This window comes from Equus caballus, chromosome 8 (genome assembly GCF_041296265.1).
Source record: "Equus caballus isolate H_3958 breed thoroughbred chromosome 8, TB-T2T, whole genome shotgun sequence".
Classification (NCBI taxonomy): Eukaryota; Metazoa; Chordata; class Mammalia; order Perissodactyla; family Equidae; genus Equus; species Equus caballus.
Genome location: NC_091691.1, coordinates 44,603,352 through 45,744,997, shown reverse-complemented (window position 1 = coordinate 45,744,997; position 1,141,646 = coordinate 44,603,352). Strand labels below are relative to the sequence as shown.

The 1,141,646-nt window shown below is 40.8% G+C and overlaps 7 protein-coding genes, 4 long non-coding RNA genes, 1 other non-coding gene and 4 pseudogenes across 81 annotated transcripts; 8 read left to right on the top strand and 8 right to left on the bottom strand.

Moving 5' to 3' along the window:
* Positions 1–58,838: 58,838 nt before the first annotated feature.
* On the bottom strand, positions 58,839–66,379 carry LOC138915346 (uncharacterized; annotated as a pseudogene).
* On the top strand, positions 66,214–95,011 carry SEH1L (SEH1 like nucleoporin). Of its 2 annotated transcripts, none has more exons than XM_023647482.2 (9): positions 66,214–66,488; positions 70,569–70,619; positions 73,307–73,453; positions 77,639–77,850; positions 84,044–84,142; positions 88,973–89,113; positions 89,852–90,009; positions 91,362–91,512; positions 92,577–95,011. In XM_023647482.2, the coding sequence occupies exons 1-9, from the start codon at positions 66,378–66,380 to the stop codon at positions 92,587–92,589; spliced, it is 1,083 nt and encodes a 360-aa protein (XP_023503250.1). In that variant the 5' UTR covers positions 66,214–66,377; the 3' UTR covers positions 92,590–95,011. The 2 variants fall into 2 exon arrangements, with proteins under 2 accessions (XP_023503250.1, XP_023503249.1); XM_023647481.2 differs by having other exon boundaries at positions 66,230–66,488; positions 94,213–95,011.
* A 3,234-nt stretch (positions 95,012–98,245) lies between these two features.
* Positions 98,246–213,014, top strand: CEP192 (centrosomal protein 192). Of its 10 annotated transcripts, XR_011420927.1 has the most exons (44): positions 98,246–98,414; positions 105,787–105,954; positions 106,661–106,786; positions 111,496–111,671; positions 114,260–114,312; positions 117,072–117,192; positions 119,570–119,718; positions 127,557–127,917; positions 128,347–128,490; positions 133,767–133,831; positions 134,404–134,613; positions 136,687–136,813; positions 137,920–138,041; positions 146,417–147,239; positions 147,340–147,466; positions 156,304–156,475; positions 158,472–159,393; positions 160,348–160,496; positions 168,391–168,621; positions 173,049–173,174; positions 173,358–173,501; positions 173,631–173,694; positions 174,369–174,508; positions 174,606–174,698; positions 175,195–175,313; positions 176,219–176,395; positions 179,367–179,457; positions 180,274–180,450; positions 183,753–184,013; positions 184,263–184,378; positions 185,947–186,056; positions 189,334–189,469; positions 190,941–191,119; positions 191,751–191,874; positions 193,636–193,741; positions 194,470–194,677; positions 197,102–197,181; positions 198,098–198,193; positions 201,718–201,837; positions 202,275–202,396; positions 204,562–204,659; positions 204,846–204,972; positions 205,455–205,513; positions 212,577–213,014. XR_011420927.1 is itself a non-coding variant. In XM_014727719.3 (43 exons), the coding sequence occupies exons 2-43, from the start codon at positions 105,791–105,793 to the stop codon at positions 212,713–212,715; spliced, it is 7,356 nt and encodes a 2,451-aa protein (XP_014583205.3). In that variant the 5' UTR covers positions 98,246–98,414; positions 105,787–105,790; the 3' UTR covers positions 212,716–213,014. The 10 variants fall into 10 exon arrangements, 6 of the variants coding, with proteins under 6 accessions (XP_014583205.3, XP_014583204.3, XP_070076757.1 ...); XR_011420930.1 differs by lacking the exon at positions 204,562–204,659 and having other exon boundaries at positions 191,800–191,874; XR_011420929.1 differs by lacking the exon at positions 204,562–204,659 and having other exon boundaries at positions 191,800–191,874; positions 204,843–204,972.
* Positions 125,407–125,477, bottom strand: LOC111774863 (small nucleolar RNA MBII-202). The gene has a single exon (XR_002810164.1). It is a non-coding gene; the product is annotated as a small nucleolar RNA MBII-202 (small nucleolar RNA).
* Positions 213,015–296,490: 83,476 nt separating the features above from the next.
* LOC138915245 (uncharacterized) lies at positions 296,491–305,159 on the bottom strand. The gene is made up of 3 exons (XR_011420926.1): positions 304,148–305,159; positions 296,906–297,734; positions 296,491–296,680 (listed from the first exon to the last, which is right to left on the bottom strand). It is a non-coding gene; the product is annotated as an uncharacterized lncRNA (long non-coding RNA).
* Positions 305,160–312,859: 7,700 nt separating this feature from the next.
* LDLRAD4 (low density lipoprotein receptor class A domain containing 4) lies at positions 312,860–742,143 on the top strand. Of its 50 annotated transcripts, XM_070220631.1 has the most exons (9): positions 313,721–313,861; positions 371,477–371,567; positions 470,839–471,310; positions 538,873–539,013; positions 558,564–558,625; positions 559,129–559,430; positions 714,787–714,941; positions 733,169–733,222; positions 734,578–742,143. In XM_070220631.1, exons 6-9 carry the CDS (start codon positions 559,283–559,285, stop codon positions 735,106–735,108), a joined length of 888 nt encoding a protein of 295 aa, XP_070076732.1. In that variant the 5' UTR covers positions 313,721–313,861; positions 371,477–371,567; positions 470,839–471,310; positions 538,873–539,013; positions 558,564–558,625; positions 559,129–559,282; the 3' UTR covers positions 735,109–742,143. The 50 variants fall into 50 exon arrangements, with proteins under 50 accessions (XP_070076714.1, XP_070076728.1, XP_070076750.1 ...); XM_070220613.1 differs by lacking the exons at positions 313,721–313,861; positions 558,564–558,625; positions 559,129–559,430 and adding exons at positions 312,860–312,994; positions 583,291–583,371; XM_023648200.2 differs by lacking the exons at positions 558,564–558,625; positions 559,129–559,430 and adding an exon at positions 583,291–583,371.
* LOC111774828 (uncharacterized) lies at positions 607,621–616,196 on the bottom strand. The gene is made up of 5 exons (XR_002810112.2): positions 616,069–616,196; positions 615,550–615,640; positions 614,057–614,183; positions 609,718–611,299; positions 607,621–608,087 (listed from the first exon to the last, which is right to left on the bottom strand). It is a non-coding gene; the product is annotated as an uncharacterized lncRNA (long non-coding RNA).
* A 7,862-nt stretch (positions 742,144–750,005) lies between the features above and the next one.
* Positions 750,006–780,347, bottom strand: FAM210A (family with sequence similarity 210 member A). 4 transcript variants are annotated; one of them, XM_023648205.2, is made up of 5 exons: positions 780,040–780,306; positions 763,342–763,400; positions 761,056–761,557; positions 756,046–756,157; positions 750,006–752,399 (listed from the first exon to the last, which is right to left on the bottom strand). In XM_023648205.2, exons 2-5 carry the CDS (start codon positions 763,379–763,381, stop codon positions 752,166–752,168), a joined length of 888 nt encoding a protein of 295 aa, XP_023503973.2. In that variant the 5' UTR covers positions 763,382–763,400; positions 780,040–780,306; the 3' UTR covers positions 750,006–752,165. The 4 variants fall into 4 exon arrangements, with proteins under 4 accessions (XP_023503973.2, XP_070076755.1, XP_023503974.2 ...); XM_070220654.1 differs by lacking the exon at positions 780,040–780,306 and adding an exon at positions 779,536–779,650; XM_023648206.2 differs by lacking the exon at positions 763,342–763,400 and having other exon boundaries at positions 780,040–780,347.
* On the top strand, positions 780,202–810,731 carry RNMT (RNA guanine-7 methyltransferase). Of its 2 annotated transcripts, none has more exons than XM_023648199.2 (11): positions 780,202–780,439; positions 783,186–783,643; positions 785,027–785,162; positions 790,363–790,488; positions 792,819–792,934; positions 793,910–794,091; positions 794,605–794,769; positions 798,627–798,744; positions 801,287–801,388; positions 802,490–802,523; positions 805,992–810,731. In XM_023648199.2, the coding sequence occupies exons 2-11, from the start codon at positions 783,224–783,226 to the stop codon at positions 806,027–806,029; spliced, it is 1,437 nt and encodes a 478-aa protein (XP_023503967.1). In that variant the 5' UTR covers positions 780,202–780,439; positions 783,186–783,223; the 3' UTR covers positions 806,030–810,731. The 2 variants fall into 2 exon arrangements, with proteins under 2 accessions (XP_023503967.1, XP_005612797.1); XM_005612740.4 differs by having other exon boundaries at positions 780,374–780,565.
* A 12,794-nt stretch (positions 810,732–823,525) lies between these two features.
* LOC111774699 (uncharacterized) lies at positions 823,526–940,577 on the top strand. The gene is made up of 4 exons (XR_011420924.1): positions 823,526–824,438; positions 850,955–851,083; positions 929,467–929,617; positions 936,364–940,577. It is a non-coding gene; the product is annotated as an uncharacterized lncRNA (long non-coding RNA).
* On the top strand, positions 840,416–845,361 carry MC5R (melanocortin 5 receptor). The gene is made up of 2 exons (XM_023647475.2): positions 840,416–840,585; positions 841,705–845,361. The coding sequence occupies exons 1-2, from the start codon at positions 840,500–840,502 to the stop codon at positions 842,705–842,707; spliced, it is 1,089 nt and encodes a 362-aa protein (XP_023503243.2). The 5' UTR covers positions 840,416–840,499; the 3' UTR covers positions 842,708–845,361.
* LOC138915244 (uncharacterized) lies at positions 906,802–907,652 on the bottom strand. Its single transcript, XR_011420925.1, has 2 exons — positions 907,387–907,652; positions 906,802–907,276 (listed from the first exon to the last, which is right to left on the bottom strand). It is a non-coding gene; the product is annotated as an uncharacterized lncRNA (long non-coding RNA).
* MC2R (melanocortin 2 receptor) lies at positions 923,791–940,290 on the bottom strand. Of its 7 annotated transcripts, none has more exons than XM_070220598.1 (4): positions 940,196–940,290; positions 933,040–933,238; positions 926,907–927,009; positions 923,791–926,576 (listed from the first exon to the last, which is right to left on the bottom strand). In XM_070220598.1, exon 4 carries the CDS (start codon positions 926,448–926,450, stop codon positions 925,554–925,556), a length of 897 nt encoding a protein of 298 aa, XP_070076699.1. In that variant the 5' UTR covers positions 926,451–926,576; positions 926,907–927,009; positions 933,040–933,238; positions 940,196–940,290; the 3' UTR covers positions 923,791–925,553. The 7 variants fall into 7 exon arrangements, with proteins under 7 accessions (XP_070076699.1, XP_070076697.1, XP_070076701.1 ...); XM_070220596.1 differs by having other exon boundaries at positions 933,050–933,238; XM_070220600.1 differs by lacking the exon at positions 940,196–940,290 and adding an exon at positions 935,927–936,334 and having other exon boundaries at positions 933,050–933,238.
* A 47,180-nt stretch (positions 940,578–987,757) lies between the features above and the next one.
* LOC100050123 (ras-related protein Rab-2A-like) lies at positions 987,758–988,933 on the bottom strand (annotated as a pseudogene).
* Positions 988,934–1,033,566: 44,633 nt separating this feature from the next.
* Positions 1,033,567–1,036,680, top strand: LOC138915098 (serine/threonine-protein kinase MARK2 pseudogene; annotated as a pseudogene).
* A 278-nt stretch (positions 1,036,681–1,036,958) lies between these two features.
* Positions 1,036,959–1,037,592, top strand: LOC100056982 (serine/threonine-protein kinase MARK2 pseudogene; annotated as a pseudogene).
* Positions 1,037,593–1,141,646: the final 104,054 nt, after the last annotated feature.

The following is a 1,141,646-nucleotide window of genomic DNA, read 5'->3' as shown; positions in this document are numbered from 1 at the left end:
AGTGTGAAGGCTTAGAAAAATTTTAGCTGTGCAGTCCAATATTGAAATTTAAATTTCAATTAAGGAAATAAAGATTCTCTCCTCGACTCAGGTTTCTCTTGAGTTCTTTTTCGACTAGGCCTTGACTCTTGGATTTCCCTGTTTCTGCATTGTCCAGTTTTAGCAAGAATCCTGCTAAGTCAGTTTAGCCAGAATTGCCCATTCTCAATATCTGGTCACTTTGATATTTAATCAGGTTCTTCATCCTCCAACATCCCTTAGGTGATATCTGATCATCGTGGCCTGCCTTCAGCAAGAATCCTGTTAGGTCGGTTTAGCCAGAGTCCTCCTGATGTTTCCTCTGTTAAAAACAAGACAGTAGGCCCAAAATGGAGTTGCTTGTTGAGCTCCACATCACCAAACCTAGACTTAATTACAGTTTAGGCTCTCCCAGAAATGGAATCTTAAACAAGTCAATCAGGAATCACCTGGTGAGTACTAGGTAGGTGATCTGCCTTGATAGAGCCCTGCCATCTCCTAGAGGAAAGTGCCCTTGCAATAAATCAATCCAATTGTTTGCCTGGTATAACTAACTTGTTCCTGTTCCCTTCTGCCTATAAAAGTCTGTCATTTTGTATGGTTCCTCAGAGCTCCTTTCTACCTGCTGGATTGGATTGCTACCAGATTCGCGAATCATTGAATAAAGCCGATAAGATCTTTAAAATTTACTCAGTTGAATTTTGTATTTAAACACCTCTTTGTAATTTTCCATCCACTGACCCTCCACCCTGTGCTGCGGCTATGAATTCCCACTTGCCCATTTTGTATTCAGAGTTGAGCCCAATCTCTCTCCCACTGCAAGACCCATGGCAGTGGTCCCTATACTATCACACTGCTCCTCCCCCACCCCTTGAATAAGGTCTTCTCCACCTTATCCTCTTCAACAAGTGTCGTGAATAATTCTTTTCTTTAACGGAAGTTAAGAATTCAGTTCCTCAGTTGCACTAGCCACATTTCAAATGCTCAATAGCCACATGTGGCTAGTGGCTAATGTATTGCAGAGGGCATATATCATTGAAGTTCTATGAGATAGAGCTGCCTGAGAGGATTAAAATACTTGGGCAGAAAAGTAGTTGGGCAAAAAAACCCACATACATGTAAAATAATGAAAACTGATCAGAGAAAACAGTAAGCTATAGGAGCTAGAAGAAATCGTAATAACAGAAAATTAAGCAGGCAACCAACCATTCTACTTACATAGTGTAATTTAGGAATACATGAAAGCTCCTTCCAGAAATATCCCACAATCTAATTGTCCTGGTTTCTGAAATTCTGTCATTGAAACTGATCATTTAGATTAAAAGCATGGTATCTCCCAGGGTACTCCATGATTGCTGGCATCAATCAGCTCATCAGATTGCTTTCCAGCCTGAAAATATATACTATTCTTTGAAGGAAAGGCAACCCATTTACCCACTTAAAATCAACTGATTTCCCCCAAGGTTAGCAGTGGTGGGGGTGTTTCCCTCAAAGCAAGGGCGTTTTGGTCTCAAAGCAACAATTCTTGTCACTAGGTATTTACCATCTCTTTGGAACTCACTTGTCAGCCTCCCTGTCTGGGGGAGTAGTACTTGCCCCTCTAACAGTTTGTCTTAGTTTGCTGAGTGCAGTTAAGATTCTAAGGCAGTGGTTCTCACGTAAGCATTATTTGCATCCACTATGAGCTTATTAGAAAGCCAAATTTAAGGCCCCACCCCAACCCACTGAATCAGAATCTGGTGAAGGCATCCACGAAACTGCTTTGACAAGCTTTCCAGGGGATTCTTATGCATGTTGAAGTTTGAAAACTATTGCTCTAAAACAGATATACAAGGTTTTCTTAAAGCTCAAGGATGAAAACAACAGAGTAACTTGCTTCTAGATATTCTACTTACAAAATATGTAAGTATTTTGTTTACATACATACAAGTAGCTTGTTCTCTCTGGCATATAATGCCCAATCCAACTAGTTCCTGCTTTGCCATTTCCAAGGATCCCATACCTAGGCTTTGCTCAGTTTAAGTCAAGATCAGGAGTTTTAAAGATTTTTAAGAATTAGGTTCACCTTTTGCCCCCAAAATGTTGAGTTTCCTTGATAGTAGCTGTACTTTTATGTATATATTTTTTATATATTTGAGAAAATACATAATAAAGTCTACAATTAATTTAGAAATTCTTTTGTAATGCATTCTTATTTCTTTAAAAAGCAGCCATGTGTATTTTAAAATAATAGTAACATATGTATGAGACATTTATTCACTTCACGGATAATGCTTGCTGGATTGCATATTCAAATTCATAGCAATGTCTTAGCCTCTTCAGCTTCTGCAGCCCACAGATTGGGAACCACTAGTCTAGACCAAAGGAAAAAAGACACAGCCAGAGTTTAGAATCCGTTCTTTCACTGGAACAATGCCTGCCTTCTAATTTTCAGTTTCCTATCTAAGAAGCTCCTCTTCTCCAAATGATTAACATCAGGAATTTATACCCTTTTCAGGGCAAACTCTACTTACTACTCTTAACCCTCATAGCTGGAACTTCAAAGGGACAAACATATCAAAATACAACCCAAAAGTCAACTGTCTGTGTGGGAGATGTGCATTTACAGAGCTGGGCAGACATTTGCTGTGTTTCACAGTTTTCAGTGAGAATGGAACTTCAGTTAAGTACATGTATATTTTTAAAATAAATAAATACGTATATAGTCTCAAAGTGAACACAGCTGTATACCCCTACTCAGGTCGAGAGCAGAAACTTTAGCCGTCCTCCAGAAACCCCCTCTAGCTCCATCTGAGATACCACCCTCACCCTGGGTAACAAGCACCCTGTCCTCTAACACAGCAGATTAGTTTCGCCTTTTTGAACTGTATTTAATTATACAATGTATACTTTTTTGTGTCTAACTTCTTTGGCTTGTGAAAGATGACATGAGTGGAGCCATATTAAAATAGAACCAGAGCCATTTCAGAGAGATTGCCTTGCATGTCTTGTTTTCTTTATGTTACAAACTGGACCAAAACACCAACATTCCAAGAAGTCAATAAGGACAAGAATATCCTGTTTGTAAGGCCTGATAAAGCTGGACGTTGCTGATGAGCAAATCATTAACCAATCAATGAAGTACAAGTCTACCCTTTTGCCTGATAATTGAATCTCAGGCCAATCTATAAAGTAAAAACCCAGCCTTACCTCATCTAGCAACAATGAACTCTTCTTTAATACCACTCACCTCATCCTCCCTTTTTCTCCTAAAAATCCTAAGCCCCTCTTCTGTGATTGGGTTTCTGCCTGAATCTATGTCTCCCAAATTGCAATTCTAGTTGCCCAAATAAATATCTGCTGTTCAAATCATAGTGATTTTTCCTCAGTCGATAGTCTCAACATGTTTGTGAGATTCATCCATATTGTTGCATGTAAAGTAGTTCATTTATTCTCACTGCTAAATAGTATTCATTATTTTATCACAATTTATTTATTTGTTCTAAATTTGGTTGTTTCCACTTTGGGGTTATCATGAAGAGTACTGTTATGAACATTCTTTTGCTTGTCTTTTGGTAGACATATACACTCATTTTTCTTGGGGACTTATCTAGGAGCGGGCTCTGGATCATAGTGCTTATGTATGTTCAGCTCTACCGTATATTGCTGAGCAGTTTTCTGAGTGGTTACAACCACTCCCTTGAGATTGGACACAGAATAACGATGCCCAGTATCATCACTTACGTTCAACATTATATAGCCATAGCAATAGGTGAGAAAAATTAAGAAACTGTGTAATGAATGCAAAGAATGAAACAAAGTTGACATTATTACAGCCAACTGATTATTCAAACAGAAAATCTGAAATAACCTACAGGAAAACTATTAGATTGATAAGTGATTTAGCAACGTCACTGAATATAAAATCAATATTTAAAAAAATCAATTGTAAGTCTATATAACAGCAACAAATAGAAAATTAAAAATTTTTAATATAAATTATTCAGGAAAAAATTTCACAAAAGATTAGCTAGTCCTCTAGGCTGAAAATCACGAACTATTACTGAAAGGAACAAAAGAAGTACTAAATAAATGGAAGGATATATGATGTTCATGGCTTGAAAACTTTAAGATTGTAAAGTTACCAATATTTCTGAAAGTAGCTGTGGATTCAATGCAGTCTCAGCCAAATTTTATTTTGTGGTATTAAAAGAAAATTTTCCACAGATACTTACTGATCTAGCAAGCTTTATTCAGCGATTCATGAACTGAGTAGCGTCCAGGCTAGCACATAGAAAGGAGCTCTGAATTGCTGTGCAAGGTGACATTTTTATAGACCAAAGTGAGCAGTAACAAGGAAGTTATATAGGGCATTTGCTGACTGGTTACAGCAGGGTTACTTTCCTTATCTGGAGCAGAGGGAGGCCTTGGAGAAGGGTCAGAGAATGTGTGCTGAGCAGGCAAGTGCTGATTGGTTGACCTAGGCCTTCGTTTTCCTGGAGAGCCAAGTGCAGAAACTTAAGTAAATCCCGGTTTGCTGACGTGGGGCTCAGCATGAGTGACTCGCTCTTGGGCCTAGTCTGGACACTTTAACAGTGGAAATTGACAAGCTGAATCTAACATTTATATAAAAATTCAAGGGGCCAAGAATAGCCAAAATAATCTTGAGGAAGAGAAATCTGGAGTTTTAACTCTACCAGATATTAAATTGCATTCTAAAGCTACAATAATTAAAACCATGCAAAGATAGACAAATACAATGAAACAGAACATAATCCAGAAACAAACTCAAGGTTCCAAGAGTAGCCAAGAATAAGTATATCACTCTAGATATGAGGATCTACTATAAAGACAATGTGGTATTGACGCAAGGGTGGACCTGCTGACAAGCGGAACTAAACAGAAAGTCCAAAAACAGGCTCATACATATATAGTTGTGTGTGTGTTTGTGTGTGTGTGTGTGTGTGTGTTTCACAGAGACTGACACTGGTACAATGGGGAAATGATGGTGTTTTCAAATCGTGTTGGTTCCAAAACAGTAGATTCCATATGGTTCCATTTATGTGAAGTTTAAAAATAGGCAGCAGGGGGCTGGCCCCGTGGCCAAGTGGTTAAGTTTGCACGCTCCACTGCAGCAGCCCAGGGTTTGACCAGTTCGAATCCTGGGTGCAGACATGGCACCGCTCATCAGGCCACGCTGAGGCAGCATCCCACATGCCACAATTAGAAGGACCCACAACTAAAAGTACACAGCTATGTAGCGGAGGGCTTTGGAACAAAAAGGGAAAAATAAAATCTTAAAAAAACAAAAAAAGGCAACAGATGTTTAAATGAAGATTACATGAAGTTCAAGCAACAGAGTGGTGCTTACCTATGGGGCAGCCAGGGTGGGATCAGGGTGTTGACTGGGAAGGAGCATGAGGAAAACTTCTGGTTTCTGGAAATATTCTATGTCTTAATCTGGGTTGTATATAGTATACACATGTTTGCACATTCATGTGTGTATATGCGTGTATAAAAATTCATTGAGATATACATTTAAGATTTTTGCACTTTATTGTATGTATGCTAACCTCGATAAACATTTAAAAATTTAAATTAATAAAAGTAAATGGTGCTGTTTCCTTTAGAAGTGGAAACCACACACAGTATCTCACATGAAATGTAATAAGTTGACATCATCTAGTGAACATAGCAAAAGACTGTACACAGCTTCCAGAGCCACACAATGCACCCTAGAGTCTCTCGAATTGCCAGCAACAAGAGTACAGATATGGAGCCAGTGGGATTAAGATGGGGATTCATTCATCCCATATTTTGGAGCTATAAACTATATCTTCTGCCTAGGTTTGTACCAAATACGATTAATGTATCTAACAAAAATGTTAATATTTGTTCAACTTCATTCATAGCCTTTAAAATATGGCTTTGGTAAAAGCCCAAATAAATTATGGTGTTAAAAGAATAACTACATCATCCAAGTAAACAGCATGTGTGGTAGACTTTCAAATGAACTCTCATGGTGTCTGAGTGAGCTGGTTATCAATTTATTGCCTTCAACCTCCAAAGTCTCCTTTTTTGCTTTCTGTATGAAAATGGATCTGGGCCCGTTAAATATTTTCCCTCTGCTACTTGATACCATGTTAGGCTTTGCCAGTAGAGGGCAGTGAAGAGACATTGCAGGACGAAAGGGTTTGCTTCCTGGTTACAGTGTGCTCGCGAAGCAGACTCCTGCAGCAGCCAGTAGCCTCCCCAAGCCCCCCCCCCCCCCCCCCGCTCCTTGGTGGTGGTTTTGTGGCAGAGTCCTTTCGGTGAGACATCTCCCCATGAATAGCTTTCCTGTGCCCCCTAGAGAGCCGATTTTCAACAAGCTTTGGAAGGTAATGTAGTGGGTTTTATGGTTCCAAAAACGTGTCAGCCCAGAACCTGTGAGTATGACCCTGTGTGGAAAAAAGAACTTTACAGATGTAATTAAGGTAAGGATCTTGAGATGAGATCATCCTGGCTTATCTGGGAAGGCCTTAAATCCAATGACAAATGTCCTTAGGAGGGCAGAGATTTGAGACAGGAGAAAGCCATATAGAGATGGAGGCAGGGGTGACAATGATGCAGCCTCAGGAACACCTGGAGCCAACAGAGGCCGGCAGAAGCAAGGAGAGATTCTCCCCGAGAGCCTTCGGGTGGGAGCACAGCCCTGCAGACACTTTGATTTCCGACTTCCGGCCTCCAGAACTGGGAGAGAATAAGTCGCTGTTGTCTTAAGCCACCGAGTTTGTGGTGATTTGTTATGGCAGCCAGCTGTACAAGATTTCCAGCAAGTTCTACCAGTGCAGCACCACAGGGACTTCTCCACCATTCAGTGAGCCAGGGCATGCCTTCTCCAAGGAGTTCTGGCTCTTAGCCCCGTGGTGGATGGCTGTAAGGGCAGAGCAGAGGCAGGGAGCGCTCTTCCTTGGGTACTATTTCAGCCAGAGGGGTGATAGCTACTCCTCATACCTGCTATTCTTATAGTCTTTAGAGTTCTCTATACTTTTTACTAGTAATTCCTTTGTTACTCTAGCCCCCTGTAATAGCTAATAATTCTTTATATAAAATTTTCTCTGTTCAAATTATTGAGCGATTTCTCTCTTCCAATTAGACTCAGACTGATACTCTGAGAAATAAGACTCAAAAAAATTTCATTTCTAAATTTAACTTCCTTCATGAAGGAAAGTTCACACTTCCTTTATGATATTTTGACGAATGTTTAATTACTGAATGAATAAAGGAATGGTGCACACATCTATGGAATTCACCTACCCTACCTTATACACTCCTTACCCTAATAAATAACCATGTCAAAAAGGAGGGAAAAAACATAAATGAGGCTGAGCCAATTGAATATGCATGTGGAATAAATGAATCTTGACCCCCTACCTCAGACCATTCACAATAAACAATTCTGATGGTTTGGAGACCTAAACATGAAAAATAAAACAATATAGCTTTGAGGAGAAGAAAAAGACGTGTAAGGATAGTTTTACAACGACACAAAAAGCACTAAACATAACAAAGAAAAGATTATAAATTGAGCCACTTTAAAATTAAGAACTTCTGTTCAGCAAAAGACAGCATTAAGAACGGGAAATGGTAAGCCACAGAGTGGGAGAAGTTTTGCAATGGATAGATCTAAAATGACTCAGGTCCAGAATACATAAAGAATGGTTACAAAGCAATGTGTAAAAGATAACTCAATAGGAAAATGGACAAGAGATCTGAACAGGCATCTTGCGAAGAGGATATTCAAGTGGCCAATAAAACGTATGAAAAGTTACTACACCGCATTAGTCACTAGAGAATGCAAATTAAATCTGCAAGGAGATAACTCCTCACCCCCACCAGAATGGCAAGTGCAGCACGTGGAACAAGTGCAGCTCTTACACCCTGTTGCATAAGTACATTTTGACTCAGAGAAAGTAAGATTCTAGCAAGTCAAGCCGCATTGAACCATTCTAGAGGAGAAAAGGTGGCATAAAAATCTGTTGGAAGAAAAGTTGCCTGAGAGGGATAAAAATGTAACTTTCTACTACATTAAGATAAATATCACAATTTTCCCTTGAGCAGTCTTGGAAAGAAGAATAAATAATGGGTAAAGGAAGGCAAAAGCTGGATAACTGTGACCAGGATTCTAAAATGATTAGGTTTTGAATATTGTATTATAACCATATTCCTTTGTACATGTCAGATGGTTCTTAAGTCTCCTTAATTCTTGAAACCGAGGACTTTTTATTTCTTTTGATCATTTAAAATCTTTATCCATCAATGTCCCAGTAGGAAATAGCTGGTCTACACTCAAAAAGGGCAATTAAAGAGCATTTAAGAACATGACAATTTACAAAGTTGTTGACAAGAGTAAAAGAAATCAATAAAGCAGGGTGAAACACCTTAGCTTAGCAACAGTGGAGAAATCCTACCACTTTAGATCAGAAAGTGCAAGGGAAGGGAGCAGTTACCAAAACCCAGAGAGCAGGCAGGAGAGGGCTGCTAGATGGGTGCTGTGGAATTCTTTACAGAAACACAGCCACTGCAAGCCAATGACTTCAGTGGGAATACACACTGTATTAGTTTCCTACTGCTGCTGTAACAAATTACCACAAACTTTGTGGATTAAAGCAACACAAATTTATTATCTTACAGTTCTGGAGGTCATAAGTCTGGAAATGTGTTTTACGGGTCTAAAATCAAGGTATTGGCAGTACTGTGTTCCTTCTGGAGGCTTGAGGGAAAACTCCGATCCTTGGCTATTCCATCTTCTGAAGGCTGTGTACCTTTCCAGCAATGGAATCATTCTGATATTTGAATCCATTGTCACATCAACTTTTTTATTCTGGCCTTTTGCTTCCCTCTTCCATCTTTCAAAGACCCTTGTGATTACATTAGGTCCACGTGGATGATCTCCCCAACTCAAGATCTTTAACCATATCTGCAAAGTTCTCTTTGCCAAGTGTTGGGGATTAGGATGTGGACATCTTTGGGGACCATCTTTCTGTCTGCTGCATATACCCTGCCTTCTCTTTCCTGCTCCTAATGTCCTTGGTGTCTCTCATTGGCTGAGAAATAGGAAACCAGAGGCAAGGGAACCATTGGTGTCTGTAGAGGTCAACCTCCAGGGCATACAAGAGGGAGAGAAGGATGGCAGCTTATGGATCTGCAGATGTAAATGGAGACTACCCAGCGCAAATGCATTTAAAGATTTTATACATGGTGACAAATAATTTCTTTGTTCTGATTAAGAAAGTAATATACATGCAGCTGATTGGACCAGAGATGGATGCCAAACTCAAGCTTATCCAATCAGAACCTCTCTCCCAGGAATTTAGAATTGAGTCTAGAAGTCTGTCTCAGCAGGTGAATGGAATGAAAATATATCCGTATTACACCATTAAGACGAGAGGAGTAGAGAAAGCAGGTAGCTAGAAAGAAAGAAGAATGATACACACATACAGAGGGAAGCAGAGATGTTCAATCAATCAATTATAGAGTTAGAATAAATATATTTTGAGATATGCTAAAACGTATATATGTTATATATAAAAATAAAAAATGATGCAATTATTAACTACAGAAAACAATGTCAAAGAAAGGAAATATAATCATTATATACCACAGAGTTTAGCAATGAACAATATTTGAATAACGTTATAATAATATTAACAATGACGATTGATTTAATGAAAAATTGGGAGACGGGAAGTTGTGTTTTAAGAGAGCTAAATCTTCGGTTACCAATGTAGAAACCAAATTTGTAACTCGTGATACACAAAACAGAACTACAGCCACAGAAGGCGCTTTCCACTATCCTCAGTATGTTCAGCACGAAGGAGGCCATGGATTTAAAGGATTTAAATACACAGCTAAGAGTATACGTAAGAAATGAATACATTTTGAAGAGTAAGAGCAAGGTACAAACACAAATGTATGGCATGTGACCCCGGGCTGCTGAAGCAGAGCGCATGGACTGAACTGCTATACCACTGCGCCGGCCCCTCTTTGACCCACTTTTTGCTCGGGTTGTTTGTTTTTTTATTGTTGAGTTTCAAGGGTTCTTTGTATATTTCGTATAACAGTCCTTTGTTAGATATGTCTTTTGCGAATATTTTCTCCCAGTCTGTGGCTTGTCTTCTCATTCTCTTGACGTTGTCTTTTACAGAGCCGAACTTTTACATTTTAATGAAGTCCAGCTTATCAATTATTTCTTTCACAGATCATGCCTTTGCTGTTATATCCAAAAAGTCGTCACCATACCCAAGGTCATCTAGGTTTTCTCTCATGTTATCTTCTAGAAGCTTTATAGTTTTGTATTTTGCATTTAGGCCTGTGATCCATTGAGTTAATTTTTCTGAAGGGTATAAGGTCTCTGCTAGATTTATTCTTTTGCATGAGGACGTGGAGTTATTCCAGCACCATTTGTTGAGAAGACTATCTTTACTCTATTGTAATGTGTTTGCTTCTTTGTCAAAGATCAGTTGACTATATTTATGTGGTCTATTTCTGGGGTCTCTGTTCTGTTTCGTTGATCTATTTGTCTGTTCTTTTGTCAATTCTACACTGTCTTGATTATTTTAGCCTTACAATAAGTCTTGAATTCGGGTAGTGTCAGTCCTCTATCTTCGTTCTTTAAAATCGTGTTGGTTCTTCTGCATCTTTTGTCTCTCCATAGAAACTTTAGAGTCAGTTTGTTGGTAGCCACAAAATCACTTGCTGGGATTTGGATTGAGATTGCATTGAATTTATAGATCAAATTGGGAAGAACAGGCATCTTGACAATATTGTGTCTTCCTATCCATAAACGTGGAATATCTCTCCATTTATTTAGTCCTTCTTTGATTTTCTTCATCAGAATTTTGTAATTTTCCTCATATAGATCTTGTACACGTTTTATTAGATTTATAGTTTATTTCATTTTTGGGGGTGCTAATGTAAATGGTATTGTGGTTTTCGTTTCAAAGTCCATTTGTTTGTTGCTGGTATTTAGGAAAGCAATAGACTTTTGAATACTAATCCTGTATCCTGCAGCCTCTCTATAATCGCTTATTTGTTCCTGGAAATTTTTTGTCCTTTCTTTCAGATTTTCTACACAGATGATCATGTCATCTGTGAAGAGACAGCTTAATTTCTTCCTTCCCAATGTCCATACATTTTATTTCCTTTTCATGTATTATTATATTAGCTAGAACTTTTGGTACAGTGTTGAAAAGGAGTGGTGACAGAGGACATCCTGCCTTGTACCTGATCTTAGTAGGAAAGCTTCAAGATTCTCACCATTAAGTATGACGTTAGCGGTAGGTTTTTTGTAGATGTTCTTTATCAAGTTGAGAAAATCAGTAGTGATTTTTATGACTATCAATTTTAAGGTTTAAATGACAACGTAAGCCACAAGAGATGCCTTAAATGAGTAGTAAGATTTGTCAGGTGCATAGTGGACATCTGTTATGTTTTGTCCTCCCTGCCTCCCTTCCTTGTGAGAACTGCCTCTCCTCATTGCCTCAGGATTCTATAGGACCATCAGTTAAAGGATCCTTCTTATTCTGCCAATGAGGTGGGCACATGACATAGATAAGTCACAGCAATTGATTCAGGATATATCGGTGCCTCAAGACAGTCTAACCAGAGTCTTTGAGGGGGTAGTTACGTCTCTCTGAGCTCTGGAAAGCAAGACACAGGCCTCCTTCCTTCTAAACTTTTCTAAGGTTGGCTTCTATGATTCACTATTTTATCTGAGGACAAAGGCAACACTCAGAGAAGGCCACAGCTGAGGGATTTCCAGAGAAACAGTGTTACAGTCATTGAATTAAATAGACTGGAGTCTGCCTTTCTTCTGAACCCCCACTTATGTGAGTTAATACATGTCCTTTTTGCTTAAGCCAGTTTGATATGGGTTTTCTGTTACGTGCAGCCAAAATCATGCTGATTGATACAGTGCTCGAACATCTACTTACAGATTGAGTTAATTAAATCTCACCTACCTAATTATACCCCACAAAGGAGAAGAGATCAACCACGGTCATGGACAAAACGGGGCTCAAATTTCTAAGGAGAACAAAAAAGGGATTATGGATGGAACCAAAGTGGGGCAGTCATACTCTGTGCCTTTTGGATTGCTTTGTGCTGCATATTTCTCTCTTCCCACCTTCCCTCATTACCACAGAATTTCAGGCAAGAAAAATAGTCAAGGCAGAGATAAACTACATTCCCCAAGTGGCAACATCTACTTCCTTCCATAGCGGGAGACATGTTACACTGACTGGATCAGGGCCCTACATCCTCCAGCCTCCCTAGAGTGGCTTTGCATGGCCTGCAGTGATTGGAAGTTGTGGTGCCATCTTTCAGTTGTGAGACAAGTCAATGGCACATGGGAGGGGGCAGGTAGTAGAGGAGGAAATGAATGGAAAGAGAAGCATGGTGGTGAGAGAATTACTGGATAAGCAAGAATGAGAGGTATTTTTATGACCATGAAAACTTGAGAAGAAGGAACAATGTTTACCGAGGATTTCTGGGAATATTTTTGAGTGTATCCTGTGAAAACTGAAACAAGGCTTTAAGAAAACTGGTAAGAAAGATCTAAAGTATTTTTCAGTTTCTGTAGTTGAATTTTTGTTTCCTTTTGAATGAAACTTCATGCAAATCGGGATCCAGAGCCTCACTTACAGCGTCAAGCAGCATGAGGGTCATAGATATTAAGCAATGTTGAAGCAATCTATTAAAGCCTCTCAAACTCAACTTACCCAAATCTGAATTCGAAACCTTACCTCTAAAACCTACTTCTTTTCCTGCCTTCTCTATTCCAGTTAACGGCATCACTCATTCACCCAGGCCACAAGCCTGGAAGTTATCTTCAGCATCTCCTTATCCTTTATCTTATGTATCTAATGAGTCACTTGGTTCTGTTGATTCTTGCCTTCTAAGACATCTCTAAAATATATGCTCTACTCTCTCCCCCTCTGCTGCCTTAGTTCAGCTTTTATAATCTTTCTGTCTATCTCCTGTCCTATCCAATTGTATGACATTCCATTTGGGTATCCTGAGTACCAGCATAGTGCTTGGAATATAGTAGATGCAAAATAAATGTGGTTGAAAGAAGGAGTGACTGAATCTTTGTTGGACATTTACACTGTTTCCAATTTTACTATCATACAAAAATGCTGCAATATCTTTTTTGGATCCAACTCCTCCCTCCTTTTTAAGGATTATTTCCTTTGGATAAATACCCAGAAGTGGAAGTATTGGGCAAAAAAGGTATCACTGGTTTTTCCACTTAGATTTTCCCAGAGGCAAGCCCTGAGATGGAGATTTAAGTGCAAGTATGTTACGTAGGAGGTGATGCCAGGACACATTTGCAAGGGAATCTGGAAGGGAGACAGGGAAAGAAAGGGAGACAAGAAAGGGTTTGTTAACAACCAGTTACCACTGTAGGCAACTGGACCTCAGTCCCACTGGGAAACTCGGAGAAAAAGTACAGAACATGCTGCTGAAGGGCCAAGAAGCTAGGGTATTATCACCAACTCCGTATTGTCACGATTTGAAGAATGCGTCTAGAGGTTATTAGCTCTCTGCTCTTCCAGCTTGTCCTGTGCGTAAGCTGGGTATGTTCCTGCCACAGACTGAATGTTTCTGCTGTCCCCTAAATTCATATGTTGAAATCCTGACCCTCAAGGTGATGTTATTAGGAGGTGCGGCCTTTGGGGAGAGATTGGATCATGATGGTGGAGCTCTCATAAATGGAATTAGTGCCTTCCATAAATGGAAAAGAGACCCCAGAGAGCTCTCTTGCTCCTTTTCTGCCATGTGAGGACACATTTAGAAGACAGAAGCTGTCCATCTATAAATGAGGAAGCTGGCTCTTACCAGACACTGAATCTGCTGGCATCTTGATCTTGGACTTTCCAGCCTCCAAAACTGTGAGAAATAAATGTTGTTTAAGCCACCCAGACCATGGTATTTTTGTTATAGCAGCCCAAATGGAGTAAGACAGTTCCTATGGCCAGAATATCTTTAAGGAGAAAACAGCCTCTAAGAGTAGAGGTGAATGTTGATGGGAGATTAGCAAGGCATTTAGAGAGCATCTACTAAAGATATTTTTATGGCTTTTGAAATGCACTGCTAAATTAAAGAATCAATGTATACTCTAGGTAGGAACCTAAAATCACGTTACTTTACCCGCATTCCTACTAACATTAGTCATTGTAATTATTCTTAAACTTAGGATATTTAAATGCATTATGTTGTTTTCCTTTTGCTTTCTTTTTGTCTACAACTGCTCCTCATTTCCTACTTTTGTGCTTGTGTGTAAATTGGGCTGCTTCTAAAGTGAATTAGAACTAAGTTGATTTAAAAACAGAAAAGAATTTATGTTGCAAAAACTCTTTTTCTCTCAGGTGAAACAGAGACTCTAGACAGTTTTAATTAATTTATTTTATAAGAAAAATTTGTATGAAGTATATTCTTGCTATGGAAGACACATTCAAATCCCCGAATCTTAACCAGTTGCACCCAGCATCATAGCAGTATGAATTCTCTCTCTGAACATTCTTCACTTCCTGCCCTCAGTTTCTCTGGTGCTGTGGCGTGGCATGCCCTAAAGAGCCCACTGCTCATCCAAACATGCATGACTCAGAAGTGCAAGGAAGTTAGCACAGTGGGGCCACCTTGACCACGGATGATTTCTTTTTTCATCCCCCAGGCACAAAATTCTGAGATATTTCATAAGTTTTCTTATAAGGTCCCAGTGAGAATGAGCACCATTTGTTCCTAGTGATGGCCAATATGATAAGGCATCCTCCTATTAGCTTTTCCTCCTTACCTGCTCCACTTCCCCATCCTACACCACTGCTCTCCAGAAGCGCTTTCCCAGATAAAGAACCTGCACACGAGCCTTTGTCTCAAACTTTGCTTTCAGGGGATTCAAGCTAAGATATTTCGCCTCAGAAGTGGCCACAGACAGCAGATCCTTTGGATGGGATTTTGGAGCTGTGGCACACAGCAATAAAGAAGCCATTGCTGGAGGAAAATGGCATGCAATAACATCACGATTTCCAAGGAGCTCACCTGTGGTGGCTTGGGATGAGGTGCAGGCGGAAGGTGAAGTGCTGGGCTACGTGGTAACTCTAGTACCTAAACGGTATTGGGACAAGGGTAATTATAAAGATTTTGGAGGTGGCTAGCCTTTGTCAAATGCTTTGGAAACCTTGAATAAAGCAAAAGACAGGTTTTGGTCGCCATCTATCAACTTGAGGCAGGTGTGTAAGCAAAGGGGTCTCTATGGAATTAAGTGTTCAAGGAGACACCTTGATCACAAAGTGTGCTGAATAAAAATCAAGCACAAAACCTTGTTATAAGGAAAACAGAGATGCAAAGGGGAATAAATGAGTAACCATAAAAGATATCATCATCACAATCAGAGACATGAGAAATATTTGGTGGACTAGCCTGAGAATCTTGCAACTCCAAATTCTTTTGGATCCTCCAGTTGCCAGTCACACGCCCCTCTTTCTTGCTAGACTAACTGAAGACCTCACCTGAAGAAGTGTCCCAAGATGATGCTTCTACTTCTCAAGATTTACCCCTCCCACCACTCATTACCTCTTGATTGATAATCAAGGTCCACTGTTAGCACAGCTTGAGCGGGGGAAAACAGTCCACACTCTAGGAAGAAAGTTTATACAATCAAAAATATTGTAAGACGTGGCTAATATGGACCAATAGGAAGGAGAAGAAAATGGACAGCTGTAATTCTTAAAGTATCGGATTCAAGAGGAAACAAATATAAGGATGGGTAGAGGAGAATTTACTGATATAGGAACACATTCTGATGATTTGGGAGCCCTGCTGAGGGCACCTGAATCCACGTCTAATTCACTGCTGCAATAGCTTCTTGAAGCATAGTCAGGATGATGACCTACAATGAATGAGGTGAAGATGTTTAAATTTCCTTGGCAGAGTACTAGAAAAACTCAGGGGAGGTTAGACGTTAGGATGGATCCATTATGTGGGAGTAGAGAGCCCACCACCTGGCTTTGTTCCTTGGGAGAAGAGGAAACTCCCTTCATAAAGCACAAGAAGTGTCCTGGTGAGGGAGGCATGGGCCTATGTTTGAGAAGCTTGGTAGGACATGTCCTTTGTAGGCCAGAGCTGACCAGAGGGAGATGCTGCCAATGGGCTGCCAAGTATCAATGAAGATGACAGGATTCAATATACCAGAGGAGCGGCAGCAGCAGGAGGATGAAATTACTGTAATGGTCAGAAAGGCCAGAATAGCAATTAGAATACTGTAGGATCTCACTCATAAATAGAAGATAACAACAACAACAAACAAACACAGAGACAGAGATTGCATTGGTGCTTGCCAGAGGGCAAGGGGGTTGGGACGAGGGTAAAAGGCAGTATTAAGTACTTGATTATGGTGATGGATTGTAATTGGTCTTTGGGTGGTGAACATGACGTAATCTACACAGAAATCGAAATACGATGTACACCCAAAATTTATTTAATGTTATAAACCAATGTTACCACAATAAAAAATAAATCAAACACAAAAAAACCCAAAACAAAACAAAAACGAATGGCAGAGTGCTTTGACCTGCAAAGAACTGTGGTGGTAACTAATAGATCATGGTGCTGTGTTCTAGGGGGTGCCACAGATGACAGCTCACTGGGGTGTGACTTGACTTGGATAACTAATTTAAAAAAAGAAAAAAATCAAGTGTTGGAAAGTTGAAGTTTGAGATTAACTATGGCAGTGGAAAATCACAATCTCTCATTCAATTTCCAAAGCTGAATCAATTCACAGACCTAAAAGCACATTGATTGAATGGAAGGCTGCCAGTTCCCCTTGATGAAGGACTCTGCAACACCACTAAAAGTGCAAGTGATAAATATTATCCTAGTCCTTCCCCAAAGGAACCTGCAGCCATATATCAGGATAATGGTGCCTAATGAAACGGGTAGAGAATCTGGGTTGACACAGATACTGCAGGACCCGAAATACCACTATGTTCCTCTACTTAAAGTTGGGGCTTATGAAAGGTAGACGATAAATGGGGTTCTGAGCCGAGCACACCCTGCAAAGGGTCCACTGGGTCCATGGACATGCCCTGTAGCTATTTTCCCAGTTCCCACATGTATAATTGGAATACATACTTAATAGTTTGCAGAAACCTTATAATGATTTCCTGACATGTAGAATAAGAGACATAGGGAGAAGTCGCTGAAACTGCCCCCAGCCCAGCCAAGATAAAAATGAGAAGAAACCTAGGAGGAATTGCAGAGATTAGCACCACCATAAGGGACTTCGAGGATAGAGGGTGGTGGTCCCCTACGATTTACCTGACCGGAGCTTACAAAAATCAGATGGATCATGGCAGATAAAGGTGGACGTCTGTACACTCAACTAAACAGTAGCCCCAGTTACAGTTGCCATGCTGGATGTGGTATGGACTGAACGATCAACGCAGTTTCCAGAACTTGTTATGTGGCTATTGAGCTGTTACTACTGTTCCTCCCAATATCCATCAATAAAGAGAATCAAAAGTAGTTAGCTTTTACTTGGAATAGACAGAAATACACATTCACGGTCATGCCCCAGGACTTTTACTTTCTGTTATAACGCAGTGCTCTGGGATCTTGATCTTCTTCGCATCTGCAGAATATCACACTGGTCACTATTTGAGCTGTTCATTCCAAGTAAAAGCTGAATACTTTTGATCCTTTTTATCAGACCTCTTCCTTTGCATAGATGGTCTTAGTCTGGAATGTGGGAATCATTTGCTTATATTCCATATGGGAGTAGCTATATGGGTATTTGTCTTATTATCATTTTTTTCTTTTTTGGTATTTAAGTTACTTTTTTTACTATGGTAAATATACATAATTGTATGGTAAATACGAAATTTACCATTTTAACGTGTACAATTCAGTGGCGTAAAGTACATTTGTTGTACAATCACCACCACTTTTTACAGACTTTTTCATCACCTTGAATGAAAACCTCATACTTTAAATTTTTATTTTTAAAAATAACAAATTATTATTTTTAAATTCCTGTTTTTAAAAACAAATTATAAGTTAATAAATAATTTTAAAAAAATAAAACCTGAACAGAGTTTGTCTTCAAGAATGTTAACAGGAGGGCCGGCCTGGTGGCTCAGCGGTTAAGTGTGCACGTTCCGCTTCGGCGGCCTGGGGTTCACCCGTTCAGATCTCGGGTGTGGACATGGCACTTCTCATCAAGCCATGCTGCGGTAGGCGTCCCACATATAAAGTAGAGGAAGATGGGCACGGATGTTAGCTCAGGGCCAGTCTTCCTCAGCAAAAAGAGGAGGATTAGCAGATGTTAGCTCAGGGCTGATCTTCCTCAAAAACAAAAACAAAAACAAAAAGAATGTTAACAGGGCAGCAATCACAATTACGCAACACTCCGTAGACAAGTACAGTGGCAAGGACACTGCAGCGGCACCTATGCAAGCTTCGCCATCTGACTCACAGCCACTGTCTCAAATCTGAGCCTCTGAGCGAATTCCCTTTTCTCTCCGTTACCTGACTGCTCCACTCATCCTTCAGGTCTCAGTTTAGACATTGTTTCCTCTGGGAATTCTTTCCTAAGATTGAGCTATATTTCCCTCATTTGTTGTGAACAGTACAAGTGCTACCTTGTAGCATCTATCATTCTATTATAATTCCCTGCTTTTCATCTCATCTCCTAGATTGTCGGCTCCTTGAGGACAGGGACCACGTGGAATCCATCTTTACAGCTCCGATTCAGCACAATTCCCAGGCCTGAGTACATACTTCATACATTTTCGCTGAATTGCATAACTTCTTGGCCACACAGGATGCTGCAGTGGCAACCTATGCTGGCAGAGGGCAGAATGAAGGTATCGAATGCCTAGAGACACCAGTAGGAAATATTCAAGACAACCACCTACTGGAAATCATACTGCCCTTTGCTGATTCTCATGAAAAGAAAGTAAGCTCGCTTAATTTTAATTAAAAAATACAATAGCTCATCTTTAGGCTTCAGTTTCATTTTAATAGTTCCATTTAAATGTACCATTGTGATTTATTTAACCAATCCTCTATTGCTGGACATTTAGATTGTTTCCAACTTTTCACTATTATAAATAAAAATAAAATAAAGAGCATTTTGATGCATGTTGCCAAATTTCCCTCTAGAGAAGCTGTTCTAATTCACTTCTCGTTAGCAGTGTTCTGTGCATGATTGAGGTACACTTGCCTGGAAAAATGAATTTGCCGTGAAAAACCAGGACTGCCCCAGAGGGGCAGTGTCCCAGAAAAATGTACACAACTTGTTTTAAAGCAAATATGTACACAATTTGTTTTAAGAATGCATTATAAAATTCATATAGAGTTATTGATAAAGATTTAGAATAATGGATAGAGAGGAGATACTTCTGCATTTATTTATCACCCAATCAGTGCTTGTGAAGATTCTTTGTGGTGTCCAGGCACCAACTCTTCCTGTCCTTTATGGTCAAGTCACCATTCTGGCTAATGACATAGCTTCCATTTTGAGAAAAAGCAGCCACGTGGTCATTGCTCGCAATGCCATGGGTCCGGCACCTGTTCGTGCTGACAGAATGGAGAACTTCTTGCCTCTGTGGTCCCCGGGACCATTTCTGTGATGCTTCTGCATCATGGATCAGAAGACTGCAGTGTCTGGTTGACCTACTGCCATGAACACTGGCTTCCACAACTCTCTCCAAGTTGTTCTGTGCTTCGCTGATGTGCCCACCAGTGCCAGGATTACCCAGAGTGCGCAGGATGATACAAATGAAGGTTCCTTTTCTGGTCATGGTAAAGATACTGTCTGGAATTTTATAGCATAAAGGTAGAACAACGACCTTCCAGTTGTGTCTTTTCTTGATCCCTTTAGGCTATAATCATTGCAGTCTTAGAATGCGATCTCCTTCAATGTTGACCCCACCCTGCCTTCTATACCCTACTATCAGCTGGAGTGTGGAGGCATGCAAAGAGCCCACGAGCTGAGCAAGAAACTCATCCTGAAGAACCTATGACTGACCAGGCAAAGCAAGACATCATCACATCTATTGGAGGCAAGAGAGGGCATCAACTGGAAGGTCCTGTTGGGGTTGGTCATGCAAGCCCTCGAGGAGATGACATGTGGCATGGAGACTTCAGAGGGGCTGAGGTCACCACTTTTGGTACCAGAGGCAGGGATACGGGGTAAAGGACACCTGTTGCCAGCCCTGTTGCCTTCAACTCCAACTCAGATGGGCCACGTGAGTCCACATACACGGACTATCAGCAACTCAGAGCCCTGAACTTGTCATGTGCCCCAGGTGATTGAGAGTCACCAAAACCAGTTTGTTAGCACAACTGTGGTGTCCCAATCTCTCAAGAATTGAAAGAAACACTGTACCTGCAAGGGTTTGTGACCTACCGTGGTCCTCCCGCAACTGCCTTGGTCATGAGACCCCATCTACAGAGAGTCCTCAGTCCTACCCTTCGCCCTCACCTCCAGCTTATTGGGAGGGGGAGTAGAAAGTCAGAGGGCCTTGAAGGTGAGAAATGGGTTCTGAAATCATGAGGGACCTGGTCTGGGACCAGGGTGCCCACCTAGATGGCCCAGCCTCAGAGGAAAGCAGAAAATATTGAGAAACGTAGGGGGCCGGCCCTGTGGCCGAGCAGTTGTGTTCACGCGCTCGCCTTTGGCAGCCCAGGGTTTCCCCTGTTCGAATCCTAGGCACGGACATGGCACCGCTCATCAGGCCATGCTGAGGCGGCGTCCCACATGCCACAACTAGAAGAACCCACAATAAAATATACAACTACGTACTGGTGGGATATGGGGAGGAAGAGCAGGAAAAAAAAAAAAGAAGATTGGCAACAGTTGTTAGCTCAGGTGCCAATCTTTAAAAAAAAATTGAGAGATGCAGTACACACAGAGCCAAGTCTAACCCCCACAGCGATAACTGAATGATGGCTTTTGCAGTCTATCCACCAAGAGTGAGGGTTATTTTTACTGCCACTGTTGGTGGTGAGTCTAACACGAGCATCAAGCAAATGTGGAAAGTCTTATGCCTTACAGCCAGGGGCACCACAGTGCTCTGTTTAGCCAGATTGTTGGCAAAAGTACAGGAATGGCTTATAGAGTAAAAGAGGGGAAGTATGGGAACTCACAGTTCTCATCAACTAAAAATAACTTTTCATGCTTATTTTTTTAATAATACTCTTTCAGCTATAAATTTGCTTCATAGGCTATTGGATCCTTTACTATCCTTAGCTAAGCTCTGAGACTAACTTTTGTTAAAGTGTGGTTGCAAGGAAGGCTAATGTTTTCATAGAGCCTGCCAAGATAGATAGGAATGACTTCTTTTAAAAACAGTTCCAGGAAATATGTAATGACTTTTTTTAAACAATGAAGCCAGAATCTGGATTCGTGAAAAATGCTGTATCGATGCTCCCTATAACATTTTGTGGATCTTTTAAAGCAAAAGTAACCGTTTAATTAACAAAAATACGTGGTTTAAAGGAATGTTTGTGGGGTTGTTGGAATTTTTTTAAAACTAATATTTGATCTTTTATAGGCTGGTAAGAACTGTTCCTTACATTATGAGAGTGAATGATAATTGCTTTTTCATTACACAGATTTTAAACTTGGTTAAAGTGTTAGTCTCCAACCATCCTGCATTCTTTAGGCTCTAGCATCAGCTTTCAAATGAAAACTTTGTGTAAGCAGTTCTGCCCTTCTGATTATTTTCCATCGAAGAATGAAAAGAAGAAAGAGAGGGAAGCAGGAAGGAGAGAAGGAAGGGGAGAGAAAGAGAAAAGGAGGGAAGGAAGGGAAGGAGGAAGGGAGAAAGAGAGAGAGAGGGAGGGAGGGAGGAACGAAAGAAAGAGAGAGAAAGAAAGAAGAAAAGAAAAGAAAAGAAAAATAGAAACATCTGAATTCATAATTAATGGACCATCAATCTAACAACATCCTTTTTATATCTATGTTTGAAGGATGTTACCAGCAGATGGTCCCCTCAATCTGAATTCTCAGCAATGCCCTCTTGCAAAGACTGCTTCATGTATTTCTCTCTGTTCTACATGATTAGGTTGTTTGGGGGCAGGAGTTGATGAGAATTATTTTGGAAAACTGACTTCTCTCATTCAGATGCAGCTTTTCCGGAGCAGAGTATTTTCAGAACATTTACTGGCAGCAAAACATAGATGATATCACAGAAGTAATTCCCGCACTGCTGAGCCACTTAATTCCCCAGTTAAACACTGCTCTGATGTCAACGGCCGCACAGCCAGGAGGACTGCCAGAGTCATGTTGCACTTAAAAAGACTTCTCATCACCCCAGGAATGCCACTTCTCGCTAATATTAATTTCACATAAAAAGATAATTTCATATTTTTTCCTAATCAATATTTGATTTATTTTAGGTACAGATTTAGACATACTTTACTTAGTTGTACACATTTGAAATTTTTAACCAAAAATTTAAAATTTCAAATGATTGAGCCTGATCCTCTTACTACTCCAACATCATGTAGAAGCAGACATATGAAAAGACATAAAGTTGTGGTTTTTGCATGTTTGCTACCTCTTTGTCCCAGGCAATATGCTACGTAAAAATATGGAAGAATAAAGAATATTGGCATTTTGTAGGAATGCATATTCCTTGCCCACAGAAAGACATCTAAAAAAGATATCTAGTCCTCTTACATTTCTGATCCCAAGGTCCAACATCTGTAAGATATAAAATGGCATTTTTATAGATGACCTCTATGGTCTCTTATAGCCCTATTATTCTAAGAACTCACTGCTTCATAAAGCAGAGAAGAATCCATGCTTGAGCAAAGGAGAGAGTTTAGTGGCCAAGAAAAACCTTCACCACTAACAGTCTTGTTTACATTACATTGTAATACAATCCAGGGATGGGTGAGTAGCTGGTTTAGAAGGTATCCTGCTGTGATAAGGTTGAAGAGCACCAGTTCAGCTTCAGTTAATCAACTTCCAGTCAGCGTCATATTCACATCTCCATCAATCATAAAACAGAAGGCACCCATGGCTGGAATTTTAAAGTGGAGTTAATAGGGGGACCATTTTCAGAGCTGTGAGCAGGGTTCACGGCACCCACAAGGGATGCTGAGGCACTGAGGACTAGTAATTGCAGGAAGTTGGTACTGGAGCCCAGTGAGGGTTGGCTCCATCCCTGGCCAAAGCTTATAAGGCCAGGACTGACACTTTTCACCCAGGGAGAACCAATCCACAAGCTCAGCTAAGCCAGTCAGATATTCTTTCTCAAGAAATTGAACTAGGGGCCAGCCTGGTGGTGGAGAGGTTAAGTTTGTGCGCTCTGCTTCAGTGGCAGCCCCCGTTTGCTGGTTCAGATCCCAGCACAGATCTAGCACAGCGCGTCAAGCCACACTGCAGGGGCACCACATATAAAATTAGAGGAAGATTGGTACAGATGTTAGCTCAGTGACAATCTTTCTCAAGTAAATAGAGGAAGATTGGCAACAGATGTTAGCCCAGGGCCAATCTTCCTCACCAAAAAAAGAGAAAAGAAAAGAAAAGAAAAAAGAAATTGAACTAAGTACCCAGAGATCAAGCCAGTCGTATGGCGGGAGATCCTACAGCTGTAAGATTCTGTGGAGTTGCAACCAGTCATAAAAGCAATAAGAAAGCAGAGATTAAGAGCATCAGGGAGGAATGTGGTCTGGAGAGAGAAGAGGGATAGACACAGAGGACGTAGAAATTAAGAACCATGGAGCCCCAGAAAAATAGAGAGAGATGACCTCTCTGCTATCTTTAAATCCCCGGTGTGGTCCAGCTTAGTTCTTTTCAGTCATTAGTCATCATGACTTACAGCACCTACACCACTTGGTTACGCTGGCTTAGAGCAACCAAAATTTTTCTGAGATGCCGTTAAATATTCAACTAATTTGTAATGTCTGCAACATATCCCATTTTATGAATTAAAAAAACCATGATTTACTTGTAAATCCCCCATTGTTTCCAATATTTTGCATTATAAACATCCTTGTAATTAAATCTCTGTGTACATCCATAATTTTTTTCTAGAGATGAATTCCAAGAAGTAGAATTGCTGGCCTATGTGAATGTTTCGATGTGTATTGCTTATTGCCTTGGGTTCAACTAACTTATACTTGGACAAGCAGTATATGGCAGCTCCTCTTTCAACCTATTCTCTGAATACTGTCATTCTTCTTATTTTTTTGTCCATGCCAATATGCTAGGTTGAAAACAAGTACTTCATTGTTAATTTTTATTTCATTGATTGAACTTTTTCTCAAATATTGATGTACACTTATATTTGTGTGTGTGTGTCTTGAGTTTGTGACCTTTGCTTATTTTCTATTGCTGTGGTCAACTTTTTCTTATTGATTTGTAAGAGATTTTCCGATTAACCCATTTTCTGTCGCCATGGCTTAAACATTTTTCTGGTTTATTGCTTGATTTAAAAATTTTGTATGTGTTTTTTGATACAGAGAAGTTTTGTAATTTTTCCCTTATTCTATTTAAAATTAGGGAAATAATATTGATCATTAAAAAACCAAACAAAAAGTATATAAAGTGAAAATGTGGAACCCCTCCACTTGCTCACCCCTACGCAGTCCCAGCCGTCCCTGGGGGGTGAGTGCTGCCTGCCGTCTGACGCGCCTTCTCACCATTTTCCAGACATGTACAAGCATATACAGCTGAAGCTTTTAAAACCAAAAATGAGATCATACATATTGTTCTACAAATTATTTTTTTGTCCTAGAAGTAGTATGGAAAACTTTTCTATGTCAGTGATATATGTCCAAGGCCTTTTTTGTTTAACGGATGAAATACAGATATATCGTGCTTGTATAACCACTCACCCGTTGATAAATATTTAGATTGTTTTTAATATTATAGACAATACAGCAACAGCCATAATTGTGCAAGTACCTTTGTATTATTGTGCAAGTATTTCTGCAGAGTAGATTCCCAGAGGAGTTGCTGAATCAATGAGTACATTTAAAATTAAAATAGCAGATAGTTACTGTCAAACTGTCCTTTAAAAACACTATACCAAATTACACATTCTGCACCAATAGTGACTAAAAGAACCCATTTCCCTCAATAAATATTATCAAATTTTTTATTTGTCATTGACCTGATAAATGAAAATAGTATCTAAATGTTTTACTTTGAAAAATATACTGGTTATTAGTGAGATAAGCATATTTTCGCAATTTTAGTTGCCATTTGTGTTTCATCTTCTGAGACAGTTTTCTACCTGATTGTCTTTTTCTTATTGATTTGTAAAATTTATTCATATCTTATAGATACAAATGTTATAAATGTATTTTTATAAATTGATGTTTACTGTCAGATGTTTTAGATGTTGTCTTAGGCTGCACAGACGTTTTAAAATTGTAGGAAGCCCAGTATACTCATTTTTTCCTTTATGCCTTTGATGTCGTGCCTAAAAGGGCCTTCGCAGTAATTAGCAGTATTCACAAAAGTAAAAAATGTGATATCCTTTGTAATGAGGTATTTTGGGTTCCTATCTAATACTCATTTCTTCTTTCTTTCATGATAACAGAAATTTAATTTTTTCCTTCACTTTTTTTTTAAGATTCGCCCTGAGCTAACATCTGTTGCCACTCTTTCTCTCTTCTTTTTCTCCCCCCAGCCCCAGTACATAGGTGTGTATTCTAGTTGTAAGTCCTTCCAGTTCTTCTACGTGAGCTGCTGCCACAGCACGGCTACCGACAGACACGTGGTGTGGTTCTGCACCTGTGAATGGAAGCCGGACGGCGAAACGGGAGCGCCAAACTTTAACCAATAAGCCATCAGGACTGGCTCAGAAATTTAATTTTATTTAGATATACATCCTCAGCTCAGAGGTAAATCCTGTTTATTTATACCAGTCATCAAAATCTCCCCTCCCTTTCCGATAGAGCATGAGATAGCTGAGTCTCACGTGGCCAGTGGAGATGTGGGGAAGCCCATGAGGGGCACTTCTGGAAGAGAATTCTTCACTCTTCAGAAGGAAGCCCTGAAGAAATGGTCCCTCTTCCTCCAGGGGCATTGTCATGTCTGGATTTAGTGCCTAGAAATGTTGTAGACATCTTGTGACTTTAAGGACAGCATCTGAGGCCATGTGCCCGTCCTTGGAGGCTGACAGAGTGGAGGGAAAGAAACCCCAGCCCTTGCTAACCTTACTGAGCAGCTGGAACAACCAACTTAGACGCCAGTTATCTCTTGACTTTTTATTACGTGAAATACCACATTTCATTTCATCTAAAACATCATCAACTATAATATGCAATGTTTTTTATGTGCCACTAAAAAAAGAAAATGCTGCCATTTAAACCATGGCATGGCATCAGTTAGAAGACTTGTCATGATTTCAGGGATTTTAAAATGTAAAAAAACCTGGATCTAATAATCAATGGAACGTGATCACTCACTTGTTCATTGTTTAAGTCAAATGAGTCAGAGATTTCTGTTACTTCCAGTCGTGAGCATCATATTTAATACATCCAAAACTTATCCACTTCTAGGAATATATCTCACAGATGCACTAGCACATGTGTGTGAAGACATAAGGCAAGAAAATTCACTAAAACATTATTTGTAGTAGCAAAACATTGACACAAATTAAATGTCTTACATTGGGGACAGGTTAAATAAATTATGTAAAATTTATGTAAAAAATAGAGGAAGATGGGCACAGATGTAGCTCAGGCCCAATCTTCCTCGCAAAGAAAAAAGAAGGAAAGCCAAATATTGCTGTGGAGAACAATTTTCTAAGATTTATTTAAAGTGAAAATAAAAGCATACTTTGTATATGAGGAAGTGTATATAGTATGCCACCATTCGTGTAAACATATGCATATATTTCTACGTCTTTATATACGTTTACATACATATATATTTGTATATACACTTATATCTCTGTCTCGGATGGTACTCAAGAGCTAGTAAACCTGGTTGCCTTTCAGGAAAGGAACTGAGGAACTGGGAGCTTAGGGAGGGAGACTGACTTTTTACTGTACACACCTTTCTGCCATTTGATTTTTGACATATGCATCACTTACATGAAATCGCATACATTAAAGAGAAAAGCTCTTGCTCATGCCAAGATTACATAATATTTTTATTCTATAATATTGCACTCTCCTGGGTTTTCTTCTAGTTTCAGTACTATTCCTTTTCAATTTCTAAATGCCCTCAGGGCCTGTTTTGGGCCCTCTTTTTATCTCTGTCTACACTTAACCCCTTAGTGATTTCATTTAAATGCGTACCTTTAGATACTATTTACACTACTAACACCAAAATTTCTGTCTCCTACAACTGCCCTCTCCTCTGAACTCTAGACTCAAATATGCAACTGCCTAGCTGACATCTCCATTCAGACATCCAAAAGGCATCTCAAATTTAATGTCTGTATCAGGTAGGTTGCTTTGGACTACAGATGACAGCTTGAACTCCAGTATTTGTTAGAGAAGTCCTGTGGATCAGCAGTAGTTCAATGAGCAGCATGACTCTGTGCTCTCAGCTCTGCCCTCCTGTAAGTCTAAGTTCATCCTCAAGCTGGGGTCAAGATGGTTGCCATTGTACCAGATTGACCTCTACGTACCACAGTAGCCACAGGAAGAAGGGACATTGTTTTGGGGGGATTATTCTTTCTTTTTTTTTGCTGAGGAGGATTGGCCCTGAGCTAACATCTGTGCCAATCTTCCTCTATTTTGTCTGTGAGTTGCTGCCTCAACATGGCCCCCGATGAGTGGTGTAGGTCTGCACCCGGGAACCAAACCCAGGCCACCAAAGTGGAGTGCACTGAACTTAACCACTAGGCCATGGGGCCAGCCCCTGGAGGATCACTCTTTTTTAAAAAAAATTTTTATTGTGGTCTAAATAGTTTATAACATTATGAAATTTAAGTTGTACATTAACATTTGTCAAACACTGTATAAATGTGCCTCTGCGTCTCCTGTGACCACCTTCCCCCCGTTACCCCTGGTAACTGCTAAAGTGTTCTCCTTGTGTGTAAGTTTGTTTGTATTCCACATATGAGTGAAATCGTATCATGTTTGTCTTTCTCTGGCTTATTTTGCTTAACATGGTGCCCTCAAGGTCCACCCATGTGGATGCGAATAGGACGATTATGTCTTTTTTATGGCTGAGTAGTATTCCATTGTATGTATACACCACACCTTCTTTATCCAGTCATCGGTTGATGGGCACCTGGGTTGCTTCCACGTCTTGCCCATTGTAAATAATGCTGCAATGAACATAGGGGTGCATAAGTGTCTTTGTATTGTTGATTTCAAGTTCTTTGCATAAATATCCAATAGTGGGATAGCTGGGTCATATGGTAATTCTATTTTTAATTTTTAAAAAGTCTCCATACGGTTTTCCAAAGGGGCTGCACCAGTGTGTATTCTCACCAGCAGTGGATGAGGGTTCCCTTTTCTCAACAACCTCTCCAACATGATTTTTCGTCTTGATGATTATAGCCATTCTAACAGGCATAAGATGATATCTAAGTGTAGTTTTGATTTGCATTTCCCTGATGATTAGTGATATTCAGCATCTTTTCATGTGCCTGTTGGCCATCTCTATATCTTCTTTGGAAAAATATCTGTTCATATCCTCTGTCCACTTTTTGAGTGGGTTGTTTGTTTTTTTGTAGTTCATTTGTGTGAGTTCTTTGTATATTTTGGAGATTAACCCCCTGTTGGATGCATGATTTGCAAATATTTTCTCCCAGTTCGTGGGCTGCTTTTTCATTTTGATCTTGGTTTTCTTTGCCTTTCAGAAGCTCTTTAGTCTGATAGAGCCCCACTCATTTATTTTTTCTTTTGTTTCCCTTGTCTTAGTGAACATCGTATTTGTAGAGATCCTTTTAAGGCTGATGTCAAAGAGTGTACTGCCTATACTTTCTTCAAGAAGTTTTATGGTTTCAGGTCTTACCTTCAAGTCTTTGATCCATTTTTTAAATTTTTATTTTTTTAGGCTCCCTTCGAGCTGTTTTTTAAAAAATTTTTTTTATTTGAGTTCTTAATAGTTTATATGATTGTGAAATTTCAGTTGTACATTATTTCCTGTCTGTCCCCACATAGGTGCTCGCTTTCACCCCCTGTGCCCACCCCCCAACCCCCTTCCCCTGGTAACCACTGAACTGTTTTCTTTGTCCATGTGCTTGTTTATATTCCACATATGAGTGAAGTCATTTGATGTTTGTCTTTCTCAGTCTGGCTTATTTCACTAAGCATAATTCCCTCTAGGTCTTTCCATGTTGTTGCAAATGGGATGAACTTGTCTTTTTTTTCTGGCTGAGCAGTATTCCATTGTATATATATACCACATCTTCTTTATCCAATCATCAGTCGATGGGCACTCAGATAGTTTCTATGTCTTGGCTATTGTGAATAGTGCTTCAATGAACATAGGGGTGCATATGTTACTTTGGATTGTTGATTTCAAGTTGTGTGGGTAGATACCCAGTATCGGGATAGCTGGGTCATAAGGTAGTTCTATTTTTAGTTTTTTGAGGGATCTCTATACTGTTTTCCATAGTGGCTGCACCAGTTTGCATTCCTACCAGCAGTGTATGAGGGTTCCCTTCTCTCCACACCCTCTCCCACATTTGTTATTTTTAGTCTTAGTGATTGTAGCCATTTTAATAGGCGTAAGCTGGTATCTTAGGGTAGTTTTGATTAGCATTTCCCTGATGATTAGTGATGTTGAACATCTTTTCATGTGGTTATTGGCCATCTATATATCTTCTTTGGAAAAATGTCTGTTCATATCTTCTGCCCACTTTTTGATTGGGCTGTTTGGTTTTTGTTTTTCAGTTGTGTGACTTCCTTATATATTATGGAGATTAACCCCCCTATCCGATGTATGATTTGGAAAAATTTTCTCCCAATTGGTGGGTTGTCTTTTGGTTTTGATCCTAGTTACTTTTACCTTGCAGAAGCTCTTTAGTCTGATGAAGTCCCACTTGTTTACTTTTTCTTTTGTTTCCCTTGTCTGAGAAGACATGGTATTCGAAAAGATCCTTTTAAGTTCAACGTCAAAGAGTGTACTACCTATATTATCTTCCAGGAGTTTTATCTTTTCAGGACTTATCTTCAAGTTTTGATCCATTTTGAGTTTATTTTTGTGTATGGCATGAGGTAATGGTCTACTTTCATTCTTTTGCATGTAGCTGTCTAGTTTTCCCAGCACCATTTATTGAAGAGCCTTTCCTTTCTCCATTGTATGTTCTTGGCTTCTTTGTCAAAGATTAGCCACACGTAGAAGAGTTCACTCTACCATGAAGCTGATGTCACTCTGGGGCTCACTCTTGAATAAGAATAAACTTTGTTCTCATAAGTCCCTAGAAAACTTCTCCTCACCTGAACCCATTCCTAAACCTTCCCTCTGGCCAATGGAATGCTCTGCACTGATTGGTTAGGCTAGGATTCCTGAATTAGTCAGTAACAAGGAGAGACGCAATTACCCTTAGATCAATTAGGCCAACTCTGGAAAAGAAGGTGAAGCCAGCTTTTCTTGAATCATTTGGGGTATATGAAAACCTGGTAAATTCATGAAAGAAATCAGAATGCTGTTAGCCAGGGCGAAATGGACAGTGGACAGGACAGTTAGTGTCCAAATGAGATTTTTTTTACTTCTCTCCCTCCCAGTCTATCCTTCTTAGTTCTCTTAACCTTAGTAAACGGCACTGCCATAATCACAACTCTCTAAGAAACAACTCCCGGAGTCATATTTGATTCTTCTAGTTAGCCACCCCTTCCATCCTCTGTGCTATTGTTGTTGTTTTTTTTAAAGCTTGGCACCTGAGCTATCATCTGTTGCCAAGCTTTTTATTTTTCTTCTCCCCAAAGCCCCCCAGTACATAGTTGTACATTCTAGTTGTAGGTCCTCCTGGCTCTGCTGTATGGGATGCTGCCTCACTGTGGCCTGATGAGAGGCTCCAGGTCTGTGCCCAGGATCCAAACCGGTGAAACACTGGGCCGCTGAAGCAGAGCACACAAACTTAACCACTCAGCCACAGGGCCAGCCCCGGTGCTATTGTTGACTTACATTTTATTTCTATGTATCTCGTAAAACCCATGATATATTGTTATCATTTTTCCTTAAGCAGTAAGCTGACTTTAAAAAAATTAAGAAAAGAGAAGAAAATATATTTTATGTTTACCCATTTCTTTACCATTTTCTAGCACTCTTCATTTCTTTGTATAGATATGGGTTTCCATCTGGTATAATTTCTCTTCAGCTTTCGTTTAACTGGAAATGCCTTTATTTTACCTTTGTTTTTCAGAAGGATATTCTCATTGGATATAGAATTCTAAGTTGACAGTTTTTTCTTTCTGTACTTTAAAAAATGTCATCTCCGTGTCTTTTGGCTTCCATTATTTCTAATGAGAAGTAAGCTATCATTCTTATCATTGTTCTCATGTAATCTGTCTTTTCTCTCTGGCTATTCATAAAATTTTCTCTTTATTTTTGGCTTTCAGCAATTGGACTATAATGTGCATAGTGTGGTTTTATTTATACTTTTCCTATGTGGGCTTGTTTACTTTTTTGAGTCTACAGTTGATGTTTCTCAACAAAATTGAGAGATTTATGACCATTATTTCTTCAAAAAATTTTCTGCCTCATTCTTTTTCTCTCTCTTTCTTTCACCACTTACATGTATGTTGGACTGCTTCATATTATCCCAGATGTCACTGATGCTCTCTTTATTTATTTTTATTTACTTATTTTTTCAATTTTATTCTTTCTCTTGCTTCAGCCTGGATAATTCCTAATGAATTCTTTTCAAGTTCACTGAATCTTTTTTCTGTAGTGTCCCATCTGATGTTGAAGCTAGCCAGCGAATTTTAAATTTTTATATATTTTATTTTTCAGTTCTAGGATTTCCATTTGGCATTTTACAAAGTTTTTCTTTCTCTCTTGAAATACCCATCTCTTCATCTGTATATACTTTCTGTAAATCCTTTAACATACCTTTAACAGTTTTTTTACAGTTCTTTTTTGCTATTTCCTATACTAGTTCTCTGTGGATTTGCTTCTATTGACTGTGTTTTCTCTTGATTATGGGTCATATATTCCTTCTTCTTCACATGTATCATAATTGTTTTGTCATATTCTTTACTTAGTGCAAAAAATAACAGTGCAAACTAAAGTACAGATTTTGTGGGTGTATTTTGTGTATTTCCCAAAGAGTAAAACTCCTTTCCCTTGTCTGATGGTTATGGTGAGGGTTGATCATTTATAACGCTCATAGAGTTGGGTTGAGCTGCTGTTGGGCCACAACTTCAACTAGACTGAGTTTACATGTGATTAGCTTACCCCTAGTATCCATGCAGCAGTTACTTTTTCGATCTTGTCAAAGTTTGATATGGAATGGAGTTGGACTACAATTTTAGGTATTTTTGATGTGACTTTGGATTCAATTCCATCAGAATTTCAGAATCCAAAAGCTGTGAGAGATGCATGGGACTATATGATTTCCTCCTGCTTACCAGCTGCTCCTCCACTATCCTTTATTTTCAAAATGTGGAGGCAGGGTGGGGGTTATTCAGCCGAGTGGTTTGTAGTTGTGCTTGGGGGCTCTTCCAGATTGTAATCAATCTTGCTAGCTCTCACTATCATCTAAGGCTTAGCCGGTTTCTCCTCTTCAAGACTTCATCTATGGCAGGCTTGTTTTTCCTGCCTGTATGTCAACTAGGTGCCTGCCTCTAGATATGAAAGCTGGTGCAACTCTCAGAGAGAGTTGACATACCAGTGGCATAGCTTTCAGCATCGCAGCAACCACAGTATGACAACTGACAGAAAAGCAATGTGACCAGGAAACCAACTGGGACCACAGCAATGAGAGCACTGAATCTTAACCACTGGACCACCAGGGCTAACTAATCCTTACATATGTTGTGCTTATATTTGTTAATGGGCTTTCTATTCTGTTTCATTGTTCAACCCATGCAAGTAATGCACTATTTTAATTTTTGTATCTTTATAGTACTCTCTAATACAGTTATGCATCACTTAATGACAGGGCTATGTTGTGAGAAATGCATTGTTAGGTGAGTTTGTTATGTAAACATTGGAGTGTACTTATGTAAACCTAGATGGTATAACCTACTGTACACCTAGGCTGGATGGTCCTAATCTTATGGAACTACCATCATATATGCAGTCCATTGTTGACCAAAATGTCGTTATGCCGTACATAACTGGTAAATCAAATTCTTCCCTCAACATCTTTAAAAAAATTTCTAGCTAATATATAGAACTTTTTATTGATCTATATGTACTTTAGAATGGATTTTAAAAGTCCACAAAAATCTTGTTGGTGTTTGGTTAAAAATATTTTAAATATATAGATTAATTTGAGGGAAAAATGACTTTACAATATTGAATCTTCTCATAGGGAAAAATAGTGTTTCTTTCCATTTGTTCAAATCATCTGTGTATATTGCAGCACTTCAGTAAAGTTTTAGAACTCTCCTCATATAAATTCTAAATAATTTTTCTTCTTAATAATAGCTATTATTTATTGAGCTTTTACTATATGTCAGGAACTGTTCTAAGTAAATGTATTAACATAATTTGATCCACACATCTATTAACATTATTCCTAAATAATTTTTTGTTCTTGTTATGGTGAGTGGGATGACTTCCTTTTGCATTTTTTAAAGCTGATATATAGGAAAGCCATTGAATTTTGTAAATATATTTTGTAACTGGGGCATGTCTGTTTTTTTTTTAATGAGTTAAAGAATTACCAGCTCATGATCCACTTAGGAACGCTGCTCTGTGATAAGTAACATATGATTATATACATTCACATTCGCATAGCCTTTTTAGTAAACTTTATTTATTTAATTTCATTTTTTTGGTGAGGAAGATTGACTCTGCGTTAATATCTGTGCCAATCTTCCTCTATTTTCTGTGTGAGATGCTGCCACAGCACGGCTTGATGAGCTGTGTGTAGGTCCATGCCTGGGATCTGAACCCACAAACCCTGGGCCACTGAAGCAGAGCACACAAACTTAAGCAGTATGCCACCAAGCCAGCCCCTAGTAAACTTTATTTGAATATTTGTCATTAATCATATTTAACAATAAGAATTATTACCATCTAAGAATGTTCCACTATGCGACAAACACTATACACGACACATTACATATGCGATCACTGAATCCTTGGCACCGCACTCTGTAGTAAGAGTTATTATACCCACTTTACAGATGAGAAAACAGGCTCAGAGAGAGTAAGTAATTTCTCCAAGGTCACACATTTCTACTCTACTGCTTTAAATATATCTTATAAACATATAGCAACTGTCCTCATTTTTTAAGTTGTTAATTATATAAGACTATAATTATTCATTGATAGTTTAAGATAAAAAGAAGTAAGAAGAGTCAAATATGGTGTGAATTTCTGTAGTGCTGCACTCATAAAACTTTTATTTTGGGTGAGCATTTTCATCTCTGTGTAATTTTACTACAATTTGAGACAGGAAGGTGTGATGTTGTCTGAAGGTGGCTTCTAATTCCATGAGCCTATGAATGTTGTATTTGATTCTCAAAAAGCTTTAATTTCTTAATGTAGTGAGAGAAAAATCTCAAAAGAAAATTGCGTGGATCACCCCCAGCCCTGAAAGTGTTTGCCTTTACTTTTAAAGCCTGTTTAAAGCTGTAGGAAGGTTTTATTTCAAGCTGTCTCATAAACTTTACCTTTCTGATTAATGTTTTTATTTTGCTAGCTCAACTTGAATTAACTCGCTAAAGCCATTAGCAATGCCACTATTAATTTCTTCCATTTTCTTGAACCTGCCAACACTCAGGCAGAAATTATGACAATGTTGTGAGCTTGTGCCATTTCTGGTACATAAAACTTCTGTTTCTTTCTCTCTCCAACTAGTCCAACACTTTTAGAAACTTTATCATTTCTTTCTTGCTTATAATGGAACACTTAACTCCCAGAAACTTTATCATTTCTTTCTTGCTTATAATGGAACACTTAACTCCCATTTTTCATAGCATGCAAGGTGTGTAACTAAACAAAGGTGCTTTTTCCCTTCCCTTGGAAGTTATAATCTCTTTCTTTAAGAAACCTCTATCTCACAACCTTATCTTTATGATTTACATACCTTTATGATAGTCTCAACTCAAAGTTGCCCTTAAAAAAGAAGTAAAACATCACTAATCACTACGGAAATGTGAGCTACCACCTCATACCCATTGGCATGGTTACTATCAAAAAACCAGGAAACAACAAGTGTTGATGAGGACGTGAAGAAAGTAGAACGCTTCTGCACTGTTGGTGGGAATGTAAAAGTATATAGCCACTGTGGAAAACAGCATGGAGTCTCCTCAAAAAATTAAAAATATAATTACCATATGACTCAACAATTCTACTTCTGGGTATACACCCAAAAGAATTGAAAGCAGCGTCTTGAGTAGATATTTGTACATTCATGTTCATAGCAGCATTATTCACAATACTGAAACATAGAAGCCACCCCGGTGTCCATTGACTGCTGACTGGATTACCAAAATGTGATATAGTCATACCATTGAATGTTATTCACTCTTAAAAAGGAAGGAAATCCTGCCATATGTTACAACAGGGATGAACCTTGAGAACATTGTGCTAAGTGAAATAAGCTAGTCACAAAAAGACAAATAATGTATGATTTCACTTACGTGAACTACTTAAGTGGTCAAAATAATAAAGACAGGTGGTATAATGGTGGTTTCCAGGGGCTGGAGAGAGGAGAGAATGGGGATGATTGTTTAATAGGTGTAGAGTTTCAGATTTACAAGATGAAAAGATTTATGGGGATAGATGGTGGTGATGACTGCACAACAATGTTAATGTATTTAATACTGCTGAACTGTACACTTAAACATGGTTAAGATTGTAAATGTTATGTTATGTGTATTTCAACACAATAAAAACTTTAAATTAAAAATAAAAAAAAGAATTAGAGTCTACCGGTCATATAATTTATCTGACTTTTGTAGACAAACAGGAAAAGTTGATATTAATGAATTTAGGCAGGTCATTTTGTGGAGATAGAAAGCCTGAAACTAGCCAATGGTATTTCCAATCCACCTCTATTGACAATTAGTCAATAGCCTTCAGCCTGGTATATGCTTGTAAAAACGATTAGATTTAGTTAAATAAATTTAATGCATTAGTTTTGGAAATTCACACATATGCACACTACTAATGTAGAATGAACTATGATTTTGTAAAGTGCTACATTAAAGAATCATTATTTTAATAAATTTAATGGCTTTTAGTAAAGGTTCCTGAGATCACTCAGACTCCTTCATCATAAAAGAGGTGTTGTGCTCCTCATGCATATTGGCAAACTTTGTGCCAAACTAAATGTTAACAAGAACCATAAAGAAAAGTTTTGCTGCCAAATCACAAACTGTGCTCTGAAAGTGCAAAACAGCAAAGAAGTAAAAAGTCAAACAAAAACAAACAAGCCTAGGACTCTGTGAAGCCAGAATAAACCACAGACCAGAGAAAAACACTTTCCCTTTCGCGGCCTCAGTATCATCAGAGTCAAGGAGTGTCGTGAGAGTGGGGATGTTTGGGTGCAGCCGAGCTGCCATCTTGGGGTCTCAGCCCCATCATTTCAGCTTTCAGTGGATGCTGAGCGAGGACAGAATGTGCTCATTGCTGTGAGCCGTCTTTGTTGCCTTTCCTGTCTGTGTTGGCACCCAGAGAGTCTCCCTGTTGGCTACAGTGGTCTCTGTATGTCAAGGAAGATCTTCCAAAGTAACTAACTTCTCAAGCAATTTTGCAAAATCACATTCATGAGGCACTCGATGCATTCCAGATTTGTTATTTTCAAAGTGGGTACCATTAATTAGGAAAGGAGGAAAAGACTCATTTTTACCATCAGGTTGCCCCTTTAAGAATAATCTTTTAAGTATTTTAGCAGCAAAATAGGTAGGTATTTACCAAAAAGTTCTTGTAAGCACGTAAAAGTCCACATAAGAAAAAGATATTTAACTAAGAGACACTTCCATGAACAATAAATATCTTATTTTAATGACTAGCTTTCATCATTCGAAGGTATGAAGTTTGGTATAAACCATTCAGGATCATAGTCAAAGAGCTATATTTAAATAAATTCTCCTTAAATGAAAAACAGTATTTAAATAAGCTTAGCAGAGAAGGATGCATTGAAAAAAATACACATCTAGAAAAAAATTATTTAAAAATACTCATTATTCAGGAAATATAAACTTTATTCTCTTAGCTAAAGTAAGGAGGGAGTAACTCAAAAAGTAATAGGGACCCAAAATGAGATACCTTAGGAAACATCACACAGTCCAGAAAACAGGTAGGATATTTTCAATTGTAGTTAAAAACAAACTTCCAGGTATTTGGTGAAATATTTATCAAACATTTGTACATGCCTAGTTGGATTAAAGCACTTTACTTGAGCAAATTTATTGGTTTACTGAGCTGGTGGGCCAATGTCCACAGTTCATTATCTTCAGTCATCTCTCAAAAGTGAGAGATGAGGCAAGAGAGGGGATGGGTCAATGCAAACCCATTGCCAAGGGCAGAAAAGTAACACAAGTAATTCCAATTGTGCAGCAACAGGTAATACCATCATACTCACACAGGAACAGCAATATTGTTATTGGAAGATTGATAAAACCCAATAAGCCTATTTCTGACTTCTCAGCAGAAACCTTACAGGCTAGAATGGAGTGGCATGATATACTTAAAGTGCTGAAAGGAAAAAGTCTACAGCCAAGAATACTCTACTCGGCAAGGTCATCATTCAGAATGGAAGGAGAGATAAAGAGTTTCCCAGACAAGCAAAAGTTAAAGGAGTTTATTACCAAGAAACCAGTTTTATAAGAAATGCTAAAGGGACTTATTTAAGTGGGAAAGAGAAGACCACAAATAGGAATAAGAAAATTATCCAAAAAAGGCAAGAAAATCACTGGCAAAGGCAAAAATATAGTAAAGGTAGCAGATCAACAACCTATGAAGATAATATAAAGGTCAAAAGACAAAAGTACTAAAATTACCTATTTCAATGATAAGAGTGTAATGGATACATACACACACACACACACACACACACAAAGAGGTTAGACAGGATATCAAAAACATAAAATGTGGGAGGAAGGGAGTAAAAGAGTAGAGCTTTCAAAAGAGGTCTAACTAAAGAGACCATAAACTCAATATAGATTGGTATATATGTACCTTGTTATATATGAACCTCATGGTAATCACAAACATAAACCTATAATAAATACACAAATAATTAAGAGGAAAGAACCTAAACGTAACACTAAAGAAACCATCAAGCCAGAAGGGAAGAGGACAAGAGAGGAAGAAAGGAACAGAGGAGAACTTCTAAAACACCCAGAAAAAAAGTGACAAAATGGCAATAAGTGCTTGCTTATCAAGAGCTACTTTAAATGTCAATGGACTAAATGCTCCAATAAAGGCATAGTGTGGCTGACTGGATAACAAAACAAGACCCATATATATGTTGTGTACGAGAGACACACTTCAGACCTAAAGACACTCATAAACTGGTGAGGATTGGTTGGAAAAAGATACTCCATGCAAATGGCAATGGAAAGAAAGCTTGGGTGGCCATAATTATACCAGACAAAACAGAGTTTAAGACAAAAACTGTAACAGGAGACAAAGAAGGGTACTACATAATGATAAAGGGAAGAATACAACAAGAGGATATAACACTTTTAAATATCTATGCACCCAATATAGGAGCACCTAAATATGTAAAGCAATGATTAACAGACATAAAAGGAAAAATAGTAACACAGTAACAGTAGGGGACTTTAGCTCTCCACTTATACCAATGGATAGATCATCCAAACAGAAGATCAATAAAGAAACTTTGGCCTTAAACAACACATTAGACCAGATGGACTTAGTAGATATATACAGAACATTCCATCCAAAAACCACAGAATACACATTCTTTTCAAATGCACATGGAACATTCTCCAATACTGATCACATATTAGGCCACAAAACAAGTCTCAATAAATGTAAGAAGTTCAAATTAATGCCAAGCATCTTTTCTGACCACAAAGGTGTGAAACTAGAAATCAACTGCAAGAAGAAAATCAGAAAAGCCACAAATGTGTAGAGATTAAACAAAATGCTACTGAACAACAATTGCCTCAATGAAGAAATCAAATGAGAAATCAAAAAATACCTGGAGACAAACGAAAATGAAAATACAACATGCCAAAACCTATGGGATACAGCAAAAGTGGTTCTAGGAGGGAAGTTTATAGCAATACAAGCCTACCTAAACAAACAAGAAAAATCTCAAATAAACACTCTAACAATGCACCTAAAGGAACTGGAAAAAGAAGAACAAATAAAGCCCAAAATCAGTAGAAGGAAGGAAATAAAAATCATAGTAGAAATAAATGAAATAGAGACTAAAAAAACAGTAGAAAAAAAAATCAATGAAACCAAGAACTGGTTCTTTGAAAAGATAAGCAAAATGGACAAACCTTTAGACTCACCAAGAAAAAAAGAGAGAAGTCACAAATAAATGAAATCACAAATGAAAGAGGAGAAATTACAATGGACACCTCAGAAAGATTATAAGAGAGTACTATGAAAAGCTACACATCAACAAATTGGATAATCTAGAAGAAATGGATAAATTCTTAGAATCATACAACCTTCCAAAACTGAATCAAGAAGAAATAGAGTATTTGAATAAACCAATCACCAATAAGGAAATCAAAACAGTAATCAAAAACTTCCCAGGCCAGCCCAGTGGTGTAGTCATTAAATTCACGTACTCCACTTTCGTGGGCTGAGGTTTGCTGGTTTGCATCCTGGGCATGGGCCTAGCACTGCTCATCAAGCCATGCTGTGGTGGTATCCCACATAAAATAGAGGAAGACTGGCACAAATGCTAACTCAGTGACAATCTTCCTCAAGCAAAAAGAGGAAGATTGGCAACAGATATTAGCTCAGGGCCAATCTTCCTTACAAAAAAACCAAAACCAAAAACAATAAAAACCTCCCAAAAAATAAAAGTCCAGAACCAGAAGCCTTCCCTGGTGAATTCTACAAAACATTCAAAGAAGGCTAAATACCTGTGCTTCTCAAACTCTTCCAAAAATTTAAGAGGAGAGGAAGCCTCCTAACTCATTCTATGAGGCCAACATTACCCTGATACAAAAACCAGACGAGGACAACACACACAAAAAAATTACAGGCCAATATCACTGATAACCATCGATGCAAAAAAAGATCCTCAACAAAATACTAGCAAATCGAATACGACAATACATTAAGAGATCATACACCATGATCAAGAGGGATTTATTCCAAGGATGCAGGGATGGTTCAACATCTGCAAATCAATCAATGTGATACATCACATTAACAAAATGAAGAATAAAAATTACATGATACTCTCAATAGATGCAGAGAAAGCATTTGTTTATGATAAAAGCTTTCAATAGAATGGGTATAGAAGGGAAGTACCTCAACATAATAAAGGCCATATATGACAAACCGACAGCTAATATCATTCTCAATGAAGAAAAACTGAAAGCTATCCCTCTAAGAACAGGAACCAGACAAGGATGCCCACTTTCACCACTCTTATTTAAGATAGTATTGGAAGTCCCAGCCAGAGCAATCAGGCAAGAAAAAGAAATAAAAGGGACCTGAATTGGAAAGGAACAAGTGAAACTGTCACTATCTGCAGATGACATGATTTTATATAGAGAAAATCCTAAAGAATCCACTGAAAAACTTTTAAAAATAATAAATGAATATGGTCAGTTGCAGGATACAAAACCAACATACAAATATCAGTTGTATTTCTATATACTAACAACGAAGTAGCAGGAAGAGAAACTAAGAATACAATCCCATTTACAATTGCAACAAAAAGAATTAAATACCTAGGAATAAACTAAACCAAAGAGGTGACAGATTCGTACACTGAAAACTATAAAACACTGTTGAAATAAATTTAGGAAGACACAAAGAAGTAGAAAGACATTCCATGCTCTTGGATTGGGATAATTAACATAGTTAAAATGTCCATATGTCCTAAAGCAATCTACAGATTCAACGCAATCCTTATCAAATTTACAACAAAATTTTTCACAGAAATGGAACAAAGAATCCTAAAATTTATATAGAACAACAAAAGACCCCAAATAGCTAAAGGAATCCTGAAGAAAAGAACAAAGCTAGAGGTATCACACTCCCTGATTTCAAAATGTACCACAAAGCCACAGTAACCAAAACAGCATGGTACTTGCACTAAAACATACACACAAATCAGTGCAACAGAATCAAGAGCCCAGAAATAAACCCACACATCTATGGACAGCTAATATTCGACAAGGGAGCCAAGAACATACAATGGAGAAAGGAAGCCTCTTCCATAAATGGCGCTGGGAAAACTGGACAGCCACATGCAAAAGAATGAAAGTAGACCATTATCTTACACCATACACAAAAATTAACTCAAAATGGATTAAAGACTTGCATGTAAGACCTGAAACCACGAAACATCTAGAAGAAAACAGGCAGTACACTCTTCGACGTTGTTCTAAGATTCATATTTTCACGGACCTTGTTTGACTGTGCAAAGGGAAACAATAGAAAAAATAAACAAATGGGACTGCATCAAACTAAAATGCTTCTGCACAACAAAGGAAACCATCAACAAAACAAAAAGACACCCTAACAATTGGGAGAAGATATTTGCAAACCATATATCTGATAAGGAGTTAATATTCAAAATATATAAAGAACTCATACATCTCAACAACAAAAAAACTAACAACACAATTAAAAAATGGGCAAAAGATCTGAACAGACATTTCTCCAAAGAAGATATACAGATGGCCAACAGGTACTTGAAAGGATGTTCAACATCATTAACTATGAGGGAAATGCAAATCAAAACTACAATGAGGTATCACCTCACTCCTGTCAGAACGGTTATAATTAACAAGACACAAAACAAATGTTGGAGAGGATGTGGAGAGAAGGGAACTCTCATACACTGCTGGTGGGAGTGCAAGCTTGTATAGCCACTATGGAAAACAGTATGGAGATTCGCCACAAAATTAAGAATAGAACTACCATATGATCCAGCTATTCCACTGCTGGGTATTTATCCAAAGAACATGAAAACACAAATGTGTAAAGATACACGCGTCCCTATGTTCATTGCAGCATTATTCACGATAGCCAAGACTTGGAAGCAACCTAGGTGCCCATCAAGGCATGGATGGATAAAGAAGATGTGGTATATATACCCAGTGAAATACTACTCAGCCATAAGAAATGATGAAATCTGGCCATTTGTGGCAACATGGATGGACCTTGACGGTATTATGCTAAGAGAAATAAGTCAGAGGGAGAAAGTCAAATACGTATGATCTCACTCATAACTAGAAGATAAAGACAATGACAAACAAACACATAGAAACAGATTGGATTGGTGGTTACCAGAGGAAAAGCCGTGAAGGAGGAGGGTGAAGGGAGTGATTAAGCACACGTGTGTTGTGATGGATTGTAATTAGTCTTTGGGTGGTGAACATGATGTAGTCTACACAGGAATTGAAATATAATGATGTACACCTGAAATTTATATACTGTTATAAACCAATGTTACTGCAATAAAAAAATAAATAAAAATTAAATAAAGTTAACAAAAAAAAGAAAGATTGATAAATTGCTTGCATCTTCGTGTGTGTGGAATATGAAAGAAACAAAATGTCATATTTTTCTCTTAAATTGTGGATGGTCTGGCATCAAGTAAAGCAAACGCCATATGAAACAACATGAGGAGAAAATACAAATTAATGTAACAACAACTGAAAAGTGATAGAATGCAATTCATGAGAATCATAAATCTTTAGAATGATAGAGCATATGGTCCTGTTACTTCATTTTCCAGCAGGGCCAGCTGAGACCCTGAAATGTAGCAACCAGAACTCAAATTCACAGATACATAGACACATGTAGTAAACTGGGGGAAAAAGGCTATTTTAACAGGCAGCACCAAAAATCCTTTGGGTAGAAAAGGTGAGACCCAAACGTATGTTCTACAGGAGGTGACTGAACAAAGTAGCTAAAGGCTCTCTATAAGAAATTAACAGGACTTTTAAAAGTAAAATTTTAATTTTAGAATAATTTTAGATTTGCAAAACAATTGGGATGTTAGTATAGAAAGTTTCCATATACCCCACATCCAGTTTCCCCTATTATTAACATCTTACATTTGTGTTGTGCATTTGTCACAACAAATGAGCCAATACTGACCCATTATTGTTAACTAAAGTCCACACTTTATTCAGATTTTCTTAGCTTTTATCTAACAACATCTTTCTGTTCCAGGATCCCAGCCATTAAACCACATTGTCTCCTTAGGCTCCCTGGTAGTGATGGTTTCTCAGACGTTGTGTTTTTGATGATCTTAACGGTTTTGAGGAATACCAGCCAGGTTTTCTGTAGAATGTCACTCTGTTGGGGTTTATCTGACATTTTTCTCATGAGTATGCTGGGGTTATGTGTTTTGGGGAGGAAGACCACGGAGGTAAAGACCACGGCGCATGCTATCAACATGACTTCTCACTGCTGATGTTGGCTTTGAAGTCACCATGCGCAGCTCTATTAAGGGTTGGAGAACTATGCTCCTCCTCCTTGAGGATGGAGTATCTACATAAATTATTTGGAATTCTGCACAGGAGAGTTGTCTGTTCTCTCTCATTTACTTATTTTTCAATAAATAATATTTTATGTGTCCAATTTTTTAAATTAATATTGGTATGGATGCATGGATTTTCTATGTACTTTGGATTATAATCTAGTACTACTTTTACTTTATTGCTCAAATTCTTCCAACTTTGACCATAGGATCTCTTTCAGTTGACTCCTGTGTGTTTTGAGAATGATCTTAGAAACCAAATCTGGGTGCTGGATGTGCTTGTTGCCACTGGGCTGTTGCTACCTCTATGTCATCTCAGCTGACAGAGTGAGGAAATATAGTGTACCTGACATCTAAAATATTTCTAACTATTAACCATTCTAACCATGTAACCACTTGTATCTATACTAAGCTAAAGAGGAGTTTATACTGATGTCTCCAAGTTTAATTCCTTACCAGATGAATCATTCTAGCCTGTCCCTTTTCCTCACCTGTGATCTCTTCCTGCAACAGGGAGAAACCTGGTTCCCACTATGTATTATCCATTTACTAAATTGGTCAATATATGTAGTGTTTTCAGAATTGTTAAACTGTACCTCTTAAAAGGAATTTTGAGGTAAGGTAAGGCAACCAGAGAAAAAAGAGAAGGTCAAAGAAGAGCCAGAGGGCCAACAGTATGGTGGAAGTTAAAACTGAGGAGTAAGGAGACCAGGAAAATGTTTCTAGTGACAGAATTCCAGACTTATAAGAAGAAAGAGGTCTCCAACAAATGTGTGGAGAGATGTATAACCTCATTTATAAATAGAGAAATGTAAAGTTAAACAAAAGGCCATCATTATCTATCATATAGGGAAAAAGCGAAAAAGCATGATGATATCCCAGCGTTGTCTGAGGGTATGGGATGCTGTTGGTGAGACTGTGAACTTATCCGAACATTGCAAAGGGTAATCTATCAATTCCATCCAAATTTAAAGTGCATATGCTCTTTGACTCAGCAGTTCCACAAGGATGCGCATTATTGCATTGTGTGCAACAGCAACAAATTGGAACCTAAATGTCCATCACAAGGAGACTGGTTAAAATGCCTGGCACACAGTAAATGCTACTAAATGTTTATTGAATGAATGAATGCATATGTACATCCATAAAATGAAACTTTATAGCAGTTTAAATATATATATATATATATACACATGAACATATACACTACATATAAAGAGGGCCAAGATATAATGTTGAGCGAAAAAAGAAAATCACAAAATAATCTTATGAGTCAATTTTTGAAAAAAAATTTGTATATGCATAACAAATTTCTGGAAGGATATATACAAATATATAATTCTGGCTATTTCTGGAAAGTAGAAATGGTAGAGAGAGGAGAAAGTGCTAAAGGGATATTTACCTTTCCCTTTGTTGTTTGAATTTTTAAATCATGAGTGTTTATTACTTTTATAATAAAAAGAACAAACAATCTCATTTCCATGTCACTTCCTTGTGTTTATATGACATTTTGTTTGTGTTGCTATTTACATTAAATTGTTTATATAAAGGCTAAACGACAACAGAAGAGCAAACACATCTAGTATTTAATTTTAAGTGGTATTTCTGCGATGCAAACGTCCTCCATAACCCAGGCTTATTGAACTTTGCCACTCACTTAAGTGCTTTGTGTGCATTTATTTTAGAGAAATCAAGAAAAAAAGGGCTGTGTTTTAATCAATGCAGCAAAGAGAAGAACACGCCAAAGGAAGGTGGGTGTAAGGGAGTCTGAGGATTCATGGGAGTGAAACTTGGAAACAAGGCGACCAAGAGAAATGCTAGACCCCAGTGAACACTGAGACATTTGGGAGGACCCCCAGGTTAGCTGTATCAGCCGTCCCAAGAGGGATCTTGGTTTGAGCCATATTTTATTTACATCTAAAAGAAAGGGTGATCCCAGCTGAGACTTAGGTTGCAAGTTAATGACCACAGGCTGTGCCTAGCGCCACATTAGAGCTGTGAACCAAGGCTTCTGGAAGCACAGAGGAATGTGTGGCTGTCATCTCTGTCCATGAAGCTAGGAAAACTTCACAAAGGACACGATATTTAGGCTGAATCGTGAAGAGCAAACAGGAGAATTTGCTAGGAGAGGGAAGGGTAGAGCAGCATTTCAGGAATAGGAAAAAGCACATGGTGGTAGACATTAGTAGTGCTCACCAACTTCTGGTGACTGTACTTCCTGGCAGCCTTGCAGTTAGCCATGGACCAGTTCTGTCTGATGGACCATGAAGGAAAGTGATGCACGTCAGTTGCAGACTGAAGCAATGAGAAGTCCCTGTAGAGCCCTCTAGCTTTCTCTTACCCTGCTGAGGCAATCTGGAAGCCATATGTTGATAAGACGGAGCCACAGACTGACTATAAGTGAACTGAGTCCCTGAGTCCCTAAATGGAAAAGTGCTGTCCTAAAGAACTGCTAGACCTGAGGAAGGCTGAGTAAGCAAGAAACGTATCCTGTTGTGTTGATTCACTGTTTGAGGGTTAAACTGAGACTGCAGCATTACTTAGCCTGCCCTGATTAATAGACGCGTGCTATCTTCCTAGGGTTTGACTCTTCAGTGTATAACACATAACCAAAAAGGCTTTGTTTGGACCAGATCATTCCTATGGTGTGAACCTTGCTACAGTTTCTGTCTCCTTCAAGGCTCCGTTAGTTCCCACCTATTTTCCAAGTCAGATCCTCCAGCCTCCTGTTGATTCTGTAAACCCCAGAATCTCTCCAATAAATTTTGCCTATGTTTAAGATTGCAACCAAGGTATATACATTAAATGTGGTAAAAAACCAAATTTACTTTATAACAAATTCCATTTACAGCAAGCAGTATTATATTTCAGTTCCAATATAAGTATAAGGATACAGATTTTGAATTAGTTTGGTCATTTGATGATATATCAAATCCCACTTCAGCCCATAAGTGGTTTGGAAATAAAATGAGATCTCATCATTGACATAGATATTAGATGGGGCGCACAGTAATTAGGAAGGCTTCTTGGAGATCATAGGTTTCAAGTGAGAGAGATGTCCCAAGTATTTCACATCAAGAATAAAGGTACACCAATGTCGTTAAGTAAGATGCACTAGGTTGGTGGTAGATATATTGATTTAGTTGCAGTGGGTCGGCCAAGTAGGACAATGAAGAAGAAACTACAGAAACACAGGGGTCAAAAGCAAGTGAACAAGAGTTTTTTACCGTGGGGCTTAGGACATAACAAGTAGTAGGGAAACTCAACTGATTGTACTATTCGAAATCGGGCCTGAAGGAGAGAACCAGTTATATGCCGCAACACTCCATTCCACAAAATACTGTTATGTAAATAATCTGTATTTAACCTTCAAAGCAACCTTATGAGGTAGGTATTATTACCCCACTTTGAATATGAGGAAAACAAGCCTCAATCAAAGGAATATATTTATTTTCATCTGGAAGGCCTGGAGAACAGAGCCTGGAGAAGGGCTAAGCACTATGTTTTATGAGGAGCGCAGTCCCTGGGAACAGGGGTAAAGGCCAAGGGGAACCAAACGGAAGAGAAAGAGCCAATTGGAGATACAGTCATGTGTTGTTCAACGACCGGGATATGTTCTGAGAAATGCGCCATTAGGCGATTTCATCGTTGCGTGAACTGATATCACAGGGTGTACTTACACAAATCTAGATGGCATAGCTTACTTCATACCCAGGCTATACGGTACTAATCTTATGGGACCACCATCATATATGTGGTCTGTGGTTGACTGAAACATCGTTATGTAGTGCATGACTGTAATGGTTTTCAAGTTGGCATTGCTGAGTACAGGTGATTGTCTGTGGGACAGTCCTGTGAACCGCTGTGTAACTGAATCTAGGAATAGCCAGGGGAAGCAAATGTCCCCCAGTTCTTGCGTCCTGTTGGACATAAGTTTACCTCACAGTGAGTTAACGCCCCCATACTTCTGGGTTGGGCATGCATGGGCACTGAGTGGGTGAGTCCACTCATCCCATGCCTCATTATCAACTGAGAACTCTGAGCAGGAAGCAAAAGTCATGGACAGAGGCAAAGTGCTGTAAGGTCACACCCGCGGGAGGTCAGCTGGAACCACGTAGAGCTCATCTCTGCAGAGACAGCTGGTATCAGAGACAAGCCTGTGGAGAAGACCAGAGGTGTCTGGCAACTGTTGAGCTGGATCTGGAATTTGTTCCGGGTCTTCTATGATATCTGGATAATGAGTGAGTGAGCAAAGGCAAAGGAGGTGGTAGTTAAGTTAAATCTCAGGCTATAGGTAGTCCAAGACCCCAGGTTGCTTATTTAGTTTATGAGACTCCCAGGAATATTTTTAGTATGATGTAGGACTTTCCATTAGTCTTATAGTCTCTATCTTATAGGCAGAAACTATATAAATTGTTCACATATATGAGTACAATTTAAAATTTTAGCATGAAAGGATATATGAAGCTAACTTTCATTCACTTATGATTTGAACAGATACATTTGCATTTGCCAAAATATATTAATCATACATTCTAGTTGGACAAAACTATGATCCAGGTACAGTGACTAACTAAAAACCTTGGCGGTAACTGCCTTTGCGTTTCCCGGAGATGGGAAAATCGTTTCTAGGCGGGAATTTCTTATTCTAAATCTCTTATCTGGAAGTGAACTTCAGCAGATGATAAGATCTCCCTTCTCACCCCTTTCTTCCACCCATAGTATAAATAGGGCTCCCACATTAAAAAACACTCTTGATGTAATGTGAGAAATGGAATCAATATGATGATGGATGAATCACAAAAATATAGGTAGACTGTGGCTTATTTTTGAATTGAATCTCATTGTTATTGCATATTATTCAATGGATATTGAGTTATTATTAGCAAGTTCTATCAGTTGCCTGGAAAACATCCATCACCAGGCAGTGCAGCCACTAACCGGCAGGAATGGATATTGTACAGAAGAACCCATTATGTTGTCCTCCAGTGTCACTGGAGAAAAATGACTATATGGTAATTCATTGCAAAGGCCTGTACTCCACAAGGACTTTATAAATAACAATGTCAGCATATCCATTCATCACATATAGTGGCCAATATGTATTTTTCCTGTAACTTTCTAAGAATTAGAATTTGCTCAGATAGAAAAATATCTGTCATTTATTCTTGTTGGAGTTCTAATTTATAATCATGAGAATTAATAATTTAATTTGAATTTACTTGCTCTTCTTCCCATCATCTAAATCATTATTAAGTGAAATCAAATGATATGGTTCTCTTCATCTCTAAGTGAAAGTGCACATTCAATTTATTTTAAAACATTTTGCAAAGCAACATCACTTTCGGAAAACACTTAATAATTGCCTGGCAAGTTATTCTCTGATGGCCCAGCGCTATTCTTGTCATATTCAGCAGCATCTTGACGCAGGAAAACCTCAGCGGATTAAATAAGCAACAGCCTCCCTGCTCTAAAGATGGACTGAAGGGAAAGAAGCCCAGACTCTTTACCCTCCTGCAAACCTAGATGTTAAATTAGCTCAGTTTAGCCATCGTGGCTCTCCATCTGCTCCCACCTGTCTGTTGCACACGGAGCCTGTCCCCTCACATGCAGCATAGATACAGACAGACACAGAGACGCAGATGGGGAATGGGCACCCAGCTGCAAGAGCGTTCTAAGTTTCAATGCCGTTTGCAAAGCCTGTGCTCGTAACGACCTCCCTAGTTCCACACAGGAGCTGTTTGCACTTATTCTGCATCCTCAAACCTAGGGGAGGTATTAAAAATACGAACAGGCCAGGATAGCAAGGACACTGACGAATCAGAACAGATGCCCATCAGCAGGCTGAACTGGGCCTTCCCAGCTAGTAGGCTGTCCTGCTTAAGCCCTTAACCTGCCTCCTTAGCCCTCTATCCACCTGGTTCATTGATAGGGTTTCTAGGTACAAAAGAGTAGCCAGCACACTTCAGGAGGCAAGGCCTAGGAAAGAAATGTGGGAGCAGTGTCGGATCTGGACAAATAACAGGGTAAGAGGAGCCTCAAGGAAGTGGGCAGAGAAAAGAGAAGTGCCAAAGAAAAGGGAATAAAAAAGAGAGACAGGGACACACACCACTGACAACCAGCACACGCTGGTGGAACAGGCCCTCAGGGACTCCTAGGATCTGTTCTGGATCCTGCTAGACAGCTGGGAGTTGGTCTCTGCTTCCCCTGGCTGGCCATGAACAGGCAGGTGGGGCTGTTGGCTTGTTCTGCACATTTGCACGCGAGGCGCAGACTCTAGGCACAGCCAGGAGGGGTGAAGAGGGTGTCAAGTCCCCTCAGAATGTCCAAGGGGGTGCTTCCCATGCCTGACAATACCCCCTTCTGCGAGGGAGTTTCAGTTGGCAGCTGTGTATCACCAGGAGGATTTTGGGAACCCAGGAACCTGAATGCCCAGTGGGGAGTATGCCACGTTACTTCCTCCTCTGGGCAGTCTTCTTGGTCTGGAAAGGTTTCTGTGTCCTTTGCTTCTGGAGAAACCTTATATCTTTTCATGTTGTTTGCATCTTTTTGTTGATTGCTGTGTGTTGTGACACTAGCATGCATATTCACACATTTGCAGATTCCAGAACAAGAATGGTAATGTACAGTGCATAACAGTGCCCTACTTCCAGGCCATGAATCACATTTTCTTGATCATTTCTTGTTTCCTCCCAGACAGAGCTCTGGTGAGGAGTAAGGCTGACTCACTGCCATTTTTCCAGTCAGAGCTCTTGAGGAGGGTTAGGAAAAGTCATTTTCAGGCACAAGGACCTTTTGATCACCTGGATGCATTCTTCTGCTCTACTTCCCCTAGCTAAGCCTAAGAAAGGAGGAGCACATCCAAGGTGCTGGTAAGCCAACCTCTACATGATTTTTCTTCAGAGCTCAGCAGCACTCAATGTCAACTATTGAAGACCGAGACCTATGGCTAGTTGATTCATTAAAATGGAGTGTGGCATAGTGCCTAGCCATTCAAAGTATGGTCCATGGGTCAGTATCAGCATCACCCGGAAGCACATCAAAGATACAAGAACTTGGCCCCCAACCAGACCTACTGAGTCAAAATCTGCATTTTAACAGACCCCCCCAGGTGCTTCCAATTAGAGTTTGCGAAGCCCTAGTTTAGCGGGCAAGGCCCTGAGCTTGAAGCTGGAACATTTGACTTCTTGTGCCAGTTCAGAGTTTTACCAACTGTGTGACCTCCGAGCCCCAGCTTCTTTATCTGCAAACTGGAGACAATCATAATGATCCCTTCCATTCCTTCCTCCAAGATTATTATAAGTTAAATTAACCTACAAGAAATATACAAAAGCATTCTGTAAGCTGCACAATACTCTGACCAAAGAACCATGATAATTAGGCCATGCTGCCTTCAGCATGGATTCATTGTTAACCAAACTTACTGCGGTAATCATTTTGTAACATATGCATATATCAAAGCATTATGTTGTACACCTCAAACTCATACAATGTCATACGTGAGTTATAGCTCAATAAAACTGGGAAAAAATAAATTAAATTAAAATTTTAAAAATAAAAATAAAATAAAAGTATGTTACCTCAAACATGGATTCAGTTCCTGCGTTGGCCTGTTACCTAGATCTTTGTGTTATCATAGGCTTAGACAGTTGCCTTGTAGAAGTGAGCCTTGATCCCAAAAGAAGCCAGGTATGAGAGTGAACTGGTTTAGCACTACTGAATAGTTGACATACGTAGTGCCAATTTCAGTCTTGAAAATTTGTATTTAGAAAACCTGCGATGCCAGACTCCGTGTTACTGTCACTCAGCACTGCCGACCCTACAGCTCCTCCCTCTTACCCCCTTCCCGTGTTAATTGGAGACTATCTAAAGCAGAAGACATTAAAAAAGGACAAATACCCAGTGGAGATGTTATTTCCAAGGATTTCCTTACATATCTAAAGCGTTCTAACTGTCCTCTTACCCCTACACCAGTCTCTTATCCAGAGCAAATATTGGTGACCTGAAAAACTTGCCTAAGATAGAAGATTCTATATAAGTATGAGGAATTTTAATTTGAAAACCTAATACTGTTCTAAAGATACCATAATCCGTTCACATACTGTCAGTTACTACACCAATGGTTCTGCATTTGATCTCCTTTAATTATTATGACACTCTTCATAGTACTATTATTAACTCTATTTTAGAGATAAGGAAATGAGGTATAGAGCTATTAAGTGAATGGTAAAATAATTAAACAAGGAGGCCATTAGCCTGGGGTGGCTTTAATGCCTTGGAAGCCTATATAAGCAAACCGAAACCAAAGCCAGAGTCAGTCCACTCTAATCTGAGAAAAGGAAACTTCAGAACAGCCAATCACAGACAAAAAACTAGGCTTTCCTAAATAAGGCAACCCCTTAAGCTATAGGCAATGAAATAATTTCCTTGCTCTGCTTCTGGTCTTCTCTATAGAAACCTCTTCCCTTGCTCATTCCTGCCATGGAGCACTCCTAACCACATTTGCTTTGGTATTGCCCCATTCAAAGTGACACACACTCAAATAAACTCTTGAAAATTTGAACATGCCTCATTGTATTTTTTTTTTTGGTGAGGAAGATTGGCCATGAGCTAACATATGTGCCATTCTTCCTCTATTTTTTGGATGTGGGATGCCGCCACAGCATGGCTTGATGAGTGGTGTGTAGGTCCACACTTGCAATCCAAACCCCTGAATCTTGGGGCACCAAAGTGGAGTGCACAAACTAACCACTATGCCACTGGGCCAGCCCCTCATTTTATCTTTTAACATGACTTCCTGGGGGTCACTTTAACATGACACATGCTGGAGGCAAGTATTGAAGACACACCAAGACCAGGCAGTCTGACTCCAAACTTTGCACAGTGGACCCCGATTTTGTCCTCCCAGGAAAAGAAGGAATAAGCACTAGGTCAATGGTTTCAACCTTGACTACACCTTGAAATCACCTAGGGAGCTTTAAAAAGTACTAATGTCACATAGGCTGGGAAAAAATATTCACAGTTCATTTGTCTGACAAAGCCTTATATCCGGAATATATAAAGAATTCTCACAAATGAACGATAAAAAGACAAACAACCCCGTGTTTAAAAATAGACAAAAGACTTGAACAGATGCTTCACAAAAATGGACATATGAATGGCCAATAGGCACATGAAAAGGTGCTCAACATCCTTAGTGACAAAGGAACTGAAAATAAAATGACAACAAGGTGTCCTTTCACACCCACCAGGGTGGCTAACATCAAGAATGATAACACCAAACGTTGGCAAAGATATAGAGCAACTAAACTCTCATGCATAGCTGTTGGGTGTGTAAAATAGTACGACCACATTGGAGAACTGTGGCAAATTTATATAAGGCCAAAAACACATCTAGTCTTCAAGTTAGCAATTCTACTCTGACATACTTAATGGTGAGAAATGAAGAAATGAATAGTTCCCAAAAAAGTCTTCTCCAAGAATGCTCAAAGCAGCACTCTTCCAGTTATCCAGTATGACTAAAAAACTACCCCAAAGTGAGTGGCATACCACCACCTTTTTTCGTGCTCACAGATTCCTTGGTCAGGAATTGAGAAAGGACACGATGCAGCAGCTCTGCTCTGCCCCACCATGGCCAGTGTCTGACACAGTCATTCCCAGATGGCTCACTCACTCACGTCTGGCCTCTGGGCTGGGCTGGTTGAAGGCTGGGCTCAGCTGGGACTTTCAACCAGAGTGTCTATAGTAGCCTTTCTGGCATGGTGGTCTCAGGGTAGCCAGACTTCTTCCACGGCAGCTCAGGGCTCTAAGGCAAGTGTTCCCAGAGAACTTCCCAGCTTCGGGAAGCTGCATGGCCTCTTATACATGTTATAACCTCAGGAGTAACATAATGTTTACATTAGTCTGCTAGGGTTGCCATAACAAAACATCACAGACTGGGTGGCTTAAACAACAGACATTTGTTTTCTCCTAGTTCTGGAGGCTGGGAAGTCCAAGACCAAGGGTTAATGCTTGGTGAAGACTCTTCCTGGGTTGCAGATGGCCACCTTCTCACTGTGTCCTCACACGGCCTTTCTTCTGTGTGTGTGCAGAGAGAGAGAGACAACTCCTATCCGGATTAGAGCCCCATCCTAAGGACCTCATTTAACCTACCTAAAGGCCTTGACTCCAAATATAGTCACATTGGGGGTTATAGCTTCAACATATAAATTTGGGGGAACGCAATTCGGTCTAGAATAGTATCATTTCCACAATTATCTATTAGTTGAAGCAGTCACAAGCCTGCCCAGATCCAGTAGGAGGGGATGCAGAGATTATTTCTGATGAAGAACTGTCAAAGATTTTGTGACCACGTTTTACATAACCTTATTCACAACGGCTCAAAACTGTAAACAACCCAAAAATCCATCAACATCAAAATGGATAAATAAATTGTGATAGAGTTATATAATCAAATACTACTTAGCAATAAAAAGGAATGTACAAACACATGGATGAATCTCAAAAACATTATTTTGAATTAAAGAAGCCAGACCCACCAAAAAATACACACGGTGTGATTCCACTAAATGAAGTCCAAGAACAGGTAAAATTCCTCTATGGTAATAAATGTCATAAAGTGGTTGCTTCTTGCAGGGACTGGAATTCACTGCAAAGGGGCATGATATAACTTTCTGTTGCGATCGAAATGTTCTGTATCTTGTTTGAATGTTGGTCGCACAGATATGTACAATTGTGAAAATTCTTTGAACTGGACACCTGAGATATAGATTTTACTGCCACGTGGATTATTTCTCTATTTACCCCCCCCAAAATAATGATGATTTCTCTATTTATACCACCCCCCACCCCAAAATAATGATACCTGAGTGCTAGTCTCAGAGATTCTGGTTCAGTTAATCTGGAGTATATCCTGGGCAAGATGATCTTCAGAAGTTCTCCGTGTGATTCCAGTGTAAAGCGAAGGCTGAAGCCCTCTGCACCAGGCCAGTACCGTTCTTGGGTGGAGGGAGAGGCCTATGTAGCATCCTCCATAGAACCTAGTGCTGGCTGTGTGTGTGAGTTTCCTATTGCTGCCGTAAAAAATTATCACAAATGTTGTAGCTTAAAATAACCCAAGTTTATTCTCTTACAGTTCTGGAGGTCAGAAGTTCAAAATGAGTCTTGAGGGGCTGAAATCAAGGTGTCAGAAGAGCTATGTTCCTTCTGGAGGCTCCAGGAGGATACCAGTTCCCTGCCTCTTCAAGCTTGTAGAGGCCATCCAATTCCTTGGCTCATGGCCACTTCACCCTAATCTCTGCTTCTTATCACATCATCTTTTCCTTTGACGCTTACCATTCTGCATCCCCCTTATAAGGATGGTTAGGATTACATTGGGCCCACCTGGATAGTCTCCCCATCTTAAGACCCTTAACTTAATCACCTCTACCCAGTTCCTTTACCATATAAGGTAACCTATTTACAAGTTCTGGGGATTAGGATGCAGACATATCTGAGGAGCCATTATCCAGCCTACCACACTGCGCTGTTCAAAATGCAGTTTTTGAGATGTCAGAGAAAGGACTGATTCCTCACCTGGAATATTGAAACTCAAAGTGCTCAGGACAGTTCCACAGCCATCTCAAACTATTTCCTAAAAGTGACCTTTCAAAAATGTTCCACATCTCCCTAGACGATAGCATTGCACGTCAGCTGTCCCAAATACCCAGGCCCTGGGGTAGTGATCGTATTAACAGAAAACTCAATTTCCTTTCTCAGGTCCCAGTACAGCAGGCCCCATTACAACGTGAGAACTTGAGAACAGTAACTGCCCTCCGTTACAAGGGGAAGAGGAAGTGCAAGTGTTACTCAGAGCAGCAGTGAAGAATATTTGTAGAGTCATGCATCCTCACCTCCCCGTTTGCATGAGCACTGAAAGTGAACACCGCGTCACTCTTGGAACAAGCTGTGTTGATAGGACTCGTCATGAGGCATTCTCTCTCTCCCTCTCTCTCTCTCCTCAAATGTTTTTGAGGGCTTACCGAGTGCCAGGTGAAGAATGCTCTGACAGAAAGTCTTCTTCCTTTCCTACTCTCTCACTTTTACAATTTCCTCCAGATGAACATTCCTAAGATACCACTTTTCTGTGTTGTTTCCTTGCTGATGGAGCACCAGTTGCTCCCCTCTGCCTATAGGGTAAAGACCAGGGTCTCCAGTCTGGCACTTGGAGTCCTGTCTTGGAGAATGCAACATTCTCCCCCAAGACTCAAAACATGAACCTCAAACTCTAGCCAAAGCAATCTAAATAGAGATACTTCACTGTTTTCTATTTTGTTGCTTAAATTCTCAGCATAAAACCTTACAAAATGTCCTTCCTGCATGTCATGGTTGAGGACATCAAGGCTGCTGGTCACTCCTGGACACCCACTTCCTCACCCCGTTCAAGGCCACTGCCTCATACCAGCAACACCTGGCCATGCCAGGCCACACCAACCTCTTCTCATCCAAACCCCAGAGGCCAGTCTGTTCTGTCTGATCCCCAGTCAAATGACAAACATTCAGAGGGTCAAATACATTACGCTAGGAGAGGGTGGGACCCCTGAAATACATTCATGGAGCTCTGAGAAGTCCCAGGATCCCAGTTAATCAACTATTGGACTAGGCCATCTCTGATATCCTTTCTACCAATAAAAGTTCATTATCCTGTAATTTTACACCTATTGTGTCCTTTTAATATATAATACAAATTACAACAGGAAGTAAAGATCCCAGGGAAGTAACATGGAAGACCTTCCCTTCCTTTACACTCAGCAACCACAGACATCTTGGTTCTGAAACACAGACCTTCTTTACAGTTCAACCCAAAACTTCCCTCTGAACACTTTGCAGGAAAGAGCTTGAGTTCTTCATGGACCAGCCCCTAACGCTGTTCCTCGTACACTAAGAGAGAGGCTAGAGTAGCAAGGGTTTCCCTCTAGAACCTAGCCATTGTTCTGGAAACAGTCTCTAGTCTCACCAAGACTTAGTTGGAGCTGTGCAGGAGGGTGGGCGTCCTAGGGATCTGCCATCCCTCTGCCCTTCTCAGCACCACAGCTGCCTCTGCTGGAGCCACAAATGTACCATCTTCTCTCTCTTCTTCTGCCCCAGCCAGAAAGGAAAACTTGTCCTGGGCTCTTGCACCTGACAGGTTCCCCCTTCCAAAGCTCAGGAGCAGAGACACAAAGGAAGCCTGCACGACTGCCTTCTCTACAACCTGCTGCAGGGAGATAAGAGGGAGATCTCCACCTTCTCAAATGTTCAAGAGGGGATGCCATAAAAGGCTGCAGACCCCAGGCTAGTCTCCAACTTCCCAGATTGCAGCCTTTTGGCCCTGACGACTGATGTCAATGCTCAGAAGACAGAGATGCCACTTGCAGCCATATTCGCAATTCTAGAGGTGCATCTCTTTCTTCTTTACCAAACCTTCCAGTGGGAAAGGACCTCCTTCACTCGATACACTCCTGTTGCAAGATGATGCTCCATAGGTCTCTCACTTTTCTGCGTGTCTTGGAAGCAAGGCACTGGTTTCCCTTTGTTCTGGTTTATCTTTTCAAGAATGTTTGATAATGAACAGCCTTGGAAGACAGAGACAATGTCTTTCTCCTGAGCAAAAGGCAGTTTGCTTACACCCTTGGAAGATAGAGTGTCTCTCATGGGAACAAAGGAGTATGCAGGCTTATTGCCCATTACCAAATATTCAGGGTCCTTGTGCTCAGAGATCCTTCTGAATTGCAACCTCCTGCATATGCTGCTGTCACCTGGCACAGTCACATCGGAGCTCACAGAAATGGTGCAAGAAAATGTGGGTGCTCTGGCCACTGCTATGGTCGTGAGTAATAACATAGCTTCTGCCAGTGTCCATGAGTCTGGGACAGCTGGTGATTAGCTTGAAAGTAGGGTGAAATCTCATATCCCTCCTAGTCATGGACACTCTGTAGCGCTGAACTCAGCACAAACCGCCCCCTAGCCTACTCTGTCAAGGCCTCCAAATCCTGTGCACTTCAAGTTTATTGAGCCAATAAGCACTGAATTTAGAAATGTAAAGACTTCCTCTCCAATTTGATGATATGTTGTCTGCTGTGTTATAGACCATGGAAAATTTCAGAGGTTGCTGGCACCCAGGCACCTGCATGGATCCCAGAGGGTGGGGGTGGAGGGCTGCAGTGCTTCAAAATTCTATCCCAAATGTTTTAGTGCCACCTGCAGGTTACTGTCGGATAAGCAGCTCTAGACCACACAGATGGTCTACTTTCACAATTCATCCGTATTAGGATGGAGCGACCCATGCCAAGTAGGGATGAATCTCACAGCATATATTGTATCACTTACGGAAAGTACAAACCCAAGTGAAACCAATTGTATCAGAGTTTTCCAGAGAAAGGAAACCAATATAATATATATATATTCCTTCAATTCCTTAAAATAAATTCCTCATACATTAAAAGGGATTTATTTTAAGGAATTGGCTCATGGGATTGTGGAGACTGGAAGTGTGAAATCTGTAGGGCAGCTGACAGGCTGGAAACTCAGGCAGGACTTCTGTCTTAGTCTTGAGGCAGAATTCCTTTTTTCTCCTGGGAAACTTCAGTCTTTGCTCTTAAGGCTTTCAGCTGAACAGATGAGGCCCATCCAAATTATCAAGGGTAATCTCCTTTACTTAAAGTCACCTAATTATAGATGTTAATCAGATCTACAAAATACTTTCACAGCAACATCTAGACTAGTATTTGACTAAACAACTGGGCACTATAGCCTAGCCAAGTTGACACATAAAATTAACCACTGTGGTCCACCCCTTGTCAGCTTGGCACCTACACATATTTCCTGAAACCATACTTAATCTCCAAATAGAGACAATAACAAGGTCGTAATTTCACCTAGCATGATATAACTACCCTATGTACAACTGAAAACACACTAACTCTTTCCTCAGGAGAGAATGCAAAGTCCTTGAGTGGTGTTTACTCTTTGCCTTGATATACTATGACTTAAATATTATAATAAAAAATTAGCAATACTTAAACATAATGATACAAAGTTAATACACCTTATGTCATATAATAAGGGAATAAGAGAGGAAGAAGACAAAGATATTTGCTATATACACTCACACACAAACATATTTGTAAACAAATAAGCAAGAAATACTCATAACAATTACCGTCCTCATTTCTGGGACTAGTCATACGGTTATAGCTGGTATTTATACCTATCTTCTTCTACCACCTCTTCCGTATTCCTTTTGCCTTCAACAAACATTTCAGCTGGTCATGGTGGGTGACCCAAACCTTCATTCTTGCCATTAGTAGTCCTGCCTGGATTGGATTGTTGAAGTTTTCCATTAATCTTAATGCCAGTGCATGGTAATACTAGGGGACGCCCTACCCTTAGGTTCTCCTGTGTTCCAGACATACGCTTCCTTACCTCCATTGTGGAGCACCAGCCAAATTTCCCTTAGCAGTCATGAGCAATCAGTCCAGACAGCACGATAATTCCCTCTTTGCCTACTGATTCAGAGACATGAGGAACCCAAAGTGGTTGGGCAGCAGACTTAACTTCCAGTTTAACGAAATCACTGTTGTGTCTCTGGATGGAAGCATTCCTCCCTTTGAAACTAAGACTTCTAGACCAGCAGAGAGACAGGACGTAAAAATTTTGCTAGTGGGTCACTAGGGGCAATAGTGAGTGGTGCCCCTTCCATTTTCACCCCTTGATTCCAGGCTGTGGGAAAAACAGCACCATATGTTGGACGCTGATTCAGAGCAAATATAGCCTCCTGGAGAACATTGTCCCAGCCTTGCAGAGTACTGCCACCTAGCTCTCACAGTAAGTGAGTCTTCAAAAGGCCACCCAACCATTCTGTCAAGAGTGCTGCTTCAGTATGGTGGGGAACATAGTAAGACCAGTGAGTTCCAGGAACATGGGCCCAGTGACATCCTTCATTTGTTGTTAAGTGAATTCCCTGATCAGAAGCAATGCTGTGTGAAATACCACAACAGTGGACAAGGCATTCTATATGTCCACGGATGGTAATTTTGGCAGAAGCACTGCACGCAGGGAAGGCAAATCCATATTCAGAGTAAATGTCTCTCCCAATAAGAATAAAACACTGCCCCTTGTATGACAGAAGTGGTCCAATGTAATCAACTTACCACCAGGTGGCTGGCTGATTACCCTGGGGAATGGTGCCATATTGAGGACTCAGCATTGGTCTCTGCTGCTGGCAGATTGGGCATTCAGTGGTGGCTATAGCCAAGTCAACCTTGGTGAGTGAAAATCCATATTGCTGAGTCCATGCATAACCTCCATCCCTAACATCAAAGTCACTTTGTTCATGAGCCCATTGGGTGATGGTGGGAGTAGCTGGAAAAAGAGGCTGACTGGTCTCCACAGAATTGGTCATCCTATTCGCTTGAATATTAAAATCCTTCTCTGCTGAAATCACCCTTTGGTAAGCATTCACATGGGTCACAAACAACTTCATGGGTTTTTTTTCCCATTCAGAGAAGTCTATCCACATACCTCTTCCACAAATTTTCTTGTTATCAATTTTCCAATCATGTGCCTTCCAAGTCCCTGACCATCAAGCCACAGCCCATGAATCAGTTTACAATCGTACTTCTGGCGCTTTCTCTTTCCAAGTAAAATGAACAACCAGGTACATTGCTGAAGTTCCGCACACCAGGAGGATTTCCCTTCACTACTGTCCTTCAAGGATGTCCTAGCAGAAGTGCTTTAGCTGCCCACTTTTGGCTAGTGCCTGCATATCATGCAGAACCATCTGTATACCTGACCTGAGCTTTCTGTTCCTCAGTCAACTGATTGTAGGAAACTCTTCATGAGGCCATAGGTGGGGGCTGGAACAGAGAAGGTAGTGTAGCAAGAGTAAGGGCCAAGGGCCCCACTTAAAACTAGCAGCTTTTGGGGCCCTTGGTAAATGGGCTGGATTAGCACACCAGTATGAGGAGTATGTTGCCTCCAAAATCCAGAGTCCACTAGGTATTGTACCCCTTTTCGCTTGTAGGAGGAGCCAGATGCAACAACTTAGTTTTCAGCTTATAAGGGATATCTTGACATGCCCCACACCACTGGACCCCTAGAAATTTCTCTGAGGTGGAAGACCCCTGACTTATTTTTGGATTTATCTCCCACCCTCCCACACATAATGTCTTACCAATAAGTAAAGAGTAATTGCTACTTCTCACTCACTACGTTCAATCAACATAATGTCATATATGTAATGGACAAGTGTGATATCTTGTGGAAGGGAAAGACAATCAAGATCCCAGCAAACTAAATTATGACATAGGGCTGGAGAGTTGATATACCCCTGAGGTAGGACTGCGAAAGTGCATTGCTGGTCTTGCCAAGTGAAAGCGAACTGCTTCTGGTAGTCTTTACTGGCAGGCAAAGAGAAAAAACCATTTGTCAGATCAATAACTGCACACTAGGTACCAGGGAATGTGTTAATTTGCTCAAGCAATGAAGCCACATCTGGTACAGCAGCTGCAATTGGAGCCACCACCTTCCTGGGGGTTAGGACTTCAATATACGAATTTTGGGGGCCCAATGTGATTGTATTTGGAGATAGGGTCTGTAGGGAGGTAATTAAGGTTAAATGAGGTCATAATGGTGGGACCTAATCTGATAAGGCTGCTGTCCTTACAAGAAGAAGAAGAGATGCCAGAGATCTTCTCTTTTTGAGTGCATCTAGAAGAAAGACCATGTGAGGACACAGTGAGGTGGATGTCTGCAAGCCAGGAAGACAGCTCTCACCAGAAATTAAATCTGCTGGCACCTCAGCCTGGGACTTCTAGCCTCCAGGACTGTGAGAGGATACATTTCTGTTGTCTAAGTCACCCAGTCTGTGGTATTTTATTGTGGCAGTCCAAGCAGACGAACACAACAGTGAAAGTATATTGCTGGCTTTGCCAGCTGAAAGTAAACTGCTTCTGGTGGAAGTTCTTATTAACAAGTATTGGGGGAAAAAAGCATTTGACAGGTCAATAGCTGCAAATGAGGTACCAGAGGACGTGTTAATTTGCTCAAACAGTGGAACCACATCTCTAATAGCAACTGTAGTTGCAATGACTGCCTGGGTAAGTTTATGATGATTTACCATCATTCCCCAAGATCCACCTGCCTTCTGCACATTCCAAATAGGTAAGTTGAATGAGGACATGGTAGGAATCATCACCCCTGCATCCTTCAAGGCCTTGATGGTAGCACTAATCTCTGCAATCCTAGGAATACAGTATTGCTGTTAGTTTACTATTTTCCTAGGTAGAGGCAGTTCTAGCGGCTTCCACTTGGCCTTTCCTAGCATAATAGCACTTCCTCCACAGGTCAGGGAACAGTGTGGGGATTCTGCCAGCTGCTGGGTATGTCTATCCCAATTATACATTCCAGAACTGGGGAAATAACCACAGGATGGGTTTGGGGACCCACTGGACCCACTGTGAGATGGGTCTAAAACTGAGATAAAACTCCTCTGGCCACCTGATCTCCATAAGCCCTACTCTGACTGGTGTATCACAATGATGTTTGGGTCTCCTGGAATTAGTGTCAGTTGAGAGATAGTGTTCAGAAATTCCTGAAAAGTCTAATTATTCCTTTTCCCCAAAGCATAATCACTATGGTAAAGGGTCCTTGGTCCCTGAGGGAAGGCAGAGAGGAATATTAGCAGTATTTTTTGCAGTGCGGTAGGGTCCTTCCTCAAGGGGATCTGGCCTCCTCTTTATTCAAGGGTTTTGGGGTCTGTAAACTAGGCCGAGTCTGGAATTGACTGAAAGGCTGTGACTCTGTTTTTACAGTATCAGTTGGGCTTTTGTGATCTTGATCTAGACCCCTTCCATTTATACAGAATGAAGAAGAATTTAGTAGACTGCCCATCTATTTTCTTCTAGGGACACTAGATCAACTAACCAATACCATAGATTTCTGTCAGTAAGACTATTCTGATTACTGCTTTGAATCTGCCATCTATGATGGTTACCAGTCCCACCTTGTCTTTGGCAATTATCCTGCTATCTCCAGATCCAATTATCCCCATTGTGTTTAAGAATTCCAGTTTAGCAGCAGCAGTTCCCACTGTAATTTCTGACCTACAGAGAAAAGTGACCCAAGGAGTTCTCCAAGGATGTTGGGACTCCTTTGACAAATTTATTTCTCACAGTCATGGTGAAAGGTGTGTCCTCCAGACCCTCCCGGAGTGGGTGAGCAGGTCTTACATGATAAATACACTCTAACATTCCAATCTCACTATGCCTTTGGATCCCTTCCTTTACAGTATACCAAGGCAGTTCTGACATTTCTTCATTTATTGTGGATCACTTTTTGGTCCATGTTTCAGCCAGCCAACCAAACAACCAACCAACAAACCAGCCAACCAGTTAGAGTCCTGTCTAACCCCTTGAGTTACAACATTGAATCCAGAACCTCTGCTTAGTAGGTTCATATCAATAAATTCAGCCCAATCCTACTTTATCTACCCTCCATCATTCTCCCACCCTCTTAATATCCACTGCCACAATATACATTGTATAATATAATATATACTATATATATAATTATAATTGTATAATGTAATATAATACAGTATATAATATACTGTATAAATTGGAAAAAATAATGCAGTTCTTTTGGAGCATGGTGCACCTCCTCATGGGTCAAACCTTGTACCTCATCTTTTCAGGCTTGCTGGGACTTGAGTTTTGCTACAGTTCTAGAAGCAAAGAGGGGTGCCTGGGGTGAGTCCTGAGGGGAATCAGCAGCGTCTTACAAGGTGATTACCTCAGAAGAGCCCATTACAGGCTCCTCAGGCAAAGCAGGGTCAACATCCTCAGATGTTGGAGTGGAAGTGTTGCTTCTACTGGCAAGGGCGACTCACAGAATTTAAGGTTCAGTGTCCCCAGCTTCACCAGGATCTGCCCTTACGTCACCATTCCAATTTTCAGGATCTTGTTTTTGTTTTTTTTCAATCCAGCAGAGGTTTCCTGTGAGGCTGAGAATTCAATTTGTGTTGTAATTCAACCACTTGTAGGGTGAGACCCTCGTTTTGGTTTTCAGAAATCTCAGCTCTATGGTGATAGGACATAAGTGGTTCTTTCAGAGCAGACGTAGAAACTTTCTAGTCAGTTATGTGGTGCTTGAGCTGGGAATTTGAAGCCCTCAGCTCATCCTTTTCTTTATCTACTTTTCTAGTACAGCTAAAAGCAACCAGCCAGTCTCATTATATTCACTAGTTTAACAAAAATATTCTAAGTTATCAAATATATGGTCACTCAGAACCTTGCTTCTCATAGGTATTTGAGTAGGAGTATCCAATGTTGATATTTTGGGTATCTCTATTGCCACATCATGCTATGGACTATTGGTGCTCCTTTACCACTGGAAATAGAGTCCTCAGTGCCTTTAAATTTAATCAGAGTAGGGAACCATTTCCAGAAACCACAGAACGAATTGAGAAAATTCACCCTTAAGATTCTCTTCCTCTAGACACACTTGCTATCAAAATCTATAATAGTCAGTGTTCTCCAGAAATACAGGACCAATATATATCTCTCCATATATTTCAGGGAATTGTTTTATGTGACTGTTAGGGCTGGCAACTCTGGAATCTGTAGAACAGGCTGGCGGGCTGAAAACTCAGGTGGGAGTCGATGTTGTAGTCTTGAGTTTGCGATCCATAGGGCAGGTAGGCAGGTCGACTGGAAACTCAGGCACAACTTCTCTGTTATTGTCTTGGGGAAGAGTTCCCTCCTTTCCCTGGGAAACTTCAGTCTTTGCTCTTAAGACTTTCAACTGAACGGACGATGCACATCTACATTGAGGGTAATCGCTTTCACTTAAAATCAGGTGATTGTAGATATTAATCACATGTACCAAATATCTTCACAGTAACATCTAGACTAGTGTTTGAGCAAACACCGGGCACCACAGCCTAAGCAAACTGACACGTAACATTAACTATTACACTAACTTACGCTGTTAGAAATGAAGATGGTGGTTACCCTTGGGGCAGGGGTGTAATGACCAGAAGGGAGCATAAGGAGAGCTTCTGGGGCACCGGTCATGTTCTGTTTCTCAATCCAGTGATGGCTGCACGGATGTGTTCAGTTTGTGAAAATTCAGTACACTTTCTACTGAATGCATATCGCTTTCACACCACTGTAAAGTAAAAAAATCCTGAGTTGAACCCTCAACCATTGTTAAGTTAGGGATCATCTGCATATGAGAACTCTAGGTATTTTTGCTCAGTTTTACCGTGAACCTAAAACTGCTCTAAAAAATAGTCTGTTAAAAAAAAAACTCCGGTGCTTCACCTATTCAATTCCCAGATAATCGCTCGCAACCACTGACGTTTACTGTCTCTAAGCTTTACTTTAAAACAGTATTTACCTATCTGCAAAGCACACTAAATGCAAAGCACAATTTTTTTAAAAAACCCATCTTAAAGGGAACTAATTTGGAAATAACTTATATAAGGCAAACAGGGCTGGGGAGGGGACTCGGGAATGTCAGGTGATGGATCACCAAAGAACGTTGGGCGCCTCTCTGTACTGGATCTGTTGAATGCCACATTCCTGAGGAATCTAAGAAAACTCAGTTACTTTCCTATCTGGGACAGAAGGAAAAGTTTCGGCATAGGATATAAATTTTCTGCTATCAAGTTATTCTTTCTATCAGTTATAGTTAGCTTGCCTAGGTGCAGTTCTAAGTGTTTTTCCAAAGCATGTTGTGAGAATAAGATGGGGAGGGGAGCATGTGGCCTTGGGGGCTGAAGTTCTAAGAGTCCTCTGCGCAGCGGCGACTTTCATAGTTCTTCACAGGTCACGTGCAAACGCAGGGGGGTGGCGGTCCTAAGTTGGCATGCGGTGGATCTTTAGTCTATGACGTGTGAAGCTCACAATCGGTCATCGTAGCTTCTCAGTGATCCTGCAGCTTCTCAGTGATCCTGCGTGATGCTTAGGCAGAAAGGTGTCAGCAACCTACTCTCTTATCAGCGTTCTCCCACTGTGCTGCAAGACAAGCTCAGAAACTTTGGTTACTCTGTTTCCCAGTTAACCTTGTAGGTACAGGCACAGTTTCATCCTAATGCAGGGAAACTTTAACTCCTTCACCCTACGTTTCACTTCCTTGCTCCTGGAAGTTGTCGCAGCAAAGCTCTGCCGCTGACCAAATCCACGTCTATCTTCTCCAGTAGCTCCAAGCACTCAGCCGATGTCTCAGGGGAAACACAACGAAATGTTGACCAAAACTGACTCAGGGTCGAGGACTGTACATGGCACTTTTAACTTTTACATTGTTCTCAATTTCATTCCTTCAACAATGAGTTCCTTTAACTTTCATTAAAGCCCGGCAACACCAACCCACGGAACGCAGCCGGTGGGCTCCCCACCGCTTCTTTTTAGAGAGCAGGCGCAGTCGCTTCGGCCTCGCGGGGCATGACGGGCCGGGGGGCGGGGCGCGGGCGCGCGCAGAGCACGCGCCGTGCGCGCCCCGGCGGCGGGTCCCGGTGTGTCGCGGTCCGCGCGCCTGCGGCCGCCCTCTTTGGAAACGGGAGGGGCGGACGGAGGAAGCGCGGGCCCGGCGGAAGCCATGTTTGTGGCGCGCAGCATCGCGGCGGACCACAAGGACCTCATCCATGATGTCTCTTTCGACTTCCACGGGCGGCGGATGGCGACCTGCTCCAGCGACCAAAGCGTCAAGGTGTGCGCGGAACCTTCGGGCGGGGCCGCGCCCGGAAGGCGGGGGAGTGGGAACGTGTGCGTCCTGCTGTCTGAGCTGGGGGACGGGCGCGTGCAAGTGGGGACTACTCCCAATTTTGAGGCGCGCCGTCACGTACGAGGCCTGGAGCTCAGGGTAGCTGGGCAAGCCCGGGCCTGCTGGCCGGCTCCGCCATCCTCACTGCTGTATTGTGGGGTCACAGCCGCTGCCGGGTGGTCGCGCGGCCGTGCGCCTGCGCCGAGCGGGCAGGGCGGGCGGCCGTGGTGGCCACGTGCGCGCTCCCGCCGCTGCGGAGACGCTGTGAGCACGCGGGATTCCGGTGTACTGAGACTCCGGTCCACGTAGGCGAGAGCGTGGGACTCCCCTCTTCCCCCACCGCCCCCTGCTTAATCCCCAGTAGGAGTTTGTCCGACCGCGCAGTTTTTGGAGTAGCTGACGTGCCTTACCACACTTGTTCAGGGAGGACTTTGCCTTGGCACCTGTAGTGCCTTCAGGTCGCGGGTGTGTCTCAAGTTCTGTGTACCTCATCCCACGTGGGCAGATTGTTCTCTCCTTGTGTTCAATAGAAAGCGCACCTTGATTCGCGATGAAAGAACAATACAAATCCATTATATCGAGTGAAGTTCTCTGCTTGTTAAGGAGGAAGTGGAGTTTTTGTTTCTTAAAGTTCCTGTACACGTGTGTAGACTGCTCTGACAAGCAGAGCTTCTGTGATATGAGATGCTATTTGGGATTTAGGAACCTCAGAGATTTAAGGTAAATGGTAATAGACTTGAAGATCAAAGCTGGAGTGTGGATTATTTGCATTCTCGACAATTCCAAAATAACTGAAAATCTGAAAGATGCTTTTTACTCCTTGTTTTTCACAGTCAAGTTTGATACCAGTGATCCCTCAAAGATAGTTATTATAACTCGTTCTTTGTTTTCAAAGAGTAGTGCCGCCAAATCCATCAAATAACTATAGTGTAACACGTAAAACGTTTAGAATCACTTGGTTTAGGTTTTTTTTTATTGTGGTAAATTAACCATTTTTAAGTGTACATTGCAGTTCAGTGGCATTAAGCACATTTACATTGTTGTGTACCATTACCATTATACATCTTTGGAATTTTTTCTTCATCCTAAACTGAAACTGTACTCAGTAACTCCCTCCTCCTCACTGCCCCTAGCCCCTGGTCGTCCTCTAATTCTTTGTAAATTTGACTGTTCTGGGTACCTGATGTAAATGGAATCGTACAATATTTGTCCTTCTGTGTCTGATTTATTTCACTTACCATGATGTTTTCAAGGCTCATCTGTATTTGTAGCATGTATCAGAATTTATTTATTTTTTGAGGAAGATTAGCCCTGAGCTAACATCTGCCACCAGTCCTCTTTTTGTTAAGGACGACTAGCTTGAGCTAACATCCATGCTCATCTTCCTCTACTTTATATGTGGGATGTCTACCACAACATGGCTTGACAAGCGATGCCACGTCCGCACCTGGGATCTGAACTAGTGAACGCTGGGGCCCCTGAAGCAGAACGTGTGAACTTAACTGCTGCGCCACCAGGCTGGCCCTCAGAATTTCTTTTTTAAGATTGAATAATAGTTTGTTGTATGCCTACACCACATTTTGTTTATCCATTCATCTGCATGTTTTGGCTGTTGTGAATATCGCATAAATTAATGTCTGTTAACTGAATAGTCCACACATTTTTTCCTTATCCACTCATTACTGAATTTTTTAGTAGATCTTTCAGTTTGTAGGCTTTGTCTCTGAGAAGTATGTTACAATGAAAATCTTCATTAATTTAGTTTTTTATATATTTAGGATTATTTCCTTGGGCTCATTCCAGTAGAGAAATTAGCGAATATTTTAAAAGCTTTTGAGAAGAATTGGTAAATTGCGTTGTACAATTTTACACTACCCCTGAGAGTATTGATTTGATAGCATTGCTGTTTATTTCCGGCATTATCATTACATATTTTTCTTTAATTCTTTTTATTGTGGTAAAATATACATAACGTAAAACTTGCCGTCTTAACTATTTTTAAGAGTACGGGGGCTGGCCTGGTGGCGCAATGGTAGAGTGCACACATTCTGCTTCTCGGTGGCCCAGGGTTTGCCGGTTCAGATCCCGGGTGCGGACATGGCACCGCTTGGCAAAAGTCATGCTGTGGTAGGTGTCCTATGTATAAAGCAGAGGAAGATGGGCACAGATGTTAGCTCAGGGCCAGTCTCCCTCAGCAAAAAGAGGAGGATTGGCAGTAGTTAGCTCAGGGCTAATCTTCCTCAAAAAAAAAAAAAAAAGTACGGTTCAGTGCTAGCAAGTACATTCATATCTTTGTGCAACCATCACCACCATCCATCTCCAGAACTTTTTCATTTTGCAAAAGTGAAACTCTGTACCCATTAAACAATAACTTCCCGTTCTCCGTGTCCCCCATGCCTCAGCAACCACCGTTCTGCTTTCTGTCTCTATTAATTTGGCTACTCTAGGTACCTCATATAAGTGGAATCATACAATATTTGTTTTTTTATTTTCACTTAGCATAACATCTTCAAAGTTTGTACGTGTTGTAGCATATGTCAGAATTTGCTTCCTTTTTAAGGCTGAATTTCTATTGTGTTTATTGTATATACCACATTTTGCTTATCATTCATTTGTTGATGGGCTTGGGGTGCCGTCTATGTTTTAGCTATTGTGAATAATGCCGCTATGAATGTAGGTGTGCAAATATCTCTTTGTGTGTGTATACCCAGAAGTGGAATTGCTGCAACATATGGTAATTCTAATTTTAGTTTTTTGAAGAGTCACCATACTGTTTATCACATTTTTAACAGGTTAAAATCTCATCTTGTTATTGTAATCTATATTTTTATGAGTAGTAAGATTTGATATTTTGCTTGTTTGTTACATATACAATTGGTCCTCATTATTTACAAATTCTGTGTTTGTGAATTCTCCTGTTCTCTGAAATTTATTTGTAACCTCAAAATCAATACTCGCGATTATTTGCTGACATCAGCAGAGTGGCAAAAAATTGGAGTTGCCTGATGTGTGTGTTTCCAGCTGAGGTTGAACAGGAGACACTCTACCATCTTATTTTGGTTCTCATTCTGTAAACAAGTATCCTCCTCATTGTTTATGTAGCACCATGTTTTTCACATTTTTGTTCTTTTTTTGGTGATTTCACTGTCTAAAATGGTCCCCAAGTGTAGTGCTGAAGTGTTCCCTAGCATTCCTAAGTGCAAGAAGGCTGTGATGTGCCCTATGGAGACAATACGTGTGTCAGGGAAGCTTCATTCAGGCATGAGTTATAGTGTGTTGGCTATGATTTCAATGTTAGTGAATCAGTAACGTATACTAAATAAAGTGTCTTTAAACAGATACATAGGGGGCCGGCCCGGTGGCACAGCAGTTAAGTGCACACATTCTGCTTTGGCGGCCCCGGGTTCGCAGGTTCGGATCCTGGGTGAGGACATGGCACCACGTGGCATGCCATGCTGTGGTAGGCATCCCACACATAAAGTAGAGGAAGATGGGTATGGATGTTAGCTCAGGGCCAGTCTTCCTCAGCAAAGAGAGGAGGATTGGCAGATGTTAGCTCAGGGCTAATCTTGCTCGGGGAAAAAAACAAGAAAACCAAAAAAAACCAGATGCATAAAACAAGGTTTCGTATTGATTAATTGACAAATATGTTGTGACCAGAGGTTCCTATGAGTCTTACCTTGTATTTCCGCTACGAGCAATGGTTCAGTATTTGCTAATTCACTTTCACTGCAACATTGTAGAACATAACAACTACAAAAACCAAGACTTGACTGTAACTGTAATTCTCTCTAGTATGTTTTAGAGTGCAGATTCCTTGACCCCTTGGTGCTTAGTCCAGTGTCTGAGACATCCAGGAATCTCAATAAATACTTGATTGGATGAATAAATATTTGCTTACTGGTTGTATTCTGTTTTAAATTTGTGTTCACTTCCTTTGCCCTAGTACTGAGTCAGTCTTAATGTTTTTCATATTAATTTGTAGGAATTCTTTGTATAAAATATCTGTCTTTTATTTTCCTTTAGGTCTGGGATAAAAGTGAAAGTGGAGATTGGCATTGTACTGCTAGCTGGAAGGTTAGTATTTATTTTTACAGTGATTAAAAAATATTGAAATGTTTACTGTTTGGTAGCATCAGTGACTTGCTGTTCAGCTTTGAGAGAATTATAAAATTTATACTTTTTCCTAAAAAGATAATTTTACCTCTTTTCACTATTAAAATAACAGAAATACACTTAAGAAAATTTAGAGTAAGCAAATTTGTATTTCCAAGGCATTCTAACATAACTATTTTTAGCATGTCAGTGTTTCTTATTTTATCCTTGACATATTTTTAATAGATGAGATGTTTCACACATAGTTTTATTTCTTGCTTTTTTTTTTTTTTGGTGAGGAAGATTGGCCCTGAGCTAATACCTGTTGCCAATCTTCCTCTTTTTGTTGGAGGACGATTGTTGCTGAGCTAACGTCTGTGCCAGTCCTCCACTTTGTATGTGGGACACTGCTATGGCATGGCTTAATGAGTGGTGTGTAGGTCCACGCCTGGGATCCAAACCTGTGAACCCCGTGTTGCCGAAGTGGAGCATGCAAACTTAACTGCTATGTCATCAGAGTGGCCCCTATTTCTTATTTTTTTTAAACAGCTTTACTCAGGTAGAATTTTATATACCTTAAGAGTCATCAATTTAAAATGAGTTTTAGTAAATTTATCCGGTTGTGCAACCATCACTACAGTCTAGTTTTGGAGCAGTTCTGTCAACCCTGGAATTTCCCTTGTGCCCATTTGGAGTCAATCCGCATTCCCCTCCCAAGCCCCGGGCAACTACTGAACTGTTTTCCGTCTCTATAGTTTTACCTTTTCCAGACATTTCATATAAATGGAATTCTACCATATGTAGTTCTTTGTGTCTGACTGCTTTCTCTTGGTATGTTTTTGAGGTTTGTCCCTGTTGTGGCGTGTGTCAGTAGTTTGATCCTTTGTAATGCTGAATAGTATTCCATTGTATAAAATACACATTTTGCTTATTCATTCACCAGTTAATGGACATTTGAATTGTTTCCAGTTTTTGGTGATTATGAATAATGCTGTTATGAACATGCCATGCAAGTCTTTTTTGTGGATGTACATTTTCATTTCTCTTAGGTAGATATCTAGGAGTGGAATTGCTGGATTGTGTGTGTTTTATCTTTCTAAGAAACTGTGAAACTCTTTTCCAAATTGCCTGTACCGTTTTATGTTCCCATCAGCAATATATGAGGGTTCCAGTTTCTCTACCTCCTCTCCTGTACTTGATTATCTTTTTTGATTATAGCCATCTTAGTGGGTGTGAAGTGGTATTTCATTGGGGTTTGATTTTTATGCTCTTAATCCCTAATGATGTTGGTTATGTTTTCATGTGCTTATTTGCCGTTCATATATCTTCTTTACTGAAGTGTCTATCCAAATCTTTTGCCCTCTTCTCTCCCCCCATTTAATTGAGGTGAGAGTCACGCAACATAAAATTAATCATTTTAAAGGAAACAATTCAGTGGCGTTTACTGCATTCACAGTGTTGTACCACTGCTACCTCTATCTGGTTCCAAAACTATCGCTCTAGAAGGAAACCCATATTTCTTGCTTTTTAGTTTAACAGCATTTTTATAAATACTTTGGTAGCAGTATGTTTAACCTGTTTTGCTTAACTGATGGATAGTTTGGTTGTTTCTTTTTTATTGTGATAAACAGCTTTGTGCAATCTTTATTCTTTAGTTAGATTGTGCTTTACTGGGACTCTAACATTTAACAAAATCTCACTACCCTAGTGCACTTTTTTACCTAATAGCTTATCTAAATAAGAATTAAAGATGAAACAAGAAAGACTGGACAAAACAGAGGATAAAAAATAAGGGTGCAAAGTTACCTTTGGATGATGACATTGTTACTGTGTAGAAATTATTAGCTTATGAAAGTGTTCTGAGATTGTTGGAGTGTAAACATGTTAGATATACAGAAGCATGAAACAAATTTTGTAAACGTAATCAGTGGACTGATACTTGTTGTCATACAATATTTTTATTGGAAAGCACAAGTGAAATTCTGTGTATGTGAAATGCTTTAAGGCTTTTCCTTCTTTTTTTCTAACATGAAGAGTTGAAGAATAGTAATTTGACATTTTTCATATATAAAGATAATGCTACTGAGCTTTAAATTGTTTTCTCAGAATATAAGAACTTGGGCTTCTCTGTGTTTGCTTACTCATTATCTCTTTTTCCTAGAATAGTCCATTGTCTAGCCATACATCAACTAGAATCATTTAAGCATTTTGTTGTGATAGTTTCTTTGTAGCACTGTTAGGCTTTTGAAACAAATAATCTTGATGAATATTATTTATTTTATTAGGTGGATGTTTCTGTGGAGAGAATTTGCAAGTAAAAAAAGTGAGGGACTGGTAGAATCTCTGTTTAAAGTCTTGGTTAGGCTAAACTCTGAAGCAAGTCTCTAACTATTAGCACCGAAAGAGGTCAGCTTTATCCAGTTGGATTCTTCTTTATTAGTAAAATGTTAGAAGAACTTGACTCCAGAAGGGCCACAATCCTAATTATAGAATATTTTGTAAAGGTCAAAAAGTTCTAAAATTTAACTTTTTATTTAAATGTTAAATTGAATAGCTTTCTCCTTTTATTAAAGTAAAAATATTTGTCTTCTGTTTCTTGAAATAAAACCTTATGTGTGTGAAATATGAGTAAACTCAATTTTCTTTCTTTTTTTTTTTAAATTCCTCAGACACATAGTGGATCTGTGTGGCGTGTGACATGGGCCCACCCTGAATTTGGACAAGTTTTGGCTTCCTGTTCTTTTGACCGAACAGCTGCTGTGTGGGAAGAAATAGTAGGAGAATCAAATGATAAACTGCGAGGACAGAGTCACTGGGTGCGACATTTATTAGTTTTGGAGGGTGGGGGACATGAACACCCAAGGAGCATTAGTCTCTCCAAAAATGCTTCAGGTGCTTGGTGAGATGTTACCACTCCTGTCTATATTTACCAGTTCCATTTTTCTTTCTTCCACATTTTTCTCCTACTTGTTTATTCAGTTTTGTTTTGGGCCTGAATTGGTGTCCAGGAGCACCCATGCCATTAATTATAACTTTCATGATGAATCCAGAGTATTTGCTTTGTCACAGAGTACCCTCTAAAATCCTTTAAAAATTGTTTTTTGTCTTTTCTGGTTACTTTTGCCTTTTTACTAAATATACTCTTCTTTATCTGCCTATACTTCAACTCTAGCTCTCTGCTGATTGGATGTTTGAATTTAGGCAAAAACATGTGTATGCTGGTCAAATTCCTCATCTCTAAAGAGAATTAATCTAGATTACCTTTAAGACCCATTCCAATGTTTTCTTTTTTCCTCTTTATTTTTCATAATAGATAATTAGGCACAAAGTATAAAATTAAACAAGTATAAAAGAATGTATACAGTGAGAACTTCCTCCTCTTCTCTGGCCACACAGTTCTCTCCCTACAGGCAGCCTCTATTGCAGGTTTGTTGTTTATCCTACTGGATTTATTCCATGCCATTTACAAGAACGTGAATTCAGTATTTTTTTCTCCATTCCTACCAGTCCTCCCCACCTCCCCTCGCACTAATGCTTGCATGTTATCAATACTGTTTTCTTCTGCTGCATTGTTTTTATTGTGGTAGAATATACATGACATAACATTTATCATTTTAACCATTTGTAAGTGTACAATTCACTGGGATTAATTACATTGACAATGATGTGTACACGTTGCCAATATCTAACCCAAAACTTTTCATCATCCACAACATAAACTCTGTACCATTAAATAGTGCTTCCTCCTTCCCCCTCCCCCAGCCCCTGGTAACCTCTATTCTACTTTCTGTTTCTGTGAATTTGACTACTCTATATACCTCATGTAAATGGAATCATGCGGTAGTTGTCCTGTGTCGGGCTTATTTCACTAAACAGAATGTTTTCAAGGTCTATCCATGTTGTAGCCTATATCAACTTCATTCCTTTTATGGCTCAATAACACGCCGTTGTATATATATGCATGTTTTGTTTATCCATTCATCTATGGAGGACAGTTGGGTTGTTTCCACCTTTTAACTATTGTAAATAATGCTGCTGTGAGTATTGGTGTATTAGATACCTTGTGTTCAGTTATTTTGCGTATATACCTAGGAGTGGAATTGCTGGCTCGTGTGGTAGTTCTGTATTTAACTTTTTTTTTTTTTTAAAGATTTTATTTTTCCTTTTTCTCCTCAAAGCCCCCTGGTACATAGTTGTGTATCTTTAGTTGTGGGTCCTTCTAGTTGTGGCATGCGGGATGCTGCCTCAGCATGGCTTGATGAGCGGTGCCATGTCCACGCCCAGGATCTGAACCGGCAAAACCCTGGGCCGCTGAAGCAGGGCGTGGGAACTCAACCACTCGGCCACGGGGCCGGCCCCTCTGTGTTGAACTTTTTGAGGAACTGCTAAACTGTTTTCCACAGTGGCTGCACTATTTTATATTCCCACCAGCAATGCATGAGAGCTCCAGTTTCTCTACATCCTGGCCAGTTGGTTATTTTCTGTTTTTCAAATATAGCTATCCTAGTGGGTGTGAAGTGATGTGTCCTTGTGGTTTTGATTTGCATTTCCCTAATGATTTATGACATCGAACATCTTTTTATGTGCTAATTGGTCATTTGTATATTTGCTTTAGGGAAATGTCTGTTCAAGTCCTTTGCCCTTTTTTCCAGTTCTTTGGTTTTTTGTTGTTTAGTTGTAGGAGTTCTTTATGTCTTCTGGATATTAACCCCTTATCAGATATATGATTTGCAAATACTTCTCACCCCTTCTGCGAGTTAACCTTTCCATTCTCTTCTTAATTTTTTTTTTTAGGAAGATTAGCCCTGAGCTAACATCTGCCACCAGTCCTTCCCTCTTTGCTGTGGAAGACTGGCCCTGAGCTAACATCTGTGCCCGTCTTCCCCTACTTTATATGTGGATGCCTGCCACAGCATGGCTTGACAAGCCGTGTGTAGGTCTGCACCTGAGATGCGAACTGGTGAACCCCAGGCTGCCAAAGTGGAACATGTGAACTTAACCGCTGCACTCCTGGGCTGGCCCCCACTTTTTCACTCTCTTGATAGTGTCCTTTGATGAACAAAATTTTAAAATTTTCATGGAGTCTAGTTTATCTGTTTTTTCTTTGGTTTCCTGTGTTTTTGGTGTCATATTCAAGAAATCATTGCCAAATCCAATGTCCTGAAGACTTTCCCCAAAGTTTTCTTTTAAGAGTATTGCAATTTTAGCTCTTACATTTAGGTCTTTGATTCATTTTGAGTTAATTTCTGTATATGTTGTGAAGTAAGGGTCCAATTTCATTTTTTTGCATGTTGATATCTAGTTTTCTCGGCACCTTTTTTTTTTTAATTTAATTTAAATTTTCTTTTAGGATTGGCACCTGAGCTAACAACTGCTGCCAATCTTTTTTTTTTTCCCCCTGCTTTTTCTCCCCAAATCCCCCAAGTACATAGTTGTATATTTTTTCAGTTGTGGGTCCTTCTAGTTGTGATATGTGGGACGCCACCTCAATGTGGCCTAAGTGGTGCCATGTCCGCACCCAGGATCCGAACTGGCGAAACCCTGGGCCGCCAAAGTGGAGTGCGTGAACTTAACCACTCGGCCACGGGGCTGGCACCCACGGCACCTTTTTTTGAACAGACTGTCCTTTCCCCATTGAGTGGTCTTGGCACCCTCATTGAAAAATCAATTGACCACATATGGAGGGTTTATTTCTGGACTCTGTTGTATTCCACTGGTCTGTATGTCTCTCCTTAGGCCAATACCATACTGTTTTAATTACTGTAGGTTTGTAGCTTGCATGCTATTCATATTGTTTTACAATTCTGTTTTTAGTGATGGAAAGTGTTGGTTTTATTGCCTTTGCACTAGGGCCTCCCTAAGGCAAACAACTGCTTAAGGGTGGGAGAGAAAGGAAATTTATAGAATAGAAGGGATTTTTCTAGCAGTCAGTCTGAGATGGATCAGTTAGTATACTGTAGGTTGAGTTTAGGAGTGGTAGCATGTAAAGGATTTTTGTTTGAACTTAAAGATATATTTATTTGTATTTAGTTAAATCAACTCTCAATACATTCAATATTTCAGCATTTGTGTTGGTATTAACTATTCGTTTGTGTTTGAAGACAGAAGTTTGCAAAGATGCTATCTTTGAAGTTTATGGGATATTCTTTTAATATTGAGACTGTTAAGAAATATTTTGGTAACCATTAGGTACTAAACCATTGATTTCTAAATTCTATGGATGTTTTTCCATCAAAAATCATCTTATCTAGGTGCCAAAAAATAGTTTGTAAATGCTATGTTGGAATTCTCTGATTATCACAGCGCCAGCTTCATACCATTCTCTTGGCCTCTACTAAATGGCTACTCCTTTTTTTTCTTTTTTTTTGACCAAGGAAGATTTGCTCGAGCTAACATCCCCTTCCAGTCTTCCTCTGTTTTGTATGTGAACTGCCGTCACAGCATCGCTACTGATGGACAAGTTGTGTAGGTCTGCACCTGGGATTGAACCCACACCATTGAAGCAGAATGTGCCAAACTTACCTACTAGGCCACCGAGGCTGGCCCCTAAATGCCTGCTCTTAAAAGTGGATAGGCAGGGCTGGCCAGTGGTGTAGTGGTTAAATTCATGGGCTCCACCTCGGCAGCCTTGGGTTCCTGGGTTAACTGACATTTATGCTTGACGGAAGAAGTTGCGTGCCTTCCATTTTACTTAAAGAATCTTAATTCATTTAATTCAATTCTAACATTTTTGGTTTAGTGACCAGTCTGCTTTAATTTAATAAAGTTAGATAGCCTAAGGCCAAATTTCTTCTGCCTTGAAGGGAGTAATTAGTTACAGGTCACTAATTTGTCACTGTTTGCCAGCTGTGTTTGTGGTATTTTGCCAAGTGCTTTCTTGTTCAAGGTTGTGTACCTAGTAAACAGCAGAGGAGTTCTATGTGGTTTTGAGAGCCTGTATTCTTTCTACTTTACCATCCTTTCTTTTTGTATATAATTTAAATTGTTAATTTTTTTTTCAGGTTAAGAGGACAACTCTAGTGGATAGCAGAACATCTGTTACCGATGTGAAATTTGCTCCCAAGCATATGGGTCTTATGTTAGCAACCTGTTCAGCAGATGGTATAGTAAGAATATATGAGGCACCAGATGTCATGAATCTCAGCCAGTGGTCTCTGCAGCACGAGATCTCATGTAAGCTAAGCTGTAGTTGTATTTCTTGGAACCCTTCAAGGTAAGCTTACACCTCAAACCTTTGATAATGTAATCATAGTAAAACAAATTAGTAATTTTTAAACTAAGCTTTAATGGTTTCTTTTCTTTCTTTTTTTTTTTTAAAGATTTTATTTTTTTCCTTTTTCTCCCCAAAGCCCCCCCTAGTACATAGTTGTATATTCTTTGTTGTGGGTCCTTCTAGTTGCGGCATGTGGGACGCTGCCTCAGCGTGGTTTGATGAGCAGGGCCGTGTCTGTGCCCAGGATTCCAACCAACAAGACACTGGGCTGCCTGCAGTGGAGTGCGCGAACTTAACCACTCGGCCACAGGGCCAGCCCATGATGGTTTATTTTCTTAAAAATGCTTTTCTTCAGTGGTCATGTTAGTTATTTTATTTTATTTTTTATTTTTATTTATTTATTTTTTTAAGATTTTATTTTTTCCTTTTTCTCCTCAAAGCCCCCCAGTACATAGTTGCATATTCTTAGTTGTGGGTCCTTCTAGCTGTGGCATATGGGACGCTGCCTCAGCATGACTCGATGAGTGGTGCCATGTCCACACCCAGGATTCAAACTGACGAAACACTGGGCCGCCTGCAGCGGAGCACAAGAACTTAACCACTCGGCCACGGGGCTGGCCCCCATGTTAGTTATTTTAAAAATATATATATTATGTAGAATAAAAATTCTTCCTTCATCACCTAGTCGTATCTTTTGTCCCCGTATTTATTTATTTATTTTTTTTGGTGAGGAAGATTGGCCCTGAGCTAACATTTCTTGCCAGTCCTCCTCTTTTTGCTTGAGAAAGACTGACCCTGAACTACCATCTGTGCTAATCCTCCTCTATTTTGTATGTGGGTCACCACCACAGTGTGGCTTGACAAGCAGTGTAGGTCTGCACCCTGGATCTGAACCCGTGAACCCTGGACCACTGAATCAGAGTGCCCTGAACTTAACCACTATACCACCAGACTGGCCCCTCTTATCCTCCTGTTTCTACTCCACAGAAGAAGCCAACCATTGTAACTGTTTTGGTGTGCACCTTCTTGGCTTTTTCCATGCCTATACAAATAATTATTTAATGTATTTATAAACACAGGTCTATGTAAATACACCCAGATATCTACTGTCATGTACAAGTAGACAGACAGCACACACCGTGTATAGACATACATTTTTCTTCCTTGCAGTTTGCCTTTTTCACTTACAGATACGTTGTGGGCATTTTGTCATGTGTTAGTATATCTAGTTTTGCCTCATTCCTTTACCTGCTCTGTAGAGTGTGATTCTGTGGCTATACCATAGTTGCCTTTTATTAAACTATTTTAAAAAATTATAAGAATAATGAATCACTTGGCAAAGAAAAAAATTCCAATCTGAAAGAGTACAAAATGAAAGGTAAAAGTTCCCCTACCCGCTAAAAACAAATGTTGTTAACAGTTCTGTTTTTAGATTTTAGTTCTGGTAGTGGCCATCACATTTTTAAATGATTTACTTATACCTCTGGTGCTTGCTCTGTTATCTTTAAACAGTATCTGTACTCGCTATATGAAAGATGAATTTGGTACATTTACCAAGCTTTCCGCTTCCCACGGTGTAACTAGATAGATAACTTATTTGTGATAAGGTCGATAGTTGTTTCAGTTATGTTGATAATTATCATATATTTATGTCTCTACTTATTGATTTGTCAATTTTTAGACTATATTTTGCCTCACCTCTCTTAAAAAAGAGGAAATTAACTTTTGCTTCTACGTCACATTCACTGTTCCATTTCCGAATATTTTGCTATATTGCTTATATATTGGCAAGGTTTACAATATTTATATTTACATTCTGATAACATTTAATACATATATATGTATTTTATCTTTTGACTACAAGTTGCTTCTAAAAATTAAGTAGCAACCAAATTTACACTATTAGATTAAATATTCATTGTAGATGCAGATGAAAATTTCTGTTTCCTGAAAACCGTTGTTCAGGCAGAAAGCTGGTGTTACCTTCTGAAGGACTCTCCCTTTTCTTTCTTGATTCCTCTACTTATGGATTATCTTGACTGTCACAATTTTCTTATCACGTGTTGTCTTTAGATTTTTTTTTTGTTCATTTTGGTGGCGCACCTCTTAAAGTAATTTTTTTTCTGTATGAGATGGATGGCAAAATTCTAGCATACCTGAAAATGTCTTAATTTTACCCCATGCTTAGTTGTAGTTTGGCTAGTTTTAGAGTTTTAAGTTCCAAGTGTAAGAATTTCAAAGATATTCTTGAACTTTTTTAACTTTAGGTGTTGTTAATGAGAAGTTTGAGGTCAGTCTGATGCTGGTTCTTTTGTAGGTAGCCTGTTCTTTCTGGAAGTTTTCAGAATTTTGTCTTACTACTTTGAGCTCTGTTGCAAGTATATTCTCCTAGTTATTGTGGTTTGTCATTTTAACACTATGATGACTTTTGATAGTCAGCAGAAAGTTCTGAATTTTAATGTAGCCAGATTTATCAGTCTTTACTTTACTGTTAGAGTGCTTTTCTGGTTTTATTTGAGAACTTCTTCCCCACCTTGAGGTTGTCTAGTGTATTCTGAAAGGTTTTTGGTTTTGCCGTTCACATTTAGATCATTAAACCTCCTGGAATTGCTTTGTATGGTTTGAGGTAGTAGAATTATAAAATTTAGCCAGGATGTTTCTAGGTATTTTTTCTTTTAAAACATTTTTTTATTAGGGAATGTTTCAAATAAGCCAAAAGTAATAATAAAACTACAATAGACTAACCCTCACATATTCATCACCCAGCTACAATAACTCAGAGTTCTCTTATTTCATCTCTATGCCTCACAATCCCCTAAAATGGATTTTTTTCTTTCTTTTGAGGAAGATTAGCCCTGAGCTAACATCTGCTGCCAATCCTCCTCTTTTTGCTGAGGAAGACTGACCCTGAGCTAACATCCATGCCCACCTCTACTTTATATGTGGGATGCCTGCCAGGGCATGGCCTGCCAAGCGGTGCCATGTCCGCACCCAGAATCTGAACTGGCGAACCCCAGGCCGCCAAAGCGGAATGTGTGCACTTAACCACTGCACTACCAGGCCGGCTCCACCAAAATGGATTATTTTGAACTAAATCTAGACCTATACTGTTAGGTGTTGTTGGTCTTTTTTTGATTCATCCTGCTTGATGTTACTGGTCCCTTTCAAGATGAAGGTTCTTGGTTGGAATATCTTGATAATTTGATAATTTATTCTCATCTATTCCATCTGTTATGTCTTTCCAGAACTCATACTTGATTATTCCTGGATTTACTCTCCATTTCTTTAAAATTGGAGATTTAGTACTCTGTCTTCTAGATATCCAACTTGTTCTCCAGGTGTACATTGTATCCCATCCATTAATTTGGGGTGGGGACAGGGAGTGGCAGTCATTTTTAATTGTTGAGAAGTCTTTCTTTTTCTTTGATTATTCCTTTTTTATACCAGTCAGTTTTTCTTACATACAGTGTTTCTCTGAGGATCCTAATTAAAATATTTTAAAATTTGTGAATCTTTCCTGAATTACAGTCAGGTCTCCTTATTTGCAGTAGTTATGTTCGATGAAGTTGCCACAAACACCGAATTAGCTAGTACTGAACCATTGCTCCTTGGGGAAATATAGGATTAGGTTACCATGAGGCTTTGATCACATTTTTGTCAACTGATCAATACTTAACCTTGTTTTACGTATGTTGCTGTTTAAAGACACCTTATTTAGTATTGCTGACTCATTAACCCTGACCTCAGCCAACAGCATTAAAACACTTGCCTTAATAAGCTTTTATTTAATAGAAGTATTTTCTCCATAAGGCACATCACAGCCTTGTGCTTAGAAACACTAGATAGCACTTCAGCACTATGCTTGGGGGCCATTTTAAACTGCGAAATCACCAACACAAAGCCCAAAAATGCAAAAAAACATGGTGGTAAGTAGAGTGCAAAACAGACACTTGTTTTCTGATGAGAGCTGAAATAAGAAGGCAGAGCCTCAGCTTACTCGACCTCAGTGTCAGGAACAAGTATGTCAGGTAACTCACATTTTTTGCAGAGCCACTGCCGGCATGTCCATGAATGACTGAAAGCCCCAAACACTGGATTTTTGGGGTTACAAATAAATTTTAGCAAGTAGGTCTGTTTACAAATATAGAATCTGCATATGATGAGAATTTGTTGTGCTATTTTCTCAAACATCTGTTTGTATACCTTGATCTTTACCTTTCATGCTCCTTGTTTTCCTTAAGTGTATGTTAGTGTTTATCTGTTTGTATTTATGAACAAGAGATTATTAGGGCTAGTAGAGAAAACTGATACTGGTGTTTTTCTCCCGTTAGGTGCTCTGTTTTCTGAACAGCTCACTCTCTTACCTAGGGGCTGGCTGAATTTCCTCTAAGGTGGAATGGGTTGGCAGGACTTCCTTGTAGGGCATGTAGACCAAGAGCGAGCTGGCAGGCTGGAGTACCCCCAAACTGCCAAAGTAAGCAGGACTTGACTTTGGGGATAGAGCACTTCAGTGTATTTCCTTCCTCCTCATTCCTCTCCTTGCCGGTTTTGGAGTACTACTTTATTTCAAGTTCTTACCTCTCCTCTTTCAAGCTCTAATCATCTCACCAGGATCCTTCCTCAGGCTTACTTTAGCCTCAAGCTGTGTCGGTTGCCAGCCATGGAGTCTTCTGATTGCGGTTCTTTAAGTGAATCACTTCATGATCGCCCCATGGCTCATCCCTGTACTTTGCATTTATTGATTGGAGGTTGGAGCTTCTGGAATTTCCTGCAGACTGATAGTGATATGGGCTCTTTTTCCTTTTGCATTTTCTCTGTCAGTCGGATCCCTTTCTGTTTCCTGTGTTCCTGGAATTCCTTCAAATTTCTTGGTTTCTTATTTGTAGCAATGTTATGGTATTATTCTTTCAGCATTTCCATGGAGTCTTTGGAGGTGTGGGAAAGAGAAAAGAGATGCAGGTAATCGGTTTGTATTTGGTCAGAAAGCTGGATGGTTTTTCTCACTGTTTAGTTGTGAGTCATATTTAGAAAAAAGTTTAAATGTGAACGTCTTATTTTTGAATGTACACATGAGGTAATTTTCTCATCGGTTGTTATCTGGATGTTTTATAATTTGATTTAAAAATGTTTTTTTACAAGATTTATGTTTTTAGTTATTTTAGAATATGTTACTGTAAATGTACTTTGGGTCCTCTTTGTTTAGGAGAAAACTTTATAGAACAAGGAAAAAAAGTTTATGAGATATAGAAACTACTGTTGAATTTACATCTCTTTGGCTAACAATTGTAAATAACTGATAATTTTATTTTATTACTGTAGCACTTTGCAGTTTACCTAGTATTTTTGTTATACTAGGTGATTTGATTTCATTATTAGAAGCTTTGCTAATAAAGCTTTAGTAATAAAGAAGTAAATCTTTTTTTTTAACTATCACATTTTGTTTTTAGCTTCAAGGGTTGACACATCACGACATCAAGGTCAGAGGTTAAATAAGGCTCTATGTCATGTTCATAGAGATATTACTTAATCTGGATGAGGGAGGCAAAGGAAATCAGTATCTAGGTAATTAGGTACAGAAAGATAAAAGTCATTTAACCTAGAGTTCACTTCAGTAGAGTTCATTCTCTTATTACTTATCTTTTGCTTTTTCAAGATGAAGTTGACCACACGTGAGTCTAGAAAGGAGAATGACATGTGGGGAGCATGCCTTCCTGAAGGGTGGTCGTTTTCTAATTTTCCTCCTTCCATCACGGTTTCTTCCTTTTTTGTACAAAGCACTTAAAATCTTTTTGTCATGAATTTGGTCACCATAGTGTTAACTTTTCATTCCATAGTTAGTGACTAAATCTTTCAGGAGGAAAAATTCTATGACCCCTTAGGTGTCTTTTTTTAGTCTGTTGAATGCTTGAAAACTTTTCTTTTGGGAAAAGAGCTACCTTCTATCTCAGCTATAAGAAAATGTGGTAAAAACAATGCAAAATGATGGTATCCTCCATCCTCACGCTGAGCATTCTCCAGGGCACACCTTCACAAGGTGTGGCTGTGACGGATGTATGGCAGGGATCAAGTTGTCACAGTAGTGACATCTGACTTGTGGATTGTAGATCTGCTTGGTGACAGTATTTTTTAATTCTCTGAATTACATGTATTAATTTTATCACTATGTAAAATAGTTTTCACTCTTCATTTCTAGCTCTCGTGCTCATTCCCCCATGATAGCCGTAGGAAGTGATGACAGTAGTCCAAATGCAATGGCCAAGGTTCAGATTTTCGAATATAATGAAAACACCAGGTCAGTACTGCTTTGGTTTTGATTATTGTTTCAAATTACATTTAAATTTTTAAAATGTTATTGCTTTATTCATTAACTGAATTATGCATTATTCATGACATATTTACTGATTTCTTATGCTATGCCAAGTTCTGTGCTAGGCTCTGATAATATAGAATTGAACGATACAGAGGAGAAGGTAATTGATCTCCCAGTATATACCATCTTGCAGGGTAAACAAAAAAGTGGTAAAAAATGGTGATGAATTTTATAAACTGGGAGAATCAGGGAGTTAAGAGTTTATACCTGGAGGGACCTAATCTAGTTTAAAGGGCCAGGAAGGGTCACCCAGAAGAGGACCTATAGGATGAGTGAAGTTAGCCAAATAAAGAGGCAAAAGCATTCCAAGTGGGAAACCGCATGTGGTAATAAGTAATGAGGCCCGTGAAAAAGAGAGAGCCAATATATTTTTACTGTAGTTGGAAGATAATAGGCAAAAGGGAGTGTAGTGAGAAATATGCACGACTCATATCTGCAAGACCTAGCGTTCAGTGTTTGTATTTTATCTTAAGGGTAATGTGAAGTCATTGAAAGATTTTTAAGTTAGGAAAGAACAGGATCAGAAGGTAGTTTAACTCTTCTATAGGTGTAGAAAGTATTTGGAGGGGAACATGAGTGGATTCAGGGCTAGGATGCTGTTATAATAGTCCAGGTAGGAGATCATAGTGGCTTTGGAATAGAGTAGTGGCAGTGGGGATGGAGAGAAGTGGATAATTTGAGAATAATGTACGAAGTGGTATCAGTAGGATCCGGTGATTGGGTGTGGGAGGTGAAGAAGAAAAAGGGGAGCTATCAGGATGATTTTCAAGGTTATGGCTTAATAGTTCAATGGATAATGTGTGATTTCTTGAGATAAGGAACTCTGGAAACAGGGCATATTTGGGTAAAGTGTAGCAACATGTGAAGAAAAGTTTAATTTTGGTCACGTTGAGATATCTGCAACACCTGTGAGGGCCATGAGCACTGTGTCAGAGATGTACTTTGAGTCTTATGGGAGAAAAGAACACCCATCAGGTGATCAGGTGGGTTTCACACATGCTAGACAAAATTCTTGGGTGTGGTAGTTAGATATTGGGTAGGGCCAGAAGCAGAAGAGAACTCGTGTCATTCCTGTTGGCTCCGCAATTCAGAATGTTGCTACTTGTGTTTTTAAGGGGTTCTTATACCTGCCTTCTACCTTCCTAGATTCATGTTTGCGTCAGAGAGGCTCTGTCTACAACGGTGCTGTTCAGTAGACTTGCTGCGATGATGGAAATGGTCTGTATCTGTGCCTTCTAATGCAGGGGCCATTAAGCCACATGAGACTATTGAAACTTGAAATGTGGCTCTTGCAGCTGAGGAGCTGAATTTGTTAATTTTTATCCATTTAAATTGAAATAGGCACATGTGGCTAGTGGCTGCTGTATTGGCTAGCACAATTCTAGAAGATAGGAACCCTCCTCTACAACCTTGTGAAGTTTTCATAGCCTTTAAGCTAAAAAAGCTAGGAACACATTAAGAGTACATTTTAAAGAGGCTTCGTGAAGAGTTAATGTTGTTAATTTCAGCCTTAGCTGAGCAGAATGAATATGGAATCATAAATCTAAAACTTAACAGATGGACCATTTCTAAAACTTGGAAAATAAAAAAGTACTTCATAAATAAGATTTTAGTAGAAGGATAAAGAACTTGTAGTTGGTTCTGAAAGTAAATACAGGGGAGATAGAAATACATAAGTACTTAAAAGAATCCAGTTATAAAGGTAATTCGAGGTTGCTTATGACTCCCTTAGCCAGCAGAATAAATCTAGATTAAGGGCTAGATCCCTTCTATTATCTCATATAACAAGAAACTTGGTGGTGGATCAATTCTGGTGTTAGTTAAGTTGCTCGGTGATCACATCAAGGGCCTTAGTATTTTCCATTTTCTGCTGTCATTCTGAGTGTATTGGTGACAGCTCCCTCTTAGCATCACAAGAGCAGTTCCAGGTTTCACATGCAGATATAAAGAAGGGCATTTCCTTTCATGTGACTTTTTATATTAGAGAGAGAAAAGCTTTTGTAGAAGCATCTTAGGAGGTTTATCATCAGATCCTGCTAGCCAGAATTGGGTCACTCATCCATATGTTAGTTGCAAGGGAGTCAGATAGCAAGTGTCAGGCATTTTCTGCATCTAGAATGAAGGGGAAGGGGCATTGAGTAGGTAACAGTGTCTGCATGTGTGTGTGGGATTGACATGAAATTATCAGACCTTTTCAGTTTACCTATTTTTGGATCTCTTGGTCTGGTTCTTTGAGGTAAGAGTTGTTGAAGGTTCTTATTTAGAGTAAACTTGTTTACATGGAGGATATGTGATAGACGACTATGTAGCATCCAGTTCTTAATACCTAATGTAAGTAGTAACACCATTTAATACACAGGAAGCATTTGTCAAATTAACCAATATTGGATATTTTTATTTTTATTGGTGAATAAAGTATTAAGGCAGACCTGGCGTTGACAATGATAATACAAGTGCTGTGCATTTATATTGGTTACAGGGCACTTTCACATATATTATAAAATTTGAATCCTAACAACCACCTTATCAATAGGATAGGCAGCTTTTATATTATTACAATTTTACACATGAACAAACAGACTAACAAAGTAAAATGACTAGACTAAGGTCAAATATAGGGGTCAGGACCACAGTGTTAGAAGCAAAGGTGTGGATGAGATTGCTCACAGTGATCATATAGAATGGAAGAGGTCAAGGAGAGAACCTTGAGGCACACTAGCTTGGAGATAATTCTGAAAGATTGTTGGGGTGTAAAGAATGCTAAATATAGAATGCTAGGAACACCAATATTTCCGGGAAGGGTGGTGGAAGGATGAGATAAGGACATTGCTCTAACCCCCTCTCTAGTACTCAGGGTTATGTGCTTCAGTTCTGTCCCTAATACTTAGTTGAAGACATAGAAAAACATAATAGAAAACTCTGATTTGTCGTCTCCTTCATTATCTTCTTAGTCTCCATTTGCAGATACAGAAATAGAATTGTAAGGATAAAATAGACTTTGGCATAGCTTCTTTTATCAGCACTAAAAAAACTCAATTCCTCCTGTTATCAGGTTAACTTTTTTATTTACATTCAAATACTTAGGAAATTCAGTTACCCTTTTCTTAAAAAAGATATTAATGGCTAAAGTCAAGATCTCGTTCTAGTTAATTTTGTGAAACTGTTTTAAGCCAAACTTAAAAAATCAAAAGAAGAAACCCAGGAGGTTCTATCAGTTTCCTAGGCTGCTGTAACAACTTACTACAGACTGGGGGCCTAACAAAACAGGAATTGATTCTCTCTCAGTTCTGGGCCCAGAAATCTGAAATCAGGGTGCTGCGAGGGCTGTGCTGCTTCTGAAATCCTACCTGGTCTCCTCAAGCTTCTAGTGGCTCAAGGAGTTCCTTGGCTTGTGGCAGCATAACTCTAATCTCTGCCTTCACATGGCCCCATTCTGTGTCTCTGTTTCTCCTTTTCTGTCTTTTCTAAGGCCTAGGCTAAATCCAAGATGATCTCATTCTGAGACCCTTAATTACATCTGCAAAGACCATTTTTCCAAATTAGGTCACATTCACAGGTTCTAGGGGTTAGGCCTTGGCCATACTACATACCGCAGAGGTAAACTCTGCAGTGATGCATTGTCTAATGATGTCTCAATCAACAGTGGACTGCATATATGGTGGTTGTCCCGTAAGATGGGTATCATATAGCCTAGGTATGTAGTAGGCAATCCGTCTAGGTTTATGTAAGAGCTGTAGGGGAGGAAGAAATTTTCCTCTACCCTTTAGGGTTCTTCTGGCTAGGCTAATAGTTAAATTGACATGAGACAGATTAACAGGAGAAAAGTGAAGAAAAGGTTCATGACATATACACATTGGAGAAACCTAGGAAAACCAAGTAACTCACCAAAATTGCTGAAGCCCTCGCCTAAATACCATCCTCAGCTAGAGGCAAAAGAAGATGTTGGGGATGGGGAGAGTCAAGGACTTCAGAAGGAAGGAAGCAATTCACAGGTTGGTGAAAAGGAGCAAACATTTAGAAAACAAGTGTTTGGCTACATGGAAATAAGAGAACACAGAGGGGAGCCCAACAAACAGGTTTTTCTAAGTTCCTTCCTTTCTACCACCTAGTTCATGTTATGCTAAGGTGATAGTTCCCTTCCTGAGACAGGTGTTTTTTTTTAGTCTGAATTCTTTTAGGCAGTTAAGGGGGAGATAACAAGAAAAACTTTCTAAATATTTTGTTTCTTAAAAATAAGCAGCCTAGGGGCCGGCCTGGTGGCACAGCGCTTAAGTGTGCACGTTCTGCTCTGGCGGCCTGGGGTTTGCCTGTTCGGATCCCGGGTGCGGACATGGCATCTCTTGGCACGCCATGCTGTGGTAGGCATCCCACATATAAAGTAGAGGAAGATGGGCATGGATGTTAGCTAAGGGCCAGTCTTCCTCAGCAAAAAGAGGAGTATTGGCAGCAGTTAGCTCAGGGCTAATCTTCCTCAAAAAAAAAAAAAAAAAAAAACAGCCTAAAATAATCTTCATGTTATAGAGACACATTTTGGGGTGGCTGGTTTTGTTCCCCTTTGGTACACTCGATCCTGTTCACACAACCGTGATATCATCTAATGACACATTGCTCAGAAGGTATCCCTGTCATTTAGTGACACATGACTATATTTCATTGTGAGCAATATGAAAAAAATTGAGGTACCTCGACATGTGGCTTTAAAAAAATTTTATTTCTGAAATTTTTAATGTAAATTGTTTGTTTTTTCATTAGGAAATATGCAAAAGCTGAAACCCTCATGACAGTCACAGATCCTGTCCATGATATTTCATTTGCTCCGAACTTGGGAAGATCTTTCCATATTCTAGCTATAGCAACTAAAGATGTGAGAATTTTTACTTTAAAGCCTGTGAGGTGAGTTTTTGAAACACTTACTAATTTGCAAGTGCTCTTAACTCTTGATTATTGTCGTTTATGGAGGAGAGAGTAGAGGCAACTGTGATCTGAAGAGTGGATACTGTAATGAACATTTTACCTAGAAATATATGACTTTGGGGGATCGAGGATGAGTGGAGAGGAGATGTATATTTTCTTAATTGTGTTTTAGTTAGACTCATACTAGTAACAGTTGGATCCTCTGAATATAATTGGTATTCCATAAATGTTTGAATGAATAAGAGATGGCAGTCTACTTTGGGAAAATTGTTAGCATAGGAACATTCTTGAGTAACCAATTTAGCTTTAATTTTGAATTATGAGTTTCAGTTCTTTTTCTTTCCTTTTTTCCTTCTTCTCTCCTCCTATTCTTCTCTTCTTACTGTTTTCCTTTCAAAATTAATTATCATCATCTCTTTTATTCCTCTACCATGTTTTGGGGAATAAAGTTCTCTTTTGTTGTTTCTTTCTTCTATGAAACAGTTAGTGAATATCATTTATGTAGTAAGATCATGCCAGGTCCTGGGGAGTCAAATGAAAGTGACATGGTCCAGCTCTCAATGAGCTAATGGGGGTTTGAGGATGGCATAGATGTGTCCATTATTATAAAATAATATTGTAAAATAAATTATAAAATAAGTAAATATATTTATTTATTAAAACTTTCCTCAGAATTCCTTAGGAAAATTTTTTTATTAACATTTTTTTTATTAACAGGAAAGAACTTTCTTCCTCTGGTGGGCCAACAAAATTTGAAATCCACATAGTGGCTCAGTTTGATAATCATAACTCTCAGGTCTGGCGAGTGAGTTGGAATATAACAGGAACAGTGTTAGCATCTTCAGGAGATGATGGCTGTGTAAGACTGTGGAAAGGTAAGATTTCACTGAAGGAATTGATGCTTTATGTTGCCACTTTAGAATTTTCACTTAGAAGTGTAAACTCTGAAATATTTTGAAAAAAATTATCTTTCTACAGTTACTTTTAATTAATATCTCACGTTAATTTTTATTTTGCACCATCATCAGTTTACTTAGCTCATAGCAGTTAATGACTAATTGAATTGTTTTTTAAGTTTCCATGTGGAACAGAGCCACTTTTAAAAGTAAAATTAATTTGTTAACAGAATATGCAGTATTTCCAATAAAAATACAGCGTTTGCTATATGTGTAACTTGTGTGAGTGCTCTGCAGACTCAAGACAGGACTACAGTCGTCTCTTATTAAATAACTGCTTTAGCCAACCAGCCATTAGTAAGAGAAAATCCATTATCTTCCCCACTTCTCTACAACTCCCAAAAGTCCAAGAATCTTGGGGCCGTTGATTCTGAAAGTTTGTTGCAAATGCCACGCTGAGCTCTGCTCACTCTGGTCAGTCGACACTGACTGTGGTTGCTGTATGTGGTCTTTACTTTTCCAGGATGTTTGTCCACTGGGCAGAGGTATCCTTGGTCCGTGCACCACTCTAGGGGATGGCGTCCCATACTTAGGATCCAAAATTATAGTTTAGTTTATTTAGCCAGAGCACTATTGTTTCCCAAAATGCAGGTTAGCAAATCTCTCATGGTCCGTTTGAGGCTGTGGTAGAACCAGCCTATAACTTACTTTTGTCATTGTAATTTTGCTGCCCTTTCCTACCTCTGGGCTTTGGTCAGGACCACCCACCTCCAGCTCAGTAGGCTCCCCTAACTTGGGTTTCCTGGGCTCAGTGTCTTCAGTGACCAATTTTGCATTTAAAGATTTAGGCCATGTTGAATAAACCACTCAAACCCCAGAGATTTTGTTACCTACATCCATCTCTGAGGACATTAGGTACCCACATGACTTTTACTTGGATAACCATGAAGGCAACTCTAGTACCCTACATATACATGTAATTGAAATTCATTGTAATGAAGACAAAGAATTTATTTTGATATTAACTTCAAAATGTGATAATATGGTAGCTTAGAGAATTATCTCTGTTAATATTTATCTTTTAAAGAAGGGAAGTGGGTGATGAAAGCTTTATGTTTTTTAGATTAGTAGTTCTTTCAAAACTTTAAAAAAATTGTTAAAATTGAGATATATGTATTTCATTTAAAAAATGTCTTTAACATTTATCCTGAGAGAAATGTAGCCCATAGATCTCTCCCATTGCTTTAATTGGTTTAAGGACGTGAACACAGATTTGTGCCCTTGAGCATGGATATTAATCATGTTAATGTATTTGACCATTTTCCTTTCAGCTAATTATATGGACAATTGGAAGTGTACTGGTATTTTGAAAGGTAATGGGAGCCCTGTCAATGGGAGTTCTCAGCAGGGAAACTCAAATCCTTCCCTAGGTTCAAATATCCCAAATCTTCAAAATTCATTAAATGGATCTTCTGTTGGCAGGTAGGCTGTTTTGTGGGAAAACTAGAAATTGTCTTCTTTTTAAATCATTCTGGTAGTCATAACTAATGGTGTGTTAGTTTATGGATTTTAAGATTGAAGAAATTCACACTTAATTATGACGAGTTTAAAAATTCACTTTTGTTAGCTCTGTGTTTGGCTTACTTGATTATAATATTTATAGGCACGTTGTGAGGCCATTTAACAAACTAAATTATATTCTGAAATTTATGGTCTATCAGAAATGTTTATAACTTTATTTTACTTTGCTTCTGCAGTAATGAGATGGAGAGGAAATATGGGATAATGTAATGCTAAGGATGTTAGTCCTAGATGAGCATCAGTGTGTTGTTAGTGCTGGTAGTGTAGCCTTTGAGTCAGGTCAAACTGAAATTTTAAGTAAAATAAAATACATTAACTAACGCTTTGTAGAAGAAGGTGAGTTAAGTGTGTGTGTTTAAAACTTTAATGGAGATTTTAAGAGGAAATGGTAAATTCTGAGTTCGTGATTTTTAGAATTTTTAACATATTAGATTATCTTAATAAAGAATGTTTGATGTGATCTAAAGAGTCATCCTCTTGTTTTCATATTCAAATTTCAAATATGTGAATTTGTAAAATAAAATTATTTTAATATGCCTTTGTGAATAATTCGGCATGATTCAGGAAACTTCAAAGCACAGCCTTAACAAACTGTCCTGTGGTTATCCTGTTGTCATCTTAAGTAAAAGAAGAAAATTGTATTTAAAATTTCTTAAACTATTTTTATATTGTTAATATTTTTATAAAGAAGTCCTGGTATTTGATTTTGAGGTTTTCAGTATTTGCATCAACAATTTCAGGCTACTATAGAAGATATCCGATTATAAAGATGATTTCATGAAGCAAAAGCTACTACTGTTAATTAAAAAAAAAAAAAATCTGGTTTTTGGTTGCTATCTGTACTACATATTCTTTTTTGGAAAGAGCTTTGAAGTTTTGATCTGTATTCTTATTGTTCCGATAACCGTGTGTGTTAGATCTGTGATGCATTTTCCCTTCTCCATTTGTATTATGTCCTTTAACAGAAAGCACAGCTGAGTACCAGCTAACTGGAGTAACTTTGCTGTTTTGCTGCTTGTTGCATGCACACAGGAATGGAAAGCGAGCTCCTTTTCCCCTTCCCCAGCGCCGTTTGACCTCTCCCAAGATACACCAGCAGCCTGCTTACTACTAAACGCAATCCAAAAGGCCTTTAAAAATACAGTGTATATCATTTTTTTTTGTACTAGCCAGTTTATTGACACTATTTGAAACTTTTGAAATATAAATGGAGAGGAATTTTGTTGAGACATTGTCACCAAAACAATTTTTTGAAAGTTCCTGAAACTAACATGGGTTTTAAAATTAAAGGGATTGTTACCATCCTTACAAGTAGTTGGGAGGAGGGAAATTATCACTTTATTCCATTTGGAGAGTATAGGCTTATTTCATTTGTTTTTTAAAACAAGAAGCTACAATGATGAATTTTTGTAATTTTAATTTGAAGATTAACTATTTTTCATAAAGATTGTTTTGAGTGCTAATTTGTTTACCTTTTGTAGAATTGGTTTATACATGATATTATTCAGTACAACTGTCATTTCTTTGTAATATTAAAAAATATTAGTAAAGGAGTGAGAGAAGTAGTAATAAAATGAAAGTAATTTGACTGTACAATTTGTAGCTAAAGTAAACTTTTGGTATTGCTTCATTTATAATTTGGTAGTAAAATGAAAACACCTTTGTAAGTTTTCAATTCATATTCACTAAGAGATAAACATTTCTAATATATGCTGTGTATTATTATGGTGTGATTCCATGGCTGAAAGTTTCCTTCAAGTAAAAATTTGGATACATACATAAGAGAAGCAGTTAAAATTTTGCTAAAATTGTGCATGCACATTAACCTCCACATTCCATGTCCCAGGATTTTCTTAATTTAGTTGGCTGCTTCATTTAGTTCATATCCTCTAGAACTCTGACCTTGATTACAAAGCTGTAAATCTTTGTTTGCTAAAATGCATAAGTGTTACGGGTAAGTTATAAAATGGCAGAAGAATAACAATAGGACATATTATTTGAGCCCTTTTACTTATTAAAATTTTGTACTATTCTAAGGTTTTTGCAGAAAAACAGCTTAGTATATTCAAGGATTGTATTTCTTTGAAAGTATGTTGCAATAGCTGACCATACTGTGTGAAAATATTTGAATTGGTTCTCAGTATCATGTACACACTAAAAAACTGTGTGCCTGCTGCTACTACAAATGAATCATTGCTTAAAATAAAGAAAAAAACTTGTTAGATTTGTAAATTTACAGGATAGCATCAAATATGTTTCTGAGAGATTAGAAAATGTTTTAAATTATAAAATTAATGTCTTGTTTTATAACATTTATATTGATAATTTTTTTAACATTTTAAGTTTAACAGATTGTATTTCTTTCAAGTTTCCACACTTGCTTAAGCAAGCTTGATTTGAGTAAGGGTCTTGATTTTTGCTATTATGTTCTATTAGTTTTGGCATGAATATACTAAAGCTTTTTTTTCCAGCATGTGGTTTCTCCTCTTTGGTTCTCTTTGTATTTACTACTTTTCTCTTTTTCTTCTGTTTTTTCTTTTTTTTTTTTTTTCTGTTGTTTTGTTTTGTTTTGGTGTTTTGTTCCTGTCTTCATTGTTTCAGGTATTTCTTTCCCCCTCTGGATTCCCCACGGGCTGGATCGAGATGGTCCAGTTATGCCCAGCTCCTTCCTCCTCCTCCTCCTCCTCTGGTAGAGCACTCTTGCGATGCTGACACTGCCAACCTCCAGTATCCTCACCCTCGCAGACGATCTCTCTCTCGGCCTCTTAATCCCTTACCTGAGAATGAAGGGGTTTAAAACACTGATTTAACACTTAAAGGCCTTATTCAAGTGCTTGTAAATGCTTTCATTCCTGGCTGCTTTTTGTTTTTCTTCATTTTCTTTCAGAAGATTTTTCTAATTTAGGGTTTGTCTTGCATGTGTTACAACCAGAACACAGTGTTTGGAACCTAAATGTGTTTGTGCTTCTCCATCAAAGGAACATTTACTGCATTGGTCCGATAACCTTTGATGAAATGAGATGCGTACAAAGTAATGTTAACTGTGATATACACAGTAGCTGACTTCAAAGTGCCTGTTCTGTAAATTTTATTTTGAACTGTTATCTTGGTGTTAAGTTTCTTATGGTTTGTCATATTGGTTAATATGAAAGCATATCATTAAAAGGTTCACTTTGCCTTTGAGATATTAAGAAATGTGTTTTAATTTTACAGGCTAATGTTACAACTGACTAGTTTGTAAAATAAATCATTCCTGTGTATAAAGCAGCAAAATATAATGTGGACTGTTTGGTCTTTTTTTTTAAAAAAGAAAATTGCCGTTCACTACTTGGAATTACTGTTTAAAGCTTTTGTAATTATTCTCCAAGTAGATTATTTAATAAAATATATTTTAAAGATATGAATCTGTTGCTTTATAAGAATAGAATATATTCTCTTTGATAGTTGGTAAAGCTTATATCTCCTTAAAATACCATGTTACTAAAAAACAAAAATAAAAAAAAGGGGGGGCTAAGCATGACATTTATTTAAAAGGTAGAAAGTCAGTATGTAGACTGACATCTAGAACTGACACATGTTGACTTTCAATCTAAATAGATGACATTAGACTGTTTTCTAAAATGATACTTTTAAAATTTGAAATTAGAATATACTTGACAGTAATTATGGTAAAATGATTAAAACTGTGGGGTAGTAATAGTCTTTTTAGTTCAGTTTTCTCAGGATTTGTCAAGGATTTCACTTCCTTCAGAGCTAGAGAGAGATGTAATTTGAACAGCATTTTATGTGTCTATCAGTTAATCACATATAAATGATATAATTGTCTATAATTTATAAGCTAATTTTCAAAGACACCTTTCCTACGAATAGTGTCATACCCCTAGAGCTTATTAACATGCAAAGGATAAAGAACTGATAAGATACATTGTGTTAATTTTAATTTAAGGAACATTTTGAGTTTTGTTGCATATAATCACTAAAATGTTTTGTTTGTAAAGTTAGCATTTTAGCATTCCAATGTAAGAAAAAAAATCCTAAAAAATCCTTTCCAAATAATTCTTAAAGGTCTTCCTTCTGTTAAGGGACTTGTTTTAGACTTGTAGGCTTTTTTAGGTTCAAAGCAAGAAGTCTAACTTAAGGCAGACTCTAGCTCAGAATTAAGAATTCATGTCTTTGAGATTTCAATCATAGAGTTGCCTGGGGTTAGATTGGGATAATGAATTGGAACAGATTCTCACTCCAAATTACTGAATATGGAGCATCTTCTATGTCCAAGATACTGTGCTAAACACTCTGAAATATGTAAAAAATAGGTAGTCTGCATACAAACTCATTCTAGTGAGAGAAGGCATCGTCAGAATTTACAAAAGGTAATGATGATTCAGCTTCATAATAAAGGTTGAAACAGTATAGTAGTATAAAACATTTATTTGAGCTGGCAGGATTTGGAAGGGATGTGGGATTTCTGCAGGTGAAGTAGTAGAAGCAGAGGAGGGTAGGAATTCCAGGGTGATGGCCCAGATGTAAAAGGACAGGGACGTGTTCAGGCAACAAGATGTAAGTAGTAGTCTGATGAAAGGTTCATTTGGGGAGCTAGAGAGATGGGAGGTTAATCTGCAATCATACTTTGTGGTCACATTGTAGAAGGCTAATTCCCTGGGAGGCACCCCCGGCCATGGGGCTTCTGCAACCTCTACTCAATATCTAAGGAGGTTTGGATTTCACTGGGAGTTCTATTTCTACTTTTCAGTTAGAAGGTAAGGTTAGATAATAGCTAATATTTCTTGAGTACTCTCATGTGCCAGTGTTGTTCTAGGCACTTTTATGTGAGTTAACTGATTTAATCCTCACAAGAAACCTCTGAGGCTGGTGCTCTGATTAACTCCATTTTACAGATGGGGAAACTGGCAGGTTAAAGCTATTTGCCCAAGGCTATACAGCTAGGAAGTCAGAGAGCCAGGATTGAGATCTAGGCAGTCTGGCATCAGAGGCTTTCCTGCCTGCAGATACTTTGGATTATAGACCCCTGTCACTAGAGAGTCCTACCAGGTTATTGAGCATTGTGGGGAGAGCTTTGCTCACTTGATTTTTATGGAGGAAGGACATTTATTGAGTTGGGTACCAGGGATACAAGGTGAATGACGGTCTGGAATATACAGACATTCCAGCACTTCACCTCCAATGTATGGCCATGGTGTAAATAAAGGAGTTAAGATACTTTGTGAAACAAGGGTGGGTCATTACACTCAAATAGCATACTTTCAGCTCTAGAGCTAAGCATTTGGTTTATTTTTCAGGATTCAGAAACTTGAGATTTTGTCCACTTTCTCTGTTCATTGAGTGTGGACAAAGGTAGTTCAGGGGTAATTAGGCTTTGCGACTGCCGAAAGGCTGGACGGTTTCAAGAAGAGATGTCAAGAGAACTGCAGAGACATCACTGAGTTTGACAGGAGGCCAGCCTGATAGATGAAAGCGAGTGTTAAAGTGGTGCTCAGGACCAAGCCAGATGACGTGCAATGAGTGATAAGGTGTGCAAGTGGAGACATGGAAGGAGAGAGAGAATGGTCTTAGGTGATAAAACAGAAACAAGGAAGGTTTCGAGTTTTGGGTTTTTTCCTTCCTTTTTTGGATAGATGCGGCCCTTTTCAAGGCAGAGAGAAAGGAACCAGGGGAGAGGGTATCCAGAATTGATAGGCAATATTGTACAGGTAGAAAGGAAAGTGATCAGAGAGATGTCTCTCACTCCTCTCTTCCCCATGCTAAAATTAGGAGTAGGGACTGTTCAACTCAACTTTGTGTTTTTCCTTTTCTCTGCTCCCAAGTGTGTTGCACATCTTAAACATTCAATAACTGTTGGATGGATGAAGTTCAGAAGTTAGCTTTGGAAAAGAGACTCTCCCTCTGAGACTGTATGAAAGAAATTTTGAGATAAAGGAAAGCAGAAGGTGTGAAATTGAATCATCTCTATGGTTTCAGTAAAGTAGTAGTTAAGGGCTTGTGCTGAGCAGACGTCGGTGATGGGGTTTGTGGCCTAAAGAGGATGGGGAAACGAGGGAAAGTAATTAGGGGTGAATTGTGTCATCTCCTCAGCCATTTCCACCCGAGACCAACCTTACTCTGTCACAGAGGCCATTAGGTGTAGCGAACTATCCTGAATTGGATTTCGAGGAATGATTTCCTAATTGAAGCTTATTAGCAGTGTGTAACATAAGGCAAGTGACACATTTCAGTGTCTAACAAATGGTGACAGAAAAGACCTGCACTTAGGAAAGGACAAAAAGGTGGTAACAATAATAAACTCAGGGTAGTATCAGGTTATTTGGTCACGGGAAATATTTGTATGTAAGGTGAGTGACAGTGCTTTGGGGTCTTCCAACTAAGTTAGATAAGCGTTAGTTTCAATTTGGCCCAGGCCTTGTAGCCTTGGAGGCGGCGCTTTCAGTTCACCTTAATAGCGGGAAGGCCTTCCGCCGGGCATCAAGCATTGCTCAAGTGCGGCTCAGGATCTGCACAGCGCGGCTTCCTCGCTTCAAATCCAGGGATGCGCAGTCCTCGCCCAATCATCGGGTTCCGCTCGCCCCGTCCCTTCGCTCTGTCCAATCCAAAGCCGACTCTGAGTCCCCGCCCCTCGGCTGGTGCCGCGAACAGACGTAAACCCGAGGGGCGTGCGGTACGGCCGATCCGTGCGGCTACCGACGCTGGGGGGCATGCGCACGCGCGTTTGCAGCTCTGCCGAGACGCCTTTGCACCCTGCAGACGTTCTGCCCGCCTCTCGGCTTCTGCAGTTAGGGGTCGTGGCCTCGGTGAGAAGGGTCTTCCCTCTCTTGACGTGCGGTTCGGGAGGAGGCAGGCGAATCCACTTTTGGCCAGCCTTTCGGCTGCCAGGCTGGCGGGGCAGTGACGGTTGGGCCAGGAGCTGGCTTTGGGGCACAGGCTCCGGGCCTGGGGCTGCGGGGGGCTGGCCTGAGTCGGGCCGCTCCGCTCCGTCCACCCCTTCGCACCCAGCCCGACTGCCACGCTCATTGAGTTTAATTGGACGCTTCTATGTCTGAGGCTCTTGGGCAAGCTTGAGAGATGGGTTTTGAAAGATGCGTGTTTTGATTTTCGGGGATGACATCCTTGTCCGTCCATGTCCGTGCCCCCCCGCCCGCGGTTGCTTCCAACTCTTGAGGAACAAACGCGTTGTGCTTTGCTCTGGAGTTTTCTTTTGCAGAGTGGTCTGTTGACCTGCCGTGTTTGCCTCTTACGTAGCATCACCGGTTCTGTTTCTCATTTTTGTCTAAAACTTTGACCCTGGAAATAGTATCATTGTTAACTAAATACCAAGGGGTCTGCCCGGATCGTTCGGTTATTGACTTTTGGTTTCTGCTAGGCCGCGTTAACATTCGCTTTACTACATTCCTTGCATCTGATTTCTTTATGAAAAAAACTTGAAATGAGACAGTGTTTAATATCGTTCTGTTTATGGTAAGCTTTTAAAAGTAATGTACGAAATGCCTACCTAATTCTAAAGTGTATCTTAAAATGCCAATAGTAGCTGATGAGTGTTGGGAAAGTTTGACTGTGTTTTTTCCCCACAGTTTATACTTGTAAGTGTGTTTAATTGTACATGCAGACCTCCAGTTAACGACTGGAGTAAGTGATATTTTACGTATCCAGAAATGTAATTAGAACAGTTAAGTATTAGTAACCTCAAATGGGAAATTTGAGGTTACTAATTTAAGGAAATAGCAAGGGAAATCCCAAAGATGGTTACTTAATTCAAATATATTTAAAGGAAAAATAATAGGAAGTTCGAGAATTTTCCCTTCTGGGAAAGCTTTAGGAGTATGGTATGTCTATGGATGGTTTAGAACAAGTGTAATCTTTTCTGGAAACAAGGGAGCCTAGGTATTAGATTACATCCTGTGGAATCTTGCACTGGGTTGTGTTACTATTGCACCTGTGACAAAGCTCGATCCAAGCACTTAACGCTATGTCTCATAATTGGTAGTTATTGTCAGCTCCCTGAGGGTTTTTGTATTCTTGGTGCAGGGAGAGTGTCTTTCCTGATTTGTGTTTGATAAAGATTGTTGCCAGAATGAACCTTACTTAATATTTGAATTTTCTTGGATTTGACTCCTTCTAAGTAGGGATAACTCTTAAAGAGTTCAGTATATATTTTAATGTGGTTTGTATATTTGTAAATGAATGAATAACTTAGTAATTACAGGAGTAGACACTGGGGGACTAATGCAGTAGTTCAGATTAAAACGTGATGGGCAGCACGTGCTGGGAATATAGAAGTGGATCTCAGCTCCAGAAATACATTTGCATTTAGAAGCATTAGAATTTGGGAAGAGGACGGGTGTATTTTGAACATGCTTCGAAGAAGAAGGATCAGAATGGTTCCAGGTGTCTGGCTTGTATAGCAAGAGAATAAGGATTTGAGTTTGAGATAGATGTACACTGCATGACATAAGATCTGAGGTCAGAATCCTGGGTATCCCTAATATGTAAGGAGCAGATAGAAGAAGGGGATGTCAAGTGAGGTATAGAAGTAGTAATTTTGGATTCTTCTAAGACACTTGGCTGTGAAAGGAAGGTGAGAAAGTGGTGGCAGGAAGTGCAAATGAAGGATGGGAACAGGTTTTCCACCTCCTCCAACCTAACGGGAGAGTTTTGAACATGTATATAGAAATTAAGAAGAGGAAATAGAAATATCGAAGAGAGGAAAATACTGGGGCATGTCTGAGAGGAGGGTGCTTACATGATGATTGGTGATGAATTTGCTGTGTATTGACATAGTTAGAACACATTCAGTCATTCAGCAAATTTATCAAGGGTCTGCTCTGCATGGCATTGCTTTAGAAAAGAATTCGGTGGTAAAACAGGCTGAGTCCTTGCCCTCATGGAGCTTACATTCTGGTACAGTCATGTGCCACATAACGACATTTTGGTCAACAATGGACCACATATACGATGATGGTCCTGTAAGATTAGTACCATACAGCCTCATACCACATAGCCCATTTCTAGGAACATATTCCTGCCATTAAGTGACATGTGACTGTATGGGGAGGAAATAGTTAAAGAGGTGAATTATATAGCATGCCAGATGGTGGTCAGGACTACAGAAAAAAGAAATGGCAAGCAGATTGGAATGCCATGCTAGACTGTGTAGATTAATGAGGGAAGTATTGACCGGAAAGTGGACATTTGTACAAAGACAGGAAAGAAGTGAAGGAGCAAGATAAGAGTATATCTCGGGCATTGGTGTACTGGGCAGAGGTAGGAGCAAGGGCAAAGCTCTGAGGCAGGAGCTTTGTTACCCTACCAGGTTTGTTTTTGCCCACTGCCCAGAAAGCCAAACACCAAGATGACGAGATTACAGCAGAGAGAGGGTTTTAATCCAAGGCAGCCATGTGAGGAAGCAAGAGCGTGAGTCTCAAATCTGCTTCCCCGAAAATAGGGACTCAGGGATATTTATGGGGTAGGTGGCAAGGTGGTCTGAAGTGTGGAGATAGATGATTGGAGGTGAGGAGAGGTGAGGTAATTGCTGATCTGCACGAGTGTGGTCAGACTTCATGCCTCTTCATAGGATGTGTGCTCAGAAAATGGCAGCATTAGTGTGATCTGAGGGTGGAGTTTCTAGCCTCGATGTCGAAATGTCCCCTATTGGACATCAGCGCAGGCCCAGTTGATTAGTTGGTAGTCTCAACCGGCCTGGAGTGGACAGAGGGGTTCTAATTCCTGAAGAACAGCTCAAACACCCATTACCGCAGTGAGCCAGGCTCTAGGGAGATGATATCTATAGAAACCTAGTGGGAGTCAGAGATATTGCCTAAACAATGGGTGGGTTAAACAGCTAAAAGCTGTAATAAGTAATTGCAAAAAGGAAAAAAACCTTTAGTTCCTAGCTACTTAATCATCAATGGCTGACTGTTTGCCAGGTTCATTCCCTCTTGTTCTTTGGTATTCCTCATTCCTGAGTGATTTGGCACAACAACTGATCTAGCTACTTCCTGCTGAGTTGGGGCATAGATCTGGGTTAGAGGAATGAAACTGTTTAGCACTCATTTGGAAATATTCTCTTGTTCTTGGCTTCATGTTGACATTTTGTATTATTAGAATTTTGTACCTTGCTCAACAGTTTTGGAACAACATCTAAAGGCACATTTTATAATTAAGTATTGGACCAGAAGGATGAGAAGTATGGACTACCTGAATTTTAACAGTCCCTGAAAACTAGACCTAATCCTAGTGGGGTCTCCATCTGATCTCTAGGTGAGGGCAGACATCTGGTCTTAGTTCCTGGTAAGTCTTTTGTTTTACTGGATATGCATCAGAGACAGGAGCAGCAGCCTATACTCTGATCTTTCACTTGTCATTGATGATGGCTATTAACATAGACTCTCTGCCTGGGGGTCATCACATTCCTAAGGAACTCAAGAGAACAAAGTTATCAACTTATAGCATCTGGGAGGGGCCATAAAATCTACAGAGCATGTCTGGGTTAATTAGAGGTCCTTCAAAGTTACAATATGGTTTCTTTTCTACAATATGGCTTCCATTTTGTCAACCTTGTGTTAAGCTAGTATCAATTCCTCCTTTTGTTGTTCATCCTCAATCTTGAGGGCTATCCTGTTGATGAGGGGTGTAGGTTGTTCCATCTCATTGAACCAGTCTCTTAGTAAGACAGTGATGCAGGTGGGCTCCCAAAGTTAGGCATATATTGTGTAAACAAGTAACCAGGTATTTAATAAGTCTTTCTAGAGGGACAAAAAGAAAAACAAGATTCATGGTGGGAGCAAATTATAAACCAGCAAATTATAAACCTTTCTGAGCCCAGGCAGCAGCCAGTCAAAAAGATTTCTAGGTGTCAGAGTTGAAGCGTCTTTTGCAGTTTGAAATGTCTCTGATGACGTCCTCTGGTGTTCAGGTATCTTATACAGCAACAGACACAAAATCTCTCAAGTTTATATCAAGTAGTCCAGCTTTAGTTTGCAAGGCTTTAGGAAAAAGGGCAGGTTCCATTCTCAATGATTCCAAGTGAAAATGATGGGAAAAAATTGAAAACATTAGTTTGGAGATTTGTAGCCAGATATTTCAAGAGAGTAGAAGAATTCAGGATCCAGTCCAGTTGACAGATAGAGAAGAAAAACCTCAAAGACAATTATCAGAACTAGAACCTAATATCCATGAATGTGTACTATAGTTTTTATTGAAACGTAATTTTTCTCTCTAAAATCACCCTCATTTTTATAAAAGATAGCCAAATTAAGACTAACCTGTTTGCAAAATAAGTTTAATTTCAATAAACTTGGCCCAATTATTTACATAAGTACAGCAAGAATAGCCATTGATCATAGAGGTTCTTTTAAATCCACACTGCTGGAACTTTTTACAAGGAATCTTAGATTGAACTTTAAAGGCTTCTTGAGGCCAGGAAAACCAAATCAAAGACTTGTCATCAGATTTTGGCTGCAATACCTACAGAGTTGGGTGGATTCTTCTCTTCTTGAGGTCTGCTAAGGACTGACTTTTACTCTGAATGAGACAGGAAACCAGTGGAGGGTTTTGAGCTTAGTGACAGTAGTTGACTTGTTTTACAGGGGTAACTTTAATGTGTGGAGAATGGGCTAGGAGAAGAGTGGAGGCATGGAGACAGTCAGCAGGCTGTTGCAGTGAGTAGCCAGGCAGGAGATGGTGGTGGCTTGACCAGGGTGGTAGGAGTGGAAGAGTGAGAAATGGTAGGTTCTGGTTATGTTGTTACAGTATAACCATTGGGATTTGCTTAGGAATTGCACGTAGAATATGTGTGTGTGTGTGTGTGTGTGTGTGTGTGTGTGTGTATGTGAGAGAGAGAGAGAGAGAGGGAGAGAGGAGTCAGTAATGATTAAAGTTTTTGGTCTCAGCAACTAGAGGATGGAGTTGTCATTTTCTCTGTGGGGAAGACCAGAGAACAGGCTTTTCTTGAGATGGTTGGAATGAGATGGAATCAAGATTCAGGTTTTAGATGCCTATTACATATTTAAGTGAAAATACCAAATAGACAGTTGAACATCTGAGGTTCAGGGCAGAGGCCAATGCTGGAGATAGAAATTTCCTGTGGTATTTAAAGCTTTGAAACTGAGGGCAATCACCCAGAGAGGGTGGGTAGATGGAAGACATCCAGGACCAAGCCCTGGAGCCTTCACTGTGTGGAGGTCCAGGAGATAAGGAGGGACCAGCCAAAGAGAAGGAAAAGAAGCAGCTGGTGAAGTTGGAGAACCCAGACAGCTATGTCTTGGAAACCAAGTGAAGAAAGTATTTCTATGAGGAAGGAGTGTGAATCCCATACTGTTAGGTTAAAGAAGATGAGGACTCAAAATTGACCGTGGCATTTTGGGGTTGGGCAACAAGGAGATCAGTGGTGGTGTTGCCAAGGGTTTTGGTGGGGTGGTGTGATGAAGACCAGCTTGGAGTGGGTTCAGGAGATGACAAGATTGGAAGTAGTGGCCAGTAGTGATTTCTTTTTGGAGGAGTATGTGGTAAAGTGAGTGTAGATAGGTAGACGTGGTGGCAGCTGCAGGGGGATAATAGGGTGTGAGATAGAGGAAGGCTTTTTAAAAGGTGGGAGAACTAACAGCATGCTGGTGGGAATGACTGCACAGAGAGAAAGTTGATGATGTTTTAGAGGAGGGACGGTTGCTAGAGTGATTGTCATTATGTTGATGAGAGGGGTTAGGATCAATTGCAAAGTGGAGAGGTGGGCTTCCTACAGGAGCATGGCTACTTCATAATCAAATAACCTTTTTAGATCTCTAGTGGTCTTAAAACTTTTTCTACTTTTATAGAGTAATTAAATTAGTCCATACTACCTAAAATCTTTACTTCAATGCGTTTGTCATTGACTTTAGTACAGTCCTTCATTGTCATCCATGGTACCACGTGTGGTAGCTCTTTGAATATCCTTCTAGGCTTTAAGCCCTCTCCCTTCCTCTGCTACTAGGCTGATGGGATCAATGCTTTCCTGGGCTACAGAATACAGTCCGGGCTTCCTAATACACTATTAAAGACTGTTAGGATCTGGGTCTATGGTTTCATTCACCATGTTGTTTTGTATGCCTGTTGCCAAAATACACTGGAGCACTTGCTTTTGCCACCACACACTTGGTACTTAGAGCAGATTTTGGAGTCAGACCTGGGTTCAAATCTTAATGATTGTACAACCTTAGGTAAATCTAGCTAATTTAGTCTCTGAGTTTGTTTCTTCATCTGTAAAATGGGGACAAATGAGTTACGGTAGTAGGTATGCAATAAATCTTAATTCTCCTCCCCCTTTGCTTATGTTTATTTGTTATCCTTTAAAGCTCCTTCATTTCATGCTTTGCCTATAAAAATTATGCTCATTCTTCAAGTTACAGGGCCAGTACTCTCATTTATTAAGACTTTCCTGATGTAATTTACTTATTTTCTTTACTGAATTCCACATAGCCCTTTCGTGATAAACACTCCGAAATGTTTTTGAGATTGAGTAACATCTCCTGAGTACTGTGGTCAGGGTCAGCTTGAACCAATGGCCAGTGTGGGCTGGAGGTTCTCTATCAGTAGTTCAGATTCTTTGCCAGTGTTTTCCAGACTTAGTCCTTTGTGTACCTCTTTTACCATTTTTGGCCTTGTCCCTGTGCCAAATATACTTAAAGTTTTTCTTTGAATGGACTCACTTTTTAAACCCTTTACTCGTCCTTAACAGTAGTCTCTGAAATCAGGGGCTAGATTTCGCTAGTTGTTTTTCCTATTCCATGTTAGAATGAGTACCCAACGGGTAAACTTTTAAGTACATCCTAAAATAATCTGTATAAACCATCAGTGTTGTGCCTTCTTTGCTTCTTTACTAGATAAGTTTGTAATTCATATCCCTTGCTACGGCAATCCAAGAGTAAATTAGGCTGTGTTGTATTTCATTATTATGTGAATTATAGGAAGATAGTTTGATGTTTATATTCTCACCTATAAAGTAGCAAAGTATTCTGAGAATTACTTTACCTCAGAATGCTTGCCAGTAGTATCCCCTCTTAGTGCTGTTCCCCTAAAATTATTTTTTTCTAAGATTTATCAGTTTTCTAAGATTTGTGAAACTTGTACTCTCTTAATCATTTGACAACATTTTATAGTAAGATTTGATTTATAAAAATACTTTTATTGTTGCAGTGAGATGGAAGATTTTCGAGGTATAACTGAAGAGTCATTTCCGAGCTTTCTCACCAATTCATTACTTGCTAATAGCGGGACTTTGGAAAATGTCACTCTTTCTTCAAATCTTGGCTTGCCTGTTGCTGTTTCCACACTTGCTAGAGATAAATGCAGCACTAATAACAGGTGAGAATTATTTGAACAAATCATATATTTTCTTTTAGGTCCATAAAGTCTGCAATATGCTGATACTTTTGTAAAATTTCTCAGGCAAGCTTGAGCTTTTGCTTTATCTAAGGGAGATGGCCATATACGTAAAATTTTTAGAAAAAATATTTAAAAACTTACCCTTTCCCTATTCCATTGCCTTATCAGTGGTGGGTAGGTGGGTGTGTGATTGAGCATCAGGGACCATTTGGTCTACTAAGTGTTTTTTCTGTCCATAGTGTTTTGGATTTGTATTAGGTCAGCCTTATTGGTGGCTGGCAATTTGAGTTGTGTCTCCAAATGTGGTGTGTACAGTTCACCCAGCCTGTGTGATGTGTAGTTTGCCCATGCTTAGATATCTCGCCACTTTTCTGTTCTCCTCCCAAGCTAACGTTTGATAAGGAACATCTTCTTTACTTTTGGAATGAAGGGGTTGGATTAACTCTGTAAAAACTCTTTTAGCTATTAGATTTCTGTGACTCGCTTGTTTAATACATGCACACGCCGTTGCTGATCAGTAGGTTTTCAGTCCTTTGCACGTAGGATCATGGTTTTGAACACTGGCGGCCCTATTTGTTTTTATCCCTGATGGTTGGTTTTACAATCACGCAGCGCTATGACATGGTGAATTTTAAATGTGCATAATTTAACTATTAACAACTAAAACAAAATTTTTTGTGTGTAGGTATTCTGATAACCAGGCATCTTATTTAGTAGAAGGGGGATTTTCTATTCCATCTGAGTCATCTCCCAGTAGCCAGTGTGAAGCTGAACCAAGAGAGAAGTTACAGCTTAGCTTCCAGGATGATGAGTAAGTTCCTACCTTTGTCTTGCTCTCACTGTGTTACAAGCAGGTCTCACCGTGTCTTATGAAAAATGAAAGTGTGATGGTGTCTTTGATGAATTCTAAGAATCTTTAAGAATTTTCTTTATATGATTTTAATCACAAACACTTTTAGTCTTTGAAAACACTTTTTCTGATTCTAAAAGTAATATATGCTCATTGAAAAAAGTAGAAAATACAGAGAATTATAAGGAATACAATAAAGGTCTATAATGCCACTAACTAGAGAATAGGTGTTGATTACATTTTTATTTATAATCTTCCAGACTCTTTTCTATGTGCATATATATAAAATTTTTTTTACAAAAATAGGATTAAACTGTACATACTGCTCATAACTTGTAAAAATTAATATATTGAGCTCACCTTTCAATTACAATTAAAAAAGATATGTGACATAATGTTATGGCTCTACCATATGAGGCATTTAGATTATTAGAATTTTGCTATTGTAAATTTAATGATCTTCTTTATTTATACATATATTTTGCATACCTACCAGATTATTTTATTAAGATAAATTCCTAGGATTCAAATTACTGAGTTACAAATATTTAATTTTGATGACCATTACAAATTACCACATTGCTGTTTAGAAGACTTGTGCCAGTTTACCCTTCCGCTAGAAGACGTACATGAGAATGCCTACTTCTCTGAGCCCTCCTCAACATTTGGTGGTATTATTTTTTATCTTTAATTTTAGAAGTAAAAAAACATTATACACACGTATAAATGCATAGAAGAAAGTCTGAAAGGCTATAAACCAAAATGTAAATTGTCTTTATCTCTTGATGGTGGTATTACAGATAGTCTTAAAGCTTTCTGTGTTTGAATTTGTAATTGACTATTTATGGGTTGAACATACTTAAATGTTTATTCGTTACTTATGTTTCTATTGTGAATTGTCTCTTGATAATATTTAGATGTAAGCACTTTCTATATCTTGAAGATGTTAACTCTTTGTATGTTCATTCGTTGAATGTGTATTTTTGACTGAGTGCCTACTGTGTGCCAGGTACTTCTCCAAGTGCTTAGGAAATACCAGTGAACAAAACAGATATTAAACAAGAAGACATTAAAATAAACCAACTTTATAGTAGATTAGAAGGGAAAAGTGCTAGAAAAAAATAGAACATGATGAGCAGGATTATCAGGAAGGCAGAAGCTAGTCAGTGTGGGTCTTATTGAGGAGGTGTAAGATATGAGCAGAGACTTGGAGGAGGGAGTTAGCCATGCGGGCATCAGGAGGAAGAGGTTTCAGGTAGAGGGTGCAACCAGCATAAAGGCACTAAGGTAGGGGCATACCCAGTATATTCAAAGAGCAGGAAGGAGGCTGGAATGGGGTGAGCCAGGACTTTGACTTTGAGTGAAAGGGGAACCCATCAGAGGGTTCCATTTGAGTTGTGTTTTGAAAGGCTCACTCTGGCTGCTGTATGGAAAACAAACTGTTGGGAGGCAAGACTGGAAGCAGGAAGGCCTTTTTGGAGGTTGGATTATCAAAGTGGTGAGGTAGATGGAGAAGAGAAGATTGCCAAGGCCTGATCTTCAGGGTGCTTCAACATTAGGAAGTTGGGAGAGGAGGAATAGCCATAGAGACTAAGGAATAGTGATCAGAGGTAGGAAGAAAACAGAGTGTCTTGGAAGCTATGTGAAGAAAATATATAAAAGAAGAGAGTGACCCAATTGTGTCAAATAAAATGAGGACTAAGAAGTGACCCTTGGAATTAGCAGAGGTTAGGTCATTGCTAACCCTGACAAGTGGTTTTGGTGGAAGTACGGGGAGGCACAGTTACACAGTAGAGTGAATTTAAGAGAGAATAGGAGGTTAGTATTGCAGACAGTGAGAGTAGATGACTCATGGAGTTTTGCTGCAAAAGAGTGCAGAAAAGTGGAGCTGTGATGGCTACTGGGTGTAGTGGGTCAAAAGAAGTTTTTCTCTTTTTTTTTGTAGTGGAAGAAGTTACTGCATGTTTGAATGGTAATAGCATGATCTCCTGGAAAGGGAAAATTTGATTATGTGGAAAGAGAAGGGAATTGCTGGAGCAAAGTCTTTGCGTAAATGAGAGAGGCTAGGATCTAACGTGCAGTGGAGAAAATGAGTTTAGAGGGGTAGGCCCATGGATAGTTCCTCTGTAGTAGGTGGGAGGGTGGACTGTGTGGGTATGTGTGGTAAGAATCTGTGGGAGTTGTCTTTTCAGTGCTTCAGGTTTCTCAGTGAAGTAGGAGGCTTGGCCATCAACTCAGTGAGGAGTTAATTTGAAAGAGAGATATAAAATAATCATATGGGAGTGTGGGATGGTGAAAGGACAAGGGAAATAGTAGGATTGTCAGACAGCATTAGGGGCCCCACTCTAGGACCATGGTCATAAATTTAGTGTGAGGCTGCTCAGTGTGATGGTGATGTTTGGTTTAAACAGGCTTGCAGTTTGATGAAGGCAGTGAGGGATAAGGAAGTTGAGGGTGTTTGATGATTGGCCATGGGATTTAGGTTAAGGTAGAGGAGAGGATATCAAAAGGATGAGGGAGAGTGAACTGTGGCAGTATGAATGGATTGGAGGCTTAGAAGGGGTCAAAGGATTAGAGTTGTACTAAGGCAGGTACTAAGGCAGATGACCCTTCTATTCAATCACTTGGCACTCATAATTTTGAGAGCTGTTTTTTCTGATCTTTTCATTTTCTTGTAATGGCCCTTTTTGTGGATGTAATAGCTACTTGAATGTTTCTGAGAGTTCTAATTGAGATTTTTCAAAGTTCTCTAAATTATTCCTTGTCTCTGGGGTTATTTGTTCAGTTTTTCATCTTTATTTTTATCTCTTGAGCTGCTCCTTCTCCTGTGTCTGATTTGTGGCTGTCCTCTGGGTTGCTAGTGGAGGCATCCTCGGCTGTTGTGTGTCCAGGTCTCATTTCTTTTGGGTCCTGTGTGAGTGGGACAGTACTCTTGGGCAGCAGTACTTTAGGGCAAGCAGTCTGGGAGTCTTAAATTCATGCCAGGTGTTTAACGCTTTATTCTGGGCTGCTGTCATCACCATAGCTTCATTCTGCACAGAAGTGTCATGTGCCTTGTCTGGAAAAGAGCCTTCCTCCCAGGTGTTCAGTGTCACGTTGATACTGCTGTTTTGTTTGTGTGGGTTGGGGAGCAGGAGCAGAGTACTGCCTGGCATGGTCGTCTGATAGACTTCAGTTGACCCCTCCTTTCTGCTCTCCTCCTGGCTCCCTCCTGTCATCCTTCTGACTCTAGTCGGGAAACTTTCTGCGGTTCTTCTTGGCTGATTTGTTTTCTGGTTCTGGGTCCTTTTGTTTTTGTTCTGGACAACAGCTATTTTTTCTCCTGCATACCCCATCTGCTTTTCAGATTGTAGAATCTGAGGTAAGCTTGGGCTGGGAATGGTAGCTCTCATCCAGATTGCTTTACTTTTACAGGTTTCCTTACTGTCATTTTAATGGACTTCTGGAAGTCGCTCTTGCCGCTTTTACTTAAGCTTAGGACTTGATTTGAGAAATTCTTATGGGCAAATAAAAACAATGGAAAGCTATAGGTTTGAGGAAGTAAATTGTTTTGAGGAGTGGCAGTGGTTAATTTAGAGTGCCCTTAACTGTCTCTATTACTCTGAAGTTCTAAAGGTCCGGCTACATGCTCTTCTCAGGAGAGGGCTTTAAGATTTGAAAATTAACCTAAATATCTGGACTTGCTTTTATTTATCTCATGTCACCATCTTGCCTCCCCCCACCTCTCTTTCTTTCTGTCTTTTCAACCATAGGACTTTGTATCCATTTGTAGTCTTTCCACCTACCCCTTCCCTTCCTTTTACTCAGCTTCTATTTGGGGTGAAACTTTCCTAGACCTACCTATGAACACACGTTGGGATTAAGGTAATGGCTTTCTGTGTACTGTAGCACCCCAATAAAGAGACAGCGAAACTGGGAAGTGAATTAAAGCTGGGGATTTGCCTCAGGCAGAAAGAGTTAAGATTTGGAACATATGGAAGGGCTATTTTCTTTTCATGCATCCTGGCCAGATCTAAGCCTGGCCCTAGGTATCAGTTTTTCAGATGATGAATTTGTTGTATTTAGAGGCTTTTTCCTAAAGTTGCATTCCTACCCCTCCTTATTGCTGGTGAAATGGCTGTGGGTGAGCTGTGATAGACCCAAGAGCTTTTGCAGTAGATTAGAAGGAAAATTGGCTTTAAGGAAAAACATTTTCATCCATATATAAAACAACAGAAGTAGAAAGATGGGGACAAGAACCAGTGACAGGAGCTAAAAGTACAACTTTTAAAGCATTTAGTTATTCAGAGAATTAGCTAACTATTTGGCAAATATACTGGTATCCTTTAAGTCTACCTTGATTTTAGAAAGCTGAGTTTTTCTCTAGCTGTGATAGATTCAGAGATACTTAGGCGGGAAAGGAAAAACCTCATTTCTTGAGAGGCAGAGTAGCAATATGATATTTGATTTTGAAGACTACATCACTGGACCCAAAATGATGCTGCAGTCCCCAGGACACTCAGAGCGTTACCAATTGTAGTTTCTGGCTAGACCCAGAAATGTTTCTTTTCACTGTATCTATTTTTTTCTTTTTGAGAGATGAAATACATAATAGATAATAGATTAATAGATATTTTATAGATTACCGAAGGTAACTAACATTTTATCATTATTCTGCCCTAATAAAAAAGTTCTATGTCTAAGAAAAAGAACTATATGGAAAGTCAACATTTGTCAGATGCTGTCCTCAAAGAGTTAGCTTTTCAAAGAGATACAGCAAGAACAGAAGAGGAGCAAACTAAAACTGCAAAATCCTTTCAGAGCCAAGATCTTTTTGGTCGGATTTCACCACTGGAACAAATGCAAGGTACTGAACTATTAGAAATTAATTTCTTAATGTGTATATTTTAATTTCTTTTCTCATTTCTCTATCTTTGGACATGTATTTATCTTAAGCTATCATATGGTAAGCTGAAAATGCTTTTGTTTGGCATTTGCCTATTAATATCATGTTTATAATACTTTTATAGGAAAAAGTCTCTTAATCAATCTCTTAATTGACTTTACTGATTAAGTTGAAATCTCCTTTCCTTTGGAAACCATGCTGCCTGATTGCCACAGCACATTTTTTATTCAAGACAAGGAGACTGTTTCTAATACACCTTTCATATTTCCCCCCACCAATTAATTTATCTTCTTCTCAACAGTCATTTTTGTTCCTAAACTTGTTTTTATATAAACTAGTGAATTAAAATTCTAAAAGAAATTGTTTCTAAGAAAACCAAGTTGAATGCTTTGGAGTCATTTGAAAAATTGCCATCAAATTAGATCTGGGAAAGAAACTGTAAAAATGTGGGGAAAATTATAAAATAAATAAATTAAATTTATAGGCTTTTGCTGTCAGATTGCTTTTAAGTACTCTGTTCTCTTCAAAGAAATCAAAACTAGAAATTGAAAACTATATTATAGACTTATGTAGCAAAGTAACTTCAAACTGTGGTTCAATACTTAAAAACCCTTGCTTGCGCCTAATTATAAGATTGGTGAATCAATATGCATTTACATGTTTAAGTTAAAAATTTCAAGAGATTTTTGTATTTCTTGAAGAAAAATTTCAAATATATATGAAAGTATAGAGAATGGCATTAACTCCTCACACTCACAGGCAAGAAAATAAAAAAATGGGTAAACTAGACTTCATCAGAATTGAAAACTTTAGTGCTTCAAAAGACGTTATCAAGACGGTGAAAAGGCAACCCAAAGATAGGAGAACATATTTGCAAATCATATATATGATAAGGGACTAGCATCTAGAATAAAGAAAGTCTTAAAACTCAATAGAAAGACAACCCAATACTGTAAATAGGCAAAGAATTTCAATAGACATTTCTCTAAAGAAGCTGTACAAATGGTCAATAAACACGTGAAAAGATGCTCAACATCTTTAGTTATCAGAGAAATGCAAATCAAAACCATGAGATACCGCTTGCCACCTACTAGAGTGGCTATAATCAAAAAGATGGGAAAGAACAAGTGTTGGTGAGGATATGGAGAAATTGAAACCCTCATCCATTGCTGGTGGGGATGTAAAATGGTACGGCTGCTGTGGAAAATAGTTTGACAGTTCTTCAAAACATTAGACATAGTGTTACCATATGACCCAGCAATTCCAGTCCTAGGTGTATACCCAAGAGAAATGAAAACATACGTCCACACAAAAACTTGTACATGAATGTTCATAGCAGCATTAGTCGCAGTAGGCAAAAAGTGGAAACAACTCAGATCTCCATCAGCTGATGAATGGGTAAACAAAATGTAGTATGTCTATAGAATGGAGGAGTATTTAGCCATAAAAAGGAGTGAAATATTGATATGTGCTATGATATGGATGAAGCTTGAAAACATGTGGAAGAAGACAGACACAAAAGGCAACATGCTGTGTGATTCCATTTATCCATAGATAAATCTATAAATACAGAATAGGCAAATCCATAGAGACGAAGTGGATTAGTGGTTGCTAGGACTAGGGGAAGGGGCGAATGGGGAGTGATTGCTGATGGGCACAGTGTTTCTTTCTGGAGTAATGAAAATGTTGTGGAATTAGAGAGTGATAATGGTTGTACACCTTGTGAATATACTAAAAACCACTGAATTGTGCTCTTTAAAAGGGTGATTTTAGGGTATGTAAATTTTATATTAGTTAAAAGAAAAACTCCCCATATACCCATCCCTCAGTTTCAGTTAGTATAAGATCTGTCATACTTGCTTCATCTCTTCTGTTCTTTTGTTACTTTTTTTCTGATATTTTAAAATTCCAAAAGTCATTTTATTTCTACATATGTTAGTATGTATCTAAGTATGTATCCCTCAGTTTCAGTTAGCATGTAAGACATTTTCTTACATAATCACAGTGGTGTATTAACACTGCTAACAAACTTAACAGTTCCTTTATTATCATTTGGTACTCTAGTCCATGTTCAGTTACTAATTATCTCAGTTGGTTTGCTTGAATTGGGGTCCAAGGAAGGTTATATTACGTTCTGGGACATTTGTTGTTGTCTCTCTCAAGTCAGGGCCTTGTTGAGAAAAGCAAGATCAGTCACCCTGTAGATTGTCGCCCTATTTGGATTTGTCTTTTTGCTTACTTATGGTGTCATGAGTAAGTTTGTTTGTTTCCTTCTTCCTCATATCCCCCATAAAGCAGCAGTTAGCTTTAAAGGCTTGATTAGATTCATATTCAAGTTTTTCTAGTATGTATATAATTTTTTACACTTCCCCACTGTAATAGTTTTTTAATTTAACCAGTGATGGGTTGCTATACCATCATTTGAAAGTATTCTATTCTATTTCAAGGGAAGAGTGTTTAGTTCATTAATTTTGTTATTTTTAGGTATTATTGTGTATTTGGTTGATAAAATAACTTGGTCTTTCAGTTTTTGTTTTTTTCTTAAACAGACTCACCTGTTGATTTTTGTTTACCATCATGGATGAATGATAAGGATAACAAGGTAATGTGTTATGTTTGTTATCAATTACTAGAGTGTTATTAGGAAAGTGAAAGTCCCTATTTCACATATATAAGTGCTAAGTAGTATTAATATTAGTTAGAAATCTTCTACTTATAAAGAGCAGAAATGCAACCTGCTGTTTCAAGTAACCAGGATGTTGAGAGCAGTGCTGGTCCAGGGCCTTTGTATTCCTGGGCTTCGTGTGTCGTCAGGACTATCTCCACCTCTTCTCTACTTCGTTTTGTGCTGGCTCCCTCTAGAATGTTGACTCCACAAGGGTACAGGTTTCTCTGTTGTTTATTGTATCCGGAGTGCCTAGTACATAGTTGGCACTGAATAATTTGTTGAATGATAGGGAGGCTGTCTTCATCTGTAGGTAACCTGAATCTACACTTTTAACATTCATGATCAAAAAAGAAGAGCGTGATCTTTCTTTGAGGGTAAATTAAAAAAAAAAGATAAGACAACTCTACTGAGCTCTTGTGTCAGACATCTCCCGCTGTTTAAATCACTGTGCCAGGGGTGGGTTGGGATGAAGTACTCTGATTTATGAGCCTGTACCTTGTGTCCACTTCTGTGTGTGTGTGTATGTGCATACACATGCATCAGTGTATGTACATGTACAGATAGAGGAATGTGACTGACAACCCCACCAGGACCACATGAAGTATAAAGAGTTGAGTTCTTCACAGGAAGTGGTGCTAAGCAGATAAACAGTTTATGTGCAACATAAACAGTGAACTGGGATTGCAGGCCTGTAGTCTCATATTTATGATACTTGTTGATAAAATATCAACTAAGTACTTTAAAAACTTATAAAAAGGAGGTGTAATTTTTGTTTTACTTTCATAAGAATTTTTTTTTTTTTAAGATTTTACTTTTTTCCCCAAAGCCCCCAGGTACCTAGTTGTGTATTCTTAGTTGTGGGTCCTTCTAGTTGTGGAATGTGGGACGCCGCCTCAGCATGGCTTGATGAGCGGTGCCATGTCTGCACCCAGGATTCGAACCGACGAAACCCTGGGCCGCCTGCAGCAGAGTGCGCGAACTTAACCACTCAGCCACGGGGCTGGCCCCATACTTTCATAAGAATTTTTAAGATTATTTTCATGAAATGATTACAAAAGGGGCTAAAGTAAGAGTTATTTCCCAATACCAGGGGTTGACAAACCGTAGCTCATTGTTCAAATCTGATCTGCTGCCTGTTTTTGTAAAGTTGTATCAGAACACAGCCGTGCCCATTTGGTTCTGTATTGTTTATGGCTCCTTTTGGGCTACAACAGCTGAGTTGAGAAGTTGTGACAGAGACTGTGTAGCTGGCAGAATCTGGAATAATTTACTGTCTGGCCCTTTATAGAAAATGTTTGTCAACTCCTGCGCTGTATGCTTGCTCCCTATATGTAACCACTAATAACTTTCAAGTGTGACAGATGTGTTTTTAGAGGAAGTAAAGATATAGTCAAATTGAAATGAAGTCAGAAAGTGTGATTTCTTAATCATTGAATTTAATTCTTCTTCTTTAACAAATTATACTTTACTTGCTTAATTTTAGAACATTTATAAAAAATGGCTTCTAAAGAAAGAGAACATAACTTTTCCATATGGTAGGTAATTTATTTTTTTAGGATAGTTGAAGAATTGACTTCCTAAAAGTATTAGAAATCGTTGATAATAAAAGAGAGGGACCATAAAACTGGAAAACAGCAAAACAAGTGTAGAAACACAAGATACTTGATAAAAGGGGTGAAAAAGTGAAAGCAGGGGGATAATAAATATGTAAGAAAACCTTAGATCAGAAGGAGCCACTATTGCATTTGACTTTTGGTTTAGCTTTGACTGTCTAGGCTGCCACGTCAGCAAAGGAAATGTTTTTGTAGGTCTCATTGTCTAAACTGTAAGAGCTATACCACTTTATTGGAATAGAAACGTTTTGCAGGGTCTCTTGGCCCATGTGTAAGGCACCAAGCAGGGCAGAGTGGATAGAGTTCTCAGTAGCAGGTGTGACCAAAAGGGCAGAGATAATTTATATATTGTTCTTTCTCATGTAGATTTTCCCCAATTTTTTATTATGAAAAATTTCAAAACTCAGTGCTTATGTTCCACGGCAGTAGCCCCTTATGCCCCTGATGCCTTAGATCTTTATGAGCATAACTCAGCACTGTTATGCTGTGTGCAGTTATGCGATTGCATTGAGAGCTCATGTTTTTCTTTTAAGAATTAGTGTGCATTTTGCAGTCTAATTCTTAAGATGATATTGTTTGATATATATTTAATATGATTGTGAAATAAAATCGACGCTTAGAAGGAAACGTTATATTTTATTCTGGGCCTTGAGTGTCCTTAGCAAATTGCTGTGTGCCCTTAGGGTTACATGGTCCCTGGGTTGAGGAACAGAGAAACTGATTGTTCCAGTCTAAGTTGCTGAGTCCAACTTTGCTATTATCTTCACTTCCTATTGCAAGCCTAGTGTTGCTCAAATTCAGTTGTGTATTAGCATACTAACTATATTACTAGGTCCTCCGAGCGTGTGCACACAATATGACGTTAGTGTCTCATTGGATGAGTTGGGAGGGGGTGTGGTAAGGGGGCAGAAAGAAAGGTATCAATACATATAAAATAACTAGTCCTTTGTCATTGCCTAAATTGTGAATTACAGATACAGAGCACTTTGGAGGTCTTTTTTTTTTTTTTTTGCAGCCTTGTACTGTCGTCTTCAAAGCTGTGAGTGTGCTTCTCTTAACCATGTGTTATTTTTTTTATAGATTGTTATTCCTGATGATGGAAAACATTTTGAAGATAAGAATCCAAACAATGACTTAAGCCATACTAGTTTAATAGAAAATGAGAAACTTATGTCACTGACAAGCTTGGAAGGTTCTTCTGGTACCGTAAAGTAACTTGTGTTTTCCTCGTCTTTTCTTGCCACTCCACAGCTTTCTGCTTCATTCAAAGTAGTTATTATGCCAGCGTTTTCTTTCTTTGGCTTTTCCTTTACCCCCTACCTACCAGCACTCAAATGGCCACTTCGGTTAAGTGATGGGATTTTTAAAAACTTATTCCTGTATATCAATCCTGATATGATTATGCTCATCCCTCAGCTTAATATCATTATGGTACAAAGTAGTCACCTTAGGTGCTACTCAGTATGAAGCAGTATGTTAAGAAATTGGGGAACAATGAAATATTTAGCCTCTGTTCTCTGCAAGACCTGCCAAGTAAGAAAAGAAATGCATAGCTTAACCTCGGACTGTATTAAGTATATCTCAACAGTACAAACTGGGGGAATCATAGGAGGGTGACAAATTAATTTTGGTTAAAAGTATTTGTGAAGTTTTATTGAAAGAGGATGCAGTTTTTCCTCTTTCTTGAAAAAGCTTGTCTGCGATAGGCCCTAGTATAGATACAGGAGGAAAAGTATAGTTCAGGAAGCGGGAACAGCTTCAGCAGTGACCCAAAGGTGGGGCATATAGAATGTGTTTGGGGAATAGCCAGTGGTTTTTTGTGGCAGATTTGTAGCACCTGTAGGTGGCTGAATTGGAGAATAAACCCAGAAAAATAGGCAGGGACCAAATTATTAATGGCTTTGAAGGCCAGGCTGATGAGCTGAGTGGGCTAAATAGAAACTAAATTCAGGACAGGTTTTGCTGCCAGTGTTTGTAGATATTTTTGCATTGGGGAATTGTGCAAAAGGAATTGTTGACCTGAATTTATACAGGTCTTTGTTTTTCTTCTTCTTTTTTTTTTTTTTTTAATTGAGTTCATAATAGTTTATATCAATGTGAGATTTCAGTTGTACATTATTTCTTGACTGTAACCACGTAAGTGCTCCCCTTCACCCCCTGTGCCCACCCCCCACCCTCCTTCCCCTGGTAAGCACTGAAGTGTTTTCTTTGTCCACGTGTTTTTTTATATTCCACATATGAGTGAAATCATCTGGTGTTCGTCTTTCTCAGACTGGCTTATTTCGCTTAGCATAATTCCCTCTAGGTCCTTCCATGCTGTTGCAAATGGGATGAATTTGTCTTTTTTTCTGGCTGAGTAGTATTCCATTGTATATATATATACACCACATCTTCTTTATCCAATCATTGGTCGATGGGCACTTGGGTTGCTTCCGTGTCTTGGCTATTGTGAATAGTGCTGCAGTGAACATAGGGATGCATATGTTACTTTGGATTGTTGATTTCAGATTATTTGGTTAGATAGCCAGTAGTGGGATAGCTGGGTCATAAGGTAGTTCTATTTTTAGTTTTTTAAGGAATCTCCGTACTGTTTTCCATAGTGGTTGCACCGGTTTGCATTCCCACCAGCAGTGTGAGAGGGTTCTCTTCTCTCCACACCCTCTCCCACATTTATTATTTTTAGTCTTAGTGATTACAGCCATTTTAAGTGGTGTCAGGTGGTATCTTAGTGTAGTTTTGATTTGCATTTCCCTGATGATTAGTGGTGTTGAACATCTTTTCATGTGCCTATTGGCCATCTGCATATCTTCTTTGGAAAAATGTCTGTTCATCTCCTCTCCCCACTTTTTGATCAGGTTGTGTGCTGTCTTATTCTTTAGTTATGTGTTCCTTATATATTATGGAGATTAATCCCTTGTCAGATTTATGATTTGCAAATATTTTCTCCCCATTGGTGGGTTGTCTCGTTGTTTTGATCCTAGTTTCTTTTGCCTTGCAGAAGCTCTTTAATCTGGTGAATTCCCACTTGTTTATTTTTTCTTTTGTTTCCCTCGTTACAGGTCGTTGTTTTAGTAGTCTAGATTCTTACAGATGAAATAGCTAATTCAAAGGTTATGAGCACTTTTAAGGCTTTTAATGTTGATTACAAAATTATCCTCTTGAAAAGGCAGTGACAACTTTCAAACTGTTAGTGATTGAGAGTTCTAGTTTTATCTTGCCCTTGTTGGGCTGGGTGTTAAAATACTGAAAACCAGAGCCAGTGTTGTTTTACTGGTTTGTTTGTAACTTTTTGGTTTTGATGGAGGTTGAATATTTTTTAATCATATCTGTCACTGTTCAACTTTGTTATATCTTTTTTCCTTAGTTCCTTTCTCAAGATCAAATATTGTTTGAGGTTTCATTTTACATTTAATCATTAATTCACCTAGAATTTATTTTTACTTCTCCTATGATAGGCTTATCTATCGTTTTTCGATAGTTACCCTTTGCCATACCATTTTCTGAATAATCTGCCATTTTTCCACTTTTTCAGTTACTGCTTTAACTCTTGTCCAATTTTTTCTCCATTTTATCAATAGATGATGATATTGATGATGAAGAGTTTTATGATGATCATTTGGAGGCTTATTTTGAACAGCTGGCGATTCCAGGAATGATATATGAAGATCTGGAAGGACAGGAACCTCCAGAAAAAGATTTTAAGTTGTCTACAAGTGATCCTAGTCAGGTATGTTCCAGTCTTTATGGTTTTTCAGAAATTTGACATTAGGAAATTATTACTGGTCTCATTGGATGTTAACATAAAACTTAGTCTTTTGGTTTTATTTCGAATCTTATTTTTCCCAGATATAAACTGATTCCCAGAAATACCTTTCCCGTCCTTTGCTGTTTCTTACCTTTCCCTCACATACAGAGAAATTAATAGTACAGTGAACATCTATATACCCCTCATCCAGATTAACCAATTGTTAACATTTTGCCATCTTTGCATTTTCTTTGTCCCTCCGTAAGTTATGTACTTTTTTACTGAATCATTTGAAAGTAAGTTGCAGATATTATAACATTTCATCCTAATACTTCAGCATTTATTTCCTGTGAATAAGGACATTTTTCTACATAATCACAATTCTGTTATCTAACTTTGATACACTAATTTAAATTAGTATACAGTTCGTATTCAGATTTCCCCAGTTGTCTCCAAAATGGCCTTTTATTGCTTTTGATCCACGATTTAATCAAGGATTGCACTTGCATTTGGTTGTCACATCTCTTTATTCTTTAAATTTGGAATAGTTCTTTCATGTCTTTGAAAAACTTTTGTAAAATCTAGGCTCATTGTTTTCTAAAATGACTCATCTTATGATATATCTGATTGCTTTTTTCTTTCCTAATTAAACATTTTGGCAAGAATTCAGATGAAAGATTTTTCTCATGAACGATTAAACGGGAAATGTTGTGTACTTCTCATTACATCACATCAGGAGATGTATGAGTCTGTCCCACTATTGATAATCTTAGTTAATGCAGTATCTGCCAAATATCTACTGGTGAAGGTGCCTTTCTTTCCCTCTTCGTTATCAATAAATAATCTGTGGGATCATACATCGAGGTCACGTGAAGAACTGGTTTTAGTATCATGTTGAGGCCTCCCAGAAACAGTTATTACATTGGTGGTGACAATGGTGATTTTTCCACTTCCTTCTACATTAATTATCAGGCATCCTTCTGTAGGTACTGGAGATAGTAGAAGGCATGTAGATGGTGTTTTCCCATTTTCCTCTAATATTTGGAGAATTGAAAAAGAGAAAGAAAGGGCAGAAAGTTTGAAGGGTATTGCTCTGCATCCTGTGGAGTAAGTTCATATGCATTTTCTTTAAATTTTCTGTGAAAAGGATAAAAAATCTTTTGTATGATATGAGCTGACTTCTGGAAAATAGAGAGGATTAAAAAAAAATCCCTAATGATAATGTTTCTGTGTGTGTGTATCTTTGATATCAAGATTATCTATCAAGATTATATTAAATATTCAACTTATGCATTTTCTTAAATTTAAATATTTAATGGCTTGCATTTAGACTATTCATTTGAAAAGTTCTTTAGCTCAGTGCATAACATTAAATAAAAAAGCAAAGTGATCATCTTTAACTTTGCTCTGGCCTGTTTTTCATTATTTCATATTTTTCTGTTTGTTAATGGTACCCCATTACTCCTACACTTAAAACTTGGTAGTCGTTTCTCACTTTTATCAATTCTTTGTCTTTCTTTTTTTTTTTCCTAAGGAAGTTTTGCCCTGAGCTAACGTCTGTTGCCAGTCTTCCTCTTTTTTGCTTGAGGAAAATTGGCCCTGAGCTAACATCTGTGCCTGTCCTCCTCTATTTTATATGTGGGTCTCCACCACACATAGCTGACAAGTGGTCTAGGTCCACGCCCTGGATCTGAACCCGGGAACCTGGGCCGCTGAAGTGGAGTGTGCCAAATTTAACCACTACACCATGGCTCTCTTTGTCGTTCTTTTAAAAGTAAAGTATGCCTCAGTATTGTATGATGGTTTTTAATTTATAGGGAGTGTGTGTGTATATATAGAGAGACAGTTGTTTGATCCTCACAGTGATCCTCAGAGTGTATTAAAGCAGCAAGTGATGGTGGGATTGTCATTTTAAAGGCAATGAAGCTCAGAAGACCGAAGTCTTGTCAGTATGTCCTCAGGACCATGTCTTAGATTTATTCTTTCCTGTTTGCTTCCTTTACCACTACTCAAGTTCAAGATGCTTCCACCATGTGTCTAATTTATTGCCCTATTTGCAGTATTTTTACCATTCCATTCTATTTGTCAACACTAGGTTAATGTTGTTACAATGACATATATATGTGTGTATATAATATTCTTTTTGTCTCTGTGTTTCAAATTAATAATCCTTAAAGTACGTTAAAGTCTGGCCCAGGGTTAGTTTTTCTCTTGCATATTTCTTCTACAAATCCCTGTTCCTACTTTTTTTCTCCCTTCTTCCCTTAATCCAGATTATAATTATCTTTCCAGTTTTAGGTAGAGCAAGTCCTTGGTTACTTTTCAGTAGGTCTAGACTACATCAATTTGTTTGAATTTCTGTTATTGAGATTGTATTCTACAATATAGTACTTCGTTCTATATAGGAATATTTTACTTATCCAGAAGTTGCGTATTCAGCAGCTTCAAGAATTTATTATTTCTCAGTTTCGTACAAATACAGAAAAGTACAATACCCCTTCCCTCATGTAACTAGAACAGGTGTTCTAGTTCTAGAAATCTAGTTCCAGGTGTTCTAGAAATCAGTGGATTTTCCCTCCTAGGACAGTGCTGTTTACTCTTGGTCATATGTTTAGTCATCTGACATTATGGAATTATAGTTCTAAATATATTTATTGAACACATCTCCAGCCTTCAGCTGATTAGGGGTAGCAAGTCAGGAAAGAAAAGGAGACAGCATCTCTTTAATTCTCTTGATTTTGTCAAAATGTGATAGTTCATAAATTTTACAAATATATCTATCTGTGGCCATTTGCTTTTGGGCTAAGGACCTTCTGTTATAGTACAGTAATCATTTTTCTAATTAGTGACTATTTGTCATTAAAAACAGAATATTTTTAGTTTTGATATTGTTGCGTACTCACAAATTTCTAGTCATCTTGGTCAGGTCATTTCAACATAAAGAATTGTTGGCTACCTGCTTAGTGATAGGTATGGTGCTTGGTGTTGTAGGTCATACAAAGATAATCTCTCTTCGTGAAACTTAGTAGGAAAATAAAAGAAATACTTAGATAATTTATAGTAAGGCAGAATCCTGGTTATTGAATCTCATTGTACCTATTGAAAGAAGTCCCTAAGTTCTAATTGAGGTAGATTCTAAAAGTTTTTTGAAGTTTGGAAGTGTTCTGTGTTAGTAAAAACATAGTTTCTGATGATCCATTTCTAGTCCATCTTCTAAAAAAGTATTTAATTGATAAGATAGCCAGGTTCTTTAGGAGCCTTCAGGCTCTCTGATGGTGAAGTCTTGAGGTCCTCGGCAGGGGTTGAAGGAAGGCAGTGAGTATGGAGGGACAGGGAGGGTTGGCCTCTGGCAGCTGACGATCGGGGTAGTGTGGAATGAACACATTCATCACAGCTTTACTGTTTGGATGGGGGGAGATCCCTACCTGTAGGTCAGTCATAAAATACGTTACATTAATTCATGAAATGTCTTATGTTTCTCATATTTTAAAGTGATTCGGTTTTGTGTTACCATGAGGTGATAATACTGTATCCTTGATTTGGTAGGATCAGCAGCCCATATTTCTTATTGAATGTCATCTAAACAACTCTGACCATCTTAAGTAAATTTCTTTCTTTTTTGTTGTAATTTTGCTGTATATAAGAAATAGACATTTTTTTCCCCACCAGAATAATGTAAATCGTGGGAGTTGCAGGAGCATAGGTGCCATCTGGTGGTGAAAACTCTCCATACCTGAAAAGGAAAAAATTGGAAAAAAATTTTTATCAAGAGGATTTTAGCTATCAACTTCGTATTTATGAGTTCTTTACATATAATTTGGATCATAAGATTTTTGTCTCCTTCACAATTCCTTCATTCTAGTTTTTCTTTTAAGTATATCGTTTATTACCTATTATTACCTAAACATTTTCCACTTGTTAGAATCTATCATTGTTCTCTCTGCTCCATTTCTTCAATGGTCATGAAGCATTTCCCCTTTCCAACATTTTCTCCTAACAATAATATAGTTTTATAAACAACGATGTGAGTTTTGAACCTGGGTTAATTTTTTTCCACTGATACCCACTTTTACATATTTACTGAAATAATGCTTGCTTTTTTGCTTTATTCTGTCTTCATTTTTCATGCTTTAAATATATTTTTAATTTTTAATTGTGGTAAAATGTACATAACATAAAATTTAGCATTTTCACCAATTTTACGTATACTTCAGTAGTATTAAGAACATTCCCATTGTGCAGTCTATCTCCAGAACTCTGCATCTTGCAAAACCGATACTCTGTACCCATTAAACAGCTCCCTATTCCTACCTCCCCACACTGCGTGAAAACTGCCATTCTATTTCCTGTCTCTATGAATTTGACTACTCTAGATGACCTCATATATGTGGAATCACAGAAATTTATCTTTTTGTGAATGGCTTTTTTCACTTAGCATAATGTCCTCAAGGTTCATCCATGTTAGAGCATGTTTCAGCATTTCCTTCCTTTCTAAGGCTGAATAATCCTGCTTTGTATGTGTATCCTGCATTTTGTTTATCCATTCATTTGTCAACAAACATTTGGGTTGCTTCCACCTTTTGGCAATTGTGAATAATGCTGCTATGAACATGAGTGTACAGATATCTCTTTAAGATCCTACTTTCAATCATTATGAATATATATCCAGAACTGGAAAGTGGGATTGCTGGATTATATGGTAATTCTATTAAAAAATTTTTAGGAACCGCTATACTGTTTTCCATAGCTGCTGCATCAATTTACATTCTTACTAGCAATGTGTGAGAGTTCCAGTTTCTCCACATCCATGCATATGTGTGTAATACATTACTTAGTGTTAGTTTTGAACTTTATACCAAGGTCATTATCTTATAGATAATCTTCTGTGACTGGCTTGTTTCACTCAGTGCTACTAAGATTATCCATATTGTTGCATGTAACTATAGTCCTTTTTTCCTTAATGTATCATACTCCGTTGTGGCTGTTGCCTTTTCCTTTATTTCTAGATAGTATGTAATTCTATCCTAGATAGTATGTAATTCTATCTAACCCTTTTTGTTTCCTCGTGGAGTCAATGAATGGTATTTAGTAGTTTATTTCTTTTTTTCCCTAAAGATTGGCACCTGAGCTAACAACTGTTGCCAATCTTCTTTTTTTTTTTAAAGATTGGCACCTGAGCTAACAACTGTTGCCAATCTTTTTTTTCTTTCTGATTTTTCTCCCCAAATCTCCCCAATACATAGTTGTATATTTTAGTGGTGGGTCCTTCTGGTTCTGGCACATGGGATGCTGCCTCAACATGGCCTGATGAGTGGTGCCATGTCCGCGTCCAGGATCCGAACCAGCGAAACCCCGGGCCGACACAGCAGAGCGTGCGAACTTAACCACTTGGCCACGGGGCCGGCCCCTAGTAGTTTATTTCTAATTTCCAAGTATTTATGACTTTTTTTGTTAATTACTCTTTTATATACCACATAATATTTGTCATTTTAACCATTCGTAAGTATACAATTCCGTGCATTAAATACATTCACAGTGCTGTGTAATCGTCACTAGAATCTATACCCAAAACTTTTTCATATTTCCCAACAAAAATTGTACCCAGTAAACAATAACTTCCCTTTCCCCTCAAGACCTTGATAACTTCCCATAGACAGAAGCTTTGCCACCATTGACTCCTCAGCCAAGCACGTAAAGGGGTCTTCATCAAAGCGTAACAGTGATTCCGGAGACTGTCATCACCTGACTGCATTCTTTATTCAAGATTGTTTTAAGTCCCTTTACTGAGGAGAGAGCTAACTTCTCACATTCTGGTTCTTTTTAATCTTTGCTAGTATCATATGTGAAAAATAATTATCTAGTTTTAAGTGGCATTTGTCTCCTTTGTCTTTTTTTTTTTTTGAGGAAGATTAGCCCTGAGCTAACTGCTGCGAATCCTTCTCTTTTTGCTGAGGAAGACTGGCCCTGAGCTAACATCCGTGCCCATCTTCCTCTGCTATATGTGGGACGCCTACCACAGCATGGCTTGCCAAGTGGTGCCGTGTCTGCACCCGGGATTTGAACCAGCGAACCCTGGGCCACCAAAGTGGAACGTGTGCACTTAACTGCTGCTCCACCGGGCTAGCTCCTCCTTTGTCTTTTTTTTTAAATCAGGCTATTCATATTTTAACTATTGTTTTTATAACCTTCTATGTTAAGGTGATATTTTGATCCTTATGCATTTTATTTATTTATTTAATTTTTTGGCTCAAACAAATTTATTTTCTCACAGTTCTGGAGAAATCCAAGATCAAGGCTTTCTCAGGGTTGGCTTCTCCTTAGGCTTCTCTCCTTGGCTTGTAGATGGCTGTCTTCCTCCTGTGTCTTCACATGGTCTTCCCTCTGCTCATTCTTATGTGTTTTAGGTTTTAGTGTTTGTATTAGTTTCTTAGGGCTGCTGGGACAAATTACCAAAATTTTGCTAGCTTAAAACAACAGAAATTCGTTCTCACAGTTCTAGAGGCCAAAAGTCTGAGATCAAGGTGTGGGAAGGGCTAAGCTCCCTCCAAAGGCTCCTTCCCAGCCTCTTCCCGCTTCTCGTGGCTCCTGGTGTTCCTTCGCTATGGCAGCATCACTCAGTATCTGCCTTCCTCTTCACATGGCCTTTCCCTCTCTGTCTCTGTGCCCCTCTGAGCCCTTCCTCTCTCTTCTCTTATACGGACACTACTCACTGGGTTTAAGGCCCATCTTAAATCCAAGATGATCTCATCTCAAAATCCTTCACTTAATTACATCCACAAAGACCCTGTTTCTAAAGAAGGTCACACTTTATAGGTACCTGGGGTTAAGACTCGGACATATCTCTCTTTGGGAGACACAATTTAACCCACCAGAATATTACACTTAGAAGATGTTATCTGCTGAAGAATATAAAACTATCCATCCGTGTTTTCTTCTAGTACTTGTACATCTAAATCTTTAAGACATCTGGAATTTATTTTGATATAAGGTAGAGATGTAAGTTTAATTTTTCTATAAGACTGTTGGAAAATCAACCAGTTAATAAATGGTGACACTAGGATTTAAACCTATGACTTTATTTCAAAGTCAGCATCTTTTCTTTTATATAGAACTACCTCCTTTTAGTGTTTTAACTTTAAAGAACTTTGCCCATGAGGCTCTTTTTGTCATCCTACATCTTACAACAGAAAAGACTGCTGTTATAGGCTTTATTGGCACTTGAGGTAATGGTGATAGCTGAATGTCTGCAAAGGGTAATGTAGGCACTTGAGCCTTCCTTTTCAGCAGTTGTTATTCTAGGAAAGAAAGAAGTGCCATTTGGGAAAGTATGTTGGAGGGCATGGTTTTAAGGCTTAATTTGCCATGTCAGATGCAATTGTTATTGGACTTCTCAGGGCCATTTGTAGTACTTGTTGTTTCTTTCAAAAGATATTAATATCTGTATTTTCAAGGGCTGTTATTTATATTTTATAAGGCTGGTCACAGTAATGGGCTTACCATCCTTGTAGAGACTTCTAGTGGTAATTATAAAAGTTACACTGACATTTCTAACATCCTTTAAGGTGATGAACATGTTGGACCCACTTTTGGTATCTGAATCTCTTGGTATATATTTGTGATGATTACATTATTGAATTTTGATTTTGGTAAATTGCTTAACATTGGTTCATATATATTCTAGAAGACTGTAGTAAATACTGTATAATCTGTTCCTTTATATAATAAACATTTTATGGCAGCTACATAATTTTTTCCCATAAAATTTAGGAATGAGTTATGAAAAACAAAACTTACTGCTGCTCTGTTGTTTATTTTTAAAGGAAAGTGCAAGAGAAGAAATTCTGGTGAAGACTGTCAGGGCTACTAATGAAAAAGTTAACCCTGTTTATTTTCATGACATAAATGCCAGTAAAGGTGATTTTGACTCAACAGACCGTTTAAAGCTGGAGGCAGGGTCTCCTCATCAAAATAAGCGTTTGGCATCAGATTCAGAAACAGTTTTGCCTGTGGATAGCTGTTTAGACACTGAGACTCCTAAAGTGTCCATTCAAAAAACTGTGGACATAGCAGCTTTGAAGCCTGTTAGTGACAATGGAATTAATTCCACTGATATTCTCCGCTCACCAACTAGTGAAAGGCGAACATGTGAATGTAACAAGTCTATTGAGAAGAGTAAAGATCGTAAGTGGGCTTTTTTTTTTTAATAAAAGTAAAGAAGTATATAAAATGTTTATATGTTGGGAATAGAATATATTTCCAAGTGGAACTTGCCTAAGTTTTCATATTAAAATATTTAAGTGTTTTATGAATGAAAAAAATGGTATCTTTATTTATAGATCTAGTGGACGTGTACCTTTCTAAGTCTTAGTCTTCTTTTCCTTTCTCCCTCATTCTCCATTATAGACTTTTACTGTGATTAAGGCTGGCTTGTCCACCATCACAGAGGTACTTTTCTTTTGGGGAAATGGATTTCCTTTTTCTAACTGGGTTTGGGCAGATTTCAGTACTATTGATAACTAAAATAAGTCAAGTAAATAAAATTATTTAAGAATATTATGTCATTTTATTTGTTGTATGTGTTATTAGATATTTTGGAATTTTATTTTTTAGAAATGGATCTACCACAGAGTGTGGTCTATCAAAATGAAGAGGGCAGATGGGTCACTGACCTTGCCTATTATACATCTTTTAATAAAGAACAAGATATAAACATGTCTCTAACTGATGAGATGGGTGAAGACTTCAGATCTGGTTGTAAGTATATTGATAACCACTTTATTGTACTATTTTCACTGTTTCTGATGATCTTCTGAGATTACTCTGTGTATGTTGGTTGGCCACATCAAATCCCTTCTGGAATATATAATACTTAGGCTCTTCACTTGTTTTTTATAGGAACAAAAGCTTGAGTTAGTTAGTGCTAATCATTGCAGAATGAGCTGAGCCTTTTCCTTAAGTAAGGACACCGAGTCAGACCAGCACTCTTTTACTTCAGTTTAGAACCTTCATATTGTAGAGTTGGAAGACCCCTTAAGGGTTTTTACTTTGTCACTTTTAAAATTCTATCTTGAACAAAAGAAGTATTCTGATAAATGAGCAGTTACAAAAGCCAGTCAATTTTGGAGTAAAAGCTAAGAAATGTAGAAATGATGGGAGAAAAGTGATGAAAAAGATGAATGAAATCTCCAAGGATATGAGTGTTAGGAACATCAGTTAGGTTTGTTGATTTGCAGAATGTACGATGGTGAAAGGATAAACCGGGTTAGGTTGCAGAAGGCATGACATTTTGAGTTGCTGTGCTCTGAAGCCTCCGGTACCTAAGTGCCTCTAAACCCGGGATGAGGAAAAGCGTCCAGTGGCCTGTCAAGCCATCTTATTTTTAATAGGCTCAGAAGGTGTCAGAGGAAGCACTTATTCTACTTGCTGCTTGTACTAAGGCCTCCTAAATGTCTAATGATGTGGAAGTACAGAGATAAATAAGGCATTTTTCCAGCCCTTAAGAAACTGTCCATCAGACAAGAATACAAAACAACCATCAGGATTATAAGACACACTAACCAAATGCTTTTGGAATTTAGGGGAAAGAGAATTTTTGCATGAGTGGATAGCAGAGGATTTCACGTAAGAGGTGGATTTTGAGGTAGAGTTTTAACAGGTAAATATTTGGGGGTGTGAGAAATTCCAAAGGACTGGAAAACCAACGAACAAGAATGAGAAAGCATGGGCATGTTTTGAGAATGGTAAATAGTCCAATGTGGCTGGTATTTATAGTAAGATATGGGAAGGGGAGAGTAATGCGAGATGAAGAAATGAAGCTGGAGAGGAACAATCGGGCCAGGGAGTGGGTAGAGCCTTGAGTACCATGCCAAAGAGGTTGAGGTTTGTTTGGTCAGCAATAGAAGACTTGCTTGTTCAACTTGCTTTGTGAGTCGTCTTCTGGCAGTGATCGTCAGTTGAATGGGAGGTTCCTTAGGATGTTGTAGGTGTCACAGTGAGAATGAAAAGAAAGTAGCTAATGAAAGACATGGAGATAAAATGGTTAGGATTTGATGACTGGATTTCAGGGGATATTAGAGAGGCAAGAAAACATTGAGGTTTGTAGTCTGAATTATTTGGGAAAATGGCAGTACCATTGACCAAGATGGAGAAAATCAGAAGAAATTGTAAAATTTTGGATGACTGTGATTTGAGGTGGGGATATTCAGTAGTAGAAAATATGAGTCAGAAATTGGAGGTTAAGTTACAGTTAGAACTTGATCAATGATAGCTTGATTTAGAAAGAACAAGAGGGTACAGACTGGACAGTGGATATTGACTTTTTCATTTAAAAAGTCAGTGGTCCTGGAATTCTCATGTGTTGCTGGTGGGAGTGTAAATTGATACAACCATTTTGGAAACGAGTTTGGCAGTATCTTGTGAAGGTGAACTTTAAGAACTTCATACTTTATGACCCAATAATTCTATACCTGAGTATATACCTAGTGTATAGAGTGTATATACTTACCCAAAGACATACACTAAAATGTTTATAGCAGCACTATGTGTATTAGCCCCAAACTAGAAACTCCCAAATTCCCATTAACAATGGAATGGATTGTGTTTGGACAATACATTGGAATGCTATGTAGCAGTAGGAATGAAGGATGTGTAGCTACTTGCAACAACATGGGTGAATTTCACAGATCTGTTAATGAAATAAGGCTGACTAAGAACACGTGCTATATAACTCTGTTTATATAGCATTACATAACGTATTTAAATTCTGTACAGTTCAAACATACCCTGCTCTGTGCAGTAAGAAGTAAAGACAGTGGTTACCCTTGGTTGGGCATATAGTGATGGGAAGGAAGCTCGAGGGGCATTTTGGGTGCTGGAGCATTCTGTTTCTTGATCTAGGGTGTTGATCTGGCTATACAAATGTGTTCAGATTGTGAAAATTCATTGAGTTGTACACTTATATACTTTTCATATGTATATTAAGTTTTGGTAAGAAGTTCGTAAAAATTAGTGATCAAACTGAGAAAAAAGAATTGTAATTCATATTACAGATTAAGGGCCCATTTCCCTAACATGTAAGTAGTTCTAATAAACAATAAGAAAGAGACCAACTACTCAGTATAGAATTGGGCAAAGTATGTAAACAGACAATTTATAGAAAAGGAAATAAAAATCTTTGTTAAATATACAGAAAAAGTTCATTCTTTCTTGTGGAACCACCCTGTGATACTATTTTTCGATTTCATTGTCAGTGATCCAAAAGTTTGATAATGAAACTGTGTTGGCAAGAGTATGAGGGAAACAGGTATTCTAGTACATTATAGGCACAGCCTCTAGTTATGGCAATATCGCGGCATCTAGCAAAATTACAAATGCAGGTGCCTTATAACCAAGCAGTTCTCCTGGGAATTTTTTCTTTAGATACACTTGCACAAATGGCATGTGATGCATGTGCGAGGTTATTACTTGCACATTATTTATAATAACAAAAAGTTGGAAGCAACATGGATGTACAAAATAGGAGACTGATCAAATAAGGTACATCCACACAGGGAAGTACCCTGTGGCCATAAAAAATGGTAAAGGAGCTCTTTAGATACTGATATGGAATGAGCACCAAAAGAAATTATTTAAAATCCAAGACATAGAAAAGCATATAAAATATTCTAACATTTGTGTAAAAAGGTGGAAGAGGGGAGCACACACATGTATTTATAAATACATCCAGTGGAGAGATTTTAAAAAAAAAGTGGACTACAGGAATCTCTAGCTGCTTGAACTCAAAAATCAAATAAATTCAAATAGTGAGGGGCTTTATGGGTACTTTATACATTGGTTGCTTCTGGAGATGTAGTGTGTGGGGTCAGAGGGAGACTTCTGTGTTGTATTCCTTTTTATGTCTTTTGGTTAAGTTCTTAAAACTCTTTATTGAAACATAATTTACATAATAGATCTTTTGAATTTTGAACTATGTGGGTGTATTATTATTAAAGGAAAAATGAAAATAGATAATGGAGGAATTTAATGAAACCATCCTTGTGGTTAGGGAAAGAATGACTAGCATGGGTGGTAAGGAAATGGGGAAAATGATTATGGAAAATTAAAAAGTTTAATGGAAGGAAAGAAAGGAGGATGAACTAGAGAAGAGAATTTCGAAAATGTAAGAAGAGATATTCAGAAGAAGAAGATTGGACTAAGGGCTTAATTTTATGCCATCAGTCATTTTAAATGAAAATTTATCTACTTAAACTTTACTCCGAAAATTTCCTTGAGATACTTTTCCCTCTTCCACATTTCTGCCTTCCCACTCTCTGATAGTTCCATGCATATGAGGTACCACATTATTTCTGCTTCTGGCCTAGGATTTAAACACTGAATGGGCTTTGGTGGGTGGAGTGGGAAAGTGGGACATAAGGACTGCTTCAAAATTTAACAACTAAAGCATTCAGGTGACATTTGAGAGGACTGTTGTTTAGATTTCGTAAAGAATTGGGCATAAATTCTTATAAAAAACTAAGTTCTGCTTTCTCAGAATTCATGACTGATTTCTGATGTGCATACAAGGTAACAATATAACTGTAGATTTTTCTTTAACTGAAGAATCTCTTAAGGTTCAGAGAAAAGGTACTTAGGAGTATAATAAATAGCATTTGGAGCTGTTTAATAATTTAAAAACCATATTTCGCTCATTGAAGTAAGTTTTTCTGGGTTACCTTGTTAGGGGCTGATTTCCTACTTCCCCTCTTTTGGCTGTTAGATTTGGTTGATGCTTTCACATTTTATGGCAGTGTCCTTACCTTGAGTCATGGACCCTATAGAGAATCTTGGAAAAATTTTTATGTGGAAGATATTTTGCATGTGATTTCAGGAGCTTCATGGTTCTCCTGATGCTCGTTCATAGAGTTCTAGGTTAAGAATGTGTTTATATAAAAAATGATGGATTCTCAAAGTAAAGAAGCAGCACTGTCCTAACAAGTAAGAATCCTGAGCTCTACTTTTCCAGACTTTAAATACTCTCCTGTATCTGTTCTCCTTTTGTCTCTCAAGATGTTGATGTTGGACTGTCAGGGTTTTAAAAAGGGTAGTTTGGATATGATTTGCCCCTGATGGACTAATGAGAGTTGGGGACATCTCTCTTGTTTGGGCCATGAGTGGATTGTCCCTTCTGGGTTGCTGTTCACTCTTCCCTTCTCTGCTGCTATCCTAAAGTACCAGGCAAAGGCCCAGCGTGGGCCGCAGACGGGCAGTCTAGAGTCTAATCTGCAGACTTTTCTGATTTAGCCAACATGTTTAAAATTCTTTTCAGTTCTGATGCCTTGAGCAGGATCATATGCTTTCTAGTTTGTCACTATCCCACCACTCCCTATTGTGTTACACCTGGCCACCTTTGCTCATTCACCCCTAGCTTCCCGGGCATTTTAGTTTATGGCCTTGGCTTAGACATTGAAAGTGTCTGAGCACATTCATTTCTGTAAGGTGGACTGAGTTCCTCGGTAGGAACTTGGAGGGCAGACGTTGGGTGACCACTTATCCCTGTTTGCCCAGGCTGTGGGGTTTGCTGGGATGTGGGACTTGTCCTTTGTAAAACTTGGACAGTCCTGAGCAAACAGGTGAGATTGGGCACCCCAGCAGCCATCTTCATGATGCGTTTGCAGCATGACTTGTCAGTCTGATAGTTCCAGATGAAACTCCATAGGTATGTATGGGCAAGTACCTTAACTCAGGTGTGCCAAATCTTCAAGGCTAAAATTAATCTGAATCTTTTAAAAATAAAAAGCTTACATTGTGAAGCCCCTTTAGTAAGTTAGGGCAAGTTAGTAGCTGATGAAATAAGTCACAGTAGGATGTTCATTACCAAAAGTTTGAGAACCACAGGCTTAATACAGATGCATCCTTCGTGTGATAGAAGCTTTCACATACTTTTTTCAATTTTATTTCTTTAGTATTTCATTTTGCTAACAAGGAAAGTTTTATTTATATGCTAGTATTTAATTAGGCATTAGTATAATTATACACACTTATTCTTTTTTAAGCTGATGCATTGAATTTGATTGCACAAGATGAAGAAGAATTTAATAAGGAGCATCAATTTATGCAGGTTTGTATTTTATTGGCATTAAGGAAAGTTTAAAATTTTTTCTGAATTAATTTAAATGTAGGCAAAATGGTCATTTCTGAATAGATCTAGAGTTTATAGTATAGAATATTCTTATTCTTCTCGTGTTTAGACAATTTGTGCTTTTTCTTTCATAATCTAAATTATTAATTGAAAAATAACTGGCACACTGAAATAATGTTTAATTCACTTAAAATTGCCTTAATAGGCTTCAAAGATAGTTTCATAGTTTTTAACCATGTTTTAAAATGAGGTAATGCTATTTATTTTTATTGAAGATGCGCTCTTTTCTAAAGATTTGTATTGATGACAATCAGGGTTTCATTAAGCAATATATTAAAATAATGCATATTCTAACTCAAGTATTAAAAAATGAATTTCTCTTCTTCTGGACTTCATTACCTTTATTAGCTGCTTAAGCTTGAATTCATTCAAGTTTTAAAACAATTAAAATATTTAGGTTTTCTTAGTTACATTTGTTTATTTTTGCATATTAGAAGAACAGAAAGAGGGCTCGCTGGGGAAATAAAATGAAACAATAACTTTTTTCCTAGGAAGAAAATATAGATGCCCGGAACACTTCAGTTGCACTAGGGGATACGTCCTGGGGGACTTCAATTAATTACAATTTCTTGAGGAAATCACTTAGCACATCAGATTTGGACAAAGATGATGCCAGTTATTTACGCCTGTCTTTAGGAGAGTTCTTTGCTCAAAGGTCTGAAGCTCTTGGTTGCCTTGGTGGTGGTTACAATGTGAAAAGAGTAAGTATGATATGTGTTATAAGTGGTTAAATTCACCAGCCTTTATATTTTGAATATTATTATGGTATAGCTAGAGCATAGGATCTTTAAAGCAGAGACAGAATAGAGACATGATAGAATAGTGGTAAGAAGCTTAGGTTTTGTAGTTGGTCAGACCCTGACTCCAGTCCTAGCTCTGCCTTTTAACTAGTTCTATGACACAGAACAATTTATTCAACTTTTCTATGCCTTAATTTTCCAATTTCTAAAATGGAATGCTATTTTATAGGGTTTTGTAAAAATTAAATGTGATGGTGCATGTAAAACATTTAGCACCGAACCTAACATGCAGTAAGTATTCAATACCTGTCAGTTGCCACTGGTATTGTTCTATCATTGGTTGATGGGACGAATTGAAAGATTCACATTTTTAACCTCTAGTCTAAAAACATGTTTTGAAATATAGGAGTGTTTTTGTTTAATAAGATGTGATACATGTAGAAATTTTAAAAATGCAAGCAATAGTGATCAGTTCTATGAGGAATGAGTGAGTAGAAGGAGCTGCTTTAGCTGTGGTGCTCAGGGTGACATCTGAGGAGATGGCATTGAACTGGGACCTAAATGATGAGAAGGAGGCAGCTACCCGAGGATCTGGAGGAAGAGTGTTCCCAGCAAAGGGAGACCATATATGTGAAGGCCTGGTAGTAGGAACTTGAATGGCATATTGGAGGAAAAGAAAGCAGGCAAATAGAGCTAATGTGAGTAGGGACGGGGAGCGAAGATAGTATGGATTAAATAGTAGAAATAGACAAGAGCCAGATCATGAGGGGTCCTTGTAGGACTTGGGTTCATCTCTAATGAACTGGGAAGAAGTGCTTGGAGGGAGGCAGCAGCTTTGTTTTGGTGTCCAGGCCCATCTCCAGGTGTGACAGGATGCCACCATGTATGTCAGGAGCTTGCATGGAGAAAGGCAGTGAAGCAGGCAGAGACTTTAGTACACGGGAAGAGATACAATGAAAGTTGGGATCTAGGATGATAATATGGAAACAGCAAAACTCAAGGATTCAAGATTTCTTTTGGAGGTAGAGTCAAAGGACTTGTTGATAAATTCCATTTAGGGTGTTAAGGTTATTGGAGGGAAGTTTATTAAAACTGAATTTCACTAGGAGTATAATTTAAAATAATGGCTATGGTGTTAGAACTCACAGTTAATTTACAGAACTTAAATTTGAAACTGAATTGTGGGTCCCATCTGTGCAATGAATTAAAAAATGAAAATAAATACTTTAGAGAGGCAGATTTTTCTGCCTGGATCTATTGGGATTTTTGACATTATGAGAGAAGTTGAAGAGTAACTGAATTCCTTACTAAACAAATGAACAAAGCACTAGATCATGGAAAAATAGGTCTATCATTTGGAATTTCTATTTTGGTATTAGTTATGAAATGTTACTTACCTTCAAGTTGCTGGATCAAGGGAAGAAATTCCCAAGTGAAGATCAATTGAAAATTGAGTGCGTTTAACAAATTCACATTTTGTGTCTATCATGTGAAAGATCTATAAGAAAGACAAATGGGAATTCCCTGCCCTTTAGCAGGGTCCTTGAACATAAATCTTTCAAAAACTTTCATCCAGGCCAGTAGGAACATACCTAATCTTAATACAGATTTTCAAGGATGTTTTTATTTTATGGAATAAAATACCCTTATACTGTAAGTTCCAGGAAGGCAGGAAATTTTATCTTTTTTCTCACTGATATGTCACTAATGATAATTCACAGTGCCTGGCATACAGTAAGAGCTCAATAATAATTACTAAAGGAAAAAAGTGTCATTTCTGGGTGGTTTTAATTTGGATTCCTTAGTAAGGGCAACAAGACAATATTAGTTCTGATGATTAAATATAGCTAGCAATAAGGAACTTAAAGGTTCTATCTGGACTTTTAAAGTTCGTCTTCAGTAATTTAAGTTTAAATGGAAAGGACAGAATTATTTTGTTGAAGTCATTTAGCTAAGTTACTAGTATTAAGATAAAGTAGAATTTCCCAAAGCTGTTGAATACGAAAGGAAATAATTCACATGTTTATTTTGTAGCCATCATTTGGTTATTTTATTAGATCACCAGAGAAGAGAGAACCTGTTGCTTTAATAAGAAAATCTGATTTATCAAGAAGTAATTTGGAAAAAGAAATGGCCCATCTTAACCATGGTCTATTGTCAGGTAATGGATTAAAGGACGGAGATTTTGGTAACCTTTTTTTTTTTAACCTGTAAATTAGTGGTTGTGAGATCATGTTCTTTATGAATGAAAATGTGTATACCACTTTGAATTTCTTCAGTATTAGTTACAGATTTGGTTCTTATATAACCCCAAATTGCCTTTTCAATCTAAAGTGGGAACAAGTCAGCTGAAATCCACCTAAATCCTTTTGTAAAAACCAAAATAAATGAAATGTAACTTGTTCAAATGGGCTAGTTAACTTTGGCCTATCAAACTACTGAGTTAATGCATTATAGCTATTATATTTATTATTTAGGCAGACTTTTAGTTAAAGAAGTCTTTTAAGATTTGGACTATGATGGTCTAAATATGATAAGTATCTATGCTAGCTATTTAAAATCAAACAACATACAACTATAGGACAGCTACTTTTTGCTAGTACAATGTCTGGTGCTACATATCATATAAAATTAGTCGTGCGTCACTTGATAGGGATACATTCTGAGAAATGCATCATTAGGCGATTTCATCATTGTGCAAACATGTAGAGTGTAGTTACACAATCCTAAATGGTGTAGCCTACTACACACTAAGATTATGGTACTAATCTTATGGGAACCCTGTTGTATATACCGTCTTCAGTTGACCAAAATGTCATTATGTGGTGCACAACTGTATACCAGATATGCTCCAGTGCTTATTAATGCTCCTGTATTCCAATAGAGGAGTTGGGATCAAGAGACTGAATATACAATTGGTTGATTTTTCTATTATTGTAAAGAAGTACTCATTTTTAAATTCAATTTATTGTGTATTTGTGAAATGTTTAAAGCTGAAAAATATTAAATGAGATTGTCAGTATTTGCAAGGGAGAGAGTAAAATCCAGTCTTCTTCAAAGTTTAGACTTTGTAGAGTTGAGCCAAATTAACAGTGCTATGGTCCTTTCTCCTAGGGACTGTACATTTAAACAATTTTGGTGAGGATGGCCGATATTTGGAGTACAAAGACTTCTTCCTTGGCAATTATGTTGAATGGTCCTTATCCCACAGATTGTTTCTGTGAGATACTGTATAGATGTAAGTTGAATATTGTATATTTCCTACAGGAGATTTAAAGGCACAGCTACTAAGTGAAGAATCAGTTACACTTCAGGCTGAAGAACTGGAGAGTATTTCACAAGTGGATGATAATGATGTGACATTAACCGCCAATAAAGGCAAAACAGAGGTATCTTAAGCTTTTCCTGAAGGAAAGCTAAAACCATGTTGTCGTAGTTCTTGTATAAGATCAAGATAAGGTGACATGAAAAATATATGCAGTATAACATGGTTGGGTTTTTCTTGGATTCAATTTTGTTACAAGTGTTCTTTAAATTTTTAAAAACGTTTTTATCAATATATAGTAAACATACAAAAGAGTTTATAAAACAAACTTAGAGTCAGTGAGTTATCACAACTTAATACACCTGTATACACCCTAGTTCAAGAAAGAGCATTGGCAACAGCCTAGAAGCCATTTTTTTGCCCCTCCTGAATGCTACTCCTTCCTCTCTGACCTCTAACACTATTAATTTAGCCTGTTGTTGAACATTATGTCCAAGAAGTCATGTAGCATGTATTCTTTTTTGTTTGATTTTTTCACTTCTGTTTGCTAGATGCAACTATGTTAAGTATAATAGAAGCCTATTTTCATTATTATATAGACTTCTCTTCTGTGAGTATTCTGCAGTTGCTATATCCATTCTACTGTTGATGGACATTTGGGATCTCTCTTGTGTCTGTCTTGTGTCAATGTAAAACTTAAAATATTGCAGCTTTATAGTAGGTCTTGACATCTAGTAGAGGAAGTCTCCCCTCTTATCTTTCTTTAAGAGTATCTTGGCTAGTCTCGGTTCTTTGCATTTCCATATGTGTGTTAAAATCAGATTGTCACCTTCCTCAAACTAAGCAACCAGCAACCCTGTTGGGCTTTTAAATGGGATTGCATTTAATCTATAGAACGGTAAAATTGACATCTTTATAACATTGAATCTTCTAATCCATGAAAATTATCCATTCTTCCATTTAGGTTTTAATTTCTCTCTGTATTTTATGATTTTTTTGTGCAGAGATTTTTGCATATCTTTTCTTAGATTTCTTCCTAAGTCTTTGAAATGGTATTTTAATATTATCTTTCTCAACTTCATTTTCCCTTTGTTGTGGCTAAACAGAAATACGTTTTTTTATATACTCACTTTATATCCAACCACCATGTTAAATTTACAATTAACTCTAACAATTATCTGTAGATTCTTTGGAGTTTTCTGTATATGCAGTTATTATCATCTGAGAATAACAGTAGTTTTGTTCCTTTCTAATTTTTATACCTTGATTTCCTTCTCTGGCCTTACTTCATGGCATCTTACAACAGTGTTGAATAGAAGTGATAATGCCCGGTTTCTCTCAGCGGGAAAGCTTTTCAGTATTTTATCTTTAAATTTGGTAAATGCTGTGGGTTTTTATTTATCATCAGATTTAAAAAATTCCCTTTTAATTTTTGTTTGCTACTTTTGTTTTTAACTTGTAAGGAGATTGAATCTTGTCAAATGCTTTTTCGCATTTATCAAGGTAAACATGAGCTTTCTCTTCTTTTGGTAATGTGGTGAATTACATTAAATGGTTTTTGAATATTAAACCATTCTTCTATGCTTGGAATAAACCTCACTCGGGTCATGATACATTATCCCTTTTGTAGATCATTTGATTTGGTTTGCTAATAGTTTATTTAGAATTTTGCACTTGTATTCGTGAGTGCCCCTTAGAATGTTGTTGCTTGGTTTTGATATCAAGGTTTTGCTGGTCTCTTTTTTTCGATTTTCCGGAAGAGTTTTTCTAAGATTAGTACTATTTTCTTTAGGTTTTGGTAGAATACATTGGTGAAATCATCTGAGTCTGGAATTTTCTTTATCTAATACTTTTTAATTGCAGATTCAATTTCTTTAATAGTTATAGGACTAATCTGATGTTTAAAATTTTTTGTGTCAGTTTTAGTAAATTGTAGTTTTCTAGGAATTGTAATCTTTCACCTAAACTTGATAATATGTCACAGTAATGTTGACCATAATATCCTTTTTTGATTGTTTAATATGTTAGGCTCTTAAGGGATGTCTTCTTTGTTATTTCTAATATTGGTTATTTTGCCTCTCTCTTTTTCTTGGTGATTCTTAGAAGGTATTTCTCAGTTTTATTAATTTATCAATTTTATTTCTGTTATCTATTTCATATTTTTTGGCCTTCGTTTCCTTCCTTCAACTGTCTGTGAATTTAATTTGTTATTTGTCTAACTTCTTGGGATGAATGCTTAGCTTAATTTTTCTGCCTTTCTGCTTTTCTTATATAAGCATCTGATGGTATAAATTTGCCTGAAAGCAGAGATTTTCTTGCGTCCTTTCCTGGTTTTTTTCATCCTATGTTTTGATATGTCATTTTTTCATTATCATTTCTTTCAGTGTATTTTCTTATTTCTCTGGCCCATTGGTTTTTGGAAATGTGTTGCTTAGTTTCCAAACATTTGAGGATTTTTCAAATTTTTAAATACTGATTTTAGGTTAGTTGCACTGTAGTCAGAGAAACTTCTGGTTTTAGTCTTTTGAAATTTGTTGAGACATGATATATATCATGGCTCAGCATTTGTTCAGTTTTTGCAAATATTTTCTGTGCACGTGAAAGGAATACCTAGTGTCTGATAGTTGGTTGCCCTCTTCTGTATATTTCATTAAGGTGAAATGTTTAAAATCATGATGATCAAACTGTATTCTTAAAATTGTTATGCTTGTTCTTTCAATTACTTAGTATTAAAATCTCACACCATGATTGTGGATTTGTCCATTAGTGTTATGAGTCTGTTGATATTTGCTTTAAAAATTTCAAGGCTATATTTTTAGGTATATACAAATTGGAATTGTTCTCTCTTTTTTTTGGTGAATTGAACCTTTTAACATTGTGCATAGCTCTCTTTGTCTGTAGTTAGGCTTTATGCCTTAAGTCCAGTCTGATGTTATCATAGTTAACGCCAGCCTTCTTTAGTTAGTGTTTTCATGTTATGTCTTCTTCTATTATTTTACTTTTAACTTTTCTATATCCTTACATATTAGATGTTTCTCCTATAAGAAGAGAGAGTTGGATTTTATTTTTCAACCAGTCTTACAGTCTTTCTTTCCATTTATATTTAATAGAATTACCAATATATGGGGGTTTGAATCTGCTCTCTTTACTCACTTTATGTTTGTTTCACCTAGACTGTGTTGTTTTTCTTTTTTGCATTCTTTTGGATTGGTTTAAGTATTTTATATTATTCTAATTTTCCCCCTCTATTAATTTGGTAATTATATATTCTTTTCATGTTATTTTAATGGTTAGTCAGGAAATTATAAGCTGTCGCCTTTGCTTACCAATGTTTAATGAAAGTGGGCGTTTTTTTTTGGTTTTTGCCTCTTACTTGACAGTACAAGGATCATCAAACATTCAGTTTACTCCACTCCAGTCTTGTAAGCTACTGTTGTTTTATATTTTAATTCTATCTCTATTTAAACTCCATAACACATTATGATGATGATGATGGTGATTTTTATTATTTCATCAGCCAATATACATCTCTGACCTTCCGTCTGAGATTAATTTTCTTTTACTTAAAGACTACCCTTACAGTTTCTTTTAGTCAGGATCTGCTGGTCATGAATTCTCTGTTTTTTGTTTCTCTAAAAATATCTTTATTTTACCTTCACTCTTGAAGTATATTTTTGTTTGGTATAGAATTCCAGGTTAGAAACAACTTTTAGCAATTTGAATATGTTATTTCAAATTGTTTTATTTTAAAAGTTTGCTGTCAATCTTCTTAACTTCATTAAAGATAATGTATCTTACTATTTCTGACTCCTTTAAAATTTTTTTCTTTGTTTGGTTTTTCTGCATTTTACTATGATGTGTTTAGGTGTCTGTTGTTTTATCCTGCTTGGGGTTTATAGGCCTTCTTAAATCTTGGATTGTTGACTTTCACAAGTTTTTAAAATTCTCAGCCAATATCTCTTCAAATGTAATTTTTGTTTCATTTTCTCTTCTCTTTTCTGCTGAGTTTAAAGTTTGTCAGATTTTCTCCGAGTATCTCTTTTTTTCTTTATGTTCTTTCTGTTCTGTTGTGTATTTTCCACACTTTCTCTTTCATGGTTCATTCTGGATATTTTCTTTGGGCTTCTCTTCCAAGTCTGAGTCTTTTTTCCGTTGAGTCCCATTTGTTGGTCAACTCATCCTTTGGGGTCTTAATTTGTTATTGTATTTTTCGATTATAGAATTTACATTTTGTTTTTCCTTTATAATTTCTAGTCCTCTGCTAGAGTTCTCAATAGTGTCTTTTATTTCCATAAATATGTTTTAGAAGTTTATGTTTTAGATTTTAGATTTAGGTGTGTTCTGGGTTCTGATGACTCCATTTTCTGTATCCCCCTGTGAGTCTGTTTCTCTGGGATTTTGGCCATATTATCTTGGAACATCAAGTGTTATTCGTTCATTGAGAGGTTTACTTTTACAAGAAAAGTTGTGGAAATAATTTGAGGCCATGGGAGATGTTATCTTCCAGACGAGATTTATATTTGCTTTTGACAGGGAAGAGGAACACAGCAATCTCACATAACTTTAATCCAGTTACTGGGATTGAGCTGATTGGAGCTGGGCCTCAACCTTATGAGGACCAGTTTAATTTTGGTTTACCTTTACTCCTAGGGTGTAACCCTTTGTGATCTTATCCTAAAGCATGGATATTTACCATGTTTACCCTCTGCCCTCTTGTATTGGTGAACTCTGAACTGAGTTTTTATACCCTTAACTCCCGTAAGAAGAGCTTTATTTGGCTTCTACTTGAAGTCTTATCAGCTGCCTCTTCTTTTATTTTTTCAGTTTTTATTGAGATCGTAATAGTTTTCAACCTTGTGAAATTTCAGTTGTACGTTATTGTTTGTCAGTCGTGTTGTAGGTGCACCACTTCACTCTTTGTGCCTACCCCCGCTTTTCTCTGGTAGCCACTAATCTGTTCTCTTTGTCTACATGTTTAACTTCCACATATGAGTGGAGTCACACAGAGATTGCCTTTCCCTATCTGGCTTATTTCACTTAACATAAGACCCTCAAGGTCCATCCATGTTGTTGTGAATGGGACAGTTTTATCCTTTTTTATGGCTGAGTAGTATTCCATTGTATAGACATACCATATATTCTGTATCAAATCATCAGTTGATGGGCACTTAGGTTGCTTCCACATCTTGGCTATTGTAAATAATGCTGCAATGAACATAGGAGTGCATGAGACTTTTGGAATTGCTGATTTCAAGTTCTTTGGGTAGATACCCAGTAGTGGAATGGCTGGGTCATATGGTATTTCTCTTTTTAATTTTTTGAGAAGTCTCCATACTGTTTTCCATAGTGGCTGTACCAGTTTGCATTCCCACCAGCAGTGCATGAGGGTTCCCTTTTCTCCACAACCTCTCCAACATTTGTTACTTTTTGTTTTGGTTATTTTTGCCATTCTAATGTGTAAGGTGATATCTTAGTGTAGTTTTTGATTTGCGTTTCCCTGATGATGAGTGATGATGAACATCTTTTCATGTGCCTATTGGCCATCTGTATATCTTCTTTATTTTTTTTGAGGAAGATTAGCCCTGAGCTAACTGCTGCCAATTCTTCTCTTTTTCCTGAGGAAGACTGGCCCTGAGCTAACATTGTGCCCATCTTCCTCTACTTTATATGTGGGACACCTACCACAGCATAGCTTGCCAGGTGGTGCCATGTCTGCACCCGGCATCCAAGCTGACAAACCCCGGGCCGCTGAAGCAGAACATGTGAACTTAATTGCTGCGCCACCGGGCTGGCTCCTTGTGTATCTTCTTTGGAGAAATATCTGTTCGTGTTTCCTGCCCATTTTTTTATCGGATTGTTTGATTTTTTGTTGTTGAGTTGTATGAGTTCTTTATATATTATGGAGATTAACCCTTTGTCAGATATATGACTTGCAAATAATTTTTCCCAATTAGCGGGTTGTTTTTTTGTTTCAATCCTGTTTTCCCTTGCCTTGAAGAAGCTCTTTAGTCTGATGAAGTCCCATTTGTTCATTCTTTTTGTTGTTTCTCTTGTCTGAGAAGACATGGTGTCTGAAAAGATCCTTTTTTTTTTTTTTTTTTTTTGAGGTAGATTAGCCCTGAGCTAACATCTGCTGCCAATCCTCCTCTTTTTGCTGAGGAAGACTGGCCCTGAGCTAACATTTGTGCTCATCTTCCTCTGCTTTCTGTGTGGGATGCTTGCCACAGCATGGTATGCCAAGCAGTGCCATGTTGGCACCCGGGATCTGAACCAGTGAACCCCAGGCCGCCGAAGTGGAACGTATGCACTTAGCCGCTGCGCCACTGGGCCAGCCCCTGAAAAGATCCTTTTAAGCCTGATGTCAAAGAGTGTACTGCCTACATTTTCTTCTAGAAGCCTTATGGTTTCAGGTCTTACCTTTAACTCTTTGATCCATTTTGAGTTTATTTTTGTAAATGGTGAAAAAGAATGGTCAATTTTCATTCTTTTCTATGTGGCTGTCCAGTTTTCCCAGCACCATTTGTTGAAGAGACTTTCTTTTCTCCATTGTATGCTCTCAGCTCCTTTATCGAAGATTAGCTGTCCATAGATGTGTGGTTTTATTTCTGAGCTTTCAATTCTGTTCCATTGATCTCTGCACCTGTTTTTGTACCAGTACCATGCTGTTTTGATTACTGTAGCTTTGTAGTATGTTTTGAAGTCAGGGATTGTGATGCCTCCAGCTTTGTTCTTTTTTCTCAGGATTGCTTTAGCAATTCAGGGTCTTTTGTCGCCCCATATGAATTTTAGGATTCTTTGTTATGTTTCTGTAAAGAATGTCATTGGGGTTCAGATTTGGATAGTGTTGAATCTGTAGATTGCTTTAGGTAGTATGGACATTTTAACTATGTTTATTCTTCCAGTCCATGTGCATGGAATGTCTTTCCATCTCTTTATGTAGTCATCAATTTCTTTTCAGGAAACTCTTGTAGTTTTCATTGTATAGGTCTTTCACTTCCTTAGTTAAATTCACCCCAAGGTATTTTATTCTTTCTGTTGAGATTGTGAATGGGATTGTGTCCTTGAGTTCTTTTTCTGTTAGTTCGTTATTAGAGTATAGAAATGTTACTGATTTATGTAAGTTGATTTTATACCCTGCAACTTTGCTGTAGTTGTTGATTATTTCTAATAGTTTTCCAGTGGATTCTTTGGGGTTTTCTATATATAAGATCATGTCGTCTGCGAACAGTGAGAGTTTCACTTCTTCATTGCCTATTTGGATTCCTTTTATTTCTTTCTCTTGTATAATTGCTCTGGCCAAAACCTCCAGTACTATGTTGAATAAAAGTGGTGATAGAGTGCGTCCTTGTCTCCTTCCTGTTCTCAGGGTGATGGAGTTCAGTTTTTGCCCATTGAGTATGATGTTGGCTGTGGCTTGTCATATATGGCCTTTATTATGTTGAGGTAATTTCCTTCTATCCCGATTTTGTTAAGAGTTTTTATCATAAATGGCTGTTGGATCTTGTCAGATGCTTTCTCTGCATCTATTGAGATGATCACGTGGTTTTTATTCCTCAGTTTGTTGATGAGGTGTATCACGTTGATTGATTTGCAGATGTCATCCATCCTTGTGTCCCTGGTATGAATCCCACTTGATCGTGATGTATGATCCTTTTGATGCATTGCTGAATTCAGGTTGCCAAAATTTTGTTGAGAATTTTTGCATCTATATTAATCAGTGATATTGGCCTGTAGTTCTCCTTTTTCGTGCTGTCCTTGTCAGGCTCTCTTATCAGAGTGGTGTTGGCCTCATAGAATGTGTTAGGAAGTCAGATGCCTCTTCGTGAAACAGCAGATCCCCTAGGGGAAAGCATCCTTATTACTGGGCTGATCTCTCTGGGACCTTTCTTCTCTTAGATTTTGGCCCCATAGTTTTTTACTCCTTTTTTAGCTCTCTAGTGCCTTCTGAGAGATGCCTTTGGATATGTCGTCCCATTCTAATTGCTCTCAGCAAGAGTTGGTTTGCATTACTTAATCTACTATTGCTTGAGGCAGAAGTCTTAACTTGCGTTTTTTAATATTCAATAGGTTTATGTTTCTTTGCTTTTGGTTCCATTTCAGTTTTTTATCCATGGTTCCTATTTATGTCTTGCTTATAAATAATTCTAACAGGTGAATGAAATTACCTAGAATTATACTTGCAAACAAAGTGTCTCAATGGTTTTTCTATCACAGTGTCCTAATTTCTTGGTTTTAAATTATTCTCTAATTCTGTTTTAGCATCTATTTAGCTCTTGAAGATTTTTTTTTAACAATTGATAATCTGATTTTGTAAGTAACGCAGTATTCTAAGTTAAAGTTGATAATAGCTATCTTTTTTCATTAGGATACTTAACTGGTGTACCATTAATTTCTTGCTGCTGTTAAATCTCATGTAGTACTTAGAAATAAAGATTAAACTAATATGTACCTGTCTGGAACTGAGGTAAGTTTATCTGATGTAAATTTTCACATTTCTAGGACACATTCTTCATGAACAGCAAACGTCAAAGATACAGAGGTGAACTACCTGATGATGGTGATTCTGTACTTAGGATAAGCACCATTGCCTCAGCCATTGCAAATGCATCAGTGAATACTGATCCCTCCCAGCTTGCTGCCATGATGAAGGCACTTTCAAATAAAACCAGAGAGAAGACTTTTCAGGAAGATGATAAACAAAAGGACTATTCCATTGTGTCTCATTTCTTACCTAATGATTTAGAAAAAACTAATGGATCCAGCATATTTGATATGGAGAAATACCTTAAAAAAACAGAAGTTAGTAGATTTGAAGGTGATTTTTCAAGAGCTGATATGTCTGGTATTTGTGATTTATCTTTGCCAAAAGAACGGACTACACAAGACATCCATACAGTGGAGTTAGATACTACTAATATACGTGTAAGGAAGCCAGAAGAAAATACAGCAGCTGTTTTTTCTGGTGAAAACGAAGAGAGCGAGAACCAGGAATCATTTAAAACAATAAATTCTTCAAATTCGATTCTTAGAAGTATAAGAGAGGATGAGAGCACAATAGTTGATGTGAAGCCATATTCCATTGACAGCAAATTACCAGATGTTGGTAACAGTGAAAAAGCTACCTCAGTGTCCACTCCAACGTCTAATAGTTATTCATTAGTACGGAACTCCAGAAAAGCATCCCTTTGGCTGTCAGAAGAGTGTGAAGAAATACAAAGTAATGGAGAAAATCAGAGGCAAAATGAGTATGTTAGTGAAACAAGCAACAGTGAAAAGCATATAACTTTTGATAAACATTTCACAATCTCACCTAAAAATGTTGGTAAGTGTCAGAGTAATTGATCACATTTATAAAATTACAGAGTGGTTGCTGTTTTTTTGTTTTTTTTCTGTTCTCATTAGACAATACACCTTTCTCATAGATTTGAAAAATCCCTCTCCTGAGCATGGTGGACATGGCTCAGAGGATGACCAGGATAGCTTCAGACCTTCAACTTCTCCACTGAGTCATTCTTCTCCTAGTGAAATTTCTGGAACAAGTTTATCCGGGTAGGTGCTTACCTTTTTTTTTTAATAATAAAAATACATGCTCAGTATAGAAAAAATATAAAGAAGAAAATTAATCATCTGTAGGTTCATCTCTCAAAGGTAACCATTGTAAATATTTTGTAGATTTCTTTCAAGCCATTTTTCTGTGCAAATGTTTATACTCTGTTTCTTTCATTTATTATAATAATTCGCTGTATTTAAAAGAAAATTAGTAATGTTACAGACTGCCTAATGAATCTGTCATGGTTTATTTGAGGCTTCTGGTGAATTCTTACTAAGTATTCTATTATATTTTGCCACTTTCATGATATTGAGATGAACAACTTGGCTTATAAAAATTTTGTTTTGTATTTTGACTGATTTCGTTAGGATAGATACCTAGAAGTGAAATTACCGGAGTAGGAATATTTTAAGGCTCTCTATATTAGCAAATTATTTTTGCAAAGTGTCTTAGAGACTTGCACTCTTACTATCAATGTATGATGAGAGTGTCCATCACACTGTTTTCCTATCAGAATTTTAAATAACTTATATTTTTGGATTTTTTTTATTTTATAGTCTTAATTTACATTTTTAATACTAATGAAATTGGTAAAATGCTTTTTCAAGGGTTAAAATAAGAATCCTAATATTTCACGGGTTTTAACCCAAGCTATAAACTAACTTAACCTTCCAGTTATAAGAACTTTTTAAAATTTAATTTTTCAAAAAGGCCGTAAGGTAACATTCTTCAAAAATTATACACATATATAGATATATGTGTGTATGTATATATAACTTTTGAACAGTGTAAATTTATTGCTTTATCAAATGTACATACGTGTATTTGCGTATAGATGTGCTGTGTATATTTCCTCCATTAAGCTGTTCCTCGTCTGCCTGGTTCCCCAATCCCTTCACCATGTTATTACTTTCTTCACCAGCTGTTATTAGTTTCTTAGCTATTCTTCTTGAGTTTCTTTATGTGTGTATAAGCAAATATGACCAGCCCTGGTGGTCTAGTGGTTAAGATTTGGAGCTCTCACTGCCATGGCCTGGGTTTGTTTCCTGGTCAGGGAACCACACCACCTGTCTGTCAGTTGTCATACTGTGGTGGCTGCATGTTACTGTGATGCTGAAAGCTATGCCACCAGTATTTCAGATACCAGCAGGATCAGCCATGGTGGACAGGTTTCAGCAGAGCTTCTAGACTAAGACAGACTAAGAAGAAGGACCTGGCCACCCACTTCCAAAAAAATTGGCCATTAAACCCTATGAATAGCAGCAGAGCATTGTCTGATATAGCAACAGAAGATGAGAGGATGGCATCAAAAGACTGGGCAGGGTTCCACTCAGCTGTACACCAGGTTGGTGGGAATTGGAATCAACTCAATGGCACTAGCAACAAAAGAAAAGCAAATATGAATATATATTGGTTTTGCTTTTTTTTTTTTTTGAGGAAGATTAGCCCTGAGCTAACTACTGCCAATCGTCCTCTTTTTGCTGAGGAAGACTGGCTCTGAGCTAACATCCGTGTCCATTGTCCTCTACTTTATATGTGGGATGCCTACCACAGCGTGGCTTTTGCCCAGCAGTGCTGTATCCACAACCTGGGATCCAAACCAGTGAACCCTGGGCTGCTGAGAAGCGGAATGAGCGAACTTAACTGCTGCACCACTGGGCCAGCCCCTAAATATATATTCTTATTGTCATCCGTTTTTACACTAAACATAGGGTCCTTTACACACTTCTTATGTTTTGCCCTATAAAGTTATTCATTACAGCTTCATCTGTATTATAGTTACTATGGACATGTGCAAATATATCTGTAGTTCCCAGAAATGAGATTGTTGGGTCAAAGAGTACATTCACATGTCTCTTAATGACAGGGATATGTTCTGATAAATGTATTGTTAGGCAGTTTCATAATTGTGCGAAAATCATAAGAGTGTGCTTACGCAAACTTAGACGATATAGCCTCCTACACACCTAGGCTATATGATACTGATCTTATGGAAGTGCCATTGTATGTGTGGTCCATCATTGACTGAATTGTTGTTATGTGACACAAGACTATATATACATTCATGTTCACATTTATATTAGTAAAACCCCTCCATAGAGGTTGTGTTAATTTAATTTTCCACCAACAGTTTAGGAGAGGGCCTGTTTCCCCACAGCTTCACCAAAAGACTGTTTATCACACTTTTGGATTGTTGACTATCTAATCTGATAGGTGAGAAAAATAGTATTTCAATATAACTTTAATTCATATTGTTTGAGTGATGATGGGCATCTTTTCATCTATATTTGTATTTCCTTTTCTATAAATAACTATTCATGTTTGTTGTCCATTTTTCTTATGAATTCTTAGTCTTTTTTTGTTTGTGTGCGAAGAAAATTGGCCCTGGGCAGACATCTGTTGCCAGTCTTCTTTTTGCTTGAGGAAGATTGTTGCTGAGCCAGCACCTGTGCCACTCTTCCTCTATTTTATGTGGAATGCCTCCACAGCATGGCTTGATGAGCAGTTCTAGGTCTGCACCTGGGATCTGAACCTGCGAACCCCGGGCTGCTGACGCAGAGCGTAAACCCAACCACTATGCCACTGGGCCAGCCCCTTGTTAGTCTTTTTTGTCTCCATTTCTAGGAGCCCTCGATGTATTAGGGAGAATAAATAGCCCTTTATTTGTGATATGAGTTATAATTGCTAGTCTTTAGAATATTTTTTACTTGTATTTTTTGCCATACAGAAAGTTTATTTTATTAAATTTATGACTTTTTTCTTTTATGGCTTTATAAAAGATCTTTTATGTGTTTCTCTATTGAAAGATTTTTTTTCCTGAGGAAGATTCACCCTGAGCTAACATCTATGCCAGTCTTCCTCTAGTTTTTAGTATGTGTGCCTCCAGCATAGCATGGCTGCTAACAGAGCAGTGCAGGTTTGCACTGGGGAACCGAGCCTGGGCTGCTGAAGCAGAGCACACTGAACTTAACCACTAGGCCACTGGGCTGGCCCTGAAAGATTTTATTAAACAGAAAAATTTACCTAAACAGTGAAATTCTCAAAAATGATCAATATTTTGAAAAAATTGATGTTATATTTGGTTTCACAGTTCCCTCTTGTTTCCCAAGGTACCATTGAAATTTTGCATATTCATTTGAAATGGTATGGGTAAGTTAGAGCTAAATATCAATGGAGAGCTTAATTCTCTCCTGCTTCAATGACTCCTTCTAGATACCTCATTTTTAAACACTTTTTCATATACACAGCCACCTCTTGTTTTAACAATTAAGTTCATATTTTAAAGGACATTCCAAGTCATTCAGCCCAACCAAATGTGAAGGTCATCTGACTATGATGTGTCATCATCGATGTCATCCAGGGGTTTTTCCTCCTTCTTCTCCCCACTCATATTTGTCTCTAAAATTATTTTTAAGTGTTTAATTTTGTACTGTTAAATGTTCTTCTACTTCTGACACTTGTTTTCTCAGTTTTTAAATGATGTTCTTTGATTCCCAACTGTATTAGTTTCCCATGGCTGCCATAACAAAATACCACAAACTGGGTAGCGTAAAACAGCAGAAATTTATTGTCTCGTGTTCTGTAGGCTAGAAGTCCAGGGCCATGTTCTCTCTGAAGGTTTTAGGGGAGAGTCCTTCTTTGCCTCTTCCAGCTTCTGTTAGCCCTACATGTCCATTGGCTTGTAGATGCATTTCTGTAATCGCAGGGCTGTCTACCATCTGTATCTGTGTCCAAATTTCTCTCTTCTTATAAGGACGCCATTCACATTGAATTAAGGGCCCAGCCTACTCCACTATGACCTCATCTTGACTAATTACATCTGCAGTGACCCCATTTCCAAATAAGGTCACTTTCTCAGGTGTAGGGGGTTAGGACTTCAACATATCTTTTTTGGGGAGCACAACTCAACCTGTAACACCGTCTGTTACCAATGAGACATTTAGTGAACTTATTCTCATGTTCTTTCTCTTTTCACTTTTTTTTAGTTATGTAATTTCTACATTGACATTTCATTCACATTGTGGTTTATCACTGTACCCTATACTTGTTTAGTTTTTGTTTTACAGTTTAATGTATTCAGTTCTTGCCATCAGATATTTCCCCTCTTGGTTGACTGAAGTGTGTCCTGTGGTAGTTTGTTCAGAGAAGGACTGAGGGAGCAATATTCCTTAGGCTCTTTTATGTTCAAAAGTTGATCTGCGGCATTTGTGATTGAAGGACAGCATGACTGTTTGAAATCTTTGGCTTACGCTTTCTTAAGTTGCTTGTAGAGATTGCTTTACTGTCTCTAATGAATACAGGAGGGAAATCTGAGGCTACCCTAATTCTTTTTACCTCAGAATTGACTTGATCTTTTGGTAAGCTTATGCCGAAGATACTTTATCTTTCAAGTCTAGTAATTTTATTAGGCTGTATCTCTATGTTGAGTCTTCATGATTACTTTGCCATATCACACAGCATACTCTTTCAATATGTGGATTCAAATAATCAATAAGAATTTAAGAAAGTTTCTGTTGTACTATTGGTTAAAATATTGGTCCTGCTCTAACCCCTACTGCCCCCAGGAACTCCAGTGATGCATATGTGGGATCTATTTTTCCTGACTTGTGCATTTATTTTCTCTTTAATCCTTTCTTTAAGAACTTTCTATTTTGGGATAATTATAGCTTCGCAATAAGTTGCAAAGATAGTATAGAGAGATTTCGTGTACCCTTAACCTAGTTTACCCCAATAGTTACATCTTACATAATTATAGCATGGGATCACAACCAAGAACTTGTCATGGGTGCAACGTGTGGGTAGAAATCAGTGTCATTTTATCACAGGTGTGAATTTGTGTAACCATCATCACAATCAAAGATACAGAACTTTTCCATCATCACAGTGATCTGCCTCTTTCTTACTTGTTTCATTTCATTTGCACATCACATTTCTAAAATCTAGATTCCTTAGGGTGTTTCTTGCAATGTGTCTTTCCCCCGTGTACACAATTTCATCCTGTTTTCTTTGGTTTTGATAGTTTTTAATTGTATATGAAGGCTTTTAATAAAAACTATGAGAACGCCTATTATTATTATTACATTAGAAGACTTAAAACTTTATGATTTTTTTCCTTCACACTGCCCTTTACTGCATGATCGGAAACAAAATGCTGGGCCAGATGGTCTCTCACTCTTGGACCCACCTGTTTTTTCTTGTGCTCCTGAGAAAATATACTTATTCATTAAGTTTAGGAAGCACACCTGTGGGAGTGGATGCCAAACTTTCTCATGAACTTGGCATATGGTTAGGTATTTTGAATGAGGGCATCATGTTTACCTTTTAACATGACCATGGAATTGGTAATCTTACTCCATGTGGGTAGGCTAGCCAAGCACCTGCACCCTCACCTCTCAGCTTGGGGCAAAACAATGGGACTTAATGAGAAAAGGCCAACTTATAAGAGGGTAAGTGTACTCTGAACTAAAATGCCTGGGGAAGATGAAATGAGAGTGATGTTGTGTTGCTGAGTTGCTTAACATATGTTTTTTGCTATAGTTGACAAAGCAAATACTGGTTGAGATCTCCTCAGTATATGGCATGTAGACTAATCCATGAATCCTTTCAGGGACACAGTTTAGCCTGCTAGCAAGCTTACTGTCGGTTTTTGGCCCACTCCTAACCCAGTTTTAGGATTTCACAGTATGCATTGTTATATTATATTTTTATCTATATATAATTAACATATAATAAAATGCACAGATGTTAAAGGTGTCATTCAATGAGGTTTTTTTTTTTTTTGATGAGGAAGATTGGCCCTGAGCTAATATTTGTCGCCAATCTTCCTCATTTTTCTTGAGGAATATTGTCCCCGAGCTAATATCTATGCCAGTCTTCCTCAATTTTATATGTGAGATGCCACCACAGCATGCTTGGTGAGTGATGTGTATGTCCACCCCCGGGATCTGAACCTGCTAACCTCAGGCTGCGGAAGCACGGTGTGCAAACTTAACCACTATGCCACTGGTCCGGCCCCATTCAATGAGTTTTTGACACTTACGTACGCCTATTTAAACACCTCCCCCTAAAATATATAGACTGTTTGCATCACCTCAGTAAAAATCCCTTGCTTTTTTCCAATCAGTTCTCCTCCTTCCTCCCACCCCTGCTCTGGCGTCCACTTTCTGATTTGTATCACCATGGTTTAGTTTTATCTGTTCTTGCATTTCATGTGAGTGGAATCATATTAGAACATTTTTGTGTGTCCAGCTTCTTCCACTTAATGTGTTTTTGAGATTCATCCTGTTGTTGCAGTAGATTTATCAGCAGCTCATTGTGTTGATTGCTGTGTGGTACTCCATTGCATGAATATACCACATTGTGTTTATCCATTCTCCTGTCGCACAATATGTGTTTTTGTCTAAGCCTAATTTCTGGCTCCATTTTTATGTTCCTACTATTGCTTTCTCTCATTTTTGCCTCATCAACTTCAAATGAATGTGCTTTCAGTTGATTTTCTTGGATTATGATAATCTCTGCATACAGTTCCTTCTACAACTGAGGGGAGTTTTGTTTTCTATTACCTTTGATTACTGTCTGTGTTCCACTTATTCCCTCCTCCTTTTGAGTACGTTGGTTGCCCATTACTTGATCCTCCTTTCTCTCGTCATCCATGAACATTTGCTCTTTCCTGAGTTTCCTTTCTGTATATATTCGCTCTGTATTGTGGGATAGCTGTTCCAATGTTTATCCTTTATGTCTCTGATTTTCTGTAGCATCAACTATGCTTTTCATTGCTGCGAATGTAGGCTCTAATTTTGTATTCACTTATTTTTATTGAAATCCTCTTTGTACTTTTTTGTTGTGGTAAAATGGGTTTGATATTTTTGTTCTACTTTTTTCCTGGTTTCGGCCATCTCATATTCCATTGTTTTTTTATATTCATGGTGAAATATTGGTCAGAATTTTCATTTGTTCAATGGCAACATTTTTTTGGTGAGTGCACTTCATCTGATAAGTTTTGCTGTGGCTTAGTTTCCAGCAGGTCCATAGAGCTGATTTAGAGTTTCTGATTCCAGAACTGCCTTTGAGACTTGGTGTGACTGCACCTTGGCAGTTTTTGGATTCCTTTGAAGTTGGACATCTTGACTGAAATTTCTCTCCTCTTACTTCCATGTGTTCTTACAGTTCACTTCTTGTTACTTGAGGTAATACATCCTAAATGCATTTGTTCCTTTTAACCAAAGGAGGTAGACTAATACAACACATCACCCCAGTACCCCGGAACTTTTTTCATGCTGTATCATGGTGTCTGTGTATGTATGCACATGTGTGTGCATGTGCATACAGGAACCCAGGTAGAGTGCATGTTATACAGTGGCTAAAATAGGCCCGGAGCAATTTAGTTAATATTTTGTCTCCGTTGGTTAGAAATTCACTAACTAGTATTTTGCCAATACTGTCTTGATTTGGGGCTTTATGAAAATCCAAAATTCAAAACAGAATTTTCTGTCTGTGTTCATTGCCAAGCTGACTATTCTGAACTTTGTGCAAAAAAATGATGGGGTAAAATTCAGTCAATTAAGGACTGAATTGAAACTAAATGGCAGAGTGTTCAGTAGGTGCAGCAAGTGTTTCCAGAGGTGGCTGCGACAAAATTTCCTGTCCAGTGTGACTTTGCCACTTCTCCTCACGAGGTGCAGTCTCTCTCCTTGAATAGGGCTGACCCTGTGATGAGTATTGACTAACAGAATATGGCACATGTATTAAATTGATGTGGGATCTTACTATTCATTGCTTTCTAATTTTTTATTTTTACTTAATGTATTGTGAATATCTTTCTGAGTCAAAGGATAATATTCAATAGCATGATTTAAAATGGCTGCATAGTGTTTTATTGTGTGTTTGTGCCATAATTTCCATAGCCTAATTCTTCCTGTATGACATTTAAGGTTCCCTACTTTATTATCGATAGTGATATATGATGACATATCCTTTTAGCAGTCTTTATAATTAGCATTAATTTTTTTCTTAGGATTAGTTCCTAGATGTAGAGTATCTGAGTCAAGGGGCTTTTGATATGCATTGCTTAATTGCTCAACCAAAAGTTGTACCGCTTTATATTCCTATCAGCGGTATATTACTTCTTCCATTTCTTTCCTTTTTTTTTTTTGTTTTTTTAGATTGGCACCTGTGCTAACATCGGTTGCCAGTCTTTATTTTTTTCTTCTTCTTCTTCTGCTTCTCCCCAAAGCGCCCCCCCCCGCCCCCCCAGTACATAGTTGTATATTATAGTTGTGAGTGCCTCTAGTTGTGCTATGTGGGATGTCGCTTCAACGTGCATTGACGAGCAGTGCCACGTCTGCGCCCAGGATCTGAACCTGCAAAACCCTGGGCCGCTGTAGTGGAGCACAGGAAGTTAGCCAATTGGCCACAGGGCTAACCCCTACTTTTCTCATTTCTTTTCACTTATCCACATGATTCTTTTTTTTATCTTTGCTCTTTGAGAGCAGGAATTTTTGAATACTCTGCTTATTGCTCTGTGTCAGGTATTCAATAAACTTTTATTGAATGAGTGGTTAACATTATGTGACTGTACATGGAATTTATTAATGAAAATGCACAGCATTTTTCTTTTACAGTAGCTTGCCAGATACTTCATTCAATAGGAATATAATTTATGATTTATATAATTAAGTGTAAAAAATTGAATCCATGGTTGAGTTACTCTACATGCCACCTAGAGCAGAGGCTGTAGATTAACAAGATTGTGGGCAAGCAGGAATGGCTTTTTGCTAGTGTAGATAATGTTGAGTAAAGGAATGGATAGCTCTGATCACGAGGTATTCTCTTTCAGGTGTGCTGTAGAGTCTGTTGGTTCAGCAGCTCATCATGAGACACCCGCCTGTGAAAGTGAGTTGTCTCAGTTGATGTGTCCACAGGCTAGTGTGAGCAGGCTTACTTATGTGTCTGAACAAGAGAGCACGTGTCCCACCATGACCTCAGATCATGGCCTTGAAGACCATAAGGTGGGTAGTTCTTTTTTTATTTCTTTAGTAAGGCTTCTGGCTCCAAAGTGTTACTGATATAGGACTCAGACTGAAGTTCAGGTCTATGTAATTTCTGTTGCTGTTTTACCTGTAAGATGAATATGTGTGTGTACGTGTTTTGATTAAACAGCTACTCATGCTGGGTAGGCACTAGAAGTATAAATATTTTAGTATCTGCCCTCCAAAAGCTGTCAGTCTGGTGGAGGGCACACAAGACACACTGTGTAATGAAATGCACTTTGATAGACCTATGCTGTGGGGATTCAGAAGGAGGTTACTAAAAATCTGACTGGCAGGTGGCAAAAGAGTTCAGCAAAGGTTTATGGAAGGGATAGGTAATGTATTGAAGCCATATTTTGCAGGACTACTTGGAATTAGGCAGGGATGAAGCAGACAAACAAATGGGAGAAGGCATGGAATTATGAAATACACACTGCATTTGAGAGACTCTGTGAAGTTTGGAATGGAATGGCTGCCATAAATCTATGTACATGAGGAAAGGAGGAGAGGCCAAACCATGAAGAGTCTAGGATGTAAAATTTGGGAGTTTGAAGGCTCTTAAGCAGGACACTGATATGATCTGTGTTGATGTTTTAAAAGCTCATTGCAGTTGCAGTGTGGTGGAGGTGTTGAGGAGGGGCAAGATCAGAACCAGGAAGATTTGACATAAGGCTACTGTAGTCAGTCAAGCGAGAGATAGTGCAGGCTTGGACTAAGGTAGTGGCAGTGGGGGTGGGAGAGAAATAGGTAGATCTGAGATTTGTGTAGGAGAAGCTAGAATTTTATTATCTGTGTGTGTGTTTTGTAAATGTGGCTACTGTTTGTTAATGAGCTGAATATGACTGTTGTGAGTATGCAATAGAGGCCTTCTCCACCCAGCTATTACTAAATATATCCACTAAAGTTACTAAACACGACATCATGTTGGACAAATCAGTGTACCCATTTCATTGAAAGCTGTCTTTTTGATGATGCTGTTAGATATTGGGTCTCTATGTTCTTAGCATAGTGATTAAGAGCTGAATTGTGGAGTCAGATGGCCTCTCCTTTGCTACTTTCTGATATAGATTATAACCTCCCCAAGCCTATTTCTTCATCTGTAAGGAGAGACAGTGATGTGAGGACCGGGCTTGGCACCAAGAAGTCACCACTGAATACGTGCAGGCTGCTGTTTATTTCTGTTTAATGATTGATTTCTTGATGATGATGACTGACAAATAATCTGGGTATTTATCAATGTCTTTGTTTCTAAAGCTTTGGTCCAGGAGAAATTTGCAAACCAAGTACCAAGAATAATCAGTGAGGGTCAAGTGTATCTTAAGTTGTGTGTAAATTCCGGCTGGTCTACCCTCCAGAGCTGTAGATGTCACCCCCAAGGTGATGCCTTATAAAGAAATGACTGTATGAACATTGACTATGGCTATTATTTCATCCTTAAGAAAACAGAACCACATAAGCTTACACATTGGAGAAGACTCAATGCTCATAAAAATTAGCTTCTTCAAGCATAACAACAGTGTGAACAAATAATGGGGGTGAGAGAACCTGTGACCTGGCTTTGCATTGCTTCCTAAGCTCATGTTGATATCATTGGGAAGCTTGCTCGCCGCATACTCCTTTGTTATTAATTTACTTAAATTTTTATTATACAGTTACAGGAAAAATCCCTTAAATTTGCAAAAAATTACTTGTCTCTGGTCCTTTATGTAAATTTTTCAGAGATGTAATTGGTGTATGCCTCCTCTTTAGTCTCCTCATAATTATTTCTATAAAACAATGAATGCACACTTTCTAACTTTTAATCGTGTACTTCACAGCTGTAAAACTACTTTTCCTTGTGTAAGGCAACTTTTTTTCAGAATTAATCTCATGTAGATCTCTTTATTATTTTATTTGAAGTTATATCAGCATGGTTTTACTTTGTAATATTCAGTTTATCTATGGATTATTTCTAAACATTTTTTGTCACACGCAGAGTGATATCACCGATGAGTTGAGCACCACAATTGTTCAAGCCAGTCCAGTTCTATCAGAGGAAAAGGCTGTGGAAAAGTTGAGAGAAAAAGGTCCATTTCAAAGTAGAAAAAAAAGAACATTATCATATACTATCCAGAAAAACTTAGATACAGAAAAAGTGACTAAAACTACTTCTCTGAGTAGCAAACCCGAAGATGTAAAACCTAACTTTAGATTGGGTAATGATCTCTCCTGCAAAAGTAGAGATCTATCAGAAACCAATGTGGTAGGTTTGACCTCAAACCCCAGTGAATTGGACCAGATCAACCTGGGTCTACTGAGCAAGTCAGGTCTCAGCCACCTGGCTGTGTCAGTGATGCCACGCCTCCCTGTATCACATCAGGCATCTGTGAACGAAGGTGAAAGAGGAACTTCTGAAGATCCGTCAACTGCTGACAGTGCATTAGGTGGCCAGGTTCCTCATCAGGTGGTCTCTGGAAACCAGTGTGCTGCTGTTCCCAGCACTGTGGCTTGTGGTTCTTTTCCTGAGATGCAGAATGTGCCCACTACAGTTCCTACACTCTTGACTCGGCATTCTTTTACTGCAGCTCCCTTAGCCCAGCAGTATTTGGGAACACTACCTTCAGCTGGAGATGTTGCTTTGCCTCAGTGCCATGCTGGCACTGCCGCAGTCTGTGGATTCTCAGGAAGTTATCCTTATCATGTTGTCACAGGAGAGCATGTTCAGAACTCGGTGGCTGTGGGCATTTGTCTAGGACAAAATATTGGCTCTGGATTGATGGGTACCTCTTCTCTTTGTAACCCATATTCTAATGCCTTAAATCAGAATCTTCTAAGTACAGCAAAACCTTTTCCTGTGCAGTCTGTTGGTGCAAATCAAGGAATCAAACCATGGGATTCAGGAATGACATCAGGATTTGGTAAGATTCTTTTTCTCTGTTGATGATTATTTTTGCTTGCTATTATTTAAAAGTTGAGTTTTCTCAAATGAGACCATAAATCTAGTTTGTTTCAAGGAGATACTGATTGACCTAAATGTCTCGAAAGTTTTTTGCTTTGTCCTGAGTTTGGAACAGAGACCGTAACACATTTCTGTGCAAGGGACCCTGAAGTGGCCTTAGAAAAACATGAGAACTTATGCAAATGAAACCCCTGATGCCTTTGTTTCTTGTCTCTCTCTTGTGCTTTGCACTTGGATTTCTGTTATTCTTTCAATTAGGAAATGTCCAGTTTAGGGTTGCTTCCCTGAAGGAGTGAGTCTCCTTCCAGCTTGTAAGCCTTTTGCGGGGTAACTGTTGCGGTAGTGAGAGACAGCACCCTTCTGCTCTTGTCTGTAGTGGCTGCGCTGCCCCCTGTCCTCTTGTTGACAGTCACTCTGCTGAGCAGAGCTGGGCGCTGTTCTTTTTCTGGCACAGTGCACATGGCCACTGGAGTGCTGTCTTCTTTTCTGCCCTTTCTTCTGAAGGAAATTTCAGAGTAACTGCAGAAGGGTGGAGAAAAGATTGGTTGTAGTAGTAAAAATTCAAGTTAGAGCCTCTCATTTCTTATTAGGTTCCAGTGGCTTATATTTGTGAGAGAAAAAAGGAAGAGATTACTAATAGGTAGTAATATGTAAGAGTTGATTAGCAGTAAACTGTGAGTTCGATCAATTTTAGTTATTGTTCTTCATCAGCTGGATGCAGCAGGAAAAAATTACTGGCCAGCCTCACTGAGGCGTATACAGTCTCAAGGCCTCCTAAAGACTTGGGGCATGTTATACCATAGCTCTTGGGTATAAACAGATAGTCTTATATAGAAATTTTCATTTAACCAATTGTGCTTTGAGTCAAGTGTTTGATATAACTTGCATTTTGACTATGCTTTATTTTTCCCAGGGAATGTAAGAGTACCTGAGGAGCTGAAGTTTCCTCACGCTTGCTGTGTTGGCATTGCTTCACAAACCCACCTTAGTGTACTTAATCCAACTGACCGCTGGCTGCAAGTCAGCATTGGGGTTCTCAGTGTTAGTGTTAATGGTGAAAAGGTAAGCTTTCTGTGTCTCTCTCTTTTGACTTAGCTATTGGATTATGATTAATGCTGGATTTCTCCTTGTTCTAGTTCTTCTTTTTATATTACAGAGTATGCCCCCCTCCCCATACCTTGTACGGAATTGTTGGAATGGTATCTTTTTTTTCTCAGTCATCCCTTTGTTGTTGTGCTTCTAGTGTAAGAAGTGAAATCTGAATGTGTTGCTCATTTTCCATCAGTTATTATTGTTTACTTACTAATCATTATATTACATTGTCATTTATTTATAAAATCATGTAAATATGCTTTCAGTGTTGTCATTTACACCATTAACTGAAAGCTCTGATTTCTGATCTCTGCTTTTCAGTTTTGTTAAATGGAATTGAATGTAAGTTACTGTCATTTATCAAAAAAAACAAAGAAACAAGTTACTCTTGGGACCTATGCCTACATTTAGTAAGTGGAGTCTCCCACCCCCCCCTTTTTTTTTTCTGAGAAAGATTAGCCCTGAACTAACTGCTGCCAATCCTCCTCTATTTGCTGAGGAAGACTGGCCCTGAGCTAACATCCATGCCCATCTTCCTCTACTTTATATGTGGGATGCCTACCATAGCATGGCGTACCAAGCAGTGCCATGGCCGCACCCGGGATCTGAACCGGCGAACCCCGGGCCACCAAAGCGGGACAAGCAAACTTAACTGCTGCGCCACCAGGCTGGCCCCAGTGGAATATTTTTGACTAATTTATCTGATCATGTTTGTATATGATCTTTGGAAATACCTGGAAATACAGTTTTCACATTAACTGTTAGAGCAAGGGTTTCTCACCTGATCAGTTAGCAGTTAACAGCTGCTAAAGATCCAGACTCTAAATCGCCTTTCATTGATTACAATGACCATTTGAAAATCAGTGAATAGGGAGGGTGGGAAATATGGTCAGCAGTTCCTGTTTTGGAATGTCCTGGTTTTGCGACTGCTACTTAGAGACAAACATCAGTAGATGGGTTTACTCTCCCCTCTTACCTCCTAGTAATAACCTTTATTTACCTGATAAAATAAGACTGTGTCTACTCTTTCTCTCCCTTTTTCCTGGTCTTTCTTCTCTGATCCTGAGGTTAGAGGAAAAGCAGGTGGTTGGAGAAAAGAGTTGAGAATGGAAGGAGGAGAAATTGGGCATGTAGGAAGTAATGTTGTCTCTGGAAGTGGGAGTAGAAAAGAAGATCCTCATTTACAGTGAGGAGGGAGGGGTTGGAGTGAGACATAATTGTAGACGTGGAGGCCTGATGAGGAATCTTAGAGATCAGTCAAAGCCCCTCCATTACAGAGGTACAGAAACCAGGTCCTAGGGTGAGGTACAGGGCTGTGAAGCACTGCCATTTTCAGTGCCCTTTTCAAGGAAAGTGAGGGTATGGATAACTTATCCTCTTAAGTCTTGATAATTTTGACTGATTGGACTTTATGAATAATGAGTTAAAAGACTTGGGTATTTTTGAAGAGGTAGTGTCTACATTTGGTAGTTGGAGTGACTGTCAAAAGGGATGTTAAACAAGTTGGTTCTACTTTTTTTTTTAATTGAGGTCAAAATAGTTCATAACATTGTGAAATTTCAGTTGTGCATTATTATTTGTCAGTCGCCATATAAATCTGCCCCTTAACCCGTTATGCCCACCCCCCAAACCCCTTTCCCCTCTGGTAACCACTAAACACTTCTCTTTGTCTGTGTGTAAGTTTGTCTTCCACATATGAGTGAAATCATATGGTGTTTGTCTTTCTCTGTCTGGCTTATTTCGCTTAACATAATACCCTCAAGGTCCATCCATGTTGTTGGGAATGGGACAATTTTGTCTTTTTTTATGGCTGAGAAGTATTCCATTGTGTGTGTGTGTGTGTGTGTGTGTATACACCACATCTTCTTTATCCATTCTTCAGTCTATGGGCACTTGGGTTGCTTCCACATCTTGGCTATTGTGAATAATGCTGCAGTGGACATAGGGGTGCATAAGTCTCATTGAATTGTTGATTTCAAGTTCTTTGAATAAATACCCAGTAGTGGGATAGCAGGGTTGTACGGTATTTCTATTTTTAATTTTTTGAGAAATCTCCCTGCTGTTTTCCGTAGTGGCTGCACCAGTTTGCATTCCCGCCAGCAGTGTATAAGACTTCCCCTTTCTCCACATCCTCTCCAACGTTTGTTATTTTTTGTCTTGGTGATTATAGCCATTCTAATGGGTGTAAGGTGGTATCTCATTGTAGTGATGATTTGCATTTCCATGATCATTAGTTATGTTGAACATCTTTTCATGTGCCTATTGACCATCTGTATATCTTCTTTGGAAAAACGTCTGTTCAGAGCTTCTGCCCATTTTTTGATCGGGTTGTCTGTTTTTTTGTTGTTGAGTTGTGTGAGTTCTTTAAATATTTTGGAGATTAACCGCTTGTTGGATATATGATTTGCAAATGTTTTCTCCCAGTTGCTGAGTTGTCTTTTCATTTTGTTCCTGGTTGCCTTTGCCTTGCAGAAGCTCTTTAGTCTGATGAAGTCCCATTTGTTTATTTTTGCTTTTGTTTCTCTTGCCCAAGTAGACATGGTATTAGAAAAGATCCTTCTAAGACCGATGTCAAAGAGTGTACTGCCTATATTTTCTTCCTGGGGTTTTGTGGCTTCACATCTTACCTTCAAGTCTTTAATCGATTTTGAGTTAATTATTTTGTATGGCAAAAGTTAATGGTCTACTTTCATTCTTTTGCATGTGACTGTTCAATTTCCTTAACACCATTTATGGAAGAGACTTTTCTTTCTCATTGTGTGTTCTTGGCTCCTTTGTTGAAGATTAGCTGTCCATAGGTGTGTGGATTTATTTCTGGTCTTTCAATTCTGTTCCATTGATATGTGTGTCTGTTTTTGTGCCAGTGCCATGCTGTTTTGATTACTGTTGCCTTGTAGTATACTTTGAAGTCAGGGATTGTGATGTCTCCAGCTTTCTTCTTTTTTCTCAGGACTGCTTTAGCTATTTCGGGTCTTTTGATGCCTCATGTGAATTTTAGGATTCCTTGTTCTATTTCCGTGAACAATGTTATTGGGATTCTGACTGAGAATGCATTGAATCTGTAGATTGCTTTAGGTAGTATGGACATTTTAACTATGTTTATTTTTCCAATCCCTATGTATGGTATATCTTTCCATTTCTTTATGTCATGATCAGTTTCTTTCAGTAACACTTTATGGTTTTCAGTGTATAGGTCTTTCACCTTGTTGATTAAATTTATTCCCAGATATTTTATTATTTTTGTTGCAACTGGATATAGGATTGTATTCTTGAGTTCTCTTTCCCTTAGTTTGTTATTAGAGGATAAAAATACCACTGATTTTTGTAAGTTGATTTTGTACCCTGCAACTTTGCTGCAGCTGTTGATTATTTCTCATAGTTTCCTGATGGATTCTTTAGGGTTTTCTGTATATAAAATCATGTCGTCTGCAAAACAGCGAAAGTTTCACTTCTTCAATACCAGTTTAGATACCCTTTATTTCTTTTTCTTGCCTAATTACTCTGCCCAAAATCTCCAGTACTACGTTGAATAAGAGTGGCACGTGTGGCCACCCTTGTCTTGTTCCTGCTCTCAGAGGGATGGCTTTCAGTTTTTCCCTGTTGGGTATGATGTTGGCTGTGCGTTTGTCATGTATGACCTTTATTATATTGATGTACTTTCCTTCTATACCCATTTTATTGAGAGTTTTTATCCCGAATGGAGGTTGCATCTTGTCAAATGCTTTCTCAGCATCTATTGAGATGATCATGATTTTTATTCCTCGTTATATTAATGTAGTGTGTCACATTGATTGATTTGTGGCTGTTGAACCATCCCTGCATCCCTGGCATAAATCTCACTTGATCATGGCATATGATCCTTTTAATGTATTGCTGTATTCAATTTGCCAATGTTTTGTTGAGGATTTTTGCATCTATGTTCATCAGTGATACTGGCATGTAGTCTTCTTTCTTTGTGTTGTCCTAGTCTGACTTGGGGATCAGAGTGATGTTGGTCTTGTAAAATGTGTTAGGAAATGTTCCATCTTCTTCCATTTTTTGGAATAATTTGAGAAGGATAGGTATTAAATCTTCTTTAAATGCTTGGTAGAATTCCCCAAAGAAGCCATCTGGGTGGAGTTTTATTTTTGGGGAGGTTTTTGATTACATGTTTCAATCTTGTTACTTGTGATTGATCTATTCAGGCTCTCTATTTCTTCTTGATTCAGTTTTGGGAGGTTGTAAGAGTCTAAGAATTTATCTGTTTCTTCTAGATTGTCCAGTTTGTTTGCATACAGATTTTCATAGTGTGCTCTTGTAATCCTTTGTATTTCTGTGGTAAGTATTGTAATTTCTCCTCTTTTATCTCTAATTTTATTTATTTGAGCCTTCTCTCTATTTTTCTTAGTGAGTATGGCTAATTGTCAATTTTGTTTATCTCCTCAAAGAATTAGCTCTTAGTTTCGTTAATCCTTTCTACTGTTCGTTTGGTTTCAATTTCATTTATTTCTGCTCTGATTTTTATTATTTCCATCCTTCTGCTGACTTTTGGCTTTGTTTGTTTTTCTTTATCTAGTTATGTTAGGTGTAGTGTAAGATTGCTTATTTGAGATTTTTCTTGTTTGTTAAGGTGGGCCAGTATTGCTATGAATTTCCCTCTCAGGACCAGTTTTGCTGCATCCCATATGAGTTGGTATGGTGTATTTTCATTTTCCTTTGTTCTAGATATTTTTAAAATTTTCGTTTAATTTCTTTAATGATCCATTGGTTGTTCAGTAGCCTGTTGTTTGGTCTCCATATTTGTGACTTTCCCAGCTTTTTTGTTATAGTTGATTTCTAGTTTCATAGCATTATGGTTGGAAAAGATGCTTGATATGATTTTAATCTTAAATTTATTGAGGCCTGTCTTGTTTCCCAACATATGGTGTGTCTTTGAGAATGTTCCACGTGCACTTGAGAAGAATGTGTATTCTGCTGTTTTGGGATGGAGTGTTCTATATGTATCTATTAAGTCCATATAGTCTAGTTTTTCATTTAAGGCCACTGTTTTCCTTGTTGACTTTCTGTCTGGATGATTTATCAATTGATGTAAATGGGATGTTAAGGTCCCCTGTGTGATGCTGTTAATGTCTCCTTTAGGTTTGTTAATAGTTGCTTTATGTACTTTGGTGCTCCTGTGTTGGATGCGTATAGATTTATAAGTGTTATGTCCTCTTGGTGGAGTATCCCTTTTATCATTATATACTGCTCCTCTGTCTCTTATTGTCTTTTTTATCATGAAGTCTACTTTGTCTCAGTATGGCAACACCTGCTTTCTTTTGTTTGCCATTAGCTTGGAGTATCATCTTCCATCTCTTCACTCTGAGCCTGTGTTTGTCTTTAGAGCTGAGAGATATTTCCTGGAGGCAGCTTAATGTTGAGTTTTGTTTTTTAATCCATCCAGCCATTCTGTCTTTTTATTTATTTTTTACCTTTATTTTTTTGGTGAGGAAGACTGGCCCTGAGCTAACATCTGTTGCCAGTCTTCCTCTATTTTGTATGTGAGATGCTGCCACAGCATGGCTTGATTAGTAGTGCCCAGGTCCACACCTGGGATTTCAACCCATCAACAGTGGGCCAGCTCCCAACCACTGTGTGTCTTTTCGTTGGAGACTTCAGTCTATTTACATTTAGAGTTATAGTTGAGATATGAATGCTTAATCTGCCATTTTATCACTTGTTTTCCAGTTATTCTGTATTTCCCTTGTTTCTTGTCCTGTGTATTTCAGACTGCTAATTATGTTTGGTAGTTCTCTGTGATAGTTTCCTCCGTTTTCTCTTTTTTTATTATTTGTGTCTCTGTTCTGATTGTTCAGTGGTTAATGTGAGTTTTGGATTAAAAATCTCGTAGATGAGATAGTCCATTTTCTGATAGCCTCTTATTTCCTTAGTCTAAGCAGGTTCCATCCCATTCCTCTTCCCCCTCTAAGTTGTTATTGTCACAATTTATTCCATTTTGTGTTGTGAGTTTGTAGTTAAAATGACAAGATTATAGTTATTTTTGATGTTTTCCTTCCCTTTATCTTTCATGTTATAGTTGTTTGCTAACCTGTTCTGATAGAGAGCTGCAGTTTTCTGATTTTGTCGGCCTATTTATCTCCTCGCTCAAAGCTTTGTAAACACTTTCTTTCTTTTTTTTTTTTCAGGTATGAGTCCCTTCTTGATCATTTCTTGAAAGGGGGTGTCTTGTGGCGATGAACTCCCTCAGCATTTGTGTCTGGGAAAGTTTTTATTTCTCCATCATATCTGAAGGATATTTTCGTTGGATAGAGTATTCTTGGCTCAAAGTTTTTATCTTTCAGAATTTTGAATATATTTTTCCCCTCTCTCCTAGCCTGTAAGGTTTCTGCTGAGAAATCCACTGAATGCCTGATAGGGGTTCCTTTGTATGTTATTTTCTTCTGCCTTGTTTCCCTTAATATTTTTTCTTTGTCATTGACTTTTGCCAGTTTTATTAATATATGCCTTGGAGAAGGTCTTTTTACATTGATGTAATTAGGAGTTCTCTTAGCTTCTTTTACTTGTACTTCCAGCTCCTTCCCCAGGTTTGGGAAGTTCTCAGCTATTATTTCTTTGAACAAGCTTTTGCTCCTTTCTCCCTCTGGAATACTCATAATCCTTATGTTGCATTTCATAATTGAGTCAGATGTTTCTCAGAGAATTTCTTCTTTTCTTTTTAGTCTTAGTTCTCTTTCTTCCTTCCTCTGAAGCATTTTTATATTTTTGTCCTCCCAGTTGCTAATTCTGTCCTCTATAATATCAGCTCTGTTGTTCAAGGGCTCCAGATTGTAATTTATCTCATTCATTGTGTTTTTCATCTCTGACATTTCTGATTGGTTTTTCTTTATAGTTTCAATCTCTTTTGTGAAGAATTCCCTCTGTTCATTAATTTCATTAATTTTGTTCCTGATTTCATTAAACTGTCTTTCTGAATTTTCTTATAGCTCATTGAGTTTTTTTACGATAGCTATTTTGAATTCTCTGTCATTTAGATTGTAAATTTCTGTGCCTTCAGGATTGATTTCTGGGTGCTTGTTGTTTTCCTTCTGATCTGGAATGTTTAAGTACCTTTTCATACTATTTGATGGAGTGGATTTGTACCTTTTCATAGTGGAAGTATCTGATCACAGATTCCACTTGCTGCCACTGGAGAGCAGGATCTGTGTATTCTGAGCCCATTGTGATCCCTGGTTTCTGTGCCTGTCTTTTTTAATCTGTGCTGCCAGGGCCAGTCTGCGATTGCCCGCTCGCTGCTGCCACTTTATAAATGTATGTACATGGACACTGTTGTGAGTCCCTTGCTTTGGCCATCCTACGAAGCTGGTACAGGTAGCAGGGTGCTTTCTTTCACGTGTATGATCCCTGGGACTTTCTTGCTCTGCCCTCACTATCTACCCTCCTGGTGTGCTGGCTTGATGAAGAAACCCTCACAGTTGCTTGGTTTTTTCTGTGTGGGGCTTTCTCATGACTGGGAAGCAACTTGGAGAGTGAAGGCATTCTGGACGAGAGCTGCCCCTCCCCACTCTTCTTGCAGGGCCACACGCAGTCCCACACCCTGGATTGCTGCCAGGGAGGGAGAGGAGCTCCCCTTACCTCCTTCCACTTCCTCCTTGGGGAGCCAGCACCTCCACCTTCAGACGTATGGTTGTGTGGATCTCTCAGATGTCTGTTGTGTTGTGTAATGTCCTCTGTTGGGTTATGAATGTCCTTTTCATTGTATCTTAGGGGAGAGAGTCTAAGGGAAGAGATCACTCCACCATGATGCTGATGTCACTTTTCCTAGTTGAACTTTTGATTTTCAATGTCAGGGCATTTCTTAACGAGCCATGTGACTTTTTTTTTTAAGGTGGATCTTTCAGCATATCGTTGTTTAGTTTTCAAGAATAAAGTCATCATAAGACCTCATGCCACAGAAGAGATAAAAGTACTTTTCATACCATCTGATCCTGGGATTTTCAGATGTACATTCAGTGTTGCCTCTTGGCCATTTTCAGCAGATCCGGAAACAATAGTACAATCAGAAGCCTTGGCAAGCAGAGTCATTCTTACTGCTATTGCTGAGACCCCTGTGATTGAGGTAACTATTTGTAAACGGGCCTTTGTCATACCTGGTATTTTAGTCAAGGCTGTTTTACCTTAGAAGTAATATTTGGGGAAAAATGAATTGCCACAAAGTTACAATTAAGCTAAACACTGGTTCTTAATAGCTTCTTATTCCAAAATTTAAAATTATTAGTTGTTTTACAGAAACACAGATATGCTTGCTAAGATGTTTATAAAGCGACGTATAACATTAAACCCTATTTTCCAACTGGTTTCTACTATGTATGTAATTTGATGTGCACTTAGGAAAGTATCATATTCATATTCTTCTTTTTTATACCTGAAGATTATTTGCTAACTGAAAATGTTCCTCTTCCACAGTCACTTATTTTTTGGAAATGAAAGAAACTTGGTCTAGCCAATTTGGGATAATGAAGCAGTTGCTGGATTATATGCATCTTTAGGACAATGGTTCTCAACCCTCTCTGCATGTTGGGATAACACTGGGGGTGTTAAATGCACCCCAATGCCTGAGTCCCACCCAGACCAACTAAATCAGAATTCGGGGAGGAGCAGGGAGGCAGCTAGGTATCAATAATTTATAAATATCACCAGAGGATTGCAAATTTCAGCTTTAGTTAACAACCACAGCTGTATAAGAAGTGTCTTGTCTTGGTTGATTATGAGTGAAATTAGAACTAACATACTGAACAAGATTAAGGAATGTGTGAGGGAGAGATGGGGAGGGTATAAAACAGGAAAATCAGAACAGCTCGTCATAATAATTAAAAATTTGTTGAATCCTAATATGTGAATTGAACCTAATATTTTAGCCACACTTAACAGGTGTTACTGACTCCTATAGTTAATTTATTGTTTCATTCAACAAAGTTCTGGGCTTCTGTTTAGTGGTGGGATGTGGGGAATGAGGGGCAGGTTAGCCTCCTGAGGAGCCTGATGAGAATCATTCAGGGTTTCTTTTCACTGTGCATGTGCCTTTTCTCTGGAGAATGCTTAGTAACTTAGCTCAAGAAACTTTTTATTTTCAGGGCCATGGAAGAGGAAGTAGAGTTTATAGAAGTTCTCATATTATAAACTCTTAATGATCTTTTTCTTTTTGCTTGTATGCCAATTTATATACTTTTAAATCAGCTCTGCAATGCTTGCTGTTCTCTAGGGCAGTGTTTTTCAACTTTGGTACTGTTGATATTTCAGGCTGGATCATTCTTTGTTGGAGGTGAGGGGCTGTCTTGTGCAGTATAGGATGTTTAGCAGCGTCCTTGGTCTCTACCCATTGGGCGTCAGTAATATCTCCTTCCTCCAACTTGTGACAACCAAAAATGTTTCCAGATATTGCCAAGTTACCCCCCACTTGAGAACCAATGTCAATAATTTTTTGCATTTCCATACATTCCACTATACTAGGTTTTTGTACCTGACCTTAAACAGCTTACATTTTTGTAGCAGACATGAAAACCAAGCAATATTTGAAGTTGCCATATTTTGAGTGGCTCACATAAGTGATATTTAATAGTGTAAGGCTGTGGTTCCAAAACTTGTCTGCTCCTTGGAATCACCTGACGAACTTCAAAAAATGCTGATGTCTGTACCCCACCTCCAGAGATTGTGATTTTCTTGGTCTGAGGTGTGGTCTGGGCTTTGAGTCCAACATACAGACAAGTTTGGGAACCAGTAGTATAAGGATGGTTCAGTGTTAGCCAGACCAGTGGAAACCTTCTGGGAGGCTTGGAACTAAGAGTATTTGGGCGCTAAAGGACCAGCAGGATTTGACTAGGGAACAGTATTCGCCATGAGAGACAGTTTAGGAATTTTATATAGAGGCCACATCTGTAAAAACCGTTAGATTACTTTCTTAACTTCATAAAGGATCTCTCAGGTACCTACAGCAAATGTCATATTTTATGGTATATGGACTTTTAGTTTGGCTAGATATTGCCAAATTGCTAATTTAGGTTCCCACAATAAAAGTATGAGAGTTCCTATTGTTGCTAGCATTTGTTATTGTTAGATTTTAAATTGTTTGCTTACTTCTTGGATGTGAAATAACTTTCTAATTTGTATACTTGTATTACTAGTGATGTTGAGCATTTTTGTGTATGTTAGCCATTCTGGTTTCCTGTTCTCTGAACTGCTTGTTTATATTTCTTGCCCATTTTTCTGTTGTTTTGGATGTCTTTACTGATTTTTGTAGATGTTCCTGATATTCTGGAGTATAAATCTGTGCTAATAATTATGCTGTGTGATTATTTTTTTGCATTCCTTGGCTCTTCTTTCCAATTCTTTTTGTTTTTGTTCTTTTGATTGGGCTGAAATTCTAAAAAGAACCAAGTCAGGTAAGACCCTGTATCTCAAATATGAAACCAGGCTTGTCTTTCCTCCTCCACGAAATTATCTCTTGGAAAAGAGGGAGGAGTTGCTTCAAATTCACTCTTTGAAGGTAACACATTAGCCTGGAATTTCTTGAATGTTAGTTTGGGACATTCTGAAAAGTTACTTGGCATAATCAGTTTGAAAAAAAAACAACAGGAGATTAAGAAATTTACCCAGATTCAGTGATTATTCCTGGTGGTATGTAAATGCTGGATGTTATACATTAGCCTTTTAAATATCACTTTAAGAAACAATGTACTAAGTGGTTAGGTAGAGGAAATCTTGAATATATGTTTATAAGATAAATAAAACAACTGCCCTATGTTTTATGAATGAATGTCTCAGCTTGGAATAACTTTCAGTGATAACATCACATATAGATTTAGAAAGTGTGTGGCATCAGTTTGGCTGCACGTGAAAGCTAAGTTCTCTGGATGCGTGAAGACAGCTCGGAAAGTATCGCTAGTGAGGAAGCAGCCACCAGTACTGACGATCCCTGTCAGAGTTTCAATACTGTTGTTATCTGACTGTAATACTCTTCTCACAGATCATCGCATTCCTTCCTTTCTCGCTTTCTCCAGATCTCTGCTCAGATGTCACCTGAACACTGTTCATAGAATGGCTGCCACCGCCTGTCACTTCATCCCCACATTCCCACTTCCCACTTCCCTTTAGCCAGCTTTACTTTTCTGTTTAGCACTTTTCAGCATTTGACATACTAAATATTTATCTGTGTATTGTTATTGTCTGATCTTCCTTGTCCCCACTAGAGCGTAAGCCACTTGTGGGCCACTCAGGTATGGGAGCTCCAAGCTGAAAATCACTGAAACCTTTAGTGCTCCCAGCATTATTCAAAGTATTCTTCAGGGACACTGAAAATCCAGAACACATGGGATTTCTATAGCAAAAAGCAGCCAACGTGAATATGAGCTTACACTAAAAAATTTAAAATATCAATTAAAAAATTAGAAACTACATGAAGAAAATATCAGTGAGATGGAGCAAAACTAACTAGCGGAAGAATTAGGACCTGAAACTAGAAATAATCTGAAATAAATTAGAAATACACTTGTGGCATAGGCCTAGGGTTTCACTTTCCTGCAGTCGATCTTCCAGTGCCCACTCAACCCTGGACAAGCTTTCTTGTTGTCCCCTCAGACATGTAAACAGAGTTTTTCCTGTTCTCTTTTCATAAAAAGGGCACTTTGAATTTCTGCACTTTTTGCAGGGAATTTAGATTTTATTCCAGCCTCACTCTGCGCACAACAAGCTCAAGGTCCTACCTTCTTTCTCAGGAGGGTATTGAAGCTCACCCACTTTGTGGGTGAGTCAAGCCCAAACCTTCATGGGCTACCAGGGAAGTCAGCTCCCATTTGCCACTCTGCTTTTAATTTCTGTTTATTTTATGTTTGGCTAGGCCAAGAAAATTCATGTGTGTGTTAAATATTATCCAGCATTTCTACATGAGTGGGTGTGAGGGGTCTGTTAAGTTGGTTTCTCATGTTTAAAGAAGTCAGTCTGTCATGATGGTAGGCACTCATTTTAAACTTTTGATATGTCTGTTTTGATATGATTGTAGACATCTTCAGTATTGTCGGAAGATTGGACTAAATCTGAAAATGCCAACATATGTTTTGAAGGGAATTGAGAAGTTAATATTGTAATAATAGAGCTCATTGAAGGGAGGCTTATATATTTTATGAAATTGTCAGTTTGTCTTAAGATCTAATAGTCTTTTCAGAATAACAGCAGCTAAGATACTGCTTTGTTCTGTAGTATATTTAGGTATATAGGCTACCTCAAAAAAAGAATTTAACATTTATTTTTGTAGAAAATAGCAATTGTAAAATAGCTTGGGGAAACTTAAGTTTACCTTTAATGCTGACTCTTTATTTGTGGCTAAAAAGCGCAGTGATATGCACATAAGCTGTGAAATTTATTAATATATTGCTTTTTATAAATCAGTCCCTTTTTTTCATAATTAAGTAGAAACAGAAAAGAAAGATGTTCTTGATTTTGGTGACTTATTCCTTTTTATAAATCAGTCTTTCTTTTTCCCCCCATAATTAGGTGGAAACAGAAAAAAAAGATTTTCTTGATTTTGGGGACTTGACTTATGGAGGCTGGAAAGCTCTTCCATTAAAATTGATAAACAAGACACGTGCCACTGTGCCTATCAGACTTATTATTAATGCAGTAAGTACTAATGTACATTAAGAACCTGCTAACAGAGCAAATTGATTTGGAATTGTAGACACTGGCATATCATTCTTGGTCAATTTTTCTTATGAAAGTAAATTTTTTTGTTGAGGATTCTGTCAACAAATTTAACATTACACCATTCACGTTATTGAAACTAACTCTTCTATTTCTCAACAGAATGCCATAGCCTGGCGCTGCTTCACATTTTCCAAGGAACCTGTCCATGCTTCTATGAACGCTGCTCCTTATGCTGACGTGATTGCTCAGCTGGCAGCTCCTTCTGTGATCAATCACATGATGCCTGCCAGTTATGATGGACAGGTAAGCTGGGTGGATTGAAGAACTGGTTTAGAATGAAAGAGTAAGTTAGGTTTCTAAACTGTATTTCTTTCATTAAGATTTTGATCTTAATGCCAGTGTACATTAAATTTTTTTTTTTTTATTTTACAGGATCCAGAATTTCTGGTGATTTGGGTTCTTTTCCATAGTCCAAAGAAACAGGTCACTTCTTCAGGTATCATGTTTATGTTTTGTGGGAATTGCTTTACTCTGTAGCTAAATAAACTACAAAGTTGAGGCTTATTTCCTCTGTCAGTAAATATGAATACTTTGCATAATTTGTCAAATATTTTTTTTTTTTTTTTTTTTTAAAGATTTTATTTTTTCCTTTTTCTCCCCAAAGCCCCCCGGTACATAGTTGTATATTCTTCGATGTGGGTCCTTCTAGTTGTGGCATGTGGGACGCTGCCTCAGCGTGGTTTGATGAGCAGTGTCATGTCCGCGCCCAGGATTCGAACCAACGAAACACTGGGCCGCCTGCAGCGGAGCCGTGAACTTAACCGCTCGGCCATGGGGCCAGCCCCTAATTTGTCAAATATTTTATGTTATTTTTTAAATGGGGCAGAGAGCGTGCTGTTTTGAGTTCTATTCATGTAACTTGACTCAAGTACCACTGAAAACTTTTGGGATCTTTTCTGTTAATTGATTTTTATCACATCTACCGATTGGATGTTTTCTTCCTTTTTCTTCTTTCTCTCCTTCGCTCATTTCTGTTCCTCTTTGAGTTCTTTAAAAGATCATCTTGCTTAAGATTCCTTGTGGCCTCTGAGGGCCTAGTGTTGGACCACTCGTGGCGTTTAGAATTAAATAACTCTCTGGTGTCTGAACTAAAAGAATGAACTTTTACAGAGATTCTGGACTCGGCAGAAGAATTCTTGGCAAGGGTTGATATAGAAGTTGATAGCCCAAACCCTACACCAGTCATTAAAAGTATTAGTCTTCGAGCAAGAACAGGAATAGCTAGGATACATGCTCCGAAAGACTTACAGGTACCCTAAACTCTTCTCTTTGCGTTATTTTGTATTAGGTTGATTTCATTCTCATAGTGACATATGTTTAAAATGCCTGTTTTACCCCATCCTTTAGACTATACACTTGTTCGCCAGTGTGGCTTCCTCAACAAAGCAGCACTTACCTTTGAAAAATGCTGGGAATATTAACGTTTACTTAGATATCAAGGTAAGAATTGATGTCAGAGTGCTGTAACATAGTGTTTCCTCACACTGTGAGATCAAATGGAGGAATCTGAGAGTGCTTTAAAAGCTGGGTGTTATACTAGTATAAAATAGATAAGGAACTTTAACATCTAATGTTTTATTTGTAAGAAGCAAGTTCTAGATTAGTTCCTAAAAAATGTGTGTATTATCCTGTGGCTAGGTAGAATTGAAGGAGAATGATCCACATATGTAGACATTATTTCTGAGACATGTGGGCAAATGTGAGGGTGTTAGTGACCAAGAATTAGGGGTGGGGTGGAAGATAAAGTTTGTTATGGAAGAGGAAGGAGAAAGAAGTACTTTTTCCAAGAGAATAAGACAAAGTGGGACAGTGATGGACAAAGAGGAAGGGGAAAATAATCTGTCATAGTAAAGGAGAAAGACACATAAGGAGAGTAACTGTGTAAAAGCCATATTTGCCTAAGTTGGCATTTAGTTATAATTATATAAATATTTAGATCCCAGATCAAGGAAGTCACTTTTCAGTGGATCCAGAGACTCTATTCCTTAAACCTGGAGAAGAACACGAAATTATAGTTTCATTTACTCCAAAGGATCCCAAAGCCTGTGAGGAAAGGTAATATAAAATTGTTCATAATGACAAGTTTTTTACCCATTTCTCAAAACAGCCACTTATTTAAGCTATGCTTCAATCCACATCCTGAATGATAGAGTACATGTTTTACTTCACCTATAGATGATATAGCTCTGTTTAATCTCTTTCATTTAGCCTCAGGTTTTTTCTTTTCTTTTTACTAAAAATCTCCTTTTAAACTAGCTGACTAGAATTTAAGAAATCACAATTTTCAAGTATATTTTGAGAAAAGTAAATAATAAAATGTTAATCTTGATGTTTCTCGTTAACTTTTTCTTTCTCTCCAAGGAAACTATTGATTGACTTGTCAGTTGTTAAAGATACTTTTCACCACCGCTTCTCCAGTTCTCTGACTTTTTGGCACCCAGTCATAAGTGACTATCACCTCACAATGGTTAGAGCACCATTGTCATTAGTATTTGAACTTGCTTGATAAGCCTAGCTTAGAAGCATGCTGTCCAGAGCCACATGTGGCCTATGGCCCACCTTGGGTATAGAATGCCCTGGTGTGCTCGGTCTGCTACTGCTTACTGGAGAAAAGCTGGCCCGCGCAAGTGTGAATACTTGTGCCTGAATGCTTACCCTCAACTTCACTGGGTTAACTCTATCATCCGGGAAGCTTTCCTCAACTCTTCCCAAATTCCTCATAAATAGTGTTTAGTAGTATTTCTATAGCCCTGTGACCTTCTCCTCTTCCACCGTATAGATAGTACTGTAACAGACTCTTTTTTGTCTGCATTCTCCTCTGGAATATTAAGCTCTAAGGGTGGGAATGTCATTGTATCCTTAACACCCAGATCAATCTCATGGACAAAGGAAGCATGTAGGAAATAGTTGCCAAAAGAATTGAATTCTGAACATTCAACTTAGATGGTTTTCTTTGTTAGGATCTTGAGAATATTTGTGCAGCCATTTGGACCTCAATATGAAGTGGTGTTAAAAGGTGAAGTAGTTTCTTCAGGCAGTAAACCTGTGACACTTGGACCCTGCTGCTCAGATATCCCATCAATTTTATCCAACAAGCAGTTTCTGGCTTGGGGAGGCGTCCCTCTTGGTAGAACACAGTAAGTGTGCATGTAGCAGCCTCCGAGTGCTAAAGTTTTGCTGTCATCACCTATTGTTATTCTCTGCTGTATTTATATGTTTTTAGAATTGAGATAAAGCTGTTTTATACTCCTTGATCTTCTTATCATGAATTAAAATTTTTTAATTAAAGTTTTCACCTCTTTTTAAAATGTAATCCAAAAAAAGTAGGTTTTGGTTTTCTTAAGCTCTTTGGTAAATTCTCTACTGATTACCAAATTTAGGCAATTATGAGTATCTTTGTTCCTTCTCTGGAAGGCACTATGGACAAGTAGGAAGAAAAATAATTAGAGGCATTGCATTCTGTTTAAGGAGTTTACAAACTATTCGGTGAATACATCTTACTGTAAAGAGTACTGGAGTGTCTAATAGAGCAGATATATTCTGTCTTAGTTTAATGTGAATTATGTCTCTAATCTTATATTTATTTTGGTTATACATTATGGATAACTCTGAGTTAATAAAATTCATTGGCATATAATATGTAGTAAAGTAATATTTTTTCCCTTCATAAACTTAGCAACATATCTAGATTTTTTTACGGACCCCAAATCAGTAAACACTTCTAATTAACAACCTAGGAAATAATTAAACCTGAATGTTTATTCATTCATATTTTGTGCTTTTGTGTTTGTCCTAAGTGTTTTACCATACATTCTGTGGTACCTGAGAGAGAGGAAAGTTCTGGTTAAATCTCGACTAACGATGTGAAGAAATTACTTCTGTAAAATTATAGTTTTGTCTGTGCCAGAGGATCTAATTGAACCTCCTTACTTTATAGAGTTCATACGTCTGCTTAACCATTCATGTGGTTATCTGTACCTTGTCTTGTTCCAAAAGCAGCTTATGAGTCAGTCCCATGCCAGTGCAGGGAATTGACCTGAAAAGCCTATCATGTCCCCCGTTTACAGGAGTTGGTTAGATGTCTTACCTCAGCCTGGAGGAGCAAGAATGGCTCTTCTTTAGTCAGTTGATGGTACGCCACATGATGGCTAAAGGGGGCTTGTGAAAGTAACAATTCCAGAGAGTTAATAGATATTAAACATGTTAATGTACGTAAAGTGTTTAGTGCAGCGCCTAGCTAAATTATGGATTTGTGTTTCTTTATTTCTCCTCCCATCTTGGTGTTCTGCTGAGAACAGTAATTTTTCCTACCACAGATGGCTCCTGCTACTCTTCTGTAAAGATGTGGCAGCAGTGTTCCTGATAAAGAGGTGTTCTATCTGCTTATTAAAGAATCTTCCTATTTTCTCTCCCACTGTGAAATGTCGTAGGAGCAGACAAAAGCTGTGACCCAATGGGTGCTAGGAGGGGACTCAGAAACAGGGCAGGGAGATGATGATGCCCAACTAGATCCTCTGCCTATGCGGCACTTGCCTGCTCCTGACCTGCCTTTGTAAAAGGTGCTTGTTGCAAAAGGGATATTTAAAGTGAGCTCTTCTTCCAGAGTATGGAGGAGAAATTAGTATATATAATTTAGGGGACAATATTCTCATTGAGTTAATGGGTTTTGCCTCAGTTGCAGATAGGAATGATAATTAATAAATTAAAATTATGTTTTCTAAGTGTAAAGTGGTCCAAAGTGGCATTTCATTCCAACTTGGTATTTTTAGATTTCTAAAGTTCTAGTTTTTTTCATATATTTATTCATTCGTTCTAGTTTCTCTCTCTTAAGTCTGCTTATATACTTTGACTATTTGTTGGTTAGAATTTTAATATTTTTTCTTATTAATTTGTCCAGACTCTTTATATAATAAAAATGTTCACCCTTTTTATTTTGTATAGTTTATTTTTAAAATTAGAAACTGAGCCCCCCCACTTGAAAACTCTACTACTTGAAAATGATAACCTCATTTCTTTAAAACTAAATAAGGAAAAATTTTTTTAAATGATGTTTTTCAGGTAAGTCTTTCCCAGTCAGTGTACCTGTGGAAGGCTTTTCTCAGGTGTGCTGTTAGCCAAAGGTCTTAGATTTTATTCTGAGGTTAGGCTCAGCAGCCTTTCCCTTTTAACACAAGGTGGACACGGCATAGACCACTGCTTAAATAATTAAGTATTAAATAATAACTGCCAATCTTCAAAATGTGAGTAAAATAGAGATTACTCTTGTATTCTCTATCCTCCAATGATGAGAAGATTCATATACTTTTGAAGATGGAAAGAGCTTCTTAATATCAGCAACCTGGTATTCATATGTCCATTCTACTTGCATTGTAACTTTTTTTTTTTTTAAAGATTGGCACCTGAGTTAACAATGGTTGCCAATCTTCTTTTTTTTGTCTTCTCAAATCCCCCCAGTACATAGTTGTATATTTTAGTTGTGGGTCCTTCTAGTTGTGGCATGTGGGACACCACCTCAGCATGGCCTGGTACGCGGTGCCATGTCTGCGCCCAGGATCGAAACCGGTGAAACCCTGGGCCACTGAAGCGGAACATGTGAACTTAACCACTCGGCCATGGGGCCAGCCCCGCATTGTAACTTTTCAAAAGAAAGGTTAATTCAATATACTATTTAAAAGCCTGCTTTGTGCAAATAAGTCTCTTAGAGTGAAAAATCTGGGCAGTGTGCCTAGGACCCCTTATTTCCATGAAAGCTAGATATTTGAGCTAAGTGTGGTATTGACTTAATGACTTAATGAATTTGTTAATCTTGATTTTCACTGATTGTTTCGTAGGACAGATCATAGCTATATAGTATAAATAATAAGGGCAGCTAAGGAGCTGTAATAGGAGAGAGATTAAGCCAAAAGCTTCTCTGAAATGGTGAGTCTTGAGCATATGTTTTCAGAAATGTAGACTTCTAGGACTTTGGAGATAATTCCAGGCTGCTAAAATGGCATATGCAATCAGTCCATCTCTGAACATTGCAGTTGACTTTAATTGGCTTTGTTTTTATAATAGTAGCAATATCCATGGAGGAAAACCACATTTAAAATGTGTAATTGTTTTTAGGCTTCAGAAACTAGCTTTAAGAAATGATTCTACGTCTACAACCCAACATTTACGACTGCTTATTAGAGGACAGGATCAGGATTGCTTTCAGGTTTGTGGAGTGCATGGTTTTCTTCTGTTTTATGTTCCATCTGGATGGTACCAAAAGTTCAGTCTCTGATCCCGATGCCAAACCAAATAACAAGAACAGAGTCTTGGGAGAAAAAGGAAGGCTTTGCTTTGCCAGGCAGAGGGAGCAAAGCAAGGGCGAGTGCTCCATAAGTTGCTTGCTCCCCGTTAAGAAATGGCGGTGGGTTTTTATTGGGGATTTTAGGTAGGGGAGAGGGTCCAGGACCTCCTTGGTCAGGCTTTTCCCATTGGCCTGTGTCTCGGGCTCCTTCCAGCAGAGGAGACAAAGGATTTCTCAGATGAGTGTCCTTGGCTGTTTATCTCTATGGTGGAAGGTAGACTCCAACATCAGGAAGCCAAGGAGCTAGGCCTGGGAAGCTTTGGTTTCTTGATATTCTCTGGACATTAGTTTCTCTGTAAAAGAACTTCAAGGTCCTGGGATTAGCCACAACTTTAGTGGGAGCCCAGTGTGAGGTCATCTGGACTTTAACAATTTGTGACTTCTATTTGGCTCTGTAGCTCAGGGAGTCAGAGGTTAAAGAAACAAGCATTTACATGAGTATAACTAAAGAACCAGGGAACTGGGAATGTGTGCCTTTAATTTTAACCCATATATACTGGGTTCACTGTAGGGGAACCAATATCAGGGCTGGTATTAACTAGGAGCTGGTAACATGGATGCAGAACACTTAGATATGCAGACTGTTTTGTGTTAGTCATCTTTGAAGAGTTTATGTTAATGGCATGTTTTATTTGTGCTACTGCTTTGTTTTATACAATGATTGTTTTTAAATTGTAGCTTCAGCACACTTTTGGTTCAGAAGAGCGATTGACCAGTAACTGTGAGATCAGAATTCTTCCAAAAGAAGACATTAACATCTCTATATTATTTGCACCTACTCGATTATCTTGTATGTTGGCTAAACTAGAAATTAAACAACTGGGAATTCGATTACAACCAGGCATTAAGTTCACGGTAAGATAATGTTATTGTTCTTTTTCCTCCCATAGAGTTTATGATGTGTTATAACTATTAGTTTAATATTGGTAAATTATATATACTCTGCTTCTTATAAGTCAAAATATATAATTGCTTAGATTTATAAACAAGTTAGAGAGTAATTATATACTTTGTAGAATTGTCATGTTATAAAAACAGCCACCATAGTGTTCCTGTAAGTAACAATCTCTTCTAATGCTTTTAACTTTCATTTCAGTTTGAGAATTTTGAAGTGTACCCAAACTTTTCAGGAACAGATTTTTTGGTAAATCCAGATTGAACTGTTTAAGATGTTGACTTTCCAAGTAAATTTTACTTTTTTGGTTCAGCAAAATATCTATTGACACCATTTAGCAGACCCTCTTTCAGATATAGAGATACACAGATAGGAGTTTTTATATTTTTTTTCCTCCTAGCATAATTTTTAAAAATTTTACAAAGGATTTCAAGTTATTTCCATAGATGGATTCAGAGCACTAAGAGAGAAAAGTGATATATCACTGAGAAAAGGAAAGGAGGGCAAGATAGTCGAGTGAAACTCGAGCTCTGTAGAAGTGCATACCTTAAAACTGTACGGTTGTTTGGCAGTGGGGCTGGCGCTAAAATTCAGGTTCATTTCCTAGTGTCAAGGTTAACAATACCTAGACGCTTTTTCTTTTTGTAGAGATATTTATGTCAAATTTAACTTTTTTTGATGCTGGAGCTTGACATATTCTCTGTGGAACTCTTCAATTGGCCCTGTGAGCTATAGAGGGCAAAATTGTTTGAAGATATAAGTGGTCATTTTTAGAACTAACATCGTTACATGTGAACCTAGGACACAATGCCAAGGTACTACATACTCTAATGATCTGGTTTCATATAATGATCAAGTGGTTTGTGGAGAGGACTAAATGGGCTGTATCTTTCAGACGATCATGAATATATTTTGATTAGTTTCAGGTTTACTAGCCAAGATTTTGAAGTTATTCTTCAACAAGAATCTCTGGAGAGCTAATAATTCCCTGGTCATTTAGGACAGAACCATTTGATTTGACAGTCAACCAAACAGAAGTTTGGGTTGATAGTCTCTTAAGACATATCAGGATCCTAGTGGGAATCAGAGCTAGGTAGATGCCACCTCTCCTCTCTCAGAGGTGGGCTGAACGGAGACCTGAAGTGCACAGATGAATATGGCTCTTATCTCACAGGAAGACTTAGACTATCAACGTTAATGTGTCTTTGTGGAGATAAGTAGCCGGGTTCAGTGGTGGAAGTGCCCTGAGCTCTAGGGATGAGAGAATCCGGGCCTCTATTCCTCACCCTGAATCGGTCTCTTCACTCATTTGTGCTTCACTCCCCTAGCTGAAATGCAGCTAATTACCACCCCAAGTTCCTGGTTTGGTTGTGAGAAACAAATGAAATTATCTGTGCTTTCTGTATTATAAAACATGATGGGACTGCAATAAAAATATATTCATTGCATGCTATGGGTATCTGCCAGGCACTACTCTTAATCACTACATGGATTATCACATTTTATCTTCAAAACAACTGTCTGAGATCATACCACCATCTCCATTGTACACATGTGGAAACTGAGGCCCAGGGAGATGCCTGCCCATGGTTGTGCATCTTACATGCCAGTAAGTGGTCAAATTCAGGCTACCTGACTGCAGAGCCCATGATTATCCACTGTGCAGGCTCTAGGTGTTCATACTAGCTCTCTGTTTTCTAGTCCCATAGAGCAGCGATCCTCAACCGGAGGCTGTTTTACCCTCTAGGGGACATTTGGCAATTTCCAGAGACATTCTGGATTGTCATAACTGGGAGCGGTAAAAGGGTGCTACTGTGATCAAGTGGGTAGAGGCCAAGGACGCGGGTAAACACCTTATAGTGCACAGGGTGGCCCTCACTGCAGTGAATGATCCGGCTCAAAATGTCCATAGTGCCGAGGGTAAGAAACCCTGCTCTACAGTCAGTTTTTCTGTTGAATCTTTGGACTTACTAGCATTAGTCACATTTCGTTTTATTTAAGCATTCTTTTTCTTAACTGTTTACTCAGTAGTTATTTGTGGTTTCTTAGACTTTGAAAATACAGGAAGAATACTTATATTGAGTGTTTTCAAAAGCTAACTTTTTCCCTGTTATTTTCTAGTTTCAAACATAAAATTTATTTGCAAGTTTCTGTGGGAAAAGAAAAATTAGGAACACTTTTGGCTCCTGAAACTCCCAGAGCTCACTCTAAATGAGGTGGGGTTTGTAGGAGCTTCAGATCTGAAGCCCTTTAAAATGCTATTAATTTTAGCAAGCAATTACTAATTATGAGGAGCCTAAATTTAATTTTTCAAAATGTTATTTTGATAAGTGCATAACATAACTCAAAATAAGCTATTGATGTTTTCAGGTTTGCAAGGGGTTCTTTGGCACTTACTTTAATAATTAGGAATGAAAGATCTTTTTTAAAGGAGTACATTTTAAAGAGAATGAAAAGTTTGTTTTCTAACAGGGCATCTATTTTCCTACATTCTTATTTATAGAGTTTATTCCGTGAATCCTTGTTTCTTGGTAGCACTGAGCCCTGAGAAAGCATCCTGGCTCAAGGACAGCATCAGTCAGCACCTAAAGGCTGCCTTTAGTCTGCAGCCCCGCTACCGGGGCATCTGTCCTCTGAGAGTTGTTTGAGTGCCTAGCTTCTATTTGGTCCCTTTGGCATGCTTCTCTCTGACTGTGCTAGACAAAAGCTAACAGGATTATAAGACAATAGATTTTTCCCCAAAAACGTTTTATTTCAAAAATTCAGAATTACTAGGAAGTTGAAAGAATTAGACAGTGAACACTCACATACCCTACAGCTTAGATTCTACAGTTAAGATTTTCCTATATTTCTCTCATCACGTATCTAACCATCCATCATTCATCTGTTTTTTATGCATTTCAAAGTAAATTACAAACATAAGTAAATTTCACCCTAAATACTTCTTAAGCAAGCATATCTGTACAGTACTAATCTTTTTATTATTTCTTTATCATTTAAACTTGGCTTTCATAACAATGAAATAATTATTCTTAGCATATTGGAAGGTAATTTTGCAGCTCTTCAGTTTGTTTTTCTCTTAAGACAAAGTTTTAAGTATAACGCTGGACTGGAAGTGGGGTAACAAGTAGCCAAAGTACACAAAGAATAATAATTTTAGTTATGTTAAATCTGTATGTATTTTTTTCTCTGACTATAATTTAATCTTCTGCTTTCTGTTTACATAGGAATAATTTTGGATGTATGTATTCTGTGCTTTTAGATACCTTTGTCTGGATATGGAGGAACAAGTAATCTTATTTTGGAAGATGTCAAAAAATTATCTGACAGTTACATGGTAACAGTGAATGACTTAATACCTGGCAGAGAAAGGAGAATTGTTTTTTCTGTCCGTAACACTGGCTCTCGGGCAGCTTTTGTTAAAGCAATAGGTTTTAAGGATTCTCAGAAAAAGGTTTTGCTGGATCCTAAAGTATTAAGGATTTTTCCAGATAAATTTGTGCTCAAGGAAGAAACACAAGAAGTAAGTATAAAAGTCTTTGCACTAAAAATATGAACTCATGTTTTTCTTGATAATTATCTTATGGCTAGAAACTAAAATAATATTTGGAAATAATATTGGAATAGAAGTACTTATCTGATATTCTTGGAAATGCTATGCATATACATTCATGTCTATTTTGACTGGTTAGGCTCATGTGAGAGTTTATTCATAGTGAAATAACTTAAGAAAAATATTTAATATCACTCCTGATTTTTTTCTTGGCTTCAGGATGTTACTATAATATATAATCCGTCAGACAGAGAAAGCAATTATAAAACCACAACAGAACTGTCAACTGTGTACTTCTTTAGTGGAGATGAAATTTCAAGACAGCAGTATCGAAGGTAGGTTACTTATCTTAGACAGCATTGGAAACTATTCAGTAGAAATAATGAAGTCATAAAAAATGGTTTGGGATTTGGAATTTCTGAAACATGTTTCACTATTTCTTAGTGAACTGGTAGATGAAAAATCTTGATAAAGTTTATGTAGCTGATAAGCTACCATAATGTGAAGAGAAAATACCTGTAGGAAACTCATTTCGTATGTTTGCAATGTACCTTCTTTTTGAGACATATTTATTGTGCATCTTCTCTTACTCAAATAGGAGACTCAGACTTCATAATAGGACCATCTTTGTAGTGATGGTAGATCAGTTTCAGGAAAGATTTAAGAACTACTGAAAGAGTATATTGTAAACACACCTGACTTATTTGGAATATTTCTGGGAATGTTGTGAATTATGTGAAAGGATCAAGTCATGTTTTAGAAATGTGTAGGGTGTTTAACTCTGCTAACTACTTAAAGCAGGTGCTTCTAGAAAATCTGGTATATCTAGTTTAAATTAGTTTAATATGCTGCAATGTTGTCAAATTTAGATATTTATGTCTAGCTTGTGACTTAAATACAGGTAACATTCTTGTATGTTGAATTCAGAGTTCTTGTGTTATAAAATTTTGTTTCCTAGCCCGGAGGACCTGAATATAATATAAATAAGTGAAGCTCACAATGTTTCCTCTGTTAGTAGGAAATCATTAAATCCCGGTGGAAGCGGGGCACATGCATGTACCAGTCCTTCCTTCTTCCAACCCTTTGTGCTCTGCTCTGTTTTATTCTGATGCATAATTTAGGAAATTGTTTTGTTTTATTTTTAATCTGTTGAGGATTATTGGAATGTTTAAAAAGAGAGAGTTTTGTGGTAAATTGCCACATGATGTTAGAGCAGACGCAATGTGAAAAGTTCAACTTTGAACATGGTTTTGTTTCTCAATTAAGCGTTTTAGAAATAGAAACTGACATTTGGAGAAATTCGATTTCTAGATTTTTTGGGTTTTGTTTCCTTTCTGTCTACTGGGATATAGAAATCAGCATATTGTTTTAGAGCTTCCTCTTTGCCACAGATTTACAGTGATGAGATTTCTTTTGTTTGTGAACATCTGAGTACTACAGAGAAATTTACATTTCAACTCTCACCTCAAAGATTCTCTAGAGGAGGCCAGATAAACATAGTTACATGGTAATTTAAGTGTCTCCCTCTGATGTCTTATTTGTATCATTTTCTTAGCATAATTTTTTTCTGAGACAAATTTCTAACTATAACCAAATTATCACAAACAATGAAAATGTTAGACCTGAAAAGAATCTAATTTTACTCTTCTTTCTACTGTTACATTAGGGAGTTCTTGTTTTGATGTTACTATTTGGCTGGAACTGATGATTGTACTACCATATATAACTTCTAAAGGAACTTCCAGAATAGGTTTTCTTTTTAAAATTACTTATATTAGGATTTAAGACATGAGATCTATGTGCTAACGTATCATGCTCTTAGTGGGATTTGCCACATACGCTGATGAAAATCTAGTTAAGGTAATTTTATATCTAAGTTTTGAATGAAAATCTCTACTGGCAGAGCCCTGTTGCATAAACCAGGGATTATAAAACAGATACTTCCAGAACATAGTGTGCTACAGAACATTGATTTTGCCGAAGCATTTCAAGATGAGCTACTGGTAACTGAAGGTAAGAATTTCAACGTCTTAAATCTTTTGGGTCATTTGTAGTATTACTTAGGTCTGGTGATTGAAATAAGGGGGGAGGGTGTGAGTTTAGATATGGCATCAGGCTGAGTTTGAGCCACAGTATGACTTTGGACAAATACGTCACTAAAATTCAATTTCCTTATCTGTAAAATGAAAAGAATGATAATATCTAATTTCTCATCATACAGAATTGTGAAGATAAAGTGAGAGAGCTTTACAACGTAAATGTTAAGATATGATTAATATATTATTGCACCTATTCTATGGGTAGACCTGTAAACAGGAGGAGGAAAATGGTCATTGTTAAACTCAAATTAATTACTATTTAAGACTTAATGATTGTGAACTTACACTCGTTTTGAGATTTCTGTGCTTTTGTACCTACTATACGATTTATGGAGGATGTGATGGTGGCAAAAAAAAATAATCCAGAATAGACAGTGGTGGAGTGACTCTAACTTAGATGTTTAGCCCTATCTGAGCTAAACAGTTCAAGTATTTTTTGGTGTTTATTACTGATACAAAAAATATATATATTGAGACATACAAATTATATAAAAATGTAGAGATTTTCACCACAGTATTATATATAATAGCAAGAAGTCAGAAGTAACCCAAGTGCCCAAGAATAGAAAATTATTTGATTATGCAATAGAATATTTTGAAGCTATTAAAGCAATTATATTCTATATTAAATAGTATGGGAAGCTCTTCATTTATTAAGAAAAAATTATTTTTAAAGTTTGCATAATAAGATCTCATTTTGGTAAAAATAATGTGTCTATGTATAACTACATAGGCAAAATAGCAGGGGTATACACAGCAAAATATTAACAACAGTTATGTTCTGGTGGTAGAATTTCAGGTGGTAATGTTTTTCCCCCCTGTTTTTGTTTTCTAGTTTTTTAATGATGTAACATGTATTGCTTCTGAAATATGAAATAGTAAAGGAAAAGGATATTTATGCCTCTGTAGAGATGATGTAATGTAATCTTTGATCTTTTCAGTAATTAAGAGTCTAGATCATCTGCTAAAGGCAAGGCAGGGTGGGTTAGTTAAAAATAATGAAAAGATTTGAAATGGATCTTGTCAGCATGTGTTAAGGTAGCAGAGTATTGAAAGAACCTTGGATTTACAGTTGAAACTCAATTCAAGACCCAGCTCTGCCACTTTCAGCTCTTGTGAGCTTCACCATCCTTATCTCTTCCTCATAAGAAAGATCCTAATAAAAGAGTTAAACTGAGCTATGCTACGTAGATGAAACACAAACACTTAGTGACATATTGCAGCAATAATGAAGACTGTGATTAAAATTAAGTGTGAGTTTGTAGTGGTTCAGAATTTGACACAGTTTCATGATTCACCAATGTTTCATTCATTAAATGGACGTGTTTGAGAGTACAGGGTGCCAGTCTGTAGAGGTGAAAGATGCAGTTCTTGCCCTTTAAGGGTTTACAGACTAAGGGGAAGGCAGATGATTAAAGTACAGTATGAAAAGTGCTATGATAGAGCTGCATTTAGGAATCTGGGAGAGCACAGAGAAAGGATACCCCACTTAGAATGAGGTGACTCTTGAGGTATCCTGAAGAACGAGGAGGAGCTGACAAGGTGGAGAACACAGGGACCTACATGGGTAAGGATGTTCCAGGGGAGACAGCTGCATATACAAAAATTCGAGAAGTGTGTTATATTAAGAGTCTCATTGATAAACTCAACCAAGAGCTCAGGTGACCTGCTGAGATTACCTATCTAAGACGGGATTGAGTTGAGACTTCAGGTCTGTCTTTGGGACTCCAGATTCCACCTCAAGGAATATGGGATTCCTTGAGATGGTATATTTATCATCCAGGTGGAGGGAGGAAACAATCCCACTTAATTTTGTGTTCATTAGTAGAGTAGATCACCTATGAGAATGTTGCAATTGAACTTTTTACATGATTATTTTGAATAACATTTGTTTGAGCATATTACTATTAGAAGTATTTGTAATCTCACTTTTGCAAAATGTGTAATTAGTGGCAAATATTTTTACAGTTGATTTAAACTTTTGTAGTCTGATGTCTTGGTTACTATAAATTTCAATTTACACTTACTGTGATCTTTTAAAATTTCCATTTAAGGGGGCCAGCCCCAGGGCCGAATGGTTAAAGTTCCATGTGCTCCACTTGGGCAGGCCAGGGTTTGCAGGTTCGGATCCCGGGTGCAGACCTACTCCACTCGTCAGCCATGCTGTGGAGACATCCCACATACAAAACAGAGGAAGATTGGCACAGGTGTTAGCTCAGGGCTAATCTTCCTCAAGCAAAGACAAGAGGAAGACTGGCAATGGATGTTAGCTCAGGGCAAATCTTCCTCACACACACACAAATTATCATTAAAAAAAAATAATTCTTAATGTCTGATTTATATGTAGAATACAAACATATTCTATAAAATTCCTTGTATATATAAATTCAGATGGATTAATATAAAGGTGTTCAACTCAAGCCCTGTTTTATTAATCTACTGTATTTAGTTATATTAATATTGCCTGGTTTCTAGATTTGCTTAAGTTAAATGTCTGTGAGACTACCACTTATAAGTTGTGTGCTTTTAACCTCTTTGTGCTTCAGATTATAATACCTTCCTCAAAGAGGAGTTGTGAAAACTAACTAGGTTAATAATACAAAGGGATTAGGACAGTGTGTGGCCCACAGTAAGCTTTATGTAAATGTTTGTTGCCACATGTATCTTTAAAAACATTCTCTTTTTTTTGTGAGGAAGATTGTTGCTGAGCTAACATCTGTGCCAATCTTCCTCTACTTTATGTGGGATGCTGCCACAGCATGGCTTGAGGAGTGGTGCTAGGTCTGTGCCCGGGATCCGAGCCTGCAAATCCCGGGCCACTGAAGCAAAGCAAAGCACATGAACTTAACCAATATGCCACCAGGCCGGCCCCAAAACCATTCTTATTTTAATGCTCACAACAATGCCTGAGATAGATTGTCACTCCATGTCGTACTTGAGGAGACAAAAGCTTAGAGAGGTTAAGTTGCTGAAGGTCACAGAGCTCATGATTGGCAAGGTTGTAGTTCAAATCCAAGACTGGAGTCGTTGATGCTGAACTTCCTATAATCAATAGTATTAAAAATCAAAATATCACCTACCCCAACCAAGGAAAATAATATTCTATAGCTGTAAATATATAAATTTATCTGTTACTTTGTGATGTGGTTATGTAAAGATTCTTGTATTTCAAACATTATTTTCTATTTCAGTGTATGATCTTCCCCAACGCCCTAACGATGTTCAGCTCTTTTATGGAAACATGCGTAAAATTATACTTTCAGTAATTGGAGAATTCAGAGATTCCATTTCTAACAGAGAATTTCTTCAGCCTTCTTCCAAAGCCAGGTTAGTATCTAAAAGGTAAAACAAACAAAACATCTTTCATCAGATTTCAAGATTATTTGATGCGTAGTAGGGCTGATCTTGTCCTTGTACTTTTTTTTTTGTCTCAAAATGTTTATTTCACCTTTATTTTTTAGTTTAAGTTGAAATAATTTCAGATTTACAGAAAACTTAAAAAACAGTACAGAAAACTCCCATCTGCTACCTGCACTGAGATTCCCACTTGTTAAAATTTTACTACATTTACCTAATTTTTTCCTGGGCATTCCCTGGTAACAAGGAGAAAATAGGCTGCAGGCCAGCTGCTAACCCTTTTCTTACCAATGACCTTGATGTTTTGGTAGAGTACAGGCCAGTTGCTTTGTAAAATATTCCTCAGTTTCAGTTTGCAGATTCAGAACACCGCAGAAGTGATGCCATTTGTTTTCTCAGTGTGCCTTCTCCAGGGGTAAACAATGAGAAGATCTTTAACCAATCTTCTCATCACATGGGCTCTCGCCCTGGGCCCAGTGTTGCCAACTCAACACTGACTGAGAGTTCCTTTCAGGTCCCAGTGCCACCAACTGAGAGCTCACTAATGGCTCACACCCACCCAGCACACAGTGCCTCCAGCTCATGCCAGCTTGCTTGCTTTTCCCTATACTTTGTGTTAATTTTTTTCTAAGATAGTCTGTCAAAGAAAGAATTAAAGATAGTAGTTACATATATTTAAAATTATCTTGAAAACCACTTAAATAGTGAGCAACTGGTTCTTAGGAAGCCAAAAAGCCAAGAATCAAGTTTTTAAAAATTGTTTCTGACTTTTGGCTGATGCCTCCGTTATTTCTCTGGGGCAGTAGAGGTCTGATTTGAAAAGCCGACTTAAAATAAAGATTTAGCTCCACTGTATGGTAGGAGAATTTGGGTCCTGCACAGTTGAACTTCAGTTAAGTTGTGCTTTTGTGTTTACAAAATTTATTTGAATTACAATTTTTTGTAATCTAAAGCTTATTGGAAAACACTGTTTCAACACTTAATAAAAATCTTCTTAAACTTTATTGGCATTTCTTACCATAGTGTTTTTCCCAGAAGACTTTCTTGTTTTAAAGTTTTTTGGTGTTAGCATTATGAAACCAGTTATTGTACAGTTATAGATACATTGAGTTTCATTGTTTTTTTTATATTCTTAATAATGGGTAATTTTCTAGTAAACCTTTCAAGAGACCTCAGTGGCATGCAGAAATCAAGGCAGGAAAGAAATTAAATCATTTGAGTATTCTAATTACAGATTAGTATAATATTTGACCTATACTGTACTTTTTTTTTTATGCATTACTTTAAGAATACACAGTGTGAGGGATTTTTATTTAGTGAACAATACAAACTATATAATACATTTTTAGTTTTAGCTAAATGTGTTTAGATTTATGAAGAATTAATATAAACACGTGACACAGTCTGGCTTTTTATCCCTTTTAATTTCTTCTCTCTGTAGTGAATCTGATAGTTCTGGGAAGCATGGTGGCAATGTTTCTTTGGATGTTTTACCAGTTAAAGGTCCTCAGGGTTCTCCACTTCTTTCACAAGCTGTTCGCCCACCTGAAGATAAATCGTCTTCTGAAGAAATGTGGACTGTCCAACCTGAACAGCTGATTTTGGTGGCCCCTTCTCCTTGTGAGTATGTCAGTGAAAACATGACAGGACTGCAGTCTGGAACCCAGGGTTGTACCTTCTCTGTAGCCTTGGCTCATCTAGAGCGTATCTGTGGACTTTTTGCAAATGTGACCAATGGCTTGCACACATCCTCCTCTCACTTACTAGTGACCTAACTCAGACTCCACTGGAGTATCATCCTGACACAGGGCCGTGGTCCTCAGGCCATGCTCCTAGTTCCCCAAACGGCAGAGCCACCCATTCGTGGGCCATTCCTCCCACCACATCCTGTTTCCCAAAGAACTCATTTGGCACTTGGTCTCTTTTACCCTTAACAGTGATATAGTTGGTTCAGAGCAGGAACAAATGTGGTACCTATGTGTGTGCCTAAGATATGACCAGGTAGTAACAATTTCCATATTTCCTTTTTTTTCTAACTTTGTTCATTATTGAACTTTGTTCAATGTCTTTGTAGTTTCCAAGAGTAAACAAATGGTCTGCTTTACCAAGGATTTGAAATTCCTGTAACTGGGCAATTGAGAAAGCAAAATAAATTGGTATACTAGTGTATTTATTTAGGGTTCATTTTTACTATTTATTAACATTTTTTTCACTAACAGTAAATGTAAGTAACATTTATCTGATCTAATAGGTGATCTGGCAAAAACTGGACGTTTCCATATTTTAAATAATTCTATTAGGTTACTGAAATTTGAGCTGTACTGGCCGGCACATTGTCTTACGGTAACACCACAACATGGATTTATCGCACCAGAGTAAGTATGGCTTCCATTTCCTCTGGGTGTCATTCAGATGCTAGCATGATGACTCTTTAAGGTTCAAATGATAGGCCATTTTTATTTATTCGGTAGAATTTTGCAGTGTTCTGACTCTGTACAGAGTGCCATGTATTGTTCTGTGGAACCACAGTGAGTTCAAGACTCATGTAGCTTAGCGAGAGTAGAGACCATGTCCACAGTGAATTATGGTATGTAGCCTAAAAGAGTCGAGAGAGACATGTGAGGTGGGAAAGATTTCCTGGAGCGGAAGACATCAGATGTGTTACTCTGCCTACAAAATTACAAAGCAAGGGATGCAATTAGGCATGTGATGAGGAGTGGTGGTCTCTAAAGCCCAGATGGTTCTGCCCTTCATTACCTTGGGTTTGGCTCACTTATTTGGCTGATTTTGTCTAAAGGGCATTTTATAGACAAAGCTTTCTGACTTTTAATATGGCTGAGCCATAACCTAGTTCTCCATTTTCTACAAAGAATATTCTAAGATACAAGGAAGTCATTTGCAGCCACACGTTGATGCAGCTGCTCTCTGTTTGCAGCTTAATCATTGATAGGAGGTAAAGCCACAACTCTGCAGCTTTTCAGGGACTTTATCTGGGTTGGCACAGAACATTCACTTCTGAAAGTTCCTTCATATTTGGGAATAGCAGCTTTGCAGAACAGCAACATAAAATCTATTTACTTTTGCAAAATGATGGAGTATACATTTTAGGAGAGTTTACTTGACTAAGACTGAGCTAAGGTATGGTTAGGGACACTACAGAGAAACATTCCTAGGACAAAAGCAATCAGTTAAACATTTACTAATTAATAGTTGAAAAGATAGGGAACTGATAGGACAGGTTGTTCACAAATAACTTTTTCCATTGCCTCATGTATTTAGCTCTTAGCAATGGAAAATAATCTTACTCTGCCGTTTTTGTTGTGTGTACTGAAATACCTTTTGTAACGGGTGGTGGGTTTTTTTTTTTTCCACTAAGGAAGATTCGCCTTGAACTAACATCTGTTGGCAATTTTCCTCTTTTTCCTTGAGGAAGATTTGTCCTATTTTGTAGTCTTCCTCTATTTTGTATGTGGGTCGCTGCCACAGCATGGCTGTCGACAAGTGGTGTAGGTCCCCGCTTGGGAACCAATCCCAGGCTGCTGAAGCAGAGTGCACTTGAACTTAACCACTAGGCCACAGAGCAGGCCCCCATGGTGATTGCTTTTAAGTTACAAATCTGATTACATCATCCACACTTTAAAAGTCATCTTTGATATCCCATAGCTCTTAGACCAATGAGTGCAGAAAATTTTAGCAGCTGGGTAAAAAAGAAACAATATTCATTCCTTTGCCATCTCCCCCTTTTTCTTCCAGCTTCCTCCCCAGCTATTAGATCTCTTTGTACTGTGACTGTATCATTCTTTATTATCAAGTGGCTCAGATAATTGATAGAATTGGTCTTTTGCTCCAGAAAGTTTTATTTTGAATTGCGTTCTAAATGTATTTCTATGGCATGGTCTGTTTTCACATGTTTTCCCTTAGCTTCATGGGGTCATGCCAGTCAGGTTTTTGTTAGCCACTGAGTTGGGGTTGATGCAAAATCAGATGTATGTGGGAGCTCACCTCTGCTCTGTGCTCTTTCTGAGCAAGAAGGAAATAGTTGGTCATTGACAGAATAGCATTTATAATTCTTCTTGTTATTGCTATTAAAGTATATGATATTCTTGGTTTTCATTATTAAATTTCTTTTTTTTAAGGAGTAAACTACAAATTCTTGTGAGTCCTAATTCCTCCTTATCCACAAAACAGTCAATGTTCCCATGGAGTGGTTTGATCTATATACACTGTGACAATGGACAGAAGGTACTTTTTAAAGTGTTTTTTTGGGCAACATTTCTCTTATTTTGTAATTTGTCATAAGCCCTATTAGCACTTACATTACAGAAATCAAAGGAAAGTGTCTGTTCCTTCAGCCCAACTAGGTTTATTTAAATAGAGCACTTAGTACAGAGTTTTTCAGTTAGTGATCTGAACGATTCTCCTGGGTTGGGCAGGAGTGGAGAGTGGGGCATAGAAGCCATTATTAATTTGCTTTGAAAAAAAGAAGGGAGTTGGGGGAGAGGGGATGAAGTCAAAGATTTACTTTGAGATCTGAATAAACTTTAATTTCTAAATTCATCAGTTTCATTTATATGAATGATAATGAATAATAATCATTTGTTCATTCCTTTTCTCTACCATGATTTAAAAATCGGAATTTTTTCTTTAAAAATGATAGCTACTGAGGCCGGCCCCATGGCCAAGTGGTGAAGTTCACATGCTCCGTTTCTGTGGCCCAGGGTTTCACTGGTTCGGATCCTGGGTGCAACCTAGCACTGCTCATCAGGCCACGCTGAGGTGGTGTCCCACATAGCTCCAGTAGAAGAACCTGCAACTAGAACATACAACTATGTACTGGGGGCTTTGGGAAGAAGATGAAGAAAAAAAAAAGATTAGCAACAGATGTTAGCTCAGGTGCCAATCTTTAAAAAAATAAATAAAAATGACAGCTACATTTGTGTCTTATTCCTCCTTTATTTGGCTCATTTCAGAAGATTGTGAAAGTTCAAATTCAAGAAGACTTGACCCAAGAGGAACTTCTCACTCGTTTGGCCTCCAGACCGTTTGGAATCCTTTCCCCAGTGACTGAGCCTTCAGTTAGTCATCTGGTAAAACCAATGACAAAACCACCTTCCACAAAAATTGAGATAAGAAACAAGACTGTTAGTTTTCCTACAACAGAACCTGGTGAAACTTCAGGTATTGCATCACAAGATTATGTAATTAAAATGCCTACTGATATGTTGAGTCTAATGTCCTTTTCTTGTTTAACCATCATTAGTGATAGGTACAAAATTTCCCCCCCTACTTCAGAAGAAAATCAAGTAGTCAGTGGCAATCATTTCACTGATGGGCTGAATTTGAGGGAGCTTAAATATCATAAGATGTTAAATCTAGGCATTTATCAGCTCTATATATGCCAGGAGTCTAAGAATTTATGTGGTCACGACCATCTCTCCCCAATTCTCACTAGATCTTTGACCAGAACTGCTAATTAGTTAGTAGCTGAAGAAGAGAGAAAGGTGGATAGCACCTGGTCCTGTCACTTACTAATATGACTTTGAGGCTCTAGAGAGGTTAAATAGACTTGCTCAGATTCCCCATTTGTAAAATGACCATTGTAATTAACACCTATCACAGAGGACTTTGAGGAATAGATGAAATAATATATGTAAAGCACTTAGCATAGTGTTTGCCATGTAGCAGACACTCACTATTGCTAAAATTCCTCAAAAGTCCTGAGAATATTGCTTTTTGCTTTCTCCCACCCTCTGTAAGGGCTCAGTCTAAATGACTAGGATTTTAAGTGGGACCTATTAGAAAAGATTTGGGACAATCTGTCACCTGGCCTTCTAGCTCCTTGCCTTTGTCATTGATTCTGTCTTCTACTCAAGCTCAATTTGCTGCTTTCATGGTCCTCTCCTGGACCTTGTCACTTGCTGACCGTCATCCCCTCACCCCTACTCCCCATCTTTCCAGCTCACTTACTCTAGGAATTACAGCAGTTGTCTGACCTCATTCAGACCTCCAGGCCACTGGCTCTACTACCCTTTCACTCTCCATCACCCCACCCATGTCCCACTTCTCTTATAACCCTCTTTGCATTCTTGTCTGGCAAAATCCCAACCCTTGTTAAACCCAACTGTCTGCCTACTCCATGTCTCCACCCTAACATCAGAACATTGCTGGAGAAAACTACAACTGTGCTGACCTATGCATATCTCAACTCTCAGATACCCCCTCAGTACTAGGCTTTTCTACCAGCCCTCCTTAGTATGTGTCCTTTACCCATCTCCAACAGTTATTTAACAGCTTCTTTCTTCTCCAAGCTTCTACTCCCCTTCCCCTCTCCTATTCTTGCTCTCACTCTTTCCATCTCTTGACTTTGCCTCACACAACATTGAAAATGTAGAAACCGTTACACTAAATGAAAGGCTTCTATTTCCATCACAGGCCATTCTGCTTGGAATCTAGGCCCACCTCTTCCTGCCTTCTCAGGGACTTCCTCTGGCCCCTTCTCCCTCCTGCGTCATCAGTTTCTCCCTCTTTGTTGATGCATTTCCATCAGCACATGGTACACTCTACCATCACTTATTTAAGGAATTCCTTCCTTCGCCCCAGATTTTGCTGCAGCTCCTGCCTTCCTCAACACCCCTTTATAGTGAAGATTGTGCTCCTTGCCTTCACTTCCTCAGGCAGTTTAGCTGGTACCACCAAGCATGCCCTGAACCAGTTCCTATCAAGGTCACTGAAAAGATACATTTTACCAAATCCTAGGTCTCTTTTATGTGTCTTTGTTGATTTGACCTCTCAACACTGTTAACCACTCCTTCCAACATTTCCTTCTTGTAGCTCTCCTGGTTTTTCCCTGCCTCATCTCCTCCTCCTCAGGTTTCACTGCTTGACTCCTCCTTCTCTGCCTGCCTGTGTCCGCTTCCTTCTCTCTGTTCTCCTGGGGTGTTCCCCAGATGTGCACACCCAGGCACCTGCTCAGCTTCTGCATGTGTGCATCTCACAAAAATACAACTCTTGTTTTACCCATGAAACCTGCTTCTCCTCCAGCCTTATCCATGTCAGTAAGTGGTACCACTATCTACCCTTTTGGTTAAGCCAGATCCCTGGAAGTTGATTTGTCTGCCCTTGCCCCTCCAGTCCATTAGCAAGTCCTTTGGAGTCTGTCTTCAAACTAGATCCCGTATCTGCCTGCTGCTTTTCCTCCCATTGCTGTGATTCAAGCCTGATGCACGCCACCCTTGCATCATCTCTCAGCTGAGCTGCTGCAGTGACGTCTTACCAGCCTCCTCCTTCCTCTCTCATTCTCTTGCAGTTTTTATCCACAGAAGCCAGTACTTCTTTAAAAATGTAAATCATCTTATTGCTTCCTTGCTTAAGCCCCTCAGTAGCTTTGCATTGCACTTTGATTAAATCCAAAATAAGATAATCTGTCAAAGTTGATTTTCTTAGAAAATACTACAGTTCTTATTGGACTCCTCTAGGGATTTAATGTTGTATTTTTTCCCCTGTGACGAGGTAATCACAGTAATTATCACACATTATCACAGTAATCTGTTTATTTGCCTTTCCAAGAGATGGTTTGAGTCGTTACATATGTGTTCCTTTTAGAAAATTATCTGGAACTTGAGAATCATGGTAACACAGACGTGAAGTGGCATCTGTCATCTTTAGCTCCAGCTTATGTCAAGGTTAGTAATAATTGCCTTGAATAAATTCATTTTATTGTTTAAACTTTATGCAGGATGTTTTAAAAACTGAGTTATGAGCTTAGGTTGAGATTATTGGATTTTTATTCCACATCCATTTACTTGATTTTCTCTGTTGGTGGGGCTAATACATGCCCGGTGTTTTTCACAAGGTGGTTTTGAGAGTCAAATTAGAAAATGTATATGAAAATAGGTGCTTGCTCCATTTATCGCCTACAGCCCTGATTTTTATCTGAAATAACGTAATTTTTTAAAATATATAAAAATTTTGTTGTAGAACATTGTGTGTATGTGCGCATGCACACAGTTTTTCTCTCCTGTTTTCCAAATACTGTTGTATATTTTCAGCCAGTGGGAGCTAGTACAGGTGGCAGAATTGAATGTTCTTTGCCAGTGTTAGCCTACTGTGTAGTGCAAGGATCTCCGCCAGTGGGCACTGCCTGAATTGAGTGTGTTGTCATGTATGTTGTTTAGAACACCATGGCTTTCCTGCCACGTATTTTGTGTGATGGTAACAGTTTTGAGCCATAATATTAATAAAATGTGTCCAAAAGATACTGCTGGACCTACTGAAAAGAAATAACTAGTATTGCATAGGATGTTAAAATGTACATTCAGCAAGTTCTTCTGGGTCTTTGAGGGAAAGGCAATCCTTCAACATTACGAATAGCATCCTCAAGATCGCCGTAGCCAGGGAGGAGTGGCTGCTGACATACGGAGGAGAGGCCTTCTGTGAGCCACGTCAAGTGGTGCTACCACACCAGGCAGGCCTTGAGCTTTCCTTGTTCACTGAAAATGAGTTTGTGTCCTCAATAACCAAAAGGTAATGGTGTCACTCCAAATTGATCTGTTGACTTTTATATTTTTTCATATGATTGTTTAAATGATTACTTTGTAGGGAGTCGATGAAAGTGGAGATGTTTTTAGAGCCACCTATACAGCATTCAGATGTTCTCCTATTTCTGGTATACTGGAAAGCCACAGAATCCAAAAGGTGAGTTCTGACTTTTTTTCACAGCCAGCTGGTAAGAACATGGTGTTGATTGGCCAGGAGTGCCTCATTTGTTCCCACCCAGAGTAGTTTGCTACACCTAGACCACTGCTCCTCACAGCCAGGCTGCCACAGGAGAAGAGGCCTGCATCAGTGCAAGTCAGTTTGCTGCTTCCTGCAGCAGAAAGTCTGGCTTTCTAAACAGCTAAATGAAGCCCCGTGCTTAGTAGTATGATTGATTTATGTTCTGATACAAGCACTTCATGTGGCTGCAGCTTGCTAAAGTTAGGACACACTTCAAGTAGCGCTGATCTAGACAATGGTTTTGTCCACCAGTCATAGTCAGAAAAATCTGCCACTACTCAAAAACAACTCAATGTCCACGTTGTAGTCAGCAGTATATCTTCATGGGTGCGTGGTGATGGATCCCTTTAGTACCATGACCTCTTAAATTTTAATTCATTTGTAGACCTGACATAGCCCCTTCAGATATCTCTTAGTGACATTAGTTGTTCACTTGGCCTCAGTAATGTACTTTTTCTTTTTTATGCTGATAGCTGAGACTCATTTAAACTATAGCACTCACATGATATTAGGAAGATAACATAAATCTTCATGACTCTGAGTTAAGCATTGGTTTCTTACATATAACACCAATAAAGCACAAGTGACAAAAGAAAAACTAGATGAATTATCAAAATTAAAAACTTTTGTGTGTCAAAAGATACCATTAAGTCAGTGAAAAGACAACCAGAGTATGCGAGGTGATATTTAGAAATCAAGTATTTGACAAAGGACTTATGTTCAGAATGTGTAAGAATGTGTACAACTCAATAAGATAAAGACGGGCTGGCCCACTGGCCAAGTGGTTAAGTTCATGTACTGTGCTTCGGTGGCCCATGGTTTGCCAGTTTGGATCCTGGGCACAGACCCATGCACCGCTCATTAAGCCGTGCTTTGGTGGCATCCCATATAGAAGAGCTAGACTGACTCATAACTAGGATATACAACTATGTGCTGGGGCTTTGGGGAGAAGAAGAAAAAAAGAAGAGGAAGATCGACAACAGATGTCCGCTCAGGGCCGATCTTCCTCACAAAAAAATAAATAAATAAAGTACGTGACTTAGTAATAGTTTAAAATAAAATAAAGACAAATAAGCAGTTTAAAAAATGAGTAGATGATCTGAATAGACATTTCTCCAAAGAAGATTTGCAAGTGGCCAATAAACACATGAAAAGATGCTCAAAATTACTAGTCATCACCAAAGTTCCAAACAAAACCACAATGAGATATCACTTCACACCCACTAGGATGACTATGATTTAAAAAAAAACAAGTGTTGATGAGGATGTAGAGAGATTAGAACTCTCATACGCTGCTGGTGGAGAAGGAAAATGGAATAGGTGCTGTGGAAAACTGATAGTTCCTCTATAAATTAAATGTCGAATTACCATATAAGTCAGCAACCCCACTTCTGGATATATACCCAAAAACATTGAAAACCAGTATTCAAATGAAAACTTGGACACAAATGTTCTTAGCAGCCTTATTCAAAATAGCCAAAAAGGATGGAAATAACCCAAATGTCCATCAGCTCATGGATGGATAAACAAAATGTGGTATATCCATACCATGAAATGTTTGGCAATAAAGAATGAATTACTGATAGCATGCTACCAACTTGGATGAATCTTGAGAAGACTATGCTGAAACAAGCCAGACACAAAAGGCAGCATGTTGTATGATTCAGTTTATGTGAAATGTCCAGAACAGATAAATCTATAGAGACAGAAAGTAGATTAGTGATTGCTGGGGCTGGGAGTGAGGATGGAGAGTGGGGAATACTGCTAATGGTATGGGGTTTCTTTGGGGATTATTGAAAATATTTTAAAATTAGATTGTGGTGATGGTTTCACAGTTCTGGAGATATACTGAAAACCACTGACTACACCTGAAATGGGTGAATTGTATGTATGTGAGTTATATCTCAGTAAAACTGTAAAAAAGGAGAAGAGTGAGGATGCAGGACTAGATTGGCTCCCAGGAATTTCTCTTCTTCACACAGTGGAAATATAAGCTCCCTGAGATCTTTGATTTTTGTTGTGTTCATGACTGTATATGCTGACCAAATTAATTGCTGGCCACATTGTCAAATCTTATTTATCAAAGGAACTCTAGGTCTGGTTATTTAATTTGTTGTGGGGGGAGGCAGGGGGAAGTAAAGCACATCATTTTGGGACCATTTAGGGAAGTATTACCAAATAGCACAATTACTGATGTATATAATAGTGATCTACAAGGGGGAAAAAATGTTAATTATAACCTATTTCTTACAGTAAGAGATGTACACAGTAATTTTTTGAAACACTGGTCAGTTTGATTTGGGATTAAATGAGCTAATCAGTGTTAAAGTTCCCATTATGTGCCTAGTGTATAACATGCACTAAGTGTTTCTCTCCTCGTTGTTTATTTTTTGGTGATAGAAGCAGGTGTAAGTGGCATCTGTAGAATATGTGGTACTGTAGTCCCCAGTGGTTCCACATAATTTGTATGTTTTCACTATTTAGGACATGGTTGTTTTCATTCTTTTCTTCCTTAATCTTCTCAGCGTCCCTATCATCTTTTCCAGTGTCATTCCCTAATCTCAATGATCTCATCCCTGTCAGCATCCTGCCTCTGCCTTCACTCTCAGGCTTGCTGGCTGCATTGTTTCTTATGTTCTGTATCGACAGAGATTAGGTCACTTAAGTGTTCTAATGTTAAGTCCAGACTCTAAGATACTGATTAACTGTTAACCTAACTAACCTAGCTTGTAGTCAGTATTTTTAACATTAAATTCTTTGACAAAGAAAGTTCTTAATACTGGTAAACTTGATAAAATACTATTTTTAAATTTTACCACTTTCTCATTATTGAGCTTTTTACAGGTTGTACGCATACAGTTCATATATATACCTTTGAGCTGTATGGTCAAGGTAACTAGTTCTGACCAACGTTCTGAAGTGAATCGTAAGAAAAACTGCTATTCCGTAGCCTAGCAGCCCTTGTCTTTTCTGCCTCCTGTTACACCCCGACTCCTTCCTTCACTTTTCTGTGTGTGCTTTCGGTCTCTCCAGTTGGTGGCGTGGGCTAGGCCGTAGTGCTCTCCCACTTGGCCAGCAGAGGGTTCCAAAAATATTGCAGTGAAAGACTGCGTTGTGTTTTTGCCGTTGGACCCTCCTCGTTTAGGTCTTCTACTTGACAGTTCTAGAACTTTTTGATATATATTTTTTTTTAGTTCGAAAAATTTATATTTTAAAGACCATGTTACACAAACCCTTAAAGAAAAATGTATTTTGGATCTGGTCTAATAAAAGCCCACTAAAAATAGAATTGCTCAAATTCTTTTTCAATTAGTGGCAAAACTAGCCAATGCAAAAACATTTTTTCCTTTAATTTTTCATACCGACACTTTGAATTGGTGATCTAGCTACATGTGTGTAAGTTTCAGTGTCTAAATCTCTCTTCTGGATGTGTTGTTTTGTAGGTCTCCATCACGTTTTTGCCCAGAGATAAAGGGGATTATGCCCAGTTTTGGGATGTTGAGTGTCACCCCCTTAAAGAGCCTCACATGAAACACACCTTGAGATTTCAACTCTCTGGACAAGTGAGTATTACACTGAATTTAAGTAAATTATTAGAAGTAAATAAGTTAAAGTTTCACTTAAAACACTAAGTGAAACTGACATGAAAAACTGGTTTGAAAATGCAGACTATTTTCCTGGTATTCTTGTTTTACTAATTCTGTTGTATAGCCCTATAATCTTAATTTTCTCATTTGTTTTTATTGATTGGCATGTTGAAGGTCTGGGTTTGGCTCTATGAAACCTCTGTTTGACTTGATTAGGTAAGATTGTGTGTGTGTATGTGTGTGTGTGTGTGTGTGTAAAAGAAAGCATAGAGTTTGTAATTTTAGGGAACTTAAAAATCTTTTCTCCTCTTAAAAAGTTATGAGGGAAATAGTACAATTCAAATAGGTAAATATCCATATATTTTCCTAGAGTATTTATTTCTCCCCCACCACCCTGTGATTTTTTTATACAGAGTGTCAAAGCAGAAAATGAACCAGAAAATCCATGCATTTCCACAAATACCCTCATTAAAATAGATAATTTAGTTAAGCCCCAAAGACAAGCTGCATCAGAGGCTTCTGCTCTCATACCTGGGTATGTTGTTTCTGTCATTCTTATGAATTTTTTTCCAGTACTTTATTGAGATGTAACTGCATTCGGTAAAATGCTCAATGATTTTACCTGTAAGTTTACATGCGTTACTACCACTCCAGTCAAGATGGAGAGTGTTTCTCTCTCCCCAGAAAGTCCTTATGTGTCCCTTTGCAGTCAACCCCTACCCGTACCCCAAGATTTGTTCTATTCTGATCTATTGCTGTAGGTTGGTTTTGCTGAATTTCTTATACATATGCAGTCTTTGTGTCTAGCTTCTTAATGTTTTTTGGGATTCATTTGTGTTGTTGAGTATATCAGTAGTTTGTTACTTTGTATTGTTTGGTATTCCATCATATGAACATACCATAATTTGTTCATTTCCTTATTGACATTTGGTTGGCTTCTAATTTGGAGCCATTATGGATGAAGGTGCTATGAACATTATTGTGTGTGTATTTTTGTAGACATACCTTTTCATTTCTTTTGGATAAAAATACCTAAGAGTGGAATTGCTGGGTCATATGGTAAGCATGAGTTTAACTTTGGAGTAAACCGCCAAATAGTTTTCTCAAAACTATTCCCAAAAGTAGTATATGAAAATAGATTCTTAAAAACTTTAAAAAAATGTATATTTTATACCAGCAGCTTACGTAGCTTTATTGATAATATTTAAGTATTTTACCTAATGAAAATATTTCTTCTAATCCTTAATTAACTAATGTTTAGGTCTGACTTAGTTCTGGAGGAAGTTGCTTGTAAGAAAAATGGATATGTTCAATACCTGTTGAACTTAATATAAATGTGGTCATTTATTTTCTAATGGGAGTGAATAATGCATTTTGTAAGAAATTAGAATCCTTTAAAGAGTATATTCTTACCACACCCTCTATGTCTTTGCTCGTCTCCTCATCCCATGCTTACTGAATGCTCACTGTGCCAGGTAGCGGAGATAAGACAGGAAGCAAAGCTGCCCTGCTCTTTGCCTCCTTGGACTTCACCTTCTAGAGGAGGAGTCACATCACAAATAATCATACTAACAGGGTTGGAAAGGACTGGAAGGAAATAAATGGGAAACATGACAGAAGGAGCTTGATCTGTGATATCTGGGAACCTTCTTGAAATGGGACCTTTAAGTTGAGTAGGATGAGTGGAAATGACCTAGGTGAACAGGGTAGGAAAAGTTCCCAGCTGTGTAAAAGACTAAGGTGATGAGGATTGTTGGCTCTTGAGAAACCAAAAGCAGCCCACAGGCCTACAGCACAGAGTAGAAGGGAGAATAGTGTGAGGTGAGGCTAGAGAGGGAGGTGGGCAGAGTGCAGACCACTCAGGGCCTTGAATGTCAGATGAAGGATTTGAGTGTTTATCTGGGAAGCTATTGGAAGCCATTGAGTGACATAATCAGATTCAAGTATTTATATGGACTGATTAGAAGGAGGCAAGAGTAGATAGGGTAAAACAAGTCAGAGGCTATTTTTAAGAAGTCCAGGACTAAGATGAAGTCAAGGAAGATGATGAGAAATGGGCAGATTTGAGAAGTATGTAGGAAAGAAATTTGAAGAACTCATGGTAGATTGGATAAAGAGGTGTGAGAGAGAAAGGGGGTCAAAGGTGGCTCCCAGGTACCATTCCCCAAGATGGAAAATACAAGTAGAGGATCAGGTTTGAGGAGAAAGATCAAGTTTAGTCTGTATTTGTAGAGACAAAGATATCTTTGAGATAGCCAAAGGGAGAAAATTGTGTGATGACGGGATATATAGGTATGTTGTCCAGAGGCTCAGTCTGAGCTGAGAATACAAACCTGGAAGTCACATAGGTGTGAGGTCGCTGGATCAGCTGAGATGAGATTGCCTAAGGAGAGTGTAGTGTGAGCTGTTAGGGATGTCCGGGGCCAAGCCTTTGAGACACGGCATTAGAGGTGAGGGAGTGGAGAGGAGCCTGCACAGACTAATGAGTGGCCAGAGAAATGAAAGTCAGCAGCATGCAATCTGGAAGCCAAGGCAAGAGGAAGTGGTCACTACCATTAAATGCTGCCTAGAGGCCAAAGCTTGTCCCGTACTCTCAGAGTAGTGTGTATCCCTGAGAAAATGAAGATCATCCAGTGGACTGTACTGTGAGTAGTCTGGGTGAAATAAACTCAGGTGGAAGGATCGCCTTTCTACAAACAGGGTTTGAGATGCCTGGCAAGCCAGACTTCAGTGAGAAAGAGCGGGTGGAGGTGCTGCTGCTCTCCTGTCTTACAGAGCAGCTACCCTAGGACCTTTATGTGAGTATTTCTGCTGTCAGCATTATCTTTATACAGATTAGTTAAATTGCCATTACAAAACTGTTTTTTAGCTGAGTTGTGAGAGAAAACAGAAATTAAAGCAATACTTCATAATTTAATATATAAATAGTTTAAATTACTATGGATCTTTAAAATAATTAACTTTTAAACCTATTTCCAAAGCAGGCAGCTTGACTTGACCCACCGTGGAGTTTATGCCCCAGAAGATGTGTATCAGTTTCTGCCAACTAGAGTTGGAGAATCAAGGATGTTAAAAGTCAATTTGCGAAATAATTCTTTTATTACACACTCAGTAAGTTGGCAGTACTACTGTGGGTTTTGGAAAAGTCAGCGTATTCAACTGTTTGGTAAACATTTTCCTGATAGTAAGAAGCTTGTTTTATAGGTTATATTCAAGTTGTAATAATGAGTTAATTTTTAAAATGCCTTAATATGTATTTGAAAATAAACTCATGGGAAGTTCATGACCCTTTATCTGAAGATTGAAAATATTTAGCATTTGTTTTCATATTTTCATTTTTTAGCTTTTTCTCTTTTTCTTCTGAACCATCACACCTACGTATTTCTGGATGGCATTTACTCTAGTCAAAACTAGAGTAAATTCATATTAAAATTTCCTTAAATGTATTTTCATTAGCATTTATTGTCTTACCTAATTTTGTGACTACACTTAAATTTATAAAATGTTATCTTTAACTAAAGAAATGTATGTTTTAAGTGTGCTCAAATATCTGACTTGCATAACTTCATGAAGTGTTTCATATTAAATTCCAGCTGAAGTTTTTAAGTCCCAGAGAGCCTTTCTACGTCAAACATTCAAAGTATTCTTTGAGGTGAGTTTATCCTAAATCAAAATGTTCTCATCCTAGTTCAGGACTTTGTTTTCAAGGACACCGAAATTCCTCTTGGGAGTTAGGACTTGCGCGGTCTCCCGCTATTACAGCCCCTCATCTTCATTGCCAGCCCCACAGAACATTGAGCACCTGCATCTTCATAAGCAGGACAGAGAGAAGGAGCCTGCAGGAAAGCAGTGCCTGACTGCCCCCAGGTGTGCTTCACCATCTAGAAACCCCAACTTCAAGCGATGTTGTGGACTTAGCATATGATTCCTGTTACCTAGCAGTAGAACCTTAATTATCTTGTGATTAACTTTAGAACAGTTCCTGCTTTGAATGTTATTTTCACTATGCTAAGAATCAGGGATTTAAATTTTCACTGATTAGGACAAAAACCTTCCCAGACTAATTGGGAAAACTTTTACTATGGTATTTTCCAGTTGTCATTCTTCAAATAACCTATATTGTTCTTAAATCAGGGCCTCATTTTCTTGTCATCCTTGCTAATTTTCTTTTTCCCTATGATGTATATTTAGGTTGAAATCTCAAACTGAGTTGTCATTGTTACTTAGAATTTTAACAGTAGGGTTCTTTTGAGCTTAATACTGAAGAATAATTTTATCTTCATCTTTGAATCTTTAATCAAACCATTTAATTAGTATAAGATCTTTCATTTTAACATTAGGAGACTATTCCAAAAACATGTTATATTCTATGAAAACTTGGACCACTCTGCAAGTCCATTCTCGGACTGTCTTACTGAATTATTAAGACCAGCAGTGCTGTGCTCTAGAAACTTACACATATCTCTAGATCGTGAAAAGATGACTTGTGGGAGGCCTGTTCCTGCCACCTCTTACCTTTTCTTTTCACTCTTTCACCACCCCTTCCCCATCCAATATACTATACAACGTGTTATTTATGTACTCGAGAGTTAAGCACTTCCTTTGCCTTCTGGGAGACTTACCTGAAGGCAAACTGTGCAGATTCAACAATGAATATATCTAGAAAGTTGTCATAGACTTAATTTCTCTAAGCCTCAATTTCCTAATTCGTAAAGTGGAGATGATAACGCTCCTGACAGCATGGAATTGTTAGGAGGAACTCATCAGAGACGTGTGGGTATTAGTGCCTGGTCATAGGAAGCACTCAGCAGACGATGGTATCCTCAGCATTGTTAATAAAGCCCTCCCTCCGTTTAGTTGGCCTTGCCCGCAGGGTCCATCCAGAGATTTTGATAGAACATCGTATCCGTGCTTTCCCACTGAGCCCTTCAACAACTACACAGAAGAGAAAGACCTAAGTTTAAAAAACTACTAAGTCCACGTTTTCCGAGTTCTCTGCTCTGAGATCTTGTCTCCCAGCAGTCTGTGATCCCTCCAGTTAAAGGTTTGCCCTGATGGCTTAAGGCTAGCAATGTTGTACTGCGTGTTATTAGAGGTTGGTACTCCTAAATACAGAGTGGCATAACTGCAGAAGCAATTAGTTTATTTAAAAATAGATCATTTAAATTCCCAGTGATGGTAACTCCTTAGGAACTGAGTACAAATAGATACTGAATAAATGGTCTATCCTGAACGCTGTTATTATCTGAATTCAGACTTCGTCATAACTGCATTATTAATTCTGCTTCCCGTTTCTTCTCTGCCTGGTTCATATCCTGATCTTAACCAGCTTTTTGGAGGAGTATATCTCTAAATGCAAGGTGGTTCAGGTGGAATACTTATGTGTAAACTAGCGTACACATGTCACAACTTCTGGAAGAGCTTCAGATTTTTGTTTGAAGAAGTTCTTCTTATCTAAAAAAAATAAAAATAAAAAAATAATTCTAAGAAATTTTACAGATCTTTTTTTTTTAATTCCCTTTAACAGCCTAGTACCATGCTTTTTTTTTTTTTTTTGAGGAAGAGTAGCCCAGAGCTAACATCTGCTGTCAATCCTCCTTTTTTTCCTGAGGAAGACTGGCCCTGAGCTAACATCTGTGCCCATCTTCCTTTACTTTATATGTGGGATGCCAGCCACAGCATGGCTTGACACGCGATGGGTAGGTACACACCCAGGATCCAAACCAGCGAAACCCAGGCTGGCAAAGCGGAACGTGTAAACTTAACCGCTGCACCACTGGGCTGGCCCCTATTACCAGTTTTTTAAAACAGTGTTTGCATTCAGCTTATCTGTAGTTGTGGTAAAGACTCATTATTTAAAATAGCTTGTTAAATTGTTTAGCTTTATGTCACTTTTCCCCATTTTATAGCTAGAGGATGATGCAGTTAAAACTTCCTGGAATTAAACATTCATTTTCCAACTTTCATTACTGAAGGCATTGTGGTTTCAAATTCTCTTTTGATGTTATGTTCTTTGCTTAATTTGCTTTCACAGATTTTTTTAAAAATTCTATTTCAGCTGAAATTTGTAAGCCAAATCCTCTACCTCCTTGACTCTTGCAGAAAAAGAACCTAAACGTATTCCATTGCAATAGGATTGCACGTGGCAGAGTGTATTCCTAATAGGGATATAGGAACAAGACCAATTGAATGAAGGAGATAGAAGGGGAACTTTGGGGTGGCAGTCCTTCTGTGGTATAGTATAATTGTCATTGAGGTATTATAAATTCATAGAATACGGACATTACCTAAATTGAGATATAATTTTGGCAATTAAATTGTCAAATTATTTTCATATTAGCCATCTTTATTTTTCTTTATCTGATTTTTGTAGCAAGCTAGTAGCGTTATTTCTTGTTTGTGAACCTTCCTGGATTTAGTAGTTATCTTAATAACAGCTGCAACGGCTGCTGCACTTCTTCCTCCTCCCCCTCCTCCTTTTCATGTGTATCTCGACTTCAATATTATAAACATGATGCTTAAAACTTTTTTTTTTTTTGAGGAAGATCAGCCCTGAGCTAACATCTGCTGCCAATCCTCCTCTTTTTGCTGAGGAAGACTGGCCCTGAGCTAACATCTGTGCCCATCTTCCTCTACTTTATATGTGGGACACCTGCCACGGCATGGCTTGCCAAGCAGTGCCATGTCCGCACCCGGAATCTGAACCAGCAAACCCCAGGCCGTCAAAGTGGAACGTGTGGACTAACTGCTGCGCCACTGGGCCAGCCCCACTTAAAACATTTTTAATGAGAAATTCAATGTTTGTAAATGAAATGGCATTTTGCTTAGCTTTAACTTGTTTTCTAAAAACCAGTTTCAAAATATAAAATGTATTCATTGCTAGCCATTTAAAAGTAGACATTTTTATAGAGTTGAGCATGTTGACTTGCCATTGCAAGGCTAGAAAATTTTAAGCTGTCATAAATTAGAGCACTGCTTTTCTGTGCAGCTTAGGTCATATTAATGGCATCTAAAACAATTTATAAATATGGGAATGTATTTTTAAATTAAGCAAAATTTAGACAGTTTACATAAGCTACCATCACAGGATACAATTTTGTTTGCTTTATACTCTTTGAACATGTTATTACTTTAAAATATTTTTAAATTTTTATACTTTGAAGATAATTTTATACCTTACTTGTGACAGATACTTAAGTTATTCTGATCATGATGAGTTTCTGGAAAGTGTTCATCCATATTAACTATCATTACGGAACTCAGGATAAATGCATGATGTTACAAATTCCAGCATCGACTTTTTTTTTCTTTTGGCGAGGAAGATTGGCCCTGATGAAGAAGACTGTTGCAAAGCCCCGGTACATAGTTGTGTATCCTAGTTATAGGTCATTCTAGTTCCTCTCTGTGGGATGCCACCACAGCATGACTTGATAAGCAATGTGTAGGTCTGTGCCCAGGATCCAGACCCGTAAACCCCAGGCCACCGAAGCGGAGTGTGCAAACTTAACCACTCAGCTGTGGGGCTGACCCCCTCCAGCATCAACTTTAATAGCAGCAACTCAGTATAAACCTCATGAAATATGAATAAGAAAGTCATGTTTATAAAGGAGTAACTCTGTGATCTATTTAACCAAATGAGTAAATCCTAGGTCAGAGAAAATTCTTCTCTCATGGCACATCCATAGGCTTAAATTTTATGTAAAGGAAGGCAGAGAGGTGGTTTCTTTATACATAAGAATCACTTGGGACCAGCCCCGTGGCTGAGTGGTTAAGTTTGCACACTCTGCTTTGGTGGCCCGGGATTCACCAGTGTGTGGACCTACACACTACTCATCAGGCCATGCTGTGGCAGCATCCCACATAGAAGAACTAGGATGATCTTCAACAAGGATATACAACCATGTACTGGGGCTTTGGGGAGAAAAAAAGGAAGAGGAAGATTGGCAACAGATGTTAGCTCAGGGCCAATCTTCCTCACCAAAAAGCATACTTAAAAAAAATGACTTTTTTCAACTGTGGAAAAGAAGCAGAACTTTGCTACAGTATCTCACTTGAAATTTTTTACCACAAAACTGCAATAGTAGCACTCGTTCTCATTATAAGCATTGAGTGCTTTTGTATCTGTCTGAAGTGTGAGACACTTTGACTTTGGACAAGGGATCATGAAATCTAATTGCTGGTTGAGAGCAACAGTTAGCTTGCTTTGGCAAGTGAAACAAGATCTGTTTTGAGAATCATGAGAAGCTATTCCCAGCCTTTCATTAATCCCATTTTCATTCATTAGATCGCTTTCTGCTTTGTGACACCATTAACTATGCCCTTCCAGAGTAACAACGTGACTTTAGTCATCTGTAGGGTACATGAGGTAATAATTGCCTTACAAATATGCCCCTTTTCCAAGGCTGTTGTGAAGCCTGATGGGGCTGCTCTCAGTGAGTTCTCACGCTCACGCATAAAGCAGCACGTGGCCTTTGGGGTGTCGACTGACAGCGACATAAATAGGCAGGAGAGCTTCCTCCAGAACTTGCATGAGTTCTGCCTCATGCAGGGATGGGTGAATGTGTCTGTATGTTGGGGATGTTAACCCCCTTAACGTGACCGATTATACAGGAGGTAATAGGGAAAAGGAAACATTAAGGGTTTTTTGTAAAGGTTCCTTTTTGGATTCTGGGTATTCATCTCTTTCTCATATCTTTTTTAAAAGAATTTGTTCATGTTCCCGCTTATCCCTGAAGAGCATCCTCCTCTTCACCTATTGTTTTCTTTCAAGTCTAACATGCCTCCCCTCCTCCATGCCTGCGTTTCCATGCAGCAGCATGCTGCAGGTCCTGGCAAGCTGCAGCTGCTCAGCTGACACACCGTCCTGTGTCATTTGAGAGGGAAGGACAGTGCTCACAGAAGTCACAGCCAAGGAACAACACTGTCGTTACTGTCGTTACTTCTCACCCAAGCAATTTCTTGATTTCTTTGATAATGATGGTACCTTGGCTGTGCTAACGTACTAGCTTTTTCTTACACAAAGTATTGCTTTTAAATTAAAAAAGAAAAGAAAGAAAAAGTGTGGCTTAAATAATTGTAGGTTCTGATAAGCCCTTTAAATGTAGACCGGGGCCTGTAGCGCACGAGGTGGTTGAGAATGCACGTCCACAGCTGCCTCTCTGCTCTCTTCACAAACTGTGCTCTCATATGCGTTTGCCGTAAGATGGGCCATTAGCTAGCAAAGGTTCAGAACGAGACCTCTCCACTAGGTTCAGCATACTTTACTACTACCTTTTCCGTTTCGTGTGTGTGTGTGTGTGGAGAGAGAGAGATTAAAGCAGTTTTTAATAATAATAATACAAGCTACTATTTTAAATATGTCCATCTTATTGATAGTATTCTGTAGCTATATTAAAGTTCATAGTTCTTTCTAAATTGTGTTATAGTTTACTCAAAGTATCTGTATATCTAAAGTGGATGATACATGTTCATCACAATACATTTTTTAAAATACTTCCTCAGTTGAATATAGAACACTTCTATATTCCATGTTGAAATTTGCTAATATTGGGATCTTCCAGGGATTTACCTTGGGATATTTTATTACTTTTAGTAATTAATAAATTATAAAGTCTCTTAAGTTGGCAAATTGTACTATTATTCTGAATATTGAAATGCTAACATGAAAGAGAAAATTGTGATTTGTCAATGCCATGGAACAGGTACTTTTTTTAAAGGCACATTAGCTTTGACATGGAAAAATAAGGTATAATGCATTTGGGGAAAGTAACCCAGTCTTTAAATATATGTGTATATGTATATATTCTGCGTTATCAATTATATCCAGGAAAAGGGCTTTGAAATACTTTCTAAATTTCTAATCCACTGTGCTATTGTGAACCCAAAACCTAATACTGTCTTGGGTTTTATCAGGAATATTTTGGAAATAAAAGTGTCTATCAGTTCTGACTGCTGAACTTTAAAACATGTAGCTCTGAGATGAGACTGAGGGATGAAGTACCTCCTCTGGAGGAAAGTCTAAAAGCTATCAACTAAGACTGAAAGTCAATGACGTCCATAGGCGGTGATAAAGTATATGTGGTCTCATTCACTGCAGGAGGAAAGGTATATTTTTGAAGCTCTTTGGACCTGGTTTTATAGACAAAAACAAACCTCCCAACATACTACTTTTAAACATAGAGCACTCATTACCTACTGTATAATCTGAAAATACATTTTCAAGAAGATTTTTGATAAAAGTTTTGTATGAATTTTGGAGCAAAAACCGTTACAGCCCTGTTACTGATAGGCACGGGGCAGGTCGGTTGAATGTTCTTCCCAGCTGAGTGTGCTGCCACGGTCGGAAGGTCGGGGTGTGGAGGAGGCCCCCTGACTCTTTCTGAGGTCGACGGCCACCTGCTGTTGCAGACAGACTGCGAAGCTCCAGACACAACAGACCAGACCTCTTATTTCCCTTTTCCTCTTTTTATTGGATAGCCAGTAATCTATGTGCTGTACTGTTGAATCAGAGTTTAGATTCTTCTCTACTTTGTGCCAGTTTCTTATTTAATTATAGCATCAGAGAAATGAGAGCTAAATTTAAGCTGTATGTAACTTGACTAGATTCTTTCATCAAAAACCTCCTGGAGCTTTCTGCCAGGCTTTGTGCTCACTATGGCAGGTGATTCACACGTTTCTGTGGCGTCAGGCTGCTCATGTTCCCTTTCTCTTCACAGGGCCCAGCATTACATCAACATGCCCGTGCAGTTCAGACCAAAGTCGGCGGGCAGATTTGAAGCTTTGCTCGTTATTCAGACAGACGAGGGCAAGAGTGTCGCTATTCGACTAATTGGTGAAGCTCTTGAAAAAAATTAACTGGAATACATTTTTTGTAAAGTAAATTACATAAGTTATATTTTGGTAACTTCATTTTTCTACACTACAATTATGCTTTTGTATATATTTTGTATGATAAGTTGGTGTGTATAACTAGATTCTTTGATCTGAGATGCTAATACTGAAGACCTGACTAAAATATCATGTATCTAGCCTACAGTATTGTTCTTAACTTTTACAGAGGAGAGTTCTATTTTTGCATTGATTATACTATTCTAAATAAACATGGCATATATTTTAATATGGTATATCTAGAAATAAACTTAATTTCCACTGAACTTGCCTTTTTTAGGTGATGTCATAAAGAAATCGGAATATTACTTTATCCTGCTAATTATTTCCAAGCTCCTGGGTCTGTTCTGTGATTTTTCTCCTCCATTATATAGTTTCCTTTCCCCTAAGAAATTCCTTCTCTGTTGCTTCTGTCTTGTAGCTAATTGCTCAGGGTAGAAAGGAAGCTTACTTTCAAAGAAATTATTTTTCTCCAGAGTAGGGAAAATCTTCGTATTCTGTGTGAGTATAATGGAGAGGTTGATATATCTTAAGATAGCATTTATTGTAATTAAAGCTAGATGGAACAATTGCTCCGGAATACAGGAGGGGCTCTCTGCAAGCAGGTGCTAGTGGGACACAGGGTGAGACGGGAGGGTGGTGAGTCACTAAGGGGACAGAAGAGCTCTCCTGATGTGACATCTTGAGCTGTGGTAAGATGTGAAGTAAGAAGAGAAGGTGACCCAGTTACCTGGCCTTACCCAGGAGGAGCATGATTCTTAATTGCTTCTCAAGCGTTGCTAGTAAGTCTCTTGGTAAAGTATCTTGAGCCACAGCCAACAGCCTTCTCCTTTGGAGCAACAAAATCCTAGGTTGTAGCTTGGACATGATGACAATCGGATGTTATGGATGGAGCAGGAAGACCTCAGAGTGTTTGAAAAGCTGCCTAGATGACTTAAACCCAGTAGCAGTTTTGAACCAATGATTGTGAGTTTGAAATAGAAAAACAAATTCGTTCTTTCCTCTTCACCTCACTTTCTCTTGATTAGAAATTCTTTCTTAGAAATCAAATTTGTGAAAACATTTTTCATAAGTTAAACAGTTGCTGCTTTTAGTGACATTACCCGACTCCAATCCTAGATTTTGTACATCAAATATGAGATGACTTCAGGCTCTAAAGTGTATTTATTTATTTATTTTATTTTTAAAAATTATTTTATTGAGGTCATATTGGTTTATAACATTGTGTAATTTCAGGTATACATCATTATATATCAGTTTCTGGCTAGACTGCATCATGCTTACCACCAGTGGCCAGTTTTTTATATGTCATCTTACATATGTGTCCCTTTTGCCCATCCCCCAACCCCCTTCCCCTCTGGTAACCACTAATTGTTTCTCTTTGTCCATGTGTTTATCTTCTACATATGAGTGAAATCATATGGTGATTGTCTTTCTCTGTCTGGCTTATTTCACTTAACATAGTACCCTCAAGGTCCATCCATGTTGCAAATGGGACTATTTTGTCTTTTGTATGGCTGAGTAATATTCCATTGTATATGTTTACCACATCTTCTTTATGTGCCAGTTGATGGACACTTGAGTTGCTTCCAAGTCTTGGCTATTGTGAATAATGCAATGAACACAGAGATGCGTAAATCTCTTTGAATTGTTGATTTCAAGTTCTTTGGATAAATACCCAGTAGTGGGATACCTGGGTCATATGGTATTTCTATTTTTAATTTTTTGAGGAATCTCCATACTGTTTTCCATAGTGGCTGTACTGGTTTGCATTCCCACCAGCAGTGTATGAGGGTTCCCTTTTCTCCACATCCTCTCCAACATTTGTTGTTTTTTGTCTTGTAATTATAGTCATTCTAACAGGTGTATGGTGATATCTAAATGTAGTTTTGATTTGCATTTCCCTGATGATTAGTGATGTTGAACATCTTTTCATGTGCCTATTGGCCATTTGTATATGTTCTTTGGAAAAATGTCTGTTCAGATCCTCTGCCCATTTTTTGATCGAGTTGTCTTTTTTTTTAAATTGGCACCTAAGCTATCATCTGTTGCTGATTTTCTTCTTCTTCTCCTCCTCTCCTATGTTCCCCAGTACATAGTTGTATATTCTAGTTGGAGGTCCTTCTAGTTGTGCGACGTGGGATGCTGCCTCAGTGTGGTTTGATGAATGGTGCTAGGTCCACATCCGGGATCCAAACCAGCGAGACCCTGGGCTGCTGAAACGTAGCATGTGAACTTAACCACTCAGCCATGGGGCCAGCCCGGGGTTGTTTGATTTTTTGTTGTTGAATTTTATGAGTTCTTTATATATTTTGGAAATTAACCCCTTGTCGGATATATGATTTGCAAATGTTTTCTCCCAGTTGGTGGGTTGTCTTTTCGTTTTTTTCATCATTTCCTTTGCCTTGCAGAACCTCTTTAATCTGGTGTAGTCTGTTTGTTTATTTTTTCTTTTGTTTCCCTTGCCTGAGTACACATGATATTTGAAAAGATGCTGCTAAGACTGATGTGAAAGAGTATACTGCCTATATTTTCTTCCTGGAGTTTTATGGTTTCAGGTCGTACCTTCAAGTCTTTAGTCCATTTTGAGTTAATTTTTGTGTATGGTGAGAGAGAATGGTCTATTTTCATTCTTTTGCATGTGGCTGTCCACTTTTCCCGACACCATTTACTGAAGAGACTTTCCTTTCTCCATTGTATGTTCTTGGCTCCTTTATCAAAGATTAGCTGTCCACAGATGTGTGGTGTTATTTCTGGGCTTTCAGTTCTGTTTCATTGATCTGTGTGTCTGTTTTTGTGCCAGTACCATGCTGTTTTGATTACTATAGCTTTGTAGTATATTTTGAAGTCAGGGAATATGATGCCTCCAGTTTTGTTCTTTTTTCTCAGAATTGCTTTGGCTATTTGAAGTCTTTTGTTGTTCAATATAAATTTTCAGATTCTTTGTTCTATTTCTGTGAAAAAAGTTACTGGGATTCTGATTGTGATTGCATTGAATCTGTAGATTGCTTTAGATAATATGGACATTTTAACTATGTTTATTCTTCCAATCCAAGAGCATGGAATATCTGTCTGTTTCTTTATGTTGTCTTCAGTTTCTTTCAATAATGTCTTATAGTTTTCAGTGTAAAGGTCTTTTACCTCCTTCGTTCAGTTTATTCCTAGATATTTTATTATTTTTGTTGTGATTGTAACTGGGATTGTTTTCTTGACTTCTCTTTCTGCTGGTTTGTTATTAGTGTATAGAAATGCAACTGATTTTTGTTAGTTGATTTTGTACCCTGCAACTTGGCTGTAGTTGATTATTTCTAATACTTTTCTCGTGGATTCTTTAGGGTTTTCTATATATAAAATCACGTCATCTGCAAACAGTGAGAGTTTCACTTCTTCTTTGCCTATTTGGATACCTTTTATTTCTTTTTCTTGCCTAATTGCTCCGGCCAAAACTTCCAGTACTGTGTTGAGTAGGAGTGGCAAGAGTGGGCATCCTTGTCTTGTTCCTGTTTTTAGAGGGATGGCTTTCAGTTTTTCCCCATTGAATACGATGTTGCTATGGGTTTGTCATATCTGGCCTTTATTATGTTGAGGTTACGTTCCTTTTATACCCATTTTATTGAGAGTTTTTATCATACACAGATGTTGAATCTTGTCAAATGCTTTCTCTGCATCTATTGAGATGATTATGTGGTTTTTATTCCTCATTTTGTTAATGTGGTATATCACATTGATTTGCAGATGTTGAACCATCCCTGCATCCCTGATGTAAGTCCCACTTGATCATGGTTTATGATCCTTTTAATATTTTGCTGTTTTCGACTTGCCAATATTTTGTTGAGGATTTTTGCATCTGTGTTCATCAGTGATATTGGCCTGTAATTGGCGTGTCGTGTCTGATTTTGGTATCAGGTTAACGTTAGCCTCATAGAATGAGTTAGGAAGCATTCCATCTTCTTCAATTTTTTGAAATATTTTGAGAAGGATAAGTATTAAATCATCTTTGAATGTTTGGTAGAATTCTCCAGAGAAGCCATCTGGTTGTCAAGTTTTGTTTTTGGGTAGGTTTTTGATGACTGTTTCAATTTCTTTACTGTGATTGGTCTGTTCAGATTCTCTATTTCTTCTTGATTCAATTGTGGAAGATTGTATGAGTCTAAGAATTTATTTATTTCTTCTAGGTTATCCAATTTGAGGGCGTATACTTTTTCATAGTATTCTCTTATAATCCTTTGTATTTCTGTGGTATCCATTGTAATTTCTCCTCTTTCATTTCACATTTTGTTTATTTGAACCTTCGCTGTTTTTCCTTAGTGAGTCTGGCTAAAGGTTTGTCGATTTTGTTTATCTTCTTAAAGAACCAGCTCTTAGTTCATTGATCCTTTCTACTGTTTTTTTATTCTCTATTTCATTTATTTCTTCTCTGATTTTTATTATTTCCCTTCTGCTGACTTTGGGCTTTGGTTGGTCTTCTTTTTCTAGTTTTGTTAGGTGTAATTTAAGATTGCTTATTTGAGATTTTTCTTGTTTCTTGAGGTAGGCCTGTATTGGTATAAAGTTCCCTCTTAGTACTCCTTTTGCTGCATCCCATAAGCTTTAGTATGTGGTATTTCATTTTTCATTTTCATTTGTATCTAGGTATATTTTGATTTCTCCATTGATCCGATGGTCGTTCAGTAGCATGTTGTCTAGTCACCACATATTTGTGACTTTCCCAGCTTTTTTATTTGAGTTGATTTCTAGTTTCATAGCATTGTAATCAGAAAAGATGCTTGATATGATTTCAGTCTTCTTAAGTTTATTGAGGTTTGCCTTGTTTCCAAACATATGGTCTGTCTTTGAGAATGTTCCATGTGCACTTGAGAAGAATGTGTATTCTGCTCTTTTTGGATGTTTATATATATATATATGTATGTGTGTGTGTTATTTGGTCTGGTGTTTCATTTAAGAGCACTGTTTTCCTTGTTGACTTTCTGTCTGGGTGTTCTATCCATTCATGTATGTGGGGTTTTGAGGTCCCCTACTATTATTGTGTTGCTATCCATTTCTGCCTTTAGGTCTGTTAATAGTTGCTTTATATTCTTTGCTTTTCCTGTGTTAGGTGCATATATATTCATAAGCATCATGTCCTCTTGGTGGAGTGCCTCTTTTATCATTGTATACTGCCCCCCTTAGTCTCTTTGTCTTTTCTATCTTGAAGTCTGCTTTGTCTGTTATAAGTATGGCGACACCTGCTTCCTTCTGATTGCCATTTGCTTGGAGTATCATCTTCCATCCCTTCACTCTGAGCCTGTTTGTCTTTAGAGCCTGAGATCTGTTTCCTGGAGGCAGCATATTGTCGGGTCTTCTTTTTAATCCATCCAGCCACTCTTTTGATTAGAGAATTCAATCCATTTACATTGAGAGTGATTGTTGACATATGAGGGCTTAATACTGCCATTTTATCTCTTGTTTTCCAGTTATTCTATATTTCCATAGTTTCTTTTGCCTTGTATTTCAGACTGCCCTTTCAGTTTGGTAGTTTTCTGTGATGGTTTTATCAGTTTTCTCTTTATTTATGATTTGTGTCTCTGCTCTGAGTTTTTGTTTAGTGGTTCCCATGATGTAAAAGATCTCATAGATGAGATAGTCCATTTTCTGATAGCCTCTTATCTTCATTAGCCTAAGCAGGTTCCATCCTTTTCCTCTTCTGAGTTATTGTTGTCACAAATAGTTCTTTTTTGTCTTGTGAGTTAGTGAACAAATTGAAGTGTTGTAGTTATTTTTGATGCTTTCCTTCCCTTTATCTTTTATGTTATAATTAAATGTTTGCTAATCTGTTCTGATAGATCACTGCGTTTTTCTGATTCTGTCTGTCTGTCTGTCTGTCTCCTTGCTCAAGGCTTTGTAAACGTTTGCCTTTTTGTTTCAGGTAGGAGGGCTTCCTTCATCCTTTCTTGTAAGGTGGGTCTAGTGGCAATGAACTCCCTCAGCTGTTGTTTATCTGGGAAAACTTTTATTTTTCCATCCTATCTGAAGGATAGTTTCGGTGGATAGAGTATTCTTGGCAGAAAGTTTTTTGTATTTCAGTAGTTTTAAAAAATTATTTTATGTTTTTATTTTTTTATTTCTTGGTAAGGAAGATTGACCCTGAGCTAACATCTCTTGCCAGTCTTCCTCTACTTTGTATGTGGGATGCCACCACAGCATGGCTTGACGAGTGGTGTGTGGGTCTGCACCTGGGATCTGAACCCGTGAACCCCGAGCCACCAAAGCGGAGCACACAAACTTAATCACTTGGCCATGGGGCTGGCCTCTGTTTCTGTATTTTGAATATATCATTCCACTCTCTCCTAGCCTATAAGGTTTCTGCTGAGAAATCCACTGAAAGCCTGATAGAGGTTCCTCTGTAGGTTAATTTCTTATGCTTTGCTACCCTTAATATTTTTTCTTTGTCTTTGACTTTTGCCAGTTTTGATATTATATCATTGGAGAAGGTCCTTTTACATTTATGTAATTAGGAGTTCTATAGGCTTCATGTTTCTTCCCCAGGTTTGGGAAGTTCTCAACTCTTATTCTTTTGAACAAGCTCTTTGCTCCTTTCTCTCTCTCTTCTCCCTCTGAAATACTTATAATCCTTATTTTGCTTTTCTTAATTGAGTCAGACATTTCTCAAAGAATTTCTTCATTTTTTTAAATCTTAGTTCTCTCTCCTCCTCCACCTAAAGCATTTCTAGGTTCTAGGTTACTTATTTTCTCCGCCAGTAGGTCAGGTTTATTTTTTATAGCTCCTAGATTATTTTTTATCTCATTAATTGTGTTCTTCATATCTAGAATTTCTGTATAGATTTTTTTAAGGGCTTCAGTCTCTTTGGTGAAGAATTCTTTCTGCTCGTTAATTTTATTCCTGAGCTCATTGAACTGTCTTTCTGAGTTTTCCTATAACTCATTGAGTTTCTTTATGACAGCTATTTTGAATTCTGTGTCATTTAGATTGTTAATTTCTGTGACTTCAGGATTGGTTTCTGGAGACTGTCATTTTCCTTCTGCCCTGAAGCATTACTGTAGTTCTTCATGGTGTTTGATGAATTGATCCTTTGCCAGTGCATTTGTGGTAGTATCAGGTTGTGTATTGCACTGGCCACCACTGTGCAAGTGGGCAGGAGCTGTGTTTTCTGAACCCGCTACATCTGCTGAAAGATGTGCCAGTAGGGCCACTCTGTGGTTATGCAGGCTGGCTGCAGCCACTCAGCAGGTCATGCATGCATGCATGGGTGGGGCTTCTGTGCTCAGCAGGTGGGTTGCTGTGGTGCGGGCAGGGCTCCTGTGCTTGGCAGGTGACCCACTGATCTGCTGCACTATGTGGGAGGGGCAGTCTTTTTCATATGGGCCAGCACTGTGCTCACCAGCAATTTTGCTAAGCTACTGCATTTGGTGTGTAGGGCTCCTTTGCGGGGGCTCAGCTGCCACCACTCGATGGGAGCATTCTCACAGGCAAGGCATGGCATGGTGAGCACTCCCAGTGGCTGGACTACCACTTCGAAAGCATTGGCATATGGACCAGGTGCCCCCGCCTCCTCTTACATTCTACTGTGTGAGGATCCGTGACCTGGATTGTTGCCACTGGGACAAGGAGGAGTCTGCTCACACAATTCCAGTGCTCCCCAGGTATCGAGTCCACCCACCTTCAGATGTCTGGCTGCATGGATCTCTCAGGCGTCCTGTTGTGCTATGTAGGGAATCCTTTGTTGGTTAATGAATGTCCATTGAGTTGTAACTTAGAGGAGAGAGACAAAGGAAACAACTCACTCCACCATGATGCTGACGTCACTCGAATGTGTATTTATTTGAAAACAGCCTCAAAAATTTTAAAACAGTGGTATTGCTTTTTAAAAATTTTGCCGTGGTCTTTCAATTCCTAAGGGTTATGATATTGCCATTTCTTTGTAACCATCATTTTCCCTTTTAGGTTATACTCAGGAGGTCAAAAAAAGAAGGATTAAACAAGCAAAAAAAATCTTTAAAAGAGACTCTCCTTCCACAGACCCATGTCCTTTCATGGATATGCATTTCTTCCTATGCCTCCATGTTTTGGAACCAAGATGCTTAGAGTTTTAAGAGCAGTTGGATGTGAACCAGTGATTCATTGTGACCAGTCATCACTCCTCACGCAACTAGGGACCATTGGCTGCCTTCACTGTAAGCTGTAATGTGGGAGAGCATCTAATAGACCAAGTTATAAGCTTTCCTTTAATTAGCCTTTCATTTAGAAGCTGTTTCTCCTTCTCATCCATTCCCAATTGTTATCTTGAGTCCTAACCTCTCCTCTGAGCTCCAAACTCATGTCCAACCAGACATTTCCACTTGATTAGCAAATTGGCATCTCAAACTTTGGATTCCCTCCTGGCCTCTCCAGTTTTTTTTATCTCAATAGATGTCACCACTATCTATCTAATTACTCAGCTAAAACTGTAGGTTTTGGTGTCTTTTACCTTCATCACCTATATCAACTTTCTCCAAAATGTATTTCAAATAAGTCTTTCAGTCCATGCCCAGTGTTGGCAACAGTGCCGCAGCCATCACCTCTGTCTCAGACCACTGTGGTAGTTACCTCACCAGACTGCAGCTTCTGCTCTTGACTCTAGAACCCTTTCTCCACCAGTAGACAGTTAGATTTTTTGAAAATGTAGACCAGCACCAAGGCTCCACTGCTTATGTGTACAATTACATTACATGTAATCTGAAGTCCGCACCAGACTCCCCTGTGGCCTGGGAGACCCTTTGTCATCTGGCCCCTGCTTCCCTCTGCGGCCTCACCCGCCCTCCAACCTCTTGCTCACTAAGCTCCAACTGTGTGGCTTGTGTATTCTTCCAGCTTAGTGCTTGGGTCCTTCACACTGGCTGGGCCCTTGGTCTCTAAGGCTCTTCCCCAACCTTTGTGTGGCGGCTCCACACTTCCCTTGGGAGGCCTTTCCTGCCTACCTTATCCAAGGTACCCCCTGACTATCCTCATTGCATCACACTGTTGGCATTATAGCCCCCCATCTCTAATTGATACATTCTTGCACATTTGTTTACTAGCTAATTCTCTCTCTCCTCTGGAACAGAAGCTCTGTGTGACTACAGACTTAGTCTCCCCTATTCACCACTGCATCGCCACACCTGGTCAGCACCTCATCTATATGATGTGACCTACTGCCCAGCAGTTCCCTGGGCCACATTCACTGGTCTGGAAGGTTCTCTGCTCACTGTTCTGATCCAAATGTCTCAGCCATTCCTTCTCGCCATTCCTTCTCACCATTCCCAGTAAACATCATCTCAGGCTTCCCCCAAGATTCCCTACCTGGTTTCTCACCAGTCTCCTTTAGACAGTTCCTCATAGTAATAGTTAAACATTTGTTGAGTGCTTCCTATGTGCCAGGTAATGTTCTATATACACTGTCACCCTTCTTTGTCATCAGCTTTACAGAGAAAGACTCTTTCTTGGTGAGGAGGGTCAGAGGCCTTCCTCCTGCTGCAGCCTCCAGGTACCCACAACAGGGTCTATGGGAAGACAGTGGATTGATAGTAGGCTTTGGGTGGGGCTGAGCAACAGGAGGGGGCGGGATGGCCTGGGATGGCCTGGTGTAGATGAACAAATTCAGGCTTGGGCTGGTTAAGTATTAGCTAAAAGTCACACAGTGAAAAGGGTTGGAGCTCGGATCAAACCTTGGTTTTTCTGACTTGGGTGCCCAGTTGCAGATAATAGAAACTCTATTTGAAGTAATGAGGGAAACCATGACATTGGTGTATGTCTGCTTTTAAAAGTTCAATTCCCTTTGGTTGTAATGCAACCCTGAGATCACAAACGAGCGTGTCCCGCCAGGATTAGCTCATTGGACATAGTCCTGCTTGTCAACCAGGCAAGACATTTAGCAGGCGAGACATGAAGTTCTGTAGGATTCAGTGATGATTCGTGTGCATCATTACTGATTTAATTAGTCCAGAAATGAGACTGGATCAGAGGGCATCTGTTTTTAGTCTTCAATTAAACTCTGAGGTAGGGATGGTTTTATATGTACAATACACATATTTTATGGGGCACAGGTCTCCGGGTAGAATTAAATTGGGCTGTTTCTCACAAATATGAACTTGTTCTCTTTGCTCTGTTTCTTAAATGGCTTTCCTCCCTTTTCAACTCAGTATTAATTTCCTAAATTTTTATATTTAACGTGGTAGATACTTGTATTTTCTGGAGGCTTGATGGAAACCTTGTTCTGAAGTGAAAAACTATTTTCTCAGCATATTCCTAAATGATACATTTTTTTATGTCTTTCCATCTAGTGAAAACTAATTTATCAACCTTCTTAAAGATACATTCTCGGCCACGGCACATTCTGGATATCCAGATGCATAAGATCTGCAGATCTCATATTCTTGGTTCCCAAACTCCAGTAGCAGACTAAGTTGGCATCTGATAAATTTTACTTTTCAAATTTTATGAAAACTGTATCTTTTTAGGTTGCCAGTCAGCTTTTATTAAATTTCAAAATGCCACTGAATTCCCACAACCAGAGGTCCAGCTTCTTGCCAGCTCCGCTCTGTGGTGTCACTCTGCCTCACTAACTTGGGACTCCTTGCCCCAGACCTCTTCATAAATCCCCAAATCTTACAGGACCACTGCAGAAATTATTTGATATCACTACTTTCTCTGTCATTATTGTTAACAGGCCAATGACATGTTAAAGTAGTGAAACTAAACAGTTCAAATATTAAGTTTATTTTAAAGAAGAAGTAATTCACCTGTTTTTATCTTACCTTCATCTGGATAAGAGAATGAGCAGATAACTAAAAATGTTCAGAGCATTGACATTCTAAAAGTACTTGCTTTGTGAGTAAGCACAATTAGTAAGGAATCGAGTGGGTGTGGTAGGCAGCGTCTATGGCGGCCCACAGTGACTCCTGACACCTCGTGTTCCTGGCCCTGTGTAATCCCCTCCACTTTAGGAACTTGCTTCTAACCAATAGAATAACGTTGATGGAAATATCATTTCTGTGATTAGATTACAAAAGATCCTGACTTCCGCCCTGCTAGCAGACTCTCCCTTGCTGGCTTTAATGAAGCAAGCTGCCATCCTGGGGAGGGTCAAGTGGCAAAGAATCGAGGGCGTCCTCTAACCAACAGCCAGGAAGGAACTGAGGAGTTCAGTCCAGCAGGCCAAAAGGAAGTGAATCCTGTCAACCACCCCGTAAATGAGCTTGAAAGCTGATTCCTCAGTCAAGCCCTTCACACAAGACCCAATCCTGGCCAACACCCTGACTGCAGCCTATGAGAGACCCCAACGCAGAGGCCCAGCTGAGTTGTGCCTGGATTCCCGACCCACGGAAACTGACATTGTACATGATTGCTGTTTAAGCCACGAAGTTGGCGGTAATTTGTGATGCAGCGATAGGTAACACAGTGGGTGCTTAATGGAAAAGAGAAACCACTGCGCTGCAATGTTAACAAGTTCTTCTGAATCACCCACATTGGTGAATAAACATGTAAAGAATAGAGACAACCCAACAACTATTGATCTTTTTTATGATTAAAAAGCTGTCTTTTAATCTTAAATAAAATGGACAGTCTCTGGTTGTGTTTTATCTTTAAATTTCTAATTTTATGCCCAGGTAAAGAGCTAGGCATACTGGAACAAAGAATCCTGTAGGTAAGTTTTTAAATGCACACTAATTTAAACAATTGTAACCTAGGAATAAACATACAAAGAAACATGTGAAGTTTATATGAAGAAAACTTGAAAGTCTCACTGGGGACACCGGACGCTTGAATAGGAGGAATGACATGTGCCCACTTCACCTCGGTGCTTTATCTGTCACTCGAGTCAGACCCCGTGCGCCTGTGGGAGGGCAGTGGCGCAGGTGGATTGACTAACGCTTGGCGACCTGATGCTGGTTGGGAATTCTCCACGATCACGGGTGATGGCCACAACCAGCGTCTCTGGGATCGCTGGGTTCTGAGCTGGGCCTGCACTGCCTGTCCACCTGCCACATCTTTGCTCATGCCTCAACCTGCCTTAGAGTACCTCCATCAATCTTAAAGGATAAAATCCTACATTTAATGGATATCTTCATTAGGATTTTACATGTCCTTTTAACTGTGCTGGAGTTTTACTAGGATTGGTGTAATAATTACCATTGCTGCTTTAGTTACAAGGTTGCTTAGATTTTAAGTGGTTGCCCCCAAACGCTGCTTTCCCCGTAGCCTAATTTTAGCGTGCAAATGGGAGGCTTGTTAGGAATACTATTTTGCATTACGGTAGAATCTACTTTGGATGAAAAAGGTCCAATAACTAAATCTGTCAATCCTCCCTAAACTGATCTGTTTATTTAATGGCTTTCCAGTAATAATACCTACAAAGTACTTTTTAAGTGGAAAAGTGATTCTAAAAGTGATTGATAGGGAACGATGCCGTGCAATAACCAGGACAGTGCTGAACAGACTAGTGAGGGAGGCTGGTCCTACCAGGAGTCAGACAGGAGGCTTCAGTTGTCACCTCCTGGCGTGAGAGGGAGGCTGTCTCTTCATCCCCTTGGAGAGATGGTCCAGGGACACTTCTGGCTTCTCCCCACCTCCCACCTCTGCCCTCACCCCCACCAGGGGGGAATAAATTCTGGGCTTTCTCTCAAAGTGATCAGTGCCCAGATTCACATTTCTCTCTTCTGCATGAGGTCAGTGGGCCACTGATGGTCTGAGTCTGCTGGTTTAATTCAGGAGAGAAGGACAAGAATGAAGCTTGTATTTTCATCCTCCCTCTGTCACTGGAAACTTGTGGAAAGAAGCTGGTAGTGTAATTCATTGGCCACTACAAATCTTAACACAGTAAATAGCCAGGGTGAGACTGGATTATGAACAAAACAAGGAAAAAAGAACAGACTCCGCAAAGACCTAAATTCCTACAGCAATTTAGTATATGGTAAACATGGTGTTTCAGTGGGGAAAAATGCGTTACCCAAAGTATCTTCCAGATGAATCATATGTTAAAAATGAAACTATACAAGTCCCAGAAGAAAATATGGGATAACAATTTCAGTTTTTAATTTCTAATTATGAAACAAAAACTCAAGGGAATGCTATAAGGAAAACTGATAAATTCAAACACATATAAATTAAAATCTTGATGGAAAAAGCATACAGTCAAATGACAAACTGGGAAGAAATTTGCAACACTTATGTAAAGGGGCTTTAGATATTAATAAGAAAAAACAATCCAATAGAAAAATAGGCAAAAGACATGAGTGGACAGTTAATAGAAAGGAAATACAAATAACTTTTTTTGATTTTTAAAATAAGTATTAACTATATGATTTCACTCGTGGAATGGAATATAAACAAACTTACAGACAAAGGGAACAAGTTAGTGGTTACCCGGGGGAAGGAGGAGGGAAGGTGGGCACAAGGGGTGCAGGGGCACATTTATATGGTGTTTGACACATAATAATGTACAACTGAAATTTCACAATGTTATAAACTATTTAGACCACAATAAAAAAATTTTTTTTAAAATAAGTGTATTAATCACTTTCAAATAGCCTTAATCTCTGCAGTCTAAAATGACACATTGGTGTTTCTCGCTCACGAGGTGGGTGCGACGTGCGAGGACAGTTCATCTCGCCTGCGCTGGCTGGGCCAGGTCCCAGGCTGCAGGTCGGGCTCACGCAGCTCCTGTGTTTCTCATTCTTCGGGGCCTGTAGGCATCGAATCGTGTTCTCGTGGGGAGAGCAGGGATGGAGGACCAGCAGACACGTGCCGTGACTCAAGTCCTTGACTTGGAACTAGCTGTTGTCACTTCCACCCACATTCCATGGGCTAGAGTGTGTCACATGGGCAAGCTCACTAGTACAATAAGGATAATATCTGTTTCATAGTTTCATAAGTTTTTACTTAATGTGAAAATTAAGTATTTGTAAGGTGCTCAGAACAGTATGTCTGACACATAATGAATGATATAAAAGTGTTATATAACTTTAGTTTTATATAATTATATACTTAATTTTTAAAATACAAGTGGTAGTATACTATATTTGCTTTTTTTACTTAAAAATATACCTGAGAAATCACTCTGTATCAGCACATATAAAACTGCCTCTTTCTCATTAATGGCTGCATTGTATGGCTGTACCATTATTTATTTAATGATCTTTATTTGATGGACATACTGGCTATTTCAGACTTTTTCTGTCACAAACAGTACTACTAAGACTGTCTCTTGTAGATGTCATTTCACATATGTTCAGGGCTATCTGTAGGATCCAATGCCCGAAGTGTGTAATTGCTGGGTCAAATGGTGTGAGCAGTCTTCATTTGGAGAGAGATTGCCAAATCGCTCTCCACAGCAGTTGTACAGGTTTTACTCCTGCCAGAAATTTATGAAGAGCACTTGTTTCTCTACATCCTTGCCAAAACTCTGTGTTAGCAAACTTCTATTTTTTCTACTCTAATAGTGAAAAATGGTGTCTGTTTTAATGTGCACAATGACTTTGAATGCTGGGAGCAGAGCCCACTGTGGCAGGTACTGTGGGTGGCCACCAGGAGCCATCCCTCACCCACTTCCTGCCAGGACTGGCTCCAGCAAAGAAAGGAGAATGCACCAGATGCTGGCTTTCCTAGCATCCTCTGTAGCTGAGCTCTAAAGAGAGAACCCCTGGGGAGAAGACCCATCCTTCCCTTTGGGCTCTGGATGCAGTCACATGAGACCTGGAGGAGTGGCAGCCATCCGTGACCAAATATTGACGAATATGTGGACAACAAGACAACTTAGAATGGCAGGGCAGAGGAGGATGCCCTGGGCCGCCTAGGCTGCTGTGGAACTGCTGGCCCAGGCTTCCTACTGTGTTAGAATAACAGCCTACACTGAGCTAGGCTCCTGCACGTATTACCTGCACGTAATCTTTCCAACGGCTCTGTTCAGAAAGCCCATGACCCTGCTAGTATGTGTGGAACCCCCTGATGGCAGTGCCTCTAACAGTGCTTGTCTCCAGGCAGAACCACAGGGAACCTCTGTATGGAGGTAGGAGGAGGGCTTGCCTTTCACTGGACTGTCTCAATTTTCTACCATGTTCAAGCATTGACTATTTTTGTAATAAATTTTTTAAAAGGTATACATAACAAATGAATTCTTTCAGTAAGAGATTTTAACATCACTTTTTCTGCTGACATTCGGTAAACTTAATGGAATGTGTCAATGATTAATTAAGGTGTTTGTGCAGATTTTTGTGGCAGCCAAATGTTGCCTATTGACAGTATTTTTCAGAAGGCTTTTGAAATGACATCTCCTGGTAAAATTCTAGATCAATTTTTTCCTTCTGAAGAACGTGGGTTCGAGATCCCTCAGTGTTCTCACAGGTGTCTCGCTGAACTGGGGAGACGAGGGTTCTCTCTTCAGGGCCCAGCGTGTGGCCTCTCAGACGGCAGAGTAATCAGGTGGCCTGATGCACATCAGCTTTGCTTACAAAGCGTGTTCTGATTTGGTGTTCATGATGGGGAAACTGAGGCTGAAAGAGCTGGGTGGCTTGGCTTCCTCTGGGCTGGTCACCTGGAGAACCTTTGATGAGAGAGGCTCTCGAGGGTCTGAGGCCTGGGAGGGCTTCCCAGTCACTCTCAGCTGCAGCTGCTCTCCCCACCTGCCGCCCCTACTGGAAGGGAAGTTTTAACCACACCTGGATACCCTCGGTGACCCTGCTTCTGGTCACTCTGTTGCGTTACAAGTTTGCTTTTCCCCGTTCTGTTATTTTAATGTCAATCTTAAAGCCAGTGCGAGGTTTGGCATATTTCTAGCTATTTAAATCTTTGGACACAAAGAAAGCTACTGTTTTCCCGGTGCTGAGGGGCAGGCCATGGGGTCACTGGTCAGCCAGTGAGGCAGGGCCTTGACTCTTGGGGTTGTAGACCATTTCCCTGAGCCCAAGCCTGAGCTACCCCTAAAACCGATTAAAAATCAGTTGCTAAAAATGTCCATCGTGCAAAGATGACCAAGATAGAATGAAGAAAAAAGTCAGTTGTTAAACAGTATGTATAGTGCAATCCTTTTCTGTAAGACAAATTACTGTTAATAGTATGGATGTTAGTAAATGTACAAAGAAGAAGATTTTGGAGAACGTGCTCCACGCTGATAACCAGGTAGTGTTATGGGAAGGTGGATAATTTTTTAATAATAAATATGTATTATTTCTGTAGTCTGAAAAGGAAAGTGGGGAAAAAAGACCAAAAGTGAGAGAACATAACCCACCCAATGCACCAGACCCTAGCCACACTGCCTGAGTGGCTGCGCGCGGGCCAGTGACTGCGCCAGCCCAGGGAGCTGAGATCCGATTGCCAGCCTGGGGGCTGTTTTGTGGCGCTCGGGGCAAGTACATGTTAGTGTATCTGCTTCTTTCCAACACAGGGCTCCGCACACAGGCTTCTGCACACGGGGTCCCTGCACACGGGGTCCCTCTACAAGGTGTGCAACTGCACGCTTGGCTGTAGCGGCGTGTGTTGCCCACGCAGCCCCGGAGCGCAGGATTGGGAGGGCCCGGGGAAGGCAGACGAGGCCTCGGTCGTGGGCACTGGTCTCCAGACCTGCCTGCTGCGTCTTGTGCGGTGACCCATTGAACGCGAGTGCAGATGTGCCGTTTGGAGGCGACAAGGGACGAGTAGGCAGGTGTGCTCCGGAGTCCCTGCTCTGCAGCGCGCTGGGCTAGCAAGTGCGCGGCCTCCCTCCCGGCTTGCACCTTCCCAGCCAGAGGTCCTCGAGGCTGGCAGTCGGTGGGACTCATCCCACAAAGGGCCGTCCCTCTTTGTGGCCGCTGTGTCACCAGCCAGAGCTGTCAGGTACGTCAGTCATGTCGCTTTGTGGCCGTGTCACCGGCATAATCGGCAAGATTAGGTGGCCACAAAGAGCCATGAATGAGATGGTAATTGCGTTCGAGGGAAAAGAGAGTTAAAGAAAAAGAGACTTTTCTTTCTCACAAGACCCGTGAAAGCAGTGACAGCGAATATTTTAAAGCTGGAACAAGATAATTGCGTAAGAGATCTTTGTCCGTTCTCTCCCAAACGCTGCGTGCTCACAATAAATATTCAAACGCTCCGTTTGTGTCGTGAACACCAGGAAACCATTTACAGTGAAGCCATTCACATTTGCCATTTTGAAAAGTCTGAACCCGGGCCGCGCGCCGTGCGCCCCCGCGGCCCCCGGGCAGGCGACAGGCAGGCGACCGCGCCACCGCAAGCGCCGCCACGCCCCGCCTGCATCAAAAAGGAGGCCCAACCACTTGGGAGTCGATAGGGAAGGGAAAAGATGAGGAATTAAAAAAACAACTCTGCAGTCAGCCTACCTTGGGGAAAAAAACAATTAACCTCTTTTCTGGTGTAAAATTAATAAAATCAGTCACGGAAAGGTGCCAAAAATTTCTATAGAAAGGCTCTTCCCCGTAGCATCTCATTTAGACTAGAACTTTCCATGGTGTCAGACGACTGGCTGGTCGCGCGCAGGGCGCAGAGCGGCAGCGGGGCCGCAGGGTCGCGGGGCCCCAGCGCGGGTGGGCGCGGCAGGCTCTGGTCTGGGGCCGGAGCGGCGTCCGCACACGGATTGATGCCGTTCCCGAAACTGCTCTCGGTGGCGAAGGCGCAAGAAAACCTGACCACAAAACAAAGCCACTCGGCGGCTATTCACCAAACAGGGCTGTCTTGGTTTTTTTGAACATCCTCAGTTGAACCTTTGGCCACATTGAAGGCTGAGAAATTCCGTGTCTCACATTTTCATTGCAATCCTTTATCAGTCCTTCAAGTTTTCTTTCTTTCTTCCTTCTCTCTTTTTTATTTTAGAGTTGGCATCTCTAAAGTTCCTGGTGACTAGATCCATATGAGCTTTAAAAAACCACACACAGACTCAGTGAGGCCATGGGAGCATGCTGCAAAACCTCTTTGAGTTCTACAAGCTTTTATGCTCCCGTAGGTCTTGTAGACAAAAAACTACAGGGGTCTCATTTAGAGGCTTCTAGCCGCACTCAAATAGGAAGGGGGCAGCTTTCCTCGCTTAAGTCCCCTCTTCTGAGCACATGCAAGCGACCCTGTTTGCTTCCACTCTGGGGGCTAGAAAATGCCGAGGGACCCTCGGGGACCAGTCCTCAGGTGCCTCCCTCCATAACCTGGGGGGGTCTCTTCTCAATTTAGGGTGCCCTGAGTTTCTGCCTTGGAGTGTCTTAGATCTTGTCCACGAGACAATATAAAGGCAAAAAGAAAATCCCATGATAGCTCACTTAGCCTTTGGCAAGAACCCCTGCCTCCAAACCCGTCCTGCGAATTCTGGTCCCCGCCTCCCCGCACCGGCCTTGGGAGGCCTGATCCCTTTGGGGGAGCCTGTTTTCATACAGGTTCTCCTGTGCTGACAGAAAGGAACAGAGGAGGCACACGGCCCCGCGTATCAGGAATTCTAGAGCAGAGAAGCAGACAGCGCTAAAGTCAGGGGGCAACGGGAGGACGACAAGCCAGAGCTGGAAGAATCCTGAATGGGACAACTAAATGATCCAGGGGACACAACAGCTTCCGCCGGTGGAGTGACTAGAGATTCCACCTGGGAGGGGAGGGCATGGAGGGAGAGCCAGAGAAAACCTGCTTTCCCCCGTCCCCAGAATTAGAAACATGGAACACACCCCTCCCTTCCAGACACACCCACACCCCCCCCCCTTGAATTTTGAAAGAAGGGATAACAGGATATACAACTTGTTTACTTCGTCTTTTACCCAAAAGCATAAAATTCGGTCTTACTGCAGATGTCACACAGGCTAAAGCATTGGCAGGATAAAAATGCTTGCTAAGGTCACGGATCTAGGGTCTGGAGAGGCCGTTGGGGGGGGTTGGGCCATCTGGGATACAGCACTGATTCCTGAACAGGAGGGAAGGAACTCGCCCACCACCCTTTCTCACACTGGCCGGGGCAGGGGGTTGGCATGGAGCGCACTCCTGCGGGACAGAGGCTTTAATGGGGAAGAGAGCATTGACGCCCCCTCCCGCATCCACACTGCCTCCGGCCTCGCTCTCCAGGGCCCCAGACCTGGGCTGAGGCACCAAACCCTGGTCTGCTCCCCTCTCCTTCCCTTTTAGCCTCTCACCCTCTGCTCTTTGTTCTCTTCCTCTCTCTCCTGAAAATCCGTCTCCATCCTCAGTTTCTCCCCAGAGTCTCTCCAGGCAGCCAATATATGCACTAGTCCCCTTGCTCTGGGGTGAGGAGTACAGAGTGAGCTTGGAGGACAGGAGCGGGCGCTGCAAGTACTGGTGCTGCAAGTGCTCCAAGTAACTGGCTACTTGGCCTCAAGAGCTGGCGCAACCAGACCTTGGAGCCTTTCCACTCTGTGCCTCAGTTTCCTCATCTGAAAAGGTGGGCTCATAATAGTATAATAGTACTTCTGTGAGTATGCAATGCAGGTGCTTGGAACAGGGAGCCCTAGATAGTGTGGCTGTCACTGGGTGTCACGTGGCCCCCATCTCCTGAATCCTTTACTCTTACATAGCCATCTCAGGAGGCGAGGTTACACAGCCCTCCACTGGGATCTGCCCCTTTGGAAGTGTTGTGTTCTGTTTTGGTTTTGCCCATTTGTTTGTTTTGTGGAAGTTGGCTGGGGAGAGGCAGAAAGTGGGGCCCCTGGAGAGTCTGCCGAGTGGGTCAGGGCACATTCACAGGCCTGTGACTGCTGGTCAGGCCCCTGCTGTGTGCTGGCTGTGGGTGCATCTGGTGAGCAGTGTGCTGAGGAGCTTTGCTTGGTGCCAGCCCGCCTGCCCTCCACACCACACTGCCCACTCTTCTAGTGCGGAATGGAGGTTCACTCACTCCCTGAGGCACCGTGTTTTGATTGTGCACACACAGTGGGGCCCCAGGAAACGGTGACAGTTTGTCGGCCAATCCCTGGCTCTCTGCAGGTGTCGTCTCAGGTGTCCCATAAAGGAGGTGAGGGGAGTGTTCAGTGCACAGGTTTCACAGGTGGAAATGCTGGCACAGACAGGCAGGCGCCACACACAGCACCAAAGAGTGAATCCGGGTCAAGAGACCCGGACACCATCCACAGCAGCTGCGGGCCCCTTGTTGGGACCCTGATTCGACAAACTAGCCGTAAAAAGACACTTTGAGGCAAGGGAAATTGACAAATGGACAGGGGATTGGATATTAAGAAGGAATTTTTTTCTTTTTTTATTTATTGTGGTAACATTGGTTTATAACTTATGAATTTCAGGTGTACATGGTTATATATTTTGATTTCTGTGTAGATTACATAGAATTGTTAATTTTATTATCTGATAATGATAATTTTTAAAAATTTTCTGTATGTTAGTGGTATATATCGAAATATTTATGGATACAACGGAATACTGTCTGGGATTTACTTTACTCTGGCAAAGTAGACAAAAGCTGGGTAGGGGGAGAACATATGAAGCAAGGGACTGAAGAATGTTGATAATTATTGAAGATGGGTGATGGATAAGTAGTTCATATCCTCTCTCTATTCTTTCTACTTTTGTCTATGTTCAAAAATGTCTACAACAGCGACCAGCCCGGTGGCGCAGCAGTTAAGTGTGCACGTTCCGCTTCGGCGACCTGGGATTTGCTGGTTTGGATCCTGGGTGCGGACATGGCACCGCTTGGCAAGCCATGCTGTGGTAGGCGTCCCACATATAAAGTAGAGGAAGATGGACACGGATGTTAGCTTAGGGCCAGTCTTCCTCAGCAAAAAGAGGAAGATTGGCAGTAGATGCTAGCTCAGGGCTAATCTTCCTCAAAATAAAAAAAAAGTCTACAATAAAAAATGTTAAAGTTGAAGAGTAAATCACAAAACAATATTTAGATATAAATTTTTTTCTGAGTCATATTAAATAATGCAGAGGCCAGGGAGGCATTGAGAACTGCTCTCGTTCAGCCCTCGGGGCCCTGGCGCCTCTCTTCCCTCTGCCTGGAATATTCCCCCACACTCCTATCGGTGGCCCTTACCCCCACATCACTCTCCCTGAGGTCTTCCTGACGTCCCCAGGTAAAATGTCAGCCTCTCCCCACTCCCACTTCCCTCTCCCCGTTTACTTTTTCATGATAGCCTCACTGACCCACGAATATTCCAGGCAACAGAATGAAACTCCATGAGGCCAGGTTCCATCCTGTCCACGGATGTATGCGCTGGGCCTAGGCCAGTGTGTGTCACACAGGAGGCGCCCCACGGGCATTTGTTGAGTAGATGAGTGAATGGTTTGGGGTCCAGGTTTCTGATCAGATGCGCCTGCCTTCCACGCACCCGAGGTCTCTATTCTTGAAGCACAGGGTGGATCCGGCCTACTTCTGACATTGCCCTGGACACCCGGACACTCTGGGGCCGTCACCAGGTGGCGCAGGCTCTCAGGGTCCGCTGCCCACTGTGGGCCCAGGGCGCCCTCTAGTGGTGCGGACTGGGGAGGCTCTACCTCGACTGTCCTGACGTGGTGCTCACATTTCTGCTTCTTGATGCTATTGTGCAGACCCCCTAGTCCTAGTCCTAAGAGAGACATCGGGGCACGGTTAGTTAGTATTAAGAGCCTCCATCTTCTCAGGGAAGGAAATTGAAACCTTGAGCTGGTGTAATGTCCTCAGTAGAGCAGTTTGACACCAAAAGTGCTAGAAACATTTTGGAGGCTTTAACCAACTTGGTCCACTGCTCTGAGGAGGAGGCTGAAGCCCCTCTACCACAGCCCCTCCTGCAGTGCAACCAAGACCCACAACCCTTCTCCACCAGCCCTGGAGGGGCAGAACTGCAACCCTCAGCTCCCTCCTTGGCCCTAGCTTCCCTTTTTCTTTTCCACTGAGGCCGACGAGGTGGAGAAGTCGCATGAAGGCCTGCTGGCGGAATGCGCCCCATCCAGAGCAGAAGCAGGAGACTGGCTTTCCCTGGGCTCCTGCATCCACGCTCGCCCAAGTCCACGTGGCCCCGCGCACAGGGGGCTTGTTTCCGGTGGTGAGCCTGGCAGCGTGGAAGCAGCCTGCCTGGTGCTGGGGGCGCTGATGAAGTCCCCCTCCCACAGCAGAATGCCATGCAGCCAAGAAAGAGAGGCAGGGGGTCTGTGTTTTGATAGAAAGGTCTAAGCGATCACGCTGCGTGAAAAAAACAAGTTGCCTGCCAACGTGTCCAGCACTGTTCTCTTTATTGCAAGTGTAGATGGAAGGACAGATGCGTGTGTGTCCATGTGCGTCTGTAAATTCAGGGGGAGTCGCTATCGGGGTGTCTTGGAGACTTCTTTAATAATTATTTGGCACTGGAATTGTGATTTATACTTTGTGTTTTTCAATTTCCTAACATTTACAAACAGTATAAGGAATATTAGAAATGATGAGGACAGTGAGACCTTTGGGATTGCACCGCGAAGGCTGAGAGAGGACGCCTACAGCCCCCACAAAGGAGGCGCCCAGCTGGCTGCCTGGGAGCCGGCCGAGCCCAGTGTGGTGGCATTGGGACCACTCCTGACTCCCCCAGACTCCAAATTCCAGCCCTGGATTTGACTGTGACTGACCAGCCCCAGAGCGGCTCCAAGACCCGGAGCTGCTGGAGGACAGAGGCGGTGGGCGTGTTACCGGGACTCGGGTCGAGCAGAGCCCGCCTGGGCCGGTCTGCGGCAAAGGCCCCGCACCCGAGGTTGGGGGGGGGGGGGGGGGGGGACGTTGACGCCGCCAGCCGGGAGGCACGGCCCTGGGCCCAACCTCCTGGGTCTCCTCGTTTGTAACAAACCGAGCGAACTAAGCCCTCAACACCAGCGGCGCTGCGGGAGCCCCGCACGCGTCGGTGGGTGCGCTCCGTCCCCCGGGAGTGGCTCTGTCTCCTCTTTGTCATCACGGGGCCTGAACTGAGGCCTCACACTGGGCTCTTGGCAGAGAGATGGCCACCTCCCAGCACCGACAGTGTGTGGGCTCAAAATCCTGACCTCTGCTCTCACAGGTGGTTAAAATGACATAGGCATGTAATAATGTATATTAAAATGTTTAAATTAGTTTCTGTTTTCATCCTATTTTATCACTTACATAAAATCAGTTAGTTTTAGCACATTCTATTTAGAGATAACTTTTAAAAGTAGGCAAGATAAAAATAATAACCAACCTGAAATGGAATACAATGAGAACGATCGGGTGGCTCTTTTCATTCCCTACGTTTCTCCGGGGCTGTAGAGTCCTTGCCTCCATTTCATTATTTGTCGCAGCTGAACGTGATATTCCATGTAAGGACATAGTTTTAAAACAAGAATAGTTTCTTGTTTTTTTGCAGAGAGCTGAGATTTCTGATGTATTTTAACTAAAACTGAGTTATATTCACTGGATGGAATATTGATTGTAACTTAAACTGGAGCTGACTCTGTAAGTTCGTCTCCTTCAAAGTTCATGAGATCGTTATTTAGGTGAGTCTCAAATGCAGATCCATCCACAGATTTCTCCAAATGTATTATTCTTCAGGGGGATAGTAGCCTTTTGTCATTCCATAAATCGTGCCCGTGTCCTGAGTGTATGGGAATGCTTTGTGGAAAAGCGTGGCTGATGCGGCCTAATTGCTCTCCTGGGTGCACATTAACCAAATGTTTAATTTCTGAAAAAATAGCCACATTTATTACACAAATTGGAGGCAGTAGTGATAGTTTCCCTGGAGAGTCATGGTTAACTTATATTTAAAGGTGAAGTTTGCCTGATTGGCAGGCTTTGCAATCCACTGTTTTGTGTGAGTAAAAATAAATGTAGTAAAATTCTAATTCTTTTGTTAAGGTCCTAACAAATTTAATGCCATTCCAATCAAAATCCCATCAGAATTTTTATAGATATTGACGAGGTGATTGAAAAATTTATGTGGAAAGGCAAAAGGACTAGAACAGCCAAAAAATTTTGGAAAAGAAGAAAAAAATTGGAGGAATTACACTACCTGATTTCAAGACTTATTATAATGCTACAAGAACCAAGAGTGTGGTATTGGCAAAATGATAGACATATAGATCGATGGAACATAATGGGAATCCCAGGAATAGATCCACGCAAATATATTCAACTGATTTTAATTGCAAAAGCAATTAATGGAGAAATGACAGTCTGTTCAACAAATGGTGCTGGAACAATTGAATGTTCATATGCAAAAAAAAAAAAAAAATGAACCTAGACATGTACCTCATGCTTGATACAAAACTAAACAAAAATGTATCATAGACCTACACATACACGGTCAATTAATTTTTGACAAGGGTGCAAAGGCAATTCAGTGAAGAAAATATAATCTTTTCAACACATTGTGCTGGAATAATGGGACATCCGTATGCAAAAAAATTAGCTTCATTGTGTCCTTGAAGCTTATACAAAAATGAACCCAAATTGGATCTTAAATGTGAAATCTAAAACTATAAAACTTTTAGAGGAAAACACAGGAGAAAATCTTTGGGATCTTGGGATAAGCAAAGAATTCATAGATACAACATAAAAAATATGATCCGTAAAAGAAGAGGTTGATAAACTGGACTCTATCAACTTTAAAACTCCTGTTCTACAAAAGACATTATTAAGGGAATGAAAAAATAAGCCACAGACTGGGACAAAATATTTGATATCACGTACATGACAAAGGACTTGTATCCATCATATATAAAGAATTCTCAAAACTAAGAATAAGGAATAAAATTTCAAATGGGCAAAATATTTGAGTAGACATTTCATTAACGAAAAGATATAGATGGCAACTAAATGCAGTGAAAGATGCTCAACATCATTAGTCATTAGAGAAATGCAAACTAAACCCACAGTGAGATACCACTGCACGTCTATTTGAATGGCGTTAAAAAATAAAAAGAACAAAAAGTTGACAGTCCTAATGCTGACGAAGGCGTGGAAGAACTGGGGCTCTCATTCGTTGCTGGTGGAAGCACCAAGTGCTACAGCCATTTTGGAGACAGTTTACTGGTTTCTTACAAAATTAAATATGTGCTTACCATATGACCAGCAATCTCGTTCCTAAGTATTAACCCAAGAGAAATGAAAATCTGTTGATGGAAAAACCCTCACATGAATGTTTATAGCAGTTTTATCATAACAGCCAAAAAACTGGAAACAACTCAAATGTTTCAACTGGTGAATGGATAAACACCATCACGGAATACTACTCAGCAATAAAAAGAAATGAGCCACTGATGCATGCAATAGCATGAATAAATCTCAAATGCTGTTTGGTAAGTAATAAAAGACCAGACTCAAAGGCTGCATACTGTAGGATTCCCTGTATAAGACATTCCGGAAAAGGCAAAATGATTGATACAGGAGACAGATCAGTGGTTTCCAGGGATGGCAAGTGAAAGGAGGGACGGATCACAAAGAGGCAGTGTCGGGGAAGTTTTGGGGACGATAGAGCTGTTTTGCGTCTTGATTCAGGTGGTGCTACGTGACCATGTGCATATGTTTACGTTCACAGAATTGTACACCAAAAAGAGTAAATTTTACTGCATGTATACTTTTTAAAAGAGAATAAAGTGAAAGTGAAACAACAAAAGGGATGAGGAAATATTTCTATGTACTTAGTTGGGCTGAACTGTAGAAAACACTAAGTGGAGACAGCAAGTTCAGAATGGTGTAATTTATGTGCTACCTTGTATCTAAGAAAGCAGGGATGGCAGGCCAGATCCTAAGGTGGTTGCCACGATGGCCACCCCCTTGTGTACACACCTTGTATGATCCCCTTGAGTGTGGGTGGCCCTCTAGATATAATCAGATATCACTCCAGTGATTATGTTGTTCTATGGCAAAAGAGAATCTGAGGTGAGTCTGACTTAATCAGATGAGCCCTTTAAAAGCTGAGTTTTCAGAAGGACCCACGACCAAAAATATATAACTATGTACTGGGGGGCTTTGGGGAGAAAAAGGAAAAAGGAAAAATAAAATCTTAAAAAAAAGCTGAGTTTTCTCCAGTGAGTTGCCGAGGAAGAAGACAGAGACGAGCTCCTGCTGGCCTGGAAGAAGCAAACAGCTCTGGTGTGTCCTGCCCAAGAAGCTGAGGAAGGCCTCCAGGAGGGGACAGAGACTGGCAGTCCACTGTCAGCAACAAAGGGAATGCTACCAAGCGAATGAACTTGGAAGGGCACTCCAAGCTCCCATGGAGAGGCGAGCGCAGCCTCATGAGACCCTGAGCGGGGAACCGGCCGGACTTCCGACCTACGGGCTGTGGCTAGTCAGTGGGCCTTGTTTTCAGACCCTCAGTATGTGGTTGGTTATGCAGCAATGGAAAACGCATGCAGGGGCATACAAATACAAAGTATTTATTTACATTTTTTAAAAATGAAAGAATAAATATCTTTATTTATAGGATGAGGGAAGAAAGAGAAGATGAAAATTACACTAATCTGAATGTACCTTGCTTTGTAGATTTGATTTTAAAACCATGTAAACATTTTACATAATTATAAATCAATATTAAATTAAAGTTTAAAAAATCAATCTGTAAAAATAAATAAAAGTAAAACAAATGAAACTAACTCTATTGAGTTATGGCTTAACACCATGCAGAGAGAAATTACTTCAAATGACTTTAGATTTCAATAATTTAATTGTAGTGCGATATACCCTGAGGGCAAAAAGCATTGCAAATATATCTTCAACTCTTTTAGGAATCATATTGTGAAGAATTGTATACCAGTCTCATTAATAATATGATTACTACTATTAATATTACTGGCATTGTGATTCAGAAGCTGTTATATTTGGTAGGCTAAAGCAAATACTTAATTGTGTTATGTCATTAGGAGCCAAGATTTTCAGCCTATGAGAAGAGAGAGACATATAAAATTAAAGAAATTAAGTAAAAACTCTTTAACACTAAATATGAATTGCTAATATTAGATTACAATGTGTTTCATTCCAAAAATTTATTTCCTGGCTCCATGTGTTGAAAAATACTAAAAGCCGTGTTAACCCAGGAGCAAGGAGCACCCCTGCCTTCCAGAGGAGCTTCTACGGGAGAAAGAACCAGAACTCCCTGCAGAAACCTCCTTCCGGGTTTGAAGCGCAAGATGCGCAGGGTCTGGAACACTCTGTCCCAACAGAAAGCAAGGAAGTCGTCACAGACAGCCAGGGTCAGCACAAAACGACGCCACCGCCAACTTCAAGGGGTTTCCTTAGGCCAAAAATGTGGCCATTTGAACATTAAAAAGAATAATAACTTTAAAAAATGATAACTACAAAGGATTGAAACACATTTAATATGTCTAACTCCCTAACTTCATTATAGTACTAAAACAACAAATAAGCAAAACCACAACTCCTCGCTTACCTTCAGATGACGCTAAGAAGCCAATACTTTTTTCTGAAAACTTGTAAATAAAAGAAAAGAAGGATGCATTACCCTGTCTTTGTGTTAACGGTAGCTCAGTGTAATAGCTGATGAGGAAAAATTTTTTTTTAATAAAGGAATTCCAGCTTATTATCCAGAATAAAGAAGGAATGATAGAATATCACCATTTGCAACCTTTAATGAAACAACTGGTCAGGGCAATCACGGCCATGTTGCTGAAACAATAGGTGAACAGCTGATGGATCCATCAGGCTGACAACAGCAGCACCACCGGTTACTCCCAGCCTCATAAAAAGAGATCTTGTATCCAACAGCCATTTATGATAAAAACTCTGAACAAAATGGGCATAGAAGGAAACTACCTCAACATAATAAAGGCCATATATTACAAACCCACGGCCAACACCATACTCAATGGGCAAAAACTGAGCGCCATCTCCCTGAAAACAGGAACGAGACAAGGATGCCCTCTATCACCACTCTTATTTAACATAGTTCTGGAGGTCCTGGCCAGAGCAATCAGGCAAGAAAAAGGAATAAAAGGAATCCAAATAGGGAGGGAAGAAGTGAAGCTCTTGCTGTTTGCAGACGACATGATCTTATATATAGAAAACCCCAAAGAATCCATTGGAAAACTCTTAGAAGTAATCAACAACTACAGCAAAGTTGCAGGGTACAAAATCAATTTGCATACATCAGTAGCATTTCTATACTCCAATAATGAACTAACAGGGAAAGAACTCAAGAACACAATACCATTCACAATCGCAACAAAAAGAATAAAATACCTTGGGGTAAATTTAACTAAGGAAGTGAAGGACCTATATAATGAAAATTACAAGGCCTTTCTGAGAGAATTGGATGACGACATAAGGAGATGGAAAGACATTCCATGTACATGGATTGGAAGAATAAACATAGTTAAAATGTCCGTTCTACCTAAAGCAATCTACAGATTCAACGCCATCCCAATCAAAATCCCAATGACATTCTTTACAGAATTAGAACAAAGAATCCTAAAATTCATATGGGGCAACAAAAGACCCCGAATTTCTAAAGCAATCCTGAGAAAAAAGAACAAAACAGGAGGCATCACAATCCCTGACTTCAGAACATACTACAAAGCTACAGTAATCAAAACAGCATGGTACTGGTACAAAAACAGGTGCACAGATCAATGGAACAGAATTGAAAGCCCAGAAATAAAACCACACATCTATGGACAGCTAATCTTCGACAAAGGAGCTGAGGGCATACAATGGAGAAAAGAAAGTCTCTTCAACAAATGGTGCTGGGAAAACTGGAAAGCCACATGTAAAAGAATGAAAATTGACCATTCTTTTTCACCATTCACCAAAATAAACTCAAAATGGATCAAAGACCTAAAGGTGAGACCTGAAACCATAAGGCTTCTGGAAGAAAACGTAGGCAATGCACTCTTTGACATCAGTATTAAAAGGATCTTTTCGGACACCATGCCTACTCAGAGAAGGGAAACAATAGAAAGAATAAACAAATGCGACTTCATCAGACTAAAGAGCTTCTTCAAGGCAAATGAAAACAGGATTGAAACAAAAAAACAACCCACTAACTGGGAAAAAATATTTGCAAGTCATATATCCGACAAAGGCTTAATATCCATCGTATATAAAGAACTCTCACAACTCAACAACAAAAAATCAAACAACCCGATCAAAAAATGGGCTGGAGACATGAACAGACATTTCTCCAAAGAAGATATACGGATGGCCAATAGGCACATGAAAAGATGCTCATCATCGCTGATCATCAGGGAAATGCAAATCAAAACTACACTAAGATATCACCTTACACCCATTAGAATGACAAAAATATCTAAAACTAATAGTAACAAATGTTGGAGAGGTTGTGGAGAAAAAGGAACCCTCATACACTGCTGGTGGGAATGGAAACTGGTGCAGCCACTATGGGAAACAGTATGGAGATTCCTCAAAAAATTAAAAGTGGAACTACCATACGATCCAGCCATCCCACTACTGGGTATTTATCCAAAGAGCTTGAAGTCAGCAATCCGAAAAGTCCTATGCACCCCAATGTTTATTGCAGCACTGTTTACAATAGCCAAGACATGGAAGCAACCTAAGTGCCCATCAACAGACGAATGGATAAAGAAGATGTGGTATATGTATATACAATGGAATACTACTCAGCTGCAAAACAGAACAAAATCATTCCATTTGCAATAACATGGATGGACCTTGAGGGAATTATGTTAAGTGAAGTAAGCCAGCGAGAGAAGGATAATCTGTGTATGACTCCACTCATATGAGGAATTTAAAAATGTGGACTAAGAACAGTTTAGTGGATACCAGGGGAAAGGTGGGGTGGGGGGTGGGCACAAAGGGTGAAGTGGTGCACCTACAACATGACTGACAAACATTAATGTACAACTGAAATTTCACAAGATAGTAACCTATCATTAACTCAATAAAAAAAAAAGTGAGAGATCTTGTTCTTCCTCCTGTGGCACAATGGGAAGACCACCCTACAGCAAAGTCTTGCCGAAGAAATCAAGCCTGAATGTGTTCAAATCTCTAGATCTAACTACAGCTTACAGGAAATATGGGATTACAAAGAAATGTCGGTGACATTGTCGTAAGCAGAATAATGAATGGCCCCCCAGATATGTCCACTCCCCTGTGATGCCCCCTGAAACTTACATGGCAAAAAAGGGATTTGCAGATGTGATTAAGGTTGTGGGCTTTTGAGTCCTTAAAAGCGAAGAACCTTTCCCAGCACGGTCAGAGAGAGACGCCACCACAGGAGAAGGTCAGAAGGAAGCAGCGAGAGAAAGACTCAGTCTGCTACTGCTGGCTTTGAAGATGGAGGAAGGGGCTACATGCCAAGGTCTGTGGGTGGCCTCCAGCAGTGGGGAATAGCACTGATCTGACAGCCGGCAAAGGAACAGGGACTTCTGGCACACAACCACAAGGCACCCCACCACTGAATCCGCAAGGAAATATGCTTCTAGGAAGGCAGGCAGCCAACGCTGTGGCTTTAGCCTGGTGATACTCAAATGGGACTTCTGAGCTCCAGAACTGTCAGAGAATACATTTGTTTTGATTAAATTGCTAAGCTTGTGGTGACCTTTTTCCCCCAAATACTTTTATTTAGTACAAGCATATAATTAAAACGTTTGTATACAATCATTTCTACAGAAATCATCCTATAGGGTTGTTTTGTGACCTTGGAAAAATTCCAGAACTGCTTTAGGTTTCAGTTTCTCTTTCCACTAAATGAACAGACTGGACAAGATAATTCCAAATCTTCAAAATAGGATGGTCATTATTACTTTAGAAAGAGAACATTCTATAATAATTAAGAGCATAGGCTTTAGAGTCATGAATTCATTCATTTATTCAGTACATATTTATTGAACAACTACTATATGCCAGTACTGTGTTAGCCCCTGGGATGTGGACAAAGTCTTTGTCATCATAGAATTTATCTTCCTTTTTTTTATTGTGGTAAAAAAACACAAAGCATAAAATTTACCATCTTAACCATTTTTCAGTGTACAGTACAGTCATGTTAACTATAAGCTCGTGGTTGTGCAACAGATCTTGAGAACTTTTTCATCTTGCAAAACTATTCTGTAGCTTTGTGACGTGTTTTGAATTCAGAAATATAAGGCTTCCAGCTTTGTTTTTCTTTCTCAAGATTGTTTTGGCTATTCAGGGTCCTCTGAGATTCTGTTCGAATTTTAGCATGGTTTTCTCTATTTCTGCAAAAAATGCCATTGAGATTTTGATAAGGACTGTGTTGAATCTCTAGATCACATTGAGTAGTGTGGACATTTTAACAACGTTAAGTTTGCCAATCCAAGAACATGGGTTTCTTTCCATTTATGCGTCTTCTTTAATTTCACTGTTATGTAGTTTTCAGCGAACAAGTCTTTCTCGTCTTCGGTTAAATTTATTTCTAAGTGCTTTGTTCTTCTTGATGCTGTTGTAAAAGGGATTTTCTTAATTTCCTTTTCAGAGTGTTCATTGTTACTGTGTAGAAACACAGCTGCTTTTTGTGTGTTGACTTTGTATCCTGCAGCTTTGCTCAATTCATTTACTAGTTCTGACAGATTTTTGTGGAATCTTTAGAATTTTCTACACATAAGATCATGTCATCTGCAAACAGAGATAGTTTTACTTCTTCCTTTCTGACATGGATGCCTTTTATTTCTTTTTCCTGCCTAGTTGCTCTGGCTAGGAATTTTAGTATCATGTTGAATAGAAGTGGCAAGAGTGGGCATCCTTGCTTTGTTTCTCATCTTAGAGGAAAATCTTTCAGTCTTTCACCATTGAGCATGGTGTTCACTGTGGGCTTTTCATATATGACCTTTATTATGTTGAAGTAGTTTCCCTGTGTTCCAAGTTTGTTGAGTGTTTTTATCATGGAAGGGTGTTGAATTGTGTCAAATGCTTTTACTACATCGATTGAGATGATTATGTGGTTTCTGTTCTTCATTCTGTGAATGTGGTGTATTACATTGATTTTCTTGGGTTGAACCAAACTTGCATTCCAGGAATAAATCCCGCTTGATCATGGTTTATAATTCTTTTAATGTGTTGTTGAGTTTGGGTTGCCAGCATTTTGTCGAGGATGTTGCATCAATGTTCATAAGGGATGTTGGTGTGTGGTTTTCTTTTCCTGTAGTGTTTCGTCTGGCTTTGTTATCAGGTGAATGCTGGCCTTATAGAACGAGTTAGGGAAAATTCCTCTTTAATTTTTTGGAAAAGTTTGAGAAATTTTGGTATTAGTTCTCCTTTAAATGTTTGTGAGAACTCAGCAATGAAACCGTCAGGTCCAGGGCCTTTCTTTGTTGGGAGATTTTTGATTACTGATTCAATCTCCTTATTAGTTACAGGTCTATTCAAATTTTCTATTTCTTTGTAATTTAGCCTTGGTAGATTTTGTGTTTCTAGAAATTTGTCCATTTCTTCTAGGTTATCCAATTTGTTGGCATAAAATTGTTCATAGCACTCTCATAATCTTTTTTTATTTCTGTCAGGTCAGTAGTAATGTCCTCATTTTCATTTCTAATTTTAACGAGTCCTCTCTCCTTTTTTCTTAGTCCATCTAGCTAAAGATTTGTCAACTGTGTTGATCTTTTCCAAGAACTAACTTTTATTTTCAGTAATTTCCTCTATCATTTTTCTATTTCATTTATCTCTGCTCTAATCTTTATTATTTTCTTCCTTCTGCTAGCTATGGGTTATATTGTTCTTCTTTTTCTAGTTCTGTAAGTTGTAACATTATTTTGTTGATTTGAGATCTTTCTTGTTTTTTAATGTAAGTGTTTATAGCTATAAATTTCCCCCTTAGCACTGTTTTTGCTGAGTCCTAAAAGTTTTGGTATGCTGTATTTTCATTTTCATTTGTCTCTAAGTATTTTTCAGTTTCCCTTGTGATTTCTTCTTTGATCCATTGGTTGTTTAAGAGTGTATTTTTTGAGTTCCACAAATCTGTGAATTTTCAAGTTTTACTTCTGTTATTGATTCCTAACTTCAGTCCGTTGTGTTTGGAGAAGATACTTTGTATGATATCTATATTTTTTAATCTATTGATATTTAATTTGTGGCCTAATATATGATCTATCTTGGAAAATGTCCCATGGGCACTTGAGAAGAATGTGTATGCTGTTGGTGCTGATAGAGCATTCTGTATAAGGCTGTTAAACCTAGTTGGTCTACTGTGTTGTTCAAGTCCTCTCTTTCCGGACTTACCTTCTTTCTAGTTGTTCTATCCATTATTGAGAGTAGGATAGTGAAGTCTCCAACAATTCTTTTAGAGTTGTGTGTTTCTCCCTTCAATTCTACCTATTTTTGCTTCACATATTGATGGTCTGATATTAGGCACATAACTGTGTATAATTATTATATCTTATTGTGGTATTGAAACTTTTATTAATTTATAATGTCTTTTTTGTCTCTTGTAAACTTTTTTGATTTAAGATCTATTTTGTCTTATATTAGTATAGCCTCCCCTGCTCTATTTTTGTTACTATTTATATGGAATATCTTTTTCCATCCTTTCACTTTCGCTCGATTTGTGTCTTTGAATCTAAAGTGAGTCTGTTGTAGACAGAATATAGTTGGATTGTGTGGGTTTTGTTCATTTGCCTACCTCTGTCTTCTGATTGGAGAGTGTAATCCATTTACATTTCAAATTGTTACTGATAAGGAGGGACTTATCTTTGTCATTTTGCTATTTGTTATTTGTATGCCTTATAGATTTCCTGTCCCTGACTTCCTACGTTACTGTTCTTTTGTGTTTAGTTGATTTTTTTATAGTGAAATGTTTAAATTCTTTTCTCATTTCCTTTTGTGTATATTCCATAAGTATTTTCTTTATGGCTACCATTGGGATTACATTTAACGTCCTGAAGATAAAACACTCTAATTTGAATTTATACCAGCTTAACTTCAGAAACACACAAAAACTCTGCTGCTTTACAGCTCTGTCTCCACCCTTTTCAGTTGTTGATGTCACAAAATAATGTCTTTGTAAATTGGGTGCCCCAAAACATAAACTAATAATGCTTTAAATGCATTAGTGTCTTAAATCACATAGAAACAAAATTTGGAATTATAAATCAAAGTTACAACAATACTAGCTTGTAGACTATTAGTTGTTTTAAAATGCATTAGTCTCTTAAATCACATACAAAATAAAAAGTAGAATTACAAACCATTGTTGCAATAATACTAGCTTTTATAATTACCTATTATTTACCTTTGTTGAGATCTTTATTTCTTCATATGGCTTCAAGTTACTGTCTAGTGTCTTTTCATTACACCTTGCAGAGCTCGTTTGAGCATTTCTCACAGGGAAAGTCTAGTGGCCACAGACATCCTCAGGTTTTGTTTATCTAGGAATGTCTTAATTTCTCCCTCACTTTCAAAGAACAGTTTTGCCAGATATAGGATTCTTGGTCGACAGGTCTTTTCCTTTAGCATTTTTAATATATAGACCCACTGCCTTCTGGCCTCCAAAGTTTCCGATGAGAAATCTGCTGATATTCTTATTGAAAATCCCTTGGACATGATGATTCTTTTCTTTCCTGCTATTTTCAAGATTCTCTCTTTGTCTTTTGAAAGTTTGATTATAATGTGTCAGTGTGGTCTCTTTGGGTTCATCTTATTTGGAGTCGTCGAGCTTCTTGGATGTTTATATTTATGTCTTTCATCAAATTTGGGAAGTTTTCAGCCATTATTTCTTCAAATATTCTCTCTGCTCTTTTCTCTCTTTCCTCCTTCTGGGACTCCCACAACACATATGTTTGTCCACTTGGTGGTGACACACAGGTTCCTTAGGGCTTCTTCACTTTCCTTCAATCTTTTTTTCTTTCACTTCCTCAGATTTAATAATTTCCATGGTCTTATCTTCAAGTTTGTTAATTCTTTACCCTGCCTGCTCAAATCTGCCTTTGAGTCCCTCTAGAGAATTTTTCATTTCAGTTATTGTACTTTTAAGCTTCAGAGTTTCTTTTCAGTTTCTTTTTAGGTTTCCTATCTCTTTTTAATATTTTCATTTTGTTCACACATCATTTTCTTGACTTTCTTCACATCTGCCTTTAGTTCTTTGAGCATCTTTAAGATAGTTGTTTTGGTCTTTGTCTGGTACACCTGCCATCAGGTCTTTTTCAGGGCTAGTTTCTGTTGATTTATTTTTTTCCTCTGACTGTGTCATAGTTTTGTTTCTTTATATGCCTTGTGATTTTTTGCTAAACTCTGGATATTTGAGTGTAATAATGTGGTAACTCTGGAAATCATATTCTCCCCCTTCCCCAGGGTTTGCTGGGTTTTCTTATTGTTTTGTGTTTTAATTCTTGTAGGCTGTCTCTGTGCCAAGGATCAGCCTGAGGTGTAAACTTAAGGTCATCTCAGGTCTTCTCTGAGCCTTTTCTTGGGCATGTGTGTCACTTTCTAATATTCCCCATATATGCAGTTGTTTTTGAATGTCCTAGTCTTTAATGTCTGGCTCCCAGAAAAGGAAAAAATAAAAAGATGAAGTGTGTGTATGGGAGAATGGGCACTGGCCCTTTAAATCCCCTGGAAGTCACTTCAGCAAGAGGGGAGAGGGGCTTCAGCAATGGAGGGAGGTGAAACAATGGCTGCCTGCTTCTGTGTCTGCACTTCTATGATCAGAAGCAACAATCAGCAGTCAGAGCACAGATCCCCAATTTTGGAGGACAGGGCTCTTTTTGCCCACCTTGGCGCCCATAGCTACATGCAAACTGCTCTAGGAATACGTGTGTAGCTGCCGGCCACATAGCTGACGGGTGGAGGATGGGCAGCTGTTACTGTGCTAAGAGCTGAAGTTGACCAAAATTAACTGCAATTTTTCATCTAAGCCTTCTCCTGGAAATTGCAAGCCTTCAATAGACTCCAGAGTTCCAAAATAGCTTTATTTGAAGATTCTGCCAATGCAATGATTGTCTAGCTGGGGAGATATATTCCTGGTACTTCCTACTCTGCCGTCTTCCCAAAACCTATGCTTGGTTCTGTTTTATGGTTTCTATGTCTTTGTTGATACTCTCATTTTGTTCATGCGTTGTTTTCCTGATTTCATTTAGTTATCTATCTCTTGTAGTGCACTGAGCTTCTTTAAGACAACTATTTTTCATTCTTTGTGAGGCAATTCATATATTGTTTCTTTAGGACTGGTCTCTGGAAATTTACTTTTTTCCTTTGATTGGGCCATGTTTCCCTGTTTCTTCATGTGTCTGGCTTTTTACTTTTTTGTGATCTTTGCAGACTGGCTTCATACAGGGAAAGACCTTCACAAATCAGCACAGCTAGAGATTCTGTGAGCCTCTCAAACTTTTTCTGGGGAGGTATCATCGCTGGCCCTGTACGGTAATCCCCCAATCAGAGAGGTTTGCCCTTTTTTTTTAGAAGCTCATAATCTCTTGCTCCTTCTGGTGTCTGTCTGTGGTACTGCAAGTTCTCTGGTGCTGCAAGGAGCCTCTGAGCTCTCTTTTGCTCTCCACAGCCCGGGGCATCAAAAGCATGCTGGTTCCATCAGCATTCTGAGGCAGGTGAGACAAAAACCAGTCCCTCAGGCAGCCCCTTGAAGAGCTGGAATGTCGGATGTACATTCCACTCTTCTTTTTCCCTCCTCAGGGAGAAGCTGCATGCTGGGTGCTTTCTCTCTGCCATACCAAGCTGTGCTGGCTTGGGGGAAAGGCTATTGGGGTTGAAATTAAACAGTTCTTCCTACCTGTCTCAATTTGTCTGTTCTTGGCTTTGAGCTTGCCTCGGGCCCTTTGGGACCATATATTGATGTTCACTTGATATCTCTGTGGGGAAACAAGGTCTGGGGCTTCCTGTTCTGCCATCTTGCTGAGGTAACTCTCTTGTGGTGACTTCTTACAACAGCAATGGAAATGAATACGGATGTCAAAAGGACGCAGTGAGTAAAATCCACAGTGTGAGGGGGCAGAGGACAAATGGCACCCAACAAAGTAGCACGTCCATAGAGGGCCAGAGCCTCACCTCCCTTTCTGCACTGTCGACAGAGAAATGAGCTAGCCAACAAACAACTATTGGGTGCCTCTCTTGCGTAACATGTTGGCCAACGTGCTAGGGGTCTTGGTCTCTGAATTCTGGTGACGGCCATCTTGTGGGGGAGGCCTAATGTCCCCAATTGTTATAGCCATTGGGTGACAGGTGCCCTAATGCGGGGGAGGGCAACACCTTGTGGACTGGTACAGGCCAGGGGAGGCACCACAAGAGGGTGGAGCTTGAGCTGGCTGCTGCGGGACTCTGACAGGTATGTAGGAGTGAGAGGAACATTCCAGGTTGGGATGGGAGAGTGGAAGGTGCTTTTTGTACATGTGTGGTAAAATTAAAATATCATAAAATTTACCTTTTTTTTGGTGAGGAAGATTGTCCCTGAGCTAACATCTGTGCCAATCTTCCTCCATTTTCTTTGTGGGATGCTGCCACAGCATGGCTTGATGAGCAGTCTGTGCCTAAGATCTGAACCTGTGAATCCTGGGCCACTGAAGTGGAGTGCTAGAACTTAACCACTACGCCACTGGGTCAGCCCCATAAAATTTGCCATTTTAACCACTTTTTTTCCCCCTGCCTTTTCTCCTCAAATCCCCCCAGTAAATAGTTGCATATTTTAGTTGTGGTCCTTCTAGTTGTGGCATGTGGGACACCGCCTCAGCGTAGCTTGATGAGTGGTGCCATGTCCGCGCCCAGGATCAGAAATGGCGAAACCCCAGGCGGCCAAAGTGGAGCTCTTGAACTTAACCACTCGGCCATGGGGCCGGCCCCCTTTTTAACCACTTTTAAGTGTTTAGTTCAGTGGCAGTGAGTAGGGAGTATTTTTGAGCAAAAAGTAATTTTATTTTGGGAAGTGTAATCTGGTGCTGTCTTTTTCAATGGCTAAAGGACCAAAATACTTTCGGAGAAAAAAGTAGAAGAGCTACTTCAGAGGCAATAAATCAATGAACAATTGAGCATTGTTTGTCGTACTGGCTAAGGAAATAAACATTTGATTTGAATAATCTTGCAGAATAGAAAGAGCAAGTATTATTATCCCCATTTCTCAGATAAGGAAACCGAGGGCCTGATTAAGTGACCTGCTCCAACTACTCCGTAGGAAGGGGCATATCCAAGAGCAGAATGCAAGTCTTCACGCTCTTACTCCAGGCCTCTTTGCATCACCCCCTTGATGGATAGTCCACCTTCCTGACGCTGACACTTTCTTGGTCCACGTACAAAATCACCTCCTAGGGAAGACGCAGAAGCCAGAACTGGTTCGCAGCAGGTGACAGCAGTGACTGGACTCTGGGCCACTTGAGCTAGACATTCTGTCCTCAGGACGTCACCGCTTTCATTCTGGCAGGCAAAGAGAACGTGGTCTGGCATGTTGAGAAAAGGAGTTTGAATTTCACGTTTATGTGAATTCCATTTGTTGAGGGGCACTCTCCCTTCTGTCCTGTCATCCGCAGTGACGCTGGCTGCCTCGTGCTGATTGCCAGTGGCAAGCTGGGGCCCTGGAATCCGAATGTTACCATCGGCGTAAGGTGCCTGGGCATGACAGAGAGTGTACTGCCTGCTGGTGAAAATGCACCTAGTGGGAAAAAAGTCCCAGGAATGATAGATCTTGGGAGCCCAGGAGAAGTGCAGCTGTTCTGTAGAAGCAAAGAGTAATAATAAAAGCTGTGGATACAGGACCTTGGGATCCCTTTGTGGAAGCCATGCAGCCAGGAATGAAGACAGCCTGGCCCTGGGGCCAGATTCTCTCCTCTGTGGGCAGCCTCGCCACTGGCAGTGTGACTTGGTCTGTCTGCCCAGTCAGAGACTTGAACTCGGGCTTTGAAAGGGGGCTGAGTCCACGTGGCCCAGACCTCTCCCCAGGGATAGAAACACCCCCTTCCCCTGCCCTCAGCCCACAGGGGGTCTCTAGCTTTTGGCCAAACATTCCCAGCAGTGAGGGACCCTCTTTGGGAAGGCAAACATTTTTATTTTGGAGTGATAGTTACTGTCATGATTTTCCTCTCCTCCTCCATGTCCTCCTACCTTCCAGATAGTGAGCTTGGTGACGCACCTGCAGTATGGGAGGGGCTCTGCTTATTTCGCTGAATCCCCCAGGAGGAGCCAGAAGGGAGGGCTTGTTGGCGGGCCTGAGCACCCTCCCCCAGTCAGGCTTCATCCCGTGTCACCGTTGGTATTCACCCCGAACTCTCATGGAGCCTGGTACGCCCACCTGTATCCTTGATCATCAGGTCCAGCATGGTGTCTGCAGCTGTCCAGAATTCCAGGTGTTAGAGTGGCCCTAAGAGATTTGGGATTTCATCCCAGCTTTGCCACTAACTGGCTACAGGACCTTGGGCAAGTTTGTTACTTCTTTACAACTCCTTTTCTCTATTGTAATATGAGAGATTTAGACTAGATTGAATTTGTTTGCTTGTTCAGCACATCTTGGAGCATTTTCCACAGATCAGGCTGTGTGCTGGATGCTGAAAACACAGAGATGAGCGAGGCCTAGTTCGGTGGAAAAGACTGATCAACAGAATGTGGAAAGTCCAGTGGGAGAGGCGTGTGGAGGCAGAGGGCCAGATAGCCCCTTCCAGGCAGTACCTGAAGGAGGACCAGGGGGCTGGTAAGGTTGGCAGCTGCCTGAGAGCCCAGCACGCTGAGCGTGGGGCCCTCGAGGCCTAGAGATGCAAGGAGCCAGTGCTTTAGACAGCGACACCAGCCGCTCTAAAGAGGCCTTCATTTATGTTGCTCTTTTTGTTTTTTAAGAATGAACACATATTAAGGACTTATTTAACTCATTGATGAGGGGACACGCAGGATGGTAGAGCTGGTTTAAAAAGTATTTTAGTCAAAGAGTGTTGGAATAAAATTGCTAAATTATATACAAAACTGTTCAGTGCTCCAGGGCAATAAAACTGCGATCTCTGGGTTGTCATCTTTTCTATGGGACAGTGACCATTCTTATGTCCACAGGACAAAATTCGTGGCATTACCATTGGACGAGGATAATTTGCATGGCTATCAGTGTCCTACAAGTTAACATCTACACTATCAGGGTTGTAAATTACCCTAGTCAATAGAAAATAGTATAAGTGAAAAGGAAGGTGGACACTGCTGGAGGGTCAGATCACCCCTTGCGGGCCAGTTAGTCAGCGCTTCAGTACAAAAGAACAGGCCCTCAGCCTTTCTCCTATCTCTAGGTTTGATATAGTGCTTTTCTCAACGGTTCCCCCTTATAATCATCAATAATCTCCCAATGTTATTCCTAACGCGAGAAGGCTGTCTCACCATGTTTTGGCTAGTTCAGTTACCATGAGTAGCCAGAGTCTTCGTCTAGCCGGGTGAGGCTCCTTGTAGTCTAGTCAGCAGAGGTAGAGCCGAAAGGGTTGAGTACAAATGAGGCCAGAAAATGAACTTCGGTTTGGAGATTTCATAAGGACTCTAGGATTGCATTTTTCAATAGCCTTTACCATTTCAGAGATTTAAAAAATTCTCTTATGTGTTCTTCTGCTCTGAGACTGGGACACTAAACCCAAGAAATGAATCTCCATTCAGTTTTGCCTGTAGAACCTATAAAAGAGGGTGAATTCCACTCTCCCTGAGGCCCTAAAATCTGCTAAGAGTCCTAGCCTGGTGGGAAACGGCCTTCTTTACTCCCTGTTCAAAGCACTGAACCTTCTCCTCAGGAGGGCGTTAGAGGTATTGCCACCACGTATGAAGGCCAATCCGTGTTCCTCAACAACGGGTTTGTCACATCTGATCAAATAAAATTTATTCTCAAATATAACAGCACAGGAAATTCAAACAAGGTTGCACAATGAACTTGTCCAATTATATCCTGATAAAAAGGAGGACAGGTTCTCATTGAACCTATGCAAGTAATGCCATTCAAAGCAAAGAAACTCAGTAAAATGATTTGTTTATGAATCCTAGGATGTAATTAAGAGTAAGATATTGAAGAGTGTTTTATAGCAGCTTGCAAAAGCATAATCTATTAAATTGAAGTTTACAGATAGATCGAGAAGAAAGAGAAAGGGCTTCACGATAAACAGATCAGAAAATACAACATAGATTTCCCTCACGCATCCGTTCAGTTCTCCTTAATTAACTCTTATTCCAAAGGATCTTATACCTGGAGTTCTCTGCTTCCAGACTAAAGAGAGTCCCCGGTGCCATCTCACGGTGTCCGAGCAATGTCACTCAGAAACCGGCATCAGTGACTTTTCCTTGAAGCATCAATAGATTGATCTACTTGGTGGAGTCCTTCCCATGAGGCTTGGAGACTCTTCTTTCTATTGAGAATGTAAGTTCCTTCCTAGTTTGTCCCTGTGTCCACCTGGCTCAGCCGGGACTGTGTTTCCCAGAATCCCCTCTCGCACAGTGCTGGGTGAGGGGAAGCCCAAAGAGAAATGGGCAAAGTTGGGAAGGCAGAACGGCGTGGTAGCTGCCACCCTGTGCAGGTCTCACAGAGCTGCCAGCTTGTCCTCTTCTTCTGACCACCGGCCGACGGTGCCCAGGCCAATCCCAGACCAGAGGCAGCAGCCCCACGCTCCTGTCCACCAGCGCCTTATGTCCACCTGCCTGGCTGTCTAGGCACCTGACCACCTCCAGTTTGGAAACCTGAGCATCCGCAGGGATGCAGCCACCGGCTCAGCCCTCTGTCTCCACACTAGGTAACTCCTGTCTGTGCCTTTCTGTGTTTTAAATCCTGGTTCCTGAACACACCTGCATGCACACATTCACTCACACACCACATATCCATTGTTCGGTTGTCTATTGCTGTGAACTTATAAGCGGAATCCTACTCTTTTAATATGTCTGACATTTAGATTTGTCAACGTTGTTGTGTTAGTTATCCATGTCCATGCATTATCACTATAGTAATTCACGACCATTTTTTTAAATAGCAGGCTAAATACCCCAAGACCAGTTTGTCATTTTAACAGACAGAAAACCAAATTCTAGTCTTGCATCAATGTAATATTTGGCAGCAAAGAATTATTCTTTCTTGTGAACAGATCCATTAAACAGGAACAAATGTTGCCAAAGTTGAACACATTTCATTACTTCTTTTCAGACTCCTTATTTGCAGATGTTTGGAACCAGGGAAAACAAAGTTTACTTTCTTCAAACTTTCCATAACTTTCTATTTTCATTCAAGTTGTGTCGTTTACAACTCTCTTTCCCATCCTGGAGTAAACGAACACTTTACTTTAGACAAAACAAATCTCTTTTTCCTTGATAAACAAAAGCACATCCCGCTGAACATACTGTCACATTTCTTTGCCTCTGTTGCTTCTAGTGTGTCTCAGCCACCGGTGTTAATCATCTATGTTAACCAAAGTCATTAACTTTGATCGCGCAGACAGAATTGGGAGGTGGGTGACTGAGGACTGTCCACCATCAAGGCTTTTAGCAGACGGTGATGCAGGTGGGGGCCTCTGGAAGCAGTTGCTGAGACAGAGCTGGGTGTGCAGATGGTTTTCGGGGCCCAACACTTGGGGAGGAGGGAGAGAAAGCAGGATTGGGCAGAGGGGTGGTCAGTGTGGTCCAGACACATCTCTGGGCCCAGAGGTGACAGAGGGAGGGGTCCTGCATTGGCTGACTGGTGGAGGACGGGATCTTCCACCTCGCTCAGTTATAGGGAGGCCCAGGCAGTGCAGATCTCAGGTGAGGCGGCTCTCTGCCACCGAGGCAGCTGTCCTTCCTCAGAGGGGAGCCCAGGCTGCGCACCCCAACGTCTGCCACAGCCAGCGAAGCTCATACACAAAAAAGAGGATCTCTACAGCGCACACATGCAAGTGGCAAAAATGGACAGACACATTTGTTAACATGGCCCAAAGGTATCGCCACTCTATAACATAAAAATAAGAAGAAACATGTATTTAAAGATTATTCATTATTTGACTCAATATTCACTCAAAGTCTTAAAGTTAATTAAGAACCTTGGAAATTATACATAAAGCGACATACCACAGAACATAATTACTGTTGGTACAACAAAGTTTGTCAGATTTATAATTCCAGTTAGTTGAACACAAGTTTACATTTTTTTAATCTAAAGCTTTACATGGAGGTAGGGTTAACTTATTTGAGCAGGAAACCAAAATGAGAAGTTTAGGAAGTTCAGATTATCTGGTCTATTTCAGATAAAACAAACTCAAATCTTATAAAAAATAAAATGTATGCTTGTATTATACTCCATATAGATAAAAATCAAGAAAAAGTCTTATTAGTTGTTTTTATTTTTACTGGCTCAGAGGCAGCCAACAGGGCCCAGACTTAAAGTGAAGGCGGCTCACCTGCTTACGTTAAAGCATTGGGCTGAGGGGTGGGCGTCTAAGTTAACACGTCTAGGAGCCTGCTGGAACACCTGCAGGGACGGAGACTGGTGGGAGCCATCGTCACGCTCTCTCTTTGCCGTGCTCCAGGGCACCAGTGTCTCCTGGAAGGGAGCTTTTATACGTGTCTGGTGCCCTGATCCTTGCGGCTGCCATCTAGGAGCCATTTCTTGATAGCCTGACCAGGGGAGCTTGTGTTCCTGGTCCCATGGGACTATAATAGTATCACCCAGAAAGAAGCTCATACCCCCTCCCTGTCTAGTACCCCAATTTTTACGGTGGCTGCCAAGGAACATTTCTACGTTGCCTGGCTCTGGTGGCCAGTGGGGCTAATATTTGTGGGTCCCACGGGACTGTAACCAACAGAGAAGGAGTTCTTAAACAGCTACCACCTCCAGGGCATCGTAAGAGGCAAGAGACCCAGGAGCTCGGTCTTTCTGTGAAGGAGGCCTGTTAGCTGGTCATCAGAACTGCTGCCTGAGGGGCAGGCTTCTAATTAAACGTGCATTTGGGGGCAGACTGTAATCCTTTCCAGAGACCTCGGAGGGCAGACACTATCTTCCAGTTTGCCCTCTGCCACACTCCAGAGTTCCAGTGTCTCCTGGAGGGGAGACTTATATGCATCTGGTGCCCTGGTTTTTGTGTGTGGTGCCCTGGTTTTTGTTTTGCCCTGGGGTCTGCTACCCAGGGGATGCCCCTAGACCACCTGGCTCTGGTGGCTGAGAAGGCTTGCATTTCTGGGTCCCACAGGACTGTGGCAGTCAGAAAGATGGTTCTGGGCTGGGGAGCACCCTCAGGGCACTGCACAGAGAGAGCACTGAGTCACACTCCCCAGTCTTTCTGTAGGGGAGGCCTCTTTGCTTGTCCTAGAGCTTCAGCTTGAGGGGTGGGCTTCAGGCTTGGCACACATTTAGTGGCCTATGGAGGTGCTCTCTAGGAAGTAGGCTGTGGATGCCATCTTGGCACTCTCCCTCTGCCTTGCTCCAGCTACTATCACCCAGAAAAGAGCTTATACACTCATCTGGAGCCCCAATTTCTGCAATTGCCACCAAGGGGATACCTCCAGATCCCCTGGCTCTGGTGACCAATGGGGCTCATGCTTGCCGCCCCATAGGACTGTATATATGTGCATGCTTTTAAAAGCTAATGCCTGAGGGTTTTGTCTCTAGTCAGCCTAAACCTCAGTCCTGAGGTCATCTCCTTTTGGATACTGACAGTTCTTGGCACATCTTCTACTGGGAGCTATTAAAAATATAATAGGCTACTTAGACAAGCACAAAGGCTTGAGAGACAACCAAGAGCTGTGGTGGGGTTGAATGACAAGTTTCACCTCCTACACAAGGCCACCCTTTCAAGACTGGGAGAGGTGGTTGTTTCATCTACTCTATAGAAACCAACACATAGAGTCAAGCAAAATGAAAAAACAAAGGAACATGTTCCAAATGAAAGAACAAGATAAAACCTGATGGAGAAAAAAAGAACTTCATGAAATGGAGATAAGTAACTTACCTGACAAAGAGTTCAAAGTAAGGGTCATAAGGATGCTCACTGCACTGGGGACAAGAATGGATGAACACAGTGAGAACTTCAACAAAGAGCTGGAAAAAATATAAGAAACTACCTAATAGAAGTCACAGAGCTGAAGAATACAATAACTGAACTGAAAAATACCCTAGAGGGGTTCAACAGGAGATTAGATGAAGTAGAAGAAAGGATCAGTCAACTCAGAGATAAGACAGTAGAACTCAACCAATCAAAGTAGCAAAAAGAAAAAAGAATGAAAAAAAGTGAAGATAGTGAATGAACTTATGGTACAACATGAAACAGACTAACATTTGCATAACAGGGCTCCTAGAAGGAGAAAAGAGAAAGAAAGGAACAGAAATTTTATTTGAAGAAATAATGGCTGAAAACTTTTCTCAACTGGGGAAGGAAACAGACATGCAGATCTAGGAAGCCCAGTGAGTTCCAAATAAGAGAAACCTAAAGAGACAGACACCAGGACAGATTTTAATTAAAATGTCAAAAGTTAAAGACAAGAGATAATATTAAAAGCAAGAGGAAAACAACTTGTTACATACAAGAAAACCCCCGTAAGACTAGCAGCAGATTTTTCTTTGCAGGTCAGAAGGGAGCGACACCATATGTTCAAAGTGCTGAAGGAAAAAACTGCCACAAGAATACTCTACCTGGCAAAGTTATCATTCAGAAGTGAATGAGAGATAAAGTTTTCCAGACAAGCAAAGGCTAAAGTAGTTCATAGTCACTAAACCAGCCTTACAAGAAATGTTAAAGGGGCTTCTTTAAGCCGAAAGGAAAGGGTGCTAATAAGTAATAAGAATGCATATGAAAGAATAAATCTCACAGGAAGGGTAAATACATAGTAAAGGTAGTGGATTAATCATTTGTAAAGCTAGCATGAAGGTTAAAAGACAAAAGTCGTAAAAATAACTATGATTACAATAATTAGTTAAAAGACAAAAGATAAAAAGATGTAAAATGTAACACTGAAAACATATAATGTGGGCATGGGGAAAGATAGTTATAATGTTGAGCTTTACAATGGAATCTAAACTTAAATTGTTATCAGCGTAAAATAAGCTGTTGTAGATATAAGTTGTTATTTGTAAACCTCATGGCAACCAGAAAGCAAAAACCTATAGTAAAAATGCAAAAGATGAAAAGAAAGGCTTATAAGCATACCACTGAACAATGTCATCAAACCACAAAGGAAAAGAGCAAGAGAAGAAGAAAGGAACAGAGAGAAACTACAAAACGGCCAGAAAACAATTAACAAAATGTCAATAGCACATATTTATCAATTATTACTTGAAATGTAAATGGACTAAATTCTCCAATCAAAAGCCATAGAGTAGCTGAATGGATTAAAAAAAAAGAGACTCATCTACATGCTGCCTACAAGAGACTCATTTTAGATGTGAGGACACACACAGACTGAAAGTGAAGGGATAGACAAAGATATTCCACGCAAATGGAAACCAAAAGAAAACTGGAGTCGCTATACTTATATCAGACAAAATACACTTTAAAACAAAGACTGTAATAAGAGACAAAGAAGGGTATTACATATGATAAAGGAGTCAATCCAACAAGAAGATATAACATTTGTAAATATTTGTGCACCCAACATAGGAGCATCTAAATATATAAAGCAGATATCAACAGACTTAAAGTGAGAAATAGACAGCAATACAATAATAGTAGGGGACTTTAATATCCCATTTACATCAATGGATGGATAATCTAGACAGAAAATCAATAAGGAAACATTGGCTTTAAACAACACATTAGACCACATGGCCTTAACAGATATTTACAGAACATTCCATCTGAAAGCAACAGAAGACACATTCTTCTCAAGTGCATACGGAACATTTTCCAAGATAGATCATATGTTAGGCTAAAAAACAAGTTTTAATAAATTTAAGAGGATTGAAATCATGTCAAGCATCTTTTCTGACCACAATGGTATGAAACTAGAAATTAATTACAGAAAGAAAACTGGAAAATTTACAAATATGTGAAGATTAAACAACATACTACCAAACAAAAAGAGAAGTCAAAAAATACCTTGAGACAAATGAAAATGGAAATATAACATACCAAAATTTATGGGATGCAGAAAAAGCAGTTTTAAGTGGGAAGTATATAGCAATAATGTCTACCTCAAGAAACAAGAAAAGTCTCAAATAAACAACTTAACTTTACACCTCAAGGAACTTAAAAAGTATAAAAACAGAACAAATGAATCCGAAAGTTAGTAAAAGAAAGGAAATAACAAAGATTAGAGCAGAAATAAATGAAATAGATACTAAAAAGAGAATAGGACAGACCAATGAAACTAAGAGTTGGTTCTTTGAAAAGATAAACAAAATAGACAAACCTTTAGCTAGACTCACTAAGACAAAAAGAGAGAGGGCTCAACTAAATAGAATCAGAAACGAAAGAGGAGACTTTACAACTGATATCACAGAAATAGAAAAAATCATGAGACTACTGTGAATAACTATATACCAAAAAATTAGATAAACTAGAGGAAGTGGATAAATTCTTAGAAACATACAATCCAGCAAGACTGAAGAAATAGGAAATCTGAACAGGCCGATTACTAATAAGGAGATTGAATCAGTAATCAAAAACTTCTCAACAAACAAAAGTCCAGGATCTGGCAGCTTCACTGGTGAATTCTACCAAACATTCAGATAAGAATTAATACAAATCCTTCTCAAACTCTTCCAAAAAATACAAGAGGGAACTCTTCCAAACCTATTTTATGAGGCCAGTATTACCTGAGACCGAAACCAGACGAGGATGCCACAAGAAAAGAAAATTACAGGCCAATATCCCTGATGAACATAGATGCAAAAATCTTCAACCAAATATTAGCAAACTGAATTCAACAATACATTAAAAGGATCAAGCACCGTGATCAAGTGGGATTTGTTCCAGGGATGCAAGGATAGTTCAACATTTGCAAATCAGTCAATGTGATACATCACATTAACATGCGCATTAACACCACATAAAAATCATATGATCACCTCAAGAGATGCAGAAAAAGCATTTGACAAAATTCAACATCCATTTATGATAAAAACTCTCAACAAAGTAGGTATATAAGGAATGTACCTCAAAATAATAAAGGCCAGGGGCAAGCCCCATGGTGTAGTGGTTAAGTTCAGCATGCACTACTTTGGTGGCCTGGGTTCACGGGTTCACATTCTGGGTGTGGACCTACACCACTCATCAGCCCTGCTGTGGGGAAACCCACATACAAAATAGAGGAAGACTGGCAAGGATACTAGCTCAGGGTGAATCTTCCTCAACAAACAAAACAAAACAAAACAAAAGGCCATATGTGACAAGCCTGCAGCTAACATCATACTCAATGGTGAAAAGCTGAAAGCTTTTCCTCTAAGATCAGGAACAAGACAAGGATATCCACTCTCACTACTTTTATTGAACATAGCATTGGACGTCATAGCCACAGTAATCAGACAAGAAAAAGAAATAAAAGGCATCCAAATTGGAAAGGAAGACGTAAAACTGCCACCTTTTGCAGATGACGTAATATTATATGTAGAACACGCTAAAGACTCCATCAGAAAATTGTAAGAACTAATGAATGAATTCAGTAAAGTTGTAGGATGCAAAGTGAATACACAGAAATCTGTTGCATTTCTATACACTAGTAATAAACTACTAGAAAGAGAAATTAAGAAAACAATCCCATCAAAAAGAATAAAATCTTTTGGAATAAATTTAACCAAGGAGGTGAAAGACCTGTATATTGAAAACTACAAGACATTAACGAAAGAAATTGAAGAAGACACAAATAAATGGAAAGATATTCCATGCTTGTTGATTGGAAGAATTAATATTGTTAAAATGTCCATACTACCCAAAGCAATATACAGATTCAATACAATTGCTATCACAATTCCAGTGGCATTTTTCACAGAAATAGGACAAATAGTCCTAAAATTTGTATGGAACCGTGAAAGACTCTGAACAGCCAAAGCAATCTTGAGAAAGAAGAACAAAGCTGGAGATGTCACGCTTCCTGATTTCAAACTATATTACAAAGCTATAGTAATTAAAACAGAGTAGTATTGGCATAAAAACAGACTCACAGATCAATGAAACAGATAGAGAGCCCAGAAGTAAACCCATGCGTATATGGTCAATTAATGTACAACAAAGGAGCCAAGAATATACAATGGGGAAAGGACAGTCTCTTCAAAATGGTGTTGGGAAAACTGGACAGCCACATGCAAAAGAATGAAACTGGACTACTGCCTTACACCACAGACAAAAATTAACTCAAAATGGATTAACGACTTAAACATAACACCTGAAACCATAAAGTTCCTAAAAGAAAACAAAGGCTATAAGCTCCTCGATGTAGGTCTTGGCGATGACTTTTTGAATCTGTCAATCTTCTTGACAGCAAAAGCAGAAACAAACAGGTGGGACTGCATCAGCTTCCGCAAAGCAAAGGAAACCACAAACAAAATGAAAAGGCAATCTACTGAACGAGAGAAATATTTGCAAATCATATATCTGTTAAGGGGCCAATAGACAAAATATATAAAGAACTCATACAACTCAATGGCAAAAAAATCCAAACCATCTGTACAGACAGTTTTCCAAAGAAGACATACAGATGGCCAACAGGTACATGAAATGATGCTCTACATCATTAATCATCATGGAAATGCAAATCAAAACCACAACGAGATATCACCTCACACCTGTAGAATGGCTATCATCATAAAGGCCAAAATAACAAGAGCTGGTGAGGATGTGGACGAAAGGGAATTCATGTGTGCTGTTGGTGGGAATGTAAATTGGTGCAGCCAATATAGAAAACAGTATGGAGGTTCCTCAAAAAGTTGAAAATAGAGTCATCACTGTAATGTTCCAGCTATCCCAGTTCTAGGTATTCATGTGAAGGAAACAAAAATACTGATTTGAAGAGATACATGCATCCTCATGCTCATTGCAGCGTTATTTACAATAAGCAAGATATGGAAACAACCTAAGTGCCTGCTGATGGACTGATGGATGAATGGATAAATAGCATGTATACATATGTACACACACACACACACACACACACACGTGTATATAACGGAATATTATTCAGCCATAAAAAATAATAAAATATTGCCATTTGTGACAACATGGAGGGGCTCGAGGGCATTATGCTAAGTGAAATAAGTCATACAGAGAATGACAAATACTGTATGATCTCTCTTATAAGTGGAGTCTAACAAAAAAGAAAAGAAAAAACCAAGCTCATAGATACAGAGAACAGATTGAGGGTTGCCAGAGGTTGGGGGTAGGGGGTTGGAAAAATGGGTGAATTGTTTTTGTTTTTGGGTTTTTTTAGTTTAAATAAATTGTATAAATAAAAACCAATTAGTCTCCATTGGTCTCTCACAGCAGCCTTAGGCGATAGGCAGTATTATTTCTGGGTAAAAAACTAAGGCTTAGAGAGTCTGTTGTGTTTTCGAACACCACCAAGCAATTCTCTAATTGTCAGCAGACGCTAACTGATTGTCCCGCAAATTTAAATCAATTCTGACGCGATCTACCTGGAGATAGAGTCAGATCCCACAGGTTAAGGACTCAGTTCCACAGACTGTTCGCACTTCAGATGCCAGTCACAAGTCCAGGTTGTCACCTGTGCTTCTGACGAGCTGGCTCTTAATCAGAGGCTCCCGCCGCTCCCTCCTCGGGTTGGATTAATTTGCTGGAGCAGCTAGCAAAGCTCACAGAAACACTTGTCTTTACTAGTGTGTTAGGAAGGATAAGATGACGGACACAGATGAAGAGGCACACAGGGTCTGGAAGGGCCCTGAGAGCCGTGGCTCCTGGGGTGCACGCCCCTCTCAGTGTGTTTACCAACCCAGAAACTCATCAAATCTCACTGTTCACGAGTTTTTATAGAGCTTAATCTCCACTCTGCCCCGCAGCTTCCCAGAGGTTGAGGGGTGGGGCTGAAAGTTCCAAACCACTAATCACTCTATTCAGGTTCAGATCTGGCCTCTCTACTTACCAGCTGTGTAACTTTGGCCAAAGTACTCAACCTCTCTGTGCTTCTAGTTCTCATCTATTTAAAAGAAAGCATGACAGCGCCTATCTCTGAGTTTTAGGGAGTTACGTGAGACACACATATGAAGAGCTTAGAATGGCCTGCAGCACATAGTAAGCACTTAACAAATTTTTATCAATATCAGATAGAAGATTCTTAATACATGACAGTTGGTCACATACATGGATGAAAGTGAGCCCCTAGCGGTAGTGGGGGCTAGTTGTGGGGACGGGATCAATTTAATTTGTGGCTAAGCATGAGGTTCGATTAGCCTGAACAGAAGACAGGTGGTAGGAGGTTGGATGGGTAGGGTAGGAGCTCAGGAGAGAGGCTGTGGTGGGAGTTTAGCTCTGCACAGCTACTGTGAGGATGAAGCGGTGTGAGCCCTGGAAGCAGCTGAGGGGGCCAATAATGCTGGGTGAGAAGAGAAGACAAGATGTGGGGAGAGTCTCTGTTTTCAGAGGGGATTAAGAAGAGGGTCCAGAAAATGCTGCCCAGCAGCACAGCTGGGTTCTCCGGAGGGGGGCTCTGAGCTGGGGTTGGCGTGAGTGGGGGAAGGGAGCAGGACAGAGCAGAGGAAAAGCTGAAATGCTGTGCGGTCTCCACGGGTCCCATGCAGAGGTCTGGGGCTCACATGGCCCTCAGAGCTGTCCTGCATGTGGCGTGAGGGCCAGGCCTTCAAATCAGCACGTTTGCAAGTCGCTGGCTGGGGCCATCTCTGAAAGGAGGGATGACCAGATCCAGGACCAAAGTGAGCCCCTGAGGCTACAGCTGAGAGCTGTCTTTGGCCATACTCCCAGCAGCCCTTGCTCCTGAGGGGTAGTCTGGGCACACCATGTCCTTCACACCCCAGGAGTCGGACTGGAGAGCTGGGCGTTCTTCAAGAGGAGTCAAGGCAGAGGGGCCATGGCAGTGAGGAGCGCATAGACCTAGGGGCAAAGAGCCATGGGATTCAAGGACCAGAAAGTCATTAGTGAGGCCTGAGAGGGTAGGAGGAAATTTCTCTTTTTAGTGAATGAGTTGAGGAGGGTGGAAGTAGAACTGTGAGTGGCCTGTAGCATGGAATCAAGTAGCCCAAGGCGACGCTGGCCAGTGGAGTAAGGATTGATGAGACGGATTTGTCAGGACTCAAACTTGAGGCGGCACTTCCCTTCTCACCAGGATTAGGGGTTAACTTCTGTCCTAAAGCTTCTTCACACAGCCAGAGGCTGCACCGAGGCCTGCCCTCAACAGAACCGCAATCTCATCCCTCACGTTGGGCACTCTGGCTCCCGGGCCACGTTGGTTTTATCCTTGGCACTTGGAAATGTGGTTTGCTGTGAGAGCTGGGCATCTGATGTCAGGCTCCGGGCTTAATTAGCCTCCCTACTGATTACCAGAGTCTTCCAAGGGCAGGGCTTCAGGCGCATCAGGCATCCAGGAAAAGAGAAAACCCTCGTGCTCAATGTGGAGCACACGCTGCCCTCACAGGCATGCCCGGCCTTCAGCACTCAAGAGCAGAGGGAGAGCTGCATCTCCAACCTGGTCAGTGGGAAAATCCAGGAAGTTTCCTTCACAACAGACGCCAGAGCGTCGGTCAGAGCTGAGACTGACCACTGGCTGCGTGTGCCTTGGGCACTTCTTGCTCTCTTCACAGGCTTCTGCTTCCTCGTCTGTGAATTGGGTGTTGATAATAATAGTGTTTCCGACATCTCTGTGGATGTTGGGCGGTTAGCTGGGCTAACGTAGGTAAGGCTTCAGCAGTGGTGCCCGGCTCATAAGCGTTTAGCAGGCTTGGTAAGTCTGATCATCATGGCTGTGGTTTTAGGTGGACCCATTGGCATAAAGTCCAGCTAGAACCCAGCAGCTCTGTTTTCAGGTCATGACCAGCAATTCCTCCCTTCCTTAGGCAGTGACAGCTGCTAGGGGCATGGGAAGAACTGAAAGAGATCAGTGGAGCGAAAGGCTCTGGGGACAACACTGACCTACATGCAAACGACAAAAGCAGCAGCAAGGCCTGACATGAGTAAGCTGGAGAAGTAGCCTTGGCCCTCGCCCAGGGTCTGGGGGTGGCAGCTCGTGCTGTCTTCTGAGGCCTGGAGCATGTTTAGCTATTACAGTGACATGAACACCAGCCCCGAGCCAGTGACCAGCTACAGCCACTATGCAGCTGCCACATGCAGTGCGTCTGCCGGCCATGGGCCAGCAGCTGGCTGGTGGCAGGACGTGTGCTCAATGGTTCACCATGTGACAGCCAGTGCAGGTGAGTCCAAGTCATCATGAGGAGTCACCACCCTCCATCCCACCAGCCTGGAACCCTAGGACAGTGGGCGGGCAAGAGAGGCTGAGAAGAGCTGGGAGAGTGGCTGCACAGCACCCTTGGGGGGCGCTCAGGCTTGAGGGGTCGTCTGTCTCTGAGGCCAGCTGGGAAACTCGCACATCCACAGAGACTTAGGGCAGAGAGAGCTTCCCCCTCCAGGAAGGCCCTGTCCCCTGGGACACTTGGGGGTCCCACTCCCGCCCCATCCACCTGTACTGGCCTTGTCACGCTGTCCCACAGCTCACCGAAGTTTCCCTGGGTGGTCTCTTCTCCTCACAGCAGCATCTCCAGAGCGGGGCCATTTTTATCTATTTTTGTATCCACAAGGCATGGTGCAGATGGTGGTTAATAAATCCCTGTTGAATGGTGGAGCGGAGGCCTGACTCGTCACCTTACAGGTGAGGAACCCCAGGCCTGGGGACCAGAGAAAGGTAGGCCGGGCAGGGAACGTGCAGCCCCTGGGTCTGACCCCGGAACAAGGCCTCTTGGGGGCCCTGTCTCAGCCTTACACTGCCCTGCCTGCACCGTCGGTGACCCCAGCTGCTCTGCCACCTTCTCAGAGGAAACGAGGCCCCTCCCAAGCGCTCGGGGCTGTGTGCGACCTGCCCCAGCTCCAGAAACCTTCATGCTCCCAGCACTGTTCTGACGGCTCAGGCTACAAAGAGGGCGGGACCCACCTCAGTCCTCGGAAAGCTCAAAGGGCTGAGACAGGTACGACGAACACCCCTTACATTTTCGCAGCGCTTTCGTTTCAGAGAGCACAGTCACATACACCCTTCACTTTGAACGTCCAGTGCTCCCATGAGAACAGTTCTTGACGTCCCCGGGACTAACGAGGAACCTAAAGCTGAGATGAAATGTGCCTCAAAGTCAGCCGGTGCAGAGGCCCCGAAGCCACAGCCTTGCCCTCTGGCTGCTCTGACCTCCCCAACGCACCCCAAATGAAGGGCAGAGTGTCCCCGAAAATCTGGCTGCTTCAGAGGTGAACAGGGGTGTCCGGCCGATCCAGTTAGCACAGCTTCCCTAAGGCTCGCCTTACTCCAAGGGAAGATCCTCTGTGCCCTTTTTCTGCTGATCGTCACTCATGTATGCCTGTGGGTTTCTCATGAAATGATTCCACTGTAAAATCTATGGCATATTTATTGATTAATACATGTCAGGCATTTTGCAGGGACCACGGTTCCTGAAGGCTTACCGTGACAGGAGCTGGAGTTAATAATTCTTACACATGTTTTTAAACAAAAGCCTGTGGCATAATCTACAAGCAAAGGCTCATCAGAGAAAGGAAGAAGAGAAATGTAATGAAATAGAGGAGCAACACCTTTTTCCAAGTCACGCTTTGAGTTGCAAAAATTTCCTTTTCTATAATGCAACTATTCATAGAATGCAGGAATAGTGATGGAACTCCAAATATAGATACCATAATGAAATGTGGTAAAATGAGAGATCTGTTTATAAATATGCAGTAAACTTTGTGAATTATATATGTTTTCTTCTTTGTATTTATATTGCTTCAATAATTACTATCTAACTTAAGGATATGAATTACATAAAAATTGGAACCTAATTTCTAAATCTTTTCTGCTTACTTCTTGTATTTAGGAGAAATGTTTGTGTGTTTTGTCACGTGGCGTTGCGCTGAAGTTAGCTGTCTCTGCCTCACTCATGCCCAGAGGAGACTGTGTCCCCACCAGCCAGATCGCTGGCCACTGCGACCCTCACATGCCAGGGCCCTGGGTCCAGATCCCAGCCAGGACCTGGGAAACCATGCATGCATCGAGCAGGACTGGAGAAGAAAGGGCGGAGAAAGTGCTTGAGGATTATTCTAGTCTCAAAATAAAATTTCACTGTTCTTTGAACTATCAGACATTTCCCCTAAGTCTGATGTTAACACAATAATGTTCTATGAATCTATTCTAAAGACACACAGGTGAAAACACAAAATAACTCAGACACAAGGTTATTCATTGTGGCATTCTATGTAACTGCAAAAAATGCTCATCACAGGGGCCTGGCTCAGTACACGGGGGCCCACTCACACGGTGGGGCTGAGGCCCTCAGGAGAGGCCCGGGGATGCGATGCACAGACAGGAAGGGAGCACTAGGGTCCACTGTGAAGTGGAAAAAACTGAGATGCAGAACTGTATGCATTTGGGGTGAGAAAGGTAGAGAAACATGAATATGTGTGTATGAATGTGCTTGTATTTCTAAGAAGCAACACCAGGAGGATAATCCAGACACTGCAGGGGAGGGAAGGGACAGGGTGAAGAGGCCACTGACGTGGAATCGAGGCTTCTCAGAATAGAATATTCCATACAGTTTGTGACTTTGGGGTCATGTAAATACCTTATATATTTTTAAAAAGTCAAAAAACAATCCCCAAAAAGAAACTGAAATGAAAGATCCTGTTTGGTTAGTGGCATATCCACTCATAAAAAAATAGTTATTTTAAGAGACTTTAGAACACTACACATCCCTAATGGAAAGTCTTCTGAAGAGAAGTAGAGCTGTAAAGAGACCTTTCAACTTCATTCAGTAGTCTTATTGTTCACAGTAATATGGAACTGTTATTTTGAAAACCATTATATACATAAAACAAACTATTTTATATACATTATATGAAATATATAACATAAATGTATATTTATTACTTTATATGTTTATTAAATATATTTTAAAATTTCTTCATAAGCAGATACATACCAGGATAAAGCAAACAAGTAATTAAATTAAGGTTGTTAGCAACCAAGGTTTTTAGTGGAAGATAAAAGTGATATTATAGGGGCTGACCAAGTGGCGTAGTGGTTAGGTTCACACACTCTGCTTCCATGGCCCAGGGTTCATGGGTTTGGATACTGGACAGGGACCTACACACCACTCTCCATCCATGCTGTGGCAGCATCCCACATGCAAAGTGGAAGAGGATTGGCACAGATGTTATCTCAGGGTCAATCTTCCTCACCGAAAAAAGAGAAAAAATATGAAATTATAATTCAAAGATAAAATCAAGATATTAAGTAAAGTCCCTTTGAGGTTAAATTTAAATCAGAAATATTAGCTTGCACTCATGATTTTTTAAAAATCCATATTTCTATCTCTGTCTGCTGAAAATGCCCACAAGCAATTGTAACTCATTAGCAATAGCACTCCTAGAAAACTAGATATGGGACATAGATTTAGCTGCTATGTATCTATAGTTTGAGGTATTATTTTAATTTTAATCTTGTTATATTAAACATGAAGCTAATATTCAAGAGTGATTAGTGCACATATACAATATACAGCTTGAACTGGCTGTTTGTAATTGTTGGTTAGTCAAAGTGAATAATTCAAGCTTCAACAAGCATTTCGTTTTATTGCTCATATTGATTAATTTAATTAACTGCCAAATTTCAACTTCATTTTGGTTACAGTAGTGCAGACTTCTAGAAAAATACTCTCCATCGACTATTTAGAAGACTATTTACAAGTTAATTATCTAAAGAATAACTTCATTGGGGATAATTTAACTTATGTATGTATGCGTTTCCCTAAGAAGAGTGATTAGAAATTTCATTGATTATAGAAATCTCATAGTCTTCTCAGAGAAAATAACATCTTGACTTTGGTAGAAAAACATGCAGCAGTAATTTCTAATTGTTAAATAAAAAATAAAGCCAGAAAATAGATGTAGTAATGGAAATAAAAGAGAAATATCAAGGTCGTGAAATTGACTAAGCAGTTGGAAAACCACTACTTCATATTATATTTAAAAGTAAGTTTCAGATGGATTGAAAATTTCAATGTGAAAAATAAAACTACAACATTAGAGGAAATTTTGGGAGAATATTTCTATTGGTTGGGAGAGAACTTCCTAAGGAGGAAAGGAAACCTAGAAGCTATTTGGAAAAGTCAGATATATTTCTTTTTATTTTGGCAATATATACATAACATAAAACCTACCATTTAAACCATGTTTTCTTCTTCTTCTTCTCTGCAAAGCCCCCAGTACATAGTTGTATACTGTAGTTGTAGGTCCTTCTGGTTGTGCTATGTGGGATACCGCCTCTGCATGGCTTGAAAAGCCAGGTCCACACCCGGGATGGGAATGGGCAAAACCCCGGACCGCTGAAACGGTGCACATGAACTTAACCACTCAGCCAGGAGGCTGGCCCCTAAATTTTTAAGTGTACAATTCAGTGGCATTAAGTACATTCACATTGTTGTGCAACCATCATCACTATTCATCTCCAGAACTTTTCAATCTTCCCAGATTTTTTTTTTTTTTGGCTGGGAAAGATTTTCCCTGAGCCAATATCCATTGCCAATCTTCCTCTTTTCTTTTTTTCCCCCCAAAGCCCCAATACATAGTTGTGTATTCTAGTTGTAAGTCCTAGTTCTTCTGTGTGAGCACCACCACAGCATGACAACTGACAGACGGGTGGTGTGGTTCGGCAACAGGGAATCGAACTCCGGCCGCCAAAGCGATGAGAGCGCCAAACTTTAACCACTAGGCAATTAGGGCTGGCTCCCCAGTAGATGGATTTTAACACAGGAAATTTAAATATTGCACAGCAGACAAAATGTCATATGCAAAGACAAAAGACAAACAATACATTGGGTAAAAACATTTACAACACTTGATATTTCTCCAGTAAATTGATAGGGAAGAACGATCCAATAGAAAAGTGAATAAAAGAACATGAACAGACATTCTACAGAATGAAAATTTTAGATGGTTAGTAGACATCTGAAAGTTGGTTTAGAAAATGTGAATTAAAGCAATACTGAAATACCGTTTTTTAACCCATCAGATTGAAAAATTAAAATGCATCATGCATCCTACATTGTTGGTGAGTGTGAATTGCTAGAAATTGGTGTGGGAAATGCAAATTAAAGCAATAATATGCCAATGTTGTTACTCACCAAATCAATAAAAATTAAAATGATTGAGAAACATCCTTACTTTGCTCGTAGGAATGCAAACTGCTAAAACTTTTGGAGAATGTAATCCAAAAATACCTATTAAAAATTAAACTTCTTTGACCCAGAAATCAACCTTTGGTAGTCTATCCTGTAAAAATGAAAGCACCAGTGTGTATAGACGTGTCTGTATATGAAGGAGTTTACTGTAGCATTATTTGTAGCAGCAAAAAACCCCAAACAGCCTCATGTCCACCAATAAGGCTGTGCCCTCTAGGATGTGCTAGTTCAGCCAATGGAAATAAACATAACAAACAGCTTAAAATCGATGGCTTAAAACAACAAAGTCTATTTCTAGTTCACACTACATGCACAAGGCAGGATTGCAGGAGAGCTGTGCTTCCCATGATCACTCAGGAAGCCAGGCTGAGGCTGGCCCTTGGGATGTGCGTTCACACTTGCCACAGTAGAAGAGCAGCCTGCAGCTACTCACACTGGCAGTGCAATGCTTTGGCCTGGAAGGGAGGCCATTGGTAGTGTTAAACATCAAGTTGTGTGTGCTGCAAGGGTAGCAGGTTGACCTGTAAAAATCTCTCTACCAGGGGAATGGTTGAGTAAATTATAGTTACATCCAGCCATGGAATATAACTCGTCCTTAACAAAATGAGTTAGATTTAGACCTGGAGGGATGCCCATTGTCTAGAAAGTGACCAGCAAGTTGCAGAGTAAGATGCACACTGTCACCCCACTTTTCTCAAAACAACCACCCAGGAGTATTTGCAAGTATCAGTGTCTGTGTGTAGGTTTGTGTGGGAGTGCAGAAATATGCAGAAGGACAGCAGTTACATCAGGAAAGTGGAAATCGAAGGAGTGCTGGAGAGATTTTATTAACTTTAAAAAATATCTTTGGGTAGTTTCACTTGTTCATGTGAGCATAGGTGACTTGTTAAATTTCAAGTTTATGTAAAGACAATAAAGTAAAAATTAATAAAGAAGAAAACCCCTTAGTATTTCTAGTTGAGGATCTTTTGATCCCAAGACCATGCAAATGAATAAAAGCAAACATTATTTCACACTGGCTGAGTGTATTTTCTAAAGTCAGCTGTATCTGCCATCTCCCACAATCTTTTGCAATGTGAACTTCCACTACCCCAACAGGAGTGAATCTGTTCCTCCACCCTGTTGACTCTGAGCTGACTCTGTGACTGCGTTGACCATCAGAATATGGCAGAAGTGATGCCCTTGATTGGCCTGGCAGCTTACATTTCCTTCCTCTAGGAAGCCCAGCAAATATTCTGAAAACACCTGGCTGTGAGAAGTCCTAGAAGAAAAGACCCCATATAGGGAGTGAGGCCAAGGGGCCTGAGTTGCCAACAGGTGAGCAAAGAAACCACCTTGGAAGTGGGCCTTGCTACAATCACCCAGCTGATGCTGCGTGGGGCAGAGACCAACTGCCCAGAGGAGCACTCCCCGAATTCCTGACCCACACAAACGTGCACAACATAAAGTGCTTGCTTTAACCCACTAACTTTTAGGGTCGTTTGTTATGCAGCAATCAATGAGCACAGCACACAGCAACAATCTTGATTTCTACAGGGAAAAAAGTCTCCTTCTGCTGTTTCCTTACGTAGTTTTATTTCCTTACGTAATTTATTTCCTTTGTATATAACGCATTAACGTACTTTACTTTTTGTTTTTTTTAACCAAAGATCTATCTTTATTTGCTAATAGAGTTAAATAAGCAATTTACAACAGGAAACAAAGGGAAAAGAGTTATTAAGTTTTATGTAAAAAGTATCACAGTATTGATATTTACTTGAAAAAAATCCCATAACCAGAGGCAACAATCTTCTTTTTGCAAAATCGGCTAGACTGCCTATTATTTCAGTAAGCAGTACATTGTAATTGCTCTGTTTTTATTATCCTTTTACATGTTTTAAAACTTTGCCAGCAAAGCCTTACTAATACTGCTGAAGAGACACTTTTCCTGCTTACTTGGCAAAGTGTGCTCTCTGAATAAAAAAGAAAAGTGAAAACTGTGTTCATTCCCTTTATCTCTCTTTCCTCCCTCTCTGTATCTTTACCCCTCCCTCTTTCTCCTTTCCTCCTACCTCCTTCTGTTTTCCCTCATAATCTATTAATCAGAGTTCTTAATTGCCAAATACAGGATTTGACTGTAGCTCTCTTAGGCACAAAGGAAATTTATTGGCACATGTTCTTAATGGCAGAATAAGAACTAGGCTTGAATATAGACAGGTACTGAGAGTGCTCTGGAGGCCTAGGCACAGGGCTGAGGGCACACAGCAGACCTAACCTGGTTTGAGCATCCCTTTTCTGATGATTATGACTTCCAGTAGTTTCCACTTCCTCAAACCACTCACTTAAGCCCTGTGAGAGCATCTAATTGGCCTCACCTAGGTTACATGTCGCCCCCCTGTTGAATGGGGTTGGAGGGGTAGATCTCCAGCAGGAGGCATGATAGAAGGTTATCCAAAAAGGAGATGGAGTTGCTGGCAGGAAGCGTTTGGATGCAGCATACAAATGACCAGTAAAGACACAATTTCATCAAGATTCTGCTTAGAAAAGAAGCAACCAAAAGTTGAAGATGAATATAGCTAAAGGCCCAGAAATCCCATTCTAATATAGACACCAAGAAAAACTCTCACTCATGTATGCAAAGAGACATGTTCAAGGATGTTTATTGCAGTAACAAGCAAGAGTGAAAAAAATGGAAATTCTTAAATGCCATCAACAGGTGAATGGGTATATTTATTGTGACATATCTACATAGTGAAATACTATTACCAGTAAAAATAAATGAACTAAAACTATATGTGTCAACCAGAATAAATTTTGACAATGTAATAAGTGAAAAAAGGTCATATGTATACTATGATAGCATTTATGTAAAGTTTAGAAACATACAAAGCAATATAGCACATATGTATAGTTTCAGATATAGCATATATATATATATATATATGTTTATATGCAGGATAAGTATAAAACATGTATAGAAAGGAATGTACTAATGTTGGGAGACAATTCTCCTTTGATCTTTTCTATATCAGCGTGTCTTCCAAGTGAATCACTGACTGCCTTTTGTTCTGGACTGTCTTTAGAAGGATTTTTGTATGGTCAACAGTCTTGGAAGACAGAGATACTGTCTCCTTCTGGGGCAAAGCCAGCCATGCTTATTGCCCAGTATAAAAGATTCAAGTCCCTGAACTCAGGGCTTCTTTCCTATAATGCAACCCGCTGTGCATGCAAGTGTCATCTGGCCCTCTTTGCTTTGCTCTGTGAGAATTAGGGCTCAGAATATGGGTGCCAGAATGCTGATACTGCTATTGCTGTGAGTGATAAATTCTCCTTTGTTTCTGATTCTGGAGTCTCATGTCTTCTGCTAGCAACCAAGAAACAGTAACAGGCTAATTTGCCAGCTTACGAATAGGGTAAAATTTCAGATTCTTCATAGCTGTTAACAACTACCTTCAGGGTAAGAGTCATCTCTAGGAAGGGAAGATGGGGAATAGAATAAGACAGTGTCAAAGGAGGGCTGTGGCATTTAATCTCTCAAGAAAAGACTCTGAAACGATTAGTAGCAACATCCTAGTATGTATAAGTGTTTACTATATTAGTCTGTATTTTTTATGTCTGGAATATTTTAAATAAGAAAGTGAAAAGTACATTAAAAAAAAAAAAAAAAGAAGAAACATGCCAGAAAGATGAGGGTATCATTTTTGTTGAAGAATGGCTCCATTCCTCAGGTAAGGTGGGAAACCTTTTTTCCCCTGTGAACCACTTATTAACAGAAAAAATAATCAGCTAAGGGTCAATAGCACACTTATTTGGTTGTATTTTTCCATGTTTATTTAGTATTAAAGATAAAAGAATCCATTAATTTGTTTTAGTCAGTAAAATGAACATAAATAGTTAACAACAAGTAAAATAGTGTCTTCACTTCCTTACGTGACTAAAGGACACAGACACCATGGGAAGGAAACAAAAACGAAGAGAGAGAAAAGAAAACTGACAGAAAAAGATACAGAGAGGAAGTACATAGATATTTTTAAAAAGAGATAAAAGGAAAAACATACGCTGACACAGGAGACACACAACACCCACATCTACTTACCTCCCTGCCTATCCCCCCATCTTCTTGCTGGATCCTCCTTCTCCAGTGGACTTCTAAAGTCTAAGCTCTGGGGTTTGGATAGAGGTATTTATCTTTTTTTTTTTTCAGTATTGATATGAATACTTTTCATTTTTTGTGTTTTTTTCTTATGTTAGAAAATTTTAAATTGTGATAAAGTACACATAAAATTTACTATCTTAACTATTTTTAAATGTACAGTTCTGTGACATTAAGTACATTTACTTTGGTGTACAACCATCACCACCATCCATCCCCAGAACTCTTCATCTTGAAATACTCAGACTCAGTACTCATTAAACACCAACTCCTCACTGCCCTCTCCTCCAGTCACTGCAACCACCCTTCTGCTGTCTGTCTTGATGAATCTGACTCCTCTAGGTAGTTCACGTAAGTGGGATCGTACAGGGTTTGTCTTTTTGTGGTTGGCTTATTTCACTTAGCATAATGTCCTCAAGGTTTATCCATGTTGCAGGATATGTCAGAATTTTATTCCTTTTTAAGGCTGAATAATATTCCCTTGTATGTGTAAACCACATTCTCCTTATCCATTCATCCACTTACAGACGCTTGGATTGCTTCCACCTTCTAGCTGTTGTGAATAATGCTGCTATGAACAGGGGTGCACAAGTATCTCTTCAAGATCCTGCTTTCACTTCGTTTGGGTACATCCCAGAGGTGGAATTGCTGGATCATATGATAATTCTGTGTTGAATTTTTTGAGAAACCACCATACCATTTTCCACAGCAGCTGTACTCTTTTACATTTCCAGTAACAGTGCACAAAGATTCTAATTTCTCCACATCCTCACCAACACGTTATTTTCCATTTTTTTATAGTATTCACCCTAATGGGTGTGAGGTGATATCTCATTGTAGTTTGATTAGCATTTTCCTAACGGTTGGTGATGTTGAGCTTCTTTTCATGTGCTTATTGGCCATTTGTATACCTTCCTTAGAGAAATGTCTATTCAAGCCTTTTCCCCTTTTTTAATCAGGTATTTATTTGTCTTGTGGTTCTTGAGTTGTAGGAGTTCTCTGTAAATTCTGGATCTTAACCCAGTATCAGATCTGTGATTTGTACATATTTTCTTCCGTCCTTAGGCTTCCTTTTCGCTATATTGATTATGTTCTTTGATGTACAGAAGTTTTGGATTTTGATATAGACCAATTTGTCTATTTTTTCTTTTGTTGCTTATGTTTTTGGTGTCATATCTGAGAAAACATTGCCAAATCCAATGTCATGAAGTTTTCCCCTATGTTTTCTTCTAAGACTTCTACGGTTTTAACTCTTACATTTAGGTCTTTGATCCATTTGTGTTAATTTTTGTGTTTGGTGTTAGGTAAGGGTCCAACTTCATTCTTTTGTGTGTGGATATCCAGTTTTCCCAGCACCATGTGTCGAATGGTCTTGGCACTCTTGTTGAAGACCATTTGACAATATATTTGAGGATTTATTTCTGGGCTCTCTATTCTGTTCCATGGGTCTGTATGTCTGTTTTTATGCCAGCCCCACATTGCTTTGATTACTGAAGCTTTGTAGTAGGTTTTGATGTTTCTTACATTTGATGTGTTAATGCTTATATAATTAATTTTGGTATATGAGCTGAGATGAGGATTAAATTTTTTTTTTTTGTCAAATCATGTAGGTATCTGGAAACTAGTCATGGTGGAAAGACTTAGCCCCAGAAAACAGTAAACACTGCAAATTAGGGTTTTGCACCCCAGATCTACCAGCACGCCACTGTTTCAGTCTCTACATTTTTAATTTTTTTTGAATTTTACTAACAGTACCTTATCCTGCACATTTCTTATTCTTGAGTATTTGGCTTTCAGATGTGGTACATATTCATAACACATTTATACCTAGTGTGTATTATGTATTCAAATTATTCAACAAGGACATTCGAGAAATATATTTCTTGAGACTTTGTGTAATATATGAATAAAAACTTGGCTGGATAAAGAATTCTGCCCTTCAAATCTTTGTACCTACTGTGACATTTCTCCTGAAACTTAATGCTACAGAGAAGTTTTAGGTCACCTTGATTCTTACTCCCTTGTAGGTAACCCATGTTTTTCTGAGTAAATCCTTAAAGAGTTTTTCTTTATCATAAATGTAAAACTGTTGTTAGAATATGTCTAAATATGGGCCTTTTCTCACTGATTTTACCTAGAATGTGGTAAGTGCTCTTGATCTGTGAACCAGGTTGTGATATTGTGATTTATAATAAGAAACATATATTTAGGCTTTGTCTGCATTCTTGGCATAGGGCTCCTAAATTTCCTTGGAATTCCCTTGGAATTTCCTAAGTGATGAGATGATAAAAAGTATCTATTGTTATATTAATGAGGTGACTTTTGGAAAGCTTCTAGATCACTTAAGGATGCAGGCTGGTTGCCAGGGAGCTAACCATGTAATTAGAAGTTTGGAACTTTCAGTCCTGCCCTCCAACTTCTAGGGAGGGGAGAGGGACTGGAGACTGAGTTGGCCAATGATTTAATCAACCATGCCTGTGTAATGAAACCTCCATAAAACCCAAAAGGCTGGGGTTTGAAGAACTTCTTTGTTGGTGAACATGTGGAGATATGGGGAGAGTGGTGTGCCCAGAGAGAATTGAAGCTTTTCCCTTTCCCCATCCCTTACTCTACACCTCTCTTCCATTTGGCTGCTCCTGAGTTATACCCTTTTATTATAAATTGGCAATCTAGTAAGTAAAATGTTTCTCTGAGTTGTGTGAGCTGCTTTAGTAAATTATTTGAACCCAAGGAGGGGGTCATTGGAACCTCCAATCTACAGCTGGTGGGTGAGAAGCATAGGTGACAACTCAGACTTGTGATTGGTGTCTGAGATGGGGGGGGGAGGACAGTCATGTAGGACTGAGACTTTAACCTGTGGGATCTGATGCTATCTCCAGGTAGATAGTGTTAGAATTGCATCGAGTTGTAGAACACCCAGCTAGAGTAGGCGAATTTCTCGGTGGTGGGGAAAAAACCCATGTGTCAGAATTGTACTGCTTCTGTCTCAGCTCTGGAAAGAGTTTTACTTTTTTAAGTTGTTTTTTTCTTATTGGGTCTGATGATTGCCCATGTTTTATTCTTTCTTGATTATTCTTCAGAAAACTTGTAATCTATAGGTTAAATCTCCTTTCTTTTTCCTCCATATTACTTTTCATGATGTTCATCTCTTCTTTTTTTTTTTTTTTGAGGAAGATTAGCCCTGAGCTAACCTCTGCTGCCAATCCTCCTCTTTTTTGCTCAGGAAGACTGGCCCTGAGCTAACATCCATGCCCATCTTCCTCTACTTTATATGTGGGACACCTACCACAACATGGCTTACCAAGTGGCGCCGTGTCCGCACCCAGGATCCAAACCAGCGAACTGGACCGCTGAAGCGGAACGTGCAAACTTAACCTCTGAGCCCCCGGGCTGGCCCTCTTTGTGTTTCTTTTTTAAAAATTTGATTCAATTTTTTTATTTAAGTGAAATTCATGTAATAAAATTAACCGTTTTAAAGTGAACAATTTAGTGACATTTAGTATATTTGTAATATGTGAAACCACCGCCTCTATCTAGTTCCAAAACGTTTTCATCATTCCAAAAGAAAACTCTACTCACTAAGCAGTCACTCTCCATTCCGCCCTTCCCCCCAGCTCCTGCGACCACCAATAAGCTTTCTCTTTCTATGGATTTACCTACTCTAGACATGTCATACAAACGGCATCATACAATATGTGACCTTTTGTGTCAGGCTGCTTTCACTTAACATGTTTTCGAAGTTCATCCACATTTTGGATTCAAATTACTATCTGGGGTCACTTGCTTTTAGTCTGAAGAAATTGCTTGATTATTTCTTGTAAGGCAGATCAACTAGGAACAAATCCTCTCAGCTTTTGCTTGGCTTGGAATGTCCTTATTTTATCTTCAGTTTGGAAAGATAGGTTGCTGGATATAGGATTCTTCATTGACAGTTTTCTCCTTTGCACGCTTTGAATATGTTATCCCACTGCCTCTGGCCTCCATAGTTTCTGCTGATAAGTCAGCTGTTGATCTTATTGAGGCTCCCTTGAAAGTGATGAGTTGTCTTTTTCTTGTTGCTTTCAAAATTTTCTCCTGGTCTTTGACTTTCAACGTTTTTGCTACTTGTGTCTGTTTGTGGATCTCTTTGAGCTTGCCCTATTTGGAGCTCCATGAGCTTCCTGGGTGTCTAGGTTAGTGTTTATCAATAAATTTGGGAGTTTTCAGCCATTATTTCTCCAAATATTTTTCTGCTCCTTTCTCTCTTCTCCTTCAATACTCCCATTATGTGTATGTGATGTGCTTAATGATGTCCCACATATCTCTGAGGCTCTCTTAATTTTTCCTCATTCTTTTTTCTCTCCAGTCTTCAGATTACATAATTTCCATCAACCTATCTTCAAGTTTGCTAATCCTTTCTTCTGCCGGCTCAAATCTACTGTTAAGCTCCTCCAATGAAATTTTCATTTCAGTTATTGTACTTTTCAACTCCAGAATTTCCATTTGCTTACTTTTAATAATTTCTATTTCTTTATTGATATTCTCTATGTGATATGACAATGACCTCATTCCCTTCTTTACTTCTTTAAGCGTGGTTTCTCTTAGGTTTTTTGACAGGAAGTTTCTGTTGCCTGCTTTTTTTTTTTTTTTCCTATTTCTTTATATAGTTCATAATTTTTTGTTAGAAACTGGGCATTTTAGATAAAATATTGTAGCAACTCTGGGTACTGGTTCCTTTTTCTGGGGCTTGATGTTGTTATTTGCTTGTTTATTTGTTTAGTGACTGGTCAGCTTACTATAGAGAAATCTATTTCCCTCTGTAGTATTAAGCCTCTGATGTTGGCTCCTCAGGGAGGCACAGATTTGGGTATGCTATAGTCACCCTTCTTCATCTCTTATCCACTACCCTCTAGTCTATTCTTTACTTAGTAGCCAGAGTAATTCTTTTATAAGGTAAGTTAAATTGTTTCACTCCTCTGTCCTACACCCTCCAATGGTTTTCTACGTCACTCAGAGTAAAAGCCAAGATCCTGACCACAGCCTAAACAGTCCTAATCCATCTGGCCCCTATTGCTCTCTAACCTCGTGTCATCATCCTGTACCCCTCACCTCCACACCTTCTACATCAGCCACCCTGCTCAGCTGTTTTATGCACACTCCAGATGTATTAGTTCACTGTTGCTGCTGTAACAAGCTGCTACAGATTTGGTGGCTTAAAAAAACACAAATTTATTGTCTTAGAGTTTTTGAGGTCAGAAGTCCAAAATGAGTCAGCAAGGCTGCAGTCCTTTTGGACTCTCTAGGGGGGAATTTGTTTCCTTTCCTTTTGCAGTGTGTAGAGGCTCCCTGCATTCCTTGACTCACGGCCCCTTCCTCCATATTTATAGTCAGCAGTGTAGCATCTTTAAATCTCTCTCTCTCTTACTCTGTCCTTTTCTCCATCTCTCCCTCTCACCCTTTCTTCCATCATCACATCTCCTTCTCTGACTCTGACCCTTCTGCTTCCCACTTATAAGTATCCTTGTGATTACATCGGGCTCATCCAGATAATCCAAGATATTCTCTTCATCTTAAGGTCCTTCATTCAACCATATATGCAAACTCTTTTTCCCAAATAAGATATCATATCCACAGGTACCTGGCATTAGGACATGGACATATTTGAAGGCCATTACTCAGCCTATCAAACCAAGCATGCACATATCCTATAACCCTCTATGGTTGCTTCAGAGAGACTCTCCCATATTTACACAAGAAGATATGGACAAGGATGTTTACTGTAGCACTCTGCATAATCGTGAAAAATTGGAAATAACTTCTTTTTCCATAGAGTATAGCAGTCAAGAAGACAACTCTGAAGCCAAACTGCTTTGGTTCAAAGCCCAGCTCAGCCATTTACCAGCTGTGTGACCTTGAGCAAGTTACTTAACTTCTCTATAGTTGGGTTCACTAAAAGGTTAACAATAGTTCCTATATCTTGGGGTCATTTTGTGGATTGAACTGCTTAATACAAATAAAGTGCTTAGACAGTGACTGGCACATTGCAAGTGCTACATGAGCAGTAGTTGTAGTGGTGGTTTGTTGATTTAATACCACTCTCTTCAGCAGTTAAAATGAATAAGCCATCTCTCACATCAGTGGAAGTATCTCACATACATTATATTGAGTGAATAAAGCAAGATGCAAAAGATACATACAGCATGATGTCATTTGTGTATTTTAAAAACACAAAGCAATAGTTCAGATTGTTATGGATATAATAATATATAATAAGAGCACAAAATGAGTATAATGCCCGCTAACTTTACAGTAATGTTTACCCACGAGGAAGGACAGAGAAGGAAGGACTTCAAGCTACAGCTATAATAGTTTTCCTTTTTATTAGTTCATTCATTCATTTTCTAAAACAGAAAAATGTGAAGCAAGTAAGGTAAAACATCAGTTTCTGTTTTATCTTGCTGGTGTTATATAGGTGTCATGTTATTCTTGTACTTATGTGTTTGAACTGTTTCATAATTGAAAATTAGAAAAATTAAGAAAAGGGGATTGGGAGCTCCACGTGCATGTGTGTGTTGGTCTTTGTTGTGCAGTGTCCTCGTGGGCTGCCCTCCAGTGTAACCAGGAGTCTGTTGCCTTCCGACAGTTGCCCCTGATGCTGGGAGACAGAGCTTCTTTCTTGGAGGCCATTTGCTGGCACCAAAGGAGACTCTCCTCCCTCTGCTGGTGTGCTCGTGGTGATGAGCAGTCTGTCAATGGTCCTTTTCTATAGCCCCGACAGGTCTGGCTGCCTTCACCCCCTTCCCCCTCATCCATTCTCCACATGGCATCCAGAATGGCCCTTTTAGAATGGACTTCAGATATGCTCAGAACCCTCCAGTGACTTCTCATCTCTCTTGGAATCTCAGGTTCTCATCATAGTCTCCAAACCTACAGGCTCTGGTCCCTGTCAGCCTCTCTCACCTCATCCCTTACTTTTCCCTGGGTCACTGCATGCCTGACACCCGCTGGCTTCCATGGTATTCCTCAAGCAAGCCATGTGAGCTCCTGGCTCACGGCCTTTGCACTTAATGCCCAGAATTCTTGTCCTCACATCCTGGCAGATCCCTCACTTCATTCAAGTCTCTCCTTCCATGTCACCTCCTCTGACAAACTGCCCTAACCACCTCTCCTATTATCCTATTTGTCTTCTTCAAGCATTACCTGCACTTTTAATACGTATCTCTTAGTCTGTTTTCTTACTGCCTGTCTGCCCTGCTGGAATGCCAGCTCCGTGGGATCAGGGACTCTGCTTGTCTGGTTCACCATTGAATCTCTTAAAACAGCATCTGGTACAAAGTTGTGCTCAACAAATATTTGTTGAATAATGACTGAGAGTTAGGCAGAGGAGTGTCAGAGGGCTGCACAGTTGGGCGCTTTGTCTTCCTGCCTTTAACATTGTGTCTCCTTGCTTCATTTGGTGCCCTTGTCTAGTGCCTACAGCTGTGACCTCTCCAGAGAACAACCCTCGGTGTCTAGGGAGAGAGTGAGAAGAGGGAGATCGTTTGCCTGCTCAGGGTAGGAAAGGGCACTCATTGGCTAAATCACTCTGTCCATATAATTTTGTTCCCAGTTCACGCTTTCCCTAGCCCCTCCCCTTGCCATTCCAGGTGTCTCCCGGGTTCTGTGGAGCAAATTGACTCACTCCATGATCTCTGTATTCACTTTTCTAAGCTCCATCCTCTTTCTATTCTCCAAAGAGCCACTGAAACCTCTTGTCTGCAGTTGGTCTCTTCTCCTATTGTCTTCAACTTTCTGGGTTTTTACATTTCTTTCTTTCTTTCTTTTTGGCTTAGGAAGATTTGCCCTCAGCTAACATCTGCTGCCAATCCTCTATTTCATATGTGAGCCACCACCACAGCATGGCCACTGACAAACGAGTGGTGTAGGTCTGCACCCGGCAACCAAACCTGGGCCGCTGAAGTGGAGGGCATAGAACTTAACCACTAGGCCACCAGGGCTGGCCCTTTTTTATTTTTTTATTATCATTTCAGCAGGACTTTTGAAGGGGGAGTGATAAACACATGAGGCTAATCTACCATATTTAACTGGAAGCCCATGATAGTTCTTGTCCCACAAACTACTTTTTAAGTATACATATTATTAAGTTTGTGACACTTGAACTTGATGATTGAAGTGACAAGTATGGCAATATAAATGATGAGCCAAACATAATAATAAAGTAACTATTACTAATGTTGATGTTATTGGACACACACCAAGGTTTAGCCTAGAGGCTGCTTTGATGATCCCTTTGAGTCAATTGCACCTGTGATATGTAAATGTCTTTGTTATTGGACCAGTCTTGATTTCTAGTTGTGTCTGGTAACAGAGATGCTGCCTCAGTCTCCTCTTGGTCCATTTTATGAGGTGGGTAGAAAGAAGCTAGAAGTTTTATTTTAATTATTAATATTTTAATTAATAATATGTTTTGAGCAGTTTGGGGTTTACAGAAAAGCTGAGCAGGAAACTACTGGCAAGCACTGATCTTTTCACTATCTCCTCAGATTTGCCTTTTCCAGAAAGTCATATAGTTGGAATCATGCAGAACGGAGCCTTTTCAGATTTGCTTCTTTTAGTTAACAATACAAACGTAAGGTTCCTCTATGTCTTTTCATGGCTTGATAGCTCTTTTTATATTGCTGAATAATATTCCATTGGCTGGATGTGCCACAGTTTGTTTATTTATTCACCTACTGAAGGACATCTTGGTTGCTTCCAAGTTTTGGCAATTATTAATAAAGGTACTGTAAATATTTGTGTACGTTGAATAAATACCAAGGAGTATGATTGCTATATCATACAGTCAGGGCAGTTTAGTTTTAAAAATTGTTTATAAAAGTTTCATTTAGTTGCCATTTTGTACACTTATTCTTACTTTAGTTTTTGGATAACTCCATCCCTACATTGTCAACATATATTTTAATACATTTTACCTTAAAATTTACAAAGGACATAAACAATGGTTATTTGTAAAGTTTAATTATGGCCTTATATTCCTCTGTGTTATTTGAGATTGCCAGTTTAGGTGATCAGAACTTGAGTCTAGGACTCACACAATTTGGATAGATTAACCTACATCATTTAAAAAAAAATAAAACTCCTTTCCTTTAGGTTTATTACAGTCTCATGGTTTTTTATAGCCTAACGTGCTTCAGTTGACTACAATGGTCAACTTTGATACTCAAAGAATCACAATTTGGCTAGTGAGAGTTGTTTTATTTAGTAATATTTCAGTTTGGAAAACATTCTCTGAACCATCTTGATTTTTCCCTCTCCTCAAGGTGGACTCAGTGACTTTCCAAGGATTTGTCATCCCTATTTGTGGGGAAGAGTAGAAGAGACCAAGAACTAGGCCTTGGGGTTCCCTGTGGTACAGGCTGCAGACAGGCATTAGGAGAAATAGGGGCTTCCCAGTGCTGCTGTTAGTGACGGAACTGGAATCCCTGTAAAGTATGTGAGCTCATATTGATGCTTCTCATTCAACTCCAACTTTACTAAGCCATTCTTTATTTTCTTCTAATATTAAAATATTTTAAAAATTAAATTTTATCCATTTTGAACACATATAGATTTTTTTTAAATCACCTTTTCCAAAATAAATTTAGAGGAACTTTGTGTCAATTAAGTACCTTTGACCATCTTCTTAGAAGGTGACTTTTTCCAAGCCAACAGCCATTTCTGAGACCTTGAGACTCTCAAAGTCAATTTTTAAAGCTCAATTAATTACCACACATTTACATAAATCACCCAGCTTTAAGTCACAGCTCATTGGCAGAAGGTGTTCTTGTCTATAAAAGCAGAGGATTTAACCCACACATACTAAAACAGAATTCCTCACAGTCAACGGTGATAATATTCAACCAGAGTGGCCATTAAAATGAAATTTTCCTGTAATTGGTTTCTTTTTTGTGGTATATGGGGAGGATTTAATCTCTTAAAATGTAAAGCTTTTTTCAGCTTCTCTCTTCCTCCTCCCTCTTAATTGAGGAGGACTCTGCTATTTTATGCTGTAGACATGTCCTTAGTTGCCAGAATCCTTGGCTTCACTGGGGGTAGAGGCTTATCTGACACCCATACCTGTGATTCCTGCCATGTTTAATCTCTCACGGGGCCATGTGTCTCTCCTCTGGCTGTTTACCTCATTCCGAAGCCTGCTTTGTGAGCCAATGCTTTACTTTCATTTTTAATCTCTTTCTACACTTAATGCAACAAATCTTCAGGACTGTGAGGGGAAATATCCTTCTAGTTCCACTGTGATGAATTTTCCAGAAGCCCCTAGAATTCCTGGGCAGCCAGATGTCAATGCCTCTATTAGGCTGTCCTGGCATCTGGAGGACCTCGCCCTCCTTACTTTCCTATCACTTTCCAAGTACACGCTGTTCCTGACATTCAGGTGCAGTGGGCATATAAAGGTTTTGAATTGGTTTCTATCAGAAAAGTACTGCCCCCAGATTTTAAAGAAAGAAAAGCTTTACTTTATTAAAGAACACAGCTGTATCATCGGGTCAGTCAGCTGCTAGGAGGCACATCAGTGTCAGCTTCTCGGAGCCCACCACATCCTACCCTGAGTTCCACAGCCAGCTACAGGTTGTAGGCTCACCAGGTATGAGAGTGCCTGTGGTTAGCACTCTCCGTCTTGTGCTGCCAGCTGCTGCTTGACACAGGGCAGAGAGGCTGCCAGCCACAGTCCTGTGCCTCCTGCCTCTGTGTGATTCCTCTGCTAGCAATGGATTCTCATGCCCTTTGTTCTGAACAGAAAGATCTTAGAGTGACCATAGGACAGTTCCTCTTCTGGCATCCATATAGCTTTCACTTACCACACAATGTCCAATGTCCAATGTCCAAACCCAAACTCATCGTCTTTCCCTCCAGCCTGGTTCTCTCCTGGTGATCTCTCTAGATGAAGTGGTACCATCTTCCGTCTCACTGTGCAAGTCAGAGATCTGGAGGGCATCCTGATGCCCCTGCAGCCCTTCACCACAGTGTGTTGGCCTTTCTCCCTGGATAGTTCTCAAATATTCCTCCATGCTCCGCCTCAGCCCCGTTCCCTTAGCCATGTCCCTGTGATCTCTCACCTGGCCTCACATGGACACCCTTCCTACAGGTCTTCCCTCAGCCATTCTCTCCACAGTGGTTATTGCACAGCCCCATGTGCTGGGATGGTGTTAGGTTCCCAGGCCACAGCAGTAAGCTCTTGGTGTGGATTTAGCTGAGGACAGAGATTAACAACAAACAAACCCTTCTATGTAAGGCGGTGATGGTGCTGTGAGAAGAATAAAACAGAAGAGAGAGGTGGTGGAGGATAGGAACGTGTGGGATCCTGTTTGATCTCAGTTGGCAGGGGATCAAGATAACGTCTGAGCCGAGAGCCAAGGCAGGGAAGGAGTCAGCCAGCTGAGCTCTAGGACCACAGAGCACCAAGACTGGAAGAGCAGATGCAGGGCGCAGGGTAGGAGCAAGCTGGGCTTGCTCAGGAACTGCAGGGAGACCGTGTGTGCTGGGAGCACAGAGGTGGAGAGGAGAATGTAGGAGGTGAGGCCAGAGGGGTAGGCAGGGGCTGTGTAGACTCTGAAAGGGACTTTTGGATTCCAAGTGAGTTGGGAGCCATTGGAGATTCTGAGTATAGTCTCATCACGTCTTAAACACACCATTCAGATGCCTGTGAGACTAAACCATAGAAGGAGGAAGGGTGGAAGCCTGGAAGTTAGGGGGCTGTTGCAGTTGTCCAGGTGGGAGAAGTTGGGGACTTGTACTAGGGAGGGGCAGAGGTAGTAAGAAGCAATCAGATTCTGGATATATCCACCAGAGCTTCCATCCAAACTAAGTCCACAGTCCACCCAAGGTAAACGTTTAAAACTTAAAAAACCTTCAAACCAAACCATGCCCCATCACTCCTTCATTTAAAACTGGACAGGAGATTGCATGCGGACTCCTGCCCACAACCCACACATGGGGCTGATGCAGTCCACTCCAGCCCTGGTGCCTCGTGGGAATGCGGGGCTGAATGGCTAGGTCTTTCCATTTTTTAGGGGAAGCAGAAATTTGAAATTTTTATGTGAAATCTTCCAAGTTATATCCTTTAAAATAATGGAGTTCAAATGAGACATGTCATTGAGGTTTTGACCTCTGCTCACAGGAAGCATTTTCAAAGTTTGCTGGATGGAAAAAGTGATAGAATGAGTGGGTATAAAAAGATAAAATATTCCTGCAGCTTAGGTATTTTTAAAATTACCATTGGTCTTCAAACTTTTCTCCTTTACACAGCTGAGGAAAAGCATGTAACAGAGGTAGTTTTGGGGGGGTGGGTAATAGGGAGGGAGGTGGAAGGCAAGCCCCCAGGGGAAGCGGGGATGCTTCAGTCCCTCTGCTGTGGGTGGGCTTAAAGGGGGCTAACGATGTGCAATGTCCTTCCACCACGCTGTAATCACGGGGCACTGTCCATGCCTGCCTCTCAGAGTTAAGGCTGAGGACAGGGAGGGCAAGTAACTCTGAAGGGGCATTAGATTTGCAGCCGTGACTCTGAATCATGCTCTTCAGAAGAAGACGCTCTTGTTCCCAGCCACCATCAAGAGTCAGACACTTTGCTTGCTGTGAATGACCAATATTAAAGCATCCATAGTGGGTTCATGAGCAATTTAAAACTATTTTATCAGTTTCAACTACTTTTTCATTTAATAACATTATGCTACACATGTAGGAGGACAAGTGATATCCCAGTATTGAGAGGCCAGGATGGGTAGCCACTGTAGAGAGCCAACTTTGAGACATGGAGAGGTGGCAGTAAGACATTGGCTTGGAAGGCAGACCCCGGATGTTGTGGTTGGATGATTTAGGTGCATTATTTAATGTTTCTGAGACTCAAGAATTTGTTTTGTTTTGTTTTCTTCTTCTTCTTCTCTGCAAAGCCCCCAATACATAGTTGTGTATTCTAGTTGTAGCTCCCTCTGGTTGTGTTATGTGGGATGCTGTCTCAGCATGGCCTGATGAGTGGTGCCATGTCCACACTCAGGATCCGAACCCGCAAAACCCGGGGTCGCCAAAGCAGAGTGCAGAAACTTAACCACTCGGTCACGGGGCCAGCCCCATGAAGGTTTGTTTTTAAGGATGAAATAAATTTGTAACTTCTGGGTGCCTGTGTGCTCATCTACGCTTAATAAATGGTAGCTGGCACAGGATGATTTTAACATAATTGGTCTATTTCTTCCTCTTGTACAACAGGGACTATTACCAGAATTCCCAATTTCTACTTTGATTTCCCAATGATACTCTGATATACTACAAATAATATATTGTCGGCCGTCTAAATATCAACAACTCAGCCTACAATTCTCCCTGTCCTTGAGTGTGTATAGGACTAAGATGAGTTTTAGGATGGGCTCGGAAGGGCAGCTGCTTACACTGCATGATTACAGGAACATGGGGAGGTTTGCCCAAGGGCATCTCTCCAGTCAGCTCACTGATGCCTGAAAGGTCAGGATGAGGGATGAATTTATTTAACGTTGCTTCCTGTTAATTAATCTCCTTGGATAAAACTTTACAGCCATTTAGTGTGAATGATCGTATTAGCACTTTTTCTAAAAGAGAAGGGGTGGGGAAAATGGGTGAGGCATGTAGGGGGAATGAGATGGGTTGAGAGGCTGAGGTGGCCATTGTGAACTTTGCGACTACGCCATTTCATCCTGGGTGGTCTAGAATGAGAAACTCCTTGTTCATGGTCTCCAAATTTAAGCTTGGAAATTTCTAGCCAATATAATACAATTTATTCTAAAGAAATAGTCAGAAATTCTGAAAAAAATGTTCAAATTGCTGTATATTATTTACAGACACAAAAAAAGAAAGGAAGAAAATAACATGGTGTCTAAGAATAGGGAAATAATTAGACAAACGATGGTACATAGATGAAATAGTATACAGCATTTTAAAATATGTCATAAGGAATTCTTGATGTCTTGAGGAAATGTTTATCTTATAACGTTAAGTGAAAATAAAACAGATTACAAAGCAGCATGCAGTATCATCCGTGTTGAGAGGGCTATTACTTCCCTGTGCAGACGCTGGCTTGGTGCTGATTCCATGCCCAGGATGGCTGCATAGAATGGCCAAGATTTAAATACAGCTGACACAACTGGAGCGAGCAGACACAACTGGAGCGAGCATTTACTGTTCTTGTCTAACAAGTGTTCCTCTGCCTTCATTTGGTTGTAAAAACACTCTTTCCTCTGAGGAACCCCTGACGTGAGGGTGGCTGCCGGATCAGGCTTGGTCAGTTGGAGCACCCCATCTTCCTGCTTCGGTGATTGGATCTTGGCGAACAGTGATCAGCCCAGGACAGAGTTCTCCCAGGACCTTGGGAAAGAGGCACTCTTTCACTGGGGGTGCTAACCTGCTGGTAGGATGGGAGGCTGGAGCAACTGGGGCCATTGGTTCCCTCTGGAGAGGACTTGACTGAGTATCAGACCCAATTGAGGCAGCAGAACCGGGGCATGGCGTGGAGAGAGACAGACAGACAGAACTGCGGCACTTTCATTAAAGACCCGGCTGCAGACAGACCTTGCATAAAGCTACATTCAACCCTTGAAATTCACAAGTAAGGTGAGCCAAGAAATTTCCTTTTCAGCATCAGTTTGAGTTGTGTCTTATCACTTCCCATCAAAATAATCCTGTTGAAAAAGGACTTTGGGGTTTTAGCTGCTTAGTTGTGGGCTATCTGTGATTGGTTGCTAACATGAACTAATACAGTATTAGTTTGCACTAACCAACGTACCACATCCAGGAAGTGGACCAACCTGATCTAATTAGTGAAAAACCACACATAGCTGGGTTTTGGACACCACACTCCATGGAGGGGACTGGTGAGCCAGCAGTGTCTGCAGGAGAGCGAATGATGAGGGGACTCAAGGTCACAAAACTGGAAAAATGGATGGAAGAACCATGGCCACCTGACTTGGAGGAAGAAAGTACGATAGGAAAGCAGCCCTCCACAGGGATTCACGTGAAGAGGACACTGGCTTATGTGCACACACAGGAGAGCCGAGCAGGGCGATAGGAAAAAGCCTGCCAGGACCCAGGTCTCAGCTTGGGGAAAGACCCAGCTTTCCAAAACAGCATGGTCCACAAGGGCTGCCCAGGAAAGCAGTGAGCTTGAGGAGAGTTGGAAAACCACTTGGCAAGAAGGTGGTAGAGAGATTTCTGAGATGGCTTTACCCTTCAGGGCACTTCCCCAGAGATTCTGAAATTCCATAAAAGTGTCGAGCTATTGGCTCTCGCTTTAATCAAAATTAGTTGGCAGCTAGCTGAGAACAAGTTGCCTCTTTAACAATTTTGACCTAATCAAAGGTTGGTATTGATTCTAAATATTTTTGATTAGTCCTTCAGTGGCCAAATGAAATGAAGGGCGGGTTTTGCCCAAAGTCCTGCAGTAGAATGAGCTGGAGTCTCTGCCCTTCCTCAAGCCTTTCTTCTTCCAAATTGCACCGGACCGTTGCGGCTCTCCTCTGGTTTCGGTGTGTGAGGACTTCATGGCCTGGTGTGGTGGGCCCGAGCTGAGACGTCACCCGGAAAAGGCAGGATGAAGCTAGTGGGGACTGTGGCAGCCTAAAACACCCACTGTTTTCTAAGTGGGAGTCCTCTCTTCCCTGTGTGGACTGTCAAATACTCCCATGGGAAATCGGAGCCCAGTGAGGGCACAGGTTCTGTCTAATTCACAGCTGTGTTCCCAGCGCCTTGCTCAGGACCTGGCACATACTAGGACCTCAGCAAGCATTTGTTAAATGGAAGCATGAAAGGTCTTAATGGGCCTTTGAGACCACCTAGTCTGTGTCTCTCATTTTCTAGATGAGGCATTGTGGCTCAGAGAGGTAAAGCAACTTGCCCACATTTGCTCAGCTGGCTAATGGCAGAGCTGGGTTTCCTGACACTCAGTTTTCTCCTTTTCACCACAAGAGTCTTAAATGGCACGGTGAGACTTTTAAATATTGCTTTCTGCAGAAGTCACCTGCTGCTCGGGACACCTGAATGTGGCTCTGTCCCTTAACAGAAGCTTTCTAGGGCACTGGGAGCCAGCAGCAGCTGACCCGGGAGCCTGTTTAGTGTCACTGGAGCCTGGCGTCTGGTGGGCTACATACTGAGCCCCTTAAACCATCAGCCTCTTCCCTTTGAGAAATAATTGTTGGCAGGGGGCATGCAATGTAGATAAACCAGGCCAGACAAAACACATCCGTTTGGACAATATTTTCATATTGTAACTTATTGTATTAATTTTCAGTTGCTGAGTAACAAAATACCACAGACTTAGTGACTTAAAACATCCACTGGTAAGCTTACAGGTCAGAATTCTTGCAGGTCAGTGTAGCAGGTTCTCAGCTCACCTGAAGCTGCGGTCAAGGGGTCAGCTGGGCCCGGGTCTTGTCTCAGGCTCGGACCCTCTTCCAAGCTGACATGTTGAGGCAGAATTCCACTCCTGTGGCTGTAGGACTGAGGGCCCCACTTCCTGGCTGGCTGTCAGGTGGGGGTCCTCTCAGCTCCCAGAGGTCTACCATGTGGCCCCCTCCATCTTCAAAGGCAGCGCTGGAGACCCTCCCTGGCTTGGAATCACTCTCAGACTTTGAATCCCTGCCTCTTCTTCTGCCGCCAGCCAGAGAAAGCTACTTTCCCAGGGCTCGTGTGATCAGGCCAGGCTCCCCAGACGATCTCCCTATCTTCAAGTGCAACGTAACCCAGTCCCAGAGGTGCTATCTCATCGTGTTCACGGGTTCTACCCACTCACAGAGGGGCATTGTACAAGCGCAAGGGTCACGTGGGGTCATCTTAGAATTGTGCCCCAACACACTTACTTAACAAACATATTCCTGTATTTTCTTCCTTTTTTTTCTCCTCCATTCAAGCAGTACTCACTTTCACAGTACTCACTTAGTACTTCAAGGGATTAGCAAGGCATGTGGTGTGACTGAAAATAGAATAGCCTGTCAGCTTTTCTGGCTTCTGATCTTCAAAATCCTAGGCCTCTAGGAGAGCTGGGGGGAGGCCTGGAAGAGGTAAAAAGGAAAGAGATTTGTGGAGGAAGACAGAGTGCTTCTAGAATCAGGAGGTGGGAAGGTTTTCCTGTCCAGAGAAGACTGAGAAAGCTGTGGGTAAGAGCAGAGCCTCCCAGGCCCTACTTCCCAGAAGACTCTCCAGGGAGGTGGCGGATCCCAGAAGAAGACTAAGCAAATGGAATCACAGGCAGCTGGAGGCACAGGCAGTGGTAAGCCACTGTGTCTCAGGTGGCCACATGGATGGATGATGACAATAGATGTCAGAGCAGAAATGTGTGCCCCGCCGCACCCCCCCCCCCCACATTCCCAAATACCCCAGAACAGTGCTGAAATTTGGGGAGAAGACATCCCCACGGACTGAATTGTTTCCCACCAGCTCTGCAGAATGAAAGCTTAGGGTCAGAAATTACATTGACTTATAGAAAAGAAAATATGTATTGCACATCTGGGTTTGTGGACTGGGATTCATACTCTCTAAACAATAAAAAAGATAGAACGGCATTTCAGGAAAAATATGCTAACAACAGTGTATAGATGTATCGATTTAGAGGGGTATGTGTTATGGGTGTGGTCCTAATATTAGCAATATTAATATACATGTACCTATATCAGTATACACATACACATATATAGCAACAATGCTGATAGATAATATATCCACATACATTTTCTTGTAGCACTTTATACTTCAAGTATTTAATTTAACCCTTGCTATCTGACAGCCAACTTACAATTCGAACTGGAATTAAACAGAATGTCTGGTTCTTGAGTCTTATGGCCTGAATTGGACTGAGCAGAGAACCCTCTGAGGGTGGAGTCCTGAATCCAGACCTCAAGTCCTGCCACATCTCCCCAGCTGTCCAGGTGGAACAGGTTAAAAGAACATCCAGCGAGCTTCCAAGGGGCATCAGCTTGTTGATGGAAACATGTTGGGCACTGGCTTTTGTCTTCACATCGATGTGAGCACGTCGTAGCTTCAGGTCCTCTTCAGCACCAGCTAGTCACTCATTCAGGAGGAATGAGTCGAGACTGCTGTGTGGCACTTATCTTCCATCACTCAACTAAGTTTCTGTGACATTCATCCATGTTGTGTGTCAACAGTTTTAGATTTTTTTAAACTGCTGTGTAGTCTTCCATTATATGAGTACACCACAATTTATTTATTTGTTCATTATTCACTGACGGACACTGGGTTGTTTCCAGTTTTTTCTTTTTAATATTAACCAATAAACTGGTGTGAACATTGTTGTATTTACCTTTTGGTGGCTATCTGCTCTCATTTCTCTGTGGTGTCTTGGGAGTGGAATTGCTGGGTATGCAAGTTCTAGTCGTTCCACATCCTTGTGAACATGTAGAATCGCCATTCTTTTTAATTTTCACCATTCCGGTGGGTGTGCTACTTCATTAGGGTTTCAACTTGCATTTCCCTAATGAGTTGAGTGCCTTTTCATGTATTTATTAGAGATTTAGTATCTTCTTTTGTAAAGTACCTTTTCAAGTGGTTTGCCCGTTTTTCTTTTTGGAATACCTTTCCTTAAAGAAAGCTAGACTGAGAAGGTTATGTTCTCTACAAACAATCAGTCTCTAGCTAAGACAGGGAGATACACAGGTGTATGATTCTGTATCAGAGTTCAATCATAGAAGTAGAAGCTTTGTAAGTGACAAGGCAATAGTGAAAAGCCTGTGGAAGGCCATTGAGTCTGGGTCTGAAGTGGGGGAGAGCAAGGACAGGCTGGCACATCCAGGGACAACCTGGAGCCCCTGAAGGCAAACATATCATGTCTGTCTTGTGTCCCTTCAGCTTCATTAATGCAGGCAACCTGTAGAAGAGGCTGGGACCTTACCACATGGCCGCAGACCCTCACCTGACACAAGACAAGGGGCCAAGGGGACAGCAGGTCAGTGACGTATGCAGGTTTCATAGTGCCTGGCTTCCCACGTTCCCCTGCAAGGGTAGTGGCCACTGCTTGACTTCCTCCTTTCACGTCACACATAATTTTCTCCTGTGGCATCCCTAATCTGTGTTAAAAAAGAGATTAAAGAGGACAATTTAGGTGATACAGACAAACTTTATTTAACACATCATGAAGTGGACAGTCTCCCTCAGGAGAACTGCACAATGGAGCAGAAGGCAAGAAGATTTTATAGGATAAAGAATAAAGAACAAGGAAGAGACAAATAGAAAATATCTGATTGGCTGTGGCCACATAGTCAACCTTGTCTGGCGTGAGAAGGGCCAGAGTTGGCTTGGTGTTTGGGGATTGGCCGACCGAATACAGGCACACCTTGGAGATATTACGGGTTCAGTTCCAGACCGCCGCAATAAAGCCAGTCACACGAATTTTTTGGTTTCCCAGTGCGTATAAGTTATGTCTATATTACACTGTAGTCTATTAAGTGTGCAATAGCACTATACCTAAGAAAGCAATGTACACATCTTAATTAAAAAATTCTATTGCTGAAAAATGCTAACCACCATCTGAGCTGTTAATGAGTCATAATCTTTTTGCAGGTGGAGGGTCTTGCCTGGTGGACAGGTCAGCAGCTGTTACCACACTCCATCTCCAAATGTTTTGTCCTGGATTTCCTCCGGCCCCACCCCTGACTGCTCTGAGGGTGGGACATCCTGGTCCCGGGCGGGTCCGCATTCCCGTGGTGCCGATGCTGATGGTTCTGGAGCCCCTGCAGGGTCCCGGCTGGCTCTGTTTGGGGATGAGGGGGGATGAGGGCCAAGGGGCTGACCTGGCTCGGGGTGTGTGAGCCTCTGACTTTGGCTCTCAGCACTGCCGAGACCCCGTTCTCTCAGAAGCTGGGCACACAGGGCGTCAGAGGCAGCAGCTGCCCCCTCAGCAGGGGTGGAGGCAGCCCAGCCCAGGAAGTTCTCCTCCTGCAACCAGCAGGTGACCTGACCTGAGGCCGGCTGAGGGCTTGACTGGTCACAGGTCACCCAAGAGATTTCCTAAATGATCAAGTGGTTGTAGAAACATGAGACCAGAGATGGTGACAAGCAGGGGAAGTTTAGCTTATTTAAATAGAGGACACCAGAGTAGTTCAAACAGCTACCTGTTCATCACAGAAGGTGGGAAATCCTTCACCTGCCGATCCACCCGTCTCCGTCCCACTCGTTCCACTGTGTGGAAGGAGCGCACAGATCCTGGGGCAGAGCCCTTGGCCATCCAGGACACCTGCTGTGGCTCCGTAGGGAGAGCTTTCTCCTCCAGGCTCAACCCGTTTGCCGCCGATTGGTGGCGTCCTAAGTGTGGAAAGCGGTCTGGGCTGGCGGGCTGCTTCCCAGTGGGCCAGGTCTACTGCACAGCACCCCAGAGGCCACGTGGTGTGTGTGTGCCATCTGATCCTGTGGGGCCCTGGGCACAAGTTACACCTGCCTCCTCCAGTGCCAGCCAGCCGAAGGCTCAAAGGCTCGGGAGACCTGGGGGCAGCCTGAGTGCCCGTCGCTTCCACTCCCTGCACCTGGGCCTAAGTGGCCCATCACGTAGGGCAGTCCTCTGCAGGAGCCTGCAGGGGCCCACGATGCAGCAGCTGGGGGCGACCCACGGAACCAGCAAGAGGGACACAAGGGGACCAGCAGGACCACCTGACCCCCACCAGCTGGTGCGCACTGTGCCCCCATCCTGGCCCCTCAGCAAGTGACACACTGACCACACCTGTTCCCCTGAGGCACCTTCTCCGTGTGGGTTCCAGGACAGCAGGCTCCGCAGGGCACCTGCGTCCCAGCGCCCTCTCCTGGCAGGTGACTGCACATCCTCTGTGCCTGACCACTGGTGAGGCCTGTTGTCCCCCTGTCCTATGATGGTGGGGAACGTCCCTTCACCCTCAAAGGGGCCTGGCCTGGACAATCAGCCACCTGTCCCTGTTTCTCGGAAGGGACTGGCTTTTCTCTGAAGTTGTGCCCTTCCTAGGGGGTGGGAAAATCTCCCTCCTTAGATGAGGTGGTGACAGTGTGAACGGAACTGGGCTTCATGTTCTTATTTCTGAAAATAGAAAGGTGCCAACCCGCTAGCATGCCTCCGTGGGGGGCTGTGCGGGGAGGAGGGGGCAGGATGACACTTTGGGGCGTAAGCAACTGGAAGGAAGAGCAGGTGGGGAGTTGGGGTGACCGTCTCTGTGAGGTTCGTGTAGCGTTGTCTCACAGACCCAGGCCCCCTCTGCGCCCCGTGCCCAGCACGGCCCCTGCCCTTGAAGCCGGGAGAAGCCCTGCGGTCATCCTTGTCAAATGGGTGGACGATGGACAGAGTCCTCAGCTTCCATCCCTCTCTGCTGCCTCTTCTTTCAACTCATTTCGTGTTTTTAGCAACATCTATGTTGCTCTGATTCAGAAATTACTACACATCCATTCCATTTCCCTGTGGCCAGCAGGACAGAGGCCGCCTCAGGGCCCTGAGTGCAGATGGCGGAGAGCAAGGGGGACAGCAGGGACAATCAGGGCAGAAATGGGGGGACGTCTTCCTTCCTGCCGAGGTGTAGGAAACACAGTTTACTGCAAACTGTTATATGAATACATTATATTTTACATTTGCATTAGAAAATCTGATATTCAAAAATGGAGTATTGAAACATCAGCTTTACTTCCGTGATTTGCCCAGAGAGCCGGCACCTCTTCTCCTGGGTCCCATGTCGTTGAATCTGATCTCTCGTTTTGCCATGTTGGACAGAGGGCTCAGCCCGCCTAGTTGCACTTGTTTTCATAAAAGAAAGCAGATGTCTACAAAGGCAGGGGCATCTACAAGGCTCTGCACAGCGATGCTCCCTCCAGGCTGACTGTCCCACAATACCCACAGAACCCTGAGTCCAGCAGCTGCATCTGGGGCATCGCTGCAGCTGCACCCTGGGCTACCCACTCCAGTCCAGGCCTCCCACCGCTGCCACACTGAGGAGCGTGAGATGAACACGGTGAGCTCACCTTCAGTTCAGCCGAAGAAGTCTTCTGGATTGAAACCCCTGACTTTGAGAATGTGGTTCAGGCCACCATTTTCATTTCAGGAAACCCGTTTTGGTGTAGAAAGGGGTCAGGGTTACGTTTGGCATAAGAGTTTCCCAAAGATATATTTTGATTAGCCCTGAATAAACAGACTGCCCCATCTGTGGGGCCAGCTATGATTGACCATGTGGGGAGACACTCTGGGTATAGACAGACTTGGGTTGAAATGCCTGATCCACGCTTTGTGGGGAACAAGGGTATTCCCCTCATTCTGTCTAATTTGGGTGACATGAAAAGTCAACTTATTTCACAGCTCTGTATCACCTGGGTCAAAGAGCCTGGCCTTGGATAATCTGAGCAAGAAGGAATCTATTGGAGGTACCTGAGGCTTGCAGCCTGGAAGAGGCTGGGCTGGGTGTGGGCATGGCCCTGGTGGCCGCCTGGAAGGAGAACCCTCCATGAGAATCCTGGTTCTGGAATGGCTGGTGAAGGCTCTAGTTCCCTGAGGGAGCGCCCAGGTGGATGTGGGAGCACCACACATCAGGTCCAGGCTGATGCAGGGAGAGGGAGAGACTGGCCCTTGGGGCTTCCAGGTGAGGTGACTACCAGGCTATTTTCCCTCTGCGACTACATTTTGGTGGTGGGGATGAGGGCAGAGGTCATTCACAAGCAGGAAATTGGGGGGAGTGGATAGGTGGGGAACGTGCGTCCCATCTCACGTTAGTGCAGCGCTCTAGCCCATCGTGGAACTGGCCCATCCTTGCTTGCCCCCACAGCCTGGGCTCCCTCAGGGGATCCTGGGAAATGACACCTAGGACAAGGACACTAGTAAGAAGGGGCCACCTTAATTTAAGTGTTAAGTAAGCCCAAAATCAATACCAACCATCCTAGTAAGTCCGTCCCTACCGATTCCCACCAGCATACACTAAACTTCTCAAATGTGCTCAACATGCAAAACAGAGATTTACTGAGGTGCCCATTATGGATTTTCCACTCCCAACCAGAGTTTTGGTCACTGGAAAGTTCTCATCCATCCTTAGGAATAAATTCAGCAAACAATGTGTTAGTGGCATGTGCTCTCATCACTGACTGAAGGAGAGAATGCCGTCACGATCTGACTTTCCACACAATTTGTCATTTCCCAGCCGTGTCTGACCAGGCTGAGCAGCTGTAGTTCTGGTCAGGCTTAAATTTGCTCCTTCCAGTTAGGGCACATAAGTGGGGCTACACTTGCTAGTCACACTTTCCTAGACCCACCACCTGCTAACACGCAAGATTTAACAAGATCCAGAATCTCATAGTATAACACCCAAAATATCCAGGATATAATTGAAAAACACTCGTCATACTAAGGACTAGGAAATATCATCTTGAATATGTTAGACGATCAAAAGACCTCCAACACAGAGATGACACCGATGTTGGTATTATCTGATGAGAATTTTAAAGTAGCCATCAGAAAAATGCTTCAACAAGCAATTACAAACAAGTGTACTACGCCGCCTTCTCCAGCCCAGAGGATAGCACGCCCCGGCCCACTCGTCCTGCCAGGGCCTCTCATGCACAAGTCACCCATAGGATGGTTAAAAAAAAAATGGAAACAAAAAACAGAAAAACAAACTTGTGTTTAGATTATTGACATAGACATTTATAAAACACTACACACAACAATAGCAAAATTCATATTGTTTTCAAGTGCCCACAGAACATATAACATGATAGACTGTGCCTTGGATCATAAAACAAACCTCAAAAAATTTAAGAGAACTGAAATCATACAGAGTATGTTCTCCAACTACAATGGAATCATACTAAAAAATAATAGAAGATTATGAAAAAATCTCCAGACACCTGGAAACTAAATAACACACTTTTATTTAAGCCATGGGTCAAAAGTAAGTCTCAAGGAAATTAAAACCATTGAACTAAATTATAATGAAATCCACATATTAAAATTTGTGGGACACAGTTAATTCAGTGCTGAAAGAGAAATTTACAGCATTAAATGCTGACATTAAAAAAGAGGAAAAGTCTCAAATCAATCATCTAAACTTGCACCTTAAGAAACTAGAATAAAGAAGAGTAAAATAAACCCAAGGCAAGCAGAAAGAAGGAAACAATAAAAATAAGAGCAGAAATCAAGGAAATTGAAAAAAGAAAAATAGAGAAAATCAATGAAATATCAATCAATAAAATGACAAACCTCTAGTAAAACTGACAAAGAAAAAGAGAAGGCTCAAATTATCAATATCAGGGATGAAACAAGGGATATCAGCCCAGCCCCTGCAGACATCAAAAGAATAATAATACTCCACCTCTACAGATTGACACCTTAGGTGAAATGGACCAATTTCTCAAAAAGCACAGACTGTTAGACATCCCCCATTTGAAATAGGCAATTTGAATACCCCTATAACGATCAAAGAAATTGAATTTATAATTTTAAATTTCCCGAAAAAAGATAACTTGAGGCCTAGATTGTTTCACTGGAGAATTCTTCCATACATTTAAAGAAGAATTAACATATTTTACATAATATTTTCCAGAAAATGGAAAACAAGGGAGCACTATCCAATTTCTTTTATGCAGCCAGTATTACCCTGATACTCACCTTGACAAAGATAATATAGAAAAAGAAAACTACAAACTAATATCCCTCATGAAGAGAGATGCCAAAAATCCACAATAAAACATTACCAAATAGAATTCAGCACTATATGAAAAGAATCATATACCATGACCAAGTGAAGTTTATTCCAGAGATGAAGGCAGGTTCAATACTTGAAAATCTATCAATGTAGTCCACCATTAAGCTAGGCCTGGTGGTCTAGTGGTTAAGATTTGGCACTCCCACTGCCATGGCCTGGGTTTGTTTCCTGGTCAGAGAACCACACTACTCATCTGTCGGTTGTCATACAGTGGTGGCTGCATGTTGCTATGATGCTGAAAACTATGCCACTGAGATTTCAAATACCAGCAGGGTCACCCACAGTGGACAGGTTTCAGTGGCACTTCTAGACTAAGATGGATTAGGAAGAAGGACTTGGCCACCCACTTTCAAGAAAATTGGCCGCAAAAACCCTATGAATAGCAGGAGAGCATTGTCTGATATAGCAATGGAAGATGAGAGAATGGCACCAAAAGACTGGGCAGGGTTCTGCTTTGCTGTACACAGGGTTACTAGGAGTTGGAATTGACTCGATGGCACTAACAACAAAATCCACCATATCAACAGGCTAAAAAAGGAAAATCATATGAGCACATCAGTTGATGCAGAAACAGTATTTGACAAAATTCAACACCCATTCATAATAAACTATCAAAAAAAAAAAAATCAAAACAGAGGAGAATTCCACAACTTGATAAAGAGCATCTACAAAAGCTTCCAGCTAACATTACATCGAATGGTGAAAGACTGAATGCTCTTCTCCTAAGATCAGGAACAAGGCAGGGATGTCTTCTCTCATCATTCTTATTCAGCATCGTGCTGGAAGTCCTAGCAATAAAGCAAGGAAGGGGGGCATACAGATTGGAAAGGGAAAAATAAAACTGTCCTTATTTGTAGATAGTATGATTTTCCATGTAGAAAATTCCAGTGAATGTACAAACAAAGCAAAACAAAAATAAGCCACTTTATAACTAATATGTGAGTTCAGCAAGTTTTCGGGATACAAGATAAACATACAAAATCAATATTATACACTAGCAATGAATGCGTGGAAACCAAAAATTTTAAATATACCGTTTATAATCAGTAAAACAGATATAAATCTAAAAAACATGCACAAGACTTGTATACTTAAATCTACACAGCACTGGTAAAAGAAATTAAAGAACTAAATGAATGGAGAGACATACCATGCTCATGGACTGGAAGAGACGACACAGTAAAGATGTCAAGTTTCCTCAAATTGATATACTAGTTGACACAATTCCTAGAGAAATCCCAGAAAGTTTTCTTTCATAGACAAAGACAAGATTATCCTAAAGTTTATTTGGAAATGCACAGGAACTATGATAGCTAAAACAATTTTGAAAAGGAATAAAACGGGAGGAATGAGTCTACTCCATCTCAAGACTGTGGTATTGGTGGAGGAAAAGACATGCTCAACTGGAATAGAGGACCCCGTAGTAGGGCTACACTCGCACAACTCACTGATTTTTGACAAAGGTGAAAAATCAATTTAACGGAAGATAGTCTTTTCAACGAATGGTACCAGAGCAATTGGTCATCCACAGGCAAAAAACAAAAAACAAAAACAAAACAAATGAACAAAAATACCTTGATCTAAACTTCATCCTTTATACAAACATGAACTCAAATTGATCACAGCATAGATTTAAAAGTAAAATGTACAAGTGTAAAACTTTTAGAAGGAAGCATAGGAGAAAATCTTCAGGACCTAGGGCTTGAAGAATTCTTAGACACGACACTAAAACACATTCCATAAAATAAAACGTTTGATGAATTGAACTTTACCAAAATTAAAAACTTTTGCTCTCTTAAAGATCCTGTTAGGAGGATGAAAAGATAAGCTACGGACTAGAAGAATGTACTTGCAAACCACATATCTGACAAACGACTTGTATCTAGAATATACGAGGAACTCTCAAAACTCAACAGTAAAATACCAAACCATCCAAAGAGAAAATGGGCAAAAGACATGAACAGATATTTTTCCAAAGAGAATATACAGATTGCAAATAGGCCCATGAAAAGATATTCCACATCACTCGCCATTAGGGAAATTCGAATGAAAACCTGAATCAGATATCACTACTCACTTATTAGAACAGCCGGTTAAAATAAAAATAGTGACATCGAATGTTGGCAAGAATGTGGATCTCTCATACATGCTGGTGAGGATGTACCTGGTATGGTCACTCTGGTAAGACAGTTTCATAGGTTCTTAAAAAGGTAAACATAAACCTACCATACAACCCAGCAATCATGTTCCTGGATCATCATCCCAGAGAATGAAATTTAAGTTCCCACAAAAACCTGTGCACAGATGTTTACTGCAGGTGGATTTGTGATAGCTGAAAAACTGGAAACACCCAAAGTGTTCCTCAAAAAGTGAATGGATGAAAAAACTGTGGTATTACAGTTTATACTATGTTTACACTATGGAACCCTACTCAACAATAAAAGAGAAGGAACCACTGATACACACAACTTGGATGGATCTCGGGGGCATGATGCTGAGTGGAAAAAACACAACCAATCTCAAAATGTCACAGCTGTGATTCCATTCACGTAACATTGTAGAACTGACAAAACTCCCAAGATGGAGAACAGACTGGTAGTTGCCATGGGCAGGAACAGTGGGGGCAGGAGTGGCAGCATGAGGGAGATCTTTGTGCTAATGGAGCAGTTCTGCACCTGGATTGTACTGCTGGTTACGAGAATGTATACATGATAAAATGACAGAACCAGACATGCCCATTGTGCCAATGCTGGTTTCCTGGTGTCAATATTGTTCTCTGGTGATATAAGATGTTACCACTGGGGCAAAATGTGTGAAGGGTACCTGGGACCTTTCAGTACCATCTGCAGCTTTCCGCAAATCTATAAATATATATACACGCACACTATATGCCATATTTATCAACACATCACAGAATAGCTCCCTAAAGCTAGCCATCCCACTCTGGTTCCCTGGAGCTCAAAGCTTCCCTATGGCCCTAGGGGCCTGACATGTGGGTGCTGAGCAGCAGTGGAGGAGACAGGAGGGGTCTGTGGAATGCAGGTACTGGGCTGTGGCAGCCTGTGACCAAGGCGGGCAGAGATGGCCGAGTGTGGGGCAGAGACAGCACCCTGGGTGCGCTCCTCCCAGAGCTGATGTTCTGCCTTCGGGAAGGAAGGGCCAGGACAAGGAGCTGAGCCAGCTCACAGTGGACCCTTCTCCCTGGGACTCCATCAGTCCCCTGCCCCTGATGCCCCCTCTCATCTCATCAACCCCTGTCATCTCCTCCCTCCTGCTCATCCCACCCCATCCACAAATCTTGTGCATTTTACAGAGGAAGGAACTAGGCGCTGGGAAGGAATGAGCAGCTCTGGATCACACTCCCAAACTTGGGTCCTGCCTGCTCTGGCCTCCAGGAGGCTGCTGTGTCTCAGGACCTGGGATGTGGGTGAGTCGGGTCTGAGCAGCTGAGCAGTGGAGGGTCTCAGGGCTAGGACCACACAAGTGCACCCTGCGCCTTCTGACCTCTGCCCCTCAGACCCTGCCCAGTGCAGGAGACCTGGGGTCCCCAGTTGATAGGAAATGAGTATGAAATGCTGCCTGTGCCTGTGGGAGGGCCGGCCCAGAGGTCCAGGTCCCACAGTGCCCACCCCAGGGCACACCTTCACCAAATGTCACTCCTCACACTGCACCTCTTCCGCGTCCTCACCGTCTGACACGACATTTATCCTGTTAACGTCAGCGCTGAGCCACTTCCCCTCAGCTCCCAGTTACCTGGACTCCACCACCCTCCCCACTGGCTCCTGAAACCAGCAGCCCTGGAAATGGCTCAGACAGCGTCCCAGTCCCCCTCAAGTTCACCTGCCCCCAGACGCAGCTTCTGGATGACTCTCCTCCCTTTAGGCCTGGCTGCTATGAGCACGTGGGCCTCCAGCACCGCCCTGGGCCACAGCCCCAGGCTCTCCACCTCCACCTCAGCCTGAGCCTCAGGTGGCCCACTCATGGGGTCCCCACCTCACCTGAGCTCCAGCCACACTCCCTGGAGCTGAGGTGCCCATCACCCTGTAGGGCTGAGCCTGGAACCTTGGCCTCCTCCTCCCTCCCTGCCCCCAGCATCCAACTCATCACTGATTCTCAGCTCTGCCTCTTGGAGGAGCCCCTCCCTCCGTGTCCACAAAGACCCTCCCGTCTCCCTGACGCATTTGTGCCCACCTGTCTCTTACTCAGCCCGCTCTGTCCCTCCACCCCTGCCCCCAGAGCATCAGAGCAAATCCTATGTCTCTCCCCCATCCTGCAGGGCTTCGTGGCCCTGAGCATGCAGCCCCCCACCCCAGACTGTCTCCCCAGTCCCTCCCTTGCTGCCCTCACCCCACCCACTTGCCCCAGGGTCAGGGCCTGCAGCCCAAGCCTCCGGCCTCCCCTGCTTCCCCGGCTCCTCCCTTCCCGGATATCTGCTCATCAAAGGACCCCAGCAGAGACGGGCCTGCGGGGGGAGGGGGGGGGGGTGGTCAGGGGCGGGGGGGGCGGGGAGAAGCACCTGCTGCGGGCCGAAGCAGCTTGGAGCGGTCCCATCCGGGTCTGAGCCCACGTCTGCCACAAACTGGCTGGGAGGTCTCGGCCAGAAGTGGTCTGGGAAGAAACAGCCGGTGCGGACACTGCTTTTGCTTTTCTATTTATCAGAACGGCGCCCACCTCAGTGCAGCTTTGACTTTCAGTGTCGTCAACATGTATGAAAAGTGTTGACGGGGAGGGGCAGGTTGTCCTCAGTGTCAGCTCTCTATAGTTCACGGGCACTTTCTCAGAGCTGTGGAGACCCCTGTCCACCTCGGCTCTGCTCTGAGTCAGATCAGACACTGGCCCTGTCGGGACCGACCAGCTGGAGAATGTGACGACTCATGGGACGTGCAGTGCCTGTGACCCTGAGCTGTACATCGCAATCACTCGGGGACACTTCTTTTGCATTTCAACACAGTTTAAAACTCACATACATTGTGAAGCTCACATCACCTCCACTCAAGGAGGGGGCCCACATTCCGCCCCGGCTCCTTTTCTGCGCCCTCCTGGGGTGGGCTGCGTGTCTGGGGGACTCGCTTGCTCTGTGTTGAGCTGGGGTGGGGGCTCGCAATTGACCAGGTGTCCAGTAGCCTCATTCACCCATTGCTGAGGTGGGTGGGATGTCTGTTGAGTGTCCGAGGAACTCGAGCCCCCTGTGCTGAACCCGGTTGCGACGCTGTGGGTCTGGGAGGGGCCCTCTCCGGCTGGGCGAGGAGCCGCTGTGCTCTGATTCCACGCACATGACTTCCCCCTGCAGAACGGGGACACCCAGCTGCGGGGCGCAGGCTGCTGAGGCGCCGGGTGCCAGTGCAGGCGCTTGCGGCACCGCCGAGGCGCCAGAGGCCGACCGACCTGAAGGTGGAGCGCAAGGTGCGCGAGAGGCCCCTGCAGGACAAGCGGGCCAGGGGTGGGCCATCCCCTGGGCTGGAGAAGGCGGCGTAGTACACTGTGAAGAACAGGAGGAGCTCGGGGGAGGCGCCATCTGTCCCCTCAGTGAGGCCTGCGGCGGGCACCCGGCTTTTATAACCTCCCTGTGCGTCACAATGCCCTCCTCCTGATGTCACAGCCGCACCCCTGGCCAATCACCACGTGGCTCTCAGCTCAGTCTTGGTAGTGTGGCTAATCACCAGGCAACTCGGCCGGCAAATCTCCAGGCAGCTGTCACTGCCCTCCTGAGCCACTGGCCCGACGCCATCCCCCATCCTTTGCCCCTAGCGGCAGCCAGCTCTCTCCCCTTCATCGCAGAGCCCACGTTTCACTGGATGTGGGGGCGGTTACCCGCCCACGCAGGGCAGCCCAACCTCATGCACGCAGGACCCTCGTGGATCTGCGAGCCAGCAGGGAGCAGGCTTTTTTGTCACCTGGTATGGGTCCTCCCTGGAGCCCCGCCCATTGCCGAAGCTTTACCCAGGAGTTTCCATGACCCTAAGCATGCCTGGATCCTGACGCCGGGACTGAGCCCTTTGCTCCTCAGCTTTTCCCATCTGACGGTGGGTTCTGAGGACGGACCCCGGGAAAGGGAGCTCGAGCGCAGGCTGGGCGGGCTGCATGCGGCCTGGGGCAAGGACAGAGGAGGCAGACTCAAAGAAGAGGAACGGTCCTCACGGTCCTCACGCCAGGGGCCCGGGACAACCGAGGGAGTAGGCTGCCCATCTGAGAAGGTGGAAGCACCTTCCTGGACGGCACACATCACCCCTCCGATGCAGTTGTCTGCCCCTTCCCCATCGCTGTGGTCCTCTGCGAAGACTTTAGCCCCGCTCACTGCTGGCACCACCACACCCCTGTCGTCATTTCGGTGACTTCTACATCCACAGTGACAACCCATTATCTACACCTGGACGTTTGGTCCTTGACCTCCTTGCCTCCTGTTGCAAACATTGTTGGTATTTTCCCCAGCAGTCATTTCTTCCTTCTACACTGAATAACGGTAATATCAAAAAATAAAATGTAAATCGTTCTGGTCTCCTGATGCCATGTGCTCAGAGAGAGTGGCCCATTCCCAGGGAATGAATCTTGACTGGAGGGAATCAGTCACGGTCCTCCCCTTCCACTTTGCTAGGATTGGCTGAAGGCAAAGAGGGCATTTGACCCAGGTCCGGCCAATAGGGCCCGAGAGGACGCCTCTGTTGGAGGCAGGTGGTGTCTGGGAAAGTTTTCTCTCTTTAACTAAAGAAAGGCAGATGGGAGGAATCAGTCATCGCTCTCTGCCTTTGACCTGGTAGGGTGAGTATGTGATGCTGTAGCAGCCACAGTGAGACCCTGTGAGGTGGAGAGAATTCCAGAGGAGCTGATGCAAGGCTGCCCCTGATGCATTCATCAGCCCTGGGGCCTCCTGACACTGGACTCCTTGTTGGTGAGACCATAGCCACCTTCACTGAAGCCACTTTGGGCCAGAAATTCTGTGACATGAAGCTGAAGGCACCCGAGCTGATCTACTTCATCCCCAGAATAATCTCAATATCTAAATATTTCTTGTGTTGATTCCACTAACTACCAAAATGTTTCTCCTGTTGAGACATAGACCGCTGTAGGTCAAAGTCGTGTCTCATTCTGTTGTGTCCTCCAGGGTCCTAGCATCTTGCTTCCCTTGTAGTCAGTGCTAAACATGTGTAATGACTACAAGTGTGTAACGAATGGTTTACAGTCGGGGCCATCGACAGAGCACAGCCCTTCACCCAGATCAATATCTTTACTACTGTAAAACAAGACAAAACAAGGAAAAAACAGAGAGAGAGATGGAGAACCTGAACAACCAAGTGGACTTCTTGGGATGTTTGCTGTGAAAGCAAGTCAGAGGACAAGTCTAGGCCTGGCCCAGAGGAGGGAGGACCCCGAGGATGAAGGGCCTGTGTCCCCCAATCCCTGCAGGGAGGGAACCTGCCTCCTGCCCAGGAATTCGTCTGCGGACTATCAGATGAGCTTGTCGGGGACACGCCAGTAGGGGGTTGGCAGTTGTTCAGGCGGCTCCTGTCATCTCACTGCACACACCCTCTTCCTCTTCCTTACGGAGCCACGCACCCATCCCAAGAAGACCAGGCTCTCGGCTCCCTTGAGCCCTGGTGTGGCCACGTGACTAAGTTTTGAGCAGAAGGGCTGTGTGGGATTTCTGAGGAGGATCTGGAAGTGAGGCAGCAGCCCCTTCGCTGCCACCTCTCCTTCCTCCTGCAGATATGGAGTGGGCACGTGATGGCTGGACCCTCTCATGTGGCACCTCGGGGGTGGAAGCCACGGGAGGGTGATGGAGCAGAAAGATGGAGAAAGGGCCCTAATCTTGGCATGGAGAATCCAGACTTCTTTACATGAGAGAGAAGAACACGTTCTTTTTCCCAGTCATTGCTAGGTTGACATTTTGTTATATGCAGATGCGCTGATCCCTGACTATCCAGGGCTCCTCCCCGCTCCACAGCTCCCAGGGAAGGGGTCTGCCAGGCTGGCGTCTCCCGATCAGCTGCTGCGGTCTCAGGAACGGGGCTCCTCACCTGCCCATGCCCACAGCTCTAAAGCCCCCTCCTCTTCGGCAGTTCCCAGAACTGGCCCATCTCCTTCACCCCGCTGGGCCTCTGCGTGTGCTCCTCCCTCACACTGGGTGTCAGCCACCTGGCTAGGCCTGCCCATCATCCACTCAGTCATCTCCTCGAGGGTGCCCTCCTGGCCCCGTGCTAGCTCAGATCCCCCTGGCTGCTTCTTCACTGTCCTATCACCACTGTAATCACAAATGTGTTTGTGGGTCCGTCTGATTACTGTTTTCCTTTCCCATGACACTGGACAACCTGAAAGCAGGCAGCCCCGTTTCGTTACCCCCTGTATCCCCAGTCCTGAGTGTAGTCCCCACACAAGGAAGGTGCTCACACATGCTCAGTCTGAATCGTGGCCTCATGAGCCTCTGTTTCTGCTTCTGAGAGGTCAAGATGCTCCTGTCAGCACAGGCAGGGCCAGCAAGGGTGTTGGCCTCAGACAGAAGACCCTGGCATGGATTTTCTGCCCAACCCCTCTCTCACAGTACAATTTCAGGAAGGAGACCGCTGAGACCCTGAATGTGGGTGTTATGGGACATCCAGCCCCAGGGACCATGGGGAGAACCCCATGAAGAGCACATGAAAATGCTCCACTCCCTGCCTGCCATGGGCCACCTCCTGCCCAACACAGCCCCAACGTGGACACACAAGCAACTCTGGATTCCCTTTGCCCAGGTCCTTGCTAGCTTGAGAACATCCTTCTACTTTCCATCTTTGGATGTGGCTGATAAAAGAGGCCATTGGACAGTCCACCAGCCTGTCCAGTGTCCACTGATGGCTCGGGAGATGCACAGTGACTGCACCCTACCTTCCTGTCTGCTGGCTGGAGACGCCCTTCCCCTCCTCCAGAAGAAACAGGCTGGAGATCCTGTGGGGTTGGACCCCAGACAGGTGAGGTTATTAGGGGAGGCTGCATGTGGGCCAGTTCAGGAAGGTGCTGAGAATCTGCGGTGGCAGAGATGACCGAGGGCCAACGGTGAGGATGGCATAGCATAGCAAGGAAGAAGTTCCTGAGTGGGACAGACTGTGGCCATAGTCTGAGGAGGTGCAGACCCAGGGGCACCACGAGGGGTCTGGGCTCTCCCCTCGTTGGCTCCACCACAGCTAGGCCATGGGTGGGGAACACATCAGGGCTTGGTAGGTGGTCTCTAGATGCTGCTGGTGTGGGTGGACCCTAGGAGAGAGACTGAGGGTCGTCGTTGGGCAGCACTGACGGGGTTGAGGTGAGGGCTCTGGGGGTCAGCTGGGACTGGCCAAAAGGCGGAAGAGAGGCAGCCTCACGGGCCAATCACACCGGGGTGTGGGCAGGGCTCTCCTTGGTATCCTAGGCCTCTCTGTGTCCCGCCTGGTTGAGACTCCTGCTGATCTTTCCAGCCTCAGAGCGGAAAGCGCTCCCCCCTGTTCTCCCAATCCCACCCATTCCAAGTGGGTCAATCGGTCCTGTTTAGACCCTACCCAGGGCCCCATGGGGTCAAGTCACCACATGCTCTCCACTACTGCCACTTTCTGGTCATGTGAGGAGAGGCGTGGTCATAATCTCTGTTTTCCTCCAGCCCCCCTCACCCTCCCATCCCCCCAAGGGGAAAACATCATAATCTCCATTGTCCACCAAACCTCTGCGTGGTGGCATTGTCATAACCTACATTTGGCATCAACCATTTCACCCTCCCAACCATCCATGAGGAAGAGTTTCTCAGGTTCTCCCTTCTCCGTCAACCCACTTTACCCTCCCAACCACCCAGGAAGAAGGCACTGTCAAATACTATAATCCGTCTGTTATTGACCAAAACTTCATTGTGTGGCGCGTGACGGAACTGTGTTTCTGGACAAGAAGAGCATTTGCAGGGACATGAAAGTTATCTAAGTTTCAGTTTGCTGATGGGGCAGCTTGGGCAGGAGCAGCTCTATCTTCAGCTTAGAAATTTACTTCAGCACCTGGAACACCAGAGGAAGCGAATTCTGGGAAGCGCAGATCCAGTGTGGATAATTTGACATGGTACAAAGTCATCACAGAGTCTGTCCCTGCTGGCAAGGAAAAGGACTGAGGAAGCTAATATTTATTGAGTACATTCTGGGCCAGGTACTATGCTAAATGCTGAACTCCTTGACAATTTATACTCTAGGAAGGCGCTGACTAGACCATGTGTCAGAAAGCAACAGCATAGGGTGGGGCTGGAGCAGTCAATTACACCCAGCTGCTGGTAACTGCAGCAGAGGGAGAGCCCCAAAGCTCAGGAAGTGGTCAGGGAGCCTTGAGATGCTCTGCAGGGGTGTGGGTTAATTTGGGGGCCATCTGGGGACCATAAGAAGCAGAAGCTGTAAACTGCTGTGGTCTTAACAGACTGAGGAGACTTTACTATTCCTTAATATTTGTAAATGATTTGAAAATAATTAGTCATTGGTCAGGAATTGTTCCATCATTTTTGTTAACTGATGTATAGATACCATTCATAAATGTGTCTGGAGGAATAATCTTTGAGGTAATCATCTACATTGTTTTCTTGCTATATTTTTCCTTTTCCTTTACTCCCTTCCCTTCAAGGAGAGAGAGCAGATACTGCATTTTTTTTTTTCTCAAGGAGAGTAGAAGGCTGAAAGCAGAAGCTACCTGCAAAATATTTTCCTTTCTATCTTTTGTGATTTTAAAGGAGGAGCATTGAAGGAGGAGCAAAGTTTGTGGGTCCTGGAGCAGTGGGGGCAGCCAGATCCCTGAGAGGGTCTATGTGTGTAGATGGGGATATGGCCAGCCTCACAACAGATACTGTGAGGTAGGAATTATTATCTCCAGGTTGCAGGTTGAACACCAAGACAGTACGATGGTGCAGAGTAACATGAGGAAATGTGCCCATGACATCGTTTAGGCATATGGGACAGATACCTCTCTCTGGAGGTGAGCTTGTTCGTGGATTCTGGTCCTATATATTTATCCAGACTGGGGCTCTTACATCCTCAGCAGAATTACCCTCAATGCAAGCTTCTCTCACTTCCTCTTCTCCACTTCTTACTTAAGTTAAAAGGTACAAAGAGTAGGATAGATTGTCTTTCTGGATAGCTTAAGTTTCATCTAAATGTTATGCATGAGATCCAAATAACAGAATGATATTCTCACATTCATCTTGTGGTCATTTGGGGCCCTCAGAATCTTTTGTTTTCAACATTTGCTCAGTTTACCCTTTCTATTTTTGTCTCCTTAGATGACTGGCCTTCTTCAATGGACTAAGTATGGTTGGAATATAATCTATCCTAGGTAAACTGTAATGGATTTATACTGAGAGAGAATTTTTCTCATGTCCCACTGTTTGAAACAAATTTCAGTTGATTTCCACTAAATTTGGTGATATTTTACCTCAATATTATTTACTTGTCCATCCCAATATGAGGTTCCATTTATTCCACAAATATCTCTTGACCCGTTAGTGAGTGTCAGGCACAGTTCTGTGTGCCGAGGATACACATTCTCCATTATTTTGAGCAGAACAAAGCCCTGCTCTCCTGGGCTTCAGTCTGGGCCCTTGGAGTGAATGCAACAGACTACTAATGGTCAGGGTAAAGCTGACAGACGATTGTGTTGAATTTTACAGAGAGCAAACATATATCCAAGTGCCTCCAACTCTCCCATTGCTGTAACGAGTGTGTGTGTGTGTGTGTGTGTGTTTGGAGGGGTATGGAAGAGAACAGCTGAAATGGAAAACAAGTACAGGGAGGACAGAGTGGAGAACGAAGGCAAAGTTTCCTTCCATAGCTATTTCCTAGAAATGGAAATATGGATCCTCAGTTTCTAGTTATAAATTATGGAAGACAATAAGAAAAGGCAATGCAAGATTAAGATTCATCATAAATGGGAAAATTGAAGTTAAGATTTTAAAATTCAGCTCTCAATTTAAAACAGTTAAATTATACACAAGGAGATCACACACAACTGAAATAGAAGAACAAATTGTTTCGTGTTCTTGGAAAAAACATTTTCTTCTTCACTGTCCATGGGCAGTTTCTGGTTTAGAAGGAAAAAGCCATTTCTCTTTCTACCCCAAGAGGGTAAGAACACAATTCTTCAACCCCATAGCATGTGAGCTGTTATTAGTGTGGTATGCATTCATGTACATTAAATATAAACTCACAAGTATATGCTTGTCAGATTCAGATAACCTGTATTAAGCACTTATCAGCTCACCGATTATGTGAAAAAGTTTACCCTAGCAGCCAGATTCAAAGTTGCCCCACTAGTCTAAATGCTCCCCCATTAGCCTGAGACCTGGGCATTCTAGACTGGCGCCTGCACAGGGCTTGGCATAGAGCAGATGGTGTCAATTCTTGCTGGGCTGAGCTCAGCTGAACTGGATGTCAAAGCTACTGTAGGTAGGTGGCAGTATGGTTCAACTCCCCGCTTTATATGTCGCCAGTTAGGCATTTTAAAACCCGTCTCTTTGTGGTCTGGGGACGAGTTACTAAATCTTTCATGGCCTCAACTTTCTCATCTGTAAAATGAGGAAGTAACAGCTGCCACAGTTATTGTGAGGAATAAATAAGACAATCTATGTAAAGTACTTAGTACAGGGCTTGGCATATTGCTCTCAATAAATGTTAGTTATTATTATATTACATATGAGCACCGATCAAATTCTACATAGCAATTACCATGATAGTTGGCTCTTTAGAGGAAGTGGAATTATGCCAACATTTCACTAACAAAGCAGTTACTGACGAGTTAATCATAGATTTCAAAAGATTGTCTCTGGTATTATGGAAGTATGAGCCGGTCAGTTTTGGAGAGGAGAGGTTGAAAATTGTTACCCCTTTACTTGGCTGCACCTCTGTTAGGCCCTGCCTGAAACCTCAGGTTAGTATATTTTGGTATTACCGCAGGGGGGATAATTTTGGCAGAGCGGAATTTGTCCAATTTGGGTGACTGTAATAAAATTGGGTTAAAATGTCCATATGTTATGGCAGTAACCAAACCCCTATCAAACTTAGCTACATTGGCTGATGGCAATGCTAGTTCTTCTGGAAGACAAAATGCATACTGTCTGCACTCAAGTGGAGTTCAAGTCCGAAGCAGCCTTCAGAGGAGGAGGGATGTAGGTCCTTCAAGGAGAAAGGGTCGTGGCGGGAAGAATCCATCTGACTTTCCAGTCTGGAGCCATTTCCCTTAGAGAGGGGGGGCATCCTAAGGGGGTGACCACGTGGGGTCAGGAGGAGCCCTGCGGGGCTGGCTCACTGCGGATTCATCCATCCCACTAAGTGTCCTGCAGCCCTACTGTGTGTCTGGGGCTGGTATCCGAAGGCCTGCTGCCTGATGAGCGCACGTAGCCCGCGAGGTAGGTGGTGCGCTGAACCAGCCGGCTTCTCCGGGCGCCCCAGCCTGACGTCTCTCGGCACTTGGAGTTCCCTGTCCGGCCGGCGGTGGGCGCGCGCCCCGCGAGGCCGAGCCCTCTGCCGTGTGCACAGCCGGCCGGCCCCGCTGAGCCCTGGGGTCCCCCGGCTTCGGCGCCCGCACGCCCCCAGCTCCGTGCCCGGAGCCTGCAGAGGTCGGTGCGGGCTGTGCGCGCGGGGTCAGCGCCGGCCCACCCCTCAGCCAGCAGGGCGGCCCCCGCCCCCGCGGCCTGGCCTCAGGCCGGGTCCCCGCCGCGGAGGGGGATGGGGAGGGAGGAGAGACTGGAGTTGCTGGAGACAGACACAGCCTCGGCGAGCACAGTTACGGCTGGAGACAGACGGCGGCGGCGGCGGGAGGCGGGACACTCCCCCCCTCCGGCGACTGGAGGCACGACACCTCCCTCGGCGGCCGCAGCACCGTCTACCCACTTCCCCCGCCCGGAGGCTGCGGGCAGGGCCCGGCGGGCCAGGCGGGCGAGTGCGGCTGGCCCTGCCCGCCCCGCGCGCCTCCGCGGCCGGCCGGGGATCCCCTGCGAGCCGGGGAGGAGCCGCCGCTGCCGCCGCCGCCAGACAGGCTGCGAGTCCCTGGGAAAGTGAAAGGGGGGCGGGGAGCGCGGGGGAGGCCCGGGTGAAGATCCCCGGCTCTTAAAGAGACCCGGCGCGCCGCGCCGCGCTCCCCGCCGGCCCGCTGCGTGCCCCCAGCCGCGGCGGCCCGCACCCCCGCGCCCCTCCCCCGCGGCCAGCAGGACTAGGTGGCCCCGCGAGCCGCACTGCGGGCGGTCCCCGCCTCCGCTCCGGAGGGGCAGCCGCAGGTGAGTGCGGACCCGAGGTGGTTGCTGTGGTCGCGGCGTCTGGCCCAAGTTCAGCGCTGCGCTGGGGCCGGGGGAGGGGGGTGGCGGGGGACGCGGGGACAGGACGCTCCGGGAACGGGACGTCCGCGAGCCTGCGCCGTCGGAGGGGGCTGGAGGGAGCGGCCCGGCACTGTGCGCCCTCCCCACCCCGGCGAGTCCCCTGGAGACGAGTGCGCGAGGTCTGTGAGGCGGTGTAGCCGGTGGGCAAGGCGCTCGCCTGGAGGCGGGTGTGGGGAGGGCGTCCCCGCACCCCCCGAACCGCGGCCCCGCCGCCCTTGCGGGTATGCTCTGCTGGAGGAACGCTGCCGACCCCTACCCCGTTTTCTATTTCCCGGTGCCTCAGCGCTGGCTGTCCCGCGGTTGCAGGACTTGATCCTGCACCACGGGGAGGCCGGGGTGACCGTGGGGGTGGCTGCCCAAACTGCAGTCTCAGTTCCCTTGGGCCTCTCGATGAACCACTGCAGGCGGGGGGACTAGAGGTCAGCGGGAGGCGGGAAGATCGTGCAGGACCTTGCCGGGGAGTTTGCGGGAAGAAAAGGGGGCGGGAGCTGGCCGTACCCTGTGCGCTGCGTCCTGCAGCCGGGCACCCCGCAGCCCCGCGGCTCTGCGCCCCGGCACCCCGCATCCTGCCTCCCCCGCCCCGGCCCCTCGGACCCGCCTCACCCGGCGTCTGCCCGGGTCCCCCCACGCGCGTTGACGTCGGTCTCGGGGCCGCCTGGAGCTCCCGGCGTTGGCTGGGAAGTCGATTGTCTCGGGCGGCTGCTGTTACTCTTAGGCTGGGTCTCCGAGCCCCGGAGGAAGCAGGCGTGTGTTGAATTTCTCTTTGACCCTCACGGAGGAATAAACAGGAAGCGACGAGCACCCAGCCTGGGCCCGGCACTTGCCTTTGTTGTGGGGTCTGCCCTGCACGGCGGGGAGGAAGCTTCTCCGGGACCCGTGCCCGGCGCGCCGCCCGGCTTGGGGTTGGGGGCGCGCCCTGTAAGTAAGCTGCTGGAAGACCGTGGGTTCAGGTTAATTCGCTGTGGTGGCGGAGAAAGCATTTGCTTGTTTTTAAACTTTTTTTTTTTTAATTGGAAAAGAAGGAGGCTTCCCATTGAGGCAGAGGTTTTCAGAAGGACGACAAGGATGCGTGGTAGGTGGGTGGCACCTGGGGAAGGCGCATCTGCTAGTGCCCTGGTTCTCGGGTTAGCTGGCGGGTCACCGCGCTGCGGGGTCAGGACAGGGAGAAACTCTTTAAAGCAAGCAGGGCTTCCTCGCTCCTACCCAGGCATTGGAATGATTGCTGAGTGGCAATGGGCACATAAACTAGCTTAATTTTTGTTTTCCCCGAAGAGTCTTTTAATTAGCTAGAATTGGGTAATTTTGATTTGCTTCTTTTCTTTTCCTCTGTGTCCCATCTATTCCCTTCTCTTTTTCTCTTCTAATTATTTTGGCAACTTCTCATCCCTCACTTATGTTTCAGTGCCGCTTTCTAAATGTTAATTACGATTGTCATAAATATTTGTTGATGACCTACTAAGTGTTAGGCATTGTGGGATGTGAAACGAGATAAGCTGTACAAAAGGTTGATTCTGAGGGCTACTGTTACTAAGTTTCTTGCAGTAGAGGTGGGTAGAGATGGTGAGCAGTCTTGGCTCTTAAAAATATATAGGTCCTGTGGCTGGCATGGAGGTTGGTGCCTTCCCTCAGGGCTAGGGCTAGGAAACGTCCCTTTAAAATGGCTCTTTCCCCTTGTTTTGCTAGCCAAGAAAGGTATTCTCCCTTTTGTATCTCCCCTGGAGCTTCAGGACTGAGTATTGGATTACAGCAAAGGTTCTGTAGAGTCTGCACTGAGAAACTGCCATTGCATCAAGTCATGTTCTGCATTTTGCATATGAATGTGTTGTCTTCTCTTGTCTTCTTAATATTGTCTTCTTAATATTGGGTTTACTGTCATCTCTACATCTGCCTTTGTACTCTGCACAGTTCTCTTGGAACATATTCTTTATGTTCAGTAAAGGATCATAATGTCAAATTTGAGTCATTACAAAGACAAATGAGTAGATCTGAATACTACCCGTGTACATTTGTTGAATTATAATTTGGGTTTGCTATCAACCCTTCAATGCCATTTGATGGCCCTTGCATAACAGTGGGGGTAAATTCCTCATGATCTCTGAAAGCTTAATTCTTTTAAGAGCTTCACTTTGCTATTGACATTGAACACACTGTTAGGAATTAGGGCTGAGACTGTAAATGCCAGTAAGGGATTTGCTGTAATGGAGTTATAGCTACCTTCCTCCCTTGTTTTAAGAGACTTCTCTAATTTCTTAACATTCTGCTGTTACCCTTGGAAGAATGTGCTGTTGTTGGCCATGGTTCTAGTTCGTGTAGGTTTGTATTTACCATGGAGAAGTCTTTCCCCAGCAGGATTTTAGGGATGTCTCTTGAATCCTCTTTGGGGCTCCGTTTGCATGACAATAATCCTGCAGAGGAACCCAGCCAGTGCCAGCTGCTTATTAAGGGATTTTGTGCCAATTTGTTGGCACATCATTTGAGATTCAAAGTCCACCCCTCTCTCCAACCAGAGTATATACATACATAGACAAATATTTATTTTCCCCTAACTGCTGACAGTGTTCTAAGAATAGTTTTCCTGCCTGGCGTGCTGAGAGCAAGGACCCGTCTGTCTGCAGAGGTGTTTACAATTTGGGACTGTGCTGCTGTCTTGGTTGACTTAGCAGCCTGGCAGAGCAGCCTTGCAGTTCATGGGACACTGTCTGTTTTTTATCTGGGCTGCTGGAGGGGCACCTCCCAGCCTGACAGGGAACCCGGAGAGGCGAGAGTGACTTTTGCTCTCAGGGTATTTCTGGCCTGCGGTCAAGTAGAGACTGTCTGGGCAGGAGGTGATTGCTCTGTGTCATCGTGTAAACCCCAAGCACTCTCAGGGCTTGGGGCAGGAACACTTGCAGCTGTGACTGGTCAGATCTTTCTGGTATCCCTTGCCATGTTTCTTCTCATCTTTCTTCTGAATCTAGGCTTATGGAGTCTCTGTGCAGTGTCTGTCCTTTGGGCAAGAGTTAATAGAGAATAAAGCGAACTCTAGGAGCGATGGCTATAAAAGACCAGCCTATGTCAACCTGGAAAATTTTTAGAAGTGTTTAACATACTTTAACACATGCCTATTAAATGTCAACAGTGGCAAAATTGCTATGTAGTCCCAAATTGCTCCTTCCTCCCTTTTTCCCCTCTTCCCTTCCTCCTTTCAATTCTTCCTTTTTTGGGTCTCAGAAAACTCCTGGAAGCCATGATTTTCTGATGTCAAAGTGACTTTCTGCTTACATGGGATTTGTTAGTCTAGAATTACACCTTGACCTATATTATAGGTGTGCATGGGAAGTGAATCTTAAGTTTTAAAATAGGAATGTAAAGCTTCTGCCTATCATTTGAAAATGTAGGCCACCTGACCTACCACTTTTTAGGGAGATATTTTTTTTGTGGTGTTATTTGCCTCATTGTTAGGCAACTGAAGAAACAGGCGAGCACCTGTATTATTAATTGTTACAGGGACGTTTGGTTCATATTTCCAATTAATATTGCTTTTTTCTCTATCATAGGAAGACTTGAAAATAATGTTTGTGTTATCTCATATCCTTGTGATTTAAGTATGGATTGCTTTTCTTTGAATTCCCACTAAAAATGGTACTTTTGGCCTTTTAAGCTGTTTTTGTGAGGACTTTTCTTTCCACCAAACTTGTTTTCCAGATAGGTCTTGGAAATTACGAAGAACATAGCTATAATTTCTCCCTTGATTGGCAGCTGAGAGCTTTCCCGGACAAAAATAAGGCTGCGCTGTGCCAAATGGTTGACTTTTCTAGAATAAAATCTCTAAAGGGTATGCAAAAAGTCCTCTGGTTAATATATTGGCATTCCCAGAACCCACTAAAACTCCGGCAGCCTGCCAGACACCACTTAATGAGGATGCAGAATGTCTGGCTCAAATCCCCATGAGCAGAAGGGGGTGGGGAGCTGATGTCCACACCCTTTATTAATTTTTAATGACTGTACTTTTGTTTTGCAGATTTTGCTCCGTACCCCCCTCACGACTGACCCCCACCATTCCATCCTCCTCCCCCATCCATTTATTTACTCATTTACTTGGCATTGGAAAAATGTTGAGACTTTCAAGGTTAAGAATCCTGCTGAGGGATCATTTCTGTTTGCATGGATTCTTTTGTTGTTGATTTTCTTTCTTTTTGTTCCTTTTCTTTCTTTTCTTTTCTTTTGGAAGAGGAAGAGAGAAAAGGAACAGAAAAGGAGATGACAGCTTTTTTTTATGATGCTTTATTGTCTGCTGGAAAAGAGAAGCATTTATGAAACTTTAAGTTTGTCAGACAGTTTATATGACAGTGCAAGTTGGTGCTTGCCAAGCTCCAGACAGATTGCTAATGTTACATGACAGGGATAAATAAATTACTGCTGTCTGCAACACGCTTGCACTGCAAACGCACTCTGCAGCCGGCCCGCTGGGCGCTGTGCACCCAGGGAGCCTGTTGGATGTGCAGCTGCGTGGAAGGCGTCTGCCTACTGCCTAGAATTCTGTGACTTGGTTCAGAAATGAAAAGGGTGTGTCTCTTGCGTTTATTTTTGGCAGTGCTGCAGGGCAGCAGAATCCGCGTAGCAGCCCTGTGTCCTTGGTTTTGCTGGGCGGCTCTGCCCCCTTGCCCTGCCCCTCACCTTCCTCTTCTTACTCCCCCTCCCCCCATTCTTCCCTCCTCCGTACCAGGGGGCATGGCACCTAGTCTTCCTCCCAGGGACCTGCTTCGGATGAAACTAAACTTTGTTCTTAGCTGCTCAGGCCCTAAGATTTCTCAAAGCCAAGTTTCAAGCTGTTTATGGTTGCGTTCCTTCTGCAGGTGCAGACACTGAGAACAAATTGTCTGAGATAAGTGTGTGTGCTGCCCTGGGAGGGGGCTGGGTGGCACTCCTTGGGCATAATGTACTTTCATCTCTGGCAATTTGGATAGTCAGCTGGCAGAGTGACAGGTGTAATGAACTTAATGGTCTTGCTCTAGTTGTTAGCGGACACACTGCTCATATTACAAAGCCACCTCCTAAGTTGGGCCCCTGCCAAATGACTTGCTTTTCTCTTTGCAGACAGGATTCAGAGCCTGGACTGCTCAAGTGATGTTAAGGTCAGGAATTGGGTGGGTATGAGTGACATCTGTGTGTCCTCATCCACATGGTCCCTAGCTGGACCTAGAATTTCTTTTCAAAGTAACGCCGTTCCATCTAGTTTGCAAAAGGGATTCATCCCCTCCACCCCTGGCTAGCCATCCGTCCAGTGAGGTGTGGCAAGGACCCTCTGTGCTCGGGCTCCCTGCCTCTAGGGGCTGCAGAATGGCAGGCTTCCTGCGGTGCCTTGTTGGTTCCTGTGCATGGCCACCATTATCCAGAAATGGGCTGGGCTGTGACGGCTGGTGGAGGCACAGCCAGGCATTGTTTTTATGTCTGTGGCCCCAGGGGCCTGCAACTTCTACACAGAGTTGGGGAGGGAATTTCCATAAAAAAATCGCACTGCTTCTGAAGGCAAGAGCCGGAGAGCAGGAGGCCAGGCTGCTTTTGGAAGGGCTCCTGGACCTCTGGCCACCCCACCTCCACCCGGGCACTTGGCCAGAGACTAGCAGCAGCCATTCCAAACACTTGCATAGCACTGACTATGTGCCAGGCTGTTCTTAGTGCTGAGTGTATATTAACTAATTTAATCCTCACAGCAGCCCTATGCTATAGTACTGCTACCACCCCTAGTTTGCAGGCAGGCAACAAGAAGGCCTGAAATGGCCCAAAGTCACACCACTTGTAAACAATGGGTGGAGCTGGACGCAGCCCAGGCAGTCTCTCCCTTGGGGTCTGGGCTTTGACTCTGGAGCTGCACGAGACAGAGCCCAGGTCAGAAGTTCTTCATCAGGGACCACTCACCACCTGGGTAGAGGGGGATGGTGCCATTTCTCTGCTTGTCCCCATATAGGCCCTAGTGACTCTATCCTGCCAGCAAGCTCCTTCCTTCTTCCTTCCTGCCTTTGTCTGTGGCTCTGATTTATAACCCTCTTACCTCTGTTCCCGTTCTTATTTCTAACCTCTGCTGTCTTTGCCTTTCTTGCCTGTGGTAAGAGCCTTGGTTTTGAGAATTGGGCCATTGGCAGCTTTGCTTTGTCTACATTGAACCTTGAGTTCCTGGAAAGAGAGGCAAAGTAAAAATCAGCAGGAGTCTTATTGCTGCCTGGATGTGTTCAGCACCGTCCTGTAAAGACCACTTCTGGTAGTCTTCTCTGGGTGTAGGTTTTTGGAGCATCAGAACCCGTTTTCTTGGGATGAATGGAGGCCTGAGGACGACGAGCCCTCCGTCTTCTGTGGGTCTGGGATAAGGTCAGATGAGGCCCTCCTCGGTTGTCTGTTCACTCAGAAGAATCCAGCTTGGCCCAGTACGTGGAATGCTACGTCACAGTTGGGAAAAAAAATGAAAATGCAATCATATTTTTAAGATTCTCCATTCCGCTCCGTGGGGGCATAGATTAGTCAACCATACATATCAACATGTACTTCTTGTGAAATATTGTCTGTCTTGGACAAACCTAAGTGTTCGAGATTGTGGGACCTAGAGCGAGTTCCCAGGAGATGCACACTTACTTGTGCCTGGCAGGACAGCTCTTCAGCTCTTGGAAACCTTCCCTTGGCAGCAGGACAGGGATAGGAACCCATCATAGCCCCTGAGCTCAGCCAGGTGACTGGAATGGTGCCGTCTCCTGTATAAGTATCTATTATGATGCCCACACATTGTAGGGCATTTCTGGGCCTTTATTGCCTTTGATCCTCACAGTGGCCTGGAATGGGGTTGGACAAGTGTGCTCCTCTTTGTGGTTGAGGCAATGCAGGCCTCTAGAAGGTCCTGTTGTGGTCTATGCTCTGTCCTGTCTGTCTCCACAGCACTGAGCATATACATCTTCATGTGGTGTGTCCCAGACTGCATGGTAGCCATCAGCGACCAGGATGAGGCCTGTTGCAAAGTGGCCATTCATGTCACCACCTGTGAGGCAGATGTGAGCACAGCCAGTCAGGGACAGATGTGGGGGGCCCGGTGCACTGCTGTTGGTCCAGCGCTCTGCCCACTGTGTTTGAACCTGACTTTTTATTCCATAGAGTCTTTCAGGCCTGGCTGAAACTAGGGTCACAGATCTAGTCTCTGAAATATTTTTTTTCATGATTATATACTTATTGAAGATAATTAGGAAAATATGAAACAAAGAAGAAAATAAAAATGATTGAAATTACCTGTGGTTCCACTACTTTTAGAGATGACCTCTGTTAACAGTTTAGGAGAGTCTTTCCAGGCTTATTTACTGATTAATTATAAAATCATGTATAGAATTTACATACTTTTTTTAAACTTAGCATTCATTCCATCTTGAACATTTTTTCATGTAATTTAAATGTTCTCCAGAAATACCACTGCTGATGACTGTAATATTCTACTCTATGGTTATATTGTTATTTTTAACCTGCTTAGGGACATTGAGGCTATTGCTGGTTTTCTCTATTATAAATGACAGTGCATTGAATATGTTGATTACATCCTTTGGATAGATTCCTAAGCGGGCAGTTGGTGGGCATAAGAACTTTTAGAGAGTCCTCAAAAAGTATTGCCAGATGGCTTTTCAGAGAGGATGGGGCACTTTACATTCCCACAGATATGAGGGTGACCACACCCTTGCCAATGCTGAATATTGTTATGAAAGAAATCTTCGCAAATTTGTCAGTAAAATGGTATGATGTTTTCCTTCCTGTCCTTTTGTTATAAAAATCTAGGTTTATGTCATCTGGATTATAAGTGAAAAAGAGTTTTGCTGTTTGCTAGAGTTTTGTTATGGGCAAATGCAGTGATGTTAGTGGATGAGCTCACTGTGGGAATAAAACCTTTATGCTGTTTAAAATATTCCTCTCAGGTAGGTTAAGGGCATGAAACAGTGTGATAATATATTTTTAAATAAAATTACTGGATTTTGTGGCCGAGGACCGTACCTAGTCTTTCCCCACGATTCTAACCCTCTCTCCACAGGGGTAACCTGGACGCACGATGGAGGAATGAGGGCCAAGAGAAGGGAGTGGCTTCAGCAACCAGCTGCTTAAAGAGCTCTGTGACATCTTGTTCAGTCACTTCTCTCCATTTGAATGACCGCTTTTTGAGATTAAACTCTTCCCTAGCCTTGCGTCCAAGGATGCAGACATAAAATTCAGTGCCGTATTGTTTCACTTGCTGGTTGATGCTCAACACTGAATGTTGGTATCCTCTGCTGAGGGTGCTTCACTTCCTCCCCTCTACAAATTTGGCAGAGTTTTCTGCTTCCAGCCAAGGCCTGAGCCCTTTCGGAGTTGGATGTAACTATTAACAGTGTCTAGCCTCCTAAGATGGTTGCTCCTGAACCTTGAGAGAAAGGAAAAATCGTTTTAGTAGGTTGTGATTAACTAAAGGCCAGTGGGTTTTGTTTTCTTCAAAGGCAGCCTTTTCAGTTGAAAGGTTGGGACTAGCGGGAGGGGAGCCCATTTACAGTGCTGGTTGGAGGGAGCAAGATATCACACCTGCATCTTTGAGGCTAGTCCTAATTTGCTTGTTCTGTTGACACACACCTTTACACATCTGTTTGTTCACCAGGTGTGCATGCTGGGGGTGTGCGCCACCTGTGGCGTGGTCTGGTGAACACTGCTCAGGGCCCACAGGCTCAGGTACTTGGGCCCCCACACTCCAGGCACAGATGGGAGCTCCACATGGACACTCGTCACTTGTCCTGTATCTCTTCCCTACTGGCCAGCCAGCTGACCACATGCTGTACTCCAGGTGCAAACCCACCCTTGCCATGGCTGGTGGCGCTGACAGAGCCATGACCTTGGAGGTGGAGTGTGCAGAGGATCACCAGTGAATGGGAGGGCTGGTCAGTGGCCACCCCAGTGGTCTGGCCAGCAGGGGTCGGGCAGTGTCTTCAAGGGAGCAGCCCTATCGGGGTCCCTTGCTGGGGTTGGATGGGACGTCCCCAGGGGCGTTGCGTACTAGCAGTGTTATTGAGTAGGTAGCTGGAACGTTTGCTCAGGGCGCTTTGGGTGACTGAAAAATACATCCTGTGTACTTTCCCCATTTGCTGTTGGCTGATGTACACAGGGCTGACAGACTTTTGTTTAATTTGACCTGGCTGGATTTGGCTTGCTCCTTCAGCAGAATGATAAAATGCCAGAATGTTTTTCTAGTGGGGACAGAGGGCCTTTTTGGACATAATGCATGCATAATCTCAAGGGTAGGGGTGATGTTTACAGTGGGATGTCTTGGTTGAACACTTGTTTTCCTGCCACTTCAGTTATTAGGATAAATATTGCACCCCTACAGAACTTAGCTTTCGTCCTCTTGGTGTTTCACTGTGAGATTCAAAACCTTTTACTTCTAACTTAGAGCCTGTGATTTAAATATTTTTTCATCTGAAGAGTAATGTAAAAATAATAAGCAAATAATGTATATATTCAGTCATAACTAGCAGCATGTAGTCAGTTTAGTCCAGAAAAATCATAGTATTTGTTTTCTGATAAAGTTGAACATTAAATGGAGTTGAACATTTGCTATTTAATGGAATTCTTAGTGCATTACTTTGTAGTGTGAATGCTCTGCCTTTTACTGTTATAACGTGGTTTATATGTTGGCTTTTTAAAATCAGGGTACATTTACATACCTAAGGGAATGGCTCCTATTCTGGCATCTGCCATGAAGCAGGCTGTCCCCACTTGACCCACCCGAGGAAGCAACGTCAAGGCTAAAACGTGGGCCTGAGTGGCAGCCGCCTACAACAACTTGCTGTCCGTAGTGTGTGTGGAAAGATTTGAGCAGATGTGTCATCTCCTGGTTTTGGGGAAGATTTTGCCGTAAGGGGGCTGCCTTCGTCTGCTACTCCTAGCTGTCTCTCTGGGCTTCTGTCCGGCCACGTCCCTGGGAGGCTGTGTGATCCTGGGAAGGTCAGTTTGCACTTCTCTAAAAACACTATTTGCCCACCTCTTAGGTTTTGAAGATGATTAAGTAAGATAATATGTATGCAGCCAACAGCTGGGAGGGGTCCAGCTACCATTGTGAGTGTTCAGTAAATGGCAGCTGTCATTACATCAAATAAGTATTTATGAAGCGCCTGCCAGCCTGGTGTGGTGGAGAGCCAGCTCCTGCCCTCTGGGGACTTGGAGACTCAAGAAGATAGACTCTGTCTACAGGAAGCAGCCAGCAAATAAGAGTAGGCAGTTTATAATCAAGTCTCGGGTTAAGAGTTGGGAAACACTGTTCAAGCCACGAAGTCAGGAAAGCCATCTAGTCAGGAAAGGCTTTGGACTTGGAGAGAGTGAGGCCACTGGACCTAAAGGGCAGTGAGCTCTGATGGCCTCCTCGTTCCCTCCCTTCCCTCTGCCTCTGCTCCATACTCATGGAGCATTATGATGTCCAAGCACTGGCTCTGTCCCCACACTGATGGAAGACGGCCCACACGGTTGTCACATGGGTGAGGTTCAATTGTTATGTTGAGGGGGCTGCAGGGATAAGTAAACACTGGTTCTTTTCCTGCCTTCACAGAATATACATCGTGGCCAGAGTTTTGCATTTCAGATATATGTAGGTGTTCTTCTGTGAGGCAGCGAGCAGGTGGGGTAGGAGGGAGCCCAGTGCTGGGGGTGTTGGAGGAAGAAGGTTCTCTCTGGGGATGGGTGGAAGTGCCAGAGGGTTCAGGACAGGTTTTGTGAAAGAAATGGCAGTTGACATGAGCCTCAGATGCTAGCTGGGCAAAGACGGGGGGAAGGAGGGATTGCTGGAAGAGTGCAGAAAGGCGGGGAACTTGGAGGTGTGTTTGAACATCAGTCCGTTGGAGGCGCTCTCGTGGTTAGCGCTGAATAAACGAGTTTGTCATTATGATGGCGCTGGATTTAGGTAGGCAAGACTGGTTCTGTTGTGGAATGTTTTCTCCCATCCTTGCTGAAAACCAAATCAACCAGCCAGTAATGGTGAAGAAAACAAGCCTGTTGGGATACCTGCCTTGTGTCTATTTTCATATCCATTGCTTGTGCTGGAGACTGTCTTGACTACAGTTCTTTAATACTCGATATTTGTTCACAATTTCACAAAATGCTTAGATTTTCATTCTCCATGGAATTCTCACCAGGAAGCCAGGTTTATCGCTTTCATACAGAAATAATAATGCTTTCTATTTGCAAAACATTTGTAACTTTTTAAACCTCTTCACAGACAACATCTAATTTCATGTTCCTTGGCTTTAAGGAACGAATAATTAATGAAATGCACATAGAAGTATAATTAATGGATTTGCTCCTTATTCGTCTCTAATATGGCTATTAGCTGATGGTGGAGTTCAGATTGGAGTTTATTTTAGTGTGCAAAACGTAATTGGAAAGAGATACCCTGTCCTTGTCCAAGCTGTATAGCGGCATGCTTTCTGAAGTTCTCTGGGACCAAAGCTTTGCAGCTTGCTGGCTGAGCAGGCACGCAGTCAACATAGTTTTGAGAGGTTAGGGAAAGGCACTAAAAATCGAATTCGAAAGTACACATAGTTGAATCAAGGAGACTAAAGGGGCCGAACCATGCAGTCCTTTCCCGGATGGATTGCACAGAATGGAGACATTGTTGAAGTGAAGTGTGCGGGCAGCCTGGGGTGGGTGCAGGAGCCGCCTCTCATCTCTTTTGTTAAAGGAAGGTTTGCTGGTGATCTCTTTGTGACACTTAAAAAGCTCTATTAGGTTCTGGCAAATCTAAAGTATCTGCCTGTTGCTAACAGTGGAGCGGGTGCTCCAACACACCCTCTGCTTGCGTGCTGTGTGTCCAGTGCACTTGGGACCTCTGTCCTCAGCCTGTGCTCCTTTTTTCTCAAGGTGATTTTGGCTTCTGTTGTGGTATCAGTTTGTTCAGCTGTGGATGCAAATTACCGTCAATTCTGTCTCTCCTCTTTTAGCAAAATAGTTTTCATTCCGCATCGGGGCCCTTTGTCTGGGTTATATAACGCTGCCCTGTGGCCTCAGCCCTCGGCCAGGGCCTGGCCACCTCTGCCCAGCCCATGCCTCTACGTCTAGCTGCTCTCTTTTCTCCACTCAGCTCTTTGCTGTTGTGTGCGGTTCTGCCTCTTCCACTGTGGTTGCCAGGTGTTCTGCTCTCCTTCCTGTATTCCAAGAAGTTCTTCACACTGCCATTCACACTTGCTTTGCAGTTTTCTGCTCTCTCTCCTCCACAGACCTCAGAAGTGCTGCCTCTAACTCCCGCTCACTAAAACTGAGTCGGGAAACCTCCTGGTCCGCGTGTGGGAAGCCTACTTCTGCATGCTGGGCTGATGCTAAAGAGACAGAGGTTGGAGTGTCTGCCAGCTTTTTCTGGCTTGGACACCCAGTAAAGGGGGTTTAGGTATCATTCAGTAGTTTACGTGGCAAATGAAGGGCTTTCTGATATCTTTGGGTAATTAGTTTGTATGATCAATAAGGACTAAATAACTGTGGCAGAGGGGTCAGTTTGTGGTTGTAGAAGTGCATAGTGAATTAGGTTGAGAGTTTGTAATAACGTGGCCCTGCCTCTGAGGAGGGGTCAGCCCTGAAGGGTAGTGCTGGTGAGATGTGCTCTTTCCATTGGTTAGAAAGCAAACATCTTCTGTACGGTTGGAGTATAGTCTCTGCTGTTGGATAATAGAGTGTAAACTGTGATCTGTTAACTTCATGGGCTTGTTCACTGTGGCAAGAAGATGGCACGATGTCGGTGGGTCCTTCTGGCTTGCTCTTAGAGTTGACAGCAGGGAGCAGCAAGCAGAGCCCAGTAAAGAATATAACAGCTGCTTCTGTGAGCTGGCTGAAGAACCAAGTGCCCTCTTATTTGAAATACTCCATTCTGGGACCTGTTGGTCACTGACTCTGCTGCAGTTTTATTGACAACCTTCTCTAGGTAAGACGTATTTGGGTGCTTGGTCTCCCTGCCTCTGTGATGTAGCCTGCTGAGTAACGCTGCCAGGAGGTATGATCAGTCTCAGAGTCGGTGTTCTATGGGATCTCTCCCTTGTCTGTCAGTGGAGAGAGGTTTCTGAACTGAAAACCTTATACCCACATCTAGAAAGATTAGAGGCAGAATTCTGTTTCATGTATTGAAATTGGTTATATATTTACATAGAGGATCTCACCCCTGGATTCTGAGCTTCACACTCATATCTGACTGCTTATCGGGCATCTCCACTGTCCAGTATGCATCTTCAAGCCAATACCTAAAAACGATGTCCTACTCCCCTCACTCTCCCCTTGTTTCCCCCCACCTGCCCCTGACTGTCCTCTTGTTCCCCCCACCTGCTTCCCCACTGTCCCTTGGCTCCCCCCACCTGCCTCTTTCTGTCCCATCTCAGTAACAGCATTCCGGTCTGCCTGGTGATTCAGGCTGCACATCTTTGAGTCTTTGTTGACTTTTTTTTTTCATAGCTGACCACATCCATCATCAAATCCTTTTTTTTCTGCCTTCAAAGTCTGCCCCAAATCTGGTCACTTGTCACCATCACCACTGCTAGCAGCTCAGTGTATCCCTTCCCGTGCTCATGCCAGAGTCTCCTGACTAGCCACTTTCCTCCCCATCCCACAGTCTTGTCTCAGCCCAGCAACCGTGTGAACCAGGCCCAGCGATTGCGTTGTTCCTCTGCCCCTCTGTAAAGGCCTGGGGGTCTGGCACCCCTCCCCGTGCAGCTGCTTACCATCCCACTCCTCCTCACAGGGCCTTTGTTTTGCTCTGCTGAAACTCCCACCTGGGCGGCTTGTCTGTCCCCTCACGTCATTCAGGCCTCTGTCAGGTGTCCCTCCTCAGGAGGCCATCCCTGACCATGGGCCCTGCCTGGACCCTGTCCTGGTTTTCTCGGTGTGTTCCACAGGTGCTGGTTGTTATCTTCCCACCTAGAAAGTAAGCATGGGAAGGCAGGCATATTGCCCTCTTGTCCCTCATTCTGGGAGATGCCCAGCGGCAGCCCAGGGACTGCAGCCGCATGACCAAGGGAACATGGAGCTGTGGTGCACGGCCAGCGGGAGGACAGTGGAAGTGTGGACAGTGCAGGGCTCAGGGGGGCTCCAGGCCGCTCAGGTCCAGTAGTGTAGTCCCTCCTCCCTCGCAGCTCCTGGGTGGGGCCAGGTGTGGGTGTTGGGCGTCCCACCTCAGTCACTGTGGGTCAGGCAGACCTCCGTGCAAACAGAAAGTCCTACCGGAAATGCTAAAGTACAGCCATGGAAGTGACAGGGAGGAGAAGAAGGCCGCCACATCCCCCGGCCTCTCACCCCCTTAGGTTTTCTGCTCACCTACAGTAGCGTTTTATTTTACTGTTTACCCCCCTAAAGTAAACTACCTACTAGGAGCCAGGAGAAGCAATTGTTTTCTGGACTCTTTTTTTTTTTTTAAAAAAAGATTTTATTTTTTCCTTTTTCTCCCCACAGCCCCCTAGTACCTAGTTGTATATTCTTCGTTGTGGGTCCTTCTAGTTGTCGCATGTGGGATGCTGCCTCAGCGTGGTTTGATGAGCAGTGCCATCCATGTCCACGCCCAGGATTTGAACCGAAGAAACACTGGGCCGCCTGCAGCAGAGTGCGTGAACTTAACCACTCGGCCAGGGGGCCAGCCCCCCTGGACTGACTCTTGCCCTCCCTCTCTCCTCCCCCAAATTTAAGTTGCTGGCTAAATGAATTATGGATGAATTAGATATTATTTTTATGTTTCAAGCAAACTTATCAAACTGTAAATCATCAGTTTTATTAATTTTATTAAAATTATCATAGGTAGATGTTTTCTCTTTAGACAAGATATTGCTATTATAATCTTGCTTCCCCTCAGCTGTTTTCTTCTGTTCTTGGGATCAGGAAAAGTTCAAAGTAGAGAAAATTATGGTCTGTGACTCTTTTTTCCATCTTTTCATAGAAGACTAAGTGTCTGACAGTTCCCTGGAAGTCTGACTCATCTCCTAGACATCTGACTGTGCTTTTATTCTGGTATTAGATATATCTTCTTGAGTTTCATTTTGTTGCCTTGGATTTAAAATCCACAAGGATGTGAAAATTAATTCCTAGTGGAACAGGGAGAAAAAATCCTGAGTAAGGCAAATTTCAAATAGTGGCCGGTAATACAACAATTCACTTCTACTAATGGTTTTCAGCCGCTGTATAATATACATCACACACTAGCCATGCCTGCGGATGGGAAAGTCAGCCTTGGCTAGATCAAGGTCCTCCCTTTACAAGTTTTTCCTTTCCTTCCCGTCCAGAGGATACATCTGCAGTCCTGCCCTGACCAGTGACAGCACACATCCAGCCCCAGGTCGAGTGGGTTTTCTCGAGGGCTGAGCTCCAATCTTTGCCTCTATTGGGAATCTCTGGTTTGAAAGACATGGGCACATGCCATTTTCTCCACCTAGAAAACAGACTGGAAGGAAGTGCACCCAGGACATTAAAAATAGATGTCTTCCAGTGTAGTACTAAGGGTGATTTTAAAAAATTCTACCTTTTCATCTTTTCCATATTTCCTACAATGATCATTTTTATAACAAGAAAATACCCGCTGAACTTGATTTCCTCAGGGCATGGAATAAAAAGTCAGTTTCTGAAAAATTGTGGAAAACAATTTGATGTGTGTCTTTTTAAGCATTTTGGAAGCATGGATGGAGTTGCCATGGGGACGGTAAGGTTTACTCTCTACAGAGAGTGGTTCCATCTGGCACCACATGCTCCCTGATCTGAGCCGGGCAGTCCTACGCACAGCAGAGTTTCTCATTAGATGTGGAAACAATTACACATAGAATCACGATTCCATCTTTTTCTCCCTTAAATCACCATTTAGCTTTGATCTAATAGCAGGAACACAATTCTAAACTGCTTTCTGCAACCTCTGACTGTTCTGTCCTGTTGTGACCTGTGAGACTTGGTGCGTTACTTACGGTCTGAAGGATTTCTGTCTTTGCTGGTGGAGTAGAGGTGCTTCTTGAACAGAGTGCACAGCGTCATACTCTTGTCACAGTTGGAGTTGATTTTCTTTTGCAGAAGTGCCGACATCTCTTTCAGAGACTCTGTTTTCGTTTCCCTTCGCTTTGCCCCTCGAAACCAGTCTCCTTCCCTTCATACACTTGCTTAGAAGCAATGTGGTCCCATCTCAACTAGAGAGAAAGTTATAACGTTCTGTCCTGGAGTCATGGTGGGGACATAATGCATGCAAATAAAGTTCAGTTTCACATTTAATGGAGAATGAAACAAAGTGATTAAGAAAAGCAGTAGGGCTTCTCTTTGTTTGTGGGTCTTCGGTTATCACTGGAGGACTCATGGGGCTTGTATGGTGGTGCAGATGCTGACTCTGGGACACCTGGCAGCCAACTGGTTGCAATCGGGTGGCATTCTCAGAACCCTGGTGGGGGCACTGGACTGGATGTCAGGGGCCCCCGTGCTGGTGCTGCTCGTGTTCTCAATTTGGCGGTGTGATCTTAGGTGAGTCTGAGTTCCACCTGTTCCCTCATCTGGAAAACGGGGGTGGTGACACTTGCCTTCTCATAGGGTTATTGTGACTGTCAGATAAGATGGTGCAGGTGTCTGCTTTGAGAAGCAGAAGACTAAGTTCTAGGAAGGTGCGTTGCCCCCATGTCTTGGTCATTGGCAGGGTCACTCCGTGTCCTGCTATATCCTACCGACTTCCTCTCATGATCTGATGGCCTGCGGCTCTATGAAGCGACCATGGATGGCCTATTAGCACCTACAGCTTCTAGTTTAGATGCCTGGTACGAAGGAAGGTTACTGTGATCGAGGGACTTGTGGACAGTGGCCAGCTAGCATATTGTTTCTTTCTTGCCTTGGAGACAGGTGATTATTTTACTCCTAGCCCCAGGGCCAAGGGGAACTGGGGTGGTTCTGCTTAATGGAAAAAGCAGTTGGAAGACATTCATGGATTCTTGTTCCCAGCTCTGTCCCCTAGTAGCATTGTCCCTAGAGCAACTCTGGATCCATTCCTTCAGTGGACACTCGTGCTTGACTGTCGTGGACCACGCACCATGGTCGTTTAAGACCTCTGGCCTCAGTTTCCCCACTGAAAACCCCCTTCAGGGTGGCATTGCTGTGTAGTGCTTCCTATGCATATTTCGTTTGGTCCATTTAATTCATTTATGGGGTTGGGTAGTGTATGATCATTCCCATTTTACAGATGAGGGAACTGAGGCCTAAAGAATTTTAGCAACTTGTCTCGGGGACACACTGTTAAGCTGTCTTCTCCAAAATCAGTGGCTGGTGTGGAGCCTAGTGGCTCCCTGGGCCTCTCCTGGCTCACAAGTTCAAGGAGCCTACCCCCTCAGGAGTCATGGCTCTTGGGCTGATTGTAGGAAATGGACAGTGGAGTGGGGATGTTTCCGTTTCATTCTTACACATCAAGCAAGTGCTCCAAAAATCCATCTAAAACCCTATGAACTACTGGGAGCTACAGACTTAATAACAATGCCCAAAATATCTGAGTCGTAGGGACATCCTCTCACTTTGCCACCCAAGCACCAGTACAGGTCTAGGATTTCTCTTTGTTGTTTTCCAGGAGAGGAAATGGAGGCAGAACTCTAAGGACTGGCCATGGTTAGTTGTAAAGTGAGGCAGACCCATCTTGTCTTTGCTCTCAAAAATTCACTGCTGTCTGGCTGGTCTCCTTTATGCATCTCCTCTTGTTGGCAGCCCCTTTGCTCAACTGGAAGGATATTGGAATTGCCCCCGCTATGCAATTTTTAAAATATTTCTAAACGTCCTTAAAGCTCTTTTGGAGGGCCTTCTTTATTTAAGTTGCTAATTTTCACACAAAAGGAAGACTTCTATATCTTACTTGGTATGCTGAGTTTCTGTGATAAACTGGGTTATTTCATAAAGTTGCTGGGTAGTTAAGAGAAAGGGTGAGCAAGAGAGAAGATGTGCAAATAGGCAGAGTGGTGCATGGGGAGGATGTGGGCTCTAGAGCCCCACCAACCTGGGTTCTAATCTCTGCTGAAATGTGCTCCAAAGGTGTATTACTTTTTAGGGTCCTGGAGAGACTCAGTGAGATCCATCAGTGAGTGATGCCTGAGTTGGGGCCAGCATGCAGTAGGTGCTACAGGACTGCTGACTGTGCCTGTGTTTGGAGTGTGGAAATGTTTATAAAGCTGGTTGCAGGTTGGCTGTCAGACTGCTCGGTGAAGGCCATTGTGGACACGTCCCGCCCACCACCCACTGGAGCCCCCGCCCCAGCAGGGCTCACGCGGCAGTTTCTGCATGAAGTGTGAGCATAAAGATTGCTGCTTGTAACTGCGGGTTTGATAGAAGATTTGTGTCCTGGACCCAGCTTGCTGGTGGGGGGGCCTGATGGAAGGGGAGAGGATACTGGAAATGTTAATGCAGCTAATCCAATGAGATTAGCCTACTGAGCTAAGGGATTTGAGGGAACAAAGGGTATTGAAGGGACCACTTAGAAGTTTAAACAGACTCAGTTCTCCCTTTTCACCTAGTCTTGTATAAGGATTTCAATAGCTCCTAAATGAGCTGGCCTGAATGGCAATAGCGCCCTTTTAAATTCTAATTAGCTGGTGAATTAACTAGTATGAATTTTGATTAGTTAGGATGAATTACAGGTATTAATGATTGTACAGTCTTAGAGCAAATGAAAGTAGTGGTTATCCAAAGGGGGCTTCAGCCAGTCATCAGGGGAGGGACTTGAAATAGTCTCAGAAAGACTGGGCTCTCTTTTCACACTGCATTCTTTACCCTTTAAAGCCCGGACTAGAGCAGTGTGGAGTGGGGACAAGATGCGGGCACCTTACTCTCCTTGGTGGCCTTGGGAGGAGCAGAGCCTGTGTTGGTGACTGGCGGGCCTCCAGACGTGCTCTGCAGTGTGCCCCGCCACGCGGCTTCACCAGCTTCCCTGCTAGAAAAGGCTGTGGCTATAGACGTCCCTCCCAGGGCTGGCCTTGACTGGTTCTGGGGCTGTAGTGTTTATGTTTGCAGTGGCTGGCCCTGCAAGCCCTCCCCACGCCGGTGACAGGGGGCTGCCCCTTTTTGGCCAGTGAAGGGAATTCATAAGTATGTCAATATTTCTTTGGCCTTGCTGTGTTTCAGACAGCCTTGCACATAGAAGCTCATTGCTCAATAGTTAAATAGGCTCATATTTTCAAAGACCCAACCCAGACCCATTTTGATGATGGAGACAGGTCACCCCCATCTTCAGGATGCTTTGGAAAGAGTCACAGGTTCATTTACAAACAGAGCAGCCAGGATGCCCCAGCCTTGCGTGGTCCAGCATGTTGAAAGCTCAGCTCCTGGTTGGCAGGTGCTGTGAGCTGCAGGCTCTGCACCTGGGCCCTCCCCTTCTGCATGCCACTGTCCTTCTCCTTGCTCTCACTCCCTACCCTCTTGTCCTTCCTCTGTCTTCTTGAACTAGGAGGTGTTGCTCCACCTTCCCTTCTTCCCCTGAGGTTCTCCAAGGCCATGTTCAAGGGGGCTGACAGGTCCCCTCCCTCCTCTTTGCTTCCTCAGAGTTTGATCATAGTGTGTGTACATGTGCTAGTGTGCGTGTGTTTGCATGCAGGTGCATGCATTGTGTGTGCATGTGTGCGTGTGCATGTATGTTCATATGAGCTCACACCACTGTTTGCTAATGGACTGTGCTTGCACCTGCCTTCCACACAGACCATAAAGTCTGAACCATTGGGTTCTGTACTGTGCACTTTCATGTTCCAAGTGCCCAACACAGGCCTGGTGCATAGTAGATCTTCAGTGACAGCTGGAGATAGATGAGACACAGCAGTGAGGGGGGTAATAGCAGATTGTGGTCTAATCTCATGCTTTTTGTCTAAGAAAGAATTGGCCTTGCTTTAGGCAGACTTGATCCCCTACTCCTTTATTTATCTCTCTATTGGGCACCTCACACGTTATGGTATGGTGCTAGTTTATGAAGATCCAAAGACATCTGAAAGTTGGTACTGGTCATAGTGCTTCCTTTGTGATTTCCCATCATTGTCTGTGGATTCAGAAGTTCAGCCAGAATATTCTTCAGGGACGACCTCCCAGAGGCTCTTCAGCAATTCCAACGTTCATTATCACTCTGAAAAAAAAAGTTTTGATACTTTGAGAATTGAGATGGGGCAGAGATCCCACCTGGAGATAGAGACAGCAAAACCTTGGCTAAATCAACATCAGCATGGTTGGACCATCAGCGTGTCTGAGGGACAAAGGTTAGGAGCAGTGGGAGCAGCTGTGGGTGCAGACCCCCAGGACTCCTTGCCAGAGGGCTGCTATTTGAGGGCCTTGATGGTCAGCCAGCCTCACAGCTTCTTGCCCTTTACTGACCAATTGGCCAATGCAAGGGTGACCTCTGAACTTTGTTTTCTCCCCCTGAAGTGGTGCTGCAAAAGTGCTCTTCCTTCAATAGTAAAATGGGCTCCTCCATCACTGCCCCCAGTGTGCCTCATGATGGAGCCTTCGGGATGCTGTTTTCATAGGACATTATTAAGCACATTGTACATGAAACTCAGCCAGCCCTGGTGGTCTAGTAGTTAAGATTTAGTGCTGTCACCCCTGGGGCCCGAGTTTGTTTCCGGTCAGGGAATCACACCACTCGCCTCTCAGTTGTCACAGTGTGGCAGCTGCAAGTTGCTGTGATGCTGAAAGCTATGCCACTGGTATTTCAAATACCAGTGGAGTCACCCATGGTGGAAAGGTTTCAGTGGAGCTTCCAGACTAAGACAGACTATGAAGAAGGACCTGGCCATCTACTTCCGAAAAAAATGGCCATGAAAACCCTATGAATAGCAGTGGGGTATTGTCTGATATAGTGCCAGAAGGTGTGAGGATGGTGCAAAAAGACCGGGCAGGGTTCCACTCTGCTGGACATGGGGTCGCTAGGAGTTGAAATCGACTTGACAGCACTAAACAGCATCATCAAAACCACTCTTGCTGTAGGCCACGGTTATAAAGATGACTACCCCACTGTCTAGTATATCTACGTATTTTAATGTAATTAAAAATAAATGTTGTAAGGTTCACCTCTCAGAGACTCTCATGTACCGCAGAGGTCAGGGTAGGTCGGGTTTCTGGAGAAATGGACTGTTACATCTGTATTTTCTGCCATCTGCACGAGACAGGACGACCTTGTTATGGCATACAGAATGGCTCCTGTTGCCTGTCACCCTTTGCTGTGGGGCTAGGGCTCAGGCCTCAGAGTCTAGTTTCATCATGTTTGAGAGTAGCTCAGACTAATGTCTCTATCAGAGAATATATCCCATAGGGGATCTTGGATTTGTTCCTCCTGCACCGGATGCATTCTATTTATTTCTTTATGCATGCCCAGCTTCCTTCCAGAAGTGATTTAAAGACATCTAAGAAAATACATGTAATGTCAAAATAATAATAAAAGATTGAGGGTTTTAGGAAAAAGAAATATGAGTTTGAACATAGCTTTATTAATCTAAGAAGTACTTCAGATGTATTGACTTACTAGAATCCTTTATTTACAAGTGTCCAGGAAAGTCCATTGAAACAATTTTGTTTAGGATTCTGGTATTTCAAGTTTTACCCAAGAGAAGGAAACTTCAAGTCACCCAACACCAAGTTCACATTTCTTTTCCAGTTAAGAGTTTAAAGTTTTAGGGCTCTAAAGAGGCTAATTCCTACTGGTGTTTTGGTCTCAGGGCTGGAGCTGTGTTTGGTGATTAGTGACATCTCGTTATAGTAGGGCAGGCAAGAGCTTTATAGGCTTTGTTCAGATATGGAAAACTACCTTTAAGCACTTACTAATGATTTTCATTAAGAAGTGGTTTTTTCAGAGCAATAATACAGAGATTGATAATATTTTAGCTTTTAAAATATGGTAATCCTGGTATACTATGTAGTCTATATAGTATGTAGAAAGTGAAATAACTAAATGCAAAAGATGTATTGTTTTATTAACTCTAATATAAGTAATTTCCAAGTAGTTTATTTTAATGTCCTCTAAAAGTTTTGTCTGGCCTTCCACTCGGCTCTGACCTGCCTTGTCCCAGCTTCATTTCTGCTGTTGTGCAGGGAGAGCCCCGGTGGCTCCAGGTTAGCACCTCATCTCATTTATGGGCAGCAGCGGTGCTGCCTGCTGCTTTGCCTTCTCTCCGCTTTGCTGAGAGCATCCCGGCTGCCTATCTCTCGGAGGCTCAGCTCTCAGGGTGCACTCGCTCCGCCTTTGTGCCTTTGTTCCCACATCTCTCCTTTCTGCATCCCCTATTTGAGGGTCTTGGAGCCATCTTTTATGCTAGAAGCTCTTAGAGCCTTTGCGTCTGAACCCAGCTGATCTTAATTTCCCAACCAGGCCATGTTTTATTTGAGAGCATTTTACAACTTGACTTTCTAAAGGGGTAAGGCCACCTTGCCATGGACCAACATGGTATGGGAGGCAGGCCCCGCTGGAGCTGTCCCTTCCCTTTGCCACTTCTGGCTCTTAACCTTGGGCACATTACTAACATCTGAAGAGGGGCCCTCTCAAACTGTGAGGAGGAAAAATGAGATATAATATGGGACACGGCACTTGAAACTACATCAGCATATGAGCATCCATCCATGTATGCATCTACCCCACCCAACCCCACCCACCTATGTATCTGTCTTTCGCTTATTAAACTTAATTGCCAAGCATAAATTAAATTAATGTTAGGGTAAAAGCCCCCAATTTTCTCTATTACCTACTTATGCTTCTCTTTTTTATTATAATTATTAATTAACTTTTGAAATCTTTAAAAATTATTTATTGATCCACATGGAGTGTATTGTGGTTAATATAATCACTTACATTACTGTAAGTGTTGCCGTCGAAAGCTTAGTCTTCCTTCCTGCCTCCCCCTGACACACACTCATGCCACATACACAGATATACATGCATTCAGATGTACACACACACAGTGTCGTATGTTTGAATGTTCCTGTGTGGAGTTTGAGCTTTTGGCAGAGTTTGTGGATTGAGCCTATGGTTGGGATTTTCTGTCTTTATGGACAGGTGGGAGTACTCATTTTAAAGTTAAATTTAATAAATATTTAGAAAGCTTGCATCATATGCCTCATTAGCAATTTTGTTAAGCATTCTGGAGGAAACAAACAAAAGCACATGAATTATCTGTGTCCCGTGGGCCGTCTCATTTTTGGGGGGCATTGCTTCTTGTGCACATGAGATTCTTGGAGAGTACTCTCGGTTTTCTCATTTTGGTGGACCTGCACACTCCATTTGGTGGAGTGCCCCCCATAAGTAGAGCTGTGCTTGAGTCAGTGCCATAAAGGGGAAATGTCAGGAAATGATTTCAGGGGGCAAATAGTGTGCATGAATTGCGTATGCAGGAGTGACCCTGACTTTTTGGAACTACGTGTCTCTGGACTTGGAAGAGCACCAGGTGTGTCACCCAGTCCATCTTGAACCCTAGGAAGGGCTGACTACACTGTGGCCCCAACCTACAGGGGGCATGCTTAATTCCACCTTGGCCTGCCATTAGTGAGTCCTTATTCAGTACCAGGGATAAAGGGGGAGATTCCAGGTAAGACAGGCAAGTAAGGGGAGAGTTTTTTATTCATGCATTGGATTTAAGTGATGTCAGTTTTGGGGGCTGCCTGCAGTTTTCGCTGAGTTTATTCTAACAGGAAATACTACTTCTCATTACTATTCATATAAGACTTTGCCAAATGCTTACTATATGGATATTATTGCCATCCCCACTTTCCAAATGTGGAAACTGAGACTCGGAGAGGTTGAGTGATGTGCCCAAGTCAACCCCACACAGGAAGGAGTTGGCTCTGTCCCTCAAGCCCACGTCTTTGACCCTGGCTCTCTACCTGTCTTGCTACAGCCCATGCATCCCTAAGGAATGTGGACAGTAAAATTTCTCCAAACAGGACCGGAGTAGACAGCATGATTGTTTTTGCTTCAAGAAGGCAAAGAGAGTGATGTTTCCTGGATCACCTGTACAGTCAGCAGTGCCTGGCCGCCCATTGGGGGTGAGGGGGTAAAGGCCCTTACAGCTCTGCCCAAATGTGAGCGTGGGCCTGGTTTTTACTTCTCTTCCTGTTGGCTTCCGCATCTACCCGCCTGTGGCCCAGTGGTAGGACTAGGGGAACAGGGTGTGCTGAGTGCTAAGCATGTGTCCAGTGTGTAGTGGGACTCAGAACACTGTAGCTGTCAGTGCTCTTTTCTACAGAGTGGGCCTCTGCCTGGAATTACAAGGCGGGCACTGACAGATGTATAAGTAGATGCTCAAGAGCAAATTAAAAATGCATTGTTAAAAATGTATCCAATGTGTGAACAAAGATTGGCATGAAGGTTGGGGCCCTGTATTTTTAGAGGCTAATTAAAGTGCATGAACAATGATAAATTCAGATACCCATATCATCTAAAATCGCCATACAGCATTCACTGAAGAGCTAATTGCATAGGATGCATAGGATGCATAGCTTGCAGAGGTCCAGTGGTCTGTGGCTGACACTGCCATCAGGTGCTGCCTGCTTCTGCCCATACTAAGATCAGACTGTGCCCACGGGGCCTGGCCCTGGGGACCTCAGGTGCCTGGTGCCTGGTGATGTACATTCAGTGTGTTTCTGCAGCCCTGTTTGGGACACGTGTGGAGTTCTCCCATGCCACTTGTGTAAATCACTCGCAGAAATCTGTGGTCAGGTTTCTGTAAAGTGCTTCACTGGTGATGAGGAGAGGGAGAGTGATTTATTATCGATGGGTGCTCACATACCGAGGTTACATGCAGTTGCTTCCCTTTAGTTGGCCCTGCCGTACTATAAAGTGCAGGTGCCGCAGCCTTTACTGGGTGATTGGCCCGCCGTTTATTGGCTGGAGTAGGTATTGGAGTGGGCAGGGTTCTGTAAATAAAGGTGACAGAATTCCCCGTTTTTGTCGCTGTCTTGGAAAACTGGCCTCCGGAGGTGAGCTATGGAGTGAGCCGTATTAGATGCTGTCTTCTTCTCTTGCAATGTGTAGTCAGTTCTTTGGAGGACCCAGTGGTCTGCACTCCTGATGTTCTGTTAATCACGCTTAGAAATGAGATCATGCGCACTTAGTAACCTCAGTGTTAAACAGTCTTGCAGGTAGATCACAAATGACCAATAGCTGAGATTTTTAAAACCAGATTAATTTTGTTCCTGAAAGTCTGTGGTGTCTTTTTATCTGCTAGCACTTTAAAACATTTTTCCTAACAGAAAGTATGTATTCATTGCAAACAGATACAGTGATAGTGTGCTAAGCACAATAAAGACCAGGGATAAACTCAAGGCCTCTAAACGTCGTCTTTAGAAACACATCCGTCCTCACCAGACAGTCTTTGAAATTCCTACCTGGCTAGTTTTTTAGGTGCAAGGAGGTAGTAGGTATTATGGGTAATGTTTAGGGTGGCTAAGGAATTTTAAAGTCCGTATCCCTCCCCTTTTTATCACTAAACCACTACTTTTCTTTTTTTTTAACTTTCCATCAGTTATTTTGAAATAATTGATTCTGTAGATTTACACAAGACTTGTAAAGATAGTGTGGAGCTCCCGTGAACCCTTTATCTAACTTCCTCTAATAGTAACATCTTATACAGCCATGGCAGGCTTATCACAGTAACACTGGGATAATTTTTTTTTTTTGAGGAAGATTAGCCCTGAGCTAACATCTGCTGCCAATCCTCCTCTTTTTGCTGAGGAAGACTGGTCCTGAGCTCACAACCATGCCCATCTTCCTCTACTTTATGTGTGGGACGCCTACCACAGCATGGTTTGCCAAGTGGTACCATGTCCACACCCGGTCTTCGAACCAGTGAACCCTGGGCTGCTGAAGCGGAACGTGCGAACTAAACCACTGCGCCACCGGGCCGGCCCCACACTGGGATAATTTGATCACATATCAAATTAACATTGGTATAAAACTGCTAACTAAAATCACAAACTTGATTTGGGTTTTACCGGTTTTTCTACCAACATCCTTTTCTATTCCCGGATCCAATCCAATATGCCATATTGCATTTAGCCACTGTTCTTTTTTATTCTTTAAACAATTTCATTTTTAACTCTTTATTATGGTAAAATTTCAAACTCTGTAAAAGTAGAGAACAGTGTAGTGAATCCGAGTCGATCATCACCCATTCTCAACCATGATCAACATACGGCTAATCTCACTTCAGTCCCCCACCATTTGCTATTGAATAAGTTGGTCTTAAACAAGTGATCGTGACCCTTGGCAGTATCCTTCATAGGCATGTGCATCTCCTGCAGAGTGTGTACCTGGTTGCATGCTAGTTGTGTGTCATCACATGGTCCCTTCCTAATGCTCTGGAGTTCTACTGCAAGCACGTTTAAATGAGAACTGAATTTGATCTTTCTCCTGCTTTCTGCCTTTTCCCAGTTATTGGCTGGCACCTGACACAGTCATTACCTCCATTAGGCGTTATCTGGTAATTGTTTGTTGAATGAATGAGTGAACCACTAGCCTACTAATAAATAGGTTTATGAGTTTAACTACTAAGCTACTTCCCACCAAGGTGTTAATAGCTCTTAGTGTTTTCAGTGTGGACGCCTTGGGGTCATTTACATTTTAAGAAGATAGTGTCTTGAAGAGCAGTTGCTTAACCGAAAGGTGGAATTCCTGACCCTGTGGCCAGCTACTGGAGGAGAGTAGGATGCCTTTCTTACTCTTCAAAACAAGTTAGTGGCATATATGAAAACTTAACCCTGGTGACTGAACGAGGCAAATTGAAAAGAGTGTTGTTTTTATGGTTCCATATAAATATGATTGTTTGAAGGGGGCTTGGGTCCTTCAGTGAGAAACAGTATGTGTTGGAATATCTCCTCTTATTGGAATAAGTCTCCTTCCCGTAAATAAAGTTTTTAATGAAAAATTGACATCATTGCTGAAGCTCAAATGTGAATATCTTCATTCTTTCAACACTTATTTACTGTGCACATTCTGCTAGGTGCTTGGGGCGCAGGGCAGGGCATCGATCTGTGTCTGGCCAGGTGAGGGGTCTCAGGTAGCCTTTGATGCACACATGATATACTTCCAATAGTCATTGCTAATATTAGTACAGTTATGAATAGAAAACCAAGATCCATGGCAGGGTTGGCACCACAGTCATTCCACGGGCACTTGGTGGGTCCCCAGTGTGGCGTTAGGTGCTGGGACTGCTGTAGATGTGGGCAACAAGGTCTAACTTCTGTACTTAGTCATCTTAAGAATTAAGAATTCATTTTGGGTAGATATTGGTGCATTTTTTGTGTGTAACTGTCACATAAAAGTATAACATTGTATCTCTCTGGTGTCACATAGTATCTTCATGTGAATAAGTTAGTCCACACTTAACGAGGTGGAATCTTGGAGATGATTGTGACTCCTGGCAAATATCTGAATTATATAATGTATAAAGACAGTTGAAAAATGCAGAGAAGCCGGTGTCAGAAACTAAGATGCCGCTGGCTGATATAACGTGTAAGGCTTATATGAAACATTTAGAAAGAGCATCCTTTGCCATCTTCCTTCCACATCCACAGTCGTGTCAGCCCAAGGACATCTGAATCTGGGCCCTTGGTGGAGAGGCGATCCTTGTTCCTAGCATAGTATCCATATAGTCTTGTTAGGCTTTTCTTCTGTTTATTTTGTATCTTGGCATTTTGCTAGTTTTCCAAACCACTGCCTGTACCACGAGGCCTCAGGGAACAGATGGCATGAGACAAACACATGCTCAGGTAGAAGCTGGGGCAGCCAGAGGGTCCAGGGTCCAGGCCTGCTCACTCCTTGGCACACCGCCTCTCTTGCCCCTGCTTCCAAGTCTGTGTGATTTCTGCCTGGGCTCGAGATGCAGGATTAGACTGCTCGGCCTAGTCCCAGGGGACCCCTAGGTGGTGGACATCTTCAGTCTTGATGCACAGGCAGCGTGGAGATGTGCCACAGGAGAAAAGAGTAGTGAGACGAAGAAGTGTCAGGCATTGCAGCTGCTGAGGACGTGAGAGAGCTGTGGTCTTGGGGCTGCAAGTAGCCAGAGCCTCCAAGTGACCAGAGGCGACCATTATGAGGGAAGGCAGACACATTTTTTTATGCTTCTGCCATTCGTAGCATGAACATGCTTAGGCTGTTTATGGAAATGTGCCATTTACTCCATTTCTTTATAGAGACGTGATATGAATCTAGGAAGAGTAATATTTAAAAAGTTCTTTTTTTCTTCTTTTCCCCTCACTCTTTGAAGGAATTCCTAAGTCTGTAGGGTAAACTAGCATTAGGATGGCTAATCAGTCTTTCTTATGACTGATTTGATACCTGCAGGCAAGGTTCCTTTTGGGGTTATGACATGGTGCTACTGGGGGTTAGTTTGCAATGGGAGGTACAGTGTGTTATCATGTGAATTCTGCAAACAAGAGAGGGAGACAGAGACAGAGGAGGAAAGAAGGAATGTATTCAATGAAAACAGAAAAACCTGGGATTCAGAATAGTCTTTTTGGTATACCCTTAAAGGCCTAAAGATCAGAATCTATCATACCTTTATTTGTTTTCTGTAGAAATGAACACAAGCCCTCTTGATTGGGCACAGGGCTGTGCTTGCCCCTTCACACTCATGGCATGACACTCATGGTCAGGTGTCAACGACCATGAGATTGTTGGGTAATGGCCTCCTCACCTGCTCACTCAGAGCTCAGTGTGCTCAGCCCGGCCTTGCAGAGCTGACTGTAAAGTAGGGAGAACACAGTGATCAGGCAGTCCTATGAATAAAGGTAGGCTTGTCCCCGGGGAGAGGCAGCAAGGACAAGGATAAACACCAGAGAGTTTCCCTGGGGATTTCCAGAAGTGGGAGCTGGCAGTGGAAGGAGAGCTGACTGAGAACAGGTGCTTACAGTGGAGCCAGGGGGACAGCCTGAGCAACTGGGACAGGAGGGAGCATAGGGGGCCCGTAGGCTGGTAAGGATTTTCTCTTCTGAGACCATGTGGGATCCTAGGAAGCCATTGGAGTGTTTGAAGCAGTGGGATGACAAACTTTGTTTTCACTTGGCCCCAGTGTGGAGACTGGGCAGAGTGTGTGGAGGGCCTCACCTTGCACAGATGAGAAAGGCCAGGTGCACACCGGGCAAGGGCTGCTTTGAGGCCGCTCAGCTGATCTGGGGCATAGCTGGACCTAAAACTCCAGCCGTAGTGTTTGGTCTTACAGATACATCTAATACTGTCTTTGTGTTCATGGCTGTTGCGAAGTAGGTATGTTTCTACTCTGAACCAGAGCAAGCCTCAACAAACAAAAATGCCCACAAGTAACAAGCGTGAAAAAAAAAAACATTTAAAAGAAAAACCTCAAATTCTTTTAATTTAAAAAGTTCCACTCTTAACAAAAAGTTGGACTCCATGTTCAGGGGTCAGGGAAGCCTCACGAATGAAGTGACAGTGGAGCATGGACCTGAGGGAATATTTCATGTGGGTATTTGGGAAGATTTCTAGCCAGAGGGAACTCTTTGCAAAGGCCTTGAGGCAAGAGCTTGCCTGGAGGAGATCTCGTCAAGATGGCAGTGTAAGCAGACTCTGAACTCACTCCTCTCATGAACACAACCAGGTTGCAACTATTTTTGGAAAAATTACCCTGGATAGAAAACGGAAAACTGGATAAAAAACACCCCCACAATAAAGGGCAGTCCTGACTAAGGCGGAAGAGGCAGAAATTCCTTCTGGAGAGAAGAAAAACCACCTTCAGGAGCAGCAGAGTTACTCAGCCAGCCAGGCAGGAGCCACCCTAAGGTACACAGCCCTCCCTGGAGGAATGAGGTCCTGAGTGGGGGCTGTTACTGCTATAATATCCTTCAGACTCAGCCCAACTGAGACGAGGGTCTTACTGTCTGGCTTCGCTGGCTATTAACTGCAGCAGGGATATACCCCCAGAAAAGCTATTGGATGAAAGTGGAAAAGACCCATGTCTTAAAGGGCCCATGCACAAACTGACCCATCTCAGTAACCTGAAATCACGAGAGAGAAGGCTGACAGTCCTTTGGTGAAAAGAGACTCACCTGGTGGGCTCTGGGGGCATCTTGGTGAGAGGAGAGACCTCTCCAGAGACTGAGACATTGGTGGCAGCCATTGTTGTGACCTAATCTAGGTGTGTTGACACAGACCTTGGCAGATGCCATTGAAATTCTTCCCCTGGCCTGTTAGCCTAGGGGTCTGCCACACCCACTAGAGCACAGATTTAATCCAGTTCAGCCTGCCTTAGGGACCAGACCTGCCCAATGGCAAGCCCTCAGGCTACTTGTCAGCCTGCATGGACTGGGTGCCTTGATTCTCTAAAGGCAGGTGAGTGTGTCTGCCTCTGTGGGGCACGGCCTGTGTGAACTGTTGGGGGGCATTGGTGGAGAGGTGGGGGCCTCTGCAGTAGAGTGTCAGGGTATGCTCCAGGGGGTTGGGAAGTGTGCATGGACCAGGACTGTGTTGACAGTGTGTGTGGTCCTGTGAAGGGTGAGGGGTATTAGCTACAGACCTTTGCTTCACAAAGAGCTGTAAAAAGGATTAGCCCCACCTTCCAAAACCTGAAACAATTGAGTGCTCCCATGCCTAGGGCCAGCCCCACTCAGCTGCACTCCTAAGAGAACTGACAACAGCCTTATAGGCCTGAGGCCTATCACAGCTGTAAGCCCCAGAGCTTAGCAACCAACTACACTGGGTACCTTTCCAATTAACAGGAAAACTGCAACAGGAGTGTGCTGTTAGACCTTGTAGGCAACAGAGCTGAGGCTCCCTAAACAGGATTTACAAACAGCTGGCCAGGGAAAGAAAGACAAGAATCCTTGGGTACCTGCATTAAAAACAACCCTGCTACAGCAGAAGGACATAAGTAGCCCACAAAGGAGTCACTCCTGGATCATTTGGACTGGTGATGAGAGGGAAGCATGCTGCTGGGCCTCAAAAGGCATCTCTTACATAAGGCCACTTCTCCAAGATCAGGAGACATGGCTGACTCACCTAATCCATAGATATAAGCACAGAGAAAGAAGCATAATGAGGAGTCAAAGGAATATATTCCAAGCAAATGAACAGGACAAATCCCCAGAAAAAGGACTAAATGAAACAGAAATAAGTGACCTACCTGACAAAGAGTTCAAACAAAAACTCCTAAGGATGCTCACAGATATTGGGAGAAGACTGGATGAACACAGTGAGCTCATCAACAAGGAACTGGAAAATATAAAAAAAAAAAACCAATCAGAAATGAAGACTACAATACTGGAAATGAAAAATTCACTAGAGGGACTCAATAGCTGAGTAGAGGATGCAGAAGAATGGATCAGCGAGCTAGATGAAAGACTAGAGGAAATCACCCAAGCTGAACAGAAAAAAGAAAAAAGAATTACAGTGAGAACAATCTAAGGGAACTCTGGAACAATATCAAGCACATTAACATTCAGAGTATAGGTGTCCCAGAAGGAGAAGACAGAGACAAAGGGGCAGAAAATTTATTTGAAGAAATAATAGATGAAAATTTTCCTAAGCTAAGGAAGGAAACAGACATCCAAGTACAGGAAGCACAGAGAGCTCCAAACAAGATAAGCCCAAAGAGGCCCACACCAAGACACATTATAAATAAAAGGTCCAAAATTAAAGATAAAGAGGAATCCTAAAAGTGGCAAGAGAAAGGCAACAATTGACATACAAAGGAAAGCCCATAAGGCTATCAGTGTACTTCTCAGTTGAAACCGTACAGGTGAGAAGAGAATGGCATGACATATTTAAAGTGCTAAAAGGAAAAAAACCTACAGCCAAGAATACTCTATCCATCAAGGGTGTCATTCAGAATGGAAGGAGAAATAAAGAGCTTCCCAGACAAACAAAAATTAAAAGAGTTTACCACCAAGAAACCAGTTCTACAAGAAATGCAGAAGGGACTTATTTAAGTGTGAAAGCGATGACCACAAATAGGGATAAAAAAATTATCAAAAAAACCCACAAAAAAAAAGGCAATAAAATCACTGGTAAAGGCAAATATATAGTAAAGGTAGCAGATCAACCACCTGTGAAGATAATATGAAGGTTAAAAGAGAAAAGTACTAAAATTACCTATTTCAATGATAAAAGGGTAATGGATAGACACACACAAAACAAGAAATTAGGTATGATTTCAAAAACATGAAATATGGGAAGAGGAGAGTGAAAAAGTAGAGCTTTTAGAAAGAGGTCAAGCTAAAGAGTCTATCAACTCAATAGAGACTGTTATATACATAGAGTATTATATAGGATCCTTATGGTAATCACAAATCAGAAACCTGTAATGAGTAAGCAAATAAGTAAGACAAAAGAAATCAAACGTATTACTAAAGAAAGCCATCAAACCACAAGGGAAGAGAGCAAGAGAAAACAACAGGAAGAGAGAAGAACTTCTAAATCACCCAGAAAAAAAAAGTAACAAAATCGCAATAAATACATATTTATCAATAGCTACTTTAAATGTCAGTGGACTAAATGCTCCAATCAAAAGGCATAGGGTGGCCAACTGGATAAAAAAACAAGACCCATATATATGCTGCATACAAGAGACGCACTTCAGACCTAAAGACACTTACAAACTGAAAGTGAAAGGATGGAAAAAGATATTCCATGCAAATGGCAGAGAAAAGAAAGCAGGGGTAGCAATACTTAGACAAAATAGACTTTAAAACAAAAACTGTAATACGAGACAAAGAAGGGCACTACTTAATTGTAAAGGGAACAATCCAACAAGGAGATATAACACTTGTAAATATCTATGCACTCAACATAGGAGCACCTAAATATATAAAGCAATTATTAACAGACATAAAAGGAGAAATAGATAGTAACACAATAATAGCAGAGGACTTTAACACTCCACTTACACCAATGGATAGATCATCCAAACAGAAGATCAATAAGGAAAGAATGGCCTTAAATGATACATTTGACCAGATAGACTTAGGGGATATATATAGAACATTTCATCCAAAAACCAGAGAATACAAATTCTTTTCAAATGCACATGGAACACTCTCCAGGGTTGATCACATATTAGGCCACAAAGCAAGTCTCAATAAATTTAAGAAGATTGAGATAATACCGTGTATCTTTTCTGACCACAAAGGTATGAAACTAGAAATCAACTACAGGAAGAAAGCCAGAAAAGCCAGAAAAATGTGGAGATTAAATAAAATGCTACTGAACAACGATTGGGTCAATGAAGAAATCAAAAATTTCCTACAGACAAATGAAAATGAAAATACGACATGCCAAAATCTGTGGGATACAGCAAAAGCAGTTCTAAGAGGGAAGTTTACAGCAATTCAGGCCTACCTCAACAAAGAAGAAAAATCCCAAATAAACAATCTAAAAGCACATCCAGAGGTACTGGAAAAAGAACAACAAACTAAGCCTAAAATCAGCAGAAGGAGGGAAACAACAAAGATCAGAGCAGAAATAAACAAAATAGAGACAAAAAAAAAAAAAGAAAAAATTAATGAAACCAAGAGCAGGTTCTTTGAAAAGATAAACAAAATTGACAAACCCTTAGCTAGACTCACCAAGAAAAAAGAGAGAAGGCTCAAATAAATAAAATCAGAAATGAAAGAGGAGAGATTACAACGGACACCTCAGAAATACAAAAGATAATAAGAGAATACAATGAAAAGCTATATGCCAACAAAGTGGATAATGGAGAAGAAATAGATAAATTCTTAGAAACATACAATCTTTCAAAACTGAATCAAAAAAGAAGTAGAGAATTTGAATAGACTGATCACCAGTAAGGAGAGTGAAACAGCAATCAAAAGCCTCCCAAAAAATAAAAGTCTAGGACCAGACGGCTTCCCTGGTGAATTCTACCAAACATTCAAAGAAGACTTAGTACTTGTCCTTCTCAAACTCTTCGAAAAAATTGAAAAGGAGGGGAGGTTTCCTAACTCCTTCTACGAAGCCTTCATTATCCTGACACCAAAACCAGACAAGGACAACACCAAAAAAGAAAATTACAGGTCAATATCACTGATGAACATCGATACAAAAATCCTCAACAAAATACTAGCAAATCGAATACAACAATACATTAAAAAGATCATACATCGTGATCAAGCGGGTTTCATTCTAGGGATGCAGGGATGGTTCAACATCCACAAATCTATCAATGTGATACACCACATCAACAACATGAAGAATGAAAATCACATGATTGTCTCAATAGATGTAGAGAAAGCATTTGACAAGATACAGCATCCATTTATGATAAAAACTCTGAATAAAATGGGTATAGAAGGAAAATACCTCGACATAACAAAGGCCATATATGACAAACCCACAGCAAATATCATTCTCAATGGAGAAAAACTGAAAGCTATCCCTCTAAGAAGAGGAACCAGGCAAGGATGCCCACTGTCACCACTCTTGTTTAACATAGTATTGGAAGTCTTAGCCAGAGCAGTCAGGCAAGAAAAATAAATAAAAGGTATCCACTCTGGAAAAGAAGAAGTGAAACTGTCACTCTTTGCAGATGACATGATTTTATATATAGAAAATCCAAAAGAATCCACTAAAAAACTTTTAGAAACAATAAATGAATTCAGTCAAGTCACAGGATACAAAATCAACATACAAAAATTGGTTGCGTTTCTGTCCACTAACTACAAAGTAGCAGAAAGAGAAATTAAGAATACAATCCCATTTACAATTGCAACAAAAAGAATGAAATACCTAGGAATAAACTTAACCAAAGAGGTGAAAGATCTGTACACCAAAATCTGTAGAACATTGTTGAAAGAAATCGAAGAAGACACAAACAAGTGGAAAGATATTCCATGCTCTTGGATTGGAAGAATTAACATAGTTAAAATGTCCATACTTCCTGAAGCAACCTATAGATTCAATGCAATCCCTATCAAAGTTCCAACAACACTTTTCACAGAAATAGAACAAAGAATCCTAAAGTTTATGTGGAACAACAAAAGACCTCGAATAGCCAAAGGATTCCTGAGAAAAAAGAACAAAGCTGGAGGTATCACACTTCCTGATTTCAAAATATGCTACAAAGCTATAGTAACCAAAACAGCATGGTACTGGCACAAAAGCAGACACACGGATCAATGGAACAGAATCGAGAGCCCAGAAATAAGCCCACACTTTTATGGACAGCTAATATTTGACAAGGGAGCCAAGAGCATATGATGGAGAAAGGAGAGTCTCTTCTATAAATGGTGTTTGGAAAACTGGACCACATGCAAAAGAATGAAAGTAGACCATTCCCTTACACCATGCACAAAAATCAACTCAAAATGGATTAAAGACTTGAACGTAAGACCTGAAACCATGAAACTTCTAGGAGAAAACATGGGCAGTACGCTCTTTGACATTGGTCTTAGCAGCATATTTTCAAGTACCATATCTGACCGGGCAAGGGAAACAAAAGAAAAAATGAGCAAATGGGACTACATCAAACTAAAAAGCTTCTGCACAGCAAAGGAAACCATCAACAAAATGAAAAGACAACCCAACAATTGGGAGAAGATATTTGTAAAACATATATCAGATAAGGGGTTAATATCCAAAATATACAAAGAACTCATACATCTCAACAACAAAAAAACCAGCAACCCAATTAAGAAATGTGCAAAAGATCTGAACAGAGATTTCTCCAAAGAAGATATACGGATGGCTAACAGGCACATGAAAAGATGCTCAACATCATTAGCTATCAGGGAAATGCAAATCAAAACTACAATGAGATATCACCTCCCTCTGGTGAGAATGGCTATAATTAACAAGACAGGAAAGAACAAGTGTTGGAGAGGATGCCGAGAGAAGGGAACCCTTCTACACTGCTGGTGGGAGTGCAAACTGGTGCAGCCGTTATGGAAAGCAGTATGGAGTATCCTCAGAAAATTAAGAATAGATCTACCATATGATCCAGCTATCCCACTGCTGGGTATTTATCCAAAGAACTTGAAAACGCAAAAGCATAAAGCTACCTGCACCTCTATGTTCACTGCAGCATTATACACAATAGCCAAGACTTGGAAGGTGCCCATCAAGGGACGAATGGATAAAGAAGATGTGGTATATATATACAATGGAATACTGCTCAGCCATAAGAAACGATGAAATCCAGCCATTTGTGGCAACATGGATGGACCTTGAGGGTATTATGTGTAGTGAAATAAGTCAGAGGAAGAAGGTCAAATACTGTATGATGTCACTCATAAGTAGAAGATAAAAACAACGACAAACAAACACATAGCAACAGAGATTGGATTGGTGGTTACCATAGGGGAAGGGGGGAGGAGGGGAGGGCAAAAGGGGTGATTAGGCTCACATGTGAGGGGATGGACTTTAATTAGTTTTTGGGTGGTGAACATGATGTAATCTACACAGAATTCGAAATATATTATGATGTACATCTGAAAGCTAGATAATGTTATAACCCAATGTTACTCCAATTAAAAAAAAAAGCTTGCCTGGAGTGCTCACAGTCATATGGCTGGAGAGAAGCAAGGGGAGGAGAGAGAGAGAGAAGGGAGGTGAGGTGTGTGTGTGCATGTGTGCATCTGTGTGCCTGTGCCTACTGCTGTGCATTTGTGTGGTCGGGCTCTGGTCAAAGGGAGCCCTTCCAGGCTTGGAGCAGAGCCGTATCTTGGCTTAAGTTTCATGAGGGTCTCTCTGCAGTAAAGTGGGTGACAGTATAGGAGGCTGTTGGACTGTCAAGTCCCTAGAGAGGGTAGTTCCCCAGGCCAAGGTGGTCAGAGTGGAGGGAGGGAGTCACGGCCCAGTCTTTGAAGGTGGAGCTTCAGGGATTTGCCGAGGGCTGAGAAAGATAAGGGTGCATTAGAGTTTTTGCTTCAGTTGTATTTTATCAGGATGGGGAAGATTAGGAAGGAGCAGTTTCTATTTGTGTTTATTGTGAGAAGACAGCTTATTATTAGTATCATTAATAGTAGTATTAATAGTATTAGTAGTATTTTGGGTGACTTTTATTACTCTGTTCATTGTCATCTTGTTTTTGTCTGATCTTTGTGCTTGCTAACCTTTTAGAAAACAATGTCCCACTTATTCAGGACATTATGAGTGTTAATCGTTGTGCAGAAATCAAATGGAGTTTCTTTGCAAGAAAGATTCAGTTTAAAGCACTTTGACTCCCCAAGGAAAAAGGTGCTGTGTACATGCAAGGTTTAATGCTCTATTATTCTATTGAAAATTAGAGCAGTGGTTATATGTGTTCAAATTCATGAACTGCCCTCAATGTGGCAGCAGGAAGTTTGGGTGAATCTAAATCTGTTTCCTTCCTCTAAAAACATCCTCTTGTATTTGAGGTGGGTCCTCTCTCTATTGGGAGTAGAAATTGCTCCTCTTTTAAAATAGGGTCCCTTTCCTGGCTCTGTTATCTTGAGTTACCCTCCTGTGATGGTGGTTAGAAATGCAGACTCTCAGCCTCACCCCTGACCCACAAATCAGAACCTTTTTTTTTCTTAAGAGATTGGCCCTGAGCTAACATCTGTTGCCAGTCTTCCTTTTTTTTTCTGCTTCTCCCCAAAGCCCCCCAGTACATAGTTCTATATTCTAGTTGTGGGTCCTTCTAGTTGTGGCATGTGGGAGGCCGCCTCAGCATGGCTTGACAGCAGTGCTAGGTCCGTGCCCAGGATCCGAACCCATGAAACCCTGGGCCACTGAAGCGGAGCATGCGAATCTAACTGCTCGGCCCCAGGCCGGTCCCAGAACCTTCCTTTTAACAAGGTCCCCAGGGGATTCACGCACCTTAAAGTTTGAGGAGTACTGAGTGAGAACGATTTTAAGTATTTCTGAAGCCTTCTTGCTTCGAGGTCAGCATTTCATCACTGGGTTTAAGTCCAATGAACACCAGCAGGTCTGTAGAGCTGGTGTGAATAGGGTCAAGTTACATATAGATCACCTGCTACAGCATCTCCAGTAGTCTGGTACTCCATAGATGCTTTCTTAGAGAGCCCTTTGAAAATGAGACCCCTGGTAAGCTGATGTGTGTGCTGGCATGCATTGAGAGCCTTGTCTTTTGTAAGGAGAGGGTCAAAAGTGGGGATTGAATGAATGGAGGGGGAAAGCCCAGGTGACTGGGCACCCAGTGCTGCAGGTGCACCCGCTGGGGTGAGAGGAAATTCGTATTGCTGAAATGAAATAGCTTTCTGATGTACGTTGGTGCACTTATTTGGAAAACATTGCCCGTAGATCTCAGAACTGTTTGTTGCATTTTCCTTAAACATTTCTCTTGTCAGAATGATGAGAAAATTGCCTGTGTGGGAACTCAAGAAGTGCAAATTTGTTAATACCTCCTTTGACAATGGTTTGTATTCAGAGCTGTTTATGAGCTGTCACAAATCATTTCTAGTTAAAATGTGCTGCTGTTAAATCAAGTAGCAGTGGAAGAGTCTGGGAGGATGTGTGCGCCCTCATGGCCCCAGCTCAAGAAGGGCCCAAGCATGTATGCTATAGGTCTGGTTTTTAAATTGGTGAACTGAATTGTAAAGAGTGAAAATGGCCTGGTTCCTGTGGAAAAGCTCTGTTTTGAAAATCTTCTCCCTTTTAGTGGTCTGAAGGCATAAGTTTGAGATTTAGCCATTCCTTTGATGGCTAGGATAGAGAGGAATTCAGTGCCTCTCTTGTTCTTTTGTGATAATGTTTGTCAGACTCAGGGGTGGAGCTGTTAGCTTTTCATTGATGGAACATGGCATGCAGGTGTTCTCCCACTAATAATGGTGGATTTGCCCTGACTCACCTGTCCCACCCTGTTCGCCTTGTGCTCATGGCAGACATCTGCAGCCTGTGGCTTTGAGTTGTGGGAAACTAAACAATCATATGGGGTATTTTTTAATGGGTCTGGATGTTTTATAGCAGTGGTTGTCAGTTGGAGGCGATTTTGTCTCCCGGGGACATTTGACAATGTCTGGAGACATTTTTGGTTGTCATAACTGGGTGGCAGGAGGCGCTACTGGCATCTAATGGGCAGAGAACAGGGATCCTGTAAATGTCCTGCAATGCATAGGATGGCCCCCACGACCAAGAATGATCCAGCGCCAGTTGTCAGTAGTGCTGAGGTTGGGAAACCCTGCTTTAGAGCTAGTGGCAGTTTTGATAAATGGATAATAGTAAGTAAAGATTAGAATGTATACTTTGGCCACATAGTGGTTGAAAAGATGTCAGCTTTCCAACGTCTGCTTCTATTCCTTTTCCATTTAGTTTACTTAATATTCAGAAAAGAAATTCCATTGTCCCAAATCCATTTTTTCCAACCAGGACAGAGTCGCAAACTGCTGAGGTCCAGATGGGCAGACTCCTTTATCATAGATAGCCCTGCTTTTCTTCTGTGCTTCCAGAATGTTTTGCTTGACATTGAAGAAGCATCTCTCTAAAGGGATGTTAGGTCTTTCCTTTTTAAGCTCTTGATTTGTCTCAATCAGTGAATTTTATGAAATCCTTTTTTGTTAGCACTAAAATGGAGCCTGCTAATAAAATAGCCACTGGGGACAATGGTGAAAACACCGGAAATGTGATACATTTTCTTGAAGATTTTATGGTCACTGAATTTGGATATTTACTTAAATTTTGCTTTCATGACTTCAAAATTCAAGTTTCTTTAAACAAATGTTTAAAAACAATTGGAGGGAAGTTCTGGGATTGGAATAATCTACCACCTGTGTACCGAATGTCAAGTTCTTTTCCACAATTGCCCTTCCTTTCTTTCACTAGGGCCCTTAAAAGCTTTTGTGGTCTGATTCCAACTTATAGAGATTTGTAATTGACAAATTTGTTGTTCATTAATTCAATATTTAGGCCAATAATATTTCTTTCTAGCTTATCACTGAGGCCATGGCTTGGTCTTTCATGATACAGATTTCCTCTTTCCTTAGCTAGATTACTGATAATATTCAAATAAGGCAGAGAAAGGATTAGGCCAAAAGAATTGGCCTTTTAACCTCTGTAAAACAAGGTCTTCCCAGAAAATGCCCTAGCTGCAGGGACTCATACTTTTAATCCGCAATTGGATAGATGCTGCTGCCATACACAACTTCTGGGGCCAGTGCGATGGCAAACCCGTGAGTCCCCAGGGCAGGTTATCATTTATCGTCTTATGCTCAATTCGGGATGATGGTGTGTTCCTGAAACACACTCTGTTTTTGCAGGGTATTGTTTTCTTGTAGCATTTGTACAATTTCACAACACCTCCTAAACGGAAGGCTAACTTGTATAGTTTGTGGCTACCTCCTAATTTCTAATTGACTTTTGGGTAAAATGAGTTTTAATGTTAAAACGTACCACAGTTGTAGCTGTTAGAGAGGTACTAAGTGAAAAAAAGCCATAAGCCTTAGAATGTTCTGTTATATACAGTTGGCTCTCCATATCTGTGAGTTCCATATCCGTGTGTTCTGCATATGTGGATTCAACCAACTGTGGGTTGAAAGGCTCACAATGGTTACATCTGTACTGAACATGTACAGACTTTTTTTTTCTTGTTGCTATTCTCTAAATGATACAGTATAACAACTATTTACATGGTATTTACATTGTATTAGGTATTACAAGTAATCTAGAGATGATTTAAAGTAGACGGGAGAATATGTGTAGGTTATATGGAAATACTACGCCATTTTATATAAAGAACTTCAGCGTACAAGGATTTTGGTATCCATGGGGCTGGGTGAGGGGATTGGTCCTGGAACCAATCCCCTGTGGATACCAAGGGATGACTATATATCACACATTGTTATACAGTTTTGATTTATTTTCTTCCAGTTGTTTCTTTAGCTTATTTTCCGATCTGTCAATCATTTTTATCATCTATCCATATCTATTTCTATATACCCATTTATCTGTTTGTCATATCTGTCTGTCATCTATATACATGTATTTCTATCATATGTATTTATCAATCTATTTATATCTATCATCTTTATCATCTGTCTATATCTGTCAGAAATGTGCCCTTTGCTGCCTTGAGTTTCTTTCTGACCACAGCACCAAATGTGTTCTCTCTTAGGTGACTGCTCCCTTGGTGTCTGTGAATGCAGTACCATTTTCAGCTTTTTAACAGCCCTGTTGAAAGCTCTGAAGCCTTTGTTTGCCTTAGGAACCTGACTGTAGAAGATTGTCTTTTATGTACTATCATTAACGACTTAAATGTATTAAAGCGCTTTGCAAATCTTTCTCTAATCTTTTTTGAAAAACGGCTGAGTAGTATTGGTTTTACATCAACTTGGCCAAATTTGTTCATGTTTGTGGTGAATGGGGGCATATGATAATTAGTGGGAAATGGCAAGATTCTAAAGTACAGCATTTCTGTGACACAGCCAATTATTTCCTTTTTCATAATGTGCTATTTGTTGCTGCTGTTCTTTCTCCCACTGCTTCCTTCCCTCCTTTCAGGTGTCTTCCATTCTAGGACTTTCCTTGTCTTTTTTGACCTTCTGTCTCATAGACGTGAATGGTCACCTGCACCCATCCAATCTTGAATTCTTGGTTATGTCACTTGACTTAAAGGAGCCATCCAGCCTTGGTTTGAACCTCTCTAGGGACAGGGAGCTCATCACCACTGAATGCAGCCCCTTTGGAGGACAGGGCAGCAGCTGGAACTCCCCCTAGATCGGTGGAAATGTGCTTCCCCTGGCCTACGATTCAGAGTAGGGTTTGCTTTTCTTCCATGTTAGTTCTGTGGATATTTGAAGACACTTCTGATGTCCCATGTGACCCTCCTCTTTTCAAGGTCGGAGGGCCCAGCTTGCTTTTGCTGTTCCTTCTCTAGCCCATTGACATCCCCTCAATGTTCCTCTTCTAGACGAGGTTGTGCTCACCAAATGGTGGTAGGAGTGCTTTCCAGATCTGGCAATGATGAACTGTGTCTTAGCACAGCAGGCTTGATGAGGTGACGAGAGCATTGGCGAGGATGAGGTGCTGGGGCACTTAGTCCTGGCTCCAGTGAACAGCAAAACTCTGCCCCAGCATTCCATTTACTGGTGGAAAAACAGACCAGTGGGTTCTCGCTGTTCTGCTTGCTAGATGATAGATTTTCTTCATATTGTTTACCAAGAAAGAATGTGGTTTCTCAGCCAAGGACTTGGATTCCTGGTTCCTGGTGAACGGTTGTTAGAGTGCTCTGAGTCTCCTCATTTATAGAAAGATAATTTCAAGAGAATGCTCTGCCTGGGACAGAGTAGATTTCGGTAAATGCTTGTAAAAATCCCAGTTCAGTCAAGTTGTGGATATGAATCTTTGCTGTTGGTTTCATATTTTCAACTTGAGACCTTCAGAACTTTTGGGAGTTGTTTTGGCAGTTGCATCCTAAAGGCAAGACTGATTAGGTCTAGAAAGCTGATGAGAAGCCCACCTGAGAAATTAACCTCATGGGTAGAAACTTAGATAGTGTTGTTAGAAAGTGCAGTGTTTCTAGCCATCTTTTGAATTTCAGGGATGAGGTCCAGGGTTTGTAAAGACCTCATTTGTACTGAAGACTGCCCGAGACTTATGGCTTAGCTGGCTGGAGGGGTCATTCCAGGCCTGTGTGCAGAACCTGTGCTGTCCATTAGGAAGGGCAAGATGGTGAGGGCCTTGGAGGCAGGACTGCACATGCAGCCAGGCATGAGAGAACAAAGAGAAAGTAAGGAAATAGGGGTGATGCCATGGGTACAGCAGGGCCCACAGGGAGTTTCCTCCTCGGGAACTGAACTCTGAGCAGTGCCCACGGTGTGCACTCCTGAGCGCTGAGCACCAGCCTTCCCGGCTGCATTCTAGCAGGTCTCACGGCAGCCTGGTGAAGCCAGCAAGGGCACCAGGCAAAGACACCGAGGCTCGTGGAGGTAGGAGCTGGCCAGGAGGGAGAGCACCTCCCAGCGCTTGCTGGTTCAAATCCTAGCTCTGCCCTTTCCCAGCTGTGTGATCTTGGGTGGTTCACTCTGCCTTCCCATGCCTCATTTTCCTCATCTGTAAAAGGAAGATGTTGGTAATAGAATCACCCACCTCATAGAGTTCTTATAAAGATTTTCATAGTTAATAGTTTTAAGTGCTTAAAACATGTCTGGCTTATCCCCAGTGTTTATTATGATTGTAAGCGAGGACCCAGGTCTGTCTGACTACATGACCTCTCTGTCTGAAGGTCATCACTGAGTTATAGCTGAACTTCAGCTTCTCCCGTATTAGTAATCTTATTTCATTTAATAAAGTACAGCCAGCAGGACTTTAGAATTTGGGGCGAAACTGTAATATAATCTTGGAGGTGGTTGTTGAGTGCAGGATGGCTCAGGAGGAGGTCTGTGGGTGCTGTGAAGGACTCAGGGAGGCCTTCATGCCTCCCGGTCCCTCCTGCCTCAGATCAGACCCCGCTCCTCCCTTTCCAGGCCCCGCGCTGCTGCTGTTGGTTGGTTGGATGCTATTTCAAAGAGCAGGGGCTGGGGCGGGGTGGGGGGTGGAGCCCTAATGACGAAAGTGACTGTTCATGGTCCTGTACAACTGACCCTGACGACAATGACGGGACCTGACAGCCCTGCCGGATGCTGCTCTGTGTTAAGCAGCTGAGAGAAGGACAGGGCCTGGAGACAGATACATCCGACAGCTTCCCAGCTCCCCAGAGTCTCATCCTTAGAGTGGGCCTGCTGCTTTTTTAAAAGGGGATATCCAAAACATTAGACAAACCCATATTTCACAATAAGTGTAAAAACATTTTATAAAGCCAGAAATGAATGATTTTTGAAGTATTTGCCATCATTCACTTATACAGCTTCCTTTATGAGGATAGCTAATTAAGAGTGGACTTTTTTTCATAGATATCCTGAGCCCAATAACTTAGGTAAATAACATTCTTGGGCAGAGAAGCCTTTAACATGTGTTTTATATTAGACACTGTACTGCGTTTCCTTCCTATTCAAAATTGTGGTGAGTGGTAAGCATTGTTTCATGGTTTTCTCTGCAAATGGCTGCCCTTTGGAGTGTGTGCAGTGATTTCTCTATAGCCTTTCCCTTCTTCCAGGACTTTGAATCGGGACTGATTTTTGTTTATAAAGCTTTCCTGGAGGCATCGCTGAAAAATGTAGTTGAAGAATGTATCTGAAGAAAGCACGTGGGTGCACTTCACAACTGTGTTATTTTATAAAAGCGTTTAAAAGACAATCTTCCTGAGTCTGGAAGATTCCGAGGTGGTTTGTAAACAGACGAGTATTTCAGGGTTGAGGCAGATGTTGGCAAGTTTATCTGTACAATGATGTAAAAGCTCTCTTCTCTTTTACTTGTTTTAAAGCTTGTTACCCAAGCCAGAAACCTGGACTTGTTCTGGCTCCCCACCTCCTCTCTGCACACTTGGTCTCTGTATCACCAAGTCCTGCAATTTTACTTCTGAGTATCTTTCCACCTGACTTTTCCCATTCCTACATGTAGGTACTGCCTTAGATGCTCAGTGTTTCTTGCTTGGACTTTTGCAGCAGCCTCTGGACCTACTTGCCTTCTACCTCTGCTTTTTCTCTCCTCTCCTCATATGTCCTTCCCTGTACTTTAGAGCAGAGGGTCTCAGACTTCATTGTGTGTCAGAATCACCTGGAGGGCTCCTTAAAATGCAGTTTCTGATTTGGTAGATGTGGAATGGAGCCAGAGGCTTTGCATTTCTCACATGTTCCCAGGGGATGCTGATGCTGCTGGTCTGGGACCCCAACTCTGAGAGCCATCATTCTAGTTACCTGGCCTGCACAGCTGACTTCTCCCTGCCTTGCTTCAAAAGGTAAAGGCTGGACTTGCCTGTGTGGCCACAGGGTAACAGTGGCGTGGGCTGGGTCTCTGTCTCCAGCCCCTCTCCCAGTGCTCCCCAATTCACCCCATTTCTCTAGTGACACCCAACAGACCATGCCCTTCCTGGCCTCTCTACCTGGAATGCCACCCTCTTCTGTTGTGCAGCATGGATGTCACCTGGAGAGATGAGCACTTTTCTGGGCTCATCTTGACTTGTTGGAATGTGTAATAGGAATGAACTTTTCCATGGTACTCAGGAGCAAGGCATGCTACATCTCTTTATTTTTCTAGAGCAGTTAAATCTCATTTGAGCCCCAAGTCACCAAGAAAGGTAAGAGGGCTTGTATCAGTTATTTGGGGATGGAGTGTGTACCCCAGGACTTGTCACTCACACCCTGCCCCCCACTTCATTGGTGGTGCTTGACAGTCAGGGTTTGCTCAAGTCACCCCAGGTAGGGGTGAGCCCCCCTGTGTCATTCCTAGAGAATCCTTGCTCTGCTACACTAAGCTCTGCACTCCATGGAGCCTCTTGGCCTGCTCCTCCCAGTCTCCTCTCCTCCACCTCTTCTCCTCCAGCCTCTAGACACTAAGCACCCTTTCTCACTCCCTCAGGTAGATCAGTTTAATTTGGGTTTAGAGCTCTGTTTTTTAAATGCTGGTTGTTTAAGAATTATTTGGGGAGCTTATTAAAAATGTAGATTCCTAGACTCCACCCCAAGAGATTCTGGACTCCAGGGAGCTGAGATGGTGCTCAGGAGTGTGCGTTTTAATCAGAGCGCCGGGCACTTTTGCTGCAGTGGTTCTGTAGGTTGTGCATCGAGTAGCACTTGTCCACACCACACCCCCTTTTCCCTTTGGACTCAGAGACACAGAAGGCCATTTTGCTATGAATAGTTAAATCATTCTGCTACCCAGCTGGAGATTCATAAGTAGATCGTGGACTCCTTGAGGACAAAGCGTATGCTTTATTCTTCCTGCACAGAGCCTTGTGCCTCAGACTTGACACTGATGTGGGCAGAAGTAGTCTTGAAGACTAGTGCATGCCACAAACTGAGGCAGGCACCAAACTCAGGGATTTGCATTTTCTTTTCTTTCTGGCATTATGCTCTTGGGTCAGAGGTGGGGAAATTTCTCAGGGTCTCCAATGGCTGCTTTCTCTAGTTCTAGGCTTCTACCAGGCATTGCTGAGAATGAGTTGTTTTTTAATTGGCAAAATGATCATCTTAGATGAAAGGAAGTGGCTGAAGTGGCGTTCGTATTGGGATGGTAGTTGGTGATAGCTCTTATGTGGAGGAAAGGGAGCTGCTTTAGGTGAGCCCAGCCCGGAAGTCCTGGCCCAATTCCGGGAGCCCTGTCCCCTCCCCACCCCTTGGAATTGCCTTCAAGTTGTTAGCTAAGTTTTCATCACAACCTCAAAGGGTGGACGAGTCATTGACTTGGTGTAGAATTGAAATGAACAGCATTCTGAATAAGAGCAATACTAAAAGTTGCAATTTTTATCTTCCAGTGAGATAGAAAATCTTCTATGTTATCTGAATGGTAGATCCACTTTCACATGGAATCTCTTCCTGTAATACCATCATTTTCTGAGTTCTGGCTGAGGTCTTGGCTAGAATCAACAGGGTATCTGTGGCAAGGGGGAGGTTGGTAAAAATATTCTCAGATTGCATTTCTGAATTATGAAGATGACTTCTAAAATTGCATGGCAGTCTTCAATTATACCTATATTTGTAAAATGTACTTTTACTTGAAAGCCCCAAATAATTAAATGTATTAGAAACATTTTCTACTTGTGATCATATGTAGTCATGCACTGTAAGTTATCAGAGAAATGTTTGCTACTTTTGAAAACTCTACTTCCAGTCACTAGAGGTGTGTGTGTGTGTTGTTTTTGTGTATGTACACAGGCCTGCAGCATTAACAGTTATCAGAAGAGTGATCTGTCTTATTTATTTTGAAACTAGCAGCACCAATTCCACCTGTCACATGTTGTGGTGAAATTTGAGAAGGAGGCACACAATTTTATCAGGATCGTGAAGTTTTCCAGGGGGGATAGCTTATGTGTGATAATTCACTTTCTGAAAACAACCTGTGCAGCGTTCACATGCTTAAGATGAGCTGTCTGTTTTTGCTCAGATCTAGCTCCTACTGCTGCATAGCTTGAGATGAACAAACCTCACTTCAGATGTCATATGCAGCTTGGCTCCTTCACTTGTTCAGTCTCATCCTCTGCTACCCTGGGAGGTTGAAGCCTGAGATAGTGGAACCTCACTCAGTCTGGTGTAGTGGAGACCACCTACACATAAGCATTGTCCAGCAGCTTTCCTGGGGCCTGTGGTAAGAGCTTGTCTCACGATGAGAACTAACATAGATTGTGAGTCACTAACTGTCCTTTCTGAGCTTTGATTTAAGTAATGTGCAGACTGGTGCATTCTTTAATCAAACTTTTTCTTATTTTTGTACTTTTCAAGATATGTATGGAGAGAGATTTTCCTCCTAAGGCTGAGACCACAGCATTATACTGATTTCCTTTGTTTTCATTATCACATGGCAGAATATGTGGTATCTCTGTTGAGACGTTGCAGACAGTGCTGACTCTTTGCCTTTCCTCTCAGTCCATTCTTTTCCCCATGCCTCAATTTCCTCCTTCACCCTCCTCTTCCATTTGGTCCCTTTCTCTTGCTTTCTCCTCTTGGCTTGACTCCTCTTCTTCCTCTCCCCTCTCCCTCTTGGTCCTGGCAGCGATTGTAATTGGGAACTTGGACAGTCATATTGTGTATTAAGGTCTGGTGGTTGTAATTGTTTTCCTTCTCACAAAAATTCCAGTTATTTGAACTTCCCAGCTGTTTGGATTCTGGCTAAGTGGGATTTAATTTCATCTGAGGATCTGAAAACATCATGCTTCTTGGTCTTTATATGCATATCTGGGTTTACTATTGAAGACCCTGAGAAGAGGAGATATTTTTAAGTCAGTGGACATAAAATGTTATGCTTTCAAGATTACTCTTCTGTCTAGTACCTAGCAGCTTAAACATACCGCACACACTGCATCCTGCCCTTAGCTTGATTTTGCCCTGCAATGTAGTGTTGCTACACTAAAGTCGCTTCATGCTTAACCCTTTTAGCTTCCCTTTCTCTTACCTATGTCATTAATTTTAGATTGTACTGCTTTCTTAAAGGCTAAACTAATGCACAGAGTAAAATCTTAAAATGTTTAGAAGCTATGTAGTATTATATTGTAAACCTGTAAAAATTCTTAACAAAGTTGGTGGTTTGAAAGGATTTTCATGAGAACTCCTTCAGCTAAAAGGTAGTAAATTCCTTAAAATAACTAAACTTTGGCTTATAACAAGGTCATTGTTTGGCAGTGTCCACATTTAAAAACTTTCCAGAACTTGGAGGAGGAAATGATTCTGAGACAATGTAGCGATTTAAAAAATAAAGACAATAAATTAACATTTGCGTTATTTGCCAATGATTGATTTCCTTCCCTCCAACTTTTTATCCCACTTCTGAATAAATTGGACCATGTGAAGAACCAGAAGATTAGCTTTACTTTTTTTTTTTAATTGAAATTGGTTTTGCAGAAGTGGAAATTTGGCAGCAAGTATGGAAACTAGCAAATCAGTTTACAGTGTTCTGTGCTTCTTAGTTTAATGAAACCCGCAAGAATGAGGAAAGATTGCATGGCTTCAAATCAGAGAAGGCTGTACTTGTGTAGGTTCTGCTTTTTCTGGAATTTTATTTTTACCCGTATTGATTCAGTAGCATGTAGAACAGCATGTGCAGACTTTAGTTGTTAAATAGTGGCCTCCAAGTGGGTAGAATTTCAACTCCAATAGTTATTTTTTGATGATTTCATGGAAAAAATGCTAGGAATTATTTTCTAAGAATGATGTAAAATGAAGAGGAATGTGGTATTTTTTTTAAAAAAGCTGTGACCTAATAGAATATAAACAATTGGCTAATGACAGTCTTTATAATCAATCTTTGTGTTCTGAACTTGACCCCTAATGAGGAAGTAGAAGTATGTGTTCATTTTCAATTAAAATGATCAATTGACTTGGGAATATTTGGAGCATCTGTGATCCTTTCAAATAAAATAGGGTAAATGGACATCTTTTTGAATGATGGTTTCATCATCAATAGATGTTTTCCAGCCTACTGGAGCTTTAGCAGGCCCATTTGTCATAACACGGCTTACTTTTAGTGTATCCAAGTTGGTGATATATGTGGTTACTTCCAAATAGATGTTCTTTTTTCGTTCTGGGACAGTTTATAGGTTTTTGCACTATGCCTGATCCTGCTTCCCAACTTGATTTCCTCTCTGAGTTCTTTTACTCCCTTACTTGTGTGCTGTCCTCCACTCTTCCCAGATGGCCATTTCTATCACCACCATTGATGGGCTGCCATTAGCTGAAGCCTACATTAACATGCTTGTGGATGTCACCTAAACACCTGCCTTCACAGCAGGTGCTGCCTGTGAGGGGTCTGCTGTGTATGTGAATACACTTTATTAGGGGGCTAAGGAGGGCTACCTTGATCTGTAAACAACCTGGGGCTGTCTAGCACTTTGTTACTGGACGACTACATTGACATCCCCTGGGAGCTTGTTAGAAATGCAGTCTTGGGGCTCACTGCAGACCTGCTGCTTCTGAATCTGCTCTGCGCTGGAGTGCAAAGTCATGCTTATACTGGGCCTGTTTTAATGACCATTTACAACTTTATCAAAGCATTGGAAGCTGAAGGCAAAGATCTTTTAGCAGTAGACTGCGTTTTCATTATGTTATTTCAGAATACTGGATCCCAGACTTTATTTGGAAAGTTTGTGCACAGATAGTGCAGATGGGGTGAGGTCTCTTTGGCTCCAGCAGAGAACTGCTTTCTGGTTAGCGCTTGTGTCTTGCAGGGTTGTGCTTTGAAGGATTGTTCTTCAGGACACCTTAAAGTTTCACTAGTAGACTAGAGTTTGTTCTTCTCTGCAGGCTGGGAGGGTAGGTGGACAAAGGGAGGATAGCTGATGTTGTGACGTGGGTTACTACTTCATTAATGGTTATAAATTAATTAAGTACCTGAATTATTTTAAGTGCCTAGACCGATGTTTTAAAACTGCAGGTCACAAGTCATTGGCAGGTCATAAAATCATTTTAGTAGGTCACACCCAGCACTAAAAAAGTGATCTGCAGGGGCCGGCCCTGTGGCGAAGTGGTTGGGTTTGCACGCTGTGCTTCAGTGGCCCAGGGTTGCACCAGTTCGAATCCTGGGCACGGACATGGCACTGCTCATCAAGCCATGCTGAGGTGGCGTCCCATGTGCCACAGCTAGAAGGACCCACAACTAAACATGCACAACTGTGTACCCGGGGGGCTTTGGGAGAAAAAGGAAAAAATAAAAAATTAAAAAAAAAGTGATCTGCAATAGAGCAGAAGAGAAGATAGAAGGTAGTTCACATAATAAGGCTGAGTTTTGTTTTTAGAAACTTTAAAAAAGTTATGCATGTGATATGTAGATGCAGATATTTAATATCATAACTCAGTATATGTACATATGTATATACATATATATGTGTTTTCATATATATGTATATACGCATATATATGTGTGTATGTATATGCATATATATGCGTATAGATACACATTCACACATATATATTGCATTAAAAATGCTTGAAAGTACAGAATGACTAGTATTATGGAGGAGTTACAGAGGAAGTATTAAAAAATATAGTCCGTGTAGTTTAATAGAGGAAAAATACCAAGCATAGGTTTTATTATTGGCTCAGTTTACCAAAATGACAAAAAAAAAATACGTATCTAGATATCAATGAACAGTAGACATTTTGCAGTTCAGAAACATTGGGAAATAGGGTGTTATTGTTTTTAAACCAGTGTAGTTACTTTAGAGCTATCATAATACTGTTATAGATTTAAATATTTAGAATCCAATGGGGTATAGTTAAGACTAAAATGATTTTGAACTTAATTTTGATTTTTCACCGCTGCTTTAGACAATTTTAGGATCTTCTGTATCTTTGGTGTTACTGTGGTAAATGTTCAGTATCTATGCATAAGTAGAGGATGGATAGGCATCCTCTGAGCCCATAGAATGCTCATTTTCAGATTCCCACTTAAGGCTTGGAGTGTACTCTTGATTACTTAGTCTACTGAATGAAGACCTTAGCTACTATTGAAGGTTGAAGAGTCCAGTTTTTGCCTCTTCTCAACCTTCTTCCTCCTCCCACATCTTCAGCAGAATCTGGCACAGGGCTTGGCATGTTTACCATCTTGTAAGTCCTTGTTGAATGAATGCATGACTCTTTCAGTACCTCCTCATTTTTCTTGAGTAAAAGCCAAGTCCTTACTATTGCCTACAAGCCCCTGGGATGCCTGTGGCCTCTCCAACCTCATCTCCTGATACTTTTGTCCTCATTCTCTCTGTCCAGCCACGCTGCTTTCTTGTTCCTGGACCTCTCCCTGGAAGACTCATCCTCTAACACCCTTGCCTCCTTCCAGGCTTGGCTCAGATACTGCCTTCTCAGGGAGTTTTCTCCAGCACTGCTTCCCTTGGCCCCGCATTGGCTGTCTCCCACCCTGCTCTACTCTTGCCTTTCTACGTGGCACTTACCGCTTCTGAGCAAACTACTTAATTTATGTGTTCAGTAGGTTCACTGTTCAACTCTTCACCCTTGTTCTGTTTGCTGATGTCCCTGAGAGCCTGGGATTGTGTCTGGCACTTAGTGGGTGCTCATATATCCTGCCAGCGGATTGCGCGGTTGAATGAGTTTGAGTGTAGATTTGGACATACTTGGGTTTCTTCTTTCCACCTCACATAACGCAGTGACTTCTCAGATCGCTTTCTGGCATTTAGCATTCCTTCCTCACAGTCCCAGGGATTCAGCACATAGAAACAGCTCTCTGTGGAGAGTTGGGTCTGTATTTAATGTTAAATATTAATAGAGGTCAACAGAATATTGAAAATTTTTATCTTTGGCTTATGAAAAAGGCTTGACATTGTAGTATAACAGCACAGATTTATTTATTTGTTTGTCCTGTTTCCCATATTAAATTTTAGATATTCAGAGAAATAAGTTAGGTTCTTGTTCTTTTCTGATAGTATATGGTAGAAAATTTGACCCTGAGAACTCCTTCCAGGATGCTTGGGAAAGGAGACAGTACTTCTTGCAGAAGCAGCAAAAAGCATCTTGACGTCTTCCAATCGCTGTGAAGTTTTTCATTCCTTTTAAGTACTTTGTGATCTTTTGCGGAGATGTCGATCTTTGTCTTGCTTCCCTTGAGTTTGGAAATAACTAGGAAACTATTCACTATTGGACTTGAATGTCACTTACAAGAAATCTTTTTTTATTGTTTCCTTAAGGTGCTCTTTCTAGCTTTGTTAAAAACTTTCGCCCCCTTTATGCTTTGAAATATTGACTTCTGCCATTTAGGATCCTGAAGCATCCCGTCGGAAGGTTTTCCAAGTATGTAGGTATGTGTGCGTGCCTGTGTGTGTGTGCGTGTGCGTGTGCGCGTGCGCATGCGTGCGTGGGTGCACAGGCTCCGTCGCGTCCCCGTGAAGGGTCCTGGCCGCCATGTTGGATGTGGTGCTGCGTTGCAGGACAGCGTTGGCTGAGGGTGGCCTTGTCCTAGTTTCTTCATAGATGGTTCTGGCCTTTATAAGCTTAGGACACGGAGCTTTTGAATTTTGCAGCCTGAAGAACTCGAGCCAAAACAGCAAGGGAGATGGGAAACCTGTGTGTTGCTTAGCTTTAGGCAGATGCACTGAAAGGTTTTCTGGGTTGAAGGGCGAGGCAGAACGGGAAGAGCCCTGGCCTGGGGCCCCTTCTCTGAAAGTCTGCGGCTGTCCTCTGCCGCCTTGTCGGCGCAGACCTCGGAGGCCCAGAGGAGGCCTGTGTGGGAGCCCGCTTGGTCTGCCTTCGTCCATTCGCCGCACCCTCGAGGGGTTTTGGGGACAGGGTCTGTTTGAAGAGCCTGGCCGCCTCAGCCGTCCTCCAGGAAAGACCGCTTGTCTGGTCCTTGGTGCTGCAGAAGAGATGATTTGCGGGCGTGGCCGTCGCCATGCCTTATTTCTTCCCAGCAAGCAGAATGGGACGTGTTTCACTGTTGCATCTGCTTTGAAGAGGTCCCTCGTTTCTATTTTTGGAACGGAAAACTCTGCTAGAAGTAAGCCAGACAGCGGACAGACGGCGTCTGGCTTCGAGATCCCTCTCCTTCCTCCCGGCCGGCTTAGTGTCTGCTGGGAGTTGCCCAAAGCCGCCCTTTCCGTGTTTTGAGAGGCACCCGATGAAATGGTTGCTCATGCTTTGTTAAGAAACATCTTGTCAGACTCCTGGTGGCTCAGTGGCTGGACCCTGCGTGTGTCCACACCGCCGTCGGCTTTGTGGAGGGTGGTGTGCATCACTGCCTGGGCTCTGTAGGGAGGCTGCTGGCAGTGCTACCTGCCCGCCGGCCCTTCCCCGGGACAAGCTCAGGTGGTGAGAGAGCAGATCCTTGGGCAGGGCACCTGGTCAGTATTTCTTGGTGTCAGTTTACTCTGAAATAATTCAGCCCCAGGAGAGAAAGATATCAAAACAAAATCCTTGCGGAATTTATGAGTTGAATGAAGGCACACGTGCATTTTATGTCGTGAAAATGACACGTCACAAAAATCTATGCCTGTTACTGCATCTACGGTGGGAGTGTGGGTTCATCCTAAGTATCCCCTCAACATTTCTGAAAAATGACGTAGAGCAAGAATAGTTTTGGGAAGGGAGCCTCTGTTTTTTATTTTCCTTAATCTCTTTCTGTAAGACTAATGTAAATTACCTACTGCTTTGTGTTTTTTCCTATTCCAGTTTATAATTTCTATGAAATGGCTCTCTCCTCTTGTCTCCAGAAGTCATTGTGTTTTAAATGGCTTCACTTCACAGGAACCAGTCACCAGCGGGAGCCAGTCCTGTTTCAGAGAAAGGAAGGAAGCGTGCAGCCAGGTTCCTCTCTTAACGTTTGTCTGAAACAAATGTCTTCCTTTACCTCAAAGAGAAAATGAGAATGTTGTTAAGATTGAGAGTAAATGTGCCTCACTTCCGTTTTGATTTTTCAGACTTCACCACTCATGTATCCCCTTCTTGGTGCTAGGGAGGTCCTTGCTGCATGTTTCTTTTCAGGAATACCTGCCCTCTGCGTCTTCTTGCTGTGCTTCTCACCAATTCATGGTTCCCAAACTGCAGCCACTGAACCTACAGTGCTGCGTAAACTGCTGGAAATGTGTCAGGAACATGGCATTCAGGAGATGGTTTGGGACTAGTGAGATCATCAGCTGCAGAGGACCATACTTTATCACTTTGGAAAGCCATGCATGGATTCCTCAAATGCTTCAAGCATTGGGGAATGGTATGTATATGAGGGACTCTGCCAGCACCTTCTGTGAACGCCTGTGATTATTAATTCTCTTCAGTTTTTTTCTCTTGAGGGAACCATTCTTTTGAAGGCTTAATTTCCTTTGGGGAGGCCATAATATTAATGCTCAGTCTTCTTTCTCTGACGCACTGGACTTTGTGTTGAGCTGTGTTTTGTGAGATTATGGAAAAGGCATGCACTTACTAGAACTGAGGGTGGAGGGAACTGGGTGGAGTCTATCATCTAGGCTTGTTTCTTCCTCTGCACAGGGAGGGGTTGACTCAGTGACTCCTCCAGTTACCTGCTGTGGCTCATTGGCTGTTTTCACTCGTAGAGATGGGCCCAAGAGAGTTAAAATTATGCTGAGAAGAAGAGTTGAGTTTATTGAAATTCTCTGTCTCGTATGTCATGGAACTGGTGTTTTTAGTTTTTCTTGGCTTGAATGTGACAACTCTGCTGCCTGAGAGGCCGAGTACCAGGGGATAAACCTTGGAGAGAATGTTCAGATTTGCTGAGTGATTTATGAAGGAGTCGGAATATATAATAAGATCCTGAATATAGATTTCAGGAGAGCATGATAGGTTTCTGTAATGAGTGAAGTTTTTATTTTGTACTCTCAAGTAACTTAACTTATTTGAATATTTTAAAATATCCTTTCTATTAAATCAGTCCTTTCAAAATCTAAAGTAGACACAACTTTAGTCACAGTCTTCTTTATAATAAAAAACAATTTATCACTTAAGGATAGTAGAAACAATATATTTAAGTATTGAACTTTCATTTTAAACAGAGCTTAAATAAAATCTTGCTTAGAAGAATTAAAAATCATCAATTTAAAAAGAAAAAATTCTTAAAGAATTTTAGAAATAGGTTGTCAAGAAGTTGGATTAGCATTTTGTTTCAAAATTAGAGCTGGGTTATTTGACCCATATAGGTTTTTCCATTTTGGTTGGGAATGAATTATTGATATGAATGGAAAATTAAGAACAAGTCACAAATTCTTACTTTGGAAAATTTCTTAGGGAATGTTTTTTAACCTTCAGCTGTTAGCTAAATGTCAGAGAAGTGGCGAGGATATTTGGCAAAAGTAGTAACTGCTGAGGAACATTTCTAAGCACTGACTCAGGTTCACAGGTAAAATGAAATAACCAGTACTGGAGAAATTGTATATTCTTCATCTGGGGTTAGAGCGTGATGCTAAGTGTCTGCTACCTCTTTTGAAATTAATTTTGGGGCTCTGATCTCTGCTTTGAAGGCTTGCATAAGTTCTGTTGCTTTAGCCTTATTGAAGTAACTAGAGATTGACAAATCATAACCCTTTTAATTTGGCTTATTTCAAAAAAAGTGTTAAGGGCCTCCCATGTGCCACATACTCTGCAAAGTCTTGGGGGTGCCAGGATGATGGTGATGTGGTTCTTGCCCACAAGGAGCTCATTGTCAAGTAGGAGAAATGAATTTTCACTTATGGATGGATGAGGCAGGTAGGGAAGGCTGTTCTGATGTAATAGTTGTGTATGCGTTTAGTATACACATATGTGTTTTGTATATTTCTATATTTAATTACTAAAGTGAATTTGTTTTCTGTTGCTGCATAACAAATTACTATAAATTTAGTAGCTTAAACCAATCCCCATATATTATCTCACAGTTTCCATGGGTCAGGAGTCTGGTCATGGCTTAGCTGGTTCTCTTCTCAGGATCTCAGAAGGCTGCAATCAAGGTGTCGGCCTGGCTGTGTTCTTATCTGGAGGTGTGAGTGGGGAAGAACCCATTTCTAAGCTCATTCAGGTTGTTAGCAGAATTCATTTCCTTTTAGCTGTAGGACTGATGTCCCTGTTTCCTTGCTGGCTGCCAGCTGGAAGCCTGCTCTCAGCTCCTCGAGGCCTCTGCAGTTCCTTGCCATGTGGCTCCCTCACAGTCCCTGTCACGAAATGGCAGCTCACTTCTTCAAAGCCAGAAAGGGAGTCTCTCAATCTCTAGTCTGCTGAGCTGTAGTCTTAATAGTATAACTTAATTAAGGGAGTGATATCCTGTTACTCTCACCATATTCTCTTGGTTAGAAGCAAGTCACAGGTTCTGCCTGCACTCAAGAGGAGGGGATTATACAAAGATGTGACCCTTTGAGGGTCACCATAGAATTCTGCCTACCACGGTACATTTCTGGTTATTCCACTGACTTCTTTTCCCCAGAAATCTGAGCATTTGAGTCCTACAAAGACTGAAGAGAGCAGTCCCAGTTAAGAAATAAAAACAATCGTCTGGAAAACCAGAAGTAGATTGTTTTCTTCTCTCAGTAGGTAGAAAATAGAAGAAGTAAATAATGTTTGTAGGTTCACAGTATTGATAGGAAGGAGTTACATAAAAACAGTGATTTGTTTGGGTTATGAGTTTGGGGTGGACCTCCACAGGAATCTCACAGGATCCTCTGGCTAGCCACAGTTATTTTTTATCCGGATGTCTTAGCATTGGCTGCTCACTCTGCAGTGACATATGGCAGGAACATGCTTTGAGGGACAAGTCTCCTGGAGGGTACACAGCGGCGTACACAAGCTAGACAGATGGAGGCTTATTCAACCTTGGACAGGAGTGTAATACTGCACATTGGCAGGCTAGGTGCTGAGAGGTTGTGGTATCTGAGGCAGAGCTGACTGAGTTTACCTGAAACTGCTTTGTAAGGTGCGAAGCGGTTACCTGATGTGACCTGGAATGGTGTGGTGCACACGGAGTATACTCATCAATCTGGAATGAAGATGCTGGTGACAGATTGTGTAAACTGGAACTAGACAAAGTCTGGAGCACCAAATGGGAGGATGTTCTACCAACAGGGTGGAGGGGAGGTGTAAAGACGGCCTTGCAGACAGAATCTTGGATGTCATCACCCTAGCTTAGGTCTTCACCATGCAGGAGTCAGTTCTGCTCTCACAAAATTAAGACGTGTGTTTCATGGGAGGGAAAAGGTGCTACTGGGCCTGCCTTCTTTTACAGTTAAGGGTTGGGTGGATCTGTGTGGTTGGGAGATAATTTGGATTGTTAAGAAAGAAAATGTTCTTTTTACAGCCATACTTAGGGTGTCTGTGATTAAAAAAACTCCCAAAATCCAATAAAGACATTGTCTATTATTTGTTTGTGGCTTCTCATTGAAGAAAAGCCCTGTGTGTTTGGAGGAATAAGTATGTATCATTTAATTGGAAGATGAGAACTTGATGAGTTCAGTCACATCCCTTACCCCAGATTTTTTGCTGTAATTCTCTCTTCCTTCTCTTTATTGTTTGATGCTTATCTTTGTGTTCTTATTTTATTCATTTTGGCATTTGTGCCTTTTATTGTGACAGTCCTCAAATAGTTTTTGCAACTTGGGGAAGAGGATAATGCAATAAGAGAAACCAGGAAATGGTTCACTGAAATTCTTTTTTTTCTTTTAGCAGCTTAAGCTCTACATTTGTAACATCCAACTGCTGTCTCTTGATTGGACCATTTTCAAGAACTGATACCAGTTTTCATACAGCTTAAAAGGTGAGTAGACTTAAGACTCTTCTCTTTGATAGTGTTTGTGAAGCAGAGCTTGTCACAGCACTAACTGTTCTGAGATGGTGTTCCTCTCAAGAAAGTCTTACCAACTTATAGATGCAAAGACTCTCTTACTAATTTATCTTTTTCTGAAAGGAGGAAGGTTACATGATATCAGATTAAGTATGACTTTTCTTTTTTGTTTAATACACAAGTAGACTCACATTGGGCTGTAAATGTATATAAAACACATATTTGTAGATTTTAATAAAATACCTGAAGAAAAATAATCTTGCTGTTCAGCTTGTGTTTATTGCTGAGACTGAGCATTTAATACCCAGATACGTTATTTCTCATTCTAAACTCTTTGTTTTGCTTGGTTTCCTACTTCATAAAATGGGGATAATAATTGGATTGCCATGAGAAATAAATAAGCCACTATGCTTAATACAATACCTGGCATATAGTACACACTAAATAAATTTCAGTTCCTTTCTCTCTCTTAGCTGTTGTGACATCAAGTGAGCAAGTTTTTCTTTATCTGTATCGGTAGCACATGTGGTCTATACTATGAAGTAGGGGTTGACCTCCTAATTTACTGCATTTGGTTTTACATTTGCGTGCTGTATGTTTCTTTTTGGAGGGTGAGGTGTAAGTGGCTGGGCCTTGGGGTATCTGGAAGTAGAAGCTTAGATGACACCTATGTGTTTTGGTCATCTCTGGACATCCTCAGACCCAAAACCCTATTTGGAGCCAGCCCCAGTGGGGGACAGTCAGTGAAGGTGCTGGGAGGGTACCAGGAGCACCCTGCCGTGCATCAGCTTGCCCATCACCAGCTTTTCACTTTAGGCATGCCTCTCCATCTCTCTGTGCCTCTATTTTGTCAACTCTTAAGTGATTCCTGTCCTGCCTGATTGCCAGGCTGTGGGGAACATCAAATGAAGAAATATATGAGTCTTCAGGAAAGTAAGAAAATCTGTGGAATATAAGGTGGATCTTTTCCCTAAATTTTTAATATGCTAGGTATGACTCATTGTTCATGTTAAATTCCTTACTAGAGTGCAAGCTTTGTAAGGTCAGGAATCTCCCTCCCTCCCACTTATTTTTTCCTCCAGGGCCTAAAACAGTGCCTGGTATGTAGGAGGAGTTCAATAAAACTTTTGTCAAATGAATTGATGAGTATCTGCCCTGGAGGCGCTCTCAGTGCATATCCAAGCCTTTTTATTTTTGTTTGCTGTTGGAAATAGATGAGGCAGTTGGAGAATCAGGAGAGATTTAATGCGCTTCCTCACTGAGGCATACAGATTCTTGAATTTAAATGGATTTTGCACAGTTTGGAACCTTCTTAAAATTATAGGTGCTAAGAAGCCTGCAGTACGTAACAAACCACATACCCTGAGTCAGTATTGTGTGCAATTCCACTGTATTGCTGAGTGTCTGCTGTTCTTATGTGTTTCTTTCTTAAGTGGATTTTACTTATGAGATATCTGAAAACTTGGAGCCCATTTGATAGGCTCTCACAGGTTGAGTGGTAAGCTTTCCCAGGGAGCATTCAGGTTGTGCACTTCGTGGATGTTCAGTGACTGATGAAATACTTCTCATTCATGTGTTCTATATTACCTGACAGGACAGCCTGATGTTTGAGAATCCCTTATCTTCCCGACTTGTTGAGTGTTGATGAGTTGCCTTGTTTTTCTTCCATAATTTGGCACACCCACCACCAGCTTAACATGGGAGGCGGCCACTCATCTCTACGCGGGCTGAAGAGTATAGGCACAGTTTAGTTTCTCTTCCATCATCTCAGATACAGTCCTTTTTGATTTTACCCACCAAAAACTAAAACTGTCTTCAAGTAGAATTTTACTAGGTAACTGAACACACCACTGGACCCTAAGAACTGTGCAGCTTGATTTACAAAATGTTGACAAAAATAGAAATAATTCTTGCAAATTACTTAAGTACCTGATTTCCCCCTATGTATGGGGTTACCTCATTCTGTCAGCTATTTTAAGCAACTTTCAAAATTGGTAACAGAAAACTTTTTCTTGACTGCGTTACTGTATGTGAATGTTAAGTAAAATACAAAGCTCTGTTGCTCCTTCTGAACATCATGGTGGTTAAAGAACACATCCCTGTCTGCGGAACTACGTGTTGCTTTGTGCATCTTGGGTCATTGTCAGGCACATTTTTGGATTCTGAGGTGTTATAAGAACTTTCACACCTAAAATAGGTTCTTACAGCTGAGTGTCTTGGAGTTTATATTTGCTCTGTTACTTGTAAAATTCTGTCCCTTAAAGCTCACAGCTGGACCGTGAAACTTTCCTAAGTGCTGATAAGATGGACAGGTGGCATTGCCACTCTGCTCCATCTGCTTGGCTGGGAAGGCCCAAGGAGATCTGGATTTTTGCATTAACTGCAGAATGTCCTGTCTTACTGTACAGTGGATTTTTTTGAACTTGGTTTTAAAATGGGGTTGGGTCCCCGTGTTTAGGTTGTCATTAATGTATTTTAAAATTTTAACCTCACATTTGTAAGGTCTAGTCAGAAACATGGCCTTTGGCTCAAATTCTGTCCTTGCCACTTTTATTCATATTGTTACTCTGGCAAGTCCTAACCCTCTCAGAGTCTTAGCTTTTCTCATCTTTAAATGGGCTAATGTTTGTCTTGTGGAATAATTGTGAAGATGCCTAATTCAGCTTTTGATGCACAGTTGGAACTCAATAAAGTGTCAGTTATTATTTTCCATCCAAATGCTAGCTCTTACCCAGGGACCATGTGCTGGCAGGATCAGAGGAAGAGAGAGTGCAGGGGCACAGATCTCTCTGTCCTCTTTCAGGACTAAGGAGGTTAGCTGGGGAATTTCATGAGGCATCTTGCTGGAGCCAGATGTGGTGGAATGCTGGTGCTGATGCCTCGATTGAGCACAACGCTGCTGGAATGTAGGTGAAGAAATCATTAATTTAAACTTTTTGCACCATTTTCTGTCTTCTTCATGGGAGAGGATGAAACCTTAGACTTAGATCTGGTTGGCTCTCTGCCCAGATGAGAAAGGTTCAATTGGGGAAAAGTCCCACCTCCCTTTTAGTTTCCTTCAGAGTCCTTAAGGGATGGGAAGTGGATGGTGAGGACCAGGGAGCCATGCGAAAGTCTTCCAGTGTGAGACCTGTTGTCCCAGTCGGGAGATGCTCCAGCAATTAAAAAATAGCCTTAGATACAGGTGATGCATCCTCTACCTGAACTTCCTGTCTTTGTGTTAAGTTTAAACTTTTAAGGTAAATCAAAGAGGACCAGTAGTGCTGGGAGAAGCATCACCTTTGAGTGTAGGTCCCTGCTATCTACAATGGTAAATAAAACAAAGCTTATTTCTCCAGATGTATCTTTAACACTGTACCACAAAATAGATTAAACTGTGAAAATGTGATCAAACAAAAACATTGGGAGCTGTAGTGTAAATGACCAGATTGTTCTGAGGCTTCCCTAACTTGAAGGAGGTTTTAAACTCCGCCTTACACTTAGGCTAGGATCATTCAGGAGCTGCACTTAGACTTCCTGTCTGTGTGAGGAGCTGGGCAGTGGTGGGTTGGTGCCTCTTTGGCCTTCCAGGTTGTCGTGAGGGAAGTGATGCCAAGGTTCCCAGTGGGAGGGTTCCTGGGACAGATTCCAGGTGGACTAGTTCTAGGGTCCCCTTTGGCTTCTGAAAGAGTTTCTAGGTTCTCTAGGCCTCATTCAGGCCCTCCTACCTCCTCTCTCTCCTCCCTCCCTTCTGCGCGCTCCATGTCTGTGCAGAGTCAAGGGACTCAGATCTGAGCTCCATCTCACTATCTTCCCCTCATTCTTCAACTTTAAGGTTAAGAGTGGCACTGAGAAAAAATGAAACTCAGCAAGGACATCAGGGATGCTGAGTGCAATGTTTGAATTAGGAAAAGCCAGCAATGCAGAGAGGAAGGCCAGCAGGCGGGAATACCACTTTAAAGGCTGGGAACAGAAAATCGTTACTTCTGTCATTTCTGTCTATGGCCTGGGAACTTGGAAATTTTCTCTGCCTATTTGTTGAATTCTGTCTTACTATTAGACCATATTATTTTCTTATTAAGTAGACATTCAGAGTGGTATTAGGAAAACACATTTACGTTTCACTTTAAAATCAAACATGCCAGCAGCTTCATTAGTCAGTGCCTAGCACAGTAGTGTCAAACTGCTAAAAAGCTAGCAAATTTTCCACCTAAAAATTTTGTGGGGGAGGTAAACGTGGGGGGCGTGGGGAAAGAGTATAAAAATAAACCTTTCAGAGATTCTGGGTTGCTTGGTGGCATGTGTATTTTTCCATGGTGCAGGAGGTTAGAAATAGCATTGCTTTTTATGGGATTCTCAGCAGCAGCTCAAAAATTTGGCTTCGTGGGCTCGATTTCTCTGTGTGGATGAGGCAGCTTCTGCAGCTTGTAGGGTGGGGGGCAGTGCCTGGCAACACACTCTGGCACCGTCTCTGTCTGTCTTCCTGCCTCCCTGCCCCCTGCTTGGTGTCACCCGGATGAACAGCACTCAAGTGTAAAATGTGCTTACCAAGGTCATGTTCTTGTGATAACTTGCCTGTGGCAACTGATGCCAGTCGTAACAGACTGAGTCTCAGCGGTCCCCATAAAGTCACATTGGTACATGTGTGAGGGCAGTCACTGGGAGCAGGTGTCATAATCTGGAAGGAGGGGTGTCCTTCAGGGCTGCTGCGTGTCAGACTGGCTGAAGCTCTTGAGCCTAGGTGAGATGACCCTCCCTTAGAGTCTTGATATCAGCAAGGTGGACAGGGCCACTCCTTTAAAAGGAGTCCTTATGGATTCTTCAAATTTGTTAGAGTTACATAATTCTTACAAGTGGAGATAGGCTGCCTGAGTGTTTCTCACATTCAGTGTAGAAAGAAAATGGAAGGAGGCGGCCACTAGGACAGAAGTTTCTAAGCCCCAGGGGACCCAGGAGATATGTGAATTACTTGAAATTGTGCCTGTTCCTGCAGAGAAAGCGAGAACTTTGATGGGATTCTCAGTAAAGTTTTGACCTCCAAAAAGGTTAAGAGCATTTGCAGTAGAGCATGAGAATGTGAAGTTCATTTAACTTGGAAAAATCATTTTGGAAATGTAATGAGTGTAGGCAGAGGGACATGTTGACAGGACTGAGGATTGTCGACAGGATTTGGAGAGGACAAGCAGAGGGAGAAGAGAGATCCAGTTATAAATTGTGTAACCCAACAACGCAAAAGGGGACTGTCGGAGTTTTCCACTGGGGTTTTTCTTTGTAGACTTTCTTATTGAACTACATATAATATTTTGTTTTTGTATTGGGGATGATTCCTGCTGAAGGCTGCTTGTTGATGCATGGTTAACTTTGCAAGCTCAGTGCTTGGGAGAAGTGCTTGTTGTTGATGGGGTGTCTGGGTCTGTGTGGATTCAGCCTGATCTTTACTAAACAATTTCCTCCTCCTTTTCCTGGGATCTGCTTTGCCATGGTTCTCCACATTTTTCTGTACTAGGGGATTCCAGTAGGGAAGTCAAGGGACACACTTGTTTAGAGGATAGTAGAGGAAGCCTCAGACTATGAGTGCTTCATCTCAGCTTTCACAATATGCTGTGAGCTTTGGGGCTCTTCACTTGTGCTCTCATACAGTGCCTTCGGTCTGACCGGGCAAGTCATGTTTGGGAGACAGGATTGCTGAATAAGTGTAAGATAATTTACAGATACAAGGCATTACAGCTGCCAAATGATCATGTAGGAGAGAGTGCCTAGGACAGGTCAGGAGTGGTGCTCACACTGCCTAGGCAGCGTATTCTACTTAGGAACAGAAGTTTTTCTCTTGAGACCACGGATGTAGCTAGAGGAGCAGGGAAGCCATGGTGTGCTGGGCTTGTCAGTTACCACGATCACTTCTCTGTCTTCCAGAGTGGAGTGTAAGGTGGTGCTTTGGAGATGGGGCATTGGGGCAGGGAGGACTCATCCTAAACGCTCTGCAACCTGAGTCTACGTTTACTTTTTTAAAGTTCCAAAGCTGTTACTAAAGTTCCAAAGCTATTACCTGTTATGCAGTTTCTGTTCTGTTCTATTTTACCCATGCTGTTACATTCTATAATGATGCTGCTTTTGGCATTCTTGATTTCTAGACTTGGATTGAGCTGCATTTACCTAGTGCAGTGACTGGGCAGGAGTTCTACGTCTTGTGGTGTTGATGTTAGTGTGGCAACTGCCACACGTCCCATCACTTCACTCCTCATGTCTCTGTATGCCCATTGATTTCATAAAAATAAGAAAATGTGCTGAGATTCTTGAATCATTTGAGAAAAAGTTGTTTCATGGGTCCAGGTGGGTTTTTGAACTGTTTTTTAGTGCTTTGCAAGATATAAGGGTGCTTTTGAGTCATCATTAAAAGAACTTATTACCAATTAGTATTGTGATATTTAAGTCGGGTACCTATTTTCTGATCTTTAATTGGTTCTCAAGTGTCTGCTCTTCTTTTTAAAAATTGTGACAAAATATACATAACATGGAGAATTTGGAACCCTTGTGCACTTCTGGTGGGAATGAAAAAATGGTATAGTTGCTATAGAAAACAGTATATTTTAACAATTTTTAAGTGTACAGTTCAGTGGTGTTAAGTGCATTCACGTTGTCATGCAACTGTCACCATTATCCATCCCCAGAACTATCTTGAAAAACTCAAACTCTGTATCCATTAAATACTAACTTCCCATTCCCCCTGGCAACCACTGTTCTCTTTTCTGTCTCTATGATCTTAACTACTCTAGATACCTCATATAAGTGGCGTCATACTGTATTTGTGTTTTTGTGACTGTCTTTTTTCACTTAGCACAATGTCCTCAAGGTTCATCCATGTTGTAGCATATGTCAGAATTTCCTTCCTTTTTAAGGCTGAATAATATTCCATTGAATGGATATACCACATTTTGTTTATTCATCTGTTGAGTGGACACTTGGCTTGCTTCCACCTTTTGGCTATTGTGAATATTGCTGCTATGAATATGGATGTCCAAATATTTCTTCCAGTCTTTGCTTTTAGTTCTTTTGGGTATCCTCATTTTTTTTTAATTAAACTCCCAAAACTTTTTATTTTTATTTTTATTCTTTGTGAGGAAGATTGATGCTGAGCTAAAATCTGTTGCCAATCTTCCTCTATTTTGTGTGGAATGCTGCCACAGCATAGCTTGACGAGTGGTGCTAGGTGCATGCCTGGGATCCGAATCTATGAACCCCGGGCCAATGAAGCAGAGCACACGAACTTAACTACTACACCACCGAGCTGGCCCCCCAAAACTTATTTTTTTAAAGCACACTCTCAGACACCATTAGGAATCCAAAAGAAAGGTATACTGAAGTATAGAGGTGATCTACTTGAAACTACAAGATTTACAAATATGAACTAAGTAAAAGAAAGTAAAAGACAGAACAGAATTGAGAGCTATACTTTATCCTAGAGGTAATAAATACTATTAGAGGCCAGCAACCCTCTAGGACATGTTTCTGAGTGAGGCTTAATCTTTAGACAAGACTCCGGGTAGGGCCAGATAACCAACTTCTAGGAACAACCCACTTTGCCTTCAAGTTACTCTTGTGTTGTCAGGGCTGCTGATATGGGAGACCATCAGAAAACATGAAGAAATGGAAAAATGGGAAAATTTCTAGTCAGACTCTTGTTTTTCCTGAAAATTGGAAAAATTTTAAGTTGTGATCTTTTAAGGCTAATAATACATTATTTATGATAAGAATTCCTCAAGGTTTTTACTGGAATGATTTCTAACAATCAGATACAGTAGGAAGGTTTTCATATTAAGTTTACAGTATCAAATCTTTGCAGTGCCTTCTGGGTAGAATGGCAGCTTGTAAGGCTAGGCTCACCCTTAGCCAATCTTCTATGCCTCCATTCTCTTTAGTGCATGGAATGCCGCATCAAATCAAGAAATAAAACTAGAATGTGAGAGGATAGAGAAGCTTGTCTCAGTCTGGGCACACCTTGGCTTTCAAAAGTATATGAAGATACTTATAAGTCACCAAGACAAAGAAGCTGTTGTTGGAAGAGGAGCAATGGGAAAGAAGGATCATAACCAGCTTGTGATAAAATTATCTTTAACACACACATATAGAGCTCCTGCTATGTGCTAGGCACTCTGTACAGTATTTGGGCACAAAGATGAATGGGAAACGGGCCCTGCCTTATAGAGGGACTCATGATCTGATGGAGGAGACCCGCAAGTATGTCCTTGGTCATAGTCCACAGTGACGTGCTCAGCATGTTGTGCTGAGGGGACCCAGAGCAGAGATATACCTATCTAGGAAGGTTTGTGGATACGCTCACTGAGGTGGTGACATTTGAAGTGGGTCTTAGAGCATGAACTGTAGTTTTCAAGGTGGAAAAATATAAGGAGAGAGCATTCTGAGCACAGGGAAAGGCTCACGCAAATGCAGGATGTGAGAAAACTAACAGTATATTAGGGGAATAGCAGATGCAGCTGGGATGTAGGGTGCTTGAGAAAGAAGGTGAGAGATAGAGATAAGATTGGAAAACAAAGTAGGGGCCAGACCATAAAGTATTTGAATACTGTGCATAGATTATCCTCTGCTGTAGGAGTAACATTTTGGGCTTTTCAGGGACGATGATGTCATTAGATACGTGTTTAGGCAAGTTGAGTCTGGTGGCCGTGGCTAGGAGTGAGTGGAAGGGAGAGACAAGCTGAGAAGACCAGCCAGAAAGAATAGTGAGGAGGCTCTTAGCAGAAGTGAAAAGGCCTGAATTAGGCAGCAGTGACAGAGAAGAGGGCCTGGAGCAAGGAGGCCCTGGGTGTGCCCATTGAGCGAATGTGGGTTCCAAAATGACTTTTGGGTTTTAGTCCTGGGTAAATGAGAAGATGGTATGAGCAGAGAGAGGCAGCCTGAGAGGTGGAGCTCACTTGGGGTGAGACTCATTGACTGACACACCTTTAGGACCTCCGTTGAGACATGGCTAGAGATCAGTTAGACAGCAGTCTGAAGCCACAAGAGATTGTCACTACAAAATAGAAATTTGGGGGTTGTCGGCCTATGGCAAGATCATCCCAAGATGAAGAACAAGTAAGAGAGCAGGTCTTCTGAAAAGGGCCTGAAGGCCGCAAGTATATGACTTAAGAAGTGTTACTATAATGGCGATGATCTATTCTGTTGTTAGGTTTTTGTCTGTCTCTCACGAGTTGTCAGAAAGCAGTTGTTGAGCTTTAACATTTAGTACTGTGTATCCTTTTAACTCATCAGTACAGCCTTAGAGATTTAGCCCTTGGTATACGTATTATCCAAAGTATTTCCTGTCTATGCCTGGATGCCTTGGGCCTGTTGCAACTCATGCTCACTCTTACATATATCATCTAAAAAAAATTACCCAACATAGTATGTATTACAGAAAGTCTTCAGTTTGGGTGATTTTGGCTAGTGAACTCCTGGTTTCAGAATCCCCTGAAGTAATATCTTGTCTTGTTCCTATAACTACTCAGAAGTACTTTTAAGCATTTCACCTCATTTGTGGATCATACCTCAATGAAGCTGGAAAAAAGAAAGAATTTTACTCCATCTCTACGTGCAGTTGGAAAGATTTCACTGTTGATTTTCTGCCATTAGAAATTGGGAACACTGAAAAGCTTTGTAATCAATCTTCTTTCACAAATCCATTTTAATGAATATTATGTATTAATACATGACCAAAGGTAAGGATAAAATGGGTTTTGTGTTCTCTGTCTCCTGTGTTGGATCTGATATAGAGATGTGAGAAATGAGCCCTTGCTTTACTTTGGATGGTGGATGAGGAGGTAGGGACATCTTTTGGATAAATAATCTACTCTTGGCCTGTGCGTACTCGTTACAGTCTTGTCTCAGGCCCTGGCTGTGATGACTTGAGTTTTTTGAGCGGGCTCATACATTTTCTCCACCATCCGCTCTCAAATTATGGAGAGGAGCAACCAAATTCTTATTACTGTTACTAGTCTGATTTCATATGGAAGTTAGTATGGGCGAGTAGAGAGAGAAACACTTATTGTGAGGAGTGGACTTAATCTAAATTAAAATAAGATGATTGAATATTTATTTCAGAGAAAGTGCTAGTAATTAATATAAACTTCCTGCAATTGAGAATAATTAATAGAAGATCAATTAAAAAAACACCGGTGACATTGGTTCAATGAAGAGAAAAATGTTAACAACCTTATATCAAAGGAGGCAAAGAGATTAAGGCAAAATGTACCTGCATAGCTAGTTTTAATTTAATCATTTGAGTTTTTAGGAAATCTAATATAGACCTAGAAGCCATCAGATAAATGACCAGGTACTATTATCATTATCTCCAAAATAATTATTCTGTGAAGATGATGGAGTTGGAATAATTATCAATTTATATCCCTCTCACATTTTGAACTAAAGATTTACTTCTGTAGCACTTCTAATTGTGTTCTGTGGGGCTTTTTAAAATTGATAAACTATAGCAGTTTTATAATTTCTCAACTAAATGTAAGTAGAATATAACCCACATCATGTTAGCCCAAATTACACCAGTAAAGTCTATTCCATATCTGTTTAAAGGACAAGAGTTTATTGAAACTGAAAGATTTACTTTGACCATCCATATTAGAGTTGTTTACATGAAAATTATCTCAAGTTTACACAAAGGAAAATTTAATGACAGGATCAGATATACACCTTTGGCTATTTCACTAAAATATTGTTGAAGTAATACAGTTTCAATAATCTTTAAAAAAAGGGATCCATAAATGAATTAATGCAATACTGTATTGTGTCTACAAATGAAAAATGGCTTAGAAACTAATTCTACAAGGTGAATTAAGGGCTATAATAACGATCCCACCAACCTTGGCGATAGACCGTACTTTCTGCTCTTTGGCGACACTAACAAACCAGAAATGCCTACTGATACAACTGTCCTACTTAGAAGCATTTAAAACACCACCTAGAAAAAAATAAGCAAGTATGGAGCTTTGGCAGAAGAACTAAGACACTCTGGAAACAGAGCAGCATCCAAGCCTTTGGACATTTTGGCAGTTGGGGGCTTTTAGAATCACCAGTTGGACTTCATAAGGAGCTCGGGCTCTGTTCTGCTTTGCAACAATTCAGAATGCTCTGCTGCTTGATATTTTCCACATTATTGTAAGGGTCCTAACACTGGACCTGTATAGTAGTTGTTTTGAATGTGCTCTGAACTCGTATTATATTATTCTGAGTTCTAAAAGTAAAATAATTTCATTCCAGAGTGTGTAATGGTTTACTTCTTAGGGACTGAAATCACATCATATTCATTTTCCCATTTGTCCCTACTGTATAGATGGAAACTGAGGAAATGAGAGATTATATGAGGCATATAATAGTATTTGTGATAACTTTTACAGTGTTAGAAAGGATTAATAGAGTATTGTAGATTGCAGCACATTGAACTGTTCAAAGATTGATAAATCTGTCAATATAAATAAGATTTAGTACGACTAGTTGGCTAATTAATTGTCTAATCACTTAAATTTAAACCTTCCAGAGTGTCATCTGTCTTTGATTTACAGTTGAATAAAAAACATTGACTCCATCTTTTGGGATCTTTAGTTTTTGGTGGAGAAAGCATAAATAAGACTATGATTAAGAATTGCTAGTTGTCCAGTGTAATACTTTGCAAAGTGAAAGACATTTAAATCATTGGTAAAATCATCTGGGGTCCATCTGTCCCTGTCTTAGAGAGCTCTGCTCACCTGCAAACACAGCTGTGTGCAGTCCTGAGCCATGAAGACTGCCATGGAGAGAGAGGTATGGAGAGACCAGCTGGATTGCAGATCACCAGTTGTAAACTCTTTGCTAAACTTGACTACTTGAGCCTAGAAGGGTGAAGAATCATGCTCAAGAATAGGCTTCCTCCTACCTATAGAAGAACCAGAGTCTGTCTCAGCCTTTCATATGAGCGTTGGGAGATCACGTGAGAGGTGCAGCAGCTTCTGGGGGAACATTCTGTATGTTCCGTTTGGGACGACGAGACTGATTCCTTGCTCTGCATGTGTATCTTTCCCACATCCAGTTGTATAGTTTTTATACATTGGTAGATGTGGTGGGCTCAGGAGCTGGGTGGGGCTACACCCCCAGGGAAGACCTTCAGTCGTCCTAACTGAATGTGGCTGGAGGAGAAAGCAGGGTCCTGACACTTGATGGGCCTCCTCGTTGTTGATGGAGGCATCCGTTCCTTCTGCTGATTATCATCAAACTGGATGACTTTGTTTCCCCGTGATTCTCAGGCACCTCGGTCACATGATCCTTGAAGAGAAAGAGGAACTGGGGATTCCTTCCTGTTCATGGTTCTCCATAGAAAAGTGTTAATACTTTGGGTAGCTAAAATGTTTAGCTCGTAGTCAATGTGATGGCTAATTCTGTGTGTCAACTTGACTGGGGCAAAGGGTGCCCAGTTTAAACATTTCTGGGTGTATCTGTGAGAGTGTTTCCAGATGAGATTAGCATTTGAGTTGGTGGACTCAGTAAAGTAGATTGCTCTCCCCAATGTGGATGGATATTATCCAATCTGTTGAAGGCCTGCATAGAACAAAAGGTGGAGGAAGGATGACTTTGCCCCTTTTGCTTCCTGCTGGCCTCTTTCCGTTGTGACATTGGTCTTCTCCTGCTTTTGGACTGGGATTTACACCATTGGTTCCCCTGGTTCTCAGGCCTTTGGACTTGGACTGAAATTACACTAGTAGCTTTTCTGTGTGTGTGTGTGTATGTGTGTGTGTGTATGTGTGTATCCTTTTGGTTCTATATCTCTGGAGAACCCTAACTAATAAAGTCAGTTTAAGAATTTGTAGCAGCAGCCTCTTCATTAATCTGCTTTTGTTTATAATCTAAGCATTCTCCTACTATCGCAACATTTATGTCTTTGGGTATCTAACTTATTCTGGATAAAATAATCCTGAACCCATTAGAACACTATCCAACTTTTGATTGGCCAGAAGAATTGATAGCTATTAAATATTCCATTTATTTGCTTTCTTCATTTTTCTCTTTTTAAAAAATTTACTCTCCAGGCAGATATTCTTAAAAAAAAAAGATTTGGGTTTGTTTTAGGTTATCTTTTTTATGCCTTATTCTTGTATTAATACGTGCATATTTTCTTTTTTGATAAGAAGCAAAATCAGGATATCTTGAAAGAGTTTTTTTTGTCCACCGTCAGATGTGTGACTTATTCCTTATTTGTTCCTTATTTGTGGGCAGCAGCAAAACACTTACTGAGATGTAAAACTAATTAGAAGTCAAGCGCTGGGTGTGTTCTAAGAAGTTAGAGTATACCTGAAAAATGAACCAGACTTCTATTCCTGAGTTGAAACTGTAGCTGATTTATGCCAACCTTTGCCTCTAAGTTAGGAGGGCACAGTCTACATGAGGACTGTCATCACCAGTAACAGTGAGCAGACCTGGAGACCATGGCTTTTGAGAGACAGCTCACACAGCGGACAGATCCGGATCTGTTGTGACACACTGGGATTTTAATTTCCTGAGGCTAACTAAACTCTGAGGTATTTCCTCAGTTTATAGGCAGTAAAAACCTGAGCGAAACTAAAATGGACTATCAAGACTGCATGGAGTTTGGGCCTCTGAGTCACAGCAAAATAGCCCCTCGAGAGAGTATGTCTGAATAGTGACATACACATCCACTGCTCCTCTCCTCCTCTCCTCAGCCAGTCTGTGTTTGCTGACGTGTTTATACCTCTCTGACTGAGGCTCAGTCTGTTGTGCTCCGGAAAACAAAACGATAAATGATAGAATCAGCAGCAAAGCTCTCTCTGCCACCAAAAGGAGCATCTGAAGGCAAAATCAATTGTTAGTTTTTTTCATTCATTTATACATTCACTCATTTATTTATTCATTAAATAATTGTTGAGTACTTGTTGATTGAAATCATAAAATATTAGTCCTCGCAAAAGCTTTTTACAACTTGAGTTGTATAGTTGCAGAAGCTGAGACTCAAGACAGCTGCAATAATTTGCTCATGGTTGCAGAGCTTGTAAACGGAGACGCAAGGACCTGACTCAGGTCTCTGGGTCCCTAGTACGCCTTTCACCTCATCACAAGCTCAGCCCTTCTTTCTCCCACAGCAAACCTTGTAGACTGGCCTGGTCTGAATCGCAGCTGATTTACTTCAAACCTTAGCAACTAAGGTCTTAAGAGTCTCAGGAACAAGGAGGGTTACATTTACTATAAATGTGATTTATCTTTAAGAACTACTGAATTTTAACAAAGCAGTGTTTCTAGGAATAAAAATGTGCCATCTCATGACCATTGTAATTTTCTTTTGCATTCTTAAGCTTATAATTCTTTTTTTTGAAGACTGCTTTTTATGCCTGAGATTAGGTGTCCAAAGCAGAGGCCACAGCATAGGGAGTTTCCTGTTTACCAGGGACATATTGCCCCCAAATCTGTTGGGCTAGCTGATTAGGTTACTTTTTGAGCCAGCCAGATGAAATTTTGGAAAATGTCCCAGTAAAACAAAATTTACCCTTCTAGGCTACCGAAAGAAGTGCTAGATATTGGGGTTTGTAGTTTAGTCAGTCTGCATGCATTTGTTGTATGCCGTCCAAGGGCTCAGCAGATAACAAGGAAGCAGTGTGGGATTCAGAAATTTCCTGGCCCAAGGAGCTATTTGGCTACAATTTGGATAGTGGAGTGGATGGAGACAATCATAAAGCATTTCTGAAGGCCTGATGTTTTTCTTGGTTCATTGTCTTAGATGTTTCGAAAGCATGTGGCAAACAATAACAGCAATGTTGAGTATACCTTGATGTGAACATGCTTTATCTGTGGATTGACTGCTGACATTATTCCTGGGTATGTTCTGTGCTTTTTTGTGATTCTGTGACCCATACTCTATTCCTGCTGCTTTCTCCAGCTAATTCAAATGATGATGTGCCTTGAGATGACTATAGGTCAGGGAAGTTTGAGTTATAAAATCTTTTTAGCATCTAGAAATATTCTAGACATTCTCCAATCTTTATGTTTTGGGATACCCTTCACAATATCAAATGAAATGAAACATCTCCAGTTGAATTTTGAGAAAGGAGAGAGGATACTCTTGGGTAAGTTTTCTCATGCCCAGTTCTTCTCCAAAATTTAAAATTGAAATGTTGAAAACCTTTAAAAATCATGCCTCCAGGTGAAGAAATTGAAGCCTAAGAGGGCTACATGGTTGATTGAATATCACGAAGCGTGGAAAGTGGAGATTTCTTGGTTTCTGCTTTCTCCACCTAATTTAGCTCTCCACTTGATTTAGCAGCACATTGTTTTCTGGTTGTTACACGGAGGATTTATTTTGCAATAAATGAGGCAGCAATAAATTGCCTTCTACTTTGTGGGAGATCAACAGTCCTGATACAGGTTTTTTCATTTGCTACCCCTTTACTTGTTCCTTGGTACCTCTGATGTACAAAGGCCACTGGAGAGATATCTGGGATCTTTCCAATCCAGGGGACACTCAGGAATGGAATGATGAATGACCAAAGCAGTGTGGAGATCAATTCTGGATGTTGGTGAGGATGCTCCTGGGGCAAGCGTACTTTGGTTCTGGGGCTTGGGCACCCCGTCAAAGGAATACTGTGAACCTTCACTCTTGACTTCTTAACTTTTAAGGTGGACACATGGTGAAAATATAAACCTGAAATCACTGGTTTAGATCTTGGCGAAGTTAGAAATTTTTTGACAATCTTTGAAGCATTGGAGCATGGGTTGGCATTCCTTGTAATTCAATTTTACATTCCTTCTATGGCCTCTATCGAATTAAATAAGTTTTCTATTTTTGGAAAACTGATCGTTTTGTGGACGTAATAATTTAGCAGAGTGGGTAGAGGCAGAGGAGACGTTATTTCTAGGTTGCTGCTGGGAAGCTTTTACCATATAGTCAAACTGTAGTTGATCTCATGTGTTACTATATGTGTTTGTGTGTTTTCTGTAAGTTAGTAGTTTGTGATTATTTTATGGCTTCTGTTTCCCCTCTATGGCCCCAGAACAGATACTGAAATTATTTAAGTTTGGATGCGTGAAGAGAACACCTACTCATGTAGAAGTTATGCAAATATATGCAAATCATAGACTAATAAATTGGCTTGGCTGGACTGGAATATTGTAATGTACCCGCCCTTCATTGCCATCATAGAAGAACTATGAAAGTACAGTTATCTTATGGTTCATTTGTGGATTAAATCTTAAATTTAGAATGCTTTTTCTTTTAAAAAATCTGACTGCTTCACTAAGTGAGAAGTCTTGGATGAATGTCACCTTCCTTCGTTTTTTCATGTTGCATGCGAATTTTCAGGTGTTAGTATTACCTCATTAGTCATTGTAACCTCTGCTGATCACTCTTTGAAGCTACTTTTAAAATTTACCTTTAAACTTTTTTTTAATACTGCATTTTACCTTGCTTTAAGTCCCAGAGAATCATATGTTAATGGCACTGTCCAAAACTAGGCATATCTGTCCTCTTTAGGGATCTTGTAGGAGTCAGGCTCACAGGCCTCTGGGGGCTGGAGGAGTCCTTTAGTAAAAGTTTAGTGGTAGCTTTTTCTAAATTCATGCTAAATTATTTCTGAGGTTGGAATGACAGATTTGTCCTAGAGATTCTCCTTTAATTCTATATAGTAGGCTGAGAAATGTACATGTTAAATGCTAGTTTCTGCCCCTGATAAAAGGACTGATAATGGTCAAGGTGACTGTCACTTGGAGGCTGTAGCCTCAGCTACATCAGAAGCACCTGACCAGAAATGGCTTAGATAAGAGATAATTATGATAAATGATCTCTTCTTAAAAAGACTTAATCACTCAATCTGAATACATAGCAAGAGATTTTTGTCATCAAAAAGATGAGGTGTGTGGTAGCTTAAAGCTGTTATTAACAGGAGAGCAAGTTCTGTCTCTTTCTTTAGAAGTGAAAGGGACCAAAGCTATCAAATATATTCAAAAACCTCAATTACAAGTGAATAAATAGAAGTTGAAGAGGTTAAGTGACTTGCCTCAGGTCAGACTCTTAGTAAGTGATGGAGCGAACCTTGAAGTGAGAGCTCTTTACTGTAGCCTATACCCCTTTTAGACCTCACCCACACCAGAGGATGTGGCTGGAGGATGTTGTAAGGCCAGCTGAAAGCGATAGTTTTAGTGGTCGCCAGGAAAATTCTGGTTGTACACTTTTTACCTGTTAATTAATGTTAGACCAGCCTACCTGCCTGTTTGAGAGCCAGCCCATTGTGTAGAAGAGTAAAAAATATTTATCTTTTTAGTTTGATCTCATATGGAATAGCTGAGAGATTGTAGAAAAGCTAAGAAATTTGCAGTACATACTCTCAATGGATATAAAAGTGAATTCTGTCGAATTTGTTCACTGGTCGTTAGAAAATGCTCAGGAATAAAAGAGCACTTTGGTGACTGGCTGGTCAGATTTTAGGGACATGCATAAATATTTTGTAGTAGTCAAGCACAGTGAAAATCAAGCATTTGATTTGTAGGTAAACCCGTCTTGCCCTGAATGAAATGAGTTGTGGAATCTTTGTTTGCAACTGAAGAATTAAGCCAACAGCTTTTCTAAGGGAAGTTGCTTAAACAAGAGTATCTACAGTAGTGAGGCTCCCTGTTGGCATCTGGACTTTGTAGAAACGTGAGATATTTACTCTCTTGCTTGGAATTTTCCCTCATACAAAGGCTTGCCTTCGAAATACCAACGTGTGTAAGCTTGCATAAAGTGCCCAACATCCTGGAAAGCTGTGATGGATCCCGTGACTAGGGAAACTTAGAAATTGATTCTTCTGTAGGATTCCTTCTGTAGAATTATTCCCCCATCAAGCTGCACATGTAGAGATCACGTTGTGCCTGAGCCTGAACCATGGGAACCAGTGGTTCCCACATTTGGAAGTCTGGGTGTGGGCACAGGGCTTCTTCGCCATTTCCCCACGAGTCAGCCTGTAGTTGTGGTATCACCCAGGACTACTAGTAACATTTAAATATCGCTTCACGTATCCAAATAGCTTGTATGTGAGCTTAAACCTGTAGAAGAAAGAGAATGAATTTTAAAGGATCAACTGGCACCTTGAAATGTTTAGCATTGTATACTTAGTGAGTTATGATAGTAGTGGTCTGGTGACTTCCAAGTTGGGAAGAGTGACTTTATGTTGTTGTTTCAGGTAATATATGGAAAGTTTTGTCTCAGCATTTCCAGGCTCTGGCCCAGAAGTGACCAGGATCAATCTTGTAGCCCCCACCATGAGAGGCCAGGGCTCTTCACCTTCCATGTGCCTGTCAGTGAATGGCACTGATGACTGACAGGCCTCCTTTTGTTTTGTTAAGAAATTATAATAGAATTAATGGAAAGTACCCTTTCACTGATGTACATGCAGTTTTGATTTTGAACAGCATCTTATTATTTAATTTAAAACATTTTTAAATAATAAAAGCAAGAATATTTAGAAACAAAGAAAAAGGCAAAAGTCTCCCATGGTTTCATTATTTTCACATAACCCCTCTTTTCCTTTCTGTGCATTTCTTTTCAGTCTTTTAATATTTAAGAATTTTTTAAAGTATCTGCTTTCTGTAAGGTCATAGTCATATAATACAAGGCTATGTGAAAAGTTCATGATCATTGGAGGCAGACAGACCTGGGTTTGATTGTTGGGCCTACCATTTACTAGTTGTATGACCTTGGGAAAGTTCCTTCACTTCTCTGGATTTTAGTTTCTTCATCTGTAAAATAAGATACCTTAAACTCGCATAGGGTTCTTATGGAGATGAGGGAAATATTGTCCATGTAGTGCCTGGTCTTTTATGGTGTACCATTCACTGCTTAATGTTCTCTCCTAGGGATGTTTTTCATTTTGCTGCCAGGTCTGAAAGGAAATTACTGCCCTGTTTGATAAGAGAAGTCTCCAGTCTCCCATGGCTGGCTGTGGGTGTTCATAGGAGGGGAGGTTAAGACTGAGTGACTCTGGGGCCCTGAGGGTCTCTTCATCTTGGAGGGGCCTTTGATTTGCTAACCTGCGGGTGGAAGAGTGGCACTGGCCCTTTGGTGTTTTCTGGCCTAGTAGAGGTAATATAGCCCTTTCTCTAGTGTCCTATAGAGGCCTGAGACAATTCAACTCTTTACCGGAGCTCCCTGGTAAACTGGGGGACCAGATTGAAGGGAAGTACCTGTTTCAGTTATGGAAACACTGAAATGTCATTTCCCAAACTCCAGAGCCATGATACTGGTGCCAAAATTTCAAGTCTAATGTCGAGTCTCTACCATGCCTATGTGTTATATCTAAGATGATAGACAGACCTTTCTTTGATTGTTCAGATGAGAAGGCGTATGGAGTGGGGCCAAGATTTGGACTAAAGCTGGAAGTAGAGTGGGACCTGTCCTATTCATAGGTGTTGACCAGGAGGACTCCCAGGAGCAGGCATGCAGTGGGCCACATAGGGGCACCTTGGTGTGAGAGGCCTGGCATAGCCATAGAGGAGCCAGGTGGCTGTGGAGGGGCAACCTCCCTGCCACGTTCAGGAGCAGGGCTCTGGTCCTGGGGAGAGATAGTGCAAGAGTGAGGGCATGGTTAGCTTTTAAAGACAGCAGAGATCCCTGGCATTTATCAACAGGAAGTTGGCATTCTGTAGAATCTGGTAGAAATTCACTGGTCTATGGGGCCTGGGCGCCAGGGAGCTTGGATAAAAATGCAGTTTGACCAGAACAGTTCCAGGGCACAGCTCCTGGGGCCAGGTACACATTGACAGGATTGCTGCTGAGCACCTGGGATGCAGCAGTCTAATTTAAGTCCATCCTGCTTCAACTTGGAATTGTTCTAAGTCCTGGACAGGTGGGAACATCATTGGGCCCCATTGTCACAGTCTGGGAAAGCAGAAGTCAGTAAGTCATGCATATGTGTAATCTGAACATATGGGCTTGTCCAAAATTACTCCATTCTTTAAATTCTGAGGGAAACAGCCGTGGGATGCCTTCGTTATTCCCTCTGAAATTCTAGGACAGAGTGCTTAGAGTGATGATTTTATTTAGTGTTTAGGCATTTTAAGTGACATTTGTGGTTAAAAATAGGGAGGAGTTGGGGCCGGCCCCATGGCCAAGTGGTTAAGTTCTCATGCTCTGCTTCAGTGGCCTGGGGTTTCACCAGTTCAGATCCTGGGCGCCAACCTAGCACTACTCTTGAAGCCATGCGGAGGCAGCTTCCCACATAACAGAGCCAGAAGGACCTATAATTAGAATATACAACTATGTACTAGGGGGCTTTGGGGAGAAGAAGAAGAAGAAGAAAAAAAGGGAGGAGTTGATTTCCTTTGAAAAGTGAAGATCGTTTTTATAAACTGGCCCCGGTTTGGATAGGAAATGCACAGTCAGCTGCATCCCACTGCCTTGGATGGTGGATATGTGTGAGCAATTGTGGAAGATTAATGGTTGGGCCAGACTCTTCTTTCTGGAAATTAACACATTTTAATAGAAGTAGGGAAGCTTTTCAAGTTTATGGTGTACCTGTTTGATATCTCGAAGCAAGAGCACTTGAAGATCTTTCTTTAGAGTTTTGTTTTTGGAACACCTGTTTGTTTGTCACAGCATCAAGTTAAGTCGTTAACACCCCCTACCACAACCTCCCCGCTTCAGAGGAAGGGAAAGCCCGAGTAACTGACTACATGGGCCAGAGACATGTGGAACCAGGACTAGAACACTCTTGAATTAGTCCTGAAATCAAGATAAAAGCCCTCTGTGATGCAACTTTTAGCTTTTAGTGGGGAGACCAGGCTGGCCTGACAATTACAAGTGAATTTCAGGGAAATATTCAGACTCGGGATCTCCACACAGATGCGATTGGTGATGTCTGTTGGTGGTGAAGGGTATTTTAGGGTCTCCATGCATGGGTGTAGAAACAAAGGGGAGTCCAGTGCCCCTGGGCCCCTGGAGGGTCTTGTTTCTCCTCAGAAGAGGGACTGTGTTGAAGGGCTGCCTACCTATGTTTACCTGGTGCCTACACAGATCAGCCTTTCACAGTCAAGTTGCTGGCTCTGTCTGGAGAGTGAATGCCTGCACTTAGGAGAAGGTACTGGAAATAGGAACAGCTGGTCACAACCCATCTGGCTCTACCCAGTGCCTGATAAGTCTTGGCTCTCGAGGAATTCTGCCCTCCCTAGCAGCGGCTTCCTGTCCTCGCTTGTCTCTACACAGCCATGGTTTTAAGGCTCAGTGAGTGCTTTCTTGCCAGTGGGGCTTGTCGAGGGCACAGAGGGGAGACTGTGGCTTTTCTCCCCACACTCCCACCTTTCCCTGCCTGCCCAACCTCAGGCAGGATTGAGAGGGGCAAGCTCTGATGGCCTTTTGTCATAAGGACATGGTGTCCTCAGAGTCAGCCATGACCCCTGTCCCAAGGGAGGGCTGTGGTGTGGGTACTAGTGCCTATGCTGCGTGGTGTAGATGCCTCATGTGCTCAGCTATTCTCCTTTGCCAGTCCCATTGGAGATGCCTGGATCTATCTCTGATTTTTTGCCTAGGTATGTGAGAATTTGCCATTAGATGAAAACTGGAGTGACAGCAGGATGAGGAACTTGATATCTTTATTTCGTCTTTTTATTATCAACTACCTTACCCAAGAATTCCTTGGTTGTATTAATGCTAAACAGGATTGTTCAAGTGGACAAAGGGAATGCACTGTATTTTATTTTAATGAGGGATCTAGGCCACTCCTGACCTCTCTCTGGAGACCTCTGTCTGATCTTACATTTCTAAGGCTGAATACCTCTTATGATCAGTGATGGGGTGTGGTAAGGAAGAAAGTGTGATTAACGGGGAGCTGGCAACTAGTTTGAGCTCTGAAACCAGTTGGTAACTAGCTCCAGGACTTTGAGCAGCACACCTCTCAGAGTCTCAGAATCCTCAGCCATGAGTACCTGGAGGAATGTGTCTTTTCTATTTTTATATCCTCAGTGTCCTGTGTGTGCCCAGATGGAGTGGGTGCTCAGCAAATGTTTGCCCAACAATTGAAGGAGAAGGTGGGCCCAGAGCCTAGCCCAGTGTGTGTTCAGAGGAATAGTAGTCTTAGGAGATAGACGAAAGAAAATATTTTCCAGTCAACTGAATTTATCAATGCTGCCTGTTATATCCCTTTCTTGGAGATTCTTAATGTACCTTTAGCATATTAGAGGCGCTGAGAAGTCCTGTGGTAAAGAAAACCTTAGTGTTGTTTAACCCAGAATTTCCTAAACTTATTTCACCCAAGAACACTCTTTTCCCACAGCTCCATTAAGCCTGGAGGAACTTTTCCTGGACCAGATGACCTTGAAGGAGACTTCCTGCTGGAGCATTCTAGAATTTGAGAGATGGGGTGGGAGGATGGAACATATTTAGAGGGGTAATAAGGTGACAGAAGGTTGAGTTTTGGGCTAGGGTGGGGGCATTAGTCTCTTAAACAGGGCTTAGACTCCAAATTCTGAAGTTAAACCTTGGAGGCCATGCTCTGCATACAGAGCACAAACAGGAACCTCTCGTGTGGTATTTATCTCTTGAGCTGAACTTGCACATGCAGAGAGAGATGCTCATCTTGTCCTTACGGAACCAAGGACAGTGGCATGAAATGACCGTGTTTCTGTCGTGCTCGTGCACTTTTTCCTGTTTTTCTCTTTAGCAGATTATAAGTTTCTTGAAGGCAGGATTCTAATCTAAACTGTGTAAAACCCTGGGCACTGTTGCTGGTCATTCACCTACCATGGAATGAGTGATGAGTGTGCTAATGACACTGTGTAGAGACTTTGTTTCTTCTGTCCCCTTCCTTTCTCTGTAGAGTCTAGATGGGTGCCACTAACAGGGCAAACAGGAGAGGCCCCTCTCCATCAGCCATACTGGGTGGGTTTGGTGATGCTAGTGGACATGCCTGAGAGACGGTAATCAGGTCTCCCCAGACAGCCCACTGCTATCTCTGAGGGCCCATGCCTTGGCCCCCAAAGTTTCTGTCCACTCCCTACCTCCCATAAAAGTACGTATAAAAGTGATTATGTTTAGAAGCTGAAGCATTTGAGTAAATCAGATGCTTTTGCCCAACCGTAGAATAAAGGCTGTAGTTATTTTAACAACAACAACAACTCCGCAGTCTTGAGCTATTTTTGGATGTAGACTGGTAATTAGCATGTCATTTGTAATTCATTACTGTCTCTGACTGTTTCCTTGTTCCAGTGCAGCCCATTTTGGGAACTGGGCTTATTTCGTTTGGAAATGTGAGTTTTGTGGAGACCTCTAAACTGCCGTTATGAGAGTAATAATTTTCCGTAGCCTAAGTTTGCTGACCCTGGTGTTTACAGCTCAATTATTAATTTTCAGCAACTCAGTGGAAGGGAGTAGCAGCTTGCTAAGATGATATTTAGTTCCCAAGAAAACTGTTAAAAGCAGCTTCTTTAAGAAGGATTGATGCTACCTGAGGGAAGTGATGCTTCAGGAGAAGAGGTAATTTTTGGATGGGTTAAGGAGGCTTACATTGGTTTACCTGTCTCAGTGTTATTTATGGGAGATATTTCACAATTTTGGTTTATATATTTACTGATATGCATCGAGGCCAAATGCAGATGAGTCCCTTTCTGGAATTTATACTGCTGGAATGAAAGGAAAATGTTTGCAGTGGTTCCAGGAATGGGGCAGGCAAATGAGTAGGCTCCTCGAGGCCCCCTGTGGTCTCTCTGACAGGACGTCATGCTTGCTCTCCAGCTGCAGAGGGAACAGAGGAAAATACGCAGTTACTGGTTCTGTTTTGGAGTGCTGGGGCCTGCTGCTGACTGTAAAATGAGAACTTGGCCGTGGTCCAAAAGGAAAGCTTTTGGTTCCTTCTTTTTAAAGATTTATTGGAGGTCATCTTTAATGAATAGACTGATTCTCTAGATTTCTTCAGCAATATATGGCTGTCTCACTCTGGCTGCTCAGTTGACCCTAGAGTTGCCAACACTAAAGGCACAAGGCAGGCAGGAGCACAGCATAAGGAGAGCATGTGTTAGACTGCATGCCATACAAGATCTTGAGGCCTGGCTGACTGTATTGGGGTTACCTATGTGTCTTCTCATATCCATTGAGGGGGAAATAGATTCAGTTTGCCTTCTGAGGACTTAGGTTTTGATGAATGAAAAAAGGAGTTATTTTATACATGAGCTAAAACTTTCTAAACTAACCCTCCTGCCCCTCATTCCCCAAGATGCTACAAAAGAGGAAGGAAGCTAAAAAAGAAACAAAACAAAAAACAAAATAAAACTCACTTGTGAATGGAAAGCACATGTATTGTTCTACGGATCTCTTGATAAAAGGCTTTAGATAGATGAGCACTAGGTTCAAACAGTAAAAGAATTAAAGTGGTCCTAATTACTCCATAAGATATGGTAAGAAGGAACTAGCTTAAATTGTACAGAGGCCAAGGAGTTGTGCAAAAACTATGGCCTGAGTGTTGTTAGACAGTGCAGTTTGTCACTAGGGAAAGTCATTTCTGGAAATTTTTAGGTAAAGGTAAACAACTGGAAGGATTTGAGTACAGTCCTATATCCTGTAAGGGTGGATCCAGGCACTTACATTCGGGTGGGTTGTCTTAGACCCCAGCACAGAGGCTCTCTATACCAGGACCGTTGGGTGGCCTTGAGGTTTCCTTGTTCAGCTCCAGTCTTGGTCGATGTTGTCCAAGGCATTGCACCTTAGATATCCCTGCAGGTCTGGCACAGTGCAGGGTGTAGGTCAGACCGTCTGGAAAAGTGCTGTGGGAGAGGCTAGGGAAGGTGGTTGTCTTTCAAACTCACTCATGTCTAAGAAGGTCAACAAGCTATTCTTATTTGATTAACGTAAGAGGTTTCAGCTTTTCCAGGTTTACCTAGTGCTGGCTTAGGAAAATGGATTCCATCTGTTTTGTTTCAAATTATGATATTCAAGAATAATTTCTGTTTTCTGAAACTCATTGTCATAGAAATAGACTTGAGTATAGAGGATTGGTAAACCAAGTACTGTAAGGGGCTATTAAGGATCCCCTGAGGATGGGGAAGGGCAAACGATGTAGGTAACAAAAGAATGTAGGGGACAAAAGAATTGTCTGAGGAAGATGCACTCATAGTCTTCTTATTCCTCAGCTTGCTGATACGGAGTCTGGTATGAAAGAGAGCTGTCACGTCATGTTTAAAAAACTATTATTTTTTTGATTAGGTAATATCATCAAAAATAAAATCAATTATCGAAAGATGTTCATTCAGAAATCTACTTCTCTCCACTCTGTCCCTACTCTTGTCCCCACAATCACTGTTATTACTTTCCTTTGTTTCCTTCTGGAATTTCCTTATGCATTTATAAACAAGTTTGAAAATATATTAACCATCACCATCTATTGTTTATCCAAAAAGTGTTATACCCATTTTCCTGCACCTTTCTTTTTATACTTTATATGTCTTGGAGATCTTCCACATCAGCACATAGAAAGTTCCCTTCCTCTTCTCTCCTCTCCCTTCTCTTCCCCTCCCTTCCTGTTTACAGCTGTCTGTTCTCCCGTTTAATAGATGTACCATAACTTATTGAACCAGTCCTCTATTGGTGAACATTTGACTTATTTCCAGATTTTGCCTATACAAAGTACAATGAATAGCATAGAATGTTATTTGTATAATAATGTTACAATAACGTAACATACAATAATAATCTTAATTGTTATAATTGTTATAATACAATAACATACAAGTAAAACACAAGGAATATTTCATTTCACCTAGTTTCATTGTGATTAATTACAAGCAAGCATACCTTTAGGATAAATTCCCAGAATTGGAATTGTCAAGTCAAAGAGTATATGCATTTGCAGTTGGTTGATTGCCAAGTCGCCCTTCCTGGGGGTTGAACCAGCACACACCCCATGAGCAGTGGGTGAGGGTGCCTGTTTTACCACATCCTCAGCAACAGACTATGTTACCACATTTTTGGCGTTTACCAACCTGATAGGTGGAAAGTGATATCTAAATGTGGTTTTAATTTACATTTATATTATTATAAGTGAGGTTGTGCATCCTTCATAAGATTTTGAGAGCTGTTTGTATTTGTGGATTGTTGCACTTTTTGTGTCTTATGGATTTCTAGGAGCACTTTATATATTAGGGAAGTAGACTTTGTGGTAAAACTTGCAAATACTGTTTCTCAGTTTTTGTCATTTGTCTTTTAACTTTGATTTTTACCAGGCTAAAGGTTTTGATGTTATGTGATTATATTTATCAGTCTTTTCTTTTGTGTCTTCTGGATTTTGAGTCATAATTAGGAAGGAATTTCCAGCATGGTTGTGGAACCACACTGTTGTTCAGGATTAACTGGTTTTAGAGAATCTGTTTCTGTTTCTAAAACCTGAAAATAACACAGGTTTTTCATATTATATTTGCTTTTTGTTTCATGTCCTTTGCTTTTGTCCTCTCTTCTTGACTTTATTTAAAATAATAAGATATACTTAGTACATTTTTCCATTTTCTATAACTGGAAAAAGATTGTAATTGCCGCTGAAAGTGGAAAAACGAAGGGCATATTCTTAGTGGAGCAGATTAGATGTGTCAGAGGGCTGTACTTGGCCCTGGGGCCTGTAAGTGACTCGGCTTGCCCTCCACGCACACCCTGGCGTGCACCATGGACTGTCACGGGAGAGACATTTGGTTTTGTTGGAAAGTAGGGTATGGTTCTGAGTGTCACTCTAGAGTGCCTCAGAATGCTGGTAACAAATACCCATCAAATGGCCCTGAGAATTCATGAGTTGGTTGAGGATGATTTGGCCAATGAAAATTGAATTCCAAATAGGTTTTTTTCTGTGCATTCTGGTTCTAGTTTCTCTTGCAAGTAATTATTAAATGTGCCAAACCTGTTATGTTTATTACTTACAGTTTTATTTTTCTCTGTGTGAATTTACTGAGGACGTGGGGGTTGGTTCATGGGAGGAGTCCCATAGGACAGAGCACCCCATCTCCTTTTGGACTCTACAGCACTCTTAATAATCATATATTAAAGATGTTAAAGACCTTAAGAAAAAACAGATTATAGTCAGTCAGAAAACTATTTGCTTAGACCTTGATCACTTAAAATAAGATCTTATATATGATCCATCTTTATGGAGTAAGCATTTTCTGTGACTTGGGAGATGGACTCAGAGTGAGGTTTGAGGGACATTGGGAATGATGCAGGAAAGAAGGGAGAGGGACTTCAGGATGACTGTATATAAAACCAAAAAACACTGGGTGATCCACTGCCTGCCTTTCTGAAAAATGATTTGTTGGGGACTCAGCCTGTCCTTGCTGGAGCTGTAATCAGCTTGTACTGGGCATTATCTTTGTCAACTATAATAAGCCTATCTTGCTGTTTGTCGGTTAGCAAGTGGCTGTTTTAACTCTATGTAATTTAAGCAACTACAGTGACAAAGCAAATGAAGGTGATTTCTTAGCTTTAGGCTTTGAATTCCTGCCATAGGACAGCCAAAGCTAAATTCTGTACACATTTGAGTCTTGATTGTGTGGTTGCCAGTTACACACATGTAGATGAGCAAGCCTGTGGTTTATCCTCTTCTACTTCCTCCCCCTCTTGCTCCTTCTTCCTGCCATCCTTCATTTCGCTTTTCTCCACCGATGTGCAAATTTAGGTAAAGTCAATAAAATTCAGGATGGATGATTTTGCTGAGAGAAGCACCCTAGGCAGGAGCAAATTTTAGGGGCTCAGTGGAGGAAGAGTTGCCCTTGAGGATGTCAGAGACCATGGATGGTCAGAGAGAGACCGGGAGAGTGGAGTTCTGGTAATGGTGGAGGGGGACAGGCAGGTGCCTTCAGCACATCAGATGCTTCTTAAAGGTCAAATTAGATGGAGAATAAATGAGACTCATTGGATTTGGAAATTAGGAGGGCATTGGAGAGCTTTGCCACAGCTCCTTCAGAAACCTGGGTGTGGGATGAAAAGTGAACATCCTGCTGTTTTTTGGGTTCTTTCCCCATAGACACTGTTGAATGGAAAGGCTGACCCATGGGAGACCATTCTTCATTCAAGAGTGTCTGTGCCGTATGAACTACTCCATAAAGTGTCACAAAGTTTTTGTTATTGGATCTGCTAGTATGATATACAATTCCCATGTGACTTACCTCCAACCAATTGCTAAACATAAAGTTTTAAAAGATAGTTTCTACTTGAGATTATCAGGACACCCAGAAGTGAATTTACTGGGAGGGATTATTGCCCTTCTTTGTGACTGAAGCCATGTGGCCTTCATTCTGCAGGGTTCACCTTCTCTGAAGTATTCCATCACTAAACTTAGAACTATGGCTAGAATGGTCATGTGATCACTTACCAATTGCATCAGGACAAATAATAGAGCTAGATAAATGGCCAGGATAAATAATATTTGTGATCTGCAGGCTGGCATTACCCACTTCTTTCATATCAGAACCAAGAGAGGAAGTGCTGGTAGGCCTGCTTGTGCTTGCAGTCAGGGGAAAGAAAAGAGTGGGACTGTGTTTTCTCTAACAACCAAAAGAAAGTATAACCCTTTCCATTTCCAGGGAGCACTTCAGTTCTTTTTTGCTATTACTTTGATTTGTTTACAGAGTTCACCATTCATTTGTTCATTGGTTAGATTTAGCATTAATCCAACTAACATTTTTTTGAACCTTTGTGATATGTGCAGTGTGGTGATACATGACATGGTAGAAAAAAAGTATAGGTGGAAGACACAGTCCTTGCCCTAAGAGATTTTACAGTCTGATCTAATCAGAGAGGCCATAGGCACTGGCGTGGAATAAGCAGTAAATTCTCCCTGAGGGAGGAGTGGAGGAGGCAGCCTCAGGCGGCCCTGCTCTCTTCTCATCCCCTAAACTCCTTCTTCATTCAGTCCTGACCTGACTTCCTCTTCACTGGGTCTGAGGTTGCAGGGCTTCATTCTCTGTTTCCATTTGCAATAGAATAACAGCTTCCAGATGGGTTTTGAGCTTCAGTTTAGTTTTGTGTTTTGGCATGCTTTGGTTCATGTTATTTACAGTGGACAGTCTAATAATTTTTTAATTCTGAAATTTACTTTTGCTTATTCTTTTGTTTTACTTGGGAAACTTTGCAGAATCAAAACTTTCATTAAGAAGATGATTTGGTATGTTGGAAAGATTTAGGTTTTGGAACCAGAGAGATATAAGTTCAAATTCCTGTTCTACCTCTTAGTATTACTGTGGCCTTAGACAAATTGTTTAACTTGCTGGGCCTCAGTTCCCTGCTCCGCAATATGGGGAGAACAGTACCTACCTGGAGGGCTGTTGTAAAGATAAGAGCAAATGAAAAGTTATGACTATTATTGGGGAAGGCAGAGGATCCATATAACCTTTCCTATTTTATATTTCAAATTCATTCATTCATTCATCTGTCCATTCTACTGTTGAGTCAATCAGAGTTTATTGGGTGCTTCCTGTATGCCAGGATCTGTTATAGGTGGGACACAAATACAAATAAGATTCTACCCCACCCTCAAAGAGCTGCTCAGGGGTCCAACTTCAGTCTTGTCAGAGTGGAGCAGCAGAACCCACTCAGGGTCTCCTGACACTCCCTGCCTACAGACCCATCCTTCATATGAGAGAGTCCTTGTATATCCTAGTGGCAGTAGGGGGTGGTGGCAAGAAGCTCTCATGTCCATCAAGCCTCAGCTTTCACTGGACTCTCAGGGACTGTTATTCTTCCTGGCCATAGGTCTGACCACTTGTGTTGGCCAGCAGAGGTGACTTTTATTCCGGTGTCATCCTCAGGAATGTAAACCACAGTGAATGATGTTTTCAGTCAGTTATTACAGTGTTCTCAGGGGAGATTTCAAAATAAGCTTTATGGAGGTCTTCAAAAGCTGAATGCCTTGGGCATTGTGAGAACTGGCGATGCCTTCTGGTGTCCTTGTCATCATCTTGTCTTTTTTTTTAATACATTTTCGTAATTACTTTTTTTTGTGTGTGTGAGGAGTTTGGTCCTGAGCTAACATCTGCTGCCAGTCTTTCTTTTTCCTTCTTCTCCCCAAAGCCCCAGTACATAGTTGTATATCCTAGTTGTAGGTCCTTCTGGTTCTTCTATGTGGGATGCCCCCACAGCATGGCTTGACAAGTGGTGCTAGGTCCACGCCCAGGATCCGAACCAGCGAACCCCCAGCCACCCAAGCGGAGCACGTGAACTTAATCACTGTGTTACCGGGGGGGCCTCCCTTATCATCTTCTTTAGGGAATGTGGTAGATTAGCCTGGAGGTGGAGGAAATGCCCACAGACTTGACTGGAAGGAGTCCTACATTTTCAGGTTGCTTTGGAAAAGTCCCAAGAGTCATCAAGGCTGCCCTTGGCTAACCTGGAAAATAAAAACTCATGGGAATAGTTACATACTTACAGGAACTATAGGAAAGCACCATTTAAAAAAATGAGTTCAAGGTTAAAGGTAATACTGAATAATTTTCCTCTTACAGTTATATGAATGAGATACCTTAAATAATTATAACTATAAAACCGCTGGGGAAAACTCTTCCTCAGCTTCACTTGTGTTATATGTCTCAGATGTTTTTTGACTATTTAAACCTAGAGCTTAAAAAAGACGGTAATAAAATAATATAAAAATAACACAAGGTTCTATTTGTGGGGGGGGATTTTTCCATTTTTCTTTATGTTTGATCTTTTTACTGATTTTGTTAACACTGGAGGGAGTTGTTCTGCTTTGCATTCCGCTGTGGAGCTTGATCTGTATATGGAAGGAATTTTGATGATCAAGTGCTAAAGAAGGCCACGTGCTTCATAGAATTTTGGGTCTACTAGAAGGGATCTGTTATTTTGTTCATTTTCTGCTATCTCTATTTGGAAGGAAGGACAAGCTTGCAAAACTTTGTGTTCTTTTATTTTCATTTGTACATTAAATTCTTTTTATTGGTATTTGATAAACTAATGATCACTTCTTTCATTTTTACATTTTGTTATTATTTATTTCTTATTTCTTTTTTTTGTTGCTGCAACGTCGGTTTATAACATTATATAAATTTCAAGTGTACATTGTTATATATTTCAATTTCTGTGTAGATTACATCATGTTCACCACCCAGAGATTGATTACCATCCATCACCACACACACGTGCTTAATCACCCCGTTCGCTCACCTCCCTCCTTCCTTCCCCTCTGGTAACCACCAATCCAATCTCTGTTTCTATGTGTTTGTCGTTTTTATCTTCTACTTATGAGTAAGATCATATGGTATTTGACTTTCTCCCTCTGACTTATTTCACTTAGGAATACCCTCAAGTTCCGTACATGTTGTCACAAATGACCAGATTTCATCATTTCTTATGGCTGAGTAGTATTCCATTGTGTATATAAACCACATTTTCTTTATCCATTCTTCCCTTGATGGGCACCTAGGTTGTTTCCAAGTCTTGGCTATTGTGGATAATGCTGCGATGAAGATAGGGGCATGTGTTTTCATATTCTTTGGAAAAGTACCCGGCAGTGGAATAGCTGGATCATATGGTAGATCTACTCTTAATTGTTTGAGGATTCTCCATACTGTTTTCCATAGTGGCTGCACCAGTTTGCACTCCCACCAGCAATGTGTGAGGGTTCCCATCTCTCTACATCCTCTCCAACACTTACTGTTTCCTGTCTTGTTAATTATAGCCATCCTGACGGGAGTGAGGTGATACCTCATTGTAGTTTTGATTTACATTTCCCTGATAATTAATGATGTTGAACATCTTTTCATGTGTCTGTTGGCCATCTGCATATCTTCTTTGGAGAGATGTCTGTTTGGATCTTTTGCTCATTTATTAATTGGGTTGTTAGTTTTTTGTTGTTGAGTTGTATGAGTTCTTTGTATATTTTGGATATTAACCCCTTATCAGATATATGATTTGCAAATATCTTCTCCCAGTTGTTAGGTTGTCTTTTCTTCTTGCTGATGGTTTCCCTTGCTGTACAGAAGCTTTTTAGTTTGATATAGTCCCATTTGTTTATTTTTTCTGTTGTTTCCCTTGCCCGATTAGACATGGTACTTGAAAATAGGCTGCTAAGACACATTGTCGAAGAGTGTACTGCATAGGTATTCACCTAGAAGTTTAATGGTCTCAGGTCTTACATTCAAGTCGTTAATCCATTTTGAGTTAATTTTTTGTGTATAGTTTAAGATAATGGTCTACTTTCATTCTTTTGCATGTGGTCCAGTTTTCCCAACACCATTTATAGAAGAGACTTTCCTTTCTCTGTTGTATGTTCTTGGCTCCCTTGTTGAACATTAGCTGTCCATAGATGTGTGGGTTTATTTCTGGGCTTTCAGTTCTGTTCCATTGATTTGTGTGTCTGTCTTTGTGCCAGTACCATATGAGTTAGTATAACTTTGTAGTATATTTTGAAACCAGGGAGTGTGATACCTCCAGTTTTGTTCTTTTTTCTCAGGATTGCTTGGCTATTCAGGGTCTTTTGTTCCATATAAATTTTAGGATTCTTTGTTCTATTTCTGTGAAAAGTCTTGTTGGAACTTTGATAGGGATTTCATTGAGTCTGTAGATTGCTTTAGGAAGTATGGACATTTTAACTATGTTAATTCTTCCAATCCAAGAGCATGGAATATCTTTCCATTTCTTTGTATCCTCTTCAATTTCTTTCAACAATGTTTTATAGCAGTGCATTAGATGTTTCACCTCTTTGGTTAAGTTTATTCCTGGTATTTTATTCTTTTTGTTGCAATTGTAAATGGGATTGTATTCTTAATTTCTCTTTCTACTACTTCATTGTTAGTGTATAAAAATGCAACTGATTTTTGTGTGCTGATTTTGTATATTGAAACTTGACTGTATTCATTTATATTTCTGAAAGTTTTTTGGTGGATTCTTTAGGGTTTTCTATATATAAAATCATGTCATCTGCAAATAGTGACAGTTTCACTTGTTCCTTTCCCATTTGGAGCCTTTTTATGTCTTTTTCTTGTGTGATTGCTCTGACTAAGACTTCCAATACTATGTTAAATAAGAGTGGTGAAAGTGGGCATTCTTGTCTGGTTTCTCTTCTTAGAGGGATAGCTTTCAGTTTTTCTCCATTGAGAATGATATTAGCTGTGGGTTTGTCCTATATGGCCTTTATTATGTTGAGGTACTTTCCTTCTATACCCATTTTATTCAGAGTTTTTTTTTTTATCACAAATGGATGCTGTATCTTGTCAGATGCTTTCTCTGCATCTATTGAGATGATCATGTGATTTTTATTCTTAATTTTGTTAATGTGGTGTATCACATTGATTGATTTACCATCCCTGCATCCCTGGAATGAATCCTACGTGATCCATGGTGTATGATTTTTTAACGTATTCGATTTGCTAGTATGTTGTTGAGGATTTTTGTGTCGATGTTCATCAGAGATACGTAATTTTCTTTTTTTGTGTTGTCCTTGTCTGGTTTTGGTATCAGGGTAATCTTGGCTTCGTAGAATGAGTTGGGATGCCTCCCCTCCTCTTCAATTTTTTGGAAGAGTTTGAGAAGGATAGGGATTAAGTTGTCTTTGAATGTTTGGTGGAATTCACCAGGGAAGCCGTCTGGTCCTGGACTTTTATTTTTTGGGAGGTTTGTGATTACTGTTTTGATCTCCTTAGTGGTGATTGGTCTCTTCAAATTCTCTATTTCTTCTTGATTCAGTTTTGGAAGGTTGTATGATTCTAAGAATTTATCCATTTCTTCTAGATTATCCACTTTGTTGGTATGTAGCTTTTCATAGTATTCTCTTATAATCTTTTGTATTTCTGAGGTGTTCGTTGTAATTTCCCCTCCTCCATTTCTGGCTTTATTTATTTGAACCTTCTCTCTTTTTTTCTTGGTGAGTCTAGCTAAAGCTTTGCCAATTTTGTTTATCTTTTCAAAGAACCAGATCTTGGTTTGATTGATTTTTTCTATTTTTTTTTTTTAGTCTCTATTTCATTTATTTCTGCTCTGATTTTTATTTCTTCCTTCCTCCTATTTTTTGTGTTCTTATTTTTGTAGATACCTGTGTGAGTCGGCATGTGATGTATGGCCCATCTTTTTGGGTTAGGATGCTAGCCTTGTCTGACCTTGCAGCAGAGGTGGGAGTCAGTTATTTCTTAGCTCTGACTGTGCCACAAGCAAATTCCTTCCCCATAGTCAGCTAGCAGGCAGCATACTGCCATGCAGTTATAAGGGAGCGGACATGGGCTGCAAGTACCATTCAGGCTTGGATCCTTTTCTTCCTTTGACAAAAGAGTTCAAGTTTTGGTGGTTTTTATCTCTGTGGTGAACCTGGTTTCCCTGTGGTAAACAGTTATTTAAAGGACTGCCTTCCCCTGCAGTCTTCCCTGTGTTGTGAACATGAAGTTAGTCTCCTTGGCACTCATGTGTGCATTTCATCTGAACAAAAACATTTTGCATCTGTTGATGTACCATTTTTTAATTGTTCACAGCTGTTTTCTTTGTTGATTTTTTTCTTCTTCCAAATGTAAGGACTTGGAGGACAATGGCCATTTCTGCCTGTTTCTGCCTTTGCTCCCTTTATCTCTTTTGCCATCTAGGCCTTAAGATAGTCCAGTGGCTCCCACCTTTCAGATTTTTTCCTACATCTTGATTTCATCAAAAGGGAGTTTTTGTTTTCCCTTGGAATCCTCCTGACACATACGTCTCCTTTTAGGTGGAGAATCATTGATTCACCCACCACATAGATGGTGACATCAGGTACCAAGAGTGTCAGGGCAGCACTTATGTCTGTTAATTTATATAATGTAAGAGTTGTCAAGGGCTTAGGGATAATTTTCTCAAAAACTGTCATTTCATAGATGAAGAAACTGAGTGATGTGTTCAAAGTGACAAGAATGGTGACAACTGCTCAGGGTAACTTTGTTGGTTAGAAAGACCTTTTCTAGAGAGTTTAGAATTCAGAGGAGTTTCTTTGACTAAAGTTTTTCAGCCTGTGGCTGACCCACAGGTGCCATTATGTTGTGATATGAAGTAGGACCCATCACAGCATACAGTAGACACGGCTTTGCCGTCTTTGGTTTCAGTTACCCACGGTCAACCGTGGTTTGAAAATATTAAATGGAAAATTTGCTACGTCACAATGCCTATGTCATTCCCTTCACTTCATCTCATCATGTAGGCAGCGTGTCATCCCACATCACCACAAGAAGAAGAAGGGTGAGATAAGATATTTTGAGAGAGGGGCCACATTCACATAACTTTTATTATAGTATATTGTTATAGTTGTTTTTGTTAGTTATTGTTGTTAATCTCTTACTGTGCATAATTTGCAAATTAAACTTTATTATAGGTATGTATGTTTAGGAGAAAACGTAGTGTATATAGGGTTCAGTACCATCTGCCGTTTCAGGCGTCTACTAGGTGTCTTGGAACATATCTCCCGTGGATAAGGGGGGACTACGGTGTTGTCTGTCAGGGGCTTTTCTTATCAAATTCAAATTGTGGTCTTTGGAGAAGTAGGAACATATTTTCTCTTTATTTTACCCAGACCTCAACCCATAGCACCTGGTAAAACACTGATATACTCTGATTCTGTTTTTAAAGGTGTTTAGCTTTGATTGCAGAGCTAAGTTGACCACAAATGAATCCCCAGTGTGTGATAGTTTATGTCTCATTCATGCTATACGATACTATACTTTTAAGTGCACACACCTTTCTAACAAGCAAGGCTCCCACAGCAGCCTGGGGATTACTCTGCACACAGAGGAGGGCCTTCATGTATCAGAGATGCAAAATTGTGCCTACATCTCGCCAGTTTCAGATTAGTGAGAGGCACCACAATACCATAGAGAAAGGGAGAGAGAAGTCCTGGGAGTGGTTGGAAAAAGGTCAGTCCCGGGAACCTCTGCACATAAGACCCTCAGAGAGCCTATTTTATTCTACCCTTTCACCTCTGTGTGAATATATAGCAACCCTAGAAGGACCCTTGCTTGAGAATCATCCTTGCTTAAAGGGTCTTGTGTCCCTGTGATCTCTGAGGGCTATGGTAGATCATAGCCCTGTGACCTTGGGCTGTGGTGCAGTCTTCCCAATGCAGCCAGCATGACAAAGTGGCCTGCAGATCTGCCAGCTGTGGCAACATGCTCCTAGCACCCTAGGAAGGTGACAGCAAGTCACAAAAATTCTCAGATGTCCCTCTGACGAAGGAGAGCCTTTGTCCCTAGACAGCTGTATGGCATCGAGGACAACTTGAACCTTTGGGCTTTATGGGTGAAAATCAGTCCTTCAAATTATTCCTGTATGTTTGTGAGGATGGAATAGTGCTCAAAGGACTGCCTTTAATGACACCTCCTCTGCTGACTCTGTCAGCTTTATCTTCCCAAGTGGTTTATGAGAAGAGCCCAGGTGGGATACGTTGGAAAAGTCCAGTATTGAAAAACAAAGAAATAAAGGTTAACTTTTTACATTTATTAGAAAATGGCACAATCTGCCTCTTAGATGTAAATGGGGAAAATTGGGAAAATCTTGGAACACAGTTGTTATTTAATGTGTGGGTTAAAATATTTTTTTATGTAAATAATGCTGGTGCTAAAATCAATGTTATCACTGAATAAGCATCAATTGCACAGTATATTACATACAGTATTAAATCACACATTTTCTGGGCTCAAAAATGCCCTCGTTCTTAAGAGAAAGGTATAAAAATACTTATCTTATATATATTAAGGGAAAATATAGGATTTTTTAATCTGTCTTTGGGATGCATCATGTTTTTTTTGGAGAGAAGGAAGACTTAGTGACTTTTCCAGTTTATGGTTAATATTCAAGTTATTCTGTGTTTCTTTTATACCCCAGTTATTTGAGTATTTCTTTTTCTTGGTGAGTGGCAGAGGATGGGAAGCATTGTAACCCCAAAACCTGAAAGAGGGGTCCACAGAAGTCATTTACAGATTAAAATTTCATTGTGGAAGATCTGAAAAGCAGCAAATTGCTATGCAGGTAACTGAGTATATTGTTATATATTCCAGAAGGCTTAGATATTTTGCTGCTGAGAGAAGCTAGTTTACTTTTGGAGTGAGCTTGTAGCGTAAGTGCCTGACGTTAAGCTTTTGATTGCTGAGGCATCCATTTCAAAGATATCCTTCTTGAATAAGTATACTGTATGACATAGTTACTAGCAAACCAACTAGATAAGGAACCAGGCTGCCCCACCAATGAAGTTCTCCTTTTAGAATGCCCTGATTGCTTGAGTGACCCCACTTCTCCCTTCTTGCTCTCTAATTCCTGTTCTTATGTTTTAAATTTGCCAATAAAGAGTGAACCCACAAAACCCTAGGCACTCCACTCTCAGACCCTAATAAAGGCAGAACCTCAGGTCTGTGATCCCTGCCTCTCTCTCCACCTGTGACCTCACTGTGTTTCCTTGGGCATGCCGTGTATTCTCCAGGACCTTTGAGTAATAAATCTTGTTCTTCAAAGTTCTCTGATGTTTTTTTGCTTAGGTGTCTTGCAATCTAAATAAGAACCACAAGGCCTGGTCCAGCCACAGCATTGGCACTGGTCAGGGAAATGTATGGGGGGGCTGCCACAGGTAGTTGGGCCAGGTGAGTACCTCAGGCATTCCTAGCCCATAGCATCTCTGTCAGTAGACTGAGACTGACACAACAGAGCTCGAATACCTTCCTCTCTTGCCTGAAGGTGAAGGCCAGCTTACCATCAGAGTTCACAGGAGAAACTTGTGAAAGGGGAGGAAGATCTTGAAGCTTGGAATACAGACATTTTACGGTGCTTGACTTGGGTTGAGAGTACAGGCAGATTTGTCAAGGTTGGTGAAGTTGAGTGTTATGTTTGGGTCTGATTACCTGGTATAGTGACAGGGAGTATGGAGCAGGTAGACCCAGAAGGAAGATTCTCCCATAAGAAAAATAAGTTAGACCAGATGTGGGCTATCATGCATAGAGATGTAGCCAACAGTGGGAGTTGGCAAATCCAAGTTGGTCAAAGCCCAGGAAATGTTCAGACTTGCAACAAGAGCAAGGGAGTGTATGTAGTTGGCCTGGGCAGTGTTCTGATGGATATTTAGAATAATTGGATGCTGCTTATCTAGGCTTTTAAATCAGCTGTTCTTTAACTAAGTGCCTTTAAGGGCTTTTAGAGCAGCTTCTAACAGAAGAGGGAAGATACCTGGGTAGGACAGAGCTTCAAAGATGAAAGCAGTAGTTTGGTTTACCATAGAAGGATTTTTGCTTTTAGTGAAAGTGAAGTGACTTGTAGATCAACTTTTCCCACAGAGTGATCTAGAAAAACTGGACAAAGTACAAAAAGAAAGTGGCTAGCACTTGAGGAACCAGGATACTGAAGAGAAGGGAAGCATAGTGATCAAACCCAACATTCTGTGATGCTTTTCCCCTTGAGATATTTGCTAGTTTATAAGGGACTTGGGGTGGATAGGCAAGAAACCAAACAGAAAGTGGCTTCCAGGAAGCTAGGATCATTGATGGAGCTGCTGGCAGTCTTCTGGTGCTGTGGTGACAAAACTTAGAGTTAAAGCTACAAAGACAGTGTGGACTTAAGAGACAGGATCTTGGGGAAGGGAAGAATATTAAGATGAGCCCAATAATCTGCACTGCTATTCTCTTCAAGGCATTTGTTGATGTTTTAACGACTCAGCGGCTAAGAAGTGAAGAGAGAGCTATTCTTAAAGGCCGGGAGGCTGTGAAGGCAGTGTCAGGGATCTGGGGAAACAAAAATTGGAGTTAGGACTTGCAAAGGAGGAGGGTCCCTGATAAGCACCCTAGACTTCCTGTGTGGGCCTGATTCCACCCTAGGAATAAGAGGAAACTTGAAATAGGACAGCCTTCACAAAAGACTAAAACTCACCTTTGAACCAGTTTGATTCAGATGGGATTACAGTGATCTGTTCCTAGTCTATGTTCCTGCCAGAAAGCAAAAATAAATCCTCTCTGAAGGATGATGACATCAGCCAGAATCTCAGATTATCTCATTAATTTTTGATACACAGTGTTCGGCATTCAATGAAAAATTAACAAGCATGCCAGGAAGTAGGGCCAAGTGATTAAAAGAATAAAAAATGAGGAACAACTGACAGCGAAAACAGCAACAGGTGATTCAGATATTGGAATAATTAGTATGGATTTTAAAAGAGCTGTCATTAAGATGTTCAAGGAAGTAGATGAGAATTTCACAAGTGAAATGGAATAAAAAAAGGACTCAAATGGAAATGCTGGGAATGAAAAATGCAATAAATGAAATGAGGAATTAAATAGAAAAATTTGATAGCAGATTGGATGTAGGAAATTAGTAAACTCTGCAATATAGGTCAATAGAAAATATCCAGACTGAAGCTTAGAAAAAAGAATAGAAAAACAGAGAAAAGAGCATAAGAACCATATGAGACATGGTGAGATGATCCACCGTGTGTGTAAGTAAAGGGCAATGGTGAGTGGAGAGACAGATTGGGGCAGAAGCAATGTTTGAAGTGATACTGGCTAAGAATTATCCAAAACTGTCTAAAGACATCTAGTCAGAGATTCATGAAGCTCAGTAAACTCCAAACATGATAAATACAAAGAAAATCACTCCTGACACATAGTAAAACCAAAACACAAACAGAAACTATTAAAAACTATTAAAAAGCCAGAGGAGAAAACACCTATTATTTTAAAGGGGGCTGCTATAAGACTGACAGCTGACTTTTCAACAAAAATAATAGAAATCAGAAGACAATGAAATGATTAATATTTAAAGGGATGAAGAAGGTAACTGTTAACCGAGAATTCACTTCCCAGTGAAAATATCTTTCAAAAATGAAGGCAACGAAAGGACATTTTCAGACAAACAAAAGCAGGGATAATTTGTTACCAGAAGACCTACAGTAAAAGAAATCCTAAAGAGAATTCTTGAGGCAGAAGGAGAAATGCTGCCAGATGGAAGCATGGAAATAGGGAAAAATGAAGAGCAATAAAAACAATAAATGTTTGGATAATTCTACATGAATATTGACTACAGAACAACAACAGCAGTATCTTGTGTGAGGTGTAATATGTATATAGAATTAAAATACATGATAATAGCTTGAAAGATGGGAGTGGAGTAAAGGCACTTTCATTGTTAAGTTGTTGAAGTACTTATTTGTTAGATTCTAATGAGTTAAGAGTGTAGTAATCATAGTAATCACTAAAATAATAATAATGTATAATTATGTGGTAATAGAAGGGAAATTAAAATGATAAAAAGTACTTGATGAATCCAAAAGAAGGTAAGAAAGGAGAGAGAGAGAAAACAGGTGGGACAAACAGAAAACAAATAGCAACATGGTCAGTTTTCACTCAAGCTTATAATTACATAAAATGTAGCTGTGTAACCGTGGGCCCTCCTGGACCAGTTCAACTGACCTTGTTTTATCAACAGAGTAATTAAGAGTGGTATTTCAGGAACTGAGACCTGCCTTGTCCAATTCAGGCCGGTTGAGACCACCAGCTCATCAACTGGGCCTGCACAAATGCTTGACAAGTGACCTTTTTGATGTCAAGGAGCTAAAAACTCCACCCTTAGATCATGCTAACGCCACCATTTTGTGAATATGCATCCTATGAAGAGGCATGAAGCTTGACTACGCTTGCGCAGGTATCAGCTACCTCACCTCTCCTCACCTCCAATCATCTTTTCCCACACTTCAGATTATGTAGCTCCCTACCCCATAAACATCCCTGAGTTCCCATTTTCAGAGAGGCAGATTTGAGACTCGTTCTCCCACTTCCTCACTTGGTTGCCTTGTGATTAAATTCTCTCTCTGCTGCAATCTTGTCTTGGTGATTGGCTTTCTGGGCAATGGGTAAAAAGGAATCTGGTTCAGTAACAGCTGGACTAGATACTTTGTTTAACTGAAGAGATTGTCAATCTGGATATTTAAAAAGATTGTTGCTTACGGTAGACATACCTTAAATAAAGGGATACAGAAGGGTTGAAAGTAAAGGGATGGAAAAAGATACACCATGCACACACACCAACCAAAAGAAAGCTGGTGTAGCTTATATACCAATGTAAGGCAAGCAGCATTGCTAAAGATAGAGATATTTCATAATAATAAGACATCAATATCCAAGGAAGATAATTTAATATAAAGGCAGGATCTGTTGCCACAAAGAGATAGTCCTTAAATTTACCCCCAGGTGTACCCAAAGCTCTTAGGAACAGTTTCAGTCAGTAAGGACTCCCAACTTCTTCAACTCCCAAGCATAATGCACACATTCCCAAAAGCAACTTGGATGGAAGACGCATGCTTGCTCAGTTACTGAGGTGATTTTTTTTTTTTTTAAGAAGATAGAGTGTTTCATGTGTGCCTGAATTCATTTTAATAGATTTACAAATAGCATTTCTTCATTAGGAGGCATCCATCACTCAAAAAATTAACGTTTGAAATTGATTAACCTCCATCTTTTTAATAAATTCATAACAGAGATTAGTTGAGTAATCGGTATGTTTGTGTATTTTCTGTTGTGCCACGGGTAAGACCTTACAATATTGCTTGAGTATAGTTATTGAACATGAAAAATGTTAAAGAAAGCAAGTTACAAAACAGTAGTATGAACACTATGATGCCACTTGAGTTAAAAATGTGTATGTTTATAATCATATAAAAAATGTCTAGGAAAATACACCAAAATAGAAATAATGTTTCTAAAATACACCAAAATAGAAATAATGTGTCTGTGAAAGGATCATCGAATGAAAGGATCATCGCTGATTTCATCTTCCCTGTTTATCTGTACTTTCATATTTTCTCCAATGAAAATTTATTACTCGTATGGTAAAAATAAAAGTTATTTGAAAAAAAAATCCCTTATTGTATGACACCAGCTATTTCTGCCAGGAGAATCTATGTCTTCTTTTAATCTTTATTAATGTACACAGTTGAATTTCACATTGTGTTGAATATTTTTCTCTTAATGTCATTTGAAATAGAACTTTCTGTGTTACCACATAGTTGAGTATCTGCTGTTTTGAATGATTTGGTCCATTTGTACAATGTACCTGACCTTTCCTCATGTCTGTTGTTAAGGTGATGGTTGCTTTAGTGTGTCAGCATTAGGAGTGTTCTCTGTGACAAGAGTTGAGTCCCTCAGAGGTGAGGCCACTCCCTCACCTGTAGCTCCCACTTTTCACCCTCACCCCCTCCTTCCCTTCTGCCTGTGGCCATCTCTGTGTTTTGGTCATGGAGCTTTTGGTGGATCTTAAGCCTGTCCTCAAAAATTAGAATAAATGCCCATCAATAAGGCTAAAATTGGATTTGTTTTTTCTTCATCTGAGTTTAAAATGGCACTGGATGACAATGGGAGCTTTAATGCTACTTTTAATAGGATGTTCGGTGTTCTGATGATTCCAAGCTGATGTGTTGATATCGTGCCACAGAGGCCACAGACCCCGGGAGGACCCTGGGTGTTGAGTTGTTGCTGGAGTTGCTGTCTGGTGGGCTGTTGGGTGAACTGCGGCAATGCTGTTTCCACCAGGTTGGAAAAGCTCTCTTGCTTCACAGTAAATTGTGTTCCCTCTCCACCAAGGATAGTAGTCCCTACTTGCCCTTGACTCAGTGTCCCCTTCTTTCTCTTGGGACGTCAGAAGCTTGCTTTTCCAGATTCTGGTTCCTTTTTCTGGGCTCAGCTCCTGAAATCACATCTCTTGGGGGGCAGCCAACATTTCACACTTTCTCCTGTAGAGTTCACTTTTTATGCAAATGGTGACAGCTGAAGGTAAATCACTTAGTTTGCAAATTATCAGCTTTATTAATTCCACAGTCTGGCCCTGGCCCTAGCCCTGACGTTCACCCACCCAGGCATGGAGTTGCAGGAGGACTCATCTGTTGCACAAAGTTTTCAGGCTTTGAACAAGGAAAGCCCAAGAATTAATAGGGAAAAATCAATACTTGGAATAATTGTTGATGAACTTGGATCCTGCTGCATCTGTCACACATCAAGCTGTTTGGTGTATGAGGTCTTTCACTGGTTAGATTTTAAAAAAATGCTGCTGCTGCTCTTCTTCTTCATAAAGCCTTTTATATTGGTTAAATCTTTACTTGTCTTGATTAATTTACTGCTACTCCTAGTGTGATATAACCTTTTGTTTGTATGGACTTTATGGTTTATAAAAGCATGAATTGATTGTCACTAATAATGAACAGCCCTGTGAAGTAGCCATGGGAAGTGGTGTTAGTTCACTGACAGGAAACAGAGGTGCAGAGAGGTGGAATGGCTTGCCCAGGATCCTACAGCTGCTAAGCATGAGCCAGGTGTAACATCTTGAGTTTTCTTGTTGGTTTGATGGTACTTTGTTTACAGATACCAGGCTGCCTCTGGACCTCTGGTAGATCAAGAAAACTGGAGTTTTACAGGGTGGTGGAAGCAGGAACTGAACTCTTTCCCTGCAGGGAAGCCATGTTCATTATTCATTTGAGACACTTGTTAACGTTCATTTAAATGTTTCTTCCTAAAAGTTATTCCTGGATTATTTTCTCATTGTTATTTTAGTTTTAGATTTATTCTTATTTATGCCTCGTGATACTGGCTTTCTCTTTGTGGTGGTGATAGAAATCTGTTTTTGTATGGTAGTCAAGATCTTTAATGGAAATGAAATGAGAGAAAAGCCTCCCCACTCACTCACATGCGCCATTGGTGGTCGGTGAGGATGATTCAGTGCAGTTTTCAGCTCACAGGCAAACCCAGCGGTCACCACTTCTCTGCTCCAGGCATGGGAATTCTTGGGGTACAGCTGGAAGAGCTTGCCTTCCTACTTGGGCTCAAAGCTTTACTTTTCTGGGTGCTCAGGGTCAAAAGTCTCATCCTTGAAGTCCTTCTCAATAGCAGGTGTAACTGCTTCCTGAAAGAGATGTTTGGCCTTCATGGGTGCGTGTGTGCCCACCAGAGTGTGGTAATTTATGAAGGGTTTGAGCTTGGACGCCACTAGCTCCAGGACCAAGAAATCTCCTTTTAAATAAACTTATTTTCAGCCAAAAAAGTGATTTGATTTATTGAAAAATAGTAAGTAAATAGTCAGTTCATCTGGAGCTATGGCAAAAATAGAGAAGAGGGCACTCAAGTGACTGAAATTTTGGGAACCCTGAATGAAGTGACTTCTAAATATGTGTATTTCAGGACATGATTGGCTTCTAGTTCTAAAACTGGTGTAATTTAATGCTAAGGTTGCATTACTCAGGATCACTATGTTGAATTTTTATTATTTTTTTTAAATGATAATAAACAGTTCTTGACCTGTATCCCTAAATGGAAGAAGGGATAAAAAACAAAACAAAACCAAGAAACTATGTATTGCTGATTCACTGACCATAAGACATTTTTGTTTTGACTTGGAAACAGTGGTGTCCACATTGTTGCAGAATCATACTATCGGAGTTACTTCTTAGGTTATCCTGAGATTTTGACTTTTTAATGAGATAATGAATTTTATTGCATATCTCATTAGAAATGCTTCTGTAGTTTTCATTTTTAGGTCTCTTAGCTCCAACTCTGTGCATCCTGCTTTCAAGTTTGTATTAATCTAATTAGGTAGAATGTGCAATGAAGTCATGTGTTGACGTAATATGTTGCATCTTCTTTATTTTTTACTTTTATGCTATGTCTAGCCTAGCAGGGAACCTTTTAAACTAAAACATTTAAAATGCATCCTCTAACCCAGGGAAGGGACAGTGTTTTGAAAACCTCATTTGAGTCTGCTGCTTTCCTCCTAGGACTGCAGCGGGAACAGGACTCTCAGGACAGTTAGTTTGCTGTGGATGAATGAATTCCCTCTGGCAAGAGGTTACCCTGACTGTTCTTGAACTCTTCCAGTTATCAGAGAATTACCACCTACGAAGGTGGTGTTAATCCTATTTCTGGACTGCACTAATTTTGGAAACCTCTTCTTTATATGGAGGCGAAAACTCTGTAATTCTCACCAGATAAGCTCAGTGAAGGCTTTTGAAATATTGCTGCCTGTTGGTAACAGGGCGTTGGAGAGATAAGCCAGGGTGAGAAGCAGGGTAATTCTGAACTTCAAGATGTTTCTTGACCTCAGTATTTCCTTTGACCTATTATGAATGCCCACAGCATCAGGTGGACCATATTTAAGTGTAGTTCAAGAATACATTGCAAAGCCTGACAGGAGCGATTGTGGGTTCTTCCTGTGTGGGATTCTCCAGGACCTGGGCCCTCTCTGCCTGCATCTGTGCGTGAAATGACTTCTAATAAATTAGTGGAGAAAAGTAAATTGGCAGTAGTGAGTAAATGGAATATTTTAGTGAGACAAAATGAGCTCTATAAGGAGAGCATGATTTAAGATACTTGATTTTGAGCTTTTTTCAAAGCAACCTTTTGTCCCCTGGTCTCCTTCCGTGTTTATAAAGTCAGCAAGCAGAGGGTAGTTATTTTTCATCCAGAGCATCCTTCAAAGTTCTGAGAGATTTAGCTCCCCATTTCTTATCTGGTCTAGCAGACAGGCTGTTCACTGAAGAACAGGTTTATTTTCTATCCCTGCACCTCTGAGTCTGCCTTCTTGGGAACTGCTTCTCACCACGGAAATCTCTTCGTTATTTGGCTCCCTCTCTAGCTCCCCTCTGAAAGTTATTACTCTGTAATTTCAGGTATAGTAGCAGACATTTTCAAAAACACATTTCTAGGCCTGTGACTGTGCGATTTTTTAAAGCCATAGTTTGTTTGGCTTCAGTGGCTATTTATTCTCTTTTGAGCTCTATTAATCTGCCTCAAATTTTGTGTTGCTTATAGCTCTGTATTAGTTTCTTTGTGTCTTCTGTTTTCTAGTCTTTTCCATACAATTTTATAGCTGTCAGATTTGGATAATTATATTGGTGACTCTTTTTTGAAAAATAATGTATTAGGAATAAACACAAAAACTTAAAATCTTTATTTGTGAAGAAAGCAGTGAGAGCCAGTATAGTTATATTTAGAATTTTAAAAAAATCCTGTTCTTTTTAATGACATAGAAAATATTAATTCATAGCATAGAAAACTTTATCCTAAGAAGAAAATCAAGTGATGTAGTCAGGTTTTGTGTTATATTGCAATTCACTTATGTAATTTGACAGTTTCTCTATGTGAAAAATTATCTGTTTTCCGTCTTGTTTTTCTTTTCATAAAAGGGATTTTACTTCAAACCTGATTTTAAAAATGCCTCTTACTTCCTTTTGTACTCAACATTATACCTCCCAGATCAGTTTTTGGATAATGTAAATTTGTGTCATGTAAAGGCTTTGACTCAGGGTTTTCTTCTTCTTCACACATAATTATGAAATCAGCACCAGCAACTGTGGATTTTTACTTTTGTGCAGTTTGGTCAGTGGGGGAAGAAGTTGGGAAGGGGAGCAGTAGAAAGAAAACTGCTTTCCTTCAAATTCCTCAGAAAAAACTTTGCTTTTGTTCTTTAGAAAATGTTCTTTTAAGAAATATATCTTGGTACATTTTAATTTTTTTCCCTACATATTCTTTGTTTGCTTTCACTAGTCATGTTCCTTTTTTATCATAAGCTGCTAAAGGTGAGAATTTGTGCTGTGTAAATGGCAGGACTAGCAATTAGAGGAATAGATGTTTTTAAGTGAATGATGGTTTAGTGTAAGGGCTGTATAGCTAGATCATTTTTGTGTCCTAAGCAGGAAATAGAAGGTAAATATGTTAGTGCTATTTGCTCTTTTATTTTTCCCAAATCAGGTCATCACCTCACAGGGCCAAGACTAGAGTCAGGCACCAAATTTAAGGAGGCGCCAAAAACCCCCTCAGTAATGAAGATAAAGAATATTTAAAAAAATCAAAATTATGATGTAAGTTCCTGATGAACGAAATGTTAAAATTTTAAATAAAGACAGGATCAATATCACTGGTTTCCTTTTGCTTCAGGCTCCAGTGTGGCTTAATAGCCAAACACCTTGTTTGATGTACCACTTTTGTTAAGCTAGTTTCATCTCAATTTTTCTTTTCTTGTTTGTTTTGTTGCAGGTGAGTTGTATGTGCATTTTAAAGGATCTGAATTGTATGCCTTTGCTTTATTTATTTTGGAGAAATAAAAATAGTGAGGTGCTTTTACCACTTAAGCTTTCTGGGAGTGTTTTAATAAATTTCATGAAAATAGCTTAATACATCACCACAAGCAGAAATTTCTGATAATGTATTATACTGCTGTAAATTGTAGCATTTATACTTTGATGGATATATTAAGATGAATATTTGATTTTATTTTAGTTTTATGAATGGAATTCATTCTTGATTGTGTGTCAGTAAGGAAAGGATTCGCTTTCTGGTAAGATGTAAGTATTCAGCATATGGGATCAGATTTCTTGAGAATGATGTGAAATGTATATAAGGGATAAGGATTTCCAGTGACTATTTTGGGATATTTTATTAACCTCTTCACATTGGTATTGTTCCTTAGTGAACATTCATAATAAAGAAGGAAAAGTCAAGTTCAGGTAAAGACGTAATCTTCAAAAAGTTGTCAGAGTTAGTATACCAAATCTTGCAAATGAATTTTATACATTTTGCTCTATTAACTGCTTTGGGTACAAGTGTGTATATCTTTTTGGAGGAGGTTCTGAAATGATTTGCTTGGTAAGTATTTGTTGAGCACCTACTATGTATAAAGAACAGTGACAAATGCGGAAGAGGGAGCAGACTTGTGGGTTTAAATGATGGCTTCAGGTTTGAGCATTTTAATTTTGAGGTGATGGTGGGACATTCAGGTGGACATATCCTTCTAGGCCACTGGAAGGGCTGGCCTGGAACACAACCAAAAGTCTAGAACCTCAAGTCCCTATCATGCAAAGTGCGTCTTCAAGTCATGGGTGTGGATCTCTGTGGGAGGTTGATGGCCGAGCTTTGAGCCATCAAAGAGGACTGAGTAGGACTTGGAAAGATGGAAGATCTGGAGAGTGCACTAAGCCTACAAGATACTCTAGTCAAAACTCTACCCAACCCGGCTCAACCCAGTGGAAAACCAGACCCCAAACCAACAACCAACACGAACACCCCCGCTCACTCTGTTGACCAGTTTGTCCTTCGGTTTATGGTTGATCTTCTTTAAAGAGAATGTTTAAGGGCTCTCTTTATTTCCTCACGTCCTGTTTACTTCTCAGCTGCTTCCAATTTAGCATCTCCCTCTCTACTTCATTGAAATTGCTTTCACAATGATTTTCGTGTTAGCAAATCTGAAGGGTTCTTGTCAGGCCTGTTCTACTGGACTTCCTTGCTGCATTAGGCTCTGTTGAGTACTCACTCATCTTGAAACTGCCATGTGCTTTGGAGCAAACCTCAATTTCCTCATAAAATGAGGATAGCAATACATATTTCACAAAATTATATGTGGTTAAATGAGACAGTATATTAAAGTGCTTATCGAAGTGCAACAAAGCAAGTGCTTCAATAAAAGGTAGACACTATATTATTATCTTTATTACTATCATTAGTAAACTACTTCTTTGACATCTGATTCTCCCTTTATTTATTAGGGATCCTCCTCGTGTGTTTATTCTTAAAAGTGAGTATCTTTTCATGGGCCTGTTGCTTTTCTGTTTGACTGCTGTCCGTGGACTAATAACTCCACTGTAGATCTTCATGTCCCTGAGCTTCTGATTGGTTATCCCATTGTCTTCTAAACAAATGGTGATGATAGTAATAATAATGATGGTGATCGATCGAGCCACTTTTCTAAGCATTCTAAAAGTATGGGGCTGGCCTGGTAGTGCAGCAGTTAAGTTCGCACGTTCTGCTTTTGCAGCCCGGGGTTCGCCGGTTCGGATCCTGGGTGCAGATATGGCACCGCTTGGCAAGTCATGCTGTGGCAGGCGTCCCACATATAAAGTAGAGGAAGATGGCCACGGATGTTAGCAGAGGGCCAGTCTTCCTCAGCAAAAAATGAGGAGGATTGGCAGTAGTTAGCTCAGGGCTAATCTTCCTCAAAATAAATAAATAAATAAAATAAAAGTATTAACCCATCAATTCTCACCACAGCTCTGTGAGGTTATTCTAGCACAGCATCTAGCCCTTAATTGATAAAATAAGTACTTGTGGCATTGAAGAATATGGTGCTGCTGAAATTAAGGAAGGAGCATCAAAGAGTGGACAGGCAGCATCATCACTGTGCAGAAAGATTAAAATTGGATAAGGGCTGGCTGAGCAAAAGCCATCAAAATGGCAAGAAGGGAGTTGTTGTGGAAGAGCACAGTTTCAGGCAAGTCTTTGAAATGGAATCCAGATTTCAAGGAAGTTAGAAGGGGAAGGTGGAGAGAAAGTGGCAGATTTCCTATGGTGCATGCATGTATATTTTTTTAATTAAAGATTTTGGCATCAAATGGAAGTAGTACTAGATGGCCTAGCAGGATGAAGGAAAGTTTGTGGACTCATTTTAAAGAGAAAGAAAGTGGCTAATGAATTATGAGAAACTGGAGATGTGAAAACTGGATCTCTGAAGGGGCCCAGAGACCAGGTCGGGCTTGGAGAGACAGAGGTATTTTCCTTCTGATGGGCCTCACTGAGTTCCCATGTGGGGATGTCGAGAGTCCAGTGTCTTGTGGCCCTCTTGCTTTGCTTTTGGGCTGTCATCACTATGCTTTGTAGTGTTGTCCTTATTCTGTTGATGGGGGGAACTTAACATTTATTGAGCATCTACTTTGTATTAGGGCCTGGACTGTCTAATTTGATCTTCACAACTCTGTGGAATATATTGTGTTCATTTTTAACTTCAAATTTTTAAATATGCCTTTTCATTAAGTGGTTTAAAAAGCTCAGAAAAAAAGACATCTATTGAAAAGTTTCCCTCCTGTCCCTATTCTCCATCCCATCAGGTTCTCTCACTTCCCAATATTTAACCATTTCAGTTGTTTTCCTGGATATACTTCCTAAAATTTTAAGCACATAAAATCAAATATAAAATATATTATTATTTACCTTTTATGATCAAATTGTAGATTCTGTACACACTGTTTTACATCTTGCTTTATTTCACTTAACAGTTTATCTTGAAAATTCTCATAAATCTCTTCACAGAGAGTGGCCTCATTCTTTTTTGTATAGCCTCATAGTATTAGACTGGATTGAATAGATATACTAGCATTTGTTTACCCAATGTCATATAAATAAACATCTATTTGTATCTGGTCATTTGGTATTACCAATGATGCTAAAATGAATAACCTTATATAGATATATTTTCTTATGTGAACATACATTTGCAGGGTCAATTCCCAGAGTGGAATTGCTGTACTAACAATATATGCATTTTAATTTTGAGTAGTTATTACCAATGCTTTTCCTTAGGGTTGTACCAATTTAAATGATCATCAGCAGTATACCAGAGTCCTGTTGCTTCACATCTTTGCCAACAGAGTATGTTATCAGTTTTTATAGAATTTCTGTCAGTCTGCTAGGTAAAACTTGAGTTATTTTAATTTGTATTTTTATTAGTGAGATTGAACATCTTTTCACATGTTTATGAGTCATTTGTATTTCATTTTCTTTAACTATTTGTTCATACTCTTTTCCTATTTTCCTGTTGGATTATTGGTCATATTTCTTATTGATCTCCAGGAACTCTTTATATAATAAGGGGATTAATCGTTTCTCTGTGATATGAATTACAAATTTCCTCTCAAATGTTTATTTGATTTTTACACTAAAGGTTTTTTCCCCCTTCCTTGCCTCAGTTTTTCATTTCATTTAGTCAAATCTATCATCAGATCTTTTTTTGTGTGTGACTTCTGGATTTAGAATCATAGTTAGGAGGGTCTTCTGAAGTTATAAGGGAATTTTCGCATCTCGTCTTCTATTACTTTTAGAGCTCCCCTCCCCTTTTTTTGAACGTTTGAATCTCATCTGTTTGGAATTTATCCTGCTGTGGTGTATGTTATTGATTCAATTTTTTTCCTCAGATAGTTACCCAATCCTAATACCATTTATTGCATAGTCCATTTTTTACTCACTAATAAAATGCCACGTTTATCATATGCTAAATTACCATTTGTATCTGGGTTTAGTTTTGAACTTTTCATACTAATTCATTGGTCTGTTTCTCTGTTTTTCAATCATTGTTCATTTAATTAATCTATTAATTAAGGCTTTATACATATATTAATATCTGATATGGTTTCCCACTCCCCTCTATTTCCCTTGGTTATACTTTTTTGTTAATTTTTTCCATTTTAGCTGTAGAATCAACCTTGTCTAGTTTTGAAAAGTGTGTATTTTTTTATTGGGATCATGATAAAAGTGTACACTTTGGAGAATTGATGTCTTTATGGTGTTGAATCTTCCTATCTTAGATCATGGTATATCTTTTCATTTATTCAAGTCTTCTTTTGTGTCCATCAGTTGTGTTTTAAGCTTTTCTGTATACAATCTTATTGGTGTTTAATCTTGGAAGCATAATCTTTTTTTGTTGCTACTGTAAATAGGATCTGATTATTTATAGCAGTTTTTCAGATGATTTTCTTGGAATTTCCAGATATACAATCATATTATTTGCAAATAGCCATCATTTGACCTCCTCTTTTCCATTTTTTAACAAAATCTTCAGTTTTTTTCTGGACAGCTATCAGAGCACATTGGCCAGTACCTCTAGTACAGTGTTAAACACAGTGGTGGTAGGAAGTATCCTTGTCTTATTCCTAGTTTTGCATCTGGTGTTTCTCTATTAAGCAAGACTAGTATGATTAATAATAGTGATAAATTTTTGATATGATAAATAATAAATTTGTTAACTCTATTTTTGTTTCCTAAATAAACTATACTTGATCATATTATACTCTTAGTTGATGTTGCAGAATGCTTTATGATTTTTGCATTGAATGTAGTAAGTGAATAGTCCACTTTTTGTCAGGCTTTGGTATCAAATGTTATATTTGCTTCTTATAAAAAATAAGAAGTTTCTCTCTTTCTCTCTTCTGGAGCAGTATAAATAGCATTAGAATTATCTGTATTGTTGACTACTCCAGGGAAACTGATTTGACGCTATTTGTGGGGTAGCTCTTTGCCAAGCTTCTCTATTTTTTTTTTCTGTGAAAGTCAGTCAGTTAATAAAGCTTTGGTATGATGAGTTTTGTTAAATTATACTTTCCTATAAACTTTTCATTTCACTCAGAATTTCAAATTTATTTGTATTGAGTTGAGCAAAACAATCCTCTATGGGTTGAATTTTTATTTTTTTAGTAGACTTTATTTTTTAGAGCAGTTTTAAGTTCACAGAAGAATTGAGTGGAAGGTACAGAAATTTCCCATATACCTCCTGCCCCTTATACCATAGCCCCACTGTCAACATTTCACACCAGAGTGGTATATTCATTACAGCCAATGAACCTACATTGACACGTGATTGTCACCCAAAGTCCATAGTTGACATTACAGTCCCCTCTTGGTTTTGCATATTCTGTGGGTTTTGACAAATTTATAATGACATGTATCCACCATTGTAGTATCATACAGAACAGTTTATTGCCCTAAAAATTGTCTGTTCTCCACCTCTTCATTTTTCCCTCCCTGCAACCCTTGGTAACCACTGATTATTTTATTGTCTCCATAGACTTGCCTTTTCTAGAAAGTCATAAAGTTGGAATCATATAGTATATAGCCTCTTCAGATTAGCTTCTTTCATTTAGTAATATGTATTTAAGATTCCTTCATGTCTTTTTATGGCTTGATAATTCATTTCTTTTTAGTGCTGAATAGTATTCCATTGTCTGGATGTGATACTGAACCTCTTAATCTCAAGTTTGGGTGCCCAGTGTGCAGTGACCCAGTCACTGAGGCATCAGTGCTTGGCGATGGAGAAAGATTTATTCTAATTGGCCAAAATGAGATGGCAGGAGGATAGGTTCTCTCAAATATGCCTTAACAAGTGAAGAAAGCAAGGGGTTTTATAGAACGAAGGGACTTGGTGGGGGGAGTTGTGGAGAAACAAAGGGATAATCCGTGTTTCTTTCGCTCTAGATAAGCCCTTGGGTGGTCTGACGTCTGAGCTCAGTGGCAGCTGGGGGCTGGTTATCTGGTGATCATAACTTCCTTGAAGGCATTAATTGCTTAAAACAAGCTCATAAATCTTTGTGGCCCTTGAGTCACCCCTCAGGTTAAAGTAGAAAAAGCAAATTGACAAGATTAACTTCTTTGCATCTATGTCTGTATTGGGAACAAAGTCAAAAGGTAATTTTATTAAATATTTACAGTAACCCTCAGGTACCTGGCTTCAGAGGTACCACAATTTATTTATCCATTCACTTACTAAAGGACATCTTTGGTGCTTCCAAGTTTTGGCAATATTGAATAAAGCTGCTATAAACATCTGTGTGCAAGTTTTTGTGTGGATATAAGATTTCAGCTCATTTGGGTATATACGAAGGAGTGTAATTGCTAGATTCTATGGTAAGAGTATGTTTAATTTCGTAAGAAACTACCAAATTGTATTCCAAAATGGCTATACCATTTTGTGTATCTGCCAGCAATAAAGGAAAGTTCCTGTTGCTCCATATCCTCACCAACATTTGATATTATCAGTGTTCTGGATTTTGGCTGTTCTGTTAGATGTGTGGTGGTATCTCATTGTTTTAATTTGCATTTCCCTAATGACATTTGATGTTGAGCATTTTTTGTATGCTTATTTGTCATCTGGATATCTTCTTTGCTGAAGTGCCTGCTCAGGTCTTCTGCCCATCGTTTAGTCAGGTTGTTCATTTTTTAATTTAGTTTTAAGAGTTCTTTGTATATATTAAATAACAGTCCTTTATCACATATGTCTTTTACAAATATTTTCCCCCAGTATGTGGCTTGTCTTCTTATTCTCTTGACAGTATCTTTAACAGAGCAGAAGTTTTTAATTTTAATGAGGTCTAGCTTTCCAATTATTTCTTTTATAGATTGTGACTTTTGTGTTGTATGCAAAAGTCATCGCCATGCCCAAGGTCATCTAGATTTTCTCCTATGTTAACTTCTAGGAGTTTTATTGCTTTGCAGTTTACATATAGGTTTATGGTCCAATTTGAGTTAATTTTTGTGGAATGTGTAAGGTCTGTATTTAGAGTCATTTTTTTGCATAGGGATGTTCACTTGTTCTTGCACTGTTTGTTAAAAAGACTATTTTTATCTGCATTGTATTGCCTTTGCTCCTTTGTCAACAGTTGACTATATTTATGTGGGTCTATCTGGGCTCTTTATTCTGTTCCATTGATCTGTCTGTCTGTTCTTTCATCAGTATCACACTGTCTTGGTTAGTGTACCTTTATAGTAAGTCTCAAAGTCAGGTAGTGTATGTTCTCTGATTTTGTTGTTCTTCAATATTGTATTGGCTATTCTTGTTCTTTTGCCACTCCATGTTAACTTTAGAGTAGTTTGTTGATGCCCACAAAATAACTTGCTGTGATTTTGATTGAGATTGTGTTGAATCCATAGATCATGTTGGGAAGAACTGACACCTTAACAATATTGAGCCTTCCTATCCATGAACATGGAGTATCTCTCCATTTATCTAGTTCTTTGATTTCATTCATCAAAGTTTTGTAATTTTCTTCATATAGATCTTATAGATATTTTGTTAGTTTTACATTTAAGTATTTATTTTTGGGGGGTGCTAATCTAAATGGTATTGTTTTTAATATGAAATTCTACTTGTTTATTGCTGGTAGTAAGAAAGTGATTGACTTTTGTATATTAACCTTATATCCTGCAACCTTGCTATAATCACTTATTAGTTTCCAGAGTTTTTGTCCATGTGTTTGGATTTTTCTGTATAGGCAGTCATGCCATCTGTGAACAAAGAATTTTATTTGTTTCTTCCCAATCTGTATACTTTTTATTTCATTTTCTTAACTTATTGCATAAGCTAGGACTTCCAGTACAATGTTGAAAAGGAGTGATGAGAGGGGACAGCCTTGTCTTCTTTCTGATCTTAGCAGGAAAGCTAGTTTCTCACCGTTAAGTGTGATATTAGCTGTAGGTTTCTTCGTAGATGTTCTTTATCAAGTTGAGGAAGTTCCCCTCTGTTCCTCGTTTGCTGAGAATGAGTTGAATTTTGCTTATGGCCTCATCTGGAAAATTCTTAATTGGTGAAGTAAGTTAATTTAGTTTGGATTTAAGGTCATTATTGATATGATAGCTATGTTTGGTCTAAATTCTGTTACATTATATGTCTTCTGTTTTTATAGTTTTAAGTGTTTTTTGTTATGTTTCCTGTTTTCTATTTATGCTTATATATTTGGTCTGAGTTCTTTTATACTATTTTATGTTTCTGTTTTTATAGTTAAGTCTCTTGATAATGGGATATTTTTATAATTTGTTTTATTTTTGATATTTACAATTGTTTATATTTTTTCTAGTAGTAACTTTTTTCATTATGACTTTATGAAATACCTTTACTCCTGTATTTTGTTAGAGAGAAGCTCCTACAATGAGCAATGATGTTTAGCACATGTCTTCTTCCTCCCTTTCCCCTCTGTCCCCTCCTGTACTTGATGTTAGTCAATTATATTATCTTACTAGTGTACTTTGTGGCCTCTTTTCCATCCTCTTTGTTTCCATAGAGGTGATTACTTCTTTAAGTTTTAAAAATTTATGGCAGAAGATTTGGTCACAACTTTTATCTGCCCAATGGCAACATTCTAGGGAGTGTTCTTTGTCTCTTGGTAAGTTTTATGGTTTTACGTTGTTTTTCATAGAATATCTTTTTTATTGCTTTTCCAATTCCATTTCTACTACTCATCATTGAGTGAGTTGGGTTTTACAAGACTAACTTTTTGTAAGAGATATTGGGGTATGGGGAAGCTTCCAGGGTGGCTTTCCAAGCTTCATAACCCAGAGCCTCCCTCCATCTCTGCTGCATCAATATGGCTCATTCATGAGATTTTATTTTTCCAGCTTTGAGAGTTTTTTGAACAGTTTTATTTCTTCTGCTTCTTTGAACCTATGTAGGTCCTGGAGGGCTTCTGCCACCACCTTGCTCATCCTGTTTTTTGCATGCATTGTTGCAATCATGGCGTTAGGCTTATGTTCTTCAGGATGTTCCCTTCACCTTCAGTTATGTTTTCACCTGTGGTGCTTGGGATCTTCCAACCCTGAGTCTTTTCATTTCTCTGTGCTCCTCTTCACTTCCGCCTATGAACTTTCTGCTTAATCTCAGCTGCCTCTAGCAGTCTTTACAGGCATTTTGAAGTCTGTAGATTCTATCTGTCTCCTAATTGCATGGAAAATGGAGTTTGAAAATTCCATTCAACCTTTTTTCAGTCTTTTGTGTTTGTTTGATATCCAGAGGGGAAGGAAAAAGTTCTGTTGTTTCCATTATTGTGGATCAGCAAAGTAGTTTTACAAAGGTTAATTGATTACTGTCACTCAGCAAAAGGCAGAGTGAGGATTCAAAACCAAGTTTAAAAGCTTACTCTCTTTCACTATACCACAATGTTTATTCAGGACTGGAAATAGAATTATGGCAGAGAGTAGTTGTATAGTCAAAGGAACCTTAGTCTCATTGGATATTGGTTACAGAGGTAGATGCATATAAGTAGCAAGTGATGGTGCTGGAACATTTTTTTTTCTGGAGGAAGATTAGCTCTGAGCTAACATCTGCTGCCCATTCTTCTCTTTTTTGCTGAGGAAGATTGGCCCTGAGCTAACATCTGTGCCCATCTTCCTCTACTTTATATGTGGGACACCTGCCACAGCGTGGCTTGATAAGTGGTGCATAGGTCTACGCCCAGGATCTGAACCGGCAAACCCCAGGCTGCCAAAATGGAGCATGTGAACTTAACCACTACACCACTCAGCCAGCCCGATGCTGGAACATTTTTGAGCCTTCATTTAGTGGAACGCTAAGAATTTCATGATCTCCTACAGCTTCAAGTTTCCCCTCTCCCTTCTTACATTTTTTCCTTCTTTCTGTGACCCAAAAAGACAACTATAGGGTGGATAAGGTTCTCTATTCTCATATGCTGTCTTTCTTGCAACTTCTCTGAATGTGATGATGTTTTATATCATCCACCATTCTTCCTTTCTGTTCTCTCTTGATTTTTCCTTTTTACAACTGACTAACTAATATAATATGTTCTCCCTTTATTTTGTTTAAGAGGACTTCTAGTCAGATACTCTATGGAGGTGAGGAATGAGTGGGTAAAATCAGATTTCTTTTCTTTTCTTGTCTAATTTCACAAGTTTAGAGTGGTTGAGCTTCCTGAAACAGACAGATCTAAAAACAGTAACTGCTGCTGTTGACTCTGACAGGATCCTCGGCCCTGAACATTGCTGTGCCTGTCTTGAATACTGCGTTGGTGGATTTGTTTGTGAATGTTTCTAAGAGTGTAAAGGTTACTCTAACACATATGTTTACTCTGCAAAGATAGGGTTCTGGTGAAAATAGCATTGAACTGTGCCATGTTCTCCATCTTTACATTTCTGTGTAAAACAGTTTAGTTTTCAGAAATTATTGGTGGTTCTTACTCTGTATTAAAAAAAAAGAAGACTTAATTGCTAACACTTAAGATCGTTGTAGGATCAAACGTAGTTGTTTATACATATGGGTCCTATACACAGATTCTGGCTAGTGTGTTTTATTGTTTTTAGCTGGGTAAATTTGTGGAGACTCAGGGTGGAGAGTAGACAGGGAAGATGATGGTGTTTCGAAATGATGCTTTCCATTGACTGTTTTCTCTGAAGAGGACAGTCGTTGAGTCTAGGGGATTTTTTCTTTTGGTCTGTTTTGGGGTTAGATGAGGGAAAAGACACAGTCTTGTAGAATAACTCATAAAATAGTTTAAAATTTTGTTTCTGCTTAATTTATGATACCTCTGACATAGCAGCATATTTTGGTAGAGAAAAGGGAAGTATTTAATAGTTTGATTTCCCATATTTTGGGCACTGCTTTCCATTGCAGCTTGAGAATAACGTTCACTGATTAAAATAATGGCTTTTCAAAAATTAATGTTTTGTATGGTGAGCACGTCATCTCTTTAAATATGTTTTCCTTTTATTTATTTATTTCTTAATCTTTGTGTCCTTTTCATATGTAAAGGTAAAAAGTTAGCATATTTAAACATTAATAAAACTATTTATAGCCAGAATAGGTACAGTACCAAAATATAATGCTGATATTCTTTTTTTAGAATAATAAAACGAAAATAGTCTTTTGTTATTAAAATGGTAATAAAAGATTTTGAAAACATTTTGAAAATGGAGATAAATAATTTTAAAAAGGAAATAAAAATCACTCCTAGAGGTAGCTATTGTTAATTTTTTTTAAAAAATTAACTTTTTTTATACTGTGGTTAAATATACATAACAAAATTTGCCATTTTAACTATTTTTAATTGTACAGCTCCATGACATTACGTGCAGCCATCACCACCATCCATCTCCAGAACTTTTTCTTCTTCCCAAACTGAAACTCTGTTCTTGTTAACACGAAGTCCCCATTTCCCCCTTGCCCAGCCCCCTGGCAACCACCATTCTACTTTGTCCTATGAATTTGACTTTCTAGGTACTTCATATGAATGAAATCATACAATATTTGTACTTTTGTGTCTGGCTTATTTTACTTAGCATAATGTCTTCAGGGTCCATCAGTCTTGTTCCAAATGTCAGAATTTTCTTCCTTTTTAAGGCTGAATGCTATTTTGTTGTATGTATACACCGCATTTTGTTTATCCATTCATCCTTTGAAGGACACTTGGGTTGTTTCCACCTTTTGGTTACTATGAATAATGCTTCTGAACATTGGTGTACACATATCTGTTCAAGTCCCTGCTTTCAGTTCTTTTGGATATATACCCAGAAGTCGAATTGCTGGAGTATATGGTAATTCTCTGTTTAATTTTTTAAGGAACTGCCATACTGTGTTTTACAGCAGCTGTAACATTATTCATTCCCACCAGCAATGCACAAGGGTTCTTATTTTTCCATGTCCTTACCAACACTTGTTATTTTCTTTTCTTTTTGATAATAGCTCATCTAATGGGTGTGAAGTGGTACCTCATTGTAGTTTTGGTTTGCGTTTTCCTAATGATTTGTGATGTTGAATATCTTTTCATGTGCTTATTGGCCTTTTGTATATCTTCTTTGGGGAAATGTCTATTCAAGTTCTTCACCCATATTTTAATCTGGTTGTTTTCTTTTATTGTTTTTGAGTTGTAAGCATTCTTTATATATTTTGGATATCAATCCCTTATCAGATATATTATTTGAAATATTTTCTCCAATTCTGGAAGTTGCCTTTTCACTGTCTTGATAGTGTTCTTTGATGCATAAGTTTTTAATTTTGGTGAAGTCCAGTTTATTTATTCTTTTGTGTTTTTGGTGTCATATCTAAGAAATCATTACCAAATCCAAGGTCACGAAACTTTCCCTCTGTGTTTTCTTCTAAGAGTTTTATAGGTTTAGTTCTTATGTTTAGATTTGATCCATTTTGAGTTTATTTTTTTATATGGTGTTAGGTAAGGGTCCAACTTAATTCTTTTGCATGTGGATATTTAGTTTTCCCAACCCATTTGTTGAAAGATTGTCCTTTGCCCATTGAATGGTCTGGGATTTTTATTTCATTAGACTGTATGTCTGTCTTTATGTCAGTACCACACGTTTTCATTACTGTAGCTTTGTAGCAAGTTTTGAAATCAAGAAGTGTGAGACCTCCAACTTTGTTCTTCTTTTCCAAGATTGTTTTGGCTATTTGGGATCCCTTGATATTTCCTGTGAATTTTAGAATAGATTTTTGTATTTCTGCAAAAAATGTCATTGAGATTTTGATAGAGATTGCGCTGAAACTGTAGAATCACTTTGGATAGTATTGACATCTTAACAATATTAAGTTTTCTAATCTATGGACATGGGATATCTTTCCATTTATTGATATTTTCTTTTAATTTTTTTCAGCAGCGTTTTTTAGTTTTCAGTGTACAAATCTTTCATCTACTTGGTTAAGTTTATTTTTAAGTATTTTATTTTTGATGCTATTGTAAATGGAATTGTTTTCTTAATTTCCTTTTTGTATTGTTCATTGTTAGTGTATAGATATGCAGCTGATTTTTGTGTGTTGATTTTGTATCCTGCACCTTTGCTGTATTCATTTATTAGTTCTAAGTTTTTCTTTTTTGTGTTTGTGTGGAATCTTTAGGGTTTTCTACATATAGGAGCATGTCGTTTGTGAACAGAGTAGATAATTTTACTCCTTTTTCAATTTGAGTGCCTTTTATTTCTTTTTCCTACCAAACTGCTCTGGCTAGGACTTCCAGTACTATACTGAATAGAAATGGTGAAAGTAGGCCTCCTTGTCTTATGCCAAATATTAGAGGAAAAACTTTGAGTCCTTCACCATTGAGTATGATATTAGCTGTGAGTTTTTCACAAATGGCCTTTATGATGTGGTATTTTCCTTCTGTTCCTAGTTTGTTGACTGTTTTTATCATGAACGGGTGTTGAATTTTATCATGCTTTTTTCTGCATCAATTGAGATGATCATGTGTTTTTTTTCCACTTAATTTTGTTAAGGTGGTATATTTCTTTAACTGGTTTTTCTATTTTGAATAATCCTTGCATTCAAGGAATGAATTTTACTTCTTCATGTTGTATAATTCTTTTAATATGCTGTTGCATTTGTTTGCTTGTATTTTGTTGAGGATTTTTGCATCGGTGTTTATAAGGGTTGTTGGTCTGTAGTTTTCTTATGGTGTCTTTGGCTTTATATCAGAGTAATTCTGGCCTCATAGAATGAGTTAGGAGGTGTTCCCTCATCTTCAATATTTTAGAAGAGTTTGACAGAGATAGGTGTTAATTCTTTAAATGTTTGGTAGAATTCACCAGTGAAGACATCTGGTCCTGGGATATTCCTTTATGGGAGGTTTTTGATTACTGATTCAATTGCCTAACTTGTTACAGGTCTATTCAGATTTTCTGTTTTTTCATGATTCAGTCTTGGTACATTATGTGTTTCTAGGAATTTGTCCATATCCAATATGTGGCGTATAATTGTTTGTAGTTCTCACTTATAATCCTTTTTATTTCTATAAAATCAGTAATAATGTTCCCACTTTCATTTTTGATTTTAGTATTTTGAATCTTTTCCTTTTTTCTTGTGTAGTCCACCTGAAAGTTTGACAATTTTCTTGATCTTTTCAAAGAATCCACTCTTGGTTTTGTTGATTTTCTCTAATGTTTTTCTGTTTTCAATTTCATTTCTCTCTACTCTAATCTGTATTATTTCTGTCCTTCTAAGTTTGAGTTTAGTTTGTTCTTCTTTTTCTACTTCCTTGAGGTGTAAAGTTACATAGTTTGAGATCTTCTTTTTTAATGTGAGTGTTTATAGTTATAAATTTCCCTCAGAGCACTATTTTGCTACATTTTGTAAGTTTTGTATGTTGTGTTTTTATTTTCATCTAAAGATTTTTTTCCAATTTTCCTTATGATTTCTTCTTTGACCCCCTGGTTGTCTGATAGCATGTTATTTAGTTTCCTCAAGTTTGTGAATTTTCTTCTTTCCTTTCTGATGTTGATTTCTAGTTTTACATTATTATCAGAAAGATACTTTCTATGATTTCAGTCTTTTTAAATTCATTGACTTGTTTTGTGGCTTAACGAATGTTATACTCTAAAGAATATTCCATGTACACTTGTGAAAAATGTGTACTCTGCTGTTGTTGGGTGGAGTTCTGTGTATGCCTGCTAGGGTGAAATTGATTTATGTAGTGTTGGTCATGTACCTTATTGGTCTTCTTTGTATCCATTATTGAAAGTGGGGTATTGAAATCTCCTATTTTGTAGAGCTAATTTATCTCTTCAATTCTGTTAATATAGTTTCATATATTTTTGAGCTTTAATGTTTGGTCCATATATGTTTGTAATTGATATATCTTCTTAGTTTAATGACCCTTTTATCATATGTAATGCTCTTTGTCTCATGTAACAGTTTTTGACTTAATGTCTATTTTGCCTGATATTAGTATGGCCACTCCTGCTCTTTATTCATTAGTATTTGCATGGAATATCTTTTTCCATCCTTTCACTTTCAACCTATGTGTATCCTTAGATTCAAAGTGAGTCTCCTATAGACAGAATATAGTTGGATCTTGTTTTTTTTAATTCTAAACCCCGCCGGTCTGTGTCTTTTGATTGGGGAGTTTAATCCATTTATGATAGGTGAGGACTTATTTTTTAAAAATTTTGTTTTATCTGTTTTCTGTTTGTTTTATAGCATTTTTGTTCATTATTTCCTCTGTTACTGTTGTGTTAGTTGAGTTTTTTTATAGTGACGTGTTTTGATTCCTTTCTCATTTACTTCTTTGTATCTTCTACAGAGCTTTTTCTTGTCAGTACCATGAGGATTACATATAATATCCTAAAGTTATAGCAATCTATTTTAAATTGATACCAGTTTCACTTCAATTGCATATAAATGCTCCTTTATATCTCTGCTCCCCACTTTGTTACTGATGTAACAAATTATATCTTTTTGTATACTGTGTATCCGTTAACGTAGATTTATAATTACTTTTTATGCATTTGCCTTTTTAAGTCCTGTATAAAAATAAAAAGTGGGATGAAAAACCAAAATTATATATTACTGGTTTTTATATTTGTCCATTTGTTTACATTTACTGGAAAACTTTATATTTTTCTATGGCTTTAAGTTGTCTAGTGTCCTTTCATTTCAGCTTGATGTACTCCCATTAGCATTTCTTTCTTTTTTAAAAATTTTTTTAAGATTGGCACCTGAGCTAACATCTGTTGCTAATTTTTTTTCTTTTCTTCTTTTTCTTCTCCCCAAAGCACCCCTGTACATAGTTGTGTTATCTAGTTTTAGGTCCTTCTGGTTGTGCTATATGGGACACCACCTCAGCATGGCTTGATGAGCAGTGCCATGTCCATGCCCAGGATCTGAACTGGAGAAACCTTGGGCTGCCAAAGTGGAGCACACGAGCTTAACCACTTGGCCATGGGGCTGGCCCCCCATTAGCATTTTTTGTAGGGCATGTTTAGTGGTAATGAACTCCCTTAGCTCCTGTTTATCTAGGAATATCTTAATTTTCCCTCATTTTTAAATAAAGCAATTTTGCCATATAGAGAATTCTCAGTTGACGCTTTTTTCTCCTTTCAGCATTTTAAATTTATCATTGTGTTGTCTTCTGGGCTGCTAGGTTTCTGCTGAGAAATCCACTGGTAATCTTATTGAAGATCTGGTGTATGTGATACATTGCTTTTCTCTTGTTGCTTTCATGATTTTCTTTTTGTCTTTCAACAGTTTGGTTATAATGTGTCTTTGTGTGGGTCTCCTTGTGTTTATTCTACTTGGAGTTTGTTCAACTACTTGCAGTTGTAGATTTATGTCTTCCCCCAAATTTTGGAAATTTTTGGCTACTTCTCTTCAAATAATATCTACCCTTTCTCTCTTCACCTCTGGGACTCCCATAATGCATGTATTTGTCCATTTGATGGTGTCACATTAAGTTCTTTAGGCTCTGTTTACTTTTCTTCAATGTTTTTTCTTTTGCTTCTCAGACTTGATAATTTCTAATGAACTGTCCTCAGGTTCTCTGATTCTTTCTTCTACCTGTTGGAGTCTACTATTAAACCCCCCAGTGAATTTTTCAATTCAATTATTGTGTTTTTCTGCTCTAAAAAGTCTTTTTGGTTCCATTTTATAATTTCTGTCCCTTTGTTGACATTCCCATTTTGTTGATGTATCATTTTCCTGATTCCCATTAGGTCTTTGCTCGTGTTTTCCTTTAGCTCTTTGAATGTGTCGCTTTTTGTCTGGTAAGTGTGATACCAGTGTTTCTTCAGGAACAGTTTCTGCCACTTTATTTTCTTCCTATGAATGTTTTCCATGTTTTTTTTTTTTCCAGCTTTATTACAGTATAATTGACATACATCACTGTATAAATCCTGGGGGGTTTTTTTGGTATGCTTTATGTTTTTCATTGAAAACTATGCATTTGAAAAAAACAGCCACTTATCCTTGTCTTTTCAGAGTGGCTACTTGCTAGGGAAGACCTTCACTGACTAGTTGGCTGTATTCTGAGCCTTGACATCAACCAGTTGTGAAGGATTAATGTCTTCTCAGGCCTTTTTTGGATATATCTCTTGCTTGGGCCTGTGTGTGTGTGTGATTTTTTGATTTCCCCATATACGTGGCTGCTTTCAAATGTTTTAGTTCCCTATGAGTCTCACCTTGGTTTCTTCTGTGGGCCTTAAATGTTGTGTTATATTCCTCTTTCTGTAATCTCTCACCACTGGCATCTGTGGATCTCGTAGTCTCCCTGCAGCTTTTACTGCTGTATCCTGTTTCCCAGTGCTTTCCCTAGCCTTAGATACAAGCTATGTTACTTTCTTGTTGTCTGAGCTCTGAGTTAGGTGACACAGAGATCATTCTGTCAGGCAGTCCGTAGAGAGGTTAGAACTTTGAAAATTAGGTCTGCTCTTCTCCCTCTGTTTCAAGGGAGGGAATTGGAAATTGGGCTGCCACCTCTTCCAAATCAAGGTCATGCCAGGCTGGGAATGTGTTGAGGCAAGAGTGAATAAAAATGCCATGAAATTTCCTACTGTTTTGAATGTGGCTTCTTTTTTTTTGAAGATTGGCATCTGAGCCAACAACTGTTGCCAATCTTCTTCTTCTGTTTTTTTTCTTCTCCCCAAAGCCCCCCAGTACATAGCCATACATTCTAGTTGTGAGTGCCTCTGGCCGTGCTGTGTGGGATGCCACCTCACTACAGCCCAATGAGCAGCACCATGTCCTTGCCCAGGATCCGAACCAGTGAAACCCTGGGCTCCCGAAGTAGATTGTGCGAACCTGACCACTCACCACGGGGCCCGCCCCTGAATGTGGCTTTTTGACTGGGCCTTGGCTTGGTTGCTGTAGACCTTTGTTTTCCACAGCTCCTATGAAGTTAATGTAGCCAGTCTAAAGTTGTTATTTTAATGTTTCTGCAGATGAATGAGGGCCTGTAGCCTCTTAGTCTGTTGTCTTGCTAACATCACTTCTCCAGATAATATTCTTTTTTGCCCACTTAATACATCAATGATTTAACTCAAGCACTAAAAACATTTAAAGTTTAATTTATTCAACTACTTTGGAGAATGCAATATGAAATTGTCAAGTGCTTTACACTGAAATTTCTCATATTAAAGTTTTTGTTGTGCTGATTTAACTATAGTACAACTTTTTATTTACAAAAAGGGAATGTGCTCTTAGAGGTGGTATGACTGTCTATTTTGGGGCAAACAGCATGGAATGGACATAAATTGGGAGTGTTCTTTCACTGCTATTGGGTGCATACTTTTTAGTGTTCACATAGGGTACTGTGATTTAGAAATTACATTTTTATTTGTGTGATGAAAGATGTAGAGAACTAGAGGCAGTCTGAACTGATTTACAGCTCTTTTAAAGTGCAAACAGAACTGGGCTTGTGATGACTTAGGTACAATCTGTCTTGAAGGAAAGGGAATGGGTAAATGACCATCTGAGCCTTCTGGTTGTGTGAGTCAGAGATTATTTAGCTGATGTTCTGAACCCAGAATCTGTTAGTGGATCTAAAGCAAACTTTCTTGCAAAATAATGTTCCAAAGTCGTTTTGCAGAGGATTTGCTGAAGTCTTCCGCAGTGTACGGTTTGGTCAGCATTGGAGGCAGGGGCATATGTTATTAGATAATGATAGATATGCTATAGACCCTCATTGTGTCCTTTGTCAGTTTAGGGTCGACCTTGTGCCTTGAGGCCATCTCCGGTGTCACCAGTATCCATCTTCGTGGAGGTTCTGCTGTGGAACCCACTGTCAACACAGAGAGGGTTCCAATTTGACTTAATTGGACTCCTGAAAGGGAAATGAATGGAAGGAGATGCTTGTTTCCACCTCATTTTCATGATTTTTTGACACATTGATAGTAAATAGGATTGATGAGCAGATTAAAGTTGTCATACTGTCACACTGTGGTGAAGAGTTTTTGGCACAAAGTCAGAGGGAACGTCTTAGAGGCTATGGGTGCTCCTCTACTTTGGTCTGTGTTGTCAAGTTTTTTGCTTGTTTCATTGAATCAGACCTTACCTGTTCTTTTAATCTAAAATTGGAGTGAAACTTTGATACTCCAACAGTGCTTAAAACTTAGGAAGACTTGAAGGCTTGATGAATATGGAGATTTAGTGAGATGCCAAGTTGATCTTTTCATCTGGATAACCTAGACAATTCTTGAGATGCTGTTGAACAGAAGCCCTGGTTATCAACTAACAAAAGATTAGGATCCTCTACTTTGTGTCCTTCCTAAGAAGTTGCTATTAGAAGCTAGTTATGAGGGAGTTTTGTGAGGGAGTTAGTGGCTCATCCACATAAGGTAACGAAAGATGTTGGGACATGCTGATGGTATTTTGTATTTCTAGAATGGCAAAACACTTACTTATTATGACTTACTGAGACCTAGCATACCTATCAGTAATTTATGTATGCTGAAGTCACTTTCGTTACTGCAAAAGTGACTTTTCATTTTCAAGAGAGTTAAGTTGGTTTTCTAGAAGCAGAATCTGAGATAGCCATATGATCGCAAGTGATTTATTGAGGACATATTCTCAGGGGCAGGGGATTGAGGAGAGCAGGATTGGGCAGTGTGGAAAGGAGATAAGTAAGTAAGTGGTCTCAGCCAGAGTCTTGCTTCAGCACCGTCCTGTGGGGATTCCAGAGCATGAATTGCACTGTGGATTAGTCCCCCTGTGAGGGAAGCGGGTAGGCCTTTTGTCCTCAGTATCAGTCACTCTTTGGCTACCAGCTGCCTGGGGGCTGAGGGTTCAAAAATGCAGTGTGGGTCATGTATAACCTCTGAGGGAGGTGGCTCTTATTCAGCCAATGGGAGGTTCTATAGAAGGAGTAGCTGTAAGCCATTGACAGCCAGAACCCACAGCTGCTTGGGATGGGTGCAGTGCCACTAAACCAAGTTTGCAATGGACCCAGATAATGCAAGTGCATGTTTTCAAGCTAGTTTAGCATATTTGATTGAGAAAAAAATTCTTATTGTCCACTTTTAATATCTGTTTTAGCATAAGTCAAATGGAGAAGATGCAGGGTGTGTAGAAAGAAGAAAAAGGCAAGACAGGCATTTTATTTAAAATTAAAAATAATTTCTCATCATTAAAAGTTTTACCTTTTTATTGTAAATAAAACAGATATAGAAACATACAATTCAAATATATAGGTCGATAAGTTATTCTGTGGTGAATACGCCTGTAACTACCACTGATGTCAGGGATAGAACTTTGCCACTCGCCCCAAGAAGCCCCTATATGTGTCCCTTTCCTATCACATTTCACTCCTCCCCGCTTCCTTCCAAAGGTAACTGCTATCTAGACTTTTATAATAATGACTTCCTGACTTTGTTTATGATTTTATCATCCCAGTTTAATTTATAATCTTCCCCAATGAAAAAAACCTTGATATGTCTTTTAAGTTTTCTTTTAATATGCAGGGTTTCCCTCTATCCTTTTTGTTTTCTTTGAAGTTTATTTGTTAAAGATCTGGGACCTATTAACCTATAGCTTCCTTCACTCTGGATTTTGCTACTTACACAGTCATAGTGCGGTTCAACATGTTTCTCTGTCCTCTGTAATTCCTGTAAGTTGGTAGCTGTATCCAGAAGCTTGATCAGAATTTGGTCTCTTTGGCAAGTCCAGAAGATGTATTGTGTTCTTTCACCAGGAGGCATGTAATGTCTGCTTGTCTATTTTTTTTTTTTAATGTTCCTAACTCTATTAGTTTATCAGGGGCTATAAGCTGGTCATGTTGTAATTCTGTTATTTTCTTTTTATTATTAGCTGGAGCATTTTTGTAAGGAGATGCTTCCCCTTATCTGCCATTTGGTTACCCAGTGGTACAGTTCATGTAAATGCTTGATGTTCCTTTTAGTCACCAAGTTTCCCTGTCACCCTCAAAAGATGACTGATTAGTTTTTAAAATATAATTATGAACTTATGGATTTAAACAAATGAGTTTAAATCCATTACAATTATTATTATTATTGAAGTTCAAATCATCCCATTCTTGACCAATGAGAATTTCTTCCAGTTGTCTGCTGACATGACCCTAGCAGCCTTTGATGGTTTCCTCGCTATCTGGTATGACAAGATGTTCCAGGCTCATTTTGTACATTTTCTGCACTAGACCTGGAACGAACCATCTTTCCAAAAAGTCCTGGTTTCTTTTAATGGGACATTGCATTTAAAGAGCATAGTCTGAATACTAGGGATGCTCACTGATATTAGGTCCTTTTTAGGCCTTTACAGTGGACAGAGGTAGCACTATATACATATCACAGGATAAAAGATCTTGTGAATTCATCTTAATATATTCAATTTAAAGATTTCAGATGGACAACTAATTTATGACAAAGGAGCCAAGAACATACAATGGAGAAAGGAAAGTCTCTTCAGTAAAGGGTGTTGGGAAAACTGGAGAGCCACGTGCAAAAGAATGAAACTAGACCGCTATCTTACACCATACACGAAAATTAATTCAAAATGGATTATAGACTTGAATGTAAGACCTGAAACCATAAAATACGTGGAAGAAAACATACATGATAAGCGACTTAACATCGGTCTTAGTGATGTTTATGTGGAATTGACTCCAACAGCAAGGGAAACAAAAGCAAAAATAAACAAATAGGAAAAAAAAAGAAAGAAAAAAAATAAATAGGACTACATCAAATTAAAAAGCTTCTGCACAGCAAAGGAAACCATCACCCAAATGAAAAGGCAACCTACTGAATGGGAGATGATATTACATATCATATATCTGATAAAGGGTTAATATCCAAAATATATAAAGAACTCATACAACTCAACAGCAGAAAAACAAATAACCTGAATTAAAAATGGGCAGAAGATCTGAATAGACATTTTTCCAGAGAGGATATACAGATGGCCGACAGGCACATGAAAAGGTATTCAGCATCACCAGTTATTAGGGAAATGCAAATCAAAACCCACAATGAGATATCACTTCAAACCTGTAGAATGGCTGTTATCAAAAAGATGTGGAGAAAAAGGAATCCTTGTACACTGTTGGTGGAAATGTAAATTGGTGCAGCCACTGTGGAAAACAGTATGGAGATCCCTAAACTAAGAATAGAACTACCTTATGATCCAGCTATTCCACTTCTGGGTATTTATTCAAAGAATACAAAAACACTGATGTGAAAAGATATATGCACTTCTATGTTTATTGCAGCATTATTTACAGTAGCCAAGATATGGAAACAACATAAGTGCCATTGACAGAGGAATAGCTAAAGAAGATGTGGTGTATCTATGGATGTGTGTAAGTGTGTATACACACACACACACACACACAAGGTGGAATACTACTCAGCCATAAAAAACATAAAATCTTGCCATTTGCAACAACATGGATGGACCTTGAGGGTATTGTATTGTGCTAAGTGAAATAAGTCAGACGGAGAAAGATAATACTGTATAATTTCACTCATGTGAAATTAAAAAAATGAAGATACAAAAGAAAACAAAAGCAAACTCATAGATACACACAACATACTGTTGGTTACCAGAGGGGAAGGGGGTTGAGAGGTAGGTGAAATGGGTAAAGGAGTCAATTGTATGGTGACAGATGGGAACTAGACTCTTGGTGGTGAGCACACTGTAGTGTGCACAGAAACTAAATTATAATATTGTACACCTGAAACTTATATAATGTTATAAACCACTGTTGCCTCAGAGTTAGGATTTTAGGGTTACTGGGTTTTTACCTAAACCTTTTCCAAATTACATTTATATCCTTCCTTCTGAGAATCCTGGTTCTCATGGACATGAGGGATGATGGAATTAGAATATTTTATGCTTACTGATTTGATTTATCTCATTTTACATGTACAACAGAGTTAGAAGAAAAATACTAATACTACCACCACCAATTATGATTACTGAAAACAGTTTATTGCAGAGGTAGGGAGATTCTAACACTGTTCTCTTTGGAGTTTTTCAGTAATTGAAGTTTATAAAAATACTGCTAAGCTCTAAATGTTTGTGTCTCCCCAAAATTCATATATTGATATCCTAATCCCCAAGGTGGTATTAGGAAGGTAGGGCCTTTGGGAGGTGATTAGGTTATGAGGGCAGAGCCCTTATGAGTGGAATTAGTACCTTTATAAAAGAGACACTAGAGAGTTAGCTTTCCCCTTCCACTATGTGAGGTTATAGTGAGAACACAGCTGTCTGTGAGGAAGTGTGCCCTCACTAGACACCAAACACCAAATCTGCTGGCACCATGATCTTAGACTTCTTAGTCTCCAGATCTGTGAGAAATAAATGTTGTTTATAAGCTTCCCAGTTTATGGTGTTTTTGTTATAGCAGTCCGAATGGACTAAGATAGGTGGCTTGTATTTCCAGCTGGAAACAGTAAATATGTTATAACAGAATCATAATTCAGAAAGATATCGATAGTCTAGACAAGTTAGTTAACACAAATATGCTGAAATTTAACATGGGTGGAAATAAAGGTCTGAACTGTATTTTGGTTCAGAAGCTCAGTTACACAATTTTAGGATGAGAAAGTGAAGAAGACTAGAAGGGGAAAGGATTAGCAGTAAGACGAAACACAACAAAACCACAAACTGTGATGTACATCAAGAATATGAGGCAGCTGAAAACAAACGAACAAAACTCCACCATTGGACTTTTGGGCTGCATTCACAGAAGACTAGTGTCTAACCCAGTACGTGTGATTGCCCCATGGAAGCCCACATTGGTCAGGCCACATCTGGGTTCAATTTCAGATTTTGTGCTAAAGTATAGGCATTGGCATACTAGAGATGGTTCAGAGGCAGGAACACTGATGGCCAAGAATTTGAGTATTGTGTCACATGAGAAGCAGCCAAGGAGCCGAAGGATGGAGAGGACTCTATAGTTGCAAGACAAAGGCTTTCAAATAAATGGAGCAGCTCTTTGGTGGAGGAAGGAGTGGGGTTTTGGCACTGCTTGAGATTATCAGTCCAGGGCTTGTGGGTACAAGGTATAAGGAAGCAAAGTTGTGCTTCATTGTCAGAATGTAGTTTCTAACAATTGGAGTTGTCCAACAATGGGTTGGACTTCTTGTCAAGTAATGAGCTTCCCTGTCTTTACAATTGTTTAAGCCAGCTTGAAAGCAAAATCATACCATTACCTGCTACCTCTAATACTCTGCTGTTCCATTGCTATGTAGTAATAGCAAGGAAGGGGTTGAATTTTTTAAGGCTGGTAACCATGATTGCAAACTCATTTTTGGAAATTTAATTCCCTGGGAGTTGTCTCTTGTGGACACCTAATCCAGAGACACTGCCGGCTGAATTTGATTTTATAATTGCATAAATGATAAATGATATGAATTTTGGTACTACATCCAAAATATTGCCCCTGAGAATTAAATTTTCTGGTGACAGCTACATTAAGCACATCCTGGTGCAGGCCCGCTACGACTGCAGAGAGTACACATTCCTCCAGCCTGTTTCACTCTCAGGTGACACTATTCTTGTGATTGGCTTGTGTGTTTCAAAGATTTCCTTCCAACCAACAGGCATATGGCTAAGGTGCAGTTGGAAGTTGATTAGTTTTGAACTCTCTTTGGCGTTTGCAATCATTGAGACGAAAGTGTTTTCAGCTTCTGATGGAGCACAGAGAATGTGAGCTGTAGGTGGACCATGGAATGAAAAGACTTAAACTTCAAGCTGTAGTGAGTCTTGGAGAAGGGTGTTCTCTCTTGAGTGATGGACAAGGCTTGGCCACCCAGGATCTCAGCCAAGGTCGCCTTACTCAGAACCCAGGCTTTCAGCTTTCCTGCTGGTATTTCTCTCCTTATCAGTGGAGAAAAAAATCAACGTCTCTCAGCCACTTTGGAAACAGCTTTATTTTAGGGTTAGACTAAGAATAAAATATCCTATAGAGCTTCTCTTCTCAGAAAAATGTGTTCTTTGTCCTCAGGAAAGTTGTAATCTAATTGGGGATGTAGCAAGGTAAATACAAGTGAGGATATATAAAGTATGACACTGTACCCACCAAGGACAGTTACCAGTACTTATCAGTGATGATTTTCTTTAGTTTTTGCTCTTAATGCCATTGTGTGTTTTATCTGATTAGATCTTGAGCCTCCGTTATAGAGATCAGTACTACAATAAGTGAGTATGATAAAAGATCCCTGAGTTTTTAAGTCATGGAAATTCCAGGTCATACATCCAAAATAACCATGAATAGTCATGAAAAGAACATAAGTAAATATAACATGTATTTTCCAATTTCTGCCAATAAATGTACTGGCCATTTAAGTTTATTTGCAAAGATAATTTGACACAAGAAGAAATCTCTAGCATCATTACTCAAAAGGTAAAAGAGCCACTGAGAGGCAGTGCAATTGGACATCTTCTCACACAAGGCTTCTCAGGAATGGAAACTGAGTAAAAGAGGAAGACTGGTATGTGTTACTTTTCTACTGTGCAAGTAAGGGAAGGTGTCCATTCCTGGCCCTAGGGAGAATTTCTGATATTTTCCATCCCACCTTTCCCCCCATTTCTCCCCACTGAATTTGGTCTTTCTTTTCCCAGAGGAGGAGGCACATGGGTGAAGATGAGTATAACAACTCTGTCAAATTTTATATAAAGAATTCCCTTTGAGAAGTTATACAGATGGCCAACAGACACATGAAAAGATACTCAACATCCCTAATCATTAGGGAAATGCAAATCAAAACTACATTGAGGTATCATCTTACACCAGTCAGAATGGCTGTAATCACCAAGACAAAAAATGACAAATGTTGGAGAGGATATGGAGAAAAGGGAACGCTCATCTACTGCTGGTGGGACTGCAAACTGGTGCAGCCACTATGGAAAACAGTATGGAGATTCCTCAAAAAACTAAAAATAGAAATACCATATGACCCAGCTGTCCCACTACTGGGTATCTACCCAAACAACTTGAAATCAACAATCCGAAGTAACACATGTACCCTCTGTTCATTGCAGCACTGTTCACAATAGCCAAGACATGGAAACAATCCAAGTGCTCATTGACCGATGATTGCATAAAGAAGATGTGCTATATATATACAGTGGAATACTACCCAGCCATAAAAAGACAAAATCATCCCATTTGCAACAACATGGATGGACCTGGAGGGTATTATGTTAAGTGAAATAAGCCAGACTGAGAAAGACAAACACCATATGATTTCACTCATGTGGGATATAAACAAACACATAGACAAAGAAAACAGTTCAGTGGTTACCAGGGGAAGGAGGGTGGAGGGTGAGCACAGGGAGTGAAGGGGAGCAATTGTGTGGTGACAGACAAGAAATAATATGCAACTGAAATTTCACGATGATGTATTATGAATCTCAATTAAAAAAATTACCTTTGAGGTTTGCACCGAATGTTTAGATGTTGAATGTGTGTTGTAGATACTGGCTTATGGAGTAGGGAGGGTGGGGATAGTAGCACATGTTTAAAGTTCTGAGCACCAAAGCAAGCCCTGTGAAAGGACCCCATTGCTCATCAAGAAGATCCTTGATGTGGTCACAGGGCTTCTCTTCTCTTGTTCACTCAAAATATGCCTGTGAATGTAAGTTCCCATTTCTTGTGTTATTTTGGTATACACAGTGTGCCAACTTTTCTGGTGATGATTTTTAGTAGGGGAGATAGATGTTCAGTTTGAAGAAGAGTGTATACTTCTTTCCTTAAGCTCTAAGTGCTTCTTGTTGCACTTCATTTGGATGATGGTTTTATGGCTCTAAGTACAACCCCTCAGACAAGACAGCCAAGAACACCATGGCCCCAAGCCAGATTTGTATTGTCTTTTCTGCTAGATTAGGACATCACCTTTCTGGGTTCTTTCATCGGCTTGAGTGCATATAACCTTGTGGGTTGTCTAGATGACATCATCACTACCCTCATTCGTGTCAGGTATTATTGCTCTAGTGAAGACTACATTGACACAGCTGAGAAGGGCCTGTTAGAACAATTTGACGGATGGGAAATAATGAGTTGCATGTTTCCCGTTAAAGGCTTCTTTATCCTAGCATGATGTCAGCTACACACCGTGTTGTCCTTCATGGGGGTTTTGTCACCTGTCAGAGGAGGGTCACAGCAGAGCCAGGCATGCCTGCTCTGATTCATCGCAGCAACAGGCTTTGACGTCGTTGGCACGTCTTGACTATATGGTGGTTTAATTGGCAAGGGGAGCATAAATTTGTGATTGTTACCCACAGAGGTAGGTGGTTGGGCAAAGACATGTTCAGAATACAATGTGAGCAGAGGTGTAAGAGAAGAGAGGCCATTTTGGAATTTGTTATCCTTGCTTTGCCTTGTACATTTCTGTTAAGGCTAGTTGTGTGTTGTGCTAGCTTATGTAGGACTGTCAGGCAGCAGTTCCAGTCTGATATTCTAACAGCTTATGCTGGAACATTTCTTGGTTTTTCAGCATATGAGTCACAATTTTACTCTCAGAAATTTGTGTCACTTTAGTGTTCTAGTGACCTTATCATTCAAAGTTTTTTGCAGTTCAAATAGACCTCGTGTGGAGCTTTGGAATATGCCAATAAAGTCTGTAGGTAGAGGAAACTGACCCATAAGAGATCAAGGTATCATTTGGTGCAGCTATTTAAGAATACCATAGAGCCAACCTAGTGTAGTTGTCTGATGCTGAAACCACTGCCCCGGCAGGATACAGCCCAGGTGACCTTCGGATCTCAATCTACTTGCTTTAGGAATGCATCCAGATGTTTCCACCTGGACCTTAGTAGAAATATATCTTAGAAGACAAATTGAATAAAACAAGTAAAAGAATCGAAAGGTGAAACTAGCAGAAAGCAGCTTGATAGATCTAACAGTATGGAAACCAATTTAATAGAAATGAAAAAGAGAATGCAAAGATGGTAAACATCAAATTATTCTTGAGTGAGATTTAGTATTTATTTGTGTTAAGGGCAGAAAGTTTCCTTCTGACTCCCATTATGAAAATTACTGAGAAGTTGGTAGGTCGCTGGATCTGAGCTTGTTGGATACTTTTATACCTTCGGAGAATAGCTTAAGTGGAAAACTATTATTCTTTTTTCTTTGCTTGAGATATGAGAGTTTGCCTGACTCATCTTTTTGGAGAAACTAATCATGTTTCTAACCGGTTCTGTGTGCTGTAGTTACGAGGTTAATCATAAAAATGCCAATTGGCAGAAAAGGCTTGAGAATAGAAAGAATGGAGAATGGGGGTGGCTGGGTGGGCAGGCTGCAAGTTGCTTCCTTTAAAGAAAGTGTTTAGGACTCTACCAGAGGAAAACGATAGTAGGAATTAAAATGCAGATTTCTCAAGTGCACCTATGTGGTTTAATTATTCCAGCACCAAAAAGAGCGTTGTCTGAACAGAACAAAACCTGTTAAGCATCATGTCAGAAGAGTCTAGGAGTCAGCTTTGAGGACAGTTTTGCATTTTTAACTATCACGTTGTCTTCGAGTTAGTGTTGGCTTATGACCTTGGCTTTCAGGAGGTGTTTTGACAGCTGACAATGATAATAGTAGTTCTCATTTCCATGATAAAATATGTAGTGTCAGGAGTAGTACTGTAATAAAAATAAAATAAATACTGGTTGTGGTCTCATAATACCATGAGTCTTTATAATTATAAAGTTTCCTTTTTAAAAATATGAAACATTTTAATTGCCGAATTAACAACACTAGAACATTCTTTTAGGTGGAATCATAATGCGACTTGACACTTTAGTTTTTGCGATGCCTGTCAGTATTAAAAGTCTCTAAATAATTCCATATACTGTTTGTGTTCTTTGCTGCCATCTCTGCTAGACCTGATCTTGTTATCAGCAAGGAGTGAAGATGAGTTTTACTTTAAATTTTAAAATATTGTCCTCAAATATAGTGAGGTCACATAAATGTTCTGTTCCAAAAGAGAATTAATATAGAATGAATTATATATTTAATGAAAACATTATACAGTCGTCTCTGTAATATAATACTATTTTTGTTAAAATAATGTGTATGCATAGTTAACTCATCTGAAGTATATGTGCCGAGATATTAATACTGGTTAGCTTTGGTGATGAGATTATAAGTATTAATTTTTTTATTTACTTATCTGTATTTTCCACAGTGAACATTATTGCTTTGTTCTTTTAAATGTTCTATAATGACAGGTATTATTTGACTTTTTTTGTGTAGGGGCACATGTTATACAAGTAACAAGTCAGTTTTAAAATCATCAGTGGAGACGCCTTGTTCTCTGTTTCCTGCATACCTAAAGATAATGATGCTTTGATACTATTATATATGCAACAGTCCCTCAATAATTCCCCATTAAAGAAAGGGAAGAAGCAAGCAAGCAACCCAGCAGGCAGGCAGTATTAACTGTATATTCAATAGAATACCAGCTGTGTGTTGGAAGTGTGTAAAGTGCTCTGAGGGAGTAGATAAGAGGAACATAGGACAATGTCCTTATCCATAAGCAGCTTACAGTCTGGTTGGGGAGACAAGGTGCACACTCAAAGCAGTTAGTGAATAATATAGTATGTGATGTGCTGCTCAGTTATGCAGTACAAGCAGTTAGAAAAGCTGCTTATGGTGTGAGGCAGACAGTGAGTGCAAACAAGTTGGAAAGGGAAAGATGAATGTAGATAGGAGTCATTGGGGAAACACTTTAGTATTGCTTTGTTTGTTCTTTTCCCTAGAAGAGCAGGTTTCCATCCTTGGAAAGGTTTCCTGCATGTCAGCACCCTTGGTGCTCCAGTGTCAGTCTTTAGCTCTTTACCTGTTTACCTTGAGTGTTGGTTCTACAGGAGTTAAAAAGCTCTATTAACTAAATCTGGGTGCTACCTTCTTGTAGACACATGGGAAATTTTGTTCCCCTCACATGTCTTCATTAATGCCACCTGAGAATGGAAGCTGGTCTGTGGGAAATGAGACAGATAATTTTAGCACCAAGTCAGGCTGCTTTTAATTTTGTAGTCAATGTTACAGAAATGATAATTGTCAATATTTGTAGTGCTCTGTAGAGAGTGGTGAAATTCATTATAAAGAACCTTTTGCTCATAAGTAAAATTCAACAATGTCACTTAGAAGACAGCCTATGCACACCCTCCACTGACAGTTTTCTGACAACACCCAGTTTGTATGTAGATGTGGGGATATGTCATTAGAGTAAATTGATTTCGTACTGAAATATACTTCCTGTAAAAGCCTCTTAGATTGAAGTCATTTCATTCAAAGGGCTGCCTGTCTCAAAGTCACAAAGATTCCCTAGCTGTCTTTTATTATTATTTTTTGCCATAAGGATATACTGATTATTTGAAATTCAAAGTAAATATCTGTTCCTGTACGTCCTGAACTCACAGTGAATTATGTGTTTATCTCAAAGTCAGTGAGTGTTCCGTAGGAGAACCTGGTTACTTTCAGTAGAAGGAGAGACTAATCCAGAGCATGGTTTCTTTCTCACACTGTCTCCCTAAAGACAGTTGATGGAATGATTAACTCCTGTGGAAGGTCCTTCTGTGGAAAAATCAGGCTTGTTAGATTGATCAGCTAAAATTAAATATTTGATTTTTGGAGATCGATATTCCTTTATGTCTGGTTTGACCATCTTGTAATATAGGCTCTTAGAGATCACGGTCTGTAATATATTTATTTGATATTGAAAACTTCAACATGAGAAAAAATCCTTCTGAGTAAATATGTGGGTTGTTTGGTCTTTAACATCTGAATTCTCTTTGGTCTAATCCCTCTCAAATAAAAAAAAAATCCTTCATACCTCTTTGCTTCTAGTAGCAAGAATACTTGAGGTTTAAGTTCCCTTTTTAAGGCAAAATTGATGAATACTGGCCTTAGTTCTGGACCTTCTGTCTGTAAATATCTTCTATGGGAATTTGGGTCATAGTTGGTCTTTAATTGGTATCAGAGAGAACCATTCATCCTTTAGGGTGTGTCCCTGAGGTCACTGTTGACAATAGAGTTCTGAGTGAGATTCAGTAAGGGTTAACCCATACACAATTACTATTTTTGTAAAATCATTCAGAAGTAGAAAGCATTTCTTGGCTATCTGATGCAGTCTTATCTGATGGACGAATCCCTCGTCAGTATCCTTAACGTGGTCATTAAGCCTTTCTCCAACAAGTGCAGTGATGGGGAGCTTACTGCCTCATAGGCAAGCCATTTTAGTTTGCATCATTCTTATTTATTAAAACTTGTTTTCTGTCAATGACTGGAAACCGTATTTTTCACTCATTTGTCCTAGTTCTGATTATCAGAGCCATGTAGGGTAGTCTTATTTACTGTTCATGCAAAAGTCCTTTGGTGATGTGAGGAAAGGCATTATAACCCACTTGAGCTCCACTGAAATACAACCTGTGGAAACGCAACTTGGAATCTTAGTTTTAAAAAAAACTCCCCAGATGCTTTTGATCCACACAGAGTCTTAAGAACCACTGCATGGTGGTGGGAGAGACTAGTGGACTGTGACAGTGTGAGAGGGCTGTGTATTGGGTGGTGCGGACAGCTGGTAGAATGAAGTGGGTCCAGCCAAGGAAGGCACATGAAGTTTAAGAAGTACTTTCCAGGATACATAGGGACTAGTAGGCAGGAAAGGAGTGAAAAGAGGTCTCAGGCCCAGACCTCTGTGGGTCACTCCTTGGGACAGGAAGGAGCCTGATGGGTTTAGGAGAAGGCTACAAGCCCAGTGTGGCTGATTGTAGGGACATGGGTGGAGGGAAGGCCAACAGTCTGGGAAAGTCAGAATGTAAAGAGTTCCATGGATCACACTCAGGAATTACGCTTTACACCATAGGCGTTGGGGAACCACAGTCAGTTTCCATCCAGGAAAGCCCTCAACAGAGGGGTGTTCTAGAAACATAGCCATGGCAGTGTGAACAGAGTAGACTGAAGAGGTTCGATTTGGGTGACTGAGAGTACAGGTAAGGAATATGGAGAGTCTGGGATGACTGCCCTCTGTTTTGAGTCAGGGAGTACAAAAAGAGAAGGAATAGGTTTGGGAGGAAGAATTTGTTTTTGAAGTTTTAAAATTGGGTATTTTGGGAGGATATGCAAGTGAGACTAGGAAGTGGATTTGGAGCTCAGGAAAAGTTTCCTGAGCCAAAGTTACAGATTTGGGGTTATCAGCACATAGATGGTTGTGAAGATGAGTCTCTAGAGGGATAAGATGGGAGACATGATAGTGGGACTTTGGGGACACCACCACTTAGGGGATGAGCTGAGGAGGAAGAAGCAACAAAAGAAAGAGAAGAATAACAGATATATCAGGAGGGGACCTGGAGAGGGTGAGGACTTGGATGTCAGGTGCTGCAGTGGGATGGGGAGAATGCATATGGTGGTTTTGACCATGTAAAGTGGCTGCTGCCCCCTGGCCTGGACCCCAGGTGTGGCTACTTTCTCTTAAAGGATCTGTAGTTACTAATAGTCCAGCCTACATCAGAACTTCACTTCAAAAATCATATTGGAATTGAATGAATATTAAAAAACAGCAGTTTTCTCTAATAAAGCAACTCTGATTTTATCCTTCTGTTGTGTGTCTTTGGTTCATCTGTCCCATCCATCCGTTGAGGTAAATGAGAGCCTGCTGTGTGCCCAGGCCCTCTTGTAGATATTTCCATGGCACGTACCTGATTCACTTCAATTATAGTATTTCTCTAGGCACTTTCTTGTGGGTATTTTGCGACCAGGTTGTTTAGGAACACCTTAAGTTTTGCAAAGTGCTCCTAGCCAAGGGCCTGTTTGAACTTTGTAGAAACTAGTAGCTTAATGTGCACTGTTCATAAATTTCTTCTTTCAGACATTTTGGAACAGAAAGGGCCTCTGGTAGGCTTCTAGTCCTGTCTCTCCCTTTACCTGTGAGGAAGCTCGAGACTAGGGAAGTTGGATTAATTAGTTGTCCAAGGTCAGGGGAGGGTGACAGGAGCCCAGGCCTCAGTGAACTGAGTCGTCTTCACTTCCTACCAGCCAAGCACCATCTCCCTCTTGCCTGCCCCCTTTTTAACCTGAATTTGTTTTTCTAGCAAAGCACTAGGACTTTCTTTTATGGTTCTTTTTTGTCCTATTTATGTTTTTGCCCTTTCTGATCTGTTTTGTTTGGGAGAGGTGAAGTCCAAGCTATTTGGCTTTCTTTGTTTTGTTGTATTTCTTGTTTCTTGTTTGTTGTTTGTTATTGTAGGTGCTAGATCCAGCTGCTCAGTTTCTGGGTAGTCATGATCACGTGGAGTGTCTCCTCAGGGCTGGAGTCAGGGGAAGGGGCACTTTTTCTTATTCTTTTGTGATGGGGAGGTAATGATGGTGCTGCAGCCCTGGCTCTGCTTCTCTGGAGAAGCCGAGTTGGTACAGTCTAAAGAGGCTGGCTTTCCAGCGGGAAGAGGTCCTGTAAGTCGAATTTTGTTGCAGTCTATCCTTGCAGCCATCAGCGAGGCCTTTATTTAGCCTTTCTGACTGGTCTTGCCTATAAGGGAGAGAGAGGTAAAATTACTTGATTGTAGGAAAGACCAGCCTCATAATAGATGTGAAATAATGTTATGCTGTAAAGAAATATATGCACATGTCAGTTATTATTTTGAAATATTTGAAATGCCCATCAGAATTAAAAAATGACCCCAGGATTTTCTGTAAGATGAAGCATTTGAGAGCTTGAAGGTCTGTGATTCAGGGAGTCCGTATGGGGAGTGTCTGGGGTTATACACCAGGAACTGGTCGCTAGGGAGACAGGATGGGAAGAAGCAGAGCTTCTCTGGAGCGCAGCAGGATGAGAGCCCCACAAAGCGTATGCCCCCTTCTCACCCTGCCCCTCCCCTGGGAGGTAAAGTACTTAAACATCACATACGCCAGGAAGCCACATGTGCCATGGGACAGGAGTCCGATTGGGGAGGGGTGTTAGGGTTCAGCTTTGGGGTGAGGTGGAGGCCCTAAGATGCCCTTAGCTCTGCTGCTTATGCGGCTAGTGGTGTGCAAAATGAATGTCTGTCCTTGACAATCCCCTCTTTCTTTGAGTCTGAAATACTTTTGATTTGTGAAAGCTGGCAGGGGTTAATAAGATTTCCTGAATGCTCTAATCTCCATGGGCAAATCTGCTACATCAGTGAGCATCGTTTTCAGGCTCTAACAAGTTTATACACTGGATTAGAAACACTAATGAGTTTACCTGTGCCAGGGGTTTGTCAGTACCAACTACTAGGGCAGCTCCTTTCCTTCTTATCTTCTTGGATAGTAATATCTCCTTTGCCCATAGGAAGAAACAGGCAAGGTTTCCCATGTGGGCGTGGACTGGACCAGAAGGGTGGGCTTGCCCCATCATGGGCTCAGAAGATGAGATTCTCTTGCTCAAAAGTGCTCCTGGTTTCCGCAGCAGAGTCAGACTCTCCTGTCCTTTAATCCCGCTGAATCCTTTCGAAAACAGGCCTACCTGGGCCGGCCCAGTAGCATAGAGGATAAGTTCATGGGCTCCGCTTTGGCAGCCCGGGGTTCGCTGGTTTGGATCCTGAGCGTGGCCCTATGTACTGCTTGTCAAGCCAGGCTGTGACAGGCGTCTCACATATAAAATAGAGGAAGATGAGCGCGGATGTTAGCTCAGGGCCAGTCTTCCTTAGTGAAAAGAGGAAGATTGGCAGCAGATGTTAGCTCAGGGCTCATCTGCTCAAAAAAAAACAACAAACAACAAAACAGACACACCTCGCCTTCCTGCCAATGACCTATGCAGGTGAGTGAATGGCATTGCTGAGCAGGTAGTGAGTTTCTGTTACCCCAAGATTGGGCATGAGCAGGCTCAGCATGCAAGAGAATGCACAATGACTGGGCAGGTTATGTTGCGCCACCAGGAACTTACCACACACAGGTTTTGTTTTTTTCCCCCCCAATAATGGCTTTGTCATTTGTAATAGCTGCCATTTCTAATGTTTATTATAACTTCACAAGCAGAGTCACTCATCTCTTGGATTTTGGAAATGGATTTGTCATCTTGTTGAGATGAACCTAGTATGTGTGACTTTTACCCCCAATGCCATGTGTTAATTCATCTTTATTGATAAGTATGTTTTATTTCTATCTCTATATCTGTATTTATACTCTATTTCCACACACGTACTCATATATATACCTTGTATATATATGACAATGCACAATATATAACATATATATAATTTGTAAGTAACTATACAGTCTCTATATATCACAAAGATGTGTTCACGTGTTACTTGTAACAGTCCTTTCCAGCTCAGAGTCTTTATCTATGAGCTGTCTGTAGCTTTAGGAAGCTGTCTGTTCTCTTTTCCGGTTACCCCTCTGGTTAGTGTTGTGACTTTCTGTTCAGGTTGGGTAGAGGGTCAATGGAGAAAGAATAAAATATTATAGACCATAATTCTTTTTGCCAGAGGAAGTTCAGTCAGTGTGCATGTGTCCAGCAGTGAGCTGGACATCGAGATGAAGAATGGAAGGGCCAGGGCTGGCTGTAGGACAGTGTACTTTAACCAGATGCTGAGGCCAGGTTCACATAGGCAGGGCATGTGTGAACTGAAGAATGGCAACCACTCACCCTCCTTCTTGGTGTATTTTGTCTTTTTCCGTTCAGTTAAGTGTTTATGGAGCACCTCGTACCTCTGGAGCCCTGTGTTTGGTGCTGGAGGTACAGGAATGATATGCATTTCTTGCCCTCAAGGAGCAATGCAGCCTGGTACAAACAGAAAAGTGAAAAATATTCTGGGGTAACAGGTGCTGTAAGAGAGAGCTGTGTGTGATGGGAACCCTCAGAGGCCTGAGGACCAAGCTGGCCTTGGTGTGGGGGCTCAGGTCCTGATGAGGGCATTGCTGGCAGGGGCACTGCAGGCACAGGGCTGGCCATGGCATCTGTGGAGATGCTCAGGTCGTCTGGATCATGGGAGTGGAGAGAGATGAGAATGGGAAGGGAGACAGTGGTTGGACCATGAAAGGCCATAGATGCTCCTGAGTTTGAGCTACATCCTGAAGGCAGTGGGGAGCCATTGAAGAATGTTAAGCAGGGAAGCAACCTGATCAGATTTGCATTCTAGAGAGCTACTTCTGTGTCCTCAGACCTTTGATAAATACTTTGATTACCTGTTAGTAAATATTGAAAATGAACTTGATGTTCTCTAGATAAATATCCTTTCCTCGAGTGTCTTTTCTCTGCTGGTGATCTCAGTAAACAGTGAGGTCAGACTGCCTCCTCCTGTGTCTTCTGCCTCATCTTCAAGTCAGGGGTAATTGTGAAGATCGTCCCTTTCAGCCCAGCTCTGCTGCCTGGCCATGCCAGCTGCCCAAGAGCAGGGCTTAGGCTTGGAACTGTGGGGGATTCTGGAGAGTTTTTGCGCTCCTATCACTAGAATATATCTCCATTAGTATGGAATAGTTAGTGCATGGACATTTTTAATACTCAGCAAAAACACTAATTAAATTCCTGATTGCAAGTGGCCCTTCACACAGGGAGCTGTGTAGATGATCTGTGTTAATAGCATAATGTTTCTCAGTAAGAAATGAATGTTATATCCTGACCATGATTCGCAGTAAGAAATAAATGTTACATTGTGACCTGGTGCTCACATAGTAGTACACACATATATATTTCTGTGCCAAAGTTTCTTGAGGCAGTACTCACCCATACTTCCTGGAATGTATTCTCTTTCCCTCTCTATTAAAAAAAGTACTGGTTATGATCCACTACATTAATTTCACAGCCCACTAATGGGTCACAACCCGAAGTTTGAAAAACATTGCCCTGTAGGAACTTACAGTCTTGGGTACAGAGATGCGTTTGTGGTCTCTGCTCATTTGCCAGTGGGCACAGAGAGAAAAAGGCAAAGGGTGCACATATGGAACTATGTTATGTGTCACAGAGACTCTAGCCTTGGATTTAACACTGTAATCAGTGAGCCCCATGTGAACACGTTATTTGAAACTTGTTTTCACTTTGCCTTTTTTTATTTGAGTTGATTGTGTTGACTGTCCTTAATGATTTCTTTTAAGGCAATGCTCAGTGTAATAATAACACTAATGAGTACTTGCTCTGTGTCAGGCAGTTTATAAAGACTCTACATTGTTTAGTGTTTGCATCACCCCTATAAGACAAGTTTTATTGTTCACAATAATACAAACATGAAAGGTGATGCTCTTTCTGTTTCCTGTTCTGCCAGAGTGGCTGAAAGAAACAGCTTGGAATTGTCCATGGAGCTGGCCATTTTCTATGACATCAGGCCTTACCTTGTTTTTAGACGAGGGTGATGTCGCTTCGTGGTTTTCTGTCCTTCCACCTTTTCTTGTCAGAGTATGCTACCAAGGTTTTCAGACTAAGCTAGTGGCTCCAGGAAGGTTTTGCTCTCCTTAGAAACCAGGTTCCAGCTGTGGGAGGTAGAGATGGCCGCAGGGAAGGTTCTCTTGCTTGGCAATTTAGATGGCTCTGGAAATTGCTACCTGTGTTCTTTTTGCTCTGATGCTTCATGAGAACAGAGAAACTGAAATTGAGGAGCCAGATCTGTGAAATGCGTCCCATGGATGGTGTAGCATACTCTCAGATTGGGGCAGTTGCCAGAGGCATGGTGTTCCATACTTTGCTCCTGCTGGACCCCAAGCCACAACTTTATATTGTCTCCGCGGACTGTCCTTATCTCCCATATAAACACTGTGAGTAGTTACTGATGTGCCTTCCACTAGGCACACTGAGTCTATCAGAACCCACATTCAAGGAACTTCTCAATTAGGGAAGAAACATCTTTGTAATGCATATGTTTTTATTTGTAAAGGAAGATTCATTATAGGGTTCCTTAAAACAGCAAGCATTTCTTTATTATGTTTAAGACTGCATTAGATTTAGCACAATTTTACACTCTGTTCTAGGCCTGGCTCTGCATAACTTGTGGTCATATCTGAGCCATAATTTCTACTTATATGGGACAATGGGTTGAACTGGATTATATATAACAGCGTTTCTTGTTCCCGAATTCCACGATTCTGTTCAAGTGTAAGAAATTAGTTTAGTTCACCATACAGTTCCTTCTACTTTGATATATTGTTGACTTCAATAACTATTACCATGTGCAATAGCTAGGGACACTATCAGATAAGGCCAGTCCTAGCCCTCAGACAGTCCTAGCGAGCACGTCTGTTGCACACCTGGTCTTTGTAGGGTAGACCTGGAGATTGTCCTCTCTGCCACAGTTGCATTGGGGGTAAACATAAAAGATGGTAGTGTTTTTTTTCTTGTTTAGCCATATGTCTACCTACTCTTTGAAAAGGAGGGATTTGTCTGTCAGAAGTATCCTTAACTGTGAACATTAAGCTAAATTCTGAGGGAAAATGCAAATAAACAAGTTTTGCCCTTGGGACTGTTAGAATCTGGTGCAAGAGACAAGATAAATGCAAGAAAAATACAGAGAACACAAACAGCACACAACAAGTAATTATTGTATGTTAATTAGTAGCAGCTGTACAGAGCCTGTGTATAAGTGCTGGGAAATGCCAGAACGTTTGGGCTATTGAGAGTCCAGGGTTTCCTCAGGGGTGACTGAAAAATGGATATGAGACAGATCCTACTGCCTTTTCCCTCCTCCCTTCCCTGAAGCTATGGAGAGGAAGTTGAGTAAGACATTTCCCCCAAAATAAGGAATTTGTAGTCTAGTCCAACAGTTGGTAGATTATGACTCATAGGCCACAACCTAACTAGCGCTTGTTTGTATAAATAAAGTTTTATTGGGACACGTCACATTCATTAGTTTACGTGTTGTTTGTGGTGGCTGCTTTCATGCTGTAACGACAGAATTGAGGAATAGGGACAGAGACCACATGCTTTGCAAAGCCATTTACCATCTGACCTTTTGCAGAAAGTTTGCTGACCCTGCTTTAGTTGTTTCTTCATGTAGACACTAAGTAAACACATGTACACTAATAAATACGCACAACAGATTTCTGGCTAGGGTCTCGCAGACTAACAGATTTCAGTAGAGCTGGGTGTATGCACATCTCTGCATTTATTCCCAATTATTTTTATCTTTTTTTAGTGGAGCACTTAACAGCTCACTCCCCTTGGGCATCTTCTTCTACAGCTGTTTGTTATTTTGTGTGTGTTTGTTGTTTTTAAGCAAATGCAGAAATCTCTTATTTTGACTTTATTTTCTCGTCACAGCAGTTACAGCACTCTGGCTTCATGTGCTTTGGGAACCTAAAAAGCAACTGAGTCTCAAAACTAACTCATGTTTTTTTTTAAAGTTTGTATGTGACATTATACACACATGTATAAATAAATCTATGTATATTTTTGCCTCATTGGAATGAAAGTGTGTGTCACAGACTGTACGTGGGAAGTTTTCTTTGGCTGCCTGCAGTTAGAGGACTATACAAGATGCCGAGCTCTCTTTGTTGCTTGTGTGCTGACTAATCAAAGAATTGATTTGCACCTTTTACATTTTTAGAATCAGAAGATTATTTTTCAAGTAAGCTTGTAATGTAGTTCAATGATTTATAGTTGAATTCTTTGTGTATATTTTAATTTTGAAAGATTAATATATATTATGCTTTTTGGAGAAGATACAAAATGTATTTAATGACATAAATTGAAATGGTTCCCTTTTTATATATAAGCAAAATGGAGATTTCTTAAAATTGAAAATCAGTGACTTGCTTTTGACTAACGCACTGGCATTTTGTATAGTTTAAAACTATTTTGCGGTTCAGTGTAGAAATAAACGTTACTTTTCTATTATTCTGCATAGTTTTAGTTGAAACATGGAGTCTACTTTTACTCTGTACATTTTATCTTAGATTAGGGATTTTAAGGCCAGCTGAGTTATTTCCTTATAATAATTGTAGAGTTTTTCAAAATTCTCTCTCACTTCTTTTAAAATGACATGTGGACAGTTCCCTTCTTCTTTGATAATGCATCTCTATTTATAAATATTGTAAATATTTTGTATATTTTCCACCGCTAGTTGATCCTCAACTATGCAGAATTTGCTTTGACCTTTCTTAGAGAAATCAGATTTGGAGGAGACACTCCTGTTTCCCCTGATGAGTACAGAGGAATTTTGATTGTTCTGTTACCTTCTTATCCACACAGATTGTCTCTGGAGGCAGAGAAAACAGGTAGAGGGAGGGTAATATAAAGTATGATTTGACTCCTCTTCAGCCCGTAAGACCAGAGCTATCTGCCTTAGAGGCCTGGCTCAGGTGTAGACTGATGGCTGAAGATGGGAATAAGCTGCTACTGTGGGAATGGCTGTAGTTTCCATCTTTGGTCTGTGGAGGAGGTTTCTAGAGCCAGATTCACTAGAATGTAAATCCTCGCTACTCGGATGTGGTCCAAAGACCAGCAACATCAGAATCCTCTGGAACCTGGTTAGAAATTCAGAATCTCAGGTCTCACCCTACACCTGCTGAACTGGAATCTCCGTTTCACCAGGGTCCCCACAGGATCCATGAGCACCTTAAACATTGGGAAGCTCTGATCTAGATCATTGGGTTCCCAGAATGGCCAAGCGTCAGAATCACCTTTGGAGCTGATTAAAAGCTACAGAATACTGGTCCCAGCCCCCTGAGATTTTGATTCACTAGGTCTGGGGTGATCCTGCTGCCCAGCCCGATGTGGAAACACTGGTCTGAAATGGATCAACCCTGGTTGGTGAAAGGACATTTGAGAAGGTGAATCACCTGCTGAGTGTGTGTCTGGAGGATCGCAGCTGACTTTGGTCCCACAGTCTAGCCCGCTGAGCTTTCCTTTTTCTGAGACTCTATCCCTGAGTGGACATGTCATTCCTGAAGAGCCTGTGGAGACCTGCAGGCCACTGGACTGGCGTGCCAGCACTGTCTGCATCTCCAGCTGACGGGAATGGAGATTTGCAGGCAGTCTAGCTACCCAGCCTCCATTCCTTTCTCTTCTAGTTCCCATGGAAACAGATTGCAGGAAAACTGGGCATGGTGCTATCTTTACCCTGTTTTTGGCGATCTGAGGTCTGTTTCCATGGGAACCAGAAGGGAAAGAGATGGTAGTAGAGTAGCTAGACTGCTTTTAAATTTCAATGGCAGCCTCCGTCCTCACTATAAAACCCTCTTTTACCCAAGTTTACATTTAGGCCAGGGGCCTGTGCAGTTCTGACTGTGGTCATGTCTCATTCGATGGGGGAGGTGGGTGCAGAAGGAGGAGAAAAGATGGAGCTCTTAAAATATCCTTGAAAATGCCAATCATTTCCTTTTCTTCCAGGAAGCCATTTTTAGATATTCGTATAAGTTATTTAAATGTCATCTTTAGCTATTATTTCTTGTATGGTTTTATTGAACATAATAACATGTTTTTATTCAAAGGAAGTGAGGAGATGAATCATTTCAATAGGAGTCATTTCTCTGATGTGGGGAATCCCTACAGTTAGTGGGTATGCAGTAAATATTGATTGGCTCTGTGTGTTGGGGTGGGAATGAGGGCCTAATGGGGTGAAAGGGGAGGGCCAGGATAGCAGGGGCAGGGTGGATGCCCGAGTTTTCACCTGTGGTAAGGAAAAAAGTAAAACATACCTGATGTTGACCTATTTAAGTAATTATTTGAAGATGAGAATATTAAATTCTAATCTAACAGGCCCTAGATTTTTAACTCTTGAGTGTTCAACCATGGAGTGAAGTTTGTTCAGTGGGCCCCTTTGAGATGCTCTATTTTTCCTTTTCCTTCCTTGCTATTCCTCCCACCCTTCTTATAGCCTGGTCAGTTGACTACACCTTTCACACATCTCTCAAGGGTCTGACAAGTACAGGCAGTGTCATCCCTGCCCTTCCTTCCTGCTCCCCATAAGTGCCTTAACTATTTATTGAGGGCCTGTTAGATGTTCTGGCGCCATGTACATGCCTTTCATTTATTTTCTCATTTAGTCCTCACCTCTGCCTTGTAGTATATTAATGCCCCGTTTGACAGATGAAGAGACTGAGGTTCAGAGGGGTTGTGTAACCTGCCTGAGTAGGGTATTGTGTACTTCTCAGCAGAATTGTCGTTGGAAGCCCTATCTGTCTAACTCCAAAGCTGTGCTTGCTCCTCTGAGCAGTGTCTCCATGGAGTGTGCGACTGTGAGTGCAGGGAAGATTGCAGAGCCCCTGATGGCAACAATTTGTCTCTTAATGGGAGCCACTCTCAGCACCTACCCCCATCCTCTCTCTCCATCATTTCCTCCTGCCAGGTTGCCCAAATAAATAGGCAGCTCCTTGGTCTTTGATGTTAGTCTTCTGTATTTACATATTGGTATTTTCCTGTTTCAGATGTATTTAGTTTTTAAGTCAAAATGGACAAAATTTAGTTTTGATGATTGCCTGCTTCCTCTTGGGATATTTGGGGAACACTGGCCTAGAGAGAGTATTATGGTGAAAAGCAGCAACAGCTTTCCTGGAGGAATGAAATCAAATCCTCCTCCTTGCTGTTTGAGGGAACTAATTCACTTCACTAGACTGTGGGAAGGTGGGAAATGGGTTGATGATGTTGTACATTATGGTAAAGTCTCCTCCTGCCTTCCCTTTTCTACCGTCTGTACCTCTCTCCTGTCCTCCGGGGGATGTGAAGGCAGGAGGCCCTGGCCTCTATCTGAAGAAGCTTGCTGAGGGCTCCACTGCAGAGCAGGGGTTAGAATGGGTCACTTCCTGCTTGTTGACCTGAGAAGAGAAGGGAATAACAAGGGCTAGATTTTGAGAGGGAAAAAGGAAGAACTGAAAGAAGATGTTATTTTAAATGCAGAGAAAGTCACTTGTCATGCTGGGAAGGTCCGTGTCATACTTAATCACGGAAGGCCTCACAGACAGTGTGTAGCTAACTTTGGCAAGTGATGGGAACATGAACAGTGATTTCAGGTTCCAAATTTGGTGGTTAAAATTTCTTCTTGCTGCCAGAGCCCTGCTGTTTTCTTTGGTAATATGCCAAGAATTCTCTTATCCACATCTGATGGTGGACATGTAAGACAGATTCACTCGGCATCAAAGATGCTGATGCTGGTTTGAGCACACTATTCAGAATGAAATAGTTTCTGTAGCCCTGATAAGTGCTTCTAAATCTGAGCAAACTCGTAAACACATGGCTTCAGGTGCTGTAAGAGACTGCTTCTGATCACACTGGACTTGTGGAGGGGCCAGTTCTTTATGACAGGAGGGCATGTCTCCACTGCCGCCTGTGCTGCTTGGCGGGACACACAGTACCTGTCTGTAGTGCTTTCCCCCATGAATAACACTCGTTTGCTTTTACTGTGTAAGAGCACACGCATAGGCTTTTGTTACCAAGGCAGCGGAAATTGGTCTAATGAACTCTTTCTGCTTGGCTGGAGGCATCCAGAACACACAGGGACAGGGTTTGTGTAGTCCTATTAGTTAAATACCAGGCAGCCTTTCCCCTGAATTCTCTGACCCTTTCAACAGCTGCTCTTCAGGACAGATGGACTTTCATGGCCCTGCCTCATCCAGCCTTCCAGGAAGATGTGAAACTCTATCAGTGTTTCCCTAATATATGTGGAGTCAGACACTGCTCATCAAATGGCTTGGTGTGCTGGGGCCTCTCACAGATGTAGCGTTCATTATTTTGTGTAACTGTACCACTGAGAGCTTGTTTGTCACACTTTCGGACTGGTTGCTGCCGATGACATCAGCTCCGGGGGCCAACCTCAGACAGTACCATTTTGTGTTATGTCCTTCAGACATCTGCTGAAATGTTCACCTCCTTAGATTTCTGTGATCAGATTAAGTTACTCCACCGAGGCTAACTGGGCTAAATGTGTTCTATTTACAGAATTTGGTGTGTCTCAAATGACAGCTTTCCCAGTTGAATTCCAAGTCATTCTTCAAAGGCTAGTCTAGAGATTATCTTGTAGCTCTTATGTGAGAACGTGTGGTTTCTCTAAGGTAGTCATAGGATCTGTGATCTTCCTATGGTGGTGTGTGATACATTGCATATTGTTTCTTCTTCTGGTTTCCTTAAATGAGAGAAAAAGCACAGTGGTTGAGTGGAAGTTTAAGTTCTAAGAGGTTATGAGAAGGATCTGTTCTGCAGACAATAGGAATCTCCTTCTCTCTCCAGAGGTAAGTGAGACTTCTCCTAAATTTTGTCATATTTGGCATGTTCAGGCAGTAAATAGTCTACTAGGGCAGAAATTGGTAAACAACACTGTGTGTGTGTGACCCACAGTTGCACCTACATTAAATTCAGCAATGGTCTCTGCTGGCCGGCCGCTGGTCAGAGCCTTGCAGGCCCTAGGTGTTGGGGAGGTGCCTGTCAGGTGCTGATTGTACATCTCCTTTCTCCCATGTCTGTCCTGGAACATAGACTTTTCTTTGGAAATATCTAAGAAAAATATTATTGGAGTATTTGTCTTCACCACTACCCACCTCAAACTGGATATTGAGTTGTAAAAAATTATGAAGCGGAAAGTTTTCTTTTTCGTAAAGGAATGTATTTTTCAGAAGATAAATATGAGCAAACAAGACAAAAATACTTAATGAAAATTCAGGCATTCCCTGTGTGTTTTGATTAAAGAGGTAAATGTGGAGCTGGTTTGGAGCTTCATAAACAAGGGACATTTAGGAAACCTTTGTTGATGCAAGCAACTGAAATTATGCAAATTGTTCATTTCTATAGGGAGCATTGGCTGTTTTACTGTTGATTAATTTTTATTAGCTATTGAAGTATTTGGTGGTTCTGTTCCAACACCTCCTGTTGTATAGAAGAGTGGTGGATTTATTAAGCTGTTGGGAGGGGTTGGTAAGATGTCCTTTCTGTGCAGAATTTCCTTCTTGGGGCCTTGTGAAAGCTTGAGAAATGCGTGTAAAGGGCTTAAAAAGTTAGCACTTTACAAAGGGAACAAACCAAACAGGGAAAAGGATGGAAGAAAGGCAAATTGGCCCATACACGATTATCTGTCAAGAAGATGTAAAACCTTGGTTAAATTTATTTATTACTGCCTATTGCTGTTTTTTAAATTTGATATTTCAATATGAAAACATGAAAAAATTTGAATGTCAAGAGGTTCTTCTTCCTTTTAAGGGCAAGTCTCTTTTTTTGTCACTTTTTTTTTCTTCTACTATTCTACCACATTTCTTACCAAATACCTCACCCACACATTTTCTCTAATTTTGTATCCTTTCCCCTGTTTCTCTCTTGTTATTAATTTTAGCTGACATAGAAGGATTTTGAGCTTAGATTTTAGTCTATTGAGAACTTAAAAAAAAATGAAGACAAATCAACTGAGGAACTACAAGATAAAATGCCATGTTGTGTCCGATTTGGTCAGATAAGAACTGGAAGAGGGTAGGTGGGGCATATTCTCAAAGGCATAATTTATCGCTCATCTGCTGAGTGAGTTTTAATCATTTTAGCAACTATTATTCCTTTAGCATTTCTTAGAGACCAATGTTTTGTATATATTTTCTCATTAATTGCATGATAACTCTATGAGGTAGATGCCATTGTTGTTTCCATTTTACAGATGAGGAAACTTAACAGAGGGGTTAAGTAACTGCCAAAATCATGTATAGCCTAAAATGAGGTGAACCCAAGGTAGTCTGACTCAGAACCTGGCCTTTTGTCCTCTAGTCTGTTTGGGTGTGAGGCTCTCACTTGAGCGTGTTTTAAATGGCGGAGGAGTTGGCACTGCCTGTGCTGTAGCCTCCCAGCCAGAACTTCCCAGATGTAGTGCTCTCCAGGGTTTGAGTGCCCTGTAGCCAGCAGCCTCCTTGTGTGCTGTGCCCTTGGTACTTTGTGCAGCTAATGTAGTACAGAGGTAGTAGAGTGACAAGGAGGTGACCTAGCTGAACCTCAGATGTGATTCAGTGCAGTATAACCAGCATTTATTGAACACCTGCTGTATTCTAGTCTCTGTGGACAATGCTGAGGATATAACGACTAGCAAGAAAAGGTTTCTGTCAGGAAACATCTCCCTAGACAGGTATGCAAGAATATAGGCACCACTGGGACAGGAGCTTGGTTTGTTTTGGTCACTGCTATCCCTCCAGGACCTAAAATAATGCCTGGCTAGAATAATGACCCCACAAATAGCTGTGGAAATACTGAATGAGAAGATGCAGCTTGTGCGGTGTTCTGTAGGCCAAAGAGCAGGGAAAATCGTGGACAAGGCGCAGATGTCTACTAGAAGCCTGAGGCAGGGCAGTGACTTGGTGTGGGCACTCCCAGTGCAGGTGTTGGCAGAGCAGGCATTGATGGGTGATGAGGGCACTGGAGAGTGTGTGCAAGGAGGAGAAAAATTGTTTTGTACAAACAGCTTGTCAGTCCATATTCTCTTCTCCTATTCTCGCCAAAGGAGGAGAACACAGCTCTCCTTCCCTTTTTGCTAACACTTGTTAGCCCCGTATGATCCCCTTTTTCTTTGCCTGTCATGCCCATTATAGCCTGATTTTATCTGAAGAAAATTGGGGGTTGGGGGTGAGTGCTAGGTGTGGAGCATCTCAGAGCCCCACTACTGGTGTGGCCAGCCTGTGCTCCTCACATGAGGCTGGGAGGGGAAACCATTTCTCCCGCAGCCGTCCTCCGCTCAGCTGGCATCCACATTCCAAGTGACTGTGATGTGCTCGGACTAGGTCAGATGACCTTCAGTACACATTCGCCTGGGGACTGTCTGACTCTGTGCCAAGCCTCTGACCCTTCCTTGCCTTTTTTTTTGTTGTGGGCATGGCCCAATTTGGGCCTGGGAAAGTAGAAATTATCTCAGTATTCCCTGATCCCTACTGGCAGTTGGTAGAGGTGTGCACTGTGCTCCCTTCTCAGCTTCTTCCTTTGGCCAGTTTGTGTACAAGGGAGAACCTGGAGCGTGGCCCTAGATGGGCGCAGGGTCCTGGTTCCAGCTCTGCCTTCATCATCACAGTCACCTTCATTGCATTCCGTCTCCTCCCTAAGCCTCAGTCTCCTCATGAAATGAAGAGGTGGGAGAGACGAGCCCTTATGGCTTTATTCGCTCCTAGATAGTGTGAAGGAGACAGTTACAGATTTACTGATTCATTAGAGTTATTCTGGTTCATTATTTGGGGGGAAGCTTTCTCCAACTTGGTTTGAGTACAGCGTCAGATTATAGATTCTTCAGGATTTATCTCAAGTGTTCTATTTGCCAAGGTGACATTTTTTTTAAGGAATTTTTTGTTGTCTTTTTTCTTTCTTTTTTTTTTCTTTTTAAAGATTGGCCTTGAGCTAACATCTGTTGCTAATCTTTTTCTTTTTTCTTCTTCTCCCCAAAGTCCCCTAGTACGTAGTTGTATACTCTAGTTATAGATCCTTCTAGTTCTGCTATGTGGGGTGCCACCTCAGCATGGCTTGATGAGCAGTGCTAGGTCCACGCCCGGGATCCAAACTGGGGAAACCCTGGGCCGCCAAAGTGGAATATGCGAACTTCACCACTTGGCCACAAGGCCGGACTGCCAAGGTGACATTTTAAAAGATGTTCTAATATAACTGCCACTCTTTCTTGTACACAGCCTGTGTGTATTTGAAATGAGTGTTTTAGATTTTGGACTTGCTTCCTGAAATGGTGACTAAGTAACCAGAGACCATTGAAGCTATGAATTGTTTTACACCCCTGAATCACAGAAATTAAAAGTAGCATAAAGAATCTGTAACACCCCAACTCATCTTCCTCCGGTTGCAGGCATCCTGTTTCTCTGACTTGTTCTCAGACTTGCATTTATGTGCAGATCTTCTGCCTTGTTTGCTGTGTCTTTTTCCTGTATGTTTGTCCTGTCCCTTGACCAGAGACGTGGCCACAAGGGCATACTCAGATCAGAAAGGACCTTGAGTTTCACCTTCTCACTTGACAAATGAGGAACTAGGAGCCTGACAGGCTGAGGGACTTGACCATGTCCTGTAAGTGGGCCCAGAACCAGTGGAGGGACACCTTGTCTGGTGCTCCTCTCTGTCTCACAGCTGCTGTTGGGGCAGGGGCCGTGTTTTTTCTAAGGGCCTCCTTTTTTGCTGTTAGGAAATCTTGAGACTGATGGGCACTTGCCAAGGTCTGTACTGTCTGTTCCTGAGGCAGAGGAGCTTGTGTGCAGAAGTGTGGTATCTCTCTCCCAGGGTGACACCTGTTTCAAACTTGAGTTGGAAATAGATCCTCAGGTTTCTTTTTGCCACTTTTTCTCACATCTGTCTCACTCAAAGTCCACTGCCACTTTGAGCTTAAATGAACCATCCAGTAGTTGAGATTTCTTTCAGTAAGCAGTGCAGTACAACTCAATGTATTAATTTTTATGTTTTAAATTTTACAACAGTGCCTCAGTTTGTCAAGGTAGAAGCATCTCTTCATCTCTCAGTGTTCTTTTCTCCTTGGGACTTCTCCGAGGGGTAGAACAGTGACGGGTCGTCAGACACAGGCATGGGGCCTCAGCTCCCAGAGTCTTTGCAGCCCGGAGCCCATACGGCTGCTCAGTCTAGCCATTACCTAGGTAACCGACACTTGGCCAGCGAAGCAGTCTGTCCACAGTGAGAGGAAATAAAAAATGAAACTGCAGTGTTTATTCTTTATGCACTACAATTTTTTTTTAATGTGACTAGATTTTGAAAAAGGGTTGTTTCACTTCTCTGTTGGGTTTTGGCCTCTGTGCCCAGTGTGTGACCCTAATGTTTCCTGAATTGCGTATGTCTATTTTTGCAGTGTACTTTTATGAAAGCTGTGATCTGTTGAATGCAGTTAAGTTTTCATTCCCCAATGATTCTTAGGAGGACTGTGTTTCATATACATTTTCATGAATAAGTGGTAAAGCAAACATATTCCACAACTTATTTGGTTAGGTTTTGTGAGTGTTCATATTTTAAAAAAATGTCTCTTCCTGTGGGGGTGTTTTTCCGTTTGGTGTGCTCTATTTCCTTAGTAACTGTTGCTCTGTTATGGGAGGGACTTAATGACATTTTTCAAGTGAAATATTGAATTAATTTATTTCCTGGTTGGTCCTGCCCATCTTCCCTGTATAAATAGAACATTGTGTGTGTGTGTGTTTGTGTTTCTGTGTGTGTCTGTGTGTAGACAACAGGATGATGGCAGCATACCTGTAGAGGGGGCTCTTGAATGTATGGCTCAGGATTACTTTGTGCCCTTGCATCCTGGGTAAGTTGCCTCTTTCTGTCTTTATTCTTCTTGTCTGTTTTTCCCCCTTAATTTTCCTGATTTGAGTATTATCAGGCTTAAAGGCCTTTCAGTTTAGGGAATTGCCTCAGATTCAGAAGTAGCGTGGGAAGATTAGTGGTTGGAGGACGAGAGACCGAGGCATTAGTCCTGACTCCTGCACACTGGTTTTTGGGGCTAAGTTACTTTTTTGGGGGGAGGGTATTTAACCTCTGTGGGGTTAGGGTTTTCTCTCTGTGGTTTGAGGAGATTTAAAGCAATGACCTTTAAGGGCTTTTATTGGATAGGACGTTCTGTGAAGTGTGAATGCAATAGGAATGGTCTCTCATAATCACTGTCTCATCTTAAGTAGTGGGGTAATAGGAAAAGCTCTGCCAGTTCAGAGGCTCAGACCCAGAGCTGCAGAACAGCCTCTCAGCCTGGGAAATGCTGTTTGTCTGTTCACGGCTTGGGGTGGGTTTGTTTTGCAGGTATTTGCTGAGCTCTTCTGTGTGCACTCCTTGAACACCAATGGCCTTCATCCACTCATCCATTTATTCAGGAAACACGTATTTACTGAGTACCTACTGGGTGCCATGCAGTGTCTTAGGTGCTGAGGGAAAATGGAGAGTGAGCCAGTCCCTGTCCTTGTCCTTATGGTGCTTAGAATACAGTGGAGACATGGGTGCTAAGCCATCAGGACCCTGCATGCAGCCACTACTATGACAAGTGCTGGAAAGCTGGAAGCTGGTAACCAGGCTCTGAATTTAGCCTGGGCGATGCTAAAGGAAGCATCTCTGAGGAGCGTTGTTTGAGCTAAGACTAGAAGTAGAGCAGCGAATCATGAGCAGGAGCCACATGAGAGTGGAAGATAGGAAGGACAAGCCTGTGAGGCACCATTTGTTCAGTTTCTCTGCCTTTTTGCTGTTTCTTGATTGGTTACTAAGCTGTGAAAGCAGAGGTGCTGTGCCTTTGCTGACTTGATCTCCATCACCCTCCTCTGTTCCCTAGCCCATTGGGTCTTCTGACACTGTCTTACTGAGCATGGCTGGGTTCCTGGCCCTGTTCCAGATGGTCGGGTCCCTCGCTGAACAGGTTCTGGGGATCTTCACTTCTTTCTTATATATTTCTAGAAAGTATATCTTATCTGTACTGTGAGTGGTTAGGAAGAGAACATTTTATGGCAGTTACAGTTTTGTTTTAACTTGAAAATTGCATATAAGGAGACTCAGAGAGTATGTAGGAATATACAAGTTATCTATTAATGAGATTACACAATTGTTTCCCTCTGGCTTTTATTGGAAACCACAGACATCATGCCCTAAAAATACTGGCCAAGACCATACCTGAGACCTCAAAATGGGCTGTTACACACCTGTTGCCATACCTGTCTTTTAGAAGAATTGGTGACAGTGATAAAGACATAAAAAGAAAAAAAAAGTTTGTTGTTTCTTCTGTTTCTATCCACATCTGCCTCAATCTTTCCCATAGCCATTTGAAATGTAATATAGGATAGCTTGCTTTTTTAAAAAGAGACATAGCATACCTTTTGCAATGAAACAAAATAATATAAACAAAAACCCCACAATAAAACAACAAAAGCCTCACCATACTTCAGGTTGTCTCTGAGTTCAGAGAAAGAGAACAAATAAAGTCTAGCATTTCTGTGCATTGAAAACATCGTAGAAAAGGGCAAAGAAAATCAAGGTTTTAGGGCAGTTGGGCTTTTGTTTTCTTTCTGGCAGTTTCATTTCCTAAAATTGATAACTATAGTGCATGTGATCAGTTTACTTTAGAAGTTAGTGTGGGACTTTGGTATGCTGATACTGTATGTGTTGGTCATTTTATATAAAATGTTTAAATTCAGAGAAAAAAGTTTTCTCATATTTTCAAGTGCTTCAAAACTACGTACATAAATTATTATTATTATTTTTTAAAGATTTTATTTTTTCCTTTTTCTCCCCAAAACCCCCCGGTACATAGTTGTGTATTCTTTGTTGTGGGTTCTTCTAGTTGTGGCATGTGGGACGCTGCCTCAGCGTGGTCTGATGAGCAGTGCCATGTCCGCGCCCAGGATTCGAACTAACGAAACACTGGGCCGCCTGCAGCGGAGCGCGCGAACTTAACCACTCGGCCACGGGGCCAGCCCCAATTATTTTTAATTAAAATGAATTTTTCACCTATTCATTAAACTTAAGGACTCCTACTTGTCTATACCTTATTAACTGAGATTGTTACTGCAGGTACATGAAGGCAGTGCAGTTGAATTTCTTAATATAATTAAAGTGCTTCATTAATACATGAAATCTTCCTTATAGTTAGTCTATATTAGTGACGTTTTACTTTATTACCTTATATTCATGTTTACAGCAGCAAGAGTGTTTTAACAGAGGGCTCATTTCTGTTATGCGCTGTTTTCTTAACTTCTTTTTCATTTCTCTAGTTTGATGGTGAAAAAGAGGAATAAGGTTACATTTTCTAAAAATTAGTTATTAATTGATTAGGATGAAGTCATGATAATGGAAAAAAGGTTTCTTTTCTCCAATACTGGAGATTCATATTTGGCATTGTGTTTTAAAAGTCTGGTCCTTTGGCCTTCTGACATTCTTGTTGTTAACGTTGCTGCTTGTATAATATAAATATCTGAAACATTAAAATATCTGAAAAGAATTTTGTAAAGTGCTTTTATTACTATTTAATAGATATGGAACAGTTTATAGATTAAATTTGCTTTTTTTCCCCACTCTTTTTAAAAAATTAATATGGGTCTTTATTTTCCCCCTTGAGTCACTTTTTAAGACTGCTCAACCCAAATCCTTCCTGGAGTGCTGACAGCAGTGGATATGAACCTCAGACCCCACTTCTAAGACCTCAAGAACCAGCTTGGGAAATGGGTTTCTTCTTCAGGGTGTCTGTGAACTATGAGTAATCTCGGGAAGGACATTTGAATGTTGTGTGACCTTTGTGGCTGTTCTTAGAGAGGCTTGGAGGAGCGAATGCCGTCTTGTGGGCTCCACTCCCAAGCCCCCCTTCCTGCCCCTTCACAGGCACTCAGGAAAAGGCACCATAGCCCTCCCCTGCCCAGAGCTCCCCCAGTGCCCACAACGTGGTCATGAGCACAGCTCTGGGTAGCTTTTTCTTTTTCTTTTTTGGCCTCTCTGGGTCTACTGAATTTAATGTTCCTACAGGTCATCAGGAAAGTGATCTCTTTCTTTTTAATTTCAGCAAGTGGAGAGGCGAAGCACAGGGAACAACGGATCAGACCATACTGAACTCCCTTGGAGTGACTGAGATCCGTGGAGGATGCTGGCTGCCAAGTGGCTGAGGAGGCCCTCACTCTAAGGTGGGAAAGCAGGTCTCAGCGGGACAGCTTCCTCCACTCCTCGGCTCACCATGGCCTCCACTCTCTGGCTGGACGGCTGACGTGACTGTGTGCCCCAAGTGTGCACGTTGTGGGACTGGGTGCCGTCCCAGGTACTGCCTGCTCTCAGGGTCTGGGAGCAGGGCAGGTGGGCATCAGATGCTACCAAAAGCTGGACAGGGCAGAGCGATGGACTCCGACAAGCTAAGATGGAAGTGACCTGAGGCCTCGTCCAGGTGGTTTCCTCTTGACAGGACAGCTTAAGAGTTGGAGCACAGGCTTGTCTGGGGAGCAGTATGCAGGAAGCTGGTTTTCAGGCCACAAATGCTTTCACAGGTGAGAATCCTCCACACTTAAATGTAAAGTTTATTTTAACTCTTAGTTGATAGGTAATAAAATACCAAACAGCTGTATTAAATGAATGTACATTTGCATTTATGAACTGAAGGCCATACAGAGTCAAGGGGCTCAGGCTGCCATGGTGACTGATTTTCACAAAATAACAGCTTGTATTCCTTCTCTCTAAAGAGGAATTTGAAGAAGCATTTGACATCTTATGATTTTGCTTCTCTTGAGTAATAGGGCACACCCAATATCTTGAAAGTCTCTTCTCTAAAGGAAATGTGTCATTTGCAGGGCAAGGTACAGGGGATGTGATTTTTCTTTACATAACTGGGAAGACTCTCTGAGAGAATAAAGTTATTGCTGATGATTAACCTCTCCCTCCTCATATTCCTCAGAGTTATTTGTGTGCAAATAGTAGTGGGGTAGCAACTCTGCTGAACTAACCTTGCAGTTAGAATCTTTCTCCTATAAATGAGTTCATGGAGAAGCCTGGTATCACTGTTTGACAGTGATAGGACCCCTGGCTACCAGTTGCACGTGTTGCAGGGAACCTCTCAGTCTGGCTGGTGCCCCAGAGCCATGGCCTGAGACACAGGGGCTTTTGAATTTGGGTCCTGGTTCTTTGTCTGCTTCACTTAATATCCCAGGAAGCCACTTAATCCTTCTGGGCCTCTGGCTCTTCACTTGTAAAATGGAGGCTGTGAAGTTGAACCCAGGGAAAACACTTTTACATAAAGAGGGGTTTTTTAAAATTGAAAGGTGGTAAAATAATCACAAGAAGTGACCATATTCTCTGGTCTTGTGAGTCCTAAAAGTTTGCAGCTTTTCCAGTTTTGTGGAGAGAGCAGGTCAGGTTGTTGGGGTGTCTGGAGAGAGGTTGCGGCTCAGGCTGGGGAGCCACATAGACTTGACTTGGACTCTGCGTTCTCCACTGACTAGGGCTCTGCCCCGGGACAGTCAGTGAGCTCCTTTCTGTTTGTCTTTGCTCATTTGTAAATAAAAATAGTCATGTGCAGCTCTCACAGTGTTGCTCTGAGGAAAAACGAGACAACATATGTGAGATGCTGAACACAGAACATGATGCTTTCCAGACCTTGGCGGTTTCTGATGTGGAGTCGCAGTCTGGAGTCAGGTTGCCTGATCCAGTCTTTGCTGCTCCGTGTGCTCCGACCTTTGAGCAAACTCCTTAGACCTCTCAGTATCTGCATCTGTAACATGAGAGCCTCCATCCTGGGGCCTGTGCTGGGGAAGGTCCTCCTAGGATGATCATGGCCCATTGAAAATGAGTGAAATTGCTATTTAAATGTCAATTCAGAATAGTACATGAAGCTGAGCTCTCTAGAACCATCTTCAGACTCCAGCCTGGCTGGCCCGATCTTCCCTTATGTGGTACACTTCAGCTGTTTCAGTCACATGAGCTGTTACTTCATGAAATGTCATCTCCCCCTCTGGGCATGCAGGGCCATGACAGGAAGTACCTCTGTGAAGTGGCCAGGTGCACCACCCTTCACTCTCTCTTCCCTACTCCCTGGGAGACAGCTGGAGGGAGAGAGGCATTGAGGTACATGGGAAGAAGCTTTTATTTATTTATTTATGTTTGTTTATTTGTTTGTTTTCCCTCCCCACAGCCCCAGTACATAGTTGTGTATTCTAGTTGCAAGTCCTTCTAGTTCTTCTATGTGAGCTGCTGCTATAGCATGGCTACTGACAGATGAGTGGTGTGTTTCTGCGCCTGGGAACCAAACCTGGGCTGCCAAAGCGGAGTGTGCTGAACTTTAACCACTAGGCCATCACAGCTTGCTCATGAGGAAGCTTTTAAAAGCAGTTCTGAGAGGAAGAGAGAATGAGAAAAGGGAAGGAGGATAGGATGGGACAAAAAGAACCTGAGGAAGAGCTACACAGGATTCAAAATGTAGATTGGACTAGGCCCCATGCTCCCCAGCTGTGTCATTGCCCACTGAGGGCTGAAAAGCTCCTGCAGTTGTCGCCTCCTTTGCCTGGCTGCTGAGCCTCCTGCCTTAGTGCCAGTACCCTCTTGGGCAGTTAGCCCTTTAGGGGGACCTGACCAGGGAGTGGAGGTGGCGGGGGAGGGATTGTAGGCACAGTTTCCTCACCATCCTGAGCCTGGTGCTGGTCCACTTTGGCTCACAGTTAGATACTTGTGTCCAGTCCTCACCACTCTTTGGGGTGCTCTGCAACTCCTCTGCCCTGAGGGAAAGAAAGCCCCCACTTCATCAGGATCCAAGGCTGCCCTGAGTCTGGGGCCTTGGGACAGTAGACTCTGAGTAATGAAACCCCCTAGGTTTTGCCTGGAGAATTTGAGTAGTTAGGACAGTGCCTGGTGCATTAATTAAGGCCCAAATAAATGGCAGCTGTTGTGATGACTGTTACCACCCTAGTAGTGGGCAGTGCACAGGGCCCTGCATCACCTCCCCACGCACATGCTCTCAGCTACCCTCTCAAAGCTCTTCCCCAACCCATATTTTCTTAATCTTCTTTTAACTCAAAGTTTTCCCAAGAACTCTGTTTCCTTACAAATTTGGCCTCCTCTCAGTTGCATCAGCCTGAATAATAATCATACTACTACTAGTAGTAAAATAATAACCATGGCTAATATTTTAGAGAACTTACTGCGTACTTTACCTGTATTACCTCTGTCAGTCTTCACAACAACTCTGAGGCCAGTGTTGACGTGCTGGTGTTGCTGGTGCAGGGGGCACACGCAGAGTAGCCAGGAGTTAGATTGAGCTGGTGGCCTTTCCAAATCTTCTAGCGCTGTGTGCAATCTTGGCTGCACATGGGGGTCACCTGGGAAGCCTTACTGCTGCCTGGTCTCACCCTCAGAGATTGAGATTTAATTAGTCTCTGCATTGCCTAGCCCTGCTATATCAGGACCTGCATCCGAACAAGATCCTGAGGTGCTCAGTGCATGTGAAAGTCTGGGAAGCACTGAGAGCCAGCACTGTGTAGAGAGTGGTGTTTAAAGGGGAAGGGTGGGTTGGGAGAGTCAATTCTTGAAAAAAGGAATTGACTTGTCCCATTCCTTCAACAGGGATGATCGAATTCACTAATGTGCCCATTCTTAAAAGAAGATGTCAAGTGTTAAATATTAGTCATCAGAGCTGGGCATACAATGGTTTTAGCTTCCCAATATCTTTGGGAAATAACCAGTGGTAAAATAAAGGAGGTGTAAGTACCTGGCCTTCTCTAGAGGTGGATCCCTGTGGACTCGGCTCATCATTTTTATTCTTTGCTTGCTCTTCTCATTTTTCTTTACCCACAGAGTTGGTAGAAGTTACTTATGGTGTAGGATGAAAGAGCTGATCCTCAGTCCCTGCCCCAGCAGCTGGGTAAAGCTGTAGTCTTAGATGGAGGTGAGCAGGAGGCTGGTGCCCACCCCCTTAGTTGATTTGCTGTTCTTATGTTTTCTGACTTTAGTCTTTTCTTATCCCAGGGCCACTAAAAATGCTAACATCTTAGTTTCTCACTGATTTTACTGATTCTCTAGGTTAATGGAAAGGAGTCTTGCTTTAGATATCTTAAATAGTGAAGGGGTTAAAGCATTTTTCCTTGGCTTTAAATCTTGTTTTAAGGCAAGACAAAAGTCAGTACACAGTTAACCATACCTTCACCTAAAAAAACTTGTTGGTTTATGAGGGCCGGCCTGGTGGTGTAGTGGTTAAGTTTGCGAGCTCTGCTTTGACACCCCGGGGTTTGCGTGTTCAGATCCCAGGTGCGGACGAGCATACTGCTTATGAAGCCATGCTGTGGTAGCATCCCATGAACAAAAATGGAGGAAGTTGGCATGGATGTTAGCTCAGGGACAATCTTCCTCATGCAAAAAGAGTAAAATTGGCAACTGATGTTAGCTCAGGGCCAATCTTCCTCACACACACAAAAAGAGGTCATCAGAGCACTTAAACAAAAAAGAAAAAAATTTATCAGTTTATATTTTATGTTCTAGTTCTCTTGGTGGTGGGGCGGGGGTGGGGTGAGGGGGGCAGGATTCCTATTTAAGAAGTGCCTAGGAGCTACAGTCTGGCTAGGAGAGAAGGCTAGGAGACTTGTGTGAAGCTGTGTTTGCATGGCAAGCCCACTGCTTGTTTGGAGTATGTGAAATTACCGTGACAGGTGGTGGAAGCTTGGGCCACCTGTGTGGTTAGAAGTCCTGTGTTAAATCCTACTTCCTGTGTGAATGTAGGTATACCCACATGGATACATATTGCAAATTCACTTTCCTAATTAGGATATTCTTAGGCTAATCTTTGCATACAGGAATTGATACATTGTTTGTAATTTTCTTAGCACCTGTAATTTAGAAATAATTTTAATTATTTAGATACTATTTTATAGCAAAAAATGTAATTTTCCCCTTTTACAAGTAATACCTGCTTATTGTAAGAAAATTTGGAAAGTACAGAAAAGTCAAAAGAAGAAAAACAATTACCCATACATAGTCTTGCCATATGAAGCTTTCCACTGTTAACATTTTGGCTTGTATCCTTCCAGTCTTTTCCTGTGCAAATTTCTTCTCACATAACTGTGTTAATAATATATATTCAATTTGATAACCTGGTCATTCTCTTTATATTACATTATGAGTATTTTCTTTACAAACATGATTTAAAATTGCTGCATAATATTCTTTTATATATGTTTACTTGAATTTTAAAATTCTGCTCTTATTGTTGGACATTGCAGTTTTTGACTGTTTTGCCTTTATAGATAATACTCTCATGAACACCTTTGTGTAAAAAGCTCTTTTGTATATTGGGTTATTTCCTTAAGATAAACTCCCAGGAGCAGAATTATTGGGTCAAAAGATTTGAACTTTATTAAGGTTCGTGATTGAGTTTCCAAAAAGAATGGTTGGTCTTCACTTCTGAGACTGTGCTGATCTCAGTTTCTTCCGGTTGCCTGTTTACAGTTGCTGTGGCCTGTCTCTGCCATTCAGCTGTGAGATGGAGCAGCCCTGCCTGCCCTGTGGTGTGTCATGAAATTAATGCATGTTTATGGCGCTCTTTGCAGCAGCTGCTCTAAAGGCTACCTGAGTGCCAGGAGTTATGACGACAGTGCTAATATTTCATCTGGGCAAATGAAAAGTCAAGCATCCTAAGTTTACTGTTTTTGTTCTTTCAGGCAGTCTCTCTGCCTGGCTGTAGTTCACTGAGGTAATGATGTAGATGGATAGACTCCAGCAAGATAAGACTCATAAAAACAAACCCCAGTGCCTGTGGGCAGAGAGAAATGGGAATACTTCCAGACTGGATCAGTCATCTCTCCATTGAAGCGTTACAATGGTGATGGAGATTTCGTCTGACATTTACTCAGGTGACTTGCAAAGCAGCCTACCTGGTATTACTGTGTACATCCTAAAGAAATTGCTGGTTTGAGATTCTGCCTCTCCCCTACCCCCAATGCCACCTTTAGATACCATAAAGGTTTACACAGTTAGGTTCCTTTGGCTCTTTGAATCATTTCTTTCAATGTTAGAAAAAACATTTAACCTTGGATAACTAGATAAATGAGCTAAATTCCTGTAGGATTTACAAGTCTTTCTCGTGAAAAGGATAATCAGACCTAGTTGTTAAATAAATTTAGGTGATTTCACTCATAAAGGAGAAGGATGAGAGTTGATTTAATAGTTTTCAGATATCTCAAAGAGAACTATTTTATGGATGCTGGTGACCAGGTTTTCTTAGCCACTAGTGACCAAAAAGGAAGAATCACTTAAACTGAGTTGTTGCGATGCCGATTTTTCCTCCATGGGATTCTTTCACACTAGCAAGAGTGCTGGGACTCTGCATGGGTGGATGTGGTCTTACCTGGACATGTGACCGAAGCTGCACTGTTCCCAGGGCTCTAAAGAGCCCCGAAGGATGCTGACCCACCCCATTCCTACCACCCAGACCTTCAGCTTGTTACTCATCCCTACAAGCTCGCATCCGTGTGCTACCCATGGGTGATCTTAGCTCTCACTTTCCAAAGTTGCCTGGAGGATGCTTGTTTTAGGAGATATTGAGAGCTGTTTCTCAATAAAAGGGGTAGGGATACATTCATGGCCAAATTCTGGAAGAAGAAATTTAGATTGGTTTCTTTACTGTAGAACTTTTCAAGTCTTTAATATGACACTGTGCAATATAAAGGTCCCAAATGGCCAGACAGTGGGCAGCATTTCCCAAATAATAAGACCTTGATGGCTCTTTAGAAAGAAAAACACAGAGGGACAACTCCCCACAGCATGGTCTGTGATGTTGCCCCCTTTCTATCTGCAGTTCAGGAGTCCCTGTCCTGCTAGTGCTGGTACAGCAGTTCCCTAGTGGGACTGCTTTTATTAAGCACATTTTTACAGAGCTCTTGCCAGCCATATGTAAAGTGTTGCAGATGAAAGGAATGTAATGAGGCAGTCTGTTTTCCTGCCTCTGTTCTCTCCCCTCTCTAGATCTGCCAATATCCTTGCTTCCTAAAAAGAGTCTAGACTCCTCAGCCTGGAGTTCAAGGCACCCTGGTGTTGTCTTCCTTCTTTCTCTTGCTGGGACTGAAATTCCAGACAAACTGGATCACTTTCTCATCCCCAAGTAGTTTCTGCATTTTTAAATATATTGATCCTTTTACTAATACTTTTTTTATCTTTCTTAGACTCTGTCTTTCCACTGTCTTCCTCTCTGTCTTTCATAATCTATGAAATCTTTTTTTTTTAATAAAGATTTTATTTTTTCCTTTTTCTCCCCAAAGACCCCCAGTACATAGTTGTATATTCTTCGTTGTGGGTCCCTCTAGTTGTAGCATGTGGGACGCTGCCTCAGCGTGGTTTGATGAGCAGTGCCATGTCCGTGCCTAGGATTCAAACCAACGAAACACTGGGGCGCCTGCAGCGGAGCACACAGACTTAACCACTCGGCCACGGGGCCAGCCCCAATCTATGAAATCTTCTGTGATATGCACAGAAGCCTAGATGATCTTCCCGCTTGCAGTTTAATAGATGTAGAAATGATTGATAATGGCTTTTTGTAAAATCTTGCATGCTCTTGGCATGAGGAAAGTTAGGTTTACTAAGAGAGCCATCAGAACATACTGTGGTGTGCGTGCTTGGTTTTTACGTTGCCCCATCTAGCCTGGCATCTGGTCCTCAGTTACAAACCTAACCCTTATTTAATAACATTTCTTCTGTGTGTAAATAATACAAAATTTACATTTTTTTCTAATAAGCGCCAAATGCATCTCCATTTTCTTCCCTATAAACCATTCTACACTCTTTCCAAAGTTTTCCTACTGCGACAAATGTGATTGTTTTCTTTTTTAGAGGCATTATGGTAGCCTAATGTCTGAGGAGTGTCGATACCCATTTACAATAAGGACAAGACATAATTTCAGTGTTGCCTGAAATTGTATTTATTTTAAGGTTACATAATATATACAACATAAAGATAGTTATAAACTCCTTATTTTTGTAGCTCTTAAATAGCTATAACATCAAAACAAATACAGGAATTATAAAGTAAAAAACATTCAAATTACTATTTGTTCTGACAGATGCTTTTGTTTTGCTAAAACCTTCCATTTCCCAGCTCTTTTTATTTATGAGCAGAGTATCCTAAAGGGAGACTCAAATGTTAAATTTACCACCAAATGGAGCCCTTTAGCTCTGGAGAAATCAGAGACTTATGCAGAAAGCAGGTGACTGCTTTGACCTGTGGCCTCTTGAATTTCTTTCTTGGGTCCTAGACTCTTGATGATTGGTGTGCAGATATTTCTAGAATCCTTCATTTGGACTGTTGTGCGCTTACCATTGTAGGATAAGCTCAGAGGCCAGAGAGGACGTGGTTTCCAGCAGGAGCAGCCTATCCTGGGTACTCCCTTCCCCCCAATTCCTGCTCTATGATGTTGACAAGTTAGCTAACCTCTCTGAGGTATACTTTTTACAACACTAAAATGGAGATAATAGTAAGTACTTAATAGGGTTTTGGTAAGGGTTAAATGAAGTAATATATATAAAGTATCAAACACAGAGTCATCACAGGTCACGGATGTGTGCCTCCATGGGCCTAAGATGGAATCACAGGTCTGCATCTGTGCATTTCAGGACACTATGTTCAAATGTGAAAACCAAGAAATGGAATAGAGGAAATAAACACATTTAACATTGGGGTGGGTGTTTTATGGTTCCATTTTAAAATTTTACCCAACAGCAGTGACTATAGTAATATGGACGTTTTTTCCTCTCAGCTGGCTGTGGTATTTTAGAATGTTTCCAGAGCATTGTAAGGAAGACACTGCTCGGTTCCAGATGCAGGATGATAGCACATGGTCCCACACACCTTTAGGCAGCGTCTGGGCTCCAGGCTCCTTTGTATCAGGAGTAAGATGGGAAACCATGCTGGTCTTATCATCCAAACTTATTTGTTTCTTTTGTGATAAAATTTCAGAAAATTAAGGGTGTTTTCCTTGCCCTTTTGGAATTATGCTATCATTGATCTCAGATATGATATTTCACAGAGTTGACATAAGGAATGAAGATTAATTGTCTGCCTTGCCAGGTGCTTTCACATATGTGATCTCATTCAGTCCCTGTAACAGCCTTCAGAGGTATGTGCGTTATCCCAGATTTATTGGTAAGGGAACAACACGGGCCCAGAGACAGCCTGCTCAAGGCTACATTGACTATTTGGCTGCAGTGCCAGAGTTGAATTGCAAGTCTGTCTGCAATACAGCCAGATCCTGGTGTCTCCCACTGTGCTGCCTCAGTTCCTTGGAGCACGTGGGAGAGCAGATAAAAACAGGCATTTCCTTCAGAATCCAATACAGGGTGAGAGGGACATACGGAGAGACAGATAGGAAGTTGAAGTTCTAAACTGAACTTGCATATTAAGCATTTGTTAGATAGTGTTGTCTGTGTTGTAAGTTGGAAAATACAGACTTTTATGTGTCTACTTCTTAACATAACCTCACCAGTTTTTATGTCATTCTGCTTTTGCAATGCTTAGGAGTGAAAGCAAGAATGAAGCATGGTGGTGATGGTTGCACAGCCATGTGAATGTACTTAGTGCCACAGAACTGTACACCTAAAAATGGTTAAAATGGTAAATTTTATATCACATATATTTTACCACAATAAAAACAAACAGTTATGAGAAATAAAAAAAACAAACAAACCCAGTACTGTTGAGCTTATCAGAAGAGCTCAAATTTGAGCATGGGTCTTGATAGAGAGAAGAAGGGGCAGAAAGACATGTGGGGAGGTGAGAATAGTTGTGTGTGCGAGGAAGAGCGAGGGTCTCTGGCTTAAGGGCAAGTTTGGCACGAGGTAGGTGTACCCACAGTTGGACATGCTGATGAACTGATACTCCGTTAATATTGGTACCGTATTTGTTGGGAGGAGAGGCCGAGTTTGAGTGAGCTGCTGGTGTCCCACACAGCCTCTGCACTGCTGGCGATAAACATGTGAATCCCACTCAGCAAAGTGAAGACCCTGCAGGTGAGCAGCCCCTTTCCCTAGAACGCAGTTTAACAACCACCTGTTACTACTTGGGATTCACTTCCCGTACAGAGTACTAATCATAACGTTGCTTCCAAGCTCATACTGTGTGCTCGTGCAAAGAGATGTGATAAATGCAGTTTCCCCCAAGTCTTGATATTTGTAAAGATATTTGGGGTCCCCTGTACTGTGTTGGTGCTTGGTATAGATTGGCATTCTGGGTGACTTCTTGACTGGCATGCCCTGGAATCTGATTCTCCATGGATGGGGTTAGTGGTGAGGCTAGAGATGTTGAAAATGTGAGTTTAAGCCAGGAAATCCTGGAAGGCTGCTTTCCATGGGGCGGATGGGACTAGAACATTGTGGTTTCTTGGGGTTTCCTTTTGTTGTGACTTGGGCTGATGCATGGCCTCCCTGGCTATCTTGTGTGGCCTGGCAAGAAGAGAGGAGACTTACAAAAGAGAAGGTGCTCTGTAAGCTGCAGGAGACTCTGCTGTGACCACCTCAGGAGTATTCAGCCTAACCAGGGAAGGAGCTGACATTCCAGAAACATCACAGACACAAGGCAGCTGTCACTCAGAAAAAGGTGTTGATACAGAGGCACCTTTCCCTGTTGCTGGTTTAGAAACCTTTGCCCCTCCTGCCTCGTGCACCTCCTTGTGTAATATTATTTGAGTTCCTTCTTGTTCTCATCCCTGCCTCACACCAACTTCCAGCAGCTGGTGCTGTGTATCTCTTTCTAAGTCTTCCAAGTTGGTCTTTGGCCTTGGACTCTTAGACGCAATTTCCTTGCTTGTGCTGTGAATTCTAGCTGCTCTGTGTACCTAGTTCCAGGTATCACGTACATCTTCTCATCCTGGCTCACTTTGTGGAGACGATCCTCTGATAGACCCAGGCCAATGCTTGTACCAGGGAGCGCCGTTTCCAAGGTAGGAATGTGTGGACCACACTGGTGCTCCCGCTGTGAGTTATCTTTGCCACTTAAGCTATCAGCCCCTTTTCCTATCTGTTAAACACCCAGCCTTGGCCTTCACTGGTTGCCTTCTGCTGTTGTCCAGTCTTGACTAAGTATAATGTGAATACATGCATATGGTTCCTCATCCCTGCCTCCTCAGGGTGAAGGTTATGAGAGAGAGTAAATGGTACTAATTGAAAATTACGATGTGCCAAGCAATCTTCTAAGCATTTCATATATAGAAGCACTTGACATATATGATCTTATTCAAGCCTCAAAACAATTCGATAAAATAGGTGCTATTATGAAGCCCTTTTGACAGATAAGGAAATTGAGGCACAAGGTTAAGTCAAGGTTACACCTCTGGTAAGATGCATAGCTAAGATTAGAGCCTTCACCCTCTGGAGTCAGCACAGATGACTGGACTGTGCCTCAAATGTGGTGAAGGTCAACTTTTGTCAGGAGGTATTTCCCTTCCAGCCTATCAGTGTCCACAGAGACCTGGGATCTAAATGACACTCTAGGAGAGGTGGTTTAGCTCATGAGGAAATGCATATTACAGTTGTATATTTAAGAAAACTTGGGCTGTAAGGACATTTTTTGACAGAAGATTGATAAAATTGTAGCCTGTATGCAAACAGTGGTTTCCAGTATGTGGACGTACAGCCCTGTTCACCTTCTCTAATTCTAGGCTCAGCTAGACCACACAGGAGTGTGTCTTGTCACTGTGATGGTCTTTCAGAGTGTCTGGAAGTAAGCAAGTATGGAAGCATTAGAACACCTGTGTTTTTTCCTGTATTATGTTGTGTACAGCCAGGTGTTGTTCAACAATCAAGCTGGTATATTTTCAGTATAAACCTTGTTTCTCACAAGGTCTTTTTTTCTCTGAAAAACATGAACAATGAGAAAAATTCCAGTTATTTGGATATTTTGGCTTATAATCTAGAATGGAATAAAGATCTGCCTTCCTCATGCTTCTGGTTTGCTCTTGCCTCATGGTGCTCCATTCAGTGCTCAAACATTGGGCAGCAGCTCATAGGACAGGGAGGAGGTTTATTTGGACCTGGAGTATAAAGATTCCAGTTCACTCAGAGAATGCCTCTCATGGACATACAGCAGACTGCCCCCCCCCCCCCCCCCCCCGCCCTCGACTCACACACATAGAGCCATTTCTCTGTGCTGAGAACATAGCATGGATAGGAGAGGGTGGGCTTGGACTCATAAGATCTAGATTTTTATCTAAGTCCTGCTGTTTGTTAGGGGTGGGATCTAAGTGAGTTACTTAATCTGGATCTCAGGGTTTTTTCCTATAAAATAGGAGTCATGTTGTCAACCCCATATGGCTATAATAGCTAAAGAGATAGCTAAAAGCTATGTGAAGTGCCAGACCAGGCTGCTAGTTTCCCTCCATAGCATCCCTGCCGTGCTGGAAAGACCCAGGAGCTAGGCTATGAAGAACCCTGAAATCCACAAAGCCTTGATGTGGAGACAGGCTCAGGCAACTTGTCCGGGATGAAGTTTCTCCAGCTGGGCCCAGGCTTCCTCTGTGCCTACCTTTAGTCTTTAATTCATGTATCTGTAGCACATTCACAGAGGGTAGGTGTGAGCAGAGAGGCAAGTTACAACTTAAACTTAGCCATGCGGCTGTATGTGGCTAGTCCTGACACTGTGTTGGTGGTCAGGATGCTGGGACCTTAGGCCATAATGGAGTGAGGGGATTATGGATGGATTTGATGGTTAATTCTGTCTCTGTCCTGCCCTTCTCTGAGTTTGTGATCTGGGAAGTCACAGTACAGAACCTACTGTACAGTCTACACGTCTAGTGTTTCTTTATTCAGTTTTTTTTTTTTTTGAGGAAGATTAGCCCTTCCCTAACATCTGCTGCCAATCCTCCTCTTTTTGCTAAGGAAGGCTGGCCTTGAGCTAACATCCGTGCCCATCTTCCTCTACTTTATATGTGTGACACCTGCCACAGCATGGCTTGCCAAGCAGTGAGTAGGTCTGCACCTGGGATCTGAACCGTTTGTTGCCTCCCTTGTGGCCCCCCAGGGCTGCCCTGCTCGAGCCCTCTGTCTACCTTAGAATAGCGCCCCCTCCTTCTCTCTCCATTTCCTGTCATTTGCCAACATTGTTGTCTTGTTCTCTCAAGAAGCTTGCCTCTTGGAAGGCAACCTGAGTGGCGAGGGCACATCAGAGCACACTGGAATGGTGGACACACAAGCACTGGGTCTGGCCTGCTCTTCTACCTGGAACTATGCACCTTCATAGACGTTCTGTTTCTCTGAAACCGTTCTCATCCGTAAGATGGGACATGTATAAATGTACACTTTCCTAGGTGCTGATACAGAGCCAAATTTTTAAAAAAGCACTTGGAAAGTGCTTTGCAAATTTTAAAATGTTACGCAGGAGTTAATAATTCTAATAATGATGTATAGATGCCAGAGAACCCTTCTAGTCAGAGTATTTCCTTATGGAAAGGGTAGCCAGGTGTCCCCATGTATGCCTGTTGTACAGTGCTCCCTCTCACTCTCAAAAAATGTCCTAGATTGGACCATCAATCATGTATATGATCACTTTAGTTATGGCTGATGCCCTGACCAAAGGAGTGACTCTTTTCTGGCTCTGAATAGTGACAGGAAGCCTTCCTTGGATCGTCTTCGCACTGTACTATGTCTGCAACGGCTGTGTGTAAACATGGCTTTCAGATCAGTAGAGGTTTTCTGTTCAGTGAAACATTTGTAATTGGAAAATAAACTCTGCAGCAATATGGCACAGTGTAAGGAATGCTCACCTCACAATTGGGTCAGCCCTCTCTCCCCACCAACTAGCTGTGTGGCAGTGAGAGTGGATGTCCACTTCTATCTTTCAGGTGGACGCTACCTCCTTCATGGGTCTGTTGTGAGGGTTTAATGAGGGCTGTCCAAGTTCCCAGCGAATTACCTTGCTCCAGTTCATGTACATGCAAGTAAATGTTAATTGAAATTAAAGTTTGTTGTTTTATTAAATTTAAGAATTATACACAATTATCCACTAAATAAGTATGATGTTTTGCTGTTAAGTATGATGAACCGCTGAATTTGGTGCCTAGTCATGAGAGCAGGGGAGAGAGAGCTGAGGGGGCAACTTCAGAAGTTGTTACTGATGAATGCCAGAAACTCATCAGTTTGTTTTTTGTTTTTAAATCAGTAGAGGCCTTGGTCTCCAGTTGCACTATGAGTGAATACCTTGTCTTTTGGGCTTCACTGAAGCACTCTTAGTGGTGTTATTTGTTTATTCTTTGTCTCTCTGTTTTTTATCACCTGCTCTTGGCCAGGGATGGAGGAGCAATGAAAATTAATTTGACATTTCTCCTAACCTTAGTATCCTGTTTTATTGGGAGAGATAACTAATTGGTGTGGACAAAATAGCTACAACATGAAGCAGAGGATTCTGAGTGCTAAGGAATGCACCAATGAAGCACTTTAGGGTAGCTGGGAGGCAGGCTCCTGGGGCAGCTTAGGAAGACTGAGCTGAGCCTGGAGCCCAGGGAGGGAGATTCCAGGCAGCAGAGGAGAGAAATTGAGGCGGGAGTAGTAGAGGCGCAAGTGGCTCCTGACCAGGAGTATATGGAAGCAGGTGGGCAGTCAGAGTGAGGGTATGGCGTTTATGTGGAGGTGAGTAAAGAGCCTTTGAGGGTTTCAAGCTGGGGAGTGATTTGATCAGAGCTAGTGTCGTGTCAGCATCCTGGGGAGAGCAGAGGTGACTGAGGCCAGGCAGAAGGAAGTTTGTGCTTGGTCATAGATGATGCTCAGCTGAGCAGCATGTTTTTTAAATTCCCTTTCACCTTCCCCCTTGATGTTTCTGGGCAAGGCTCGCTGGTTCTTTTTGTCTGTTTATGTCAAAGCCACACGTTCTTTTCTTGAGCATTAAGAATCTGTTTCCTATTGCTCAAAGCCAGATGTATGGCTGAGAGATTTATAAACACCTGTCAGTATCCAGAGAGTGGGAAGAGGGGTTGTGTTGATTAAGACAAAAAAAAAAAAGAGTTAAGATATGTACATCATAAATGTAGTTTTACCCCAAAAGTGGAATAACCTGCAAATAATAAGTTGCCTAAGTTTAACTGATGGAATGTTACTTTCTTGCCAAAGAGTTGCGTTGTTTTAAAAGCCACTGTGTGCTTTTCATCTGGTTGTAGAATTCAGATGGCTGGGAGACCACAGTCAACTTTGTGAGATTTGCTCAGCTTGGTGTTTTGGAAGAAGAAATAAGAATGACTAAAACCAAGTTGTGATTGATATTCACCTCATTTTATTTTTCTGTCAGACTTTGTGTATCTTCCTTAGAAAGAAAATGATTGCCAAATGAAGTTATCAAAATATTAGAGCCTCTCAGCAGAGCGAAGAAGTACATCTTGAAGAATTAAGTAACATCACCTCATTTCATCCACGTTAAACACTGCTGTATAAACCTCTGATGATGAGGCTGTGCCACTAAGTCAACACCAAATTCATCCATTCCATTCAGAGTGTTTGTTGAGCTTCTAGTATGTGCCAGGCACATACTGTATGAGGTGAGCCCCCAGGGGGCGTAAAGCCTGAGAGAGGACCCAGACTGGGGAGTAAACACTTACCATCACTGCCACCATTTCCAGGGCGCTGTAAGGCTTAACCGACACCAGGGAAGGGCTTTCCATAGGAAATGGCTTATAAACAGAGATCAGAAGTAGGACTTGGCCAAATGAGGGAGTAGGTAGGGTAGGAGGTAGTCCCAGGAAGTCTGGAGAGCAGGAACAACAGCCCAGAGATGAGTGGGGAAAGCCTGGGCGGTGGCTCCATCCTTCCAGAGCTTAGAATTTGCATGTGGGTGGAGAGAGATGAGGTGGACTGATGAGCAGGGCTGATACAGTGGCAGTGGCTGTGGGAAGGAGGGACGTGAACTGAGAAACAGTTTAGAGGTAGGTTCTGTTGAATGATGATTGACTGGAAGTAGAGCGTGAGGGAGAGGAGGAGTCAAAACTAATGCTAAGATGTCCACTGAGGCACCTAGAGGACAGGTGGGTGACGTAGGTAATGCAGAAGGAGGACATGTTGTGGGGAAGACCTCAAGTTTAGTCTTGGATGTATTGAGTTTGAGGTGCTTGAGGATATCATGATGGTGGAGATGTCAGGCATGCAGTTGGACATGAACTGGTGTATCCGTCTTTAATCAGGGCTGAATGTGGAGATTTGGGAAACAGCAGTTGTAGCTGGTAGTACTGTCTGTACTGCAAATACCTACCTCCCCTCCTCGCAGCAGACTTTTGGGGAAAGGAGCACATTTTACAACCCTTCTTCCTCTGTGCATACTGATGCTGCCTCTCTGCCCCCAGCACCTCCCTTCTCATCCCACTTCGCTCTGAGCTCCCCAGCCCCTGTGTCTGCCACAGGGAGAGCTGGACTACTGCCCTCCCTCAAAAATGTTTCTGTACCGAACTATTCTTGGCGGAGGTGAGGCCAGCTTTGCTGAAGGCTGCAGATAGCCAGCAGCAGCTACAGGATAGGAGACAAAATTTTGGAATGAACACATAATGTATGAAATAAGACAATTTACAGAGTTTGGGAGAAAAGCAAAACTAACGTTCTTTATAGATGATCCTCTCCTGGGGACAGCCTGCTCCTGCTCTTTCTTTCCTGTCTGGAGGTCTGCCCTGTCTCTATCTCTTCAGAAAGAGAGCTCCTTCTTGCTTCACAGAGCCCTCCCCTGTAAACCTCTGTCGTCCTCCTTTCTAGGAAAACCCCACTTCCTACTCACCTGTCTTGCCCTGGGATCCACTCCTTTCCCTCATGGAGCAAGCTGCAGGACACATGAACCTGATGTTACATGTAGCATTGCTGCCTGGTCCGTGGTGGATGGGGCCCCAGAGTGTATTTTCCTTTGAGGATTCTGGGCCAGTGTGAGCTGAAGCTGTATCCCCATCTCCTGAATCTTTTCTTCTTCTCTGGTTGGCTTCTCTACACATGTACACACACACTCACACATCTCCTGAGGACCCCACTTTTTATTTGCTGGAGCCAGTAAAGCCTGTTCATAGACTTCAGCCCACAGGGGTCTATTGCTACACATTATCACATGATTCCTCTTGTCTTCTCCTGCTTCCAGACCATGCCCAGAGCCCACTGGCATATAAGAGGTGGAACCTATCACTGGGCTTTTCTGAAAAGGGGTGGTCTACTCCATGTGTACACTGGCCTGCCGCAGCTTCAGATTTAAAGGTTGTTGTTCCTTCATCTTGGATCACATACAGCTTCATTTTATTTCCAGTGTTTCTGCATGGAAGCAACTGGGATAATTTTCACTGGGTAATAATTGAGGCCAAGAGAGGGAATGCAATTTTGGAGAGATGGTATATAGCCCAAGAAGAAAGAGGCTTAGGATAGAACGGTGTAGAAGACGGGCATTAAAGGACAATGCAGACATGGAGGGCACAGCTGGAGTGAGGGGGTCGTCCAGGGGAGGGTGTCAGGACATGGCCTGAGGGGTCAGGAATGGATGCATGCATGGGCAGTGAGCGATGGGGGATATGTGAACAGCTTTGTATAACGAAGTCTGGAGAGGGGGGAAGGGGCTAAAGGGAGAGCTGGGTGAAGGAGGATGCAGGCAGCAGACTGCCAGGGAATACACGTTAAACAGATTAAAATAGACTAGTGGGCAAAACATGGATGGGATGGCCAAGGCCAAAGCCATTGCCCTCTTCATGGAGGAGTGAGGGAATGAAGGTGAATTCAGTGCAGGGTCCTGCTGCCCAGGAGATCACTTTGGGGTCAGGTAGGTCCTGTCTTCCCTCCTGGGTCCAGAGGAGGATGCGCAGGGGAGCAGAGTGGCTGTGGAATGGAAATGAAGCCCATCCCTGGGTCAGAGGGAGAAGCAGCATAAGATCTAGACTTGAAAGCAGATTCTGGGAGTAACTAAAGACTCCGGAAGTAGAACCAATACTACCCCACATCCTCATAAAGTCCGGGAGCTCTTTTGGCAGACAGGCAGTCAGGGCTGGAGCAGGAGAAGGAATTCGGTATGGCTGCTCTGTGTATTATGCCAGCCCAGGCTATTCTTGGCTAGACTTTAAAGTTAGCAGAAAGCTGCCTCTGCAGACTCGTACATGTGCATGCCTTTGTTTCTGGGCCCCTCCATTTAACTCCCACCCCTACTGTGTCTGCCCCTTTGGAGAATTACTAAAGTTCTCTTAGCAAAACTCCAGTGTTACCTGGACCTGAACTCTGGGGACTCCTAAAGTCCACTCCTTAGTTAGGAACAGATAAGGAGAGGTTCTGTGTGTGGCCATGTGTGCTGGAAACAATCCATCAGCCCATTCAGGTCTGGAGAGAGAGAAACCGGGCCAGCTCTGCTGCTTTGCGCCTTCCCTCCTCACTGGTCCTCACTTCTTTCAGCACTCATTGATTCCACCTTGAGGCTGAGAGGGCTACTCTAGAGGTGATGGTATTTTAATAGAAGATTTTGTGGTAATTATCATTAGCAGGAATTCATCGACATGACAACATTGGGTGTGAAGTTCAGGTAGTGTGGGGTGAGAGGAGTAGTTTTTTGTTTGTTTAGTGTTTTTTTCCCCAAATATTTTATATTTGAAATATTTTCAAATGGTATTTATGGAAAGAAGGGCATGTGTTTATGTTGTAAGGCCAGTAATTAGAACTTATAGACTTGTCTTGTTTCTGCTTCCTTCCCAGCATCCATTCTTTTGTGGGAGCTATCTGTCCTTTTGGCATTCTACCTGATTCTAGTGAGCTGTCAGTCACAGACTCCAGAGGCAAGCTAAGCCAGAATGATCAGGTTCGTTCTTCTAGGAGTTTGAATCATTAACAGAGACACAGAGAACTAGAAGGCAGTTAGGACTGAGTCATCTAATGGCAGCTCCTAACATACTAAGCACGTGAGTTCCTGCTACGTAGATTACCTAAATGCCCAAGTCCCTGGCTTTCCCAGGCCTGGTTATTCAGCATGCCACTCGGTAGCCTTACAGTAGTAAATCTGCCCAGCTAGCTAGCTTGCTTGCTTTCTCCCTCTCTCTCTTTTCTTGCTTGTTTGCTTGCTTGCTTTAGTTAGCAAGAGTTTGTTACTATTGTTTGTAGCTAAAGAATACTGATACATGTATATATCGAGCTTCTCATACTATTTTTTTCTCATATTTTGAAAGTTTAAATATGTATATAGATCATTTAGCCACAAAGAAGATAATGAACTTGCTGGACAGAAAAGTCCATTATGAAAAGCATTATTGTGTTTTCTAGCATAGAAATAATGGTAAGAGAATATGGCATAGGGTTTTGTTGCTATTATTGTTGTTGTATGCCAGAAATTATCTCTAACTCTTCCAGCACCGATCCCAACTCTAACCTAATTTTGATAAAATCTTTCAGTGCAATATTTTGGACTCTGAAAGAAAGAGAATTTAAGAAAAGACAAATATGGATAAACAGCAAAAGGAATAGTTAGAGAAGGAAAGAAGAGAGTAGAAAAGAAGGAAAATATGAATCAGTTTCGAGGGTAGAGTGCACCCACCCAGAAGTGGAAGTCTAGATAGGACCAAATTAGCACACCAAAAGGGGACATCCTCTTTCTTCTATTTCTCTTTGCCACAAGCCCTTAGTGGGAAATTATATAAAATATGTGGATGGTGTATATTTTAAATCTCTTTCTCTCTCTCTCTCTCTATATATATAGTCTGGAAAATCAGTTAACATCTCTGAACAATTTCTTTATTGTTAAAATGAACTAGATGATTTCTTTTTTTTCCCCTCTCTTTTTATTTAAACTAAAAAACCCAAAAACATAACAGTTCACCCGTTTCTCTTGCCTCCCATCCCCCACCTCTGGCAACCACCCATATATCATCTGTATCTGTGATCTTGGTTTTTTTTTTTATTCTAAATGTAAGAGAGATCATACAATGTTTCTCTTTCTCTGTCTGACTTATTTCACTTAGTATAATGCCCTAGAGGTCCACTCATGTTGCAAATAGCAAGATTTCATTCTTTTTTATGGCCAAATAATATTCGTGTGTGTGTGTGTGTGTGTGTATGCATATATATATATATCTCACAATTTCTTTATAAAACCATTCATCCATTGATGGATATTTAGGTTGTTTCCATATCTTGGCTATTGTAAATAACACTGCAATGAACATAGGGGTGCATATATATTTTCAAGTTAGTGTTATTATGTTCTTCAGATAAATACCCAGAAGTGGACTTGCTAGATCATATGGTAGTTCTATTTTTAATTTTTTGAGGAATCTCCATACTGTTTTCCCTAGTGGCTGCACCAACTTACATTCCCATCAAGATTGCATGGGGGCTTCCCTTTTCACTACATCCTCCCCAACAGTTGTTATTTCTTGTTCTTTTTGATGATAGCCATTCTGTCAGGTGTGAGATTATATCTCATTGTGGTTTTGATTTACATTTCCCTGATGATTAATGATGTAGAGCATCATTTCATGTACCTGTTGGCCATCTGTTTGTCTTCTTTGGGAAGATGTCTATTCAGGTCTTCTGCCCATTTTTTAATCATTTGTTTCTTTTACTGTTGAGTTGTATGAGTTCTGTATATATTTTGGATATTAGCCCCTTATCAGATATATGATTTGCAAATATTTTCTCCCATTCAGTAGGTTGCCTTTTTGTTTTTCTAATGGTTTCCTTTGCTGTGCGGAAGCTGTTTAGTTTTATATAGTCCCACTTGTTTATTTTTGTTTTTGTTGCTTTGCTTCTGGTATCAGATTAAAAAAATCATTGCTAAGAACTGTTTCAAGGAGCTTACCACCTATGTTTTCTTCTAGGAGTTTTATGGTTTTAGGTCTTACGTTCAAGTCTTTAATCCATTTTGAGTTAATTTTTGTGTATGGTGTAAGATAGTGGTCCAGTTTCATTCTTTTGCGTGTGGCTGTCCAGTTTTTCCAATGCCATTTATTGATAATACTGTCTTCTCCCCATTGTATATTCTTGGCTCCTTTGTTGTAAATTAGTTGACATATATGTGCATGCTTATTTCTGGGCTCTCTGTTCTGTTCCATAGATCTGTGTGTATGTTTTTATGCCAATACCATACTGTTTTAATTACTCAAGCTTTGTAATATAGTTTGAAATTATGGAGCGTGATACCACCAGCTTTGTTCTTCTTTCTCAAGATTCCTTTGGCTGTTCAGTGTTTATTATCTACCTATAAGATTGGTCCTGTTAATTCTCAGAAGACCAGGATGTAAAGCTCATCAGTGAGATGGTGGCTAGACTTTTGACTCCCTTCTTTTTTTTTTTTTAAATTGAAGTAACATTGGTGTATAACATTATATAATTTTCAGGTATACATCATGATATTTCAATTTCTGTGTAGACCACATCATGTTCACCACCCAAAGACTAATTAACATTCATCACCGTACACATGTGCCCTATCACCCCTTTCTCTATCTGGCCTCCACCCTTCCCCTCTAACCACCAGTCTAATCTCTGTATCTATGTGTTTGTTCATTATTGTTGTTTTTATCTTCTACTTGTGAGTGAAATCATATGATATTTGATTTTCTCCCTCTGACTTGTTTCGCTTAGCATAATACCCTCAGGGTCCATCCATGTTGTCGCAAATGGCAATATTTCATCTTTTTTTATAGCTGAGTAGTATTTCGTTGTCTGTATATACCACATCTTCTTCATCGTTTCATCCATTGATGGGCACTTGGGTTGTTTCCAGGTCTTGCTATTGTGAATAATGCTGCACTGAACATAGGGGTGTCTTGACTCCCTTCTAGGGGATCTTACTCTAAGATGTTACCCTACCTCCAGGAAGAAAGAGCTCTTTCCATGCACTTTCCAACCATAACACACACATACCTCATTCATGACCATTTTCCAAGGAGCATCTAAAACTTTAATATCCAAATCAGTGATATTCTAAGTAGCAGTCATCTTAAGATGCTATATATGTTTTGCTGTAGAGAGAGAGAGAACAGCAATGTGCTTAAACACATGTGGCCTCTGATCCAGACTACCTGGGTTCAAATCCTGGCTCTGCCGTAGCAGCCTGTGTGGCATTGAGTGAGTAACTTGACCTCTCTCTGCCTCACTTTTCTCATCTGTAACATGAGAATAAAGATAATAGTATGTACTTTAGTGGGTTGTTGGGAAAATATATCAGTTTATGCAGGTAAAGCACTTACCAGACATATGGTAAGAATTCAATAAATATTATTTATATAAATATTATTATTGTTATCTGAGGGATGTTGCTGTTACTCAAAACACGACTTTATGGCAGCAAGCAATTGTTAGCTATAGACTCACCTAATTTATATAACTTGGCCCCCAAATGAATTTTTGCTGCCTCTGAAAACCTCAATCCAATGTCAGTGGGTCCACACGTGGCATCATGTTTGCCCATGGGGTCTGAGGACATTTCCATAAGAGCTGTTCCAGAGAGTTTTGAATGAGGTAACAGTATTGGAATTCGTTGTATAACCTTATGTGAGTATATACTTTTCTAAGACATTTGTTAAACAACAACAAAGCAAACTTCTAGTTCTTGGATACCACTTGTAAGTTGAATTTAATATTCCTACATGATTAATCATTCTGAATGCATTCAATGAAGATTGATTTCCCGCTACAGTAAGAATCTTTATTACATCTTTGTCGTTTAAAGACAAATTTTTTGCTTTATTTTATAATAAGGTAGAAACGTATTTTAAACATACATGCTGCTGAACAGTTTAGATTCTGTATGTTTTCTGTTACCCTTCCTCCTGTTGTCTTGCTTGATGTGAAGAATATTCTTGGGCCTGGAGAGCCAATCAGCATTGATTCTCTTGCTGACTTTTATGCCAGGCACTGGGCTAGCCGCTGGGAATATAATGGTGGAATGACTTTCAAAACAGGAAAACATTTCATTTAATAAAAACACTGCATAGTTTACTTTGGATGGCAGGCTTTTTCAGGGCAGCATGCCCATGTCATATATATTTATACAATTAAGTTATTTTTTAGTGTGGGAAAAAACGAGACAGAGGGGATCATGCAAGACTTGGTGATTTTATTTATGAATGTAAAAAATGTGCCATGAGGGTGTTTTATGTACCACCCTATGTCCCTTTAAGATCCTGGAGGCCCTAAGGAATTTCCATTTCCAGCAGGAATTTGGGCTTGGGTCAAAGTCTAGAGGAGTGAGGGAAGGGTGCACCCCTCAGGAAGCAGGGACTTAGTACTTGGTACTCAGTGTGGAGCCCAGACTTGCTGGCACTGAGTGAGTCCCTCTGTTTATGTAGCCCAGTTCACAGGTGAGCAGACAAGACTCTTAAATGTGATAACAGGGAAGGAGACACTTCAAGACGGTGAAAAGAGGATTTATGATGGGAGCCCATGGCTGGAAACAAACTGGGGTAACAACAAACCCAGCTGTGTTCACATGTGTTTTTATAAGTTGATCAGTATTGACAGCATGTGTGTGGGACCAAATCTCTCTTCTCTCATACGTTCTCTAAAAACACTAGGACCAGGAGGAAGCCTTACTTTTGGCTTAATGGTGATAGAACAGTGGATGTGGTTTATTTATGGGTCCATGATGTGAGTCCCACTCCTAGATTTATTCACTTAACACATATTTATTAAGTACTTGCTATATACCTGGCACTGTAGTAGGGACTGGAGATACAGGGGTGAACAGGACAGAGATAGCCCCTGCGTTCAAGGAATTCACAGATTGCCTGAGGAGACAGATAATAAAGAAATAAACAAATATATCATGTTATTTCAGATAGCAATCAAATCTTACAGAAAATAAAGTGTGGAAGAAGATAAGAGAGTGATGGGTGATATGGGAAGGCCTCTCTAAGGAGAAGGGAGGGAGAGAGCATGTGGAGATGCAGGGAAAGAGAGTTCTGGGCAGAGGGCCCAGCAAGTGCAGAGGGTTTGGGGTCAGAACAAAGTTGATGTTTGAGAGACAGCAAGACCGTTGTCTGGATGGTCACATGGCCAGGAGTGAGCTGGGCAAATGGGTGGTCAAGGTGCTTTTGTTTTATGTTCTTTTGATGCCTACTGTTCTCTCTAAAGGGAAGGAGAATCTGGGTAATTATCTGTGTTTTAGCTGGTGCTGTTTGCTATATACAGTCACATGACACTTAATGATGACACTTTCTAAGAAATGTATTGTTAGGTGATTTTGTCATTGTGTGAACGTCAGAGTTTACTGAAGGGAAACAAAATTGACCACCCCAAAATGTGTCTCTTTAACATGAGGATTACTTTAGGCTGATTATTTTTAAGAAACAGAAGACTCAAAGTTTTTCTTGTCACCTCCCCCTTAACTACCTAAAAGAATTCAGATTTAAAAAACCTATCTCAGGAAGTAAGCTATCAGCTTAGCATAATGTGAACTAGGTGGTAGATAGGGAAGAACCTAGAAAAGCCTGTTTGCTGGGCTCCTCTCTGTGTTCTTCTGTTTCTGTATGGCCAAACACTTGTTTTCCAAACCCTTGTTCTTTCACCTACCTGTGAATTACCTTTTTTTCTTTGAAGTCCCTGATTCTCCCCATCTCCAACATCTTCTTTTGTCTTTAGCAGAGGATGGTATTGAAGGTGAGGGCTTTGGCCGTTTTGGTGAGTTACTCAGTTTTCCTGGATTTCTCCCAAGTGTACATGTTATTAAACTTTTGTTCACTTTTCTCCCATTAATCTATCTCATGTCAATTTAGTTCTTAGACGAGCCAGAAGAACCTAGAAGGATAGAGGAAAATTTCTTCCTCTCCTACAGCACTTACACAAACCTAGATGGTATAGCCTACTACACACCTACTACACACCTAGGCTATATGATAGTAATCTTATGGGACCACTGTCAGATATGCAGTGCAATGTTGACCAAAACATTATGAGGCACATAACAGTATTTGGTACATTTAAATTATGTCTTGTTTTGAATCACTGCTTTTTAAAAAATGTCCATCTTTCAAATACTCAGTCCACCAAAAGGGCTTATATCTTCAAGGTCAGTTCTTAGACTTTAATTTCTGTATTTTCTGGCACTTTTTAAGCACATCACTCAAACGTGTTGATAACAAGTATGAGAGAAACAACTGCAGGTGGTGGCTAAGCAAATTCTCTTTGTTAGGGGCTGGCCCCGTGGCCAAGTGGTTACGTTCGCGCGCTCTGCTGCAGGCGGTCCAGTGTTTCGTTAGTTCCAATCCTGGGCGCGGACATGGCACTGCTCATCAGACCACGCTGAGGCAGCATCCCACATGCCACAACTAGAAGAACCCACAACGAAGAATACACAACTATGTACCAGGGGGCTTTGGGGAGAAAAAGGAAAAAATAAAATCTTTAAAAAAAAAAAAAAAATTCTCTTTGTGAGTTACTAAGAAATGGGAAACAAAATGGCAAGTCTAATGGGAGAGAAGACACTCCATGGGATGAAATCTTCGGGTCTAAGGAGAGCCTGTGCTTCTCTCCAGCAGAGGTCAAGGGACATGAAGGACATGACAAACATTTTGCTCAGTCTTAGCACTCCCAGCTTTGTTCCTCAGATGCAGGCTGCAGTCATTTGGGGCCGGATATGTGGAGAATGGGATCCTTTCAGCCCCTTTTTTCTTCTCCCAGCTGGCCCCACCTCAGCCAACACCACGACTATTTCTCATTGTGCATCCTTTCAAAATGCCACCCCTCTGGCAGGTAACACCACCAACAGTTCATGTTGGAGTTTATTTCTCTTAGGTTTCTGGGCTTACTTCACAGCATAGTTTCCAAGGGTAGTTTGTCCTTATCCAGGACAACTACATAATAAAATAGTGATCAGAATCAGTACCAATGGCATTTTGCCAAATCAGTTTTTAATCTTGCCATACTTTGTCTTTTCTCACTTAAAATGAGAACATCTGATGCACTTTTCATGATATTTTCAGCATTAAATACCGCCTTTTAAATAGATAAGAGCCAAAAATATCCTTTGTCCTTCTCTTCCAGCTCTTCTCTGAGGCTTTAGGCTCTTGGTTCCTTTTTGCTTGTAACCTTGAGTTTCCTTGTTTCTGCAAAGAAGTCAGGTACAGCCTGTTGCCCTTTCTTCAAAACCAAAGCTGCTGCTCTGGTTATAGGACCATGCTACTGTGACTTGAATTCAAACTTTCATTATAAACACCTCATTTTCATAAACTCATTACTTAGCAGTGATAGCTGCCCAGTAGTTAAATCTTAAGTTATAAGATTTTTTTTGGCGCCTAAAATTTTATTTTATTTTATTTTTTTTAAATTGCAGTAACATTGGATTATAACATTATATAGCTTTCGGATGTACATCGTAATATATTTTGAATTCTGTGTAGATCGCATCATGTTCACCACACAAAAACTAATTATAGGCCATCCCCTCACATGTGAGCCTAATCACCCCTTTTGCCCTCCCCTCCTTCCCCTGTGGTAACTACCAATCCAATCTCCATTGCTGTGTGTTTGTTTGTCGTTTTTATCTTCTACTTATGAGTGAGATCATACAGTATTTGACTTTCTCCCTCTGACTAATTTCACTCAGCATAAAACCCTCAAGGACCATACGTGTTGTCTCAAATGGCTGGATTTCATCGTTTCTTATGGCTGAGTAGTACTCCATTGTATATATATACACCAGATCTTCTTTATCTATTCGTCCCTTGATGGGCACCTGGGTTGCTTCCAAGTCTTGGCTATTGTGTATAATGCTGCAGTGAACATAGGGGTGCATGTATTTTTATCCCTTTGCGTTTTCAAGTTCTTTGGATATATACCCAGCAGTGGGATAGCTGGATCATATGGTAGATCTATTCTTAATTTTCTGAGGATACTCCATACTGCTTTCCATAACGGCTGCACCAGTTTGCACTCCCACCAGCAGTGTAGAAGGGTTCCCTTCTCTCCACAGCCTCTCCAACATTGGTTGTTTCCTGTCTTGTTAATTACAGCCATTCTCACCTGAGTGAGGTGATACCTCACTGAACTTTTGATTTGCATTTCCCTGATAGCTAATGATGTAGAGCATCTTTTCATGTGCCTGTTGGCCATCTGTATATCTTCTCTGGAGAAATCTCTGTTCAGATCTTTTGCCCATTTTTTAATTGGATCGTTGGTTTTTTTGTTGTTGAGCTGTATCAGTTCTTTGTATATTTTGGATAGAAATCCCTTATCTGATATACGGTTTGCAAATATCTTCTCCCAATTGTTAGGTTGTCTTTTCGTTTTGTTGATGGTTTCCTTTGCTGTGCAGAAGCTTTTTAGTTTGATGTAGTCCCATTTCTTCATTTTTTCTTTTGTTTCTCTTGCCCAGTCAGACATGGTATTTGAGAATATGCTGCTAAGATCAATGTCAAAGAGCGTACTGCCTATGTTTTCTTCTAGAAGTTTCATGGTTTCAGGTCTTATATTCAAGGCTTTAATCCATTTTGAGTTGATTTTTGTGCATGGTGTAAGGGAAAGGTCTACTTTCATTCTTTTGCATGTGGCTGTCCAGTTTTCCCAACACCATTTATTGAAGAGACTCTCCTTTCTCCATCGGATGCTCTTGGCTCACTTGTCGAATATTAGCTGTCCATAGATGCATGGGTTTATTTCTGGGCTCTCGATTCTGTTCCATTGATCCGTGTGTCTGTTTTTGTGCCAGTACCATGTTGTTTCGGTTACTATGGCTTTGTAGTATATTTTGAAATCAGGGAGTGTGATACCTCCAGCTTTGTTCTTTTTTATCAGGAGTCCTTTGGCTATTCAGGGTCTTTTGTTGTTCCATATAAATTTTATGATTCTGTCTTCTATTTCTGTGAAAAGTGTTGTTGAAACTTTGATAAAGGATTGCGTTGAATCTATCGATTGCTTTAGGAAGTATGGACATTTTAACAATATTAATTCTTCCAATCCAAGAGCATGGAATATCTTTCCGTTTCTTTGTGTCTTCTTCAATTTCTTTCAACAGTGTTTTACAGTTTTTGGTGTACAGATCTTTCACCTCTTTGGTTAAGTTTATTCCTAGGTATTTTATTCTTTTTGTTGCAATTGTAAATGGGATTGTATTCTTAATTTCTCTTTCTCCTACTTCATTGTTAGTGTATAGAAATGCAACCCATTTTTGTACGTTGGTTTTGTATCCTGTGACTTGACTGTATTCCTTTATTGTTTCTAAAAGTTTTTTAGTGGATTCTTTAGGGTTTTCTAGATATGAAATCATGTCATCTGCAAAGAGTGACAGTTTCACTTCTTCTTTTCCAGTGTGGATCCCTTTTATTTATTTTTCTTGCATGATTGCTGTGGCTAGGACTTCTAATACTATGTTAAATAAGAGTGGTGACAGTGGGCATCCTTGTCTGGTTCCTGTTCTTAGGGGGATAGCTTTCAGTTTTTCTCCATTGAGAATGATGTTTGTTGTGGGTTTGTCATATATGGCCTTTATTATGTTGAAATATTTTCCTTGTATACCCATTTTCTTTAGAGTTTATATTGTAAATGGATGCTGTATCTTGTCAAATGCTTTGTCTGCATCTATTGAGATGATCATGTGATTTTTATTCTACATTTTGTTAATGTCGTATATCACGTTGATAGATTTGTGGATGTTGAACCATCCCTGCATCCCTGGAATGAAACCCACTTGCTCATGATATATGATCTTTTTAATGTATTGTTGTGTTCGATTTGCTAGTATTTTGTTGAGGATTTTTGCATCGATGTTCATCAGTGATATTGACCTGTAATTTTCTTTTTTTGTGTTGTCCTTGTCTTGTTTTGGTATCAGGATAACCTTGGCTTCATAGAATGAGTTAGGAAGCCTCTGCTCCTCTTCAATTTTTTGGAAGAGTTTCAGAAGGATAGGTATTAAGTCTTCTTTGAATGTTTGGTAGAATTCACCAGGGAAGCCGTCTGGTCCTGGACTTTTATTTTTTGGGAGGTTTTTGATTGCTGTTTCGATCTCCTTACTGGTGATCAGTCTATTCAAATTCTCTACTTCTTCTTGGTCCAGTTTTGGAAGGTTGTGTGTTTCTAAGAATTTATCTATTTCTTCTCGATTATCCACTTTGTTGGCATATAGCTTTTCATAGTATTCTCTTATTATCTTTCGTATTTCTGAGGTGTCCGTTGTAATCTCTCCTCTTTCATTTCTGATTTTATTTATTTGATCCTTTTCTCATTTTTTCTTGGTGAGTCTAGCTAAGGGTTTGTTAGTTTTGTCTATCTTTTCAGAGAACCAGCTCTTGGTTTCGTTAATTTTTTCTATTGTTTTTTAGTCTCTATTTCGTTTATTTCTGCTCTGACTTTTATTATTTCCTTCCTTCTGCTGATTTTGGGCTGTGTTTGTTGTTCTTTCTCCAGTACCTTTAGATGCAATTTTAGATTGTCTATTTGGGATTTTTCTTCTTTGTTGAGTTAGGCCTGAATTGCTATAAACTTCCCTCTTAGAACTGCTTTTGCTGTATCCCACGGATTTTGGCATGTCATATTTTCCTTTTCATTTGTCTCCAGGAATTTTTTAATTTCTCTTTTGATTTCTTCATTGACCCAATCGTTGTTCAGTAGCATTTTGTTTAATCCTCACATTTTTGTGGCTTTTCTGGTTTTCTTCCTGTAGTTGATTTCTAGTTTCATACCTTTGTGGTCAGAAAAGATGCATGGTATTATTTCGATCTTCTTAAATTTATTGCGACTTGTTTTGTGGCCTAATATGTGATCAGTCCTGGAGAATGTTCCATGTGCATTTGAAATGAATGTGTATTCTTTGCTTTTTAGATGGAATGTTCCATATGTATCTACTGAGTCCATCTGGTCTAATGTGTCCTTTAAGGCCAGTGTTTCCTTATTGATCTTCTGTTTGGATGATCTATCCATTGGTGTAAGTGAAGTGTTAAAGTCCCCTACTGTTATTGTGTTACTGTCTATTTCTCCTTTCATGTCTGTTATTAATTGGTTTATATATTTAGGTGCTCCTATGTTGGATGCATAGATATTTACAAGTGTTACATTTTCTTGTTGGATTGTTCCCTTTATCATTATGTAGTGCCTGTGTTTGTCTCTGCTTACAGTTTGGTTTTAAAGTCTATTTTGTCTGATATAAGTATTGCTACCCCAGCTTTCTTTTGTTTGCCATTTGCATGGAATATCTTTTTCTATCCTTTCACTTTCAGTTTGTGAGTGTCTTTAGGTCTGAAGTGTGTCTTTTGTATGCAGCATATCCATGGGTCTTGTTTTTTTATCCACTTGACCTCCCTATGGCATTTTATTGGAACATTTAGTCCATTGACGTTTAAAGTAGCTAATGATAAATAATGTATTTATTGCGATTTTGTTACTCTTCTTTTCTGGGTGTTTTAGTAGTTCTTCTTTGTTCCTTTCTTTTTCTCTTGCTCTCTTCCCTTGTGTTTTGATAGCTATCTTTAGTAATATGTTTGTTTTCTTTTGCCTTACTTTTTTGCTTACTTATTATAGGTTTCTGATTTGTGATTACCAGGAGGATCTTATTTAATATTCTATGTATATAACAGTCTGTATCAAGTTGATAGACTCTTCAGCTTGACCTGTTTCTAAAAGCTGTACTTTTTCATTCCCCTCCTGCCACATTTTACGTTTTTGAAATCATATGTAGTCTCTTGTTTAGTGTGTGTCTATCTATTACCCTCTTATCATTGAAACAGGCGATATTAGTATATTTGTCTTTTAATCTTCATATTATCTTCACAGGTAGTTGATCTGCTACCTTTACTATATTTTTACCTTTACAGGTGATTTTATTGCCTTTTTTTTGTTTGTTTTCTTTGATAACTTTTTTTTTTTATATCTCTATTTGTGGACATTGTTTTCTCACTTAAATAAGTCTCTTCAGCATTTCTTGTAGAACTGGTTTCTTGGTGGTAAACTCCTTTAATTTTTGCTTGTCTGGGAAGCTCTTTATCTCTCCTTCCATTCTGAATGACAGCCTTGATGGATAGAGTATTCTTGGCTGTAGTTTTGTTCCTTTTAGCACTTTAAATATGTTGTGTCATTCTCTTCTGGCCTGTAGGGTCTCAGCTGAGAAGTCCACTGATAGTCTTATGGACTTCCCTTTGTATGTCATGTGTGGCCTTTCTCTTGCCGCTTTTAGGATTCCCTCTTCATCTTTAATTTTGGACCTTTTAATTATAGTGTGTCTTGGTGTGGGCCTCTTTGGGCTTATCTTGTTCGGAGCTCTCTGTGCTTCCTGTACTTGGATGTCTGTTTCCTTCCTTAGGTTAGGAAAATTTTCATCTATTATTTCTTCAAATAAATTTTCTGCCCCTTTGTCTCTGTCTTCTCCTTCTGGGACACCTATAATCTGAATGTTAGCATGCTTGGTATTGTCCCAGAGTTCCCTTAGACTGTTCTCATTGTAATTCTTTTTTCTTTTTTCTGTTTAGCTTGGGTGATTTTTTTCTAGTCTTTCATCTAGCTCACTGATCCGTTCTTCTGCATCCTCTACTCTGCTATTGAGTCTGTCTAATGAATTTTTCATTTCCAGAATTGTATTCTTCATTTCTGATTGGTTGTTTTTTATATTTTACAGTTCTTTGTTGATGAGCTCACTGTGTTCATCCAGTCTTCTCCCAATATCTGTGAGCATCCTTAGGAATTTTTGTTTAAACTCTTTGTTGGATGGGTTGCTTATTTCTGTTTCATTTAGTCCTTTTTCTGGGGTTTTGTCCTGTTCCCTTGCTTGCTTCCTTTGTCTCCTCATTATGCCTCTTTCTCTGTGCTTATTTCTATGTATTAGGTGAGTCGGCTGTGTCTCCTGATCTTGGAGAAGTGGCTTTATGTATGAGATGCCTTATGAGGCCTAGCAGTGTGTTGTTCCTCTCATCACCAGTCCAAATGATGCAGGAGTCACCCCTTTGTGGGCTTCTTGTATCCCTCTGCTGTGGCAGGGTTGCTCTTACTGCAGGTACCCAGGGAGTCTAGTCTTTCCTTCCCTGGCCAGCTGTTTGTAAATCCGGTGTGGGGAGTCTCAGCACTGTTGGTTACAAAGTCTGTCAGCACACTCCTATTGCAGCTATCCTCTTAATTGGGTTGTTACCCAGTATAGCTGGATGCTGGGCTCAGGGGCTTACAGCTGTGATAGGCCTCATGCCTACAAGGCTTTTGTCAGTTTTCTTAGGGGTCCAGCCGAGTGGGGCTGGCCCTAGGCTCAGCAGCACTCAATTACTTCAGGCTTTGGAAGGTGGGGCTGATCCTTTTTATGGCTATTTGTGAAACACAGGTCTTCTTCTGCTGATAAGCCTCACCCCCACACATACCATCAACACAGTCCTGGTCCATGCACAGTTCTCAACCTCCTGCTGGAATGTACCCCGATGCTGCACTGCAGAGGCCCCCACCTCTCCACCAATGCCCCCCACCGTTCACCTGGTTCTCACAGAGGCCCTGCCCCACCAAGGTGAACACACTGGCCTGCCTTTAGAGGATCAAGGCACCCAGTCAATGCAGGCTGAAAAGTAGTAGCCTGAGGGCTTGCTCTTGGGTGGGGCCGGTCCCTGGGGCTGAACTGGATTAAATCTGTGTTCTAATGGATGTGCCAGACCCCTGGGCTAACAGGCCAAGGGAAGAACCTCAATGGTGCCCACCGGGGTCTGTGTCAGCAGGCCTGGACCGGGTCAGAACAATGGCACCCACCAATGTCTCAGGCTCCGGAGAGGTCCCTCCTCTCACCAAGATGTCCCCAGAGCCCCCCAGGTGAGTCTTGTCTCACCAAAGGACTGTCAGCCTTCTCTCTGGTGATTTTAGGTTGCTGCAGTGAGTGAGTTTGTGCATGGGCCCTTTAAGACCCGGGTCTTTTGGGCTTTCAGCCTATGGCTTTTCTGAGGGTATCCCTGCTGCAGTTAATAGCCAGCGAAGCCAGACTTGTAAGACCCTCATCTCAGTTGGGCTGAGTCTGAAGGATGCTTATAGCAGTGTCGCCCCCGCTCTGGACCTCACTCCTCCAGGGAGGGCTGCGTACCTTAGGGTGACTCCTGCCTAGCCAGCTGAGAAGCTCTGCTGCTCCCAAGGGTGGCTTTTTTCCTCTCCAGCAGGAATTTCTGCCTCTTCCGCCTTAGTCAGGACTGCCCCTTGTTGTGGGTTTCTTTTTATCCAATTTTATGTTTTCTATCCAGGTATTTTTTCCAAAAATATTTGTACCCTGGTTGTGTTCGTTGGAGGAGATGTTCAGAGCCTGCTTATGCTGACATCATGACGAGATCCTCTTGAATTATAAGATTTTTATCTCCAGTAACTTGGACAGTTTTTATAATCTAGATATGTTTCCAAAACATGTTTTTGGTATTGCATGGATTTTTTTTTATTAAAAAGAAATTTATGGGAGCCGGCCTGGTGGTGCAGCAGTTAAGTTCACTTGTTCTGCTTCGACGGCCCAAGGTTCACTGGTCCGGATCCCGGGTGCGGACATGGCACCACTTGGTAAAAGCCATGCTGTGGTAGGTGTCCCACATATAAAGTAGAGGAAGATGGGTATGGATGTTAGCTCAGGGCCAGTCTTCCTCAGCAAAAAGAGGAGGATTGGCAGCAGTTAGCTCAGGGCCAATCTTTCTAAAAAAAAAAAAAAAATTTATGAAAAATTTTCAAGCCTTCTAGGTAACCTTTGGGATGCCAAATCTGAGCATATTTTTGTGGGCAAGAATCATAAATTCCTAACACTTTGCAGACATTTTTATAGCTCCTAAGTCAGTGCTGTTTATAGACAGCAGTTAGTAAACATATATTGAATGAATGAAACGTCACCTGTTTGTGATGACTGGGGGGACTCTTCCATTATTTGAATTCCTAATTGTACATCCCAAAGAATGTTGATGAAGGAACAAGTAAGTGTCAGCCGTGCAGGAACTCTCTCATGGTGTGTCTCAAGGCTTTTGTCAAGAACTTGAGTGAACATGATAAAAAGCGTGCATATCACATTTGCACATGACAGGAAACTAGAAGGAATTGCACAGTCATTGGCTGACAAAATAAAAATTTAGAAAGATAGCAATATTAAAATAGGATGAACCAGGCTCAGAATAATACGTTGTTAAATAATAATGGTAGATTCTTATGATGAAATATTGTGTAGCTATTACGAAGGATGTTTGTGAAGAGTATTTCATGTCCTGGAGAAATGCTTATGCTAGATTGTAAGCGAAGAGAAGTAGATCATAAAACAATATGAAGAGGATGATCCTTTATCTTTTTGTACTCAAAGAACAAAGAGAATGTAAATGGGTATGCACCAAAATGTTAATAGTGGCTACGTCTGAGTGATAGCACTGGTGTGATTTTTACTTTCTTGTACTTACTTACTGTATCTTACAAATTTTCTTTCTTTAAGTAAAAATGAAAATATTTTATAAAAATAATGGGCCAGTAATAACTGGTCTGTCTTTTGTGGTAAAAATCAATTGCACGTGTCCAGTATAGTTTAATATTACTGTTTTATAATGTTATTATTAAAAGAGCACAACTGAGAATGGATACTAAAACTCCTACCATTCTTTTTGGGAACAAATGACAATGGGGTATATATTGCCAGATCTTCCATTACCTAGTTGGGTGACCTTGGGTGAGTTACTTAACCTCTCTGTGCCTCAGTTTCTCTGTGAAATCAGGAATTAAAATGATCTCTGAGACCTCCTTCTGATGGTGAACTGTATGATGTGATGATTCTGTATGCCGTGTTCTGACTTTAGTTAGTTGTCTTTTGTTGGGGGATGTCTTACTGCTGTGCAGAAACCTCATAGGCCTATGTCTTTATAAGACCTAGAGTGTAAATGAACAGAATTAAAATTGATCCTGATGTATATTACATCTAAAAGAAAGGGCATGAGGAGTCTGACCCTAAAGCAGATTTTTAATGTTGTGTATAAATCCCAGGATAATGGGAGAGTGGCAAGGACTGAAAGGAAAATGTTTGGGTGAAAGAGAGCAAGATCATCCACATGCACCCTGCCCACAGTGAAGCACGCAAAGGGAGGTGGTGTCTGAGTCGAAATGAGCAAACAACTGAACTGAATAGAGGCTAGAGATGGGAGAGCTCTGATTTTTGTTATTTGTTTGTCCCTGTAAAGGAAAGTCTTCTGTTTTCCTTGTCTATGGACAACACTCACACTTTTGGCCACCAAATGTGTGGATTTTTCCCACTCCAAGCAATTCTGTGGCACTGGTTGTATGTCTTACAATTTAATGCAATTCTGACACTGTCCACTTGGAGTTAGCATCAGATCCCACAAGGTAAGAGCTCAGTCCCATGAGACTGCCCCCTTCAGAGGCCAATCACAAGTCCAGGTTGTCACCTGTGCTTCTGACCAGCTGGCTATAAATTGGAGGTTCCCATGACCTCTCCTCAGATTTGATTGATTTGCTAGAGTGGCTCACAGAACTCAGGAAAACAGTTTACTTACTAGATTATGGCTTATTTTAAAGGATATAACTCAGGAAGAGCCAGGTGGAAGAGATGCTTAGGACAAGGTATGTGAGAAGGGGCCCTCTTAGCTCGCCGCTCTCCCAGCACTTCTATGTGTTCACTAACCCAGAAGCTCTTTGAACTCTGTCCTTTTGGGTTTTTATAGAAACTTCATTGTGTAGGCATGATTGACTCAATCATTGGCCATTGGTGACTAAGTCAACCTCCAGCCCCTCTCCCTTCCCTGGAGGTTGGAGTGTGGGGCTGAAAGTTCCAACCTCTTAATCACTTGGTTGGTTCCCCTGGCAACCAGCCCTCAGCTTGCTGGGCTTTCCAAAAGTCACCTCATTAACATAAACTCAGGTGTGGTTGAAAGGGGCTTGTTATGAATAGCAAAAGACACCTTTGTGGCTCTTAGCACTTCATAAATTCCAAGGGTTTAGGAGCTCTGTGCAGAAACAGGGACTAATACCAAATATATATCTCTGATTATAAATCACAATATCACAGTCCCACTTCCCATCCCCATGGTTAGTGTGGCCTGGAAAATGACTTTTACTTCTCCTTCTAAGTGTATTTTACTGAGAGACCAGTGGTTTCAAATTCTGCTATTTCTTGATTAATGTCCTATGGGGTTGAGAGGTGTCTTGGAGAGTGGAATCCTTTCTTGAGTATCTCTGATGTGTGGTTTTACATTCTGAACTTGACCCCTCTAGTCAGGGGTCCATGCTGTGTCACAGGCTACTCTTTCCTTTGGCAGCTTTGCTGTCACATTGCTCTGTATTCACACTATTTTTAAGTGCCCTCTAAAGTGGGTGTTCAGATGTGCACAGGATGCTCCAGAGTCCAGATGTCTGATGGTGTAGAGTGCTGTGATATGTGACTTCGACTTGGGCTCCATGCTTGACAACACAGCATGAGAATATGTTAATCTTTTTAGCAACCTTCCCACCTTGGCATGGCCTGTTTACTGCAAGTGTCCTCTGTGCCAGGTGTTACACTTGTCATAGTGTGACTCAACGGACATGCTCAATTTACACAACATGAAAACTCCTAATTCTTTTCATAGGAACTCTTGCTAAGCAAGGGTTTTCTCCCCAAAAGTATTTTTTGTTGTTATTTTAAATTTATGTTTAGGTTTTTAAAAAGTAATTATACAAATTGAGGACCTATTTTAATATCCATTTCAGTTGTCTGTGATATTTCAGAAATGCATGCAAAGAACAGGAATCACAAATCTAATATGTGGATTATATAAGTAATGAAAGAAAAATGTAGTATGAGAGAAACCTAATGAAATTACATTGATATAAAAGTAGGTGTAACATAGCAGTCTCTATAAGTGCCCTTCTTTCATGAGGACAGTACTGCCCTTCCCTGATGCAGTGGGCACTCCCTGGGAAAGGGCATGGATGTCTTAACTGTAGCTTCAGATTTGTTTTTTGATGAACAGGTGTTAATGATAATGATGATAATAACAAATATAATATTATTAACTGCCATTTTATTATATATGTAACATCAGTCAGTACTGTACTAAGCACTTCTTGTATAGCATCTTGTTTAATCTTCACAGCAACCTTAAGAATCAGGTATTAAACCTTTTTTATACATGAAAAAACTGAGACTTAGTGAGACAATACAGCACAGCTTATTGATGGTAGAGGTGGAATTTGTACCGAAACCCATTGCCTTAACTAGTATATATGATCTTCTTAAAGTACCTTGTTCAGAATGGAGGCTAGAAACTAACAAGTTCATCACCTCCTCTTTACATAAAGACAATACTATCACAATAATTTGATCTCAGCCACAGTGTGTTTTTCCTCTCTCATATGTCAGTACCATGGGCACAAAAATTATTTTTAATGAGAAGAATTTTGATGTGTGAGTATGTGAGTGTTTTTACCATTTGGAGCATTTTCACTGTTGACTTTTTCTGGAACACATGGGCACTTTGCCCCTTGCTGACTTTGAAGGTATGTGATGGTGCTGGGGGGGTGTACACCAGCACCAAGGGGCTCCTGGACCCTTTTCTGGGCACATCTCACTTTCTTTCCTCTAAAAGAGCAGACAGTTCACTTCATTGTGAGAGGTGGTTCCTCCCTAAGTTCTTTTCTTTAGACTGAGTAAAGGTTTTGTGATAATTCTTACTATGCAACTTTCAAAACAGCAATTTCACATTTCTTTATGGTGACTGATAAAGTCACCTCTAGTTTTGCAGCAGTTTCATTCTGTGGTCTAACAGAGCCATGCACCATGATGGCTGCCCCTCATCAGAGTGGTGTACCTGGGACTTCCAGACAGATCCACCCTGGATTCTTACTAACCAGCCCTCCTGACTGATGACACCTGGCGAATTTCCAACCTCCAAGTGGCCTTGGCAACTTCCAGCTGGTAAGGATCACGTGTCTCTATTGGGAAAGTGGTGCTGAGGTACTATGGCTGGTTTTTGCAAGTTGCTCAGCTTCCTGAAATGACAGTGACCTATAAACAAGAAGCTGTGGATCCGTATTTGTTAAGATCATGGATTGGAAGAGATAACATAGTTAAAATGTCCATATTACCTAAATCAGTCTACAGATTCAAGGCAATTCCAGTCAGAATCCCAGTGACATTTTTCATTGAAATAGAACAAAGAATCCTAAAATTTATGTGGAGCAATGAAAGACCCTGAATAGCCAAAGCAAGCCTGAGAAAAAAGAACAAAGCTGGAGATATCACACTCTCCTATTTTGGAATACACTATAAAACTATAGTAATCAAAAGCATGGTGCTGGCAGAAAAACAGACACTCATCAATGGAACAGAATCGAGAGCCCAGAAATAAACTCACATATCTATGGACAGCTAATTTTTGACAAAGGAGCCTAGAACATTCAATGGAGGAAGGAAAGTCTCTTCAATAAATGGTGTTGGAAAAACTGGTCAGCCATGTGTAAAAGAATGAAAGTAGACCATTAGATTACACCATACACATAAATTAACTCAAAATGGATTAAAGACTTGACTGTAAGACGTGAAACCATAAAACTCCTAGAAGAAAATGTAAGCAGTATGCTCTTTGACATTGGTCTTAGCAGTATCTTTTTGAATAGTGTGTCTCCCCAGGTAAGGGAAACAAAAGAAAAAATAAACAAATGAGACTACATCAAACTAAAAAACTTCTGTAGAGCAAAGGAAACCATTGACAAGATGAAAAGACAACCTAACAATTGGGAGAGGATATTTGCAAGTATATTTGATAAGGGGTTAATATCCAAAATATATAAAGAACTCAACAACAACAAAAACCCCATTAAAAAATGGGCAAAGGATCTGAACATTTTTCCAAAGAAGATATACAGGTGGCCAACAGGCACATGAAAAGATGTTGTGTCACTAATTATTAGGGAAATGGAAATCAAAACTACATTGAGATATCACCTCACACCCATCAGAATGGCTGTTGTTAAAAAGACAAGAAATAAATGTTGGAGAGGATGTGGAGAAAAGGGAATCCTCATACACTGCTGTTATGTAAAACACCAGTTTACATTCCCACTACTGTGGAATTCCCACCACTGTTACACTGGAAAACACTGTAGACTTTCCTCAAAAAATTAAGGATAGAACCACCATGTGATCTAGCTACTTCACTTCTGGTATTTATCCAAAGAACATGAAAGCACTAATTTGAAAAGATATTTGCACCCCTATGTTCACTGTAGCATTCTTCACAATAGCCGAGACTTAGAAACAACCTAAGTGCCTATCAACTGATGAATGGATAAAAAAGATGTGGTATATACAATGGGATACTACTGAACCATAAAAAACGATGAGATCTTGCTATTTTTGACTACGTGGATGGACCTTGAGGGTATTGTGCTAAGGAAACTAAGTCAGACGGAGAAAGCCAGATACCACGTGATTTCACTCATGTGGAAGATATAAGCAACAGTAACAACAACAAACAGTCACAGAGATACAGAAGTTAGGTTGGTGGTTAGAGGGGAAGGGGAGAAGGTGGAGGGCAAAAGAAGTAAAAGAGCACCTGTATGGTAATGGATGGTAATTACTGTTTGGGTGGCGAACATGATGTAATCTACACAGAAATTGAAATATAATAGTGTACACCTGAAATGTATATAATGTTATAAACCAGTGTTACCTCCATTAAAAAAAAAAGATGTGGTGTAGATATATAATAGGAATACTACTCAACCATAAAAAAAGATGAAGTCTTGACATTTGTGACAACATGGATAGACCTTGAGGGTATTATGCCAAGCAAAATAAGTCAGATGGAGAAAGACAATTATTGTATGACTTCACTCATATGTGGAAGATGAACTAACAGACACATAGAAATGGAGAGCAGATTGGTGGTTACCAGAAGCGATGGGAGTGAGAGGGGGGTAAAGGGGCACATATGTAAGGTGTTGGATGGCAACTAGACTTTTGGTAGTGAACACGATGCAGTCTATACAGAAGTTGAAATATGATGTACACCTGAAATTTATATAATGTTATAAACCAATGTGACCTCAGTGAAAAAAGAGTGACGTGAGCAGTGCTGCCTAATCCTGTTCTTTGTTACAGAGAAGATGGAGGGTCTGGCATCATGCAGGACCAAGACTGGATGACACATTAAGGAGGACACTTTGTCCTTTTTGTCCTATACGTGTCATGGAACAAATGATGATTTTACTTATTGGCAGCCTGTTTCCCTGGTGTACTTAATCTGCCTGCTCCAGAATTCCCAGAAATGCCTACTCATTCAGCTTGACTCTCCAAGAGGAAACTGGAGTGGAGCTGGGGCAGACCAGAGTGGAACACAGAACCAGCCACATAGCACACAATTTCTCACAGCACTTGGGCCAGCTCTCACTGGCAGCATCCTGTCCCTGCTTGCCTGTAGGTCTTCAGTATAGTGGTTCCCATGTGTGCTGGGCAAGAGGACACTGAGGGAGGTGTCCAGGGGCCTCCACACGCTTACAGGGTGAAGTGTGTGTCCTCCAGAGGCCAACTGTCCGTGAGGTGAAATACGATTGTCAGGGTGCTAAGGATCGGGTGGTGTGGCAATTGAAGGTGGATTTGAGTCCTTGACCTTTGGAGCCAAGACACTGATTCAGCAGTAAAATAAAATGACTGTTTATTAATGGCAGTTTAAGGCCAGCACTGTTGGCCTGTGCTCTTTCATGTGTCCCATAAATTTAACATGGTCTGAGGTACTGTGGAATAGAATAATAAACAATGCACGTGGTGATATGGATTTTAATATTTTCTTCTGATTGTTTTCCCTTTGCAGAATGTTTTGGATAATCTGGGGGTAAGTGCGAGAGAGTGAAGAACTTGGAAGACTTTTGTTATGCTTGTTTTAAATGCACATATTACTTGCTTTACTATTTGACATCACGTGCTTAACTCTGGGTGCTTCATTCATAAAGGCCAGTCTGAATGTGATTCTACAGCTTCGCTAATTTGATTTTTTTTTAGAGACATACAAATAATTTAGCTTATAGGAAAATGCCATTTTCTCCTCATTATAACAATGGATTAATTGAGGGATGGTGTGATTATCATGAAGAATTTTTACCCAGCATTTATATAACTCCTACAGTGCTGAGGCATTGCATTAACACTGTGATTGGATGTAAAGATGAGCAAGACAGGGTGTCTCCCCTCCAGTCACTTTCATATGTAACCTGACTCTTCTGATCTGTACCAATGTTGCTGGAGGGAGGACCTGTGCCAGGGCTCTCTGTTCAAGGTTTTGACCTCCTTTGGTGGAGATGGCCATTCAGAGCTCAGAGAACCAGTCTCTGGCCAAATGATAGGAATGTGCCTGGCCACTGTCCAAGAAGGGTACCCTGGGTGTGGACAGGACAGTGGACTGCCTATCTGTGCCTCACAGACCTTTTCTTGACACCCTTATCATAGTTTCTAATGATATATCTATGTGTTTTTTCTTTTACTACTGTTTGTCTCTCCAAGTCCCTGAAGGCAAGGACTCCATTTCATTGTGCTAGTTATTCTACCTCTAGCACTCAGCACAAAGTAGGTGCTCAATAAATATTGAGTAACTATGTGAATGAATGAATTTTTCTGGAGGTAATTTGGCAGTGTATATGACAGTATACAGCCATTAAAATAATGCTTGGAAGGCATTTTTAATAACATAGAAAGTATTTAAGAAACTGTAATTAGTCAATTTGGAGCATATCTCTGCACCCTTCCCCCCCCCGCCCCCAACTGCCACATCTCCAAAACTGGGATATGATCACATCTTAAAATTAAAATTGCTTGTATTTTCTCTTTCTTATTGACACATAAAGTAATGTCTTACAATTACTATCGCCTTTGACTCAATTAAGTATAGAATCTTAAGAGAAATAGAGAACATAAAGTATAAGCCCATTTTTTTTAAAAAAAGAAAATGGCCAGTAGAAGATACACAAGTTATTAACAGTGCTTTCTTCTGGTTCATGATGTTAGGATGCATTTTTTAATTTTTTCTCTTAATCCCCTTTTTCTCTTTTCCTTTTGTCTTTCTTCTCATTCTCTTCCTTCTTTTGTTTTTAGTTTGTCTAGGTTTTATAAATCTTTTACTGTAAATATGAGTTACATGTTTGAGCAATGGAAATTAGCTTAAAATCACTTTACAGCAAGTGATTACTATATTCGTCTTTGTGTGCACAGAGTGAAGATCTTGCCTTTGTGCCATAGTCCCACCCTAACCCCCAAGTAGGTTTGCCCTTAATGAACTAGATTCTGCCTGTTTCCAGCTTTACCTTTCTTACAAGAAATAATTACACCATGTTCTTTCACTAGGGAAGTCACTGGGCAGCCTTCATAATGCAGACAAGACATGCCCCCTGATACTGGGTGATTGAGTGGAGCCCAGGAGGGCAAGGCCATTGCCTTTGCTCCTCAGAGAAGGGGAATGTATATGAGGTCCCCCTGGGGATACTGTTTAAAATGCTTAATTGCCCTCTGGGGAGTCTGTCCTTGACTATAGGTGATTTTACACTGTACCATTTGGGGTTACCATGTTATGGATTATTAAGTAATCTTCCCTCTTATTTATTGCTAGTACACATAGGAAGACTTGAAGCTACTGATCAGTCAAACTATTAGCCTCTTATATCTTATGTGGAACTTATGTTCTTAAACCTCTGTATCTGCAACCTGTATTTTGTCATTTAGTACTAGAATATTTGCAAGTTATGCATTACATATTGCAACATGGGCGTCCCCTAGATTAATTCCTCTTAATGTACCATTTCATTCTTGCATTAGGAACAGTTCACAAGAATAAAAAGCATTATGGATGGAAGAGAAGGAACAATTTTCCCATAGAGAATTTGAGTTGATACATGTAGAAGAAAAGAGGAAAATAGAAACTCACCATTAGAATACCATAGTCATAATTGCTATAGGTAAGATCTATTAATAGGTGCTAAAATTAGTCAGTGAAAGTTACGAAGAAAAAGGATATTTGAGTAGTCTTAAAGTATCTCCCTCAAGCTAAATATTTATTAGTTACAAATAAAAAATGACAGTGAAAAAAACTGGCAGACATCAGGTGCTCAAGGTCAACATCAGCAGTAATAAATATATCCACATTTTGTACCTTTGGATATGATGCAGTGAGAAGGGAACATCACCTCTGTGGTATTCTTCACTGTAATGCATAATCTTAGTTTGATCATGATAGAACATCACACAAATCAAGTCAAAGAACGTTTTACAAAATACCTGACCAATACGTTTCAAAAGTGTCAAGATCCTAAAAGATAAGGAAAGGTTGAGGACCTGTCACAGATGGAGGAGACTAAGGAGACAGGACAACTAAATGCAACCTGGGCTCCCATGTTGGATCCTGGAACAGAAAAGAGGACATTATTGAGAAAAACTGGTGAAATCCAGATAATGTCTGTAGTTAATAGTATTATGCCAATATTACTTTCTTAGTTTTGATAATTGTCCTGTAGTTGCCAGATTATAACACTAAAGGAAGTGAGATTAAGGGTGTATAGGAACTCTGTTGTATTTTTGCATCTCTTCTGTAAGTCTAAAATTATCTCAAAATAAGTTTAAAAAATCCATTACAGATATATATACCCTTTTAATAAACATTCAATTTTGCTATTGTTTATATAGTCATGCTTGATCATTTGCATTAATGAATGAAAACATAGCATATAGGGAGTCAAAAATTACAGATATTGGTTTACATTGGATTTTGAAATACACTGTATGTAAATTTTTTCCCCTTCCTCCAGTTTGGCTTGTGATTAGCCTAGCAAAATATGAGGTGAGACCAGACAGGTTGGATGCCTAGAAAAATTCATAAAACTGATGTCATTTTATGGGAAACTGAAAGTGCTGTTTCTAAGAAGTTAGCTTGATTTTAGTGGATGATTTTTTGCTAGTGGGGAGCAGAAATTCAGCACAAATGAGAAGATGGACTTTGAGTGCAGCATCTTCCCTCCTACAGTTAGAGGTCTATGAGGTGCATGGCCGCCATAGAAGGGGGCAGTTAGTTATTATGATAAGCAAATCTGTGTAGATTCCTCAAAGGCAGAATCATCTTTTTTAGTCCCACTATCTCATAGTTTTGCCATAATAGGTGCTTGATAGATATTTGAACAGAGTGTTTGATATGAACTAATATGTTACTACTTCCAGGTAAAATATTTACATTTTTTATAGGGAACTCCTGGAGACACAATGGCTTCATATAAAAGAGCAAGTATTTCTGTACTGTTGTAAGCCTGGAAATAGGATGTTTTTGTCGAAATTGCCATTGCGAGACTCTACCAGTAGTCTGCACCAAGTTCTTAAATTGGTGTTTGCTCAGGGTAGACCCCTAACTCCTTGACAGCAGTCAGCTCAGTGACTTTGCCTCAGTTACTACACTGTCCGCCCCTTCCCCATGCATACTCTCCATGCCGGCCCCATCACACAGCCTGCTATTCCCAGTGCCTGGCGTATTCTTTATGCTCAGCCTCTGCTCATTTGTTTCCTGCTGTTAGAGCATGCTCACTTTTCTTCTCTCTCTGAGAAATTCCTGTTTATCTTTGGGGCTTAGGTTAGCAAGTATTTCCTTTGTGAAATCTTTTCTGACTGCAGGACTCTAGATTTCTCTGTTACAAGGTTTACCATAACGTTTCTGTTTGAATGAACTCAGTTCATTCAATTATTTACTCATCCATTCATCCAATTGTCTGTTATGGGCTGGGAACTTGTGGAACTGGAGAGACAGAAGCAAAGGACAGACAAGCTGCCTGATTTTATGGTCCTCCATTTTACCAGGGCAGGCAGACAGCTAATTAGGTAATTATGGTTGTGAGAAGATGATTTTCTTCCACCTCTAGATTATGAGTTCTTTGAGTGCGTGGAGTTTGTCTTCCTTGTTTTTGTAACCCTGGTGTGTGGAATAGCAATCTGGCAGCTACTCTGTGCTCAGTAAATGCCCAAATGAACTGAGCACTTAATGTACTGATTTGCACATGAAATATAGTTGATCACTTTACTCTCAGACTCTCACGTTTTTACCATCTATGGACTGAGCTATTCAAAAGAAGACTGTTAGTGATTCTTCTCCTTGACTTCCTGGAAGTGCTGCTTCCTTCTTCTGGCACATGGTGAAAGTGGCGTATGTGACAGGGCAGAATGCAAGCAACAGAAACCAGCAGGAAGGGCTCCTTTTGACCCTTCTGTCTCACACCACTAGCTCACACCACAGGTGTGAAGTCTAGGTGAGCCCAGAACGGTGTGTTGGGTTGTTGGAGCTAAGGTCACATGACTGCACCCTGGCTGCAAGGGAGGCTGGAGCCCTGGGCTGTATTTGTATTTGCATTTTCTGTTGTGAAGGAGCTCCACTTCCCACAGAACCTTTAAGTAGGGAATTCCCTAAACAAAAACTTTCAGTGCTGGGCAGGAAAAGAGAATTGTAAATGTCTGCTACTCACTGAAATGCAATTGATTGGCTGTTCATAATGTCCAGCAATTATGTGTTTAAGCTGATGGAAAATTTGGACAAAGTAAATGTATGCTTATGCAGAAGTTTGTATCACAGTATATTTTAAATCTGCATCAAGTTTTCTGTAAACTGAATTTCTCCATTTAACCCTGTCTCTAGTGTGAGCACTTGAGGCCTCAGGCCTGTGACCGGGTGCTTGTTGTAATTTTCCAAGAACAATATCTTTTACAGAAAATAGCATGGTGGAATGTGATTTGGGAAAAGTGATAGTGACTCTGCTTGAGTACAGAAATTAGATCTTTAGAAATCAGAGAATTCTAGTCCATCATTCAGTCAGAAAATTTTACTGGATGTCTAGGGTTTATTGAGGTTGTTGTGTAATAATTTGCATTACTTAATAAGTTTTTCCAAAGAAATTTTTAGTCTTCTTTATATGAAACAATACAATTGGCACATGAAATCCTTGGGGAAAACAGTAGTTATAAAAAGAGAGTTAGCATTTCTAATCACATCCAAGGTTTCCTTGTTTGTGGCAATTAAATAAATGGATGACATTCTCTCTGGTGGTATTCTGGACATACTTTCTCAAACCATAGATGAACTGAATGGTCAGCTACCCTTTGTTCTACAAATACCTATTGGAGGCCTACCTTGTGCCTAGTTTTGTGCTAGGCACAAAAGAAATACAAAGATGAACAAGTCATAATGCCTGCTGTTAGAAAGTGGGTCTCTTGGTTGAAAGGACAAACAGGTGGGCTTTGGAGCTAAGCAGACTTGAGAAACAGTCATTTCTACCATTTCTTGGAGCCTGTTTCATCCTTGTAGGGTGGGATTATTGATACCTACCTCATTGGATTAAATGGAGCAGTGCATGTACAGTGCGCAGTTTAGTGCCTTGTACAGTCAGCATCATGATTGTCATTGTCATTTAGAGGCCAGAGGGCATGCAGGACTCAGATCCCGGAGTGCTTTTGATATCAGGCTGTGGAATTTGGATTTAAAGACAGAAATTGTGTTTCAATTTTATAATGATGTGATGAACTGGAGAATACGATAAAGTTCCCCACTGATGCAACTCGCCATTTCTTCTTACTTTTGTGTTTCTGTGTTTACTGCAGCCTAGCAGGAGGTCCTTTACATCAAAAGACCTCATCTTCTCAGGCCAGGGATAGTGAACCAGGAGGCTGGCTTTCAAACTGCACCTTCTTCAGCTTGAAGTGTCGGGAAGCTCAGAGCAGGAGGGAGCCCACACAACCCCCAGCCCTTTGACAGTGTAGCGCTTCTTAGGGTGGCTTCATTATTTGCCATGAAGTAGACTCTCTGAACACCAGGCTCATCTTTAAGCACAATGAAGTACAAAACCTCCTGGTGAAGCCTATGTGAACAGTTCTTTGGAGAATCACCATTACTACCGTTTTCACCCATGACCGTAGATAATTGAGATTCACCTGTAGTTCAAACTAGAGAGGAGATGTTTGGGGTCTTCCCTTGCATGGAGGTCTCTGTAAGAGTAGAACATAGGATCTTTGGTCCCAGAAATGCTGATTTACTCTCAGCTGAGAGACTATTCATATTTCCAAAACACACAGTCTGTTCTGCCCTGAAAAAGATCTGTCATTTGCGTTTGTTAATTAAGATGGGTAATAGACTAGAGGAATGACCTTTCTCCAGATAATTAGCCTTCCCAACAAATGGGGTTTGTGCATGTCTATCTCCAGCATGTGATGTGCCTCAGTTGTTGATTAGACTTTCTGGAGAGCAGCAGGGGAGGTCCTGATGCTACTCCACTGAGGATGAGGTATGGGTGCTTTCTGAACTCAGGACATCTGATTGGGGAGCAGCTGTGTCTCCTTTGTGGTCAAGACTGTCTGAGGGAGCTGGTCATGCTCCTGGGGCTGCGAGGTATGTCGAGTACTGATGGGACCTGATTTGCTTTTGAAACAGCCCCAGGGCTTTATACTTGAAGTGGACTTAGCAGAGGGACAAACCTCACCCGCCCCGCCCCGGCCTCCCTGGGACAGGTCTTGGCAACCCTTTGGAGTACACGGTATCATCTTTCCCACTAAATTTCAATTCTCCAAGGCTGTGGTCTAGAGACAAGGACTCCTGGCTGCCTTATCTGCTGTACCATCAATCAGCAGTGTGGGTGGGCAGCCTTGTCTGCCTGGAGGGGATGCTTTCTGCCCCAAGTCAGTCCTTCCTGAAGCTGCATTTGAGTCCCAGCGGAGATCCTTCCAGGATGGAAGGGTGGGTGGATAGGGCTGTGTTTGGCTCCTAACCTCATCTCCGTGGTGCTTTGCCCACTGTGGAGACCTTTGGTTCTGGGCTCTACATTGGCTGTTAGTCAACTCAGTGACTTCAAGTCAGGGGGCTGAAGGGAGGGTCAACCAGATCTTCAGTAACAACCTGGGGCTGGTGGGGGGCTTGATTCTTTGTGATAATGGAAGCTGCTGGATTGAAGGAAAGATTTTTTTTTAGCAGAGCTGATACTGGAAACTGGAGTCCTAACCCCTGTGTGTGAGTCTGCACTCTGCCACACATTAGCTGTCCTGAACTGTGGCAAAATGTCATCCTCAGTTTACCCTTGGGAAAGTGGGCCCAGTCGTGCCCAGTAATATCTCTTGTGGGTTTGTTGTGAATCTTAAATGAGATAATGCTTCTGAAGTCCGTTGCCCAGTTACGAATGTGAGTGATCGTGATTGCTGTGTTCACCAGCCAGAACATGCAGCAGCCCTGGGTCTCTTCATGTTCTTGCTGTTTTTCAAGTTGTGTGAATAGGATCATCCTAACACCATCACCTTTTGAACTGGTTTTGTTTCCAGTTTTCTTTCCAACAATAACAGTAACTTTGTGTTTAGTGGTTTGTGGCTTCACCTTCACTCATAGGTTCTTTATCTTATTGATGCATTAGGTCAGCAGGGCTCATTATCACATGCTGCTGTAGTGATAAATAGTGAAAACAGACTTCATCAAAGAACCATTGTGTTAATTATATAGTGGCTCGTGAAAAGGTCTGTGCCTACTTCAGATATCTGTGTTTCTTGGTATGATGCTAGTGCCTTAAAACTTTTGGACCTATATGTAGTGAAATAGGAATTCATTCATTCACTCATTTATTCAGCAAAATTTTGTTTTCTATTTGCAAAAAAATTACTTCCTATAGCAAAAAAAGCTATGCTGGATGCTATTGGTGAAAAAATATGAACAACACAAGATTTATAATAAAGGAAAAAAAACCAAATTTGTTAGAATAGAAGGTGTCATTAATAATCATAGCATACACTTACGTGGTCCTCTCTATGCTACACACCATTCTTGGTGCTTTCTGTTTATGTTATTTGAGTTAATTCTCATAGCAACCTTATGAGATAGGTTTTCTTTCTGTCTCCTTTTTATAGCTAAGGGAACTGGAGGACAGAGAGAGAGAGAGGTTAAGTGACTTCCAGTGTTGCATAGCTGGTAAATAGTAGAGCAGTGCTTCAAATCCCCAGATACTCTGACAGCAGTATCCACTCTTAACCACCGTGCTATACTGCCTCTGAAATCAATTACTACACTAGAAAAATGAGGGCAGATAGTTCTGAATGGGGAATGGCTTATAGCTTGAGATTCCATAGTTCACATCTCAGTGTGGTAGAGATAGACCAGGCCAAGATCTGACCAAGTACTGAAAATTAGAAAAAGTATTTTAAGAAATATATTTGTATAAATTGATTCATTCTCTTTTACTGCCTTATATAATTCACAAGCTTTGTACAAAAGTTCAGTGCAAAAGTAAGGTGCTAAAGAAAACCAAATAATTTTTTCTGCTTTAGTGCGATGGCCTACACATCACTTTATTTGCAAATAATTTGATGATTCAGTAGTTTCTCTATTTCAAATTACATGAATTCATGCCCCCATTACAGTGGCCTGGTGATGTCAGGATTCTTATTTGCTCAATTAATTTATTATAGGCAATTTTTTGTGCATTTCCTTTTATCTACCTGCTTTACTATATGTTTTACAACATGCCAAATCCTAATACCACTGGACTGCAGGTCTGTGTTGGTAGATAACACTCATCCACTGGGGAAGTGAGGCCCTGGAAATGAAAGGCTTTCCCAGTTCTTCCACTCATCCTTTGTTTAAGTTGTTGATAGTCCTGGAGGCTTGGATTCTGGGGTGTTTAGGAGTTCTGTGCCTGCACTGAACTCTGGAACACCTGCTTGTCACCTGAGATGCTCACAGGCTAGTCCCATTCTTCCTCTCTAGCCTTTTCCCTATTACTCTCTTTCACCTCCCAGCCCAGCCTTGGCCATGGTGGGTACTTGTGGTGCTGGGAGCAGGCTCTTTCATGCTCCCCTCCCCTATTCCTGGGCACTGGGTCTGTCCCAGGGCTGCCACCCCTGCCTGGACACTTGTCTTTAGGGGTCAGCTCGGTGGGAACCTCACCTGGTTCTAGCGACTCACAGCCCCTGTGCTCCTGTCTGGCTTGCCATCAGGGACGTGAAGGTTCACTCCATTGGACCTGGCCCGAGCCAGGCCTCTTCCAGATCATTCTTCCTGCCTGAGGGGCCCTTAAAACTGCATCTCCCATCACTGCCCCAGATCTCTTCTCATGTTTTCTTTGTCTTCAGCTTCATCTCTTACGGCTTCTGGGTCTTTATTATTACATTTCAGGCTCTTGTCGCTATGGACAGCCCTCAGGTCTAAAATGGTCACCTTTTGAATAACCTGTGCTTTTGTGCCTTTTATGTTGAAACACCTAAATCACCTTTGCTGTGCCAAGTTCAAAGTTTTGAATAGCAGCTAATGAACACACATTTTGAGCTATGGTTTGCTGGCACTGCCTGCCAGACAATAGTTTGGTTTCAGAAGCATTTATTCATAAGCCAGGCATTGTGCCAGAGATAAAGTACTAGCCTGTCACACATCACACGTGACTCCCACCCTCAAGGCAATTTCATCCCAACTCTGCCACCTTTACACTCTTTGTACAATTGGTTCTCAAAACCAGAAAATAGAAATTTTGTGTAAATGAAAACAAAGATTATTGAATTCATTTGTGGCTTGATTATATGACATAAAAAACTTCACGTACTTTTGTCACCAGCAATAAAAACTTGCAGTAAATGCTTCAGATGGAATGTATTTTATTAGCTTTATAAATTACCTTAGGGCTATATTTATAGAATCATTAAGAGTCTAAATGCGTCCCTTAAATTTTTCAGTTACACTTTACTGCATTTTACTGGGAGAAGTTATATGCTATAATGGAATTTGGGAATCCACCTAAGTTTTGGGACAAGGACTTCTGTATATAGACATATATAACACAGATGTATGTTCTTTGATGTTCAATCTTTGTGTCATTTTATAACATATTGTGCAATATAAGTGATGATCCAAGTAGGGAAGCAATTAGCTTTGAAGTCATTAAGCCAAAGTTTTGGATCATGATTTGACCAAACTTAGTTTCAGATCTAATGTTATAAATCTGGGACTCTTTTAATTTCTTTACACAAATTATATAATTTCATCCTTAAAATATCCCCATGAGGTAGATGCTGTTGTCTGTATTTTACAGGCATGCAAACTGTGCCCCAACTTGTTTAACTTGCCTAAGGTCACACAGGTCATAAATGGTCACACCAGGACTTGAACCCAGGCACTCTGGTTCTATTTCCTGCTTATAGCTCCCCTCTTCTTTGGACCTGTAATTTCTCATCTCTAAAATGAGAGAGTTGGATTACATCATTTCTAGGGTTTCTTCCAGCCCTAACATTCTGTGTTCTCGGCTGGTAGAAGACTGGACATGCACTCCTGTGTACATGTTCACACAGGCCCCACTTATGCAGACGTCAGCTGGGTGGTCTTGTTGAAAGTCCTGCATAAATTATGTGTCTGAGTGCGGTGAATGAGAACAGAATCTCTACCATTCTGCATGCATCCTCAGAGGAGAAACAACTGTCCTTTAACAAGTGGCTACAATACTGTGTGATTTATAATGGAAAACGTGACAACTGCAATATTCAGAACCTTTTTTAAAGAGGGAGGTTCTTGGGACACAGCCAACAGAGCACAGAATGTCTTTTTAACATCTTAATTTCTTCACAAAAGTATAGAACACAGGCCTTAATTGAAGATAAACTTCATGAAAGCATATTTGAGCACCAACGTTTATTCTGCTGGAGACGTCCAAGTAAAACATTGTTTAGGCTTTGGAGACCAAGTGGGAGCCTTCTTGCATGGCTTATAGAACACTGTGGTCCCTGGTCAGCCCTGACTCATCGCTTCCTGAGCTTTGCAGAGGGTAATGGATGCCTGCGGAATATTCACTTTGGAATGGTCTGGACACCATAGAAGACATTAGTTACATTCGCTGGTGCTGGAAGGCCCCTCAGTCTTCTGCATCCCAAGTGTACAAGGGACTCAGTGCAGCCTGGCAGAGACTTAAGTCAGGAGGATATTTTCACCTGAGCAGCCCCCCCAGGTACATTGATGGGATGGGGAAGCTCCCCAAAGTAGCCTTCCTCCACATTATACCAGAAAAGCATACCAGGGTCGCTAGGAAAGATAATCATTGAACCTTAAAAGGAGCAGAGAATACCTTTCTGCATTTAGTACCACAGACTAACTTTTTAAAGTCTCTGTAGAGGGGATAGCTGTGCAGGATAGAATATTCAAGTTGCCTTTTGGGCCCTTACTGTGTGTGAGGTTGTTTGTGTGCATGTGTTTCTGGGCCTGTGTGTGAAGATACTTTTGTACCTCTTGACGCATTTCCAGATGACTTGTGTCTTGGGGATAGGCAGTGGATTAGGAGGAAAAGGTGTGTAGAATTTAGGAAGCCAACCTGGGCATTGCACTACTCTCCTCTGGTCTGCAGATGCTGCAGCTCTCTCACCACTGTTACCACAGGAGCCCCTTCTTCCTGCCCCTCCACCTGCCACCCACACACCACAGCTCCATGTAGGCCAAGGGGGCTCAGTGCCCAGAGCAGGGGAGAGTGAGCATGTGAAAGATTGTTTCCTGGCTCTTCCTCAGGTGACCATCTGCTCTCTGAAGCTTTTTGAGGCTTAGCTTCCTCATCTATGATAATGTGCAAAAAACCCCTATTACAGGACCTGGCATATAGTAGTTGTTTTGACCGAATGCTAAATGATTGAATAAATAACAATGGGGGTAAAGAAAGTAAAAGTTAAAGGCATCTGATGTTTGGTGAGAGTAAGTTTGGATGGTGACTGCTTTAATTTTGGTTAGTCTAGAGGGGAACTTAAAGAGTGGGGATGCTGTAACTTGTCCAAGGCTGTGGAGAAACCTGTAGAGGCCTTTGTGTCCAGGGGTGAGTGCTCCCCCTTGAAGCCCGAGTGTCCGTTTCACCTGATCCAAGCCTCCTTGCTACGTGGGACTCTTAGGGTTCTGTGAGTCTCTGCTTGGCCTTGGGGCACTGAGGACAGAGTCTGTCCTTGGCGGAAGACGGCGCAGCACCTGCTGCCGGCTGCCTCTCATTTCTCCCTCCCTGCATTTTGTAGACCTTCTTCTGAGAGGCTGCCCCCGTCCGCCCTGGTGTTTCCCTGATTGCTGTTTATAGAATTGAAAGATACCTTGGGCACTGTAGGGGAAGCAGAAATGCAGGTATTTACACAAGCTGTGTCAGCTGCAGGCAAAGCAGGCCTACTGGTGGGGAGGGGCTGGAGACCATGGGCACAGATGAACTCACACTGTACCTGCAGCCTCAGGTTTGTGCATACTGCACCTATACTGGTGTCCTCCACCTGTACAAACAGCTTGAAACATCTCTGATCTAGGACCCAGGCAGTAAGGTAACCAGTTGGTTCCAACACAATGGCTGACTTACACTTTCGATGCTCATTGTAGGGTGAATACATGTTAATTTCTGTTGTGATTAACAAGTTGCCCATTCATGTCTAAGTATTAGTGAATTAATGGCAACTTTTTGCCAATATGTATTTCCTTAATTCATTCCGTTATTTTATTATTCCTTTATTCGTTGAACATTTATATTATCGAAAAATAGCTCAGTACACTGGTTCCATGGGGCTCACACTGTAGAAGGTGACAGGAAAAGGGCTTTAGCCCTTCAAGTTCCAGTATCCAAAGAAATATTCTCTGTCTCTAGTATAATTAGGCCTTACTAATTACCACTTGCAAGTAAAGAGAGACCCTGCATACTGCTACAAATGTGTTTGTTAAAAACAAGAGCAATAAACAAAAATTATGCTTGCAGGTTTGTCTCTAGTAAGATACCTACTTTTTCCTCTTTTTCTGTCCCCACAAGCCATGTACCACAAGAGTATGTTGTTAGTTACCACTGCCGAGGTGTAACAGGCTCGAATTTCCCTTTTAATTTGCTTGTGCACCGCTTGTGGCCTCTAGCTGCTTGCAGCTCAACCTTAGTAACATGATCTCCACTAAACAGGAGTTAAAAGATGACGCTGGGAAAGGAGTATGGCTGCAGTTACTAGCAGCAGCCTGGGGAGTTGAGTGAGTCCCATGGTTAATCCCAGCAGTTTTCACTGGCTGAGCATAACTTAACCTGTTATTGAGGATTGATAAGTGAATGCCTGTAATACTGTTGGTGTCCAGAAGCCTTTATTTTATCTCATAATATTGGTGTAATCATAGTGAGTCACCACTTGTCTAGAACTCTGATCAGTTTTGGCCCTTAGGGAAAAAAGCTGCTGATTTTAAGGAGACTTAGGAAAATCCCTATTTACTACATTTCCCATTGAGTTGTGACTTTGGCTGCTTCCAGGAACTAGGAAGGCTGAGTCCATGGGTACTCACATTCAGTCACTCTTTTGTCTACATTTCTTTTTTGTTCCAGATTAAATTGTGACCTTTTTTTAAAAATTGAAGTAACATTGGTTTATAACATTATATAAATTTCAAGTGTACATCATTATATTTCAATTTCTGTGTAGACTATATCATGCTCACCACCCAAAGACTAATTAGTACCCATCACCATACACATGTGCCCTACCACCCCTTTCGTCCTCCTCCCTCCTGCCTAGTCTGCATTTCTTATTACTAACTCATTGTTTTCATTTATCTATAGAAATCCTTGGTGACTGTTCCCCATGTGCGCACTTGAAGAATTGTAGAGAGTCCTGTTCATGTGGTTCCTTCTGATATGTTCTTTGTCTGATAGGAAACCTATAATCATTGACATTTTATTATTTCTATGTATAATTTTCTCTCTGTATGAAAAACATATATACTTAAATTATCTTCTAGTGTTTCTTGGCTTCTAATTTGAACATGTAGTGGAGAGGAGATAAGCATACTAGTTTGTATGATTTACACAGTTTTAATGGCTTGAATTAACAAAGACGAATGGACCTTCCTGGTTCAGTGTGAAACCAGTAGAGTGAAGCATGTACTGCTTTTTTTTACATCTTTCTCTTTAGCTTGTATTTAGTGTGTGGACAGTCTGTGATGAAAGCATAGACTTCAGCTGCAGGTGGAAGAAACAAAATTGAACCCCAAGTGCACTTCTCGCTTTACCTCCCCCCAGTGCTTTTGATTCAATTTAAGTCAAAGCAATTATTAATCACCTACTGTGCTAGATGCTGGGGATGCAAAGATGTGACGTGTTCTGGGCTCAAGAGGTCTCGCCAGTGGGCGAGACAGACAAATAGACAAATAATGACAGTAACGTGACAAGTGCTATACTGGAGGGATGCACAGGTTGCCATGGGAACGTAGAGGCAGCAGTATTTAATTGTGGATGAGAATGGAGAGGTTGGGGAAGGCTTTACTGACATGGCAGGGGTTTTTTTTTTTTGCCTGAAAGGTTGTAGGCATTTGTCAGGTAAGAGGCGGGTGGGGAGGGATCAAATCATTCCAGCCAGGAGAGATAGTGTGCATTAAGGCACAATGAGGAAAGCCATGGGTGTGCCTGAGAACCTCCTTGTGTTTTGGTGTGTCTGGTTGTTTTCAGGGTGATGTGTAGAGAGGATGGGAAATGAGGTTGGAAAGATGGTCAGGACCACATTAGGAGGGGGAGGGTCTTATATGCCTAGCTAATATGGACTATATTCTGAAGCTTATGGGAACCTATTGAAGGATTTAAATTAGATAAATGATGTCGTATTTATGATTTAGAAATAACAATTTACTTGATGGAAAAAACTTTCCTTCGTTCAGCAAATATTTTGGGGGAACCTATTACATGCCAGATATTGTTTTAGGCCTCAGGAAAGTAACAATAAACAATTCCATTAAAATTCCCTACATTTAGATGAACTTACATTTTAGTGATTGGAGGTCACTACATAAAAAAGCAAAACAAGAAGTTAGTTATGTGACTTATTAAAAGATGTTAAGTGCTATAGAAAAAATAAAGCAAGGAACATAGATAGGGAATCTTAGACATGGATGGGGAATGTTACATTTTTAAATAGGATGCTTTGTTATACTTGAATGTAAGGAAAAATTACTTTGGTTTGTGTTTTTTTATGAATTTGCTTTCACTGCGTGTTTTAGGACTCAGATTCTATGCCATATTCATCTCTTATTTATGTCAATTAATATAGCTGTTTTATACATTTGTTTACAGAAATAGTATTGAGAGAAACTCCTATATTGGCTGTGAAATAGAAATAAACTTGATTTCATGTCCATTTAGTGTATTTACTCCTTCTAGTAATGTGGAAAAATTTGGCAAATTAGAGTTTGGAGATGAGAAAGTTAAAGAGTAACCTCAGAACCATGTTCGAGGATGTGAATGGTTATTTAAGCTAGACTTCTATCTCTGTTTGCTTAGTTACTCCAGTTACTTCCATCTCCATTAAGGACAGAACAAGACAGAATGCGGTTAGCTTCAGCAGGAGCGTTAAGGCTGGAGTGAGGACAAACATGAGTTTTCCATACTGGAGTGGATGGCCTAGGGAGGATGAATTGTTCTCATCATGTACCTCTACACTATGGAGTCATGGATACTACTGTGGTTGTCAGTCCAGCTGATTTGGGCTCAGCTCCAACAATGGTGAATGAGTCCTTAGAGTAGGGCATTTGAGGCCCATTCTGTCGGAAGGGGGGCCAGAAAGGAAGCCAGGCAAAGGTTGAGAGTGATTCTAGTCTGTGATAGGGAGACAAGATTTCTTGAGCATCGGTCTGTGGAGCAGAGTGATCAGCAGGAGGAGATTTGGGGACAAATGACCAAGAACAAGAGGATGCCCAGAGATCCTAGGTGCTGGGTCATTAGGTCACATCACACAAATGGAACAGGCTCCCAGCTGGGTTTTGCCCTTGGGAAGGACTGAGCAGAAAGACAGATTAGTTATTAATTTCAGAAGGTAGGACTTTTATCAACCAATGTTTCGCTGAGGAGGGTGGAAGACCCTGGTCCTGATTATTAATCACATTGGTTTGAAGTCTCTTAAGTTACCAGAAATAGTCTCTTTTTGGTTATTGGGGAGGTAGACAAAGAATTCAGGTAATCTTTAATTGGTCCATGGTACTGTAAAGAAATTCTTTATGAAATGAGCATGTTCAGGACAAGAAAAAGTCTTCTTGTGGAACTTGGCCTAGGTTGTCAGAAATAGGTCGTTTTCTCCACTAAAGCAGTAACCATGCATGGAAGTGGACTGCAGGGCTAGAGGTTCCTACATCTCTCCTGGCCAAGGCAGAATTGCTCCTAGATCACTGGGAGCCTCCTGCTGAGAACCAAGAAGGCCCCCCTATTTTTGTTCTCTCTAAAGTATGGCATTCGAGGGAGTACATGGCAGTGGCTTTCTGCCCACATTGATCCATCCCTTGCCTCAAATTTGACTATTTGTGGAAACCAAAGGCCATTGTTTTAAGTATCTGAAGGTCTTCCTCTAGAGATGAAGAGATAGCTCTGTCTACCAACATCCCTGAGCATCTCTAGGACTGTGTGTGTTGCGAGGCAGCTTTGAGACTTAGCTGGATATGGCACCATCATGAATATGAGGCCGTAAGTTTATCCTGGGAGACAGGAGGGCTGAATAAGGCCTAAAGAGGGAAGTTTATTTGAAGGGACAAAGAAGGACCTCTAAGGAACCAATAGGGGAAATAAGACAAAACAAAAGGGTAGCAAACCTTCCTTGTTTAGGGCAGGGGACATTCTCCCTGCAGTGGAGCATCCTACTATTCATTATAAAAGTATAAAGATACCATCTCAAAATTCCAGTGTGTGTTAGCTAAAGGAGACAGGGAACACAGGAGTTTATGTAGCCAACTCCCTGTGGCACTTTTGAGGTCTTCAAGGTTTGATTTTATGGAGGTCTCAGAAGGTAGAAGTTTTCAAGAAGAGAAATTTCGTAACAGGTGGGTGACATTTGGAGGACCTACCATGGAGACAGCCAGGGGAGACTCAAGGCAAGAAGTGAGGCAGTTTTTACCCAAATAAGAAGAAATAACTAGCTGTGATCAATGTGAGAACTAGACTGGGTCTGCAACACCATGAATCAGTAAATATCTGCCTTACTCCTTTGCTCCTGAGCTTGTTTGCAAATATTAAAAAATAAGACACATGGAGAACTGAGTGTCCACATCCAGTTCTCAAGGTGCTGGAAGCTGTGAGGGAAGGAGCTAGCTGTTTCATAAATAAACAGTCCAGTGCTTTAGCCAGACAATGGCTTTCTTTCCAAAACACATGGGGACTACCACTGAGAGAGGACATTATGATTTAGGAATTAGGCCAGATGATTGAGAAGGGACAGATGGAAAGAGCCTAAATATTTATGACATTGAAGACAAGAGAGGAAATGATTCCATTACTGAAGAACACAGGTAATTAAACTATTTTGGCTAATAATTTTAACCAGCTCCTTGTCTTAAAAAATCTTATGTAATTTGCTAATAGTAGATTTGAGTTTTATTCCCTTCTGTTTGGCTCTTTTCTACCTCATTTTCCGTCTCTTTTTCTGTCTCTCTCTCTCCCTAGGGAGGATATTTGCTCAGTTAGAGAAAGCTCTCTTCACTCAAAGGGATACCAGTAGTTAATTGTGGTTCCTATAAGAACCTCGCGACAAGCTTTTACTTCTGTTGCTTGATTTATTTAACAGATATTTATTGAATGCTTACTATATGACAGGGTGTGTTCCAGACTCTGGGAATTCATCAGTAAAAGTAGGCTGACAAAAATTCCTACCCGCCCTTATATAGTTTATATTCTATTGGGAAATGTAGTTTACGTTCTAGTGGGAAAAAAATGACGAGAAACATTATGTATATATTTAGATATAATGTTAGATGGAAATAAGAGTTGTGGAGAAAAATAAAGCAGGAAAATAGGTTAGGAAGGGCCAGGAGTATGGGAGGAATGTAATGGGGGGAGGGGTGTCTAAATTTAAGCAAAGTAGTTGGAGAAGACCCCACAGAGATGGTGACGTTTGAGCGAAGCCTTGACGAAAGTGAGGGAGTTAGCCAAGCAGGTACCCCGGGAAAGTGTGTTCCAGGCAGAGGAACAGCAAGTGTAGGTGAGCCCTGTGTGGTCAGGGCACAGCAAGGAAGCCACTGTACCCAGAGCCAACTAAGGGAGGGAGAGGGGAAGTCAGTGAGTTGATAGGGGCCCAATCATGGAGGGTTGTACAGAGCTCATTATAAGGACTTTGGGTTCCCTCTGAGTGAAATAGAAGCCATTTGAGAGTTTTAAGCAGAGGAGAGACCTGATATAACTTCCATTTTTGCAGGAACATTCTGTCTGCCCTTTTGGGACTAGAATGTGCTGGGAAGGACACAGGAGAAGATGGGAGACTAGCTAGGAGACTATTGAAGTAATCTAGGTGAGAGATGATGGCAGCTTGGACTAGAGTGACTGTAGTGAGATGGTGAGAAGGGGCCAGTTTCTGGATGTATTTTGAAGGTAAAGCTGGAAGAATTTCTTAATGGATTGGAGAAAGAAAATTAGACTATTGATAGCGAGCACTATGCAGCCTATACAGAAACTGGTAAATAATAATGTACACCTGAAATTACACAATGTTATAAACCATTATGACCTCAATAAAATAATTGAAAAAGATTCTTAAAATTTTATGGAATTGTGGATTATAAGAACTGAAAGGACTTTTAGAATGGAAGACATTCAGTGGCTTTCAGATATTTTAGCTGGGGGATGCCTTTTTCCAACGAAGTCTCAGAGGAAACCCTAACCTGTATGCAGATCTTAGTGGACCTGCCAGTATTCCTTTGCTGACCCTACCCCATCCCATCTCCTGCCAAAGACTCTGAGGCCTCAAGGGGAACACCTAGGTTGTTCAGAGGAAAGGTTTAATACAGGCATCTCATTTATCAGTAAGGAATCTAGAGGTTACGATTCTTGCTTAACTTAATCTTTACTGAAGATAAACACAGTATTTAGTTTGAGAGCTGGAAGAGAAGCCAGTTTCCTGAATCTCAGGACAATGGACTATCTGCTTCTCTCTTTGGTGCCTGTGGCTGTGCTCCTTGTCCAGAGCAGTGCAGGACTCTTGGATGAATGAATAGCTTAGATGGAAAGAGCCCTGAGGCCCAGCGGTAGCAATACCCCAGGATAAATGCTGCCCTCTCACCCCTGTGGTACCCACTCTGGGGTCCAGGTTTGTGTTGTAAAACACCTGTGTTTATGTTGGTCCTGCCAGTTAGGTGTGGTCCTCATAACCTGTGTACCCCAAATGCATATGGAAAGGACATCTTTTAGTGGACAACTTAGAACTCTTGTTGAGTTTTGTGATTTATGCTGCTTACTCAGTGGAGCAAAGTCATGAGAAGGTTTTATGTAAGGTTAGTCTTGATGAATACATGTTAAATGCTCAGTAATGTCCCCAGTTACCATGACATTCAGATACATTTAAAACTTATAGATTGAGAGCCATTAACAGTCCTCAGCAAGGCATCCATGACTGGGTGCCTGGCCCCCCAAGTCTTATTTTCACATCACAGACAGTAGCATCCTGTTAAAATGAAAGTTAGAACACCCCAGGGACCTTCCCCGCACCCCCACAACCCCCACCCCATGTGCCTTTGTATATTTTGATCATGGTGCTGGTTACATGGGTGTTTTTTCCCCTCTATATAAACCGATTGACCTGGACCTTTCACACACACACACACACACACACACACACACACACGCAGTGCTCTAATAAAATATTTTTTTAAATGTCAGAGTATCAGTCCTTGGACTCAAAATCCTTTAATGCCTCAGGTCTCACTTGGAGTCAAAGCAGCTTTCTGTCCAGTGGCCCACAAGGCTCCACAGGACTGGCCCCAGCTCTTGGCGGACCTCCTATCCCCTTACTCGACCCTCAGACAGTTACTCAGGAAGATACTGCCAAATGGTATCCCTACTGTTACTACTGCTCCACTCATGGTAGGTGCTCAATATGTACTTCATGAAATGAAATGTAACTGAAATCATGTTTATCCTTGTGGGGTTGGAGCTGTGTGTCTGGATTTCTGTTTGGATGATGCCATGGAGAATTAGATACTTTATTAGCATCTTTAAAATTAGGATTGTGATGGATTTAGAATTCTAAAAACATGTGGTTTTCACAGAGATTTTTCCCCTTAAAATAGGCTTTGTATTTTTCCTGATTATAAAGTCATACATAAAATTCACAAGAAACTGACAAATTGCTAATGACTGCAGCACCCAGAGGTGGCCACTGTCTGTATTTTGGTCAGTATCCTTTCAAACTATTTTCCCATGTGTGTTGCATATGTTGTTTTTTGTTCCTCAGTGTTTTAAGGTGGTTCTTACCTGCTTGCTTTTATTACTGTTCTAAGAAGTTATTAAGAATAACTTCTCACGTTTTCTATCTAGAAAAACACAGCAAGAAATTCATTCGTTCATTGGTTTTAAACATAGAAATAGTGTTGTTTGGCAGTTCAAGTCCTGAAGGACTTTACTCATTTTTAAAATGCCTGATGGTTTTTTGATGAAAGTTGGGTAATTTTTTCAAGCTGCTCTGAAGGGTAATTGTAGAACCAAAAGTCTAAAGACTGAAAGTACCTTGAATTTTTAAGAGCACACTTTTCACTTATGATTCTCAGAGACTTTCAGAAACATTGAAATAATCTTTTCAGCACCATAGTGGGAAGGATAAGCCACATCATCAAGTGGATTGAGTTAAAAAGTCTTATTCCTGTCTTCAGTAGAAGGCTCTTCTATGTTAATTTTATTATATGGGCTAATATCCTTTTATCATGTCAGATTCATCTTTCTGAAGGACAACTATGGTTTCAGTAGCACCACTTAAGATATGACTTTTATTAAACGCTTGTGGGATAGCTTAATTCATTACACAGAATGTAAACCTTCAAATTAAATTCCCCTTTGTTCCAAGTTCATGATCAGGAAAGTCAGCCCTGTTTTTGAGTGAGGGGAGAACGTTGTTAGAGATGCATTGTCTTTACTTTTACCTCTCAGCATGCCATGTAAATCTCTGTGTGATGTTAGGTGAGGAACATGCAACATCTGCAGATCTCTTCCTCAAATTTCCAGGGAGAGGGGCCAGCCTCGTGGTCAAGTGGTTAAGTTTGCGTGCTCTGCTTCGGCGTCCCGGGGTTCATTGGTTCAGATCCTAGGCATAGACCTGCACACTGTTCATCAAGCCATGCTGTGGTGGCATCCCACATAGAAGAACTAGAATGACTTACCACTAGGATGTACAACTATGTAATGGGGCTTGAGAATAAAAAAAAAGAGGAGGATTGGCAACAGACATTAAGGCCGATCTTCCTTGCACACACATACAAAATTTCCAAAGAGATCAATGTTGATAATATGTGAGGTATTAATTCTCTTACAGGTTACTCAAAATGTATTCCTTGCATTGAAAAATTTTGTAAGAGAATGTACATATATCATCCATATGCCATTCACGTGCTTTCAAAAGCTAACATTTAAGAAGAATAGCCCTAAGGATTAACCTTTTCATTTTTGAAGATTCTCAAAGCTTTACTTTCTGGATGCTGTCATTCTGGCTCCCTTTATAGAAATTACTCCAGTATTCCAACCTCACTGAAGGCTGGTATAGGAAATAATATGGGGAGTCCTTTTCCCTTTTTGATAAAATTGGTATCTAAGGTAGCCTCCATATTGTTGTATAGCACCCTTTTAATAAAAAGAGTGACAGATCCTCTTAAGTCTTTTTTATTTTTGAGGAAGATTAGCCGTGAGCTAACATCTGCTGCTAATCCTCCTCTTTTTGCTGAGGAAGACTGGCCCTGAGCTAACATCCGTGCCCATCTTCCTCTACTTTATATGTGGGACGTCTGCCACAGCATGGCTTGCCAAGCGGTGCCGTGTCCACACCCGGGATCTGAACTGGCGAACCCCGGGCTATCGAAGCGCTTAACTGCTGCACCACCGGGCCGGCCACCCTCTTAAGTCTTAGAAGCAGGAGAAAGTCTGTTTCTGATTAATTGGCATGCCTACCACTACAGGCCAGCAAGGGCTCACCACCCTGCCTCTAGTTTCCTTGTCTCCATGGCAGCTCATTTGCTTGGAGTTTGGTTTAGTGCTCAGTTATTGGAACTCTCTTCAGTCACAAAGTTTTTCTTTGTTCCCTTGCTTTTCTAGGTTCATGGTTTTTGTCTTTTACTGGTTGTTTTTCATTTTTATTGAACTTTACTTTTATGATATGTAATCTTGTACCTTGCAGTGTGGAGTAGGCAATATATATATAAATCAATAAAAATATTGTAATCTCTATACTAAACTTACATTGGTTATGGTAAAATTATTTATACTAATTTTAGAGACCTGTTAATTCTTCACTTATAGGTTGCTAATGGCTAAATTTAATCTCTTTCTTATTCACAATATAAGTACATTAAGAAAGCCCTCATTACTGAGAACAAGTCCTAGATTTTACTGTCAGAAATGTTGGAGCCAAAATCACTCTCGATTTTCAGGTTTGTGAATGATAAAAGTGTGAACTGACTGAGTCGATGTTGTTACATGAATTTTAACAGAAATAGCTACCGTAGAATACTTAGCCAATTCACAAAAAATGCTGATTTTATTGCTGTGATGTAATACTGTACATAGGTCCTTATTTTGTGACTGAGATCATATCTGTGAAAACTGAGGCTTTAAAAACAGTGTAGGAAAAATTGAGAACAACTTTCTGTTGCCTTTTTTTCTCCAGCTTTATTGAGATGTAATTGACATATAACATTGTGTAAGTTCAAGGTGTATGTGTTGATTCGATACACTTATATATTGCAAAATGATGATCACCATACCGTTAGCTAACACCTGCATCACATTACCTAATTACTATTTCTTTTTTTGTGATGAGAACATTTAAGATCTACCCTCTTAGCAACTTTCAAGTACTTTTTGTTGCCTTTTAACTAATATAATGTTGACTCTACCAAGTGGATTAACTTTGGTCTCTGAGATGCATATTTGTTCTCCTAGAAATCAAGATTGAGCATTTATCTTTGAACCCTGTCCATGTTTAGATTTAGAATATTCAAATTATTAAGCTACTGGTCCTTAAAATTTTTTTAATATAGTTTTTTGTTTTGTATAAAAGTTTGAAATTCACAGAACACCTTAGGATATTTCATTTCTTTCTTGGTTTCAGGGTTCTTAAAACTGCTTGTTTTTTTCCAATGGTAACAAAATATTAAGAAATTCTCTTACTCTTAATCATTCTTTTCCTTTCTCCTCTCTCAAATGGTATACTCCGACTGGTTAATATTATTTTGTGCATAATTAGAATGAGATTTAGGACAAAAAGATTTTTTCCTGCAGTTTGGTAGAAATTCTGGGTTTTATGTTCCATTATTGGAAATTCCTTCTTTGACTTTGAGTAAATTAGGAATTCCCTTTGGACTGTTTCCTCATCTGTGACATGAGAGATTGGACCACTGTGTCTCTAGGGCCCTCTCAGCATTAGAACTTTATGAATCTATGACAATTCAAAGTCACTGAAATTCATTAGAAGCTTTATGTAGGAATGTAGAGAAACTAAAGAAGACCCCAAATTTATTGCTAAGAATATATAAAGTGATTGTAAGATCTACTGCTGATTCTAGAAATTTTTTCGTAAATCAGAAAGGACTGCCATTTTCTTCATTTAATAATTCTTGACTCTAAAGAAGAGGAGTTAAATATTGCAAAATTTTTTATTAAATCTATAGCTCCTGAAGGAAAAACTGGTTTTTGAGTTGTTCATTTTGTATTCCATTCCAATATTATACATGTGAAATCACCATGAATTTGTAGCCAGAATGTTTCCAGTGTTTAACAATCTCTGATTTCCTTCAGCTTCTGACTTGGCAGAAATACTCAACAAGTTCTGCAAAGAATATACAAAATATAATAAGAAACTGTATGTTTTTATTTTCCTGTCTTCTTTCTCTGACTTGCGTTTTCTCCATTGAGGACGTTTCCTGGCTCTAGTGTGTCAAAATGTAGCTTAGGGGTCACACCCGTGGTCTCAAAGTTCCTGAAATATCCTGTTGACAGTACAGAGCTGTAGCAACTGGGCCTTATATCCAGGAATCATCACAGTACCTGCCTATTTTAAGAGATTAATTTTTAGTGGTTTTTTTAAGTCAATTAGCAAATACCAACTGAACATTCCAATAAAATACTGTTAGCTAAAGAGAGGGCTTAATATAAATGAGTTATCTACTTCTCACTGGGCAGTGGTTCTCCATCTTGGCTGCCATCAGAATCGTTCTGAGGATCTCTAGAAACCCTCACTGCCAGGCTGCACCTCGGGCCGGTGAGAGCAGTGGCCTGGGCTGGAGCTCAGGCATCAGTAGTGTTGAAAGATGCCCAGGTGATTCTAGTATGTAGCCAAGGTTAGAGCCTCTCATCTAGGGTTCTTAGTTTGTTTGAAATATCACAATAATTTGGTTGTTAGAGGACCACCCCCTAATGTCTAAAACCACTGGACTTTTGGATAGCAAAGTGTGGTGGAGACGGCCTTGCAGGGTGAGTCAGGATCAAGTTGGAAGTCTGCCTCTATCAACACCAGTTATGTTAACTTGGATAGACGTTTTACTCTGGTCTGCAGTTTCATTCCAGCTTTAGCATTAATCTTTAACACTTAATAGCACTTTAGCAATTTTCTAGTATTTTCTATATCACATGAAGTAGTCAATAGGTTCAAAATTTCAACCTAGTTGTTTTGATTCAAGTTGCCCTGTGATGGAGAGACCTTTAGTTTGATATTCACCTAATGACTTACCACTGAGAAGATTTGGATTTTATGAATTTGAAATTCAATGGGGTGATGTTAATATTTCTGTTATCTAAGAAGTAAGAGATTTCTAAGGAAATCGGTAGCACAAGCCTTGTTCATGCATCCTGAGTAACGTTAAGCCTACTTAAGAAAACAAACTCTTTTGACAACTTTGTTACATAGGTGGGCATCCTCGTTACAAATGAGTCTTACACATTCTTGAAAGCAGATTTGGAAACTCAGAGGTAGTGATGGGGAGAGCCTGAGACAGGAGGCAGAGGATTTGGGCACTTATCTGGATTTTGCCATTTATTAGCAGTTTAATTATGGGCAAGTCACTTAATCTCTGAGTCTTAATTTCCTCATCTGTGAAATGGGAATAATAGTATCTACCCTAATTAGTCCACAGGGTGCTTATGAGGCTCAGATTAGATCATTCATTTATTCAACAAATAGATGATTCACCAAGTGCCTGTTACTTGCCGGGCAGCACTCTAGATGTGAATGATATAAAGAAGGAAAATACATCTTGGAAGGAGTTAGCCAATATATTAGTCACTGCTCACATTTTAAAAAATTATTATATTGTAGGCCCTTTGAAGAGGGCTTGCTTTTTCATCTCCATGTTTTCATGTCTCAATACCTGGCATGTAACATAGAAGGGGCTAAAATATTGGTTATATGAATGAATGAATCACATAATTCATTTCCTTGAAAATATTTTGTCACTCTATACTGTGGCTCCCTTGAACAAGTTGAAATGAGTAAAGTGTGGAGGTGGTTTCATTTCCCTGCTGGTTTCATGTTCCACCTGAACTTGGACATAGTAGTCTAACCTGAGATCCTTTAAAACCACAGCAATGGTTAATTTTTTAGTTGAAGTTTAATTCAATTTAGGTTAGTATTCCCTTTTTTCCAATTACCATTTCAACAACATCAGGAGTACCTGTTTTTGGCTGATGTCCTTTTCATGTTTGGTATTAATCTGAACTCCAGTATTTCTTTTGGAAAGGAGGATAAATTCTTTCCTTGACATCCCTTTTTTCCATTAAGTTAAAAAAAAGTCACTTCATAAATATGATTTCAAACAGCTGGATTTTAATCCTTCCACCTTATGGGAAGAGAGAGTTTGGCTTCAGCAACACTCCTACCACATGGCCTGGATCACATTCAGCACACAGATATTTTAACCTGGACAGTGCAGCCAGTGACGAACTTGTGGTTGTGCATTTGGGTTGTATTCACATGTTATTCTAAACTAGGTCAGGGGCTGTGGTTGGTCTCTTTTTCTTTACTCGTTTAGGAGAATGTGAACAAATGGAGAATTGTGATATCCCTTTCATACTGGGTCACAGAAATACTTTGAGGATGGAAGTTCTGTCTCTTTACGACAGGCAAGGGGTTATTTTCTTCGCAGTTGCATGTGTTGTTAGTGTTCTGGAGGAGGCCTCAGTGTGCTGATGCCCAGAGTTTCATTTGAATAATGGAATTTTAGAGTGGAAAGGACCTTGGACTTGCTCTAGGCCTTCCACTCATATTCTAGACAGAAAAAATTGAGGAGAAATGAGGTGGCTGGGATAGTCAGCATCAGTGGGAGTTCTGGGACCCTTTTCCTGAGGTTTTCTACCAGCTGCCCACTGAGTGGGAAAATCCTGGCAACTTCTGTGGGTGCTCTTAGGAGAAAGCTCATAGTCAGAATGCAAGGTGACATTCAATGTAAGATATATGTAGATTTTATGTGCCCATGTGTATGTAATTGTATAATTTCCTTTATCCTTAATTGCTTAAATTGATAGTATTGTGTTAAGTTTGCAAATTTATTTTAGAGTCTTATAAAAATAAATTCCGTTTTCAAATATTGGTTTGTACAGATTTCTGGGATCCCATGTTCAGTGTGGCATATAGAGATTTGGATTGGGCTCTGTCCTATTCTTTAAGTCACTCATATGGCACTTGGCATGGATGCTTCTCAGGTAGCAGAGAGCACACACTATTTTCCCATGTTTTATATTACAAAGTCAGTGCTACCCCTGACTGGTATTAAACCTGGTTTTCCTTAGGCATGAGATGAATGAACACCAGAGGGGTTAAATATTTTGCCCAGAGCTTTACAACATCTAGTGACAAGTTGGAAGTAACACATATGAGCCTCCTTTTGTCAAGCCTGAGCTCCCAAGTTCTGCTGTAGCCCCAATTACTACTGCACAGGCTCTTCTCATCCTTGGAGGCATGGAAAATAGCCAAGGACTTTTTTCAAGCAAAATATAAGCCCTATAGCTATGACTTTTGCTGGGCAGGTCATGGAGAGAAAGCGCCTGTGTTACCCTTTTTGTGGGTTAGAGATGTGGGAAGAGTAAGGTGTGGCAGGCCCCAGAGTACCCCAGGGGCCCTGTCCTGTGCATTTCATAGAAGGAAGGCCTTTACCAAGATAGCCTTCCTCTGAGTTCAATTTCCTGGGCTCTCCAGAGAGACTGAGTTCTCAAACTATCATGGCATGCAAATGGGGAAGAAAAAAATAACAGCTCAAGAGTGTCAAACTTGCATTGACTACTTCATGCTTTATATTGTGCTTTTCAGAGTGCAAATTCACCTGCACCAGCGGTAAATGCTTGTATCTTGGTTCATTGGTCTGTAACCAACAGAATGACTGTGGGGACAACAGTGATGAAGAAAACTGTCTCCTGGTGACTGAACACCCACCTCCAGGCATCTTCAACTGTAAGTCCCTCCTACTTACTTTGGCATCAAGTCTAATTGCATTTTTGAAATGGTAGGAGGTAAGGTCACGGGGAAACGGGAAGGATACTGTTCTTTGGAAAAGAAAAGACATATGCATTTTCACAAAAGTGTTTTCTTCTTTTAGGATAGAAAGCTGGTGTGTCTAAAAGTGGGAAATTTATTCTGTTTTCAAAGATGGCTAGTGGCACTGTGTTTTGGAATAAGCTTTTGCTACTTATCTTAGAAGCACTGATTGGATTCCGAGAAATAATATATTGATTTCATATTCTTCATACCAGTTTTGTAGAATTTTTAGAGTAATTTTAAATAAAAATCTTTAATTAAAAAAGTTAAAGATGTGGAGAGTTCATAATTGTTTAATTAAAATAGGAAAGAAATTTATATGGGACTTTTAAAAAAGGTTCTGATCACGTATTTTTCTATTTGATACTGGATAGAAAATAAGTTAAGTGAGGTGTTTACATGTGTGAATCCCAAGGCTGAGGCTTTGAGCATTTCTTGAACTTGAAACAGGTAGAATCAGAGCTTGAAGTTCACTGATTTTTGATCTCACGGTTTTTATGAAGAGGAAAGGGAAGGGAGGCAGCTTTGCAATACTGCGGAACTTCTCTTAGGAAACGTGGCTTGTTGTTCCCTGTGTTTCCTTGGGCTGAGTAAGTGGGTTGAGGATGAGAGTGCTTTTACAGTAGTGCGTGCTGGAGGGATGTTTGCAGCCCTGACCCTCTTTGTGGGGTCTTCTTACTGAGGTCACTTCATGAAACATTCAGCTTCTCTCCCCACTTTTACTGACATTATTTTGAGGAATTATATTTGTTTTTACTTACAGGTTTTTAAATTTTTGTTATGGAAATCAGACTATGTAAATACTGATACTGTAATGTGAAACATGAGGAGATTTTTAAAAAGAAACCATTTTCTCTATTCCTACTGTATTTTTATAAGGGGGAAAGCTTAGAAAATGACTGTGCCTAGCAAATTTTAAGCCTGCTCTTTAGGCTTGCTAAATTCAAGAGTCTAACAGTGCAGTAGTTTTCCTGAAGTTTTTCTGTTGTGTCAATTTGTATTTCCTTATATTTTGCATTCTTAGAGTCCCATCTCTGTACTTTGAGAAGACAGTTTAAGGTTAGGACTGTGCTTTCTTGGTGTTTGGTTTGTGTGTTTCCTCTGGTGATGTTTTGTGCAGTGGCCTGTGGTCTTCAACACTGTAGTTTGCATACTGCAGCTTTCCTGGACGTAGGCAAGGGGTCCCTGAAGTGAATTGTCCTTCCTGCTCTGAGCCTGACTGCTGGTTCGGGATCCTGGCCCTGACACTTACCCAACACTTGGGCAGCTCTGTGCCCTCATCTGCACAATGGGGCGTGAGTATCCTAAGGATTGAGGGGGATGGTCCACATAAAGCTCGTAGAACAGAATCTTAAGCACTTGATGTATGTCCTCTAGTCTCTGCCAGGGCGTCTTGGGAGGAGAAGAGCATATAAAGGCAATTTCTTATTTTGTTTTCTCTAGACTTGAGTAACAGCAAACACATACATGATAAACTGCGGAAAGAATATCGTGATCTTGTGTGGTACCTTGACTGGATTTGAGAGTGCTGTGTGAAAAGCAGGCAGACTAACCCTTGGCCCTCTGCCCTGGGGCACTTCACAGGCTGTTTCTGGGTCTCTTGAAGGTGCCTCTTCACTTCAGGGCTCTTTCACTGCAGTCTTCCTTCCGTGTTGAACCCTCTTCCCATCCCACCTCTCTCCCTTTCTCATTCTTTCCTGGTTTTTAAAACCTATTTCCAAATATCCTATCCATTCATTTTTAAAAATGTGAACACTTTAATTTTGCTTAGAAGCTAGGTGAAGCAGTTATATCTATAAATGGCTCAGCGTTGCCCAGGCAGCTACAAGAGTTTTGCTCTAACAGAGGAATCCTAAGATCCTGTTGGCAAACTGTTGGTTCCTACTGTTCAGATATAGCTAGAAATCGTTATGTCCTAATAGCTAAAATGGGAGATTATTTACAATGTACTCTTTTAAGAGACTTGAGAGCCAAGAGACAGAATAATAAAGGGCAAGACCATGGCTGTGGCTTCAGGTTAACTTGGGTTCAGGTTCCAGCTTAAGGAAGTGGCTGAACCCTTTTAAAGTTTAGTTTCTCTATCAGTGTAATGGGAATAATTTCTGCCATATAAGATTGCTATGAGGATTTAAATGAAATAATGTACATGAAAACGTAGCCTAGATAATTGCATCATGACTGTCATCATCCCCAGTCATTGTGTGGCCATTTGTTGGAGAGGTGGACCATCCTGACTTTGTATCATCTACTTTTGAATGCCAGAGCCTCTCTTTGTATGTAAGAGGAATTTCCAGCTGTTTAAAGGTGAGTTCATCCCCACAAGTTCTGGATGTTTCCCACCTACTCTGTCCCCTGGGGAGGACCTTCTAGGGAAGCCTGCCAGCTGAAGGTGGCTTGCTGTGATCTGGCTAGCAGCCCCTTTACACTGCTTTCCCCTGGTTCTCTGCAAGCACCAGAGGGAGCCAGGTCCATTTGTCCCTTTGGGACAATTGCTCTGAATTTGTTTTATCTGGTCTGTTCTTTATGGTCAGGAGCCTTTGGGAAAGGTTGTAGCTCCCCTGCTCTTTGTTGATGCTAGAGGATGATCTGATAAGGAAAGGGATATTTTTTTCCCCATACCTTATCAGGCAAGAGTATAGAGTAAAGAAAGGATATTTTACTTCCAATTAATAGCTGTGTAACAAGGCTTAGAGGTTCTCCATTTGTAAGCGGGTTTTAATGAATTTACCAGTGCATTTCCTACAAGCAGGTGGACAATATGCTGCTCTGCACAGAGTGCTAACTCTGATGATTAGGCTCCCCTTTCCACCTTAAGAACTTGAAATATTACAGGAATTCTTGTGTATAAAATGTTACATTCCAGAAGAACAAATAGTGCCTCCTCCTTGTTCTTCCCGGCCTGGTGGCACGGTGGTTAAGTTTGCACATTCCGCTTTGGTGGCCTGGGGTTCACCGGTTCAGATCCCGGGTGTGGACCTACACACTGCTCATCAAGTCATGCTGTGGTGGCATCCCACATATAAAGCAGAGGAAGATGAGCAGGGATGTTAGCTCAGGGCCAATCTTCCTCAGCAAAAGGAGGAGGATTGATGGCAGATATTAATTCAAGGCTAATCTTCCTCAAAAAAAAAAAAAAAAGAACACGATTTATTTACTTAATTTGCTTTGTTCCTGCCTGGAGGAAACATTCAGTGTTTTGCTATTTGATTGTGCTTAGGGTAAAGCAAGGTAGAATCTTTTGGATTTCCAGATGAGCTCGAATCAGTTTTCTGCCTATTTTGTTGGCTGTGGTCATGCACCATGGCTCAGATGTCGTGGGTCATCTCTGTCTCTCTAGAATTTAGCCTGAATTAAGGTTAGAAAGAAAATGTAACTGTCGTTTGTGAAGTCAGCAATGATAATGATAATGGAAGCCCTGTTTACAGTAGCTGTAAATAATTTTTCTCTTCAAAAAAGGTTTTTGGAACACTGAGTAATTTCACCTGCTTTTCTACTTTGCTAACTGTGGTCAGGCTATCCATTGACTGAAGCTAGTTTATTTTTCTGTGAGCTCCAAAGGGTTTTGCACAGATGTGGAGGACTGGGCTGGTGTTGATTGTCTCATAGGGAAAGAGTTTTGCTGGACACATCTTTTTGCAGAAGAGGGAAAATGCTGTCAGCCCGAATTGCCAACTTTTCTCATGTTTTTTCTCTTGTCTGCTCCATCAAAATATTGTACTCCTGAGCACTAAAACTAAAAATTATACAAATAAAATTATTTATTATGTATAAAAATAAAATTATTTTATGCAAATTATTATATTTACAAATAAAATTGTTAAATACCTTCTTTGGTCATTGTTCCAGGCATTGTGGAAGATGAATGAAAACATAGATCCCATTATCAAGGATAACAGTCAAGTGCTGATAGGCAAGTTGGGAAGCTGAGAAGATTTCCAGACAGATAACTGAAAATGAACACAGGGTAGTGAGAACTAAGCGGTTTCAACAATTTGTGGTTCAGGAGTTTACAGAGAATCATTCTGGTAGCTTCATGGAGGAGGCGTGCTGAGTGGCATGGAGAGGACAGAGTGTCTGGGCTGAGAATAACATGAGCATGGGGAGAGTGAAGGTGGACTTCCTGATCTGACAGAAGGTCTGGGCTGAGGGTAGCCTGAGATAGAGTTGGAAAGGTGAGTTGGGCCCATAGAGAAAAGCCGGTAAACCATGCTATGCCTTCTGCTCTTGTCTCTAAAAAGAGACTGCCTGTGGGTCTGCTGGGCATGTGTAGGGGAGAGCTGCACTGCCTGCCTGTTGCCCTGGTTGATGCTGGCATCACCACTCCCACACTTTCACTCAGTGAACCCTCTGCTTCACCATTCCTACCAAGCTGCATGTTTTCTGTAACACTACATTTTCAAAGCCCCTTTGCCACATTTTGTTGGGGGAGAGCAGAGTTCCTTTGACTTCCCAGAAGCAATAATTGAGTAGCCTTGGAAAGAGCTGTGTTCTTTGAAAGTGTTGGCAAGAATAGACCTTCCTTAAGCAATCACTACTAAGGAATTCATGCCACTAGACTTTAAGAGTAAGACCAAAGTTGACATGGAGCCAGTCATTGATCGGAACAACTTTCACTTTGAGCTTCAGTGGAATTTCCAATTAACTGAGAGGATCTGATTCAGGGAAAGTGGAGAGTGGAGGAACTCCCATCCCTACTGGAGGGAGAAGTTGCTTCTTTCTCCATAGGTGGCCTCTTAAACTGAATCTCAAAATCAAATGAACTGAAGCTAATAAAGTGTACCCAATTAAGCCAGAACTTTAATTTTAGGACTTTTTCAGAAGGAAACTTTTTTTTTTGTCCAAGGCCATTTAGGGTAATAACAACCAAATAAGATAAAATTCAGCATATTAAAATCTGAGCTGAATGTCCTTCTTCCCAAACCAGCTCTTCCCACCTTCTTTTTTTTTTTTTTGCCAAGGGGACTGGCATCCTAATTGTCATCTAGGCTCAAGATATCAGTCAGCTTTAAGCATTACGCTGAGGTATTCTATCCTGTGCTTCACCTTTGGCTGTCAACTCCCTACCTCCCAAGTTTGTTTGTTGTTTATTCATTCATTCATTCACTCATTCCTTCAGTTTTTTTGAGCTATAGTTGACATAGAGCACTATATAAGTTTAAGGTGTACAGCGTAATGACTTGACTTACATTTATTGTAAAATGATCACCACGATAAGTTTAGTTCGTACCAAGTATTTTGTATTTGGAAGCAGACTCATGTAGAAAACCTATCTACCAGGCTCACAAAGACCAGACCTTTACTTTTTTTTCTATAATTATTTCAATAAACGTTAACAGTAATCCTCTAGTATCGTGGACTATCCTGTTAGAGTTCATATTTTTCCAGTTGTCTTATAAATGTGTGTTTTGTTCTGTTTCCAGTTTGTTTGTTTGTTTGAACCAAGATCCAAGAAGCTCCCTGCATTGCTCCAGGGTGGATTGATGTGTCCCTTAAGAAGTCTTTACTCTATGGGTTCTCCCTACTTCTTATAATTTTTGGTGGAAGGGTCTGGATTGTTTGTTCTGTAGAGTTTCCATATTCGGGATTTTGCTGAATGGTTTCCCATGAAGTCACTGAATGTGCTCCTCTGTTCCTTATAATTCCTGTCAGCTGGTAGTTAGGTCTAGAGGTTTAGGGAGATTCAGGTTTGAATGTTGTATGTGTGAAGTGACTTAATAGGTGCTGTTGTCTTCCATCGGGAGGCATATCCTATCTGGTTGTCTCTCTGTAGTGTGATTATTACCAGTCATTGGGGTTGCAAAAGGGTCATAACCTAATTTTATCCTTTTGTCTCCATTTATTCGTGGGAATATTTCTATAAAGAGAAATTCCCCATCAACTATGTGATTACCATAAAGTGGATATCATATAGGATCAGTTTTCTGAATAATGAGAAAGTTCCCTTTCGCCCTTCAGAGGTAACCACTCAGATTTTCTTTTTCATAATGTGTCATTATGAACTGATGAATTAAAACATATTTGACGTATGCATGAAACCATTTTAGAAACGCCCTCTGCTGCACTTGAGTGACCAACTCCCGGGCTTTATTCAGGATTCTGTGATCCCCAGTGGCCTGTTTAACTTCAAAGATGTTAAACTCTAGGAGTGCAGGAGTTTGACCTGGGGGACAGTCTGACCCTGTCCCGTAGCACCTGGGAGTCTCAGGAACTCCCTCCCTCACACTTGCTCCATCTTAACTGGTTAATCCTTCCTTTTCCTCCCAAGCACTCTCCCCTTCCTCCTGCCCGTTGTCCTCACCTACCTACCTCTGACTTCCTGAAGTGCCTTCTTACAACCCTGTGCCTCTGAGCCCACAGCCCTCTGTTGCACCCACCTTGCAGACTCCAGGGCTGCACTCTGCTCTCCACCTCCTACCTAGAAGCCCTCCACTGCTAACGGGCACCGCATGATGGCTGGAGATAGCCTCCATTCAGGCAGGGCCCTCAGTACCCCTGAGAATCCTTGCAGCGCCTCAGTTGGAGCCCTCTCCTGCTTTCCTCCACACTTATCCAGACTTGCCCTGCTCGCCTTCACCCTCCATCTATTTCCTGTCCCTTTCCCTCCCAGTGCCAGCCTGTCTTCTGCTGCATTTGGAAGACAGTTCGACAGCCCCTTACTGCTCCCTCTCTAACCCTTTCTTTTTTTTTTTTTTTTTTTTTTTTTTTTTTTTTTTTTTTTAAATTTTTTTTTATTTTTTTCCTTTTTCTCCCCAAAGCCCCCCGGTACATAGTTGTGTATTCTTCGTTGTGGGTTCTTCTAGTTGTGGCATGTGGGACGCTGCCTCAGCGTGGTCTGATGAGCAGTGCCATGTCCGCGCCCAGGATTCGAACTAACGAAACACTGGGCCGCCTGCAGCGGAGCGCGCGAACTTAACCACTCGGCCACGGGGCCAGCCCCTCTAACCCTTTCTTCTCCCCTTCTCCTAGCCGCTTTTGCTTTCCCTGCCAAATCCACTGGACTTTTTTTCCATTTCTTCTTTCACTACTAGTCTTTTTCTGCAATTGATAAGGTTGATCATACCCTTTTTGAGATTATCCATGCCCTTGGGTCACAGGATCTGCAGCTGACTGGTCTCGCTGGACACCTTCAGCTGTTCCCTCTCTTTGGCAGCTCCTCTGTCCCCTAGGTTTCAGCCTTTAGCCCACAATTCTCACTCCTTGCCCTTGCCTGGGTAATTCCAGACACCACATGCCATCAAAACCACCCCCATATTTTTATCTCTAGCCTGACCAAAGTGTCCAACTGCTTGTAAGCCCTCTTCCAAGCCTCTCAAACTCTGAGCATTCAAAGGTGAATCAATTTTTTCTCCTTCCACCCCCAGACCAATTCCTCCTTTGGTATTTTCTGTTTTGGTATTTAGTGTTTTGACCATCTGCTAGGTATATCAATTTGGTCACCCTTGCTGACCCCCTCTCCATAACCAAAAAAAATTTCTCCTACGTGGAACCCTGTAGCACTTTGTGCCTCTCTTTAAGATGTTGTCTGTTCTGCTTGATCATTACATGTGTACAGGCATACCTCGGTGATAATTGCGGTTTCAGTTCCAGATCTCTGCAATAAAGCGAATATCACAATAAAGTGAGTCACGTGATTTTTTTGGTTTCTAAGTACATATAAAAGTTATGTTTACACTATACTGTAGTCTGTTAAGTGTGCCATAGCATTGTGTCTAAGAAAACAACGTACATACCTTAAAAATACTGTATTGCTAAAAAATGCTAACCATCATCTGAGCCTTCAGCGAGTCATAATCTTTTTGCTGGTGGAGGGTCTTGCTTTGATGTTGATGGCTGCTAACTGATCAGGGTGGTGGTTGCTGAAGGTTGGGGTATCTGTGGCAACTTCTTAAAATAAGACAATGAAGTTCTCTGTATCTGTTGACTCTTCCTTTCATGAACATTTCTCTATAGCATGCAGTGCTGTTTGATATAGCATTTTACCCAAAGTAGACCTTGTTTAAAAATTGAAGTAAATCCTCTCAAAACCTGCTGCTGCTTTATCAACTGAGTTTATGTCATGTTTGAAATGCTTTGTTGACATTTCAACAGTCTTCACAGCATCTTCACCAGGAGTAGATTCTATCTCAAGAAATCACTTTCTTTGCTCATCCATAGAAGCAACTCCTCATCTGTTCAAGTTTTGTCATGAGATGGCAGCAATTCAGTCCCATCTTCAGGATCCACTTCTGATTCTAGTTCTCTTGCTATTTCCACCACATGTGCAGTTACTTCCCTCACTGATGTCTTGAACTCTTCAAAGTCACCCATGAAGGTTGAAATCAGCTTCTTCCAAACTCCTGTTAATGTTGATATTTTGATCTCTTCCCATGAATCACAAATGTTCTTAATGGTATCTAGAATGGCGAATCCTTTCTAGAAGGTTTTCAATTGACTTTGTCCAGATTCATCAGACAAATCACCATCTATGGTAGCCATAGCCTTACAAAATATATTTCTTAAGTAATAAGACTTGAAAGTCGAAATTACTCCTTGATCCATGGGCTACAGAGTGGATGTTATGTTGAAAACAATGTTAATCTCATTATGCATCTCCATCAGAGCTCTTGGGTGATCAGGTATGTTGTCAGTGAGCAGTAATATTTTGAAAGGAATCTTTTTTTCTAAGTAGTATGTCTCAACAGTGGGAATAAAATGTTCAGTAAACAATGTTGGAAATAGATATCCTGTCATTCAGGCTTTGTTGTTTCATTTATAGAGCACAAGCAGAGTAGATTTAGCATCATTCTTAAGGCCCCTAGGATTTTTGGAATGGTAAGCAAGTACTAGCTCCAACTTAAAGTCTCGGGCTACATTAGCCCCTAAGGAGAGTTAGCCTGTCCTTTGAAGCTTTGAAGCTAAGCATTGGTTTCTCCTCTCTCCTCTCTAGCAATAAAGGTCCTAGATGGCATCTTCTTCCAATATAAGACTATTTAGTCTACATTGAAAATCTGTTGTTGAGGGTAGCCACCTTCATTAATGATCTTTGCTAGATCTTCTGGGGAACTTACTGCAGCTTCTGCATCAGCACTTGCTGCTTCCCCTTGCACTTTTATGTTATGGAGATGGTTTCTTTCCTTAAACCTCATGAACCAACCTCTGCTAGCTTCACATTTTCTTCTGCAGCTTCCTTACCTCTCTCAGCCTTCCGTAAAATTAAAGAGAGTTAAGGCCTTGCATTGGATTAGGCTTTGGCTTAAGGGAATGTTGTGGCCGGTTTAGTCTTCTATCCAGACTCCTAAAACTTTCTCCATATCAGCAATAAGGGTGTTTTGTTTTCTTATCATTCTTGGGTTCACTGGAGTCGCACTTAATTTCCTTTAAGATCTTTTCCTTTGCATTCACAACTTGGCTAACTGGTTGGCACAAGAGGCGTAGCTTTCAGCTTGTCTCAGCTTTTGACAAGCCTTCCTCACTAAGCTTGATCATTTCCAACTTCTGATTTAAAGTGAGAGACATATGACTCCTCCCTTTCACTTGAACACTTAGAGGCTATTGTAGGGTTATTAACTGGCTGAATTGCAATATTGTTGTGTTTTAGGGAATAGGGAGGCCAGGGGAGAGGGAGAGAGAGATGGGGGAATGGTCAGATGGTGGCGCAGTCAAGACATACACATTTATTAAGTTCGCAGTCTTATATGGGCCTGGATCATGGCACCCCCAAGACAATTACAATAGTAACATCAAAGATCACTGATCACAGATCACCATAACAAATATAATAATGATGAAAAAGTTTGAAATATTGTGAGAACTACCAAAATGTGACACAGAGACATGAAATGAGCAAATGTTGTTCGACAAAAGGCACCAATTGGCTTGCTCATGCAGGGTTGCCACAAGCCTTCAATTTGTAAAAGATACAGTATCTGTGAAGCACAATAAAGCAAATCACAATAAAAGGAGATATGCCTGTACAAGTATAATTCTCACTAGATATTAAGCTCTTTGAAGACAGGGGCTATGCTTACATTTTTGGAAGCTCTGACACGCCTAACATACATGGACTGTACATATGGACGCTTGAAAAATATTTATTGAATTGAATTGGAAACCATTTATCCTTTGTCTGCTACTTCCCAGCATGCTGTAAGCATGGTCTTCAGTTGAACAGTGCCTGTAAGGATTTCTTCTGTAGCCCTAGTGCCTTCGATACTGCATGGCACATATAGCAGGTGCATGGCATGTGTAGCCTATAGTACATAGCCTACACAGCACACAGTGTATGGCATATATAATGTATGGTATGTGTCATATATAGCATAAACTACACGGCATATATAGCATAAGGCGCATGGCCCTGTAAATATTTGCTGAGTGAATGGATGAATGCGATTATTTTCGAAAACTCAAGTCTGACCAGAGGATGAAAAAAATTTTTGTTTTGCATGGCTTAGTGTCCTGCTAGTGAAACTGGAGGGTTGAAAATAACCTATACAGTCATAGCAGCCTACATGATAGAACACAGAAAGAAGATGACATAAGGTACATCCCCTCAAATTGTCTGTCATTACAGTGTATATTTAATTACTATAAACACCTGTACTAACCAGAGTATAAGCCTACTCTGGTGTAAATTGTTTATTCTGCTTCCAATAGCGTGATAGACTTTTACTGTGCTTTACTGGGGTCAGGGTTTCCCAACATGGCAACCCTTGAGAGACAAACCTTTGACTTCTGAATATCCAGATGCTCTATAGGAAGGGCTGGTTCATGCCAAGCCTAGTGAGGTGAAATGCTTCCTGCTGGGCACTGAAGAAGTATGAGTATATGCAAGAGTATGTGAGTCTCTGTGTGGTGTGTGTGTGCACGAGTATGTGTTGGGTATGTGAGCATGTGAGTGTGTCTGAGTGTGGGCATGGTATGTAGCTTCAGTTACTTGATTGATTAGTCCTCCCAGGTCAGGTCCCCATTTTGTGCCAGTGTATCCCTGGCACCCTGGGTTTCATATTGCTACTGAGAGAACATATTTTCCTGTGGATACAATGTTATAAACAATGTTATAAACTGTGGTTAGGTTCCCAGGCTGGTCCTACAATTTGTTTAAACTACAAAGTACAGTATCAGGCCCTGAGTTCCAAATCTGAAGTCACCACTCACTGACTGTGGCCTTAGGCAAGTTACTTAACCTCTTTATACCTTGATTTTCTCATTTGTAAGATGAAGATGATAATATTGGTATCTCCCTCACAGGGTTCTTCTCAGGATTTAATAACATAGTTTAGGTGAAGCAATTAGAATAATGCCTGGTGTGTAGTAAATGCTCAATAAATATTATTACATTTACAGCCCTGTGTCTTTATTTGCTGTCTTTTAAAATGTATTTTGGAATAATTTTCAAACTTAGAATAAAGTTATAAAATTTATCCTTTTTATTATTGTTTCTGTATATTTACATTTTAATTTTTGTGAACCAATTCAGAGTAAGTTTCAGACATCATGTCTCTTTACCTCAAAATACTTCAACGTATATTTCCAAAGAAAAAGACGTTTTCTTCTGTAACCAAAGTTTAGTTACCAAAACTCAGGAAATGTGATGTTGCTGCAGTAATATTTTCTAACACACAGTCCACATTAAACTCTTGCCAGTTGCCTTAGTCATGTCTGTCATAGCAGTTTGTGTTTCTCAGCAGGGCTTCAATGGACGAGTGCAGGAATACTCTGGGGAGGAAGCTGTGCTAGGAGACCACTTAGACCACCCCAGCCTTAACCTGTCTTTATCATCTTGAATGTTCAAGAACAGGGGTGCATACCAGGAGCTCACCAACCCTGTTTTTTTCACGCTTTTCTGTTCCCATGTATCTTATCATCACTTAGTTAAAGATGAAGTGGCCACACTGCTCCCTTTCTTTGATGACTAGTGGGTGTAAGGAGTTTATCTGAAGGCCTGCAGCTTCTTAGAGATGGAGATGAGATAGGCAGGTTGCTGCCATTTGCTGAGTGCCAGCTCTTTACGTGCATCATTTCATTTATCTCTCAAAATCACCCTAGAAAGTTTTCATAGGAAACAGTGCTCAGAGAGGTTAGGTAATTTATTCAGGGTCACACAACTAGAACATGCTGCCCTTGGGAATTGAACTCAGGCTGTGGTTTTGTTTTTGCTTCTGGCTGTTGTTTTCCATGATATTTTTCCAAGTTTTTAAAGGTTTCATCAGTTTTTAAAGGTTTATAGGATTTGAAGGGTGGAGATCAAACCATCTATTAATATGAAGGCCCATAGAAGTCAGTGCATTGAGAGCAACTGTTTATATGTAAATTTTTAATTGATATATAGATAATGATACTCTTGGTTACATCCTGGATTTTCGAATAGATTACAAAAAATTAACCCAGGAGCCCCAGTGTATCCAGGATCATTGGTTTTGTTGAGTTCCTTTGGGTTTCCTCTACTAATTGATTAATTAATTAATCCTTTCTTCAATTCCTCCCAGGCTGTGTACTATTTACATGACCTGGGGGAAGTCACTTCCCCTCTCTGTTTTACTTTCTCTGTCAGGAGGGTGAGTGTGATGCCAGCTTTGCTCAAGCTTGGTGGTACACAATGAACGGAACGACTCTATTTCTGCCATTACTCTCCCTCCTTCACCTGCTGTGAGCACCAAGCACCCTCCTTGGCCAAATATGAGCTTTCTAGCCCTAGACCCCTAATTTTCCGATGGATCTTGTATGAATGCTGTGCTCCCTTCAGACTCAGCTGTGCTGGCAGAGGAGTGGGCCTCTTCCTGCTTCTTGGGCCCTTAGGTGCTCAATGGATTAGACTTTTGATGTTGCTGACTGCAGGAAGGGTGGGACAAGGGTCTTCCAGTGTGTTTTGTTGTGTCCAGAGCATGGTAGCGTAGGAGTGGCATGGGCTCTGAATGTTCCACTTGCTTAATTCTGGCCTAGGCCAATAGTAGAGGCTGCTTTCAGTGAATCAATCTGTTCTGCAGAGCAGTGTGTATTCTTTTGACAGGGCTCCCTGCACCCCTTTTCAACTTAAAAAAAGAATCCATGGCAAAACAGTTATTGACTTGTGTGAAAATGATCCAAGATGGTATTTAAAACAAGATGAGGAGGAGGCTATGCATCTCTTCACCTGAGCCCAGTCGAGTTGTGGGTTGTTGCTGTCAACAAATTTCTACCTGCGTGTGTTTTGTGGGGTGAGCCACAGAGGAAGTGCTGGCAGTGCTCACCCTCCTCCTCCTCTGCCCACCTCTTTGGTCTGCTGCCTTTGTTTCTCCAAGACAGTTTTCTGATCATTTAAAATCTTGTAGGGTCTTGAAAGGCAATTCTGCCTTTTCAAATAAACAAAGGCAGAGAACAAATGGGAGGGAAAGTTTCAATAAACCTTAGGCATCATTTCCTCCTGCTGTGACACTAAATTTACGTGGATAAAAACAACCTCTTAGATTTACATTTTGATTCTGTTACTGCTTTCATGTGTGTGGGGCTGTCCCACCTCAGATGAAATTTATCCACTTCTTTAAATATTTAGTAGTCTAGCGTGGATGTTAATGAAAGTCTGGCAGTGCTATTTTGAGAATTGCAACAATGATAGTAATTTTCAGTGTCAGATTCCTGCTTTGCAAAGGGAGAGAGAGATGGGAGGAGGAGGAGGGAAAAATGGTTTCAGTTCTAATAGAGTTTGCCATCCGCTGGGCCGTGCCAGACAGATGGGTCATGAATACTGTCTAGACACTCTCTGCCTGAGCGAAGCCCTGGTCTCTAAGGACACGCAATGAGACGCCGGCTTAAGTAACTGGGGAAAGTCAGGGCAGGCTCTCCTGTAATCAGATAGAAATCAATGCCAATCCTGCTTCCTGGGGGAGGCAGGGTAGGAGGTGGGTGGGTGAGAGGTTAGATGGAGAGGGGATGTTAAGAGAAAACGCCCTCTGTTACTGATCAATTTTAGTGCAAACTTGACTAATATTAGGCATTAGGGAGAGTGTGAAAGGAGAGTTGTAGTATGATAATGTTATTGATTTAAACTGTACTCCACCACAGAATACAGAATGATTTAATTCAGACATGGTCCTTGAAAAGCTGCAGAAGAGCAGAAAAGGAGGACTTCTTGTTGGGTCGTTAAAAGAAGAATGCAGAGCATGGAGTGACCTGTATTAATTGTGTGTATTGATGAGCCTGGTACTGCTTCAGTTGAGACTGTCTGTCCTGACCATTTTTCAGGGTTTAGTCTCTTAATTAAGAAGGGTTTTAGAGACTTAACTGACTTGTTTTCATTTCTGATGAATCTCTGAGAACTTTCCCAAGCTGGGTCTTATCACAATCAGCTCTGCTAATGATGCTGTGGGAAATGAGGTAAAAATCTCAAGAGTCCCCTGCTTAGCTGCACTCCAGTACCTGGCCACTTTCTGCTGGTCATTTTACTCAGTATTTCCTCAGACCCAGGAATGGTGCTTACATGAGGGTGTGTTGCTATCAGGATGAAATTATAGGGAAATGTGAGGGGACCAATGGCAAGAAGAGCATGACTCAGCTCAGCTTGGGGGGCTTCATTGTTGGGCTTACTGTCATTAGTCATATATTTGCCTTGGAAAAATTACCCAAGAGAGTCTATAGTCAAGCTTGGAAGGGACCATCTTTGAGTAATCACAAAAATAAAGCTGAAATTAACCATCATGTGATGTGTTCTGTACTACAGAGATGGAGTGGCCTTGAATGAGTTAACCATCCGGGCTCCTAGCTCTTTTAGTCATGTCTCAATGGAGACACTAGCCTAGGCTTTTAATTTGGAAAAAACTCCAACAACCTAAATTTAGCAATAATCATTTTTTCACTCCTTCATCCATTCTTGTTATATCATAAGAGCTAACAGCAGAGGGAAAAGTAGATGATTTTTGTTTCTTTCTTCCCAGAAAGAAAAAGAAATCAAAGATGAAAAATATTTTTAAAGTACACAATTCTGGAGAGGAAAGAAAGAAATCTGTGTTTAAGAGCTGCAGCTATAAGCAGCAAGCAATTCCATCCTTGTTCCAAAATAGCTCCTCAGAAATATTTCCGAGGTCATCCTGAAGGTACAGCGGTCTTTCAGAAAGGCATCTTCTTTCCTTAAAACTCTTGCCTGCTGTCCCCATCAGACTCTTATACTTAGTGCATAAAGTCTCCCACCCTTTGAATAATCTATAAGGAGCATCCTTTTGTGGCAACAAGGTGCAATGTGGGGGTGCAATGCCAGCTTATACTGATAGCCTCAGGTGTCCGGAAGGCAAACCATAACACTTGGCAGAATGCCAACTTCTCTTGGTTCTGTTCCCTTACAATCAGAGAAACAAAAACACGCATCTGCCTGTTTCAAAGACTCCAGAGATTTTGTGGGGTGACCCGTGGGCATGTGTATGTGCATTGTCTAGGAGAATATGGTATTATTCCCCCTTTCTGAGAAAAGGTACCTCCCCTCCCATTGGTGCCCACCTGTTCTGGAATGGGCACCTGGGCGTATTACCCCCTTATCTTTAATCGGGTTCTGGGCTTCCGTTATTTGTGTGATTCTAAAAAAATGGAAGAAAAAGGAACTTGAGCTAAACCTTTGACCCTTTTCTCCTTACATCTTGGGGGAAAGGCCCAGGTATTGTTCTGGTAAGGTGCAGCAGTGGAGTGTACTCAGACTGGAAGCCTTTGCAACCAGTCTGAATTTGAAGCAGGCAGCAGGTTGAAGCCCAGTTGAGGCTCTCCCTATTGTAGGGGTAGTGGCTGAGCCAGGCAAGGAAAATTATTTACCTTCTTTGACTTGATTTAGGTCTATGTCTATGACTTAACATAATTTTCTACAGAAGCGCAACCAAAGAAAATGCACACCTCAGAGAGACCTCCCCTCTTGCTGTTACATACGCTTAGAAGATAGAAATGTCTAGTGTTATCAAATTTATGGGGACAGAGCTTGGCATGAAACCAAGTTTTTAAATGCCAATCTGACCTTAAAAGGTGGAGAGGAGGGCCAGGCCGCTGGTGCAGCGGTTAACTTCGCACGTTCCACTTTGGCGGCCTGGGGTTCGCTGGTTCGAATCTCAGGTGCGGACATGGCACTGCTTGGCCAGCCATGCTGTGGTGGGCGTCCCACATGTAAAGTAGAGGAAGATGGGCATGGATGTTAGCTCAGGGCCAGTCTTCCTCAGCAAAAAGAGGAGGATTGGCAACAGTTAGCTCGGGCCTAATCTTCCTCAAAAAAAAAAAAAAAAGGAGGTCATTGAAGGTTTTTGAGTAAGAGAGTGAGGCTATGCTACAAAGCAATTATGTGCATGAATGTCCTTAGAGATCACCTAGCTCTGTACCCTACTTTATAGACAAAGTCACAAAAAGAGTCATTGGCAGAGACCTTCCTATCTCTTAGGCCAGTTTTCTTCCCACTGTATGATGTCCTCACACTAACTTCTCAGATTAGGCAGTGAGAGGGAAAGACAAAGAGTAAAGAGGGAGTCACCTGGAAGGACCCTTCCCCACAGAGTAGGTGGCCTTTAGGTGAAGTCAATGTAAACTCCACGAGGGCACAGACACAGAAACATAACTGGGAAGGTTATCAGAGGGGGCAGGCCCCCAGTCACCACAATTGGGACCTTTTCAACAGTTTGTGAAGATAGTCATAATGCTGTGATAATTGTTAAGGTTGTTTAAAAAAAGGAATTTGGAGGAATCAGTGTGAAAGCCACATCAGGAGATGAATAGATAGATAGTTAGTGTGTGCCTCAGCCTGGAGGTGTACCCCAGTTTGGAGTGTCTCCCAGTATGTGGCCTGCTCTGCCTCTGCAGCCCACCTCTCATTGCTGTAATCTCAGGGCCCAGTGCAGTGCCTGATAGCCCTCAGGCTCTCACTGCTGTGAAAGGAAGAAGGGAGGGAGGGAGAGACTGCGGTCATTTCAGGGCAGAGGGATGTCTTGGAGAGGCCAGTTGGTGACTCTAGAGGAGGAGGAGGACGCCATGAGCAAGTCTAGAGGGGTAAGCGATCCACCATAGAGAAGGGAGAAGCTTCCTCCTGGGAGACTTGGGTGAAACCTGGTGCTGAGGTGGAGATGCTCACCAAACTGCAGAGGAGGAGGAAGGAAGAGTACCTCATGGGACGGATCTTTGCAGTACAAGTGGTTGGGGTCTTCTCCCACCAGTCAGCTTGGGGCTGGGGAGTTGAAAAAAACACTAACGTAGGAAGGATCCATAGTCATAGCAGTCAACATGTGGTCATACTTTGCAACTTTCTTTAAAAAAATTTCTTTTTTAAATTTCAGCTTTATTGAGGTGTCATTGACAAAATTGTAAGATATTTAAAGTGTACATCATGGTGATGTGATATATGTGTATATTGTGAAAAGATTCCCTCCATCTGGTTAATTAACACATCCATCACCTCACATATTTATCTTTTTTGGTTTTGTTTTGGTGAGAACATTTAAGTTCTGCTCTCCTTAGCAAATTTCACTTGTACAATACAGTGTTATCAACTGTGGTCACCCTGTTTTACATTAGATAGTTCAGGCCTTGTTCATCTTATAGCTGAAAATTTGTTCCTTTTACCAACTTCTTCCTATTTCTCCCACCCTCTCACCCTCTGGGGTGCATGTATGTGTATGTGAGTGAGCATGTGTGTCATGGGATTTTATTGTGTGCAAATGTAACATTTGCCTAACAGTGGGCATTGTATTTGAGAAAAGATGTAGGGTCCATCTCTTTTCCCCTTTGAAAACAAATGATGGACTTTGTTTTGCTTTGCTGCTGGTATGTTTGTGGTATGTGTTCATATGCATGTATTATGGAAATCAGGAGACTTTTGAATTGTCATAGTGTTACATAGAAACTTTGGGTATAATCTTCAGAAGGGGCAGGACCCTTAATGATATTTTTCTCGGAGGCCCAGCGCTGAAACTTGTGTTTATCATGGGATGACAATGGATTTGTGCATTACTTGTGTCACAGGAACGAGTTAGAATACAGAATCATCAGCTCTGCTGCTCTCTGCAGTGACCTTGGTTTGTTAGCACCTTGGGCCCTGGTTTTCTGGGCCTGCTGGCACAGGAGGCAGTTTTGATCCCTAGAGCCCCTTGTGGCTCAAAAAAGCATCTGAATCAGTGACTTTTTCTGTTATCAACTTGAATGAGATAAATATTGGACACAACATTTTTTCAAGAGAGGTGTTTCTTTCTAACTAATATAATCATTTTCAGGGTTTTGAGAGAGGTGTTCATCAGGGCAGAAAATGTCTGCCAGTGTCAGCTAAAATTAGACCCTCCCTCTGTGTGATCGGCTCATCTGTTCATTACAAACTGCCAGGTGCTCCATCTGCCTTTCTCACTGTTACCCCTTCTCATTACCTTGCAACCTCATCCCCAATATTGCTGTGTAATCTGTTCACTGGGGACACTAATGACGCAATGTGTGAATCCAGAGTCTGGCACCTAGTAGCACCTTGATAGAGAGCTGTGATTGCAGCATTAAAATATGCTAACAAGCTGCAGGAACTAATGGGCACTGCTTTTACACTGCACATGTTCATTTGGTGCTATTGCCGAATGTGGGGACAGAACAGGAGGGTGCGCTGTTCATATCCCAGTGTTTTGTTGGGGGGGTTGTTTATTGCAGTGTTATTCTCTGAAAGGGCCCTCCTGTCTCCTTTATAAAGTGTGCTGCCTTTCTGCAGCTACGATAATAGAAGAACCCCCTTTAGTTAGGGAGAATGAGCAAGAGAGCAGAGTTCACATGAAGGAGGAATGTTAACGATAATGATAGGAAGCAGTCATTTGATTAAAATAAATTAGGTTTTATCTTGTTATGGTTAAATTTTACCTAGGTGGAGTTTCTGAGCTCTAGAAAGAGTTCTAAATGTGTTACATAAATGTGTAAAAGAATTCCATTATACCACATTTAAAGGGATGATTTAAGTGCATTAAATTAAATTTTAAATAAATAGAATTTTGAATTTCTGGGTTACAGTTTTGTCCTGAATTTGCTTCCTGACTTATATTAACAAATGCCTCTGTTCTGTTCATAATCTTTGCTCTTATTAATACTAAGACTCACCCTTGGCTCTTCCCTCCACTTACTTGCTTGCTCTCACTTTGCAGAAGTCAGTTGGGTGAAAAACATACTCAGTTAGTGGAAAAGATAGCTGGATACTATCTGCTGTACAGGGCTGGTGGTATTTGTCCAAATTGAAGGATTACTCTCTGCAAGAGGGTGGCAGGAGGACATGCCTAGCCTACAATGGGAGTTCACCTAAGCCACAGGTTCAGGCAGCTGGCAGAGGTGAGGTAGGCAGAGTGCTGAGTGCCAGGGCACTCAAGGCTCAGGCTGACACACAGTGGACCTTGTCCAGAAGGTGCTGGGGAGCAGGAAAGCACTGGTTCCTATGATAGATGCTGTTATATTGGATGTTTTGTGTTGCCTTGGAGATCATAGCACACTGAGTTCAGAGATATAGGTCATAATCATTTATATATTCCTTCATTCATCAGATATCCCACTCGGGTATGCACTTTGCTGGATCCCCCAAAGCAAGACCAGGATGTGGAACCTAGTAAGTATTCAATGAGTATTTGTTGAAAAGATTCATATGCACCAGTCACTGTGCTGGGCAATTCAAATTGTGTAAGACTTGGCAGGCCTTACCTACAAAGGATGTAAAGTAGACCAGTGCTGGGATACCTGTACACACATACACCCCCCCCCCCCCCCCCCCCAGAAAGGAGGAGTGGGTACTGCTGGTGAGGGGCCAAGAGAAGCTCGGCAGAGGACCAAGCATGCTGAAGCGCATCTTGGCACCTGGATCAGGGTTTCCCCAGGCTTGGTAGGCAGGTCATTCTACCCAGTGGGCATTTAGGCAGGGAACTCCAGGTCTCCAAGCTTTTCAAGGGCCCACACAAATGTTGGAAACCTGAAAAAAATGGTACTGCCTTTATGATAGGAAAAAAACTGCAAAATTGAAATGAACACTTGTAATTAAATGTCAGCAGAACATAAAAGCACGTCAACTAGTCAACTATGATTCATTGTCTTATGTGGGATGTGGGTGTGCTTCAGTGGTTTAGGGTGCGTCTGTGAGGCCTCTGCAGATGCTGACGTGACCCTGGGCAGCCTGTGGTGAGAAGAGGCTGGAGCCTGCAGTGACACCTGCACCTGATTGAGAAGGTGGAGAAATACCAGGAGCTTTTCAGCATTATTCCATAGCCCAGGCATGCCCTCCTCACCATGCCTTGTGTCCTCACTCTTCATGGAGGAGTCGGGCTCAGTTACTTTGTGCACCTGTTTAAGACAGGAGAGGAAGAGCAGGTACAGAGATGCAACCCCTTTACAACTGGAACAGAGCATGTGTCTGCTCCCAGGTAAGCTGCCCAGGAGCTTGGCTGCCCACCTCCTCTTCATCTGTGTTCAGCCCCACACTAGGCGGCAGTCGAGGAGTGTTAGCACAGACATCCCTGAAAATGTGAACTGAGCAGTAAATATTTATGGAGAGAAGAGCCTGCTATGTGATAGCAGGATGAATAAAGCTAGAGTTCCTGCTCTCCCAGAATTTATAGTTGGGCTTAGGCAGTAAGATACATCTTACCGTTGAAGGACAACAGCAAAGTGAGGGCATGGTAAGTGCCCATCCCCTTATGGACTGCCCCTAACCCCTCATTTGGGCATTCCTGTGCTTCCTCCTCAGTTCCACCTGCACAGGAAGGTTTGCTCTGGTCCTAGAACCCAGCCTGCCAGGCTGGCCCAGGCACATACCAGGATTATCTTCACAAGGCAGGACCCTCTTCCCACGCGAGAGAGGAGAAGACATCCCTTCACCTGAAGAACACAACAGTAGGGTAGCTGCCAAGGGGGACTTTGAAAGAGAAATGGTTCCCAACAGTGTGATGGATAGCACTCTGTCAACCTATATATATGTATCAGGAGCGTTATTCTCCTGGGATCTCTCTTTACAGTAGGATTCATGGCTAACATGTCTCATGTGCAGTCAAGGTCACTAATATATAGTTGAGGAACTATATAAAGTGCTTTGCTGTGCAGCGGGAAACTCATCATAGGTTCTAATTAAAACCACAGTCACCCCTCTCCTAGGCTTTTCTTAATACATCATTACAGTAATTTTGGAAGGATACTTTTCTACAACTTTTTTTTTTCTGCTTCCTACCTTCCCACACAGGAGTTAAACTTTGAAACACACATATACTCCCTCATCTTTTTTCCCTTCCCTCCCTCCACCCCACCGATCTGACTCCCTCCTTCACTTCTCTTTCTTCTTCTTTTTCTTCTTAAACTGGATAATGATGTCTGCTGTCTGTACTTGGGGCTGTTTGAAATGAAATGTAGAATGAAGGTTTCAGCAGAGGTGTTAAGGCACAGGGAATGAGAGCGTATCTCAGGGGCTGATAGAGATTTACAGAGGGTACACAGCCCTATAACGGTGGCTCCCTAATACACCAGAAGAGGAAGGCCACACTGGGAGTCCACTAACACCTGCCTGCCAGCTCAGGTCCTGGTCTTTGTCTTTTTGGGGTTCTTTCAAACTCTGTGGGCAGCTGCCACAGAAGTTGATAAAGACTTTGAGAAGTGGGGTGTGGTCTGAAATGAACACAGACACAAAGTGGGGAGTGACAAAGGGTGTGTGATGTGTGTATGTGTGGGGTGTTTGTGTGGCTGTACATGCCTGTAGTTTATATTTTTGTTTATTTAAAAATAGCATCCTGATGTTCTAAATTGCAAGATTGGAAGATCCCTTAGAATCCTGAGATGGCTTTTTCAGTGACTGAGCCTCACTTATAATGTTCTAGCAACCATCTTCTCTGAATGCAGCTCTATATCATTTTGAGCAGAGGTCCCACCTTGAGTAATTCTTCTTGGACATCATTTACTAGAGAGCAATGAGAGAAAACCAATACGGTTTTTCCTTCCTTTCTTAAACACTCAACTCCAGGAACCTTATATAAAATACCCAATCATTATCTTTGCCTTCAGTTGAAATGGGAGAATCAAATTGCCCTCTTTCCTACAATGGGAAATATCACCTATTATAGAAGATGCCTGTGGACTCATTCCTACAGGATGTAATGGGTGCACAAGAAAGAGAACAAGGGAATGAGTCATAAAAATTTCATCTCAAGCTCTCTCTTTGATGTTTTTCCTTTCTCCAATCCTCTAGCTCCTCCATGGTGTGAATTTTCTTTTTGGCAACTGTCTTAACAAATTCTTTGGATGTGATTCTTGCATGTTAATGAACTGTAGGTTTTCTATCTGTTCGAAGAATGTATGTGTTGGATGTGGTAAGGTCAAGTTGGTGTGGCCATAGGAGGTGAAGAGAACGAGGCTTGGAAAGAAGTTTATTATACTCACAGGTCCAAGAGAAGGAGTCACTGCATGCCATGCAGGGCCACAGGAGAAAATGTCGGAGTAGAGGCAGAAGAGAAAAGTGAGGGGCGAGCGTGGGCCACAGCCTTTATTGGGGTTTTTGTGGGAAAGTCAAGGCAGGTCAGGGTAAACAGTTTAAGATTGGCTAGTTGGCAGGCTTTGGGCTATAGGGGTGGTCTTTAGTTGCCTGGTACCTGGCCCTGACAGAGGAGTATTGCCTCCACGAGTATATGGGCCAGGTAGAGGAGGTCTGGCTCTGGATTGGTTAGTTTGCGCATCAAAGGTGTGCTCCAGGCTGAGCCCTTGGCTATCTCAAAGCATTGGCTAGCCCTGGGAGGGTCAGTCACTGCCCAGCTAGAAAAATTTTTTAAGATGTCAAAATATCATAATATACAGAAAACAAAAAATATATACAATACACTATCACTGTATGGAGAAAAATATAAGTATTGTATTAACAAGTCACACCTTTAAAAATATTATTTATAATGTATAAATTTGGGGCAAAACAAATATATTTGTTAACACAAAGGGCTCAATTTATCAGCATTTAACAAAATGCTTTTATTGCATTGATTTTAGACATTTATTAATAAAGGACTAGGAAAACTGAAATTATAATACGTATAAGAATATTTATTGAAAGGTTATTTTATTATAACTGTACAGTAAAAAATCTTTCTCAATTTCCCAAAATGCAATCACTGGTTCTCTTGTGGAAACCATAGTGCTTTTGGTGTCATTTTTGATAGTTTAGTGTACAGTTGAACGAATATTGGTGGCACTAGATGAATGGATGATAAATTACAGTAGTATATTTTTAAGATTACGAAGAAAGCAAAAATATTTGTGAAATGAGCCTGTTTGTTGGTCTATTTTTTATTCAGAGCCCCGGCAGTCACTGCTTCCAATATATGATTCTTTTGCTTTCCATGTGTATGTCTAACAGGTCTCCTTATAGGAGTGCCAGTCATCTCACAAGTTCTTTCCATTGTTAGAAGAAACATGTTCTTGTTTGGCTCCCAGCATGCAGGGGAAGAATTGCATGTTTCACTTGCAATACTTGAATACATCTTCCAAGAACCAAGACTTCTATGAGAAGCCTTCTCATAGGCTGCTAGGCAGGAGATGGGTCCAAAGTCTAGGTGGAAAATCTATCCTGTGGTCTGGGTTACGGTATAAATACATAATTACTAAAATGACCAATTTGTAGGGGATTGAGGGGCTGGCAGGAGTTTTGCTTGAAAAGGGGATACTAGATTTTAGAAATGGTTAAAACTTACACCTCTTACTGCGTGTCTTTCTCTGAGCATGCTCTACCCATAAGAGAGTGCTGCTTCCCCAGTGGGCTGCACTGCCGGCTTCCTCTACCGCTTCCTGCACAGCTCTGCCCTTCTTCCTCTGAGCAGCTTTGGGTAAGGTGCTCCTGGGAAGGCCAGCGGAGCAACTATCATGGTATCTGAGCCATTTTAGATTCCTAATGGGTTGACTTCTTTTTCTTTCTTTCTTTTCATTGTGCTACTTTATCACTCTGTGGATTCGTCTAACCTGTATCATGTTGGATTTTAATTATTTATTTAATTACTCCTCTTCTAGATTCTGAGTAAATCCCTCCAGGATAGGGTCTGTGTTTTATTCGTTTGTAGACCCTCAATGTCCTGCACAAAGCCTACCACATAGTAGACGCTCAATGTATGTTGATTTTTGACATAATATTCATAGATATACACACATTATATACAAGTCAGTTATAGACACATATATTTATTATAATTTTATTTTTGTAAACTATTCCTATAAATGAGAAAACAATATTATATTTTCAGACATAAACTAATTTAGACTGTCAGTGTAGGTTTGGACCTCAATCTGAAGCTGAAGAACCTTAATAAATTGTAGGTCAGCAGAACTATGCCACCTGCTTTTCCTTGAACACACATGGTTTCTTCTAAATTCTGTGGTTTACAGTGTTATCTAAAATTACTTCTACCCCTCCTTTGCCTTTTCTCTCATCTCCAAAGGTTCTTATCTTGGTGTCCTTCCTGGTTCACTCTAATGCCTCCCTCCAAAAGCTTCCCCAGTGCCCTCTACTGTAAGGAATTACTCTCAGCTCCATTCTCTTAGCACATGTGGCCTTCTCTTCTGCTTGTTTACTTATTTCAGTGCTTATCCTCCTGGCCTTCATGGTTATAAGCTCCCTGAAGGCAGGGAGCCATACCTTAGAGATCTTTCTATCCTGCGTAGTGCTGTGAATATGACTAGTATTTAATAAATGTTTGTTGATTGAGTGAACAAACTGATGAATATTTTTGGAAGACAATGTGTTCCAGCACCATAATCTTTGTCGTTATTGCATGCTCTAATGATTTCTTTGCCTTTCCTAATGGTGAGAGTTGTAAGGATTTACTTTCATGCATTTCTTTTTGAAAAGTGTAGTAATAGTGAGACTCCCAACTGGATCAAGAACACAGCGTAAAGAACATGAAGGTCCCGAGTGGAGGGGACATAGGGAGGAGCTTGGTGGGTGATTCTAAGGCAGGAACAGTGGAACAAATCTACACAGTTGTGTTGACTCTGCATGACAAGGGATTCAAAATGCCATTCAGGCAAAATAAATTTAGCAACTAAGAAGGAAAGCTGCATGTTACTTTAAAAGTGCTTTGTCAGCATGTGTGATGTAAGGCTTAGCTCCACTTCTCTGGCTGAAGAAGGAGAATGGGTCTTTCTTATGCACATGTCATTTTTACAAGCATCATCTGGGGCTTCGTACTTGACCAGACTTGTGGCCAGGCTGGAGTGTGTGTGCCAGGTGAAATTAGACATATCTCCATGAGAGCAGCTCTGCACATATGTTGAAACATTCACTGCATTGTTTTGTTTAATTACATGTAAGGTATAGTAGGAAGAATAATGGTCCCTCAAAGATGTGCGTGTCTTCATCCCTGGAATCTGTGAATATGTTACCTTAAATGACGAAAGGGACTTTACACATGTAATTACTTTAAGGACCTTGAGTTGCAGAAGTTACTCTGAACTATCCAGACAGACCCAAATGCGTGGGCCTGAAAAAGCAGAGAACCTTTCCTGGCTGTGGTCAGAGGCAGATGTGACAATGGAAGAAGAGTCAGAGAGATGTGATGTGAAAAGGACACAACCCACCATTGCTGGCTTTGAAGATGGAGAAAGGGGCTTTGAGCCACAGAATGTGGGCAGCTTCTAGAAGATGGAAAAGGCAAAGAAACATTCTCTCCTAGAGCCTCTGGGGAAGAACACGGCACTGCTGACGCCTTGATTTTAGCTCAGTAGGATTCATTTCAGACTTTGACCTCAAGAACTGTAGGATAATAAATGTGTATTTTAAGTCACTGAGTTTCTGCTAATTTGTTATAACAGCACTAGGGAACTAATACATATGGTCTTGCATATATAAAGTTTTCGTTTAAATAAAAAGAAGAAAAAATTCCAGTTCTGCAATTTCTCAGTGTTTACACTGTCTGAGAAATAGAGACATTTACATTAGCTCCAACTCTACAAATTTTAGGCCAACCTCTTCATTTTCATAAGCATTCCCTAAGTTTCTGCCTTAGGTCACACACTTGATCCAGCTCTGTATCATAGGTCATGTCACACAATGACAGAGAGGTGAATCGAGAACCACAGTCTCCTGAGTCCTCATTCATAGGTATTGTCATTTCACTGAACAATTTCTCAAGGTTCCTTTTGAAGAGGAATACTAAAGGGAGGTGTTTTACATGGATACAGTACATTAGAGGAGTGGAGATATATTTGAAAATAATAGTTAATTAACATTAGTTCTCTAAATTGATAGTTTAGAGCAGTCCATTAGAGTGGACCCATATCATGTGCCCAATGTCATATGTGTCTTTTTTTTTTTTTTGTATTTTCTAATAGATTTGCTGGGTAAAGAAAATTATGTTTGTCTTATGGGGAGATGCTGCTGTTGTGAGGGAACAAAAAAGGAGAATTAGAGATGAGGATATTTAAGGTAGAGAATTCATAGCTCCTGACTTTTTAGATCATGGACCTCTTGTCAGTAAAAGATTTTGAGGATAATCCCCATTTTATGTGTGTTTAATTATTTGAAAATTATACACATGTACTATTTTACAATTATAAACTTTATAAGATAAACACAAAATTATAGATTTTACCAAGAAATGAGATAGAAGAAATCTCATGTTTTCTTCCTACAGTGAATGAGTCACCCTGCTGAGGTGTGTGCCACTCATAGCAGATAGTACTGCTCTAGAAGAAGTCCTCCATAGCTTGCCCTCTGCGTGACCCAAAGGACCTTACTCAGCCTCCATTGGTGGCATCAACCTCCTCATCCATTATTATGAGTGATTAATGCTCCCTACCATGCCATATTGGAATGGATTGGTTTATTTTCTCTGTAAGTTCTGTGGGAGCAGATAGCTGACTTATCTTGTCCCCACTGAATGTCACAGTGCTTACCTACAAGAGTGTTCCATGAACAACTGTCAAGTGAATGAATGGATGTATTCATGAATGCCAGACCACTATAGAAGATGAGAAGAGCCAGAGCTGGGCGTCTGGGGATGGGTACAGATAGCCTTGAAGAATGTTTGGGATTTTAAAAGTCGTGGGGAGCGCTGAGGAGGTGTAGGGGGACATTAGAAACAAACGCAAAGAAGATCCAGGAAGACTTGAAGAACAGAGACACTAAGTTTACTGAAGGAGAGTGGAAAGTTCTCACAGGAAAGGAAATTATGAAGAAGGGTTTGAAGTCAATTGTTTAATTAGTTAACGTAGTTAAACTTCATTCCGTAGAAACTACATAAAGTTTTTGAGCAGTGGACTAACATCGTATACTGTGATAGCAATAACAACTAATTACAGCAATAGAACAACAACAAGTGCTTGTAGAATCCTTCACTATCCCCAAAGTAGACAGACTGTTCACTGTGGACATTCTGGAAATAAAGCATGCCAGGTGTGAGATAGGTTGGAATAGGACAGTGGCAGTAAGACTAGGAAGCAAGGGGTCAATGTGAATACTCTCAAAACTTAAATACAGACAAGATGACGGACTGACTGTGGAGCTGGGTGGTAGGGCAGGAGAAGCCAGGGTAAGTGTTCAGGTGTCAAGCCTGGGTGAACAAAGATGTGATTCACCAGACTGCAGTTGGAGAGGGGTTGCTTTTCAGGAAAAGATGCCAAGTTTGGTGTAACATAAGCTGAATTTTAGATAAGACTGTGAGCTATTCAGTATCCTATAAGTAGTTACATCTTGAAACTGATTTCAATGATTGTAAAAAAGAAATCTGGGAGGTATGTAATTGGGATTTGTCATCTCTACTTAATGCAAAAGTCTTCCATGCCCAAGCTTTGAAAAGTTCTCCAAGGAAGGAGTGTGTTAGTGCAGCGGGGGGATGGTGCAGAAGACCAGGGCAGGCTCAGTTGTTGTAGCTGTAAGGGGTGGACCAGGGCTGTCCCAGGACATCACCCAGAAATGCAAAGACCCTAAGGAAAGCGCCATCTAGGAACTTGTCTGTAATGAAGGAGCCAGAGGGATCCGATGTGTTGGTGAAAATTTGCTATCTAGACTCAAGCAGTGTAATAGCACTCTTGTCAGGAAGTGTCTCTGGGAGATCTGGACACTTTGGGTGGGGTTGCCATGGGAACCTTCCCTCAGCTCTTAAGGAACAGCTAAACAGACAAGTCCAGACCTTTAGTGACAACAACTGAGGATGGCTCTAAGGGATAGTGGAGCGTTTTTCCTACTTGCGGCTCTGGGGCCATGGCTGTAAGGATCTCTCTGAAACAATTGGTGATTTCCTGAAGATACCACACAGAATTTCTAGATTCAGGCACGGTGTGTGTGTGCACTTAGGGAAGGGCTGCCATGTGAGCAGTGATTTCTTCCTGGGCGTGGTCACATAACCTCTAGACTTCCACAGGTGAGGATAGACCCTGAGGCTCCCTCCTTTTCCCTAACCCTCTTTTTTGTCTCTGAAGAAAGCTCCTTTCTCCGTCTTCATTTCTTTGAGAGAGCCTGCTGCTTGCCAGGCTCCACTTTCCAGTTATTTGCACCCCAGCCTTGGATTTGGAAGAGCATAGCCAGGGAGCGACCCATGGACACTTGACTGATGAAGAATTGGATGCATTGCATTTGTTGCCTGTTAGTGCTGTAGCTCCGTTGTGTTATTTTTATATTTGAACAGGCTTAAAAACAGTTCTTAACACATATTCTCAGTTTTTGTGATAGTGAGTTGATCAAAGTACGTTGTGCCTTCCAGAGGCTCTGATTTATATCAGATAGTGTACACTCTGCTCACACAATTCTGATATTTATTCCTAATTCTGAGAAATTAACTGCAGGTCACATTTCAGTCTTCCCAAGATACTCTCATGGGCACTCTTGTGCTGTAGGAAAGATGGCCCTGGCATGAAGACCAGTTGTGGCACACTGCATTTCAGACCATCTTGACAACTACTCTTCTAGCTTTGGGGAAAATCTTAGCAGCTAAGAAATATATGCTGCAGACTAAGAGAAAAGGACCCAAGATTTCTTTTTAAAATATGTTTCTTAACTTGTTCTCTGGCATAATTTCTGCATTTATTGATAGTGTTTCTCAGCATTTCATGAAATTTCTGCCTTTTATATGTGGAAAAAACAGAGGCTATTTTAAATTATAAAGACAAGCTTTAATCTAGTCCAAGAAACTGGGGGAAATAGACTTCTTTTCTTGCTTTTAGCCCCATTTCCCTACCTAATGTTAAATATGACTATTTCTCCCAATTTGGAGAGTTTTCTTTGTAGAATATGAATGAGTTATTTACTGGGTAACAAAAAGACAAGCCTTTCAAGTACAAATGGAGCTTTGGAGATCTCTCAATTTTAAAGACTAATCTCTGCATAAACACAACTGTTTCTCCATATTGCTGGGAACACTCCATCTAGCTGTTTGGCCACATTTTTTATTACGGTTTTTATAATATGAAACTATTGCTAATAGCTCAGCAGAGAAGTATTTAGGTGCAGTAGCAATAAGGGTGTATTTACATTGCCTTAAACTGTTGAATGAACAAAGAATAGTAGGTTTCTATAGAAAATGCTCTAATCTGATAAATACAATTAGGCATTGCATATTTTCATTTCCCTACATTTTTCTGAGCTCATGTCAACCAGTAATCTCATTTCATTGTTTTGGTTTTCCTTATTAAATGTCTGGTTATACCTTTTGTTTAGGTATCAAAATCTTTAGGCTCAAAATCTTACAGCAAGTTTTCCTTTATGTAAATGAATGATACAACATCCAAACCGTCTGCCATTTGGAATAATTTGGAGGTTGCTGTGTCTCTAGCACCTTCCACCAGAAAGTGCACCTGGATATAGAAAGGTGGAGCCTTTGCATTCTGAAATACCCTTTGGGGCTGACAGAGCCTGACTGTTTTGAATTTCACATCCCTGTGGATGGGGCTTGTGAACCCTCCTTCTCTTCAACCCCCGTCCCCACCCCAAGGTTTTAGGACAAAACTAGATTAGTGAATTCATGGCTTGATAGACTGAAGAGAAAAATGAGGCTCTGTGCTCCATATTCATGTGCATCTGCCCCTCCTGGTGACATGCTAATTGGTTGGCCTGGGCACAAGACTAGGAAGCACAGGTTTCCTGTTGCTCACACAGTGCATCCTGTCTGCTGTGATGGGAGAAAGGCAAGTGAGGTGAACGGGCTAAAAGAAACATTGCTCAGCGCAGGATGGCAGCCTCTTGGATGTAAAGTCAAATGATTATTTTCTCTAAGAATCTCCCTAGTAAAAGTCTACATAGCTCCTAATAAATATATTGCTATTTTGTAATTTAAATGAAGTCATATTTAACCTGCATAAAATCTGTTTTAAAAAATGTGAATATATTTTCTGTTTATTGCTATAATTCAGTTAAGCAGTACTCAATTGTTGCTTGCATGTTAAAATCAGCTTATCAAATAGCATGCCTGCTCTTCATTCTTATGCTGCATTTTTCATTTATTCTGAAGGTCGGATGAATATGTTCAGATTCTGTTATCATGTTGGAGCTAGAAATGAAAAGATGATTTAACCTTTTATAACTTCTTAAAGAATCATATAATATCAGGAAATTAATGTATAGGAGTTATGGACAAATGCACAGTCCTGAATATTTTCAACTATCAAAAATTAATAAAAGGGATGAAAATTGGAAAGAGTGGGTGTGTTGAAGCATTTGATTTTGAAGTACTATTCATTCATCACTTGTTGGACTCAACAATCTTGTTCTAGTTCAAGAGGGCAGTATTTGGTGCCTTTTATGCCCTCATTGGCTCACAATACCCAAAAATCATGTTACACTTGACATCAAGGTCAGTATCTGTTGGTGGAGGATGTGAAGCCAAAAGGAAATGGGATTTCCTAGTAGGGCTTGTGGCTTCGCAGAGGATTGTTGTGGGAAAGACACTAAATACATTTAGACAATTTCTTCCTCTTCATTACAAGTGTTTTTCTTGGGGCTGGCCTGGTGGCGTAGTGGTTAAGTTCACATGCTCCACTTTGGTGACCTGGAGGTGGTTAGTTCAGATCCTGGGCATGGACCTACGCACTGCTCATCAAGCCATGCTCTGGTGGCATCCTACATACAAAATAGAGGAAGATTGGCACAGATGTTAGCTCAGGGACAGTCTTCCTCATCAAAAAAAAAAAAAAAAAAGTGTTTTTCTTTATTTCTAGCAATGCTGAGTTATGGACATGTGTATAAACTGTAATGCTGCAAGTTAGGCCTCTCTGTCTAAAATCTCACCTTCTTCATTCTCTCTACCCCTTCTGTTGCTTTTTTTCCCCCCCCTTGTCACTTGTCACTTGTCACTAATTAACATACTCTCTGTTTTACTTACCTTGCTTGTTGTCTGTCTCTTCTTCCAGAATGTTACTTCAGGAGGGTAGATATGTCTTTTTAGTTCACTATGAAGTACCTTCAATACTTAGAACAATACCTGGGAGTACAATTAATATATGTTGAATGAAATAATGAAGTGATCTTTTTTAAAAAAATTTTTAATGCCTTTTTTTTTTTGGGTGAGAAAGATTGGCCCTGAGCTAACATCTGTTGCCAATCTTCCTTTTTTCTTTCCCTCCCCAAAGCCCCAGTGCATAGTTGTATATCCTAGCTGTAAATCATTCTAGTTCTTCTAAGTGGGATGCCTCCACAGCGTGACTTGATGAACAGTGTGTAGGTCCGTGCCCAGGATCTGAACCGGCGAACCCCAGGCCACTGAAGCAGAGTGCGCAAATTTAACCATTCGTCCATGGGGCTGACCCCTGAACTAATCTTTAACTTGATACTCAGAGCATAGTTTTTGTATAGTAATAAATATTTGGAATTAATTATCTTTTTAAAAAATAGTGGAATTGTAGTTCAACATAAGAAAGTCAACTAATGTAGTATACCACGTTAATGGAATGAAGGAAAAAAAACCATATGCTAATCTTGGTAGACACAAAAAAGGCATTTGACAAAATCCAACATCCTTTCATGATAAAAACACTCAAAAAAAAACAAAAACCCCAGGAATAAAAAGGAACTTCCTCAACAAAATAAAGGCAATTTATGAAAAACACACAGCTAACACCATACTCAGTAGTGAAAGACTACAAGTGTTCCCCCTAAGATCAAGAACAAGACAAGGATGCCTGCTTTCACCACTGCTATTCAATATTTTACTAAAAAGTATAGCCAGAACAATTAGACAAGAAAAAGAAAGAATAGGTATCCAAATTGCAAAGAAAGAAAGAAAACTATGTTTATTCACAGATGACATGATCTTATGTATAGAAAATCCTAAAGAATCCACAAGAAAGCTACAAGAGCTAATAAACAAATTCAGCAAAGTTACAGGGAAGAAGATTAACACAGAGAAATCAATTGTGTTTCTATATACATGCAATGAACAATCTGAAAAGGAACTTAAGAAACTAATTCCAGGGGGCTGGCCCCATGGCTGAGTGATTAAGTTCACACACTCTGCTTCGGCAGCCCAAAGTTTGCTGGTTCAGATCCTGGGGCGTAGACCTACAAACTGCTCATCAAGCCATGCTGTGATGACATCAAATGTAGAAAAACTAGAATGACTTACGACTAGGGAATACAACTGTGTACTGGGGCTTTTGGGAAGGAAAAAAAAAAGAAGAAGATTGGCAACACGTTAGCTCATGGCTAGTCTTAAAAAAAAAAGAAAGTAATTCCATTTAAAATAGCATCTAAAAGAATAAAATGCCTAAAAATAAATTTAACCAAGGAGGAAAGACTTATACACTGAAAACTACAAAACATTGCAGAAAGAATTTTAAAGATCTAGTTAAATGGAAAGACATCATTTATACATGGATAAGAAGACTTAATATTGCTAAGATATCAACACTACCCAAAACGATCTACAAATTCAGTGCAAGCCCTGTCAAAATTCCGACGGCTTTTTTTTGTATAAATGCAAAAGCAGATCCTCAAATTCATCTGGAATTATAAGGAGTCTTAAATAGCCAAAATAATCTGAAAAGAAGGACAAAGTTAGCGGACTCACACTTCCCAATTTCAAAACTTACAGAGCTACAGTAATAGTAATCAAAACAGTATGGTAGTGGCATAAGGATAGACATTTAGATCAACAGAATAGAATTGAGAGTCCAGAAATATATACCCATACATCTATGGCCAACTGATTTTTGACAGGGGTGTCAAGTCCATGCACTGGGGAAAGAGTAGTATTTTCAACAGTGGTGCTGGGACAACTGAATTTCCACATGCAAAAGAATGAGGTTGGAATCGTATCTCACACCAAATACAAAAATTAACTGAAATGGATCAATTACCTAAATATAAGAGCTAATACCATGAAACTCTTAGAAGAAAACAGGGGAAAATCTTTATGACCTTGGATTTGGCAGTGGATTCTTAGATATGATACCAAAAGCATGAGCAGCAAAAGAAAAAGTAGAAAATTTGTCTTCCTCGAAATTAACAACTTTTGTGCATCCAAAGACATTATCAAGAAAGTGAAAAGACATCTTAAAGAATGGGAGAAAATATTTGCAAATCATGTATCTGATGGGAGTTTAATATCCGGAATACACAAAGAACTCCTAAAACTTAACAAAAAGACAACTCCCTTAAAAAATGGTCAAAGAACAGCAAATGAAATGGTAAATAAAACGAAAAGACAATGTATGGAATGGAAAAAATATTTGCAAATGATCTATCTGATAAGGTGTTACTGTTCAACATATATAAAGAACTCATACAACTCAATAGCAAAAAAAAAATAAAATCCAATTTAAAAATGGACAAAGGACCTTAATGGACATTTTTCCATAGAAGTTATACTAATGGCCAACAGGTACATGAAAATACACTCAACATCGCTAATCATGAGGGAAATGCAAATCAAAACCACAGTGAGATATTACTTCTCACCTATTAGAATGGCTGTCATCAAAAAAACAAGAGAAGAAATGCTGGCAAGGATGTGGAGAAAAGGGAACCCTTATGCACACTCGGTGGGATTGTAAGTTGGTGCAGTCACTATGGAAAAGAGCATGGAGGTCCTCAAGAAATTAAAAATAGAGCTAGCATATGAGCCAGCAATTCCACTTCTGGTAGTATATCTGAAGGAAATGAAAAACTTTGTGTTGAAGAGTTATCTAGACCCCCATGTTCATAGCAGCATTATTTACAATATTTACAGTAGCCAAGACATGGAAATAACCTAAGTGTCCACCAATGGGTAAAGAAAGTGTCGTATACACACACACACACACACACACACACACACACACACAGAAATTTTTTCAGCTACAAAAAAGAAGGAAATCCTGCCATTTGCAACAGTATAGATGGACCTTGAGGGCATTATGCTAAGTGAAACGTCAGAGAAAGACAAACACTATATGATATATCTCATTTGTATGTGGAATCTAAAAAAAAAAAAAGAAAAGACGGAAAATCCAAACTCATAGAAGAAGAAATTAGATTTGCAGTTGCCAGAGGTGGGGGGGTGAGAGGGGGAATTGGATGAAGGTGGTCAAAGGTACAAACTTTCAGTTATAAGATAAATAAGTACTAGGGATATAATGTACAACATGATGACTATGCTTAGCACTGCTGTATGGTATATATGAAAGTTGTTAAGAGAGTAGACCCCAAAAGTTCTCATCACAAGGAAAAAACCATTTTTTTCTTTTTGTATCTGTATGAGATGATGGATGTTAACTAAGCTTATTGTGATAATCATTTCACAATATGTGTAAGTCAAATCATTATGCTATTTACAGTAAACTTATACAGTGCTATATGTCAGTTATATGTCAATAAAATTGGAAAAATTTAAATAAAAATAAAATGTCAAGGAAAAAAATGGGCAAAGGACTTGAATAGACATTTCTTCAAAGAGGAAATCCAATGGCCAAAAAGCACATGAAAAGATGCTCAACATACTTAGTCATTAGAGAAATACATATCAAAACTATAATCACATACTACTTAACACCTAATGGGGGGCTATAATAAAAAATCAGAAAATAACAAGCATTGGCAAAGATTTGGAGAAATTGGGACCTTTGTGCATTCCTGGTAGGAATATAAAATGGTGCAGTTGCTATGGAAAACAGTTTGCCAGTTCCTCAAAAGCTAAATGTAGAATTACCAAATGACCCAGCAATTCCTCTCCTAGTCATATACCCCAAAGAACTGAAAACAGGAACTCGAACACATATTTATACACCAGTATTCATTGTAGCATTATTTACAACAGCCAAAGGTGGAAACAATCCAGATGTCTATCGTTTGATGAGTGGATAAATAAAATGTGGTATTTCCATACAATGGAATATTATTCAGTCATAGAAAGGAATGAAGTTCTGATACAGGCTGTAATATAGATGAACCTTGAAAAAACATGCTAAGTGAAATAAGCCAGGCATAAAAAGACAATTATTGTATAATTCCACTTATATGAGATATCTAGAATAGGCAAATTCATAGACAAAGTAGTTTAGGGGTTGTCAGGAGATGAGGGGAGCTTGTTTGTTGCAAAAATTTCTTTGGGATGACGGAAAAGATTTGGAAACACATAGGGTGATGGTTTCACAATAATGTGAATGTAATTAATGCTCCTGAATGGTATACTTAAAAGAGAAAAATTTCTTATATATATTTTACACAAAAAAATTAGAAAAGAAGAGGAATTATTTGGAATGGAATTAATAATGTTGAGTTTTCTCCTTCTCCAGACTAATGTCACACAGATCTGGGGATCAGGAGAGATTGAGTAATAAACTCCTTCTGCTATGACTATATATAAGAAGATAATATTCAGTAGACTGTTGACATCCAGAAGGATGTACCTGAAGACTTTTGCAAATCTCCAAATGTGAGGCTGCAGAAATGTTTGTAGAGTCTCCTGGCTTTCTCCAATATCATGTTTTTATAGAGAAATAAATGTTTCCCATGTGTTTCCTCACCCTCAAGTTTAATGGTCATGTTTCACAAAGAAATAAAGTTTTCAGCATTTTGCAAGAGTGTATAAGAATGGTGAGAAAGTAAAAATGTCAGGGTGAGTTGCAGGTTCCAGTCCTTTAGCTGGCTCTCTCCCCCATAGTGGTTGTATATAATCCTCACAACGCATGACTCAAATTTGTACTGGAGCAAAAGAGCAAATGTCCTGGACCACTGGGCCATAAGCTTCATGAGACTTATATATGAAGTCACCTTGCACCCTGCCTGGCATATAGTGTGAGGTCTAGAAGTATTTCTTGAATGAATGGGTGAGTAGGTCACTCTCAAGTAGTTGAAACCACAATCTTAAATCTGTCAGTGCTTTTAGTTATTCTCTGCATTATTTTTAAAGAATACGCTTTAAAATGAGGAATGAATTTGGGAAATGGAATCTTTGATCTACAGTAATGGCATTTCCTCTTTCTCCTTCTGAAGTGAGGACTGCAGCTTCTTGATTCATCCCACGTACAGGGTGCAGGAAGACTGAGGTGCAAGGAAATTGTTTCCTGTTTGCCCAGATTGATGCCTCACCCCTTGGCTGCACAAGCACCTTCCTCACTTGCCCGTGCTCTGCCCTGCCCTCACCTGGCATCTCTTCCTAATATGTTGGGCAACCAGAGCACTGCACTGAGACCACTCTGATGAAACATGCGGGGCCATCATAATTGCCCCCTTCCTCTTGCTACTGACTCTGCAACCACACTCACCTCTCCATGCCCAGGCTGACCTGGTTAAAGAAGCTTGTCTTCAGACAATTTTTTGGAATGCCATTACTGTGGGTGAAATCACATTCTTAGCGATCTTTTTGTAAAGTCTTCTACGTATCATTAACAATGTCACACTTAGTATGCAATACTTTCAGTATGTCCTCGAGACTGGTGGTGTTTTCCCCGTTGGCTGTTTTCTGTGGCCTTTCTGACTGGTTTGTTCTGTTGGGCTCCACACCTGCCTCTTAGGACCAATGCCTGTCTCAGACTGAAGACTGCCCTTTGTAGCCTCAGAGTGGCACAGCATAAATAGGCATCTGGAGGAATCATAAGGCTTCTTAACCTTGACTGGTTAAGGCTATGTGCAAATAATAATAGTGAACACTGATCAGCTTCTCTGCTTTGATAGCCTGTCACTCTGTATCTGCCCCTTAGGGACAGTGAATGTAGCGACGGTGTTAAGCACTTAGCACATCTGTCACTCACAGTATGCTTCATCATCACCATTAGAAAGAAACGAAGCACTGTTTTTCTTTTTTAAAGGGGAGAAAGAGGAACGAATAGGCTTAGGCAGTGCTTCTCTGATTTTTCATGCATCAGGTCACTCCATCCTCTGACATTCAGAAGACCTGGGGTGTTCTGACAGTTTGTTTTGTACAAGTTTTCAGACAATGCTGCTGCTGCTTCAATGTCAAAGGGGCCGCACTTTGAGAACCACTAGCCTAGGACACTAGAGAGCGGTCCCTGGAGGCAGCAAAGGAAGGAGGTGCTAGGAGAAGAGAATAATGCTTGGGACAGAATTACATACCTCACAGCTCTGCCTGGGACAGCCACCAGTCCAGATAAACCGAGTTCTCCCCTGTTTCGTCCTTATCATTCACTGATGATGCTACATTATTCTTGAAGAACAGTGTTTTTTGTTTTGGTTCTTATTTATTTATTTATTTAAATTTCTTTTCAGCCTTTTATGGAGTCTTTAGCACTATGGAAGAAATTTACTAAATAATTAATACCTTATTATTCCAAGAGTAGATATGAATCTCATAAGGGAAAGTCATGAGGAGAAGGATACTCAGATCATAAAAGTATTGGTTTTGACCTTCTAGTCAAAGAAACTGGATATCTTGGTTTTAGGCAGAAGGACTTTGCTTGGATGAATTTGTCTTAGCCACCAAAATCAGAAGTGCACACCTACCAGCAGCCCATTAGGACAGAGGGTGGAAAAGACATGACTGTTGGATGAGGCTTCACTCTGTTCCATCCAGCCAATGCCACAACCATGGCCAGTCCATAGGCAACGCTTTCTCCTGCACCCTGCCATCTTCTGAAGAACTACCTTCTGAAGTCCCAGTAACCAAATCAGTTCTCTGCCCTCTGAGATGTGGTGGTGGTCATTGAAACCTGGAAATGTAACAGCACTGGCCTTCCTCATTTTCCTTCAGGCACTTGAAGGAGATGGCCAGCAAGCTGGGCAGATAAAAGAAGTCATTTAGGCTTTGGTTTCAGATAAAAGACTTGAGTTTCATGAAATGTTTCAGCATAACAGTGTAGCTTCTGTCCTGTGCTGTGAAACAAATTAGAATATGAACAAAGGAGCAGCACTGTGGAGTCTGCAGTATCTTGACCTTGCCAAGGCTGTGAGCCAAATCTGAGGATTTGGGCATCCTCTAAGCTAATGAAAAATCCACCTGACAGGTTCCTTCATCCTATTCATTTCTCCTACCCCTTCCTCTCTGTCTTCTTACCTTAGCTTGCACCTGCCTAGCCTTAATGTTGGCAGGAAGGTTATGGAAAGACAGTTTAAGGTCAAGTGCAATAAAATGATTTTATTTATGAATCACATAGGTCCCTGGTTACTGCAATACAGAATTTTATATTATCTTATGAATAATCTTGCTCCACAAATACGTTTGTTTTCAGTGAATGAAAAAGGCCACGTTTCATAGTTCACAGTGGGCATTTATGAGCAAAAATGCATCTCTTTTTCCCTTGGTAATATGTAGAGAAGACTTTGTGGTGAGATACCTGTCTGCTTGTTCTTTACAAACTGTTGAAGATAGTGTTAGTTTTTAATTTACTCGCAATCTCAGCATTCATTATCATTCTCTGAACAGCATTTGTTTGTAGAAATCAACATTAATTAAGCTTCTCAATTGAAATGAAAATACTATACAGGAATACAGTGAATGCTGACCTCCCCTTCTCCCAACCCCCACCAGCACGTCAGATGGGTTTAAGCACTTGAAGACAGAGTATAGTTCACAGAAAAAGCAAACCTAATTATAGCGTAACAATCATATGCCAGGTGAGTTGTGTTTGCTTCAAAAGAGAGATGTTAAAATGTGTCTTCATCTTGCCTAGACTACAGTCCTAGATGGAAAGGGAAGGAGCACACTGCCTGACGCTTCCTGCCATCTCTAACTTCTCTAGTTGTTGCTGTTGGCACTTGTCCATAGGCAAGGTGTTTCTGAATGACTACACTATCCCAACTAGACAAATTCAAATACTTTGTGAGTGTTGGAGTCCTGAGGTCAGGCTGGATATGTCTGGCTCAGGGTTTGCTGGTGGCAGTTATAGAGGACTCAGGCTGGTCTAGGAAAATGGATAACCCAAGGATTCCAGTCGATGGGGTTGGTTCTGGATTTCATTTGCAAGAGTATATGTCCTGTTTGGTCTGGGGGTAAGGTGGTTCCTGGAGCAGAGAGAAATGCCATGGTCTCCTGGGAGCTGCAGTTTGGAACCTGAGTTTGCCCTGGGTCTTGTATGGCTCCTCCAGATTTCTGGAAAGCCCCCAAGTAAGGTTTAGCCCAATCAATTGGTGACTTGACTCCAAATGGAAATAGAGCAGACTGGTGAATTCAAGGATGTGCACATTGGTTTGTTGTTTTCAGTTCTGTGATTTACGCTATTTCTTTACTAGACTTTTTTCATTTAGGCTGGGCAGCTCTTCTCCCTCCCACTATAAGGAATGCCAAGTTAGCAGTGACTGTTCCGTCTTATATTAATTAATGTAGTGTGTTTTGTGGCTGATGTCCCAAATGCCTTTATATCTTATGGTATGTGTGGAGTCCTGTTAACGCTGCTTAAAACACATGAGATCTTATGAATAGCCAACAAGACCGTGCCCCTTCCCCCCAGAACTGACAGCCTCATTAGGAAATAATGAATACATATGAAACAGTTAGCTCACAATAACAGCTGTGTGTGACTGCATGCTAAACTGTACTACTGATAATAAAAGATACATTCACCAGAGGAGTGAAGGAAAATGGTATGGAGAGGTAGGATGTGATTGTATGTCATGAATGGAAGAGAGAAGAGAGGCCGTTATAAGAGAACAAAATAACTTGGGTAAAGGGACAGAGATGGAAATGAAAATAGTATGTTCATGGGGGTGTAGTAGGTCGGTTTTATTAGAATGGACTGTTTGTTAGGGGAATATGTGACATAAATTGGATTAATCTGGGGGAATCAGACAATGAAGGATCTTTAAATCTGTAAGAGCATTAACACTTGATACGGAGGCAACTGAGAGTCTGGATTGTAAACCCATGGACTGTAAATTCCCTAGGGACGGGGGATTGATTTGTATGTGAGAGGTTGCAAATTGGCAGTCATGGGCCACATCTGGTCCAGACATGTGTTAAGTTTGATGTATATACTGTTGTCTCTCAGTGTTTTAAAAATTATAAGTAAACTGCCAACATTAAAAAAAATTAGGAGACTTCCTGTAACCTGGTCGAATTTCTCTCTCAGAAAATGGGAAGATGTAGTAACATTTGGGCCTGCATTGTTGGTGGTCCCTGGTGGGGACCGAGTAGCAGCTGGTTCCCCATGGCCCTTGCTGTCTCCTCCACCCAGAAGCCAAGACTCTTGTGGATGTTGTGAGGATTGCTTCGTTGTTCTCTTCCACCCAGCCCACTTACCTTACTGACATCACCTGCCCCACAGCTGGTGATGAGTGTGTCTTCTGCTCCCAGGTATAGTCTCCTGCAAATGTTTGCCTGGCCTGATATTTTTAAACAAGAGAATGGAGTGAGGTGGGTAATGTTGAAATCAGGTTAGATTATGCCTCATATCAGAGAAACTTCTCTACTGGCTAACATTTTTTGTCTTATTCTTTTTGATGTATCAAGAAAAGTTACTTATGCAAAATGGGTGAAGGTGGTCAAAATAAGTAAGTCCTGGGGATGTAATGTACAGCATGGTGACTATAGTTAATAATATTGTATGGTATATTTGATAATTGCTAAGACAGTAGATCTTAAAAGCTCTCATCACAAGAACTATATGTGGTAACTATATGTGGTAATGGATGTTAACTACACTTATGATGATCATTGCACAATATGCAGGTTTCCCCTGCTATCCGAAACTAGAGTGTTCCTGTGAATCCTTTCAAGAGCCGAAGTGGCATAAAGTGAAGAAGCAAGTACCATTAATTTATATGGGAAAAATTTTTGAGCATTCCAAGATCCAAAAAATAACCTACCAAAATAAATTGAGATGAAGCACAGATGCTCACAGACACAGTTAAGAGCTATGGCGACTTGATGCTGAGATACTGAGTGTAGTTCCCGGGGAAGGAACATGGCAGCGCCACTCCTGCTCCTTGGGGATGTATCCTGCCTCTATAAAGGCTTGCTGCAAAAGAAACGCTGAACGTGGGGCCAGCCCCATGGCTGAGCGCTTAAGTTTCTGTGCTCTGCTTTGGCGGCCCGTGGTTTCGTGGATTTGGATCCTCGGCGTGGACCTGGCACCCATCATCTAGGCCGTGCTGAGATGGTGTCCCACATACATAGCACAACCAGAAGGACCTATAGCTAGAATATACAACTACTTACTGGGGGTCCTTGGGGAGAAGGAAAAAAAGAAGATTGGAAACAGACGTTAGCTCAGGTGCCAATCTTTAAAAAAACCAAAAATTCTGACCGCTATTTTCACTTTTCACCATTTTTTGTAAAAGCAAAAATCCTCTTCAGATTTCTTTCTGTTAGGGAAAACAGGTACTAACGTAGTTCTTTCGTAAGAGTGAAGTTGTGGAAAGCGAACTTTTGGATAGTAGGGGAAAACTTTATATGTATATACAATCTTTATGTTGTACACCTGAAACTAATATAATGTTATATGTCAAGTATATCTCGTTAAAAAAAAAGTTACTTAAATCAGTTTTTATGAACATGTTTGAATTTGACCCCACAGTAGAACTAGGCTTTTTGAGAGACTGAAGTTATATTAATGAATACTTTAATAATTTGGTGGAACTTTTCTGAGATAAAGAATAAAAGAAGGAACACCAGGAGTAAGAAACCCTTATTGTGTCCTGATTTTCCCTAAGAGAGGAACATTTTTTATGCCTCATTTTGCCTTCCAGCAAGACACCTGTGGTGTTATACTTCCTTTCTGAGTGAAGTTGAGGCCCTGACCATCCCAGGAAGAGGTGTTTGTTGATGGGACTCATGACTAGAAGAACAAGCTGAAAGAGGTCCACTTGGCTGGGAAATGCACGCTTGCCTGAGAAAGCAGCTGATCACAATTCGTCCACGCCCACCCGTTAACCTTTATAATCAGTAAAGGAAACAGAAACAATAGCAGAAACACTTCTATTCTAGAAAAGTGCTCCCTGTTTTCATTTTGCGAACTACTTCTATTTCCCTTCAGTAGTTGCTGAAGGCTGAGTTGGGATAAAGCCCGACTCTGTGCAGGTAGAGTGGCTTGGAAGGCAGATCTTTGGAAAGAAAGGGGAGGGCTTTAGAAGGCTGAGAGTGGAGCTCGGGTTATAGGATTATGGAAGGAGGACCATAGACATTTTCTATTCCAACCCCCTTTTTTCTTAGCTGAGAAAAACTGTCGTCCACAAAGCAAGGTGATGAGTCCAGGGGACATCCAGGTACTTATGTGACACAGCTGTTCTCCTAACCCCCAATTCATTCCTCCTTTTGATGAGCTATGTGCACATTTAGAAAGGAGAAAAGTGTAAAAGAGACACATGCCCATACTGATGGGCAGTCAAGGAGATCCTTCAAATTGATGTAGTAGAGGACCAGGGCTGCAGGACAAATCCAGCAGGCATGTCCCATTGGTTAGGGGAAAGGTGGCAGCTTTTTCTTGGTCTCTGGCTCTGATGATCCATCTCAGGTCAACTAAGGATGCCAAAGGCATGCTGTCTTCATTCATCTGTTCACTGACCCTTTCATCTCCTTCCCTTCCTTCTGTCGACCTACTTGTGATAATCAGATGCAGGGGGAACAACAAGAGTGACAGTCAAATGTATCTACCTCTGGAAGCTGTCCCCTCCTGCCTGACTTTGCCTGAGCTCATACCTTCATTCTCTCTCCCAAGACCCTGGTGACTCAGTGTTGTCTGAAAACCCACAGCATTTGTGTCACCAGGGGCCTAGTTAGAAATCCAGAATCCTGGACTCCACCCAGACCAACTGGATTATAGTCTGCACTTTAGCACAGTTGCCAGGTGATGAGTATGGACATCCAAGTTGAGATATGCTGTCCTAGATGGTTGCCCCGCTCCCAAAAGGCGCATCTGTTCTTCAGTCCATTCTGAACATCAACCAGAGTTCTGGTTTGAAAATAAATCCAGCTATGTTAGTTCCTTGCCTAAAATCCTTGCTTGGCTCTGCCTTTCTTACCAGACACAAGACCCTTTGCAGTCTAGCCCCTACTTGACTTCCCTGCAGCACTAGTTCTTGCATTGAACGTCACTTCTTGAGTGCTCTTCTCCCCTCACCCACTTGACTCAACTCCTATGCTTGCTTTAAGGCTGTGCTCAGACTTCCTTCTCTAAGGTGTCATGCCATATCCGGGCTCACGTGCCGATTTCTCTGATGGTTTTTCTGTTGCCTGTTGTCCATATGGTCCTCAGGGCATGCTATGATCCTAGCACGGGTGCCAGGCACAAGCAGGTTCTCAGTATGTGTGTGTGAGCTGAATGAACAGCAGTGGAAAAGGGTGCCAGGAGGCCTCAGCTCAACAGGAATATTATTCTCTAGGTTAACAGGCTGCTTTGGTGATATAATAATAGTTATACATTAAGAGGGCTATTTAAAAAAGAGCCACAGCTGTGGTTCCCTTTCAGACCTTGAGTCGAACACTAGGTTTTCAGCAAGAAAAGTTTGCAAATCACTGATGTTTTGTATTCCTTTACTTGGGAAACTGCCTGTGCCTTTAAAATGCTTCTGGAGAAGAATCTTCTACAACAGTACTTGGTGACATGGGCCTGTGTTTCATAAATACTAGTCTAAGTGGCCAAACAAGCTAGGCAAAGCCCCTGTCCTCTGATATCTGAGGCCCCCACCACCCTTCAGATTCTGGTAAGCTCTTTAAAAATGTCTTACCTCCTACTGTGGTCTAAACCTGTTCTTTGTGATTTTCCGTTTTAGAAATAGAAACTTGGACTCTCAGGCCTCAAGGGAAGGAAAGGAACTCCTACTCTCTACTCTCAAAGCTTTAAAGGCTATGGTTGAAATGTAGTCAGATGTGGCTGGCTGGAATTCAGGGGATGGGGGAAGGAAAGGAAGAGTGAAGGGCCCTGAGTTCCCTTGGAGGTCTTAGTCGAGCGTTTCTGTGTTGATATCAGATGCTGCGGTGTTTGAGGGAGCACAGAGGCAGAACGTGGAAGGGCTGGATGCAAACAGAAGCATATGTACTCCCAGGAAATGTGAGTAAACGCAATAGTTGTTAAGTTGAATTACTTTCTTAAAGAGTGGAGTTCACCATATAATAATTTTCAGGATTTAAAAAACAAAAGCAGTTCTTAAACAAGAAACTAAAGATTTGTTCTAACAAGCATGTTTAGGTGCTTTTTTGTCTTCTTCATTTTAGGGAAAATAATCTTTCATGATGAGGTTATATTGCTATCTGGCCTTTAAAATAACTCATGGTAAGACATTAGGCCAACCCCTAAGCACTGACTTCACTATCGCCACTGTGTCTTCTGGGTTCAGTTGACTGTAGCACAGGCACACAGAGTGTCACCTCAGACAAGGTGCTCTCTGGCAAGTGTCTACACATAGGGCTAGAATGCCATGTTCAATGTTTTTGCTATGGTTATTGATTTCCATTTTAAATGAGTCTGACATATAACCATGTAACTGTAATTTGGAAAATCAAATTAGGCTTTCTTATTCTCATTAGGGAATTATTGCTCTGGCAAAGAAGGGAATCATATAGTAACTTAGAGCAAATTAGTTAAAACTACTAAAAATATTTGAAATACACTATTGTGTAAAACTTCAATATTTTCAAATTTTTCCTCTTAGTTAAGAACATCCTGAATAGAACTTCATAATGTGAAAGAACACTTTTAAAGTTAAATTTGGACCATGGTGACACATGTCAGAAACAGATAACGTGAAATAGAACATAGAAAGTCACTCCAGCCACACATATACCCATGTCCCTCCCATTCAAGCTGTCACCGATGTCAGCCAGAGAGATGTGGCCAGAGTTAGCATTTAAGAAAGAACATATAATGATCACCTAAGCAAAATTTCAGCGTTCTGGTAAAGCCTGATCAATCTTCCCAGGAGATCTAAACTGGAAGCCGTGAATGCATGTGTCTTAGGGCCATAGACAGACATGCCAGTGTGGGCTGAAGAGTGGCTTTAGTTTGATACTGACTGACATATAGCTGTCTGCCCGTCACCTTCTACAGTTATCCCAGATGGGTGAAATCTCTGTCTCTATTGAGAGTGAGCCTGCCAGGGGGAAGTAGCCTAGTTGTGGGAGTGTCGATGAGGAGACTGTTTGGGAGTGGAGAGAGGTGCAGAGGAGGCATCTCCCTCTGCTCTGCCTCAGCTCTCTCTCACCTCAAGGCCTCTAACTCCGTGACTGCTTTCTAGGCAGATGGGGTGATTCAGGCTCAAACCTGAGGAATCAAGGTTTCTGCAGGTGGAGGCTGATGGTTAGACACTAACTGTTGCAGTGGCATGATTTCTTAGGGGACATGATAGGACACAGTTGAGCATGTGTCCCCATCTGCTGGGAAGAGCTCCAGTGGGCCCTCAAGCTGTGACTGCTACCCAAGGCTTGGCTCTTGTTGTCACACTTCCTGTTCCTTCCAGTCCCCTAAACCTATCCCCACTACTCATACCTCTTCCAGGTACAACCTTGTTCTATCCCCAGACACCATCATTCATTTATTCATTCATTCAACAAATATTTATTAAATGCTTGCTGTTAGTCAGATCCTGTGCTGGGCAGGGAAATTCTGCAGGGCTCAGGATAAGCAAAGTCCCATCTGTCCTCCACAGCTTGCAATCTCTTCGAAGATGTGGGCAATTAGATCGGTAATTATGGGAGAGTGCTGAATAACAGGCTTCAACTTTGAGGGTCAGGAAAGGCTTCCCTGAGGAAATGACATTTAAGCTGGGACATGAAAGGTGAGTAGAGTTTGCAGATGAGGGAGTAGCATGTGGAGGGCCTACAAGAGAAGAGAAGGAGAGAGAGCGGGCAGAGCATGTACAGGGATGGGATGGGAATCAGGGGGTGGGGTTGTTACTGGAGGAGAGACAGAGTGACAGAGGTGAGGCCGAGTGAGGGCCTGCTGGACATGGCTCAAAGAAGGCTTGACTCTTGGAGTCTGCGAAGGAGAGTAAGAGGTCTCTGTGGCGGCAGGTGGAGAAGTGACAGAGGTGAGCAAGTTCAGAGTGGTAGACACTGTGCCCCAGGAGAGACAGTGGGGAGCTGGACTGTGATGAGGGCTTTGGGCCTGCTGAGAAGGGCCAGAGTGGGGCATTTCAAGGGGAGAATCAGTGCCTTTCACAACTCCCACAGTCACCGGATTCTTCGGACCCCACTTCCTACACCATAGGCAAGGTAAAGCTCTGTGGTGGGTGAGTCCAGGCAGCTCTCCTACACCACACCATTGTCTTTGGTGAACACCATTCTTCTACCTTCCCAAAACACAGATTCCTATTAGCAATGTGGTTATAAGTTCTTTTGCTTGGCAAAAATCACCCCTCTTATTGAGCAATTAGACAAGGGATTGTTTACAAGTATTTAAATATCTTAACTTTCCCACCTCCCTTCAAAAACAAAAAAAACAATTGAGTGCCAATTTGCTCAAGGGGGAAGGAGCACAAGGAGACTGAGAGTGGTTCTAGGCCAGAGGTGTCCTGTGGAGTCTAGGGCCTGTGGTGACTGCAAGGCAGTGCCTCTCCGAGACCAGCTGACTCACATGGCATGGAAAATAGTCCTTTGAGCGTGTCGATGGCTCCCAAAGGTGATGGGTGAAGAGGTCACCGCCAGGAGTTGCTTGGTGTCTGCTAGGCAGCTCGAGGTGATTAAGTGCTTGTCATCATCTCCCATGGGGGGGCAGTGATAATTAACCTGGGCTCTGTCTGCTGGTATCAAGTCTTGGCTCCCAGTGGAAGCATCCATCTGCACCCAGTGAATGCTGAGGGATGAGTTGCAACTCTCCTTGCCTCAGTGGGCAAGGGAGGTGAGCCCTGAAGCCTGGAGGAGCAAATATGCAGCCTAATGAGATGGGGAGTTGGTTATGAAAAGAAAGGAAGGGGAGAGGAAGCTGGTAGACACTGGAGTGGAAATAGAAGAAGTCAGTTAGTTGGTACTTTAAAGGGTTTCAAATTTCTAGGTAGTAAGCAGGGATTGAAGGTAAGAGGGTGTCTTTCTGCCCTATGTAGAAGGACCTCTAGGCATTAAGATGTTTGAAAAGCAAAAATAACTGGAATGATGGGAAATCAAGGGAAGGAAGAATTACTTTTTATTTTAGAGGAGCATGTTTCAGTTATATTTTATGTATTTCCCTATCTGCAAAAGACCAAATTACTCTCCCCAAATTCTGAAACCATTTAGAGCCCTTCAAAACAATTGTGACTGTTATTTCTAATTTCAGATAAATAAACTGCCCCTCAAGTAACATGTCTTTCTGACTGTGAAAACACTAAATGGAATTCATTGCAAAGCCTGCAGATCTTCTAGGTACTTTCTAATGGTTCAGATTTTAGTTTCTTTTCAAATCAGAAGAACCAGGACACTTGACATTGCTAATAAACAATGAGTTTTGGATAACCCTTAAATGATTTTGCGCAGTTGGACCAAGCCCCCTCTCCCTCCCCCCCACCCTTCTCTCTCTCTCTGTGTATATAAACCTAATACACATCTTTTTAAAGACTCATAGTAAAGAGTAATAGTTCTCCAGTACTGTTTCAAAGCTCCTTGTCTGTTTTCTGAAACAGTCATAGGTGTGTCTGTGTATCACAGAGAACATTGTTTGCCATGAAGGTGCTCATGTATTGAACACATGACTAATGGAGCAGGTTGATTGAGTAGGGAATGGACAGGACCAGAAAGAGGGAAGAGAGTGGGCTTCTCCATAGGAAAAGAAATATAAAGAACCTGGTGGAAGGAAAACTGGTTAAATATCAGTTTGTGTGATGAGGAGAAATCTTGGACTCTAGATTTTGTCCTTGAGTTTAAGGGTAGGATTGGGGAGATAGCTGGAAGTTAACGCTTAATAATATGTGAGTCCTGTATGGAGACTTTAGGTGAAAAGGTCATTTCATTCATTCATTCATTCATTCATTCATTAACAAATATTGAGCACCTACTATGTTCCAGGAACTATGAACAAAATAGACAGTACTTGCCCTCATGGAGCTTACATTTTGGTGCAAGGAGAGAGCTAAACTAAAGTGATTAGTTAAACAGTACAGTAGAAAGTGATGAGTGCTTTGGAGAAAAATAAAGGAAAGAATAGAGATCAGAAATTTCACAGGGGTTCCAATTCTAAATAGGTGGTTAGGGAAGGCCTCACTGAAGATGTGACATTTGCATGCTGACCCAAAGGCAGTAAGCCGTGCAGACCTAGAGGGAAAGGAACCTCTGGTGCAAAGACCCTGGGGCAGAGTCTGCCTTTTGTAATTGAGGTACATCAAGGAAGCAGCTGTGTTGTGGGAGAGTGAGCTCATGTAGTGCTTCACAGACTACTGAAAGAAGGAGTTTTACTCTGAAGTGGGGAGGCACTAGAAGGTTCTGAAGGACATGATGTGATCTGTGTTTAAAAAGATTCATCTGGCTGCTATATTGAGAGTAGACTCCATGAGGGCAAGAATGGGAGCAGGGAAACTGAAATAATATAAGTGAGAGCTAAGGAAGAGTTTCCGTAGGGTAGTGGTTATCATGTTTGCCTCACAAGTGAGAGATGATGATGGTGGGATGGACCTACAGGGTGGTACCTGTGAAGGGGGATAAGAAGTAAGAGGTATGTTTTTTTAATTTATTTTTAATTTATTTTTTATTAAGGTTATGAAAGTTAACATCCTTGTGAAATTACAGTTGTACATCATTATTAGTCATGTTGTAGGTACACCACTTCACCCCTAGTGCCCTCCCCCCACCCCCCTTTCCCCTGGCAACCACCGATCAGTTCTCTTTGTCCATATGTTAACTACCACCTATGAGTGGAGTCATACAGAGTTCGTCTTTCTCTGTCTGGCTTATTTCACTCAACATAATACCCTCAAGGTCTATCCATGCTGTTGTGAATGGGACGACTTTGTCCTTTTTTATGGCTGAGTAGTATTCCATTGTATATATATACCACATCTTCTTTATCCAGTCATCAGTTGCTGGGCACTTAGGTTGGTTCCATGACTTGGCTATTGTGAATAATGCTGCAATGAACATAGGGTTGCATGGAACTTTTGGAATTGCTGATTTCAGGTTCTTAGGATAGATACCCAGTAGTGGGATGGCTGGGTCATAAGGTATTTCTATTCTTAACTTTTTGAGGAATCTCCATACTGTTTTCCATAGTGACTGCACCAGTTTGCATTCCCACCAACAGTGTATGAGGGTTCCCTTTTCTCCACAGCCTCTCCAACATTTGTCACTCTTGGTTTTGGATAGTAATGGGTATGTTTTGAATGTTGAGTCAACAGGATTTGCTGTGGATCAGAAGGATCAGATGTGGGATGTGAGAGCAATAAAAAAGACAAGAGGGCTCCGAGGTTGTTGTGGCCTGAGCTCATGGAAGGATGCACTTGCCATTGACTGAGACATGGGCAATGTGGGAGTGAGTAGTTTGGGTTTGGACTTGTTAAGTTTGTGATACCTGGTGGACATCAGGTAGTGGCTGGGATGGGCAATTGCATGGAGCATCGTGTGTGTCTGGATCCCAGTGCCTGAAAGGTGAAGGGAAGTAAAGAAAGTTGATATGGGGCTGGGGCAGAGCTGGTGAAATATTTGTACAACTGTGGAGTTGTCAATGATTTCTCATGTAGTAACATGCAGAGTTTTAAAGGTGCTCACAGTTTTTATCCATAATGCTCTGATTTTCTTTCCCAAAGATTTCTTTTTTTCCCCACTTGTTTTTGTTTGCAATAATACCCTTGTTTAATGCAGGCTGGTTGGAAAAGCATTCCTCTGGCACCCTAACCCATCTCTATTCTGGGTTGCTTTTTACCCCTGCCACCCCCAGTTGGAGCAGCACATAAAAAATGTTCTTCTCCAGAAGAGAAAGGATGACCCTTTTACTTGCAAAATGATTTTGCAGCTCTGCTAATAATTTAGCATATGATTTGTTTATCGTATGCCTTCAACCCTTGTCCTAGGAATCAAAGAAATCCAGAAGATGCCAGAGATCTGCTGTCTAGCATACCTAAGGAGAAGACAGGTAGAAAGTGCATTAGTTACCAAAAGTCAAAATTGATTCAGTTTTCTCAGAAATTGATGTTTAGTCTGAATGTTTAATTTTCCCCCTGCTCCCTTTGTGCCTTTCTTCCTCTCTCTCTTCAGCAACTTACACCTTTATCTGTAGTTGCTCTGCTGGAGACAGTAATCAGGGAATGCTCTTAAGCCAGGTGGTGATCAAGTGATTGACTAGAAAAAAAATGTAGGAAGAGGGATGAAGAGGAGTCCAAATCAGTTGAAAAATCAGTCACTTCTCACAGACCTTTCTGTGTGGTGTGATAATATAGGAGAGAAGGGATCTTGGAGGGAACCTGGCCAGCTCCCTCAGTTTGAGTTTTACAGCTTGTCAGTAGCTAGGTCTTGCTGCATCTCCTTTAGCAACTTTCCTCTCCTATGTTATGATGGTGGGTGGAAACAGAAGCAAAGAGTTAGAAATGCTAGTTTGGAGACGAAAAGAATTCTCTCCCTCTAAGTCACAAAGATCTGAGAGCCTGGAGTGGAAATTTCACCCGTTAGACAGGAGAATGAGCAGCATCCTCTCTGGGCCTATGACCGGGGATCTTCACACTTTGGAAATGCCCAAAGGTACAGCAGAGGGGTGTCTCCTTCTCTCCACTTCTTTCTAACTTGAACCCTTGCTCATGTTTCGGCATGGGTTCTGTCTCTGGACTCAAACCTGGAGGGGATCTGTTGAGCCCTGTGCTCCCTGGTTCAGCATCTGACCAGACCTGCCATGACTTAGGGCTGCAGTTACTGAATGTCTCACATATCCTGAGGCTTTGAGCTTTGCCTGATGTGCCGAGAACTGAGTTTTCTACCCTTAAAACACCTTGTCCCCAGGTCCAGTCTTCCATTTTTGCTGCTGAAATCTTTGTAAAACACCTACCCTGCCCCTGCCCAGATGCACCCCTGGACCTGGGGACCATTTTAAGCCATCACTAACCCATGTGGCTGCCCAACTGCTATGTTGGGAAGGGTTCTGAGGCTGCAGCCACTAAAATGGAAAGGAGCACTGGCATTGGGTGCACCTTCTACAAGTGCGGGTGGAGGGTGTGTGGGCTCCGTGCCTCTAGTCCACCTTCCTGGCCCAGTAGTTGTGAAGAGGTAGACGAGACATGTTTGTTGAACTGAATGCCAGGTGCTATGTATATTGTATCATTTAATCTTCCCATTCTCTGTGAGGGTAGATGTTATCTCCATTTTACTGATGAGAAAACAGGGACTCAGAAAAATGAAACCACGTCCTGAAGTGACTGAGACAAGAGGTTCCTGGGGGCAGGTCCTTATCCAGGTCTTGCCCCAGCAGTGCTCATGCCCTGCCCATTCATAATCACCCCAGACTCAGCACATTTGCTTTGTCTCCTGCTGTCATGCCTGCACCGCACCCCAACCTGATCTGATGGGCTTGGATCTAGCCCTCTCCAAGCAGGCCTATAGGATATCTGCATTCTCCTTCGCTCCATTCAGTGAAGGAATTCTCAGTGAAAGTCCTAAACTGCAGGGACAGTGGAGTGAGACACAGGGCGTTGTTTTGGTAGTCAGCAGTTATCTTGTTAAGTTTTATAATTAGTCCCCACCCCCACTTCACACTCAGGGGAAGGGATCAGCAGAGGTGTGTGTTCCATCCCTGCCCTCTTCAGCCAGGGCAAAGTACTCACACCTGGTCACATCTTTGACCCCTAGCTCAGCAGGCAATTCTTGAGCAGTCCCTCTGTGCCAGAGCCTCATCCAAGCTACACAGGCCTCCACCAGCCTGGGGGTGCTGGTTCTGGCCAGAAAAGAGAAGCTTCTTGTCTGACAGCAATTAGGATGTGTCCAGGAGGGGAACCCACCCTAGTGGTGGCCTTGCCTTAGCCTCTCCCTCCGCCTCCCAGTGGATGTTGGTGGGGCCTTTGCTGAGAGATGAAAGATTCTGCAGGCATCTGAGAGGAGCAGGAGATCCAGTGGTTAGAAGGAGGAAAGGTCAGAGTGGGCAAAACATGAATTTTGGGAGTAGTTTTAGAAAACAAATTTTAAGCTACGATTTTTATGTGACCTGTAGAAGACATTAAAAACACTTTCTATCTCACTGATGAACATTCTCAAGAAATTTTTTCTTTCCTATCAGAATTAAAAAGATGTAACTCCTCCTACTCCCACCCCAGGAGGGATAGTCTCTAATGCAAATATCTAACACAAGTGCTTATACCCTCTTTGATTTTTCAGATAAGTGTTACCTTATCTGATATTGATTTGGATGTTTTGGTGGCGGATTTAAATATCCTTGGTAGTTGTACAAAGTTGCTTAAGCTCAGCCTTGGATACAGCAGTATTATTAGACGTATTTTAACACTTATTGTAGAGGATTGTTCTAAAAAATTAGAATATAACTTTTACTTGTGCAGCTTTTCTGAGAATTTTGAAAGGTACATTACCCAATGGGAGTGATCTATGGTGGCACCAGCTACATATTTGGAGAAATATTTTGCAGTATGTATTTAGCCAGTATTTACCGAACACCTATTATTTGCTAGGACTTTGCTAGATATTGGGCATCCCAAGAAGAAAAGACCAACCCTCCTTGAAGGGAGCTTATAGGCTGATGGGAAAAGTCATGAGAACAGTGAGTATTGCTAAAGTGGGGACATGTGCCAGGCACAATGAGGTCTCATCCCAGTGTCAGAATCTCCTTGCGAGAATCAAGAGGGCTTCCTGGAGGACGTGACAAAGCTTGTTGCAGGTGGTGGAGCACCACTTGACTGGCCTGGAAGCCATACCTTGCTGCCCCCTAAGAGGTCAAAACTTGGACTCTTGTAAGAGTTTGCACAGCTGGTCTACATAGATCCACTGATGGGCCTCGAGGGCACCTCGGATCTGTTTCTCACTCTGGGCTTAGTCACTTAGTGTCTTTTGTCTAGCAGCCCTTGGGATTTACTCACTGCTTATTTTTCTGGCTACCAGCGTTTGCTTCTTCAGCCTCCTCGGGACCCATGGAAACACTTCCACCGTGTATTGAGAGTGGCTGTCATTGTGCCCACCTTCTCACAGCTGACTGAAACCCCTGGGGGAGGACTCACTTTGCTCATCTCTGCTTTTGTTCTTTGGGCATCTTGCCTTGGTGTGAGGCAGTATAGCTGGGGAGTAAAAACATGGATTTGGAGTCAGGAAGGCCTGAGTTTCAATCTCAGCCCAGCAGTCCTGACCAGGAAGTCTTGGTCATATGACTGACCTAGCTGCTCCCCGGTCTCAGGTGACTTCCTGTGCAGGAAGTGCAGACAGGGATGTGTGTAGGGCATCAGTTCTGTGAATCCATGTGTGATAATGGCAGCTGCTCTTGTCTGGGTATTAACCTGTCCCAGTGTATGGTCCCAGGGTCACCTGCCCACTCACTGGATTCTCACTGCTGATCTGCTTAGGTGCTTCAATTTTAGTAATGAAATAATTTTTCCCATATGTCAGATAGTAGTGAGTCCTGTGTGATATAATTTTTATATTAATGTACTGGGATAAATAAATAATATCACCACAAGAAATAAGAACAGGAAACATCAATTGTGGTTGAAAATACAAAAAGATAAAGCCTATTAATTGCTTTAAAAGGGGCCTTTTCTCTTCTTTTCTCCTTGGTTTAGTTTTATGATAATCCAAAAGCTGCCTCTGCTGAAGTAGCAATGTATTACTGATAATTACCCATGGTTCTGGGATGCATCAGCCACTTGGAAATATCGAGAACTAAGAAGCAATCCAGGAAACTGAATTTTAACCCCGTTATCTGCTTTCCAAACACTAATAAGATGAGGCTTTGGAAACCATCTAATGAGGAAATAGTGACTAAATACACACCATTATTTCTCCAAGGGCTCTGAGTGCTGTTAGCATGGTGAATGCCGAGTATGAAAAGCACTTGCATGTTGCACACATGGGATATATGACATTGTAGGTGATTTTCACATGCAAAATAATTTTGCTGCACATTTATTTTTGGTTATTATTACTTCTTTATGACGTTTCCCCTTACTGGAGTAAAGCAGTTTTCTTTCTTCAGAGAAGTGGAAATATGCTGGCTTGGCTAATTGTGAAAACAAATAGCAAGGTACAATTTAAAGCCACCTAGAAAGGTTACCCTAATGGGTTTTGTCACATTTTTGGAAAACCCATAAATCATCTGGGAGAGATATCTGATGACATACAATTGTTCCTCCGTGTCTGTGGGGGATTGGTTCTAGGACCCTCCAAAGATACCAGATTGGAGGATGCTCAAGTCCTTGATATAAATGGTGTAGTATTTGCATATAACGTAGGCACATCCTCTTGTATACTTTGTCATCTCTAGATTACTTATAATACCTAATACAATGTAAATGCCATGTAAATAGTTGTTATACTGTATTGTTTAGGGAATAATGACAAGAAAAAAGTCTGTACATGTTCAGGACAGACACAACCACTGTGAACCTTTTGATCTGTAGTTGGTTGAATCCGCGGATGCAGAACCTGTAGATGTGGAGGGCCGATTATGTAACCAAAAGCAACCAAGGCTCATTCTACCAGGGAGAAAGAAGAAATAACACAGAGATGGCTAAAGAGAAAATGCTGCACTCACCTTGTCTCTGTTTACAAAACAGATGTTCTTTTAAGGTGTGGAAGCAAGGAAAGAGATTTCATTTTTATTTTGTCATTCTATTTTAAAATTTTTATTGAATTAGTACAGTCATGCACTGCATAATGCTGTTTTGGTCAACGAGGAACCGCATATGTGACAGTGGTCCCGTAAGATTAGTACCATACCGCCTAGGTGTGTGGCAGGCTATATCATCTAGGTTTGTGTAAGTACACTCTCTGATGTGCACATTACTACAAAATCACCTAATGATGCATTTCTCGGAATGTATCCCTGGCGTTAAGTGACACATGACTATATATACGTTAGAAAAGTGCATATCAAAAACTCACTGCATTTTTTACACATTGAACACACCTGTACTAAATGGCACTGAATTGTTCACTTTAAAGTGGTTAATTTTATATTAATGTGAATTTCACCTAAAAAAAAAAGCAGCCGCAGCAGAACTCAACCAGCCACCCACATAGCTCCCTTGGGCTGCATTTTTGTTGGAAATGTAGGAGTGAAATTGCTGGGGCCAAAAGGCTTTCCCATCTCCACTCTGACCAGCAGAGTTATGAGAGCTCTGCTTGTTCCACATATTCGTCAGGCTCTTTCATTCAGCTGTTTCTGGTGGGTGGGTAGTAGTATTATATTGAAACTGTAATTTTCCTTTCCTAGATGGCTAAGTGACCTTTTCATATATTTATTGGTCATTTGAATTTTTGTAGTTCTGTTTTAAGTAGAGATCTTTTTTTCCCTAGTAAAATTTCTGAGAGTGCTATCACTTCTCTTCCCCAACCATAATCCACTTCAGGAAACTTAAAGAATTTGGCCCCCATCTCCAGGAAGCATTACAAAAGGTACACTGCCCTCATTGGTGGCCTAGAGGCCCATTTGGCTAGGTTGTTCACCCTTTTCTTGTGGGATGCCTGTGGGAGGGCGTTTGAGCTGGAAGACGTCTCTGGCCCTCGCTGTTTGGTTGGGGATGCAGTCAGAAAGAAGTACAAAAGCGTGTCGGTTCAGGGAGCCCCCGTGGCTTCCTGGCAGCCACCTGGCAAGAACAAGGAGAGGGTGCCAGAGGAAGAGAGGTGGCTCCCCTGACCTGGAGAGGGGCAGTCCTGCCCTCTGTGGGCGAGAATGCTGAGACCTTCACAAAGAAGCGATCACGGCATCAACTTCATTTCTTGCTGCTGCTGCTGTTGCTCTGTTTCATTGTCAGGGTTTTTAATACCCATAGGTTGCCTGCCCGCATTAATTGATTAATTGGTTAGTTTATTCTTGAATTCATCCAATAAGTGTCATTGAGCTCTTATTATATCTTCAACATTGGATATAAAACATGAAACAAAGCCCTTGCCTTCATAGAGACAAAAAATAATCAGTAAAAACATAATGTAATGTCAAGTGATTACAGGTGTGCTGGAGAAGAATGAAACAGGGAGGGGATGCAGAGTGGTGGCAGCAGATGGCTGGGAAGGTCTTCCGGAAGGCAACATTTGAGCAGAGAGCTGAATCAAGTGAGGGAGTACCCATGTGGCTGGTTCATGGAAAAGCATCCAAGTGCAAGAAACAGCAGTTTGGAAGCCTGAGGCAGGAGGGACAGCACAGAGGCCACAGTGGCTGGAGCACATAAGCAAGGGGCACAGAGGTCAGAGGCCTGGTTAGGGTGTCATGGGCCTTGGTGAGAAATTTGAATTTTACTCCAAGTGAGAGGATAAGGCAGTGTAGGGCTGTGCGCCAGGAAAAATGAGCTGACTGGGGTTTTTAAAGGCTAACCCTGGCTACCTCATGGAAGAGACACCATCTGACTCTTTGGGTCCAGCACAGCTGCCCCACTCCAAGCTCACCCTTTCCCAAGACTGTCAAGGACTTCCAGAGATGGCTTCGCCCTGTTTGTCCCACTTGCCTCCCCATCTGCCATCTGGCCTTGTGTGTCATTGCTCTTGCTTCAAGTTTCTGCTCTTGGGTCCTTGTCCCTATCTCCACACCCTGGTGGTGAGAGGATCCCTGGGCAGAGCTGGAGCAGGACCTGCTAAAGAAGAGCTGACACTTCCTTTAGTGCTCTCTCTCAGAGGGCCCTCTGTGCTCTCCACAGTGCTGTTTTGAAGGGGAGAGGAGCAAGATTGAAATATGCCCTGAGTGTTGTAGGGGCTTGAAATCTATCTAGTCTTTCTCTCTGCCACCCGTCCATGTGCCTTTCTGAGCTACATAAACCACGTGAGAACTACACTGACAGCAATTTCCGATTAACCAGCAGAAGACATACATTGTCAAGCACCTTCTCTGGATGTGTGAGGGGTATGAGGCCTCTGGAGACACTTAATTGGTGTTTGTCTCTAGGCATTTTTGGTTGTAACAGAATCATCCTTCTTTTTCATCATGTAGGACTCATCAGTATGTACTTGATCTCATGCCCTCTCTCCTGTTCTGCAGATGCACATAGCACACGTACACACTCACATGTGAACACTCACATGTGAGCACTGATGCTCTGTTACATCCATAGTAGGTACACAGATTGAAAATATTCGTCAGGACTCATAAGTCAAAGTACTTACATTCCCTGAGCAGCGCAGCCTGGATAGAGGCTCCCTTGCCAGGTGTTCCTAACACAAACAGGCATATAATTGGGTCGTAGCAACAGTCTTTTCCAACATGTGGGTCAGAGTCACATCTCTGCTAAACACCTTTGCTGCATTCAAATACCCCTAGGGTCTGTCTACTTCTTTTAACATGAGTGACTTATAGGAACCTGGAATAGAAGAGGAAGGGAGGGGGGATTGTTTACCAGGCATGACAGAAAATGGCTAAAAGATGAATAAAAGTTACCTATATCTCTTTTCCTTCTGGAAATAGCTCTTGATAAAAGTGAATAAAATCCAGATCTTCTCCACTCAGAAGAGATGTGGCAAAGTGAAGTGAATGCTTGTCCTAAACCTCCATAATAGTTAGAAAACTGTGATTAGTTCTTCAGAGACCAGGAGACTCCTGTCTTGGATACACCATCTACCCTAAGTGCTGATGGCCAGTTACCATTATGGATAATGTATCCAAAATGACTTGCTATGACCTAATGTGGTCTAGTGATTATATTCCCTTAAGCTTTGTTTATAACTTTGTTACCAAGTATTATGAAATGATAGCAATTGAAATTGAATATTTTTTCACTTCATGTATCCTTTTGTGAAATTTTTATTTCAAACTATTATAGACCAAGTAAAGAATTTACATCGGTGTGTTCAGTTTCTGAAAACTGCAACTTGTGATATGTGTGCTTTTTTATATGCATATTACACCTCAATAAAAAATTTAAAATACAGCCCAAAACTCTCTTAAGCCCTACCTCATCTTATGGTTTATAGAAATTTCCATGGGAAGTTTTTTATAGTGTTTTCCAGAAAGGAAAAAAAGGAATGTTAAACACAAAAAGTGAACTTTCCGCCATCCCCCTGACAAGTGTGGCCTTGATCACTGGAGGGTGTTTTGCCGTCTGGGCTGGCTGGAGCAGTCCTTGGAAGCACTGAGTGTGTGCAGATGAGGGTCTGCCCAATACAGGCCCTCTGGGCCACGTGAGGGGAGGAAGCCAGAATGTGAGGCAGGACTGAGGCAGAACCTCTCTTTTGTAATGTCGTGAATGGGAAGTGCTTCCCCTCCCTAGAATTGAAATAGACTCGTCCGGCAGTGCTTCTCTCCTCAGAGGATGTGAAATAGTGAGTTTGGGTTCTTTTTGCAACCTAGGAGTTTACCAGATGTTGGCCGTGCCAGAGATTGCAGTCTTTGGCACAGGGCGGGGAGAGGCAGACTGAAGGCTCCTATACTACCTTCCCTTTAAATAATCTGTTTCCTCTCTCTAATGACGATGTTCTGTGACTCTATCCTGAATCTCTTGGAGGTTGAAAATTGGCAGCAGAGTGAATCCCTGGGCTGCAAGAGGGATTTAGTTGGACACAGTGGGGGGCCAGTGCATCTCTGATCCTCTTCGTGGGATAGGGGGCCACTTTGCTGTCGTTTAGAACCACCCTTATGGAAGAGGCAGTGGACTCTATTCAGCCTGCTACATGCCATGCAGAGTCCTTCGTAGTTAATGATGAGGGGTTGAGATGTGTTGCATTTACATGAGAGTGTTTTCTAAATAATTTATTATAAATGTCTACCTGTAAGGCAACTGGGATAATTAAAACATCCCAAGAATTATTTTTTCTGTCTGGAGCTGATAAGCTCTGGAACCCAAGTTTGGTGGCCAGCGGTCACTGGCTGTGTTACTGAATGCATCCATCATGCTCAGTCTACAGACTTGTGTGTTTGTTTCCAGCTTAAAGACAGAGACTTTGGAGAGATGCCCTAAGATAGACACATTTAAAGTTGAATGACAATAAATTTCACTGATCACTTTTTAAGAAACTATCTATTTGAAATAATCAATTGCTGGCACCATTGACTCTACTTTGTGTCTGTTTCCTTTAAAGATATGTAGTGTTGGTAAGTGTAATTTAGTAACCTGTAGTTAAGATGCTAACGTTTGATTTTATAGCAAGAGAAGCACTTGAGTGTGGCAAGGCTGTTTGTATGTAAGCAGTAATAAAGTTAATGTCAGGTTGCCCAGAGGTGAGTTTTATGCCCATTTTACAGACAAAGAATAAGATCTAGAGCCAGAGGCCAAGAAAACAGATCTCTTGTTTCTCAACCCAGTACTTTTCCCACTAGGCGACAGTGTGAAGCTCTGTGCCTTGTCATGCCAAAGCTTTGCACGTTGGTGCTATTGGGTCACTGAAATTGCAGAATTCCATAAAGAGGCTTGGATTAATCACTGAAGGAGAAGTAGAAGTGTTTTTATCATCACTTCATGGATGATTGTTAAGCTTGCTTTATTGTATTTAGCACTGTAATACTATATTTTATGGATATAATTAATACAGTATAGGTCATTTATGTTGCTTTCATGTAATTTTTGCCCACCATTCATTGTTGGTCCACGACAAAGCTAATAAAGATAGATAAGTGTCTAGGCAGGAGTTGAAAATGCAGCTTGTCATTCTTTAAGACCTGTGCCACCATAGACCAAGTCTGGCCAGAAATAGGTCATGTTTATGTTCCTTGAATGATCAGGATGGGCTTGAGATCATAAGGTGACACTCTCAGGACTTAGAAGTACAGAAGTGTATATGCGAGTGGCCTGTTGTCAGGATTCTCAATGACCCAGGCATTCAGGAAGGTGAATCTTGGTATTTCCCTTCCATGTTCCTGGGCTCTTGATGGAATCTTGGCTTTCTGAGAAGGTTTCCTCTGGTTCCAAGTTGCCTCTCCCTGAAGTGATGTCCTTTCCCTGCCCAGGATTTTGCTTGTTCCCTTTGCCTTGCTGTAAAGGTATAAATCATGTGAAATGTCTGTTTTATATAACAAAAGCGATTATCCTTCCCTCCATGTCCTAATCCCAGCTTGCTCCTGTTTATTCACTCCTCTTATAATCTGTCAGGAAGAAGTGGCTCCTTAGGCAAACTGTCCTTGGCCCAGCAGGACAGTCCGCCTCCCTGAAGAGGACACAGTATATGGCTAAGGGACATTGTCCAAACTTACCCAGGAGTGGGGTCTCCAAAGACCAGGGCAGCCTTGGGAAGGTTGTCCTAGGACCTTAGATTTTTTCCAGGGAGATCTTGGGCGTAGTGGCTTGACCCTCCTGTGAGCCCCCCTGTGCAGAGCCCACCTGATTGACACCTGAGATGGGTGCATGCCCAGAATCCAGAGACTGAAGAATGTCCTGCAGCGGTCTTGCCATTCCCCAAAAGCCTGTGCCTTCTGGTCGATGCTGAAGTGCCTGAACCATCTAGATGCTCCATAGTAGCAACAGGTCAGGCCACAGTCCCACCTTCCTTATTTCTTCCATCCACATAGCTCCCATTCTCCTGCTTTCTCTCAATGTCTCTGCCCTGCCAAAAGGGTATAGTAAATAGAGGGGAATCCTGAAACATAAACCTGTCTTCTAAATACCTTGACATCTTGCCCACAACCCATAAACTTAATTGTTTTAAACAATTTTAAAACCATTTTCTGCAAGTCCACCACTGCTGGGAGTGTGCCTGCTCTTTGTCTGAAGGCCAGTCCTGACACTCTGGTTTTCCTTTTCAATTGTTTGAATTTTTCCTTTTTTTTTTTGCACAAAAGTGTTCTGTGTAAAACATTTTGAAGTTTATTTTTATGTTTTTGTTAGACCATGGAGTCAGCTTTTAGGACTAGAAAAAATTAAGAGAAAATTTAGATCTTCAGAAGTGTTAGTCACTAAAAGTAACTTATGTAGAAAGAAAGCGTTTTTCCTCTTTTTGCACTGTACGCCCCCTACTGCTTCTGACTTTGGTGTCCCTAATGTTCTGAGAAGAAATGTATTCTTAGTTGGGAATTGCTTGGAATGCTTTGGAAATATTTTCCAAGTATTTGAATAGTATCCTTTCATTAAGTCATAGAACACTTTGCCTGGCTCATAACATAAGAGCTTTTCTTCTTTAAGCAAGAAACTGAGGGAGGCCAAGATTCAGTGGTTTTCCACGTGCTGCACCAGGAAGTCTCAGTGCAGGGCACAGAGCAGATCACAGTTTCTTTACTTTGTCTGTCACTGGGCCTCACTATTTTAGAGAAGAAGAGCACACAGAATAGGCAAAGGGAGGCAGAAATGAAAACTGCAGTCACACTCATCTGTGTCCCTGCCCCCACTCCAATCCTTAGGAAGAGGAATGCTTGTTAGATTGGGCCTCTTTCATCCCCTGTAGGGCCCTCGCTTCCTCCCATCCATGTGCCGGGTGAGCCAAGAGGTCCCCATGTCCCGAGAAGGCACTGGTGGTGCCCTGCGGAATGAAGGCAGGCATGCTGGTCCCAGACATAGTAGCTGCTGTGCTGCCATCCTCAGATGTGGACTGGAGGCCCATCAGCAGTGATTACCAGAAAGCTATCTTCCCCATGTTTGGAGGACAGCTGACGGTATTACCTAGCAACAAAAAGAGCTGGAATCAGTTGGGGAGAAGAAGCGGGATGAGTGTTATTAATCAAGCTGAGATGATGCATTGTGGTTTAAAAATGGAAAAGGAAGGGACAGATTAAATATTGACATTTACTGTATTCCAACTGTGGTAGCTTTTGGCTTGTCTGACACAAACGCATCTATTCACTGAAAGGGGAAATAAAATCTTCATCTAACTTCTGCTTCGAGGGACTTCAGTTAAAAAAAAAAGAGAGAGCTTAATATGATTCATTTCCAGCCTGGCCTCAGTTGAGAAGCTTAGTTACCGAAGTCTGTAAAAGCTTATTTCTTAATGAGTTCATAATGCAGTGTGCCCACTGAAACAAATTCTGTCTTAAGGACTTCTCTCAAATCTATGTCTGAGCTTCACAAAACCAGTAAAGTGTGTCTTCTCTTATACAACGTGTTGACAATATGCATATACTATAGAAAAATATGCATTTAAACAAATGACATTTATAGTGGGAACTTGAAGAAAATGCATAACCTGTAAGAAGTTTAGGTGTCCCCCCACTGCCTCCCAGGATATAGGCTTTATCAATGAATTGTTAAATGATTGTTAAACAAGTCTTATAAAATAGTAATTTGTAACTGTTTATCTTCTCTGTACATGTTGTCCTTCAAGGACACTTTTTCTTGATACAATAGTGAGCCTAATGGGCTAACATTCAGTTTAAGGTACAACCCAACCCTGTTTACCTCAACCCTAGTGCCATTGGCCTTCTGGCATGGCAGTTAGGATGGCTCTTAAGATCTTATTTGACATTGAGGAGAGATTTCCAAGTTCATCAGATTTTCACAGTGCATAAAATCATTGTCTGAGAAAATGACCTCTGAATGTAAATGTGTGGAACTACTCAGAAGGGCTTAGGTGGTAGGATTCTTGGAAAAAGTATTAAAATTCCAATCTACATCCATAAATATAGAGTTTCATTATAGAAGTGAAATCAGAAATCATTTGTGGGGCCGACCCTGTGGCTGAGTGGTTAAGTTTGCATGCTCCGCTTCAGCAACCCAGGGCTTCACTGGTTTGGATCCTGGGCACAGACCTAGCACCACTCGTCAGGCCATGATGAGGCAGCATCCCACATAGCAGAGCCGGAAGGACCTACAACTAGAATATACAGCTATGTACTGGGGGGCTTTGGGGAGAAGAAGAAGAAGAAAAAAAAGAAGATTGGCAACAGATAATAGCTCAGGTGTCAATCTTTAAAAAAAAAGAATTGCCTAGGAAGATTAAAAAAAAAAAGAAAGAAATCATTTGGTCTAATGGCCTTGGTTTGTAAATTTGGAAACGGTTTCAATTCCAGTGTCAAAAGGTGAATGTGGATGGTAGAAGGAGTAGCTGGAATTGAGAAAGGAATTCAACCTAAATCTCTTTTGTTCTTTAGGTGACAAATCTCAGAGCTTGAAATTCTACTGACAAATGAAATTCTAAATGTTTCTCCTCTGTTTCTCTAAGCCTGCCTTCAGTCAACAAATGTTTTCTATTCATCAGCCTAAGAAACAGCTTTGGTGCTGTCACTTGCAGTGAGTCCATTTATTTATCTTTTAGAGAAAATAAAAGGGTATTTTTTTTCTCCTTTCCTGAAGTATGAGATGGTGTTCTTGAAAGGGGATTGTTAGTAAGAATGTGGCCTAGTAAAAAGGAAAGAAATACGTCAAGGATTCTTAAATCTTCCCTTAGCTGCTTCTCAGAATTGGGTCAGTAACCTTCAGAGTAGCTAAGATGTGTCAGGAATAGGTTAATAAAATTGCAAATTCTAGAACAAAAAGAGACCTCTAAGGTCATCGGGCCCAGCCTCCTGTATTTAGGCAATTAAGTTATTAATTTTGTACTGAGATGACAGCTGAAACTCAGAGGAATTATATGTCCCACCTAGATCATGTAGAAAAATCGTAGCACTGTTATTTTACAAAATTAAGCAAGCTTGAAGATTTTCATTCATCTCCTAACTCAGACAGTTTGCCTTTTCCTTCAGCTGCCAGCCTCTTTGTGGAATATTTTTTCCCATTGATTTTTCCTCCCTCCTCGCCCTTTAAGGTCCCTCTTTTAATTCTGTAACAAATCCCAGGCTCTCTTGGCTGTCCTGCCACCCCTCTGGCCTCCTCTTCTTGGCCTGAAGGAGATTTGGCTGTGTCTGGAGGAACAGGAAGAGTTATTATGCAGAGGACAGGCACCAGCTGTTCTGCATCAGTACCAATGAGAACACAGGAGGAAATGAGCACCAGTGGCAGCTTTGAAGATTTAGGTTAAGCATAAGGAATTGAATCCTAAGTTGTGATGACTGGCAGGAATTGGAGTAGATTGTTAAGGAAGATTGTGGAATCTGCTTCTCTCGAAAAACAAAACACTTACCTTAAAAATAAGGCAACCTCACTGCCCAGGATGATTTTAGTGAGATCTTGCTTACAATCATGGGGTGAGCCAGGTGGCTCTGCCCCCATCCTCCCTCTTGATTCTACTAAAACATTTTCAGGGGATGAGAATTCCACAGTCAGTAGCACAGTCTATTGCTTAACAAGTCTTTTGTTGAAGATATTAATACCATCTTTTCATCTGACCTAAATCTTTCCTGTGGAAGTTAAGCCATGTTCCCAGTGGAGATGAAGAGAAGTGGAAATCAGAATTCATCCTTTAAAGTATCTAGTTAAATTTAGAGTGTTTAGAGTTAAGGAGACTCAAGAATCGACACTGAACTGGGTTGCACCATTCAATAGTTTCAGAGAGAAGGACTTCACAGAAATTTGACTCTTGGTTTTGGTATTTGAGTCAAGGTCTCCCGTAGTTGAGGTTCACAAAGGGATTGGGAGATGGGAGGAAAAGGGTGTGAATTAAAGGTTTGTGGCAATTACCGCCAAACCACTGCATTAACGTAAGCCAAAATTAAAACCACGTAGTATAAAATGTCATACTCACACATGTATTTGCTTCAGCAAATCTGAAGGTGCTTGGCCCTGCAACTGGCACCTCAGTGGATTTGAAGATAGATAACCAAGCAGTACAAGGATTAGAACCCCCTCATTAATAATCTTTTAAAATTGTGTTTTTATTAGTTTAACAAAACATAAAAAATGTGCATGTATTCAGGGAATGCAGTAAGATGAATTAATGAGTTTTAAAGCTATAATCTTCAGTTAATTAGTAATTTCCATCCAGACTGTTGCCCGACTCATAATGAGCATTCAGTCTAAATAAAGTTTAGACTGCTTAGTTATTGGGAATTTTATTTAGCTTTTTATTATAGCTTAGAAAAGGGTTCTTACACCATTTTTAAAAGGGTGACTGTTGTACATTTTGAGCCTTTCTTAATTATTACTATTTTTCAAAACAGTTCACTAAGCCCTGTAAGAAGGCACAAGTGGCTTTCGTGTCATAATATCAGATCAAAACACATTTGGGGGGCCTTAATTTTCTTGTATCTGACAAAGGTCCCCCCTTTTGAGAAGAAAGAAGGATGACTTCTAAAAACCAAAACTATGGTGAGAAGGAATATTTTGTCAATGGGGAGGGGGCAAGAAAAGTCCTTTCAACTGTCACCATGGGAGGAAGCCCAGATGAGAATGACATTGAAGAAATCCTTCTGACCACACACCTTCCCCAACTGTGGAAAACCTCCACGATCTCCTTCCTTTTTCACTCTTATCTCTCCTTCCAATATTATTCTTGGGACAAACAGCCAGGTCTCCATTCTTCTAACAATAAGACATCACCATTGTCTCATTTCCTTTCCAACCTATTTCCAATTCCCATCTACAATGAATTACCTTCATGATTCACAGGGAATTTTGGTTTCCCATTTAGAAGCACATATCTGGTGTAGAGATGTTGTCCAAGACTCTGAAATTTGGAAATGTTAAGAATAACTTGAAACTGTTTCTTTATGGAGGGTTGTTGGATCTTTTAAAAAAATATTAAACTAACTTGATAGAGTCACTGTATATACAATCTTAGCAGCTATTTGGGTTGGGCTGGCCCTAACCAAGCACAGGAATAGCACCTCTGTTTATTTTCCCACCTTTGGCACATTTGAGGTGTTGTCTCCTGATTGTGTTCTCCAGGACTCCTCCTGCTCTTTGAGGTGATGTAGGTGATGTCAGAGTGTAGAAGTGCATCTCTCGCTCTCTCTCTCGTTGCAGAATGATGTCCAGTCTCAGATGTTCTTTCATGTTGTGCACACATAATACTACCCATATAGTGCCTTTTTGGGGAAGACTTTGCCTTGGCAACGTGTTCTCCTGCCCCTTCCCTCCTGTGGGAGGGAAGCATTATTCCCAACTCTTTGGTGAGAGGAGATAAGATTGGTGAAAGTTTTGCTGTCCCTTGTAGGTGTTCATGAACCCATGTGAAGTTTGACATTCAGTTGCTGACTCCCAGAACAAAAGTCCAGTCTTTTTAACTGAATAAAGGCAGATGCCAGAAGCCTCATCAGTAACAACAGGGAAAATTTAAAGAAGCCTTAATCATTTCTGTAAATGCTTCGGTAAGATAATATGCTACTACATGAATGTATATTGTTGACAGTAACCACAGAGACAGGAAACAAGTTATGAGACCATGGTACCCATAATTTCTGAGGCCATAGAACAGGCCATCAAAAATAGATGGTGTAGCAAATTTAGAATTGTTTTTTAGAATGGAGAAGAAACCACTGGCAATCTACTACATTTCCAAATACTACAACTATTAAGGTAGCTTGAAGTGGGCTTCAAGCCCCACCTGCCCACCCCCCTCACTCGTTCTCACTGACAGGGTGAAATGGGGGGAAACCCAGAGGTTCCAGATTTACAGCCACTGGAGAGGCAGTTTTGGAGGGGCACAGGCGGGATGGGAAGGTCTCTGTGCAGCCCAGGGTGTGTGAAAGCAATTGCAGGAGGAAAGTGCTGAGACTGTCATTGTTAGAGGACGACTGGGGGTGAGGAGCAGAGTGGGAAGCTTACTTTTCCTCCCATACCTGCTAACATGATTTCAGCAAAAACCCTGACTTTTCCATCTTCAATCTTAAACAGGTAGAATGGCTAAGTATTAATATTAATGAGCATAATAACAATAATAAAACTGGCAGCAGCATGAAATGAATGTGGTCTCCTGCAGTAGAAATATTTACCCGATGTGTCCTGCCAGTTGAGAGATTTTGGCATTAAACCTAGACATTACCTCATCCTCCTGGGCAGACAGCCGATTTCGATGCTAAGCAAGTCTGCAGAAGTGAAGAGCTGAATACCTGCCTGATTAGCTGCATAGCCCCAGACCATGGTTGGAAGTGATTTCCTTGAGCGTGTCTGTCTGTCTGGGTCTCACCCTTAGTTCCTTTCTTTCTTTCTCCAGCCCTCCACAGGGTTGTCATTGTCTATTTTCAAATTGTGCTGATTTTTTTTTTTTATGTTGAAGGGCACATTGTGAAAAGGTCTGCCAACCAGGTGGGCAGGTATTAATATAAATAGAGACCTGAACAGTTAGAATTAAGAGGAGGAAAAGTGAAGTGCCTTTGTGTGTGTGTGTGCGTGTGTGCGTGCACACACACATATGCACACAAACATCCCCATGCTCTCAGGCACACACACCCCTCTTTCTTTGTAAGAATCAGGGACAGGTGAATGAAACAGATTTTTTATTTTGTTTTGGTTTGTTTTAATTTATGGTAAGTACAAGGGGCATTCTACAATGAAGGAAGTTTTATTTCAAGATTTTTAGCAAGTAAAATAATACTTTGAAACATTTGAAATTGTACCAAAAATGTGTTTTTGATATTTCTAACCTAAGAAAACATAACACTTAAAATCCTTTTATTTACTGGCCTCACACATCTTGGAAATTAGTATATGGATACAGTGTAGAAGTTCTGGATAAGCACAATAGAAAATCTAGGTTAGAAAGTAAAATCTTTGGGTGATATTGAAAATGTTGAGAAGGCTTTGAATTATCACTAAAGTAGCAAATATTCATTCCATAAATTTTCCAGATAGGGTATGGAAAACCACTCCATCTGCTCCTAGGACCAGCTTGCCTTATGTTTTCTTTAGCTCTTGACTCAAATTTCCATATCATATAGGTTTTGTGCTATTACTACTGAGTGGCTTAGTTTTGTCAATTGGGGTCACATCTTCTAAAATTCCTTCATAGAGCTAAACAGCCTCTTTGTTGTCCCTGATTGTTAACCAGCTCTAGGACTGTATCAAGGTACATTTTATTACAAATTTTTTTCTCTGCAATACTCTTATTTGGGTTTAAGTTGTACTAATTCCTTTATACACCCACAATTGAATGCTGATTATTGACCTGTGGATTACCAAAGTTTTACATGTGAAGTTCATTCTAGCCACCAAATTTTTTAAAAAAAAAATTTTTTAAGGTATGCTTTTTCTTTTTAGTCAGGAAGATTGGCCCTGCTGCCAATCTTCCTCTTTTTTTTTCCTCCCCAAAGCCCCAGTACATAGTTGTATATCTTAGTTGTATATCCTTTTAGTTCTTTTATGTGGGATGCCGCCCCAGCATGACCTGATGAGAGGTGTGTAAGTCCATGCCCAGGATCTGAACAGTGAATCCAGGCTGCTGAGGCGGAGCATGTGAACTTACCCACTACACTGCTGGACCAGCCCCTATTAAAAAAAATTTAATACTGTAAGTACTAAGCTCATAGGTATACAGTATGGCTATTCAGTAAATTCTTAATTATTTATTGACCCTTTACAGAAGAAATAATATATAGGCTAAAAAATAAAGTAGCTTCCTGTTGGTGGTAGAATGAGCCAAGCTCTGTAGCTCTCCTTCTCATATACTCTCAGCCAGCTTGGGCCATGACTGCCCCAAATCCACAGGTTTGACACCAAACAATGACTGCCCACTGGGAGGATTGGGCCAAGGCTATGAAGGTGATCTGCATATGAAGGTCTTCTCAGTGCTTTGGGGTGAATTTTGACTTTTCCCCAGCATCCTCAGAGAACTCAGCTATCTGAGAATCATGCCTGGACTGTGTAGTCATCCATGGAGCAGCCCCATGTCCACAGGCTGAGATTGGTTCTCATCAGACAACTCGTCATGAGCTGTTTGGGGGAGTGGATTCCTTTCTGTCTTGTAGGACTTTATGTCCAGATGGTTGTTGTAGGTCAGTGGATGCAGCAATATTTGCTGTAATAGAAAGAATTTGGAGGAGGAAGAGCTTAAGAATGAAGGGTAACAGCAGAGTTTGTTGTTTATGTCAGGATTATTAACATGAACATGAGGTACTGATGATGTTACATGGAATTTTAAGTTTTGACTGTGTGTGAATTCTGTCTCTATTGGTTTATCTATCTAAAATGGCCACTGTCAACTGATAATATGTGATAAAATGTTTACAATTTATATACCCGAAAGTAGAGATTGATACTAAGAGTATTTATTTTTTAACTTATTTTACCCCATGATTTTTTCCCTCAGTTACATGGAAGATAGCCCCAAATACTATTGTAAGTGATATTGAAAAAATGCAGCACTTTGTGCCCCAGCAATATTTCTATTCTCTGTAGCCTCTGAAAATTCTTTTCTACAGATAGTTGGCAGTCGGCCACTGTTTCCAACAGGCAACATGTTTCCCACCATCAGGTACCAGAACAAGTAGTGGTATCCATGAGGTTCCCACTCCTAAGTAAAAATATCTTAAAGACTCTAAATGGGAATTGAGACTTTTTTTAATCTTTTGGATTTTTCTACTTTAAATATCAGAAAAGGGAAACAAATATGAAAAGGAAAGAGGAAAAAGAATCAAAAGAGGTTTCCTTGGTAGGAAAGAGACCTATGAATTCAGTTTAAAGCAGCTCTGTATAAAATAGAACAATTGCAGGTATGGAAAATATGAGCATAGGCTTACTAGAGAAGGCCAAAACAAGCAAAGAATATGTATTTTGAATGAGGCCCATACTGAAGTGAATTTTGTTTTATTCTGGGAGGGCATCATAGGCTATAGATCAAGCAGAAGATGAGAAAGGCAAGACCATGGCTTTAAAGAAGAATATCCATTGTCTCTCAGTGAACGGTTGCATACTCAAAGATAAATAAGTAATATAGAATACACACTTTTTCTTCTGGAAGAGGCAGGAGTATGTTAGGTTTTCTGGCTGTTAGTTAATAATCCCATGCCAACATTCCTGCAAAGATGCCCCCATTACTTACCAATGCTGTTTCTGATGGATTCTGTTGTGGGAATATGTATCCTTCATAAAAGGTGCCATTCTTCCCACAAGAGGACCTGAATAGGCTATGGTGGGGTGGGCAGAGAGGGTGGCTTGGAGACGGGAGAACTGGCTTTAGATTCCAACTCTGCCACATGGCTTGGACAAGTCACTTAATCCCTATCTCACAGGATTGTCATGATGGCCCATAGCATAAGCTCTATCACATTGTGAGAACTCCAAGATAGGGTGGTTGCTTTGAATAAAGAAATGTAATAATATCTCTTAATTCCCTTAGATGGTGGGAGCTAGTCACCCATAACCTACGTGTTTCAGTTGGCTTCTACCAACAAAAAGGAGATTTTTTTTTAGGTTAGTCCCACTAATAATCAATGGGAAAAATTATAGTTGTTCTCTGACCTTTAAACACTTTTCGTCAAAACATTTAAAACTCTTTTATTATCAGTTATAAATGTATAGGGAAATGACAAATAATAGTAAAACTAATGTTTATTTAGCATACTGTAATTTAAACATTAGGGACATTGAGAATTAAAGTGTTTTATTTCTTGGTAAAACTTATCAAGAATAATTTGAACAGTACTTACTGTCTTCTTGTTTTATAACTTCTGATACAGAGCAAGCATTTTTCCTGTGCTTTGATGAATTGTCATACTCCTTTCTTAGTTTGGTTCAGCTTCCAACATTTTATCCTTTGTGTTTTCAATGTTGTGAAATATCTGAGAGTTCCTTTCATGTGAATTTTTTTTACTGGCATCATTTCTTCTTGGACAGCTTCATCCTTCTTGTCACAACCACTTTCCTCCTGTATGTCAATAGGCTCAGCTTCATGGAGTTTCTCTGGGCAGCAGCAAAGTCAGCCATTCCCACTCTCAGCTATTTCTTCTCTACCTCCATTTATGGTAGATTCAAATTTTACTTCCAGCAATAGCACTTCTCGTTTCTTTTTATCTTTGTTGGCTGGTTCCCTCTTCTGACTACCCATCTTTGTAAAGTGTCATGTATGTGTACCCCTGGGAGACAGGGCACAACGACACTCTTTGCTGTCTGTGTGTGAATAACAGCTGCATGGTGACCAATCGCCAGCAGATTTTGAAGTGATGCGATTGGTCACTGATCATGATGCTCATCTGTTATTTACATAGGAATTTGTGGACTTGAAGAGCTAGCTGTAGAGTTTGTACTTTATGCAATTACTCACAGTTAATATACTCTGATAACTGAAATTTGAAGTGTGTTGTTTGGGATGGTGTTATTTAAGTAAACTATAGTAACTGTCATTTTTTCATATCTGAACTGTGTAAAGAAAGGATAGTCTGTATACAGTTAGATCTTGAACACAACAGGTGATATGTTTTCATAGGACTCAGAACCCATGATTTCTAGTTAAAACTGCCTCAGTAATCATTTGGAAGTCTTTCTGCAGGTCACTCAGCCTCTTTGGGTCTCAGTTTTCTCTCCTATAAAAGGCTGGATGACCTTTACAAACCTCTTCCAGCTCTAAAACTGTTTGATTCTATGGTGTGGGGGCATACCATAAAGAGAGTTCCAGAGAAAGTCATAAAGATGATTAAAGGGTTGAAAAAGGAGACATCTGAGGAAGGGTTAAGACAACTGGGTTAGCTTTCGTGATGTATGGTGACTGGTTTCAGCACCTGGTGAGTTCAACCCAGAGCCTGGTAAATGATCCTCCGTCTCCACTACAGAAAGTGGGAGCTAAGAGGCTTAACCTAAAGAACGAGGGAAATGTAGTTTAAGCAATTATAGGATTATAATCCTGTAATATCCTATATATCCTATAATATCCTGTGATTAATCCTACGTGGCATGTATGAGGAGTAAGAGAAAAACTGTGAAAAAAAACAAGGAAGAGGTGTGGAGGTGGTGCTGCTGAAGTGGTCTTTTCATCTACTTGGAAAAAATGGAGTTAAACCCAGGCCTTCCAAATAAAAGCTAAAACACTAAGGTTAGGGAAATGGAAATAATTTTTGGGAGCAAGATCCTTTGAGCCTAGCTTGGGTTATCCATGGAAATTGTCAGTCTAGCATCGCTTGTATCTTTACAAACAGGATCTGTGAGAAATGGTCCAAGTGCAGCCTGAGGAAGGAAGAGGAGTAAACTGGCCAAGCTTGGAAGGCTTCTTCTCCACTGTGCTTTTTAGTCCTGTTTCTGAAAAGGGAAAGGAAAATATTCTTAAAAATAATCACACAGGTATCAGTTCACTAGAAAATGGACGTGTTCTTTGACAATTATGGATAGAGAAAATATCATGAATTCTGTGATCTTCTTCTGATGATCACAGAATTTCCCTAGAGGACTTTGAAATTTGGGGGTGAGAAAGAGTGGTTGGTTTTGACCCACTGATATGAAAGGCTCACAGTGTCACTATATCTGCTACAATATCACCCAGCTGCATTTATCTTTTGGATGTGCTGGGTTGGGAAGTATTGGCCCTCAAGAGTAAAAATCTCTAAACCTAAAACAAAGAAATGACCTTAGCCTCTATTTTGTTTGCTTGCCTTAAACCCCCAAAATCAGACTGTATCAGAAACCACCTCAGAAATCTATTTTTATTGTCATTGGCACTGGAGAAAGATGCTTCAGGGACTGCAAAGAGGTAAAACATCTGGAGCATACATTATTGTGACTGCTTATGTATTTAGTTGAAGACATTTCTTCGGCATTGAAATTACGTTTATAACAAGGAGTACTTGTACTGCTTATCACTAAAGTTCTTTTTAATTCTCTTATAGCAGTCAATATATTTTTCTAAGATAGGTTGGAAGACAAACTGTAGTGTTTTGTTTTTAAATGTAATTTCCCTCCTGTTTTTTTGATGGTTGTCTCTTGCATTGTGCTTCCAGGATGGACATAGGCATAATAAGGTAATGTGGCCATATTTTGGCTTTGCCATTTTTTTAACCCTCCAGCTACGCACCTTTAGTGGCATGAAGTACCTGACTAAAATTAGAAATATCCTCCAGAGTCACAATACGTGCTTCATCTTTTTAGATCCCTGTATAGTTAATAGCCACTTAATCCATGGCCTTGTTTCCTGTGGACAACTTTTTAAGAAAATATTCTGAAATAGGAATATCCTAATTGGTTTTATAAGGCATTTACCATGAATTTCTTGAGTGGAGAAGGTTGGATGCTCACAATTTTAGTGCTGGATTCCTTTCAAATGTTGATTTTTTTTGAATGTGTATTATGTCCCTAAGAGATTTACTGCTTTTGTTGTTCACATGCTAGATTTCCGCTTCCTTAGATTCATTGACTTATTTTATGTGGTTCCTAGTTCCAGTGTTAAATTGCCTTGATCATTTCTTCTTGGAGAGCCTTAGGAAACCAACGACTACTACATTTAACTTGAGCAAATTGGAGATTGATTTTTCCTAGTATTCTGCCCCTCCCACATCTAGTAATCATAACTGCATTCATCTTTAATTTAATTTTAAATTTTCCATCTATTTTTTGGGGGTGATTAGGTTCAAATACTGTCCTGGGTATTATTAGTCAAATTCCCATTGGTTGTAATATTTTGGGGTGTCACATTTTGCTTAAAAATAAATTTGGCAATGTAGATTATTTGCCACAAACCAAAAAAGTAAAATTCTTCTGGCTTATTTTATACATTACCTTGGGGGAAAAATCCTGTCTTCTCTCACTGCCTTTTGGAATTCAGAGATTGTGCTCTCAAATATCAGATGATGAGTGTAGTGACTCCTATTTGACTACAGACACTAGTTGCCCAGCAGCACTTCCTTTAAACTAGTAAGGGCCCAAACCACCCAGAGGGGCCTACTCAGCACCAGAACAGGATCTTACACATTTTGTAAGCTCAGTAAATGTTTATGGTTTGATTAACAAGTCATCTCAGTCTACCCTACACTACATTTTGTTTTTTTCCTTGATAACCCTACCCTGTGGTCACAGAGCTTGGTCCTGAAGGGGTTGCTGTGTCTGGTCAGTCCTCACTGTAATCTCTCCACCATTCCTGCCTTTAGGGTTGTATTCAGCCTAGTACTGGTTTCTGGAATCTGACTTGTCAAATGCTTCAGAAAGCATTTAGACAGCAGTAGATAAGTTACATTTTCCACATTACCACTGTGAACTAAACACAAGAAGTTTTTGTGGGTGAGCAACTTTTTTCTTCATGAACATTTTTTGCTATACTTAGATAGTTAAGTAGTTAAATTATATGCTTCTTTCCCTTCTTTCATCGGGGAAAATTCAAACTTCAGGAGCTTTGCATGTTTCTTGGGAGGGTGTACCCATCAGTTGATGGGGAGCTCATGGGTCATCACACACTTCCACCTCTCACCTTTCTTGCTCCTCAGTTCATGGTGTCTTAGTTTTCTGTGAGCTTCAAGAGCTTTTGAGTTTTCTTGCCATGTAGAAATGTCAGGGCGCTAAGCCTTGGTGATATGTTGGGCTTTGATTTCACTGGAGCATGTTAAAAATTATTTATAAAACACCTGTCAAACCAAGGTAAGAGTAAAAAGTGGATCCTAACCTGGCACATGTTAGCCTATCCTTTTAAGTTTGCAAGATACAAGAAAGTTTAGAAGTGCAGTTGATGAAGACTGAGTCAAAATTGGAATTTGGAGAAATTGCATACAAACAGGTTGAGAATTCCGAGCAGAAAGTAATGAAGTCTTTTTCAGCTATAAGGCTCATAGCATATCATTATGCATAAATGCAGGCAACTGGGCTGATGAAAAGAGGATGATTCAAACAGTCTCAGACAGAGGTATGTGTCTCTTCCCTTACTCTGTTTAACATTCCACCACTTTCTAAATGGGAAGATGGAGAGATTGGAAATTGCTATTGTTGTATTTCATTTGTAGTGTGTTGCATATATTGACTCTTACATTTACTTCTAGTAAACTGTATATCATTCTCATTCCATAAATATGGACCCACCTGTTTTCAAAGAATCCATGATACCTTTGGAGTGCTCAAATCCTGGGTTGAATCCTGACCTGCTCCAGGACTGGGTATGTGACCTTGAAAGAGTTAACTTAATTTCTTTCAACCTCAGTTTCCTTACCTGTACAATGAAATAATAAACCAATTTCATGGAATTGCTGTGGGAATTAAATGAATGCAAATAAGTTACCTAGCACAGTGTCTAATATATAACAGATACCCAACAAATATTAATTCAGTTTCCTTCTTCCTTCTCTCCCTTTATAACATTCAGAATTAAATAATCCATTCTTGTATAATTAAACAGATATCTGAGTCATGAGGGCCTAGCTGATGGATGAACCAAGATTCTGGGGCTCAAAATAGCGACTGACCAAATAATGATATGCCTATAAGATCAGTTCCTGGGGTGCTGCTTGTTAATTGTCTTAAGACTCTATTTCAGGTTCAGTGTTTGTGTCTATGTGTTGTGTCTATTTGAAGAAGCTGTCAGTCCATTTGATAGTCTAAATTCTACCTTGAGTAGCTGTGTCTCAGAGCTCATCCCAAAATCAGATTTAACCAGTGTAGACTGATGATCTAAGCACACTCATAAGCCCTGAGGTGAAACCCAGGCCCATGTTGCTGCCGCAGCCTCTTCCACTGTCCCAGTGGGTAGGTGAGACCTCCAGGTTCAATGTCTCTGCTCAAATCTCCCTCATGTCACTGTTTATAGATGAGCAGGATGAAAAGGGTCTTTCAAGCAGCAGAATTTAACGTTGCTCTCTGCTGTAATTAAAGGGTGCTGTTAGCGAAAACCTCGCCAACTCTACACCGTTGTTTTTCTCCCATGACCACTGTGGGCTAAGCACCCACTGAGTGGGCGGGCAACTTTTCTCTTCATGGATATTTTTGCTGTATTTGAATAGGAAGTAATTAAATTACCTGAGTATTACGGGGTCACCTATTGCTAGAGAAAGAATGTAAGTAGTGGAAAACAGTGTAAATAGTCTTCTGTTCTGGAGACGGCTCAGAGAGCATACCTGCCTTGTGCAGAACACTGGCAACACACTCTTCTATTTCACGAGAGCTTACCTCTGTAATTATTTCTGTTTTAAATAAACCAAAATCCTTGGTGAGCTGCCTGAGGGCATGAGTGAAAGAAAGATGGGTAGTTTTGACTTTGCTTTTTGTAGAGCTTCCAAATATATAGCAAAGGACAAGAGACAACAGGGTTCCATTTCGGTCCTAGAAGTGGTGGTTGCTCTTGTATTTCAGTTTGAATGTAACTATGAAAGCTAACTTTGTCCTAAAAACCTTGTGGTTATGGGACAATTGTCTTAAAAAAAACCTGAAAGCACAAAGAATCCCAGATAAATAAATAAACTTTAAATTTTCAGACAAATCAAGCCGTTGATCAGACATTTAGGCAAATTTTCCGGAAAGTACAGATGCCTCTACTGCTAATGTGCAACATTAATGGAAGCCCCCCTCAGGTTTTTACTAACCTCTTGAAGAAATCTCAGTTGACTTACAAATTCCTATGTTTAATTCTCATCATTTAACAATGGTTTCTCTTTGTTTCACCTTTTTTAGGACCTAAAAAAATAATCAGACAATGATATAAGATCTCTAGGGCTAAAAACACTTCTAAATTGTATTTAGATCACTATGCGTGAGATATTTGCATTTTTGGGGGGCATGTTTCTTCAGCAAGCTGAAATGTTTTGATTTTGAAAAGTCTCCCTGTGTGAGAAAAAAGAAAATTGTGAGTCTTGGACCTATATCAAGATTTATTTACATCTCTTCCTTCTTCCCTGCCCCAAAATTGAAGGTAGAACAATGAAGATGTTACAGATACATGTTACAATAACAAAGTTCTAATAAAATTGAATCTTTATAGCAGCCCCTGTAGCAGTAAAATCATGAATAATCTCTTTCAGTGATCTGAAGAAGATCTCATTTTTTACAGAAAGTTTTAGACTTCTGTGCTGCCAGGGGCATTCCCATCTTTGTTTACTTATCACCTTGGTCTCATGTGATGCTGATCCAGTGAGCACCTGTCTCTTCTTCCTGTGAGGCTGCAGTTGAGGGTGTGATTTGTGTAGAAATCTGAGGATGCAGACAGAACCCTGTCTCTCTATGACAGCAAGACACATGCTTTCATAGTTAGGCTCGTTATTGTTTGGGTGGCATTCTAAATTCCACTTATTCCTAAAAACCAACAGAACAGCACTTCACATTGACGCTGTTTTTGATTCAGGGATCAGTATTTCAGGGCATCAATGTATTTTAACCCCAAAAAGGTTTACAAACTGTGGATGAGGTTATATAAAATGACTTTGCATTTGTTATTCCAGAATGTGGCAACTCACTGGGAGAAAAAGCTCTTGGCAATGCTGCTGAATGGTGCCTTCTATGAAAGAAAGCAGGCTGGCATCAGCCTGTGCTCTTTAGGCAGCTGGCATCCCTTTTAAAACAATGGCTTCTTGCAAGCAAACATTCGTAATGTTTGCGTGAGGTATTAAGAAACATCACTGTCCAGTGGACACTTATGTTCCCACCACCCAGTTGAACCAAAGAATGTTACCCTTATCTTCCATGTCTCATGTATGCCTACTCTGAGCTCACCCTACTCTGAGCTTCCTCTCTTTTCAGAAGTTACCACTACCCAGAATTTGTGGTTATCATTTCTTCACTTTTCTTTATAGATTTCCTCGTATGTATGTGTTTCTAAACAATTAATTTGTTTCGTTTTATATATTTTTAAACTTTATGAGGAATCATAATATCTGTATTCTTCTGCAGCTTGCTTTATTTTTCAACGTGTTTATGACATCCGCCCATATTGCTGCATGTGTAGTAATCTACTGTGTAAATGTGCCACAAGGTGAATATATGCATTCTCCCTTAGATAGATATTTGAGTTGCGTAAATATTTGGTTAGTGCAGACTGTACTGGCATAAATTTCCTTGTTCAGGTCTTTTGGTGCAGATGTACAAGAGATTCACTAGTACATCTGCCTTTGAATGATATTGCCAGATCATGGGATATGTACATCTTCAATTGTACTATAAAGACAAAGTGTTTTCCAAAGTGATTGTGCTAATTCACACTTCCACCAGCAGTGTTGAGTTCCTTCCTGTCCTCACCAACACTTGATATTGTGAGAATCTTGAATTTTTGTCAGACTGTTGAGTGTGAGATAACATCTCATTGAAGTTCTAATTTGGATCTACTTGATACACTTACGGGCTATTCTGATTTTTTTCTTTTGTGAATTGCCTCTTCAGGTTTTTTTGCCCATTTTCTCTTGGTTTGTCTGAGTCAAGATCTGTGAAGAGTCTGAGGTTCTACCCTACTTACAAAAGCTAATGATTTAGGCTGCCATTATTCTGGATGCAGGTAGAAGACATGAGACTCCTGGATTAGAGACAAAGGACCTTATTACTCACAGAATAACAAGCAGTATTAGCATCAGCATATTTGCATCAATTATCCTTGCCCCAAATCCTGCTGAGGTGCAGATGGGCCCAGGTGGATGCCTGCACATACAGTGGGTTGAATTAGATAAACCCTGAGTTTAGGAAATCAAAATCTTTTATAATGAGCGGTAAGCATGTCTGTCATTTGGTTTGGAGGGAAATATTGTCTTTGTTATACTGAAATAAACATGTCCTTTCCTCCAGAGAGAGAGACACTGTCTTTATCTTCCAAGGCTGTTTACTATCCAGATGTCCTTGAAATGATAATCCAGAACAAAGGACAGTCAGTGCCTGTGCTCACAAGATGTGCAGAACCACAAGAAACCCATGGAGAATTATCTTCCAATAATATCCACCTCTTGTTTCTATACCAAATTGGCTTCTGGCAGATTTTCCCACGAGTCTGCCATTGTATTGATCATGACAAAGGCTGAGACCAAATCCATTCAATTTGTTTCATACAGCGTTTAATTAAGGCTGTTATCAACAGAACTCCAACACAATGAGGCCAACAGAATTGACCTCAACCTTGACCCTCAGGGTTCCAGACCCAGCTAGCTGAAGAAATCTTATAAACCATCAAAGTCTGCCTGAGAAAGTCAAGCGGCTTTTCCTTACATTTCTCTGTTGACCTTTCCATTTGGCCCAGGCATTAATCTGGGTACAGCAGGATGGATCGATGATTTTACAGACTGCCTTGGCCCACAGGAGTCCAGGCAAGTCTGTCATCCATACCAACCCTGCCCAGTGAGTTTAGGCTGACCTCACTGCCTTCCAGAGCCAAGGACAGGTGACCAGATCAGGGACAAATTTTGTTCCACTTTTTCTAGTTGGATGACTCCCTTTGTAGGATGTCAGCTGTCTGCAGGATTCACGTAGATCAGTTACCCGTCTAAGAAGAACCCTGAGTAACCGAGGGTAGCTTCATTTTGGGGAGAGCCCCACAGTTGTCTGAGGGTTACTTGATCTACTGGTGGTGTTCCCTTAAACATTGTAATGTCTCTTATGACCACCACTAAGGTCACCATGTTTTTGGGAAGGTGGCAGGTGAATACGTGTCTTCTGCACAAGAATTACAGTCCTGGAGGCACGCATGGGACCCCTGGAAAGAAAGTTTTGTTACAGTTCTTGGGGCCCCACAGGTAGGGCAGTTTTTCTCTCTGGCTGTTTTTAAGGTCTGTATATAGGATAGTCTGTTCTTCTATGTCTAGACATGGATTTCTTTTTCTTTTTTCTGCCTCCTCCTCCTCTCCTCTCCTTCCCTGTCTATTATCCCCCTTCCCCCAGCCGCCTTCTGTATTTTGTGAGATTCCCAAATGTGTGGATTGGTGTCTGTCAGCAGTTCTGGAGAATTCCCAGCCATCACCTCTACAGATATTGTCTCTGCCTTGTTCTCTTTCTCCTCTTTTATGATTAGTTGTCTATGAATCCTTCTGACTCTATTCTCCATGTCACTTTATCTCTCTTTTGTACTTTCCATTTCTTTGTTTTTCTGTGTTACATTCTGGATAATTCCTTCCAGTCATTAGTACACATCTCAGCTGTCTAGTGTATTATTAAACACATCTGGTAAGTTTGTATTTAATTTATATTTTTCATTTTAGAAGTTTTATTTGGTTCTTTTTCAAATTGGATTGGTCATTTTTAAAAATTATCTTGCTCCTTATACAGAGTTTCCAGTCCCTTCTTTTAACATATTGAATGTACTCAATTTTATCTTCTGTATCTGATATTTTCCATATCTGAAGTCTTTGCAAGTTTCATTCAGCTTTCTATGCTTCTGCTCATTCTCACTCATGGTGCTTTATTTCTTGTTTGTTTTGTGATTTTTTTTTAAATGTAAGCTTATATTTCTTAGAACTATATCTATGGGAATTCCTGAGACCTGGGTTGAAGGTGGGTCTCTCCAGAACTACATGCACGTGGATCTACCAGATGTCTTGGAGCTCTCTCAGCTTTTGACCATTTTCTGTTAATTGGCTTGAGTGTTTTTGACTCACCCAGAAAAAACCTGTCTAAGGGAAAGCTTAGGGTTACAAATTCTCATGGGAGATTGTTTTCCCATGTACTCCAGACTAGTAATTTTCCTTGCAGGCCCCTGGAATAGGATGGGCACAGCAGATGCGTTTTTTAGTTCACAGTTACACTGAGGATATAATTCTCTGATCCAGGTCTGTCCAGCAGCAGTGTCCGTTGTTGGACCACCACAGTGGAAATGCCCTAGCTTTTGTCTTCCGTCTGCTGTTCTGCAAGAGCCATTAAAATGGAAACTCGGCTTCATTGCCTTGGCAAATATTTTGAAGGTGAAAACCTTCAGTGCTCACTGATTCCCTAAGTGACCACTTTCACTTAGCTTTTTGCTTCTGAGTGTTGCTTGCTTTCTTATTTCTGTTTTAAAGTTTGTTTATTTCATTTCATCCAGCACTTTAGTTTCCAGCATAGGATGAATCTGGGGATCTCATTCACTATATTGCCAGAAATGGAATTCATCTTCCTTGTAGTTCCAGAAACATTTGTAGTCAATGTGCTGTATTCTTCTTGGTGTGCCAGAGGGAGTCGGGGTCAGCGCTTCCCTGTCTGCCTCGGGTTTTCCTTCTTTTGATTAACTTCCTGAAGAGGGACTTGGCCTCTTCCAGAAAGACTTAACATCTTCCAAAAGTTAGCAGACATGAAAATTTCTACCATATCTCATATTATCTCTGGTAAATACCCTAAAAGTACTGATGGTTTGCCAGTTCATATTGATTTTTCCTTTTCATGAGCTCCAAGTTGTTCTAAGGATATTTTATAATCAATTACTGTTGTGCAAAGTAGATACTGTTACCTACAGAAGCTTGAAGTTTAAAAACATACCTGGAATTTACTAGGTAAAATGAAATGTGTACCTAGCTCTAGGTACACAAGTAATGCATACACGTGAAAAAGAGGGTAGAAGATATGTGTACATTTGAAAACAAAAAATAGTTCTGAACCAAAAAATAGTTCTGACCCTGTAATTTACCAGTTCTTTTTGAAAATACCCTTATTAGGAGCTTGGGCAATGAAATAAGTTACTAGTAATTCCTCAGAAGAATTCTTGAGGATGAGTCTGATTTTCTTAACTGTTTAGTTGGAGGCAGCTTACCAAGTCTGCTAAATACTGTCTTCCAGGATCACCAGAAAGTGGCCCAGTTGGCATTTTCTGATGAAGAGAAACATGAACCTAGAATAATAGTGGGGCATAGAAGAGTAACCATCACCTTAATAGCTTTAGTCTGATTTTTCCTAAACTGCATTTCCTGTATCTCTTATATTCTGTTTGCTGACGTATTAATAGGTGTCTCCTTGACAAAGGAAGCTTCACATTCAAACAAGGTGGGAGACACTGTGTACACACCCCCTCAGCTGCTCAAGAATGCCCCACAGGAAGTGTTTAGGAACAGCTATTCTTTAGGGTAGGTGACCCAGAGGAGGCAACTAAAAAAATACACTCACATACATCTTTACATGGGATTAAGAAGACAGGAATTTGTCAAAAAAATAGAGGGGATGTTGCTGTTGGAGAATGTGCACCCCACCCTTGGCCTCCTCCTGGCCCTGCCACTTATATTTCTCTTCTGAAAGACTCATCATTCACATTAGCCTGAAGTTTGAATGTCCTTAGAAGTCGGAAAGCCTATACAACTTTGCTTAATGTGGCAGTCTCCATACCTGTGTAACCATGGAATTCTGTTTCTAGAAAAAGACCCATTCTGTTAGCAACTTGCCGATTGTGTCTGTTCCATGGAGCTCAGTTTGAGAGGAGACATTGTTCTAATTGATGCTCTTGTTTTCAATTTCTGATGCTGCCTGGCATTATAAATTATGAGGACATTCGAACTTTGAATTTTCCGGGACATGGGTACTACAGATGAATTCCAGATGTGGGAAGAAAACTAATCAGAGTCAGCAATGTGCCTCACCCTGCCTAGGAGCTTTCACAGGTGTCCTCACTTAAGCCAAACTTGAGATAACCGTTCTGTTCTCTTCTCTGTCCTCCCCTCCAAGTATCCTTTTCTTATGCCATTTCATCTGCCATTAACAGATCAGTGCTCTCCAGGCAGAACCTGGACCCTTTCCCCACTGTGTGCTGCAATTTTAGATTCCAGCGCATCCACTTTATAAATATCAAGTGTGTGTGTTCTCTGAACGTCCTAAATGGAATTGTTCTCTGTCTTAACTGTGAATATTTGTTAGGAAAATTTGGTTGAGAAGATTATCCTCTTGTTAAGCGTATTTACATGATTAGACTATTCTGTAATTTGATACAGGTGTAAAAGTTGGCCTGTTGTGGAAGATATTCTACAGTCTTTAAGAGCTTTGGCTCTTGCTCTCATTAGAGATGGGATACAATAAAACAAACCAGGAGATTTCAAATTATGACAGAATGCCTTTAAAAATATCCTCTGTGAGTACCTGTGCTGGATATACTGCCAGAGGTATGAATTGGGAATTGATACCAAAGTCACAAGATTATGGCATCCTTTATCACTGTTTTATGATGAATGGTGTGAGGAGGAGCTTTAATTTGGAAGCCATCCTTGTCCCAGGGTCCATTGCCTTGAATACACCCCTAGGAGTCATCTGAGTTTACCCCAGCCCCATTGCTTATTTGCCCTGTGTTTTGGAATTTAAAACATATCTCAAACATGGGCGATACCTTAGGACAAAAATGAGAAATATGGAAAAAATTAAATTATAAACAGAAATAGTCGTTACTGGAAGTATAATTTGAAATCTAGTCCCATCCGCGTTTTCTGTAAGGCTAGTGAGTGATCACCTCTGATGCTTCTTTGTTTCTGTGGCCAAGTTATTGAACTTGCAGTGTCCAGGTCTCCTGTCTGCAGGCTAGATAACAATACTAGTCCTTACTTTACAGGGCTATGGTGAAATAACTCATCTGAAGCTCTTAGTTAACTCCTCCTGGCTCTTAGAATGCACTCAGTAAATGTCACTTGTTGATTCTGGCTGCTTATACCATTTTTTCCCTGAAGCAGTGTAGTGAAACAGGAAGATATTTCTGATCTGATTCTTTTGGTTAAAGTAATAAATGCTTCAGTATTCCTGTCTAATCTACTTTTCAGCATTGGCTGTGCCAGGCTGAGTTCTCGCTCCCTGGATAAGCCGTGTAGTTCTCTGACCAGCTTGTTTGATAGCCTTGCTGTTATGTAGAACAAAAGGATCTCTGATGCCACTGCCCAGTCAGCCCTCTGAAATGGAACATTATCCATAAATGATTCTAGAAAATCTTTTACAACAGGCCAACTTTGTACATTTGTGTAGAATTATACTGTATCCTAATCATGTAAATGTGCTTAATGTCTTATTTTACATAGCTTATTTTCCCAGGTACTTGGAGAAGCCAGTCTTCATGTCTGTACTGGGTGGTCTTGAGAGCTTAATTCTGTTTAAAAAATTACTGTGCTTATGAGATGTGTTTTCTGAGATATAACTGACTGACTAAGCTTCGTATCATGGAACATGGCACCTACTAGAAATACTCAGCAGTCCTCATCTGCATCATTCAAATAGAAGCTTTCACACTGCACAAAGGGACCAGAGTGATGTGACATCAGCCACAAAAGCTATATCCTGAATGATTAGATTTGTCTTATTTACCTGGGCCAAAGGTATTTTTACTCCTTTAAATGAGCCCAAGTTCTTTAAAAACCTAGCAGTGAATCCTAGACTGATTTTGTTTTTGTTTTTGGAATTTTAGTAAGAAACTCATGATATTACCAACTCTTTTGTAAATAATGTTTTTATAGTGTTATCTTAAATGTATCAAGTATATAAGCTGGCATCTGTGGGTGGGAGTCCAAGGAGCAGAGCGGGGAGTAGTTGTTTATCTGTCCCACTTCCATCTTTCCTCCTCCGGCATTCTTACCAAGACCACATCATGCAGGGATTGCGGGAGGAATGCCGTGCCTGCGTGGCAAGGCCATAGGACCATTTGTGCTCTTTGAATCTCCATGTATTTATAGCTGACTCTTTTTGGTGCTTTCATGGTATCTGAGGCAGAATTCTGAGATGGTCCCCAATGTTCCTGCCTCTGGTTTACACACACTAGATAATATCCTCCCGAGTGAGAGTGGGAGCTGTGACTATTATAGGATAGTCACTCCTGTGATTAGGTTACATTATGTGTCACAGGTGAGGGATTTGGCAGATGTAATTAAGATCTCCAATCAGTTAATCAAAAGGGAGATTATCCTGGATGGGCCTGATCTAATCAGGTGATTCCTTAAAAGAGATAAGAAGCAGTAGCAGATGCCCTCCTGCTGGCATTGAAGAAGTGAGCTGTCATGTTGTGAGAGGAGTGGGCCACGTTGAAGGAAATGGGGACCTGAGTCCTACAACAGCGAGGAACTGAATTCTGTCACCCAACATGGATGAATGTGGAAGAGGATCCCAAGCTCCAGATAAGAGTGTAGTCTCTTGAGACCCTGCCATGCCATGCAGGACTTGCAACCTACAGAACTGTGAGCTAATCGGTGGGTGTTGTTTTCAGCCACTAAGTTCCTGGTGATTGGTTATGCAACAATGGAAAACTGGTCTACGTGGGTTCTTCAGAGTTGCCCACTGGGAACCTTCTGCTGCACTTTCCTTGGTATAGGCGATGCGTTTTCCTTCCCTGCCCATCCCCCCCGCTATTTGGATAACCCCCTGCACACAGACTCTTTCCATTGGGATTCCGTCACTTTTCCACTTGGACTATTTGGGGAGCATTTGAACCGACTTCAGTGAGCTCTCCCTCATGATCCACATCCTTTGCTTTGGCAGACTCTAGGAAACCCCTCTGCCTCCATCTCATTCAGCAGGAGCAGCTGCTTTCCTTCACTGCCTCCAAAGCAGCAAGTCAGCATGTCTCTTTGGTCTCTGGACTTCTTGCAGGGGGACTCAGGCAGCAGTCTACTGAGCCCCTCTGACTTGTTTGAAACTTTTTGGATGGTCCCATGAACCTCTATCTGCCTTGGCCTGAAACGAAAGAGGGAGAAGCACCATTCACCCTGTCCCGGGCCAGGGGTCCTAGTGAGATACACAGCACAAACTCTCCAGAGAAGTTTCTCTTCACAGAGTTCTCTCCAACTTCAGGGCCTCCAGGTCAGTCTAGATCAGGTGCTCCTCTTCTTTCCCTTGGGATTGGGAATGAGCCTCAGAGTGCCAGAGAAAGCACCTTCTCAGTTGTTGCTGTGGCCCTTGTGTACTTCAGTGCAAGTAAGGGTTGAAGGGTCTTATAACTGTCTGGTGTCAGTTTATTTTTATTTTATGCTTTCCTTTGAAAATACATGCTTGATCTGTACCCTTGCTTTGACATATTATATTTATTGCATCTTAATGCTTCTTTCAAAACTTTCAATTTCACATCCTGTTATACCTGTTTAATTTTTTTCTAAAGAAAATCAATATATAGTTTCTTTATGTTTTAAAAAAATGAAGTTAAATAGAGGCATATCTTTTAATCTGGGGTTTTTAGGAAAAAAATTAAGCAGAGTAGTTACTCTATTGTCTGGCAATAGAGTTTGATGAAGGCCAGCCCTAAGTTTCCCAGACATCTTATTTATTACTAGACAGGAAATTTACTGTCTGTATCAGTTAGCTAGTACCTAGTGATACTGTGTAACAAACTACTTGAAAACCTCACTGGCTTAAAACAATAACCATTTATTATTGCTCACTAACCACCTCCCCACTTGACTTTACTTCAAAACCTGCTCATTCTAGCAAAAGCCGTGACAATTAGATCACCTGCAATGACCTGTATGTATTATAGCTCCACCCAAAGTAGATGTTGCTTAATGCAGGTTCTCTGCAGTTGAAGCCCTACATTCTTCTCCAGGTCAGAACTAAACCCACGATTTTACTTACAGCTTCTGAAGCTTTAAGTGTGACTTGATCTTTTTGATCTTAAAAAGAATTAAAATGCCAATTAAGCTGGCTCATGTCACTATCTATCCCACCCCAGTTCTAAATTAAGGCTGCCCTAGTTAAAGCTGCTTATCCTCGCTGTGCCTGAGTGTTACAAGAGCTTAATTACAATTCCTGTGCTTGGTTTGTGAGTATGTGTGTGCCTTTGCACGGGGGCATGCTCACAAGCAGGCACAGACACACTGGTACTTAGGTACACTGAACTAGATTCATTTGGAAAACAGTGTTTGATGATGGAAAGAGAGTGGTTTGGGAATTGACAGATCTGCATTTTGAGCCCTGACTTATTATTTTTGTGATTTTCAGCTTAACATCCAAGAGTTTTAGTGTCTCCATCTGTAAAATAGAGATGCTAACATTAACTTTTTGTTTTGCTGGAAGAATGAAGAGCATAGCACAGCACTTGGCATACAGTAAGTGTTCAGTAGGTAGTAGGTTCCATGCCCTTTGAGTCTCTCATTCAAATGTTACATCTAAGCATTTTAAAATCTGCCTTTCAGACCATAGAGCTACCTCTGGATCCTGGTAATGCTGGACAACTGGAGTACTAACCAGTCAGGATCCCCAGGAAGACATGGGTTTTCTCGTAAACTTGATTGGTTGTGCAGAAATTTTACCAATGCCATTGAAAGTTAATGGGCCTGCTTCAGGTGGCAGGGATCCCATCTTCAGTCTCCATTGTATCTGGGAGGGTCTTGAAGTGTGGTGGGATGGCCTGCCTACCAGAGGCTCATCCTTATTTGGCTTGAGGAGCCTCTGGAAGAGGGACCTAAGTAGTGGCCACTCCAGGTTTGGGGGTCATCCTCAAAAAGGGCACCATGCAGGTGAAGCTGGGTGCAGTCATAATGCCTGAGCCGTTGGAGGAGAGCAGGAGACCTGAGCACAGGGTGAGAACCAGGACTCCAGCTTAACAGGGACCAGGTCCCAGGGAGAATGTTGCTCTATAAATGAAAAACTGAAGACCTTTTTTACCAAACTATGTAAAATGCAGCTGTGATCACTCTAAAGGAGTATAATAAAAAGGAGAAACTGCCATTCTCCCTCCCTGCACCCTAGGCCACTAGGAGTTTGGGCACTAGTTGGGGTTCCGGGAACTAGTGACAGGACGGCAGAGCCTAAGTGGCTACCAGAACTTGGTGGAAATTCTCAAGCAGAGAGTGACTTTGGAGGGACAGGAGGCCATGTATCAACAGGAGAGGACAGAGATCCCTGGAAATTTCTGTTAATGTGACTTCATTTGACTCTACTTAGTGCTCTCAAATATTTTAGGGTAGGTACTTCCTGGGGATATTTCCCATGTGCCCACAAACAAGTTTATTCTGTGCTGCCACTGCCCCTTGTTGGGACACCCTGGGTCTTGGCCCCTAAGCTCTGCAGCCTCCTGTCAGCAGCACCCTGCCATTTGCTTGACCTGGATCCCTAAGGGATTTTATGAAGATGTGCAGATTCTGATTTTGAGATCAGGATGAAGCCTGAGATTCTGCCTTTCTAATCAAGCTTTCAGGTGATATGCCTGCGGCTGGTCTGTGGACCACGCTTAGAATAGTGATGGTTAGATTCTTGGCTATAGTTCTAGCTTTGCAGTGCTCTGGATTACAGGAGAGCAAAAGAGACACAGGACCCAACTGAGGTCAGACTGATGGGAAATCGATATAGCATTGGCTACTTGAAACCCTTGATTGGAAAATACAGAAATTAAAGATGTGTAGGGAGAACTGGGTCAAAGACTGCACTCTCTGATTCTGGTTCTGAGCAGACCGGGGCTTGCCCCCATCACCACCCTCACTGGGCAGTGCTGCCCCTCCGGGTGCTTAGCACAGGCCGAATGCTCACTGTGCAGCAGTGGTGGCCTTTTAGGAAGAACTAGCTGCTGGGGGAGAGTTCAAGGCACTCTCTGATTTGTATCTTCCACGTCCCCAGAAAGGCATTCTGAGGATGGCCTTTGATGAGACAAATGGGTGGTGATTACTGCAAGCTACCTGAAACATCGGCTCCTTTTTAAAGGAGGTCATCCACATGTGGCAAATAATAAGATGCATACTGAGACTTTGGCAGCCTCAAAGCAAGCTGTAGCTGTGCAGGACCTTTAGGAAGCCCTGTAGGAAGCTGGGCTGCTGTGGAGTTCAGAGCATGAGGCACAAGTAAATAATACATGCTTTTATGATGGAATCTATAAAGTTGCTTTGTGGAGTGTGTTTTTCATATTCAGAGTGAACATGCCAAAAACCAGAAATTTGAGTTGCTAGCCCTTCTAGTGTGAAAAAACTCTGAGAAAGAAAAATTAATCTTCAGATCAATAGAGAGCCATTCTCTGAATATTGGCAGGATGTTTGAATACACATGTGGGCAGATGACAGCTTGCTGATGTGATTAACTTGCATTACATCCACATACATTCTCCACACACATTGCATCCTATTGTATGTTGTTATTGTTCTTTAGAGGCATCCTTTGGCGCCATCCCACTGAGGAAGAGATTCCCATTTGAAGCACTGTCATCTTTGGATAATGTTTTCTTTCATGAAAGTGATATGTTTATCACTTTAGTGGAAAGCTTTCTATTTCAAAGTATCTCAGATAATTAAAGATGACTAAATGATATTTCAGATTGAGTCTTATCCTCAAATGTGTGTCCTTAGGGTGCAAGTTATAGAGGCAAAAAATGACCTGGTTATAAAGTTCACATTTAATTCAAAAGAATGAAATTTGATCCCACCAATGATTCTAGCCATGTATTGCCAGATTTCTTGAAGGATAATTTATTGAGTCACCAGGCTGCTGTGATAAAAAACATAAAAATCAATATAACTGTCTTGGAATGTAGTGTGTCCTACAGACTCTACAAGTAACAAGAGGAAGAAAAACACATCTAACTTCTGTTTTTCTTCCAGAAGAAAAACAATCTTTGGATCTAAAAGATATCACCGTTTAAAAATTTTTTAAAAATTTTTTAACTAAATCCTGTAGCCACTTAATGAACAATCTTAGAGTAGGTTATGAAATAGGGAGTAAGTTTCTAGATAGGGAAGAGCATGGTTCTAGCAGTGTTTCATGTTCTTGGGCAAAGTGTCCAACCAGCATGATTCCAAAAATATCCTGGCCAAAATGAATGAAATTTCTAACAACATCTACAGTATGAGCAAATTGGTCTAAGAACAATCTCCAAATGGTCGAGAGGAGAGAGGCAGCCAGGCTGAGTCTACTGACTCAAGTGGCGTGAGGCACCATGGGTTCTGTGCTGGCCTGAGTCAGAGATCTCATTCCTCTGGTATGAAAAACATAGGTTCTTAATTACAGTTTGGCAACGTATGTAATGTGCAGGAACTCTGCAGAGCCCAGAGTAGACCCCAAAGAGAGTTGTAAGTCTTGCCTTCTGGAAGCTTATAGTTGAGTTGGGAAGAAGTTGTTGATGCACAAGAAACGTTAGCTGGGGCACAGTATTTGGCAGAAGTCCCGGATTTATAGTCATATGGGCTGGGGTAGGCCCAGGCAAAAAGTTTTCCTTCTGAGGGAGCTTCATTGAAAAAGGCTTCCATGCTAAGAGTTTGGATTTAGGATAGAGATAAACTCCCTTTTAACAGAATTGTTCTCATTAATTTCATCTGCTGACCACACTGTGCTGCCTTCATGCCTCGTTCACTTACCCACTGCTCCTACACTGTACAAAACCACAAGTTGCTATTTCTTAACTCCGTGGCCTGCCTTGAGCTTAGGACCAGTCCATTCCTGGAGGCAGCAAAGGTTCTGGGAAAGGATGGCACCAGTTATAAGTCAGGATCTAACCTCATGTTTGATGTTCCTTCAGCACAAAGACTGTAAATACTGAGACAGTTGTGTGAGTATCCTACTTGTGCAGTCAGTCTTATGACATAATAATCACATTTTATGATAACAATATAGTGGAGAAAATTGTATAGTGGGAAGAAAAAAGTTACTCTGGCTGGCTATCATCTGAATTAGGAGCAGGCAGTATGCCTGGTAATCAAAAATCTGCTCTTTGGGCTAGAACCTTGATGAGCCTCCTTCAGCATGAAAGGAGAAAGTTTTTACTCCTTCCAACCACTGCTCATAATCTGAAAATATAGAAAGAGCTGGATTTCTCTTCTTAGAGAAATTTGGAGTTGTCCTGACGATCAGACAGTGTGAAGGGTTCAGGATAAATGGAGAAAATAGAGAAAGCGTCCTTAGGGTGAGAGGGCAGTGATATGCAGGAGGCTGGCACCTGAGGAGGAAGCGGGGCTAATCAAGTCTCTGCTAGCGGGATTGCTTGGAGGACCTTCAGTTTTTGCTGTGCCGAGCTATGATGTTGACACTAACCTCCTTGCCCCTGACTTAGGCCTGGTGTACTAGCCTCTCATTCAGTGATGTTAATTGAGAATCAAGACCATGTGCAGTGCTGGGCGATGGTACTGAGAGAATGGAACAAGGCAGGGACTGGGTGGTGGAGAGCTCAATGGAAGCGGTAAATCAGGTCCTAAGGACATAAATGCCTGGGGATTGTTAAAATCTTGGGGAAGATATGAACTTCCCGCAGTATGTGAGATAAGAGGGCTCAGACTATTTAATTCAAATATTAAAGAGTGATGAGGGGGCACCAAGACAGCAGACTTTTGGATTAAATATTATTCCTTCTTCCCAGAAATATACATGTATACATTCAAATTTGAGGCTGCAACTTCTGTTGTAGTATTCTGTCTGGACTAAATGTGGCATTAAATTGATTATAAAGTAGGTCTGTCAGTTACTATGATTTGGTGATCTGAGTTTATTTACAAATGGGTTGGGCCAAATTACTACTCCATGGACCATGTGGTTGGGAAAAAAAGAAATATTGACACAAGAGTTTCTGTTTTCTCTGTTTCCTAAAGAAGTCTGAAGTGGGGTGGCTAGACGGCATTGGAGTAAGGGGATTTGTGTAAGGAATTTAACAATCCAGGCAACCAAATGACCTTAGTAACTAGTTTAATCTCACCCCTAATCTTTTGATGCTTGCCTTGTGTATGGTTTTATATACATGGAGAAGAATCAGCCATCATCAGACTTGGCAGTACAGAAGCATGTTCATCTATATAACAATTTTAATAGCAATAGTATTTGTAAAATATTTTGATTCCTAGCCCCTATGGCAGAAGCCCTCTTGGCCTCTTGTGTTCCTACTATGTAATGGCACACTTGGCTCTGGGCCCTCAGTTCTCCCGCCTCCAGAGCCAGAAGCCAGTGGACCCCATCCTGAGCAGCGGCAATAGGAGGAGCCCTTGGCCAGGAGCTTAGAGACTCAGTGTCAAATCTGCTGGCTAGAAAGCAGAACAAAATGCAGCAAAATAGAAATGAGCCTCACTTGGCCATAAATAGGGTGCACCATGTTTTTCTTGGTTTTGGTTAATTACAGCTATTAATTCATCCATTGTTTTCTATTAATTCATCTGTCATATTTTCTGAGCACCTGCTATATGTCAAGGGTTAAAGGATAAGCCAGTGAAGAAGACAGACAGTGTCCCTGCCCCTCATAGTCAGAGAGGTCTCTATCTGAATGAACTTGTGTACATTAATCTGCATAGAGAGAGGTTTTCCTTACTATAAGTGATTTTTTTTATTGAGTTAATGATAGGTTACAATCTTGTGAAATTTCAGTTGTACATTAATGTTTGTCAGTCATGTTGTAGGTGCACCACTTCACCCTTTGTGCCCACCCCTCACCCCACCTTTCCCCTGGTATCCACTAAACTGTTCTTAGTCCATAATTTTAAATTCCTCATATGAGTGGAGTCATACACAGATTATCCTTCTCTCGCTGGCTTATTTCACTTAACATAATTCCCTCAAGGTCCATCCATGTTATTGCAAATGGAATGATTTTGTTCTGTTTTGCAGCTGAGTGGTATTCCATTGTATATATGTACCACATCTTTTTTATCCATTCGTCTGTTGATGGGCACTTAGGTTGCTTCCACATCTTGGCTATTGTAAACAGTGCTGCAATAAACATTGGGGTGCATAGGACTTTTGGGATTGCTGACTTCAAGCTCTTTGGATAAATACCCAGTAGTGGGATGGCTGGATCGTATGGTAGTTCTATTTTCAATTTTTTGAGGAATCTCCATACTGTTTCCCATAGTGGCTGCACCAGTTTGCATTCCCACCAGCAGTGTATGAGGGTTCCTTTTCCTCCGCAACGTCTCCAACATTTGTTACTATTAGTTTTAGATATTTTTGTCATTCTAACGTGTGTAAGGTGATATCTTAGTGTAGTTTTGATTTGCATTTCCCTGATGATCAGCGACGATGAGCATCTTTTCATGTGCCTATTGGCCATCCATGTATCTTCTTTGGAGAAATGTCTGTTCATGTCTCCAGCCCATTTTTTGATCGGGTTGTTTGATTTTTTGTTGTTGAGTTGTGAGAGTTCTTTATATATGATGGATATTAAGCCTTTGTCAGATATATGACTTGCAAATATTTTTTCCCAGTTAGTGGGTTGTTTTTTTGTTTCAATCCTGTTTTCATTTGCCTTGAAGAAGCTCTTTAGTCTGATGAAGTCGCATTTGTTTATTCTTTCTATTGTTTCCCTTCTCTGAGTAGGCATGGTGTCCGAAAAGATCCTTTTAATACTGATGTCAAAGAGTGCACTGCCTACGTTTTCTTCCAGAAGCCTTATGGTTTCAGGTCTCACCTTTAGGTCTTTGATCCATTTTGAGTTTATTTCTGTGAATGGTGAAAAAGAATGGTCAATTTTCATTCTTTTACATGTGGCTTTCCAGTTTTCCCAGCACCATTTGTTGAAGAGACTTTCTTTTCTCCATTGTAGGCCCTCAGCTCCTTTGTCGAAGATTAGCTGTCCATAGATGTGTGGTTTTATTTCTGGGCTTTCAATTCTGTTCCATTGATCTGTGCACCTGTTTTTGTACCAGTACCATGCTGTTTTGATTACTGTAGCTTTGTAGTATGTTCTGAAGTCAGGGATTGTGATGCCTCCTGTTTTGTTCTTTTTTCTCAGGATTTCTTTAGAAATTCGGGGTCTTTTGTTGCCCCATATGAATTTTAGGATTCTCTGTTCTAATTCTGTAAAGAATGTCATTGGGATTCTGATTGGGATGGCGTTGAATCTGTAGATTGCTTTAGGTAGAAAGGACATTTTAACTATGTTTATTCTTCCAATCCATATAATTGATTTTTGAGATTGATAATCCGTTCACTTTGATATATTTTTGGTCCTCAACTATTGTCAAACATTTGACTGTTTTAATCCCCGTTACTTACTTTGAAAGAGTAGGAAAGGGAAAATAAAGAAAATAACATTGAAATTAGTGGATTTTGGGGTTGTAGAGCATCTTAAGAAGAAAAGGTTTAATGGTCACGATAGTAGAAACACAATTAAGGATTTACATTTAGCTCATGATCTCAATTTTTCATATTCTTTGCATGAACCAAAGCATTTTACGCTAGGTCTGGCAAAAAATTTGGTTTTAAATATCTGAGTTTAACTTAATATTAATTTTATTTATGAATGATACCCCAGTTGCTCATCACCATTGATGTTTTGGAAGTGATTGTGTTCTCACCCTTACTATAAGGTAGTATTCCATATATCTGAGTTTATATAGAGTGAGAGGTTTTAAAAAATATCTATGTCTATAGCTAGAAGGATGGATGGCTAGGGTTTTTTGAATTGAGTTTAATGACTCACCTCAATAGGTGAATAATGTTCTACTTTGGGAGTTAAAGGGACGTCTAAGTTTCTCTCTTGAACATAGTGTGCCTTTCACTGGACTGTAAAGGTTTAAGGAAACTTGCACAGTTTTCTCACTTGACAAGAGGCAAAATGGAATGATGCTGTGAAAACTGTATGAAATGTGCTAATTTAAAATGGAATTTTTATGCAACTAGAAGGACCTACAACTAGAATATACAACTATGTACTGGAGAAGTTTGGGGAGAAGAAGGAAAAAAAAAAGATTGGCAACAGGTCTTAGCTCAGGGCCAATCTTTAAAAAAATAAATAAATAAAATAAAATGCAATTTTAAAGTGCATTTAATTTGAATGGGCCATGAGCTGTTGCCTTCCTGTTTGTATTTCTGTTAAATTCCTTAGAATGACTTCAGGTGTATCTCTTGGCTCTCCAAGCTGCTTTCTTTCTTGTGCTTCCTGTGGATTGTTAGAACCAGCCATTTCCTTCTCATTTCTGCTGCTGAAACCCCTGGTGGTTTTATATTTTACTGCCTTCTTTAGATTTTACAGATTACTATTTCAAGGCAGTTTTGATCTACACTTCTCTATCACTTACTCTCTTTTTCTTTAAGGCAGCATCCACATGCTGGGTTCTCATTCCTTTTAGTTATGTGTAAGTTGACTCTTAAAAAGAGGAAAGGTAGATAGAGAGGCAGACATGAGGCATGCAACGAGGGCTTGAGAAGCCAACCTGTCCACTGGAATACTCTGAAAGACTCCTGCACAGGGTTATTTCCTTTGCTGTTGAGCATGGAGACTGTTGCTGACAGAGCAGACTGGTTTTTAACCACAGCTATCACTGGTCCAGTCAACACACATGTATTTATGTTTGCCAGCTGCCTTTGTACTCAATTCCTCCCTTGACCCCGAGCCCCAGGCTGCTTCTGATCTGCTTTCTGTCACTCTTTTCTAGAATATAGTAAAGATAGAAGCATACATTATATAGTCTTTTTAGGTTTACTTCTTTCATTTAGTATAACATTTTTGAGATTCATCCATGTGGTGGTGTCTATCAGTATTTATTCCTTTTTATCACTAAGCAATGCTCCGTGGTAAAGCTATAGTATGATTTGTTTATCCATTCATCAGTTGATAGATATTTGAATTGTTTTCAGTTTGGGGCTACTATGAATAATCACTGCTATAAATAGTCACAAAGAAGTTTTGTGTGGACATATATTTTCATTTCTCTTTGGTAAATACTCAAGAGTTGACTAGCCAGGTCATATGGTTATGTTTAATTTAAAAGATAATGCCATACTGGTTTTCAAAGTGGCTGTGTTTGCATTACAATCAGCAGTGAATGACAGTTCCAGTTGTTCCACATTCTTGTACACTTGATGTTGTCAATCTTTTTACCGTTAGTCATTTTTGTGGTTGTGTAATACATCTTATTGTTGTTTTAATATACATTTCCCTGGTGACTGAGCATTTCTGATGTTGAACATCTCTTTATGTGCTTATTGGTTATTTGTGCATTTACTTTTGTGAAGTGTCTGTTAAAATATTTTGCCCATTTTTAATTGGGTTGTTTGTCTTCTTATTGATTGTAAGGAACCTGTACATATTCTGTATATAAACTTGTCAGATAATGTATTTTGGAAATATTTTCTCCTAATTTGTGGCTTGCTTTTTGTTTTCTTAATTATAATTAAGAGCAAAGTTTAAATTTTTTTTAAACCCCCCCAGTACACAGTTGTATATTCTTCATTGTGGATCCCTCTAGTTGTGGCGTGTGGGATGCCGCCTCAGCGTGGTTTGATGAGCAGTGCCATGTCCGCGCCCAGGATTCTAACCAACGAAACACTGGGCCGCCTGCAGCAGAGCGTGTGAACTTAACCACTCAGCCACGGGGCCAGCCCCAAAGTTTAATTTTTGTGAAGTCCATTTTATAATTTTTTTCTTATATAGATTGTGGTTTTTGTGCCCAGTTTGAGAAATCTCTGCCTAACCTAACTTCACAGATTTTCTCCTATGTTTTCTTCTTTAAGTTGAGTAGTTTTAGCTCTTGTGTTTAGTCATGTCCCTATCAAGTTAATTTTTGGGTATGGCGTAAGGTAAGAGTCAAGTTCACTTTTCCCATAGAGATATAGTTGTTCCAGCATCATTTGGTGAAAACATTGTCTTTTCCCCACTGAAATACCATGGTACCTTTGTTGAAACTCAATGAGCCATATAAGAATGGGTCTATTTTTGGACACTCTATTCTGTTTCATTGAACTGTATGTCTGTCCTTACACTGATACCACACTCTCTTGATTACTGTAGCTTTATAAGACTTGAAATTAGGTGGTGTAAGTCCTCCAACTGTATCCTTTTTCAAGACTCTTATGGCGTTAGGTCCTTTTCCATTTAAATTTTCAATTTAGTTTGTCAATCTGTTTGAAAAAGTGTGCTAGGATTTTAATTGCAGTTGACTGAATTTAAAAATTAAGTGGGGAAGAATTGCCATCTTAATAATATGGAATCTTCCAATTCATAAACATTGTATCTCTCTCCATATACTGAGATCTACTTTGAGTTTCTTATGTAAAGTTTTTAATTTTCAGTGTACAGATCATTCATTAAATTTTTTCCTAAGGATATTTTTATGCTATTGTAAACGGAATTGTTTTTAACTTTCCATTTCTAAGTCATTCTTGCTGGTTTGAAGAAATACATTAGATTTTTATACATTAACCTTGTATCCTGTGACCTGGCTAAATTTACTTGTTTTAGCAGCTCTTTTGTGGATTCTCTAGGGTTTTTTCTGCACCAAGTCATATTGTCTGCACAGACTGTTTTATTTCTTTCTTTCCAATCTATATGCCTTTAATTTCTTTTTTTTTGCCTTATCGCACTGGCTAGAATCTTTAGTACAATGATGAATAAAAGTGGATAAAAAAGGACATCCTGCCTAGTCTTAGGTAGAAAGCATTGAGCCTTTTGTGACTGAGTATAATATTAGCTGTATGGTTTTTCTAGATACTTTTAATCAAGTTGAGGAAGTTCCCTTTATTCCTACTTTGCTGAAAATTTCTTTTTTTTTAATCATGAATGAATGTTGAAATTTGTCAACTACTTTTTCTGCATCTATTGAAATCATAGGGTTTTTAAAAGCCGTTTAATCTATAAATCTCATTAATTACATTGATTTTTAGATATTAAACCAACCTTCTATTCTCGGGATAAATCCCATTTGGCCATGGTGTATTTTTTTTAAATATATTGTTGGATTCTATTTGCTAAAATTTTGCCAAGGATTTTGGCATCTGGATTCATGAGAGATTTGGCCTATCATTTTCCTTTTTTATGATGTCTGTATTGGTTTGGTATCAGAGTAATAGTGGCCTCATAAAATGAAATGAGAAATCATCCCTCCTCCTCTATTTTTCTGAAATAATTTGTGTCTGGTTGGTATTATTTCTTCTTTAAATATTTGATAGAATTCATCAGAGAAGCCATCTGGGGCCTGGAGTGTCTGAATGTGTGTGTGTATGTGTGTGTGAGAGAGATGCAATTATATATTCAAGTTATTTAATTGACATGAGGCTCTTCAATTTTTCTATTCTTTCTTCCATTTGTTTTTGCATTCATATGTCTTTCAAGAAATTTGTCCATTTTCATCTAAGTTGTCAAGTTTTTTGGCATAAAATTGTTCATAATATTTTTTATTATCCTTTTAATATCTGTTGGATCTGTAGTTGCATTTCCTCTTTTATTCCTGATATTGGTAATTTGTGTCTTCTCTCTTTTCAACCAGTCTAGCTAATCGTTTATCAGTTTTACTAATCTTGTCAGATAACTAGCTTTTCTTTTCATTATTTTCTCTGTTACTTTTGTATTTTTTATTTCATTGATTTGTATTCTTATCTTTATTATCTCCTTCCATTTACTTACTTTGGATTTAGTTTGCTCTTCTTTTTGTAATTTCTTAAAGTGGGAGCTTTGATCATTGATTTTATATCTTCTTTTCTAATGCAAGCATTTCAAGTTATAACCATCCCTGTAAGTACTGCTTTAGCTCTGCCCCACAAATTTTGAGATGTTTTATCTTTGTAACTGTTCATTTCAAAATATCTTGTAATTTCCCTCATGATCTCTTCTTTGACTCATAGATTATTTAGAAATGGATTGTTTAATTTCCAGATTATTTGGGACTTTCTTAGTTATCTTTATATTGTTAATTTCTAATTTAACTTCATTGTGGTCAGACATTGTAATTTGTGTGATTTCAGTCTTTAAAATTTTTTTTTTTTGAGGAAGATTAGCCCTGAGCTAACTGCTGCCAATCCTCTTCTTTTTTCTGAGGAAGGCTGGCCCTGAGCTAACATCCATGCCCATCTTCCTCTACTTTATATGTGGGACGCCTACCACAGCATGGCTTGCCAAGCGGTGCCATGTCCACACCCGAGATCTGAACCAGTAGACCCCGGGCCGCCAAAATGGAACGTGTGCACTTAACTGCTGTGCCACCGGGCTGGCTCCTCAGTCTTTAAAATTAATTGCCAGTTGTTTCAAGGCCTAACATGTGGGTCTTTCCACATATACTTGAAAAGAATATCTATTATGCTGTCGTCACAATGTCTTTTAAAAGTCCTGGTGGTTGATAGCGTTTTTCAGATCTTTTATGTCTTTACCATTTTTTATATTATTATTATTATTATTTATTTAGAGGTTGGCAAACTACAGTTTGTGGGCTTAATGTCTCTCGCTGCCTATTTTTATAAATAAAATTTTATTGGAACACAGCTATATGCATTTTTTCCATATTGTCTCTGGCTGCTTTTGTGTTGTTAAAGCAGAGCTGACTAGTTGTCGCAGAGACTGTATAGCTCGGAAAGGCTACAGTATTTGCTCTCTCATCCTGAATAGAGAAGGTTTGCTGATCCTCCATCAGGTTGTTCTAGCAACTGCTAAGAGGGAGGGTTAAAATCTTCACTTACGATAGTTGGAATTGTCTGTTTCTCCCTTTGATTCTGTCTATTTTTGTTTTTTGTATTTTGGTGCTGTGTTTTCAGGCACATACACATTTATAGTTGTTATGTCCTCCTGATAAACTGACCCTTTCATCATGGTAAAATATCCCTTTTTATCTCTGGCGATACTTTTTGTCATGAAGTCTCTTGTATTTGATATTAATGCTGCTTGCCATTTCAGCTTTTTTATGCTTATTACTTGTATTATGTTTCTTTTCAATCAATTTACTTGAAGTTATTTATTTATTTCTGAAAGTTGGTTAAAGGAATGGATGGGGTATAGAGAAAAGTGAAAAGTGTCTTACAGAAATGGAGACTTGAGAGGTTGCCTGGAAACTGAGGAAACTAAAGATCAGCAATTTGATCAGGGTTATATGCATCCAGTTCATCAACGCCTGAGTTGCATCAGGAAATCAGGTCTCCTGATTGTTGCAGTCCAGGCATGGATGAAAATAGTATGTATAACTTTGATCATATTATTGACTCTTGATTTCCTCATCTCTAAAATGGTAATAAGAATACTTTTGTATTTATCTCATACCTAATTAATGTATATGGATAGTTCTGCATATGACAAAGCACCATTAAAGAATCATTTTAAAGAGTGGAGGGACGGTATGGTGTAAATGGGAGCAAAAAGCAGCTTTCCATCCATAGATTTTTTTGGATGTGAAGGGTGTCATTTAAATTTTTTATTTCTTTCTGTGACTATCTTACTGTCACTGTGAAAACCTTCTTTAGGGAAGTTTGGCTCTGGTTAGCATTCAGGGCTCTAGGGTTTATCCATTTAATGAAGCCTTTGAAGGAATGATGACTAATCTCTTATTTGTTCCTAGGAGGGAAATTGAGGCCAATGTTTTTGCACCTCTTTGGTTCTTAATGAGAAATTCAGTTTCCTTTGGCATAATTTTTTATTTTGGCTTTAATTCTCCTCCCATTATTACAAAGAAAAAAACCCACACAAGTGGTTCCTGCCAAGGTCTCCTTTTTTCAAAGTGGAGTGATTACTCTTACAGGCTTGTTGGAGTAGTGAAACCTTGTTTGGAAATCATCTTTATGCCTTCCCAATAGCACTTTATTCTGAGGCCTCTGGAGAGACTTGAGGTCCAGAAGTGGGTGTGGAGCATCTGATGGATGAGCACAGAGATCCACACTGTGGAGCAACTGGGTGCCTATTCGAAAACTGACTAGATAAAGGAAGAATTTAGCAGAGTAACTTTTCAGTCACTAAATGTAGTTCAATTTCATTTTGTTTTATTGGCATAGAAATAGAGCTGTTCAAGGGAGGAATCAAAACTTGAGGAAGCTCATGTTTTGCCAGCAGGAAAAACAGATGCAAGCTCTTTTTGACTCACTGTAGAAAGCTCTTGTGTGTGTGTATGTGTTGCAGATAAACAGATTATTTTCCACCACCTTTTCACCACTTTAAAGACAATCTATACTACTACTCCCTACTCCTGCCTATTTCAGTGTTCATCAATGTTATGATTTTGTGTTTTCCTCTTTGGCCAAATTGGGATAACAGATGAATTAGGTATCATGATGGCTGTGTCTTGGTTGGAGGAAAGAAGTTACATCAGAAATTTATTAAACTAACAAGGATTGATGCTTGCATATTTGCTCAGTTGCATCCTGGATTAAGCACATGCAACAGGTAAAGAATACACTATCTAGATATAATTCTTATTTCAAAAAGAAAATCTCCAGTGCACATAAAGGAAGTATAACCAGTGTCATACTGGAAGGCAGGAACAGATGCCTAGCTGGCAGTCAAATGTCCCGACAGGGGGCCAAGTAGCTGTGCCCTGGGCTAGCTATGGCTGACTGGGACCTTGAAAACCATGGTCAGGCCTGCTAGGACAGCTCTGGAGGCCCTGACATCCCTGGGGAGGTGGGCAGACTGGTAGACACCAACATGCTACCACTCCTTCTGGCCTAAGAACAAGGAAATAAGTAAAACATACAGTTGAAAATTACAGGACCAGTTGCTAGCAGAGTAATCTATGAGTAAAACAAGGTTAGTTTTTTCAGTTTTTGCACCAGATCTTTCCAATTTATCTGTATTTGTCTTTTGTTAAAAATACAAATTAAAAAAATGTGTATCAATAAAAGATGTGGCCAAGAAATTGCGAACGCCATAATTCTTTGTTTAGTCTCGAAAGACAAAGTAGATTTGTATCTGAAATTATGGACATTAAATAAACTCGATGTGTATAAGGGCACTAATGTTTGCAGATGTCTGCATTTGTTAAGGGCAGGGGTAAGGGAAACAGGAAGTGCTGGGGCTTGTATTTTTTTCTGGAAGAAATAGGCATTCCAAATCTGTCCTATAGAGCCTTTTTTTCCCCCTTTAGATATATTCATAACAGTGTTTCTGAGAGGTATTCAGTCCTGGTTGAGAGCTAGAGATGTGTTTATGCTGTGGGTTGTTAAATATATCTACAGCCTTTTCAGAGAGTTCAGTGGAGGATCTATGTTAGTTATTTATTAGTCTACTTCAACAGCTGTGGCTGGAATTAAAGAAAATAATCTATCCAGTATGATTTGTAGGAACTTTATAAATCGCTTCAGATTATAATGAGAAGTAGGAAAGGTAATTTGAAGGAAACTCCACACATGTTGTTAGTTACAGGGTGTCAGGAGAAAGATCTGGTGTGAAATACACAGATAATTGCTATCTGCTGATAGCAGTTTTTAAGATGGAAGACTCTTGGTGTCTCAACAGCATTTTTTTTCTCTACTCTTACATCTGGAGTTGCCAGGAGGCTTGCCCACTCTGGTCTTGTGAAGTCTGTGGATACTTCCACATAAGGACTGTGCAGAACCAGTGCCTGGCCCCTTTTCTGTGAGTGCTGCCAGCTGTCTGTGAGTGTAGTGGAAAATTTGCGTGTTTAGACGCACAGAGGCCTTCCTGTTCCACTTTCCATGATGGAGTTTCCATGTGGTCAACATGGCCTCATCAGAAGGTAAGTAGCTGAGGCCTCTCTCTCACCTCCAAAACCAACCTGAGGGGCCGGCCTGGTGGCGCAGCGGTTAAGTGTGCACGTTCTGCTTTGGTGGCCCAGGGTCCACCAGTTCAGATCCTGGGTGCGGACATGGCACCGCTTGGCACGCCATGCTGTGGTAGGCGTCCCACGTAGAAAGTAGAGGAAGATGGTCCAGGATGTTAGCTCAGGGCCAGGCTTCCTCAGCAAAAAGAGGAGGACTGGCGGTAGTTAGCTCAGGGCTAATCTTCCTCAAAAAAAAAAAAAAAAAAGCAAACAAAAAAAACAAAACCAACCTGACCCAACAAGGCGTTCCCCCGAGAGTGTAAATTGGGACTGCCATTTTGGAAGGTTTTGGGGGAAATGTAACAAAATGTAAAATATGCACACTGCTCTACTCAGCAGATTAGACCAGTGCACAAAGATAAATATTCAAGGATGCTCATTGTAACAATTAAAAATGGTTTGCTTTAAATTGTTCCTTATAATAGTGAGAACTTGGATTCATACTAACCAATGCCAACCATGGGGACTTGGTTTAAGAAATTATAGAAAGAGATTCACCACAGATTGTTGGGTGAAAAAAAAAAAAACAGTGAGAGCCCTTGATCTGTTATGTGGAAGTGTGTATGCACACTTGAGTGTGTGTGTGTATAGAGATATAAGGAAGAATAACCACCAAAACATTGACAGTGGTTTTCTCAGGAGGTGGGATACCTGGGTTCTCTTTTGAGATGTGAGTTTGTTGAGACTAGAACTGGTTTTTCTCACTGAACGTACATTGTTCAGCAGTGGGCATATTTCTAGTGAATGCTGAATATTGCTAGCAGTTGAGATGCCTTGGGTCACTATCCCATAGTCACAGTGTTTGGAAATGCTCTCTAAATCGGTAAAGTGTAAATTACCTTGGGTCCTTGTCTGATGGGAGAAGTTTAGCACAGTGAATATAATATATGAAAAGAATAATTTAGAACTGAAATTCTACTTCTAACAGTAGTAAGGCTGTATTCATGCAACTGATACTGTATAGTTTACATTGGGGATTCAGTTCGTGGTTTAAAAAATTGTGTCAATTTGGAATATGAGTCAGTGTATTTTGTGGAGAAGTTATTTAATATCCAGTTTTGGACTAGGCCTTGCTGACTCAGTAAGTATTTGGCTATTGCATAATCCTGAAGCACGCAATCAACATCTGGCATCATCTTCCTTCCTGCCTCATGTCTGATCACTTTCTGTGCAGAATTTCCCAGGACCACTAGCCCTTTTACGTCTGCACGTCTGTGCTCACACTGTTTCCTCTACCCTGGTGCATCTTTTCTACCCGAATCAGATCAATATCCCCTCCTTGATGAAGCCATCCCTGAGCCTCCAGGCAGAACCTACTGGTTTCTCCTCACATCTCTACACAGGTTTCTATGATGATCCTGTGCACACTGTGTCACCCTTCTTGTTTAGATGTCAGTCTCCCTTCCTCTTCTGTCAGCTCCTCGAGGGACGGTAGGCTTGCTGTCCTCTTCATCGCTGCCCTCAGGAATAGTGAGAGAGGGAGGGAGGGAGGTGCTGTTCCAGAAACACGAAACTCCTCTCTGTTCTCCTTTTTATGGTGCCTTTTCTTGTGAGTTCTTGGTGTTTTTAAAGAAATTCTCTCCCTGGAGTTTGCTTCCCTGCCACTGAAGCTATTTCAAGCATGGATCTGCTTGTTCTCCATGTTTACGAGAAGGAAGGGCCTCTCGTGTGTCCAATCTCCAAGGGTTGGAAGGTGCTTCCCCTTTGCCTATATCCCCTCTGAGTCCTTCCTGATGTTTCTCTTTTGCATCACTTTGTTGCCCTCTTGCCCATGTGTTAAGGGAGAATCACTTTTCTGGATAAATAAGGTCTACAGTTGCTGCCTTTTACTAGTGATTACCTGGTGCAATTGGGCAGCGAACAGAGCAGCCTGCCCCCATATGGAGGCACCCCTGCTGTGTTAGCCAGGATGCTCATGGAAAGGCAATTTAGGGATTGCCCATTTATGTTTCTTAAAGATTTATTGATATGGTTCTTCCAATGTAATCCTGCCAATTAAATCCCTCTTCTCCCTTGAAAGCTGTTGAACCTGGGTAAGAAGTGCACAGACAAGCAGTCAGCTTTGTGTATCCTTGTGCCTTCTTGGGACAAGCATGGTGTTTAAGTTGGGCTGGAGCTGAAGGTCTTAAGTGCCTGCTTCTAAAATTATCTCCATCCTATCTCTGCAGTCTTCTCCTGCCAGAACACTCCTGGCAGCTGTGAGCCTTCTGGGTGTTGAGCCATCTGAATTTTGAGACCATCTGACTCTGACCTTTATCGTTTTGTCCATTGTGCTCCCGTGGAATGTATGTAACAGTGCTTTTGTTTACTGAATGGTGTGCTAGTGGGGAACAAGGGCCATGGACGTGTGTAATTTAAGGGTCTAAAAGGTCTGAGAACCCTGAAGGAGGGTCAGTAAACTGAATTGAAGAACAAGACCTTATTCAACTCGAGAAAATTTGTACTGTTGCATTATTGTTAAAATTAGCACTTCATCTCTCAGTAAGAATTTATAAGTTATCTTTGCACATTGACCGTCTTGGTCAGTCTTACATTAGGTCTTAGAGCTAGATTGGTGAAGTCACCTGTTGTTTGGTGAGCGAGAGGCAGTCTGTGGGGTGAGCCAGACCCTAGTTCAAATCTAAACTCTGCCCTTTATCTGCTTTATGCCCTTGCAGAAATCAGTTAATCTTTCTGATTTCACAGTTTCTTCAATAAGGACCTAACAACTACCTCAAACAGGGGGCTGCTGGAAGGGTTAATTAAGGAAATGTAGATGATGGGAACCAGCACAGGCACTGGCATGGAGTAGGACACCGGAACAAAGCCCATGCCAAAGGTGCACAACACACATGTGTACACATGCACACAGTGTGAGTCACCCATGGAACTGAGCCTACCATTTGCAAACTCGTGACACTGATGTCTAAATTACTGGGCCTGCTAGGGAACCATGCTGCTTTTCAAAAATAACATTCAGAAAGAGGATTGGGAAACTTTAGTGAAAATGTGATTATTACCCTAGGAACTGATCTGCCCCAGGGCTGTTTTCCTGGAGTGTTATTTCCCAATCAGGGTGCTGCAGTAGGCCAGGGACATTTTTAGGGTGCCATGGAGTCACAACTGTTGATTTTGTTAATAGGGTAAACAAACTTTCTTGGACACCATAAATAGCAGAAGCTGTGCTTTCCTTCCCTCCTAAGGGAATACCTCCTAAGCAGGGAAGGTATTTGAAGCTGGAAGAAATTGAGCCCTGAGCTTAGTACAGTTACAAACCCTAAAAGAAAACTATGTACAAAGATGTGTTTTTAGGAGATAAGAAAATTGTGAAATCAGCCCAGCAGTAGGCCCAGAGATTGGTTTACCTTGAGTAGCTTCTGGAAATAATTGTTGATGGTGGCAGCCTGCATTGTGGACTGTGAAAGTAGAGTTTGTGTGTAGTTACAAGGAACCTACTGGAAACACATTGTTTTCCCTTACGTAGGGTAAAAGAAAGGAGAGCAGTCAGAGTTTTTAGGTAGACCTAACCAGGGACTTATTGACATTTAAACTAAAGACTGAACACACCAGCAAATTTTCAGCAGACAGAGAGAAGCCACCTTTATAATAGTGATGTTCCATGGGTCAGAGAAGTTTAGTTCAAGTTTCAGATGCTACCTAGGGGTCAACTCCCTGAAACACTTCAGAATGTTAGAAATAATGGTGGGTGATACTTTGTGTGTTTCTTCTTTACATGTTTCTCTGTATTTTCCAAATTTTCTGTAATGAGCAGGTATTACTTTTGTAATTGATGGTATTATTAGATGAAGCATAAATCCAACTTTCTGAGAATATAAATATCCATTGAAGGAAGTCAACCCTGAAGTTTTAATGGTCAGACAATTCAGGCTGATCCATTTGGGGTTCCTTGGAAGGTCTTTAGCCAAGAGAAGAAGGCAGAGTTATCATCCTCCTCTTGATGATCCCGACTAACTGCCTAGGCAACTTGAATCTCATGGACACTAGATGGATTATAAGGGAAGGTGGTTCCACGACTTGGATAGACTGTGTGTTTCTGACCTTGCTCCCCAAGACTCATTGCCTCTTTACCACACTTTTGAGCTACCCACTAGCATGCATATTCACATCAAATGCCTAGAACTCAAGAACTCTAGTCTATAAATATGGAAGGGAAGAAGACTCTTCGGGGGCTTTGCTCTGTGATATACAAATTGTATGTAAATGAATCCTTTGGAAGAATCAAAATTCAGGCTGAATCCTTAGGTGAAGTTGGGAAAATACAAATTTGGTTAAATGTTAACTTTCTCAGATTAGGACCTATTCAGTGACCTTCCATATCCCAGTGCCCAAAGAATTGTCCTGTATAATCTTGTTTTATCTCTGTTGGGATTCGTTAATGGCTTTCTCTTTTATGGAGTAATGTCGTTAGTACTAGTAGAAGTAACTTTGCTTGCTCTTTTATGTGACTTTCCTGTAGCAGTCCATCATGAGTAGTGGTATTTGTCAGCTGCAAATGAGTCATGGGGGTGGGGAGGCAGTAAAACTAGAGGGGCAGGAAAGAGATGGGAGATGTTATGGAGCAAAGAAAGCTAAAGTATTACACCAGGGCGCTTAGTGAGTGCCTGCTGTGTTCAGGTCATGGTGGGGTTGAGTCATTAAGACGTGATGCCTATGAACATTTCTTAAAAGACAGGGGAAGCCAATCGAACAAGACTGGGATTATGAAGAATCCAATAGGTGAGAGAGTCCATTGGCTTCATTTGGGGAGTCATAGTGCTGGAGTTAGTTTAAACCCAAAGCTGAGATGGAATTATTTAGTAGTTGTATGGGAAGAAGGGATTTTGGAGCAGTCACAATAACTGTGGGATCACAAGCCCATTGCTTCCCCTTTCTGGACCTCTGTTCCCCTACCTGTGAAATGAGAGCATTTGCATCGTTACTGGGAGGCCTTTTAGGATTAGGGCTTATGGGTTACCCTCTGCCATTCTATTGGGAGCTCAGCTCAGCGTGAGTTTTTGAAAGCTAACAGCAGTTGAGGCAGAGAAATAGGTTTACGTGCACAGATAGAGAGGTGGGTGCAGTCGATGTTTGTAACTTAGCAGGTGGAAAGCTATGGCTGAGAGAAAGGAAGTAAGCAAGGAAAGCTCTACAGAGGAATATTACAAACTTACTCTCCTGCCATTTCATTACCATGTGCTACTTGAGAATGATTTAGCAGTGGAATAGCTCAACAGTAAATGGCTGAACATGGTGATTTTTTTTTTTAATACCACAGACTCTGCCGCAGTTTGATGTAATTGAATAATGTTGGTGGGTTTACTCAGCATCCTGGAGTAAAAGTGATAAACTTTGTCACACCTGAAGAGGGCATTCACTCACTGTCGTTTCTAGGTCAGTGTGGTAGGCACTTAATATGAACTAATTAGGCCTGAGGCTGTCGAGGGGCACCCCATCCCCACCACACTGCTCACCCGGCTTAGCGAAGGCACAGATATAGGGTGCTATTCCTGCTTGCCGGTGGGTCATCCCAGGGGTTATGAAGCAGCAGAAAAGCTAGCTTCTCTGGTCAGGTTGTGAACTCGCTGCATGGAGTGAACTGACTTAGAGGGACAGTATTACTACCTTCCCCTTGATGGAGGCATCCCCTTGTCTTGAATTTATGCCACTTAAAAAGATAATATTTGAAATTCTGCTTGGTGAGGTAAGACTGTGCAGCTGTTGCAGTTTTCTTTTTTTGCCATCTTGGAATTTATTAATGCTAGAAAAGATTGCAACAGGCCCAAATGTTGGCATTTATAGTTCTCATGCCTGTGAAAATAATGTGTCTCCCTTTGTTAATCTCCTTTCTCTTACTGACTATATTTCAGTTAAATTGTCTTTTGAGGTAAAAAGGAAGGCAATAAGTAGCATTTCATTATTTACTTGAGTAGCATCCATTCAGAGCGCATGATTCTTTTCTTTTTCTTTCTTTCTTTTTTTTTTTTTGGTGAGGAAGATTGGCCCTGAGCTAACATCTGTTGCTAATCTTCCTCTTTTTGCTTAAGGAAGATTGTCGCTGAAAATCAAAACTACGATGAGGTATCACCTTACAGTGATCAGGATGGCTATAATAACCAAGACAACAAACAACAAATGCTGGAGAGGATGTGGAGAAAAGGGAACCCTCATACACTGCTGGTGCAGCCACTATGGAAAACAGTATGGTGATTTCTCCAAAAATTAAAAATAGAAATATCATATGACTCAGCTATCCCACTACTTGGTATTTATCCAAAGAACTTGAAATCAATGATCTAAAGAGATTTATGTACCCCTATGTTCATTGCAGCATTATTCACAATAGCAAAGATGTGGAAGCAACCCAAGTGCCTATCTATGGATGAATAGCTAGAGAAGATGTGGTGTGTGTGTGTATATATATATATATACACACACACACAAGGGAATATGACTCAATCATAAAAAAGGATAAAACAGTCCCATTTGCAACAACATGGATGGACCTTGAGGATATGATGTTAAGCAAAATAAGCCAGAGAAAGACAAACACTGCATGGTTTCACTCATATGTGGAAGATAACAAATACATGGATAAAGAGAACAGATTAGTGGTTACCAGAGGGGAAGGGGATTGGGGGGTGGGCAAAAGGGATAAAGGGGCACATATGTATGGTGATAGATAAAAATTAGACTACTGGGGGTGAGCACAATGAGTGTATTTAGGAAATGATAATACTGTACACCCGAAATCACACAATGTTATAAATCATTATAATCCCAATAAATTACTTGAAGAAAAGAAAAAAGATTGTCACTGAGCTAACATCTATGTCAGTCTTCCTCTGTTTTGTGTGTTGGATGCTGCCATAGCTTGACTTGATGAAGGATCCAAATCTGCAAACCCCGAGCCGATGAAGTGGAGCATGCAAACTTAACCACTACACCACCAGGCTGGCCCCAGCACATGATTCTTTATACCTTAAAGTTGAGATGACAGATTCTGGGCTTCTTTGAAAGCTAGAACTATTTGGAAAATTAGCTTCCTGCACAAACTACTTGAGAGTAAGAACAATGTCTTAAATTTGTTGAAAAATCCATCAGTGTCTAACAATGTGGGTCTGATGTGGACTCGGTGAGTTGAGGAGTTGAAAGAAAGATTTCTTAGACTCTCAAGGTCTGGCAGTAGTGTGCTTTTATTCAGAGAATAGTATGGAATAGCACAGGGACGAGACCCATGGGCAGTAAAGAGGTGCTGGCATGGGGACAGGACCCATGGGCAGTAAGAGCTGCCAACATGAGTTGAGGGTAGGGCTAAATTTAAGGCATAGGTATGTGAGTTATCTCTTTACAAGACAAAGGAAAGGGGCCGGCCCGGTGGCGTAGCAGTTAAGTGCGCATGTTCTGCTTCAGTGGCCCGGGATTCGCCTGTTCGGATCCCGGGTGTGAACATGGCACTGCTTGGCAAGCCATGCTGTGGCCGGCGTCCCACATATAAAGTAGAGGAAGATGGGCACGGATGTTAGCTCAGGGCCAGACTTCCTCAGCAAATAGTGGAGTGTTGGCAGCAGATGTTAGCTCAAGGCTAATCTTCCTCAAAAATAAATAAATAAATAAAATTTTTTTTAAAAAGAGACAAAGGAAAGAATATGTAAAAAAAGTCCTTAAAATGTTATCCGTGCAGCTGGGGTCTGGTTATTGGGTGGGCCTATAACTTTAGATAAGAATCAGATTGGATTAAGTAAATGGCTGAAGCCACCACCTTAAATATCATCTTCAGCTAAAGACAAAGGAGGATGTTGTCGGTGGTGGGGGGGTCAGTTACATGAGGTTGCCAGACAAGTACAGCAAACAAGAGCAAGATTATTATGGAGACTTAAGTCCTTGCCTTCCCCATTAAGAGTTTCTAGAGATAAGGTCATCCCCTGCTTCCTCCTGGTGCAGACAGAGAGATACCCCCACAGATGGAGACTTCCTTCACAAATGCAAATGTCTCTCATCAAAGGGCAAGCAAATTCTACCCTTCAGAGTTTCCCTCCTATCTTCAGTCTTTAAAAGTAACCAGCCCAAAATAATCCTCATCAGGTCCACTTTATTAGGTACTTAATAAATACTAGATGACATGATATAATAAATACTGATTGCTTCCATTTTACCATCTCAAGGTAGGGCTCTCTGAATTATTTCCTGAATCCTAAAGCAACTTCTTGAATTTCCAGCTCCCTGAAAGCAAGTAGCTGCTTAGTTGAGTTTCACTTTCATCATAAATTGGTGCTGGTATGCACCTTACAAAGACATAGTTACATTTGAGAGGGGGGATGCCTGGTTGGGATGGCACTATGATTTTAGAAAAGCTGTATGAGGGGACTGGCCCGGTGGCACAGCAGTTACGTGCCCACGTTCTGCTTCTCGGCAGCCCCCGGGTTCACTGGTTTGGATCCCAGGTGCTGACATGGCAGTGCTTGGCAAAAAGCCATGCTGTGGTAGGCATCCCACGTATAAAGTAGAGGAAGATGGGCATAAATGTTAGCTCGGAGCCAATCTTCCTCAGCAAAAAGAGGAGGATTGGCAGTGGTTAGCTTAGGACTAATCTTCCTCAAAAAAAAAAAAAAGAAAGAAAAGAAAAGCTGTATGAAAATAAGAAATATTTGCATCTAGGCACAGAGGGAGGTACCATGCAAGCATCTAATTTGCTAAGCTCCCTGCTGGCATTTTTTAGCACCCTGTTAATTTTATTAAACATTCATAATATGAAGTTTGAGTTTTGTTTAGGCTAAAACCATAATGAAAACAGCTACCTTCATTTCTCAGAAACAGTGAAAGTCACATGGTTAAGGAATCAACACCAGCCAGGGAAGATAGTACAGATCGTAGGCTGAGGTATACCTTCTAGAAGATGCTGGGGTATGTCTGGTCAGAGAGCTTAAGGGCGAGGAGTTTTTGTGTGTAAGATTTAAAAAGACCAAATGGTTCTGTTAAGTTTATATTATTCACAGAGGCATTTAAATTGAAGAACAAATATGTAATTATGTTTTACATATCTAAAGAAAGGGAACTGAATTTGAGTATTTGTGCTATAAGAGTGAAACATAAAAAGGCTGTGTCCACTGAAAGAAGAGGACTTAAGAGTTTTGGTAGAAGACTGGAGGGGAGAAATTTAGTAAGAATAGAGAAACAGTTAAAATTAGCCCTGGACCATGTTGTGTTCCAGACAAATTGTGCCCTAGGGCAGATGGGACTGTCTTGTTTTAGTCTGTGGAATTTAACAGCTTCCAGCTTTTGAAGTTCTTGCTTTCTTAGTTTTTCTGGTGAACCCAGCAGCAGAGTGGTCAAGAAGGTTCAAATTCAGGCACTGCCACTTTAGAAGCCAGGGGAATGTGGGCAAGTTTCTTAATTATCCTGAGCTGCGTTTATTCTATAAAATGGAGATGACATTACCTGCCTCATGGATCATTCTGAACTACTACCATAATCCAGCCAGCATATTTTCACTTAGTAAACCTTTTCTTTTTGGAATGTTGACTGGGTCCACAAAGAGAAATCAGGCACAGTTGCTGTCTTCAATGAACTTATTATCGACTTAACTTTAGACTGGAAAACACATTGCTATAAATTAGAACATGAGAAGTACCACAAAAAAGGTTCCAATAAAATACTGTCATACAGTTATGCACCACATAACAACGTTTTGCTCAATGAAGAACAACATGTGTGACAGTGGTCCCATAAGATTAGTACCATACAGCCTAGGTGTGTAGTAGGCTACTCCATCTCGGTTTGTGTAAGTGCTGTAGAAGAGGAAGAAATTTTCCTCTACCCTCTAGGTTCCTCTGGCTGGTCTAAGAACTAAATTGACATGAGACAGATTAACAGGAGAAAAACAAACGAGTTTAACAACACATATATATGGGAGAAACCCAGGAAAACCAAGTAACTCACCAAAATGGCCAGAGCCCTCACCTTCAATATCATCCTCTGCTAAAGACAAAAAAAGATGTTGGGGATGGAAAGTCAGGGACTTCAAAGGAAAAACGGCAATTTACAGGTAGATGAAAAGGAGCAAAGGTTTGGAAACAAGTGTTTGGCCACCCAGAAGGACACAGAGGGGAGCCCAGCAAACAGGCTTTTCTAGATTCCTCCCTATCTACCACTTAGTTCACGTTATGCTGAGCAGATAGCTTACTTCCTGAGATAAGTTTTGTTTTTTTTTGGAAGATTAGCCCTGAGCTAACATTTGCTGCCAATCCTCCTCTTTTTGCTGAGAAAGACTGGCCCTGAGCTAACATCTGTGCCCATCTTCCTCTACTTTATATGTGGGATGCCTACCACAGCATGGCTTGCCAAGCAGTGCCATGTCTGCACCCAGGATCTGAACTGGCAAACCCCGGGCCGCCGAAGCAGAACATGCAAACTTAACCACTGCGCCACCGGGCTGGCCCCTGAGATAGGTTTTTTAAATCTGAATTTTTTTAAGCAGTTAAGGATAAGGTAAGAGGAAAAAACTTTGAGTCTTTTTTTTCTTAAAAATAACCAGCCTAAATTAATCCGCATGTTAAAGAAACTTATTTTGGGGTGGCAAATTTTGTTGCCCTTCAGTACACTCTATCATGTTCACCCAACAACAAAATTGCCTAACGATGCGTTTCTCAGAACCTGTCTCTGTCTTTAAGCAACGCATGACTGTAGTCTTGTAGAGAGAATAAGAGATGGTTTCTTGCAGAGTATAAAAAATACAGAGCCCTGGGGCCAGCCCCGTGGCCAAGTGGTTAAGTTCGCGTGCTCTGCTTCGGTGGCCTAGGGTTCTGATGGTTGGGATCCTGGCCACGGACCTAGCACTGCTCCTCAAGCCATGCTGAGGTAGCATCCCACATGCCACAACTAGAAGGACCTACAACTAGAATATACAACTCTGTACTGGGGGCTTTGGGGAGAAGAAAAAGAAGGAAAAAATGTTTGACAATAGATGTTAACTCAGGGCCAGTCTTAAAAAAAAATACAGAGCCCTGAGCAGAAATTCACTTCAAATGTAATAGGAAAATGGCTTCATTCACAGAATTGTTTAATTTCTGTAATAGAATAAAGGGAAAGCTAACATAAGAAAAAATCTGCATTTGATTGGTGTTATGCAAATTGTGATGGATAAAAACAAAATTCTGGAACCCATAATGGATCTGTGGAGAGATTTAATATTGGTAGCTCCAAAGAGCTTGGAATAAATCAAAGCTCACAGATATAGAAAGTGACTGGGTTCAATTGTGTTATGAAAGTGTGTTTTGGTAATAAGAAAGGAAGTGTTCCTGATAACAGCAATAGGGAAGGTACTGGACATGATGGATGGGACTGGCTATGTTGAGGTGGTTGTAAAGATTTGAGTACTGCTAAGCAGTGTTTTGTAATATGCTTAAATAACCACACAAGGACTCACATCACCATTGGGCTAAGAAAAATCAGAATACCAGGAGCTGACCACAGTCTAGGTGCAAGCCTAAGAATATTGAGTTGGTCCAGCTGACAACCCCCCAGTCGCTGCCCAGATCTATGAGTGTTCTAGAGTCCTGTGAAGAGAAGGAACCTGACTGACACTGAAAGTGCTGTCCAGAGCCTGACCCTTGACCCTTGTCTCAGCATGAGTCTCTTCCTCAGTCTCCAGCCAGTGCTGATTTCCAATTTGGCATGTCCCATTCTTTACCTCAGTTGAACCCCCTCTGATGTACACAGATGCTGCCACCCTGGGCTGGGACCCTCTGGCCGCACTACCCCCGAGCCATACCCTCTGTGCAGCAGTGTATGGTGTGGACGCTAGTTCTTCTCCATCCATGCTCAGGAACTTGACCTCTGGATCACGAAGTAGCAGAACACTAAGCACTTCTCATCTTCCAGGTGCCTTGCCAGCGATTTTCTGTATTTTTCTGAATGCCGCCACAACCACCACCACCATCACCGCCACTTCCTGAAACTCTTGGCAGGACCCAGTTTTCAACTTCACCTCCATTGGTCATGAACAAAGCAGGATCTTTCATCCCCTTGTAAGCAGCAGTGGGGCCTTTCTGATGGAGTAACAGTGAGTGTCCCGCCCAGTCCTGGGACAGCTGTGCTGACCTTCCCTTCAGGGTCACTGTGTAAAGACACATTGATTAAGTGCTCCTGTTGGGTTTCCTTCTGCAGAGAATCTATTTTGTACTTCATCTATGTACAGACTCATTTGGGTCCTGCTCCTGGACCAGAATCGCATATTGATGCATTGGGAAGAGAGTCCTGCAAGGTGGCTGAAACCTCACCTGTCACAGAGCATATGTGATAGAGCTGAGAGCAAGGAAGTGACCCTTGCTTGGGTGACCTCAAGCGCTGCTGTTTGCAGGGAGAGTGAGAGTGGTAGAAGAAAGACAGGGGTAGATTAAAAGTAGCTGCAACTCTGTGAAATTGGGGGAAATGATGTTACATGAGTGGGCAGGAAAGCATCATGGAGCACACGAGAGGTGACAATAGAGGTCCCCCAGCCAAGGGGAAAATCAGGGAGAATGGGAAAGAAATCACTTGCAGAGACAGAATGAGAAAATCCAGACCTCCAATGCATTTGGGCTTGTGAAGTGGACAGATAAACAAAGTGAGGCACAGAGAGGTGAACTGAGTGTCCCAGTCCTGCAGCATCCAGTGATGAGCCAGGGCAAGAACCTGCATCTCTGCAGTTGTCCATCAGCCCTTTTCCATGACATTTCTGCTTCTTCCTTGCTGGGGAAGTGCAGATGGATAGCTGCTGAAGACATGGAATCCCAGAGCTGTTGGAAGGCATGTTGGAAGCACTTTTTTAGATGAATTTGGAGGGATCATACATTATCTCGAGAGCTTGGTTTCTGCATCTTTGAAAATATCTTCAGGATTCCTTGAGCCCCTGGTTCCTTTAGCCTCTGACAAGTCATGATGCTACCCTACCCTCGCCATGTTTCCTTCCCTCTGCCCCTCTCTGTTCTTTGCACAGTTTGGTTGGACTTTTGGTTGGCAGGCAGGTGCCCATCTTTCTCCCACCACTTCCTAATGATTGGGGACTGATTGTTGCCGTGGCTTCTAAGGGACTTTTGCTTTCTACTCTTCCTTCCCTGTTGTATCTCAATTTTAGAAGATGTTGCTCTTCTAGAAGGTACAAGGTTGATGACAGAACCTTAAATCAGCCAGTTTCACTCTTCATTGGCTACCCTATGAGAATGTGCATGTAGTTTATTTTCTGAGTTTCAGTTTGGGATTGTTTATGTATTTTCTTTACCTGGCTTTATTTGTCTCTTTTTAAGAAAAATTGAGAGTATGCTTGGCAAAAAAAGACCTAGAGTTAGGTTGAAACTAACCATAATTATTTTATTTGATTCATTTACTTTCTTTATTATGTTGATTAGTTAAGACTTCACCCATCCTTGATATATTCTTAAGGAAGGATTTGAAAAATGATAATAGGTTAGTATTTTGTTATTACATATTTTTAGTAAGTGTGTTTTAGTTGAGTCTAAATATATACAGACCTGGAACAGTGTTGAAATTGTTTATGAGTGGGAAATAGATGGAAGTAAATAAAAAAGACACATAGTTGATGATTTGTTCACTATCACTTAGCAACATCAATATTTTTGTCTACAAATAAAGGTCTCTTCTTTGGTGCATGTTGAAAATATTTGTACACTTACGTGTTTGTGACCTTGTGTACACATTATCTAAGTCACAAGGGTCATTTTGGTTGTTGCTGGGTTTACAGTACTTAATTTGGGTGTCTAGACACTGGTTATAGTGACAGAAGAGTGTCTGAAGATGTGAGGCGAGATTTTAAAGAACAGCACTCTTAAAATATGTCTGTGAACTGCCTCTTAACACAAATAAATTAAATTACAGAGTTAGCAAAATCCTAAATTAAAAGGACTTGTTTCTTCTAAAATAATTATTTGCATGATCTGAACATCGGTTTTTCCTCTTCAGAAGTTGAAACATTGTGTTCCCTGAGCCATGCCAAGAACAGGGGGTGATTCCCATGAATAGCCATGGAACTTAATTAATCTTTAGTTTTCTTATACCTTTATTATCTACATCTTGACAGCTCAGACACATTGGCTAATCTCCATTTCTACTGCTGATAATAGTGTCTGCGCTTCGTATAAAAATACTAGCCTTGGCTCACCACCAGTATCTTGTACTATGTGTTTTGAGTGTGTTTCCCCCTTTGGTGTTAATATAGGAGGCAGTCCTGACTGGTCTCATATGGGTGTGGTCTGTGACCTGGGAGCAAGTCAAGTTAGCTGGACTATTCCTTTTTGTAAGTGTAACTGATATTTGTTCACTGAAGTTGCCATTTGCACAGCGAATTACTGAGTAAGTCTCACCATCCAGTGCTCTCTCTGTCTAGGTGTTTCTGCTTAGCTCGTTTTTCACTCTTTGTATGTTTTATCTCTTCTAATTATGCTAGTCACATAGCTGGAATTTAATCCCATTTATCCCATTTGTTGTCTGTCTTGTGCTTGAATAGATAATATAATTATCTTGTTTTTCTCTACTTCCCTGATGCCTGACACACAGTAGGTATTCTGTACATAAGTGGTTATTGAATCAATAGATCGATGAATGATTCATAAGCAGTGCAAGCATTACAAACATTTTGTATTCCAGCTATTTGCTCAGTGTCAGTTGTTTGAATTAAAAATATAATTCCCATATAAAAATATTACAAATTATGGCCAAAATCCAACATTAGCCCATAGTAGTGTATATAACTGAGAATATAACAGTTTAGTTGTTTTTATGTGTTTTTCTAAGTCAAGGAGTCCACATATGTTAAATGAAATAGTTGTATATTTTGGTAGTACTATTTCAAGCATTTAATTTAAAATGCGGCTATAGACAGGACCTTTTCTGTTAATATATCACCTTTATATGGTTACATACATAAGCTGGAAAGGGGAATGTGTAGATACCAAATCTGCACATGACTGTCTAGACACCGGAGACTCAGCTCTACTTAATTTTTTGATACAATGAACTATTGCCCTTTAATGTTATTATTTCCTTTGGGGAAAACTGACGTTCAGGAACATTATAACAGAATTTAAGTTTTAGTACCTTGGCCTAAAAATACTATTTTAGTGAGTAACTTCTACTTGTGCATATTTTCAAAAGGTAATCAGTAATTTATGTAAATATTCCATCCACAAGGGGGGGGCATAATTCCCCACCCCTTAGAGCTGTGCATAATGACTGCCTTACAAATCTGTAATATGAAAATTGGCATAAAAGAGTAACTTTATAGTAGAGAGATCTGACAAGCACTACCACAGCCAGGTGATGGTGAACATCAGCAGTGATGGCATGTGAATAGCATGAACTCTTGACATGAAGTGACAAAAATGATGCTTTGCCTTTGTGTTCTTCCTCCCCAAAACCTATAACTTTAATCTAATCATGAGGGGGAGAATATCAAACAGCTCCCAGTCAAGAGGAATTCTACAAAATACCTGACCAATATTCCTCAAAACTGTCCAGATCATCAAAACAAGCAAAGTCTGAGAAACTGTCACAGCCGGGAGGGGCCTGAAGAGTCATGATGACTGAATGTAATGTGGTGTCCTGGATGGGATCTTGGAACAGAAAAAGGATACGAGGTAAAAAAATAATAATAATAATAAGGAAATATAAACAAACTATGGACACAGTTAATTTTTCTTTTGATCATGACCTATAAGAGAAAAGAATGACATATAGTAGAATCATGTTACTTGAATGCTACCCTTCTGAATTAGTTTGGGATACAAAATTTTAAGTACAATTTCAATAAGACAGCAATAAAATTAGCCACAGCTTGGCTTCTCCCTCCTTCTCCTCATCTCTTTCTGTTTTTTAGAAATTATTCACCTGGATTACTTCTGATGAAACGTCTTGATGTTCTCTTATCTGTGGAATGCAATATTAGATAAATTGTTGATTTTCAGATTACTGTTTTTATTTGAAATGAGCCAGAAGACAGCAAACTAAAAGTATCTAAATTTTGTTACGTAGCTCTATAAGGTATATAGCGGTTGTTACTTTAGAATACAAAGAAATGTAGATCAGGTTGGTGTTTGGGTTGAAATAATTGCATGGTCTGTCCTAACAAGTAAACCGGGTGTGCCTCAAAGAAACTCACTGTAATTAGACAAAGACACAGAATTACAAATTGAAAGAAGTTTCTAGAATATATAATTGAATTATTTTATAGATAGAGTAAAGTTGAGGCTTAGATTATTACTTAGAGCTTATTCACGAGTTGTATTCTTTTCTAAGAAGGTAGGTAAGTAGTTTTTTGTGTGTGAATTATTCTCTTCCATTCTGTTTCAATAGCTTTGTCAGTGTCTTCCTTGCGACTTCATTACTATAGAAAGAATACAAGTCTATGTTAAGCATTAGATTTATTATGCCAGAATGAGGGAAATGATAGTTTTGGAATTCATTCCTGCCCTATATAGTCAGTTATGGAGATACATAATTTGCATACTCATAAATTGGATAAATAAAACCCATCTTCTTTAGCGTTAGTGTATGTTGTTTTCTAGAATTCATCATGTCTGGAAACTTGATTTGAATGTGAGTTATTTATTGTCACTTTGAATTTCTGAGACTATTGATTATTGTTTCCAAGCGATCAGGAAACATTTTTAGTGAGCCAGCTTATCTTCTTGTGATAGGTCTTGCCATTTCTACATGTTATTAGGAGGCCACAGGGCTTCACTGGAATAGATGAGTTTGAGTTGACAGAAATTAGTTATGAATTCTGCTTTCAAGAACTTTACAATCCAATGAAGACATGTGATTATCTACAATATGTATATCTCTTTAATCATGTGAAATACATAGGTGAGGGTTAAAATGGACACATTGGGAGAGTAAGGCATGGCTGCTTGGCTCTGCCTGAACCCAGATAGGCTTTTTATAAAAAGACTAATTATGAGCCTAGATCAAATAGTCATGTAGACAGAAGAGAGAGTAATAACTTCTGACTTAGGGAGCAAGAACAGTTTCATGGAACAGATAGCACATAAGCCTGGTCTTCTAAGTCTGAGTAGGTTTTCAAAGGTAGGGGATGCATTTGAGGAAGAAGGAATTTCAGCTGCTAAAGAAAGACATGCCAGTGGAAAAGTTGGAATGTATTTGGAAAATTTCATGGTGAAGGATTGGTTGTTGCTGATGACCTCCTGGTCTTTGTACATCAGATCAAGGTTACATACTGTCAGTGTGACTTGTGACTGTTGATGTGGCCTTGCTCATCTGGTTGAGGTAGTATTTGTCAAGTTTCTCCACTGTAAAGTTACTCTTTTCCCCCTTGTCTAAAGGGAGCCACCCTTTAAAGAGTGATTAATGCTCTATAAAATATAGACATTATCAATGAATTGTGATGAAACTCAATCCAGGAAAATCATGGATATTCCAGACCATTCATCAGGCTTAAGAAAATAGTAAGCAAATACTAGACTTTGCCTTCACTTTGAAAAAGATCCTAATCTAAACTTGACTTTCTCAAAAACTGGTACCTAAAGGTGGTTTTCTTTAGAAGAAATTTTTTATAGGGAGACTAGAAATTGTTAAGAAATGACATTTATCTTAGCATCTGGCATGTAGTAATCACTATATAATGTTAGCCATCATTTTCAAGATTATTGTGATCATCTTCTCCCTCATAATTATTATTACTTTCATTGAAAGCTGAAGCACCCAGATATCAGACACCAATATACCCAAATTCTTGAGAACAAATTTCATTATTTCAAATTTACTTTGAATTTGAATTAGGTAAAAGTTTTTCAACAACAAAAAAATTTAATCTTTTTTTTCAAGGTATAAGGAAATTTCACATATTGACATATAATGAATGATATTTGCAAACTTTGCTTGGTACTTTAAAAGGCGTTGGAGTAGGGCGCTCTGGGAAACTGCCTATTGATTGTACTGTTGTCAGTTCCTTAGCAACCATTGCCAAATTTATCTTCACGCCACGCAACTTGTGTGTTTATCCAAGCTGGTTGAAATTCTTGCCCATGTACAAAAATAGACTAGGGAGAATGTTGAGTAGGACTATACCACAGGAATGGACTGCATTCATACATACTTTCCAGTAGGTGTCACTCTGGCAGAAGAAAACAAGAGATAATAAGGTCTGAAGCATAGGAAGACATCAATGGGAGACCAGTCCAGGCATTGGGGTGGGGCACACAGAGGCCCCTGTTCTGTCCATAGTTCCTCCATTCTTGCCTGGGCTTTTCTGACCAGGAGGGGCAGGTTCTTAAAGCAATGTTGAGAGAAACACTTGTGGAAGACATTGTTTTGCACCCAACATTTTGGCCACAGCCAACCCAGCTTATTCATAAAGCATTAAAGCAGCAGTAAAAAGAAAAGCTATCTCTGGAGGCAGAACCTGAATAATAGGCAGCACTTGCTTGTATATGGGTAGCAAATTTTTATTTCTAGTAGGATAGGTACATATAGGGCTTCAGTAATAAATGCTTATTGGCTAGCCAAAAAATTCCCACAGGGACTTCATATGCTTCTGAGTAATCTTCCGTATCAGTTAGTGTTTGCTCAGAATTGCAAAGTAATTTTGATGTTAGTTAAATACATTATAGCTAAGAAAAATATTAATAACAGTGTCATGCATGAATTCCCAAAGAATATTTATGCCAAAGTTACTTTCTATTAACAGGTATTATTAAGAATAAACCTTATAGTATAATTTAACTTAGTAAAAATGTGTACCTCTAATTCTCCCAAGAGTAACTTCCCCCATCCCCAACATGCTGCAAGAGAAAGTTCTCAGTGGGCCATCTGGTGAGCTTGGGCAATCACGGGATTCGGAAGCACATCAACTACCCAGTTGATACCTTTCTTCTCAGGAATGTCTTGCCAGTTTTCAGGAACTTAAATGTTGTCATTGTCACTAGATATGTCACTGCTACTACTCCAGAATGCAGTAGCATCCACTTTCTGCAAGACCAACGTAAAATTCCATGGTAGATAAAAGTAACTAACAGTCTAGATTGTGAATCATCAATCTTTAGTGGCTGTAAAGGTCTCTTTAAGGAAAGAGAGAATCCCTACTTTCATTTTTCCTTAATAAATAATTGTTGACTAATTAATAACAAAGGGATACTTCAATACCTAGTAGGTGATTAGAACAACATCTGCGTGGCTGCTTCATCACAGGGATCTCTGAAATGTTACTAGCTATTTCTGTGACTCATCTCCCTGGCCAATGAGTGAATGAATGAATGAATGGCAGAGGCTTGGAAAATGGTACCTGCCTTGAAATAGCATTCATGGAAGATGTCTTGATACTTAACCTAAGTTATTTTTAGGGCCCGGCCCGGTGGCGCAGTGGTTAAGTGCGCACATTCTGCTTTGGCGGCCCGGGGTTCACTGGTTCTGATCCCAGGTGCGGACATGGCACCGCTTGGCAAGCCATGCTGTGGTAGGTGTCCCACATATAAAGTAGAGGAAGATGGGTACGGATGTTAGCTCAGGGCCAGCCTTCCTCAGCAAAAAGAGGAGGATTGTCAGTAGTTAGCTCAGGGCTAGTCTTCCTCGGGGGAAAAAAAACCCAAAAAATAACTAAGTTATTTTTATAATTTATTAATTACCTATAAAGCCTAATCCGCTAAAACATGTAACAGGATTATTAGCCTCTATTTGTCTAGAATTAAAATTTCTAAATATATATGTGTGTGCATGTATATGTATCTGTATATAAGTATATGTATGTACATATATATGTGTGTATATATATGTACATATAATCTAAATATTATTTCCTCAAAGTCTAGAGACCAAGATTACATTCTTAAGAGTCAGGAAGATTGTCAGGAAGACACAGGAGTGTCCTTTTGCTTTTGCATCTATTGGCATAAGCCAGCTATATCCCACAAAATACAGTAGGAGAGACTGCTGAAGGAAGGTGTGTGACACTCCAAGTCACTGTGAGACTGTCTGGCTGCTGACTTTTTCTCTGTGGCTTCTGAGCAGATGTTCGGAAGTGAGAGGTAACTTGGCACAATCTCAGAACCCAAGAGAATTCTGAGTTCTTACTTCCTACTCTGTGACTTCTGTCTTAGGCCAGCCCTAGAAGAGACCCACATCTTAAGTATCAGAGTCTCCATGCCAATGGGAAGAAGTGGGGCTGACACCTCTTCCAAAGGGCCCATAAGGACTTGCATTTCAGGTGACCCAGTAGGATTCTGAGTGACTGACTTAAAGGTTTTTAGGTCACTGAAGTGACAAGATTTTGAAAACAAAAATTTTTCTCTCATCCTTGATTTTTGAATTTAATCTTTTGTTCACAAGACAAATCAGAGAGGTCGTCTTCTTTTTTTTTAAAGATTTTATTTTTTCCTTTTTCTCCCCAAAGCCCCCCGGTACATAGTTGTATATTCTTCATTGTGGGTCCTTCTAGTTGTGGCATGTGGGATGCTGCCTCAGCATGGTTTGATGAGCAGTGCCATGTCTGCGACCAGGATTCAAACCAACGAAACACTGGGCCGCCTGCAGTGGAGCGCGCGAACTTAACCACTCGGCCGCAGGGTCAGCCCTGAGTGGTCATCTTCTTAGCTCAACTATGAAAGAGTCTTAATGAGATGAAGCTTCCTCTTTCAACCTCAACCTTTTATGTTGAGAATAATAAAGAATACTCCAGGGACTGGTCTGGTGGTGTAGTGGTTAAGTTTGTGCACTCCATTTCAGCAGGCTGGGGTTTGCAGGTTCAGATCCTGGGCATGGACCTGCACACCACTTGTCAAGCCATGCTGTGGCAGCGTCCCACATACAAAAGAGAGGAAGACTGCCACACGTGTTATCTCAGCAACAATCTTCCTCAAGCAAAAAGAGAAGGATTGGCAGTAGATGTTAGCTCAGGGCCAATCTTCCTCAGCAGCCCCCCCCCCCCCCCCGCAAAAAAAGAAAAAGAATACTCCAATTTCAATGTCAAGTGTTCAAGAAGCAGTAACTCTTGTCAGTGTAGTTGATAATAATGTAGGAAATAAAATGCACAGCTGTGGTTGAAATACTCATCGAAGAGTCTGCAAGTACGCTGTGAGCTAGTCAGTGCCCATAACTATGGCTCTCTCAACAGGAAACTTCAAGATTGTGTGGAATAAAGCAAAAGTGAGCTACTCTCGAATTTTCCACATGCAGTCTTGTGTGACCTTAGGAAAGTCTAAGAGCTCTGATTCTTTTTTTCCTCACTTGTAAATGGCTTATGAGTATGTCACATGGCCTGAGGGATATGTAAAACTTCACAGTTTGCAGACCTTATTGTCTCAGGGAGTATTCCAAGTAGATATTAGGGACACTACACTGTGGGTGTTCTTCAGGTTCTGTATTTTGAAAGGTTGAAAGATTTTAAGATTTCTGACCTGAAATGAATAGGTAAAATTATTTTGGGGGACAATATGTAAGTAATTTGTTTTGTTTGTCCCTTTTTAAAATGAGCTACTGTTAATATATCTTATTGTCCTTTAACCTTTTCTTAGAGCGTCACCTAATTATTTTTCCTCAGGCCATAGAATTTAGAATTTTGAAAATTTCTCAATGAGAAATAGATGCACACTTTACAACTCCTTAAGATTTTGCACTTGTAATTAAGTTTTTTTTTTTTAAAAAAAGATTTTATTTTTTTCCTTTTTCTCCCCAAAGCCCCCCCGTACATAGTTGTACGTTCTTCGTTTTGGGTCCTTCTAGTTGTCGCATGTGGGACACTGCCTCAGCGTGGCTTAGATGAACAGTACCATGTCTGCTCCCAGGATTCGAACCAACGAAACACTGGGCCGCCTGCAGCGGAGCGCAAACTTAACCACTCAGCCACGGGGCCAGCCCCGACTTGTAATTAAGTTTTGAGCACCATTTTAATATTGGAGTAAATGAGATAATTAAGAGATTTTTCAAGAAGGAGAAGTATATGAGAAAATAAATGGTTTCTGCCGTGTGATTAAACACTGCAGCTGGGATACTTGATGATCAGAGGAGTCATTTGTGGCAAGTGTTCTTCATCATCGTGAGTGGTATCCTGATTATAGTTCAAGAAACATGTTCAGAGAACTCAAGGGTGTGATGACACCCATTAACAAACACATACACTGAAACTTCCCTTTATTTGGTGTAGGATTTATACTGATGCTTCTTGGACCTTGTGAGGTATCAGGTGTTAAATATACATTTATTTACTCTAGTGGTACAGCATAAGGAGGATGCACTATGAATCTGAAATTAAATTCAGAAAGCCTGAACCTAAAAGTTTTCCTGATTGTCAAATCCTCCTGTAGTTATAAATGATCATTGTTTTATTTATACTAGAGAAAACTTAAAGACCAAAGATGTATAACAATGAGTAACAGAAGAAAAAAAGTAGAATGTCTAAAATATCCAATAAAGATTATATAGCTCCTTAATTTCACTCAACCATCTGGCATCAGAGACCTCCCACACCTTTGAGATTGCAGAGTGACTGAGAATTTTAAGACTAGGTAGATTCAGGCCCCAAAATCATGCCTTTGTCACTTTTTAAGATGTATGCCCTTGGGCAAGTTATTTAATGTCTCTAAGCTTCCATTTCTTCATTGGTAAAAAGATGATAGTCATACCTACTTATAGAGAGGTAGATGTTGATTGTTGTGAGAGTAAATGACAGTGTACACTGTATTTGGTAGAGGGACTGTCACTGACATCATCCTTGACCCCTAGGACCCAAATTGGCCACCTTGAGACTTTGTAACTCTCAGCCAGCTCCGTTGACTTAAATCAGTTAAATCTGAGCCTCTCCCATTTCTCCACCATCTTAACTAGGTCCTTTCCTTTTCAAATTTACTTTCAGTGAATTTCAGTTAAAAACAATTTCAGTAAAGACTATTGATAGGACATTGATGAACTGTGAGATATATGAGTTCTGAGTTGATGCCTGCCCTCCTCCCACCCCAGGAATCTCTGTATTTCCCAGGCTGTGCCCTCATATGTGATCTGAAGTAGGGAAGTGGCATGCTAACTTTTGGAAACATTCAGCTGCCAAGTTTCCTGTGCTACAGACTTAAAATAGATGAGATTGAGAAAGGAAGGTAGAACTTGAACCAACTGTTACCCTCTATATTGAGACTGTTTTGCTTGATCTAGTGTAAATAGTACAGTTCTTTGTTAGGAGAGTAAGAAACAACCCCCCATTTTCCCATTTCTGATTTTTTGGGGACAGACCTGACGGTTTACCTGAAGGTTTACTCGTTCTTGTTTGTCTGTCTTTCTTAGTAAAACTATTTTTATCATTGGGGATGTGACAGACGTCTTTGTGTTTTAGGGATAACTAAGATTCTTTTTGGTAACATGAGGGTGTTCATGACACCTGATTAATTTTTAAACCAAAATCCATAGAGCATTTTTTAGGCTGATAATTAGATCCAGTTTAATTTGGGATGGGTGGTGGAATTACAGAGATGCCTTCCAGGCACTCAGATAAAAATCTTTCCAGCCGTGCCTTTGGATGCCAGTAGGAAGAGTGGGTGGATTCTGGATGGTTGGACCATAGAACAACGTAAAGAATCATTGGTGGGTGAATATTGAGTGTTCTGACTCCCAAAATCTGTTCACACAACAATAATTTTCTAGATATAGTGGTATAAGGAAGGACGTGAAAGGGAGCTATTCTTCATTTAAGGATAGATAAGTCTATAGAGAGAATGGACATTTGCTGTTGCTTTTCCGTGTTACTCGTTTCACCTCAACAAAGAAAATATAAGGTACAGAGCATTCTTATAGAATGACTTGACAGTCATAACATTAGTAGGTGAACAGGTATAGATGGTCATAGCTACTAGTGCTGATAAACAGACGGATCTGTAGTTCTCATACATAAATACATACTTAAGTGCTTATCAAATTCCTGGCCCCATGGGAGAAAAAAAAGCCACAAGACAGATTCCTGTTCGTATTTTCCTTTTTTCCCCCTAAATGGAGCAGTATTCTGGGTTGGAAAAATCACAGTTATTCAAGTAGTCCTCATCAGAAGCAAGTGGGAGTTGTTCTGTTTAAAGGTAAATTGCACATCTCTGGCAATTTTCTGTCCGTGTATGTGAACTGAGGCCAGCAGCCACGCTGCCCACCTCTCCTGAGGGGGCCGGTCCCTGAGGGTTGGGCTTGCTTGTCTTTCCCTGTCGGATAAGACCTGCATGATTAGTGTGCTGAGAACCTTTTCCTTACCTGCTTTCCTTGGTTTTTGAGAATGTAAACAGTTCATTTAAATGTTTCTATTTTCTTCAAAAAAGGAAAAAGGAAACCCCCAAGCCTTTGTGAGAACTAAGTCAGTGTTTAGCCATAGCAGGTAAGGGACACTGAGGGGTCCCAGCAACCTTTCCTCTGCTCCTGCCAGCTCTTCCCTCTCATCACCACCTCCTCTTTCTCCTGATTTGGCAGTTTTCCTAGAAAGCACTTTTCTTTCATTACAAAGTGGTGGCCCTCCAGTCCTCCCTTGCTAATTTCCCTGTAGCTTGTGGGGGTTGTTAAAGTGTCCAGGTGTATATTATTCTTTAGGCTTGGCACAGCTTAAGTTTGAATTTCCTGACTTCTCTGAAGAATTCTTGCTTTCTGTGCCTCTGCCCACACTGCCCCCCCCACCCCCAACAAAAAAAGAGAAAGAAGGAAAGAAAAAAGAGACATTAAAAGTGAGGCTCAGGGGCCAGCCCAGTGGTGTAGTGGTCAAGTTTGCACATTCCACTTTGGTGGCCCAGGGTTCATGGGTTGGATCTCAGGTGTGGACCTACACACTGCTCATGAAGCCATGCTGTGGCAGCGTCCCACATATAAAGTAGAGGAAGATGGGCACAGATGTTAGCTCAGGAATAAACTTCTTCAAGCAAAAAGAGGAAGATGGGCAACAGATGTTAGCTCAGGGCCAATCTTCCTCAAAAGAAAAAAAGTGAGGCTCAGCCAGTTTGGATTTATAGTGAAAGTTGCTCCATCAATGTCATTTTATGCTTACAGTGCTATTTTGGAATATAGAGTATTTTACCCCATTGCCCGTGTCTGAAAAGTAAAGGTAATTAAATCTCATGTTATGATTTGAACTCAAAGTAGCAATGTAAAACAAAGTCACACTGCCAAAGAAATAGGCTTTCTGTGCCTATAACTCCCCATAAAACATAATGCATCCCCAGCTAGTTATGCCTTTGAGGGTTTTTGTAAAATAATACTGCATTGTCTTTTAGGTCTACCAGTTGCCTATAATAGAGGGGCAGGCAAGAGACACCCAGGGTGGGACCAAAGACATGGCTGAAGAGAGTGTTTTCCCTGATCCCAGACAGCCCCTCTCACAGGACTTTGTATGGCAAGGGGCCTGAGCAGCAGAAGGGAACAGAGTTGTCTCCAACACCAAGCTGAGTCAGGGCCCACCAGTGCCATCCTGAGAAAAGTTGTGCAGCCCTCCAGGGTGTTGGACAGAGAGGGGGACTGCAGATCTCCAGCCACACAGCCAGGGGCTGCTGTCCACCAGAGGCGGGAAATAACAGCCTCTTGTAGTAGCTGGGTCGTGACATTGGCATGAGCTGCCCTCACAGCTGGGCCATCCTGGCACCTGGTCTCAGGCCTTCAGAGGGAGCCAGCCCAGCTGTACTGAAATACTCATTCTTTTCTCTCTCTCACACTCCCTTGTCAACAAGCAAACAAACAAAAGGGATGATACTGTGGTTCATGCAGTGAACAGAACCTGTCTCAGCTAAGGGAAAGAAATGGTTGCACTGATTTATAGCAGAATTCTGTACCTACACCTTATTTTTGTGTCAAGAGGGGAAAATTTAGTATTTTGTATTTTTATAGTGCTTAAGACACAGTCCCCCTTTCCTTGTGTGGTCACACATTTTGAAGGGAGTCTTAAAGAGTTAGTGTTTGTATTAGAGGGAAGAATTCCATCAGTGTTGATCAGACGTGGCTCTGAAGAATAGGATGATGTTCTATGCAGCGTTAAACAAAGCCTTAGATGCTATAGTCGGACATGTCAATCAATAAATCATTTCATTTATTCAGCAAACCTGGGCTACAAATTTCCTCTGGTACAAGAACTGTCTCCTCCAGGGGATACAGAAATATATTTGCACAGCTTCTGCTCCCAGGAGCATGGTGTCTAGTAGAAAGGGCCGGGTGTCTAAGACGTGGGGCTTTAACAGTCACATCTATGTGGTGGGAATTTATGATAAGACCGAAAGGCCTCGGACGGGGACCTCCAGTCAGTGTAGGGGAGATCAAAGGGAAGGTCATGAGCAAGGTGAACAAGGTGTTCCCTTGGCCGCTTTCTTCCCTGTTTTTTGAAGGTCATTATAGAACTGGAGTGGAACCTAACACTCTTTTTCTGCTTGGCATGATAGGCTTGAGTTTTCTTCTGTTCTCAATAGAATAATGTGCCTGGCATGCTTATTATGTGTTAAATGACTTCAGATGTGTCTTGGCCCGGTGAAAATAACTAATGTAGTGTTATGCTATGTTTTTATGACTTTATACTGTCCTTGACACGTGAGTCTCCCCTTCCAAAAGAAGGGAGATTTAAAAAATACATATGTTTTGTTTGTTTATAAACATCTGCCCAAAAGGATGTGAAAGTGTCATGGAAAGTGGGAAATAACTTAGATTTATTGAACGTCTACTGTATGCTGAATATTGTGCTAGAAATTTAATCAATTCAGTATCTCTCTGAAGAGAGTGTTACATACCCATTGAACTGATAAGAACACTGAAGCCCAGCATGGTTAAGTATCTTGCACAAAGTTACACAACTAAAGTAGAGGAGCTAGACAGAATCCAAGCCCGAACTTGGTCCATACGCCACAAGAGAAGGAACGTTGCTAATGCTTCTGAGTTGTTCCTATTTTGGATTCACTGACCTTCTCCTCATCTTGTGTTGTTTTGGTTGGTATTAATCATTTCCCCCATCATCCAGCCTCACTGTTTTGCTATGATGTGCACTTTTGTGGGTACATAAGCCTTTGTGGATGCAGCTGAGATGCATACACTTAAGGAAGAAAAGTTTGTCCCTTGAATATTCCTAATTCAAAGGTATCTGGATTGCTTGAAATTCCTGGAGTAGATGGACTGAAAGCAGAGATGAGGCCTTTTTACCTGTGGGGGCTTATTGGCCTAGGAGCTCTTATAGCTAATTTTGCTTAACTTCTTTGTTACTCAGAAGTGGAACCGTGCACTCTGCTGTCCCCATATTGCCTGCGCACAGAAACACTGTCCTCATCTGTCATTACAGCAGCGCTGAGGAATTTACTCTTTTGCAGAAGACCCAATACCTAAATAAAAATCTCATATCGTTTACAGCTTTTAAAAACATTTTTCTCAACATTGAAATTCTCTGAAGATTTGAGACTATTAGCACCAAACCAAGAGTCTTTTCTTGGCTCCGTTTCCTCTTTTTTCTGAATGCAAATGAACTTCCTCTGCTGGTTTCTGTTCATCTCACTGGTCATAATTGTGTTGGTAGAATAGAGAAAGTTCTCTCTTTAAAATGGAGCTATGAGAACTTTTTTGCCAAAAATGTTAGAATACCTGCTTATTTTAAAATGAGAATAACACAATGATAACTTCTGCTTTTAAACTCTAGGTTGAAAATGTCTCGGTTTGTTAAAAATAATGTAGTTTAATAAATTTCTTACGCTGTGGATTTGCTATTATATTGGGCATAGCTATTAGGAATTGTGAGGAACAGACATCTGACTATAGTGCCTTAAAACCACAAGCATTTTTTTCCCTCACGTTAAAAACAATTCTGGAAGAAGGCAATCTGGGGCTGGTAGAGTGGCTCCACGAAGTCCTCAGGGACCCAGGGTCTTTCTCTCTTTTGGCTCCACCCTCCCATCACTTAGCTTCCAACTGTGAGGTTGCTTTGTGGTCTAGGATGACTGCTAGAACTCCACCCCTGACATTCACATTGCAGGCTGGACCATGGAGGAAGAGCAGAAGTCCAAAATGATACACACCCCCTTCCTTTGAAGACCCTGCTTAGAAGTCCCACACAACACGTCTGTGAATATCTCATGGTCAAAAGGCCATCATATGGCCACACCTAGCTGCGAGACAGGCTGGGCAATGCCTCGCTCTTACTAAAGAAGGGGAAGGAGAAATTAAAGCCAGAGAAGTTTCCACCACTTCGGGACATGTACCCTTAATTATGATTTAGGGTTCACAGGTTGTAGTAGGCAGAGCATGTTCTTCTAAGCCAGGTGGGTCTAGTTTTCAGGTCTAACTGGCTCTTACCTTAGTCAAGTTATTTAAATTTACAGCTTGGCTAGACTCATCGATCCAATCAGTATAAGCATACCTAATCTGCATGGTTGTTGTGAAAGGGCACATGGAAAGGCCCTGGTACTCCACCTTGATGAGTACCTAGGTCATAAGGGATGTTAGCCCCACTCACCCTGTACCCTCTTCTCAATTTAATTCCCTTCATGGGCACTCAGTACATATTTTATGAATGAATTTACTTCAGGGTATTAATAGAAGCAAATACATAATTTGGAAAAAAAGGTTTATAAGAAGGTAAGAGAAGTTGTGACAGTAATCCAGTGTCAGAGGCTATATTGTCTTGAGGTGCTCATCTTAGAGAGATGTCCTAGGTTTCAGAAGTCTGGCACATAGTAGAAACCAGAGAAGTGTCCTTTTCCCTCCTCCTTGCCATCGAAACTTTCACCTCATGCTGCTCAGCCCCAGAAGCTTCTATCCTAGCCCTCTGCCCTCTTGCAGCCATCTTGTCCTCCTACAGGCTCAGGCTCACATTCAGGACTGAAATATTAATAGCTCAGTAATAGAGCTGAGCTGTCAAGGGAATAAATCATTGTACTCTTGTTTCCATAGGAAAAAATGCTTATCAGTTGTAGGATAAGTCAATTATAATTGAATTTTGGGAACCAATCTAATTCATAAGTTGGACTCTGCTTATGTTCATCTTATTATAAAAGAAGTCTCTCTTTATGTCTTTTGAGGAAAAAATATTCTAAAAAAAATCTGTTCTAATGATTAGCGTTACTTTGAGTTAATTTCCTTTTTGATATTAACTGATAATTATATCAACATTTTGGTTGAATTGTATTAAATTTCCCCTAGAAGAATAAGGTATTATTTATTTTTGTTTATTTGCTTTCTTTGTTGTACATAAGTGAGGCAAGACAGCTGATCTCCATCAAAATTAAGCTTCTGGGTTTAAGCAGTGTTTTTGGGAGTGGTAGTGGTTGTATTTTATTTTGCAGGTGGTTTTTCTTTTTAAAAAATCATTAGGCTCTGGAAGAACATTCTCAATCTAACTGAAGCAAAGATAAAAGGTGGTGATAGAAGATGACATTTTAGTTTGCTCAACAAACTGACCCTCAGAATACTTTGTATCTGACAACAAAGAATTACAGACACATGACCATCTAGGAGGGTCACAACAATAGAAAGTGGCAAGTCTGGCTCTGTGTGTGTGTCAGCCCTACAGTGGGCAGTAGGTCTTCTCAAAACACCACTTCATGGCTCAGGACATAGCGACCTTATACTGCAGCTCATTGCCTGGACTACTGCCAAGCCGAAAGCCAGATCCGCTGGCCTCAGTCGTCAGAGCCAGAGAGTGGCAAAGACTCCAGTGAGAATGAGGGAGTTCACAGCACCCCCAGGACTCTGCCAGGCACCTTCCTGCCTTCTGCTCAGTGAAGAAAGGCAGGAGTCTGGCAGCAAGGAAGTGGCATGGCCTTGGCCAAGTGTCTTCTTAATTGGGTACTTAATGAGTGGAGAAATGCTGCTGATCATCACAGCTCTAGATACATTTAAAGGGCATGCTCCTGATTTTGTACTCGGAGAGGTAAACAAGAAGCCCTTGATTGGCTCTGTGTCTGAGGTCTCTTGCAAACTGCCTATGATGAGATCCAGTGGGCACCTCACCAGGGCTCTAGCAAGTCTTCTTTGCCCAGGACTACTTGGGGGTGAGCACTACCCTGGTGACCATAAGATACAGTCTTGGGCTGCCTTTCTGAAGTGTGAAGTTAGTAAGCGTGTCTTCTCTTTCCTCCAGAAAGCAGTCTAAAGCTGAGAACCACTACATTCAATTCCTGTAGCTTCCCGTGCTTCCAAGGACCCTATATAAAGCATATGAAGCTGAACGTAGCTGCTTAAAATCAGTACTATTTTTGCCATCTCCATCCACGCCCCCTGCATCATGTGGGGATTACCAAGAACCCACACCTTTTCCATGCTTACTGCTGTCTCTGGTAGACAATGAAATGAAGACCTGGGGTTAATCTTCATCAGGGTCAGAAAAAATGTGTTCTCCTAAAATTGTAGATGATCATTTTGGGTGGTTTGAGGTTGCCTGATGCTGTTCAAATGCCACTGTTGCTCAGAATTCTGAACAAAAAGGTAGAGCAAGCTATATTCAAAACTGTAATTAATTCATGAATCATTACTAACATGGGTGAAGAATATACAGGATTCATTCTTTAGGCCAGACCAGTGTTTTAACTGTTTGGAGGGATAGTGAAATAGCTTTAAGATTACAGATTTCTTGATAGATTTCAAGTAACAGAAGAAATCAGTCCCCCATCAGGTCTTCCCTCTGGCTGCCTTCTCAGCCAGCTGTCATATTCAAAAGGTTCCCCAAATCTTTGTTGTCCTTCAATGCACATAGATTAAGAAACTCCAGAAGGAAAGCAGAGAAGGTAACAATCAGTGGGAACAAAGTAGGTGTTCTCAGAGTTGTTTTATGAATTCTGAGTCATGCCTCTTGCTAATGTTTCCCAGTGCCCAGAGTTCACCATTTTTTTACTTAAATTAGGGTGGCTAAATCCTGGTAACTGGCAGGTGGTGTTTTAGGGTAGCTTGTTTAAACCATTGTTTATCCAGAAGTGATCGTTTTTACTTGGCCCCTCATAGAATGGGGAATTTCTTACCAGTACCAGTGGTAAGACTTCTAGCTGAAGGACTTGCATTTTCCTGTCCTAATGGTAGCATCTTGGAAGGTACAAAATAGTGTGAATTAGACTTGCAAAGCCCTCATGAAGTCTGGGAGACATGTGTGCTCACCCTAAATGGATGGAGCTGTTCCTTCCTGCACAGGGTGCTTGTTACAGGACATTGGGAAGGTCAGTGTTTGGGAAGAAATTGTTGCTTTGTAAGTTTTGCTTCACAGTGATTCTCCTATAAAGCTTTTCTTAATTTTTTCTTAGAAATCTTAGGAGTATGCTTGGCTCAAGTGAGAGGTGACAAGAATAGGTTGAGCAATTATTCATGCTGAGCAAACAAGCCTGGATTGGAATTCATTTTCTATTAGATTGGGGAGGAGTGTAATAGTATTTTGGTAGAAGGAGTATAATCAGAGAAATTGACTCGGGGTAGAGAGACTGATGTCATATTCAATTTCATATGTTTAGAACCTGCTCAGGTAATGAAGGTGAGACCACAGGTTTAGATCATCTGGAGGGAAGAGAAGCCAAATATTTTATGGTGGACATGCTCCATCTCATGTCCCCATCTCAATATTTTCTGGTCAGGAACTTCCTGAAAGAGAAGCTGCATTTTTTCCAGGCTGATATCTATAACCACTTTGAGCTCTGTGGGCTTCATGCATAGCCTGGGATGGAGACCTTGGGCTGATGAAGATATTAAGTTAAGCCTAGTGGAAGTCTGTAACTTTCAGTCATTCCGAATGCTCACTTCTCTTCTTTGATAATTGAGAAGGCTTTAAGATGACCAGATTTGCAAAAGTACATCTATTATCAAATTTAATAATGGCTGTTCTGCCATTTGTTATCTTTGCCTCTTACTTGATTATTTTTGTATTATTAGAAAGTCTGCTAGGAAAAAAACTGAATGTGGTTGGGCTATACAGCTCTTGCGTGAAACCAGCCAAGGCAGCACTTCTCCAGTGCTGTCCCTGGCCCCAGGCAGACTGGCCGCTCGCTCCACTGTCCACAGTATCCTGTCTAGACTCCTGTTTAGATCCTTGTCACATTGTGATTCATTCACCTGGACATCTTCCTCATCATGGTACTAGCTCTTTTGGGGCAGGATCTATGTCCCATTCATCTTTGTACCCCCAGCACCTGGTATCTAAGCACTACAGAAACATTTACCATACAGTGCATTGCAGAATGACAGAACAATATGGCTTTTCCTGGCATCTTCCTATCTCAGGATTCACTTCCCTTGCTGCCTGAGAATCCTGGGCTTTGACACTGTTGGAGCTTTCGCACTGCTCTCTGTTGGCCCTCTGAAATGCCACAACCTAGAAGGGAGTTCTACTGTGGCAAGTGTTCTCAAGAATCTCCTTACAAATTGCTGTGAAATGTTAGAAACAAACAGACCTTACTACTTCTCTTGAATCAGATTCTACCAGGTTCTAAGTAGTAGCCAAAAGGAATTCAGAGCTTGAAACTTGTCTTTCTGATGGGAATATTTGTATTGGAGACCCCACCCTCCCTTTTTGTCTCTTGCCCTCTTAGAGCACAAAGCTTTTTTAGAATGAAGAAGTGAAATATCATCCCAGTTTTTTCCTTCCCCAGCTGAGTCACTAATTATACTTTTAAAAAAGAAAAACTCCCAGAAATACAAAGGAAAAGTTTGAAGGGAGGGTTACTATGAATAAAATCTTCGGGGAGAGTATTTTGTCTCCTAAAAGTTATTGCAAGTATCAAGAGAGTAGATTTCTTGCCCAATTTCTTGCCTAGTTTACAGCACATCATTTAATGTTCACCAAATCATGTTCAGATATTTTTCACTTTAAGCCCTCCTGATTGCAATTAAAAATTGTTTTAACTAAACTTATGAGCTAGATGACAAATGCTATCCTGAGTTAGTTAAATCAAGTCTTCATCCTCACTTCACTTAACAGACTGGATTATCTTCTCTGTTTATGACACTCTGCTAGACCCTTTGAGCTTAGAACTTTCAGATTTGTTGGGTGAGAGAACAAAGGCACATGGCGAGTTTAAATTCAAGACAGTAGCAGGAGGACGTCCAGGGGTAGTGGAAGATGGAGTGTTAGGTGAGGGATGTCGACAGTGTGGCATTGGGGTCTCCCGAGGGAGGCCCACAAAGGTGGCCGTGAGCACTGCTTAGTGAAACCTGTTGGCTCGGTGGCAGTGAGGATGTGGCTTTGAAGAAAGAATTGACAACATTCAGCAAAACGATATGTAGTTTTCTGTGGAAAGGAATCCTTAGCATATGTTTTAAAACTATTATTGGATGTCTTGACCTGACACTTAACAAATATCCTGTGTTTAATTTCCTAGTGGCATTTCTTTTTTCTTTGTGGTTTAGCCTTTTTGTAAGTATCTAAATTTGCTTGAGACTAGTTTCATATTTCTGCAAGTTTCAACCTGTGTGATTTGAAGCAGATGTGATAATATAGTAAACACAAACAGGATTCATAAAGGGAAAGCAAACTCTTAGGCATGCTGTTCCATGCCTGCATTAACTAAAAAGAAATTTGATTACTTTGAGAAATGAGACTAATTTTTTAGTGGTTGTGTAATGGGCAAAAAAGGCATGTTCACCAGGATTTGAGAACTGATGTTTAGCTACCCTGCATTTGGAGTACTGACAGTCTCAAAGAGTGGCTTGTGTTGAAATTGGTTTGCGGGCTGCTGAGGAACACCTGGAGATGCCAGTGACAAGCTTTGCTTATCTGGGGCCAGTCTTTTCAATGTTGTGATGTTAGAAATGTGGGCAGTATGAGTTATGATTCTGTGGATTGTAATTAGAAAAAAGAGCAACCTTTGAGAAAAATCCTAAGAGAAAACCTAAGAAATGGAGCTGTTCTTATTCTCAGAAAACTAAAATGTGAATTCATTTTTGGTGATAGTGAGGGAAAGAAAACGTGAAGGAAGAAAGGAGATTTTGTGTATAGTATCTTTAGCATTACACAAATCCTCTTTAATGAATAAATGGAACCCTAATAAAGAAAACTATCGACTGCATTATTAGTTGCAAATTGATTTGCTCTAGGCTAATTCTAGTATAGTTTGGCTATGTGAAGCATAGCTCTTAAGAAAACAAAATCAGGTCACCTGAAAATGGACTGTTACTTTCAAGGTGAAAAAGCACAGTCTTATCCTGAAATTTTAATTTGCTCCTCAATCATTGATGGGCTTTTCTATTGTTATCTCTAAAACTGAGCTACAATTTTTGTCTCTAAATAGAGACTATGCGTATACCTTCCACACCCAAATGAAGCTGGAATGGGAGTAAGGAGAGGGAGGTCAATGCCTTTCTGCTTCTTTTTGGTGGGATAAGAGATTGAATAGGGAGAATTGATCTCTAATAACATGTGGTCCTTAACCTTGAGTATGTGATGCAGGCCAATGACCCTCATCTCAGAAAAATGCAAATATACCAAGTTTCACATCTAGTTTATAGTTACAGGGCCAACCAGTGAAGCTCATCCATGGAGTCTCCGTTCAAAGTACTTGCTGCAAACTTGATAGGTGCCTTTTTTTTTTTTTTTTTTTTTGGTGAGGAAGATTAGCCCTGAGCTAACATCCATTGCCAATCCTCCCCTTTTTGCTGAGGAAGATTGGCCCTGAGCTAACATCTGTGCCCATCTTCCTTTATTTTATATGTGGGATGCCTGCCACAGCATGGCTTGATAAATGGTGTGTAGGTCCATGCACAGGATCTGAACCTGCGAACCCTGGGCCACTGAAGCAGAGTGCAGAAACTTAACCACTACGCTATTGGGCAGGCCCTGGGTCCCTTTTTTAAAAAAATAAAACAACGGCTTGCATCATCTTTCTGATGAATGATTCCATTCCTATTGTATTTTCTAATTTTGATAACTATTTATAATTCCTATGGAACACCTTGAAATTTTCCCTCAAATTAGATTGACCAATCTGGGACCGCTCTTCTCCGAGGAGATGAGAATAACTTCCTTGTTCCACCTTGTGACCTGCCAGACCAGCATATCATCATCTTCATCTTCATCGTCGTCATCACCACCACCACCATCTTCTTCACTGTCCTCCTCCAAGTAGTGTTTGCTGAGTGTGGTGCTAGATGCCAGAGAATAAGCTAGAGGGAATATATAGGAAAGAGAAACACGTAGAAGTATTAACTTTCAAAGGAAGAGGGCACGGTCTCCCCTTGGGAGAAGAGACAGTGACACATAGTGTTTGTGGGTACGTATTGCAGATCATGAAAGCAGCTGAATAAGATGCTGACGCTGACTTATTAACTATATTGTAATAATAATAATAATAACAATAATAATAAATGTAATGTATTTAGCTTGGAGCAACTTTTGTTTTTTGATGGTATGAAAAACAAGCTGAAACTCAGTGATGATAAATACAAGAGATCAAAATAGAATCCATGAAAATACAGTGACCAGTTTAAAAGATGTTTAAGTCTTTTTTGAGTCAGGGATCACAGAGGACCACAAGTTGCTATAAGTTGATAACATAATGCTATCTGTTTCAGATGATATTGGTGATTTATGAATGTGAGAAAAATCCAGAAAATACTCACAAAAGAAGTAATTGTCAGGTTGTGGTCATTTGATTTTTTATGTATAGTTATGTGATTGTATATGTAAAGCATTTAAGTAGGCCAGTTCCTTTTAGTAGGAAATCACTTCTTCCTTACTCACTGAGCCTGAAGCTCTCCAACTTACCTCCAGCTGGGGAGCCTCCTCCTTCGTGGATGACTAGCATGGCTGAAAGGAAGAGAATCGCTTGTCTCCATGTGGTGCCTAAAGGGCGTTCTCTTGGCTGCTGACTGCTGTGGCTGGGAGGTGCCCACATCGCTCAGGTGTTTCTGGGATCATCCTGAATTTGAGGTTTAAACTGGTGGAGACATGATGACGTTGGATTTGGCTTCCCAAATCCACCAAAGATTCTATATATAATAGAGCCGAAATGCCACCTTTGCCTATGGCGTATATTTCACTTATACCTTGTGAGGTGTCCTAGATACTACCCCACCATTTGTGATATATTTTTTTCTATGGAAAAATTAGTTCCAAATTCCAAAGATGACTTTTTTAGTGAGCTTTTGGAATGCAGTCTGTCCATACGTCAGCTGAGGGCCATATGCACTTGGCAAGAGGTTAGACTTCTCTCACATTTCCATGTCCCTTCTCAGCAGAGCTAATGCTGGCTACCGTGAGCTACAAGGTCCCATCAAGTCTTCCTTCTTAAGGCCTCTCATAGCTCTCCCTTTCCTTCCTTTCTCTTCTCCTAGTTCACCATTTGTTAGCCATAAATGAATCCTAAATTATTAATGCTATGCTTTCCTCACAGTCCTTCCTTATAAATTTCTCATTTCTGCTGACACCCCTCCTTGAGATAACTTCAGGGGCTTCCTGACCAGTCTGCTTTTTCTAGCCTCTGCTGCATATGCTCTAGCCTCTGCTCCAAAACCTTCAACATCTTTTCACTACTGATAGGATAGAGTTCCAACTCCTGGCCCCGAAGTTCTCCATACTGGATCACATGCCCTGAGCTCCCTGCTGCTTCAGAAAGTCAGCCTGGCTCTGGGCACAGCTGTGTGCATCCCCGCCTTATCTCCTTTGCTCAGTCTCCTGCAAGCTTCTGCACCTTCCCCAGTCTCGACAGTCATCTCCAGTCCCCTAGCTTTTCTGTTAGAACCACTCACTGGGCTCTCCATGCCTGCAGATATGAGTCCCTCTAGCTCAGGGACTGTGTCTCAATCTGCTTGGTTCCCCAGCATCCCCACACAATGTAAGATGGTGCTCTGTGACTGTTGGCTGCTGCTAACAAGGATATTCTTGTAATAAGCTTAAATGACAATAAGAGCATCACCTTGCCTGTTGGGAGGCCTTTTCTGGACCCTGAGGATGATTACCACTGGTGTAGGTGCTAACAGAGGCACAGGGTGACTGTCCCCATCCCTGAATTTCTCCTGAGACTGACCACCAGTACCTCCTCTCCTGGTTGACTGGATCATGGCCTCATCCAGAGGCAGGCCTCTGGACCTAATAATGGTCACTAAGGATTTTGTATTTTCCTGGTTTATGAAACCATAAAAATGTCTTTGAACTATAGCTCTATTTTTAAGGAAACTCTTGGCAAAGAGAAAAGCAGCATCACTTAATTATTACAAGCTCACTTTTTTAAAAACTCAGACACATACAACTTTTAGTTCTGAAATTGGATAATTACAGGGATGCCAGTTGGTTGATACCTGGATTTGTGCTCTGTATAATACATTTCTGCTGGTTTGTTTTTCTTGTAATGCAGTTTTTACAGAGGCTTGTCTCTCCTTTTCCTCTCCCTAGTAAACTGTCTGGAGACAGTGTAGCATATTTCAAACAGCTGAGCTGCTTGCATTCTCTCTTCTCTGGATAGACTCCTCTAAATTCTTTGGAGCCTTATCTTTGGGAACTTGAAAAAGGGACTCATGCAGTTATAAAAAGAAACGAGAGATCATACAACTATAAAACTGCATCTTAGCATTAGCTTCTGTTTTGTCTACCCTTCATTTTTTATTCCTCCTTTTCTAGTTTGTCCAGAATGTGAACCTGGTAATTTTAGTTCTGTGGTTTCTATTGGCTCTCACCCCTTACCCAGTGGTTAAAAATATAAATTGCAAACCCATCTTGGTGGGTGGGTGAGCAGGCAGGGGCTGAGGATTCACTGCACTGCTGGCATCTGGACATTTCTGAGCTCGGCTGCTGTGCTTACCAGGACTGTGTACTTGTGCACACATGTGTATACGTGCACGTGTGTGTGTGGCGGAGGGTTAGCGGAGGGCACACTACAGCATTTGACAGTTTAGAGCTTTTTATTTATTTTTATTATTTTTTTAAAGATTGGCACGTGAGCTAACAACTGTTGCCAATCTTCTTTTTTTGTTTGGGTTTTTCTCCCCAAATTCCCCCAGTACATAGTTGTACATTTTAGTTGTGGGTCCTTCTAGTTGTGGCATGTGGGACACTACCTCAAGGTGGCCTGACGAGCACTGCCATGTCTGTGCCCAGGATCCGAACTGGAAAAACCCCGGGCCGCCGAAGCGGAGCATGTGAACTTAACCACTCAGCCACAGGGCCAGCCCCTAGAGCTTTTTAAAAGATGCATGTATCTTTCCATGATTTATTCCACACTGAAATGAGGATGGCTTTTTCTTTCTTTCTTTCTTTTTTTTTTTGAGGAAGATTAGCCCTGAGCTAACTACTGCCAATCCTTCTCTTTTTGCTGAGGAAGACTGGCTGTGAGCTAATATCCATGCCCATCTTCCTCTACTTTACGCATGCGACGTCTACCACAGCATGGCTTTTTGCCAAACGGTGCCATGTCCGCACCCAGGATCCGAACTGGCAAACCCCGGGCCACCGAGAAGCGGAACGTGCGCACTTAACCGCTGCGCCACCAGGCCGGCCCCTGAGCATGGCCTTTGAGGGTTGGAGTTACTGTCACTTGCTAGCCATGCATCTTTAGTCAAGTAACAATATCCTGCTCAACCTCAATATCTTCCTCTGTACAACTGGACATAGTGATTCCTGCCAAAAGTGAGGGAAGAAAAACAAAAGAACGTAAAGTGGTTAGCACAGTGTGTGGCACAGAAGCACTCAGCAACTGTCACTTCGCTTCACCTTCGAGTTGCCTAAAGGGCAAGAGGCTGTTGGAGAGAGAAGGAGAAGTAATGAATATGTGTCCCTATCAGTTCTGTGCTGGGCCCCATGCTGAGCCCTGAGTGGGCGTTCTGTCCAGCCTGAGCCCGTGTCTTCACCATGCTTGCTGCTGGGCTCTGCCCTTGCATGGCCCACCCCCCACATAGCCTCACTTCATCTCAACACTCATCTAAATCAGACCTTGCTACATATTCCTGGGCAAAAGCTCGCTTATTCATATTGTTCTTTTAGATTACTTTACCTAAACTATAAGACTGTGAGTTAAAGCTCTTATTTTAAGGTTTATTCACTAACCAGAGTAGATCAGTTGCTATTCACAAACTAGTTGCTTTTGTAATATTATCATTAAATCATATAAATATATATAATTTAAGGTTTCAAAGTGTTACTTTTGTACGATCTTATTTTTTTCTAAAACAGCTTTATGAAATAGGTCGAGGAAATATTTGCCTATGTTTGCAGATGACAGCGTGAGGTGCAGAAAGTATGGCCAACTGACTTAAAGATACCTGCCCAGCTCCTAAGGGCAGAGCTGGAACTGGTCTCCTGATCTTCATGTGTTTGGTGAATGCCTTTTGTTGCTGAGCCTTCTGGGAAGGATGTGGCCCAGGCACCACCTTTCAGATGCTTAGAATCTAGTTAGTAGTTCTAGAAAACATAGGATTGGGAACCTAAAGAAGTTGCAAAAATAGTAAATTTTATTAGAGTTCCAAAAAGAAAGACAGTAGTTTGGCCCTTAAGATATTTAGGGGGACATTTTTATAACTACTTTCAACTGAGAAACTAGATTTTAAGAGACATTATTATTTTCCCCAAGATACGCAGAGTAAGAGGCCAGATGGCTTAACATTGGTGTGATTTTCATTTATTTATTCACTTAATAAATAGTTTTGGGGTGTGCACCATGTGCCAGGGACTGCTTGAGTCGTTGTTGTGGGTACTATCTCTGCTGTCACAGAAGTCCTCGAACAGATCACACCCTGAGGCAGGGTACTGCTACCTTGTAGCCTTGCTGGCATAGTTTGTCATTGTTTTCTGGCTTTGCCTTTGGCTTTCTTTGGGGACTCCTCTGAGTTCCACAATTCCGGTGTGTTATTTGCCTTAATAAATGTTACGCTCAGAGTGAAGAGAATTGAACTTGTAGCCACTTTATGCCATTCTTTGACAACTGGGAGTCCTTTTTGACACTTGCTTCTTCCTTTCCCCCTGAGTCCTATCATTGTTCTTCCTGTGTATTTCCATGGCCTGCTACTCTACCCGCTGTGCCCATGGCTCACGGCTTCATCGCCTCCTCCCTTGAAGAGGTTGTTAACCTATCTCCCTGTCCTCCTCTGATCCATTTCCCAAAGAGCCCATTTTCCACAGAGCTCGGTTGATATTGAATCATATAACCCCACGCTCTTCAGTAGCTCCCCCTATCCCCAGGATCTGGAATCTGTACCCACCTCCTTTGCCTTCTTTGTCGTAATGCTCTGGCCACATCACATTGCTTAGGGTTGCCCCAGACACACCATGCTCTTTGTCGTCTCTAAGCCTTTGTCTCATGGTGGTCTCTCTCCTTTGGAATCCTGTCTCCTTCCCCCCTCCCTCTTTCATCTAGCTAATTGTTACTTATCTTTTAACCTCCACCAGGAAGCCTTCTCCCAGCTCTCTCTTCCTCCCACTGGCTAGGTACTTCATATCCTTTTCTGTTGTGGGTTGTAATATCTGTGTTACAGTCCTTGCCAACTGGTTTGTAACTATCAGTTTATTCCCTCTCCCACCCCCAGCAAGTCCAGGCTTCTCTGAGAACAGGAACTTATCCATTTTGTTCTCATCAGTGACTAGCACTGTGCCTGGTACTCATGAAGCTTTAATAAATGGATGGATCATTGGGTAGCTAGGTGGAGGAATGGCTGCAAAAGTGATCTCTCCTCATACCCATTCTTCAATAACGCTAGACCAATGGTTGCATATCTCCACTTCTTTTAATTCTGTTTAATTTATATTAAATTTAAGTTAAGAGTATGTAGTGGGGAAGAAAATAAAGAACATGTCTGAGGATAATACTGCAGTAAGTGCCTTAGCATCTGTCTCCTGATTCATTATATAACCAGGATAAATCATAATTGTTTGTTGAAATCCCTCAGAGCTTTCCTTTGAAATGAAGTGATTAACTTCTGCTGTAGACTTCCTCTTGTCCAGGCTTCAGGCTTTGTGCTGGGCCTGACGGCACTCAAGCTTTCCTGCCCACATGGGCACTTAGGTTGTCCTTATCCTTTGGTTTTACTGCCTGGTGAAATATTAGATAATGAGGACAGAGCCTATCTTAACATGTCTGAGCTGACAAATATGGCAGCCTTTCAGTGAAAAGGCCAATGCAAACAAGGGCCCTTTCCTGGCTGGAATAAGAATGAGCCTCATGCTTGTCTGGCCCCATTGCTGATGGTCAAATGCTCTCGGCGTGATTTCCATAGCACCCAGACAGCCTGAGTACCTAATATCTACCTGTCTAGTCAGTACATCAGCTTCACTGGAGAGAGAACAGGAGTTTGTCACGCGGGCTCATTTCTAATGCATCAGGAACAAATCTGTTACCAGCTCTCTTTATTTTGGCATAAATGCTGTAAGCTGCATTAATTTATTATCTTTGGTGGTAAATAACAGTGCCTTCTGGGTTTTGTTTTTAAAAAGGGTCTTTTCTAAGCCTTTAATGTCGAGGTAAAGAAAGGAGAAAAGAAACAGATTATGCCTGACTATGGGGATTAGCAGCTTGCTCCAGGTGAAGGGTATCCACACTTAGTAATGAGCACAAAGGGTCATTTTGATGATTAGTAATTTTGGCAACATAACTTCTGCCCCAGATTTGATTAAGTCTGTATACAGACTTCCTCTTCCAGGAGATTATCTTTCAAAAGCACATTTGATTTCCCTCCTCCTTTGAAGCCTATTAGGAAAATTAAAACATTTAATTTTAGTGATGCATTTTACTGATGCAGACAACTGCTCTCCCACACTCTCTCCAAATGCAAGCACAATTGCTACATCAACCAAAATATCTGTTACTTAACATAGACTGGTGTTACGTTATATGGAGATTGCAGATTCCCGGTAATAATAATAAGCCCTATGTTGGAAGAAAAATATCTCAAATTTATACCAAGTCAGGGGGACAAATCAAATGGGGAACTGTAAATTAACTAATACCTGCAAATTTACTTCCTCCTAAATGAATTTGTCCACCAAACCCTCAGATTTCCCCTGCTTCTTCCCTTAAAGAAGCTGATCAAAAATATTTTGTAATGCACAAGCTAGCTAATACCTGAATAACTGATGAATTGAAGTGAATGAAAGTTGAAAGTGTGGTAAACTCCTTAAGGCAAAAATTACTGTAATCTGGGAGCTGAAAAAAGTACCTTGTAAAGAATAGAAACTGAGAAGGGCTCTGAGTCACAGGTAGCATTTTGTCTTTTTTCTCTTATAGGCCAAATGAAGTCAGATTTTATGATAGCGGTTGTCTCATTGTAGGGGAAGCCTCAGAGCCCTGAAATACACACCCGTACAGTCTCTTCCCCTCCTCTCTCTCCGCTTCTCTCTCCTTCCCTACCGAGATATTAAGTAGTATCTCATTTCTTGTGGCTTTGACCTCTATTATTATTAAAAAAAAAGAAGATCACTTGAGCTCAGGTGAAACAGACAATGCAAAGTAAGGAGAGGAAGTAAGAACATCAGCTAAGGAGAATTATTTTCAAACCTAGAACATAGAGAAAATGCTTTTATGTTTCATTTCAGTGTTCTTAAAGCTATAGATTTCAACTAGGAAGTTTGCAGTATGACATCAGATAAGAAAAAGTTTACTTTCTCAAAAAGTTCTCAGTCGCACATTATCCATTTGTCTGCCTGACGTGGAAGCCAGGGCAGGGAGTTTGTCAGATTTACCTGCTAGGGCTTAAATAGGTGGTTGCTTTCTGTATCCTTCAGATATAACAGAATGAAAAACCGTGTAGGGGCTGGCCCGGTGGCGCAGCAGTTAAGTTTGCACGTTCCGCTTCTCGGAGGCCCGGGGTTTGCTAGTTCAGATCCCGGGTGCAGACATGGCACCGCTTGGCAAAAAGCCATGCTGTGGTAGGTGTCCTGCATATAAAGTGGAGGAAGATAGGCATGTATGTTAGCTCAGGGCCAGTCTTCCTCAGCAAAAAGAGGAGGATTGTCAGTAGTTAGCTCAGGGCTAATCTTCCTCAAAAAAAAAGAAAAAACTATGTAAAAGACACAGTTTCATGAAAATGTTATGAAATGTAGTAGAGTAACTACTAGAGATGAACTGGCCAGTTGCTTTATAAAATACAAGTAGGAGAATTAAAAGTAGAAAGCTACTTTTTTCTCCCCATGCATTATTTATCATTACCTCCTCTAGCATCTAAATGCCTTCCTAACCTTAGCTTTTCTGTGACATTCATGTTGGTTTTGAAATGATATAAAGAGGAACTTAATTCCCTCAGCCAAAGTAACATGCAGGGAACAGTAGGGGGAGGGCACAATGTGATCAGAAGTAGGGTTTTCTTTTGATCGTTAAGTTATTTTGACTCATATTCTTTTTTTTTAAATAATCATTTTAATTAATATGGCTAGAGGTTCTAGATTCTCCATTGCAGATGAAATTTAATGAGTCAAAATAGAAATTAAGGAGGAAATTCAAAATACAGAATGGTCTACATATTTATCATTGTCAGTGGAATTCTTGAAGAAATTAGACCTTCATGTGAAATGAGCAGAAATGAGAGATGTTAAAGAGAGAAGCAATTGATTCAGTCACAATATTAATTTAAAATAGTAGATTTCTAAAAACAAAATAACTAAAACTACTACATCAGAAAGAGACCCTAGTTGGCAAAATAGGGGAAGCCTGTCTTGAGTTAACAAAGGCTTCCCCAAGGCTCTGTTCTCAAACAGCGTTGGTTTCTTTTTGTTCTCATCAGAAATCAGAGAGCACTTGACAAGATTGTGATTTTACAAGGTCCCTTTCAGGAAATTGTTTCCTATCATACAGTTTTTTCTGAATGGGTGAGTTGAAGATACTGTACACTTTCTGATTCTATATTAATTTACAATACACCTGCACACTCATACGCACTTGTGTGCACTCACAAATGCACGCTGAAATATTCAAGGATTTAACTTTCAGTAAGTCAATCTTGAAACAGTCTGGATGCCTAAAAATTTAGAGTGGACCTATTTGTGAATGTGTCCCTGTAACATTACACTACATCCACTCAAAAAGACAAAAGGGATTGCAAGTCCAGAGTCATGGGAATGAAAGATCTAGAGAATTCAGATTGCCCAGGAAGTTGAAAATATCAAAACATTATGTGTATATTCATTTTCTTCTTGGAGATTTTCACTCTTGAAATGCCACCACTTCCCAAGCCAGCAGTTCTCAAACTCTAGTGTGTGTTAGAATCTCCTGGAGGACTCCATGAAACACAGATTTTTGGCCCCAGACCCAGAGTTTCTGATTCAGTAGATATGATATGGGCCTGAAAATGTGCATTTCTAACACATTCCCAGGTCATGCTAATGCTGCTGGTCCAGGAACCACATTTGAGAAACACTGCCCTAGGCATCACGCTTTAGAATTCTATCTGTGTTAGGTAGTCTCATGATCATATATTTTGCAAATATTTATTGAATGCTTACCAGGTAGCAAGCACTGTGCTAGATGCAGGAAATATGAGAAACACACTGTCCTGGCCTTTATTGAGAACAGCCAACCATTCAGCATCCTTCATAGAAAACCCGTGTTCACCCTAAGCCCACTTTCAGGGATAAATTGAGGACCTGCTAATTCCTGGGTCCATGCTTAGTTTAATGGGATGACATTTCAAGACACAGAAGGGTAGACAATTCCAGTTACTTTTCCCTATACTTACAAGACCTCTTTCCCATCTCTAGTAGACCTGTGATAGTAGGTTTTGCAGAGTAACCTCTCTCTTGGATAGCTGGATCTTTGTACAGATTTGTAGGTTCTTGGATCCTTTCTAGGGCCAATGCCCTGGCCAGGTACAGAGTGGGATTATTTTTCTCCGGTATTTAAGAACTGTTGTTTACGATCAGGCCTTTACTCCTTCATGATCCTGTTTACTCATGTCGAATCCTTTGTCTGTTTCTTTAGCTTTGCAGTGTTTACAAAAAACAGGATTATTTTCAACCTTAAAAATTTAATCCTAAAATAAGTGTAAATAATAATAGCTCATCTTGGATCTCTTTCATGTAAATTGGATGGCTGTCCTTTAAGTTACCAATAATTTCTTTGTTTTAGGCTCACGGAACACCTCACATATGGAATCCAGAAAGCTTTTTTATAAGGGTTGCATCATTTTCTAGGTTCCTGAGGAGAACATGGTCTGACATCATTTGTCTATGAAATAATACTCTTATAAGAATAATTTCCTTTCCTTTCAGCCCAGTGAAATTTTGAGAAGCTTTATGGAAATGCTGTGAAAAGATAGACTCAGTCTTGATTGACATTTACACTAGAGGTGGTGTCACTGTGTTTGGGGATGCACCTGTGCCTTCTCTTACACCCCTGGCAGGTGCTTTCTTTTTCTTCCCCTTTTCAATATCATTTTGGGCTTCTCTACTCTGAATGAACCAGTTGGAGCTATACATTTTTACACAGGTATTTTATAGATAAAGTAATTTTTGGAGGCCTGAGAAACAAGTCTATATATTGATTTCTCCATTTCCTGAAAATGTTTGGATTATTATCTTTTATTTTTCAAGTAGAATATTAAAAATAGATTCACAAATGGGTCTCCAATAAGGAATATATTTTCAAATATATTGTCAAAATGATGCATTATTTTTAAGATTTAGGTTTCTTCCCTTTTCTTAGAATTTTTTAAGAAAAGTATAACATATCTGGTTGTTACCTCACCACATGAAGGAAAAAAAGGCACATATTTCTCCCCATGGTTTGGTTTGCAGCAGACTCACGTGGTATTTTCCATAAGCAGCTTCAATTTTGGAAAACATTTTTTAGACCTACTGCCTCTAGGACTGATTTGTTCTTGTGCTATCAGCACAATCTCTTCACCAAAAAAAATATATATGATCACCGCTGGTTTCTTGGAACTATCTGGACCCTATTTTAGAAGTAATGCTTCCCTAATCCTAGAGTCCAGCAACATCGATTTTGTGGTTTATGGTGTCCTCGTTCAGCTGTTTGCGCACTCAGGAAGCTCAGCTAAATCATCACCTGTCATCTTTTTTCTTTTGTTTTTAGTTCCTGCCTCCAGAATCTTTTAATCTGTTTAAATAATCTGTGGTAGGAGAAAGGCAGTGAAACAACAGTTTGATGCCACTGCAGGCTGCCCTCCTCTGCTTGGATTTTTGTCCACGTGTGTGTGGTGGCTCCTGAGATGTAGAAAAGAACCACCCCCTGCCCCACCCCACGACAGCTCAGCTTCGTCCAACAAGACTTAAGGTGTTTGTTTTTGTTTGTAAATCCTTGGTGGAGACCGAGAGAGAGTTTGCATAAGCCATATTTCTTATATTTTAATCAAAGTTTCTGGTGTTATTCTCATCGGCTTTTCTGACAGCCTAGCTTGCTTTGATGTTTTTCTTGGGGATGGACTGTGGCACTACAGCCGTGCCCTCTTGCACGTACTCCAGAGTCGAGAAAGAGTTGAGTCAAGGTAGCTGGCAGAGGGATGATGGTTGTCTCTGGCTCTGTCTCTAACAGAACCCATAGTTCTGTTACCCAGACTTTTGCAGCTGCTTCTAGCCTCACCTTGGTCTGTCTTTCCCCCCGGTAGTGTCATTACATCCAGGGTTGCCACAAACATAACTAGACTTAGATTGCAGAATTCACATAGTGAAGGTAGAAAGAAACAAAAAGTCAAAAGGGAGAGAAGAAACTCAGAGAAGGAAGAAGAGGGGTTTAGGAGAAAAGGGAAAGTGCCTGGAGAATTAAGGAAAGTCTGGGTGAAGTAAATGGGGTAAAGGTGTGGTGGAGGGGAGTAAATAAGCAAAAGGAGTGGAAGACAGAGGAGAAAATACCTAACTGCTTGAGGTGCTGGCCTTTCCTACAACAATAAAACATAAAGCAAATAGGGAAAGACACCAGGAAGGTACTGAGAAAGTGAGAGGGTGTATGTGTGGTCGTCTGTTGAAAGCCCACTCATGTGTAGCAGGAAATCAAAATGACCCAGAATCTGAAACATCGCATGTCTGGGGCATGCCACTTCTTGTATGTTCTGAGTTGTGTATTCAGAATTTACATGTCCCTGGAGCATCCATCCTTCCCAAAGGCCTCCTCTGCCACAGTCCTCACTGATTTCTTTTCTTCTTAAAATCTACAACGTTTATGATCTCTACAAACAATTTAACCTGTCTTGGAGTTCTGGCCAACCAGGCCCTGTCTTGTTTGATGTACACGATTAGCCTCTAGACCCAAAGAGAGCCTACTTCGTGACTTGTCCTTCCTGTATCCACTAGACCAGCAAACACATTAAAAGCTCAGTGAGTACTTGCTGATCGCTTGCACTGGAGATTGGCTCTGACTTTGGGTTTTTTAATTTATAAAGCATCTTACATTTAAAATTAGTCTCAAAGACCAACTTATTATTTTTAATCCAGAGATCTCATTATAATCAAATGGAAAAGAAGCAGCAGAACAGAGTGAGTTAGTGGCCTTCAGGCTGGTACCTGTCTTCTGACTGGAATTCTTGGTGCTTTTGTTTTCAGATGTTTCTTACTGTCTTTAAACAGTCAAAATATTCAGAAGAAGAAAAACAAAATTCAGATCTTGTGCTCTGTTTGGTCACTGTAGAATTCCACTTCTCTCTCTCAATAATTTTAAAATAATGCCATGTAAATAAAACCTCTTTGAGGATTTCCTAGAGAATATCCAAAGTAATAATTTGTCTAACTTAATTAAAGACTTTTATTATACAATCTGTTTTGGTGTCAAAGATTTTGAGTTTCACATTTAATATCACAGGGTAATTAGAATAGGAAGGAAGAGGTTAAGTAAATCAGCCTTAGTTTTTTGTTTCTTCCTGAAGTCAGCCTCAATATGAAGGAATGTACTCCAAAAAGACATGTGTGTGTACACGCACCTGTCTGTCTATATATAGAGAGAGGAAGACAGCAGACAGAATTTAAAAATAAATTCTGTGCAGTGATCCAGTGTAGGACATTGATTTTTAACCCTGGCTACACACTAAACTCACCTGGGGAGCTTTAAGAATTACAGATGCCTAAGCCTACCTCTGAGACTTCTGATTTAGCCAGTCTGAGATGAGGCCTACGCATTGGTATTTGTAAAATACCCAGGTGATAAAATCTGCAGCCACTTGCAAACCGCTGCTCTAAAGAATATATGCAGAGTTGGATTCAAGGATTGTGAGCAATGGAGGCAATATAGAATTCAGCTGTTACTTGTAAATGTGGCCAATAATACATGCTTTTTAATTGTATGCCACTTACACACATATTGTTTCATTTTATCTTTATGATTAAATAGGGCATTTAGGGGTGATGAAGAAGAAACTGGGGCTAAGGAAGGTTATGTGACTAATCCAGAGTCATACAATTCACAGGTAGCGGATCGGGTTCCAGCCCGAGACCTCCAACTGGAAGGACACCACCCTGGTGTGCGTGTGTTAGTCTTCTGAATTGCAACCACAAACTTTAAAAGGACCTTCATTAGTCCTTCATTTTAGTGTATTGCTAGTATGTTCCCAATGAAGGATGGAGTTTTATGGAAGAAGATGATTTACCTTGTTAAATGGGGAAAAATGAAATATTTGAATAGTCAGTTACTTTTTCAACCAGTGCCTTTCAAACTTTTTTAAACCTGACCTACATTGAGAAATACATCTTATATCACAACCCAGTGCAAACACAGACACATACATGCAGAGCCCAAACAAACCTTCTCACATTGCTTATCCTTACTATTTATACTCTGATATTTTCTGTTCTACTCTTTCTTCAAATGCTGGTTGCATTCTATTGCACTGACTGCCCTAATGGATTGTGACCCATGGCTTGAATAACAATGCACAGCATCTCTTCTCTCTGAAGGCCAAGAAAAGGGTAACATCATGATTAGGGAAATATAGACCTGTCTGTCTTACAGAGCCGTATGGAAAGATCTGCTGTAGGCCAAAGAATGAATATTATTTGGTGTAGAGAGTATAGGAAATATTATTATTTATAAACTTAGTAGGCTTGGCGCTTTGTTGTCAACCAGGATTTTAACTCTTTTAAGGAAATATCATGCACAAAGAGTGTAGGTATGATTTTTTCCAAAGCAGCATAATGAATCTTGTAATTCATTTAGTTTTTAATGTTGCCTTTAACTCTTGGAAATCTGAGATGAGAAGCAGAGGCATGAAAAAATAAAATTTACAATCTGCAAATGTTTTAGAAGGAGTTTGTAGTTTCTTTTAGAAGTCCTGGTTCCCAGTTGGAGTGTGGAAGAAACCCAAAACATGGTGAAGCGATTCAGGTTCTAGTAATTTCTTATGAATTTATTATCTGACTTTCACATTTTAAAATTTGATTGCCTCTACCTGTAGAAGCATTTTTAAATTTATGAAGAGCATTTGCAAAATAATAATATTATTTAAAATTTTTCTAATTGCTTTTTTTTTGGCCCGGTCTTGTTTCCTCAGCAAAATTGTGAGGCTTTTATGAGCTGACCTCGGTGTGGATTTCTCTTCTTTTCTCAGAGTGCTTTGCACAGTGGTGGTTACACAGGAGATGTTCTGTGATCATTTGTAGCAGGGAAGCCTAGCCTGCACCTAGGTGTCTGACCTGTGGTTTAGGAATGGAGGAGGGAGTGCTGAGGAGTATGGGATTGAGAGCACTGGGCAGCCTTTTTAAATTTTTCTTTTCCTCTTGAACTTTCTTATATTCTGATTTTCCATTACCATCCTCATTTAGCAAGTGCGTACATTCATATGTGCACACCTGGAACTACAGCTTACATACAGCATGTGTCAGCATCCTGGAGAGAATCTGTGTCTCCGAAGCAGTGCTGTGAGGAACAGCACTGTGAGTGCAGCAGGAGTGTGTGCCCATGAGCTCGCCTGGTGGGAGCGGAGCTTAGAGGAGACGGCTCCTGGCTCAGGCCCTCTGTGGGTCTGCCACTCAGCTAACACTGCCACCCATCAACGTGATTCTGACCACTATAGGTTCAACTTGTCCTTATTCTAATTTATACGCATTATGGACCACTGGTTAACCAAGGAACTCTAATGTGGTAATACTAGTGGTGAGATTAAAAAGTTATAATCACTCTGCAAATTTATCTCAATGTAGTCTTGCCCAAGTCTCTATGTTTCATTATTCTGATAGATATTTCTGGCTTTTCAAAATTTAATGTTAAAGAGGAAAAATATATTGATAATTATATTCAGGCTAATTTTATATTTATTGAGAATAAAGATTATCCATACCTAGAAGGGTGCTTACAAATGGTGGTACAAAACATAAATATTACGAAAAACAAATCCGTTGATTATTAAGGGTGGAAAGACAAAAATTATAAAGATCAGTAAAAGCAACTATTAATTATTAATATCATAAAACAATTTCATTTCATAGTTTTTTATTATACCAGCTTTATTGATATATAATTCACATGACATACAATTCCTCCCATTTAAAGTGTACAATTCAGTAGTTTTTAGTATATTCATAGTTGTGCAACCATCACCACAATCTAAATTTAGAACATTTTTGTCACTCCACAAAGAAACCTCATACCCATTAACAGTCATCCTCATTTTCTCCCACACTCCCAGCTCTAGACAAATACTAATCCACTTTTGTCTCTATAGATTTGCTTATTTTGGACGTTTCATATAAATGGAGTCATATAATATGTGTCTTTCATGACAGGCTTCTTTTACTTAGCATGATGTTTTCAAGGTTTATCCACGTGATAGCATGGATCAGTACTTCATTTCTTTTTATGACTTTTATCCATTCTGTGGATATGCCACATTTTGTTTATCCATTCACCTGTTGATGGACATTTGAATTGTTTCCACTTTTTGGCTATTGTGAATGTTACTGCTGTGAACATTTGTGTACAAGTTTTTGTGTGAACATATGTTTTCATTTCTCTTGGGTATACACCTAGAGTGGAATTGCTGGGTCGTATAGTAGTGGTATGTTTAACTTTGTGAGGAACTGCCAGACAGTTTTCCACAGCAGCTGCACCATTTCACATTCCCATCAACAATGTGTGAGGGTTCCATTTCTCCATGTTCTTACCAACACTTGTTATTATCAGTCTTTTGATAGCCATCCTAGTGGGTGTAAAGTAGAATCTCATTGTGGTGTTGATTTGCATTTCCCTGATGTCTAATAATGCTGAGCATCTTTTCATATGCTTGTTGGCCACTTGTATATCTTCTTTGGAGAACTATCTATTCAGATCCTTTGCCCATTTTTTAATTGGGTTGTCTTTTTATTAATGAGTTGTAAACGTTCTTTATATGTTCTAGATATAAGTCCCTTATCAGATATATGATTTGTAAAAATTTTCTCTCATTCCGTGGGTTGTCTTTTTACTTTTCCTTGATGGCATCCTTCGAACCACAAAAGTTTTTAATTTTAATAAAGTCCAATATGTCTCTTTTTCTTTTGTTGCTTGGGCTTTTGGTGGGGTAACTAAGAAGGCTTTGACTAATTAAAGATCACGAAAATTTACTCCTATGTTTTCTTCTAAGAGTTTTATAGTTTTAGTTCTTACATTTAGATCTATAATCCATTTTGAGTTAATTTTTGTATATGGTATAAGGAAGATATCTAACTTCATTTTTTCTGCCTGTTGATATCCAGTTTCCAATTACCATTTGTTGAAAAGACTCTTCTTCTCCAGTGATTGGTCATGGCAGTTTTGTCAAAAATGAACTGACTGTAAATGTGAGGGTTTATTTCTGGACTCTCAATTCTATTTCATTGATAATACTTAGCCTGATGCCAGTAGCACATTGGTTGATTACTTCTTTAGGCAATTCCAGGTCCCTTGAATTTCTATATAAATTTTAGGATCAGCTTGCTCAATTTCTGAAAAAAACCCAACTGGGATTTTGATAGAGATTATGTTAAATTTGTAGATCAGTTTGTGAATTACTGGCATCTTAGTACCATTGTCTTCCAATCCATGAGTGTGGAGGATAGTCTATTTATTTAGGTCTTCCTTGATTTCTTTCAATGATGTTTTGCAATTGAAACGGAGTAAGTTTTACGCTTCTTTTGTTAGCTTTATCCCTGAGTATTTTCTTCTTTTTGATGCTGTTGAAAATGAAATTGTTTTTTTAATATCACTTTTGAGGTGTTTATTGCTAGTGAATAGAAATAGGTTTGGCTTTTGTCTGTTGAACTTATATCCTGCAGTCTCAATGGATTTATTTATTAGTTTTAGTAATTTTTTGGTAGATTCTTTAGAAGTTTCTATGTACCAGATTGTGTCATCTGTGAATAGAGATAGCTTTGCTTCTTTCTTTTCAATCTTGGTTCCTTTTATTTCTTTTTGTTGCTTAATTTTCCTGGCTAAAACCTATGTTAAAATGTTGAATAGAAGAATATTTTATTTATATTGTGTATTACTTTAATGGATTTTTGGATGTTAAACCAACCTTGTAGTTTTGGAATAAATCCCAGTTGGTGATGATGCATGAGCCTTTTTATATATTACTGAGTTCAGTTTGCTAGTATGTTGTTGAGGATCTTTGTATCTAATTTAATAAGAGATATTGGTCTGTAATTTTTTTGTTCTTGCGAGGTCTGAGTTTGTTATCGGGATAATATTAACTTCATAGGATGAGTTGGGAAGTGTTCTTTTTTATTTTTTGGAAGAATCTGTGAAAATGTTTGGTAAAATTCACCAATAAAGCCCTTTGGGCCTGGGCTTTCTTTGTGGGAAGTTATAAAATTACTAACTCAGTCTCTTTACTTGTTAGAAGTCTATTCAGATTTTCTATTTCTTCTTGAGTAAGTTTTGATAGTTAGTGCCTTTCCAGGAACTTTTCCATTTTATCTAAGTTATCTAATTTGTTGGCATACAGTTGTTTATATTATTCCGTTATAATTCTTTTTATATTTAGTAAGATAGGTACTGATGTTGTCTCTTTCATTCCTGTTTTAGTAATTTGAGTCTTTTTTTCTTTGTCAATCTACTAAAGATTTGTCAATTTTGTTGATCTTTTCAAAGAACCAAATTTTGGTTTTGTTGATTTTCTCTGTTTTCCCGTTGATTACTTTATTTTCTTCTCTAATCTTTATTATTTCTCTCCTTCTTCTTGCTTTAGGTTTAACTTACTCCTAAATATTTCTTAATTTTCTTTATGCCTTTTGTATAATTTTCATAGACTTTAAATAGTTATTTTTTAATAATTTTTACCAGTTAAATTTGTTTTCCTGGGAAGCAGATCCATAGAGCTCCTTACCCCACTATTCTTGAAGTGGATTTCCCATAATATATTTTAAGTATGTTCAATTTCAAACACACCATAACATATATGTAGATAAATCATGTTTTCCTTATATAATTGATTGAAACTACATTATAGAGCAAGCTTTTTAAAAAATGGGTGAACAGTAAGAAAATTTTCTTTATATTTTATAATTGGTATTAGAGATTGTATTCAAATTTAATTTTATTATGTGATTTTTTAATAATATACTTAGCTAAAGATAGTATTTTATTTAAAATCCCTAGCATATCAGACCTATGATTTCATGGATATTGTTGCTCAGGAGAGGTTAAAATTTTCTAAAAATAATTTGAAGTCCCATTAAAAATCGATATTAAGTAAACAGTAGTACAAGTGGGGAATGCAGATATTTTAAGAATCCTAAGGGTGGGACTTGAAGGATTGAAGTGTGCAGAACACTGGGGTTTGGTCCCAAAAATTAAGTGAGAGGACATCTGAGGACTGAGCAGTGGTATGTCACTCTCAGGTAGCAGTAGAGATGGCACTGGCACTGGGTCTCCTGACCAGCAGTAGATCGCACCAAGAGGAGCTAATGTTGCAGTGTTCTAGGCGCAACGACTACAGAGAGAATCTGTAGCCTGAGACCTATAAGCCGTTTCTCTAAAATTCCATCAAGATTCTCCATTTGCTTTTTTATCTGTTTGAGGTAAAAATCACCAAGAAGAGAAGGTGTGACCAATAGGATTTCTGCCTCAAAGAGGATTAAATGGTTAATAGACAGTTTTTGAAAGTTTTTCTGTAAGGTATGTTACAGAAAAAAAAATTATAAAGACATTTGCAATATTACCATTTCTAGCCCTTTAAATTTTGAAAAATTCGGTTTTATTTGTATAACCAAAATTAAGTGAGTTTCTGACAGAAAACCATTCTTCCTGTGAAAAGTCCAAACATTTTTATTGTTGCTACTTTATTTTACTGTATTCTTTTGCTTTCCTAATTTGGGTGTTTATTGTTGAGAATAACAGACTTGAATAAGGTCACTTTTAATCAAAACAGGACCACATTTATCCTTATCCATGTAGAAGGCACTCTCAGGCTTTTTGAGCGAGTGAGTGTCTGCTCTCCTAACCATTTTGGTTTTTTGTCTGTTTCATGGTGGTAAGATGTCCTCATAAAGCCCAGTTGATCTTCATTATCTCTGGTTAAGCAGGGGCCTCATGTGTGCACGTAAATTCTTTTTGTTTCCATGTGATGATTTCATCGCATATGTATAAATATTCCTCATTTTAAATGAAGAAATCTGACTGACATCATAATGGGTTTAAAAATGACCTTTTAATAAATATTTAAATTTATTTTCATTTCTCTTTTTATGCTATCAGTATGGAACCAGCCACTTCATCTTTTCAGAGCTCAAGAAAAGGAAAGGGATTAAAAAAAGACAGGTTTAGTTTAACATAAAGGAAAATTGCCCAAAAGTACAATTAAGTTTGCTTCCAACAGTGTCTTCTCTGAGATGTGAAGACTTCCTTCTTGGATGGTGGAGTTAAATGGTCTCTGCACTGCCAGCCCTTCCAAGAGACTTGGTCTCAGAGAAGTAATTCCTTGAATCTTTTAAATGGGACTTGTAGATCAAGGCCATTCTAAAAATAGGATTTGGCTCAGGGGTCATCCTTGGACCTGCCACTTTTAGAGTTAGCCTGATGAGTGGTTAGGAGGAGATTTTAGAGTGCGACTTCCTGGTTCAAGTCCTGGCACTGCCACTTACTAGCTCTGTAACGTTGGGCAAGTCACATAACCTCTCAGTACTTCGGTTCTCTCATCTGTGAGACTGGGATGATAACTAGTACAGATGGTCCACGACTTACCATGGTTCGACTTAACGATTTTTCAACTTTAGGATGGTGCGAAAGTGATATGCATCCAGTAGAAACTGTACTTTGAAGTTTGATTTTTGATCTATTTCTGAGCCAGCAATATGCAGTACAATACTCTCTCATGATGCTGGGCAGCTACAGTGAGCCACAGCTCCCAGTCAGCCACGCCATCACGAGGGTAAACAACCCATAAATCATCCTGTACCCATACAACCATTCTGGTTTTCATTGTCAGTACAGTATTCAATAAGTTACGTGAGCTATTCAACACTTGATTATAAAATAGGCTTTGTGTTAGATGATTTTGCCCAACTGTAGGTTAATGTACGTGTTCTGAGCTCATTTAAGGTAGGCTAGGCTAAGCTATGATCTTTGGTAGAGTAGGTATGTTAAATTCTTTTTCAACTTACAATGTTTTCAATTTACGATGGGTATATGGGGACATAACCCCATCATAAGTTTAAGAAGATCTGTACTCATCTCATATGGTTACTTGTAAGGATTAAATGGCTTACTTAAATAGAATACTGCCTGGCACATAGTAAGTACTATATAAGTGGTAGCTGTTATTACTGTTATTATTTAAGTTAAGCGCTCTTCCTGTATGCTCCTACCAGACCCCCATTCATTCATTCACCTGCTCCGTGCTGAGCACTCTGGTGGGTGTTGCACTGAGTCATACTGTTCTCACTACTTTGCTAGCTCTTGCTTAGGACATGAACTAGAGATGGTCATGGATAAGGACCAGTCCTGGCTTTCTTTGTATCCTCTGTTCCCTCACAGTGACTGGCACATGGTAAGTGCTCAGCTCTGGAACTGACATAAATGAGGATTGACCTCATGTTTTCAAAGGTGATCTGATACTAGACAGCGGTGATTCCTGTTTTTAAAGCATATTTGTGCTAAGCTAGTCTTAAAGTGCCAAAGATGAAAATGGAATATAGTTATATAGATTTCATGTGATTTGGGATTAACTTGGATTTTTGACCTATGATTTTTCTAGGCCAAAGTATATGCTGTTAGTATATGCTCTAATACAGTAACTAAAACCCTGGAATGTGCTGTGACTTTATCTCAACATTTGAAGAAATTAATGCTTTTGCCAAAGCCAGGAGCCTAAAGGTATCAAAACTATCTGCACACATCCTAGAATTTATAACAAGAGCTTCAGAGACCATAGCATGCATCTCTCCTTCACATTCAGATCATCTAAGAAATGCTTGCGATCGCAAAGGGACCATTGTCTTAGAATCCTCAAGGATAACAATCACAGTGTCGTTCAGTAATTTAGCAACAACACACACCAAATATGAATGCCACATATGTGTGCCACATACTGTATGTATACAAGAGTGCATAATGTTTGCCTGGAGCATAGGGCTATTGAAAGTGGGGTTTCTATCTTTCAAGGGGCAGTTAAAGTTTTTAAGGAGTTAAGCACTAGGAATTAGAATAGTAGTATCTAGGATCTGAGTTACAAACACCTTCAGCCTCATCTTTTATGGTCTACTCAGAAATAGGATGACTTGTGAAGGTTATTCAGCCTCCTAGCTTTTGGGTGAAATTGAGAAATGTAACATATCTAAAAAGCAAAGTAAAATATTTTTCTGAATAACTACATTGAATATTTTAAGTATTAAAATCCAGTAAATCAGCCAGGAGCTGACCACTAGCAGAACACATGCAACAGAAGTGGAATGCTATTTCTGGAAATCTCCAGTGGCAGGACTCTACTTTCCTGGCATCTGGCTCTCTTAGGGAGCAGGGAGACTGGGGAGGATGTTGAGAGAGCCAGGCCAGGTTTACAGGGATGAGCCAACCCATGGCATCTTCATAACTTGGTCTTTAAGAAGAGTCTGCTCATGGCACTTGAGTTTTTCCCCAAGGCAAAATTGGAGTTCTTTCTTAACATATGGTAAGCAGAAATCCTGAGGGACTTCTGGAGTTCTTATGAAAAATGCCAAATACCCTAGCAATTGTATTCTGACACCAGAGACTCTGTTAACATAAGCTGATTAGCTTCACCATTCTCATGAGCCCTGCCAACACCGTCAGCCCCTACTACTTCTCCTAAAGGGTGTGGATGGATGAGTAACGCCCATCAGCACAGGTGGGAGGACAGCAGGAAACACCTGCCCTGTGGTACTGGACCCTGCCCTTAGCCCAGGAGAACAGTATTATGATTTTACACACATGTACACACTAACACCTGCATGCTGAGTACTGTTCTTTAAAATTATTGTTAAGTAGCAGTTGCTTGGAGCCAAAGCAGGAGACCTGGATTCTACTCTCATTTCCTCTGTGTGGTGTGCACAAATCACAGATTCTCAGAGCCCAAGGTTTGCTAATTTAATCCAAATGAGGAGTTTGGATTAGACCAAAATTTCAGAAGAAACGTTGATATGCAGATGAATCACCTGGGGATTTTGTTTAAATGCAGGTTCTGGTTTCAGTAAGTCAGGCACAGGATCTAAGATCCTGCATTTCTAACCAGTTGCCAGGTGATGCTAATGCTGCTGGTCCTTGAACCACACTTGGAGTACAAGCGTTGGATGTGTTGTTTTATTTCGTCCTCCGACCACCATCTAAGATATAGATATTCTTAGCTTCATTTTACAGAGGAGAGGGGGCTTAGCTCAAGCTGACACAGTCAGATGGCAGGACTGGAAGCCAAACTTAGGCCTAACTGGCCCTGAATTTAGCCACTATAAAAACTTTATACTGCCTTCCATTTCCTTCTGGGGCCTGAGAGTAACTGCAGTTTTCAAAGGTGTATAACCCACTTAGGATGGAGTATCTTAGCCATTATAAAAATCTATACCACCATAAACGCAGAATAATACGTAATTCTTTTTTTCTCATTAGAGGAAAAAAATACTGTAGTGGCATAGATAATGTGTAAGATAAACTCCACAGTCTGTTAATACAGGGAGTATTGTTGCATATTAGGAAGCTATTTTTAGGCTATTTAATTTAGACTATGTATTCAATAAGTGTTTAATCCACCTTGTCAGCTTGCTAGCTCCATCATGTCGTGTATTTTTAAATTTGCTGACGTTTCTACCAAATGGTGGAGTAGCAAGCCCTGTGATTGGAGCACATGCAGAGCATTCACATTTCTACATAAAAACCTCTCTGTGTTGCAATTTTTTAAGCAATTAGTAAATTATTCCTTGCTATAGGCTAATCTCTACAAATATCAAATAAACTATTGCTACGTTTTGAGTCTACAGGAACATAAAGTTTGTGTTCTTTTAAAATCCTCATTCATGACGTTAAGCATAGCAAATTTACTTAAAATGTACTGTTTTGTTTTCTAAAGATCAAATTCCAGGGCTTAATTTTTATGTGGAAAACTTCATCTCAGAGCAGAATTTTACAGCATAGTCATAGACTTCAAAGCGTGGGAATTTGTGATGGTGGGGGCCATCGATTCTTAACAGGAGTTCATTAACAGGCACATGAGACATAAAATGGCTCCAAGAGCTTCTGGCATCATGTAGAGATATAGAATCTTTAACATGAATTTGCAAGTTAGTGCCCAAAAGAAATCAGACAATTAGGCTAAAAACAATCCAAATGTACTGATCTGCTAACGTCTTTTGGTTAGTTTCAGGGGACTTTGGTTTGTTGGTTGTTGGATAATTCTAAATTCACCGCTGATTGAGCAGAATGATGGAGGGGTGGGTAGGAGCTTCCAAGTCGGACTGCCCAGGGTTCCAACTCCCATCCTGCCTCTTAGCAGCCATTTGACGTTGGACAAAATACTCATCCGCTCTGAGCCTCAGCTCCTTTCTCTTTGAAGAGGGAATAAGGACATGTGCCTCACAGAGTTGGTATGAAGAGAAAAGCTATATAGTGCCTGAAAGTGCCTAGAACATAGCAGTAGATCTATAGAAATGCTTTATAGATGCTAATTTTCTGCTGTGTGACCATTGTAAAGGTATTCCTAACTCTCCAAATGATCTTTGTCTGTGAAAATTTCTGTTGTGAGTGGGATAACCTTTGAGGGCAGGAGTACATGAGGAAGAGACAGCAGGGCATGACCTAGAGGCCTGTGGTGATTAAATCGGAGGATTGGACCAGGCTGGATGCTATCCAGGTTATACGTGACAGAGAGAGATGCTGGTTTAGCAGAGCACCCCTCTACCACCCAAAGACTTTTTCTGAAGCTAATGAGTAGCCCCCGAGCTAAAATCCCTGCCCTGTGCTGCCTCTTTTGGCCATTCAGGTCTTAGATACTCCCAGTCACCTCTACTTGTCATATTCAGATATCCTGGCTGGAAGCCAATCATTAGAGCTTATTCAATCCTGCAGGTGGAACCTAAGACGAGCACAATCCTGCAATAAATGCTTCTCTGTCAGATTACATCGAAGGTCCAGTGTGTTTCCTCCTGAGGACTGTAGCTGCTTAGTGAATATTTGTCAGATGAATTAATGAACTGAAGACTTTTATAGAGGAAACCTTGAAAATGTTGGTAGAGTGAGCTTGTGAAGACAGAAGCCGTTTACGTCCATGTTGCTATCAACAGACTCTTAAGAAAATGTCCGTCTTAGGTGACCCTTCCTTGCACCATTTTCAAGGCTTCTGCTGTACACAGAGAAATCTCGTACCGCTTTGTGATATTTCATTAACTACACAAAACTTACCTTAGTAAAATCAGCCTGTAGGGCATCATTTTAAAGATGCATATTTAAAGACAATGAGGGAGGAAAGAGTTCTAGAATGCAAATGTTTTTACACTTTCCTACTTATGTGTTTCTGTTCAGCAAATTAGTCTCTTCCCACACCCTTCTGTTGTGTGTGCTGCCATTTTCCCTGGATTCAGGGAAAAGAAATATTGGTACCTATCAATTAAAAAGCCCCAGTAATCCACATACTGTCAGGGTCAGCTAGAATGTGATGTTTATCAGGGCCTGAACCCCTGGATCACGGTCTGACCTCTGTGCTGTCTTCCTGAAGCATCCTCCTCAGGCTGATAATTAAAAGCGAATAGGAACAAGATTAAGACCACTACCTGGTGACTTAGCCTGGACACCCCTTCAGCAAATGCTGAAGAGTGGTGACATGCCCACGTTAACCAGGCAGCATGGCGAGCACACGTCAGACACAGACTGGGTGGCTCTATTGAACACTCCCCTCAGCCAGGAGGGCAGCACACATCCCACAGGAACACATGCCAGCCAGCAGTGTGTCTGGTGTGAGGTGTGGGCAATGTTTTGAAAATAAACTGTCATCCGTAAAGCCAGAGGCTTTTAAAGTGGTTTTTAAGCAGATCAAACAGTGAGAATGATTAAACAGAATGGAACAGGAGGTTAATTAAGATTGACTCCCATGACCCAAATGCTCAGTGATAAGGAAGCACCCAAACAAAATAAGTGTGTTAAGGCAGAGTGGAATATCCTGCAGCCATTAAAAATGAAAAAATATGTTGATTTTTTGATACATGAAAAATGCATATTAAATAATGTTAAACCCCAAAGTGGACTATTTGCAGCCATTTAAAAATGCAGATATCCATTAGCAAACAACAAAACAGATTTTCAGATCCTATAATGTTGACTAAATCCCTAATTTTCAAAAACAGACATGCATGACAGTCATATGAGATCTTGTGAATATTCCTCTTTAAGGGCTTGATTTCAGAGCGATCATGTCACCCTGACTAAACTGACCAGAAAGTGCTATCCCTAGATCGCAAGGACCCCAGGGCTGCAGGGACAAGGGAGAGCGCAAGACCAGTGAGGCCAGCTTGAAATGGGAGCACTCGCTAACGCTTTCTGAAGCAAGCTCTTCTCTGAGGAGGATTCCCTGCGCTTGGTGACTGCACCCAAGCCCAATCTCCTGAGCTGCTTCCCCTTCGTCCACCCAGCTGTGTGACTCTGAGAAGAAACTGGGGAAAAATATAACACAAGAGAGGGGAGTTATGTTTTAATTTGGAAATTGCTCAAGAAAAATCAGGCTGTCTTGATTGGCACGTGCAAACTGTTAATTTTCCTGCTGAAATTCCCATTTCTTTTATCCATATGAAATCTCTGAAAAATCTCCTTGATGATTCTTTTCTCCCTTTCTGCTCCAGCCCCCAGTAATTAGAACATGAAATAGTGATGTCTTCTGGCCAACCTGGGGACCCACAGTGCCATCAAGCCCAGACACTGCTCTTGGCCTCAGGTGACGCACTGGGTCCCACAGCAGGGACTGGCTGCTGACGTAACTGTCCTCGTTTCTAATGCTGGTAGTAACCAACAGAGTTTAGTTTTGCTTTGACAACTCCTCTTACAGCCAAACTATTATCATGGCACACGTGTCACTGCTATTTACCCTAAATAAGGAAAAACAAAGGCTATTTTAGGCACAGAGCAGTGCTTGTGGCTGGGGTTATTTGCAATATTACCGTAGCATGCTGCCCTTTTCACTGTGGTCACACAGTGATTTTTTTCTGAAAAGTGCTGCGACAGACGTGCAGCCTTCTCATAAGTCTCTTCACACAGCCCCAGGGCATCAGAATGCACCAGAGATGTTTTACCCACGTATGAAACAAACTGTTTAGACCTCTGAGGAAAAAGGCACTGTGCATGCACAAAATGAACCAGGAAAAAGCACCCTCCTGAGATATGTCTCTGCTTTAGTGTTTGAATTGCCTTTTCTCACTACTGAGGATTCTTCTCTCTAATTTCTGAACCTTGTAGACTAAAACTGCATAGTAGGGTTGAGAGTCCTGACTTTATAGTAGTCTCTGTGGTATATGTGTGCTACCATACATTGAGAAATAATGATGAGAATAGGGAGTGGGGAGAGAAAGAAAGAGGTGGGGAGAGAATGAGAAGAGGAAAGGGGCAGAGCTAACAGAGAAGGGAAAGCGGAAGGGAAGAAAAGCTATGAATGTTTCCTGCTGTGGTTGTGACTTTGTTAGTTGCCAGGACTGAGCTTAGCTGTGAGAGCCATGCGAGCTGCTCCCATCAGTTAGAGACTTTGGGGAGAGGAGGACCCAGAGGACAGCCCACAGCCTGGCTCTTGGCGTGAGGGTCTCTGTGGGCGCTTCAAGCTGGGACGTGCTCTTGAAGCTGGATCCACAGCAGAGAAGCGTGAGTAGCTAAGCGTCCCTGCCTGTTTGCACGTGCTGCCTTGGTAAGCTCTTTCTCTCCATTTCTCGAACTCTGAAAGCTTCTAGCAGAGATCAAGGGAAGAAATATTGTGTTGAGATTTGCAGATTTCCCCTTTCTGCCTTGTCTGGTTTGATATTTGCCTGTTAAAAAGATTACTGAATGTAATAGAACAAGAGGATCTGTCGAGCTGCATTCTGCTCATGTGTGTGTGTAACATGTCCCATGTGAGGCCAAATACGAGAAATGCAGGCTAATCATTGCTATATATTGCTGTATACAACACGGGTGTTAAGCTGCTCTCAGGATTTGAGACCCTGGACTTGTTATCTCCTCTGTGACACCATCAGCTTCCTGCCACAGAGCTCCTGATTTCTGTGGACAGCAGTTGGTAATTGGTAGCCACAGTCTGCGGTCAGAGCCACAGCATTTGAGTCTAGCACCTGGGCTGGGCCCCGCTGATACAGTAGAGAGAGAGACAGACAGAAACACATACACACTCACACACACACACTCTCTCTCTCTCACACCCCACGCTGGCTATAACTGCAGCTCTGAGCTGTCTGGAGAGGAGATCGTCTGAGGCTGAAGGGATGCTTTGAACTGGGGAGGGCTGTGTCACGGTTGGACCCCCCCCTTACAGAGGACTCGATTATGTCCACTGACCACCTGAACAACAGCACACTGAAGGAGGCCCCGTTTAAAGACCTGTTCTTGAAAAAAGGTACACTTCCAAAGGCCAGCTGTGGGTGCTGCCTGCTCTCTCGGGTTTCTTGTGGTTATTCTTGGAGTTTGGTCTGAGGACAGAATTGAGAAGAGTAGAAACTTTCTCCAGAAGTTTGTGTCTGCCTAGGAGGGGTCTGTCAGCTCTGAGATCACTTCAGGGCTGGACTCTCTTTAGGAAGATGTCTTTGAGGTTTTTTCATCTTCTTTCTCATCTGTGATCAGTTTGTTCCTGTTGGAGATGTTATGCATAAATACACAGGTTTGTTGCTTTGGAGTTTTGCTTTTTCAATGCTCTGTACATGAGGCTAAAACCTCCCCTGGAAATTCTGTTACTCACTGCTAGACTCATGGGTACTTTTTTTTTTCCTACCCTGAGTCATGAAAACACTATTTTAAAGAAAAGATGTATTTCTCAGGATGTGGGTGGCTTATTGGGTAGTTTCTCAGGTCACTACAGTACTACAGTGCAGTAACGGTAGACATTAAGAAAGAGAACTGTGACTCTCAAGGGAGGAGAGAGAGCCAAGGAAAGTGAGAGACAGACAGACAGACTGCTAGCTAGGGAGCATTCAGAAACCACTCCTCTTAATGGTGAATAAGATGGTTTCTTGTGCAGCTGTATTTTTTCCTAATACTTTCCTAAATTAGTAATGTGAGGGTGGATTTTAAATGACTTCTGTAGAGAGAATTATGGTTTTATGTATGTATTTTTTTTTCCATGTATAGCATGGCAGAGGGATAGACTTTTAAAAGGTTTGTAATTGCTTTTACTCCTCTGCTGTGTTTTCAGAAAATTCTGTCAATCATCTTTGATTGGAACGTATTTAGCTAAATTTCTTTCTGAAGAGATCATAAAACTCTAGATTCTGAAATGCATAGTGAAAAGTTGTGTTGGATGAATTCTTGGACATTAGTAAATTTAAAACATGTTGTTCTAGCTGGATGGACTCACGGTGTCTGCATTCTAGGGATTCCATAACCAATCTAATTGTCACTGACTGCTACCTGCCTGCCAATGCCATCGAAGGCACATGTCCTTTAACTGCAGTCAGGCACATGTGCCCTGGCCACACCTTATCCTCAGAGGGCCCTGTGCCATTTGACTGCACTCTGCTACTATCTCTAATCCCACAGATCATAGGTATCATCTCCCACTTTTATTATCTTGCAAAATGTTTTATATACCGTAAATACATGAATATAAATAGGATTCTGTAAACAGGTAACTTATAGCAACCATGAGGCTCTTTTTCCAGTGACAGTTTTCCCTGCCTAGAATAGTAATCGTTGAATAGTTGTTACAGAATATGAACATCTTTAGCAAAACTTCAGCACCACTGAAGTCATTAGTGTTTGGTGGAATATGGTTCTGTGCTAGACACTGTTCAAAGCAGATTAGGCAATTAGAGCCCTTTCCTCCTAGGGATTTCTTCATCAGTTTATCTAGAGTGAACTCTGACTTTGTGCCAGGCACATGCTACCTGCTGAAGATGCTACAGAAGAACAAGATACTCTCCCAGGCTCACTCCCTGGAGGAAGAAGACCAGAAAATGGGCATTAACAGGACAGTGATAAGTGCTGAGACAGGGTTCGAATGCACACAAGGGAGCCTTCCAAGGGTAGTGAGCCCGTCATCAAGGGGTTATGAAAGAGCTTCTAAAGGAAGATAAAGCTGGGAGGTAACACCAAATCTGGGTGTTTCTGTGGGGTGACTCTTTTCCTGTTCTCTTGTTCTACTTTTGTGGGATAGAATGGAGCAGCAAACCCACCCCAAGGAAAAGTAAATTCAAAATATATATAATCATTATGATGACAGCTCTTACTGTTTTGCCTTCTGAACTTCAAATTTTGAAGTTATAACACAGGCTGAATTTTCTCCCCTTGACCGTGGTGTTTAATGAGTGTGAATTTTCATTCAGCCATTAGAGTCTCCAAGAGTATTTTTATACTAACAGGTCACAAACTTGAGGCAATTATAGTCTGTGTAGATTCCAGTCCTGCCCCCACCCATCTTCCTGCCCCTACCACCCCGTCTCTGTAGGATTTGGGAAAGAATTTTCCAGCCTTTAGGAACATTCAGCACTTTAAAAGTGTCACGGAGCCATAAATAAAGACTAAAACACCCCCAAGGCTGTCATCTTCTCACCACACCCATCTCTGCCCAGGATGACAGAGAGGAAGGAAATGCAGGCACACATTCACTGTGCCTGAGCCATAGTGGGGACCTAGGCGAGCTCCCTGGGAGAGAGGAGCTGCCTGCAGGGTAAGCCTCAGTGGCAGCTAGCCTTGGTCTCAGTGTTCCCAGTAGATTCCAGCAGTTGGGCGAGTGAGGTAGAGGTGCTGCTGTTGGTTAGGGTGGGAGAGGAACCATTCTGGGTATTGTGCAAGGATTTGTGGACAGCATGAAGCCCTTTCAGTTATGTCGTAGTATTCTGCATGACAACTTTTCTGAATGCTGCCAAGGTGCTTACTTGGCCTGGTGAAAGGAGAGGGCTAATGAGGGGCCCAGACTTTGCCCCACCTCCCCCATTATATGTTCTGTGAGAGCATAAATTACACATCTGGGGCTTAAAAACAACTAGACATCTAGAAAGTAGGACTTATGTGAAGGATGATATATTAATGGAGGAAAGACCAAATAGAAGATGGTGTTAACCATCCCACAAATAGAAATGAGTGTTATATTAGGAACCTAAGGTGGTAGAACCACACTTCCCCAGAGTTCTTTAAAAATAGTACAGACGCTCATGCCTCTAATATGAGTCAGTTAAGCTCTTCGTTGAACCAGGACTAGACCAACAGACCTCACACAATTTCTTCTGTTCCTGTAATTCTCCACTGTGCAGCCTGGAATTTCTTGGAGACATTTCTATAAAAATAGATACCATCATCACTGACATCTCTTTTACTGTTTTACAGTAATAAACTTCTATGATGCCTTCCTGTAAATTTTAGACTAGATTTATTATAAAATTTCTGGTGTTGGGATTGCAATGACTCATCTATTATAACATCCTGAACTGCAGCCCCATGAAAGGGAGGGAGAGTGTGAAAATTTGACTTTTGCCTAAAATTCTTTCCCTGAAGGGCCTGCTTTTTGGCATTCTTCTGTTGACGTCAGTAGCTGTTGGAATCAAGGAAAACTGACCAGTGGGCTGTGTTCAGAATCCATATTGAGAACATGAAATTTTGGAAGCCTTAAAGTATCCTATTATTTTCTCAGAACTTTATTATTCCTGCAGGCTTTTTTAAAAAAACTTTTAGTAGTTCTTCCAGAATTCATTCTCTTCTCAGCCTCTTCTTCCCACCCCATCCCCCAAAACCAAAACCACAAGCATTTTTCTTTTCTGTGTACCCCAAGTTTTATGCACCATTGCACATTTCCTCTCCCCTACCACAGGAAAACAGACATCTTGTAGGGCCAGATGTGGGCAGACCAGGGGGAGGGAGAGGCAGCGAGGCCCCAGTGCAGTGCCAGGTCTCAGCTGGTGTGTGCCTCACTTTTTTGGGCAGACTGCTGCTCCTGGGCAGAGGGTTGGGTGCCACCTTGGTTCTCAGGAAGCAGTAGCGTGCCTGAGTCTGTCTGATGAATATGCCCCTTCAGGGCCTATTGAATTCCCTGTGGGATGGGTAACGGCCTCACAATATCTTCTGCTGCCTTGTGCACAGCCATTGCACCCTGGGCCTCCCAAGCTTGGAGCACATTGAAGAGAAATGAGCAAAGTGTAAGGCGGGAGGGTATGTATGTGTGCGTGCTTGTGTGGGGAAACATGGTCAGGAACTGCTGCCTTGAAGGGATGGTGGTTTCAGCCAGAAGTGGAGAGCACTCGGCCTGCCTGAACCCTGACTGCACAGTCCAGGGAATTGCTGGATGAGGTCCCCAGAAGCCCTGAAAACATCTGTGGTTGAGATCAGGAGTGCAGAAACCTTGAAACTGAACAGGTGTGCTGAATTTTGTATGGTACTCACTTTCAGAAGTGGGAATGCAAGGGTTTTTTGCTTTTTTTTTTAATGTGAAGTTTCTTTTACTTGCCCTGTGAAAGTTGTTTTCTTAAGAAGGTGTAAAATCAGTCCCTTGGCAACAGAGCCACATCCAGAGGCTGGCAAACACTTTGGGGGCCCTGATGGTCTCTGAGCAGTCTCCATGAAGGTGTGGGGGGCTTTAGGAGGGGGTTCAGGAATGGCAAATGAAGGGACAGGAATCACCTGTCACAGTTATTACAAAGTGTATGGAGATAGAGGAAGGGGAGGGGCGGGTGGCTAGATTTGGGGGACTACAGCCCCTTTCCCACCTACCATCCCTGCTGCAGATATCCTGCTGGTGGTATGGTCTTTACTTATTTGCCTTTTCCAATGCCTTTTTTTTTTTTTTAAAGATTTTATTTTCCCTTTTTCTCCCCAAAGCCCCCCAGTACATAGTTGTATATTCTTCGTTGTGGGTCCTTCCAGTTGTGGCATGTGGGACGCTGCCTCAGCGTGGTTTGATGAGCAGTACCATGTCCGCGCCCAGGATTCGAACCAATGAAACACTGGGCCGCCTGCAGCGGAGCGCGCGAACTTAACCACTCAGCCACGGGGCCAGCCCCTCCAATGCCTTTTTAAGTAGAATTGTCCTGTTTAAAGTGAAAGAGGGTGTGGGAGGACAGATGTGGTGTAGGGGGTTGCTCACATACTCCGTCCTGAGCTTGAAGGGGATCTTGAAGGGAAAGGTTATCAGTAGCACAGGACTCAGGGGTCTGGAAGTCATTACGCTTGTCCCCAAGAACCCTCTCTCTGTGTATTCCAGTTTTCACTCTGAGAATTCTTTGGACCCCTCTTGGGGAAGTATTTGTAGCCCCAAAGAGAGTTAAAACCTTATGTTCTGTTTGTTAGTGTTCAAGAAAGCAGTCTGTTTTCATTGACTGATTCTGCCCGATTTCGAAGCGAAGGCCTGCTGCATGCTGCACTGGGGGCCGCGAGGCTCTGCGTGCACTCCACACCCGAGGACCCTGCTGCATGTTGCACTGGGGGCTGCGAGGCTCTGCGTGCACTCCACACCCGAGGACCCTGATGCATGCTGCACTGGGGGCTGCGAGGCTCTGCGTGCACTCCACACCCGAGGACCCTGCTGCATCTTGTGAGGCCCTGATGTTGGAGCCTCAAGGGCCTCCAAGGAGCTGCCGCAGGCGACCCTGATGGGCAGCCAGGGGCCGAATTGCTGCTGCCGTGCTTGCTCTCGCTCCTGTGGGCCAGTCCCTGCAGGAGGAGCTGCCTCTCATGCTTGCCGGACAGATGTCGTAGCTCAGGCTCTGACTGGGCTTCTGTCATCCAAGGTGGCCAGTCGGGCTTCACCGCTGAGCTGCTTGCCTCAGTCAGTGGTGCCCTGGGGACCCGGTTCATGCCAGGCAGTGCCCTGGCGCTGCCCATCATGAGTTCCATGCTACTCAAATGCCCGTGAACCCCCTGGGTCGCTGTGTGTCCTGTGTGCCATAGACATACCTGCTGTGGCCGTACTCACGTGTGAAAACTCAGGACAATGACCCAGGAGCTGCTGACTACATCTCAAATCCTGGCATCAGTAGTGCCTGCAAGATACCTAGGCTGTTACCGTTTCTACTAGAGCATCTGCGGTCAGTAAGTCTAGACCACCAGTTCTCCAAGTGCAGCCTGAAGATCTCTGAGACCCTCCCAGGTGCTCACTGAGGCCAGATCTCCTTCGTATACCTCAGCCAAAGCAACATGTCGCAACAGATTGAAGGTGAAGCAGAGAGGGGAATCCAGCTGTCTTCTATTAAGACACATAGTAAAGAGATATGCCGGTGTAAAGCAGTGCCACTCTTACTCTTAACATTAGAATTTTTTTATTTTGAAGAATACAATTATTTTTATTGTGTTACATATGTTAACATGTAATGAGTTTATTTTTTAGTGAATACATATTTAAAATTTTCAGTTTTAATAATCAGTAGCTTTTAAGAGTATAGAAGGGTCCTGAGAGCAAAGCACTTGAGAGTTGCTGTCTAAGCAGCCCAGGAAGGTGGAGCCAAGGGAGGAAGCACAGCAAGTTTGCACACCTGAGGGGGAGAGGGGGTCCTTTCAGGTGCACAGGGGCGCAGCAGGGCCCAGTATACATGGCACGTTGACAAGAAAGCTGGTGAAGCACAGCCTAAGAGCAAGTAGTCCCCTTTAAAACAAAGATGATGGTGATTCTGTACATTGTTCCCCACAACTTAGATCTTTCTTACCTTTGCTTGTGATGAACTTTTAATATGATATGACATCAGAAGATTCATGACTTTCAGACAATACAAAATGTTCTATGTGCTATCTCGGACCAAAAGAAATAAAATCCAGAGCAAATTAAGATCTCAACCTAAAAATACAAACTACAAAACCTTAGAAGAAATATTTTTAGAATATTCGAGAAGACCTTCCTAATCAAACAGGAATCTTAGAAACCATAAGGGAAAGTGATGGACACTATTTGATGACATAAAAATGTATATCTTCTACAGAGAAACTCACAGCAAAGTTTAAAGAAGTGACGGACTAGGAGAAAATATTTGCAGCACATGTAAGAGACAAATATTTGTATCCGTAATATGTAAAAACTACTTACAAATAAATAAGAAAGAAGTGAGAAAACTACAAATAAATTAATATGAACTAATATGATTATGAAAATTACCAATTACCAGTAACCATAGGGAAAGATCTAAAATTACTAGTAATTGGAGAAATACAAAATAAAACAAGCTTTATATTTTCACTTGTCAGATTAGTACAGATGAAAAGCATGAGTGCCCAGGGTTGATGAGAGTGTGGGGGCACGCCCTCTCCTTGGAAAGGCTCTTTCATAAGGCAGATTTTCAGTAGCCATCAACATTTAAAAGGATATATATCGTTGCCCAGAAATTTCAATTTTAGGGATCTTTCCTATAGAGGTACTTACAAATGTGGGTCAGCCCACACACTCATACTTGCACACATCATACACATGCACACACATAACAGAAAAAAGAAAAAACAAAACAAAACAAAACATAAAATACCACCCTAAACATCCATCACTTAGAGAATGTAAGTTCTAGTGTATCTGTCTTCTGGAATAGATAGCCACCATAAAGTTAGTTTGTGTATCTTCTTGTTTAAAGATGTCTGTGATGTATTAAGTGAAAAAAAGCAGAACAATGTATTTGTACAATGATTCCATTCATTAAAAAGAAGAAAGCCCTTATTCAATAGGCAAATGCACAGATACATACAATGGGTGAACTGTGCTCCTCCCTAGGACGGCGTGGGGTTGAGCGGGGGGTCAGAGAGTGCTGCAGGCCTGTGAAGGGGAACTTTTACATTGTACGCCATTTCCTTCTATATTGTTTAAAGAAGTCTTCATTATTTTTATAATAAAAATCCTTTTCAAATAAAAAACAAATATACTTGAAAATGTCCATAGAATTATGAAAATATAATTTGACTGCTACCAATGTTTATCTGTATAACTTTCCATATTCAAGAAAAGATGATGTAGAAAGATATCCTCCAAGTAAGGAATTAACCCATGAAGACTTTGTGGAAGACCCCTCACTGTAGTCATCGCTTTCCTCTCTTTCCATGTCCATGAAGCAATTAAGTTTTCTTGAGAAAAATATTTGTTAATTCCAGGACATGATTTAACCTGAAAGGCAATTTATGAACACTGTGCTATTCATCCACAAAATCAAAATAAGCGTTGGTAAAACAAGGCATTATTTTGGATTCAATCTTCATGCTACATTAGCTGCCTTTGACCTAAGCAGAATTAACTCCCTGCCTCCTTATCTGCTCGTCACTGTGGTGATGGTCCTTGGGTTGGTGGCTTGCCCCTCTGCACATTCTCACAGTTCCTCGAGATGCACTCCTTGTGCTTTGCAGCCAATGTAGGCCTCAGTCCCGTCAGCAGTAGCTGTCCTCACAGGGAGCACACCTGTGCAGGTGGGCAGAATGTGCCTGGAGCCATGCACCCCAGAACCCTCTCTTGGCTGTAGTGTGTGTACTCCAGAGTCATTCATTGATGACTCTTACTGATGAAGCTGCTTAACTACATGCCAGGCACCACCCCATGCCTGACACCGAGAATAGAAAGTAAATAAAAATAGGTTCCTGATCATAGTTTTGTGTGAGAGACAGACTGAAAAAACACAGTCACATCTCATGTCATAAGTGATAAAGCAAGGGATCCAGCCACGTGGCCAGGGAGGCTTCACATGGGTGTCATGTTACATGGGCACCAAAAGACACAGGGTGTCCTGGACATGCAAACAGTTTTTTGGGTTAACATGTCACATATTCCACCACCTGTGGGGATAAATGAGGTCACATTTATATCTGTACTCCAATTGCAAAGGTCTCAGTCTGTGCCCTCTCTGACTGGGAGCGATTTCAGTCTTTTCCAGGAGGTTCTCACCATGAAGATTTCTGATAGTCCCTGGGAGGCCTTTAAGTGTACGTAAATTTGGTGGCTTCCTTCCCACAGGAGGTGGATGCTCGGACGTGCTCCTGGGGCTGAACTGGGCACCCAGGCCCCTGCAAGCCCTGCTGATCAGCCATTAGGTCTCGGGGGGTATCCAGCACAATCACAGCTACGCAGGGTGCAGTGGGGTGGGGAGCCCAGCACCTGGGCCTTGCTGACCACCAGCCTCCAGAGCTGCATGGGGGCACTGTCTCTTAAGCCTCTTTAGTCAGCCGTGCCCACTGGGATCAGCCCTTTTGCTGCCAGGTGGGGGTGCGCCTGGAAGACCTATTTGGCCCCAGTGGCTCACCACATAGGGCTCAGCAGTTCAGTTCTCTCAAACTCACCTCACCGTTCTCCAAGGTAAACTCCGGGCTAGGCCCCCGACAGGCCCAGTGACAAGCACAGTCCAGCCCAGTGCAGCAGGCATGTTTGTAAATCTTTGTCCTTCAGGTGTGTGTTGGGGGGAGGGCAGTGCCACAGGACAGGACATGATGGAATCCAGGAAGACCCTCTGTTTACCCCCTTCCCAGCCCTGCTTCTCTGTTCCCAAGATGTGGATAGCAGGAACACTCACCTGTAGATATTTGGGGAAAGATTCTACCCAGTCTCTTCCTGCATCTTCCTGAGAATGAGGATACTCTTGAGAGTGTGTGTGTGTGTCCATGCCTGTGTTTGTATACATGCCTTGTGTGTGTATCCATACATGTGTGTATATGTGTACATGAATGCATCATGCTCTTGTGTATATATCCATGCACGTGTTTGTATGCATGCACATGTCCATGTGTGCCTGTGTGTGTGTGTGTTGCAAGTTCGAGGTAGTACCACAATTGACAGGGCTCTTCCCTCTTTCTCTTGTCCTTCATTATACTCCATACTTCCCTACCTCACAACAAAATTGTACAGTGTCTTCCTCACTTCCTCCCAGAGCCTCTTGCTCTTTAAATTGATTCCCCTGCACAGACAATCATTTCTTTTCAGTGTGTGGGGAGACTCAGAGGAAAACAGGTGAGCAACCCTCAGCAGAGCCTTGAGCTAGAAGCCAGAAAGCAGAAAGTCTGGGTTCTAGGGCTGACCTTGAGCATTGAGCCTCAGCTTCCTCCCTGCAAAACTGAAGGGCTTGAATTCCCTACCTCTAATTGCCAACTCAACGTGCTATTGTTCTAGAAGTAGCTCCATGGCACTGTACTCGTGTGTGAAGTGTGTAGTAATGGTACCCAGGAAATCTTTTGTAATGGCAGTGTCAGAAACCCAGTGGTGACCTGACTGCTCATAAAATATGGTTTTATGGGTCTCCAGCCCGCAGGCTTGGAGACAGTGGAGATGTTTTCCCTAAATTACTTATAAAGTCAAAGCCTTTTGGGGCTGGCCCCGTGGCCGAGTGGTTAAGTTCGCACGCTCCGCTGCAGGCGGCCCAGTGTTTCGTCGGTTCGAATCCTGGGCGCGGACATGGCACTGCTCGTCAGACCATGCTGAGGCAGCGTCCCACATGCCACAACTAGAGGAACCCACAACGAAGAATACACAACTATGTACCGGGGGGCTTTGGGGAGAAAAAGGAAAAAATAAAATCTTTAAAAAAAAAAAAAAAAGTCAAAGCCTTTGAGGAAGGGAGGTTGGAGCTTTTTATCAACAAACCTATTTTCCCTTCAGTGTACTCTGTAGATCCTGTGCGGATGTGCTTTGGGAATCTTGACTTAACCATAAAGATGGCTTTAACTTTCCTGGAGAGATTACACTAGGAGAAACAACTTCAGTTTTGAGAGACTTTCTTAAGTCCCCTGGAGGTGGGGGTATGGAGGGTGTTATCTGGTAAGAACGGAGTTTAGATGATGGAGAGCACTGAGCTTTTCATATTCCAAGAGACAGCACTCGAGGGCCTGGCTGCCCCTTGAGGAGGGCTAGCCCATGAGGTGGCCATGGCATGCACACTGGGCTTGACTTTGAGTTCCATGTGTGAAATGGGGTCACTCATGGCACAGCACCTCTAGAGGTCTTGTAGGGCCAACAGAATATATTTTCCTAAGGCCTTTCTCATTAAAAAATTGCAAAGACAGAGTTTGTCTGAGCACCAAGGTTAGGCTGAACAGAGAGGTCTGTGGGAAGGCCCCCATGCCTGGGTCTCCCTTTCTTCAAATGCTATTAGAATGTCAAAGTCTGGCAGGGACCTTGGGCAGCAGATCTGGGGGAAAATATTTTCTCTCTCATGAGGTCCTTATGAGGACCGGATTTGTGCAAGAGGCCTTCAGTGCCTGATGGTTGGAATGATCAGAGTGCCTCAAGAAGGTGGGTGTCTGGAGAACTGGGTAATGGCACAAAGGGGCATGTGGCTAGCAGCGCTTTCCTCTCCCTTCACAGCGGAGCTGGAGTTCGCCCAGATCATCATCATCGTCGTGGTGGTCACAGTGATGGTCGTGGTCATCGTTTGCCTGCTGAATCACTACAAAGTCTCCACACGGTCCTTCATCAACCGCCCGAGTCAGAGTCGGAGGCAGGAGGACGGGCTGCAGCCGGTAAGTGTGGGCCTAGGCCCCTGGGGTACTGCCTAGGCCTCTGTATCAGGTTCCAAAAGTGAGGCCACGTGCCGGTGAGGGCCACAAAGCAGAACAGCCTCTCGTGTTAGCCCACTGTGGTTCAGAGGTATTGAAAACTCTCTACTGAAGGTTAATAAACTTATGGAAAAGTGCATTCGCCCTGAGTGTTCAGCTGTGAATTCTCACAAACTGAACACACCTGTGTAACCAGTACCTAGTCAAGAAAGAGACTTGACCAGCCCCGAGAAATCCACTCAGGCCCCACTTCCAGACCTGCCCCCTACAAGGTCACTACTGCCTAGACAGCTGTCAGCACAGATTAGTTTCAACCGCTTTTGAACCCTATAACAGTCGAATCATACAGCAGGTGCTCCTTCCTGTCTGGCTTCTTTCACTCGACATTTTATTTGTGAGATCCATCCACGCTGTTTATGAAGAGACCTGTTCTTAAATGTGGTCCAGGAGGTAGGTGTTCCAGTGATCAATAACAGACTCGTGCGTCACTGCCTCCATCCGTAAGATGCCAAGGTGGTTCAGCAGGGCCGTGGGGGTGGGTGAGCTAGAAGGGCAGTGCAGACGGTGGGGGCTTGGGGCCTCCTCAGGTGTGTCTGTGGGGGTTGGATTGTGTAGGGGGCTCACAGAACAGCAGAACATAAGAGGAAGGCTCTTCAGGTTGATTTTCTAAGGTTTCTAGCTACTTTTTGCCCTGAATCACCCTCCTTTTCTGGAAAATAAAACTCTAATATTCAACTAAACTGTCCTATGATCTGTACCTGGGAGACCAAGGGCCACTGTAACTTTCTGTTCTGAGCTGGTTTTATAGTCTGTGATTCTGGTGGCTTTCAGCAAAAGGCCTGGGAAGGGTGAGTTTAGGCAATTATAAATTCTTGACTTTGGTAGTGCGCAAAGGAGGCAGAATCCCCTCATGATTCTCAGCCACTCAGAGTGTATGTGTCAGGATCAGGGCTGCCTGGTAAACTGCCTTAGAGAGGCCATGATGAGTAGAGGGGTGCAGCTGTCCTGGCAGGTATGGTGGAGTTGCAGCTGGGCCCAAGGCCTCTGGGACCCCTCAGGAGGATGGGGTCATGCTTCATCAGGGCTGCAGAGTTGCTCAGTGAGCCGTTAGCACTGCTGTCCCATCCCCATGGACATGGGGGAAGTTGAGGTTTGCTGAGTGTTCTGTGTCCATAAGAGGCAGAGGGAGAGGGAAGATATGGGGCTGCTGTGTGCCACCCCTTAGACCCAGAGAGGAGACAGGATGCCATCGGGAGGCCAGGATCAGTCCTGAGAAAAAACCCTTTTCTCCCTCTTGCTTTCCCTCGTCCTCTGCTGTCTCCTACCTTCATCTCCCTGGGCCCTGAGTCAGGCCTGTGAGCTCCCCACCACACCCCTGGCCCTGTTAACATGGCTTTCCTAGTGGGCCCTGTGTTATCTGGGCAGTCCGGTACTCCCTGGGTCCAGACTCACTGACCACTGGTGTCCTGATGCCTACAGATTTCCCACTGTTGTATAAGGACAGCTCTGTTACCTGAAGGAAGGAACCAAATCTTCTGGTTCTGAATACAAAATACGTGTAATTCTCCTGAGTTTAAAGAGAGAGGACAGAGAGAAAATCTTGTCACAGCAACAGTTTCACAACTACAGAAGGATCAGCCATCATGCAAGGACTGTAAATGCTGAACCTCGGCCTTGGGGGAAATATGTAAAACTGTCCTGCTCCTTGTCATCATCAACAAGGAGCTCTCAAGTTTCCACAAAGTACTGATCATGAATTTATCCAAGTTCCTGTCTTACACTTTCTGCTCCACACCTCAACATGCTGGAGTCGCTGCACAAGGGCAGCTCAGACTGCTTTTCCAGTGCCAGCCTCGTCCTCACCCAGCCCATCTGCTTCCCCTCCCACCCCCAAGTCCCTCGGGTGGGAGAGGTGGCTCCTTCCTCCACTCCTCAGTGCAGATGTGGCCATTCCTGCTATCTCTGTGCCCATCCATTGTTGCCTGAGTGCCTGCCATGGGTCTCAGCCCCTGGACTGAGATCTCCCTAGCCCAGTCAGGTATTGGGATGGGCACACACCTGCTCTGGCCAGCAAAGAGGTGCAACAGGAAGACAATTTTACAAAGGTAGAAAAGCAAAAATTTAAGTATGTTTTTACTTGGGAATGTGTCTCCTGTTTCATTTGGAAGTGGGTTCTTCTGGAGCCCCTCTCCCAGGGGCAGCAGTTTGCCTGTGTCCACCCTGCTCCAGGGACTGCTGGGCAGCAGGGCCTCCCTTTCCTGAAATCGAGAAGGTAATTAAGTGACTTTCAGAAGTTGCTTCAGGGCCACACGCAGCACAGCAAGTGAAGACAATCAATAGCTACTGATTGTGTCTGCAGAGATCTTTATCACTGTCTGTGCCTAATTTTGTTAATAAACACTTCAAAGCTCTGCCCCTGAGAGCTCCATCCGAGCTCTGAGCTAAGGGTTGTAGAGCTGCAGGCTGTACACAGCATCGGGTTTAATTCCTTTGCTACGACTATGCTATTTTTCCTTTTCTTGGAGTGACCCAGTATGAGTGCTGTTGCTTCTCAAGGGTTGGGTTTCTCTCCTCAATAAAATGGGAATGTAGATAGATATTGCACAGCTTAGCAGTGGGCTCTGTTCAACATTTTACAAACTCAAGATGCATTTTTACACAGTAACCAGAGACAATTCAGGCCCAGACTGTAGCTCCATTTCATGACCCAGACTATTCGCCTAGCTTATAGTCCAAAGAGGGAAGAGCGAGGGTGAGGAAGAAACCTTACTTCTCTCCTAACACAGATACAAATCAGGGTGACACTGTGAGTGCAGCCACACGTTCACTTGCAGTCCTCTTCTCTGTCCAGGAATGTGCACCCTCCCCACCCCCCCGCAGGCATCTTGTCTCCTAATTACCTACTTCTCCTCCCTAACTCCATTTAAAAAATGCCACTTCTCTTAATATAGTATTGGGAGAGCAATCTTATTTACACTCATGGTTCCCAGCCAGGGGTGATTTTGCTCCCTTGGGGATATTTAACAATGTTGGGAGGTGTTTTTGATTGTCACAGCTTGGGGAGGGGATGCTCTAAACATCTGCAGTGCACAGCCCAACAACAAAGAATATCTGACCCCAAATGTCAGTGTTGCCAAAATGGAGAACTCCTGATCTCGCCAGGTGCTGAATGCCACGCTTCCCAGAGGTACTTTGCTGGTAGAAGAGAATCCCTGTTAATATAAGTGGGTCTCTCCTGGCTGGCTCTGAGGCTTCAACAGGGTGAAGAGCACACTTCCCAGCAGCATGGTGGAAAGAGTTGGGGGTCCACAGGAAACTTCCGTGATCAAAGGGTCCTGCTCTGGGACTCTGCCTTGGAAACAGTCTCCCCCAGCGATTTCTGCCTGCCTTTGTTCATTCAGTCATTCACTGGACATGAACCAGACACTGAGCCAGATAATGAAGAAACAATGCAATGTGTCCTTGCCACGGTCTTCCCCGACCTTCCTCCCCACCATCAGCAGCACCCACCTGGCTAAGGCTAATTGGCATTTCTCAATCTTATTGGGAGGGCTGGGGGTCTCTAGTGGCCGTTTGTGTATGTGGAGTGGGGTGTGTATCAGGTGGCTGTAAACTGTAGGACAGGTTTGGAATGGGGCATGAGGATTCAGCATGGGGCAGTATCAAGTTGCCCTTCCAGGTGGCCCTCCCTCAGAATCCCAAGATGGCCACCTGTTCCAACCAGCCTCCTCTGCTGAGGGGCTTAGAAGGGCAGGCACATGGCTGGACAGTCTCAGTGTGATGGGAAAGGCCCTGCTCTTACTGACACAGAGCACATCACTGACGGCCTCCTGGGCTCCTCATGGCGTTTTGTGAATTTGCGCTCCTTGTGGGAAAGGTGACTGGTGAAGATGGATGAGTATTTGCGGCTGCTGCTTTCCATGTGGTTTCATGTCTGTCAGAGCACCTGAGAGCTTCTGAAGTGCCTTTCACTTTGTCAGCATCTAAATCCCCTCTTTCCAGGAGGCCTGAGTGCAGGAGGCTGCAGCGCCCAGCTAGTTGGCAGCTTGTGGGTGTGGGATGCCCCCTGCTAGCCTCATTGTGGGTGAGTGTCTCATGGTTCTGAGCTTGTGCAGTGCTAGGACACCATCCCCTGCCTCCCTTCTAGGGAGCTTTTGGCCCATTTCTTCTGGAACTGTGTGAGGTCTCCATGAGCATTTTAGTGAAGGGTGTATTTATTTTAAACTGATGTGAGAAGGGCTGGGCACTTAACATTTTTGGTTAAATTTATTTTTATATATTTTACTGGAAGACTTGATAGTCAAGATGGAAAAATTAAGGACAAAATAGTTAGGTTTTGTTTTCGAGGAAGAGGCTAAACATGTAGATGTTCTGATTTGGTTGAGGAAACTTCACTACCCTGGTGTGAGCTGCCGCTCTCCTCACTAATGAGCTTTCCACTTCAACCTAAAGGGAAATGCAAGACTGAGGTTAATAAGATAGGATCTTAGTAGCTCTGAATTTCCCTGGTTCTGAGGAAAGGTCTTCTTCTGGAAAATGGTGGGTTGGACCAGTTGCCCCTTTGGACCAAGTGCTGGGCTCGCCCTAATTCCAGAAGGTTTGCTTTGTGCAATCAAAGGTACCTTCCTCAGTGAGGGCAGTGCCAGCACCTCTGATTCCACCACGCCCCTTCTTCCTCACACAGTACCCTCTCCCCTGGGCTCCGCCCTTGCTGGCTCCAACAGTGCCTGTTAAAAGCACACAGTTTGTGCGCCAGCTCCCCTCTTGGCGAAGAGAGGAATGAATGGAGTCTGCATTGGCCAAGGCCAGTCATCCTTCATCGCTACAGTTCCTCTGAGACACCATTCTTAGGGAGCCCAGGGGATGGGACAGCCTTGAATTTGGTGGAAGCAGCCATTTCTGGATGAAAATGAAAAAGAGCAACCCAGGCTTAAATTAAAATACAAGAAAAGTAAATGTGTAAATAATGGCAAGCAGCAGTGGGTGGGTTTTTGATACAAACCTGTAGGTGTTCTTTCTGAGGTAGGCTTGGCTTATGTTTTAGAGCCTGGTTTATGTGATTTCAAAGCTTTGAGACTGTCTAGATTTCTTTTCTTTATCTTAGACTGCCAAGTAATAGGAAAACAATAAAGGGGCATAAATATTCTGGACATAGCCATGAGAGATGTTTGCACAAGTGACTGGAGCCTTTCTTGCCAGAACTGGGGGAGGCCTGAGTGACTTTTTCTGACAGCCTGTACTCCAGCCCAGCGGGGCTAGTTGAACCTGTCGGGACAGCCCAGAGCACGGTGGGCAGTGGCCAATAGGCAAGGCCAAGTAGCTGGCCATCTACTGAGGAACAGCAGAGGGACAGGAACATTTTACTTAGTTTTAACCATATGAAATTGTGGATATTCAGCCATTCTGACCTATAAAAACAGCAATTTCAATTAAAAAATTAACAAAAGGAGTCACATCAGGCATTTCTTTATTACCAACTGCTGCAGGGAGTAAATCATTGTGAAAATACCAGCGCCTGGGCCTCCCTGGGGAGACAGAGCAGGGCCAGGCCAGCACTCAGCGCAGCCTGTTCTACGCCAGCTCCATGGGGGGTGTGGGGAAGGAGACCACTTGTTTTGTCCCCCAGCTGTTGGGAAGGAGGATGTGGACTGTGGTCACCAGCTGTGTTGGTGTAGAAACTTGGGTTCTTCTTATCCAAGGTGCTCTGGGATGGTGGAAGTCCACACCCAAAGACCCTCTCTGCAGAAGTTGTAGACTTGGCCTGGGGTATGGCCAGTGTATGTGGTTTGCCCCAAAGAGTATTTTGACAAAACTTGATCAAACTTGTAAAAATTGGGAGATTTCACTTAAAAACTGAAAGTTACATCTTTTCTCGAAAAATGAGCATATCAGGCCACACTGGCCTCTATTGCTGTCTGGCACCCCCCAGGCTGGGGCTGCAAAGCAGCCACTAGTTAAGATAGCCTAGTGCTCACCTTTTGGCTGTGGTCCCATCTCTCTATGTGGAACCTTCAGCAGTGGGCAGGGTGCCATTGCCATTTGTTGGTTTACACAGTGGTGATTGTTTTTTAGAGGAAATATTTTTCTGCACTCATGCCTCTACCAGAAGAGTGAAAACAAAGATAAACCAAGAGGGCCACTGGTTTCCAGAAAAATGGAAAAGAACTTCCTTGTGGAAGTAAAGAGCATTCTTAAAAGATGAGTTGTTCAGCCAAGTGAGTCTGCACCAACAGAGTACAGTGTTTCCTATGCCCAGTCTGACATGTTTATTCCTGGCCTGTGCTGTCCAGTCATCTCCTGGGGCAGGGCCCATCTCTCTGTGGTTGGAGTCTGTGGCCAGGAGGGCAAAGGTGGCTGTGGGCTCCTCTCTGTTGGTCTTGGGAGCAAGGATGGCCAGAGAATGGGCAGTTCTGGGCACTTCTGAGAAGCTTCTCAGGAACCCACTGCACTGGACTCAGAGCTTATGGTGCTTGAGAAGCTAACGGGCTGTGTCCTGGGGTCCAGTGAAGGAGGTGTGGTAATTACCACACACAGTTCATTCCCGCCATGACTGAAGAGCTGGACTGCATGCACCTGCCTGTTCTCATTTCTCCCTACTTCAGCCTGTGTTTAGAAAAGCATTTCTAAAATGATAGAAATGAGCTATTTTCAGTAAGGTGCAAAAAAAATGAACTAAAGGGCTCGATGATGCAGTTATAATAGGCACATCTCTGACACTTCAGACTAAAGAGAGGCACAGGCTTCATTTAGCATGGGACTAGGATGAAAGATGTCAGGGGACAGCTTTCCTGTGGGTGAGGCAAATTCTTACTGCACCATAAGACCAGGGCTCTCTGTTGTCAGCTTTGCCCAATAACAGTTCTCCATTATTTCAGGAGCTGCTGAAAGTGCATTTCCAAGTGTCGAGGGGAATGCAAGGGCAGGTCAGCACCTCCTGTAAACTCCAAGCACAGGTTCCCTACCATCAGCCATGCTGTCTCTCTCTCTAAATGAGTGAGGGCATTCATATAGTCAAGCTGCCAGAATGACCATTTAAAAGGTTTTACCCTGTGGTGTTTCTAATTGAAGCATTAGAAAATAGATAATTTTAACAACTTCAAAATGAGAATGTTTCCCTTCAAGTAAGAGAAACAGGAGGCCAGGTTGCTGGAAAAATTGGATAAGAATGCTAGGTCATAGCTACTACACAGCAGATTCTTACCTGAACAAAAGTAGACAGACCTTTTTAATAGACAAGATTTGGGGTTTTTTTGTTTTTGAGGAAGATCAGCCCTGAGCTAACCACCACCAATCCTCCTCTTTTTGTTGAGGAAGACCGGCCCTGAGCTAACATCCGTGCCCATCTTCCTCTGCTTTATATGTGGGATGCCTACCACAGCATGGCTTTTTGCCAAGTGGTGCCATGTCTGCACCCGGAATCCAAACCAGTGAACCCCGGGCATCTGAGAAGCAGAACGTGCGAACTTAACCACTGCGCCACCGGGCCAGCCCCCCAAGATTTGTTTTTAAAGCAATATCAAGAGCTCAAAGAGTCCTTCAACTGATGTTGTTGTTGCACAGAACAGTTTTGAAATTACCTTCAGAGTTTGTAGGTCAGTTTTTGGAAAGTTTTCAAGGACAGTTTTTTTAAAAAAAAATTTCTCAATGATGGCAAGTCTTCCTTTTTCTTATTTATTCTCTGAAGATGGATTTCATTTTTGGTATCAGCTAAAATCCATTTAGATTTAAGTCATATGAAGGACATGAATACAGTTTTGGTTCAAAGCCAAGTGTGACTCAATTAGTACCACTGATGTTGTCTGAGTTATAAACTGATCCTGTAGAGAAAAGTCAGAAAGGACCCATAGCAAACTGATGGCTTCCTCCAGGGAGGAGCAGAGGTGGGAGGAGGTGGGCAAAGGAGCCTTGTTCTGTATTCTTAAAACCTTTATGGTAAGAATGTATTTGTGTATTACTTTTGCAATTAAAAAACATCCTCTGCTCACATCAACTGATGCTGAAGACAATTCCAATCGTGTTCTGATCATGTATAAACTTCCAAGGTAACTCATTTGAATATGGTTTGTATTGTGACAGAAGTATGCTAAAATCAGATTTTTAAATAAAATTGATAAAAATTTTATAAACAAATTTTTTTTTAAAGATTTTATTTTTTACTTTTTCTCCCCAAAGCCCCCCAGTACATAGTTGTATATTCTTTGTTGTGGGTCGTTCTAGTTGTGGCATGTGGGATGCTGCCTCAGCGTGGCTTGATGAGCAGTGCCATGTCTGCACCCAGGATTCGAACCAATGAAACACTGGGCCGCCTGCAGCGGAGCGCGCGAACTTAACCACTCGGCCACGGGGCCAGCCCCATAAACAAATTTTAATAACTTTCTAAATAGGCATTAGCGTTAATAATCTATTGGCAAAGTTTGTTTGTTTGTTTTTACTTAGTCCTTGAAAGTTGATATGGTTTGTTCTGGGGGGAAAAAGTTCTCTAAATTATTCTAATTCTGAGCGGTCCTTGTTGGGGAGGCTCCCAAGGCTGTCAAAAGACAGCCACGGGAGGAAGCTGGGTTCTGGCTCTGTGTGAATCCCCTGCTAGCTCTCTGACCTGGGGAAACCATTTGTCCCTGTGCCTCAGCTTCCTCTCACAAATTAAAGGAGGTGATTGTGCCCGCCTAGGCTGATAGTGTACGGTTCCACATTTCCCTGTTGCCCTGAGCTTTCTAATTCCCAGGCTGGTTTCTCGTGAAGTCTACTTGCTCACTCTGTCCCTGCACCGAGCCCAGGAGAGGCCCCACGCAGCTCGTTTTCTGCTGGCTCCTCAGGGCCTATGGATCCCCCTCATCCACCGTGTTCTGGAAGTGTAAAGGATTCCCTTTCTTTGCTTCCCAACAGACCTTCCTAGATGACTTGTTTTTCTCTTAAGGGAAGTGCCCTAGATTGAGTAGAGTCGGGAGGGAAATATTGAGTCTTGAGAAGTCTGATGATGGATTCCCAGAAGGAAATAAAGGGGGAAATGCTGAAGAGAACACAGTCATTGACATCTAGAGGTACTGCCTTTACATCTAAGCTGTTACTGCCATCTAGGGTGGAAAAGACAGTAATACTAAAGTATCTGGATGGTGGAGAGGTTGCATGGAAAAAGGGAAGAAATGTAAGAAAATTAATTTTATCAAAAGGTAAAGGTGTTGCTGAATATCCAAAGATCAATTTTACCTATGCTTTGAAATTCTCACCCCGGGACAGGGGAAAAAAAATAGATTTTCAAATTTGAGGCTATATAATACATTCATTCACTGGGAGGAAGTCTTGGGTAAAAGCCAAAATATCCAGCAATGGCATTGCTTTGCAACAAACTAACTGTGTCATCTCCAGTGAGTAGTGTACCTTCTTTGGGCCTCAGTTTCCTCCCATCTAAAATGAGGGATAATTGGCTTGGATCAGAGACCTTCAGATTGTTTTTGACCATGAAGAACAGTAAGAAACACATTTTACATCACAATCCGCAATACTCATATACACAACTAAGGCAGAAGTTTCACCAAACTATACTTAGAGACAACGTACTCAGATATTTTCTATTCTGTTTCATTTTTTGGAATGCTGGCTGTGACCCACTTAAATTGATTGTCTAGCTGTCTAAGAGTTTGCAGCTCAGTTTAAAAATCACTGTATGAGATGTTTCCATTCCCACAGAGAGCTGGTTGTTTCCAGTCCCCAAATCTGATGATTCCTATGGTCCTCTGTGTGTAGAAAGGAGAGTTTAGCTGAGAGCATAAAACCAAGAAGTTTTGGGGCATGGGAGTGGTCTCACATGGACCCAAGGCCGCAAGCTTCAGCTGCAGCTTGCAGTGGAAGCCCCAGTAAGTCATGGTCACATATTACTCCCTTTTAATGCTGTAGTTGTATGCTTTGGGTGGAAAAAGATCTAAGAGATAGAGAAATAAAAAAGATTATAAGAGAGTACTGTGAACAATTGTATATCAACAAATTGAATAACCTAGATGAAGTGGCCAAATTCCTAGAAACACACCCTACTAAGCCTGAATCGTAAAGAACAGAAGATCTGAATAGATCTGTAACTAGTAAGGAAATTGAATCAATGATTGAAAACCTCTCAACAAAGAAAATCCCTAGACCAGATGGCTTCACTGGTGAATTCTACCAAACATTTAAAGAAGAATTAACACCAGTCCTTCTCAAACTCTTCCAAAAATTGAAGAGGGAACACTTTCTAACTCATTCTCTGAGGCCAGCACTACCCTGATATCAAAGTCAGTCAAAGAAATGACGGAAAAAGAAAACCAAAGACCAATTGCCCCTATGACTATTAATGCAAAAATCCTTAACAAAATACTAGCAAACTGAATTCGGCAGCATACTAAAAAGTTGTACACCATAACCCAAGCGGGTTTATTCCTGTACTTCAAGGATGGTTCCACATGAAAATCAATCAATGTAAAACACCACAATAACAAAATGAAGGGAAAAAACTACATGAACCATCTCATTGATGTAGAAAAAGTACCTGACATAATTCAGTACTTTTTCATAATAAAAACATTCAACAAACTAGGATAGAAGGAAAGTATCTCAACCTAATAAAGAGCATTTATGAAAAGCCCACAGCTAGCATCATACTCAGTGGTGGAGGACTGAAAGCTTTTCCTCTTAAGATCAGGAACAAGACAAGGATGCATGTTTTCACCACTTTTTCAACATAGTGTTTATTAGAAGTTTTCGCCAGAGCAATTAGACAAGAAAAAGAAATAAAAGACATTCCAATTGGAAAGGAAAAGTAAAATTATCTCTGTTTGCAGATGATATGATCTTATATGTAAAAAAACTCTAAAAATTCCAACAAACAAAAAAAATCTAATAGAACAAATAAATTCAACAAAGTTGCAGGCTACAAAATCAGTTGCATTTCTTAACATTAACAATGAACAATCCAAAAAGGAAATTAAGAAAACAATTCAATTTACAATAAAAAGCATCAAAAAGAATATAATGCTTAGGAATAAACTTAACCAAGGATGTGACAAATTTGTACACTGAAAACTATACAATGTTGCTGAAACAAATTAGACGCAAATAAATGGAAAGATAACTCACGTTCATGGATTGGAACACTTGACATTGTTAAGATGTTGGTATTACCCAAAATAATCTACAGATTCAGTGCAAACCCTATCAAAATCCCAATATATTTTTGGCAGAAACAGAAAAGTCCATCCTAAAATTCATGTGCTATCTCAAGAGACCACCCTCCCCCCCCACAGTCAAAGTAATATTGAAAAAGAATAACAAAGTTGGAAATCTCACACTTCTTGATTTCAAAACTTACTACAAAGCTACAGTGACAAAACAGTGTGATACTGGCATAAAGACAGACAAATAGACCAATGGAATAGAATAGAGAGCCCAGAGATAAACTTTTCCATATAGGGTCAAATGATTTTCGACAAGGGTGCCAAGAACATTTGAGAAGAAATGACAGTCTTTTCAAAAATGGTGCTGGGAAAACTGCATATCCACGTGCAAAATAATGACATTGAACCCTTATACCATATACAAAAATTAACTCAAAATGGATCAGAAACCTAAATGTAAGAGCTAGCACCATAAAACTCTTAAAACAATGGGGAAAAAGCTTCATGACATTGTATTTGGCAATGATTTCTTGCATGTGACACCAAAAGCACGGGCAACAAAAGAAAAAATAGATAAATTGGATTTCAAAAATTAAAAACTTTTGTTTTTCAAAGGACGCTATCAAGAGAGTGAAGAGGCAACTCACAGAACAAGAGAAAATATTTGCAAATCATATGTCTGATAAAGGATTGATATCCAGAATGTATAAAGAACTCCTACAACTCAACAACAAAATAACAGACAACCCAATTTAAAAATAGGCAAAGGACTTGAATAGACATTTCTCCAAAGAAGACATACAAATGGCCAATAAGCACATGGGAACTCAGTATCATTAACTGTATTTGTTAATTTTATGTGTCAGCTTGATTGGGCTAAGTGATGCCCAGATACCTGATAAAACATTACTTCTGGATGTGTCTGGGAGAGAAATTCCAGAAGAGATTAACGTTTGACTCAGTATTCTGAGTAAAGAAAACCTGCCCTCACCAATGTGGGCAGGCATCATTCAATCCATTGAGGGCCCGAATAGAACAAAAAGGTGGAGGAAGGGCAAATTCTCTCTCTCTCTCTCTCTCTTTCTCTTTCTCATTGGGATGGCTATTATCAAAAAACAACAAGTACTGGTGAAGATGTGAAGAGATCGGAACCCTGTGCATTGCTGTTGGAAATGTAAAATGGCGCCACTGCTGTGGAAAACAATATGGTGGTTTCTCAAAAAATTAAACATAGAAATACCATGTGACCCAGCAATTCCACTTCTGGCTGTATACCCAAAAGACTTAAAAGCACAGATTCAAATAGATGTTTGTACACCCCTGTTCATAGCAGCATTATTCCTCAGTAGCCCAAAGCGGGAAACAACCCAAACATCCATCAATAGATGAATGAATAGGCAAAATATGGTATATACCTACAATGGAATATTACTCAGCCTAAAAAAGGAATGAAATGCTGACACATGCTACAACATGGATGAAACTTAAAGACATTATGCTGAGTGAAAGGAGGATACAATAGTATGTGTCCACAAAAGGACAAATATTATATGATTCCACTTAGACCAGATACCTCGAATAGTTGAATTCATAGAGATAGAGAATAGAATGGTGCTTAGGAGGGCCTGAGAGGAGAAAGGAATGGGAAGTTAGTGTTTAGTGGGTATAACATTTCAGTTTGGGAAGATGAAAAAGTTCTGGAGATGGATGGGGGTGATAGTTGCACGACAATGTGAAAGTATTTAATGCCACAGAACTGTATACTTTTAAATGACTAAAATGGTAAATTTTATGTTATGTATATTTTACAACAATAAAAAAAGAAGACAAGTCGATTTTTATTTCCCACCCCCTCCTAACCCCCAAAGGTGCCAAACAGTCAGATTTAAAGGGAAAAAATCCAATTATTGTGTTTCAGGTCTGCAAATAACACATCTTGGCTGCTGGCATCATACAGTCATTTGAAAGATCAGGTGATTTTTTAATCTTTAATGCAGACGTCTTAGCGTCAAGCAGATTCAATTTATGGGAAATCTTTCCGTAAATATGGCTGTCCACTGACCATTCAGAAATGGGAAAATACAAAGCAGATTCCTCAAGTGTAAAGGAGTCTAAAAATGCATGTCTTCAAGCCTGCAAAATTTGGAGCTCTCCTGTGTCCCTTTTCCACAAGATTAGATTGAGTAGGGCCCCTTGATGACCAACCAGCTCCTCATAGTGGTCAAAGGGATTCATAGGCCTGGGTCCTAGTGTCTGTGCTCACCGGTGCACCCATGGAAGCAACTTCCAGGGCCAAGCCAGGGAGGCCAGGGCACCAGACTTTATGATTCTAAGTATACTTAGCATGGGAGACAAACTACACACGTGCACTCATGTATGTGTTCATGTGTGATTGTGGTTTTTGTGGATGTAGGCTGAGGGACACTGTCACAAGGGAAAGCCCCTCCCTCAGCATGTTTGTGTGGTCCAGGCTCTGCCCACAGCCTTGCAGATTCAGAGGAAAAGTGTTGTCACCCTACTCAGAGATGGTCAAACACGAGTGATCTCCTGACAGTGACTACATTAGCAGGAGAATGACAAATAACAACATATTCATTCACAATAAAGATTTCATTTTAGCAAATAAAAGAAGATCCAAGAGAGAGTAAAAGTTTGGCACAAAATTGAATGCTATAAAGTTGTTTCTTTTAACCTGCCTGCTATCTTCCTGCTTTCACCTTGTGGCATCAGAAGGACAAGGTGTGGCCTTTTAATCTCGGCCAGAGTTTGTGCTCATGGTGGTTTCCTCAGGGGACAGTCAGTTGCAGGCTGAGCTAATGACTGAAGAGCACACACAGTCATTATGCAACTGTGGGCCTTTGTTCTGTGTAGCACCTGGGTTCCTGCTGAAATCAAGCAGTGGGCAGCTGTGGAGAAGAACTTGTGTGAGGAGTCTTGTGAGTTATGCTGGTTTTAGGAATCAGCTCCCAACTGAGAAAGGTCCTGAAAAAATCTGAGATAAATGCACCTTTGCTTAAGCCTCTCGCATGCTTCCAGCCTTTCCATTCAAAATGCCACCTTTGGAATAGATCTAGTAAATAAACAAACAAACAAGGAAATTTCAGTGAATTCATTATTTTGAAAGAGATAACTGAAAATTATCCCCACTTTAGTTGTGTATAACAGCAGGTAACCATTATCTGTAATGTTAAGAGCTGCTATTTATTGAATACTCACGTGCAGGGCACTGTGAAGGAATTTACATTCATTGATGTATTTGAGCCTCACAACCACCTCCTTTTACAAAGAAGGAAAATGAGGCTTAGAAAAACTAAGTAAGCTGCCTGAGGGCACAGATTGAAGAGTGACAGTGCCAGGATTCTGGTCTAGGGCTTTCCCAGCTCAGAGTCAACTTGCCCTTACAGATCCCTATCTGTGTCGATAGCTGTGTCATCCATCCAGGTAATATTAAATTGTCATCAGATAATTGCTCATTACCTTTCTTGTTACAGGGCCTTTGTGCCAGGGAGAAAAACTAGAGAATAAGAAACATGCATGCAAGGCACTGCACATACAGAGAGGGCTCTGAGGCCTGCTTCCTTCACCCCTGAGATTGGATGCCCTTCTTGTAAGCTTCCTGGAGCAGGTGTGACAGTCCCCCATATGTCCTGCTCAGTTTTCATGTGTCTCAAGTAACTCGTACTAATAATAGATAAAACATGAGTGACTTGAGAATAATATACCTTAAAAAATAAACTAGAATTGATTTGAAGTGATCCCTAGAGTACTGTCATGCTCACTTGCATTCCAGAATGTTTTCTTAAGTAGAAGAAAGGGGTCAGGGTGACACCTTAATCCTCGGGATTGCACGGACCCCTGTTCCACGTCCCCCCGAACCTGCCCCATGGGAGGCGCGGCACAGTACCTGTCGGGTTATTTGTGCCCATCATCCCATGTGTTGCAATGGAAAGGGATCAAGACCTGCTGCTAGGAGGCATTCAGCAGATGTGTAATGAAGTAATGAAGACGGGTGGATGCTTCACTTCCTTTTGGTTGGTATTCTTAGAAAGAAACAGCCATAAGAGAGGGAATGCATTTAAGCCTGTGTACAAATACTGGCGATATTTTGTTCCTATTACTCAAAATTCTGTGAACTACTTTATTATCTTATTTCATAGCTTGTTCCAAGTATAATACAATGTAACAAAACAAGCATTTTCCAAGAACATTAGAGGCTTCGTTGTGAGATAAAAATTGGTTTTGTAACGAGGATCCGGAAATGCTGCTATTTGAGTAGATGCTAGCTGTATGACAAGTCCCCTTCTCCCTGAAAATGGCATCACTAGCATTAGGAGACGAAGAAACTGAGGAGTCTAGACAAGAGAGCCCCTATCTTTGAGTTTAGCTATCTGTAGTCTCTCAGATGATACAGGGCCCTTAGAGAATGCTGGTAACGGCGTTAGATCATAGAGGACTTCACTCACCAAGGAGAACAAGAATCCATGGGCTCCACCAGCAGCCTGAGAAGTTCAATGCTAATGAGGGTGATCTGGCGATGGGCAGTGTGGGATAGCCCAGAGATGAGTGGCCAGAGCAGGTTGTGGCATGAATCTAGTGCTAGACAGGTCCCTAACTATTAGGACTGCTGGGATCCAGTCTTTCTAGAACTCTGGTCATCTTCCAGGTCTGTATTCTCTACATATCAGCACTGGGCACAGAATTGGAATGACAGCTTTCTGGGCTGTTGGCCTTAACCAATCTCACCACAGCATCTTGTAGGTTTTGTAGTTTTAACATCTCCTATGTACCACATGGGTGAAAGGCCTGAAAAATAAGATGGGTGGGGCAGTTGTCAGTGAAAAGCTAAATAAATTATATCATTATTAAAATAGTGATGGCGGCAATAGAGGGAAGTGGAGTGAGGGTGGGGGAGAATGGTTAGTTGGTGAGGCCACGCCGGTACAGAGGAATGAGAGGTTTGGGGGAGAAGTCAGTGAGTTCCACTTTGGACATACTTAGTTTTAGAAGTCTGTTAGAATCCTGGAGTCCCCAGTGGTTAGCCACATCTGGAGCTTGTGGGAGAAGGTGGGGCCAGAGACAGGCCCATCACTTTGAGGATGGCCCTTTAAGCTGCGGAGGGAATGAGGTGCCCAGGGAGATTGCAGTGAGAGGCGAGGGGCCCAGGGCAGGGCTCTGAGGAACTCTGACATTTAACCTAGGTGCAGAACCAGAGACGCCTCGAGGAGCAGGCAGAGTGGTCAGAGAAGTCAGGCTGTGAACTAGGAGCCGGTGATGTTGCTGGGTCAGTGAGAGAAGGTCTAGTGCTGCTGGGAGGCCAGGCGATAAGAGGGCCAAAAAGCACTGAGTGGATTTAGTGACAAGGAGGTTGATGTGAATTTGGTGAAATACAAGAATGAGTGTGCCCAAGGCTGGATGTGGGGCTCTGAAGCATTTTTCCAGTGTTGCTAAGTTTTAGGAAAATAAAGCCACCGAGGATGGTTATTGCCATTTTCAGAAAATGTGCAACCCCCCCTTCTGGGTCACTGCCCTCCCACTTCATTTGGTGGTATTCTCTCTGGCCCTTATGCTGCGCACTGTGGCCTGCTGACAGTTCTCAGGATGGAAGTTAGAACTGGACATCAGTGAGTGCCTGGTGGGCAGGAGTGGCACCAAGCTGCAGTTTGAAGGACAGGAAGAAGAGCTAGGATGGAATTAGGACTCTGAGAAACATGGGAGGATGAGTTTCTGTACTATTCCCAATATGAAAGTCACTGCAGCAGCCAAGAACTATAGGATTGCTTCACTTTGACCCGAAGGAATAACCCGCTCTAAAGCGCTGTACGAGCTGCCTTTGCCCGGTGAAGGCTGCCCTCAGCCACTTCATTAGATTCGCCTTTGGTCTGTCACCTGTCACCATGCTGGCCCATTACATAATCTGATAGTCCAAGCTTCCTCTAAATGCATTTGGGTCCGTTCATATTCTTGCTGCTGATTCCAGGAACAATGTCCTGTGGCTATCTTAGTAACAGATTGTAAATACCGAGCAAACACCCTGTTTAGCAGGGAAGGGCATATTTGTATTAGACTGCTGGCCTATGAGAAAGCAAGAGAATGGGCCTTTGGGTCTGCAGACGGAGGGGTGTTCCTCTCCCAGGTCCACTGGGGTGCTTGTGGGCTCTTGGGAGGCTCAGTGATTGCACAAGGTCATTTATGCATGTTCCTGGGTGTCCAAAAATACAGGCATCTGCTTCCTCCCAATAGTTCGTATTTTCTTTATTACAGTAACAGGTCTTTAGCCAGCAGCCCAAGAGATCCTTGTTAATAGCCAACAATTTGGGTTCAAAAGGGATAAGATACTGAAATGCTGTGCAGACAGGTTTAGGTGTAATAAATGACCCTTAATAATGCTTGTTATTTGTGTGTCACCTTGTCAGTCTGGCCAAACATTTTTGCAAAAAGATAAGCAACTAGATGTCAAGTTACATCTGCCTTATGAATATACAGACTGAAGAATAAATTCACTAGAAGATGCCTGAAGGGCATTGAAGCTTTGGAAACTCAGTTTTCAGTTTGAAAGCCATCCTGTGTGGCTGGGCAATCCCTTTCTTCTGCTGCTGCTTAACTCAGAGCTGAGTTGCAATTCAGAAGGGCCTTGGCTGGCGCTTAGCCGGCTGTGGTGACACACCTTTGTGTGGGGTAGGCCTCTGCACGAAAGCTTAATTCACCCAGACCAGACCCAAGTCCAGGGACTGACTGAATACGGTTTGACGACATTTTGAATGTATTTCAAACATACAAGTGTATAGATTGAAAGATGTCTGACTTTAAATCTATTTCAAATACAATCTATTTCAAATTCACTATGGCCGTGACCTAAACTTTCTAACTTGTCCTTTTGGTCACAGTTCTCCAGTTAGGTGGTAGGTGTAATAAGGGACCAGTTCTTTGTTGTCCAGGGTTTTAAGCAGTTCTGCTACTGTCAAAGAGGAATGTGATCCCATAATTTTGGGTGCTGCTGTATGAAACTAATGATTTTCTTATGATGTTTCTTATCCCCCCCTCTATGGCCAGGAAGGGCGCCTGTGGCCTTCAGACAGCTCTGGACCTCGGCCAGGCGCCTCGGAGGTAAGGGGGTTGACAAGGGTGCAGTGTGGGTAGCAGGAGGGGAGGGGAGGAGGGAAATAAACCATTACAGCAAAATTCGTGGAAAGGCTGAATGTATTACAGCATAGATTAAGAAATAACAGGTTTAAATTAAGGCATATGCCTGTAACTTTGGTTCAAAAGGTGGGGAGGGGTTTTTTCCCAGAACTCCTAGGGATTATTTGTGCTAGTCTAAAGCTCCTTCCAGAAAGAGATTGAGAATCACTGATCTTCACAGGATCCCATAAGCTGCTAGCAATGAGGTCTGGCAGATGTTGGCATAGTTTATAAATACCTTAGCATGATTCATTCCCACATCTCCGAGTTCAATAGTATGATTTTTAAAATAACATAGTTTTTTGCCTTAAATTAAAAATATGGTATGAGAGGAGTCAATGGATATATCTGTATGTATATATACACATACATATATATGTGTATATATATAAAATATCTTTCCTCTAGAAGAAACTTAGATGGTAGACTAGATGAGAGGATTATGTAAGAAATATAGTACCTGGATTCATTTTGGGGAAAAAAATCTATAATCATATTTACTTTGGAATAGAAAACATTTTTCATGTCAGTTGCGAAAAATAACTACAGGAAAGTTTTATCCAGAAAGAAATAACTGGAAAAGTCTAGAAACCAGAAAGAAAAAGAAGTCACTTGTTCCATATATTTTTTAAGTAATTGATAGAGCAACAAGCTCCTAAATTCATAATTGACCCATAAATGGCCCAATTCATAAACTGATCCAATACCTCGTACCTGCTCCAAGTACTCTTGTGTGAAGTTATAACTTACATTGATAATGAAAACTCTGAGCTGCTCCCCACTTTTCTGAGTCATAGTTGTGAGATCTGGAAGGGATCTGAGAAAGTAGGCAGGCAGGCCAGTCCTCTTACTTTCTGGTGGAGCGGAGGTCTGGGCCAGGTCACGTGGTAGACAGGACCAGAGTCCTGCCTGCACAATGCCCCTCCACTAGTTACTATTTACTGCACTCTAGGAATTATTGTTGTATTCTATTTGAACTGGTGGAAATTGTATACATAGCATATGCACTAATTTCTATGAAACCCAGATTTTCAGTTAACCATAATTCTCCATTGTTGAACCATCCTGGATAAACCCTAGTTTGGCAAGATGAGTGGTCTAAGTCATGAGGAATAAGAAAACTACATTTCTTTACCAGAATAGCCTTTTCCTGTTTTGTCTGGGAAAAATTTTTCAGATGAGTGAGAACACAGACCAAGCATGAATTTCCTTGATAGCATCATGTTCAGGGTTATTATCGTGCCAAGAATGTCTTCAAGCCTGCCTTCTTTTCCTTGCAGACCATGTACGCCCCGCGATCCAGGGACAGGTTTACTGCCCCATCCTTTATCCAGAGGGATCGGTTCAGCCGCTTCCAGCCCACTTACCCCTACGTGCAGCATGAAATTGACCTTCCTCCTACCATCTCCCTGTCAGACGGGGAGGAGCCACCTCCTTACCAGGGGCCCTGTACCCTGCAGCTCCGGGACCCCGAACAGCAGATGGAACTCAACCGAGAATCTGTGAGGGCCCCACCCAACCGAACCATATTTGACAGCGATTTGATAGACATTTCTGTGTACAATGGGGGCCCATGCCCGCCCAGCAGCAATTCGGGCATAAGTGCCAGCACCTGTAGCAGTAACGGGAGGATGGAGGGGCCACCGCCCACATACAGTGAGGTGATGGGCCACTACCCAGGCGCCTCTTTCTTCCATCACCAGCACAGCAACGCACACAGAGGGAGCAGACTGCCGTTTCAGCAGGACAGCTCGGGGAGCACAGTGGTGCCCATCCAGGGCAAAGACAGGAAGCCTGGGAACCTCGTCTGACCCTCCGACGTGTGTTCGAGTTGAGGAGAAAGAAACTGAGGAGGGAGACGGGCTGCCCTGCCCCTCCGCTCCCGAGCACAACATTGTTCAGTTTTACATGCTACAACTAAGTAAAACCAAATGTGCAAACGTGATCTTTGTTTCTGATTCCTTTCAGGGGAATTGCATGCAAACTAGACTGAAATAATACAAACTTCCGTTTGGTCTGACCGCAAACAGTGTTTTTTTGGGAGCAGGCCTTGGGACGGGGGGTGGTTTTGGCAAAGGGTGGGCAGGGGAACACAGAGAAAGGGATTTGAAGATACCATGAAATAAAACCCACAGAGGTATTTGATTTATTTAATTGTGAAAGGAGACTTTGAAGAGAAAGAGGCCAGAATGGCCCGTTTTATAATTAACTGAATAAAGAAGGAACCGTTATTATATATTATCATGGGGAAGAAGTGGCCAGTTTGCTTTTTCTCCCAAGGTGTGGAACTTTTATTTTGTTTTAAAAATATGATTCACATTTCCTGTTTTGTGTGCCAAGGTATAAAGTGGAGAAGTTAGATGAATGCAAGGAGTTAATTTGTGTTGTGACGATGTGTTTTTAAAAGTTGCACTATCTTAATGTTTAAAATATATATGAGGGAACTGTTTTATGTGAAGTTCTGTATGTTGTCTTCTCACCTGTGGATTATCAGGCCCAAGGAATATCCCGGAGTGTCATCCACAATCATGCGAGAAAAGGTGTTTGGGGGCGTAGCCTAACATATGCTTACTTAGGTAAATCAGGAGAGTCATCGGCGTTGCGAGTCAAATGTCGGTGCATCACTGAAGCACTGGGAGGCTTTTGGATGGAAGAGAGGAAAGACTAAATTTCAGCCTTTCTGACTTGTTGAGTCACTCTGCTAGTCTTAGGCTGCATACTTTACTAAAAATGAACCCAACACATGCATTTATGTATCCAGTATCATGCAGTACTGCCCTCATCCTCCAGCAGTGCAGTTTCTTCAGTAATTTAGGTTTTTTCACTGTAGCATGAAATATACCTAGATGCATACATTATTTTATGCAATAAATTGTTTAACATGCACGGTGGTTATTTTGAATCCTGTTGAAATATGTGACTGCTCAGTGCATCCTCGCTGTCTCTCCTTCCCCAGATAGTGCAGTGCGGTCTGGACGGCTGGTCAGCGCACGGGCGGCTCTCAGCAGCTGTTGCCCATGCAGCCCGCCCGCCCAGGTGTGTGAGTGGCACCGGCAGTGGGTTACTTCACACATAGGAAGGCCCTGGAATTGAAGGAGACGAAGTTGCTGAGCATAATAAGCCCCTGAGCTTGACTAGCGCTGGCGCGGTGTTCTTTGAGGAAGGCAGTCCTCAGCACTCGCCCAAACTGCTGCGGGAGTCCACTCAGCCTTTGTGATGGTGGCCAGAACTGACGGTCAGTTATAACTCAGTGCAGGGAGCACAGGATAAAAAGCACAACATGCAGTTAAAATGCAACTAGGAAACTAATTTTAAATATTGTTAGTCTTAATATTCCTGATATTTACCAACATTCATTCTTATGTAAAATAACTTTCTTCTGCAGAAGCAAGCATCTGGCCTTTATAAGTAGCAGCAGCAGCAGCAAGTTCGACCAGTACCACCCATGGCAGGCCTATCTTAACAGGGTAGCACCAGCCTGTTGTGTGCAGTGAGGTCCCTTCGGCCTCTGCGTGCCAGAGTGGACTGGAGTGATGACTCAGGGACTCTGGTCTCCGCGGTTAATGTGTTCCTGTCTGTGGGTCTCCGAGGTGGTTTCTCTGTGGGTGACTTTGTGCTGTTGGCTGAGAGCTGGAGAGACCATTCTGAACTACAAATCCTGTCCACTGTCCTCTGCTGCTTTCTGCTGCTTTTCTTGGTCAGTAGGTTGCTGGTTTTTGTTTTGAGGATCGGAATCTCCATTAGATTCATCCATTTCACATAGTAACATCCACAGAAATAGTCAAACTCTCAAAAGGAGAGAGAAAAAATGTGGGCGACAGTTGTCACCCATATTTCAGACCTGTTTGGAAGTGTGTACGCTGAGGGTCGCAGTGGGAATTCCGAGACTGGGCCGAGCCCTGGGCGCCTCGACTCAGGACCAGAGATTTCCTTTCCCACCACCCTCGAGCCTCCTGACAGGTAGCTGATCACCTAGATCACAAGCCTGTGCTTGAGGGAAGCTGGGAATCTCCAGGGCGTGAAGCCTCACCTCGCCCTGTCAGGTGAAGATTAGGAAGCGCTTGTCCCAGTCAGGACCCCACTGGTGGTCAGTGTCCCCTCAGACGCAAAATGAGGTTAGCTACTGGTGTCATCATTCCAAATCTTGCCTGCAGTTTTGGTAGTGTGTGAACCCATCCTATGACTCCAGCTCAAAATGGCTTTACAGTAGTCCTTACTTTTCTACCTGCTGCAAGAATAGCTGTGGTCAGAAACTTGTACGTTCCTTAGTCACTTTGCAAGTATATGGACATTTGCAGATGTTCACAGTACTGGCAAAATAATTATTTAATTCAGCGAACTTTAATCTTCCTTCAAAAGAGAGGTTCTTCCATTCAGCCACCCTAGAGAATTGCCCTTTAGGTTAAATAGTTGTTTAAAGACACAGACATATCAAACCATGACTTGAATGGTCTTTGAGGCTAGGCCTTTGTAATGAATTAGTTTATCCAGCCAAGGTCATAAATTGAATTGATAGTCAGTTCCCCTTCAACGCAGAGAAAGGCTGATTTAGATCAGTAGGGCTTTTGAAGGTTGTAGTTACCCTGTTCACACTGTGCCCATGCTGGCCTGGCGTGGAAAGACAGAGGAATGACTGTGAAGATGCAACTTGTACCGTGGAGCCTAATGTTCAAAAAGCCATTATATGCTTATGGAACCTCAGGGTCCGTTTTAGAAACCAGTGATTTAGGCCATCAATGATAGGTTTATTAGTTCAGTAGTGCTAAGGGATTGCATTGTTTAAAAGAATAGTTGGTGGGAACTGATACTCCTGGGCATCCTATTGTGACTTTTGTCCATTGTTCCAGGAGCTTCCAGGAGTGTGAAATCCAAGGCATATTGAGTCCCCTTTATAGGAACAGTCTGCAGGCATCTGTTTGCTTTTTCAGAAAGTTAGTTTCTTCAGATACTGAAGCAGTCCTTAGTACAAAGGAGATTTTGCTAAACAAATTACACATTTCAAAAGTTCATCTTTTCTTTCTATCTCTGACCAAAACTTAGTATTAAGAAAGCTTGACAAGTATAGCCTCTATCCGTCCACCACATATACACATGGACACATAATGCACAAGACATTTCAAGATGGCAGAGGAGAATATTTGAAATTTACAAAGATTTGTCATGAGGACTATACTTAAATCCACTCATTTTAGCTCAAACTTATGGGAGCAAATACAGGCCAGTAGTAAACTGGGAGGCCTTCTAACACTGGCATAGAAATGTGGTACACAGATGAGAGTTTCTAAATATCTCCAGTTGATCTTCTTCACTTTTATTTTAGTTTCATGGGAATGAGAAGCACTCATAAGGCAAGCACTTTTAGAAACTTCTGATCTAGAAGAGTCCATTCAAACCCCTGCCTTCCTCTCAGAACTGGTAGTTGCATCCTGATGGGTGATCCTGCATCTTCCATCCAATTGCTCTTCCCGCTAGGAAGTCTTTAGGAAGAGTCCTGGTGTGGTGCCCTTCAGATGCTGGTCCTTAGCACAGAGACTCACCGGGCCCTGCCCCGCCCCTGAAAAGCATGCTGTTGGCCACTGGAGGCTCCTGCGTCTTTCTGAGCCGCAGTGCAGCGGAGCTGTGAGGCTGCTCACCCCTGCAGTTCCGCTGGTCAGCGCCTCACCTCTTGTGTTTGCTGTGCTGGTGCTCGCTCCTTCACATTTGCTACTTGGAAGGGCAACATTAACTGCTGTTAACTGATATGCCATTCATTTTTTTTTTCTTAAAATTGTCAAAGCTCAGCAACGTATGAAGGAAAAGAAGCTAGCAAGAATACTTGGTTTTTGTTAACTTTTTGATTTTGTCTATGTAACTAAAACTAGAAATACACCAGTGCTTGGCACCGAGCCTTAGTTGGTGACATAATCCCCCAAGCCCACCTCCTCTCTCCCTACCAGTGTCCCATCCCCAGTCTTAGCTGAAGAGCAGGGATGCAGGCTCCCATTCTGCTTATGTTCACCTAGATTCCCACGGCCGTGCAAATTTAGATAACACAATTGGGTGACAAGTTGGCAAGTCTCCCCTCCTTAGTGTGAGGAGCACTGTCTCTACCAGGGGCACCCCAGAGTCACAGATTAAGGAGTTTGGCTGTCACCTCAGACCACAAATGTTGGTCTCAGCAGCTTCGTGGCTCACTTAACTCATGTATTCCAACAAGGCCCTGTGGCCAGCTGCCAGAACCCATCTAGGGATCAGAGGAAAGTACTCTCCTGCCGTGCAATATCCTACATTTTCTAGGAATCAAGATTTCAGCTTAAGCTATTTTAATACCCAAAGTGCTGCATCTCTTCCATGGTTTAAGTTTATAATTTACTACCAGGGTTAGATCGTCAGTTGCTCGCTGCTGCTGCTGCTGCTGCTGCTGCTGCTGCTTTCCAGGTTGGCTGCCTTAGAAAGCCAGTGTGTGTGAGTAGGAATGCCTGGCTAAGAAAGTGCTGTCTTCCTCTCATCCTTTTCTTTCCTTCCTCACATGTGGTTTCCGTGCTTGTTTATGTGCAATGTGGTGGGGGTAAAGCTATAGAGAGATTATCACACACTTTACACACATATCACATAGAGCCGTATCATTTCAAAGAGTTCTGCATGTCAGTAGTAGTTAAGCAACCAAGGTGTCGCATATTCTTTCAGCAGATAGAGGCACCAAGTCCCCCCACTGCCACACTCTGTGCCCCCACCTTTGTTGTGCCTCACTTACAATGGTGCTTTTTCAGTTATCTGTCTTCTCTTATGTTTTTATTTGTAAGGTGCTGTATATAACTTGAATATATAATGCACATATCCTACCCAATGGGTAGAACAAAAAATTGTTAATACTGTAGTATAATGTATAGATACCAATTTTAACAGAAATGGCATAGAATTTGTGAATGCCTATGTGCTCTGTCCTCTTTTGTAAGGAAATTTGCAAATGGATGCATACAGATAAAAGTCTATGTAGTTTATTTTCCTATTAAATATCAATATTATAACACAAAGCAAAGAAGTCTGAACAAGCAAGCCACAGTTTATGACCAGCGTCTGTATAGCAATTGAGAGTTACATCTTTGCTGTGAAAACATTTTTAAAAAGTAGTTTAAAAAATCCCACAGCTTTTTGGTTGCCACTAGATGCTTCTTATTTTAATCTGTTTGGGACTGCTCAGTTGGATCAGTGTTATAGTCAGAAAAAAATGTTGAGTTTTCAAATTGCTTTATGAAAAGACATTATCTCATTGTAGAATAATGAAGTCAGCGCCCAGTGAAAAGTGAACATTTTGTTAAAATTGCAAAAATTATGTCCGAGTAAGTGAATCGGCCCGCAGCAGAGGCCTCTGTTCGTGACCATCTGCATCATGAACAGACTCGTTTATGACCATCTGGGTCCCTTTTTCTTTGACAAATGGAAGCTGTGGCGCCAATGAACTAACAGTAGTTTCCAGGGAGAGAATACCTCAGGAAGAACGCACCCACCGAGACTCCATTCTTAGAAAACACGTTTCGTTATGGGTTACAATTAGCAGAGAACTGGCTATCAGTCAAGGGGAGACTCTTACATCCGTTCCTTTTGGTGTCTCAGTGATCTCGACCCCCCAAAAAACTAGGTTTTGCTGTCACTTAAGGATTACGTCTTCAATTGCACATCATGTCACACCTCTCTTACTCATCTGTTTCCAGCTCAGTTTTTAGTGTCTGATTCTGACTTCTGCATTTATCTTCAAATATTCTAATATTAAAAAAGAAAACCCAAAACAATGTGTTCACTAAGACCGCTGTTGAATCACGGGTGTGGGCCTCAAGCAGTGAAAGTTTGCCTGATCCATATTTCCAGTTTATTCTGTCACCAGAGGATATTCTAATAGATTTCATGTTTTTTATTGCTTTGTGGTGTGTTCTGATTTTGAAAATCGCAACAGAATCATACCCTTATCCTCCAGAAAACAAATTACCATTATCCTTAAACTGAAAACACCTCTACAGTGCAACTCTTAATGCTGAATTAACTAAAAGTCAGCCCTTCTTTTATCATCTGTTTTGAAAGGGCCATGAAAAGATAATTATCTTTTGTGTTCTCTGTCCCGCCCCGCCCGCACTGTCTGCTGCGCTGTCCACTGCAGGGGCTCCCTCGAGACTCAGCATTAAGAACCAAGGCTCCTTACTGTCAGAAACAACACTCCCACCCCTCCAGGTTCAATCTCTTGGGAGAACTATTGAGCATGAGGGTCATCAGAGAATGTTCTAGACTCAGAGGTACTAAAATTTGTTACCACACCATTGCTTCCTTTCTATAGAACTAATTGAGGCTTAGACTTTACTGTTAATGATACTGGTTCATTTTAATGTGCTTTGTTGGTATATTGCTACTTTTCATTTTATGGCTTTCAAAAATCACATTTTCTAATTGTATACTTGTCTAGTTTAGAGCTGTTTTAAAATATGTACAATACTATTCACAGCATTAGTTCATCTAAATTTTATTATAAAGCAGCCTACTACAGTACAACTGTATTTGAACTTTTCAATAGTTGTTTATATGAGCTACAATAATCACAAGTCATTTAAGTCTTTTTTTAACAGGCATTTGTGCTTACTTTTCAACATAATTCCCAGTTATATACAGAAAAGGTTTCCAACTGTTGTGCACCTGCCTCTCTTACTGAGCAATGGTGGTGTAGTGCTTAGACCTACGGTCCTAACTGCAATACTTTTAAAGGAAGATGTCGCTCTAAGTGCTGTTTGTTAGTGATGAAATCAGCTTTTTCTGCTTGTTCTTAATGCTGTGGTCAAACCATAGCATAAAAATCATTAAAAATAATCAGTGATAGACATGTGTCTCCTGGTGTGTGTGTTTTTTTTTTTACCCTTTCAAAAACAAAGCACGTATGTGGGAAAAAAACTGCAGGTTTTAAAATTCATCTCAAAGAAATGGTTCTTTTGTTTCCCTAACTAACCTTTCCATTCAGCTTTTATTCACTCTGATTTTTCAAAAATCATTACATTCTGCTATAAACAACTCTTGGTCAGATCCTATCATACATCTTTTCTCCACTCTGCATCCCACAGAGAACACACAGGGCCGGCCTCAGCCCTCAGCCCGGGACCAGCCCTGAAGACTGCCTCACCTGAGCAGAGGTGCCAGAGGAGTCTGTTATCCTCTTTAAGTTTCTGGGTGGCTGTCACAGAAGAACCGAAGCTGACTCAGCCAAAACATGACCAAGATTTCTAACAGGCGATTCAGCATCAGACAGAGGCCCTCAGAGGCAAGGCCCTCGGACCGGAAGTTTTCAGTACATGATAACATAGCAAAAGGACTCAACTTCCTTCACTGAGAGATTAGAATAATGCCATCTCTAAGCTCTAAATAAGCATGTGGGTTCACAGAGGACAGGATTGTGTAGGTACACAACCTTACGCAATCTACCAAACTACTAGAGTAAGTTTAGCTTGGTTGCAGGAAATACAATCTATTTTTGCATTTTCTATATGTTAGTAATCAACTTTGGAAATTAGAAACTGAAATCTTAAAAATACCATTTAAATAATTGTATGGGACCAAAACTATAATTATAACAGCCATTTTAAATTCTGAATTAATTTCTTTAAGATTATTTTGGGAAGGGGATTAGAAAGCTATAAGGAGTAAAACAGCTATAAGAAAAGGATGTCTTTCCTTTAAAACAGCAAATAGTCACTGATAAACCACACCATGCTCAGGAATAAAGACTCTAATCTCATATTCAGCAGAGAAATATTAAAGAATATTCTCCAAACTGGCTATCCCTGAGTAAAGCTAAGACTAGTGTAAATTGAAATCACAGAGAAAGTTCTGCACAGAAACAAACAGGGGACTCAGGGCTTGAGATTCCTACCTGATGATCAGATTCAGGAAACCCTAGGGTCAGCTTGTCCCAACAGAGCAACAGCGCCCCTCCCTCCCCCTCTGCCAGGAGTCTATACCAAGCGTCATCTGGTAGCTGCTGGTGTGGGGTCCCCTGGAAGTAAAGGCGGAGTCAAGGATCCAGATGCAGGTAGCTTATCTGGGAGCTGTTCCCAGAGGTGGAAGCAGGTGAATGAGGGAGGGGGGAGAGGAGACAGTGAATTGCTCGCAATGGTTTCCACTCTAAGCAAAAAGGGCTCAGAAACCACACAGGCTGCACCTTTAAAGGACAGAGGCAGGGATACCCATCTCCACTGTTGAGCGTTGACCTTTGGGATTATCTTCCCAGAGCCGCTCTGACTGTGGACTGAGCAAGCTCTGAAGACTTCAGAAGCCCTGAGGCAGAAAAACACAGACAACCAATGCCTGGAAGCTGCTGATGCACACAGGAACTGTCCATCCCAGCTGGAGCTGAAATGATGGTGGCCAAAAAGCATCAGAGTGGCGCTCCCACGCCTCTGCAAAAGTGCACACCACACTCAAGAGCATCCTGGAAAGTGCCAGGCACTGTCAGCCAGGAGAGCCAGGCAGAGGGACGCCGAGCTCTGGACCCACTGTTTTCCCAGATGGGCTTATGCTCAGTCCCGGTAAGAAAAGGAGCCTAGCACCTCTCTCCTCGACAACGGTCCCCGATTCTGCCTGGGCCTCCTTACGCCCCAGCCTGGGGCTGCAGCAATCCTGCGCTGCACTGCAGTGCTGCCAAAACAGGCCGCTCTGCACCCCAAACCCTCCAGCCTCTGGCTTTCTTTGACCAACTTTTTCTGTCAACCAGCTTGTTTGTGAAAGAGCAGAGCTGCCACCTGCTAAGCTCATCAACTAGGAATCGCCCGCATCAATGCCGTCTCCCTGCACCCTCAGGGGAACATTCAGAAATGCAGGGCAGGCTTCGAAGTTGCTCCAGAATCTTCCAGAGATCCCATACAGTGAGCGCTGGAACAAAAGACTGTATTTCTGACTCTCTGTGATGATACTTGCATACAACAGCTTATAATGAGTCTGTTACTCAGAACATCATAATTAGATTTCTTTCATTATGCTGTTTTGATCTGTTTGCTTTAAATGGATTGTAATTAAAATGCACATTTTGAAACAGCAGCCATAAAGTAAAAACTTTGCATTTGCAAAGTTCTTTGTTTTAATGCCATGTTTCTGTCTAGACTTTGGCTTTTGCCCTAATAATGCAAACCTCATTCACCCACTTTACACTCTCACTTTTTAAAAAAATTAGAAGTGCAAAAGCTACAGTTTTAATCATTTGAACATAGCATGGTTGTGACTAAAGTGCAGACTTTCAAACGGCCTCCCCAGTAAGCATTTATGTATATTTACAAACAGTTGTATATAGTAGCTTCTGTGTAACTTGACCTGTTTACAAAGCTATTTGCATTCCTAGAGTTGTACTGTCGCTACTGTCACCAGGCATCTGTAAGCACAAAATGTGTTACAACCCGCACTAGCCAACAGAGGACACGAGCTCTGAAGCCAAAGCACACACATCCTTCTCTCCCGTGGCGGCCAGCAGGCGACCCCACCCCTCACCTCTTCTCCAACCTGAGCTGCTGCCTAAGTGGTGGCTCCGTCTGTCACTCCCGACTTTGGCCTGGGACTCAGGTGATTTGGCCTTTGCCCCACGTCTCTGAGATTCCCGACTTACCTTAAAGGGCAGCACAGGCTTTCGAGCCTACAGGCCTGAGTGGTTGTCTCTCAGTGTCACCTGTACAGCAGGAACACGGATGGGAACACTGAGGGAGAGAGTGTGCTCGCCACGCAGGGCCCTCAACAAAGGGAGCTGCGACTACTGTGACTTTCATCTTCTAGATTTAATTTTAAAAACATTTTGCCCAATTACTACAGATTTGTACACAGCACTCTGCCCTGGAATGCTGTCTGCACCAGCTGCTGCAGGGTCGTGCCAGTGAAGGACGCAGCACTGACATGGTGCTCCAGCAATCAGACCACATCGGGGAGCAGTCAACGCCAGGGACAGATGACACCTCCTCCCCACAGGTTTTAAGTAAACGACGTCTGTTTCTTTCCCCATCATTCTAGGGGGATACAGGTATTTTTGGCTAATGAACCACACTGTGGGGGAGGACGAGTCTTATGGCCTCAGTAATAAAATGTGAAAATCTAAAGGGAAAATAGTTAAAAAAAAAAACAACAATTTCCCTGCTTGTCACCTCTCCCACCCATTTTTTCCCTTCTCTGGTTTTCCTTCCGTGAAGGGGTTGGGGGGTAGCTAACGCTGCCCTGAGCACTGTCATCAGCTCCCCTCCACTTCCCAGGTTAGGCCTGAAGTAGACCCGGGATGGGCCTCAGGCTCAAGGGGCCGGGCTCTGCACTTAGGCACCTCTGCCTTTTTGCATCCAGAGCCCAGGCCATGTTCCTCGTTTCTCTTTGCTGACATGGGCGCCTTGCTGCCTTCTGGAATACTACCCACAAGCACTCAGCCTTTCGCCTTCCCATCAACCTTCTTTAAACCTCAGAGGAAAGCAAGTGTTCTCCGGCTCACTCTGACACATCTTTCACCATCTGCGCGGCTTCCCTCTCAGTGTCTCCACTCAGCACAGCTAAAGTAGAGCCCCGGAGAGGCTGGAAGCTACGAGCCAGGCACCCTCTGCACGCAGACAGAGGGCCACTGCCACGACGGCAGCAATCTGCTGCTTCCCCTCTTGCTGTTCAGCTGTTCCACATGCACGCATGCTGCCCACACGCGAGTGGTGAGGGACACAAGGCAAATGCAGCCGGCAAGTTTTAGCCTATTGGGTCCAGAAGAGACAGTCTCCCTGCACAGAGCAAAGGGCCTGGCAGGCTGACACTGAGAACACAGGTTTCTCTGCAATACTTCATGATCACAGAGCTGCGCACACGGGTATGAAGAGCCAAGGTATACGGCTGGTCATTTTCATGGGCTTCAGAGGCCAAGCTCTGTCCTTTGGTGAAACCTAATAGTTCTTAATCAGGGATATACTGAACTTCTTAGTGCTAAAACTTTCCACAAATGCCAGCTTCTGATCACTTCAGATGTTTCAATGATTGGCCCCAAGTAAACGGAAAATTCCAACCTGAGCTGGCTCCAAGTATGCCACAAACACAGACTAGACATCATGCCCCCCAGCATGACCTGCACACAGGGGCAAGAGGAAAAAACAAACTCACTTTTTCTTACCAAGAGGGCACTGGGGTATTTCCTGAGGTCAAATCCTCTTTGGATATATGATAGATTAAACATGTACAGATGTATAAAGACTACATCTCATCACCAAAGTTTTGATTACTTGCTCTCAAGTGTGGATTTAGGTGTTTGAAAATAGCTCCTAACTGCATTGCCAAGGTCAACCTAGATAGTCACAAGATGCCAGAACTGAACTGGCCAGCGGCAAACCTTCCCCTCACACAATCTGAGAGGAAAACGAAGCTGGAGCACAAGACACGAACGAACGTTTCCTTTCTGTAACCATCAACAAGAGACAGAACAGCCGCTCTCTCCCTTTCCAGCCCTCTAAAGAAAGAGATGCAAATGGTAAGAGTCTAAAAGAATTAAAGAAAAATTATGAAATTAAAAGCTGAAAGAAGGTGGAAGGCACTAGCAGAAGAAGAGAGGGTAGAAACATTAATAAATAGGCTTTAGCTCAAACACACAAGGAATTTCAAAAGTCCCAAAGCATGGACCGACTATCTCAATGGCTGGCATGAGGAACAATACCCACCTGGAGGCTGAGATCCCAACTTCAGACCCAGCTCTCCTGGGCCTCTTTCTTTCTTCAATGAAAATTATTGGCCTCAACGTTCTAAAGTGACAGACTAAAGGCAAAATTCTATAAAAATTCTCTATAAGCCTGGGGTTTTTGACTCAGAAAACTATTAATTTAAAATGCTTCCAAAATAATGCAGTTATTAAATGGTTTAGACTTCTCAACAAAAGTTGAGGTTTTTGTGGACAAACGTGATAATATTTCCAACTTTTTGGGAAAACTAAGACTTGTCTTTTTTTCCTCAACCAAAAGAAGTGAGAAATGCAAATTACAACCCACCATATCCTGCATCTTCCTCACTAGGGGAATAAAAAGTGCATGCTGATGGAGGACCATGGCGACTGAGCCCGTGACTCTATCTCAGACACGGCTGAGGGCGGCCAGGGCGTGTGTGACGACTTCACACACCTCGCTTTTGGCACCCTTAGCATAAGAGAGGATCAAAGTAGCCACTGTTCTTAGAGAAGTAAAATGACAGTGACAATTAAGTCACCATATAAAGTTGTCCAAAGAAAATACTGACTCAAATTCAATAAAACATATGCTTCAATCATTAGAGAATCCCTCAGTTCTAGCACTTAGAAGCGCATAGAAGGAAACAGCTGAAATATTTGTGTATATAGAGAAAATGCTATGAGTTCTTTAAAAAAAAAAATCTAATTTAGATTTAAGGAGTTAAAACAACTAATTGACATAAGGGAAGATACAGAATTGCCCTTATTTCCTATGTCACGTGCTTAGAGTAACCTTTATGGATTCTCACAATGGAGTAAAAGGTATTTGACGGTCCCCCTCTGACTGAGCAAGGGCCATGTGGATCTGCCCCCAGAGATGGAGACGGAGGACTGGCAGGCCACGCCCTGGAAGGTGAGGCTGCTCATGTGCAAGCATGCCTTTTCCTTTCTCACTTGAAAGCGAGTTTTCTAACATTTAAATTGGTCAAAGTTCAAAACAGAAAAAGGAGGACAAAGGGAGGGAGAGGGAAGAAATGTTCTATGCAATCCTCACTTTCAGGAAGAATGGCAGCATGCAGAACATCTCACTATCCTATGAGTTCCGCTCTCATGGACCACGTTGTCCCAGGGAAAACAAAAATGTGGAAATTGCTTTCTCTCTCTCCTTACTCTCCACGAGCACTCTGATCTGCGAAGAAAAGCCCCGTGTTCTGAGGATGACTCTGGGGCTGCTGGTGTACTTCCCCACACTGACTGTCCAATTAAGTCATCAGAATAAAGAATAGTTTTAATGTTAGAATGTTAGATTCTGCCCTGAAGGTTTCTGAAATCAAGATGCATTCTTTCTACTAAGAAGATCATTCTTATTAAAATAGCCAGATAATTGCCACAAGATAATTATGATCTGTGATTATTACTGTGGGTGACTGTCACTGATGCACAGGGAAGAATACAGCTTGATTTTCAAAGCCTCACCCTGAAGAAGCAAGACAATCAAATGGTTGTTTTGACTGGCTGACATGAACCAACTCGACACAGAAGTCACAAAGGAAAAAGAGGAGGAAAAATATATCCAATTGGTCTGACTCAGCATTTCTCAAATACAAGTTACAAGCTCCAAGTGCAGGAGAAAGATCTTCTAAGAATCAAGGCTAAAACTCACGGCTGAAGATAAATTCTGGGAGGAGTGGGTCACCTAGACCATTCAAGTCTTTAAGGAAGAAGAATGAAGTCTTGACTCTATTGTACCTTCAGGTACATGAGGCAGACTCTTTTGAAATCCCATTTAATACTAACCTGATACTACATAACATACAGATGGACTAATAGAGACCAAACAAAGTTCATATATGCAGAATGAAAAATTACAAGTACCCACCTCTGGTTCTACAGAGTTTCTAGTTCAGCTGTTAAATTCCAAGGCGGCAGAGGGGCCCACACCGTGCTATCTGAACACTCGTGTGCTACTTCGGCAGCTAGGCCAGGACGCTTTGATGCCCTGTAGACCACACGGCATGGACAGTCAATTACGTAGTAAGCTTTTAATACTGAAAAATACTTCAAATCAACTTTGGTAACATTTACTCTATTTTAGATTAGGCCTTTCTTATGGGGACTCAATTTTGAAAATCTGAAATAAATGAAGGTCTCCATTTCAAAAACTGAACTGTAGCCAACAGAAGAAATATGTCTACATTACCAAGCAAAGTACTTTTCAGAAAGAATCCTTAAGTAATTCAGAAATGTTTATCTCACAAATAGATTTTATAGAAGTGATATCTTTTCAAAATATTAGGAAAGACGCATTTTCTGCATCGTTTGCTAAAATAACCTCCTGTCCGCTTCATCACCATCTTCTACAGTGGCCTTGTTTACAGTGATTGAACTGGTTAAGAAATCCTGAAAATGGACTGAACCCCGTGCAAAGAAGAAAGGAAAAACTAGATGTGTAATGCACAACTTGTTTCTTTTCCTCAAATACCTCTTCTACTCAAACTGTTAAGATTTTTAAGATTTCTGGAATTATCTTCTAAAATTATTGAAATAAGATAGCCAACAGCTCCATTTCATCCTGGAGCATAAAAGACCACAGTACTACCTTTCATTTGTAAATAAATGGGGGCAGATTCTATAACAACGAATAAACTGAGGATTATATTTGAAGGCATAATTTTATTGTTTTCACTAGGGGGAGGAAGATAATCTCAAAATATGCATTCTTTTCCTCCTTTGTTGAAATCTGTAAACAGCAATCTCTTGTATGCAAAAAGTTGTTTCAGTAAAAGACATTTTTTGGTACTTTTTTAAAAAGGTTGGTTTTGCTATTATTCTTGAATAATCTAAGTCTCTTACCTAATCTATCTTTTTATTTAATTGTTAATTTCCTGAGTAAACCCTTTTCATCCATTTCATATAGGTTAAATCTCAGTCACAGCTGCCCCTTCACCCTGTCAACACATCTTACTGAAATGCAGACCTACAATGAGACGTGGGCTGCCTGCCCCACGGCCCACAGAAGTTACGGGTGAATCAATCCAAAGCATAAGGTTTACTGTAAATGAAACAGTTTATTATATATAGCAAACTGTATTTACTATATATACATCTCTTGATAATTTAACTTGATACACATTAAAATATTCTGTTAGCCTGCTATTAATATTCCAAATAATATATTATAGATGTCCTCTTTTAAGCAATTTGCAGCTTGCCTTAAGGACCAGGTTAGCAATATGCTAGGCAACAGCATTTGACATGATAGAAATGTTCCTGATGCCAAATAAAGACAAAAGAAACTTCTCACATCTTCAGAGAATTTTTTACTAGAGAATTTCAAAGCACTCATCAGCATCTCACTTTCCATAACTGGTAACACAACACAATTATGAAACTGAATGGCAACAAAACTCAAAGGGACTGAACAAACGGCAGATACTCAGGAAAAGCAAATCTTAGTCTCAGGATTATTAGTACTTCTAAGAACTCACAATTTATCCCCATTGGAAAATATGTTCTGTGCAATATGAAAAGTAAAAGGAAACTGTTTTAGAAGAAAGAGTTCTACATAACACAAGATTTTACAACATAGGCATACTCTCAAGTTGGTCAAAAAAAAAGAAATTAACAAGAAATTTATTAATATCTTGGCATTTAATATCTGCAAAAATGTGAATTATTTAATAAGCTAAAACATGTAAGATGTTTTAGATTTGAGAATGTGCTGTCAACTTGAAATCACACTGTGATTTCAACTCTGTATCAGGAGACAAACCATTCTGCCCGATAAAGACTGCATGTGGCACAGCAGCAGCTGTCACCTCCCTGCTCTGCCCCACATCCAAAAAGACAAGAAAGATTCTACCCACAGTGTTACAATGTAATGACTAGACGTGTCGCAGATGTACCAATCGTAAACATTTTTTCCCTTTAAAGTAGTCTCTAAATTTGACCAAACTAAGTATTCAATAGAAAAGTCCTGCAGAACTGTTGCTGGCAGACCCTCTGACATTCTCCTGCTTTATCAGATCACTCGCAAGAACGACAACCTAGAAAGAGTCCATTGTCTCTTCTGAACACCTATTCAGGGTTAGAATTGAAGTCAAAGCAATTAGAGCAAAAGGAAACAAGGCACACACATCCTTAACACACCCACACAATCACGGCAACTTTCGTACCCAACAGTGGCTGAATTTCATGGCAAGCAGATAATTTAAGATAGCTTTGCTATAGAAAAAGTTCAAGTAAAACACTCAAGCAAGGATGTTTCAATATAAGGGAAAAAGCAGCAGCTACAATTTAAAAATTTACTCCACAAGGAAATCAACATTAACTGTGGAAGGAAGACCTTGGGAGTCAGCTCCCTGACAGCCTGATGCCATTTTCCATCCTCCCAAACCTGGGTCTGCTCGAGAACCACAAGCCTGAGTCGCTGCTCAAGAATGTCTGACTTCAACAACAAATTTAAGGTATAATGATTTTCACTTTTCCTCTGAAAGATTAGTTGAAGAGGCCATAAATGATTCACAGTAGAGTTTTATATTCTAAGTGAAAAGGTACTATAGCCATATATATTTGCTTTAAAAATCTTGATTATGACAAGCTTCAGGTAAAAATCATTTTTAAAGGGTCAATTTTTTCATTTACATATAACCAATACATCTTGTTTACACTTTTTTCAGCTTTCTTCATATAAAGTCTCTATTTTAACTGGTACGTAATTGTTTTTTCTCATAAGACTTAAATATCCTCTTATTCACAGGTAGTTTTGATGATCAGTTTGTCTCCACAATGAGAACTGAATATAGTTAAAACCTCAGTGAATAACATAAAGATGAAGACCCTCCTGAGGGCCACCTCAGTTACTCAAGGTGTCAACGGCCTCATCTGCATAAATTAGAGCTGCAACAAAGCACAGTACGATTCTGCTTCTGCCGACCCTGAGTAAGAGCGCTGACTCGTAAAGCATAACTACTGCCTAATGCTGCTATTGATGTGAAATTCTCATACTGGGTTCATTTTTTCTTTTCAAAAAACACTGATTTTTCTAGTGATATTTAATGTTAAAAAGGTATCATAGTTCTTTAACCCTCAGAGAACTGGTATATTTAGGCAACTAACCAAAAAATAATCAGGAGCCACGTATCTTTGTCCACAGTCTCCGAAGGGTTAGAGTGCAGGAACTGTCTATAACCTGTTATATAAGGCACCCTATTCCACTTTTTTCTTAAAAGAAACTTTTTCTTTGGTTTCTTGTAATTTTTCAGTGAGTCTATCCTTCGTTTCTTCCATTTTCTCTGTGAGAAGCTCCTTTGTCTCTTCCATCCTGTCCTGTAGATAGTCCTTAACAGGAGGCGGTGTCGACATGTAGCCACGACTGCGCAAATACTTCACAGTGAAGGAGGTTCCTCCCAAAGTCACCGTATACCGGGCAGGGGTTGCGATCTGAAGAAAACAGCAGAGGGAGATCAACACCTGATTAGAACTATTGGCTCAAGCAGAAATGATTTGAAATTAAAATTCTTGGTAATAACCAAATAGTACAAATTACTTTACTGCTTCACAAGGCTAATATAGTTACATCCCGTATGGTTTTCCTGTCTAACAAGGGATGCTTCCTCTGTGAACTCATCTTATAAATATCTGTCACTCAGACACTGACCCAGGATTACAGAATATTTGCAGTTGTGGCACTGAAGTCTGTAACCAAGTGTTAGTCACCTTGACGAGGCAGGTTCACCAGGAAATCGGAACAAGGGGTCACGACCACTACCAACAACAAAGGCACACGTTTCCATTCCTTAAAAACGCTGCTGACCTGCAGCCATTGTATACCCAGAGCTGAACTGGAAACAAAGCACTTCAAATGGTGAGAGGCAAGCATGGGCCAAGCGGTTATTCTTCACTGAATTTAGTTTCACTTCCAAATCTCATTCCTTTGTCTTTTCCAGGCTTTATGCCACTTTCTCATTACAATCCACCCTGGGTCCAGAATCCCAACCAGCAATGTCTATGAGGCCAAAAAGTGGTAAAACTGTACAAGGTTGCAGATTTGCACAGGTTTAACTCTAACCAGAGATTTAGGGACCAAACTAAACAGCAGATGAACTGGTACAAAGAGAATCTAAAAGCAGAGAGAGGCTGCATCACATTCTGAGGCTTTTGTTTTAAAATTCAGTCATAACTGTAGGTGTGCCATGCACCAAAAACCCTTTGAAAGAGCTGCCTGTGCTCTCAATCTCCAATTGCCCTCCTCATTTTCTCCTGAATTTATCAAACCAAGTTTTCAGCAGCGCCACGCCGCCCCCACCGCCCACTCTTCACAAAAACTGCTTTCCTCACAGTCGCCGTGGAAGCCCCTGAGCCAACAGAACCATCTGAGTCCGCTTTTTCTGCTCCTCGGAGGGGAGCGCTTCCTTGGCTTGGCCACCAGACCCCACCTCCCTGGTTTCCTTCTGTCTCACAGGCTGCCCCTTTTCCAGTCCTCCTTGCTGATTCCTCCTCCGGTTGGCTACCTCCGAAGATGGTGGGACAGTATTCAACCCTTGGACCCCTTCTCCTCTCCACCTACCTCACTCCCTTGGCGGTACTCTCCAGTTTCATGTCTGTAGTGCCATCTATACACTGAGAATTCTTAAATTTAGATTTCCAGACTGAGCTTTTCCCCTAAGTTCCAGTATACACAACCACCTACTCATTTCCACCTGCATGTCTAAAACAATCTCAAAATGCCATTTGTTCAAACTGACCTCTTCATGTTCAATGGTCCCACACCAAGCCTGCTCCTCTCAAAGTTGTCTGCACCTCAGAAAATGCTGACTCTCTTCCTCAGTTGCTTGGGCCAAAAACCATACTATAAGACAGCTTTGCCTCCTCCTTTCTCCTACATAATTCACATTTAATCCATTAGAAAATCTCATCAGCTCCATCTTCAAAATATATCCAGAATCCACCTACTTCTTCCTGCCATTCCTGCCACCACCTTGGTCCTAGTCGCTGCTGGCTCTCACCCAGACCACTGCGATAACCTCCTGCCAGGTCTCTGGGCGTCTACTGTTGCCCTGTTCTGGACTGTTCTCAGTACAGCAGCCAAAGTGATTCTGTTAAAATACAAGTCAGATGCTCAGAACTGCCCAGTGTCTTTCCATCTCCTCAGAACAAAAGCCAGAATGCTCACAATGGCCTGGAAGGTCACCCCAATCTGGCCACTCTGTTGCCTATCTGCGTGCTCACTCACTCCAGCCACACTCACTCCTCGCTGTTCCCTCAAACACTCCAGCTATCCTGCAGCTTTAGGACCTTGCACTTGGGTTTCTCCTGCTTGGAATGCTCTTCTCCCACACAGCTGCCTAAGCAACTCTCTCACCTGCTTGCAATCTTTCCTCTGAAACAAAACAAAACAACGATGCAAACATACCCCCCGTGACTGGTCTGTTCTTTCTTCTTAGCACTTTCCTTCGTGTGGGTGTGTATTGTTTTTTAACTTTACTGTCTTTGTCTGCCTCCAGCCACTAGAATATAAGCTCCATGAGGGCAGGATTTTGTACTGTTTGATTTAATTACAGTACTCCCAAGACCTAGAATAGCACTTGGCACACAGTAGGGCCTCAACAAATTTTTTTCAACTCCAACAATGGCGCCTTTCAAGGACAGTGCAAGGGGGTTAACGAGCACACCCCAGCCAATGCCACAAGGTCATACTCACCGGTTATTTTTCTCTCATCTTTGCCACCTCTTTTTGGGGCTTTGCCTGATTGCAGCAATAAATCCCAGTGTTTGTTGCTCTACTTGACAAACTGTAGGTTACAGAAAATACCCAGGAGACCCCCCCCACATTTCCCACCTCACAGGGGGACAGTGAGAGGGAACAAACACTGCTGACACTAATCTACCTACAGGTAAAGCTTCCTGTTTCAATTCCAATGCAATAAACATGCACTGAGCATTGATTTGCCTACAAGGCACAATACCAGGCATAGTGAAAATACAAAGAAAATGAAGACATGATTCTGAAGTCCTAGGCGCATAATTAAGTAAGGAAAACAAACATTAAAAAAACCTAACACAGCCCCTGTGATATGAACTACAAGAGCTCCACACGTTACGGGGGCACGGGATATGGGGCAATTATACACAGGGAAATGGTTGAAATCATCACCATAATAGTCTGATTTACGAAGGTTAAATTACACCCATAATAACTAGAAACTTGATAATTTACGAATTTAATAAGTTTTAATGTTGAAAAACTCAGCAATTAAGCTTTAGCCCTCTAGCCAAAATTATAATAAAGGAAGCAATCTCCCAAGATTTCAGAGGAGTCTAATGAGGCCAACAGAATAAAACAATGTTACTTTGAGTACTACTATAAAACCATAATTGTAAGTATTTTTACATAACAGAAGAAAAATGAAATAACATCTAGTTTCCAAACGTTTTCTAGTTGTTTTTTCTTCCTTAGGATGAAACTACATGGAAGCTCATAATTATTTATCAATTGGGAAAAATGAGATTAATATGGCTGAAGCACAATTTACAATGAGTCTCCTCTCCCAAAATAAAGACCCTTAAGTGTAGAAACCATCTATTTATAAAGAAGGCACTGTCTGAAGCCAGACAACAGACTATGAACTTCTAAAATGAAACATAACATCTAACAACTAAGCCTGAAGTTTATCAGGTAAAACAATTTTATGAATTAACAAGATGAACTATATCATAAACAGTAAAATGAATGCTAAATTTCACTAACAAGTCAGGTGGCATGTGGATCTCAGAACAGGAAAATTAATATACCATCAATAGGAGAAATGTCAAAAAGATGACTTCTACCCTGGAAATTCAGAAGTCTCACATTTGATCACAGCAGGTTATGAATCATCTACCTATTTTCAAGGCACTTCTGCCTAAACCATCATTTTATTTACACTTAAGAATTTTAACTCTACATTAGTCATGAGACATATAAGAGACGAAATACAATATTTTAAGTTACAAAAGATAACTACTGGAAGCTAACAGGGAGTTTTATGGGGAACCAAGCAGGTCATCAGTTAAGTGTGAGGTGCAATCTATTTATAACAGTACCTACCTTAAACAAGGCATATGCTGTTAGTGCATTTCCACTCTGAGAATTTTTCAGAATGTTTACTATGCTGTCAGGTAACCCAATAAGTTCTAGAAAAGGAACGACATTCACTCCTCTAAGAAAGAAACAGAAAGTAATTTATATATATACAAACTTTTAGGGATAAATATTTTCAAAAGATTATCTAAAAACACCAAGACCAAATTTTGTTTAAAAGTTGATTCTTCATTATCAAGCACTTTAATTTCACTCTAAAGAACAACATATACACAAAACATCAATATCGTCCTGTATCTTACTATTTACAACTTCTGCTTTGCTTCTGCACATGGACATACCTGATTAACATATTTAGAAAAACAGAATCATTTATCAGAGCAAAATTAATAGCTTTAAGTAACCTAAGAGGAAAAAAAGATGAGAATCATTTACCTGATCTTAGTTTCCTCAACCAAACACCACTTCCCTAGAATGCTCCAACTCAAACTTGAAGGCCTAAGATTTTTACCTCTAAAACTACATGTCACACTACATTGTTATTGTTAAAGCAAGTGATATTATAATATCATTTATTGTGTTATTACGCAAAGAATAAATGACTCTATGGGTTTGATGAAAACTTTAATTTTTCTAAAAGGATGCTTCTATTCTATTATCAGACTTAAAAGGCAAGTAAAGAAGCAATTATGATAAATGGCAACACATTTTTAGAGGCAGCGAGAGAAGGCAGAGAATGTCTCTAATCTGAGCTGTTAACCCCTAACTTACTTTTAGTTTCCCTGATTACCAACATTTTGCTACACTGGCTTTCTCGCTCTCTCACTGTCTGTAGTTTTTCAGATATTGTGACCCTTCACCCCTAAATCAAAACAAGGCTCTTGTTCTGCCCTGCACCTACATAAACATAATATAATAATCACATTCAGGAAATTTAACATATAAACAGGACATAGTTAATACAATAATACATATACTATTTAATATTAAAATGTCCTGAATTGTCCCAGTATGTCCCTCATTACTATCTTGTCATGTCTCTAGTCTCCTTTTCTCTAGAATTGCTCCCCAACACTTTCTGTTGAGGAGAAAGGCATAAGTCTTTCTTGATGTTTGGTACTTTTGAAGCTTCCAGGCCAGTTGCATGGTGGAATATCCCTCAATTTGGATTTATCTGCTTGTTTCCTTATGATTAGATTCAGGTTAAATATTTCTCAACAGGAAAACTGCACAGTTGATCCTGTCTCCATCTCAGTGCATCACAACCATGGCTACATAATGTCAGTTTGTTCCATCATCAGTGTGAGTAACTGTGACTCTTGGTTAAGGCAGGGTCCACAGGTTGCTCCACTGTACAGGTACTCTTTCTCTTTCTAATTAAGGGAATTGCCTGGATCCATTATTATTATGGTAGTTGTAAACTCCTAATTTATTTTTTATATTAAAAAATAATTTGATTAATTGGGAAAAAGTTGTCCCCTTCTCTGATTTCACTACAATACTAAGAAATCAGGAACTACTCTCAATAGATATGGCTGATCATCATCAAGGAAATTATCTACCATCTACAACAAGAGAAAATCAGATAACTGAAGGAAACTTTAAAGAGTTAAACTAAAAAATCCACTGCAAGTCCAATCTGGTTTCTTAGATAACAGAATCCTATTAAAGCAAGACTCTGTACTGCAAAGATTTAGCTATTCTATGGATCTAATCAAGTCACTGTGTACGGTAACATGCCACCACAACATGCTAATTATATTTTATAGTACCAATACAATATTATTTCATTAATCAACAACAACAAACCATGATAAAGATCAAACAATAATTACCTCAGACAACTTGCACAAGTACCCTTTGTAAAATAAAGCAACTGGTTCCACTTATTTCTAAAATACTGACTTGATGAATTGATTTTTTTAAAAATAAAAATAACTTTCATTTTCTTTGGAACTGCTAAATATGAAGCGTTAATGAGGGTCTGATTCAAACAGTAACAGACACTTGTTGTCACTTTTCACTCTGAAGTTCCTGTAGTCTGACTGAAATCTGTGCTTCACAAACCACCAGCTTTGTGGATGTTTCAGCTGATGTAGAAACATACAAGGGCAAAAGCATGTCCACAATCCAGATAAAGTATAGTAAAAATAAGTCAAGATTTTGCCTCACAGTGGATCTGTAACTTTAGGAACGTGAGGCCCAAACTAAGAGGCAGCTAAATGTAGGGAAAAAACTATCATCACAGAGCTACATTTGATCAAACAGAGCACTTCTGGTTAGAAGAAGATCTCTGCAAGCTTTTGCCAGACAGAAGTGACAACAAAGCTTAGTTTAAAATAAAAATCTATCAGCATGCACAATTTAGATCTCCCTGAAATAAAGTATTTCAAAAGTGCGTGATCTTTACTGCTGAGTTAACTAAATACAGAATGGCAGTTTGCTCTACAGTGCCTAGAAGGGGAGTAATGCTGGTTGTCAGAGTGACTAAAACAAACACTGGGCAGCAATGCAGTGTGATGGCAAGTGCCTATCCTTCAAGGTACAAACTATTTTTTCCCCTTTCTTTTAATAGTAAGTAGGCAACAAGCAAGTAAGAGAGAACTTTCTCCGGGTAAAACCAAATAAAATAAAGCCAGCTTCTTGTCAGTTGAATTGAAAATCTGTATTTAATACAATTCAATTTTCCAATAAAATCACCTCACAGTAGAAGATACACTGCCATACGAAAATATCCTAAATCCTAATTTTCTAAGTATTACTTGTGATAAGATCTTCACTTAGAACAAATCAACTTTCAAGGATTATTCTAGGAAGCAACACAACCTGCACAATATAAATTAGCTATGTGATGCCATAACAGAACTGGACCAGTAGTGACAGCTGGACAGCAGTGATGGGTCTGGCACCCAAATTCCCATGCTGACAAACAGCGAAAAGGCAAGTTGCAGTGGATAAGGGATATGATTTTAAAGTGGGTAGTCTTACCACCATGTTTACACACAAGCATTCCGCAGAACGAGAAGGATAAAACTAAAAAGATGCATTTCAAGGGTATGGCAGAATGTCACCACAACTGCCTCAGGTACCAGACAGCACTGAAAAAATCTTAAATATAATTAATATCAGTAGGTTATGTGGGAGTCTGTTTTTTTAGTTATAGAACTCTTACTAAAGAAGGCAAGAAAAAGCGAAAGGAACAAAAGTACTCTTTTTAATAGTCCAAATGAGAATCTCATATTCAATGAATTAAAAACTTAGATTTCTCCCTCTAAGGCCAGGAGGTTCAATGCTTATTAAGGACAACCTAAGGAGGGAGAAGAAACAAATATTACTCATGTCATCCCCCACAATACTGAATCAGAAAAATCCTCAATGCCTCAAAAAAGAAAATTTAATATGTAGAAAGTCATTAATTAAATAGAAGAACTGAATGTCTATAATGATTTTTATTCAAAATGGCATGCGATTTTATGCTCTGTTAAAAAACTAAGGACAGTTTTGAAGACTTCTATACATATTATACATGTCTGGAAAATATCATTAATAAACAAAAAGATAATTCCATAAAGTGTACATACAAGGACCTTGTGCGAAGAAAGGAACAATTCTTGGAGAAAGAAAATAATGATACATAATGAAGGAGGATATAACTGAATAACAGGAACATAACAGAAAGAAAGATATGAAGAGAAACAGAACAGCACCAATTTACACAAGGTAAAAAATCCTTTCAGAACCTTGGTAAAGAAACATCTCTAATCCCATATTTCCCAGGAATAAGTACAGTCTCCATTCCATTATCTTTTAATTTAGTAAATAATAAGCTTTTTCCAAGGAGTGAGCTTTATATGTGAAACTACCATATTTTATTAATACCTTAACATGAAACCATTAAATATACCCAAAGTGAACCACTGAAAATCAGTGAACTTTTGGAAAGTATAAAATAGTTCTAAAGCCCCTGGGAGAGTTTACTAAGACATCAAAGTGGTCTACGATGTGCCTTCTCATGGCCTCAGGACAACGAGCTCCCGGCCGGTCACGCCCAGACCACCACAAGGAGAGCCCACACAGCAGTTCCAAGGCAACGGGCATGCGCAGGCACGCACTCGGCTCTGCTAGCAATGGAAACAAACCAGAAATCACGGAGCAGCTATTTCTCAGTGTACTCCTGCTTCTAAAACAATGTGAATAAGACAACTTACCTTAAAAGAAAGCAACAGTACTTAATAAGAAAGGGAAATTTAGAAATTCTATGTTTTACAATATCTTGAGGCTAGGCCCACCAAATTAACGTTTTAAAAAAAGTTTTAAGAACACCTAACATGAGATATACCATCTTAACAAATTTTTAAGTGTACAACAAATTAACTTCTAATCAGAACAACAGACCTTACCTTGACATTTATCAGACGTGAGTAACATTAAAACAGTCTTCCATTTGCTCATTTTTGTGTCTAGCACAGACGTTAACCAGGCTTTGGAAAAACATCTTACTAATTTCCCACCAAAATCATACACATGGCAAAATAATAGATATCTTTTGACTTTTGTGAATACTTTAAGAAATATGTAAGTAAGCTCACAGTGCTGTCAAGTTTCTGAAATCTGACACTATTTCTCTGCCATCCTAAATGTTGCTAGGAGATTAGCACGGTGATTAAGAGCATGGGCTTTGAAGTCCGACTCCGAGTTATTTTGGGAAAAGGTAAGTTATTTTGACTTACTCTTGCTTAATCTGTTTTCTCAATAAAATAGGAATGACTGCACTACTGCTTCACATGGCTGCTGAGGATCAAATGAGAAGACACAGTTAAAAAATTTAGCATAATACCTGCTGTGCACAGTATGTCAGCTATTACTACTATAACATGAAAAACAGCTACGAAAAGTAGTCACCCTCTATCAGTTAAAGACAAAGCATTTAAAAAACTATTTAAGGCTTTCATTAGCACAATTAAGATTAACATTCTGGTAAAACAGGGAAAGGTACTCAACCAAGCAAAAACTTACTTTATGGCTGCATAATAAAATGTTCCAAACCAAACACAAGAAGTTATTAGGTGCACTGGAATCAAAACTTTTCCATATTGTCTAAATGTTTTCTTAAATCGTTGGTAAAGACTAATAGATTTGTCTTGTAAAGGATCAGGTTCTTCCTTTTTGGGGGATGTGGCATTGGATGATATACCCCTCTTGGATAAAATATCTTGTTCCCACTGTTTATGGTGCAGGATCCCCGGTTGAGGTGGATGAGCATCAAATGGCTTCCTTTCCTTTGCAACACACTGGGCAGCAGGTAAGTGCAGCCATTGTGTTTGAGGGCCCTGTACCAAAACTACTCTGGATTCAGTTTTATACAAAAGTAATGGTCCCTTTATGTTTTGACAGTGTCCAAAAAGACCGGCTTTATGTGGTTCCGTGCATGTCCTATGTGCCACCTGGAGTACAGTCCTTGATACATTCCATTGCATTTTGAAGAATGGTGACTGATGGATTTCAGCTTCTACAGAGACTGGATTTAAAAAAAAAAAATTAGATTATGTATAGATTTCCATTTTAAACCAACCCCCTAAAAATAAATCATTAACTATTAGGAAGTAAAAGGACAGATATTACTACCAAATCCACAGAAATTAATATTAAGGAATACTGTTCTAACATAGCTCAATTTTAAAATTTCATTAAAACACATCATTTAAATAGGATATAGTAAACAAGTCCAGCGAACAGCATGGAGAGTAGTGTTTTGAGGCTACTGTATTACTACAAAAGGGGTGTCTGTAGGGCTTCTGCTACTCTACAAAGAAACAGTGTAACATAATGGAAAAAATCATAAGATCTGGAAGCAAAAGACCTGGGCCCTAATGTTTGGGGGACAATTCCATGCAATTCCCTTTTAGACTCCTAGCCCAAGTCCACTAGTAAAATGAGGATTACTTCAGAGGGTTGTTACACGAATTACAGGAAATTTCTGATGTAAACCTGCTTTTGTAAGTGTTAGTTATTATTACAAATGTTAAGGTCTGATGAATAGTTGATATCAGTATTCATTTATTCTATAATGCCTTTAGACTAAATTACATAAACCTGTAAATCACACATTATTGGTTGGTGAGAAGAGAGAGAGACTTTTCCAGATATCTGAAACTTTTTGTCAGAAGGACAGTAGAACATAATTTTAAAAGAACACAGACTTAAGCATAAGATGGAACCATTAGAGTTAATAGTGGTAAGTGGTATTATTTTGAGCAAATTACCTCTCTAGACATACATTTCCCTACTGGTAAAAGACAATTAGATTATGCATTCCTACAGAGCAAATCAGTTTCCTTCCCTCGGCATCAAGTAGTGCCACCTGACCCCCAATCTCCACCCTGCCTCCCACCAGTTTCTTAGTACTTCTAATATGTTGAGAATAATCTTATTTTTTAAATTGTATGCTAAATAAGAGTCAACAAGATTTGAGTTAGCACCCCAGTAAATTAGCACTCCGATAAATACAGATACTCCATTTTACATGAACATTATCTGAGTACAAAGTTGACTGTCACCATATAAAAACATCCACTAATGAATTGTCCCCCTATAAAATGAATCCCTTGACTCATACCCTCCCTAATTAATCATTAACAGCAGCTTCTACCAGGGTCTCACAGATAATCCAACAACACAATGCAAGTAAGTTAATTTAAACTGCAAATCTTGCAAGACAAACAGGCTCCCAGGAAGCCTTTAAAAGTGATACTGGAGATTGCTATAATCAAAAGCAAAGTCAATGACAAGTAACAATCTGAAAATCAGACCAGTTAACAACCAAAGAGAAAAGCTACAGGGATACGGGCAGGTGCTTCAAATAAAGAGTGATTTAAATATTAAATGACTAAGGCCAGAGAGAAAAATGATTAGGCCCTTAATTATTTTTACAAAACTGACTTACTATTTGCTGTGAAAATCAGACATTAAGTAAAAGATATATTATTACAATCTATATCTTTATCTATAAATCTATGCTACTTGTATGTCAAGGGGAAAAATCACCAATTGGTTGTTTATTCTAAGAATTAGCTCAGTTGGAATTATAAACTAAAATTTGTCAAATATAAAGTTCAGCTTCATTTTTCATACAAAAAAAATTCCTTTTGTACCTTTTACTTTACAGTTTTGGTCTCTACTTTGGTTGGATTTATTCTGAGGCTTTTCTCTAGCGCCATTATCTTTGAATGATTCCTGTCCATGGCTTTAGTGCAGGTGGGTTTTCTGAACGCAAAAGGCTTTCTTTTTTTCTTTTAAACTTACTTCCTTTACAGGGCAGTTTTCCAGAAGTTGAAGTTCCCATAAGTCTAACTTTCAGATCACTGGATTATTATGTGTTCGTGCATATGAATAAAAGAAAAAGGATTTTTTTTAAAAAAAGGTATCTTTCTAAGTTTCCAGTTTGCACCCTTTCCCCTGGTTTCCCCAACTACACCCTCCCATTTTTAAAAACTATCTTTATCCTCTCCACTTCTTATTGCCTGTTTCTAAAAACATCTTTATTGAGATGTAATTCACATACTATACAATTAATTCATTTAAGATGTAGAATTCAATGGTTTTTAGTATATTCACAGTTGTGCAACCATCACCACAACCTAAGTTTAGAACATTTTCATTACCCCCAAAAGAAATCCCATATCCATTAGCAGTCACTCACCATTCTCCTCACCCTCCCAGCCCCAGGCAACCACTAGTCTACTTCCTATCTCTCTATATTCGTCTATTCCAGACATTTCATACAAATGGAATCACAGTATGTGGTCTTTTGTGATTGGCCTCTTTGACTTAGCAGGTTTTTTCAAGGGTCATCTCTGTACTACCTCTTGAGCTAAGATTTACCTTTATTCCCTGAGAAATCTCTGGGCTAGTGTCATCCAAACCTGGCTGTATATCAGAATCACAGGGGGTTGGAGACGCTGCACAGGAGTGGAGGTGGTCTGAAAATACAGATTCCTGGTGTCCACCTAGACCTAATAAATCAGAATCTCCTGCAGCCAGGTCCCATCCGACAATATGAATTTGGGGGCCATCTCTCCAGGTCCAGCAAATCGCTTCAGTGCCAGAGGCAGCATAGTGGCAAAGGTATCATTCATCACCATCATCATAATGGGAAGATGTTTTTGAGCCCCCACTATGTGGTAGGTGTTTTGTAAACACTTTACATGTATTAACTCATATTATCCTTATAACAACCCTATGAAGGAGGGACTATTGTCATTATTGTGTATCTGAGGACACCAAAGCACGGACAGAGAAAATAACTTGCCCAATGTCAATCAACTGTTGAGCAAAGCAGCTGGGATTCAAACCTAGTTTCACCACAGGCCCATGCTGGGTCACTAAGCTAGAAGGCCACTTCTAGAACAAAGAGACAGTGACAATTTTCAGGAGACCAAGATATATGGTAAAAGTTCCCTAAGGAAACATAGGGCCCAAGAAATGAGTCTTAAATTTTAAACTGAAAACCAAAATTAAATTAATTTAAATTTAAATGGCCACACGTGGGTAATGGCTACAATATCTGACAGTGCAGCTCTAGAGTTCCAAAGGTAATCAATCACAATAGTGATGACATACACAATAACACTCACTAGATTTCAAAGAACAAACCCACTCCAGATGAGTGCAAGTAAAAGCAGAGGGGACGTACAGTAAGTATCACAACTATTCTAGAATGATAGGCTTCAGGAACAAAAAAAAACAAAGCAAAGTAGGAATTATCTTGTCTCATGGCCAGTACTTGTGTATAACGGTCTCAACTCACCGGCAGCTTCCATTTCTGGATTTTTACTAGTCTGCTCATCTTTTCAATTAAAGATAAAAGTTTTTGGTTATTGGTCAATGATGGAGGTGCCATTTCTCATAAACCCTACCCAGCTCAACTCAGCTACATCTGGACAAACCGATGAGTGGACATGAAGAAATTATGAACTAAGAGACCCCTAAAATATGTCTGGTACAAATGCAGAACTGCAGTGACGAACAACTTAATCTTGAATTTCTTCCAATGAAACACAGTAATTTCAATAATAAACTTTTAAAATCATGAAGTTTAGCTTAGTTTATGAAATTGTAGCTAATCAATCCAATAATACCCAGTGTCCTAGAGACAGGCCCAAGACCAGGCATGAGGAAGCAGTAAAACACATATGTGAAAGTTAGGAGCCTCTCATGTAGTAGTCACGACGCAGAGAGGAGGAGAGTGAAGACAGCGGTCAAGAGTAAACCAATAAGGACACAGTGGGAATCAAAAAAAGAGAAGTTGAGTTAAAGGAACAGAGGGGAGTGTAGGATGGATTGGAACAAATGCCAGTGAGAAAACAAATATTAGAGTGCTGTTGGGATTCTACAGCAGCTATATCCTGAAATTCCAGTTCCATAAAGCCAAATAAGTTAGTTCACGAGATTTCCTTTCTTCCCTCTAGATCCTTACCAAACCCAAGCTGCTCAAGATTATATGAACACATTTGCATTCCTCACAACCTAGAAGCCTAAGACATTCAGGCAGCACTGGAAATACTGCTTGTCCAAGTGAGTGGACAAGGAATTAACGAATTTATACTACATTCTTTTATAAAAAATGAAAAGACATTGACCAAAAAGTTATATAGAGTTGAAACAACAACTGGCAATAGCAAGATTTGGTTCTCAATTGTGTGAATTTGAAAAACTCTTCTGTTAAACAAAATCTTATTTGGAAGTCCACTAAAGAACATAAACAAAGCAAAAATTGCTCAGGTTAAAGCAAGACTGAGAGGAATGGACCTTCTGGTTTGCTCCCACCTCCTGCAGCCCACAGGGCACACCCACAGAAGCTCTAACTGTGAAAACACAATCACAAAGTAGACAAATTCTCTGTACATGACCGTCCTACTTCATTTAATTGCCATTTTCCTGTAAGTCACAACACAGGCACTAATTCCTTCTGAAGTCCCTGAATCTCACAATCTGGATAAGAAACTCCACTGAAAATTTATCAGATATTGGAATTTTCTTTTCTCTGTGGATTCTGTTTCTGGAGGGCAAGAAGTTTGTCTTTATACCTGCTAGTTACAGGGACTAGTGCAAAACCTGGCATCTAGTGGGTGCTCAGTAAAATTCAGTTCAGTGAATGTCAACAATTTGTCAGTTTTTAAAAGACTCAATTTATCTCTAACAAATGACTTCTGAAATCAAGGTAGTACCTTTAGTTTGCGAAGTTTTGGGGACTGACAAAAATTAACATTGTCTTTTAAAGGGAATTTAAAATAATTATGATTAGTATATTAAAAGTGCAAATGGAAAAAAGTAAACAACATGCAATATAAGCAGAATCGAAATTCTAAGAAAGAATCTACCAAATAAAAAACCGTAACAGAAATGAAGAAGGCCTTCAATGGGCTCATGGCCAAGCCAGACTCGACTCACACTCAACACAGCCAAGGACAGAATCAGTGAGCCTGAAGAGAGGTCAGTAGAAACAAATCTAACTGAAATGCAGGACAGAGGGAGGGAGGAATAGAGAAAGAGCCAACAAAAAATAAAACAAAAAAAAACAGAACAAAACATCCAAGCACTATGGGACAATTTCAAAAGGCGTAACACACATAATAGAAATGCCAAAAGGAGAAAAAACAGAGAAAGGAGCAGAAAAAATATCTGAAGTAATATAAAGTTTGAGAATTTTCAAAAATTACTAACAAACACCAAACCACAGGTCCAGGAAGCTCAGAGAACACTAAGCAAAATAAATATCTAAAATCCATATCCAGGCATATCATGTTCAAGCTGCAGAAAACCAAAGACAAAATGTTGAAAGAAGCTAGATGGGAAAAAATACCTTACTTATAAGGGAAAACACATAAAGGTTTGAGCCAACTTCTCATCAGAATCCACGCAAAAGAGACTAAAGTAAACATTTAAAGTGTTTAAAGAAAAACCACCAAACTAGAATTCTATATCCAGCAAAATTATCCATCAAAGGTGGAAAAGAAATAAAGACTAAAGTCTGATAAGTCAGACAAAGAAAAAATTGAAGGAATTCATTGCCTGTCAGTAGACTTGCCCTTCAAGAAGGAAATAATTAAACTCAGATCTACATAAAGAAAAGAAGAGAATCAGAGAAGGAATCAATAAAGGCAAAATAAAATCTTTTTTATTCTTAATTGATCTAAAAGGTATATGTCTGAAGTAATAATAATGATGATGTATTATATGATTAATAGCACATGAATAAGTGAAATGAAAGACAGTGCTGTCACAAAGAATGAGAGGGAGGAACTGAGAACACTCTGATAAGGTACTTACAACAATATATGAAGTATTATAGTGTTATTTGAAAGTGGACTTAAATTAGATAAAAATGTATATTACGAACTCTAGGAAAGCCATTAGAAAATTTATTTTAAAAAGTACAATTGGTACACTGAAAGTGGAAATAAAATAGAATCATATAAAATGATCAATTAAAATCAGAGAAGGCTGAAAAAGAGAGGGAAAAAGAAACAAAGGACAAATGGCAATGAATAAAAAACACTTACAAACATGGTAGATATTAATCCAAAAATGTAAAAATAACCTTAAAAGTGAATTGTCTAAACATGCCAATTAAAAGATAGATTGTCAGAGTGGACTAAAAAAAAATAGGGCCAACTAGATGTTGTCTAAAAAACATCCATTTTAAATATAAAGACTCAAATAAGTTACATGCCAAGGGATGGAGAAAGATACACCACATTAATACTAACTAAAAAAAAAATAGCTGGAGTAACTATACCAATTTCAGACAAAGTAGACTTCAGAACTTCCTTGATTATCAGTGAAAAAGAGGATTATTTCATAACAATAATGTAATGATAATGTAAAGAGAACATAATAACCCTAAACATGTATGTACCTAACAAGAGAGGAGCAAAGTACACAAGGCAAAAGCTGACAGGAAGAAACAGATATATCCACTATTATAATTGGAGACTTCAATACCCCTCTGTCAGTACCTGATAGATCCAACACACAGAAAATCAGTAAGGATATAGTTGAACTAAACAACACTATTAATCAACTCGATCTAATTGACATTTATAGAATACTCTATTCAGCAACAGCAGAATATACATTCTACTCAAGCTTATAAAGAACTTTCCACAAAATAGACCACATCCTGGGCCATAAAATATACGTGAACAAAGTAAAAGAACAGAAATCATGCAGAATATGTTCTTGGATTATAATGGAATTAAACCAGAAGTCATTAACAGAAAAATATTTAGGAAAGCTATTTAGGAAAACCTTTAAATATATGGAAATTAAACAACACGCTTCTAATAATCCAGAAGTCAAAGAAGTCTAAAAAGTTCAAAAAAATATTTTGAAGTAAATGAAAACACAATTTATCAAAACTTGTGGGATGCAACAAAGCAGTGCTTACAGGGAAATTTACAGCACTGAATGCACATATTAGGGAACAAAAATGATCTAAACTCAATTAGCTAAGCTTCTGCCTTAGGAAACTAGAAAAAGAAGAGTAATATAAACCTTAAAGCAAGCAGGAAAAAAAAGATAAAAATCAGAGGAAAAAAATCAATGAAATCAAAAAAGAAAACAACAGAAAATATAACAAAATCTAAATCTGGTTCTCTGAAAAATATCAGTAAAATTGATAAATCTCCAGCTAGGCTAACCAACAGAGAAAATATATATTACCAATATCAGAAATGAAATAAGAATCATGACTACTGATTCCCAAAGACACTAAAAAAGTAATAAAAGTATCCTATGAACAACTCTATGCCCACAAATATGGTAACAGATGAAAAGGACAACTCCTCGAAAAACATAAACTACCAAAACTCATACAAGAAGATATAGATGACCTGAATAGCCCTATATCTATTAAAAATTGAAATGATAATTAATAACCTTTCAAAAAAAGAAAGCACCAGGCACAGATGTTTCACTAGTGAATTCTACCAAACATTTAAGGGAGAAATAATACCAACACTCCACAATCTCTTCCACAAAATGGAAGCAGAAGGAAGACTTCCTAACTCATTCTATGAGGCCAGCATTACTCTAACATGAAAACCAGATAAAGATATCCAAGAAAGGAAAACTACACACCAATATCTCTCATGAACATAGATGTAAAAATCCTTCAACAAAATAACAGCAAATCCAATCCGACAATGTTTAAAAAAATCATATGCCCCAACCAAATGGGATTTAATCCAGATATGCAAAGAGGAGTCCAATATCCGAAAATCAATGAAAGTAACCCATCATATCAACAAGCTAAAGAAAAATCACATGATCACATGAATTGATGCAGCAAAAGCATTTGAGAAAATCCAACACCCATTCATGATTTTAAACACTCTCAGGAAACTAAGAGTAAAGGGGAACTTCTTCAACCTGATGAAGAACATCCATGACAAATCTACAGCTAATCGATACTTAACAGGGAGAGACTGTGGACACTCTCCTCCTAAGCCTGGGAACAAGGCAAGGATGTCCTTTCTCATCACTCCTATCCAACAGCATACAGCATGTTCCAGCTAGTGCAATAAAACAAAAAAGTGCACAGACTGGAAAGGAAAAAATAAAACTGTCTTATTTGTAGATGGCATGACTGACTACGTAGAATGTTCCAAAGAATCCACAAAAAGACTTCTGGAACTAACAAGCAAGTTTAGCAAGGTTACAGGATACAAGTCAATATATAAAAGTTAATTACTGGGGCCGGCCTGGTGGCACAGTAGTTAAGTTCACACGCTCTGCTTCAGCGGCCTGGGGTTCATGGGTTTGAATCCTGGGCACGGACCTACACACCACTCATCAAGCCATGTTTTGGTGGCATCCCACATACAAAATAGAGGAAAACTGGCACAGATGTTAGCTCAGGGATAATCTTCCCCAAGCAAAAAGAGAAAGATTGTCAAGAGATGTTAGCTCAGGTCCAAGTCAATTACCTTTGTAAATACCAGCAATGAAATATAGTAATTTGAAATTAAAAAAAAAAAACCACACACAATACCATTTATAAAAGCACCAAGAAAAACCAAAACAAACTAAAAAAGACCCCAGGTATAAATCTAACAAAACAGGTACAAGATCTATATGAGGAAAAACTATAAGAGACTGGTGAAAGAAATCAAAGATCTAAATAAATGGAGAGAGATTCTAAGTTCATGGTTAGGAAGACTCAATATTGTTAAGATGTCAATTTTTGCCAATATGATCTACAGATTCCACATCACAATCCCAATCAAAATTCTAGCAAGCTATTTTGTAAATATAGACAACCTGATTCTAAAATTTATATGGAAAGGAAAATACCAAGAACAGCGAATGGAATACTTAAAGACAAAGCTGGAGGACTGACAGTACCTGACTTTAAAACTTACTGTAAAGCTACAATAATCAAGACAGTGTAGTATTGGAAAAAGAAGAGACAGATCAATGGAACAGATAGTGTCCAGAAAGAGATGCACACAAATACAGTGAACTGATCCTTGGCAAAGGCGCAAAGAAATTCAATGGAGAAAGGGTAGTCTTTCCAACAAATGGTGCTGGAACACAGAGATGTCCATATGCAAAAAAAATGAGTCTTACTTGTTTTATACAGGAAAGTTTGTACCCTTCCCACTCATTTTTGCCATTTCCCCTCCCCGTTGCATCTGGCTACTACCAATCTGTTCTCTGTATCTATGAATTCAGGTTTTTATGGTTTTTTTAGACACAGACCTTATACCTTTCACAAAATTTTCCTCAAAATGGATCACAGGCCTAAATGTAAAATGCAAAACTATAAAATTTCTAGCAGAAAATCTAAGTGACCTTGGGTTTGGCAATGACTTTTTAGATACACCATCAAACAGCATGATCAAGAGAAAATATTGGTAAGGTGTACTTCATTAAAATCAAAAACTCACACTCTATGAAAGACATGGTTAAGACAATGAAAAGACAAGCCACACACTGGGAGAAAATATTTTTACAACACATATTAGATAAAAGACTTGTATCTAAAGTATATGAAGAACTCTTTAAACTCAACAATAAGAACACAACTCAATTACAAAATGGGCTAAAGATGTGGACAAAACGGGCTAAAGATCTGGACAGACACCTCACTAAAGAAGATATACAGACAGTCAACAAGCATATGAAAAGATGCTCAAGTCATCACACCTGTTAGAGTGGCTATTATCAAAAAGACAAGAAATAACAAGTGTTGGTAAGGACGTGGAGAAAAAGAGAACACTTGTGCACTGTTGGTGGGAATGTAAATTGGTGCAGCCACTATAGAAAACAGGAGATTCCTCAAAAACTTAATAGAACTACCATATAATCCAGCAATTCCACTTCTGGGTATTTATCTGAAAGAAACAAATAAAAAAACAACTCAAAAAGATAATGTACCCCCATGTTCAGTACAGCATTATTTACAACAGCCAAGACACAGAAGTCACCTAAGTGTCCATCAATGGATGAATGGATAAAGAACATGGGGTATATTACACACACACGATGGAATATTACTCAGCCATAAAAAGAAGGAAATCTTGCCATTTGCAACAACATGAATGGATCTTGAAGGGATTATGCTAAGTGAAATAAGACAGGAAAAGACAAATACTGTATAATCTACTTATATATGGAATCTAAAAAAAAACACACCTGAACCCATAGGTACAGAGAACAGACTGGCGATTGCCAGAGGTGGGGGGCGGGGAAGACAGCAAAATGAGTGTGAAAGGTACAAACTTTCAGTTATAAAATAAAAAAAGTCTCGGGGATGTGATATACAGCATGGTGATTATAGTTAATAATACCATACTTATATGTGCAACTTGCTAACAGAATAAATCTTAAAAGTTCTCATCACAAGAAAAAAAAATTTGTGACTACGAGTAGTGATGGACGTTAACTAGACTTACTGTGGTGATCATTTCGCAAGGTGTACCAACACTGAATCATTATGCTGTAGACCTGAAACTAGTATAATGTTATATTCAATTATATATCAAGAAAAAGAAACGATGCTCAACATCAGATGTTACCAGAGTTACAAACTAAAACAACGAGATACCACTATACACCTATTAGAATGACTAACATCCAAAACACCGACAGTGCCAAATATTGGTGAGTATGTGGAGCAACAGGAACTCTCATTCACTGCTAGTTGGAATGCGAAATGGTACAGTAACTTTGGAAGACAGTTTGGCTGTTGCTTACAAAGCTAAAAATAGGCTTACCATATGATCCAGCAAGAGCACTCCTGGGTACTTACCCAAATGAGGTGAAAAGTGATGTCTACACAAAAACCTGCACACAAATGTTTGTAGAAGCTTTATTCACAATTGCCAAAAACTGGAAGCAACCAAGAAATGCCTGAATAGGTGAATGGATAAGCAAACTGAGGTTTACAATAGAATATTATTTAGCAATAAAAGGAAATGAGTTATCAAGTCATGAAAAGACATGGAGGAATCTTCAACGTATCTTGCTAAGTAAACGAAGTCAGTCTGCAAAGGCTATATGCTGTACGATTCCAACTATTTGACATTCTGGAGAAGGCAACACTATAAAGACAGTAAGTAAAAACACCAGTGGCTTCCAGGGGCTCCAGGGTGGAGGAGGGAAGGGATGAACAGGTAAAGCACAAGGCATTTTGAGGGCGGTGAAACTATTCCGCGTGATACTGTAATGCTGGATAAATGTCATTACACATTTGTCAAAATCCAGAGAACTGTACAACACAAAGAGTGAATCCTAATGTAAACTAAGTAATAATGTACAGATATCGGTTCCCCAGTTCTAACAAATGTACCACACTGATACTAGATGTTAATAATAGAGGAAACTGTGTATAGAGGGGCCAAGGGATAACACGGGAATTCTATGTACTGTCTCTGCCCCATGTTTCTGTAAACCTAAACTCCTCTAAAAAATAGTCTAGTAAGTAATTTTCTTTAAAAAGTACACTGTGGCCTTGCCAAACACAACTGATATTTAGCATGGCCTTAACCTGAAGTACAGGCATGAGAAAGAAAGAAACGTAGAATTCACTGGGTTGAAACACAGTAAAAGGGATCTGAAGAAAAGAACTGCCTCTAATTATACAAACTCTCAATTATCACCAAATAGGAGGAAATTCAAATTTTCTTCTTTCAGATTACCATTCTAATTTATTCATTTCAATCTCTTTCTTAATCACATCTTGACTGCTGTTTCAAATCAAATTTAGTTTGCTGCTTAGAAAAAGTAAAAGCATGCAAGTTTATCTGTAGTACTTTCTGGGCCGTTACTTTCCTTCTCCCTAATGCATTTGATACTTCAATTTAATTTCTATTGTATAATCCATCTCCTTCATCCTGTTCTGCTTTTGAGCTTTCTGATACCAGAATTGAGCCAATGAACAGTTCTGGTAATAATGGAGCCACTGTTAAATCCTTAATCTTCAGAAAAAGTTAAATTATGTCCCCTAGTGAACTCCCAAGGAATTTCGATAATAATTCACTGATTTCCAGAGCAGTCTTAAATGTCAAATGTATCACTTATAAAGAAAATGAATGATTTTTCCAAAATAACTACATAAATTTATCCATTTACACAAATGTTTATCTCTTCATCTCTTTTCAGAGGATATAAATTCCTTAAGGCAAGCAAGCCATGGTGGTCTGTAATGGTAACGCTGGCCCAGAATCCACCTGGTTCCACTTCCACTCGCTTTCTTTTTGGCTCTGGCAGTTGTTATCACAAGCCATTGTAATGGGAAGAATGCAGGCTTTGCAATCAGAAAGATAAGAGTTCCAATCCTTTCTGGTATTACTTTATTTAGCTTTTCTTCCTCATCCCCAAAATGGGATTAACTAATCACTCTTTTATCATATGGTATTTATGATGATTGAATGAGATAAAGTATGTTAAGTATTCAGCACTTCATATGCTGTATCAATAATTAGTTCTAGTTTCCCTCCATGTTCTCATCTATTGACCTGGGCAAACCAAGCTCATATTCTTCCTTCATCTAAACTTTTGTTATTCCATTTGGGTGACCATGCAAAATCCCAGCTTCTTTAGCAATTCACGTGAGTGGCCATAACTTTGACGTTGAAATTATCTGATACTGCTCTCCAAATGAAATCCTGAAACTATCCTTTCCTGCTCTCTGTGGCCTCTCCTACTTCCAGCCTCCACTCCCTTATTCTCTCTGGTCTCCAGTCTAGGGCCCTGCCCCACCCTACCCCACCCCCTTTTTCCCCTCAAATCTAAGGACTCCTCCTGGTTTCAGTCTGGCCTAGATTCTACAGTCCATTACTTGAATTACTACTTTGTCCTGCAATACCAGCCCACAAAATCTAATCTTGAGCCAGTTCAGCCATCTGTTTTTCCCACAACTACATCTCAGTGGCTGAGCACTAACAAGAACCACACAAAGTAGTAAATTAGTACCAGCATACATTGATGGCACATCACCCTATCTCACAAAGGCTCTGGATGCTGCGTGACAAGCGAAGATGGTTCCTGATCAGCTTCCTCTCCCATTCCTCTCAATGACCACTCCACACCTTTCCCAATCTCTTCAAGTCTCTTATACTTTACTTTCAGCTGACAATAAAATATACATCAGATCATATCTCTTCTGTTTAAAACTCTCCAATTTCTCTTAGAGTAAGAGCACAATAAGTCTTTACAGTGCCTTACATAATCTCCCTTTCCCTCTCTGAATGCATCACCTACTCTCAAGTCTTCTTGCTCACTCTGCTCCAGTCACAGTAGCCCTGCTACAGCTCTTCCAACATACTAAAAAGGCTCCTGCTTTAAGAATTGTGCATTAGCTGCTCCCTCTGCTAGGAACAGTCTTTCTCCAGTTATCCACTTGGCTAACTCCTTTACTTCCTACAAGCCTCTGTTCAAACAGCACCTGCTCCGTGAGGCCTGCCTTGACCATGCTATTTAAAATTGCTCCCAATCCTCCCCTCCTCTCTTCCAGTCCAACATCCCAATCTTCCTTATCTTGCTGTTTCTTTTTTCCTAGCACTTATCTTCTACCATCCTACATAATTTACTTACTGTGTTTAGCACTTATGGTCCCACAAAGACAGAGATTTTTTTCTTGTTCACTGCTGCATCCTAGGTGCCTAAAACAAAGTCTGGCTCGCACAAAGGAGGCACTCAAAAAATATTTGTTGAATGAATAAACTATGAGATGGCACCATTCCCCACTTCCCTTTAAAAATGAACCAAACTTATTACAGGTGAATTTTCTCAACTTCAGCCTTCCCTCTTCCAGAGTTACCCGCATCCACATCCATCTCAGAATCAGTTAACTCCTTCCTCAGAAAATGAACTTCCATTCAGAGGCCAATCGTGTGTTCTAGAGCTATCCTTTCCTCTCTATTCCAAGACTCTGCTCAACCACATTTTCCTTGTATTTTTCTACTGCTATTCTCTTTCCTGTACTTCAACTGCCCTCTCCACTGGCTTCTTTCCTTCGGCACATAGATATGCCATTAAGAAAATCGGTATCTGTAATATCTGCCCAATTTCCAATTATCCTCACTGCATTTAAGGATCCCCAGTCCAGCAGCAGCAGGGCCCACTGTAATTTCTGACCCACAGAGAAGAGTGATCATAGAGCTCTTCCATGGATGCTGGGGCTCTCCTCACAAACTTTTTTTCTCACAGTCATGGTGAAAGCTATCTCCTCCGGACCCTTGCAGAGTGGGTGACCTGGTCTTATATGAGAAATCCGTTCCAATCTCCCTAAGTCTTTGGATCCCTTCCTCTACAGTGTACCAAGGCAGGTCTGGCATTTTAACTTATTTAACGAAGATCACCTTTTGGTCCATGCTTCAGCCAACCAGCCAAACTGTTAGAGCCCTTTCTAATCCCTCAGGCTATAACAGTGAATCTAGAATCTCTGCTTAGTGGTCCTCTATCAATGAATTTGGCCTGATCAAACTTTATGTCCTTTCCACCATTACCCACACCTATCCCCCAGATTTCTACCTTTATAAATTAAAAGAAATCATGCAATTTTTTAAGAGTGTAGCACACCTCCTCATGGGTCCCACTCTGTAGCTGACCCTGGGACTTGACTCTAGTGACAGTCTAGAAGCAAAGACGTGTGGTAAGGGTAGTTCCTGAGGGGAAGCAGCAAGGTCTTGCAAGGCAACTACTTCAGGGAAGGCCACTACAGGTTCTCCAGGCAAAGCAGGGTTAACTTCTCAACAAGTGTGGAACCACTGCTTCTACTGGCAAAGCACATCAAAATCCAGGGGTTCAGTACCCCATTCTACAGTTGAGGATCTCAGTCTTTCCCAATCAATGTCATCGTTTTAACATCAGACACCCTGTTAGATTGGGAATTCATTTTGCATTGTGATTCAGCCACTTTGTAGGATGAGACTCTTGGATACTTTTCAGTAATCTCAGCTCTGCATCTGCAGGATATGAGTTTCTTTAGGCAGACAAAGGAAATTTCAGGTCATTTATGCAGAGCGCGAGCTGGGAATTTGAAGATCTGAGCTCATCTTTTTCTTTCCCCACTTTCTCCAGCACAGTTAGCAGCAAACAGTCTCATTATTTTTGTTAATTTGACAAAAAATTTTAAGTCATCAAATACATAATCATCCAGAACCCCAATGGGGATATTTTGTGTATCCCTATTGCCACATGACACCATGGACCATCAGTGTCCTTTTTACCACTGAAAACAGTCATTAGTGCCTTTAAAACTAATCAGATTAGGGAACCAATTCCAAGCATGCCATAACCAATTCAGAAAATTCATCCTTAAGATTCTATTCCTCCAGAGCCACTCTCAGTACCAAGATCGGAATCAGACAGGGTTCTCCAGAGATATAGAACCAACAGAAAAAATATATACATCTATCTAATTTTAGGTTTATCTATCTATATTTAGATAAAGATATTTCTATCTATTAGAAATCTATTATTAGGTTATTTTTATCTAAATATATAGAGATTTATTTTAAGGAACTGGCTCACGCACTCGTGAAGCTAGCAACTCTCAAATGTGTAGGGCAGATCTGCAGGCTGGAAACTCAGGCAGCAATCAATGCTGCAGTCTTGAGGAAGAACTTTTTCTTCTTGAGACACTTCTGTTTGAAATTTAGGCCTTCAACTGATTGGATGAGGCCCACCCACATTACTGAGGGTAATCTCCTTTACTTAAAGTTAATTGATTGTAGATGTTAACAAATCTTCAAAATACCATTACAGTTAACACCCAGATTAGTGTTCAAATAAATAACCAGGTACTAAAGCCTAGTCAAAGTGATACACAAAACTAAACATCACATATAATAAACTTACAGATTTCTCAACCAAATCTTACTTTCAACTATAGGAAAAACTTCTTAAAGTTTATCGTTAACTATCTGTGTATTCCAAAAAGGCAGTAAAATTTCAGCAGGGACATTTTGGAGAGTGGATGGGAGCAACAGTTCTTCCTCCAAGACTGTTTGGAGAAACAAACCTTCTATAAACCACCTCACTTTCCTACCTTGAAGAACACCATTCTTAGGAAGTTATAACATTGCACCTACATTTTAAAAACACTTTTTATGTTTCAAAAATGTGATCTTCAACTCTACAACGGAAATCACACTAAAATTACACCTCAGCATGCTCTCTCACCTTGAGAACTAATGACTTAAAAAAAGGGATGGTATCTATTGAATTTGTTGCTTGCCTTTACTTTGACCAGAAAACTTACAAGTTACTACTTCATTTTCTCTCACTGACAAAGTAGAATCCAAACCAGGAGAAATCCACACCAGGCTAAGTGAGTGGGTGAGTGGGCCAAATACTCAAAACAGCACATGAAGAAATCTTCTAAATGGGCTGAAATAAATCCTGTCTGTCCTTTAAAATAAACGGATTTTTAAAAACCTTTCTTGATGATTCATTCATTCAATAAGGACTCACTATGTGCTGGGCACTATTCAAGGAACCTGGGTTAAATCCCTGAACAAAATGATAATCCTGTCTTGATGGAGCTCACATTCTAGCAAGATAACATCACAATCCAGCTATTTTCTCTCTGAACATAATAACCCAACCACTAAGAAGTATCAAAACATTTTCTGAAAACCTACTATGTGCCAGCCAACTTCCAGTTTTGAGTCTGGCGTTCTAGCAGGCACCGTTTCATCATTAGCATAGACTACCTCTCTGGAGCCAGGCTGCCTGGATCCAAATCCTAGCTCCACTACTTTCCAGCTGCATGACCTTGGCCTAGTTACTTAACCCTCACCTAAAAATCAAAAACAATCATAACAACTACCCCTCTGGATTAGGTAAGAGTTAAATGAGCTCAAATGTGTAAAGCACTTAATCTAGCACATAGAATATACTCAAACATTAGCTATTACTTTAATTCAGTTTCCAGAAAACCAGATATTACTCCGGCAATAATGGAGGAAAATAACACCAATGATTAACTTTTAAAACATTTTTATCTGGCCCATTTACTCCCTCCATTACTATCTGCAAGAATTCTTCCTCTACTCTCAACAGAATATCCATGACTTCCAGTTAAGTACATAAAACCTACAAAATGAGATGTCCACCTATCTCATGCACATTATCAATTCATGGTGGACTCTGTATAAACACATACTTAACAGGCTTTTAATCTAATGAAAAAGTTTCTTAAAAAGTCAAAATTAGACTCATTTTCCCTGAAATTACAACAGCAATTACCTCGAGAAACTTTAGCATTAGAAGCAGCAAATAAGAGCTGTGTAATTGCCTGGTTCTAATGCCTGGATATGCAAATGGTCTCTCCAATCTCTACGACCTATACCTTTGAGGCTGTCCATATTCATAAACTGAAGTTAATTTTCAATCTAGCTCACTGCATATAATAAAAAATACAAGTACAGTCCTCTGAAATTGACGACTCACTAAATATATGGCTAAAAATAGACCTCACCGTTGGTCCAAAGTTTACAAGGGGTCAACAATCTCAGAAAGGTTAATATCCACAATTTGGAAGTGACTCGATTGTAAAGTACACGCTGCAAACGTTGCCTTCCCCAAAGCAAAGTGTACTCATTAATATAACTGTGCCTACTGACAAGAAGGCAGGCTAGTAAAGCACATTTTCAAAGCTGCTTGTAAGGGACCAATTTTGGCAAAGACTAATTCAAGATAGATTGTAAATCTGAGCACGTTTTTACACCCTGAAGGTGGGGAGGTGCTGAGGCACAACAACGTTAATACTATGCAGACGCATCAATCCCCGTAGTCCACAGGTCCAGTTTTGACCCTAATCTGGGGGGGGGGGGGGGGTGAAAGCCCTGAACTATGGCGCTTTCGAGTTTCAGTATAGCAGGTGCCTTCGACTCTCCAGTGGAAAGCTGGAGGGATGGACAAAGAAATTGTTGTGCCCCCAACCATCCCATACCAACGTCCAGCCAACACAGAATACTATACCTTGAGACGTTTCTCAAGAATAGGTATGGGCTGCCCCTTCTCCAGAATCTGACAGATGAGAAAGAGGGACGCATGGCATGGCTTCCCAAATATGGCGGTAGGGAATGACCTGCCAGTCCCTAAGAAGTAAGATGTTGCTCATTTTTAAAACTCCGAGGGCGGGGCTCCCAGGCCCCTCCTCAGCAGGATTCCGAGGGAGGGAAGAACACAGGGTGAAGGGTTACAGAGCAGAAAACCGAAAAACAGTTCCAAAGGCAGGATTTGCCAGGACACTGGCCCGACATAGAAAGGCGGGGGTGACCTCTTTCGGCTGCCGGGGGTAGTGAGGCGGGCTAGTGTAGATGACCCCCGCCCCGCTGGTAGACCCCCGCCACAACCAGATGAGCTGTGTGCGCCGCGCAGCTGTCGGGTTCGCGCCCCGGGTCAGCTCCCCAACGCGCACAGGGTTGAAGGTGCCCTCTCGACCCCTCCCGCTGCCCCCCAGAGGTCTTGGGCCCAGGTTACCTCTTAAAACGTGGAGGCAGCCACCGCTTCCAGCCGCCCAGGACGGACGACAGCTCCTCAGATGCCACGGCGGTGTCACTCAGGAGAGTGACCGAGGGCAGCGTGGGTCAGGGCGCCGGAACCTGCGGGGCTCAGGCCGACTCTCTCCCCGACTCCGGGCCCAGCCAGCCGCGCCCACCAGCAACGTGCTCGCGAGCGCCCGTGTCCGCTCGGCGTGTCCCTCAGCACGCATCGCGCGAGGCACGACGGGACTCGTAGTCCCGGCGCGAAGGTTGCGCAACGCTCCACTCTTCGCCAAGAGTGGCGTCACGTGACTCACGCACTCCCCGGAAGTGCCGTAACAACACACGCGTGGCGCGGCGCGCCGCTTCCGCAAACAGAATCGTGGATAGCTGTATGGGTGAGTGTGGCGCCTGGAGCTCCGGCCCTCCCTTTCTTCTTTGGCTTGAGGCCCTCCGCCGCCGTCGAGGTGGAAGGGGCACGGCACTACTGACATAGGCTCGCTTAGCAGTAGCCCTGTGCCTCAGTGAGTACCCGTCGCGAGAGTTTTGTTGTGCCCTCAGCCCGCATCAGAATGGGCAATACTTGTGGGGGTTGGCGGGTGCTCTTGCTCCTCCAGACCGAGCGAGCCCGGGTCCGGAGAAGCCCGAAGAGCTGTATCAGATCGCACCCCAGGGCTGCGCCGAGGGGCGGGCTGGGGCGGGGGCGTCGGATCCGAAGAAGTGTCTGTAATGTCTTGAGCGGCGGAACGGAAACCTGAGCCAGAGTTTCTAGCTAGGCCGCGCCAGTGCCTGAAGAGGGTGAGCCCGGCTGCAGAATTCCCTTCTCGCCTCTGTTGCGTCCTCTTGGGCCCCCCCAGTTGACCCTGTCTAGCTGGCGGGTCGGGGCGTAGAGCTTATCCGGCTTGAGCTGAAGCCCGGCGGCCCTCGCGCCCTGCTCTCCGGTTCTCTGAGAAACTGGGATGACGGAGACGTGGCTTGGCTGAGAGGTGTGACTGGAAAGCCAGATCGAAATGCCGTTCTGGTCGTTTAATGCGTATCCGTCCCTGTGTCAGTTCAGTCTTTACCCTAAGCTCCTTCCTGGAGGATTCTGAGGGGCACCTCTCTTGCTTTGGGAGTGTGTTCCTTATTCCACTTTGACGCTCAGTTTCAAACATGACCCTCAGTTTCAAGTATTATTACCCATTTCTGCGGTCGTTTGGAATTTTGTGTCGTTTATTTTGGCATCTCATCTGTGGAAATAGATTTGCCTATGTATATAAAATTCACTCTTATTCGCAATACTAAGGCGATAATTACAGCTGAAGATGATAAATCACATGGGTTTATTTGAATTTAAAAACAATTTCCATTTCGTTATTAGGAAATAAATGGCAGGGAGAAGATAGGGATTTGATAATTCAGTGGCCAGTTTTACTAGATAATCATTTTAAGTAGTTATTCTAAAAATTACATTTCTGGGTGGTTTTCTCCCCCCTCTTCTTCAGTTCTTCCTGTTTTGGCTCGTCTTGGTATTTTGAACCTCAGACGTTGGGTAGTGAAAGCTGATATCCCTTGAAATCCTTCCCAGTTTATGGTGACTTGTTTTTACCCATTCCCTCAAGCAACTTTATTTCTTATTCTGTTTCTTTACTCAAAAGACTTTTTCTCTCTCTTCATAACTTTCAGGTTCTGAATTTGCTGAATCTCACTAATTTTTGCGCTTTTGCTCTCCCTTCTTCGTTTGATTTGACTAACACAGCCTAACATTTTAATAATGGTTTATAGGGAGCCGGGGGCCTGCCGCCCGCCTCGTGGAGCAGAGGTGAAGTGCGCGCACGTTCCGTTTTGGCGGCCTGGGGTTCCCTGGTTCAGATCCCGGTGCGGACATGGCACCGCTTGGCAAAAGCCATGCTGTGGTAGGCGTCCCACGTATAAAATAGAGGAAGACGTGCATGGATGTTAGCTCAGGGCCAGTCTTCCTCAGCAAAAAGAGGAGAATTGGCAGCAGATGTTAGCTCAGGGCTAATCTTCCTCAAAAAAAAAAAAAAAGTGGTATATAAGCTGTAAGTTTTTTGAAGACTGATTCACAAAGTGCTTCATTGAGCTCCTGTGTAGTAGGAGTTTAGTAAATTTGTTGAATGACTTAATAAATTCCTGTCCAATAGATAGTTTACTTATTTCTCTCCCCCTCCCATTTTACACATAGGTGAAGGAACATGTGAAAGAGGCTTAGTGGTCATTTAGTGCAGAGTGGGTCTTGAAATTTCTGTCCAAAGCCATTTCTGCTCTCTTCACTTTCTTCGTAATTCTGACACCTGAAAGGAAATAAGGATTTCAGAAGTCAACTGTAGGTTCCGAGACTTTTCCTGTTCTTGGTGCCCTTACTGTCTTTAGCCAAAAGAACCTAATAGTTCCACTTATTAAGTAGTTTAGTCCAAAGAATTTAATAAGTATTTATGTCCTATCAACTTTATTTTAAAAATAATACACAAATTGTAAGAAAAAATAATATTTGTGTTTAATTCTTAACCTCGAGTGCATAATGTGCACACCTGTTGGGTACTGTACAACTTCTCAAGCCTTGAAATCAGATTCAACACTGCCAACTTCATTTCCTGTTTAACATTGATTTTCTATGGTACCACGAACATCTCAGCTTCACAAAGTGCTGATGTCATTGAAAGGAGTGTAGTGCAGTCTGCTGGGTTGAAACTGCTCTACTTGAAGCTGAATCTGTGATATCTTCCAGATGTCAGATCACACTGTGTTTCCCTTAAAATTTTAAAATATCCTGCTCTGCCTGTACAAGTTTGTTGTAGTGTCCAGCACACAATTTGGGAACTGAAGCTATAGAGTAAGGATCAAATAGAAATGGAACCAGTACTTGTACAATAACCCCACTTCATTTGTCAGTTCTTATGCCAATGGTGACTTTTATGGATAAGATGTAGAAATGTTCGGGGGTTGTAAGTAGTATTCCACATTAGCATCTTCAGAAATTTATATGTAATATATATCAATTGACATTGTTTTCAATATTCTCTCCATAATGAGATTTTTTTTAAACTGATTGATCGCTGAACTTAAATGGCTAGTTTCTGGTTAAAATTATTTTAAGTCTCAGTGTTAGTGTTTACAAGTAATGTCAAATTTTTGCTATTCCAGTGTTCATGAAGTTTTACCATCTATTTAAATAATCAAAAATGGAAAATTCTGCAAAAGCAGAGGAATGTGAAAAGATCTCTCTGGAAGAGGCAAAAGCATCACTAGATTTGGAAACGGAGTCTTCATTGAGTAGTAGTGAAAACATGGCCGCTCCTGGGACTGGGCTTTCTGAAACGGCTCTTACTTCTGGACAAGTAGACACACCAAAAAAGAGGAAAATGGAGTTTGAAGATGATCTTGTAAAGGAAAGTTCTAGTTGTGGGGAAGACACTCTGTCCAAGAAAAGAAAGCTTGATGCTGAAATTGTCCCAGAGGAAAAAGGTTCTGGTGATGATGAAGGCATTTCAAGGAAAAGAAGAATGGACACTGATGATTTTCCAAAAGATGGACCTTCCATTGGAGATGGCACTCAGAAAAAGAGAAAAATAGAACTTGAGGATGTTCCTGAAAAGCGAAAAGTATGTCCAATGTATTTTCTTTTATTCGTGGTGGAATATGTCAAATTGAAATGTGGAGCAGCTGTGAAATAATACTGGTTTTTACATAATCTTAAGAATATTCTATTTTTAATAGATGCCATCTCTTAAAGTAGAGTTTAAACTTTTGAAATGTAATTATTTTTATTTAGGTGAAACTTTTAATGAGATAATTTTTATGTTCTTTCGGAACTCTTATTAGTTGAACTTGAAAGCTAGTTTTTGTAGTTTGCTTTTTCTTAGTGTTTTAAAAAAGACAGAGGATAAAGTCCAGATGATTTACCTTTTTTCCTTTTTTATTAGGTGTTCATCTCCTTTTTTGTGTCTGAAGTAGTTGAGATTATCACTTAAAATGATGAATTTCAAAAATCATACCCAGCTTTACATTGTTTTCTTAATGTAATTCCTTAAACTCTTGTTCCCAGCTTCTTCTTGGGGTAGTTACAGTTTTAGCTAAGAACATGCAAAAGCCTGATATTTAGCAGGGATGTTATAGAGCAAGTGACAGCAAGTCATTTTCATCTGAGAATATCATGTCATGAAGGAATCTGAGGCAGAATCTAGATTTGGAGGGATGAACAGTACTTCAATGAATGACTGAAATTCTGCCATCAGCCCTGAAGAGGAAAGTGGCAGATAGCCCAGGCATTTGTTATTGGTGGAGTGTGAAGAGAAGAGCTTGAATTATATATGTAGATTTTAAAATTTTACTAGCATCAGAATCCTTTTTTCAAGTGAAAATCTTAAACCTAATATGTAAAATAGGTAAAAGATGAAGCACTTTGGTTGAACAGGCAAGTAGGGGGATGGGAAGCCCTTTAGCTACCATGGCATTTTTGCAGAATGCCTAGGGTCTTAGGTAGGGAGCACAAATTGAAACTGTTGAATTAGGTTAATAGCAAATGATAATAGAAATCAGTGACACTGAACATAGCCTATTGGCTTCTAATCCCTTTGTGTATATTATCTCATTTAATGCTCACAACAATTTTATAATAATATAATAAATGTGACATTCCTATTTTATTCTCTTGTAGGAACCCCATCCACTGACTGACATTTATTGTATTGAATAGATCAGAACTCTGGAAGAGTACTGGTTTTAATAAGACATTGGTGCCAAAATGATATAGATGAAAGATCAAGATGAAAATTTTAAACTAAGAAGTGTTTTTGAAAATAGAGAATAGGGGAAAACAAGTCTTATGTCTGATTATAGTTAGTGAGATTTCTGTGGTTAATGCCGTTGCTTAATGAAGTTTACCAATTTCAGTAGTGTTTTATCCTTATATAGGTCAGATACTCTTTTAGACTTATTTTTGCCCTATTCTGATCCTTGATTTTATTCCATTTTCTTATTTTCAGAGCTTGGAAGAAGGACACAGCTCAGCAGTGGCCGCCCACTACAATGAGCTTCAGGAAGTTGGTTTGGAGAAGCGTAGCCAAAGTCGTATTTTTTACCTAAGAAACTTTAATAATTGGATGAAAAGTGTCCTCATTGGTATGATTGGTTTTTGATTTGTAGTTTGGAATTTTTTATTTCAGCTTATATCTCATTTTTAAATCCCCAATGGTTAATCATACAGTGAGCTACTAGGTCTTTAATTCCTAGTCGTTTAATTATCAAACCTTAGCCTTATAAAACTGGAGCCAGAACTAAAACTAAATCATAAAATGGAAATTCTTTTCATATTTACTTTTGGTTGACTACATGGTATATTAATGAATGTTTAATTGATACTAAGTTGTTAAGTTAATAAGGTTTTCAAAAGGCACTGTTCTTCTTTTATACTTAGAATTTAGGTTACCTAGTGCTATTAGGTAATTATCATATTTTACTTTAATAGTTTTGGAGCAAAGACATATTATTGGATTAAACATTCAGGTTCCATTAAATTAAGAAAATGGGCGGTGCCATGCTTTTTGATGTCAAGGCCTTTAATGAGTTGGTAAAGGTCTTGTGTGTTGATTATCCATTGAGCTTTTTTTTTGTTGTACGGTGTCTGGAGAGAAGTTTACTTTGAGGATTGATGAAGACATTTAACTTTTTGGAGCCAGCATTTTATCTATGGAAACTCAGCTTTGAAATTAAAATGGAAGTCAGTGGAGGAAATATGATTTGGAATATGTTTATTACTTTGTATATCTAGTACATTAAGTAGTCAGTCTCTCACATGAGTTTAGAGAATTTTTAAAAGCCAGTGTATTTTAAAGCTTTTCACAATAAGGTTTTCTGTTTTTTTAAAAGTCATCCTCACTCAGGAAAAGTGAGAACGCTTTCTTGAGTACACTGGGAAGAATCAAGTGCCGATTATGGGTACTTTCTACTAGTTTTGATGATAATTTACTAATTTTTTAAGATAGGTTATCCATTCTGACAAGTATTAAAGAGTGAGAACTAGGCTCATTATTTCAAACACATTTTAATATTTTCTCTCTCACTTTTGTTTTTAATATTCATTTTGTTTTTTTTTAAAGATTGGCACATGAGCTAACAACTATTGCCAATCTTTTTATTTTTTTCTCTCTCCAAGTCCCCCAGTCCATAGTTGTATATATTTTTTTTTAGTTGTGGGTCCTTCTAGTTGTCGCATGTGGGACGGCACCTCAGCGTGGCCTAACGAGCGGTGCCATGTCTGCACCCAGGATCCGAACCAGCGAAACCCTGGGCCACTGAGGCAGAGCACACAAACTCAACCACTCGGCCACAGGCCGGCCCCGATATTCATGTTTTATTAACAAAAGTATGATTTATTTGATTTTGCCAGGTGTCAGCTAGGGTAATTGAGTGGGTGTCAGCTTCTTTTTTTTGTAAGGTAGTTATTAATGGCACTTTTAGTCTAGACTTTTAAGATAATCTTTGAACCCTAGTCTTAATTTTTTTAAATTTTTTATTCAGTTAATGATAGGTTACAATCTTGTGAAATTTCAGCTGTGTATTATTGTCTGTCAGTCATGTTGTAGGTGCAACCCTTCACCTTTTGTGCCCACCCCCCCTTTCCCCTGCTAGCCACTAATCTGTTCTCTTTGTCCACAGGTTTAAAGTCCTCATATGAGTGGAGTCATACAGAGATTGTCCTTTTCTATTTGGCTTATTTCACTTAACATAATTCCCTCAAGGTCCATCCATGTTGTTGCAAATGGGACGATTTTGTTCTTTTTTACAGCTGAGTAGTATTCCATTGTATATATATACCACATCTTCTTTATCCAGTCATCTGTTGATGGGCACTTAGGTTGCTTCCACATCTTGGCGATTGTAAATAATGCTACAATAAACATTGGGGTGCATAGGACTTTTGGGATTGCTGACTTCAAGGTCTCTGGATAGATACCCAGTAGTGGAATAGCTGGATCATGTGGTATTTCTATTTTTAATTTTTTGAGGAATCTCCATACTGTTTTCCATAGTGACTGCACCAGTTTGCATTCCCACCAGCAGTGTATGAGGGTTCCTTTTTCTCCACAACCTCTCCAACATTTGTTACTATTTGTTTTAGTTATTTTTGTCATTCTAATGGGTGTAAGGTGATATCTTAGTGTAGTTTTGATTTGCATTTCCCTGATGATCAGCAATGATGAGCATCTTTTCATGTGCCTGTTGGCCATCCGTATATCTTCTTTGGAGAAATGTCTGTTCATGTCTCCTGCCCATTTTTGATCGGGTTGTTTAATTTTTTGTTGTTGAGTTGTGTGAGTTCTTTATATATTATGGATATTAAGCCTTTGTCGGATGTATTACTTGCAAATATTTTTTCCCAGTTAGTTGCTTTTTTTTTTTGGTTTCAATCCTGTTTTCCCTTGCCTTGAAGAAGCTCTTTAATCTGATGAAGTCCCATTTGTTTTTTCTTTCTATTGTTTCCCTTGTGTGAGAAGACATGGTGTCCAAAAAGATCCTTTTAATACTGATGTCAAAGAGTGTACTGCCTACATTTTCTTCTAGAAGCCTTACGTTTCAGGTCTCAGCTTTAGGTCTTTGATCCATTTTGAGTTTATTTTGGTGAATGGTGAAAAAGAATGGTCAATTTTCATTCTTTTACATGTGGCTTTCCAGTTTTCCCAGCACCATTTGTTGAAAAGACTCTCTTTTCTCCATTGTATGCCCTCAGCTCCTTTGTTGAAGATTAGCTGTCCATAGATGTGTGGTTTTATTTCTGGGCTTTCAATTCTGTTCCATTGATCTGTGCACCTGTTTTTGTACCAGTACCATGCTGTTTTGATTACTGTAGCTTTGTAGTATGTTTTGAAGTTAGGGATAGTGATGCCTCCAGCTGTGTTCTTTTTTCTCAGGATTGCTTTAGCAATTCGGGGTCTTTTGTTGCCCCATATAAATTTTAGGATTCTTTGTTCTATTTCTGTAAAGAATGTCATTGGGATTCTGATTGGGATGGCATTGAATCTGTAGATTGCTTTAGGTAGAATGGACATTTTAACTATGTTTATTCTTCCAATCCATGTGCATGGAATGTCTTTCCATCTCTTTATGTCATCATCTGTTTCTTTCAGAAAAGCCTTATAATTTTCATTGTATAGGTCTTTCACTTCCTTAGTTAAATTCACCCTGAGGTATTTTATTCTTTTTGTTGCGATTGTGAATGGTATTGTGTTCTTGAATTCTTTTTCTGGTAGTTCGTTATTAGAGTATAGAAATGCTACTGATTTATGTAAATTGATTTTATACCCTGCAACTTTGCTGTAGTTGTTGATTACTTCTAAAAGTTTTCTAATGGATTCTTTGGGGTTTTCTATATATAAGATCATGTCGTCTGCAAACAGCGAGAGTTTCACTTCTTCCCCCCATTTGGATTCCTTTTATTCCTTTTTCTTGCCTGATTGCTCTCGCCAGGACCTCCAGAACTATGTTAAATAAGAGTGGTGATAAAGGGGAACCCTAGTCTTAGTTAATTTCCAGCTTTTCTCTTCCTCATCATCCTCATAATGCAGATAACTTATCATTAGGTATTTTTTCTGAAGTATTTATTTATTCATTCACATATTCATGTATTTATTGAATAAATATCTTTAAGTTCAGCCATATTTTCCATATTGTTAGTTGTGTTATTTTTATAATCAGGAAAACAGGTAGTTTTTAAAAAGTCTTAAGTCAGACTTAGCAAAAATTTCTCTGAGCATATTCATGGTATTTACTTCTTCAGCTGTTCCAGCAGCTCTCAATGGGTGCTTTGCTGTATGCACCTGTCTTTCTGGAGCTGATGTAATCAGTTTGGTCTGTGCCAAGCTCCCCGTATGGCTTTTTACTTTCTTTTCTCAATACCCATTCTTTGTCATTCATTTTCTCTTTCTTGTTGGTGCTTAGAGCTCAGTAACTAGTTGAGTACTATTCTTAAGTGTGATAAAGATATCTTTGAATAATTTCACAATGATGTCCTCTCTCATTAGTCTTACTGTGTGGAAATAAAGAGATTTTATAATTATTGTTGTTTTTCACTCTTTCAGTATTATTTTTTATGCTGTTTTCTTAAAAGTCATAGCAGAAAGTTACATACGGAATGCTTGTGCTTCTGTCGAAATTACTTTAAGATTCTATAGACAGTGAAAGGTAGAAGTATTTATATAGAATGTTCCAGCAGTCAAAATAGTACACACATGAAGTAAAAAAGAGTTAAACTCAGAGTAATAAAGATAGGAAGAGTAGATCTAGGATTCATATTGTACCAAGTTTTAGAATTGCTGAATACTTTGGTTGTCTAAGAATATTAATATTCCTTTAACTGATATTTGAACCATTTGGCTATTGATGTATGAGGACCTACTGATATTATCCATTGGCTATTAATGTGATTTGATAGATTAGGGTAAAAGTGTCCCAACCAGCAGAAGTCATGTTCTTTCCAGTGTGATGAGTAATAGGACATACACACCGCCACCTATGAAGTGGATAGGATAAAAGATTCCATTTTGGGGTCTGGCCCCGTGGGCAGGTGGTTAAGTTTGTACACTCTGCTTCAGCGGCCCAGGGGTTCACTGGTTCGGATCCTGAGTGCATCATCAAGCCATGCTGAGGCAATATCCCCCATGCCACACCTAGAAGGACCCATGACTAAAATACACAGCTATGTACTAGGGTGCTTTGGGGAGAAGAAGGAAAAATAAAATAAATTTTAAAAGATCCCATTTTTACTTCAGAGTATTTAGGAATTCTGATTATAGTAAAAATAGGAGGTATGTATAGCTTTTTGACTAATTCTTGTATTTCTTTTGGGGTAAACCTTACAGGTTTTATGAAAATCAAGCAATTGTATGATCCCATAATTATTTTGATTTACTTAGCTGAACACTTAGCTTTAGAAAGAGAAAACTACAAAAAATCATGAATAATTGTTTTTTTCTCTTTCCACAAATATTGTCTTCTTGTATTAATTAAAATTTAAAATGCCTGCTATTTAATGTTGAATCAAATTCTAGAGTAACCTTCAAATACCTGTCTTAACTTTCTTAAGTACCAGACATATACTCTTTCATCTTTAAAGCTACAGGGTCAAGTTAATTAACTGTTAGTCATATTCTGTTTTATCAAAAAGTCATATTTTAGCTTATCAAAAGTTATGAATTAATTACATAAATGAATGTGTGGTAGTAGTTTATATGTCAGGCAGAAGTTAGTAGGTTATTAGGGGTAACAGTTTATGCTTTAGAAAAATGGAGAAGAGATAATTTGTTATGACTTATTTCTCTTTTAGGGGAATTTTTAGAAAAGGTGCGACAGAAAAAAAAATGTGATATCACTGTTTTGGACCTGGGATGTGGTAAAGGTGGAGATTTGCTCAAGTGGAAAAAGGGAAGAATTAACAAGCTAGTTTGTACTGGTAAGATAAATAATGGTGTGGGAAAGTATAATTTGTGGTCGGTCAGGTAAATGGAGAATAAGAAGGATCTCATTGTCAACATGACACTAAAATGTCTTCCAAAAAGATATCTGGAGGCTGCACACAAAATGGGTATATTTTTTTAAACGAGTTATGAGACTTTACTGATGGTGTTATAATATGGTTAATGAGCCTGGGATAACTTGTCTTTCCTAAAAGGAAAGAAGCAAAGAAAAATAATTGGAGTCATGTCTAAAGCACATACTTAAAAAGGCTTCCTCTTGCCGGAGATAGGACAATTTCATCATCAAAAAAGACTAGTGATTACAGTGGATTGAACCACATCAAATAAAGGCAAAAATCTCATTGTTCACCCTTGGAGGTTGCTAGGAAACTTATTATTCTGAAATTCATAAATTAAGTGGGGGCAGGAGAGTTGAGTATTTATTTTGCCCACCCTATATGAACTATGTATTTCAAGGTAAACAAATGGTTGAAAAGGGAAATTCCTCCTTATTGAAAGAGTATAATAAATAAATGCAGGAGAAATAATGAAAATCGCTATTTTTCCACCCTTGATGAACTAATAGATCTAAGCAACAATCATAAAAAGATGCTAAAACAGTAGGTGAAATGTTGATAGGAACTTAATGACTGAGTTAATCAAGCACCTGAACCCACTGGTCAGTCTTAACACTGAAGTGGAACAAGCAGATGTCGTGTTCTTTCCAATGTCACGAATAATAGGATGTGCACACCACCCCCTATGAAGTATTGCCTAAATTAGCACTTCTCAAAGTTTTTGATTTTAGACCATTGTACACTCTTGAAAATGACCGAGGACCCCAGAAAGCTTTTCTGTATGTGGTTATATCTATTAATTATAGAAATTAAAACTGAGAATTTTAAAAATATTTTGAATTCATTAAAAAATAAAATGTAGTGAGACGACTGGCATTTTAAAAATATTTTTCAAATCCCTTTAGAGTCTGGAATAATAGGAGACATCTGGATTCTCACAACTGATTCTGCATTCAATATGTTGTGGTAGTTTATATAATAAGTAGTTGTAAAATGAAGGAATATTTTAATAGCCTTTTCAGATGATTGAGGATATTCGTCTTTGATACTACATCAAAACTTGGCAAGTCGTAGTTCCCTAAAGGTCAGTTACCGTGTGGAATCTGAAACCATATCAATGAATTTTTTGTGTTCTGTTAGATTTAAATCCATTGATCTATCTTGCACTTTGAATGGATCTTTTGCCCTGCAAGATTTAATAATATGTGGAAAATAATGCTCACTAAAGTTATGCAGATCTTCTAAATGTTGACATCAAGAAATCACATTTGTTTAATGTCACCACCATTCAGAAAAGTCTTAAGTATTGAGAAGATGCCCAGGCCATGGTGGTAGGTACACGTTTTTCAGAATTGTAATTTTCACTTGAAAGCTCAAATTTTATCATAGGTAACAAATACTGTCTGTTGTTTTGCTTGAAGTAACAGGGTCACTTTGTTCATTTCCAGTAAAATATCTGCCAGATTATAAGTCTGGATAATCAATTTGTCTGTCAGTGGTTCTTTCAAATGAAAACAATTTTCTGTGAAAAAAGTGGCCAGTGTAGCTCACAATCCAGTCACACCAGTCCTGTTCAAACTTTACTATGTAGAAATGTTTTGTTGCTTTCCATTTCATCACACAGAATATTAAAAAGACATGTATTCAAGAGCCAAGATGTAATAAAATTTTTACTGCTCAGTCAAGGACATTCTTAAATGAAATTGACTTTTTTTTTTCATGCTAGTGTATAGTGGTGAAGAATATAGCAAGAATTACCAGTACCATGTGATGTTACTATCTTGTACTCATGATAAGGTGCCACCATGGTACCCAGCATTGCTTTTGCACTGTCAGTGGAAATCTCAACACAGGGAAAAAGGCAAATAACATTTTATTAAGAAAATATAAACGTGATATTTTCAAAAGTAGGCATATACTGTCAGGTTTTATAATTCAAATTGGAATCTAAACTTTCTACTTTTAACTTTGAATAAGCATTTAAAAATCATGATACAATTTTTCTGTTATCGGTACCTATTGAGAAAGCTTTTAATTCCTTTTGAAAAATAATAAGGCATTTGCATTGGAACAAAGAGTTTTTTGTCTTTTGTTTTGAAGGAAATAGAAGCTTTTTGCTTGTACTAAGGCTTGATTTCATGCCAGAGTTTATCAGTTGCGATTAATGTCTAGATTTGTGTCATCTTTGCATTTATATTTTATCTCTGTGGGTCTTTGTTGACAGTTACTAACACCCATCCTCCTTGCAGATATCGCTGATGTTTCTGTCAAACAGTGTCAGCAGCGGTATGAGGACATGAAAAATCGTTGTCGTGATAATGAATATATTTTCAATGCAGAATTTATAACTGCTGATTGTTCAAAGGTACAGGATTTTTTTTAGCTTGTTGATTTATTTTTTATATTTTCCATTTGGATAAATGCTTTGTTTTAAAAATCAGCTCATTTTTTTAAAATGTGCTTTGAAACATTAAAAACCTTACGACGTGTATTTTCAGTTTCAACTAGAAAATCTATTAATGATAAATTTCTTTAAATGACCCACTGAGTACTTCTGGGAATTTCTTTGCTTTTAATAACTTGAACTTTTGGAATCATTTATTGCTTTTCTGTTGGACAAGATTTATTTTCCAGTATTTTGAAATAGAATTGAACTTATGTTTTGTTCACCTTATAATTTATTAGAGTAGTTTCCCAACATATCAGAGTCTGGTGTTTTCTACCTTCCACCTGTTTCTGAATCTCTTCACAACTGTGAAGTTTAAGAACTACAGAGACATGAATGGTGAAAGTCTTACCTTGAACTTTATGTTGTTTGTCTGACTCGTTAGCTCATTAAACTATTAGAGGTACCTTTAATCCTACACATTTTGTTTGCAGTTGTGAAAGTAGAGAAGGAAAAGTGATAGTATACTGCTAGAAGGTTAGAAACCTTTAAAAACACTTAATTGTGTTCTTAAAAAATGTCCCAAAGGACAGCTTTGTGTTTTCTTGTAACCCAAGTTACTGTGCAATATCATTTTAGTTTAGCTTTCAAGTAAAGCCAAATAAAAGGATGAACTCTTTTAAATGTCATATTTGATGGATGTATTTTTTCTCATGATTTCAGAATCCCTAGTTTTTTTAAAAGTACTCTGAAAATGGGAATCAAATTCTGTTGAACCAGAATGAAAGAATGATTTCTTTATGACCTTTATTATACATAATGAGAGAAAGGATAGGTTGGTGGGAGGGCATGTCTACTTTTATTTTAAGGATACTAATTCTAGAAATTAATTTACTAAAAAGTTTTTGTGTTGCAGTTAAGTTCAAAATCTTGACCCACTTTAATTTGTTTCAGGAACTTTTGACTGACAAATTTCGAGACCCAAAAATGTGCTTTGACATCTGCAGTTGTCAGTTTGTCTGTCATTACTCATTTGAGTCCTATGAGCAGGCTGACATGTTGCTCAGAAATGCTTGTGAGAGACTGAGCCCTGGAGGCTATTTTATTGGCACCACTCCCAATAGCTTTGAACTAATGTAAGTACTTCTGTGGTTTATAAAGTACTCAGAATTAAGCTTATTTTAAAGTAGCAAATGTTTATCAGAAATAGACTTTATAAAACATGCTATGTTGATCTTCTAAGGGCTGAGCACATTGATAGTATATTTGAATCGGTATTCAGAATTTAAGTTCAAAAAACAGATTTTTCAGGTGAACCTTTAAAACGTCTTGATGTGTAAGTTGGAGATTGATGTTACATTGAGCTGGAGGTTGTAGTGCTAGACAAGCTCCAGATCCACATACAGGGGCAGAGGTAACCAGCTGTTGTGATAGTGAAACCTACTTCCAGCCTAATTTTATTAATGAGATTGTTAATGATCTTTTAGTATATTGCTTCTGGAAAGTGGCTCAAATCCACTTAAAAAGTTAATCAAGTGTCTTTTTTAAATTGCATCATGTAGTTTTTTTTTACACGCGTAATCTCATTGAAATAAGTCTGAGCTAATAATTTTAACCTACTTATTTTGGTTTGGGGATAACCTTTATAGAAGACGTCTTGAAGCTTCAGAAACAGAATCATTTGGAAATGAAATATATACTGTGAAATTTCAGAAGAAAGGAGATTATCCTTTATTTGGCTGCAAATATGACTTCAACTTGGAAGGTGTTGTGGACGTCCCTGAATTCTTGGTCTATTTTCCATTGCTAAATGAGTAAGAATGTCATTAATCTGTTACTATTCTCTTTTTGCCTTGAGACAGAAAGAAAAGGAAAAAAAATCAGTATTTCTATTTAGTCCTTATTTTAAACGGGACCTAAAGAAAAGGTACAGCCTTCTGAAAAGAAGACTAACCTCAAAGGCAGGGTTGGTGCCGTAGGTCTCTTACAGCCTTACTTATTTAGTTTTCTTTCATTCCTGGAATTATTTTATCCTGTAGGTAAGAAAGGGAGCCTATTGTCTTCAACTTGTGGCAGAAAGTACCTGACATTGCAAATAACAGATGATTCTTTTTTTAAAGTAACTGCTAGTAGCGTTGGTAATATAAAATGAATAAATCACAGATTTATTCATAAAACACAGATCCTCCTTTTGACAGGGATTGAAAGTTGTTTGACATTTCACTATATCTTTGAAATTGCCTGTGTCTCACAGGCAGTGTTGATAATAAAACCCTGGTTCAGGAATGTATTCACTCATGCACCTGAATTCCTAGGAGTCCTGGCAAACCATAGACACAGGGAAAGTTGGGGTAGGCTTCATCAGGTGGGGCTTCAAGGCCTTAGGAGACATCTTGGCCTTGGGAGTTTCCCTGATAACAGAGTGGAAGAGTCAACTTAAATGTAGACCAGGTCACAGTTGGCTGAACTTGATTTCCTACTTTTTAAAATCAAAAGTCTTCAATTCACTGAGGAAAAAGAAGAGCTATAGTTTCTAGTTATTTTTGGTTGGTGGTTATTTGAATTGTGTGTCTGTTAGCTTGTAAAATTATGAGTATAGGATTTTCAGGAGTTCTAAAATACATAATTTTATACGATGATGTGAGAAAATTAAGTAGCATGTGACTGAACATGAGGAAAATACCATGGACTATTTATAAACTGTAAAATTGAAAAATTTAAATCTTTTTTTTCCTTAAAATTAGTAAAATTTTGGAAAGTGTTATTGCTCTTCAACTTTATAAAAGAAGAAATTAAATAAACGTTTTGAGTATGTTGTTTCATATGTTTAGTATGTTGGCTTGGTGTTTTTGGTTGTCAAAGTTGGTAATTTGAGTATACCCAAAAAGATAATGGAAGTGCTTTTAAATGCTAAGCAAGCAGCAGTAATCTTTTGTACTTTAAACTGCCTAATGATGGTAGTCATGAGTCATCACTTTAACATCTAAATTTTTTTAAAAAGTATTTATTGAAACAGGTATTCATTCGGTGAAACAGAATCTGGAAATGCATAGGGATTATTGAGATGCCCTTTTACGATTTCATTAAACCCAACAAAAGTATAATTCGCTTTTATAAGGCAAACCTATTCAAATTGATCAAATTGAGTCTCTGTTCTTTGTAATTATGGTCTTTCTTAGGTGTAAAACTTAGATTCATTTCTAAGGGCTTATTTTGGAGATTTGTGATAGAAAATGAACTGCTTGGAATAGAAGACACTTTTGTCTTTACTCCTATTGTCTTTCTAAGGAGGGCTAATTCTTTTTTTTTGAGGAAGATTAGTCCTGAGCTAACTGCTGCCAATCCTCCTCTTTTTGCTGAGGAAGACTGGCCCTGAGCTGACATCCGTGCTCATCTTCCTCTAGTTTATATGTGGGACACCTACCACAGCATGGCATGCCAAGTGGTGCCATGTCTGCACCCGGGATCCGAACCGGGGAACCCCGGGCCACCAAAGTAGAACGTGTACACTTAACCACTGAGCCACCGGGCCGGCCCCTAAAGAGGGCTAATTCAAATTACAGGGAATCTTGCCTTACATATGCCTCTCACATACAAATCCCAGTGGCCCTCAAATGTTTCCCTTCACCCTCTCTCCTCAGCTGTCACCTCACAAGCCCTCTCATGTTCCCTCTCAGAGTTTTTTCCCCTTTCTTCCTCTCGTCCTCTGTCTGCTTCCTGAAATCATCCCTCATGTTGCCTCATGTTCCCTCATGCTCCCTCATGTTGCCTACAGATACATAATTATAAACATTGACAAATGCAGTGAGGGAAAAAACCCAGTATAACAGGCAAATCTAATGTAATTGAGGATTTAAGGAAGCCACCTGTGAAGAAGTGATGTTTAAGTCAACATCTAAAGGATGACTAGGAGTCGGCCAGTTGAAGACTGGAAGAGAGAATGTTCAGGCATAAGGGACAATATGTGTGAATGCCCTGAAGTGGGAAAGAGCTTGGCTACTTAAGGAGCTAAAGGAAAGCCACTGTGAGTGGGTCTTAAGGAATCAGAGCCCAAGTGGCTCGAGTCGAGGCAGCATTTCTTTATAAATGAGTGCCTCAGAGGCCATATTACAGGCTTTTGAAGTGTGTTCTGAGTGTGTTGGAGAACCAGTGAAGGGTGTAAAGGAGAGAAGTGACGTGGATGTGTTTTTGAAAGGCTTACTCTGGCTGCAGTTGGAAAATTCATTAAAGGAGAGTAAGAACAGAAGCAGGGAAACAAGCAAACTGGCACAGCCTAGTGGTGATGGTGATTGAAGCAGGACAGTGGGCCAATGAACGGGTAAGAAGTGGACCTCTTTGGAGTACATTTTATAGATAAATGGAGAGGACGTAGTGGCATGTTGAACACAGTGGTCATAGGAGAGAGGGAGATGGCATGGAGAACTTTGAGGTTTCTGGCAGGAATCGTAAGATGGATTTACTGAAATAGTAAAACTTGGCAGAAGAACAGTCTAGTGGGGTTCAGCCTTGGATATGGAAGTGGAAAGTTAGAGAATGCCTGTGACACATCCTGGTGGAGGCGTCTAGGAAGCGGTGGAATAAATGAGTGTGACACAAGAGAGAGTTGAGCAACAGGTAGCTGTTAGCCTTCCATGTAACATCAGGGAAGTGAAAATGAGTAAGGCTCTGGGCCAGACTCTTCAGAACCTTAAAACTTAGAACTTGGGTAAGAGAAACCTGTAAAACAAACTGCGAAGCAGCAGTCCAAGATGTAGGATAAAAATTAATAGTGTAGGGGGCCGGCCCCGTGGCCGACTAGTTAAGTTCGTGCCCTCCGCTTCGGCGGCCCCAGGTTCAGTTCGAATCCTGAACGAGGATGTGGCACCACTCATCAAGCCACGCTAAGGGGGCATCCCACATGCCACAACTAGAAGGACCCACAACTAAAAATACACAACTATGTACCGGGGGGCTTTGGGGAGAAAAAAGGAAAAATAAAATCTTAAAAAAAAAAATTAATAGTGTATCGTGTCAGAGAATATTTTAAGAAGGAAATTGGCAGCTATTTGCCGTGCTGCTGTGAGGGATCAAGTTAAATAAAATGGAATCAATAGAAAAGTGTTTCTTACAGCACTTCGTCCCCATCTCACAGCTTTTCATTTTACTTCCTGACCTATTTATTACGTACATTGATAGAGAGCGCTACCTGTGACCCATTAGTTTTAGAATGCATGTTTCCTTAGAGGCATGGTTATTGGTGTGTTGCTCTTCCTTTTCTTTTTTTTTAAAGATTGGTACCTGAGCTAACAACTGTTGCCAATCTACTTTTTGTTTTTCTGCTTTTTCTCCCCAAATCCCCCCAGTACATAGTTGCGTATTTTAGTTGTGGGTCCTTCTAGTTGTGGCATGTGGGATGCCGCCTCACCATGGCCTGATGAGCGGTGCCATGTCCACGCGCAGGATCTGAACTGGCAAAGCCGTGGGCCGCCGAGGCAGAGCACGTGAACTTAACCACTCGGCCACGGGGTCGGCCCCTCTGCGTTCATTTTGCATCATCCTATTGTGAATTTATAAAGGAGATGGTAGCTTTTATATTTAAGCCCAGAAGATGTCACTGTTTTGTAGAAAGTAAATTATTGAGGAATTGCAAATATTTTGGAAGCCTTTTCATTAAATAATCTTTTTTGGATAGAATGGCGAAGAAGTACAATATGAAACTAGTCTACAAAAAAACATTTCTGGAATTCTATGAAGAAAAGATTAAGAACAACGAAAATAAAATGCTGTTAAAACGAATGCAGGCCCTGGAGGTAAGTATTTAGAAAAGGTGTAAAAATGGAAGGTCATGGTAAACTTGTTTGGCTGTTTCTGAGATTTCTTTCAAGGCCATGTAGACACTCAGTATTTATATAAATTACACAGATTATTTATAATTAGACTCTGTAGCACCTAGTTGGTACAGAAACTTTCAATGGTGGGTGCTCAGTAAATACTGAAGATGGGTCAGCTTCCTTCAAGGATCTTATGGTATATTATAAGGAGATAAACATACAAGCAAATAATTCAGTCCAATGTGAGAATCGCAGTAATGAAGAAATATTTAAAGTGCAGTGAGTGTATAAAAGGGCCTTTTGGGCAGAAAGTAGACCGTAAGAGTAAAGGCAGAGACCCAGGAAAGAGCAGGGAGTGTTTTGAGGAGGTGCTGGTAACTTTCAGTGTTTCTTTAGCACTGTGGTTCTCCACTCTTCCTTCTTCCCTAGTACCATCCTTGAGGATGTGACCTTTCTCTGTGGCTCTCTGAGGACATACATGAGTAGTATTAATGTGTAGTTTGAAAAAGTCCTTTAGTTTTTCCTACTTCTTCACCAAGTCACTTTTACAGGCCTGTAAAGGACTTTGAGCTGGAGGGGACATGACCCAACAAGAGTGAGAGCGTCACTCAGGTGGCAGTATGGAGGATGCTTTGGAGGGATGTTAAGCCAAGAGCAGAAAGAACAGTCAGGATGCTATTGCCTTAGTCCAGGTTGGAGATTTAAATGCATCTATTTTCTGATGTTTGCTATTAAAAGTCTTTTCCTAAAGCTGTCAGCCTTCAGCTGGCCCAGGGTTTCAGCAGTAGAACCAGTAAAGTTTTGCCCTGATCTGGAGCATCATAGCAGAGGGAAGGAAAGATGAAAAGACATAAGCCAAGGAACTGTAGTTAATAAAGTCCTCACACCTGTTTTCTTTCTTCTCACCTGGGAACAGTTCTGGAAAAGTAACTGCTTTAAGAGGAGACAGTTAACAGGATGTACATTTTAGCAAGTTTTGAAAGAAGTTAGTTTTGCAGCTTTATAATCATATGTTGTTGGTCTTTTATTTATTTATTTATTTATTTTATTTATTTATTTTTGAGGAAGATTAGCCCTGAGCTAACTGCTGCCAATCCTCCTCTTTTTGCTGAGGAAGACTGGCCCTAAGCTAACATCCATGCCCATCTTCCTCTGCTTTATAGGTGGGATGCCTACCACAGCATGGCTTTTGCCAAACGGTGCCATGTCCGCACCCAGGATCCGAACCGGCAAACCCCGGGCCACCAAAGCGGAACGTGCGCACTTAATCACTGCGCCACCGGGCTGGCCTGTTGGTCTTTTAAAATGATCAATAGGGGGAGAGAAACTAGATGTCCAGGGACAGGCAAATAATCTCATGGAGGAGTCTTACACTGATAAGTGAAGAGCAAATTTACAACAGAATAGTTTGGCAGACTTTCAAATTAAAGTTTTGAAGGTTTGTGATGTGATAGAAACCAGATGTGGGATTGAAAGTTCATAAAAGCTTAGTGATACTAAGTGTGTTTCTTACTTATATCCTTTGTGTTAAGATACAATAAAAAGTAAAGTTGCTAATGGTAACAGTATGGAAGTCCAAAAAGCCAAATGCTTTTTAAACAGCAAACAGCTAAATTTCTAATTCCTCAGCTTATTGTAGGATATTTATAAAGAAAAGGAAAAAAGAAGATAGCAAAGTAGACATTTCTGGATCATTTTCTTAAAAATTCGTCAGGGAGCTCTAGGTTTAAAGTGGTTCCTTGGTATCTGGTTTGTTGTAATAAGACAAAGAAAAGTATAAAGAATATATAACCTTTGTAGAGTAGGTGGTAGTTATATTAAATAGTCTATGTAATTTATTAAAATTTACATGTATTACAAAGCACTGTTCTTGATAATATAAAGAGATATTACTTAAAAGGGGTTAAAAATAGTGCTTGAGATAATTTGAATAAACATTTGGCCAGCATACCCTAAAAAAACCAGCATTTTTTTATGGCCCTTTTTCAGATTCCTATGGAAATATGGAGACTGCCTATATTTTGGAGGCTGGATTATTTTTCTCATCTTCTTGAACTTGCAGGGTTCCCTCTTGACTGGAGTTTTTCATTTGTATTCTCTCTAATTGCTAGTCATGCTTTCCTTGGCTATTAAACTGCCATAATATTCAAATTAATTTGCAGCTCTTTTGATAATACCTTCCTTCAGCTTTGTGTTGTAACAGAAAAAGCCTTTGACTGGGAGTCAGGGAGATTCAAGTGTTTGCTGCTAAGTGGTCCTTGGTGGTGATTAAATGGTACAGATTAGTCCAATAGTAAATATTCTATGATTATGATCAAGGTTGACCATAAGAGCTGCTTTGTTAAGAGAGGATTCCCTCCACTCATTTTTTTTTCATATTTCAAAAGTATGTGTAGTTTGTATTCCTGAAGTAATACTCAGGGATTATTGTCTTATTTTATTTCAGTGATTTAGTGTATTTCATTCTGAATTGTAAATTTCAATGTAATATCTTAACTAGGAATTTCACTTGCTTCCCTAGCCATATCCTGCAAATGAGAATTCCAGACTTGCCTCTGATAAGGTAGATGACTATGAACATGCAGCAAAGTACATGAAGAACAGTCAAGTAAGGTTGCCTTTGGTAAGTTTTCGTTTTTTGACATATGTAATAGAAAATGGGAAAACAAGCATAGAGTATATGGAAACTTAGAAAATTATTTCACTGGTTTATAATTCTTGGGTTCACTGAGTTGCAAATCAGATACACAGTAGTTTGTTTCTCCTAAGTTAGTGATGACTTTTTATAACCCTAGAATATAGAATAAAATGTACTTCAGTGAACTGAGAGTGGAGTGTTAGATCTGAGGCAATATGGATGGGGGAAAAGTTATAGGCTTGGTTTGAGAGTTCCTTGCTGTGTCGTTATATCTTAACCTGGGCACTGCTGACTCACAGTGTTCTATAGATAAAATTCAGAGGCTCATCAACATAGATGGGAAAAAATTACATTTTCCTTTTCACTGACTTCTACGTGGAAGTTCACATTTTCTTTAATTATGAATGCCGCAGTACCACAGTGGTATTACCTGTAGCTGTGACTTTGTCATTAATAGAAATTACAGATACTTGTGTAACATATTTCTGCTGACATCGTAGAATATTGTTTATATTCATCACTTCCTCAAAATTACATTAGTTACTAGAATTGCCACTATATCTTATTAGTCAACGCATGTGCAAAATAGCACACACATTACTATAACAAATTTTTTCTTAATATTTGGATAACTATTTTAAGTATCATTTATTTCCTTTGTATGATGGGTACTTTATTTTGATTCATTTGTAAAAACACAAGAATCTTATTCCCTCCTGTGGAGCTATGTGATGTTTTAAGATAGGCTTTTTTATTTTTTTTATTTTCCAAGTTAAAAATATAAGATAGATGCTTTTTCCAGTTACACACACACATGAATACCCTCTTTATTCAAATTACCCCTTTTTTTGAGAATCAGTAGTTTACAGAATTTTGCAGGAGGGCAGAATTGGTGAGACAATGGCATTAAAGGTTAATCTTATTGACTTATTTTATAGGTTCGGATCACAATAATATTAACAGTAATTGTATATGTATTAGTAGCAAAGTTAGGGTTGTTTGGGCACTTCTGTCCGTTATTGAAAAATAAGCATAATATGTACTTCCATATTCAATCTAAGATTTTCTTTCTTTTTTTAATTTTAGGGAACCTTAAGTAAATCAGAATGGGAAGCTACAAGTGAGTATATCATCAGTGCAGATGTATTGACATTTTCAAAGACTGTTTCAAAGTGATCATTAAAATCTGAAAACTTTAGAATTTTTCTGACAAATATTCGGTTGTTTGTATGGTTTAGTTTACACAAAGTCCCTACATATGTCTTATTTCCCCTTTCTTGCACAGCTCTTTAGTGCCAAGAGAAAATACATGCAGAACGTTGCCTAACATAAACTTGCATGAGTGTTCTGAAACATTTCCTTTCCTGCCCATTACTACGTAGCCATCTGTACGTGACGTCTTCCCCTCAGATTCTGTTGTACATTCTGGCTTAGACAGCACTTCCATGTATTTTATTTGTTCTGGCCACTCTGATGTTCACAGTGAAGCCATGATGGATAGTAGGACACTTAGTGAAGCAGCAGTGAGCAGGATATTTTAGAAAGGTCTGGGATTGGGGACAGGCATGATACAAAGACGTTCTGAAGTGAGGTTCCTGTCTTTGAAAGAGAAGTCAGACGCCTGGTAAATCTGTGAAGTCCTGTGGTTCTTCAGCAAGTGGATGTTGAGGAATTCAGCTCTCAGAGCCTCACTATTGAGATGATGATAATACCCTTAGATGGTTGCCCTGAGGACTTAAAAGGTAGTTCTCGCTGTTCATTTGAATATTTGTTGATTGTGTTGAAGGCGTAAGTGGTAATCAAAGACAATCCATCTGATGGACATTGAATGTTGACTTACATAAAGTTCTGTGAAAGGGCTTTGGGGGCTAAAAAAGTAAACAGGTTGTAATCTCTGCCTTCCAGAAGTGTACAATCTAATGGAAGAAATAGACACAAATAAATGCACCACTAGGCAAACTGTTTTAAGTGCTAAAGTTACTGTAACGGGAAAAATAGGTGAAGGAGAGGCTAACATGTGTCCAGGCGCCATTCTAAGCTTTTCATATGTTGTCACTCAATTAATTCTCTCAACTTTATAAGTAGACTATTCACGGGTAAGAAGGCAGTTAAATAACTTGGCTGAGGTCATAGAGCTAACCCACGTGGTCCATACTCATAACCATGGCCTCACGGAAGCTCATGTGAAAGGAAAACTTCTTGGGACTTGCTAAATTGGATAGAGACAATGAGGAAAGAAGATAAATAGGGCCAAAATTCGCAGCCTGTTTGAGAATTTTGGTACCCTTAGTAGAAATGGGATCAGAGGATATATTATAGACATAATCTTCTTTCATAAACTAAGAAGTGTGTGCATAAAGCTACGTATTTCATTACTTTTCCTAGAGTGGAGATGGGCTAGCTATCTTAGGTATCCTGCCAATCCCAGAATACTGTGTGCAGAAAACAGCTTGGGTCAAAGGTTGTGATGGTGATACTAGTTGTGGCTCAGAGCTGTATTTTTATATTAAATGTGGACTCTAGTGATTACATGCAAGTGAAGAATTAGATAGCCCCAGACAGTTGAGGAAAAGAGGGGTTAGAGATTTGAAAAGCAATAGGAAAGGAGCAACAGCCAAATTGCAGTCAGGATCTAGCATTCGAGGTCAGTCTGCTCTTTGATAAGTTACACTATTCTCAACTGGAGGACTTCATGGGCAGGAGAGTATCTTGCCTGGTGTCACAGTCTAATAAGTGTAAGAAGCTATGTTTTAAACTCCTACTGGTCTAATCATTAAACTTTTATTACCAAAGCCTGCTGCTTCTGTAGAGGATGCTTTAAAGATGAAAGGAACATAGGGAATTGTTGCTAATTGGCTTTTAGAAGTGGTTCAAGATTTGTTTCTTTAAATCTCAATGGAAATGCCTGCACAGAAGACATTTTATATAATGAGTGAGACTTTCAGAATGTTTGAGTTAGAAAGGAAAGAAAGTTACTAATTACTTACCTGAAATTAGACACTGCTTCTTAGTGGTTTTAAATGACTCTAGATGAGGGCAGGATGGGACAGGCTGCCAGGTTGCTTGCAGGACATATGGGTGTGTTTGGGGTGGGTTCAGCAGGGCTGGACTACAGAAGCCTCCCTTGGAGTGCAGGGCAAGCTCAGTAATGCTGGCCTCTCCCAAGTCTCCTAACAACCTTGTGAATGCTTTAGACTGTTTGCTTCCTTATCATCTACTTCCTTATCCTCTAGGAGAATCTACAGTGTTGATGATCACTCTGCCTGTTTTCTGCCCACCTGTTTCCTATACTGCCAGCCATGTTTCATTTCTCCTAAGAGAAATCAGGAACTAGTAGATAAGGAGTAGAGAATAGCATGACCAATGTAGTATTTTGGAAAGACTGGTATGGATCTCCTGTACAGGTTGGGTTGGAAGGGCAAAAAGGTGAAGGATCGGGAGGCTGTTCCGTGGTCTGCAGTCATTCACCTGTCCCCTATTCAAAAGTTAACTCAAGAGGGACTCTACAGTTACATGGCCTATTTCTTGACTCACTGGTTGAATGTTCTAGCGTGAGCCCTGAACATCCTTGTGATGTTTTGAGGATTTGTCATCTTGTCAGTATTTTCTTACCATGAAATCTATTGGTATCTTAGAAGGTATTGTAGATTTGAACTGCAGTGTGATTCAGTGTGGGGAGCCATAGACACATTTAGATGTCTTTGCATGAACACATGTGAAAGCAGGAAACTTCATTTTAGGGAGAGTACTCTTGGAGCTGGATACGTGCGGGAATATCACTTTAGAAGCCAGATAAATAATATCTGTAAGCATTGATTATCATGTGGCTTTTGGCTCACTTTCCTCACCAGGCCCTACAACACAATTGGATAATTGGATGAATTTTACCATGCACATTGTATGTTCCATATAATTCTTCTTAATTTTTCTGAATAGAAAACTTAGAGTCCCACTGCCAGTAGTACTCATAGTAGTGCACTTAGTGTACTGGTCTCGCTCCAGGTAAAAATTAAGTCGTAAGATTTTTTTAGTTTTAATTTTCTTTGCTTATGGGGGCCAGCCCACTGGTGCAGTGGTTAAGTGTGTATGTTCCACTTCAGCGGCCCAGGGTTCACCGGTTCGGATACCCTGTGCAGGCATGGCACCGCTTGGCACACCATGCTGTGGTAGGCGTCCCACAGAAAGAAGAAGATGGGCATGGATGTTAGCTCAGGGCCAGTCTTCCTCAGTGAAAAGAGGAGGATCAGCAGTAGTTAGCTCAGGGCTAATCTTCCTCAAAAAAAAAAAAAATTTCTAACCTCAAACTTTTCAGAGATGTTTAGCTGTTGAATAGGTTTTCTCAAGAACTGTGATGTCACTGAGTCTTATAGTAAGTGGATGTTTTCGAGTAAACATATAATCCCATATCTGCTTAAATATGACTTAAAATAACTGAGGAATGCTTAGAAATAATGGAATTTTTCCTCTTCAAAAGCTGCTTGAGAACCTAAGAATTTTCACCAAATTACAAACAGGGCTGAAATTGTTGTTCTGTTTACTCTGAGGATATGAGAAACCAAACTCTAACATTTATTTATTTTCTTTTTAGGTATTTACTTGGTTTTTGCATTTGAGAAGCAGCAGTGAGCACATACGCAGTAGCACCAGAACAGCTATGTTCCATCTTACACAGATTTGAATGATCCATCTTAGAGAGATTTGACAACTTTCTATTTGTTTATTTTAATTATTCTAAATGTGCAGGATGCTGCCAGAAACTCCAGTGTTTAAATTCAACATTTGCTGTCTGTGACAGATGAACTTTTGTGTGTGTATATAAGAATGAGTTGGGACCTTTGTCTTTAAAAATCTATTTTTAAGTAATGTTCTAAGAATTCCGTTTGCCTCTACTCTCTCAGCTCATAAAAATTATAATATGACTTGTTACAGCCGCTGAACTCTTTCCACAGTGCTCTGGTTTGTTCAATGTTTGTTTACAGTATTAAATTTATTACAGTTATAAAATTGGTGAGGGAGCATACTGATTTGCAGGTGTCTGTGATCATTTCTGTAGTTTTGTTATATGGTGTTTTTCAAGATTAAATGGATTGTGTTCTGTACAATTGAATGTAAGTGTTCAATATGTATTGCTAAAGTTATGTTTAAAACTAAATTTTAGATGGTCATAAAAGTTACCTATAATTTTAGCCAGTTATAAATAATACTTTATTTGCTAATATGATGCAATTCTGGAGCTGAATAGAAACAGTATAGATGCCAGCATAGAATTGTTTTGGATTTGGGGGGTTTTCTCTTTCTCTTAAGAATTTCCTACCATAGCAATTAATGTTCCTAGGTTTCAAGAATGTAATTAGACAGATTTACCTTTCTTCATTGAACAAAAATGCTATAGTTGTTTTTCTTAAGATTCAATGAAAACCTCTCCCATGTAAACCTGTGGCGCATTTTCTTCAGATTTATGTATGGAACTGCAATGGGAAGATGTGACTGTAAAAGAAACTGATAGACTTCAGATTAATTCTCCCCAGTGTTCTATCTAGGTTCTCGGCACTACGTGCTATAGATCCCTTCCCCTCTTCGGCCCAGAAAGCAGCAGCTCCTCTTCCTCTAGTACAGCATCATGCTTTGCACACTAGAGTCCAGAGTCTCGTCACCCTTCAGAATTTGTATTTGCCGTTTCGGAACTGTTAAAATTGTCAGCCTTGGCTTCTTGCTTGACTGCTCTCGCAAAACTGACACCTGGGTGAACTCTCGTCCTTACTTGACATCACCATTTAGGAAACTTGCCACTTTTTAGGTGTAGTGAAAACCTTAAAGAGCAAAGCAGAGCAGTTATTGCATATTGTTTTAAAAGCATTTATTTAAAGCATATTTAAAAATACATTGCTTTCTGTAATTATCCAGAGTGGTTAAAAAGTGTAGTCTCTTAATTCGTTTATATATGTTGATTGTTCCTGGTATTAGAGTAGTAAATCTTTTAGCAAGAGAACACAGGCTACTTAACTTCTCTTCGTTCTGCAATCTGCCAGTCTCCAAACTGTTACCAGTTTACAGAAATTTAGTCTTTTTTGCCTTAGTAGTGGTTTGCCATAAGTGATTTGGGGAAATAAATAATGGTACTTCTGACTATGGTGGCTGCTGTTAGCTAGGTAAGATTTGGTAGTGGTGCTGGGGAGAAGGGGAGGGTGAGGTCTTAGTCTTACATATCCAGGTTCATTTTAGTTCCGGGGAAAGTGCCAGAAAGTATTTTTGATTGTTTGGTAGAGTATGAAAAGCTTCTTTATTATTTCCTATCTTTATTCTCATCTAATGTCTTAGTTAATTCTAAGCAAGTAATAAAACATTTTTAGCCTCTTTCTGCTCCTTCTACTCCATGAATAATTTTGGAGAGAGAAGACTCCCCCAAAGGATGGAGTACGTGGTGGTAATACAAAGCAGAGAGAAAAGGAAAGTGGAGTCCCCAGGGCCTTCAGTGGGTAGAAAAGAGCATAGAGAGCCTGAATGGAGCAAGCAGGGCTCTGGGGTCTGAGCAAGCTGTTGCGTGTGCGGGTGAGGCACAGAGCCATGCTCAGAGGATGCAGAGTTCTGGCTGTTACCTTTTCCTTTGAGCTTTGTTGGCCTTGTGGCCTTCTCTGCTTTTCCGCCACTCCCTGATGTCTCCTTTCTGCAATTAAGGTCTGGGCAGTGACTCAAGAAGAACTATTAGGAAAAGATAGTCCCTGCCCACCATCTCCCATCACCAAGGTAAAAGCTGGTAGGACTTACCCCCACAAACACTGCAGTCTAAATATTTGGTGATTTTCCATTCAAGACTGTTAGTAACTGTTACGAGAGGGGCATGGCTTTTCGCTGTTGGGTCAGTGATTTAAGAAGTTCACGGTGCAGGGCACTCCCAGACATGTCATCCAGTTTGTCTTCTGAGGATAAGAGTAGAAATAAAGATCAAATCAACCATTGCGGAAAGGACACAACCTGAGATTGGGAGGATTGATCTGGGAACATGGCTGGATTGTGGTATGGCTAAGAACGCTCAAATTGAATTCTTTGGGCCTAGACTATACTAAAGGAAAGGCACCACATAGCTGCGGTGTTTCGGAAGAGAAGCTGGCCATTTTCAGCTGCCTCCAAAGGGAAGTTGTCCTAAACTGCAGACTGCTGCAAGCCTGTGGGTAGTGACTGCTCCTTCAGTGCTCCCAAGCCTTTGGTTCTAATGTGACTCTCCAAAGAAATTTGCCTTCTGGGAGAGAAGGCATTGGTTAGAGATTTTGACTTCCGTGAACTAATCTGTGTAATGACTCTGAAAGGTGGGTTGTCAGTACAGTTCCTAGCTTACCCCTTCCCCAAACTTGGAAACTGAAGACCTTAGATTGCTGTCTAAATTTGTGTTAACAGCATTAAGAGGGCATCAGAGCAGAGGTGTACCAAGTGAGACAGGTTTAGAAGCAGGGTGCGTTGTTGATGAGCAATGGAGAGGCAGAAAAAGCTTTGTCAGCTATCAGATGTCCAGATCTCCAGTCCCATTAACTCTCCTGGGAATGTATTCTTCAGCCTGTCTTAGTTTATTGCTGAGCATTATGTTACTTTGAAATGTCTTCAAGTATCCTTCTAATGAAGATTTGGCTTCTTATACAGGTCTGCCTACAGGGAGAAAACGCCAGTATGAATATTCTAGCTACTGAACATTGTTTTTCATTGTTGATAAACTTTTCATTGTCTACCTCAGGCTTTGTGTGTATCGTGAGCCAGTCACTGCCAAGGTCTCTTCAGGGTCTTCAAAGTAGAGGCCAGATCAAGGGACCAGGGCCCTATAGTTTAAGTTATATCAAATGCCTGCAGCGTTTGCTGGCTCTTTGGTCAAATAGGACGCATAAGTGTATGATGTCACCACCTCCCTAGCTGTAGTTCTCTGGAATACTACACACCTGATAAGAAGTTTCTTCATTTCCCACCCTCTGCCAGAGCAATGTTGCTGATTGTTTAAAGGCAATCAGTGCAATGACTGCAACACTTCTTTATTTAGTGATGTGTTTATTTAGCAGATTTATAGGGGATGGAGGTTGGAGGACAGCCAACTCTTATCCTGTCCTCAGTTTCTCCTCAGCTTCCATTTAGCCCCGAAGCAGGTGTGCCTGTTCCTCACTGCAATACCGAGCAGATGTGCCTACCCAGGAGTACTCTCCTCAGTTTGCCTGGGCAGACTTTTGGGTTGGCCCCAAAGCCCTCTGGTCCCTGGACTCATCCTGCACCATGCTTCCTTGGGGACAACATACCTTTGATAAAGCCAAGTTGACAGCTAATATTTATTAAGCTGCTACCTTATATGTCAATCACTTTTCTAAATGTTTTATATGTGTTAACTCATTTTGATCCTTATAACAACTGTATAAGGTAAGCACCAGTATTCCTATTTTAATGATGAGGAAACCAACGCACAGAGAGGATACAAATTTGCACGAGGCAGAGCCAAGATTTGAACACTACTTATCCCCCAAGTCGGGCCTGCACTCCAGAGGCATGTTATTTACCTCCAGGGGTGTTAGAAAGGTTCAGGTGCCTCCTCGCCCATCCACTACCTGTAGCTTGAAGTGTTAACTATTGGAGCTCCATCCTTCTGGTTCAAAACTTTGATACTTATTTAAATGTCCCCTGAAAGGAGTAGTTAGTCGTGAGTAAGAGGCTTTGAGGCACAGAGCAGGAGGGCACCTGAGCTTACTAGGGGAGGAGGGGAAAAATTGAAGAGTCGCCAGGCAGGAGGCAAAGGTAGACTTGGATTTCACATTTGTTAGACCTGCTCCTTCAGCAACCAGACCTGTAGCAAATCTAGTTTAGTGTGTATGTTAGGGGGCAGAGTGGGGGAGGTGGTTGTCCTCTCACCCTCACCTTTTAGAAGGATCAGTTAGGAGTGGCCAAGGGGGAGGCCAAGAGAGAAGGAATTATTTCTTTAGTCTGAGCTGATTGTCCAGGCAGAGGCAAATCATTTTGTTGAAGTGTAACATATATACAAACAACTTAGTGATTTTTCACAAATGGAACACATACAATCACCACCCAGATCAACAAACAATATTACCAGTACCCCAGAAGCTCCCCTCATGCTCCCTTCTAGTTACTACCTCCCCAAAGGTAACCACTATCCTGACTTCTAAGAGCATAGATTAGTTTTGTCTGTTTTTGGACATTATATTATTGGAATCAAACAGTATGCTTTTGTATCTGGCATATTCACTCAACATTGTGTTGCGAGATTTTTGTTGCATGTAATTGTACATGGTTTGTTCTCATGGCTATATAGTATTCCACTATGTGAATAAACCACATATTTATCCAATGGATGTTTGGTTCATTCCTAGTTTGGGAACTATGATCAATAGTACTCTAGCTTCAGATATTTTAGTATATGAATTTTGGTGCACATAGGTACTCATTTCTGCCTAGGAGTGGAATTGCAGGGTCATAGTAGGTACATTAGGTTCAGCTTTATTGGATACTGCCAAAGAGTTTCCACAATTCCTGTTGCGCCACATTTTTGCCAACACTCAGTAGTGTCAGTCTTTTTTATTTTATTCTGTCAGGCATGTAGCTGTATCTCACTGGGGTTTTAGTTTTCATTTCACTGATTATTAAGGTGATTGAGCACTTTTCATATGCTTATTGGCCTTTGTCCTCTCATGAAATATCTGTTCAAGTTCTTGCCCATTTTTCTATCAAGTGAACTATCTTTGTGTATCGACTTGTTGGTTTTTAAAAATATATCTATTCTGGATACAAGTGCTTTGTTGAATGTATGTGTTGTGAGAATATATTTGATGGAAAGAAACTCTTAATTTTAATATAATGCAATTTACCAGTTGTTTGCTTCATGGTTGGCATATTTTGCTTAAGAAATGTTTGTCTACTCTAAGATCATAAACATGTTCTTCTATGTTTTCTTCTAAAACCATTTTTGTTTTTTTACCTTTCACTCTGAAATCTTACTGAATTGATTTTTGTTAATAGTGTAATATAAGGTTTAAGGTAGAAGTTTTCTCATGGATTTTCAGCTGTCCCAGTACCATTTATTGAGAAAAACCAATCTTTCCTCACTATCCTACATTTTTTCATTTTTGTCATGTATAAGGTGATCCTGTATGTGTGGGTTTGTTTCTGTTCTCTACTCTGTTCCACTGGTCAGCTTGTTTATTCTTGCACCAGTACCACACTGTCTTAATTATCTTTATAATTGATCCTGACATCACTAACAGGAGACAATAGCTTTAACATGTTCATTGAATTAATTGAGCAAAGTGAAGAGTGTTACATGATGAATACATAGCAATAGGCAGGAGTGGGAAGAAATCTGGATATTATTCCAAGGTTGATGGAAAGCCACAGAGGATTATATGAATGAGGTCATCTGTTTTATGTTTGTAAAAGATAACCCTGATCAGCAAGGATATAAAAGCTTGAACAACCCTATCAACCAACTTAACGTGAATGTCGTCTATAGAACACTTCACCCAACAACAGCAAAGTATACATTCTTTTTAAGCATACATGAAATATTCTCCAGGATAGACCAAAGAACAAATATCAATAAAATTAAAAGGATTAAAGTCATACAAAGTCTTTTTTCCTACCACAGTAGAATAAACCTAGAAATCAACAGCAGAAGGAAATTTGGGAAATCCAAAAGCATTTGGAAATTAAACCAAAAAACTTTAATAACCCATAGGTCAAAGAAGAAATCACAAGGAAAATCAGAAAATATTTTGAGCTGAATGAAAATGAAAACACTTCAGGATGTAGGGGATGAAGCTAAAGCAGTGCTTACAGGGAAGTATATAGCTATGAAAACCTATATTGGGAAAGAAAAAAATGGTCTCAAATCACTAACCTAAGATTCCGCTTGACCAGCCTGAAGGAAAAGCTGGCAATGTGGTGAGAAGGCTCCCCTTAGATCTGAGGCTCAACAGGCCCCCTCCCGCTCACTTTGGATTCCCAGAGCCACACACCTGACAAGGGGCCTGCAAATTCTTCAGTCACAGAGAGGCAGTTCGGTTCTTGAGGATTTCTGTCAGGATTTGGGAACCTTTCCCACTGCTATTCCCAAGGCAAAAGGAAGGACTGTCATAATCTTGCAGCTCAGAGTGTGGTCCTCAGACCAACGGCTTCATCTGCTGATTTCTATTCGTACTACACTTTTGATTTCATCAGATCTTAAAAACCTGTGTCTGCATTTTCCAAGGAGCTAGTTGGAAAAGCAGACTCCCAGACCCCCGCCCCACTACCCCAATCTGCTGGAGAAGAGCTGCTCAAGATCTGCAGCTGATTCGTGTGCAGACTAAACTGAGAGGCCTGCTTTAGACTGATGGCTCTTTCTTAGGGGAGCTGAAAAGGACTCCTTTCGGAGCCCAGGCCCAGGAGGTGACGCTAGAGCAGATGGGAACTAGCTTGGAGGTGGCAGTCCTGGTTCCTGCGAGGTCCAGGCAGCACGCATGTCGGAGTCCGAGGCGGGGCCTGAGAGCACGCCCTCCAAGGGTTCCCAGGTGAAAACTGGAGGCGGCTCACCCGGCTGAGTATGGAGAAGGCGCATTTAAGCGGAGGCCTTTCTTCCCGGACCGCCCCTGCTGACGTCGTGGCTCCTCCCATCCGTCTGCGTTCCAAAGCCAAAATACTGTGTCCCTCCACCGCGTGGAGAAGGAGGGTAGTGACTTTATAATTTCTTTATGAAAGATGGAACGAGGAGGACAATTTCAACTGCTGAGTCCCCCTCCTGGCATCCTGGCTGGTGTTTATTTGCATTTGTAATTGGCCAGCCTACTAAGTGCCTTAAAAAATAATAAATAAAAATGTCTTCCCTTTGATTCCTCCTTTGACTAGATTTGTGTTCTTTTGTGTGTGTGTGTGTGTGAGGAAGACTGGCTCTGACTCAACGTCTGTTGCCAGTCTTCCTCTTTTTGCTTGAGGAAGATTGTCGCTGAGCTAACATCTGTACCAATCTTCCTGTATTTTATGTGGGCTGATGCCACAGTGTGGCTTGACGAGCAGTGCTAGGTCCATGCCCAGGATCTGGGCCTGAGAACCCCAGGCCGCTGAAGTGGAGCCGGTGAACTTAACCATTATGCCACCAGGCCAGCTCCGACTAGATTTGTGTTCTTGAACTTCAACAATAAAGCCAGCAGAATAAAGCTAATTGAAGTGGATACTTTCTAGTATGCTCAACTCTTACTTTTCTTTTGCTTACTGGAACTTAGCAGACATTTCACTTTTTTTCCTGAGAAAACTCTATTTTCCTGGAAGAAGGCTCCGTAAGAACCTAAAATTGGTTATTTTTTCATCTTTTTACTTGCTATAAAATGACATTAATGCCAGTGGAAAGAAAAAGTCTTCCTGGTATGTAGCAGATTTGATCATGCACATTTACTTGCCAAAGCAAGCAAAGTGTGCTGAGAAGAACACTGGAGTTGGAGCTGGAAGATTTGGGTTCAAGTTCAGGATTTCCACTCACTTTTTAGCTAAATGATATTAAGAAAGTCATTTAGCCTCTTCGTCGTTGTTTTCTCACATGTAACATAGAAAATAACTGCTCTCAAAAGACTGTTGGGAGGATCAAATGGGATAATGCATGTGGAATGACCTTGGGCACTGTACAAATGAGATGCCATTTTTTTTTAATGAGGTCTGGGGAGGGGGTCAAAATGAGTGAAGGTGGTCAAGGGTACAAACTTCCAGTTATAAAATAAATAAGTCCTTGGAGATGTAGTGTACAGCATGGGTTCCATAGTAAATAATACTGTATTACATATTTGAAAGTTGCTAAGAGAGTAGATCTGAGAATTCTCATCACAAGAAAAGAAGTTGTAACTATGTGTGGTGATGGATATTAACTAGACTTATTGTGATGATCATTTCATAATATCCTATCATTATATTGTACCAGAACTAATATAATGTTATTTCAACTATATCTCAATAAAAAAGAGATCTAAATATTCTATTATTCTTAGCTATTTAGTTGGAGTATTCTTTTATTTAAGCTATTGGTTTGTGTGTGTGTGCTTGTGCTTGTGTGAGTGTGTTTTATAGTACAGTGCAATCAACTATCTAATTGTTTCATTGCCTTTAAAAGATATTTGATATGTTTCATAAAAATGATCAAACCTATTGGAGTAGTCCCAAGACCACACCAGAAATGCATGTTAGAACACAGTTTTCTAGGCTGCAACCCTAGATCCTCCTCAATTGAAATATGTTGCCATAGGATCCTGCATCTGCACTTTTAGCAAGATTTCCAGGTAATTCCATGTCATCTGTTGTTTTAGAACCATCATTTCAGGTGGGAAGATGGTGTTGATTTTGTTTCATTTGACTCTGGGTGGTGGAGTTGGCTTCTGTGAAGCATTGGGAAGCACAGCAATGAGAGGATGGGGCCCTGAAGGATGAGGGCAAGGTGACCAAGCTTGATGTCTATTCGCATGTCTAACCCAGGTTCCAACAATGGGCACCAGAGTGATTGGATAACTTGCTTAGTAGAGAAGGTGTCTGAGTCATTTTTCTAGTACTGTTTCTTCTTGTTGAAATGATGTTGAGGAGGAGGATGCTAGTAATCATTATTATTCCTGAATTTAAGTCTTCTTTGCTATTTGACCATCATGACAGTTATATTATGAATGAGACAATTCAATACAAGGCCTATTTTCCAGGTAGCATGCATGCTCACGATTCTCTTGTTTGCTGGATGCCAAAAGTAATGAAGCTTGGAGGAGCAGAGTCCAGGAGTGCCCATATTCCAGAACTGAATCTAAGTAATTTAATTGATATTTTAAATTTTAGTAGTCACTTATTTTGGGTAGGTCCCTCCTTTCATCAATGTTTAGGCAAATGCAAGTGAATTTTGGTTCTGTCACTTAGTTCTCAGCTGGGCCCTCTCAAGACACCGTGTACGACAGGCAGACTCCCATGGAAGAGCATCAGAGGCTAGCTTAAGAACACAGAGCCTGAAGTGCTCTTATTTTTCCCTTTGAAAGTAACAAAACTGGACTCTTAGCATGTGCTACACATACTACTGAGTGCCAGCACACATTGTGTTTGTCACTTAATTTTCTCAAAACCCCTTTGTCTCAAATTACAGATGAAGAAACTGAGGTTTTGAGAGATTAACTAACTGGTCAAGATTACACTGCTAAACTTCTAATCCCAGTCTGTTGGATTCTTAACCCCAAACTTTAAACCACCACACTGTCTCTGATTGGAAACTAACAATTGGGGTAGCAGAGTCTCTGCTGTAAGTAATAAGTTAAATTATCATTTCTGCAAAGTTCTGGTTGCATTTAAAATGGAAATACTTTGATGAATAAATCACTGGTGTTTCTTAGTTTCATCTGTACTCGCTTTGGAAACTATATTAATTCACACGGTGCATATTGTAAATCATGCCGGGAAAGCGCCAATAAGAACAATTTTGGTATTTGTAGGCTAAGTTAACTGCTGTAACAATGCCAAATCTCCCCAGGTTAATAAAATGTAAGTTTACTTCTGCTCATGTGAAGTTCCAAGCAGACATTCCTGTTTGGTGGCTCTCCTGGGCGGGTCTTCCAAGTGCCCCACAAAGACCCAGTTGGTGCCATCTGGGTGCTCCTCCATCTCATCACTCTAAGGTTGTTCTAGCATCATCCAGCCAGCAGACAGGGCAAGAGAGCACACGGTGTCAGGCATCAACTCTTTTTCTTTTCTTTTTTTTTAAAGGCTGGCACCTCAGCTAACAACTGTTCCCAATCTTTTTTTTTTTTTTTTCCTGCTTTTTCTCCCCAAATCCCCCGGGTACATAGTTGTATATTTTAGTTATGGGTCCTTCTAGTTGTAATATGTGGGACACCGCCTCAGCATGGTCCGATGAGCGGTGCCGTGTCTGCACCCGGGATCCAAACCCATGAAACCCTGGGCTGCCAAAGCAGAGCATGTGAACCTGACCACTCAGCCACGGGGTCGGCCCAGATATTAACTCTTGACCACCTTTGTCTGGAAGCGGTCTGAGCATGCAGCCCCACCCAGATACAAGGTGGGGAGAGGGTTTGGGGAGTGTGGTCCCTGATATGGCAGTTACTTTACAGTGACTTTAGCAAGTGGAAAAGGAGCACAAATCTTGCTGATCAGCTAATTTCCATCACCAAAAAAGAACCTGGTGTCGTAAAATTGCAGTTGGGACTAGATAGGATGAGAAAGAAAGGAGGCTGGGAAGAGGAAATCAGTGGGCCTATCTCATGGGGCTGACATGAGCATTAACTGAGACAGGGCTCGTTCAGCAGTCTGCGAAGTGCTTGGCACATAGTAAGCACTCAATATATGATGATGATTATTATTATTAGACGGCATTCATAAATCAGGCGAGTGTCTTTATTTAGATGAGAAACTGGGAAATTTAATTTGTTCAGTAGAGAATGAGAAGCCTCAAGCATGATTTTGTGCCATGAAAAGGAAAAATAATAACTCGATAGAGAAAATGCTTCTTTTGTTTGTGAAGCTTCTAGATTGGGCTGGAACTGTAATGCAAAAGAAAGAAGAATGGACTAGGAGCCATGAGATTGGGGTTCTAGTCTCTGCAATGGCAGTAGCTTGGCGTGTTTTGTGGGTCAGCCTTTGAGCCTCTATGGGCTGAAATTTGGCATCTGCCCAACATAAGGCTTGCACTAGGTTGCTGCTTTCTCAACAGTGTTCCAAGCAACCCTCAAGCTGCTGGAACCATACTCCAACTATATGGGAGACTGCAAACATTTGAGGATGGAAAAGTGGGAAGACAGGACTCTAGATCTTTGATAATGTCATTGTGCTGCTGAATTAACTTACCTTGGAACTACTCTATTCCTATCATTTTTTTCTCATAATTTATTTTTATTTTTAAGAAAAACTAAAGGGATGAATGCTTAAAGCTAAGTCAATGGATATGGAATTTCATCAAGTGCATGATCAAATGCATTACAATGCCGTAAGTGTATATCTAAATGAATTACCATAAAGAGAACACATGCGTGTAACCATCCTATGTCAAGAAGAACATTACCACATTCCAGAAGCCCCCTCGTGCACTCTCACAACCACCATCCTCTTTTCTGCCTAAAGTTATTCTATTCTGACTTCTAATGACAGAACTTAGTTTTTCCTGATTATGAACTTTGTGTAAATGGAACCGTACAGTACGTATTTTTTTGAGTTTGGTGTTTTTTGCTCAATATTATGTCCATGGGATTCATCCATATTGCTCTGTTGTGGTTATATTTCATTTATTTTTGTTAACATAGCATGCCATTGGATGAATATACCACAATTTATTTACCTATTCTAGTGTCGATAGACATTTAGGTTATTTCAATTTTCTTAGTTATTGCAAGCAATGCTGCCATGAACATTCTTATATATATATAATTTGGTGTACATATGTATTTCTGTGTGATGTACTCCTGGCATAGAACTGCCTGACCATTGGGTATTATAAATCAACTTTAGTGATAGTGTGAATTTACACATGACCAGCAGTGGAAGTTCCCATTGGATCACTTCCTTGTCAACATTTGGTATTGTCAGTCTTTTCATTTTAAATCTTCTGGTAGGTGTACAGTGGAATCTTTGTGTCAATTGGGGGAGAGTTGACATTTCTTAGTATTGAGTCTTCCAGTCCATGAATATTCCTCCATTTATTTAGGTAATCTTTAATTTTCTTTCTTAGTCATTTTCTATAGTTTTCTATATAGAGATCTTTTGTTAAATTTATTCTTTAGTGTTTGGTATTTGTTGATGCTATTGAAGTAATATCTTTAATAAAGTTTCATATTCTATTTGTTGCTGGTAGATAGAAATACACCTGTTATTTGTATTTTAACCTGTCACCAAGCAAGCTTGATGAACTCCCTTATTAATTCTAAAAATTCACCTGTAAATTCGTTGGATTTTCTACACACATAATCATACTATCTGAGGATAATGACACCTTTATTTTTTCTAATCTTTATTTCTTTTTCTTGCCCTATTATACTGTCTAGGGTGCACAGTGTGAGGCTGCATAGAATCAGTGAAAAGGAGCATGTAACATTCTACATTTCACCATTACATAAGATATTGTAAATGCTATTTACGAGATTAAGGAGGTTTTCTATTTCTTGTTTTCTAAAAGCTTTCATTATGAATGGTTGTTAAATTTCATCAAGTGCACTTTTCTGATCAACTGAGATAATCATATGAGTTTCCTCCTTTAGTTTGTAAATATAGTGAATTCCATTTATTAGTTTTTGTATTTTAAGTGAATCTTTCACTCTAGGATAAACCCAACTTGTGTGATGTATTATCATTTTTATATATTACTAGATTCATTTTGCTAATATTTTGCTTTGGATTTTTGCATCTTTGTTCATTCATGAGGTTGATTTGTGATTTTCCTTTCTGGTAATGTCTATCAGGTTTGGTATCAAGGTTCTACTGGCCTTACAAAGCTCAAAGGGAAGTTTTCTTTCTTTTTCTATTTGGTAGAAAAGTTTGTGAGAGATTGGCATTATATCATACTTAAGATTTATGAAAGATTAGCGTTATATCTTCCTTAAAAGAGTCATAGAATTTGCTGGTGAAGAATTTGTGTGTGTGTATCTGTGTGTGTGTGTAGGTATGTGCACATTTAGAATTGTATTTCCCATGAATTGAACATTTATAATTATAAAATAAATCTCTTGTTCTCTAGTAATGCTTTTTGCCTTGAAGTAGTCTTTGTTTACTCCATACCAGCTCTTCTTAGTTCATATTTGCATGGTATAACATTCTATTCTTTGACTTTCAACATTCCTGTGACCTTATATTTAAGGTATGTCTTTTCTAAATAGTCTATCATATTTTTAAAATCTTGCCTGACGATCTTTTTTTTCCTCCCCAAATCCTCCAAGTACATAGAGGTATATTTTAGTTGTGGGTCCCTCCAGTTGTTGTGTGTGGGACGCTGCCTCAATGTGGTCTAATGAGTGGTGCCATGTCCGTGCCAAGGATCTGAACTGGCAAAACCCTGGGCAGCCAAAGCGGAGCGCACGAACTTAACCACTCGGCCACGAGGCCAGCCCCCCTTGCCTGACAATCTTAGTCTTTAATTGTAACCTTTGCTCTATTTATATTTAATACATTTCCTGTGTAAGGCTTTGTCTGATAACTCCGCTGTTGGATCCCATCTGGACTGTTTCCATTGTCTGCTGGTTATTTTAGGTTGTGTGTTGAACATTGTGTATGAAAAATTACCGAGATAATTCAAAGCTCCTGATGATATTATCTTCCTTCAGAGAACATTTATTTTTGCTTCTGGTAGTCTGTTTGGCCAGAGGAACTAAGAATTCCAAATCATTTTAATCCAATTAGGATTTGAGGTGATTCAAGCCTGAGTTTAAGATCCTATGGGTCTATTTCTTTCTGGTTTATTCTTATTCCTAGAATTTAGCTCTTTAGGGTCCTAATCCAAAACTGAAGAAGAGTGGTTACCCAAGCCCTATCTTTGACTGCCCCTAAACTCTAGTTTCCTTTAAGCTCTGTAGGTCTTTGAAAGTTCTGCTCAGTTTTCAGCCTCTTACTGGGCTCTCACAGAATTGCCAAGAGCTCTGAGGTAAGAGCTATCCCATATGCAGGGTTCACTTCTCTGTTTCCTTCTTCTCTCAGATCTTGGACCCATAACTCTCCTATGCCTTCAGATATCAAAAAAATATATTTTGTCCAGCTTTTCTAGTTCTTTGTGAGAGCACTCTGAATTTTCTAGCCTGGTATAACACAAGTAGAGCTCTCCCCACACATTTTATGTGACAAAACAAATCCCTTATTTTTTAACCCATGTCTTTTTCGCTTGTCTGTTACTTGCTACCAAGTAAATACAATACTTAATAAATACAAGTGCCCTGTGAAGAAAGTATTCTCCCTCTAGTAGGTTTGGGAAGCAATATACATTAAATTTTCCATTTATATATTCATTATATGTTAAAAATAAATGAAATTTTACATTAAGGAAAGTTTGTTTAACCCTGTGCACAAGAAAATTATATGAAGGAAGAATCCTTTTTTAAAAAATCACCTATTAAATCCCAAGGAATTGCTATTGTCTTCTGTTGACTTACTACCTATTGGTTTTTCTTCAAGCATAGAAGTCAATTCTTCCTGAGGGCATTGACCTCCCACTCAGGAACTAAGCTCCACCTTCATACTCATGGAGTTGTACATGCTTTTGTGTATGTGTCTGTTTGTCTGCTTGTTTGTCTTTTTCATCTAGACTGTGTGGTCCTTGAGGGAGTTGGTGGGGCTGCACGTTATTTTGTGTGACTCCAATGCCTAGCATTTTAATTTGACATTTAATAAATCTTGGCAAGTGAGTGAGAGAGAATAACTATGGCACACAGGAGTTCCTTGCACTGATGAAGCACAAGGGAATGTTTGAGGTCAATCCTACAGAAAGGTTCTTAACCTGTGAACCCATGGGGAAGCTTCCCCCTGCTCTGCAACCCTCCTCAAAATGCAAGCAGAATTTCTTGTGAAAAGGCTATTTGGTCTGCAGGGCCCTTTCCCCTTCTGCACGACCCTTCCTCACTTCTTTCATTTGATTTTTTATAATCTGGAACCCTGCCCCCACTCTCTAGCCCCCTTATCCTGCTCCTGCTTTTATCCTTTTCCAGTCACAGAACACACATTCTCTTGAGGAGGCTGAGTGGCAGGCTGGCGCTGGAATGCTCAGGGCCTCAGTCTCTGGGCTAATGAAGCAGGGGGGAAAGTGGATCTGAGCCACACAAGCCTAGGACTCCTGAGTTCACTGGGGATTTACCAAAGAGCCCTGGAACTGGACAGGAGCAGCAAAGGGGTGGCAAAAGTATTCTTTATCTAACAATGATCAAAGAGTTTTGCATCCATAAGGGAGCTCTTGGTGGCAAAAGGTGTTTCACTCATGGGGAGCACAGTTCATCTTATTCTCAGGGAAAAGAAAGCTGTCTACACTGGGTTGGTAGAACACCTACCTAGTATTCATCATTTCTCCAGATAGGGTTTAGTAGGTAATGCTGTCAACCTTCATCCCTTGTGGCTTCTTGACCCCAAAACAATGAACCCAAACAGACAACCTCTTTTCACCATCCCCAACCGATGGCAAATTCATCTTGGGCACACATACCCACCCTGCTCTCATTCAGTTGCTTTCCTTTCCTTTGTCACCAAGATTTTTGGCTAGAGCTGTGCTGCAAAAATAAAACTGGAGTTCTGTTAATAAAGAAGAAAGGAGAAGTGGGTGTGGAATTTGACCCACAGGGTCTGCCACGCCTCCATCCACTTCTCAGCTGCAGCAGTCTGCCTTCCACGGCACGCGCCATAGAAACTGCTCTGTTAAAACCACCCATGCCTTCTCTGTTGCATCTCACTTGACCTTTCTGGAGGCGTTTGTCTGTTGAACTTTCCCTCCTCCATGACATGTCCTTCCCCCTTGGCTTCTGTGGGTCCAGCTTCCTCCTCATGTTCCTCCCTTCTTTCTCCTGTTTGCTTCGCACACAGTAAATGTCAGCATTCCTCAAGGTACTGGCCCCAGGCCTCTGTTCTTTCTCCAGATACCTCTTCCAAGTCACCTCATCCAAGCCTTTGGCTTCAGGGTCCACCTCCTGCTGATGACGCGATCCTTCATCTCTCTGCTCAGACCTCTACATCCAGTGGGCTCCTGGGCATCCCCACGTGGATGGCTCACAGGCACCTCAGACATAACATATACAAAGCAAGCTCCTCATCTTTCGTGCTAAACCTACAACGGTTTCCATAGTTCTTCTTTTGGTGAATGGAACCATGCTCTTCCTAACTGCCATGCCAGGAAACCATAGTATCATTCCTTTCACTCAGACCCACATCCACTGTAAGAGACACTGTCATGCCCCCCTTTATGGGGCTGGTGAACCCACCTCTCAGCTACTGCAGAGGTTGGTTGCTGGCCATCCCCAGACTTCTACTTTTTCTGGAGTACTGCTCTTAGCTGAGGAAAGCTGCCCAACCGCAAGATGCTGAGGGGATTACGGGTTCTCACCCTTGGGTGGCCTGTAGCCAATACTGACTGATGTAGCGAGTGTGACAGCCCAGCTGTCTCCTCTCTGGACAGGACAACCTCTGGAGCAACTTAACTCCTGATCTACCCTGGGAGCAGGTTGAGGCCAGATTTATAGTGAAACCACATCCCTGCAAGCTTCTTCTGCCCTCACCTGCTTTTCTCACTCCCACACAGCTTGCTCATGAATGCACTCCCTCAGTTAAGCACTTGTGTGAGATCCCCCATCTTAAGCTCTGCTTCCAAGGGCCCGGCCAAGGCAGCCATCAGATCTCAGATTCCATTTCCTTGTTTCTTCCATCTGCCGCACCCATCATCCCTCTGCAGGTGTCTTAGTCCAGGGTACATTTGTTTCCACCTAGCCCAGTGCTGCTAATAGGAATAGAATGTCAGCCGCATACAGCATCTAACATTTTCTAGCAGCCACATTAAAAAAGCCAAGATTGTCAGGTGATTTTAATTTTGGTTATATATTGTCTTTAACCGAATATATCAAAATAGTACGTTAACATGTATTCAATGTAAATTTAATGAAGTAGTTCACATCCTTTTATTTATACTGTCTTTGAAATCTAGTGTTTTATTATTATAGCACGTTGCAATTTGAATGCTAAATTTTCAAAGAAAATAATCTTTATTTAGATTTCATAAAATCCAGTTGTAAAAAGATTCATATATTCAGGCTGGCCTGGTGGCATAGTGGTTAAGTTTGCACGCTCTGCTTCGGCACCTGGGGTTCACAGGTTTGGGTCCAGAGTGCGGACCTACACACTGTTCATCAAGCCATGCTGTGGTGGTATTCCATATACAAAAGAGAGGAAGACTGGCACAGACGTTAGCTGAACAATAATCTTCCTCACCAAAAAAAAAAAAAATTCACATGTTCAAGTTGATCCAAACATACATCAGTCTTCCAATCACTGAACTGAGTATCAATGTAAAAAATTTAAATTAATTAAGATGAAATGAAATTAAGAATTCAAGTGGTAACTAGCCACATGTGGCTGCTGGCTACTGTACTGGACAGTGCAGACCTGGACTATCAGAACGGCATTCCCATTGACTTCTCTGCCTCTAGCTACCAATGTGTCCTCCACACCACGCTCACTGTGCTGTTGTAACTATGAACATTACAAAGGGAAAGTCAGTAAAATTGATCCTGCCTTTATTCAAAATTTTGATATTTTGTTCATCAGGTACTTTTTGCATTAATTTGAATTTTTTAAAATACTGCATTTCAATGTTACTTATCTCGATTACTGAGGTTTTGGCACTCAAAAATTTTGTCCCTGGGCAAGCCCCTCATTTGTCTCCCCCTAGTCCTGGCTCTGTATAAAGTGATTCAAAGTGATTCCCCTGCTTAAGTCCCTTCAAATTCTCTCCAGGTCTTTCAGGATCAAGTTCATGGTGGGTAAGGATGGGAAGTCCCTAAGGCTCTGGTCCGGGCCCTTCCCTTCTGCTCCATTAAAGACACTTTCCACCAAAGACGAACCTCTGACCTGGAGCGTCTCAGCGTCCCGCCTTCCTTCACGCTGTTTCCTTTGCCTGAGACTCGCTTTCCTGTTTTCTTTCTCCAGCTGATCCCTACTCCGGCTTCATTCCGCTTCTCCGGTGGCAGCTTCGGGATTTGTGCGGCCTGAAGTTCCCACGCGGCCTTCACCTTTGTGGGCTTCGCTGGCCTTCCACCCGCAGCTCCATCTTCCCGGAGGCTGACGCCTAGGGGTGGTCGGCTTCACGCGCTGTCCTCCCCGCCGGACTCCAGGTGGGAGGAAGCAGCAGGAGAGGAGAGGCGGAAAAACAGAGAGGTCGGCGTGGATGCCTGCTCCCTCCCTGCCCGAGCCTTGGTTCTGACGCTGGCAGCACGCTCTCACAGCTCCTGCTGGGTCGGATGAAGATGCTCTCCCTGGGAACCTCCTCCTGCCCCTGCAGGCCGAGGAGGGTCATGGTCTCCTGCAGCTGCCAGTTCCGTGGGCCTCCCCCTCTGTAAGTAGTCCCTCCCTGCGTGTCTCTTCAGTTGAGCCGTCTGTAGAACCCTGGCGTCTGCTGGGATGTTGCCAGTCCGTTAGACTCATGCCAGTTTCAGCTCCTTTAGTTGTCAGCACTTCTCTTTTATTGCGTCCTGGGTTATGCAATCATCCTTCCGGGCTTCTCTCTTTCGACTTCTCTTGACTGTAAACTCCCTGTGGCTGAAATGGGTCTTCCTCATCTCTGTGCCCCTCGTGAAACTGAGCCACATGGCAGGAGCTTTCACGTTCATGGATAAAGGGCGGGTATTGAAATAGTAGTTTAACTCATAGATGTCTGTGTTTTTTAAAGATCAGCCATGAGACAAATATTCTGGAATTATTCCCAAGATGAAGAGGCTTTAAAATGAGGAAATATTTTCTAAATACTACTCCTTTCTTCTTTCCTCTGGAAATAGCCTCCTCTTGATCTCTATTTTCTGAAAATAGAAATTCATGTCAAGATGCTACGTTATTTAACTGATCTGTCCCAAGGTCCATAAACGTCTCATAAATTTAATTGGAGAAGGGCATGCCATCTTAACTCTCATCCACATGAATTTAGAACCTATTTATGCATGGTGATTGCCATTGTTGCTTTCAGAGAGACACAACATTCTATCTAAAAACAGAGTGTTCGGAATAACACAAACTGGAAAAATTCGAAGAAAAAAAAGGAAGGTCCTTTTAGAGTCCCCATTCATCTGCTTTAAATTTTTCTATATTAGAAATTTGCTTTTTTGTAAGCAATTTGTTTACGCTTGTAGAATCCTAGTGCCACCACTTCCTAGCTGTGTGACCTTGGGCATATTCCTTAATCATATTGAACCTCAGTGTCTACACCTATAAAATGGGGATGACACCTTCCTTATATTTGTGAGAAATATATACATTCTGTACATGGCCGATAACATGTACTCAGTGCACAGTTATTTTCAAACTTTAGTGTGCTTCAGAGTAGGACCTAATTCAAACCACAGAATCCCAGGCTCCTACCAGCAGAGGTTCTGATTCAGAGGCCTGAAGAATGCTCTGGAATCTGTATTTGTAATAAGCTCCTCAGGAAAGCTGAGGCAGATGGCTCATGGGCTGCCCTTTAGGAAATGCTGCCACAGATCCTAAGTCCTGTGGATGATAAGTGTATCCCTAAGAGTTTTGTACTTCCCGTAGTCTGTTCATGATGCCTGTGCTGTGCTTTGAGCCCAGCCACTTTGACGTCCACCACTCTCTTGGCTGTACAAGGGTGGTTGGAAGCTGGACCTTAGGTCTCCAGGTCCTTGTGGCCTCCAGTCAGATTCAAAGCCCTGGAGAGAGAATCCATTGGCCATCTTGTATCATGAGCTGCCCTCCTCCATAAGGAGAAAGAAGGTCTGGTCCCCCAGATGGGCCTTCCCCTCTTCTCCACTCATTTAAATCCAATTATTCCACACATTCTCCACCATGAGAATAAAACACTGGCCAAGGAGTCAGTGGGTAGCAGAAGACCAATTCAGGGATGGAGAAAAGGGTATAGCCCATGTTCTCCAGTAATGAGAAATACTGACTAGGAGATTCACTCTCAGCACCTACGGTTAGCCCATCCTCAAGCTCCAAATCTCCAGCACCTGCTTTTCCTTAGTTGGTTGGTGCCCTGCCCACTCCCCTCACCACATCATATTTCTAAGACTGTTTCTTTATATATAAAATGTTTTTCATTTCCCTCCTTACATACTAAACTAAATTTCTTTGAGTTTAGAAAGGTGATAAAGAAGAAGCGTCAGGGTGGTGTGTCAGTTGTTTAGATTTTAAAGAAGAGAAAGATTTGACTTCTTTCAATTGGCAGCTGAAATTGGATCTGGTTATGTCTAGTTTTCTCAAACTCTGGACTTTTCTGAGAGAGAACTTACAGTATGGCAGGAATTACTATGAAGCTTTTTAAAAATTCATTTCTTATGTTTGATTGAGCAGGGACATGGAGTACCCACCGCCTAGAGGGGCCCAATTGCCCTGGTACTTCCATCTTATTGCTCATCTCCTACCCAAACACACACATAGAAAGAGAGAGAAAATCTTGATTATTTCTCTTCTACCTACCAAGTGATTGGTAGGTAAATCAATTTTGGAAAAACATTTTGATAGTTCTCTCTGAGGTGTTGGCAACCAGGGAAGATAGTCAAATATTGATTGACTCTCAGTAAGACATTCTTTTTGCCATGATTACACAGAATGGAATATTGAAAGGACTGACTTCTAGTTTCCGCTTTGACAGGTAAAAGCTTGGAAGTTGTCACTCCCATCCTCACAACAAGAAAAAAGCTGAACAATATGAATTTATGATAAAAACTTTCAGAAAACTAAGAATAGAGGGCAACTTCCTCAACTTGATAAAGAACACCTACAAAAAGCTTACAGCTAACGTCATACATACTGGTGAGAAACTAGATGCTTTTCTGCTAAGATTGGGACCAAGATAAGGATATTCCTTCTCACCACTCTTATTCAACATCATACTGGATGTCCTAGCTAATGCAATAAGACAAGAAAAGGACATATAAGGTATACAGATTAGGAAGGAAGAAATAAAACTATCTTTGTTCACATAGGAAATGATTGTCTGTGTAGAAAATCTCAGACTTGACAAAAATACTCCCAGAACTGATAAGCAGTTATAGTAAGGTAATGTAAGGATAATATACAAAAGTTATTTGCTTCCCTATATATCAGCAATGAACAACTGGAATTTGAAATAAAAAACACAACATCATTTACATTAGCACCCCAAAAAAGTACAAATTTAACAAAATATGCATAGCTATTAGAATGACCAAAATCCAAAATACTGACACCACCAAATGCTGACAAGGCTATGGAGCAACAGTAACTCTCATTCATTGTTGGTGCAAATGCAAAATGATGCAACCACTTTAGAAGACAGTTTGGTGGTTTTTACAAAAATAAAAACACTCTTGCTACACGAGCCAGCAATAACACTCTCTGGTATTTACTCAAATGAGCTGAGAACTTATATCCACATGAAAACCTGCACAGAAATGTTTACAGCAGCTTTATTCATAGTTAAAAATCTGGAAGCAGCCAAGATGTCCTTCAATAGGTGAATGGACAAAAAAAACTGTAGTATATCCATACAATGGAATATTATTCAGTGATAAAAAGAAATGAGCTATCAAGTCATGAAAAGACATGGAAGAAACTTAAACGCATGTTAGTAAATGAAAGAAACCAATTTGAAGAGGCTATATAGTGTATGAGTCCAACTATATGACATTTTGGAAAAGGCAAAACTATAGAGACAGTAAAAAGATCAATGGTTACCAGTGGTTTGGGGGTGGGGGAGGGATAAATAGATGGAGCACAGGGCATTTTTAGGGCAGTGAAACTCTTTTGTATGATACTGTAGTGGAGGATACATGACATTTTACATTTGTCAAAACTCATAGAGTTACAACACCAAGAGTTTGGCAGTGGTGGGAGCCCAATAAGCCCTCTGTGCCTGCAGTGAGCCCTTTTCAGGAGGCATTGACAAGAAACAAGTAAATAAATATCTGCTGGTTTTAGAGGATGCACATCCGTAGTTCTGTGGCTGCAAAGACATGCTTGGATAAGCAAGATGTTGATGCACAGGCTCTCTGAACCCAGGTCTTGGGCCACACAGGCCTTGGGACTTCAACTGCAGTGGCAGGAACCCATCTAGGTCCCATAGTACTTAATAATGATGTATCCTTTGTCACAATCAAGGGGCAGGTGCAGTTAGACAAGTGTCTAGAAATTGTTACTTTGTCTTGGACATCTGGAAAGTCAAAAAATGTGTGATGAGTAATTCGTAGAAAAAATTTTCATTTGTGCTTGGCATATCAATCTTGGTGACTGTCCCAGCTTGAGCTCCTCTAAAGGGAATAAACTTTCTCCAGGCTTTCCAATAAAAAGAACCCAAAGAATTTATGTCTGGTACCAAATAATCACTCACTTCATCAGCTCAGTATTTGGACCAGGGGTATCCCATCCATTTTCCAGCCAGCAGCCCTAACAGGACCTAAGGTCAATTGTTTGACTTTTCCTGAATTCCTGGCATTTGAATCCTTGTGCTAAAATCTACAATTACTTGGCATACTTCAGACAATTCCTTGTGACCAAAAGAGGCTCATTAGAGTGCATCTATGACAAACATTATGCTGCACAGGCCCACAGTTGAGAGAGTAAATGGGAGCTGAAGTCTATACTCTGCTTCTCAAGCTGTGTGCCCTGGTGGGAGTAGGAGGGCTGTCCTCCTGGAAGAAGGGGTGGCTTTTTCTGATTTGCACAAAGGCAGTATTTAATCACCAAGCTATGTGTCAGTGGGGCTGTCTGCCCAGGGGGTACCCCTTTCCCTAATTCGCACCAAGCCATCATATAGACTAGCTCTGATTTAGTGACATATTCAGGGATGGGGAAATTGATTTGGCACCTCGTTTAATGTGTTCCAAAATTTTGATTCAGTGTGTACTTTTATTAGACTGCACTATCTTTTCAGCTTTTGTTTGAAAATATTGGGCTATGAAGGTGCTAGCTCAAAGAAGTTCCTTTCTTCAAGTTCTTTAATGAGATGAAGGAAAAAGAAACCCATTGTTAGAGGCTGTAACGTTAGCAATCTGTGTACTGAAAGTGACCAGCACAGAGACTGTTAATGGATTTGGACCTGGGAGTGCCGCGGGCCATGCTGGACAGTGCACTCGGGGAGTTCTTCTCTGGAGTGGTCCTGTATTTCAGAGACTCCAGGAGATTCCAGAAGTTGGAGCCGCTTTCTGGGATTCTTAATGGCCAGTACCACAGATACTGCAAAGGCAGCTTTTCGTCTAGTTTTGTGGGTAAGCAGGTACTTTGAAGCACTGAACAAAACTAGCAATCTATGACTGACTGAGATAGTGGGAATCAGCTCTTCCCAGGGGCCTTTGCAAGGCCTCTTTGTGATTCTGAGTGGCAGCCTCTTTGTGAATGAGTGCCTTTGCTCATTCACAGGGTAGTCATGTACCGTCTTGACGGTAAATGCAAGCTTATTTTGAAGAACATGGAAGCATCAACAACTTGGGAAAAGAGCTCTGCTATTTGGCATGAATTTCATTGCAAGTAAAAGGAACCCTGGCTCAGGCTAGCTTAAGGATAAGAAATTATGTCCTATACTGAGTGGTCCAGTGGTAAAGTGGGCCTCAGAGTTGGTTGATTCAAAGGCTAATCAAATTCCCATTCTGTTTCCATCTCTCTGTTCTGCCACATATAACCATGGCCCCATCTTCCTGCTGGCAAGAAGATGCTTCAGCAGCCCCAGAGTTTCACGCACATTGATGACTCCCAAAGGAGGGAGAGCACTGTCTTTTTTTGTAGCTCTCTTAGAAGCCCTTCAGCAGATTCCATCCACCCCCCCCTTCTCATTGACTAGGATTAGCAAAACCATTAGGCATATTCTTGGAACTGGTATGGTGGGGGGAAAGCCAGCTTCCTCTGAGGTATGTGGTAGGCAGTGTGTGCTCTGAGGTATGTGGTAGGCAGTGTGTGTGGGGAGGCAGGGGGGGTGGGCATGAATCCCTGAACACAATCCAAATCTGTAGAAGGGAGAAACCTATAAAAATCCCTGAAAGGGCAAATTGAGATGCTGCTGTGGAAGATTCTTATCTCAAACCTAATGGATCAGTAGATTTGATTTCTATCTTTTCCCCCAGCCTTTATGAACACCATTGGAAAGGCTATGTCACCCAGAGAAGTCTGTAAAACATTTTCCATGTCTAATGCTTTGTTTTTTAAGTTGCGCTTGCTCATAGGAACCAAAGCAAAGCAATGCCAGATGCCAAACTGCAGAACTGGGTCCAAACCAGAAAGGTCCAAGATGGCGATGGGGTGCCATGCACAAAAGGAAACGTGTGCCAAAGGTGCCATGTGCAAGAAGGGAAGATCTGTGCATGCCCCAAATGCCCACTCCCTGAGCAATGATGCGGAGACGCCTCCCCTTCATGTCCAAGAAGAACCCTGCTCACCTTCGCTTTGGGGAGAAGGTGCTTTAGAGCACGAGCTCTGCCTCCTCCATTCGTTGATCAATGAACACAATTTCTGCTCTGTTATTGTGAACCCAGTCTTCTTCTGTTGGTGCCAGCTGCTCTGGGCAAAAGGACCCACTTGTGGGTCACCAGTCCCTCAGGGATTGGCAACAGCTGGACAAGACAGCATCTGTGAGGACTTAAGATTTCTTGGTGTCACATACTCAGAGCCATTAGAACAGCTCCTGAGCTTCACTTAGAATGGAACCTGCTCTTAACATCCTTACATCTGCAGAAATGTTTCAAGTATTTAGCCTTCAGAATTAGAAGAAGGACTATTAAATCTGAGCAATCCATATGTTTTGGGCACGTACATATCTTTTGTTATGCACCTATTAGCGAGAACTCACTGCTTTGATATGTACATCATTTTTAACACAAATTCCCTTTAATTTATGAAATGTAGCAATGTATCATCTCTTATTGGGACTTTTTCTTGGGTCTTTGTGAATGGTTAGTGGGTGTCATTGTGACTTTGTTTTTGGCAATTTGTTGGCATGGTCTCTCAAAATTCCCAAATTGCCATGTAAAGGCAGAAACTCCAGTGTCTAATTCCGTTTTGAAGTTTAGCTCTCGAACGATCACAGGCTACTGAAAATTGCGCCTTCAATAATCCCCAAAGTTCTAGTCCTAGCTGTGATGAACAATAATTTTACTATGGCAAATTAGACCCCAAAATTGCCAGGAATGCAGCATGACTTTGCTCAGTTCCCTCTATTTTGCTTAAGATAGAATAAAAGGCTCTCAGCATAGGATTTCTAGAACTGTCCTCCCCAATTGCCAGAGCCTCGTGTTTTCAGATTTTGTCTAAATATTGGAGTTGGTGGAGTTTCGAGGCAGCTGAGGTAGTGCCATCTGTGACTAGGAGAGGGCAGCAAAGAGCCATCTGAGTCAGGGCTCCGTGCTCTGGGTCTGCGCAGGAATCAATTAAGGAAAAATCAGAACCCAGAGGAAAATCCCAGCCTGGGTTGATACCAGCCTAAACTGAGGGAGATTGGAGTTGAAGCAGAGTCCAGTGCGCATGTGTTGCAACAAAGTTACGGTTAAATGGTGCTAGAATCCTGGCGGAATAATCGCGTCAGCAGGGCCTCATATTTCCAGAACAAAAAACAGCGGTGAGCAAAGCAAAACCTGGCGAATTTAAGTGAGATAGAGGTCAGGCCAGAGGGACTAGGGTGGGTGAGAGAGTTATAAAATGTTAATTATATTGATGATTTGCAGAGAGATGCAGCTTTATTTTAAAAATAGCATGTATGGTTTATAATTACAAATATAAAACACATTCATTGTAGAAAATCTGGAAACGAGAGGAAAGCACACAGAAGAAAATAAAACTCACGTGGAATTGTACTACTGAGAGAACAGTTTTGTATGTGTTCCAATAGTCATATCTGCCTGTCAATCAGTCAGTCATCCTTTTGCTCAAATGAAATTGGGATCACACATTCATGCCATCAATATTTCTCCCCGCCATTATCAATTTTTCTAAAACAGTTAAAAACCTGTCTGCAGAGCATCCTGTCATATGGATGTGTCACGAAGCGTTTAGTGTGCACTGTCCAGTCTTCAGGGGCTGGGGGTCATCCTGGAACTTTGCGCTGACTGATGTCAAACTTCGTTATGCTCCAGATGAGGCATTATAAAATTAAGAAATTCAAAGTTGGTGAAAATAAGGAAAAACAATTCATCTCTGAACCCAGTACCCCAGTCTATTTTCATTTTCCTTTATTTCCTGCTAGTTTTTGTCCAAATGTGTACATATTTTAACATGATTACGATCATAATGTACATTTGCATTTTATATCTTAAACCTTTTTAAGTTGATTAATGATTTTTAATAACTGAGTAATATTCCTCTCAGTGGACATACAATGATTCGATTAGTCATTACCCTAGTGTTACTTTTTTTTTTTTTGCTATTATGGATAATTCTGCAGTCAACATCTTTATCATATTATAGCTTTATCCCTCATTTGGACTATATCCTTGGATAAAGTCTCACGGGGGAGTAGTAGGGTCTACTTAAACTCCAGCAGTAATGTAAATATGAATTGCTTGCCTTAGTTTTAGAGAGTGGATTTGCATTGATTCTGTTACTCAGTATTTTTTTAATTCAATTTCATTTTTATTACTAGAAAATATGTTAAATTCGATGAAGGCACAATTTAGAAAAGAAACATATTTTAAGTGAGATGGTGCTTGATTTTTATAGAGGTATTTTTGAGTAGAAGAGTAGCTCCTTCTCTTCCGTATCTGATTCCATATGCAACCGTGGAGACTTGAGGACTAAGAAGCGTTCATAAAAAAACTAACTAATAACAATCTTGGAAAAGCCTTTTCACATTAGTGAATTTTCCTGGCTATGTAAGTTTTTAAAGACCAGGACCAGTTTTATGTGTGTATTAGATTGTGTGTGATAATAATGAAATCAAGAAGTAAATGAAAGGACCATGAAAACTCTTCCTTAGTTTCATATATCTCTACTTGAACTAATTTATATTCAGTACAGTATTTAGTAAATGATGCATGATGGCATGGGTCCGAGAGCTAAGATCCTAACAACTTTTTCCAGTAAGAATGCCAACAAAAAATGGAAGGTGTGGTCTACAGAATGGATCTAGAATGCTATTGTAAGAGAACTCATGACTAAAACTTGTCAAATTAATAAGCAGTTTCAAAAAATATAAAATAAATAAAAGCAAACACCAAGAGGTAAAGATCTTTTTTTTTTGAAGAAGAAGATTAGCCTTGAGCTAACATCTGCTGCCAATCCTCCTCTTTTTGCTGAGGAAGACTGGCCCTGAGCTAACATCCGTGCCCATCTTCCTCTACTTTATATGTGGGACACCTACCACAGCATGGCTTGCCAAGCGGTGCCGTGTCCGCACCCGGGATCTGAACCAGCAAACCAGCGAACCAGCGAACCCAGGGCCGCCAAAGCAGAATGTGCACACTTAACCACTGCACCGCTGGGCCGGCCCCCAAGAGGTAAAATCTGAATAACAATGATCACCTTGCTGTGAAAACTGAGGAAATATAGTCTCAGCATACCTCCACATAGTTATATCTCACTTTTATTACCAGATATTCAATAAGTATTTAGTGTAATTGACATTACATTGTAGACTTTTACTTACCCAGCATGGATATTTATAAGAAATATATCCTGATTGACTGATTTTTCTCTCTCTCATCACTTACCTCCTCTCCACACCTTCCCATACTGGGAAGGAGGAAAACTGGATGTTAAATTCTGTTTAATGTGTCTTATATTTATTCCTGAAATCATTGGTTTCTTAAAAATTAAACATTTTAATTCTTTATACATTTTTTAACATTAAAATTCTTTTAACTGTTCTCTTTAGTCTCTTCTTGAAATAAACAGGTTACAACCAAAGTAATATTCTTGCCACATGCACTGGATCTTCAGTGTGTGACTTTCAAAGGTCCACACCTCTCTCTCCTTTGCAGATGCCAGTGATTGGAAGTGTGGACAAAACACTTTCTGGTCACTGCCTAGTGCATATCCTCTTTTCTGAGTGCTGCCCACTCTCTTCAGTCGTAGTGGAAGGAGCGAGTGCCTGTGCCAAACTTGTACCAGGGGAAAACTCTACCTGGCCAAGGCTGCTTGACCCATACCTGGATCAATGATCTGTGGGCTGGGCCAATCAGATGAGCTCATAAGAACAGAGACTAGCTGAAATAGTCAGGATAATTGTTCAGAAAATGTTTACTCCATTTCTTTCTCCCCATCGTGGGTGGAGCACTTCCCTGCCACGTGATTTTGGACGTGGCCATGAGGCTTGCTTTGGAAAATCGAATGTTAGGAGAAGGGTCACAATCATAGGCCTTAAGTATGTTGCATGGATTGACTTGTCTCTTGTGCTCCGGTGGTCTGGTAGGAGAATGCCCCAGCTCGCCACTGTCCCTTCATCTTGAACCCTAGAATGAGGTAGGAGGATGCCCCTGGTAGCCAGTGGAGCAAGACTTGAGCAGAGCTGAAACAAGCTCCATCTTGAGTCTTCGAGCCTGACATCTAGCACAGCCTAGCTGGGCTGCAGTTGAAATGAGCATCAAGTTATTTTTGTTTTAAGCCTCCATATTTTAGCATGGTTTATTATGCTGCATTATTGAGGCATAACTGACTCATAAACTAGGCATTATTTGATTGTGCTACTTGGAGATGGTAGCTCTTTCAGGCTTCAGCTTGGGTGGCCAATTTGGAGCCCTACGAGCTACTGGACAAGTAGAGAGAATGGCCGATACCTCTTGCTCTTTTCTCCTCTGGAGTTTCTTGGGGACTGATTTTTAAGTGGTCTAGAAAGAGGGAATTGGCTCCTAGTCAAATGAGTGGCTTGTATTTTTTCCCAATGTCTTTCAACATTATTTTTGTGCAGACTGGAATTTTGTAATAAGGAGGACCAATGTCTTGAGTAAATTGTGTTGATAAGTGTGGGGAAGGACTGTGTAGTGACAGAATGGAAAGTGGTACTGGATATAAATGTTCATAATAAATTCAAATCGGTATTCTTACGTAGAGTCACAATGTAAAATGAGAATGAAGTGAAAGCAATTCAACTTGAAATCTATTAAGGTTGTTAAATGCTCAGAGACTATCGTAAAAAATTGTAGTGTGTCCCTGACTGCAGATGTAGAGATGGACTTTCTGGAAGTTCATCAAAATGGAAGAGTATGCATTCATCTGTGGGCTGGTGGGTTAGTTGAAAGCACAGTCATTGAGCTAGATGGAATCTTAAAGTCTTCTTGCTGTAAGGAAAAGGTTTTTTCTGTGAAAGAGTTTGCATCACTTTTCTGGTGAACCACTCAGAGTGTTTATGCTCTTTATGAAATGTCAAAACAGCGCAATCCACCTGCTGGTATGTGAGGATTCAGATGTTCTTTGAGGGTGTGGTGTGATAGGATAGTAAGAGAAAAGAGAGTGTGCAGTAGAATTTTAGGGACTGTAGGATCCTTTTAGCTGCAAATATAAGAAAGCCAAATCAAACTTGTTTAAATGATGAAGGGAATATATTAATTCATGTAACTGAAAAATCTGGAAAAGGTCAGGCTTGAAGAAGGGCTGGACCTGGTGGGTCAACGTCAATCAGATCCTGGTTTGGTTCCCACTATTAGGCTTCATTTTCACAGTGTTGGTACATCCTAAGTCTGGCTGTCCTTGGGGTGAAAGTTAATGGTTGGCAGCAACTAGGACTATAGGGTTTATAGGGCTTAAATCACTCTTAGTAGGGGAGAGAGAGCACACCTTTTATAGTAGCGATCACCAAAGAAAAATAAAATTTCTTCCCAGAAGTCCCTGAGAAATGTCTGCTTTCATCCCATTTGCCTGAATTGGATCCCATGCTCACCCTCAAACTAATCCTTGTGACCAATGGACTAGGAAGCGCTGGTTGACTAAGGCAACACTTAATGGGAAAAGGAAGGGGAAGGGTCGGGCCAGTGCTGGTCACCAGGGCCACTGTGGTGAGTCCTGTGCTCAGGAAGTCCTCAGTCCCCTGGGGGAGGTGTCAGACAGACAACTGTAATGCACTGAGATCAGAAGGGAGCAGACACTCACGGCTGGTGTAGGGATGTCCTCCCAAAGATTCCCAGCGAGGGGTGCTGGCCTAGATCTAAAAGAATGAATCAGACTTTAGTGGACAAGGGAGAAGGAGAGAAGAAAAGAATTGGGGTAGAGAGAACATCGCGTTATAAAAAAGCAGTTTTATTGGGAAGCCTGAAGTAACAACCAGTATAGAAGAACCTTCTGAAATAAAAATTGGCAAGGTACCCACAAGAACTATGAGGAAAGATTTAAAAACTGACAGACCTTCCTCTCCAGATCTTGTGGCTAACTTCCCAATGATTATGGGGATGTTGGGCTAAGAAATCTCACAGTGCCCTCCAGTGGGTGATCTAATACCTTTCAAAAAGAACACAGTGAGTTCACTTTGCTTATTAGGATTTATACACTTCTAGAAGGAAAAGACTCTCTATTCAGCCTTTTCTCTAAGATTCTTAGCTTTGTACCAAGTACCAAGGACGCTTACTGAATCCTGTTCAAAGATGAGAGGTGCATAAGATTTTGAAAATAAACCTCCCCAAGGATTTACAGAATCTTGACTTACATAGCTGGATATCAGATGGTGTTACAGAGACCGTATCTTTTTGGCAGTCAAAACAAAACAAAACAAACCTGAAAACATTAAAAACAAACAAATAAACAAAAAAATTTAAAGCCCAGAAAACCCCACACCAAACCCTCAAACTCCAAGTCGTCCCTTTTCTCCTTGAGGAAGGAAGACATCAGTGTTGCTGTGGGGACAAGTGTCAGACTATCCAGTGTCTAGTACCTGTTTGCTCAAGGCCATTTTTGGTTTTCAGTCTTGATATTCTGGTGTGTCAGGGAGGACTACTTTATGATTTTGCTGCTACGGTACAGTTTGGTCTGAGCAAGAATCAGCCAGATCACTGGGTACTGGGTGAATAAAGAGATTCAGCCCAGGATCTATTTGTCTCATTGTGAGGCACTGCCATCGACTAACCAAGTGGTGTCAAAAGAATCCATTCAGCTTCTCTGATCCTCAAAGTCCATATCTATGAAGATGGCAATAACTTTAATACTTCCCAGGGTTGCTATGAGGATCAAATGAGTTAATATATGAAAATGTTTTATAAACCTTGGAGTTAAAAAAAATTGTAATCTAACTTTTTGGAGTTGTGTTGTTCTCTCAATGTTTCATCCAGGTAAGCTTTGCCTCAGCAGTAGACTTCGGAGTCCTCTTGGCTGGACCCATGATGGCATTAAACATGGGCTTCAGCACAGAAATGACATTCAAAAAGAATTTGCTGAAAATCAAAACCACAATGAGATATCACCTCACACCTGTTAAAATGGCTATTATCAAAAAGATGAGCAACAACAGGTGTTGGCGAGGATGTGGAGAAAAGGCACCTCTTGTGCACTGTTGCTGGGAATGTCCATTGGTGCAGCCACCATAAAAACAGTATGGAAGTTCCTCAAAAAATTAAAAATAGAACTACCGTATGATCCAGCAGTCTCACTTCTGGGTATTATCCAAAGGAAATGAAATCAGGATCTTGAAGCGATATATGCACCCCATGTTCATTACAGTATTACTCACAATTGCCAAGACAGTGCACACAACTTAAGTGTCCATCGATAGATCAATGAATAAAGAAAATGTGATACACACACACACACACACATGCACACGCACTGGAATATTATTCAGCCATAAAAAGAGGGAAATCCTACCTTTTATGATAACATGGTTGGACCCTGAGGGCATAATGCTAAGTGAAATAAGTCAGAAAGACAAAGACAAATACTATATAATCTCACTTCTATGTGGAAGCTAAATGAGCTGAACTCACAGAAACAGAGACTAGAATGGTGGTTGCCCGGGGCTTGGTTGGGGCATATGGAGAGATGTTGGTCCTAGAATACATACTTCTAGGTATAAGAAGAGTAAGTTCTGGGGCTCTAAGGCACAGCAGGGTCACTATGGTTAACAGTACTGTATTATACACTTGGAAGTTGTTAAGAGAGTAGATCTTGAATGTTATCACTATATAAAAAAAGGTAATCATGTGAGGGGAGGGAGGTGTTAACTAATCTCAGTGTGTAATCATTTTGCAGTATATACGTGTATCAAATCATACTGTGCATCTTAAATTTACATATGTTATATGTCAATCATACTTCAATAAAGCTGAAAAAAGAAAAAAAGGGTTTATTGATGTTGTGAGCAATGGACATGGAGATGTGCCACCCAGGCCTTTTCAAAGAAGGACTTGCTGCCCAGCTTCTGGCAGTGGTCAGCAGCGGCCTCCAGCTGTCAGCTCCCTCAGGGTCGGCCTTGGGTGCATCCTGCCAGACCTCACACCTTCCCAGAGGCAGCTTGCTTCTGGTGACTGAGCCAGGCAGGTATAAAGGCCTGCCATTTTGACCGATGTGGGACAACTTGTTGACGTGGGGCAACTGACAAGCTGTTTTTACCTCTCGAAGCTCCAGATAGGGGAGGCTGAGGTTGTTGGGCCCACGCAGGGCTCTGCCTCCCTCTCCCTCCCTTGCACAGCTGCTGATCCCCAGGGTGCTTCCTAATGGCACCCTGCATAGTAAACTCCTCTCAGAGTCTGCATCCCAGAGAACCCAGCCTGTGACACACAGTGTGCGATAGATTTCATTCACCCTTGGAAGCCATCGTAGACATGACTGCATGTCTTTTCTCCGTGCATTTGAGTTTAGGATCATCTCTGTTGTCATTGCTTAAGGCACAAAACAAAGTAAAACACAGGGTTTGTGGTGTGGCTACTCTGCCTTTTCACTGAGAAGGGAGTATCCATCATGTGGAATTCAGCAGCTCATGGAAAGCCACGGTGTTATGTGTGTTCAGCATTGTTATTAAGATGCTGTTTAGGAGGCGGAAGATTTCCAATGGCAGGGAGAGTTGAAGAGCTTCGTCCATAATCTCTTAGCTCTATTGACCTCAACTGAATTGTTTTCCTGTAAGAAACAGATAATTCTCACCCCACTTAAACTCGTTTCAGAATAGAAAAATAATTGAGATCTTTCCTCAATTTATTTAACAAATCCAGGATAACCTAAATACTAAAGACAGTGTGAAGACAAGAAAACTGCAAAGCAAATCCAGCAGCATTTTAAAAGAATAAGTTCGATGACCACCAGGGCTCCTTGGAGAGGCAGCGCTGTGTCCAGAAAGGGCTTGGGCTCTGAGTGAGGCTGCCAGGGTTCAAGCACTAACCATGCTTCCCAGTGATGGGACCTTGGGTTTGCTATGTAACCGCTCTAAATGTTGGTTTCCTCCTTTGTGAAATGGGAATTATGATAGAACCCACTTCCTAGGGCTTCTGTAAAGATTAAGAAGGTCAGTCTTATACAGCACTCACAGTAGTATCTGCAAATAGGGCCTAGAGACACATGCCATTTGAGCAGCATCAAAGGCAGCCATGCTGTGTAGTCTGGACAATTCTCTTTAACAGACAGAAGTCTCTACTTTTACCACTTTATTGGGAAACCAGGACTTTTTGCAGAGCCTTCACTGATCTGGAATCAAATAGGGAATGCTGGAATCTTCTTATGTTTTGTCAGCTTTTCCTCTTGTGTACACATAGCAGTATTCTCAACCTAAGAAATCTCTTCACAAAATTCTATCCTACGGCTCTCAGCAGGGCACTAGGACACCGGTGGCATTGGACCACTCTGTCTGTGGCCTGGTATGCTTGCACGTGTTGGAAGGGTTGTTTGGGTATATGCGAAGCCCCAATCCCATCTCTAAGAGTAAAGTAGCGCATTTCCGCCCTGGGCTTGTCCCAGAAGTCACTGTGCATCTCTCACTCGTGCTGTGTAATAAAGATCCCTGGGGACTGCAGGTCAGAGTTTTAGGGATCAGAAAAACAGGAGGTCCAGAAACTATTGCTAACAGCCAGGATATCTGGCCAGGGGTCTTTTTGCTCAAGTAACAAAGCATGTTTGTAGTGTTAGATCTTGCATGGCAGACCCAGCCACGGGCTTAACTTAATCAGAGCATAAGAGGAAGAGAAAAGAAACAGTCAAAAAGAATAACCAACTAGAAAAAAACATTTGAACTCACTTTTGGGGAAGGATTTTCCACAAAGAGGAGAAGAATGTTGTTCTATGCAGGTGTCACCATGAGCTCCAAAGGCTGACAGAGCAGTGACCCCTTGGGAGCGGCAGGGTCATGCTCTATGGCTCTGACCACTAGGTGGTACCTCAGGCGGGTGGCCAGGAAAAGAGCAAGCTGTGGGAGAGGGGGGACAGACTCTGGGTGGGAGGGGGAGGCGACAGGGAGGCGGTCTGTAGGCAGCATAAAGGCAAGGGAGTGGCCACGGAGGCTCAAGCTGCCTTTGCCTCAGTTCAGAGGAGTCCCTGTCCGGGGGTGATGGCATTTAGCCCCTGGTGCTGTCACAGCCGTGGATGCCAGGTGCCCAGGCTGAGCCAGTGTCCCAAGCCAGGGGCCCAAGGGCTGCCGTGCAAGAGAAGAAGCGCGAAGGAGAGCACTGGTAAATAGCCAGACTTTCTATTCACTTAAAATTGCCTTGAAAGGAATGCAAAATCATGCCAAATCTACTTGTAGAAGAGAGCTAGTTGAATATTTAAACAGCTTGATATGATGTTTAATATAATATAATTGGTTGCTATCTCTGATATACTCTGATAACTAGACCTAATTAACAAATGATTACAGTTTAATAAATACTTATTATTGATGATGAGAATGGTGACAGAAATTTTAACTCTTTCCCTAGATATGCTCTGAGTTTGGAGAGCAAAGGCTTTTTGAATATAAATCATGGGAGAAAAATTAGGCAGCAAAGGAGGGACTATCTTGCTCTCGAACTTGGTAAATTTCAATCCCTTGTTTCTTCATGCCAGACATATGTGGAACTTAGAAAGCTACCAGTCAGACTTTATGGAATTTCAAATGCAGAATTCAGAGAAAACATTTCTTGAGGGGAAAACAGCATCCTGTGTGGCTCAATTTTAACATGAATGTGCAAGCTAAATTTATGAATTGAAGACAGTAACTTTTATATGTGGTTATGCTCAAGTTAACGGGTCAACTTGGTTACAATCTTAGTTACAAAACAGAGACTGAATTCTAGTGGATTTTAGAAGTGTGAGAACAAATGTTAAGAATGCAACTGTCTGTCTCTCTTAAGAGAATATGGGCCCATATATCCTTCAGAAATCTGAGCTCACGTGAGCAAATGCAGTGCAGGAGCCTTAGGAATGTGAAAATCAGGAAACTGGGAGGGATTTTGTAGGTTGTGAGCTGGGGACACTTTTGAGAGTGAACTTGGGCCCCAGGCCAACAAGCATAAAAAGTGAAGCTGTCCTGGGCACACTGAGATGTGTGGTCACTCCATGAAGAGGTATGTAAAAGAATGGAGCTTAAAGGAAGGAGGGCAGAGGAGGCTGGTGGAGATTCTGAGCCTGCCTGTGGGAGAGACACTCTTCCAGGAGTCAGGGATACAAGGCAGACGGGGCACGCTGGCCTCGCCCTGTGCATTGAGTCCATGCTGCCCTGTTCTTAGGCTGTGCTTGCTTTTAGCACGCTACTGTACTTTTTCGGTAGAGTGTTAACCTCTCTGGGTCATGAATTAAAACCTGTTTTACAGTAAATTTGCTGCCAGAAGAGGAGCAATGAATACTTCATTTCATCTTCATTTCTTGGATCTCAACCTGAACGCCACAGAAGGCAACCTTTCGGGGCCAAATGACAAGAGCAAGTTTTTGCCATGTGAAGAGATGGGCATCGCTGTGGAGGTGTTTCTGACTCTGGGTCTCATCAGCCTCTTGGAGAACATCTTGGTCATAGGTGCCATAGTGAAGAACAAGAACCTGCACTCTCCCATGTATTTCTTTGTGTGCAGTTTAGCAGTAGCTGACATGCTGGTGAGCATGTCCAATGCCTGGGAGACCATCACCATATACTTAATAAATAATAAGCATCTGGTGATAGCAGAAACCTTTGTGCGTCACATTGACAATGTGTTTGACTCCATGATCTGCATTTCCGTGGTGGCCTCCATGTGCAGTTTGCTGGCCATTGCAGTGGACAGGTACATCACCATCTTCTATGCCCTGCGCTACCACCACATCATGACAGTGAAGCGTTCCAGGGTGATCATTGCGTGCATCTGGACCTTTTGCACAGGCTGCGGTATTGTTTTCGTCATTTACTATGAATCCACTTATGTCGTCATTTGCCTCATCTCCATGTTCTTCACCATGTTGTTCCTCATGGTGTCTCTGTATATACACATGTTCCTCCTGGCACAGACTCATGTCAAGAGGATAGCAGCTCTGTCTGGATACAGTTCTGTGCAGCAACGGACCAGCATGAAAGGTGCTGTCACCCTGACCATGCTGCTGGGTGTTTTCATCGTGTGCTGGGCTCCATTCTTTCTCCATCTTATTTTGATGATTTCTTGCCCTAGGAACCTCTACTGTTCTTGCTTTATGTCTCACTTCAATATGTACCTCATACTCATCATGTGTAATTCTGTGATCGATCCTCTGATATATGCCTTCCGCAGCCAAGAGATGCGGAAGACCTTTAAGGAGCTTATTTGTTGCCATGGCTTCAGAATGGCCTGCAGGTTCCCTAGCAGGTATTAAACAGGAAGTTCTCCTCCTGCAGCTCTCTTTTCTCCTTCCTTTGCCTTATGGCAAAGTCAGGTACGGCAAGGCAAAGCAGGAAAACTAGAAATCAAAACCGTGCATTCCCCTTATCTTCTTTCCATCTCGAATTTGTGCTTAAGATGCACCCTTTTTTTTTCTTCCTGTGGCAGTTGTTGGGTCAGACAAGTGCATGCCACTTATCCATTTTGCTAATGGTCTGTGACAATTTCTTGCTGTCCTGCTTTCCTCCTCCTTTTTCTCCTGCTCCCACCCATTTCTGGGGGCCTTGTCCATCCTCCATCTATTAAGTGCGTGCTCAGGGAAGGTAAAACCTCCTGGGTGCAACTCTAAGCGTGATGAAGAGCTGACAGTAATGGAAAGAAGTCTGTGAACATCTACATCGTTTCTGACTGCTTTCTCTCCCCAGAAGTAGTGCCATAACCTTGCTTGATGCTCCTGGAGTTGTGCATGCTTTGGGAGGCAGAATAGAGGGGTCGAATTCTTTCTATTTGACATTTCCTGTTCATTTGTTATAGGACATCTCTACAGCTCTCTTTTCCTGAACTTCTAGTTTTATGGCTTGTGTTCATAATTGTCCAAGGATGGAATTTCCTTAATTACCCTCTAGTCAATCATGTTTTTGCACTTACCCAGATATAAACCTTCATGTTCCAAACCTTGCCTCATGTGGTGTGAAAGACTCTCGACTCTTTCTTACTGTCCTATTCTGACTCACTCCAGGGTTTCCAAATGAGCATTTGAGGGCATGTCAGGGGCTCCAGGCACCCCTGTGCTGTGTGCAGCACATGCCTATAACCAAGCTATCTTTGATCTTCTCAGGGGCAAGTCTGTCTTGGAGTCTCAAACCCTGTTGCTGTATACTTTGCACATCGCACCTCAGTCTGACTCCAGCAGCCAGAGAAGGTCAGGTGCCTTCTCTAACCCAGGGAGTGCTGCCTTCTCCAAAGTAGAATGGAGTGAGAAAATCTGAGTTCAGGTCCTGACTCTGCCATTAACAGGTGATGTCTCCTTAGTCATCTCATTTCAGGTTCCACATCTGTGTTGACCTCACAGGATGGTCATGAGAACTACAGGAGAAAATGTGAGAACACCTTGAAAACTTGTAAAGAACCACAGGGATTGGCTATTTGTTTTCAAGAAGTGTTGCAGTGGGATAAATACTAGGTGAGGATGCAGAGGGCAGTGATCAGAGCAGTGGCTGGGAAACCAGGAGGCCTGTTTTGCCACACAGCAACTGTGTGACCTTTGGTATGTCTCTAACCTCTCCATCCCAGTGTTCTTATCTGCCGGCAAGGCTTGGTCCTTACAGCTCTTATATTCCATTTGATTATTTTTGGTGTTAATATCTTCTCTTTTCTTTTGGATATTCATGTCTAGACTGTTCCCAAATGAAGGACAAAGTGTGAATAAAGCAGTGGACCATTAGGGCCGCACAATGATGAGCTGTTGAAGCCTGTTGGGGCAAAGGAACTTCCTGGGTGGGTGTAGTACACAAAAATAACTTATAGACATGACCTCTCACCTTTGGCAGTTCGGAGTCCAGAAAATAATGATCCTGGCATGAGCAGGAAAGTGGATAAGACATCCAAATCTTTGGAAAATGGCAAATTGACAACTGAGGTTAGAAGATGCAGCCAGACCTTCAAATGTGTCCTGTTTCTTTTAGTGAATGGTCATGAGTGTATCCATGAATGTAAGTGATCTTCATGTAATGATAATGGGAAACCGCAGTCTGTTTTTACATGGGATATCTTAGGAACCTAGGTTCTGTGAAAGGTAGCCGCTTGGCTTTCCTGCTTATCTCTGTGGCCCTGTTGCCTGCAGCAGTTTCTGGTACAAAGCAGGCACTCAGTTGATGTTTGTTATTGTTGCTAAGCAAATGTGTATTTAATCTGCTGCTCAAGAACAGATTGCCAAGTAGCACTCACTGAGTGCTACCTGAGCTCACCAGAGTGCAGATCTTATGGGTGGAATCAAATTTTGGCCCTTGTGGTTTACACTGGTTCCATCTGGGAACTCAGTTCCCATTAGGCTCACTCTCTGCTCTGGGTGTTTCATGACTTCAGACAAGGTCTGACCTTTCTATAAAAGTCTTTAAGGAAATGCTCAGATGTCTTTTAATCTCCATATAATTAGTGCAGAAATAACCCAAGTGTTCAGATGTGTCTTCATTTGGAAGGAATACATGTACATAGTGACTTGGTAAATATCTGCAAATGAGCTAGCCCTTGGAATCCCAACACAAAGTCCCCTAATCAAAATATCCATTTCACTGTTGTATGGCATTTTATATTAACTCATTCTGTTTCTGTAGGAACTTTATTTGATGTAAAAATATGTGTTCAAATAAATGATTAATAAAATGCAAGGACCAGACCACCCACATGAACTGGTTTTTCTGATGTGTGATATTCAGAATGTTTTTGGTCTTCTTACCAATTTGTCAGCAGCTGCTGCAAAATGAGAAGGTATATTCATTGGTCAATTATGGTGAAGTATCCTTGACAGTATTTGTCACCTGTAGGATGGCCATTTCTCAGTTCAAAATGATTTAACTCCTGAAAATAAAATAAAATTCTACACTTGACATTATACACTGCCCAAAAGTCTGTCTGTTAGTAAAAATGTAAGCATTTTGAAGATGTCACCTATCAGTACTCAGTGTGGGGCAAGAAGCAGTGGCTGTTAGAGACTCTCTGCTATCGAAGGACTGGTGGGGCATGAATTATTTCAAGTCTTGAATGTTTCAAGTTACATGGAAACATTGTCCACAATTCAAGATGCTACATATAAATAAGTGTGGATTTTTGAGGCTCAGACTATACGTGTTGTAAAATGAGGGCTGTGATACTCTCCCATGGTTGTAGTGGCAATTCTCCCTGGTAGATGCAGGGTGTATCAGAGTTTTGGGGTGAGAGTATAATTTTGAAAAGGTAGGTAGTCTCTACATCAGGTCCAGATGTGACTCCTCTTGATTTGGAAACCAATAGACTAAAAGGACAACTTATCTGATACCGTCCTCCAAGTCAATGGACAATGATGGAAAAAGGGACTACACACAGACACTCCCACTCCAGAAGAGGAAGAATAGGATCCATGGTATTACAGTTCCAGGGCTCACCAGCTACTGCTACCATATCGGACAGTGCAAATCCAGATCTATTTCCCAGGCTTGCTGCATGTTCCTCCTTTTTTGCCCCAAGGACTCTTTCTTGCTCTCATCTTAATTATGTATGCTTTGAGTCTATCAGGCTTTGAGGGAGAGTCATGCTCTTAGTTTCTTTTCTCTGATCCATTTTGTCCAGTTGAAAGGATTCACTGGATCCTTTTGATCCATCCTTATTGGACTTTACTCTGAGATGGCTTCCTTAATCCACTCAGGGGATTTTTGATGGTGGTGAAAGCTGTCCCCTTGATTTGATCCTAGTGTCTGATCTGAGTTTTAATTGGTCTATGTTGTTCAACTTTCTTAATTTTGTCTTTTACTTATTGGATTGAGAAGAGCTGTCTCTTCCCACTCTGAAGTCCCTGACTCTGGATTTTCTTGAATCTTTAAAAAAAACTTTTTTTATGGTGGTTTCAAATGTATCACTAAAGAATCCTATTTATTTATTTATTTACTTATAAAATTGTGGTAAAATATATATAACATAAAATTTTCCACCTTAACAATTTTTAAGTCTCCAGTTCAGTGGCATTAAGTGCATTCACATCATTGGGCCACCACCTCGAATTCCTTTTACTCTTGCTTGCATTCAGTTAATTCTTTCCTTAGCTCATCTCTTTCTTGTAGCATCTCATTAAATGGAGACAACAGAAACCGACACAGAGTATTGATGTCATGTTTTCTAGCCTTTCCTCGTACAATTGTATATATTATACATCAGTCAAGCTGTCTTTTTTTCCACCACATAACAAGCATTACCATTCTTCCTTGCTCTCTGTACACCCATTTTAGGATTTGATCCAGTCATTTTTTTTTTTAAAGATTTTATTTTTTTTTTCCTTTTTCTCCCCAAAGCTCCCCAGTACATAGTTGTATATTCTTCATTGTGGGTCCTTCTAGTTGTGGCATGTGGGACGCTGCCTCAGCGTGGTTTGATAAGCAGTGTCATGTCCGCGCCCAGGATTCGAACCAACGAAACACTGGGCCGCCTGCAGCGGAGCGCACGAACTTAACCACTCGGCCACGGGGCCAGCCCCTTGATCCAGTCATTTTTAAGTAACAGTTTCTGTGCTCGTCAGGATAATCTAGGCCAGTGCTTCTCGAACTTGAATAGCCGTAGGAAACATGAGGAGAGCTTGTTAAAATGTGGATTTAGATCTGTTGGATCTGGAGTAGGAGCTGCGAGTTTGCATTTTTAACAAGCTCCCAGATGTTGATGGTCCAGGGGCAGCATTTTGAAAACCAATGCTATCCTGTAGAAACAAACAGCTCCCAAGTCTCAGTGACTTAACATAACAAACATTCATTTTCCCATTATGTTACATGCTCAGCACAAATTAGCAAGGAGTCATATTGTAATTACTCAAGAATCCAGGATGATGGAAGACCCATCCTGACACGTACTTGCATGTGAGTTTCTATTTCCACTCACATTTCCATTGTCAAAATAAATTCCATGATATAACATCAAAGTGAGCTGGGGAATCAATCCTACCATGCACCTGGGAGGAGGCAAACTGCACATTGGAGAATAGCGCTTACCGCATGCTCAGCATGATGCCAAGAGCGTGGCCGTTCAGTGTCTCTGTCCTCAAGGAGCTAACAGGCCAAGAACCATTATAATAATCATATGTGTGGGAAAGTACGCTCCACGTAATTAAAAACAAACTTGTGTGGCATGGTGTAATATTGTGATGCATAATAAGAAATATATATTTGGTCTTTGTCCCCATTCCTGGCACAGAGCTCCTCAAACCCTTGGAATTTTCTAAGTGATGAGAGCTATAAATGTGTCTTTTGTTATGTTAATGATATGACTTTCAGAATGCCCCTAAAGGATTTGGAATCACCTAAGGATGGGAGCTGGTCACCAGAGAAACCAACCACATGAGTAGAGGGTTGGAACTTCCCATCACATCTCTTGTCCTCCCATCCCCATCTTCACAGAGGATAGAGGGCTGGAGGTTGAGTTAAATCACTCACGACTAACTATTTAATCAATTATGCCTATGTAATGAAGCCTGCATAAAAGCCCAGAAGGACAGGCTGCAGAGAGCTTCCAGGTTGGTGAACACGTGGAGATTCTGGGAGAGTGGTGTGCTCAGAGAGCACTGAAGCTCCATGCCCCTTCTCCATACATTGCCATATGCATCTCTTCCATCTGGCTGTTCCTGAGTTATATCCTTTTAGAATAAACCAATAATCTAGTAAGTAAAATGTTTTTCTGAGTCCTGTGAGCCTTTCTGGCACAATTAATCAAATCCAAGGAGGGGTCATGGCAACCTCCCATCTATAGCCAGTGGCTCAGAAGCACAGGTGAAACTGGACTTGTGATTGGCGTCTGAATGGGGACGGGGAAGTCTGTAGGACTAAGCCCTTACCCTGTGAGATCTGATGCTAACTCCGGGTAGGCAGTGTCGGAATTGAGTTGAATCGTGGGACACCCAGCTGGTGTCAGAGCATTAGTTGGTAGTGTGTGAAAAACACACACATGTAGTAATTGGTGTCAGAATTAGAGTAGTATGTAGCTTATTATAGCTGTACGGAATGAGGGATATGGCGCATTCCCTCGGCAGTAGCACTGATACTCACAGGTGGTTGAGGGGCGCCATAGCAAAGTTTTGGGATGAGGGCATGAGTTTGAAAAAGCTTCTAAGGTGATTAGGATATATTTGGCTCTTTCCTTCTTCCCCATTGAGAATCACTGTTGTGTAAAATTTGAGAGAGGAAATATTAGAACTAGTAAAATCAAGGGAGATTAAAGCATGAGCACGTTATATAAATCCTCCAGGAATGGGTTGGATTTGCACAGTTATGGAAGAAAAGCGAACATGGGGTGGGAAAGTACTTGGGTAAAAGCTGATGCTCATTAGTGGTGAAATAGCCTAACTAGAGCCAATGGTATGTGTTGGGCAAGAGTAGAAAATCACTAAAGTGTACCAGAAATTATAGAGAGAGGATTATATGGGTCTTGAAAACCAAGGAGAAGACTCTATCTTATGCTTGTTTTATAGGAACTAAGGAGCCATTGGAAGTTTTTCTTTCTTTTAAAATACATGGCCATGATCCAATAAAATCTGTGCCTGTACATTAGTTTGATGGCAAATTTGAGTTAATGCCAGGAGAGGTGGGAGGCAGGCTGTTGCAGTCAGACAAGGTGCAGGCCTGAGGGCCTGGACTGGGTGTGCAGTGGGTGGAGAGGACAGGAAGTCACTCTAAAGGAAGGATCTCTACCCAGTCAACTACCAAGCTTTACAAAAAGGGACTCAGATTCTAGTTTGCCAGTTACTGCTACTCTCTTCCTACGTTATGTTGGTTTTTCTCTCAATGTTCAAGAAAAGTACGTTCAGAGTTTTTGGCCTAAATTGAGTGCTAATTCTTATGTTCTTTTCCTGTTATCTTTCAGATCACAACTTGCTCTGTGTCTGTCTCATCCCTTCTTCTTCAATCCGCCCTTCTTCCTTTTTTTTTCTTTTTTGCATCACTACTCTTACCTGGAGAACAAATGAACTTTTTAAGACTTTTAAGTCTAGTTCTAAAGAAAAGACTTGACTGCATGTTTTCCACGTATTGGCTTTTGCCCTTACCAGTAATACACATTTTAAGTAGAGTATATTAAGATTCTTGTGAGTTGATGCATAAATAAGGCAGACTTGACCCCTTACGTGCATCCTTGCTTTACACTAGAGAATGCCTCAGTCAAATCAGCAGAATCTGGGGCACAATCACGTAATTAGAAGCAATGAAGTATGACAGCAGAAGTGTGTAAAAGCATCCTTAGGATCTCCCAACAGAAACCTGACAGCTTTTCAAGCTGGTTCTCTATTTTTGTCTCCTTCTCTTTACCACTAAACTGCTTGCCTACTGTTCCTTTCTACCCGAGGACCACTGGGCCCGTGACAACGTGGCATCAACCCTCCCCACCCTACTGACCTACCATTCACCAATTCCAAACACCTTTCTGTCTCTACCCTCTTTGTCTCCACAATATTTTAAATTCTTGTCTGCTTCTTAAGACTTCCTTAGCTTCCAAAACACTCCCTGTCCTGTTCTGGACCACTTTCCGGTGCAAACATCCTTACCTTCTCTGGCTCTTTGATCTCTCTCATCTCCCACACTTAGGCTTGCCTTGAGATTGTATCTTTAGAATTTTTCCTTTTATCTTATAATTTTTCTCTCTGTTGTCTCATCAACATGTATGATTTTGACTCTCTCTAGGTATACGATTCCCACATCCTTTATCTCCAGCCTTAACTTCTCTTCTAAGCTTCTGCTTGGTGTTTTAGGAAAATGCACACAAGGAATCTAGGAATCTTAATCTTTGCCTTATAAGCTCCTCTTCCCGCCTCCCCTACATTGGTGGAACCATTTCCCGTGTCCCTAAGTCCAAAGACCTTGGGATTCTCTCAGGCTCCTTTCTCTCCCTTGACATCTCTATAGAATCAGTTGGAAAACCCTGTAGGATCTGCAGCCGAAATGTCTTATGCCTTAATTCCTCTTCCCATCCCCATGGCCACAAACTGGGCCAGTCTTGTTACCTTTAAGTTTGGATTTTTTTTTTTTTAGGAAGATTAGCCCTGCGCTAACTGCTGCCAATCCTCCTCTTTTTCTGAGGAAGATTAGCCCTGAGCTAACATCCATGCCCACCTTCCTCTACTTTATACGTGGGATGCCTACCACGGCATGGCTTTTGCCAAGCGGTGGCATGTCTGTACCTGGGATCCGAATTTGTGAACCCCAGGCTGCTGAGAAGCGGAACAGGTGAACTTAACCACTGTGCCACCAGGCCAGCCCCTAAGTTTGGAATTTGAGTAACATCTAAACTACTTCCAGTCTCTTCCTCTGCTGACCCCCCCACAACCTCCCAAAGTGCTGCTTTGCTAGTGTCATTCCTACTATTCAGAAACCTTCAAAAGCCCCCAGTGCTTGCCTCATTAGGTACCCAGTCCTCACCCTTACCTTAAATGATCTCCAAAATATTGGCTAATCTTCCAATCATCCTACACATCAATAAAATGAGACTGCTCTGAACATGACTTATGCTTTTCTGCTTCCAGGTTTTGTTTAAGCTGTTCAATCTGCTGGGAACAACCTCTCAACGTCTGTGTGAGCCTTCAAGCACATCTCAAATGCCTCTTCCTCCGTGACTCCACAGCCACACCTCACTGTGGTGCACATTCTGCCAGGTAGGTAAGACAGAGGTTTTTTATGAGGAAGATTAGCCCTGAGCTAACATCCACTCCCAATCCTCCTCTTTTTGCTGAGGAAGACTGGCCCTGAGCTAACATCCATGCCCATCTTCCTCTATTTTATACATGGGATGCCTACCATAGCATGGTTTGACCAGTGGTGCATAGGTCTGCACTGGGATCCCAACGGGCAAACCCTGCCCACCAAAGTGGAGCACGCAAACTTAACCACCGGGTTGGCTCCCAGAGATAGTTTTTATGTCCTCTATCAGAACATTACAATCTCTGTCTGCATTTTTTCTTTGTCTCATTAGGACAGTGCTGTCCAAGAGAACTTTTCATGATGATGGAAATGTTCTCCATCTGCCCTGTCCACTATAGCAGCCACTAGCTACATGTAGCAATTGAGAATTTATTATATGGCTAGTGTGACTGAGGACTTTAATCTTTAATTTAATTTAAATTTACACTTAAATAACCGTATGTGGCTAGTGACTGCCACATTGGACAGCAGAGAATTAAGAATTTGATTCATTTCATGTAACAGAAAAACTGCAAACAGTGACCTACTTGAGATGGAAGTTTATTTCTCTTTTACAGAAAAATACTCTGGAGGTAGGCATTTCAAGGCTAAAATGGAGCTCTAGGGTGCCATAAAGAATCAAGGCTTCTATCATTCTCAAGATCAATTCATGGTCCAAAATGGCAGCTGAATATCTAGCCGTCATATCCAAATTATAGGCTTGAACAAAAGGAAAGACAGTCAGGAACATCAGCTTTTCATTACAAATATTTTTCTTCAACTCTGGGAAATTGTCTTCTATTATTTCCTCGATTGCAGTCATGCGCCACGTAATGATATTTTGATCAACAATGAACGGCATACACAACGGTGATCCCATAAGATTGGTCCCATATAGCCTAGTGTAGGAGGCTATACCATCTAGATTTGTGTAAGTACACTCTGTGATGTTCACACAATGATGAAATCGCTTAATGACGCATTTTTCAGAATGTATCCCTGTCGTTAAGACCTCAACTTTTTCTTCTTTGCCCCATGTCTTCTATTGAACTTTTAACTTGGCAATTATATTTTTAATTCCTATGACTTCTTATTTATCTTTTCCTTGCCTTCTTTTCATAGCAAACTGTTTTTGAATTCATAGATCCATGTCTTGTCTAATCTCTCTAAAGATAAATTGGCTTTTTAAAAATTCTGTCCTCTTACATGAATCACTTTTTTCTCCAAAGTCAATGATTCTATCAATCTTGCTCCTTCCCATTTGTATTGCTCATTTCCCTCAATTGCTGGGTGATCCTAGATTTTCCATTCATAGGTGTAAATGAAGGAGTGGGCGTGATTGAATTAGTACTTGGATGGGGTTCCCTGATGCTCTCCCGGATGAAGAAGCCTGATTGAGTGGCTGTCTGTCAGTAGGTGGGGCACATCGATTGTCAGATGGTACCTGAAGAGTGTGAACAGACTAATGGGCTGGGCAACCCCCACCCCTCTGAGCTAAAATGGGAGGGGATTTACTCTGGTGGTCTGCTCCTCACTCTGGGAAGCCGACTCCTCCTGGTGTCCTCCTGGGTACTTTGGGAGGTATTATTTTACATTCGCTTCAAAGATTCCCTCAGTGGTACAGTGGATAGGCCATGCCATGGTTCTGCAGATAGTTCTTATATGTAACACCTCAATTTCTTCCTTTCTTCCCTCCTGGCTCCCATTCTGCTGACCCCGGTGGGCTCTGCTGTGAAAAACTGGTGGATTCCATTCCAGTCTTCTCTCTGCTGTCCCCTGGGCTGTGATCCCCTTAGTCTGTTTATTTGTCAATATGACTCCATCTACCCTCCCGCTCCTGAAATTCATCAGAAGTTTTAGTCTTCTGACATCTCCCATCCTGTTTCAGCACTTTTATGAATTCCTTGCCTTTTATTCTTTTACTGTCATTTCCGTGGGTTTTCAGGAAGAAGTGGAGATAGATACTTAAATGAGAAATCCATTTGAGCTACATTTTGGGGCTAGCAGGCTCAGTCTTCTGTGCAAAGCAGAAAGGCAGGAGACTGCCCAGATTCCAGGGTCTGGTTTTAACTCTGGTCCAACTTGCAATCACATGGCCACACCCAGAACAAGAGCCTTTGCCAACATCAAGGAGGTTCAGGAGTCTTGCCTCACCTTGGCACCCTGGTCACTTTTCTATTGTCTTTCTTCTTAGCTTGACTCCCAACTAGAGAGAGCAAAGCAATCGGTCAATTCAAACAAAGACCTTAGGGGCCGACCTGGTGGCGCAGCGGTTAAGTGCTCACGTTCTGCTTCAGTGGCCCAGGGTTCGCCGGTTCGGTTCCCCTGGTTGGACACGGCACCGCTTGGCACACCATGCTATGGTAGGCATCCCACATATAAAGTAGAGGAAGATGGGCACGGATGTTAGCTCAGGGCCAGGCGTCCTCAGCAAAAAGAGGAGGATTGGTGGTGGATGTTAGCTCAGGGCTAATCTTCCTTAAAAAAAAAATTCTCAGCTAAAGAAAAAAAGTTGTTTTATAACTGGGTTGTCCAGAAGCTGCTTTCATGGTTTCAGGTATCTAAAGTCTTTACATCCAAAAGGGACACCTTATGGCTAACTGTTCAGGATCATTATATAATATGACGTGGTCTGGAAGCAGCAGCATCTCCTCAGCAGGGTCATGGGGGATAGTGGCTCTGGGCTTCCTCCAGCCACTTCTGGGGGTGCAGCAGCATGGCTTTTACCGAGACCTAAGGAACCGGTGACCTGCTTGTGGGTCCATTTGCCCGGAGCTGCTCGCGCCAACAGAATAAGACCGGGTTCCGAATGTTACCGAAACCAAAGTGGGTTCCCTCCTGGTGAGTTAAATCAGACTCTTCACCAGAAGTAGTTGTCTCACAAAGTAAGGTATATTTGCAGCAGATAGGAGACCATGAGGAACCATTTCCAGAGTCATGGTGTCGCTGAACAAAGGGAAGCAGGGACATTTATTTCGGATGGGGAATGAATATTCAAAAGGGAGAGGTGGGAATTCATTTGCACAGGCTCAGTTGGAAAACATGCTTCCACACACACTGCAGGTTATGGTAATAAGGCCTAAGCTTCTCCTGGAGAGATCTAGCATTATAAATAAGGCAAGGTCATAGGGATAGTTCTGTGGTGAGGCTTGGTCTGTTTCAGGGGGGTTGGTGATTGCATCTCCTTAACATAACAAAAGGAAAAAGAACAATTTGGAAAAACAGTTAAAATATCCAAAACCACCCTTGAGTTCCTTAGGGTAACTAGTCAGTGACAAAATCCCTCCTCCAGTTTTTGCCCTGCTCCTCATTCTCGAGGGGCACAGGTCAAAGGTCCATCTTCTGTACTTGCTTCCTGCTGAGCATGGGTATTGTCATAGGGACCAGTAGAGGAGCAGAATTTCCAGCTAATCTCAAATAGGTTTGTGGGTCACCTCAGGCATAGCCCTGAGTTGTTCGTAACAACCGCCTGTAATTTTATAGCCTCAATGCATTTAGTACGTTTAGGATCTGGGCATGCTTGCCCCCTCTCTCTAGATTCCACCAGCTTTTTTATAGTCTACATACTGGGTTGTCCAACCTTCTCTGATGGATCTAGTCTTGCTGCCTAGGAAAATGCAAGCTTCTTGAAAGCATACTGTGCCTAAACGATATGGGGTTGGTGTGGATCCAGGACAGAGCCTGGGGTGGATAGCCAGCCACTCAAAGGTTGACAAGTCATTGGGATTTACGTATCTGTACAGTGTCACCGAAACAAGAGTTTCAAATCAGAGTGGTTTGCAGGAAAACTTGGAGTCATCAATTGTTTTTGATGATCTCTCTTGTTCACGCGTGGGAGCCTTTTTCATCCTTGTGTGATGCATAGAGGGGTGACTCCTTCTAATTTTAGAGAAGAGTAAGTAATTAGTAACACCAAGCCCGGCCGTACCCAAATAGGATTTAGCTGATCTTGGGACAAACCGCTTTTCCAAGTTTTAAGATAGCGTGAGCATTCTTAAGGAGTCCCTAAGCTGTTCGTTTGGGGACTTGAATCTTCCCCTGATGGTTTATCATCCAGCCCTTGACTATTGGGGGTGATGAGGACCAAGGCTGCCCCAGGGAGTGAAACCCACGGTGCCGTGCCCTACATACTGATCAATATCATCTTCCGGGAAGCATAGGACGCCCTGACTTAATCCGATCTGATTTCTTATTTAAAGTTGTAGGACCACCCAATAACCAGACCCCCACCTAGACTGCTACCATTTTAACGATTTTTTTTCATGATCTTTCCTTTGTCTTGTAAAGAAATAACTCACATATCTATGCCTTACAAATTTAGCTCTAACCCTCAACACATTGCATCTTTTCCTGCCTGTGGGTCCTGTCCCCATGCCAGCAGCTCTTTACTGCCCATGGGTCCTGTCCCCAAGCCTGCAGCTCTTACTGCCCATGGGTCCTGTCTCCGTGCTACTCCATGCTATTCTCTAAATAAAAGAGCACTACTGCCAGACCTTGAGAGTCCGAGAAATCTTTCTTTCGACTCTCGACTCACTGAGCCCGCATCATTGGGGACCACTGGTAACCATGTGTAGTGGCTTCCCTTATGTCACCAGGAGAATAGACTAGTGTAAATTCATAGAAGGGTAGAACGGGAATTAATGGTTTGCTTCTGGAGACGTCTGTGGCTGGCATTCATGTCTGGGCAAGTGTGGGTAACAGGCCCATTGGAATCAGGGAGGAGGGAAACTGGGTTTAAGGTATGATGGAGTTTTAAAGAAATCTGAGGAAAATCTAGCAGCATAGCTTGATATTGTAGTATTCTATTCTGGGATGGGCATAGATGTCCTCTAGCTTCTAGTAGGCTAGAGCCTTGTTGGGGGGTCCACACCATCAGAGGTTGGCCCATAGTCAGTTGTTCTGCTTTCTTGATTAAGAGGCAGGTGGCAGCTACAGCTCTCAAGCATGGGAGCCATCCTTTCACCATGGTCTCTAGTGTGGGGGACTGGTCTTGGCCACGCCAAGATATGTCTCTTTGGCATGAGGATATTTGAGGCTGGTTTCTTTGCAGACAGGAAAGCAACTGAAAAGTTGAATTTACTTACCCTCTGTAAGAGACATTTACATTGTAAAGGAACTCTCCATCTGTAAAGGTATCTACCTCTCTACCAGGAAGAAGGGAGATGACCTTATCTCTAGAAACTCTTAATCAATGCCAAAGGCAAGGACTTAAATCTGCATGTTTGTTGTGCTTATCTGGTGGCCTCCTGTGGCTGGTTCCCCCCACCCCCAGCGTCCTCCTTTATCTTTAGCTGGATGTGATGGTTGGGGTGGTGGTTTCAGCCATTTTGGTGGGTTGCTCGGCTTGCCTGGGCCTCTCCCATGTGTGCATTGACTGGTAAAGATGGCAAGCCGTGGGATGTGTTGGAGAACATGAGGTAGCCATTTGGTGTAAACCTAATTTGGCTTGACCTTGTCTTTCCAAAAGGGCCTGACCGAGGCCGTTGAGCATGCATTGTATGTCTGCTTTAGATATTCCCTATGGCAAGAAGAAAGGCCCTTGAGATAAAGGTGACTTCCCTCCCCCTCCCAACGTTGGCGTTTCTTTAAGGATTAAGCATCTTTCCTTAGGCTAGGAACTGATTGCTGCGCTCACCTGTGACCACCCAGCTTGAGACAATAGACTTGCCTCCTGCTACGCCCACCAAGATAGCAGACGCACTATCTGCTGTGTCCATCAAGCGCTGTGCCAACAGGGCAATCTTGTGACAACTGTGAGAGGGACATTTCAATCATATGTGAAATATCTTGTTTGGGGGTATATAACCACTCTGTGCACCCACTTCTTCGGTGCCCTTTCTTCCTTCGGGAAGAAAGGCCCCAGGCCATGGTCCTCATAAAGCTTTGTTTAATTTTCTCCTGCTAGTCTGTCTCATGTGAATTTAATTCGTTCTCCGGCCAGACGAACCCAGAGAAGGTAGAGGAAATGTCTTTTCCCCTACACTAGCTACTTTGAGAAGTAGGCTACCACTCCTTTTAGGGGTCCCAACATTTGGGTTAGCACTGCTCTAGCTATTCTGTCTTTTGCGAACATATAGATCAAACATTTTGCTCAGGTCTTGTAAGACCACTGCAGGGGCTTCCATTAGCAAGCTTTAAGCTTATTGAAAGCTTGGTCACATAGCTTATCCCGTTCAAAGGGGTCCATTTCTGGCCCCTGTAGTTTCAATTGCAGGTCCAGGTTGTTACGTATGCTTCTGACCAACCAGACGCAGACCAGAGGCTCCCACAATCCCCTCCTTGGGTTTGATTAATTTGATAGAGTGGCTCACAGGACTCAGGAAAACATTTTACTTAACAGCCAGCTGGAAGAGATGCATAGAGCAAGATATGTGTGGAAGCAACGTGGAGCTCTCAGATTCTCTCAGGGCATGCCACTCTCCTGGAATCTCCAGGTATTTACCAACCCAGAAGCTCTATGAATCCCAATCTTTTGGTTTTAATGGAGACTTCATTACACAGGCATAGTTGATTAGACCATTGGCTTTTGGCAATTGAACTCAATCTCCAGCCCCTCTCCCCACCCTGGAGGTGTGTGGAGGGGGACGGGGCTGAAAGTTCCAACCCCCAAATCACAAAATTGGTTTCCCTGGCAACCAGCTCCCACCCTTTGGGGCTTTCTAAAAGTCACCTTATTAACATAAATTCAGGTGTGGTTGAAAGCGGCTTGTTAAGAATAATGAAAGACACCTATTTCACCTTTATTGCTCTGGAGTTATTTCAGGAACTGAGGACTAAAGTAATTATTATAACAAAGATGCCCCTATGGCTCTTATATGGGAAATTTACAAGAGTTTTAAGAGCTCTGTGCCAGAAACAAAATGAAGATACTATTACAAATCCAGTACTCTACAGCATTGACAGCACTAAGGTCTCAAACAAATCTATATTCCCCTATTCTAAAAACCTGTTGATTACAGGAAAGATTCCTCTTTATGGCTTCTGGCTTCAAGGGGTATTGTTTTACATGGGGCCAGTGATCCACCTGCTTCAATTTGATGTTTACTGGTGTGGCACCAGCTGCTTGCCCCACCAGTCTTTGTGCTCATAATTCCAAGTTAGCTCAGCTTAAAACGTTTAGGGGAATCTGCTCCTTCTCAGGTGCTGCTGTATCCTGTAATAGGGCCATCAGCTCCCCTCCCCGACTTTTGGGGACTTGGATCTCTATTTTGTTTTGTTCCCAGCCTATTGAGGCCCCTAACTTAGATAGCATGTCTCTCCGTAGAAGGGGAACAGGGCATTCTGGTACATGCAGAAAAGAATGCTTCAGCATTTTTGATTCTGATAAAAATGGCAAGCAACAGGAGATATTGGCATATATGAAGAAGCCATTTGGTGTAAACCTAATTTGGCTTGAGCTTGTTTTTCCAAAAGGGCCTGACATGGCCATTGAAGATGCATTGTATATCTACTTTAAGCATTTGCTATGTTCCAAAGACAAGAACAAATGGTCTCAAGACAAAGATGCAACTTCCCCCACATTGGCATTTCCTTAAGGATAAGCATCTCTCCCTAGGCTAGGAACTGGTTGCTGTGCTCGCCTGTGACTACCCAGCTCGAGACAACAGACCTACTACCCTGCTGTGTCCATCAATTGCTGTGCTGACAGAGCAGTCTTGTGACTATTGTAAAAGGGACATTTCAATCATATGTGAAACATGCTCTTTAAGGGTATATAACTGCTCTGTACACCCCCACTTCTTTGGTGCTCGTCCTCTGTGGGGGAAGAAAGGCCCCAGGCTTTATGGTCCTCACATTTGGCTCGTAATAAACTCATTCCAGTTTTGATTTATAGATTGGTTATGGATTATTTGTGTTGACAATCCTATTTCACGGGTCAAGGACTCCAGAAATCTTTTGGTCTCTCTTTTCCTGATACCTCTTTTATGTCACACTTTCCTTTAGAAAGGTTTTTGTCTATTTTGGGCATTCAACGTGGAGAATGTGGCTCCACTATTGAGTGAGAATTCAACATGCTCTCTTCCTACTGCCAAGGTCATCTGGGGATCCTGGAGCCAATTGGAGAGCCTCACAGCCCCATCACGTCTCATCTGTAGCCAAGGGAAGTTGCCACAGCTTGGTCTTGTTCAATCTCTTCCCTATCTGGGGACAATTTGGACAATCCTGCTGCCAAGGCCCTTCCTGTTTGCAGTACGCACACTGATTAACCCCCAACTTTGTTGGTGGCCTTCTGGTCCCTCAGTGGGGGCTGGGGTCACTCACCCGTGGCATATTCCTTCTCTCCTTCAGGTTACCTTGAGTAGACTGGAGGCCAGCAGCTAGGAGGGCGGCTTGCCTTTTCATCTTCTTGTCTTCCTTTTCATCCTCAGCTTCATCCCAGTTATCAAACACCCTAAATGCAGCCTCTACTTGTTATGCAGGATTAGTATCAGGACCTATAGCTAGCTTTTGGAGTTTCCTACAGATGTCTGGAGCACTTTGAGATGTGAAATAGAGAATTAGAATCACTGTACTGCACTGGGCCTCAGGGTCCCAGTTTGTATATCGCCTGAGGCAGTCCCACAGCCTCTGAAAAGAAGCAGAGGGATTCTCCTCAGGGCCTTGTTGGACCTCTCTTAACTTAGGCCAGTTAATGGGTGACTGGCTTACTATTTTCATGGCTTTCAAAAACAGATCCTCCAAATATCCTAGCTTTTCTTGATCATCAGGATCATTGGGATTCCACTCTGGGTCAGTCCCCGGCACAGCCTGTTCACTAGGCCTGCAGATGTCTGATCTTGGGTCATATTCATTATCTGCTTGTTCTTTGGCTTCGAACAGAACAGCTGACTTTTCCTTAGCTGTAAGGAGTGTAGTTAACAGCTTTGAATATCTGCCCCAGTTGGATCGCGAGTGGAGAAGATTCCCTTCATCGGGTTTATGAATTCCTCTGGGTCAGCCCTCAATCCTTTAGTGTGTGCCTTCCAATTATACAAATCAGAGTTGGAAAAGGGGATGTGCACATTAATAAGTCTCCCCTCACCACCAGGCACTTGTCTTAGGGGATATATCCCAGGTTTGTAGCTAATCCAATTGTTCCGAATCTAGTTGTACTGTCTGGAAGAGGAGGGTGATGGGTCCTTGGTTGTTGGAGACTGCAATTCCCTGTAGAAGTATTGCTCGGGTGTTGGGGGGGAGTGAGAGGTTTGGCCTCATTACGACCTTTGGCTTAAGCAGGGGTGAGATAGGGGGATAAGGTGGAGGTCTCTTAGGGGCTCACCAGCTGGTCTAACAGTGGGGCCGAAGCTGGAGTATATGAGCGAGGTGGACTCTGAGGTGCGCTTTCCTTAGTCCCATATTTGGTGATATGGAGGAGCAGGTCCTCCTCATCAGAAAGATCTTGTAATATGGGAAGTATTTTTGAAGTCTTAGATTCAACCTTTAACCCTTCATTTAGACATAATGCCGTGAAGCACCGGACATAAGGGATTTCTTCCCATTTCCTGGTTCTTTTGCAAAATAGATCTAATTGTAGTATGATGTTAACAATTAGGGTCCCATTTTCTGGCCATCTTTCCCTATCTTCCAGTGAATATTATGGCCAGGCTGTGTTACATAAAAAGATCATCTGCTCTTGGGTCAATGGGGAATACCTGAAGGCCTTTCAATTCTGGAAGATGCAGCCTGTAGGGGAGGAAAACATTTCCTCTACCCGCTGTGGGTTCTTCTGGCCAGAGAATGAATTAAATTCACATGAGAGAGAATAACAGGAGAAAATTAAACAAAGCTTTATAACATGTATACATGGGAGAGGCTCAGGCAACCTGAGCCACTCGCCAAAATGGCTGAAGCCGCCACCTTAAATATCATCGTCAACTAAAGACAAAGGACCATGTTGGGGGTAGGGGTAGTCAGTTACAGGAGGTTACCAGACAAGTACAGTAAACAAGATGCAGATTTAAGTCCTTGCCTTTGGCATTGATTAAGAGTTTCTAGAGATAAGGTCATCTCCCCTTCTTCCTGGTAAAGAGAGGGAGACACATTTACCGATGGAGATTTCCTCTACAATGTAAATGTCTCTTAACAAAGGGTAAGTAAATTCTATTTTTCAAAGTTGCTTTCCTGTCTGCAGTTTTTTAAAAGTAACCAGCCCGAAATAATCCTTATGCCAAAGAGACATATCTTGGGGTGGCCAGTTCCAGTCCCCCACAAGCTCAATGGGCTTTCCTCTGGGAAGGAGCTTGCTCCCCCATATTTGAGTGTCTTTTCTTATGGTCTGTTTCCAACCTCCCAGGAGGAACTTGTAATGGTTAGTGGTGATGCAGATGCCACAAGGCTGTGCCCAGAGGAGGTTTAGCACCCTAATAGCCTGAAATGAGACCCAGGCAGAGTAAATAAATCCTTAAGGGGAAATAAAACTGGTGGACACTGGGCTTCACTCAGGGACCAGTGATAGTGATGAGGATTATTTTAGACTGGTTACTTTTAAAAACTGCAGACGGGAAGGAGGCTCTGAGGAGTAGAATTTACTTACCCTTTGTTAAGAGACATTTACATTGTAGAGGAAATCTCCTTCTGTAAAGGTGTCTCCTTCTCTGTACCAGGAAGAAGGGGGGATGACCTTATCTCTAGAAACTCTTAATCAATGCCAAAGGCAAGGACTTAAATCTGCATCTTGTTTACTGTACTTTGTGTGGTAATCTCCCATGATCCACTCCCCCTTCATCCCCAACATCCTCCTTTGTCTTTAGCTAAAAATAATATTTATCGTGGTGGCTTCAGCCATTTACTTAATCTGGTTTGATTCTTATCTAAAAATTATAGGACCACTCAATAACCAGACCCCACCTGCACTGATACCATTTTAACAACTGTTTTTACATATTCTTTCCTTTGTTTTGTAAAGAGATAACTCACATACCTATGCCTTAAATTTAGCCCTACCCTCAACCCATGTTTGCAGCAGCTCTTACTACCTATGGGTCCTGTCCCCATAGCAGCAGCTCTTTACTGCCCATGGGTCCTGTCCCCATGCTGTTCCATACTATTCTCTGAATAAAAGAGCACTACTGCCAGACTTTGAGAGTCCAAGAAATCTTTCTTTTGACTCCTCGGCTCGCCAACCCTGCATCAGAAGGGCCAAAGACAGAGGGATAGGAGCACATGGGACACATCTGCCGTGGCCTGGGCATCCACCAGGCCCAATGGGGCACTGGCTGGGCAGGACTGGGGAAGGTTGGCAACTGGGATACTAGGATAAAGGGAGATTAAAGTTCACAGTGTTCCCTAACAAACGTTTTACTCTTGCTCATGGGCATTTTTGTCTCTCCTTTTTTTCCCCCTCCTTCTCAAAATTTGAGGGTGAGAAGGCTTGTGTGTGCATGTGTGAGAGGGAGTCAGCAGTCAGGGGTACGCTTGTGGTCCCTGCCAGAGCTACGGGGCTGCATGGTCCTTTGGAAATTTCACACAACTGCCCATCGACTCTGTCCTCTTTCCTCTGACCGCAGTGTGCTTTGGTGAGGTCCCAAAACCAATGAGGGGAGAGGGGAGGAGGGGAGATTCAAGGCATTGCGGGATTAGACCCAGGAGTTGGAGCATCTAATGTCTATAGAGAACTATGATTTTTCAGTGTATCCCTCTGCTACCTCTTGCGTTCTTACTGGAAGCTGACTTCCTCTCCAGTGATGCTGACTTTCACTAATTCCTGGCTGCCCACCAACCAGTCCCAGAAACGTTTCCACTTTGTAAAATCTGTCCAAACCTCTGAATTCCACAAGTGGCTTACGGTGTTCTTCATGATTTGGCTTCTGCTTATCTCTTCACCCTCGTGTCTTGCCACTCTGCCCCCTGTACCTTGTATTCCCGGCACATAGCACCCCTTTTGTTCCTCAGTTGGAACCATGTTCTCTTGTCTCTCACCTTCAGGCCTTTGCCTCTGTCTAGAACATCTTATCTTCCCTATCCTTCCTCCCCTCACTGACTCCTGCCCATCCTCAGTGCAATTTCCCTCAGGAGGCAGTGTCTAACTCTCGAGTCTAGTTGTCCCTCCTCTGGGTCCCCTTAGTGCCCTGGGATCCCCTTGTTCAGCACTCTCCACTCGGCATTGGCCCTGCTTGTTTAATTGTCTTTATTGAGCACTAGACTCTAAGCTGCGTGAAGGGGAGGAGACGTGTCCTCATTGAGTTTTTTATTCAACAAATCTTTATTGAGTGGCTAACAGATGCCAGATACTGGGTGTATAATCGTGATTATACCTATGTTCTTCAAAGATGTGCCTTCATTTCGTGCCTCTGGCTTGGAACAGCTTGCATATAATACATACTTGTGGATCGAATGAATAGATTTTCCCTGTCAGAGTGACTTAGACCAACTTCTGATGGTTTAATAAAAAAAGATGAGCTTTGTGGGCTGGCTGACCCCTTAGATGAGCAGTGGCTGAGTGATCCTAGGTAAGGCAGGTGGTTCTAATTGCATTCACCTGAGAATTTGGGGGCATCTCTGCCTGTCTGGAAGAGAGCGCTCCGTGGAGCTCTGACATGAAGTTCTGAGGATACTTTTGTCCAGAAAACTCACCCCAAGATGCTCACTAAGTGTGGAGATAATGAAACAAATAAGAAGGGAGAAGTGCTGTGAATAGGACAGGTATCTGTGGCTTAGGCAGTCCTCCGACCCCACCTCTCCATGCGGGCGCCAGTGCCCCAGGCGAGAAGGCAGAAAGAAAAGAGCAAACCACACCCAAGAGCCCCATCCTGCAGTGAACACCCAGGGCATCTGCAGCGCTGGGCTGGTGATCCCTTCAGAGAGAAGAGTGGGGATCGGCGTCTATCTCAGAGAGGAGGTGACTGGAGATGGTGCCTAGTGCGAACAGCAGTGGGTCTGGGCATCGCGGGAACCAGTAGCAGAACAGCTCCCGGTGACATGGCCTGGAGCCAAGCCTGAGGCAGTGGGGCAAGCTTGGGGAAATGTAAATGCTAGCACCAGGCCAGCAGGACCCTGAGGCTCCAGCCAGCCCTCCTGCCTCTCAGATGGGGGCGCGGGGGTCAGCAGACTGGTGTTCCTAACAGAGCCAGGAGAGAGCCAGGGAAGTACTATTTTCTGGTGATTTAAAAACTTCTGAGTTGGTTTGATCTGGAAAACACAGTTCATATGTTTGATCATTCTCAACTTCCAACAGTCCTCAGTGAACCAGCTGGGAATTTCCTATTCCTGGGGAGGAATGAAATCGTTGGTCACTGCTCCATGACTCCTGAGCTATTTATGCAAGCCTTTGCTTTCCCTCTGCTGCCTTTTATTTCGTGCTTTATATTGTCTCTGCTAGAGGTGAAAATAGAGAAAGAGAGAGGGGTTCCAAAATACTAATTGTTAGGCAACTCTGTTATCGGTTCACTCTTAGGTTTTGAAATAAAAGAAATAGAAAACATTGATTAAGAAAAGATTTTGACCACAACTAGAAGGACCCACAACAAAGAATATACAACTATGTACCGGGTGGCTTTGGGGATAAAAAGGAAAAAAACAAAATCTTAAAAAAAAAAAAGATTTTGAATCACTTGTTATTTTCTTTCATTCATACTATCCCTGACTTCTTTTTAAAGTGTTGCAAACCTTTTCTCATATGAAATGTGTGGAAAGTCAATAAATGAGATAAAAGAGTAGTACTCTGGTTGAAATGGGGCAGGGCTCTGAGCCCACTGCGGGCCCCTCTGGCCTCCCCCTGTGTTTAAAAACACAGTTTTAAAAACATGACACAGAAGGTCGAAGATTGAATATATTCCCTTGAATATGAAGGGGAAAAAATAAAACAATAGCAAAGAAGCAATCAAAGGAAAACTGGTCTCCCTGGGGTCCAGAGGCTGCCCTGGGGAGAGCCTGGCCAGATGCTTCAAACCCCCATCGCACCGCCTGCCATCCCCAGACCCCGACACGGGGCCACAGTTCTCTGAGCTTCAGTTTCTCATCTGCAAAAAAATGCATTTTCCTTATACTCTGAAATAATTTCTCACCTGTCATTGTAGGTGTTAAATGAAATAAAATATGGAAGAACTTGACATGTAGAAAACTCTCAATTAATAGATATTATGGCAAGGATTTCAGACCCAATTATTCATCAGCAAAGAATTTGGTGAGGTCTGGTCACTTCAGGTCTCTGCATCCGGCTGCTGCAGGCATGAGCAGACGGACGACGTGTGCTCGACTGAATGTCAGCGACCCTAGTTTCTGGTTGTGAGTAAGCTACTGGGCTTCTACAGGACGACTCTCTCTCCGTGGATCTAACTTGATGAGCAGGTGGGGATGAGCTGGCTGATATCTACTGGGAGCACAGCAGCCGGGGGCGGAAGAGAATCTGCAGTGGGCCTCACATGGAGGCCAGGAATAAATGTGACATTTGTCCTGGAGAGTCACGGGAGTGGCAAAGCCATCTAGACAAAAGATACTGAAAACAGCATGCTCACTCCATAACCTCTGCTGTAAATATCAGCCGGAACATTGTATCAAACCAATAATGGCAGTTGTAGCAGCATTTGGAAGGAATGCCAAGAGATTTCATCACCAGATGTGGCTTGCCTTGTCTGGTTGCAACTCTTCAGTTTGAGTGGGAGTCCCTGAGACCCAGAGAGAGGCTGAGAGAAGTGGGGGGCTGTTCACGCTGGGTGTGGGGAGGTGCAGCCTGTCCACCTGGCCTCTTACGTGCCAAGTGAGGCAGAGGCAGGGGCCCTTTGATTGCAGGGGAGGTGGGCACTGCCACAGCTTCCTGACGATCAGAGAGCCCGCCCTCCTCTGGGGTTGCTCTGTGGGGCCATGCCAGGAGATAACTGCTGATTCTCAGTGAGAGCAAACGAGCTGAGTGGGAGACAGAATCTGACAGGAGCATCCTGCGTGGCCCAAACAACTGAGTTACAGAGGGATGCAGTGCCCAAAGACCAGAGGCACCAGGGACGTCAGTAGGTGCCTGCTGAAAGCTGTGAACAGACTCCCTTGTCACTGATTCCCTGATAACTCCCGGCCTTTATATGCCGCTCTGGGAGGAAATGGCAATGAGAGCCAGGCAGGGCTGAGCCGTGAACTCAGAGTTTAACGCTGAAATGATGAAGAAAATAGTGAATTGACTGACTCTCCCTGCAAAGAACCAGATTAAATTGTTGCGTCAGACACAGCATGCAATTAGAAATTAAATTTAATTAAAAACTTTGCATATCTGAGTGGGATAAAACATAACAGTGAAATCTTGGATCTATTCGACAGCCTATGAATTATTTGGTTCAGTAAAGTGAAGGAATTACACAGGAAAGCCCAACCCAGTATAATGAGGGGTGAGATAACTTGGGAGAGGAGAAAGGAGAGCCAATTTCCACACTAGAGTCACTCCACATACCGAAGAGGAAGCGGGAGGCTACAGTTGTGCTGAGATGGAGGACCGTCTGTAGGACACTCGTTGGATCAACCTTGGGTACAGGTTAGAGCGAGCTCCTTGTCATTGAACAAGCCTCTTCAGTTTCAAGTCATGTTTGGAATTCCACGGTCTGTTCAGTTCTGGTATCTTCCCAGAACAACACTTAATTCTACGCCTATTACAACAAAAAACTGTCTCTCCCCAGACCTGTTTCCTGGGAGGGCTTTAGAAGGCGAAGGGGCTTTTGAGATTGGTGAGGAGGGGGCGAGAATGAAGGCACTGCATGGTGTCCCCTCCACCACCTCATCTGAAAGCTGAGGATCACAGTAATTAACTCATGGGGCTGTTGGGAAAATTGTCAATAATTTCATTTAAATTAATTTTCATTTTCAGTTTGGGTATTGTCAACACTTTTATCCTGTTATTATAGAGATATAAAAGAGGATTTTGAAGTTGTATTTGAAATATGCCATATACTCTAATTCTGGATAAAATTGTACTTTTAAGTTATGTTGAGGTTTTGATGTTTTCCAGGAAGATTCAGAGATTTTAGTGCCTTCACTCTTTGCAGTCAGGCAGACCTGCATTCATGTCCTGACTCTGTTACATACTAGTTCCTATAATATTTGGTGTGTAGTTTAACTTCTTTTTTTTTTTTTTTTTTTTTTTTTAGATTTTATTTTATTTTTTTTTTCCTTTTTCTCCCCAAAGCCCCCCGCCGTTACATAGTTGTATATTCTTCGTTGTGGGTCCTTCTAGTTGTGGCATGTGGGACGCTGCCTCAGTGTGGTTTGATGAGCAGTGCCATGTCCGCGCCCAGGATTCGAACCAACGAAACACTGGGCCGCCTGCAGCGGAGTGCGCGAACTTAACCACTCAGCCACGGGGCCAGCCCCTGTAGTTTAACTTCTTTTACCCTCAAATTCTTCTTTTCTAAATGGGTTAATATAACTAACATACCAAGTCTAAATGAAATAATGGTGGTTATTATTTAGCACAGTACCTGGCACATGGTAGCAATCAATTGGTCATTGTTATTTGTGATACCTTCAAGTAAATGTGGGAGTACTGATTTAGAGAACTATACAAAAGCATGCTATAGTTCTTGTCATTTATAGCATTCTGGCACACACTACAAAAATTATTTCATATCATGTAAGCAAAATAGAACCGTTTTAGCTATTCTTCACATTAGACAATCATTGTATGTGTTTTATTTAGAAATATTATGAATCTATTAATTTTGACTATTGAAAATTTTATAGACTGTAAAATAGCTATATCAAGTGCCAGTGATAGAAAACTTTCATTTGAATCTTCTTTTAGGTAATCATTCATTTAGTCGTCAATTATTGAGCATCTATAATTTATCAGCCACTGAGCTGAATGCTGAGGACATTAAAGTAAAAGAGAGAAGTTCTTGTCCTTGAGGAGCTCACAGTCTAATGGGGGAGATAGAGCTCTTTGTAGGGATTCACAGGGATGTGGGAGCAGCAAAGAGAGAACCATCACCCTAATTGGAGGGGACTGAGGATTAGGGAAAGCTTCCTGGAGAAAAAGGCACCTGAATGAGGCTTCAAGAAAGAGCAGGTGACAGATAGTGGACAGAAGTGCATTCCAGGCAGAAGTGATACATGAGCAACACAGAGAGATGAGAACTGTGAAGGCGCACAAGCTGGAAGGTAAACAGTTTAGGGATCTGGAGTGTAAACTGCAAGACATGCTGTGCTGAGAACTGAAGTGAGGAGGAGGGCAGCTCTTGGAGGCCACTGTGTGTCATGTTAAGGAAGTTGTATGTTAATTCTATTTTGAAGGGTTTTTTGAAGGTGAATTTTGAAGGGTTTAAAACAGAAAAATGATCTGATCAAGTGTGTGTTTTCTGAGAATGTCTCTGGTTACTTTGGGGAGGGAAGGTGTGTAGATAAGAAAGGAAGGGAGTGGTGAAGAGGGGGGAGGAGTCTGGCATAATAAGGGACATGATGGAAGAGAACTGTTTTCACAGGTGGAGGAACAGAGGACAGAGGACAAGGAGCAAGTTTAGAGAAGTCTGTGGATTCAGCTTGAGGCCAAATGAGTTTATGGGACTTCAGTAAGGATGCTCGTTAGGCACTTGGATAGTTAAGAATGAAGCCAGTGGAAAGTTTGGGTTGGAGATATGTAGTTGGGTATCTCCAGCATATAGGTAGAAATGAAACCAAAGACTTGAGATCACTTGAGGAGAGTGTGTAGTGTGTAGTGTGAAGACCGAGTGAAGAGGTGATCTCAGCACTTGAGCGGTGGACAGAGAAGGAAAGTTCAGAGAGTTGGAGAGCTAAGGGACTATCATGCTGCAGAAGTAAAGGGAGCGGCGTGTTTCGGGAAGGAGAGAATGGTTGGCAATAACAATTGTAGTAAACAGTCCCAGTAAGGTAATTAATGAAAGATGTTTAATGGATTTGGCAATTGAAGGTCACAAGTGGCTATAGTGAGAATACTTTTGCAAGAATGGGAAGGAGCCAGGTAAGAGCGGGCTGAAGAGTGACTGTGAGAAGAGAGGACAATGCATATAGAGTTTAAAAAATTTTTTATTTATTTTGGAAACATTTAACATCTATAAAAGCAGATAGAACAGAATAATGAACCACTGTGTACTGATCACTCGGCTTCAACAATGACCAGCCAATGGCCATGACCATCTTGTTTCATCTGTACCTCTTCCTACTTGACCCCGTTCGCTACTATTTTAAAGCAAATCCAAGACATCATATGATTTCATTCTTTAACATTTCAGTTGGTCTGTAAGTGTTAAGGGCTCTTTAAAGCTGTCATGACCACAGTACCATTATTCTAGACTGTTCCTTCAACAATTGTAAATAAGGGGAGAACAGAAATCAGACAGAAAAGAGAAATGAGAAATCAAGGGGAAATTTTTAGGATAAGTGATATTGAACATGTTTATAGGGTGAGAAGGAAAGATACTAGAGAAAAAGAGATTTCAGTGTCATGAGAAAGAGAAGCTGGTTGGCATAGTCAGGTCCCAGAGAAGCATGAAGATGTGAGGCCAAGAGATCAGGTGATCTGGAGAGCCACGAGAGGAAGAAGGGGCATCTTTTCGGCTGGAGGGATGAGAGGCAGTGTTGGGGTCTTTTGTTAAGTGGGAGGTAAGAGAATATGCCAAAATAAGCGACTTGGAGTTGAATGAGGTGTTGACAGAAGAGAGCTGGAGGTTGCAAATAGATTTTTAGGGAAAGAAGAAGAGGAGATGACACAGGACCTGAGGCAGGAAACTGAGTTCTCAGGGCCGTGGCAGACTCAGCTGCGTTTCTTCAGCAGCACTTGGAGGCCTTACTGGCGGGGAAGGTGGGTGCAGCTCGTGACGCGTGGAGAGTTAGCGCTTGAGGGTGAGGTGTATTGCACAGGGTGCCAGGGGTGGTTTTCCTGAGTAAGGATAGAGAAGAGGAGAGGAGAGAGGAAACTGCGTTTTGGTGAGCTTGTATTTTACATAATCCACAATAGGGCCCTGGACGAGTAGAAAGGAAAGAGATGGTAGATAAAAGAAACAACTGAAGTTAATGTTAGGTTAAAGTTCTTCTGAGATTGAAGTGCTACTCTTTAGAATCAATTCAGGAACTTAAAAAAATAAAATAATGTCTATGTCTGGCCTCTACCCTCAGCGACTCTGCCCTGCTTGGTCTGAGTAGGTCTCAGGCATTGGAACAGTAGTCCCCCCTTATCCGTGGGAGATAGGTTCCGAGACACCTAGCAGACATCTAAAACCGTGGATAGTACCAAATCCTATACATACACTATGTTTTTTCCTATACATACATATTTGAGGTGTGACAGCAAAACTAACACAGATTTCTTTTCCCTTCTTCGCAACTTCACGGACAGAAGATTTGTTCTTACTTTATATCTTCACAACCTCAGCATAAGAATTTTTTTCTTCCTTTTTTAAGCCAGGAACTTTTGCCTTTCACTTAAAGGAAGGACTTTAATGGCTTCTTTTTGGCATATCCAAAGCGCCAGCATCACCACTCTTGTGCTTTAGGGCCGTTATTAAGTAAAATAAGGGTTACTGAACACAAGCATGTGATGCTGTGACAGTTGATCTGATAACCAAGACAGCTACTAAGTGACTAACGGGTGGGTAGCGAGCATAGCGTGGATCGCTGAACAAAGGGATGAGTCATGTCCTGGGCAGGATGGAGCAGCATGGTTCGAGATTTCATCACGATACTCAGAATGATGCACAATTTAATACTTATGAATTGTTAATTTCTTTAATTTTCCATTTAATATTTTCAGACCACAGTTGACCTCGGGTAGCAGAAACTTTGAAAGCAAAACTTCGAATAAGGGGGCACTACAGTGTTTTGATTTGCTTTGTTTAGTCTGTCTAGTATTTTTATTTTATTAAAATTATTTTTTTATTATTTTATAGAGGTCATAATGGTTTATAACATTGTGAAATTTCAGGCGTATATTGTTATCAGTATTCTGTATAGATGGCATCGTGCTCACCACCAACAGTCTAATTTTATCCATCACCATATAAATGTGCCCCTTTACCACTTTCTCCCATCCCGCAACCCCCTTCCCCTCTGCTAACCACAAATCTGTTCTCTTTGTCCACGTGTTTATCTTCCACATATGAGGGAAATCATGCAGTTTTTGTCTGTCTCTGTCTGGCTTATTTCACTTAATGTAATACCCTCAAGGTCCGTCCATGTTGTTTCAAATGGGACAGTTTTGTCTTTTTTTTATGGGCGAGTGGTATTCCCTTGTATGTATATATACTACATCTTCTTTAACCAATCTTCAGTCGATGGGCACTTGGGTGGCTTCCATGTCTTGGCTATTGTGAATAATGCCGCAGTGAATACAGGGGTGCATAGACCTCTTTGTATTCTTGATTTCATGTTCTTTGGATAAGTACCCAGTAGTGGGATGGCTGGATCACACGGTATTTCTATTTTTAAGTTTTTGAGAAATGTCCATGCTGTTTTCTGTAGTGGCTGTAACAGTTTGCATTCCCACCAGCAGTGTATAAAGGTTCCTTTTTCTCCACATCCTCTCCAACATTTGTTATTTTTTTTCTTGGTAACTATAGCCATTCTGACGGGTGTAAGGTGATATCTCATTGTAGTTTTGATTCGCATTTCCCTAATAATTAGTGATGTTGAACATCTTTTCATGTGCCTGTTGGTCATCTGTATATCTTCTTTGGAAAAACGTCTATTCATTTCCTCTGCCCATTTTTTGTTTGGGTTGTTTGTTTTGTTGTTGTTGAGTTGTATGAGTTCTTTCTATATTTGGAGATTAACTCCTTGTTGGATATACTATTTGCAAATATTTTCTCCCAGTTGGGGATTGTCTTTTCATTTTGTTCATGGTTTCCTTTGCCTTGCAGAAACTTTTTAGTCTGCTGTAGTCCCATTTGTTTATTTTTTCTTTTGTTTCCCTTGCCTGAGTACACATATTGTTGGAAAAGATACTGCTAAGACCGATGCCAAAGAGTGTACTACCTATATTTTCTTCTAGGAGTTTCATAGTTTCAGGTCTTACCTCCAAATTTTTAATCCATTTTGAGTTCATTATTGTGTATGGTGTAAGATAATCGTCTACTTTCATTCTCTTGCATCTGGCTGTCCAGTTTTCCCAGCACCACTTACTGAAGAGACTTTCCTTCCTTCATTGTATGTCCTTGGCTCCTGTGTCGAAAATCAGTGGTCCACAGATGGGTGGTTTTATTTCTGGGCTTTCAATTCTGTTCCATTGATCTGTTTGTCTGTTTCTGTGCCAGTACCATGCTGTTTTGATTACTATAACTTTGCAGTGTATTTTGAAATCAGGGATTGTGATGCCTCCAGCTTTGTTCTTTTTCCTCAGGATTGCTTTGGCTATTCAGGGTCTTTTGTTGTTCCATATAAATTTTAGGATTCTTTGTTCTATTTCTGTGAAGAATGCCATTGGGATTCGGATTGGGATTGCATTGAATCTGTAGATTGCTTTAGGAAGTATGGACATTTTAACTATGTTTATTCTTCCAATACAAGAGCATGGAATATCTTTCCATTTCTTTGTGTCCTCTTCGATTTCTTTCAATAATGTCTTATAATTTTCAGCATATAAGTCTTTCACCAATTGAAGCATTTTTTGAGTTGGATCAGATATAGGTGTGTCTTGGGATTTCAAATCACTGAGAGATGGTAATAGCTATCCCAGTTTTCCTTTTAGTTCCACGTGTGAAGTTTAGAAAATGTTAAGTGATTTGCTTAGATTACCTAGCAAGTTGTGGACAGTAGAGAGTGGACTGAAAATTGCAGCCTTGTTTTCTAAACAGAGGTAGAAATTAAATAATCTTTCTATTTGCTTTCCCTCAGTGACCTTTTCTTCCAATAACTCTATTCATCCTCTAAACAAATTGTCTTAAAGAGAAAAATTTTTAAAAATGGAGCCATAGGAACCAGGAGAGCAACACTGAGGATCACGCCATGAAGAGGGAGAGTCAGCTTCATGACGTGTGTTTGCAGAGGGGCGTAACTCCCTGATGTTATGACTCCCACAGAAATGAGGGGATTTCATCTACTCAGTTATACACTTGCTCCTGACTCGTGAAATAAGGAGATGATTTGGGCATGTTATCTAAATGTCGTGATTTAGAATTTCACATCAGGGAAAATATAAAACCCATGATACAGAATGCAGGAACCCAATAAGCCATCTTTTCTATTTTTAGTTAAAAAAATCCAATTTTGAATACCATAAGTTTATTTTTTAAAAAGACTATTTAATAAGCATCTATATAAAGCTTACTATGTGCCAGAATTAAGGACTTTACATTGTTTTAATCCTTGTGACAAATCCATGAAGGCAGGTACTATTACTATCTCGATTTTACAGTGAAGAACAGAGCAGGGGAAGCAAAGTCATTTGCTCAAGGCCGTGGAGAGAATAGGTCCTGGGATCTGAAGCCAGGTGATCTCCCTGGCTTAGTCAGGATGCCGTGCTGAAAAAGGCCTGATGGGGGGGTTCTACCTTTTGACAAAACCACAGACAAATAATCTGCTATGTATACTCTGAATGAGCAAAACACATTTTCAACAAACAACAAACCTAGCTGAGGAATGAGCCATGGAAGTACTGGTAAAGGAAGTGAAGATAAAGAGATTGCTATGCAATTGCCATACACACACGGTTTCCTTAACCAAGCATATTAGACGATATTCATACACAGCTTTTAATGAAAAATGCATAAAAGCTTCAGGAAACTGATAATGTGTTACATATACCTATTATAGAACAGTGGACTTTTAGAGAACAAAGGGCTTTTTGATGTTATACAATCAGGCAATTTTACTTTGTAGATGAGATGTCAAGGCTTAGAGAGTTTGTGACTTTTTTAATGTTACATAGCCTGTTGGAAGCTGGACGAGAACTAGTGGAAGTCAAAGTTTTTTCATTAATTTCTCATGTAGTTGATTTGCTCTAGATTCTTACTTATTTTGTAATGCTATTACTAAATTTAATAATTTATCGCATTTTTGACAGATTGTTAAATCAGACATTTTTGAATTCTATAAAATCTCTACAATTCACACACAATATAGTGGTCAATATAATGATTTAAATTTTCCTTTTTCTTGGCCTTTTGAGTGATGATGACCTGTGTTTACAATTATTCATTCCCACTTTTGATTTTTACCTCACCTATAAAATATAGATCATTACTTACAAAATCTCTTTCACTATATATTGAGGTTTAGCAGTAGACTAGACCTCATCAAAATATTATTAAAGAAACTATTATTATTATAAGAAACATAATGTTTTGTGCCATTTTTATCCTCACCATACAGAGTTAGGGTAAAATATTGGAACCTAAACTTAGTCATTGTCAGGTTTTTCTCACTACTCTTGGAAGTGAATGAATTGACCAGGGAGAATAAAATCTTCAATTTGCTTTGTTCCCTCCAGCTTTATTGAGACATAATTGACATATAACATGTGTAAGGTGTATAATGTGATGATTTGATACGTGTATATATTGCAAAATGCTTACCACAGTAAGGTTAGTTAACACACACTTCACCTCACATAATTACCATTTTGTTGTTGTTGTTATGGTAAGATCCTCAGAACTTATTCTCCTTATACCTGGAAGTTTGTACCTTTTGACCAGCGTCTTGCTTTCCCTGCTCCCCCCTGCCCCTGGCAACCACCAATCTACTCTCTGTTTCTGTGAGTTTTGCTTTTTTATACTCCACATATAAGTGAGATCATACAGTATTTGTCTTTCTCCTTCTGACTTCCGTTAGCATAATGCCCTCCAGTTTCACCTATGTTGTCGCAAAAGTCAGAGTTCCCTTCTTTTTTATGGCTCAATGATATTCCATTGTGTAGAATGAAAATATATGTCTATACACATATATCTCTCACATTTTCTTCATTCATTCATCCATCAATGGATATTAGACTGTTTCTATGCCTTGGCTATTGTGACTAATGCTGTAATAAGCATAGCAGGGTTAGTTATCTCTTCAAAATCCTAATTTCATTTCCTCTGGACATTTACCCAGCAATGGAATTGCTGGATCATGTGGCAGTTCTATTTTTCATTTTTTGAGGAATTTCTATACCGTTTTCCATAGTGGCTGCACCAATTTACGTTTTCACCAGCAGTGCACAAGGATTCCCTTTTCTCCACATCTTCCCCAGCATTTCTCTCTTGTCTTTTGGACAATAGCCATCCCAACAGGTGTGAGGTGATAGCTCATTGTGTTTTGGTTTGTATTTCTCTGATGATTAGTGATAATTTGTTAGCTTTTTGTATGTCATCTTTGGAAAAATATCTATTCAGATCCTTTACCAATTTTTAAATTGTTATTAGTTTTTTCGTTATTGAGTTGTTTTCGTTATAGAGTTCCTTATGTATTTGGCTGTTTACCCCTTATCAGTTTGCAAACACGTTAACCCATTCTGTAGGTTGCCTTTTCACCTGTTAATGGTTTCTTTCTCTGTGCAGAAGCTTTTTAGTTTGATATAGTCCAACTTGTTGACTTTTGCATTTGTTGCTTGTGCTTTTGGTGTCATATCCAAAACATCACTGCCGAGACACATGTCAAGGAGCTTTTACCCTCTGTTTTCTTCTTGGAGTTTTACACCTAAATTGATAACAACTCAACTCTGTTGCATACAAAACCTCTTAGGCTTAAGTCCTTAAACAATTTTGAGATAATTTTTGTGAGTAGTGTAAGGTAGGTGTCCAATTTCATTTTTTTGGCATGTGATTATCTAGTTTTCCCAACACCAAAGAGACTATACTTTCTTCACGTGTATTCTTGGCTCCCTTGTCAATTATTAGATAACCGTATGTGCCTGGGTATATTTCTGGGCTCTCTATTCTGTTCCATTTGTCAATGTGTCTTGTTATTATGCTAGTGCCATATTGTTTTGATTACCGTTACTTTGTAATATAGCTTGAAGTCAGGAAGTGTGATATCTCTAGTTTTTTTTTTCTCAAGTTTGCTTTGGCTATTAAGGATTTTTTGTAGTTCCATGCAAATTCTAGGATTGTTTTCCTATTTCTGTGAAAACTACAATTGGAATTTTGATAGAGATTGCATTGAATCTATAGATGGCTTTGGGTAGTCTGGACATTTTAACAATATTAACTCTGCTGGTCCATAAACACTGGATATTTTTCCATTTATGTGTGTCTTCAGTTTCTTTCACTAATATCTCATAGTTTTTTTTTTTTTTTTTTTTTTAAAGATTTTTTATTTTTTCCTTTTTCTCCCCAAAGCCCCCCGGTACATAGTTGTATATTCTTCGTTGTGGGTTCTTCTAGTTGTGGTATGTGGGACGCTGCCTCAGCGTGGTCTGATGAGCAGTGCCATGTCCGCGCCCAGGATTCGAACCAACGAAACACTGGGCCGCCTGCAGCGGAGCGCGCGAACTTAACCACTCGGCCACGGGGCCAGCCCCTAATATCTCATAGTTTTTGATGTATAGATCTTTAACTTCCTTGGTTAAATTTATTCCTGATTTTTATTGTTTTGATGCTTTTATAAGTGGGGTTGTTTTCTTTATTTCTTTTTTGGGTAGTTCACTGTTAGTGTATAGCAATGCAACTGATTTTTGTATATTGATTTTGTATTCTGATAATTTACTGAATTTGTATCTTAGTTCCAATAGTTTTTTGATGCATTCTTTAGGATTTTCTATATACAAGATTATGTCATCTGCAAACAGAGACAGTTTTACTTCTTCCTTTCTGATTTGGATGCCTTTTATTTCTTTTTCTGACTAAGTGCTCTGGCTAGAACTTCCAGTATGATGTTGAATAGGAGTGGAAATAGTGGGCAATCTTGTCTTGTTCCTGATCTTAGAGGGAAAGCTTTCAAGCTTTCGTTGTTGAGTACGATGTTCACTGTGGGCTTGTCATAGGTAGCCTTTATTATGTTGAGGTGTTCTCCTTCTGTACCCAGTTTGTTGAGAGTTTTTATCATGAAAGGATGTTGAATTTTTTAAAATGCCTTTTCTGCACCTATTGAGATGATCATATGATTTCTGTCTCTCATTATATTATTCTGGTGTATCACATTTATTGATTTGCATGTGTTAAACCATCCTTGCATCTCAGGGATAAATCTCACTTGATCATGGTGTATGATCATTTCAATGTACTGTTGAATTCAGTTTGCTAGTATTTTGTTGAGAACTTCTGCATCTATAGTCATCAGAGATATTGACCTGTAGTTTTCTTTTCTTGCAGTGTCCTTGTCTGCCTTTGGTATTGGGGTAGTGCTGGCCTTGTAAAATGAGTTCGGGAGTATTCTTTCCTCTTCAAATTTGGAAGAATTTGAGAAGAGTTGGCATTAATTCTTCTTTAAATGTTTGGCAGAATTCACCACTAAAGCCATCTGGTCCTGGCCTTTTCTTTGTTGGGAGATTTTTGATTACCAATTCAATCTTCTTACTGGTAATTGGTCTGTTCAGATTTTCCATTTCTTCATGATCCAGTCTTGGTAGGTTGTGTGTTTCTAAGAATTTATCTATTTCTTCTAGGTTTTCCTAATTTGTTGACATGTAATTGTTCATAGTAGTCTCTTATGATCTCTTGTATTTCTGTGGTATCAGTTGTAATGTCTTCTTGTTCATACAATTTCATTTATTTTTGTCCTTCCTCTTTTTTTCTTGGTAAGTCTAGCTAAATGTTTGTCAATTTTATCTTTTAAGAGAAATTATTTCTTGGTTTCATTGATTTTTTTCTATTTTCTTTTTTTTTAAAGAATTCTCATTTTTTATTTTATATTATTTTTTTGAGGAAGATTAGCCCTGAGCTAACTACTGCCAATCCTCCTCTTTTTGCTGAGGAAGACTGGCTGTGAGCTAACATCCGTGCCCATCTTCTTCTGCTTTATACGTGGGCCGCCTGCCACAGCATGGCTTGCCAAGCAGTTCCAAGTCCTCACCCGGGATCCAAACCCGTGAACCCTGGGCTGCCCAGAGCGGAACGTGTGCACTTGACCACTGTGCCACCGGGCCAGCCCCTCTATTTTCTTTTTAGTGTCTATTTTATTTATTTCCTCTCTGATCTTTGTCATTTCCTTTCTTCTACTAACTTTGGGCTTAGTTTCTTCTTTTTCTAGTTCCTTGAGTTGTAAAGTTAGGCTGTTTATTTGAGACCTTTCTTTTGTCTTAATATAGGCATTTATCACTGTAAACTTCCCTCTTAGCATTGGTTTGCTGTATCTCATAAATTTTGGTGAGTGTGTTTCCATTTTCATTTGTCTCAAGGTATTTTTTGATTTCCCTTTTGATTTCTTTTTCGACTCATTGGTTGTTCAGGATTGTGTTGTTTACTTTCCACATATTTGTGAATTTTCCAGTTTTTGTCATTTTATTGATATCTTATTTCATACCATTGGGGTCAGAAAAGATACTTGGTATGATTTCAATCTTTTAAAATTTACTAAGACTTGTTTTGTGACCTAAAATATGATTTATCCTGGAGAATGTTCCATGTGTGCTTGAGAAGAACATATTCTGTTGGTATTGGATGGCTTGTTCTGTATATGTCTGTTAGGTCCATTTGGTCTAAAGTATAGTTCAAGTTTAATGTTTCCTTATTGATTTTCTGTCTGAATGATTATCTCTTGTTGATAGTGGGGTATTGAAGTCTCCTACTATTATGAGGTTGTTGCCTATTTCTCCCTTCAGATCTGTTAGTATTTGCTTAATATATTTAGGTGCTCCAATGTTAGGTGCATATGTATTTATGATTGTTATATCCTCTTGATGAATTGACCTATTTATAACTAATAATGACCTTCTTTATCTCTTGTTACAGTTTTTAACTTAAAGTATATTTTTTTCTGATATAGTTATAGCTACCCCTGCTCTCTTTTGGTTTCCATTTGCAAGAAATATCTTTTTACATCCCTTCACTTTGAGCCGATGTGTGTCCTTAAAGCCGATGTGTCTCCTGTAGGCAACATATAGTTGGGTCTTGTTATTTTTATCCATTCAGTCACTCTATGTCTTTTCATTGGGGAATTTAATCCATTTACGTTTAAAGTAATTATTGATGGGTAAGGACTTATTAATGCCTTCTTATTGTTTTCTGGCTATTTTGTAGCTCCCTTGTTCCTTCCTTCCTCTCTTGTTGTCTTCCTTTTTGATTTGATGATTTTCTGTAGTCGTACACTTTGATTTTATTCTCTTTATCTTGTGCATATCCACTGTAGACTTTTGCTTTGTGTTTACCTTGAGGCTTACATAAAACATCTTGTAATTATAACAGTGTGTTTTTAGATGACATCAACTTAACTCTATTGCACATGAAACTCTACCCTTTTACCCTGCCCCATTTTATGATTTTGATGTCACAATTTACATTTTTTATATCATGTATCCATTAACAAGTTATTTTAACTATAGCTATTTTTGATACTTCTGTCCTTTAACCTTTATACCAGAGTTGAGTGATTAATATACCACCATATTACAGTATCGGAGCATTCTGAATTTGACTATATACTTACCTTTACCAGTGTGTTTTATATTTTCATATGTGTTCATGTTACTAATTAACATTCTTTTATTTCAACTTGAAGACCTCCTTTCAGCGTTTCTTGTAAGGCAGGTCTAGCGACGACCAACTCCCTTAACTTTGTTTGTCTGGGAAAGTCTTTCTTTCTCCTTCATCCCTGGAGGAACTTTGACAAACAAAGTATTCTTTGTTGGCAGTTTTTTTCTTTCAGTACTTTAAATATATCATCTCTGTCTCTCCTGGCTTGTAAGGTTTCTACTAAGAAACCTATTTTGCTAATAGCCTTATGGAAGTTCCCATGTAAATAACAAGGTTCTTTTCTCTTGCTGCTGTTAAGATGGTCTGTCTTTGATTATTGCAGTTTCATTATAATGTGTCTTGGAGAAGATATTTTTGAGTTGAGTTTGGGGACCTATGAGCTTCATGAACTTGGATGTCCAAATCTCTCCCCATGTTTGGAAAGTTCTCAACCATTATTTCTTTAAATAATCTTTTACTTCTTTCTTCCTCGCTTCTTCTGGGGCTCTAATAATGTGCAGATTGTTTCCCTAATGGTGTCCCTTGAGTCCTGTAGGCTTTCTACATTCCTTTATGTTCTTTTTTCTTTATGCTCCTCTGACTGGGTAATTTCAAATGGTTCATCTTTAAGTTCACTGATTCTTTCTTCTTTGTACAATCTGATGTTGAAGCTCTCTATTGAATTCTTCAGTTCAGTCATTGTATTTTTCAGCTCCAAAATTTCCATTTGGTTATTTTTTGTTTTCTATCTCTAGTTGAACTTCTCACTTTGTTTCTGTATTGTTTTCCTGATTTCATTAAATTGTTTGTCTGTGTTCTCTTGCAGCTCTCTGTGCATCTTCAGAATAATTATTTTAAACTCTTTGTCAGGCAATTTGAGTATGTCCATTGCTCTGGGGTCAGTTACTGGAAGTTTACTGTCTTCCTTTGGTAGTGTCATCTGTCCCTGATTCTTTGTGACTGTAGCCTTGCATAGGTGTCTGTGCATTTGAAGAAACAGTCACATCTTCCCATACTTACAGACTGTCTTTGGTAACAAAAGACCTTCACCTGTGGGTGGGGGCACACTGGAGCATGCTGTGACCCTGGGTCTAGCGGTGCAGAGTGCCAAATGTGGGGGTGTTTTGTGGCTCCTATTCTGGGAGGGCATGATATTTTGTTAGCGTAGGTCACTGGTTTCCATGATATCAACAATTATGTGATCCTTGGTGACAGCTGCAAGATAAGAGACACTCTGGTCTGCAGTGGCTGCAAGGGTTGTTAGAGTCCTTAGTTGTACTGCCAGGCCCAGTGGCTAAGGACCAGGGCAGGTGGTAGTGGTGGCCAGAGCCAGTGGTGTGCACCTGCTTGGCTGAAGGGGCCAGTTGCTGATGCCTGTGTAGTGATAGGGTCTGGCTGCAGACACAGGCATAATGGCAGGGGCTGGAGTCAGCAGCAGGGTTTGGAGCCAACTGTGGATGCACTAACAGCTATGGGGCTTCTGGACTCTTCACTCCTGCCCACTGCAGGGTCTTCGCATGGGTACATGCATAGCAGTGGAGGCTGGTGAAAGGAGTCTGGCTGGCAGGGTGCAGGTGCACAATTTTAGGGGCTAGCTGCAGGTGAGCCCAGCAGTACAGGCAAGTGACAAGGGTCAGGACATGACCCAGACCCATGAGTGGCAGTGAGGACCTTGGCTGTCAGCATGCACTCCTGAGGCTTCAATTTGCTTTCGTGTGAAGCTTAGTTGGGAGAAGGCAAGCACACTGATGTGACATTTTTTCTTTTTGAAAAAATACCTTAGACTCACTAGATCATGTGTGTGACTGGTATGTCTAGACACCTCACTCAGCCAGAAATTGTGTTTGAAGTTGGGTATTGATTGTGTGCATGCTGGGCTCTAATCTGCAGACTAACCAGACTTTTGATGTCCTGTTGACCTGTTGGCTCTGCCTGCTCTCTTCGCTTCTCTGCCAGAGCCACCATAGGATGGGGAGAAGGGTCACAGTCAAACTTTGCAATTTTTTAACTCAGCGGCCTCTAGTTTGTTGGGGAAGTTCATATATTTCTCCAGGGTAAACCGCCATCCTGGTTTGCTGAGATTGCCCTAGTTTAGTGTTAGGATTCCATCATTCTAGGAAACCCCTCAGTCCTGGACACACCTGAACAACTGGTCACCCTACTTTTATATTTCATTGCTATTGACAGTAGAGAGTGGGATATACACTTGAAGAAGGTGAATTTCATGTCTCATTTGAGTTTTAAATGTGCTATGTCCTTGGCTCTTCCTCATATTCTGTAATTTATATGCCACATTTTGTTTTTACTTAATTCTGGCACATTATTTACCTAACTCTTCTGTTTCTAATCTTGGTGGCTGTGTGTATTTCTTTGAGTGTCCATCTGTATCATTCTTTCTACTCAGTTTCTAGTGTTTTAGAAATTTGGGACAATGTATTCTCTCACTTTTCATAGCATCACAGGTGGATTGACTAATTCTTTTAGAGAAAATTTTATGAGGTGTACATTTTTTGGTATTATTTAGCCAAGACTTTCCTTTTAGGGCTGAAAGTCATCCTGGTGACACGTATGCATAGAACTGGGAAAGATTTTAAAAGTCACTTAGAGTCATAGAGCATCAAAAACACATTTCTCAAGGCAGACAGAGGGAGGAGACTTAAAAAAAATATCTCATGGCAACAGTATCCAGCAACCCTCTTAAATTTTTAACTTTTCTGTTAAATAACATCCTACGGTGAAGGGATGCAATGAGCGGGGAGGGTGTGTAGAGGTGTATTTTGGGACCAAATTTCACTTGTAATCAGGACTGATTATGACCATTTGAAATGTACAAATAGTTGCCTAAATAAAAGCAATCACTCTTTCAAGTGTGGGAGCAGATAGTGGTAAATGGCAGAGAGGCTGAGGCTTGGAAGTGATAGCTGACACAATGCAACTAGATACAAGTTCAGTAAACTAAATTCACAATGAATTCTTCCTTTCATTGTGAGTGAATCTCTGCAGCCCACCAAGCTCAACGAACACTCGGACTATTCTTGCTGTGTTCGTTTGTCATGAGCCCCAGCTCGTGGGTTGCTTCATTGATTAGTCAGCCTCTGGGTGAGTTGAGAAGCACTAGTTCCCTGCCAACTCTCCACTGGTTGATCTGGGTGAGAAAGTTTAGAGATTGTCTTTTATTCTCTTATGTAGGGTATGTAATGCTGAAGGCCTCCAAAAGCGGTGCTCTGCTGCAGCGGATGTGATGCGCCTGAGATGTTTTGTCAAAGCCGGGGCACCTCAGAGGAGTGTTGGGAACCAAAGGAAAGAGCAAACAGGGCTTGGAGGATCGAGGGGAGCAGCCATGGAGCAGTTCATAAGATAACTTTTGTCTTTCCCCAAAAGGGAGTTTGGAAACAGGAAAGCCAGATTGAGTCTGGAGAAATCTGGAGAGCAAGGAGAGTGTTTGTTCTCATGGGCACGTTGGAATAAGGTAGATGGTGGTAAAGGATAGGAAGAGAGAGGAATAAACAGTTTCTACTTTGCTTTTATAGCCTTGGACTAATTTCCCTGGGGAATAAGGAGATGTAGAAACAATAATCCACTTTGAACTAACGAATGACAAACTTGTGTTTTCACTAAAACAAGAAAGAAGACAAAGTTATTAGATAATATACCCATCAGTGTATGATGAGTTACATGTTTTATCTAGAGGAAGTATGTCGAAGGGATGAGATATTTTATGATTCAGCTGGAGCCCAGAAGTGAGAAAAATCTCACGTCTGAAAAATCACCAGTGGTGGCTTGACTCTGCCAGCGAATTGGTTTTAAGATAGCTTTCCTTGTTAGTATTTTTCAGAAGGAATAAAAAAAAAAAATTAGGACAGTAAGCTAAACAGTGAGGACAGTGAGAAAAAAAATCCCACATAATCCTCAAGCATTCACTCCCTTTCTTCTTGAGCCTTCTATGTAAGTTTATTTCTTATTTCACTAGAGGGAAAAAAGGCTACTTGAAGTAAATTCCTTCAAATTCCTTCTTTTCTTTCTTAAAATATTTTTTTGTCGTTTACTCGTATTTTTCCCTCATTTTCTCATCTCAGAGGAAGAAGCGTCTCCTTTCCTTTTTAAGACCAATTTCTATGTCTACCCTTCCCGCTCCTCCCAGGTGACCTTGTACTTTCCACCAGCCTCTGCCTCTGCACTCTGTACTCCCAGCTAATTTTTACCATGGACTTCCTACCAGCGTTCTAAGAAGATGTTTATTTCCCTCTGTTTATAAATAGTCTTCCCGTGACTTCCCTCTTTGGTTACTCTCCTCTCTCCTTTTTTCTTTAACAGCCAAGCTTCTCAAACAATTCTCTAAATTTACGGCCCCCCTTTCCACTTCCCATTACGTCTCAAAAGCTGGCAGTATGTTTGTTACAGCAGCAGACACTAAGAGCAGATTTCCTTTGGTTGCAAAATCAAAGACTTTCCCCTATTTGCCACCCTCGTTGGCCTCTATTCAGAATTGGATAGTCCCTGCTGAGAATTCTCCCTCCTTGTGTCTCTCCTTTCCTGACTTCTGCGACATGCAGGCTCTTAGCATCCTTCTTTGATGGCTTTTCTGATGTCTCCCTTTTCATTCCTATTCCTGTTACTATGGTAGCATAAGAAATTATCCCTACACTTAATGGTGTAAAATGACCATTTATTATGTTCGTTGATTCTGTGGGTCAGGAATTTGGATGCAGAATAGCACAGATGGCTTGTCTCTGCTCCGTGATGTCTGGGCAGGCAGGAAGGCTGGGCTGGAATCATCTGAAGATTGGTACACCCTCGTGTCTGGTGTTTGATGCTGGCTGTTGGCTGGGGGCCTCAGTTCCTCTCCATGTAGGCTTCTGTGTGGTCTTCCTATGTGGGCTAGTTTCGGCTTCCTCACAGCACTGTGGCCTGGTTCCAAGGGTGAGTGTCGCCACGAAGAGTGGACGAAGTAGAAGCTGTATATTTTTAAGGATTTTGCGTCAGAAGTGATACAGCACCATTTCTGCCATAGTCTATTGGTTGGAGCAGTCACAAGCCTGAATTCAAAAGGAGGTAACATTCTTCAGTGAAAATATCAGGTGCAAAAGACTTAATTTCTTTCTCCAAATTAAAGAGAATTTTGCTGATTTCTCTATGCACATTTATTTCTTTAACAGTATAAGATTTTAAGTACTCTTTAAGAATATAAAATATGAATCTGCTTGTCGGCTACTTTTCCATTGAATATGTACACAAAAGTGTCACAACCTCAATTACAAATTCTGTACCTTACAACTTTCTATAAGTTAACTTCAGAAAATATTCTTATATTTATTGTTAGTTTTTAAGATGAGCTTATTTCTGCTATTGAGTCACTAGGTGATTGATAGAAAATTGATTTTCCTTTTTCTTTCCTGGAAATGAATTCTCAAAAGACATTTTTTAATTGCTCAAATTTGTTGATGACAAGTGGCTGGAGCCACCTAAAGGAAATTTACCATATCTCTGAACTTTCAAGCCCTAGCCAAAAATTTGCTAGAAGAAATTGACTCTGGGTGATGAAAGGGCATTAAATTTATACCAAAGTTGTTGCAAGGGCTACTTCTCAGCCTCCTCCAGAGAACCAAGTACTGCTGTTACTCCCCAGTGGACTGTGATTGAAAACTCGTCCAGATATCCCCATGTACTTAGAAGAGTCTACTTGATGATCTGCCTTGGACTGAGGAAGCTGGAGGCAGGTGTATGAAACACATTATAGTTTGAAGGCCGTTGATAGTTCTGAAAGGGTAATGGAAAGGCAGAAAAGGGGGAACATAGAGTGGTGAGGCTTTCCTGGTAAAGTCAAATGGCAAAAGGTCAGGAATGATGAGATTGTTTATGTTATGGGCTTATTATGAGATTGTTTATCATTTATAGTGATACCTTGCACTCACGGGACCATGCACACAAAGTAAAGACTTTTCAGTGTTCTTTGTAGATGAACACTATCATTCTGATGAGAAATCTTGGTAAAATGCTATTTTGTATAAAATTGGCAAAATAGCCTAAAAGTTGAAGCCCTCTTAGGATTATTCACCTTGTTAGGTAACAGGTGACTGTTGTCCCTGGGCTTCTGAGCTTATGATCTCAGATGCAAAATTCAAAACATAGAGCATTTAAGTCTCTCCAGAAAATTCTTGTTAACTGAGAATGGTTTCCTTATATATTCTTGCTTTTATTTTTCCATGAAGCATTTAGCCTTAAAAAACTTAGCAACTACGGTTACATTTTCTTGAGGGGTTTCTTTCTTTCGTAGGGCTTGCTGAGAAGTAAACGTGCTGCATTGGGATGTAGCTGGGGTTAGAAGCCTAGGTGGTGACTGGTTTGAGGCCCTTTGGAGGATTCTGAGAAATAACCATTAGTATCCTAGTGGTCAGGGTTGAGAAACAGGCATTACTTTGATTTTAAAAATTCAGTAGAAATAAAGTTTTCTTTCACAGGATCTTTCCATATAGATCACTTGAAATGGAAAACTGGGAAGAGCACATGACTAAAATTGGCACTTATATTTTTAAAGCAAAATAATTAAATAAATATTTTGGGTTTGCAACGGCTATGTTAAGTTTCAATGAACCTCGCAGAGAATCTTTTCTAGTGAGAGTTCTTATAAATTGTGTTCTTAATTTCTCCAGCTTTGGGGGATAATCCTTCATTCAGTATTTAAGAAGACAGCACTAATTTCCCATCCTACATCCTGCTGAAGTCCAACTCATTACAAACTTTCTCAGGATTTTCAGGGTATTTGCATGATTCTGTTGGCTGTCCCTCTGAACTCCAGCTCTTGTGGACTCCTCAACCCTTCATTACCAGTTCCCTTTCTCTGCACTGCGCTCAGCATCTCTTCTACGTCTTTCGCCAAAGCAGCACTAATACAAAGCCGTGTGCGCAGGGCTCTTCCAGATTATTTGGGCTAGCTGGGGAGTTTCCTCCACTCTATAGAAGAGAAACTACTTGAAACTGCATATTAGGAATCTCTATTTTTAAAGTTGTTGGCCATCTTTGTTATAAAAGGAAATTGCTCACTGACCCTTTTTCTCCTAAGAACTTGTTTGCTATGATTCCTTAAGTCTCACTCTTAACCTCCCATTGCTGAACCTTTTCCCTTAACTCTGCCCTGGTCTGATCACCTTGTCCACCCCTGCCTCAGGCTGCTGCTGGAAAAATCAAAATAGCTCTTAACTTTATTGTGCAGATCGTATTAGCTCTCTTTTGCACAACCTTTTTCCTGCCTAGCCTGTTATTCTTTTTTTAAATTAAACCAGCAACAAACAACAAAATGAACCATTAAAATGATCTTCTAAATAAATTTGCTACCTATCTGGATCTAACTCTACCCATGCCAAAGAACAGCAGAAGCTTTGAAAATGCAGGTTTTGTTTAATGTGTCCGGTTAGAGTTCTTAGGGAGGGCTCATCTAGAACAGAGATCTCGGTAGGTGGAAGGGAAGATAGAAAAGTTGTTTTCCTCCTTTATGTAGAAAATCTCAGGGATGTTTTATTTTATTTTTTTGTCTTCCCTCTAACTTCTTTTTTCTTTCTTTCTTTCTTTCTTTTTTTTTTTTGCTGAGGAAGATTAGCCCTGAGCTAACATCTATGCTAGTCTTTTTCTATTTTATATGTGGGTCACTGCCACAGTGTGGCTGATGAGTGGTGTAGATCTGCGCCTGGGATCTGAACCAGTGAACCCAGGCTGCCAAAGTGGAGCATGCCGAAGTTAACCACTAGGCCGTGGGGCCAGCTCCCCAGTAACTTCTTTAATAATGAAACATAGTAAAAATAAATATGTATAATCAGATTCTCTCTCATATCTCTTTTATCTTTAACAATCTATTCTCCTTTGAAATTGAATTAAGCTTTAAAAAGAGTTCTCTTTGTGTCAAATTTTTCATTACATGAGCCTAATGATGAAAAGTACGTTTTTCTTGATTTTGCTTTGAAATGACCCAATACTACAATAATAATACTGAAAAAAACCACACTATATTAATAAAAAGAAATCTAAATACTTTAAGAAGAAATGTTCCTTCTGTAATTGATATTGCTCAGAAATTATAGTCAAGAGTGTTCACTAGTTTTGCTTCTGTTGAAAACTATGAATACCACACAGATTATGTAACATTCAGAAATATCTGTAAATAAGTATTTTATCCAATTTGGGCACGGGTTTCATTTCCAGAGGGAAATGCAGAATTTTTCACCAGAATCTGAGATTTCACAGAAGTCTTCAGTTTTAAACCTATCAATTACCAAGAAAGAATGTTACTATATTCAACTGTAATTCTGCATTTGTCTATTTCTCTTTTCAGGTTTAGACTTTGCTTGTGGTTGTTAGGTGCATATACATTTAGAATTGCTGTGTCTTTCTAATGACTCGATCCCTTTATCATTGTGTGATGTCTCTATTTATCCTTAGTAATATTTCTCGTTTTGGTTTCTACTTTCTAACATTAATGTGGTCACTCCATTTATTGGATTAGTGTTTCATGGAGTATATTTTTCTATCATTTTACTTTTAACCCTTTTATGTCTTTATCTTAAATCATATCTTTGAGTCGTACTTTTCCATCCATTTAATAACCTCAGCTATTTAATTGGATTGTTTACATTATTTAGATTTTATGTAAATATTTATATGGTTGAATTGAAATGTATCTTATTGAAAGTTATTTTCTCTTCCATCTTTTCTTCTCTCTCTTTCTGCCTTCTTTTAAATTAAGTATAATTTATGATTCTATTTTTTCTTTGATATTCTCTTATTACTTATATATAATTTAATTTTTTCCCTTAGTGGCTCCTACCTTTGTGCTACTGTTGTTGAATATTTCAATTTGATGTTAGAAACCCTACGATATTATCATTAATTATTAGTAATTAACAATTCTTATTAATATGACTTTTATTTTAAGCAGTCAGTTACCTTTTTAATTGATTTTTTACTATAACTTTTTATCTGGAAAGGTTATGACATACAAGAAATTGCAAAATACTGCAAAGAGTTTCCATGTACCCTTTACTCGGTTTACATCAATGATAATATTTTACATAACCAAAGTATATTATTAAAACCAAGAAATTGACATTGGCATGATGCTATTAACTCAGGTACAGACCTTATTCAGATTTCAGCAGTTTTATGTAAACTTTTCTTTCATTTCTATGAAATTTTATCACATTTGTATATTTGTGTAGTCACAAGCACAATCGGTATAGAGAGCTGTTCCACCTGCCCAAGAAACTCCTCATTTTACCCCTTAAAATTTTTACCCCCCAAAAGAGGTATACTCTCTCCCAAACCCTAACCTCTGGCAACCACTAATCTATTCTCCATCACTGTAATTTTTTCATTTTGAGAATGATATATAAATGGAATAACAGATGTAATCCTTTGGGATTTCCTTTTTTTCACTCAGCCCAATGCCCTGGAGATCCATCCAAATTGTGGCATGTACCAATAGTTCTTTGTATTGCTGACTTGTGTTCCAGTGTATAGATGAATCACATTATTTTTTAAATCCATTTACCTATTGAAGAGGTTTGGGTTGTTTCCAATTTTTTGGCTATTACAAATAAAGCTGCTACAAACATTCGTGTCCAGATTTTTGTGTGAACATATATTTTTCCTTTTGTTTTTTTAAAGATAAATACACAGAAGTGCAATTGCTGAATTATATTGTAAGTGTATATTTAATCTAATAAGAGACCGTTAAATTATTTTCCAGAGTGGATATATCATTTTATATTATCACCAGTAATGCATGAGTGATCCAGTTTCTCTGCATCCTTGTCAGTATTTGACATTATTAAATTTTAGTTATTCTGATAGGTGTGTAGTGCTGTCTCGTCATAGCTTTAATTTGCATTTCACCAGTGGCTAATGTTGAACATTTTTTCATGTCTCTACTTTATATTCAACTCTTCTTTTTGGTGAAGTGTCTACTCAACCTAGTGCCCATTTTCTTTTTTTTTTTTTTTCTGAGGAAGATTAGCCCTGAGCTAACTACCACCAATCCTCCTCTTTTTGCTGAGGAAGACTGACCCTGAGCTAACATCCATGCCCATCTTCCTCTACTTTATATGTGGGACGCCTACCACGCATGGCTTTTACCAAGTGGTGCCATATCCACACCCAGGATCCAAACTGGTGAACCCAGGGCTGCTGAGAAGTGGAATGTGAGAACTTAACCACTGCGCCACCGGGCTGGCCCCAAGTGCCTATTTTCTAATTGGCATATATCTTTTAAAGCAATTAAAGTCAGGAAAAAATATCTTTTATATTTATCCCCAGTTTTACCATTTCTAAACCTTTTCATTTATTTTTTATACACTCAACTTTCCATCTGGTATCTTAATCCTTTCTGAAAAACTTCTTTTAACATTTTTTTTTTTGTAGTGCCTGCAAGCTGTCAATGAATTCTTTCAGGCACTGTTTTCTGTTTTTATTTTACCTTCACTTTGGGATGGTTTTTTTCACCTGTTATAGAGTTCTTCATTGACAGTGTTTTGCTTTCAGTGATTTAGAACTATCATTTAATTGTCTTCTGGTGTACATAATATCTGGCAAGAAAGCTACTGTCATCCATTTTCTTGTTCATCTCTCTCTATTTTTTTCTTTGTCTGCCTTCAATATTCTCTTTTTTATCTTTGATTTTCTTTGATGTGTCACTTTGATGTGTTCAGCTGTTTTCTTGGATTTTTTGATCACTGCCATTTCGTAATTTTGGATGATTCTTGGCCTATTCTTCCCCCTTTTCCTTCTGGGATCTTAAATTATTTTGATTCTTCTTTTCCTTCTGGAATTCCAGTTACAGGTGTGTTAGACTTTTGTTACTGTCCCACAGTTATGGGATGCTCTGTTCTAGCTTTTCACTCATTTTCCTCTTAGTGTGTGCTTTGGATAATTTATACTTGACTTATACTTAAGCTTGCTGAAGGAATTCTTCAACTCTGATTCTATATGTTTTATTTCTAACATTTCTATTTGACCCATAATTTTTCTCTATATACTGAATTTCCTTATGTGTTATATATGTTGTCCCCATTTTCCCCAATTAATATGTTTCGACATATTTGTCATAGTTAATTTAAACCCGTTGTTCTATTTCCAGCTTCTCAGTTATCTTTGAATCTGGTTTTGTTGTTTGCTTTACCTCTTGAAAATGGGTTGATTTATTTGTTTACCTTTTGGTGTCTTTGATAAGTTTTGATTGAATAATGGGTATCAGGTATAGATGAACAGTAAAGATGAGGTAAATAGTATTTATATTCAGAGATGAGTATGTGTCTTCCTCCATAGGGCTTTCATTTGCAGGAAGTTGATTCCGTCTACTCAGTAGCTGAACTAGGTTTGGCTCTTTTTTCCTGGTATTGACAAATAGAAATGGCAAGCAATAGTATATATTGGAGTAGATGAGGAAGCCATTTGGTGTAAACCTAATTCAGCCTGACTTTGTTTTTCCCAAAAGGGCCTGACCATGGCCATTGAGCATGCATTGTATATTTGCTTTAAACATTTCCTATGGCAAGAACAAATGCCCTTAAGATAAAGGCACAACTTCCCCCAACATTGGCATTCCCTTAAGGAAAGCATCTCTCCTTAGGCTAGGAACTGATTGCTGTGCTCACCTGTGACCACCCAGCTTGAGACAACAGACCTGCCACCATGCTGTGTTCAGCGAGACAGCAGACCTACCTGCTGTTTCCATCAATCACTGCGCTGACAGAGCAGTCTCGTGACTATTGTAAAAGGGACATTTAAATCCTATGTGAAACATCCTCTTTTGGGGGTATATAACCACTCTATATAGCTCACTTCTTTGGTGCCCTTTCTTCCTTTGGGAAGAAAGGCCCCAGGCCATGGTCCTCACATTTTAGCTCAGAATAAACTCACCAAAATTTTCATTTATAGATTGGTTATGGATTATTTTCATCGACAGTATTATCACCCTCAGAGTACCACAGACTTCAAAGTCCCCCAGCAATTTGTTACTGCGATTTTGTACTTCTGTCAGACCTGCCGTGCTGGAGGGCTTTCTCAGTCTTCCAGTTCAGTGCTCTGCTTTCGGCACCCCTGCATGCCTGTGCCATGGAGGTGCTCTTGTCTCTTCTTCCCAGCAGAAGACTGGAACTTAGTGCTAGGCTTGTGATGGGAGCTGGGGAGTCGTTCTCCTCATCTAGGCTCAGCCGTAGGTGGGCCCTGTGAGTCTGGGGTGGGGCTTTCTCTCCTACTCCTCCTGCCAGTGGCAGACAAACTTTGCCCTGCATTTGTGAGTTTTGGTGTGAGAGTGTTTCCTTCCCCTCTCCCAGGAGTAGCTGGTCTCTGATTTGTGTTGGGGCAGGATCCTTGTCCGAAGAGGGTTTCCTGCCCGCTCCCTCTGCTAAGGCAGAGGGCTTTTGTTTCTACCCCCTGAGAATTAGTGGATCTTTACCTGGGGCCTGAAGGTGGGACAGTATCCTGCCTCTGCCTCAGTGGCTTAAGAATTTGCATCTTATAAGAGAAGGGCCCAGGGAAGTAGGCTGTGCCCTTGCGGGCACCACTGAGGGGTTTGCTCTGGACTCCCATCTGCCACCAATGTTTCTCATGAGATCCCAGTAGAAGCCCGAGGAACAGAGCTTGGAGTAAATTATTCTAAATAGTCACACTGACTCACATTTGGGCTTTATGACTTAGTGGAAATTTTACCTGATTGATTCTTACTGCTTGAATGGAGAGACCACCTCTTCCTCTCCTTCCTGTGCTCTGTCAAAGGTAAGAGATACCGTGAAACCTGCCTGGCCAGTTCAGCTCACTTGCTTGCTCTGGGACCTCAGCTTTCTGATAGGTTCAAACAAAATGTATAATTCTGTGTTTTGCATGTTTTTTCTCATTTTTGGTGAGAGAGTGATTTTTTTCTTATGATTTTCTATATGCTAAGCCAAATCTCAATCCTCTAGTTTTCAGTTGGATTGTTTGCCTTTTTGTTTTTGATTTGCAGGTTTTTTGTTTTGTTTTGTTTTGTTTTTTTGAGGAAGATTGGCCCTGAGCTAACATCTGTTCCCAATCTTCCTCTATTTTGTATGTGGGATGCTGCCACAGTATGGCTGGATGAGCAGTGCACAGGTCCACACCTGGGATCCGAGCCTACCAACCCTGAGCCACTGAAGTGGAGTGTACAAACTTAACGGCTACGCCACCAGGCTGGCCCCTTGCAGGTATTTTTTATGTAGACTTGATACAAGTTCATCATTGGATACATTTCTTGAGAATATTTTCTCTCTGCCTGAGGCTAGCATATTCATTTTATTCCTGGAGTGTCTTGTTGAGTAGAATTTTTTAATTTTAATGAAACAGAATTTATCATTTTTTCTCTTATATGCTTTTTGCTTTCTATGTCCTGTTTAAGAAAGCTTGCTATTCTCCAAGGTCATAAAGATAATTTCTTGCTTTCTTCTAGATTTTCTATAGTTTCAGTTTTTGCATTTATGTCTATCCTCCATCTTGAATTAATTTTTATATATGGTGTGAAGTAGGGGATGGTGTACATATTTTTTTCATATAGGTATTCATTTATTAAAAGTATTTTCCATTTGTTAGAATTTCTTTTCTTTTACCATTGAATTGCTTTGGTAACTTTGTTAAGAAGCAATTGGTCTTTGGGGCCGACCCAGTGGCATGGTGGTTAAGTTTGTGTGCTCTGCTTTGGTGGCCTGGGGTTCGCAGGTTTGGATCCAAGGCATGAACATATACACCACTCATCAAGCCATGCTGTGACAGTGTCCCACATACAAAATAGAGGAAGGTTGCCACAGATGTTAGCTCAGGGCCAATCTTCCTCACCAAAAAGAAAAAAAAAATTAATTGATCTTTAAAAGTGAGTCTATAAATTCACTACAATCCTAATAATAACAATAACAGTGTGTATTAGAGAAATTGACAAACTGATTCTAAACTGTCTACAAAAATTCAAAAGCACCTAGAATAGCCAGTATATCTTGAAAAAGAGGAACAGAATCAGAAGACCTATACTACTTGATTTCAAGATTTATTGTAAAGTTACAGTAGTGGGGTACAGGCATTAGGATAAAAAATTAGATAAATGGAACAGGAAATGCAGTTCCACACTTACACAGGATCATCTTAATCTTTCACAGAGTCTTTTAAAAATCATTTTAAATCTTTCTTCTTTTCTAATAGAATCACTTGAAGTTTTTCTTCTGTCACAAGAATATTTTCTACTTTGGAAATTAGTACAATATTATAGTGTTTACAATTTTAACATTATTTTAATATATAATACTGTAAAATTACAATTCAAAGTTATTCCAAATAGTGTTTAATAGGTATTATGTATGCAAATGTTTGTATAACAATTATTTCATTTGGATGGAGAAAACACAGCTCTGATTTGTCACACTCAACCTAATGAGTAATCTGTGCAGAAGTTGACTTCTTTGAGAGTATGATTACTATGGGAGCATTTTGAGGCCATATTTTCTATAAAGTACTTTAATCATAACTGTTATCACTACTGCTTTAGCTTATATTGGCTCCAACTCACAGGGAAGTTTTGAGATCCTTTCAAATTGTTGGCAGTTGTTGAGTACCTTGTAGATGAACACTGCCTATAAAAACTATCGCCATAGTTAGCAGGACCTTAATAGTACATATAAATACATAGACTGTGGCTATTTAAAGTAATTTTTATGGATCTTATAAACAACGTATCACCAAGACAGGAATACCACCCCCCCACCAAAAAAAGTAAAGGTTTGCAATCTTTTCACTCATGAAATTTACAGTTTTAGTTTTTCCGCACTTCTTTCATTTCTCAAATGATGTAGATTCCTGGGAATTGTCATCTTCTGGCATCCGGAGTAATGTTGTCAAGAAATAATAGTGTAGCTGCTGTTGTAGGCTAAGTACTTAGGCACAGAAAACAGACGTCGCCGATTCTGGAGAACTTTCACGATGTTATTGCCTTAGCAGCTACTTATAAAACCCATAAACTTGGGGTTGGCCCCGTGGCCGAGTGGTTAAGTTCGCGCGCTCCGCTGCAGGCGGCCCAGTGTTTCGTTGGTTCGAATCCTGGGTGCGGACATGGCACTGCTCACCAAACCACGCTGAGGCAGCGTCCCACATGCCACAACTAGAAGGATCCACAACAAAGAATATACAACTATGTACCGGGGGGCTTTGGGGAGAAAAAGGAAAAAAATGAAATCTTATAAAAGAAAAAAAAAACCCATAAACTTGTCTGTTTTCAGTATTTGATAGTTAGCTCGTGCTCAGGAGTTGCTCGTCATTGTTTAATTAAATTGCATTTTTGAAGTGTAGAAAATAAGCCTTTAAGAAAAAAGTTAAACTTGGTTTGGGGCAAGATGGCGCCATGAGTAGTCCTCTTTGTCTCTCGCCCTTCGAGTCTACAATTATTTGGACACTTATCGCTTGACAAAGGATATCCAGACAGCATCTCAGGACGTCTGAGACACCCACGCGACTATACATCGGAAGGCGGACGGACTTTCCTCCGGGAGGATGTGGAAATAGGTGAAAACTCTCCGACCCCGACGGGCAGCCTGGTACCCGCAAGCGGCTTTCTTCCAACGGACGCCCCCAGAGGATCCACACACATCTAGGGCAGGAGCGAGAACACAACAGAGGAGCGACGGTGGAAACAGGTGACCAGAACCCTACTTAAACCCCCTGCAATTACTCCTAAACGCAGAGGGAAACTTTGGAGTTGCACACCTGAGCCCGCGGGGAGAGTCTCTCCCCGCCATTGGCGGGGAGACCCAGCCTGGTGCTCGGGGCGCCCGGAGGGTCCCAGAGAGACGCCCGCCCCGGGGGACTAGGGATTGCCGGAGATCTCGGAGAGGACCGGGGCGGGGGAACTTTCAAAGGCGCATCCGGCGACCCGGTGGGGAAGCGCCGGAGCTCTGCCAGGCAGCAGACAAAACTCTCTGTCTGCCAGTAGCAGAGGGGCCACGCTGAGCACTCAGGGCTCCCGGCAGAGGCCCGGAGAGAAGCCCAGAGGGCGGGGCGACCCCCAGCTGCCATTGCCCGCCCCGGGGGACTAGGGATTGCCGGAGATCTCGGAGAGGACCGGGGCGGGGGAACTTTCAAAGGCGCATCCGGCGACCCGGTGGGGAAGCGCCGGAGCTCCGCCAGGCAGCAGACAAAACTCTCTGTCTGCCAGTAGCAGAGGGGCCACGCTGAGCACTCAGGGCTCCCGGCAGAGGCCCGGAGAGAAGCCCAGAGGGCGGGGCGACCCCCAGCTGCCATTGCCCGCCCCGGGGGACTAGGGATTGCCGGAGATCTCGGAGAGGACCGGGGCGGGGGAACTTTCAAAGGCGCATCCGGCGACCCGGTGGGGAAGCGCCGGAGCTCCGCCAGGCAGCAGTCAAAACTCTCTGTCTGCCGGTAGCAGAGGGGCCACGCTGAGCACTCAGGGCTCCCGGCAGAGGCCCGGAGAGAAGCCCAGAGGGCAGGGCGACCCCCAGCTGCCGTTGCCCGCCCCGCGGGACTAGGGATTGCCGGAGATCTCGGAGAGGACCGGGGCGGGGGAACTTTCAAAGGCGGGTCCGGCGACCCGGAGGGGAAGCGCCGGAGCTCCGCCAGGCAGCAGACAAAACTCTCTGTCTGCCGGTAGCAGAGGGGCCACGCTGAGCATTCAGAGCTCCCGGCAGAGGCCCGGAGAGAAGCCCAGAGGACGGGGCGACCCCCAGCTGCCGTTGCCCACCCGGTGAGGCTAGGGATTGCCGGAGATCTCGGAGAGGACTGGGGCTGGAGAGAGTTCCAGAGACCCAGCTTAGTAGCCTAGGGGGAAACCCTACAGGCTCACAGAAGCCTTAGGGAAAGCCTCTGCACAGCACCAGTAGAAGGCACCCAGCCGCCAGCCACAAGGCTGGAAGACCCCAGGGCAAAAGCAGCATAGCTAGGTGTACTAACCACAGACTGTAGAAGATGCCAATAGCTCTCCTGCGACCCATAGAGGACAAGTGAGATTTGGTGGGTGCCGACAGCAACGGAGCGACAAATATAAGTGATCCCACCCCTGGCCGCTGGAAAAGCCCATAACACCGTTGCAGACCCCAAGGAGAGAGCGCATCTAGGTGGGCAACAACAGTAGGCCCCTGCAGCCTGAAGCCCCCCGTGACGGCCCCCACGGCAGAGGAGGGAATCCAAAGGGCCACTGTGGCTACGAAGAGGGGCCCAGGCCCAGTTAGCAACTACGGACAGGGTTCCTGGTTGGTGAAGTATAAACAGCTGCTCCCCCCACCGCAGCAGCTGAAACAAGTGAAAGGAGCAACTAAACTCTATCTCCATGCGGAGGCACAAATCAACATCATCAAGCAATATGAAAAAATACATTAAATCTCCAGAACAGAAAGAAAGTAACAAATACACAGAAAACAATCCCAAAGAAAATGAGATATATAACCTAAATGATGATGACTTCAAAACAGCCATCATTAAAATACTCACTGAGTTAAGAGAGAATTCTGACCGACAACTCAACGAGTTCAGGAGCTATGTCACAAAAGAGTTTGATACGATAAAGAAGAACCAAACAGAAATATTGGAAATGAAGAACACAATAGAGGAGATTAAGAAAAATCTAGATGCTCTGAACAGTAGGGCCGATAATATGGAGGAAAGAATTAGCAATTTGGAAGATGGCAATATAGAATTGTTGCAGGCAGAGGAGGAGAGAGAAGCAAGACTTAAAAGAAATGAAGAAACTCTCCGAGAATTATCAGACACAATTAGGAGATGCAACGTAAGGATTATAGGTATACCAGAGGGAGAAGAGAAGGAGAAAGGGGCAGAAAACCTATTCAAAGAAATAATGGCTGAGAACTTCCCAAATCTGGTGAGGGAGATGGATCTTCAGGTGACAGAAGCCAATAGATCTCCAAACTTTATCAATGCAAGAAGACCAACTCCACGGCATATAGTAGTGAAGCTAGCAAAAGTCAACGACAAGGAGAAAATATTAAGGACAGCCAGGCAAAAGAAACTAACCTACAAAGGAACCCCCATCAGGCTATCAGCAGATTTCTCAGCAGAAACTTTACAGGCTAGAAGAGAGTGGAATGATATATTCAAAAATCTGAAGGACAAAAACCTACAGCCGAGAATTCTCTACCCAGCAAAAATATCCTTCAAATACGATGGAGAAATAAAAACTTTCCCAGATAAACAAAAATTAAGGGAGTTCATTGCCACAAAACCTCCTCTTCAGGAAATCCTCAGGAAAACCCTCATTCCTGAAAAATCCAAAAAAGGAAAGGGGCTACAAAACCAAGAGCAGAGGAGATAAGTAGAAGGACAACAACAGAGAGTAGCAGCTCTACATCAGAACAGATTAAACCATGGGACGAGAAACAAAGGAAACTGAAGAAAACCGGAAAACAAGACACAAAATGGTAGTGGTAGGTCCCCACGTCTCAATAATCACTCTAAATGTAAATGGATTGAACTCCCCAATCAAAAGACACAGAGTGGCAGGATGGATCAAAGAACAAGATCCAACAATATGCTGCCTCCAGGAAACACACCTCAGCCCCAAAGACAAACACAGACTCAGAGTGAAGGGATGGAGAACAATACTCCAAGCTAATAATGAACAAAAGAAAGCAGGTGTCGCTATACTAATATCAGACAAGGTAGATTTCAAAGCAAAACAGATAAAGAAAGACAAAGAGGGACAGTATATAATGATAAAAGGGACTCTCCACCAAGAAGACATAACACTTATAAATATATACGCACCCAACACAGGAGCACCAAAATTTGTAAAGCAACTCTTAATAGAACTAAAAGAAGACATCAACAACAATGCAATAATAGTAGGGGACCTCAACACACCATTAACACCAATGGACAGAACATCCAGACAGAAAATCAACAAGGAAATAATAGAATTAAATGAAAAATTAGACCAGATGGACTTAATAGATATATATAGAACACTTCATCCAAAAACAGCAGGTTACACATTCTTCTCAAGTGCACATGGAACATTCTCAAGGATTGACCATATTTTGGGAACCAAAGCAAACATCAATAAATACAAGAGAGTTGAAATAATATCAAGCATCTTTTCTGATCATAACGCTATTAAACTAGAAATCAACTACAAGAAAAAAGCAGAGAAAGGTGCAAAAATATGGAGACTAAACAACACGCTTCTCAACAAACAATGGATCATTGAAGAAATTAAAGAAGAAATCAAATATTATCTGGAGACAAATGAAAATGAGAACACGACATACCAAATCATTTGGGATGCAGCAAAAGCAGTCCTAAGAGGGAAATTCATCGCAATACAGGCTCACCTCACTAAACAAGAAAAAGCTCACGTAAGCAACCTCAAACGACACCTAACAGAACTAGAAAAAGAAGAACAAACAAGGCCCAGAGTCAGTAGAAGGAGGGAAATAATAAAAATAAGAGCAGAAATAAACGATATTGAAACAAAAAAGACAATAGAAAGGATCAATGAAACAAAGAGTTGGTTCTTCGAAAGAATTAACAAAATTGACAAACCCCTAGCCAGACTCACCAAGAAAAGAAGAGAGAAATCGCAAATTAATAAAATCAGGAATGACAGAGGAGAAATCACAACAGATACCAATGAAATACAAGAGATCATAAGAGAATACTATGAAAAACTATATGCCAACAAATTGAACAACCTGGAAGAAATGGACAAATTCCTAGACTCCTACAATCTCCCCAAACTGAATCAGGAAGAAATGGAGAATCTGAATAGACCAATCACAAGTAAGGAAATAGAAACGGTAATCAAAAACCTCCCCAAAAATAAGAGTCCAGGACCAGACGGCTTCTCTGGAGAATTCTACCAAACATTCAAAGAAGACTTAATACCTATTCTCCTCAAACTGTTCCAGAAAATTGAGAAAGATGGAGAACTCCCTAACACATTCTATGAAGCCAACATCACTCTGATCCCCAAACCTGACAAGGACAACACAAAGAAGGAGAACTACAGGCCGATATCACTGATGAACATAGATGCAAAAATCCTCAACAAAATTTTGGCTAACCGATTACAGCAATACATCAAAAAGATTATACACCATGATCAAGTGGGATTTATACCAGGGACACAGGGATGGTTCAACATCCGCAAGTCAATCAACGTGATACACTACATCAACAAAATGAAAAACAAAAACCACATGATCATCTCAATAGATGCAGAGAAAGCATTCGACAAGATCCAACACCCATTTATGATAAAAACCCTCAGTAAAATGGGTATAGAAGGAAAGTACCTCAACATAATAAAGGCCATATATGATAGACCCACAGCCAACATCATACTCAATGGACAAAAGCTGAAAGCCATCCCTCTGAGGACAGGAACAAGACAAGGGTGCCCACTTTCACCACTCCTATTCAACATAGTTCTGGAGGTGCTGGCCAGAGCAATTCGGCAGGAAAAAGAAATAAAAGGAATCCAAATAGGTAACGAAGAAGTAAAACTCTCGTTGTTTGCAGACGACATGATCTTATACATAGAAAACCCCAAAGAATCCACAGAAAAACTATTAGAAATAATCAACAACTACAGCAAAGTAGCAGGGTATAAAATTAACGTGCATAAATCAGTAGCATTTCTATACACTAACAATAAACTAACAGAAAAAGAACTCAAGAACTCTATCCCATTCACAATCACAACGAAAAGAATAAAATACCTTGGGATAAACTTAACCAAGGAAGTGAAGGATCTATACAATGAAAACTACAAGACTTTCTTGAAAGAAATAGGCGATGACATAAAGAGATGGAAAAACATTCCTTGCACATGGATTGGAAGAATAAACATAGTTAAAATGTGCATACTACCTAAAGCAATATACAGGTTCAATGCTATCCCAATCAGAATCCCAAGAACATTCTTCACAGAAATTGAACAAACAATCCTAAAATTCATATGGGGCAACAAAAGACCGCGAATTGCTAAAGCAATCCTGAGCAAGAAAAACAAAGCCGGCGGAATCACAATCCCCGATTTCAAAACATACTACAAAGCTACAGTGATCAAAACAGCATGGTACTGGTACAAAAACAGGTCCACAGATCAATGGAACAGAATTGAAAGCCCAGAGATAAAACCACACATCTATGGACAGCTAATCTTCGACAAAGGAGCAGAGGGCCTACAATGGAGAAAAGAAAGTCTCTTCAACAAATGGTGCTGGGAAAACTGGACAGCCACATGCAAAAGATTGAAAATTGACCATTCTTTTTCACCACACACCAAAATAAACTCAAAATGGATCAAAGACCTAAAGATTAGGCCTGAGACAATAAGTCTTTTGGAAGAGAATATAGGCAGTACACTCTTTGACATCAGTTTCAAAAGAATCTTTTCGGACACTGTAACTCCTCAGTTGAGGGAAACAATAGAAAGAATAAACAAATGGGACTTCATCAGACTAAAGAGCTTCTTCAAGGCAAGGGAAAACAGGATTGAAACAAAAAAACAGCTCACTAATTGGGAAAAAATATTTACAAGCCACTTATCCGACAAAGGGTTAATCTCCATAATATACAAAGAACTCACACTGCTTAACAACAAAAAAACAAACAACCCGATCAAAAAATGGGCAGAGGACATGAACAGACATTTCTCAAAAGAAGATATGAATATGGCCAATAGACACATGAAAAGATGTTCATCATCGCTAATCATCAGGGAAATGCAAATCAAAACTACACTAAGATATCACCTTACCCCCGTTAGATTGGCAAAAACATCCAAAACCAAGAACGACAAATGTTGGAGAGGTTGTGGAGAAAGAGGAACCCTCATACACTGTTGGTGGGAATGCAAACTGGTACAGCCACTATGGAAAACAGTATGGAGATTTCTCAAAAAGTTAAAAATAGAAATACCCTATGACCCAGCCATCCCATTACTGGGTATCTATCCTAAGAACCTGATATCAGATATCTCAAGAGTCCGTTGCACCCCTATGTTCATCGCAGCATTATTTACAATAGCCAAGACGTGGAACCAGCCTACATGCCCAGAAACTGATGATTGGATAAAGAAGATGTGGTATATATACACAATGGAATACTACTCAGCCATAAAAAAAGACGAAATTGGCCCATTCACAACAATGTGGATGGACCTCGAGGGCATTATGTTAAGCGAAATAAGTCAGTCAGAGAAAGACGAACTCTATATGACTCCACTCATAGGTGGAAATTAGCATATTGATAAGGAGATCTGATCGGTGGTTACCAGGGAAAAGGGGGGGTGGGGGGAGGGTACGGAGGGGGAAGTGGTGTACCCACAACATGACTAACAAAAATGTACAACTGAAATCTCACAAGGTTGTAATCTATCATAACATTAATAAAAAAAAAAAAATAATAAAATAAAAAAAAAAAAAAAAAAAAGAAAAAAGTTAAACTTATTTATATCATGCTGGTGTGAAAGACGTTGAACAACTGAAATTTTCCATAGACCTTGGCAAGATCTTAGCCCCAACTACTTCTTCCCACTCTTCTTGCTAAACCCAAATTGACCAACCAATGGCTGCCAAACCACAGCCGCAGTCTTGTTGTCCTTTCATGCTGTCCCTTGATTAACCCCGCCTCGGTTTCCCATACCCTACAAGAACTTGAACAGTAAACAACTGTCAGAACATTACTGAACTTTGACTAATTTTCCTCAATTTATCCCGTAAAATCTTCAAACATCTTGGTCACTCACAGAGCACTCGTCTTGAGCTACTGTCATGTTGCAACGCTTTTAATTAAAGCTTAAGCTAATGGTTGTTAGTCTCTTTGTTAGTTTTTCTCCTTTCTCACTACTAATGTGCGCTTGATTCTGCTCTAACTTTGGGCATGGGAAATAGAGCGTTAGCTTTCCTGGGGTCTTGTCCTGATGTGCCCAGAGGGGCTGGAAACAGAAAGCAGGATGGCTCAGACTCTTTTGAGTGACCGTTCACCTTTAGAATCTGAAGATACCTGTCTGGCCTGCCCCAGAAAAATGCACATATCCACACACACATACACGTACAACTTTGCATGGACTCAAATATGAACCTTCCCCATGTTTTCTCCAGGTTAAAACCCATGATTTAGAGATATAATTCATAAACAATGAAAATAAAGATACAATGGATCTGAGGAGAAGGTTTGAAAATGCCTGAGTGTATCACATTAAGAGGCTGAAAGTGATTAATTTTAAGGAATTAAATCTGGACTGGTCTTTCAATCAGGGTAGGGAGGAGTTGCTGAAAATATTACGTGTTCCTAATATTTCCGAAACGGCCAAATGTCTTCTTAAATGCCCCTATTTTTTCTTTTTTGGATTTTGGCATTGAGAGTTGCTTTACAAACGCACACATGTATATCATCCAGGAGGCATCACCCAGCCAGCCATTCCTCTGTTATCATTTTGGCAAGGGTTAGATGGGCAGATTAGTTGGTTACCTGACAAGGTCAAAAAGGTCATGAGGTAAGGAAAATCTTTTTCTCAGAGAGACTGATGGTTTGGGGAAGGAAATTAGCAAGTAGGAAGTGCAGAAGAGAAAGAGATGGCGAGAAAGACTCAGAGCCTTGCATTACATTGAAGACTATGATGGGCATCCAGAGAGTGGCGGGAGGCACTAGCCATGTAGGAATTGGGAACAGCCAAGGGGAAAATGCCCAGATGTCTCCTATTTATAATTTTGTCTGCATGGTTCCTACCTGAATTTCAGAATATGAAATAAAAGAAGAGGTGTATACGTTCTTGCAGAGAAAAATTTTCTTTGGCTTTAGAACTATGAATTTTTTCAAATAAAAGATATTAAAATAGTCCTGGTTTTCCTTTGGAACCTTAGTAAGACAATAGTAGCCTTACCTCACCGTCTTAAATATGTCACATAATAGAACAGAATGCTTATTTTCAGTGTTGAGCTAAATCATTAGTGTCAGGAAGTCTTAGAGAAATGTCCTCTGTAGAATGAACCCCATGGGTGGTTGGGAGAGTGAAATAGTTGACGGAAAATGTCGGTTATGACAAAGCCACCACATCGAGGTTTGCTGGACCATGGAGATTATGATGCTTTCCCCTTGGTTGGATGAGAGGGTGAGGGGGTGGGGCTGAAGGAAAATGAAGATTATGACCACGCCTCTCCCCACACGGCCAGGGAGTGGCAGTAGTGGAGAGCATGTGGTGACTTGACCCCACAGGGCCCTGGGTGGGGTCTAAATAGGACCGATTGACTTGCTTGGAATGTGCAGGATTGGGAGAGTAGAGGTGAGTGCTGTCTGCTCTGAGGCTGGAAAGATCAGTAGGAGTCTCTACCTGGCCAGACACAGAAAGGCCTGTGATACCAAGGAGAGCCCCGCCCATGCCCCGGTGTGATGGGCCCTTGAGGCTGCCTCTCTTCTGCCTTTTGGCCAGTCCCAGCTGACCCCCAGGGCCCTCACCTCAACTCCTCCAGTGCTGCCCAGTGACCCCCACAGTCTCTCTCCTAGGGTCCACCCACACCAGCAGACCAGCAGCATCTAGAGACCACCTACCAATGCCTGATGTGTCCCCACCCATGTCCTAGCTGTGGTGGAGTCAATGGGGGCAGAGCTCAGAGCCCTCGTAGTGCCCCTGGGTCTGCACCTCCTCAGACTATGCTCACGGTCTGTCCCACTCAGGAACTTCTTCCTTGCTCTGCTATGCCATCCTCCCTGTTGGCCCTCAGTCATCTCTGCCACTTCAGGCTCTCAGCACCTTCCTGAATTGGCCCACATGCAGCCTCCCCTAATAACCTCACCTGTCTGTGGTCCGGCCCCACAGGATCTCCAGCCTGTGTTTTCTGGAGGAGGAGAAGGGCGTCTCCAGCCAGCAGAGAGGAAGGTGGGGTGCAGTCACTGTGCATCTCCTGAGCCACCACAGGACACTGGACAGGCTGGTGGACTGCCCCATGGCCTCTTTCATCAGCCACCTCCAAGGATGGAAAGTAGAAGAATGTTCTTAAGCTAGCAAGGACCTGGGTAAATGGAATCCAGAGTTGCTTGTGTATCCACCTCGGGGTTGTGATGGGTGGGAGGTGGCCCGTGGCAGTGGGGAGCAGAGCATTTTTGTGTGCTCTTGAGAGATCTCCCCACGGCCCCTGGGGCTGGATGTCCAATAACTCCCACATTCAGGGTCACAGCAGTCTCCTTCCTAAAACTGTACTGTGAGAAAGGGGTTGGGCAGAAAATCCATGCCAGGGCCTTCTGTCTGAGGCCAACACCCTTGCTGGCCCTGCCTGTGCTGACAGGAGCATCTTGACCTCTCAGAAGCAGAAACACGAAGGCTCATGAGGCCCCGACTCAGACTGAGCATGTGTGAGCACCTTCCTTGTGCGAGGACCATGCTCAAGACTGGGGATACAGGGGGTAACAAAATGGGGCTGCCTGCTTTCAGGTTGCCCAGTGTCATGGGGAAGGGAGACAGCAATCAGACGGTCCCACAAACGCATTTGTGGTTACAATGGTGATAGGACAGTGAAGAAGGCAGGGGAGTCTGAGCAAGCAGGGGGCGAGGAGGGCACCCTCGAGGAGATGACTGAGCTGATGATGGGCAGGCATAGCCAGGTGGCCGACACCCAGGGCGAGGGAGGAGCACACGCAGAGGCCCAGAGGTGTGAAGGGGATGGGCCAGTTCTGGGAACTGCCGAAGAGAAGGGGTCTTTAGAGTTGTGGGCATGGGCAGGTGAGGAGCCCCGTTCCTGAGACCGCAGCAGCCGATCGGGAGATGCAGGCCTGGCAGACCCCTTCCCTGGGAGCTGTGGAGTGGGGATGAGCCCTGGATAGTCAGGGATCAGCGCATCTGCATATAACAAAATGTCAACCTAGCAATGACTGGGAAAAAGAACATGAAGTTCTTCTCTCTCATGTAAAAAAGTCTGGATTCTCCGTGCCAAGATTAGGGGCTTTTCTCCGTCTTTCTGCTCCATCACCCTCCCGTGGCTTCCACCCCTGAGGTGCCACATGAGAGGGTCCAGCCATCATGTGCCCACTCCATATCTGCAGGAGGAAGGAGAGGTGGCAGTGAAGGGGCTGCTGTCTCACTTCCAGATCCTCCTCAGAAATCCCACACAGCCCTTCTGCTCAAAACTTAGTCACGTGGCCACACCAGGGCTCAAGGGAGCCAAGAGCCTGGTCTTCTTGGGATGGGTGTGTGGCTCCGTAAGGAAGAGGAAGAGGGTGTGTGCATTGAGATGACAGGAGCCGCCTGAACAACTGCCAACCCCCTACTGGCGTGTCCCCGACAAGCTCATCTGATGGTCCGCAGACGAATTCCTGGGCAGGAGGCAGGTTCCCTCCCCGCAGGGATTGGGGGACACAGGCCCTTCATCCTCAGGGTCCTCCCTCCTCTGGGCCAGGCCTAGACTTGTCCTCTGACTTGCTTTCACAGCAGAGACCCAAGGAGTCCACTGGGCTGTTCAGGTTCTCCATCTCTCTCTCTGTTTTTTCCTTGTTTTGTCTTGTTTTACAGTAGTAAAGATATTGATCTGGGTGAAGGGCTGTGCTCTGTCGATGGCCCCGACTGTAAACCATTCGTTACACACTTGTATTCATTACACATGTTTAGCACTGACTCCAAGGGAAGCAAGATGCTAGGACCCTGGAGGACACAACAGAATGAGACATGACTTTGACCTACAGCGGTCTATGTCTCATCAGGAGAAACACACATTTTGGTAGTTAGTGGAATCAGCCCAAGAAACATGTAGATATTTAGATCACTATGGGGATGAGGTGGATCAGCTAGGGTGCCTTCAGCTTCATGTCACAGAATTTCTGGCCCAAAGTGGCTTCAATGAAGGTGGCTATGATCTCACCAACAAGGAGCCCAGGGTCGGGAGACCCCAGGGCTGATGAATGCATCAGGGGCAGTCTTACCTCAGCTCCTCTGGGATTCTCTCCACCTCTTTCCTCAGGGTCTCACTGTGGCTGCTACAGCTGCTAACAGCACATACTCACCCCACCAGGTCAAAGGCAGAGAACGATGACTGATTCCTCCCATCTGCCTTTCTTTAGTTAAAGAGAGAAAACTTTCCCAAACACCACCTGCCTCCTACAGAGGCGTCCTCTCGGGCCCTATTGGCCAGACCTGGGTCAAATGCCCTCTTTGCTCTCAGCCACTCCTAGCAAAGTGGAAGGGGAGGACCGTGACTGATTCCCTCCAGTCAAGATTCATTCCCTGGGAATGGGCCACTCCCTCTGAGCCCATGGCATCAGGAGACCAGTACGAGTTACATTTTATTTATTAGAATTACTGTTATTCAGTGTAGAGGAAAGAAACGACTGCTGGGGAAAATACAGAAAATGTTTGCAACAGGAAGCAAGGAGGTCAAGGACCAAACGTCCAGGTGTAGATAATGGATTGTCATTGTGGATGTAGAAGTCACCGAAATGACGACAGGGGTGTGGTGGTGCCAGCAGTGAGCGGGGCTAAAGTCTTCGCTGAGGACCACAGCGTTGGGGAAGGGGCAGACAACTGCATAGGAGGGGTGATGGGTGCCGTCCAGGAAGGTACTTCCACCTTCTCAGATGGGCAGCCTACTCCCTCAGTTGTCCTCTGCCCCTGGCGTGAGGACCCTTCCTCTTCTTTGAGTCTGCCTCCTCTGTCCTTGCCCCAGGCCGCATGCAGCCCGCCCAGCCTGCGCTGGAGCTCCCTTTCCCGGGGTCCCGTCCTCAGAACGGACTCTCAGATGGCAGAAGCTGAGGAGCAAAAGGCGCAGTCGCGGCATCAGGATACAGGCATGCTTAGGGTCACGGACACCCCTGGGTAAAGCTTCGGCGATGGGCGGGGCTCCAGGGAGGACCCATACCAGGTGACAAAAAAGCCTGCCCCCTGCTGGCTCGCAGATCCCCGAGGGTCCTGGGTGCACCGGGTTGGGGTGCCCTACATTGGCGGGTCACCGCCCCCATATCCGGTTGCTCTGCCTGTGAAATTAGGGCTCTGCAATGAAGGGGAGAGAGTCGGCTGCGCGAGGGCCAAGGGATGGGGGATGGCGTCGGGCCAGTGGCTCAGGAGGGCAGTGACAGCTGCCTGGAGATTTGCTGGCCAACTTGCCTGGTGATTAGCCACACTACCAAGACTGAGCTGAGAGCCACGTGGCGATTGGCCAGGGGTGCGGCTGTGACATCAGGAGGAGGGCATTGTGACGCACAGGGAGGTTATAAAAGCCGGGTGCCCGCCGCAGGCCTCACTGAGGGGACAGATGGCGCCTCCCCCGAGCTCCTCCTGTTCTTCACAGTGTACTACGCCGCCTTCTCCAGCCCAGGGGATGGCCCACCCGTGGCCCGCTTGTCCTGCAGGGGCCTCTCGCGCACCTTGCGCTCCACCTTCAGGTCGGTCGGCCTCTGGCGCCTCGGCGGTGCCGCAAGCGCCTGCACTGGCACCCGGCGCCTCAGCAGCCTGCGCCCCGCAGCTGGGTGTCCCCGTTCTGCAGGAGGAAGTCATGTGCGTGGAATCAGAGCACAGCAGCTCCTCGCCCAGCCGGAGAGGGCCCCTCCCAGACCCACAGCGTCGCAACCGGGTTCAGCACAGGGGGCTCGAGTTCCTCGGACACTCAGCAGACATCCCACCCACCTCAGCAATGGGTGAATGAGGCTGCTGGACACCTGGTCAATTGCGAACCCCCACCCCAGCTCAACACAGAGCAAGCGAGTCCCCCAGACACGCAGCCCACCCCAGGAGGGCGCAGAAAAGGAGCCGGGGCGGAATGTGGGCCCCCTCCTTGAGTGGAGGTGATGTGAGCTTCACGATGTATGTGAGTTTTAAATTAACTGTGTTGAAATGCAAAAGAAGTGTTCCCAGGTGATTGTGATGTACAGCTCAGGGTCACAGGCACTGCACCACGTCCCATGAGTCGTCACATTCTCCAGCTGGTCGGTCCCGACAGGGCCAGTGTCTGATCTGACTCAGAGCAGAGCCGAGGTGGACAGGGGTCTCCACAGCTCTGAGAAAGTGCCCGTGAACTATAGAGAGCTGACACTGAGGACAACCTGCCCTTCCCCGTCAACACTTTTCACACATGTTGACGACAATGAAAGTCAAAGCTGCACTGAGGTGGGCGCCGTTCTGATAAATAGAAAAGCAAAAGCAGTGTCCGCACCGGCTGTTTCTTCCCAGACCACTTCTGGCCGAGACCTCCCAGCCAGTTTGTGGCAGACGTGGGCTCAGACCCAGATGGGACGGCTCCGAGCTCCGGCCCCGCATCAAGTGCTTCTCCCCCGCAGGCCCCTGTCTGCTGCGGGCCTTTGATGAGCAGATGTGTAGGGGGAGCCCCGGGTGGGGAGATGCCCGAGGCGTGGGCTGCAGGCCCTGACCCTGGGGCAGGTGGGTGGGGTGAGGGCAGCAGGGGAGGGACTGGAGAGAGGAGCCAGTGTCGGGGGCTGCTGTGCTCAGAGCCATGAAGCCCTGCAGGATGGGGGAAGAGATGTGGAATTCGTTCTCATGCTCTGGCGGCGCGGGGTGGAGGGACACAGGCTGAGTAGGAGACAGGTGGGCACAGGTGGTTGGGAGATGGGAGGGTGTCTGTGGACACGGAGGGAGAGGGCTCCTCCAAGAGGCAGGGCTGAGAATCAGTGATGAGTTGGATGCTGGGGGCAGGGAGGGAGGAGGAGGCCAAGGTTCCAGGCTCAGCCCTACAGGGCATGGGCCCCTCAACTCCAGGGAGTGTAGCTGGAGCTCAGGTGAGGTGGGGACCCCAGTGAGCACACAGCCTGAGGCTCAGGCCGGGGTGGAGGTGGAGAGCCTGGGGCTGTGGCCCAGGGTGGTGCTGGAGGCCCACGTGCTCATAGCAGCCAGGCCTAAAGGGAGGAGAGTCATCCAGAAGCTGGGTCTGGGGGCAGGTGAACTTGAGGGGGACTGGGACGCTGTCTGAGCCATTTCCAGGGCTGCTGGTTTCAGGAGACAGTGGGGAGGGTGGCGGAGTCCAGGTGACTGGGAGCTGAGGGGAAGTGGCTCACGCTGGTGTTAACGGGATAAATGTGGCGTCAGACGGCGAGGACCCGGAGGAGGTGCAGTGTGAGGAGTGACATTTGGCGAAGGTGTGCCCTGGGGTGGGCACTGTGGGACCTGGACCTCTGGGCCGGCCCTCCCACAGGCACAGGCAGCATTTCACAGCCATTTCCTGTCTACTGGGCACCCCAGTTCTCCTGCACTGGGTGGGGACTGAGGGGCAGAGGTCAGAGGGCACAGGGTCCACTTGTGTGGTCCCAGTGCTGGGACCCTCCACTGCTCAGCTGCTCAGACCTGACTTACCTGCATCCCAGGTGCTGAGACACAGCAGTCTCCTGGAGGCTGGAACAGCAGGACCGGAGTTTGGGGGTGTGATGCCGAGCTGCTCATTCCTTCCCAGCCCCCAGTTCCCTCCTCTGTAAAACGCAGATGATTTGGGGATGGGGTGGGTTGAGCAGGAGGCAGGAGATGACAGGGGCTGGAGAGGGGGCATTAGGGGCAGGGGCCTGATGGACTCCCAGGGAGGCAGGGTCCACTGTGAGCTGGCTCAGCTCCTTGTCCTGGCCCTTCCTTCCCGAAGGCAGAACATCAGCTCTGGGAGGAGCGCACCCTGAGTGCTGTCTCTGCCCCACACCTGGCGGTCTCTGCCCCCCTGGGTCACAGGCTGCCACAGCCCAGCACCTGCATTCTACAGACCCCTCCTGTCTCCTCCACTGCTGCTCGGCACCCACATGTCAGGTCCTGGGCCTCAGGGAAGCTTTGAGCTCCAGGGAGCCAGAGTGGGATGGCTAGCTTTAGGGAGCTATTCTGTGACATGTTGATAAATATGGCATATAGTGTATGTGTGTGTATATATACATATATAGAGAGAAATATTTATAGATTTACAGAAAGCTGCAGATTGTACAGAAAGATCCCAGGTACCCTTCACCCATTTTGCCCCAGTGGTAACATCTTGCATCACTTACAGTACTGACACCAGGAAACCGACATGGGCACAGTGGGTGTGTCTGATTCTGTCTGGTTTTGTCATTTTATCATGTGTACCTTCTCGTAACCATCAGCACAATCCAGGTGCAGAACTGCTCCATTATTACAAAGATCTCCCTCATGCTGCCCCCCCTGCCCCCCACTGTTCGTGCCCCTGGCAACCACCGGTCTGTTCTCCATCTTGGGAGTTTTGTCAGTTCTACAATGCTACATGAATGGAATTTTTCCCACTCAGCATCATGCCCCTGAGATCCAGCCAAGTTGTGTGTGTCAGTGGTTCTTTCTCTTTTATTGTTAAGTAAGCTTCCATAGTGTAAACATACCACAGTTGTCCATCCATTCACCTTTGAGGAACATTTTGGGTGTTTCCAGTTTTTTGGCCATCACAAATAAACTGCAGTGAACAGTTGTGCACAGGTTTTTGTGGGAACTTAAGTTTCGTTCTCTGGGATGATGATCCAGGAGTGCCTGCTGGGTTGTACGGTACGTTTATGTTTAGCTTTTAAGAACCTCTCAGACTGTCTTACGAGTGTGGCTGTACCATGTACGTCCTCACCAGCACGTATGAGAAATCCACATTCTTGCCAACATTTGATGATGTCACTGTTTTCATGTTAACCAGCTGTTCTAATAGGTGAGTAGTTCATTCAGGTTTTCATTTGAATTTCCCTAATGGCGAGTGATGTGGAACATCTTTTCATGTGCTTATTTGCCATCTGTGTATTCTCTTTGGGCAAATGTCTGTTCATGTCTTTTGCCAGTTTTCTATTTGGATAGTTTGCTTTTTTTACTGTTAAGTTTTGAGAATTCCGTATGTGTTCTATAAACAAGTCCTTTGTCAGATATGTGGTTTGCAAATACATTCTCCTGGTCTGTAGCTGTCTTTTCATCCTCCTAACAGTATCGCTAAGAGAGCAAAAGTTTTTAATTTTGGTAAAGCTCAATTTATCAAATGTGTGGTTTTATGGATTGTGCTTTTAGTGTCATGTCTAAGAATTCTTCACCAAGCCATAGGTCCTGAAAATTTTCTCCTATGCTTCCTTCTACAAATTTTGGATTTTTACATTTTACTTTTGAGTCTATGCTGTGATTGATTTGAGTTCATTTTTGTATAAGGGATGAAGTTTAGGTCAAGGTATTTTTGTTCTTTTTTTGCTTATGAATGTCCAGTTGCTCTGGCACTTCTTGTCGAAGAGACTATCCTTCTCCATTAAATTGATTTTCACCTTTGTCAAAATCAGTGAGTTGTGCCCGCGTAGGTCTATCTGGGTCCTCTATTCTGGTCCACTGATCATGTCTTTTCCTCCACCAATACCACAGTCTTGAGGTGGAGTATACTGATTCCTCCCATCTTATTCCTCTTCAAAACGTTTTTAGCTGTCCTGTTCCTTTGCATTTCCATATAAACTTTAGAATACTCTTGTCTATGTCTATAAAAGAAAACTTTCTAGAATTTCTATGGGAATTGTGTTAAACAAATATATCAATCTGAGGATACTTGACATCTTTGGTATGTTGTGTCTTTCAATCCATGAGCATGTTACGTATCTCCATTTATTTAGTTCTTTGATTTCTTTCATCAGTGCTGTGTAGATTTCAGCATACAAATCTTGTACATGTTTTTTAGATTTATATCTACATTTTAATAATTGTAAATGGTATATTTAAAATTTCAGTTTCCATGTGTTCATTGCTAGTGTTTGGAAATAGAATTGATTTTTGTATGTTTATCTTGTATGCTGAAACCTCCCTGAATTCATGCACTACTTCTAAAATGGTTTCTTTTTGTTTTGCTTTGTTTGTACATTCACTGGAATTTTCTACATAGACCATCATACTGTCTACAAACAGGGACAATTCTACTTTTCCCTTTCCAGTCTGTGTGCTCCCCCTCCTTTCTTGCCTTATTGCATTGGCTAAAACTTTCAGCACTGTGTTGAATAAGAGTGGTGAGAGAAGTCATCCTTGTCTTTGTGATGACCTCTGGCAGAAAGTATCCAGTCTTTCACCATTTGACTAGGTGGTTACCTGTGGGTTTTTGTAAATGCCCTTTGGTAGATTGAGGAAGCTCTCTTCTATTCCTACTTTGCTGAGTATTTTTATGATGAAATGGTGATGGATTTTGTCAAATTTATTTTCTGCATCTAGTGAGATGGTCACGTGGTTTTAAAAAAAATTCTATTGATATGGTATATTACAATAATTGATTTTCAAATGTTAAACCAAACTTGCTGAATATAAAATTCTTAGTTGACAGTTTGTTTTCTTCCTACATTTTAAATAGGCCATCCTACTACCTTACAATGTCCCTGGTTTCTGATGAGAAATTGGATGTTAATTTTATTGAGCATCCCTTGTCCATGACAAGGCATTTCTCCCTTGTTGCTTTCAAGATTCTTTCTTTGATTATAATGTGTCTCATCGTGAATCTCTTCAAATTCATTCTACTTGGGATTTGATGAGCTTCTTAGATATATTGGTTCATGTCTTTTATTAAATTTGGGAAGTTTTTGGCTTTTATTTCTTCAAGTACTCTTTTTGCGCCTTCTCTCTCTCTTCTTCTGGGACTCCCATAATGCATATGTTGGTACACTTGATAGTGGTCCACAGAGCCTACAGGCGCTGTTCATTGTTCTTAATTTTTTTCTTCTGCTCCTCAAACTGAAAACTTTCAATTGTTCTACTTTTACATTTGCTGCTTCTTCCTCTCACCTGCTCAAATAGCCTTTTGAACCTATCTCTAGCAAATTTTTCATTGCCAATATTGTACTTTTCAGCTTAAGAAGAATTATTATTTGGTTCCTTTTTATAATCTGTCTCCTTTGATATTCTTTATTTGTTAATTCAGTGTTGTCCTGGTTTCCTTTGGTTCTTTGCTCATGGCTTCCTTTAGCACTGAGCATATTTAGGACAGTTCATTTAAAGTCTTTGTCTAGTAAGTCTGATGTCTGAGCTTCCTCAGGGACGGTTTCTGTCTGTTTCATTTCTTTTTCTCTGAATGGGCCATACTTTCCTGTTCTCCATATGACTTATAATTTTTTTTGTTGAACCTTGGACACTTTGAATACTATAATGTGGTAATTCTGAAAATCAGATTCTCTCCCCTCCCCAGGATTTGGTATTGTTGACTGTTGAGTATGACAGCCATCCATTTCTTTAATGATTTTTCCAAACTATTTTTGCAAAGACTGTATTCTTTTTGTGTGTGGTCACTGAAGTCTCTGTTCCATTATGTCAGTGGTCAGCCACCCACCAGACAGAGATTTTCTTAAATGCCTGGAGTCGGAAAGAAAAAAGAAACACTCCTAGTCTTTACGGATTGCTTCTGAGCTAGGGCACTCCAACGCTAAGCTAGGCTGCCTTAACTCTGCTGTAGCCTTCGCTTCCTGCTTATGCAGCACTCAAAGATCAGCCAGAGGTGCAAGCTTAGGGTCCTGTGAGGTCATTTCTGAGCTGTGGACATGCATGTTGCACTCCACGTTCCCTGGTATACATGATTGCCCTTCAGAGCCCTTATGTGCCCAAGAATCTTCTTCCTTAGCATCCCACTTCCCAGGCTTTTAAGTCTTTCTGCTGCTTTCCCTGTCCTCCATCCCTTGCCCTCATGGCTGTGGATAGTGTATGTCTTTAAGTGCTCTCATTACATACCTTCTAGGACATTGCTCCAGCTTGAGGCAAGTGAAACAAAAGTCACCTTCTGTGCTGGTCCCTCAGGGAACCACCAGATAGGTCAAAATGCACAACTCCAGTTTTTTGAGAACAAGGTCCATATTTTCCCCTTGGCACCAGCAAGTCATGCCAGAAATGTGGGCCACTATTTCCATGGTCACCAGCATGCTGGAGAAATGGGGGATCGTAGGTAAGTAATAAAAAATTCCACCATGGTGTGGCAGAATTGAATGAAGGTGGTCAAAAGGTATAAAATTCCAGTCACAAAATAAACACTGGGATGTAATGTACACCATGATGACTATAGTTAACACTGCTGTGTGGTATATTTGAAAGTTACTAAGAGTAAATTCTAAAAGTTCTCACCACAAGGAAAAAAATATTCTTTTGTTACTATATGAGGTGATGAATGTTAACTAAACTTATTGTGATAATCATTTTGCAATATGTGTATGTGAAGTCATTATGTTGTACATCTTAAATTTATATAGTGCTGAATGTCAATTATATCTCAATAAAACTGAAAAATACGCCATCATGCTTTCTTACTGAAATTTAACTGCCTCTTTACTCATTAACACTTCCCAGTTGCTGTATTTAATTAGGTTATTAGAGTTCAGAAAATTTATTTTTTTATTTTTATTTTTTGCCAAGGAAGATTTGCCCTGAGCTATCATCAGCTGCCAGTCTTCCTCTTTTTGTGTGTGAGCCTCCACCACAGCATGGCTGCTAACAAACGAGTGTTGTAGGTCTGCACTTGGGATCCAAACCTGGGCTACTGAAGTGGAGCACACCAAACTTAACCACTAGGTGACTGGGGCTGGCCCCAGAAAATTTTATTTAGTGAGTTTTGCTTCAGTGGAGGGACCAATTCTTGGAGCTTGTACTGCATCATTTCTGTGGTATCATTCCTGCATTCTCTTTTAATTGTCCAGTTATTGTTATTTAATCTCTATAACTTACATTTGGTTCTTTTAAATAGTTTCTATCTCTTTATTGATGGTCTCTATTTGATGTGGCATTATAATCACACCTTCTTTTACTTCGTTTTTTTTTTAAAGATTTGCACCTGAGCTAACATCTGTTGCCAATCTTCTTTTTTTTCCCTCTTCTTTATCTCCGCAAAGCTCCCCAGGACATAGTTGTACATGCTACTTGTGAGTGCCTCTGGTTGTGCTATGTGGGACACTGCCTCTGCGTGGGCTGATGAGCGGTGCCATATCTTGTGCCCAGGATCCAAACCGGCGAAACCCTGGGCCGCCAAAGCAGAGCCCATGAACTCAACCACTCCGCCACAGGGCTGGCCACCTTATTTTACTTATTTAATCAAGGGTTTAAAAAATTTTTTGAACATGTTTACAATAGCTAATTTGACATCTTTGTTGAATTTGACATCTGGTTGCTCTCACAGGCAGTTTCTGTTGCCAGCTTTTATCCCCTGGTGCATCAGTCATACTTTCTTGTTTGTTTAACTTTAACTTTCTTTGTCTTGTAATTTTTTTGGGGAACTGGACATTTTAGATAATACAATGTAGGAAGTCTGGGTACTGGTTCCCCTTCCCCCTTCTGAGGCTTGTTATTCTTAGTTGCTTGTTTATTTGTTTAGTGACTGGCTGGATTATCTTAGGGGAGTGTACCTCCACCTCACCCTGTAGTATTATGCTTCTGATGTTCTCCTCAGGGAGTGTAGCCTTAGGTTTGCCTACTATCACCTTTGATGATGGTGGTTTTGACAGGGTTCTACTTAACAGCTCTTTCCCAGACCGTACCCAGCTGTGAAGCATCACTAGGTGCTGACTGATTGTTCCCTGTTTTCAACACTATCCTGGGTCCTAAATTGCTCCAAAGACTAATCTAACCAAATTTGGAATCCTTTGAAGGGATAGTTCCTGAGGTCAGTGATTGAGATTTGTTCTGACCTTAGGAGGGCTCCCCACCACTCCCCCTTCTCTCAGAAAACTGTCTGGCCTATATATCCACCTATATCTCCAATGAATCTATCCTTCTCCCCCTAACTGCCTTTTGCGACAACTTCCACTGCTTTTGAAAGTGTTGGGACTTCTCCATACTCTATTGAAAGTGAAGTCAGTTACTTTAGGAACAGATTAGGCTCTATTTGTTTTATGACTTGCTTCTCTCCTCAGGCAAAAATCTCTGAGCCAGGACTCTGAATGTGGGGTGGGGACAATGGTGCCTTTTGTTGTTGAGATGTATGAGTTATTTATATATTTTGGATATTAACACCTTATCATGTATGTCATTTGCAAATATCTTCTCCCAATTGTTAGGTTGTCTTTTCATTTTGTTGATGGTTTCCTTTGCTGTGCAGATTTTCAGTTTGATGTAGTCCAATTTATTTTTTCTATTGTTTCCCTTCCCTGGTCAGACAGGATACTTGAAAATATGCTGCTAAGACCAATGTCAAAGAGCATACTGCCTATGTTTTCTTCTAGAAATTTCATGGTTTCAAGTCTTATATTCAAGTGTTTATGGTGTAAGACAATGGTCTACTTTCATTCTTTTGCATGTGGCTGTCCAGTTTTCCCAACACCATTTATTGGAGAGACTCTCCTTTCTCCATTGTATGTTCTTGCCTCCCTTGTTGAAAATTAGCTGTCCATAGATGTGTGGGTTTATTTTTGGGCTTTCAATTTTGTTCCATTGATCTGTGTGTCTGTTTTTGTGCCAGTACCATGCTGTTTTGGTTACTATAGCTTTGTGGTGTATTTTGAAGTCAGGGAGTGTGATACCTCCAGCTTTGTTCTTTTTTCTCAGAGTTCCTATCGCTATTCAGGGCCTTTTGTTGTTTCATATAAATTTTAGGATTCTTTGTTCTATTTCTGTGAAAAATGTCATTGGAACTTTGATCACAATTGGATTGAATCTGTAGATTGCTTTAGGAAATAAGAGCATTTTAACTATGTTAATTCTTCCAATCTAAGAGCATAGAATATATTTCCATTTCTTTCAACAATGTTTTTTTTCCCTACTTTATCTCCCCAAATCCCCCCAGTACATAGTTGTATATTTTAGTTGTGGGTCCTTCTAGTTGTGGCATGTGGGACACCACCTCAGCATTGCCTGACGAGTGGTGCCGTGTCCGTGCCCAGGATCTGAACCAGTGAAACCCTGGGCTGCCAAAGCGCAGCACGCGAACTTAACCATTTGGCACAGGGCCAGCCCCTCAACAATGTTTCATAGTCTTCAGCGTACATGTCTTTCACCTCTTTCCTCAAGTTTATTCCTTGGTATTTTATTCTTTTTGTTATAATTGTAAATGGGATTATATTCTTAATTACTCTTTCTGCTACTTTGTTGTTAGTGTATAGAAATGCAACTGATTTTTGTATGTTAATTTTGTATCCTGCAATTTTACCAAATTCATTATTTATTTCCAAAACTTTTTGGTGGAGTCTTTAGGGTTTTCTATATATAAAATCATGTCATCTGCAAATAGTAATAGTTTAACTTCTTCCTTTCCAATTTGAATCCCTTTTATTTCTTTTTCTTGCCTGATTACTCTGGCTAGGCCTTCCCATACTATGTTAAATAAGAGTGGTGACAGTGGGCATTCTTCTCTGGTTCCTGTTCTTAAAGGGATAGCTTTCAGTTTTTCTCCATTGAGAATGATATTAGCTGTGGGTTTGTCATATATGGCCTTTATTTTGTTGAGTTACTTTCCTTCTGTACCCATTTTATTCAGAGTTTTCATCATAAATAGATGCTGGATCTTGTCAAGTGCTTTCTCTGCATCTATTGAGATGATTATGTGATCATCTCAATTTTATTCTTTATTTTGTTAAGGTGATGCATCACATTGATTTGCAGATGTTGAGCCAACCCTGCATCTCTGGAATAAATCCCACTTGACCATGGTGTATGATCTTTTTAATGAATTGTTGTACTTGATTTGCTAGTATTTTGTTGAAGATTTTTGCCTTGATGTTCATCAGCGATATTGGCCTGTAATTTTCTTTTATTGTATTATCTTTGTCTGGTTTTGATATCAAGGTATCATTGGCTTTGTAGAATGAGTTGGAAGCTTCCCTTCCTCTTCAATTTTTTAGAATAGCTTGAGAAGGATAAGTATTAAGTCTTCTTTGAATGTTTGGTAGAATTCACCAGGGAAGCCGTCTGGTCCTGGATTTTTACTTTTTGGGAGGTTTTTGATTATTGTTTTGATCTCCTTACTGGTGATCAGTCTTTTAAAATTCTGTATTTCTTCTTGATTCAGTATTGGAAGGTTGTATGATTCTATGAATTTATCCATTTCTTCTAGAATATTCAATTTGTTGGGATGTAGCTTTTCATAGTATTCTCTTATAATCTTTTGTATTTCTGAAGTGTCCATTGTAATTTCTCCTCTTTCATTCCTGATTTTATTTATTTGAGTCTTCTTTGTTTTTTTCTTGGTGAATCTAGGTAAAGTTTTGTCAATTTTGTTCATTTTTTTCAAAGAACCAGCTCTCGATTTCATTGTTTTTCTATTTTTTTAGTCTCTATTTCATTTATCTCTGCTCTGATTTTTATTATTTCCTTCTTTCTACTGATTTTGGGCTTTGTTCTTTTTCCAGTTAACTTAGGTGCACTTTTAGGTTGTTTATTTGAGAATTTTATTGTTTGTTGAGTAGGCCTGTATTGCTATAAACTTCCCTCTTAGAACTCCTTTTGCTGTGTCCCTTACATTTTGGCATGTTGTTTTTTCATTTTCATTTGTCTCCATCTATTTTTTAAATTTCTCCTTTGATTTCTCCATTGACCCAATTGTTGTTCACTAGTATTTTGTTTAATGTCCACATATTTGTGGCTTTTCTGATTTTCTTCCTGTAGTTGATTTCTAGTTTCACAAAGTTTCTTTGTGGTCAGAAAAGATGCTTGGTATTATTTCAGTCTTCTTAAATTTATTGAGACTTGTTTTGTGGCCTAATACGTGATCTAGCTGGTAGAATCTTCCATGTGCATTTGAAAAGAATGTGTATTCTGTGGTTTTTGGATGGGATGTTTTGCATATAACTACTAAGTCCATCTGGTCTAATGTGTCATTTAAGGCCAGTGTTTCCTTATTGATCTTCTGTTTGTATTATCTATCGATTGGTGTGAGTGGAGTGTTAAATTCCCCTACTATTATAGTGTTGCTGTCTATTTCCCCTTTCTGTCTGTTAATAATTGCTTTATATATTTAGGTGCTCCTATATTGGGTGCATAGATATTTATGAGTATCATATCCTCTTGTTGGATTGTTCCCTTTTCATTATATACTGTTCTTCTTTGTCTCTTGTTACAGATTTTGTTTTAAAGTCTGTTTTGTCTGATGTAAGTATTGCTACCCCAGCTTTCTTCTCGTTTCCATTTGCATGGGGTATTTTTTTCCATCCCTTCACTTTCAGTTTGAGAGTATCTTTAGGTCTGAAGTGCGTCTCTTCTATGCAACATATATCTGGGTCTTGTTTTTTTATCCAATCAGCCACCTTATGCCTTTTGATTGGAGCATTTAGTCCATTGGCATTTAAAGTAGCTATTGATAAGAATGTACTTATTGCCATTTTGTTATTTTTCCTGGGCTAAATGCTAAAATACTAAAATGTAGTTCTTCTGTGTCCTTTTCTTCTTCTCTTGCTCTCTTCCCTTGTGGTTTGATAGCTTTCTTTAGTATTATGTTTGGGTTCCTTTCTCTTAATTTTTTTTTTTGTATTTATTATAGGTTTCTGGTTTGCGATTACCATGAGGTTCATATAATAACCAATGTATATAGCAGTCTATATTAAGTTGATGATCTTTTTAGTTTGACTTCTTGCTAAAAGCTCTACTCTTTTACTCTACTGCCACATTTCATGTTTTTTATATCATATCTAACCTCTTCTTTTGTGTGTGTGTATCCATTACTCTCTTATCATATAAATAGATAATTTTAGTACTTTTTTCTAAAAGTACTTTAGCTGTTTGATTAGCTTCACTTTCAAATTAACTTCATAGGTGATCTGCTACCTTTACTGTATTTTTGCCTTTACCAATGATTTTATTGTTTTTGTTTTTAAATAATTTTCTTGGGGCTTGCCCTGTGGCTGAGTGGTTGAGTTCGTGTGCTCTGCTGCAGGCAGCCCAGTGTTTCATTGGTTCGAATCCTGGGTGCGGACATGGCACTGCTCATCGAACCACGCTGAGGCAGCATCCCACATGCTACAACTAGAAGGACCCACAACGAAGAATATACAACTATGTACCAGGGGGCTTTGGGGAGAAAAAGGAAAAAATAAAATCTTTAAAAAAAATAATAATTTTCTTATTCCAATTTGTGATCTTCTCTTTTCCTCTTAAATAATTCCCTTTAGCATTTCTTGTAAGCCTGTTTTCTTGGTGGTAAACTCCTTTAGTTCTTGCTTGTCTGGGGAACTCTTTATCTCTCCTTCCATTCTGAATGATAACCTTGCCAGGTAGAGTATTCTTGGTTGTAGATTTTTTTCCTTTCAGCACTTTAAATACATCATGCCACTCCTTTCTAGCCTGTAAGTTTTCTGCTGAGAAGTTAGCTGATAGCTTATGGTGTTTCCTTTGTATGTCACTTGTTGATTTTTTCTTGCAGCTTTTAGGATTCTCTATCTTGACTTCTTGACATTTTAATTTTAATGTGTCTTGGTGTGGGGCTTTTTTGGTTCATCTTGTTTGGTACTCTCTGTGCTTCCTGTACTTGGGTGTCTGTTTCTTTCCTTAGGTTAGGAAAGTTTTCAGCTATTATTTCTTCAAATAGATTTCTGCCCTTTGTCTCTCTCTTCTCCTTCTAGGACAATTATAATACAGATGTTAGTGCACTTGATGTTGTCCCAGAGGTCTGTAACACTGTTTTCATTCTTTTTTATTCTTTTTTTCTTTTATCTGTTTAGCTTGCTAAGTTCCTCTAATCTTTCATCTAGCTCACTGACCTGTTACTCTGTATCATCTACTCTGCTATTGAGTCCTCTAGTGAATTTTTCATTTTCAATATTGTATTCTTCATTTCTGATTGGTTCTTTTTTATATTTACCAATTTTTCATTGAAGTTCTCACTGAGATCATCCATTCTTCTCCCAAGATCAGTGAGCATCCTTATGACTATTAGTTTGTACTCTTTTTCAGGTAGATCATCTCTGTCTCATTTAGTTCTTTTTCTGGGGTTTTGTCTTGTTCCCTTACTCAGAATTTATTCCTTTGTCTCCTCCTTTTGCCTCTTTCTCTGTGCTTATGTCTATGTACTAGGTGGGTCAGCTATCCCTCCTGATCTTGGAGAGATGACCTTATGTAAGAGATGCCTTATGAGGCCCAGCAGTGTGCTTCCCTCTCATCACCAGTTCCAAATGTTCCAGGAGTGACCTCTGTGTGTGCTACATGTATCCTTCTGTTGTGGCAGGGTTACTCTTGCTGCAGGTGCCCAGAGAGGCTAGGCTGTCCTCCTGGCCAACAGGTTGTACTGCTCAGCTGCATGTGGCTGTTATGGTTCCTTCAGTCACTTTATTGGGCATGGGGAGCCCCAGCACAGTTGGCTGCAAGGTCTAATGGCATATTCCTGTTGCAGTTTTCCCATTAAGTGAGTATGCCCCCAGTGTGGCTGGTCACTAGGCTCAGGGCCTTGCAGTTGCTGTAAGCCTCTGGCCTGCAAGGCAACTGCCAGATCTCTCAGGATTGCAGCTGTTGGGGCCAGCCCCAGAAGTAGGAGCAACCAATTGTTGCTTAGGCTTTGGAAGGTTGGGCTTATCCCCTATGTGGCTGTTTGAGAAGCACAAGTCTACTGCAGTTGACAAGCTCCACTGCCTGCAGAACCACACATCCTGTCAACACAGTCCTGCCCCATGCACATGCCCCAACTCACTGAAGCAGACCTATTCACCCCAATGCAGAGGCTCCACACACTCCACCAATGTGGGTCTGCACCTCACACACGCCCTGCCCTGCATAGGCAGACCCACTCACCTGGCTGCAGAGGTTTGAGGCACCTTGCCTATGTGGACCCACAAGTTGCCTGTGGGCTTGAGGTTGGGTGGAGCCAGTCCTTAGGGCCAGCTGCCTGCCCTGGCTGAGCTGGCTCTCGTGGGTGGGGCAGACTTCTGTGCTAATAGGCCAGGGGAAGAACTCCAATGGCATCTGCCAGAGCTCTTGTCAGCATGCCTGTACTAGGTCACAATAATGGCTGCCATCAATGTCTCAGTCCCTGGGGAGGTGGTCCTGGCCTGGGGAGGTCCCACCTCTCAAAGATGCACCCAGAACCTATCAAGTGAGTCTCTTTTCATCAAAGGACTGTGCACTTTTCTTTCTGGTGATATTAGATTGCTTTCTGAAATGGGTGAATTTGTATGTGGGCCCTTTAATAGCAGGCTTTTTTTCCCTCTTATGTCCAATAGCTTTTCTAGGGGTATTCCCCATTGTAGTTAACAGCCAGCAAAGCCAGATATTATGACACTTGTCTCTGTTGTGCTGAGTCCAAAAGCTGCTTATTGTAGTAACACTCTCCTGCTCAGATCACCCCCTCCTCCAGGAAGGCTCGTACCTTATGATTGCTCTTGGTTAACCATGAAGCCTCATGGCTTGAAGGTGGCTTTTTCCTCTCCAGAAAGGAATTTCTGCCCCTGCCACCTGTCAGCTCTGTCATTTATTGTGTGTGGTGGGGTGGTGTTTATACAGTTTTCAGTTCTCTTGTGGGGACAGTTGTCTCAAGAATAGTTGTAAATTTGTTGTGTCCATGGAGGAGGTGAGTTCAGAGTCTGCCTATGCCACCATCTTGACACTGTCTCTGGAGCCTCTTTAATGAGGGTTCTAATCCCATTCCTGAGGGCTCCGTCCTCATGACCTAGTCACCTCCCAAAGGCCCCACCTCCTAATACTACCACCTTTGGAAGTTAAGATTTCATCCTATGAGTTTTTGAGGAAAGCAAACATTCAGACTATAGCAATGGACAAATGAGGGCAAGGAAGAGGAAACTTCTCTGTTTTAATTAGAGAGTGCTCTGTCCTGCATTGAGAGAGGACATCAAGTCTGCTATAGTACTTCATCCTTTTCCTAACATTCTCAGCTTTCTGATCCAAGGCTAGATCATCAACAAAACTTGAACATATGTTTATGGCATCAGCAAAGCTTTTAAAAAGTTTGATATTTTTATAAAAGAATTGAAGTGATAATCAAGGGAAAAATCTGACCTTGTTGATCTTCCTTACTCAAATGTGTGCAGTTTGATACTGTTTCTGTTTGAATTACGTTTGAAGGTAGAGGCAGGAAACCATAATTTTTTTCAGTAACTATGAGTACTAAAGACCCTGATCTCATTTGAATGTAACTGATGACCTAGATTTGAAAATATCTCTGAGTTAGCACTCAGCCTTTATTTTTGCTTTATATACTATTCGAATAACCTTCTTGACTTTGTTTCTTAGATTAATTGCAACCAATTGAAGAGAATGAGAGGTGGAGGAATTTCATGGTGATTTCCTCCAACAACAGTGAGAATGTGACAGCTGACAGCTTAGGAAGGATAGCAGACCTAGTACCAAAGGCAGAATTCAATAAGCACAACAGTTTAGGACCATTTATGATTGGGTCGAAATTGCGTTACACACATGTATAGTATCATAGAACAGCACAACCTCAAAGAAAAGTTACATTTTATTGACATTACTCAGTTCAATCACAGAAAAGTGTGCTATACATTATTCTTTTAATGGTAGAAATAACATTTAAAAATCATTCATAGGGGTGTGCTTTAGATTTTATGGAAAATAAGCTTATATATAGTATTTTATATATTAATAAATCCAGGTTAATGTACATTAGAGTAGTATCATCCCTTTGTGAGGGGGAAGGAGCAAAGAAGCATTTCTACATAACACAGAGAACAAGAAGACACACTATGGGGTTCATCTCCAATCTGTGATGCAGGCTGTCTGGAAACATGCCCGCAGCTGCCTTCCCTTTAACTCCTTGCTTTCTTCTCTGCTTGTTAAGGTCCTGTCCCTCCTCACATCTAATATTGAACCCATCACCAGACCAGCAGTCCTCTCAGCAGCTCAGGGAAAATTCTACTGAAGGCCAAGTATTGCCTCCTCCAGAAGACACTGTGACTCTCAGTGGATCTTGAGCAACCACACTCTGTGCATCTGAAGACATGGCTTCTTTTCTCTCTCTCATCATTCATCCCTTTAAATTGTTCTCCAACTTAGCAAGGATTTACAATCAGAATTTGCTTCTTCTTTAAGCTTTATCTGTAGCTATTAAAAACAGATAAACTTACAAATTATGTTTCTTTTATTCCCCTTGGGGATGCCACTCTTCAATATCTGGCATGTTTCCTGTGGCTGATGGTAGGGTGAAATTTTCCAGTGGCTGGATCTGCCACTCAGACTCATCTGTGGGGGGAGGTAAAATGTTTTCATCAGTCAATGGCTTGGGTCTCAATAATAGCACTATTCTTGAAGCGTTGATTTGGTCTTGGTTTATCCTATAGTCCAAAAGCATGGTGAACACACACACACACACACACATGCATGCACATGCACACTCTACTTATTCCACAAAATACCTTGGGGCTTTGAGTCTCTTTTCCTGTACTTCTCCATTTGGATAAATACACAAAGATTGATCATACCTTCTGCAAATAGTCACAATTTTCTTCTGGCCTTTATTTATCCCCACATAGGAACAAAATGGATTAATTTTTATTTTCTTCTTTGAAATTTGTAATTCTAAGGTGTGAGGAGTTCTCACCAGGCAGGGATTTTCAGGGCAGTGGGATACTGAGTGATCAAAGACAACTAACAGATGACTTTATTATTGGAAACTCAGAGGTAGTTATTTGACATTTATACTTTATACCCTGCCTACTTCCAAAAAGATTTGAGATGTAATACAATAAAGCAGGCAGGCCAGAGGGAGTAGGGTGAGCAGAGATTCTGTATGGCAGTGCAGGACAGGTAAATTCAGCTGCAGCAATTTATTAGCACCTTTGGCTTACAAAGATTCTGTAGTTTCTGCTCTGAGTACTTGCCCTGGTACTTTAACTTGTAGAAATTGGTTGAAATGGCCTCCAGCCTCGAAAGGCTACCCCAGTGAGATGCTTGCTAATCTATAGGAGAACAAGATTTTGCCTTAGCCCAAAGCTCTCAAATTTGTTTGCTGTATATGCTTTGTATTCTGTCCTTCTTTTTAGTACATTATTTTATCTCTCTAGTCATAAAAGTTGTACCTACAGCAAGGCTGTTCACTTGGAACTGAGGATTACAAACACTAGTTAGTGGGATAATCCATATACGTGTTAGGGAAGGAAAGGACAGTCGAGAGCATTAATGTTTAGTGGTATGTCATGTTATTTTGTCACTTGACAATATTATCCCTGTGGTTCCTAAAATCAGGGGTCAGTACTGGTAACTGTTGCAGAAGATCATCTTTTTGAATGCCTCCCTGAGCTCTGGGTTCCGGAAGGCATATATAAAAGGGTCGATGACTGCATTGCACATGATCAACATGCCATTCACCTGGAAGAGGGACATGTAGCAGACACAGTAAGGGTTATTTGGGCAGAATGTCATTAAGAGGACATGAAGGACAAAAGGGGCCCAGCAGAAGATGAACACCCCGAGCAGGATGGTCAGCGTGATGGCCCCTTTCATGTTGCCTCTAGAGAGGGTTGAGATCTTCCTGGCATGGGAACGGGCCAGCAAGAACATGTGCACATAGAGGCATAGGATAAAGACCAACATGAGAGGGAACAGCGAGGTGAAGGTGATCACTGTGGGGATGTGATGGGAGAAGATCACCATGGCGATGCCGCTGCCCAGGCAGCACGTCCAGATGACTATCAGGACAACAATGGCACGGTGCATGGTCACAATGCTGTGGTACTGCAGAGCATGGAAGATTGTGATGTAGCGGTCAACGGCGATCACAGACAGGCTGAAAATGGACCCAAGTAGGGAGAGGATGAACAGAGAGTCAATGATGTCATCGGCTGTGGTTTCAAAATTGCTACGAGGCTTGAGATAACCTGTGTTTCTGAACATGATCAGGATATTTTCCAGGATCTTATATAGGCTACCCAACATATCAGAAATGGCCAAGCTGCAAATGAAAAAGTACATTGGTGACTGGAGATTCTTATTCTTGATCACAGCCAGAAGGATCATCAGATTCTCCAAAACCCCAATGATGGATATTGTGAAGAATATCTCTTCTGGCAAAACCACAAGAGGACAGTCTGAATTATTTCTTGCTGTATCATTGATGTTTTCATATAGATTGACAATGTGCTTCATTTCTCCTGCTTGTGGTTAAGACCAGGGATGTTACTTGGACTAGACAGGAAACTTGATTGATTCTTTAGAATTTTTTCTTCTTTGTAGTATTTGCTGGAGATCTGAGGTTAAAAACCACACATCCACCTAAAAAAGAATATATAGAAATAACAGTTGCAAAACAGACTACAAAATAAAAAGCTACGTCAGCTTTAAGAAAGCTCTATTGCCTCAACTAAATATAGTGGTGCAATAATTTAAATAAAAGTTTACTAGAACCTCATCTTAACTGCTCTGTGAAAAACACCTTTAGTGGAATTTTGAGCCCAGAGATAAAAATAAAGATTATCTTTGGCCTCTCCCCCTCCCTCTCCCCATCCTTCTGAAGAACCCAATTGTATGTGAGATAGATTAGACTGAGAAAAGAAGTAAAAGAAATGAAAGGCCTGTGCAGAAACAGGAAAGCACACGACTAACCTTTTTCAACTTGGAGGTGGTGGCCAGGTTCAGTGGATGGATGAGATGTTTAGGTCCTTTCTTTTCCACTGCTTGTCTTTCTGGGTTACTGCTGACCCTACGGCTTGTGGGATAATGGCAAAGGTATTGACACACCATTCCTGAAACTGACTATGCAATATGTGTTACTTCTATTTCAAAAGCAGAACTCACAGGAATGATATTTCCATAGATTTCCAATATTTTCAAGATTTCAGTAGGTTGGAATTGAATTATGGCAGCAGAAGAGTGCAGTTGCCCTCAAGCAGAACGTGCTGACTAGATCATAGTTGCACAGCTTTGAGAAGTCTGCTTCTGGTGAGAGCTTGTGGAATTTATACTGTTTCAGTTTCCAGATGGTTAGACACAGGCAGTTTTATGAAATGTATTAGATTTGCCTTAGCCATTGCAGCAGTTATAAAGATAAGGCCACAAATTATTTCTACTCTTCCTCTCAAGAGATGGAGCTTAATTCCCTGCTACTTGAGTGTGTGGGAAGCCAGCTGCTAGGTTGTAAGGTGGCCCTGGGGAGACTGAATCTAGGAGTGTAGCTCTTGATCCAAAGTCCATAGGGCACTCATTACTGTCTTACACTAAGGGTTTTCCTGGAAAGGAACTAATTTCCTCACAAAGGACTGGGATCAGAGGTCAAATATTAAGGTGGAAGTTTATGAGTTACGTAGGTAGATGATGAGGAAAGAAGTGGAGTGACAGGTTGAAGCTGCTGATAGGGTTCCACCAAGGCTGACCAATCCATCCCTTTTGGCCTGGGATTGAGAAGCCTGCATCCCGGGCACCTCCTCAGTCCCAGGCAAACTGGGATAATTAGTCACCCTAGTTCTACCTACTTAGGCCCTGGGAAGTCTGTATGCCGGCAGAGTCCACACATGCTGGAGAAGATGGGACCTGTGATGGTTAATTTTATGTGTCAACTTGACTGGGCCCGGGAGTGCCTGACATTGGCCAAACATCATTCTGGGTGTGTCTGTGAGGGTGTTTTTGTATGAGATTAACATTTGAATCACTAGACTGAGTAAAACAGATTGACATCCCCAATGTAGTCAGGCCTTATCCAATCTGTTGAAGTCTGAGTAGAACAAAAAGGCTCCCACAGGAAAGGGGAGCTCCTCCCACCTGACTGATGAGCTGGGGAAGTGATCTTTTTCTGCCTCTGGACTCCAACAGAAACATCAGCTCTTCCTCTAACTCACCAGTTCAGATAATTGAGTTTAGTTAACAGAGGGTCATTGTAAAGTCTTAATCAAGTGACAGTGTTTTCTACAAGCAATACCTAAGTGGGAACAACAGGGGCATAGAAATTTAATATAACTTATTACCCCTGCTGGGCTCTGAGAAGGGCACTAAGACAATAAGAAAATAGTACATGTCGATTTTTGTTGCAATTTGGGTTGGGGTGGGGAATGGTCTGTCTGGTTTCTTGCATATGTTGTTACCCCTCACAACTTTGAGAAAGGAGTACAGTGTGGCAGTTAAGAGGTGGCTCCACTACACACCTGGCCAGAGTGTGGCGTTGGCAGTTACTTAACCTTTCGGGATGGTTTCCTCAATTGTCAGATGGGGATAATAACAGCACCTACCTTGCGTGGTTCTGAAAATTAAATGAGTTAGTGCACGTGGAGAGCTTAGAATGGTGTCCAGTACGCAGGAAGCAGTCATAAACACCTATTAGAGTCATCACTCCCTTCAACCAAGAGTGGGGTTACACACCACCTGTAGCTCCCCACTCCAGGGTGGCAGCAATTCATGAATTTGCAGTAACAGTGGCTGATTGATGGCCTGTTGAAAGTGGTCCCATGGACTTCACTGATTTCTATTTAAATTCAAGACCATCCTGTGGATTTACAGGATTGGCAGCAGCAGATCAGCAATGCACGTTAACTGAAGCTGGGTTTCAGAACCCCAGCTTCTTAAGATGTGCCAGAATCTCTTTGAACATTTCTTTTTTTATCAATGCCTCCATCAAATGCATTCAAGATTAAAAATATATACCAAATCTGATCACATTTATGGACTCAGGTTTAAGACAGGGGTCTCTGTCTAGACAGGGTTTCCATAGGTGGTTCATGATGGGCACAAGCCTTGGGCCCTGCATTAGGGTTCTCCAGAGAAACAGAACCAACAGGAGATATATCTACAAGATCTCTTTATTATATTCACTTCTTTTCTGGGCTTACAGTTTACTGGGCAATAAATATCCACCCTTCAAATCCATGCTGCTTCTCTCCTTCCAATATTCTATTGAAACCTGCCTCTGGCTAAACTAAAGGAATGGTTCAGGACCCCAGCCTCTGCTAACCCACTCATCTCTTCCACTATGATCTCTCTTGGCACAAAACGTTTCATTAACACGACTAGCATTCATGCATTTATAGTCATATTCTACCTTTTAGGGTAGAGAAATTATATTTGATGTGGGAACACTATGTTTATAATTTTTTTTTCTCTTGCTGGGAAAGATTTACCCTGAGCTAAAATCTGTTGACAATCTTCCTTTCTCTCTTTTTTTCTTTCCTCCCAAAAGCCCCAGTACATAGTTGTATGGTCTAGTTATAAGTCCTTCTAGTTCCATGTGAGCCGCCTCCACAGCATGGCTACTGAAAGACAAGTGTTGTGGTTCCAGACCTGGGAATGGAACCTGGGCCACCGAAGCTGAGTGCACCAAGCTTTAACTGGTAAGCCATCAGGGCTGGTTCTGTTTTCTTTTAATTTGGCAGAGCCTACGTGAATCTAATGGGTATTTTAGCTATTTTAAGAAAGCAACGTGTCTGGTAAACATAAAAAGCAAAAAAACAATGTTAACTATTCATGGAATACTTATTTGAAAGTGCCTTTTAGACCATTGAAGATCTGGACTCCAGCGTGTGCTAAAGAACGGCTTTGCATCTCCCTCTGCCAGGGAGGGCAGATTAATAACCATCAGAGCTCTCCAGAACGTTTTCAGTCAGCTGGAACAATTGCTAAAATGATGGCCAAACAAAGCATTTTAGAAAAGACACCAAGAATTATTATTCTGAAATAAAGAGGCAATCAATTTATACTTAAGCTAGCAGGTGTTTTGGTTTTGTTTTTTTCTTTTCTTTTTCTTCCTGCTGACTCTAGCCTCCCCTACATGAGTCAGTCATTTGATTCTCTGGCCTCATTTTGAGGGTAAGTTATTGATTGACCGGTTATTGGGCACACTCTCTAAGGGAGGCCACTCTCAGCCCAACTAATCGAGCTGCACGGTGGCTAAGTCTTGGTTTTCAGAGTGATGTTTAAATTTTGATCCTTCTTATATTGTTTTTCACCTCTGGGATTAATTCCTTGCCTGAACACCAAGCTCCTCCATCTTGAGCTTTAGTAACCAAGATCTTAAAAGGCTCCAACTCTGTGGTGTTGCCCTGGGAGGCAGAGATGGGAAGGTGAGTGATGAAGGAGAAGCAAGGGACGTCCTTCACAGCTGTAGAGTCTGCACCTAGAAACAATCTTTGCTGACTCACTTGCGCTGAAGGGGTAGGTTTTGGGTGCAAAGTAGAGAATTGGGCGGCAATTATAATCACATGAGGACTACAGGGAAAACAAAAACCAACTTTATTTTTTGGCTGGATCTAGGGGAACATGAAAACATGAATCATCAGAGTTCGTGGTACCACAGGGGCAAACAAATGTGGCCCCAACTACTGTTATGTGGCCCAACTTGCCGGATGCTCTTTGCAAAAGAGAAGGGAGCATGGGCACCTGTAAAATGAGAGTTTTATATTGATTATTGGCTTTGACTAGAAAATGTAAAAAATACAATTTTTCAATTTTGAAAGGGTTCTAAGAGAAAGGAGAAGGCTCTATCATCTGTTAAATTTCTGTCATGTGCCAACCGATACTCTGCTACATGTTGTACATGGCATATCTCATTTTCATCCTGTCGCCAAAAATGTGAGGTGGTCACATTCTCCCCAGTTTGCATCTGAGGAGGTGAGGTGGAAAGGCCAAGATACTGAAGTTCCACAGGCTTTAAACTGTGGAGCTGGAATTTAAATCAAAGCCTATTTGGCTCCAAAAATGAATATCTGTTACAACAAATCAGTTAATCTTAGCGCTTCTATAAATATTCATCTGATAAGGATATTTTATTGGCTTTGGTAAAAAATAAAAACAATATAACTTATAAACCTTAAACCTGTATATCTGACTCATTCAGGATGGTTTCCCCAAGTTTCTCTCTCAAAGATAATTAAAGAAATTCAGAGAATGGAAAGACCCCGCAGTCCCCACTTTTGGTTGAGAAAAGACAGCGATGCCATGGGAGGCCTCGAGCAGAAAGGCTGCAAGCATCCTGGAGATGGTGGACTGTGTTTGGGGGGCTCCCCTGAACTTTTCTGATGATAAGTTAGCAACACTGAGCCAGCATGTTCTCTGTGCTGCTGGGGGGTTGTTGTGTTGCTCTTCTGGAGAACAGCAGGAAAGAAGAATAAGGTGGCTTACTCTTTTACTGAGTGGATGCGTAGTTTTTATTATAGGGTTTTCAGGCTTTTCCAGCTGATAGAGTTTTGTAAGCTCGGCTTTACAGAGAGCCAGCATGGGAAGTGAGCTCTGGGGTCTAAGGTGTGAGCTGTCGGGTGTGCCTGGGGCTGAGCTGGGTGGAGGTACATGTGTGAGGTGGAATTCTGGATTACCTCTGGATGATTTGAGAGCTTCTAGTTCCAATGCGTGGGGTTTTTTTCCCACACCAAGCAATTCTCTGACACCAGCTGGGTGTCTTACAATTCAATTCAATTCTGACACTATCTGCCTGGAGGTAGTATCACATCCTGCAGGTGAAGGACTCAGTCCTACAAGACTACTCCTCCACTTCAGATGCCAGTTGCAAGTTCAGGTTGTCATCTTTGCTTCTGACCCATTGGCTATAGATGGAATTTCCAACAACCCCCTCCTTGGGTTTGATTAATTTGCTAGAGCGGCTCACAGAACTCAGAGAAGCAGTTTACCTGCTAGATTACCAGTTTATTATAAAAGGGTGTAACTCAGGCACAGCCAGATGGAAGAAATGCAGAGGGGAAAGTATGGGGAAAGGGTGCGGAGCTTCCGTGGTCTCTGAGCGCACCACTCTCCCCAAAACTCCACGTGTTTACCGAGATAGAAGTCTTTCAAACTCCATTCTTTTGGGTTTTATGGAGGTTTCATCACATAGGCATGATTGATTGAATCATTGGCCATTGGTGATTGAATCAACCTCCAGCCTCTCTCCCCTCCCAGGAGGTCAGGGAGGTGGGACTGAAAGTTCCAATCCTCTAATCACATGGTTGGTTCCCTGGCAACCAGCCCCCATCCTTAGGTTACCTAGGGGCTTTCCAAAAGCCACCTCACTGACATAACAAAAGACACCCTTATTGCTCTCATCATTTAGAAAATTGCAATGGTTTTAGGAGCTCTGTGACAGAAAAGGGAAGACCAAATATATGTTTCTTATTATAAATCACGGTATCACAGAAGTCCTCTCAGCATCCCAGCTTCTGTGCTCCCTTCTTCCCTTGTTTTTACTAGATGCAGTTAACATTTTTATTTCATTCTTTGAATAAGTACTATAGTCATATATTTATATATGTATATATGTATGTATGCGGAGATAGGTATGAATAGTAAAAAGTCTCCTTCCCAACCCTTTATCTCATTAAAGTAATGCCCCATTACTACTCCTCAAAGAGGTAATCAATCTTCTTCTGGGGTTTCTTTATGAACATGCAAGCGAGTATGAAAATGTACATCATCTCCCAGTTGTTAGTTAGGGTGTCCGAGAAGCAGGTGACAAGATGGGATTAGAAAGGCCTGTAAAGAATGAAGGGGAAAGGCAGCAGGAGCAGGCAGGGGAGCCTTCTGACTAAGAGGCAGGCCAGACTCCTGGGGGTGGAAAGGGGGAAGGAAGGAGAATTGAGGAGGAAGATTCTCAGACTGTGGCACAGCTCTAAGAAAGTTTCGACGCGGCCAATGGGGAGTCCTAGAGCCAAAGGTGCCAATTAGAGGAACCCTAGGTCCTGCAGAAACAGGTTCTGCTAGTACTCCTGCTGTGCTAGGCCCCCCGACCCCCTGACTTTGTATTCAAAAGGTAGTATATTATACATACTGTTCTGTACCTTGTTTGATCTTGGAGACTTTTCACGAATTAGATGGATCACTTTTTCTTTTCTTCCTCCCTCCCTTCCTTTCTTTCTTCTTCTTTTTTGTTTTTTAAACCACTGCATGGTATTCCATTATGTGGATATGTCCTAAGTTATTCAGTCTGTTCCGTCTTGATAGTCACTTGAGTTGTTGCAAACACTTTGCTGTACAAAGAATGTTATAATGAATAATCATGTAAATATATAATTTCTCATGTGCATGTATAAGTAGGATAAGCTCACAGAAAGGGAATTGTTTAGTGGAAGTGTATATTCATTGATGATTTTCGTAGATATTGTCAAATTGCCTTCCAGAGGGGTTGTGCCAATTTACACATCCTCACCAGCAGTGCATAAGAGTGCACTTTCTCTCTATAGCCTCCTCAATGCAGGATTATCAAACTTTTGGATTATTGCCAATGAAACACCTGGCAGATTTTGACCTACATACTTGCCATGAATTTTATCACCTCCCTTTGTTATCCCAGTTGAACCATGCTCTCCGCCGTCTGGGCACTCTCATGGCATTTTGGCCTTTCCACTTTTAGCTTCCTATTTCTGTCTCAGTGCCCACAAACACACCAGACCTTTCCTGCCTCAATATTGGCTGCGAGAGGTGCCCAGCATCTCCTCTTTGGGCACAAACTGTCCTTATAACTGATTTGTGCTTCTATTTCTTGGTCTTGAATTCAAAGAGCCAAGAAAAAGAGTGGAAGAACTGAGTAGTAAAATAAGCTAATAACGATCTAGCAAAAAAGGAGAGATGAAAAATACGAAACAACAGTAAAAGCTTCAAAACCAACATGCAGGGGCAGGTTAAATTTTACGTAAATTAAAAGTAGCCAAGTGGTAGACTTTGTCCTGAATGGACCAGGGGCCTTATCATAAGGTTGTAATTCAGGGGCCTTAGCATAGGGTTGTAAAAGGGTATCTCCTGCTCTCGTAGGTTAGTGCCTCTGTGGCATCTTTGAAGTATTTTGAGTGTGATTCTAATTGCAGATCAAGATGAAGCTCATTGAAATGTCGGAGGCCATTCTTTGAAAGCGGAAGAGTTATTCAGACTTTGACCAGAGCTTAATGGCTCTGAATGAAACTTAAAAAGATGGACGGTGAAGAATGAGAGTGGAGCAGGGTGGAGGATGTAGGTTGGTCAATGAGCTTGCCAAACATCCCTATGGGCGGGATCCCCAATCTTCCTTCCCGCCCAGCATTCAACACCACCCAGCCCTGGCAGCTCCTGGCAGGAGTCAGTGTGGTGGTCAAGGTGTGTGTAGCTGATTGGCCCACCAGTAACTTTTACATGGTCACACCCCTGCAGGAAGATCTGAGCCCTTGCCAGTTCACACCTTTCCTCCCAGATGTTTGACTTGAATAGGGCAGACTACTTTGAAGGACTTCTCACAAAAGGGATTGAACAAAGGAACAAATTGAAAAGATTTTGTGCCTGTTGTGAGGAACTTTATAAGTGATGTTAATCTTCAGTCCATGTAGTGCAACATTCCGCCCTTCCCTGGTACCTGCCATTGGATGCCCAACGCTACCACTGGCCTTAAGCTGATGCTTTTTAGACATGACCACTATTGACTGCTGTGGAATGATCTGTGAAGGCTTCCACCTGATTTCTTATTGGGTTTAATTCTGTGTGACCTTCCAGAATTCATATTTTTGTATGATTGACAGATGGCCCAAAGTCAAGCATGTGTATTGTTATCCACTGTGGTTTGTGGGGTAATGAAGAGTCTAATTTGAAACAGTGCTAGTGTTGCTATTAAACGTCAAAGACGTAGTTCTCTTTCCCTGTGCCTTTGGATCCCTTAGAATCAACTGCAGCACGGAGAACTTCTCATTGGAAGCTCATTGATTTGTTTACTTTACTTTATGGCCCTATTGACATTTATACAGAACAGCATAATTGAATTGCTGAGCTAGAAGGGCCTTGAGAGCACCTAAGTTCAGCAGGTACGCTGCTGAGAATGTTTTCACTAAGGGAGTTTTTCTTTTTTGCTTCTCTTTCTTACCAAATTGAAAAAAAGTTTTATATGAACTATTGTAGCTTTCACCTCCCCCCCTTAATGTAATAGTAATCTCAGCCAGTTTCAACTGTCACTTGTGTCATCCTTATTATTTTTATTTACTCTGAGGTTTGATATAAGTGTATTATCTAGCTGGCTAGGGAAAACTCAGTTGAGATTACTAACAAAATAGGATACTTGGAGTTTTATAAACACAACTTAATGGACACTAATTTTTCTCAAATTACATTATATGATGCAAATGAAGATAAAAGACTCAGTCACTGAGGTGGAAAGGATGAATCTGTAGGATACTTAGGTCTGCTGTCCTGTTTAACTATATTCCAGAGAAATGGTAGACTTTTCTGGGAACGGAGCTGGATATGTTGATAAGAATACAGCTAAGGATGTTCATCAGAGGGTTACCTAAAAGATGTTAAATCTGATCTCCAAACACTTGATCATAATGAGGAATTTGGCCTCCGGAGGAGTTCATATTTTTAGTGATGATATATCTTTGGGTCTCTGCTTACTCATCTATTTTTCTCCTTAAAACAATTTCTAATATTCTTCGAAATTTCCAATATTCTTGAAAGAGAAATCTGAGAAATAGCGGTGTGTGTGTGTGAGAGAGAGAGAGGGAGAGAAATGACATATTAAGATCAAACTAAGATTTGATCTTAGTTAGGGACAGTTGACCTTCTGGGTATTACTAGAAAGTCTTATTTCCAATTTATCCTAAAAATACAAAAACTTTTTGTGAATGTTAATTTTTGTTTTAGTCTAAGAGAAATAATCATGGAAATCAAGAAAAAGCATCAAAGAAATACATATCCTTAACCTTTGTCATCTTCAGTTTCCTCATATGTAAATGGAGACAATGCTGCTTAGCTCACAGAGTTCCTAGAGATCTTGCCTTACGGTTGGGTGTATATATGATACTATATGTAAATTACCCAGGCCAGAGCCAAGCACGCAGTGTGAGCCTGGTAAAGTTTATTCTTCTTCAGAGAGTTCTCATTGCCTGCAGAATAAAAGTCCATTTTAAAATACTTGGCATTTCAGGCTGTCTTCAGTCTGTTCCAAACCCTTGTTGCAGTTCACCTTAAAGATGAGTTCTAGATTGTCCACTGCACAGTTTCATTTCTACCGCCACCCCCGAAATAGCTCCAGATTTCCCCTCTTTCACAAAAGCACAAAATAGTTTCTAACTGCTTTGTTTAGCTGAACAAATGCCTTTAAATAAAACAATATTAAACAACTGCTTTTCTCTTCCAGATGAAGAATTTTAAACCTACTTCATATCTTTGGATGGATGCTCTGAAGCTTTCTTTGGCTCACCTGGCTCCTCTTACCACTACCTCTGGGAAGCAGGTGACCCAAGCCTGACAGGACCCCAGGGCTGCCTTGAGCATGCCAGGCAGCTTTTGGTCTCTGACTTCGTGCTTTGTGCACTCCACAGTGGAACTCAGTCCCAGAGGACGCGGGGTGTTAGCTGGGAGCAGTTGTTATCTAAGAGGTATGGTGGGAGTTGGGGGATGAGAAGGAAGAGGAAAGGAAAGCGTTAGGATCTTTTGGCTTTAATCCAAGTAATTAAATAAAGAATTGGCATTTGTGAGCACCTTCTAGGATCCAATTTCAGGTTATGTGTGGTTGGAAATAAAAAAGATAGGAAACACCATAGCACCCAGCAAAATCGAGCTGAGGAGAGAAGACATACACACCTTAGAAAGGGAAGAGGGAAGGTGTTGGTGGCTTGCTAATCTGAGTAATGCTGCTCCGTGGTGTACACGATGAGAAAGGATTGACTTTACCTGCCAGAGCTGTAGGTAATTTACCGTGTACTATGTAGAGCAAACATGTGTTTAGCAATTTTAATTAATACTCTAACAGATAAAAAAGCAAACTCCCAATTCATCAGCATGTGCTTAAAATTCTGTCCTTTAAAGGCAGGTTGATTTTGCCATGGCTTCTCTTACAATGGTCTCTGTGGTAAAGGTCAGAGGGGCTGCTCAGTAAAAGACATTCTCCCTTAATGCTCCAATTAAATATAAGAGGTAGGTGCTAGTCCTATTTCCTGCTCCCCCACCCATTTCATACATAAGAAAACTGAATCTGGGAGAGGTTCAGTAATTTGCTCAAGTTCTACCCACTTACTTGTTTGCCTGGCTCCAAGGCCCATTTTTTTCTCCTTTATTCCAAACAGCCTCTGCAGGCTGAGCATGAGTGGAAGCAGGAGGATTCTGGCCCACTAGGCTAGTCTGACTGGGTAGCAGTCCTGCCCCCACAAGCACGTGGGCGTTTAGGGCTCATGTTAGTTTGAGCATAGAGCTGCAGGAGGAACCAGGGCCTGGAGGCTTCTCGACTCTATGGCTGTTTTGGTGTAAAATAAAATAAAATAAAAAATAGCACCATAAGACTTGGGGATAGTATTAATCTGTGCTCTTGGAAAGAAAAAGCGAGGAGAAATTCCAACAATAGGTGAATTTCTAGTTCACTTACTAAACCTGGGCTGTCGCAACAGCCTTTGCTAGCACCGAATCACCCTTACCAGCTGTCGATTTTCTGGATTTCACTAAATAGAAGCATTTATAACTCTAAAGACTGACTATTCACGTGGCACTGCTCATTAATGATAGACTACGGCTGATCTGAACCCAGTGCACACCCTTCTTTGACCTCTGTCTAAAATCAATCACGAGAGGCCTTCAAGCGACCCTGTGTTTGGGGTACGAGGCAGCCTCATTCTTCTCTTTCCCAGTGTGTGGTAAAGGCGGCAGCGCTCCCCAGTGTGAGCATTCAGCCATCAAGGATGCCTGTCTATGGCAGGTGTAGAGAGCCTTTAACACTTGACAGGGCTCTGTGCTTACAGTATTTCTTGTTTGAGAGTCACAAGAAGACTGAAATTAGGCAGGAATGACAATGTACCCTATCGTAGGACAAGGAAATGAGGGTCCTAAGAAGCGAGCTTTTGCCCAAGTTTACACAGCTGGAGAGGTTCTCTGCACGTGTAGGGTATCTCTCCTTCCCTCCTCACCCTGACCCTTGACCTTCCACCACCTCTAATCCTCCTCACTTGAAGTTTTACTCCACTGGCCCGCACCTCCTCCAAGACCCTTCCTGCGTCTCTCCACATTGACCTTTCCCCGCCGTCTCAGCAGCAGCTTCAGAAACGCTTGCTGGCTTGACACTTTGCCACTTGAACATGTGCTAGGTCGTTTTAGCCTCTCTTGTTTGCACCATTTATTTTCCCACCAAGTCAGGGTCCATGTAAGTCTTCCATGCGTTGCTAACACACTGCTTAACTTAGCACGTGCATATTTTGAGTTAAGCACTTACTTTAAAGCCATGTTCTAAATTTTAATAGCATGGCTCCTCATAGCCAGAGAGCAAAGCACAAACTTCTTACAATGACAATTGACACCTTTTCGACACCTTCTTTCTTGTCTCTCACCTCTCTGAGCCCAAAGTCCACCTGGGTTCCACCTACACCAGAGCCTCTCTGTCTGCTCATATGCTTCTCCGCTTCGAGCCTGTGTGTGTAGAGTGATTTTTGTGTGGCGTCCCTTCCCCACTTACTTCTTCACCTTTTCGTGTTTAGCACGCATATCCCTTTCTCTGCGCAGACTTTCCTAAACTGCTTCTCCTCTCCCAAAGGAGCCTGAAGGAGCTTCCCGTGCATGTTCCTATGTTCTGTTTGTCCTTATTTCTCTGATGGCATTACTCACATTGAAACACACTGTCTTCCCTCATAGATGGATTCTGAGTTCTTTAGGATAAAAACTGTCCCTGCCACCTGTGTACGCCCAGAGCCCAGCCAAGAACCTGTGAGAGGGCAATTGCTGCTGGAGCAAAACTCCACCGAAGGATGGAGACTGTTCTGTATCGCTCTACTCTGTATCTCTAGTGGGGCTCTCCCTCTAGAGGGGGGCTCCCCCTCTCTAGCCTAGGCTAGAGTTTTCAAAAGGCAGAATTAGGGCGCCCCTCTCTGTGTCCATGGCCCCTGGAGCTCACAGCAGGCACTGACTGGTGCTTGCAGCAAGGCCTGGCACCTCAGTATCCAGTGGACTTTTTGATCAATGCTGGAAGGAGAGAGCACGGCTTCTAACCACCACTTCTGTACTCCTGCTCGGGGTCCTCCTCCCAATCTTGCTCAAGGCCTTACTCTCACATCCCCTTCTTATCTCTTTACTATTACTACCTCTTTTGGGCTTCGCATATGTGTATATGTGTATGCGTGTACATGTGTATGTATGTGTACATGTGTGTATGTCTGCACGTGTGTATGTTTGGGAGGAGAATAGGTAATAGAGTTATTTCAAGACAGCCTAGGGAAATATAAGTATGAATAGCTGTTTTTATAAAAAGACTGAGACCTCTGTTCTGGAGAATGTATGTCCCCATGACAGAGCCAGCCAAGCAAAGTGTCTGACGTCTGCAGTGACTGCACAGCTTTCCAAATGACGACTGCTTTGGAGGAGTTGTATGAAAATAAATGCATTTTTAACTTTCATTTATCCTACACCTTGTATTGCTGCCAGTGAAGTCAGAGGACTACTGAACTAATGGATGAGAAAGGCAGAGAGTGTACACTGCCCCAGAACCACAAACAATCCAGATGCTTGCATCCAAAGAGCTGCTTAGACACTAATACCAGAGCGCAGGATGCCAACCACATGCCAGCATTCCTAGTCATCACGGCAGCAAAACTATCACCCATGTGAAAACAGAAAAGTTAATCAGGTCAAAGGGTGGCTTTCATGAAGGGATCAAAGAAGCATGATTGTTTTTCACCTCTAATTCCACTGGGGAGAAAAATGGCCACAGTGCTTGAATAGAGCTTGATGATCATTTAAAGACTGGGAACACAGAGAAGCCAATAAATTCACCCAGAGGGAAGGTTGCTTCAGTTAGACAAACAATTAATAGATTTTATTGTTATAGTTTAATTAGGAAAAAAATATACTCCCTCAGGAAGGATGAAAGACCGTAATAAAAAGATGAACTCTTAAGAATTCTACATAACCTTTTCTTCAATTTGTTCCTAACTGCTCTATTTATGATCCCAAGGCACTTAAGAACCTGAGAAAGTAATAGAAAATGTACTTACCTTCAGCTCTGAAGCAGGAACTTTCTGGCCAAGATGACTAAGAACAAATGAAATTTGAAAGAAGAGCAAGCAAACAGACCTTGGGCCAGGAAGCGCCGGAACATACGCATCACTGGGAGAGACAGTTCGTTTGTTATCATAACCTTGAATAAATGTCATATGAAATGAACTGCATATTTCTGGTAATGTGAAGTTAGAGAAATGGAAAGAAACAGATTAAGACACAGTTTCCCTGGGCTCAGCTAGACAAGGTTGCTTCCAATGTTTATGATGAGGTTTATGGCATATTATGGGATTGTAAGCTTGCTTGTTTAAAACCTCATTTTAGAGTTGCATTTGGTTTTCCATCTAAGGAATTCAATAAACTGAGGTTTTGAGGAAACGGTTTTGGAATAATTTGTTTTAAAACTTCCAGCAAACTTCTCAAGACATCTTGTAAACATTTGGCTCATTAACCTCATTAAGAGGAAGCAATTAATCCTCTTATTTGTGTTTCACAAGACTAAACAGTGAGACAGAGGGAATTGTGTGCTCAAGGGCACTTAGAGCACATGCCAAGATAAGGAGAGAACCCCCACGTTCTGCCAGTTTATCTTGTCACAGGACTTCACAGCAACCACCATCAAGAACTCCATCATTCAAAGCAAAATTGCTAAGTTTCAGGGTCCAACAGTGTTGGTTTTCTGTTTGCCACTGCCTGCAGGGAAGGACCACTGTTGGTGTCAGGCACATCGACCTGAGTGTTTAATTGCAACATGGGGCCCAGTTTGGGGATGGACCTGGGGCTTAGGGGCAGAGTCCAATTCAGTGGCCATTTCTAAAAATATCAGTTCCAGCCCCAAGCTGGAAGATGATCACATGTGGGTGGTAGAAAGGACTGAGGACAGAGGTCTGATTTGATTTTCCAGGCAGGGAAACTCATTTTTAATAAAGTGCCTTTCCTCTGGCCTGGCCCTCACACAAAGCATGTTCTCCCCGGGTGCTGCTGGGTCCAGGGTCATTCCAGGCTTAGGATTGTTTATGAGCAGTTGTGTGCCCAGCAACATGCCCGGGGGCTCAAATGAGGGTAATCCACAGGCCTCTTTCCCACCAGAGCCACATAGTTGAAAGAGTGTATAATAGCTGGGAAGTTCCTCCAGAAAGCCACTGTTTGTGTTATTTGGAAAAGAGGAGACACCTTGATTTCAACCTTCAGACTTGCAGCATCACAGAATCTTTGTCAAAGGTCTGTGGATCTGATTAGCTAGTTGCGAAAACTGGTGGCAGGACTCAGGGAGTGGGCCCCAGGGCAGGTTGGCAGACGGAGGGGGTATTGGAACACAGGACGCTCTCTGGAGAAGGCAAGCCTCAGGGGGCTCCCTCTGTGTGGAGACCTGTGCAGCTCAATTTAGGAGAGATGAGAGAGATTTCAGGGAAGAACAAGGTGGCCTAAGGCTTTGGTTAAGCCTTAGGAAAAGAGTGGGTTTGCTATTTCAGTTCTTCCTTTTTCTTGGCTCATGTCCCTCCAATTATGCAAGGAAATAGGGCAAAAATCTCTTGGAGGGAGCAGAGTAGACATGACATTAGATTTAGAGCCGGAAGACATGGGTTAGAGTTCTAACTTCCAGGGGTCTGGGTCTCCAGTTTCCTCAAGTAAAGTGGGTCGTTGGGAGGATTAAATGAGACTAGGTTTGTGAAAGTGCTTAGGGAACTGTAAAATCATACACCAATCTCTGTAGTTCTTATTAGAACTTGGTCCAAAATATTATTAAAATAGTGGTCATTTTTTAAGAGATATCTTAGAGAGAGAGAAATTCGGTCAGCTTGTGAACATTTAAAAGCAAACTTGGGAGCTGAGGTGCTGGTAGAACAGCTGTAGCAGTGGATGTTACAATTGCAGCACATGGTCCATCACCAGCCCATTTCTTTCCTCCAGAGAGTTGATGGAATGAGGGAACTCCAGAGAGCGTCCAAGGAACTCCTGTGTACACCCTGTATTCTCTTATACAGTCCAGCAGCTCAGCCCCTTTTCTTCTGCTATTCACAACTCCATCCTGTACTCAGTGTTATGCCTCCACTACAAAAAAGCTAAAGTTGTAAAAGAGAGTGAAAATGAGTCAGGGGAGGTGGACGGTGAGAAGGAGAGAGAGACACTGATTCAGGAGACAACTCAAGGAGGCAGATGGAATGGAGGACCAGGAAGAGACAGGGGCAAGAAAACACTCCTGTGTTTCTCCTTTGCTCACACACTCACGATACTTCTGACACCATACATGTGGATGATTTTCCACACATCAAGAAGTTCTCTGACTGGGTGTCCTACAATTCAATTCAGTTATGACACTGCCTGGAGAGAGCATCAAATCCCATTGATTAAGGGTTCAGTCCCACAAGACTGCCCCCACTTCAGACGCCAATTGCAAGTCCTAGGTTGTCACCTGTGCTTTTCACTGACCGACTATGAATCTAGGTTCCCACAGCCTCCTCATTGGGTTGGATAATTTTCTAGAATGGCTCATAGAACTCAGAGTAATACTTACTTATGTTATTATAAAGGATATTATAAGGTATGCAGATGAACAGCCAAATGAAGAGATACATAGGTTGAGGTCTGGAAGGGTCCTGAGCACAGGAGCTTTGTCCCCATGGAGCTCAGGTGCATCACCCTCCAAGTATGGAGATGTGTTCACCAACCCGGAAGCTCCCATAATCTTGTACTTTTAGGATGTTCATGGAGGCTTCATTACGTAGGCATATTCGATCATTAACTCAATCTCCAGCCACTCTCCCCTTCCTGAAGGAAGGGGGGCTAGGGCTGAAAGTTCCAAGCTTCTAATCATGACTTGGTCCTTCTGGTAACCAGCCCCTATCCTGAAACTATCCAGGAGCCCATCCAGAGTTGTCTCATTAGAACAAAAGACACTCATCACCTAGGAAATTCCGAGGGATTTAGGAGCTCTGTGTTAGGAACCTGGGTCAAAGACTGAATATTAGAACGAAAGACGCTTCTAGTGCTCTTATCACTTAGGAAATTACAAGGGTTTTAGTAGTCCTGTGCCAGGAACCAGGAAGAAAGATCAACATATATATTTTCTATTGTTTCACAAACTCACAAATATCTTTGCTAAAATATGCCATTGAAGCAATGATAATAACTTACATAGCATTTCTTATGTGCCAGCCACAATCATTACTCTAAGTGTCTTACATCTGTTGACATTTAATCTTCGCAACTAACGTGGGAGGTGGCCTTATTGGCCCCATTTACAGATGAAGTTCAGAGAAGTGCAGTCACTAGGTAGAGAGATGATATGCACTTAAGATTTTATTCTGAGAATGGTGAGAAGCCACGGGGGTTTTAGACACAGGAGTGTCATGACCTAGTTCAGGTTCTAAGAGGATCTCTCTGGCTGCTCCATGGAGAATGGATTGTAGGGGTAAGAGGAGAAATGGGGAGCAGCTGTATAGATGGGGACCTAGTTGGAGTTGCTTGACGAGGGAATGGAAAGTGAGGAGGTGGAACAGCAAGTATGGACAACTACTTTCAGAAGTTTTGATGCAAGAATGTCCAGAGGGAGGGCTGGCATGAGTAAAGGTGGCATTCTTTTCAGGAAAGGATCTCCTGAGAAGGTTTGTGTATTGATGGGAACCTTCAGTAGGTGGGAGCAGACCCGGCGAGGCAGCTGACAGTGCTGGAGAGATTGCAGGACACGTGCTCTTGAGAAGGTAGGCGGGACCTCGGAAAGGAGTAGGGACACTTCTGCCAGAACGACGAAAAGGCACGTGGGAGCTGATGGCCCGGTGGTGGGAAGGTGAAGGCCTGCCTGCTTAAGTGCAGATTTTCTCATGGAGGTCTGAAGCAATGTTATTTCATTTGCTCTAACATTTGGATGACTCCACCAATATCTGAGCTACCCAGTGAATTAAGAGCATGTATTTGACATATGTGTAAGACCAAGAGGGCTCTCCAAAGTCATGCCACCCAGAATAAAGAGGGTCAACCACAGACACAAGCTTCCAACCATAAAACCAAAGGAAGCAAATTTCTTACAGTTTTAGATTTTTTTCCTATTTAGACTCCACTTCCAGTGTTAAAGGAAATATATTGAAATCCATTTGCAGAACACCTACCTGCACAAAAAACCCAGCAATAATGATTGACACAGAGTTAGTGCCCAATAAAAGATTCTTATTCTGCTCTTGACTGTTTTCTCACCCCCTTCTGTGTACTAGAACTCTCATGTACATTAGCCCATTTGATCCTGATAACAACCTCATACGTTCCATACAACAAGGCAGAGATTTATCCATTTGTTTACTCAGCACTCAGTCATGTGCACCACGTGCCTGGCACCCTGCAAGGTGCTGGGGAGGTGGATGTGTTTGACTAGTCCCTGACCTAGGAAGAGTTCATTATCTAGTTGGGAAGAAGGATCGCACAGGAATAAACGTGAGACACACAAAGGGTAAATGTGATAAGTGTGATATCCGGAGTATGTATAAGACATTTGGGAAATTCAGATGTCAAAGTGCCGGTTTCTCTATCAGGTGAGTGTGAGGACATCTTTCCATGTTGCTGAAGTTGCACTGTGAAGGGTAAACTGGATTTTGCTAAGCAGATGTAATTGGGAGAGCATTCCAAAAAAAGAAGGAAAGCAATGATAAAAGCACATACTTGGGGGCATGGTAAGGAGTGGTTAACAGTATGGACCATGAAACCAGACTGGCTGGGTATGGATCTTGGATTTGTAGCTGACTAGCTGTGTGATCTTAGACTAGTTGCCTAACTTTTCCAGGCCTTTATTTTTTAGTTTCCTTCTCTCTAAAAAGGATACTAATATTTCCTACCTGAGAGACACTGTGGTCACCAAACATCACATGCACTCTTTCTTTCCAGTGTCCCTTACAGTTAGGTTGGGACCCAGGGTGGCTTAGTTCTCATCAACAGACCGTGTGTGCAGTGATGAGTGTTAATTTCACACTGAGCCAGTGAATGCGAGCGCACCTCCCCAGCTGTGCTCCTTTTCTCTTTTGCAGGGGCTTTGGAGGCCACGTGTTCTATATGATAAAACCATAAGTGCCTCTGTCAGCCTGGGTCCCTGGGTGACACTGTGGAGAGAGCCCTCTCTGAACCACACTGCACACATAATGAGAAATAAAGCTTTATGTGCTAAGCCACTGATATTTTTGGGTTAATTTGTTACTGCAAGTCAGCCCTCCCTATCATAACTAATACATTACCAGTTAGTGTTCTTATATGGATCAAATGAATTAACACTTGAAAAGCAATTAGGACAACATCTGGCATTTTGTAAGCGCTATATAAGAGTTTGTTAAACTAAATGCAAGGATAGAGAATGGGGAATGATGAAGACATGGAGGGTAAGTAAATCCAGCATAGTTTGGATCATGAAAAAACCTTGGATGCTATATAAAAGACTCTGATTTTTAATTAGAGGAGCGTATTAAAAGCAGGTAAGAATTTTGGCATTGTGTGTAGAAAGAATAAAAAGGCAGTACCTTGCACGTAGTAAATGCTTAATGACGACTGGCCTTTGTGTGTCATGTTGCATTCTAATTGCAGAAGCTCCCTGACTGGTGAGTGGGGGTGGAGCAGGAAGCGTGGGAGTACCAGTCACACTGGGAAGCTGAAGACTGTTAGAAGGCTCGTATTGGATGATCTGGGGAGGAGGACGTGTGGTGGCAGCTATTTTTGAAATAGGGATTTGTACCTTAGTCCCTGTGTGTGCAGGGTACTGCCCTTGGGGCTGGGAGGTCACAAAGTAAAGGAAGTGTAAGAGTAGGTCATAGAGTCAACATGCTAGAATCAAATCATATTCTGCACTTTTGTCAAAGTAATCGATTTCAGTTTCAAGGTATTTATTTTGCTGAATGCTCATAAGAAAGGTGGTATGTGCACTCTTTCCCTGTAGGACAACACTCGGTTTGAAGTTCGAGCTGCATTAACTCTCCATATCTCTGCACTAGAGCCTCTTTTCGAATCTGATTAGTGAGGTGCTCCAAGTTCCCCCTTAAACCGGAAATGAAGAAGTTCTCAGTCAGCCACAGACAAAGTTGGACACGTGGATGGAAATTCCACACTCAACTGATGGCTGATGTTTCATTTGACATTACTAAGCAAAGAAACATTTATGTTTTAATGTCCTGTGGTGTACCCTCAGGTGACAGGAGATGTTTGTGGAATATCCCCACTTTGTTTTGAGGCATCAAACCCCAGTTGTCTCACAGAACTCCAACTTCTGCCATTTTTATCATTGATTCAGTGATGCTAGCTTCTTTCTCTGCATATGTACATGTTCTTTATGCATGTATTTAATTATTAGACAAATCTTAGATTGTTGTGAATAATAAAATGGTGCCTGGTATCTTAAAAAAAGGGCATATTTCTTCCAAGACATGTTGGGTATGGTGGCGTGTCCCATGGGAATGTTTGTGAGTTGATGTCATTACTTGTGTGCTGAAAAAAGTGAATTTTAGGGGATATAATAAGATTGTTCATAGAAAGTGCCTGGGAGATAAGCTGTGTGGGGTGCAGAGGGAAGAATCTGAACTGAGGGCCACCAGTAGCTAGCAGCTGGTAGCTTTGAAGTAGGCAGAGATGGTGGTTATATAGTTGAGGGCATGAAAGACTATAGACCCTACATTGTGAAGCTGGGCCCACGCACCTGCATGAGATCCAAAATCAGGTTGTCAAGGACTAAACCGGAATGTGAATGTGTGCACATGGGCATGCATGTGGTGTGCAGTCTGGGGGCCGTGTGAGCTCTGTGGCTGTGTTACTGATCCAGTACGTTTCTGTGGAGGGAGACACACTGTATTAGTCTGGTTAGGCCAGAGCATGACAGCATGATCATCACATGGGGAAGCTGAATAGTCTGCGACTAAAAATAGCAAACTATGCCAGCCAAATCCAAGCATTTTGGGTGTAAGATCTGAGGAATAAAGGCATTTTAATAATCTTTTTAACCAAGGAGAGGGAGAAGAAGACATGCGGAATAAAAGATCTTAGAAAGGGAGATATTTGGATCTTGTTTTCATATAATAGTTGAAAAATGAATGTTGAGAAAGGGAAGGAACAAGGAGTAGAATTAAAAATTACTGAGGAGCTTCTAAATTAAATTTAAAAATGAGAAGGATAGTCAGTTGACCAAATCAGCCAATGTAAGAAAACAGAAAAAGAGATGACCACAAATTTAAGTGAATAGCATATCTAAAGTAAGGAAGAAGAAACCAAATGAGTGGTGTACGCATGCTCCCCAGGAGCTCTCTGAAGAGTCCTGATAAAAACGAGGACAGAGGCGCCAGCCCGGTGGCGCAGCGGGTAAGTACACACGTTGCGCTTTGGCGGCCCAGGGTTCCCCGCTTCCGATCCCGGGTACGGACACAGCACCGCTTGGCATGCCATGCTGTGGTAGGCGTCCCACGTATAAAGTAGAGGAAGATGGGCATGATGTTAGCTCAGGGCCTGTCTTCCTCAGGGAAAAGAGAAGAATTGGCAGCAGTTAGCTCAGGGCTAATCTTCCTCAAAAAAAAAAAACAAACAACGAAACAACAAAAAAAACGAGGACAGCAAGTTTGGGATAAAAAACACCAACCCAGATATACATTGTGAAAAGAATCACATCTAAGAGGAACGTTAAATAAGAGCTGAAAGTAAAATGCTGGGAAAATAGGTACCATGTAAATGCAAATACACAGGCAACAGCTGTGACTTTATTAGTATGAGACAATGTAGGACTTGTGAATAGTTTTAAGAAGACGAAGAAGGATGTTGTTATCCAGTGAAGAAAGGAACAATGAAGATGATGTAATACTCAAAAATCTGTATAGACAAAACAAAAATACCAGCTGAATGGAAAAGCTATTGGCATCACAAGGAAAATTTGAAAATAATAATATTATTCGTAACTTGAATAATAATCATTTTGGGGAATTTAACACTATTCTTTCTAAACTTGAATAGTTCCACTAAGCAAAAAAAGACTCAAATAATGTAAAAAGTAAATTTGACTACCTGTGCTTTTTATGTGTGTATGCATGATGTGTGTGTGCAAATATGTAGATATAAGTGAGTATATGTGTGGGTATAAATAAAACTTTGTATCCCAAGCATAGAAAATATACATTTTCATATAGTCATGAAACAGTTTTTCAAATCATGTCAGTAGATAATCCAATAAAACTGGCTTTGTTTGGTTAGTTCATAATCCAATAAAATTAAAAATAGTTATAAGATGACCAAACAAATCTTGATTATTCAGAAATTAAGAAAAAGCCATCAAGGGAAATTAAAACCAAGTTACAAACTCATCTAGAAAACAATGAAAAGGAGAACACTTCATTTTAAGACTCAGGGGACAGAGAGTAAAATTTAAAGCTTTATATATCTTTGTCATTAAAGAAGAGAGGGTGAAAACAGAGGGACCCAGTACTCATCTTAAGAAATGAGAAAAATGCACAAAATTAAAAAATGGAATCAATGAGGATAAAATAGAAATTAAAAAAGAGTAGAAATGGTAAACATGATTAAGAGCTTTGGTAACCGATGATCAGACTTGCTGTTTGGAAAAACTCAAGCTTTGAAGGCCTCTCCATCCTGCATTGTTTTCTAAATGTTGCACTGAAAACTTTCTAGGCCCAGGGCCCAGTTAAAGATTCAAAATTTGGGTGACCAGGCAGTAAGAATGTGGTCTATTGGCTGAGATGTCTATAAAGTGGCCCTTTGGGTTGCTGAGGAATGCAAAGCCAAGAGGAAGGACATGCCAGACCCCTTGAGCCAACAGGGCCTCAGTCTGTGTTGGTGTCTCTACTGAGCCATCAGCCAATGGTGTATCTTCATGAGATACGAGGAAGGCGTAGGACAGTTGTGTCAACTTCACCATTTGAAATGTCAAAATGTCTCATTTACCTGAGCTAAGAGGTTGATTGCGCAGTGTGTGTCTGAGTGGGTCATGAGCTTTTAAAACCCCTTTTTGAATCAAACTAAGAAAAAAAAGAGGGCAGAAAAAAGCATGCAAGATCAAGGAATGAGTAGAGGCAACAAATAAGGAAAAGAGTAGTAAAGAGTTAAAGAGACAAACGTGCAGTTTTATGGCAAGAGACTTCATTCTAGTATAGGAATTCGATTCTGGAACATGAGAAAATGTGCTACCAAAATTCACCCAAGAAGTAGAGATTTAAATAAATTGGATTATTATAGAAGAAATAGAGTGAGAAACGTGGTAGAAACAAAACTTCTCCTGTTAAACAGGTACAAGAAGCAAATGTTTTACAGCTAAACTTTAATCTTTAAGCAACAGATAATTCCAATGTTATCTAAACTAATATAGACCATTAGAAATGATAGATATTAATTTCATCTTATGTTTTTGAAGCTAGTAGAGCTATAACAACAAAACATTATAAAGTCATAAAAATGTAGAATTGTAGACCACTTTTCCTCATGAGTATAAAGGCAAAATATATTTAAAATATTAGCAAATAGAATCTAGCAGTAAATGAAAAGAATAATACATGGTGATTAAGTAGGGTTTATCTTGATATCAAGAAATAAGGTAATGTAATTTATTATATCAGCATATTAAAGAAAAAAATTGTGTCGTTAAATGTTGAAAAGACATTAAAAAAAGAGCTAACATTACTTATAAAAAGCCCAAGTAATCATAGAAGGAAATTTCTTAAATATTATATAGAACAGGGGTTTGCAAACTTTTTATGTAAAAAGCCGGGTTGTAAATATTTTAGGCTTTGAGGCCCATTGGTCTCTGTCATAACACTCAACTCTCGTGTTGTAATGAGGAAGTGGCCGCAGGAAACACGTAAAGGAATGAGCATGGCTGTGCTCCAATGAAACTTTACTGATGGACATGAACATTTGAATTTCATATAATTTTCATGTCTCATGAAATATCATTCTTCTTTTTAATTTTTTTTAACAATTGAAAAATCTAAGAACCAGTTTTAGCTCAAAGGCTGCACAAAAAGAGAATTTGGCCAGCAAGCTTTGGTTTGCTGACTGATGTGGTAGATTGTATTATTTTTCAAAATATTTTCTGCTCTTTTCTATGGCACCCCCTACTAACTCTTCTCTGTGAGAAGATTGTATTCCCACACGACTTGCCTTGGCCCATGAAATATGAGCCAAAGTGATATGTATTAAGAGAGAAAGTTTCATGATCCATGTCTTGGTTTCACCATACACCTTTTTCTTTGCCACAATAATTATAACCTCTTATTTGGGAACAAGATGCCAACTATCTTCATTATATTTCAACATTGTTGTAGTAGGCCTAGCTAGTGGGATAAGAGAAGATAGTAAAATATTGAAAGAGATCAAATTATTTGCTTTTGCTAATATTTTATACATAAAAAATTCAATAATAAAATCTTAATAAAATTATTATGGCATTTTGGTGAGGGGATTGGATAAAAGATAAATATGAAACAGTTTTTTTGTTGTTAGCCAGCAAAAATAAGTAATAAATTGAGATAGGAAAAATAATTCCAATTCATAGCATAAAAAATGAGGAAATTATTAGGAATTAAATTTAATGCTAAACTATAGATACTATATGGAGAAAAGTACAAGACTTTTTGAAGGATAAGGCAAGATAGGAAAGTATAAACTTATCTGCTATGTTCTTAGATGTGAAGACATTGTAAACTTGGCAGTGACCTCAAAATTAATAAATAAGTTTAATGTAATTCCAATTAAAATCCCAATTTTTTGAATTGCATAAAATGATAAAATTCGTATGGAATAATAAATATCTGAGATTAATCAAGAAAACAGTAAGTGTGGACTGAATTTTGTTAGTTTTTTTCAGTCAGATCAAGAAACGTAGAGGCTATAAATGTATTCAAAGAGAATTTGACCTCAGTAACATTGTAAGACAAAAGATTCCATGAAGTAAAATGACAAATTATAATTTTGGATCAAAATACTTTCACTGCATAAGTGAGATAAAGGGACTTTGCTCAGGGGCTTCCTGGCTCTATTCTAGCCTTGTGTTTCTCCACAGCACTGACCTCATCAGACACAATATGCATTTTGCTGATTGATTGATTGACTGACTGTCTGTCTTCTCACATTAGAGTGGAAGCTCCCTGAAGGCAGCAATTTTTATGTTTCCTTAGTGACTAGAAGAGTGCCTGACTCTAGCACGCATTTAATAAATTTGTTGAATGAATAAATGAATATAAAAATATTGTACAGGGGCCGGCCTGGTGGTGCAGCAGTTAAGTGTGCACGTTCTGCTTTGGTGGCCCAGAGTTTGCCAGTTTGGATCCTGGGTGTGTACATGGCTCCGCTTGGCAAAAGCCATGCTGTGGCAGGCGTCCCACATAAAAGTAGAGGAAGATGGGCACAGACGTTAGCTCAGGGCCAGTCTTCCTCAGCCAAAAGAGGAGGATTGGCAGCAGTTAGTTCAGGGCTAATTTTCCTCACAAAAAAAATATTGTACAAACTGGTAATAAAAAGACAAATGATGAAATAAGAAGGGGGTCAAAGATTATAAAAAGGCCAATCACAGAGAAGCATATCTAAGAAATCAATAAATATGCAAAAGGTTCAGTTTAGTGTTGGTCAGGGAAATGGAAAATAAAGTAACAATGACATTTAACTTCTCACCAATTAGGTTGGTGAGAATTAAAAATGATTATAACTTCTCAGAATGACCCTGTGGTCAAGTGGTTAAGGTTTTGTCCACTCTGCTTCCATGGGCAAGGTTCACATGTTCGGATCCTGGGCACAGACCTATTCTACTCGTCGGCCCTGCTGTGGAGGCATCCCATGTCCAAAGCAGAGGAAGACTGGCACAAATGTTAGCTCAGGGCCAATCTTCCTCAAGCAAGAAAAAGAGGAAGATTGGCAATGGATGTTAGCTCAGAGTGAATCTTCCTCACCAAAAAAAAAAAGGAAAAAAGGATTATAACTTCTATTCCTGAGAAAAATATGTGGAAAGGATATTCACATTGATAGAGGAAATTAGAACTATTATAGTATTTCGAGAAATGAATTTAACATTATCTTTTAAAATAAAATACAATATATCCTTGGATTGGTGAGCTCACTCCTGAGAATGTATAACATATAAATAGAAATGCTAATATTTAAGGATGTGTATACAAGGGTATTGATTGCAGCGTTGGTTGCAATGACAACAAACAGAAAAGTCACATATACCAAGTGAGAAATGGTTTATGGTATGTCCACACTGTGGAATGTTTATGGCATTTTGGAATGGAATAATCCAGCCATTAAAAAGAATGAACTAGAGCTAAACTAATTGATTTTCGTGAGATATTGTTGGGTTAGAAAAGGAAGATGCAGAAAATATGTAATATGTTACAAAATTGGTAAAACAAACAATGAAAACTAAATATATATGTGTGTGTGTATCTATGAGTATATGACTATGTAGAAGAGGGTATGAAGGGAAGGGAATGAAAAAAAGAATTATGTAAATCCACACCTCTTTAAATAGAAAGAATTTTTAAGTGAAAAGAACAAGTTGCATAACTATGTATAATTTGTTTACATTTGCATTCAAAACATATGTCTATATGTATGTATCTAAATATACATAGAATATGTCATGATACCAAAGCCTTCTAGTTGTGGCATGTGGGACGCCACCTCAACATGGCCTAACGAGTGGTGCTATGTCTGTGCCCAGGATCCGAACTGGCAAAACCCTTGGCCGCTAAAGCAGAGCGTGCAAACTTAACCATTTAGCCATGGGCCGGCCCTGATACCAAAATCTTAATGGTAGATACTAATAGGGAGAAGGGTTTATGTATGGGGGAGGTGGAAGGGGTGATGAAATAAGTTTTCTTTTTGTTCTATATAGTTTTAAAATGTTTTTTTTCTTCAAAACGATGGTAGATTTTATTTATAAAATAAATAAAAAGTAAGAGGACTGCCCTGGGGTTGATTGGTTGAGGTTCTGTGAGTTCCACTTTGGTGGCCCAGGTTCGCAGGTTTGGATCCTGGGTGCGGACGTACTCCACTCATCAGTCGTGCTGTGCGGGCATCCCACATAAAAAATGGAGGAGGATTGGCTCAGATGTTGGCTCAGGGACAATCTTCCTCAAGCAAAACATAAAATAAAATAAAAAACTGACAGTGGAGGACGGGATTTGTCTCGACTCATTGTTTCCCATTTGTGCACCAGGACCTGTAGGAGTGTTCTGTGTCCAGACCTTCAGGGTTTCCTTCCTCTGGTTTGCCTAATTTTTGACTGAGTGGATGTCGAAGGAAGAAAACGCTGTGTGAATGTGTTTGTGTGTGAGCGTGTGTATGTGAGTACATGGCTGGGAAGAGGGGTACGATAGAGAGTGATGTCTGAATCAGTGAATGGCAGGACTTTTAAGATTCTGCATATCCCATCTTTTCACCAGTTGGTTTATGGAAACGCATCTCTCAGTGGTGCCAGCTTCAGCCAGAGGAGTCACATAATAGAAGAAGGCAGCTCAGTCCCAATGCGTGACAAATGCAGTACATTTATTGCACAGCATGGAGGTAATCTAGGGTGGGAGGGGAACACTCACACATCTGTCTTTCTGGTAGAATTGTGGGTTTTGCCATTAGATTTGTCACGCTGTGTCTGCCTGACTGCCGTTTGTAATTTCCCAAGAACTACTGCTCAAGGAATCTGGGTAATCACGGAGACCACCTGCTCCTCGCCCCAACTCTACTGGTCATCTAAGGGTCTCACATTAATTCTGGATGGTATTTAGTTGGCAGTAAGAAACAGGGCAAAGCTCAGGGGAAATGTTTACTAATTTACTCACATATGTTCTCATTTATGCTTTCATCCCACTACCTGCCTATCAGCACATCCATATTTGACCATATTTATGAAGATCTATGTGCCAGTCTTGTCCCATGGCTGGGGATACAAGGAAGAACAAGACTCATAGATCCATGGGAGCTCATTAGCTAGGTCTGAAGTCAGACAAAGTACACATTCTACTACAATGTAACATGCACCACAAAATAGGCATGTGTTAAGCACCCTGAGAGCAGAAACAGAAGTAATTAGATCCGTTCTGCATGAGGGGCTGCAGGATCTAGGAAACGTTTCCTGGAAGTGATGTGGAGCAGGATCTGGAGTGAAGAATAGCCATCTTCCAGGCAGAAAGGGGGTGTAGTGAATAAATGAGGGCTGCGGAGGATGGGAAGGCACCCCGGGAGGGAAAGGAGCACAGACAGAGCGGGGGCCCTGGGAGCACATGAAGAACCCAGCAATTCTGAGCCACACAGCTGGAGCTGAGGAAGGAGCAGCGGGGTCAAGGCTGGACAGAACTCAGACGAGGGTAGTCCCTGAAAGACTTCCAGTGACGAAGGGACACGATCCCACCTGCATTTAAGAAGAGGAAAACATGACTAGCACACCATTCCTTTCCTTCACCCAATTCCACTGCAATTTCCCTTGGTAGGATTGGCTATATAATATAAAAACCAGACCACAAAAGTAAAGTTGGCCTAAGGTCATCATATACAAATTTTAGGTCTTTCTTTTTTATGGTAGTGACAAAATTTGAAGATGGACAATTTTCTATACACATTTTAGCACATCCAAGAAAGTTCCATGTACCTCATCTGCTGGTCAAGATTTTCTTTTGTATTTTTTTCCCCAAGGATTACCTCACTACACAAACAAAACAAAACAAAACAAAACAAAACAAAACAAGAGAAATAAACTGGTTACTACTGAGAACACTTTTGATATGCAGAGGTGCATATAGTCTAGAGAACATTTTTAAACTTTCACATATATCCAGATCTCATTGGTTTTGGAAGTGAAGTGTTCTGTGCTACAACAAACTACATTTTGCAGAATCCCCTTCATGGTATGATTCCAGATCAGAGTTGGCTAAAAGAGAAAGTTGCTTGGAATTGAGCAGGCAGAAGCAAGCAGGAGCTGTGATGTTCTGAAGGCCATCCTGGTCAGAGGCAGTGAGCGACACAGGTGCCAATAGACCCCTTTTTGTCCCAGTCGCTTTCACTTGGTGTCAGGTCCTCTTCTGGACTGCTGGTCAGGCTGTCCTCCGCGACCAGGCCCACGGTTAGGTCAGATGCAGAGACCAAGCTTGCCATCCATTCCCTGCCTGTTCTCCTTGGTGACCCTGCTCTGGTAACCTGACATGCTGGCTTCAAGAGGGCTGCTTGGTGACTTCACTCTGATTGTCCAACTCTCCCTTTCAAATTCCTATGTCTCCAGCTTTTACCACAATTTTATAGGATCTAATTCCTACAAGACTTCTGTTATCTCATAATACTCATACTGGCTTTGCATCTCTGATTGAACACTGAGTGAAGAATAATTTTGTAGCTAAAAATGGGGTTCTCAGTAGCCAGAAACCTAAAAAATGTGACTTTGAGTCTGAGCAACAGGCAGAGGCCTGAGGATTTCCAAAGAGGTTATTACTGAAGGCTTGAAGGATAGGGAGAAAATTTTCATAAGAAGACTGAGGAAAAGGGGTCTTGTGTTCTATGGTGACGGAATATTTGTTGAAACTGCGGGCTTCGGCAGCACGGAAGTTAGACTGGATACCTAGCAAACTCATGGGTCTCACTAAGGAGATTTCAAAGCAGAATTTTCGAAGTGCCTACTGGCTTCTTTCGGCTGTCTAAAACAAAGTATAGGAGAAGCTAGATGAGTTAGAGGGCAACTATTTAATTTTCAAGCAGAATTTAGAGAAAATATAAAGGATTCAGAACTTACTGTGTTGGAAATAAAACAGTTTCTCATTCCCAGCCGCTCCAGATAGCAAGATATTCTAAAAGTAATAAATGGCTTTAGAGCAAAGATAAAATCCAGAGCACTTCCAGCATAATGTGCCCTTAGAGTGAGGTAGCCTTAGATCAGAGACAAGAGATTTAAGGTAGTGTCTTTAAGCTAGACAAAAATTCTTCTGATAATATCAAGAGGGTGTCTTGTACACCTGTCAACTAGACAATTAGGTTTCTAAGAATCTCAAAGACATTCTCCCATGTTGTTCTCATGTGGAGCTCAAGGGAAAGAAATCCCTATATCAGAAAAAATATGTGGCATGGCTTTTGTCTAATGGAGTCTAATTGTGACTTTTGTCTAATATTATACATAAGAAACTCACAAAGGTTTTAAAGGAACTGTATCATCTTGGACTGACAGGGACAAAGACAGTTTATAATAAAAAGGGGACTCTGGGCCTTGCAGCTCTACAGGTAGAAAGCAGGCTAAGAAATTTCTCAACTACAACACAGGTCATTTCTTATAAGGAAAGAAGGATGATTCATAGGTTGAAGCTAAGAATCACAGAGAACTACTTCCAGGCAGCAGCACTGGGCCCTAGTCAAGGAATCCAGCTGGATTTCACAATTGCTCTGGACCAGTGACTATGTGTTTCTTCCCTTCCCTTTCCCTTTGGAATGGGAGGAATGACAGCAATGATCCTCTGCTTGTTCCATTTTTGGTGTGATAACTTAGTTCCTAAGTCTTCAAATTGAGATAAATGATCCAAGAACTTGTGCCCAAGGAACCACAATGGAGGAGCCTTATCTTGTGGTCTGGATCACAAGATCCTGAAATTTGAGCTCATACTTTTGCGAGAGCAAGATGTTTGGGATCTTGGGAGGGGATAGCGTATTTTTTGTATAGTAAAGACTTGGATTGTTGTGGCTAGAGAGCAGACTGTGAGAGCTAAGGTGCAAAAATAAGCTAAAAAATTCCACTCTTCCCCATATGCATACGATGCTTTTCTCATTGGGAGCTTATGTCTCTCTCCTTGATTCTGGGGTAGGTCCATGATGGCTTTGACCAATAAAAATGTGGAAGAAGTGAGTTTTGGAACTTTTGAGTTAATATTTAAAGAATACCTGTAGCTTCTGATTCTTCCTTTTTGAGAAAACCATTATGCTGGGAGGAAGCTCTAGCAGTTACACGAAGAGGCCAACATGAAAGAAAAGTGAGGCCCCCCCAAGCCAATGGCTCCTGCTTAGCTCCCCAATAGCCAGCACCAACTTGCCAGCCACTTATGTGAGTCATCTCGGAAGTGGTCACTACAGCCCCAGCTGAGCGACTGTAACTGATGCCAGAACAGAAAAAATCAAAGGTGCTCACAGCTCAAAAAGCAAAGCATATTGCAAAACTATGAGCAAATAAATGACTCTTTTTGTTTTAATCCGCTAAATTTCGGGAGGATCTGTCATGCAGTAATAGATAATCTACACTAGAAGTAATTTTCTTCTCTGAGAATTTCACTTAATGCTAGAAATTCTCAACTATGAATTTAAAATGGAAAGCGCTGATGACTAGGAGGGGATTGCAAAAAGAACTAGATTTAAAAACTAGAGAATGGAGGCAGGTAGGGCATATTTGAGTATGTTTTTGGAACTGAATAATTACACGTTTTGGAGATCTCAAATGTTGAATGTAAAACCATAAAATCTGAATTTGATCAATTTGAGACTTGTGATCCATTTTAGAGGAAAAATCTTTGAAAAGTATGGAAAGTATTATCATTTGAAAGAAAGCACACACAAAATATAATGTCCTGAGAATAAATCACAAACACGGAGAATGGAAGAGACCGATAGGGTTGGATCCAGAACCAATCTGGATCTCAGCATTGAAAAGAGCACTTTTCTTATTTCAGTTGCATATGGTTCTATATTAGTTGAAAACTGAATCTTAGCGAGCAAAATCTGCTCATTTTGGTTATGTTCATAGTTAACTCTGAAGCTAGGCTGAATCAATTAAGTGTTGAACTATGGGGAAGGACAGGGATCTCTATTGGTTCTATGTGTATAGACATGGTTGAAAGTGAAAAATCAAGATCCCCACTGGATGTAAGCGAAGATTTATGGGGGTTCACTTTACTACTTCTACCCTGAGGCCAGCACCAGAAGAATGTCAACATTTTGGCAGAAAACTAACATGTTTGTACTATTGAGGATGAGGATGTTTTAATTTAGCACCTGGTGCCACCCACCTCTTCTCCATAAGCCTCCATAAGTTCATTACAAAACAGTTATTCTTGCTTTGTATAAATGAAATTTTCCAGTTGAAACTCTTAGAATAACAGCAGAATAACTCTTGGAATAACTAATTTCCTTCTTGCCTTGTTCTCCACAAACCCTCTAACTCCTTTCAGACAATGGAAAATAATTTGGATTCATAATTATACCAATTTGGTGTAATTTAGAATCATTTAGAACTATTGTCTTGTGTGAATCTGATCTTTGTCCTTGATTTCACAAGAATGCCTCTTGCTAAGTTGGAGAGAGAATGTGGCTGCAGCTGCTGGGCAAAAGTGTGTGGGCAGATGTGCACTTTTATGTAGTAACAAACTTATTTATCCTCACTCACCTGGGACGACCTGCCTCGAGTACTCTGATTCAAACTCGACTTCCCTCCACAGACTCTGTAGCATTTAGAATGCTCGTTTTGACAGGAATTATGCCTATTCACATATTATATACCTCAGAGGCTTACAATTATGAAATTCCCAATGATTTTCTTTTAGAAAAAAAAATGAGCGAATATGGGAATTCTATAAATCTTAAACATCAATTGCAATCAAATGCAGGGATCATCAACCAGAAGTTAAGGGCAACTCTGGCCTCAGTGCTGGGCTGGTGGCAGTAATGATGGTGAAAATTTGGTAGATTCTTTCCCTAAGTGGCAAAGTGTCCAGTCCATCTAAGGACCTGGAGGCCCTGAAGATTGGGAGTAAGAAGGGTGCTGCGAAAGTTGTAGTTATGCACAATCTCCATGTTGTCACATGAACAACATTGTTAAAGAAACATTCATTCAACAAATACTCACTGGAGATCTATTTACCAGGGTATAATATTTCTCTGTCCTCAAGGAATTCATTGTTTGATGTTATAATTATATCACTTTTTCCAATGTGCAGTAAAGATTATGTTTAAATATTTACAAATATTTGATAAAACAAAACAAATGCCAAAGGCAAAAAATGCTGGTCATTTTCTGGGTGTTGTTTTTAGAGCTTGAGGATTGGTTATCCCATTGTTCGTCAATCATCTTTTCTCACTCTATCTCTCTCCAGCTATATAAAAAAATTACTTTCTACTGAAATTTTTCATTTTTCTTGTCTCCTCTCCTTATGTTATAGAATCATAGACAAATAATTCCTCAAGGTACAACCTACATGCTTATGGTGTGGCTTGTGGGGGCAGTATGGAGAGAGGGGCATCTCCATACAGTGGTACATTTTGGCTTCTAGAGCCATGCTAATTGGTTTATAAGTGTATTGTGCAACTTGGTGTTCATGAGAACTTGGACAAATTAGTTCTTGGACAAATTAGAAGGTGGACAACTTAGTTCTCTAAGTCTCAGTTTCCTTACCTGTGACATGGGGATGATAATGAGAGTGTTGATCTTCTAGGGATGTCATGAGGACTAGAGGAAATAGTCTGTGTAAGGGGCTTAGAACAGTGCCTGGCAGCTTGTAAGCTGCCAATAGATGTTTGCCCCTTTTATTTGTGCAAGAAAAATACAAGAGACAACAAAAAGGACTTTTGTGAGATAAAGTTTGGTGGAAAATTGAAATATTTTTAAAAGACAATTTAGAATAGAGATTTAGAAACTATAGAGAATTAAAACAGAAAAGTCCCCAGAAATGTTCAAATTCAACCATTTTGTTTACCAGCTTCAAAGAACTTAAAGTGACATGCCCAGGGTCATACAGCTGGGTAGAGGCGGAACTAGAATTACGACTTGGGCTTCTGGACTCTCGTTCTCTTCTTCCACGCCAAGTCTTTGACTGCCCACTTCTGTTGTGATGCGCACAGAGGACCATGATATCAGATGTTCCATTGCTGCATGTGGGCCTTAAATGTGTGGGCTGGATGGTGTAGCTTGTTAATCTCCGTTTCACTACGGCTACTTTTTGATGGTGGACTTGGAGAAGGAGAAAGCACCAGAATCTGGGGCTTCCAGCTCCAGGACCACAACAAATTATTTAGAAGCCTACTAAAATTTACACTGACTTTTAGGAAGCATTCCCAGAGTTAATTGTATCCACTGATCATTCTATTTTCTGGAGACCCTCTATCCTAGCCATAAGTAAACGCTGTGCTTACATGAACAGTCCTAACAATCATGTCTTGGATGCCTAGAGGTTGGGGAATGCAATATTATGATTAGGTAGATACACTGGCAAGCAGAAAGTTACCATATACTACAATCCTGTGGTGATCCTCAGGGAATTAGAATTCAAGGAAAGATAGACTATGCATCAGTTATCTATTAACGCATATCAAACCACCCCAAAACTCAGTGTCTTCGAACAGTAAGTGTTTATTACTGAGCAGTTCTCCTGGTCTTGGCTAGGCTCCCTCATGAGTTTGCACAGTTATGGGTCAGATAGATGGATCTGCAGATCTTGGCTGGGCTTTCTCAGATGTTGGGGGTTGCTGGCTGTAGGCTGGTCTAGGATGGCTTCAGCTGGCCTCAGCATGGCTCTCCTCCACATTGTCTTTTATCTTCCAGCAGGCTAACTCGGGCTTGTTTACGTGGCAATGGCAGAGTTCTGAGATGGCACATCATCACTTCCCCCACATTCTGCCGACAAAAGCAAGTCTTAAGACCACTCAGATTCAAGGGGTGGGGGAATAGTCTCCACTTCTTGATGAGAAGAGCTTCAAAGTCATACTGCAAAGGGCATAGAAAAATTGCTACCATTTTCACAATAAATTATCTTAGTTTGAATGGTAAAAATGACAGATTTTGGAGTCAGATCTATGTTTGGTCACTAGTTCTCTGGTTACTAATTTTATCGCCTCAGATAAATTGGCCATAATTAAACATATCTTATAAATGGCACATACTTGATGTTAATTTCCTTCCCATGGATGCTATGGATAGGATGGATTATGACTTTCTTTGTATTATAGTATGTTATGGACTGAATTGTTCCTTCCCTACTCCCCTCTCCCCAAATTCATATGTTGAAGTGCTAACCCCCCAGTGTGACTGGGTGTCCTTATAAGAAGTTTCTCTTCTTATAAAGAAAGAGACACCAGAGATATCTCTTTCTCCCCAACCACATAGAGGAAAGGCCATGTGACGACACAGTGAGAAGGCAGCCATCTGCAAGCCAGGAAGAGAGCTCTCACCAGAAACCAATCCTGACGGCACCTTGATTTTGGATTTCCAGTTTCCAAAACTGTGAAAAATAAATTTCTGTCGTTTGAGCAACTCAGTCTGTGTATTGTTATGATGGCCCGAGCAGACTAATACATAATAGATATATTAAAATATAATGTGTTATATCATTCTTTGATAATCTCAAAGTACTGTTAATATTTTCAACATCTTATTGGGCTTTAAGACCATTGTTATGAACATTATTTGTCCTTGTATTATTGTAAGAATGTGGCTTGTGGAAGGATTAGTTAATAAAGAATTTTATTTCACAAAATAACGCATACAAAAATTCACAGTAAATACGTTTGTATGATAATAACAAAGGATTTACATACACATTTAACAGTAACATATGTATATTAAAGTACATATGTATATTTAATATTATATCTAATATGCATATATTTAATATTGCTTAAGCTCAGTGTGCTACACACAGTAGCTACTCAAAACATTTTTGTTGAATAAAAAATGAATAAGTCTTAAATATGGAGATGGAATGAAAGGCACAGTTTCCTCACTTTAAGAGCTGTTAGGGTCGTGCCTCTGGAGGATCAGGAGGTGAGGTCTCCTCTTGCCCCTGAGGACTGATTCCAGGACTCCACCAGGCTTTCAGGACTGTTGTACCAGTGGGCTGCTTTTGCTCTCTTGTGATTTTCACTGGTTTCTCTCTACATGATGTTTCCCGTGCTTTGTTTGTGTCATCCTGGGTGTGCTTAGGTAGAATATCTTGCCCCTGTCCCAGCTTGTCCTAATTTTCTCCTTATTCGTCATGTCTCCTTTGGAAGAGACCACTTGGCAAAAATTGGGACTCACATTTGTAGGCCTTCTCAGTCTGAGGAGGACGGGGTGGCTCTTTTGGCATGTGGTCAGACATTAGGATTGCCACACATTAGCTTCACTGGGCTTCTTTATGACCTTATCCCAGGGTTCAAACTTCTCTATCTGACAAAAGCTGTCTTTGATGACAGCAAAGTAGACTAAATCTTGGTTGACGGTCAGAAGTCAGGGTCCACACAAGGGCAAGACAGGGTCTGGGGCTGGGATTTAAGACCCACTGGAATTAGCTTGTAATGTGCCTTGCTGCTCAATAGACACTTGCAGCTGTCTGTTTCATTTCATTTGCTGCAGCAGAACACCTTCCTCCTGGGGGTGAAGCTGTCTGAGTCAGTCCTTCTTGGCATTATGGGGTTGAGGTGTTTTAGGGAGGTTCTGGTAACTCACACATCAGGCTATTTTCTCATCAGTCAGGCTCCCTCAGTGGGGACTTTCTCTGGTTTGAGCCTTCTCTGCAGGACGGTGGAAGCTGATCTCCCTCAGCCACTGGCATTGTTCTCAGAATCCTCTCTCTTCCCACTGTCTCCCCTCCCTGAATTCCATCACTCTGGGGCCAGGGCAGGCGTCATAACTCTAGGCCTGAGACTTTGATCATAACGAAGTTATGTTTCAGACCACAAATGGCAGGAAGGACAGGCTGTGGTTGGCACATTAGCAAGGATCGGAAGAAGAATAAACATAATGACGCCTGTGGAGATTCCTTGCAAGAGTGACTCTCTAAGTGTTAGTTACTCTAAAGGCAAAACTAGCCTGACGAGTGGTCTCCATTCACTGCTCTTCCTGTTCATAGCCATCTTCCAAGGGGTCGAGGGGGATGTCCTCTGTGTCTCCTTAAGTGTGTCCTACTTCCAGCTATTGACCACCTCCTCATCGCGTACTTCACCTGCAATTTATACCACCCAATCTGTTTCACCACATAGTGTGAGGAATCAACCTACAAACCATAGATGGGCGGGCAGGCAACAGGCAGACTGCATCATTACAATCTGCTCTGTAGAATTTCCTACTCCATATAAGCCTGCCATTTTTTCATGGTTTTTGTTTTTTCTGCTTCACCTGCAGACCAGGTAAGATTCACTTCCACCTCTAGTAAATGAGTATGAACAACTATTCTGTGATGGTACCACGTGTTGCAAGTTCTGACTAAAATTCAGCTACCCAAAATTCTCACACCTTTATTCTCTAACCACTTCCATCTTAAAACCAGAATTCTAATTAGTTACTATCATTCCTCAGGTACTGAGGTCAACCTGGAGGCTACCTTCACGTTTTCTGTCCCTGAACTGCCTAATGGTCTCAGCTGCCTTCAGCTCTCAAATTCCCCAGCTTAGGGTCAAGCTAAGGTTTTACAACAGTTGGATTCCTTCCGTAGGTAATTCTTCCCTCCTCTAAACTCCTCTAGCCATTATTTGTACCATTCTATGAAACTTATTGTCTACACTGGGGTTTGAGACCACCCCAGGGTGGTGATTGCTGCTCAATAGTGATGTGCAGCCATCCTAGTTGTCTGAGTACTTGTGTTGTATCCTTTGCTGGAACCCATTTCAGGCTCTTTATTACACTACCCTGCATCTCTTGAGCCATGTAGTGAGGTGACGTCCCTGCCCAAGAGTCTAATTCCTTTACACCGCTGCATGTGAAGGTTACATGAAATAATGTGTTTAAATAATAGTATCCTATGTATCGGCAGCCTGTGCTGCATACTTGGCATTGAGCTAAGTGATTTGCATGTCTTATTTTATTTGACGCTTGTGACAACTCCGTCAGGTAGTTATTATTATCTTTACTTTTACACATAAGAAAACCGAGGCTTCCACAGGTCAAGTAATTTTCCCAAAGTCAACAGCTGGCAAGATGTAGAAATGAGATTCAAATTCAGACCTGTCTTATTCCACCTGCTCCAGAAGTCCTAACTCTCACTCCCTCTATGTGACCTCTGACAGAGTGCTGAGCATCTGCTAAAGCTCGGTAAACTTTCAAGAGGTGGTGGCTTTTATTTTTACCTTTAGTTTATCCCCAGGCTCACACATGTAGTAAATCGGGGCTCTTGACAAATGTTTGTGACAAATCTCCTGGTCCCCAAACAGAATGAGGCTTCTTAGAATAAAATAGCAATAACCTCAAGTTTCTCAAATGTTCTTTGCCTTGTTGACAGGAAAACTTTCCTGCCTTCTACCTACTGAAAAATCATTATGGTGCACTCATCTTTACCTTTCTGAGATTTGACGTCATGGTCAGATGCTCATTCTTTAACCACGAGGAACTGATCCCAGGGATTAACATCTTCTCTTCCCTTTCACGTCTGGCTTCACATCCCATTGGCTATAAGTCTTCCTTCCCTCCTGGTGATTTTATTTCCCTAAGTAATTACTTTCTCTCTTCTTTTCAGATATTTAGATCTTTAGGACTACTTGGAACTTTTATTCTGTTTACGTATTAAGGAAGTGGTTCCCTTGGCATTGCTATCCACTTCTTGGCATTTGACATTTTGTACTGTTTTTACTTAGTAGCATTTTAGAATCCAGAAGCTCTGAAAGGGCACAGCCGCCTATTTTCAATTCAGTTTTGGCTTCAGAGATATGTTATGGGACTAAGAGGAAATATCTGTGTCCCTCAGTTTTTTCAATATCTAGAAAGGAAAAATACAAGAAAAATAGGATGTGTTTCAGTCAAAGACAATGCTTGCTTCTGTAATGTTAAAAGAGATGTGAATCCCTACCCAGTTGTTTCAATTTTCCTCCTGAAGTCTGGTTTTGTGATGAGTTCAAGGAACATTTTCCCAGAGCAATCAAAGTTTAGGACCATTTTCTATAGTACATGTGTAATGTCAGTTAAAAAAAGATGACCTTAGAAGAAGCAAGCTAGTTTAAGAGAGTTTACTGGTTGAAAAAGGATATAAAAAGACCAGCATCTATGAGTTATAACTGGGGAATTAAGCCAACTAATACAAACAGATTACAAAATTGAGACCTATTTTGTGCAAAATTTGTGCTCTGGAGACAATATGAAGTCCTGGACAAGAAAAACAGGGAGTTCTTATGATGATCACAGAGCCACGTGTACTGTGCAGATGATGGTCCCTGGGGAGGAGCAGATCAGTTCAGGGGGTAGTTTTTAGAAAGGTTTAGAGAAAGGTTGGGAAGGGTTGGGCTTTGAAGGGTGGAAAGGAGAAAGGAGTGCACTGTAGGTCTGTGGAAAAGGGTGGCCAAAAGTACTGGGACAAAAGTTGCCAAGGAGTCCCCCAGGACAGAGGTTTCATTGGTCCCTTGTGATTTCTAGAACGGCCCTGGATGGCTTTCAAGGGCTTCCTGAACCACAAGAAATTGTTTGTGAAGTATTGTACATATGTGTGTATATTTATTACCCTGGGAGAGGGTCCCTAGCTTTCATCAGATTATTTAGGGAATCTGTCTGTGACTCAAAAATGTTAAGAAACAGGAGTTATCTAGGGTCTGGTTCAAGATGGTGACATAGGAAGATCCTGAACTTACCTCCTCCCATCGACATACCAAATTTACAGCTATATGTGGAACAATTTCCCCCCATAGAACTTTAATAATTTTTTGTAAAGTAGACCTGCTGGCAACAAATTCTCACAATTGTTTGTTTGAGCAAGTCCTTATTTTTCCTTCATTTTTAAAAGATATCTTTTTCTGGGTATAAAGTTCTGGGTTAACAGCTTTTTTCTTTTCAATACTTAAAAGATGTAATTCCTTTGTTTTTAAACATTTCTGAAGAGATGTCTGCTTAAATTCTTATTCTTACTTTTGTACCTCTGCATGTAATGTATGTCCTTTTCTTTTCCAAAGTGTTTTCTGTCTTTTACTTCTGGAAATTTGAATATAATATGCCTGATGTCAATCTCTGGGATTTATTTTTCTGTTATTTATGCATTTGTTATTTTCTGAGATTCTTGATGTCTATGACTAATTCAAGAAAACTCTCAGACAATATTCTTTTCAATATTTCTTCTGCCCTATTTCATCTTTCTCTTTTTCTTCTGGGATTCCAAACATGTATGTGTTAGTGCACTGCACCAGAGGAACTCAGAGCCTAGGGAATTAATGACTTTTTTTAGAGTCTCCTACAGACATTATTTATTTTCAACTATTTTATTGAGGACATATTGGTTTACAACTGAGTAATTTCAGGTATACATTATTATATATCAGTTTCTGTATAGATTGCATTGTGCTCACCACCAATAGTCTAATGTTTACCTGTCACCATACATATGTGCCCCTTTGCCACTCTTGCCCACACTCCCCACCCTCTTCCCCTCTGGTAACCACTAATATGTTCTCTTTATCCATGTGTTTTTTATCTTCCACATATGAGTGAAATCATACAGTGTTTGTCTTTCTCTATCTGGTTTATTTCACTTAGCATAATACCCTCAAGGTCTCACCAGCAGTGTATGAGGGCTCCCTTTTCTCCATATCCTCTCCAACATTTGTTATTTTTTGTTTTGGTAATTACAGTCATTCTGACTGGTGTAAGGTGATGGCTCATTGTAGTTTTGATTTGCATTTCCGTAATAATTAGTGATGTTGAACATCCTTTCATGTACCTGCTGACAATCTGTATATCTTCTTTGGAAAAACATCTGTTCATATCCTCTGCCCATTTTTTTAATAAGTTGTTTGTTTTTTTGTTGTTGAGTTGTATGAGTTCTTTCTATGTTTTGGAAACTAACCCCTTAATTGGATATATGATTTGCAAGGATTTTCTCCTAGTTACTTGGTTGTCTTTTCATTTTATTCCTGGTTTCCTTTGCTTTGCAGAAGATATTCAGTCTGATGTAGTGCCATTTGTTAATTTTTTCTTTTGTTTCTCTTGCCTGAGTAGACATGGTATTAGAAAAGGTGCTGCTAAGACTGATTTCAGAGAGTGTACTGCTTATATTTTCTTCTAGGAGGTTTATGGCTTCAGGACTTACATTCAAATCTTTAATCCATTTTGAGTTAATTTTTGTGTATGGTGTAAGATAACAGTCTACTTTTGTTCTTTTGCATGTGGCTGTCCAGTTTTCCCCACACCACTTATTGAAGAGACTCTCCTTTCTCCATTGTATGTTCTGGATCCTTTGTCGAAGATTAGCTGTCTATAGATGTGCAGTTTTATTTCTGGGCTTTCAATTTATTCCATTGATCTGTGTGTCTGTTTTTGTGCCAGTACCATGCTGTTTTGATTACTATAGCTTTGTAGTATATTTTGAAATCAGGGATTGTGATGCTTCCAGCTTTGTTCTTTTTTCTCAGGATTGCATTGGCTATTCAGGGTCTTTTGTTGTTCCACATAAATTTTAGGATTCTTTGTTCTATTTCTGTGAAGAATGTCACTGGGATTCTAATTGGGATTGCATTGAATCTGTAGATTGCTTTAGGTATTGTGGACATTTTAGCTATGTTCATTCTTCCAATCCATGAGCATGGAATATCTTTCCATTTCTTTATGTCTTCTTCAATTTCTTTCAGTAATGTCTTTCAGTTTTCAGTGTATAGATCTTTCACATCTTTGGTTAAATTTATTCCTAGATACTTTAGTCTTTTTGTTGCTATTGCAAATCGGATTACATTCCTGACTTCCCTTTCTGCTAGTTCGTTATCAGTGTATAGAAATGCAACTGACTTTTGTAAGTTGATGCTGTATTCCGCAACTTTGCTGTAGTTGTTGACTATTTCTAATAGTTTTCTGATGGATTATTCAGAGTTTTCTGCATACAGAATCATGTTGTCTGGAAACAGTGACAGTTTTACTTCTTCCTTTCCAATTTGGATACCTTTTAATTCTTTTTCTTTCCTAATTGCGCTGGCCAAAACCTCCAGTACTATGATGTATAGGAGTGGCAAGAGTGGGCACCCTTGTCTTGTTCCTGCTCTCAGAGGGATGGCTTTCAGCTTTTCACCATTAAGTATGATGTTGGTTGTGGGTTTGTCATATATGCCCTTTATTATGTTGAGATACTTTCCTTCTATACCCATTTTATTGAGAGGTTTTATCATTGATGGATGTTGGATCTTTTCAAATGCTTTCTCTGCATCTTTTGAGGTGATCATGCGGTTTTTATTAATTTTGTTAATGTGGTGTATCACATTGATCGATTTGTGGATGTTGAACCATCCCTGCATCCCTGGTATAAATCCCACTTGATCATGGTGTATGATCCTTTTAATGTATTGCTGTATTCAGTTTGCTAATATTTTGTTGAGGATTTTTGCATCTATGTTCATCAGTGATGTTGGCCTGTAATTTTCCTTCTTTGTGTTGTCCCTGTCTCATTTTGGTATCAGGCTAATGTTGGTCTCATAGAATGAGTTGGTGAACATTTCATCTTCTTCAATTTTTTGGAATAGTTTGAGAAGGATAGGTATCAAATATTCTTTGAATTTATGATAAAATTCTCCAGAGAAACCATCTGGTCCTGGGCTTTTGTTTTTTGGGAGGTTTCTGATTACTGTTTCAATCTCTTCACTTGTGATTGGTCTATTCTGATTCTCTATTTCTCCTTGATTCAGTTTTGGGAGGTTGTATGAGTCTAAGAATTTATCCATTTCTGTTAGATTGTCCAATTTGCTGGCACATAGTTTTCCATAGTGTTCTCTTATAAACCTTTGTATTTCTGTAGTATCCATTGTAATTTCTCATCTTTCATTTATAATTTTATTTATTTGAACCTTCTCTCTTGTTTTCTTAGCGAGGGTGGCTAAGGGTTTGTCAATTTTGTTTATCTTCTCAAAGAACCAGCTCTTAGTTTCATTGATCCTTCCTGCTGTTTTTTTTTCAGTCTCTATTTCACTTATTTATATTCTGATTTTATTATCTCCCTCCTTCTGCTGGCTCTGGATTTTGTTTGCTCTTCTTTTTCCACTTCTGTTAGGTGTAGTTTAAGGTTACTTATTTGAGAGTTTTCTTGTTTGTTGAAGTGGGCCTGTATTGCTATAAATTCTCCACTTAGAACCACTTTTGCTACATCCCATAAGAATTGGTATGTTGTATTTTCATTTTCGTTTGTCTCCAGGTATTTTTTGATTTCTCCTTTGATTTCTTCATTGATCCAATGGTTGTTCAGTAGCATATTGCTTAGTCTCCTCATATTTGTGACTTTTGCAGTTTTTTTCTCATAGTTGATTTCCAGTTTCATAGCATTTTGATCAGAAAAGATGCTTGATATGATTTCAATCTTCTTAAAATTATTGAAGCTTCCCTTGTTTCCTAACATCTGTTCTGTCTTTGAGAATATTCCATGTGCACTTGAGAAGAATGTGTATTCTGCTGTTTTGGGATGGGTTGTTCTCTGTATATCTATTAAGTCCATCTGGTCTAGTGTTTCATTTAAGGCCATTGTTTCCTTGATGACTTTCTGTCTGGATGATCTATCCATTGATGTAAGTGGGATGTTGAGGTCCCCTACTATCATTGTGTTGCTGTCAATTTCTCACTTTAGGTCTGTTAGTAGTTGCTTTATATACTTTGGTGCTCCTGTGTTAGATGCATGTATATTCATAGGTGTCATTTCCTCTTTGTGGAAAGTCCCTTTTTTTCATTATATACTGCCCCTCTTTGTCTCTCATTGTCTTTTTTATCTTGAAGTCTGCTTTGTCTGATGAAAGTATGGCAACACCTGCTTTCTTTTGTTTGCCATTTGCTTGGAGTATCATCTTCCATTCCTTCACTCTGACCCTATGTTTGTCTTTAGAGCTGAGATGGTCTCCTGGAGGCAGCATTTTGTTGGGTCCTGTTTTTTAGTCCATCTAGCCACACTGTGTCTTTTTATCGGAGAATTCAATCTATTTACATTTAGAGTGATTATTGATATTTGAAGGCATACTATTGCTATTTTGTCTCTTATTTTCTGGTTGTTCTATATTTCCATTGTTTCTCTTCCCTTGTTATTTCTGACTGTCATTTCAATTTGGTTGTTTTCTGTGATGGTTTTCTCATTATTCATGATTTGTGGCTCTATTCTGATTCTTTGTTTAGTGGTTGCCATAAGGTATTTATAAAAGATCTCATGGATGATGTAGTCCATTTTCTGATAGCCTCTTATCTCCATTAGTCTAAGCAGGTTCCATCCTTTTCCTCTTCCCTTTCTGAGTTATGGTTGTCACAAATTTTTCTTTTCTATGTTTGAGTTTGTGACCAAGTTGAAGTGTTTATTCTTATTTATTTATTTGCAGGGAAAGAATTGCCCTAAGCTAACACCTGTTGCCAATCTTCCTCTTCTTTTTCCCCTCCAAAGTTCCAGTATGTGGTTGCATATGCCAGTTCTAAGTTGTTCTAGTTCTTCTATGGGAGTTGCTGCCACAGCATGACAACTGACATACAGGTGGTGTGGTTCCACAACCAGGAATTCAACCCAGGCAGCAGAAGCAGGAATTTAACCTGGACAGGTTAAAGTGCTGGGCTTTAACCACTAGGCAGTTAAGTCTGGTTTGTTTTATAGTTATTTTTGATGCTTTCCTTCCTTTTTTCTTTTATGTTATAATTAAGTGTTTGCTAACCTCTTCTGGCAGAGAGCTGTAATTTTCTGATTTTGTCTACCTATTTGTCTCCTTGCTGAAAGCTTTGTAAACCTTTCCTTTTCTGTATCAGGTAGGATGGCTTTCTTCATAATTTCTTGTAAGGGAGGTCTAGTGGTGATGAACTCCCTCAGCTTTTGTTTATCTGGGACAGCTTTTATTTCTCCATCATATCTGAAGGATAGTTTTGCTGGGTAGAGTGTTCTTGGCTGAAAGTTCTTGTCTTTCACTATTTTGAATATATCATCCCACTCTCTCTTAGCCTGTAAGGTTTCTGCTGAGAAATCCACTGAAAGCCTTATAGAGGTTCCTTTGTATATTATTTTCTTCTGCTTTGCTGTCCTTAACATTTTTTCTTTGTCATTGACTTTTGCCAGTTTTAATATTATATGCCCTGAAGAAGGTCTTTTTGCATTTATGTAATTAGGAGTTCTATTGGCTTCATGTACTTGTAAGTCCAGTTTCTTCCCCAGATTTGATAAGTTGTCAGCTATTATTTCTTTGAACAAGCTCTTTTCTTCTTTCTCCTTCCCTTCTCCCTCTGTTGTACCTATAATCCTATGTTGCTTTTCCTAATTGAGTGAGATATTTCTTGAAGAATTTCTTCATTTTTAAGAAATCTTTGTTCTCTCTCTTCCTCTATCTGAACATTTCTATATTTCTCTCCCCTAATTCACTAATTCTGTCCTTCATAACATCAGCTCTAGTTTTTATGGTTTGTAGGTCCTGCAGGTTACTGTGCTCTACCAGTGGGGCCACCTTCTGAGTGGGCAAGGTGCCTTCTCACCTGTACTGTGTTCAGTGGGTGGACACCTTCATGAGGGCTGAGCCACTGCCACTTTGTATAGAGCATTCCCACTGGCAGGCCTGCTGCAGCATGGTGGGCATTCCCATGGGCTGCAACTCCAAAAACATTCATGTAGGCTTGCCTGTCCCTGCCTCCTCTTATGTTCACACCACCACTGTGTGAAGATCCAGGACCTGGTTCGCTGCCTCTGGGGAGGAGGAGGGGTGAACTCACCTAGTTCCATGGCTTCTTGGGAAACCAGTCCATCTACTTTCAGATATTTAGCTGTGTGGATCTCTTAGATGTCCTGCTGTGCTGTACAGGGAATCCTCTGCTGGTTAATGAATGCCCATTTAGTTGTAACTTAAAGGGGAGATACTAACGGAACAATTCACTTTGCTCTGATGCTCCTACAGTCATTCAGGAATTAAGGACTTTTGTATTGAGGAGTAAACAAGCCTGCTCCTTGTCTCAAAGGGTGACTTTACCTTATCCCTCGAGGGGGGAATTTCTGTCTGCAATCCCAATCCTCACAAATGGCCTGGGTAAAGAGTGAGCAAGGCCCTTGCAAGATGTGGAAGGGCATAAGAGTCCAATGGAGGACAGCTCTCTTTGTAATCCATCCTTTGATTCTATAGCATCTTGTCTTCTGTCCACCAGAATTTGTTGTTAAATTTGATTTGGATCATCATGACATCAGTTTGATTAAGCCACATGGGAGAGTGCAGCTTTGACCATTGTACATGGCATAACCCCAAAGTCATTTGAGCATTAGGGTAAGCATGTGAACTTATTTCAGTCATACTGAAACAAGGTTGTGCTGGTCCAAGTGTTTGTACACATGAGAGGGATCTACATTTCAGAGCTGCCATTGACAGCATCAGATATGGCAGAATAGTTCAGAATGGGCCATGTTGTCACAAATTTTCCTGTTTTTGTAGCATGTGGAAGGGATTACAAACCCAGCAGTAGTAAGATTGCCAACTACAAATGCTATTTGATTTGGCTGGGCCATGTGCTTGTTCTATCAAGCTTTAGTGCTAGATACAGAGGACTAAGAGAGCATTAATTATATCTCCATCTTCACATCTCCAGGGTCTTAAGTATTTCTTCCTCAGGTGCCAGGATTGTTGTTCTTCCTGCAATGCCATAAAATTGGTTTGCCCATCTAAATAGCTTTACCTTCATCTTGTACCCCAATTACTTCTTGCTAATACCTGGAGCTTTTATGGGAAAGAATCAGATGTAAGCCAGACAGGGACGTTTTTACAAAATTTATAGAGATTCATTCTGTCTCTTATGTCAGTGGGACACATTAGGGGGACACAGAGAGCAGGGTAACCAACCAGCTGGACATCATTCACATGAAATAAGCCCCTGTCAAACCAACAATAGAATCCAGGTGACTGAATCAGAATTAAGTTTGAATTTTATGTGGATATCTACAATATCCAATTTTCAACAAAAAAATCACTGGCTTTTCAATGACTAGGAATGTGTAACCCTTACATAGGCAGAAAAAGCAGACAATGATAACCAACTCCAACTGAGCCCTGATGTTGGAGTTAGCAGATAAAGATTTCAAAATAGTTATTATAAATATCCTCAAAAGTAAAGGAAAAATATGTCAAAAGAATTAAAAGCAAACATACTACTAATAATTGAACAAATATGGAAATCAACAAAGATATGGGAACTATGAAATAGAATTAAATGGAAAGTCTAATGCTGAAAAGTCAAATAACCTAAGTGAAAAATTTACTAAATTGACCCCAAAGTAGGTTTGAGATGGCAGAAGAAAGAGTCTACAACATGAAGATGGATTAATAGAAATTACCCAATCAGAAAAAATGATGAGAAAAGTGGGTAGAGCTTCAGAAATCTGTGGGACAATGTAATCCCAGTATCCATGTAATTGAGGACCCAGTAGAAGGGGCCAGAGAAAATGAGGGAGAAAAGTATTTGGAAAAATAATGACTAAAAATGTCCCAAGTTTTCTGAAAAACTTTAAGTTATAGACCCAAGAAGCTGAATGAAACTTAAGTAGGATGAACAAAAAGAAAATCAAAACTACTTATACTGTAGACAAATTGCTGAAAGACAAAGAGATTCTGAAGCATTGAGAGGAAAATGACATCACATGGGGCAAAAAAGATACGATTAATGGCTGACTTCTCATCAGAAACTATAAATCCAGAAGACATTGGAATGACATATTCAAATTGATAAAAGGAAAAACACCCACCTGTGGACCAAGAATTTCATGTCCAAGAAAACTATTCTTCAGTAAAAGAAGGGGACAAAATAAAGGCATTTTCAGATAAATAAAAACTGGAAAAATTAGTTGCTAGCAGACCTACATTACTAGATACGCTAAAGAAAGACCTTCATGCTGAAAGGTAATGATACCAGATATTGTATCAGCCAGGACCCAATCAGGATACAGAATTTACATAGTAATTTGGAAAGCAAAAATTTAATATTAAGAATTGTTAACTAGGGGGCTGGCCCTGTGGCCAAGTGGTTGAGTTCGTGCATTCTGCTTTGGCGGCCCAGAGTTTTGCCAGTTCGGATCCTGGGTGCAGACATGGCACCACTCATCAGGCCATGCTGAGACGGTGTCCAACATGCCACAACTAGAAGGACCCACAAATAGAAATACACAACTATGTACCGGGGGGCTTTGGGGAGAAAAAGGAAAAATAAAATATTTAAAAAAAGAGAATTGTTAACTATAGCAAGGGATTAGAGTAACAAGGGATTGATTATTAAGAAGTAAAGTGATATAAGGAGCAGCTACTACACCTAAGGCTGAGAGAGATTACCCAAGGAAGAACCACCCCCCCAACTCTACAACCAAGGATGAAATCCAGATTTGTTGTGATCTTTTGTGTCTGGCTGTTTTCACTTAATGTTTTGGAGGTTCATCCTCACTGTACCATGTATCAGTACTTTATCCACTTTTTTGGTTGAATAATATTCCATGTATTTATACACTACAATTTGTTTATCAATTCATCCATTGATGAGAATTTGGGCTGTTACCCCCTTTTTGCTATGGTGAATAGTGCTGCTATAAACATGCATGTATATGTATTTGTTTGAGTACCTATTTTCAATCCTTTTTGGTATAAACTTAGGATCCTTCACTTTTTATAGATAATTTTGCTGGGTATAGGATTCTAAGTTTGTGAGCTTTATTTCTTTCAACACTTTAAATATTTCACTCCATTCTCTTCTTGCTTCCCTAGTTTCTGTTGAGAAGTCCCCTATAATTCTTATCCTTATTCCTCTACAGGTCAAGTGCTTTCTCTCTCTAGCGTCTTTCAAGATTTTCCTTTTGTCTTTGTTTTTTGCAGTTTGAATATGATATCTAGGTGCAGGGTTTTGAAACTAGGTGTGATTTTTTGGTGTTTGTCCTACTTGGTGTTCTCTGAGCTTCCAGGAGCCGGGACTTGGTGTCTGTTGTTAATTTTGGAAAGTTCTCAGTCATTATTTAACTCTTAAAAAATATTTCTGCTGCTCTGTTCTATTCTTCTTCTTCTGTCATTCTGTTTACACTAGGTTATATTTTTTGAAGTTGTCCCACAGTTCTCAGATGTTCTGTTGTTTTTCTTATTTTTTTTCATTTTGCATTTCAGTTGGGAAGTTTCTATCAACCTATCTTCAAGTTCACAGATTCTTTCCTCAGCTGAGTACAGTCTGCTGATGAACTCATCAAAGGCATTCTTAATTTCTGTTACAGTGTTTTGATTTCTAGTATTTTCTTTTGATTCTTAGAGTTTCCACTTCTCTGCTTACATTACCCAATTGTTTTTGTATAGTGTCTCCCTTGTCCAAGAAAAGTCATTGATTTTCAGTTTGTTCAGCTTTTTCTTGTTGTGCAGATGGGAATGATGACTTCTGAGGTCTTTTCAAGTTGGAACTGTAAGTGGAAGTCCAATTATAGATAATTTTAAAGACCTGGGCTTGCGCCCAGTAGAGTGCTTTGATATAAGTATTAAAGTACCTCTCTTTTATTGTTACAATTTATAGTTTAATTCTTACACCCTTAGGTTCTATAAGCAAATGGGATAATGAAGCAATTAGTCAACATACTTTAATTTAGTATTTCATTGACTTTAATGAATGACTTCATTTTCTACACTGATAAAGTCAACTCATTATCTAGTTGCTTCTCTCATTCACAAACTAAAGGTACAGTTGTTGAAAGATTCCAAAAGACACAAAGATATTTCATTGACATTTATATATTTTTCATTGGAGGCAGTAGAATTTCTGTTTATAAACCAAAAGTTTTTAAGACATTGAACTTTTATAGGCAAGAACATTTAAATGAGATATTTATGCAAGAGTCAAAGTCACGCATTGACCTGAATGTGGTTGGAAAATATACTTTAAAAAACTTAAATAGTAACTATCACTCATTTGCTTAAATTTTAAAAATATTTCATAGTTTTTATGATTCTAGTGACTTCATAATGATTTTTGTTTTTTTATTCTAAGAATATTATATCAATAATTAGTTAATTAGCATTAGTTAAGTCAGCTCTATTTTAGGAATTTGGAATTGTATTTTAAATGTTAAGATCTCCTTTTATTACCATGACATAACAGCCATAATCAAATGTAACCTTTGAACAACTGCATGGAAGACATAATGACACTTACTTCTGAAACAGCAAAAACTTTGAGGTAATAAAAGCCAGTAAGATGCCTATTTGAGTGTGACCAAAAGCCCATCTTGTCATACAAAAAAAAAAAAAGTCATCTGGCATCTGGGTTGAAAAAATATCTCTGCTTTAAAAAAATATGGCCACAATAAAGAATTTTCAGAAGTTGACTCTTGTAAGTAGTAATAAGGCTACGTGTAGGGAGGTTCGTGAATCCCTACCGCTGTGTGTATATTAGCATGGAGGGTGTGTCATCTGTAGGCATATGCATGTGTGTGTGCTTTAATCTTCCTGATTGTCTTATAAGGAATTGTTTCAGGAGTTTCCATTATGAAGGATTTTAGAAGATTCTTTTATGCCATTCTTCAGATTTTATAGTGATTTGTTACTGCATGTAATATTACATTATTATTTACTTCTTGAATAATTTCTTAACTATAATGCTATGTTTGTCTTCCCAGCTGCCTCTATGAGATCACCACCTACAGCTCCATAAAACTCCAGCTTTGTATTATAAAACTGGATTGACTTGGAACAACTATGCACAATCAGTTTACAAACATGGTTGCCTCTCGTTTTGCTCTTAACATTTATCTGCTGGAGTCTTACAAGCTAGATTAGCCAGCAGTCCAAAATTTTCCTCACAAATTTCTCCCTTTTAAATTGTCCAAAAACTCTGGTGGCTTAAACAGATGGTATGTCCTTTTGTGTACTCTTCTTCTTTTTTTTTAAAATCCCTGCTACACATGTTTTTTATCTTTCCTATCCTAGGGACACTGATGATCTGTTGTCAGATCTCTGTACTCTTTCTTCATTTCAATCTCTTTTTTCCTAATTTCTTTCATTTCACATTATATTTTGTCTACATCATCTGGGACATTCTCAAGGCTGTCCTCTGCCCTACTGTCTTGGTTTTTTCCTGTGCTGATGCTATCCCTTACTGTTTCAAGTATATTTTTAAATTTTGAATTATGGTGTTTATTTACCCCAATTTATCTCCTTAGTTCTAGAATCTCTTTTTATAAATTTAGTTTTGTAATCTTATGCTGATGTTGTAAACAGTTTATACATTTTCAAATAATGAAGATTTGTTTTGGTTGTTCTGGGTGCATATTTTCTAAAATCGATAACCTCTTTTTCCTGAAAGGATTATGAGATACTCTTTTTTCTTTCTATTTTTGTTGTAGTGGTTTTAAAATTTATTACTTCTTTAAAAATTATTCCTATTTAATGTGGTAGCTGCATGTGAATTTCTATTTGCTCAAATACAGTGTGAGTAGATTCTCCTTTTCTCTCCTCCCACTTTGCCTGTGTCCTCTATGGGATTCTGCTTAAGGGCTACAAGTTGATTATTTGTATTTCACATTTGGCTTTATCTTTTACGATATTGAAACTATGTAACTTAGTTTTTGTTTCTGTATTCACAAAAGTATTAAAATTGAGGACAAGAGTGGGGCTATAGAATAAACATTTGGGTTTGAGTAATGGCAATTAAAATGTTTTCATAATCTCCCCACAAAGACACTGTCCTCAGGAGAGAAAAGTGGGATATGGAACAAAAATAATTATGTCAATAGAAAAAACTCAACCTGACAATTCAGGTCTTCAAACTCCTCTACTTTTCTCAAAAGGTGTGCTATTTTTTTTCCCCTGAAAGGTAAGACCTGGCTAATTGCATATTTTTCTATTTGAAAGCCAGTTATAAAATGCTAAAATTGAGTACACTTCTTCTGAAATATCAATTGAAATAATTAAATCAAAGTGGAACTAGGCAACGTGAACATTGTTGTAACATTTCTTCTGTCCTATTGTTATCCGTATCATTTCTTATTTAGCTCATCTTATTTTTAGTGGTGGTTGGTTTGATCCCACAAAGACCAATGAAAAGGAAGAAGTGTTCATCAAAGATAGTGTTGCCCGGAGGACCATGATTATTTTCTTAATTCCAAGCTTTATTAGTAGTGTGAGCAGCAGAACTCCTCTGAATGCCTCATTTGTAAACATTTTGCAACTACAGATGGAGGTAGTAAGGATGAGACCCAAAATGCGAAGCAATTATATTTTACGTGACTTAAGGAATGGAAACTTAGAAATAAATATCTTCCCATTTATTAACAGAAGTAAACAAAAATAGATGAGTGTAGGAAAATGTCATACAAATATTGAAAGTTGTGGGAAACGAATTTGACAACAGCTTCGATTTTTTTTTCAAAAGCAGTTTTGGGATGAATAAATGTATAAATTGTCAAATTACATTTCTAAATGTTCTAAGGGCTTGGCAATGAAAACACAGAGTCTGGCAGTGCAGTTATCATAAGACAGACATGCTTCATAGACAGTTTCTATTCAGTGCATTTTCCTTTGCTTTTGAGCCATGTTATTCTTTCTATATGCCTTTCATACACGGGTAGAAAAAGGGACAACTGAGGACATTGGGTAATAACATTTCACCTTTGGAGCACAATAAAGTATTCAAAGTGGAAGGCCAAGGGAAGAGGAGAATCTGCCTGATGGTGAGTCCTGGCCTCCTGCTCTGAGCTGTGGGCTCGTCAGTACAACCAGGATAGTAGGAGCTACATCAATAGGTGGTTATGAGGGAAAACTACATGAGATAATCCTCGTGGTTATCCTGTAGTGGTCTCTATGTAAATGTCAGCTATTCACATTACAATGTGAAATTTCAGGTTCAAAATTCCTTATCCACAATTTTGAAATCAAATAAGCTCTAAAAAGTGAGAGTTTGTTTGTCACATTGTTAAGTAACAACACCTGAGCTGAACAGTTTCAGAGTATATTTTTGGTCTATAGTTATCCCACCTAGTGTGACTGTTCATATGTTTTGCTGCAGAAATATCAATGTGTTTGATTATAGGATGCCATCCCAGTCCCCACTGAAATTGTTACATGATAGATGACAAAGGTACGTTTCTCAAATCTGAAAAATTCTGAATTTTGACAAACATCTATCCTCAAGGTTTTTTAAGATAAGGGGTTTTGGTCTTGTATTAATATGATAACTACCAAATTTAGTACCTGGAGTATGAGAAAAACATCAAAAAGAGTTTTGCTTACTTATTATTGATTGATGAAGGCTAATTTGATTAATGTATTTCCTTTATTTTCAATAAATATTTTAATCAAGTCTCAAGTTTTGGAGGCAGATACATCTTAGCAATCAGGAATATTCAGTTTATACAGTGTATGTGCTTGTTGTTAAATTAGATAAATATTTAGAAGAAATAAAATAACGTAAATGCAGCCCTCTTCAATAGGTGAACCCTGGAAGGATTAGAGGCATATATTCATTCACAAGATTTCATACGTAATAAGAACTAAATTCCTTATCTTTGGCTCAAAGGGCTAGTAATATGCCTGTCATGTAATAGGTGCCTAAAACAGACATGTATCATTTAATAACAGGGATATGTTCTGAGAAATGAGTCCTTAGGCAATTCCTTCATTATGTGACCATTATAGAGTGTACTTACACAAACCTAGATGGTATGGCCTACTACACACCTAGGCTATATGGTACTAATCTTATGGGAACACTGTTGTATGTATGGTCCATTGTTGAATGCAATGTTGTTATGTGACACATGTCTGTACATTTTTCTTGAAGAAATGAATGAATGATTTAATGAAAGGGCAGGTAGGGGAGCATACTATAAATAAATAGAGATAGTAATGATAATAATAATAATCTAATAGCTGTGTTGGGGGTACCTAAGACCACATATACACTCTGAGATTTGCTAGGACTTATGAGACCAAGCATATAGTTGTTCTCATAGCTAAAATTCATTGCAGTGATGTAGGAAGGATACACAGCCAGATCATAAGGGAAAAAGATACAGACAGAGCCTGGAAGAATCCATGTGTGGGCTTTTCATGCTCTTTCCTTTTTATGAGGAGGCACACTTGATCATACTTCTTTCTTTAGCAACAAAAAATGTAGTAATATGTGTGTGAAGTTTCTACCTCGGGAAGTCAATTAGAGACTCAGCCCCTAAGGTTTTTAGTGGTGGCTTGTATAAGTTTTTGATTGTTGCTGTAACAAATTACTGCAAACAGTGGTTAAGACAATACAAATCTATCTTATTGTTCTGTAGGTTGGGAACCTGACAAAGGTCGCACTAAGCTAAGATCAAGGTGTTAGCGAGTGTGTTCCTTCTTCAGGCTCTGGGGAGAATCCAATTCTTTGCCCTTTCATCTTCTACAGGTCACCTACATTCCTGGCTCATGGCCCCTTCCTCCATCTTCAAAGCCAGCAGCATAGCATCTCTCTGTGCCAGGAATCCTGTTTCATGCTTTTCATGCATTTTCATTACATCCTCACAACTCTGTGTAAAGCTGCTGCTATTATTATTCCTATTTCACAAATGCGAAAACTGAGACTCAGACAGGTTGAGAAACATGCCCAGGATTTCAGGCAGGAGTCCAGGTACAGAAATATGTGGAATCCAGGTGGTCATATTATCATTATCAGGGATGTTTGGCAGTGCTGGGCCCAGCCATGGTCATTAATTTCAATGGGTAGAGTTCTTACTGCTCTGGAGGAATACTGAGAATCTAGTCCTCAGCTTTTGAAGAACTGCAAGGGCTGAAGTCCAACTTAGGAGCTAAGTTTAAAAGGGAACAAAGAATGTGGTACCTGTTACCAAACTTAGTCATGAAGGCAAATGCTGTGACACGGGGGCCTAACAAAAGACTTTTACTAGAACCAATGTACAAGGGCACAGCAGGGCCAGGAGAATTTTGACCTGGTTTGGAGCTGCAAAGCCCTTGGTATATGATCATTTAGCCATTGCTACAAAAAGGCTGCATAATAAACCACCACAAAACTCAGTGACTTAGAGCAGTAATTATTTATTCTCATGGATCTGTGAGTTGGCTCAAATCCGCTATCTTCAGCTTCAGCTCAGCTGATGTCACTTGATGTCAGCTGGCTTGTTCTTGTGTCTGAGAGTTGGCTGAGATTCAGCTGATTTACAGTGGGCTCAGCTAGGGAAGTCTGACTCTTTTCCATAGATCTCTCATTCTCCTCCTGGGACCAGTGAGCTAAGCCAGGCATGTTATTCCCCTTAGCAAGAGCACAGGTAGAAGGGCACAAGCAGACATATGCAAAACCTGCTAACCCAACACTTTATTTTTATCTTATTCTATTGGTGCAAGCAAATCACATGGCTGGGACCAAGGTTGAGGAGCTTGGAATGTAGCCCTACTGGGTAGACTGCAAAGGTCCTGAATTTAGAGCAGGATGAAGTATTGGAGACACTGATGCAGTCTCTTACAACAGGATTCTCCAAATCCTGGACTAGAATTTAGTTCAAAACTTGTGATACGGGGCTGGCCTCTTGGCCCAGCAATTAAGTTTGTGTCCTCGCTTTGACGGCCTGGGATTTTGCAGGTTCGGATCCTGGGCACGGAACTAGCACTGCTCATCAAGCCATGCTGAGGTGGCATCCCACATAGCAGAGCCAGGAGGACCCACAACTAGAAGATAGAACTCTGTACTGGGGAGCTTAGGGGGAGGAGAAAAACAAAGGAAGATTGGCAACAGATGTTAGCCCAGGTGCCAATCTTTAAAAAAAACTTGTGATAACTGAATTTTCAGGTGGAACTAAATGACTTCAACTCTGTAGACCTAAAAGTGTGAAGAAGAGCTAAGCAAGACTTTGTAGTGGTAGTGTCATAGCGAGTCTTGTCCACCGGGATTTCCAGGAATTAGTGATCTGTCTTAAAAATTCATTTCTGGAAAGATACATTAGAGTTGGCAAAGTATTCTTCCTCCAAAATATACAGACTGATATTATATTAGTAAAAAGTTAGCATCTGAATATATGTTAAAAAAATAAAAGTATTCAAAATTTACTTCACACTGGATACAAGTAAAAGAAATAAAGAGCTTTTCACCTCTGGGAACATTCTATCAGATTATATGACAGCAATATTATTTATAAAGGCTTAAGCATAAAGTTAAAGTTTTACCAGTTGAGCTATAATTTCCTTTCCAACTCTGAGAATTTCTAAGTCTGTGAAATGGGAAATGGATCTGGGCCATGGCATCCATATTTGTGTGTAAGATTTGCTTGCCTCTTGGTTTTTGATTGTGGTTTCTGTTGACTCTTTCATATGCTTGGGATCCTTGCCTTTTAGTGTCCCTGATTGTAGTCATTCTCAAATAGCTCCACTAATGATGGTCCAATATACAGTGAGAGAACACCACATCTCCATTAACCACCACCTTAAGTTTCCTGTTTCAATGTTCTTTTTCTGAATGAAACACCCTGATGTAAAAGGTGCAAGATATATCACTGCTATGGGATTAGAAATAAAATAGTAGCTGATTATATGTTAAAATAATGAATGCATTAAAAATCTAGGCACAATTAAAGTAGAGAAGAAGATAAGGATGGTGTGAAGTGTGGGCTGTTTCTTTCTTTCTTTTTTTTTTTTTTACAAAAAGAAGACTGTAAAAAAGACAATTATGCTGAGTTCACATTGTTACTATGGCAGTGCACAGGCATTTTCACGAAAGCAAGAGTTTTCAAATATAAATGTGTTATATAAGCCTTATGGTAACCACAAAGCAAAAACCTATAACAGATATACGAAGGAAAAAGAGAAAGAAATCAAAGCATACCACTACAGAAAATTATCAAATAACAAAGGAAGAGACCAAGAGAGGAATAAAGGAGAAAAGGAAAAAAGGAGTTACAAAACAATGAGAAAACAATTAACAAAATAGCAATAGTAAATCCATACCTATCAAAATTACTGTAATTGTAAATGGGCTAAATTCTCTAATCAAAGACATAGAGTGGCTGAATGGATAAAAAAACAGGACCCAACTATATGCTGCCTACAAGAAACTCATTTCAGATGTAAGGACACACATAGACTGAAAGTGAAGGGATGGAAAAAGAAGTTCCATGCAAATGAAAACCAAAAGAAAGCAGGGATAGCTATCCTTATACAAGAAAAAATAGACTTTAAGCCAAAGACTTTAACAAGAGACAAAGAAGGTCATTATATAATGATAAAGGGATATATTTATCAAGAGGACATAATACTTGTAAATATTTATGCACCCAACATAGGAGCACCTAAATACATGAACCAAATATGAACAGATCTGAAAGGAGAAATAGACAGCAACACAATAATAGTAGAGGACTTCAATACCCTCCTTTCAAAAATGGGTAGATCTGGCCGGCCCTGTGGCTGAGTGGTTAAGTTCAGGCACTCTGCTTCAGTGGCCCAGGGTTTCACCAGTTTGAATCCTGGGTGCAGACATGGCACTGCTCATCAGGCCATGCTAAGGCAGCATCCCATATGCCACAACGAGAAGGACCCACAACCAAAAAAATACACAACTATGTACAGTGGGGCTTTGAGAGAAAAAGGAAAAAAAAAAAATCTTTAAACTACATGTTAAACCAGATGGACCTAACAGACATACAGGACATTTCATCCAATAACAGCAGAATATACTTTTTCTCAAGTACGGATGGAATATTCTCCACAATAGATTATATGTTAGGCCAAAAAACTACTCCTAATAAATTGAAAATGACTGAAATCATATTAACCATCTTTTCTAACCACAGTAGCATAAAACTGGAAATCAATTACAAAAAGAAAACTGGAAAATTCACAAATACATGGAGATAAAACAACATTCTATTGAACAACCAATGAGTCAAAGAAAATCAAGCTATCTTGAGGCAAATGAAAATGGAAACACAACATACCAAAACTTATGAGATGCAGCAAAAGTAGTTCTAAGAGAGAAATTTATAGCAATAAATGCCTGTGTTAAGAAACAAGATAGGTCTCAAAGAAAACAATCTAACTTTACACCTCAAGGAACTAGAAAAAGAAGAACAAATGAAGGCCAAAGTTAGTGGAAGGAGGGAAGTAACAAAGATCAGAGTGTAAATAAATGAAATAGAGACTAAAAATACAATACAAAAGATCAATGAAACTAAGAACAAATTCCTAGAAATATACAACCTACCAAGACTGAATCATGAAGAAACAGGAAATCTGAACAGACTAATTCCAATAAGAAGTTTGAGTCAGTAATCAAAAACCTACTAACAAACAAAACTCCAGGACAAGATGGCTTCACTGGTACATTCTACCATTCAAAGAAGAATTAATACTAATCTTTTCAAACTCTTCCAAAAAATTAAAGGGAAGGTAACACTTCTAGACGTATTTTAGGAGGCCAGCATTACCAGGATACCAAAGCCAGAAAGCACACTTGAGAAGAAAAGAAAATTACAGGCCAATATTGTTAATGATCATAGTTGTGAAAATCTTCAACAAAACGTTAGCAAACTCAATTTAACAATACCTTTAAAGGTTCCTATGCTATGATCTGGTTAGATTTATTTCAGGGATGCAAGAATGGTTCAACATACGCAAATCAATAAATGTGATACATTAAACTCACAAAATGAAGGATAAAAATCATATGATCATCTCAATAGATGCAGAAAAAGCATTTGACAAATTTCAACATCTTGCTTCAACATAATAAAGACATTTGCAGATCAAGTTATATTATATATAAAAACCCCTAAAGACTCTGCCAAAAAACTGTTAGAACTAATAAACAAATTTAGTAAAGTTGCAGGATATAAAATCAATATACAAAAATCAATTGCATTTCTATATACTAACAATGAACTATTAGAAAGAGAAATTAAGAAAATCCCATTTACAAATGCATCAAAAAGAATAAAATACTTAGGAATGAATTTAATCAGAGAAATGGAAGATCTTTACACTAAAAACTATAAGACATTGATGAAAGAAATTGAAGAAGACATAAATAAGTGGAAAGATATTCTGTGTTCATGGATTGGAAGAGTTAATATTATTAAAATGTCCATACTTTCTATCTATCTAGCTATTTCCCATCTACTATATATCTGTAGATTCAAAGCAATCCCTATCAAAATTCCAGTGGCATTTTTCACAGAAGTAGAAAAACAATCCTAAAATTTGTAGGGAACCAACAAAAGACCCCAAATAGCCAAAGCAATTTCGAGAAAGAAGAACAAAGCTGATTAAAACGAAATAGAACAAATCATACTTCCTGATTTCAAACTGTATTAGAAAGCTAGAGTAATCAAAACAATATGATTTACATAAAAACAGATGTATAGATCACTGGAACAGAAGAGAGAGCCCAGAAATAAACCCATGCATATATAGCCAATTAGTTTTTGACAAAGGAGCCAGGAATATACAACGGGGAAAGGACAGTCTCTTCAGTAAATGGTGATGGGAAAACTTAATAGCCACATGCAAAAGAATGCAACTGGACCCCTATCTTACACCACACACAAAAATCAACTCAAAATGGATTAAGGACTTGAATGTAAGACCCGAAACCATAAAACTCCTAGAAGAAAACATAGGGAGTAAGCTCGACATTGGTCTTGGCAATGGTTTTTTGGATTTGACATCAAAAGCAAAGGCAACAAAAGCAAAGATAAACAGGTAGAACTACATCAAACTAAAAAGCTTTGGCACAGCAAAGGTAATCATCACCAAAATGAAAAGGCAACCTAGGAATGGGAGAAAATATTTGCATACCACATATCCAATAAGGGGTTAATATCCCAAATATACAAGGAAATCATACAACTCAATAGCAAAAATATCCAATAACTCAATTAAAATTTGGGCAAAGGACCTGAATAGACATTTTTCCAAAGAAGACATACAAATGGCCAAAAGGTACATGTAAAGATGTTCATAATCAGTAATCATCAGGGAAATGCAAATCAAAACCACAATAAGATATCAATTTACACATTTAGAATGTTATTATTAAAAAGATTAGAGATGATAAATGCTGGTGAGGATGCAGAGAAAAGGAAATACTTGAACACTGTTGGTGGGAATGTAAACTGGTACAGCCACTATGGAAACAGTATGGAGGTTCCTCAAAAATTAGAACTATCATATGATCTAACAATCCCACTTCTGGGTATATATCCAAAGGAAATGAAATCAGTATCTCAAAAAGATATCTGTACTCTCATGTTCATTGCAGCATTATCTACAATAGCCAACATATGAAAACAATCTAAGTGTCCATCAATGAGTGAATGGGTAAGGAAAATGTGATATATATACACAAAGGAATATTATTCAGCCTTTGAAAAGGAGGAAATCCTGCCATTCGAGACAACATGATAAACCTGGAGGGCATTATGCTAAGTGACATAAACCAGACAGAGAAAGACAAATACAGCATGATATCACTTATATGCAGAATCTAAAAGAAAAAAAGTCAAACATAGAAATGGAGAGTAGAAAAGTGGTTGCCAGAGGCTGGGGAAGGGGAAATGGAAGTTGATAAAAGAGTACAAACTTTCAGCTATAAGATGAATTAGGTCTGAGGATTTAATGTATGACATGGTGACTATAGATGATAACACTATATTGTGTTAATTGACATTTGCTGAGAGAGTAGAACCTAAATGTTCTCACCAAAAAAAAAAGGTAAATGTGTAAGGTGATGGAAGCGTTAATACACTTGATGGTGGGCGTCCTTTCACAATGTATGCGTATAGCAAATCACATTGTACACTTTAAATCTCTTACAATTTTGTCAATTATACATTAATAAAGCTAAAAAATATCTCATCCTGTGAACTGACAATATTGTGTGAGATTAAGACCTCGATGAGCCATCTAAATGAGAATATTCATTCCTTTGGAGTCACTTAAATGTAGGGAGTTCTTGCCTCCGCCCTTTTTACCTCTTGTACTATGTTTTTACCAAACACTATTTGTTAAGGCAAGCAAATCCTTTCTGTAAGAAGTCTTAACGAAATTCTACACAAAAGAGCAAGTTTTTGGCATTAAAACAAGTTAACATATACATTGTCTTTAGTAACATAGGTTGAGCATATTTTTCTTGGACTACTGACAAGAAAAGACCAATATACTTGTTAACAATGTCAAAATGTTTAAAATTCAAGTCCAAGCAATTCCTAACAACACTTCTGTAGCTTTAAGCTCTAAACAGTACAGAATTTATGCGAATTCATTAAAAAATTCTCGCTTGGCAAATCAAACCTAGGCAGGTTATTAAACTGTATATATGGAAAGTAAATGATAAATACAGAATGAAAAGAGTTCTCTCTTTCGTTATGGCTTCAAAAATTGACAAAGTTTTTGAGGACGGTTCTGTAATATTAAGCATTAGGTAACCACAAGTGTTTGTTACACACCTACAGAAGTCAGTTGACTTTGTGTGTTTAATAGAATTCAGTTCACAGTTAAGGGCACAAGAAAGCATTTAACAAAAATAGTTACATCAATTGATCTAGAAATTGCATCAAATGCAAATATATATAAATACAATGGTCAAAATCTGTCTTTTTAAGTGAAGATTAATCATTTACTCAGAGTTAGAGCAGAAGTTGAAGGATTAAAGTCTTCTGTGGCATAAAGCTGTTTTGAAGTTTCCCTTCTCAGCTGATCAGGAGGAGAGGTGGGAGAGGGAGTGAATAGCCCCACATCAGTAGTGAGAGCGTGAAGTGGCCTCAACAGCAACCTCCCAGGCCTGCTGTCCTGCCTGACAGCCTGCATGTGTGGCATTAGTAGCAGCATGCTGATGGCCCATTTTAATGCCATTTTCCTTGTTATTAATGTCAAAGACTTCTTGGACTTTTCCATAAATTTCTTTTGCTGTATTAATAAATGCCACTTCTATATTGGGAGCAGTCTTAGCACAAGTTTCCATGAAGAAATAAGTCTGTGTTACCATGCAAAGACTCTACCTTGTTTTTTTTACTTCTCTCCTAGATTCTAAATCACTTTTATTTCCCATAAGCATAATGACCATGTTGGAATTTGAATGCTGGGGGGCATCTTTTAACCAGGTTGTCAAGTGGTTAAATGTATTTCTGCTTGTAATATTGTTGGGGAGGAAAACTTTTCCTCTACCCACTTAGGTTCAACGACCAGGGCCTGCAAATTTAACCAACAAAAGACAGATTAACAGGAGAAAATGAAGATAAATTTATTAATAATTTACATGTATAAGAGTTCACAGAAAAGAAGTGAAACTCAAAGAAATTGCTATACTCAGGGGCTTACATACCATTTTAACAAAGAAAAGGGGGTTTGGACTTTGAGGGATGATAAATTGTAGGAAAAAGATTAGAAAATACATGGGGGAAACTAATGGAAGGCAAGGGTTATTTTAGTGAAGTTGTTTATTCAGACTCATCTCGGTGTTGACGCTCCTTCTCTGGTGATGACTGGCTTTCCTCTTCCTGGAATGGAAGAGGGGTCACCTTCACAAAGGGAGATTTAAGCCCTGCTTTTAGGCAAAAAAGAGGAGGGTAGAGAACCCTTCCAGCATCTGCTGGTTCTCAGTTGGCTTCAGCTGAAAATAATCCTTACACCAATGTGGCATATTTTGAGCTGGCATATCCTGATCCCCCTCAATATCTTAAACTAGTTAAAGCACCTGCTGCACCTCTGTAATATAACTTTGCAGTGGAATGAGAGGACTCTTGCCCTGCCATATCCCATGTCTGAAGTTTATCTGTTTCCCATCCATACTTGTCCTTCGAGCTCAGAACTCCACCAATCATAAGGCCATGCACTGGCTAAAACCTCTTGTCTGTAAACTGTAGCAATCAGCATGACTTACCAACCCCTGTGTTGCCCATGGTGATATACCTGAAGAGGTAGATGTAAGCCGTGGCCATATCTGCTCCTCCTGCTCTGCACTGTTGACCTGGTACCTCAGCCTCCCATGCCAGACTCCATCACCTGGAGGAGTGAGGGGCTCAAAGGAAGCCAGACAAACTGACGCTGGAGGGGCCTAGCGGAACAATCTTCCATTAAGTTTTAAGACTTCCACAGAAGAGTCTCGTGGTTTCTAGGCATGTTATTCCCTGTCTCCATATATAGTAACAATCCAATTTCCTCTTGATAATCAGGACCAATCACCCCGAGGACCACAGTAACTTCTTTCTTTACCTATTGGTTTAGTGGCATAAGCACCTGTAATAGGCAGAATAATGGCCGCTAAGGAGCCTGTGGGGGACTGGAATTGGCCGCCCCAGGATATGTCTCTGTGCTTGAGGATTATTTTGAGCTAGTTACTTTTAAAAACTGCACACAGGAAAGAAACTCTGAAAAGTAGAATTTACTTACCCTTTGTTAAGAGACATTTACATTGCAAAGGAAATCTCCATCTGTAAAGGTGTCTCCCTCTCTGTACCAGGAAGAAGGGGGGATGACCTTATCTCTAGAAACTCTCATCAATGTGGAAGGCAAGGACTCAACTCTGCATAATAACCTGACTCTTGTTTACTGTACTTATCTGGTAATCTCCCATGATAGACTCCTCCTCCACCCCCAACATCCTCCTTTCTCTTTAGCTGAAGATGATATTAAAGGTGGTGGCTTCAGCCATTTTGGCAAGTTGCTCAGTTTGCCTGAGACTCTCCCATGTATACATGTTATAAAGCTTTGTTTAATTTTCTCCTGTTATTCTGTCTCATGTGAATTTAATTCATTCTCCTGCCAGAAGAATCTAGAGCAGGTAGAGGAAATGTCTTCCTCCCCTATAATCCCATGTCCTAATCCCAGGAACCTAGGAATACGTTACACTACATGGCAAAGAGAGATTAAGGTGGCCTATGGAACTAAGGTTGCTAATCAGCTGACCTTTAAATGGGGGAAAATATCCTGGGTTATTCAAGTGGGTACAATGTAATCACACAGGTCCTTTTGAAGAGGTGTGAACATGGAAGAAAGGCACAGAGACATGCAAGCTTGTTGGCTTTAAAGATGGAGGAAGGGGTCATGAGGCAAAGAACACAGGTGACCTCCAGAAGCCAGAAAGTACAAAGAAACATGTTCTCCCCTTGAGCCTTTAGAAACGAATGCAGCTCTGCCTATGCAGTAATTTTAGCCCAGTGGGACCTGTGTCAGACTCCTGACCTACAGAACTGTAAGAAAACAAATTGGTGTTGTGTTAAGTCGCTTAGTTTGTGGTCATTCATTATGGCAGCAACAGGAAACTAATACTGCAGCTTCAACTGGCCAAGACAGCGGTCTCAGCATCTGATTCAGAGAAATCCTTGTTGTGTCCCTTTGTTGTGTTCCTTCAGAGGACCTGAGAGGAACTGAGGCCTCTAAACTAGCAGAACTCTAAGTTGCAGGGATGGAAAGCAAACATTTGCTAATGGATTTTTAGGTGTGCCAGTGGGAAGAGATACTCTCATTTCCACCCCTTGATTCCTGGACCCATGAAAACTTGCTATGGGATACATAAAAAAATACCAGTTGCTGATTCAGAGCATGTCTTGCATCCTGAAAGATATGGCCTCGTCTCTCCAAAGTGTTGTCACTGAGTCAAGTGCTGCAACTGTCTTCAAAAAGGCATTTCACCACTCTGTCAGGCGAGCTGATTCTTAATGATGGGGAGCATGGCAAAACTAGAGAATTCCATGAGCATGAGCCCCCTGCCTCACTATATTCATGATAAAATGAATTATTTGGTCAGAGGAACTGCCATGATGATGCGGAAGGCATTCTGTAAGTCCTTGGATGAGCTTGGTAAAAACATTGCAGCAGGAAAGCACACCCATATATATCCAGTGTCTCTTCCAATGAGACTAAAGTCCTTGATACCAAAAAGGGAAAGAGGTCTTCATCCCAGAGTTCAGATTCTAAATCTGATAAAGGAACTTGATCGACCCTGTTTAGGTTCTATGCCTATGGAGGAATGGGCTGTCTGATGGGCCAGGCCTGTGGGAAGGTGAAGGAGGTGGGAGGAGGAGAGAGGGTGGTGATCAGCCCCCCTGGCTACATTAAATGAGCTCCCTGTAAGGCAGGGAGGTGTTATTATCAAAAAAGGTGGGAAGAGACCACCAGGCTGGGTTACCACACAGTCACATGCTGCATAATGACATTTTAGTCAACAACAAACTGCATTTACAACTGTGGTCCCATAAAACTAGTACCATATAGGCTGGGTGTGTAGTAGGCTATCCCTTCTAGGTTTGTGTAAGTGCACTCTGTGATGTCTGCACGAGGATGAAACCTCCTAACAATGCATTTCTCGGAAAGGATGTCCGCTATTAAGCAACGTGTGACTCCACTGCTACAAAGTCCACCTCGTTAATGACACTAATGTAATAGACTAGACTCTAATTCTACCTGTGGAGATAAAAATGCATTGAACCAGCAGGAAACAGTGGGTAATTAAGTATCTTTTGATACTAATCTAATCTAAAAGGCTAGAATCATCTGCCATAGGAGGAGTCTCGCTGTGACATTAAAGCAGTACTAAAAAGAAGCATTTTGGTCAAGTCTCTGAATTTAAAAAAATAATAATAACTGGATTAGATTGAGCCACAGAAGGTATAGTTAAGATCAATGAAAAAGTTCACAAAGTTGAATCTAGGCATTTTTTGCAATTTTTATTTATTATGAAAATGTATTGCTTATTTTTAAAATTTTATTTTATTTAAATTTATTTTCACAATGAGCTCTCAGATTTATTTTTAGGAATATTAAATTAAAAATGCCATTTTCTGTAGTTAACTTCCACTATAAGTGAAACCTGCATATGAAGGCAACATGTTCAAAACCAAGGCAATTTTATTTGAGAGGGATATGGCCTCATCACAGGTCCGGAATCTAAAGAGAAAGCATTACAAATGCAAACTATGAGGTCAGTAGCCATGTTATTAGGGCCACATAACACACTGAACCACAGATGGAGGACAGGCAGAAATTACCCCTAATCTACCACAGGAGTCTAAAAATGCTGTTACTTTTGCTTGTCACGTTGGAATCACTGGAGGATGATGTTAGACAACCGTTTGGAAAATGGCCTGAGAATTCTTAGGAGTATGAGTATTTTCTGACAATCGCTGGACATGCTACTTGACTGAAACAAAACAAAATGAAGACTTCATAGGTATCTTCTTAATATCCAACTTTTGAGTCAAGTACAGAATTAGATTATCTATCCACAACCGAAGGGAAACTTTTCCCTATCTTTTGAGGAAGACGAGAGGTGATGTTGCTCTCAACAGAGTAACTGAGGCTGAAGGGGAAGGGTGCAGGAGCTCTCACTCCCAGCCACATCTTCAGCCTTTAAGAGTCATTCTCTTGTTATTAACTTTACCTACATCTGTAGTGTAGGGGTCAATCCTGTAAAAAAAGTTTCCTTAATTTTCCATGTTTAGTGTATTCTTGCACAGACATCCAAAGGAGAATATAAGCAACTTGTTTAAAACAGGTTGGCTCTTGCTGTCCCAGGGCTAGTGTCTATTTTCAAAGTTGCTTTAAATTATTTAGAAGCAGGAGAAAATATCACTTAGAGAATACTCTTCTCTTTATATCTCTTCTATTTCTGGATAGATATCTTTGAGTAGTGAGTGAATTATTTGGGCTCCAGTGAAAATATCTACTAATGGGGTTGATACATTTCCTACTAGCTATTTGCTATTGAACAGTTCCATAGATCTTGCCAAGAGATGTTCTTCTAGAATTATACAAAGATTAATTTTCTGAGTTTGGGAAAGAGTACCTACAGTTTGGTGTGTAAGTGGGAATGTGTGTTTAAAATAATTATTGAAGGTTATGTTTTTCTATTTGTGTGTACCCCTTGGCTCTTCTCCAGTCATTGCCCCAGGAAAGGATGAGAAATACAAAACATTGAGAAAAGGAAAAAAAAACACAATTCTGAGTTGCAAAAGCTCTTGGGCCATCCGTGTTTATATTATAAAGAACTAGAGGCATGAATGTTAGATTTAAGAGAATTATCTCATGAATAAAATCCAGGTACCCTTTTCCAACTTAGATAAATATTCACAGACTAGGGATGGATGATGAGAAGAACTGCAGGGAGCCTGAATAGTAGCATCTCTGAGAATGCAATGGAAACATGTGTAATACAACCTCTAGATGACATGGGGGATTGAGAACATAAGGAATCTGTGCCTATTCTCCTGGGAAGTGGCAAAGCTGTTACAACCCAAAGCGGGGTCATCTGCCCACTGCAAGACATGCCAATAGTCAAGAGGCAAGATGGTAGGAGAAAGAGTTTTTTATTACAGCTTGCTAGCAAGGGGGAAGATGGCTGACTAATGTCCAAAAGAACCATCTTCCAGAACAAAGAGTACAGGCCAGTTATATAGGGGGCTGGTCTCTGGGTGGGGGCAGACATCTGATCTTAGTTCCTCATAGTCTTTTGTTTTACTGCATATGCATCAGAGATAGGAGCAACAGCTTATACCCCGATCTTTCAGTTGTCACTGATGATGGCTATCAGCATAGACTCTCTGCCCAGGGGTCGTCACATTCCTAGAGAATTCAAAAGAACAAAGTTATCATCTTATTGCAGCTGGGAGGGGCCATAAAATCTACAGAGCCTGAAAATCCCCCAGAGACAGACCCTTACTTATCTAGGCAAACTAAAACAAAGATTCAAAGGAGCTGGTGAGTCAGGGTTAGTTAATCAGAAGTCATTCAAAGTTATAATATGGTTTCTTTTCTACAATATGGCTTCCCTCATATCAACCTTGTGTTAAGCTGGTATCAAAACCCTGAAGAAGAGTGGCAGTGTGTCTGGACAGGAATGGCCTTAGCCCCTTGGTGGCTGGTTGTCCATGGTGGCACCCTTTAGAGTGCCAGGTGTAGGAGCAGAATGCATTGCCAGAAAGGCACAGAAGGGAGAGGGGTGTGGGGGGTGGATGGGAGAGGGAGAGATAAGGAGAGAGAGAAAGAAGAGAGAGATTCTGGGAGAGACTTTGAGGCTGGGAACATGAGAATATCAGCAGCATTTCTGATTTTATTTATTTGAATCCTTTCTCTTTTTTTCTTGGTGAATCTGGCTAAAAGTTTGTCAATTTTATCTTTTCAAAGAACCAGGTCTTAGTTTCATTGACCTTTTCTGTTGTCTTTGTAGTCTCTATTTCATTTATTTCTTGTCTAATCTTTATTTCCTTCCTTCTACTAACTTTGGGCTTAATTTGTTCTTTTTCTAGTTCCTTGAGGTATAAAGTTAGATTGTTTATTTGGGAATTTTCTTGTTTCTAAGGTAGGCATTTATCACTATGAATGTTCCTCTTAGAACTGCTTTGGCTGCATCCCATAAATGTTGGTATGTCACATTTTCATTTTCATTTGTCTTAAGGTATTTTTTGACTTCTTCTTTGACCCTTGGTTGTTAAGTAGCATGTTGTTTAACCTCCACATATTTATGAATTTTTCCAGTTTCCTTTGTGTAATTAATTTCTAGTTTCATACTATGTGGTTGGAAAAGATGCTTGATATGATTACAATCCTCTTAAATTTATTAAGACTTCTTTTATGGCCTGACATATGGTCTATCTTGAAAAATATTCCATATGCACTTGAGGAGAATGTGTGTTCTGTGTCTTCTGGATGAAATATTCTATAAATATCGGTTAAGTCCATCAAGTCTAATGCATCATTTAAGACCAATGTTTTCTTACTTATTTTCTGTCTGGATGACCTATCCATTGATGTAAGTGGGGTATTAAAGTCCCCTACTCTTGTTGTATTGCTGTCTATTTCTCCTTTTAGGTCTGTTAATATTTGTATTATATATTTAGGTGTGCCTATGTTGGGTGCATAAATATTTACAAATGTTACATCTTCTTGTTGGATAGACTTCTTTATCATTACGTAATGCCATTCTTTCTTATTACAGTCTTTGTGTTAAAGTCTATTTTCTCTGATATAAGTATAGCTACTCCAGTTTCCTTTTGGTTTCCGGTTGCATGGAATATCTTTTTCCATTCCTTCACTTTCAGTCTGTGTGTGTGTCCTCAAATCTAAAGCGAGTCTCTTGTAGGCAGCACATAGATGAGTCTTCATTCAGCCACTCTATGTCTTTTCAGTAGAGATTTGAGTCCATTTAAATTTAAAGTAATGATTAATAGGTATGTGCTTATTGTCATTTTGTTAATTGTTTTCTGTTTTTGTATTTTATCTCTCTTACTTTCTTTTTTCTCTTGCTCTCTTCCTTTGTGGTTTGATGACATTCTTTAGTCATACACTTATATTGCTTTCTTTTCATCTTTTTTGACTTATTACAGGCTTTTGCTTTGTGGTTATCATGAGACATACATATAACAACTTATATCTATAATAGTCTATTTTCAGTTGATAACAACTTAAGTTTAATCCCATTGTAAAGCTCAACATTATTACTCCCCTACCACATTCTATGTTTATGATGTCACATTTTGCATCTTTTTATTTTATGTATTCCTTAACTAATTATTATAATTATAGTTATTTTTACCTTTGTGTTTTAACTTTCACACTAGCTTTATAAGTGATTAATCTGCTACCTTTACTGTATATTTACTTTCCAGTGAGATTTATTCTTTCATATGTGTTCTTGTTACTAATTAGCACCCTTTCTTTTCAGCTTAGAGAAGTCTCCTTTAACATTTCTTGTAAGACTGGTTTAATGAAAATGAACTCCTTTAGCTTTTACCAATCTGGAAAATTCTTTCTCTCTCCTTCAAGTCTGAATGATAACTCTGACCATAGAGTATGCTTGGTTGGAAGTTTGTTTCTTGCAGCACTTTGAATATATTGTGCCACTCCTTTCTGGCCTGCAAAGTTTCTGGTGAAAGATGTGCTGTTAGTCTAATGGGAGTTCCCTTGTACATAATAAATTGTTTTTCTCTTGCTGCTTTTAATATTTTCTCCTTGTCTTTAACTTGTGATTTTAATTATAATGTGTCTTGGTGTGGGTCTCTTTGGGTTTCTCTTATTTGGAACTGTATGGGCTCCCTGGATCTGGATGTCTGTTTCCTTCTCCAGGTTAGAGAAGTTTTTAGCCTTTATTTCTTAAAATAATTTATTGCCCCTTTCTGTCTCTTCCCCTTCTGGGAGCTCTATGATGTGAATGTTAGTCTGTTTGATGTTGTCCCATAAGTCCTTTAAGCTATCTTCACTTTTTCTCATTCTTTTTTCTTTTTGCTGTTCTGATTGGTTGAGTTCTACTGCATTGTCTTTGAATTAAAGAATCTTTTCTTCTACTTTATCTAGTCTGCTGTTGAACCCCTCTAGTGTATTTTTCAGTTCAGTTACTTTTCAGTGACTTCTATTTAGTACTCATATTTTCCATTTCTATGTTAAAGTTCTCATTGTATTCATCCATTCTTCTTCCCAGTTCAGTGAGCATCTTTTTGACCATTACTTTCAACTCTTTATCAGGGCACTTACTTATTTCCATTTCATTACAGTTTTTTCCTGAGGTTTTATCTTGTTTTTTCATTTGGAACATATTCCTTTGTTTCTTCATTTTGCTTAACTCTGTGTTGGTTTCTATACAGTAGATGAAACAACCACCTCTATCAGTCTTGAAGTAGTGGCTTTGTGTAGGAGATGAATATTGTTTAACCTTGCCTTAGCTCTTGGTTGTCTGTCAAACCTCTGTGGTTGTCCAAGCATCCTATCATATTTTTAATAGTTCCCAGTACTTGAGGATTTGCCAAGACCCACCAGCATCACTAAGGGGAGGATCTCAGCACTTAGATTCAGGCTGACTAGAAGCTAGACCCTCAGGCATCAGCTTTTAAAAGTATGCAAAGATATACAGTCCTATGGTACCTCAAGCATAAGCCATGTCTGCGCCCAGGAACCAAATCGGTGAAACCCTGGGCCGCTGAAGCAGAGCAGGCAAACTTAACCACTGGGCCATGGGGCTGGCCCCTGCATTTCTTTTTTAGCCATGATTATTTTTTGTTTCAGAGTGTGGTTATCACTGCAGGTTATTTTGTCAGACAGAGGAAAGGGATGCTGAATAACAATCATCTCTTTATATCACCACTGGCACCAATGGCACTGCTTCATTCCAACTAGGGGTTCAGAGGGAGCTGTCTCATTGGGGCAAGTTTTGGAGATAAGGTTCTGCCTTTGTGGGTTCTCATGAGCAGCTTGTTAGGGGGGAATCACCCAGAATACTCGATTTTCAGATCATGGCACAGTCAAGGCAGGCTAAGGATCCAATATGCTTGGGCCTCCTGGACGGTGTCTGAGAGCCAGATATAGAAGAGGCTGCATTCACCTGAGACTGAACCCCATTATATCAGTTTGTCGTTAAAGGAGGAAGGGCCTCAGAGAGGGGCCTGGGAGCTACTGACACTTGGGGCTGGGCATGTAGTACCTCTGGGGTGATGCAAACTAGAGTTACATAACAATAACAGCAATAATAAATTTATGAATCGTTCTTGAAAATTTCCAGGCTGTTCCAGGCCCAGCTCCTAGAAAGCAAGATGTAGCTAGGCCAGAGAAGCAGTAATGGCTAATCAGAGCAGGGGACGTTGGGGTGCTTCTCATTCCTATCAGAGGCTGCCCACTGTGCTGTCAGTAAAACAGAGTACCTCACTGCCAGTGTTTTTCAATCTTTAGTGTGCAAAAGTGTAACCTGGGGAACTTGTCAAAAAAGCAGATTTGCCAAGAGATTCTGGTAGAGTAGATCTGAAGAGGAGCCCAAGGGCATATGCATGCTTAACAAATGGCTTGAGCGGTTCCGATGCAAGGGTCCTGGGAAAACACAGCAGGCCTGCAAACGCCTCAGCTCCCTTATTTCTTCCAGGTGAGCACGAGGCTGCAATGTTTGACCCTCCTCACAGCACCGGACTCACAGCTTTCTCTTATCACGAACATGTTTGAAAGAAGATTCTTCTGAGGTTGGAATTCAGTTTTGTTGGTATTCACCTCTTTTTCTAGTATCTAGTTTACATAATTTGACAGGTTTAGAGGAAACTGTTCTTAAACAGCAGCTCAAGATCTGCAGTCCTGCCAGCTCCTCTGAGGGCCTTCTTAAGCAACATTTCTCAGAACCTGAAAGCTTTAGAACAACAAAAACCAAATTCTCACTGAAGTTCTAAAGCCCTGGGGCTAGCATGTTTGTAATCATGCTGCGAACCTTGGACTGAAGTCTAGAATTGATGTTTTAAGAAAAATGTGAGGGCATTTGACTTATTTTTTTACACTTCCTTGGCACTAATTAGAATAAAAGTTATATTTTCCCATGCCTATCAGCTTAAACACCTGCTAATTATTCATAATTAATATTCTATCTGAGGATCTGTAAAAAATTCTTGGCATTAAGGGAATTGTGATGGGGTTTTCCAGCAAATTTTTCCCTGTCCTCCCTCTGCCTTTTATCAGTGGATATCTGTCTATCTCTAGCTATCTGTACCTTTTGTCCTCTCAATGACCTGCTTTGTTAGTGTTCCTTCTTTGTTTTTTGATGAGAAAAGCTAAAATTTGTGCACCTCAGAAGTAATTAGTCTACTATTCAGGGTGGTAAAAAAAACCTTTTGTTTTTGTCCATGGGCCCCTTGAAACAGAAACCATGCTCCACGATTGGTTTGCTTTCCCACCGTTCCATGCTTCCGCAGTCCCCAGGGAGGCAGTGTGCAGAGTGAGGGAGAGTGTGTGTGTGCTCACATCCTGGGACGGTCTCCAACCTCTCTGAGCCTTAGAGTACTCATCCATAAAATGAGATAACGTGTACTTAACTTTAGCCTGTGACAAGGACTGAATGTAACGCACGTAAGTACAATATTTGGAAGACAGTAAATAATAAATATAAGCTTTTGTAATTATTATCTTACCTTCATTAGTATTTAGGTCCTGAATAAAAGAACAATGAACAACTATTTGTTGTAGGGTGAGAGAAAATGATACAACCACTGGTAAAATGGATTGTGAAACTTTTTACAAAGTGGGATATGAAGTGTGGGTGGACAAAATGAGAACTGTAAGTAGCTTGTACCTCCAGAAATTGCCCTTGGCTGCTAACTCCAAAAGGCTATGGCGCCTCTTTGTGGCTATTTCTAGGATGAAACTCTTATTTCCCAGTTCATCCTACAATGAACTAAAAAAGGACTCTGGCCTTGACAAAATCCAGGCCAAATTGTGTTAATTATCTTGAGTTTAGCCAAAAGAGCATTCTACAAGAAAATCATGATCAAAGTTCAAACTATGTAGGAAACACTCATAATTTTAAAGGTCAGATAGCCAGTTGGCAAAGAAGTTATAAGGGAGATAGAAGTATGGATGGGTTTTGGAGTGGATTCCTTCTTAATTTCACAGAGAAGGGCCAGTTAAAGCAAAACAAACCACTAGACTCTTCGTATCAAGTTAGGATTCAGGGGACTGTGTAACAACAACACAGGTTTATCTGGGATGCATGAGTAGGGGCAAAAGATCTAAGTACTAGGTCAACATTTAAAAAAAAAATAAAAATTTTGAGATGAATTTATTTCCTCTTTTGCCATTCATAAATTTATTTAAAAACATTTTCATAGAAAGAAAACTGAAACAAAAATATTAATATCAAACTACAACTAATAATTCTGAGTTCATGGTGTCACAAAAAATTTGGTTCTGTGGTTAGCCTGAATTGTTGAAAATGATACATAGCATGCTAGTTTTGTTACCGAGCCCTAAGAGATCAGTGACCTGCAAGTTGGTCCTTTTGCTTGGAGTTGCTCCCACCAACAGAACAAGACTGGGTTCGGAACAGCAGAGCAGAAACTTTGTTTATTGATTAGTGAATGGAGGAGGCAGAGCGCATGCTCTAAAGCACCTTCTCTCCAAAGTCCCTTTGGGTTTTGAGCAGGTTTCTTCTAGGATGTGAAGGGGGAGGTGTCTCCGCATCATTGCTCAGGGTGGGGGCATTTGGGGCATGCGCAGATCTTCCCTTCTTACGCATGGCACCTTTGCAGACGTTTCCTTTTGTGCATGGCACCCCATCGCCATCTTGGACCCTTCTGGTTTCCACCGGTTCTGCGGTTTGGCATCTGGCAGTGTTCTACCTTGGTTCCCATGAGCAAGCGCAACTTAAAGCATTAGAAGTGGAAAATGCTTTATTTAGGGACTTCTCTGGGTGACGGTTTTAAGCCAGGGGTCACTAAAAACCAGAATCCCAGAAGTGATTCACATTTCATTATTTGCTTTTGTTTTGAATTCGTTGACTAGTAATCAAAGTAACAACGAAGCAAACCGATGAAATACCTTGAGGGCATTTTTCTCATAGAAACTCTGGCGTTTTTCTTGTTTTCTCTTTTTTAGTTTTCTTTTTTGTTTTTTTATGGTGGATGGTTTACGGGGTAATTAATGAACAGTTCAGTTACATTATAGGTTAAACTGGCTTTTGTGTTTGCCCTAGGAATTGGTGACCTATATATGATTTTTTAAATATGGAAATTAATTCTGAATTAGAGTAAAACTTTTGGTCTTTAACCCATTTATAATCTTGGGAACATGTTCAAAGGTTGAATCTCACAAGAATAGTTAATTCTATTAAAACATTGAAACCAAGTTCTCAAGTATCTTTCCACTTTACTGAGATTTAATTGGCTGAAACCTCTCCACCTCACACAGTGAGAAATGACTATCCCCTCAAGATTTCTGTGACAGAGTGGGGGTCTTGTATTCTTGCAGTCACAAACTTCCTGTTCCTGCTGGACCCCAATCTCACTCAGGTCTAAGTGATGAGGATTTTTAGGCTGCTTAATTTTAAAATGGTTTATGATGAGGATTTTTAGGCTGCTTAATTTTAAAATGGCTTATGATGAGGATTTTTAGGCTGGTTACTTTTAAAACTACAGATGAGATTCAGGCTCCAAGGAGTGGAATTTGTTTGCCCCTTTGTTGGGAAACATTTACATTTCTAAGGGAAACCTCTATCTGTGAAGATGCCTCCCTCTCTGTGCCAAGAAGAAGGGGGAATGGTCTTATCTCTAGAAGCTCTTAATGGGGAAGGCAAGAACTTAAGTTAGTTGCTCTCTGGCAATCTCATGTAACTGGTTTAGGGTGGTGGCGTCTAACCTTTCTAACCTTTACTTAATCCGATTTGATTCTTGTCTAAAAGTCATGGGATCACCCAATGACCAGACCCCACCTGCACTGATACCATTTTAACTTTTTTTTTCATGTTCTTTCCTTTGTCTTGTAAAGAGATGAATCATATATCTATGCCTTAAATTTAGCCCTAACCCTCAACTCGGGGCAGCAGCAGGAGCTCTGACCGCCCATGGGTCCTGTCCCCACGCACCAGCTCTGACTGCCCATGGGTCCTGTCCCCATGCGGCAGCAGCAGGAGCTCTGACTGCCCGTGGGTCCTGTCCCCACGCACCAGCTCCGCCTGCCCATGGGTCCTGTCCCCATGCTATTCCACACTATTCTCTAAATAAAAGAGCACTACTGCCAGATCTTGAGAGTCTAAGAAATCTTTCTTTCAACTCCTCGGCTCACCGACCCCGCATCATAAGCAGCTCATCCAGTCTCTGGTCTGTCCAACCCAGACATGGGTCGCAGCCTTTTTGTTTGTGTTATTCAAAACACCACACTTCAGGGGCCTTTGCCAACTGCCGACTTCGTGGAGTGTTGAAACGAACGCTGGGGAGGTGGCGGGGGAGGGGGGGCGGGGGGGGTCGGGAGGGGGCGGGTCCTTCACAGCACCATTGAAACGAACGCTGGGGAGGTGGGGCGGGTCCTTCACAGCACCAGAGAACAAACATGTAAATGTCGGCTAGTGGACGCTCCTATTGTCTCAAGTGTTCTGCCGTCCCTGCGTCCCTGCCCTGGAAATTTTTTGCCAGATAATATTTTTCTACAAGTCTCCAGTCATCTTTATTTCTTTCGTTCCCCTCTCCTCTGCTCATTTCTATACGCTCCTTCATCTTCAAGCTCCTTTTCATTTCTCTTGAGGAGCAGTTTATCTTTCTATTTTCTGACACTAAAATCTATGCGTTGGGGGCTTCATTTCTCATCCTTCATGCAGCTTATTAAGGTATTTTTGCCTACTTAAATGTCCTCTGCTCCAGAGCCAAATCCTTAAATGCCCAGGATATGGTTGGTAGTGATACTAAATATAATTCTTTATTTCCCCATCTCTGTTATTCTACGGATGGAAAAAATCCCTAGATATTGTTGAACATAAAGCTTTGCTTGTCATCTGCCTATCAAAATTTGAGTCACCACTTCAAGAACTGTAGATTGAAACAGCACTGAGATAAGTTTTGCTAGGGCGAATGGTCCCTAAGTTGCATTAGTGGAACGTCTCATAACAGAAAAGTTCACGTGCTCCAGCTGTCACTCAGCAGCAGAGAAAAGTCCTTAAGGCAGCGAAGACTCCGTGAGGAGCAGGTGTTGGCTTACAGGTGCTAACTTCTGTATTCTCCAGGGTGGTGAGTTGTGTCAGAGCTCAGATATGATAGACCTGCCGTCTTTGACAGGGGTAAACCTCTCCATTTTTCTCTCTTTAATTGGAAGCAGCAAATCAACAATTTTAAACTCATTGCTACCTGTGCATTTGGCCTGAACAGGAACAAATTTTTTTTAATGCTACTGTAGCCATCTTTATTTTTTTCTTCTAAGCCAGTTCTGCTAAATTAAAATATTTGATAAAGTTTAAAGACAAAATGATTGCAATTTATATTTGAAGTTAAAATGCTTAAAAATTCCTAAAAAGTCATAATTAGGAGATTGACTTCTTGCATGGCAGTGTGAGGAAATCTGTTGACCTGCTCTTCAGTGAAGCTGATGAACACTATTAAAAAAAAAATTCAAAGCCCCTGGGAATGGTCCTAAGGGCAAAAAACAAATGAAGAAACATCTGTCCAAGAAAATCTGTGAAAATTCAGTAACACAAAGGTGGTGAGTAGGAGCAAAGCTATAATGGACTAAGGAGATAACTACAGATGGCAAAGGAATAATTACAACAATGTATTATTGGATTTGTAACATTAATAGTTATAATATTACAATGGATATAATTAATAGATCCACTATTATAATAGTACAACAAAAAGAGGGAAAAGGGAATAGAGCTATATAGGATGAACAGAAGGACTTAAGATATATAGAAAAGAAAAAGTAGAGGCAATTGTAAATCCAACTACACCTATAATAATATTAAATGTGGATGAATTAAGCAATCCAATCAAAATGCAGATATTGTCAGACTGAATTAAAAGAAATGATCCAACCAAACCGTTGTTTATAGGAGACATATTTTATATTCAAAGACACAAATGGATTGAAAGTGAAAGGGTAGGAAAAGATATCTTATGCAAATAGCAACCACAGAAAAGGTGGAGTGGCTGTACTAGTATCAGACAAAATAGACTTTAAAGCAAAATATGTTACTAGAGATAAAGAAGGTAATTTTATAATGATAAAATCATCAATTAGGAAAATATAACAATTATAAACATACATATACCTAATAATAGAGCACCGAAATATCTGAAAAAAACCCCTGACAACAAAGAAGGGAGAGACAGGCAACTCGACAATAACAGTTGGGAGCCTTCAATGCCACATGCATCGTTTGCTAGGGTTGCCATAAGAAAGTACCACACTGGCTGGCTTCAACAACAGAAACTGATTTACTCACGATTTTGGAGGCTGGAAGTCTAAGATCAAGGTGCTGGCAGGGTTGGTTGCTCCCGAACCCTCTCTCCGTGGCTAACAGATGGCTGCCTTCTCACTGTGTCCTCACATGGCCTTTCCTCTGTGTTTACCCATAAGGACACCAGTCATATTGGGTTAGGGCCCCACCCTTATGACCACATCCAACCTTAATTATGTCCTTAAAGGCCCTGTCTCCAAATACAGTCATATTAGATGTTAGGGCTTCTACATATTTATTTTAGGAGAATGCAGTTCAGTCCATAACACCTCACTTTCAGTAACCAATTGAACAACTACACAGAAGATCAACAAGGAAGACTGGAACAACACTACTAAAAGACATCTACAGAACACTCCACCTATCAATGGAATATCCGTTCTTTACAAGTGGACATAGAATATTCTCCAGGACAGATTACGTGCTAGATCATAAAACAAACCTCAATAAATTTAAAAGGATAGAAATAATACAAAGTCTATTCTCCAAACACAGTGGAATGAAATTACAAATCAATACTAGGAAAAAATTTGAGAAACTCAAAATTAAGTGAAATTTTTTTTATATTGAGGTCATAAGAGTTTATAACATTGTGAAATTTCAGTTGTACGTTATTGTCAGTCACCATATACATGAGCCTCTTTACTCCTTATGCCCAACCCCCAAACCCTTTCCCCTCTGGTAACCACTAATCTGTTCTCTTTATCCATGTGTTTATCTTCCACATATGAGGGAAATCATGTGATGTTTGTCTTTCTCAGTCAGCCTTACTTTGCTTATAATGTCCTCAGGGTCCATCCACGTCTTGGCAAATGGGAAAATTTTGTCTTTTTATGGCTGAGTAGTATTCCACTGTGTATATATATGTATATGTATATACACACAAACATATATAAACCACATCTTTGTATAGTTATGCATATATAGACCACATCTTCTTTATCCATTCATCAGTTAATGGGCAGTTGGGTTGCTTCCATGTCTTGGCTATTGTGAATAATGTAGCGATGAACATAGAGGTGCATAAGTCTCTTTGAATTGTTGATTTCATGTTCTTTGGATAAATATTCATGAGTGGAATAGCTGGATCATATGGTAGTTCTATTTTTAATTTTTTGAGAAGTGTCCATACTGTTTTCCATAGTGGCTGCACCAGTTTGAATTCCCACCAGCAGTGTATGAAGGTTCCCTTTTCTGCATATCCTCTCCAAAATTTGTTACCTTTTGTCTTGGTAATTATAGCCATTCTGACAGGTGTAAGGTGATATCTCATTGTAGTTTCAATTTGCATTTCCCTAATAATTAGTGATGTTGAACATCTTTTCATGTACCTGTTGGCCATCTGTATATCTTCTTTGGAAAAATGTCTGTTCATATTCTCTGCCCACTTTTTGATCAGGTTGTTTGTTTTTTTGTTGTTGAGTTGTGTGAGTTCTTTATATATTTTGGAGATTAACTCCTTGTTGGATATATGATTTGCAAATATTTTCTCCCAGTTCCTAGGTTGTCTTTTCATTTTGTTCCTGGTTTCCTTTGCCTTACAGAAGCTCTTTAGTCTGATGTAGTCTCGGCTTATTTTTCCTTTTGTTTCTCTTGCCTGAATAGATGTGGCATTTGAAAAGCTGCTCCTATGAGCAATGTCAAAGAGAGTATTGTTTATATTTTCTTCTAGGAGTTTTACGGTTTCATGTTTTACCTTCAAGTTTTTAATCCATTTTGAGTTAATTTATGTGTATGGCATAAGATAATGGTCTACTTTCATTACTTTGCATGTGGCTGTCCAGTTTTCCCAACACCATTTGTTGAAGAGACTTTCCTTTCTCCAGTGTATGTTCTTGGCTCCTTTGTCAAAGATTATCTGTCCATAGATGTGTGGTTTTATTTATGGGCTTTTAATTCTGTTCCATTGGTCTGTGTGTCTGTTTTTATACCAGTACCATGCTGTTTTGATTACTACAGGTTTGTAGTATATATTGAAGTCAGTGATTGTGATACCTCCAGGTTTGTTCTTTTTTCTCAGGATTGCTTTAGGTGTTTGGGCTTTTTGTTGCTTCATATGAATTTTAGGATTCTTTGTTCTATTTCCGTGAAGAATGTCACTGGGATTCTGATTGGGATTGCATGGAATCTGTAGATTGCTTTAGGTAATATGGACATTTTAAATATGTTTATTCTTCCAGTCCCTGTACGTGGAATATCCTTCCATTTCTTTATGTCATCATTGATTTCTTTCAATAATATCTTATAGTGTTTATTGTATAGGTCTTTCACCTCCTTGGTTAAATTTATGTCTATATATTTTATTCCTTCTGTTGTGCTTGTAAATTGGATTGTATTCTTGAGTTCTCTTTCTGTTAGTTCTTTATGAGAGTATAGAATTACAACTGACTTTTGTAAGTTGATTTTGTACCCTGCAACTTTGCTGTTGTTGTCAATTATTTCTAATAGTTTTCTGATGGAAACTTAGGGTTTTCTAAATACAGAATCATATCATCCACAAACAGTGAGAGTTTCATTTCTTACTTTCTAATTTGGATACCTTTTATTTCTTTTTCTTGCTTAATTGCTCTGACCAAAACCTCCACTACTGTGTCGAATAAGAGTGGCGAGAGTGGGCACCATCATCTTGTTCCTGTTCCCAGAGGGATGACTTTAAGTTTTTCACTGTTGAGTATGATGTTGGCTGTGGGTTTATCATATATGGCCTTTATTATGTTGAGGTACTTTCCTTCTATACCCATTTTATTGAGAGTTTTTATCATGAATGGATGTTGGATCTTGTCAGATGTTTTCTCTGCATCTATTGAGATGATCATGTGGTTTTTATTCCTCATTTTGTTAAAGTGGTGTATCACATTGATTGATTTGCGGGTATCGAACCATCCCTGTGTCCCTGGTATAAATCCCACTTGATCATGGTGTATGATTGTTTTATTTTTATTTATTTATTTTTTTTGAGGAAAATTAGCCCTGAGCTGACTACTGCCAGTCCTCCTCTTTTTGCTGAGGAAGGCTGGCCCTGAGCTAATATCCGTGCCCATCTTCCTCTACTTTACATGTGGGATGCCTACCACAGCATGGCATGCCAAGCGGTGCCATGTCCGCACCCGGGATCTGAACTGACAAACCCCAGGACACTGAGAAGCAGAATGTGCGAACTTAACCACTGCGCAACTGGGCCAGCCCCTGTATGATTGTTTTAATGTATTGCTGTATTTAGTTTGCCAATATTTTGTTGAGGGTTTTTGCATCTATGCTCATCAACAATGTTGGCCTGTGATTTTCCTTCTTTGTGATGTCCTTGTCTGGTTTGGGCATCAAGATGATGTTGACCTCATAGAATGAGTTAGAAAATGTTCTGTATTCAATTTTTTGGAACAATTTGAGAGGATAGGTATTAAATCTTCTTTGAATGTTTGGTAGAACTCTCCAGAAAAGCCATCTGGCCCTGGAATTTTGTTTTTTGGAAGGCTTTTGATTACTGTTTCAATCTCTTTACTTGTGATTAGTCTATTCAGATTCCCTATTTCTTATTTTTTTTTTTTCTTTTTTTTTTTATTAATGTTATGATAGATTACAACCTTGTGAGATTTCAGTTGTACATTTTTGTTAGTCATGTTGTGGGTACACCACTTCCCCCTCCGTACCCTCCCCCCACCCCCCCTTTTCCCTGGTAACCACCGATCAGATCTCCTTATCAATATGCTAATTTCCACCTATGAGTGGAGTCATATAGAGTTCGTCTTTCTCTGACTGACTTATTTCGCTTAACATAATGCCCTCGAGGTCCATCCACATTGTTGTGAATGGGCCAATTTCGTCTTTTTTTATGGCTGAGTAGTATTCCATTGTGTATATATACCACATCTTCTTTATCCAATCATCAGTTTCTGGGCATGTAGGCTGGTTCCACGTCTTGGCTATTGTAAATAATGCTGCGATGAACATAGGGGTGCAACGGACTCTTGAGATATCTGATATCAGGTTCTTAGGATAGATACCCAGTAATGGGATGGCTGGGTCATAGGGTATTTCTATTTTTAACTTTTTGAGAAATCTCCATACTGTTTTCCATAGTGGCTGTACCAGTTTGCATTCCCACCAACAGTGTATGAGGGTTCCTCTTTCTCCACAACCTCTCCAACATTTGTCGTTCTTGGTTTTGGATGTTTTTGCCAATCTAACGGGGGTAAGGTGATATCTTAGTGTAGTTTTGATTTGCATTTCCCTGATGATTAGCGATGATGAACATCTTTTCATGTGTCTATTGGCCATATTCATATCTTCTTTTGAGAAATGTCTGTTCATGTCCTCTGCCCATTTTTTGATCGGGTTGTTTGTTTTTTTGTTGTTAAGCAGTGTGAGTTCTTTGTATATTATGGAGATTAACCCTTTGTCGGATAAGTGGCTTGTAAATATTTTTTCCCAATTAGTGAGCTGTTTTTTTGTTTCAATCCTGTTTTCCCTTGCCTTGAAGAAGCTCTTTAGTCTGATGAAGTCCCATTTGTTTATTCTTTCTATTGTTTCCCTCAACTGAGGAGTTACAGTGTCCGAAAAGATTCTTTTGAAACTGATGTCAAAGAGTGTACTGCCTATATTCTCTTCCAAAAGACTTATTGTCTCAGGCCTAATCTTTAGGTCTTTGATCCATTTTGAGTTTATTTTGGTGTGTGGTGAAAAAGAATGGTCAATTTTCAATCTTTTGCATGTGGCTGTCCAGTTTTCCCAGCACCATTTGTTGAAGAGACTTTCTTTTCTCCATTGTAGGCCCTCTGCTCCTTTGTCGAAGATTAGCTGTCCATAGATGTGTGGTTTTATCTCTGGGCTTTCAATTCTGTTCCATTGATCTGTGGACCTGTTTTTGTACCAGTACCATGCTGTTTTGATCACTGTAGCTTTGTAGTATGTTTTGAAATCGGGGATTGTGATTCCGCCGGCTTTGTTTTTCTTGCTCAGGATTGCTTTAGCAATTCGCGGTCTTTTGTTGCCCCATATGAATTTTAGGATTGTTTGTTCAATTTCTGTGAAGAATGTTCTTGGGATTCTGATTGGGATAGCATTGAACCTGTATATTGCTTTAGGTAGTATGCACATTTTAACTATGTTTATTCTTCCAATCCATGTGCAAGGAATGTTTTTCCATCTCTTTATGTCATCGCCTATTTCTTTCAAGAAAGTCTTGTAGTTTTCATTGTATAGATCCTTCACTTCCTTGGTTAAGTTTATCCCAAGGTATTTTATTCTTTTCGTTGCGATTGTGAATGGGATAGAGTTCTTGAGTTCTTTTTCTGTTAGTTTATTGTTAGTGTATAGAAATGCTACTGATTTATGCACGTTAATTTTATACCCTGCTACTTTGCTGTAGTTGTTGATTATTTCTAATAGTTTTTCTGTGGATTCTTTGGGGTTTTCTATGTATAAGATCATGTCGTCTGCAAACAACGAGAGTTTTACTTCTTCGTTACCTATTTGGATTCCTTTTATTTCTTTTTCCTGCCGAATTGCTCTGGCCAGCACCTCCAGAACTATGTTGAATAGGAGTGGTGAAAGTGGGCACCCTTGTCTTGTTCCTGTCCTCAGAGGGATGGCTTTCAGCTTTTGTCCATTGAGTATGATGTTGGCTGTGGGTCTATCATATATGGCCTTTATTATGTTGAGGTACTTTCCTTCTATACCCATTTTACTGAGGGTTTTTATCATAAATGGGTGTTGGATCTTGTCGAATGCTTTCTCTGCATCTATTGAGATGATCATGTGGTTTTTGTTTTTCATTTTGTTGATGTAGTGTATCACGTTGATTGACTTGCGGATGTTGAACCATCCCTGTGTCCCTGGTATAAATCCCACTTGATCATGGTGTATAATCTTTTTGATGTATTGCTGTAATCAGTTAGCCAAAATTTTGTTGAGGATTTTTGCATCTATGTTCATCAGTGATATCGGCCTGTAGTTCTCCTTCTTTGTGTTGTCCTTGTCAGGTTTGGGGATCAGAGTGATGTTGGCTTCATAGAATGTGTTAGGGAGTTCTCCATCTTTCTCAATTTTCTGGAACAGTTTGAGGAGAATAGGTATTAAGTCTTCTTTGAATGTTTGGTAGAATTCTCCAGAGAAGCCGTCTGGTCCTGGACTCTTATTTTTGGGGAGGTTTTTGATTACCGTTTCTATTTCCTTACTTGTGATTGGTCTATTCAGATTCTCCATTTCTTCCTGATTCAGTTTGGGGAGATTGTAGGAGTCTAGGAATTTGTCCATTTCTTCCAGGTTGTTCAATTTGTTGGCATATAGTTTTTCATAGTATTCTCTTATGATCTCTTGTATTTCATTGGTATCTGTTGTGATTTCTCCTCTGTCATTCCTGATTTTATTAATTTGCGATTTCTCTCTTCTTTTCTTGGTGAGTCTGGCTAGGGGTTTGTCAATTTTGTTAATTCTTTCGAAGAACCAACTCTTTGTTTCATTGATCCTTTCTATTGTCTTTTTTGTTTCAATATCGTTTATTTCTGCTCTTATTTTTATTATTTCCCTCCTTCTACTGACTCTGGGCCTTGTTTGTTCTTCTTTTTCTAGTTCTGTTAGGTGTCGTTTGAGGTTGCTTACGTGAGCTTTTTCTTGTTTAGTGAGGTGAGCCTGTATTGCGATGAATTTCCCTCTTAGGACTGCTTTTGCTGCATCCCAAATGATTTGGTATGTCGTGTTCTCATTTTCATTTGTCTCCAGATAATATTTGATTTCTTCTTTAATTTCTTCAATGATCCATTGTTTGTTGAGAAGCGTGTTGTTTAGTCTCCACATTTTTGCACCTTTCTCTGCTTTTTTCTTGTAGTTGATTTCTAGTTTAATAGCGTTATGATCAGAAAAGATGCTTGATATTATTTCAACTCTCTTGTATTTATTGATGTTTGCTTTGGTTCCCAAAATATGGTCAATCCTTGAGAATGTTCCATGTGCACTTGAGAAGAATGTGTAACCTGCTGTTTTTGGATGAAGTGTTCTATATATATCTATTAAGTCCATCTGGTCTAATTTTTCATTTAATTCTATTATTTCCTTGTTGATTTTCTGTCTGGATGTTCTGTCCATTGGTGTTAATGGTGTGTTGAGGTCCCCTACTATTATTGCATTGTTGTTGATGTCTTCTTTTAGTTCTATTAAGAGTTGCTTTACAAATTTTGGTGCTCCTGTGTTGGGTGCGTATATATTTATAAGTGTTATGTCTTCTTGGTGGAGAGTCCCTTTTATCATTATATACTGTCCCTCTTTGTCTTTCTTTATCTGTTTTGCTTTGAAATCTACCTTGTCTGATATTAGTATAGCGACACCTGCTTTCTTTTGTTCATTATTAGCTTGGAGTATTGTTCTCCATCCCTTCACTCTGAGTCTGTGTTTGTCTTTGGGGCTGAGGTGTGTTTCCTGGAGGCAGCATATTGTTGGATCTTGTTCTTTGATCCATCCTGCCACTCTGTGTCTTTTGATTGGGGAGTTCAATCCATTTACATTTAGAGTGATTATTGAGACGTGGGGACCTACCACTACCATTTTGTGTCTTGTTTTCCGGTTTTCTTCAGTTTCCTTTGTTTCTCGTCCCATGGTTTAATCTGTTCTGATGTAGAGCTGCTACTCTCTGTTGTTGTCCTTCTACTTATCTCCTCTGCTCTTGGTTTTGTAGCCCCTTTCCTTTTTTGGATTTTTCAGGAATGAGGGTTTTCCTGAGGATTTCCTGAAGAGGAGGTTTTGTGGCAATGAACTCCCTTAATTTTTGTTTATCTGGGAAAGTTTTTATTTCTCCATCGTATTTGAAGGATATTTTCGCTGGGTAGAGAATTCTCGGCTGTAGGTTTTTGTCCTTCAGATTTTTGAATATATCATTCCACTCTCTTCTAGCCTGTAAAGTTTCTGCTGAGAAATCTGCTGATAGCCTGATGGGGGTTCCTTTGTAGGTTAGTTTCTTTTGCCTGGCTGTCCTTAATATTTTCTCCTTGTCGTTGACTTTTGCTAGCTTCACTACTATATGCCGTGGAGTTGGTCTTCTTGCATTGATAAAGTTTGGAGATCTATTGGCTTCTGTCACCTGAAGATCCATCTCCCTCACCAGATTTGGGAAGTTCTCAGCCATTATTTCTTTGAATAGGTTTTCTGCCCCTTTCTCCTTCTCTTCTCCCTCTGGTATACCTATAATCCTTACGTTGCATCTCCTAATTGTGTCTGATAATTCTCGGAGAGTTTCTTCATTTCTTTTAAGTCTTGCTTCTCTCTCCTCCTCTGCCTGCAACAATTCTATATTGCCATCTTCCAAATTGCTAATTCTTTCCTCCATATTATCGGCCCTACTGTTCAGAGCATCTAGATTTTTCTTAATCTCCTCTATTGTGTTCTTCATTTCCAATATTTCTGTTTGGTTCTTCTTTATCGTATCAAACTCTTTTGTGACATAGCTCCTGAACTCGTTGAGTTGTCGGTCAGAATTCTCTCTTAACTCAGTGAGTATTTTAATGATGGCTGTTTTGAAGTCATCATCATTTAGGTTATATATCTCATTTTCTTTGGGATTGTTTTCTGTGTATTTGTTACTTTCTTTCTGTTCTGGAGATTTAATGTATTTTTTCATATTGCTTGATGATGTTGATTTGTGCCTCCGCATGGAGATAGAGTTTAGTTGCTCCTTTCACTTGTTTCAGCTGCTGCGGTGGGGGGAGCAGCTGTTTATACTTCACCAACCAGGAACCCTGTCCGTAGTTGCTAACTGGGCCTGGGCCCCTCTTCGTAGCCACAGTGGCCCTTTGGATTCCCTCCTCTGCCGTGGGGGCCGTCACGGGGGGCTTCAGGCTGCAGGGGCCTACTGTTGTTGCCCACCTAGATGCGCTCTCTCCTTGGGGTCTGCAACGGTGTTATGGGCTTTTCCAGCGGCCAGGGGTGGGATCACTTATATTTGTCGCTCCGTTGCTGTCGGCACCCACCAAATCTCACTTGTCCTCTATGGGTCGCAGGAGAGCTATTGGCATCTTCTACAGTCTGTGGTTAGTACACCTAGCTATGCTGCTTTTGCCCTGGGGTCTTCCAGCCTTGTGGCTGGCGGCTGGGTGCCTTCTACTGGTGCTGTGCAGAGGCTTTCCCTAAGGCTTCTGTGAGCCTGTAGGGTTTCCCCCTAGGCTACTAAGCTGGGTCTCTGGAACTCTCTCCAGCCCCAGTCCTCTCCGAGATCTCCGGCAATCCCTAGTCCCCCGGGGCGGGCAACGGCAGCTGGGGGTCGCCCCGCCCTCTGGGCTTCTCTCCGGGCCTCTGCCGGGAGCCCTGAGTGCTCAGCGTGGCCCCTCTGCTACCGGCAGACAGAGAGTTTTGTCTGCTGCCTGGCGGAGCTCCGGCGCTTCCCCTCCGGGTCGCCGGACCCGCCTTTGAAAGTTCCCCCGCTCCGGTCCTCTCCGAGATCTCCGGCAATCCCTAGTCCCACGGGGCGGGCAACGGCAGCTGGGGGTCGCCCCGCCCTCTGGGCTTCTCTCCGGGCCTCTGCCGGGAGCCCTGAGTGCTCAGCGTGGCCCCTCTGCTACCGGCAGACAGAGAGTTTTGTCTGCTGCCTGGCGGAGCTCCGGCGCTTCCCCTCCGGGTCGCCGGACCCGCCTTTGAAAGTTCCCCCGCCCCGGTCCTCTCCGAGATCTCCCGGCAATCCCTAGTCCCCCGGGGCGGGCAATGGCAGCTGGGGGTCGCCCCGCCCTCTGGGCTTCTCTCCGGGCCTCTGCCGGGAGCCCTGAGTGCTCAGCGTGGCCCCTCTGCTACTGGCAGACAGAGAGTTTTGTCTGCTGCCTGGCGGAGCTCCGGCGCTTCCCCACCGGGTCGCCGGATGCGCCTTTGAAAGTTCCCCCGCCCCGGTCCTCTCCGAGATCTCCGGCAATCCCTAGTCCCCCGGGGCGGGCAATGGCAGCTGGGGGTCGCCCCGCCCTCTGGGCTTCTCTCCGGGCCTCTGCCGGGAGCCCTGAGTGCTCAGCGTGGCCCCTCTGCTACTGGCAGACAGAGAGTTTTGTCTGCTGCCTGGCGAAGCTCCGGCGCTTCCCCACCGGGTCGCCGGATGCGCCTTTGAAAGTTCCCCCGCCCCGGTCCTCTCCGAGATCTCCGGCAATCCCTAGTCCCCCGGGGCGGGCGTCTCTCTGGGACCCTCCGGGCGCCCCGAGCACCAGGCTGGGTCTCCCCGCCAATGGCGGGGAGAGACTCTCCCCGCGGGCTCAGGTGTGCAACTCCAAAGTTTCCCTCTGCGTTTAGGAGTAATTGCAGGGGGTTTAAGTAGGGTTCTGGTCACCTGTTTCCACCGTCGCTCCTCTGTTGTGTTCTCGCTCCTGCCCTAGATGTGTGTGGATCCTCTGGGGGCGTCCGTTGGAAGAAAGCCGCTTGCGGGTACTAGGCTGCCCGTCGGGGTCGGAGAGTTTTCACCTATTTCCACATCCTCCCGGAGGAAAGTCCGTCCGCCTTCCGATGTATAGTCGCGTGGGTGTCTCAGACGTCCTGAGATGCTGTCTGGATATCCTTTGTCAAGCGATAAGTGTCCAAATAATTGTAGACTCGAAGGGCGAGAGACAAAGAGGACTACTCACGGCGCCATCTTGGAATCCACCCCCCTATTTCTTATTGATTCAGTTTTGGGAGGTTGTAGGAGTCTAAGAATTTATCCATTTCTTCTAGATTGTCCAATTTGTTGATGTATAGTTTTTCATAGTATTCTCTTATAACCCATTGCATTTCTGCAGTATCCATTGTAATTTCTCATCTTTCTAATTTTATTTATTTGAACTTTCTCTCCCTTTTTCTTAGTGAGTTTTGCTAAGGGTTTGTCAATTTTGTTTATCTTCTCAAAGAACCAGCTCTTAGTTTCATTGATACTTTCCACTTTTTTTTGGTTTCTATTTCATTTATTTCTGTTCTAATTTTTATTATTTCTCTCCTTCTGCAGACTTTGGGCTTTGTTTGTTCTTCTTTTTCTAATTCAGTTAGGTGTAGTTTAAGAGTACTTATTTGAGATTTTCTTGTTTGTTAAAATCGGCTTGTATTGCTATGAGTTTCCCTCCTAGGACAGCTTTTGCTGCATCCCATATGAGGTGGTATGATGTATTTTCATTTGTCTCCAGATATTTCATAATTTCTCCTTTAGTTTCTTAATTGATCCATTGGTTGTTCAGTAGCCTGTTGTTTAGTCTCCACATATTTGTGACTTTCTCAGCTTTTTCCTTACAGCTGATTTCTAGTTTCATAGTATTATGGTCAGAAAAGATGCTTGATATGATATCAATCTTCTTAAATTTATTGAGGCTTCTCTTGTTTCCCACCCTATGGTCTGTCTTTGAGAATGTTCCATGTGCACTTGAGAAGAATGTGTATTCTGCTGTTTTGGATGGAGTGGAGGGGAGGGGAGGACCCAATGTAGTTTCCCTGGCTTTTCAACTCACAACTCATGGTCCGCTGTGGCTCTAATGGTATACAGTTTATTTATTATGAGCCATCTCTGAAGCCAGACTTCCTGACTCTCTGATCTTACTCTGGTTCAGATGGTTCTTTCCTCCATCCCTGAGCTATCTATGTTCCTGAGGGATGCAGCCGATGCCTGCCTATGTTCTCCCTTCTTTTTCAGGGACGGGGATTTCTGACATCTGCCTCTCTGTGGCTGCTTGCAGACCATGGGGACCTCTCCCAGGCCTCCCTAAATGCTGTGTTCTGACTCATCCCCTCCCCTGGGGGACCCTCTCTATGGATGCCAGCATTTTCACTGCCATGAGCCTCTCATTCTGGTCTTCCCTTGGGCACTACCCCATTGTTATGGCTTCCCACATCATTTCTGTTGGTTTCAGTTGCTTGGACCATGCTTACATATAATTTGGAGATTGTGGGTTTTATCTTTGTCTTAATTTTACCGAAGGCGTAGTTAGTGAGGGTTTTTTTTCCCTGATCTTCTTTGTTTATTTAATTCTCCTTGGTTTTATTTCCAAGGCGAGAAATGAAAAGGTTCAGAACTTACCTGCTGATGTGCTGGTACCCAATGAAGTTTAACTGCTCTAAGTTTAGCCTCTCGGCTTTTGAGAAATTGTTGAGCAGAGCGAACAAGAGTGTGGGCTCCAGGGCCAGGCTGCTTGGGTTTCACCCAGAGTCTGTGGATTGTGTCACTGTGTAGCTTTGGGCAGGTTATTTGACAGCACTTTGCTTCTATTCCTCCCTCTAAGTGAGATTTACAATTGAGTATATCTCATAGGGCTGCTCTGTGAGTAAGTTAATACAGGTAATGCATTCTGAACAGTGACTGGCATGTAGCAACAACTCCATAAATACTAGCTGCTACTACCATTACTGTTATGGTTCATTCATGCAGCATATCTGTTCCTTCTGGCTTCACATTTCCCACACTTGGTAGTAAGGCTTTCCATGTCTAATCGAGTCTAACAATAATTAAGATTAACTTAATAATTAGAGCTTATTTGTCTCAGTGGTGACTTTATTTAAGCTTTAACTAGTGCCAGCATTTGTTTTTCTACAAGTATTATAAATCTCAGAAAGATCACAATTTTATGGGCAAAAGGAGTAGGTGAGAGGAAATAAAAGATAATGAAGATCTATCAATTCAAGTGTTTTAAGCTTTTGGTAAATAAGAGCTTCATTAAAAGCAGGTTACTTTGGGGGCCAGCCTGGTGGCCAGGTGGTTAAGTTCATGTGCTCCACTTCACCAGCCTGGGGTTTGCTGGTTCGGATCCTAGGCACAGACCTAGCACTGCTCATCAGGCCATACTGTGGCGGCATCCCACATAGAAGAACTAGAATGACTTCCAACTAGGATATATAACTATCTGCTGGGGGTTTAGGGAGAGGAAAAAAAAGAGGAAGATTGACAACAGACGTTAGCTCACTGCCAATCTTCCTTACCAAAAAGCATAAAAAAGAAAAGGTTACTTTTGATTTAGAATGTGCTTGGAAAGTGAGCTAACAGTTCTATTGCAACAATGAAAATATTTAAAGATTTGGTGAGACTTATCTGTTTAAACCAGAAAGCTTATCAGAAGATCCTTGGGAACCAGAAAGTCTTCTTTCTTATGTCTGAAGATTGTTACTTTAATTGCATTTTCTATATTCTTTTGCCTGCTGAAGAAACAAGTTCTCAATATATTGAAAGATTTTTAAACACATAAAATTTTTTTCTTTTAGTAGTTTTAAATAATTTAAAGTAACCTTTTTCTGACTACAAAATAAAATATATTTACTGTTAAAAATTCAAAGTACAGAAAAGCACAAAGAAGAAGATAATCAAATAATTGCCCTCAACATTTTGGTGACTATTCTTCCGTCTTTTTATTTGGAGTACTTTTGCCACTAAAACCAGTAAATTTAATAAGTGTCTTTCCAAATACTTGCCTCAAATGAATCAACTCAACTTTAAACACATATGCATAGAAATTTGGACATTTTAAGGTCCATTGCAAATCATTTTAAACGAGTAGATCCTTCTAAAATGTAAATTTATTATTATAATTCAAGCAATTATCCAATACTCATAGTACATATATTGTCTCAATCAAGGGTAGGATCTGCTGACCTCAACTGATACTTGAATTAATTTCGTCCAGCCATCTTTCTAAAATTACGTGTCCATTATGTGTCCCTTTCTTATTTACACTCATAATTGTGAAAATAGCATTTTAGAAATCTTCAGGGGCAACATTTAATAGGAATGTAATCCAATTAATGAAGACCTTTATGGCTTCTCTTTGACAATTATACAGTATTAATCCAGGAAGGAGAGAAAACAGGGACCTTTCAGAGAACAGAATTAAGCAGGCAAAACATAAAAATGAAAAGCTGGAAGGAAAAGTCTATATCATATGGGGACACTTGGCACTCTTCAAAATGTTTCGTTGGCTGCAGAATCAATGTGTGGTAAATATTTTAAAAATTACATAATCCAAGAAAAACATATTATCCAATGTGCTAACGTCAAAGAGACTATCCCAGAGTAAAGTGTCTTTCCTCCAATGGGAAAAGAGCCCATCTTTGAAGAGGAAACTACTTGGAATATGACAGGCCACTTGCAAACTCTAGAGCAGTCAGGAAGATTGCTATTGGCTCCAAAAGAATACGAAGGAGATACTTTGATTAAGTGAAGGTTGGCAGACGGCTGGAGAACCATGCAGTCCTGGATGCGTGAATGTGGCCCAGTGAGCCCTCCATATGACAAGGCGGACGGAGGGCACATGGACCTCAGGGCCTCCTTGGGCAGCTGCCAGCATCGGGGAAGACGCAAGATTTCCTTCTCCGCAGTGCTACTTCCCCATTTACTCTGCTTTGCCATTTTACTCTCTTGCTGCTCGTCCCCTAAACACTCCTCTGTCCCTGCATCTTGTGGATCCCTTGCTCCTCCACCCACCTGGCTTCACCCTACGTGCCTCTCCCACCTGGATGTCTTCGTCTTTCTTGTTCCCTCTTTAAATATCTTTCTCTGCCTTCTGTAATAGAAGACTAATGAATATTTATAATTTAGAAAAATCCCATAAATGTTAGGTTTCTTGTTCTTAACTGAAATATAATTTAATTTAGCTAAATTTTTACTCTAAAGAACAAACCTCAGAAAAACTGAAGCTGGTGCATTTTAGTTGTATGTCTGCCATGAATAACTTTTGATGTGGGTTGGGGTACTCAGTATACCAGGTGCACCACCCAAGAAAAGTTGCTTTTCTATAAAAGGCCAAGTCTCACCCAAGGAAGTGGGTGCCCTTTCTAGTTGTAGACTTGGAGAGAGTTGTTTCATGACGGGGGCAGTTTCTGTGACCCATTTCATACGGCCAAAGACTTCTCTGAAGGGCTTCTCTACGCTATCCCTGTCTAGTTTTTATTCATACATTTTTATATGAAGCTCATAAAATGATAACCAGGTTTCATCAGAGTTGAAGGTCAGTTATTGCTATTTTCCACTAGTAGTGAAGGCAGAGAGCTGAGACAGAGGTTTGAAGTTGCCTGGGGTGGGAAGCAGTTGTTCAGTTTGCCCATCTTTCTCGTGCCAAAGGGGGCACGGTGATGATCTGTCCGTGGGAAATGAAGAGGCTTTTTTGAGTCCTGCCTTCTCAAGTGCATTCACATGCTGCTAGCAATCAAGAACCAATTTCATTTTCCTAAGGAATAAGTGGGGACTGGATACAACAAAGTATTTCATAATTGAGTATGTTAAGGGAACCATGAAAAGATGCTAGTTTATTATTATTTGAGCCCTATATAGGTCCCATTGACTATAAATTCCATATACAGCTATCTTGGGAGCCTGGATTTTGGGGTGCTTACTTTTTTTTTCTGATTTTGCTCCCCACTATATAGTTGTATATTTTTTTAGTTGTGGGTCCTTCTAGTTGTGGCATGTGGGATGCCACCTCAGCATGGCTTGATGAGCGGTGCCATGTCCTCGCCCAGGATCAGAACCAGTGAAGCCCTGGGCCACTGAAGTGGAGCATGGGAACTTAACCATTGGGCCTCGGGCCGGCCCCTGGGGTGCCTACTTTTGCTGGGCTTTGTTCATTCACTTTTACAACCTATTCTGGTGAATCAAAAATATTCCATTATTTTACAGCTAGTCTGTCATCTGGATTTGCATTGTAAATCACAGCAGATTGATGGTGCTCAGACTGACTGTTTGTGCCCCTCACAGATCTCCACTGTGATGGTATTTGGAGGTGGGGCTTTTGGAAGGTAATTAGATTTCGATGAGGTCATGAGATCTGAGCCCCTATGAAGGGCTTGCTGCCTTTACAAGGGGGCGAAGAAACCAGAGCCCTCTATCTCTGCCATGTGAGTATATGTCAAGAAAGTGGCCATCCGTAAACCAGGAAGAGGGCCCTCCCCAAGAACCTGACCATGTTGGCACCCTGATTACAGACTTCTTGCCTCCAGAAGTGGGAGAAATACATGTTTGTTGTTTAAGCCATCCAGTCTATGGTATTCTATTACAGCAGCCTGAATGGACTAAGACATAGTCTGAATCTAATTGAAAAAATTGATTAAGGACTTGTAAGGTCTGCACTTGGTTAAATAAATGACTCAAACACACAAATGCAATTGAAGAGAGATGTAGCATTTCATAAAACGACTTAGAAAAATCAGATGATAGCGTACTCAAGAGAAGGCCATAGTGTGATGTGGTTCTCAAGAGAGCAAATTCAAATTTAGGCAACTGAGTAGAGGTATAGACATCAGAGTGTGGAAGGGAATAATTCTGTTGTTTTTCTCTGGTCAGATCAAACTTGGACCATTGTGCTGAGGTCAAGCTACTGCAGTTTAAAATGGATATAGTAAATTGAATTCACTCAGAGGAAAGCAACCAAGGTGATTAAAGAAGGTTAAAATGACAGTACTTTAAGAATTTTCGAAAGATGCATAGAAAATCTCAAATTTGCATGAGTTCAGTTGATATTTTATGTTACAAATGACATTCCTGTTTATTTAGGGTAATTTATGATCTCTTGTTGTCCTTTGAGCATAGTAAGAATTTGAATTTTTATCTCCCTTCTTTTATTGGCTACAGGGGATGCAAGTTGTTTTGCAGTTTAATGCACCAATGCAGAAAGGAAGAGGGAGGGCTATGAGCAGCAACAGAGACATCAGCAAGCTGAAGGGACCTGTCCGTGTTCTTCAGCCAAAGACCATCAGGAACGCACCTGAAATTGAACAAGTGGGTGGGTTACTCGTTGCAGAGACAAAGAATGCTCACCATGGGGCGTCTCAGTAAGAGGGTATCTGAGAAAAACCTGTGATAGGACTTGGGCTTTGGTTGAGTAATTTGGGGGAGGGTAGAAGGAGGCGGAGGTTTGCTTTGGATTGGATGTTGTCAGAAAATGGGAACAATACTATCATTGGGCATTTAAATAAATTTTATCTATAGGGAGGGCAGACTAAAGCTATAACTGTTAAAGAAGTAGTCATTTCCGCCTGGTGGCACAGCAGTTAAGTGCGCACATTCCACTTCAGCGGCCCAGGGTTCGCTGGTTCGGATCCCAGGTGTGGATCTACGCACTGCTCATCAAGCCATGCTGTGGAAGGCGTCTCACATATAAAGCAGTGGAAGATGTGCATGGATGTTAGCTCAGGGCCAGTCTTCCTCAGCAAAAAAAGAGGAGGATTGGCAGCAGTTAGCTCAGGGCTAATCTCCTAAAAAAAAAAGAAGTAGCCATTTATTTTATCTGAGAGAGATGGCTGTTTGGTATTTTGTGGGTTTCACAGTAACCTTGTTTTTGTCTTACTGTATCATGGTGTCAGAGCGATCTTGATCTTGTTTGATGTGCATGTTCTGTGATATTGTTTATGCTTAGCTGTGAGTGTCAGATCAGTTCCTGGATGCCAAAGGGTGTGTTTTTCCCTTCTTCAGCCCTGATCTGATTATTTTGGGGATTTCCCAAGGACAAACACTTCTAAGCTGAGGATGGGTGCCCCCTTGCAGATTCCTGCCTTCCTTCTCTCCCAATAACATTCCTGTTACTCATCAGGAAGCATGGGCCATCACAGCAATGGGAAACAGAGTAGTTGAAAGACATTTGTGTTTTAAGGGTCCTCTGGGAGCTACTCTTCAGGCAGAAAATCTCCACCTTTCATGATGCTGGCATGCACCCAACCCAGTGGAGCCTCCCAAGGTTTCCCAAGTCCACAGGCTCCCTCAGGAAAGATAGAACCCGAGGTGGACAGCCTGCTATCCCAACCAACGGAACCAGACACTATCAGGAAAGGTTAATAACCTCAAAGAGGAGGTTGAAGACATGAATACTTCAAACAAATGATAGCTGTTCTCAGATTTTTGAAGAAATGATCATTTGGACTGCATGGTGGGGAGTGTTGGAGATGAACATTAAAGGGAGAAGTGAAGAGAGTTTGCAGAGCAACCAGAATCTTCTTTTGGCCTGGTGCCATTTTCATCGCCTCTGACAGTAAATAACACAGTAAAACGCGCCAGCTCTGGGTTCTAATAATTCTCTAGAACTGGACAATTTAGAAATCAGGGACTCTGTTGTGAATGACTGTTACCTCTCTCTCTTATGTGTAGTGAGCTCTTGGCCATATACATCGTGTACACCATCTGAGTCTCTGATATTTTAACCTGTAAAATGTGGAGGAATAATTCTTATAGATCTCATGGATTTATTGGGAAAGTAAGATTGTGAAAGCAATTAGGTCAGGTCTCTAGGACTTCCCCTCTGGTAGCTGGACTTGAGGATTTAAAAGTAAAATACAGGGTGTAGTGGGTTGATTAGCGGCCCCCTGATAGTCCACGCCCTAACCCCTGGGACCTGTGAATTGGAGGATGGGTCTTTGCAGACATAACCAAGTTAAGGATCTCAAGATGAGATCATTCTGGAATACCTGAGTAGGTGCTAAATCTAATAATGGGTGTTATAAGAGTGATGCAGGGGGAGATTTGACAGACAGAACGGGAGGATACACAAGACAAGGAAGGAGGAGGTTGAAGTGATGCATCTACAAGCCAAGGAATGTGAAGGATCGTTGGCAGCTGCCAGAAGTTAGGAGACAGCATGAAATGGATTCTCTCCTGTACTCCCCCAAGCGGACCAACCCTGCCCACCCTTCATTTTGGACTCCAGGCCTCCAGAACTGTGAGAGAATACATTTCTGTTATTTTTAAGCCACCCAGTTTGTGATAATTTGTTATGGTAGCCCTAGAAAACTAATCGAGACCAATTTGGTTCAAAACTTTAGCATAGTTAATTGATGTTGTGTTACTCTCCACATCAAGAGAGCAGATTCTACACCAAATTGTCTCAGAAATTAAAACTCTCACAAAGACTGTATGGATAAGACCTAGTCCATTTTTTTTTTAGATATTTTCCCACTCAACACACCCTTCTCATCCCCACAGCAATGCACATCCCATAATAAGAGAAATAATGAACAAAACAAATATGTGTATTTTCCAAGGTCCGTATTATGTCACTCTGAGTCCTTGTGCATCCCTTCCACAGCTGGCCTCCGTAGAAACAAAATCAAACTCAAGTGCATCCAGGGACCTTGCAGACTGGGTGTCATAAAACAGGAAATACTGAAACTTGAGGCTCATTAGGGTGCATATGGGCTGGGGCAGCTTTCACAGTCGCTGTGTGCACTGCTAACTGCTTAGGTCAGATCTTTTCAGTTCTTCTCTTTAGATTTTTTGTAAGAAATCAACATCCCTCCCCCCACCCCCCTTAGAGGAGTGGACACAGAAATTTTACTTAATACAGGCATCTGTTAAAAATAAGTTGTTTTGACCCTATTTATAATCTCCCTTGGGGCAGAAATGTTGACTGTAGTGAGATCTAATTATATACAACCTTACTTCATTATTTTTCTTAATAGCATCATCAAACAGCAAACTGGCACAGTTTGGGACACAGCTAGGTTTCTGATGGGAACTTGGTAAGAATTACATGTCTATTGGATGTAACACATGGAACTTATCCTCTGGGAAAGGCTTATCCAGATCCTTGTAACACTTTAACAGTTACCAGACACAATTGGCTAATTCCATTTGCTTTTCCTCTAAAGGAGAAGAATATCAATCATACGGTGAAGATTTGGGGACTTCAACCTAAGGGAGATTTGGCCGAGGGGCTCCCAGAAAAACTATGTTTAAGAACAACATCTACTGTCTTCTCTGGAGGCCTCCTCTCTCCACCTGCAATGCATTCGAAGTCCACTGGGATTTCTTTCTCCGATTATAATTTATTAATGCTAAAATGGACTTTAAGGACCTTCTCCGTCACATGTTCTTCAGTCGCCATAAGACTTAAAACATTTCCGTTGCTATGCTGAATATTCTACTCAAAGCTGACAACTGCAAGAAGTTAAGTGTCTGTTTACCAATACCTCAACATAAGGTTTAGTGTGTATTCTTGATTTTCCCTAGCCAGGATGACAGAAGCGAACCTTCTGGCAATGTAGAGAACTGTCTGCCATATTATGTGGTATGTCTTGTCGAGATCTTAGACATGCTAGCCTGTAGCCTGACTTTGGTGTCCTGTTGAAGGCGAAGGGCAGGTCTATGGTCTTATGAGTAGAGAGGAGATGGGAGACTGTTCTCTCTGGGCAGATGTGCAAAGCAGCAGACTGCAGGCAGACCCTTAGGCTTAGGTGTGGGAGAGAACTCCTATCTCTCTTGTCCTTACTGTTCATTCTGAACTTCCAGGAGCCTAGACAGGCTTGAAGACCCTCTGGAGGGAGGGATTACAAACAGCCTCAACCAGAGTGAAGCAAATCTGGAGAGAGGATGCAAGTATCACTGTAACAACCTCCACGATGAGGATGAGTGAAGGGAACCTAAGTGTTTAATTGCCAAAAACTTCAGGTGTCCGCCTGCCTTTTCCTTTCTGGGTCTTAAGAGTCTTTTTCAAAGTCTCAAACTTGTCTCAGCCATGCTGTGGAAGTCAGGAGAGGAATTACATGTGCACTCTTGGGCTGAAGTGTTAAAGGGGGAGAAGCAACTCCTTCCCCTTGAATCAAGAGATCCACAAATGGCTGGGGTGTAGCTTCGAGTAGCTGTTAGGACCTCCTTACATGAAGACTTTTTCTCTGTTGCTGGAATGTCTTGAGCCTGGTAAATGTCCTTATGTTTCCTAACTGAGAATCATCTTATCAACTAACTGGTTAATTGAAAAATATTTTTGAGCACCTATTATATTTTAGGCACTGTAGGGGAACGTAAAGAAGCAGAAGACATGTTAGTTTGTCCTCAATTAAAACAAAATCTAATAGGAGAAATAAAATCTGATCTTATTGACTAAAAGCAGATCCATGCTAACACAGAAGAAATGTTGAGTAGACGTAAGCACTGCAGAGAGCTCTCTTGATTAGTAGGTCTAGATATCACTGAAATGGTGCACATTTCACTTCCCACCTCTAAACGGAGAGTTTAAATAGAAAGCTTGGATTCTTTTCAGATCTGATTCATCAAGAACAGTGACGTCCTTAAGGCTGAATATAGATCTTTGGGACTCAGAGCTGATCAACACCTTCTCCAGGTCAGATGTCACCGCTGTCCTCTTGCAGCTGTATTGTCTCGCATGGGAGACAGTATTCCTTGAACTCTGCAGGCACTCCTTCCTCAGCACTTAACACAAGGGAAGAGGGAATGAGAGCAGAGATTTAGGTGGTGATGAGAAAGGTGTTATCCTGAAATGGCATTTTATTTTGTTAAGGAAATAAATTGATAATTTTGTGGTTTTCCTGACTCTTTGTTTCCCTAAGTAATGTATTCACGGAACTGTTTTCACTGTCAATCCCCTTGATGACTTGTTTTAACTATGTGCACAATCTTGTATTAGAAATAATTGACTCCACTTTATCCAGTGACGTTTTTTCACTCTCAAAAGCATCCTGGCTTGAATGAAAATTATAGGGTGAGTCTAGCTTTTTAGTATGTCACAATGAAAGCAAATTTCACACCAAATTCTGACATCCATAAACACATAAGCAAGCAGATACAAAACTGGTTACAACCTGTTCTGTATGCTCAGTCAAATCCCAGCTCTCCGTCCTCAGCTAAGTCATGATGGTTTACTCGGGCTGATGCTCCAGCATTACAGTGGCAAGATTCAGCTAAGCCAGACAGAATCAGCTAACAGCTTTCTCAGGTAAGTGGCTAGGACATGGAATCTATGGCCTCTAAGCCTAGGACATGACTCTGAAGTACAGTAGTCCCCCCTTATCTGCAGTTTTGCTTTTCATCGGTTTGGTTACCCATGGTCAACAGTGGTCCAAAATATTAAATGGAAAATTCCAGAAACAAACAATTTGTAAAGTTTAAATTGCATGCCATTCTGAGTAGCCTGAGGAAATCTTGCGCTGTCCTGCTTCATCGCGCCTGGGACATGACTCATCCCTTTGTCCAGCGGATCCACGCTGTGCACCCACTGCCCGTTAGTCACATAGTAGCCATCTCAAGTTATCAGATCAACTGTTGTAGGATCGCAGTACTTGTGTTTAAGTCATCCTTAGTTTACTCAATAATGGCCCCAAAGTGCAAGAGCAGTGATGCTGGCAATTCGGATATGCCAAAGAAAAGCCATAAAGTGGTTCCTTTAAGTGAAAAGGTGAAAGTTTTTGACTTAACAAGAAGAAAACATCACATGCTGAGGTTGCTAAGCTCTATGGTAACTTTTCTTACAGTATATTGTTATAAGTGTTCTATTTTATTCTTAGTTTTATCATGAATCTCTTACTGTGCCTAATTTATAAATTAAAATTTATTATACGTATGTATGCATAGGAAAAAATAGTATATATGGAGTTTGGCACTATCTGTGGTTTTAGGCATCCACACGGGGTCTTGGAACATATCCCCTGTGGACAAGGGGGGACTACTGTATACAGGCTATTAGGATTACTGAATGCTATACTCTGTTAATATAAAGAGGAGATGCCTATAACATATTTCTAACCAATCTGCATATCTCAGATACTACTAATCTCAACAACACAAGATAATTTCTTATATCTTTTTTGTTATTTGTTATTATTATGCTCACTAGCAATATCACTGGTGTTGATGGAAAAGAAAGTTGGCTGAAATGCCAAGGAAGAAGAGCCTGTGCAAACACTGAGATGGGTTTACGAAGGAAACCCGCGAAAGCAGTGTCTGAAAATTCAAGAGATGCGGCAGCAATTGTTTCAAGAAACAGGAAGAAATCAACAGCATTAACTATTGGCAAGATGTCCATTTTATATGTCAGTAAGATCTTGGTGACTTGCCAAAACAGGGTTGAAGCAGAGTGCTGAAGGTGGAAGCCAGAATGTGATAGCTTGAAGAGTGAGTGGAAGTCAAGCAAGTAGAGATGACAAGTGTGAACAAGTCAGTTGAGTTTGCTCTGCCATTTCAATTTTGCGGGTTTTTGTGCTTATTACAGAGGTACTGCCTAAACTTAGCACTTTTCTTTGCATTCAGTTTTTTTGTGCATGTGTGAGGAAGATTGACCCTGGGCTAACATCTGTTGCCAATCTTTCTCTTTTTGCTTGAGGAAGACTGTCACTCAGTTAACATCTGTGCCAATACTCCTCTATTTTATGTGGGATGCTGCCACGGCAGGGCTTGATAAGTGGTGCTAGGTCTGTGCCCAGGAGCCGAACCTGCAAACCCTGGGCTGCCAAAGAGGAGCATGTGAACTTAACCACTACACCACCGGCTGGCTCTGCATTCAGTTTTGAAAGAGTGAAAGGAGGAAGTCTTTCTCTGATGGGTTATTGCAAACATGGGTGGGGGAATAAAGTCGTGCAGCCATCCATGTGACTGTAGTGCGAAATAACTGTCCTTGTGAGTGTATGGGTGGGGACATTTTGCTGTCTTCTTCATGTGCTTTTCTTCCTCTAATGCCCTGAATATCTTGGCCTTCAAGAGTTCCAACACTGACACTTGTATTCTTACCCAACACTTCTCTGAGGTATTCTCTTCCTTTCTCTCATGTGTCAACTATGTATCTCTTGTCTGTATCTCCAGCCCAGACCTTATGCTTGAATTTAGACTCACATATCTGACTGCCTACTGGATATCCTACAGACACTTCAAAGATTACAAATAATTACTTTGTTCTAGCACTTTACATGCTATAACTTATTTAATCTTCACAATGACCCCGTGATGTAGATGCTATTATATTTTACAGATGAGGAAACCGAGGCATAGAGAGCTTAAGTAATTTTACTTAAAAATATAGCTAATAAATAGAGGAGATAGGCTATGAACCCAGGCTATCTGGCTCTAGAGTCTGTGCTCTTAAACAGTACACTATGCTGTCTTTCAACACGCTCCAAACTGAACTCATCCACTTTCCCTAAATCTGTTCCTTCTCCTCCAGTTGCCATTTATGTTAGTGACACTATTATCTACCTTGTAAGCTTCCCTTACTTCTTGCTAGGCTCTTCTGTAGCCCCAGGTAAGAGAGTCCTCCTCCAACCGTGCCTTTATCTGAGTCAGTGGGACCAAGGAGATGTGCCCTCACAGGCTGTGCCTCCAACTAGACCACACTCTGTACCCAGGACCTTAGAACTCTCCACCCAGATAACCCAGCTGGCTTCTACAGTTTGCTCAGGCCTCTTCCCGTGAACTGTCCTCCCAAGGCCAAACCACACTGTTGGCGCTTACACTCAGGCTTGACGCAGTTGTGGGGCTTTGGACAGAGGTTGGACATACGAGCTGCGGTGTCCTTACCATGCAAAGCATACCATCATAGCGTGTGATGATTATTATGGCACAGCATGACCAGTATTAAGCTATATCTCTCCACTTCAAACCCATTCTTCTATGCTCTGCTTTGTGACGCTGGCCTGGAATTCTTCAAATGACATTTCTGTTTCACCTGCTAGTCCTCTGTTATGCTTTACCAACAGGGGATATTACAGGAAGACCACGAGGATGGGGGAGGCATAGAGACCTGTTCATTCCTGTCTGTTTCCTGTTGGCTTCTTGCATGCTTCCCCAGTTTTCCAACGTTCAAAGAACCAGCCTCCTCAGAGACACCAGCATAAACCAACCATTTCTGCCTTCTCAGAGGCCTCATGGAGTCCTTTCCCCAGGCTTCTGAGTTGAAACAGTTCTAACAGTCCTAGCTGCTCTCTTTAGTTGCTACCTCAATGATACATTAGCGTTCTACTTTTGTCTTTCCAATTCTTTGTTGACAACTTTATATCTATTTAGTAATTCTTTATATTCAGTTCTCTCTGTAAAAATAACTGGCTTGATTTCCCCCCTTTAGCTGACCCTAACTGATAAATTGAGTGTTTCTAGGAGATGGATCCTCAACGATGGGACTCAGGAAGTGCTTTGGTTCTTTTCTTGGATTTGAGTACAGTGATAAGCTCCTTATTGATGAGATGCTATCGATCCATGGCATGCAGTGGCATCATGATTAATCATATGGTCATGAAAAGCCTTCTGAATCAAGTGTTCTGGGGGACAAATGGCAGCTTCACTGGACCATATGGCAGGAATGACGATCAAAAGGACTATTTCATTGAGTGGATTTATCTCAGAGCACTAGACTGTTCCCAAAGCAAATGACAAGTTCTGGTCCTTAAATTCTTAGCTCATGTCAGGGTCACTGTCAGAGAACCAGACAGCCTCTATGGAAGTTATAAAAAAAACTCTTACTTCTTGTAACCACAGGGCAGATATTGGTGAAAGTAAAAACCAAAATGTATTTTTTTGAGTTGCAGAATCACAACATAAATTCTAAGAAATCCACTAAGATATTTATTAAAATTAATAAACAAATTCAACAAGGTTGTAGGATACATCAATATACAAAAATCAACTGTATATGGCAGCAATGAGCAAACTGAAATGGAATTAAGAAAATAATTCCACTTAATATAGCATCAAAAAGAATAAATACGAATAAATTTAATAAGATAACTGCAAAATTTATATCCTACAAATTACAAAACATCATTGAAAGAAATTAAAGGTGGTCTAAATACATGGAAAAACATCCCATGATCATGGCTTAGAAGAGTTAATATTGTTAAGATAGTTTTACTGGGTTGAATAATGTAACCCAAAATTCATGTCCCCCTGGAAACTGTGAATTGTGACCTTATTTGGAAATAGGGTCTTTGCAGATGGAATCAAGTTAAGATGACGTCATACTGGCCTAGGAAGGTCCCTAAATATATTCCTGGCATCTTTATAAGAAGCATGAAATTTGGACACAGACATATGGTGAGAATGTCACGTGATGACACAGGCAGAGATTGCAGTGATGCTGCTGCAAGCCAAGGAACACCGAGGGTTACTAGCAATCACCAGAAGCTAGGAATAAGCAAGGGACGATTTTCCCCTAGAGCCTTCAGAGGGACCATGATCCTGAAGACTTCTGATCTCCAGAATTGGAAGACAATAAACTTTTGTTGTTTTAACCCTTCTAGTTTGTGGTACTTTATTATGGCAGCCCTAGGAAATTAATACAACGGCAATACTACCCAAATTGATCTAAAGATTCAAGACAATCTTTATCAAAGTCCCAGCTAGGTTTTCGTTTTCACAAATTAACCGGCTGACTTTAAAATTCATATGGAAATTCAAGGGATGCAGAATAGCTAAAACAATCTTGAAAAAGAACAGAGTTGGAAAATTTATACTTCCCACACTTCCTGATTTCAACACTTACAAGGCTACAGTTATCAAGACAGTGTGGTATTAGTGTGAGAATAGACATATAAATCAGTGGAATAGAATTGAGAGTCCTGAAATGAAACCTCACACTTACGATCAGTTGATTTTTGACAAGGGTGCCAAGACAACTCAGTGTGGAAAGGACAGTCTTTTCAACAAATCGTGCCAGGACACGCAGATATCCTCAGGCAAAAGAATGAAGTTATACCTTTACCTAACACCATATGCAAAAATTAACTCAAAATAGACAAAGACCTAATGTAAGAGTTAAAACTATAAAACTCTTAGAAAAAAACATAGGGGAAAATCTTCATGACCTTGGATTAGGCAATGGTTTCTTAGATACGACTCCAAAGCACAAGCAACAAAGGACAAAATAGATAAAGTGGACCATCACCAAAATGAAAAACTTTTGTGCTTCTAAGGGAACTATTAAGAAGTAAAATGACAACCCATAGAATGGGAGAAAATTTTTGCAGTTTATATTTGATTAGGGACTTGTTTCTAGAATATATAAAGAATTGTTATAACTTACTAATAAAAATACAAATAACACAGTTAAAAATGGGCAAAGAATGGAAATCCACAGTTCTCCAAAGAAGGTATACAAATGGATAATAAGCACATGAAACAACGCTCAACATCATTAGCTATCAAATGCCCACCAATTGATGAATGGATAAACAAACATGGCATATCCATACAATGCAATATTATTTAGCCATAAAAAGGAATAAGGTACCAATACATACTACAACATGGATGAACCTTTAAAGCGTTATGCTAAGTGAAAGAAGCCAGTCACAAAGGACCACATACTCTATGATTTTGTTTCTATGAAATGTTCAAAATAGGCAAATACATCTGCAGAGACAGAAAGCAGATTAGTGGTTGCCTAGATCTGGGGGTGGTGGCGAATTGAGGGCTTAGCGTGTGATGGCTAAGGAGTGCAAGGTTTCTTTTTAGGATAATGAAAACACTATAAAATTGATTGTGGTGATGGCTGAACAAATCTGTGAATATATTAAAAGCCATTTAATAGTACACTTTAAATGAGTGTATTGTATGCCATGTGAATTATATCTCAATAAAGTTTTTACAAAAGAGAATCAAAGGATAAGTTACGTTCATAGCCTCATCAAGTCTCTTATATGAAAATTAAGACACTGATTGTGAAGGACTGAGACTCTAAAAAACGGAATGAAGACTTCTTGTAGGACTCAGATAAAGGCAAGAATCTTGAACCTCTGAGTCGTTCCCAAGCCAGTGGAAGCAGCCTATTTTCATGTCTGAGATTTGCTTGAAGAAATCTGATATTGGGCAGCTGCATTGTAAGAGAATGTCTAGTCTACTCAAGATCCATCTCATCTACCCTTGCCTTCCTACCTGTAGTCCTGTGATAAGGCTAAGATCTTAGTATGCTCCAAGGGTGTGAGGACAAAGTCTGATAAAGGAGGCAATAGCTTATACATCAATAGAATTGCAAATTTTTATTAACTTATATTGCCATAAACCCAGGGAATGTGTACGGAAATAGATTCTAAAGGTGTTAGACTGAGTGGAACAGCCTACAATATGGGATTAGACTGCAAATATTTATACGGGTGCACTTAAAATTAATTCCAGATTTAGTATGTTAATTAAGAAGCTGGAAGTGGCTTTAACAATTTACTTTGTTAATTGGCTAGAACTTGGACTCAACATTGATCTACGTTTAATGAGGGTGAGAGGCTAGGACTTCTTTGGCATAATGTAGAGGAAAGAACACAATAGCTTAAGAAGATAGGAATTTTAGAGTAGCTATAGTGTGTGTGTGTGACCTCCCATCTGCACTGTATTGTATGAAGACATTCTAGTCACTTAAGCATCGAGAAATATATCAGTGAGTGGAGTATTAGCAATTGACAAAAATTCTATAGTGCTATTCACTTTTGGCTAGGTATTATGGTGGGAGACACTGCCACTGTGTTGTGCTTTCTGTTTTCAATGGGATGTTAGGATTCCAGGGTGGCAGAGGTCAAATGGTAGCCATTAACCACCAAAGACAAAGTGGATACATTTATAATAATGTGCATCAGAGACAAAGGGCTAATTAGGACCTGCAGGAATCTTTGGCAGTGGAAATTAATCACAGTGTCCCTAGGAATGGAACAGATGAGCAGCCTATCAGAATGTTACATGATTTACTTAACAAGAAAAACTCCAGGTCTGATGGCCAGAAAGCTGACTCAAGTCACATCAATGGACAGTTACGGCCTTTCACCCAGTTTCCAGACCTAAGTCAGTTCACAGAACCAGAACTCCTTGATGGAAGGGGAAACCAAGTAACCTTGAGGTAGGACTGAGAACTCCACAAGTACGTACTTCAAATTGTACTCTAATCTGTTCTAAAAGGGAATCATGGTTACTTACTTTGCACTGTGGAAAAAAAATTATCCAGACTGTAGTAGCTCCCCAAGTCTGCCATAACAGATTACTGCAAACTGGGTACATAAAACAATAGAATTTTATTCTCTCCCAGTTGTGGAACGCGGAAATCTGAAATTGAGGTATCAACAGGGCTGTGCTCCCTCCAAAGGCTCTTGAGGAGAATCCTTCCTTGCCTCTTCCAGCTTCTAGTGGCTCCCCGTCTTCCTTGGCTTGTGGCAGCAAAACTCCAATCTCTGCCTCCATCTTCACATGGCCTTCCTTCCTGTGTCTGTGTAACTCTGGCGCTCCTTTCCTCTTCTCATAATCAACTCCTGTCATTGAATTTAGAGCCCACCCTAATCTAGTACGACCTTATCTTAACTATTTATACCTGCAAAGACCCTATTTCCAAATAAAGTTACATTCTGAGGTTCTGGGAAGAACACGAATTTTGGGGGACACCATTCAATCTACTATACAGACCTTTTGGGGATACTAGATATTGGCTCTAAGTTTACGCTAATTCCTGGAAACCCAAACCCAACTGTTGTCCACCCATCAAGGTCGGGTTTATGGTTTAACATCTAAAATAAAACATTTACAAATATTTTTGATAAATCTAGACTCATTGAGAATATATCTATAGACCCATGGGAATTGAGAGAACCCTGCCAAAGTTTATTTCTGTGGAAACAACCAAGAGCTTCCTAGGATTTGAAGATTGCCATAAAAATGCTGGATTGACCCACCAATCTTGATTGATTGATTATGCTAATAAATCTATTGTAATTACCAGTAATGTAAATACCAGTAATGAACTTTAATTAAAAGGCCTTTATTCTTGCAGGATATGTTTAACATTTAAAAAATTATATAAAATATTGTTCCTGCTTTCTGATAGCACTCCTGCCATCATCACCTATGAAACATCATAATTATAATAATAAAAATGAGAAACAAAGAAAAGGGCCATTGTGAAAATAAATAAAATACAATTAAAAATCAACTCAAAATGGAAAAAGCAATAACTTTGAAATACCCTCAGAGCATTCTGTTTTCTTTAACAAAAGTCTATGCTCAGGGGAAGCTATTTCACAAGACTCTAACCACCTTGGGTTTTACCAGAGCCTCAGAGACATGGGGGACAGTAAATACCCAACTCCAGCTCCCTCTAGCCTTCTTGTCTCACCTAAGTGAGGGGTGATTGTGGCTGAGAAGTACTTGTGAAGGTCACAGCCAGGAGCACTGGCTCACTAAATGACTGAGACCTAATCATAGAACTATAAAATGCTTCCTCTCCCTCTATACCTTACCACCACAGCATTATGTACAGCTCCTGTACCATGATAGGGGATTATCATGAAAACAACTACAAGCCTCAGACCTTATCTAAGACGTCTCTAGGAAAATTCAAAGATGACAGAGAAGAAAAAAACAAGAACATCAGAGGAAATTTATCTTCTGACACTTACAGCTACAGTGAATAGTAAGCACAGTCTAACTTCTAAGTAGATAAACACAAAATCTCATACTACAGCATATTTACTCAGCTCCTTTTACACTGTACATCATATCCAGCTTCCAATGAATATCTACAAAGCATACTAAAAGGCAAAAAAGACAACTTGGAGAGCAAGCATCAGAACCAGACTCAAATACAGCCAAAATTTTGAAATTACCAGACTGGGTATTAAAATAACTATAATTAATATGTGAAGGGCTCTAATAGAAAAAGTGGATGACCTGCAAGAACAGATGGGTAATATAAGCAGAGAGATGGAAACTCTAAGAAAGAATCAAAAGGAAGTGTTAGAAATCAAAATCATGGTGACAGAAATGAAGAATGCTTCTTATGGCTCATCAGTAGACTGGATATAGCAGAGGAAAGGGTCAGTGAGCTTGAAGATATGTCAATACAAACTTCCCAAACTGAAAAGCAAAGAGAAAAAGACATGAAAGAAACAGAACAGAATATCCAAGAACTGTGGAACAATTAAAAAAGGTATAACATATACATAATAGGAGTACCAAGAGGAGAAGAAAGAAATGAATAGAAGAACTATTTGAAGTAATAATAGCTGAGAATTTTCCAAAATTAATGACAGACACCAAACCACAAATTCAGGAAGCTCAGAGAACAGTAAGCAAGTAAACACCAAAGAACCAAAGAAAAACAACAAAAAACCAAACACTACGCTTAGGCATATCATATTCACAGTGCAGAAAAATCAAAGACAAAGAGAAAATCTTGAAAGAAGCCAAAGGAAAAAAAAATACCTTATCTGTAAAGGGACCAGGATAAATTACACCAGACTCTTTCCAGAAACTATGAAAGCAAGAAAGGGAGAAAACCCCATCAGCTTAGAATTCTGTACCCAGCAAAATTATCCCTGAAAAGTAAAGGAGAAACAAAGACTTTTTCTGACAAAAATATTGTGAAAATCTGTTGCCACTAATCTGCCTGGCAAGAAGTGTTAAAAGACGTTCTTCAGAGAAAAGGAAAATGATATAGTTTAGGAAACTTGGATCTACATAAGGAAAGGAAGAGACTTAGAGAAGGAATAAATGAAGGGGCTTCTTTATTGCCTCCCCTGAGGTAGTGACATCGTGGGCAGCACCTGGATCTCCATCCATGCTGACTAAGACAGACATGAAGCATGAAAGATTGTTAGCTTAAAAAAGAAAGAGTAGAAGACTTGCTTTCTCGACCCACAGCTGCAAGCTCTACGTTTAAAGATATCAAAATGGACATGGTGAGTTCACTGGCTCACAGAAAGGAGGAGTCTACTCTAGACATTCTGAGAAAACTATAAAAAAATAAAAATATGATGAAAGCTATTTTCCCCTCAGCTTTATAGCTATTAATAATGTAACCTACTGTGATTTATGCAATAGAATCTTTTCTTATAGTATTGTGATGCCAGTTAAACTGTGACATCACTTTGTGACCAATAATTCAAAGTTTAAAGAAATTGAATTTTCTTTGTTTTGTGAGGAAGATCAGCCCTGAGCTAACGTCTGTCGCCAACCCTCCTCTTTTTTGCTTGAGGAAGGTTGATGCTGAGCTAACATCTGTGCCAATCTTTCTCCATTTTATGTGGGATACTGCCATAGCATGGCTTGACAAGTGATGTCAGGTCTGTGCCCAGGATCCAAACCTGTGGACCCCAGACCGCTGAAGTGGAGCATGTGAACCCAACCACTAGGCCACTGGGACAGCCCCAAAAGAAAAAGAAATTGAATATTTTAAATGTAGATATTATGAGCTCTTTAAAAGCCAAAAATTATTACAGGTTTTCAAATTAGAAATGAAAAGGCCACTGAAGCATCCTACAGATTACAATTTCTAATAAGGTATATATCAATCAACATAAATTCAAAGCCCTTTGGGGTTCCCTATTTTTATTTTTAAAGAGTTAAGTGTTCTTGAAACCAAAAGTAAGAAAACCACTGTGAATTATTCCTGGCCATGATAGGTCCATTTCTTGCTATGAGCTTGTAAGGAGCCATTGTTAGGGAATTCCAAGCCCCTAAGTCTTGGACTCAGCCTAGAGTTTTGGTTCTTTTAGCCCAGGAAGCTGGTTTTTGGTAAGATGAGGGACTTTGCAGATTTTTTCTTCTTTGGCGTTTTGTCTATTTTATTTCTTTTTTCCTTTTTCTCATTTTTTCTTATTCATTTCTTTGTTCTCACTTTTCTTTTAATTTTTCTCATTTTTGTTTTTTTATTTTTCTTATTTTCTTTGTTTTTATTTTTTCTTAATTTTTGGTTCTTTTATTTTTCCACTTTTTGCTTTATTCTTTATTTTCTTTGTTATTTTTCTCAGTTTCCTTTTTACCTTTGTTAGTATTGTTGGCAGTAAGTCCATCATACTTCAGGACCTCTTGGCCATCTCTGCTGAGGAGCAGATCCATATTGGCAACCGCCAGCTCCTCAAGACCACTGGCTAGGGTAACTGCTGAGGTGAAGTTGGCCCAGCATATCCTGACTGGGACAGAGGTGGCCGTGAAGGTCATTAACAAGAGTCAGCAAAGCTCCTCCAGCTTCCAGAGACTATTCTGTGAAGTCTAGAGCATGAAGCTTTGCGTCACCTTAATACCATGATGTTATTTGAGATGACTGAGACCCAGGAAACTCTCTATCTGGTCATGAAGTGCACTAGGCGAAGAGAGGTGTTCGATTACCTACTGGATCATAGCCCCATAAAAGAGAAAGAGGCCCTAGGCAGATTCCACCACACGGTGTTCACTGTGCAGCACTGCCACCAGAAAGGTACTATCCACAGGGACCTGAAGGCACACCTGCTTTTGGATGTTGACTTGAACATTGAGGTTCTAGACTTTAGCTTCAACAATGAGTTAACCTTTGTGAACAAGCTAGATACCTTCTGTGGCAGTCCTCCTTATGCTGCCCAGAACTCTTCTGGGATCAAAAGTACAATGGCCCTGCAGGGATGTGAGATGCCTGGAGTCATGCTGTACATGGTGGTCACCAGGTCCCTGTCTTTTTTTTTTTTTTGGTGAGGAAGGTTTGCTCTAAGCTAACATCCATTGCCAATTTTCCTCCTTTTTTCGCTTGAGGAAGATTGGCCCTGAGCCAACATCTGTGCCAGTCCTCCTCCATTTTTGTATGTGGGTCACCACCACAGCACTGCTTGACAAGTGGTGTAGGTCCATGCCCAGGATCAGAACCCACGAACCTTGGCAGCCAAAGTAGAGTGCACCACACTCAACCACTATGTCACGGGGACAGCCCCCTAGGTCCCTGCCTTTTAATGGACAGACTTTTGGGGCACTCTGGGAGTGGGTACTGAACGGAATATACTATAATCTCCTTTACATGTCTATGGAGTGTGAAAAGCTGCTCAAGAAATTCCTGATCTACAACCCCAGTGAGAGAGGCACTTTAGAGGAAATCACGAGGGATCCATGAATGTACATGGGCCAGCAGGAGCCTTTTATCGAGATGACTATAAGGACTCCTGGCAGATTGAGTTGATTATGTCCAAAGGCTACAAATGGGAAGAGATCTAGGACTTGTTGATGGGCTAGAAGTGTGATGAAGCAATAGCCATCTCTCTGCTCCTGGGCTACAAGACGTCGAGTTGAAGGGCTGGACCAGGGGCTTTACTGTGAAGCCTCTGACTTCAACTGGTCCCACCAAGACCTGCAGCCCTTCTCCATCCTGCAAACTACTGCCTTGGGTCTCTGCCAACCCCAAGCAGCAGAGTTTCAGGAAGCCTGCTATTACCATCATTAATTTCTACTCTAAGAGAGAAAATGAGCAACATGGGGAGGACCAGGAGTCAGGCAGGAAGGCCAAGAGCACAGCCAAAAAGTGTCTGCCAGTTCTTTACCAGGCCTGGAGATGAAGACCATCCCCTGAAGCATAGCACCTCAGTGTGGCCCTGAGGAGACCCTCCCCACCCCAACATACCAGCAACAGTAGCAGAGACCCAGATGGAACCAACTTTCCCCAGGATGTGCCCTCCACACTCTCTCCACATTGGGCAGCTCGGTCAAGGGTAGTGACCAGAATTTATCTGAAGGTGTGGCCTAAGACTCTCCCTCTGGCAACATCCAGGGCTGGCAGGGGGCGACTGGAAGGTTCTCCAACTTCATACTCAGACACCTGTGTTTCAAGTTGGTCAGAAAGATTGGCATGAAGCTCAAAACAGAGGAGGGCTAATCAAACATCCCTTGGTGGGCAGCCAAGGCAAGAAAGAATGTGGGGAGGTCAAGCCTTGCTCCCTGCACTTTACATGGAGCACGAAAATCCTGAGTTCCATGGTGCCAGAGATTGGCCAGGGCTGGGTGCAAATAGCTGCAGGTAGGAGAAGTGCAAGGAGCACATGCTGCTGTGTGTACACCATGCCCAGCCAAGAGGCCTGTGTGCAGTGGAGGATAGAGGTGTGCAAACTGCCATAGCATTAGCTCAACAGGGTTCAAGTTAAGAGAGTATCGGGTACCTCCATGGCATTCAAAAGCATTGTGTCCAAAATAAAAATAACTGCTGAACTTAAGTTTAATGGATGGCCGGGAGCCACCTGTGAGACAAGAGAAGAGGCTGGTGGCCCTTCATCCTGACCTGGGAGAAACTTCAGAGACTGGACTGTTGTCCTGGGGCACTTCTCCCCTCCCTTGTTTTTCTCCCTCTTTCCTTCCATCTTTGTAGGGGAGGGGAATGATTCTGTAGAAATAAACAAACACAATCAACAAAATTTAACAGGGTACATTTAACATCTTACTTTCTGAGTCGCTTTAAATACTGGATTGTGGGAGGTAACTATCGATTTGAATGGTTCTCATTTATGTTTGTCTTAGAGACCATAGGGTTGTCACATCCTTGAGCAGGCTTGACAACAATGATATTAATACCAACAAGTAACAATAGCATTTACTAGTGGTTGAAGACTTTCTGTATCATTTCAGTTCCTTTTAGTCACAAGCACCCATTTAACAGGCTGGGAGATGAACGTTGAATGGGGTTAAGCAGTTTACAGAGAGTCATGGAGCTGGTGAGTGGCAGAGCTTGTGTCGTGAGCTTGTGCTCTCAACCCCAGCTCTGTGGCCTCTGGAGCCCTGGACCTCCTTTTCAGGTTAGCGATGCTGCGTCTCATAAATGCGTAATTCAGTCATACGAGAGAGGAGACACCCCAACACTTTGCGCAGCACTCTCCAGGGATTCTTGTGAATTAATTAGCCTGCAGTTCCCTAAATCCTTCTCAGCACAAGTAGGACACAGTGCTGACTGCATATTCTACCTCAAAAATGTGAAAGAAAAATGAAGCTGTGCAGCGTGCTGGGAACACTAAGAGTGTATGGAACCCTACTTAGCCTGAGGGAAGGTGCTTTGCAAGCCCTTGGGCACAGAAGTGGACCCCCCTGGGGTTACAGCTGTAGGAGGAGCCTAATCCAGATCTAACCGGGAGGTGGTGGCTAGTGGGGTGGCCTCCCCGTCCTCTCCTGCTTCACGTCAAAATCTTATGAGCTAGCCAGCAAATGCAGAGTGACGTCTTCAGCATGAACTTCTCTTGTACATTTAAAATTCACTTATTAGGCTGAAGAGCCCTTCCCATATCCCAATTCTTTTCTATTAATGTATAAATTAATTTATAGTTAATATTTTGACTTCCAAAGAGATATTAGGAGCTGGATGTATATGTAAGTATTTGTTAAACAACTGTATTTAGTGGACAACTACTATGTGCTTGCATGGTGCTGGAGATAGAAAGATGTGTAAAATACAACACTTGTCCTCAGGGAGCAAACATACTAGTTGCAGACTCCTTCACAAGTATTTATTCAGCACTTTGAAGTGCCCAGCGCCAAACAAGTGATAAGACGTACCTCTTTGTTTTTACTTGTTGAATGGTGGCAGTAAGTATAGAGGAGGGCGCTTAATCCAGCCTGGGAGGAGTGGGTTAGCTTGGTGGGAAGTGGGGGGAGGGGGAGGCTTCTCCTAGAAGAAGTGATGATTCCCTCTTCTTCCTAGAAGAAGTCTTACAGAACGGTGGAAGTCAGCTGGCTGAGGATGGAAAAGGACAGGGCAGGGCAGACCTTCAGAGACCTGGCCCTGAGGACGACAGCAGACTGTATGTTGCAGCAGTGAGCACGGGGCTGTGTGTGGCGAAAACAGCACCCCTTTCACTGGGAAAGAATAGCAGAGGAAATCAGTTCCAGGCTGTTGGGGACCAACCGAGGCAGAAAGCTCGCTTCAACTACTTGACTGGTTGCCTACCATAAGCCCTAAGGAAAATTTCAGATGCACAAGCTCAATGTTTTCAGAAGATGTTCTGTAGAACCCAAGATGCTTGGAATATTTATAATAAATGCTCCTTGATAATAGGTCCCTAGATCAAATTAGTTCAGAAATGCACATGCCCATTTTGGCTCTTAAGGAGGGGAAAGTTTGCAGTTCTCCAGAAGGTTTGGGCAGCTTTTCACCTGAGCATCTTGAGAAACTTGTGCTCAGAGTACAAGCTGAGAATGACATGTTAGCACTCAAGTGGCACGGATGCTACCTGGCAGGTCTCATAGGTCCAATTCTCCCTGAAGACACTCTGCTCTCCTGAGATGTGAACACAGCTGGAGACAGGCCAAGGGAGGCTGCAGATGCTTTATGATGGGAAGGCCAAAAATGGAGAGTGAAAGAAAATGTCCAGTTGGTTGACTTTCAACAGGGACAGTGTGGGGACAGTGTGGGGGAAAGGGTGGGAACATTGTGGATGAGTTGCATTGTCCTGTGCACAAGGGTCTGAAGGTAGGAAAGACCTGAGGTCTCCCATGTTGAGCGCTTTGGGATCTCTGAAGTGGGTCATCAGCCACTGGATTTTGAGCACAAACTCACTGCGTTTGTTCATCATTCCCCTCTTTGTACTACTGGATTGCTACGTTTTCTTAACTTCCAACAAAGCATTGTTAGAGTATTAATATATAGATATATATGTATGTATGTACATAAACATAATTTTATCATGAAAAAAATGAGACCAGTTTGGGGGCATGAGCATCCCGATCTTAGCAGAAACTCACACAGACAAAAGCCTGACAGATGTTTCCAACACTGGGAGCTCCATTATTCACAAATTTCCCACTTGCCAGTCCTTGTGTGGTCACGTCCCCACACAGTGGAATTGGAATCTGCAAGTCCAAGCCCCTTTATCCCACCGTCCCAGCCAACACATCCACTGCCTCATCCCACGAGGGTTCCCCAGTGTGACTCACAGAGGAGAGCTCTGCTCTCACCCTGGAAGCTCCCTGAGACGTTAGGACACACAGGCTTCTTGATGGTCACATGTTTTTGGGGGCCTGAGAAAGAAGGTTCAGTTACTCCCAGGGAATGATGGGGCACCGGTTCCCTCACACACACTCACTCCAGGCCATTTGTGTGACTCTCATTAACGGCCATCCCACAACCATTGTGTTTATGTAGGGCTGTAGTTTCTTCTGTAAAAAGGACTGGCTCTTTAGCAATGGAGTTTTTCTAACAAGTGCCTGGAAACTCTTTTTTCATTGTATAATAATGATGAAAACATAGGGGCCGGCCCCGTGGCCGAGCGGTTAAGATCGTATGCTCTGGTTCGGATCCTGGGCATGGACATGGCACCGCTCATAGGCCATGCTGGGGCCATGTCCCACACAGCACAACCAGAAAGACCTACAACTAGAATATGGAACTATGTACTGGGGGGCTTTCGGGAGAAATAAAAAAAAAAGAAGATTGGTAAAAGATGTTAGCTCAGGTGCCAATCTTTAAAAAAAAAAAAACAAAACATAAGCAGAAGAAATTATACTAAAATTCATTTTCCCTTTTTACGCCTCATCTCTCATCACACTAATTCTCAGGCAACAAACAGAGACCCAGAGAGGAGATGGAAAGATGTTGGTTACGCAGACACCTATCTCACGAGCTCAGCTTCTCCTGGGGAGCTTGGGAGCCTCCCATCAATGTGTAGCCCAAGTGGGCCCTAGAGGAGCCACTTCCGTCTGTTTGGAGACTCCACGAGCACTGTGTATAAATGGGAACGCAGAAGACTTGACCCGGAGGGAGATATGGAGATCGGCTGGATGCTCACACAGGCAGAGCTACATCACTTAACTGCTATAAGGAGAGAGGGGGCTGAAGAAAAGGTAAATGGGGAGTTCAGACGTCATCATCCCTTGACCCTCAAATGGCGTGCAGTCCTGGATCCTTCGTCTGTGTCTGCTTCCCAGCAGGACTGAGTGGAGTGAGCTGAGCTCAAGTGTCAGGACTTGAACTCAGCCCTGGAGACCAGAGGGAGAAGCGGGCAGGGCTGTCCTCCCTGCCCCACCTGCTGCAAATACCAGAGTTTTCTGTTCTCTTGCCCTTGAGAAATTCATCTTCCAAAATATAAATCCATTTCAGCCCAAATATTTAATATTAAAAACTCAATTTTTTATTTTATTTATTTAATTTGCAGGAAGATTAACCCTGAGCCAACACCTGCCGCCAAGTGTCCTCTTTTTGCTGAGGAAGACTGGCCCTGAGCTAACATCCGTGCCCATCTTCCTCTACTTTATATGTGGGACACCTACCACAGCACAGTGTGCCACACTGTGCCATGTCCACACCTGGGATCTGAACCCACAAACCCCTGGTTGCCGAAGCTGAATGTGCAACCTTAACTGCTGCACCATGGGGCCGGCCCCTAAAAACTCTTACAAGTTAAAGAAATCAGCATTAGTTCTAGGAAAATCAGAAGGGGGCCTTTGGAAACAGTCTCTGAGCAATGTGTGCAGTGTGTACACATGGGCTTTGGTCTTGCCAAAATCCAGCCAACATGGACTTCAGAATTTCCATCGGAAACAGAAGAGGGGCTATTAACTCACACATCTCACATTAAAATGTGTCAAGGGTATAAATGAGGCTACTGGAAATTTGAGAATCCAGATTTACTGTTCTTTTAAATGTTCACATGAAATAACAGACATTTCTATCAAATGTCCCTGGAAATACAGAAAAATTAATTTTTAAATTAAAAGCATAATTTACTATTTCCTAAAGAGCACACATTTTACAAGCTCATCATCCACACTTGACACGAGATATTCAGAAATAGAAAACAAACATAGACGTGAAATTACAGAAATCTGTGAAATTACAATATATTTAGAAATGAATGACGTTATAGGATCCTATTCACACGTTTGTCTCAAAGGTATTTGAATCTAAAAATCATCTCAAGCGTGAAATAATACAAGCTAAATGCAAAGGAGAAGGGGATCTCTATGTCAGAAGCAGACAGTGTTGCTGTCTACACCCCGCCCCAGGCCTCCGCCCAGACACGGGACAGTCGGAGAGGTGGGGACAACGGCCGGGAATGGGTATGCCAGAAGGCAGGGCACAGAGCCTGGCGGTTCTCGGGATGGCTTCCGTCGCCGACACGGACAACCATCCCCGCTTAGGCAAAGAACCCCCGCCAAGGAGCGGGGGCGGCCGACGACGGGACCCACCCCGCAGGCGGGGTCCGCAGCCCGCAAGGCGGGCCCGGCACAGAGCCGCGGCGACCCGCTCCGCACAGGCGGCGGACTGCGGACTCCAGGTGTCTCCACTTGTGCCAGAGGCCCGGCCCACAGCGGCTCGCCCGCCGGAGGCCATGGGATTCTGCGACCCCACTGATCTCCAATTCTAGTCTTCTGGGGCCGTCCCTGCCGCTCCCCAGGTCTCCCCCTCTCAGTCACCTTCAGGGAGGCCCGTGAGTCCCGTGCTGGAGGAGATGACCGGCCCTTGGCCTGTGACACCTCGTCTCCTTCTGTCCCAAGGCTCATCCCACCGCCTTTGCCTGGCAGAGTGTGTTTATATTTTTGGTGCCACAGTGGAAAGTGCCCTTCCTGGCAGGGGCGTCTTTATTCCATTCCTGTGGATATCGACCCCGGCTGGGGGGTTGAGGAGAAAAGAGACAAAAGAGGAAGAACCCGGGAAATTGAGCTGATAAGGGAGAGTTGGGGAGAAATAGGGGGTACAATAGTGGGAAAATTGAGCAGAAAGTACGTAGACTTGCCATATGCCTCCTGCCGCCACATAGGCACAATCCCTCCACTGTCAACATCACCAGAGTGGCATTTGTTACAACTGATGGACCTGCATAGACACGTCATTAGCACCCAAAGTCCATAGTATACATTAGGGCTCGCCCTTAGTGGTGTACTTTCTATGGGATTTGCCAAATATGTAATGATGTGTATCTACCGTTATAGTATAGAGAATGGTTTCACTGCCCTAAAAGTCTTCTATGCTCTGCCTGGGGAGGTCTTCTCCCTAACCCCTGGCAACCACTGATCTTTTTATTGTCTCCACAGTTTTGAGTTTTCCAGAATGTCATATAGTTGGAATCGTACAGTGCTAGCCTTTTCAGACTGGCTTCTTTCACCTACTAATATGCATTTAAGGTTCCTCCATGTCTTTTCATGGCTTGATACTAGCATTTCTTTTTAGTGCTGAATAAAATTGTCTATGTACCACAGTTTATTTATCCATTCACCAAGGACATCTTGGTTGCTTCCCAGTTTTGGCAATTATGGATAAACCTGCTGTAAACACCCATGTGCAGGTTTTTTTGTGCATATGTTTTCAACTCATTTGCGTATAGATGCTTTTTAAATTTCCAAATTAATTTCTCTTTTAAATTTACTGTGTCAGATTCATGTTGATGTCTCAGTGATTTTCTAGTCTTTTTTATATATTGAAAATATTCTTTGGTCTTATAAACAATGTTACACTGTTTCAATATGCATTTTGAAAGGATATTGATTTTTTTAATGAATAATCAAACCTAGTTTAACTAGTTAGTCTAATATTCAACCGCTTCTTCCTCATGGGATCCGTGAACTTAGCGGGCCACGAGCTAAAGTCTCCAGCTGAGTGTATGTTCCTTTCATGTTCCCTTTGTCCTTTCTCTGCAGACATTGAAGGATGGGCTGGATTGACTTGGAACTTGTCAATTTGTCCAACGAAGACCACGTGTTCATGATGAGTAAATTCCCCTTTGACGTTTTCCAGTACCAAGAATTAGGTGTTCTTGATTTCATATTATTGATAGTTTGATGTGATTTTCTGGAAAAAAGAAATTAGATGCTTGAGATTAATGTGATGAAAACCATGAGAGAGGAGTCTCTCTTGCTTAGGAGTATGAAATAGGCTCTGGAATCTTTAGCCAGTGCTGATTACTCTCCGCTGGCCTCTCCCACTCACCTCCTCGCCTGCCCAAGAACACGCACACGGTCCCAGGGCAGCTGGGTAGGGGGGAGCCATGACTTTTAAACTAAGCATATGACAAAGGTATCTCTCCAACAAGGAGGAGGCACTTGGCTCTGAGAAGAGAGCTTGGAGGAGAAAGTGGAATGCAGTTGGAGCTTAAGGCTCTGGGAATGGGAGGAACAGGAGAAAGGAAGAGCTCTGCTCATCCTCACCCAGTAAGCTGGTGCCCACCAGGTACCGGCAGAGATGTGGGGTCTGTGACTTGAAGGGGAGGATCAGTCCAGCCCACATGCCCACTGCTGGCAGGTAATCTGTGGGTTCCACTAGGATGGGAGGGTGTTCTGAAGAAAGGGGTAGAAATGCTCACCTCCTAGTGGTCTTCATGTGGGAGTTGCCTGTCTCTGAGTCCCTCCTGTCCCAGTGGACAGCATAGGACCGACCGCCTATTCCCCACATGTTGAATTCGTCCATGTCCATGAGGCGGTGGCCCAGGAAGGGAGTATCTTGAGTTTTAGGCTGATCTTACCTAAGAAAAGAAATAGAAGTCAGAAATGGCATTTTCCCAGGTAAAAGTCATATTCCTGGTTTTTTGTTCTGTTTTTAGAACTTGGTAATTTTCTCAGACTCTGAAGATTCCTGCCTAAAACCTTAGCTCACACCCTCCAGCATCTTCCCTCTGTCTCCACCCATCTCTGTGAGATTCTGTCTCACCATCCCCAGGGAAGGGGTTCCATTTGGGGGAATCTATACAGAATCCAAATATCTATATTAAAGCCTTGTGAATTGTTTTAGTTTGCATAGATTTAGTTAGAGCTCTAAGGAAATAACTCTGTAAATTAGGAAACATTAAAGACTGCATAGTTAATAATTTTAGTCTCATTTGGAACACCTCGTAGACTGGAGATGGGATACTTGGAATATTAGACTCTCAGGATAAATAACAAAGTCTGTTGATATAATCTCTCTCTTCCCATAAATATCCTGGATCACCAAGCATAAAAGAAAATGAGTTTCTGCATTGCCATTCTAATCTTGAGCTGTTCCTGTGTTCCTTAAATGCAACTTTCTCGTGAGGTAGCTTCCTGTAGCATCATGCTGCAATCTGTGCATCCACATTTTATTAGGATCTCTAAAGCTATATTCATAATTGGTATTGGCTTACAGAATAAATCTTTACGTGTAAGTGGAAAAATGTCACAAACAAAATAATAGTGTAAAATACCCCTAATCTAAAATAGAAAGATAAGATATTAAGATAAATTTAAATATAGATGTTGATCATTTGAAGAACACAGCTACCTAGATGTGTTAGTGTAGCACATGGTAGTTAAATGCCTTGCCTTATCGCCAGCCCAGCCAGGCTCCAGTTCCCATTCTGCTCCTGACCAGAGTGTAGATTTAGACAACTCACTTAGCCTCTCTGTGCCTAAAATGTTTTTGTCTTTACGATCACAATAAATGTTAGTGCTTGACTCAGATTTGTGAATCATGAAGAAATCTGCCTTGATAGCGTTGATTTATACATTGTAAGTGCTCCTTAAAGATTGGGCATTCACATTCTTCAAAGACTCTTAAAGAAAAAAAAATCCTTAAATATTTCTAGTGGGACACAGTGGTAATTGGAGAACATTAAATATCAGTTTACATGATCAATGTGGCCCATTGTGATGCTGGTGCTCTGACCTTCCTCAGCCCTGTCCCTGGTTCTGCCTTTGGATGTGTGCCCCTTGACAGTAGCCAGAGAGTCCTTCATTCCTTCCTCGGAGGAACATTTCTTAGAAAGAGTTTCTGTCTATGCAGAGAACATCTATTAGTTCTTATTCCAGCATATCCTCTGGAGAAGATGGTCTCTGTTTCTCATAGCCAAGGGTGTTTATTATTTCCAAATATGTTTCTTCTGTTTAAAGGAGTATGGTGTCTTCTGCTTGTGCCAGTTTGGGGTATAGGTTAAGAGTATACTACCTTGGGGTGGCCCATGCTTGTGTCCCCATGCAGTTGGTCCCTCCAAGGACTGTTCACAGACTCTTACCACCTATGGTTCCTGGGGATGAGGAAGAGCCCCCAAGATAGTCCTACACCAGGCAAGTCATCAGCTGATGGAATTACTGAAACCACATGTGGTTTCCCCAAGGTTCCCAAACAGAGATGGGATCAGTGGGAGGTGATAAAGCCTTACTGCCAGCAGGAACATCTCAGCTCCCCAGGGAACTTAGTGCAGGCCCTGAGAATTGGTTACAATGAGTACTGAGCCAGCAGAAATCTCGTCCATCTGACAACAGCCAAAGCTGCTCTTGTTTCCATGTTAAATGTCCTCCCTGCACGTGTGACAACACCAGCCCTGCGGGGAGCAAACACGCTGGGAGACAAAGGCTCGGCTACATATTTATGGGCAGTCTCCAGTAAATCACCCCCAAATCACATCTCTCTCATCACTGTTCCCTTTATTGTACAGTAAATTTCCATATGTGTTGCATTCTGTTTTTGGATTTTGTACTCCACTGGTTTCTCAGTCTACTCGCGAATCAACATCACACAGTTTTAATTTCTGAGTCTTTATAATATATTGTAGGAGAATTCACTCACTTTTTCTTTTAATATTTTTCATGGATATTTTTGTTTATTTTTATTTCTGATATAATTTCTATCTCCAGAACACAATCAAGTGGGATCTCTGTTGGGATCAAACTCAATTTATAAATTGGTTAAAGGATGATTGACTTCTTGATAACAGCATGAAGTGTCATAACTTTTCATTTGTAAAAAATTGTTTTCATGTTTTTTGGAAATGTTTTACACCAATTCCTTATTGATTGAATTTTTAATTATAATTTTCTGTAGAATTCTGCCAATATCTTTTTTGCATCTGTGAACATGATCACATGACATCTCATTAATTCTCTTCATGTGTGTTATTGTATTAATGGATTTTCTAATGCTGAATCACCCTTGCATTCCTGACGTAAAGGGCTTTTGATCATGACATAAAATTTTAATGTGTTGACTCAAAGGTTTCTAATATTCAATATAAATGTGGTATATTCATATGATGGAATATTATTCAACCATGAAAAAGAATGAAGTATTCATATGTGCTACAACATGGATGAATCTTGAAAAAATTGTGCTCAATGAAAAAAGCTGAACATAAAAGATCACATCTTGTATGATTCTATTTGTACGGACATCCCAAATAGGCAAATCTATAGAGACAGAAAGTGGATTAGTGGTTGCCAGGGGCTGGGGGATGGGAAAATGGAAAGTGACTGCTTAATGGGTGTGGAGTGTCTTTTTGGGTGATGAAAGTGTTCTGGATAGTGATTTGATGGTTATGATGGTTGCATAACATTGTTAATAAAGAGAAAATCACTGAATTGTACACTTTAAGATGATTAAAATGGTGAATTTTATGTTATCTGAATTTTGTCTCAGTAAAAATAATTTAAAAAACAAACTCTAAAACATCATTGCTTATACCAGGAAGTAGCTTATCAGCTGTAAATTAGAACAGAGGAAAATTGAAGTTAGAAAAACAGAGAGTCAACAAGTTCTATTGGCGCTTTGGAATCACCTAGGAAAGCCAAGAAGAGACATTCTTTGGCTTCAATCATGCATGTGGTACCCTTCTCCGTCACAAAAATTTTCCTCCTCCTGGTAGGTAAATCAACTGGGCATGTCAGTGTGACCTCAGAAATGGTTAAAAGACAATTTTCAAAAAAGGGTAAAGTAATGACACCATACAGATAGGAACCCATGTTAATATATTCTATTTAACTCATGAAGAAACCAGCAAACATTATAACCAGTCAAAAAAGAATCCAAAGGACAGACACAGGGATATCGATCAGGAATATTAAAGTGCATATGTGAATGGAGGGAAAACTGGTTTCATGACAGTGTGAGAGCAGAGAAAATCGAACCCCTACTGGAGAATACATTTTGCATGTCTGTTATGACCCAAAATATGCGAAGGATTGTAAAAGAGCTCAAAGACAACACAGGCTAGAATCATGTAAACTGTGGTGGTGTCCTTTAGACAGGGCAAGGTTTTCCATTGAAGCACGTATTGTTTTCTATAATGTTAAAGTCAAGTAAAAAGTTAGAGTTCCCTCAAAAAGAGGGCCAAGTCATTAGGTTACCAAAGTCCTAGGCCTGATCACGGCCAAGAGGACACCAATGACATCCCAAAGTCTAGGGTGTCACCAAGTCTGCTCTCCGACCAATGAGGGGCTGAACCCTGGGGACACAGTGGGTGAGACTGAGCACTGGTATCTTGAGAGGCTCAGGCCAGCTGAAGAATCAAGTTGGGCCAATTGGAGCAAAGCTTATCAAACACCATGTCTAGGAAAAGGAGATGTTGGAGCTCCTATAAGTATAGGAAGCAGATTTGCTCTCATTCTGTAAGGGCAGAACTGCCGTTCCCCAAAAGCCATGTGGACCAGCTCCTGTGGAAGAGACACTATGCCCGGTGCCTGAGCTCATCCAAACCTGTGTTTCTTGCTGCTACTTTCTGGTAGCTGACAGCCAACATCCTGGAGCTGGCTGGCAATGAGGCCCACAACAACCACAGGAGGTGTGTCATCCCAGAACATGTAGAGAAGGTGATGTACAACCCTGAATTCCATACCCCTTTAGGGATGTGCCCATCCTTCCTGATGATGAGATGCTCTGATCCAGGATCAGACTGCTGATGTTTCTACTTAAGTCCTAGAGCCTGGTGGAAGTCATCACAGCCATACCCAGCACTAAAATAGCTCACAACTGAGGGATCCCCAGGAGACTGCCGTCAACACAGGCTATTAAAAAGAGTTAAATCCATGGACTTAAACGGGCATGCTTCTGATTCCTTTTAATTTCAGTCATTTTGAGTTGGAACCGTCTATGAGAAATCCAAGAGGAGATGTCCTGCCAACTTTTGGAGGGAAAGAAGGTGGTGTTCAGTGTGGAGTGTTTAAGTCAGTGATTTCTGAGAGGAGCAGTTTCTAACGGTGACAGTGCAGTTCTGGGTGGGAGCAGCTGGCTGAGGTGATGTGACAGAGAAGACTTCCTCAATGGCTCACAGGAAGTCCAGGCATTTGCGAGGCTGCAGTATCGCCCGGGGGCCTTCCTGACATGCTGAAGCTCCCAGAATGATGGTAGTAATTACTGTGGAGCTGATGACCATGACTGAGATGCCAAAGTCTATCCATGGTAAGGAATGTCTAAAGGCCAGAAGGTGATGGTAAAGGAGATGGAAGTAGAGAGGGTGGCATAGTGTTTGGCATTAACTTAAGGAGGGCAAGAGCTTTTATGTGAAGATTGAGAAGTGATGGGGAAAGCAATAGAGAAATGTATAAATAAGAAATTATGCTCATGTTGACTTCACTTATTATTTATTTTTGCCTGACTTCATTCCAAAAGAAGACTTGAGGTAAGAATTATTAGCTACTGCTTTGGTCCTTCTCGTGGAATATATTCTGTCCTCTCTTGTGGATATTGGTAAAGTAAATAGATATGGATAGATAGAAAGATAGATATAGATATAAACATAGCTATGGATATGGATACCGATAGAGGTATAGATATACCTGGCTTAAGACACGCATTCAAGCAGTTCTTGGCAGTTATTAAATATTTATGAATGGGCTTATTTATAAATACGTTTTATTACAAATGCAATTACCAATGTCATTTTTAGATGAAACACCTAATCTGTCTAATGATCTTACATTTGATAGCACTATATAGAGTTATAAGTGACTGAATACACGTTTTTTTGAGATAACAGTATATTTTATGTGAGTCTGTCCCAAGTGATGGACTCGAAAACAAATGCAATTCGTATACACTTTCATGTACTGCATCAAGTTAAAAATGTGTGTTCCAGGGGCTGGCCCAGTGGTGTAGTGGTTAAGTTCACAAGCTCTGCTTTGGTGGCCTGGGGTTCGTGGGTTTGGATCCCAGGTGCAGACCTACACACTGCTCCTCAAGCCATGCTGTGGCTGTATCTCACATACAAAATAGAGGAAGATTGGCATAGATGTTAGCTCAGGGCCGATCTTCCTCACCCTGTCCCACCCCAAAAGTGTGTTACATCTAGTATTATAGGAATCTAACCCCTCCCCTTGAGTGCCAACGTCTGAGGTTTTCACTTGTTCATCAGATGCTCAGATACCACCCTCTGCTCCTTATGGCCTTTTCATAGGCAGCTCTTAAGAGGCTACCCAGCTCACTTGAACAATAGGATCAGATGGTCTGTCTGTTGAGATATCTGCAATGTAATTTTGGATATTCATTTATACTCTCTAAGCAGCAGTTTCCTCATGTGCAAAATGAGGATAATCACAGTTCATCCATCTGCGGGTTTACCAAAAGTTAAGTCAACTTGTGCCTGTAAACTGCAACTAAACACACTGCTTGGCACAGTGTAAGCAAGCCCTTAACAAACAGCTGTATATATCTTCTGTATACAGCAGATACTTGAGTGTGCTGCCCCAGGGTGAGCCCTTAACAAACAGCTGTATATATCTTCTTCTGTATACAGCAGATACTTGGGTGTGCTGCCCCAAGGTGCAGCTGAGCCAGGTGCTCACGTGATTCCTGGAGGCTTGGGCCACTGGCTGTGAAAACCACACCCTGCTGAAACTTGTGGAGAGACAGAAGAGGGCCATGTAGGGGAAGAAGTCAGGGTTAGATCAGGGAACTACAGTCCACACTGGTTTCCTTTCTGTTCCCCGCTGCCTGGTGACTCTCGCGCTCTCTGCCTCTTTCCACTCTCAGTCAAAGCAGAAGCACCGGGTTGGTCTTTGCTTACTTCTCAGGAGTGTCCTGAGAATGAAGGCAGCAGGATTGAGGTTGTGCGTGGAGCTCATTGGAACATGTGCTTCTCTAAATCCAAGGACCTTTCTTGACATATAATGCCCATTAAAATCCATATTTGCAGAACCCTCATTGTCAGTATGTTCACCTGACAAATTTGTGGTTTATTATAGAAAGCCTTGAAGCCGAGCATTAGCCGAGCTCTGTTCTTTCCCTGCTGTTCATCTGAGTTGGTGAGCAGGCCTCTCTCCAGCAACTGCCAGCGGAGACTCCTCTTACACTGATAAAACAATAGCACCATTACCACCCTCATGCCCGAAGCGAAGTATGGGTTTGCCAAGACCACTATTTTCTCGTGTTGCAATGTCCTTCAGCCTGAGGGGAATGCCTCTTGGGTGGGCTATGCCAGAGAATTAATCATTATACTAAGATTTTGAAATGTTGGTTAAACAGCTATCTGATTTTTACAAATTCTTTGTCTTGGCTGATGATTGTGACTTATTGTAGCACAAAACATAGTCTCCTGCACACTTCACAGTAAAGCACAACAGAGGAATTAATTGAAAGCCTGAGAAGCCCTGGTAAGTGGGTTAGGAATTCTGTACGGTCAGTCCACGCAGTAGCTGACAGGTAATGGTCACTATGACTCCTGTCAGGAGGCAGCCTTCCTAGGTTATTTCCGATTCTCTATATGTTCTCTGAGATGAAGTTTGGAGGTTATATTTTGTGAGCCTGTGCCGGGAAGCCCTCTGCTAAGTTACACAGGCGTGGGAGAACTGGGCAGAGCGATACTGTCATCCATTCAAGAACTGTGCTTCAGGACAATGATGCCAACAAAACGGTGGGGCAGGCAGCTCTAAGCTCCCATCCCCTTCAGAGAAACATCAAAATCAAAGCAGGAGCTGTCAGAATCAACATTGTCAGATGGAAAACAGCAAATGGCTGTGGCAACCAAGTGAATGCCAAATAAAGAAAAAGGCAACTTAGAAATGGTAGGAAAGATGACATTAGCAACATGGCATAGTAGGCAGCTCCAAGCTCCTGTACTCCCCACAGAAACATTGAAAAACAAGCACCAACTGTAGGAACCAACTTTGTTAGAACACTGAAAAACAGTCAAAGGTTTACAGCAACCAAGCAAACACTGAATCAAGGGAAAGCTAACTAAATATTGGTAGAAAAGCTTTGTGGAGTTTTTACTTGCTCTTTTCCCACCTTCTCCCGGCTCAGCAGCAGGCTTGAAGACAGCAGTTAGTGTGGGACCCTTGATGCCTGGTTCTAGAGTAAGCAGAACAGACCATATCCACAGATGATTGTGTACATCTTGTTCTACCTGGAGGAGTGGCACAAGGTGCTCAGCTCTCTTTTACTGAACTCAGAACTCGCCCAAGATGAAAGTGGTATGCATTGCTTGAAAACATTTTAAAGTGGAAAAACAACCCACAGCTGCTGGGGGCAAAAAATAAGATTGAGATTTACAATAGATTACCTAAAACCAGGGAGGAAAAGCCTGGGAGAGAGCTTCTTTGGGAAATGAGGGCTTTCAGAAGAACCATATATGAGAGAGTTTAGAAACCACAAGCATATTCAGGAAGGACACATACTCACAGAGACAAAGACAGATGTAAAGAAAGAAAAATAAAAAGCAAATTCTCTGCAGATTGCCTTTGTGCTGGGGCACTCCCGTTGGCTCAAGTTAATGCCTCTCAGATTGGGACACAGCATGCTGAAGCAGATTGTCTAGCTCAAGTTCAGTTAGAACTAATACCTATTGTCTGTGCTTATGACCACAGAGCAGAGGAAGATACCTAAGATGGGTAATTTTTGGTGTGCCTCCTGCAGTTCTCCTGGCCACATGCTTACAAAGCCAGATCTTTAGCCCCTGATGGAGAAATGATACACTCAGCCACTGGGAAGGGACTAGAGAAAGCCCATTTCCAGGAGTCAGGAGCCATAGGTCTTATGCTTCTGACTGGCTTTGTGAAAGCAACATCTAGGACATATCCAGTGGGCAGAACCAGTTTAGCTGGGTTGACCTGGCTTGGCCAAAAGAGAGGAACAATCACCGGAGTTCTCAGTAAAGGATGGAGAATCAGGAGCAGTGGGCAAGAACATGGGCAGAGGACGTGGGATGGCAAAATCTGCAAACTAAGTTACAGGACTTTTGGCAGAAACTCAGACAAGAGAGAAGGCAGCTGAGGCTCAGAGTTCAAGGACGTTTAGCTAGGAAACTCAGTGCTGGAAGCCAAACCCACATTTGACTGGCTGCAAAGCTGGTGTATTTCCAGCACACAAGGTTCTTCTGGACTTGACAGTTTGACTGAAGCAGAGGACAGGTGATTAATAGGAAATAAAGAGAAACACGTAGTGCTCAGATGTGGATGATTCTGAATATCCAGTTAAGGAATCGGGGGAGCCGCTAGAGATTTATGAGCCAGGGAATAACTTGCACAGTGGTGTGGTAGGGAGCTTGATCTGCAGAAATGTGCGGGATAAATTCATGTGGGGAAAGATTCAACATAGAGGCTGCTGCAGCAGAACTGAAATGTGTGAAGATAAAATAACTGCATGCTCTAAACCTAAAACACAAGTGTCATCAGTTAAGCAATTGCACATTGGCTATAGGGCAAGCATAGACACTTCTACTTAGTTTTCAGAATAAAAAGTTGTGCTATGAAAATCAACAACAGTTGAAAGAAAATGAAGGTGTGTAGTGGTCACTCTTCCAAAGTAATTCTAAAGTGCTGAGACAGGGTGTCCTTGGAGGTTTTGTTTTGAACTCTTTACCCAAGTCCAAAGTAGCAGGTGAACAAAGACGTTTTGTTTCACAAAAGGCAAACTTGGGCTAACTCTTCCTCTTTCTTTTGAAGAAGCCTTTGACATAAGGGCAGATGCCACTGATCTTTGGATGGGAGCCACTGAAATGGTAGGAACTCCTCAGAGTCTGTTCATAGGAATACAACTCAACTTCCCATTTCATAAATGTAGCAGAAAAGGAACTTCTTGTGAAAGATCTAGTTAATTCTCAATAACATTTAACAGAGCGTGCGATATTGAAGGGCAGTTCTGATTTATCCAGGATACACCTAAGGATTCCTTTCAAAACTGGCCAGAATCTGGCACCCTAAACATTCAAGATTTACAGTATTGTGTACCTAACCTTGTTGTTTTCTTTGAATTAAACCAAAATTTTTGGTGTCAAACAATAAATGAATTTAAAAAATAAGTTTCCTTGAAAAAATACTTTTAGTTAAAAGATAACCTTAATACTAAAGGAAGTGGAAAAAATGCCTAGATTTGATATTAGGAGACTCTAAGACTTGTTCCATGCTTCTGTGAAAATATGTGCTCTCCAAGATCAGCGTTTTATATGGTAAAGTGGGAAGATTGTTAAAGGGAAAAAAGTTTCTGTTTATTAAATCTTTTGTCTGTTCTGATTGTCAGGGCTCTTTTGGGAGGGTCTGAAGTTTTCCCATAAATCATGTAGTTTCCAGTGGGTACTTTCAAATATGATACCTTAGCTTCTTGGCTGTAGAGTCGGACACGGACCATGCTGTCCAGAGGTATGTCCAGATAGATTCTCTCCTATCTCAACCATAGTGATTGACTCAGGACACAATCTTTCCTGAGATTTTTCAACTGGACTGATGAAAAAGACCCGCCTATTCTTCAAGTTCAAATCTATACTTTCAGCTCTCTGTGGCGATGGTTCTAGCTGAATGTACAATTGACCTAAGAAATTGAAGCAAAAAGCAGAGAGAAGTAGAGATGAGACACAAAGCGAAAGAAATGGAGAGTTCCCAGGGCAGCTGAATGCGAGGCTAGGTCCACCCTTCCCTTTTGCTAGTTTGTTTATGTGAGCCAATGTGTTCTGAGTTTTGCTCCCAGACCAAGGCTTCTCTTCTTCGAACAAGGACTTCACCCACTACATGTCACCATAAATGCTCAAAGGAACAGAGAGGCTTTGGGCATGACTCTGTCTGGGTTGAGGCTGCTGACAGCAAGATGGAATTCCCTACTCCACTAGCCTTCTCTTGACAATTGTGACCTTTCACTTTTGAAGTTCTAGATCATTATTTTGAAGAGTATTCTTAATTTAAGTTTGTCTGAAGTGTCTTCAAAATTAAATTTAGCTTCTTCATTTTTGGTGAGGATCTCTCAGAAGTGATGATGTGTCCTTTGTACTGCATCCTATCAGGAGGCACATGATTATGACTTGTCCCATTACAGTTCCTGTGACTTTTGATCACTTGAATAAGACGGTGTCTGCCAGACTTCGCCACTGTAGTTCCTCTTATTCCCTTTGTAATTAATGCATATTGATGGGAGAGGCAGTGAAGGCGTAACAAGATGCGGTAAACACCTCATTCCTCAGCAAATTTCATCTACTAGTTTTAGCATCCTTTGATATTTCTTGGATTGTCAAATGGTGATTTTCTAATCCATCATTTCTTTGATCTTTATTAGTTAGCATTCTACTGCAAGGAAAATCTTTACCCTCTTTGCATTTGTTTATTGCTTTATTCACTTATAAAATTATAGTCTCTCCCTGTTTTATTCAGTGAGTAGTAATCCATTGCTATTATTATTTAGTTCAGTGCTCAAATTCCAGATTTGAATAGTAGGAGTTCCTTCAAGCTGACTTCTGTGTCCTTTTGATATGTCCTCATTATTTTCTTTCTTTCTTTTTCTTTTATTTCTTTATTTCTTTTTAGCACTTAGTTTCTTGTGTTACACAACGTTCTAGACTTATCTTGAATCTTTTCCCCCAGCACTAGAATCAACTATTTCCTCTAAGGAGCCCAATTCCTTTTAATGGAAAATGATGTTTAGAAACCAAGACTTGGGTGCTAGCTGTGCTCATTGATATGGGTTGTCATTGCTCCTGTTCTCCTGTGGACATCCTCCTTGCCACACTTGAACTGTGACACTGTGTACTTCATCTCACAGATGCCCCTCCCTTACCTCACCTGGGCTTCAGCATTCTAATTCAGGCCTTGACCTCCCACATGGATGCTCTCCACACCTTGCTGGGGTTCTGATGCCCAGCCCTGGACCACTACCAACATCGAATCCTCCAGTGCATGCCTTCCCTCTTGCTCTGGTTTCGACACCTGGTACTGGGTTGCACAGACACCCTCTTCACTCTGCTTAGGCTCTGTGACTCTGGAGTCCCGTGCTAGGCTGACTGCACTTTGTGGCTATTTGGAAATACCAGTGGCTTGGGTGAAAGGGACTCTGTTTCTAGTGGCATGGTTCTCATCAGGGCATATGCATGTGACAGGAATGTGTCGTATCCCTCAGATAAGTGGAGCCACATACAGATTGATAACCAATAAATTAGATGTTTTAGAAATGGCTTTTCAACTGTGATATGCAATTGGGTGGTTATTCTGTCTCTCTTTTTATAAGAGTTAGAATATTTAGATCTGTTCAGGGGACAGAGAGAATTTTTTCATGGGAGCAGAAAGAGTGCTCCAGTTAAACTCTTCAGCCTATAAGAAAGTGTACAATGTTTAAAATTCAGAGGGCTATGAAAAATATTGAAAGATCAACTTTACCATGGAGAACCCTAAGTAACTTCCTTGTGAAGATGCCAGATAGTTATGATTACAAAGTCTTGGTAATTCCTTTTCTTCTTCTGCCATTATTCTCTCTTTTTCTTTGATAACTTTACCTTTCCATTTTGAAAGTGATTCATTGTTTTTTCATTAGAAAACTTAAAGTTATTATTGCTAAAATTTTTTTAAACCATTTCTCATAAACCTCCATGAGGCAATTGGAAAATTCACTTATATTTTGGAGGGGAATTTGGAATGTTCTGGAATTTTTTGTGATTTGATTTCCCCATCCAATGTCTCATAAAAGAATCACCGATGAGTCAACTAATGAAGATTCTCTAAAAAAGCAGATTTTCCTTCTATCTTTGGCATCTAGGATTGCATGCACAATACATTATTTTCTAAGGAATAAAACAAGTAGAATTTATAGTCTTATACAACAAGGCAATCTCCTCTTAGAATATCACATTGATGTGATGACAAGAGTGGCAAAATCTCAGAGGGATCAATGGTTTTCTGAATTTTTCACGTCTGTTGGTACATATGGTTAGGAGCCACTGAATAACTTTGCCTTTTTTCTTTATTGTAAAAAATTGCGCTGAGTTGTTATACTGGAATAACCAATCAACAATTGCCATTTTAATTTTTTTATTTTTATTTGTTTATGGTATAATGCATTTATTTATTTATTTTTTTATTGAAGTAACATTGGTTTACAACACTATATAAACTTTAGGTGTACATCAGCACATCTCAATTTCTGTGCAAATTACATCATGTTCACACCCAAAGATTAATGACAATCCATCACCACACACACGTGCCTGATTATTCCTTTCGCCCTCCTCCTTCCCCACTTCTCTGGTAACTGCCAGTTCAATCTCTGTCTCTACGTGTTTGTTGGTTGTTGTTTTTATCTTCTACTTATGAGTGAGATCATACAGTATTTGACTTTCCCCCTCTGACTTACTTAGCATATTACCCTCAAGGTCCATCCATGTTGTCACAAATAGCCAGATTTCATCATTTCTTATGGCTGAGTAGTAGTCCATTGAGTATATATACCACATCTTCTTTGTCCCGTCATCCCTTGGTGGGCACCTAGATGATACTTCCAAGTCTTGGCTATTGTGAAAAATGCTGTGATGAACATAGGGATGCATGTATCTTTATGCATTCACATTTTCTTGTTCTTTGGATAAATAGTAGTGGAATAGCTGGATCATATGGTAGTTCTATTCTTAATTTTTTGAGGAATCTCCATACTGTTTTCCATAGTGACTGCACCAGTTTGCACTCCCACCAGCAGTGTATGAGAGTCCCCTTCTCTCTATATCCTCTCCAACACTTGTTGTTTTCTGTCTTGTTCATTATAATCATTCTGATGGGAGTGAGGTGATATCTCACTGTAGCTTTGATTTGCATTTCCCTGATGATTAGTGATGTTGAACATCTTTTCATGTGCCTCTCGGCCATCTGTATATCTTCTTTGCAGAAGAGTCTGTTCAGATTTTTTGCCCATTTCTTAATTGGGTTGCTAGTTTTTTTTTTGTTGCTGAGATGTATGAATTCATTGTATATTTTGGATATTAACCCTTTATCAGATACATAGTTTGCAAATATCTTCTCCCAATTGTTAGGTTGTCTTTTTGTTTTGTGGATGGTTTCCTTTGCTGTGCAGAAGGTTTTACTTTGATATAGTCCCATTTGTTTATTTTTTCTATTGTTTCCCTTGTCGGATCAGACATGGTACTTGAAAATATGCTGCTAAGACCAGTGTCAAAGAAGGTGCTGCCTATGGTTTCTTCTAGAAGTTTCAAGGTTTCGGGTCTTACATTAAAGTCTTCAGTCCATTCTGAGTTAATTTTTGTGTATGGTGTAAGAGAGCGGTCTACTTTCATTCTTTTGCATGTGGCTGTCCAGTTTTCCCAACACCATTTATTGAGGAAACTTGCCTTTATCTATTGTATGTTCTTGGCTCCCTTGTCGAAAATTAACTGTCCATACATGCGTGGTTTTATTTCTGGGCTCTTGATTCTGTTCTATTGATCTATGTGTCCATTTCAGTGACAGTACCATGTTATTTTTGTTACTGTAGCTTTACGGTATATTTTGAAATCAGGGAGTGTGATATTGCCAGCTTTGCTCTTTTTTCTCAAGAGTCCTTTGGCTATTTGGGGTCTTTTGTTGTTTCCTATTAAATTTTAGGATTCTTTGTTCTATTTCTGTGAAAAATGTTGTAATTTTGATAGGGATTACATGGAATCTCTAGATTGCTTTAGGAAATATGGACATTTTTACTATGTTCCATCCCAAGAGCAGGGACTATCTTTCCATTTCCTCTTGTCTTCTTCAATTTCTTCCAACAATCTTTTTGTTTTTCAGTGTACAGATTTTCACCTCTTTGGTCAAGTTTATTCCTAGTTTATTCTTTTCATTGCAATTATAAATGGGATTGTATTCTTAAGTTCTCTTTCTGCTACTTCATTGTTAGTGAAAAGAAACGCAACCCATTTTTGTATGTTGATTTGGTATCCTGCAATTTTGCCATATTCATTTATTATTTCTAAAAGTTTTTTAGTGCATTCTTTAGGGTTTTCTATATGTAAAATCATGTCATCTGCAACTAGTGACAGTTTCACTTCTTTTACAATTTGGATCCCTTTTATTTCTTTTTCTTGCCTGATTGTTCTGGCTAAGACTTCTAATACTTTGATAAATAAGAGTGCTGAAAGTGGGCATTGTTGTCTGGTTCCTGTTCTTAAAGGGATATATTTCAGTTTTTCTCCACTGAGAATGATATTAGCTGTGGGTTTCTCATGTATGGACTTTATTATGTTGAGGTACTTTCCTTCTATACCCATTTTATTCAGAGTTTTTTAAATCATAAATGGATGCTGTGTCTTGTCAAATGCTTTCTCTGTATCTAGTGAGATGATAATGTGATTTTTATTCTTCATTTTGTTAATGTGGTGTATCACAGTGAATGATTTGCAGATGTTGAACAATTCCTGCATTCCTGGAATAAATCCCTCTTGATCATGGTATATGATCTTTTTAATGACTTGAATTCGATTTGCTAGTATTTTGTTAAGGATTTTTGAATCAATGTTCATTGGTGATACTGGACTGTAATTTTCTTTTTTTCTGTCTTGTCCTTGTCTGGTTTTGGTATCAGGGTCATGTTGGCTTTGTGGAATGAGTTAGGAAGCCTCCCCTCCTCTTCAATTTTTTAGAAGAGTTTGAGAAGGATAGGTATTAAGTCTTCTTTGAATGTTTGGTAGAATTCACCAGGGAAGCCGTCTGGTCCTGGACTCTTATTTTTTGGGAGGTTTTAGACTGCTGTGTCAATCTCCTTACTGGTGATTGGTCTATTCAAATTCTCTATTTCTTCTTGTTCCAGTTTTGGAAGGTTGTATGATTCTAAGAATCTATTCATTTCTTCTAGATTATCCAATTTGTTGGCGTGTAGCTTTTCATAGTATTCTCTTATAATCTTTTTTATTTCTGAAGTGTCCATTGTAATTTCTCCTCTTTCATTTCTGATTTTATTTATTTTAACCTGCTTTCTTTTTTCTTAATGAGTCTAGCTAAAAGTTTGTCAATTTTGTTTATCTTTTCAAAGAATCAGCTCTTGATTTCATTGATATTTTCTATTGTTTTCTCAATCTCTATTTCATCTATTTCTGCTCTGATTTTTATTATTTCCTTCCTTCTACTGACTTTGGGCTTTGTTTGTTCATCTTTTTCCAGTTCCTTTAGGTGCACTGTTAGATTGTTTGAGATTTTTCTTCTTTGTTGAGGTAGGCCTGTGTTACTATAAATGTCCCTCTTAGAACTGCTTTTGCTGTATCCCATAGATTTTAGTATGTTGTGTTTTCATTTTCATTTGTCTCCAGGTATTTTTTGATTTCTCCTTTAATTTCTCCATTGACCCAATTGTTGTTCAGTAGCATTTTGTTTAATCTCCACATATTTGTGGCTCTTCTGATTTTCTTCCTGTAATTGATTTCTAGTTTCATACCTTTGTGGTCAGAAAAAATGCATGATATTGTTTTGATCTTCCTAAATTTATTGAGACTTGTTTTGTGGCCTAATAGGTGATCAATCCTGGAGAATGTTCCATATGCATTTGAAAAGAATGTGTATTCTCCGGTTTTTGGATGGAATGTTCTATATATATCTACTAAGTCCATCTGGTCGGATGTGTTGTTTAAGGCCAGTGTTTCCTTGTTGATCTTCTCTTTGGATGATCTATCTACTGGTGTAAGTGGAGTGTTAAAGTCTCCTATTATTGTTGTGTTACTGCTTATTTCTTCTTTATGTCTGTTAATAATGACTTTATATATTTAGGTGCTCCTATGTTGGGTGCATAGATATTTACAAATGTCATATTCTCTTGTTGGATTGTTCCCTTTATCATTATGTAGTGCCCTTCTTTGTCTCTTGTTACAGTTTTTGTTTTAAAGTCTAGTTTGTCTGATATAAGTATTGCTAACCCAGCTTTCTTTCATTTCCATTTGCATGGAATACTTTTTTCCATTCCTTCACTTTCAGTTTGTAAGTGTCTTTAGGTCTGAAGTGTGTCTCTTGTATGTAGCATATATATGGGTCTTGTTTTTTTTTATCCAATCAGCCACCCTATGCCTTTTGATTGGAGCATTGAGTCCACTGACATTTAAAGTAGCTGTTGATAAGAATGTACTTATTACAATTTTGTTACTTTTTTTCTGGGTGTTTTAGTAGTTCTTCTTTGTACCTTTCTTCTTCTCTTGCTCTCTTCCCTTGTGGTTTGATGGCTTTCTTTAGTATTATGTTTGGGTTCCTTTCTCTTACTTTTTTGTGTATTTATCATAGGTTTCTGGTTTGTGATTGCCATAAAGTTCATATATAATAACCTACGTATATAGCATTCTATATTAAGTTGATGGTCTCTTTGGTTTGACCAAGAGCTAAAGGCTCTACTCTTTTACTCCTCCCACCTTTTATGTTTTTGATATCATATCTAACCTCTTTTTGTGTGTGTGTGTATCTGCTACCTTCTTATCATGGAAATAGGTAATTTTAGTATTTTTTTCTTTTGGCCTTTGTGTTATCTTCATAGGTAGTTGATCTGCTACCTTTACTATATTTTTATCTTTAGCAGTGATTTTATTACCTTTTTTGGGGGATAATTTTCTTATTCCTGTGTGTGGTCTTCTCTTTCCCACTTAAATAAGTCCCTTTAGCATTTCTTGTAAGACTGGTTTCTTGGTGGTAAACTCCTTTAATTTTTGCTTATCCGGGAAACTATCTCTCCTTCCATTCTTAATGATAACCTTGCTGGATAGAGTATTGTTGGCTGTAGGAGGTTTTTTCCTTTCAGCACTTTAAATATATCATGCCACTCCCTTCCAGCCTGTAACGTTTCTGCTGATAAGTGAGCTGGTAGCCTTATGGGGTTTACTTTGTATGTAACTTGTTGCCTTTCTCTTGAAGCTTTTAGGATTCTCTCTTTATTTTTAATTTTGGACATTTCAATTATAATGTGTCTTGGTGTGGGCCTCTTTGGATTTGTTTTGTTTAGTGCTCTCTGAGTTTCCTGTACCTGGATGTCTGTTTCCTTCCTTAGGTTAGGAAAGTTTTCAGCTATTATTTCTTCAGATAGATTCTCTGCCCCTTTGTCTCTCTCTTCTCCTTCTGGGACACCTATAATATGAATGTTAGTACACTTGATGCTGTCTGAGAGTTCCCTTAGACTATTCTTGTTCTTTTTGATTCTTTTTTATTTATCTGTTCACCTTGGGTTATTTCCTCTATTCTTTCATCCAGTTCGCTGATCTGTTTTTCTGTATCATCTACTTTGCTACTGAGTCCCTCTAGTGAATTTTTCATTTCCAGTATTGTATTCTTCATTCCTGATTGGTTCTTTTTTATATTTTCCCTTTCTTTGTTGAACTTCTCACTGAGTGCATCCATTCTTCTCCCAAGATCAATGAGCATCCTTATGAAGTTTGTTTGAATACTTTGTCAGATAGATTGCTTATTTCTATTTCATTTAGTTCTTTTTCTGGGGTTTTGTCCTGTTCCCTTACTTGTAACATATTCCTTTGCCTCTTTCTCTGTGCTTGTATCAATGTGTTAGGTAGGTCAGCTATGTCTGCTGATCTTGAAAAGGTGGCCTTATATAAGAGCTGACTTATAAGGCTTGGCAGTGTGTTTCCCTTTCGTCACTGGTTCCAAATGTTTCTGGGGTATCCCCGGATTGGGCTACATGTGTCCTTCTGTTGTGGCAGGGTTGCTCTCACTGCAGGTGCCCAAGGAGGCTAGGCTGTTCCCCTGGCTGGCTGGTTGTAATGTTCAGCTGTGTGTGGGTGCTATGGACCCATTAGTCACTTTATTGGGCAGGGGGAGCCCCAGCACAGTTGGCTGCAAGGTCTAATAGTCTCGTTTGAGCTTTTCTGTTAAGTGAGTAGGCCCCAGCATGGCTGGTTGCTAGTCTCAGGGGCTTACAATTGCTGTAGGCCTCTAGCTACAAGGCTATTGTCAGTTGTCTCAGGATTGTGGCTGAGTGGAGCTGGCCCCAGGAACAGGAGCACCCAATTGTTGCAGACTTTGGAAGGTTGGGCTGATATCCTATGTTGCTGTTTGAGAAGCACACATCTTCTGCAGCTGTCAAGTCCCACTGTTCACAGGACCACACACACCATCAACACAGTCTTGCCCCCTGACTTGCCCCAACCCTCTGAAGCAGACACAGTTGCTCCACAGCAGGAGCCCCACACACTGCCCCCATGCCCCACGAATTTCATCCACTCCTCACGCATGCCCTGCCCTACAGAGGCGGACCCACTTGCTTGGCTGCAGAGGATCCAGGCACCCAGCCTTTGCAGGCCCACAAGTTGCCTAAGGGCTTGCTGTTGTGTGAGGCCAGTCCCTATGGTGGGCTGCCTGCCCTAGATGAGTTGGATTAAATTGGTGCTCCAGTGGCTGGGGCAGACTCTGGACTAACAGGCCAGTGGAAGAACTCCAACAGTGTCTGCCAGCAGCTGTGTCAGCATACCTGTACTAGGTCACAATGTCTGCACATTGGCTGCTGCCAATGTCTCAGTCCCTGGTTAGGTCTCCCCTCTCACTGAGATGCACCCAGAACCTATCAGGTGAGTCTCTTTTCATGAAAGGACTGGGCACCTTTCTTTCTGGTGATTTTAGATTGCTTTCCAAAATGAGTGAATTTGTGCATTGGCTCTTTAAGAGCCAGCTTTTCCCCCCTTATTTTGGATATCTTTTCTAGGAGTATTCCCCATTGTTGTTAGTAGCCAGGAAAGCCAGATAGTATGACATTCATCTAGGTCATGCTGAGTCCAAAGGATGCCCCCCCGCTCAGGTTCCCTGCTTCTCCAGGGAAGGCTGTGTACCTTAGGATTTCTCCCAGCCAGTGGTAAGGCACTGCAGCTTGTGAAAGTGCTTTTTCTTCTCTCCAGAAAGGAATTTCTGTCTCTTCCACCTCAGTCAGGACTGTCCCTTTTTGCGAGGATTTTTTAAATCCAGTTTTCAGTTTTCTGTCAGGAGTAATTGTTCCAAGAGTAGCTGTAAATTGGTTGTGTCCACAGAAGGAGGTGAATTCAGAGTCTGCCTATGCCACCATCTTGACACCAACCATCAATAAGCGTTAATCAACAATTGTCATTTTTAGAGAGAAAATCACTCCCTGCTGGATTATAGTGGCAGAGCCTGGCCTTTAAAACTGTTGGTTTTTATTGAGGCATAGAAATGTTGCTGATCTTGGGTTTCTTTTGAAATAAGAGTAAAGTTTAGTTGAAAAAGCTAACAACCATATTTCTGAGAAGAAACCCTAAGGGTGTTTGAGGAAAAGCCTAAGATGATGCAACATCTCTAAGTTAGACAACAGGCTGCCTGCACACACTGAAAGTATTTAGATTAGACATAGACAAAGCTCTTTTCAGCATGAATTGTTTCATCCAACATTCACAGTCGTATTTAAAAATGGTAAACCAAGTGGTGAAAATCAGGATTCAAAGAGGTCATACGGTTTGGCCAGGTCACACAGCTGAGACTTCAACCCAGATCTTTGACTTTGAATCCTGCACCTGTTTCCAGGAATAATGTCTATGTTTTGTGTTGCAGTTGGATGATGACAGAGAGGATTCTGAGTTCACAAATACCCCTCTTATTTTATGATGAGAGAGGTAATAAAGTAAAGAAGATTACAAAAATATCCAGCCCAACAATGTTGCTGAATTAGAGCGGGTGATACAGAAGGGAATGAAGCACTGCCCTTCGGTCAAGTGCTACCCAGTCTTCAGGCTAGTGCCCTGCTAGGGATTCATGCAGGAAAGTCTTGGGAGGAACAGACATTTCAGTCCTTTTATCCGGATCTATTCCAAATGACTTCCAAAAGTTGCATAAATATTTGATTCTAAAAATAAGAATCTATCTTATAGTTAATATCTGCAACCAGATGCTTGTTTAAGTGCCACTATGATCTACGAGTGTTACCTGCTACCATTGTCCTTGCTGTTAGGGTCAGCCCCATAGGGATCACACGGGGGATTCTTACAGCATGAATCTCATGCTATTTCCCATGAGGTGGTTTCCTAGGGACAGAATATTGCCATGACACCCCCACAAAGGGCACGGCAGCATCTGATTTAGACATACTAAAATCAAGTTTAAGAATTGAGAAATGAGAATTAAGAAATGATATGCTGAGCAGGCTTTGGTGTCTATGGTCTCCTGAAGCAGTCAGAAGTTTTCTATGATGTCAGCAGGGTGAGTGATTCTGGGGCTGACTGGCACTGCTGTGCCCCCTGCTCTTTCAGCATGGATTCTGCTGCTGCACACAGACCTGTGAGAGGTGGAGATGGACGTCTCCACGGAGGGCCTGTGCATGGGGAGGGGTCGTTGTTGCTGGGTTGGTGCCCAGTTACAATTCTAATGTGATTGAGCTGCTGGTTTTTTCTTTCACTTTTTCTTATTCCTCCCCCCTCCCCCCAATTATAATGTACTGACAGGTAGTATAAGGCAACTAGGGATGTAAGAGACTGAGTATAAGTAAACTGGAGCAATAATCCATCACCAGGCCCTGAGAGATGGCTGAAGGGTGTCCCTTGGCCACACAGAATGTGATAGGACAGAACTGTGGGAGAAGGGAGCCTCTGACATTGAGAGAAACCTGTTTGTCAGGAAGCAGGGCCTGTGGCAGGTGCCATGTCCCCCCTTGGCTGGCACCTCTTTTCTTTCCCCCACCCTCGCTTGCCTCTTGAGGTCCAAAAAATGTTTCGTTATTTTTTTTTATTATACCACTATGTGTAGTTTAAATTCCCTGAGGTGATGTGTGTCTTGGCATGTCTCCTTAGGTAGTTCTGCACACAGCCTTATGTTTATGGAATTGCTGCAACAGTTAGCCACAGAAATTGTGTTCCTGAACACTAGCAGAGTGTTGCTTTTCAAGTGGGAAAATGAACTCTCCTTTAACAGCAGAAGAAAAGAAAAGCACATGTGCTTAAAATAGACAATTCCCACCTCTGGAAATCATCACCAGTCATTAGAATGCTTTTTAGAATATTTAATATAACAATAAAAATAATAGCAATTCTGTTATTGGGTAAATAATTTATACTAGAAAATATACAAAACAATTTATATGTGTGTTTCCATTTAACTCATGGAACAAGCCCTCACTAAATGCTATTCTCATTCTTATTTCTCATATGTGAAGAAACTGCAGCTTATATGAGAGGCTGAGTAACTGGCTCAATAACTGGAAAATGGACAAGCTGGGATGAGGAATACGTTTTTCTGCTTTCAAATCCATGCTGGTCAAGTCCATCTGGAGAACTATGGTTGTTACAGAAAATCATGTTGGTTGAAACATGTGCGTTCAGGGCCTGCATGGGCCTTGGGCCAGGCTGCTTGACTGGGACCATCCTTCTGTGCAGGGACTGTGCCTTTGGCCAAGGGGCATACAATGGCAGGAGGCACAGATGGAGTTTGGATTGCAGGCCGGGGTGTTCCCTGCATGCATGTGAGGCCATGCACAGTGCAGGATGGCACTGGAGCTGGGGAACACGGGGGGACCGAAGGCCTGCTCTCTGCATGCTGCCATGTTCCAGCAGGCAACTCCAACTCCATGTGCTGAAAAAGAAACAAGCTCCCTGATTGCCGTCAGCGGGGGTCTGGGCTGGCTTGAAGGGCTAGGCCACAGTGTTCCTGTTGAACGTAAACCATTTCCCAGAACATCAAAATCAGACAAGGTCACTCAGTGACTATGGTAAAGTGAGTAAAAAATAGTATCACCACACAACTGATACTGAACCTGAAGTGAGTTCGCTCACCTGTTGTACAGCAAGCCAATCTCTGACCCCGGGTGTGGTGGAAGAAAGTAGGAATTTTATTTTTGCATAGCGCTGAGCAAGGAGAGAGGGCAGCTAATGCTGAAATCCCAAACTCCCAGAAAAGCTAAAAGGAAGGGTTTTTATTTGGGGTTTTAGGTGGGCGGGGGGAGCATATGGCCTTGCTGGTCGGAGCTTTCCCACCAGCCTGTCTTTGGCCTTGAGACACTTGCAGAGAGGAGGGAGCCCATCACCTTGCTGGTCAGCAGCTTCCCCACCAGCCCGTATCTCTGCAGGAGGAGATGATCCAGGTGCTTGTCCTTGAAGATCTCTGTCTCCATGGAGGATAGTGGATTCTGGAGCCAGGAAGCCAGAGAGTAAGCAGGGAATGAGTGTTTTGGTTTTAACCCCATATATGCTGGGTTTAATGTGGGGAAACTGATGTCAGGGTCGGTATCACAATCATATCTGGACAAAAATGAAAACACATGCAAATCACAAATTTTATCAAAAGCCCTCCTCTCCCAGCTCTGCAACAACTGCTTCCTCTTTACCAATTACAACTGTAGCCCCATTCTGCTTCCCCCTCTTCTTGATAAAAGTTACTTAGATGTGCACTTGTAGAGTTGTCCCCACTTCCTGGTAGTCCCCAAGTAAGAGCAGAACACCCCAACTACCTGGCACAAGCCGAACCTGATCACAGCACGTTCTAACACCATCCCCAAGATGCCCTGTGATGTCTATGCTGTGCAGCCAACCCTGGTGCCACAAGGATCAATAACCCAACTTTGTTTAGTGACAAGTGTCTTCTTGGTGACCTTGGGCAGGTGGGCATGGACAATTTGAGGCTGGCTTCCCAGAGCTTTATGGAGATATGATCTGACCATGATGGCTCTCTCATCAGCCTGAAGAAATCTTGCTTCCTCCCAAGTCTTTAGCCAATTGATTGTGTCTTCAACAGACCTGGGTCTCATTTTGTCAGAGTCTGACATTATTTGTAGTTTTCTCCCTGATATAGTGTGAATATGTGTGTGCGTGTGTGTGTGTGCTTAAATACAGAGTAAATGATGGTCTACTGAATACTACTGAATAGGCAGCTTATGGGTGGATAACTGATAGCAAGCTACACTTCTTAGTACACAGTATACATAAGTGTATGATATACTTGATATACAGTAAACGTAGGAGAATATAATAACTGAGTCCATTTTAATTTCAGTAAAATTGTCCTACTTGATTAAATGACTTGGGAAACTAATAAAATATTTGGACAACTGTTCTATCTAATATATACTTAATTATAGGATTTTACTTACAAAATTAATACTTGCTAAAAATCTACCTAGTCTATTAGAGATTGAAGGTGACACTAAGTTAGACTAGAAGATAGGAAAGAGCGGAAGAAATGAGCTTGGCTGATTATAATCATCATCCACAAAAGATACAGGGAGGAGAAAATGAAAATGAAAGTGAGCTTTACCATTCTTAACTTAAGGCTTTGCCTGTCTGAGTCTTTCTCCTTAATCCTAGTGGTTCTGATTTCCCTCTGTGGTCCCCACCAGTTGCTGCTTTTTGCTTTTATTTGAATCCAATCTAGATCAAGAAATCAAGGTGAGACTAGACGTGAAAGAAGGCAGGGTACTTGCACAAATAAGTGAAGAGCCTTAGCAGCTCAGGAAAACCCCTCCCCACAGCTACATGCTGCCATCCCGGGCCCATTGATCCTGATGTCTTGGTCTCGTCCTGAATAAACTCTGAGCAGGACTGGCTGTTCTTTTCCTTGACTCTGTACCTGTGTTCACCTGGGTCCTCTCCTGGCTCATCCCTGGCTGTGTAGACCCCACCTGCCCTTCCCCACCTCCTGGTCCACGAAACCGCTCTGACAGGGTATCATCCATGGAGAGTCCTCTCCTTGTTTCTTGCTGGCGAAAAATTAGGAAAACATTGTTCTAGGTCCATCTATTCTGACCCACACTGATTGCCCCCATTGTTTTATTATCTGTAACTCATATTTTAGTAGTTGATTATATTCTGTACTGTTGTCAAGAAACTTTTGAATGTGTAAAATAATTTTTTTCAAGTTTTGCAGGAAGGGTAGTGTTGTTAGCAGAATAATGCCCACCCTCCCCCCAAAAGATATGTGTGTCCTAATCCCCAGAACCTGTGAATATGTTTCTTACATGGTAAAAGGCACTTTGAAGATGGGATTGAACTAAGGGTCTTGACATGGGGAGACTCTCCTGGATTTTTTGTGTGGGTGCAATGTAATCACAAGGGTCCTCAGGAATGAAAGACGGGAGGCAGGACGTCAGAGTCAGAGAAGGAGATATGAGGATGGAAGGAGGAGGCAGAGTCAGGTGATAGCCGGCTAGGGCCATCGGGCAAGGAATTTGGGTGGCCTCTAGAAGCTGGAATGGCAAGGAACAGATTCTCTCCTAAAGACTCCAGAAGGAAGGAAATCTTGCCGACACCTTGATACTAGCACAGTGAGACCCATTTCAGACCTCTGACCTCCCGAACTGTAAGAAAATGAATTTGCAGTAATTTGTTATCAGCAATAAGAAACTAATACAGGTGGTGAAGTGTATCTTTTTTTTTAAAGCAGAGATTTTATTATAATATTAGTAAATGGAGTTAGAATGAGAGAGGATAATGCTGATAAGTGTTTCCTCTGAAAATCAGTTTAGAAGCCACTCTCCTAAGAGACGGGGGGAGCTGTGGGCAGATGTTAAGGACCCACCCCTGAGGGCAGGAGGGGGCTGTGAGCAGAGGAGCCTCAGGAGGCCAAGGAGGGAGGAGCTGTGTACCCAAGGCCTTGCTTAAGAGCTTCTAAGCACACCTGAGCTCTGAGAGGGAGATGCCCAAGAGGGTTTCCTGAGGTCTTTGCATCTGCGCTGTAACAAGCAGCAGAGCACACTCCCCAAAAGGTAAACATCCAGAAGCAGGGAAGATGGCCTAACGGTGGAAGCAAAAAGTTAACCAGTGAAAATTATTACCTTGTATTGTAAAGTGTTTCATTTAAACTCAGTTTTGTTTCTTTCTCTTCCTTATTATACTTAGTAGAAAATGACGGCAGTAATTTATTAAGTAAACTTTTATAATTTTTTTAATTGTACACAATAAGATTAAGCTTATTAAGTGGGAGATCACTGTTTTTCAGTTACCCAAAACTTAATTAAACTGTGCTTGTGTTAGACATGGTTCATCCGTTTAGAAATGGAGATGCTTATAGGAAATATACAAGCTAGCTCTGAATTACACATAAATTCACATCCTAGCGCTATACCTTCCTATATGTGTGATGTTGGACTGGTCACCTAATCTCTAACCCTCAGTGCTTTTGCTTCTAAAACAGAACGACAATACTACTATACCATAGAGTTGAATGGAGAATTGCGTGAGATGATATATGTATTAGCACATATTTAAGGGCACATAGCAATACCCAGTAATCCCAGTGAATGATTAGTTATAATTATTAGTTAATTATCTAACTGGTCACAGAGTCATCACTCCTAGTGTCCTTTGGGTTCTGGTCCCGCCGTGGGCCCTTTTCATCTCTAGTGGCCTGTTTCTACTTCTACATTCCCCTCGATCCAAACTGACCTTACTACTTCCAGCTGACATTCTGCTTTTTACTGTATGTGGTTGGAGCACGGGTGGGAAGCCGCCTTCTCTGTGCCCACCTGAGCTCTTTACCTTCAGGATCTTATTTAATCCTTGTAACCAGGCTCTGAGGCAGTAGTACAGTTGTCCTTATCTTCCAGATGACAAAACGAAGACTTGGTGCTTTTAGTCACTTGGCCAAGATAACAGAGGGAGTGAGTGACTGACAGACTCAGAGCGTGAGTCTCATTCCTGGGCTCTCACGCCCACAGCCAGCTCAGTTCTCACAGAGCTCTGCTGCTGGCTCTCCTCAGAATCCAGTGATTGCATTCAGGTTTCTTTGATAGCTTTTATGGATTTCTCTTATTACCAAAATGTATTTATTAAAGTAAACTTTGGAAATATTGATAAACATGAAAGTAGAAATCACCTGTGGTGCCACAACCCAGAAAGTCTGCCTACTTATCCCTCTTAATATTTTAAGTATTTGCATGATATGAAAGCTTCTATGCTTGGTTTAACCAAATCCTTAATGTTGAACAGTTAACCTTATCCTATTTCTCATTTTAGACTAAACATTCTCACAGTTATAATAGCGTATCTAATTATTTATTTGAGATAAGTTCCCAGAAGTGAGAATTGAAATTTCTAGGGCAAACAGAATCCACTTTTAAAGCTCTCTGATCTGTGCCATCAAAGGGCCACCCAGGCAGGATTTTAGACTATAGAGATCTCCAGTGGATGGAAGCCACACTCTTTGTTAATTGTTAATTATGTTAAGAGATTCTTATTTTTTAATATAAGAAAAAATAGTCTTAGTTTGTACAAAAATTAATTGTTTTCTATTTTCTAGCAATCATTTCTATTTCTTCACATGAAAATGTCTTGCCAATTTTTCTGCTAGAACGTTTATTTTATTATAGATCTAGGAGTTATTTGTTAAGAATATTTACTAAATATGTTACAAATAGCCTTCTGTGTTTGTGGTTCTCCTTTTATTTTTTGACACATAAATGTTTAGTGATATCACATAAGAAAATACATCACGCTTTTTCTTGGTATTTAGAATGATGCTTATATCTTGGTTTCCTAAGGCTGCTATAACGAAACACCACCCGTTGGATGGCTCAAACAACAAAAATTTATTTTCTCACAGATCCGGAGGCTAGAAATCTGAGAGGAAGGTGTCATCAGGGTTGGTTTCTCCTGAGGCCTCTCTCCTCGGCTTACAGACAGTCGAATCTCTCTGTGTCCTCCCAAGGTCTTTCCTCTGTGCGCACATCCTAGGTTTCTCATTGAGTGCCCAAATTTCCTCTTCTTTTAAGAACATCAGCAGATTGGCTTAGGTCCCACCGAAAGGGTCCTATTTTCACTTAATGACCTGTTTAAAGGCCTTATTTCCAAATAAGGTCACATTCTGTGGTCCTGGGGGCTAGCGCTTCAACATACGAATTTTGAGGGACACAATTCAGCCTATCACAGCCTACGAAGGTCCTCCTCATCTCAAGATCATATAAATATTTATACTTTCTTCTTGAAGCTTACGGTATCAAATTTTATATTTAAATTCCACTTGGAATTTATTTTGATGTGTGGCTTGGTTTTATTGAGAAATATGCACAGGTGCATGTTTAATATAAATATATAGTTTAAAGAACAATTGTAAAACAAATACCCATGTACTCACCACTCAGCTTCGGAAATAGAACATTCTAATCCCTTTGTGTATCTCAAACCTAGGGCAAGTGTCTCCCTTGCTTCCATTAGAGATTTCCACACGCATATGTATTCCTAGACAATGCGTTGGCTTTTCCTCTTTTGGCCCCTTAAATAAGTAGAATCACATAATGATTATCCTTTTGTGATGTGATTTTTAGTTTGTGTTCAATATTGGTTTCTGAGATCAAACCCGTGTTGATGCGTGCAGTTGATTTTCACTGCTGCTTCGTAGTCCACACTTTAAATATACCACATCAATCCAGTCTATTGTTAATGGATATTTGAGTGTTCCAGCTCTTCCCTATTACAGAAATGGTTCACATGTATCTGCTCTATGCCTCGGATGAGAATTAGTGAAACCTAGGCCATGCGCTTGTCCAGCTCTACTTTGTAATGACAAGTGTTGATATTCCGATTAACAGGGAATGACGGTTCCTATTATTCCACACCCAAACCATTTTTCATGCCATTCTTAAATGCCTGCCCAACTGTGAAGCGTGAAAGGGTGTTTCATTGTGATTTTAATTGGCATTTCATTTATCACATATGAGACTGAGCATTCTTTTTAAATGTTGATTGGACATCCATATTTCCTCTTCCATGAAATGCCTGTTTCTGTCTTTTTGCCATCTTCTATTGTTTTTCATATTTATTTGTGAAAGTTCTTTATACTGGTTGCACATGTCACTCCCACTTTGTGGCTTTTCCTTATTTTTATGATGTCTTTTGACGAGTAGGAGTTCTTAAATTTTAACTTGATCACATTTATCGATCTTTTTCTTTATGATTTTAACTTTTTGTGGCTTTTTAAAGAAGTTCTTCATTCCCCTGACATCATAAGAAGATTCTATGTGTGCTTCTAAAGATTTCATTGTTTTTGTCTTTTGTCTTTAATCTTCAATTTACCTGCAAGTGCTATTTATGTATTCTGTGAAATAAGAGAACACATTCATTTTTTAAATATGGAAAGCCAATTATTTAAAAAATTGTTAAAGGGGCTGGCCCCTGGCCAAGTGGTTAAGGTTCCATGTGCTCCACTTCAGTGGCCTGGGTTCACAGGTTCAGATCCTGGTTGCAGACCTACGCCATTCATCAGCCACGCTGTGGAGGTGTCCCACATACAAAATGGAGGAAGATTGGCAGAGATGTTAGCTCAGGGTGAATCTTCCTCGCGAAAAAAAAAAGAAAAAAGAAACTGTTAAAAAATTATTTTAAAAATATTTGTTGAAAAGTCAATGCTTTCCCCATAAACCACAGTCCTTGCCCTGTAACACTTCATGTTTTGTATGAGGCTGAGTCTGTTCCTGGCTTCTCTGTTCTGCTCCATTGGTCTCTGTTTCTTCATCCCTGAACATTCCCACATTGTCCTTATTACTATAGCTTTGGGATAAGTTTTTTGTCTTTTATTATTCTTTTATTTTGGAAAACAAATCCCCCAATTTGTTCTTTTTTGTATGCTGGCCTCATAATATGAGTTAGGGAGAGTCTGATGAAATTTACCCCCTAAAGCAGCATGTAAAGTTTTAAATTTCCATATCCTCAAATGTAAGATGACATTTGAAGGGGTGGATGGAAGTCTCAGCAGGTACAGTGTTTTAAAACGTTTGCATGCCCATGGCTTTTCTTGTCATCCTGAAGTAGGACTATGTCAGGGATGAAGAGGTTGCAGAAAGAAAGGGGCAGAATGCGTGCTGTCTCTTTCTGCTGAAGGAATGCCTTTGTCAGGCACAGCTTCAGGCAGGCACTTCCTCTGTGGTTTATTCAGTTCCGTTCTGATCCTCAACTATGCACACTTGTCACCGGTGAGTGACCTGTCCAGGAACACGAACTCCAGGTGCTACTCTAACAACATAGTGGGCTGTGACCTGGCCGCTTACGAGCTGATGTGCACGGGCTGGAGTTTATTAGGCCTTACGAAAAATGTGGGAAACCTTTGATGAATTCAGGAACAGTATTCTTTTCCCATTGCCGACTTAATGAGTTAGCATCAGACTTGCCAGGAAGAGATCCTAGGACATGATGCTTTCATCTCAGATTTTTTTCACTTGAAAAATATAATTTTCCAGATGTTTGTTGTTATATCTAAGGCTACTGCCAATTACCGCATTTAAAATAAGAAAGGTAAACCTTCTTTGCTCTTATTTTGATTAATTTATTGCAAAAATTTTTATTACAAAATCACCTTTCATTTTGATTGAATAAAATAAAGCACAGGGAGAAAATTAGGAAGTAAAGTTGGAAAGTTTTGAGTTTCCAAAATGAGACCCAGATTGCAACATGTTTATAATCTGATGAGGGAGAGAAAAATACATCACCAGAGATGTATAGCAAAGGCACTTAATTACAAGAGTGTACGGACTGTGGAGGCCAGGTTGGGTAATGTGGTAGAGGGCGGGAGAATGGAGACAGTTGACAGAGGATGAGTCGGAGTCAAAGGGAGGAAGAGAAGAGTCCATGTAAATCGAAACAGTAGGCAGGACTTGTGCTTACAATCATGAACATTTCACACTTGTAATTTCCCCCATATTCACTTTCCAAGAAAAAGAAAATAGCTAATTTTTTCCAAAAAGACTTGATGTTTTCTCCATTTGATAACAACACTGCCATCACAGAACTTCTTCATAAGATTGAAGAGAACAAATAATAGATATACACTAAAACAGAAAAGGTTGAAATGAGACAACAGTGGGGGAAATGTCATGCTGAAGCTTGGTCCCAAACAAAGCAGGTCTTGCTGTCCTGGTAAATACCGTTATAACCAACTGCCACATTTTGCTAATCTTAAGAAAATAGCATCCATAGCAAGAAAGGCTGAATAGCTTTGCAAAAACCAACAAGTCAGCATTTCAATCAAATGGTATTCTCTTTTTCATTTCAATTTAATATTTTTGAGAAGTGTCCCATTGATGATGGTATATCCTCATCATTACCAATGCAACTTTACCTCTATGATGGGATTAGACAGAAGTGTTCTCCTCTTATATAAGCACTAGCATCTATATTTAACCAAATTTGTTATTTTGGTTTGTGACAAATCAATTTTTATTTATTATAACTGCAATCATATTCCTTAAGTTTCAGGTAAACATATAGGAGTAGACTATACTTTGTTCTATATCAGTTAATACTATGTGTATGATCTGTGCATAAATATTATTAAGATGGGTGACAATGGCAAACATTATCTTTGGATCAAGATCAAATTAAAATATTTATCTCAGGTGGCAAAGAGATTAATCTTAATTGCTGTATTTGCTTTATTTTCCCAGCACATCTTTGATGCTCTGGGGTAAGTGAATTTAAATAGGATAACATAGGTAATGAGACACTTTCTAACGATGAAATACAACTCTTGACATTTGTTCTTCTACATAATCAAATATAAATTGAAAATATAAGATTAAAATTAATTTGAAAAATTAATCTAATTTTATCAGATAGCTCATTGTTTAAGCATTACTTGCAGATACTACAATTTATTGTTAAATAAAAGTCAAAACGTAGCTACATTAATTAGGAAGAGAGTCTGTGTTTATTGATCTTTACTAAATTTTGGGTTTTTTGGAGAAAAAAGTTCCCTGACTGGATGAACCTTACCCTATAGCTTCATCTGCTTCATAAGTAATATCTATGATCTCTATGTCCCGGAAATACATTGTGTCTCAGTCAACAGCTTCTTTGTTAAAAAGTGCTTTCTTTTCTCGCTTCCTGCATAGCGCCGAGCAGGAAGGCCCCTTTGCGAGCGGGCAGGTGTGCTCTGTTTTGCAGCCTGTTCTGAACAGGATGGTGACTAACTGGACCTGACCCTTGGGAAGCAGAGCTCCTGCAGCAGCGTGGCAGAGCGGGGGACAAGCCTGTGGCAGGACAGAAGCCCAGAATAGGCGGCTGAGGGAGTGGCCAGGATGGGATGTGCACGGAGGCTGTGCTGAAATGGTTTCCACGGATGTGGAAACCCAGCCAGCGGCGGAGGCCTTCCCTTCCCTCTGTGGGTTCCTCCACGCTGTGCCGTCGGCGCAGAGCCGTGCAGGCCAGACAGTGTAGCCTGGAACCTGAGGCTGCTTTCATGATGACTTAGTCCGTCCCTGTCGCCTGACTGATGGGAAAGCAGTGAGAGATCAATTTGTGTGTCCTATTTGATTTGTTTAGCTGGTTATTGATTAGGTGAGAGGAGAGAACCAGTGTTCTTTGGCATTTAAAGTTCAACTGGTCAAATTAAGAAAATTGGGGTTCATACAGAAAAGACTATGAATGTATTGTTTATGTGCAAAGTGACTAGTTTTCCTCTCTCCCCCACTTCCTCCTTCCCTTGCTTCCCTCCGCGGATGAAGTCATGCTGTTGTTCTGGAAAACGGCATTTCTCACCCGACCATTTTTGACTAGCTAAGTTTCAAAACCTGACTCATCTTGTGATGGTGTGCACACACCTGTCTTTGTAGGCCAGCCTACGAAGGGCTGTTGTTTCTAATCTTTTGTTCTTACTAGGGCACAGCAGGCTTCTCTTTTTATTACGCTGCTTCATTAGTAGAATAGTGTTTCATTTACTCAACCTCCTATCCTATCATTTCTACCTAATGAGATTTTCTACCTCATTTCGTTTTTGTCTTTCATTTCTCTTTCAACTTCCTTTGATTTGTCTACTTTGTGGATTTTGGCCCCCTCTGAAGCTGGTGTATTAGTCTTGGAATTGAAATGCAGACAAAGAAGTCACAGTTGAACTAAAAGTTCATATTTTAATATTCTCCTTCATAAACAGAGAAAATGATTTCATATTTATCCTAAAGCCGCTGGAACTTGAACGTCAGTAAGATTTGGTATCAGACATTGCCTCTTTTTCCTCTCATCTCCTCTTTCTTTTTGGTTTCTTTCTTTCCTTATTCAGTAGGGCGGGATGTGTTTCATTGCTAGATTTGCTTTTAGTCATTAATTAGACGTGTCCCCAACATGAACCCTGCTGTGCCATTCAGGTAACTAGCCCTGTGCAGGCTTTCTGTCCTGCTCGCAGTGGTGACTGAGAGAGGAACATGGCGGACAGGAAAGAAAGAAGTGTATGTTATGGTGTTTTGTGGTGACTGGCCTTCATTATTTCCTGTATTGACCATGGCATTCAAACTCAAAACCTGTGCCAGTTGTGATACAGATTTTATTATTTGGTTTTATCAGCCATAGGTTAAGTTGATAAAAATGGACATTGTTATTTTGACAAATACCTTTCCAAGTTGACCTACTCTATTACCTCTGTTATTTTTTTAATATAGACTGGATATGGAATGGTTAAGATTACCGATAAAATGAGTTAAAGGATTAAAATTGGTTGAATTCCAGAAGTCTTGCTTTAATTCTGAAGTCTTGGGGCAGTTAGTGCTTAAGGAAAGCGAAGCCCTTTCATCCTTTTCCTCTTTTTCTTTTTCTTTTTGCGAGGAAGATTGGCCCCAAACTAACATCTGTTGCCAACTTTCCTCTTTTTGCTTGAGGAAGATTGTCGGCAAGCTAACATCTGTGCCAGCCTTCCTCCACCTTATGTGGGACACTGCCACGGCATGGCTTGACGGGTGGTGCTAGGGATCTGAACCTGTGAACCCTGGGCCACCGAAACAGAGCATGTGCATTCAACCATCACGCCACCAGGCTGGCCCCTCATCCCCTCCCTGTTGTTTTCACTGTTGTCTACCAAGTACCCCTATTCCCTGAAGACTGGGCACCTAGTCTTTCTGTAGACAACTTCAGCCTTCAGAAGGGTGAATCATTTGATAACCGAGCCTCAAAATTCTCCCACCATATTCCATGCCACAACATTTACTCACATTCTACATCTGGAACAGAGCTCACAGCCACACTCTGACCTCACCAGTAATTTGCCACCTCTCCCTGATGACAGTCGCACCTCCTTCTCAGGCCTTTACGTCCACTATCCTTACTACTCAATCACAGCACAACATTTAGCCTTCTGCTGCTCCGGTTTCTCCCAATGCTCCTCCTGGAGCTTTCCTTCCTTCCTTACCTCTCTATTCAGAGGTTTCAAGATGCTCCATCTGAACAGGGAACATTTGTACACTGTTGGTGGGAATGAAAATTGGTGCAGCCACTATGGAAAACAGTATGGAGGTTCCTCAAAAGACTAAAAATAGAACTACCATATGACCCAGCTATCCCGCTACTGGGTATCTATCCAGAGGAACTGAAATTACCATCTCATAGCATTATCTGAACCCGCATTTTCAGTGCAGCATTATTCATAGTAGCCAAGGCATGGAAGCAACCGAAGTGCCCATCGACCGAGGAGTGATAAAGAAAATGTGATGTATATATATATATATATATATATATATAATGGAATAAAAAAGAAGGAAATCCTGAAATCCTGCCATTTGTGATAACATGGATGGACCTTGAGGGCGTTATGCGAAGTGAGATAAGTCAGACAGGGAAAGACAAATACTGTATGATCTCCCTTATATGTGGAAACTATAAAAAACAAACTCATAGAAACAGAGAGTAGAATGGTGGTCCCTAGGGGTTGGGGGGTAGAGGAAATGAGGAGATGTTGGTCAAAGGGTGCAAACTTCTGAGTATAGAAGAAATAAGTTCTCAAGATATAAAGTACAGTGTGGTGACTATAGTTAACAATGCTGTACTATATATTTGAAAGTTGCTGAGGGTAGATCTTAAATGCTCTTACACAGCAACCACCAAAAAATAGTGATTATGTGAGGTGAAGGATGCTAATTAACCTTATTGTGTAAACATTTCACAGTATATATGTGTATCAAATCATTGCATGTTACCACCTTAAACTTGCAGAATGTTGTATATCATTTATATCTCAATAAAGCTAGAAAAATGAAGGTGCTCCACCTGACACACTCTATTTCTAGCACCTTCACATTCTTTCTTCTCTGCCTTTTTCTCCCTAATCCTCCTCCAAATAGAGTTTTCTTCACATTTCTGACACTCCAGCTACAGACTTAGCTCCATCCGAGGCCTTGCTTATCCATTTCCCTCTTATCTCTGAAGAAAGCAGCTTTTCCTGGCTAGTACGGGGAACTGATGATGAAGTTGGACCTGCCTTGGGTTGGAACCCTAGGACCCTGGTTGGTTTGAGTTTGCTTCAGTCAACAAGGGTGTCAGCCTGTCCCTGGACAGAGAGGCTGGCCTTGCTGCCCTGGTCAGCTTTGCTTCACAGACAACCTCCTGTCGTTTCAGCCTTGACTCCGTCTGTTCCCTTGCCTCACTGGGACTTCCTACATGTCACAGTCACCGCCTTCCTCATCCTAAGTACGGGAAATGGGTAACTTTTTCCTGACACTGAGAGTCCCTGGGGCAGTGAGTTACGTGTCCAGCCTCAGCCTTGAGACCACAGTGATGAACCTGGACCTGGCCAGCACCACCGTGCAGTGAGGGCGGGCAGAGTGGGCAAAGATGCTCATGACCGGAGAGGTCGTACACAGTAGGACCAGAGGAACGGGGTGGAGTGAGGTCCTCTAGAAGTCCACGATTCCTGAGAGCAGACTATAGCCTCGGAGAAAGCAGAACCTTTGAAGAAGATGGAGAGAGAACTGTTAAAACTGGGTCTTCAGCGTGACCCAAATGGCAGTGCCAGCGATGCAAGAAGGCAAGTTAAGGAAAGAGAAGCAGCACGCAGATGGGGCAGAGTGCAAATTGCCTGGGCGTGTGTATTGCAGGAGTCTCACCAGAAAGAGACAGGAAGCAGCAAGGACAGAAGACTGTGGGCTCGGACAGTAGGTTTCAGGCAGCAGACTCAACAGGCTCATCCAGTCTGCTGCTTGCAGAGTAATGGAGGCTAAATTAGTTGCATGGCAAGGCAGTATATAATTTATTAATACTAAACTCTTGATTATTCTCAAGTAATTCCCTTGTTTCTGAAAAATCTCATATAAGTACTTACTTGTATAGAGACCAGAACACTGAGCCTGTGCTCCATCTGGCAGTACAGTTATAATTACGGACAGCCCTAGGTCTGAATCTCAGCTCTGCCTCATATTATTATTATTATATTATTGCAGTAACATTGGATTATAACATCATATAACTTTCAGGTGTACATGGTAATATATTTCAAATTCTATGTAGATTATATCATGTTCACCACCAAAAAATTAATCATAATCCATCCCCTCACACGTGAGCCTAATCACCCATTTTGCCCTCCCCCCCCTTCCCCTCTGGTAACCACCAATCCGATCTCCATTGCTATGTGTTTGTTTGTTGTTGTTTTTATCTTCTACTTATGAGTGAGATCATACGGTATTTGACTTTTTCCCTCTGACTTATTTCACTCAGCATAACACCCTCAAGGTCCATCCATGTTGCCACAAATGGCCAGATTTCATCATTTCTTACGGCTGAGTAGTATTCCATTGTGTATATATACCACATCTTCTTTATCCATTCATCCCTTGATGGGCACCTAGGTTGCTTGCAAGTCTTGGCTATTGTGAATAATGCTGCAGTGAACATAGAGGTGCACATATCTTTATGCCTTTGCATTTTCAAGTTCTTTGGATAAATACCCAGCAGTGGGATAGCTGGATCATATGGTAGATCTATTCTTAATTTTCTGAGGATACTCCATACTGCTTTCCATAGTGGCTGCACCAGTTTGAACTGCCACCAGCAGTGTAGAAGGGTTCCCTTCTCTCCACATCCTCTCCAACACTTGTTGTTTTCTGTCTTGTTAATTATAGCCATTCTCACCAGGGTGAGGTGATACCTCTTTGTAGTTTTGATTTGCATTTCCCTGATAGCTGATGATATTGAACATCTTTTCATATGCCTGTTGGCCATCTGCATATCTTCTTTGGAGAAATGTCTGTTCAGATCTTTTGCCCATTTTTTAATTGGGTTGTTGGTTTTTTTTTTTTGTTGAGATGTATGAATTCTTTGTGTATTTTGGATATTAACCCCTTATCTGATATATGGTTTGCAAATATCTTCTCCCAATTGTTAGGTTGTCTTTTTGTTTTGTTGATTGTTTCCTTTGCTGTACAGAGGTTTTCAGTTTGATGTAGTCCTATTTGTTCATTTTTCCTTTTGTTTCCCTTGCCCAGTCAGACGTGGTATTTGAAAATATGCTGCTAAGACCAATGTCAAAGAGTGTACTGCCTATGTTTTCTTCTACAAGTTTCATGGTTTCAAGTCTTACATTCAAGTCTTTAATCCATTTTGAGTTGATTTTGTGCATGGTGTAAGATAATGGTCTACTTTCATTCTTTTGCATGTGGCTGTCCAGTTTTCCCAACACCATTTATTGAATAGACTCTCCTTTCTCCATTGTATGCTCTTGGCTCCCTTCTCAAATATTAGCTGTCCATAAATCTGTGGGTTTATTTCTGGGCTCTCGATTCTGTTCCATTGATCTATGTGTCTGTTTTTGTGCCAGTACCACGCTGTTTTGGTTACTATAGCTTTGTAGTATATTTTGAAATCAGGGAGTGTGATACCTCCAGCTTTGTTCTTTTTCCTCAGGATTCCTTGGCTATTCAGGGTCTTTCTTATTTCATATAAATTTTAGGATTCTTTGTTCTATTTCTGTGAAAAATGTTGTTGGAATTTTGATAGGGATTTTATTGAATCTATAGATTACTTTAGGAAGTATGGACATTTTAGCGATGTTAATTCTTCCAATCCAAGGGCACAGAACATCTTTCCATTTCTTTGTATCTTCTTCAATTTCTTTCAACAATGTTTTGTAGTTTTTGGTGTACAGATCTTTAACCTCTTTGGTTAAATTTATTCCTAGGCATCTTATTCTTTTCGTTGCAATCACAAGTGGGATTGTATTCTTAATTTCTCTTTCCACTACTTGATTGTTAGTGTATAGAAACACAACTGATTTTTCTATGTTGATTTTGTATTCCACAACTTGACTGTATTCATTTATTATTTCTAAAAGATTTTAGTGGATTCTTTAGGGTTTTCTATATGTAAAACCATGTCGTCTGCAAAGAACGACAGTTTCACTTCTTCTTTTCCAATTTGGATCCCTTTTATTTCTTTTTCTTGCCTGATTGCTCTGGCTTGGACTTCCAATACTATGTTAAACAAGAGTGGTGAAAAAGGGCATCCTTGTCTGCTTCCTATTCTTAGAGGGATAACTTTCCATTTTTCTCCACTGAGAATGATATTTGCTGTGGGTTTGTCATATATGACCTTTATTATGTTGAGATATTTTCCTTCTATACCCATTTTATTTATCCATTTATCATAAATGGATGCTGTATCTTGTCAGGTGCTTTCTCTGCATCTATTGAGACGATCATGTAATTTTTATTCTTCATTTTGTTAACGTGGTGTATCACGTTGATAGATTTGCAGATGTTGAACCATCCCTGCATCCCTGGAATAAAATTCACTTGGTCATGATGTATCATCTTTTTAATGCATTTTTGTATTCGATTTGCCTGTATTTTGTTCAGAATTTTGCATCGATGTTTGTCAGTGATATTGGCTTGTGATTTCCTTTTTTCATGTTGTCCTTGTCTGGTTTTGGTATCAGGATGATGTTGGCTTTGTAGAATGAGTTAGGAAGCCTCCTCACCTCTTAAATTTTTCGGAAGAGTTTGAGAAGGATAGGTATTAAGTCTTCTTTGAATGTTTGGTAGAATTCACCAGAGAAGCCGTCTGGTCATGGACTTTTATTTTTTGGGAGGTTTTTGATTGCTGTGTTGATCTTACTGGTGATTGGTCTATTCAAATTCTCTATTTCTTCTTGTTCCAGTTTTGGAAGGTTGTACGATTCTAAGAATTTATCCATTTCTTCTAGACTATCCAGTTTGTTGGCATATAGCTCTTGACAGTATTCTCTTATAACTTTTTGTATTTCTGAGGTGTCTGTTGTAATTTCTCCTCTTTTATTTATGATTTTATTTATGTGAGCCTTTTCTCTTTTTTTCTTGGTGAATCTAGCTAAGGGTTTGTCAACTTTGTTTATCTTTTCAAAGCACCAGCTCTTGGTTTCATTATTTTTTTCTATTATTTTTAGTCTCTATCTCATTTATTTCTGCTGATTTTTATTACTTCCTTCCTTCTGTTGATTTTGGGCTTTGTTCTTCTTTTTCCAGTTTCTTTAGATGCCCTGTTAGATTGTTTATTTGGGATTTCTCTTCTTTGTTGAGTTAGGCCTGAATTGCTATAAACTTCCATCTTAGAACCACTTTTGCTGTATTGCATAGAATTTGGCATGTCATATTTTCAATTTTATTTGTCTCCAGATATCTTTTGATTTCTTCATTGACCCAATTGTTGTTCAGTAGTATTTTGTTTAATCTCCACATTTTTGTGGCTTTCCTGATTTTCTTCCTGTAGTTGATTTCTAGTTTCATACCTTTATGGTCAGAAAAGATGCATGGTATTATTTCGATCTTCTTAAATATATTGAGACTTGTTTTGTGGCCTAATATGTGATGAATCCTGGAGAATGTTCCATATGCATTTGAAAAGAATGTGTATTCTCTGGTTTTTGGATGGAATGTTCTATATAGATCTAAGTCCATCCAGTCAAATGTGTCATTTAATGCCAGTGTTTCCTTGTTGATCTTCTGTTTGGATGATCTACCCACTGGTGTAAGTGGAGTGTTAAAGTCCCCTACTATTATTGTGTTACTCTCCATTTCTCTTTTTATGTCTGTCATTAATTGCTTTATATATTTAGGTGCTCCTATGTTGGGTGCACAGATATTTACAAGTGTTATATCCTCTTGTTGGATTGTTCCCTTTATCATTATGTAGTGCCCTTCTTTGTCTCTTGTTACAGTTTTTGTTTTAAAGTCTATTTTTTCTGATATAAGTATTGCTACCCCTGCTTTCTTTTCCTCGACATTTGCATGGAGTATCTTTTTCCATCTTTTCACTTTCAGTTTGTAAGTGTCTTTAGGTCTGAAATGTGTGTTTTGTATGTAGCATAATATATGGGTCTTATTTTCTTTTGTCCAATTGGCCACTCTGTGTCTTTTGATTGGAACATTTAGTCCATTGACATTTAAAGTAGCTATTGATAAATATGTATTTGTTGCCATTTTGTTACTTTTTTTCTAGGTGTTTTAGTAGTTCTTCTCTCTTCCTTTCTTTTTCTCTTGCTCTCTTCCCTTGTGGTTTGATGGCTTTCTTTAATAATATGTTTGATTTCTTTCCTCTTACTTATTTGTTTACTTATTATAGGTTTCTGGTTTGTGATTACCATGAGGTTCCTGTATAATATTCTATGTATATAGCAATCTGTATTGAGTTGATAGTCTCTCTAGCTTGACCTCTTTCTAAAAGCTCTACTTTTTCCCTCTCCTTGTCCCACACTTTATGTTTTTGAAATCATATCTAATCTCTTGTTTTGTGTGTGTCTATACATTACTCTTTTATCATTGAAATAGGTAATTTTAGTGCTTTTGTCTTTTAACCTTAATATTATCTTCATAGGTTGTTGATCTGCTACCTTTGCTATATTTTTACCTTTACCAGTGATTTTATTGCCTTTTTTTTTTTTTTTTTGGTAATTTTCTTGTCCCTCTTTGTGGCCATTTCTTTCCCACTTAAATAAGTCCTTTCAGCATTTCTTGTAAGACTGGATTCTTTGTGATAAACTCCTTTAATTTTTGCTTGTCTAGGAGCCTCTTGATCTCTCCTTCCATTCTGAATGATAGCCTTGCTGGATAGAGTATTGTTGACTGTAGGTTTTTTCCTTTTAGCACTTTAAATATGTCATGCTATTCTCTTCTAGCCTGTAGGACTTTGGCTGTGAAGTCCGCTGATAGCCTTATAGAGTTTCTTTTATATGTCACTTGCTGCCTTTCTCTTGCTGCTTTTAAGATTCTCTCTTTATCTTGAATTTTGGACATTTTAATTATAATTGTCTTGGTGTGAACCTCTTTGGGCTTATCTTGTTTAGAGCTCTCTGTGCTTCCTATACTTAGATGTCTGTTTCCTTCCTTAGGTTAGAAATATTTTCATCTATTATTTCTTCAAATAGATTTTCTGCCCCTTTGTCTCTCTTTTCTCCTTCTGGGACACCTATAATACAAAGATTAGTGTGCTTGATACTGTCCCAGAGTTCCCTTAGACTGTTCTCATTCTTTTAATTCTTTTTTCTTATATCTGTTCAGCTTGGGTGATTTCCTCTAGTCTTTTGTCTAGCTTGCTGATCTGTTCTTATGTATCCTCTACTTTGCTATTGAGTCCCTTTAGTGAATTTTTCATTTCCAGTATTGTATTCTTCATTCTTGATTGGTTCTTTTTTATATTTTCCAATTCTTTGTTGACACTCTCACTGTGTTCATCCAGTCTTCTCCCAATATCTGTGAGCATCCTTATGAGTTTTTGTTTGAACTCTTTGTCAGGTAGATTGCTTGTTTCTGTTTCAGTTTAACATCAGGCTTCTACCAAAAATAGATCCATTTTTGTGGGCTGTCAAATTAGGTTGTGTTAAGTGTGTAAAACTGATCAATCCCATAATCAATTCCAAAAGTAAATGGATGCCACCCTATAAGTCCTTTTGGGTCACAGCCAGCTACATCTGATATGTTGTTGGTTAAGAGCATTTTTCTTTAACATGGAAAATAATGCACAATTGGAGTGACAGCCTTTAGAAAGCAACTTTGTAATTGAAAGAAATTTCAGAACTGCCTCAGATATTACATCCATGAAAAATGAAATGTTGATTGTGTCTAGATCACAGTACTTGGGAACATAGAAACTGGATCAAACATCACATGAGTCCAGAAATTTCCCCTGGCTTTCAGAATGTGGGAAAGCTTCATTTATTATTCATTTCTGAACTACCATGTTTTCCAGGATTATTGACTTAACGCATGATGTACAAAGAGCTGCACACTGGAAACTTTCTAATGGGTTTGATCTTATTCTGTCAAAGTAAAAAGGCTATATTTGAGGCTAAACTTTGTGTGAACTTCTTAATTTTCCATAAATTGGATTACAAACAGATATAGTGAGATAGCATGCAATAAATTCCTATTTTTCTTTTTATCACTTCCTTCAATAAGACCTTTCTTCTAGTTAGTAAAAAGTATCTGTGTTTCCTTGAAGAAAATTAAGCTGTTATTGCAGGATTGTAAAAAGAAAGAAATAGGCTATTGTTACACTTCTTTATATTTTCAATAAAAGCTTTGTAAACCCAGATCAGAAATGGTAGTTTTTAAAAGACAATGCTTTTTCTTTGAAAAAGATGAGATTTATTGAATGAAGAGAAAGCTTTTGAAAATAAAAATGAGAGAAGACCCTAGTTGAGGAGTAGCACATTGAAATAACCTGCCCCAGCAAGAGGAGGAAAGAGGATAAAGAAGGACACAGACCACCTTGTCCTAGCAAAGGAGACAAGGTTCATTCAGGCTGAGAGAGGAGAAGAGGGTGAACTGAGGGCTGATCTTAAAGGCACTTGTGGGTTCAGGGATGTGGGGATCTGGCCTGGGTTTCCTGATGGGGGGATCAGAATCATCACGAAGAGACAGCATCCCTCACCAGCAGTGTGGAGGCATCAGGAAGCCCAGCTGAGGCCTGCAGACCCTCCGCTACCAACTGAGTCCAGTGGCGTGTTGGCTGTTCTACTCTTCATGGTTACTGGTGGTCTTGGTCAACTGCTGCCTTCGTGTTTCCATGGACCACCCAGGAGAAGTGATGCCCACACTTTCCCTGAGAACTTTGAGCTCTTTGAAAAGAAATTCCCCCTTTTCAGTGACCTGGAATGTTGTAAGCATTTCAAATGTTTTGCAGAATCAGATACAAAATAGTCAGAAGAACGAAAACAAAGAGGAATGGAAAGCCATTTTTAAAGTCCTTTTTGGACTCAATTTTTTTTTTTAAAGAACTGAATCTAGTTTCAGAAGGGAAGTCCAGCAGTGCAAATGAGGCCACTTGGGACTTATCTAAAGAACTACTCTGAGGGAGGTCCTAGAATTCATATCAAGCCTGGAAAGAGAACCCATGGCTGACAGTGGGAAGTGGAAGCTAGAATTGAGAGCAGCTGGGGGACTGAGTGGGGCTGTGCTAGTCTTCTGGGCACCCATCTCTCTTTCCAGTGAGCTGATATCTGTGACTGGATAAGATTCTTGGAGGAGGAAGTCTTGGCAGAAGATTTAGCTGGGGAGGTAGCCCACAGATGTCTCACTGCGTTTAGTAACAGTTGCACATCTTCTGAGGCTGCAAGGTGTTTCTGTGGGAGGGAAATTCTGCCTACACTTCTGGTTGAGGCTTGCGCTCTCGTCATGGAGATAGGGGAGTTGTTAGGGCCCGTGCTGGGAGGAAGCAAACCCTTCTGGGAAAATAAGCAACCTGGGGATGGGCAGGGTGAGATGGAAAAAATGATTCTATTCCCCACCTTTTTAGAAGGTGGAGAGGATCACCTAAATGAGAGAATGCGTTTTGGATGGGCACACAAATTTACTCAGAGGACACAGTGGTAAAAACTTTTTAAAAATGCCAAACTGAAGCGTCTGGGTTGATGGGCCTGAGATAGTTCTCCGGATGTAAGTCGCATCGGGGGATCCATGTTTCTGTTTGAGAATCTGCTGAGCTCCTTCGGGTTGCCCTGTGTGGACACTCCTTATTTCAAAGGCCTGCGAGGCCCCTGTAAACTCAGAGGAGGCTCTGGGTTACTGAGGGGAGAGCCCCCAACACCTGTCCCTGAGTGAGAGCGGACAGTGGTGAAGCTCGCCCAATGGCAGATGCCTAACTCATGTGACAGTGGGGAGGACATATTGTCCTTTGGCATTGCTTCACTGAACATAAACTCCATCTTAGCTCCAGTTTCTCTCATTTGACTTCATTTTTGGTAAAAAGCTACGCAGAATGAAGGAAAGTCAGGGGTAAGTTGGGGGAGGGGAGTGTATCTTGGCCCCTGCTCCATTTCCTTACTGAAATAAAAAAAAAAATCCAATTGTGCAATGGCTGAGATGAAATTTGGAATACCTCATAATTACTATTAAATATCTAGTTTTCATATTCTTAAAGTTATCTCCACCCACATTTGCAAATTATGGCAGATGTAATGGCTCACGTGTGACTCATGAAATGGCAGTGGTGAGCTCAGGCAGTTGAATCATGAGGGTGAATGACTGTGTGATTTCTGTTTCAGTTCCACGATTCTCTGGGGACTTTGTGAGTGGGTTACACTTTAAGTGTCACTGCTGGTCTAAAAGATAGTGTGAATTACACTTTATAGATGAGTAAATGGAAATATGAGACAAGTCCAAGGTCAACAGTACCCAGAAGTATCATTGTTTATCAACAGATCCAAAAAAGGGAATCAGATAGTTTTTGGCTCTTTCAAAAGCATGTATTAACATTGCCCACTTAGGCTTGAAATTCGGCCTCACCTGCCCATATATCTGTGTGCCTTGTAAGTGAAGGGGTGGTCAAGAGGCATTTGGGTGGGCACTTGGATTCTTATGTAAAGAGCACTGCTGCCACAGCGAAGTACAGTTCCTTAAGACCTGGCACTCTTTTTCTTCCTGGTCTGTCTTCTGGTTCCTGTTACCATCTTGGGTTCCACGAGCCTCATCTTCACAGCATCCTTTGCTCTCACCACAAGCCTCCAATGGTCACCTCCTCCCTTCGAAGAGCCCCCTACTCCTTCATCACTGGTGCTGGCCTAAGACTGCCTTCCGCCCCATGGCCTTTCCAAGCAGATTCCTTTTGACTCTCTCATAGCTAATGTTCTGACTCATCAAACATGGGGCCTCTTCTCACTATTTCCCACTCAGGGCAGAGCCTGCTACTTCTGGAGGTGAATCCTTCTTGATGATGTCTGTCTGTAATCACCACCAGGATCCAGCACACTCCACTCCCTTCCATGCAATCCCCACCTGATGGGTCTGCTGCAGACTCTGGGGCTGACTCTCTCAAGGACATCAAACTATGTAGTATGCTTTGAAGGCATGGGCTCTGGGGAATTGTATGCTTCCTTTTCAGACCTCTTTTTTTTTTTCTTTTTAATGTAATGTGAAGAGATTCTAAGTGAACCAGCCACTATGTATCTTTGCATATAGAATTTATAGACTTCTTAAAAGTAGGCAATGTCAGCGGCACAGTCTAACCCATAAGGGAAGTTAAAATCTCCCTCCTCTCCACTCCAGCCCCAGGGAAGAGGAGCTTTAATGAAAATCAAGATATTGGTTCTCCTGTTCTAGCAAGCAGAGCCAAACTGCAATAAGATCCTTTTGGGTGTGATCGCTCTTTTGGGTTGGTTTTCTGGTCAATCTTTTGTTTTCCCTGGTCTTGGTGACACCTGGGCCTGACTTATGCCGAGGAGAGTCCCTTCACCTAAAAATCCTAGCTAGACTGTGAGGAACTAGCAGAAAGACAGGATCGAGTGGACAGCTTAGGCCAGCTCAGTGGCCTAAGGGAGACTGACTTGTTTCCTTAGCTTATCTCTTTGTGTACTCTTACCTGAGAGCACTGGGACATTTGGGGACAAGATCCAGAGTGAGCTAATGGAAGGAGGCCAAGGAAGCTGTCAGTTGGCGTTTCTTGCAGACCTTAAGGCAGAGAGAGGAAAGGAGTCTTGTAGCTTTTTTTGCTCAGTTAGGTAGATTCTCTAGGTAGGCATTTCCCTGGAATCAGTGGTGATGACAAGTGGATTTAAGAATTTGAGGTCCTGCCTCTCTTAAATACTAATTATTTGGTTGAAGTAAGAGGATATGGAAAATTATTTTACACGTACGTGGATATCATACAGATCTCAATGGTCAAACATATAGCTGGGCTTAATAAGTAACTGAAGCAAAAACTAGACTGTTTTATTAATCATGATCACCCTTTCCTTTTCTCTGCCTTAGTTTCTCTACTTAAATCTTCTCTACTGGTGGGAGTAATAGTGATGTTAATGTTATAATTGACCTAGTTTCACACACACGCATTTCTGTGCTACAGAAAAAATAAGTCTTTTCAAACTTGTTCATAACCAAATTTGCTCTGAAGAGGAACTGATGTGGGTTGGTTTCATGTTTACCATGCCCCTTTACTTACACCTCTTCTGTGATGCACAACTCTCTTGGCTTTGCAGTGATAATCACCATGCAGCTCTTGTCCCCACCGTACTGCAAGCTCTTTGAGGGCACATCCACATATGCTATCGTTGCAGCTCCCACAGCATCTAGATTGAGAGTTGACAACGTGGACAAGTAGGAAGAGAAGGAGTTACTAGGGCCAGTTTAAGCTGAAAATTATAAAAAAATACACCAAGCCAAGGGGGATAAAAGAGATATCTGTAGTAGGGTTGAGATCAAAGGCCAAGAAACCCTCAGTCATGCATTAATCTGAATTGCCATGATCAGGGTAAGTGGGTTGTAAAAATAGCGAGGAAGCAGAGAAAGAGGATCAGGAGAATGAAGGAAAAATCAAGGTGAGGGTGGGAGGGTCAGTGAACTCAATCCCATTTCTTAGCAACCTTTATATCCTGCTAGGGCAAGAGGTCTGCTGGAAGGGCCCATGAGAGACCACACGCAGAACTGGTGAGCTCCTGACTCCTGACGAGTGCTTACGAGCTGGATAATGCAGAGAATGAATATTCATTGTCAACACTGGACATTTTTGATAAATAGAGCTATGTTTTTATCTGAGTGTCAGAGGTTTACCAAAGCAGAGCTATAAGTTATCTAAGATATCTTATTTCTTGAGGTATTTTTACTTCACTCATGCTGTTTGTGATGTAATAATAGTAGTTATCCAGATTATTACGCTGTGATAGACTACTTGATCAAACCCCGGCTCTGATTCTTTCTTGCTCTGTGACACATTAATTTAACTTCTCAAAGCCTTGATTTTTTCACCTATAAAATGATGGTTGGATGACTTAACCCATAGGGATATAGAGAAGATCAAAGGAGATCATGGATATGAGGTGTTTATTATAATGTCTGGAACATTAATTTCTCAATACATATTAACCACTATTATTGTAAATAAATCTTCAGGAAGGTGTGATGCGTAATTTTAAGTGTCAACTTGACTAAACTAAGTGATGCCCAAATAGCTGGTAAAACATCATTTCTCGGTGTATTAGTGAGGGTGTTTCTGAATAGATGAGCGTTTGACTCAGTAGACCGAATAAAGAAGATCCACCCTCACCAGTGTGGGCGGGCGTCCTCTGATCCGTTAAGGGGCTCAAATGGCACAAAAAGGCAGAGGAAGGGCAAATTCTCTTTCTCTCAGTTGTTGAGCTGGGACATCCATCTGCTCCTGTCCTCAACACTGGAGCTCCTGCTTCTCAGGCCTTCAGACTCTGGGACTGACACCAACACCGCCCCCCCCCCCCCCCCCCACCGCCCACGCGAGTTCTCAGGCCTTCAGCCTCAAGTGGGAGTTATTGGCAGCTCCCCTGGCCCCTAGGCCTTTGGATTCAGTCTGAATTAGGACGTTGACTTTCCTGGGTCTCCAGCTTGCAGATGGCATATTGTGTCATATCTCAGCTTCCATGATCACGTGAGGCAATTCTCTCAATACATCTTTTCTTATATAGCTATATGTATCCTATTGGTTCTGTTTCTCTGGAGAGTCCTGACTAATACAAAAGATACAAAAGATGGAATTTTGAAGAGATAGTCCCAGGCCTGGATTCTAGGACCGTAGATCCCACAAATGTATACCGTGCACTGTTTTGGTTTCTGTCCGCTACTGGCATTCAGAATTCCCTTTCCATGATGATTGCCACAGGCTCTTTTTCAGATGTCCAAAGATATCAGTGTCCAAGGCTGCATTCAATGCATGTGCAGGCATCACCAGTCATTCTCACCCCTATTGTTCTCCCCTACCCAGGAATTCACAATTGCTTTTGTTTTCTCCAGAGGAATTTTATATACACCTAACTAATATGCATGCTGAAGAGTTTAATTTTAATGGTCTAGAAAAGAGTTTGACCATGATTTATTTTTGGAAAAGGCGCAACAAAATATCTTAGCTGGCTACTACTAATTGATGCTGCAAAAAAGACAATGGTTATGGTAAAGAAATTACCTCTTGAAGACTTTGTGTATGGTAGTGAGCATCCAGCATAGACGTGATACCTGCACACCTGCGACTCCCAGACTCCAAGGAATGTTTTTCTATTATGGCTTTTATCCTTATTTCTTATTTCCTTTGAGAGATTATAAAATTATATATAGTCTCGGTAGGCAATTTGCTACATATGAAAGGTATAAAGGAGAAAATAAAATTCTTCCTGGGCTGGCTCAATGGCCTAGTGGTTAAGTTTGGCACACTCCTCTGTGGCAGCCCATATTTGGTTCCTGGGCACAGACCCACACCACTTGTTGGAGGCCATGCCGTGGCAGTGACCTACATACAAAATAGAGGAAGACTGGCAACAGATGTTAGCTCAGAGTGAATCTTCCTCAAGCAAAAAGAGGAAGGTTGGTAATAGATGTTAGCTCAGGGCAAATCTTCCTTAGCAAAAAACAAAACAAAACAAAACTTCCTATTCAGAGACAGGTATTGTTAATATTTTGGTATTTTTTCTTAGTTTTTTTAAAAAATATACATATGTGTGCATATTATTTTTATAAAATTGATACACTTTTGTATTTTCAATCACCAGAGCAGCAAATACAAGACGGCTTCTCCTCCATGAGGAACTCAGTCAGTTAGGGGGGAACATTCTCAAATGTGTTTGAAATGACAGATGAGATTTGTTATTTCATGGCCCTGATAAGGCCAAGAAAGACATTGCTGTGATTTTGAATGACAAGTGTCAGAGATTTACATAGGATCTCGAGTAGTATTTCAAAGTTGAACAATCATGCTATTTATTGATGAGGTTTAGATACCACAATTTTTTAAGAGATTAAGAGAGCTGAACTGAGGTGAAAAACAACTTGACCACTAAAAGTTTGACTACTCATGATAATTTTTTCTCACTTTTTGGCAACAGAAATAATTCTGTCAGCATGTTTAAAAATTGCATCCAGAAGCTGCGATCTTCATACAGAAATATAGAGCTTTTGAAGACAATATACTCGTGGATTAGCATCTGAAAAACAAATTGCCCTTCAGCGAAAAATCTCTGTAGTTTTTTAGTCCAATTTTCTTTGGAATATACCCCACAATCTGCCACAACCATGAAACACTTGATGGTCTTTCTGATCGTCTCTAGTTTGAATTAGGACTTTATAATTTGTAGAAATAAAGAATGAGAAAGGATTCAGCTGAATTCGAAACCTGATTTTTTACCTGGATGTAAATGCCTTAGTGAAAGATTAAAATCATACCATTCCTTTTGCCGAGATGAAATAATAATTAATACTTCTAAGAGGTGGTTATATAATTCATATTTTCTGATGAATATCTTTTAAACGTTACAGTGAGCATGTGTAACCAGTGTCCGTTAGGGGGTCTGCATGGACAAGCAAGTTTCGCTGAGAAGCAAGGTGTTACAGGGCTTATTTGAGTAGGAGAATAGGAGAAAAGTGACCCAATTTCATGATTTTACCTAAATGAAAATTAAGAGGTTAATGTGGTCTTCCATGAGAGTTCAGGGATGGAATTTGCTAAGTCAAAGGAGGGGAAGCAGGATGGTGAGCGCAAGGGAGAGTAAAGGCTGAAGCGAGGGGTGATGAGGTACACGAATCACGTGGAAAACCAGCAAAGGCTGCTTTGCTTGTGCTAACCAAGGCTATAAATGATTGCATAAAATAAAAATGCAACAGCTGTTCTATCAAAGATCACGGTGAAAGAATAAGCTGTTTAATTTCTAGTCTTATACTTTTCTTCTGAAATTTAAGACTATACTAAGAAATTTGGAATATTTTAGAAATACTCATCCTGGTTTTTACTATATTCTTCATCACTTTAAACTCAAATCAATCTTCCTGAACTTAACTCAGTAACTTAAACAAAAATTATAAAGTTTCTGAGTAGCCCTAAAATCGTGGGCCTGTGGCCGTGCTGCCCACTCAGTTCATACTGCTGAGTATGAGCACCTGTCTCCTTGTGTAGTCAGAGTTCCCAAACTTGAGAGCTGTCTTCCCTCTTCCTGCCTGCCTTCCCCAAACACTGGAATTCTTGCTCGGTGCTGAGAACCCGCTTGATGGTGGGGATTAAGCAGCACATGGATGCACGCTTGTTTATAAATAACGGTAGGATTATGATATAGTGATTTACAAAAAGAAATGTACATTTGGTCTTTGAAATGTATACTCGCTCTTTGTCCCCAGTCCCTCGCACAGCCCCTAAGACACTTGCAAATTCCCAAGGGGTAAGATCACTAGGAGCATCTTTTGTGCTAATGAAGTGATGCTGGGTGGGCTTCTTGGATGGGGTCTGGTCACTAGAAAGACCACGCCATGATTAGAAGCTTGGAATTTTCAGCCCCACTCCCCACCCTCCGGAGAGGCGAGAGGGGCTAGAAGTGGAGTTACTAATTGATCATGCCTACCTGAGGAAGCCTCCGTAAAATACCAATCGTGTGGGATTCGGAGAGCTTCTAGGTTGGTGAACACATCCACGTATTGGGAGGGTGACGCACCCCAACTCCACTGGGACAGAAGCTCCTATGCTCAGGACCCTCCAAGCCCTCACCCTATGCATCTCTTCATCTGGCTGTTCATTTGTATCCTTCTTTAATAAACTGGTAAATATAAGTGAGTCTTTCCCTGAGCTCTGTAAGCTGCTTTAGCAGATTAATCAGACTTGAGGAGGGGGTCATGGGAAACCCATTCATAGCCAAGCCAAACAGCAGTTGTGGGTAAGCTGGGGACTGGCTACTTGCAATTGGCGTCTGAAGTGGAAAGCAGTCTCATGGGCCTGAGCCCTTCACCTGTGGGGATCTGATGCTGTCTCCAGGCAGATAGTGTCCAAATTGAGTTACATTGCTAGACACCCAGATGGTGTCGCAGAGAATTGCTTGATGGGGGGAAGCCCCCTACACATCTGGTGTCAGAAGTGTTGTGAGTGTGGTAGTCCTGTGAGAGTAAAGGAGACACACAGAAGGCGGAAAGACTAAGACTTTTTTCTTTTTACAAGGATTGTGTGAAAAAATGCTTTTGTAAAGCTATGAGAGCACACAGAGACAGTTTCTCCAACAGATTTCCAAACATGGACATTTGGAAATTATCCCTATGGTACTTAGCTTTACTCAATATAGAAACTGGCAATAACAACCTAGTTTTAATTAGCTCTTTCAGACATTTTCACAAGGTCATTTCAAACCTCTTTTGATGTTGCAAAGATTTCCACACTTTATAGGAAAACTCAAAACAGAAGGGAGAATTTTCTTGCAGTTACTTCTCTGTTGCACTTTTGCAGCCAAACATTAGAATGAAGAGCCTAAGACACGTGTTCTGGATCCCAGGTCCTCCGGGTCTCAGACTTCCCGCAGCCCCACGCCAGCCCACGCTGGACCAGTCATCGTACCTTCCACGGGCTGACTTAGTATTGGCGAAAAGGAAGTTTCAGAGGGTATTGAGAATAGCAGCAAAAACTTTATCTCCTCAGCAAGTGTGTTTCTTTTAAACGTATCATATAACAAATTACATTTTTAAAGTTTTCTAATTAAATTGCATGTCATGAGAAGATATTCCTAACATTTTTCACTTTTCTAGAAATAATTAAAGAAAATTTACAATAATAAAAACAGTAGTGATATGTCAAAATACTATTTTTTCTTACAACAACCTGTCTATTGTGCACAAATCAGAAAAGTGAAATAAACAAAAACAAGAAAATACATAAATTTATCACTCAGAGATAAACACTAAAGCCATCATTCTATTTATTCTCTTTTTTTAAATGTAAGACTATATATCTACCTATTTGTTAAAATAAAAATGGGGCAATATGTACTGTCTCAAAATACATATTTAATATTTACAATATTGGGAACATCATTCTATACCTTTACCTATTCTTCTGGAACATTCTGATGATAGCATCGCATGCCAAGTTTTACCATTTTTAACCAATCCCCTTGTTGTCGACGTGCTTTGTTTCTCATTATTCACTAGTATTATGAGCATTGACTCAATTGCAAAAGAAACTTTTGTACTATTGTGGCTTTTGAGGTTGTAAAAGAAAATTAAAGACTGACTAAAAACAGTTTCATAGCATCAAAGAAGTACACTCATTGGTTTTAACTGGATGGATTAAACAAAAATTTCAGCAGTTTGTCAAGAGCTCTGGTGAGAATAAATAACATGAGGTTTTAATTTTGGCCCCAAAGCCTGGAATATTGTCATAATTTATTTAGGTATTAAAAATAGTTTAGAATAATAATAGCATTATCTCACTTAATAGCATGTATGAATCACATAATATCTAATATACAAAATATTAATGTGATATATTTATGAATATTCTGGAAACTTGCTATAAAGCCTTTTTGTACTGACAATCTTTATGTTCTTTAGAATCTAAATTCTCTTAGATTCAGTCCTGGAAAGACACACACGCAAAGGAGACTGACATTTCCTGGGCATATACTGTGTATTAGGTACACAATTGGTAGCTGACTAACTGGAGAACTTACTATACGCCTACATCTCATTCTGCAACGTAAACTCTTACGTCAGGTCTCTAATTACATCTATTTGAAAATAGCACTCTCCTCTCTTTTTGATTTTATTATCACAATTAAATGAAGGCAAACAAATCCCCACTATTTTATGTGAGAAGAAAAGAAACCTCAGCTGTTTAACTGTCCCTAGACAGAATAAAAGCATTTTCACATGCCAACACCAAGCACATGAGTAAATCCTCGAGCTCCAGAATAAGAGCAGAAGCAAGACAGCAACGATCAAAACTGAGGGACAAACATAAAACAGAGTTTTTCCAAATGCCTTTCTTTTTTAATGTTACTGCACAAATGTTTTTCGTAATCAATTGAGCCATTTTCTTCTCTGTTTAGCAGTGAACTTATTTTTAATGTGGTTTCATAGTTTTATATTAAATAAATTCATCATATATGCCACTAATTTCTCTAGTGAAGACTTATTTGACAACTGGGATCTGAAACACTGAGTAATAGTGAGATGCCTCTCCTCTTGATTGTGCTTGTGTTTCAACGTGGCAGGCTGAGGTTCAGTTCCCAGGAAGAAATCAAAAGCAGCAAGGTTCCCCAAATCATGCTTGACTGAGATGCGTGACTGAAAAGAATGACCACAGTCCGGCATTTTCTAACGTTTACTGTTATGCTTTTCTATCAGAAAACTCCTAGTTCTAATAGGAGTGTACTCATGAAGATCTCAGAAAACACTATTACGGCTTGAAATGTCTCCAAGCCAATTACACATATGTGAGCATATCTGATATAATTTCATGGTCCCAGAAGAAGAATAAGGGTTTTGCCTTACAGCTTTACAAATATGCCTATGTATAAGTAGATGAAGTGGGAACCATCATTTTTATTTCTTTAAAAACCACTGACAATGGTTTCAACTAAAATAATGCAGCATCTTAAAATTACCCTTCTTGGTGGCTTGATTTTTTAATCCATTTCCCCGACAGCAAATGGAGATTTGACTGAATATCTTATTTGGTATACATCTGGGTGCCATAGAGGCTTAGAGTGTGAAAAGCTTGATAAAGTTACTTTAAGTACACTGAGAATTCTGGAAAGTGGAGGAAATGGACTAATTTCCAAAGTGATGAAATGTAGTGCTGGATTTGGCTTTTCACATCTAGGCAGAAGGTAGTTCTGCTGCAAGGGAAGGATGGCTGGCAGCTGCGGCAGCCCTGTTCAGAGTTCTGAATCTCCTGGCTGAGCAAGATGGCTTCTATACTCCGGACACTGCTGCACATGCTGTTTCCAACAGTTTCTGAAGGTAGGAAGGAGGAAAGGGTAAAGGAATAAGCAGCCTAAATGATTTAGTGCTGATCCTTAGCATCTTTCGGGATGAGCAACCTGTTGAGTGATGCTTCACTTCCTCTTTCTGTTTTCTTTGTTCCTGCTTTCCAAAGTTTTGTTAGGCTTAGAGCAGATCAAAGATGGGATAGTTCCAGAATTAGTTAATTGATCAGATCCACAATCTCCCCCTCCTCCTTCAGCCCTTCTCTAGAGGGTTTGCTTTATCTAGAAGCAGTCCCCTCTTGGCCTCAGACACCACAGCATTCCCAACACTGCTGCTGGTGATGATGACGTCCAGCCAAAGATGAAGGATTGTCACACGGATATCTCCTTCTTCAGAGCAAGGACACTTTTTCAAGAGGGCCTCCAGCAGACCTCCTCTCACATCCCATTGGTCAGAGCTGGGCAACCTGCCCCCTATTGGCTTGAACTAATTGGAGTCTATCTCTGAGCTGGGACTGGATTTCTCCCTGCCGAGGGTCATCTCCTTGCACAGACAGCAATTCTCATGGCAAGTAAGTCACCAGGCAGCCCAGAGTGACCACTGCAGGAGGGAATTACTGGGTGGAATGACGCTACTCCTGGAGGTGAGGGCAGACAGCTCGACTGATTGAAAGACTTCACTGACTTGTCTTTCTCAATGGGGTGTGGTGAGGAAATTTTAAAAATACCTCTAACTAGACTCCATTCCCTGGAGATTCCGATTCAAAGTGTCTGGGCTATGCCTGGAGTATCACTATTTTTTGACAACTCCCCAGTGATCAGAGTGTGTGGTCAAGGTTGAGAGTCACTGTACCAAGCTCATGACCTGCTGCTACAGAACACAAGGTGGCACAAATGAAGTTTGCTTCTTGCTGTTTAGAAAGTTGCTCAAGACTTGGAAAATTAAAAAGCCAAGACATGACAAGGGTTTGGTGAAGCATACAACTGACCACAAAACAGGGACCGCCCCTGCATCCTCAGGGTATGGCGCTCGGAAATTTTATAATCTGCTGAGGCGATGCTGCCCCTGGGGGATTCATATGAGTGCAGGGGTAGAGCTGGGGTGAGAGGCGTGGTTCCGAGCTGTGAAAATCCTGGGGCAGCTGTTAGGGCTTAAGCTGAGTGTTTGGTATCTTGTAATAGTTAAAGAAATCAAGGGAAGAGACCCAGAGAGGGGAGGTTACTTGGAGAGGCGCACTTTGTAAATGTGGACAGCCCTGCTCACTGGTGTGGCAGCTCTAATGCAGGCACAGGCTCTCAATCCGCCTAGCAGTTGGCAGCGACATAGGGCTTGGAGGGAGTAAACAGGGCAAGCTTTCAGTACACACGATGGACACCAAGAGGAGAACAAAAGAATAACAATAACAATATTTTTTTAATTTTGTTTTACTTTGAGATATTCTGGATGTTCATCTCTCCTTTTCTTAGAATTTCAATTAACAGGCTCTCTAGAGTTTTTCTCGGCAACATTGGAAAGGATTTCAGTATTGAAATTTTAATGGCTATGTTTAATTACCCTTTGAGAACTGAATAATAGGATGGGTTCTCTCCAGTGAGTTAGTTAAATGTAGCTGGGTATAATTTCAAAGGAGAATCAGAAAAGGGGAAGTGGTTTTAGAATTATCCTAAATAATGGCTTCTCTTGACCCCTTTCTGAAGTCCCCCCCACTGGTTCTGGCTGGCTCCCTGGGAGTGGTGGCATGGAGGAGCGAAGCAGGAGCTCACAGGTGGTGCCGGGCCCTTCCACTGGCAGCAGCTCCTTCCTGAAGGCAGCAGCCACGCCCTAGTTGAGCATAGACTTGACTGAGAAGCTCACTTGATTGACAGAGGGAATTCAGGAGAGAATACCAGCCCGTAGGAGAAGGCACATCCTCAAACTCTTCTCCTCTTCCTCGTCTTTCCTCCTTTCTTCTACAAGAGGACAGATTACTGGTCTGACAGGCCTCCCTCTAGGGCACTGATCCTGCAATGCCATGGCAAGCATCCAAGGGCAAGCGTCTGGGGCTCTCCCTTTTTGTTCTCTTCCTCGAACTGCACAGAGCAGCTCACAACCTGTGATTGTGCTTTCTGCGTTTGTGTAAAATGTGTTTCCCCACCAGCAGAGAATATTTTTCTTATCTTCTTTCTCAGTAATTGACCCTCAAATTTTTGTTAGGCATATAGCCATCCAGAACAGAGACTTTATTTTCCAGCTTCCCCGACAGCTAGCAGTGGCCAAGTGACTGAGTGCTGGCCAGGAGATTTCAGTGGAAGTGGTGTGTGCAACCTCTAGGAAGTGATCAGAGTGGGAGGGGGATGTTTTTCCCTCCCTTTTTCTTCCTGTTGTCTAGCACGGAGAAATGATGGCTTGAGTTGAAGCAGCCATCCTGGTCCACGAGGTGAATTTGAGAGTGGAGAGTATGCCTGCTGGAGCAACAAGATCAAAGGACTCTGAGTTCCTATACCACTGAGTCCATCATAACGGATCTGAACTGCACACCTGTAACATTATGTGAGAGAAAAATAAACTCTCGTGTCATTTAAGCTGAGTTTTTTGCATTTTCTCTCTTGCATATCTGAATGACATTTCAACTACTCTTTCCCCATTCAGTCTTGATCTTTCAGAGGGAAAACTGTCAACAGTTTGGTGTATACCTTACTGCTTCTTTCTATGCATTTTCCTCATATATGTATACACACATACGCGTATTTATGGATTGAGTGTAATTTTCTTCTAAAATTGGCTCACATATTGTCCTCTTTGACTTTCATTTATGAGAACTGCATTTCTCTCCTCATTTCCAAGGGTAGGTCTTCCCCCGTGTGCCTCCCTCCTTCCCGCCCTGCGTTACCTATGGCAATGGTACCTCACCCGCATTGGCTACTCTTGGAATCACCTGTGAACATTAGAAAAATAGACACTTCTGACCTCTGCCAAGTTACATATGATTTAGAATCAAATTGTATAGATTAGGAAACTCTTTGCCTTGTCTCCCTGTGCCTTGTCTACAAATAGTGCCCTGGAAAAGAGAGTTTTCAGTATGATCTCTGAAGCTGCAGCTTACCTAAGAAACATGAAATTTTCTTGTTAAAACTCTTTTAAAATAAAATGAGACTATTTTTCTGATAACAATATTAGAATTAATCATATCAGAAAAATTTTATTTCCTGATGTGCTGATTTAGGTTATTCTATGAAAAAAGAAGTAATTATATTTTTACATTGTTATTCATGAATGTTATTATTACCCTGACTTACATCTCTCGGGTGAGATACCAAATTGAGAGAAGGGAAAATTAAGATAGAAAACTGTATTGTTTTGGGGCTAGCCCAGTGGCATAGCAGGTTAAGTTCATGTGCTCTGCTTTGGCGGCCCGGGGCACACACCACTCATCAAGCTCATCATGCTGTGTCAGCATCCCATATACAAAGTAGGGGACGACTGGCACGGATGTTAGCTCAGGGCCAATTTTCCTTACAAAAAAGCCCCCAAAAAACTATTGCTTTTAGTTTTGTAAATAAATATATAAAATTTGGCCAGTGTTCAAATTCACGATAAAATAAGCAACAAGTTTAGTACCATTTACTCAGGTATGCTTCCATCCATCCATCTGCCATATGTCCATCCATCTATCCTTTCAGTCATTTATTAATTTAAATTTTCAAAATTTCTTTCCTATTGTACAAGGCACTGTGCTGGCATTAAGTGTGTGTGCCAACAACAATGGAAAGGGATTATGCAAGTACATTCAAACACACTGAAGGGCAATTTGCGGTGCAAGCGAGGAGCATATGCTAAGTTCTGTATCTCTTCACGCTTTATTTTTAATCTCATATGCAGTGCCCATGGTAGACAAATTAGGAAACACACAGAAGCAAAGAAGAAAACAAAAATCTCCCACAATCCTACCACATGGAAATAAAAACTGTTAGTGTTTTAGAATATATGCTTCCAGTCCTTTTTTCTACGTGTAAATGCTTTTAGTGGAATCACGTGGTATATACTGCTTTTGAAAAATTATATTATAAAGTGATAATTTAAAAGTAGATTTTCTAAAATAAAATGGAAGAGAAAATACTATATTATAATTACATTTTAGATGTGCCTTTTAAATTAGTGCCAAGTTTGTTCAAGAAAGAGGACATCGGTTCACAGAGTGACTACTTTGAGCATTGAATCAATACTCCTTAAGAATGCCTTTACCTCAGGGACTTTTTATTTCCCCTGTGGAAGATTCACCCTGAGCTAACATATGTGCCAATCTTCCTCTGTTTTTTAGTATGTAGGCCACCAGGACAGCAGGGCCGCTAACGGAGAGGTGTAGGTCTGCTCCCAGGAACTGAACCCAGGTCACCAAAGCTGAGCATGCCGAACTTAACCATGAGGCCACCTGGACTGGCCCCCTCGTGCACTTTTAAACAAGAAGGAAAGCCTTCTGGAATAGAAATCAGAGATCTGATTCCTTATCCTGATTCTATCACAAATTAACTACATGATAATCAGTAAAATAACCATGGTTGAAATTACAGATGGGCCCTCTCAGCACCTACTGTATCCTTCTCTTAAAGTGTCTTCTTGTTCTGTGGAGTCTGGAAAGCTGTAAACGACATCTTCAGTCTCCTGCAACTGGGCTCCACAAATGCTCTGGGTTCTTCCAGGCGGATGCACACGGCTGGGTCTTGGAGGAGCGTGCCACATGAGGAGGTCACAGTAGCGTGTGGGGAGATCCATTTTTCTGTCAGACTTTTGGCGAAGCATTTGATTGTTCTCTGGTAGCTGTGTGAGGGATCCAGCATCCAGTTCTTAGTAGCACGGGTAGAAGGCAGCAATAGCAATGGGATTTCCAGTTTATCAGTTTCATGAAGAGGGTGGGCATTTCCTTTAGCTGTATTTCTGCTGGAAGCATAGCATCAAAGCTTGGCTCCCTTGCATTTCCAGAAATTCCGTAAACAACCTAATAATACATAATAAATCCAGTTCTGCTAAAACTAACTGGAGTTAGTTATACAAGCAATGTTTAACAGTGGTTTTCTCTCTTCCTTTTGAGGGCGTTACTCCATTGTCTTCTGTATGGCATGGAGGAGAAATCTGCTGAAATGTTTTTTTTTTTTTTTTTTTTTTTAAAGATTTTATTTTTTCCTTTTTCTCCCCAAAGCCCCCCGGTACATAGTTGTATATTCTTCGTTGTGGGTCCTTCTAGTTGTGGCATGTGGGACGCTGCCTCAGCGTGGTCTGATGAGCAGTGCCATGTCCGTGCCCAGGATTCGAACCAACGAAACACTGGGCCGCCTGCAGCGGAGCGCGCGAACTTAACCACTCGGCCACGGGGCCAGCCCCTGAAATGTTTATCTTTGTTTCTGTTGTTGTAGTGTATTTTTTTCTTTGGCTACCTCAAGATTTTCTCTTTGTTTTTGGTTTTTGGAAGTCTGAATATGATATGTCTAGGTGTGGTGTGTGTGTTCATCTTGCTTACCTGTTATTCTCTAAGATCTTTGCATCTTGGTTTGGCGTCTATCATTAATTTTTTAAGTTCTTGGTCATTTTCTCCTCAAATATTTCTTTTACTGTCTTCTCCCTCTTCTCAGTCAAAGATTCTACTAACGTTTCTGTTAGACCATTTGATATTGTTCATCATTTCTTGAATACTTTGTTTTTCTTTTTTTCTTTCCAGTCTTTTTTTGTGTTTATGCTTCAATTTGGTTATTTCTATTAACCTATCTTCAAGTTTGCTGATCTTTTCCTCAGCTGTATGGAGTCTACTGAGGAGCCCAATGAGGGCATTCTTCATCTGTTCTTATCTTTTATTTGTAGTATTTCCATTTGCTTCATTCTTACAGCTATGCTGAAATTATCTATCTGGTCATGTCTGCAGTCCACCTTCTGCTACAGCTTTCCACATACTAATCATAGTTATTTTAAATTCCCTGTATGGCAGTTTCAGCATCTGTGTCATATTGGAGTCTGGTTTTGTTGATTGCTTTGTCTCTTGACAATGTTTTTTTCCTCTTCTTTCTTTGAAGGCTTTGCAATACACACACATATTATTTGAAGATCAGACATCAAGTGTAGAAGAGTAGGAACTGAGGTAGATAGTATTATGCCTGGAAATGGGCACTCCTTGTCTTTTGTTAAGCTCGTGGGGGTTGAGTCAATCCACTAAGGATTGTGCTGAGTTTGGGGTTTGTTGCTATGGTTACACTCAGTGCACCCCTTCTCCAATCCTCTAGGGTTACCTCATATTTAAAGTGAGAGCTGGTTTGCCAGAGGGTTCTTCTCAGTGTCTGCTCCACTCTCAGCTTTAGAGCCCCCTTTGCACCTGCATCTCAGAGAAGTTCTCTGGCCGTGTTCTCAGTCCTCTGCCAGCATCAGGCCGCCCTTACTTGTTACTTGCTAGCCTGGCTGGAGAAGAAGTACATTCTTTCTTCTAATCCACCTTCAGTCTTAGCCAGATTCTGTGTCCCTGGGTCTCAGTGAGGGTGGCCTTCAGAGAGATTCTGTCTCTGCCTGAGCTGGGGGAGCCTTCCAGTGGTCTAGGCCCAAGATACATTTCTGCTGCTCTTGCAGGTTAAAGGGTCTCTTTCTGTTTCCTTTCCCCAAGCTGCAATGTGTCTTCACCATGTCCTAAGGTTGACAGAGTTTCTGCCCTTTCCAGCAGCTTTAGGTTTTTATTCCACAGTGGACATTGGGAAGAGCTTCCTGACTGTCCCATAGCATCTCCTGCACACTTGCCAGAAGGCCTTGTCATCCTCCTGGAACACAGGAGACGGGAGATTTGTGGTAAGAAGCTGCTACAAGGCCATCTCCCACTCACCTCTCCACCTTCCCTGGAAAGCTGCCACAAGAGTTTCTCATCACTTCCTGGGTTCTGATGAGATATAGGGCTTTCTGCCCCACTCCCTTCAGGTTGGAGCTGCAGAATACGAAAAACCTCAGCTGCGGTCTAGAATTGGCACCCAGCAATAGGGTGGTCCATACCTTGCATTGTACTCATCCAACCCTTTTGTTTAAATGTTGTCCTTTTTGGTCTGTGAAGCAAGGACCTGGGAGCTGTCCCCTTTGGCTTACTCTTCTTTTTGCTCTATGTGTAAGTAATAAGCTGGCCAACTCTAGATGTGGTTTATTCTAGCTTTACCCATCAAATCAGTTAGGTCTTAGCCTTGCCTTGTTTTGTAGTTGTGAGCTTGATACATTGTTTGTGGAGAACTTAAAAACAGTAATTAAACCCACCAAATTTTGCATTTTATTTTTGCTTTTTATTATCACTATGCACATGCAAATCTAAAGAATGTCAGTGATTTAAAAAAAAAAAATTTGAAATTCCTGCCTGGACTGTTTTTCTCCTCTTTCTAAGGTTGGATCTGTGGTTGGAGCATTGGTAAAATGTAAAAAGCAAAGTCAATGTACACTTTGTTGGGATGGAAGAAAAGAGAACCACGAGAACAAATAACAATTAAAACATTTCACTGATTGACCAGGAAATGACATACTTAGAGTAACCAGACAATTTATCATCTAAACTGGGATACTTTTGACAGTGCATGGGGAGCTATTAATAACTACATGGAGACAAGTTATACAAAGACCGTCCCATGCAAATCAGATTTCCATCACCCTGTGTCTACCACAAATCTGTACAAATCCCTCCAAAGTACTGCTGTCATCACACTCCCAACATAAACGGACCTCCATGCTTGAAGACTATCTAAATCTTCTCTATGGCGATGGTCTTGACAAAAACAACCAAATGCTATCCTAGAACTGATATTTCAAAAATGAAGGCAGGAAGACAGGAAGGCAGGAAGACAGGAAGTCAGGCAGGCAAGCACACAAGCCTAATGGTTATGATAAATGTTGATATAAAATCCATTTGGATATGAGATTGGGTAGCACACAAATTTTAGGGTACCTCAGACCTATTAGGGAAAGGAGAAGGTGGGCACTTGGTCTTGGAGCTGAGTGACATCTGTGACAGTTGGTCCGTAGCTAAATCTTCCGGAAACCGCAAAAATTCAGGGCATCTTCCTCTCCCTTACCTCACTTAATGAGGTAATTGATCCAATTAATCACGAAGTTCCCTTACTTCTATCTCCTAAACTTTTTTATCTGGTCCTCCTGGCATCTGCCCCACTTCCCTTTCTCGTCAATCCATACCCTCATTATCTCTTGCCTGATTACCCACAGCTTCCTAGCTGGTCTTCCTGCACCCTGTCACCATCTCAAAACATTATGGATGAAAAAGTAGTTAAGTTCCTTTTCTACTTAAAAAAATTTTTTTTTGAGGAAGATTAGCCCTGAGCTAACATCCACTGCCAATCCTCCTCTTTTTGCTGAGGAAGACTGGCCCTGAACTAACATCCGTGCCCATCTTCCTCTACTTTATATGTGGGATGCCTGCCACAGCATGTCTTGCCAAGTGGTGCCAAGTCCGTGCCATGAATCCAAACTGGTGAACCCCTGGCCCTCAAAGTGGAATGTGCGGACTTAACCAGGGCACCACTGGGCTGGCCCCTAAAATATTGCCATAGAGTTTCATAACCTATAGATTAAAACATGAGCTGCTTAACACAGCACACAAAGTTCTTATTATCTGATCCCTGTTTATCTCTTCAGACTCATCTTTTACTTCTCCTCACTGCTCATGAGACTCAGCCACACCTAAGTGTGACACAGCTTATGGTTCCTTGCTTCCCCTCTACCCCTATATTTCTCCCTCCCTGCCTCCCACCTCTGCAAAGGAGTGTCTGTAGCCTCATCCTTCAAAATTCAGCTCAGCACTCTTCTTCCAGTGAAACAAGCATCCTCATCACAGCTCCCCAAGCTAGGCTGCTTTTCCCTTCCCCTCGTCTTGTACCTGCGCAGTGCTTCAGTTTAGCACCTATTTAATGCCACTTCCTGCCTGCCCAGCCCTCCTGGACTTTCACAGTTTGTCAATGTCTGCCTCACCCAGCAGGGAGTCCCTAGGTCAGAGACTCCCAGTCCCAGCTGTACATCAGAATCCCATGGAGCTTTATAAAAACGGAGGTCGGATCTCAGTCCAGACCCACCAAATCAAGATTTTTGAGTGGGAACAGGTTCTTCTGATGATTGGTAAGAGTCAGGAAACACTCCCCTAACGGGTGATGAGCGTTTCATGCCCAGAGGAAAGCCTCATGTAAGACTTCATAATTATTTCTTGAATGGAAAGAATGAAGGAATAAGTGATGAAAACTTTGGAATGGATATTTTTCTATTTAATCTTTGGACATCAAATAATAAAGAAAGTCAGAGACAATTCAAGGAATTAAAAAAAAGATTCTCCTGTGATAATCTCACTCTTTCTGCTTCTGATAAGCCATCTGAAGTACTTATAGGTTTTTAGATTGAAGATGTTGTTAATCTTCCTGGATCATGTGAAAACAATTAGGTAACTGAAAGTTGCTTTATTTTGGTGACCTGAATTTCTAAATAGTTGTAAATAGTAAAATAGACTTTCTTTTCAGATGCGGTTTCTGTGCACCGGAATCGGACTCAGAGGCATCTTTTGGAGGACACACGGTACTTCACTGTTGCACTGGCTCTTGGCAGTTGTGAGGCCTGTGGAGCCAGAGCTGCTGGAAGAATGCCTGCCTGGCCCGGCTGTCCTCTCCTCCTCTCTGATGGAGTTCCAGGCCCAGGGGTGTGGCGTGGGGCTGGCAATGCCTCGGGGTGGAGAAGTGAACAGTCCCACCTGAGTCAGAGTTACAGACAGCCACTCTGGCCTTCATCCTGGGCGAATAACCTGCAGTTGTCACAAAGCAGCGAAACTTGCATTTTATCTGAGAACACAGGCTATGGACTGATCTGGGCTCCAAGCTTTGTTCAAAGCTGGGTTGACTAGTCCCTCCAAGGTGACGGCGAGCTGACAGCAGATTCTGAAACAGAATTCATGCTGTCTGTTCCTTACCCTTTCTTGGTAAAATGAAGCTAGGCTAAAAAACTCGAGATAGTAATATAATGTTCTGGGATCTTAACAGTGGTGTGACAAGCAAAAATGTCATCATGGACTAAGTGAAGTGGGAAATCCATGCCTCTTATGCCTTGGCTGAAGCGTGTCCAAGTCTTTCACCCATTGGTGGTTCTTGTTAAGAACAGAATAAATACCAAAGTAACATCACCAATGGCCTGTGGGATGCGGGCAACACAGCAGTTGTTGCTGAATGAGTGAAGGTGGGCATGGGGAAATTTAGCCATGTGAGCAGTTCTGAATGGCAGGGCATTCTTTGACATGCCTCCTTCAGCTGTCTATTTCTCGTTCACTCCCTTGTTCATTCAGTGGTCAAACAACTATCATCTCCTACGTGTTTGTGTGTGCTGGGCACCATGCTAGGGTCTGATCACATACGTATATGGTCCCTGAAATAAAGGGCTGAAAACAGAATGACTCTCTCTCTCTTAAGGCCTCACAGCAGCCACAAGGCTCTTTGGGGTCAGTGATAGCGATAGTGGTTCCAGAGTCACCTAATTCTGTGTCACCCTTCTGGCTTCTGAAGAAACTTGGATTAGGAATGGGGTGGACAACAGCGTTCAGGAGCCGATGATCAGACACCCCTGGGGCAGAGGTGATCATCAAGACAGGTGGAGGACTTCCTGGGGAGAGAGGCCAGCAGACAACACACGGGCTCTACCAGGTAGACAGTTTTACTGGAGGAGTTTCTAATAAAGAGCAGACGCTGGAATGGGGGCAGAACACAGCCTCAGTAAGGGGGTGGATGGTCAGGAACTGGCGCATGATAAATGAATTGGCAAGGCTGGAGCCAGAGGGACAGGCCAAGACAGGAAGACAAGACAAAGTCTCAGGCTGGGCAGGGATGACAGACACCCTGCTTCTTCAGTCATTTATTCAAAACTATTTCTTGAGTGTGTGTTAGATATCAAGTATGGTTTTTTTGGTATTGGGGATATATCAGTGAATGAAACAGATAAAAATATCTGCCTTTATGCAGTTTACATTCCAGAGACTGAGGCAGACAACAAAAAGGTGTGGCGTAAAATGAAATAAAAAAGACTCCTGAGAACCAGATGGCCTCTGTGTGGCTAACTAGGACCTAAAAACAAAATGGAGTCAAGTGGCCCCGAATCCTTCCTTGACTCCTTATCTAAAGAAATGTCCGCCTCTCCCGCCTCCATCTCCCCTGTTTTATCTTGTGGTCACACCACCCTGATCATGTCCCTTCAGAGCACTTGGCACAACTTGCAATTATTTCCATATGTTTTGCTCCCTAGTTTTTCTTAGCCTCCTTCTTCCAGTGAGACATCAGGCACCTCTCATACCTTCAGAGCACAGAGCCTGACACCTAGTAAGTACTTAGGAAACATTTGTTGAATGAGTGAATGAATGAGAGGATCAGGGTGTTTTAATTTCTATAAGGATTACCTGAGGAGGAGCAGAATGAGTTGGCAAAAGAGGTAATTTTGAGTTCTCTTTGGGATGTGCGCCATCATCTCATTAAACCAGTGGTTCCCACGGTGGAATGCATCACAGTGGGCCAGTGCGTGGTAACTTATTGGACTATGACGATTTGGTAGTATTGTTAATATATTTTATCTAACTTGATAAGAAAGAAATAAAGTTTTGCTAATTTTTTAATTGAGAGAAGTACATTAATCTTATTTATAAACATTGCCATGAATGCCTGCTGCATTTTTCTTGATTTCCATGGTCTATGATTTAATAAAATAGAGACTGGTGTGAGCTGCTCTCATCTCTTCTCTCAGCAGTAGTGACTGCTTTCCAGCTGCGCGCTTGGCACTGGCTCTGTCCTTCCTTCCATACATCCTCTACCACGCAGCCAGAGTGAGCTCTTAAACTCAGATCTCTTTGCGGTTCTCTCCTGCTCAAAACCGTTTCACGGCTTTTCATTTTGCTTATGCTAAAGACCGCTATCTTTAACACGCCCTACAGGGCTCAGCAGGACCTGCGTCTGCCTTCACAAGCCTCAACTCAGGCCACTCTTCCTCTCAAGTGCTATTTCCAGCCGCTGGGAGTTTCTTTCAGATCCTGAGCCCTCCAGGCTGCCTCTCTTCTCAGTCTTCACTGATGCCCTTCCCCCTGCCTGAAAAGGTTACACTCTTCTGTCTCTAGTTAATGAGATCTTGTCTCTGATGTCCTATACTTGAGGAAGCCTTCCCTGACTCCCCTCACTAACTCGGGTCTCTTGTTGTAAGTTCTCATAGCTGCCTTACTTAATTTATAGATGTTAACCTTTTACGGTTGCTACTAAATAATTACTCTTTTGATATCTATTTCCCACACTGGAATATAAATTGTATAAGGGCAAGGACCATGTTGTCTTGTTTACTGCTGCATTCTCAGACCTTGTCACAACACCACACACACAAGATGCACTCACTCAGGTGCTTCAAGGCAGGTGGAGATGTTCAGGTTTGATGCTGAGAGAACCTGAAAAGCATCTAGAAGAAAAACCAACAACTGTTGGCAAAGATGTATAGCAATAGGACGTCTTTTATACTGTTGATGGGAATATAAATTGGTACAATCACTTTGCAAAACAGCTGAGCATTGTCTAGAAAGGTTGAAGGTAGGCACCCCCATCACCCAGCAATTCCCCTCCTTCAGGAAATGCGTTCACATATGCAAAAGAGATGTGTGCCAGAATGTTTGTAGTGGCATTAGTTATAACAGAAAAAAACCCTAGAAATAATCCAAATGTCCAACAAGAACATATTGAAAAAAATAAATTTCACTATGTTTACACAAAATAGAATACTACACGAGATAAAAATAAATGGGGCAGTGCTACATGCAGCACCAGGCATAAATCACACAAACGTAACATTGAGCCAAAGAACTCAGATAACAATATATACTATACAGTTTGATTTATATAAATTTCCAAACTAACAAAGCTAAACCACACAACTTGGGATAAATGTCTAAATGGTAAAATGCTAAAGAAAAGTGTAAGGTAGCAAAATATGCTACCCTAAAATATGCATAAGGATTATTTTGGTACAATGATTATTTTGAGGTGAAGGCAACTGAGAAGCAGCAGATACGAGGAATCTCTCTGCCTTCCGTTTTCTACCAAGAAGGACAAAATTAATTGCTAGAGACAACTTTAGACACTTATCAGCCCAACTTCAGACCCTTATCTCAACCAGAACCACCAGAACACCAGAAGAATCTACATAACAAACATTACTAACTAGCTCTTATCTTGTATTAGTTTCCGATATATTTGCATTCCCACAATTTGCCACCCTAGATACTCAAAGTCCATTCTCTTTCTCTTGCCATTTCTCTAAAAATTTACTATTCCTTTGCTAAGATGCTATGTAAACCCAAGTTCTAACCAAACCTTTGAGTTACTCATCTCTGACTTTCTCCCATGTATATATGAGGTATGTATGTTAATAAACTTCTGTTTGCTTTTCTCCTATTAATCTGTCTTTTGTTACAGAGCCTTAGAGAAGAACCAGAAAGGGAAGGAAAAGAAAGGATTTTAATTCTCCCCTACAAAAGCTAGGAAGCAATTACCAGACAGGTCATTTAGACTATTTTCAGGGAGGGTGTCCTTATAAGAAAAGGAAAATTTTTAATTCATTTAAAATTAAAAATTTTAAATTAAAAAATACATTATAATTAAAAATACATTATAATACTTTTATGTAAATATGAAAATAAACAATGGAATATTACACATTATTGTGGATACATTTTGTTATATATAAAATGTATAGAAACGTGGACTAGAAAGATATACTCAAATTCAAAATACTTGTTGCCTGTAGGCGGCAGGGCTGGTGGGTTGTTAACAGTATAAAGTACATTTCAACTTCATCAGCAACCTTCTTTTATTTAAAAAGAATCTAGGAGCCGGCCTGGTGGCATAAGGGTTGAGTTCATGTGCTCTGCTTCACCAGTCCAGTGTTTGCATGTTCAGATCCCAGGAACAGACCTATGTACCACTCATCAAGCCATGTTGTGGCAGCGCCCCACATACAAAATAGAGGACGATTGCCACAGATGTTAGCTCAGAGCGGCAATCTTTCTCAAGCAAAAGAGGAAGATTGGCAACAGATGTTAGCTCAGGGTCAATCTTTCTTACCAAAAAATAAAGAGAATCTGATTCAAATACAACAAAATATTAACATCTGCTAATTTTGTGGTAGGATTATGTTTTTAAGGGGATTTTACAATAAAATAAATAGTGAAAATACATTAATAGGTAAAACGAGAAACAAAATTGAGGGAAGAATTTTTTAGGAGAATGAAAATCAAAACAGGGTTGGAGGCTAATGAGAAGGAAGAGGCAGTCAAGAGAAAAATAAAATAAGCAAGAAAGAGGAAGTAAGTGCACTTTGTGGTAAGAGAGAAATTAAGGTCATAAAGGCTAAAGAGAGGGAAGGTGGGTGGGTTAAATACCAGCATCAGGTCTATGACTTTGGTTAAGTCACGGAAGGTGGGGACAGCCAGGGATGAGGAACAGAGAATAAAGAGCTGGCGCACAGCTGCATCGTTCAGAGATCTGGGAAGGGAGCAACCGGATTTGAAGCAAGGATTGCTGTGAACTAAGCACAGGGCGGAAAAATGCTTTCAGAGGGAGGCGAATATTAATGAGCCAAGTTAAACTGATATTAACCCAGTTGTTTCAGTGGCACGGTTGGTGGAATGGACAATTGACAAATCTCCCCCTTTCCCAGTGCAGCGAGGGTTCAACACAGTTGTGCCCTTCAGTGTGCTGCGACGAGTGATGTGAGGTAAGCACACAGCTACGCAGCAGCTACTTCACAGGTGCTTCCTTTAATGACCAATCTTCTGGGCTACTTACTGATAAATTTTTAGAAATAAATAAAGCCAGGACAAAAGAATTTATACATGACCAAGTACCTTCCCTCATATCCTGTACCTGACACCGTTACAATCACTTCAAAGGGATCTCCGTAGGAGAGTAGAGGAAGAATAAATTTTGATTATGTTGACTTATAATTTGAAACCAAAGACAAATGTGATTCCTCAAGGAAAAACCGAATCAGGGGTGATATTTTTATGTTGCAATATTTCCCCCGTATCAATGATAAGTGTCTTTGAAAACATCTTGAAGTGAACGCCTGGTTAATTTATCCAAATGGAAGCATTTTTTTTCTGAAAATGATCTTTGATGCACTTCATTCTTTCTGCAGTGTGTGCTCAGTCCCTTGAAATTCACCTGTGAGGACTATTTTGGAGGCTTTTTTCCAAGGAGAGAAAGAAAAGCAAACTGTGCCTGGAAAATTTTCAAGTCGTTTATTTGTGTAAAACTTAAGGTTACAAAATAATTCTTCCTCAGATTCCTCTAGGCAAATAATACTCACGTGGTGCTCTATGTTTGTCACTGCAGTGACCTTAACCTTTAGGTAGTTTTGTCATCAAGGGCCTTCTAAAGGATTGTATCTGAAGTTCTGGCCCTGAGAGTTAATGGCCACCCAAAGGCCCCTAGGAAGCAATACACTGATCCAGGACCCTGTCTCCCAGAATCAATCAGCTTGGCATTCATATATAACTCCAACCTCATAGTCATTCATTTAAAAAGATGCTCAAAATGCCCAAAACATCTGGACCAGCTACATAGTAAGTGGTCCAGGTGTTTCACTGTAGCTAGTTACTTATTCCTGACACCAAAATCCAAGTTGCCACTGCAGATGTAAATTTTTAGTCATCTCTTTCATTTTGTGTTAATTCAGCATACACTTATATCTTTTAAAGATTGGCCCCGAGCTAACATCTGTTGCCAATCTTTCATTTTTATCTTCTTCTCCCCAAAGCCCCCCAGTACATAGTTGTGTATTCTAGTTATAGATCCTTCTGGCTCTGCTGTATGGGATGCCGCCTCAGCATGGCTTGATGAGTGGTGCTAGGTCTGCGCCCAGGATCCAAACTTGCAAAACCCTGGGCCGCCAAAGCAAAGTGTGCAAAATTAACCACTCGGCCACAAGGCTGGCCCCCAACATACACTTAATGATGAACGGCCCTGTGCTGGACCTTTTCCTCTGTGCTAGAGAATGCAGAGATCAACACAGGGCTCCCTGCCCTCAGTGAATTGGAGACAGAGAACTACATGCATGTGCATCATGACTTGAATGCTGCGTGTCTGGACTTCAGCTTGTGGAGGAGGAGTGAATGGAAGGGTTACGCAATTTGAGAGCTTTCTTTTCTCAGTCATTGGTATACAGATGTAGACTTTCCTGGTTGTGGAAATGGAAATACGAAAAGAAAATTCTGAAGTTGTATAGACATGAAAGGTATTAAATGTTGTCAGGCCATTGAACAGAAAATACCAGATCTATCCCAGTGGGAAAATCCATTTCAGGCTTGAACTTGATCTGGTAGTTCCTCTTCATGTCAAAAGCCAGAGCTAGAATGAAGGCCATTCCCAGTGAGTGACAAGAGGCAGGCCTTATGTAGATTACAGTAAAGGAAACAACCTTCTTTGTGGTATGAACTCTCTGTTCTTAGGATGAATTTGGAACAGTAGCTTATGTAGACTGAGTGTTTCTGCCAGTGTCTGATGTAAGAAACAAGAAGGTGCCCCTGATAAGATATGTTTCAGTGTCCTGATATAATACATTATCATTCCAGTTCCAGGCTGGGGCATGGAGTGGGTAGAGGTAATGGACATATTGCCATAGAAAAAAGGGGCCCATGCATGGCATCCACTTCTGCTGCCATGGCCACTCCTTCTCCTATCATACCTTCCACCAAATATAGCACCATACAGAATCTGCTGGCCTGAGAGAGTGATGGAATGGCATCTTGGAAGTGCCATCTTAGATGTGTCATCCTGCAAGGATGGAGCATTATCTTTCAGGATGTTACATATAGGTTAAGCCAGTGACTATGATATGGTTCTGTGTCTACTTGAAAGACTTATACAGTGTTAATTTATCTAGGATGAATTGTTTCCCAGAACTCCTGTATAGTTACAAGGTGAGAATGGCCACAAGAGGCTTAGAAGGTGGAAGTGAAGCAGCAGCCATTAGGCACTGAAACATATTGTAGGGCACCAGGCATTGCTGTATCACACACATGTTGTCACGGATCTGCTCATCTTGATGGCGAAGGGTAACCGCCAAACCTGCGACTGCTCCATCTCTCATGGGACCTCGTCCTCCAGCTTCGCTGACTCCTGGGCCAGGTGTGTGTGCACCTCTGTGTAGCAGGATCCCAGCTTCTCGTGTGGGTCACCCACTTCATCGAGGCTGGAGGCAGTGAGAGGCAGATGTGGATTCAACTTTGCCTTCCTAGGTTATGGTTTGTCTTCACAGATTCCAGATTCTTTTTTTATCTACTCCTTTAATTTATTGTTAAATAAACTCTTTATTTTAGAATAGTTTTAGATTTACAGAAAAATTTATTAAAATAGTACAGAGAGAGGGTTCCCATATGCTACACACTCAGTTTTCCCCATTATTAACAACTTACATTAGTATGGTATATTTGCTAGAACTAATGAACAAATATTGATATATTTTGTTGTTAGTGGCCTTGAGTGGGCTCCGACTCCTAACAGACCTGTGGACAGCAGAGCAGAACCCTACCTGGTCTTTTCGTGGCACTCTCTCACTTTCCGGCGCCATGTCAGACAATGCTCTGCTGCTATTTAGAGGGGTTTCATGGCCAATTTTTTTCAGAATTGCATGGCCAGGTCCTTATTCCTAGTCTGTTTTAATCTGGAAGTTCCACTGAAACCTGTTCACCATGGGTGACACTGCTGGTATTTGAAATATTGGTGGCATAGCTTTCAGCAACATGCAGCTGCCACAGTGTGACAGCTGACAGCTGAGTGGTGTGGCTCCTTGATGGGGAAATACACCTGGGCCGTGGTGGTGAGAGCCCTGAATCTTAACTGCTAGACCATCAGGGCTGGCTATTGATATATTATTATTAACTGAAGTCCATGCTGTATTCAGATTTCCTTAGTTTTTTCTTATTATCCCTTTACGTTCCAGGATCCCATACTACATTTAGCTGTTATGTCTCCTTAGGCTTCTCTTGGCTGTGACAGTTTCTCATATTTTCTGTCTTTGTGATGACCTTGACAGTTCTGAGGAATCTTGAGTCAGATATTTTGTAGAATGTCCCTCAATGGGACTTCTCTGGAGTTTTTGCATGTTAGACTAGTGTGATGTGTTTTGCGGAGGAAGACCAGAGAGGTAAAATGCTTTTCTCATCGCATCACATCAAAGGTACATGCTCCCAATATGACTTACCACTGCTGGTGTTCACCGTGGTCACCCAGCTGAGGTAGTGTGTGTCAGGTTTCTCCACGGCAAAGTTATTCTTTTCCCCTCCTTTTCCATGCTATGTTCTTTGGAGGGAAGTCACTATGCACAGCCCACACTCAGGATATTGGGATTGTGCTCTGTGCTCTTGAGGGTGGAATATCTGCATAAATTACTTGGAATTCTTCTGCATGGGAGATTTGTCTATTGTGGGGGAGGAAGAGATTTTCCTCTACCCCTCTAGGTTCTTCTGGCTGATCTAAGAATTAAATTGACATGAGAGATTAAGAAGAGAAAAACAAATGAAAGTTTAATAACACGTATACGTGGGAGAGACCCAGGAAAACTGAGTCACTCTCTCAAATGGCAGAGGCCCTCATCTTAAATACCATCTTCACCTAAAGACAAACGAGGATATTTGGGGTAGTGGTTTGGGACTTCAAAGAGGAGGAAGGTAATTCACATGGAGATGGAAAAACAAGTGTCTAGTAAATGAAAGTTTTGCCATGTCATGGAGAGAAAATGGGACATGGAGAAGATTCTGATCTCTAGGCCCTGCCGGTCTCCCCCACCACACCTGAGGGAGCCCTGAGTAAAAGGTTCTTGCTGTTTCATAGACCTGGAGCCTGGGAGGAGGAGGAAGAGAAAGCCCAGAAGAAGAAAAGTACTGGGTACTGCATCAGAGTGGAGCAAAGTGTCTTTAAGGCTTATCTCCACCCCTGCCCCCAGAAGGAGATCTCAGTAGAGGCACCTAAGGAGGCCTTGGCTGAGGGCCTCAGTAAAGTGACCTCTGAATGGAGACATGGGCTAGGGATGCAGACATGTGTAAGAGCAAGGACTCGCCAAAGGACTTGAGTCCTTGCGCTGGCTGTCACCACATCTGGTGGGGAGGGAAGCTTCCCTGTGAGGCCTCCCAGGCAGAGCCTTTGTAAATGCCTGTGGTTGGGTCTAAAAGATCACTTATTGGTTTTTGGTATGTAGTCAGACTTCTCAGTCAGCATCTTTGACCCCCAGCCCCTTTGGTGAGGTTGTCTCACACGTTTGTAACATAGTTAGGTTCTGAATTTCATCCTGGAATCTGCCAGTCTCCTAAGTGGTTATTTGAAATTTGCATGCATTGAGGTTCATTCTTTGCTCTTTAAAGTTCTATGAGTTTTGACAAATGCATTCATTTATTGGTAGAGCACCATACAGAACACTTTTACCACCCTAAACAGCCTCCTGTCCTTCGTCTGTACAACTGTCCCCTCTCCCTCAAAATCCTGGCAACCACTGACCTTTCTACCACCTCTAGAGTTTTGCCTTTTCTAGAAAATCATGTAGTTGGAATAATATAATATGTAGCCTTTTCAAACTGACTTCTTTCACCCAGCAGTGGGCATTTAAGATTCTTCCATGACTTGATAATTTATTCCTTTTGATTCTTTAATAATATTCCATTGTATGGATATACCGCATTTTGTTTATCTTTTCACCTTTTGAAGGACATTTGATTGCATTCAGTTCTTAGAATTATGAATAAAGCCACTGGTGTAGTTGAATTTTATCTTCCCCACTTTATGTCTATTTTTGATTCTATTATGTATTTATGTCTATTTAGATTCCTGACCCTAACCAGCTGACCTGTAGTGAATCAGAACGTCAGATTCAGAGACAACCACCTTTCATAGAAGTTTTCACTCACTCTTATAGTTTTTTAGAGTAAAATCCCTATAATATACTCCTTATTCTGTTTATCTCATAGTTGTCCTTCTTACTTTATCAAACTCTAACTGATACAAAAATTTTTCCCAGAAGTGTTTCAGAAGAACAAACTTAAGGTTATTTTCTCTGTGTTGATTGTGGATTGTCTGAAAATTTTTCTATTCTGATTAGATGTAAAGTCATTAATGATCCTCCTGTCAGTGGTGAAGGCACTGCTGATAACCCACAGCATGCAGTACCAAAACAGTTGCTTGAATTAACATCGACACTCTTAGGTATGCGCTTATAGAAGGTAAGCCTATGAGCAACCAAGTAGTTGCTGCCAGAGAATGTTTTAGTAAAAATAAGAAGTATGTTGGTTGCTTCAGAGTGTGCTGGAGAACTTTAGAAAAGAAAATGATGAGCTAAGGGATTTAAATTTTCAATCTAAAATCTGAATAAGAAACCAGAAAGTTTCTTTCTATGACTGCAAAAAAGGAACTTTTATCGTCCGTAATTACAGGGCTAAGATATCTGGAAATGAATCCCAAAGATTAATCCTGTGGGTGGAATGGGAACATACGGGCAGATTCCAGTAAACCTGGGTCCTTCTGCAACCCTCTAAGCCTCCTTTGCCAAAAGAAGCACACTTCCTCCAGTGTCTGAAGAGCCTATAGTGTTCTCCCCTGAGGTAGTTGCCTTGCAGGGCCCTGCTAACCTTTTTCACGACCAAATGCCCCACCTTTCATTATCTCTAGAAATAGAACCAGACTCAAGTATTATCAGGCCCCAGGGAGTAAGGCCAAAGTATAGCCTATGCAAAGGTAAATAAATAAAGATTTTACCAACTTCTATCAATAGCAATCTGGGGCCTATGGCTGGGAATGAATACTTAAGGTGTTAAATTAGGGTGGAAAGAATATAATGATAGATTGAGACAAATTTGCTCATATGAGTACTGTAAGCAGAGATGTAAGCATTACCTTGAAGGGGTGTGAATGGCTTTAACAGTTTGCTAGGTTGGTTGACTAAAACCTGGACCCACAGTTGCCCTAAATGAGCTTGAAATACCAGAATTTCCTATTTACTCTCAAGAAAGTGATTCAAAGACTTTGGCAGACTGAAATGCTAGAATACAGATGAGAATCCAGAGCACCCCACTGGGAAATCCCTTTATATCTGCAAAAAAAGATAGCTTAGGAGAGATGACTCTAGAATGGAGGGTAGAAGAAGAAATTATGGGTATTAGTTATGGCCTTGTTAACAATTATAGCAGCATAAAGTTTAGTTTCCATCACTAATCTTTGCCTTATAGATTTTCCCAGAGATTTTGAGTAAACAGAATCCTGGAGAATCTATGCCTGGATGGCATGAATTTAATATGGGAAGCAAGTACATCTGAGTGATGCAAGGGGTCCCCTATAGAGGACACTGTTGATGGCCTGATCAGGTCCCTTTTACTGGAAAGATGTAGGTATACCCTGGCTGCTGTGAGTGTTGACTGCAAAAATTCACATCTGCTCTACTCACTGGAGAATTTTTCCCAGTCAAATGGGAGCAACAGTGCCTGAGAGTTTATGCTCCCTTCCTTCATCCTTGGGGCAATGCTTAGCCAACGATCAATTGACATGGAGTCATAAAAGTCCAGCTGCATGGCTTCAAGGTGAGACTGACCCCATTTCAAGTCATGCTCAGCTAATCCCCATGGGATGGGACTGAGGACAGACATCACTGAGACACCATCCTTGCTTAGCTTTTTACTCCTGCCCTATCCTGCTTCCCTCATTCCCTTACTTCTGAAAGCACTTCCTCAACAATCACCGGAATAAGAATCTCCATCTTAGGCTCTGCTTCTAGGGAACCTGACTTAAGAGATCAGCTGTTACTATAAGAAAGTTAGCATCTCTGAGCCTCATTACCCTCATCCCATACAGTGGTGATAAAAAGAGTTTATCCTAATATTTTTGTAAACATTCATTGAAATATTTATCACTTTCTGTTGAAATTATCTGTTTATGAGATTTTCTCCTGAATCAGTCATGTTTTTAAAATTACTTTTCTGTAAACCCAGTCCCTAACATAAAGTGTGGCCCATAGCATTACTCAATAAATATTTATCCCCTAATTGCCTTCACAGTCTACTCACCCACCTTCACTTTGGTGCGAACATAGTGTCATATAGATTTGGTTGCACAATTTTAGAACGGACACAGCAAAGTTCTCATATGAGCCCAGACTCAGCTCCTGGATAGCTAGGGTGAAGGAGAAGTGTTTACTTCGATCTTTTGGTGAGCAGGTGTCTCCACGTAATCCAAGAAAGCTCTGCCTCTGGATTGGGGCATTACAGTAATCAGAGAGCCTGTCCCTACTGGCCCTGTTGTGGAGTGTTTAAAAAGGCACCAACCTACATTCCCATCAGCAGTGTATGAGAGTTCCCTTCTCTCCACATCCTCTCCAACACTTGTTATTTCTCATCTTAATAACAGCCATTCTGATGGGTGTGAGGTGATATCTCATTGTAGTTTTGATTTGCATTTCCTTAATAATTAGTTATGTTGAACATCTTTTCACGTGCCTGTTGGCCATGTGTATATCTTCAAGATTTGGAGAGGACGTGGAGAAAAAGGAACCCTCACATATTGCTGGTGAGAATGTAAATTGGTGCAACCACTACAGCAACAGTATGGAGATTTCTCAACAAAGTAAAAATAGAAATACCATATGATCCAGCTGTTCCATTTCTGAGTATTTATCCAGAGAACATGAAAACACTAATTCAAAAAGATATATGCATGTTCATTGCAGCATTATTTATAACAGCCAAGTCTTGGAAGCAACCTAAGTGCCCATCAAGGGATAAATAGATAAAGAAGATGTGGTATATATATGATACCACTCAGCCATAAAAAAAGATGAAATTATACCATTTGTGACAACACAGATGGAAGGTATTATACTAAGCAAAAGAAGCCAGATGGAGAAAGACAATTACTGTATGACTTCACTCATATGTGGAAGATAAACAAACAAACACAGAGATACTACGGAGGAGAACAGATTGATGGTTACCAGAGGGGAAGAGGGTGGAGGGAGATAAAGGGCACGTATGTATGGTGACAAATGGTAGTGAACATGATGCAGTCTACACAGAAGTCAAAATATAATAATGTACACCTGAAATTACATAATGTTATAAATGTGTGACTTCAATAAAATAAATTTAAAAAATAAATAAAAAGGCTAACTAGATGGCTTCTGTGATGTGGAAACTGAGAGTTCACTGAGCCTTTCCACAGAGCACCCACCATCCTCTCTCCTCTCCACTCTTCAGTCTAGGCTGCCCATGCCTTACACATTATGCGAACTTCTCACTAAAGACAAGTGCTTTGCAACCTCTGTGAGTCACATGACTGTACATTTGACTTCAGTAATGACACAATAAGTCTGAGCCTGGGAAAGCTCATTGTTAAATCCTATGGTGTGGAAAGAGGCTTGAATTTGAAGTCAAGAGCCATGTCTAGGCACCAGAATGGTTGTGTGGATGGCTAAAATCCTGCAATACTTCCGTGCTGGTTGGCAAACAGTCACAGTCCTGAGCTCCCTGAGCATCCACTTCCTACTCCTGGGTGCTGGGGCCAATTGTGCTCCTCCTTCAGGGTCCCTGAAGCCTCCTCACAATTCAGCAACGAAAGGGTAAAGCACAGGGGCTTGGCCTCCCAGGCAAGGCTCCAGTGTCGCCAGCTTCCATCTTGCGCATCCATGCCATATCAGATACTTCATATGTTGACTGTCACTCCTGTGTTCAAGGTCTCATTAGGCCCCTCTGTAGATAGGTGACCATGAGCAAACTGCATCACTTTCTTAGAGCCAATTTCCTCATCTCATAGGGTGTTTCTGATAGTAGTTCTTATATGTAATTTGCAATTTAGTTTTTGCACTGTTTACAAGGAGGGTAAAATACACTTTTCATGCATATCCCCTACAACCTGTGATATGCACTCTAACTTACATGTGAAGTTCACATAGAATTGTGATGCTGGATCATAAAAATAATGGACTCTAACACTGTCTAGCCATCCTTAGCAACAGTATGAAGCAAATCATTTATTGTCCTGTGATCATTTGCCCACATCTCCTCCTACCTCACTCCTCAAACAATCAGAAATCGAGTCAAATTAGCTAAAGCAAAAATCGGTGTATTTATTGGGAGGAAACATGCTTATCTCACAAAACCTAAGGGCAGAAAGCAAAGGAGAGTCTCAACAGAACAGGAGCCTGGGCTGGCACCAAGGTGAGTGTTTCAGTCTCTCTGAGGCCACATGTGGCTGCTCTTCTCTGCTTCTCTCTGCATCCTCATTCCCATCTCATTCCAAAAACTGGTGCTCCTCCCTGAGTGTGCCCAGGAGGGAACGGCTGTCTCAACCACAGTTCTGCTATTTCACTTATGCAACTTCTCTAGGCCTGTATTCCAGTTTGGTTTCTGTGGGATTTGGTGTCCATCCCTATCAGCTATGTCCAAAGAGACATGAAATAATGTATGACACACAGAGCACCCACAGCTGTGGGAGAATCAATGTTCTGAGGAGCAGTAGGGGAGCACAGGGAATGCCAGGGAGAGAAATCATTGGAACCTGTTGCCCACTCATCATAGCACCATTGCTTTATGTCTCAGCGTCTGAAACATATTACAAATATTAGCAACTTGATACTGATTTCCCTTCCAAATATATTACAAAAACTATAAAGTACTGGACTCCTTGAATCCAGCAACTGCTAACAGTATAAAAGGAGTTTTCAACCAATGGCAGAAAAAGAAATTGCCCTCCAGATGAAACTCTGCCAATAATTCTAATAGACTAAGTTATCGTTTACTCTATGAAAAAAAGATTACTGTGAACATTTTCTGCTTCTTCAAAGAAGAGTGTCATTTGTCTAAGCAGGTTGGTTAACTGGACAGCTCCTTCAGAATGCTAGTCTATGTGGTGCTATCCTGGTGATGAGCTGAGCTCCTAATCATACAATGGAAGGTGTTATTGAATGGCCTGTCAGGGAGATGGGGACGTGATTTCAGCGGTGGTAATTGTTACCCCCAGCTTTATGGTGATGCACAGGGCTGATGGCACCACTCAAACTTTATTTCCTTCACTTTCTCCTCCCCATATTGCTGGGGACAGTGACCATGGCAGCCACAGTGTTGGTGTCAGGAGTGGAGCCTCCACTTTAAGAAGACACGTCTGACATCCAGCCTCACCAAAGATAGTGTGTAGACCATTAAGCCACAAAGTGGCAATGGCTTTCCAAATTTGGGAGGAAGTTAGTCTGGTCGTCCTGCCAAGGCCTTTCTGAGCTGCAGATTTTGTGTGTGTGCTTGCGCATCAAGGGGCTGGCCCTGGAACCCGGCCTGAGCTGGAAGAAGGGGGCTTCCCCCTCCTTGTTTCCCCAGAGGAGTTTAGCAACCCCAGGAGCTGCTCCAGGTCCCCTCCAGAGCTGGGAGGGCATACAACTGCTGGGTCACTGAGACATCCTGTTGGCAGCATGTCAGCTCTGGAGCCCCGGCCCTCCCCAGGCTCTTTCAAGGCAACGTGACCAGGCCAGGCTCTCGATCTGGGTAAGGGCACCAGGAGCTTTCAGCCTCATCACTGGAGACAGGAGCTCAGGGCACAGCAGGAAAGACTTTCTGTTGATATGTGCAATGGGAGCTCACATGTTTAAAACTTGAATGTTATAGGTATATAATTTCATTTTTGACCCCAATCCAGTTAAGTAGTGAAATTCATTTAAAATATAACTTCCTTGAGTCGTAGTTTTCAGGGCTCTTTCTTCTCAGGGATGGTGTGTTATTTATGGCTAATTCACATGCTGGGCCAAGCAGGTTCCCAACAAAATCTTATGAAATTGTTTGAATAATATGTTTGTCTTTAAAACAAGACAACAATTATTTGGAGACAGTATTAGTCTTTCACAAATGCTCACCTCCTCTCTGATCTACAAACTATTTGAGATATTGTCTTCTATCATGACTATTCTGTATATGGAATGACTCCTGTCTGTTGAAATAAACGAGTGTATAACTCTTTAAACTTTGTGTTTCTGAGTAACATAAATATTTGGATTTTGACTTGACATATGTTTAGCTTGCTACATAAAATACAGGAAGGTCTGTCTGTTTTAAATTAAATTTTCTTAAAATACAGTATAAATAGTCCTGGAAATTGTGTTAAATATTAAAATAATTTGCATTTTTTATTTCATATTGTAAGTGGAATTTAGAGGAAAATCTTGTTAAACACTGGGTACTGTTTTTCTTTTACTAATTATTGGAAGAACAAAAAGCATTTTCTGTGAGTATGCAACCTGGGAAAACTTGTTTGTGTGAAAAAAACAGCTATAAGATTGATACATAAAGTTGTGACAGTTTATATTCTATATATATTCTAAGTATACATTCTATTTTCCAGTGAAAATATATGTTCTATATATTCTATTTTCCAAGTAGTGTGATTTGGGGCAAAAACTGGCATCAACTTGCATGAAACCATCAGAATTGGAGATTCAGGCAGGCCACTAGGCTGGGATCCACTCAGCACCTGGGCAGCGGGAGTCTCAGAGCCCTCAGGCTCCAGCAGCCACCATGCTCTGACTAGTCACCCATTTTGATTGCTCTCCTCTGTGCCAGTTGATTTCCCTCTATTCTGAGACTTTCAGTTGATTTCAGACTCAACGGTTTAAGGTAATTTTAACACAGAAACTATTATATTTTCTATTTGAAATCTGTTTCTCCTTGTAACTCTAATAGAAAATACATTACAAAAATGAAATTGAAATGCTTCAACTTTCTGTGTTAGTCACAGAACTACTTTCCTTCCCACCCAACGCCATGTCTTTGCAGAGCCCGTCCTCAAAGAGCGTTCAATGCAACGGGGTAAGTCAATGGGCAACTTTCAGTGTTCCATCCTCCAATAGTCCTTGGGTTGTGGTGGGAACAGGGTCAGGGGAGTAAGGGAGATGAAGATGCTGAGGTTCGTAGATCAAATTCGTTGGCTCAGCAAAGTCTCTCATCTTGACAACTACTAGAAATCAGTGAATGATTTTAAACTGAGTCAATAATGTGAACGTATTTGTGCCTTAGAAATATAATTCAGAAATTACAGAGGAAGGATTAGCAAGAGAAGATGGATGGTTAGCGGTCAGTTTGGAAGCTATTGCAGTGATTTAGGCAAAACCTAAGAGGACTGGGATTAAGAAAGTTGCTGCACAGATATAAAGTAGATGGATTTATGTATTTTGAGATTTGGATTGAAGTGCCTGGGGGATTGATTTCATGCAGAGAATTAAGATATATGAGAGTCATGAGTCATCAAAGACAGCCATGAATTTTGGTCCCAATTTTTGCGAAAGGGAATGAAGAAGGAGGAGCAGTTGTGAAGAGAAAGATTGTGAGCACCATTTTGGACATCTGTTTGAGAAGCAAAAAGCATAGCTCCTTGGAGATGTCCAGGAGACAGCTGGATATGTGGGTCTGGAGCTCACAGTGAGGTCTGGATTAATAATTAGTTTGGAAGCTTTTGGTGTAAATGTAATAGCTGAACCAGAGACAGGTTTCCTGTGAGGCACGGGCACATTGCAAAGACTAGTACCTAATTTTATGTGTACAATTTCTTTTTTAAAGAGCATCCCCTGAATTGCATAAGCTTCGGCACCACAACAAGTGGATCTGCCCCTGGGCTGAACTTATGAAAAGTGATTCAAGTAGAGTTTATAGAGTGAAACCAGAGAGAACTTTGAGAACCCGGAGGAGAGCCAATATTTAAAGGGCTGGTGGAGGAGGAAGGAAGATATGCAGGAACTAAGAAGGGGTGCTGTGGAGGTCAGGATGGGAGATAAGGAGGTAAGGATGAAAGTGCCATTACAAAAGCTGAAGAAAAAGTCTAAAGAAAGGAGAAATGCTTCAGAGGGAAAAAGAGGGCTACAATGTCTAAAAGCTGACTATTGGATTTAGCACAAGATGGCCACTGGTGGCTTTGGCAAAGCACATTTACTGAAGAGACGGGGCAGCAGCAAGATTGCAGAGGCTTGGGGAAAGCATGGGAGGAAAAGTGAGTATCAATATTTACTTCAAGTGCCCTGGCTGAAAATAGATGGTCAGAGATCAAGCTGTAGCAAAAATCTAAATCAGATAAACTAAATTATCTTTATGGGCTATAATTTTGGAATTTTATGCCTAGGTCTTAATTTTTTTCCCAATTTTCAAAATTATGCAATATGCACTTGAATTCCTGATGGTTGATAGAGATTAAGTGTCTACTACATCACACACGTAAATACACAAGACACTGTCTTGATGTATGCTCTTAGTTTCCACAGTCCTCTCCCGATGCTCCTCCTAGCTCTGAGGCAACTCCATCTTTGGCTCCTCTCAAGCTTCTTCCTGACTACGATGTGTTAAAGGTTGGAGTCCCCTGTAGTGGAGTCTTTCACTTCTTGTTCTGCCCCCTCACTAGGTGATCTCCTGTGCTTCTGTCACTATAATTACCACCCCCAGAAATGAGACACTTGTTTCTTCAGGCCAGACCTCTCCATGTCTCTTCTGTGTATCATTTCATAGGTGTGTCAAAGGCAGCTCAGATTCAACATGTCAAGGTGAACTTATGAACCTATGAATTTTTTCATAAACTAGTCATCTTGGTATTTTCTGCCTCAATGAAAAGGACCACCATCCATCCAGGCATGAGAGCTGAAAACTAGCTGTCATTCCTGGCACCCTTCCCTCTTACCCAACTCATCACCAAATACTGTCAGTTGTTCCCTCATCCTCCAAATACTTCTCATCCCCATCACTGTCAACTCCCTCTCCTGCTCCGGCCTCCCCCTGCCCTGCCTTCTCCTTGGTCTACTCATTTATTTCCATGATTGTTTGAAATTATGCATCCCCCTCACTAGGCACTAAACTCTAGAAGAACAGAGGCATGTCTGTTTTTTCTCCTTTCTATTATTTCTGCAACCTCTGTGCTTGGCACATAGTAGAAGCAAAATAAATATTGTTGAATGAATAAGTAAATAAAATGTGATAATGTGAATATAGAATGGATGTATGTGTTTTGGAGCTGTTAACATTTTCCTTCTATCCTAATATTTAACCCCAGTAATAATGTATCATGTGCTTGGCGGATGTCATAACGCCACCACTTTTAGTGATGGAAGAGATTAAAATTTCCTACTTTTGCCCTAAATGTGAAAGTTGATGACATTGAACTATGATGCCTTCTCTTATAGAAAGAAAAATGTTTGCAATTCATATTTTTAATAAACACTTTTTGTCTAGGCTTCTGACTTTTCTAAATGTAGTGCAATTTTTTAATTCATAATTTTAAATTAGGGCTCTAAGGGCGGAGCAAAATGGCGGGGTGAGCTGACCTGGGATTGTCTCCCCTTCCAAAATACAACAAAGGATTGGAAAAACTGAATTTCAGAGAATAAATCTAATGCCAACACATTAGAGACCTACAATACCAAGAAGGCGGAGATCATAAACCTTACTTACGGCCTCGGAGGCGCTGGAACGGTAGGAGAGAACATCGCTCCCTCCCCTAGAGTCTGCGATCGCTGCGGCGTGGGTCGGGAAGGAGCGGGGGAGGGGCCGTGCAACCGGGGATCATCCAGGACTCCTGCCGCTGGTTCAGTGGAGACCCGCTGACGGGGGGAAAGCTTCCGTCTGTGGGGACCCCATAAACCCAGGGCCTCGGGAGACCATAGAACAGAACTGATCTGAATCCAGATCGGCTAGTGAGAATAGAAGCCCCTCCCTCCTGGCAAAGCCACTGGGTGCAGCCATCTTGCCCGAAGGCAGAGAGCTCATAACACCCGGCTCTCGACCCCCCATCTAGTGGCGACAGGCTATAACTGCAACCAAATTCTAGCACCATGTGAAAAAACCACGCCTCTACCATCCAGCAATTTATAAAAGCCCCAGACCAGAAGGAAAACAATAAAAATATAGAATTAAGTCCTGAGGACTTGGAATTAGGTAAACTAAGTGATAATGAGTTCAGAGCAGCTATAATCAAAAAACTCAATGAGGTCGAGAGAAAGATAGAGAAAAAAGCCAAGTTCTGGAGTTACTTCACAAAAGAGGTTGAAATCATAAAGAAGAATCAAACAGAATTGCTAGAGATGAAAAACAGAATGGACCAGATAAAACAGAATATGGATTCCCTAAATGCCGGTGTAGACACCATAGAAGAGCAAATTAGCATAATTGAAGATAGACAGGCTGAATGGCTCCAGGCAGAGGAAGAAAGAGAACTAAGAATTAAAAAAAATCGAGGAAAAAATCTCTGAGAGATAGTGGATTCAATGAGGAGTAAGAACATAAGGATCATAGGAATTCCCAAGAACGTGGAAAAGGAAAATGGAGCAGAAAGTGTGCTTAACGAAATTATTGAAGAGAACTTCCCAAATCTAGGGATTGATGGAGAAATGTGTGTAGAGGAAGTTTTCAGATCTCCTAGATTTGTCAATGTAAAGAGACCTACTACAAGGAACATAGGAGCAAAATTGGCAAGAAGGAAAGATAAGGAAAGAATACTCAGGGAAGTAAGAAAAAAGAAGAGAATAACCTATAAAGGAGCTCCTATCAGACTGTCAGCAGATTTCTCTACAGAAACCTTACAAACTAGGAGAGAATGGAGTGACATATTCAAAGCTTTAAAAGATAAAAATCTTCAGCCAAGAATACTCTATCCAGCAAGAATTTCCTTCAGATATGAGGGAGAAATTAAATCTTTTCCAGACAAACAAAAGTTAAGGGAATTTGTAACTAAAAGCCCTCCACTACAAGAAATCCTCAAGAAGGCTCTCATACCTGAAAAAAGAAAAAAGGGAGAAAGGGGTCACAATCCACAGACTAGGGAGACTGATGGATAGAACCAGAACAGGATAGCAAATATTCAACTATAGCATTAGGGTAAAAGTAAGGAAACTGCCAAAGCACGGACGATCTTATCACTCTAACTACAAATTCATAACATGAGTTGGAATAAGAAATGAAAATAATTATTTAGGAGGGCAAGAGCAAAGGGTCTAAATCAGTATTGGTCAAGTAAGCAAGAGACCACCAGAGAATAGACTATATTATACACGAGATTCTAAATACAAACTTCAAGGTAGACACTAAAATAAAATACAGAACAGAGTCACAAATCATAAATAAGGAAAAATCTAAGAAACCCAGCATAAGAAATTGCAGTATTAAATGGGTAGTCTAAAGCACACAGGAAAAGAAACGCAGGAAAACAAGATAATGAGCGACAGATTGACAGAATTAAGTCCACATGCATCAATAATCACTCTCAATGTAAACAGATTGAAGTCTCCAATAAGAAGACACAGAGTGGCAAAATGGATTAAAGAACAAGATCCAAAAATTTGTTACCTCCAAGAAACACACCTCAGCCCCAAGGACAAACACAGACTCAGGGTGAAGGGGTGGAAGACAATACTTCAAGCTAATAACAAGGAAAAAAAGGCAAGTGTTGCAATTCTCATATCAGACCAAGTGGATTTCAAAATAAGACAGGTAAAGAGAGACACAGAGGGACAATATATAATGATCAAAGGGACACTTCATCAAGAAGAAATAACGCTTATAAATATCTATGCACCCAACATAGGAGCACCAAGATTCATGAAGCAACTATTAACAGACCTAAAGGAAGATGTTAAAAACAACACAATAATAGTAGGGGACCTCAACACCCCACTCACATCAATTGACAGATAATCCAGACAGAAAATCAACAAGGAAATAGTGGAGCTAAATGAAAAACTAAAACAATTGGACTTAATAGACATATATAGATCACTTCACCCTAAAAGAGCTGAATACACATTCTTCTCAAGTGCACATGGAACATTCTCAAGGATAGACCATATGTTGGGAAACAAGGCAAGCCTCTACAAATTTAAAAAAATTGAAATAATAACAAGCATCTTCTCCAATCATAGTGCTATAAGGCTAGAAATTAATTACAAGAAAAAAGCTGAGAAAGGCACAAAGATGTGGAGACTAAACAACACACTACTGAACAAGCAATGGATCATTGAAGAAATTAAAGAAGAAATAAAAAAATACCTGGAAACAAATGAAAATGATAGCATGCCATACCAACTCATACGGGATACAGCAAAAGCTGTATTAAGAGGAAAATTCATCGCAATACAGGCACATCTTAACAAACAAGAAAAATCCCAAATAAGCAACCTTAAAGCACAGCTAACTGAACTAGAGAAAAAAGAACAAATGAAGCCCAAAGTCAGCAGAAGGAGAGAAATAATAAAAATCAGAGCAGAGATAAATACTATTGAAACGAAAAAGGCAGTAGAAAGGATCAATGAGACAAAGAGCTGGTTTTTTGAGAAGATAAATAAAATTGACAAACCACTAGCCAGACTTACAAAGAAAAAAAGGGAGAAAGCTCAAATAAACAAAATCAGAAATGAAAGAGGAGAAATAATAACAGACTCCACAGAAATACAATGGATTATAAGAGAATACTACAAAAAACTATATGCCAACAGAATGGATAACCTAGAGGAAATGGATAAATTCTTGGACTCCTACAGTCTCCCAAAGCTACCTCAAGAAGATGCAGACAATTTGAACAGACCAATCACAAGGAAAGAGATTGAAACAGCAATCAAAAACATCCCAAAGAATAAAACCCCAGGACCAGACAGCTTTCCTGGGGAATTCTACCAAACTTTCAGAGAGGATTTAATACCTATCCTTTTCAAGCTATTCCAAAAAATTAGGGAAGATGGCACACTTCCTAACACATTCTATGAGGCCAACATCACGCTGATACCAAAGCCTGACAAGGACACCACGAAAAAAGAGAACTACAGGCCAATATCACTGATGAACATAGATGCAAAAATTCTAAACAAAATTTTGGCAACCAGAATTCAGCAATTCATCAAAAGGATCATACATCACTATCAAGTGGGATTCATACCAGGGACACAGGGATGGTTCAACATCTGCAAATCAATCAACGTGATACACCACATCAACAAACTGAGGAATAAAAACCACACCATCATCTCAATAGATGCAGAGAAGGAATTTGAAAAGATCCACCAGCCATTTATGATAAAAACTCTGAACAAAATGGGTATAGAAGGAAATTACCTCAACATAATAAAGGCCATATATGACAAACCCATAGCCAACATCATACTCAATGGGCAAAAACTGAACGCCATCCCCCTGAAAACAGGAATGACACAAGGATGCCCTCTATCACCACTCTTATTTAACATAGTACTGGAGGTCCTGGCCAGAGCAATCAGGCAAGAAAAAGGTATAAAAGGAATCCAAATAGGGAGGGAAGAAGTGAAACTCTCGCTGTTTGCAGATGACATGATCTTATATATAGAAAACCCCAAAGAATCCATTGGAAAACTCTTAGAAGTAATCAACAACTACAGCAAAGTTGCAGGGTACAAAATCAATTGGCATAAATCAGTAGCATTTCTATACTCCAATAATGAACTAACAGAAAAAGAACTCAAGAACACAATACCATTCACAATTGCAAAAAAAAAGAATAAAATACCTTGGGATAAATTTAACTACGGAAGTGAAGGACCTATATAATGAAAATTACAAGGCCTTTCTGAGAGAATTGGATGACGACATAAGGAGATGGAAAGACATTCCATGTACATGGATTGGAAGAATAAACATAGTTAAAATGTCCCTTCTACCTAAAGCAAGCTACAGATTCTATGCCATCCCAATCAGAATCCCAATGACATTCTTTACAGAATTAGAACAAAGAATCCTAAAATTCATATGGGGCAACAAAAGACCCCAAATTTCTAAAGTAATCCTGAGAAAAAAGAACGAAACGGGAGCCATCACAATCCCTGACTTCAAAACATACTACAAAGCTACAGTAATCAAAACAGCATTGTACTGGTACAAAAACAGGTGCACAGATCAATGGCACGAAATTGAAAGCCAAGAAATAAAACCACACATCTATGGACAGCTTATCTTTGACAAAGGAGCTGAGGGCATACAATGGAGAAAAGAAAGTCTTTTCAACTAATGGTGCTGGGAAAACTGGAAAGCCACATGTAAAAGAATGAAAATTGACCATTCTTTTTCACCATTCACCAAAATAAACTCAAAATGGATCAAAGACCTAAAGGTGAGACCTGAAACCATAAGGCTTCTGAAAGAAAACGTAGGCAGTACACTCTTTAACATCAGTATTAAAAGGATCTTTTCGGACACCACGTCTTCTCAGAGAAGGGAAACAATAGAAAGAATAAACAAATGGGACTTCATCAGACTAAAGAGCTTCTTCAAGGCAAATGAAAACAGGATTGAAACAAAAAAACAACCCACTAACTGGGAAAAAATATTTGCAAGTCATATATCTGACAAAGGCTTAATATCCATCATATATAAAGAACTCTCACAACTCAACAACAAAAAATCAAACAACCCAATCACAAAATGGGCTGGAGACATGAACAGACATTTCTCCAAAGAAGATATACTGATGGCCAATAGGCACATGAAAAGATGTTCATCATTGCTGATCATCAGGGAAATGCAAATCAAAACTATGCTAAGATATCACCTTACACCCATTAGAATGACAAAAATATCTAAAACTAATAGCAACAAATGTTGGAGAGGTTGTGGAGAAAAAGGAACCCTCCCACACTGCTGGTGGGAATGCAAACTGGTGCAGCCACCTTGGAAGATTCCTCAAAAAATTAAAAATAGAACTACCATACGCTCCAGCCATCCCACTACTGGGTATTTATCCAAAGAGCTCGAAGTCAGCAATCCCAAAAGTCCTATGCACCCCAATATTCATTGCAGCATTATTTGCAATAGCCAAGACATGGAAGCAACCTAAGCGCCCATCAACAGACGAATGGATAAAGAAGATGTGGTACATATATACAAAAGAATACTACTCAGCTGCAAAACAGAACAAAATCATTCCATTTGCAATAACATGGATGGACCTTGAGGGAATTATGTTAAGTGAAATAAGCCAGCTAGAGAAGGATAATCTGTGTATGACTCCACTCATATGAGGAATTTAAAATTATGGACTAAGAACAGATTAGTGGATACCAGGGGAAAGGTGGGGTGGGGGGTGGGCATAAAGGGTGAAGTGGTGCACCTGCAACACGAATGACAAACGTTAATGTACAACTGAAATTTCACAAGATTGTAACCTATCATTAACTCAATTAAAAAAAAAATAATTTTAAGTTAGGTAAGTGTAGGGGTGGAGCACAAGCTCCGAGATTACATTGTGCATTACTGAGACCAGGAGGGGCTTGTTTTCTGCTTGTTTTTGTGTTGATGTGTTTTAATCTCCACACCCACCACATGCTCCTATTCCTCCTACTGCCCAGCAGGCACTTCTATTAGAAACAGACAACTACCTGACAACATACTTTGTTAGGTTAAAATAATTGAAAAAGTAACTTAACGTTTTAACTTCAGCTTGAGCCAAGCGCAGGTCTTATTGTCATCTAGAAGAGCCAGTGGAGAAATCCTCTTTGCTTTGAATATGACCTGAATTGTCGGCAAGTTAAAATTAAAAAATTAAAATACCTTAGAACAAATGGTATCTTTAATGTTTGTAATTTTGTAGGATTTATAAATCACCCCAATTCAGCGCTAACTCTGCTTGGCTGTGTTGTACTTACTGACCAAATTTATTTATCTGAATATGCCACCCAATAAGAACTAATATAAATTCATTTTTAATATATGTGAATACAATTAATAAAGAGAGTGGGGACACAAGTGAGCTCTTATGGATAAAGAAAAAAATGTTGAAATAAATATGGGTGACAATATATAAAGTACATAAAGATAGAGGGGCCAGCCCCAAGGCTGGGTGGTTAAGTCCATGCGGTCTGCTTCAGTGGCCCAGGGTTTCCTGGGTTCTGATCCTGGGCACAGACACAAGCCACACTGAGATGGCATCTCGCAGAGCACAGCCAGAAGGACCTACAACTAGAATATACAACTATGTTCTGGGGGGCTTTGGGGAGAAGAAAAAGGGAAAAAAAAGGGAAGATTGGCAACAGATGTTAGCTCAGGTGCCAATCTTAGAAAAAAAAAAAAAGTAGTACATAAAATAATAGGACATTCCTTCATCTTAGGTGGGGGGAAATAGAGGATAATCCCTTCCCTGACCTCCCCAGGCAGGGCTGGCTCTTTGCGCCACCCACCTGTGATGCAATCACTTGCACAGGTTAAGAGACCAGGAGGAATACTGTGGTGCAGTTTCTCAAAAAATTAAAAATAGAATTACCATGTGATCCAGCAAACCCACTTCTAGATATATTTCCAAAAGAACTGAAATCAGGACATCAAAGAGATGCTTTTACTTCCATGTTTATTGCAGCATTTTTCATAATAGACAAGCGGTGGCAATAACCTAAATGTTCATTGATGGATGAATGGATAAATAAAATGTGGTATATACATACAATGGAATATAATTAAGCCATAAAAATGAAGGAGCGGCTGGCCCCATAGCCTAGTGGTTAAATTTCAGTGTGCTCTGCTTCTGTGTCCCAGGTTCATGGGTTTGGATCTTGGGTGCAGACCTACACCACTTATCAACCATGCTGTGGTGGAAACTCATGTATAAAAAAAATAGAGGAAGATTAGCACAGATATTAGCTCAGGTTAATCTTTCTCAGCCAAAAAAAAGAAAAGAAAAAGAAAAAGAAAGAAATCCTTTCAATTGGTACAACATGGACGAAACTTGAGGACATTATGCTAAGTGAAATAAACCAGTTGCAGAAGGACAAATACTGCATGATACCACTTATATGAGGCATCTAGAGTAGTCAAACTCATAGAAACAGAAGGTAGATTGTTAGTTGCCAGGGGCTGGAGGGAGAGGAAGATGGAGAATTCCTATTCAAGGAGTATAGAGTTTCAGATGTTCAAGACGAAAAAGTTCTAGAGGTCTGCTGTACAACGTTGTACTGATAGTTAACAATACTGTGCTGTACACTTAGACATTTGTTATCAAGATAGATCCCATGTTATGTGTTTCTTACCACAACAAACAATGTAAAAATAAACATTTTCTGCCTACAGAGTAGGGAGATCTGGCAACAATTGTCTGGTGGAATTTTAGATTTATTATGGACCAGTGACTTGCATGTGCTTCTTACTCCTCTCTTAAAATGGGAGAGGTTATTGTGCTTATTCTATCTTTGTCTCACCATTGTATACCAAGTGTATATGTTGGAAAATATCTTTTCTTTTTAGTTCATTTGTCTTCAGATCAAGAAGTTGGGCATCCACCCCTGAAGATCATGAGAGCCTAGACTTCAAACGTGATGCTGTGATTGGATGAACCTCTTGGGGATCTTGGGAGGAAGGGAGTAGAAATTATTTAAATGATTGAGGCCAGGGGGAGGAATATGGTATATTCTTCTCTCTGTATCTAAGCCGCTTTGCTGTATTACTCTGAGGATCTTCCCATTAAGAAGTGAAGTCTGTCTCCTCACCACTTGAATCGAGGCTGATCTTGTGACTGACTTTGACAAATAGAATGTGGCAGAGTACGACTTGTGCCAGTTTCAAGCTTAGGTCTCAAGAGACCTCACAAGCTTTTGTTCCTTCTTAAAACCCTGACAAGCCACCACTAGATGAAGCCTGAGCCAGCCTTATGGATGATGAGACACGTGGTTCAGTTGCCCCCAGTATCTCTTGAGCTGCAGATGACCTCAGACACAAGAAAGAATCCATTGGAAACCAGAAGAGTCACTGAGCTGGGCCCAGTGTAAAAATTTGCAACCCACAGAACGTGAACTGAATAAATTGCTGTTTTAAAACACTAAATTTTAGAGTAGTTTTGTTACACAGCAAGACCTAATTCATATAGTCACATATATTTAGTTACATGGTAAAATCTTAGTGGACTGAAGGCTTGCTTTTGAGCTGTAAAGTAGCAGAACGATGCACTGCTACCTTCTAATTTAGAAGCCACTTATCTCAAGCTATTATTTTATTGTCAAAAATAATTTTCTTTCTCATTATTATGCATACAACTCACACTCCAGGATTAAATGGGCTTGTTAAAACTTTTGAGTCCGGTGTGTTTGGCTACATATGTGTGAACTATGTGAATCTAAGGATGGAAATGACTGGATATTTATAGCCTCTTTCATAATAGTTATGCAGTGAAGTCGTGAGTTGGCTCTCAAGCAAAAAAGATGAGGGTCTCAAACTCATCCCATTATTTTACTAATAGCACAGAATAACTATGAAAGAATGCTTTATTTTACGATTTCACATTAACTTCATGGAATAATTTTCCTCACTTTTCTTTGCCCTAGGGTTACTATGGCTTTTTGTTCCACTGGAGACTTTGCCGGAAAATGAATCTATTTATGCTGTTACTGCTTGGATTCAGGAGGTTACCATGAGGAAGTACACCAGTTTTAATGGAACATATCACAAAAAGTCACAGTACAAAACAAGTTTATGTTTTCTAGCAGGACCCGTTTCATAAAAGTGGTTTTACTGATTTTCCATTGTATACAACTAAAAGGAAAACTATCCAATTTACAATTGCATCAAAAAAGAATAAAATACCTAGGAATAAGTTTAACCAAGGAGGTGAAAGACCTGTACACTCAAAACTGTAAGACACCGATGAAAGAAATTGAAGACACAAATAAATGGAAAGAAATCCCACACTCATGGGGAAGAGTTAATATTGTTAAAATGTCCATACTACCTAAAAGACTCTACAGATTCAATGCAATCCCTATGAAAATTCCAATGACATTTTTCACAGAAATAGAAGAAACAATCCTAAAATTTGTATGGAAACACAAAAGACCCTCAATAGCAAAGCAATCTTGAGAAAGAAGAACAAAGCTGAAAGCATCACACTTCCTACTTTCAAACTATGTTACAAAGCCATAGTAATCAAAACAGTATGGTATTAGCACAAAACCTAATACATAGATCAATGGAACAGAAAAGAGAGCCCAGAAGTAAACCTATGCACATTTGGTGAATTAATTTACGATAAAGGAGCCAAGACTATACAATGGGAAAGTGATAATCTCATCAATAAATGTTGTTGGAAAAACTGGATGGCCACATGCAAGAGAATTAAACTGGACTACTATCTTACACCATATACACAAATATCAACTCAAAATGGATCAAAGACTTGAATATAAGATGTGAAACCTTAAAACGCCTAGAAAAATATATAGGGGGCAACCTCCTTGACATGAGTCTTAGCAATGACTTTTTAGATTTGGCACCAAAGCAAAGGCAACAAAAGCAAAAAGAAACAAGTGGGACTACATTAAAGTATTAAGCTTCTGTACAGCAAAGGAAACCATCAACAAAATGAAAAGGCAACCTATAGAGTGGAGAAAATGCATCTGATAGGCAGTTACTATCCAAAATACATAAAGATCTCATGGAACTCAATAGAAAAAACCAAACAATCCAATTTAAAAATGGGCAAGGGAATTGAATAGACATTTTTCCAGAGAAGGCAAATAAATGGCCAACAGGTACATGAAAACATGCTCAGTGTCACTAATTATCATGCAAATGCAAATCAAAACTACAACGAGGTATCACCTCATACCTATTACAATGGCAGTTATCAAAAAGTCAAGAAATAACAAGTGCTGGCAAGGCTGTGGAGAAAAGGGAACCCTTGTGTACTGTCTGTGGGAAAGTGAATTGACACAGCCACTATGGAAAACAGTATGGAGGTTCCATATGAACTAAAATATGATCCAGAAATCCACTTCTGGGTATTTATCCAAAGAAAATGAAATCTTTATCTCGAAAAGATATCTTCATGCCATGTTCATTGCAGCATTAGTTATAATAGCCAAGACGTGGAACAAACCTATGCATCCATCAATGGATAAGTGATAAAGAAAACATGATATTTATATAATGGAATATTATTCATCTATAAAAAAAGAAGGAAATCCTGCCATTTGTGATAACATGGATGGAACTTGAGGGTATTATGCTAAGTGAAATAAGTCAGAAAGAGAAAAGCAAATACTATATGACCTCACTTATCTGTGGAATCTAAAAAAAATCAAACTTGTAGATACAGAAAACAGATTAGTGGTTGCCAGAGGCAGAATGTGGGAGTGGACCAAATGGGTGAAAGTGGTCAAAAGGTATGAACTTCCAGTTAGAAGATAAATAATTCCTGGGAATGCAATGTACAGCATGATGACTATGGTTAACAGTGCTGTATTGTATATTTGAAAGCTGCTCAGAGAGTAAATCTTAAAAGTTCTCACCACAAGAAAAAAACTTTGTAACTCTGTGTGGTGATGGATGTTAACTAAACTTACTGTGGTAATCATTTTGCAACATACACAAATATCAAATCATTACATTGTACACCTAAAACTAATACAATGTTATATTTCAATTGTAAATAAATAAATAAATAAAACAGACCTAAATTTTTTTGAGTTAATATCGTTTACATCAATGTGACATTTCAGTTGTACATTATTTCTTGACTGTCACCACATAAGTGCTCCCCTTCACCCCCAGTGACCCACTGAACCCCCTTCCCCTGGTAACCACTGAACTGGTTTTTTTGTCCCAGTACTTGTTTATATTCCACCTATGAGTGAAATCCTATGGTGTTTGTCTTTCTCAGTCTGGCTTATTTCACTTAGCATAATTTCCTCTAGGTCCTTCCATGTTATTGCAAATGAGATGAATTTGTCTTTTTTTCTGGCTGAGTAGTATTCCATTGTATATATATACCACACCTTCTTTATCCGATCATCAGTGGATGGGTACTTGGGTTGCTTCTATGTTTGGCTATTATGAATAGTGCTGCATTGAACATAGGGGTGCATATGTTACTTTGGATTGTTGATTTCAAATTGTTTGGGTAGATACCCAGTAGTGGGATAGCTGGGTCTTATGGTAGGTCTATTTTTAGTTTTTTGAGGAATCTCTATACTGTTTTCCATAGAGGCTGCACAAGTTTGCATTCCTACCAGCAGTGGGTGAGGGTTACCTTTTCCCCACACCCTCTCCAACATTTGTTATTTTTAGTCTTAGTGATTATAGCCATTTTAACAGGTGTAAGATGATATCTTTGTGTAGTTTTGATTTGCATTTCCCTGATGATTAGTGATGCTGAACATCTTTTCATGTGCCTATTGGCCATCTGTATATCTCCTTGGGAAAAACATCTGTTCATCTCCTCTGCCCACCTTTTGATTGGGCTGTTTGGTTTTTTATTGTTCATTTGTGTGAGTTCCTTTTATATTGTGGAGATTAACCCCTTGTCAGATAAATGATTTGCAAATATTTTCTCCCAATTAGTGGGTTGTCTCTTTGTTTTGATCCTAGCTTCTTTTGCATCACAGAAGCTCTTTAGTCTGATGAATTCCCATTTGTTTATTTTTTCTTTTGTTTCCCTTGTCTGAGAGGACATGGTATTTGAAAAGATCCTTTTTAGTTCAATGTCAAAGAGTATACTGCCAATATTATCTTCCAGGAGTTTTATAATTTCAGGCCATATCTTCAAGTCTTTGATCCATTTTGAGTTTATTTTTGTGTATGGTGTGAGATAGTGGTCTACCTTCATTCTTTTGCACATGGCTGTCCAGTTTTCCCAACACCATCTGTTGAAGAGACTATCTTTTCTCCATTGCATGTTCTTGGCACCTTTGTCAAAGATTAGCTGCCCGTAGGTGTGTGGTTTTATTTCTGGGCTCTCAGTTCTGTTCCATTTATCTGTGTGCCTGTTTTTGTACCAGAACCATGCCGTTTTGATCCCTATGGCTTTGTAGTACCTTTTGAAGCCAGGGATTGTGATGCCTCCAGCTTTGTTCTTTTGTCTCAGCATTGCCTTAGCAATTCGGGGTCTTTGATTGCCCCATATGAACTTTAGAATTCTTTCCTCTATTTTCCTGAAGAATGTCTTTGGGATTCTGATAGGGATTACATTGAATTTGTAGATTGCTTTGGGTAGTATGGACATTTTAATTACGTTTATTCTTCCAATCCATGAGCAAGGAATCTCTTTCCTTCTCTTTAAGTCATTATCAATTTCTCTCAGTAATGTCTGTTTTCTTTGTATAAGTCCTTCACCTCCTCAGTTAAATTTATTCCTAGGTGCTTTATTTTTTTAGTTGAGATTGCAAATGGAATTATATTTTTGAGTTCTCTTTCTGTAAGTTCATTATTGGAGTATAGAAAAGCAACTGATTTTTGTAGGTTGATTCTGTACCCTTCAACTTTACTGTAGTTGCTAATTATTTCTATTAGTTTTCCAATGGATTTTTTTGGGCTTTCTGTATATAAGGTCATGTCATCTGCAAACAGTGAGAGTTTCACTTCTTCACTCCCTATTTGGATTCCTTTTATTCCTTTCTCTTGCCTAATTGCTCTGGCCAAAACGTCCAGTACTATGTTGAATAAGAGTGGTGATTGTGGGCATCCTTGTCTCATTCCTAGTCTCGGAGGGATGGCGTTCAGTTTTTCCCCATTGAGTATGATATTGGCTGTGGGTTTGTCATATACGGCCTTTATTATGTTGAGGTAATTTCCTTCTATCCCCATTTTGTTCAGAGTTTTTCTTATAAATGGCTGTTGGATCTTGTCAAATGCTTTCTCTGCATCTATTGAGATGATGGTGTGGTTTTTATTCCTCAGTTTGTTGATGTGGTGTATCATGTTGATTGATTTGCAGAAGTTGAACCATACTAGTGTCCCTGGTATGAATCCCACTTGATTGTGATGTATGATCCTTTTGATGTATTGCTGAATTAGGGTTGCCAAAATTTTGTTGAGAATTTTTGCATCTATGTTCATCAGCGATGTTGGCCTGTAGTTCTCCTTTTCTGTGCTCTCTTTGTCAGGTTTTGGTATCAGCGTGATGTTGGCCTCATAGAATGTGTTAGGAAGTGTTC

Coding starts and splice junctions, on each gene's coding strand:
- CEP192 (XM_014727718.3), top strand. CDS start 105,791: ATGGAAGATTTTCGAGGTATAACTGAAGAGTCATTTCCGAGCTTTCTC. Junction 173,502..173,630: donor CTGCCAGTTATGATGGACAG/GTAAGCTGGGTG, acceptor TTTATTTTACAG/GATCCAGAATTTCTGGTGAT. Junction 184,379..185,946: donor TCAAGACAGCAGTATCGAAG/GTAGGTTACTTA, acceptor CTCTACTGGCAG/AGCCCTGTTGCATAAACCAG.
- MC2R (XM_070220598.1), bottom strand. CDS start 926,450: ATGAAGCACATTGTCAATCTATATGAAAACATCAATGATACAGCAAGA.
- LDLRAD4 (XM_070220613.1), top strand. CDS start 471,271: ATGCAGGAAGCTGGTTTTCAGGCCACAAATGCTTTCACAG. Junction 583,372..714,786: donor CATATGTACTCCCAGGAAAT/GTGAGTAAACGC, acceptor CTCCCTTCACAG/CGGAGCTGGAGTTCGCCCAG. Junction 733,223..734,577: donor CTCGGCCAGGCGCCTCGGAG/GTAAGGGGGTTG, acceptor TTTTCCTTGCAG/ACCATGTACGCCCCGCGATC.
- SEH1L (XM_023647481.2), top strand. CDS start 66,378: ATGTTTGTGGCGCGCAGCATCGCGGCGGACCACAAGGACCTCATCCAT. Junction 77,851..84,043: donor ATTTCTTGGAACCCTTCAAG/GTAAGCTTACAC, acceptor CTTCATTTCTAG/CTCTCGTGCTCATTCCCCCA. Junction 91,513..94,212: donor AATGGATCTTCTGTTGGCAG/GTAGGCTGTTTT, acceptor TCATTGTTTCAG/GTATTTCTTTCCCCCTCTGG.
- MC5R (XM_023647475.2), top strand. CDS start 840,500: ATGCCAGGTGCCCAGGCTGAGCCAGTGTCCCAAGCCAGGGGCCCAAGG. Junction 840,586..841,704: donor AAGCGCGAAGGAGAGCACTG/GTAAATAGCCAG, acceptor CCTGTTTTACAG/TAAATTTGCTGCCAGAAGAG.
- RNMT (XM_023648199.2), top strand. CDS start 783,224: ATGGAAAATTCTGCAAAAGCAGAGGAATGTGAAAAGATCTCTCTGGAA. Junction 790,489..792,818: donor TAACAAGCTAGTTTGTACTG/GTAAGATAAATA, acceptor TCCTCCTTGCAG/ATATCGCTGATGTTTCTGTC. Junction 792,935..793,909: donor TAACTGCTGATTGTTCAAAG/GTACAGGATTTT, acceptor AATTTGTTTCAG/GAACTTTTGACTGACAAATT.
- FAM210A (XM_070220654.1), bottom strand. CDS start 779,609: ATGCGTCCCTCTTTCTCATCTGTCAGATTCTGGAGAAGGGGCAGCCCA. Junction 763,401..779,535: donor TTCTTGAGAAACGTCTCAAG/GTATAGTATTCT, acceptor ATAATAATCCAG/TGATCTGAAAGTTAGACTTA. Junction 761,558..763,341: donor AAAACTGCCCTGTAAAGGAA/GTAAGTTTAAAA, acceptor TTTTAAATCCAG/TCTCTGTAGAAGCTGAAATC.